A 1153433-nucleotide genomic window follows, 5' to 3' on the forward strand; every position below is an offset into this window, starting at 1 on the left:
TTTTCTGGTTCTTCAGTGTCTAGCCTTCCTCATTCATCTCCATGTGATTCATCCTTTCTTATTTTCACCCAAAAACATGCATTCCCTTATCAATGCACAATGAAATACACACCTGACCTTTCATTATCGTGTTTAATGATATATTCTAATATCTATACCCAGTGCCTAGTTGTCTACTGCTTATTTTTTTACTATTCATATGTCTACACTAAGCCAATTTACACAATCACCTAATTTAATTTTTGCAGGTACTCAGTGTGGCCCTTATTATTATTAGTTCTAGTTTATAGATGAAGACGAGGAGCCATAACCCAAGAAACCAAACCCACTGCTGTTGAGTCCATTCCAACTCATAGTGACCGTATAGGACAGAGTAGAACTGCCCCATGGAGTTTCCAAGGAGCGCCCGGTGGATTCAAACTGCTGATCCTTTGGTTAGCAGCAGTAGCACTTAACCACTATGCCACCAGGGTTTCCATGAAGAGCCATAGAGAAGTTATATACTTGCCCACGGTCTCAAAACTACTACATGGTGGATCTGAACGTGAACGTTAGCAATCTGAGTTCTCAGTCTGTTGTGCTTACCACTTCTTCACACCGGAGGAGTGTTTTAAAACTGTCAAATGCTAGTCAGATGGAAATTATTATTACATTGGTTCTCAAAAAGTATATTACAAAATAAATACCAAGTAACCATGTTTCAGTGAGACAAACAGCAGCCAGTTCTACAAGTGCTTTTTAACTCTCCATTTTCATCTAATATACCAAACGAGGCACTCATATTGAGAACTGCTAAGAATTTTTGTCCTTCCTACACTATGAGTTATTTAAAATAGGGAGTATTTTTCATGTTGGACTATAGTAGTGGGGTCAGGAATAGAAGAGATATTTGCCAAAGAAATGTGTAACTGGACACAGGAGTATGGGAACATAGAAACAGCAGCTTCTGCACGTCTGGCTCTTTTTTTTTCTTCTCCATAAATCCCTCTGCTTGGCTTCTCCATTGCTTGTCCTTGTTTCTCTGCCAAGTTTCACAGTTTGCTCTGAAGCTTAACCCTTACTACAAGTTCATCTAATTCTTTAACCATTCATCAAGTTGTTTTTAGAACAGCCCCGGTAAGTAAAGCATTTGAGCTAGAGGACATAAAGATGATAAAAACAAGGTCTCCAACTCCAAATATTTGAATGGCAATGTTATGGATTTGAAAAGTGTTCCCCTGTAAAAGATATGTCAAATTCCTAAGCCCTGAATTTGTGAATGTGACTTTGTTTAAAAATGTTTTTGTTGTTGTTCGGTGCCATTGAGTTGGTTCTGACTCATAGCGACCCTATGTACAACAGAACGAAACACTGCCCGGTCCTGCGCCATCCTCACCATCGTTGTTATGTTTGAGCCCATCATTGCAGCCACTGTGTCAATCCATCTCATTGAGGTTCTTCCTCTTTTTCACTGACCGTCTACTTTACCCAGCATAATGTCCTTCTCCAGGGAGTGGTCCTTTCTGATAACATGTCCAAAATATATGAGACAAAGTCTCGCCATCCTCGCTTCTAAGGAGCGCTCTGGCTGTACTTCTTCCAAGGCAGACTTGTTCATTCTTCTGGCAGTCCATGGTATAACCAATATTCTTCACCATCACCATGATTCGAAGGCATCAATTCTTCTTTGATCTTCCTTATTCATTATCTAGCTTTTGCATGCATATAAGGTGATTGAAAATATCATGGCTTGGGTCAGGTGCACCAAAATCCTCAAAGTGACATCTTTGCTTTTTGACACTTTAAAACAGTCTTTTACAGCAGATTTAAAAATAGGTTTTTTTTTCCCCCCTCCCCCGGGTTATCAGTCAAGTCAAGTGAGGTCAAATCAGAGTAAGGCATGTCCCAATCTTAATCCCTTCTCAGTGGCGTCTTGTGAAAAGGGAGTCACACAGAGAGGCATGACAGACCCCCTGTGAGTATACATCTACAAGCAAAAAATACCAAAGATTAGAGGTAGCCACCAGAAGGCGGGAGAGAGGCACTGAACGGTCCCTCTCTCAAAACCCTCCCCAAAATCGACAGAGTCGATAACTTCATTTGAACATTTATTCTCAAAAGCTGTGAGAAAATTAATTTCTCCCCTTTAAAGCCGCTCATTTTGTGGCATTTTGCTATGATAGCTCTAGGAAGCTAAGACAGATGTTTCTCACTCACTCTTTGTCTTCTCAATTCTCATTGCAGCAGAAAACTCAATGGAAACTCATCCTTTCCCCGGGGTTTCCTTCTCCTCCTCCCACTATTTAGACCAACGGGGAAACTTGGGGCCAGAACCTAATGAAACTTCACCTTTAGAAAGATTCATTTGCAGCTTACTACTGAACCTGGTGGCACAGTGATTAAGAGTTCGGCTGCTAACCAAAAGGTCAGCAGTTCGAATCCACCAGCCGATCCTTGGAAACCCTATGGAGCAGTTCTACTCTGTCCTGTAGGGCCACTATGAGTCAGAATAGACTTGGTAGCAATGTTTTTGTTTTGTTTTGTTTTAATTTTTCCTGATGTGTGAGCTCTATCCTAGGAGACCTGTTTTTTTTTTTTTTAATCAATCCATAATAAGCTCAATTAAAAAAAAAAATGCTTTCGTCACAACCATACTTATTGCCTTGGTTATCCCCACTGTGGTGAGTTGTTTTGTGAATGTCAGTTGATAAGAATGTCTTGTTTTTGTGCCCTCTCATATATGATAGATTCATACAGATCTGTGCCCTATGCACCCTAGTGTTCTATTTCTGCCCAGGGGTTTGCTCCCATCACCATGATTTTATTTAGTGACCCATTATGGATTTGGAGCCCTGGTGGTGCAGTGGTTAAGAGCTACACTGCTAACCAAAAATGTCGGTAGTTTGAATCCACCAGCCATTCCTTGGAAACCCTATGGGACAGCTCTACCCTATCCTGTAGGGTCCCCACGAGTTGGAGTCAAAATTGACTCAGTGGCAACAGGTTTGGTTTTGGTTATTATGGATCTGAGAAACCAAACTTGTTGCCATCAAGTGGATTCTGAGTCATGGAAACCCCATATGTTACAGAGTAGAGCTGTTTCATGGAGTTTTCTTGGTGATAATCTTCATGGAAGTGATTGCCAAGCCTTTCTTCTATGGCGGCCCTGGATGGGTTTAAACCACCAACCTTTAGGTTGGTAGTCGAACACAAACTGTTTGCACCACCCCGGGACCTCATTATGATTCTTGTACCCATTAAAACTTTTAATTATTTGAAGATCTTTATATTTTCAGTGAGTGTTTTCTCTTGGGTATTAAGTATGATATATTGGCTTTTTTTCTAAAGGTGATGATTAGGACATTGCGGGATATAAGCCTAAATGCTAGACTAAGATGCTAATTAGTTTGAGAAATTTTAGTCCCCCCCCAAAAAGAGAAAATAAGAAGAAGACTTGGGATGCAGACTAGGAAAGGTCTTGTGGAGGGAGGTATGAGTTACCTTCAAATATTTGAAGTGATGTCTTTAAGAAACAATGTTAGGTTTTTGTCTTTTGGAACTCCAGAAAGTACAACTAGGTCCAATCTGGGGCTTATTTTAATCTCCACCCATGAGATAATTTTTTTCCTAGGTAATTTTTTTTCTAGGAATCAATGCTGCCCCGAAGTGGAATACGCCACCATACTGTCAGCAGAGTTATTCTGGCCAGGTCAGTATTTCCCCAGGATAAATATGCTGCAGAGCAGTAACTATCTAATTTCTCAGCATCAATAGCCAGCAATGAGGAGAGGAGAGAGATGGAAGGGAAGAGCTACCAGCAACCACACTAAGGGTGAAGAAAGAAGTAAGCATAAAAAGGGAGAAAGTTATGAGTGTGGAGTTAGAAGTCAATTTGTAATGAGCTGAGTCACGGGTGAGTTGAGGAAAATAGAGGGCATATTATTTCAAAAGGTTTGACAGTAAAAGGAAATTTTTTTTTTTCAACAGTTTGATAATGAAAGAAATGAGAAGGCAGTAGCTTGAAGGGTCTCCCCAAGGTATGAAGGCATGGATCCAAAGAAGCGTAGTTTGAAGACAGAGAAGAAAGAGATAACGAGGATACCAGAAAAAGTGGAAGAGTATAGGATTTGCTATAAATATGGACACAGTGTCTGCAACAATGTGCTCGAAGATAGCAATGATGGTGAGGATGGCGCAGGACTGGGCAGTACTCTGTTCTGTCACACGTAGTAGGGTCACCCTGAGTCAGACAACATCATAAATGTAGAGAGATAGCTTTAGATACCTCCTTCTATTAGGCAAATTAGAATAATCGAAAGATAGGTGATGGAGCAGGCAAGCAGAGAGAAGAAAAATGAACATTATGTCTAAGGGACTTTATTTTCTTTGTAAGGTAAGAGACAAGTTTACTGATTGCACAAAGGGGTGCTGAATACAAGCCTAAGGGCACTCATCCTCTTCTGGCCTCTTTGTCATAAAAATTTGCCATCAGATCCCTGTCTCACTCTCAGAACAACACACCCCATGCACCCCCCACTTTCTGTTGTTCCTCTCTGTGCTCTCCATTTCCATTCTCCCATCAGCAACACAGACAGGCCAGGGGTCCATCACTCTGTGTGTCAGGGTAAAACTGTTCTCCACAGGGCCTTCAATGGCTGTGATCTTTCAGAAGTAGATTACCAGGCCTTTCTTCCAAGGTGTCCCTGGGTGGAATCAAACCTCCACCTTTTCAATTAGAAGCCAAGAGTGTCAACCGTTTACACCACCTAGGGACTCTATTCTACTAATAAATAATGGTAAGTTAAACCAGCACATGGAATATTGGTAGAGGCTCAGTGGAGAAATTCAAGCTAATTTATCTATTGCTGACTATGTGTTGTGTGCCAGACACGCATTTAGTTATCAGGTTTAGGCTGGCAACAAAAACAGACCCAAGTCCTTCCCTTTTGACTCTTAGAATGTGGGCACTTATATGAATGCTAATATAGTCTAGGTGAGGGGCAGGGTTTGAATTCTTGTTGCCTTTCCTCTCAGCCCACTTCTCTCGGGAGATCTTCGTGAAAATTCACAGCCCCAGTGACCCTCTTTGCTAATGGCATTAGTGATTGTATTTTTCAAACAGTTTGATAAAAGCAACAATAGATGATACGCCATCTTAACTAATGATTTAATGAACTGTTTTCAAAAGTGAGCTGAAGAAATTGTGGGATGGCATGTAGACCCTTTCCCCAATTCTCCCCAGACACCCCCAATCTCCCGACTCCCAATCAGCATGCTAGTTTTGAAGACATGGGGTTTTTAGTGCCTCCCTTTTTTCCCCTTGAGGTGGTGACAAAACATTGTCTTTAAGTTGAATACTTGTAGAGCTTACTGAAATTCTCAAATTCAAAGCGCCCTTCTAGCTTAAATTATCATAACATCCACAGATTCTTAGACCAAACTGCTTTAACCCGTCTCAGAATACATCGGCATCCTTTTTCCCTGTTATTTCTGATTAGCATTTGCGTTTAATAATGAATTAAGTTTAATAGGCCCTGAGCCCAGGAGGCAGCTTTATTGAATTTCACTTGCTTTTGTTTGAACTGGCCTGGCCATGCATCACTGACAATAAACCGATTCATCTTTATTGCAAATTGTATTAATAATATGCTGTAGAAAGTAGAATTTTAATGCTTGTGTTATTAATATCTAGAAATATGATTTCAGTGATTGTGTTATTCATATTCATCTTGGAGTTTAAATTGCCTCTTTTTTTTTTTTTTCAATAAGTGCAGCAGACCAAAGAGAATGTGACAATGCAGGGAGTATTGGGTATTTCATGGGCCATACACATTTCACTCTTTAAGAGAAGCCTTCTGAAAATCTTCACCCACACACACACAAGCTATAAATTAATAACTGTGGAAGATCAGGAACACGTCTAAAATGGCAGCTGGTGTGGAATCATGTCTATCTAACTTTAATTCCAGTTGGATACCAGTATGTCTGTCTAGGAACTTTCTTTCTTTGTCATGAAGATTTTGCAGGGCTCTCCATTTGGAATTGCTTACGCTTTTTTTTTAAATCCTCACAGACCTTTACTTTTACCTATGTGATGACTCTTACAACATGACCCTGAAGAGCAGTAGAGAACAGTGAAATACTTGTAGACCTTATTGAGATCCTTGAATTTCAGGAACACAGGACCTGGAGTCCTACAGAATTGGCTTGAATTCTATCTGTGTCAAAGACAAGCATGCGCTCTTGAGCAAGGCTCTTAAATTCCCTGGGTCCAGTTTCCTGCTGTGTAAAACAGAGCTACTCATATAAACAGGGTTGCTATGAGAATTAGAGATAAGCTTATATACATGCAGCCTGATATCTGCCCACAGCAGCAGGTAGGACCGTTATCTGTGTCATCACACGTAACGTTGCCACTAGACTGATACTGATGGAGGGTAAATTAGTCAGAGTTCTCCAGAGAAACAGAGCCAATGCGATATGCAACTACCACTTGCCACTGAGTAGACTCCAACTTGCGGTGACTCCATGTGTGTCAGGATAGAACTGCACTCCAGAAGGTTTTCAATGGCTGCTTTTTCAGACATAGATTGCTAGGCCTTTCTTCCAAGACATCTGTGGGTGGACTCAAACCTCCAACCTTTCAGTTAGCAGCCAAGTGGTTTAACAGTTTCATGACATAGGGACTCCACAGGATATGGAGATGGATGGATGGATGGATGGATGGATGGATGGATGGATGGATGGATGGATGGATGGATGGATGGATGGATGGATGGATGGATGGATGGATGGATGGATGGATGGATGGATGGATGGATGGATGGATGGATGGATGGATGGATGGATGGATGGATGGATGGATGGATGGATGGGTGGATGGATGGGTGGATGGATGGGTGGATGGATGGGTGGATGGATGGGTGGATGGATGGGTGGATGGATGGGTGGATGGATGGGTGGATGGATGGGTGGATGGATGGGTGGATGGATGGGTGGATGGATGGGTGGATGGATGGGTGGGTGGATGGGTGGGTGGATGGGTGGGTGGGTGGGTGGGTGGGTGGGTGAATGGATGGATGGATGGATGGACGGACAGATGGATAGACAGATTTTAGGAACTGACTTAAGCAATTGTGGGGCCCAGCAAATCCAAAATCTGTAGGTGAGGCAGTAAGCTGGAAATTCTGGTGGAATGCCCATTCACAGTTTTGGGGCAGAATCCTTCTTCCCGGGAAAAACTCAATTTTTGCTCTTACGTTCAACTGATTGGCTGAGGCTCACCCACATTATGGAAGGTAACCTTTTTTTCTTAAAGTCAACATTTTGTAAATGTTAACCCATGAAAATACCTTCTTAGCAACTTTTAGCCTAGTGTTTCACCAAACACCTGGGCACCGTGGCCAAGTTGGCACATGAAATTAACCATCACAGAGGGCAAAGGCTGTCTGTATCTTATCCACTTTTCTAGCCCCATTGCTTAGCATGGTGTTTTACATGTAAAATTTATTAGTTAATGTTTATTGATTGAGGAAATTAATTACTAAAGGAATACCACTGAGTCGATTCCAACTCATTGTGACCCCGTGTATGTCAAAGAACTGTACTCTCTAGGGTTTTTCAATGCCTGTGACGTCTCAGAAGTAGGTCACCAGGGATGTCTTCCAGGCCTTTCTTCCAAGGTGCCACTGGGTGGATTTGAACAGGCAATCTTTGAGTTAGTTGTTCCACCCAGAGACTGCTGAAATCCCAGTTAGAAATTCTAACTTAAAAAAATTGGAAGCTGTGCGATTTCCACTTTCTGGCTCCACATCAATTTATTTCTATATTTTCGGCCAGTTTGTAAGGAAACAGGCTCTTTCTTCAGGCGTTATCTAAAGTCTCATCTGGAGGCATAAAAAAATTTTTTTTTCCTCTAAAGTAAGTAGAAAGGGCTGAAATGACAACAAAGAAAAAAATTTTTTTTAAGTATTCTGTGTCAAGTTTCTTGTACACACAGATTCCAGTGTGTCAACACAGCAGTTAAATGGCACTTGCTGTCAACAGGCTTAGTCATAAAAATGACTCCAGGTAGGTCATAACTCACATAATACAGATTTGATGTAAAGGTGGTAATTTTTACTTCTTATGAACAAATACTCTTGTATTAATACTGCTAATACTGCTGTGAGAAATGACTTCTATTTAAAAACTATTGTGTTTATTTTCCAATATTATGCCTACATAAATTTACTAATGAGAAATATTTATCCAATAAACCATTGCTGTACTTGGATTAAAGAACCGTAGGAAAAGGCTAACTGATAAAATAATGACTGTCCTATGTCTCTGTAATGAAGATATTTAGGGTATATACGCTTTTATTTTTCTATTTGCAGTGTGTCTTAGTTATCTAGTGCCACTATAACAGAAATACCACAAATGGGTGGCTTTAACTAACAGAAATTTATTCTCTCACAGTTTAGGAGGCTAGAAGTCAGAATTCAGGGCACCAGCTCCAGGGCAAGCCTTTCTCTCTCTGTTGGTTCTGGGGAAATGTCCTTGTCATCAATCTTCCCCTGGTCTAGGAGCCACTCAGTGCAGGGACTCTGAGTCCAAAGGACACGCTCTGCTCCTGGCTCCGCTTGCTTGGTGGTAATGAGTTCCCCCTCCCCTCTCTCTTTTATATCTCAAAAGAGATTGATTCAAGATACAACCTAATACCTTAGATTGTGTCCTGCCTTATTAACATAACTGCCTCTAATTCTGCCTCATTAACATCATAGAGATTAGGATTTACAGTACGTAGGTAATTACATCATCAGAGTCCTGGTGGCTCAGTGGTTAAGAGCTCAGCTGCTAAACAAAATGTTGGCAGTTTGAATCCACCAGTTGCTCCTTGGAAACCCTATGGAGCAGTTCTATTCTGTCCTATCGGGTCACTATGAATTGGAATTGACTTGATGGCAATGGGTTTGGTTTGCCTTTTTTTTTTTTTTCAGGTAATTACATCAGATCACAAAATGAAAGACAACCACACAATACTGGGAATCATGACCTAACCAAGCTGACACACATTTTTGGGGGACACAATTCAATCCGTAACACAGTATTTATGTTACCTTCTGTGGAGATTTGTAATAAGGATGAGAACGGCCTGTTAAGATGTGACTTGGAGAAGTGCTGCTTACAGAAGTCTGTTCTGAGATGGACTAAGTCTGTGCTGGACAAAACCCCATGAGAAAACATTTAGAAACCCTGGACATATACAAAAGCAACTACCTGAAGGTACTGGAGGGTGAAGAGAAGAAACGTACAAATGTTTGCTTGATGGAGGGGATGTGGGTGCTATATAAGTAATTTTCCCTTGAGGGTCATGGGGCACATGTGGAAATACCCAGAATGTTTTTTCTCTAGGGGACCAGAAAACCACTGAGAAAGTACGAATGTTGAGGAGACCAGGAAATAACAGAAGAGAACGAGCCCAACAATGGATGTCCAAGGCTTAACTACCCTCATCTTTGACTGACCTCCAAAACATGCATGCAAAAAACAGACTCAAAGCACATAAACTAAGGACAAATATCTTAATTAAGGCCAGAACAGCTTCCCAAGAAATAGAGTTTGCACTTCAAATCTAGTTTATAAAAAACTGCCTGCTAAAACAAAGGAAATAACACTCATGAGAGAATTTATCAAAGAAAAAATATTGGGAAGGAAAAAAAAAGACTTTCAGAGACGTGTCAGATGATATCATATTGTCCAACACACATGTGGTTGGAATATCAGAATGAGAGAGGAGAGAATATGGAGCGGAAAGAACATTTGAAGAAACAATGGCTGATGTGTTTCCAGATTCAATGAAGGACAGACATTTTCTAATGTAAGATGCTAAACAAACATCAAACAGAATAAGCACAATGAAGCTCAGACTTAGGCAAATCAGTCTGGAGGAAGCCAATGGCAAATCTTAAAAGCAGAAAGAGACAAATGACATTAAATAAAGGAAAGCAATAAATTTAATCAGTAATTTTGATAATGGCTGACATTGCATCAGAAATCATGGAGGCCAAAAGTGAGTGGAACAACATTCTTAAATTTAAGTGCTCACAGAACACTCAAACCTGTCAACCCAGAATTTTACGTCTAGGGAAAGTATCCTTTAAGAATAACTCAAAATAAAAACATTTTTTAGTTGGAAAAAAAAAGAAAACAGAAAATCCCAGATGATGTTTTTACCAACAGATTTCACTATAAGAAATGTGAAAAATATATATATATCATGGAAAACCGAATCATTGAAACAGAATGGAAAACATCAGAAATAATATCTGAACAAAGACAACAGGATATAATTTTTATGGCATAAAGGATGGAACTAGGCGATACGACTGATGGCAACCCCCCGTGTGCAGGTTTTCAAGGCTGTAAAAACAGCTTGGGGAAGGTGTCTGACCTCCTCCAACCCCACAAGGAGGAAGGAGAACCAAGATCAAGGGCTCAAGGCTGACTCCCATGAGGCGGAGTTCAAACATGTCTCCTTTCTCTGACATCTTCACCAATTCTGATGCCAACTGTCTCTCGCGCAGCACTCTTCTCTGCTGGGTTCGATAATTCATTGCAATGGCGGCATGAACTCACAGACCATTCTCATGATTATGGGGTTTATTAGGGAAGTAACAGTTACAATTCAGGCTCAGGAATGCTCAGGACACAGTTCTTCCATCAAGACAGGCTCCTCCCAACCGTGCTTGAAGGCATGTCTCTCCCTGACCCTGGGCCTCTCCCCAAAGGCACTCGGCTTACTGTCCTTGAGCTGGGAAGCCCACTGCTGCCAGATCTCTGCTGCCAGGTCTCTCCTGCCACCGCTTCTCACCGTCTTTGGGGCTACAGCTTGCTCTGGAAACGGGGAATTGGCGTGTGGCAGGGGAGAGTGTTGACACATGGAGAGGATTGCAACCAATGTCACAAAACAATTTGTGTATAAATTGTTGAATGAGAAACTAATCTGCTCTGTAAACTGTCACCGAAAGCATTGTAGTTTGGAAGCAGATGGCTTGTATTCTAGATGTCACAGATGAAGAGAACTTTTTGGATTTTGGACTTGGACTTACCTTAAGACTTTTGCTGTGATATCCTGGGGTCAATGCGTTTTACATGTGGCAAGAACATGAAATTTGGGGGTCCAAAGTGTGGACTGCCATGAATTGAATTGTGTCCCCCCAAATTATGCACTCACTTGGCTAGGCCATGATTCCCAGCACTGTGTGATTATCCACCATTTTGTCAACTGATATGATTTTCCTGTGTTGTAAATCCTGCCTCTATGATGTTAATGAGGCAAGATTAGAAGCAGTTATATTAGAGATGCAGGGCTCAATCTACAAGATTAGGTCGTGTCTTAAATCAATCTCTTTTGAGATATAAAAGAGAGAAGTGTGCAGAGAGACATGGGGGACCTCATACCACCAAGAAAGAAGAGCCAGGAGAATAGCTTGTCCTTTGGACTCAGGGTCCCTGGGCTGAAAAGCTCCTAGACCAGGGGAAGATTGATGACAAAGACCCTTCCCCAGAGCAGACAGAGAGAAATCCTTTCCCTGGAGCTGGCACCCTGAATTTGGACTTCAGCCTCCTAAACTGTGAGAGAATAAACTTCTGTTTGTTAAAGCCACCCACTTGTGGTATTTCTGTTATAGCAGCAGTAGGAAATTAAGACATTACCTTAATAAACAAGAAACAGTGCTGTTAAATGAGTGACCTAACACCCTAATTTAAGTATAACTGAGAATTTTATTTATTTTGTGGGCTAAGCTATTTTTAATTATTTTTTTTAAATAAACAGCTTTAAAAGAAAAATTTCCTATCAATTTGTTTTTTTAGATTTTTATTGCAGTTGTTTGAAGATTCAAAATCTGTGAAACTATCTTGATTTTTATCTGTAGACCAAAAACAAACTAAGCCCTTTGCTGATGAGTCAATTCCAACTCAGAGACACTGTAGAACAGAGTAGAACTGCCCCATACGGTTTCCAAGGAGCACCTGGTGAATTTGAACTGCCAACCTTTTGGTTAGCAGCCGTAGCACTTAACCACTATACCCCCAGGGTTTCCCGTGTGCCACCAGGAGTCCTTTATTTATGTATCTTTATGCTTTTCATTTGTTTGTTATTACTATACTTCTGGAACACATTTAAGCTTTACTTTTTTTTTTTTTTTACCTTCTTAGTTTTCATTGCCTTTGCTGTCCTGTATTGGCATATCTAATTATTAATCTCATGATTTAATGAATTCAACTTTTTTGAAACAGATATATATCTGTTAGAAACTGAAAAAAGTTAATTTAGTTGTTCACAATTATAATTTCCTTTTCAGTCCACATCAGTATTTTCCAACAATTAGAGGTAGGCAAAAACTGTAAGAGGGTGTCTCCCCACCACAGCATTTGTCTACCAGGAGGTATGTTGAAAAACCCAATTCCAACATATAGTGACCTTATAGGACAGTGTAGAACTGACCCATAAGGTTTCAAGGCTGTAAATCTTTACAGAAGCAGACTGCCACATCTTTCTCCTGGAGTGGATAGTGGATTCCAACCACCAACCTTTTGGTTAGCAGCAGAGTGCTTAACTTTTGCCCCACTAGAGCTCCCTGGAGATATGTTACAAAGTGTAAAAGAGTATTGTATCCTGCTGTTATGTCATACAATCAGTTCTCTGTTGTTAGGTGCCTTGAAGTCGGTTCCAACTCATAGCAACCCCATGAGTAACAGAATGAAAACGTTGCCTGGTCCTGTGCCATCCTTACAATAATAGGTACCTTGAGTCCATTGTTGCAGCCACCATGTCAATCTGTCTTGTCGAGGGTCGTGCTCTTTTTCTCTGACCCTGTACTTTACCAAGCATGATGTTTTTTAGGTGCTGGTGGTGCAGTGGTTCAGAATCAGGCTGCTAACCAAAAGGTCAGCAGTTCGAATCCACAAGCCGCTCCTCAGAAACCCTGTGGAGCAGTTCTACCTGTGTACTATAGGGTCACTATGAGTCAGAACTGGCTCGATGGCAATACGTATAGCAGTTATCTGAGCCTTAATTGCACAGTGGTTAAGAGCTATGGCTGCTAACCAAAAGGTCAGCAGTCCAAGTCCACCAGCTATTCCTTGGAAACCATATGAGGCAGTTCTGCTCTGTTCTATAGGGTCGCGATGAGTCAGAATCAGCTGGATGGCCCCAGGTTTGGTTTTTCGGTTTTGTACATCCGCATGCACCTTTCTGTCTAAATTGAATTATTTAAGAAGAATTTGCAGATAACATAATAGCATCATGAAGTGAAATGGGAGAACAGAAAATTTAAAGGATTTCAAATTCTGTAGAGGCCTGGCAAGGGGCCTTGGTGGTGCAATGGTCAAACACTTGGCTGCTAACTGAAAGGACAGTGGTTCGAACATACCAGGGGTTCTATGGGAGAAAAGATCTGGTGATTTGCTCCTGTAAAGATTACAGCCTAGGAAACCCTCTGGGGCAGTTCTGCTCTGTCCTATAGGGTCACTACGGGTTTGAGTCAACTCCATGGCACACAACAAGAGAAGCCTGGCAGCTTGTTTCCAGAGCAATTGAAGAAGAAGAGAGGAGGTGACAAGAAAGAACCAAGTGGTAAAGAAGTAATATTGAAAACACAGCTCTCAGGTGAGGAAAAACACCACCAGTGCTGACGAGGCACCGGGGTTGAAGACAGAATGCCGGCAGAGACCACGGTCCCGCCTTGAGTACAAGTACAAAATGGAGCTAAAGCCCAGCAGTGCTTCTTCATGATTCCTTTGTTATTTTTCTTGTGGAATGAAGACAAGACAGGATCTTAGGACATTTTCTCTTTGTTAATAGAACTATTATTCATTTTCTAGTTGGCGATCATATTGACCCCTCGCCTCTGATAGCATATTGTAATCTCTGCCCCTTTCAATGACTGTTGACATCCCTGATCAATCTTATTTTCTCCCTAGCTGAGCCCTGTGGCTTTTCCAATCCATCTCAATGTGCCCATTGGTGATTCGATCAATAATGTTTAGCCAAGTGTAAACTGCACCCCAGAACAATTTAGTCAAAATGATAATGTGATAATAATTACCATACACATGTGTTTTTTGAACGGCGATACTTGCGTTGCATTGGGATGTTTACAACACTTCATGTGTTTTTGAATATTTTTATCCGATTTTCAGATTTTTTCAGTATCTTTCATTTCCTTTTTAAAATTTTCTAATCGATTTAACTCTGTTTAATAGAGTGAAAAAAAAAAAAAAAAGAATAATCCTCCACCCCTTCCAAAGAACACTTACAATCTGAACTACCCAGGGAAAATCTACAAATGCTTCTCCGTTCTCACTGTTTGGGCATTTTTTTGTTTGTTTGTTTTTCCCCTGAGTTTTTGCTACTCCAACGAGAGCAAAGCAGTTGTTGTTGTTAGGTGCCTTTGAGTCGGTTCTGACTCATAGCGACACTATGTACCACAAAACGAAACACTGCCAGGTCCTGCACCATCCTCACAATCCTTGTTGTGCTTGAGTCCGTTGTTGCAGCCACTGTGTCAATCCATCTTGTTGAGAGTCTTCCTCTTTTCTGCTGACCCTATACTTTGCCAAGCATGATGTCCTTTTCCAGGGACTGTTCCTACCTGACAACATGCCCAAAGTATGTAAGGCGCAGTCTCGCCATCCTTCTAAGGAGCATTCTGGCTGTACTTCTTCCAAGACAGATTTGTTCATTCTTTTGGCAGTCCATGGTATAGTCAATATTTTTTGACAACACCACAATTGTTCTTCAGTCTTCCTTATTCATAAAATTAAAAAAAAGAAATTAAGAGAATAAAGTGGAAATTCTCCCCTTCCCACACAAAAAATATTTAAACAGCTTTTGGACATTAAAATAAATAAATAAACATCTTAAGAAGCACCTTACATAAAAAACAAGAACATTACAGGAAAAATATTCACTTCAACCAGGCTTTTGTGTTGAACGTCTTACTTTCAGCTCAATTGTAATCAACCAAATGGCTTTGCCTGAATTACTCCCAGCCTAATCATATGCTATCTTTTGACCCATTGCTTTGAGGAGCTGCTACCAATTAACTGGAGTTCTTTTTCATTAGACAGGTTGTTTTCAGGGATAAATCAATGATTTGCTTGGAGCTTAGGAGAAAACAATTGTGGTTGATTTTGAAGTTGCACTACTTTTCCAGGTATCGTGCTGCTCGTTTAAAAGTTGCAAGTATTTAACAACACCTGAAGCTGTTCCACGGCAGAAAGATGTGGCAGTCTGCTTCCAGAGAGATTTACAGCCTTGGAAATCCTGTGGGGTCGCTATGAGTCCGAGTTGATTCAAGGCAGTGGGTTTTAAACCATGGACCATTTGTATGAACACTGGTGATAATAAAAGGTTTAAAAAAAACAAACCAAACCCAGTGCCATCGTGAGGATTCCAATTCATAGCAACCCTGTAGGACAGAGTAGAGCTGCCCCACAGGGTTTTCAAGGCTGTAATCTTTAAGAAAGGAAACTGCCACATCTTTCTCCCCAGGAGCTGCTGGTGGATTGGAACCACCCACCTTTTGTTGAGCAGCCAAGCGCTTTAACCACTGTGCCACCAGGACTCCTCTAATGAAAGGTTACCAACCGGAAAAATCTGACTTCCAATATTAGAAAATATTGAAAAATACATCTTCTGAGAAGAGGAAAAAAAGGTTCAATGAAAGGAAAGAGGTTGCTGATTTAAGCTAACTGTGCGTTTTTAAAAATCTTTCATCTGGTTTTAATATTAGAAGAATTACTTTTCTTCATTAAGTATCACTCTCAAATTTTATTGGCAAATGCTCTTATGGCTTGAAAGGAATTTTTTTTTTTTTTCCAAGTGGCTTAACTTATAACAACAACAACAAAAATCCTGTTGCCTCTAGTCGATTCCTACCCATAGCGACCCTATAGCCGGGAACAGTTAAAGGCATGAGAAAATATGGCTACAATCCCATCTTAGTTATTATTTTTCAACACAAAAGACTGCCTTGTTCCTTCCTAGTGATTACCACTAGATGGGGTAGGACGACAATGGCTGCTTCTCCCAACTATTAAGTGCCTATAGAATAGAAAGCTTTTCTTCTCAGGAACTGCAAAAATTCATGTAATTTATAAATTGTCTCTTTACGATGAGAAATGGATCATTTCATTGGAATTGAGTCTAACCTCGTATTTTCTCTGCTCTGTGTTTTTGGAGACTCCCTGGCTATGTCCCTACACCATCCTTCACTGCGTTGTTTCCTTCTAACAGCCTGGGGGGATGCCTACATGCTGAAATAATGAGGAATGGCATAACATCAGTTAACGGAGAAATGCTGGCAATTTCGGAAATCGAGCAGGGGGGCCCACCCCCTATATCCACCAAAAACCCACTGCCGTCGAGTTGGTTCCAACTCAGTGCGACCCTATAGGACAAAGTAGAACCGTCCCATAGAGTTTCCAAGGAGCGCCTGGCAGATTCAAATTGCTGGCCCATTGGTTAGTAGCCTAGCACTTAACCACTATGCCACCAGGGCTTCAGGAAATCTGGAAAGACCTGTAAACCAATCATTGACAAGACATCCAAAAATCAGAATATTCTGTGGAGATATTTGTATGTTGATGTCAATACCCCGCCATAGACTACTCCTCCTTCCATTCATGGACCAAACGTCCATACTCCAGTGTCACGGATTGAGCTGTGTGGGAACTCTAACCTCTATACCTATGGATGTAATCCCTTTTGGGAATAGGGGTTTCTTTGTTATGTCTACTCTGTCCTGTAAGGTCGCTATGAGTCGGAATCCACTCAATGGCAGTGGTTTTGGGTTTGTTATGTTAAGGAGGCCTTATTAGTGTAGGGTGTGTCATGAACCTAATGACTTTTGAGATATAAAAAGAGCAGATTAGACACCGAAGCAGGCAAGATGGATGGGGGAAAGACAGGGGCCATGTGGAGACCTCCAAGCAAGGCTGAGAAGAATGCTAGAAAGAAGCTGAGCAGGGATTTTCCTCCAGAGCAGACAGTGCCTTCTGCTACAGCTGGTGCCCTGAATTCGGACTTGTAGTCTCCTAAACTGTGGGAAAATAAATTTCTGTTTGCTAAAACCGCCCACTTGTGGTATTTGTGTTACAGCAGCACTAAAAAATGAAAATGTCCACTGTTTTCACACACCATCAAACTGCGTGCAGCCTGGGTTGTGCACATGCAAACACGTGAAACTTATTTCTGTACCCTTTCCACTTCCATTTCTGTGCTTCCTTCTTATTATGGTGACCCCAGCTTCAAGGCTTCTGTCACTCTGGGACATCTGACCCTGGTCTCTACTTCCAAGGTAAAAATTTTACTTCCTCCCAGCACCAAAATAAAAATTTTAATTCCCTAGTGCCTACAAAAGGTAGCTGTCACCTTGAAGGAAAAAAAAGAACAAAGAAGGATCTCATTGGATCTAATGTATCAGATTAATGTGCTAGTCATGCCCAAAGCCCGGTGTAAACCAAAAACCCATTGCCACTGAGGCAATTCCAACTCATAGCAATCCTATAGGAGAGCAGAACTGCCTCATAGAGCTTCCATGGAGCAGCTGGTGTATTTGAACTGCCAACTTTTTGTTAGCAGTCAAGCTATTAATCACCATGGGACATATTTTACATTAACCATTGTTTTACATTAATCATTGTAGGACTTTTTTTTTTTTTTTTTTTTAAGAGGATTGGAGTTGGTGTTTGGATTTAAGGGATGTCAAGAAAGCAAGACTATTCTAAAATATTTCCTGCACTTCCTTGTTATGAAGGTTAATGTTATGTGTCAACTTGGCTAGCCCATGATTCTCAGTGGTTTGGCAGGTATTATATAATTGTCCTCCAATTTGAGATGTGATGTGAATAGCCAATCAGTTGAAAGGGGACTTTCTTGGGAGGTGTGGCCTGAGTCCAATATATATGGATATTCTGGCAAAGCTCCCTATCTCTTGTTCCTGCACTCATCTTGTGGTCTGACCTCCAGTTCTTGCAGAAGCCTTCAGCCAGCCACCTGACTTGCAGATTTTGGGTTCGTCAGCCCCAGTAACTACTGGACTCAGGAGAAGCCTCCAGCCTGATGCCTGACCCATTAAATTTGGATGTTGCCAGCCTCTGCAATTGTGTGAGCCATTTCCTTGAAATAAACCTCTCTCTCTCTATGTTTTTCTATATGCTTCACTGGTTTTGCTCATCTAGAAAACCTAGCCTGTAACAGGTGGTACCAAGAGTGGTTCTAGAGGAACAAAATCTTAAGGATCAGTTTTCTCAATTGGTTCTCAAGTCTGACTAGTCTTAAAGGCAGCGATGACTCTGTCTCCAGTCATCAAAAGGGTATTCTTTACTTTCCACAGCCTGAGGTAGAAATAGAAATATGCAAAATCTAGGTGGTCCAGTTCCTTTTAAAGTCTGATTCCCTTAAACGTCATTGTTTTCTTTTCTAATAATACATTTTCTTTTCTTTCCTAAATGGTTCCTCTAACAACATTTTAACATACACACTACATACGAAGGTGTTTGATAAAAAATATATATCTTGCATTCAGAAATAGCACTGAGATCTTCATGTAATACACAGGTTAGGTAGTTTTTTCACTCACCTATTTAGGCAACATCTCCTCTAAGTCTTCTCATTAGTACTTCCAAAAAAAGACACCACAGTCTATAAATCTAATATTTTCAGCGTGATATATTTTGCTAGCCAACCTCCATATCCATTCTCCCCTTCTCTTACAATAACAGAAGTTTTCACTGGGTTAATTGCATCTCAGAATAGAGGTTACATTTCTCAGCATCCCACACAAGAGATAGATGTGGTCATTTAACTCTGCTGTGCCAATAGCCGCTGAGTAGGAATTGACTGGAAAGCAGTGGGTTTGGTTTGGTTTTGGGGGAAGCTTCTTTAAAAAAACCCTTGTTCTCTTTGCTTCTTTCTTGTCTGTTATCACTTCCTGCTACCTCAAATACAGTTATTATATCTGGTGGTAAAACAATAATTTTGGTTCATGAGAAGAAGTAGGAAAAGACAACCATGTCTTGCCAAGAAATAAGAGTTTGCATCCATCCCTGAGGATGTTGTCAACAATAAACCAGCAGTAGACTCTTCTTGGATTATATGAGAAAGGAATCAATGACTATCTCGTATAAGTCACTGTCATTTTGGTTCCCAGCATCAACGATGGTCTTAACATGAAAACGGAGCTCACCCTAAGTGTTTAGAATTGGAAAGGATTTGATAGAGACAACTGAGGCTTGTGAAAACTGTTAGAATATCTGCAAGAGTAAACATGGGAAAAAAAAAAAAAGATTTTTTTTTCCTGAAATGCTAAATTAAGGAAGTCCAAATCACAGGAATTACAAGAAAACATGACTGGATCTCAGCTGCCTGCAGGACCACATCAGGTGATTTACAGGAAAATACTGCAGCTTCCAAAACCCCACGTCTGTTGACTGTTGAAGCTTACAAATCAATGAGGGCTTGTGGTGTGATAGATTGCTTTTGTGCGCCCTTTCTCACCACTTTTTTTTTTTTTTTTTCTCACCATGGTCTTGTAACTCCCACCCAAGTGATTAGGTGGGACTGTGCAAATACAGTAATTGCGACCCACCAAGAGGGTTGGTCAGTTTTGACATCCTGCTAGGCTTAAAAGAAAGGCAATTTTAAAGCAGAAAGAGGATTTCACCACCACCAAGGAAGAAGAGCCAGGAGCAGAGTGCGTCCTTTGGACCCAGGATCAGTGCACTGAGGAGCTCCTGGAACGGGAGACTGAGAGAGAGAAAGAGAGAGAGAGAGCTGTAGCATTGAAGATGGCAAGAAGTGGTGGCAGGGAAACAGCAGCAGGAGTCCGTGCAGTGGGGTCCTGGCCCGTGAAATGAGAAAGCTGAGCACCCTCGGGCAGGAGGCTTGCTGGAGGAATGGGGTGCCTTGGAACACTACCGGCAGAGGTAAGAGAGCTTTGAAACACTTGCCCAGGCAGAGCAAAGTCCGAGGCCAGAGACAGATGTGCCTGCAAGCACAGCTGGGAAGAAGCTGTTCTGATGAAAGAACTGTATCCTAAGCATTCCTGAACCTTAACAGTAACCTGTTACTTCCCTAATAAACACCATAATCATGAATATTGCCTGTGAGTTCTGTGTGGCCATTGCAATGAATCATCAGACTCAGCAGGGAAGTAGAGAGTGCCGTGGGAAGGGTGACTGATGTCAGAATTGGTAAAAATGGTGGAGAGAGGAGACATGCCTGACCTCTGCCCCGTAGGAACCACTGCCCGTGGGCTGTTGGCCTTGATTCTCCTTCCCCCTTGTGAAGTTAGAGGAGGTCAGATACTGCCCCCACTCCACTTTTACAGGGCTTCTACTTATCATCCTGCTTTCGAATCTTGTGTGAGTGCCTCTTAGTAGTAAAATCTAAGTCAATAGGTTGACGACCCAGGAAACGCAGTTTTCAGACTTCCAGTCCCTGTTATACAAAGGAGAATATGGAAGTGTGCAGGGATGTTTCTGTGATAGTAACCGTATATCCAGCACAGTTTCTATAATTGCAATTAAAATTAATAAAACTTAATCCACATATTATATCTACTTAAAAATTGAGTGTTTTCTTCCTTACCATGTGTCCTTTTAGCAGTATTTACAAAGCATACAAAGTCAATTTCAATAACCCAGTGCCAATAGTGTGCCACATATTCTTCTATTCAAGGGCAGGCTTTGTAATCAACCAAGTTTGGGCTTGACTACCAGATCCTCTACTACCTAGGTGGATGACTTGAGGAGTTTACAAATCTTATCTGTCTGCTACCACATCTGTAAAATGCCACTAATAACAATATATACCTTAAAGAGCTGTGAGGATTGAATAAAAGATGTAAAATACCTTACAGCTTGGCCCATACATAAATGTACAGATACTATTGCTGCTACTTATTTCATTACCTTGAATTAAAATTAGTTACTTATATATCAGTCTCTCCAGTGAGAATGTCATAAGCTCCTTAGGGTCAGGTCTTATGTTATTTATCTTGGTAAGCTCAGTGAGCAGCACGGTGTCTAACACATACTCAATACTCGATAAATACTATTGTTGTTGAGTTTGTTCTTACAAATTGAAATCTCTAATTCTAAACATTTCTGAGAGGTCTTAAATTTATTCAACCCACATTGCATTTAATAAATTTAAGGTTAAAACCCACATCTAAACATCTATAATTGACTTGAGCATCAAATTCTGGTATATTTATATTCTTGTATGCAAAGAGCTTTACAGTACAACATGGTGAGATTTTATAAAAAGGATTAAGCGTTGGAATGGGGAGGGGAGCATCAGGTAAGAGGAGTGAGAAGACAAGGACTTTTTTAAAAAAATTTATTGTGCTTTAAATGAAAGTTTACAAATCAAGTCAGTCTCTCATATAAAAATTTGTACACACCTTGCTACATACTCCTGAACACTCCTTCCCTCAACTGTCTATTTTCATGTCCATTCAGCCAGCTTCTGACCCCCTCTGCCCTCTCATCTCCCCTCCAGACAAGAGCTACCCAAATAGTCTCATGTGTCTACTTGATCCAAGAAGCCCACTCTTCACCAGTATCATTTGCTATCTTATACTCCAGTCTAACCCCTGTCTGAAGAGTTGGCTTTGGGAATGGTTCCTGTCTTGGGCTAACAGAAGGTCTGGGGACCAGATCTCCGGGATCCTTCTAGTCTCAGTCAGACCATTAAGTCTGGTCTTTTTATGAGAATTTGAGGTCTGCATCCCACTGCTTTCCTGCTCCCTCAGGGATTCTCTGTTGTGTTCCCTGTCAGAGTAGTCATTGGTTATAGCTGGGCACCATCAGTTCTTCCGTCTCAGGCTGATGTAGTCTCTGGTTTATGTGGCCCTTTCTCTCTCTTGGGCTCTTGTGACAAGGACATTTTTACAGCCTAGGGGTCTTCATGTGACGTATTAAGGAGTTTAACATTCATCTCGGAGGCAATGAGAATTAAATGAATGATTTACTTTTAACAACGAAGTGATATTAGTTTTACTTGTAAGATTACATTGGTGGCAACGTGGTAGATGGTTTAAGGGGGTGAGAATAAAAACAAACAAAAAAAAATAGGCAGAAGGGTCTGAATTTTGCACTCAGGGAGAGAAAGGAGAAGAGCGGATGGACAGAAAATATTCTTAGAAGGTAGAACTGATAGGAATAATATTAATATGAACAATACATTATACGAATATGAATAGTAGGTTACAGCATTCCTTGCCTCAGCTCATCCTATACATATATGTGAAAAGGTAGCAAGTCCTTATTTTGGTTTCTCCGGCTCATGCGGGCTATATTGACCACCGAACTCTACACGTCCCCATGAAGACCTTGAACTTGTTTATATTCTTTTCACAGCTCATTTGCCGGTTCTGTAGGAAAATCAATGAAAACAACCTCACTTCAAGTCTGAGTTGTCAAAAATTGAACCCTGACTGATTCTTATGGCTTGCTGACAAGCGCTCCATATCATAACATGATTGACTAAGGTAAGCACAGACATTTTCCAACACAAAGGTCATAGGTGATCATGGTGAGAGCAGTTTTAATACCATAGGCTAGAAGCCCTGGTAGCACAGTGGTTAAATGCTCGGCTGCTAACCATAAGGGATGGTGGTTCAAAGCCACCAACCATCCGTGGGAGAAAGATGTGGCAGTCTGGTCCTGTAAAGACTACAGCCTTGGAAACTCTATGGGGCAGTTCTACTCTGTCATATAGGGTCGTTATAGTTTAGCATAATGGTTGAACATAATGCAGATTGCAGTGGATCAAAGAATGGATGAAAGTAAGGAAGTAGGGACATGAGTGTATTCTGTTTCATTCAACAAGCTTGTCTGTGAAAGGAAGGAGGACGTAAGGCAGCAGAGGCAAGAAGACATGCCTTTTCATTTCTTAAATTGAAGTGCCTTTTTATATTCAGTTAGATGGCTGGCACTTTATTTTAATGCTTTGCTGTAAAAGTCATTGACGACATGATTATGTACAGAATGCCAGTAAAAACGGCCTTCGATCTGTTGTTTTTAATCATCGAATGGCTCCACAGCCATCAATAATCGTAAGTCTGTACACACCAACAATAACCCAGACCCACACCAACAATATCAGAACATTAATGTAGGCTGTGACCTCTCATGAGCCAGCCCTTTTAAGTAAATGAACAGTTATGTGGTGTGTTCTGAAGTGGTTACTTCAAAATACACCCTATACCTCATCAACCCCGGGTCAAAAAAACTCCCCAAAACAACAACAAGAAGGAAGCAACTAAAAACCCCAGGTATACAGCAAATCCTGAAAAAACACCTCAATGGAAAATGAGCAATACCACAATGGAATCTGAACACTTCAGTAACTCCAACTGTACTGTTTTTTTTTTTTCTTTTTTTGTTTAATAGGCATATTTTTGGAATAGATTTAGATTTAAAGAGAATTTGAGAAGATAGTGCAGAGAGTTCTCATATATACCTTGCACAACTTGGTACAATAAATGAACCAGTATTGACACATTGTTATTAATTAATGTCCATATTTTACTTATATTTTCTTAATTTTTATCTACAGGTAGTCCTTGATTTATGACGGGGTTCTATTCTCACCACTCCGAGGTAAGTCGGTTCTGACACTAAGTTGAATTCCTCATTTTTTTTTTAGTTTTCACTACTATTGTCTTTTATTATTAGTATCTTTATAAACCCAAACTTTTTTTGTTTTGGAGGGTTGGCTTGAGAATGATAACATCAGCAAATTATACGGTACAACATTGTATGTAGTACGTATTACTAAGGATAAGATAAAAAAAAATGGATGGTCATAAGTGTGGTTTGTCATAACTTGAATACTAGTAAGTCAGGGGCTACCTATAATGTCCTTTTCTGTTCCAGGACCCCATCCAAGATACCACATGATGTTTAGCTGTCAACGTCTCCTTAGGCTTCTCTTGGTTTCAGCAGTTTCTCAGACTTTTCTTGTTTTCGATGACCTGTTGAGAAGCTTTGGGAAGTTCTGATCAGGTATTTTATAGGATGCCTGTTATTGGGGATTGTCTGATATTTTTCTCATGATAAGACCGGGGTTGTGGGTTATTAGGAGGAAGAACAAAAAGGTGGAGTGTCATTTTCATTAAGTCATATCAAGAGTACATACTATCAGCATGATTTATGGCTGTTGACGTTGGCCTTCATCACTTGGGTGAGGTAGTGTTTGTCGTGCTTCTCTGCTGTAAAGTCTGTTTTTATTATTATTATTTTTTAACCCTCTCCGTACTCTACCCTTTGGAAGCAAGCCACTATGCTTAGCCCGTACCTAAGGAGTAGAGAGTTATACCCCACTCTTTGAGAGTGGAGTATCTATTCAAATTATTTTGGTATTCTTCTGCAAAGGAGATTTGTCTCTTCTCCACTGATTATTAATTTATTCAATCATTTATTTATATCTGTATGGACTCCTGGATATTTATTTTATATTTTTGGTTATAACACAAAAAAACCAAACCAAACCTAGTGCTTTGACCATTGAGAGCTCTTTCAGGTAGCTCCTATACTTTTTTGACATATCCTCATCAGTGTGAGTTTTTGTTTCTTTGTTTGTTTTTTAGGGGGCACTTCCTTAAATTCTTCTCACTGAGTTTTTCTTACAGGTGGAAAGAAGTGCCTGGTTAAGGGCAGGAGATCTGACTAGACTTGCACTTGTTTTCTGGCAAAAGAGAAGGGGTGAAGACATCCTATCTGAAAAAGAAGTATATTTTCAGAAAACATGACTTTGTATATAGAAAATCCTAAGAAATCTACTAAAATGTAATTAGAACTAATAAATAAGTTCATCAAGGTTGCATGATACAAGATCAACATAAAGAAATCAATTGTATTACTCTACAGTAAGAATGAGCAAATGGAAAATTAAATTAAGAAAACAATTCCATTTACAATAGCATCAAAAAGAAGAAAAATGCACACAAACAGATTCAACTAAAGAAACGTCAAACTTACACTGTGAAAATTGTAAAACATTGTTGAAAGAAATTAGAAAAGACATAAATAAATGGAAGGACACCCTGTGTTAATGGATCAGAAGAGTTACCTTGTTAAGAGGACAATACCCCCAAAACGGATATACAGATTTAATGTAATCTCCATCAAAATGATAAAAATTTATTTCCTAGCAGAAATTGATGGGTTGCTTCTAAAATTCATATGGAAAAGCAAAAGACCCAAAACAATTTTGAAAAAGAACAAAGTTGGATTTCCTGATTTTAAAACTTACTATATGAATTTAAAGTAGTCAACAAAGTGTTGTACTGTCATAAAGATATATATATATATATCTGTATGTATATATATATATATGTCAAGGGACTAGAATTCGAAGTTCATAATTAAACCCATACATTTATGGTTAATTGGTTTTTGACAAAGGTGCCAAGACAATTTAGTCTTTCCAACAAATTTAGTATTTGCAACTAGTGGTTATGTGTCAACTTGATATTCATATATGAAAAAATAAAGTTGGACCCTGACCTCACACCATATACAAAAATAACTCAAGATGGATAAAAAGCCAAATGTAAACTACAAAACTCTTAGACGAAAATGCAGGTGGACATCATTGTGACCTTCTATTGCTAATGATATCTTAGATATGACACCAAAAGTACAAACAACAAAAGAAAATCGGATAAACAGGACCTCATCTAAATAAAAAACTTTTGTACTTTCAAAGGATTTTGTCAAGAAAGTGATTTTTGCAAATTATATATCTGATAAGGGGCTTATATCTAAATACCGAAAGAACTTCCATAACTCAATGTAAAAAAACAAATGACATAAATTTTAAAAAATGGGCAGAGGATATGACGAAATATTTCTCCAAAGAAGATACACAAACAGCCAAAGAGCACGTGAGAAAATGCTCAACATCATTAGCCATTAGGGAAATGCAATAAAAAACCACAACGAGGTACACTTCCCACCTATCAGGATCACTGTATTAAGTATATATATATATATATATATATATATAATAACAAGAGTTAGCAAGGATTTGGAAGCATTGAGATTGGCATACATTATTGGTGGGAATGTTAAATGGCAAAGCTGTATTAGAAAACACTTCGGTAGTTCTTCAAAAGATTTAAACCTAGAGTGAGTTACTATCTGACCCAGAAATTCCTTTCCTAGGTATATACACAAGATAAGTGAAAACATACGTCCACAAAAAAATGTGTGAGTGAATGTTCACGGCAGCATTATCAATAACGGTTAAAAAGTGAAAACAATTCAAATGCGTATCAACTGATAAATGGATAAAGAAAATGTGGCATATCATAGAATGGAGTCTTATTTGGCAATAAATGAAATGCTGGTACACACTACAAGGATGACCCTTGAAAACACTATGCTAAATGAAAAAAGCCAATCACAGAAGTCAACATGTTGTATCATTCTATTTACATGAAATGTCCAGAATAGGTAAATCCATGGAGACAGAAAGTAGGTGGGTAGTTGCCAGGTTCTGGGGAAGGGGACAATAAGGAGCGACTGCTAATGGGTACAGGATTTTGGGGGAAGGATGAGGAAAATGTTCTAGAGCTGTGTCTGGTGATAGTTGCATAACTGTGTGAATACACTAAACAACTTTGAACTGTACACTTTGAAGAGGTGAACTGTATGGTATGTGAATTATCTCAATAAAGTTGATACTTTGAAAAAGAGGAGGGGTGATCGCAGGTAATATTTCTATTTAGTGAAGTTTGCTTTGGGGCCTGTTGACATGCAACACAGCCATTTCATTTCTAGACACTTTTTCACTGTGAAAATGAATAAAGACCACACAAACGGGAAAAAGCAAAGGCTATGTATTAGGAATTTCCTATAGCTAGAGTGTAGCCGCCATCGCTTGTGCTTGGCAGAGCCCCAAGGCAACCAGGTAGTTGGGAAAGCTCTAGAGTAAAAAAAAGGGGGGCGGGAGGGGAGCATTTCAGGCTTCTAATGTACACTCTGATTACAGATTGTTAGAACAGGGACACTGGAGGCAGGTCAACTAGAAGCGGGCATCCTGTGTGATGGGCTTAGGAACATACTTGGCTTTCTCTAGTTGGTCCTGAGTTGGAAACAAAGGCAAATAATAGGGACGCTCTTAGTTATCGATCAAGTCCTGATCACTCTGGGCTGATTGCTGAAGAGGTGGTGACTTGGCTTCCAAGGCTGACTGCTGCAGAAGGTGTGGGTCAGAGTTTTATTCTCAGATATAGTCTGACCACTGTCCATTTGGATAGTCAGTCTCCGGAATAAAACAAGGATATTTACTATCACTGCTATTGTTTTCTGGAGGCTTTAGCCAATGCAATTAGAAAAGAGAAATCAATTCGAGGCATACAAATTGGAAAAAAAAATAATAAGTAGAACTCTTTGTATTTGCAAATGATTTAATAGTATATGTGGCCATAGGGACTCCATCAATAAAAAAAAAAAAAAATTCAGTAAGAAAAGAGGTTATAGAATTTGCATACAGAAATCAATAGCCTGCATATATACAAATAATATCCAGGTAGGGATATAGATATTGTAAGATCTACATTATAGATTATGTAGTGTAGATCTTCCATAGCCTTCCTTATTTTTTGTCCACTTGATAACTCTGGTATTAAGAATGTATTCCTATCTACCTTGTATTTTCCATAGTTTCTGCCTTATGAAAGGGCTGATGTGTTATTTGGTACATAATTACACACAACTTTATATTTTTATATAAAATATTAAAAAAATACTAGTGATGTTCTAATTTGTCCCATTTAATGTTTCTCCTTTGTCTGCTCTTAGGATGACCACCCTACTTTCTCATTGTTTCCACTTGCATGATAGCTTTTACATAACCCTTTAATTTCAGCCTTTCAGACTCACCTTGTTTTAGGCGTGTCTCTCGTACACCATATAGTTTCATTGATTCTTGCTTTGTGAGTCAAATTCAGAAAGTTGATATGACTGTTACATTATTCTTGTTGAACTTGTTGCATTTCCCATCTTTTAGTGTTGTTGAAGGAATAGTATTCACGTGGTTGTGGTGCAGTGGGTCACTTTTATATGGCCTTTCTAGCCATGGTTTTGTATCTCCACAAAATGATTGGCTGGGACTATGCAGTTGAGTGGCTTACGGTCTACTAAGGGAATTGGTCAGTTCCGTGGTCCTGGTGGAAGGACTGCGCCTTGAAATTGACCAAGGGTTTTCTTACATAAGGGCTAATCCCACAGAAGTTGCGGAGACCTCAGCACCACCAGCGTCTGGAGTGGGCTGCATCCGTATCCTCTGGACCAAGGACCCAGGAAGTTTGTGCTGAGAACCTCCTAGACCCAGAAGAAAAAGCAAACACTTGAGAGGGGAGAGGCGGTGTGAGCCGGCTCAGAGAAAGGCAGCAGCAGTCAGAGCGCGGGAGCCCGGAGACCGCAGGGAGCCGGCCGTAGCGCTTTGCTGCCCCGGGCGCAGAGGGCTGAGCAGTTGGGCAGGAGGCTTGCCGGCCGGGCCTACAGAGCGGTAGCGCTGATTTGGGCAGGCAGGGGCCTGAGTGCACCCTTGCAGGGGCTGCCTCGGAGAGTCCTGGGCAGGGTCTTCCCACTGCGGGGCGGAGCGGACACCTCAGGGCAGGAGGCTGGCAGCGGAGCTGGGAGAGCTGGAGCACTTGGCGGCGCCGGCAGAGGCCTGAGGTGCCCTTGCAGGCGCTGCAGCCTCCTCACCTGGGCTGCAGGGGCCAGGCAGCATGGCAGCAGGAAACCCTGCAGGCCCCGGGGCGCAGTGGGAGCCAGCGTGGAGCCTTAGAAGCGCCTAGAAGCAGAGGCTAGAACTCCTGTGCCGGCGTCTTCCGGGGCGAGGCCCAGCTGCACAGGAGAAGCCGCAGGTATGGTGCTGGTAGCCATTGGCAGCGACAACATGAACACAGCGTTTGTCCTGAACCAGGCACCCCTGCCAGCAACGGAAGAGCCTGGACACGGATTATTTGGGGGAAGGTAAGTGTTATCCCTTTGGAAATCTGTTGTTGTTGTTCAGGGACGGATTAACCAGTAAGCATCGCATAGTACGCATCGGCTTGCGCTGAAGTACGCAGGGGCTTAACTGTGTTTACTCGCCAATTTGTGGGGAGCAGTTTCACCGGAGCTTCACCACGTCTTCGACAGGGTGGGGGACAGGTGAAACTGCACCCTAGAGTGGAGAAAGGCACAAGTGGGCCCGGGTGTGCCTTGCTTATTGGGTAATCCGGCCCTGTATGTATTGTTTACTGTTTGCCACCTGTGAATGACAGCTAATGGTTTTCACTTTGCCTACTCCGTGTAAGCGCCTCCTGTGTCTGATGAATGAAGCACCCAAAGAACGGTTGCTGCCGGGGAACGTCCAGGCCTTATTCCTGGCACTCCTAGGGCTGCCTGGAGGTTTGAGGCCCAGCCTGTCTGCCTGTGCAATGCAGATAGACCTAGGCACACAGTGGTTTTGTTTGTCCTCCTTGGTGCCATACATAGTGTTTTGGAGGATGTGTAGAGGGATTCAGGTTACAGTGGCTGCCACTCCCTTAGCTACCCAGGAGTTTCTCAGGAATACTTCCTTTTAACATTTTTCTTTTCTGGCTCTGAAAAAAGCTGTAAAAGGCAAATAGCTTTGGGATATACAAAATGGCCGCTATCATTAGTCACGTCCTTTTTGCAAAAGATTCAATAAGGCATTTAATAAATAAAATAAAATATATCTGACATTTTCAAAAAAGCCAGTCATAATGAAGATCATTATGTATACCTCAAGAGTTGATTGTCTCATATCACTATGCAAATTTAATGATATTAAAATTCCAGTAGGATTTATCCATTTTGGAATTGGATGAAATCATCTTAATATTCATATGCAAATGCGAATATTTGGGAATAGCCAAGAAAATTACTTTTAAAACCTATTTACCAGATGTCAGTAAACACTATAAAGCCAGTACAATCAACTCAATATGGTGTTGGCAAAGGGATAGACCAATACATTAGTTTAACCAAATAGATAATCCTGAAATAGAGCCCAATATGCATGAGATTAAATATTAGAGAAATGTGGTATTTTAGTTCAATGGGAAAAGGGAGGCTTATTTAACAAATGCTCCTGGCACAACTGCCTGTCCATGTGAAAGAGAATATTTCAAAACACAGGAGCTCAGTGTTACGTGTCTCATCATTGGCCCCATGAGACTGGACGGATATGGCAACAAGGGAATAGTAGGCGACAAGACTGCCAACTTAGAGGGTTTTTAGGTTGTGAACGTCTTTGCATGTCATGTTCAGGGGTGTAAACTCAACCTTGTAGGGAAAATGGGAAACCGTTTTTCACTATACTGAAGACAGTCATATACACGTTTCAGAAAAGGTGGCAGAAATGTGGAGGATTTATTGGAGAGGAGAAAATTAACTTTTGCATGGTAACTAGACTCAGGGGATTTGGGGAGGTAAAAAGTGAAAGACAAGGATTTCAAGAGCCCTGCAAGACGAGGAAGCGAATACCTACGTCCATTTTGTCCTGCTTGATCATTTTGCCTGAAGCCATTCTCTTCCCCTGGCGTATTCATTTCACATGTATTCCTGCTCTCTCGGTCTTTTCTCTCCTGGTCCGCAGTTAGAGTGAGCTAAGAAGCGTGGAGTTTGTGTTCATGCCACCAGCATTTTCTCTTACAGCACCATAATGATGCTCTTTTCAGTCCCTAGAACCAGTTTTTCTTATACTAAACCACCGCCTTCATTGTTGTAACCTGGCTGATAGCTGTCAGCTCTTCAGTAAAGAACTGAAGAGTGGCTGAGAACCTTGTAGCTCAAAACCCAACCCAGAGTGTCACCAAGCAAAAGACCTCCCTAACTGCTTTATATCAACAACTGGCACCAGTTGGTGGAACTGTGCTTCTTTCTGCAACATGTGCCTTTATCTGTTGATTGTCACAAGTGCCAGGTGAGACACAGCATACTTACAGTTGTTTGACTACGGTGGCCAAGGTATAAATCTTTTTAACATCAAAGGCTAGACTAGATTTAAAGTCTATTCAAACTGCTTGGTGCAAAGTATCACTCCCAGGAAGTGACTTTTAACCCTAGTGTATGTGACTCCAAAGACCGTACTTTTCCCAAGCATTGTATGTCCTCCCTATTAGGTCAAAGCAAGTAATTTAAATAGGATAACATCAAAATCATGTTGGTAATGCAGCCCCAAATAGCCTTTGTGCCTGTAATCTTAATTTAATTGATTGAATCCACCATTTTGACGTGAGCACGGAGTAAGGCGCGGGTGTGATACATTTTCAGCATTCTTCCATGTACCCTCACTGGCCAGCTTTAGAATCATTCGATTATCATTGGATAGTTACTGAGTACATATTACTTCAATTTCATAAACCTCAGTTTACTCATCTATAAAATGAGTTGTTTCACAGAAGAAATACAAATAGATGTAAACATACCTAGCAAATGATGTCTATTAAACAACTGATAGTTTCCTTTCTTCACTTCATCTTTCCTCCCTCGGATCTATCATGTCCGTAGATCCCCTAGAACTTTGTACTTTATCTTTTAAACAAAGCTTTTTGGGGGATCATATTTAAACTATGGATAAATATCTAGTACCAGAATTGAAGTACTGTGGAAATCAAAGGAGAAAAAAAATTCTGAATGTTAAGGTCTTTAGACATCCTCAGGTATCAGCACATCGGTGTCTATTTCTTTAAAAAGTGCTGCATAAATATAAGTTTTGGTTAGTATTCGTTGATATGGCTAGGCATTGCAAAGAAGGAAAAAAGGGTCTGGGAGTAAAAGAATAAGACAGGCGCAGAGAGATGTTAAGACAATTAAAATGTGTGAAATGAAAACATACAAAAATTGGTCAGAAAATGGTGAAAAATTAATGAGAGAAGTCATCAAATAAGCCATCCTGATAGGAAGCTTTGTGTATTGTCAGTATTTAATAGTCATTTTATTCTCTTGAGGTCATCATGTTAGTAATAGCTTTTAAGATCCATTTTATTTGGCTCGAATCCTGTAGTCATTGTGGATTATCTAAGCCAGAGAAGCAAAAGCTGGAGTGAAAATAAATAATGACCTTCAGTACTAAAGCATAGAAGCTGGTGGCTGGCTTCTTTCGCTGTTAAAAGACAAGAGAGCAAGAAGAGGTTCAGAGAATGCAATACTCAGGTTCTATTTTTTCCTCAAAGTGACAGTTGTGCAAGGTGCTTTCCAGCCAAGGGCAACTGTGCAATTCTTTCTCTTGAGATTTTGGCATGGCTCTGCCAGAAAACAATGAATTACCCTACTATCACAGCACCTCTTCTTGCCCTTTGGGGATATAATTCTTTACTTAAGAGCCCACGTTTTCTTTGGTTATTTTTCAAAGAATCTCAAATTCTATGACTACCATAGGAGACAGAACGTCATTGTGCTTCTACAGCTCGTTAGCCTAAAAATAAAACTCAAAGTCTTTGTCAAGTGCACCTCTTTCTTAGATAATCTTCTGAGGGACATTATATTTAAAGTCAAAATGGGGCAATGAATCGATTTAACCTCTCACTGGTGACTCTAAGAGGTCTCTCAACTGAGTGAAGTATGTCCAAAGTGGTGTGCGTAGATGTTCAAAACTATGTAACATCAAAGAAGACGAATTGTTGAAAGTGTTTGACATATTTTGAAATATGATGTACAGGAAACAGAGTGGTAAAAAAAAAAAGTCCTGTCATTGCAATTAGGTAGTGGAAGGATCACTGAGTTGAAGCCTGAACAGAAAGAAAGACAGGAAGATAAATTTAACTTTTCTCTTCATCAGTATGATACTGACAGAGTAACTAACAACCTAGTTCTTGGATGAAAAGTTGTAAGTAGGGCTGACAGATACACCTGTGAGAAGGTTCACTTGTTTTTTTGCAATAGATTTACTCTGGAGACAAATCAGCTTTTATTTAAAATATAAATGGAAAGTTGGGGTGCAATAATTTATTCTAAAAGCTGAAAGTGTCTCATTCCATCAATAACCATCTCTGGAGTATATACAGTGTATATGTCAGACTCACTGGTAGTCAAAGATGGAAAAGACATGAGTCCTTTCCTTAAAGAACACTAGCTCCTTGGGGTTGTTAGGGTGCTTCATTACAGAATAGGATTTGGTAGGCATTCTGCAATTTCTGCAGTGCTATTTAACTCCCCCACAAGTTTATATTAGATTATGTTGTTCTGCTACAGACGAAACCACGGGAGAGGTCATGTAGACAGGAATATTCATCCAAGGGCGACGTGATGACTCCCTGTTCAGGCAATCAGCTATTCATTGTTAGTATTTAACACATCTCCCGAGCAACGGGCAGTGTAATGTTCACCGGGGAGGCACCAATCACTTTGTTTGGTCATAGCTTTGGGCTCTCAGTAGTGGGGAAGGCCACTGTGCTTTTTATTTGATAAAGACGCCATGTTAGCAGTTAGTCATCAGAGTTGTTGCTGCATGTTCTTACAGCCAGTCTCCATGTGAGGGAAGGTGCTAAGTGTTTTGGCTTCTCTGACTAACCAAATAATTTTGAAGAAACACTCATGGATGGGAAGGAGACTTGGGATACCCTTATACAAGCAAACACATATAGTACTTTGCTCCAGAGACTTTTGATGTAAAACGAATAACATGACTCTGACATGAAAAAAGGCACATAACCTATGTCTCCATAGGCTGTTGAGTTAATTGAAGTGGATTCATTTATAGGCATCAACTTTTTATTCATTCATGTAAGTGACTGTACTGTCTTGCCTTGGTGTTTTGCTGTTGCATGTATAAAGCCACAATCCTCTGCCTTGCTGCCTAGGTCGTAACCCTTGAAGACTCAGCCCCAAAGCACTGTATGGGAGAATAAAACACATTTTCATTGACAGCATATTATGTGTCAGTCACTTCTAGTTTTGTTAACCAGACACAAATCTCTGCTCAGGGAGCTTGTATTCCAGAGGAGGAGACAGACAATAAACTAGTTGACTAAATAAAGGATGCAGTGTAGTTAATACTTGTGAGGTGTGGAATCACCTTGCAGAAAGCAATTTGGCATTTGTTCTTGACTGTTTCGAGCTGGACTACACATGAAGCTAATGAATAAGGGGCTGACCAAACCAAAAGGGACCACCTGGGGCCTAATGTTGACTAAGCCTCAGGAGGCGTGATGTACTACTCTGTCATGGACATGCGGGGAGACTGAAAAGAGCCCTGAACCCTAAGATTCAGATGAGCTTCCTGATTGGTGACTGTGCATGGTAGAGGGTAGCACATTCCTCTTTGGGACATGGAAGCTCTGGGCTAGGACTCGTCCTATATGTCTCACCTATGCATCTCTTTGTTTGCATCCTTTTTGGTTGTGATAAATCTGTAACTGCAAGTATGGCACAATCTCTGAGATTCTGTGAATAGTTCCAGTGAATTATAGAACGAACCCACAGGGGCATTTAGAGCCAGCTGGGGGTGGTGTCTGCCTATTTGGCGGTCTGAAGGACAGCGTCCTGTTAACTTGCGAGCTCTGACCTGGCTGCGGGTAGTGTCTGCCTATTTGGGAGTCTGAAGGACAGTGTCCTGTTAACTTGCGAGCTCTGACCTGGCTGTGGGTGGCAAGGATTAGAGAAATGCTACATGGGGTCAGCTGGTGTGAAAGAAGGTATCCTTCTAACTTGGTAGCTCTGACCCAGCTCTGGGTGGCTAGAGTCAGAGGGAGAGTGCCACTAGGGCAGCTGGCCACACGGATGAAGTAGTGGGAAGGTGAAGGCTGGATCCATCACTAAGCTTTGGGGGTTGGATTCATGCTGATAGGACGCAGTTAGCGATGCAGGTGAGACTTACCCCCTTAGCTTCTTATTTAGTGCAATGGTGATAAGTTCTTAGGAGAAAATATGAAAGCGAGAATGGACATATGACGTGTCAGGGTAGGGGGTAAAAAAAAAAAGGGGGGTGAGTGCTGAAATTTTAGATGGTGTGGTCAGAGGAAGCCTTACAGAGAGAGTGACTTTTGAAATAAGACTGAAGGAAGAGAGCAAAGTAGTTATATGCTCAGAGAAGGAAGAGCAGCACAGGGAGCAGCACAAAGTGAAAAGGAGTTTGAGCAGGATATTGCCCATTGTGTTTGACCAATGGGAAAGAGGCCAGGGCACCTGGAGTGGAGAGAATGAGGAGGGGTTTGAGGACATAGTGTCAGAGAGGCAATGTGGAGCTAGTTAACGTAGGGTCTTGCAGGTCTACTTTGAGTAAGTTCTATTACTCAGAGATGGGACTCTATGGTAAGTATTGAACAAAGCAGTGAAAAGATATGGCTTACATTTAACAGGTTTATTCTGACTGTTGTTTTGAGAATACACCACATGGAAGCTGTGGCAGAAACGGAGAGAGTTAGAAGGCCTGAGCAATAATTGTGACAAGAGTTGATAACGGTTTTGGCCAGGGAAGTAGTCATGAGGGTAGAAATAAAAGACAACATGGTTTACTGTTGGAAGGAATGTAGGGCATGAGAGGAACGGTCTTTTGAGTATTCCAGAATGAAGGTTGCCATTACCTGAGATTGAGAAGGCTGCAGGAAGAAATAGTGTTGGATAGACATTTGCCTTTGGACATTTTAAGTTTTTAATGACTGGCATGATTCCAAATATAAGAGCCAATAGGTAGGTGGACATAGGGTTTCTGGAGTTTGGGGGAAACTCTGAGCTGCAGATATATATTTGGCATTCATCAACAAATAGCATTTGAAACTATGAAACTGAATAATAGCAACTAGCCACATTAGGACAGGCAAGAAGGGAGGAATTAGATAGGTAGATTTTTAAAAGTGATAATATTTTAGATTTATTCTTATATTGAGAAGTTTATGCTATGATGATATTTGACTTTGGTGGAATATTGGTTTTAAGACTTGCCCATTAGGAATTGGACAAAATATAGTTTTGGTGTCTTTTTCTCTCTGTATTATTATTATTATTATTTGTATAAATTGTCTTTCTGTCTCTGTGTCTATCTTTCAAGCAAATCAAATCTTCTGAACATAACGAGATATCCATCAGCATTCTGGTAACTCACTGATGGACCCATGCCCCACTTGCTTTTAACCCCCAACTCCTAGTTTTCTTATTTTTCCTCATTTCATTTTGTTCTTAATTATTTTATTCATTGTATTCAATATCACTAGTTAGATTGTAAACTGATTATAGAGAAAGGGTCTTCTTTTCCACAATTTTTTTGCACAAATCATAATGTTAGATGCATAGCAAGCACTCAATATATACTTTTAAGAGATAGTAACTTTATTATCGAACAGTGGAAACCATATAGCATTAATCTTGAAGGTGGCGCAGGACGGGGCAACATTGCGTTCTGTTGTACGTAAGGTCTGACGAATCACAGCTGACTCGATGGCAACTAACGGCAATAGCAACAATTTTATCATCAGGTTGTCTTCATGCCAGGTATAGACATGACCCTAATTTTACACTATTCTTATAGATTTGAGGAGGGATGGCATTATTGAAGGTACATTCCTAATTCTCATCTTCCAAAATGTGCCTTTGTGATTATTTATTAACTCAACCATAAAAATACTCTTAGTCACTCTATTAGGATTTGCTTATTTGCAGGAAACAAAATAAAAGGATACAAGGGCAAGAAAAAAAGAAAGGAAGGGAGGGAGGGAGAAAGAGAAAAAAAGAATGAGGAAGAGAGAAACCTAACTCCAATTCTGTTCCCAAACTGTATCCACATCGTAATATTACATTTTAACTATATTTTGACTTATGCTTGCTGTATTTAGAGAGTGCAATGCTAAAAATACCATCTGGGACAGCTGGGTTGTAGATTACAGAAACTACAGCTGTTCTGGGGTAAACTTTTGATCAATCTCATCAGAGTACCAGTTGTTAATTACTACCATAGCAGAGGCTTCCTTTCTTTCTTTTTTTTTCTGTTAAAAAACTGAAACGAAAGCCATGACATTAGGCCCTTTATGCTGCGTGGAATACCTTTAGAAACTTGTACAAGGACTATAATATAATATAATAAAGTATACAAATTTATGTGTATGTACAGAGTACCACTAGGAAAAATGACAGCGGAAAGCCAAATGTATGTAGCATAATTGCATAAACTACTACTTATAGTTAGGAAATCAGTAAAACAGGATACAATCTTGAGTAGACTTATAAATCTCATTTATAATAGGTGGTACAGATGGTTAGGTGGTCAACTACCTTGAAAATCCTGTGAAGCAGTTCTACTCTGCACACATGGGGACCCCATGAGTTGGAATTGACTTGACAACAACAACAAAATACATATAGCCAACTGAAATGCCAGTCCTCCCCACCTGTCCTTACTGAATTGAACAGGGTCTTAACTAAGTGCTTTCAAATAACGTTTATTGAACACCTCTCATGGTCCAGGCGTTGTGCTAGGTTCTTTCCTTCACATACTCAGTATTCTTTCACATACATGATCTCAATTACTTCTTGTAACAACTGTTGGGATATTTAATTGTTTCCATATTTTATAGATAATGGGAGTAATACAAAAGACGAAAGACAAATTACTTGCCTCAGATCACCTGTTGGCTCTTGTAGATTCAGAATATAAAATTCAGAGTTGCAATTTAAAAATTGAGTTATGAACGTGAACTAAACAAGGACAAAAGGAAGCCAAGGACATTGACGTAGAGTGATCAGCAAATCTATCCACACTAATGGAGGAGGCTTTCAGGGCATGGCTTCCTAATTGTAGGTCAGTGATGTCATCTTCATACCAGAAACATAGCACATTAAAATGAAAAGATCATAATTTTAGAATCACAAATGGACTGACACTACTATTTTTGACCTCCCAATGGAGGTGGCAATGACATGCTATGGTACACATCATTAGGAACTGTTTTTGTAAGAGTAAAAGTAGATACTTAGAAGGTATTTCAACAAAAAAAATTAAGAACAATCATAGACTGTCAAAATATATTTGCTCTGAATTAATTCCTGCTCATGCTACTTTGCTGAAATGTTAATGTATTCAGCTAAGGTAGAGCTGAGATGTAGAATAACAGGTGGCAAGGATTTTCTCTGAGAGTTCTCTTACTTCTTTCTCATTGTCCCTAACTTTAATGGCCCTAGTGCTAATGATGACAAACATGAAGAAAAATAAAAGCAAAAACCCACAAAACTGGGTCTTAAACTGAAAAACGAAGCTCATCACTTATATGTAATAGGCAGCTGACCTATAATTAAGGCTGGGTAGATAAGGCCTCCCTTGTTGTCACCCTCCCATACATAGAGCAAGGGGGACATGGTAGGAAATGCAATAAACCTTAGTCCTAAAGACTTGAATTACAGCCCTGCTTTGTACTTATTAGCTGTGTAACTTTGAACTCTCTCAAAGTCTATGCCTGAGTTTCCTACTCTTTTAAAAGGAAGGTAAGATGGCTTGTCATGATTGCTTCTCAAGGTTATTGAGAAAATCAAATGAAGGAGTAAGTGTGTGGAAAGAACTCAGCCAAGTCCCAGTACATGGTATGAGAAGCAGAGGTTCTCCACCTTGGGTGCACCTGGCTGGGGCTATTTTAAATCCCTATGCCCAGTCTATGAGTCAGAATCGACTCGACAACACTGGGTTTGGTTGGTTTTGTATGCCCAGTCTACACTGCACACCAACTCAGTCAGAAACTTTGAGAGTGGGTTCCAAATATTAATGCATTCATACTTTTTTTAAAGCATCCCCAAGGGATTCCAATTTGTAGCCAAATCTGAGGACCACGGGGTTAGCGGACATCATTCAGAAATGCCTGCCACAGTGACTGACGGCAATCTGTTGAGCCAAAAAAGGCACAGGGTAGACCGGCTCGTTACTTCCAGCCAGTGCTGTAGCACCCCCTCTAACAGATTGGCACAGATGAGAAATTATATAAACACTGGACAATTTGAGAGCTGAGGAAATGAGGTACTTGACAAGTTTCTCACTCAGGGAGTCTTAGCATGATGTCTTACAGATATTTCACAATTTTTCCTGGTGGCCAGTTCAAAATACAAATATATGAAGAATACAATGTTTTTTAATCCATGGTTGAAATAGCCTTTATTCAATTGTGTCAAGATTTGATTTTTTAATATGGAGGGTGTTTTTAAAAGATATTCCTAAATTTAGTGAGCAAAGATAATTGTGACATAAATTAACGTGTAGAATTCAGAACTAATATGAATTTACTGATTGTGTGTGTCTTTACACAAGGTAAGTACGTCATTTTTGGATGGATATGGCATGCTATCTTCATTGCGCTAGTGCCTCTAAAATTTTCTGGAAAAAAGCGTTTGTTCACCTAATCCTTTAGGGTCCATATAATGCAAGAAGCTTTTAAAGTCATACCTGAAAGAGATCAATTTATTTCCGTGGAGTCAGCCAGCAGCTACTTACTCATCAATGGAGCAATTAACAGTTACCAGGCACATTTTACATCACGGGCGTTTTAACAATACTATTTCATGGGCCATCTAAATCACCAGGAAAAGTAATTTCAATTCAGATTCGCTTTTCCCCCTGACAGGGTCCATCCATTACAGCAATGATATCCATAGAAAGTATATACACAGCATAAATGTGACTAAAGAACTTTGTCAGTTTTAGGATATGAATCTGGTGGGGTCTATAATTAATCTTTGGTTCTTATTTTTGTGAAGTGCAAACAGCACAGCAATCATGGTAGCAAATGCTGAGTGCCTGAGACTTGTCTTTTGCATATGCCCTATAAAAAAGGCAACGCAGGCTTAAAAGTTATTATAAACCTGTCATACGTCTTACACCTACTTTGCATTCACATGGCTGAGAATTCTTCTTTGCCTGGGAATAATGAGATGAAAATACACTAGAAAATTTTTTAGATAATCCAGATTCCCATAATTAAAGAAGACTGCTGAATAGTCCTGAACTTTGTTTTTTGTTTATCATCTTCACTGTGAGTAACCTAGCCCTATACAGCATTGACCTTATAGCTTCCAGGCAAGCCCAGAAAAATGAATGCATTGGAATTTCTAGCTTCTCTATATCCTATAGAGCCCTGGTGGTGCAGTGGTTAACAGCTATGGCAGCTAACCAAAAGGTCAGCAGTTCAAATCCACCAGCCGCTCCTTGGAAACCCTATGGGGCAGTTCTACTCTGTCTTGTAGGGTCGCTATAGTCGGAATGTACTAGATGGCACGGGTTTGTTTTGTCTTTATATATCCTATCACGGAGGGGAGGAAGAGTATTGGAGTTTTCTTTAGGAATGAGTTCGAAAATACAAAGTGGATGGAATTTTGGGTTCGGTAATAAAACGATCAGCCACCAAAGTGGGCAAAAATAAAGGCAGAGAAAATCTGAAATAGAGTGAAGGAGACTCCAAGCAGGATCAGAAGCCAGTGATGATGTGGAGACGGAGGCAGGTGGGGAGGCCAGCTGAGAACACATGCAAACTCCCAGAAGCAAGCGTCGGAGTGACTAGGTCAGAGGGTTTGAAGTGTGTAGCGGCTCTGGCACCTGCCAAGCTCGCTGTGGGAGACCACACCAGTTGCCTAGGATTAGGGGTGGAAAAGGGCAGAGTAGTGAGTACGAACAAATGCAGGATTGCCCATGACAAGGCTGTGGCAAACAAATGGGTCTGTGGTTTGAACCATCACAAGGCGTCTTTTGTCCTGTTTTGATATACAGGGCACAGCAGGGAATCCAAACTATTTTTTTCTTATTCACTTTACTTCTGTATCCATTGTACTAAAATATTTCCATAAAATGGACTAATGTTTATACACCGATGAATATTTTAGACTATACGCAGTGTTTCATTCTGTTGTGCATAGGGTCGCTATGAGTCGGAACTGACCCGACGGCACCTAACAACAACAACAACAACAACAACATATGCTGATACAACACTAAAATTCCAAAAAGTCCAGAAAAAGGTTTAGTTGAGCAGTCACGTGTCACTGTATTTGGGGTGTCTCAGCTGAAATCCTTGCACTGTCACTTCCCACATGTATGACACATTCCTAAACCCTTCTGTACCTCAGTTTCTTCAGGTGGACAATGCAGATTATGCTACTTCATGGGGTTGTTGTGATAACTACCTCATAGGGTTGTTATGAGGACTAAATAAACTGTGTTTTCAAAAAAAAAAAAAAGCAGTGACACAAAACTTAAGGCAGAAGAAAACATAAAAGCAGCTATTATTTCTCATATTATTTTCTTTGAATAAAGTAGATGAAGCATATAACATCAAGAAATCACTGAATCATTAAGGTTTTTCATTCTAACTGGCTTCATCAGATAAATTTTCTTAGGACCAGAGGTAAGAGCCCTGGTGGCACAATGGTTAAACTCTTGTCTGCTAATCGAAAGGTCTTTGGTTCGAACCTACTGGCAGCTTCATGGAAGAAAAGACCTGGTAATCTGTTTCTGTAAAGACTGTCATTGCTGGGAACCATCAGGTCAGTTCCTGCTCATACTGCCCTGTGTCTGCAGAATGAAATGCTGCCCGGTCCTGTGCCGTCCTCACAACTGCTGCAGTGTTTGAACGCATAGCTGCAGCCACTGTGTCAATCCATCTTGTTGAAGGTCTTCTTCTTTTTCGCTGACCCTCTAGTTTATCAAGCATGATGTCCTTCTCCAGGGACTGATCCTTCTGATAACATGTCTAAAGTATGTGGGATGAAGTCTTGCCATCCTTGCATCTAAGGAGCATTCTGGTTGTACTCCTTCTAAGACAGATTTGTTCATTCTTCTGGCAGCCCATCGTATATTCAATATTATCTGCCAACACCGTAATTCAAGGGCATCAATTTTTCTTCAGTCTTCCTTATTCGTTGTGCAGCTTTTTCATGCATATGAGGCAATTGAAAATGCCATGGCTTGGGTCAGGGACACCTTAGTTCTCAAAGTGACATCTTTGCTTTTTAACACTTGAAAGAGGTCTTTTGCAGCAGATTTCCCCAATGCAATGTTGTTGCTTGATTTCTGGACTGTTGTTTCCATAGGTGTTGAAGGTGGATACAAGTAAAATGAAATCCCCGACAACTTCAGTCTTTTCTCTGTTTATCATGATGTTGCTTATTGCTCCAGTTGCATCCTAGGAAACCCCTGAGGCAGCTCTGCCTTGTCACATCGGGTCGCTGTGAGTTGGAATAGACTCTATGGCACCCAACAACAGCAGGGCCAGAGGTAAGGCTTTCAGAGAAAACTTCAATTAATAGATTGCATCTATCCCGTTACCAGGAATATAGCAGAGGTTTAAAAACCTAAAGTTATTTTTTTAAATATAATTGAGAGAATGGGAAACATCTGTTACATAGGTTTAAGAAACCAAGTTGTGCAGAAGCACTTGAGATAAAAAGAAATAATCTCCTGTCCAAGGTCCGATACAGTAACCCTTGGATACATGTGATTATCTAGTTACAATGTGTCCAATGTGACTGAGGAACTAAATTTTAAATGTTACTTAATTTAAATAAAAAAAACTCATAATCAATACAGTTGTTGGACAACTTTTAAGTATGCTTGGAACAACTTCAATATGTGAATCTACTTTTCTTCTAAAATTTTATAAAATCTAAATATAGATCAAGAATTCCCACTGGCAAATTAGCATCTGAATTCAAGTGGGCTGTAAGCGTAAAATACACAATGATTGCAAAAATTTAGTATAAAAAAATGTAAAATATCTCATTACAAATTTTCATATTGATTTCATGCTGGGTTAAATAAAATATATTGGAATAAAGTATGTCATTGCTTATTTTTACTTTTTTAAAAATGTGGTTACTAAAATTTTTAAATTACATATGTCCCTCTCAGTATTTTTATTTTACACAGTGCTGATCTGGAATGTGATGCCTGCCTTGTGCCCTGTCTTGGTCACCTAGTGCTGCTATAACAGAAATACCACAAGTGGGTGGCTTTAACAAAGAGAAATTTATTTCTTCACAGTAGAGTAGGCTAAAAGTCCAAATTCAGGGCTTCAGCTCTAGGGAAGGCTTTCTCTCTCTGTCGCCCTTCTCATCAACCTTCCCCCTGACTAGGAGCTTCTCCGTGCAGGGACCCCGGGTCCAAAGGATGCGCTGTGCTCCCGGCACAGTACTGCTTTCTTTGTGGTAGGAGGTCCCCCGTCTCGCTTGCTTCCCTTTCCTTTTTATCTCTTGAAAGATAAAAAGTGGTGTAGGCCACGCCCCAGGGAAACTCCCTTTATGTTGGATCAGGGATGTGACCTGGGTAAGAGTGTTACAATCCCACCCTAATCCTCTTTAACATAAAATTACAATCACAAAATGGAGGACAACCACACAATATTGGGAATCATGGCCTAACCAAGTTGACACATATTTTGGGGGGACACAATTCAATCCATGACATACCCTACCCAGCCAGTAAAAACAAACAAACAAAACCTGTTGCCTTCTGGTCAATTCTGACTCATAGTCACCCTATAGGAGAGAACAGAACTGTCCCATAGGCTTTCCAAGGAGCCGCTGGAAAATTCAAACTGCCGACCTTTTGGCTAGCAGCCGAGCTCTTAACCGCTGCGCCGTCAGTAGTAGAAGACTGTTCTCTTTATTGCTGTTTCATATTCCATAGTATGAAAACACCAACACTTATTTATTTATCCATTCTGCTGCGAATGGTCTTTAGATTATTTCTACTTTTTTGTCTTATTTTCTGCTATTTGGTTGTAGAAGCAGTCAGCTTCTCCAACCCTTTATGACCCCAATTTCCTGCACTTTCTCTATTCCTATCATTTCTGCTTGTAGACTGTCCTCTAATTCTTGAGCTCTTTTCTTTCCCGTAAAGTGGTTACATGAAGTTCACAGCAACCAACACACGCTGGAAAACACATTCTGTTTCCCAGCCTTTTCCCCAGCTTCCTGGCATCACAGGCAGTACTCTTACAAATGTTTTGCTACTGTATCCCGTGAACTTCTTGCAGTCCCCCCTGCTAAATGGTTTACTCACCAGCACCGTCCTAACTCAATGCCAATGCCACATATTTTAGATTTTTATTAGAGCAGCAGCTCAAGCCATGGTACCATATTCTGTTTTAGTCAGAGTTTGTTAGCTGTTGAAATAAAGTCCCCAAATCTCAGCAACTTAGCCTAACAAAGATTTATTTTTTTCTTCACCTTACAACTAATTGGCATTGACTTAGAAGTGGATGCCACCTTCCTATACGAATACTCCCACCTTTCAACTTTGGAAGCTGTCTCGAATCATTTCTTTGATAACTTAATAGTTTATTTCTCCCCTGCCTTTTTTTTTTCTTTTAGCAGTTGCTGTAAATTGTATGTTGGAGCTCCTGTATTGATATCCTGTGCCTTCTTTTTTTTCTCATATTTTCTTATTCTTTTCTTGAATTTCTGTGCACCTACTATAGTTTTCTTCTTTTAAATGTTAATTTCTGTTCCTTGAGTTGTTGTCCTTTGCCAACACCATAATTCCACCACCACTCGTCTGTCAGTTTGTCATACTGTGATGGCTTGCATGTCGCTGCAATGCTCGAAGCTCTGCCAACATTTTTTCAAATACCGCCAGAGTCACCCATGGTGAACAGATTTTAGCGGAGCTTCCAGACTAAGACAGACTAGGAAGAAGGACCTGGTGCTCTACTTTTTTTTTTTTTAATTGTACTTTAGATGAAGGTTTACAGAACAAACTAGTTTCTCATCAAACTGTTAGTACACTCATTGTTCTATGATGTTGGTTAACAACCCCACGACATGTCAACATTCTCCCTTCTCAACCCTGGGTTCTCTATTACCAGCTTTCCTGTTCCCTCCTGCCTTCTAGTCTCTGCCTCAGGGATGGTGCACCCTTTTAGTCTTGTTTTGTTCCATGGGCATGTTCAATCTTTGGGTGAAGGGTGAACCTCAGGAGTGACCTTGTTACTGAGCTGAAATGGTGTCTGAAGGCCGTACTCTCAGGATTTCTCCAGTCTCTGTCAGGCCAGCACGTCTGTTCTTTCTTTTTGAATTAGAATTTTGTTCTAGATTTTTCCCCTGCTCTGTCTGGGACTGCCTATTGTGATCCCTGTCAGAGCAGTCAGTAGTGGTAGCTGGGCACCATCTAGTTGTACTGGGCTCAGTCTGGTGCAAGCCATGGTAGAAGTGGTCCATTAGTCCTCTGGACTAATCTTTCCCTTGTATCTTTAGTTTTCTTCATTATTCCTTGCTCCCAAAGGGATGAGACCAGTAGAGTATCCTAGATGGCCACTCACAGGCTTTTAAGACTCTAGGCGCTAATCACCAAAGTAGAATGTAGAACATTTTCTTTGTAAACTATGTTATGCCAGTTGAGGTAGATGTTCCCTGAGACCATGGTACCCACAGTCCTCAGCCCAGCAATTCAGTCCCTCAAGGTGTTTGGATGTGTCTATGAAGCTACTGTGACCTTGCCTTGTACAGGTTGTGGTGGCTTCCCCAGTATCGTGTACTGTCTTACCCTTCACCAAAGTTAACCGCTTGTCTATTGTCTATTAAGTGTTTTTCCATCTCTACCCCTCCCCTCCCTTGTAACCATCAAAGATTGTTTCTTTTTGTATGTAAACCTTTTCATGATTTTTTACATTAGTGGTCTCATACAATATTTGTCCTTTTGTGATTGACTTATTTCACTCAACGTGATGCCCTCCAGATTCATCCATGTTTTGAGATGCTTCATAGGTTCATCATTGTTCTGAAAAAATTAGCCAGTGAATCCTTATGAATAGCCATGGAACATTACATGATATAGTGCTGGAAGATGAGCCTCTCAGGTTGGAAGCCACTGAATACAATTGGGGAAGAGCTGCCTCCTCAAAATAGAGTCGACCTTAATGACATAGATGGAGTAAAGCTTTCAGGACCTAGATTTGCTAATGTGGCACAACTCAAAATGAGAAGAAACAGCTGTAAACATCCATTAATAATCAGAACATGGAAGTATGAATCTAGGAAAATTGAAATGGAACACATAAGCATTGATACCCTAGGCATTAGTGAGCTGAAATGGACTGATACTGGCCATTTGGAGTCAGAAAATCATTTGGTCTACTATGCTGGGAATGGCAAATTTAAGAGGAATGGCATTGCGCTTATTGTCAAAAAGAACATTTCAAGATCTATCCTCCAGTACAATGCTGTCAGTGACAGGATAATGTCTATATGCCTACAAGGAAGACAGAAACCCTGGTGGCATCGTGGTTAAGAGCTATGGCTGCTAACAAAAAGGTCAGCAGTTCGAATCCATCAGGCACTCCTTGGAAACCCTATGGGGCAGTTCTCCTCTGTCCTGTAGGGTTGCTATGAGTCCAAATGGACTCAACGGCAGCAGGGTTTACAAGGAGTTAATATGACTGTTGTTCAAATTTATGCACCAACCACTAAGGCCAAAGTTGAAGAAGTAAAAGATTTTTAATGACTTCTACAGTCTGAAATTGCTCGAACATGCAATCAGGATGTATTGATAATTACTGGTGATAGAAATTCAAAAGTTGGAAATGAAGAGGAATCAGTAGTTGGAAAATATGGCATTGGTGATAGAAAAGATACCAGAGATCACATAATAAAATTTTGCAAGACCAACGACTTCTTCACTGCAAATAGTGTTTTTCAACAACATAAATGGTGATTATATATGTGGACCTCACCAGATGGAAAACACTGGAATCAAATTGATCACATCTGTGGAAAAAGGTGATGGAGAAGCTCAATATCATCAGCCAGAACAAGGCCAGGGGCCGACTTCAGAACAGACCATCAATTACTCATTGGCAAGTTCAAGTTGAAACTGAAGAAAATTCGAACAAGTCCACGAGAGCCAAAGTACAACCTTGAGTATATCCCACCTGAATTTAGAGACTATCTCAAGAATAGACTTGACACACTGAATGCTAATGACTGAAGACCAGATGAGTTGTGGAATGCCATCAAGGACATCATATGACTCCGATTTATAGACGATAAAATCCAGTATTGGAGAGGTTAAGTTATTTGCCTAATGTTCCATGGCTAAACAAAAAAAACAAACTCATTGCTGTTGAGTTGTTTCCGACTCAGTGACTCTATAGAACAGAGTAGAACTGCCCCATAGGGTTTCCAAGGAGCAGCTGGTGGATTCCAACTGCTGACCTTTTGGTTAGTGGCCAAGCTCTTTAAAGCCAGGATCTAAAAACAGGAATTCTGACACAACATCCTCATACTCAACTACTGTTTGGGCTTTCCTCAGCTTCGGTCATTCCATGCCATCATTCTGATTTCTGCCATATCCAGATCCACCCAATACCACCTCCATGACCTTTTGCCATATTTACGTACACAAGTTTTATTGCTTACTTCTTGTTGTTGGGTGCCGTTGAGTCGGCTTCTACTCCTAACGACCCTATGTACAGGAGAACGAAACACTGCCCTGTTCTACACCATCCTCACCATCGTTGCTTACTTACCATTTGTCTTTTAATGGATTCACTTTTCTATTTTACTTACATGCATTTATTTAAAAAATAAACTGTGAAAGGAAAGCCATCGTTGTTTGCCATGTTGTTACCAGGGTGACGATTGGCGTGACTGACAGAAAGACACTGAGAGACACACTGAAAGGGCTAAAATCTTGTTTGTTGGCCAAGGATTTGGAAAGGTGTGCAGGGCGTTAAGCAAAGCAAAAGACAGCTGCTCAGCATATTCACCGATAGACAGGTATGGGCTTGCCCGGTCTCATGAAATTTCCCACGGGGCACTCAGCTGCTTTTGAGAATTCTGTCAGATGGGAGAGGCTCAGATATTCTATCCTGAAGGATTCTTATTATTTTTAAATACCATCCTGGTTAGTCCAACTACAACTGTTCTGAAGACCATAAATATATTCCTTCCGGCACATCAGCTGCAAATAACTTGTACGAGAAAACTCAGTGCATGCCAGGTGTTTACTGTGTGAGCGGGTGAACTCAAGGTGAGCTTCCAGGTATCATCTGTTGGCAAACCCAAGCTTCAGGCTTGCCTGCAGCCGCTTCCCACACACATGATAAGCTGAAGACAATCACACAGGAAGTGCTTACTCGATCTTAACTGGGTGCTGTCACCAAGCATGCTGCTCCCTCTCTTTTACAGAAAAGGAGATTAGGATTCTAAAAAATTCTAATATCCAATTTAGATGTAGTCCTTGACAATATTTCATGATTTTAAAGAGAGCTGAAATGAGGGGTAGAAAAAAAAACCGTTTTCACTGTGTAATTCCATGCTATTGACTGCCTCATTTGGATATCGCTTAAAATGAGCCACAGTCCGGTCTGTCTTTCATGTCTTTTACACCAAGAAACTCTGCTCAGATATCCTGCCCCCCAGATCAGCCAAGCCATTGGCCCATGCAGTGAGATACTCTGGCAGACTGATTTATTTACCAAGTGCTTCTTTTTAAAATTTATTTATTTGTATAAAGTACAATTAACTTATTTTGTGTGTCCAATTCTGTGTTAACACACATGTACATTTGTGTAACCACCATCACAATCAGGATATAAAACAGTTTCCTCTGTAGACAAACTTTTTTCCCTACCCATAATGCATGGGGAAACCCTGGCGGCACAGTGGTTAAGAGTTCGGCTGCTGACCGAAAGGTCAGCAGTTTGAATCCACCAGCCACTCCTTGGAAACCCTATGGGGCAGTTCTGCTCTGTACAATAGGGTTGCTATGAGTTGGAATCCACTCAACGGCAAAGGTTTTTTGGTTTTTTTGGTATAGGACACCACTCAGATTGGATCAGGACCCACCCTACTCCAGTGTGACCTTAACTGGTAACATCTTCAAAGACTCTGTTTCCAAAGAAGGCCACGTTCACAGGTTCCGGGGGTTAGAACTTAAACATACATTTTGGGGGGACACAATTCAATTCATAGCAGCTACTTTAGTTCCTTGGCCTTTTTTGTATGAATTTTAGAATCACCGTGTCAGTACCTACAAACTTGACTCAAGAGTGTAGGTCTTCGTTCTTGTTTTGACCTGCAATGATTTTTTCTCAACACCAACCATCTTATTATCTTGAGTTCCCAAATGGTTATTATCTTGAGTTCCCAGATGGAGAGTTCAGCTTAAATTACTATCCTGCTTTGGTTTTATCTTGCTGTCCTGTATGTTGCACTGAAAAATCTCTAATTCTTTTCCCCTAGAAATATCTTAATGACTATATTGTAGCAAGTTCTGTCCGAGAAGAGAGACAGTCTCCAAAAGTCACTCTGTGTTTGTCATCCACGTATCAGAGTACGGCTCTTCAACTTTAGGTCTGTTTGTTTTCTAAAAGGTTTAGAGAGAGAGGGAGTTGAAACTATTAGTATAAATCAAGTCTTAAATTTACTGTGGATTTTGGTTATCTATGGTATCGATATCTAGCTTAAAACCAAAAGCCAAACCCATTGCTTTCGACACATAGCGACCCTATAAGACAGAGTAGAACTGCCCCATAGGGTTTCTAAGGAGTGGCTCGTGGATTCAAACTGCTGAGCTTTTGGTTAGCAGCCGTAGCTCTTAACCACTACACACCCAGGGTTTCCACTGCACCAACAGGGCTCCATATCTAGCTTACCAAAAAAGAAACCCATTGCGGTTGAATTGATTCTGACTCATAGTGACCCTATAGGGCAGAGTAGAACTGCCCCACAGGGTTTCCAAGGAGTGGCTGGTGGATCCAAACTGCCAACCTTTCAGTTGGCAGCCTGAGCTCTTAACCACTGTACCACCAGGGCTCCATATCTAGCTTAAAAAAACCCAAAACCAAACCTGCACTTGGTAATTATTAGTTAATCATTGAGTCATTAATAAATTCATTAAGTTAAAATATCAATGTTGAGGCCTTTTGTGGGTTTTCAAATTTGTTTGTTTTTGGAAAAGGCGGGGTGAGGTAGCTCTCATTGACACACATCAAAGATGGGAAATGGATATTTTGACCAGGAATGTCATTCATGCTTGTAGGTATGGGAGTTAGAATTTCAACAAGCAATGTAACCTTATTTAAAGAAATAAAATATGATGTATATGTTTTCCATGTATAATTTTTTGTTTGTTTTGGCTTTTTTGTGCATTGATCAGCTTTGATGGTTAATAAGTCCCTCTGTGTTTTAATTTTAGTACATACTCTACATTTACAACACATACGTGATGGAAAAAAAATTATTAACATGATAACCAAAATTTGTAAATATGTCATATTCACACACTCTAAAGTAGGCTGGAGAACATGTGGACCTCTGTTTTCAGTTAAACAGATTAGTGCACCAAAGACTATTGTCAAATGCTCCAGCATTTCTGAAAAGCTCCACAGTTTAGAAAATCCACATGGATCCACTACGTCTCACATACTTCGGATATACTACGAGGAGGGATCAGTCCCTGGAGAAGGACATCATGCTTAGCAGAGGGTCAGCGAAAAAGAGGAAGACCCTCAGCGAGAAGGACTGACACAGTGGCTGCAACAATGGGCTCAAGCATAACAATGATTGTGAGGATGGCAAGAACAGGGAGTGTTTCATTCTGTTGTACGTAGGGTTGCTATGAGTCAGAACTGATTCAACAGCACCTAACAACAACAACATGGATAATATGGCTGCCCTATTCTTCAAGCTTGAATACAGAACCACATTTGCTTAGAAAAAGTAAAGCCAATACAGGAATCACTTGTCTGTGGATCTCCTCTGAAGCTAGCCTCTTCAAGGCTCTGGGGTGTGATACCTCCTGGGCTGAGTTGCTAAGGTTAAAAGCAAAAGTGTCCTTTTCTGTTGTTCAGCTGAATTGTTCCTACAATAATTGCTTTAATGGGAGAAGAATTTTACTTCTTGTGAACTGCAAAGGCTAGATAATAACCAGTCAGAGAATTGGAGGTAAAATGCATACAATTTTATTTCCCAACTTGTATCCTCCTCTAAAATTTTCTCCCTTGAAATCTTTACAGTCTAATTTGCTAAGGCGTTTAGAGACTATTTTAAGTAAGTCTTAGACTATTAGGTATTTAGAGAACTAGTTTGTATTTTAAGGATTTAGTATTGCAATCCAGTTAGATCAGGGTTTCTCAGCCATTAACATTTTGGACCGGTAATTCATTGTTGTGGAGGCTGTCCCCTGCAGACACGGCTTGACTGTTGTGGAGGCTGTCCTGTATGTTGTAGGATGCTTTAGCAACATCCCTGGTATGCCACTACCATCCTCCACCTCCAAGTCACGACCATCAAAAATGTCTCCAAACGTTCCTAAATGTCCTTTGGAGTGCGGGTCAACATCACCCCCAGTAGAGACTCACTAAGTTACATAATGATAGAACTATGTAGTTACCTTCTGTATTTGTACAGTATTAATTACTTTGATTTAGGAATAAAGTTAGTTAAACCAAAACAAACTGATACTAAAATCAGTACAATGAAGGTTAGTTAAAATGCATTCACATTTATATGAAATGATGTCTTGAAATATTCCAATGGCATATACTGAATCTCCCAATATCTCTTTACAAGCATAGATTACATATATCCCAAGGTTCACATAAATGTCAAATTTATTGATTTCTGTGGTTTATTTTGCCATAAAATATTGACTTTTCCTGCATAGACAAGTTTATTCTTCCAGTCGTTGGATATTTTTATTTTATGCTGAACTCAATAGGCTATTATAGAGTAAGTATTCATGGAACTGGGTGAAAACGTTTGAGTTATTTTATTTTAGAATCACACATGTTCGTAGTTGGTGTTGCAATTTTATGCAATTCGTTTATGAAATGAATCCATTCTTCTGGTTATTTTAAACTCACTTATTTTCTTCTAAATACATGAGCAGGAGGTCTTTACTAATTGTAGTATTCTGTTTATCTGTTTTACCTTGTCCATTTTTCTACCAGGAACTAGTGTCTAGTAATTTAATTCTACACCTTCCTCTCTGCTGTGCATTATGAGAAGTTAGACTGGATTTCATTAGACTTTAAAATGGGAATAGAATTATTTGCTTGAGACAGTAACTCAGAAAATGCTTCATTGATATTGGAGCTATTTAAAATTCAGGGGTGTAATTTTATAATATGCACTAGGATGACTTATTTCACGATAATATTTTGATTAGGAGGTAAAACATTTTCAACAATATCATTTAAATTACATATTTTAATATTTCACTCCCAGATAAATCCTGTAATAGGGAATGTTTTTGTAATTTCAAAGAGTGTTCACCATTGCAGTACACTTCAATTGTACTCCAAATTTAAAGATTTAATCAGTCCTTTTTAAAAACAGATCATTGAAACAGTATGGGAGATCTGGTCTTAAAACATTTAGTATACTGAGTCTCCAGCTTAAAATGCTTACTTCCTCCCTTTAGAAATCGCTGTTAACAGAATTGTAGATAATAGCGGCCTGAAATAGCCTTTGTCACTGGGAAAATAATTCATCTTCTCCCCTGTCTTTGTGAGGGTGACTTTCTCCACCTTCTCAAAGTAACTTGGCAGCGACCACAAACAATTGTACTTAATAGTTTCCAGATTTTTAAACCAAAACAAAGCAAGTATCCAAGAAAAGAATATCATTGCTAGTTCCTCTTTAGCTTAAAACCCTCCAAAAAGCCCAACCAGTTGTCATCAAGACTATTCCGACCATGGCAACCCCATGTGTCTCAGAGTAGAACTGTATTTGATAGACTTTTCAATAACTGATTTTTCAGAAGTAGATCACTAGGCTTTTCTTCCAAGGTGCCTCTGGGTGGGTTTGAAGCGCCAACCTTTTGGTTAATAGTGTAGTGTGTTAACTACTTGCACCAGGGACTCCCATTCTGGCATAAAAGAGTAATGCTAATTTTATTATTTCTTTATGGGTAGAAAACCCACCAAAGGAGTTTGTGTTAGCGCCTAGAAATGATGATATGTTATGGTCAGACTGCTAAACTTTGAAACCAGTGGCCCAGGGGAAGTATAAAACCACACGGAGGTTATGAATCAGATGTTTTTTTGCAAAGCATCGTGGTGCGGTGGAAGCCACTTATGCCTGGAAGTAGGAGGGGTCGGGCTGCCCCAATGCTTCTATGTATTTTGGCACACTTTGAAATACTGCACATTTTGGTGGTATATCTAAAGGGATAAACAGACTTGAACGAAACTAAACTAGTCCCAGTGTTGACAACATGTTCATTGACAATAACAATAGACCCTTCTCTGTTTTGCCTTCCAGCGCTTATTACCCATTTCTGTAGAACTGTTACTGGCCTCCCAGTCTCTCCCATGTATGCTTAAGGCAAAATGCATACCTGTTCCAGGAAACAGGAGACCTTTCTTTGCAGATAGCCAGGCACTGCACAATGCTTCCTGCCCCTTAGTGCACAGCCAGTTGTATTTAACTCTGTATATGTATGAATTAATCAGTGAAATAGTCTGACATTTTCCTGGACTCCGTGTAACCGGTAAAATGTGTATTGTGATTACATTAAGCAGCACACGTGTGAAGGAGTTATGGCACACCACTGGGCCATGTTAAAAGACTACAGCCTCCTCATCTTACCAAAGACTAGTGGACATGTCAGAGCCATCCCTTCTCCCTCCCTCACACATGGCAGACTCTACCAATCAATCACAGCACGCGTGTCCTGCGGGCAGTCAGACTCAGGGTCCTTCATGGAACAGCCTCTCATGCAGCCATTGCTAATCGAGAGTAGAGTTGAAACTGCTGTCATCTTTATTCTAGTTCTCTCTCTACTACTGACAAGTCGTGTGACCTTGAGCCACGGTGCTTCTCAGTCTTGACTTCTTCATCGATAAAATTAGAAAGGGCTCATTTTTCAGTTCCACCGTCACTGGACTGACTGGAGGAAGGAAGGTGGAATATATAGAAATCTGAAATTTTTTCCAATTCATAATTTTATCTTGAAAAAATATAGTATTAGATTTTCCGTAAGAATTTGAATGAATCATTTGCTTATTATGACTTAAACGTGAGCAGATTACATTAATTCAGAGTGTTATAGCTCTTGAAAAGCATTTATAACAATTCTGTTTATAAAGCAAAACTTGTTGATTCCAACTCATAGCGACCCCAAAGGACAGAGAACTGCCCTGTAGGGTCTCCAGGGAGCAGCTAGTGGACTTGAACTGCTGATCTTTTGGTTAGCAGTGGAGCTCTTAACCACTGTGCCACCAGGGCTCCAAACTTAGATTCTTACAGAGAAATTATTCGTGCTGCTCATTAGGAATTCTGTGTGTTAAAGCTACAGTAGCTAATTAGGAATTCTGTGTGTTAAAGCTACAGTAGCTAACAATTAACATAGTGTCTTTTTTAAAGAACACAACATTTTCCCAGCATCCCTTTCTACAGATTTTCAAGTCTTGGTAATTAATTCAAGGTTCCAGTTGCACTGTTTTTAGCAATTGATGTTCATGTGAGAGCAAATTCTATTGAAATTCGCTTAACACATGGAGCTGCAGCTGTTACATAAAAATGAACTAGAGAATGCTTTCCTGTCAGCTCAGAAGTCCCAGGTACAATAACTAAAACACCAAATGAAGGGATGCAGGCAGTTTTCAGTTACCCAGTATTAAAAAAAAAAAATACCATTGCTAGGACTTTAATTACTTGATACACACCTTCTTTAGTGATTGCTAGACTTGGGCAGAGATGGACAGAACTGGAGTTTTGGGGTCTGATGGCATGGTGGTGGATATACAATGTCTGGAATCACACCCCTTGGTGCAGGGGCAGTTCTGCCACGGGTTTGTGTGACCGTGGGCAAGTTGTGAAACACATTTGTGCCTTGATTTCCACAATGCGAAATAGGATTAATAGCACTTATCGCTTAGGGCTTTTGAGTGGTGAACTTGGGTAATATATGTACAATATTTACAACATTGTCAACCAGTAATCATATAATAAGCATTGGTAGTTACTTATTAACAAAGAAAAATGTTCCAGGTTGTTAGGTGTCCCCTGCTGTGGGACCAGAGCCGTAGACCGTTGTATAATTTTATAGCTTCAGGTTTCTCCAATGTCACCTATTAAATTTTGACATCCACTTCAGTGAGCTCAGGCTGTGCACATGTGGATTATTTCAGGGGCCCATGAAGCAACCTCAGGATTCAGAGCTTTTACCTATAGGATACTGTGATGCCTTAAGCCGGCTGGTCAACAGCTACCACAGAGTCAGCCTGGAAGGCTGTGTTGTTGGAGATCCTGACTTGGAGATCAGCAGGTCAATGCTGAGAAATGCCATGGATGGACTATTTCCCTTGTGGATGTTAAGCTCTCGGTTGCAGCAGATATCACAGGGCTCATAATGAGGAGCTGAAGAGATGCCCTCTTCCTGAGACCTGCTCCAGCTGCTTCCTGGGCTCTTTCCGGTGAGGCCACCTCTTCTGCCCCCACCAATTAGGAGCGCTGCGCAATGACCCTATCCTGTCTTTACACAATAGGACTAAAGACCTTCTCCAAAAGAACCACTGTGTTCTGATTCACTATTATTAGGCACAACACAGGAGTGTTTAAATAACGTCTGGTCTCTGGGTAAAGTTCTTAACTGTTGCGGTTGTCTTCAAGGGTCAGGCCTGCTTTCATTCTGGATCATGGTGAGAAGAGAGAAAACCTCAATTTACAAACAGTGGATCGGAACCTTTTCTCCCAATATTCAGACTGGACACTAGACTAATTAAAACCAGAATTTATGGGAATAAACCAGGGCGTGGGGATTAGTTTAACTCCTCCAGGTGTATCCCATGAGCACAGTTTAAACTCTTGTTGCTCCAAACGTGTTGCTGGCAGCACCTGTCACCTGGGAGCTTGTTAGAAATGTAAGTTCTCAGGCCCGCCCAAGTTCTACTGAGTCAGAATCTGCATTTTAATGAGGGCCCCTGGTGATTCCTACTTGTATTAGGGTTTGTGAAGCTCTGGTTTGGAAACTGTACTATAATTTAGCAGTTGTCACCCTGCCCTCATGTTAAATCACTTAAAAACCAAACAAACCCGTTGCTGTCGAGTTGGTTACAACTCACAGCAACCCTATAGGGCAGAGTAGAACTGCCCCATAGGGTTTCCAAGGCTGTAAATCTTTACAGAAGCGGACTGCCACATCCTTCTTCCACAGAACGGGTGGTGGATTCGAACTGCTGACCTTTTGGTTAGCAGCCAAGCGCTTAACCTCTGCACCACCAGAGTTCCTTGTTAAATTATGTATACAGCATTAAAATTGCAAATTTCTGGCTTTTTCACAGCATTTCTGATTTAATGGTTCTTGAGGAGGTACAAGGAGCCTATAAATAAACCGTGCTGCATTTTTTTTTTATTATTTTACACATCATTATGAACAGTTGCTATTAGAAAGGTTGAATTTAGAAATTCAGCAGGTTGTAAAAGAAACTTTAAAAACACCAAGAAACAGCATTTTCCCTCCTTGAACTTCAGTCAAGTGCTCAATTCCAAGCCTTTCAGTTTTCCCTCCTAAAATTCTAAAGGCAATTAAACAACTATTTCACTCAGCAATTTCTGTGAGATAATAATTAATAATAATTAGTTTTGCCCTTTAGGCACAATATTTTTAGTAAAAAGTATCATAACGAAAGAGAAGGAGAACCAAGAATAACAGCCTAAGGCTGATTCTTATGAGGCAGAGGTCAGACACGCCTCCTCTCTCTGCCATCTTTACTAATTCAGACACCAACCGTCCCTCACACAGCACTCTCTACTTCTCTGCTGGGTTCCATAATTCATTGCAATGGCCACACAGAACTCACAGACCATACTCACAATTATGGGGTTTATTACGGGAGTTAACGGGTTACAGTTTAGGCTCAGGAACACTCAAGGATACAGTTCTTCCATCAGGACAGCCACTTCCCAGCTATGCTTGCAGGCACACCTCTCCCTGGCCCTAGGCCTCTGCTCAAAGGCACTCAGCTTTCTCTCTCTCCGGGCTGGGAAGCCCACCATACTATCTTCTGCTGCTGGGTCTCTCCTTTGACTCCTTCTCACCATCTTCAGGGTTAGAGCTTGCTCTCTGTCTGTCTGCTGGTACCAGGAGCCTCCCAGTACAGGGATCCCAGGTCCAAGGGATGTGCAGACTCCTGGCTGTTCTTCCCTGGCGGTGGTAGGATTCTCCTCCCTGCTCTGGAATTGGCTCTCTTTTAAGGCAAACCTGACCAATCCCCTTCGTGGGCCACAATTACTCTATCACATGGTCCCGCCCAATCACCTGGATGGGAGTTATAAGACCACGGCTAGAAAGGCCACACACAAAAGTCATTAATTGAACCACAGCGACCTTGTAGGACAGAGTAGAACTACTCCATAGGGTTTCCAAGGCTGTAATCTTTATGGAAGCAGACTGTCACATCTTTCTCCTGCAGAGTGATTGGTGGTTTTGAACCCGCTGACATTTCAGTTAGTAGGTGAGCCTTAAGCACTGCACAGCCAGGGCTGGTCCAGGGACTCCTAGAGGGCATTAAATAAAAAACCAAACCCATTGCTATGGACTGGATTTTGACTCGTAACGACCGCATGCGTTACCGAGTAGCAATTGAATCCTATAGGATTTTCTTGGCTATAATCTTTACAAAAGAAGATCTCCAGGCCTTTCTGCCATGGTGCTGCTGGGTGGTTTCCAAATACCAACCTTTTGATTAGTAGTTGAATGCAAATTGTTCGTGCCACCCAGGGAAATATTATGGGATATTAGCAAAGCTGTATTCTGCAGACAGTAAATAGAATAGTCTGACTACAAGTAGGCAAGTAATGGGACATGAGAATTAAAAAGCTGGTTGAATCCAGATTGCTTATAACCTTGAAGGTATTTGGCCTTTATTAGGAGAGACAGTGACTAGAGATAGAGACTGATCTAATGAGACCAAAACTTTAGGAGGGTTAAGGTTCTAAAGAGAATTGGGACACAGAGTCCTCAAACTAAGGTTATGTCTTCTGTTGTCACAAATGTTGAACCAACCTGTCTTTTGTCATCCACTGTCAAGCATCCTGACTACAGACAAACCTGGGATCCACTTCCAAGGGGGAAGGTGCCCTGACCTCCTTCTATAACCTTCCCATTGCAAAGGCGAAGACGGTGATGACATCCTATTCTAACCTTCCACTTCTCATTCGAGCCACTGAGAGGATTTTTCTCTTCTAATAGAAACTGTAAAAAGTGGCAAGCAAGTACAATTTACTTTCCATTTTCCAGCTTACTCCCCACACCTGTCTTACAGATCAAAATGTATAGAACACTCCAAGCTTCCATTTTCAGCCCTCATTGCAACATGTATATATTATCTCTTGGATGGAATAGAGCCTTATAGTGCTATGCTCAGTAAACACCAGGGACAGTATGTCAAATTCATTTTTTCTTAGAAGATGGAAGAATTGCCCCATGGGCAATGGTTAAAAAAAAAAAATGGCCTATGTGATGCTTAATATTATGTGTCAACTTGGCTAGACCATGGTTCCCAGTATTGTGTAACTGTCCTCCATTTTGTGGTATTGTGTAATTATGTGTTGTAAACCCTAATCCTCCATATGTTAATGAGGTTGGATTAGTGTGGGGTGTATCTTGAGTCATGTCCTTACTCAACTCACATCCTACTCAAGTCACCACCTTGCTCAAGAAAGAGGAGTATCCTTGAGGGTGTGGCCTTCGTCCAATATATGATTGATCTGGCAAAGCTCTCTCTTACTCTGAACCCAGCCTCAGGCAGTTTACAAGCAGAGCTTTGCCAAGGTCACCTGAAATAGAGGGATCGATTGAGCACACAGGTGAAGAAATTAGGTTTCTCATGGAGAAAGACCACTTCATTTTCTAAGACATGGGGAAAAAAAAAAAAAGAAAATGGATAAAAATATGATTTAGGTAATTTTTGTTTGATTACTTTAATCCCCTAAAGTAGATCGAGTTTATTTGAAAATGAAGGATTTCGGATTGGTTTTGAGGACTTAAAAACAGTCGAAGATATTTTAACTTAAAAAGAAACTCACAAGAAAGGAAAGAATTGCTAGACAGCATGATTTTCAGGTAGAGATATTTACCTGTCTGTCCAGCGACACTCCCTTCTTGCTGAAGCAAACTGATGGCGGGACTGGTCTGGAGTTAGCATGGAATTAACAAGGATCAGCATGACTTCATTCCAACATCTCTTTCTTCTACCATAGCTGCTCATGTACCACACCTGATCTCCTGCTTCTTGACCTTTCTATAGTCTCTGAGGCTATCAGCCTTCTGGCTTCACTTCTTTCTTCGTTCCTGACCCCATGGGCGCATCACCGCATTCTCATCCACCCTCTGGCCAAAGCTCCCTGATTACTTTAGACCACTATCCTTCTAACAGACATTCGTTAAAATCCCAAACGTGGATTAATTCAAATATTCACATCCTCTCTTCCTTCATGAAACCTGATAATCTCTAAAGGAAGAAAATCTTCTGTTTTAAGCTCGCCTGGGTTGAGAAGTCAGTCTCCAGGACACTGAATTGTGGCACTAGTCACTAGTAGTTGGGCTTGGTGTAGGTGAAAAGGTCATGCCTGTGTGAGTGGATTGGTCTTTCAGCATTTTTTTGGTGGTGGTTGTTGTTGCTGTTGAATCAGTAAGGAATCAGGTCTAGGGCTTCAGTCTCCACAGTAGATTTGGCCTCCTTCTTGCCTTTGTCTTCTTTTTCACAAGAAAACTCATGGGAATCCTTGGCTCTTTGGTACTTTGGTGACAGGCTGAATATAAAGTTCAGATTGGGTTTAGCAGACAGAAGAGACTGTGCAGGTCTTAAAAGTAAATCACATCTTCCACTTTATTTTTATTCAGTCTAAGTATGAGGAACTTGCTTAATGAATATTAAAGAGGGACTTTGATTTCCCATTTTTCTTTTTGTGTGTATCTCTTATTGATATCTTTCTTCACAGAAAAAAAGATGATTCTTAGGAAGGAACTCTCACATTGCTGGCCATAAATCTATTATTTAATAACTCAAATACTACATTTACTACTTAACAAACACTACCAAGAAAAATCTCATCATCACGCCTAATGATGTCACTAAGATCTTATTGTATCTTTTCTCAGCTGCACTCTTGATGCGGCTTTAAAATAGGGTTGTGTGTTGTGAGTCAGTTGTGCATCTCATTCCTCCAGTTCCCAAACCCTGAAATATCTTCTCTATTCCCTTCCATCTCAAAACAACTCTTTGATTAGAGAACCTTGTTTCGTCTTTTTCAAAGTAATTCATGCTAATGTTCGTTGACACAACTGCCTGTTTTCATACCCACACATTTATCTTCATTTGTAATTCAGAGTATTTCCATTCTTCATCTCCTCACCAGCAGCACACTGGGAATAAGAGGAGACTCTCACGTCTCTCCAGAGAAATTCATTTGCTTTTGCTCTGAATCATTTCTTTTTTCTCATCCATAGACACTTATAATTAATTAAAAAAAATAGTTGCTGTCAAGCCATCAACTCGTAGAGACCCCATGCGTCTTAGCGCAGAACTGTGCTCCACAGGGTTTTCAGTGGCTGATTTTTCAGAAGTAGATCATTGGGCCTTTCTTCTGAGGCACCTCTGGGTGGACTTGAACCATCTATTTTTTTGGTTACAACTGAGCACATTAACTGTTTGCACCACCCGAGGGCTTCAATTTATTTGTTAGTCCTTTAGTGTTCTATGACTTTGATGGCTCACTCTCCATTGGATAATTCTTTTGTGCAGACAGGATGTTTCTCCAGTTTTAAAACCAAGACAAACAAACTCCAAAGAACCTCCCCTCTGCGCTCCCGACGTTAGTTCTCCCATTCTGTATCTCTTTCTCAGACAAGCTTCTGAGAAGAGGCTGCACTCACTGTGGCCGATTCCTTACTTAACCTCATTCCTGCTTCAGCTCATTGAAACCTGGCTTCTCCGTCATTGTTTGCTAACTTTTCTTGCTAAGGACGCCGTGACTTTTGTTTAAAATATTTAATCATAATTATCAGTGACTTTTTTTTTTTTTTTTTTACTTTTTTACTTCACTTACTGGGACTTGATACTGTTGAACAGCCTGCTACTCCTTCTCTATATTTTAATGAATCATCCACACAGCTTCAAGGATGGTCCCAAGCTGATTTAAACGCTTCATCTTTAAAACTTTATAGCAATTTCTACATACCTCTATTTAAGTAAATGCCTTATGTGATGGTTAAGGTTGTGTGTCAACTTGGCTGGGCCATGATTCTCAGTGGTTTGGCAGTTTGGCAGTTATGATGTAGTTTGGCAGTCATATGATGATGTGATCACTTCCATGATAAGATTTGATATAATGTGATCACCTCCATGATGGGATCTGCTGTGAGTAGTCGATCAGTTGAAAGGCAGTTTCCTTGAGCGTATGGCCTCATCCCATATAAGTGGACATTCTGGCAAGTCTCGTGGGCTTTTGCTTGCTCTGGATCCTGCAGCTGGCTCCTGTTCACCTGATCTCTGGTTCTTGGGACTTGAACTAACAGCTTACCTGTGGTCTTGCCTGTCGATCTTGGGATTCGTCGATCTTTGCAGCCTGTGAGCAACAGCTTTGCTGCCTGACTGGGTGATCTTGGGTTCTCCAGCACGTGTGGGTACGTGAATCTGAAGAAGCCTCAAGCCTGACCCACAGACTTGGAACATTTCAGCTTCTATACCTGAGTGAGCCATTTGCTGGTTTTTCTTCTCTAGAGAACGCAGCCTAAGACACCTTACTATATGATAACTTTTTTTTTTATCTTTTCCCACTCTTTTAGACCTTAGGCCCCCAGTGAACATGGTTGGTATTCATATGTCTCTCTATTTCTAGTAGCTGAGACAAAACAGAACTCAATAAATATTTGTTGAGTGCATGAATCCTTCCTTGCTTTGATTGACAGGTTTAATTTAAGATGTATCCATCTTCCAAAATGTCACTGAGATATTCATTATGATGTTTCTAAAGTTTCTTGTCTGCTCTGAAAATTATTTGAAAGTTTATGAAAATGAATAATCTCTTGTGCTTAAAATAAAAACTTTTGCTGATAAAAAATTGAATAAAATATTGTAATTCAGATCATCTTATGTGTTCTAGATTCTTAAGTCCTATAAATCAATAAGTAGCTGATTAAATCATTTTCCACAGGTGTTTGATTGGAAAGGATGAAAACTATTTCCTTTAGAGTTCCCATTTTTCATTTAACTTGAAGATTTTTATATAGACTGTATAAACCAAAATACTAGTAGGCTGGCAAGAGTTCGCAATACAAATGTTGAGAGTTAAATAAAAAATAAATAGCTCAACAGTAGTTATGCAAATTACCTTAAAAAGATAAAGTGATTTTCACTATGGATGAAAAATGTCATAGCACATAAATGTAAATGTCTACTTAGTGACATAGAGTGGAGATGATATAGTGCCTTATCATAGCATGATGACTGTGTTAGTTACCTAATGCTACTGTAACAAAAAATACAAGTGGGTGGCTTTAAAAACCAGAAATTTATTTTCTCACAGTTCAGGGGGCTAAAAGTCCAAATCAGGGTCTCAGCTGTGTCGATTCGTTCCTTGCCAGTAGCCCCAGTTATTCCTTGGTTCCTTGGCTTGTATCTGATCCTTAGGTGGCATCTGTCTTGCCCCGTGTGTGGGTGTCTTTGTTTATTCTGATCTTTTTATAACTCAGAAGTGATTAGGATCTACTCTACAATGGTGTGACTACATTAGCATAAAAAAAGGGAAAACTCCTATTTCCAATCAAGGCTGTCTTTATGGGTATCCATAACCCATTGCCACTGAGTCAATTCGGATTCATAGGAACCCTATACGACAGAGTAGAACTGCCCACAGAGTTTCCTAGGAGCACCTGGTGAATTCTAACTGCCGACTTTTTGGTTAGCAGCCATAGTAGCACTTAAGCACTACGCTACTAAGGTTTCCTTTATGGGTACAGGCAGTAGGATTTCAACACATATTTGGGAGAGGGTAAGTCAATCCATGACAATGGTCAAGGCCAATAAGATCATCAAATAACTCCTTTTGCTGAATTTGGCCGCCACAAGGTCTCATCAAAGGGGAAAGACTGTGCTAATTGGAGAATACAAGTATCTCATCCACTTGGTAGAGATGTTTTTTATGTAAGTTAAAAGAATGAGAATTTCAGTGATGTCTGATATGGGAACATGATAACATCTGGGTGCACTAACAATCAAATTTCTGAGCCTACAAAAAAGGGAACCAGACCTGGAATTTGGTGACCGTGCTAAGGTAATACCATCCTGAGTCCCTTCCTTTCTGTGTAACCCACAAAGGTGTCACACATGAAGATTATTATCATAATCGGTAATTAAAAATAAATATAAATGTAATGCCTACTTTTTTTTTAAGCATTCAAGTAATTTCTTGCAGGATGTGTCTGAGTGAAAATCAATTTGCTACATTCTTATATGAGAGTAATTTAATATAGACTTAAAATTATTGCAGAATGTTATTTGAAAAAAAAAGAATCAACTTCTTTGAGGACAGGGGCACATGTATATTTTTGAAAGATGCTAGGTTGACAAGACTTCATGAAATTTTGTTTAATGGAAGAGCTTATTAAGTGCGTATACTATATGTCTAACACACACACACATCGTGTGTTACATCAAATCCAATAAAGAAAGTTGAGTAGATGGTGCTAAGTTTTGAATAATTAGAATAGTCAATGATCTGAAAAATTAGAGTAGATCGTTGTTAGCTGTGCTAGACATTTTCGCTTGCATGCAAGTGAAAAGAAAATCTGGGAAAAAATGGCTCTCGAAATATCCTGGGAGTGGATTTTGGGAGCTTGGTGTTCTGAATTAGATGGAGGAGTTATTAAAATAGCAAAAAAAATTTTAAATTGCTACCCAAATTTTCAAAAGGAAAAGAGAAAGTGGGTAATTGTAAACTAAGCATAATATATATATTTTTTATTGTGACTTAGGTGAAAGCTTACAAAGCAAGTTAGTTTCTCATTAAACAGTTAATACACAAATTGTTTTTGCGACATTGGCTGCCAACCCCACAATGTGTCAACATTCTCGTCTTCTCCATCCCAGGTTCCGTTTCCATTCATTCAGTTTTCCTGTCCCTTCCTGCCTTCTCATCTTTGCTTTTGGGCTGGTGTGCCCATCGTCTCATATACATGATTGAACCATAAATCATGATCCTCATGTGTGTTATTGTTGGCCCCATAGACCTGTTTAATCTTTGGCTGAATGGTGAGCCTCAGGAGTGACTTCAGTACTGAGTTAAAATGGTGTCTGGGGGCCATACTCTTGGGGTTTCTCCAGTCTCCGTCAGACTAGCAAGCCTAGTCTTTTTTTTTTTTTTTTGATGAATTTGAATTGTTCTACATTTTTCTCCCACTCTTCCCAGGACTATCTATTGTGATCCCTGCCAGTGTAGTCGGTGGTGGTAACTGGGCACCATCTAGTTGTCCTGGGCTCAGTCGAGTGGAGGTTGTGATAGTTGTGGTCAATCCATTAGTCCTTTGAACTTATCTTTCCCTTGTGTCTTTGGTCTTCTTCATTCTCCTTTGCTCCAGCCAGGATGGGACCAGTAGATGTATCTCAGATGGCCACTCTCAGGCTTTTAATACCCCTTACCACAGTCAGATGTAGAACATTTTCTTTACAGACTATGTTATGCCAATTGAGCTAGATGTCCCCCAAGACCGTAAACATAAGATTTATTCCTTCATATCTCTGTGGCTTTTACCAAGTTCTTTAACTATTCTGAATCAATTTCTTCATCTTCAAAATGGGGTAACCAAACTTCAACACCTGAAAGAGACATTTCTCTCACGGGAGCCCTCCTTAACCCCTAAAGATAGAAAAAATTCCTCTATCTTGTGCTGTATAAGTTGAAGATTTCTATTGTTGCCCTTAAGTTCATTAAAGGATTTGTTACCTTATCTATCCTGCATGAACACTTGTACATACACGTGTACGCACACACACACACACACACACAAAGAAATAAAGTGTTTTGAGGGAAAAGTAAATACTTTATTGCATTCCCTGCATTAAACAAAGAGACTCGATGTGTTTTTAATACGTGGAATTAAATGAAAAATACTGGTTCCTCAGAGAAGTTATGTGAATTAAATAAAATCGTTAATGCGAATGCATACAGTATGCTTGACATTATCGCATTATCCAACATTTAGCATTTACGACAATAGTAAAAAATCTATATGACTATTTTGCAAATTAACGATGTACGTCTGACAGTAACGATCCCCTAGGTGCAAGGTGAGAGTAATGTTGTCTGTGATGGTTAAGGTTATGTGTCAACTTGGCTGGGCCATGATTCTCAGTGGTTTGGCAGTTATGTAAAGATGTAATTTGGCAGTTTTATATAATAATGTAGTCAGCCTCCATTTTGTGATCAGATGTGGTCATCCTCAATTTTCGAATAATACTGATTTTTTAAAAAATAATTTTTATTGTGCTTTAAGTGAAAGTTTACAAATCAAGTCAGTCTCTCACACAAAAACCCATATACACCTTGCTAAAATACTCCCAATTACTCTCCCCCTAATAAGACAGCCCACTCCCTCCCTCCATTCTCTCTTTTTGTGTCCATTTCATCAGCTTCTAACCCCTTATACCCTCTCATCTCCCCTCCAGGCAGGAGATGCCAACATAGTCTCAAGTGTCCACCTGATCCAAGAAGCTCACTCCTCACCAGCATCCCTCTCCAACCCATTGTCCAGTCCAATCCCTGTCTGAAGAGTTGGCTTCGGGAATGGTTCCTGTTCTGCACCAACAGAAGGTCTGGGGGCCATGACCACCGGGGTCCTTCCAGTCTCAGTCAGACCATTAAGTCTGGTCTTTTTACGAGAATTTGGGGTCTACATCCAACTGCTCTCCTGCTGCCTCAGGGGTTCTCTGATGTGTTCCCTGTCAGGGCAGTCATCGGTTGTAGCCGGGCACCATCTAGTTCTTCTGGTCTCAGGATGATGTAGTCTCTGGTTCATGTGGCCCTTTCTGTCTCTTGGGCTTGTAATTACCTTGTGTCCTTGGTGTTCTTCATTCTCCTTTGATCCAGGTGGGTTGAGACCAATTGATGCATCTTAGATGGCTGCTTGCTAGCATTTAAGACCTCAGATGCCACTCTACAAAGGAATAACGCTGATTTTTGCATAACGACTTGGTCTTTGGAACCTGAACATGTCAATAAGTGAGGAGCAGGAGAGTTATGAACATCATCACCACCGTCACCACTACCCTCATCATCCTCACTTTTGTGTGGTCTGTAAGTTCTTCCAACTTGCCAATAATTATTTATGAGAGACAGAAAAAGTAAATATATATATATATATATATATATATATATATATATATAAAGAGAGACAGAGAGAGAGATATCTATGTCTGTATTTATGTATATATTACCATTGAGAACTGAAGGTGACTATCAACTCAGTGACAGGATTTGGGAAGAACTAATTCTAATTCTAAGGTATATGGTGGGGAATTGAGAAAAGCCTACTCAGCTCATGTAAGATTTTGGCTTCTCTTCAGGAAACAGAGAAAACCTGAGAAAAAGTAGGAAGGTACTTCCTATTATTTCCAACATCTCATCTATGACTCAGAGACCTGACTCATTGTCCATTCCAAGAAATAATTAAGTTCTACTCAGGACCAGCCTCTGAGTCAGTGATAATGTAAATCTTTAAAAACAGATGCATAGAAAATAGAGTTAAATGCACAGCAGTGCAGTGTATTCCGAGGGGTCAGGTATATACAAGTAAACAACACTTGTAAGGGGCAGAGAGGCAGAAACCCGGTAGCGCGCAGGGAAAGCTGTAAATCTGCTTGCTTTTTGTGCTGCAATCTGTTTCCAGTGCCAGAAATGGTGGGGTGGAGCTTGGGGGGCTTGCTGGGTCTCTGCGGGTGGTGGAGCAAGAAGAAACAAATATAGAAAATCAAAGCCACTCCCTGTTGGATCTGTGAAGTAGCCTGAGAAGTTTACACACTGTCATGGTTAGAATTGTGTCCCCCCCAAAATATCTGTCAACTTGGCTAGGTCATGATTCCCAGTATTGTATGATCGTCTACCATTTTGTCATCTGATGTGATTTCCCTACGTGTTGTAAATACTATCACTATGAGGTAATGAGATGGATTGAGGGCAGTTATATTGATGAGGTCTACAAGGTTAGTGTCTTAAGCCAATCTCTTTTGAGATATAAAAGAGAGAAGTGAGCAGAGAGACATGGGGACCTGACAGCACCAAGAAAGCAGCACTGGGGGTGGAGTACATCCTTGGGACCTGGGGTCCCTGTGCTGAGAAGCTCCTTGACCTGGGGAAGATTGATGACAAGGACCTTCCTCCAGAGCTTGACAGAAAGAGAGAGCCTTCCGTTGGAGCTGATGTCCTAAATTTGGACTTGTCGCCTACTAGACTGTGAGAAAATAAATTTCTCTTTGTTAAAACCATCCACTTGTGTTTCTGTTATAGCAGCACTAGATGAGTAGGACACACACCTACCAATCTGGTTTCCAGAAGCAGATTTGTGACCATTCAACTATGTCTGGATACAGACAGGGCCAAAAACCGATCTTTTGTCTTAACATGAGCCAAACACTGTACCTTGTTCAAGGATGAGTAAAGAAAAAAGACACAGACACACACCCCGAGCAAATAGGATCTAACAAGAAGTACAGTATAGTATATAAGGACAGGCAAGATAGAAGGGTAAATTGACAAGAAAGATATGTGTTCTATTACTCCAGAGATGACAAACTCAGATCTGCAGGGGTTAGGAAGATAACATCAATGAATGAATCAGGGAAGTGGTATGAAGATCAGAAGTAGAGGAGATTGTAGCAAACTGGGGCTCACATGACTTGTCCCAAAGGCAAACTAGAAACCAGCCCCGGCTAACTACAGGTGGCTGGGGAGTGAGCCCACCGTCACCCCAGTCCGATTTTTCAAGTGAAGCTGAATCTCCAAGTTTTTATGTAAGTTGTCCCAATGCTCATAGCATTGTGTGTGCTGAACAAGGCTTGTCTGTTGGCCCTAAGTGACCCAGGAGAGCCAATATGTAACCTTTCTCCTGCAATGAATAATAATGAATTAAATATTTAAATCTGAAAAGGTTAAATGTTTTCAAATTAGGAAACCACGCCCGCCCTAAGCCTACCATCTGTCCCCCACCTCCTCTCCTGTCTCTACCTCCATGCTTGAAAAACCTGAGATCTGATGACCCGTAAACCCATTACTCATGGAGATCCTATAGGACAGAGCCAAACTGCCCCTTAGGGTTTTCAAGGAGCAGCTAGTGGATTCAAACTGCTGACCTTTTGGTTAGCAGCCAAGCATTTAACCAATGCATCACCATATTCCTAGTTTGAAGCAGTAGGCTGGGATCCAGTGAGCCACACGGCAGCCATAGGCCACGGTAAAGGCCTGTGTTCTCCAGCTTGTTATCACTTTCACTCCCTTTGGCCTGTTACCGAGCCCATGTCACTGATTAATATGACTTGCTTTGTAATACCTTTTTTGTTTGTCCTTAAGAGAAAGTACTATAAATTCATATCGTGAGTACTAAAGACACATTTGTTGGAAACCCTGGTGGCGTAGTGGTTAAGTGCTACAGCTGCTAACCAAAGGGTCGGCAGTTCGAATCCACCAGGCGCCCCTTGGAAACTCTATGGGGCAGTTCTACTCCATCCTATAGGGTCGCTATGAGTCGGAATCGACTCGAGGGCACTGGGTAAAGACACATTTATCTGAAGTTCAATAACTTCTTTAGTTTAACGTGTTTCTTTTTCTTCTGTTAAATCCAAGTTATATTAAATTTTTTAACTTTTAATAAGAAAACATTGTTATTAATGAATTTATTAATAAAAATCCTAATTGAGTAAATTTGGATTTTGAATTCCACAACGGAGGAATTTTTATGTAGAAATGTTACTTACAACTTCATAATGTCATTCAATTTACTCAGCGCTTTCATGTCACATAGTTTATTTCTAAAGTTAACGTAGGTAGCTGTCATCAGCCAGAAGGCATGAGACTCAATTACAGAATGTGAGCAGCAAGATACTTTTTGACTAAAAAGAGAAAGTGATTGGTTTTTCTTTGGTTTTATATTAATTATCTTTCCAGATGATGGGAAAGTGTAGTCCATCACGTACCTGTTTGATTTTCATGACGTCCTCATATGAGACCCATTTTTTTTTTCCCCTCTGGCTTTTCTCCTGGATAGATCAGTGGATAAAGCAGTGTGAAAACACAAGCTTCTGGATCATGGTATTCATAAAACTTCAGTCATATAATGAAGACCAAAAAACCAAACCTATTGCCTTCAAGAGGATTCCAGCTTACAGCGACCCTAGAGGACAGAGTAGAACTGTCCCATAGGGTTTCCAAGGAGTGGCTGGCGGGTTTGAACTGCCGACCTTTTGGTTAGCAGCCAAATGCTTAACCACTGCACCACCAGGGCTCCATATAATGAAAAGTCTTGTTTTAAAATATTGGTTACTACTTTGATTAATCTTACATAACAGAAATGCAGACCATCGGCTTGGTTAGTTCAACAGACAATGGCAGATCTGACTTCAAACAAAATCACATAGTTAGATTGCTTGGCATTGTGAGGAGGAAAAACGCAATTGTTTTACTGATTTTCTAGTTTTAAATTTGTTACATTAATGTCATCTTTTCTCAGTTATAGGAAAATTTTGCATTGATTGAACTCTACATTTAGAATGTATTGATAAGATGAAGAGTTATGATACTTCAGAGATCTTCAATACAAATTTTAATAACTAAGGAGTTGAGCTTTTTAATAATCAAAATGCACAAGGTGAAATTTATCCAACTGGTAACCATTTATTCACACTTGTGAAAAATTTGGAGATATAAATTGCTGTGCATTAAAGCCAAGGAGAAATTAAGGCTAAGATAAATGATAATAACCAGCTATGCTCCTTACCTCTCTCTTCCTGGTTTATTTTATCTGAAAGAGTTGGAGGCAGAAACACTGAATATTAAACTCCATTTAAGTAAATGGTCCTTTCCCCTAAGGAAGAGTGACTGAGGTGTAAAAAGTGGAAGTTAGGAGTAAAATAATATATATGTGTGTGTGTGTCGATTGCAGAAATGAACAGAATTCCACATCTTTTGTAAATGCAGCTGATGTCAATCTCAATCTACAGACTCAAGTCATCAAAATATATTAATTTTTTAAAAAAAAGTTTCTTTAAACCAGTAGTTTGGCCTTCAGTCCTCCAGAGAAGTCAACTTCATTTATTTTCAGACCCCAGAGTGGTGAAAACATGCAGGATTTTATTTAACATCAAAGGAATGGGGAAGCCTTTTTGCTCATCAGTCCGACCGAGCCATACCAACACACACCTCATGCTGGCCCGTATGATCGCAGTGGGTCTGCTTGGTGTTGCTGGGAACCGAGACTCCTACCTCTGTAGGTATCAGGACACGATTTCCCATCTGAGTCTTGCCAGCTGCAGGGGCTTCAAGCAAGCAGACCATGGAAGCAGCATAGCCACTTGGCCAGGAGCCCCTGCCCGCAGAACCCATAGACCTTGCTGCCCTTCTGGGTCTAAGGGTATCTCCTTGCCCCACCCTTGGCTGGTTCCAAAGGCATTCTGTCAGCCCAGAACACTCCAGAAAACTCAGAATATTTCTTCAATGGGTTTACATTTTTACAAAAGACAGGAAGAGACAGACTACCTTTCCTTCCTTCCCAGCTAAGATCCATGGGATAAGGATTTATAAAAGAATTACAAATCCTGTCTACTTGCTTGAAATGAGGAGAAAGAGAAAATTACAGCAAGTAGAAAAACAATTTACTATTTCAATAACTTATCCTGCCACATAAAGAAGATTAAAGCATGTCAAATCGAACCCACAGTGAAAATGCTAATGGAAAGAAAGAATTGGGGAAAACAGAGACACTTGTTGTCTAATTTAAAAGAAAAGTTTAAGTAAAATCATAACATCAAATTGAAAGAGAAAGGCAAACAAGCCTTCTTGCAGTGAGAACAACAACTAGCATAGACAATTTAAACCTGCAGTTGAGCAATGTTACTACTTCGAACAGAGGTGTCTGACACGTGATCCCGGTTCTGAAGGGTCTGGCCATAAAGCATCTTCCATGCCCTGCTTGGGAAATGAAACCTCCAAAAAAGGAATATGGCTCAAGGCTGCAGTCTGTGCTCATTTGACGCTGGGAGAATTTGTTCTAGTTGCAAATAGAGATGTCCTTGCTCTCAGACTGAGGCCATTTGCCCAAGAACATGAAGTTCACCGAGATACTGCTGCCTGCAAATAGATACCGTTCCCTTCAGGATCCTGCAAACATGGAGAGCAGGTGTTGCTAGTTATCGCCTCCTCAATCAAGTTAATTTTCAAGAAGGGCAATCACGTTTATCCTCGTATTTTCCTCACATTGCAAAATGTCAACTGGAATAAATAAGATGACTTTCTTTAACATTTCACCCTCCTGATTCAAAATGAAGGTAAACAAGCACACGCATATACACATACACGCACACACACACACACACACACAAAACTCATAAATACATTATTGGAGATAGTGAATGTCAAATGTTCCCAGGGGTTTTGCTGTAAGGAGAGGCAGAAAACTGGGGAGGGAGTTGAGAGTCATAAGACAGACAAATAGAGGGATTTTTATTTGTTTTGCTTTTGCCCCATTAATAACCAAAAAACACAACCCATTGCCAGTGAGTGGATTCCAACTCATATAGGGCAGAGTAGAACTGCCCCATAGGGTTTGCAAGGAACAGCTGGTGGGTTTGAACTGCCGACCTTTTGATTAGCAACCGAGCTGTTAACCACTGTGCTACCTGGGCTCCTTTACGCTAGTAGGAGAATTAAAAGCACATTGGCTCAATGCCATAAAGGGGGATAACTGATGACGTGGAAGAGGGAGGAAAGAATTACTAGGGTGGTATTTTTGAGAAGGTGAAAGGGAATGATTTCTGGTACACCTAAGGAGACCTGGTGGCACAGCGGTTAAAGTGATTGGCTGCTAACCAGAAGGGAGAAAGATGTGGCAGTCTGCTTCCATAGAGATTTACAACCTTGGAAACCCTATGGAGTTGCTATGAGTTGGAATCGACTCAGTGGCAGTGGGTTTGGTTTTTCTGGTTTAGTGGAGTAATTGGTCTTAGCTAGAATCATGGTCGTTTCGTCCTTGGTAACAAGAGGCTACAGACATACTCACACTAATGCCAGGCATTGAGAGCTGTGGTGATGGGAGCTTGAGGAAGGTCTCTTCCAGCTATTTCTCTTTTTTCTGTGAAACGGGAAGTGAGGGCAGCAGATGCAAATAAGAAAGTGAGAGCTATAAACTTACCAGCAGTTCCTTAGATGCTGCGAGCCTCCTATGTCCTATGGACCTTGATCCCTTCAAAGACTCCTCTTTCCCCTACATGTTTGTGATGTTTAATCTTGAGTGTCAACTTGACTAGGCTGTGGTACTCAGCTGTTTCCTCAAAAACTAGTCTAGATGTGATTGTGAGGGTATTATGCAGATGGGATTGAAATTTATTATCAGCTGACTTTAAGTAAAGGAGATTATCCTTGATAATCTGGGTGGACCTCATACAATCCCTTGGAGGTCTTAGAGCAAAAACTGACGTTTCCCAAAGAAGAAGGAATTATGCCTCAAGACTGTAACAGAGATCTTGCCTGAGTTTCCATCCTGCCAGCCTGCCATCCCCCAAAGTCTTGGGAGCCAATACTTTAAAATAAATCAGTCTCTTTCTCTCTTTCCTTCAAATAGCCTATTTTGTTTCTCTGGAGAAACCCTTGCTAACACAGTCCTTAACCACTTCTTCTCCATTGACTCCTCCTTTTTTTATATTATGGCATGTTTGCTTCTTAAACAACAACAACAGTTCTCCAAATTATACCCACTCTGGCTACTATCCTTCAACAGCTGCTCTTTGCCAGATCCCGAGATTTTCTAAGGATTTGCAGAAACACATGCTTCTCTTTCTTGGGGACATTTACCATCCAATAAGCAATTTTCTTCATGGATGAGCATCATGGGATAATTCTTTACATTTATGGTCTCCACTTCCTCATTTCCAATTCTCTCTTCCCCTCACTGCAATTTGTCTCCTGCATGCAACCATTTACTGAAATTCGCCTTGCTAATGGGTCCAGTGATCTCCTAATGACGAATTAATCCACTGGGTCCTTTTCAGGCCTAATTGAATGTTGTGGACAGACCCTAAGGAAATCCTCAATAATTCCTGTCTCCGGGTTTTCATGCCTTGGAGTAATCCCCTCCCCTTGAATGTGGACGGCACCTGTGACTTGCTTCCAACCAGTAGAATATGGGAAAGGTGATGCGATGTCACTTCTGTGATTATATAACAGCATGTAATAATCAGTTTTAGCAAACCAGAGTGAGAGATTCTGGCTTAATGAAGTAAGCAGCCACATGGCAAGGAACAGTGGGTAGCCTTTATGAACTGCAGGTGACTTCAAGACCCTGAGAGTGGCTTCCAGACAAAAGCCAACAAAAGAAAATAAAAATAAAAATAAAAAAGCCCCTGAATCATATTGGCACCAGGAAATAAAATTTGCCAACAACCAAATGAACTTGGAAGTGGATCCTTCTCCAGCCAAATCTCCAGATAGCTAGATAGCCTGGCTGATCCCTTGACTGCAGCTTTGTGAGATCCTAGGCAGGGAGCCCAGCCAGGCTGTGCCCAAACTCCTAACCCACAAAAACTGGGAGATAATAAATGTAAGTCGTTTTAAGCTGCTGTATTTGTGATAATTTGTTATTCATCAGTAGACTACCAAGGCCTTATACATGCATTAAGGAACACTGGTGACTGTTTACTATTTTCTCCTTGAGATTTTCTCCATCCTTTTCTCCTGTGACACTATTCCTTCCTGGTTTTCCCACTACTTCTGCAAAAAAATCACTCTTAGTCTGGTGTGCCAGCTACTCTCCTCTTCAAGACCACCACACCCATTGCATCAAGTGGATTCCGACTCATAGAGACCGTATAAAACAGAGTAGAACTGCCCCATAGGGTTTCCAAGGAGTGGCTGATGGATTTGAACTGTTGACCTTTTGGTTAGCAGCCAAGCTCTTAATCACTGCGTCACTGGGCCACCACTGCTCCTCTTACACTCCCCTTGATGTTTGTAATCCTTAGGGTTCCATCCCCTTCCTGCCCTCTCCATGTATGATGGCAGCTTTCACATGTGTATGTCTAACTCTGATCTTTTGCAAGCCAAAGAGCCGTATTTGTGATTTCTTACTAAGCCTTGTAAATCCGCCTGATCCAGACCCTGATATCCCTCCTGTAAAACCTATCTCAAAATTTGGCACCATCAACTTGTCCATTCTCCAAGCCAAAATTCCATAAGCAACCTTTTCGATCACTTCCTCTCTCTAGCAAATCTCATGCAGAACATCCGATTGGCCGTGTGCTAGTTGATTCTGAGTCATAAGTATCTCCCTATCCTTCCTTCCTCTCTATTCCCACTGTCGATACTTTGGTTTGGAAAGTCATCATCACTTGTCACTCCACTCTAGATTTGTTTCCATTCGTTGATTAACAAAACACTTCTCTAGCACCTACCATGTGGTGGGTTTTGCGTAGAGTAGGATACAGAATACCGACTGAGCAAGACACCACTGATGATGTCTTTATGGAACTCATTTACATATCATTCAGAGAGCTTGTTGCTCAGATGGGAAATTGTAGCCTAACTTCTAAACAGTGCTACCGAAGTGTCAGCCCATAAAGAAATAAAGAGCTTGAGCCAGAATGTAAATCAGTGCATTACTTTCTTCATCAAGGAAGTCTTTCAAAAAAAAAAAAAAAAAGTAAGCTGAATTAAATAGTGCACTTAATAAAATTGTTGATTTATATACTGGAGCAAGGTTCTTATCATGTCTTGAATCACTTCACAGACTGACAACCAATAGGCAGAAACACCTAGGGTAGGATTGTTCTACTGGATCCTTCTCACTGTTGCCAACAGTAGTTTCTGTAAGGGCAAACCAGATTGTAATGCCTTTCGCTATAAACTCGCTGCTGTCAAGTCAATTCCGACTCATAGCGACCCTACAGGACACAGTAGAACTGCCCTAAGGGTTTCCAAAGCTGTAATCTTTATGGAAGCAGATCGCCACATTTTTCTCCCAAGGAGTGCCTGATGGGCTCAAACTGCCGACCTTTGGGTTAGCAGCCGAATGTGTAACCATTGCACCACTTGGACTCCTCTTTTCTCTATAAATTACTCCAATAGTTTTCTTTTGCTTATTAGATAATCTACAAACTCCTTTGGTTAGGATAAAGAAAAAATGACCGTAATGAACTAGCCCTCGCCTGCCTCTATTCTCAGTTTTCAGCATGCTGAAAATTTTGTATTTCTCTGATCTTGGTGTTTTCACTCTGTTCCATTGTGATTCCCTGTATCTAGAAAGTAGTTCACATTCTTGTCTCCTTGCTAAATGCTAACTCATTTCACTCAGGACCTGTTGTCACCATACCTACGAATTTAACTAAGCCCCTGTACCATCACTTGTCTGTCAGTTTGTTGTACTGTGGGGGTTTGGGTGTTGTTGAATTACTGGAAGTTATACCACCGGTATTCAAATACTAGTAGGGTTACCTACCCATAGCAATCAGGTTTCAGCAAAGCTTCCAGTCTAAGACAGACCAGGAAGAAGGACCTGGCAGTCTACTTCTAAAAAAAATTGGCCAATGAAACTTTATGAATAGCAGCAGAACATTGCCTGATACAGTGCTGGAAGATAAGCCCCTCGGTTTGGAAGGCATTCAAAATAAGACTGGGGGAGTGCTGCCTCTGCAAAGTAGAGTCAACTTTAATGATGTAGATGGAGTCAAGCTTTTGGGACCTTCATTTACTAATGTGGCATGACTCAAAATGAGAAGAAGCAGCTGTAAACATTCACTAATAATCAGAATATGAAATATACCAAGTATGAATCAAGGAAAATTGCAAGTTGTCAAAAATGAAATTGAATGCATAAAGATCGATATTCTAAACACTAGTGAGCTGAAATGGACTGGTATTGGCCATTCTGAATTGGACAATAATATGATCTACTATGCCGAGAATGACAAAGTGAAGAGGAATGACGTTGCAGTCATTGTCAAAAAGAACATATTCAAGATCTATCCTAAAGTACAAGGCTGCCAGTGATAGGATAATATCCATACGCTTACAAGGAAGACCAGTTAATACGGTTATTATTCAAATTTACACACCAGTCACTAGGGCCAAAGATAAAGATAATGAAGATTTTTACCAATTTCTGCAGTCTGAAATTGATCAAACATACAATCAAGATGGAATGCAAAAGTTGGAAACAAAGAAGAAGGAAGGACCAGCAGTTGGAAAATATGGCCTCGGTGATAGAAACGATGCCGGAGATCGCATGATAGAATTTTGCAAAACTTATTCATTGCAAATACATTTTTTCAACAACATAAACAGTAACTATACTTGTGGGCTTCACGGATAGATTATACAGGAATCAAAACAACTACATCTGTGGAAAGAGAAGATAGAAAAGCTGAATATCAGTCAGAACAAGGCCAAGGGCTGACTATGGAACAGACCATAAATTGCTCTATACAAGTTCAAGTTGATACTTGAGAAAACTAAAACAAGCTCACAAGAGCCAAAGTAAGACCTTGAGTATATGCCACATGAATTTAGAGACCATTTCAAGAATAGATTTGACACATTGAATACTAATGACTGAAGAAGACCAGATAAGTTTTGGGCCGACATCAAGGGCCTCATACATGAAGAAAGGAAAAGGTCATTAAAAAGACAGGAAAGAAAGAAAAGACCAAAATGAATGTCAGAAGAAATTCTGAAACTTGCTCTTGAACATAGATTAGGTAAAGAAAAGTAAGAAATGATAATGTAAAAGAGATGAACAGAAGATTTCAAAGGGCAGCTCGAGAAGACAAAGTAAAGTATTATAAGGAAATATGCAAAAAGAAGTAGAGTTAGAAAACCAAAAGGGAAGAACACACTTGGCATTTCTCAAGCTGAAAGAAGTGTAGAAAAAATCTAAGCCTCTAGTTGCAATATTGAAGGATTCTTTGGGCAAAATATTAAATGAAGCAGGAAACATCAAAGGAAGATGGAATAGAGTTACTGTACCAAAAAAGAATCAGCTGACATTCAACCATTTCTGAAGGTAGCATACAAGAACCGATGGTACTGAAGGAAGAAGTCCGAGCTGCACTGAAGGCACTGGCAAAAAACAAGGCTTCAGGAATTGATGGAATACCAATTGAGATGTTTCAACAAACACTGGAAGTGCTCTCTTAGCTATACTAAGAAATTTGGAAGACAGCTTACCTCATCAACAGACTGGAAGGGATCCATATTTGTGCCCATTCCAAAGAAAGGTGATCCAACAGAATGTGGAAATTATTGAACAATATCATTAAGATCACACACAAGTAAAATTTTGCTGAAGATAATTCAAAGAGTTGCAGCAGTATATCGACAGGGAACTGCCAGAAATTCAAGCCAGATTCAGAGGAGGCATGGAACAATGGATATCATTGCTGATATCAGATGGATCTTGACTGAAAAGTAGAGAATACCAGAAAGATTTTTGTCTGTGTTTTATTGACTATGCAAAGACACTCAACTGTGTGGATCATAACAAATAATGGATAACATTGTGAAGAATGGGAATTCCAGAACACTTAATTGTGCTCATGGGGGACATGTACATAAACTGAGAGACAGTTGTTTGAACTGAGCAAGGTGATGCTGTGTGGTTTAAAAGCAGGAAAGGTGTGCATTATGGTTGTATCCTTTTACCATATTTATTCAGTCTGTATACTAAGCAAATAATCTGAGAAGCTGGACTATATGAAAAAGAACATGGCATTAGGGTTGGAGGAAGACTCATTAACAACTTGTGATATGCAGATAACACAGGCTTGCTTGCTGAAAGAGAAGAGGATTTGAAGCCCTTCCTGACGAAGATCAAAGACTACAGCCTTCAGTATGGATTACAACCTCAACATAAAGAAAACAAAAATCCTCAAAACTGGACCAATAAGCAACATCATGATAAATGGAGAGAAGATTGAAGTTATCAAGGATTTCATTTTACTTGCAATCCACAATCAACACCCATGGAAGCAGCAGTCAAGAAATCAAATGACGTATTGCATTGGGCACATCTGCTGCAAAGGACCTCTTTAAAGTGTTAAAAAGTGAAGATGTGACGTTGAGGACTAAGATGCATCTAACCCAAGCCATGGTATTTTCTATTGCCTCATGTATACATAAGAGGTGGACAATGAATAAGGAAGATCTAAGAATTGATGCTTTTGAATTATGGTGTTGGCGAAGAATGTTGAATATACCATGGACTGCCAGAAGAACAAACAAATCTGTCTTGGAAGAAGTACAGACAAGAATGCTCCTTAGAAGGGAAAGGGACAAAGCTTCATCTCATGTACTGTGGACATGTGATCAGAAGGGATCAAATTTGGAGAAAGACATCATGCTTACTAAAGCAGAGGGTCAGAGGAAAAAAAAAAGACCCCCAAGGAGATGGTTTGACACTGTGGCTGCAACAGTGCACTCAAACATACCAATGATCGTGAGGATGGCATGGGACCGGGCCATGTTTCGTTCTGTTGTACCTAGGGTTGCTGTGAGTTGGAACCGACTTGATGGCACCTAACAACAACAACAAACCCTTGTAATATTTTGTATATATCTGTATTTTATATTTTGTACTTTTGGGGTGGGGGGGTAGGGTGAGGTGGTATGTGTAATTGTCACCATTCCCTAAATCAAGTTGTTCGAAGGCAATGGTTTTTTCTTAGTTATCTCTGTATGTCCAGAGCAAAGCACAATTTCTGAAATTGAAATACGTGTGTGAAACAAGTTAAATTAGTCTTCATACATTGATATCGTTGCTCTTGGGTCTGTCCTTCTTTCTAGGCATCCAGTGCTCTTACAAAGCATCCCACTTAAATCTGTTTTGAGTGATTTATTTGTCTTATAGAGCAGCAATACATTAATGTTCTAAAAAAGCTAACGATGGAAATTCAGCAAACGGTTAAGTACTTGACTACTAGCCCAAAGGTTGGTGGTTCAAACCCACCCAGATGTGCCTGGGAAGATGAGCCTTGTGATCTGCTTCCGATAGGTCATAGCCTTGAAAACACTGTGGAGTAGTTCTGCCCTACAAACACAGTCACCATGAGTTGGGAACGACTCAAAAGCTACTAACAAGAACAAGCATACAGCTAAGATAGACATCTTTGCAGTTGGTAGAATCTCGTAAATAACTGAAGCCACTGACTTAAACCTACTCTGCCCACCTTGACTGTAGGGTAAAGTTTACTTAGTGCTAGAAAGGGTGAAGAAAAGAGAAAGAGAGGGACTGAGGCAGACATGAAGACTCATTTGTTTCTCTAGTTTTTTTATTGTAATTTACTGATCTTTTTTTCTGCAAGAGACACTACTTTTGTGTTCTGTTTATGCCAGTAGGTTCTAGGTTGAAGAGTCTGAACTTTCCCAGACAGTGCAGACAACGCTTCTGGCGAGGAGATAATTCTCTAGAGGAAGGTATTTGTTCCCACCTTTATTGCAGAGGACTACCGCTACCCGGGATTTTTTTTTTTTTTTTAATCAATACCATACTAAACTCTATGGCACTTCCTATGACCGGATGTCTTTTGTTCTCCGGATTAGTCTAACATTTTGCAATAACTGCTGTTCATATCCTTGTCTAATTCTCCTCTTTGTACTGAGAGATTTTCATTGTTCTTGTATATAATCCTCCCACTGTACCAGATAGAAGAAATTACTTTCTTCTAATAGTTAGTCCTCGTGAAGACAGGATGCATTGCAGGCTAGTATTTGTTAGGGATTTTCTTTTAGTGATTTTTGATTACCTAGGCATTCTATGTGAATCAATCAATTTGATGGGAAAAAAGTTAGTTAACTTAATTTTTATTTGACCTTGATTCACTAGCACTGCGACTGCATGGCTTTTGATTACTTAGTTTTAAAAGAAAGGAATGAAATAAGGGGCCGATGTGTGTCCAGATAGCCTTTTCCTTATATGAAATGTAAAAGACTGCCGCCATCCCGATGTCTGCTTGTAGCCGATTGATCCAAACGTCTCGTATTGACACACTAATATATAACGTAAAATTTTAAAAGAAAAATATTACTGTGGAAGTTAATCAAAGCAAAATGGTACTATTCCTCTACTCAGAATTAAGTCTCCATGAAAATATAAAATCCGCAGCGTCCTTTCAGGGACTGTAATGGCTACACAGGTGTATGGAGCTCACAATCTTGAAGGATTTAATAGATGGGAAAATATTTAAACTACAGTGCAGTTCAAGAAAAATGTCAGGATTTTTACCAACTCTATCTTGAAGATTTAATATTATTGCCATTTTTGGATTTCTTATATTCATAAACCCACCTTTTAAGAGAATTATGATTTGCCTAACAAAACGATGAGGTGATGGGAGTCATAACCCAGAAGACAGAAGTGTTTTTAGTAGTCTTCTAATGGTTTTATTTGCGGAAATATCCGTCACCTCCTATACCTTCAGCTGTCACTTGGAAAGAGCCTATATCTAAAAAGAAGGTGAAATAGACTTGCTTGATTTTGATTCAGTTTTTTTTTTTTTTAATTTCTGGAGTGAGAGTTATTAGAGTAGAATTTCATTTTTAATGCATCTCCAATAGTGAACGTTAATTTTCATTTAAAATGCTTTAAACCAAACCTATGTTGTAAAATGTGTGGTTAAGAATTCTGTCTCTTTTTCATATTTCAAAAGAGATTGACTGAAGACAAAGCCTAATCTTATAGATTGAGTCCTGCCTCATTAACATAGCTGCCGCTAATCCCACCTCATTAACATCATAGAGGTAGGATTTACAACGCACGGGAAAATCACATCCGATGACAAAATAGTGGATAATCACGCAATGCTGGGAATCATGGACTAGCCAAGTTGACAGATATTTTGGGGGGACACAATTCAGTGCATAAGAGATGAGATAGATAGGTAGGTAGATAGTAAGGAAACGGTCATTGTGTCTCTGCAGAATAATTTTTCTTTCAATTCAGAGAAAGTCATAAGGAGAATAAAGGAGTAAATCTGTGCACAAATATAAAAGAGTGTTTAATGTTTACTAACAATATCATTGGTGTTAACACTGAAATAAATGTAAAGGTTCTTGAATAAAGAAGGTGTGTATTTTAGAATTTTTACAGATTTAGGATGCTACATGTGCTTTTCTTTCTTAAGAGTTAAGCTAAAATTAGCTTCCTCCCCATGCGGAATCTGAACACATTATAAAAATAGAAGAATAATCTTTCATGGGATAAATCAAATTTATGTTTCTTTTTACTTTCTTTTCTTTTCTAATCAGACAAGAAAATATATGCTCGTTCTGGATCTAGCTTTATAAAAAAAATGAACTATAGCCAGTACAAAGATGAAGATAAGCTCCTCTTTTTTTTTTTTTTTTTCCTGCAGCTCATACAGTGCTTAACAAAAATTGAATTCTTGTAAGACAGCGGAACAGCCAATTTTGGCAGAAGCCTTATCGGTCTCTGTATAAAAGGGAGCTGATTTTATGGCAGCAGTTAGATCTTGATGTGTGAATGTCTTATACACATTTCAGAGCTTCTGTTTGTTTAAATCCAAATGAACAGGAAACCAGAAATACCTAGTAGTAGAAACATGCCTGTTTTTAAAGTGCCTCTCTCTTTCCTTTTTTTAAAAGATTATTTTTAGTGAATATTTCAAATATCTTACTTGTTACAGGTCTTAAATGTGAGAATTATGCAATTTTTGGTGCCATGTTCTCTAAATAGTTTATAATCAAGATATGTATTAATAACAGTCAAAACAAGCTCCTTGATTCTTTTTATTTTGCTTTCCGGATCCCTGAGGAACGCAAAGGTGCCCATGAACACGTGCCTCTTACTCTTTCCCAACACCATCCACTTGTACGAACCTGCTGGACTTGAGTCTGTGTTCTGGAGTCTACTCCCTGGTTACTCACCACACGTTTTAGTAGACTGATTTCAAAAAAGAGCCAATAAGTACAGATAAATCCCTGTTAAACACCGTTTTAAAGAAAACGTCGAAATCATAGTTCAAGAGTAGTTCATTGATCTGAAAAAATGCTAAAAATGGGTGAGTTGTGTAGTTAGTTTGGGCTTGAAATTCTTTGCACAGCATAAAAATGCTCCTTATTTCCAGTATATACACCATGTGAGAAGGCTTCCTTTACATTAGGATGAAGAGTTTACATGATGTAGATGGTAAATCACGCAAAAACAGCACAATAAAAACAATGCCCAAAGTTATTTTATTTTTTAATTTATTTAACTGTTGTTAAGACTGAGGAAAGTTGTTTGACAGCGGATTTGTGGACTACGGAAGGAGCGGTAGGCTCTGAATAAGCAGTAGGTGAAATACCAGAGGCGCACCATCACTTTAGATAAGCACCCACAAACGAGGTAAGTCATAGGCTCAGATTACCTTCCAAAGAGTGGAAGTTTTTATGAGGGTTTGTTGTTGTCTGTCTCATCTACCACAGCAGCCTCAGTGCCTAAAAAAGCCATGCAACATATTGTATGTTCAGTAAATAGTTGTTGAATGAGTACCTATTTGGGCAAGCCAGATTTAAAAAATAATTAGAATTATTTTTGGCTTTCTGTAATGGAATCATAGAATCATTTGATAGAGAACTGCTATGCACATTCCCTGTGCTGGAATTGTTGACCAAGACTCTGCTTTTCTTTATGAGCTCTCTTTTCTTAATCATTGAAAACTATGCATCATTCTTTGTGTGGTTTAAAAATTGCTAAAACTCTCAAGAAAAAGCAGTTGTCTCATGTGTCCACCATTTTTCTTGGGTTCAGGGCCGTTGTTACTGAAATTGGGTTGTTTTGAGATGTTCTCAACCTAGTCATTAAAAAGAAAAACAAACTCCAGGTGTACCAATACCTAGTTTTATTTGTGTCCATGAGAAGTAAAAAGGAAATCAAAACCCGTTCTGTGCCAGTATATCTTTTTGCATTTTGGAATACTGAATAAAATTTTTCTACTCATTTAAAAATAAACAGATGACTAACACTGTAGAAGATAAATCTGATTGCAGAAACACATTAAAGATGTATGTTGTTGTTAGGTGCCATCAAGTCAGTTTTGACTCATATCGACTGTATGTACCATAGAACGAAACACTGCCCAGTCCTGCGCCTTCCTCACAATCATTGTTATACTTGAGCCCATTGCTGCAGCCACTGTGCTAATCCGACTTGTTGAGGGTCTTTCTCTTTTTCTCTGATCCTCCACTATACTAAGCATGACGTCCTTCTCTAGGGAATGGTTCCTCCTGATCACATGCCCAAATTATGTGAGACTTAGTCTCACCATCCTTGCATCTAAGGAGCTTTCTGGTTATACGTCTTCCAAGACAGATTTGTTCATTCTTTTGGCAGTCCATGGTATATTCAGTATTCTTTGCCAACACCACAATTCAAAGACGTCGATTATTCTTCGGTGTTCCTTATTCTTTGTCCAGCTTTTGAGCGCATGTAAGGAGACTGAAAACACCATGATTGCTTGGGTCAGGTGTGCCTTAGTCTTCAAGGTGACATCCTTTGCAGCAGATTTGCCCAATTCAATGTGTCTTTTGATTTCTTGACTACTGCTGCGATGGGTGCTGACTGTGGAGCCAAGTAAAAGGCAATCTTTGACAACTTCAATCTTTTCTCCCTTTATCACGATATTGCTTCTTGGTCCAGTTGTGAGGATTTTTGTTTTCTTTATATTGAGGTGTAATCCATACTGAAGGCTGTGGTCTTTGATCTTCATTAGTGAGTGCTTCAAGTCCTCTTCACTTTCAGCAAGTGAAGTCGTGTCATCTGCATAACGCAGGTTGTTAATGAGTCATCTGCAATCCTGACGCCCCATTCTTCTTCATATAGTCCAGCTTCTCAGATTATTTGCTCAGCGTACAGATTGAATAGGTATGGTGAAAGAATACAACCCTGATGCACCCCTTTCCTGACTTTAAACCACTCAGTATCCCCTTGCTCTGTTCGAATGACTACCTCTTGATGTATGCACAGGTTCTTCATGAGCACAATTAAGTGTTGGGTAATCCCCATTCTTCCTGATGTTATCCATAGCTTGTTATGATTCACACAGTCCAATGCTTTTGCATAGTCAATAAAACACAGGTAAACATCTTCCTGTTATTCCCTGCTTTCAGCCAGGCTCCATCAGACATCAGCAACGATATCCCTGGTTCCACGTCCTGTTCTGAATCTGGCTAGAATTTCCAGCAGTTCCCTGTTGATATATTGCTACAGCCTCTTTTGAATGATCTTCAGCAAAATTTTACTTGCGTGTGATATTAATGATGTTGTTTGATAATTTCCACATTTGGTTGGATTACTTTTCTTGGGAATAGGCATAAATATGGACCCCTTCCAGTCAGTTGGCCAGGTAGCTGTCTTCCAAATTTCGTGGCATAGATGAGTGAGCACTTCCAGCGCTGCATCCATTTGTTGAAACATCTCAATTGTTATTCTGTCAATTCCTGTAGCCTTGTTTTTTTGCCAATGCCTTCAGTGCAGCTTGGACTTCTTCCTTCAGTACCATTGGTTCCTGATCATATGCTACCTCCTGAAATGGTTGAACATCGACCAATTCTTTTAGGTATAGTTATTCTCTGTATTCCTTCCATCTTCTTTGGATGCTTCCTGCATTGTTTAATATTTTTCCCATAGAATCCTTTAATATTACAACTCAAGGCTTAATTTTTTTCTTCAGTGCTTTCAGCTTGAGAAATGCTGAACGTGCTCTTCCCTTCTGTCTTTCTATCTCCAGGTCTGTGCACGTGTCATTATAACACTTTACTTGTTTTCTTGAGCTGCCCTTTGAAATCTTCTGTTCAGTTCTTTTACTTCATCATTTCTTCCTTATGCTTTAGCTACTTGACGTTCAAGAGCAAGTTTCAGAGTCTCTTCTGACATCCATTTTGGTCTTTTCTTTTCTTCCTGTCTTTTTAATGACCTCTTGCTTTCTTCATGGATGATGTCCTTGATGTCATTCCACAACTCACCTGGTCTTCGGTCATTAGTGTTCAATGGGCCAAATTTATTCAACCAAATAAATTTAGGTGGGATATACTCAGGGTCACACTATGGCTTTTGTGGACTTTTAAAAAAATTTGCTTAAGCTTCAACTTGATCTTGTGTATGAGCAATTAATGATGTGTTCTGCAGTCAACCCCTGGCCTTGTTCTGACTGATGATATTGGTCTTTTCCATGGTTTCTTTCCACAGATGTAGTCGATTTGCTTCCTGTGTATTCCCTCTGGCAAGGTCCACGTGCATAATCACAGTTTATGTTGTGAAAAAAATGTATTTGCAATGAAGGAGTCGTTGGTCTTGCAGAATGCTGTCATGTATACAGCTTGATATATTTAATACTAGTTACATTCAAATGGCCGTTCCATTTTTGGAAATGAATATTTTGTTTTTGGTTTTTTTTAACAGTGCTGACTTTTAGTATTTCCTAATTCAGCTTTAGTGCAAGCCTTGAGTACATCTAGTTGATGGAACCAAATTAACATGCAGGACATAGCTGCAGGAGATTCTCAAAAATGTGATTTTAGCTTTCTAACCTTTATAAGTATAAAAAGTTTGGAATGGGGTTCCTGAGAGTCAATCCAGGTATCAAACACATTTGCAATTGTTGATTGAAAGATGGCTGCTTCCAATTCAAGGCATCACATTTATATCCAAGGCAAGATGAAAGGGCAAGGGCCAGTCAAGACTTGTTTGTCTTTTATTCCCAGAACTAAAGCTTTTCCTAATACCACAACGCTCCTCTCAGCAATGTGTTGCTTACACCTCGTTGTTCATAGAAGTGTCACAGGGCCATATCTGGCTGTAATGGAGGCGAAGAGCTCTCAAACACTTTGATAAACCGATCATAGTATCTGCTACATCTGCTGAAGTGTCATTCCAGAATAAGAGCAATAAAACATGCTTCAAATATTCATGCATTTAGGGACTATTCACTCTTCTTACAAGAAAAACTTGAAAAAAAAAATCATCCAACCAAGAGAGGAATGAAGAATCGTTAAAAAGGAAATTAAAAAAAAATATATATATATATATATATGTGAAAGTTGACAAAACTGAGATTAAACTTGCCTGTCATACAAGTAAACATAGATGGGGTAAGACAACCTGATTAAAGGAAAATTCTTTCCAATGGAATCAAAAAGAGAACTGAACTCTGAGTACACGGAGAAATGCATTTTAAAAGATACTTCCAAAGAAATGTTGGGCATAAAAGGAAAAGAAAAGGATTGCCAGAGAAATGTACACAAAAACAAACAACAACAAAAAACCCTCAAGGATCATTAGATTGTATTACCAAGATTGATTCAAGGCAAAACATAGAAAGACATACACAGCCACTCGATGATGATATAGGATAAAGGTCTAGAACCATCATGGATCCAAGGCCATTACATACAGTGTATATTGAACATTGTGCTCCAGGCAAATGACTGATTCATCCAAGAGCTGTGCCATGTCCTCTTATATATGTGATATTTCATTTTGATGACTACATAGAATGAGGGAGATGGAGCCAGGAGAGGTAGCCTAGCAGCCATCCTGGGTGGGAAGTCTAATAGGAAACCTCTTCATAAAGATGACTCCAAAGGGTTACTATCCTCACTGTAAAAGAAAACAAAAAATAGATATTGTGCCCCAAAGGGATAGGAAGAAAACTTGGTTGACATAACCTTAGTATTGGGTAACCACGTAAGTTGTCTTCCCCACTGGAACACTTTTTATAAGTAGGCTACATCGGCAGGTTTTTACTGGGATCTGTAGTCACTATGAGTTGGAATTGACTCAACTTCATGGCGACTAACAACAACAACATAGTTGTCTTGGTGGTTGCATGTGTTACAGAGTAGAACTGTTCCATAAGGTCTTCTTGGCAGTAAACTTTACAGAAGCAGATTGCCAGGCCTTTCTTCCATGATGCCACCAGATGGATTCGAACCATCAACCTTTAGGTTAGTAGTCTAGCACAAACTCTTTGGGCCACCCAAGAATGTCATGAATCAGAAATCAACTAGATGGCATGAGTTTGTTCTGCTTTGTTTTTTGGGGTTTAAAAAAAATATTTATATTGGAGTCCCTGGGTGGTGAAAAGGATTAACACACTCGTCTGTCAACCTAAAGATTGAAGGCTCTAGTCTACCTAGGGGCACCTCGGAAGAAAGGGCTGGTGATCTACTTAAAAAGCAGCCTTTGAAAACCCTATTGTGCACAGTTCTACTCTGACACACATGGGGTCACCAGGAACTGGAGTCGACGTGACAGGCAACTGACTTTTTATAGTTACCTTAGGTGGAAGGGAACAGAAATTCCCTGAGACTTTGTAACCACAGTCCGGTTCTTAAACAAGTTTTCAGCATGAACTCACCTACCTGTTGGACTGTAAAAGAACCCTGGCAAATGGTTAAACTTGAAGCAGTCTCGGGGTGGCAGTGACTCCAAGAGCCTGTCGAAAAACAAATACAATTAATTGTTCTTTGGAGGAATATCACTTTAAACCAGGTCCCAAATAATTTTCACAGATAAAATGGAATATAGGCTTAAGGCAAACATCACGAGACACACAAGGAGTAAAGGAACTTTGAATGAAAGCCAGCAGAAACAACCAACTCAAATAATTTTTTAAAATTCTCTTTTTTAAAGCAAGACAAGGAGAAAAAAAAAAAAACATCAATTAATTACACCAGAAATTCTGTAACTAATGTATGTGTTCAAGAATTGGCCATTTGCATAAAAGCAATGAACTAATTAGCTTAATCAAGGAAAAGAGACAAAATAACATAAAAATAAGAAGGAAGATACAAAACAAATGAGCTATGTATGATTACAGTGCTAAATTTGAAGATAATAAGTTAAAAATTCGATTAAGTTATGATTTTCTATTAAAAAAATGAAATATTTAAGGCTGATCTCAGAAAATATTTAAAATTTTAGTAAGAAATTACCAAGAAAAATTTGGCAAATAGCTTCATATTAGAAATAAATGCATTATTACATTAATGTCTCAAAGGAGAAAGAAGCACAAATCTAGTAGATAAAATTCTATATCATTCCCTATAAAAGCTAGTAAACTAGGAATTTACCAGTCTATATCTGAAATCAAAATCTGACATGAATATTAATGCTAAAATACAAGAAGCTTTTTTTTTAAGTCAGAAAAACGTCAAGCACACCACTACCACCATTGTTCTTTATTGTAGTTTGGGAGAACTAGCTAAAGCCATCTATTCAAAAGGATGAAAAGAAGTGCAATAATATTTTAAAGCAGGAAGCACACAGTATCGTGTGCAAATGGTAGGAGGAAATTCAAGAGAACGAACTGAATGTATTTGATGAAACAATAAGATAAGAAAACTCATTAAGCTGAATGGTTGGAAAATTAATACATAAGATCTATAGGCTAATATTTGAAAACAGCATCCATTTAGAAAATCTAATGGGTTGAAGGCTTGATCTCCAAAAACAATATTAAAAATAGAAGAACAGGAAAGCAGCAGTTCTCCTTTTTAGTCAGTGTTGGGCAGATAAGTAAGTTTAACAGCCTCTCAGACAACAGAAATACGTAGCTGAAGGACTGATCACGGTGTAGAATCTCTCGTCTCTATCACGCCAGAGACAAAATCTGCCCATTAATAGGGCTTTGGGGAGGAAATGAGTGCATGTGTCTATTGAAACAATGTGTAAAAACATTCAGTGCAGCTTTACTTACCATAGCCCCAAACTGGAAAGAACCCAAGAGTGCACCGACAGGAGAGTGGATAAGTGGATAAAAATCGTGGGAGTTCATACAATGTATATGACACAGTGACTAAAAGAAAGTAACAACTGCTGCACGTAACGTAAATGGATCTCACCGAGGTAATGAAGAGAGCGAAGCTAGACATAAAAGAGGGAATACTATAAAATTCCATTTATAGGAAGTTCAGGATCAGGCAAAACCAATGTATAGTGATGGAAATTGGAAGAGTGATTGCCCCTAAGGTCTAGGTATTAGCTAGGAAGGAGTATAAGGGAGTCTTCTGGGTTCTGGAAATGATTTATATCTTGATTTGGGCGGTGGACAAATAAATATGAATATCTACATATAATCCATGCCCTTGGATTATAGTGTTGGCGAAGAATATTGAATGTACCAGAGACTGCCAGAAGAATGAACAAATCTCTCTTGGAAGAAGTACAGCCAGAATGCCCCTTAGAAGCAAGGATGGCAAGACTGGCTCACATTCTTTGGACATGTTATCAGGAGGGACCAGTCCCTGGAGGACATCATGCTTGCTGAGGATTAGGGCCTGAGAAAAAGAGGAAGACCCTCAATGAGATGGATCGACACAGTGGCTGCAACAGTGGGCTCGAGTATAACAACAATTGTGAGGATGGCACGGGACTGGGCACTGTTTCGTTCGGTTGCACATAGGGTTGCTGTGAGTTGGAACCAATTCGACAACACCTAACAATGACAATATATATCTACATATGTGTATATGCATGTATACACACACATATACACACATATTTAAGGGTCCCTGTTTGGCTGCCAAACTCCCTTGCCTCTTTAACCCATATCTGGTCTAAATAAGCTCCCACAATTTGCCCTCGGACCCATTCCCCCTGGGCTGCAAATAAATGACTTTGTGTTTTTGAACTCCTAATATTGGAGCGTATACCTTGCAAGCTTCTCCTGAAATCTGCGTCTTGATAGTTCTCCTTGCTGCCTCTTGAACCTCGGCTTGTTCAATGTCCGCTGTTTTGGGTAACAGTGAGGCTTTATTTTATTTACTTGTTTGTTTATTTGTCTTTGTGTGTGTGCATCTACTTATTTATTTTTCTATGCCTGGGGATTTCAGCTAGCTCATTGCTTAGCTGAAGATGAAACTTTTATTTCTGCTTTGTGATTCAAAAGCAAAAGGGGAAAATGTCAGGGTGGCACAGCCAGTCACCGTATCGGAATGTACTCTAAGATAGGAAAGTGTCATTTTAAATCAGTGGGGAAGATATGGATTACTCAATAAAATGAGATAAAAATGAAGCTGGACCTTTACCTGACCTCTTGCTCCAAAATAAATTGAAAATGGATCACACTCTTAGGGTACAAACTAAATCCTTAGGGCACTGGATGAAACGTGAACAATTACAAAAATTATTTGAAAAGAAAATCCTTTTTTGAAAGCAGAATCAAGCATCAGAATTTATAAAGAACAATCCTGATAAACTTTACTACGTGAAACTTAAAAGAATATGAATATCACAAGCACCCATTAAAGTAAAAAAAAAAAAATACATGTTTACCTCAGTAAAATATCCGCAGCATGAACGACAATGGATTAATTCCTTTAATATAAAATTAGTTCTTATAAATCAGTAAGAAAAAGACCAACAAACCAAGAGAAATTGGTATAGTCCATGAAAAACTTCTCACAGAAAAAATAAGTGTCCTAAAAACCACAAGACTTAAAAACATTTGCACATATTCTCAATAAAACTTATAATTAGTGACTTGCAAATTAAAACAAGTGTTTTAACAGTTTCCAACTATCATAATTCATAGTGATGGCAAAATTGAGTGAAAGAGTCAATTTTGCAACTTTTTGGAGCGGAGCCATGCAATATTTATCAAAATTTAAAATGCACATGCTCTCAATTTCACCTTTAGAAATTTGGCCTCAAATATAATCACATATGTATAAAAAATTCTATGCACAAGGATATTCATTACGTCATTGTTTGTAATTACGAAAGTTGCTGTTGCAACCTTATGTGCCTATCACTGAAGAAACAAAATATATAAATTATTGTGCAGCCACGCAACAGAATAGCATGTTAAACAAAACAAACAAACAAACAAACCCAGTGGCATCGAGTCGATTCTGACTCCTAGTGACCCTATAGGACAGAGTAGAACTGCCCCATTGAGTCTCCAAGGAGCACCTGGCGGATTCAAACTGCCGACACTTTGGTTAGCAGCCGTAGTGCTTAACCACTACGCCACCAGGGTTTCCAAATAGCATGTAGGTTGTTTAAAAAAAAAAAAAAGAGGTTTGTGCTGACATGAAGAGTTTTCCCAGATGGGTTGTAAAAGCAAGGCACAGGTTATAGTGCATGTAGTATGGTATGCATAGTACCGTTTATGACAATAAAAATGTGCCATTTTAAAAGTCATATTAATGCTTGTATATGAGGTGTATTTGCATGTGTGTGTGTAAAATATCTGAAATGACGGTTTCAGGGGATTGGAATGGAATTGGGGCTCCAGTGAGATTTCACTTTTTTTTTAAATCTCCTGGCTGTACCTGCTTTGGGAAACCCTGCTACCTAGTCTGGATTTTCTCTCATGAGCACCACTGCTGGAGTGCATCCCTGAGAGCTGACATGCGGAGGGACATTCTTCTCATGTTCCCATCATTATTTAAGCTCTTATCATCGCCCCCCCCACCCGCCAATTCTTCTCACCAGCTGGCCTCTGGGCTGGGACGACTGGCCTTATATCATCACACAATCTTTCCTCTTACTGTCTGTACCATAGCATATATGGTTTTTATCTTCCAGGTCCTGGTTCCCTAAAACCTACGAATTATTTTCTTCATTAACAGTCACGTAGCTTCCGAATCAGAAGTGTTCTGACGTTCAAGATTATCTTATATATCTATATTTCGTCAGCATACATTTTGAATTTCAAAGTCAAGAATTTGTTATCCCTAAGAGCTTGGCTGCTAACCACAAGGTCGGCAGTTCGAATCCACCAGCCACTCCTTGGAAACCCTGTGGGGGCAGTTCTACTCTGTCCTGCAGGGTTGCTATGAGTCAGAATCGACTCAATGGCAATGAGTTTTTGTGTGTGTATGTGTGTGTCTGAGAAACCCTCAAGTTATCTAAATGGCAGGGGTGGTGGAGGGAGGTGAAAAACTGAGAAGGTACACTGAAAATTATAAAAAATGTACATATATACATTGGTGTGAAAAAGTAATTATTTTGTGATACTTTTAAAAATAAGTCAAAGGGTGGATCCAAGTTCTTTATTTACAGATTAAACCCTTAAATTACCAGAAGAAAAAATGAGAGCAAGTATAAAACATGGTTCGAAGGAAAAGTTGTCTTTAGATTCTGCCTTGATGTCCTTTAAGGAATATGTTTCCATGGGTGTGTTTGGTAAACTCAGAAAGTTTCAGCTTATGTTTTCTCATAAACAGGCAAAATCGCTTCCGTGACTTTTTCTTTTACTCATAAAAGCGCTCACAACACAACAAAACAACATTGTCATCGTTGATGAGACTGAAGATTGTGATTCTTCTGATCTTAATTTTAACCACATTTTAACCACACATTTGAATAGCACCTAAGTACTTTGTGTCTTTTAAACTGAATTTTACTTTAAAGCTTTGCGAATGAGTAGAATTTTATGAAGAGTTACTATGCAGTTTAACCATATATCACTCCTTTTATTATAATCACACCTCTAAAATGTTAAAAAATGCTCAGTGTGTGATTTACTATGTCCATGGTGGAGACATGCATATACATAATATCAAATGGTACAGTGTATACATACATACTAAGAAAGGAATCCTTTCATATTTGGCTTTGACTTTTTTTGTCTTTCACTGATCTTTAGATATGTTTTTAGGCCATTAAAAAAAAAAAAAACTCTTAAAGAATTAGAAACTTGTTTGTGCCATATATTTTCCATTTACTCCTCCAGGCCCTCTTTGCCCCTTCTCCACCCTGCCCTGTGCCCTAGGAGGTCAATGCGTATGGACTGAATTAACAAGTTTTTTCAGAGCCCTGGTGGCACAGTGCTTAAGAGCTTGGATGCTAACCAAAAAATGGTAGTTCGAATCCACCAGCTGTTCCTTGGAAACCCTGTGGGGTAGTTCTTCTCTCAGTTGGAATTGACGCAATGGCAACAGGTTTGGTTTTTTGTTCTCGTTCTCAGGCTTGCAATTGGCTTAGGCCAATAGGTCTTAATATCATGAGAATGGAGAGAGGGATGAAAGTAAGGTTATACTATTTATTCTGCAGGCTTTTCCCTCCTTGCTAGTTGCTGCAGGTCGGTGTATTACTCTACCCAAGACATGACTCTTGTCCACTGGGACTCTCCAGACAGCCCACCTCTCAGGATTCCAGTAGCTGCTCCTTCCACTTACTCCTTCAGGCCAAGAAATAACCCCTACCCAGTGGTGCTAACCCTAGCTTCCTGAACCATCATCCTTTGTTGGTTTTCTTATATCTTGTACACACCTTTGTAAATAGCTCCAACTAAACTTTCCTCAGTTACTCAGCTTGAGAGTACCATCTGTTTCCTTCTGGAACCCTAAACGATACACTGTCAAAAATGCATATGCAAAGATTTTAATTGTATGTCGAAATCAGTTTTAAAGGATTGCTCTATTGATGTAGTTAGTAGTATTTCTTAAGCTGGGTGAGTAATAAGAGTTGGTGGTAGTGCATATGAACAAAAAGAAAATAATTTGTCATAAAAATATCTTCTTTGGAATTAGCCTCCATAGATAGACGGGTAACAATCCAATCTAATGTTCCTGACAGTTATAATCACTTGATGGTCATCTGAATGACTGTTAATATACAACATGCTGTATACAGAATATACACCGAGCCTGACCTCACTAAGTGGAACTTGAAAGAATTTGACTTCAGAAACACAGGAACTCAGCATTAAGCCAACTGTGCCACTTTTCCTGCTCTGATTTTGAATCTGGACTTCTTGACTTATTCGTATACCCTGCATCTCTTGCCCTACCCCCAGCCTCCAACGTTGTTTCCTCTTTCCTGGGCTTTAGTGTTTTCCAGGTGGGAGATAATATGCTCAAACCAGTTTTCCCTAATATGGCTAATAAAATCATATTTGTACCTGTGGTCATCCAGGCAGCCTATTCACTAGTACACACATTTAATATTTTCTGAGTGTCTGTGCTAGGCATCATCCTGATGCAATAGTGATATAATAATGAAGAAGATAGGATGTCTACCCATGATAAACTTACAAGAAAATGAGAAAGACAGCTAAGTATGTAACTAAAATGTAGTAGAATAAATCTTATAAAGAGAGAAATGGAGGGATTATATGGGAGAGTGCAGGGGGAGAGTTAGGGAGAATGGAAGAAGAGTTCCTAAATTTCTTGGTCTCTAAGATGAGACATGAAGAACCTAAAGGATGAGTACAATTTAGCTAGGACAAAAGGAATGGGGATAGAGTGTTTACAGAGTCTTCCAGACAAAGGGAAAAGCAGGGGTAAGGATAGAGAAGGAGTATCAGATTGGGGAACTGATGACAGCTAACAAAACAGAGTAGAGGGCTGTCGGCAAGGAGTAGAGAAAAAAAGTTAAATATAAAAAAAAAAATAGGGGCTTGTAATTCAGGCCGGTTTCAGAAGGGGACGTGGAAGCAGGGATATCATTGCTGATGTGAGATGGATCCTGGCTGAAAGCAGAGAATACCAGAAGGATGTTTACCTGTGTTTTATTGACTATGCAAAGGCATTCGACTTTCATAACAAACTATGGATAACACTGCGAAGAATGGGAATTCCAGAACACTTAATTGTGCTCATGAGGAACCTTTACATAGATCAAGAGGCAATGGTTTGGACAGAACAAGGGGCACTGATTGGTTTAAAGTCAGGAAAGGTGTGCGTCAGGGTTGTATTCTTTCACCATACGTATTTAATCTGTATGCTGAACAAATAATACAAGAAGCTGGACTATATGAAGAAGAACGGGGCATCAGGACTGGAGGAAGACTCATTAACAACCTGTGTTGTGCAGATGACACAACCTTGCTTGCTGAAAATGAAGAGGACTTAAAGCACTTACTAATGAAGATCAAAGACCACAACCTTTGGTGTGTATTACACATCAACATAAAGAAAACAAAAATCCTCACAACTGGACCAATGGGCAACATCATGATAAACGGAGAAAAGATTGAAGTTGTCAAGGATTTCATTTTACTTGGATCCACAATCAACAGCCATGGAAGCAGCAGTCAAGAAATCAAAAGACGCATTGCATTGGGCAAATCTGCTGCAAAGGACCTCTTCAAAGTGTTGAAAAGCAAAGATGTCACCCTGAAGACTAGGGTGTGCCTGACCCAAGCCATGGTATTTTCAATCACATCATACGTATGTGAAAGCTGGACAATGAATAAAGAAGACCGAAGAAGAGTTGACACCCTTGGATTGTGGTGTTGGGGAAGAATATTGAATATACAAGGGACTGCCAAAAGAACGAACAAATCTGTCTTGGAGGAAGTGCAGCCAGAATGCTCCTTGAAGGCAAGGATGGCGAGACTGTGTCTTACATACTTTGGACATTGTTGTCAGGAGGGATCAGTCCCTGGAGAAGGACATGATGCTTGGCAGAGTACAGGGTCAGTGGAAAAGAGGAAGACCCTCAATGAGGTGGATTGGCACAGTGGCTGCAACAATGAGCTCAAGTATAACAACGATTGTAAGGATGGCACAGGACCGGGCATTGTTTCGTTCTGTTGCGCATAGGGTCACTATGAGTCGGAACCGACTCGACGGCACCTAACAACAACAACAACAAGGGACCTTCGAAGGCAATTTTTAAAGTTTAGATTTTATTCTGGGATCATTGTTGTTAGGTATCATCGAATCGGTTCAGACTCATAGCAACCCTGTGTACAACAGAACGAAACACTGACTGATCCTGCACCATCCTCACAATCGTCGTTATGCTTGAGCCTATTGTGGTCACCCTGTTAATACATCTCACTGAGGGTCTACCTCTTTTTCACTGACTCTCTACCTTACCAAGCATCATATTCTGGGATTAGGAAGCCAAGAAAGTAATTTTTTTTTTTGATCTTGTCAGTTTTTAATGGTGCTTTTGTTAGGTGCCACCGAGTTGCTTTTCAACTCACAGTGACGCATATGACAAAGTAGAACTGCCCCATAGGGTTTTCTAGGCTGTAAGCTTTAAGGAAGCAGATCATCAGGTTTTGCTCCCATGGACCCACTGGATGGATTAGAACTATCAACTTTTAGGTTAGCAGCCAAGTGCTTGATTGTTGTGCCACCAGGCTACTATTATTAATAATCCCTTTGCCTTCGAGTCAATTCTAAGTCATAGGGATCCTACAGGACAGAGTAGAACTGCCCCATAGGGTTTCCAAGGAGCCCCTGGTGGATTTGGACTACCGACCTTTTTGGTTAGCAGCCGTAGCTTTTAAGCACTATGCCACCAGGGTTCCCCCTATTATTACAATAGAGTAATTTAACCATGTATACGTGTGTGTTGGGGGGTGGGGGTAGTGACTGTGGTTGAATATATAACGATGGTCTGCAATAGCGCATTTGTAGTGGAGATTAGAGAGCATTGGATGGTTCTGAAAGATGATTAAATGTTAAAACAGTAGAACTTGGTGACCATTTGGTTATAGGGGGTTGAGGTAAAAGAGAAATCAGGAATGATACGGAGCTTCCTGGTATAGACAACAATGTTGATGGCAGTACCATTCATTGAGACAGAAACACAAGAGTTGGAAGAGTTTTCGTGGAAGAGATGTTGGATTTTGTTTGAGGCTTTCAGATTTTAAAGTTGTTATGGGATGTTCAAGTGGAGAAACAGAATATTTAGATCTGGAACTGAGGGGATAAAATCACTCCACAAATCATTTGGCAACTATTCTTTTAAGAGCCTACAGTGTGCTGGACTTTGTTCTTGGAACTGGCAATGGATAAGAGAATATATAAGAGAGATGAGCTGGATATAGAAATTTTGATGCTCTCAACTTATAAATGGTAATTAATGCAATGGGAATGTATGAGATTGTCTAGAAAGAGAATATAGAGGAAGAAGAAAAGAAAGATTTGAACAGTATCTCCGAGAAACCCAGCTGTAGGGATTGGGTAAAAAAATATATATATATGATTGACATTAAATTAATAGGATGACATCAACAATACTGGGAGTATTTACGCCGCAGAAATTGACAAACACAGCCAAGCAGGGCTTGCCTCCTCCCAAGAGCCAGCTTTAAACATTTATCAGCCAACAGTTTTTCTCTACTCTTCCCAGTCTGTTGTCTCTTGTCCCCAAGAGAGCACACCCTCTAATGAAACGCTACCCAAGCCCCAAAACCAAACCGTTTGCCATCGAGTCAGTTTGAACTCATAGCAACCCTAGGGTTCATAAAAATCTTAAACAGCAGCAAATTAGGGAGGAAGGCTGAAAAGTGGTCAGAGATGTAAGGAAAATTAAACAGCGAATAAAGTCAAGAGAAAACAGTATTTTTAAAAGGAGGGCATGACTACAAGTCCAGTGGTACAGAAAGCATGGGAAAGAATCCATTGAATTTAATGACCAGGTCGTAATAGGGAACCTCACTGAGGGATGAAAGACAGAAGCCAAGAATCCTGTATATTATTCGTTTTCGTATCCCCAGTCCTTGGAACACTGTAGGCAATCAATACGTTTGTTGAATTAAGGAATGTGTATTGGCAAACAAATCAATCTGAGCAGAGAGAAAGATTGAGACAGATTAACTTATTAAACAAAATTATTGAGAGGCCCTCTATGTGGTAGGCACTATCCTAGGCGCTGTTGTTGTAGCAGTGAAGGCAAGAGAAAAAGTTCCTCCTCTCAGGGAACCCAGTTCTAATGGTGGGAAGTCAGACGATAAATAGCTATGTGATACGTCTGGGAGGGGGAAATACTATCAAGTTGAGGAGGGAGAGGGAGTCTTGGAGATATAGATATTTTATATAAACGTCCAGGGGAGGACTCTCTGATAAAATATCATTTGAGCAGAAAATAAAAAAGTGAGGGTGTGATCCATGCAGATGACTGGGGAAATAACATTCTAGGCAGCAGAAACTGCAAGGCAAAGGCCAGGAGATGAGAGACGAGACTGACGGGAGTGTTTGAAGAACAGGAAGTAAGGCAAGAACTAGCGCAAAGTTGATGAGGAAGAGAACGTGGCAGGCAAATAGGCAGGTATCCCGATAATAAAAAGCCTTGAGGATCATGGTAATCGTGTCTCCCAGAAGCAGAGGTTCTAGAGGTGTAGTAGAAAGGCTTTGGGGAAGGACAGGAACTATGCAAACTTGCGCTAGGAGACATGTAGCTCAGTAATGTTGTTGTTGTGTGCTGTCCAGTTGATCCCAACTCGTAACGACCCTGTAGGACAGAGTAGAAGTGCCCCATAGGATTTCCAAAGAGCAGATGGTAGATTCGAACTGCCTCTTTGGAGCAGACCCAAGGAATCTAGGTTGATTTAACACAGCTCAACTGTCCAAGATGGAGTCACAGGAATTAAGTTTAGGAGTCCCTGCTGGGTGGAGGAGGTGATGGTTTATTGAATCAGAAGGAACATGCCGCAGCAGAAGGGATGGACAGCTTCTGAGCGAGATCTGGGCAAGATGAACAGGCTGGTGGTGGATCATTTGATTCTTAGGACTTGCAGTCTCTGATGCCTGGAACATGCAGAAAAAAAAAAAAATTGGCATAGCGATGTTTGTGAAAATACCTTGTGGGGTGTGGACACGATTGGCAAACAGACGTTGAAGGCACACATTAAGTAAAAATACAATATTTCTCTTGGTTCCACGGAGAACTTTGTTCCTGAAACTTCAGAATTTTGGTTTCCCTTGATCAGCTCTGAGTCCTTCTCTTCATTCATTACTTGCTGATACATGCTGGTATTCAGTGATGACTTTTTTTTTTTAAATCTAGAATTAAGATGATTATTTTATTTTACTCCTTCTCCTCCCAGTGCCTGTCCAACTACCTGAATACAGCCAGTTCTGCCATAGTGTGACGTACGCAATCCTGAGAAACATTGCTCTCTGCAAAATTGAGCAGTAAAAACCACAGGGCTATGGAAAAATGAGGCTAGGGGCACAAACCCCAAACATTTTGTTGGTGACACGTGAGAAATAACCTAATAAAAATGGTAGCACTCTTTCCACATACTAAATTGCTAGAAAATATAAAATACTACAACAAAGATGGAACTTAACTTTGAGTAAAGACCCAAAGTTTGTTTGTGGAAGTATGTGTGGAGAGCTTTGCAGCTTGTGAGTTACAGTGACGTAGTGGTAGGAAGGTTATTTGAAATTGGAGGAGAAGTTGTATCACAGCTGTGGCTAGGTGTGTCTCAGGTGAGTGAATGGAGGTAGCTGGTTGATGTTTGCAGTGCCTGTTGTATATTCCCACCTGGCTCGATTCCTTTGGTTGCAGTTTTCCACGTTCTTCCAACAAAATCACACATACACAAAACATAAAATTCACGTTACTCTCAAATTGTTCTCTAACATATCAATTCTGTTGGAACAAATTTGAGTTTTCAAAATGTGTTATAACAGAACTGGTTGTATTTAATCAGCTTTGCATATCTTTGCATATATATTGCATGCATTTATTTAGTCTCGTGGCTCTCTCTACCTGTATATCATAATCACTGAGGGACCTTAAAAAAATAAAAATCAATGACTGGGTCTCATTCCAGACGAATTAAAGTTGTTTCTCCGCGTGTAAGTCTGGGTACTTTGTTTTGCATCTGGATGATTTTAATGTGTGACCAGGTTTGAGAACTGCTGACTTAGATACTGTGTAAGCTAGACAAATACATACAGTTACATGTGTTTATATTTATAATTTACCTCAACAGTGTTGCACTATAAATTTCATTGTGTTTTTTTCCCTTCCATTATATACTTTTGAGGGCTTCCTAGGCTAGCATCTGTGGATCTAGGTAATTACTCATGAATGTTTTATTTATAGTATTCCGTTATATGTATTTCCTGCATTTTACTTATCCATTCCCTTATTTATCTTGAGTAAGGGTCACTCCTCTTTATTCTCGTCAAGTCTCTGGGATATAACCCCAGGACTGAGGTTCCTGGATCACATAGAATAGAAACTCAATCTCACAAAGTGTTTTAGATCATACTGGAGGAAGGCTGTACTAGTTTACATGCCTACGTATTAAAAAATGCCCAAAGTGTGGCTTCACCTATGGGATCAGCTTAGGACTTCGGTATCTCGTCTCCTTTTTATTTTTTCACCTCTGGAAATTTTAATCACTTTCTTTGGAGCCTAGTTCTGTATTTAAAAGACGGCTTATTTCAATATATCCAGCATTTTCAGTTAGATAGATTGATATTTAGAATATCCAGATTGTCATCTTGCTGGCATTAACATTTAGAAACATTGCGTTCAGTTCCTTTGAAACTTTTGCTGGGATTTGTACTGCATTGACAGCAATTAATTTTGAGACAAGTGGCTTCTTTACAATGCAAGCCATCCCAACTGTGAAGCTGGAAATTTCTTCGTATGTTCAGCTTTTATTTTATGTCCTTTAGTATAATTTTAGGGTCGTATTCATAGAGGACTTCATCAGTCTTTGAAAGATTAATTCCTAGACATTTTCAAGTTTCTGAAGTTATTGTAAATATGATTTTATTTCCTGTTTTATTTCCCGAATGGTTATTGCTGCTTCGTGCAAGGCACTTGATTTTGAATGTTGCTCACGCACCCAGCAGTCTTGCTAAAGCCTGTTAATATTCCCAGAGGTTTGTTCACTAATGCACCTGGATGTTCCAGGTAAATATTTGTATAATACTATCTGCATACACAAAGACAATTTAATCTCTTTCCTTCAAGGGCTTCAACCTCCTCCCTTCCTTCCCAGTAGCTGGTTGGACACTGTTCAATTGCAGAAGGAGTATTTGCCTTTTCTTCTACCACAGAGGACTCTTTATCCAGTTTTTCCATTCAATATGATAGATGTTTGCTTTACATTTTAAAAATCTTTATATAGCCTTAACCAAGTTCAGAAAGAGTACTCATATATCTGACATTCTAAAATACTTTATTTTCCACTATAATTATGAAGGAAAGATTATCAAATGCCCCTTCGGCAACGTTAAGATGAGACAAAGTGTGACTACCCACTGCCAACAAGGCGATTCTGACTCTTAGCGACCCCAGGGGGTTTCTAAGGCTCTAAATCTTTACAGAAGTAGACTGTCGCGGAGCTACTGGTGGTTTCAAACTGCCGACCTTCCAGTTAGCAGTCAAGCACCTTAACCACTGTGCCACCAGGGCTCCTTATAGTATGGCTAGGCTACCATATTGGTAGTCATATTCACCCAAGCAAAATCATTTTCTAGAGAAAATTTTATGATGCCATCAAGTATACTGATAATGTTGAATTTTACCTGAAACCGGTGATACTAAAAAACAGTGATGGTTAAAGACATATCACCATTCTGTGTTTTCAGGAAAACAGCTTACTACGAATTACCACTCTTCCCATGTGACTTTACATAAGACTCAAGGATGCTCCCCAGTTCACCTATGCTAAGGCCAAACACAGATTCTCCAAATTCCTGTTCCTTGCTTCACAAATGAGTAACTGAATTAATTATCCTTATTGATCAATTGGAAACCCTGGTGGTGTAGTGGTAAAGACCTACAGTTGCTAATGAAAAGGTCGGCACTTTGAATCCGCCAGGCATACCTTGGAAACCCTATTGGGCAGTTCTACTCTGTCCTGTAGGGTTGCTATGAGTTGGAATCAACTTGATGGCAACGCGTTTGGTTTTTTTGGTTTACTAATCAATTGGAGGCCTGGTTCCCAGTGGTTATAACACTTGTTCACCAAATTTGGTTTAAGCTTTTCTCCTTCCTCCAAGTCCTTGGACTTTGGTCCACCCTCAGCATGACCAACATAGTTCCTCTCTTTAAAGGCCCCTCCCAGAGACTAGGCTGGCTTCAGCAGAAAGCATCCTCTGATTTACTGTTGGATGATGTCACCCTTTCATCCCACTTCCCCACACCTGGGTATTTTTTAGCTTTTTTTTTGCTCTTTTTCTTTATTTAAAAAAAATAAGACAAACAACAACAACAACAAAAAAAACACCTTTTCCCTAACTCCTGAGACATTTGCTGATTGTATCGTCAGGGTGGTCCACCTATTGTAGGAGCCTGCTCCCCCCACTATTGCAAAGGCCCCTATCGCTTTCCCTCTTTTCTTTGAATAAGGTCTCTCCCTATCAAAGTCTGTACTTGGTGGTGCAAATGGTTAAAGTGCTTGGCTGCTAACCATAACACTGGAGATTCAAGTCCACCCAGAGGCACTGTGGAAGAACGGCCTGCGATCTACTTCTGGGGAGGAAATAAGGTCAGCTACTGAAAACCCTGAGGAGCACAGTACTGCTCTGACACAGATGGGTCTCCGTGAGACAGACTCAGCAAAACAGCAACAGGTTTTTATCAGAGTCTGGATTTTTTTTTTTAATTTGACAGTGTATTCTATAATGCCACATTTAGTCAACAATTAAACTGATTCCTACAGTTAAGGGATTGTTCTAACTCGGCGATTTACAGGTCATTTCATTTCCCTTTGATTTAAAAAAATATATATATATATTTTTTGATTTCGGGTCATTTTGTTTCCCTTTGATGTCAGTTAAAGGACATTTTACAGATGAGTTTCCTAACTTACCAATAATTGTCTTATTTTTATATCAGCTTATCTTTAATGTACTATTTCATAGACCAGATTAAAAATAAAAACAGAATAAACAATGTTAGGTACTAAGCAAAATTCTAATTGTGAACTTTGGTTGGTAATCTTAACGTTGCAAGTTAAATCTATTGAATTATTACTTTTCTGATGACTTTTTTGCCATTTTTGATTCACTTGATCATCCTTTGGTTAAATGATGAAATATCATGTGTGTTCATGTACGTTAGGCATTGCCAGGGTTAGGATACCCACCATCTAGGTTGCTGTCTAACTAACTCCCAGCTGGAAGGGACATTCAATGGATAACATCAACAGGATGTCCTGAGACCTTCTAAGAAAAGTCATAAAAGCATTACATATGATTATGATTGTTCCCAAAGAAGTTTAAAAAGCCAGCATCTTTAAAACTCTATGAAAATACTTAAAACAAACATGCAAGCAAACAAGAAAGGTGAAGACAAGTCAAACGAACAGAAGAGGCAGCCTGAAGGGGTTCCTACTGGCCAAATATAGGATTGGATCCTTTGCTGAAGGAAAAAAAAAAATGAAGAAGAAGAATGTCTTAGTTATCTAGTGCTGCTATAACAGAAATACCATAAGTGAATGGTTTTAGCAAAGAGAAATTTATTTTCTCACAATCTAGTAGGCTACAAGTCCAAATTCAGGGCATCAGCTCCAGGGGAAGGCTTTCTCTCTCTGTCGGCACTGGAGGAAAGTCCTTCTCATCAGTCTTCCCCTGGACTAGGAGCTTCTCTGCACAGGAACCCCGGGTCCAAAGGAGGCACTCTGCTCCTGCACTGCTTTCTTGGTGGTATGAGGTCCCCCTGTCTCTTTGCTTGCTTCCCTTTCTTTTATATCTCCAGAGATTGCCTCAAGACACAATCCAATCTTGGAGATTGAGCCCTGCCTCACTAACACAACTTCAGCCCATCCTCCTTCATTAACATCATGGAGGATTTACAGCCTACAGGAAAATCACAGGATACCCAGACGCATGGCCCACCCAAATTGATGCACACATTTTTGGGGGACTAAGTAATTCAACCCATGACAAAGAAGAAAAGGAAAGATTCTCTGAAGGACATTATTGCAATGTCTGACAAATTTGGAATAGGATGGTGAATTGGATGAAGGTATTGCTTCAAAGTTAACTTTCCTGTATTTGGTAACTGGATTGTGTTTACATAAGAGAGTGTCCTGTTCTTAGCAAATACATATCAAAGTATTAACTAGCATGATCTCTGTATGCAACTACTCTGGAGTAGCACTGAAATGAAATAATTTGTAGCAAAGTTTAAAAATTGGTGAATCACGGCACTGGGTATCTGGGGTAAATATTATCTGAGAGTTCTTTACAGTGTTCTCCCATATGTTTAAACGCCTGAGATTATTTCAAAATAAAAACTAGAGGAAGAATCTCTTTGCCTTCTTTTTCCGTGCTATGGAAAGAAATTACAGAATCCCCACTTCTGGAGCCGAATTCACAGTTTGCTGAGTCAACCTGTGAGTTTCCCAAACATAAACACATTTGTCCTTGCACAGGAGGAGAGAGAGAGAAGTTGGGAAGTGGCAACTGCTGCAGATGTGGAGGTAAGCTTTCTTTATGCTCTATGTAGTATTTGACTGGAGTCACATTGTTCTGCTGACAGACACAACCTTTCTTTAGTTCTTGCATGTCTACTGAAATTGATCAAAAAGCCTGTATGTTTTAAATCAAGGAGAGTTAAAATAGTGTATAGCTCCGGTACACAAAAAGTGTGTAAAATGCTGTTTCTCTCTCTTTCCTGGTGAGCACTTGCTGAATGTTCACTTAAACTTCTGAACATTTCACTTGCTGTCATGGATTGAATCACGTCGCCCCAAAAATGTGTGTATCGGCTTGGTTAGACCATGATTCCCAGTATTCTGTGGTTTCCCTCCATTTTGTGATTGTAATTTTATGTTAACAGGATTAGGGTTGGATTTTAACACCACCCGTACCCAGGTCACATCCCTGATCCAAGGTAAAGGGAGTTTCCCTGGGGTGTGGCCTGCACCACCTTTTATCTCATGAGAGGAAAGGGAAGCCAGCAGAGTGTTGGGGACCTCGTACCACCAAGAAAGAAGCACCGGGAGCAGAGCGCGTCTTTTAGTCCTGGGGTTCCTGCACAGAGAAACTCCTAGTCCACGGGAAGATTGACAAGAAAGACCTTCCTCCAGAGGAAGACAGAGAGAGAAAGCCTTCCCCTCAAGGTGACGCCCTGAATTTGGACTTGTAGCCTACTTTACTGGGAGAAAATAAACTTCTTTTTGTTAAAACCATCCACTTGTGGTATTTCTGTTATAGTGGCACTAGATGACTAAGACACTTGACCTGATTAACAGTCAATGATCACCTGATGGCAGCTAACCAGAGATAAAGACAATAATGAAAGGAGTTTAATCAGCCTCTGTAGTACCTCCAGACAGATGCTAACCCTCCAGCTATCACAGATAGGCCACAATGAGTTCTCAGACCAAGCATTTTGTTTTGAGTCATTAGCCCCTAACTCTCTGTTTCTATCCCCGGTTAGGATACTTGGAACAGGATGTTTCAAGGTTTTGGCATAGATTCTGAAGTCCAAGCATAATACAACAAGAATAGTCCCCAGAACACAAACATCCTAACAGCAATGCTTAGGGTTATAAAACTTTTCTGCCAGCCCATCACCCACCTTGTAGATAAGAAGTTTGTTTTAGTCTGGATTCTCTAGGGGAGTAAAACCAGTGAAATGTATGTGTGAATATACGCAGAGATTTACTTCAAGAAAATGGCCACACAGTTGTGGGGAAATGGCCCATGCAATTGTAGGGGCTGACGAGCCCCAAATCCATAGGTCACGTGTAGGCTAGAGACCTCTTCTGGTTCACAGGGGTTCAGGGGCTGATGAATCCCAAATCTGCAGGTCAAGCAGCAGGCTGGAGACTTCAGAAGACTTAGGTCCTAAGAACCAGGAGATGAGAAGAGTGCAGGGTTGAAAGAGAGAGCACAGCATCCACTTGTGTACTGGAGACAGACCACCCCCCGCCCAGTGAAACTCCCCTTTCAACTGATTGGCTCATCACATCAGGTCACGTCGTGGAAGGTAATTACGTTGTATTACATTGTGGAAGAACACCCAGTCCAGTGTCTGCCAAACCTCTCAGAATCACAGCCTAGTCAAGCTGACACATAACATCAACAATCATAGAGTTGCTGTTTGTTGAATAGATGAATGTAAGATGAATGATTTTACTAAAGCAGTAAATTATTAAGCTCAATAATGCTTTGTAGTTTGCCAAGTGTTTTCATACACAGTACCCTTTTTTCCACCTTACTTTATCTTGTACAAAAGGAGAAAAGTTAAGAGAGTTTAAAGAACTTTCCCAAGTTATGAAGGAGTTCTGGTGATGTAAACAGTTAAGTGCTCAGCTGCTAACAGAAATGTTGGCTGTTTGAACGCACCCAGCAGTTCCAGAAAGACCTGGCAGTCTGCTTCCATAGAGACTACAGCCACGGAAGTCCTATGAGGCAATTCCACTCTGTCACATGGGGTCACTAGGAGTTGAAATTGACTCGATGGCACCTAATGATTACTTTAGTGTTTAAACAAAAAACAAAGCAATTCATAGCCATCAAAATCAGGAGATTAATACTGACATATCAAACCCAAAAACCCATTGCTTTCGAGTCGATACCGACTCACAAAGACCTTATAGAACAAAGTAGAACTGCCCCATAGGATTTCCAATGCTGTAATCTTTAAGGAAGCAGACTGCCACGTCTTTCTACTGCAGAGTGGCTGGTGGGTTCAAACTGCTGATCTTTTGGTTAGCAGCTGAGTGCTTAGCCACTGCGCCACCAGGGCTCCTTATTGATACATTACTACCTTATAATCTTAGAACCCATACAAGTTTTGCCAATTATACCAATAATGTCATTCATAACAAAAGGTTTAGAAGCATGTGCTGCAGCTGGTTGTCATGTCTCTTTAGTCTTCTTCAGTCTGAAAGAGTTCCTCACTGTGTGGAAATCAAATCCCACTTCTCTGATACCAAACCATAAACATCTGTGCAATCTATTCTACTCCATTTGGATTCAATTCTGTTCCACTTCCGATATAACTGTACATACAGTACTTCTTCCTTTGACCCTGATCACCTGGAGCTAGGTCAGACTTCATAAGGTAAAGGACACAGCCCTCCAGAGATGCTAAGTCTGCCCAAGACCTCAGATGCCAGTCACAATGTTGAGTCCCTACAAGCATCCTCACTTCTGACCTGCTGGCTACAAATTTGGAGGTTTCCCACTACCCCTCAGGATGTGGGCTATAAGCTCAGGTGTCTCCAGGGCCCCTTACTGTCATGTCCCAAAAACAGATACACTACCCTTCTGTGTACATCAGTGCCTTTCACCAACCAGGAAGCCCATGAAGCATCCATGTCCAGAACCTTTATTGGGGCATCATTTTTTTAGGCATGATTGCTTGAACTGAACCTTCAGCCCCTTCCCTTGAGGTTGAGCTGATAAGTAGTGGGTCTTTCTGGTCTGGCCAGCCCCCACCTAAGAGGCACCTCATTACAGGAAACCCTCAGATGTGGTCTGGAGCCCTTATTAAAGGCACTTCAATTCCAAGATTTTAGAGGTTATCTGTCAGGAACCAAGGACAAAGACCAAATTCTTTGGGTAGAGTTAAATTCCTTACCCCACTCTCTGTCTTCCCTTGACGTTCATGACCATGATGTTTTTCAGGATTACAGACTGGTAGAATGTTTCTCTACTTGGATGTGTCCAGTGCTCCTCATGATTCAGTGCAGGCTATGAGCCTTGGGCAGGAATGTCACAGAAGTGACGCTGTGTTCTTCTCATTGCATCCTTCAAGATGCTGGTTTGTCCACTACTGATGATGTCCACTTTGAGCATGGGGTTAGAGTGGTATCTTGCAGGATTTTTCACTCTTTTGGAGCCTCGGTCGTGCAGTGGTTAAGAGCTACAGCTGCTCACCAAAAGGTTGGCAGTTCAAATTTACCTGATGCTCCTTAGAAACCCAATGAGCAGTTATACTCTATCCTTTAGGGTCATTATGGGCTGGAATTAACTCAATGGCAAATAGGTCTTTTTTTTGGTTTAAGTTACTCTTTTATCCTTTAAAATTAATATGAATTTTTGTAAGGATATGCTTTGAAAATATATATATATATATTCGGTTCCTCATCAAACTTTCAAATTATTAATTAACTTGTTTTTATCTGTATGAGCTTAGAGTTTTATTCAACGGGTTATAATCTGCCTCTCTCATTATTTATTTTGATGTTCAAATTGTCCTTGAACTGGCCAGTATAGCCCCCTCAAACTGGCTTCTGTATCCTTATGGCACATTTTCATCATACTTTGAGCACTTCTTTGACTTCTGGTAGAACAAGATTTTCCAGGCCCAACGTGTAGTTTTTCTCTTCCAGCTCTGAGATCAACAATTTCTCCAAAGACCCCTGACTCTTTTTTGAGGACAGTGGTGTTTGAAAAGCCAAGACCTGAGCACACAGTGTGCCATTCCTCTTGGGGTGTCACTACTTGCAGTTGCTCTCTGTGAACAGAACTAGGAAAAACACACACAAGCATTTCCGTCAATTTCTGTATCTATTTATATCAATTGAAAACCATGAGTTTACAGCAAAACACCTGATCCCAATCCAACACCACAAGAGGTTTATTCTAGTCTTCTCCCTTAACATTTTTGTAACGCCTTTCTCTGGCAATAAAAAAACCTATCTAATCATCCTTAAGATATTTACTTTTTTTTTTATCACTCCCCTGATACAAGCAATTTCCTATCCCCACTGCCTCCCTCTCCACTGAACACCTTCTCAACCTGCTTAGGCTTCAACGCCCCAGGCCAGCCCCAGTCCACCTTGGTGTTGACACTATCCTCACACTGCTTGGGCCCTGACAGTCTATGCCAAACATCTCCCTCCCATTCGAACCCTGTGTCTCACCGTACTCCGGCTCTGACACCTCTCTCTTCTCCTGTTGGTACAGATGCTCCTCTTGCTTTAACCAACATAATGGCATTAGACTGAAATCGTTCGGAATGGGAAGGGAAAGAAGTAAGAAAAGGAAGAGGAAGATAAATAGTAATTAAGCAGTTTTAAGTATCAGAATAAGTAAAAAAATGCAGGGCTTTCAGTCTTAATTTGATTGCCTTTTGTGATGGCTAAGGTTATGTGTCATCTTAGCTTGGCCATGATACTCAGAGGTTTGGCAGTCATGTAATGATGTAGTTTGGCAATTATGTAATACTGTAGTTTGGCAGTTATGGAATGATGTAGTTACCCCATTTCATGATATAATCACCTCCATGATGTGATCTGATGTGATCAGCCAATCAGTTGTAAAAGGAGTTACCTTGAGGGTGTGGCCTCCATACAATATATAGATGTTCTGGCAAAGCTTGCTGGCATTTGCTCTGATTCGTCATCATTTGACCTTTGGTTCTTGGGACTGGAGCCAGCAGTCTGCTTTTTTGCCTGCAGATCTTGGGATTTGTTGACATCTACAGCCCATGAGCCAGGGGCCTGTCGTCTGACCTGCTGATCTTAAGTTTGTCAGCCTCTGCAGCTCTGTGAGTCCGGAACAGCCTCCAGCCTTTCACCGGACCCAAGGACTTGGGACTTGACAGCTTCTTCAGCTGTGTGAGCCATTTTCTGGAGCTAAATCTCTCTCTTTCTCCCCCTCCCTCCCTCCTTTCCTCTCTCTGCCTATATATACATGTTTATATATATACATATATTTTTTTAATATATATATATATATATATGAACAGTTTTATATATATATATAAAATGCTTCACTGGTTTTGCTTCTCTAGAGGACCCATCCTAAGAAACCCTTCAAACAACTCCCTGGTATTTCTGCTTTTTATAGAAGCTAACGGGTCTCAGTTGGCTTAACCTAGTGAAGCATGAAATAGCCGTATGCCTTAATGGCTTTAATGGCTAATTTCAGGAGCGACAAAATACTATTTAGGTTTTTCTTAAAGGGGTGTTCAAATATAAGAGAATCAAAGCATTAGTTACTTAAGTTGTTTCCAATTTTTTTCATGATGAGTAATGCCTCAACAGACATTCTTGTAAGAACGTCCTGATAATTTCCCTAGGATAAATGTCTAGAAATGAAATAAACTGCTTGCTCAAAGATTGAACATTTTTAAAGATTCATAAACATGTATTTTATTACCATAAAAATAAACTAGTCATACTGCGGAACACGTAGGAGAACAATCTGAAGCAAGTTAAGAAAATAGAGGAGAATCATATACCTCTGTATCTACTTAATTTATGATCTCTGTATGAGTAGGGGAAACCCTGGTGGCGTAGTGGTTAAGTGCTACCGCTGCTAAGCAAAGGGTCGGCAGTTCAAATCCGCCAGGCGCTCCTTGGAAGCTCTGTGGTGCAGTTCTACCCTGTCCTATAGAGTCATTATGAGTTGGAATCGACTCTATGGCACTGGGTTTGGTTTTTGGTTTATATGAGTAGGTTTCAATTCATAGCAACCCCATATACAACAGAATGAAACTGCCCGGTCCTGAATCATCCTCAATCATTGGTATGTTTGAGCACATTGTTGCCCAAAAGCTTTACTCCATCCACATCATTAAGATCAGCTCTACCTTGAGGAGGCAGCTCTTCCCCAGCCACATTTTGATTGCCTTCTAGCCTGAGGGGCTCATCTTCCAGCACTATATTCGACAATATTCCACTGCTATCCATAAGGTTTTCACTGGTCAATTTTTTTTCAGAGGTAGATTTCCAGGTCCTTCTTCCCAGTCTGCCTTAGTCTAGAAGCTCCACTGAAACTTGTCCACCAGAAGTAACCCTGCTGGTATTTGAAATACTGGAGGCATAGCTTCCAGCATCATAGCAACACGCAAGCCACCAGAGTACAACAAATTGATAGACAAGTGGTGGCTATATATCGTACTTAAATATATTTACTCAGAACATCTGGAAATATACCTGACAAAGAGTAGGCTACCTATACATTCTTTGATCAGTGTTTTCACATGTAACACATTATATATGTGTATATATATATATATATATACATATACACATATTTTATATACATCACATATGAATTATATATCAATAAATAAAATATATACTCAAATATACATAAAAAAAGATTATACATAAAGAAATCAAAATCCTCACAATGGGACCAATAAACAACATCATGATAAATGGAGAAAATATTGAAGTTGTCAAGGATTTCATTTTACTTGGATCCACAATCAACAACCATGGAAGCAGCAGTCAAGAAATCAAAGGACATATTGCATTGGACAAATCTGCTGCAAAAGACCTCTTTCAAGTGTTAAAAAGCAACAATATCACTTTGAGGACGAAGATGTGCACCTGACCCAAGCCACGGCATTTTCAATTGCCTCTTACGCATGTAAAAGCTGGACAATAAAGGAGGAAGATGAAAGAAGAATTGATGCCTTTGAACTATGGTGTTGGCAAAGAATACTGAATATACCATGGACCACCAGAAGAATGAACAAATCTGTCTTGCAAGAAATACTGTCAGAAAACTCCTTAGAAGTGAGGAAGGCAAGACATTGATTCACATACTTTGGACTTGAGGAGGGAGCAGTCCCTGGAGAAGGATATCATGCTTGGTAAAGTAAGGAGTCAGTAAAAGAGAGGAAGACCCTCAGTGGGATGGATTGACACAGTGGCTGCAACAATAGGATCAAACAGCAATGATGGCGTGGATGGTGCAAGACCAGGTAGTGTTCCATTTTGTTGTGTATAGGGTCGTGATGAGTTGGAACTGACTTGATGGCATCTAACAATAACAACAACAACATGTATTGCTTTACAGACTCTTTTAATGTTTGATCCATCATGGCCAAGGATCTCTGCTGTTTTTTTTTTTTTTTGCTTATTGGCTCACAATGTACCTTTAATGCCAGCAGCAAGTATCTTCTTTCTGCAATAGGACTGCTCTCAAGATACTAAAATCCACTCACTTGTATGCAAGGAAGACACAAGTGCCTGTAGATTAACAGTCCACCTCAATACAGCCTTTAATTAATGATTGATGGGAGCAGAGGTATAAATATCCCAACTTCCTTATCTCCCAACTGTGACAACTCTGAGGCAATTTGCTTTGTCTCTAGAACTCCTCTGCCAGATTGACCTAAAGTTACCTTCTGTGATCCTTTGCTTTATAAAGCACCCTTGGCTGGCCTTCTTCCCTTCCCAGCCCCAATTCTTCACCTACTACTGTTTTTTTCTTGGGAACACTTCCTAAAAAGTCACTGTCACATAAATCTTTTTTTTTTTTTTTTAATTGTGCTTTAAGTGAAAGTTTACAAATCAAGTCAGTCTCTCATATAAAAATTTATGTACTCCTAGTTACTCTTAATGAGACAGCCTGTATTCCCCTTGTCCATGCACCCAGCTCCTGTCCCCCTCTGCCTTCTCATCTTGCCTCCAGACAGGAGCTACCCACAGTCTCATGTGTCTACTTGACCCAAGAAGCTCACTCCTCATCAGTATCATTTTCTGTCTTACAGTCCAGTCCAATCCCTGTCTGAAGAGTTGTCCTTGGGAATGGTTCCAGTTTTGGGCTAACAGAAGGAAGGCCCAGGGACTGTGACCTCTGTGGTCCTTCTAGTCTCAGTCAGACCATTAAGTCTGATCTTTTTACAAGAATTTGAGGTCTGCATCCCACTGTTCTGCTGCTCCATCAGGAATTCTCTGTTGTGTTCCCTGTCAGAGCAGTCATCGGTTATAGCTGGGCACCATCTAGTTCTTCTGGTCTCAGGCTGATATAGTCTCTGGTTTATGTGCCCCTTTCTGTCTCTTGGGCTCATAATTACCTTATGTCTTTGGCATTCTTCTTTCTTTTTTGCTCCAGGTGGGTTGAGACCAATTGACGCATCTTAGATGGTGGCTTGCTAGCGTTCAAGACCCCAGACACCACTCACCAAACTGGAATGCAGAACTTTCACATAAGTCTTTATCTCAGTGTCTGCTTGCATGGGATTTGTTATAAGACTGCCTAGATATATCTAGTTTTTCCCCATAGACAGGTTGTTAAGAATGTTCACTTGCAAATATACAAAGATACTATTTTAACGCTACTAACTATCCTATCGTGGGAATGTAACGTATCCTAAATTTCCCAATTATTAGTCATTAATTTTATTTCTATTTTTTTAACCTTTACAAGCAAAGTTTGAAGTGAACATCCTTATAGCCAGACCTTTGTGGACAGGTTTTATTATTTCTTTAGCATACCTTCCTAGAAACGAAATTTTGAAGCAATGGAGCATACTACTCAATTATTTTTTACGTATATTGTCTTGCATTAATATAATACTAAATTTCCAGCTTTGTGTAAGGAGACCAGTTTCTTCACACTGTCATGACAATTAGTGCTCTTATATTTTAAAATATTCACATTTTGTGAGTATGAAATAGCACCTTATTATTAGACTTTGATTATGAGAGATTTTATTATTTTTTTCTATTTACCTGTTTTCCTCAGGTAATTGGCTATTCATAATTGTTGCTCATCTTGTATCTTTTTTAGTTGATTGGAAATAGCTTTAAACATATTAAAGGTATTCATTCATTGTCTCTATGTGTGGTGTGGAGCCTTGGTGGTGCGGTGGTTAAGAGCTCAGCTGCTCACCAAAGAGGGGCACTTCAGACCTACCAGCCACTCTTTGGAAATGCTAAGGGGCAGGTCTGCTCTATCCTATAGGGTTGCTATGGATAGGAATCAACTCAATGGCAACAGGTTTGGTTTTTCTTTTTTTTTTGTATATATATGGTGTAAATGTTTTTTATTTGATTCTTAATGTTTTGTTTTGCAATGAGAGACATATGTAAATGAGTTTGAATTTTGAAGTCTTAAAGTCTGTCCACCTTGGGTGATGTTCGGTGGTACATAGGCTGTCCTTTTCCCACTAAAGCGGTATATAAATATTTCTGTATCTATTTTTCAGAGGCTTTTACAATGAAATAATTTCTCTATCTGGAATTTCTTTTGGAATGTTCATGATGCAGATATCTTATTTTCCCCCCAAAGTGACAGTTTTTCCAACAGTGTTTATAAACAAGCCATTCTTTACTTACTGGTTTGAAATAACACTTTTATATACTATATATACTAAATTCTTAAATATACTTAACACTGTTTCTAAATTTCTTCTCTGTTCCAGTAATCCAGTGTTTTACCTACTTCAGATTTTTATTTCTATCTTTATAACATCTTGCAGGACTTGCGTCTTTTTCTCATTTTCCTTTGGAGGAACTTTAGAATCATATCACACACACGCATACCCAATATCACACACACATACAGATACACATTTATTTTTTTATCTCGCTGGTAATTTTATCGGAATTGAGGGTAAGCATGAGGGGGAATGGATGCCTTTATATATTTAATATTCTTCTTTTATGCTACTAAATAAATCCTCCTACTGGAAAAACTTGTCATGCAATGTCAGACTTTAACATTTTTATGTTAAAATTATTTCTAGTTCATTTTCATTTTTGTTCTGCTTTAAGTTAGACACTTGGGGAGACTATTTTATGCATATTTTTGACTTGTAGAAAAACAATTGATTTTATGTGTATGAGTTTGTAACCAGTCCCCTTACTGAACTCAAACATTATTTGTAATGGTTTTTAATTTGATTCACTTGGGTTTTGCGTGTATCAGTTATTTCTACATGAAATGTAACTTTGTCTCTGTCTTTCACATATTATACCTTGAGGTAACCACTGCTGGTAGACTGGTTACTATCCATCCCCTTCCTCACTTCCTTTAGGAGTGCAACACTCATGGTTTGTTAGGGACAAGTCTAAAACGTTCAGGTCCCGAGCATGCCTTTGAGCTAGGGGTGGCTAAGTTACACAGTTTTGGAAAATCAAATACAAAGGCATTTTCTGGTGACCGCATTGGCTTTATTAACCCAGAAAAACCAAGTGCCGTCGAGTCAATTCCAACTCATAGAGACCCAACAGGACAGAATAGAACTGTCCCATAGAGTTTCCAAGGAGCGCCTGGTGAATTCGAACTGTTCCAAGGAGCGCCTGGCGAATTTGAACTGCCGACCCTTTGGTTAGCAGCCGTAGCACTTAACCACTTCGCCTATTAGTGACGGGAAATTTAGCCAGTAGCTAACAATTCCTGAGGAATGCCTAGGGGCATCAGATGTATCATAAAAGCCAAGAAAGGAGCCACAGAGAACCTGGTCTTAGGCAGGTGCCTTCTTTTAGGAAGACAGAAGGGATTTAAAGAGAGAGAATGCTTGTCAGTTCTAACAGTGCAACGCTTGACGTGTCGCTCTGTGTTTGTCACCTCATAATGAGGTTTTGTGAGGCAGATGTTTGAGGAGGTGTTTGTTTACTATCAAAACAACTCTTAAGAACTAGAGGTGTTCTGTAATGGGGCTGGCTGCTGCCTAAACTAAAAAAAAAATCACCTGAAACCTTGGTAGAGTTCAAACTGGAGCTTCTGAGGAGATGCCATGCTAAAGGTTTCTACATCAGTGAGTAAATAAAGTGACCTCTAAGTCAGAAGGGTTGGTCCTGCTTCTTAAAATATGCCTACATGCACTTCAAATTATAAGTTTATGCATTTCATTATTGACAAAATATAAAAACTATGTATATAGGAACATAGAAACAGACATTGTTAACCAACACAACTGCAACAAAAGATGGGAAATTTGGCCTAGACGTAGATGGATCGTACCACTTGATGTTCAGAATAAACCAGGTAAAGGGCCTAACAACACTAAAATGTATGCTTAGGTTTTTGCCATTGTTCAAACTGACAGTTCGGCTCAGTTGTAGCTGAGTGACTATGATATTTTTCTTACAACACATGAAGAGCAAAGTATATAATTTAAATGGTGTGCACTCTATCTGGATAAGCATCTCTCAATACCTTCTGGTGAAAGACAGAGTCAACTCCTGAAATAATATTCCCCTTTCTGTCTTACCCACCCCCTTGCATTGTGTAGCTTCTCAAAACAACAAAACGTCCACATTTGAATTATCAGGAAAACGCGTGCGTTTCTATGGCGCCTTAAGCCAAAGTAGAGCAGACGCATGAAATTTAAGAATATAATAAGTGCCAACAAATACTGGTATGAATTTAGAAAAGCTAAGCTGGAACTAAATTAATAAGGGTTTATCTCGATCAGGCTGTTTTATGATTGGAAATGGGATATTTACTTACCTTGAACTTTTGCCATTGGTAGAGAAAACTGGGATCTTTTGAAGTAGAATTGTTTTGGCTTGGGCCTAAATTGCCCCTGAATAAATTGTCTGCAAGTGGATTCAGTTCCTGTCATCATTCTGAAGCTTTGATGGGCTACACTCATTTATCAATGTATGAGTGACTTGTTCTATTTGACTTTCAACTGTATCACGAGTCTCTCTATACCCCTTGTATATGCTATCTACTCTATATTTTTTGTCAAGTTTCTACTTTTTTCTTTACTCAGAGCATTTTATTTTGTGAATATAACTCTGTGTTATATAGATCTTGTTAATTATTAATTTCTGTCATTCTGATATTGGAATCAGAGATGGAAGAAGAAGCCACGGGCCTAGAAATAGGTGCCTTTCAGGATAGACCAGCTCCTTGCTGACATTTCTATTAAAACCAAATAAGATTAAGCCCACATTGAATTTGTATTTAGATAACCTTGTCTTTTTTCATTACCTAATTCTACAATAGTTAGGAGTAAGTGAAAGCTCCCGCTATCCTTACTCAGATTATACCAGTGCCAGGGAAATAAACAGCCCCGAGGCTCAATCGTGCAATTATCACATTGCCTTAAGTGGTTACAGATTCTGTTAAAAGAAGGTTGATAAGGTATTCTCAGATTTTCTGTGGGATCAAAAATTACCCTCGAGGTCTCTTTGGTGTCTTACGGTTCCACTCCTCTAGCTCATCTGGGCTTTGCAAATTTGAAATTTCAATTCTCCCGATTTAGACTGTGCTTTTTTGTTAACTGCACAGCTCAGGTGCTTGCAGTCAATTCACAGCTTGTAGGAGGCAGTTGGAAGACAGACAGGAATAATATTCATTTAGGCTGTAAATGAAAGGCTAAAGCTGATAGCATAGTTACAGACCCGAAAGGAGCCATAGAAATGTCAAACCTGCCCATTACACAGAAAGAGAGAATAAGCTTCCAAAGAAGTTCAATGATCTGCCCAGACTTAATGGAAAGTCAAGACATGAACTGAATTTTTCTTTGTTTGTTTTTTTAAATAAAGCCGATGTCCTTGCAGACTGTAACTGATCGTACAAGAGCAATTAAAACAGCCATTCACAGCCATCTTCATTAAGCCCTGTGGATATGCCTTGAATAAATCACATTTCCAGTAGCACACACAATGAATATCATAGTCACCACAAATATTAACTCTGAATACTGGTAATGTCCTATTATATCCAAAAAAAGTATTTAAAAATAGACAGCTGTTTCCTAACATATCAAATCAGGAGTCAGCAAACTATAGCCACAAGCCAAATCCCAGTGGCTGTTTTTGCATGGCCTGCAAGCTATGAATGGATTTTACCTTTTTAAATAGTTGGAAAAAGTCAAAAGAAGGAGAATATTTTGTGAGACAAGAAAATGATATGGAATTCCAATTTAACTATCCATATCTAAAGTTTTTCTGTCACACTGCCATGCTCATTCATTCAAGTCTTGCCTGTGGTTGCTTTCAGGCTGCGGAGGCAGAGCTGAGTAGTTGCTAAAGAGACCTAAGGGCTCCCAAAGCTGAAGACACTTGCTATCCCACCTTTCACAGAAAAAGCTTGCCAACAGTTGAACTAGATTATCACAGGCCCAGACTAGGTAACCGAGTAAGTCTAAACATCGAATAAACTCTCTGAGGTTGTCCTTCTCTGTGCTTGGCCAAAAGGCGTGTCTCACCGGCATTGTTTTTGTGTCTCCTTGATGAATTGAGCTCCAGGCACGCTCCAGCTGGGTGGCTAATTAATTACAAGGGTCCCATTGTGTTCTGACAACTTGGAAAATGTCACCAGGTGCTCCCACCCACATGACCCACACATCCATCACATGTCCCTCAGAGGGATCCAGCTCGGTAGGGTAGGAGTTCGAAGTGGCTCTAAGGATCAGAAGCTGTCTTTAAACGCTTTTTCTTAAAGGCACATCATTTCTTTTTTTTTAATGATCTGATGAACCGTATATAAAATCAAAATCCAAATTCATGTCTTTAGAAAGTAGTTATACCTGACTCATTAATCTTTTTTTAGAGTTGTAAATATGTTATAAGCATATATCTGCACCAAGCCCATTGCTGTCAAGTCGATTCCGACTCACAGTGACCCTATAGGACACAGTAGAACTGCTCCATAGGGTTTCCAAGGAACGGCTGGTGGGTTCAAACTGCCGACCCTTTGGTTAGAAACCGAGCTCTTAACCCCTGTGCCACCAAGGCCTCATACATCTGCACAGTCTTGTATAATTTGCACTACCCTACCTACTCCTTGGTGGTGCAGTGGTTAAGTGTTCTGCTACATTATATTGTATAAGCATTTACACCCAAGCTAAGCGTCCCCATTTCACTCAGCTCTTCCTTGTACGGCACCATTTTCAGAGCCTTTGGCAGCCTGACTACCCTCCTTTGGGCACATTTCCAAACCCATTCCTGTCGAGTCAATTCTGACTCATAGTGACCCTATAGGGCAGAGTAGAACTGCCCCATAGGCTTTCCGAGGCTGTAAATCTTTACCAAAGCGGACTGCCACCTCTTTCTCCCCAAGAGTGGCTGGTGGGTTTGAACCGCCAGCCTTCCGGTTAGCAGCCAAGAGCTTAGCAACCGCACTACCAGGGCTCCTTTTCAACATATTACAGCTTGTCAGATTTAGTGTGAAATAGTTCATATCAGAAATCCCTTTTATAATCCTTATGCTAGGACTTGTTAGACCAAAGAGTAATTTGCTTAATTGTGCTCCTTCTCAGCACCTGTTTTCCTGGCAAACCACTAAACAGCGTAAAGAGGAATCAAGTCGGTGCCTTCTTGGCACAGAACTCATGAACTCTTAATTTATGGAGGAATTTATAAACACATTCAAATCACTATCACACTATTTTACAAAAACATGGTGGAAACTACAGTTCAAGGGGAAAAATATTTTCAAAATACCTCATCAATGTGTGGCATAGTATGAAATTAAGAAAATAGGTTAAAGAAATGAAATTACCTCACAGTTACTTAGTATCGAAGAGTCAAAAAACTGAAAAATTCAACTCAATTATGATGTACTACTGATTTCATGCTAAGTTACTTTTGAAGGCCTACAGGGACTAACATGAAACTGAATTTATGATGCCTCTCTATTTTTGGCTTGGAAAATGAGGACAAACAGCAATTCTTTAGTTATTTTGGAACTGGTCCCTCCTTGAAAAGTGTTGCAAATACCACCAAGGAAAGGAACATAGTATCTAAAAACGGAACAAGAAAAGTTAAAAATACACTTGGGAAATAACAAGGCAACGTTAGCCTGAATATTTCATGTTGATAGGTCTAGGGAGTAGTAATCCAGACCACAGTCAGTCCCGCAGGGGAAATGCTTAGAAAGCCATGAGGATAAATGCTAGAAAAGACCTTTAGATTGTAAAATAGATCAGAGTTTGCAATTGGAGAGTAGACAAATCCAGTGTGATTTCAGCTATAACCAGGGAGTCATCGTAGCCTGAGGTATAATCCTTCCATCTGACATTCCAATGAAGCTAGAGAATTCTAAGTAGACAGAATAAACTCCATGCCTTTCAGTGTACCTCAGTGACATAAAAAGAAAATTTGATGGGGTACAGGAAAGTGAATATCAGAGGAAGAGGAGAATGAACTTAGAAAACACTTCTAAAGGGAGTCTGCGTGAATTACTCCAGTCTCATGCTTTATGTGTGATGGCACAAATATTGACGATGTTTTTCAGGAAATGTTTTTCCGAGGGCATAATCGTATGTTAGTTATTTAGTTGCATGCAGACCGTAGAGTCAGTCAGACTCAGAGCATATGCAGTTTCAGTTCCTATCACTAGATGAGAGGTTTGCACTTGAAAATCTTGGAAAGACATAAACGTGAAGGAACAAGATGAGTTGATTCTAAGGCCATGCGACTGAATCAGAGCCTGAAATTCAAAAATGGCATCATATTGAGAATGTGTGTGTTTCAAGATAAGTGCTTTACACGTTTCGCCTTATTTCAAATATATAGCAGCTTGTCCCTGTTTCTTTTAATATCAATGGGAGCATTGTGCGGGAAGACAGATGGCCTTCATGGCCTGCAATGCCAGTATTCGAAAGTCCCTGCCCAACTGTAGCAGTAATGCCCTTTCAAATTTTAATAACACCTGTCACCCAAGGGACTCATGACGCGCCTCAAATTTCATTGTATGCAGCATTTCTGTTAGGTTGGTCGTCTGTTTTGTTATCCTCTTCCAGGGAAGAATCAAATGACGGTTGTGCAAATTGCCTGTTATTATGATTCCAGTTGGTTAAAAATTAAAAAAAAAAAAAAAAAATCTTGTGTAATAATTGGACTCACAATTGCCTACATGTTGGTTCATAATGTATCTAATTACGTTATGAATTTTCACTGAACTGCACCTTGGCAATTAATGAGTTTAAAGAAGGTCCACTCAAAATGTGGTTTACTCTTCAAACATAAGCAAAAAGTCGTGTCTTTTGAATGTACACTTATCTCTGTGAAATTGAGAGTCAACAGACACAGGGCTACCCAGATTACTCTCAGGTGAAAAAAACTAATGGGATAGTTGGTCCAAGGATTCATTGAACTAGAAGATTAAGAACAAAAGGATACAGATGGTAATCTCTTTTTCACACTCCCATATGTCATGTATGTCATTTACCAGTTGTTCTATTTCTATATCCCTGTCACCTCCTCTTGCCTACCTCACCCTTACTCCAAAGACCACAGTGTTTGTTCCTTCATATCTTCGGGATAGCCCCTAATTGGATAATGACTATATTATTAAATGATTAGTATTTGGTTTGAACAGAACAAACAGCTATCTGCATTTTACTGGTATGACTAATTTTAAGTTCTGACTGCCTTAAGGATTCATGTGTATATATATGATTTATCTAAGAGGTGTTTAACCAATTGGACGAATCAGTCATTTGAGTAAAAATTAAAAAAGTGACCTCAAGTCTTTCATTGATTGATTTTGCTACTTTTAAGCAAAATTGTTGGTTACAGGCATATTGGCAACCTTGACTGGAATATTTTTTCTTAGTGATTCAACATCAGCAACAACAAGCTGACATTTTAGTAGGCTTACCATGTTCCAGGCACTATGATAAGTGCTCTGCGTATATCAGTTTATGGGGCTTCTATGAAGTAGGTCCTAGCATTATTCCCACTTGGAAGGTGATGAGACAGAAGCACAGAGAGGTTCAGGAACTTGCTCAAGACACCGAGGCACTAAGTGGCGGAGACAGTGGAGCCCTTAACATTTATGTCGCGTCAGCCATCGAAAAAATATTAACCCAGGGTCTTGTCCTTATTTTATCACAAAGTAGGGAAAGAGCTTTAACAAATCACTCAATCCCGATAAGCAGAACTGGCTGCATAATTTGCAGGGCCCAGTACGACATGAAAATGAGAGACCCCTTGTTCGAAAGTTATTAAGAACTTCACGACAGTGACAACAGTGCATTAAACCAAAAAAGTAGGGCCCATTTAAGTTTGTGTCCCTTTGCAGCCTCTCGGGCCACACACACCACTATGAAGACCACCTGCCTATAAGCCTCAGTTTCCACAGCAGAATATCAAAGTGCTGACCTTGAGCAAGGTCCCCGTACATTCCTGGGTCTGTGATGGAAAGCACTCTCTTACTCCATCTGCATTTCTGTCATTAACAGAGGGGAAAGGAGCATCTGAATTTCCTAAATCATTAAGTACTTGACTGGTTTTATTCATTCTGATAAAATTTGGCTTCAGATTCCGGGATATCCTGTATGTCTATGCAACCCTGAAATTGCATTGGTTGATATTTCATTGCACGCACGCACGTTTTTTTCTTGAATGCATACTGCCGTGACTACAGCGGGTCTCAGGCTTCTTTCCCTAAGAATGGAGATTTGCGTGATTGTAAAGCAGACAGCACTAACGTGTCAGCCACGCTGGTAGATAATTTATGAGAGCTTACTTTTTTTTTTTTTTTACAAATCATTTGTGCTGGGGCCTCCAACAGTTTATTTTTTTCAGGAACACTGGTGACAGAGAACGGATGGTTTTATGTTCATATTTATTTCTTAATTTTCACAAATCAGAAAAAAACTTCAGATTTCTTCTGTCCTAGTTTTATATAATTCGAGAAATGTAGTTTATAGTTTTTCTCATGGAAATATTCAGTTTCTTTATATTGGATAGTGCTGTTTGTGCCTAATATCCAATTCAGCTAACACATCCAAGAAGTTAAAAGTGACAATTGCTCCAGTTCCTTGCTTTCCACTTCATTTCACAGAATCATGAATCCTCCATCTGTCTGCTTCAACGAAGATTTCAGGACACCTCCTACCAGTATAACCCCAAACACTTACGGTTCAGTGTAATTGCTCGTGTCCTCACGGATAGAAATAATACATTCACTTGCATTACAAGGAGTGTTTTTTTATGCTTAAATTTCCGTAGACATTTTGTCTAGTTTGTGTGCTAAATAGTACTTAGAGAATGTTTTATATCTTAATTTATTAAAGTAATAAGTTATTAACTATTTTATTAATACTTTCTTCATCTGCCCCTACCCTAATAGAATGCTAAACTGAATTCTCTTCTATTTATGATTTTAATCCCTGTGTCTATGCGAATCTACTTTTCATACTTATTCTATACTTGAAACTTTACTTAGAGAATAATAAAAGTAGCTAATTGTGGTTGATGAACTTCAAGATAATGCAAATGCTTGAATTAAAATTAATTCCACAAAAGAAGCTGTTTAAATCACAAAGCAAAACTTCAAAATGACTTTAAACTTGAGTTATTTTTATAATGAAAAGAAACAGGTGAAAAGTCTTTTCACTTTGATAATATAAAGGACGTTTTAATGTAGTATTGATGAAAGCTAGTATTTTTTTTTTTTTAAAGCAATGTAAAGTTCATCCAGTGAGGAAGGAGTAGTCTCTTTAAAAAATGGTTCCAGACAACTAGATCTCCACATGCAGAAGAAAGAAGGTGGACCCATACGTTACACAATACACCAAAATTAACTCAAAAGGGATCAAAGAACGAAAACCGTAAAACTCTTAGAACAAAACATGAGTCATGCTTCATAGTTTTCAACAATTAATTTTTAGATATTACATCAAAAGCATGAGCAGCAAAAGACAAAAATAGATAAGTCATCAAAATTGAAAAATTTTGGGCATCAAATGACTTTGTCAATAAAATTAAGAGACAACCTATGGAACGGGATAAAATATTTGGTAATCATATATCTGATAAGGGTTTAATATCCAGAATATATTTTTTAAAAACTCATATAATTCAACAACAAAAAGACCCAATCAAAAAATGGGCAAAGGACTTGAGTAGACATTTCACCAAAGAAGATGTACAGGTGGATGTACAGGTGGTCAATAAGTAAATGAAGGAGGCTCAACATCACTAGTCATTATGGAAATGCGAATCAAAACCACAGTGAGATACAACTTCAGCCCATTGGGATGGCTTTTATCAGAAAAATGAAAATAACAGATATGACGAGGTTGTGGAGAAATTGGAACCTGCTAATAATCCCCTAAAAAAAAAAAAAAAAAAGCCTTAGAAGACAGAAATACTGTCCCCCTCCAGAGCGAAGGGCAGGTATTCTTACTGTTCCCTGAGGAACCGAAATGCTGGGCTGAGAGCTGTGAGGATCATGGTCTTGGGGAATATTTAGCTCAATTGGCGTAACATAGTTTATAAAGAAAATGTTCTACATTCTACTTTGGTGAGTAGTGTCTGGGGTCCTAAAAATCTGTGAACGGCCATCTAGGACACTCTACTGGTCTTACCCCTTTTAGCTCAGTATTGAAGTCACTTCTGAGGTTCACCCTTCAGCTAAGATTAGACAGGCCTGTAAAACAAAATGAGATTAAAGGGGCACACCAGCCTAGTGCTGGGTTACCAGCCTAGAAGCAAGGACTAGAGGGCAGGAGGGGACAGGAAGGCTGGTGATTGGGAACCCAAAGTCAAGAAAGTACAATATATGTACCACTTTTTTAATGAGAGACTAGTTTGTTCTGTAAACCTTCATCTAAAGTACAATAATAAAGAAAATACCATGGCTTGAGGTCAAGTGCACCTTTGTCTTCAAGGTGACATCTTTACTTTTCAACACTTTAAAGAGGTCTTTTGAAGCAGATTTGCCCAATGCAGTGTGTCTTTTGATATCTTGACTGTTCCTGCCATGGGTGTTGATTGTGGAAACAGGAAATTTTTGAGGAAATCTTTGCCACAAAGGCATTCTCAGTTGTGTCAATTACCTATGCCATAATGATGCTGAGTAATAGTGACTTAATAAGCACGCATTTAGCTCATTATACTGCATGTTGGTGATTTAATCTGGCCTCAGCTGGGTGGTTGCTCTCATCTTACGCTTACCTGTCTGGAGCCAAATGGCTGTGCCTGATCCAGGATGGCTTTAGCTGGATCAACCCTGTTCGGCTCCACATCTCTTTTATCCTCCAGTGGGCTAGCCTTGTCATATTCTCATGATGGTGGCAGAAGACCCAGTGCCCAGAAGCTTGCTTCCATTTTTTAAACACCATTCCCCGGAGCAAATCACATGGCCAAACCAAGATATAGAGTGGAAGGGCGCTACAAATTTTATAGCAAAGGGCTGAATTATGAAAGCCATTAAAACAATCAAATACTGCACCACGCTAAACCAAACCCATCGCCTTGTAGTCAAATTCTGATCCTGGCGACGCTATAGGTCAGAGTAGAACTGGGTCATAAGGTTTCCAAGGCTGTAATCTTTATGGAAGCTGCTCCCGCTGAGCAGCTGGTGGGTACAAACCGCCGACCTTTTGGCTAGCAGCTGAATGCCTTAACCACTGTGCCACAGGGCTCATAGCCACACCACTCTAGTGGAAAACAAACAGTCCAAAATCATGTTTCTCTCATAAAATCATAGAGAGGATTGTCATTCATATTATCAGTGAATACGGTATTTTTCTAATATCCCAACAAAATAGGCGCAAACCTAGGAAGTTGGTGTGTTCACATTTTATTCAGGGGAATCTAGGGTGTATCTTTTAAACTGTAACAACTCCCTAAGAATCTAGTGTTTTGTGCTGATTTCCTCTTTGCCACACACACCCTTCCCCCAACATTGGACTTGCCACTCAGCTGCACACCATATCAGAATGAGCTTGTATCGTGCAGGAGCGGGTGGGGAGCATGGGCAGCTGGGGTCTGCCACAGCTCCCAGGATGCTCCCTTCACTGACGCTATAGAGTCTTCAGATCAGGCATAGTAGTGATAAGACACAGATCCTCTGCTAACCTGGGAAAATGTAACAAAATGACAAGCACTTCTCTGTAACCAAGAAAAGAACACTGCCATGACAACCCCAAACTAAATGGGATTCCTAGAATCGAAGGAGCCCCTTGGATTTCTGTCTGAAGAGACCTAATTAGCTCAAAGGAGATAGAAAATGAGGGGTTTTAAGAATTCATCAGAATAGCAGATGAGTCTTTTGTCATACAGGGAGAGGTTAAGCAGCCTAATTATCTCTAAAGAGAGAGAAAAGGTAACTCCGTGCTCCCTACTAGAATCAAAACGACTTCAGTGAAAGGAAATAAGGATTTCAAAGAATGTTACAACTATTCAGTAGGTATAATTTTCCATCTAAGAAGCATTACATATTTGGGATCCCTGAGAGGAATTTAGTTTTGTTTCACAGAGCTAACTATCCAGCACAGATCTTTTGTCTATCTATCTGCCTGCCTGTCTGTCTGTCCGTCTATCCATCCATCCATCTATCCATCCATCCATCATCTATTTACCTATCTACTTATCCATCCATCTGTTTATCTACCTACTTATCTATATTCAGTCAGATTAAAAACATCTTTTGATACTTGGGTATAATAAACTGAACTGAAGTACCTGAAGAAAAATACAAGTTTTGTTTTATTGTGTTTTTTGCTTGTTTATTTTGTTTAAGAAGTTAGTGCAATCAAGAAATTATATAACTGCCAAGTATGGCCCCCAAGCACCCTTTTAGCTCAGTAATGAAGTCACTCCTGAGGTTCACCTTCAGCCAAAGATTAGACAGGCCCATAAAACAAAATGAGACTAAAGGGGTCCACCTGCCCAGGGGCAAGAACTAGAAGTCAGGAGGGGAAAGGAAACCTGGTAATAGGGAACCCAAGATCAAGAAGGGAGAGTGTAGACATGTCGCGGGGTTGTTAACCAATGTCATAAAACTGTATGTGTACTAACTGTTTAATGAGAAGCTAGTTTATTCCACAAACCTTGTAAAGTGCAATTAAAAAAAAGATAAAAAATAAACTATATAACTGCCATAAGTACATAGCATAGTGGTTAAGATCACACCATTTATCAGTTTTATAGACTTTGGCAAGTTACTTCTGCAATCCTCAAGTGAGGATCTACAAAATGATATCACTTATAATTATCATATGGTTGTTGCAAGAATTAAATGAGTTAACGCATGTAAAATACTTACCTGGTTCTGAGACATTGCAAGCAGTCAAGAAAAGCACTGTTATAATTAAGAATTTATTAACTCAGTGGTTTTGAGGTTGACAGCACCAATATTTAATTTAAATAACATTCATTAAGCATCTATTCTGTGTAAATAATCCTATCAGACTATGAGGAGTATAAAAAGCCCTGGTGGCACAGTGGTTGAGAGCTCAGCTGCTAACTCAAAGGTTGGTGGTTCAAATCCAGCAGCCACTCCACTTGAGAAAGATGTGGGAGTCTGCTTCTGTGAAGATTTACAGCCTTAGAAACCCCATGGAGCAGTTCTACTCTGTCCTACAGGACTGCTGTGAGCTGGAATCAACTCGACAGCAACTAGAGAGAGAATACAGAGAGTTTGCCATATATGAAAAAAATATATATATATAATGAAATAAAAGTTAGGGGGGAAAGACAAAATTTATGAATCCAGAAAGAAAGGAGACTACTTCTAACTACAGAAATTCAGGTAGACATCAAAGAGAAAGTGAAACTTTAGGGTTCCCTGTAGGGAAGGAGGAATTCTGAATAGTAACAAGGAAGAGAGAATTCCAGGCAGAGAAAGACGCTGAGCAAATTTGAGGTAGGTGGAAAACTCAGGACATCTTTATGTTTCAATAAAACAAACAACAAAAAAAAAACACTGCTGTTGAGTGGACAGAGTAGACCTGCTCTGTGTGGCTTCCAAGAAGTAGCTGGTAAATTCGAACTGCCGACGTTTTGGTTAGCAGCCAACCTCTTTATCATTGTGCCACCAAGGCTCAGATAATTAAAAAAAAAAAAAAAAATTTTTTAATAGCCCCACTAAAATGTCAGAAAAATGAGCTGTACGACTTTATTATAATTTGCAACAAAGATTATTTACAGAATTATCAAGCACTTCTAAGATTGCATATTTTATTTAATAATCTTGAATATTTATAGGAGTAATTGAGTCTCCCAAATTATTCATCCATTTATCATTTATTAATTCAGGGGACATACGTGTTGTACCTACCAGGTACCAGCCACTGTGAAGGGAAGACACACAATTTGTTCTGAAGAAGTATGGAGTGCAGCAAGAAAGGGAGAGACAAGTTAACAGTCTATTACAATGCACTGAGATGAGTCCTGTAGTATTGGGATGCTGGGACAACTCACAGGTGGGCAGGGTCGCTCAGACACATGGACAAGGAAACATGGAAGGCAGAAAAGAGTTTCTGGAAGAGGGGCCCCAGGGGCCTAATTTTGAAAAATAATCAGGAATTAGGAAGGAGGGGATACTCCTAGCAGACAGTAGAACGTGCGCATTGAGAGGTATGAGAATGGCCAGTCCAGGGTCTTTTAAATCGTTCTGGACCATGTATGTACAGAATCACTGGCTGGCAAGACTTAAGGCTAAGTAGATAAGCAATCAACAGATAGTTTAGGACCTTATTCACTGTGCTAAGAAGTTAGAATTTTGTCCTAAAGGCATGGGAAGTGAACAAGTGATTTAGAGAACATGGAGGAAAATTTGCATTTAGAAAGACCTGTTTCACTGCTGCATGGAACCTGATTGGCAGGGTCAACTCTAGAGGTGGAATGGCAGGGTGTTTACAGTGAAGAGGAACCCTGGTAGCTTAGTGGATAAGTGCTACAGCTGCTAACCAAAAGGTCAGCAGTTTGAATCCATCAGGTGCTCCTTGGAAATTCTATGGGGTAGTTCTACTCCGTTCTAAAGCGTCACTATGAGTTGGAATTGACTCGGTGGCAGTGGGTTTGGGTTTTTTGTTGTTGTTGTTGCACAGTAATGAGACAAAGAATTAACAATTGCTTGAGCTGGAGGGAGCTTTGGGGATGAAGGGCAGTAAAGGACTCAATATTAATTGGGTATGGTGGTAAGTGGAGAAGTTGAGGGTGGCTCTCAGCTTCTTTTTAGCTTGGTGTTTGTACTATTCAAGGGAATTAGCCAAAGCTTCTGTAAGAAACAAATCCAAGAGCAGGGTGGTCAATGAATAACATTTTATTTAGCACTCCTCTGATTAACACACTGTCTAGTCTGAGTGGAGCAAGTCTCCACCCATCAGTGCCTTTTACCTTGCAGTGAGCCCTTATATGGTTCTCTGGCTCTGTGGAAAAGAGTGTGAGAGAAGTGGAAAGCCTTAGGGTCACACGTGCAAGGGACCTGCGAAACTGTTACCTACGTCCTGGGGCTAGAATTCTCCTAGCTGGAGAATATGGTATCTGTGAAGTAAATGAAATGGTTTAACACATAGCATCGTCTACACCACGGCATTGTTTATTGGGATCGGAACCACTGGAGGGGGAGCAAGCTTGGGCATTAAACTTAAGTTCACTTTAAGCGTTGGAGGAGGAAGCTAGATTTCAGTAATGGAGGAAGGACTGGACGGTAAAGGAGTAGGAAGACTGAGAGTAGACCAATCTTCCAAGTTTACCTGCTGTGTAGACTGGGAAGCAGGAGGACTAAAGAGGAACTTTTTTTATGTTTTTCTTGTAAGATAAAGTTGTTATTGTTAGTTGCCTGTGAGTCAGTTCCTACTAATGGTGACTTTGTGTGTGCAGAGAAGAGCTACTCCATAGGGTTTTCAAGGCTGCGACCTTTCAGAAGCAGATCCAGGCCTGTCTTCCTTGGTGCCTGTGGGTGGGTTTGAACCACCAACCTTTTGGCTAGTAGTCAAGTGCTTAACCATTTGCACACACAGGATCTGTTTTTATCACCCCTCCCCCGCCTTTATAATTTCCATGTTCTAATTTACTACTTTTCATTTTTATATCTACTGCTTATTTCCCTATGTTCTCTTTTGTTTTATTTTGATACACATTTACTAAATTATCAAGGGGTGAGTGCCTTCCAACCTGAGGGGCTCACCTTCCTGCACTACATCAGACAATGTTCCGCTGCTATTCATAAGGTTTTCACTGGCTAAGTCTTTTCAGAGGTAGGCCACTGGGTCCTTCTTCCTAGTCCATCTTAGCCTGGAAGCTCAGCTGAAACCTGTCCTCCATGGGTGACCCTGCTGATATTCAAGTACCAGTGGCATAGATTCCAGCATCACAGCAACATGCAGACTGACAGATGCATGGGGGCTGGACTGTCTTAGCGAAATCTTCAAATTTTTGCAATATAGCCAAATACATCTAGATCTTTATCGCCATCCATAAATACGGAATGTCTTTCAAATTTCAGTATATTAAAACCAACTCCTGGAAGAAGACATGATGGCAAGTGTTTTCATTTCATGCCAGCGGAAGTGTGAGTTAGTACAACCCTCTTTGAAAAATATGCCTGTACAAATAGAATGCAATAAAAAAGACGTATTTTAATTCAATAACTAAATTTCCAATTTACATTAAGGGTATCATTGTAGTTGTGTGATAACGAGTCGATTCCGACCCATTGCGACCTTATATGACCGGGTAGAACTGCTTATATGGGGTTTCCTAGGCTGTAATCCTCGTGGGAGCAGATCACCAGGTCTTTTCTCCCACAGAGCGTCTGGTGGGTTTAAACCCCTGACCTTTTGGTTCACAGTCAAGTGCTTAACCATTGTGCCACCAGGGTTCCTAAGGGGATCATTAGAGATACATGATGAGCTTCATGGACAAGGATGTCAATCTGAGTTTTATGAACAAAATTTGGAAATTACAAAAATGTTAAATAATAGGTTCATGGTTAAATATAAGTGGTGGTACATTTATGCAAGGGAATATTCTTCAGCCAAGTTTTCCCTCTAAAAATATATGTTAAACCCACTGCTGTCGAGTCAGTTCAGACTCAGTAGTGGCCCTGTAAGACAGGGTAGAACTGCCCCATAGAGTTTCCAAGGAGTGCCTGTTGGATTTGAACTGCTGACGTTTTGGTTAGCAGCCGTAGCTCTCAACCACTATACCACCAGGGTTTATGTTAAGCCATTAAAAATTATTTCCTCATAGAATATTTAAAGGCATCAGAAAATTATCATGATATGTTTTAAAGTGAAGAAAATGTAGGTGCCATATGTATCCACTTTTGTGAGAATAATTTGCAAAATACATGCCAATACATTTATAATGGTAATTCCAGGTAGTGGAGATATAGGTAATTTGTATTTTAAGCTCTCTCTCTCTCTTTTTTTCTTTTCCCAAAATCTTCCACATTATCCATGCATAGCTTTTGTGACCATACAGAAAAAGTAATAAATATTTTCTTATAGTATGTTTTTTTTTTTTTTTATGTAAGGGATAAATAGATCCAGTTTAGACACAACCTCAACATGGATCTTGCCATACAAACATGCCTGGAAAACAGCCTGGTGCTACATTTTTTTTCTAGAACAGAAAAGCTTTGTATCTTCTGGATCTCCAACAGAGTTCAAATATTTAATGTCAGAATTATTCCTGAACATGCACATTTAATTATTAACTGAGAGAGAATATGCCAAATAAATAGAAGCTTTTGGACTCAAGTTTTAAAAGATCTACTCAAAGACTGTGTGTTCTCTTAGCTAAGTTCTGTAACATAGCCACCGGTACGGAGGAGGGGGAGCCCTGGTGGTGCAGTGGTTAAGAACTCGGCTGCTAACCACAAGATCAGCAGTTCGATTTCACCAGTCACTCCTTGAAAACCCTATGGGGAAGTTCTACTCTGTCGTATGAGGTCACTGTAAGTGGGGATCAGCTCCACCGCAACAGGTTTGGTTTTGGCTTTGGAAGGGGGAGGGAAATATAAGAAAGAAAGAACAGATACATATGTTTAGGATTAGGAAAAATGGAGCTACCATTCCTACTTTTTCACTAATGTTTTCAAGTTTCTCTAAAATATTTATAGACACCTTTCAGAGAACCGAATCACTGATACTTAAATTAAAAAAAAAAAAAAAAACTAGTGCCACCGATTATTTGGCCTAAATTAAGAGAAAGACACTCTTCATTAGATAGAAAATTGTGATCACCAGTTTTGTTTTTGTTGTTAGGTGCCCTTGAGTTGGTTTGGACCATAGTGACCCTATGTACAACAGAATGAAACACTGCCCGGTCCTGCATCATCCTTACAATCGTTGTTAACGCTTGAGCCCATTGCTGCAGCTACTGTGTCAATTCATCACGTTGAGGGTCTTCCTCTTTTCTGCCGACCCTGTACTTTACCAAGCATGATGCCCTTCTCCAGGGCTTGATCCCTCCTAACAACATGTCCAAAGTATGTGAGATGAAGTCTTGCCATCCTGGCTTCTAAGGAGCATTCTGGTTGTACTTCTTCCAAGACAGATTTGTTTGCTCTTTTGGCAGTCCATGGTATATTCAATATTCTTCGCCAACACCAGAATTCAAAGGCATCAATTCTTCTTCAGTCTTCCTTATTCATTGTTCAGCTTTCACATGCATATGATGCGACTGAAAACACCATGACTTGGGTCAGGCGCACCATAGTCTTCAAGGTGACATTTTTTTCTTTTCAACGCTTTAAAGAGGTCCTTTCCAACAGGTTGCAAACCCTGGTGGCGTAGTGGTTAAGTGCTACAGCTGCTAACCAAAAGGTCAGCAGTTCAAATCCACCAAGCACTCCTTGGAAACTCTATGGGGCAGTTCTACTCTGTCCTATAGGGTTGCTATGAGTCGGAGTCGGCTCAATGGCACTGGTGGGTTGCAACAGGTTTGCCCAATGCAATACATCTTTTGATTTCTTGACTGCTGCTTTCGTGGGTGTTGATTGTGGATCCAAATAAAATGAAACTCTTGACAACTTCAATCTTTTCTCCATTTATCATGATGTTGCTCATTGGTCCAGTTGCGAGGATTTTTGTTTTCTTTATGTTGAGATGCAATCCATACTGAAGGCTGTAGTCCTTGCTCTTCATTGGTAAGTGCTTCAAGTCCTCTTCACTTTCAGTAAGCAAGGTTGTGTCATCTGCATAATGAGTCTTCCTCCAATCCTGATACCCCATTCTTCTCAGATTATTTGCTCGGCATACAGATTGAATAGGTACGGTAAAAGGATACAACCCTGGTGCACACCTTTCCTGACTTTAAACCAATCAGTATCCCCTTGTTCTGTCCGAACAACTTCCTCTTGATCTATGTAAAGGTTCCTCATGAGCACAATTGAGTGTTCTGGAATTCCCATTCTTCGCAGTGTTGTCCATAATTTGTTATGATCCTCACAGTCGAATGCCTTTGCACAGTCAATAAAACACAGGTAAACAACCCTCTGGTATTCTCTGCTTTCAGCCAGGATCCATCTGACATCAGCAATGATATCCCTGGTTCCACATCCTCTTCTGAAACCAGCCTGAATTTCTGGCAGTTCCCTGTCGATATACTGTTACAGCCGCTTTTGAATGGTCTTCAACAAAATTTTGCTTGTGTGTGATATTAATGATATTGCTCTACAATTTCTGGATTTGGTTGGATCACCTTTCTTGGGAATAGGCATAAATGTGGATCTCTTCCAGTCAGTTGACCAAGAAGCTGTCTTCCATAGTTCTTGGCGTAGATGAGTGAGTACTTCCAGCTCTGCATCCATTTGTTGAAACATCTCAATTGATATTCCATCAATTCTTGGAACCTTGTTTTTTGCCAATCCCGTCAGTGCAGCTTGGACTTTTTCCTTCAGTACCATTGGTTCCTGATCATATGCTACCTCTGGAAATGGTTGAACGTCGACCAATTTTTTTGGGTATAGTGACTCCGTGTATTCCTTCCATCTTCTTTTGATGCCCCGTGCGTTGTTTAATATTTTCCCCATAGAATCCTTTGCTATTGCAACTTGAGGCTTGAATTTTTTCTTCAGTTCTGTCAACTTGAGAAACACCAAGCTTGCTCTTCCCTTTTGGTTTTCTATCTCCAGCTCTTTGCACATGTCATTATAATACTTTACTTTGTCTTCTCGAGCTGCCCTTTGAAATCTTCTGTTCCGTTCTTTTACTTCATTGTTTCTTCCTTTTGCTTTAGCTGCTTGACATTCGAGAACAAGTTTTAGAGTCTCCTCTGACATCCATCTTGGTCTTTTCTTTCCTGTCTTTTCAGTGACCTCTTGCTTTCTTCATGTATGATGTCCTTGATGTCATTCCACAACTCCTGGTCTTCGGCCAAATCTACTCTTGAGATGGTCTCTAAATTCAGGTGGGATATGCTAAAGGTTGTATTTTGGCTCCTGTGGACTTGCTTTGATTCTCTTCAGTTTCAGCTTGAACTTGTGTATGAGTAGTTGATGGTCTGTTCCACAGTCGGCCCCTGGCCTTGTTCTGACTGATGATATTGAGCTTTTCCATTATCTCTTTCCACAGATGTAGTCAATTTGATTGCTGTGTATTCCATCTGGTGAGGTCCATGTGATAGTCGCTGTTTATTTTGGTGAAAAAAGGTATTTGCAATGAAGAAGTCGTTGGTCTTGCAAAATTCTATCGTTTGATCTCCAGCATTGTTTCTATCACCAAGGCCATGTTTTCCAACTACTGATCCTTCTTTGTTTCCAACTTTTGCATTCCAATCACCAGTGATTATCAATGCATCTTGATTGCATGTTAGATGAATTTCAGGCTGCAGAAGCTGATAAAAATCTTCCATTTCTTCGTCTTTGGACCTAGTGGTTGGTGCGTAAATTTGAAAAATAGTCGTATTTACTGGTCTTCCTTGTAGGCGTATGGATATTATCCTATCGCTGACAGCGTTGTACTTCAGGATAGATCTTGAAATGTTCTTTTTGATGATGAATGCAATACCATTCCTCTTCAAATTGTCATTCCTGGCATAGTAGACTATACGATTGCCCGATTCAAAATGGCCAATACCAGTCCATTTGAGCTCACTAATGCCTAGGATATAAATGTTTATGTGCTCCATTTCATTTTTGAAGATTTCCAATTTTCCTAGATTCATACTACATACATTGCAGGTTCTGATTATTAATGGATGTTTGCAGCTGTTTCTTCTCATTTTGAGTTGTACCACATCAGCAAATGAAGGTCCCGAAAGCTTTACTCTATCCATGTCATTAAGGCTGACTCTACTTTGAGGAGGCAGCTCGTCCCCAGTCATCTTTTGAGTGCCTTCCAAACTAGGGGGCTCATCTTCCATCACTATATCAGACAATGTTCCCCTGTTATTCATAAGATTTTCACTGGCTCATTCTTTTCAGAAGTAGACTGCCGGGTCCTTCTTCCTAATCTGTCTTAGCCTGGAAGCTCAGCTGAAACCATGGGTGACCCTGCTGGTTTCTGAATACTGGTGGCATAGCTCCCAGAATCACAGCAACATGAAAGCCCCCACAGTATGACAAACTGACAGACACGTGGGGAATTACCAGTTTTAGGTTGTCATATTTTTGTTTTCAAACCCCAGTTCAAAATATTTTTAAAAAGTTTTATTCAAAGAAAAGAGGCCAGAGAAGTTTTTAAAGTTGAACCAAAGCTGTTTTCGTAAATACTATGTACAACACACCACCAAAGAAGAGTAAGCTAGTGCTTCTTTAGTATCTGACTGGGTGGATAGGTTTTCTTTTAGAATGCTTGTAATGAACAATTCTGAGCAGAAAAGGCCAAACAAAAAGCATATTTTAGAGTTTGTTGGAATGCTATATTTAGAGATAATCTGGAAATTATTGATGTTTGGAAAGTATTTTTATAAATTAAAATCAAACACGTGAACGAAATTTCTTATTTTTTTTCATTGAGAAACACGAACATTATTCCACAATCCAATTCACAAGTAGAGGTGGCCTCCTATAACCCACCTGTCCAGAGTAGTTCTGTGTAGACAATCTCTATCGCCAGCTGACTAGCTACTGTCTAGTCAATTCCTGCTCATGGCAACCCAGGTGTCAGAGTACAACTGTGCTCCACAGTTTGCAGTGGCTGGTTTTTCAGAAGCAGATTGCCAGGCCTTTCTTTTGACGTGCCGCTGGGTGGATTCGAGCCAGCAAGCTTTCAGTTAGCAGCCAACCATGTTAACCATTTGGCCCACCCTGAGACTTCAGCCTCTCTCACAGCGACCTTTTTTTTTTCCACAGCCCTAACAAAGATGTCAACGTTCTTATTTATTTATTTATTTATATTATTTCTTTTCCACAACAATATTTGTTAAGTCAAAGTAGGTTGTTTATCTCGTAGGCACTCACTATATATTTAAAGAACGAAGAATTGAATGAATAATAATATTATTCAGTGAGTGATATTTAAAATCTTTTCATAGGTGTAACTGGATTTTTTAGCTTTCTTAATGAAAAATTAATTTCAATAACAAGAAAATGGAAACTGATTTCAAAGACGATAATTTGGACAGTATAAACTGTATTTCATTTTCGCCACTGTGGAAATAGTCTGATGCAAAAGAACTTGTATTCATCTGTTAGTAAAATTATGAATTAAGTCCTTGGAGATTGTTTGTGAGCCAGAAATTAACACCTTCTCATGGGCTACTGAAAGTAATAATAATTTTTATAATATATTTTAAGAATGATAGTTATAGAGAGTACAAAGCAGTGTAAAAATTGTATTATTCTTGTTTTAAAACATAAAGTCCGTTATGAATTTCTCTGATAGTAACTTTTGTCTCTTTTTATGAAATAAGAACTAAAGTATGGCAGTAAAAGAATTGCTTCTAAATAAGACTAAGATACTTTTAAATCATATCTTGATTAGAAGGGTAAGTAATGTTTACAGAAACACTGTAGTTTTTTTTTTTTTTTTTCAGTGACTCTAGGATTTCTGTGCCTCTCAATTCCAGGTAATTACCGGGAATCAGGTTTAAGAACATGGGCTTGATGTCTGACTCCTTGAGTTTGAAGCTGTGTGACCTTGGGCAAGTGACATCTTTGTGTTTCAGCTTTTATTATGAAATGCAATGGCAATAGTGCCGACTAGTGTGAGGAGGAGCCCTGGTTGCAGAGTGGCTAAAAGTTCAGCTGCTAACCAAAAGGTAGGCAGTTCGAATCCACCAGCTGCTCCTTGGAAACCCTATGGGGCAGTTCTACTCTGTCCTTTAGGGTCGCTATGAGTCAGAATCGACTCGAAGGCACCGCATCAAAGGGTAGTGTGAGAAGTCAACGTGAAGTTCACTTGTCTGCTACTGTAGAACGGTATGTGGAACAGGGAAATGCTGCTGCTGCCATGGTTCCTGTTCTTATTTAATAGTTTTGGAAATCTGTCATTGACCTTAGTTGTTGACAAGATGACTAAGGAGCAGATGAACTGAGGTACTTTTGTGGGCATTTGTACAAATAACTTCAACTCTAAGAATCATCACAAAGGCTGTCATGAATTGAACTCCTGGAGCTGGTGGCCTGAGTTTGCACTTCCAGCCTACTAGACTGTGAGAAAATAAATTTCTCTTTGTAAAGCCATCCACTTGTGGTATTTCCATTATAGCAGCGCTAGATGCCTAAGACAAAGCCAGTTCCTATGTGGTAGAGGTCAAAAGTATCCCAGAGTTCCGTATTCTCCAAGCTGCTGCACCACTGGCCACGCCCTCTCCCCTCAGCATTCTTCCCTCCCCTGTTTGAGTTTGGCAATTCGCTGCAACGTCTCACAAAATTTATGAACTGTACTTACAGTTAAGTGGTTTATTAAGGAAGTAAAAATGTACAACTTGGGATCAGGATCCACAGGCTACAACTCTCAGGATCAGGATCAGGATGAGGAAGCATGTAGGCAAAGTTTTCCCTCTCCAGTGCAGGGTAGTCCTCCCATCTCCTCTTGAGTGTGCAGGGCTTCTCTCAGCTCCCTCAGAACAGCCTCCTCTCAGCCCCCTCAGTTCAGGCTCCTCTCGGCCCTGCTGCCTGTCACTACCAGCTCTGCTGCTGGGCACCTTCTTGTCTCTGACTGTCTTCAGTGTTACAGCTCTTTTAGGAGATCCCTCGCTTCCTCTCCCTCTCTGCTTCTTCTGTCTTCTTTCTGGTTCTTCTTGCTGCTTCTGTTCCTGCTTTCTCTCTGAAAAGACTCTGTGGGGCTAGCTGCTTATATACATACCTTCTTGTCATTTCAAAGCATGGCCCCTCCCAGGGGGTAGGGGACACAAACTGACTGATCCCCTCTTGTTAGGCCACAGATACTTCATTTGCATAGTAGGATATAGTCATGTAATTTGCATACTCCATAGTCACGTAATTTGCATACTCCATAGTCACTTCATTTGCATGAGTATATTGACCAATCCCTGCAAGGTATATACCAATGACAGTGCAGCCTGCAGCACAGGTCCAGGCAAAAAATCAGGTTGTTCACAGCTTACCCAGGAAATGTCAATCAACCTGGGGTAGAAAACTAAGGCAAAGGTAACTTCTCAGGATTTAGGGGGGGAATCTCTCAAGTGGTTTTTCCAAAGCACCAAGCCGAAAGCCATGTAAAGGAACTCATTTCACCAAGCATTCCTTAGCACTCTGCTTTCAGGAGTTCCCATCTCATTTCTGGTTTCCATCCTTTCACTTCACAAAGTTCCCAAACCTCACTTACCCAGGAATTTAAGTCTTCTACCAGTGGAGACTGCAGCAGCCAGGAGTCATAGTAAAGAAATCACACAGTCTTTTTTAATCTAGAGTACATTTTAGAAAGGAAGACCTAATAAAAGTGACACTTCTCTAGTGAACATAAAAAAAAATTTCGGTAACCAATAAATGGGTATAAGTGGAATTTAACCTGAATTTATAGAGGCCAAGGGATCATGTTATAGAGTCCAGGTATCCTGCAGTGATCATGATACACAACGATAGATTAACCAGTAAGCATTGTACCCACCATTGACAGTAACCAAGGCACACATGGGTTTGATTGTGTTGACTAATCTTTGATGTTTAAAAAAAAAAACAGGTGAAATTGTGATCAACAAATTAATAGAAACAAGCACACAGTTTCAATTGTTTATTTTCTAATTACTGGGACTACCAAACTCGACCCACGACTTCTTTAGCATGGCTCATACCTTTATTATACGATTATGATCAAAAGTAACATTTTACAGCTGATTTTATACACACAAGGAGGAGATTAAAGAAAACGAGCAGAACAATACGATTTACCTGTGATATGGGAGGATGAGTGGATGGGGCCGAAATTCACTTCTGGAAACGTCATGAGGCAAGTGCAATATATGCATGGGCACCCTCTGCCAGATGTGTTTTACTTAATTTCATCATTTCTGCACGTTCTCTGTATAGGTGTGTTATTTAAGTGGTCGCGCTTTTTGCGGAAAATGCAGTATAGTATAAAATGAAAGTAACCAGAGCCAAATTTGTGTTGTTGTTCTTGTCAGCCCTTGAACTAATATTATACCTTTGCTCTGATATTAACGGATATTAAACCTTTGGTTTGGCCTTGCTCAGGGGCACTGCTACCTATTTTTACTCTCAGTGAATATAGTTAAGTGTCTGAAACAAAAAAGGGGTGTGCCTTTAATATAAATTATTGATCATATCTTTAAAATATTAATCTACATTTGTTTTTGTCTTTAAGTAAAATAAATTTCAAATTCACAAATTGATGTCTGCATGTGAATGTGGGATATCATTGTGAAATTAAATTACAAATATCATTGTGAATATTATGTGAAATTAAAATCATAGACATTGGCTTATGGGATACCAAGACTCTCTTACATTGTTCCACATTAAAGTTAAATGATTAATAAAAGTAGAACTAAGCTGTGCGTGTATCAACCAGAGAGAAGGAGCCTGACTATGTAGCCAGGTGCTTCAATACTTTCAAAGTCATCACATTTTGGTACAAAAAAATTTTTGATAAGTTCAAATACACAATTGTATGAACCCTTATATGAAATTTATTTGTGTGTGTGTGTGTGTGTGTGTGTGTGTGTGACTGAAACCCAAAGTCTATGGTCCTTCTTCATCCCTGGTAAAAAATGTTTAAATTGGTTAATTGCAAACTAAAATTTCTAAGAAAAAAATTGATTGCTGTGGCCTCATCTAATCCAATTCTACCTCAATAGGAATATTTCCAAGTCTGCTCAGCAGTGTTCATTTTGGTGTTTTCTAGATTCATCTCCTTTACTAATTCATTAGCTAGAGTGTGGTAGGAAAACCAAATAATTTATGTCCTCCCAAGTTTTCAATAATTGCCAACTTCAAAGAAGTGAGATGGGGTATTTAATGATGTATTTATGGCAGACACCTGAGCATTTGAGAATAATTGGTAAATCCTGGAATATCTGGCTCTCAAGACCTGCCTGTCTGAAGCCCTCTGTCAAGTATTGGCAGGTATGATAGCCAGGTATTTCTAGTATCACCAGGCATTATCGATTTCTTAGTCCTCTTACTGGAGATCCAGTAAGAAATATGTTCACTAGACCTCCCAAAACTTTGCTTCTTCCTGCTGTAAATGTTACAGAGCTAGAAATTTGTACCAGTGTTAGCATTTCTACCCAGATAGGACACTCTTCTCGAGGTGTCTTATCCACAAAAATAATGGGAGATTAGTAATGTTTCACTTAACATCAAAATACACTGTGGGGTTTTGGGCTGCATTGTCAGTATAAATAATATCACTAAGAGAGGAGATAATGTCAGTTTGGCATACCTTGGTTTCAGAGATCTTGTTTTGGCTTTGGTTCCTGATTCTCTTAGTCGTCTCGTGCCGCTCTACAACAAATGAGTGGCTTTAGCAAACAGAGATTTATTCTCTCACAGTTAAGGAGGCTAAAATTCTGAATACAGAGCGCCAGGTCCAGGGGAAGACTTTCTTTCTCTTTTACCTCTGGAGGAAAGTCCTTGTCATCAATCTTCTCCTGGGTCTAGCAGTCTCTCTGCACGGGGACCTTGGGTCCAAAGGACATACTTCACTTCCAGTTCTCCTTTCTTGGTAATAGGAGGTCCCTCTTCTCTCTGCTCACTTCTCTCTTTTATATGTCAGAAGAGACTGACTCAAGACACAACCTAATCCTATAGATTGAGTTCTGTCTCATTAATGTAACTCCTCTAATCCTGCCTCATTAGTATCATAGAGGTTAGGATTTACAATATGTAGGATAATCACATCAGAACACAAAATGGTAGACAACTGCACAATACTGGTAATCGTGGCCTAGCCAAGTTGACACACATTTCTGGGGTACACAATTCAATCCACTACACTGATGATTACTTCCTTTTTCAAATAACCCACCTGTTCTCATTTGGAAGGACTTGATCTTTTTCTACATATTGAAATAAAGTGTATACCTCACTATATGAGACCAGATTGGTCACTGTATTTATAATAGTCTTTCTTTCTGTTTTGTCTTTTTTTTTTCTTTCTTTTTTACAGCTTTTTAAAAACAGAGGAATTTAAGAGTAATTAATAGGAGTCAGGAAGTTAAAATCTTAAGGAAATATGTTCAGAAAGTGGCAATGTAATAAAATACAGTGCTAGGAAAGGCCAAATAACAACAACAATACAAACCAATTTCTAAATGAGTAGAAAGAAAAACGCTGCTGATTTTGCAGTGAAAAGTGGAGTTGAGCCCAAGGAGAGAACTTTCACTTTGGAATTTGGATTAGAATCTCTGTGAACCTGCTGAAAATATGGGTTCCAAGAAATAAAGAATGAAAGAAAAAAAAAAACCCACAGAAAAACTAGACTCTGAAAATGAGTGTTACCACTTTTGTAAATCTGCCAAGGTTCTCAATTCAGCTGCCAAAGTTTTGATGTTCAGAAAAACACAGCGGAATCACTAACATGCATGCTGCATAAATGACTATTCATTAAGTGAATGCTGTAGCTTATATGTGACTGCTTTCTCTGGCTGACTAATATATCAAGCGTGGTACTTGTTTTGTGCTCTGAAAAACTTTCTCCATTACCATAGTAACCTCTTACATGTTGGCGGAAGCTGATGTCATTCAAGGTATTATTCATTCCTAGTGAATTGATACTCAGAGTGCTAACACGTCTCAGGAAGATAGAAAGAACTAAGTATACATACTGGTTAAACATTACTTAACCCTTTCACCCCACACAGCCCTCAAATAACCACTAAGGATATTACTGAGGAAAGTTTAGAATGCCATCTGAACTCAGCATGATTAAACAGCAAGGATCATCTTTAAATTCTAGCTTACTTTGCTCAGTGGGTTTATATTGTCCCAATTCTGTCAGCTTGTCGTACTATGAGGTCTTGCATGTTGCTATGATATTGGAAGCTAAGCCACTGGTATTCAAACACCAGCAGGGTCACTCATGGAGGACAGGTTTCAGCTTACTTTCCAGACTGACACAGACTAGGAAGAAGGACCCACAGTCTACTTCTGAAAAGACTTAGCCAGTGAAAACCTTGTGAATAGCAGCAGAACATCGTCTGATATAGTGCTGGGAGATGAGCCCCTCAGGTTGGAAGGTGCTCAAAATACGACTGGGGAAGAGCTGCCTCCTCAAAGTAGAGTCAACCCTGATGACGTGAATGGAGTCAAGCTTTCAGAACCTTCATTTGCTGATGTGGCATGACTCAAAATGAAAAGAAACAGCTGCAAACATCCATTAATAATTGGAATGTGGAATGTACAAAGTATGAATCTAGGAAAACTGGAAATCATCAAAAATGAAATGGAAGGGATAAACATTGATATCTTAGGCATTAGTGAGCTGAAATGGTCTGGTATTGGCCATTTTGAATTGGACAATCATATGGTCTATTATGCCAAGAATGACAACTTGAAGAGGAATGGTGTTGCATTTATTGTCAAAAAATAACATTTGTTCAAAAAGAACATTGGTGAAAAACAAGTCTCCAGGAATTGATGGAATACCAATTGAAATGTTTCAACAAATGGATGCAGTGCTGGAAGTACTCACAAGTCTATGCCAAGAAATTTGTAAGACAGCTGACTGACCAACCAACTGGAGGAGAGCCATATTTATGCCTATTCCCAAGAAAGGTGATCCAAATGAATGTTGAAATTATTGAACAAGATCATTAATATCACAGGCAAGTAAAATTTTGCTGAAGATCATTCAAAAAGCGGCTGCAGCAGTACATTGACAGGGAACTGCCAGAAATACAATTCGGATTCAGAAGAGGATGTGCAAAAAGGGCTATCATTGCTGATGTCAGGTGGATCCCGGCTGAAAGCAGAGAATACCAGAAGGATGTTTACCTGTGTTTTATTGACTATGCAAAGGTATTTGACTGTGTGGATCATAACAAACTATGGATAACATTGCAAATAATGGGAATTCCAGAACACTTAATTGTGCCCATGAGGAGCCTGTATGTAGATCAAGAGACAGTCGTTCGAACAGAACAAGTAGATACTGTGTGGTTTAAAGTCAGGAACGGTGTTAGTCAGGGTTGTATCCTTTCACCATTCTTATTCAGTCTGTATGCTGAGCAAATAATACAAGAAGCTGGAGTCTGTGAAGAAGAATGGGGCATCAGGATTGGGGGAAGACTTATTAACAACCTGCATCATGCAGATGACACAACCTTGCATGATGAAAGTGAAGAGATTCGAAGCACTTGCTGATGAAGACCAAAGACCACAGCCTTCAGTATGGATTACACCTCAACATTGAGAAAACAAAAATCCTTGCACCTGGACCAATAAGCAACACCATGATAAACAGAGAAAAGATTGAAGTTGTCAAGGATTTCATTTTACTTGGATCCACAATCAACACCTATGGAAGCAGCAGTCAAGAAATCAAAAGACACGTTGCTTTGGGCAAATCTGTTTCAAAAAACCTCTTTAAAGTGTTGAAAAGTGGAGATGTTACGTTGAAGGCTAGGGTGTGCCTGACCCAAGCTGTAGTGTTTTCAGTCACCTCATATACATGCAAAAGCTGGATGATGAGTAAGGAAGAGCGAAGAAGAATTGATGCTTTGAATTATGGTGTTTGTGAAGAATATTGGATATGCCATGAACTGCCAAGAGAACAAACAAATCTGTCTTGGGAAAAGTACAGCCAGAAGGCTCCTTAGAAGCAATGGTATCGAGACTGTGTCTCACATACTTTGGACGTGTTATGAGGAGCCATCAGTCCCCGGAGAAGGACATCATGCTTGGTAAAGTAGAGGGTCAGCAAAAAAGAGGAAGACCCTTAATGAGATGGAGTGACATAGTGGCTGCAATAATGGGTTCAGGCATAACAAGGATTGTGAATGGCACAGGATGTGGCAGTATTTCGTTGTGTTGTACACAGAGTCACTATGAGTCAGAATCGACTGGAGAGCACCTAAGAACAATTCTTATATTCTTATATGTCCAAAAATAACAACCTAAAGACTAAATTTCCAGTATGGCTTTAATTCTATTGTTTAATCAGAAAAACAAGACTCATGCATAATGTTAGTATCTATTTTAAACATCTATGCATGCAGATATAATTGTGCATATGTAAACAACAGCTTGGGTTAAATTTATTGGAATGTAGTTGAATTATAAGAGCAAAAGGAAAGATTAAATTATATTTTGTTTTCTCTAGTAATGTACATTCAAACGTTCTCCTGTATGAGTATCAACTTAATTTTACACTTGAATTTGTCTTCATATTAGACATGTTCATTGTAGTTTTCACAGGAACTCTAGTAGTCAGAAGCTGAATTATATCTCCACTAAGAATGAACAAAACCCATATAACTTAGGTGATGGAGACTTGTCCCTAAAGTATGCAATGGCAGGGTGTGAAGTAATCAGTAATATGCAACCATAGTGATTCCTCACTTCACTGAGTCATTTAACATACATTTATTAAGTAGGACCCAGCTATCTTGCAATGACTTTCTAAGAAGAGGAAGAGCATATGTGAAAAAAAGAGGTAATAATTAGGGTTGTATTTTAGGAATAGCAAGAAAAGAACAAGCTTTAGAGATAAATGGAAAACAAGGCCAGTGAGGCTGGCAGGAATGAGAACTAAAAGGCTTCGTATGATAAAATAGAAGCTTGACAATTACCTAGATCAGGAAGTCAACATATGAAGAGTTTTATGTTGATCGGTGTGGCATGATAAAATTTTATTTAAGAAAAATAACTATGACTGAAGGTTAAAGGTCCTTTGCCCTTTTTCTTCTACTTTTCTTCATCTGGCTGATCCCGTCATGCTATTTAGAGCTTACCTTAAATAGCATCTTCTAGGGAGGCTTTCCTTCACCATCCATTCTAAAGTAGTCTCCCTATCACATCACCCTCTTTTATCTCTATTTAATTCTTTCAACCAAACTTTACCTGTTGGTTGTTAATTTTTTTTTTTTTTTTTTTGGTTTGTTTTGTGGTCTCCCTACTAAAATTAAACTTCCATGAAAGCTGGAACTATGTCACTGAGAATGAAGTTTGGCACATACTAGGCAGGCAGAAATTTCTGTTGAATGAAGGAATGCATGAATATGGGCAAGACTGGAGCCAGATCAATTAAAAGCTTTTGCCATAATCTAAACAAAGTGAAAAGAAGTTTGAATTAAGTTGATACAAAAACAAACAAACAAACAAACAAACGAAACCTACTGACTTCAAGTCAATTCTGACTCACAGTGACCTATAGGATGGAATAGAACTGTCCCATAGGGTTTCCAAGGAGTGGCTGGTGGATTTGAACTGCCGACCTTTTGGTTAGAAGCTGAAATCTTAATCACTGCGCCACCAGGGCTCCAAGTTAGTATTAGGGAAGGTTGGTTGAAACAGATTGTAAAGATTTGAGAACCATTTAAGATACAAAATCAACTGGATTTGTGGGTTTGAATACCAATTAAGTACAGTGACCCTTGAGAGATGGTAAATGAGGTGAACCCTATGACTGTTACAGCGTCTACCTTGAGAGAGAATTTCCAAGCTGTTGGGCAGGGAGGAGGAGCTAGGCAGAGTTCTATTGGCTAGGTAGGAGGAGCTGGGCAGAGCCTGGAAGACTCCTTGAGATAGTGAGACAGAGTTGAGAGTCAGAGTTAATGAAGGCATCTAGAGCTGTCAGGGGAGAGTGCTACAGAAGAGAAGAGCAAATGGAGAGTTTTGGAAATATTTAGATGGTTCCAGTCAAATATTTCAAATATTCAGAAAAGTACTGAAAAGCACATGAGTGTCAGGAAACTACCAGGCTAGGGAAAGAACTAAAAGCATTAGTGGGAACAGTACTTGAACCTTACAAGGGCTGGGAATAGTGCCTACTCCCATGAGTCAGACTAGACAATCTCATTATTCGTGGGGCATTGAGTAGAATACTCAGTAATGGAGAATATCAAGCTCTAGACTAAATGTTGCTCTGTCTTCACCCAACAAATGTTAAAAGTAAGACTAAAAGAATCAAACCGTTTCTAAGTAACACCACTGCATCCTAGAACAAATATTAAGAATATTTATAGGCATACAAAAATATCCAGCAAGCAAAAAGGTAGAATTCACAATATCTGGTATTTAATCAAAAATCACTATGTATGCAAAGAAATAGAAAAGCTCTACCCATAACAAGGAGAAAAACCTATCATTGATACCAACCGAGGATGGACACAGATGTTAGAATTAGAAAACAGGATGTTAAAAGAATTATTATAACTGCATTCTATGTGTTCAAGAAATTGTAGAGAAGACTGGACATGTGAAGTAGAAACATGGACAATATTAAAAAAAAAAAATACAAACTAAGCTTCCATAATGAAAACTGCAATGTCTGACATGAAAAATATACCAAGTGGCTTTAACAACAGATTAGGAATTACAGGAGAAAAGATGATTGAAGTTGCAGATAGAATAATAGAAACAATCTAAAATAAAATACGGAGAGAAAAAAAAAAAAGACTCAGAACAATGAAGAACGGATCAGTGAACTGTGAGACAATGTCAAATGGCCTTTTGTTGTCAGTGGCCATTGAGTTGACTCTTACTCATGGTGACCTTATGTATAATAGAACAAAACATTTCCTGGTCCTGTGCCATCTTCATAAACCTTGGTATGCTTAAGTCCATCGTTGTAGCTTTGTGTTAACCCATCTCATTGAAGGTTTCTCTTGTTTTCACTAACCCTCCGTTTTACCAAACATGATGTCCTTTTCTAGCAATGGGTCTTTCCTGATGACGTTTCCAAAGTAAGCAATATTAAGTTTTACCATTCTCGCTTATAAGGAGCATCCTGGTTGTATATCTTCAAAGACTGATTTGTTAATTCTCTGGCTGTCCAGGGTATATTCCCTATTCTTTGCCAATGCCACAATTTGAATGCATCGATTTTTCTTTTGTTTTCCTTTTTCATTATCCAGCTTTTGCATGTGTATGAGGCCATTTGGAAACCCTGGTGGCATAGTGGTTAAGTGCTACAGCTGCTAACCAAGAGGTTGGCAGTTCAAATCCACCAGGCGCTCCTTGGAAACTCTATGGGGCAGTTCTACGCTGTCCTATAGTGTCGCTATGAGTCGGAATCGACTCGATGGCAGTGAGTTTGGTTTTGGTTTGGGTTTATGAGGCCATTGAAAAGGCCATGGCCTGGGTCAGATGTAACTAGTCACCAAGCTTTTATGGACTTTGCGTTCTTTCTATTCAAGGGAGATGGAAAGCCAAGAAGTTAATACGGAATGTGCCAGGTGAGGATACTCACCTTGAAAAAATGAGGCAGGGGAAGAGGAGAAAGACTGAACATGGCATGTTATTTTGTTTAGTGCCTGCAGGGAATGACTCTCAGTTAAGGTAACATTTGAAAGGGGACCCGAAGGAAGTGCGAAGATGAGTCATATGTATATGGGACATGAACAGAGGAAAGAGTGTGTGCAAAATCTAGGGACAGGAGCATGCTTGAAGTTCTCAGGGGATAGGAAGGAGGCCAGTGTCTGGAGTAAAGTAAAAGGGAGGAAGAGTGGTAGGAGATGAGAATAAAGAGGTATAGCAACATTCATTTAGGACTTCGAAATGGAGGGGAAGCCTTTGGAGGGTTTGAGCACAGGAGACACATGACCTGACTTGGAAGTTAAAAAAAAAAGTCGTAGCTATGGTGTGGAGAACAGAGCATGATGAGGGTAAAAGTAGCAGAGATCAGAAGGCTGATCCGATAGTCCAAGCCAGAGGTGATGATGGCTTGAATGAGCATGGTGGCAATGGAAATGAGGAAAAGTGATTGGCTTCTGGCCATAATTTGAAGATAAATCTGACAGAATTTCCTCTTGGATTGTATGTGCAAAAAAAAAGAGAAAGCTCACAGATGACTGTATGTTTTTTGGCTGAGGCAAGTAGAAAAATAGATTTGCTCTGTACTTTGATAGGTAAGACTAGAGGACAGTGTAAACAAGCCTTGGACAAATGCGTAGATTCGAGACAATTACCACCAAAGAAAAAATAGACTTATGATATTTTAATTCTTTTGGAAAAAATACTAGTCCATTTTGGCCCTTATTAAACATAGTATCAGATTACCCAGGGAATTCTCTTTACAGCATTGGATCACAGAGATCATTGAACAGAGCCAAGTCCTAAAGAATTCCTAACCCCTTCTTTTTTTTTTTTTTTCACTATGGCTTTAAATTACCTTTCACAGGAAAAAAAAAAAAAAAAATTCCAACACAGTTTGAACCAAGCTTGAGTATACACTTAAATTTAAATTAAACCCTCTAACTTTGAGTTGGAACAGCTTTGTAAGAATTAGTTTTAAATGGAAGAGGGGAGTCTTGTCATATGCCTAAGATACCTGACCGTTCTTGCTTTAACCTTTTCACCTGCCCTGTACTGATTGCTTCCTTCGGGAGTCCCTGGACAGCACAAATGGTTAACATCTGGCTACTTACTGAAAGGTTGTTGGTTCAGGTCAGCTCAGAGGCACGTCAAATTATCAGCCGTTGAAAACCCTGTGGAGCACAGTTCTACTCTGACTCAGGGGGCTGCAGCGAGTCTGGATCAACTCCATGGCCAACTCGTTTTTACACTGCTTACCTTATTCCCTTCTGCTGAGAGCAATAAATCACTTAAACAAGGATCCCTAGTTTCTGGGAAACCTGACCTAAGACACACACAGTCTTACCAAGGGTTCATACATCTGATGGCCGTAGAAAGAAACTCCTGCATTTTTTTTTTATTTTATAAAATGCCGATGAATAAATAAGAAAAATCACCTCTAACCCCCCATAGCTCACAGATATCCACTATGAACATTTTTATATGTACTCTAAGTATCCTTTTCTCCATAAAATGTGATTTGATTAAATTTCAATGATATCTAAGCTATTCTTCCCTTGCTTGTTCACTAAACAATTTAAGCTTGAGCGTGCTTCTCCGTCATTTCACGTTCCTCTAAAGCTTATTTATAATGGCTCTGTAGAATTCTGTGATTTGGACAATCCAAATAGCTGTTGGGGTCAAACTACTTCCTAAGCTAGAGATAGATAAGATTAGCTCAAAATCCCCGTCTAATAGATTGTGGAAAGTTCAATGCCCTCTCCAGGATTTCTGTGAATTACCAAGGGTGTTACTTTCTCACGATCAGCCCTGGCTTTATGTAAGACTTCCATTAAATTATTTCTCTCATAGAATCTTCTTCCTGCCTCACATAAGATTTCCTTGTCTGTACCTCAGTGACCCAGATATGAATGTCATGTATTTTCTTGAGTGGAAAAAAAAAAAAATCACAGGAGGCATGTATATGTGTGACTAATTGAAGTTTTGGGGAAAATGGATGGCTTCATGCAGCTGCAATGTGAATGCCCTAAAAACTCACGTTAGACATTACTGTTCTTAATACATTTCTAAGTTGAGGGATTTTATTTAAGGCTCCAGTTTCACACTTCGTTTTTCAGCTTTATCTCTCTTGCCTTCTCATTTCTTCTCCTTTATTGCATGTTCACACACTTTTCTGCCCCTTCTCCAGATGAAAACAGAATTTCTCCCTTTTTTTTTGGAAAACAGTTCAGTTTTTGATGGTGTCTAGCCATGAGCTAAATACTGGCCTTTTTTTTTTTTTGGCATATTCTCTGACTTAAAGGAGAATCTTTCTGTTTTTACTTCTTATTTAGATGCCATGGGGTGGGAGGTATAGAAATACCATTTTTTTTTTTTCATTTACAGGGGAATCTTTGGCGTCCTGATGGTGCAGTGGTTAAGAACTCAGCTGCTAACCAAAAGGTTGGCAGTTTGAATCCACCAGCCACTCCCTGGAAACCCTATGGGGCAATTGTGTTCTGTCCTGTAGGGTCGCTATGAGTGGGAATCGATTCAGCAATAGGTTTGGCTTTTTTTTTTTTTTTTTAATACTGTAATTCTACTAATGATAGATTTAAAATTATTTTTCTACTTCTTTGCCTATGATACAATGTCTTTGTCACTAAGTCTGTGTGTATGTTTTCTTATTCTAAATGCCTAGAATGAGAATTTCTATATATAGTACATGAAAATTTTTTAAAAGCTTGCCACACTTACTGACAACTTGCTTTCTAGAAAAGCTATACCAATGCATACTCCCTTTAGCGATGGATGTGAGGATTCAGATCCCTGACCTGTTTTCTCAGGATATTACAATTCCTTTCAATTTTAGTGTCATCTCACTTTTCATTTTGTATTTAATTGCTTGTATGGTTGAATTTGGAAACCCTGGTGGGGTAGTGGCTAAGTGCTATGGCTGCTAACCAAAGGGTCGGCAGCTTGAATTCACCAGGCGCTCCTTGGAAACTCTATGGGGCAGTTCTACTCTGTCCTATAGGGTCGCTATGAGTCGGGATTGACTTGATGGCACTGGGTTTGGTTTGGTTTTATGGTTGAATGTTTTTTTTTTTTTCCATCTGCTTGGTGGAAATGCAAATTTCTTTCTTTGCCTCCTAAGTTGTTTTCATTTTACTTTTTTTCTTATTGATTTTTAAGAGCTCTTTGCGTAATTGGAGCCCTGGTGGTGCAGTGGTTAAGAGATCAGCTGCTAACCAAAAGGTCGGCTGTTCGAATCCACCAGCTGCCTCTTGGAAACCCCATGGAGCAGTTCTACTCTGTCTTAAAGGGTCTTTATGAGCTGGAATTAACAGCAATGAGTTTTTGCATAATTAGACCACTAATACATTATTTATAAAATGTTCTATTTTTTACAGCGTATTGTGTGTCTTACATTTTTCAAGCTTCCAGATTTTTAACAGTTTTAGATAGTATTTGACCAGTCATCTTTTCCTTTATGCGTTCTGCCTTTGTGGTGGGTTTGGCAGCTTCTAAGATGGTTCCGGTGATCCCTGCTTCCTGGTGCTTTTGTAGCCAACTCCCCTTGAGTGTGGACTGGGCTTCTTGACTCATTTCTAATGCGTAGAATATCGCACAAGCGAGGGGCTCTCATTTCCAAGATTACGTTAGAAGACTTGAGATGGCTTCTGTCTTGAGGTCTCTCTTACTCTTAAAAAAAAACTCTGTCGTAATTTGCCCACTCTGCGGGGCAACCAGAAGGCAGCTCTGTGGGAGGACCCACTGTGAGTGAAACTGGAAGCTTATTTTCCTCAGTCTTGAGATGAATGAAGCCTCAGTTGATTCCTGGATTGCAACTTCCTGAGATATTATGAGTCAGAACCGCCAAGGCAAGCCACTCTCAGATTCCCGATCCACGGAAATTGAAATAATTTGTCACACAGCAATAGATAACTAAGGCAACAGTTATCCTAAGAGGTCCCCAAACCAAATGTTAAATAAATGTTATTGTATGCTATCGAGTCAATTCCTACTCATAAACCAAAAAAAAAAAAAGCAAACCCTTTGCCGTCATGTCAATTTCAACTCATAGCGGCCCTATAGGACAGAGAAGAACTGCCCTATAGGGTTTCCAAGGAGCATCTGGTGAATTAGAACTGCCAACCTTTTGGTTAGCAGCCAAGCTCTTAACCACCGTGCCACCAGGGCTCCAACAGTGACTCTATAAAACAAAGTAGAACTGTCCATAGGGTTTCCTAAGCTGTAATCTTTACGGGAGCATTACACCACCAGGGCTCCTTATTGTGTGAATAACCAAAACCAAACCCATTGCTGTCGAGTCAATTCCGGTCCATAACAACCTGATAGCACAGAGTAGAACTGCCCCACAGGATTTCCAGGGAGTGCCTGGTGGATTGGAACTGCCAACCTTTTGGTTAGCAGCCATAGCTCTTAACCACTATGCCACCAGGGTTTCCATTATATATGAATACTCACCTATATTTTCTCTTAATTATGTTATGACTTCATTTAAATAGTTAAATGTTTAATCAGCCCATCTGCCATGTATTTTTGACCAGGGGGATTATATCTTAAAGAACAGTAGATTATATTTCTTCTGTAAAATGAGGATAACACTCTACATTCATTGGAGGATTTTGTGTAAATTGAGGGAGAAACTATATGTGGAAATGTTTTATAAGTAGTATGTAACATTTTTTATTGTGGTCATATATGATGAAATACAGAATGTCTTACAGAAGTGTTTTATTTTGTTGTATATATTTGTGTAAGTATTTGTATACACACATACACATGTAATGTATACAGTTGATCTTACTTTTAATAGAGTTACTCTGTTACTCTGAGGAATTGTATCATTTTATTGTATCCTCAATGTCAGTTGTACCAACAGATTGGATGAACAAACTGTTGTTGTTAGGTGCCCTTGAATCAGTTCCGACCCTTCGTGACCCTATGCACAACAGAACAAAATGGCCCGGTCCTGCGCCATCCTCATAATCATTGCTGTTTGAGCCCCTTGTTGCAGCCACTGTGTCAGTCCATATCGTTGAGGGTCTTTCTCTACTTTGCTGACCCTCTACTTTAAGAAGCATGATGCCCCTCTTGATAACATGTCCAAAGTATGTGAGATGAAGTCTTGCCGTCCTTGCTTCTAATGAGCATTCTGGCTGGAAAAAAAAAAAAAAAAAGACAATTTTGTAGTATACAGTATTACCTTCTCTGTCTTCTTTGGTGACAACAGACCTCATCTGTAAATTGTATTTCTTTTAATCACATTGCTATGGACTTCAAAAGACACCAGATTCACAGTGTGGACATTCAAGAAGAGACTTCCTACTTTTGACTGGAGTACCACCTTAGTATAATTAAACACCATCGCAGTTTTTCTCACTGAGATTTATAGTATTTCTTCACTAGCAGTTGCTAGTCACAATGTTTAGTTCACCGTGAAATGATACATTCACAATCATTACCATCATTCAACATTTATGGACTGTGCAGTGTTTAAATATGCCTTAGGTATAGACCTTGGTTCAAAAGAGTACATCAGCCAGATAAAATGATGAGGGCAATTTCCTAAGAAAATAACTTAGGTGGTAAAATCTAAAATAGGAGAATAAAAACACACAAAAAAGCCTAACATATTAGATTTTTTCTCTAAAAGCACATAAGAATTTATAAATTTTTGTCCACTTTGCTATCCACACAGGAAATTCTCCTCTTATACATTGTTATCCATTGTTGTTGTTAGGTGCTGCCAAGTCGGTTCTGACCCATGGTGACAAAACACTGCCCAGTCCTGCGCCATCCTCACAGTTGTTGTCATGCTTGAGCCCACTGTTGCAGCCACTGTGTCAATCCATCTCGTTGAGGGTCTTCCTCTTTTTCCATAATTCTTTACTTTATTCAGCATGATGCCCTTCTCGAAGGACTGATCCTCCTGATAACATGTCCAAAGTACGTGAGATGAGGTCTCGCCATCCTTGCTTCCAAGGAGCATTCTGGCTGTACTTCTACCAAGACAGATTTGTTTCTTCTTCTGGCAGTCCATGGTATATTCAATATTCTTTACCCACACCGTAATTCAAAGGCATCAATTCTTCTTCAGTCTTCCTTATTTGTTGCCTAGCTTCTCTTAGTGGTTTTACATAAAGGCAAAAGGGAGGTGAAATCAAAGTTAGATAAGAGATAACAAAGGCCTGAGATTATATTTAAATGATGGTGAGGAAAGAGATGATGTTGAACAAAGGCTAATGAAGAGTGACAGAAGAGAGAAATGAAAGCGATAAATTGGAGCCAATGCTCAGGGCATAGACTGGAAAGTGAGTTAGGAGCAATGAGGGGGAATGTATCTGTCAGTCAGTACAATTCTATTCAAGTCTTGGCTCAGAGGGGAGATGAAAATGCAATCAAGTGGTAGCTTTGCAGGATAGTCGTGTAAGTGGACGGAAACAGGAACTTCTGCAGAAGAGGCATGGCAGCTCTCAGAGTTTCTGGGCTCAAGCTCTGCACAGCTTTGCCAGTGACTAAATTTGCTGCTTTTTGGTGTCCTAGTATGAAGTATCACAGTACTTTTTCTGAGGCTTTGGTGCCATGGTAGAAAGAGCTTTGGAATCAGAAAACCAGCTTTCATCATGACTTTATAATTGAATTTTTAGCCAGCTGAATGGTTTTGAGCACCCAGTGACCTCTTGGAAGGACTCAATTTTATTGGTAAAATAAGATCGATAATAGCAATTCATATCCTGCGCATTAAACAAGGTGGTTGTGAAATCATCAAAGGAGACACTTTGTACTGCAGCCTGTAAGTGGATAAGAACCACACACACCTGGAGAAAGGAGCTCCAGAGACACTTGCTGGCATGATGGAAAATGCTGGTGGTAGAGCCTCAGGCAGGCATTTTTCAGCTGTGTGTACCTACACGTGCCATTTAACTTTGCTGAGCTCTGGGGTCTTCCTGGGTAAAGCGGCTCTAGAATAACCTAATGTGTAGGTTTTTTTTTCTTTTTTTGAAGATTGAAATAAGATCATTGCTTTCTTGGATACTCAGAGTGTGGTCTGCTGGCCAGCAGCATCGTCAACTGAGAACTTGTTAGAAATTCAGAATCGCTGACCCCACCCTAAATCTACTTACTCAGAACCTGCGTTTTGTCAAAATTACGAACTGATTTAATATGCACAGTAAAGTTTGAGAAACACTTACATCGCCTTGGCAGATAGCACTCAACTTACTTTTCAAACGTAAGAGAATTTCTTGATAAGTGTTATTGCTAATGAAATTCGTTTTAATGCCTTAAGACATTTTTACCTCTGATCAAAATTCAAAGTTAAAATTTTTTGATGTAAGCTAAAAATATAAATTATAAGTTGAGAATAAAAAGTATAACTTTTGGCTTCACATTTCCAAAGAGGTAAATGAAAACACCCTAAAATTTGGAATCACGGAATCTGGCTTGGGGCCCTAAATCTTTACCTCACCCAGTTAGGTAAATTGTTTGAAAGCCCTGAGCTCAGTTCTCTCATATACAAAATGAGTGTAATTATAATCATTACTTCGTAAGCATGTTAAAATGAGAAGAGCTACTACGCAGAAGTGATTTGTAAACTACATAGAGTTAGACAAATGCCAGTTGTTATTTGCATTGCTCCTGCCTTGAAAAGCTTCACATGTTTCAAACCTGCGTATCACAATGGATAGGACCAGCTGTAATCATTCCTGCAACACTGCCTCTTAGGTAACCTGTTGTTATGTATCTGATGTGTTCCCATGAATAAAACGTCCCAGGGGAGACATTTTTCTCAGACCAAAACAACATGAAAAGAAGGCTTGGTTTCTCTGTAGCAACAAGGTCTTTCGCTCTCCTGTGAAAGAAACAAATGTTGAGATAGGTCACGTTTACATCCACTTTTACTGTTTAGACTCTCAGAACCAACTTTCAGGTCCAATTTTAGTTGCCATTCATGTTCACTGTGTTATGAGTCTATTATTTATTACAGATTTCTTAGTCAAATTATCTTATTAATTGGTTGGTGCCTTAGAGATGCCATTTCTCACAGACGTTGTTGTGTACCAATTGCTTCATTTTTCTCCTCTTACAGCTCTACCTCTGGTTGCCTTCTGACTTTATTGCAAATCTGTTTGTCTCTTTCTAAATTATTGTATTTCTCCTTGTAAGATGTCTTAGTGCCCTTTTGGAAATAGAAAAATAAATAGAAATTCACGTTGCTGTTGTTAGGTGGCCCTGGTGGTACAGTGGTTGAGAACTCGGCTGCTAACCAAAAGGTCAGCAATTCAAATCTACCAGCTGCTCTTTGGAAACCCTATGGGGCAGTTCTCCTCTGTCCTGTAGTGTCACTATGAGTCGCAATCAACTGGAGAGCAACGGGTCAACGGGTCAGTTGTTAGGTGCTGTGGAGCCAATTTCGACTCATAGCAACTCCAGGTGACAGAGTAGAACTGCCTCATGGGGTTTTCCAGGCTGTAATCTTTACCAAAGCATATTGCTGGACCTTTCTCCTGTGGGGCTGTTGGGTGTATTCAAAGCTTTAACCATTGCACCACTAGGGCTCCTTAAAAAATACATAGATGCCCCAAAATATTGTTCATAAGCAAATTATCTTTAACACAGGTGTATCTCAATACATTATATAGACTTGAAAATGGATTTTTATGATGGAACCACTCTTAAGAATGGTGAGTTAACTAATAATCACACATTGCAATTATACTTTGTATTGTTAAAAAGACAAAATATAATTGCTAAAATGCAAGTTTTGAACATTGTGCTTTAAAAGACCTGTAATATTTTAACTTCTCTTCTTAACAATTTTCTATTAACACAAGAATAAAAAACAACATGAAAATCTAGTGGGTAACCACTATGATCTCTAGAAATTTTTTTGAGACGATGACTCATTTTTGCTGGAAAATGTATTCGGCTACAAAGAAATTTCTAAAATGCCCGGAGGTGATAGCATTTAGACAGTTGATTTGAAACAAAGCAAAAAGATTGATTACAGAGATTTCAACATGGAAATAAATGGGTTCTCCATGGCAAACTGGCATCCACATTTAAGATTTAAGCACAGTTAAGAGAGGCCTGACCTTGCTAGGGAATCAAGCTGACTTCTGGTGTATCAGACCTCAGGCAGGAGATGCTTTTCTGAGAGTCAAGGGTATGTGAAGTGCTTTTACAAGGAGCTTGTATCTGCCCTGTTTTGTTGGTTAAGAAGAAACAGGTAAATTAGAATTAGGAAACGTAGCTTTGGGAATCTCCAGTCTTCCTTTAGCTTCCGTATCCTTCAGTGGCATGCTTTCTCTTCCACCTTTCCTTAAGGACATCTCATGAATTTCTAACATATAAATAGGACACCGTGTCACCATTTTCACTGAAGAAAAATGCACTCCCTGTGTGTCACGTCAGCTCCAGCCCTCTCACACATTTTTTTGCAAAATATTTTCTCTTTATTTTTTGAAGGAGATATTTTGTTGCTGAGAAATTTCTGCTACTGTAAAAGATTCTTTTTCTAGTAGGAGGAGGACTGTATTCTTATTGGAGATTGTATCATACTTAAGACCAGGTCTGGCGCTGAACCTACTACTTATTTTCATGGCTCCATATAAACAGGAGGGAGGAGGGCAGGGTGACAAAGATGAGCAAATTAAGCAACCAAGACAGTCTGGTTGCTTCTTTTTACTTTTCCTTCTTTTTCTACTTTCTGAAAATAATCCCCCGTCTCACTTTTCCACATCTCCACCTAGAGATATTTAAATGCAGAGCTAATTCTTAGAATGGTCTCACCTCTAGCTGGTGCCTTTGCTTTCTATTGCTGTGAAGTAGTAATTATACTGTCATTCCCGGACATGCAGCTCCTACCATCTGAGCTTCAGCCATTTCGAGGATAGTGCTTGGCACAACCACAGAAAGCACAAACGATAGTTAAGTGCCTGACTAGTGGGCATTTGGGGGACCTGGAAGACGCTGGGATACACGCTCGTGGATGAGCTTCAGGCATCTGACTCAGTGATCATGCTAAATTATTGGAGAACCCAAGATGTTGCTGAGCAAATATCTAAAACATTTGTCTTTTGAAGTCCAGAAAAGAAAATTTTAAATCTAAGATAGCAACTCTCAACTATATGCGATGTACACTAATGAACCCAGTTATAATGCTGTAAGATTAAAAAAAAAAAGTACAAGAGAAACATTAAAAACTGCTTTGGCTATTAGAAAGTAATATTAATTACAGCAATTTAAAAAAAATAGCTAACCTTCCTTGTCCCGTTAGCATGAAGCATAATAATAATTATTTAAATCATTATATAGGTCAGATTTAGCTGCTGAAAGTGTTTATTGTAATAATAAAGCCAAGAAACACACATCGATCTTCAAGTGTTGTTGATATTGTAATAGGGTCATCTGCTCAGTCAACCTGGTCATCTAATCTTGTCTTTAAAAATATGTAGATAACACTAATGAGAAATGGAAAAGAGCAATGCCAGTTACTATGAATTAGCAATATAATTAAAAGCAAAATAATAGTGTCAGGGCAGAAATCAATCACATGATTATAATTTAAGCAGACTGCATAAAGTTGGAGACAGAATGAATTTCAACATAACAGCATTGATCTAGAAATGAAATTTTACTACAAATGAAGACAAGAATCAGAGTCTTAGGTTTGGGGAATACATTTCATTTCAGGTCAGGGTGTAAAAATCCTATTTATATGAAAAGATAGGGGTAACTTGGGGCGTAATTAAACTGGAATCAGAACGCTAAAGCCATAAAGCCTGAGTGGGACGAAGCCTAAGGTAATAAGACCCAGGAGACTAGTATGTAGGGCAAAAAAGGATCCTGGGAGGAAAAAGAGCCAGTGTGTTGCTTTATGAGACGTATCCTAACTTCAGAGCTCACGTAATAAAATACACTCCTGGTGTATCACAGCTCTAAAAGTGTGATGTCCACACTAGAAGACAAACTTACGTTTGTTAGATTATGTGAAAAGTTGCTCATTCTTGTTAGGCACTGTCGAGCCTATTTTGACTCACGCAACCCCATGTGTTACAGGATAGGTTTCCCATGAGCAGCCGGTGGATTCCAGCTGCTGACTTTTTGGTTAGCAGCTGACCTCTTAACCACTGTGCCACCAGGGCTCCTCTGTGGGACAGTCCTATTCTTTATGCGTTTCATTCTATTCTGTAAGATACGAGACATAACGTCAGAGCTCGTGTATCATGAGCTCGGAATCAACTCGACGGCAGTGGGTTAATCTTTACAAGGGCAGGTTGCCAGGTCTTTCTCGTGTAGAACCACTGAGTGGGTTCAAACTATCCAAGCTTAAGTTAGTAGCCGAGTGCTTAACCCTTGCACCATCAGGGGTCCTTTGCTCATTCTTAGAGCCTTTGATGTTATTGAAAGAGTTTTGGTGTAAACTGTACTGTGTACTCTGTCGCACTGCTGAACATTCTGGCAGTAAGAGAATTTAGCAGGGCTGCCTTGCTGTCTTCTTCACCTGAGAAGTTTTCAGAACCATTGGCCATCATTCCGTGCTCACTGCTGGGAGCTGAAGGGAGTGAGGAGACGATCACTGGTAGTTACAAATTAAAAAATTAAATATTAAACACAATTATGCTCTAGAAATTAATAACATTAAAAAAATAAAAATCAAGAGTGTTTTTATGTTTATGGAATTGTAAATACTTTCATGAACAACTGATAGATTTGTAAATAAATATCACACCGCATATATGGTCTTGATATCCTCTATAGAAAATTGGAAGTTTTCTAAACCACATCTTACGGGTCCATAAACTCTGCATATACGTATGTAACATTCATGTTTCCATGGTAACTAATGTACATGCATGGCAAAAGAGGTAAGTAGTTTAAAATGAGAATGAAATTGAAGTGGTAGAAAGGTGTACCTAGCTATAAAGCTTTCTGTACAGTTGTACCCAGTACCTTTTGGGGAGAAAACCGAAGTAAATTCTTAATTTAAGGACAGTTGAAAGCTTTTGAATCGTGAAGGTCAGATACCACTTCACTTTCATCTTTGGCAGCCAATGCATCTAGTCTTAACAGTTACGAGGTAGATATGCTGAGGAAAGTAGTCTTCACACTACAACAAATGTAGATGAATTCAGTAGCTGCTTGGTCTTAAGAAACTTTGGTATCCAGTGTTGTTTCCAGCACACCAACTGTGAAAAATCCAACAGTCTATAATTCTATTGACTGACTGTTGTACAGGAGCCCTGGCTGCGCAGTGGTTAAAGCACTCAGCTGCTAACCAAAAGGTCAGCGGTTCATACCCACCAGCTGTTCCTCAGGGGAAAGATGTGGCAGTCTGCTTCCGTAAAGATTTACAGCCTTGGAAACCCTGAGGGGCAGCTCTACTCTGTTCTATAGGGTCTCTATAAGTTGGAATCAACTCCACAGCAATGGGCTTAGCTTGGTCTTTTGATTGTTGTACATAGCCAGTCGCTAAAAAACTGCTAAACATAAAATTATATAGTAAATGTTCTCCACACTGGAAATCTCCTACCTTTAAGCACTCTTTCTTACTGGAAAATAACAACAACAAAAAAAAAACCCGGTGCCATCAAGTCGATTCCAACTCAGAGTGAGCCTATAGGACAGGGTAGAACTGCCCCACAGAGTTTCCAAGGAGCGTCTGATGGATTTGAACTGCTGACCCTTTGGCTAGCAGCCATAGCACTTAATCACTGCTCCACCAGGGTTTTACTGGAAAATACCTGATACTAATTTTGTTAGCCACTGAATTTGGCCACTTAGTATAGGGCTTAAGAAAACTTGAATAAAGAAGCAAGTCTGGAAATTCTGCTTTTATATTTTTACAATTCTCTAAGGATCATGGTAAAATACAAAATGAATAACAAATGTTACTGCTTCCTGGCAGGCCAATACATGTGAATTTTTTGCCAATTTGTTTAACCCCTATGGCCCTCAGCCTCTTCAATGAAAGAGTTTACCTTTAAGATCCCTTTCAGAACTACTATTCCATATTTTCTTTACAAATGAAAAAGTTTCACGAGATGTAAAATTAAAACCTTCGTAATTTGAAGCTCAAAGTTAAAATATATGCCCTCTTATCACAGAAATAAAGAAGTATATTTGGATGTAAGCTTCGAAATGGTGTTTTTAAATATTGGTAAGATTTTCAGGGCTCTAAATGTTTTGTTTTTGTATTATTTTCACCTCAAAGTTGTATAAGTTCACTTTATTCTAGACTATAAGTATTGGACAGCTTAGACAGGCTCCGTTACAGCCCTAAAGATGCATAGAGGCGTCAGGAACACTCTGCTGCAGGTAACTTTTAAAACTTTTAGGAATGGGGAAGGGCCACTGTCTATGCACATCTGGGGTAAATGTGCAGAACCATACTTGCGGCACAGACATTTCAAAGTAAGAGCTGCTGTAGGTCTACGCAGGTGAAAGGTCTGTGTTTTTTTTTTTTTATCCCATATACCTTTATGCTTTGACTATCTGTGTCCTCACATTTCATGCAGAAAACCCAAGCAAAGTTGGATTTCATTTTGCAGATTGATACACATTGGCATTCCAATTACTAATTTAAAATACGTAAAATATTTAATATCTAGTCCTGGTTTAAAAAAAAACTGGGCTTTTATACTGTGGCATTTGTAATTTTAAAAACGTATCTCACTGAGTTTCTCTTGATGAAAATGAGCAAACTGTTAGACAGGTAACGAGTCTTTTCTGGACTTTAAAGCTAAAATAAATATACTGCCACAGTGTAGCTAGAATCTTTCCGTGGGTGTGTGAATCTTTAATCTTTTAGTACTTTATAAACAGTGTTGACAAGGAGAATCTGGCTTCTTATGCTAGCAGCTCTCTTTGTGAGAACTTTGTCCTGTGATTTGTTGAACTCATAGCCTTTGCCTTTGGCTTATGCTTGCTTTTTTTTTTGGTAGTAAGATGTATGTAATATAAATTTTGCCATTTTAACCATGTTTAAATGTCCAATACAGTCACATTATTTATATTCACAATATTGTGCAACCGTGGCTAATAGTTATTTCCAAAACTTTTTCATCACCCCAAACAGAAACTCCATACCCCTTAATTATGCTTGCTTTTTTTAGCTAGTAGAATTTTAACTTACCTCCTTATTATATTTGACTCATTTGTATAACTTTTACACTGTGTACCATATTGTCTAACCAAATACCTAACCAAAGTTAAAATTAAAATAAGAGGTAATGAATTTTAAGCGTATGAACCATTAGCATTTGTCACGTGTATATGGGTGTTTAGTTAAAAAAAGAATGTTAAATGAAAAGTTACAGTAAGTGTATGTTCAAGACTGATTATTTTAGTCACTTATGTTTCTTTACTGGAGAAAGGTTGGCTTTTTTAACACCTTATTCTTAACATTATAGTGATTGGTACCTCGAAGTGTTTCTCCTAATGACAAAGCAGTATTTAAAGTGAAGATTGTTTGAATGTACATGCTTGCACCTATTTATTATTCTCAAGTGTTGGATTTCCTTACTTAGTTTACTTAGCAGTCCCTGCTGTTCTAGTCCAGGAGGTACATATGAGCCTATGTTTCTAACAACTGGCTTAACTATTCACAAAGGAGGGTGACATTTCTATGCCAAGGGCTTTATTTAAGTAAACATTATTTAAATGAATTGTGTCCCTGAAAAAGATGCTGAAGTTATATGCCCCCCCCGCCATACCTGTAAATGGACCTTGTTTGGAAATAGGGTCTTTGAAGATGTGATCAGTAACTTAACACGAGATCATCATACTGGAGGAGAATGAGTCCAGTCTTATTTGACTGGTGTCCTTACAGAAGAGAAGAGACAAGAAGCAGCAGTACCTGTTACCTTGTGAAGACACACCTGCAAGCTGAGGAATGCCTTGGGCTACCAGAAGCTGAGAGAAACCAGAAAGGATCTTCTCCCAGAGCCTTCAGAGAGAACATGGTCCTGTTGACACTCTGAATTTGTACTCATAACCTCTGGAGCCATAAGACAATAAATTTCTCTTTTTATAAGCCGCCCAGTTGGTATTTTGTTACAGCAGTTCTAGGGAACTAGTAAAATAACCAAGTGAACAAACAAATAAATATTTCCACTTTGAGAATTGGTTCCCATCATTTTCTGCCATTTGTACACTAATCATCAATCACGTTTATCTTTGTGAAAGTGTTTGATGACTTAAAGATGCCATTGAGAAATTTCTATGGCTTTGATATTATTAGATAGATGGACTGAAGCAAATAAAAAGTCCATTTAGTAACTTGATTAAAAATTTTTTCTAAGGAAAGACCGTTTTATGTAGCAATGGTACAATTCTTTGAGAAAGTCAGTAAAATTGATAAAGTTCTACCCAGACTGTTCAGATCAGAGAGAGAGGAAAAAAAAAGAACATGCAAATCCCCAATATTGGGAATGAGAGCGGTCATATCACAACAGATACTAAAGAAGTTAAAAGAGTGAGGATAGGAATATTCTGAACAACTTTAGGACAGCAGATTCTGTTTTGTAGACAAAATGTATAACTTCCTTGAAGAACACAAGCAAACCACCAAGGCGCTTCCACAAAGAAGTAGGTAACCTGAATAGCCCTCTGCAGTGCAATGGTTTCTCTTTATATATGGCCTTCCTGGCCCTGGATTTGTAGTCCTGCCAAGATGATTTGCTAGATCACAGTCTTGCAAAGGGATTGGACAGCTTACTATGCAAATCAGGTGACTGTGGCCTATGGAGGGGATTGGTCAGTCTGTGCTCTTGGTGGAAGGAGTAGGCTTATAAAGGAGCCAATCCCACAGAGGTTGACAGGGACCTCACTGCCGTCAAGTAGAAGAACCTGGAGCTGAGTGCGTCCTTTGGACACAGAATCCCTGACTGGAGAATCTCCTAGACCCAGGAGAGAGAGAGCTGTGACAAAAGAGACTGAGTAGCCATGGCTGAGCAACTGCAGCACCAGACTGCTGCAGTGGCCTTCCCAGCCCACAGAGTGAGGTGGCTGTGGAGCTAGACTTGCCGACCCATAGAGAGAGAGCTGAGCATCTTTGAGCAGGAGGGTTGCTGGTGAAGTGGGATGCCTCTGGGCACTTGTTGGCAGAGCTAAAAGAGCTGTAACACCTTGTTGAAGCATGGCAGAGGCCAGGCCGAGTGGGGCCCAGAGGCAGTGGCCCGAGCACAGCGTGCCGTGTAGCATGGTCAAGAAGGAGCGGAGAGCTGTCCTGGTTGAAAGCTGTCCTGATTGACAAACTGTATCCTAAGTTATATCCTGTAAGCTCCAAGTTGATCCCGATCCCAACTCATAGCCTGTTACTTCCTGAATAAACCACATAATTGAGTATGATCTGGTGGTGTCAGAATTGGTAAAAAAGTTGGAGAGTGGAGGTAGGTCTGACCTCCACCTCAAGGGAATCAACTTTGGGCTAATGCTGACTCTCATGCCCCCTCCTGACTCTGAGGACATTTTGGGCTACTAGCTTACACCCTCTGCCTATTAAAATAAATTCAAGTCATAGTAAAAATTTCACTCAAAGGAAACTTTAGTCCAACTTGATGAATTCTACCAAACATTTAAAGAAGTAGTTCCAATTCTATACAAATTACTACCGAAAATTGAAGAAAAGGGAATACTTTCCAATGTTTTATTTGAGGCCATCTTACTCTGATACCAAAACCAGACAAAGCCATGAGAGTAAAAGAAAAGTGTTGTCTGATACTCTCGTGAACATACATGCAATAACTCTTTATAAAATTTAAGAGAGTTGAAGTCAACAATGCATAAGAAGGATAATAGGATCAAATGGGGTTTAGAACCAGAATCCAAGGTTGGTTTAATATTCAAAAATTAATCAGTGTAGTTCACCATATTAACAGACCAAAATAAAATAAAATAAAATAACATAGACCATGCGGTCATCTCAATAGATGCGAAAAGATATTTGACAAAATCCAGCATCAATTATAAAAACTCTCAGCAAATTAGATATAGGATAAAACATCCTCGGCCTCATAAAAGGCGCCTACAGAAAAGCTACAGTTAACATCAAACTTAATGGCGAAAGGTTGGATGCTTTCCCTTTAAGATCAAGAACATGGAAGAATGTTTACTCCCACCGGTGTATTCAGTATATTCTAAAGGTTCTAAATAGTGCACATGGCCAGGAAAAGAAAGAAAATGCACTTGGGTTGGAAAGAAAGAGGGAAAACTTTCTTTATTTGCAGACATAATCCTTTATGTAAAACAAACAAAAATCCTACAGAATATACAAAAAAAAAAAACTACTAGCAATAATAATTTAGTTTACCAAGTGTGCAGATTATAAGATCTATGTGCAAAATATATATTAGTAGTAAACATTCAGAAATGGAAATTTAGAAAAGAATATCATTTAAAATAGCATCAAAAATGTGAACTACGTAGATACAAATATTACAAAAGATATGTAATAATGGTATGCTAATAACTAAAGCACATTACTGAAAGAAATTAAAGTAGACCTGAATAAATGGAGATATATACTTTATTCAGGAATTGGAAGATTCAATAATGTTAAGATGACATTATCCACACATGGATCTATAGATTCAATGTAATTTCATTCAAAATATCAGCAGGCATTTTTAAAGAAATCAAAAAGCTAATTCTAAAGTTCATATGGAAATGCAAAGAACCAAGGATAGCAAAAAACAATTTTGAAAAAGCAAAACAATACTGGAAGACTTATACTACCCAACTTTAAAATTTGCTATAAAACTACAGTAAATTGGGCAGTATATTATTGGTGTAAATATAGACAAGAAGATCAGTAGAATAGAATGTAGAGTTCAGAAATAGACCCACACAGATATGATCAATTTATTTTTAAAAATGGTAAAGCAATTGAATACAGAAAGAGACAATTGGATTCCCATATTTCATAAACAATGAACTTCAATCAGTACCTCATACCACATATAAAATTAACTCTAAATGAACCATAGATCTAAAAGTAAAACCTAAAACTATAAAACTTCTAGAAGAAAATATAGGAGAAAACCTTTGAAACATTGGTTACAGAAAGATTTCTGAGATACGGCACCAAAAGCACAAACATAAAATATGGATAAGTTTGATTTCATCAAAATTAAGAACTGCTCTTTGAAATCTACTGTTCAAAGCATAGAAAAGATATGCTACAGATTGGCAGAAGATATTTTTAAATTTCTTTTCCAGTAAAGGATTTGTATCCACAATGTATAAAGAACTCTCAAAACTCAATAATAAGAAATCAAACTACGCAATACAAAGTCGGTAGTAGATTTGAATAGTAACTTAATAAAAGAATATATATGAATGACAATTAAGCATATGAATATTTGGTCAACGTCATTCCTCATGAGTAAAATATGAATTAAAAGTAAAATGGATGCCACTATACATTTATTAGAATTTTTAAAATTCTAAAGACTACATACCAAGCTTTGGCAAGGGTGTGTAGAAACTAGAATTTTCATGCGCTGCTGGTGGGGATGTGAAATGGTTCTACTATTTTGGAAAACTGACAGTGACTTAGATTATTAAACATATTTATGTTATCTGACATAGCCATTCTACTCCTAGGTATTTACGCAAGAGATATGAAAGTACACGTCCTTGCAGAATTGTGTATACGAATGTTGAGAGTAGCTTTGTTTATTTCTAATAGCTGAAGAAACGACTCAAACATTCATCAACAGGAGAATGGATAAACAGTTGTAAGCTATCGCACAGTGGCCTGTGCCTGTCAGCCAGCAGTTTATCTTCTCTGGTGTAGCCATTTTTGGATAGTGACTTTTGTGCAGTTATTTGGCTATTTTAAACAAAAACAAACAAAAATTAAATGTATGTACAAGTGATAAGAAATGTGCCTTTAAAATGCATTTCTTAGTTTCTAGTGCAGCTATAACACAAATACCACAGGTGGATGGCTTTAACAAACACAAATTTATTTTCTCAGTTAAAAAAACCTACTGCCGTCGCATCGATTCCAACTCATAGCGACGCTGTAGGACAGTTAAGGAGGCTAAAAATCTGAATTCCGAGCACTGGCTCTTTGGTAAGGCTTTCCCTCTCTGTTGGCTTTGGAGGAAGATCCATGTCTCTTCAGCTTCTGCTTCCTGGTTCCTTGGAGATTTCCATGGGTCTTGGTATCTATCTTACCCCATCTCCCCTCTGCTGGCTTATTTAATTTCTCTTATATCTCATAAGAGCTTGCTTCATGATACACCCTACACCAATCCTGCCTCATTAACGTAAGAAAGACAACTCATTCCCAAATGGAATTATAACCACGGGCATATCCGTTGCTGTCCAGTCGATTCCGACTCATAGCGACCCTAGAAATTAGGATTTACAACACATATTTTTGGGGTCACAGTTCAATCTATAACACATATAGTCAAGACAAAGTGAGAAAGTATTTGATATGCAAAAAATGGTATGTTCCTTACTTAAGCCAATAATCGGGTCATTCAGTTATAATGGAAAACAGCAAATTAAAAACAGGTCAAAATCCTTGAAATCATATAAGAAATGTTTGCATCAGAAAAAGATAGGCACATTAAGATTTAATAACTTTACATAATTCTCTAGAAATAGAAAATCTTTAAATATTGAATCCTACAGTTCTTTTTTTAACATTGAGCTTTCACACAGGATTTCAATGATGGCTCCAGTAGTAGGCCAAAATGTCAAAATATTTGCTCTATTGAATTTAACTCCCACTTATTTAGCCCCATTTATAACTCTGCTTTTACTCTATATATAAAGGGGTATAAAACCGAGACTATGTCTTCAAGAGACTTAAAATCGAATTGGAGAAACTAGACTTTTATACAAATTGTGATGTAGAAGTTATAACCATACAGATGAAAAATGACATTTTCTTGTCTAGTAATAGACTTGAAATAAATGCTCCCTTTTCTGGCACATGCCAATACTTTCAAAACCAAAAGAACCCACTGCCATCAATTCCAACTCATAACAACCCTACAGGACAGAGTAGAACAGCCCCATAGGGTTTCCAAGGAGTGGCTGGTGGATTCGAACTGCTGACGTTTTGGTTAGCAACGGAGCTCTTAACCACTGTGCCCCAGGGCTCCAATCTAGGTGCAGTGTTTTATGGAGTAATGAATGACTCTTTCCCAGTAACTCTAAGGAATTAGGAAATTGTTTTATTACCATGTTTAAATTGCCAGTCCATTTGAGAAAGAAAAAAAAAATGAGAAAGATACGTGATAAAGAAGTGCAGTGGATTGTGAATATAATGTAAAGAGTTAACTTTAAACACATTATTATAAGACGACGCTAATAATTTCTGTTCTGAAAAGTGACACAAACTTTAATTCAGAACTTAGGAGCCATGGTCTTTGGGGACTCTATTTAAGGTATCTTTTACTACCGTGTACCTCATGCTTTAATTACCTCATGGGGCAACCAAAGCTGGATAGTGCATGCTTCTGTGCTAGGAAGAGAATTACTATTTCTGAATGGGGTGTCTGTATGTACACAGAATTATCACCCATGGCAAGCTAGCTTTGATATCCTACTTTAAAGAGAAAAATTACCTTTGGGAACTGAACCAATATTGACACTCTTAGTAATACATTGTGTATACGTTTGATAGCATAATCTTTTTTTTAAACCTTATCAAACCACTGTGGTTACTACAAGGAGCCCTGGTGGCACAGTGGTTATAGCACTCAGCTGTTAACAGAAGGGTGCACGAATTGAACCCACCAGCCGCTCCGCAGCAGAAAGACGTGCAGTCTGCTTCCGTAAAGATTCATAGCCTTGGAAACCCTGCGGGGCAGAAACCCTGTGGGGCAGAAACCCTGTGGGGCAGAAACCCTGTGGGACAGTTCTGCTCTGTCCTGTAGGGTCGCTAGGAGTTGGAATTGACTCAGTGGCAGTGTTGGTGGTTACTAATGTTATAGATTGATTCGGGTCCCCCCAAAATACGTATTGTAAATCCCAACCCTATACCAGTAATTATAATTTCATTTGGGAATGGGTTTTCTTTGTTAGGTTAATGGTACAGGATTAGAAAATCAGTCTCTTCTGAGATCTAAAAAAGAGCAGATTAAGTGAGGAAGCAAGGGCACGGAGATGGGGGAAGACGGATGCCATACCACACGAAGGTCACCAAGAGAGAAGGAACAGAAGCTGAAGGGACAAGGACCTTCCCCTAGAGCTGGCACCCTGATTTGGGACTTCTAGCCTCCTAAGCTGTGAGAAAATAAATTTCTGTTTGTTAAAGCCACTCCCTCGTGGTATTTGTTATAGCAGCACGGGGTAACCAAGATACTTCGTAATCAGAATGCCATGGGAACAGTAAGAATCCAAACATGATATGTATTCATGGTTAATTATTATTTTTTTTTTATATAGGCTTCGTGGCAAAATGTGGACAGCAAAATATATTTATAAAGCCAGACATGTAGAAAATTGGCGGCGGGGGTGGGGGTGGGAGACTTCTATTTTGTTACGGTGAATACATTACAAGTCTGAAAACTGAAACAGAGAGCAGAGTTCCATAGAGAAAGGCTTCTCCTAGCAAATGTTCCGCTAGCCCAAACCTAAATTCCTATTTTGGAGTGGGTTTCAGGAGACTCTGAAAGACTCTCAAATACTAAAAAGGACTATTATTGGCCTCTGTATCGGGTTTTTGGGTTATCTTTAATAAGGGCCGCTTCATCATCTCATCTGGTGACAAGTGCCACAGTCCCCGCAATGGCCTTTGTTCTGGCTGGTCTGCTTAGGGGCACCCCCGGTTCCAGGTCCCAGCTTTCAGGGCACTGCGCGGGGGACTGCGCCTCCGGCCCACCCTCTTCCCGGTCAGGCTCCCTCCTTTCTTGGTGAAGTCAGGAAGTAAAAGTTTGAAGAGTGAGCCCGGCTCGTGGATTCTCAGCAGAGCGTGAAGCGGATGAATCGGCAAGACCCAGGCTCTCGTACTAGAGGACGCGTGAGAGAGTGGGAGAGAGGGAGGAGGCAGGGCACGTGGAGGGGCGAGCGAAGCGCGAATAAAAAGAAAGACGGATTTAGCCCCCTGGCCGAGGCAGGAAAGTAAAACCCGGAGCAGCGGAAGGCGAGGGCGAGGGGCTACCACGGGAGCCCCAGCACAGCCGGCGAGCGCAGCGGCGGCCGGGCGGGAGCTGCGGGCGCCTCGCGAGGGCTGTGCGCCGAGAGGGGGCGAGGCGGGGCCGCGCGCACGCCCACCCAGCCAGCCAGCCCCCCACCCACCCAGCCGGGAGCCGCGGCGGCTGCGGTCCGGAGGCGAGGGAGCGCGCAGCAGCCGACCGAGGTGGCCGAGCCGCGGTCGTTCGTCTCCAGCCGGCGCAGCCTGCGCGCCCCCGCTCCGTGCGCCACGGCCGGGCGCACAGGGACTCCGCCCGCTTGGCCGCGCGGCTTTGGGGTCTGATCGGAGCCGAGGGATCCGGCGCGTGGTCTGCCCCGGGACTGCCTCGGACCCTTCCCAAGCAGGTAGGGGCGTCCGCCGCGGCGGGAGCGCCTGGCGAGCTTCCATGGCGCGGGGGACCTTGGCCGAGCAGCCTTGTCCTGGTCTGGAGGTTGGCAGGGCGTAGATGCTTCTCTGCCCGGGGAGCTGGCGACTCAGAGTGTGAGTGCTTGGACCTGTTTCGCTGGCTTCCCAGCAGGATGTCCAGCACAGTGGGTGCTGAACACGCCTAGGTGGCATTGAGAGAAGGTTTCCTACGTAGTCCCTTCCGCGGAAAGGGCCAGCGGGAACCCTGTAACCTTAGGGATCTGTGAAGGGGAAGTGAGGGCAGAAACCCTCAGAACTCTGGATCTAGTCCAGAGACGAGGCGAAACTGGCAGTTTGGAGAGAGGTGAAAGCCTCTTGTTGCTAAGGTTACCGGATGGGATAAGCAAAGCGAACACCTATACTACCACTCCTGGAGGCGGGCGGCGGGGGGTGGGAGCGGTGTTCGTCCTGTTTGCCTTTTTCTTTGGGAATAAAAAAGAGCGACTTCTTCAGAGAACAAAGATGTGGGGGTGCGAGAGAGCTTCCTGGCTGTTGCCTCTTCCGCTGATTTACTGACCCCCCTCACCGCGACCCCCCTGGGGAGTGTCAGCTTCATTGTCTTAGAGGCACGACAACTAAGTGACGGGCAAACTCGCCGCGGTGGTACCGCAGGCACAAAGCCTCAGCTCTTCATTCGTCGCCCCCCACCCCACCCTGGCACCCTCGCCCCATCTTCCCAGCTGTGTGAAATCAAGTAGGTCAATGGAAGTGCTTGGTTTAATTAGTACCTTGTATGCCCCCAAAGGTAATGCGGCCAATTTTCATTAAGTTCTCTTAGTATATCCGTCATTTATGTTAAAAAAAAAAAAAAAAAACTACCAGTACTCATTTGTGGCATTTGATCTGTTTTTGGGGTACGAGAGCATAAATTTAAATTATGTATTTATCTTCCACCACCTGGAGGAATTATTTAGCGCGTGAGGAGGAGGGGTTGTCTTTTGCTAAACGGGGCTAAGTAAAACTTAGCTGCTCAGAAACTGGCCAGAGCAGTGAGTGAGCAGAAAGGCACGAGTGACCGGCATTCTTTATCCTCCCAAGTGCAGTGGTTCCTAAGCTCTTTTAGGTCGTGGCTTTCTTTAAGAATCTCATGGAATCTTTGGACTCTGTTCCAATGAAGGTTGAAACATTCGTGCACACGTTTGCCATGCGTTCTTGGGGATATTTATGAAGCCCCTGGAGCCTATCCGTGCGTACCTTAGTGTTTTTCCCTTAAAATCAAGAGGGAGAACAAGAACCCCAAAGTCATGGAATGAGATCCTGAATGTAAAGCCACATGGCTGGGAAGGGAGCAGCCACACACCCACCTGGACCACCAAGCTTTGTCCTTGAGGAGTTATTGCACAGCTGACAGAATAAAATAAATTTTGCTGTTGGTATTTTTTAAAAAATTGAAGGTAATTTGTCATCTTTAGGTTTAGAGTGTTTTAAAGCACAGATTTTTTGGTCTGGTTGACGTTGTTTTAGTTTAAATACGAATGTATGTATTCTCTGTATACTTAACATGAACAGATAAAGTCCCTTATCAGATGTCATCAACCTGTGTGAGTATGTGGGGTTTATGTTTGATGGCCTTTTGGGAAACCAGATATATGGCATTTCTTCAGAGACAGTATTAATATGCCCAAGAGACCATAGTACTTGCTATCATGTATCATTTAAAGAGTGTGATATTTACTTACTAGAGGAAAAATTAGTTTAATCAATAGAATTTCATCTAGAGGGAGTAGTGTGATGGTTGAGTTGAGTCGTGATGATGAGAATTGGGGGAGAGGGGCTTAATAAAGTCAAATAGTTTGTTCACTAAACACTAAAATTGTGAAAGTGTTTTGTATATGCAGATACTACTTTAAATGCCCCCCCCCCCACCATATTGGTCTGGGGCTGCTTGAATATACAAGCTCCAGTAGGCACTGTGCCAAGCTTTTGATAGGAACTGTCGGTAAGTCGGTACTCCTTCAGTTAAAGGAAAATGTCTGCTAACTATTAGCCTATTGCAGAACCTGGCTGTTCTTGAATTAGATTAAATAAAAATAGAAATGTTTTCGCCATAAAAAAAATCAATAAATAAGATCTGTTGGATAAAACCATAATCATCATACATGTGATATATATGGACTCATATGTGCATATGTATATATATATTGATATATATAAACAGACATATATATGTATGTATCTATACCTATCTGTAATTTGCAGATAGTTAAATGTGTCAAAGCATTTGCATAAGAGGAAAAATACTGCCTTGGTACTGGAATCCTGGAAAATAATACTTCTTTGTATTTGAATCTGTGGTAAGCTGAACACCTCAAAAGTGTGGCTGTCTTTTTGAGATCTTATTGTCAAAGCAAATCTGGGACATTGACAATGCATGTTCATGGAATTACAACATATCAGAGTAGAAGTAAACTTTAAGCTTCATTTGCTTCATCTCCCAAGTACTACAAATGAAATAAATGAAGCCCAGATGACTTAGGTAATTGTTTCCAATCACACAGCAAGATATTGACACAAGGTTACTGGGTCTTGCTTTTTCCACCAAACTGGAGTGTTAGGTGTGTGGGAAGGTATGATGGTTTCATTACTTTATCCTGAGAGAAGGGTAGACCAGTGAAACAGTTCATAGGTAGCACGTTTTTTTCTCTCTTCTCTCCCTCTACCCTTTTGGGCGTGGCTCTCCTTTGCTGTGGCCAACCTCTCTTCTGGTCCCTCCTTTGTTCTAAATTCTACTCCACTTGGATGGTGTACTCTAAATAACACATCTTTGTTAAGAAAGATTGCCAGAGAGCAAAGACGAGCATGTCAAGAGAACAAGGACACTTTATAGTAAAAACTACTTATTTAGATTAAAAATGCATATAATTTACTTATGGTTTTTTAAAAAAAATAACCAGGCAACGAAGAAGATGGTTTTCTTTGGAAGTGTATTGCAGTGAGGATGCGGTCATAGAGACCTAGAAACTAATGGTAAGGACACTTTACCATTTAGGAAGTAGTTTTTTAAATCTGATAACTCATTTGATCCTCACAACTGCCGTGTTAGAGATGAAAGGCAGGAGATACGGTCATTCCTTCCATGGTTGCCATTCCTTCTCCCTCTAGAGACACATCCAGGCAAAATTAGGTGCTCTTCCCAGGCTCTAACCGCATGTGGGCAGTTACCACATTGCCTGTTTGTCTGTCCTCAAGTCGATTTTCACCTTCATACCCATTGGCCTGCACTGGATGTGGCACTTTGTAAAAACTCAGTATCGTTGGAATGTAATGAACTCATAGGTTATTTTAAATCAAGCACTGATACTCAATTTGTCTCTTTTAAGCATGGATTTTTTTTTTCAAGGGAACAAGCCAAACAACTTTTAAACAATGTGAAGTGACAACAAAATATTAACAGTTCTGCCCTGACATTTCTTGAGATTGGGCAGTCATTCAAAGTGCACTGTAACTTGACTTTGAAAAGAAGATTCTAGCTCTCTAAGGACTAAGGCAGTATTTCTCAAAGTATCCTCTCCTGACTGCCAACTCTAGCATGCCTGGAGGTGCCTAATGACAAGATGATTTGCCCAACCCATGACAGGTCTCCAGAATCAGAGTTTAAGGTTGGCACACAGGTATCTGCCTTGAATAAGCCCCCAGGGTGACTTTCAGGAACACTGAATTTAAGAACTACAGTACTGCGGCCATTTAAGAACGAACATTTAGCTCACTCAGTCTAACTAGAATTGCCTCTCTTTTCTATCTTGTATAAAACCAAAACCAAACCCCTTGCCACAGACTCAATTTTAACTCATAGCAACCCTATAGGATAGAGTAGAACCGCCCCATAGGGTTTCCATGGAGCGGCTGGTGGATTCAAACTGCCAGTCCTTGGTTAACTCTTAACCACTGCGCCACCGGGACTCCTATCTTATATAACAAAAAAAAAACCAAACCCATTGCTCTGGAGTCGATTATGACTCAAAGCGACCCTATAGGACAGAGGAGAACTGCCACATATGGTTTCCAAGGAGCGCCTGGTGGATTTGAACCGCTGACCTTTTGGTTAGCAGCCATGGCTCTTAACTGCTACGCCACCAGGGTAAAGATCTGTAAAAAACTTCTTACTTGGTTATTCTTATCTTTAAGTAACTAGACAAACTTGGCAACAAACCAGACCATTAACCCTGAGGAGGTTTAGATTCACGTTATCTAACTATTGCCTTATGAGTGTACATTGACAAAACGTTGGTATCTTCAAATAGATTGTAAACTTTAAGTAGGCAGAACCATATCAACTGATTTCTTTTGTATTCCGTACAAGATTATAATACTTTGTACACAATGGTTTTAAAAAGCTATTCTAAATGACCTTGTTTTTATAATTTCTATAATGTGTTTATTTCTGTCGATATGAAAGAATCTGGGGCAGCACTGTCTACATTTACTCTGTCCGCTTTCTTCAAGTACTTAGAAGATGCTTGTGAGACTGGTTTTTCTTAAGATCACCAGTTTGCCTCTCCTCACCAAATTTTATGGGAACTCTTCCTCACCAAATTTTATGGGAACTCTTCCTTTTTTACTAAGCAGCATTTGACATCAGACGCCTTGCTTTTTAGCTCCTCTTTGTTCCTCTTTGACTCCTTCTTTGGCTTTGCTCCCTTTGTGCAGCTCCCCTAGTTTGTCTTCACTCTCTGCTCTTCCTAAGTTACATATCACACTTGGTTCCTCCTGCGCTCTTCTGCTCTCAGCTCTCACAGGAGGTAGCCGCGTTCCAAATCTGCATCTCCAGGCCTGACTTCTTGTACGTTTACATTTGTATCGGGCTGTCGTACCTACACGTTCCATACCGTGTTCCACTTCATGTGTCTAAACTGGAATTTATAACGTCTCATCTTCTTTCCAGAGCCCTTGTGGCACAACGGTTAAGGTCTCAGCTGCTAAACGAAAGGTCTGCACTTCAAATCTACCAGCCGCTCCTTGGAAACCCTCTGGGGCAGTTCGGCTCGATGGCAGTGGGCTTAGTTTTTGGTGTAATCCTCTTTCCAAGTCTGCCTCTGTTATTTCTGTTTTGGTTTGCTTGTTTGTTGTTTCCTGTCTTAGTGGTGGAAGAGTGGTCCATCGTCTCCTAATTCATTCACTCTTCCCTTTCTCTCCCTCAGGTTCCATTTTTAATCAGTCATCAAGTCTTTACAATTTATCTTATAAATAGTGCTCAGATTAGGCTTCCCTGACCTTTTAAGACTGCTTTTGATCAAACATTCATCCTCTTCCACCAGGACTAAGGGACAGGTTCTAATTCATCTTCCTGCTCTAATCGGTTCCCCCCAGATTCATTCTCACAGTTGCCAGAGTGATTTATCTGAAATGCAAATTTGACCATAGGTCTTCCTGCTTAAAAAAAACTTCAGAGGTTTCCTGTTAGCCACAGCATACGGCATGTGTTCAGCGTGACGTGCATTGCCGACCTTGACCTCATCTTGCCCACCCTCCAGGCTCATCTTTCGACTCTCACATCCTCTAGCTTTCACAACACTGCGTCACTTGTGTCTCTCCACTCAGAACTTACCATTTCTCAGTGTGTCGACTTGATTCATTGTTCCTGTGTCCTGGGAATTTGGTTCTTCTTACTCTGTTTGGCTGGAATCAAATCCAGAACATCTTTTCCTAAACTCCTCACACCCTCGTAGAAGCCCTTCTTTTGAACACTTATTAAAAAAACCAAACCTGTTGCCCTCGAGTCAATTCCAACTGCATGCATATTGTTGTGCCTAGCTCTGAGCATTGTTAAGTCTGTTTACGTGTGTGACTTTCCCCCTGTAGTGCTATTACTACTTTCTTATTCATCTCTGTGTAGTTGCCTGGATTTAGTAGGTGTTGAAGATGGCACAGTACTGGACAACATTTTCTTTCTGTTATAGGTAAGGTCACCATGAGTCAGAGTTGACTGGATGACTCAATAGCAAATAACAACAACATATGAATGGTTACCAGAATCCCAAGAGGCTAAGGGAAAGCACTTGGTAAAGTACAGCGTCAACAAAAAAGACGAAGACCCTCAACGAGGTGGATTGACACAGTGGCTGCAACAATGGGCTCAAGCATAGCAATGATTGTGGGCATGGCACAGGACCAGGCAGTGTTTCATTCTCTTGTACACAGGGTCACCATGAATCAGAACCGACTTGAAGGCACCTAACAACAACAAAGGGAAAGCAGCCTTAAAAAAAAGCCTAAAAATGTCCTTTGGAGGAGAAAGAATGTCCTTTGGAGATCCTAGCTCCCATAGCTCTCTACCCCCTGACCACACGAAGCTCCTGGCTCACTGTCATTGCATCTCTCCTCCCCCACATTCGTCTCGCATCCCACCCTGTTGATCCCTCTGACACCGTGTCCATGTCCTTCCCCCTTCCATGAAACTTCTCTTCCTCAGCCAGTTTTTTTCCACCTTGCGTACCGAATCCACTGGTATTTATGTTCTTTGGTTAATTCAATCACCTCTGTGGCTGCCTTTCCAGGCAGAAGAACCCAAGCCACCAAGTATCAAAAACACTATTTTATAGCATTTGAACAGCATCTTACACATTCACTAGAATGCATTTCTTAAAGAATACAGTGATCAACTAAAATAATAGTGGTACACTATGAGGTGGTGTTCTCCAAAGAAACTGGAAGGTTTGTGGTTTCTCTCTCAACTTTTTGCATTTTACTAAGGTTAATTGCTATCAGAATAGCCCTCAATAGTGGAGAAAAACCTGGTCCGTAATCATGTTTATTATGTGCTAGAAATTTTCACATACAACTTAATCACAAAGCAAAGCCAGAAGGTAGGAAATAGCCTGCTCATTTTACAGATAAGGAAAACGAAAGCTCAGAGAGAGTGAGTAATTTATTAAAAGTGATACTGCTTGCTCATGGAAGATTAGGACTGGAATCCGGATCTGATTATTAATCTCGTGCTCTTCTCACTAAGCAAAAATCCAGCTTCTTTCTAAGAGAAAAAGACAATGGTGTTACTTCAACAAACACTGCCTAGGAAACTATCAGCAGCAGTGGGCAATAAACTATAGCCAGGCACCACATCTGGCCTGTGACCTGTTTCTGTGCAGCCCTTGAGCTAAGAATGTTGTTTATGTATATATATGGGCTTTAGGTGAAAGCTTAGGAAAGCTTTAGGTGTAGTGGTTAAGTGTTACAGCTGCTAACCAAAGGGTTGGCAGTTCAAATCCGCCAGGCGCTCCTTGGTAACTCTATGGAACAGTTCTACTCTATCCTAAAGGAGTCGGAATCAACTCAATGGCACTGGGTAGGTGAAAGTTTACAGCTCAAGTTAGTTTCTCGTACAAAAATTTATACACACATTGTTACGTGACCCTAGTTGCTCTCTCTGTAATGTGACAGCACACTCCCCCCTTTCTTTCCTGGATTTCCCGTATCCATTCAAACAGCTCCTGTCCCTTTCTGCCTTCTTATCTTGCCTCTGGACAGGAGCTGCCCATTTAGTCCCATGTATCTACTTGAACTAAGAAGCACACTCTTCACGAGTATTATTTTATGTCTTACAGTCCAATCTAATCTTTGTCTCAAGAGTTGACTTCAGGAATGGTTTTAGTTCTGGGTTAACAGGGGCTCTGGGGGCCATGTCCTCTGAGGTTCCTCTAATCTCCATCAGACCGTTAAGTCTGGTCTTTTTATGCGAATTGGAGTTCTGCATCCCAGTTTTCTCCTGCTCTGTCAGGGACTCTCTGCTGTGTTCCCTGTCAGGGTGGTCACTGGTGTTAGCGGGGCACCATCTAGTTCTTCTGGTCTCAGGCGGATGAGTCTCTGGTTGATGTGGCCCTTGTGTCTTTAGTGTCCTTTAGAATGTTGTTTACATTTTTAAGTGTTAAAAACTGAACAGACAAAAAAAAAAAAGAGTATGTGACTGACTGAGATGCTATGGCCACTAGAGTCTAAAATATTTACTCTCTGACCTTCTACAGGAAATGCTTACTGGCCTCTAATCTATAAGAGGAGTTCTGGTGGTGCAGTGGTTAAGCACTTGGCTGCTAACCAAAAGGTTGGCAGTTCACATCCACTGGCTGCAACTTGGAAATACTTTGGGGAAGTTCTGTTCTGTCCTATAGGGTGGCTATGAGTTGGAATTGAGCTGATGGAAGTGGGTTTGGTTTTTTTGGTTTTAATCTATAAGAACCATATGACCTTAAGGTCATGTTTAGGGTAATTTATGTGGGTAATTGACTTTGGTTAATAATATATATATATATGTATACACACACACACACACACACACACGACGTGTGAAAAATAAGTTGAAGATTTATAGAATTTTAACTAAAAAAAATGAAGGCATAACCATGTTGATATGGTTGATGATTTATCCACAAATAATTACTATGATAGACATCTTTGTTTTTAGTTGTGTAAGTCCCCATAGAAATCATTCTGGGCATTTTTGGTTAAAAAATATGCTTTAAGGTATGGGTGATGATGAGTTCATGTTCAAATTTTCGTAAGCTGAATTGTGCACAAAAATGACATTTGAATATCTTTTTGTTTTAAAACAAAAATGTTGAATGCATTATTTTTTCCCTTTTATTCCTGGAAATAGTGTTTTAAAAATAAATTTGGGGTATTAAAACCCCTAACATATGATCCTTACACGTCTTTGATGAACAAATGTGAAGTATTAAATAATCTCTTTAAGAATGATAACGTATTATTCAGGTTTGCTCATTTTCTTTCTAATTTAGATTCTTGGTTATAAGCGGCTCAGTAATATGTGGTTTGGGAATCTCTGGGTAGAAATCATTTCATGAACTCCCAAACCTTCTTTTGAAAAGCCTATTAATATGCCTTTTATCTTTATTATATAGAACAGTAAGCCATTAACTTTACGTTTATTTCAGTGATTTGAAACTAAATGCAGAAGTAAAAAAAAAATTTTTGGCTTAGGAAATAAAGACAATAGAGTAGAATACTGAGAAGATCCTTTTATAAAGCTCATAGCTTATTATTTTTACTTTGTGTGGAGACTGGTAACATTTTTTGGAATGAACCTAAAATATGTTATTTCTCAAGCGGGGTTGCTGAAGCTACAGATACCTAAGGATTCAGAGAAGGATGATAAATGGGGTTTTCCTAACATAGATTGTGAGACAGGGACTGAGGCAGGTGATTGGGGTCTAGTATAATACAGTCATTAATAGGATGAACTTGAGGACAAGCTTTGGTGGGAGTCCCCATTCTGCCTCTTACTGCTTAAAAAAAAAAATAGAGACCATAAAAACATGAAATTATGTCTTAGGTCTCATCAGTGTCGTGGGGGTACTCAGAGTTACCTGTCTTGTAAGGTGAAATGTAAGATTAAATGATACTCGTTTTTCTGTATCTGTTCAGCCCAGGGATTATCAGTGAATAGGAGCGCTGTAAACTTCAGTTATTGTGTCCTGCAGTGACAGCAGAAGACTTCAGTGTACTGAGACTTTCACTGAACGCTTTATTCTGCAAGAGCCTGGACCACCTAAAAAACTTTGAGTTGCTTTCTAACAAGCTTGTCACTGAAACTGAAAAATAAAAAATAACGAGAGGAAATGCTATGCTGGGCTTAATTCCAGTCAATAAATAAGAACTTGTTGGTGACTTATATGCATATATGTGATTAAAAAAAAAAAAATTTGAAAAACAGTGACCCTGCTTTCTTAGTTTGTATCACGTTGAAACAGTCTGGCATGGAGTAGGTCACAGGAGAGTGGATTTTCAAAGTTAGGAGAAAAGAGAAGTGTAACCCAGTGGACATAAATTGTAAAATCAGACCCGGTATGGAAAAAAAAAGAAAAGAATGGGAGACTCTAAAAAGGAAAACAATGGCTTTGCAGTCACTTATTTTGAAGAAACAAAAGAAGAAGGCACATAAAAATGTTGTGCCCTTTCCTTGGTCCACTTGTGAGATGACATTTGACCAGGGCATTCAGGTAAGGTGCTTACTGGGACATGTGCTCAACCAAAAAAAAAAAAAAAAGGTGGGGGGGGTGATACGAACCCATAAGAAGAATCTCAGGACTAACTCTTATTATGACTGGAGATTTGGAAAAAAAAAAAAATGCTGCAATCAATAAGCTACCTAATTTTTGTAATGGTTAGAGTAAGAACAGCAGGCAGTAATCAAGTTCTACTTGGGTTTGTAAATATAAAGATAAAAGATGATAAAAAAGTGAAATTATTGGTCACATTTTGGGCTCCCATTCTCTTTCATCAAAAAGTATGAGATTAGAAAAGGAAAAAATAAATGAGACTCTTGGATTCAATTCCAAAATAGGTAAGGAAATTAAAAACCATGTCATCAACAACAACAAACCATCTAGCTCTCTTAAATGAATTAAAATTTCTAGGCTCATGTTAATGCTGTGCCAGAATACTGAAAACTCTGTAAATGTGATTTGAGAGTGCCCTTGATAATCTTTGGGACATCCTGGAGAATAGTAGAAATGCCAGAGAACTGGGGAACGGGCAGTGTTCATAAACAGTGGCCTCAGAAGGTATACATTGGTAAGTTCCTTCATATGGATCTCCATCAAAAAGTAAGTTATATATCTTATGTACACACACACACACAAACACACGACTAATGATTTTTAAAACTGTAGAATAACAAGAGGAGTGAAAATAGTTCACAACAGTATATCTTTGAAAATTAACCTACTTATTCAAATAAAGCTATCGAAATTTAATGCTACAGTTTCCTCTTTTACAAAACTAGGTATCTAGGGTAAGTAATTTCTAAGGTATGTGTGAATGCTAACATTCTAAGAATCTACCGTAGAGTTTATTTTGATTTCAACAAGACGTTCAACAAACTTTCTTGGATTTGCCAGCAGTCACTATTGCCTTCGTCAGCTGTGATATGGCAAAGGTTTAGTCCAGCCAGGCCGTGGTTGCTTTAGAAAAAAATATTTAATGGACTAGTGTCAGGCTTAGACAATCAACGATCAATTTTATAAGGATGCAATTGACCAAAAAAACACAGAGGTATGAGAATTGTAGGAAAGAATATCGGTAGAGGTTGGTTGCAAAGGACCAACAGAGACTGAAATAGAATCCCAGGTGAAGATTAAGATGGGTAAGATACACACAAACACACAGAGTAGAAGTCACAGTCATGCAGATACTAGAGGAAGGGTAAGTGGTTATTAGAGAAACATACGAGAGTACAGCTAAACCAAAAGAAAAAATAATTCATAATCCCACCACTCTATGAATGTGTCTACTCTTTGAACTTTGGTGTATGACCACTATAACATTGTCCGTATGTGTAGGTGTGAATGAGTATGTATACGTGTGTGTGCACGTGAATGTATACAGATCTCCCCCATTCATCTCACTATTTTATCCACTACATAGTAACCAAATGCTTTGGGTAAAATTTTCTCAATTTAAGTTCCGGGAGTGGACCATGATTGGTTTAAATTGATCAGCATAATAGCATCCTGCCAGCTCTGGTGATTTTTCAGGGTTAAGAATGTGACCCAACCAAGTGTGGCCCAGGAGTTTTCTTCCATTATTAGGGCACCCGAAGCATTTACTCTGTCTCTGTCTGTCCCTCTCTGAGCACTGTCCTGTTGCAGCCATGTTGCTAACATGACAGATGCCAGCCTTAGAATAAAGCTATCACAAGGTAGAGCAGAAGTTGAGTGAGAAAGGAAAGGGGCAAAGACCTTGATCAGACAGTACCTGAAACCCTGTATCACCTCTGAACTGGAATATTTGTGGATTACAGAAGAATTGTCATGATGATTAATTCTTTTAATTTACTCTTAATCTTTGTATTGCAAACTGTAACACCCAGAGAGGTAAATGCATGTAAGTGCACACCTAACAAATAATTATAAAGTAAACACCTGTGTGAACAGCACTCAGATCAAGAAAATATTGTGAGCAAATCCCTCCCCCGACCCCATCCTTACTTTTATGGTATTTATTTTACTGCTTCTCCTTAGAGTTTTATCATCTAAGTATGCATCCCTGAACAGTATGGTTTTCAGCCTGTGTGAACTTCATGTAAATAGAATCATCCATATTGTTGTATAAAGCCATAAGTTATTCAGGTTCATTGCTTTATATATGTCTTTTTGTCAGTATGTTGTTTTGTGCTATTGAGTAGATTCTGACTCATATCAACCATATAGGACAAAATAGAATTGCCCCATGAGGTTTCCTAGGCCGTAATCTTTATGGGAGCAGATTGCCAGGTTTTTTCTCTCGAAGAGCCACTGGGGAGGGTTTGAACCACCGACTTTTTAGTTCACAGACAAGTGTTTAACTGTTGCGCCCCCAGGGATCCTTCTTGTAGTATGCCAGGACATATTTATCCATTCTGTAATATTTAGGGTTGTTTCCAGTTTGGGTGCTTCTCTGTAGAATCCTGTCTTGTCTGCTGGCTTCAAATACATATGTTTATCTCTAAGGTGAATACCAAGGAAGGGAAGGGCCAGGTCATGTTAATGAATACTTTTGATGATGAATCAGCATTTAAATGGATCTTGATAGGTTGACCCTTCAGCACTAGGATAAGAAGAGGGAATTTATTGGACAGAAATGTAAACCTGTTGGTGATCTCAAAGTATCAGTTGCGTGAGTTCAGAATGGGAAAGATCTGCCTGGACAACAGAACACTTGAAGTGAATTATATGGGTGTTAGTTGACGAATGCTCAACAAATCAAGTCCAGAGGCACCAGGATGTAGAAATACTACTGAGCCCAAAGCAGAGTGTCTGTTATCCTTAGCTGATGAGTTCACATTTAGACTAGCACATTCATTTTGGGGATCATTTATGTAATTAAGGATTTGGTAAACTGGAATAGAGACAGAAGAAATAAAGTAGAATGGTTAAATCCCAGAAAGAGCAATGTGGGGAGTTCATCCTGGGAAGGTCTATCCTGGAAAAGGGTCGAGAGGAGGCGATATCTTCCATGTAGAAAAAAACTGTCATGTCTGTTTTGTTATCTTTATGTAGTCAACCTAGGGCCGGCCGATGGGTGGGATGGAAGACAGTTATAGCAGGGTGTACTTACTCTGCCTCATAATATAATATAGACATGGGCTCTAATAAGTCCATAGAAAGGAAAAGGAGATCTAACAATGTAGGGAGCTCACTGTCAAAGAAGGGTTCAATCAGAAACAACAACAGCATTGGCCCGATATGTTTAGGCTATGCTGAGTTTAGGTAATGACTTCTCAGTATATCACTTTCAGGAGAGGCAGAAAGGACTCACAGCCCAAACGGAGGAAATTCGACGGGACTGTTAATGTATCCCACTCAAAGCATTCTCCATTTCCTGAGCGGAGAAGTATTTTTTAGTCCTAAATTATAGCGTGCATTCGTCATGTGTCATGTAAATTAGACACCTGTTTTCCGTACTAGTAATTACTACTTGAAAAAGGAGTAAAATCAAAGCAAAGGAAACAGAAGCCCCAAAGGACAGATACTTAAAAAAAAAAAAAAAAAAAGTTGGGCAAGAAACATGCCGTAAACAATATGTGTATCAATTTCTGAATGAGAAATTTACTTGAGCTGTAAACTTTCAGCGAAAGCACAATAAGAAACCAAAACAAACAACAACAACAACAAAAACATGCCGTAGTGAGTCACCCTTAATGTGGCCTACTTTATTGATCTAGATTATGCTACGTTCAGAATAAATTTGATTGATAGAAGCAGGAAATACAGGGGTAGGGGGATTCTTAGTGAGAAAAAAAATTGAATTCAAGATGCTTTAGAAAGGCAATACTTACTTTGAGTTTCTAAGACAATGTTATAGAATTAAAAATCTCTATCAGGCCAAAGACGGCAGATAAATTTAGGGACATGACCTCACAGTGATACACTTCAAAACAAAACAAAACAGGCCTAAACCAAACTCAGATCTGTTGCTGTCAAGTAGCCTCCAACTCATAGCGACCCTATAGGACAGAGTAAAACTGCCCCATAGAGTTTCCAGAGAGTGGCTGGTGGATTCGAACTGCCGACCTTTTGGTTAGCAGCCGAAGTCTTAACCACTGTGCCGCAGGGCTCCAGAACAGGCCTAAGCATCTTAAAATAAATGCTGTTTTAAAAGTGTAGAAGAAAAAACACCTACTCTTTGGATATTTTCAAGAGATTGTTAGCATAATATATTTCTTAAATCTGTGTCATGGTCATTTTCCCAGAGGCAAGAAGTCCAGATTTCACACAGGTGAGCACAGAGTAGTTTAATCCTGTGTAGCAGATGGCTGCAGGTTAGTGGCCAATAACGATTTGTAACATGCCAATAACAATGTAAGGAAGCCAGCTCTCTCCACGGAGTGCAACCTGGTTTATAAAGATGAAACAGGCTGGTGACTTTCTCCGTAAGATAGAATTGCTTCTTTCTTTCCCTCCCCTCACCCTCTAACCAGCTATGGATTTAGCTGCATTTAGTAGTTGTTCTCTTGCTTGAATCAAAGTAGTGCTAGTACACCTACTCTTTAATCATCGACTCTCGTTATCTGACGTTTCGCATTATGACAATAGCAAAAAATCCACTGTCCAACTATTTTGCACATTAGCAACATACATCTGGCAGTAATGAACACGAAGGTGTGAGCCGAAAGTAACGCTGGCTGTGATGGTTGAGACCGTGTCAGTTTGGCTGGGCTGGGATTCTCAGTGGTTTGGCAATTATGTAATAATGTAATTTGGCAGTTTTGTAGTGATGTAGTCATCCTCCATTTTGTGATCTGATGTGGTCATCCTCCATTTTCATGTAATGCTGATTTTTACATAATGACCTGGTCTTTGGAACCTAACCGTGTCGATAAGCAAGGAGTGGGTGTATAAGCAAATTGGGCACCCAAATGGGTATCCTATATTTGGGTGTTTGAATTTGAACAATGTAAATATGAGCAATATAAATAGTGGAAAAAGATTATTTGGCCAAAATAAATGATATGCAGAAAATCACGCATAAATATATTTAAAAATCAGATTGTTACCAAAGGTCAAACATTTTCTTAAGAGTTTACAAAAGCAATCTTATAAACTGACATTATATAAAAATAACAATGAGTGGAAAAAATTTGTGGGATTCAAAGTAAAATGCCAGGGAATAGTTATTTTATCTTCCATTTAACCTTAAAAGAAGGAACCAAAGTTACTGACATTATGTAAATGAACTTTAGAAAACACAAGTTTTGAAAGTTGAGCACATGCTTGTACGTTTTAATACTGTGTCTGTTTTAATGAAGAGTTTGAGTTAATAACCACATCGAAAGGAAGCCTGCTTTTTTACCTTGAGAGTGTAACTTTGGCACCGTAAGTTTACAAGATAGCAACATACTAGAATTTCAAATATATTGTCACTGAGGAAATAAGAAAACTGAGGATAAAACTTTTAACATATTCATTTTCTCTAAATTTACATTATTTTCTCCTTTCTTCTTTCCTTTTCTCCTCTTTGTGTGACCTGGGACAAGTCGTTTAATGTCATGTGTCACAATGTTCTAACTTATAAGGCATGTATCATTAAAATCCGCCTTGTTTTCCTCAGTTTTAGTGACAATCAAGTGATGCATGTAAAAATCGTTTATAAAACGTTGATATGCACGGTATATGCACCCACACATTACTATTATATACTGTCAGTAAAAACATATAGTTACAACCATAATGAAACCACAAGTCATTTTACAGGGAAAAAAAAATCCAATTTGTTTATCTGAATGAAGATATAATCAGATTATATCTGTTATCCATATATTAGGGATTTTTTTTACATCTGTGTTGTGAATTTGTTTTTTTATATATTTTTTGAAGCACCTTGGAAATAACTACTCATTGGGGGGGGGCCGATTATTTTGATTACATGAGTAATCAAATATGACACATTGAATAAAACTGGTATTTGTCAAGGAAAGGGTTGGCTAATAAAATTTCTATTGATAACCTGATACAGTTCTATAATTAATGAAGTTACACATTGAAATTCTCTTCAGTCTTAGATGCATTTAAGAGAACAAACTTTTAACATACTCTATATATGTAGTCAAGGAGCCCTGGTGGTGCAGTGGTTAAATGCTCGGCTGCTAACTGATAGGTTGGGTGTTCGAACACACCAGCCACTCCTTGGAAACCCTATGGGGCAGTTCTACTCTGACCTATAGTTCGATGGCAATGGGCTGTATATGGGGTGGCCATGAATCAGAACAACAACAGTAATATAGTATAAAGGAGTCTGTGGGTGTTATAGACAGTCAAGTGCTTGACTGCTAATCCAAAGGTGGCAGCTGGAACTCACCCAAAGCAACCTTTGAAGAGAGTTCTGGTGACCTGCTTCCAAAAGGTCTCACACGGCCTTGAAAACCCTATGCAACGTAGTTCTACCATGAGTCAGAACTGGATGACAACTGGTTTTATAGCACTGATACACATGATGGGAAGACCAGTGAGATTTCAACAGAATCGAAGTGTGAATTATCAGAAGTGACGATATTGCAGTGATTATGTTGAGCAAAATTACAAGTTTGGTAATTTAATAGTAGACAGTAGAAGAATTTGGGCCAGTGGACTCAGATTACAAATGGGTAATTGCCATCTTGCATATGTTTCTGCAGCCCATCCTTCCTGTTCTTCCTTCTTCCTTTCCTTCCTCTATTTTCTTTCCCTTCTTCTTTTTATCCAAAGTGTATATGGTTCTCTTGTGTTAGGGGTTAGATAGAAGCAACATGAGATACATTCTCTGACCTTCTGGAATTCACAACGTAAATGAAGAGAAGAGAAATGAATGTATGAAACAGATAAAGCAGAGTGCAAACCAATGAATGATGAAATGTTCAAGTGAGAGTAGAATTGACAGTGTTAGAGAAATTCAGAAAAAGGGGCAGATTAATGCAGGCTAGAGTAAAAAAAAAAATATATTGATCACTTCCAGTCAGTTGGCGAGGTGAGTGAGCATTTCCAGGGCTGCACTGGTTGGTTGAAACTTCTCAATTGGTATTCTGTCAATTCCTGGAGCCTTGTTTTTCACCAGTATCTTCAGTGCAGTTTGGACTTCTTCCTTCAGTACCATCGGTTCCTGATCATATGCTACCTCCTGAAATGGTTGACAGTCGACCAATTCTTTCTGGTGCAGTGACTCTGTATATTCCTTCTAAGAATAGATAGGGGAAACCAGAGAGCTCTTGTCTTAAGAGATGCGTAAAGGATAGATGTAATTAAGCTATACAAATAATAAAGATTATATGATAAGATTTTATTGTTTTTTATTAACTATTTTTTTGCAAGTCAGTTTTGAGTGGCATGTAGAGAAAAGAATTGAAAATTTTAAAGAAGGATTCCAACTCGTTTAAGTTATCTACAAAGTGTATTCCTAATCCAGATATCTGATAGGGAAGGCCAGTTGTATTTTGATTTATTCTGACTCACAGTGACTCTACAGGACAGAGTAGAACTGCCCCATATGGTTTTCAAGGAGCACCTGGTGGTTTCAAACTGCCGACCTTTTGTTTAGCAGCCGAACTCTTAACCACTACGCCATCAGGGTTTCCTCAAACATAGTAGACTGTAATATAAATGTAATAGGTGTCTGTGTGTTAGTCCTGCCACCTTTTGTGCAGCTGCCTGGTAAATAGCTCCATTCAAACAGATAACTGTCCTCTTTGTGTCTGATAATATGCCTCTGAGCTTGGCATTTGAGACCTTCAGTAGTTTTGCTTGTAGGTGTAATTATATTTAATGATCTGCTTTGTAAATACGATGGCTTTTCCTTTGTGAGGGTAGTGAGCTGAATCTGAATATGGAAAATAAATTAAAAAATGTGAGCATTATCCATTGCAGAAAATTTTCCCATTACTAGGTCTGTTTTACACTTTGTTCCATATTTACACTGAGTGCAATTTCATTATTATTAATCTGAAGCAATAGAAATTTGAGTTATATTTATGTAAACCACTCCTTGGAAATACTGAATCTTTTTACTTTGCAGTTATCCCAATCATCGTTCTCCTCCTCAATAGACCCTTTCCAGTGTTGTATACTAAGGATACTCAGTATATAGTTATTATTTTACATAGATAAAAGCAAAATCAAAGTCATGTAGAAAAAACAAACCTAAGTACAGTGACTACTTTGCATACCACTGATGATACATTTGTAGTTGTTAGGTGCTGTCAAGTCAGTTCCGACTCATAGCAACACTATGTACAACAAAAAGAAGCACTGCCCAGTCCTGCGCCATCCTCACAATCGTTGTTATGCTTAAGCCCATTTTTGGCAGCCACTGTGTCAGTCCATCTCATTGAGGGTCTTCCTCTTTTTTCACTGACCCTCTGCTTTACCAAGCATGACATCCTTCTCCAGGGACTGGTCCCTCCTGATAATATGTCAAAATATGTGAGATGAAGTCTTGGCATCCTTGCTTCTAAGGAGCATTCTGGTTGTACTTCTTCCAAGACAGATTTGTTTGTTCTTTTGGCAGTCCATGATATATTCAACATTCTCCGTCAACAGATGATGTACTAGAAAGGATAAAACCAAATAACCAAACCCGTTGCTGTCCAGTTGATTCTGACTCATAGCAACCCTATAGGACAGAGTAGAACTGCCCCATAGGGTTTCCAGGGAACAACTGGTGGATTCAAACTGCTGACCTTTTGGTTAGAAGCCGAGTTCTTAACCACTGTGTCACCAGGGCTCCATACTAGAGAAGATAGTCTTTTTAGTATGTGCTTATGTAGTCCAGAACTGGGTCAGAATTTTGGAGATCCTTAAATGCATTCCTATTCAGAAAATAATGACTTCTGTAGATTGTGTGGTCCAAATAATGTGCTAGAAAACGAGATAAAAGTGTCTCCCTTTTTGTTCACTGAATAAACAAACAAATGAATATATAAATGAATACATTTAATATGTTACTTCTTTTCCTTATGGATTTGAAAATGTGTTTCAGGAAACGGTCTAGGTTTTGAATCTTATAATCTCTAAGTACATATTAGTATCAAAGTTTTCATGAATGTCAAAAAAAGTGTCAAAGAAAGTGGGGCCCTGGTGGCTCAGTGGTTGAAGAGCCTGGCTGCTAACCAAAAGGTCGGCCATTTGAACCCACCAGTTGCTCCTTGAAAACCCTATGGTGCAGTTCTGCTCTGTCCTAGAGGGTTGCTATGAGTCAGAATTGATGCGACGGCGATGGGTTTGGTGATGGTTTTTGATCAAAGAAAAGTGCCAACCCGTTCTTCTCAGGAATTAACTAGACAGAACAGTATGTTATATAAGGAACATGGGACAACAGAGGTATAATAAGATGAATACTGGAATGAAAAGAGGTCTTAAGTGCAGTGGTGGTAAAGACAAAGACGCCATCAAGTCTGACTGAGGCAAACCAGGGAAGTCTTCATAGAGGAGATAGTTTCCGAGTTGAAGAGTGTGTAGGAATTTGTCCCGTGAACAGGAACCTTCAATTCAACGTATCTAAAAGCAAACTCAGAATTCTAACTAAACGTGTAACTTTTCCCGAATTCTGTAATTACTCTGATGGAGCCCATTGAATCTGAATCATCCATCTCCTCTCTCCTCCTTTAAGTCCAGGAAGACTATGAATCTCATCTATTCTCTCATCACAGAATCACACCTTCTTTTCCTCTTACGCATTTTCACAGCCAATGTCACGTTTCAGGTCCTAACTCTATGCCAATGTGTATGGAGGTTAGCCTCCTGTGATATCCCCGGATTTGTCATTGTCCTTTCATAATCATGGAAACCCTAGTGGCGTAGTGGTTAAGAGCTACAGCTGTTAACCAAAAGGACGGCAGTTTGAATCCACCAGGTGCTCCTTGGAAACCCTATGGGGCAGCTCTGTTCCGTCCTTTAGGTTCGCTATAGGTTGGAATCGACTCGACGGCAACAGGTTTGTTTTGTTTTTTTTTTCCATCATCCACCCTCCATATCACTAACGCGATTCATTTTCTAATGGCACCAATTTGGTCATTACCCTGCAAACCAAAACTTTTCAATATCTTCCTAAACCAAACCAAACCTATTGCCGTCAAGTCGATTCCAATTTATAGCAACCCTATAGGACAGAGAAGAATCGTCCCATAGGGTTTCCAAGGATTGTCTGGTGGATTCGAACTGCTGACCTTTTGGTTAGTAGCCAAGCTCTTAACCACTGTGCCTTCAGGGTTCCTCCCCCCACAAAAAAAAACAAACCAAACCTGGTGCTGTCAAGTCAATTCTGACTCACAGCGACCCTATAGGACAGGGTAGAACTGCCCCCGTAGGGTTTCCAAGGAGCGCTTGGTGGATTCGAACTGCTGACCTTTTGGTTAGCAGCTGTAGCTCTCAACCACTACGCCACCAGGGTTTCCTCAGGGTTCCTACTACCTACCAAATTTATTCAAGCTCTTTACCCCAGTAATCGTATCTTTTCACGATGTGACCTCAGTCTGCTGCTCCCGTGTAAATGTTCAGTAGGGTTAAAGAATCTCAGCTTTGGAAATGACTGTAGAGGTCATCTGGCTTAACTCTCCACCATATGCGTGAACCCTTTACCGACACCCAACTGTGTGGGCGTGTCTTACTCCTGTCCCCAATTCCAGGGACCGCACCTGGTTGCACAGCTGACCTGGCTTCATGACCATTTCAAGTACATGAACGTGCTTTCTAATGTCTGTGTATTCGGTTATTATTTCTGCACCATTGTCTTCTTCTGAGCTGAGCCGCCCTCCCACTTGCCCACATTGTCGAGTTGCTCTTACTCCACCAGTTAAGACTCAGCTCAAATGCTACTTCCGCAATTAAAAAATGATTTTAGCCCTCAGATTATAACATCTGCACCAAGGCTTTTGCTGGCATGACAGGGATAAATGACAAATATGAGAAAAGGTGTGAAATAAAAAGTGAGATAGTAATCAAATATGGGAGAAAAAAATGTAAGTGGAATTCTGATGTACAGATTTTTGTTGAAGGGGTAATGGCTATTTTGCAGAATCTGTTTTTGAAAAACGGACGATTTTAAAAATCAGCTTAACTAAAGAATGTTATTTTTGATCTCTGGTTAAATGATTTTCCTGTAGTTTGTATGGAGCCCCGGCGACTCAGTGGCTAAGAGCTGTGGCTGCTAACCAGAAGGCTGGCAGTTCTGATGCACCAGGGTTTCTTAACCTCGTTACTATTGACATCTTGGGCCAAGTAATTCTTTCTTAAGGTGAGGCCTTTCCTGTGCATTGTAGGATGTTAGCATCCTGGTCTCTACCCACTAGATCCCAGTAGCGCTCCCAGCTGTGACAAGTAAAAATGTCTCTCGTCATTGCCAAGTGTCCTCCCTCCCCCTTGGAGCAGGGGTGAGGGGTGCAAATTTGCTCCAGCTCAACACCAGCGATCTGGATGTCAGCACCAGCATCATAATCATGTTTTTCATCACACTGAGAGGCCAAATACATTGTGGAGAACACCTACTCAATTTATCATTGCTTGATTGCTTAGCATGGCGTATAGACTGATTAACGTGTTAAAGTCTTTAATGAGAATTCTCATAATAAAATCCATAAATTTATGATTCCTTTAATGAGTGTATTTCACGTAAATGATCTAAAAGTAACTACTTATTACTCATTTTACGTGTTTTCATTTATTGCTTGAGCAAGTGCTGCCAACTGTTTTTTTTTTTTTTTCCTTCTTTTTTAAAGTCTGCCAACAGCCACAGCTCTTCATCTCCCTAGATTGGATTTTTTTTTTCTTTTTTTGTGGAGGATGGCTGAAGTGACACCAGCTGGTGAATGCAGAATTAATTAGATTGTTTCCTTAAAAAAACACATACAAGGATAACCAACCCCTAATGATTTTGGCAGCTGTTCCTTCCCTTTTAAGATTACCAGTAACTGGACAGATATTTTTCTTGGAAGCATATGTTGCAATTTTGGGGGAGATTTGGAGACTAGAAGCTTTGTTACACTTCCCACATCTGATAAAAATTTCAAATTTCAGAGTATACGTACTAAAAAAAAAAAATCTGATAAAAATTTCAGAGTTTACATACTATTGTCTTGGAAATCCATTATAAAGTTTACTAACTTTTTGTAGCACTTGATATTTGTTAAGTACAAATGAATAAATAAATTTCCGAAAGTCATAGCTTAGAATTAAAGCATATACAAAAAAAAAATTCAATAGGCAAAGAATAATCTTCATATATTGAATTTTAAAAAAGAATGATCTCAACAATATGTCATCAAGTAATCCTTACAAATATACTGTGTTCATGGCAACAGCTTTGTTGGGTTACCTTCTTAAAGCCCAGAGTCTGAAATGCTCATGGTTTGATTGCATTGAGATAGAGCCTTTCAAAAAATGAAGGTGGGTAAAACAAATAGCATCATTGCTGAATAATATTCCTATATTAATAATTTTTATAAATGAAATAATTTTAATTTAAACTATAGTGTTGAAAGGATCTTCAGTAATCTTAAAAAGTGCAGTCTATGTATTGTTTCCAGTTTCTCACTCCCCATTTACTCCTCAACCCACTAAATTTTAACCTAACTGGCCTAGTCATTGTTGTTAGGTGCCATTGAGTCAGTTCTGACTCATAGCACCCGTGTGTACAATAGAACGAAACATTGCCCTGTCCTGCACCATCCTCATAATTGTTGTTATGTTTATGCCCATTGTTGCAGCCACTGTGTCAATCCATCTAGTTGAGGGTCTTCCTCATTTTCACTCACCCTCTACCAAGCATGATGTCCTACTCCAGGGACTGATCGCTCCTGGCAACATGTCCAAAGCATGTGCGACATAGTCTCGCCATTCTTGATTCTAAGGAGCATTCTGGTTGTACTTCCTCCAAGACAGATTAGTTTGTTCTTTTGGCAGTCCATGGTATAGTCAGTAGTCTTCTCCAGCACCACAGTTCAGATACATCAGTTACATCAGTTCTTCTTCTGTCTTTTTTGTTCATCGTCCTGCTTTCACACGCATAGGTTGTTGTTGCTGTTAGGTGTCCTTGAGTTGGTTCCAACTCATAGCAACCCTATGCACAACAAAACGAAACACTGCCTGGTCATGCGCCATCCTTAGAATCATTGTTATGCTTGAGCTCATTGTTGAAACGTCGAAAACATGCATAGGAGGCAATTGAAAACATCATGGCTTGGGGCAGGCGCGCCTTAGTTTTCAAGGTGATGTCTTTGCTTTTCAACACTTTAAAGAGGGCTTTCGCAGCAGATTTGCCCAATGCAATGTGTCTTTTGATTTCTTGACTGCTGCTTTCATGGCTGTTGATTGTGGATCCAAGTAAAATGAAATCCTTGACAACTTCAATCTTTTCTCTGTTTATCATGATGTTGCTCATTGGTCCAGTTGTGAGGATTTTTGTTTCTTTATTTTTTTTTATGTTGAGGTGTTATCCATACTGAAGGCTGTGGTCTTTGATCTTCATTAGTAAGTGCTTCAAGTCCTCTTCACTTTCAGCAAGCAAGGTTGTGTCATCTGCATAACACAGGTCGTTAATGAGTCTTCCTCCAGTTCTCATGCCCTGTTCTTCTTCATATAGTCCAGCTTCTTGGATTATTTGCTCATCATACAGATTGAATAGGTATGGTGAAAGGACACAACCCTGATGCACACCTTTCCTGACTTTAAACCATGCAGTATCCCCTTGTTCTATCCAAACAACTGCCTCTTGATGTACAGGTTCCTCACGAGCACCATTAAGTGTTTTGGAATTCCCGCTTTGCAATATTATCCATAATTCGTTATGAATCCACACAGTCTGATACCTTTGCATAGTCAATAAAACACAGGTAAATGTCTTTCTGGCATTCTCTGGTTTCAGTCAGAATCCATCTGAAATCAGCAATGAGATCCCTGGTTCCAGGTCCTCTTGTGCATCCAGCTTGAATTTGTGGCAGTTCCCTGTTGATATACCACTGCAGCTGCTTTTGAATGATCTTCAGCAAAATTTTACTTGTGTGTGATATTAATGATATTGTTTGATAATTTCCGAATTTGATGGGATCACCTTACTTGGGAACACGCATAAATATAGACCTCTTCCAGCCATTTGGCCGGGTAGCTGTCTGCCAAATTTCTTGGCATAACGGAGTATTTCCAGTGCTGCATCTGTTTGTTGAAACATCTCAATTTATATTCCATCAATTCCTGGAGCCTTGTTTTTCCCCAGTGCCTCAGTGCAGCTTGGACTTCCTTCAGTACCGTTGGTTCCTGCTCATATGGTACCTCCTGAAATGTTTGAACATTGACCAATTTTTGGTATAGTGACTCTGTATTCCTTCCAATTTCTTTTGATGCTTCCTGAGTTGTTTAGTATTTTCCCCTTAGACTCCTTCAGTATTGCAACTGGAGGCTTGAATTTTTTCTTCAGTTCCTTCAGCTTGAGAAGTGCAGAGAGCATTCTTCCCTTTTGGTTATCCACGTCCAGGTCTTTGCACATATCATTATAATACTTTACTTTGTCTTCTCGAGCCACCCTTTGAAATCTTTGGTTCAGCTCTTTTACTTCACCATTTCTTTGTTTTGCTTTAGCTACTCGACGTTCAAGAGCAACTTTCAGAGTCTCTTCTGACTTCCATTTAGGTCTTTCCTTTTTTTCCTGTCTTTTAATGACCTCTTGCTTTCTTCGTTATGATATCCTTGATGTCATTCCACAATTTGTCTGGTCTTCAGTCATTAGCGTTCAGTGCATCAAATCTGCTCTTGAGATGGTCTCTAAATTCAGGTGGGATATACTCAAGGTCGTGCTTTGGTTCTTATAGACTTGTTCTAATTTTCTTCACTTTCAACTTGAACTTGCATATGAGTGATTGATGGTCTGTTCTGCAGTCCGCCCCTGGCCTAGTTCTGACTGATGATATAGAGCTTTTCCATAGTCTCTTTCCACAGATGTAGTCAATTTGATTCCTGTGTATTCCATCTGGCGAGGCTCATGTATATAGTCACCATTTATGTTGGGGAAAAAAGGTATTTGCAAAAAAAAAAAATCATTGGTCTTGCAAAATTCTATCATGCGATGTCCAGCATCGTTTCTATCAAGGACGTATTTTCTAACTACTGATCCTTCTTCTTTGTTTCTAACTTTTGTGTTCCAATCTCCAGTATCAATTTCAGATTGCAGAAGTTAGTAAAAACCTTCAATTTCTTCATTTTTGGCCTTAGTGGTTGGTGCATAAATTTGAATAAGGGTTGTATTAACTGGTCTTCCTTTTAGGGGTATGGATATTATTCTATCACTGACAGCGTTGTACTTCAGGATAGATCTTGAAATGTTCTTTTTGACGATGAATGCAACACCATTTCTCTTCAAGTTGTCATTCCCAGCATAGTAGACCATATGATTGTCTAATTCAAGCCCCACAGTACGACAAACTGACAGATACGTGGGGATAACTGGTCTAAATCTCTCTTTAATTAGTCTATTGGATATATCTGTGAATATTCCTGTGGGTATTCTGTTTCCTTCGCAGTCACCAAATGCTCCTGACTCTATTACTAAAATTCCTCTCTAATATATCATTTCCGCCTTACGTAAAGACAGTGCAGTAGAGGGGTTAAAAGGACAGACTCAGGGTCAAATTGCCTGTGTTCAAATCTTCGTTCAGCAATAGGTCAATCTTAAGAAAAACCCCATATAAGCTGTCTCCTTGTTCCCTAACACCTGAGGTCAAGTCATTATAGTTTGGACGAAGTTATAAAATACTGTGAGATTACACATGGTGAGTTAATTATCATGAGGTTGGTGGATAAAGTCACCCTTCTGTGACAAAATGGCTCATAACTTTAAGTGAGCAAGCACAGCTTTCTAAGAAAAATTTCTAACAAATGTAGTTTCTTATAACAAGCAATGATAAACAGTTGTTGTGACTCATATTATTAAAACAGATCTTTCAATATTTATAGAAACTTTTTTTTTTCTCCTTAGCAAAAAAACTGAGTTTCTCTAAAAACTTAAGATTTATTGACAGGATACAAATTAAGTGTAGAGTCAACTTAAGTTTGTTGGTAACTCATAAGTAAATACTTGCTAAATTTTCCTTATTTTCTAAAAGATGTAATGGGTGGGTACTTGCTTTGATTCATCAAATTCCGTACGTTACTAGTCTCCCAGTTCTTTTCACACTTCCTTATTAAGCTGTCAGTTAAGGCTTGCAGCCTTTGGCTTCAGTGAAGGATACGTCAAAGCATATTTTATATTTCTACACACACGCATTAGAACAGTCATTTAGCACAGATTCCAGTAGATGTTCTGGAGTGTTTGCCGATTTGAGTTACATGGATGTCTTATTGATGAGACTGTGCAGAGTGGCCGTTGTCACATCTCTTTGGAAATCACGTGTGCCAATAAAACGATTCTTTGGAAGCGAGACGTTTATTTTATAAGTTACTTGTTTCATTTGTGAGGATCATTAATACAGGAATTTTTGTTCAGTGATAATGCTCTGTGCTTTGCCTACCTTCGCTTTAAAATCCTCTTTTTTCACTTGACCTTTTTTACATCTCTGTGTTAGATGCCAATGAAAAGATTCTCTGAAAGTGAGGATGTTTCTCACGTACTCATGGGTTCCCAAAACATGCTCCCTGTTTTATGATCCCCTAGTTTCTGTGTGTCTCTGCAGTAAGCAGCTCACTGCCAGACTTGTTGGCTAAAAACAAAAATATTCTTGACCATATCCTGTTTTAGACAGCCCACCTAAAACACTTCCTGGGACTTGATTCCATCAAGTTTGACACATGGGAAATTGATCGCTGTAGGATCAGCGCTGGGTTTTTTTAGGATGCCTAAACATCTACTAAAAGGTGAGCAAGTGAGATTCCAGTAAAGAAGACAAGTAGGAAAAAAAGGGTAAGTATGTACAAAAAAAAGATTTAGGTAAGTAATTGGAAGAGATGCTTCATGGAAATAAATTAGCATACCTGTTTACCATATCTGACAGTTTTTTACTTATATGGTACTTTATTTTAATTGTGAATAAGTTGAAGGGCAAATCCCATAAAGGGACAGATCCTACATAGCAGTTAAACTTTGGCCAGGTGACACAGCTTGAGGCTACTTATTAAGGTCAGAGAATAGAATTTGGGACAAGAAATACTAAGTCCAATGCCAGCAATGAGACAAGTATCTAAGATATGAAGAAGACATGGCATTACCTCATTTGAATGGCTTTAAAAGCCAGCTGCCATTGAGCCTCCTCTAACTCATGGTGGCCCCACGTGTGTCACAGTGGAACTGTGCTCCATTGGGTTTTCAGTGGCTGACTTTTTGGAAGTAGGTCATCAGGCCTTTCTTCCGAGGTGCCTCTGAGTGAGTGTAAACCTCTAATTCTTAACTACAGGTGGTCCCAGACTTACAGCAGGGTACCTTCCCAACGACCGTGTCTCTAAGTCGGTTCTGACATTAAGTCAAATACCTCATTTTGTCTGTTCGCCCTGTAAGTAATAGTTTAGGAACTGACGTATCTTGGTGATGAACTGTACTTTTTATCATTGTGTAGTAATCCTCTCCATCTCTAATAATTTTTTGTTAGTCTGTTTTATCTAATATTAATACAGCTATGCAAGCTTTCTTTTAAAGAGCCCTGGTGGTGCAGTGGGTAAGTGCTCAGCTGATAACCAAAAGGTCGGTGCTTCAAATCTACCAGCTGCTCCTTGGAAGAAAGATGCAGCAGTCTGTTTCCATGAAGGCTACTCATATCCCTGGAGTGGATTCTGGCTCATAGCAACCCTATAGGACAGAGTAGAACTGCCCCATAGGCTTTCCAAGGCTATAGTCTTTAAAAAAAAAAAAAAATTTTTTTTTTTTTTTTTTTTTTTTACTATAGATAAAAACCAAAAACCCGTTGCCCTTGAGTCATTTCCAACTCACAGTGACTCCATAGGACAAAGTAGAACTGCACCACAGGGTTTCTGAGCAGCAGCTGGTGGATTCGAACTGCTGACTTTTTGATTAGCAGCCAAATTCTTAGTTATAAGATGTACCAAAAAAAAAAAAAAAAAAAAAGCAAAACATACGTTCTTAAGTGGGGTTCAGTGTAACTCAAATATCTTGTAAGTTGGGAACTACCTGTACTAATTGTTTGCACCACCCAGGGACTCTTAAATAACTGTAGCAAGATTTCAATTTCAAATTCTTGTGCTAACTAGAAATATTCATTAAATTATACTCCAAAGCTGGAAGGGGGGGAGCTGAATGCGTATGGGAGTCAAAGAAGAAGTTAGGTTTTAGAGACAGTATAGATTCTTTTCTTTCTCTCTTTCTCTTCCGTCTCCTTTTTTAGTTTGGTTTCATTTCATTCTGTTTTGTTTCATTTCTCTTCTGTTCTCACCCCTTCTCTTTCTTCCATTTCTTCTCTACAACCACCCCCAACCCTGCCCCCGCCTTTTGTTTTTATTTAAGCTAATGAAGTTTTCAGCTTCTGGCTTTCTACTAAGAGGAGGTTAGCGGAAAAGAAACCTATAAATAACTTAATCAAAGAAAAAGTGAGAAATAGCCAAGTCAAGTCTCTTTCCATAGTAGGGTGCAAGAACATTCTGAGACCAGTCAGAAGATTAGCAGAGCAGAAGTAGAGAATTGCCAGTTAGACACGGGCTAGGCCAGCCTTCCTTTGGAGTATCGTGGTGGAATGGAGAAAGCGTTTGTCTGGAGGTCAGACTTTAATTCCACATGGGTACTAGCTGTGCAAGCAATGCTTTTGCCTTCTCTCCATTGATTTTTTCTTAATTAAAAAACAACGTGTTGGACTAATTCAGTAAGCCACAGTTAGTTGAATGTGCTCCATATATGTAAGCTGCTGTACACAAATTTTTGTTTTTGTAATTCTCAAGGAGGCTGCCATATTTTTTAATCTCCTTACATTTTTCTCTGGCTTTCTGAATCCTTCAAAATATAACTTAGATTATCAGTTTCTTTAGAAAGCCTTTCTTACTTATCCACCTTTTCTTGAAATAATCTCCCAAATTCCAAACCCCAATACCAATCACCAGTTGTCCATAAAATATGACTGTCAATACATATTGCATTGTATTCCCTTTATTGTTATCATAAATATTTTGTCCTGGTGTTTGATTCTCATCTAACTTGATCACCAGGGTTACTAGGGTGTTTAGAACAGGCAGAGGCTTATGTACTTTTTTATCATTCCAGCACCTAGCATGATCTTTGAAGAGAGTATGTTATCAATTAAACACTTTGCTTTCTTCATTTATTGAGCTGTCAATCTGGAAATTGTATCCGTTTCCACTTTAAACCTATTTTTACAACTTTATTAAAGTGCCGTCTTCTGCAAACACATAGATGGCCAAGTGGGAGACAAAAAATAATGGCACTGGGTTTTATATTTATCCTGGATTTATATTTCATTTATTCACACCCCACGGGGGTCAGCTCCTTGCTGCACTAGAGTCAGCAATGTTCTCTGTGCACATGGGCTAGAGGTGCTGGGTAAAACCAGAAGGATCCTCTCATCTAGAACAGATCCGGCATCCCAGTCAGGGTCATCTTCAAGGTCTTTTATCCTTGAACCTGACTCTTATTGTGGAATGCATACCTAGATTGGCAGAGTCAGTTACAATTCTGAGAAAAAAAATCACATCCTCATCTTGAATAATGTTTATTTAATTAATGCTGATTTGATTCACTGCGTAGGTTCCCGTTTATAACTGCGGGAATACCAAACACCTCTTTTGATTGTCCCCGATACAACAGGACTAGTCTTACTAATATTCTAGCTAAGCTGAGCATTCTCGTAACCCACTTACGACTCAGCTTGTATTTCCTCAGGTCCCTTGGGTTAGAGCACAGTGACAGAGCCGTAACTTTCATTGAAGCATATTCCTTTGCTTTATCTCTCAGCAGGATTTCCTGAAACCCCAGAATCTCTCCCAGAATTTTTCTGGTGTCCCAAGTTGGTCTCCTAACTGGCTGCATGGGATCCATACTCCCAGTTGCCCGTTGCTCCCAAAGTAAGCTCGGTGAGTGGGTCTCTTCATTTCCTGCAGCGCATCCCCAGGTACGGCTGCACGTTCTTCTCTCAGTGCTGATTCCAAGCCACTTCCCCGTTTTGGAGAGGGAGATATCCTAGAGAGAAAGGAGCCAGGAGAAGAACTCGCACTTACAGAGGCGTGAGTAGGAGGGAAAACGGCCAGGGAAGGAAAGAAAAACAGAGAAGTAGCATGAATGGAGCTGAAGAAAGGATATTTAAAAGGAAAGTGAGTGATAGTACTACAAGCTGCAGAGAGGAACAAGGCAAAGAGTATTTAACTGGATGGTGTGATGCGCTTGTGGGACCAGGTCCTTGTTTGTAGCATTATGTTTTTAAGAGACAGTAGATTTGAAGTGAGCAAATTTCTGGCTGTGTTAGTTACTTTAATAATAGGTCCCTGTTTTAAAAAAGTTGACTTTTGGGCTCATTCATGTTGTGAACATATTAATTATACATGGTTTCTGGTTTCATAGGTCTTTGCTAGAATTTAGATTCTCTGGAGGGAAGGATTTATATTTATCTTGACGACTTGCAGTATTCTCAACATTTAACTAAGTCTGGCACATGGTAAAAACTTCAGTTTTAGTATCCTGAGGTAATTATCAAAAAATGCATCATATATATTTGTTATATTGCATCTCTAGTTAGTAATGAGGCTCCACATTTTCAATGGGTGTTAATCATTATATTTTCAGTGGGTGTTAATCATTGTATTTTTAATGGGTATTAATCATTATATTTTCAATGGGTATTAATCATTATAAATGGATGAACTTATCTTTATCCATTTATAATCTGAGATCTTAATATTTTTATTGATTCACAGCATGCCATTAAATGTCGGGAATCCTTGGGTGGTACAAATGGCTAAGCACTCGACCACTAACTGAAAGGTTGGTGGTTCAGGTCCACGCAGAGTCACCTCAGAAGGAAGGCCTGGTGATACACTTACGAAAAATCAGCCATTGGAAACCCCAGGGAACAGGATTCTACTCGGACACACCCGTGAGGCCTCCATGAGTTGGAATCTATTCAGTGGCAACTGGTTTGGTGTTTTTTTTTTGTTGTTGTTATTTTTGTCTTTTTTTTTTTTTTTAATTTTGTACCTATGGGAAACCCTGGTGGTGTAGTGGTTAAGAGTTCGGCTGCTAACCAAGAGGTCAGCAGTTCGAATCCACTAGGTGTTCCTTGGAAACACTACGAGGCAGTTCTACTCTGTCTGATAGGGTTGTAATGAGTCGGAATTGACTTGATGGGAATGGGTTTGGTGGTTTGTGTTTACCTCTGAGAAGTTTTGTCCATATTTTCCAGGTTTTTGTTATTTTTGTTTATGCTGCCTTTTTGAAATAGAGAAATTTAAATTTGATTGCTTTCATAGTTAGGGGTCTTCTTTAGTGATCTTTTTCACTGCATTGAGAGTTAGAAAGTGCCTGGACATACAGAACTCAATCTTGCTGGCAGAGGGAATAGCATTTGTACAGACCTGGAGTGGGTCCCGTGAGAAGCTTTTGGAGATGTGAAAGAAAGCCAGTGAGACTGAAATTTAGAGGGAGGGAGGAGAGAGGATAGTCTAAGATGAAGTTAGAAACAGTGAGAGGCCATTTGAGGCTGTACTAAGGACCTGTGTCTTTGTCCTGAGAGAAATGTGTGGCCATTGAAGGATTTTAAACAGGGGAATGATACGATCAATTTAAAGATCATGCTGAAGGCAGTAAGGAGAATGTTGGAAGGAGACAGAAGGACAAGTACAGTAGGTAGTTGGGATGTTCTTAGTAGCTAAGCAAAACATGAGATTTCCTTGGACCCTTGTGGCAGAAATGGAGAGAAGTGGAAGGAAGCGATAAGATAATTGATAACAGATTTGAAGCAGGGTTAGGAGGAAGAGGAAGACATGAGGGAAGATGATGGTGTCTGACCTGAGCAACTGGTGGATGGAGGCCCTGCTTCTTGAGATGGGAACCATGAAAGAAACAGCAGATCAATTTGACTCATGTTTATTTTAAGATGCATGCGAGATATGTAAGTGAAAATGTGAGTCAGACAGTAGATATTTGCTTCATGTTGTTTGGAGCAGCTGTTGAGTTGAACACCGATTCATGGCGACTTTATGTACAACAGAACGAAACGTTGCCCAATCTTGCATCATCTTCTCAATTGCCAGCCTGTCCGAGTCCATAGTTGCAGCTATTATGCCAGTCCATCTCACTGAGAGTCTCTCAGGCCCTGATTGGCCTTGGACTTCACCAAACATGATGTGCTCCTCTAGTAACTGATCCCGCCTCATGGCATGTCCAAAGCAAGTGAGTTGGACAGTGTTCTGTTATGATCCATAAGGTTGTCATTGGCTAATTTTCAGAAAAAAGATTGCCAGGCATTTCTTCCTAGTCTTATTTCTGGAAGCTCTGATGAAACGTGTCCAACGCAAATGACCCTGCTGGTATCTGAAATACTGGTGGCATAGCTTCCAACATCACAGCAGCACACAACCCACCACAGTATGACAAACTGGCATGCAAGTAGTGCATATGCTACATAAAGGTCACGAAAGAGGCTTGGTGGGAGATAAAATATTAGAAATCGTTGGCTAATAATTAGTTAATATTGGTGTGATTGAGCTCACTTAGGTATAGAGAAGATTGACAACAAAAAGGCTGGTTCTAGACTTTGAGGAACTCTTACATTTAGAAATTGGGCCGAGAAGTTTTAAGCCAGAGAAAGAAAATTTTAAAGAGTGTAGGGTCATCAAAACTCAAAGAAGGAATTATTTCAAAAAAGGGAAATAATGAAAATGGTATAAAATCCTGCTAAGTTGTCAAGTGGGGACTAGCATTAATGATCTTCAGCAGAGCTGCTTGGTGATAGCAAGATAAAGACTGAAATATATCGGAGAGTGATGGGAAGTGAGAAAGTAGGAAGTCAGTGTTTGCTTGTGAGAAGAGAGAAAGTGGCAACTGAAAGAGAAGGGGGAAATGATTGTTTCCAAAACAAAAGCTTCTAGAGCATATTTGGATGCAAGGAGAAGGATCCAATGGGAAGCAATAGATGGAAGATGCAAAAGAGAGAATATAGTTTAGAAAGTGGCGTCCCTGGAAGAATGGAAGAAAATGACATCCAGAGCAGTAGATAACAGCAGGTTTTGATATGAGAGGAGATATTTTCTTCATTATAACTGGAAGGGAAAGGAAGAAAACGGGTACCAATGCAAGTTGGTTTGCAGATTTGTTGGTGGAAAGGTGAGGAGATTCCATGTGATGGCTTCCACTCTCCTTTTAAATCATGAAGCATGGGTATCTGCTACAAATGATTAGGAGTGGTGGTGAGAGGGAAATCAAGTTGTGTAGTGGAGAAGCCATTCACATCAGGCTAAGAGGGTTTACTAGTTGCCTCTGAGTTGGCTCCAACTCATGGTAATCCCACGTACAAAAGAACAAAACGTTGCCTGCTCCTGTACATCCTTATGGTCCTTGATATGCTTGAGTTCATTGTGTAGCCACTGTGAATTCTGAGTGCCCTCCAACCTAGGGGGCTCATTTTCCAGCACTATAGTGGACTATATTCTGTTGTTATCCATAGGATTTTCATTGACTGACTTTTGGAAGTAGGTTGCTTGGCCTTTCTTCCTAGTCTGTCTCAGTCTGGAAGCTCCACTGAAACCTGTCCACCATGAGTGTCCATCTTGCAATTTGAAATATCAGTGGTACAACTTCTAATATCATAGCAATATGCATGGAAGCCACCACAGCCTGACAAACTGACAGATGGTTGGTGGATTTAGATATTAGAAATCCAGTAGATATTTTGGGATATTTCAGCTTGGCATGACATTAGCTATGCCTTGAGAAATAGTGATGGCAGTCATGTGTAAGGTGAATGATGGGGTCTGGAGATTACTGGAATCAAGGACAATGGGTACACCGCTATTACAATGGTTCCCTCATTGTGCTACTTGTGTAGTATGAGTGGCAATAAAAAAGAGGGATCCAGATATAGATTTCAGAGACAACACTGACAAAGCTTAAGAACTGATTTTTCCACTATGGTTTGTGATTTATATTTTATTTCAAGAATACCTGAGGCAGAAAGCAAACTGCCATCAGTAACAGCAGCTCACTTCTAAAATGATTATTGTGTGTCTGTCAGAGTCAAGAGTGAGGTGGGAATGGTGGCAGGGTGCGGGTGTGCAGTCATGTGCATCGGAATAGCTAGGAGGTAGGGTATCCATGGACAAAGCCCAATAAGGTATCCATGGACAAAGCCCAATAAGGTATCCATGGACAAAGCCCAATAGGTGATGCTTATTTGCCTTCCTAGGGAGATGTGTCTCTCTCTCCCATAATATTGAAAGCAAGTGGTTTAGGAAACAATTTCAGTAAACAGAATTTATATGAAAGAAAACTTTCTGTGATATAAGACTCTGATAAATGAAACAGCCATTTAAGCAGATGTTTCTCTTATGTAGGTACAAAGCCTCTTGAATGCAGTCACAGGCAACCTCATCTAGCCTTGAGGTCTTTGCCGTGGTTGATGGTTGTATAGATGAGCATACAGCCCATGACCAAAAACTACATTTTCTGCCGAATAGCAATTAATCTGAAAACGCAAAGATTTCCATTTGGGGTGATGCACTATTTCCCGTAGAAATGAGTCCATATTGCCTTGAATTAAAAGATGCCTAGAATAAAAAATGCAGTTGTTCTTTTGCAGTGATGTTAACTGCAGATCTTCAGTTGAATATATATAAAAATCAAACCCAGTGCCATCGAGTCGGTTCCGACTCATAGCGACCCTGTATGTAGTACCCCACAAATGACTGTCTTGAGTTTACTGCTGTGGCTTTGCTCCTTGTTGGAGATTTCACGTGACTTTCCTCCACCCCCTTATTTCTATACAGTTTTGAAAATAGGTTTTATTTGTGTTTGCTCAGATAGGCTGGATGTAACTGAAAGTGTTAGAACTGAAACTAATTACTATAATCATTGTGCAAGAATTGAAAATGCTGCTTTTTCTGATTTTAAGGGGTCAGTTAGTTTTTGCCTTTAAGTCCTAATTTTGCATTTCAGTTGTTCATAGATTGTACTCGTGTCTCATAATGGTACTTATTGATTCAAGGGCGCTAACGGGAAATTCAAGAGAGAGCCTTCAAGCAAGAATACTATTTTGGTGTAACCTGTAGGGTCATTGCCAGTAACATTTATCTCCCTTAGGCCCCCGTTTCTAAATACTTTGATTGAAATAGAAGGCTTCACCTTGACTACCCTAAAGTTTCTGAAGAAAGAGATCTCTGTTGTGAATGTGAAGAAGGATACCTTTCTTGGTAGGCCATCTTAGTCTGGAAGCTCCACTGAAACTTGTTCAGCATCACAGCAACACGCACCCTCTACTGACAGTTGGGTGGTGGCTGCATGTGGGGTGCATTGGGCGCGATTTGAACCTAGGTCTCTTGCGTGGAAGGTGAGAATTCTACCGTTGAACCACCAATGCTCCATGATAGTTCTTAACCTTCCCCAATTTCTTTAGCAAAGAGGGAAGGGGATGAGTGAGAAAAGAGCTCTTCCAAGCATCAACAGATCTCAGTTCCCTTCATTTGTGTTAGTTTTATGTTTAGACTTGGCTAAGGTGGCAGAAACGTCCAAAATAATAGCGGTTTAAGTAATTTAGATTTTTATCTATGTTGCTGTCTCAGAGCTGCAGTAACAAAATACCACATAGTCAAAAAAAAAAAAAAAGTAGTAGGTGGCTTTAAAGAACAGGAATTTATATTCTCACAGTTCTGGAGGCTGGAAGTCTGAATTCAGGAGGTCAGCAAGGATGTCTTCCTTCCTTCCTTCCTTCCTTCCTTCCTTCCTTCCTTCCTTCCTTCCTTCCTTCCTTCCTTCCTTCCTTCCTTCCTTCCTTCCTTCCTTCCTTCCTTCCTTCCTTCCTTCCTTCCTTCCTTCCTTCCTTCCTTCCTTCCTTCCTTCCTTCCTTCCTTCCTTCCTTCCTTCCTTCCCTCCTTCCCTCCTTCCCTCCTTCCCTCCTTCCCTCCTTCCCTCCTTCCCTCCTTCCCTCCTTCCCTCCTTCCCTCCTTCCCTCCTTCCCTCCTTCCCTCCTTCCCTCCTTCCCTCCTTCCCTCCTTCCCTCCTTCCCTCCTTCCCTCCTTCCCTCCTTCCCTCCTTCCCTCCCTCCCTCCCTCCCTCCTCCCTCCCTCCCTCCCTCTCTCTCTCTCTCTTTCTCAGTTGCTTGCTCTCTTGCTCACTATTGGCTCTATGGGAAAACCTTTCCTTGTCTCTTTCAGCTCTGGCAGCTCCAGGCCTTTCTTGACCTTCCATGGCTTGCAGACAGATCCTCACATGGTATTAGGCTCCTCGGACTCTGTCTTCTTTTATAAGACACCAGTCAAGTAGGATTAGGACCCACCCTACTCTGGTATGACCTAACTAAGAATATCTTCAAAGAGAGCCCTTATTTCTCCAAACAAGGTCACATTCACAGGTACAGGGGTTAGGATTTCTATGTATCTTTTGGGGGCACAATTCAGTCCATAACCCTTGCCTATTAATTTGTGCAGCTTGCAGCTGCCATGGGCTAGGATCCTTCTATCTGGTTGCTTCCCATCGTCCAAGATGGTAGCTACATCTCACATTTTAGCTGTAAAGTCAGGGGAGAAGGACAGGAAAAGTGCACACCACTTGTCTTTCAGGGCGTTTCCTGAAAATTGCATTCACCACCGTCCCTTATGTCCCACTGGGTGGAATCTGGTCTGTGGCTTCACTTCAGTATGTAAAGATGCCAGGATATATAGTCTCGTTCTAGGTGACCACGTGCCACGCCAATATTTAAGAGTTGTATTACTTCATTAGAATTTTGGTTTTTGTAGACTAGTACCATACCTGCCTTATGCTTTCTCCACGTGTCCCGTTACTCCTAACGGAATACTATGTACACTCTCTGATATTACTTAATGCTGGAATAATTGATAAATTTTCTGTGGTACCCTTCCTCCAGAAAAATTGAAATAGAAATCTTTTTAGAGATGAAACTGATGTAAGAAAGCTTCCCTTTTGTGGAACTCAGCATGTTTATTGTGTATGTGTGTGTGTGGGTGTGTGCATGTGGGTGTGGGTGTACTTACTTTTGTTGAGTACAGGAACATTGGTAGAAGCAGGAATTTTTGAGAACCAAAGGCATCAGAATATATGGTGTAGGTCAAGCGAGAATAGCCATTTTTTAAGTCCTTAGCAATCCACTTCAGCTCAGCCTCAACAGGGTCACCAGGAGAGAAACAATTTCAGTCTTAAAGTAATCTCTCTGGGACCAGTAATCAAAAATTACGGGTTTACAACTAACTTGTTATAGCTCAGGGATTTAGTTTTTCAGCTTCCACACTGGACTTTCACAGCAGTTTGGATTTATTAAATTATTGAGGCTGGTGAGGAGACAGGTTTTGCAAATAATGTTCTGAGAGGCAGTAGAAAGCTTAGACTATAAAATTTTTGTTGAGTCCCTTTGTTTCTGGAAGCTGCTTCACATGAATTCTGGAGCTGAGGTAGAGCTTGAATCTCAACAGTAACAGTAAGAAGCTGTGTAACCTTGAACAAACTGTGTGACCTCTAGACCTTAGTTTTCTCATCCATGTATGGGAATGATGAGTGTGTTATACAGGGCCTTGGCTTTTAATGAAGGTCTGGGATACACATCATCTAATTTTGCTAGCTGGCAATAACCTTGGAAGAGATATTAGTGAAGGGAAATCTAAAAATTTTAATATGAACTTGATTTTGGGACTTTCTTAATTCTCATTTTTTTTTCTGCCATGTTTGTCAATGATTGAATGTCTTAATGCAGAATATAAGAACTTAACAAAGTAACAGATACTTAATATCTAAACCTGTCATTTTACTGATAAGGAAACTGAGAGGGATTGAGTTGAATGGGACCCCAGATAAATTCAACCCTAAGACCATAATCACATTATTGTTGAGAGACTTGGAACTAAAACCCAGGGTTTCTGATATTAGGTCTTATGCCTTTTCTCTTTCCAACAGCTCAAAATACCATTATATTTAGGAGATAATTTAATCCATCAAGGTAGTTAGATTAATATAGGGAGCACCACAGAAAAAAAGGGTCAAGGTAGGACCAGAAGAAATTACAATATTTAAAATGTGTAGAGAGTAAAAACTGATAAGGATGGTAAGTACTCAAAAGATAAAGAACCAGGTAAGTATAGTATTGTGGGACAACCAATCAGTGTAAACATTGATAAATCATGCTTGATGAGAGGCAAACGTGATCCTTTATTTTAACAAGTAATCGATTATTGGTGACTTTCACAAGAGACAGTTCAGTGATGGTGTGTATTGGTGCAGGATGAGGAAGGGGGTCAAGTCAGAACATAGTAGATCAAAGGGCAAATGCCGGAGTAATAAAGTGGAGACAGCAAATACTGATTATTCTTCACCAAAGCTTAGCTATGAAGGGAAGAAAATGTTAGGAGCTAAAAGAGAGTGAGGTGATTTTTCTCCAGGGAAGCCAAACATTCTGGGTTTGAGAGTTAGCTAGATAGCTGTTAAGATTGGTCCAGATTGGTGTACTTGCCTGTCTACTCTGAGATCTTAAAAGATAGGTGCTCCTTTTTATTTATCTCTTTGTCACTGGTGTGTAGCACAGTGACAAGAATACTCAAAATATATTTGTGGAATGAATAAAAAGGCCTTGGATGGCACTCCAATATAAAACTGATTTTTGTTTTGCCCCAGGAACCAGTCAAAAAACATACTTCTGGCCATCTAGTATCTTTAAGAATATTTGTCTAGATCCCAAAAAGAATGAAGGTAAGTTTTAAGTTGACATTTATTAGTTCTCTCAACTGAAAAGTGCATGCTATTGTCAAATGCACTTTTCTTGCCCATACCCTGCACTACCCTGCCTTTACCCTGGTGGCTTCCCGGCATACATGCATCACCTTCAGTACCCTTGCTACGCTCAGATTAAAACTTATACTGGACCAGAGTTGCCATTTATCAGGGAAATTGCTTTCCAGTGTTTCATGTTCTGTACTTAAGAGAAATTGATGTCATTGCTACTTGTCAGAGACTCGGTCTTTCTAAGACAAATTAAGAAAAGCCTTCTTAATATTAATAATTTCACATGGAACACAGACAAGTAATATTCAGTACCTGTTTTGCAGAAGAGGAAGCTATTTTTTCAAGCTCTCACCAATGCTCCAGTGCATGACAGGACCCGTGGTTCACTGACATTGGTCAAATAGCAATCAGCATGGACCCATTCCCTTTCACTTTTAGTTCTTAGAGAGCTGGCATTTTATCCTTTGAGCAAATGAGTGATAAAAACCAAAAAAAAAAAAAACACATCCAACTTCATGGTTTGTCCAGGAAACGAGGTCAGGGGATTATAAACTGATGATCTGTGTCCCTGTGGGTCAAATAACTTACGATCTGTCAAATAGTCAATGAAATACTGTGGTTAAGAAAGAATATTACAGTAAAAAAAAAAAAAAAAAATTTTTTTTTTTTTTAAGCACAGGTGTTTCTTATGTTGAATGGGTTTATGAGTGGTATGCATATGAAGAAACTTCTAATCTGGGATTCTCTTACCGTATTTAATTAACCAGTCAACCGTTAAATATCCATGAAGCTGTGGTCTAGAAGTGAGCGATAATCAGTTTTGGGGTTCTTTCTGTCCACAGCTAAGAAGAGGGTGGTTGCAAACCTCAGAAATCTCGGTTAAAAGGGTAGATCAATATTTCATTTTGTCTTTAGTCACCGAGAACCTAGGGGAAGGAAGTGCACCTGTGTTCTACTGGCTTTTACTTTGGCCCCACGCTTGCATACTTCTCGAGGGATACAGAGGAAGTGCAGTGTGGAAATGGCATTACATCATGTGTGTCATTATAAGGTTATAGTTACATGCCAAGACTATACAACCAGTGTGTATCAATAAAGCCCAAAGTCATGGCACTGGAACAGGGGAAATATTTGTCATCAGCAGAGTCTTCTTAGGAAAAAGATTCAAGAATTTAGGGAAAACAATAAATTATGATTTCTGTAATTATCTGACTAGCCCGCCCTCTTTTCTGATGCAACTTTTAAATGAGATCCTAAACAAACTATATTTTAATTCAGGACACAAGGGGAGAATATTTGATATCATATTCATATATGCATAGTCCTACAGTGGTCAACATAAATGATTAAAATACCAAGGAGTATGGAAACCCTGGTGGCATAGTGGTTAAGAGCTACAGCTGCTAACCAAAAGATCGGTGGTTTGAATTACTAGGTGCTCCTTGGAAACCTTATGGGGCAGTTCTACTCTGTTCTTCAGGGTTACTTTGAGTCGGAATCGACTTGATGGCAGTGAGTTGTTTTTTTTTTTTTTTTGATGCAGTATGAATTTTGAGTGACTTTTTTAAAATGGATTTTAGTCTGGGGCAAAGTTAGTATTTTGGAAAATAATAAAAGAAGCTCTTGTATAAAATGAGACTGAAAAATTATTTTTGATCTGTTTGGAAAAAAACTTTTACCAAAAAAAAAAAAAAATTTTTTTTTTTTTTTTAACTAAAAGCGAGACTTAAAAATGCCATCCAAAAGAACCTAAAGTGGCATGACTCGGGAACACCTTGAAGGATCCACGTGTGTGATATAACTGATAGTTCATCTCCACAGGAAAAATTTCAGTCTTTAGAACTTTTGTGGTTCTGAACAGTTATTTTCAAAGTTGCAGTTCTGTTAAAGTTTTTGCCACTCAGAAAAAAAACAAAACAAAAAACCAAATATATAATAATTTTGTGTTGGAGTGTAATGTTTTCAGGTAGGAATATACCATCCGTTAATCTTCACCTGTCTCCATATTCTCTGTAACAGAAATGCTGTTAGGGTCTTTTTCAAGGAGCCACTCTTAGAAAGTAAAGTGAAAATAGGTTAGTTGGATCAGAAGTTGAAAGCTTAGTGTTTTTCCATAAGCAGAACTATTCCAAAACAATAATCTAAAAGTCAATTAGCCAAGAAAGGGAAGGCCCTGACTTACTCACAAAGCTGTAGCAAAATGATTTAGTTTTCCACGTTAAAAAGTTGTAAGCTTAATTATATTAATCAGGATACAGAGTCTAAGTGAAAACTGAAAAATTATGAAAGAACTTTCAGTGAGATCAATATGGCGATAGAGTCAATGCTTGTTCCCATTGACGTGGCCTGAGATTTTACTTGCCAGGAAGACCACAAGGTTTCCAAAGCAGAGTTGGCTGTTACTGAATACCTGTTACTCAAAATTCACAATAGCCTTGGATGACCCCTTAGCATTGGCTCTCTGGCACAATGTGGCTAATCAAAACTGGGAGACTGAAATACAAATTTACACATTTTCTACAAGTGACTTTAAAGACCGTTATGCTATGTATGTATATACAGTATAATCTATACATTGATATATGTGCATAACTATAAACCCACTGCCGTTGAGTCGATTCCGACTCATAGCGACCCTTTAGGACAGAGTAGAACTGCCCTGTAGAGTTTCCAAGGAGCGCCTGGCAGATTTGTACTGCCAACCTCTTGGTTAGCAGCCGTAGCACTTAACCACTACACCACTAGGGTTTCCCTTGCATAACTATAAAAAGTAAATATATGTGTATACAAAATATTCTATATGGAATATTCCTTTGAATGTGCTGTAATATTCGATAGACAGTTGATTTAGTGACCAGGCTTTTTTTGTTGTTGTTGTCGTTGTTGCACACTTTAGAAAAGGCTAAATCACATCCTTGTTAATTCCACAGGAGATGTAAGATTGCGTTGGGAATGTGAACGTGGGAGTTAATGCGCGTGTGTTTGTGTATGTATGTGTGTACACGCTTACACACATACACGTTATCAACAATGATTCATTTCATTTAGGAGAAAATGGTAAAGAGGGTCATCAATCAAAATAACCGTTCGGCCATGGCAGTACATCCAATGCCAAGTCCACCCCTTAACAGAAACCAAGGTTTTGAATGGTTGTTTTTGTGGGCTGGGAATGGAGAAGAATATCTGTCTTCTTTCAAAGATTAAATGATAAGGTATGATGATTACTTATTGGTTCCAATTTATTTTCTGTCAGCTGGTTTTTGTTTGGCCAGAGTTTACATTCCCCTCACGCAGTTCTGCAGTTTGCTGGTGGAGTCAGAGCTCATTTTGAGAGACGAGTATTGCCAGACATATATGGTTGTAATTCTGATCTGTGTTTCTGGGGCCATGTTTCAACCGGAAATTCTATAGCTATGAACAAGAAAGTAAGTGCTATATATTCTAATTAAGAATTTTAGCTCATCTGCTTAGCTTAAAAATATTTAGTATGCAAAGAAACACTTCCCTTGACCTAGAAGACCTCAGCTTTTAAGGTTTCTTAATTTTATTTTGAGCCATAAGATACCTCATGGTGAATATATTTTGTGTAGTACAATTTTTCAGTATAATATTATTTTATCTTCTAGCACATAATTTAGAATATATATGTAAGCCTATACTTTTATGCTTATTTAAATATCATTTTACTACTATGGAGAGTTTATGGTACTAAAATTCCCAGAACATGGTGTACATTTCCATTTGCTTAAGTTTACTTCTGTATCTCAAGAATGTTTTACAGTTTCCCTCATACAGCTTTTGGAAATTTATAGTTAGGTTTCAACATATTCATCTTCACACCTTTGTGAAAGATTTTTTTTTTCTGTAACACTGAAGCATAATACATCTATTTGTCTGTTGTTATCTCCATAAAATTTTTAATTCTGAGTACCATAGTGGAGCCCTAGTGGTGAAGTGGTTAACACCTTGGCTGCTAACCAGAAGGTCGACAGCTGGAATTCACCAGTCACTCCTTGGAAACCCTATGGGGCAGTCCTGCTCTGTCGTCTAAGGTCGCTATGAGTCAGAATCAACTCGAGGGCAACAGGTTTGGGTTTTTGTTATTTGTCTATATATTTGCCAATTACATTATCATCTCTATTTGTCAGAAAAAGCACAAAACAAAAACAAGAAAAACCAAACCCAGATTGACTTCTAGAGCCTATATATACCCTTTATATACTGTTGTTCTTGTTAAGTGCCGTCCAGTCGGTTCTGACTCATAGCAGCCCTGTGTAAAAACGCTGTCCAGTCCTGGGCCATCCTCACAATCATGCTATGTTTTAGCCCATTGTTGCAGCCACTGTGTCAGTCCATCTCATTGAGGGTTTTCATCTTTTTTGATGACCCTATACTTTACCAAGCATGATGTCTTTCCCCAGGGACTGGTTCCTACTGATAACATGTCCAGAGTATGTGAGATGAAGTCTCACCCTACTCGCTTCTAAGGGGCATTCTGGCTGTACTTCTTCCAAGACAGATTTGTTTGTTCTTCTGGCAGTCCATGGTATATTCGATATTCTTTGCCAACACCTTAATTCAAAGGCATCGATTTCTCTTTGGTCTTCTTTATTCACTGTCCAGCTTTCGCATTCATATGAGATGATTGAAGATACCATGGCTTGGATCAGGGACACACCTTAGTCCTCAAAGTGACATCTCTGCTTTTTAACACTTTAAAGAGGTCTTTTGCAGCAGATTTTCCCAATACAATATGTCGCTTGATTTCCTGAGGATTTTTGTTTTCTTTTTTGTTGAGGTGTAACCAAACTGAAAGCTATGGTCTTTGATCTTCATCAGTAAGTGCTTCAAGTCCTCTTCACTTTCAGCAAGCAAGGTTGTGTCATCTGCATATTGCAGGTTGCTAATGAGTCTTCCTCCAATCCTGATGCCGCGTTCTTTTTCTTGTAGTACAGCTTCTCAGATTATTTGCTCAGCATAGATACCCTAGTAGTTTAACAATTTAATTTAGTGCAGAAATGTCATTACTTATAAAATTAGTGCAATTTCTTACCCTCTAAAATCCTTGTAGTTGAAGGCTAGAATATTATTAATCCTATAAATATTCATTTCTTTTGGCCCCTTTTATTCTTAGAACCCATCTCAGCTCTATGTTGTATCCACTCAATAGAGAGTTATTGGTACTAATACTATGACAGGAGTGGCAGATTTGTGAAGTATTTTAATTCTGGAAAAGGCAATAAATTAAATATGTGGGTCAGATCTTGATTAAGTTGTTAATTACATGGAACCTTTTGAGAAACAAGAATTGTATGAACATAGAGAAGATGCAGCCACAACCTTCGCGGAAAAACGAGGAGAGACGGTTTGATTTTCTTGCATCAGCTTAATCTAGTTTCTTTTAAGAATCTAGCCTTCAAAAAAAGAGCCTGGTAAATTTCTCATGAAGTCAGATCTTGTCTTGGTATCCAGGATAAGGGACTCGGAGTGCAAATGGATTTTGAATTGTGTGGAAGCATGTATGAACTTGGGAGCAGAGAGTCCCAGTGAGGGCCATGCATTTAGCGCTGCAGAATAGAAGCCAGAGAGTCAGGGGATATTCATAAAATATCTTTTTAAAGCAAGTATCATTGTCTTTAATTGTTTGCTACCAGCTTAGTCTTCTTGCTATTGACTGATGTAATGGCATGATTTCTACAAGTTATTCACACTCAAATGTTAGAAATCCCACTCATTAACTTCTACCTTGGACCACCTTCCACTCTTGTATACTCTTGCTTATTACTAGACTTGTGACGGTTAACATTTCATGTCGGATTAATTAGGGGTCTCTTAAGTGGCCAAACACTAGTCTAGACTCTGTTATAAAATACATGTGATTAAATCTGTTGACCTTAAGTAAAGCAGATTCCTCTCCATAATGTGGGTGGGCCTCATCTAGTCAGTTGAAAGTCTCAAAAACAAAGAGTTTTCTCTAGGGTGTGTTCTACTTCAAACTATAAATGAACACTTTGCCAGAACTACCTCACTCTTTGCTCTTCCTGCCATATGATCTATGAATTTGGGGGCATAAGACTGTAGGAATCTTCACCTAACCTAACCTACAGATTTTGGACTGGCAGCCCACACAGTCACAAGTCAGTTCTTTAAAACAATTCTCTCTCTCTCTCGATAGGTGGAGGTATAGGTTCCTGTGAGTTGGAGTCAACCCAATGGCACCCAACAACAACAGCATAGACAGAGATATGACACTGGTTCTGTTTCTCTAAGATGCCATGATTAAGGTGACACTTAATAGCAAAAAATTATCAAATGTGACTCTTTAATTTTTTCCTCTATGTCTAGTCCCCATGTGAAGACTTTTTTAAAAAATATACCTAGACACAGCAAGTTTGCCAACTAGTTTTTCTCTCTAGTTTCAAATCCATAAACTATTTAGCTGTCATAGCAATTTATTTTAAAGGAAAACCACTCACCTGATTTAAAGCCTGCCATAACTCTGTTTCCTAAAAAATAAATCTCAGATTACTTAGTGAGCAGTGAGAAGAACCAGCATCTAGGCACTGCCCAGACTTCTCTCCGGCTTCTCTTCACCACATGCTGTGTATACCATCAAGCATGAACTGCTTCTAGTTACCCAAACCAACCCTTGGACCTACAGCTTATCCCTTCCCCCTACCCTTTATGCAATTCATTCTTGTTCATCCATCGAGAATCAAATCTTTTGTTTTTTATCTCATCATCCAGTAAGATCTGCCCACTGTACCTGCCAGCACTCTTTCCAACTTGGATTATGTGTTTAATTTCATGATTCTTAGGAACCCCAGCTTCCTCTGTGTATGTGTGTGTGAAACAGCACTGTTGTATAATTGGGTTTCATTGCCTATTTCCCAACTGGACTGCCAAATTACTGAGGGCAGGAATTTGAATTTGCTTTATTGATTGTTAGATTCTCTTGTGTGGTAGAAAAATAATGGCTTCACAAAGATGTCCGTGTCCCAAGTCCTGGAAACTCCAACTATGCAGCTTTACGTGGCAGAAGGGACTTTGCATAAATGATTAAGTTAAGGATCTTGAGATGGGGAGAGTATCTTGGTTTATCCAGGTGGGCCCAGTGTAATCACAGGGATCCTTATAAAGAGGCAGGAATGTCAGGGTTAGAGAGAGAGAGATTGGAAGAAACTACACTGCTAGCTGTGAAGCTGGAGGAAGGGGCCATAAGTTAAGGATGCACCAAAAAACCCCCAAACCCATTGCCATTGAGTCGATTCCAACTCATAGTGACCCTGTAGGACAATGCAGAACTGCCCCATATGGTTTCCAAGGAGCGCCTGGTAGATTAAATTGCCGACCTTTTGGTTAGCAGCCGTAGCTCTTAACCACTCACTATGTCACCAGGGTTTCCAAGCTAAGGATGTAAGTGGCCTTAAAAGTTGGAAAAGGGGAGGGGATTGATTCTCTGAGAGAGCCCACAGAAGGAATACAGCCCTAAGGACACCTTGATTTTAGCTCAGAAAACCTACTTAGGGTTTCTGACCTGCGGAACCGTAACATAATAAATTTATGTTCTTTTTAGGCATTAAGTTTTTGGTAGCTTGTCACAGCAGCAATAGGAAACATATACATCATATATAAAGAAGTAAAGACTTGCAGTGTAAGTAAGTGAATGATTTGTTGTTGTAAGTTGACATCCAGTCAATTCCACCTCATGACGACCCCGTGTGTGCGGAGTCAAATAGTGCTCCATAGGGTTTTCGAGGCAGATCACTGGGCCTATTTTCTGACGAGCCTCTGGGTGGGTTTGAACCATCCACCTTTTGGCTAGTTGCCAAGCACTTAATCATTTGTGCCACCCAGGACCTTGTAAATGAATGATAGGATCGAGTATAATAGATTTTATATTAAATGCAAGAGTGAAAGTTAGTCCTTAGGGAATAGAAGAAAGAAAATGATATTTGGTGGGGTGATGGGTGTGTGGAAAGAGGGAGGAGGACTGGTACTGATAGAAGTCAGAGACTGAGAACTTCCAGAATATGTAAATAATATAATGTAAAAAATGGCAAAAAAAAACACAAACAATTCTCGCTCTACTAAAAGACATTAGAAAATGATTAAAGGTAAAACATTTCTAACAGATTTGACTTAAAATAGAAGCTATTTTCGGCCATAGTACAAAGGTGACGGGAATAATCCGGAGCCCAGATTTCCTGATGTGAACTTTCGTGCAGACTCTGCGGCCCCTCCGTGGGTGAGATACCTTGGATTTCTGTCTTAGATCATCTCCTGTGTAACTGGAACAGAGTCTACCTCTGTTTCGTCTCTGTAATGTTGATCAGGCCAGCTGGCTAGCAGATCATCTAACTGCCTTTGTGGGCCCACAGCCTAGATTGCTGGTGGGCCAGAAGAAATGAAACATCTGAGCAATTGGGAGAGACAGTGGACCTTGGAGACGCATCCAGCCACTGGCGACACTATTCCTCACCCCATCAGCCATTTGACATAGCTGCTAGTGGTGCCCCTTCCCGCTGTGTCAGCCTTTTGGCAGCTGTGCACAGGGTCTTGGAAAGAACCACTGTATTTGCAACTGCCTGGTAGTCCAAGCCACTGCATACTCTTGGACTTTAAGCTAGAGTGTCACTCATGGATAAAGACACAGAGCATATGCTCAAAGAACTTAATAAAATTATCCCAAGATGATGTTGATGCTTCGGTTAGGTATAACACCTTGATCTGAAACTAGAGTCTTTTGTTCTTTCCAGAAAGTATTAAAATCGTTTTTCTTTCACTTGCTAGCGTACGAACAAAATTAAAAATAGAAAAGCAAGCTGGTGATGTTAGATCTGTCGTTTGTATCTGTCGTTTAAGCTAAGGCAAATAATACCGAATTATTTATAGCACATTGAGATTTATATGTTGTATTGTCTATGGGTGGTTAATAGAATAAACTATACTGAAAGAGGAAAGCAGTGATTACCATTTGTCTTTATTTTTGCTGTGCTTACCAAAGCTATTCCCCTCTTTTAAATTTGCTTTTTCTCAATTAAACGATGCTTTGAAAATGAGTTACTGCATTTGAGAGAAAAGCATTGCATTGTTTTTCTTGGCCAGAAATGTGAACTTGCTCTTGAGAGTGACCTTAAGGAGAAGTATTTTATCCACGGGAATAACACGTGATTAAAAATGCACCTAATATTTTGTGCGTTTCATAAATATCTGCATCAGGATATCCGTGATTTGTAGCCCTTGGCATTGACCCTCTTGGCTGTTTTGTTGAATATCTCCCTTGAGTTTGGTAATACCATAAAAAAATTGTTACCTGGTGTCTTAGTTCCTAAGTGCTGCTGTAACAGAAATACCACAGGTGGGTGGCTTTAATGAACAGAATTTTACTTCCTCTTAGTTGAGGAGGCTAGAAATCTGAATTCAGGGCACTGGCTCTAGGGGGAGGTTTTCTCTCTGCTGCCTCTGGGCAAGGTCTTTTATCTCTTTTCAGCTTTTGTTCCTTGAAGATCTTCATGAGGCATGGTGTGTATCTTTCCCCCTTAGTGCTTATTTGCTTCCATGCCTAATATGTTCTTTTTTTTTTTTTTTAATAATACTTAATTGTGTTTTCAATGAGAGTTTACACAACAAAATAGGCTCCTATTTAACAATTTCTACACAGATTATTCAATGACATTGATTACATTTTTTACAATGTGTCAACATTCTTACTAATTCCGTTCTGGTTGTCACACGGGTTCTTTTTCTAGATTTTATTTATTTTGTTGTTGCTGTTGAAAATATACACAGCAAAACATACACCAATTCTATAGTTTCTACATGTATGTTTAGTGACATTGGTTACATTCTTTGAGTTGTGCAAACATTCTCACCCTCTTTTTCTGAGTTATTCCTCCCGCATTAACATAAGCTCACTGCCTCCCAAGGTTCCTATCTGATCTTTTGAGTTCCTGTTGTCAGTTTGATCCCACATAGATAGTTCTTAAAAAAGTATAATGCTCAAGAGAGGATTTTTTTTTTTTTTTACTAGTTAAGCTAACCTATTTTTTATTTATTTTTTATTATTTAGTTTTAAGTTGACTTCAGGGGATATTTTTGGTTGAAGGTTTAAAGATATTCGCAGGACAGTAGTTTCAGGAGTTGATCCACCCTCCATGGCTTCAGAAAGTCTAGAATCTGTAAGAATTTGAAATTCTGTTCTGCATTTTCCCCCTTTTGATCAGAATTCCGCTATGTGATCAGAATGTCCTGTAATGGTAGTCGGGCACCATCCAATTCTTCTGGTCTCATGGCAAAGGAGGCAGCTGTTCATGGAAGCAATTAGCTACACATTCTGTGTCCTCCTTGTCTTCCTGACCCTCCTTCTACCTCTGTTGTTCCAGGTGAATAGAGACCAAGTGTTGTGCCTTGGATGGCCGCTTGCAAGCTTTTAAGACTCCAGATACTATGCAACAAAATAGGAAGTAGAATGGAAGCACTAAACATGTTATTAAGCCAATTAAGTGGGATGTCCCACGAAACCATGACCCTAAACTTACAAGTGAAGGAACCAAACCCCACGAAGGGTTTGGTTGTACCTAAGCAGCCCCAACAGCTACTCCTAATATGTTCTATTTCAAAACTGATTTTTTGGGGGGTTTTATTTCAAAACTGATTAGCTTAAAACACACCCTACAATGATAATGGCCTTATTAACATCACAAAGAAAAACCTATACCCAAATGGAATTGTATCCACAGGTGTTTTGTTGTGTGCCATCCAGTTGATTCTGATTCGCAGTGACCCTATAGGACAGAGTAGATGTAGAGTTTCATAGGCTGTAATCTTTATGGGAGCAGATCGCCGGGTCTTTTCTCCAGAGGAGCGACTGGTGGGTTTGATACTTCGATCCTCTGACCTTTATGTTAGTAGTCAAGCCCTGAACCGCTACGCCACCAGGGCTCCTTCCCACAAGTATAGGGGTTAGGATTTACTACACATATTTTTTGGAGGTCACAATTCAAACCATAATACCTGGTTTATAGCAGCGCCTTGTTTTCCTCCGTGTATTCATTTTTTATCCATACTTTTTTAAAATTTGGAGTTCTAAGAACCCCATCAGCTCCATCCACATCTATTTTCATACTACGTAATGTCCTTGGGTAATTCCATCTATTCCTTTGGCATCATCTTGTAACAGAGCCTGAAAACTTTCTTATCTGCATCTTCAGTTCAGATCTGTCTCCTGAGTTTCAGACTCGTAGAACCAGTAGCCAGTGGACATCTTCATGTGGACATCTCACAAGTACTTCTGATTTGCTCCAGGTCTGAAATGGAACTCATCATGTACTCCCTGTTATTGCTGTTAGGTGCCTTCGAGCCCAATAACAACTCATAGAATCCTGTGTGCCAAAGTAGAACAATCTCATAGGGTTTCCTAGGCTGTAATCTTTACGGGAGAAGATTGTCGGGTCTTTTTCACTTAGGGCTGCTGGGTGGGTTTGAAGCACTGACTTTATGGTTAGCAGATGAGTCCTGATCTGTTGCTCCACCAGGGCTCTTGGGTAGATGCTCTACCTTCTAGCACCCCCAATATGCTCCTGCTTCTTTGTTCCACATAGGAGTGACTGGTGCTGCCTATCACTTTTTTTTTTAACTTTTAAAAATTTGTTATTGAAAATATACAGAGCAAAGCATATACCAATTTAACAAGTTCATCATGTACAGTTCAGTGACATTGATTACTTCTTCAAGTTGTACAGCCATTCCCACCCTCCTTTTCCAAATTGTTCTTCCTCCATTAACATAAACTTACTGCCCACTAAGCTTACTCTCTGACCTTCTGAGTTGGTGCTGTCATTCTGATCCCATATAGATAGTTCTTTAGAAGAGCACAGTGCTCAAGGCAGACATTCTTTACTAGTTAAGCTAAACTAAAGAAGACTTCAGTGGGGTGTATTTTTGGTTTAAGATTTAAAGATTATCTCAGGGCAATAGTTCTGGGGTTCATCCAACCTCCATTGCCCCAAGTCTGGATTCCAAGAGAACGTAAAATTCTGTTCCAGGTTTCTCCCCTTTTGATCAAGCTTCTACTATACATCGTTTGTTCAAAATGTTCAGTAATGCTAGCCAGGCATTGTCCAGTTCTTCTGGTCTCATGACAAGGGAGGCAGTTGTCCATGGAGGCAATTAACCGTGCATTCCATTTCCTTCTATTCTTGACTCTCCTTCCTCTGTTGCTCCAGGTGAATAGAGACCAATTAATGTACCTTGGATGGCTGCATATAGGCTTTTAAGACCCCAAATGCTATGAACTAGGAGGTGTAACAGAAACACTAAAACCAACTATTAGGCCAGTTAACTGGGATGTCCTATGAAACCATGGCTGTTACTCTTAATACCTCATTCTTAATGTTTCACTTTACTTTGTCTTACTCCCTCGACAGCTCTTGAATCTGTTTCCTTCTCTATAGTCCCACAGTTTAGACTCTCTCTTAGTCTTTGTTGTCTCTTACTGGAATTGTGGGGTTCCATCTCAACTGTCCTTTCTATCTCCAGTTGTCTTAGTTATCTAGTGTTGCTATAACAAAAGTACCACAAGTGGATGGCTTTAATAAAGATAAATGTATTTTCTCACAGTGTAGTAGAGTAGAAGTCCAAATTCAGGGTGTCGGCTCCAAGGGAAGACTTTCTCTGTCAGCTCTGATGGAAGGTCCTTGTCATCAATCTCCCCTTGGAGTAGGAGCTTCTCCTTGCAGGAACCCTGGGTCCAAAGGATGCACTCTGCTCCCAGCACTGCATTCTTGGTGGTGTCTCTCTGCTCACCTCTCTCTTTTATATTCCGAGAGAAATTGGCTGAGGACACAATCCAGTCCTGTAGATTGAATCCTGCTTCATCAACACAACTGCCACCCATCCCCCCTCATTAACATCATAGAGGCAGGCTTTACAGCACATAGGAAAATGACATCAGATGACAAAATGATGGATGATCACACAATACTGGGAATCATGGTATAGCCAAACTGGTACACATATTTTTGGGGGACACTATTCAATCCATGACACCAGTCTTGTTCATCTCCAGTTCTTTCTCCACAATCATTCTAGAATTATTCCAAACATTATCATCCTTTAATAATTAAAAGATTAACCTGTAAATCTTTTAATAATTCTTTATTTCTTAGGGGATAAATTCTTTACTCCTAAGGCAACTCTCAGCTGCTAACCAAGAGGTTGGCAGTTCAAATCCGCCAGGCGCTCCTTAGAAACTCTGTGGGGCAGTTCTACTCTGTCCTGTAGGGTCACTATGAGTAGGAATCGACTCGACAGCAGTGGGTTTGGTTTTGGTTTTTTTTTTTTTAAGGCAACTCTGAGTAGTGCAAACAGTTAAATGCTCAACTACTAACTGAAAGGTTGGTGGTTTGAAACCACCCAGAGGCTCCTCAGAAGACAGGCGATCTGGTGATCTGTTTCTGAAAGGCCACAGCCTTGAAAACCCCGTAGAGCAGTTCTACTCTGCACACTTGGAGTCACCATGAGTTGGAATTGACTCGATGGCAACTAACAACAATAAGCTTTGTAGGGAAAGGCCTTTTATGATTTGATTCCTCTCTATTTTTCTTATCACTCCACAAACCCTGGTGGCACAGTGGTTAAGCGCTTGGTTGCTAACCGAGAGGTTGGTGGTTTGAACCCACCGGTGGCTCAGTGCTAGAAAGATGAGGTGGTCTGCTTCCCTAAAGATGACAGCTTTGGACACCTTACAGGGCAGTTCTCCTCTGTCCTGTAGGACCGCTATGAGTTGGATTCGACTCCACCGCAGCGGGTTTGGTTTTTGGTTTGTGTGAAAATAGGTAAATATTGTATTCAAAATAAAGAAGTGGAAATGCTTACTGAATCAGCACCAGCTCTTCTAATGGCAAAAGTGGTTATGCAGACAAAAATGTGAGTACTACACGGGAATTTTATTTCTAATTTAACTTAATGTTGTTGTGACCTGGCAATAAAAAAACAAAAAAAAGCATACATATAACTATAAACATAAATATATAAAAATAGTGTTATGTATGCTTTCTATATGCTCTCAAATCACATCTGATTTTGTAATGTTCTTAAAAAATACATATGTGTAAGTCACTATTATGTATGTTTCCACAATACTTTTTACGCTGTTACAATTTTTTAAAATATTTTTTATTTTTATAATGCTTTTACACATCTATGTATGAATTGGAAATCCTGGTGGCGTAGTGGTTAAGTGCTGTGGCTGCTAACCAAAAAGCTCGGCAGTTCAAATCCACCAGACACTCCTTGGAAACTCTATGGGGCAGTTTTACCCTGTGATATATAGGGCGAGTTCTACTCTGTCCTATAGGGTTGGTATGAGTCGGAATCGACTCGACGGCACTGGATTGGTTTTTTTTTTTTTTTTTATAGGGTCACTATGAGTCAGAATCAACTCGATGGCAACGGTTATGTGTAAATCACTTATAATGTTATAATGTGATGGATCATTTTTATATGGCCTTTCTTGCCATGATCTTATAACTTCCACCAAATGATTGGGTGGGCCTATGCAAATAAGGTGCTTGTGACCCTCCAAGAGAATTGGACAGCTTGCCAATAATGTAGATAAGGGGCATGGCATCTTTGTGGGAGTGGGGCCATGCATTTCAGATGTAAAGAATGTTAATGAGGGAATTGGTCAGTTTTACCATCCCGCTGTGCTTAAAATGAGCCATCCAGAGGCAGAAAGTGGGGACCTCACTGCCATCAAGAAGAAGAGCTGGGAGTGGAGTGTCTCCTTTGGACCTGGGGTCCCTGCACTGAGAATCTCCTAGACCCAGGAGACAGAGAGAGAGCTGTAACACTGGATAAGGCGCCAGATGGCCAGAAGTGGTTGCAGAAAAATGGTGGCAGGAGACCAGAGCCAGACAGTGCAGTGGGCTTTCTGGCTCACAGAGTGAGGCGGTTACAGTGGGTGTGCCAACCCATGGAGCAGTGAGAGAGCCTAGCGCTTTCAGGCAGGAGGCCTCGTGATGGAGTGTGGTGCCCCTGGGCACATATTGACAGAGCTAAAGAGTTTTATAAAGGCTTGCCCAAGCAGGGCAGAGGCTGGGCTGGCCCAAGAGGCTCAAGGTGCTGAGGGCCAAGGGCCCAGAGGCTGAGGGCCAGGGAGAGGCCTGCCTGTCCGCATGGCTGAGATGCTGTCCCGGCCGAAGAACTGTATCCTGAGCATTCCTGAGCCTGAATTGTAACCTGTTAGTTTCCTAACACACCCCATAATGGTGAGCATGGTCTGTGAGTTCTGTGTGGCCATTGCAATGAATTATCGAACCCAGCAGAGAAGCAGAGCATGCCATGGGGAGGATGGTTGGTGTCAGAATCGGGAAAGGTTGGAGAGAGGAGTTACGTCTGACCTCTGCCTCTTAGGAATCAGTCTTGGGCTGTTGATTTTGATCCTCCTTCCACTTTGTGAAGTAGAGTAGGTAACACGCCCCCACTACGCCATTTTTACAAATGTGAAGTTTCTAAATAGAGAACTTCTGAACTTAGAAACATGTATATTCCTATAATGCTCTTTAACCATTAACTATAAGTCATTGGAAAGTTGTTCTAACTTTGAAAATGAGATAACAGAAGTATGTGAAGTGGGCTGTAAATAACTTCCCTACATTGAGCTGTAAACCTGCATTCTGTAATAATGGAATGTAACTGTTATGGACTAAATTATGTCCCTCAAAAATGTGCGTCAACTTGGCTAAGCTGTGATTCCCAGTATTGTGTGGTTGTCCACCATTTTGTCATCTGATGTAATTTTCCTATGTGTTGTAAATCCTAACCTTTGTGATGTTGATAGGAAACCCTGATGGCATAGTGGTTATGAGTTTGGCTGCAGATTAGAGGCAGTTATGTTAATGAGGCAGGACTTAATCTATAGGATTAGGTTGCATTTTGAGGCAATCTCTTTTGAGATGTAAAGGAGAGAAGTGAGCAGAGAGGAGAGGGACCTCATACCACCAAGAAAGAAGCGCTGGGAGCAGAGTGTGGCCTTTTGACCTGGGGTCCCTGCACTGAGAATCTCCCAGACCATGGGAAGATTGATGACAAGGACTTTCCCCCAGAACTGACACAGAGAGAAAGCCTTTCCCTGGACTTGGCACCCTGAATTCAGACTTCAAGCCTCCTAGACTGTGAGAGAATAAACTCCTGTTTGTTAAAGCCATCTACTTGTGGTAGTTCTGTTATAGCAGCACTAGATACCTAAAACAGTAGGATTAAGCAAATCTCTATAAATTAATGAAACATACATATATCACTAAACAATTCCCATAATTTTTCATTAATTGACTTTGCCTTGAAGCATGTAGTAAACAAGAATAAAAATATGTCAGACAGCAATTCCCTAACTGGCAATAAATTATAGTATAAATTAAGAAAACACAAATATGTCATGACAATTCTACTCTGTCCTGTAGGGTCGCTATGAGTCGGAACTGACTTGATGGCAGCAGGTTTGGTTTTTGGTTTTGGTCATGCAATAATCCCTTACCTAGTAATAAAACATACCAGTTACAGTTGAACATGACAACATACAGGTGTATAAATCCATGGATTTCAGTTCATTTTTGGAGAAGAAGACAGAAGCAAAAGGTCTCCCTGGCCCTCTGTCTAAAGACTGAGAAGCTTGCTGAGATACTGCTCACCACAGCCCACCTCGGACCCTAGCTACAGGAGACCTCCTTGGAGTTCGAGGGGTGGTCAAGTCTTATCCCCAAGACCACTCATTAAAAGCAAAAGCCTGACTTCTAAAGATCTGGACTCTGATACTTAAACTCCTGTTGTAGTTGGTAATTGATTGCAATGCTAAGTGAATGTCTTGAGGTCCTATTGCATGTCTCATGGTGACTACCTTACGATATACCGAACAAGTTTATGCATGACAACCTTGAACATTTCTTTATTCTTAAGATAAAATCCTCCAGGAGAGATAATCGATCCCTAGATACCCACACACATACACACATATATGTTATCACATAGTGGGGCTATCTGATAAATAATTGGATTGAGTCAAGTAACCAAGATTATGCAGCCCTGGAGAATAATTAAAGTACTCTTTTATTAAAAGTTTATTTTCGGTTTTCTAAAAGAAGGAATCCAAACATTTAGCAGGCTTGCAGTAAAATGAAAAAATTAATATTTAGATTTCGGTTTTCCACAAACAGAGCTTGAATTATTCTCCTAGCAAAGATAATTATGCCAGTTTCATATGCATGCGGATCCTTTCCTTTCTTAGACAGTGTTCGCTGTGCAAAGTTCACGTCTTTTAAGTTTAGGTTAAATTGGCTTTGGTGATTCCTGCTGGTTTCCTGACTCTTTCCCATTGAATTTTGGCTAAGAAAAAGTCTCCCCATTCTTGGCCCTCTCACGTGAGGAAGGTGAGTGAGCACGTGCGGAGACACCATCTTTGTTAAGCTTCCTTTTTCCACTGGGAACAAAGAACACACCTGTTTATTGATCTTTGAGGATCCTGAGGTGTGGAAACCTCAACAGGATCTTTTCACAGGAGATTTGCAGCTTTGGGGAGAAAAAATATAGTGGAGGCCTCTATAAATTGTCCGCAGATGAAGTCCGTTCAAAATGGAATGGTCGCAAGCACGCTGAGGGAAGGAAAAAGGAGAGAGAGGCATTGTCATCCAGCAGGGAGGGTATCCCTCCACTCTGCCCCACTTCCAATGATTGATTATAAAGCCTCATAGTGGTTAAGTGCTACGGCTGCTAACCAGAAAGGTCAGCAGTTCAAATCCATTAGGAGCTCTGTGGAAACTCTGTGGGGCAGTTTTACTCTGTCTACAGGGTCTCTGTGAGTCGGAATCAACTTGACAGCAACGGGTTTGGTTTTATAAGTCCCTTAGGAAGATTTTTTTAACACTTGCTTGGAAAGGTGCCACTTCCTTTTGCTCCACACGTGTGGACCAGCTACAGAAGACCCGGGGTTATAACCGTGCGTACATGATCTAGCAGACAGCAACATTCTAACTCCAAGACATATTTAATATCCTGTCCCAGGATGAGTACAAAAATCCTTCCTTTTTTTCACGTGTTGGTGTATTAGTGAGCACGTTTAGTACTTGTGGCTGCCCCTCCTTGCAGATGAATGAAACAGTTAACTGGTGAGATGTTTGATGGTTTTCCAGTCTGTATTAACCTTTCCTCAGTAGCACATAATTGCTATACCAGTGGAGCCCTGGTGGCTCAGTGGTTAAGAGCTAGGCTGCTACTCAAAAGGTCTGCAGTTCAAATCCACCAGTCGCACCTTGGAAACCCTATGGGGCCAGTTCTACTCTGTGTCGTACAGTCACTATGAGTCAGAATTGACTCCACAGCAGCAGATGTCTTTTTTTTTGTTTTTTTTTTAACTATACCGGTAAGATTATAAAAAAAAACAAGGTGCAGTACCACCAACATTTCTGTGATTAGCAATCATAAGCTTTAATTTTACAGAACTGCCTTTTATTTGAAAGTATAATTTTGTGGCCAGATAGCCTACCTGGAAATTAAAAATTGTTAAGTTCAGCTAAAGGCCCTCGAATGCTTACAGTAATGGTAATATAATTTAACTCATGTTCTTTTCATTAAGTCTTCCAGAAAATTTTAGATATGCACCTGTAATGTACTCTCCAACATAACTAAATTATCATTAGTTGGAAATTAAAATATTAACCCTAAAACATCAGACTTAGAGCATAAAAAAACACCAGTGTCTATGAAGGCAGCGGGCTGTGTGTTCACATGGCAGCTGTTCACCACGTACTGGGGCATGAACAGCGGAGCTTGGCTGGCGGGTTACTATGCTGCACAGTTGCTATGGCAATATCAAACCAATGAATGGACCACCTCCGAGAGACGGGGAGGTGAGTGAGTGTGAAATTGATTCCGTTGTACACAGGCATACGTTCAAGCCAAATTTGTCAGGATAACATTTCTGGTAGGAAACTGCATTTTTAATTACATAGATGCAATGAATATGATATTATGTATTTATGTTAGGTATTCTAGTAAAATGGTGCTTTAAAATTAAGTGTATTATGCTAATTTTATGCTTTTTTATGTAATATAACTTTATACTTATTTCAAGTAACAGATTTTGTTTCTATGCATTTAAATTTAGAGAGCTAAAGGATAATTTTAAATTTAAGATTAACATTTTCAGCTATGTATCTTTGAAGTTGTACTGCTTTTGTTTGCTTATTTTAGATTAATGTGCTTAGAGAAATGACTTTTAGGGAATATAAGTGAAAGTTGTAATGTACTGAATAGCATTCTTGCAAGGTCCGACTGTATATACATCCGTGGTCCCATAGAGCATAATAAAAAAAAAAAAATATAGAGTTCAGAAATCCTGATAGGAGGATAGGATGGGATGTAGGGGACATAACCTCAAAAACAAAGGAAAAATTTTCCAAGCCGTTAAAGGATCACACAAAAGCAATCCGTTTCAGCACGGGCCTAAGAACGGAAAATAGCACCCAGGGCAATTAGTGTTAAATTGCTGAACAGTCTCTAGAGCTGGTGATGGAAACTGCAACGGCCCACAGACACTGCTCACTTGGTACCCCACCTCACACGGTGCCCAGGGCACGCACGCAGTGCCCAGGTATGGCATCCTGTCTGCCACCCCCCTCTCCCCCGGTTAGGTCTCTGCCTGTCAGCAGGCTGATGATCCCTGCTAAGGCAGGAAGCTTGTTGGAGATGCTGAAAGAGGTGGGTTTGCCTGTGCAGAAGTGAAGGCAGCAGCAGAATTTTTTGAAACTTTAGATAAACTAGGTGTTCGCACAACGTCCGAATCACTTAGCGTCCAGAACTTATTGTGGACGTTAAGCGAGGCATGAGAAAACATTTGGAGATTACCTTTTGTCCTGAATACTATAAAATAACGTAAGTAATACAAATCAGTCAAAAATCCAAGTTTAAATATTTTTGTGTTTAAGGACCCTACGGCCAGACTTTATAAAAATAATTTATGCACATGGTATATTATTTAATTGTGATTAATTATTTAAATGAGTTTAGAACTCATTTGCAGTCACTTATTCTACAAAGGGGAAACCCTGGTGGCATAGTGGTTAAGCGCTAAGGCTACAGAAGTTTATCTTGATCTTGCTCAGTGCGTCCTTTATGATAAGTTGATTATTTTGAGGAATCTGATAAAATGGATGTAGATTGTTTCTTTTCTTCCTCATAAATATATTGTAGGACTTTGCCTACACCGTAAGTTTTCTGAAAATACTACAGAACAAGGAATGATCTATCAGCGATGTGTTAATTACGGGAATGCATTTATCTGATATCAAGTACAGTTCATACTAAGGGAATATATTTATCAGGGATAATCGGTTTGAAATTAGAACACGTCCAGTCATGAGGGACCGTACATACTGAGGACTGTCTACTTTCCTATTTGATCAACTTGTAGACCAGAAGAGCATGACTTGTTTACATAACAGAAACCAATATTTGCTCTCTTTTATTCCTTTGGCATAGACTTCCAAGGGCAGTGTTTGCCAGATTCTGGCAAAACCCTTGCTGACAATGCATTTCTATTTGGACAATAAAATGAAACTCTCTAAATGAAAACAGTGCTGCCTGAATATTTTCAAGACTTCCTAGTAGTTACGTGTGAAACCCTTGAAAAGGCACATTTGTTTGCAACTAAAACTGAGGTGAAATGTTGTAAAATGTTTTTCCTTTTGTTTCATGGCCCAGAACTGTGGATTGTATACTGGTATTTATTTGAAGGCATTAGCACGTTAAAATAATGCTGTCTACTGTTCTGTGCTTTGTACTGAATCATGCAGGAATCCATTTGTATGTGAGTGCTATTATCTGTGTCTCATATGCACACCCATTTAGAGCTTTCAATACCTATACTTAGGGAAAATGCGTATTCAAAATACTAAACAAGACATGCTGCTCAAGTGAGTAAATAAAATAAACCCTCTTGTTGCAAATTTACTTTTGGAATAATGCTGTATTTTCTACTAGGAACTTAGGAAGACAATTCAAAATGGAATCCCTGGAGACAAAGAAAATATTTCTAAATACAGCAACACTCCATCAATACCTTTGTGACGTTTCTAGGTTAGGTTTATTCTGGACTCTAATCACCTGTTGTTGTTGTTGTTGTTGTTAGGTGCTGTTGAGTTGGTTCCAACTCATAGTGACCCTATGCACAACAGAACGAAACACTGCCCGGTCCTGAGCCATCCTTACAATTCTTGTTATGCTTGAGCTCATTGTTGCAGCCACTGTGTCAATCCACCTCACTGAGGGTCTTCCTTTTTTCCCCTGACCCTGTACTCTGCCAAGCATGATGTCCTTCTCCAGGGACTGATCCCTCCTGACAACATGTCCAAAGTATGTAAGACGCAGTCTTGCCATCCTTGCCTTGAAGGAGCATTCTGGCCGCACTTCTTCCAAGACAGATTTGTTGATTCTTTTGGCAGTCCATGGTGTATTAAATATTCTTCACCAACACCACAATTCAAAGGCATCAACTCTTCTTCGGTCTTCCTTATGCACTGTCCAGCTTTCACATGCATATGATGTGATTGAAAATACCATGGCTTTGGTCAGGCGCACCTTAGCCTTCAGGGTGACATCTTTGCTCTTCAACACTCTGAATAGGTCCTTTGCAGCAGATTTGCCCAATGCAATGCGTCTTTTGATTTCTTGACTGCTGCTTCCATGGCTGTTGATTGTGGATCCAAGTAAAATGAAATCCTTGACAACTTCAATCTTTTCTCCATTTATCATGATGTTTGTTGCTCATTGGTCCAGTTGTGAGGATTTTTGTTTTCTTTATGTTGAGGTGTTATCCATACTGAAGGCTGTGGTCTTTGATCTTCATCAGTAAGTGCTTCAAGTCCTCTTCACTTTCAGCAAGCAAGGTTGTGTCATCTGCATAACGCACGTTGTTAATGAGTCTTCCTCCAGTCCTGATGCCCCGTTCTTCTTCACATAGTCCAGCTTCTCATATTATTTGTTCAGCATACAGATTAAATAGGTATGGTGAAAGGATACAACCCTGCCACACACCTTTCCTGACTTTAAACCAGTCTGTATCCCCTTGTTCTGTCCGAACAACTGCCTCTTGATCTATGTAAAGCTTCCTCATGAGCACAATTAAGTGTCCTGGAATTCCCATTCTTCGCAGTGTTATCCATAGTTTGTTATGATCCACACAGTAGAATGCCTTTGCATAGTCAATAAAACACAGGTAAACATCCTTCTGGTATTCTCTGCTTTCAGCCAGGATCCATCTGACATCAGCAATGATATCTCTGGTTCCACATCCTCTTCTGAAACCAGCCTGAATTTCTGGCAGTTGCCTGTCGATATACTGCTGCAGCCGTTTTTGAATGATCTTCAGCAAAATTTTGCTTGTGTGTGATATTAATGATATTGTTCTAAAATTTCCACATTCACTTGGATCACCTTTCTTGGGAATAGGCATAGATATGGATCTCTTCCAGTCAGTTGACCAAGAAGCTGTCTTCCATATGTCTTGGCATAGACCAGTGAGTACCTCCAGTGCTGCATCTGTTTGTTGAAACATCTCAATTGATATTCCATCAATTCCTGGAGCCCTGTTTTTCACCAATACTTTCAGAGCATCTTGGACTTCTTCCTTCAGTACCATCAGTTCCTGATCATATGCCACCTCTTAAAATGGTTGAACATCGAGAGGTGGGGCCAAGATGGTGGACTAGGTGGACGCTACCGTGGATCCCTCTTGCAACAAAGACTTGGAAAAACAAGTGAATCAATCACATACATAACAATCTACGAACCCTGAACAACAAACACAGATTTAGAGACGGAAAACGAACAAATACGGAGAGGCAGCGATTGTTTTCAGAGCCTGGAGCCAGCGTACCAGTCAGCGGATTTTCTGGAAAAACTAGTTTCCCAGTGATGGCTTGGAGACAGCAATCCATATCAAACCACATAAAGAAGCAGACCATGACAGCTTCTCCAACCCCCCAAATAAAAGAATCAAAATCTTTCCCAAATGAAGATACAATCCTGGAATTATCAGATACAGAATATAAAAAACTAATTTACAGAATGCTTCAAGACATCACAAACGAAATAAGGCAAACTGCAGAAAAAGCCAAGGAACACACTGATAAAACTGTTGAAGAACTCAAAAAGATTATTCAAGAACATAGTGGAAAAATTAATAAGTTGCAAGAATCCATAGAGAGACAGCATGTAGAAATCCAAAAGATTAACAATAAAATTACAGAATTAGACAACGCAATAGGAAGTCAGAGGAGCAGACTCAAGCAATTAGAATGCAGACTGGGACATCTGGAGGACCAGGGAATCAACACCAACATAGCTGAAAAAAAATCAGATAAAAGAATTAAAAAAAAAGAAGAAACCCTAAGAATCATGTGGGACTCTATCAAGAAGGATAACTTGCGAGTGATTGGAGTCCCAGAACAGGGAGGGGGGACAGAAAACACAGAGAAAATAGTTGAAGAACTCCTGACAGAAAACTTCCCTGACATCATGAAAGACGAAAGGATATCTATCCAAGATGCTCATCGAACCCCATTTAAGATTGATCCAAAAAGAAAAACACCAAGACATATTATCATCAAACTCGCCCAAACCAAAGATAAAGAGAAAATTTTAAAAGCAGCCAGGGAGAAAAGAAAGGTTTCCTTCAAGGGAGAATCAATAAGTTCAGACTACTCAGCAGAAACCATGCAGGCAAGAAGGGAATGGGACGACATATACAGAGCACTGAAGGAGAAAAACTGCCAGCCAAGGATCATATATCCAGCAAAACTCTCTCTGAAATATGAAGGCAAAATTAAGATATTTACAGATAAACACAAGTTTAGAGAATTTGCAAAAACCAAACCAAAGCTACAAGAAATACTAAAGGATATTGTTTGGTCAGAAAACCAATAATATCAGATACCAGCACAATACAAGGTCACAAAACAGAACATCCTGATATCAACTCAAATAGGGAAATCACAAAAGCAAACAAATTAGGATTAATTAAAAAAAAATAACAATACACATAACAGGGAATCATGGAAGTCAATAGGTAAAAGATCACAATAATCAAAAAGAGGGACTAAATACAGGAGGCATTGAACTGCCATGTGGAGAGTGATACAAGGCGATATAGAACAATACAAGTTAGGTTTTTACTTAGAAAAATAGGGGTAAATAATAAGGTAACCACAAAAAGGTATAACAACTCCATAACTCAAGAAAAACGTTAACGACTCAACTAACATAAAGTCAAACACTATGAAAATGAGGATCTCACAATTTACTAAGAAAAACATCTCAGCACAGAAAAGTATGTGGAAGAATGAAATTGCCAACAACACACATAAAAAGGCATCAAAATGACAACACTAAAAACTTATTTATCTATAATTACGCTGAATGTAAATGGACTAAATGCACCAATAAAGAGACAGAGAGTCACGGACTGGATGAAGAAACACGATCCATGTATATGCTGCCTACAAGAGACACACCTTAGACTTAGAGACACAAACACACTAAAACTCAAAGGATGGAAAAAAATATATCAAGCAAACAATAAACAAAAAAGAAGAGGAGTAGCAATATTAATTTCTGACAAAATAGACTTTAGACTTAAATCCACCACAAAGGATAAAGAAGGACACTATATAATGATAAAAGGGACAATTGATCAGGAAGACATAACCATATTAAATATTTATGCACCCAATGACAGGGCTGCAAGATACATAAATCAAATTTTAACAGAATTGAAAAGTGAGATAGACACCTCCACAATTATAGTAGGAGACTTCAACACACCACTTTCGGAGAAGGACAGGACATCCAGTAAGAAGCTCAATAGAGACACGGAAGACCTACTTACAACAATCAACCAACTTGACCTCATTGACTTATACAGAACTCTCCACCCAACTGCTGCAAAGTATACTTTTTTCTCCAGCGCACATGGAACATTGTCTAGAATAGACCACATATTAGGTCATAAAACAAACCTTTGCAGAGTCCAAAACATCGAAATATTACAAAGCATCTTCTCAGACCACAAGGCAATAAAACTAGAAATCAATAACAGAAAAACTAGGGAAAAGAAATCAAATACTTGGAAAATGAACAATACCCTCCTGAAAAAAGACTGGGTTATAGAAGACATCAAGGAGGGAATAAGGAAATTCATAGAATGCAACGAGAATGAAAATACTTCCTATCAAAACCTCTGGGACACAGCAAAAGCAGTGCTCGGAGGCCGATTTATATCGATAAATGCACACATACAAAAAGAAGAAAGAGCCAAAATCAGAGAACTGTCCCTACAACCTGAACAAATAGAAAGTGAGCAACAAAAGAACCCATCAGGCACCAGAAGAAAACAAATAATAAAAATTAGAGCTGAACTAAATGAATTAGAGAACAGAAAAACAATTGAAAGAATTAACAAAGCCAAAAGCTGGTTCTTTGGAAAAATTAACAAAATTGATAAACCATTGGCTAGACTGACTAAAGAAATACAGGAAAGGAAACAAATAACCCGAATAAGAAACGAGAAGGACCACATCACAACAGAACCAAATGAAATTAAAAGAATCTTTTCAGATTACTACGAAAAATTGTACTCTAACAAATTTGAAAACCTAGAAGAAATGGATAAATTCTTGGAAAAACACTACCTACCTAAACTAACACATTCAGAAGTAGAACAACTAAATAGACCCATAACAAAAAAAGAGATTGAAACGCTAATCAAAAAACTCCCAACAAAAAAAAGCCCTGGCCCGGACGGCTTCACTGCAGAGTTCTACCAAACTTTCAGAGAAAAGTTAACACCACTACTACTGAAGGTATTTCAAAGCATAGAAAAGGACGGAATACTACCTAACTCATTCTATGAAGCCACCATCTCCCTGATACCAAAACCAGGTAAAGACATTACAAAAAAAGAAAATTACAGACCTGTATCCCTCATGAACATGGATGCAAAAATCCTGAACAAAATTCTAGCCAATAGAATCCAACAACACATCAAAAAAATAATTCACCCTGATCAAGTGGGATTTATACCAGGTATGCAAGGCTGGTTTAATATCAGAAAAACCATTAATGTAATCCATCACATAAATAAAACAAAGGATAAAAACCACATGATCTTATCAATTGATGCCGAAAAGGCATTTGACAAAGTCCAACATCCATTTGTGATAAAAACTCTTACCAAGATAGGAATTGAAGGAAAATTCCTCAACATAATAAAGGGCATCTATGCAAAGCCAACAGCCAATATCACTCTAAATGGAGAGAACCTGAAAGCATTTCCCTTGAGAACGGGAACCAGACAAGGATGCCCTTTATCACTGCTCTTATTCAACATCGTACTTGAAGTCCTAGCCAGGGCAATTAGGCTAGACAAAGAAATAAAGGGTATCCGGATTGGCAAGGAGGAAGTAAAGTTATCAGTATTTGCAGATGACATGATCTTATACACAGAAAACCCTAAGGAATCCTCCAGAAAACTACTGAAACTAATAGAAGAGTTTGGCAGAGTCTCAGGTTATAAAATAAACATACAAAAATCACTTGGATTCCTCTACATGAACAAAAAGAACATCGAAGAGGAAATAACCAAATCAATACCATTCACAGTAGCCCCCAAGAAGATAAAATACTTAGGAATAAATCTTACCAAGGATGTAAAAGACCTATACAAAGAAAACTACAAAGCTCTACTACAAGAAATTCAAAAGGACATACTTAAGTGGAAAAACATACCCTGCTCATGGATAGGAAGACTTAACATAGTAAAAATGTCTATTCTACCAAAAGCCATCTATACATATAACGCACTTCCGATCCAAATTCCAATGTCATATTTTAAGGGGATAGAGAAACAAATCACCAATTTCATATGGAAGGGAAAGAAGCCCCAGACAAGCAAAACATTACTGAAAAAGAAGAAGAAAGTGGGAGGCCTCACTCTACCTGATTTTAGAACCTATTATACAGCCACAGTAGTCAAAACAGCCTGGTACTGGTACAACAACAGGCACATAGACCAATGGAACAGAATTGAGAACCCAGATATAAATCCATCCACGTATGAGCAGCTGATATTTGACAAAGGACCAGTGTCAGTAAATTGGGGAAAAGATAGTCTTTTTAACAAATGGTGCTGGTGTAACTGGATATCCATTTGCAAAAAAATGAAACAGGACCCATACCTCACACCATGCACAAAAACTAACTCCAAGTGGATCAAAGACCTAAACATAAAGACTAAAACGATAAAGATCATGGAAGAAAAAATAGGGACAACCCTAGGAGCCCTAATACAGGGCATAAACAGAATACAAAACATTACCAAAAATGATGAAGAGAAACCCGATAACTGGGAGCTCCTAAAAATCAAACACCTATGCTCATCTAAAGACTTCACCAAAAGAGTAAAACGACCACCTACAGACTGGGAAAGAATTTTCAGCTATGACATCTCCGACCAGCGCCTGATCTCTAAAATCTACATGATTCTGTCAAAACTCAACCACAAAAAGACAAACAACCCAATCAAGAAGTGGGCAAAGGATATGAACACACATTTCACTAAAGAAGATATTCAGACAGCCAACAGATACATGAGAAAATGCTCTTTATCATTAGCCATTAGAGAAATGCAAATTAAAACTACGATGAGATTCCATCTCACACCAACAAGGCTGGCATTAATCCAAAAAACACAAAACAATAAATGTTGGAGAGGCTGCGGAGAGATTGGAACTCTTATACACTGCTGGTGGGAATGTAAAATGGTACAACCACTTTGGAAATCTATCTGGCATTATCTTAAACAGTTAGAAATAGAACTACCATACAACCCAGAAATCCCACTCCTCGGAATATACCCTAGAGATACAAGAGCCTTCACACAAACAGATATATGCACACCCATGTTTATTGCAGCTCTGTTTACAATAGCAAAAAGCTGGAAGCAACCAAGGTGTCCATCAACGGATGAATGGGTAAATAAATTGTGGTATATTCACACAATGGAATACTACGCATCGATAAAGAATAGTGACGAATCTGTGAAACATTTTATAACATGGAGGAACCTGTAAGGCATTATGCTGAGCGAAATGAGTCAGAGGCAAAAGGACAAATTTTTTATAAGACCACTATTATAAGATCTTGAGAAATAGTAAAAACTGAGAAGAACACATACTTTTGTGGTTACGAAGGGGGGAGGGAGGGAGGGAGGGAGAGGGTTTTTCAGTGATTAATCAGTAGATAAGAACTGCTTTGGGTGAAGGGAAAGACAACACTCAATACATGGAAGGTCAGCTCAATTGGACTGGACCAAAAGCAAAGAAGTTTCCGGGATAAAATTAATGCTTCAAAGGTCAGCGGAGCAGGGGCGGGGGTCTGGGGAACATGGTTTGAGGGGACTTCTAAGTGAATTGGCAAAATAATTCTATTATGAAAACATTCTGCATCCCACTTTGAAATGTGGCGTCTGGGGTCTTAAATGCTAACAAGCGGCCGTCTAAGATGCATCAATTGGTCTCAACCCACCTGGAGCAAAGGAAAATGAAGAACACCAAGATCACACGACAACTAAGAGCCCAAGAGACAGAAAGGGCCACATGAACCAGAGACCTACATCATCCTGAGACCAGAAGAACTAGTTGGTGCCCGGCCACAGTCGATGACTGCCCTGTCAGGGAGCACAACAGAGAACCCCTGAGGGAGCAGGAGATCAGTGGGATGCAGACTCCAAATTCTCATAAAAAGACCATACTTAATGGTCTGACTGAGACTAGAGGAATCCCGGGGCCATGCTCCCCAGAACTTCTGTCGGCACAGGACAGGAACCATCCCCGAAGACAACTCATCAGACGTGAAAGGGACTGGTCAGCGGGTGGGAGAGAGATGCTGATGAAGAGTGAGCTGATTATATCAGGTGGACACTTGAGAGTGTGTTGAAAATTGTCACGAAAGGAGAGACTGAAAGGGCTGACTCAATAGGGGAAGAGCAGGTGGGAGTACGGAGTAAGATGTATGTAAACTTATATGTGACAGACTGATTGGATTTGTAAACGTTCACTTGAAGCTTAATAAAAGTTAATAAAAAAAAAAAGAAAATGTAGAGGCAGAATTGCCTGCCCTCTAATGCCAGGATTATCAATCATGAATAAGGTAATAGAAAATGGACAGAAATGTTGAAAACTGAAATCCTTAAACAAATTCCAGATTTTTTTTTAGCTGTACTTTAAAATTATATATAATGATCACATCTTATTCAGCAATGAACAGTGAAATACAAAATGAAAAAGCCTGCAGAGTTAAATATCAAAGCAGGTATTCTCAAATACTTGAGTGTCTGTGTAGATGATGGACTTAATGAAACACCTGCACACATATGTGTGTCTGTGTGTATAATTCTCAATAATAACTGGCTTAAAGACAAAAAAAAAAGGTTGAACATCGACTAATTCTTTTTGGTATAATGACTCTGTGTATTCCTTCCATCTTCTTTTCATGCTTCCTGCATCGTTTAATATTTTCCCCATGGAATCCTTCGCTATTGCAGCTCAAGGCTTGAATTTTTTCTTCAGTTCTTTCAGCTTGAGAAATGCTGAGGGAGTTTTACCTTTTTGGTTTTCCATCTCCAGCTCTTTGCACATGTCGTTATAATACTTTACTTTGTCTTCTCGAGAGGCCCTTTGAAATCTTCTGTTCAGTTCTTTTACTTCATCAGTTCTTCCTTTTGGTTTAGCTGCTTGACGTTCGAGAGCAAGTTTCAGAGTCTCCTCTGACATCCATCTTGGTCTTTTCTTTCTTTCCTGTCTTTTCAATGACCTCTTGCTTTCTTCATGAATTATGTCCTTGATGTCATTCTACAACTCATCTGGTCTTCGGTCACCAGTGTTCAATGTGTAAAATCTATTCTTGAGATGGTCTCTAAATTCAGATGTGATATAAAAAAAAAAACCTCAAAGTCATATTTTGGCTCTTGTGGACTTGCTCTGATTTTCTTCAGTTTCAGCTTGAACTTGCATATAAGCAAGTGATGGTCTGTTCCACAGTCGGCCCCTGGCCTTGTTCTGACTGATGATATTGAGCTTTTCCATTGTCTCTTTCCACAGATGTAGTCAATTTGATTTCACACAGAAATCTAATCACCTAGACCTTCTAATTTTAGTTGCTCAGGTAAGCTTTTTCACAGAAGGTGTTCCAACTCTAGTAGAGCATTAGGGAAGATAGGAAGAGTAGAAAAAGGGGTTATTCATTTTAAAATCGTTGTCATAATACACACTGGCATTTCATTTGACACAGATTACAAGGGTGTCACAGTTTATTAGTGATGAGCTCCATTTCTAGGACGCTTACTATGCAAACTACTTAGGCTATTTGCGTTTGAAATGGCTTTGTACAATTTGATAGTATTTTGGTTTACTTACAAGGATGGGTGCCTATCCCTGAATTGGTGTTAGTTCTCTGTGATAGGGACAGGCATTGGTGGTATGTATTTAGAAATATTTACACCAATGCAGCATTGCTGTAACAACTGACTTCTTGATCAGTGGACTAGTTTCATTAAAGAGGATATGGGACATGTTGGGTGTTGTCAGGCGTGTCTGATGAGTTTCAAGTGCTGTGATCTGCATACTACTCATAATCGTTTTTGTGAGCTGCCATGATGGGCCCCAACTCATGGTAACACCATGCACAACAGAACATGATGCTGCCTGGCCCTCATAATTAGGAAGACAGAGGAGAACTGTGCAGAGTGCCACATCTTTCTCCCTTGGAGTAACTGGTGGGTTTGAGCCGCCGACTTTCCGCTTAGCAGCCTCGCGCTTAACCATCGCACCACCGGGGCTCCTTTTCATGTATTAGTAATGAAATGAAAATAAACACAAACCTCTTCACACAGCTCGAGAAGCGTTTTAGACAAGGGCTTATTTCTGTCAGAAGATTCAATGTCTTAATTTTATAGATAAGGACTGTACCATATTTAATCCCAAATGTTTATATTTAGGATATATATTATTATTTAGATAATAATTCTGATTCTGATGATCATGATAACAACAATAACAAAAAATAACTGCCACCTTTTGTAGTACCAAGTATATTTGGGGTTCTCCGCTGGGTTCTTCACCTACATTATGTTACTTAGTTCTTAAAACAACCCTATAAAGTAGGTGATATTTTGCCATTTTAGAATGAGGAAATAAAAATTTTGTAGCTTCCAAGACAGAACCATAGTACTAATATATGGTGGGTCTGGGGTTCAGGCATTAATCCAAATCTTATGCGCTTGTCGCTGTGCTGGTAAGAAATCAATATGTGTGTAGATGTTTAAACTGAGATAAAATGGATGGGTGGAGACAAAGAAAGAGGAACTTTTGAGTGGAAGCTAAATGTTATCTATAGATATGGGGTTGGGAGACCTTAGATGTGTTTCAGGATTGGGAGTACAGCAAATTTGACTAGCGTAGAAACTAATTCATAGTGACCGTATAGGGCAGAGTAGGACTGACCCATAGGGTTGCCGTTGAGCGGCTGGTGGATTCGAACTGCTGACATTTTAGTTAGCAGCCAAGCGCTTAATCACTGTGCCACCAGGGATCCAGAGACTAATGAGTGTGGAGTACTAGAAAATAATACAGGAAAAGGTAGAAATGTGGCCATATATGGAGATCTTTAAATGCCAGAGAACTTGAACTTAACCTAATAGACAATAGGAACTGTTGAATGGTTTAGAGTTGAAAATTTCCACAGAGAAAGACAGATATCAGGAATTTATCTTTTATTTTATTTTAGTGTGAGATGAAGTGAGAAAGAGTAATGGGGAAAACCGGAGGCAGGGGAATAGGTAAGAAGGATGCAGAAATAAACTAGACTTGATGTAACTAAGTATCGGGACAATGAAGTAGAAATAGAAAAAGAAGGGCAGATAAGAGAGGTATCAAAAGACTTGACAAGACTGATGACTGGGTACGAAGGGAGAGGAAAATATAGCATTGACTTCAGAGTTTCAAGCTTGTAACTGAGCAGAAAAAAAGAATTCCTTGACTTATAATGGGATTTGATTAGGGATAGCAACTTGAACAGCTAAGGTGACAAGGTGGATTTGTTGCCTGCATTGAGATACAGCAAAAGCTGCAGATGAAAATGGACAGTAGACACTGGAAAACATGAAGATAAAATCTGGGAGTGGGAAAGGCTATAAAGATATTTTGTGATTACCTGTAAACTACCAAGCGAAACACAGAGAAAGGAGAACTACATCATAGAGATTTATGTAGTAAATGTATTTCAGGATGGGTAAGTACAGCATTTGACTACCATAGAGGCTAATGGGCAAAAAATTGAATGACTCAGGAAGCGTCAAAAGAAGATGGAAGGAATACACAGTCATTGTGTGGCACCGTGATTAAACCTTTGAGGGCTAACCAAAAGGCCAGTGGTTTGAATCCACCAACTACTCGTTGGAAACCCTATAGGGCAGTTCTGCTTTCTCCTGTAGGGTTGCTATGAGTCAGAATCAATTCTAGGGCAATGAGTTTGGATTTTTGGTTTTGGTACCAAAAAGAATCGATCGGCATTCAACCATTTCCGGAGGTAGCATGTGATCAAGAACTGATGGTACCGAAGGAAGGAATCCAAGCTGCACTAAAGGCACTGGTGAAAAGCAGGGCTTCAGGAATTGATGCAATATCAATTGAGATATTTAAACAAACAGATGTAACTCTAGAAGCGCTTACTTGTCTATGCCAAGAAATTTGGAAGATAGCTACCTAGGCAACCGACTGGAAGAGATCCATATACATGCCTATCCCAAAAAAAGGTGATACAACGTGATGCGGAAATTATAGGAACAATGTTGTTAGTATCACATGCAAATAAAAATTTGCTGAAGATAATTAAAAAATGGCTGCAGTAGTATATTAACAGGGGACTTCCAGAAATACAAGCTTGGTTCAGAAGAGGATGTGAAATGAAGAGTATCATTGCTAATGCCAAATGAATCTTGGCTGAAAGCGGAGAATACCAGCAGGATGTTTTCCTGTGTGTTATTGACTACGCAAAACATTCAGCTGTGTAGATCGTAACAAATTATGGAAAAAGAGATGTTGACAGCTTTATGTGATAAAATGAAGGGAAATTGGTGAATGAAATAATGTTTTCAAAATTATATCATGGAGGATATTAGAACATGAATGAATATGGTTAAATCAACGTTTAAAAAATCTTTATTGAGGTATAATTCACAAACGATAAAACTCACCCATGTAAAAGGAATAATTTAATGGTTATAGTATATTCGCAGAGTTTTGTAATAATCACCACCATCTAAGTTTAGAATATTTTCATCACTTCCCCAAAAAGAAGCCCTAGTCCCGTAGCAGTCACTTTCCAAACCACCCTTTCAACCACCGCCCTCCTCCCCCTGCCCTAGGCAACCAGGAATCTACTTTTTGTTGCTAGAGATTTACCTGTTCTATGCATTTCATGGAAACCCAGGTGGCGTAGTGGTTAAGAGCTACACCTGTTAACTAAAAAGTCTGCAGTTCGAATCTACCAGGTGCTTCTTGGAAACCCTATGGGGCAATTCCACTCTGTCCTGTAGGGTTGCTATGAGTTGGAATCGACTTGATGGCAACGGGTTTGGTTTTTTGGTTTGCTCCCTTTTTTTTTTTTTTTTTTTTTTTAAGGAAAGGAGCTGCTAACCAAAAGGTCAATGGTTCAAACCCACCAGCCACTCCTAGGGGACAAGGAGCTGCTAACCAAAAGGTCGGTGGTTCAAACCCACCAGCCACTACTAGGAAAAAGTTGACCTGCTTCCTTAAAGATTTACAGCCTTGGAAACCCAAAGCGGGTAGTTCTGCTCTGTCCTATAGGATCACTATGAGTTGGAATTGACTAGATGGCTTTTTTTTTTTTTTTTAAACGGGTCCCTCCTTAACTCTTCTTTAAATATTTGATGTAATTCACTAGTGAATCCATCTGGGCTTGGGAATTTGCTAACTCTGGGCGTAAAAAAAACCCCAAACCTGTTGCTGTCGAGTCAATTCCGATTCATAGCAACCCTATAGGACAGAGTAGAACTGCCCCGTAGTTTCCAAGGAGCACCTGGTGCATTGAAACTGCCGACCTTTTGGTTAGCACCCATAGCTCTTAACCACCATGCTGCCAGGGTTTCCGACTCTGGGCATAAGAGTCTTAAATATTCGGTAGGTTCCAACAAGCCCATGTATATATCTAAGATAAAACGTGGAGGGTGTCTTTAACTCTAGACTCTACAAAATTAAAAAAAAGAAAATAGATTAAGCCTAACCGAACTAATTTATGCTTCTAAGTGACATGGCTGTAGCTAAGAGCTTGCCTCTTTATTGTCAGAACTCCTGTTACTTTGTTTTCCACCTCATGCTCTTGAGTGAGTCTGTACTGAGATTAGTGCTTCCTTTGAGAGGGCCATTCTTCTGAATTAAAACATCTCTTGGGTTTTTTAAGCCGTTGCTGAAAATTAGCTTTAAGAACCAAGTATTTATGAAAAGCATTCTAAATGGGTCTAAGATGGCGTGCTGGCAGGCTACGGTAATTTGGGGATTAGTAAATTTCAGTAAATCTAGACCATTATTTATTTTTGTTTTACTAATTACCAGATGCTCCCCTTCACCCCACCAGACCCCTTAAAAAAAAATAAAGCAAATAGTTTGTATTGCATTTTCTTTTATTTTCTTCTTCTGGCTCTGAGAAAATACTACTTTGATGACTGCATCTCTGTGAATCCTGGAAGTCTAAGAATTGGTTCACTGGTCAAGGATAAGAAGAGCAAGTGAGGATGAAAGGGAAGGGGTTAGAGGATGGCTGAGATTGAGGACTAGCCTTGGGAACCAAGCAAAGACAAAATTGGGCAAGATTTTTGAACTGTTGAGGGTAGAAAAAATAAAAAAGTGGTGCCAAAGCCGGAAGCTCTGAAAGTGTTTATATTCCAACATTGAAACTGATTTTAATAATTTCTGAAGTAACGATAGACTAGTTTTAAGTGTTGAGGAGGAATTGTAATTTACATTTTCATTAGCTGGATACTGGGAACATTTCTAAAATACTCTAACAATATTCCTAAAAGCATCAAACCTGCAGGACATGGAAGAATGAATGGAGGTTCACCGTTTGTAAGTTCGTGGCTTTGATTTTTGTTTGTGCACCTGTGTGTTTGTGTGTTTGTATGTGCACCTGTGTGTTTGTGTGTTTGTATGTGCACGTGTGTATGCTCATACTTCACAACAAAACCAAGTAGTGAATCTAATGAGGATGATTTTTTTATGTTCTGGAAATCAGATTTGACTAATGGCTAGCTCCGCTGTGTATTCTGTACATAAATCTTCATGGAATTGAGTGGACTGGAGAGAAGTTTGAGTAGAAAGTGTCAAGGACACAAGTCCTTAAGTATTTTCCCACCTTTTCCTTCATGCTGACTCTGAGCTTCCTGAACAGAGAAGTTTCTCTATCTCCATAGTACACTCTCGTTCCTTGCCGTTCATGAATGAACCCCAGCAATATCATTCTTGAAAAGTGGTCATCGAGCCCCAATTTGAACACTTCATTTAGGTAGATCACTATCTAATGAGACCTCATATTATATTTCTGCAGTTCTAGTTGTACATTTTTCGGTTATTGCCCTCAAATACTCCTGTAACCTCTGTTTGTCATCGTTCTGCTTTCTGGAGCAGTAGTGACCCCCCCATTATTTTGCAGTGAGTAAGTGGAAGAACCAGAGTTTGAACCCAGACAGTCCGACGCTACAGTGCATGCTGTTCCCCTAGACCCTTGCCCTAGGGTCCCCCCACCCCTCCACACATCACCATCACCAGTACCAAGTTCCTTTATATTCTTTTTATGATAGTTTCTGAAAAGTCAGGCCCAATGACTTTTCTCTTATTAGTAAGAATTACATTCCTCAAGATTTGAATTTGCCATCTTCTACTTCAACTGTGTGCATTAAATATCAGAACTAAAATTACATTTGAAACAATGTTAAGTGAAATTGAGAGTGAGAGGGCTGGAAGGATGTTAATAAGGGTTTATTAACCAGATTTTGCTGTGACAACAAACACTACCAAACCTTGTGTTTGAACACAACAAATCTTTATTTCTTGATCATATTACATGAGGGTTGTGGGTGTCTATTACAGGTCAACTGAGCTCGCTTCAGTTACGTGAGCCTTTAATTCTGAGACCCAGACTGAAGAATCAGTCACTTTCTGGAGCTGGCTCTTCTCCTGACATGAAGCTTAAGCCAGCAGGCAGCAACTCTTAAGGCTTCTCAAGTCGTATGACTGTAACTGACATGCTGTCACTTTGCCCACATTCCATCTGGAGCAGCAGTTTATATGATCCAGCTCAGAGTGCCCCTGCCTCCTGGGAATACTATGGATGCCTGTGGGAAGGGATGTGGATGGGTACTCCTGTTACTGGGAGGGAGCAACTGTTGGGAGATTACATCCCCTCTACCACAGTGGTTATCTTGAAGTAGAATTATGGATGCATTTTGTTTTCTCACTTTTCTAACCATTTTTCTTGTAATAAATATGTGTTACTTTAATAGTTGCAAAAGAATATATTTTTAAATTAACCTTTAAACCTTAAGACAGATTTTAATACACTTATTCTAAAGCTCAGAAACTCATTCATGTATTTTTTAAATGTTTAATTGAGGTGTAATTCGCATATGTGACATTTATACTATATTTTTATAGCTTATTTTACATATCAAGGTTATCATGGTAATACCTGGAAGCCAAAAGACCAGGGTCAACTGGTGATAGATTCTGAACAAGAAGTAAATAGATCAAGATGGTCAAAATGTCTTAATTGCTATTGTGCAAAACGAGGAGGTTGGAGGTGAAATTAAGAAGGATTTTGTTCTCTACATCCCACTTCAAGGGCTCAGAGGTAGAGTAGCAGCCCCTCATATTTTCATATTCTGTTCTTCATGCAAACTCATTATTTTTCCATTAAAAAAAAAAAATCAAACTAAATACAGAGTCACCAACGGTCTTGGAAGGTCAGATTCTATAGTTCTCATGTTGTTGTTAGGTGCCATCGAGTTGGTTCCGATTCATAGTGACCCTGTGGACAACAGAATGAAACACTGCCCTGTCCTGTACCATCCTCACAATAGTTGTTATGATTGAACCCATTGTTGCAGCCACTGTGTTAGTCCATCTCCTTGAGGGTCTTCCTCTTTTTTGCTGACTATCTACTTTACCAAGCATGATGTCCTTCTCCGGGGACTGGTCCCTCCTGATAACATGTACAAAATGTGTGAGATGAAGTCTCACCATCCTTGCTTCTAAGGAGCATTCTGGCTGTACTTCTTCCAAGACAGATTTGTTCGTTCTTTTGGCAGTCCGTGGTATATTCAATATTCTTTGTCTACACCACAATTCGAAGGCATCAGTTCTTCAGGCTTCCTTATTCATTGTCCAGCTTTCACATGCATATGAGGCAATTGAAAACACCATGGCTTGGGTCAGGCGCACCTTAGTCTTCAAGGTGACATCTTTGCTTTTCAACACTTTAAAGAGGTCTTTTGTAGCAGATTTTCCCAATGCAATATGTCCTTTCATTTCTTGCCTGCTGCTTCCATGAGTATTGATTGTGGAGCCAAGTAAAATGAAATCAAATGATTTCATGGGCCCTGCCAATCTACTGTGACCACTGTGGACGGCTTGTGTTTCTGCTTGGGTTTCTTATGTCTGGATTTCTTCTGAACATGTCAGTAGCTCAGCTTGTTAAAGATCCCTCTGTGGCTTGTGTTTTTGTTCGACAACTGACTTCTCTGTAGTCCCAGGGGAACTCAGGAAACTCTTGAAACTCCGTGATTAGAGGAAAAGAGGAAATTCTCAGTAAACTGGAGAATTTTCTAGCTGTAAAAGCTGAATATCCGTATAGTATCTGGTGTCTATTGTGTGTCCAGGCTCCTTGATGGAAATCATAAACTTATGCTCAGTGAAGACAGTGTTTGCTCTGCCACTTGAAAATTCCAGTAGGCCCCTTGAATTTTCTGCTAACTCTTAAGTAACAGAAAGTCCTACTGTATCACTTGAATTCTCACTACAGTTTTAGTTCAGCAACTTAAAATGTCCAGCATCAGAGAATCATCAATATTTCTAAGCTGATTGAAAGTTAAAGTATTCTTTCTTCCTATAGTTGGGCTCTGGTAAATGTTGTCCACTTATTGTGAGTGTGTGTGTGAGAGAGAGAAGCAAGATTCTGATTCTTTTCCTGTCAGGCATTTCTCTTCCCCCAGTTGTTGACCACCACGTGTCTGTCAGTTTGTCATACTGTAGTGGCTTTGTGTTGCTATGATGCTGAAAGCTATGCCACCGGTATTTCAAATATCAGCAGGTTCACCTGTGATGGACAGGTTTCAGTGGAGCTTCTAGACTCAGAGTAGTAAGAAGAACCTGGCGGTCTACTTCTGAAAAAAATTGACCAGTGAAAACCTTATGAATAGCAGCGGAACATTGTCTGATGTCGTGCCGGAAGATGAGCCCCCCAGGTTGGATGGCATTCAAAATATGAATTGGTAAGAGCTGCTGCCTGAAAGTAGGGTGTATGTGTGAGAGAGAAGCAAGATTTTGATGCTTTCTTTTCCTATTAAGTGTTTCTTCTTCCTAAAGATAGTCTTTAGTCACAACAGATTTAAAGTGGAATTGGAAAAAAAAGAAAGAAAGAGGATAGAAAAGTTCCCAGTTGACTAATTTTATCATAAGGTGTATTCACACACACCTGTGCTTAGAGCTAATTCTGTCACATAGGAAATGCTCATGAGCTCATCAGACACTATCTACTCTGCCTGAGGTGGTCTCTCACCTTCAGAATCCTTTATTTGGGTGAAGAACCTGTGTTCCAGGGGTCACTTCTGCAGCTCCCAAGAATCTGGTCTTCCATTTCTAGCTTCTCATCTACTCAGTTTGTTACCTCTCTAGAGCAACACGATTGAGTGAGAACTGAGATGACCCGCTTACCAGCTGTCTCTTCTACACGACCCACGTTTGGTCGTGGACGGCACCAGAGATTCTTTGCCTGCACAATCCAGCAGTGCAGACAGACCTTAGTGCGGTGCCATTTACGCTCTCCTTTGCTGCCCATGCAACTAACCAGCCTTTTCTCACCCTCTACATGCCTGAGGGAACAAATGCAAGCCCACAGCACCCCCGTAACTGCAGAGCATATACCAAGCTCTCTAAGTGGTCCTAGAAGCCCCTGGAACCTTTCTCCGTTGAGAGAGGGAGGCACAGACACAGAACACACCAGTAGGTCTCTCCAAAACAATGCTCTTCTGACGTCATCTCTCCTCCTTGCCATCCTGGGACTGTTCATGCCTTTGATGTGGATTTTAGAATTATCTAAAATTAGCTATTAGCCATCCTGCCTTCACATCTGGTTAAAAAATAAAATAAAATAACCATTGATGTGGAATCGATTCCAACTCATAGTGACCCTGTGGGACAGCGTAGAACTGCCCCATAGGGTTGCCGAGGAGTGGCTGGTGGATTCCAACTGCTGACCTTTTGGTTAGCAGCCGAGGTCTTAACCACTGCTCCTCATCTTCTTACAAATGTATAAAATAAGATCACTAGTATAGACTTTTTCCTTTCTCCGTCCACTCTTTCTGGCCATGGAGGTGTGTTCCCTCTGCTTTGTTTGATTCGTTTTTTTTCCAGCAGTGCACCCAGAAAGGCTCACAGTACTGTTGGAAGTGTAGGCATTGCAAACAGATTGCCATCCTCCTTTCCAGCAACTGAGTTGCCTTAAATCCTTCAAGGCAAAATCTTTCGAGTCCCAGGAACTAAGGGCCTGTACGATAATATCTATCACCCAACCCCAACTGGGGCTACCTGGGTAGAAGGAGGCAAGGTCAAAAAGTGATTGTCCAGTGGTTCTTGCTAGTATAGAGAAGAGACAAGTCTGGATATTGCATTTGAACCCACAGGTCAGAGTTCAGAGAAGTGGGTAAATTCGGGTGCCAAACTTCGGGAAGGAGATAAGCAGATTGGAGTGGAGGATGATGAAGAAGGTATCAGCTGTAGCACTACAAATAGATCAGGACATGCAGGTGGTATAGATTGTTTCTGGAATGAACGCTGGGTCCTAGAATGTGAATTCTCATTTTAGCCACTGCATTCTTTTTAATGTAGCTTGATATGTCCCTTCAAGGATGGGGTGGAACCTGCAAGTATAAGGTTCCCCTGAAGAGTAGCCACAGTAATAATGAGGGACATAGCTAGTCAGTATCATTCTGTTGTTATACCATAAACTCTCACATCTGCGAGAATAAGATGAGGGCTGGAAAACGATAGTAAATTTATAAAGAAGCACTGCCTTTTATTAGACTAGTGAAATGAAAGACTCAATCCGGTCTGAATGATAGCTTATTCTGTAGCCGTTGTTCTTAATTTACAAAATGATTACCCTCAGATATAAGAGATTTTTCAATGGTGTTATAATATTCAAAGAATCAAAATTGAATTTTAAATATACAAAGTTATTACCTTCTTGGCAAAACTGATTATAACTTATATTTTAATTTTAGGAGCACTTAACTTTTAATTGGAGCCCTGGTGACACAGTGGCTAAGAGCTCAGCTGCTAACCAAAAGGTCAGCAGTTCTAATCCACAGGCCACTCCACGGAAACCCTTTGGGGCAGTTCTACTCTGTCCTGTAGGGTCACTATGTCAGAATCAACGTGACAGCAATGGGTTTGGGTTGGCATAACTTTTAATTAAAATTTCCAGTGAGCTTGGCAATATTCTTTCATTTGAATCAGGTTTTCTCAAAGCTGCTGATCATGTAATTTTCTAGAACTATCCTTCCTACCCAGGCTTTTTGTTATTTTTTTGGTTCATTGTGATGAAAAATCCCACTGCCTCTTGAAAAAACCCGAAACCCACTGCTGTTGAGTTGATTCTGATTCACAGCAACCCCATGGGGTTTCCAAGGCCGTAAATCTCTAGGGAAGCAGACTGCCACGTCTTTATCCCGTGGAGCCACTGGTGGATTCGAACCACCAACCTTGTGGTTAGCAGTCGATAACTTTAACCACTGTGCCACCAGGGCTCTTTGAAGTCTATACAAAAATAAAAAATTCCATTTTGGCAAAGATCACCCATTCCTTGACGTCTCCCTCAGTCAGAGTAGTGAGATTAGGAGAGGGAGTGGTTAATGGTTGGGGTCTGGAGGCAGAAGCAAGGATTCAAAGCTGGACCCTACATCTGGTTAGACTTGGGTCATTGTCACGTCATTTAAACTGTCTATGCCCCCATTTTCTCATATGTAGGATGGGGATAATAACAGAGCCTCCCTCACAGCATTGCTGTGAAAATTAAATGAGGTGATTTGTGTAAAGCTCTCAGACAACAGCTGGTGCAGGGTGCTGGCTCCTCAGTGCAGTCTAGTTTATTGTCCACCCACCTTCATGCCTTTAATTGCTGCAGCTTCTCCAATTTAGAACGTCTTTGTGTGTGTGTGTGCTTTAGGTGAAAGCTTATAGAGCAAATGAGTTCCTCACTAAACAGTTTATACACAAATTGTTTTGTGGCATGGGTTTCCCACCCCATGATGTAGAACGTCATTTCTGACTCTTCCTCCTGTGTAAATCCTGTGCCATTCTTCAAGGTCTTACTCATGCCCCATTTACTCTGGGAACCTGCCAACCGACTATATGCTATTGGCACCCTTATAACACTTGTTCCTAAAATATGATTTTCTCTTCATCATGAACATGTGGTGCTAGAGGTTGTTAGATATCTTTAATCTGCTGTTAAACTACCTGTAATCCTGCCTCATTAACATCATAGAGCTGAAGATTTACAACACATAGGATAATCACATTGGATCACAAAATGGTGGGCAGCCACACAATACTGGGAATCATGGCCTAGCCAAGTTGACACACATTTTTGGGGCACACAATTCAAGCCATAACAAAGGGTGTAGTCTTATTTTCCTTGGACTCTTCCTTGGTACAAATGACTGACCCAGAGATGGTATGTAACAAATAATAAAGCCAGGACCTGAAAAAAAACCAAAACCAAACCTGTTATTGAGTTGATTCCCACTCATAGCAACCATATAGGGCAGAGTAGAACAGCCCCATAGAGTTTCTTCATGTATGGTGCTTTCTTCATGTATGATATCCTTCCAAAACTTGTCTTGGTTATTAATGTTCAGTGTGTCAAATCTGTTCTTGAGATGGTCACTAAATTCAGGTGGGATATATTCAAGACCGTACTTTGGCTGTCATGGACTTGTCTTGAATTTCTTCGGTTTCAGGAGGGATGACTTAGAACTGGCCAAAAGAAGGATGCGAGTGTGTACGGTGGAGGTGAGGGACATGGGGTGGAGATGAAGATCCTTTCATACAAAAGGAAGACAAAGATATACCCCAGGCAATATTACTGTGTATGTGGTCATTGTGAGCAGTGTGGATTTTTTTGGACCTAAAAGTTTATAAATGACCCTTGCCAGTGGAGAATGGTGAAAATATTTCTTCTCTGCTGATCTCCCAAGGTTAGGAGGTTATCTATCCCACGTGGGGTGATGTATAGAAAACCATTTTGGAAAACACAAAATTGTAATATTATAATAGTCATCTTCAAAATCTATATTCCCCCTGGATATATCCTGTTTTATTCCTTTTGATTTTTTTTATTGTACTTTAGATGAAGGTTTACAGAGAAAACTAGTTTCTTATTAGACAGTTAATACATGTATTGTTTTGTGACATTGGTTGACAACCCTGCTACACGTCAGCACTCCCCCCTTCTCAACCTTGGGTTCCCCATAACCAGCTTTCCTGTTCCTTCTTGCCTCCTCGTTCCTGCCTCTGGGCTGGTGTGCCAATTTAACCTCATTTGGTTTTATGGGCCTGTTTAATATTTGGCTGAAGGGTGAACTTCAGGAGTGACGTCGTTACTGAGCTATAAGGATATCCAGGGGCCATAGTCTCAGGGTTTCTCCAGTCTCTTCCAGAACAGTAAGTCTGGTCTTTTTTGTGTGTGTGTGAGTTAGAGTTTTGTTCTACATTTTTCTCAAGCTCTGTTTGGGGCTTCTGTTGTGATCCCTAACGTCGGTATTTTAGATTAAGTAAATGCTGTAGTCCAAGTTTAAAAGTAAATATTGGAATATTAATGAATACATCCAGAGAAATAATATTTGAAGATTTATAAAATTAAATGGCATTTGAGTGTTAACATATTAAATAAAATGATGGGTGCAATGGTGATTTTCTTATTTCCTTTCTGTTTATTTTCAAGACTGTGTATAGTAGTTTTCTCTTTTACGCATTTGTTTTCTTCATACTTTGGATAAAGGAAAGTACATCAGGATGTAATACGAGACTTACCTTTTGGAGCACATCTGTAAATCATCCCGGTGGTGGAAAAAAGGCCCATGTGTCAAGTTGACAGTGTTGACAGCAGCATTTAGTAGGAATCCCTGTGTTGGGATGTGAAGGGTTCTGTGAGAAAGTTTCCTTAGTCAGAAATGTTTCCCTGATATGTGATTACAAAACTATTTTGGGCTGCTGCAAATTTTTTAAAATTTTAGTCCATTTCAGATTTAATTCTCGTATTTTAGAGTATCAATGCCGTAAGCATGCATGTTGGACTTAAAATATGGAAGTCTGATGATATGTCATTACTTTTCTTAGTAGCTTGGAAAGTGGGAAATTTTACTTTTGTACAGAGAGTAATTTTATAATTACTCTATATAAAATGACACCCTGCATTATTTCATTTCCATGGATGAATATGTAAATATGTAAATATGATGAAATGAAAATGGATCATTTGACAAAGTTGTGTATATTCTTTGACAAAGTTATAGAATGAGGATTGATAATTTACTCATTTTCAGATTTTGTATTTCTCTAATTTTTTAAAAATTATAAAACTGATACTGGCACATTGTAATACATTTGGAAAACAAAGATAAGAAAAATAAAGGAATTAAAACCACCTTCTTTTCAGTATACCATGCAGAAGATAATAGCGGCTAAGGTTTGTTGCCTATGCATCTGGTCTTTACAAAAAAAAAAAAAAAATCATGTATAAAGAAAATACAATATTTTATGTAAAAATGGAATCACAGTTTTTGGTAACTTGGCTTTTACTTCATTTACTGTACTGTTTGTATTTTAATTAAAAAAAATTAAAAACTCTATTGAGAAAACACTTTCAAAGGATTAAAAATTAAGGATTCAGAGTAAGGAATAAATATTTGAGACTTATTCTCCATAAAAATTATTTTTGATCTAATAATAGTATATTCAATTGGTTAAAGCTCTTTCTATTTTTTATTGTTATGATCAAATATTATTTGAAATTGGACATGTTTATTAGAACAATTGGACAATTTTTTTTGTTGCAACTATAACAATTATAACCATTACTTATGACTTACATTTAACCTTTTTGAAGTTATAGTTTTAAAAATTAATAATAAATTGAATTCTGATTTTAGAGTTTTCCCAATAGGGATATAGTTTAACAGTATAATCAAGGGGATATCTGTAGATTCAAGGGTTTTCCCCACCTTGAACCCATAACAAATTTGTTATTTAATTAATGTGTAAGAACATAATAATTTTCTCTTGTAGTTTATGTCTGAACTGAGGCCAATAGCGAGACATCAGGAAGATACTACAATGGTAGTCATTAGTTTGGTTTATTTGATTTATATTTAAACAAAAAAATCTGAATAGCTATTTTCTAAAATTGTACTAAAGTAAAAGATGAAACAGTAATTCATCTGTTATTTACAGTAATGCTAATCTTTAACAAATTATCTCATCTCCCTGAGGCAGCTTATACACTGAGATTGATAGACTGTTTGAGGATTCAATAGTAAATATACGACATGTTTTTTAGAATTCATCCTGGCACAAAGTAAGCACTCAAGTAGTGCTAATTATTTTAAATAATATTATATTTATAAAATGTAAGATGTTACCTACTTATATAATGTAAGAAGGTGTATATATATATAAATGTAAAACACACATACACCATAAAACTAACTTACAATAGATAAATACAAGATCGATGCATACATTTAGACTAAGTTAAAATTAACAAAAAGAAAAAAGTTTATAAATGAATTTTACACTGAATGTGAAGAAATAAACTTTTATTTTGAAATCTCCTTCCTTAGCTTTTTTTTCTTTACATTTCTCTTTAGAAAATATTACTGTCCTTATAATGTTAAAAAATAATACGTTTTTGAAATGGGCTCAGTACTTTAATAGATCTATTTAGAAATGCTGAGGATCAGAGAGATGAAGTAATTTACCAAACAAAACACAGTTAGCAAGTAGAGATTTGGATTCATGCAATTTGTTTCTTAGTACCCTCTCCCCTAGAAATGAATGCAAAATTATAAACATTCTTTCTTTTTTTTTATTGTTGTAAACATACAGATAACAGTACATTTGCTAATTCTTTGTTTTTCACATGTAGAATTCAGTCAGACCAACTACAACAATCATGTTGTGTAACATAAATATTCTGTTCTAATAGAGCAGTAGTGGTCACAGACACCATCCAGTTCTTCTGCTCTCGTGGGCAAGGAGGCAGTAATTCATGGAGGCAATTACCCCTGCAGCCAGGTTTCTTCTCCGATTCTGGGTCTGCTTCCTCCTCTGCTGCTCCAGGCAAATAGAGACCAGTTGTATCTTGGATGGACTGACAAGCTTTTAAGACCACAGACCTCACCAGACTAGGGATTGGAACAGTAACACTAAAAACAGCATTAGGCCAGTTGACTGGACAGTCCCACAGATCCGTGGCTCTGAACCTTGAATCCAGCAGAAGTAATTCCATGAGGTATTTCAGTGTTCTTAAGTAATATCAGCAACTTTAGCATCTTTGTTGTTGTTGTTGTAACATTATATATAACAGAGTATTTGCCATTTTGCCCTTTTTCTGGTGTACAATTTAGTGATAACAGTTACACTCATCGAGTTGTGCAATCTTTACCCTAAAACATAAACCCATTACTTTCCATTTGGCTATAATCTTAACAGAAGTAGATCAACAGGCCTTTTCTTCTGCTGAACCACAAAGTGGGTCCTGCTTAAGGCTTTCCATGTTGTCAGGGCGTATATGATGTTTTACCACCTTAAATTAGCATATAATGTTATGTTATAAAGGCTACAAATGTTTTAAAATATTACACGTTTTGATCGAACAGCAGGTTTCAGCAGCGTCTTTAGATACTATATTCTGTAGATTAGGAATAAGGTCTTAATTAAGATTTAAAATGTGTCCTTCATGAAGGAGTATCAAATGAGGTTAAAAAGAAAAAGTTAGCATTTGCTAATTTTTTGCTACCACTGAGAACAATGGTTTGTAAGTAATCTTTGTCCACCACGCAATGCCCTACATCTATCACCAATATTTCATATTAATATTCTCTTTGAAAATGGGAATGACCTCCCACCTCTCCAAACTCCACTTTCAACACACTAGCTCACTATCGCAATACCATCAAATGGTGTTGTAAAAACAGCCAAAAGCTGTAACGTACCTGTGAACCGAGATTAACATCTGGACCATTGGTCAGCCTTCTCAGAGAAAGACGATTACATCTGAATATTGCCAGATTCTGAAGCACTCAATTCCTTTTTCTCTAAAATAACATTTTATGTCTGTTTATAAATGTAATCCAAGTCTATTGCAGAGTAACTGGAAAACAACGAAAATATCCAAAGAAGGGAATACTTTTTAAAAATGACCTGTGTATTAGGCTGGGCTCTCTAGAGGAGCAAAACCTGTGGAATATATATATATATATATGTACATACACACACACACACACGTATACATATATGTACACACATACATACATACATACAACGGGAGAGATTTAATTCAAGGAAATGGCTCACGCAGTTGTGGAGGCTGGCAAGTCCCAAATCCATGGGTCAGACATCGGGAGGCTTCTCCTGACTCATGTTGTTGCAGGGGCTGATGAAGCCGAAATTGGCAGGTCAGATGGCAGACTGCTGGCTCATGTCCCAAGAACTGGAGGTCAGATGATGATGAGTTGGATGCAGGATCCAGAGGAAGCTTTGCCAGAACATTCCTGTATATTGGGTTCCAGCCGCACCACTAGTGAAACTGATTGGCTCTCAACTGATGGGCCTTTCAAGTAATGGGCTGCTCACATCGAATCACAAAATGGAGGATGATTACATACTATCTGCCACACCACTGAGAATCATGGACTGTCCAAGTTGACACATAACCATCACAGCCTGCATTGCTATCACTCAGGAATAATAAACTTTAAAATGTTAGTGTATTCTCATCTTTCTTCAGAGCTGAGATGTTATATACATATATTTACTCAGTAGGGCTCATCATATGTATGGAACTTTTCATGTGCCCTCTGCCTCTCAGAAAGTTAAATGCAAACTACTCAAATCCCCATGACTTGAAAGGAGCACTGACTTGTGTGTGGCCTTTGCAGGAAAGAGAAGTTTTCCTTATTCATACTTTGACAAATTTGACTTGTTTTCAAGGCTCTGCTCATCACAGAGACTGTGCGACAGCATGCATCACTGTTTGCTAAATGTTAAGAAGAAGAAGTAGCACAGAAAATGGCAAAGTCAAATATGATTATACAGCATTTTGTAGCAGGAGCAAAACTTACATCCTGTTTTTAGAAAGTTATCTAAACAATACAAAGCAAGACAAAAATCAGAGAGGGAAAAAAAACATATGGAAGAACACAGAAAAAGATAGACTGCACCACTTAAAACAAACCAAACAAGAAAAGTCTTTATAACGAGAGCAAAGCTCAAGAAGACATTGAGTTACAATGATATTTTTACAGTAGTCATTAATTGTATTTGCAGATATTTCCACTTGACCCCATTCCAGACACAAGGTAAAATTGCACTTCCTGCTTCCTCTGTGGTTGGGTTGTGCCATGTGATTAATTCCTGCCAATGACACGTGAGAGCAAAGGCTATATGTCGTTCGAAGGGCATGGCACCTCATTGTAGGTGCGGGACCTCTGATACCCCTGCTTGTTCCTCTCGCACTGTGACCGTCAGCGTTCAAAGCTGTGATGGACTGGGGCCTGTTGCTCAGCTGTGGTTGACATGTCACGTGAGAGACAAATGTTTGTTGTTTTCAGCCACTGAGTTATTTTTTATTTTTGTATTTGTTTGACCACAGGGTAATTTCACCTATTCTTACTGATGGAATGATTTCGTGTTAATAGGTTTTATGTTACAAAACATTGGAATAGTTATTGAGGAAATACTTTCATTTTCCATCACGGGAGATACTTTAGGAAGGCTTTTCAAGAGCTCAGGCAGGAACACAGGCAAAGCTGAGCCAAAAACAGGAGAGTGGAAAAAAACCAGAATCACCATACATCTTAGTTTTAGAGTTGGTCCCTGTTGATAGCTGTCGTCATTTTATAGTTATTAATACTGTCTTCCCTCCCTCTCAAAGGTCCTGGTTTGATTGATAAATTTTATCAAATTTCCACTTAACCACATGTTGACTTCTTTATTCTTACCTTTTCCTACTTGACAGGTTTTATGATTTGTTTATTATTATTAACCTGATTAATAAGTTTTAGTATATTACCATACTAGTATCTTACTTTCCACATTTTATTATGCTATAATCCTCAATTTATTATCTCCTGTTGTTTTCATTAATGCTCTGTTTGTTTTCCTCTGTGTTATAATATACCAGTATTTCTTTAGCGTCTTTATGCCATTTTGTAATAAACACATTGAAATTAATTATAAATTTTATTTTCAAAAACTGTAATTACTGTTTAAAAAAAAAGACAAATGCAGTAAAACCTGTGAAAGCCAGAACCTGTGTATGGTGGAAACCTGTCAGAGAAGGAAAACTCAAATATTTTCTGCAAATCGAGAACAATAGAAAAGTGGTAAGACTGCACCCTATCAAAGGCAGAAAACTGGCGAGACCTGGAAAAACAAAGCAATCCCGTTGAGCTCTCCTTTCACGGATTTCACTGTACAGATACGGAATTATGTTTACTAACAAAAGTGATGCCTAATATTGCTCATTTAACCTTTTTTTCTAAGATATCTTAAACCTTCCTTTTAAAATCTTTCTTTCTGAAGTGTTTTCTAAGTATCCAGGCCTGACTGTGTACATTGGATACCTGCGTCTTGTCTTTTTTCTTTCTTTCTCCCTCCTTCCTTTCTTTTTTTTAACAATATTTCCCTACCAAGCAATTACATTTCTCTGTTTGAAAAAATTAAGAAACATTCTCCAGTTTTTTTTTTTTTTTAAATCATGACTGTGGAAAATTGGGGACATTTTGAGAAAATAGTCCCTGAAACAGTCCTAGATTCTGGACCCTATGGAGCGAGATTAGAGAGACAACAACACCATGAGCGAGCGAGACTGGAAAAAGTTGTTGAGATATCATGAATTTATTCAGATAACTTTGCTAGTTTAATTTCTTTAGTTTTATTTTCTCTTATGCCCTTTCTTCCTTAATCCATGACATTTGTTAATTTTAAATGTTTATAAATTATATAGGTGCAAATATTTCATAATCTGTATATGCCTATTTCTTTTTAATTATTAAATACTTAGAGTCAAACAGATGAGAAACTTTTGAGTTCTTGAAGGCCATTACCAAAAGGTCAATTTTCTAAACAGCACGTTTTCAGTATAGACTGCATTATCAGCATAATATTTTTCCCAATCCATTAAAAAAAAAAAAAATCCATAGTAACTAAAAAAATACAAACATGCTGTTTAAAAATATTACACTTTTTCACCAAGATTCCTGTAACATTTGAATTCTGTGCTGTGGTTCTCAGTCTTTGCTATGCTCTAGAATCACCTAAGAAGCTTTTAAAGGATAGTGAGAATCTGATTTGATTAGTCTGGTTGGAGCCCAGAATTGGTGCAGTTTTGAAGGTTTTCTATGTGATGTCAGACGGATCATGGCTGAAAGCAAAGAATACCAGAAAGATGTTTACCTGTGTAACTATTGACTATGCAAAGGCATTTAACTGTGTGAATCATAATAAATTATGGATAACACTGTGAGAAATGGGAATTCCAGAAGACTTAATTGTGCTTATGAGGAACCTGTACATAGATCAGGAGGCAGTCGTTTGAACAGAACAAGGGGATACTGCGTGGCTTAAAGTCAGGAAAGGTTGCATGAGGGTTGTATCCTTTCACCATACCTATTCAATCTGTGTGCTGAGCAAAGAATCCGAGAATCTGGACCATATGAAGAATGGGGCACTGGGATTGGAGAAAGACTCATTAACAACCGGCAGTATGGAAATGACACAACCTTGCATACTGAAGGTGAAGAGGACTTGAAGCACTTATTGATGAAGATCAAAGACTACAGCCTTCAGTATGGATTACGCCTCAAGAAAACAAAAATCCTTACAACTGAACCAATAAGCAACTACATCATGATAAACGGAGAAAAGGTGGAAGTTGTCAAGGATTTCCTTTTACTTGTATCCACAATCAACACCCATGGAAGCAGCAGCGAAGAAATCAAAGAATGCCTTGCACTGGGCAAGAGATCTCTTTAAAGTGTTAAAAAACAAAGCTGTCATCTTGAAGACTAAGGTGCACCTAACTCAAGCCATGGTGTTTTCAATTGCCTCATATGCATGGGAAAGCTGGACGGTGAATAAGGAAGACCGAAGAAGAATTGATGCCTTTGAGTTATGGTATTGACAAAGAATGTTGAAGATACCATAGACTGCCAGAAGAACCAACAAATCTGTCTTGGAAGAAGTACAAACAGCCAGAATGCTCCTTAGAAGCAAGGGTGGTGAGACTACGTCTCACATACTGTGTGCGTGTTATCAGGAGGGATTAGTCCCTGGAGAAGGACATTACGGTTGGTAAGGTGGAGAGTCATCGAAAAAGAGGAAGACCCTTGGCAGGATGGATTGACACAGTGGCCGAAACATTGGGCATAACAACGGTCATGAGGAAGGTGCGGGACCTGGCAGTATTTTGTTCTGTTGTACATAGGGTGGCTCTGAGTCGAAAGTGACTAGGTGGCACCTAACAATAACAACCATGTGATTCTAATGTTCAACTAGTGTGGAGAACCACTGCCTAAATAGATGCCAGACAGTGGTGTGCATCATGGTTGTTTGATGACTTTGTTAAATATAAGGAGGCTCCATTCCTACTACGCACATAATCACACCTCTAGGTATGGGTCATAAGTTGCTGAATTTTGCTTAGCTCTCTAGGATTTTGCAATCCAAGGGCCAGCAGCATTGGCATCACCTGGGAACTTGTCAGAAAAGCGGAGTCTTAGGTCCTGCCTCAGACCTCCTGAAGCTGAAGCTGAATTTGAGCAAGGTCCCCAAGTGATCCCTGTGCAAATTAGGGTTTTAGAAACCCTTCTCTACGGGACAGTGAGGCACACCAAAGCTTGAGCTTTGCAGCCGTAGCCAAGAAGATAATTTTTAAGATGAATAAGAAGCTTCAGCCTTCCAGAAAATGGAGGTTGTTTTTAGTAACAGAAGTCTGTCCTCAACATAAAGGGACAGCAGCATATACAGTGTTTCTTTGGAAACATGATTGAACATTGAGTTCAACAGAAAATAGTAACGTGCTTTTTTTTTTTTTTGTAGTTGGTGTTTGTTTATTTGTTTTTAATTATCTGGTTTTCAGGTTCATAAGCGGTTAATGTCTTAGTCCTTTCATTTTCAGTGCTAGGCTTCCCCCCCCCCCACTTTTCTGTAACAGTCAATGGCCTTTAAACATAACAAAAACCCATTTCATGACTTATTTTTCCCGACAATACTAAACAATGTGGTTTAGAAACAAAAAAAGAGTGTTTTGATGTGGCCTTTACTGTTGTTGAACCTTCGTTTTTAATGTTAACTGCTTTCTCTTTCTTATTCCTTGTCCTTTTCATGGTGTAAATGACCTACTTTGAAGTTTCCAATAAAAAGAAGTTAAATAGGCTTTTATTTTGGCTCTTGATTCTGTCTTTTTCTAGCAAATTTGGAAAAGGTCCTGACTGAGTATAACACGGCTGAGAGTAGAGAATAAAAGAAAGGGCTTATCCTGTCTTCTAACTTTTACTGGTTACTCACAGGAACGTTTGTAGTTCTCAGGGAAAGCAATGAGCCTGCCAGTATTTGTGCTCTGTAAATACACACATTTGAGTAAAGAAATGAAAATAAAAAGATGTTTACCCAGTATTTAAGACATAGGAGAAGACATTTTTATGGGAGCACACTGTGTGTGTGTGTTGTTGTTGTTGCTAGATGCCATTGAGGTGGTTCCAACTCATAGCGACCCCACGTACAACTGAACGAATCACTGCCCGGACCTGCGCCATCCTCACAATTGTTGCTGTGCTTGAGCCCATACCTAAGGGGTCACCTTCCGGCACTATATCAGACTATGTTCTGCTGCCAGTCATAATGTTTTCACCGGCCGATGATTTTTTAGAAGTAGATTGCCAAGTTCTTCTTTCTAGTCTGTCTTAGTCCAGAAGCTCTGCTGGAACCTGTCCACTATGGGTGACTCTGCTGGTATTTGAAATACCCATGGCATAGCTTCCAGCATCACAGCAACACACAAGTCACCGTGATATGACAGACTGACAGACGAGCGGGGTGTGTGTGTGTGTGTGTGTGTGTGTGTGTGTACTATATGCATAATTACCTAAGATTCCTAGCTATCTTGGATGTCTCAGTACCAGGGTGGGGTCATTCTCACAGGATTTGAGAGCAAAAGGTTGCTTCCTAATAAAGAAGTAAATTATACTGATTAAAACCAAAAAACAACCTGTTACCGTCGGGTCAATTCCGAACTCGTAGTGACCCTATAGGACAGAGTAGAGCTGCCCCCCAGGGTTTCCAAGGAGCAGCTGGTGGATTTGAACTGCCGAACTTCTGGTTAACAACTATGGCTCTCAACCACTGCACCACCAGGGCTCCATGCTGATAATACAAAGGACATTTCTATGTAATTATTATTCTTGGAATTTGTAGGCTGTAGTACTCTTTTCTCTTGAAGACAATAAGCATAGTTTTTTTGTTTTAATGAAATATCCCTCTGTCCATACACCTATGCTTACACTAAACAAGTTTGATGATACCTTTGTTGTTAGTTTCATTGGGTGAAGATGGGGATAAAATATAACATCTTTCACCTTATAACACAAAGAAGTTTACACTTAACGCTATCAATTTAATATTTTTTAAGAAGGTTATATTTTTTCTCTTGTAACCTATGAGCAATGAAGGCTCATTCAGTAGAGGCGGAATGAATTGACAGCTCCTCATGGTGAGGAAAAATTTGTTTGCAGATATTTGATATGAACATCACTGTCTTAGTCTGGGTTCTCTAGAGGAGCAAAACCAGTGAAACGTATATATAAATATACATAGAGAGATTTACTTCAGGGAAATGGCTCACCCAAGTCCCAAATTCATGGGTCTGGTGGCAGGCTGGGGACCCCTGCTGGCTTACAGGGTTGCAGAGGCTGGAGAATCCAAGATCTGACTGTCAGGCAACAGGCTTAAGACTTCTGTAGACTTATATCTCATGAACTGGAGGTCAGGTGACTAGGAGACTGCAGGGCTGATAGAGATACCAAGTGTTGTGGGAACATCCATTTATATACTAGAAGGAGGCTATACCCCCAAGGAAACTCCCCTTTCAAATGCTTGGCAGCTCTCATCAGATCACAAAACCGAAGGTAATTACATTATGGAAGAGCACTTGCCAAACGGCAAAAAATCATAGCCTAGTCAAGTTGGCATACAACATGATGCCCTCCAGTTGATTCCAACTCATAGTGACCCTATGTACAACAGAACAAAACATTTCTTGGTCCCAGGTCATCCTTACAATTGTTGCTGTGTTTGAGCCCATTTTTGCAGCCACTGTGTCAGTCCGTCCTGTTGAGAGCCTTTCTTTTTTTTGCTGACTCTCTAATTTACCAAGCATGATGTCCTTCTCCGGGGTCTGGTCACTCCTGTTAACATGTCCAAATTACATGAGACGAAGTCTTGTCATCCTCACTTCTAAGGAGCATTCTGACTGTACTTCCAAAACAGATTTGTTTGTTCTTCTGGAAGTCCATGGTATATTCAATATTTTTTTTGTTAACACCATAATTCAAAGGCATCAATTCTTCTTCAGTCTTCCTTATTCATTGTCCTGCTTTCACATTCATATGAGGTGATTGAAAATACTATGGCTTGGGTTAGGTGCACCTTAGTCCTCAAACTGACATCTTTGCTTTTTAACTTTTTAAGGAGGTCTTTGCAGTAGATGTGCCCAGTGCAATGTGTCCTTTGATTTCTTGACTTCTACTTCTATGGGTGTTGATTGTGAAGCCAAATAAAATGAAATCCTTGACAACTTCAGTCTTTTCACTGTTTATCATGATGTTGATTATTGGTCCAGTTGTGAGGATTTTTGTTTTGCTTATTTTGAGGTGTAATCCATACTGAAGCCTGTAGTCTCTGATCTTCATCACTGAGTGATTCAAGTCCTCTTAGCTTTCAGCAAGCAAGGTTGTGTCATTTGCACATTGTAGGTTGTCAGTGAGTCTTCCTCTAATCCTGATGCCCTGTTGTTCTTCATTTAGTCTAGTTTATCAGATTAGTTGCTCAGCATACTGATTGAATAAGTATGGTGAAAGGACACAACCCTGACACACACCTTTCCTGGTTTTAAACCACACTTGTGCTTTTTGAACGACTGCCTCTTGGCCTGTGTACAGGTTCCGCACAAGCACAATTAAATGTTCTGGAATTCCCATTCTTTGCAATGTCATCTGTAATTTGTTGTGATCCACAGTCAAATGGCTCTCTTAGAGGCATTAAAATGAACCAAAATACTCAAAGAATATTTCTAGAGGCATTTATGATCTAATTATGGGTTTCGGCACTCATCTGATTAAAACTTTATAAAATGTGCAGGAATGCTGGAGTTTTTTTTTTTTTTTAAGAAGAGAGAGTTCTAGCAAAGGATTCTGGGAATAAATGACCTGGTTGACAGCAGCAGGGGAGGGCACTATGCTGTTACTGAGACTGCAGAACTCCCTTGACCTGATGTACCCTAAACCAAAAAACCATTGCCATCGAGTTGATTCCAACTCACAGCAATCCTATAGGACTGAGTAGAAATGTCCTATAGGGTTTTCAAAGAGCAGCTGGTGAAGTTGAACTGCCAACCTTTTGGTTAGTAGTTGGGCTCTTAACCACTGTGCCACCAGAGCTCCTGGCTGCACTGTAAAACCCGTAAACCCCTTGCCATTGAGTCAATTATGACTCACAGCAACCCTGTAGGACAGAGTAGAACTGCCCCATAGGGTTTCCCAGTAGTGGCTGAGGAATTCAAACTGCTGACCTTTTGGTTAGTAGCTGAACTGTTAGCCACTGCACCCCCAGGACTCCTGGAGTCACTCTAGATAATCTGTTCTTTACAAAGAGATCTCTGGGTGGCGCAGTCTGTACTCGACTGCTATCCTAAAGGTTAGTGGTTAGAACCCATCCAGTAGTAACACAGAAGAAAAGGCCTGGTGATCTGCTTCTGTTAAGATTACAGCCAAGAAAATCCTATGGTGCAGTTCTGCTCTGTAATACACGGGGTCACCATGAGTCAGAGGCTGAATCGACAGCAGCTAACAACGACAACATTCTTTGCAATGGGCAGCCTTGCAGAAAAATACTTTTCCTGTGCATTTCAGTAGTCAGGAATTAAGATCATGGATTACCTAGAGGCTTTTTGACTTATAATTCTAAAAAGTTGTTATATAAAACTGGATAACAGTGGACTTTAGTTGCTAGTGAGAAAGTTGAGAAGTCTGGCCCCAGCTCTTTGCTGGCTTCGCTTTCCTTTCATCTCTTGTAAGATAAAAGGTGGTGCAGGCCACACCCCAGGGAAACACTGGTTACATTGAATCAGGGATGTGACCTTAGTAAGGGTGTTACAATCCCACCGTAATCCTCTTTAAAATAAAATTATAATCACAAAACGGAGAATAACCACACAATACTGGGAATCATGGCCTAGCCAAGTTGACACATATTTTTTGGGGACACAATTCAATCCATGACACCATGCAAGAAGGCACTATCCCAAACTTGTTCAACTTCAGGAGTCCCTGAGTGGTGTAAACAGTTTATGCGCTCGGCTGCTAACGAACAGGCTGGAGATCTGAGTCTACTCAGTAGCACCTCGGATGAAAGACCTAGCAATCTACTTCAAAAAATCAGCCATTGAGAACCCTGTGGGCACAGTTCTACTCTGACATGCATGGGGTTGCCATGACTCAGAGTTGACTCAGCTGCAGCTGGTCAACGGGTCCAACTTCAGGTGTGTACCTGACTGTCTGTTGGGGGACTGGGTTCAACTTATCTATACTTGAATTCCCTGTTACCTGTCCTCCTGATAGGACATCCTGGCATTGAATACTTTCTAACAGGATTCTGGAACCCCAAGCTGGGAGAACTTAGTTGCACCCTTTGGAGAAATTTCTGCAGCTGTATTAGCTCTCTGAGGACCCACCAGCCCTGTGTGGCTGAGCAAATATGTACCGAAGCCTCTCTGATGTGTGACAGATGTGAGCTCTGTAGAAATTTTCAGGCATAGGCTGTATAGAATTCCTGTTTTGGGGCAAAAGTTGAACCAGGAGTTAGTGAGCACTGTTCGAAAATGAAATTTCTGTGATGTTTTGATTCACAGCAGTTGAGAGAGAATTCTTTCTCACTTCTTTAAGGTCAGCTGTGGACTGCTTTTGCTGAAGGGTAAGCCACAGTGATTCTGGGATGTATATATGAAAAAAATTAATTTATTCCTTTCCTGACTTTGAACTCTTTGAAGTATATTCAATCTTTATATTTCATGGGTATTTGACAGCCTGAATAATTCCAAACTAAAAATGTTGAAATGTTGATTTTCCTTGGGAATCTGTCCTTCCTTTACATTTCACTTCTGTTTTTTAAAATAGCTCTAATTATTTTGCACATGGGTATTTTTTTTATTTATTTATTACCCTCAGAGACCAGATCTAAAATTCATAGCCCGCATTTTTTTGTTTTGTTTTGTTTTGACTCCTGTTTTTGATAGTAGCATTACTACTTCTTCTACTCATTGCGATTGACTCGATTTTGACTTATAGTGGCCCTGTAAGACAGAGTAGAATGGCCCCATAGGGTTTCCAAGGCAGTACATTGACAGGGAACTGCCAGAAATTCAAGCTGGATTTAGAAGAGGACGAGGAACAAAGGATATCATTGCTGATATCAGATGGATCTTGGCTGAAAGCAGAAAAAATGTTTGCCTGTGTTTTACTGACTATGCAAAGGCATTCGACTGTGTGGATCATAACAAGTTATGGATAATATTGCAAAGAATGGGAATCCCAGAATACTTAACTGTGCTCATGAGGAACCTTTACATAGATCAAGAGGCAGTTGTTCGGACAGAACAAGGGGATACTTGGTGGTTTAAAGTCAGGAAAGGTGTGCATCAGGGTTGTTTCCTTTCACCATACTTAAGTCTATATGAAGACAAAGGTGGCATCAGGATTGGATGAAGACTCATTAACAACCTGTGATATGCAGATGACACAACCTTGCTTGCTGGAAGTGAAGAGGACTTGAAGCACTTACTAATGAAGATCAAGGACCACAGCCTTCAGCATGATTACACTTCAAGATAACGAAAACAAAAACTTTCACAACTGGACCAATAAACCAGATAGCACCTAACAACATCAGTCTTTTTACAGAAGCTGACCTCCACATCTTTCTAGCATGAAGCAGATAGTATGTTCAAAGTATTGACCTTTCAGTTAGCAGCCGAGCCCTTAACCACTGCGCCACCAGAGTTCCTTATAGTAGTATTGTTGTTAGATGCCTTTGAGTTAGTTCCAACTCATACCAACTCTATATACAATTGAACGAAGCACTGCCTGGTCCTGCGCCATCCTCACAATTGTTGCTGTGTTTGAGCTCATTTTTGCAGCCACTGTGTCAGTCCGTCTTGTCGAGAGTCTTCCTCTTTTTTTGCTGATCCTCCACTTTACTAAGCATGATGTCTTTCTTCAGGGACTGGTGTCTTCTAGTAACATGTCCAAAGTACTTGAGATGAAGTCTCGCCATCCTTGCTTATAAGGAGCATTCTGACTGTACTTCTGCCAAGACATACTTGGTTCTTCTGGCAGTCCATGGTATATTCATATTCTTTGCCAACACCATAACTCAAATTGATGCATTTGAATAGTAGTGTTAACTTTATTAATTCACTCAACAGAACTGATTGAATTAGTGGAATCAGGTCAAATCACCCCACCCCCACCATGACTATGAAAAAGTCTTAATCTGATTATGTGTGATAAGGAGCCTAACTCAGAGCTTTCTCTTGAGTTTTAAAAAAGAGAAGATTTCTTCAAAAACAGTTTAGAATATTATATATGTTTACATTCCTGACCAATTAACATAACAAATGCAGTTGAGGTGGTGACATTGTTTTAGTAGAAGGCTAATCCTGGCTCTAATAGCCCCAAGTGGCTGCTCCCTTGCAGCTGCTCAACCAGCCTCCCAGGCCCTCTAATCACTGTGCCTTCAAACCCCCTCTCCACCTGCTGGGGGATGTTTTGACACAAAACAGGGATTTGGCCCTAAGCAGCCTCTAACTCCTCAAATAAATAAAGCTGCTGATTGTCACACCTCCTCCCTCCTCCCCTCCCATCCGCGTTTATGTTGTATGGCATCGCTGACTTCCTGGTAAACTTTTAACTTTATTTATTGTATTGATTTTGATGTTCATCACCCTGGCCGCTTGGAGTGTTCCAGAGAGAAAAAGTAGCTCACTAGTCAGTTCTTAAGAAATTCAAGTCTTTCATTTTTCCCTCATCTTCAGACTTCCCTTCTTGCTAATTAAAGATCTCAAATACAGTCACAAAGGAACAGTGACCAACTGCTGGGTAGCTGAATTTGGGGCTGCCTTCAGGTCAACCTGAGCTGCTTTGCTTTCTGGAATGACTTTTTTTTTTTATAAAGCCAGCCTTTGACTTACAGGAATTGGCCCCCATCAGCTGTGTGTGCTGGGGGTGGCAGTGGGGTGGGGAGGGGGGGAGACGTGGAAGACCTTCTCAGGCTACCAGATCTGCATGCCAGAGACTTGCCGGAAAAGCCGGAGGAGAAATTTCCAAAGGTTGTATTTCCCTTCTGGTCGGATCCTCTCATCCACTTTGTGGTAAGTGGGTCAGCTCCAGTTCAGGCTTTCTCTGAGAACAGGAAGGAAAACCTGAGCAGAATTAACCCTGTGTATTCCCCAAGGGAGTTTTAATTTCCCTATTTCAGCTTTAAAATGTACATATTTCAGTAGAAAATGTTTTTCTTTCTTGGAGTTTTTTTTTCCTTTTTTGGCTTTTCGATCATTAGATTCAGCATTCTCTTTAAATAAAATGTTATTTCCCAGTAGAGCTAAAAAAATCTGAATTCTGAAATTCTTCTGAGTAAATAGTATATTTAAAAAAAGGACAAAGAGGGTGATTTTCTAAGTTGTAATACTTTAGCAAATTCTTGCGTTAAAAGTCAAAACTCACAGTGGAAAATAGTTTTTTTTTTTCTGTAGCGCATAAACATACTTTTTTTTATGCCTCTGCAGTGAATATAATCCAGTTTGAGACCACAAACGTTTTTCTTTGTTTTCATGCAACACGATGCATTTTTGTAGGATCAGTATATCTATGAAAATCTTTTTGAAAAGTAGATTGCCCAGACTTTTCCACCTTAACAATGACTTTAAGTAATACAAAAACCCATTGCTGTTGAGTTGATTCCGACTTGTTAACACCTCCTATATGCTAGATGGAAAACCTGGTGGCATAGTGGCTAAGAGCTGTGGCTACTAACCAAAAGTTCGGCAGTTCAAATCTACCAGCCACTCCTTGGAAACCTTCTGGGGCAGTTCTACTCTGGTATATAGTGTTATGGGTAGGAATCAACGGGAAGACAATGTGTTTGTTTGTTTGTTTGTGGTATATGCTAGACACTATGTTAGTCCTTTATATACAATAAATATCTCATTAGATACTTAATATAAACTCATGAATCAGGCATTTTTGTTACATTTATATCAAAGTGATACATAAACATGGTTCAAATCAAATGGTTCTGAAGGCTTCATAATGAAAACCTACAAGCCTTTGCCCCAGGGCTGTCCGCCCTAGCTTTGTACCCCAGACACAACCATATTTAATTATGTTCTTGTTTGGTTACTTTGGGAGTCACCTCCATCCCTAAATAATACGCTCGTATTGCAATCAGTGGAAACCCTGGTGGCATAGTGGTTAAGTGCTACGGCTGCTAACTGAAGGGTCAGTAGTTCGAATCCACCAGGTGCTCCTTGGAAACTCTATGGGGCAGTTCTGCTCTGTCCTACAGGGTCGCTATGAGTCGGAATCAACTCGATGGCACTGGTTTTTTGTTTGTTTGTTTGTTTGTTTATTGCAATTATTTAGTTCGGGCATTGCCTGTTGGTATCCTGCCATGGTGGGTGAGGATTTACTTCATCCTGCACCTTCGTTTATGCCACCCTCATCTCCCTTTCACCTCTTCATATGGACATACATGTGTTGTTATTTGTAGTTTCTCTACTGGTCAGTCACTGCTATAACTTCAAAAAGTATTCTTGAGTCTCCATTTCTTGTTGATCCAACCACAAACGGTATTTCTTAACTCTTCATTTTGTAAAACACAGTTGTTATTTCTCTCACCCTTTCCTGCCCTGTCATTTCCCCCCTCTACCTTCCAAACTCTATCACCTATACCTTTATTTTAATTAAGTTCGGGTATATAAAATGTTTGATTATTTTGACCAACAGCAGTGGTAGTTTCATAGGGTTATGATCGAGGTTGATAATATTACACTGTATCACATAAACGTTAAGCTTCCATGTCTGTGGGTTGGTTTTTACAATGGAAAACCAATCAATGTTATTCATATTCTTCTATCTGTGTAAATGTGTTTGGGAACAGGGTCACAGTGAAAAAGATTACTTCTTCTTTACTACTGTTCCATCACAAACTAGAAGTCACCTTAGAATGGATTCTCCTTTTGAACAGATCACAATTTCCTTTATCCGGGGACAGAGCTTCTCCGATTTTTTTTTTTTTTAATAATTTTTATTGTGCCTTAAGTGAAAGTTTACAAATCAAGTCAGTCTCTCACATATAAACTTATATACACCTTACTACATACTCCCACTTACTCTCCCCCTAATGAATCAGTCCTCTCCCTCCTTCCAGTCTCTCCTTTCGTGACCGTTTTGCCAGCTTCTAACCCCCTCTACCCTTCCATCTCCCCTCCAGACAGGAGACGCCAACATAGTCTCAAGTGTCCACCTGATGTAGGTAGAGCTCCTCCGATTTTGAAAGACCATACATTTATTAATACTGCTTTAGTACTGGCAAGGCAAGTTTTTAGAACTTTGGAGATAGCTGTGTAGTGAGAAAAAGGAAGAAAGTGGACAGTTATCAAAATGCAAGTATTTATTGAGCAACAATCATGAACACCTATCATGTGCTAGGAGCCCTGGTGGCGCAGTGGTTAAGGGCTCAGCTGCTCGCCAAAAGGTCGGTGGTTTGAATCCACCAACTGTTCTTGGAAACCCTGTGGGACAGTCCCACTCTGTGCCGGACACTGTATGATTGTGTAAAGAATAAATCAGACAAAAATCCTTGTCTTAAAGAGCTGATATTCTATTGGCATATTGTGTGGCTCGTCCGAAAATAAACATCGGAGTAACTGTGTGTCTGTGTGTATTAAAGTCAGACTGGATTCTGCCCACATTCACTGACATTTTAGAGCTATTGATAGCCTCCTGTGAACGTTGACATTTTTTACTGAATGCCGATAAAATGTAAATAACTTTGTTTCTCATCTCTAACACAAGAACAATAATATTCCTATGTGTTACTTGGTGTGAAAAGATTAGTTATGTATACTTCTGGCAATTCCCCAAAATTTTTATTAAATTCCAATTTTATGTAACAGCCCAAAAGTAAATTATCTTTCCAAGGTTGGAAAATTTTTTTCTTCTTACTTTTTTTAGGTCGCCATTTAAGTGTTAGTTTGACAGCTTTTTTAATATTATTTGGTGTTTAGCTGCCACTCCCACATGTGAGGTCAAAGTGTCAACCTTGCGTTGCTAGGTTTGCAGTTTCTTAGGGAGAGAATGGGTTTAAAGGTGAAATAAGTGAGAATAGACAAGCCACATGGTGATTTTCTTCCATGACTTCAAGACACACTGTGTCAACACACACTGGTGTTACCCATTGGAACATAAAACAATGTTGCTTGCTTGATTTACGTGCAGATTTGAGATTGAGTGCTGAAAATCAGTGTATGTGGCCAAATGGAAGCTTGAACAAAATTTTCGGTCGTTTATTTGCTCCTCCTGTAGGAGTTTCCTTTTCATAAAATGCCTTGGGAATACAAGGGTTTTGCTCACTTAAGGCTTATTTATTTGTAACCCAAGTGTCAGCTGGAAGCCATAATCCAAGGGGGAAAAAAAACCCGTTGCCATTAAGTCAATTCCGACTCATACTGACCCTATAGGATAGAGCAGAACTGCCCCACTGGGTTTCCAAGGCTGTAATCGTTACAAAAGCAGACTGCCATATCTTTCTCCTGTGGAGCAGCTGGTGGGTTCCGATTGCCGGCCTTTTGGTTAGCAGCTGAGCACTTCACCACTGAGCCACCTAGGTTCCTTTTGAATGCCACAGTGCCCCTTATCGCTAAGATGTCGGTATTAACCTCTAGAAGATTGTCTCACACGTAGTCAATACTCAGTAAACATGTTTGGACTCAGCGGATGAACAAAATTAACTCAAGCTCACTCATGACATAAAAAAAATAAATCAAATGCCTTTGAAATTTATGTGAATTATCTCTGGGGCTAAAATGTCTGGTTCTAGACTATTCCTTCCAGGGATTAGTGCCAAGTTACTGACTGTATCCCAAAGCACCCATGCCTCCAGGTTCGTATTAGGAGATTTCAGAGGTGAAATGAGGCCCTTTCTTTTATTTTCAAACGCTCTTACCCACTTGAAAATAAAAAAAAAAGAAAAGAAAAGCCATTCAAACAACGCATTGGTGATAGAAGCAGACCTTATTCAAAATTGGAGGAAATTTTATTCATTTTTATGCACAGGAAGTTGGCCATCCATTTGCATAGTCTTCTCAATCTAGACAGACTCCTGGAAGCTTTTTTACAAACAAAATAATTCAACTGAACAAAGTCAGCGGCTTTCTCACCACACCTGTTTACTCTCATTCTTGACTTTTTAAGATTTTATTTTATTTTGCTCTGATTCTGATGCAGGTGTTTTTTAGCAACATTGCCATAGAAGAGTATGGAGTGGGGAAAATTGATGAACAGATGTTGTTCAAGGGCTGGTTATCATGTCAGTCAGAGTGGCTATTGTATTTGCCTCTGATATTTACTGATTGTTGGAATTGCTGAATTTACTGATCCTCTTTAAACTTTAGCCTCCTTATCATGAAATATGATCAATTGTAATATATCATGTACCTCTTAGAGTTGTGAACATCAAATAACATAATGCCTTTAAAATTCATGGAATAGTGTCTAGCACCTAGTTTGGTGACAAAAGGTTTCTTTTGTCAATATGGTGTTATTATTAGAACTACTAGTGACCCTTATGCTTTCAGAAGACTTTGTGATTGTTGACATCCCATCGGTCATCTTCAGAAATTTTGCTCCTATAGAATTTACTGCATTTAGAAGACGTTCTCTCGGAGGGAATTAAGTAGCAAAACTGAAAAAGCTAAACGTGCATGGTGGAGAAAAATGGTACATTAAACATGGTGTCAGGACTAAACTATTTGATTCTCCCTTAGAAATTCTAGTGCTTTGAAGTGGAAATACTTTGAAATTTAGCAACCACAGTACCAGTTGTGACACCTTAAAAAATTTTTTTTTTTTTAAATTTTATGTTCTAGTTGCTTTGGGCAATTTAGTGGTATCAGTCTTACATTAAAATCTGATCACTTATTTAATTTTGCTTTTTTTTTTAAATAAGTAAACTAGCTTTCTCAAATTTCTATTCTCTAGCAGGTCTTTTTATAAAAAAATAGGTATTTTTTGATGGCTGGGAAGCTATCTGTGACACATTTTCACCATGACATTTTTTTTTCTGCTTTACAGAAAGAAATATGGAGAGGGGGGAAAAAAGGAAAAAGGCCCTTTTTACTTGAGTGGTTCTTGTATGACTTTGAACTCAGTGTGTCGGGTGGTTTGACCCATATAAAACCTTACAAAAAGGAACGACTTTTCTGGCAGTCAGGTCAGTGATAACTGTAAATGTGAGCTTCTATTCAACGCATCTTTTCCCTTTGGAAGTGTGTATCCCATGGAGTGCTGCAACTGAGTTATAACTTTTTAAAAATTATTATCTGTTGGGCTTTGGGCTGTGTTGTGAGAGAGTAGAAAATCAGCTCCCTAAAGCCAAGCTTAGAGACATTTCTGCTGTTTATTGTAGCTATATACCATGGTAAGAGAAAATTATTTAAACTTAAAAAGGCCCCACTGAGATGGCCTTTTTTTTTTTTAAATTATAAGAGACAAAGTATTTTGTCACATAGAGGGAAATTACTTGGAATAGGAAACAAAAGGGAAAAATAAACAATCCATCCCTATTAAGAGAACTGTAAATCTTATCGTTGTTGTTAGGTGCCATGAAGTCAGTTCCAACTCACAGCGACCCTATGTACAAGAGAATGAAGCACTGTCTGGTCCTGTACCATCTTCACAGTCATTGTTATGCTTGAGCCCATTCCCATTGTTGCAGCCACTGTGTCAATCCATCTCGTTGAGGGTCTTCTTCCTTTTTGATGATCCTCTACCTTCCCAAGCATGATGTTCTTCTCCAGGAGCTGACTGGTCTCTCCTGTTAACACGTCCAAAGAAAGTGAGACGAGATCTCTCCATCCTTGCTTCCAAGGAGCCCTCTAGCTGTACTTCTTCCAAGACAGATTTGTTCATTCTTCTGGCAGTCCATGTTATCTTCAGTGTCCTTTGCCAACACCATAATTCAAAGGCATCAGCTCTCTTCGGTCTTCCTTAATTCATTGTTCAGCTTTTGCATGCATATGAGGCAGTTGAAAACACCATGGCTTGGGGCCGGCGCACCTTAGTCCTCAAGGTGACATCCTTGCTTTTCCACATTTTAAAGAGGCCTTCTGCAGCAGATTGGCCTATTTCTTGATGGCTGCTTGCTTGCACTGATTGTGGATCCAAGTAAAATGAAATCCTTGACAACTTCAGTCTTTTCTCACTGCATTAGTTTTCTGTGGCTACATAACAAATTACTGGAAATCTAGTGGCTTAAAATAACACACACTTATTTTCTCAAAATTGCTGTGAATCAGGAATCTGGGTCTGACTAAGCTGGGCTCTCTGCTGAGGAGGCTGCAGTCAAGGTGTGTTCTCTGGAGCACAGTATCCTCTTCTCGGATCATGTGGTTGCTGGCAGAATTCAGGTGCTTGCGGTTGTAGGACTGAGTTCCCTGCTGCGTGGCCTTCTCCATGGGCAGCTCACGTCACAGTAGTGAATGCTAACAGGGTGGAGCCAAATACATATGTATGTATGTGTGTGCATACACGTGTGTAACACACACATGTTTATAAAATCTTGTATCATCTCAAGAATGACATCCCATCCTGGTTACCATATTCTTTTGGTTAAAAGGAGTCACAGGTCTTTGTACATTCGAGGAGCGAAGATTTTACAAGGGTATGAACGTGGTCTCCTAGGGTCTGTCTGCCATAGGCGCCGAATTGGGTAAGTGAACTATAATGCATTTATGGAACCATAACCTATAAAATCTTGTAGACTAATGAGCACTGTCTTCGTTATCTAGTACTACCGTAACAAAAAAATACCAAAGTGGGTGTCTTAAAAGAGCAGGAATTTATTTTCTTATTGTTGTGAATTCCAAAAGCCCAAATCAGGGTCTCGTCTGTGGCGGTTCTTTCTGGGAGCCTTTTTCCTAGTTTCTGGTGTCTACTGGCAGCCCTCGAGATTCCTTTGTTTGTAGCTGGGTTCTCACATGGTATCTGTCTTCCTCCTGTGTGTGTGTCTTTGTGTCTGTGTGTCTGGGCTCCTCTTTATCAGTCATCATGCAGAAATTAAGTTTAGGACCCACCATGATACTCAGGTCCAACCTAATTAACATAACAAAAGAAACCCCTATTTCTAAACAAGGTCATATTTATAGGTGTAGGGATTAGGGCTTCCCCATTTCTTCTAAACCAAACACAAAAAGTAAACTCACTGCCGTCAAGTCAATTTTGACTCATAACAACCCTACAGGACAGAAGAGAACTGCCCCATAGGGTTTTCAAGGAGCAGCTGGTGGATCGAACTGCTGACCTTTTGGTTAGCAACTGTAACTTTTAGCCACTGTGCCACCAAGGCTCTTCATTTCTTCCAAGGGGGGACACAATCCAGTTCATAACAGACTCTGAGTACTTGTCATCTGGAGAAAAAAAAAATATATATATATATATATCTCTTTCTATACATATCTGTGTCCATGTCTGGATCTACTTTCTCCTGCATCCCAGCACATTCTTCTCTCCCCCTGCCCTGCCCTGGTTCTCTTATTTTGTATTTCTCACACCATTTACAGTAATGCAAAGTAGGTGTTTTTGTTAGTTACCCTCTAGTTCATTGAGTTCTAAATAAGTGTTTGGTGACTTGGCCTTTAAATCATTTTTAGGCAATTTACCAAAAGCTTCACTAGTCCCTAATATTTTATCAGGCCTCTCACATTTGGGCAAGTGTGATCTTTTAATTAGTGGTCTTGATACTTCCTACCCACCCAACAGAGCCCTGGTGGCGCAGTGGTTATTAGCTCAGCTGCGAACCAAAAGGTCTCCAGTTCGAATCCACTAGTCGCTCCTTGGAAACCCTATGGGGGTGGTTCTGCTCTGTCCTATAGGGTTGCAATGAGTCGGAGTCAACTCGATGACACCTACAACAACTAACAGTAACAACCCACACGAGCATAAAACATTCTGTCAGTGTCATTAAGATATCTATATCTTAATACCCTTTGGTTCTTTCTAACTTATTTATCTTTTCACTAACTCTCACTGTTTTGATGTGTTTTTTGATGCTCATTTTATCCATAATTGCAATCTTGAAACAATATTCAGATTTTAGGATATTTGCATAAGTTTTGAATGTGTTTTGGAAAAAATTGAAGTTCTCTAAACCAAGAGCATTTTTTGAAAATTAAAATAGTCACTACACATGTCACTGATTGAAACATTAAAATTATAAATATGACATGAAATATGGGAAAAAATATATGTTATATTATTACCTAGACCTAGAGTCTAGCTGTTGAAAAATTCTTCTTTCCTGGTTTTGAAATACTAAGTGAAGGCCAAGTAATAAATGGGTTATTTAGTGCTATAATATTCTGGAAATACTGAAGGATATGTATTCCAGGAAATTATTCAGTATTTTTAGAAAATCTTTCTTTGTTAAACCACTAATCGAGCCCAGTTTCCACTGCTGCTCCTGCAGTCTTCTTTTACTGACTAAGATGTCTTATCTGAATTTGGAGGCAAACCTAGAGAGAATTTATCACTTGGTGCTAGGTGTCATGTGAGAGCCGGACAATGAGTAATAAGACAGAAGAAGAATTGATGCCTTTGAAGTACGATGCTGGTGAAGAATACTGAATATACCATGGATTTCCATAAGAACAAACAAATCTGTCTTGGAAGAAGTACAGTCAGAATGATCCTTGGAAGCAAGGATAGCAATACTTCGTCTTATGTACTTTGGACATGTTATCAGGAGGTACCAGCCCCTGGAGGAGGACGTCGTGCTTGGAGAAGGACATCATGCTTGGTAAAGTACAGAGTCAGTGAAAAAGAGGAAGACCCCCAATGGGACGGATTGACACAGTGGCTGCAATAATGGGCTCAAGCATACAACCATTGTGAGGCTGGTGCAGGACCAGGCAGTGTTTCATTCTGTTGTCCGCAGGGTCACAATGACTTGGAATCGACTCAGTGACACCTAACAACAATACTGGGTGGGGGTACTGGGTGTAGGAAAACATATCCCCAATTGAGGGAACAGTGCTAGAGAAGCAACCTGGAATAATCTCCAGTTTATATATTTTTCTGCATTCCAAACGGCAAGTAAAGGCACTTGCTTTGAAAGTGAAAATCAGTTGGAGTGGACTTCCCGTGTGTGTCAGAGTAGAACTGAGCTTCATATGGTTTTTTGGAAGTGGATTATCAGGGCTTTCTTCCAAGTTTCCTCTGGGTGGATTGGAACCTCCAACCTTCTGGTTAGCGGTGGAGTGTGTCAGCCGCACCCCCCAGGGATTAATTTGAAAATGAAGGAAAGCCCCTATTAGGAAGCATCTGTAAATAACCATTTAGGCTAAGGATCTAAAATAATTTACAAAGATTTTGCTGTTGATTTTGCAAGATATATTCTAAAAGGATACTGTGAAATATCATAAAACACTTATCCTCCGTTATAATAGAAAATCTGATGCGGTGTGTCATGACTGTGCTGGTGTGAAGGGGTGAGGGGAGCAGCCAGTTTTGCTGATTATAGAAAGTCCTGGACATACTTACATCATCTGAAAATGTTGCAAACATTCTGTGAAGGATTAAATCCTTTTCTAAAAGGGGTCACACATATTTTTGAATTGCTAATTGGCTCCGAGATTTGTTATACTGTTACTTTTCTATTTAACACACAACTTTTGGGGTGGTTTTTCATGACTTCTCACGCTGAGTCTTTGATTTAAAAAATTCCAATTATCTGGCTGTTGCAACTTCTATTGATATATTAAAAATTGAACCAGCTTATCATTCCTCAGTTTTAAATCATTCCATTAACTTCTTCGGATTAATTAATTTCCCTACTGCCAGTTCATTTAAATGGCTAATTTGTCCCTGTAAATGGCTGGGTTGAGCTATATTTAGCGTTTCACTATGATTTTACCATGTTAAAGAGACAAAAGCAGTTACCAACCACTAGATTAAATTTAACATATGTGCTTATGTTATTTTCTTATCTTTAAGCCAAACTTTAATAGAGTCCCCTTTTGCAATTTTTAAAAAAGTCAGTAGTGATCCTTGATTGGTACAACAAGTACTGTCCATGAATGAGCCGAGCGCCTACGCTGTGTGTAGCCTTATGCTGGTTACTAGGGATATTTGGTGAAAAACATAGTCCTGTTCAAGGAGCTAAAACTCTGAGGTCCCTCCAGATTTTTGTTTGTTTTTGACCAGGGAAGGATTAAAATAATAACTTGTAACATTTAGGGGAAGACTCCAGTAATAAGACTGAGGAAATGAAGATAACATTTAGAGAAATACAGACAAATAAAACGGGAAGTGTACAGCAACATTCAGTGGGGTGGTCATAGCACAAAAGATGGACTAGGAGAATAAGGAGACTAAAGCTGAGTTGCTGCTCCGAGTAGAGTTGGCACTGCTGGCCCAAATACTAGTATAATATAGACTCATGAGCATTTGAATTATTGAAGCCGGCTTTAGTTTTAACATATGAATTTTGGTCCAGAATTCCTAAGTTTTATTCTAGAAATTTTTGCTTAATGGCTGGATTTCACTGATATGTGATGCCTCTCCCATTAATTGAATCTTTTTTTTTTATTGTAAGATTTTAAATAAGCACTTACTATACCAAACCCATGGGCACCAAACTGATGTCAACTCATAGTGACCCTATAGGACAGAGTAGCACTGCCCCATAGGGTTTCCAGGGAGCAGCTGGTGGATTCGAACTGCAGACCTTTTGATTGGCAGTGGAGCTCTTAACTAAATTGTAATTGTGTTTCAGTCTTCCTTACTGCATGGTCACGCTCTGAGGGCAGGTACAATATCTGCTTTCCACTTCTTACGTCTTAGCCCACAGCGCCTGGCAGCTATACGGTATTAGCGAATAAATGGATGGATGGATTGGTTGATGTCTAGAGGGATGAATAGATTAGGAATGTCCCAACGGGACCATGCCCTTTTTAAAATCCTTATTCTAGTGATATGCATACAATAAAACATACAGTGTTTCCTCAGTTTCTACATGTACTCCTCGGTGTCATTGATTACATTCTTCAAGTTGTGTGACTTTTCTTGCTATCTTTTCGAAATTGCCTCAACACCATTAACATATGCTCAATGCATTCTAAGCAAAAATTTCCACTTTCCACTTCCTTCCAGCCCCTGGCAACCACTAATTACTTAGGGTTTCTATATATTTTTATATTTCATATAAACATATGAAATCTTTATTTCATGTAAGTTTTTGCCCTTACGTGTCTGACTTATTTCGCTCGGCATAATGTCCTCTAGGTTTGTTCCTGTTGTGGTATGCATCAAGACTTTCTTCCTCTTCCTCTTCCTAGCTGAGTAATATTCCATGGTAGGTATGTATATACCACATATTGCCTAACCATTCATGTTGATGGGCATTTCGGTTGTTTCCATCTTTTGGCTATGGTGAATAGTGCTGCAGTCAATGAACACTGTGTAGTTAAGACATAAGTCTTAAACAGACAGTTTGTCTCGCTGCTTTCAGGTCCTTTGGGTTCTATTCTTAAAAGGGGAACTAATGACATTTTGGTTAGCAGCCGAGCACTTATTCCTGTGCCATCAGGACTATCTTCTAATAATAGTCCAGGATGTTCTAATACCTGTGTAATGGAGGGCAGGTCCCCAGACTCTGAGAGGGGTGATATTAGTGTGGAAAGAAGGGGATACTCTACCCCCATCCACCATGAAACATTCAGAAATGAATTCACTGTGCTTAATCTCTCTACAAAGCCAGGTGATTAAGGCCACGTTACTGCACACCTTGTTACCATCCTCTTCTGTTCTTCATGTGCTCTGTGCTCCTGCCAGACTTCAACCACTTGCTCTTCTCTATGGGTTTCACCTTTTCTTCCCACCCAGGCCTTTCCCCACACTTCCCTGATCTTGAAGTGCTCTTCTTCAGCTCAATCTCGGAATGTCTAGAGACTACTCATTTTTTTAGATAGCCAGTGTAAACACCGTCAGGATTTCTTTGATTTTCTCAGTGAGTTGAACTCTCTTTCCCATGGCCCTTAGTAATTCTAACGAGCTATAATTATCACGTTCAGTTTTGCAGATTACTGGGAACTCTGATTTTTGTTTCCATCACTGGTTTGAAAAGTTAACATTAACATTTTCGACATGTAAGGTAGCCTGGGGCAGTGTTTAAATGTTACTTTGCCTTTACTGAAATATGTTAGAAACCTAGTATCTAGTTGTTTATAGTTCCTGCGTGATTTGGCCTCTTTACCCTTACCCTATCCCTGCACTCACGCTCACCACTGCAGCCACATTGGTGTTTTGTCAACTCAACCATTAACAATTTGCCAGTAGCCTTCCTACCTCTTGGACACGATCAGCCCATGCTGTATGCTCTACCTAGGAATTCTTCCCCTGGCTAACTCCCATTCGTCATACACATAGCATCTTAAATTCTGCTTCTGCATCATAACCTAGCCAAACCAAACCAAACCTATGGCCATTGAGACAATTCCAACTCATAGCGATCCTATGTGACAGAGTAGAACTGCCCTGTAGGGTTTCCAAGGAACTGCTGGTGCAGTCGAACTGCTGATCTTTTGGTTAGCGGCTGAGTTCTTAACCACTGTGTCACCAGGGCTCCTTCACCCTAGCCCAAACCCCTAATTAAGTTACGCCTTTCTTGTTTTTCTCTTTCATATCATCTTATTCTTGACTTTCATACTATTTTCTACGAATTTTGTCTATACACATACTTGTGTGTTAATGTGTTAAAGAAATCTCATGTCCTGTTTGCCTACTTTATGCAAGGAATGACCTTAAAATGTTACACACTTGTCACAAAAATCAGTTGAAAAGGAATTCTTTATCTCCATTCATTGAAGAACACTGTAAGATGTCTAGTTTATAACCTAAGGCGATCCTTACTGTCTTTTCCTTACTGCCTTCTGGTTCCACAAAGCAGGGGATCACCTCTTGCTTGGAATGGCCCAGTCCGCAGAGCATTGCAGTATCTCTGCCTCCACAGTTCTTAAATATAAACTAAATTGCCTTTCAGGTTTTTATTTCATTTTCTTCTCCTTTGCTTTGCCTAGCCTACTGGAATTTCCCCCAGCAAAGGGCTCGGGAACCTCTCAGAAAGGCTTCTTCTTCCTCGTGTGTGTCCTGGTCCAGGTGCTTTGGGACTTGTTCTCTCTGCTCATGCTTCAGATTCTGCAGCAAATCCAGCTGGGGCCATGGGCTCCGAAAGACTTTTACTGGAGAGGAAGTGCCATAGATGGGATGCAGAGACAGACAGGGGTGGCAGACAAAGGAAGATGGCTGTCACGCTTTCAGGTCATTCCCGATTCCTTAATTGCCAATCATTGCCGCTACACTGTGATCTCCACGAGGCAGGGAACATGTCTGTTTTGTTCTCCAGTACATACCTTAGTGGAGCCTTGGTGGCACAGTGGTTAAGAGCTCAGCTGCTAACCAGAAAGTCAGTAGTTCGAATCCACCGGCCATTCCTTGGAAACCCTATGGGGTAGTTCTACTCTGTCCTGTAGGGTTGCTATGAGTCGGTATCGACTCAGTGGCAATGGGTTTAGTGTTTTTTTCTTTTTTATATACCCTAGCACAGTGCTTGGCTCATAGTAGGTGCTCAGTGTTCTCCGTTGAGTGAATAAAGGAAAGAATAATCCTGAAGAGTGCCTGATGACCAAGTGTAGTACTAAACTGAAGACACTAGAGGGAGATCAGAGAAGGACTAACAAAAATCAGGAATCGGCTGTTTTCTAGGATGGAAGTTAAATTTTACTTCTCTCTCTCTTGTCTTAAATTAAAAATATACATGTCATGTGAAACCTGAATTGAATCTGACACAAAAGCTTTCTCTGTTTTTAATGTAGGTCGTGATGGTGCCTACCATCGGCCGAAAAATAGGTAAGACTTGATAGACGTTCTAAGAAGTACATATCTATTTGGCAAGAAAGCTCATGAAATTTCCCTACATCATTAATCGGATTGGATAGAATTAACACTGCTAATAGTAATCTGAAATGGCAAATGATAGGTAGAGGAAGGAAGGCTGGAAGAAAAACATTTTGTTTGAAAGAAATTGTAGAGCATGTAAGAAAGTGGTGTATATTCAATGAAAGTTTCCATGTGTGTGTTCTTTCAAATAGTCATGAATTTAGTTTATGACATCTGTAGGAGAAGTAAGAGATTATTCATTTATAAGCAGAATGAAGTTAAAAGTGAAGCTCTGGGACAGACTGCTTATGCCGGAAACCAGATATCCAGGGCTTACTATCCGCTTGACCTTGAACAATAACCTCTCTAGGCCTTGCTGTGCCATCTGTAAAATGGGAATAATAATAGCATGTATGGCATTGGAGTTTGGTGAGGATTAAATGAAAGAATGCATATAAAATACCTAACTCAGGGACTGGCACGTACACAGTAAGAATTCAACGTGCATGTTAGTTCTGACGTGAATTAGGTAAAGGTGTGTATGTTAATATGCCCAGGTTACTAACATTTGCTTGCTTTAGCCATTTCCTCTTTTTGGGCTCCCTTTTTATGAATGTTATGCTAGAAATTTTTTCTTAGGTTGTTACTCAAAATATTTGAGGCCTTGAGTGTTTTCTGTGGAGGAGAGCTCTTCTGTTATTTAAGTCATCCCACAGGGAGCTGGTTCACCTGGTGAAATAGAAAGATAAGGCTCCAGCAGTGGTTTATAGAGCAGCCCTGGACTGAGAATTATTTCAAATTTGTATGGAAAGATGCTGATGGAAGTGCTCTGTATTGAAAGTGTCCGAGCATTTTAAGTTTCAGCTGCGTTCACACTGCAGTTCTTAGCAAATCCTTTTTTATGTTGGCTTTTTTTTTTTTTTTTTTAACTCTTGGCTTCAGTATTGTGGGATCTGGCAGAGGCTGTGATAAGCAAATGGCCAGGAGCTATCCTGACAGAGCCTGATGACCTTGAGCCAGAAGTAAGGAAAAAGCTGAGAGAACAAGTTACACAGGATTGGAGGACGGCTTAAAAAAAAAGAAAAGCTTTTTCTTTTTTTTCTCACCTTGCCTGAATTAGAGTATTCTCTTTCCTCCAGATAAATAGAGGACTGCTGGAAGTGCATTTTCAGATGCCGGAATAAAAAATTAGGTTGACTCTTATAAAAGATGATAGGAAAGTCCTCAGTGGGCACAAAAGCCTTAATGTTTTAAAAAATGAATTCTTATATGAACTTTAAAAATTAAAGATATCCATTAGATATGCATATATCATTTTGAAAAGAATGTCATGTTTTCTGTCTAAATTTGAAAAGAAGTATTACTTCAAAGATCGAGGAATCCATATAGTAATTAAGAGTAAGTCAGCCTAGAAATAGACTCTAGTGCCTTAACAGGAGCCCTGGTGGTCCAGTGGTTAAGTGATACGGCTGCTAACCAAAAGTTCAGCAGTTCTAATCCACCAGCCACTCCTTGGAAACCCTGTGGGGCAGTTTTACTCTGTCCTATAGGGTCACTATAAGTCAGAATAGGCTCAAAGGCAGCGAGTTTGTTTTTGGTTTCAGTGCCTTAATGTCTTCTAACCTAGCTACAAAGAACACGGTGATGGACCTTGTCTATTGTTTCCACTTACATTAAATCACAGTAAAGAAAAAAAAAAAAAAAAGACCTACAAAAGCACCTATTCAATGAATCAAATTAATCATTTAACAATTTCTAAGTTGGAAGTCACGCTGAAACAAATGAGAAAGGAATTAATTTGGAACTACTAGAAAAATGACATGTAGCCAGTATTGGATTCAGTCCAATTTAAAATCAGAACAACTTTTATGTTACACCATCTGCCTCACAAAGAGTCTTAAAGAACTTGAATACAACAGTCTTTAGAGATTCATAAATGAGGAAAGCTGTTTAATTATGTTGGTTCTTATCCAGGGATAGAATTAGTAGTTAGTAATTGTTGAAAAGATAAATGTGCCATGTTATGTACTCAAGTTTATCCATCTAAACTGCTCTCCTCTACAGAATTTCACAGTAGCCCTGCAACTTGTCTTTTATGCCCGTTTAATAGATGAGCAAATTGAGGCTCAGAGAACACAAGCAACTGGGCCATACTCATACTCATCCAATAAAAAGAACGGAGCTGGGGTTGAAACCCATGATTCTCAACTGTTGATTTTAGATATCACATCACCTTAACAAACAGAATAGGTAAGAAACATGAAACAGAAATAATCCCGGTGTGCCAAATTTTCATATTCCGCTTACAAGTTAAGGTGAGGGAGATATAAGGTAGATGACATACCCTGATGAAAGTGGCTCATACATGTACAGGCATCTTTGTAGAGTTTCTAACCTTTTTTTTTTTTTAGTTTACGGATAAGATATGCACATTTTCATATTTTAATTGTCCATTCACTTTATTCTTCTGAAGCTCCTCTGTTTACAGACTGTAACTTATTCATCTTGGTAGACCCAGGTCTTACACACTGCCTACTCAATGAATGAATGATTTACCTAAGGGGGAAAAAGGAATCTTTAAAGAGAAAACAAATTTAAAAAAAAAAAGAAGCCAAGGCCCTGGTGCCAGAAAAATAGTAGCGATATACTTGCATAAAGATTTTATTGGAGCTGATCATTTTAAGAAAAAAGAAGGTTCTACAAGAGATGGCATAGTTGAGTGATAAGACATTATTGAGATATATCTAGCTGTTGGCTGCATAATCTTGAGGGATGAAAACCTTCACTTTGTAGAACATTCATTAATTTGTTAACCCTTTAACATGTGCAAAACACTATGACTGGTGTAAAATGCCAAATTAGACATCATCCTTGATGGTATGAGGCTACAGGAGACACCCAAGCAGATGAATGAATGAATACAAGTATTAAGTGTTAAGGCAACCTTTACACTAGGTACAGAAGGAGCACAATCTATCATGGGCTAGCCAGTGGCTTGACTGGTTTCCGGGGGTAGTGGTAGGGCAATGGAAAGAATAAGGATTGGAGCTGATCTCTCCTATATCCTCAATTCTTCCATTCAACTGTGAGACAAGTAGCCTAGATTGTCAAAAATGATAGCTGTTTCATGTTTTTGTTCTGCTGTTAGTATTCTCTGTCTCTACTTCTGAATAAGAAAAGAAGCCATGAAAAGTTAGTTCCTATATGCACTGTTGTTAGGTGCCATTGAGTCAGTTCTGACTTCTAGCAACCCTGCATACAACGGAATGAAACACTGCCTGGTCCTGCGCCATCCTCACAATCATTGCTATGTTTGAGCCCATTGTTGTAGCCACTGTGTCAGTCTATCTCGTTGAGGGTTTTCCTCTTTTTTGCTGACCCTCTAGTTGACCAAGCATGATGTCCTTCTCCAGGGACTGGTCCCTCCTGATAACATGTCTAAAGTATGTGAGATGAAGTCTTGCCATCTTTGCTTCTAAGGAGCACTATGGCTGTACTTCTTCCAAGTCAGGTTTGTTCATTCTTCTGGCATAATATGAACTACCCTGTAATATAAACTAGGTCTTGAAATTAAGCCAGCATGTAGCTTGTAGAAAAGCATCTAAAGGGAGGGAAGGGGATCATTCTGAGACAAAGAATCAGAAGCAAGAAAGAACACTACACGTTTGAAGGAGATGTAGTACTTAGTAGAGCTGAGATGAAAGGGACAACAGGTAAACCCAATTGAAGTTGTGAAATAATGTTTATGGCTTGCAAGGGTGGGCTTGATTTTTACATGCTCTTAATGGTCAAGATGGCGATTAGGACGCATTTTAGGAAATTGCTAATATTTGAATTTGGTAAAAATGTGAAAATAATTGTTTTCAGCTTATTCTGAATATAGCAGAGCACATTTGTATGTCTGGATAAATCTGCATACTCTTTCGGGATTTGACATTTTGCTTGTAAAAACATTGAAATCTATGTAAATGAGTGATCACATCAAAATGTGCTCTCACTTCTGGATATGCTTGAGACATTCTAAAATTCGCCTTCAGTTTTTTCTCTTTCTTTTACTCTTGACACTCAATTTGTTAACAACCCTGCAGATCATGCTTGTACAAGTTCGTGAGGAAACGATCTTCAAAACGTGGCATAATAGAGGAGGAAATACTTCCCAGCTCATTCTAAAACGCCGGTATTTGCTGAAACCAAAGTCAGACAAAGGCATTGCAAGAAAAGTAATCTAAAATCTAACATCTCTTATGAATATACACATTAAAATATTCAACAAAATACTAGCAAACCAAATCCAGAAACATATAAAAAGGATTGTATACCATGACCAAGTGGGGTTTCTCCCAGCGATGAAAAGTTGGTTCCACAAATGAAAATAAATTAATATTATGCATCATATTATTTGAATAAATTGAATTAATAGAATAGAATAATAGAATTAATGCAGAGAAGATATTTAACAAAATCCAACACCCTTTTGTGATAAAAACTCTTAACAAACTAGGAAGAGAAGGGATCTTCCTCAACATGATAAAGGGCATCTATGAAAAACCCACAGAAAACATTATATTTCGTGGTGAAATACAGAAAACTTTCAAGGTCAAGAACAAGGCAAGGATATATACTCTCACCACTTCTCTTCAGCATTGCTCTTGAGGTTGTACCCAGGGCAATTAGGCAAGAAAATGTAATAAAAGGCTTTGTTATTAGAAATAAAAAAGTAAAACTATCTCTATTCTCAGATGACAGTTATCTTGTATATAGAAATTTCTGCAGGACACATACACACACATATACACACAAAGACATAGAACTAATAAATAGATTCAGAAAATTTATGGGATACGAGATTAGGATGCAAAAATCAATGGCATTTCTCTAAACTACCAATGAACAATCCAAAAATAAATGTAAGAGAACAGTTACATTCACAGTAGTGTCAAAAAGAAAATAATCAGGCGTAGATTTAACAAAAGAAATACGAGATTTGTACACTGAAACTACCAACAATGATTGAAAGAAATTTAAGACCTACATGTATAGAAAAAATATTAATGGATTGTAAGACTTCATATTGTTTAAGTTGGGAATCCTCTTTATAGAGGATTATAGGTGCAAGGCAATTGGTCTCTAAATGCCAGATGACTTTTCTGCATAGATTGACAAAATGATTCCAAAATTCATACGATTTCTCAAAGGACCTAAAATAGCCGAAACAATCTTGAAAAAGAATAAAATTGGAGTACTCATACTTACAGTTTCAAAATTACTGCAAAGTTAATCAAGAGAGCCTGGGCCTGGCATTAGTGTAGACATATGGATCTACAGAATGGAATTGAGAGTACAGAAATAAACCCTTACAATAACGGTCAGTGTTTTTTCAGCAAGGGTGCCAAGACAATGAGGAAACAATAGTGTTTTCAACAAGTGGTCCTGGGAAAAATAAATATCAACATGCAAAAAAGTGAAGTTGGACCTATGCCTCCTTCCGTACACAAAAATTAACTCAAAACGGATCATGGACCTAAATGTAACATCTAAAATGTTAAAGCTCTTAGAGGAAAATGTAGAAGTAAACCTTCATCACCTTGAATAGGTAATGGTCTTTAGATATAAGACCAAGATCACAAGTGACAAAAGAAGAAGTAGATAAACTGTACTACATCCAAATTAAAAGCTGTGCTTCAAAGGACGTCATCAAGAAAGTGAAAAGACAGCGCACAGAATGGAAGACAATATTTGCAAGTCATCTATTTAATAAAGAACTCTTCTCCAGAATATATTAAGTATTCTTACAACTGGACAAGAAGAAGGCATACCTTTATTTATAAAATAAGCAAAGGGGTTGAATGGACAGTTCTCCAAAGAAACTATACAAATGGCGTATAAGCACGTTGAAGATGCTCATCGTCATTACTCATTAAGGAAATGCAAATCAAAACTACAACAAGATACCACCTTACACCCAGTGTTGTTGTTTTGGAACCCTGGTGGAGCAGTGGAGAAGAACTCAGCTGCTAACCAAAAGGTCAGCAGTTAAATTCACCAGCCGCTCCTTGGAAACTCAGCAGCAGTTCTACTCTGTCCTACAGAGCTGCCGTGCATCGGAACTGACTTGAGGGAACCTAACAACAACAATGCTGTCGTTGTTAGGTGCTGTTGAGTCAGTTCCGATTCACAGCGATTCTGCACACAACAGATGGAAACACTATCTGGACCTGCGATATCCTCACAAATATTAGACCCACTAAAACAAAACAAAACAAAACAAAAAAACCCAAACATGTTGCCGTAGATCCTGACCCATAGTGACCCAATAGAACAGAGTAGAACTGTCCCATAGGGCTTCCAAGGAGCAGCTGGTGGATTCAAACTGCTGACCTCTTGGTTAGCAGCCGTAGCTCTTAGCCACTGCACCACCAAAGCTCCGTTAAAGGCTAAAATCAAAAAGTCAGGGAAGGTTCAATCATAAAAAGAAATGGAGTTCTGACAGATGCCCTGAGAAGAATGACCCTTGAAAACATGCTGAGTGAAATAATTTAGACACAGAAGGACAAACATTGTATAATCCCACTTACGTGAAATATCTAGGATAAGTAAATGCATACAGACAAATGTTTATTAGTAGTTTGCAGGAACTGAGGGAAGGAAGAAATGAGGAGTTATGGCTTAAGGGATCTGAGTTTCCGTTCGAGGTGATGAAAAACATCTGGAAATGGATAGTGGCGATGGTTCTACGTACAACACGGTGAGCATAGTTAATGTCACTGAATTAGGTACCTCAAAATGGTTGAAATAGCAAATGTTTTGTCATTATGTCTTACCCCGATATTTCTTATATCAATAACAACTGTTTGCAAGAATACTGAGGAATTGGAGACCTCATATGTTGCTAAGGAGCCCTGGTGGCACAGGGGTTTAAGCACTGGCTGCCAACCAAAAGATCTGCGGTTAGAACCTACCAGGTGCTCCATGGGAGAAAGATTTGGCAGCCAGGTAAAGATTATAGTCTTGGAAACCCTATGGGGCAGCTCTCCTCTGTCCTATAGGGTCGCTATGAATTGGAATTGACTCGAAGGCCTACCATTGCTGGTGGAAATTGGAAAATAGTTCAGCCACTTTAGAAAACAGGTTAGGAGCTCCTCAAAAAATTAAACATGGCATTACTACCACTCTTCTCCTAAGTATTTAGCCAAGACAATTGAAAAGACATGCCCACACAAAAATCTTGATACATTCATAGCAGCGTATTTATAATAGCTAAAAATACCAATTGAGATGTTTCAACAAACAGATTCAGTGCTGGAAGTGCTCACTTGTCTATGCCAAAAAATTTGGAAGACGGCTGCATGGCCAACCGACTGGAAGAGATCCATGTTTATGCCTATTCCAAAGAAAGGTGATCTAACTGAATGCATAAATTATCAGGCAATATCATTGATATCACATGCAAGTAAACTTTTGCTGAAGATCATTCAAAAGCAGGTGCAGCAATACATAGGGAACTGCAGAAATTCAAGCTGGATTCAGAAAAGGATTTGGAACCAGGGATATCATTGCTGATGTCAGATGGATCCTCGCTGAAAGCAGAGAATACCAGAAAGATGTCTACCTGTGTTTTATTGACTGTGCAAAGGCATTCGACTGTGTGGATCATAACAAATTATGGATAACACTGTGAAGAATGGGAATTCCAGAACATTTAATTATGCTCACGAGGAGTCTACATAGATCAAGAGGCAGTTGTTTGAACGGAACAAGGGAATACTGTGTGGTTTAAAGTCAGGGAAGATGTGTGTCAGGGTTGTATCCTTTCATCATACTTATTCAGTCTGTATGCTGAACAAATAATCTGAGAAGCTGCACTATATGAAGAAGAACGGGGCATCAGGATTGGAGGAAGACTCATTAACAACCTGCGATATGCAGATGACACAACCTTGGTTGCTGAAAGTGAAGGGGACTTGAAGAACTTGCTGATGAAGGTCGAAGACCACAGCCTTCAGTATGGATTACACCGCAACATAAAGAGAACAAAAATCCTCACAACTGGACCAATGAGCAACATCATGCTAAATGGAGAAAAGATTGAAGTTGTCAAGGATTTCATATTACTTGGGTCCACAGTCACACCCATGGAAGCAGCAGACAGGAAATCAACAGATGCATTGCACTGGCAAATCTGCTGCAAGAGACTTCTTTAAAGTGTTCAAAAGCAAAGATGTTACCTTGAGGACTAAGGTGCGCCTGACCCAAGCCATGGTGTTTTTAATTGCCTCATACGCATGTGAAAGCTGGAGAATGAATAGGGAACACTGAAGCAGAATTGATGCCTTTGAATTTTGGTGCTAGTGAAGAATATCGACTATACCATGGACTGCCAAAGGATTGAGGAAATCTATCTTGGAAGAAGTATGGCCAGAATGTGTCTTAGAAGTGAGGATGACAAGATTTCGTCTCACATACTTTGGGCGTGTTATCAAGAGAGACCAGTCCCTGGAGAAGGACATCATGCTTGGCAAAGCAGAGGGTCCTGTGAAAATGAGGAAGCCCCTCCATGAGATGGATTAACACAGTGGCTGCAGTATTGGACTCAAGCATAACAATGTTTATGAAGATGGCGCTGGACTGGGCAGTGTTTCATTCTGTTGTACATAGAGTTGCTATGAGTCGGAACCGACCTGACGGCACCTAACAAGAGCAGCAACAGAAAGGGAATCACACAGCAGTCCATGGTCTGATGAATCGATAAACAAGATGTAATTTATAAGCACAATGGAATGTTATTTGGCCGTTAAAAGGAATGAAGTATGGCTAAGTTCTGCAACATAGATGGATCGTGGAAACATCATGCGAAGTGAGAGAAGGCAGACACCTGCATGATTCCACGTGTATGAAATGTCCGGAATAGGCAAAGTCACTGAGAATAAAGTACATCAGCGGTTCGACTTGACGGCATTGGTTTTTCTTGGGTGGTTGCTGGAGGCATTCAGATTGTCCAGGGTTTCCAGACAACTTCATCTACCACTATTTGCTTCCATACTGAACAATCTATCATTTTAAAAATAAAACATGTACTTTTCCTCTTTTCTGACTGGTTTATAACGTTCTACAGTTTGTCCTCCCTTATCCATGTCCCTTGCTCAATTCAAAGATAGTCCTTTATATTTCTAATTTGGTTGAATTGCACCATCTTTAGTGCTCCCCTAGCACTACGTAAAGATCCCTGGTGGTGCAACGGTTAAGCCCTCGGCCGCTAACTGAAAGGTTGGCAGTTCGAACTCACCAGCAGCTCTGTGGGAGAAAGATTTGGTGTTCTGCTTCCATAAAGATTACAGCCAAGAAAACCTTATGGGTCAGTTCTACTCTGTGACATGGGGCTGAAATGAGTTGAAATTGACTTTGCGGCACCTAACAACAACGTCATGAACAGTTGTGTTTTGTATTTAGCGGATGGTTTTCGTGTTTGTCTCACTTCCCCCAGGAAAGTGTAAGTTACCTGAAGGTGAGATCCATGCCTTTTTGCTCTTTTTCCTATTCAGGTTATCCTTTAAAAAAGGTCCTGCCCAGAGCTACGGCTGCTAACCAAAAGGTCGGCAGTTCGAATCCACCAGGCGTTCCTTGGAAACTCTATGGGGCAGTTCTCCTCTGTCCTATAGTTTCGCTATGAGTCGAACTCGACACGACAGCAATGAGTTGGTTTTTGGTTTTTTATTAAATTGAGTATTCGAGTAGTAACATTTTCTTTTCTTTTTTAGATGAAGGTTTACAGGGTGAACTAGCTTCTCACTAAACAATTAGTACACATATTGTTTTGTCACATTGGTTACCAACCCTATAACATGTCAACGCTCTCCCTTCTCGACCTTGGGTTACCTACTACCAGCATTCCTGTCCCCTATCTACCTTCTAGTCCCTGCCTCTGGGCTGGTGTGCCCCTTTAGTCTCGTTTTGTTTTATGGGCCTGTCTAATCTTTGCCTGAAGGGTGAGCCTCAGGAGTGACTTCATTACTGAGCTAAAAGGGTGTCCGGGGCCATACTCTTGGGGTTTCTCCAGTTTTGAATAGTAACGTTTTCAAGTAAACATTGAATGTGGAATAGACGTTAAGAAGAAAACCTGTACACTTTGTCAACATTTTATGTCAAAGGAACAAAATGAGGCAGCAGTCGTTCAGAAACAACGTGGAAGGTTGTGAAGTAGGTGCAGCCAGCCTTTGTCATGAAGATTCTCGTTTCCTGACTCTTACAACGTAAGCTTTTTATACTTGGAAAAGCAGTGCGTGGCGTCACCTTCATTTTCTCTTTGAACCCAGTCTTAGGCATTTGGTGATGGGTCATGTAATGGCTTAGAACATGAAGCTTGGGTAGCTCTCCCTTTTTCCATTGTTCTTCCATCAACCAGCCTCTCAGTAAGTTAAACTGGAGATTTTCCTCAGGGCCTCTGCAGCTCTGTGTAGCTCCAGGGAGCTATGAAGTTCCCTGTGTGGGGTTTGAATTCCTTCCTTACTACTCTAGGCAGATTGTTGTATTGTTTTGGGAATTATTTATTGTTTTGAGAGGATTATCAGAATCCACCAGTAACACAATGCAAGGAAAAATGGAGAAAGAAAGAGCTGTTAGGACCTAGTCATTTGTTACCTTACACCGTAATAGGATACGGAAGGACAAGAAAATGTCAGCATAAACATGAAGTATTATTTTAAAGTGAGTTTATTATTGATAGAAACGTTACTACTGTTGTATCTTAACTGTACATAATATATCAACAATTTTATCAATGTGTTGATTAGATAACCATGTGCTAGGCATGAGGATTCAAAGATAAATAAGACTAAACATGTGCTCATAGTTTGTAGTTCAGTGGAGTTAAGAAATCTAAAACTTGCAATACACAAAAGGGATATTACAATACAATGTAATAGACTGAATTAATTGAGTGCGCACGCACACACACACACACACACAAAACTAAACCCATTGCTGTTGAGTGGATTCTGAGTTATAGCGACCCTATAGGACACAGTAGAACTGCCCCATAGGGTTTCGAAGGTGTGGCTGGTAGACTCAAGCTGCTGACCTTTTTGGTTTGCAGTCAAATTCTTAGCCATTGCGAAGTCTTATCTCCCTCTTTCAAACTTTCTTGGCGTATATTTTTTTTCTTCCTTTGCGTACATGTGGTACCTTCGCTTTTAGGATTTAGGTCTAGGGCACTGTTTCTCTGATTGGCACACCATTCATCATGCCCTTATTCACACCCATGGTTAATATCTTTAAATTATTGATTCCAGATGTCCATTGTCAATTCAGATGTCCCTTCTAAGAGCAACATGAATCCAAATAACCCACCGCCTACTGGAACACTTCCATGAAAGTTCAAGAGACAACTAAAACTGACCACCTCTGAAAATGAGCACATCCTGATGTCAGCAGCCCTTTATCAGTTTCCCAAATTGTACAAGGCAGACGATGCATTCTTGTCTTTTTCAGTCCCTAGAGCCCACCCACAGCCCCAATAAATCAATCCAAATTTTTTTTTAATATCCATCTCCTAAATAGATTATGAAACTACCTAATTTTCTCCTTTTTTATTTTATTTATTAAATTTGAAATAGAACACATACATAAAAGTGTAAAGTTTAGTTTTCTCTTTTGAAATTCTTATTAATTTTTATTACATTAATGTGCTCTTCTTTGTGTTGTCTTTCATTATTACATTTTTGAGATTTATCCATTATTGTGTAGCTCCATTTCACTAACTTTTATTGTTGAACAGTATACATTTGCTTAACATATCAGAATGTAGCCATTCCACTTGCAGGGGGCATTTGTGTTGTTTCCCACTTGAAGTTATTACAAAAATGACACTTACGAACATTCTTTTATAGATGTTCTGATCTCTTTAGGCATACATTTCTCTGAAGCAGAATTTCTGGATCAGAAGTTCTGCATATTTTCAGCTTTAATGGTAATTTCAAACCGACGTTATCTAATTTTTTCATCCCAGTGTTGCACCCAGGATATCATCTTTTGTCCACAAGATTATTGCTACAACCCTCCTCTTAAGTGGTCTTCCTATCTCCAGTGTGCTTTCCTCTGCCATATATTCTTCACACCACGGCCAGTGCCATCTGTCTAAAATGTAATTCTCTTCATTAAGTACCGATGCTTAATACCTGCGAATGGCTTCCCATTATCCCCCAAACAAAATACAAATTTCTACAAGTCATTTCATGATCTAGCTTCTGACTGTATTTTCAGCCTCATCTTTTATCAGTGCACTCACCCCATACTCTGCTAAACTCTGCTACTGCCGTTCCTCAGTTTCTTCATTTATTGGAAGGAAACCCGTCTTATGTTCTCTCTTACAACACTTCGAGTGTGCTATTGATCTTTTGTTCTCTATTTGCCCAGTGCAGTGATTCATCAGACTCACATGTGGGCCTGTTAGAATGCAGCTTGCTGGACCCACTTCCAAAGTGTTTGATTCAGCGGACCTGGGTGAGGATGGAGAATTTGCATTTCTTACTAGTTCCCAGGGATGCTGATGCTGTTGGTTCAGAGGCCACATATGGAGAACCACTGGGCTGAATCATTTTTTTCTACCCTTTCATGCGCTCATTAAGCTCAGATTTCAGCTTAGATGACTCTTTTCATTATCTTCTCTGACCTCTAATTGTTCCGAAGCTTTTCATGTGTGCACCTACGAACTTCCTGCACCTCCCCACTGAAATACTTCCAGCTATCTTTGTAAATACCCAAACACCCTCAAGTAAACTGTAAGCACTCATGGTCATGGACTGTTGCCTGTTTTAGTTTGTATTAAGAGCCTAGCACCCAGCCTGCTAGCAGAGATATCATAAAAGTAGTTATTAAGGGTTAAATAAAGGAAGAAACGAATGGAGACTAGAATCCAGAATCTATGTCTGATTCAGCCTGTGTTCTCTACAGCACCTAGCACAGTGCCTGTGCATAGCAAAAACCCTGTAAATATTTGTTGAATTAACAAATGACAGTTTTACAGGAATTCGAGGGCAAGATTTTTAATGTGACTACTGTGGGTTCTCTTTCCTTTTCTTCTCTCTTACTGCATCTCACTTCCCAATCCTGCCAAGCCCAGAGTCGTTACTTTCTAAGAACGTATCCAGTCTGCTCCATCCCCACTACCACGACTCTTCCAAGCCCTCATCATCTCCAGCTTGGACTGTCACAGGAGTTTTAAATTGATTTCCCTGCTTACCGTCTTGTCTCCCTCAAATCTGTCCTTCACACGGTCTCAAGATTTAATTCCCCTGTTTAAAGCCCGCTAACCACTCCCCATTTGCCACAGCACAGGTCTTAATTTCTTAATTTGTTGGGTCAGGGGCCCCTTTGAAAAGCTATGGACCCTTTCCCAAGAGTCAGTAGGGGAGAGGGGGCTGTGGGATTACAAATTAAGTAAACCTGGCCAAGGCAATAAACTGTTTTAATACCATATACAGTGTTCCTTGTAATTTGCTCCTGTCTGCCTCTATGTATTCTTCTGTAGCCACCTCCTATCTGCAGCACAAATGTTCCAGAATACCCAAAGCCTTATGGCAGCAGTAAACACAGGATGCCTTTGTTGGAGGTATCCCCTGCTGGAAGCAGTCTTTTTCTGCTCTTTGCAGTCACTCTTCTTCTGTACGATTACACGCACCTCTTCTATGCTCCCATGATGCCCTGTTTCTAGCTTAGCTTGAATTTACCATATTGAACAGGGAAATCAATTTAAAACTCTTGTAATTGCCTATTTACCATGCTGGAGAATCACTTGAAGTACAGCGACTGCTCCGTAGTTATATGTATGCACTTGCGTAACTATAGTAGCCTGTCGGTTACTGGTTGTTGAATGAATGAATATAGAAGAACCTTAATTTTGTACATTTGGAAATCTTTCTTTTGCTGCGTTAGGGACTATGTCACTTTTTACAACACTGAAAAAATTAGATAAAATTTGCATATGGTAAAATGTACACATCTTAAGAGTGCAACTCAACACATTTTTACGTATTTTTTTATATAAATATATATATTTATATATCTATATATACCTGTGTAACCACAACCCAGATAAAATATCAAGCATTTCCATTCTTTAAGAAAGTACCCTTGAGCTTCATTTCTATCAGTCGTCAACTTTTTTTGATTTCTACCATTATAAACTCGTTTTACCTGTTCCTACACTTCATGTAAATGAACAGAATCATATATTTTGACACCCACAAAAAAATCCCTCAATAAGTTTATGTGAGGATTTTATTTCGTTTTTTTTTTTTTTTTTTTAAATGCTTGTGTTGTTTGTAGTTGCTGTCAGTCGATTCTAACTCACGGCAACCCCATGTGTACGGAGTAGAACTGCTCCATGGGGTTTCCTAGGCTTCAGCCTTTCAGAAGCAGATTGCCAGGCCCGTCTTCCAAGGTGCCTCTGCATGGATTGGAACTGCCAACCTTTCAGGTAGGAGTTGATCACATAACCGTTTGCGCCATGATTATCACCTCCTTACTGGGGTCTGTGGAGTCCTGGTGGCGTAGTGGTTAAATGTTTGGCTGCTAACCAAAAGGTCAGCAGTTTGAATCCACCAGCCACTCCTTGGAAGCCGTAGGGGGCAGTTCTACTCTGTCCTATAGAGTTACTATGAGTTGGAACTGACTTGACAGTGAAGGATTTTGGTTTACTGGGGTCTAGATGTCACCATCCTCTGTGCTCTGGGATTAATTTTGTTAATAATGTTAACAGTTTAGGTATGATTGCTAGTAAGATTTTGTTAAAAATTGAAAAAAATATTAAAATTGCTATAGTTACTTCCTGAGAATCTACAGTCTCATTCTTGTCTACCCCCTTAGATCTCAGAGATAAAAATGTATCCCTCTTCCATCTGTAAAATCTTACTTCCCATCTGTAAATCTTTAACACTTTTTATGTCTTTTAACACTAATTATGTTAATTAATTAGTAGTGTCTTTTAACACTAATTATGTCTCCCCAAAAATGTGTATATCAATTTCGCTGGGCGATGATTCCCAGTATTGTGGGTTTGTCCTCCATTTTGTGATTGTAATTTTATGTTAAAGAGCATTAGAATGGGATTGTAATACCCTTACTAAGGTCACATCCCTGATCCAGTGTAAAGGGAGTTTCCCTGGGATGTGGCTTACACCGCCTTACGTGTCATAAGAGATAACAGGAAAGGGAAGCAAGCAGAGGGTTGGGGACCTCATACCACCAAGGAAGCAGCACTGGGAGCAGAGAGCATCCTTTGGACCTGGGATCCCTGCACCCGGTCCAAAGCTCCTCAGCCAGGGGAAGATTGAGGACAAGGACCTTCCTCTAGAGCTGACAGGGAGAGAAAGTCTTCCCCTGGAGCCAACTGAATTTAGACTTTTAGCCTACTTTACTGGGAGGAAATAAATTTCTCTTTGTTAAAGCCATCGACTTGTGATATTTCTGTTATAGCAGCACTAGATGACTAAGACAACTCCCCTTCTCTTTACATTTATGGTTTCAGGCTCTGCATGTTGCAGTGTCTGCCATGATGGATACTTTTGGGTGTAAAAGTAAACATCATTGTATTAGCATCATATTAGCATTTTGAGAGAAAGCCCACCTAAAACATAAATAAACCATAATAGGGTACAGAATCAGGAGATGTCATAAAAATAAATCAGTGCAGCTAAAGTTAAAACCATACTAAACAAATAAGAAAGGGAGAGAAGGATGGGGGCTAGAGAAAGGGAGGCCGTTCACCCACCCTTGACTGTTAATTTTTATTTCCCTGCCTTGCTTTTAGCACCCTTTTACCTTCTTCATCTTTTCCTCTTGGAGTAATCTTTTTTGTAGCTGCATTCACCGTTTTTCTCTCTGTATATAGACGTACTGTGTAGGGTTGAAAGTCATCAGGCAAAGGAGGTTGGTGGCGGGTGAAGAAGGCAGTGAAGAATGTTTCAGAGGGAGGAAAAAGAAAAAACATGGGCTGAGTCCCAAAGGTAACGTGGTGTGCTGGAATATTTAAATAAAACAAAAAGAGGAAGTACCTTGGCTGTGGAACAGGAGTCAGAGATGCCCCGTGATTAAGAAGGTGGACTCTGGCCTGAATGACTTGGTATCAATCAAGTCTTGTTCATTTATGTCTTGTGATCTTGGACCTTCTACTTAATCTGTGTGCCTCACTTTTCTTATCTGTTAGAAAAAGACAATAGTACCTCCTGCACAGATCTGTGATGGGGATTAAACGAGCTGCTGTAAACTGATTAGGATAGAGTCGGGCACTTAAGCACTTCTGAATTGTTTGCGATTGTTTGCTCGAGCTTTAAGAAAAAAATAGAAATCACTTCCTAGATCTATTCATTTAGAAGCTTGGTCATTTTCTCATTTTTTTTATAACGTACCTGGATATTTATCCTGGAAGTGCTAAAGGGAACGACACTACTTACGTCTGTTTTTGACCACCTGAGTTACAGGGATGGTCTGATGTTTGGAGGTGAAGTCACACCGAGGAGGAGATGGAGTGATGAAAAATACCAATGCAGATTCCTGTGAATTACTTTTTCTGACATCTCAGACTCGTTCTTTGGATGCGATTCTATGGGGGGAACTTTCGGAGACTGGGCTTCTAGGGGTGAGCTATTTCAAGGATTGGTGGCTTTTTATACATTTAAGAAGCACCGTGTTAGCTCAGACCAAGTCCACCCTCGTGAGGACATTGTGGAAAAGGTTGAGTGGAAGATCTGATGAGAGAGGCATCTGAAGAAGACAGAGACAAAGGGAGGGTATTTTAAAGATAGTTAATAGAAAACCAAAAAAAAAAAAAAAAGCCAAACCCGTTGCTGTCGAGTCAATTCTGATTCCCAGCGACCCTATAGGACAGAGAAGAACTTCCCTGTAGGGTTTCCAAGAAGCAGCTGGTGAATTTGAACTCTGCTGACCTTTCGGCTAGCAGCCGTAGCTCTTAACCATTGTGCCACCAGGGCTCCATAGTTAATAGAGGAACTTATATTTTGCTTGAAGATAGGGGATGGTATCTGCACTCCCCACTTACATTATTTTAATCATGTTGTCATTTTAAAGAAGCTTTTGTTGAGAATATTAGAAAGCCAAATAAACGGAGCCTACCTGTATTAAAATACATACCCACCTGAAAAAGGAGTTATCTTGCTTTCTGTCTCTCTTCTCTTCTCCTTCTCCCCAAGTAGAGTGAATTCTGTTTTCCCCCGTGTTCAGTAATCCTGCCTTTAATAAGATAGTTCTCTAACCATTCTGCGTTAGTCCCAGTAAGATGCTGTACAACTGCTCTGATTCTCTGCCTCTTCATTTGTTGATTCTTGAGTATCCACTGATGTTTTCAGTTTCATAGGCCACAGGAAAAGTAAAAAGGACTAATTACTTAACTAGAAAGAGGTTTTACACATGATACAGTTAGATAAAAATACAAAGTATTGCCTTATCCAATGCTGGATAGACTGGTACATGGAAAAGTGAATATAGGGTTCAGTGACTAATTTAAGCCAACATAAATGTAGAGGAGTTTGTTGGTTAAATGGCCTTGAAGTGAAATATGAAGAATGCAAAAAAGTTGAATAAATTAGTGTGTATGCATATAAGGGATTGGGCTGTTCAATTATAAATCAGGACATAATTCAACTAAAGAGGCATTTTTTCAAAAAAGGAGATTATGTCAGTTGGGGAATGATGAAAAAGAGGCTCTACATTTAATTGTCTGAAAATTTTCACCCCTTCCAGGAAAATTCAGGTAGCCTTTTAGATTATGAAAATGACTTTGGATATTGTCTTCCAGGTGACAATTGAGTGTGTCTCAACTCTGCTTCATAGTTAGGCCATCACTGATCACTGTACTTACCTTCAGCGTCAATGAAAGTTTATTTGCCCATCTCACTAGCTGTTTACTGCCTCAAGTTGGTTGAAGAGTAAGACAGCTAATCCTTAAACGTATGCACACGTATGTCCATAATACGCACACACACAAACCTAGGTTCAATCTTACACACCTGAACAAACACTGTCCATTTCTTCTTCACGGGAAAGATATGCGAACTCTTGTTCAAGGTCAAACTTTGGCAAACTGAAAATGGGAAATCCTCCCACATAGTTGTGACATATATTCTGGAGAGATTCCCAAGTGAATGTTAACATTCAAGTGAAAAAATTTACAAATGCCTTGCAGATTCTCTTTTCTAGACACCCAATTTAGTTGGTATTCAACATATATCATTTCAATCAGGGAAAAACATTGCAAGGGGAATATGGATAACCAGATGTCCTTAGGAACAAACAGCCAGAACATCCCATATAGCGTGTGTGCTTATATATAGATCCGTGTATCCATATCAAACCACATATATGCTTATGTTGTTATATTACTCTATATTGCATTACAGAAACAGTAATTTTCAGTCTTCTGTGGGGCAGTTTTAATAAGGATGTCCTTTATATTGGAGCCCTCGTGACATAGCGGTTAAGAGTTCAGCCCCTAATCAAAAGGTTGGCAGTTCAGATCCACCAGCCACTCCTTGGGAACCTTATGGGGCAATTGTGCTCTGTCCTATAGAGTCTCTATGAGTCGGAATCCACTCAACAGCAATGGGTTTTACAGGTCACCTTATATTGCTCTTCTGTGGAACCATTAATATAAATGAGGATGTATATCTCCACACTCTCATCTTAGATTTCATATCTGGGGACTAAGGTATTGCCCGGGTGGCACCCTCACTACACTGTTGTCTCAGACAGGAGGGTCCACATTAGTCACTACCCTGTGTCCACCCATGCATTATATGTTCCCGTTTGCCCCAGGATTAAAGTTGCCGTGAAGTCTAGTGTAACTGACGGTAACCCCATGTGTGACAGAGTAGAACTGTGCTCCATAGGGTTTTCAATGGCTGATTTCTCAGAAGTAGACAGCCAGGCCTTTCTTCCAAAGTGCCTCTGGGTGGACTTGAACATCAAACCTTCAGTTAGCAGCCAAGTGTATTAATTGTGTGCAACTCCCAGGGACTCTGCCCCACAATCACTCACATCTATTTTATTAAGTGGAGAGCCCTGGTGGCACAGTGGTTGAGAGCTATGGCCGCTAATCAAAAGGTCGGCAGTTTGAATCCACCAGCCACTCCTTGGAAACCCCGTGGAGCAGTTCTTTTCTGTCCTGTTGGGTTTCTATGAGTCAGAATCATCTTGAGGGCAACGAGTACTATATTAAGCGTCCATTTGGTCTCAGGAGACTTGTAAAGCTGGTTAAAGGCACAGGGAAAGCCGAGGTCCTGGAAGTCCTGGAGCTAGGAGCCAGTGGTTTATCAGGCTGGACCTTTTAATCAAGATCTGCCTCCAGTGTACGCAGGCTGAGGAATAAAATTAGATCAGAGAGACAGGGATCTATCAGTCAGGCCAGGCAGGCTTGATCCTGGTCTTAGGGGCACCTCAGATATGACCAATTGAAATAATTTTATAGGCAGGAGCTGAGGTTATTAATGCCTTTTCCTTCTTGACAACTCAGAATTTTCCTGATCTGAAGCCTTCAAAAAATGAACGCTTAAGCCTTGTTTTTGTTATTAGCTGCCACTGAGGCACCCTTGACATGCCAAGCCCATGCACAACAGGATAAGACTATTGTGATCTATAAGGTTTTTATTGGTTGATTTTTCAGAAATATATCACCAGGCCTTTCTTCCTAGTTTGTCATAGCCTGGAAGTGTTGTTGAAATCTGTTCAGCATCGTAGAAACGTACCACCCTCACTGACAGACAGGTGGTGGCTGAGCTTGAAGTGTATTGGCTGAGAATCAAACCCGGGTCTCCTTCCTGGAAGGTGAGGATTCTACCACTGAACTTCCTCTGCCCCCACCGTAAGCCTTAAACTGCCCTGAATTATTAGAAAAGAACCTTGTCCCGAGAGAAATTTTGACACCGCCTGTCCAGAAGCATTCAGTGTTTGCGACTGGTTCTAATGTAAATTTTGTTCCCAGATATTGGGTGTTGGTCACCTGTTGTTTGAGGTGTGTGATTTACTCCATCAAAGTCTAATATTTATGAGCCCCAGCCTATTCCCAGAGCAGAGGCAAGGATGTCCTTGACACAAATCTTGAATCTGCACTACGAAATGTTTGGGGTGTGATTTATATCCTAGTTTGGAATTATCATCCTAACCTACTATAAATATGCACCCTACCTAATCTGGTGGTGTTGGAAATTTTGAGTTTTAATTCTGTCATTTAATAAAGTGTGAAGAAAATGTGGGTTCTGTTAGATCTAGGAATTACCTATGAAGAACCTGCCATGAAAGACCTGTGGGCTGTACACTCTCCAAATAGGAGCCTAATGGATCTTTGAAGAAGTATCTCACCTGGACCGTTTCACTGGAATGACTCTTTTGAGGCTGTGTGTCACATTTTAAAAGGTGTTTAGTACGAGGCAAGGCTGTCATTTATAAATGCATGCCTTTCACTAGCACCATTCCAGGTTCGTATTATTTTTGTTGGCTGGGAAATAAGTTAGCCTTCTTTTTAAAAATCTGGTGTATAATGATGTTAACATTTCAAAGAGAAGAATCATGGGTTTTTATCAGAAATTGTGTGAATAGTGAGCAGCTGTTTGGTGTTTAAAAGAGAAAAAGAAGTTTCTTCGTTATTCAGTATTGCTTTCAGGATACTGTGTGTGTCACATATTCAGTAAGACAATAGTTCATTGTAGCAATTCTGAAAAATAATGAAGGACGTGTGCTTTATTAGTATGTAAGCTTTCCAGCAATGACAAGCAACCCCTTCTTCCAAGCATGTGGATTTAATGATCATATATTGCAAAATGAATAAATTGCTACCAATATATATAAAATGTATATATAAAAATATATATATATAAATGGAAACCCTGGTGGTGTAGTGGTTAAGTGCTACGGCTGCTAACCAAAGGGTCGGCAGTTCAAATCTGCCAGGCGCTCCTTGGAAGCTCTATGGGGCAGTTCTACTCTGTCCTATAGGGTCTGGGTTTTAATATATATAATCCATTCTAGGTCTTTGCTTACATCTCTCATGACCAACTCTGGATGTTATATTTAGCATGTAAGATTGAAAACTCATTGCTGTTGATTTCGACTCATAGCAATCCTATAAAAAAAATATAGGACAGAGTAAAACTGTTCCACAGGGTTTCCAAGGAGCAGCTGGTAGATTCGAACTGCAGACCTTTTGGTTAGCAGCCGAGCTCTTAACCACTGTGCTGCCAGGGCTCCTATAAGATTGAAAGGACTCCAAAATGATTGATATCCTGAGCCACGTGATGCCATAACACTAAGTTGATTTTTTTAGCGACAGCCATAGATTGAGAAATTTTAATCAATTCTAAGAACCATTTTCCCCCTATTTTATAAAAGGGCAAAGCCAATGGAGCTAATGGAGCTGAAATTATTTTCCCTAAATATTAATGCCTGAATTAGAAATTAATTTTTGTTTGATAATGATGAGAAGGGAAACCCTGGTGGTGTAGTGGTTAAGTGCAACGGCTGCTAACCAAAGGGTCGGCAGTTCAAGTCCACCAGGCGCTCCTTGGAAACTCTATGGGGCAGTTCTACTCTGTCCTATAGGGTCGCTATGAGTCGGAATCGACTCTATGGCACTGGGTTTGGTTTTTGGTTTTTTTAATGATGAGAAGTATAACGATGTATTTCCATGTTGTTAAATATAGTTTTACCAGTGTTGTGAGCACAGATGTATGTGGTATCCTTAGAAGAAAAGTTGGGAGGGCCTCATAATGTGGTAGGGAAAATTATATGTACATATACCTCATGCATATGAAGAAGGTTCTAAATCTTTTAATAACGCTGTTTTGATCATCTAATGCTGCTATAACAGACATACCACAAATGGGTGGCTTTAACAAAGAGAAGTTTATTTCTTCACAGTAGAGTAGGCAAAAAGTCCAAATACAGGGTATTTCAGCTCCAAGGGAAGGCCTTCTCTTTCTGTAGGCCTTTTCATCAGTGTTCCCCCAGACTAGGAGCTTCTCTGTGTAGGGAACCTGGGTCCGAAGGATGCGCTGTGCTCCCAGCACTGCTTTCTTGGTGGTATGAGGTCCCCAACTCTCTGCTTGTTTCCCTTTCCTTTATATCTCAAGAGATTGCCTCAAGACACAATCCAATCCTGTAGACTGAGTCCTGCCTCACTAACACAACTGCCGCCCATCCTCCCTCATTAACTTCATGGAGGCAGGATTTACAACATATAGGAAAATCATACAATACCAGGAATCATGGCCCAGCCAAACTGATACACACATTTTTGGGGGGACATAATTCAGTCCATGACAAAAGCTAATTATTTTTCAGGATCGCATTTTTTCAACCTTTAAACTTGGTTAGGTGTTGTTCCTAAATGCTGTTTTTAGAGGTCTACGCCTTTCCTGCCTTGTAATTCTTAGCACATCACACGTGTTAACTTCATTAATTATCCACATTTCACCAGATTATAAGCACTTTGAGGACAGGGATGATGTCATACTTCCCACATTATCCTTAGAAATACAAAACAATGACTTACCAGATAGTTACAGAATAAAAGAGTAGATGAATGATAAACAGATTTGATAATCAGCCCCTACCTAGAGTATAGGTAAATATATTAGTTCTCACAGTAAACTTTGGTAAGGGTTTTTATAAGAGATAAGTGTAAATTATTTAATAAAAACAGGACTGGAATCAATAGTATTTTTAACAACATGTTTTCCTTGTCAAATTCCCACTGTAGTTCTCTGAGTCTTACCCATTTTACTTTTCTTTTCTAAGAGTGAATGATGTTGTTAAACTCAATTGTCGTCTTAAGATTTTTGTTGAGTCTGTACTTTGCATAGGCATAAAATTTGCACAAAAACTAGGAAATTCAGATATTTAGTGAAAGTACACAGACAGCATGCCCTTTATCTGCCATCATGTTAAGAGGAGTGGGTGGATATAGCTTGATGGATAGTGCTTTCCCAAATAGACCCTGGACAACATACATAAACCCATAATTACGGAGTGCATATATGAAGAATTTTGTTGAGGGTGTGAGAGCCTTGCTCTCTACTGGGTAATAGATATAGATAGTTGTCTCTTAACAGTTTTATTGGAATATTACAAAACAAACAAGGAAAGCTTAAATAATAGACTATGTATTCCTTATATATAAAGCCTGTAACTTAAATATATTTTTATTCCAGAGAGCACTTAAAACAGTGACTTGCGTGACAGTAATTCTCAATAAATAATTGTGCAACGGATGAATGAGTGAAAAACCAGTATTCCTACTGAAGGTGCAAATTCTCATTCTAATTCTTAGGAAAACAAGTATTTACAGCAATCATTTGATATATAGGTATATATATATTTTTTTCCTTGTTAATGCTAATGGCTACTTTTTTTTTATCACCTAAAATATAAACTAGAATTTTCGTACAAATATTTTAAAATATTAAAATATATATTTAGTGATGAATCAATTTATAAATGTATACATTTTCAGAGATAACGTATATAAACTGAGGCTCTGGCAGGTGAAATGACTTGCTCCAGTTAGCGCTCTGGCAACTGGTGGAACCTGGATTTGAACTTAGACGAGTTTGATGCAGCCTTTGAACTTGCTCTCTTACGTCACACTACTAAAATGGCTAGTGATTATTCAGCGAAAATTTGAGAGTCATGACCCTTTGTTGCATAGATTTGAGTTTTGTAATCTTGTCCAGCAAAAGCGCCACTCTTAGAAATTTTACTTGGCCAGGGAATCCAAGACCCAGGCTTCCCCAGTACACGGATGTGCACGTTTCAATCTTTGTTCGTGCCTGCCTTTCCAGGGCCCTCGAAATCTGAAACGCAAATTCTAGACTGAAAAAACAAAAAAACAAAACCCGTTGCCACCGAGTAGATTCCGACTCATAGTGACCCTACAGGACGGAGTAGAACTGCCCAGGGTTTCCAAGGAGCGGCTGGTGGATTCGAACTGCCAACCTTTCGGTTAGCAACTGAGCTCTTAACCACTGCTCCTCAACTCGATATCAAGAAAAGATCATCATCAAAAAGTATCAATTAGAAAAAAAAAATACCAATTAGCGTTTGCAAGTGACTTAAATATGTCCTTTTTCTTTGGCTCATGTGGCTATTGGTTTCAGAGTATGATACACATTTTTATTGCAATAAACCCTTACCGACCATATATTTCTTTTCGATTCCATGTCACTAGGACTTCCTTCACACAGTTTTACAGCTGAATTAATTGCAGTCTGCAGAGACAGATTTCTAAATTTGTAAAACTGCACAAACCAAAGGCTTTTTGTGGATAATTTCACATCACAGTCTGCATAGAAAACCAAAGAAATATGAAGCCTGATATAACATAATTTCTTCATTAACAGAGGCAGATCAAACAATCTCTGATGTCAAAAGGTGGTTATTTTGAGCTTCTCCTGTCAATTTCCTGTTCACACACGGCAACTGGTGGCAACTAAAAATAATCAGCTTTACCATGGGCGAAGAATATGGTCACATTTGGCTCATGGACAATGTGCACAAAAAGATTTAGGATCCCTTGTGCAGTTTCTTTCCTCCAGCCCACTTCTCAGCTTAGTTTGCTGCCGTTTGGAAGCTATCGAAAAGCTATTTATTAACAGGCAGAAGCCCGGAGCCGCAGTGCAGCACACCTCGGCGGTGCCGGTGCCGGCAGAACGTGGCTGCAAGTGCACACCAATTAGATCTTACTGTTGCCGGGACTGTGGCATTAGCAACTCTGTCAATCAAGGGTGCTACAATAGCACGTGCGGCAGTGGGTGGCTCAGGGCCCACGGAGAGGTCTCTCTGCACTCCAGCTGCTGAATGAAAATGAGTTTGAGGCTTTTTGCAAGATCGTGGAATAGAAGCTCGGTTCAGTAATGCATCCCAAGGTTAACTGTTACCTGAGCCAGGACTGTAAATAATGCATTTCCTGGAGACAACCTTTGTAGAAGAAGAGAATGCTGGAACCGGTAGGAAGACTCCTGTCTGAGATGGAAAGATGTCTCACTATCATTTTATCAAGTGCTGTAAGTAAGCTTGATATTTTGCTCATGTGGTTATCTTTCTTGCCGAAATAGTATTCTATGCAGATGCCAAAATTCAGGCAGGGCTTGTAGCATGCCACATCTAGGTGAGTGACACAGACCGGTGACTTTGATGTTTCATATGCTGAATGTATTTCCTGCTAATTTCAGGCTCTGAAGTAATTCCATGGTGATCCAAACGCTTATAGTATAGAAATCATCCAAACTTTAGCATCCTGAAGAAAAGGTACATAGACATAAAAAAAAAAAAAAAACTCAGCTTGTAGAAAGGAATTTCCTAAGGGTACATCTGAGTGTATCAGCTCGTATTAATAAAATATTTACCTACCAAGTAGTTAATTGGTATATAGGTGAGGTTGTTCAGTTACTGTGTTAGTATTCAATTTTACTGCTTAATCCACCATTCAGGGCTTACCTTGCAAGCTTGGTCTTTAGGGTTATCCTTGACTGTAAACTTTTGTCCTTGAGTCGTTCACCTTGAAGTGTTAAGGGACTCAAGTGACATTAGTACCAAATGCTCTACACTGATGCTCATATGGCTTTTCTCGTGGGTTCATCAAGGATTTCTTTAATGTCAAATATTCTGAGCTCAGTAATGGTTGTATGTAAACCTTCTCTGGTTGGTAATAATGAAGAGGAAGACATTATTTATAGCAAAAATGGCTTGCCTGGACATCCATTTCTCTCCTGTAGCACTTCTGAAAACTTCTGTACATTTATGGCAGGGTCTTAAGGCGACAGAGGACATTTGTTGAAAATGGTTTATTCTGAAGATTAGGGTTGTGTTAGCCAAGGACATCACCGTACTAAATTTAAGGAAAATATTGTTGAGGGAACATGTGTTTTGAATGGATCTTGAGTTTTGCACTTCAACGGACTGAAAAAATAATGCTAATTTAGAAGGCTGCAATATTTACCTTTCTTTTGTCTTTGAGAAAGTGTGTAGGAGTTACAACTCCAGGATTAATGAAAATTAAAATGCTTTACTCGTCAGTGTCCTCAGAGGAGCCATGCTTTTAGCATGCAGAACAGTTTTAACTCCTAAATGAGTCCACTGATCAGCTTGTAAGCTTGAAACCTAGCTCTTGAATAAATAAAAATTGGGGGTCTGCAGCATATTTAAGAATGATGGGAATAGTCTTTTGTTAACCCCTTAAGTCTCAGGGCTATTATCTTGGTAAGATGTACATGGGACAATACTCTGGGTTGGTCTCGTATTGCCCCTGATGCTTTACTGGGCTAGCAGAATGTCATTATTTTCTCCTGTCCATGCCTCTGCAGAGGAAATTCCGGAAACCCTCTGCACCACTCCTACCGGGAACCTGGGTGCTCCTTAAGCAGAGTGAGCTCACCTGGTACAAGGCAGGCAGGGAGCCTGAGCCAAAGCAAAAAGGTGCCGGTGACATTGACTTTGGATATTCAGTGAGCAGCTGGTTGTCAAATATAACATGAGGCTGCCCTTCCACACCTATGTTTTATCTAAATTCTTTACTCTTTTATCTAAACTCTTTCCTTTGAATTTAGAATTCTGGAAAATTAAATTCAAAGAAGGGGTACCGTCTAAGAAATGGAAGCATCTAAATAAGTCTTACAATCCACCAGCATAAGAGATGGGATCTAAAAGGAATGAATAGTGAAACGTTCCAACAACATCCCTGAGCAGTGGCTCAATGTAGTTAGCAAATACACATTAATGATCTGACTGCGTTCTAAGCTCTGCGTCTGAAGATGTGTATAAAATGGAGAGGAAGCATGGATACTATTAGATGTTAACTTCTGTGGCAAGATGGTACGATGTGATAGAAGAGTCTGAAATTATATTTCATTGATTCTGTGCTGAACTAGTCAAGGGATGTTTCATAGAAAGAATAGGCCTGGAGTTGGATCTTGAGGGATGAAAAGAATTCTGAAGGATAAATGAGGATACTTATTGTATCACAGGAGCCCTGGTTGCACAGTGGTTAAAAGCTCGGCTGTTAACCAAAAAGTTGGCAGTTTGAATCCACCAGCTGCCCCTTGAAAACCTTACGGGGCAGCTATACTCTGTCCTATTGGGTCACTATGAGCTAGAATCAACTTGACAGTAACTGGTTTGGTTTTGGTATGGTATCACAAGGTTTATTGATAAGGTCATAATTCATAGTTGTTCCTGGTAGATAAGATTTTCCCATATTTTGGTGCCTTGTCTCTTATTCTGTAGTCATCTATTGGTAAGGTTAATTGACCCATGTTCTTCTCACCTCATTCCTTTCTCTCGGAGGCTCAGTGGTGAGCTTCATTTCTAGCACATGCCCATCTTTTCATTCTGACACTAGCTTATCACCATACCATGAAGACTTCCAAGCCGAGCAACAATGCAGGAATTGATTAAATCCCAGGGCAGGAGTGAGCGCTTCTGAAAATATGCAACATGTGTTTGAAATCATGAATTACAGATGATCCTGGTGAGACTGAGGAAGCCCTGTGGTGAAATGTTGGGTGGCCAATAAGTAATACAAGAAACTTTTAGTCACCTGGGGAATATTCATGATTTAGTGATAAAGAGCAGGTGACTAACCTGTGCATTCGGTGCAACTCGAATTATGTGTGTGGTGTATGTACTGGAAAGCCTAAACCCAAATTCAGCAGACAATTTCATAGGCCAAAATCTCTGGTTTATAGGATGATCAGTTACTTTTCTTCTGTTTTATAAGCCATTCTGTATTTTCAAAATTGTCTACAATGGGTATGCTTTACTTTTATAATCAGAAAGACAAACAAACAAACAAAAACAAACATTTAAGGCAGTGTAGGAGGATATGCAGAGAAAAGAAAAGCTTAGCTGCGTATCTTCGGGCAGATTAACCAGTAAGCACGGTATGCACTGGCTTGCAGTAAGTGAGTACACACAGGCATCATTGTACTTGCATACTAATCTGTAGTGCACATTTTCACCTGGGTTTCATTAGTAAGTAAATGCAATTAACCCCCTGCGTACTTTGCTTATTGGGTAATCTGTCTCTGTCCTATCACCACATTCCTTCCTGACCCCATGGTCACTGAACTAATTCTGGATGCTCCATATATTTTCTATAGAAATGTTAAAAACCAGTGTATAAAAATTTATTGTGGATAAAGGAAAGTGTAGTAATACCACAAAGAAAAGTGCTGATGTTTCGATTATCTTTGCAATCACCAAGTCCCTTTGAATGGATCTGTAGTAAGGTTCTCTCTCTGATCCCTGTGCCTGGTAAGAGGTATTATGGAATTTGGCCAGATGCCATTAATGAGGTGCAAACAGAAGGAGAAATGGAGCCTGGAGGAGTCATGGGCTCACAGACTTTTAGTGCTATGTGAGACTTGGCACTATAGACTTGCTTTGCCCTTATCAACCTGGAGCAGGAGCATAAGACTTGCCCTGTCAGGTTTTCTTTGCTCAGTCTCCTGTAATCAAAGTCTTGCTATTTCCACTCTTGGACTGTTCTCCTTCTCAGTCAGCCCTTCTCTAAGCATTGGGTTTGGGACAGGAGTTTGCGGTAGGAAGAAGGTCAAAGTTATTAAAGTGAGTACTCTCCAAAACTGCAGTTCATTTTAACTAAGAATGAATTATACCGCAAATCCTGCTATTTTACCTATTAAACCATGTTTAAAATACCAGGAAGCCCTGGTGATACAGTGGTTAAGCGCCCAGCTACTAACCAAAAGGTTGGCAGTTCTAATCTACCAGCCATTCCTTGGAAACCCAATGGGGCAGTTCTACTCTGTCCTATGGGGCCACTATGAGTCGGAATCAACTCAACGGCAATGGGTTTGGTTTTGGGTTTTGGTACAATACAAAGGTCATCTGTCGTTTTTGTTTTCCTCAGTCTACTCTTTCTCATAATGCTACCTCCATCAGAATGCCTTCCCCAATCTACCACTTATTGCATGTTGTTCACTTGCTTGAGAATTCCCATGGCAGAAATTCTACAAAAGCCATTGCAACTTTAACACATTAATCCCATCATTGTCTCATTTGCCATTAACTTCCGTTTTTTTTTTCCCCAATCTGTATTCCATAGTCAGTAATTGTAACCAGTCCCTGAAAAAGATTCTCAGCATCTTCATCCTACTTCCCTGCTGCTCCACTCACCTGGCAGATGCCTAAACCAGTTTGAACTTAACTTTCCAACTTGTCCATCTTTGCATCAGAGCAGCCAGATGATCACTGAAGGAAAACATCAGCCTAAATCAGACTATAATTCATTTTCATTTCATGATCATAAGCCTCAACCAGACAATACTCTCCCATGCTCCTACCATGTTTCTCAAGTGGGCACAATTTTTCATACCTAGACACCTCCGTTGCTTTCCTTAACCCTTTAATCATCATTGTATATACAGTAGCCCACCCACATTTTCCACCTCTCAGGTTTCTTGGAAGGCTACATTTTCCGGGAAAAGTATTTGCTGCCCTCCAGTCGGGACTTGTGTAGCAGTGAAAGATGAAAGAAACACTCATTGGCACAAAATAGCTTGGGTAGAGGGCTTACGTATGAGGCAGTGGATCCAAGAAGTGTGTTTGGGTCAAACTTTTGTCTCTTTTGGCTTTTGTACAGCTGGATAAGCTTCGTAAGCATGTTTGTGGTTTCCTGTATGATAGGGAGCCTGGTGGCCTTGGTTTTTATTTTTTTTGTGTTATATTTGGAAAACCAGTGGCTCCGAATGTAATAGAATGGGAGGCACCCACAATAAATTGTGCCTCCCAGGATCATTGGGACAAGTTTAGTACAACAAATCATGATGCCATAGTGCCACCAGGAACTGATGGGAACATGTATTCCCACATAATATTTCTCAATATTCATATTACTGACCAAAAAATTTAAAAACAGTTCATTAATCTGCATGCATTCCACTACTGAAAACACATACCATCAACAAAAAATTCACAACACTAAGAAATTCAGTTATGATTAAATATCCCACACAGAAAACAGTTGCCATTAGGTATAAACTCCTTCATTTTCCTACCAGTAAATCTGCAAAGGTATCTGCATCTCAATCCATCTTTTCACAGTTCTGTTTTGTACTAATAAATCGTCCCTGTTTGTATCCAAAGCCAGTGTCCTCCAGATTCTACCCCTTTTGCCTCCTCAAAAGCTTTACTCTTTCAATTATCCTCTTTCTCTCCTGTTTAATCATTCTCTTTGACAATGCAGCATGTCTATCAGTGCAAGTATATAGCCTGATAAACACATTTTCAAATGATCAAATAGTTTCCCTTGTCCTCATATTCTGGCCACCACCAAATTTCTTTGCTCTTCATGGTCACCCTTCTTGAAATAATCGTCTGTAGACAGAGTCTCTGACCTTCATCTCCCTTTTTACTCTTCACATTGCTCCGTTCTACTTCTCCTTTCACCACTCCACTTTAGTTAAACCGTGCTTATGTGGCAAAATTCAATGGACACAAGTCCTTCGTCATGTCAGTTTAAATTCTCACTTGCCTGCTTTATAGCTCTTTGGGTTTTTCTCCTACTTTTGTGGCAACTTTTCCTCAGCCTCTGTTGCTAGCTTCTTCTCTTTAGCGATTTTACAAAATCTCTGGGTGACTTCATCCATTCCTATGGTTTTAAACATCATCTGTATTTTCCCAAATATTTTTGCCATTAGCCCAGATGCCCCTTTGTACATCGCTACCTTTTCTGTCTTAACAACATGGACACATCATTCCTGGGAAGTACAGAGATGTCTAAGTTATTTTTTTCTTAACAAGCAGTATCTCATAGCACTTAGTAAATTTGTTTAACTTTCCTTTAAAAGGCATTAAAACACTATGTTTAAGTATTTTGGCTTTTATTTCTAGAGTATTGATTCACAAAAGCAGTACACCCACTCTTCAGTTATCAACCTGGTTAAGTTCCAAAGACCAGATCATTATGCAAAAACTGGGATTATGTGAAAACAGAGGATGACCAAATCAGATCACAAAATGGAAGATGACTGCATCGTTACCATCTTAGTCATCTATAGTGCTGCTATAACAGAAATACCACAAGTGGATGCCTTAACAAAGAGAAGTTTATTTCCTCACAGTAAAGTAGGCTATAAGTCCAAATTCAGGGGGTCAGCTTCAGGGGAAGGCTTTCTCTCTCTGTTGGACTTCTAGTCAATGTTCCCCAGACTAGGAGCTTCTCTGCATAGGACCCCTGGGTCCAAAGGATGTGCTGTGCTCCTGGCACTGCTTTCTTGGTTGTATGAGGTCCTTCTGTCTCTCTGCTCGCTTCTCTCTTTTGTATCTCAAGAGATTGCCTCAAGACACAGGTTGAGTCCTACCTCACTAACATAACCGTCACCCATCCTCCCTCATTAACATCATAGAGGCAGGATTTACAACATATAGGAAAATCAGGCAATACCGGGAATCATGGCCCAGCCCAATTGATATACACATTTTTGGGGGGACATAATTCAATCCATGACAATTACATAACTGCCAAATTACATCATTACATAACTGCCAAAGCACTGAGAATCATGGCCCAGCCCAGTTGACACATAACCTTAACCATCACAACTAGCATTAGTCTCACTTTGGCATTCATTACTGCCTGACATTATGTCGTTAATTTGCAAAATAGTTGGATAGTAGACTTTTTACTATTGTCATAAGTGCAAAATGCTGGATAACGAGATAGTCGATAAGTTAGAAGTAGGTGTGTTGCTGAATCGAACAGCATGTGTAGGTTTAGATTTTGTAGAAGTTTCCGGATTCCTTTCCAAAAAGCTGGAGTGATCAATTCCCACCACCAGCAAGGACTGCATACCCCCTACATCTTTGCCAGCCTGGGATGCTGTCTCTCTTTTCAAATGTTGCCAAGTTGGTAGTTGAAATATAGTTTTTTGCTGGTCTCTTATTTTTATTTTGCTAACAGATAAGTATGTTTTTTTTCCTATTTTTAAGTTGGTTCTATCTGTTCTCATTTTTTTCTATTAGATTGCCATTTTTGTACCATTTTGTTATAGGAAATATTAATGTTTCTCTGCATATTAACAGCATTTCCTAGTCTATTTTTACCTTTGGATTTTGTTTTGGATGTTTGTTGGCATCTAGTTTTATGTTAATTGTGAAGAAAACTATGCCCTTTTTCCTTTTGTGGATCTTGCTTGTATTCATTCCTCTGAATGGTCTGTTTTTCCTAATGCTAAATGATTAGTCTTTTACATCTTATTCTAAACCCTATTTTTACATTTTAAATGCTGATCCTCATAAAATTGAAGTGTATCTATGATGTGAGTTGGGGGTCACTTTTTCCCTCCTTCCTATTCTACATACAAGATTTCCACTAAATTGAGATTTAGCTTTATTTACATTTTAAAGTCTCATGTGTACTTTGATCTATTTCAGGTTTCTGTTAAGTTACACTTCTCCATATGTCTAGCCCAGGACCATATTGTTTTGATTACTGTGTTTTTATAGTAAGCTTTATTATGTGATAAGGCTAATCCCCTTTGATTAATATTTTCTTAGATAGCCTGAAACTCCTGTCCATTTAATATTAAAATTATTTCAACTAGTTTTAAATGAAAAAAACCACAAATACATTTTTTAAAGAATTTACCAAAAAATTTAAATTTTAACAGTATAGTAGAGTACTGTCCTTAGTACCTATATTCTACAAAATAAATTAGCAATAACACATAGCAGAACTGCACCAAATTGATATTTATCTTGATAACAGTGCATCTACAATTTTAGGAATATTTTATTCTCTTATCATCACTATTTTATTGAATATTATTAAGATAAGAGGAAATAAACGAAGCTGTCATACCAGTGATAAGTCTAGGACTTATAAACCTAATGTAATTAAGAAAAAAGATATGTCACTGTATATGCTGCTAAAGATAAATCTTTCATCTCAGATATCTGCGTATACATCTATAGCCATATCCATACCCAAATCTGTACCTATTTGTATAACTATATTTACATATATTTTATACCTATATATTTATACCGATGTCTGTATCACTTATGATTTTATCTATACCTATGTCCTTCTGTCAACCATTGTGAAGTAAAAGAACAGAATGGAAGAATATATATGAAATGATAAAATTATACATATTATTCATATACGTATTCCATATAAAGACATTGTCTTCGAGTCAATTCCAACTCATAGCAACCCTATAGATCAGAATAGAACTGCCTCATAGGGTTTCCAGGGAGCTGCTGGTGTATTCGAACTGCTGACCTTTTGGTTAGCAGCCAAGTTCTTAACCACTGTACCACCAGGGCTCCCTATTACATATAATACATGTCTGTTGTTAAGCTTTCCTACACTTGGCTTTTGTCCAGACTTTCAGGAAAGCCATGGACCACTTAGGTCCTGTTGGTCTAACGAGGGAGCTTTGTATACTGCTCCAGTGTTAGCATTGCATTATTAAAGACTCTGAAGGGCTTCACATCCCTGTCCTTACTTGACAGCTGTTATTCTGATGTACTATGGGATACCCTGTCTTTCTGCAGATTGTGTGGTGAATAAAACGGGACTCCTTATGTTTCCAATGGTTGGCTTACACTCAGTGTCACTGTAGGAACAACAACCACAAAATGCCATGATAACTTAGCGAAGCTGAATAGATTACGTGACTTTAATTTTACTTTATTTCATGTACTTATGTATTTATTCATCAATTTAAGAAATATTATTGAACTTCTATTCGTTTTTAAGTACTGGGCTGAAGGCTAGGGATGCAAGGATAAATTATGCCCGTAAAAGTTCCTGCCCTCTTGAAATTTCCTTGCAAATGGGGGGTGACAATGAGTCAACAGGTAAACGAGCTGGTTGGTAGTTGATAGCACTAAGTCCTGTGAAGAAATATAAAGGAGGTCTAAGAGCTAATATTAGAGTGACCTGGGAGCTGAATGGCATAAGGGGCAATTTTAAATAGTTTGTTAAGAAGTGGCCTCTGAGTGTTGGAAGTAAGTGCAGGGGCCAGCTATGTGAGGATCTGCGGGAAGCATGTGCCAAGTAGATGGAACAGCAAGTGCAAAGTCCCCAGGACAGAGATGAAGAGGTTTCAAATTGTTAATTCAACGAATATCGGCTCTTTTTCTTGTTTAGTATTTAATATTTCTCACACTGGTGGCTAAAATGCTGCTTGTTTTCTTTTCAATTTTCTTAGCTACTCATGCAAATATCCCATAGCCCTACTTACCTTTACTTACAAATGTCTCTGAAAAGTAGCCTATGCACGCTCTCTCAAATGCCTCAGCACACAATGACGGGCACGTTACCTCCCAGCCCCAGTAGTCCACAAAGATCAAAAGCTCTTTGCTGTTCCCCACTCTCCTCAGATTATTTACACTGTCTGACTCAGCAATCATGTCTAACTTCTTAGCCGCCCCCCTTGTCCCCGAAAAAGTGTCCTGTTAACTTTGACTCCAACTACACTTCTAGACACCTGTTTCAGTCTTCCCGCCTAAACGTGATTTCAAAAGTTTCAGTTATTCACTCAAGCCAGGCATTCTGCTCTGCACTAAGTTTATACGATCAATGAATAGATTTCTTTTGCAGAAGAAACTCATAGTGTAGAGGGGAGGTTGAACAGCGAATAGCAATTTCAATACATTCCCCCGTATGCCAGTGTTAGGAGGCAGAGGAAGGTGCCCGATTCTGCCATGTGGCAGGTCTGAGAGGAGGCAGACCAGCCTTCTCAGCGTGAGTGGGAAGGCATTGGAGGAGGAAGAGGCATTTACTGATGATCCATGGGTCCATGGCCGAAGAACCCAGGGAGAGGAGAAGACGTGTATGAAACAACCGTACTGCAAGTGCGTGGTGAGTTTGAAGAACAAACAAAAAGAATTCCATGTGGTGGAGAATGGGGTACAAACGCACAGTTTTTGGAGAGGTATGATAAGCTTCGTATTTGATTATGTGAAGCAGTTCACTGAGTGATTTTAAAGAATGAGGGATGTGGTTAAATTTGTGCTTTCATTCTGTTAACACTCTGGAGGATGGATTAAAGAAGATGGAGACTGGAAAGGGGAGCAACCAGTAAAATAGTTCCGATGACAGCTTAAATCCAGATGGTGGCCATGGGGACCATGGGGCATGGTCAGATTTGGGAGATATTTATAAAGTAGAACTAACAATTTATTGTCTTATCAGGGAGAAATTCCGTGCTTTGCTCCCTTTTCCTTCTGCATATCCTATTTAGATTAATTATTTCACCTCCAACATCTTTGTGGGCAGATTCCAGGAAAATATCTCTGGCCATGTTCTTTGTCAAAATCTCTAGATACACATTATCAAAACCTGAGTGGACAAGTATATCCTATCAATCTTTCGAACTTGAAATGTACAAACTGAATCTATGTTCTTTCTTCCTAAACTCGAATTTCCAGATCAATAAGGTTTTCATGTGCAGTGTAGATTTGGGGGAGCCTTGTCATAAAGAAACATTTGGTTTTCCCTAATTGTCATAAATTAATCAATGCTATACTATAACATAGAGCCCTAGTGGTGCAGTGGTTAAGAGCTTGGCTGCTAACCAAAAGGTCAGCAGTTCGAATCCACTAGCTGCTCCTTAGAAAACTTACGGGACAATTCTACTTTGTCCTATAGGGTTGTTATGAGTCAGAATTGGGTTTAGACTGGGACATATCATGCTTTAAGAGTGATTGTTTTATAGAATAACTCTTTTTGTGCCTTGCTGTGAAAACTCTTTCTCCAAACTACAATTGAATTATGTTTTCTTTCTGAGCACAAAGCATTATACATGAGGGGACACCATTTAAATGATTCTTAAGCTGTTGAGTTTTTAATTGACGTGTTCACTCAGAAAACTATCTACAGGTCATTGTGTACCATTCAATGAATAGGTTATCCCCTCACATAGCTGTGGTTTAAAGAAAGAAAAGCTAATTAGAAGCTGTTCTACCCTTTAAAACAAGGTAATAAAACGAACAAGGAAAATTATGATGACCTGATATTAATCACTCGTGCATTCTAAGTACTGTGCCCAGTTTTCACTTCAGGAAAGATATTTCGCTAATAGAAGGTGGTTGAGGGAAGGATAACTAAAAGGCAAAAAGCTTCAGGGTCTTGTGAATAAGGAAATGTTAAAGAGGTTTGGATTATTTATTATCCGGAAATAGGATTGACAGGAGAGACAGATACAAATTAATGAATGGTTTATGGACATCAATTGGCCATTCTTCTTCATTCAGGCTCTTAACAGAAGAAGAGGAAGACACTCGTCGAAGTGGACGGACAGCAAATATGAGATTGATGAAGGATTTGCCTCTCAGTGCCTCATATTTTAAGAATGTAAAAGTTATTGCTATGGAGTATCTCTGAGGGAAGAAAAGTCCTTCAAAGGTTGAATCGTTTCAGACTTTCTAGTTCATTATTCTTTACTCTGAACAACTGTATTACGATTTGCTGTGGAGGACTGAGTTTAAACCTTTTCCACAGTGAGCTCGTGGACTGAATCTGTATAGGACCACACACTGCTTTACATTTTATATTCTTAAGGATCCTAAACGAGTCTGAATACCTCCTTTTCCATCTCACCGGTGATCCTTAAAATACATTACAGCTACACAACAAATCCAGTTTGAGATATGCCTAGGCAGGTGGGACATGGTATTCTTTACCTATGGGAGCTCTGGTTATACACATAGTCAGTGCAATTGGTGGAGGCCAGTACAAGCTCTCCGCAATCACTTGGGAAGCCTCACCTCTTGCTTCTGGTAACACTGGGGCTAATTCTAGGGTGTCTCAGCAAGTTTCTAGTATTGTGCTATTAAGTGTATCACTTAATTCCTCTAGGGCTTGGTACTCGATTTCCTTCCTTGAAAAATGTGGCTAAAAATACCACTCCTACCCCCTTCATGAATGTTTGTGAAGGTTAGTCAGTCTATTAAGTGTTCCACTCTCCCTCCATTCCTCCCTCTCTCTTTTCCTATTCCCTTCATTCCTTTATCCATCACCCATCTGTCATTCATCTATCCAAAAACCCGTCGCCGTTAAGTCAGTTGTGACTCACAGCTACTCTGTGCCGTGGTGTTTCCAGGCTGTAAATCTTTATGGAAGCCAACTGCCACATCTGCCTCCCATTCATTCATCTATGCAGACAGTATGATACAGTACAATACTTTCTGACAGTGTAATACAGTCAATACTTTTTGAGCCACTGCTACATACAGCTCCAGTGCAGGCAGGCACTGCCCTGGGTACTGAGAATTTCTCTCATCTATCTTGCTATCTGAAGTTTTCTAACCCATGTGCAAAAATAATACAGTTTATTACTTTTTTGCTTTCTTATCACAATGAAAAGGCTTTCCTGTTTAAATAATTAGTAGAGATGTTTATTTTAATGGAAAATCCATAGTATAATTATAATTCAAACTCTATGAAAATAGATTTGTAATGAAATATCAAACTCCTATTTAGAGTCAACGTTCACATACATGGAAACCCTGGTGATGTAAAGGTTAAGTGCGATGGCTGCTAACCAAAAGATCAGCAGTTCGAATCTGCCAGCCGCTCCTTGGAAACCCTGTGGGGCAGTCCTACACTGTCCCGTAGGGTCGCTATGAGTCAGAATTGACTCTATGGCAATGGGTTTTATACATCTGTCTGTATCTCTGTCTGTCTGTCTGTCTCTATCTTATCTACCTACCTACCTGTCTATCAATCAATCAAACCCACTGCTGTTGAGTTGATTCTGACTTATAATGACCCCATAGGACAGAGCAGAACTGCCCCATAGGGTTTCCAAGGAGCTGCTGGTTGATCCAGACTGCTGACCTTTTGATTAGCAGCTGAGCTCTTAACCACTGCGCAACCAGGGCTAAATATATCACACTTACTGTCCTTCTTTTCCATCTTTTTTTTGGCATGGTGTTAGTTCTGCCTTCATCTGTTTATTCTGGCACAGATGAAATTTTTGAAAGTATGTCGTAATTATGGATTTTCAGTACAACCGTTATAGTTATAGCAAGAGAAATCTGTGCATCACACTCTAAAAGAAATTGTTAGTTTAAAAATTTGTCTGTAGTTCAGTTTTGTAAAAACATTTTCAGGGTGTTTGGTTAATAATTTTTAATGGAGTTGTTAGCAGAAGTTTTAGTCCAAGATTTTAAATATAATAATAAAAATATTAGTAGCATTTTTACCAGTTGTCTGATACTTTAGGAGTTTCCAAGTATTGTTTTGGTCTACAGTTTCAAAGTAGTTTTGTGAACTCTCTCCATAGTCCCCAGAAGATGGAAAGCATAAGGAGACCAGTATTAATTAAAGCACACTTTTAATTGTGAAACTAATTATACAGTGAGATAACTGCTTCACATAGACTAATCAGACACACCCAAATGAAAAAATTAAAATGCAAAAATTGGGTCCAATAGACTCTACTGGTCTAATGAGGGTTAAGTTGAAATTTCGTATTCCGGGAACGTTATTTCTGGTCTTTACACAGCTTTGGCACTCTCTGAGATGGTCCGTGATACTGGCATATGCCAGTTTGAAAAATACAGAATACTAACTTTTGTTGCATCTTAACTTTTTCTTATGTGTGTGAATTCTCAACCCTATGATTATATCTTTAAACCAGGGACTTCTAGCTTTCTGTATTTTAGGGCATAGCCATGTACCCATCAGGCATTTAAGGAATATTTGATTTGCTAAGAACTGAGTGACTGCAGGGCTTTTTTGTTCCCTGTGTAAAGCGCAGCATATATGAAATACATACTATGAAGCTTTCTGAAATCTGAAAATGTATTACTTAAAAATAAATACTGTATAATAAATATTAAAAATAATATAAAATTTAAACCTTTGCTCTACTTGTAACAATAAGCTGTACATTCATAGCAAAATAGAACAGAACTAGATGTCATAAAGGAATGTATTCTTTAGGAGGAAAAAGGAAAAAGCCATCATGGATTTTTGATTATATGAGTCCCTTAGTTGCCATTGATGGAAAATCAACTCATAATGGTTTAACCACAAAAGGAAATTCATTGACTCTCATACCTGGGAAAATGGCCCTTATATGTAGAAAGCCTGCATTTGTTTTGGCTTCAGATGCTACTGAACCAGGGATTTAACTCATCGCTCTCTCTTTCTCTGTCTCCAAAGAGATGGGTCTTGATAGCACATGTCTACATCCTAAAGGCTTGATACTAAACATGAGAGTGGGCCTTGTTTACCTCCCAGTGCCCAATTATCAGATCTCGTGGATGAATCTTTAATTGTCCACAGTAGGATCTATCCCCTGAGTAGGCCAGTCACTGATTCTTGGTATTACAGGCAGTATGATGGATTCAGCCTAGGTTGTATTTCCATTCCTTCAGGCGGTTGAGTTGAGCAGACATTTTAATAGCCTTACTAGGATGATGTGGAGTGAAAGAGCAGTGCTAGTTCTGTAGGAGATGGTGCTTCCAGAAAAAATAATGGGTTCACTCTAGGTAATTAATAAAAATGACAGATTTCCTAAAATGGAGTAGCAGGAAGCTAGGCATGAAGAATGAGGTTGCAAAGGGCTGGTTTGCTTGTGAGGGGCACTAATTATTGATAATCTTCAATAAGCAAGGTGGACCCTATTGAATGGTAGACACTCAAATTTCAACCAGTTTTACTTGTTATGCTATTATTCCGGGTTAGTAGAAAGACAATGTATTTTTGAAACATCGATCTAGTAGTGTTTTGAAAAACATACCCCTCTATGTTTATCTACCTATCTAATGTTTAATAAAATCTATCTGTGTTTTAGGAAACCCTGGTGGCGTAGTGGTTAAATGCTACAACTGCTAATCAAAGGGTTGGCAGTTCGAATCCACCAGGCACTCCTTGGAAACTCTGTGGGGCAGTTCTACTCTGCCCTATAGGGTCGCTATGAGTCGGAATCGACTAGGTGGCACTGGATTTGGTTTGTTTTTAATCTGTGTTTAATCTATCTACCTATGCTTAGTGACAAATAAGGAAGACCAAAGAAGAACTGATGCCTTCGAATTACGGTGTTGGTGAAGAATATTGAATATACCATGGACTGCCAAAAGAACAAACATCTGGGGGCGGGCCCAAGATGGCGGACTAGGTGGACGCTACCGCAGATCCCTCTTGCAACAAAGACTCAGAAAAACAAGTGAATCGATCACATACATAACAATCTACGAACTCTGAACAACAAACGCAGATTTAGAGACGGAGAACGAACAAATACGGGGAGACAGCGATTGTTTTCAGAGCCAGGAGCCAGCGTACCAGTCAGGTGACCTTCAGAGCCCGATTTGGGGCAGAGCGCAGGGGGGCAGATGGCACAGAAAAGGGGCCCAGCCCTAGCCCCCGAACTCATCCCGGGAGGGAGCCCAGCAGGTTGGCGCGAGCGGCGCAGCGCGCCGGAGGGAGAAGTCCCCGGGAGGCAGTGACTGGTCTTGGAGCGGGGAGAGCAGCGTCCTAGCCGGGGAGCCGTCCCGCCGGGATTTTGGCGGGCGCGGGCGGGGCGTGAGCACAGGGTGCAGCTCCATCCCCCTGAATTGACCCCGGGGCGGTCCCAACCAGTTTGCGCGGGCCCAGCCGGTTCGCGCGGGCGGCATGGCAGCGCAGCCGGTGGAAGAAGTCCCCGGGAGGCAGTGGCTGGCCTTGGGGCGGGGAGAGCGGCATCCCAGCCGGGACGCACAGTCGCAGCTCAGGCGCGGGGAGCTGCTCCGCTCTCCTGAGCTGACCCTGGGGGGAGGAGCCCACCTGGTTCGCGGGAGCGGCACGCGACGTGGCTGGCAGGATGGGGAGTCCCCGGGAGGCAGCGACTGATTTTGGAGTCGGGAGTGCACCGTCCCAGTAGGGGAGCCTTAACCTTGGGGGTGGGGCTGAAAGCGGAGGATCTGACCGTGACGCCAGCAGGCCAGACCCCCCGGGGGACAATCTCCACCCAGCCAGTACGTATAGGCGACGCGCCCTGCGGAAATCTCAGATATAAGAGTCATTCCAAGTAAGACAAACAACTCTGGCTATATTCTGAGGTGCTACACTCCTAGCTCTCTGATCCCTCCCCCACCCTCCCCAGGCGGCTCCATTAACATCCGAATAGCCTGAGCCAGAGGAAGAACTCTTAATAGGGATCTGACTGCATTTTTTTTTTTTAGCGGATTTTCTGGAAAAACTAGCTTCCCAGTGATGGATTGGAGACAGCAGTCCATATCAAACCACATAAAGAAGCAGACCATGACAGCTTCTCCAACCCCCCAAACAAAAGAATCAAAATCTTTCCCAAATGAAGATACAATCCTGGAATTATCAGATACAGAATATAAAAAACTAATTTACAGAATGCTTCAAGACATCACAAACGAAATAAGGCAAACTGCAGAAAAAGCCAAGGAACACACTGATAAAACTGTTGAAGAACTCAAAAAGATTATTCAAGAACATAGTGGAAAAATTAATAAGTTGCAAGAATCCATAGAGAGACAGCATGTAGAAATCCAAAAGATTAACAATAAAATTACAGAATTAGACAACGCAATAGGAAGTTAGAGGAGCAGACTCGAGCAATTAGAATGCAGACTGGGACATCTGGAGGACCAGGGAATCAACACCAACATAGCTGAAAAAAAATCAGATAAAAGAATTAAAAAAAATGAAGAAACCCTAAGAATCATGTGGGACTCTATCAAGAAGGATAACCTGCGAGTGATTGGAGTCCCAAAACAGGGAGGGGGGACAGAAAACACAGAGAAAATAGTTGAAGAACTCCTGACACAAAACTTCCCTGACATCATGAAAGACGAAAGGATATCTATCCAAGATGCTCATCGAACCCCATTTAAGACTGATCCAAAAAGAAAAACACCAAGACATATTATCATCAAACTTGCCAAAACCAAAGGTAAACAGAAAATTTTAAAAGCAGCCAGGGAGAAAAGAAAGGTTTCCTTCAAGGGAGAATCAATAAGAATAAGTTCAGACTACTCAGCAGAAACCACGCAGGCAAGAAGGGAATGGGACGACATATACAGAGCACTGAAGGAGAAAAACTGCCAACCAAGGATCATATATCCAGCAAAACTCTCTCTGAAATATGAAGGCGAAATTAAGATATTTACAGATAAACACAAGTTTAGAGAATTTGCAAAAACCAAACCAAGGCTACAAGAAATGCTAAAGGGGATTGTTTGGTCAGATGACCAATAATATCAGGTACCAGCACAATACAAGGTCACAAAACAGAACGTCCTGATATCAACTCAAATAGGGAAAGCACAAAAACAAACAAATTAAGATTAATTCTAAATAAATAAATAAAATAATACACATAACAGGGAATCATGGAAATCAATAGGTAAAAGATCACAATAATCAAAAAGAGGGACTAAATATAGGAGGCATTGAACTGCCAGATGGAGAGTGATACAAGGCGATATAGAACGATACAAGTTAGGTTTTTACTTAGAAAAATAGGGGTAAATAATAAGGTAACCACAAAAAGGAATATCAACTCCATAACTCAAGAAAAAAGCCAAGAAAAACGTAACGACTCAACTAACATAAAGTTAAACATTATGAAAATGAGGATCTCACAATCTACTAAGAAAAACGTCTCAGCACAAAAAAGTATGTGGAAAAATGAAATGGCCAACAACACACATGAAAAGGCATCAAAATGACAGCACTAAAAACTTATTTATCTATAATTACGCTGAATGTAAATGGACTAAATGCACCAGTAAAGAGACAGAGAGTCACAGACTGGATAAAGAAACACGATCCATCTATATGCTGCCTACAAGAGACACACCTTAGACTTAGAGACACAAACAAACTAAAACTCAAAGGATGGAAAAAAATATATCAAGCAAACAACAAGCAAAAAAGAAGAGGAGTAGCAATATTAATTTCTGACAAAATAGACTTTAGACTTAAATCCACCAAAAAGGATAAAGAAGGACACTATATAATGATAAAAGGGACAATTGATCAGGAAGATATAACCATATTAAATATTTATGCACCCAGTGACAGGGCTGCAAGATACATAAATCAAATTTTAACAGAATTGAAAAGTGAGATAGACACCTCCACATTTATAGTAGGGGACTTCAACACACCACTTTCGGAGAAGGACAGGACATCCAGTAAGAAGCTCAATAGAGACACGGAAGACCTACTTACAACAATCAACCAACTTGACCTCATTGACTTATACAGAACTCTCCACCCAACTGCTGCAAAGTATACTTTTTTTTCTAGTGCACATGGAACATTCTCTAGAATAGACCACATATTAGGTCATAAAACAAATCTTTGCAGAGTCCAAAACATCGAAATATTAACAAAGCATCTTCTCAGACCACAAGGCAATGAAACTAGAAATCAATAACAGAAAAACTAGGGAAAAGAAATCAAATTCTTGGAAACTGAACAATACCCTCCTGAAAAAGGACTGGGTTATAGAAGACATCAAGGAGGGAATAAGGAAATTCATAGAATGCAACGAGAATGAAAATACTTCCTATCAAAACCTCTGGGACACAGCAAAAGCAGTGCTCAGAGGCCAATTTATATCGATAAATGCACACATACAAAAAGAAGAAATAGCCAAAATCAGAGAACTGTCCCTACAACCTGAACAAATAGAAAGTGAGCAACCAAAGAATCCATCAGGCACCAGAAGAAAACAAATAATAAAAATTAGAGCTGAACTAAATGAATTAGAGAACAGAAAAACAATTGAAAGAATTAACAAAGCCAAAAGCTGGTTCTTTGGAAAAATTAACAAAATTGATAAACCATTGGCTAGACTGACTAAAGAAATACAGGAAAGGAAACAAATAACCCGAATAAGAAACAAGAAGGACCACATCACAACAGAACCAAATGAAATTAAAAGAATCATTTCAGATTACTAAGAAAAATTGTACTCTAACAAATTTGAAAACCTAGAAGAAATGGATAAATTCTTGGAAAAACACTACCTACCTAAACTAACACATTCAGAAGTAGAACAACTAAATAGACCCATAACAAAAAAAGAGATTGAAACGGTAATCAAAAAACTCCCAACAAAAAAAAGCCCTGGCCCGGACGGCTTCACTGCAGAGTTCTACCAAACCTTCAGAGAAGACTTAACACCACTACTACTGAAGGTATTTCAAAGCATAGAAAAAGATGGAATACTACCCAACTCATTCTATGAAGCTACCATCTCCCTGATACCAAAACCAGGTAAAGACATTACAAAAAAAGAAAATTATAGACCTATATCCCTCATGAACATAGATGCAAAAATTCTCAACAAAATTCTAGCCAATAGAATCCAACAATACATCAAAAAAATAATTCACCCTGATCAAGTGGGATTTATACCAGGTATGCAAGGCTGGTTTAATATCAGAAAAACCATTAATGTAATCCATCACATAAATAAAACAAAAGATAAAAACCACATGATCTTATCAATAGATGCAGAAAAGGCATTTGACAAAGTTCGACGCCCATTTGTGATAAAAACTCTCACCAAAATAGGAATTGAAGGAAAATTCCTCAACATAATAAAGGGCATCTATGCAAAGCCAACAGCCAATATCACTCTAAATGGAGAGAACCTGAAAGCATTTCCCTTGAGAACGGGAACCAGACAAGGATGCCCTTTATCACTGCTCTTATTCAACATCGTACTTGAAGTCCTAGCCAGGGCAATTAGGCTAGACAAAGAAATAAAGGGTATCCGGATTGGCAAGGAGGAAGTAAAGCTATCACTGTTTGTAGATAACATGATCGTATACATGGAAAACCCTAAGGAATCCTCCAGAAAACTACTGAAACTAATAGAAGAGTTTGGCAGAGTCTCAGGTTATAAAATAAACATACAAAAATCACTTGGATTCCTCTACATGAACAAAAAGAACATCGAAGAGGAAATAACCAAATCAATACCATTCACAGTAGCCCCCAAGAAGATAAAATACTTAGGAATAAATCTTGGCAAGGATGTAAAAGACCTATACAAAGAAAACTACAAAGCTCTACTACAAGAAATTTAAAAGGACATACTTAAGTGGAAAAACATACTTTGCTCATGGATAGGAAGACTTAACATAGTAAAAATGTCTATTCTACCAAAAGCCATCTATATATATAATGCACTTCACATCCAAATTCCAATGTCATATTTTAAGGGGATAGAGAAACAAATCACCAATTTCATATGGAAGGGAAAGAACCCCCGGATAAGCAAAGCACTACTGAAAAAGAAGAGGAAAGTGGGAGGCCTCACTCTACCTGATTTCAGAACCTATTATACAGCTACGGTAGTCAAAACAGGCTGGTACTGGTACAACAACAGGCACATAGACCAATGGAACAGAATTGAGAATCCAGATATAAATCCATCCACGTATGAGCAGCTGATATTTGACAAAGGCCCAGTGTCAGTTAATTGGGGAAAAGATAGTCTTTTTAACAAATGGTGCTGGCATAACTGGGTATCCATTTGCAAAAGAATGAAACAGGACCCATACCTCACACCATGCACAAAAACTAACTCCAAGTGGATCAAAGACCTAAACATAAAGACTAAAACGATAAAGATCATGGAAGAAAAAATAGGGACAACCCTAGGAGCCCTAATACAGGGCATAAACAGAATACAAAACATTACCAAAAATGATGAAGAGAAACCCGATAACTGGGAGCTCCTAAAAATCAAACACCTATGCTCATCTAAAGACTTCACCAAAAGAGTAAAAAGACCACCTACAGACTGGGAAAGAATTTTCAGCTATGACATCTCCAACCAGCGCCTGATCTCTAAAATCTATATGATTCTGTCAAAACTCAACCACAAAAAGACAAACAACCCAATCAAGAAGTGGGCAAAGGATATGAACACACATTTCACTAAAGAAGATATTCAGGCAGCCAATAGATACATGATAAAATGCTCCCGATCATTAGCCATTAGAGAAATGCAAATTAAAACTACGATGAGATTCCATCTCACACCAACTAGACTGGCATTCATCCAAAAAACACAAAATAATAAATGTTGGAGAGGCTGCGGAGAGATTGGAACTCTCATACACTGCTGGTGGGAATGTAAAATGGTACAGCCACTTTGGAAATCCATCTGGCGTTACCTTAAACAGTTAGAAATAGAACTACCATACAACCCAGAAATCCCACTCCTCGGAATATACCCTAGAGAGATACAAGAGCCTTCACACAAACAGATATATGCACACCCATGTTTATTGCAGCTCTGTTCACAATAGCAAAAAGCTGGAAGCAACCAAGGTGTCCGTCAATGGATGAATGGTTAAATAATTTGTGGTATATTCACACAATGGAATACTACGCATCGATAAAGAACAGTGACGAATCTCTGAAACATTTCATAACATGGAGGAATCTGGAAGGCATTATGCTGAGCGAAATGAGTCAGAGGCAAAAGGACAAATATTGTATAAGACCACTATTATAAGATCTTGAGAAATAGAAAAAACGGAGAAGAGTACATACTTTTGTGGTTACGAAGCGGGGAGGGAGGGAGGGAGGGAGAGGGTGTTTTATTGATCAATCAGTAGATAAGAACTGCTTTGGGTGAAGGGAAAGACAACACTCAATACAAGGAAGGTCAGCCCAATTGGACTGGACTAAAAGCAAAGAGGTTTCTGGGGTAAAATGAATGCTTCAAAGGTCAGCGGAGCAGGGGCAGGGGTCTGGGGAACATGGTTTGAGGGGACTTCTAAGTCAATTGGCAAAATAATTCTATTATGGAAACATTCTGCATCCCACTTTGAAATGTGGCGTCTGGGGTCCTAAATGCTAACAAGCGGCCATCTAAGATGCATCAGTTGGTCTCAACCCACCTGGAGCAAAGGAAAATGAAGAACACCAAGGTCACACGACAACTAAGAACCCAAGAGACAGAAAGGGCCACATGAACCAGAGACCTACATCATCCTGAGACCAGAAGAACTAGTTGGTGCCCGGCCACAGTCGATGACTGCCCTGTCAGGGAGCACAACAGAGAACTCCTGAGGGAGCAGGAGATCAGTGGGATGCAGACCCCAAATTCTCATAAAAAGGCCATACTTAATGGTCTGAGTGCGACTTGAGGAATCCCGGTGGCCATGGTCCCCAGACCTTCTGTTGGCACAGGACAGGAACCATCCCCGAAGACAACTCATCAGACATGAAAGGAACTGGACAGTGGGTGGGAGAGAGATGCTGATGAAGAGTGAGCTAATTAAATCAGATGGATACTGGAGAGTGTGTTGGCAACTCTTGACTGGAGGGGGGATGGGAAGATAGAGAGAGAGGGAAGATGGCAAAATTGGCACGAAACGAGAGACTGAAAGGGCTGACTCAGTGGGGAGAGCAAGTGGGAGAAGGGAGTAAGATGTATGTAAACTTACATGTGACAGACTGATTGGACTTGTAAAGGTTCACTTGAAGTTTAATAAAAGTTAATTAAAAAAAAAAAAAAAGAACAAACATCTGTCTTAGAAGAAGTTCAACCAGAATGCTTCTTAGAAGCAAAGATGGCAGGACTGTGTTTCACGTACTTTGCACATGTTATCAGGAGGGATCAGTCCCTGGAGAAGGACATCATGTTTGGTAGATTGGAGGGGTTGGCGAAAAAGGGGAAGACCGTCAACGAGATGGATTGACACAGTGGCTGCAACAGCGGAATGGCGCAGGACTGGGCACTGTTTCATTCTGTTGCCATAGTGTCCCTGTGAGTATGAACTGACTCAACAGCACCTAACAACAACAACAATAACGTTTAATGCAATGGTCAAGACATGAGCTATGGAGGGTCAGTTGGACATTTATGTTGGGCATAAGGATGCATGCCTATAAATTAAACTCTTTGTTCTAAGGAGCTCTGGTGGTGCAGTGGTTAAGCGCTTGGCTGCTAACCAAAAGGTTGGCAGATTCAACCCACCAGCTGCTCCATGGGAGAAAGAAGTGGCAGTCTGCTTCTGTGAAGATTACAGCCTTGGAAACCCTATGGGGCAGTTCTGCTCTGTCTATAGGGTTGCCATGAGTTGGAATCACTCAAAGGCAATGGGGTGGAGAGGAGATCTTTATGGAAGCAGACTGCCACATCTTTCTCCCTGGGAGAAGCTGATGGGGTGGGACCCCCAACCTTCTGGTTAGCAACTGAGCATTTAACTGCTGTACGATCAGAACTCCTTCATCACACATTCAGGCTTTAGGATTTAAAAAAAAAGGGGTGGGGGAGTGGTTAGAGAACAGTTATGATCCCTGGGTGGCGCAGGTGTTTATGCTTGACTACTAACCTAAAGGTTGGTAGGTGGAACACACCCAGTGGCATTGTGGAAGAAAGACCTGGCAATATGCTTCCATAAAGATTCCAGGCAAGAAGACCCTATGGAGCAGTTCTTCTCGGTAGCACGTGGTGTCCCCATGAGTAGGAATTGATTCCGTGTTAACTTTTTTTAAAGAAAAGAGCTGGTAACGTAAAGCATGTGTTAGTTGGTCTTGTGCTTGGATAACCAATGTTTTACAACTTTCCTTCAGAACTCAGGCTATTGGCATCTAGGAAACTGCATGACTGGTGAACCTGGGCCAGTGTTTTGAACCTGGTAGATTTCTTCTGAGACAATCTAAACATGAGGGAACTTGTGTATTAAAGTCCTTCTTGGGTAGGAATAGAAGGAGCTGATTCTCCTCCAACCAGAATTGAAGACAGTAACTAAGGATGACTAAGGATGATGTATGTAGATTTGGATTCATAGTAGAAGATTATTTAAAGTTTGAGGGATCAGAAATGTATATTTGAGGTAGAGGGCCCAAATTTGTTTTATTGCACATGAACCCCAAGAGAATTTCTCTCTCGAGCTACAGACATGTTGCAGACGGGAATCAAAGCTTGTTTGAGACTTGGGTGGGATGGGGCAGCAATCCACAATTCAAATCTTGAAGACACCAGTAGTGGAAGCATGGTGTTTAGAAAGACAGGGACCTTTAGGAAGAGGCAAGAATCCGATGTCAGCGATACGGTGTGCGATCTGAAGACACCTGAGAACCACCAACAGTACAGAGTTTTGATTTTAAAGGGGCTGGACTTCCCCAGTGTAGACCTCACCGCATGTATATCTGATAAAAGAATAGGTAAGGAAGGTGTGCCAGACCCTCTACTGAGCACTTCGCATGCACTTTATCATTTGATGCTTCCTGTAAGGTAGATGTGAGGCCCAGAGAGGAAGAGTCATGCAGTCAGTGGTTGAGTGAGGGCTTGGCACCATGCCGTTGGTGTGCGGAGGAGGTGCTCCGGACCACCAGGTTGTATGGCTCTGGATGTATCTGGGTTGACTCTGGGAACCTAGTCAGTCGGTGTTACCAATATCAGGGCATGTCATTACACTGTGGCAATAAGGTACCGTTGTTCTGGAAACACCCATGACAAGGGCAGAGCACTCAGGGCATTCAATACAAAGAATTGCGGAGTCCCTAGTGGAGCCCTAGTGGCATAGTGGTTAAGGCTTGGCTGCTAACCAAAAGCTTGGCAGTTCAAATCTACTGGCTGATCCTTGGAAACCCTGTGGGACAGTTGTGCTCTGTCCTGTAGGTCGTTATGAATCGGAATTGACTTGATGGCAATGGATTGTTTTTAGGTGGTGCGAATGGTTAAGCACTTGGCTACTAAAAGAAAGGTTGGTGGTTTGAACCCACTCAGAGGTGCCTCGGAAGAAAAGCCCTGGTGATCTGCTTCTGAGAGGTCACAGCAATGAAAACCCTATGGAGAAGTTCTACTTTGCACATATGGGATCTCCATGAGTTGGAATCGAGTTGACATCAACTGGTTCCCCTGGTTGAGCACAGATTCTGTTAGACATCTGAGTCCGTGGGATAATGAACTAGGAACGTCACCTCATGGTGATTCCTCGGTTTCATGGTTACCTTGAAACAAATTCTGGAAGAAACTGTGCTTTTGTCCTCATCAAATTACTTGTTTTGAAAGAAATTAAAAAAAAAAAGCATTGTTGAATTGATTGCAATTCATAGCAACCTACAAGGAAAAGAACAAATATAGCAAAGCATAGATTGCTGTGTTGAAAAGTAAATATACTTCAGAGTGTGCAGTACTATATTTGCATCATGTGTATTTATTTTATTTATATTTTAATATGCATAGAAAATACTTCTTACATTCCCTTACCAGAATAACATGCTCTAATAATTGAATAAAAAAAAAAAAATTTTATAGAAACCAAGAAATGGCCTCTTCTTGTTACAAAAATAATTAAAAAAAAATGGGTAAAGTAATGAGATGAAACAAATATTGTGGATTTTCTTGAGAGGAATTTAAATGATTTAAGTTTATTTAAATTCCTTAAGGTTATTTCTCCATCTTTCAGAGAAGTTTCTCCACGTAGGATTGCGTGAGATTGGCATTGTATACCTAAACCCTAAAATGTTGTAGTGTATGGCACCTGTGTCTTGCCTAAATATAATTTCTTTGTATTATTTTTTTCATTGTAGAACGGGAGATCAGCCTACAGATTGAATTACGAGAATGTTAAAATCGAGCTCCTTTTAAAGATTATAATGCTTAAGGACTTTTTTTACGTCTCTGGGGGAGTAGCTTGAACTTGATTATTCAGTTTGAAAATCTTTGTTGTTCCTTTGTTTCATTGCTATTGTCATGCAGTAAAAATATCTCAGGGAGCACGTTGTAATAATTGATCCTGAGAATAAAAGTTCCGCTAGGAGAGAGGTTGAGTACATAGATGTAAATGTGTGTGTGTAGTGTGTGTGTGTTCACAACACGTGTGTAAACATTCTAACTTCCCTCCTGGACAACTATATTCTCGGCTCTCAGAGTTTATACCAGGTATTTTTAATAAAATGGGATGAACAATAGGCTTTCCACTATATTTTTTGTGAAATACCTAAGTTATAAATATATGTTTACAAAAACCTGTGATGCAGCCCCTTGTGTCTCATTGTATTATTTCTTGTGCTGTTTCATTATTACATTCCATTTTAGAAAAATCTACGTCATTCTGTCTATTCAGTCTACAAAGATTTTGCACTTAGAAAAAAATTTCATGCCCTTGGTGCAAACCATGGAAAGTAGTAGCAGATTGAAGTGTGTGTGTTTATATATGTCTTAATCTTATACATCTTAGATTATCTTCCCTAGAAGCAGAGTTTGGGAAGGGGATGCCAGTGCACGTGGTAATACATTGAGGGAGTGAGGAAAGCAGGGTATAGAATGGGAAACAGCGGATGAAACCAAGTAGTCTTGGTAAAGTCTAGAATTGATCCAGTTCACTTTGTTCTGGCCTGTGAATTACACCACTGAGTTTTCTCCCCTTGAGTCATGCTTGAGCCCGCTGTTGCAACCACTGTGTCAATCCATCTCATCGAGGGTCTTCCTCTTTTTCACTGACCCTCTACTCTATGAAACATGATGTCCTTCTCCAGGGACTGATCCCTCCTGATAACATGTCCAAACTATGTCAAGGGGACATGTTCCTGGACTTCTGTGCTGGTTGGTCCGCGCTTATGGGATTATGCAGGAGCAGTTTTACAGCGTAGGCTGGATTTAGGAGTGTGTCCAGGATACACGGCATCTGGGTATCCTGGCCTTATGTTCCCGTTCACCAACTTCTGTTTCTTCAACTTGAGAGAGAAATATCTCTGTGACGATGATGATGACGATGATGATGTGGTGTTTTATCCGATTAGAGAGGAACTTCCCTGCAGCTTCTTAGGCATCTCTGTTTTTATTTAGAGAGTGAAGGTGGCAAAATATGGAAGAGAATTGTCTGTTTTTACTTTTATTTTGAAATAATTATAGATTCATGAGAGGTTGCAAAAACAGTTCAGAGAGGTCCCAGATTCTCTCAGTGGTTGCGTCTTACATAAATATAGTACAATATCAAAACCAGGAAATTGACATTAGTACAAGGTGTGTGTGCTTTTCTGTCATTTTATGAGATGTGGAGGTTTGTGTAACCACCACCGTCAACCAGATGCAGGCCGTTGCATCACTGTAGAAAATCTCCATTGTACTACCCCTTTACGGTCACACCCACCCTTTTCCCCTCCATCACCCCTAACTTCTGGCAATCATTAATCTGTTTTCCACATCTACAGTTTTGTTGTTCTGAAATGTTATGCAAATAGAATCAAATACTCATAGCCATCGAGTTGATTAGACTCATAGTGACCCTATAGGACAGCGTAGAAGTGCCTCGTGGGGTTTCCAAGGCTGTAAGTCATTACAGAAGCAGACTGCCACATCTTTCTCCTGTGGAAGGGCTGGGGAGTTTGAAACGCTGACCTTTTGGTTCCCAGCTGAGCGCTTAATTTCTGCACCACCAGGACTCCTCAGAATCATACAGCGCATGATATTTTGAGATTGGCTTTTTTCTTTCGGTATAGTGGTTAAGATTTCAGCTGCTAACCAAAAAGTCAGCAGTTTGAATTCACTAGCCAGTCCTTGAAATCCCTGTGGGGCAGTTCTGTGTAATATAGATAGGGTCGCTATGAGTTGGAATTGACTCGAAGGCAATGGGTTTGGTTTTGATTTGGTATAATACTCTTGAGATCCGTCCAAGGTGTTGTGTCTGCCAATAGTTTCCTCCTTGTTAATGCTCATTAGTATTTCATCATACAGATGCACCATAATGTGCTTAGCCATTCCCTTATTATTATTTTATTATTAGGTTCCCTCGAGTCAGTTCCGACTCATAGCCACCCTACCTGTGTACAACAGAAAGAAACCCTGGCCGATCCTGCGCCATCCTCACAATCTTTGTTATGCTTGAGCCCGCTGTTGCAGCCACTGTGTCAATCCATCTCATCGAGGGTCTTCCTCTTTTTCACTGACCCTCTACTCTATGAAACATGATGTCCTTCTCCAGGGACTGATCCCTCCTGATAACATGTCCAAACTATGTAAGACATAACCATTCACTTACCGAGCGAGGGACAATTTTGTTTCTTTCCAGTTTGGGACTATTAACCAAAAAAAAAAAAAAAAATCGCTGTTAAGTCAATTCCGACTCATAGTGACCCTATAGGAGAGTAGAACTGCCCCCTAGGTTTTCCAAGGAGCGGCTGGTGGATTCTAACTGCTGACCTTTTGGTTAGCAGCCATAGCTCTTAAAGCTACTATGAAAACTGTGTATAGGTTTCTGTGTGGACATAGGTTTTCATTTCTCAGAGATAAATGTCCAGGAGTGCAATTGCTGGGTCAAATGGTAAATGTTAAAAAAAAATGCCTGTGTAATTTCTGTTCTTCGGTATTTGCTGAGATTTGCTCTGCTTTGTGGTTGAGGACATAATCAGTTTAACAAATCGCACATGCATTCTGGGAAAAAATATTCATTTTTTGGACATTAATGGCTAGGTACTATAAATATCCTTTAGGTCAAATTATCTATGCCCTTACTAATTTTTTTGCCTATTGAGCTAGCAGTCATGGAGAGATCTGTGCACAGATCTCCCATGTTGTGCCACGGCTACAGGAAGATTTTATGTGTGACTGAGATTCAGGCATTCCTGGTAGGTGGATAGAAGAATCACTTCAGGAGTTTGCTTTGCTAGTTCTCTTTATTTTTATATATCTGGTTCACTACAGCGTAAAATTCTCATAGCCTGACACAATACATTGGGTTCGCCAAACCAAGGAGCAGGGCTATTTTATTTTTTAGGCTGGATGTCACATTTTTATTTCTGAATATAGATTTTTGCTTTTCCCGTTCTGTGTTTCACTTGCTGGCTTTCAGTTGTTCTCACACAGAGGTGTGGATTTGTTGAACAGGAACTTCTGGCCGTGGTAAGCCAAAAACCAAACCCGTTGCTGTCGAGTCAATTCCAACTCATAGTGACCCTATAGGACAGAGTAGAACTGCCCCATAGGGTTTCTAAGGAGCGGCTGGTGGATTCTAACTGCTGACCTTTTGGTTGGCAGCCGAGCTGTTAACGACTGTGCCACTAGTCTTGGTAGATACATAAAAATGTCTGTACGTTTTTATCTGGAACACACACACAAAGTAGCCTGCCTCTGTGGACTTTGCATTCTGGTGGGTGAGATGGATAAATAAAAAGATATGGTATAAGTGTTATAGTAAACAGCATTGCTATATGTGTAATAAATGGTATAAGAATAGTAATTGACATAGTAGATGGATAAGTCAGGGTGATAAATACCAAGGAGAATAATAAAGCAGAGATTGGGACTGAGAAATATTGTCAGGGAACATTTGCAAATACAGATAAAGTGGCCTGTGAGAACTTCATTCAGAAAGGGATTTTGAGTAAAGACCTGGAGGAAAAGAGGATGCTTGTTGCACAGACTTCAGCTCTCCAAGGGGTGACCATTCCAGACAGAGGAAATAGCCAGGGAATTTGTGGCTGGACCGTCCCTGGCACATCAGAGAGCCAAAAAAAAGAAAAAACAATGATGGTTTTCTTGATAAATTCCCTACGTTACTATGCAATAATTGGAATGCACAGATCTTCAAAATATGTTTCTGATAATAAAATCAGTTGCCATCGAGTTGATTCCAACTCATGGCGACCCAATGTGTGTCACAGTTGACGTGTACTCCGTAGGGTTCTATGGCTGATTTTTCAGAAGTAGATTGCCAGGCCTTTCTTCCAAGGAGCCTCTGGATGGACTCGAACTTGCAACCTTTCTTTTAGTAGCTGAGCACCTTAGCCATTTACACCAGCCAGGGACACCTTCTATAGGTTGTTGTTGTTAGCTGACTCTGACTCATAGTGACCTTATGTACAAGAGAATAAAACGTTGTCTAGTCCTGCATCATCCTCACAATTGCCAACAATTATGTTCAAGTCCATCATTACGGCTATTGTGTCAGTCCATCTCTGAGCATCTGCCTTGCCCTCGATGGTGCTCAACTCCACCCAACATGATGTCTTCTTCTAGCAGTTGATCCCTCCTGAGGACGTGTCCAAAGCAAGAAAGTTGAACAGTGTTCTATTGTGAGTCATAGGGTTTTCAGTGGCTGATTTTCAGATGTAGATTGCCAGGCCTTTATTCCTAGTCTTAGTCTGGAATCTCTGCTGAAACCTGCTCACCATGGGTGACTCTGCTGTTATTTGAAGTACCAGTGGCATAGCTTCCAGCATCATAGCAGCATGCAAGCCCCCTCAATGCAACAAACTGACAGATGGGTTGTGGTCACCTATAATTCACACCAAACCAGTTACCGCGGAATTGACTGTGACTCATGATGAACCCTCTATGGGCAGGTTTCCGTTAATTGTTTCAACAAAAGAAACTCAAAACATCAGTGGCTATAGACAATGGAAGTTAATTTCTTTGCTCAGATAAAGTTATGACAAGGGCTGATTCATCGCTGGCTGTTACCCAAGCAGTGACTGAAAAACAGAGGCTCCATCCATTGTGTGGCTATCATGGTAGCTTCCAAAGCCGCCCTTCTTGTCCACATCAAACTGGCAGAAGGGGAAGGAGCGTGGTGAAACACACATGGATGGTTTTTATGAGCCAGGCCCGGGAAGCTGGAAAATACTATCTGCTTAAGTGTCTAGGAAGAGAAAACAGGTTTCCTGGACAGCTAAGTCAGTTTCTGTCACAACAATGGAAATATGGTCCGTTTTGCTATAATGTGTGCTTTGATAATACCAATTAACTCATAGATGGTTGTGAGATCGTTAAGTAAGTTAATATGTGTTCTTTTCCTAGATGAAATGCCAGAAGACTGATAGTAGAAACATAATCTGTTTCAGGAAAAGAAAGATCCCACAGTTTGGGTGCTGGACAGGTGGCACCCTTTTAACTCCATCATAAGACAATTAGAAGGAAGTACCTGTTCCAGGACCTTCCTTCCCAGTGAGGTGCATACAACCTTGCTTGGCTCCAGGCTCCTCTCCTTCCTCTTGTGGCCACCTTAACTGCCTGCCTGAGCCACTCATATATCTGCTGAGGTATTAATTATGGTTATTTTCAGTGCACTGTTCACAAGTTTCCATTGGTTTTAAATAAGCTGCCCTGAACCCATTTTTCCCTTAGTTCTATTATTTTTCATGTATATTATAGAATGACGGAGGCACGTATGCATGACACCTGTAATTAAACAAAAGGAAAATCACAATACCCAATAATTTTTCAGACTACAAAGTAAATCAACTTTTAGACCACTTAATGTCAAAGCATAGAGAGTTGTTGAACAAGGAAATACATTTTTTAAAAATCAATATTTTATACACATATGGATTTGAATTTTAACAGCCTTGGCCTTTGGATTTTCCAAATCATAAAAGGTAATCAGGAAATTAATTTATGAACAACTCCCTGTTTGACAGGCAGAGAGAGATTGCTCAATGAATCATAAGCTGTCACAGCAGACTCCTTGATAGTTAATTGAAAATTTCACCATGAGATCCTTCTTAAGAGTTAGAAGCTGGAGGACTGCTGTGTTTATTAGATTATCCTCACCCTTCAACTGCATACTAATCAGCACATAACACTCTATTACTTATTTATTTCTTATTTCTTTGGGTTTTTCAATGGCCCTGATGATTCCCTGGGCACCTACTGACAAGTCAGAAAGTCGAGGGAGTCAAAGTGTCCTGAGCGTCGAAGTCAATACATCAAACCTGGTGCAGGTTTCCAAACAGACTTGCAAGCAGAAGCTATTTCCTGCTCATTATTAATGAGCTTTCTCAGACAATCTGTTTGTGGCCGTGACCATGGCCTTTATCCAAGGCACATACTCCATAGCAATTTGTTGTTATTTCAGAACCATTGATGTCGCTTTGTGTCTGGCTCAATGGAAAGGGAAGGCTTCACGTGCAGCTATTTGATATATCTCACATCACAAATACTTAAGGATAGTTTTATGCAAAAATATGATCCTAAAAGGTTGTCAAATGCAAACAAGCAACCAAGACAAAATTCACCAACCCTGCTTACCTTCCCTTTTTCTCTTTTACGTGAAAGTATTTGTATATTAAATATGTGGCGTAAGAGAATCACTGTTTTTGTTTATTCTTGAGCTTTTCTGAAGCATTTATGAGGCTGTCATATCATCATGTCTTCCGTCTCAGACGGGGGCGGATGAGCCAGTAAGAACGGTATGCACTGGCTTGCCTTAAGCAAGGTGGGCATGGGCTTAATTGTATTTACTTGCTAGTCTGTGGTGAGCAATTTCACATGGGTTTGACCACATTTTTGACATGGTGGGGGACCAGTGAAACTGTGCACTGCATGCAAATTGGTGGGAAGATACAGCTGGGCCCCTGAGTACCTTGCTTGTTGGGAAATGGGGCCTTGGTTTTAGACAAGTCGCAGCCTCTCTCAACTTAGTTTTCTTCACTTGCAGACCAGGATTGGCCGTGTCTGTGAATCAGGTGATTGTGAGAATAAGGCTTTGCAAAGTGTCAAGTGCATTAGAAGTGGAAATACCATTGTTATGACGTGTTGTCCTTTCAAAGGAATAGCACACCTTTTCAAAGATGAAGTAGACCTCCACTGTGTGATCTTCCCAAACATGGCATATGATCAGCCATATTTGGTGCACACATAGTTACTTGTTACTTCCTTGGGTCTTATAAACATCTAAGGCAAAGAACATGTAACATTTATTGGAATCTGTATTTATGGGCCAGACTCTAGAATTTTCATTGATTTAACATTTGTTTTTCTGAAAATGGTAAAATTTTAACCTAGCAGTAGATAGAGAAGTTTGTAAAATTCTACTACAGGTGTTTTGAGTGGTCTTTTTTTTTTTTTTATAGGCAGTAGCATCTTAAAAGAAAGTGAGTTTTCATTTCCAGGCCCAAGAACTCAAGTTTATTAGTCAATATATTAATGAGACAAAGACCACAAATACAAGGATGTCAGCCTTCATTTGCAGTTGCTGAAAGAAAAAAAAAATTCTGTTTTGTCTCTTTATCCTTAACCATGTTGTCGTTGTTATAGTTAGGTGCCGTCAAGTTGGTTCCGACTCATAGCGACACTGTGTACAACAGAACGAAACACTGCCTGGTCCTGCGCCATTCTCACAATTGTTGTTATGCCTGAGCCCATTGTTGCAGCCACTGTGTCAGTCGCTCTTGTTGAGGGCCTTCCTCTTTTTCGCTGATCCTCTACTTTACCAAGTACGGTGTCTTTCTCCAGGGGCTGATCCGTCCTGATAACATGTCCAAAGTACATGAGACGAAGTCTTGCTATCCTTGCTTCTGAGGAGCGTTCTGGCTGCACTTCTTCCAAGACAGATTTCTTCATTCTTCTTACGGTCCATGGTGTATTCAGTATTTCTTCGTCAACACCATTAATTCAAAGGCATCAATTCTTCTTCGGTCTTCTTTATTCATTGTCCAACTTTCACATGCATGTGAGGCTGTTGAAAATTCTTAGCTATATTTAGGTCCAAGTTGATTCCAACTCATAGCGACCCTGGAGAAAGACATCATGCTTGGTAAGGTAGAGGATTAGTGAAAAAGAGGAAGACCCTCAATGAGACAGATTGACACAGTGGCTGCAACAATGGCAATGGGCTCAAACATAACAATTGTGAGGATGGTGCAGGACGGGGAAGTGTTTTTGTTCTGATGTACACAGGGTCACTGTGAGTCAGAAGCAACCGAATAGTGCCTAACAACAATAATAGTTAGGTCTCTCAGAAATGCATGTGATCGATCATCAGGAAAAGGGTTCAGCAATAAATTAATCATTGTATCATACAAAGAGTTGCAAGGATGTTTTCTTACCTTAGATTGGCAGAGTCATCATGGTATGCAAAACCAACTTTATTCGGGTCTTCTCAAGACTGGAGTGGCTTTCTGCCAAACTCAACATAGGAAGTTTACTCAGCATTATTCAGTTATATGAAGGAGCTAAGCATAGTGGTAAAACATTTAGGCTTGGGGCAGTTCTCTTCTGTCTTATAGGGTCGTGATAAAATAGACTTGTTGGCAACGGGTTTGGTTTATGTGTGTGTGGATTTAAAGAAATAGAAAGGATGCATTGTTCATAATTGTGTTGAGCAATACTACGTATCTAAGTCTATTATTCATTTTATTACCATGTAATCGTGAATAAGATATCAACTCTCTGCTTTTCACAGTCTGTAAAATAGGCTTTGTACTTCCATATCACGCACAGAGAGGATGGAATGATTTTATGACTTGTGTAATATTATAATCGTGTAATAGGTAATCTAAAATCAAGTATGATTTCTAGGACTATATGATATTCGTTGTAATAAAAGGTGTAACGATATTTCCTGTTGCTTTTCTTTTAGGTTGCTTTCAGCTATGTAATATTTTTCGATCTCATGAAATGGAAATTGACCAGTGCTTGCTGGAGTCCCTTCCCCTAGGCCAGCGGCAGCGACTGGTGAAGCGCATGCGCTGTGAACAAGTCAAAGCCTACTATGAGCGGGAGAAGGCTTTTCAGAAGCAGGAGGGGTTCTTCAAGAGGCTGAAGCATGGAAAGAATCAGAAAGTTCATTTTAACCTTGCTGACATGCTGCAGGATGCAATTATCCATCACAATGACAAAGAAGGTACTTGACAGAAAAGTAAAAAAAAATGTTAGAAGGTGGTTTTCCATGCTTTTTTGTTTGTTCTTTGTTGGGAAGGAGGTGGGCGATAAAATTTCTTTTAAATACTGGAAGCTGCTTGCTTTTAACTGTCTGAAACATTCAAGAAAAGAAAATATTCTACCCAATGAACATTGTTAAAAAGATTGGGTTGCAAAATTCATTAATCGTTGACTCATGTTGTTAGCTACTGTTGAGTCAGTTCTGAATCATAGTGACCCACATGAGCAGAGTAGAACTGCTCCGTAGGGTTTTCAAGGTGTGAACTTTTGGAAGCAGATTGCCAGGCCTGTTTTCCAAGGCGTATCTGAGTAGTTTTGAACTGCCAGTCTTTTGGCTAAGAGTCAGTTGCTTAACTTTTTGCGCTACCCAGGGGCTCATTAACTCATACATGGGTAGATATAGTAGTAAAGTCAGTTCTCCCCAAAACTCAGTACAGAAGAGTGAATTTGTTTATCCATTAAAGTAGGTTGGTTTACAGTATCAAATTTTTCTAAGCACCTGAAATCCAAATCTTAATTTTCTTCACAAGACTATTAAGCATCTCGTGTTTCATGTATTCTTGTTCACGGATATTTTTGCTCTTGTTTTTGGAATCTGTTTTAGGATTTACTTTCCAAAGTTCTACCAAGAGAAACACTTCCCAGCTATAGGTATATATGTAGAACCCGTGGTTGAATTTATCAGAAAAAAGCATGCTAATAAAACAGGTTCACTATCCCTTGATCACAATTCAAAGTCCAAAAAGCTCAGAAAACAAAAAAAAGTTTTTTTTTTTTTTGGTAACTCATTAGGTGATAAAACCTTCCCTGACTTAGTTGTATATTTTAACTTGTTAAATCATAAAAATCCTAAATTTAGTAACATGGTTGGCTCCAAGGTTTTCAAACCAGGCTTATGAACCTGTATATGGGAAAAATGACAGCACATTATGTAAAATAGTAGCTATAATAAGAAGACGAAAGTAGTTCTTTTGATGGCTTTGTGTGGGCTTGCTAAACTGGAATATTCTGAGACGTTTTCAGGTTCTCTTGCAATGACGGTGACAGAATCTCTGCGTGGAAAAGTACCTGAGAGATCATCTAATCCACCCTCTTTATTCTACGTGTGTAGCATCTGAGATTCAACAATGTATCACATTCTCTGGCAAGCAATCCCATAGTACTCTTTACTTCCCTTTTTTTTTTTTAAATAATTTTTATTGTGCTTTAAGTGAAAGTTTACAAATCAAGTCAGTCTGTCACATATAAGCTTATATACACCTTACTCCATACTCCCACTTACTCTCCCCCTAATGAGTCAGCCCGCTCCCTCCTTCCAGCCTCTCCTTTCGTGACGGTTTTGCCAGTATCTAGCCCTCTCTAACCTCCCATCTCCCCTCCAGACAGGAGATGCCAACACAACCTCAAGTGTCCACCTGATACAAGTAGCTCACTCTTCATTAGCATCTCTCTCCAACCCATTGTCCAGTCCCTTCCATGTCTGATGAGTTGTCTTTGGGAATGGTTCCTGTCCTGGGCCAACAGAAGATTTGGGGACTGTGACCGCCAGGATTCTTCTAGTCTCAGTCAGACCATTAAGTCTGGTCTTTTTATGAGAATTTGGGTTCTGTATCCCACTGTTCTCCTGCTCCCTCAGGGATTCTCTGTTGTGCTCCCTGTCAGGGCAGTCATCGGTTATGGCCGGGCACCAACTAGTTCTTCTGGTCTCAGGATGATGTAGGTCTCTGGTTCATGTGGCCCTTTCTGTCTCTTGGGCTCATAGTTATCGTGTGACCTTGGTGTTCTTCATTCTCCTTTGCTCCAGGTGGGTTGAGACCAATTGATGCATCTTAGATGGCTGCTTGTTATCATTTAAGACCCTAGACGCCACACTTTAAAGTGGGATGCAGAATGTTTTCATAATAGAATTATTTTGCCAATTGACTTAGAAGTCCCCTTAAGTCATAAGGGAATTGACACCAATATAGCTGAAAAAAAATCAGATAAAAGAATTAAAAAAAATGAAGAAACCCTAAGAATCATGTGGGACTCTATCAAGAAGAATAACTTGCGTGTGATTGGAGTTTCAGAACAGGGAGGGATAACAGAAAATACAGAGAGAATAGTTGAAGATCCGTTGGCAGAAAACTTCCCTGACATCATGAAAGATGAAGGGATATCTATCCAAGGTGCTTATCGAACTCCGTATAAGATTGACCCAAAAAGAAAATCACCAAGACATATTATCATCATACTTCCTATTTTATTATTCTCTCTCACTTGTCGTGGCACAGTGGTTAAACGCTTGGATGCAAACCAAAAGGTTGGCAGTTTAAATCCACTAGCCACTCCTTGGAAACCCAATGGGGTAGTTCTATTCTGTCCTACAGAGTTGCTATCGAGTCAAAATCGACTCGACAGCAACAATTTGGTTTTTTTCTTACTTGCAGCAGTGTACTTAATGGAGGTCTTCTCTGTGAATCTCGAAGTGCAAGAGACATTGTCTATCACGTTACTGGTTCCCTCTGCCCATCTCAGCACCCTCCAGTGCTGTTGATGAGACTGAGGCTATTTGTCCTAGTTCACCAGGCAGTAGTTGTCAGAGCAAACCTAAAGTAGAATGCAGGCCTTTAAATTTATGCTGTATATTGATTTAAAAGTAATGACAAGAAAACATGTATTTGCATATCTATAAAGTCTATTGTTCCTCAAAAGATTGGAGATGATAGGTAAAATATCTACAGTACAAAATAAGACCTAAGTCAGGGCTAAAAAGAAATTAAAAGTAGCAAAATATTAAACCCAGAGACCAAGCAGCAATTATCGTTATTATAACGTTTTGGAAAAAAGTCATACAATCCAGATTAAAAATTTCTGAGCACTTGCTGTAGACATGGAGCTATATTGAACTGTGGAAATCAGAGAGCAGGAAAAAATAGGGATCCATTCCTCAAAAATGTCCGCTCTAAGTAAAGAGAAAAAAAAAAAAAAACTCATAAATAAGATAGAAAGCAATTAATGAATAAAGGTGAAGTCTGGTAGAGCTGGAATAGTTGAGCAAAGTTTCTTGGAGAACAGGATTTTTGAGAGACTCTGAACTTGCAGGTTGCTTAGAGCTTAGATATTTGCAGGAAAGAAAGGAGAACAGTGTACATATGGCCAACATCTTGGGTAAACTGTTACACAAGAAGTGGAGTCCCCAGACATGGAATCTATGGGACAGGAGCCAAAATCAAGGAGAGTGGCAGCTGAATTGGTTTTAAGTAAAATAAGAGTAAGACACTTAAAGGTCTGGTCTTGAAGCAGAAAGCAGTGGGGGACATTGTTGTTTCCTAAGAAGGAAAATGATGTGCTATGTCTTAGTCATCTAGTGCTGCTATAACAGAAATACCACAAGTGGATGGATTTAACAAAGAGAAGTTTATTCTTTCACAGTCCCCTAGGCTAAAAGTCCGAATTCAGGGTGCCAGCTCCAGGGGAAGGCTTTCTCTCTGTTGGCTCTGGTGGAAGGTCACAGTGATGTATCAGTCTTCCCTTGGTCTGGGAACATCTCAGTGCAGGAACCTCAGGACCAAAGGTCGTGCTTTGCTCCCGGCACTGCTTTCTTGGTGGTATGAGGTCCCCTGTGTCTCTCTGCTCACATTTTTCTTTTATATCTCAAAAGAGATTGGCTTAAGACACCATCTAATCTTGTAGCTCGCATCTATATAACTGCCGCTAATCCATCTTAGTACCTCATAGTGATAGGATTTACAACACATAGGGAAATCACATCAGACGAAAAAATGGAAGACAATCAATCATACAAGGGAATCATGACCTAGCCAAGTTGACAGATATTTTGAGGGGACACAGTTCAATCCATGACACTCTATAAAGGTTTTCTTTTTAGCAAAGATTAATCAGGGATATTTACCTGTAGAATGAATTGAAGCATGAGAATAAGAGCTGGGAGCAGTGATACAAAGAACTTGTTGACTTAATTTCAGTGTATGTAGATGGAACTGGACTGGGATAGCTGCAGTGAGAGTAGGAACAAAATAACAAACCTGAGAGGCACATTCCGTGGAAACTGGATTAATTCATGAGATATTTATTGATTCTGTATTATGTGCCAGATAGCTATGAAATAAACAGACAAAATCTCTCCCTCTATGATGCCCAACTGTCTCTTAAGAATGACCATCAATACCAAAATAAACCAAACCAAATCCGATGCCATCGAGTCGATTCCAACTCATAGCGACCCTATAGCACAGAGTGGAACTGCCCCACAGGGTTTCCAAGGAGTGCCTGGTGGATTCAAACAGCTGGCCTTTTGGTTAGCAGCCGTAGCTCTTAACCACTATGCCACCAGGGTTTCCATATAGTAAGATAGATAATGATACATGTTGAGAGGAAAGCCTCCTGAAAGAAGTGAGGAGTTGATGTACAGATACCTGGGGAGTGAGCATTTCAGGAGAAGAAATGGTGGATACAGAGTGCTTAGGGGAGAGCATCCAGCCAGTCAGAGGAACATCAAGGCAACCAGCATGGCGGGACAGAGTGAATACATGAGAAGAGTAGAAGGAGACGAGGCTGGAGAATATGAACGGCCAGATGATGTGATGTCTGAGAGGGCCAGGGAACGGGCTTTGGCTGTCGTGCTGAGTGAGCTTGGAAGGCATTAGAGGGCTTTGAGGAGAAGGGAGACCTGGTATCACTGGTAAGGTAACAGGATCAGCCTAACTGCTCTGCTCTGAATTAACTGGAGAACTGTAAGCATTGAAGCAGGGAAACAAGTGAGGAGACTGGTAAGCTGGGCAAGAGATGCTGGTGGCTTGGACCAAAGTGGAAAAAGGGTATGGTGAGAAACAGTCAAACGGATATAATTTTGGGATTAAGCTGATAGGAAATGCTGATGAACTGGCTATAGAGAATATATTCCTTTTATATTGCTGCTTTAAAAAATGACCACAAATGTAGTGGTTTAAAACAACGCAGTTTTTTAAATCTTACATTTCTCTAGGTTAGAAGTCCAATATGGGCTTCACAGGGCTAAAATTAAGATGTCAGTAGACCGCATTCCTTTTAGGCTCTAGAGGAGAGTCCATTGCCTTGTCTTTTTCATTTTCTAGAGGCCTTCTGGAAACGCTGGTGGTGTAGTGGTTAAGTGCTACTGCTGCTAACCAAAGGGTCGACAGTTTGAATCTGCCATGCGCTCCTTGGAAACTCTGTGGGGCAGTTCTACTCTGTCCTATAGGGTCGCTGTGAGTCAGAATCGACTCGATGGCAGTGGGTTTGGTTAGAGGCCTTCTACATCCCTGGCTCCTGGCCTCCTTCCTCCATCTTCAAAGCTAGCAACTGTGGGCACGTCCCTCTCCGGCTTCAGATTTATCCAACCTCTTCTTTCATCCTTGCAGCTCTCTGGTAGACTCTTTTCCTTCTTCTTCCACTTTTAAGGGTCCATATGATTACACTGAGCCCAGTTCAGTAATCTAGGATAATGTTCCTACTTTAATGCTAGCTGATTAGCAACCTTAATTCATCTGCAGTCTGAATTTCTGTGGTGTGGTATAGTGGATTTTTCTTTTTTTCTTCTTCTTTTTTTTTTTTAATCTGGCTGTTGTAGGCCTGGATTTGTAATTCTCCCAAAATGATTGATTGAGCTACAGTTTGTCAGGTGATTGGTTGGTTTGCTAGCTGCCTTAAAGGCTTTTAATCCTCCCACTAGGATTGAGCGGTTTATGAACTACCTAGAGAATCGACTTGATGGCACTGGGTTGGGTTAGAGGATTGGTTGGTTTATGAAATCATGCTTTGAAATTGACAGGTTTTCCTATAAGAGCAGCCAATCTTACGAGATTTTATGGGGACTTCCTGATCTACAAGAGAGGAGAGGAGCACATCCTTTGGACCTGGGTTCCCTGTGCTGGGGACCTCCTAGACTCAAAAAAAGAGCTGTAACATGAGTCAGCCCTGACTGAGCTATTAATGAAGACCAAGAGAATGGCAGTGGCAAGAGGTCCAGAAGGGGCTAGCAGCAGTGAGAGAGGGTAGTCAGGGTGATGACGGTTAGCAGGGTTGGCCCACGGACCAGATGGTAGCCTGGGTGGGCCAGCCTACCTTTGATGACAGCAGGCCCCTGAGTAGAGCAAGAATCAGTGCAAGACCACACTTTTGGCAGCAGCAGGTACCCTGGCTAGTTGAGAGCTGTAGCCCTAAGGGTAGAGAGGGGGCTGGTTTTGAGCAGGGGTTGCCAGCAGAGAATCGGAAAAGCCTGCGCAGGGGTCTTCCTATAGCAGGGCAGAACTGGTAACAGGAAGCCCAGAGGCAGAGCAGAGGGTGGCGGGAGCTGTGGGTAGACCGGGCAGTGAACAACGTCAGTACCTGAACCCCGAGCACGTGCTGACATCTGGACCACATCATGCCTGCCCAGTGACATAAGAATGGACACCAGTTTTTGGGGAAGGGTAGGCGAGTCCTCTTTGAAATGTAAGCGGGTCCCTGTCTTACAAAGTGGGTCACGTGTAGTGGGACAGGACCGGTTCACCATAAGTGATCTGTTCCTGTTGTTTACCATTTGTTTTCTGTAAATAATAATAATGGTTTTCATTTTGTCAACACTGTGTCCATGTCTCCTGTGTAGGGCTTGATCATATGAATGAACATAGAAGTCATGGAGTGGTTGATGCTGCTGGGCAAAGTCTTATCCCTAGTAGTCTTATTCCTGCTTGTAGTATGAAATGTATTCACAAACATAACACCAGGGGCAAAGACAGGGCTGGGTTAAAGCCACTCTCTTACTCGTGCATTTTTTATTTATGGGGTCTGCAGATGTGACTATTTCAGATTTTGAAATAGTTGCACTCTCTACACCATTATTAATTTTTTTTTACTACAGCAAGGGATGGGTGCAGAATTTGGAACAAATTCTGTTACATTCGTAATGCTTTTAGTAATTTAAGCACTAGCAATACTAGTACAATGATTTGCACCCATTAAACAGAGGAAGTCTCTTCCAATTTAGTACATTTTAAAAAGAAGGTTAATTTTGGATTTGTCTTTAGTGATTCACAAATCCTTTTTATGAGCTTTAGTTTTTGTGCTCTGCTTAGTTGTAGCCATTTCGTTTTACCTGGGCATAAAATTATATCACTTTTTAAATTTGGTTCTACCCTAGCAACATGGAGCCCTGGTGGTGTAGTGGTTCAGAGCTACAGCTGCTAATCAAAAGGTGGGTGGGTTGAATCCAGCGGCCACTCCTTGAAAACCCTATTGGGCAGTTCTACTATGTCCTATCGGGTTGCTATGGGAGGTAACTGAGTGTCTACCTTAGCAGATAAATTGGAGTAATTGAAAATAAATAAAATTTATGAAACCAGTAAAATTTATAAAATAAAATTTACATTCAAATTTAGACATTAGCAGAAAAATTTATATTTGAAAATCAGTAACTAAAAGAAATTGATTTGGAACATGTAATTTTGTTCTTCCAGCCTGAGACAGTCAAAAGAAATAGTACTTAAAAGGCAGTTAGAAGTAATCTCATGCGTTTGTTGTATGATGTTTGTTGGTGGGCCCTTTCTGGATCTCTAGGAGTGTTTTTGTCTTGAAATACTATTTAAAAACTTGCAACTCACTTTCTGTCCTTTGATGCTGAGTCTTCACAGTTCATTGGACTACTGCTGATACCTGACGGGGGTGAGAGCAATCGCAAAGAGTGTGTTACAAATACAAATACAAGGGAATGCTCAATCTGGAGGTGTGTTTTCATTCACTTTGTGCAGGACAGGGCCAGATTCCTCACGAATCGTGATTATAGTGCTGCTGGCGTGTTCTTAAGTGGTCGATGAGAGAGAACTGAATGAGAGGTTATACCCAATTGATCCAAAATGAAAAAAAAAGGTATAATTATTATAATATGCAAAATTTATGAAATGTACATTTTATTTCTTCATAGAATAAACTCCAGTGTTCAGAGATATGTACATAATTGGTGTAACAACACCTCTTCTCAAAGAGCAAGTTTGTTTTCTGAGTCATAATAATATCAATTTCTTAAAAGAAAGTCTGAAGGGAAATGGAAAATAAAATACATTCACATATTTTTTATTTGCTAAATATTCATTTCCTCCAGGAATGGTTCAATTTCCTTACATGGAAATGCGTAAATATTCTGATCAAATATAAATGTATTGTTCTGATAAATGTCGTTAGTGACTTTTTTGGAAGCTGAATTTAGAAACACACTCATTGCCGCAAAGCAGAAGCATACTTTGAATGGTAAATAAATATTAAATTTTGTGTCCTCTTAATGTACCTAATGCCTTGTTAGCATAGATACAGTAATCTCAAATGCTGTGCCCTAAGCAACACACAATAAAAAATGAAACTCACTTGATATGTAAATTAAAACTTTTCCTGTAAGATAAATATTAATATTTCTATTATCTTTTGGATGTTTGCTATGTTAGTATTATATTAAATTATTACCCATGTTATCATTATATTAAATATATGCTAGGTTGCATCCGTGTGTATGCCAAACATATTTTAAAGTTCAAGTTATAAACATTATTGGTTACAAAACTTAGGACATAGCTCTGTATTTAAATGCTATGCAGCTGAAAAGTAACTTGACTGAATTCATTGCATTGGTCAACTTACTTGAGTTGCCTCGCTTTTGTGTGTCATCTGGGACTGGAGTTCCCATTGGTTGTTTACCAGGATGTGTATAAGAGCATACCTTTGTGTTTGTATCATGGCAAAGAGCATTGCAGGCCCTCCTGGCTGGAGTTTCTGGGTCAGCAGATGTGGATGTCCAAGATGGTTCTCTCAGATGGATCAGAGACCCGTTATCTATTAATATAATCTGTCCTTTCTCAGTAACTACTCATGTTGGATCCAGTTGCGTACTGAGTGAATGTAGCAAGACTTAGATCCAACAGCCCACCCCTACCTCTTGTTTATTAGAAAAAAATGGAATACTCCTGAGAGACCCAACAAAGTAAGGAGCTTCAATTAGATGGGAAGGGACTGTAGGAGACAGGTGTCAACGAAGGTGTTGAAGTGGTAGGGGCCTCATAGCTTCAACAACCTTGCACTTGGGTGCCCTGGTGACCCTGTGTGAACTTTATTTCCAGCTGGCACATTCTCATGCATTGGAGTATCAGTTTCATTTAGTGCCCTGCCAGTTCATTTCCACTGTGGTGCTCACTTTCCTTGTGTCCTGTGTGCTTGGTATTTATGAGTCTTCACTTTGGACGGCTGTTACCCCTATTTTGTTGATGCCCTAATCATGTGCTTACCTTGCTTATTGGATAATCCATCCCTGGACAAAAACCATGGGGGCCAGAATTCTGTCTACCACAAGAAATGAGAGAAAGATTCAATAACATCAAGTTTTGTGGCTGAACAAGTATAATGACATGTCATTAACTGAGTTAGGGACACATCTAGAAGGAGTCAATTTAGGGGTAAAGGTGAGGACAAACAAGGGAGTATTTTGCTTGTGGGAGATATAAATTTGAGGCTCATGGGCATATAGATGGTAACTATACATACCCACTGCCCTAGAGTCAATTCCCACTCATAGCAACACTATAGCACAGAGTAGAATTGCCCCATATGGCTTCCAAGGAGTGCCTGGTGGATTTGAACTGCTGACCTTTTGGTTAGCACCCATGGCTTTTAACCACTACACCACCAGGGTTTCTATATACGTGGTATCAAAAGCTCAAAAACTGGATGAGATCGCTTAGGGAATGAGGTAGAAAAATCTTAGGACTGATACCTGAGGAATCCCAATATTAAGAGTTCAGAAAAATGAGGTAGAATAGCCAGCAACAACCAGGACTGAGAGAGGAAAATGAGGGGAGTGTGCTCTCTTCAAGGAGGAGAGAGTGATCAACTATGCAAAATGCTCCACTGGGTCTAGAAGGTGGAATTGCATTAGAAATATGCATGTTATTAGTTTTGGTGAATCACTGGAGCAAAGTCCCTGAGAGTGCAGAAGGGAATGAGACCTGGTGCCCAAGGGGAGAGTTTGGCTTTACCTAGGAATGTCTATAGCAGTAGTTCCCAACTCTGCCTGCACCCTAGGACCACCTGGGAAGACCTTTTTTTTTTTCCTTTAATTCCAATATCTAGGCCCTGTCAATAGAGATTCTGATTTAGTCTCTCTGAAGTGGCACCAGAATATTTTTCAAAGATCCATACGAGATTGTAATGTACGGGGAGGTTTGAAAATACTCAATCTAGAGTAACAGGAGAGAAAATGAAATTAAGTGGGTATATGTGGTGAAGGCAGCTTATGGTGGATATCTTAATGTGTTAACATACTTATTGACATTAGAACTATGGCTGTCAGCTAGGAGTGAGGATGGGGAAGAGGGATTGCAGATTAAGGACAGAGGAGAAGGTTTGAGAGTGGGAAAATGAACAGTTCAGAGAAGCACAGTATGAAAAAAATAATGGGAATTACAGGGAAAATAAGAAATAAAAGAAAAAGCTCAAATACGACTCAACGTTTTCAGAAATACGTTGGCATGTCATCTCTACTTTTTTGTTCTTTTTCTTAACTATTTGATTTCCTGTTCAAAAATTTTCCTGTAATTTTGAATCCTCAGTTTGCCTTCACAGAAATTATTTCACATGTATACTCAGATAACATTTTAGTTGAATATATTACAATGTTATAGATTAAAAAAAATAAATACCCATACCAATTGCTATTGAGTTGATTCTGACTCATGGAGACCTTATAGAGCGGAGTACAACTGCTCCATAGGATTTCCAAGGAGCAGCTGGTAGATTTGAACTGTTGACCTTTTGGTTAGCACTCAGTATTTCTTGCCTAATGAAAATATTTCTGTAACCACCAATGCCTGGCAAATACTAGTTTTTTCATGTGTATTCTAAGTGTATTAAATGCATAAGCCTGATGGATAGCAGGTTGTTCATGCATAAATGTTAATGTAAAGACACTGAAATCTAAGCAAGTAGACTTGTTTTTTCGATTCAAAAGAAGCAAGAAGAATATTTTGTTTGAATAATCCATGATAACATTGGATGGGATTTTATTGAAGAAATTATTGTCTATGGGTTTGTGTGTGTGTGTTTCAGATGGCTATGGTGAGAAAGAACTGGATAATAAATCACCACAATTTGCTTATTGTAGTGGCTAAGCCTAGGTATTCAAAGTAATAGGAATTATGAGAAGCAGAAAAAAAATAACTCACAAACGTACAATGTTTATTGCATGCGTGCTATGTACAACAAACTGAAGTGAATTCTTCTGTACAGCATCTTGTTGATTCCTCACAACAGAGATACAACAAAAGAAATATCTCAAGTGTGGTGAAGGAGAATATCTGCAGAAAGTAAAACCATGTAAGTTTATGACTCTTGGGAAATAGTTTCTATTGCTAATAGAAGACAAGATGATGGAAGATAAATAAGGCCAGCATTACATCAGACGCTGAAAAAAGAGCTGAATGACTCTTAGACGTCAACAAGAGAATTTAAATTTCTAATCAGGTATTGACATTTTAGATATATTTTTCTATGAAGAATCAAAATACTCAGCTACAGAGGATATTTGGAGCTGATCCAAGTATAAAATAATGATTATATCTATTGCCTCTTTGGAGATTCTCATCTACCTTGAATAACCCCACTTAAGTATCCGTATACCTCATCATACTGGAGGCAAACCATGAATTTCTTGCAAATTCAAGAAAATAAATTATGTCACAAAGGCAAGCATTCTCTTCTGAGGCGTTATAATTTCCCTTGCGATATTTTACTTCTCTCAAGAAAGTACCCAGAAAAAAGTTTTCATTTTATTCATGGCAGTGATATTTTCATTTAACTTTAAGATACTAAAGTATTCAAACGTACGCTTTTGTGCCATTGAAAAAGTAAAAAAATACTTACCTGAGGAAAAATCTTTCCTATTTAAATTATTGTTTAAAACTACAGATTGTGTGTGTATTTGTATTTTATGTTTTATCTAAGAGTTACAAGTACCTTTATGGGCTTTAAGAAAAAAAAAAAAATTTCCTGTTGACTCATAGCAACTCATCGCATAGGACAGAGCAGACCTGCTCCATAGGGTTTCCAAGGCTTCTGTCTTTATGGAAGCAGACTGTCATATCTTTGTCCTGCGGAGGAGCTGGTGAGTTCCAACTGCTAACTTTTTGTTACCAGCTAGCACTTTAACCACAGTGCCATCAGGGCTCCTTTTTACTGGCTTACTGAATATAAAGAATCATATACACCTTTTTAAAGAAAAACGTGCCTATGGTCTTACTTATACTAAGATTTGTAGCATGTCATTTAAAAGCAATTCAGGATTTTCATTTGACTTTTAAAAGTTGCATTTTTCTAAGCATAAATTTAGTGTCTTTGGTGTTTTAATGTTCTCCTCTGGTAGTTGGTGACATTTTAGCGAGTAATTTTTCATTTTAATATACTGTACTGTTGTAAAATGTAGTTTAACAACTTTTTTCCTTCTAAAAGGAAACTTTGTTGTAAATTTTCTTTTTAGAGCTTTAATTACACCACACAAAAGAAAGAGGCAGAGAGATAGAGGAAAAATTTGTGTGTGTAGGAAAAATTTAAGTGGAAATGTATTTTGCTACACTAGGGTTGATAATCTCAAATCTTAGTCAGTTTTTACTAATCAGTCCACAATGTTTTTTTCTAAAAGTAATGGTAATGTTATTGTTTGGCAAGTAGTGAGCATATTCAGCATTATCAGAGCTTTAAACGACTTTACTCACTTAATTCCCCTAGTAACAATATACGATAGGTGCTCCCATTTTACTGGTGAAGAAAGTGAGCCTTAGAAGAAAAATAACTCTCAGGTCTGAGTATAGAGAACACGCATTTGTCTGCAACACTGTTGTCTCTCAGGCTGATTTCTGATGGTAAAAGTGAGCTAAACCAGTAACCCCACAGGTTGATTTGCTTCCATTGCTATCTGGAATCACTTCCTCTGGTCAGCTAGTGGAGCTTTTTACCCACTGACAAGGGAATGGCCAAAGGCAAGAACAAGTTTTCTTTATACTCTGGGGTTTTACCCCTTCTTTTCCTGATCAACCTTGCAGATTATTTACTTCCTTCTCCTTTTTTTTTTTTTAAATAAGTTAAGAAGATTTATTTATGAATTTATAATTATTGGAGCCCCTTTTTATTCCAGTTGCACAAAGAGCTTGTAGGTGTAGTTACAGATGTGTAATTTCACACTTCATTTATGCCTCTATTTTAACACAAAAATCTAAACTTTTAGACCAAAAAGGAAAATATAAAATTATAGAAGTATGATAACACTGTTTCCCGGCCTTCCTCCTATCTCTCAGGATCTTTGTCCCCAGTTTTATTGGCGGGTTCTTCTTCCTTCTGCCCATTGTCTAAGGCTCTGATCCTAACTCTTTTCTTTTTCTCCTTTTTTTTTCCTGGATGGCTTCACTTATCCCCATTGCATCCCCCACTCACTCTAATGATTCCCAAGTCGGTATCTAGATCTGTTTCCTGAGCTCCAGACCTCATATTTCTGACGGCCTTAGATTTCTAACTTAGCATGTTCAAAATTGAACTCTACCCCCATCTCTACCCCAAACCAAGTTTTCTTCTTCTATTTTCAATTTTAATGAATATTGCCATCATTCCCCCAGTCTTCTAAGCCAGAATTCTTGAGGTCACTTTAGATTTCTTGAGATGCAAATTTTTAAAATGTGGATGGTTTCACTTCCTCTGAATAACTTATAACTGGGCTTATGTTATTCAGGGTCCTCTAAGAATGTGCCTAGAATATAAAAAAACTCATTGCCGTCGAGTCGATTCCGACTCATAACGACCCAATAAGACAAAGTAGAACTGCTTTGTAGAGTTTCAAAGGAGTGGTTGGTGGATTTGAACTCCCAACCTTTTGGTTGACAGCTGAGCTCTTAACCACTGTGCCACCAAACCCATTGCTGGGTTTCCAAGAAGCGGCTGGTGGATTTCAGCCGCCGACCCCATGGTTAACCACCATACCACCAAGGTTCTACTGTGCCACCAGGGTTCCCTTTTTAGTGTAGGTGTAGAAAATTAAGAGCCAATTTTTTTTTTTTTTCACCACTGTTATTTAATGAATGCTGTCTGTAGGAAGGAAACCCTGGTGGCATAGTGGTTAAGAGCTATGGCTGCTAACCAAAAGGCCGGTGGTTTGAGTCCACCAGATTCTCCTTGGAAACCCTATGGGGCAGTTCTGCTCTATCATGAGTTGGAATCAACTCCGTGGCAATGGGCTTGCGCTTGTCTGTATGAAGATGACACATGGGCACTGGCATTCTTTCCTTGGTGGTGACACGGATTTCTACTGAATGCAGCCAGGTTCTCTCTCCCTGGCCTCCCTGTGGGATCTCAGGGTGGCATAAACCATTGAGCTCTCAAATACAAGTTGAAAGGTTGGTGGTTCGAACCTACCCAGGGGCTCCGTGGAAGACAGGCCTGTTGACCTGCTTCGGAAAGGTCACAGCCTTGAAAAGCTTATGGAGCACAGTTCTACTCTGACACACATGGGGTCACCATGAGTTAGAATTGACTCCATAGCAGCAACAACGATAAGAAAAATCTCCCTATAACCAGCTTCGCAAATGGGGCATTTAGTGAATGTGGCGGTCACTAAGTACATTAAAGGTGGCCTCACAGAGGCACAGTGGTTAAGAGCTCAGCTCCTAACCAAAAGGTTAGCAGTTTGAATCCACCAGACACTCCTTGGAAACCTTACAGGGTAGTTCTGTTCTGTCCTATGGGTCGCTATGAGTTGGAATAGACTCGACAGCAACACGGTTTTCACAGGTGTTGAAACCATGGCCCTGCCACCTCTAAAATGGTAGCCAAATTGACTGAATGGGTAACCAACCCTAGTGTCATCTATGCATTTATTATGAATATAATTGTGTATGATGTGAGTTAAGTACTTAAAAAGACAAATATTTCTAGAAGTCAAAATGAAACACCCCTTCCACTGGCATTGGTTTTCAGAGGAGGCATTGAATGTTATGAGGGTCTTGAGATTAGGAGGGTGTGAGAGAGGGACTATTGGTCTGACTCAAAGTTTTTCAGTTATAGGGAGATGAGCATTTGGGATATTTATGAATCTGCACATTTACAATATGTGAACATTGTCACGCCCTTTCCTCCCTAGCCAATCACTATGGCAACCAAACCAAAAACCAAACCTGTTGCCGTCGAGTCGATTCCGACTCATAGCGACCCTGTAGGACAGAGTAGAACTGCCCCACAGAGTTTCCAAGGAGTGCCTGGTGGATTTCAACTGCCAACCTTTTGTTTAGCAGCCGTAGCACTTAACCACTCTGCCACCAGGGTTTCCATCCCTATGGCACCTTCTAGTTATATCAGAAGTAATAACCATATGGAAGCAATGATGCAAAGGTAGAAAATGCCGTTTTAGGTGCCATTCCTTGCTCTCGTCTCAATTTTGTTACATTTATGGGCATGAGAAAAGTATGGAAAGGTGACATTGGATTGGAAAGTAGCTTTTCATTTGTTTGTTTAAAATCTTATACCCAGTAGTTTTATTGTTTTAGGAAAGGGAAAGGAGGTAGTGAGATCTGGTATGTACAATAAAATATTGTCTTATTATTTTTGTTACACTTCTCTGTGTCAGTTCTTGTTCAATATATTACTTCTTAAAGTTGTTCCCTTTGAATAAAGTACACGTCTAATATGAATTAACAACAGAACACAAATTGTACAATTTCTAAGTCTGCGCACACTCAGACTTTGATTAAATTGAAACTCAAAAAAAATCAAACATTTTTGTTCCCTGAATTAATGCTGCAGCTAAGTTCTGTGATCCATCAAATTCCAGACAGTATTGCCATTGCTGACATGAACCAAGAGTTCTCTGATTCCTTGTGCTCACAACAGTCTGAAAAAAAGAAAAAAAAAAAATGACTTGTAATTTTCCCAGGAAAAAGGAACAATCTGTCAGTCTTAGAATGCTGTTTAGTGCGTAAGTTCAGCAGCAGAATAACCTGTGTATCATCCTTGCCTTTGACAGTAAGCTGTAGTACACTTCGAAGTAAAATGTTGTACAGGGAAAATGTAGATGTACCGTTTATAAAATGAACGCATGCAAGGACGGACCGAACAGAATGTATTATCAGACTTTGTTCTGAGCTTTTTCCATACTCAAAGAATTTCTAGGAAATGTCGTTGTTGTTATGTTGTTAGGTGCTGTTGAGTTGGTTCCGGCTCATGGTGACTCTGTGTACAGCAGAAGGAAGCACTGCCTGGTGCTGCGCCATCTTCACAATCATTGTTATGCTTGAGCCCATTGTTGCAGCCACTGTGTCAGTCCATCTCGTTGGGGCTCTTCCTCTTTCTCGCTGACCCTCTACTTTACCAGACATGACATCCTTCTCCAGGGACTGGTCCTTCCTGATACCATGTCCAAAGTATGTGAGACGTAGTCTTGCCGTCTTTGCTTCTGACAAGCATTCTGGTTGTACTTCTTCCAAAACAAGTTTGTCCGTTCTTATGGCAGTCCACGGTATACTCAATATTCTCGGGAATAGAAGTTTATAAAAGCTGCTTTGTAAGGCGGCATATTGGCAACACCGTGAAACTCACCCCCTGGTTCCCAATCTCTAAGGCCTTCGCGAAGTCGTTATTTTTCCAGTTGGTCCCTCGTAATCCACAGCACGGGATCATTTCCACGGCATAAAAATGTGCTGAAATATTTTTCAAAGTAAAACTAGCTTGTCTTCCAAACAATTGCCTCCAATTCTACTGAGGCTTGTTGAGTTCCTCAAACATCTCATACTCCCTCGTATCTAGAACTTAATATGTTTCTAGTTCCAACATTTTCCCCAGCCCTTTCTGTCTGCACAATTCCTATTCATCCAGTAGGTCTTTGCTTCCCTCTAAGATTGGAGCCTCGGATCATTTTTTCAGAGAAGCCTTCTCTACGTCTCAGGTTGGCTCCCATAATATCTCAAATGGCTCCTATCACTGCGAACGTCACAGCGAAGTGTTACTGCACATTTACTTTCTAGATCCAGAACTCACGGTAAGTTCAGTGAAAATGTTGCTGGGTTCTCAGTGCGTAACACAGAGTAAACCCAGAGCCAAACCAAACTTGTTGCCCATCAGTCGATTCTGACTCATAGTAACCCTACAGGACAGAGTGGAACTCCCCCATAGGGTTTCCAAGGAGCGGCTGGTAGATTTGAACTGCTGACCTTTTGTTTAGCAGCAGAGCTCTTAACCACTGTGCCACCAGCCCTCCTAGCACAGAGTTGTTGTTGTTAGGTGTCATCAAGTCAGTTCTGACTCACAGCTACCCTGTGTTCAACAGAATAAAACACTGTCAGGTCCTGTGCCATTCCCACGATTGTTGCTATGTTTGAGCCCATTGTTGCAGGCGCTGTGTCAGTTCATCTTATCAAGGGTCTTCCTCTTTTTCATTGACCCTCTATTTTACCACGCATGATGCCCTTCTCCAGGGATTGATCCCTCCTAACAATATGTCCAGAGTATGTGAGATGTAGTCTTACCATCCTCACTTCTAAGGAGCACTCTGGCTGTACTTCCAAGACAGATTTGTCCCTTCTTTTGGCAGTCCATGGTATATTCAATATTCTTTGCCAGCACCATAATTCAAAGGCATCAATATTTCTTTGGTCTTCCTTATTCATTGTCCAGCTTTCACATGCATATGAGGTGATTGAAAACACCATGGCGTGAGTGAGTTGTACCTTATTCCTCAACCCAGAGTAGTTGTGCAGATACTATGAATGATTGAATCACATACCCATGTTATTGTTTTGCGTACTTATTTTGCAAATTAACTTGTCATCTCCAGACAGATATAACTTGTTTCTGCAATGCAAAGGAATCGGTCTTTTCTACTCATCTTATTGAGTATTAAGTTGTCATCTGTCTAGCCTCATTATTTGCTCAAATAGCCAAGATCAATATCTGGTTTCTGGATTGTTGTTGTTGTTGTTAGGTGCCATCGAGTCAATTCTGACTCATAGTAACCCTATGCAGAATGGAACAAAACACTGCCCGGTCCTACACAATCCTCACAATTGTTATACTTGAGCCCATTGTTGCAGCCACTGTGTCTTATCTGTCTCGTTGAGGGTCTTCGTCTTTTTCACTGACCCTCTACTTCACCTGGATTAGCCTCTCCAAAATTTTTGAATTCAGGCTGTGCAGAAAGTTTGACATTGTTTTTGTTTTATCATGGGAGCACAGAAAAACCAAAATTAGCTGTTATGAGCAGAATCAAAATTACAATTTTTTTTCTTTTATACTTTGAAGCTCTAAATCCAACTCTTATATTTCCAGTTTCTATACACATATAGGGTATTTGGTGTCACTGTGCTGACATATGAGGAGAAACCATATGTTGAGGGAAAAAAAACCAAACGCCTCCATTATGCCTCTCCTGCCCACCATCGTGGATCTCCAGTGGATTCACCCTACAGGCGGTAATTTGAATGATTGCCTGGGCAAGTTCACAACTTCCTAGACTTTATGTATGAACAGTGGTGTTGCAGCATAATTTTGTAATTATGTAGCGGTATGCTTACAGAGGTTTCACCGAAATATCAAAGGCTGTTGCCAGATTGTAACGGGAAGAGTATTTGTCAGTGTGACTTTTGATACAAACATGTCAGGTCTCTGACTTTGGGTCTGTTTCTTGGGGACAGTTTTTATATTTGTCTTCCCAAATGCTGACCACTACCGTGATTTTTTTGCCCTTGGCATTTTAAATAAAAAGTCCCCTAATCACTAAAAACTACTTATGCTTAAAGCTAACCTCTTTTTCTACGCCTTCACTCTATTTTCCATACAGACATTTACTTCTCCCCATCTGTACATTTTGTCAATAATATGGTCCTTTTTTTTCCCCCACACACTCCATCTTGAAGCCTTGAAACCTCCATCTTTGATAATTTCTGTCTAAAGCAACCAGGAGACTTTAATGGCTTCCTTCTGGCTCAACCACGGTTTCAGTAGAAGGCTCTGTACCTCAACCCCCAAAATTGTTTGGTTGCCTGAAAAAATATTTAAAACTTCTACACCTCTTGCTCCTTCCTTGTCTGCTTTTTCAAGTCTGATATTGTATTCTCATTCATTCATTTCTCCATGAAATATATCGTTTTCAGTGCATTTGTGCTCCCAGGATATGCTAGGAATGTAATAACGAGCAGGCGCAGGTGAGACCCTGGACCTCACGGAGCTGTAGTCCACAGACTCCCTTGGTCTTGACTTTAAATCGTTCTCAGCTTTCTCCTTTGCTTTCACCAAAAATGAGAACATGAGCTTGTGGTTATTCCTGTACTGCTAAAGGTAATGCTGTTCCATAGTAAAAGGACATAGTTTTTTTCCTCCTTATAAGAGAATTCCTAAAGCTGTTTAGCTGTTTTATGTTTCTTTCTCTTTAAGTCTTGAATGTCATGGGAGAAATGTAGTTTGGTATTTGACTTCACACTACGTTGCCATTCATGACCCTCCGTAATTTTATTATTCCAGCATTACTTTCCATGTCTCTGTTTTGTGTATGGTAGACAGTGTTACTCAGAGTGGTCCTCAGACCTGCAGCCTCACACTTACCTGGGGACTTGTAAATGCAAATTAAGGGGCTCCCCCCCAGACCTACGGAATCCGGGGGTCGGGCCAGGAATCTGTTTTTACAAGTCATTCCAGGTGGTTCTGATGCTCACAGAAGTTTGAGTTAGACACCAGTGGTTCTCAGTTGGGCATGTTTGTCACAGTGACCATTGGGTCCACTAGAATTCTCTCAACAGGGCATCCCACTAAACCCACTGCCATTAGGTTGATCCCAACTCATAAGGACGCTGTAGGTAAAAGTAGAACTGCCATATAGGGTTGCCAAGGCTGTAAATCATTACAGAAGCAGCCGGCTACATCTTTCTCCCACAGAGTGGCGGATGGGCTCAAACTGCCGAACTTTCGGTTAGCAGCTGAGTGCATAACCACTGCTGTATCAGGGCTCCTGGACAGGGGATATGGGTGCTAAATGTACTACAGTCTATGGAACTTTGGCACATGCAAGTAATTGTCCTGTGCCAAATGCCCAAACTCTCTCTCTTTCGAACCGTGATGAATCTGGTCTAATGGAAATGTTGCCATTCCTTGAATTTAGTGGTTGATTTCTTGCCTCTGTGTGTTTCCTCACTATGCCTCTTAGCCTTCTTTCCATCTCAAAATAAATCTAAATTCTACTCACATTTCAAGGTCTGAATTAAATATTACTTCCTTCAGGAATCTTCCCTGATTTCCTCAGCTGAAAGAGTAATATTTATACCTCTTACTCTCACAGGTATTTTACCCACAGATCTGGAGTTCACTTATTTATGTCTGTCTTATAATACAATTCTTCCTATAGATGTTTTATTTTCTCTGCTCTAAGCAGGATTACGTATATCTTCAATCACTTTCTGTCCCAAGCGGAGTTGCTGGCTGTGATAGCCTTGTAATAAACCAAATGCAAACCTGTTGCTGTCGAGTTGATTCCGGTTCATAGCAACCCTATAGGACAGAGTAGAACTGCCCCATAAGGTTTCCAAGGAGTGGCTGGTGGATTCGAACTACCTGCCTTTTGGTTAGCAGCCGAACTTTTAACCACTGCGCCACCAGGGCTCCAGCCTCATAATAGGGGCCTCCTTTTCCTGCTTTCCCCTTGCACTACAGTAGCCCTTGAGCACAAGAGACACAGAGTACTCCTGATTGATTTAGCAATTTGTGGAGACAAGAAAATAACAAAAAAGGAAATACCCGCACAGTGAGAATCCATGACCAGCCTCTCACAGGAAGCATCTATGAGCCAGAAATCTGTGTCTGATAAATGAGCCACTTCTTACGGAATTGGCACATGATATAAGAAGCATTTTTTATAAAAAGCTGTAATTCCAGCTAACTACAGCTGTATAGCTCTGGAAGCCATTTTTTAATACCCGGGGGCAACGTAGACTTGCAATTGCCTCTGTTTCCTTCTCAATTGAAAATGATTTTATAAGAAAACAAGATTACCTTCTTGTCCTAATAAAATGAAGTGCAAAAAAAAACCAAAAAAAAAAACAAAAAAATTTCATGTCCAATTTGAATTTTTAAAAGAGGAGACTTGAAATTGAACTTGAGAATCTGGGCTCTCGATGTTTATCCTCTGATCTATTTACTTAAGCAGGGCGAATGGAAGGGAGAAACATACTTTGTGCCTTTGGAAACCACGGAGAAGTTATGATGGATTGTCTTCTTGGGAAACCAGGACGTGCATGTGAGCTGGATGACGATTAAATGGAACTTGAGGGATTTTTTTTTTCCCTTTCTTCTTTTTTACTTGTGAGGTTGTCTTAAGCAGGAAAGGTATGGTTTGATTGGTTTCTCATTTTAAGAAGCCAAAATTTGGGTTCCCTGGTAAGCAGATACCAAGATGAGATTCAATATGCAAGATTATTGAGGGAAAGGCCAGCAAGGGTGAAAGGGAAAGGAGCTAGAGAAGGCTGGAGGAGCCTTCAGAGCAAGGTACTGGTCTGACCCCTGGGGATGGGCAGGAAGTGAGAGGGAAGGAAGCAGAGGGTTTGCTAGGAAGGGTTCCAGGTTGCAGCCGTGTTGTAAGAAAGTTCTGAACGCGGCCGTCACATAGTTGTCCTGCCAAAGCTGGCTGTCAGAGGAGACCCACATCTTGCAGAATGAACCTGCGTCAGCATCCTTTCTGCGCCGTGTCATTTTGGCTGAGCTTGTGGAAAGCATGACCTTGACATGCAGATGGCGGTGGGTTTGGAACAAAGCATGTTTCCTGGTGCGGGAGAGCTGAGGGCATTTTTATGGACACTGCAAAGCCTTTTTGTCGTACTGTAATATGTTAAAGAAAATCAAAACGGCCTTTTCTGAGATAAAAGTCTATAAGACTAGGATCAAGAATCCAGATGCAGGCAGGAATATAAGGGAAGAATGAACACATAAGACAGATTAACTGAGATGATAATATTGTTCCAAAATGCGGTTAAGATCTGAGCCAAGAATATGGAGTTAAATCTCATATTCTAGATACTGTCACTCAAATTCAGAAAGACAAGCTTGCCAGTTATCATTACTAATACAAGTTGGGTTTCAAAACCATACTCCAGACTGCAATGAGTATACTATCTGTTTTTTTAATTTATATAATTTGCCAAATTTTAATATTCACTTAGGTAAAGTCCTAACCTCCTGAAATGTTATAAAATCAATGCTGGAAATTATCAAGGATAGAATGAACAACAGTTTGTCCTGGGTGGTTTGGATATTCAGCTGACTGAGGTTAATGGCAGTGGGGGGAGGTGTGATGTATAATGGGGGCTGAAATTTCTTCTTAGGATGGGTTTAATTTGTTGTGAAATTCATCGAAGATATATCTAGTAGGTGGGTCATCTAGACAGGAGCAGCCAAGACCTGGTACTGCCCTGTAAAGATGGTTGCTTTCTCCATCCACATGCTTGGGTCCTTACACTCTGACTTATCGAAATCAGTGCTGGCTACTTCGATAGATTGAATCTTATGAAATTGCAATAGTCAACCATTATCAACAAAGAAAAATGGCTAATTCATGTGGTTCCACCTTGGTTTAGGTACTTATTGTCAATTATTAAAGAGAGTTGAATCACTTCAAGCTTTGTCAGATAATGAGAAGATAATATGGCGGATCCCATACTATGGAAGAATACTATGCAGTTAACTAAGGAATTACATTAAGCGAAGATATGTACACCACAAAATGGAATTGTTACATAAATCTAACTACTATGTAGATTAGTAAACTGGCTAGTCCCTTCTTCCTGGGCTTTGGTAAACAGCCTTGGCAGACTGGTTAAGGACAAGCCCTTGCCTGCCTCTTGCTTTGTATTTTTGGTCATCATAGTCACGCAGCCATTTATGTGTGGTTCATGCTGTTTTCCTCACACTGAACACACTAGACTGGCCATTTCTTCTTTTGGAGTGGATCTGAGAACTGCAGAAATAAATCACCTTCTCTCTGCCCGGTACAAAGTCTCTGCTTTAAGATATAGAATGGCTGCAGCTCCCTGGGATCTTGCTTTTTTGTCCATTTTAAAGTGCTTATTTCTGGGCTGCCTACATTTCCTGTATTTGTATCTGGAAAGAGAACACATTGAATGTGGAATCATAATTTCAAAAATTCGATGGATTTGAACATTATACTTAATGCAGCAGTATGAAAATTAATAAGAGTGAGTGTAAATTCCAAACTCTTGATTACTTAAGTAGAGAATTTTGGAGGTGTGGTTTTTGTTAACAGCATGATGTGGGTACTCCCACTCTGCAGTTAATACAATTGAAAACAGCATTAAAAAAGTACAGTATCCAGAACAAAGGAGGCTGACAGCCTAGGGCAATATTTAATGTAGGAAAGAGATTCTAGAACAAAAACCCATCAGGACAGTGAGAACAGTGAGGAACCTTAAAGCATTTTTTACAGAAGTAAGAGGCAGGGGGCAGTTAGGATGTTTGGATCAGAGGACGCTCACATAGGGTATAACAGCTTTCAGTATTGGAAGTATTACCATGTAAGATTTCTTCTTCTTTTTTTACTTTTGTAAAAATATAACATTTGCCAGTTCAGTATTTTTCAGGGGTACAATTTAGTGGTATTAATTTCATCAATCATATTGTGCAACTATTACATGTAATCGTCATGAAATTTCCATCACCATAGACAAAAACTCATTGCTTCCTAAACATTTTTTTATGGATTGAATTGTGTCCACTCAAAATATGTGTTGCAAATCCTAAACTCTATGGCTGTGGTTATAATCCCATTTAAGAATGGGTTGCCTTTCTTACATTAATGAGGTAGGATTAGTGTAAACTGTGCCTTGAGTCAATCTTTTCTGAGATATAAAAGAGATTAAACAAGCAGGCCAGCAAGCAGAGATGGGGGAAGCTAGATGCCAGGCCACATAGAGATCTTCCAGGAACCAAGAAATAGAAGCTGAAGGGACAAGGACCTTCCCCCAGAGCCGACAGAGAACGAAAGCCTTCCTCTAGGGCCAGCACCCTAAATGGAGACTACTGGCCTCCTAAACTGAAAGTAAATTTCTGTTTGATAAAGCCCTTCACTTATGGTATTTCTGTTACAGTATCACTAGATAACAAGGACACAGTTACTTCTCCTCTCCCCCTTCTTCTCAACCCTTGTTACCACTAGTAAACGTTGATCTCTGTACATTTGCCTATTCTTGTTGTTTCATGTAAGTGAGGTCATACAGCATTTATCCTTTGGTGGTTGACTTGTTTAATGCAGCACAATGCTTTCAAAGTTCATCCGTGTATCAGGACATCATTTCTCTTTACGATTGAGTAATATTCCATGGTATGCATGTGCCATATTTTGTTGATGTGTTTATCCCTTGAATGGACATTTAGCTTGTGTCCATCTTTTCGCTATTGCGAATAGTACAGCAATGAACACTGGTGTACATGTGTCAGTTTACCTCAGTTCTTTCAAGTCTCTTGGGCATATACCTAGGAGTGGAATTGCTGGGTCATATGGTTCACCACATGGTTCTAAGGAGCCCTGGTGGCACAGTGGTTAAAGTTATCGACTGCTAACTGAAAGGTTGGTGGTTCGAACCCATTAGCCACTTCATGGGAGAAGATGGGGCGGTCTGCTCCTGTAAAGATTACAGCCTTGGAAACTCTATGGGGGCAGTTCTTCTGTGTTCTTTAGGGTCACTATGAGTTCCAGTCTATTCCATGGCAATGGGTTTATGGTAGTTCTATGCTTAACTCTTCAAAGAACTGCCAAATGTGCCCTACAGTGGCTGTATCATTTTACATTCCCACAAGCAGTGGATAGAATTCCAACTTCCCCACATCCTTCCCCTGGAGCTGGCACCCTGAATTCAGACTTCTAGCCTATGAGACGGTGAGAGAGTAAACTATGTGTAAAAGTCATCCGCTTGAGGTATTTCTGTTATAGCAGCACTACATGACTGAGACAGCCATCCTAGTGGGAGTGAAGTGGTGTCTCGTTGTGGTTTTGGTTTGATCTCCCTAATGGATAATTATATTGAGCGTCTTTTCATGTGCTTGTTCACCATTTGTACATCTTCTTTCATGAAATGTCTCTTCAAGTCCTTTGCCCATTTTTTGACTGGATTGATTGTCTTTTTGTTGTTAATGTAAGACTTATAGCTTATTCTAGTGGCTTAAACTTGTTCAATGTGGGATCTGATGGGTAAGATAAGACCAGAGGCTTCATATGACAGAGAAACAGAATTTACCTTCATTTAAGGAAGTAATTTCAGTCTTTCAGAACAGGATGCCCTGAGAGATTGTGAATAAGTTGGACAGGTTAAATTTTCAATGCCTCAGTTTCCTTAACTACCATAAAACCAAAAAAAAAAAAAAAAAACTCCATTGCTGTCGAGTAGATTCCGACTCATAAGCACTCAAAAGGACACAGTAGAATTGCCACATAGCGTTTCCAAGGAGAAGCTGGTGGATTCAAATTGCTGACCCTTTGGTTAGCAGCCATAGTTCTCAACCACTGTGCCAACAGGGCTCCTTCAACTACCATAGGGAGATAATAATATTAACTCTATCATAGAGTGATTTTGAGGACTAAATGAGCCATGAAGTTATTAAAATCATCCTTTTCATAGTAAGTGTTTTGGAAGTATGAGTCACAATTCTTATTGTTATTTTGTACATTTTTGGATTGCTTGACCTTTAAAATTTCTCTCAGTATAATCACAACGTGTTTCTCCAAGTTCTTTATATCGAAATGATTGCATACTTGAAACTGAATTGTAGGCTGGACTAGAACTGCTCCACATTTTCTGAGAATCTCAGAATCAAAACCTTCATGAGCTTTACCTTCAAATATCAATTATTTTCAGTGTAGAAATTGATCTAGGTAGAGAAAAGTCTCTTAATAAATTCCGTCCTGCTTTCTTCCAGCCTTTCCATGTAGGTTGCCACTGTGGGTTGAACTACTATGGGAGAAGGGATGGAAACTTGTATGACTTTATTAAAGTGCTTAATGGAAATATATTTAATAAAAAAATGGGTTTTGGAATTAGCTATGTATAACTTTTGAATCTTGCACTGAGAATGTATCTAAATGGGTGGCATCATGCAAGTCAACTCAATTTCTTTGAATTTCGGTTTCCTTTTTTTTTTTTTTTTTTACTGGTTAAGGTAAAGAGTAGAAATTAGGAAAATATTTACTTAATGATAGTTTTCTTATTAATCAATTATGAAAAGATGACTGTGTGTGTAGCCATTATATTTATTACAAGGGAGATATTATCAAATATCTTCATTAAATGCTTGTGACAGTTTTAAAACTTTAGATTATAAGCTTTAAGAACATAGGTTGTTGAGATGAAATTCAAAGTCAAATTGAATTTTCTATTCATGGTTCTTATGGACTTCAGAACTGCTGATAATATGTAACAGTTGATGTTTTGGTTCTGTAATTTAGGGGCATGCCACCATTTTTATCACAAAATAACGTTTAGAAATCCGTGGCGGGTCATCCTAAATTTAATTATATGAATGTTCCATTCTCTTTTTAATTAACTGTCAATGCTTGTAAAATGAATGAATATAAACCTTCAGAGTCTCTGAAATATGAAAGATAAAAACATAAAGGCAGCAAAGTAGATAAAGTGGAAAGGCACATGCAATACCAAACTGGACTTTGAAACACACTACAGTCAGTATATTTCTAGTTACTTCACTTCTAGCAAAAAACAACCAATGGAATTGAGGACCAGAGAGAATAATATGTTGCAGACATAGTATTCAAAAAGACATTCTATATCTAACAACTAGCTGTGGGGACTGAGAATGTCATGTGCATTTTCACATAAAGTAATGAATTATGTATGTGCCAAAGTTAATTTTCCAAGTCTGTATATGAATCAGTTGTCAGCTGACTTCTCACTACTTTCTTCAAATACGATTTAAAAACCCAGTTTCTCAAATGGCAAGTCCAAAGCTTTCCCAGCATGAACTCAAGTTCCGTTAATATAACATTGAACTCAACACCTTGTTAGACTGATGCAGTGTAAAACAAACAAACAGAACACACTTGTTTAAGGTTAATGTGAATGCTTCAGACTCTAGTGGGAAGAGTTGGGAAGTGGAGTGAGCCAGCAATTGCTCAGCAGTCCCATTTTTTTTCTCTCTCCTCTTTTGCACATGATTAAAATAATGATTCCTGCTGTTTACTTTTAGATCTTTCTTTCCTGCTGCCAAACTTGTTTTCTGCCCACAAACTGGGACAGCTACATGAAGACGGCTCGTTCATTTTTCAGCCCAGGTCCATTCCTTTTCAACGGTCTCTGCTGGAAATGTACTTTTCCAGGTGTATATGCAATCCCAGTGTTGTTTTATGCTTCTCAATTAACTCCTTCATTTTCAAAGTCCTAACTTAACAAATCTCAAGGAAGAGTTGAGGAAATAACCTAGGAGCCACAACCATATTGTCATAATTTTGATACTTAAAAAAAAAAAAAACCTGTTGCTGTTAAGTCAATTCTGACTCATAGTGACCCTATAGGACAGAGCAGAACTGCCCCATAGAGTTTCCAAGGAGTGTTTGGTGGATTTGAACTGCTGACCTTGAGGTTAGCAGCTGTAGCACTTAACCACTATGCCACTAAGGGTTTCCTTTTGATGCTTGGATTGAGTTGGCCAGGCTAGAGTTTCCACCGACCAGGAATATTCTTGAGTTATTGTAATTATCTTCTACCTGGTATATTATCTTCTGTGTTTCATTTGTCAATCTGTCACGCACACCAATATATTAAAAACACTCCTAAAAGATTATTTTAACCGTGTCATTTCTGTTCTCAGAGATCTACCTTCTTTATCACAGGAAGATAAAGCTCCTTTTCCATGTTTCTTTTCTTTTTCTTTTTTATTATGCTTTAGGTGAAGGTTTAATTAATTAGTTTCTCATTAAACAATTAATACACATATTGTTTTGTGACATTGCTTGCCACCCCCGCAGGGTGTCAACGCTCTCCCCTTCTTGACCTTGGGTTCTCCATTTCCATTCATCCAGCTTTTCTGTCTGCTCCTGCCTTCTTGTACTTGCCCCTGGGCTGGTGTGCCCATAGTCTCGTATACATGGTTGAGCTGTGTGTATTATTGTTTGTTTTATGGGCCTGTTTAATGTTTGGCGGAAGGGTAAACCTCAGGAGTGACTTGAGTACTGAGTTAAAAGAGTGTCCGAGGGCCATACTCTCAGCGTTTCTCCAATCTCTGTCAGACCAGCGAGTCTGGTCTTTTTTTTGAGTTAGAGTTTTGTTCTACATTTTTCTTTAGCTCTGTCTGAGATGCTCTATTGTGACCCCTGTGAGAGCAGTCAGTGGTGGTAGCCAGGCACCATCTAGTTATTCTGGGCTCATTCTAGTGGAGGCTGTGGTCATTGTTGTCCATTAGGCCTTTGGACTAATCTTTCCCTTGTGTCTTTGGTTTTCTTCGTTCTCCCTTGCTCCAGATAGAGTAGGACCAGTGGAGTATCTTTGTTGGCCATTCACAAGCTTGTAAGACCCCAGACTCTATTCACCAAAGTAGGATGTAGAGCATTTCCCTCATAAACTGTGTTATGACAATTGAGCTAGGTGTCCCCCAAGACCCTGGTCCCCAGCCCTGAGCCCAGTAACTCGATCCCTATGAGAGTTTGGATGTGTCTGTGAAGCTTCTATGACTACTTTGGTCAAGTTGTGCTGGTTTCCCCAGTATTGTGTACTGTCTTAGTTTCACAATTTGCACAAATTGACCTTACCCTGTTTTCAGTATCTTTAATTTCTCTATAATGCAAGCCTCCTGCTCTAGCTCTTCTCTACGTGGTTCTTCAGAATCATCTTGCATTTTCTTGTCTCTACAACTTTCTTCATCGTTTTGGTTCCATGCAAAAGGTTTTATTCTATTCTCTCAACATGTACTATGTTTTCCCTGCTAAATAAAATTTCCGTAGCTGAAAATCTTCCAGGAATGTCTTGACTCTTTCTCCCTGTCTCTTCCCCATCCATAGTCAATAAAAATTGCTCTACAGATACTCAATAATTGTGGAATTATTTTTTTTTTACTGATTCATGTACTTATTTCTATGGATTGCTTTAGACATGCTTTATTAGTTTTCTTTGCTCTGTACCAAATTACGACAAACTTAGTGCCCTAAAACCACATTGTGTTGTCTCACAGTTTCTGTGGGTCAGGCGTCTGGCCATGACTGAGCCGAGTCCTCTGCTTACTGTCTTCTGCTTAGGACTTAAACAAAGTGTGCACAGGCTTAGTTTCCAGTTTGGAGGCTTGGCTGGGGAAGAATCTGCTTCCAAATTGACTCAGTTGTTGACAGAATTCATTTATTTTTGTCTGTAGAGCTGAAATCTCAGTATTCTTGCTCTCGGCTGTGTGGCGTCCTCAGCTCCTAGAAACCAGCATGGTCCTCCCAACATGACTGCTTATTTCTTCAAAGTCAGATTAGAACAGAGGGTATCCAGAATGAGTCTGCTAACCAGATGGAATCTTATATAATATAATGGAATCACACCAGTGGCATCCACCACATTTGCCTTATTCAGTGGTTAAGAGCCCAGATGCTAACCAAAAGGTTGGCAGTTTGAACCCACCAGCTGCTCCTTGGAAACGCTATGGGGCAGTTCAACTCTGTCCTATTGGGTCGCTATGAGTTGGAATCGACTCGACAGCAATGGGTTTGGTCGTAGGCTTTATTGGATAGATGAAAATCACACGTTCTGCCCATGTTCAAGAGGAGATTATACAAGGGTATGGACAGCAGGAGGTGGGAGATACGGGGTGCAACCTAGAGTATATTGACTATACATACTACAGTGTCTCCTCTATGACTGAGTCCTGGTAATAAGTATCTGTATTTATATCTATCTCCCTTTCTCTCTCCATTTCTATCACACACATATGCATACATGTGTGCACACAAACACGTTGATCTCTGTTGATAATTTGATTCCACATCCCTAATGAGATTAATTAAAAAATCAATTATTTCATTAATCTAAACCTTCTTTTTAAAATAAAGTTTCTTAAATGTGCTTTATATTACATAGCCTCAACTCCTAAATAATTTTAAAAGAGCTCTTTAGAATTAACTACTGTTAGCAGCATTTTAACTGTGATTATAAAATGCTTAGAGTGTCAACTTCGAAGAAAAGTTCTGCTGCCAATATAGACCATTCCCAGTGAGCAAAATTGTATTCTTGGCTGCATACGTTTTTAATCTTATTTCAATGGTGAGGTATAATTTGAAAAATTAAAAGTAGGCAATTAACTCAGTTTATCACAAAGGATTTACAATTATGCTTTTGTTTTTTTTCTATGTTATGGGTTGTGTTTTTGTCTTAAAAATAAATTTAAGTAAATAGGACCTGGAATATGGATTCTCAATCTTAGTTTTAATTTTTAGATCTTTTTTAATTTTTGATCTTTTATTTTTTGTAATCTTTTAATTATAAGATCAGTAGAAAAAGTTCTATTGAAAATAAGTATTAGGAGATACTTTGTGCATGCTCAAGACAGAAGATTAAACAAAAAAACTCCTTTGGAAGGAAAACAAAATTGCTTTAAGATATTTTTAAAGAATAGGCAAGTTAGATGAAACTGAAATATTACACATGTGCCAAGGATCACCTTAGCGTAAACAAACACGGATTTGAAACCTGTATAATAGAAGACAATCTATCTGTTGTTCTGCATAACTTTTTCTGCATAATTTCTATAAACTTTTTATTCTACATAATTACACAAATTTTCTAATTAAGCTACTTAAACTCATTGCTCTAATAAGAGTGATTGTAATCAGTGAAATTAGGATAATCGTATCAGCAGAAAGTACTGAACACACACGCACACAAATGTAATCATTTTATAGAATACCACGTAAGTTCGTGCTTTTGTGCCTCGGAAGGTTTATATTGGGAGCCTTCTTCCATTGCTGTCTGTCGTCATCTTCAGTTGGACTTGTTGATGGAAGTGTCTATTTCTGCGTCTTCCCCATGATCTAATTTGTTTGTTCTATGACTTGGCTCACCTCCCATGCTATTTTATGTTTTTCTCTGTCTCTCTATCTCATTGCTTCCCTGATAGTTGCCATCTCAGTCCCTTAATTGTGTAGGGATGTCACTTGTCTGGTTTTCTTTCAACTCGCTCTTTAATTCCTTTATTTTGAAACTAGCTGTGTATTGTGACTGTAACTTCCAATGTATTAAATGCTTTGAAGTTGCTAAGTCTTTTTGATCCAATAAAGTAAAAAAAAAAAAATGAATCTTTTTGTTAGCTTTGGACTTTGAAGTTTTATTACACATATAGAAACTCTAGGGAAAATTTTGATTATAAATCCTTTTTTCATAAGCTTGAATATGTTATTGTAAATATTTTCCATGATTTAAAAATGAAGATTCTAGTCTAGTAAAAAAATAAAACTTAAAACCTCGGGAGCTAAACTACTGCAGTAGGGTGGAAAAAAAAAAAAAGAAAGAAAAAACTGAACCACTCGTGAGCAACATTTATGTCAGGGAAAAATTCTGACCAGTATTAAAATAAGTCTTATAAAATGCTGTTTGTTTGAACTGAATATATTATAAGGAAATTACAAGGCAGGAAAATTGAGAAGGGATTATTTTATAAATGGTGCTGGATAATGGGCTATTTGGAAAAACTCAGTCGATTTGTATCAGTAAGTTTTGATGATGTAGGAGAGATGGAAATATTTCTATCAGAATTTCTTGCAGATCTTTTTCAAAGTACAGGTGCCCCCCACGTATGGATTTGTGTGAGTTACCCTGTGGGGGTGTGACACCCAGGTTGCCGCTAAGACGCGCCCATGATGGGAGTGCTTTGGAGAAGGCCACACATTGTCATTCAGAGAATTTCACTTCATGCAGGGCCTTGAATTAAGTTGCAGCTGGATTAATGTTTCCTGTAAAACAATAAATCTTGAAAATACATTTAAATATACTTCAATATTAACTGATTTCCCAGAGAGCAAAGTCTTCCTCAATAAAATAGAACAAATATTATTTTGATAGACGTCTAGATAAATTTTATCTTAAAAACTTCTCTCCGTGTCAAAGCAGTGCAGTTAAAACTGTTATTAATCACAAAGGTGGACAAACAATTAGAGTGGGGGGGCCGTTGGGATTCTTTATAGGGCCTGACAGTCGCATCTGCTACAGGTTTGAATTCCTCCGTGTCCCATAGGCTACTCTGTACAACAAGGCCCCACCCACCTCCAGCCTCATCTCTTGCTCCCTTTATCATGTGCCCTCAATACCAGTCACGCTCACAGATTTACAATTTTGGGAACCCATGTGCCTTTGCACAAATTACAGAAACTCTCTAAGCTTCACTTTTATTATCTTAAAATCCAAGTGATGATGGTTTGTACCTTATGTAAATGCTGGGACGATTGAAAAAGGTAACATATGTAAAGTACTTTGCACACGGCCTAGCAGAGTGAAGAGCTCAAAATCTGTTAGCATTGACTTGGTAGAACCCTTCCCCAGAGTATATTCCCTTTTCGTCATTATTTTCCCTATAATCTACTTTTAATATTCGAAATGGATGTTCTAAAAGGGAATAGTGAATTTCAGAGCAGTAGTATTTGTACAATCTAAGAAGAATTGAATTGATGCTTCGAATTATGGTGTTGACAAAGAATGTTGAATATACCACAGACGGCCAGAAGAACGAACAAACCTGTCTTGGAAGGAGTACAGCCAGAACGCTTCTTAGAAGCAGGATGGTGAGACTTCTCACGTACTTTGAACACGTCGTCAGGAGGGATCAGTCCCTAGAGGAGAACGTCAAGCTTGATAAAGTGGAGGGTCAGAGAAAAAGAGGAAGACATTCAGTGAGATGGATTGACATGGGGGCTGCAACAGTGGGCTTAAACATAACAAAGATTATGAGGATGGTGCAGGACTGGGTAGTGTTTTAGTCTGCTGTACATAGGGTCGCTGAGTCAGAACTAATGTGATGGCATTTGACAACAACAACAAGTATTTGTTTTTGTTGTTTTTATTTTACACTCACAGTCTCTCTTTTCCTCTTTCTGACTTATTCATGGACACACACAGATATACATACCACCCCTCCCATTCAGAGGTACACAAACGATCAAACAAAAAAAACCAAACCCAGTGCCGTCGAGTGGATTCTGACTCATAGCGACAAACGATACTAAAGTTAAATTAAAAACTTTAAACTACAAGTTGAATACTCAATACTAATAAGTTAATCATGGAAGAGTAACTTGATTACATAATTTCAAAATGAACAGGATTAATTTAAAAAAAACCCGTTAAATCAAAAAACATTATAGCTGGGCAATGGTGGCACTCCAGTATTGGGCATGTGGAAACCAAGGCACATGGAAGGTGGACTGTAATAGCTCATGTGGTGTTTTCAGTAATTTTGAAATGGTTACAAGTGGATCTCAGTTGCTAATAGAGTCACCTTTTACACGTCTGAAATGGAGTCAAGCTTTAAGGTTGACAACATCTAACTGGAAAGTCTTTGACATTGTTCTGTTTAATATATATTTTTGGATAGCTATTAAGCAGAATAGATTCTTCTGTCCCCTAAATAAGTATGAAGCTCACGAATGTGTCTTGATTCTACTTCATCACTTCTTTACAGAAAGGATCCTCTTTGTTAGTGGCCTGCCGGAGTTTTGCCTCTTAGATTATCTTTTAAATAACGGAATGATAACCAGGGTAGTCTGAGTAGTCTTTGTAGAGGAGAGAGTGAGAAAGAGAGAGATTGAGAAACCGATAGACAGACACTTTTGTACTAGTAATAATCAGCCCTGGTGGCACAGTGACAAAGAGCTTGGCTGCTAACCAAAACGTCACAGGTTCGAATCTACCAGCTGCTTTGGAAACCCGATAGAGCAACTCTGCTCTGCCGTGTGGGTCACTATGAGTTGGAATCAACTTGATGGCAACAGGTTTAATATAAACCATAAACCGTTAGAACATTTGATCATGTCTTAAACTAAAGATTTGTTTAATCTTGAATCCAGAAAGGACGGGCAGTATTCTTATTCAGTATTTCTTGTCAGTTGCTTGGTAACTCCAATTCCTGGTTAACCAGCTCTTTTGGGCCTGACATGGGGTGACTTTGCAGTCCACGCCAATAGTTGATGATATAGTTGATGGACAGAAATAGGCCAGAAAAAGGTCAGAGATTATTACCACTCTCACATTTTCTGACTTTTAGGAAATCACGCTGGACATGGCACAAGATCTTAATTTAGGTTGACTAGGTGGGGCGTATGCCCTTTTAGGACAAAAACATTTATTTTTAGTGTCTTTAAATTGACCAAAAAACATCACTTCCAATAACAACATTTTGAAACATTCCTGCAGTTTGACTCATTTTACCTTTGTTTCTGACCTTTTTGACTTTCTTTTCACAATTAGTAATGAAATTTTCAGTAAAGAACATGACAAAGTAAATGTAAATGAGTGATCTACATTTAAGTCAAGTCAGACTTGTCCACCAGGAAGACATTCCTTTTCAGAATCTACTCCTTGAAGAGTGATATCCATCACGCATGCCTTATATTTCCTTGATTTTTCGTGAAACAGAGGTGTCCTCAGCATTTCGGAGACTAACTAACGCATTTAGGATTCAACAGCGTAACTTAGCTGGTGTGTACAACATTGAGAAAAAAATGTTTAGGACACAAACTGAAAATGAGCTGATTAAAATACAGTATTCGACATGCGAGGGCATTCAGTAACGTTGATTTTGCCTTTGTAGGGAAGTTCTTTCACGTAAAGACCTAACACTGATAGATTTTTCTAGTAGCTCCCAGCTTCTGTCATCATGAGTCTCCTGTGAAGGAGCTGGCTCACTTGATTTTGTTGAATGCTGAAGCCTCTGGCAAGTGTTAAAATTGGAATTGATAATTTCCTAAGGGCAACATTTATCTCTTTTCCTTAATGTGTCACATGGCACGTATTTTTCTACATGAGTATCTTTGGGGACACCAGTTATAAATTTTTAATGGGGCATATGTCTGAGCATAAAAAAAAAAATGTGCTCATTAATGAGAGGCAAAAAGAAACATGGTGATTGAAATCGGAACCTGGGAAATAACAGGGTCAAATAATATGTGGTTTTCATGATGCAAAATTAAAGACCATGAGAACTGGGCTCCGTAGTACTGTTAGGAGATGAATTAGCTCCAGCTCTGATGAGTCTTTTTAATGTGATAGAAATTATACCTACGAATTCAAAGGTATTCTCGTTGGTCATTTTAGGGGATAAACATACATATTTTTAGTACACTGGAAAAAAATCAGTTTCCAAATGAATGTCTACAGATAAAATTTAATTTTTCCCTAAAGTTGTTTGCTGTCTGTCTCAGAATTATTAAAAAATACAAACAGGATATATGCAACTGAAATTATTTGAAATTAGACTTTCTGTAAATATAGTTTTAAAAAACAATTATAATAAAGTGCATATGGTTTGAGAAGTTTATAAAGTTTAATTAAAGATCATGTGGGGTACTAAGGCTTTTTTATGATGGTAAAATATATATTACATAAAAACCAGTTTAAACCAGTTTAAAGTACACATATAAACCTTAACACATGGTGGGAAAGACTGCCTTTCATATCACATGGCAGGTACTGACTTAAAAGGTATTGATTGCTTCATCAGTTGATTACAGCCTGTTGTTGTCAGATGGTATTCAGTCAGTTCCAACTTGCAGCGACCCTGTGTACCACAGAACGAAACACCGTCTAGGCCTGCGTCATGCTCACAGTCGTCATTATGCTTGAGCCCATGGTTTGCAGCCACCATATCAATCCATTTTGTTGAGGGTCTTCCTTTTTTTTTTTTGCTGACCTTCTCCTTTACCAAGCATGATGTCCTTCTCCAGGAACTGGTCCCTCCTAATAACATGTCCAAAGTATGTGTGATGAAGTCTCGCCATCCTTGCTTCTAAGGAGCATCGTGGCTGTACTTCTTCCAAGACAGATTTGCTTGTTCTTCTAGCAGTCTGTGGTATATTCAGTATTCTTCACCAACAGCATGATTCAAGGGCATCAATTCTTCTTCAGTCTTCTTATTCATTGGCCAGCTTTCACATGCATATGAGGCAATTGAAAATGCCATAGCTTGGTTCAGGGGCACCTCAGTCCTCAAAGTGACATCTTTGCTTTTGAACTCTTTAAAGAGGTCTTTTGCAGTAGATTTGTCCTTGCAGGATGTCGTTTATTTGATTATAGCCTAAATGTACTTTTTTTTTCTAAAAAAAGAAAAGTCTTACTGGTTGAGTTAAAAGCCACTGACAATAACCTGAGAAAAATTTGAAGGGTGTATATGACTCTTTCTTTTCAGAGTGGAAATTACAGCGCTGCATTCACTCGTGAGGCTAGCTGTGAGTGTATGCTGGGGGCCCAGGGAGAAGAGAGGAATTGGAGAAATGTATGCAGCTCATAACACTAGACATGATAACCAGTAATAATAGCAAACACTTATATAGCATTTACTATGTTCCAGGGGCAGTTCTGCTCTGTCCTATAGGGTCAATGTAAGTTTGGAACCAACTCGACAACAGCAACGTGTTCCAGACATTTTCCTAAATGCTTCCGTGTCTTAACTCGTTTACTCCTCAGAACAAACCCTATGGGTCACGTACGTTTGTTATCTCAGTTTTGCAGATGAGAGTGAAGGGATGGGGTAGTCAGGCAACTTGCCCAGTGTTACACAAAACCTGGCAACATCATTGGAAAATCTATACTCTTACCCACTTTTTCAATTTGCGTATTCAATCAACTTGGATTCAATAAACCTGGCAATGGGGGCCTTGTACCTCAGGCTTCGTATTTCTAAGATTTAGTCAGATCCACTGTAAAGTAGAAATCTTAAAACCATTACCAAAATAATCTGAAATTTATCTTAACCATCCTAAGCATGGTAGGGCAATATGGATGATGTGGTGTAGGGGCTGATAACGAAGAGGGGAAAAAAAATGGTTGAGAAGTACTTAACTGGGAAGATTTATTGTAAAGAAATCACTCAATTTTTGTTGTTCATTGCCATCAAGTCAGTTCCTACTGCTTCCAAACCAAACCCATTGCCCTTGTGTCGATTCTAATTCATAGCGATCCTATAACAACCATATAGGGCAGAGCAGAGCTGTTCCATAAGGTTTCCAAGGAGCAACTGGTGGATTCAAACTGTGAACCCTTCAATTAACATCGGAGCTCTTAACCAATGTGCCGGCAGGGCTTCTTTCCAAGGCTGTAATCTTTATGGAAGCAGACTGCCACATCTTTCTCTCATGCAGAGCAGCTGGTGTGTTCGAACCTCTGACTTTTTGGTTAGCAGCCGAGTGCCTTGTGCCTTAAGCACTGTACTGTCAGGTCTCCTGTCCTACTCCTTTAAAAAAACAAAACAAAAGCAAACAAATCCATCGCCATCAACTCAAGTAGAACTACCCCATACATTTTCCAAGGGGTGACTGGTGGATTTGAACTGTTGACTTTTTGATTAGTAGCCAAGCCTTTAACCACTAGATCACCAGAGTTCCCTCCTACTTCTTGCTGAAAAACCAAACCCACTGCCTTCAAGTCCATTCTGACTCCTAGCAACCCTATAAGACAGAGTAGAACTGCCCCATAGAGTTTATATCAAAACCAAACTCACTGCTGTTGAGTGGATTCTAGCTCATAGTGACGCTATAGGACAGAGTAGAGCTGCCTCAGAGTTTCCAAGTAGCAGCTGGTGGATTTGAACTGCTGACCTTTTTGGTTAGCAGCCAAGCTTTTAACTACTGCCCCACCAGGACTCCCCGTAGAATTTACACATTGCCATTAAGTCGATTCCTACTCATAGCGGTTTAGGCATCCCACAATGAGTCGTACGTCTGGCAGGGAATTTATATGTTAAGCAGCATTACTGTGCAAGTAGACATTTCTGTGGTGTTTATAACATAATAACATAATTTCTGTCTTCCTGCCTTCTGCTTCCCTTCTTTATTAACCTGTAGATTAGATAAGATGAAATTTAAAACATTCCTTAGATGACTATCAATTGTTATGGAGATTCTTACATCTGTATTTTTAGAAATCTTCAGATTGATTTTGTTACCATTTCAGGGGAAAAAAAGACCCTGGCTTGATTTTTTTTTTTTTTTTGGTTGTAATTTTTTATTTAGAAATAAAATCAAACTTACAAAAAGCAGCTGAGCAAGTAATACAAAGAATTCTCGTTTACTAGTTGCTAACATCTTATCACATGATTCATCATTCTCTGTCTTTAAAAAATGTCTTTTGCAGCACCTATGTCTAGGACAGAATTTAAAACCCACGGTTACAATTTGTTTTACTCTCCCTTCCTCAGCGTTTTTTTTTTTTTTTTTTTTTTTTAACAACGGTGTCATTTATTTGAATCGTTTACTCCAAGCAGTTTGAATCCACCAGGTGCTCCTTGGAAACCCTATGCGGCAGCTCTACTCTGTCCTATAGGGTGGCCATGAGTTGGAATAGACTCAATGGCAATGGGTTTTTTTTTTTTTTGGTTTATATATATGTATATAAAAGACAGTTACAGCACTGAACCAACTCCTACACCAATCACAGCCTCTTCAATTCCCCTTTACTCTAAGCCTCTTTGTTCATATTTTCCTTCCTGAGCTGTGGACATGCCAGACACCCAAAGGCTCTGCCACAAACAAAGCCCCCCGAGGGGGTGGTGCAAACAATTAAATGCTCAACTACTAGCCAAAAAGTTAGTGATTGGAACCCATCCAGAGGTACCTCAGAGGACAGACCTGGCATTCTACTTCTGAAAACCCTAGGGAGCAGTTCTACGGTGTAACACAAGGGGTTGCCATGAGTTTGAATCGACTCCACACCAACTAACAACAACAAGACACATTGTTCTTGTGAGAATAGACATAGATTGCTTTTCAATGAAATGCCCATGCTGGTTAATTTCATCTCCAAACAATTTAAAATGCTGTATATATATGCTATATATAATACATATATATTATATATATATCTATCTCAGCAGCAGCCCAAATAAATCATGGTAATAGCTAGAGACTTACAAATAAGTGCTAATTTCAATGTGGACTTTTTTGTTCTTGGTGGTGGTAACGGTGGGGATGTTCACATAGCCTATTAAAGTTCCTTAGCAAATTTTATGATGGATTTGAGTCCATTTTGTACCCCAGTAGCTAAGGATTTAGAGGTTACATAAGTTGTTTTAAATATCAAACCATGTCTTACACACAGACATCTCGATGGAGCTCTGCTGCGCCTTGTCGATGGAGCTACAGGTACACGATAAATACTGAATCAGTTCCAAGTGGCAACACTATAAAAGGCAGCCTAAACTTCATTATTCTGTTCAGTCCCCAGATGGTTGTTTTTCCTCAGGCTGTTTCCTTGCAGGTTTTATTGTAACAGAACAATTCTGAGCTGTGGTGCTATTTCACTTGCTGGCAATTCCAATCATGTTCTTACAACGTTGCTATGAACCTGTACCTTCTTGGAGAAAGTATTTTCATCTAAATTTAGGCAATTTCATGCAAAATTAGTGATTATGAGGGCATTAAAATGGATTTTGATTCTTGTTGTAATCTTTAGATTTCTCCAACCTGCTGCTGTTTTTTGGTTATAAGAACACGGGCTTTGGAGTCAGACCAACTGTCCTTGAATTCTAAATCTGCCCTGTGTTACCTATGTGGTTTGGGAACATCCCATAATATATCAGAGCCCGTTTCCTTGTTAGTAAAACAGTAATAGTATCTGTATCATATACTTGTAGAGAGAATTAACACTTATATCTAAAATACTTAGAGCAGTGCCAGAGGAGGTACTGAGAAAATGTGTGTTAGTGTTAAAGATGGATCCACTTGTTTTCAGAATTCTTTATCTGTTACACACTAATTTTTATGTGTGTGACATTTTCTTCCTTATAGCTTTGTATGTGAGCCCTTCCAGTGCCCATTTTTTTTAACCCTTACAGAGTCATAGAACTTAGCTCCCACAATCATTTACACACGCAAAGAATATGCCATCTCTTTATTTTGTCAATAATTGACCTCTTCCACTTGAGTCCCCACCCTTGGTGATGGGGGAGGAAGGGAACTAGCTAAGATCCAGTCTCGTTCTAATTTAGGTCAGTATGATCTTGTAAACAATTCCTTCAGAAGACAGTCCTACTGTCTAGGAAAAGGAGCTGTGATGGTGCAGTGGTTAAGTGATATGACTGCCAACCAAAAAGTTGTCAGTTCAAATCCACCAGCTGTTCTTTGGAAACTGTATGGTGCAGCTATGCTTTGTCCTCTAGGATCGCTGTGGGTTGGAATTTACTCCATGACAACATTTTTTTTGTTGTTGTTGTTTAAATCTAGGAAAAACAAAATGCTGTCTTTCGGATTGCCCCATCACTTTTCTCTTTAGAATGATGCCTGGGTGGATGAAGGACAAGATGTTGCTTGCTCATCTCTATCGGTGTTGCAAGAAGGAAGGTCTGGAGCTCTTGAGCTTAGTACTGTTTTTGTTTCTGAGCACTCAGGCCATGCTCCTTACCACCCCATGGCTCCTCCCAGCGGTGTGCTAGGTGGGCGCCTACATTTGTTGAGATTTCAGGAATTTGAGAGACAGTAGTTAAACAAAGCATTTATTAAACATTTAAATTTGCAAACCTACAATTAATCATATCGAAAACAAGTTCAGAGACATTCAAAATGTATCACTTCCTAATTATATGAGCACATTTTATTATCACCTGTACTCTTGAGATTATTCACAACTGTTGTATCTATCTAGACGGTGAAAATACTATCTAATGGTGCTCTTCTGTGCCTCTTTTTCCCGATGCTGTGTTCAGCGACGTCACATGGACAGCTTGCAATCAACCAGTGCTGGAGGGTTACACAATGGAAATTTCCAAATGCTGCAAAGGAGGGCTTGATTGTCTAGACTCAAAAAAGCGACAGAGAAAATATTGAGGGTGCAGATTTTATTGAAACGCATGTCATGTCATAGCCATTTTATTGTAAATAGCACAAAAATTTTGATGAAATATTATTATGGTATTCCAGTACTATTTTCTGACTCAGCAGAGAAGCCACCCATGTTATTGTTCAATGAGTGAAATTATGACATCCTTACTTTGTTTCTAGGGTGGATTAACCATTAAACAAGGTATAAAAAATATACATGGGCTTAATTGTGTTTACTTATTAATCTGTAGTGCACAATTTCACATTGGTTTTATGTGGTGAAAACAGGTGAAATTGCGTACTATGAATTAGTAAATCAGCACAAGTAAACGCGCTTACCTTGCTTATTGGGTAATCCGTCCCTCATTGTCTTACTTTAATCTTACTTGGGGGTCAGCATACTTTTACTATAAAGGGCCGGATAGTAAATATTGCAAGCTTTATGGACTACATAGAGGCTCTGCTGCATTTGTTTTGCTTTTTACTTTTTTAAATAAAATCCTTTAAAAAACTAAAATCACTTTTAAACCTTGTATAGCTCAGGAGTTGTACAAAATCATGGGCCAGGTTTGCCTGCCAACCGTAGTTTTCCAATCCCCGGGTCTTACTCATTCGTGTAAGTAAAAATATCAGCCAAAGTATCAAGGTTGCATTCATCATTTGCAGCCATAGTTTGGCTGTGCAGACAAGAGTTTGGTAAAAATCAAGAAAAAAATGTTTTGCTAGAATCAACTGGCTATATGGAATTTACAACTACAAGTTTTATGGTACATAGCATTTGTATTAGTAAAATTTATACAAACTTCTAAATATCTGTCTGTCCGTCCATCCATCCATTCGTCTACCCATCCACCCACCCACCTACCCATCCATCCATCCATCTATCTATCTGTCATCTATCTTTCTACCCCTAGTTAGCTGGTCTCTACTGGCCTGGTGACTGAGCCTTTCCTTGGCTGTTGGCCACACCTTGGAACTCTCCCTCTGAGGTGTGGCTGTGATTCCCATCATGCCCCAGGCTAGGCAGTCCATTCTGCATCCTCCAGGATAGGGTCATGGGCCCTTATTAAGATGAGGCTCTGACCTGAGCCTCAACTTCCAGTGAAAATTTAAGCAGAGGGGGAGCTAGTCTTTGTGTTGCCCTGTCTTATCTAAGGAATCTGTTTCTCCCAGAGACACCATTCTCCTCACCTGCTTCAAATCCTGTGGCCTCTTCTAGTTGCCCACGCTGTGATGTCCAAATCCTTTAACATAATGTGCAGCATCCTCCATGACAGGTTCTTCCAAAATAAACTCATTCCACAGTCATAAGAGAGTATTCGTGTCACCCACACTCATCGTTTTCCTTTGCCTTGGTTCATTTTCTCTTCAAAGATCTGTCCCCCTTTTCCTGTTTGGTAAATTGCACACTAATCCTTCAAAAGGATATTGCTAAAATTGCATTGCTTGTATTCTAAATTTAAATGCAACGGTTAATAATCAGAGTTTTTTTTTTTTTTTTAATTTTTATCGTGCATTAGGTAAAAGCTTAGAAAATTAGTTTCCCATTCGATAGTTTGTGCATAAAGTGTTCCACGACCTTGGTTTTATTCCCCACAATGTGTCATCACTGTCCCCATTTCCATCCTAGGTTCCCCGTTTTCTTTTGTCCTGGTTTTCTATCCCTTCCTGCCTTCTCATCTTTGCTTTTGGGCAAATGTTGCCCTTTCGATCTCATATAATTGATTGTTCTAAGGAGCACGTTCCTCTCAGGTGTTTTTGTTTATTTTCTGGGCCTGTCTGTTGTTTGGCTGGAAATTGGTCTCTGGGAATGGCTTCAGTTCCAGCTCAGAAGGGTGTCTTAGGGCCATAGTCTTAGGGGAATCAGAGAGTTTGAGAAGTTTAGAGTTAGCCTTAAATTATGGATTCTATTATTACAATATCATGAGTTTTTATTAATTATAGCAATCGGGACCCAGTGGTTAAGTGCTATGGCTGTTCACCAAAAGGTCAGGAGTTCGAATCCATCAGCCACTCCTTGAAACCCTATGGGTCAGTTCTGCTCTGTCCTGTACAGTAGCTATGAGTTGGAATCGGCTTGATGGCAATGGGCTTGGTTTTCTTTTTTTATAGCAGTTTTGCTAATGGAAAACATTTAGTGATACTTACAGAGTGCCAGGAAGCACGGTAAGCTGCTACATAAGCTATCTCATTTAACTCTGACAATAATCCTGTGAGGTGGGACTGATAATTGCCCATTATTTTACTGACAAAACTGAAGGGTAGAGAGGTGTAGAAGCTTTACCGGCATACACATGTTGCAATCAGTGGAGCCAGGCCTTGGACTATAGCTAACATTTACTGATTCATAGCATGTAAAACTCCCTGACCCAACCCAATGCCATCGAGTCGATTCTGACTCATAGTGACCCTATAGGCCAGAGTAGAATCGCCCCATAGAGTTTCCAAGGAGCGCCTGGTGGATTTGAACTGCCGACCCTTTGGTTAGCAGCCGTAGCATTTAACCACTACGCCTACGTATAGTGAATTCTGCCTAAGACCCTGACGGTATTTTATTTAATATTTAACTAATGTAATACAATCTACCTTACACTATATTTATACATTTGTAGTGAGATGACACTTGTGCAAAAGATTTGGAGACTGTAAAACACTATGTAGCTATTATTATACTTTTATGCAAATAACACACACCTTCTGTGTTTGTTTGCCAACCGCTCCCTTTCCTCCTGGTATTTTCACAAGTGCCACTATGCCAATTTTCTTTTTTTTTACAATTTGCTCTAAAAAAATTAGCATAGCATCCCAGCATGCTTATGAAAATACCTTGAAGGGGGAGAGGGAGGAAGTGGTTCACAAACCAACATAGCTGGCACACTTTATTTGTGTGAAAATATGAGTAGTTAGTTCAAGATGAATCATTTCATTTGCTAAAACTATGTATGTTAGGGTAAAAGTGCCGTTTATTTTCTGAATAAACCATTGGTAAACATATTTTTAAATTTTTTGTTGACTTGAATGGGCTTTAAATGTTAAGGGTGAAAAATAAGTGAGGAATCAAGAGATGTGTTAATTTATTACAGACAGATGATGGATGGATGGATGGATGATGGATGGATGGGTGAATAGGTGGGTAGGTAGACAGATAGACAGTAAATGGATGGATAGTTAGGAAGAGAGAAGCATCTACAGACCACACCACAGAATGGTTCCTAGAAATACAGAGAAGAACAAGAAAGAAAGAACAACACAGATTTTTTTCCTAATGAGAGAAAGATGTAACCAGCAAGCAGACAAATGCGGGACATGATGTCAGATTGCAGTTTATCGTGAAAGGTTGCCACCACTGATAAATTCTTGTAACAAACTACCAAACATGAGCAGATGTTAGTTTATGAAAAAGAATTAAATCCTTCATTGAAGAAAAAGCCTTGCCAAATGGAAGTCATTGGTAAATGAATAGATGTGGAAATGCCTCCGTTCAGGAACTTCTGCTTAGGAGAGACCTAAAGAGAATAGGTTGTAAGATCCAAGGAGTCAGGCCAAGTGTTCTTGCTCAAAGAGAACAGAAATGTGTCTGATTTCTTTGGGAAGAGGGATTTGAACAAAGGGACGCTGTGGATAAAGAAAAGCTGTGAAGAGAGCACTCTGGGCTGGATGTGGGGTTGTGGCTGCTTTCACCATATTGGCCCACAGCATGGGTTTAACTGGCCTGACTGACACAATGGAAGACCTGTCTCCCTGTCAAACCCACGGCACCCATCGTGAAAGAGGGTGGCCCTCTTGGAGAGAAAGCTTTGCAGGAATAACAGTGTCCACCCAGACCATTAATCTCTTCTGTGACATAAAGTGAGAGTTGGAGAAGATGGTGGGACGCTAGATATTGTAACACATAAAAGAATCAGGGTGCCACTAAAAAAAAAAAAAAAAGGTCTATTCAAGTGACGTGACATTTCAGGTTAAGGAGACATTTAGGAAAAAAGACAACATGTCTCCATGAACTAATCATTTGAATCTGTGACCATCTGTGTAGCTGTGTTTTATAATAAAATAAAAGTGTTGATTTGATTGTATTTTTGAGTGGAAAATGCATTAGTGGCTTTTTATTAAAACTATGATATGTGATTAACACAGTGGAAACAACGATAGTGCCTCGCGGAACCAAGAACCTTTCTGTCAGGGCTTGTCTGATGTTTCCTCTTTGAGGAGCAGGGGGTGTAACACCATCAATTGCTTCATGCCCTGTGGCATTCCATTTCCTACGGAATTCACCTTTGCTGTTCAAGCGGAAACAGAGGTCACCTGCCGACTGTGCATTTATTCTGATGATTGGTATAGATGTTGATTCATTTGACATTGCTAATTTAGACGTAAACGACTTTGTCCCATAGTGTTTCATGAGAGTGGTGGAAACACTGCCAAGGGGTAGCCTGCCTACGGACACAGGTTTAATTTGCAAAATGTAAACTTTAGTTGTTTTAAACCAATGCTTCCTAAGGAGCCTAAAACATAAAAATCTAGTGACCTAATTACCACATCAATCCAGTACTTTATTTTTTCTTTCTTTGTTCCGTGAAGGGTGTACGAACTGGACCTGTAGAAACAAAAAAACTAAAAACTTGCTCTGCTTTTTTAATAATCCGTGTGACTGTAGTAAGTGATCATAGTTCCAAACTGAGGAGCAAGTTTGGTACAAAGGGAAAGGTTACTAAATGTCCATTCATTAAAAAAACGGAAACCCACGCAGACCCCAGATTCTCCTAAAAGACCAGACTTAATGGCCTGACTGAAACTAGAAGGATCCTGGTGGTCATGGGTGGCCCCCAGGCCTCTGTTAGCCCAGGGCAGGAACCGTGCCCAAAGCCAACTCTTCAGACAAGGATCGGACTGGACGATGGGATAGAAAAAGATGCTGGTGAAGAATGAGCTTCTTGGATCAAGTAGACACTTGAGACTATGTTGGCATCTCCTGTCTGGAGGGGAGATGAGAGGGCAGAGGGGGTTAGAAGCTGGTGGAATGGACACGAAAAGAGAGTGTGGAGGGAAGGAGCAGGCTATCATTAGGCGGAGGGCAATTAGGAGTATATAGCAAGGTGTATATAAATTTTTATATGAGAGACTGACTTAATTTGTAAACTTCACTTAAAGCACGATAAAAATTGAAAAAAAACACAAAAATCCAAACCTGTGCGATTGAGTCGATTCTGACTCATAGCGACCCCCTAGGACAGAGTAGAACTGTCCCATAAGGTGTCCAAAGAGCAGCGGTGGATTCGAACTGTCGACCTCTTGGTTAACAGCCAAACTCTTAACTGCTGCACCTCCAGGGCTCCAGATCATTCATTAACACATGAAATAATGTCACAAGCTAATTATTACTTTCTCTTTGGCTTTCATGGGTCGTTTGCATTTTATGAATGAATGAAATGCTACAACTTTTAGTTCAGGCTGTGGAGTAAAGGTTTGCTGTAACTCCTTTATTGTCTTTCATTCTTACAGTCCTTCGTCTACTGAAGGAGGGGGCCGATCCTCACACTCCTGTGTCCTCGGGAGGATCCTTACTCCATCTGGTAAGAAGTGGGGTGATCAATGCGAAAGTGTGGTGTCACCAAGGAAAAGGGCGTTAAATTACAGACTCAGAACTCTGTAGCAAAATGTACATCTGACAGATGATGGATAGAAAAACGATGTGTTTCAAATGAGCAAGCATGGCTAATGAGCTGCCATATTTATTAATTACTGCACCAAAGTTTGTAAACAGTCTTTAACAAATGGGGTTACAGTCCCTGCCCTATAGCAAAGGCTTTTGAAAATGACTAGTGTTCAATAAGTAAGTAAAATAATATTTTATCAATTATACAGTATTAGGCAGCCATCCTTTCTTTTACTTGTATGAGTTGTCCTTTTTTGTTCCAGTCAACTTTGACTCAACTCCACTGGTGGCCTGGCTCATATAAATGTGAATTAAGCCTACCTTATATTCTTTTGGAAGTTAAGCAGGGAATAAGGGAATAGGAAAAAAAAAAAAAAAGAAGCCATTGCTGTGGAGTGGATTCCAACTCATAGTAACCCTATAGGACAGAGTGAAACTGCCCCATAGAGTTTCCAAGGAGCACCTGGGTGGATTTGAACTGCTGACCTTTTGGTTAGCAGCTGTAGCTCTTAACCGCTACACCACTAGGGTTCCCAAGGGAATAGACAAATAAGTATATAAAGAGATAAAGCAATATTATATTAGTTTCATGTGCAAACTTTTTTTTTCTGGTTCGCTTACCTGGAAAAACTAAGTATAAGAAAAAGTCAACAGAGAATCAATTTAGTGGTCTTTAGGATTAATGTAAAGATTAGAATTTAACTTTAATGAATACCAAAATTTACATAACATAAAAACCTAATTTAACTTGACGGCAGTGGGTTGGACCTGTTCCCTGGGTAGCACAAATAATTTGCATTTGACTGCTGATCTAAAGGTTGGTGGTTCCAACCTACCCAGTAGCTCCATGGAAAAAAGGCCTGGTGATCTGCTTCCATAAAGATTAAAGCCAAGAAAACACTATGGAGTAGTTGTCAGAACTGACTTGATGCAATGGGTTTGTTTTGTTTCTTTGGTAACCAAGGTCAAAAAAAAAAAAAAATGATTGATTTCTTCTCATTATGACAAATTACAGTCATGCACTCAGTTAATCAGAACCTACTTAATATTGACTGGTTTTCAACCTCTGCTGACATTAAATTCACCTGGGGTGCTATAACAGTACTGACGTCTGAGTCACAACCTAAGTTCCAACCAAGAAATTCTGATTTAATTTTTCTAGGCTGTAGTCTAAACACTGAGATTTTAAAATATTTCCAGTAATTCTAATTTGCCGGCTTCGAACAACTGAATGTTGAGAAATGAGTACCTACCAAAGGCCCAGGAGCCCTGGTGGTGCAGTGGTTAAGTGATTAGCTGCTAAACAGAAGGTCGGCAGTTCAAATCTACCCGCTACTCCTTGGAAACCCTAAGGGCAGTTCTACTCTGTCCTGTGGAGTCACTGTGAGTCAGAATCAGCTTGATGGCAACTGGTTTGATACCAAAGACCCAAGTGACCCGTCAGACAAGGATATGGAGACATGACTGTTTGTCAAAGAATGTAGGCAGTTATTCCTCAGCATTGATGGAGATAAAAATAAATAAAAGAGAGATTTCCAGAGTAACTTTTCCCTCTCTGGAACGTTTTCATTATCAAACCTTTCCATTTTATACTCAGATCATTATAGGGCTTACATTATGTTTTCCAAGGAACCATGCTTCATCAATACCTAGATCATAGGTTTGCTCATGACAAACGATCTTAGGTCAGGGACATGCTGATAAGTGCCTTCCAAAGATAAGCATTCACTTCATGGACAATATTATTAGTCTGTTTACAAGGAAGTGAATTTACAAGGAATTTACAAGGAGTTCAGGCCAGACCATCTGCCTTCTTTCCTTGGGAATGTCCACCTCTCTCCTTCTTCCCCCACTCGGAAGGCAGTTGGGAGAGAATCAGACCACATGACAGTTGCTTTCACCCTTTCCTTTTCATGTGTATACATAATATACACTTACCTTTTTCTGTATGTCTGAAGGAGCGTTTAAGCTCACTGAGGCTCATTTTTTTCCATCTGTGAAATGGAGGTTATCTGGGCTATCATCCTCAAATTATTTACTGTAATGAACACTATGTCAAAGTATTCATTGTGATGATATACATACGAAAATAACGTTTAAACCATATGACGTGCTTTAGGTGCGTTAGATATTGATCAGAACAGTATATAATGCATTCCATTGTATATGTTATATTGCCTAAAATGCATTTTCATACAACTTTTTATGCTCATAGTAACTCTTGTGTGGTCAAGAATGTGCCTGTTATTTTCCTAGTTAGGGAACTGAGATTCAGAAGGATTAATCAACTCAGCCAATTCGTATATCTATATATACCATATAGATATCATATAGCATTGGAGCATGAACTCTGGTCTTCTGGCCATAAATACTGTCTTCTTTCCACCATAAATCCTTCAGTAATACCAGCAAAGTGTTAAGTTCTTCAGAGAACAAATGATCACTTCAGTTTCATTGGTCAAAGACAGATGTTTTCTGCGAACAAATCAGGTTCATTCTTTTGGATTCTATCAGGGATGCATATTACTGGGTCTTTACATGTGTATATGTTTCAGAGGGAAAAAGGAGAGAGCGAGAGAAAGGGAGAAAGAGAGTGAGAGAGAAGACAATCTATATAATGCGTCCTTGCTCTTGTGACCTTCAAAACACAGCCAGAAAGCCACTGCCTGTCATCTCTCAATAGCTACCACCCTGTCCTAAACCATAGTCTCTTTTCCCCTGGATAAATAGCTTCATCAGTAGTCCCCCAGGCCCCATAGTTACCTACCCTATAATCTTTTTCCCACACAGCAGCCAGATCACATCACTCCTGTATCTAAAAATAACTTCCCAAATGTTCTAATAACTTCTCTTCTTACTCAGATCAATATCCAAAGTCCTGCCTACCACCCTGCATGACCTTTGCCAGCCCACTCACCTCATTGCCTCTGTCATCTGCCTTGGCTAATCCCCCTCTTGCTCTCTCTGCACCAGCCACACTGGCTGCTTGCAGTTTTCTAGACATGCTGACCATGGTCCTGCCATGTGGGCTCTTGCTGTTATTTCCACCTGGAACATTCCTGCCCCCATAGCCACATGGCTCATTCCTTTGCTTGCTTTGGATCTCAGCTCACTATCATCTCAACAGAACAGACTTCCCTGGCTTACGCTATGTGATACAGTAATCCATCACCGCCACCTCACAGCCAACCCAACTTTCATCCCATTATTTGTTTTTCTTCTTTCTTGTCATTCTCTATAGCACTTACTGTCATCACCCGATTATTTCCTGTGGCTCACTACTAGAATATCAACTTCACTAGAGATTTCAGTGATTATAGCAGACCTGGGAGAGATATAAGCAGATGATACTCGAGGAGGAAAATGATGAGACCGCTCAGCTGCCTTCAGGGATCAGTTTTGAAATCTTCGCTGATCCTCCTGGACACACGTACTCTTTTATCCAAGCTCTCATAGCACATGATCCTTGCTTCTGCCAGAGAACTTGTCAGGAAGGATTATAATTAATGGATTACGTGCTTTTTCTCTCTGCTAGACTGAATTTAGGAGCTCTGGTGGGACATCGGTTAAGCTCCCAGGTGCTAACCGAAATGTCGGTGGTTTGAACCCACCAGCCGCTCCATGGGAGAAAAGTGTAGCAGTCTGCTTCTGAGAAGATTACAGCCTTGGACACCCTACGGGGCAGTTCTGCTCTGGCCTGTAGTGTCTATGAGGTGGAATCGACTTGACAGCAAATGGGTTAGACTGAATTTTCAAGATTAGTGACTGTCTCGGATAGCTTTATATTTTTAGCACCTGATGCTTAGTAAATACATGCTATACAGTGAATGAATGAATGAGATCTAAGGATATAAGGAACTCTTTGGTAATTCAGTTCCAGGTAACAGTGTAAAGATTCATAAATAGTAGAGTCAGGAGAACAAAACAATGAGAAGATTAAAGTTATAAGGAAGATGTGAAACACTTCAACTCTCAAGTACGGTGCAAATACGTTGCATTTTTTATTGCTATACGTAGGTTGTGAAGATCAGATATAAGGGACTGTGGACCTGTAATGTATACAGGAAAGCCTGGGTACAGCTGAAGGACTGTTTGCTCAGTGCCAATGTCTTCTCTTTCCTGGGCTTACAGAGTAAATAAAAATAAATGAAAAATTACAGGTTGCCAGAGAGACAAAATTGCAGGGTTTTAAAATGACTTAGGTACTGAAAAAGGCAATTTAGCCATCTAAAATGTCAAGTGCGAGTAGCTTTGCTCTTCCCCCACCTTTTGGGCATCCATGTTATGAGGCCTGATGTTTTCGCAGTGCTCAAGCTCTAATTATATATTCTTAGATGCATGCCTTTGAGCTAAAGGCAGCATTGTTTGTGGGGCATCAAGAATAAGCTATGGAAATTGCTGAGATTTCCCAGAGTTTTGTTTAACTCAGTTATTATCCATTGAGTACATCACTCCAAGTATGGCTTTCTGTAAGGCATCTCTCTTAGAAGTGCCACAAGAACTTTTATGTTGGAAATTAAAAATTGCCATAGTTTCATAGGTAGATATTTTAGAAACAGGATTTAATATTTTTGGCCAGATAAAATCTTCTGTTCTGTCTTCTTTCTAATAAATTTTTGACAACGACATTTAATTTGTCTGTTTACTTTCCATTCATTACAGAATTTGTGCCTCCCTACAGGGTTACTGTGGGTCGGAATCGACTTGAAGGCAACAGATTTTTTTTGTTTTTTGTTTTTGTGGGAGGTACTGTGATAGGTTGTTGTTGTTAGGTGCCGTGGATTTGATTTTTGACTCATAGTGACCCCATGTGACAGAGCAGGATTATCCCATAGGCTATAATCTTTACAGAAACAGGTTGCTTGGTCTTCTTTCCCCTGGAACTGGTAGGGGGCAGTTGGAATTGCCAACCTTTCGGTTATCAGTCAAGTGCTTAACCTTTGTGCCACCAGGGCTCCTTACTGTGGCAGGTAGAGAGGAAAAATGACAGAAAGGAAACAACGCTGCAACCAAGGATTTAGTCTCTTGAGGCTAATATAGAAGTAAACTCAGATTTAGCTCTTTGGAAGAAATGATGATGTGTATGGAGTCCACATGAGCTGAGCTAAATTGTCATCACAGGTTTTATATTATGATCTTTTATAGATGAGCAGTTGGCAAGGAGCTTCTAATGGTAACACAACCCTCTTGAATGGGGCATGAAATACAGCCTCTATTAATTATGAGCTATGACAGCAACAGACCAGAGTGAAGCTTAAGTGAAATACATTGAAAGGAAGAAACACTCTTTCATCAAGTAGATAGTAATTTTAAATGGAGTTAGCCATTTCGACAGTGAACTTCCAAAAAACTGTTAAAAATAGTGAGCTACAACAGATAGAGGGTCAGCGAAAAAGAAGAAGCCCCTCAATGAGATGGACTGACACAGTGGCTGCAACAATGGGCTCAAACGTGACAACAATTTTGAGAACGGTGCAAGACCAGGCAGTGTTTGTTTCTGTTGTGCACAGGGTCACTGTGAGTGAGGACTGACTCCAGGGCACCTAACAACAACAACAGATGTGAAAATTTGTCCAAGACATACAGGGTCGCTATGAGTCGGAATCGACTCGATGGCAATGGATTTGGTTTTTTGGTTTTATATTAGTAAATGACAAAAGTATGTTAGAAAATAGTACATATAGTATAATTAAACAAATAGATATAGACAGACAGAAAGGTAGAGAGATAGCAATAGCAAAGAAAATATCTTGAGGGCTGCAGAAGAAATTTTTAACAGTGCCTCACACTGGGGGACGGACACAGGGCTTTTTAATTTTTACCTTTGTTTTGAGTGATGCTTGAATGATTTAAATAATAATCATGTATATTTCATAAAATAAACTAATTTAAAAATCCTACTTTTTTAAGAATATTGAATTTTAAGTGTTTTAATGTCTTTTCAACTTTTATAAGAAAATATGGTGCTGTATATTTGGCTTCTTTTTGAACTTCAGTATAAACTTCTTTAAAATCTCAGGAGCTTTATATTAAAGAGATAATTAGCTACTTACTACAGTAAAGGTGGTTCAATAGCTTAGTGTCTTGGAAATCAAGCAGAGAATATTATATTTTGAACAGAGGCAGAATATTAGGACTCTTTTTTTTTTTTAGAGAAAATGTCTAAAGAAATGCCTTATGTCAAACGTTGTATAGGTGTAAGGAATAAACAAACAAACCAAAATCAATATATGAAAGTTGACCACTGACCTTCCCGCCTGTGCCAGAACATCTGGGCTCTTTACCTTTTCCCTCTTCTTTCTTTCTTCAAAGAGAAAGGGCAGTTTCTGTAAGGGTAAAGTCCAGCAAGGAAATAAGTCAATGAGGAAGAAGCGACACCTTCCCTAGGGGCTGTTCCTGCTTAGGGCATATGATGTGGGGTGATGTCTGTAGAGGAAGGTGCAGCGGGAGGCAGGGAGACAAGGGAAGGAGCAAGATGGAGGAGGTAGGATGATGTGAATGAGAGAGAGAAAGAGTGTTGGAGACTTCTCCTGATGTCTGAGGGTCAGAGATTGCAGCAAGTTGTAGTCCGCTGGAAAGAAGGACCTGGAGTTGCCATGAACTACAAATAATGGGCTCCTTGAAGTCTTTTCAAGGATGTGATTTAAGATTCAAATTTCTGACTGGACTTTGCATTTTTATATCCAACATTTCTCTGGACTGATCCGTGAGGACTATGGCATTTGTAACTTGGGAGTCTGCATTTGAGGATTTTACATCATTGTTGTAATATCCAACTGAATATCGCGTGATAACCGGGGCACTAGATCAGCACTAAGAGCACATTTTAATTTTGTCTGCCCACATGCGTGACTTATGGGGTAAAAGGGTAATAGAAGAGCAAATTGTCAAAATTCTTAGAATACCACCAGAAACCAGAGATCAGGATTTCAGTTTCTGAGAGAATACACCATACAGGGCTGTTTCATTCAGTATCAAATTATAGAAATTTCCCTAGTGAATTTACCAGGTAGTTTTTTTTTTTTTATATCTCTGCAACAATGGGACAAAATGGGTTTATTAAACTCTCAGACCCTTTATTGACTACTAACCAAAAGGTTGGCACTTTGATTCCACCCAGCAGTGTTGTAAAAGAAAGGCCTGGCAATCTACTTCCATAAGATTGTTGCTGTTGCAGTGTCTTCGAGTTGATTCTGACTCATAGTGACCCTATAGCACAAGATAGAACTGCCCCATATGGTTTCCTAGGCTGAAGTGTTTGTGGGAGCAGATTGCCAGGTCTTTCTTCCTGCGGAGTAGCTGGTGGGTTTGACCACTGATGTTTCTGTTAGCAGTCGAGTGCTTTATCATTGTTTCACCAGGATTCATTTCCTTAAGATGACAGCCACTGAAGATCCTATAGAGTGCATTTCTTCTCTGAAACACGTGGGGTTGTCTGAGTCGGAATCAACCTGAGGGCAGCGGGTTTAGTTTTTGGTTTATTGACAGAGTAAGTGGCAGATGGGTGAGGAATATATCACAGCCTCTCCTTGTGGAACTTTGCCCCTTAGCAGCTTTGGAACATCTGGCACAATCATTTCTAGGAGAATCTGGAATGTTGTGCCAAGAAAGATTGTCCGTTAGGTCTCAGCTGAAAGTCGTCTGCTTAAAAAATGCCTCCCTTAAGCAATTACAATTATTTATTTTACTCTGTTGACATGCCAAATGACTTACAATTCCTCAAATGGCTATTTCATTCCTCAATATTATTTATGCTGTTTCCTGTTTTTTGGGTGCTCCTTCAAGATGGCCCCATAGCCTGTGGTAGCCCCATGCTTCCCATTTCAGCTCTCTTTCGACTTGAAAGTAAGCTCACTTGAATGTGAGCTGTTAGTGTAGGGGTAATATCTAGATCAGAGCACCAGCCCTCTGGCTTACTGCAGTGCTGGCCACATAGTAGGTCCTCAGTGAGTAGTTATGTAATTATTGGATGTATGAATGTCTCATACCCTCCCATCTGCTTACCTCCTAACCCTCCAGACTTGGCTCCTATGTTTGTTGTTGTTGTTGTTAGCTGCCCTTAAGATGGCCTCTTGACTTACACTAGGGAATGAAACGCTGTCCAGACTTGTGCCATCCCCATGATTGTTTGGTGATCCATAGGGTTTTCACTAGCCTGTTTTCAGAAGTAGGTTGCCAGTTCTTTTTTCCTGGTCCTTTGTAGTCCATCTTAGTCTGGAAGCTTCCCTGAAACCTCTTCAGCATCATAGCATGGAGCAAGCTTCCACTGACAGATGGGTGGTGATTGCCCTTGCATCAAACCCGAGCCTCCTGCATGGATGGCAAGAATTCTACCACAGCTCCTATGTTACCATCTCTTGTTGTCCAATTCTTAACAGGCTGTGTTAGGTACCCTTTCCTGTGACTCCACAGAATACTGTGAATATTCTCAGTCACAGAACCTGGCACACTGAGTTGAAATGATCTGTTTCCAGACGGTTCTTCCTCCTCCTTTTGTATATTTTTCAAGAGTAGTTACTGTGTCATTCAACTTTATATACAGAGTGCCTGGGATGTAGAGTTACTTAGTAAAATTTTCGTCATTTAGAATTATGCAAACCAGCCTCAGCTGAAGGGCAGTTGACATTCCTTGGAAGGACAACCATTATTATTAAGATTTTAAAATTCCTGGATGTGCATCAGAGGTGCACATCTGGATTTCTCTAGAATGTCTTATCTTAGAGTCTGGTTCAGTTGGCAGGAAGGTACTGCTGTTTGAGATGCAGGTGGAAATAGTAAATATGATTCAATTCAGAGTATTTTAGGTCTTTTATCTGTGGCAAGATAACTGGAGTGTATTTACTAGACAGCAGATACTTGAAAAGCAGGAATGATGAGAAGCACATTCAAGATGGCACTATGATAAATATGACCTGCCAATATGAGACAGTGACAAAGAAGCTGAAGTAATTTTGCACAGATCAAAGCACCGGCTGAAAGGGTGGCCCATGGCATTGGTGGTGAATACAAAGAACCATATAGAAGTTCCTGATTTCTTTGATATCAGAGCGATGTCAAAAATTCGGGGAAATTTCAACAAATTTAAATTAATTTTGCTACTGATATACATCTCTCTTTCTCTTTCTGTATGGTTGTAGAAATGTTTTCTGAATCCCTGAGAATTCATATACGTAGGCCAAAAAAATGCACTGTGGCTAATCCAAATTGCCATTGGACATCATATTGCTTCCTTTTATGTCCTTAGCTTGCCTGCTAACCAAAAGATCAGCGATTTGATTCCACTAGCCTCTCCTTGGAAGCCCTAAGGGGCAGCTCTACTCTATCCTGTAGGGTCACTATGAGTTGGAATTGACTTGATGGCAACGGGTTTGGTTTTGGTTTTTGACTTAGCCCCAAAGCTGCTGGAAAGTTCAGAGACACTTTGTTGTTGTTCAGTAGTAGAATTTTTTAAGATTAAGTTTCCAAGAAAAAAAATATTGCCCCACATCTCTGTTTCTTACTTTTGTTCAATGGGGTTATTTCTATTCCTAGTAATTTTTATTATCTGCACTTAAAATTGTCAGATCCTATTTTATGTTCAGCACTTTTCACCAAACATCTCATTTAGTTTTCACAACATTCATATGAGGTTATATTTTAATATTACCTTTTTATGGATGAAGAAGCTAAGACATTTGCAAATAGGGATGGTTGTATAGCTTCCACAGGGATATAACTGGTTATTGCAGAATTAGATCATGCATCCAGGTCCATGTGACATCAGAGCTTTACCTCCTAATTTTAGATCAATATTCTACTTCCAAAGAACTTAAAATATGTTGATTAGCTTGAAGGGGATAAGGGAGTGGTGTTTGTTATTATTTTTTGTTTGTTTTCTTTGTAGAAAATTAGAGATAGGATCCTAAGCCATGTGGTAGACAGACAGGCAGACAGACAGAAAGACGGGTAGAGAGGTAAGTTTAAAAAAAAATTTGAAAACCTCTTGCAGTTGAGTCGATTCCAACTCATGGCCACCCCCATGTATTACAGAGTAGAACTGCTCCATGAGGTTTTCTCAACCATAATACTTATGGAAGCAGATTACTAGGACTATTTTCTGTGTTGTCTTTGGATCTCTGGATGAACCAGAGTTCAAACCACCAACCTTCAGGTTAGTCTGATTCAAGCCGCTTGCACATCCAGGGACCTGCATAGATAATTAGACAGAGAGGCTTTGTAAACTGCTTTCAAAATGAAGTGTATATACATTATCTTTTCTGTCTCCTCCTTTCTGCACAAATGGCCACCTCTCCAGGATAACACTTAAACCGTATGGCCAACTACCTTCACTATGTCGTCATGAGCCTCCCAGGTGATAGCCTTTATCCCATCTCTCTTCATTCTTCCCCAAACCACACCATAGCAGTATATGATTAAATTTCCTGGGAACATAGCTTTGGTTACATTATAATCCATGGAACGCCCTTAACAGAAGCTGTAATTGAGTCTTTATAGTGTGGGCTATTGAACGTCTTTTCGTTGTTTTGCCGGACTACCTTACGTGGCTTCCAAACTAGTCAGTTAACTTACTCAACAATGACATTCCTCAATGGCCTGCCATGGCTGGACCTTCAGTACTTAGGCTCAGAATGTGCTGTTCTCCTGGAGATCCTCACTTCCTCACCTCCACTCTCTGACTCGTCCCTCTCTGTCAAGGAATATCTTCAATGGAACTTCTAACAGGAGACTTACCCGTTTTCTTTCAAACAGGAGCTATCACCCCCATCTTGTAATTCCTTAAACTCACCATTCGAATTCCTCATTTCTTTTATTCTTTCCTTTTTTATTTTATTTTTTAGAGTGAGGGAAGTGTGCTGTACAGTTATTCACGTTTCCTCTTCTAGCGTGTATGTGATACACCTTTTCCTTAACAATTTTCAATGCCTACTATGTGAACGTGGTAAGGACCAGACATGGAGAAGATGCATCTGTACCTGGCACATGATATTCACTCAATAATTGGCTTCTGGATCAAGTTGGATGCTGTCCTAGTAACCCTTAGCAAGTCTACTCTGCCGCAGTGGTTCTTGAATCATTGCAGAGAAGTGAACAGGGAAGTTTCCAGTATAATATATGCAGATTTTAAGAGAACTCCTAATAAAGTTGGAGTATACCCAATCCCATTAAAAATAAAACAAACAGAAAAACCTGGCAAAAGGGAACTTTCATATATGAACAGTGGAATTTGATATGTGAACACTAAATGCGTATACTGAATTTTTTATTTTTTGAGTGAAAGATTTCAGGGTTGTTCATGACATGCTCATTAGCCAACCAGAAGAATTAAAACATATGGAATATTCTTGATGCCAACAAGTAGGGAAAATAGAACAGATTTTAAGTTTTACCTTGCTTTTGTTTGCCATTCGCTTTCTGTGTTTTCCAAAGTCTTTTGTGCTAAATCAGTAATGTACATTTTACTGACTTTGTGCATCGAGAATTATAACTTTTGCTTGGTAACAATTAAAAGTGAGTGAAAGAATGCATTACCACAGAAGCTGTAAACTCCTGATTTAGTGTCAGAAGTGTTCATTGTCATTTCCTGATTATATGCTCAATTCTCTGAATAGGCTTAAAGGAAGGAGTAGTTTGTGATGGTACTTTTTTTTTTTAGAAAGTAGAATGGAAGATTTTGGTCATAGATCAAACAAACAAACAAAAAACCAAACCCGTTGCCATCGAGTTGATTCAGACTCATAGTGACCCTATAGAGGACAGAGTAGAACTATAGGATTTCCAAGCAGCACCTGGTGGATTCTAACTGCCGACCTTTTGGTTAGCAGCCAGTGCCTTAACCTTTGCGCCACCATAGGTCAGGTTATGAGAAGTTAATATTTCAGAGAAATATTTGGTCTTGCAAATCAGGAGGACTGCATAGCCGAAGCAAAATGTAGATGAAACTCACTGGAGTCCAGGAGGGAAGACATTTTGAGCTCCAGTATAGGAAGGGAGGAAACCCTGGTGGCATAGTAGTTAAGTGCAACAGCTGCTAACCAAAGGGTCAGCAGTTCAGATCCACCAGGCGCTCCTTGGAAACTCTTGGGGGCTGTTCTGTTCTGTCCTGTGGGGTCGCTAGGAGTTGTAATCGACTCGACAGCCATGGGTATAGGAAGGGAAATTCAAAGTTAGTGGTGCTTAGTATATTCATGGCACTCAGATGGAAGTGAAAGCTGTAAACATTGACCCCATGTCTTTGATGAATGAGGGGAGTGACTAGATTGGAAGAAAAGGGTAGCATATTAAGTGAATCCTAAAAAGATGCTCATGAAGTTGAAAGTGCAGTGCTTCTAGAAGAATCCAGACTGACCTCAGAAAATGTCAAAGCTTTTTCACAGTTATTAAGAGCTCAGCTGCCAACCAAAATGTCAGCAGTTTGAATCCACCAGCCACTCCTTGGAAACCCTGTGGGGCAGTCCTTCTTTTTCCTATGGGAAATGGCAATGAGTTTTTTGGTTTTCGGGTGGGAGACACTGGATAAGGCTGCAAGAGAGGTGGTATTTTCAGGGAGATAGATTTCCACATAGTTTCTCTGAACATTTTCACATGAGGAGAGTTTATTTAAAATGAACTGGATTCCAGTGGTTCAGTGGAAGGAAGAGTAATGTGTGTGAATGAGGAAACGTGGGACGCTGTCCGATCAAAGAAACTTGGCAATTCAGGGCTGACTTCATGGGTATATGGCCCCATGTAGTGCTTAGAAGGTCCCATGCTTGGTTTAATGCTCTGCTGTCACCATCTTGAAATTCTTAGTAGTTTTTGAATAAGGGGATCCACGTATTCACTTTGCACTAAAACCACAAGAAACCAAACCCAATTCTGACTCATAGCAACCCTATAGGACAGAGTAGAACTGCCCCATAGTGTTTCCAAGGAGCGCCTGGTGGATTCCAACTGCTGACCTTTTGGTTAGCAGCCATAGCACTTAGCCATTATGCCACCAGAGTTGCCCACTTTGCACTGGGCCCCACAAATTATGAAACTGGTCCTCCGTGGCATTTTGAGATGGAGACTATGGTGACAAGAAAAAACTAGGAGATTGAATGACTATAGGCTGCAGATGGCACTGGGCCTGGGTAGGCTGCATGTGGACATCACTGGTGGTGTCAGATTTCTGCTGAGGGGCATAGGGCGGGGGCTCAGTATTTTTTTTTTTTTGGTGCTGTAAAGTCTCACCAGAAATTGGTTGCAGCGCAGAAGAACAATCTGAATTGGGAGAAGAATTTGTCGACGTGAAGAAAATTCTTTCTGCGGAGAATTAGCAGTTTACTACCTAATAATAATATTGTAAGAACTTTGTAACAGGAATCTCGGCCATTATAATCTTCTCAGACAAGTGTGATTAGAAGGTGTTTATTGCTGTCAAATTATTATTCATAATCCTCTGACATGTGATTCTGAAAATTACATCACTTGAGAGGGCTTGATTTCACTAGAACCACTTTCAACCCTGTGTCTCATTAACTCAGGTTTTGTGAAAGACACTGAAAAGCCAAATCTCTTTGAATTGTAAATGTGGATTCCTGAGGTGCAGGTTGATGACATCTTGACAGGCACCAAAGGAGGAGGTCACATTATTGTTGATTGTGCAGCGAACTATCAAAAAGATAAAGAGAGTAGCATAAGGCATCATTTGCGTATGGATTTCCTAAAAGAAATTGGATCTAGGCCCTAAATTGTAGTCAACGTACATTTGAGGCTTTTTTTTTTTTAACGTATTCTGACATTCTCTTTCAGTGTATTTAGACCATTCACATTTAAAGTGATCATTGATATAGATTCTTTTTTTTTGGTATAGATTAGTATCTACCATATTCTTAACTGTTTTCTATTTGTTGCTCTCGTCTTTGTTTCCTTTCTTTGTTTTTCACTCTTTTTTTGTCATCTGTGGTTTTAATTGAGAAATGCTGGTAACACAGTGGTTAAGAGCTCTGCTGCTAACCAAAAGATTGGCAGTTCAAACCCAGCAGGTGCTCGTTGGAAACCTTATGGGGCCATTCTATTCTGTCCTATAGGGTCTCTATGAGTTGGAATTGACTCACATGGGTTTGGTTTGGTTTTTGGTTTTAATTGAGCATTATTTATGATTCCATTTTCTCTCATCTCTTAGCATAGCAATTATACTTCTTTTAATAATTTAAAAAATGATTTCCCTAGAGTTTACAATGTACATTTTTAACTAATCTCAGTCCACCTTCAAATAACATATGACCTCATGGGTCGTGCAGGTTCTCTTTAACAGAGTATTCCAGGTCCCTCCTTTCCCTCCTTATGACATAGCTATCGTTCATCTCACATATTTGCATGTCGTAATCATCCAATAGTGGGTGAATAAATTTGTATGATAGTATTTCTGGTAGAATTATTGATTGGTACTTCTTTTTGGTAGGGCCATCTCTTCTATGCATCTAAATTCTATAAAACAAACATACTTTACAACCCAGAAATTTTACCTGCAGGCATTTGATCTAAGGTAGTGTATTCCAAAAAACCCGTTGCCATCAAGTTGATTTTGACTCGTAGTGACCCGATGGGACAGTTCTTTTGCCCCATATAGGGTTTCCAAGGAGCAGCTGGTGGAACTGAACTGGCAGCCGAGCTCTTAAAACACTGCGCCACCCGGGCATAGTAATATAAAAAAGACTTATATAAGGACTGGCTACATAATTTGCAGGGCACAGTACAAAGTTAATGCAGCACCTTTTCAAATATTATTAAAATTTAAGGCAGCCATAGCAGAGCATTAAACTGAATTGTGGAGCTCTTTCAAGCATGGTTGCATGGGTCCTATGTCCATGAAGCCAGCACTGACTTATACACATGACATTTATCCAAGTTTTAACCATCAATAGTATATTAGAAATAGGGACAAAATAAGTTCCTGGGGAGTTTGATTTGGTAGATTAAGGAATGTTTATAAAATACAGTGTAAGTGATCATTGAGTTCTGTGTTAGGAGATTCTTTAATTATAATTGTTAGCATTCACAATATAGCATGCTGTGGAATGCTTGGTAGGCTTACACCAGTGGGGTGAAATCTCCACATGAGAATGATGAGAGATGAAGGCAGAAAGGTTGTGAAGGGTCTTTCTTAAAGGCAATAAAATGGTTGAATTTATTCTTTTGACTAATATACCGTGTTGTTTGAGAGCAGGAAAATAATATGTTCAAATCTCTATTCTGAAAATCTAATTCTGGTGAAAAGTCCAAGATGTTCTCATACTTCTATGTACAGATAAAGAGGACCCACGGAGTGGAATGCTTGTTTCCCTTTATTAAAATCTGAGCCTAATCTCCTCTATGTCTTTCCACTGTTCCTGGACTCAATTTCCTGGCAGGTCTCACTTTGACCCTTTCCTTAAAGGTTAGTTGGAAACATGAATACATTTTTGCCATTTAAGTTCCATCTTTTATCTTTCAAGAGTGTCATCTGAAATTGCTAGCCCTGGAAATTTGGAATAAACCATATTGTAATTTATATTTTCTATTTGTTTCTTTTTTCTTTTTTTAGTGTGCTCGGTATGATAACGCCTTCATTACGGAGGTCCTGATTGACAGAGGGGTCAACGTAAACCAGCAGGATGAAGATTTTTGGACACCAATGCACATTGCCTGTGCATGTGATAACCCTGATATTGTTCTGCTGCTTGTATTAGTAAGTAATTCAGTTCAGCCTGTTTACTGTTAAAATATTCGATGGCATATGTTATGGATTGAATCGTGCCCCACCCCACACCAAAATGTGTTGTAAATCCTAAACTCTATGCCTGTGGTTCTAATCCCACTTGGGAATGGGTTGTCTTTGTTACATTAATGAGACTGGATTAGTGTAGAGTATGTCTTAAATTAATCTCTTCTAAGATATGAAAGAGGTTAAACAAGCAAGATAGCGAAGCAGAGATGGTGGAAGAGAGATGCATCCAAGCCACATGAAGATCACCCAGGAGCAGAAACTCAAAGAGACAAGGACCTTCCTCCAGAGCCAACAGGGAGAGAAAGCCTTCCCCTAGAGCTGGCTCCCTGCATTCAGACTTCTAGCCTCCTAAACTGTGAGAAAATAAATTTCTGTTTGTTAAATCCACCAACTTGGGATATTTCTGTTATAGCAGCACTAGATGACTAAGACAGCATATAAAAGGTTAATACTTAGCTATAATATTTCCCTACTTAGAACAGTTTGAGGCAAATTATGTGCATGTGTCTTGGTAATTTGCCTGGAGTGCAAGATAATTCAAGTCAAGGTTGTAGGTCTCATAGTTTATAAAACAAATTGTGTAGATGGCACACCAGGCTGTATACCTTCTTCCTTTCCTTAGAAAGTGTGTGCTGTGATAATCGGCAAGTCAGTCCTAAGAAGAAAGGTTTGATCTTTTTTTTTTCAATTTACTGTCACATCCTAGTTTTTAGATGAATAAAAATACAATTACGTGGCAATAGAGTTTATATTGAATTGTCTTCTTTTGGTATGTCTAGTAAAGAAAAGTCTACAATATTTGATTACATAAAAATGAAAATTTTAAATGAAAAGGCATTGTACTTGTCTTATTTTTAACTCTCAATTATAACTTGAACCATTGGCAATGACCCTCGCATACACTTGGAATTATTTTGGAACTGGAATTTTTTGTCTGGTTAATTTGTCCTCAGAAATGTTAAGAAATTATGTGGGATTTTTAGAAAACATGTAGGAATCTAAGAGTAATAATAAATAATTTGATATTTTTTCTTTATGAGTAAAAATAATCTAATTCCTTAATGATTTCCTCTGATGTGCCTGGCATTTTCTATGCGTTATTTCACATAGCCCTCAAGATTTGACAAAGGAACTGATGCTCAACAATATGAAACAGCTTGCTACCAGCCAAAAAAAACTCTAGATTTGAACTCAAGATCACTATCCCCAAAGTTCATCCTTTTACCTCTGGGCCATGCTGCTTGCATTGGAGCTCTGGTGGCACAGGCTTGGCTGCTAACCAAATGGTGGGCAGTTCGAACCCACTAGCCACTCCACGGGAGAAAGATGGATGTGGCACTATGCTCCTGTAAAGACTGCGGCTCTGGAAACCCTCTGGGGTAGTTCTGTTTTGTCTTACGTCATCACTATGAGTCGAAAGGAGCCCTGGTGGTGCAGTGGGTAAGAGCTACAACTGCAAACCAAAAAATTGGCAGTTCGAATCCACCAGCTGCACCTTGGAAACCCTCTGGGAGCAGTTCTACACTTTCCTATGGAGTCTATAAGTGGGAACGGACTTGATGGCAATGGATAGTGTATGAGTCAGAATCAACTTGACAGCAATGGGTTTGGTTTGGTTTTGCTGTAACATTACCACTAACTTGGTAGCTGAAAACAACAGGAATTTATTCTCTCACAGTTCTGGAGGCTAGAAGTCAGAAATCAAGGTGGCAGCAGGGTCCTGCTCCCTTTGAAGCCTTTAGGGAAGAACTCTACCTTGCCTTTCCCGCTTCTTGTCGCTCCCTACAGGCCTTGGTTTGTAGCTGAATCACTGCAGTCTCTTCCTCCATCGTCACATGGCCTCTCTACCTGTTTTCTGCATCTAAATCTCCCCCTCCTTTCTCTTATGAAGACATCAGTCATTGGATTTAAGGTCCATGCTGTCAGTATGGCCTCATTTTAACTTGATTATATCTGCCAATACCCTGTTTTCAAATAAATCCACCTGCTTAGGTACTGGGGTTTAGGACTTACACCCATCTTTTGGGGGGGACACAATTCTACCTGCTACATTGCCTGTCACCCTCGTTTTTAAGATTACAAGCAGGAGCATCAGGGTGAAAAACTTAGGAATTTGGACTTTCTTAATCTTGTAACAGGTTTCATTTGTTCTAATTTTTCTCTCAGGAATATTTGTAGTTTTTTTTTTTTTTTTCCTCCCACAGTAGAAATATATATCACTAAAAAATGTTTCTTCAAATCCAGGAGGATGAAGTCTATGTTCACTGAATAAGGAAAGACAAAAGAAACAAAGATTATTTAGCTTGGAATAGCAACTTTTGAAGGGCTTGTACTCTACATGAAAAGACATGAAAAGCTTCTTAACTCATATAAGAACAAAGTAATCGTTTCATAGAAATGGAGTCTAGGAGGAACTGAACTGACAATTCGGCAGAAAGGCTATGGGATTTCTTTTTTAGTATTAAAGGAAAGTATAAAGATAAAACAGAAAGAAACTTTAAGCTCCTTGATGACCTTGTGAGTGATACTGTGAAATGATAAACTTTGAAACTCTTTAGAATGCTTGGAAATCTTACAACCCCAATCTCAGTTACTTATGAAGGGGCTTTGGCCATAGTCCTTGTTTGGCGCATTTGTCGTTTATTTAAATAATTAAACCACTCTGGCTTGGTGGAAGATGCTGCTTTTATTGAGAGCAAAGTTAGATTTATGGCTTTTAGAGTTTTCCATGTCATGATTTCTTTTTTCTTGATATCGGTTGGAAGGTTCAACAGTTTTTTCAAGTCCTATCTCATTTATTTTGTTTGATTAATTATCATTAACTACACCGGGCCTTTGCCAAAACAGGCTATTTTTGATTCCTGTGTGCAAAATGGCCATATTAATACTAAAAAAAAAAAAAAAAAACCCAAACACATTGCCGTGGAGTCAGTTCCAACTCATAGCGACTCTATAGGACAGGGTAGAACTGCCCTAGGTTTCCAAGGAGCAGCTGGTGGATTTGAACTGCTGACCTTTTGGTTAGCAGCGATAGCTGTTAACCACAGCACCACCAGGGCTCCTGTTAATACTTAGAAAACAGTATGCATGTGGTTTTGCTTATAATTTTAAAATCCCTTTTATAGTTCCTTGATGCAAATTTCTAGACTACAGTTAACCTTTTTGAGTTCTGACAGGGTTTGTTAGCGATTAGTTCCCCTGCCAGCCAGCATTTTCTTCCTGCATTCTAGAATGTCTCAGTTTCTTATTTCTAATGGAACAGGGCAAGATGTGCTACCTTTTTTATATGGTCTCCAAAGAGTCAAAGACTAGGAGTCTCAGATGATAAAGCCTCCAAAACAAACCCACTGCCTTCCAGTTATTTCCGACTCATAGCGATCTTATAGGACAGAGTAGAACGGTCTCATAGAGTTTCCAAGGCTGTAATCTTTCCAGAACCAGACTGCCATATCTTTCTACCAAGGAGTAGCTGGCGAATTCAAACCACCAACCTCTGGTTAGCAGCTGAGCACTTAACTATTGTGCCTCCAGGGTTCCTTCCCATATGATACTCAAAAGTACAGTGTCATATGATACTCATAAGTACAATTTGAATGTACTTATACTGGTAGATTACACCTCAATGTAAAGGAAACAGAAATCTTCACAATTGGACCAATAAGCAGCATCATGATAAATGGAGAAAATATTTAAATTGTCAAGGATTTAATTTTACTTGGATCCACAATCAACACCCATGAAGCTGCAGTCAAGAAATCAAATGATGCATTGCATTGGGCAAATCTGCTGCCAAAGACCCCTTTAAAGTGTTAAAAAATAAAAAACAAAGATGTCGCTTTAAGGACTAAGGTGCACCTGAGCCAAGCCATGTTGTTTTCAGTTGCCTCATATGCATGCGAAAGTCTGACAGTGAATAAAGAAGACCAAAGAAGAATTGATGCCTTTGAATTATGGTGTTTTTGAAGAATATTGAATATACCATGGACTGCCAGAAAAACAAATTTGTCTTGGAAGAAGCACCTCTAGAATGTTCCTTAGAAGCAAGAATGATGAGATATCTCAATACTTTGGATATGTTATCAGGAGGGGCCAGTCCCAGGAAAGGGCATCATGCTTGATAAAGTAGAGGGTCAGTGAAAAAGCGGAAGACCCTCAACGAGATGGATTGACACAGTGACTACAGCAATGGGCTCAAGCATAACAATGATTGTGAGAATGGTGCGGGACTGGGCAGTGTTTCTTTTTGTTGTACATAGGGTCACTTTGAGTCGGAACCAACTCGATGGTAATAACCTAATAACAACATACTCGTGGTGCAGTGGTTAAGCACTCAGCTGCTAACTGAAAGGTTGGCTGTTCCAACCCACCAGTTGCTCTGAGGGAGAAAGATGCGCAGTCTGCTTCTGGAAGGATTATAGCTTTGGAAACCCTATGGGACAATTCTTCTCTGTCGCATAGGGTTACTATGAGTTATAATCGACTCGATGGCAGTGGGTTTGGATACCTGTTGCACCTTAGAGTCACTCTGCTGTCATATCGTGAGCTCTCCTACTTGAGATTTAACACCATTATTTTGTCGTGATTTGATGCGTCATTTCTCAATTGTTGTAATATATGAGTATCATGTAAGATTCAAATTGACTCTTTCCATCATATATAGACTGTTATCATATGTATTAGAGGTATCAGAGATATCATTGTTGGATTGGTGGTCAGTGATCCTGAAGATGAGGAGGGAGCATGTTTATAACAAGAGTTAGGATTAGGGACATGCTACCAGGACTGGTACTTGGGATGTCAATCTGCAAGGTACACTGTAATTAACAGAGTAAATTATACACATAGTGGCAAATTACTTAGGTCCCCTCTGTGACTCCTTGCATATCTGAAGAGGTGTACATTAGCCTTGTTCCTGCTGAGGTTAAACAGTCTTCCAAGGGAAGTCGGTAAATACTGGCAGCAATCCAATCTCATTCCCCAAAATAGATGCTAAGAGAAAGGATAACAATTTGAAGATGTTCCAAATTATGGTCCAATTTGGGATACCCCCATTTCTTTGACAGATTCAGTGGTAGCTTCATTATGATGTAGGAAGGGACTTCTCTACAATCCTTTTTATCGTCCCATTCTTGAATATTTTTCCCTGTCTACTGCTGGGGTTGCCAGCACATTTTATGTGTTCCTTGATTTTTCACATCATCATGTGCGTTGTCCTTGTTTTCAATAATGATTTGTTTTTCTCTTTGTTCTCATGTGATACAATTTCCATGGCTTCTATTTATTTCCATGGTGACAACTCAATCTAGTGTACTAACTGCTACTCGCCTTTATAATAATCATCTCTGCCGCCTGGAATGACATGGTTTATATTCAATAATCCTTTCTCTAAATTATACCAGCGGTGTTCATTAAGGAGCATCATAATGGGCACTGAGTTAATAAACATCCAATAAGCCACAGAAGGAGCTTTGGTGGCCCAGTGGTTAAGAGCTCAGGCTGCTGAACAAAAATGTCATAGTTCGAATCCACCAGATGCTCCCTGGAAACTCTTTGGGGCAGTTCTGCTCTGTCCTGTAGGTTCATTATGTGTCAGAATCAACTCAATGACAATGGGTTTGGTTTTGGTTTTAAGTCACAGAAGTAGCTAGCTAGTGCATGTGTGGCTTCTTGTTAAAAGTATCCAGCATGTTATCAACACTTAGTATATATTTGCTGAACACGTGAATGGACAAGTGAAGGAAAACTCAGAGAACAATTTTGAAAGTCAGCCTGAGTTTAGCATTGCCATTCCTTACCCTCATTATAGCTAATAAAATCTGTGTTATAACCACATTCAGTTTTCCCCATATTATAGAATTCCTTATCCTACTCATTCTACACTTCGAATTTCTCAATGTCTGATAATATTGCTTTTCTTTATTAGACAGAATAAGAAGTAGAAACTGGAGTACTTTCATGCATGATTATAGAATTAAATATATAATTTTCAAACCATAAAGCACATTTTCATTGTTTTGCAACATCCTGTTTCTCACAGCATAAAATAATCCAACTAGTTAGATTATGAAGTGATATATTTGGTAGTTGTCATTTGGTCCTGTTCATTGACTGATCAGATACTTATATTCATTTAACTAATATTTATTGATCATTAACTTTGTTTTAACATACTCCCTGCCTTCATGAAGAATGAAGTTTATTCATTCATTCGTTCATCAAATTTATATTGATTGAGTACTGTGAGCTAGTTGCTACATAGTGAACAAGAAGACATTTTGCATTTTAGAGTAATGGCAAAAATAAACAAACGGAAGCAATATAAGTGTACCACTGAGAAATTTAATGAATGGATTAAGCAACACTGGGTACCCTCATTGTCATCACATCATAGCCAACCCAACCATCCATCCAGACAAAGAATTTTCTTTTAAATAAGTGTTGACAAAATATATTGTTATGAAGTTCTGATTACTGTCATATGTGTTTCTGTCAACAACCTTAAAAAACAGATTTATTTTACACATAAAATTAAATGCTATTATAAATTATATAATACTGCATGTCCAGTGTTCTTTACATTTTCAAAAGCTTATTGATGGATAAGAGAAACTGCAATTTTATTCATCAATAAATACTTGAGTACCTTTCCTTGTAGACAAGGGGAGTTGGCAGTGAACAAAGAAGCAAGAAGAATCTATGCCTTTTTGGAGCTTGCAGTCTATTGGGAGGAAGCATGAATAAACACATGAGTGAAATATATAGCATGCTAAGTAGGAGGAAGTTCCGGAAGGGGCAAGAAGAAAGGAAGAGAATATTAAGGGAAGGTGACATCTGAGCAAAGAACTGAGACTCTGAGCAGTGTGGACATGTGAATACAAAATGTGCCAAGCAGAGGGGCATCCTGTGCAAAGCCCTGTAGCAGTTGTCTTGCGTGTTTGAAAACAGCAAGGAGACCGTGTAGCTCTCATGGAGTTAATGAGGGGGAGATCACCATCAGAGAGACAGTGGAGCTAGATCAAGCCCATTGTAAACACTGTAGAATCTACTTTGACCTAAAGTGGTTAGGGAGGCCTCTCGAGGGCCTTGAGAAGAGAAGTGACAGCCTCATTTAAGTTTGAAAGAATCATCCTGGCTGCTGTGTTGAAAATTGACAAGAGGGATTAGGTAGGGGAGGACATTGAGGAAACTTCTGCCGTTATCCAGGCAAGAGATGATGGAGGTGGCTAGAGGTGGTTGACATCTGGATATATTTTGAAGGTAGAGTTGTCAGTATTTGGTGTGGGATTGGATTTAGAGTCTGAGAAAAGGGAAGAGGTCAAAGATGATTTCTCGTTTTTTTGGCTTGAGAACTGAAAGGTGAGGACTGGAATTTTTGTTTACCAAGATGGAGAAATTTCTAAGGGTGTGCGGGGCATGGAATTCGGATTGAAAAATATATTTGAAGGACATTTTTGAAGTTACTCAGGAAATCATTATCTTTATGAATGACTTCATCGATTCGTGAAATAAATATTTGTACATTTTTGTAAATATTTTTGTAAATATAAACGTGTGTGTGTTCCTGTCATATACTTGACAGCATTAGAACATTGCTATTTAACTGAATCAAAACTGTTTAATGTTTTGGAGTAAGCTTATTTTTTTAGCTACTGTAAATGTTGTCAGTTCTTTTCCCAAATGATCTGCAAAACTCTAACAGATACTAATAATTAACGTTTTTTCAGCCTTCACACTGTGCTGTGCATTTTCCTATATGCTTTACATTTATTACCTCACTTCCTTCTCATGAACTCCAAACTCCGTTACGTAGGTGCTAGCTTTTTCTGCTTTTTATGGGTGAGGTGGTTGAAGCACAGAGATGCTAATCCACATCCCCAAGGCCAGATAGGATGTGGGAGACTCAGGATTTGAACCCATAGAAGGCTAGTTTCAGAAACTGAACCTCCGACCATTCTGCTCTGCTGTCATATTGCTTACGAGTTAATTCATGCAGAGCTCAAAGTTCCCAAGAGTCCTGCTGGCACAGTGGCTAAAGTGTTTGGCTGCTAACCAAAAGGTTGGTGGTTCGAACCCAGCAGCCACTACACAGGAGAAAGATGTGGCAGTTTGCTGGACTAATAACATGGTTCCCATTGCAGTATCATACAATACCCTTTTAAATACAGTTCCTAACTTGGTTATTTAGAATTTGGTAGGCAAAGTAAGAAACATACGTAAATATTACTAAATAAAAGGATTCAATACATATTTTCTCTTTGGAATTTTAGCATTTTACATGTGCAATAGAAGTCATCTGTACTTTGTATGTTTAGGAATTGGGGAGGGTCAAGAAATGATTGGGGAAGGTTTCTTCAATATGTTTTCAATACTTAAATAAGGGAGTGTCTTATTGTAACTATTTCTGGCATATAGTTCAGTAGAGTTTTGCAGTTGCTCAGCAGTTTTACCCCTCACCCTGTCTGACTGTTTCTTGCTCTCAAGTGGCTTGTGTGTTGCTATGATGCTGGAAGCTATGCCACCAGTATTTCAAATACCAGCAGGGTCACCCATGGTGGACAGATTTTAGTGGCGTTTCCAGACACTAAGACAGACTAAAAAGAAAGGCCTCTAAAAATTAGCCAGTGAAAACTCTAGGGATCACAGTAGAGCAATGTCTGATATAGTGCTCCAACATGAGATGCCTAGGTTGGAGAGAGCTACACAGTGGCCACAACAATGGACTCAAACATGCCAAGGATCTTGAATATAGCACAGGACTGGTCAGGGTTTCATTTGGTTGCGCTCAGCGTTGCCAATTCAATGGCAGTTAACAAAGCAGTTTTACTTATATTATCTCACTGGATACTTAGCACATTTCTATGAGGTAGGCAATGATTTAATGCATAATCCTTACATTTTTTAAATACATCAAATAGCAGAGAAGTTAGACAGTAGAATAAACTCCCAAAACCAAATCTGTTACTTTCCCATAAAATGATATTTTTAACATATTACATTATAGTTTTTATATTTATCACATATAATTATTTACAGTTTGTCCACTGAGACTTTTCATACTGTTACCTTCTTTTATTATCTGAGCATCTTACATACATGATTTCTAATTTTCTGTTCTACATAATCCAATTTTCAATATGTGTTCTAATTCGGACCATATTCAGGCTCAATATTCTATAACTCAAAGTGATTTTTCTGGTTTTTAAATAACTTCAAGATAATTTGCTGCTTCCCAGGTTTTGAGAAGGCTTTTTTGTTATTGAGGAATAAAATCAGAATTGCTGAAAAATCACCAACTCATACCATTTCATGTTTTATATTTTTGAAAATCTTGACTTCAAATTTATATATATATCTTGCGTGTTTGTGTGGAGAAAGGGCACAAAACATATAAGTAGCAAAGAAAATCTATGCAGAAATTTTGATCAACGTATCTATGCCCTGAATAAATGCTTGTAAAATATCCTCAGAATCAACCACTTGCCTGCTGAGAGAGGAGCAGTAGATGTTTCTTTGCTATTTTGCACCATGCAGTTTCATAGGAAATGAAATGATCTCTGAATAGCAGTGCTCATTTCTCACTTATTTTGCTGATTTGACTTTGGACTAAGGATTTGCCTTTATCTGCAGGGTGCTAGATCTGAATTTCCACATTTCACTTTGATTTGTGGCCATAGTTGCTAAGTTACCTTGTACTCTTAGCAGTTCTAAAGCTGTGACAAATATGCACATTTAAAGAGTTCATTGCATTTTGAGCCATAAGAAACAAATTGCTTTTATTTTGGTGTTAATTACTTTGAAAGGGAAATATTCAAATAGAGGGAAACTACTGTCTGATGCTTATTTTTGAGAAAACAATGACCTGTGTTGCTAGCTGTGTGTTGAATTACACTTTTCCTGTTTGCTGTTGATGAATTTTAAGAGGGAATGGTTTGGTACCTAATATGTCCTGAAACCATTTAATAGATGTTACTCTATCTATTATATATAATTTTTCGACTTGGACAATAGGGAACACAAAGAAAAGATGTTATTTTAATTTATTTTTCTAAAGGATGACAGGTAATAGCAAATCTCTGAATTATTACTGTTACATACTACCAGGAGATCTCTTAAGACTTTCATTCCTTGAATTCAGAGGATGTAGGGGAAAGACCAGCAAATGAATAGCCATTTGCTAAGTGAAGCTTAACAATGTCTTTAGCACTATTTCACTTCAGCAACAATGAAATCATTACTGGAAATTGCAGCGAAGGTCTTCCTGATCCTCGGCCTTGGTGTTTGAACATCTGATGTTAGTAATTTGTCTGCTTGTAGGCTGGAGTGTGTCATGGACTGCATCTGACAGGCAATGTGCAATTAGATCATTTTAACGGATGCCAGAGGCAACTTCTGGAACCCAAAAATTCTGTTGTAGCTGAAATAGTAAATGATATTTTATAAATGTACTGCATCTGTGTGTGAAGTGGCTTAAGTTGATATATCAAAATTAAATAATCGCAAAACACTACTCATTAGATATTTGACTATTCCTGGATTAAATATTACTATATAAAACATTTTTGTTGGGTAGTAAATTACCCTTTCCATTACTTCGATTTGTTGAATATCAGGATACAGGCTGCCTTTGCTCTTTCAGAAGGTTATATTCCTAGAAAATGAGGTATAAGTTGAAATGGTTCTAAGTCAGTCTGATTTTCCAGTAAGAACTGTGGTAAAAGATCCAGGCCAAGGGTCTGATTATCGACTTTTTATGTAAATGACCACACATACAATATTTAATCTCTCAGGAGTTGAGCTTGCCTTCCACTTCACTGAGAAAATTGAAGCCTTCAGGCTTGAATGCCTTCAGCTTCCTACAAACAAAATAACTATTGATTTTCTCCTCCTATTTCTTCATGCTGCCTTTCATGCTTAAAAAGGCTTTTGTTCTCATTCTAGAAGCTAAATTCTTTATATCATCTCTGGATTCTACTCATTGCCCTGTTTCCAAAGATTGCTCCCTAATCTTTTATTTCTCTTTCCCATACTTTTATAGCCATTCTATCAGCCGTTTCCCTTAAATAGATGGTTATGTACCAGTCTCTTATGTTAACCACCAGACAAACAAGAACATCTTATCAAACTACCGCCTCTAATTGCTGCTCTGTTGTTCTCATTTTCATATCCAAGTTACTTTGCAGGACAATGGGATTGACTGCCTCTGATTTGTTGCTCCCTGCAGTTTTTCAGTCCAGAAACCCTGGTTCAATCCACTGAAACCCCTCAAAATGGCTTTGCCCCAGAGTACTTTTGACATCATTTTGATGAGTTTGGTGCACACATTTTATTGTTTATCCTACTTAATTTACCTCACTTACCTAAAGGCAAGTTTCCCAAAGCAGAAAGTTAGGTAAACACCCAGTTTCCTACCCAAGGTTGTATTTTTTTTTGGCATATCAGAGCAAATATCTGAAGCCAAGGCATTCTGGCTCCCAAAACCTCTTAGTGGCCATTGCAAATGAGAGCATCCCCTATCCTGTGCTGTGTTCTTGTAAATTTAATGCTACCCAAGCCTTTTCATCACTAAGCATACCTATCTGTGGTGAAAATTCTTGCTTAATATTCACAGTGATCAAGACCATAATATTAGAATTCTGAGGACAAGCAATAAAACGTCATTTTAAGAACAAGCCTGGAGAACGTCCAATTTCAGTTCCACCTTGTGCAGAGCTTAGACGTTTTCACTCCCATTCTTATACCAAGAGAAAGCTGAAAGACCCGGAAATCACAGGCTCTTCTTGAACTCATTAGAGAACTGATGTTGCAAGGCAGACCACCACTCTGAAAACTGGAGAGGCAGATGAATCCAGAGTCACAGCTGAGATCTACTTACCTAGAGCAGAAGCCATAGGAGCCATAAACTGGTACCAAAAATCAGTTGCCTTTGAGTTGATGCCACCTCGTGGAGATTCCATCTATGCCAGAGTAGAACTGTGCTTCATAAGGTTTTCAATGGCTAATTTTTTGGAAGTATGTCATAAGGCCTTTCATCCACAGGAGGAACACTTTGATGGTAATTTTGATGTTATGGTGGAGGCTGAGCACCCACTAGCATGAGAGTGAGAAAGGTGACCCTTTGCTTTCTTCACATTTGAAGTCTTTGATGTCATGCCACAACGCACCTGGTCTTTAATCCTTGGTGTTCAGTGTATGAAATCTATTCTTGAGATGGTCTCTAAATTCAGGTGGAATATACTCAAGGTTGTACTTGGGCTCTTGTGGACTTGTTTTAATTTTCTTCAGCTTCAACTTGAACTTGTGTGTGAGCAATTTATGGTCTGTTCTGCAGTCAGTCCCTGGCCTTGTCCTTACTGATGATATTGAGCTTCTCTATTGTCTCTTTCTGCAGATGTAGTCAACTTGATTCCTGTGTATTCCATCTGGCAAGGTCCACATGTATAGTTACTGTTTGTTGAAAAAAGTTACTGTCAGAGAAGAAGTCACTGGTCTTGCAAAATTCTGTCATGTGATCTCCAATGTCCTTTCTGCCAGCAAGGCCATATTTTCCAACTATTGATCTTTCTTTTTCCAACTTTTGCATTCCAATCACCAGTAATTACCAATACATCCTGATCGCATGTTTGATCAATTTCAAATTGCAGAAGTTTGTAAATATCTTCAGTTTCTTCATCTTTGGCATTAGTGGTTGGTGTGTAAGTTGGAAAAATAATCTTATTAACTGGTCTTTCTTATAGGCATATGGATATTATCCTGTCACTGACAGCATTATACTTCAGGATAGATCTTGAAATGTTCCTTTTGATGATGAATGCAACACCATTAGTCTTTAATTTGTTATTCCCAGTATATTAGACGATATGATTGTCTGATTCCAATTGGCCATTGCCAGTCCATTTCAGGTCACTAATGCCTAGGATATTGATCTTCATGTGTTTCACTTCATTTTTGATGACTTCCAATTTTCCTAGATTCATACTTCATACATTCCACATTCCGATTATTAATGGATGTTTACAGCTATTTCTGCTCGTTTTGATTCCATCCACATGATTAACGTCCACTCTGCTTTGGGGAGGCAACTCTTCCCCGGTCATATTTTGAGTGCCTTCCAACCTGAGGGGCTCTTCTTCCGGCACTGTATCAGACAATGTTCTGCTGCTATCCATAATGTTTTCACTAGGCAACTTTTTTAGAAGTACATTGTCAGGTCCTTCTTCCTAGTTTGTCTTAGTCTAGAAGCTCTGCTGAAACCTGTCCACCATGGGTGACCCTGCTGGTATTTGAATACTGATGGCATAGTTCCAAGCATCACAGCAACACGTAAGCCATCATAGTACAAAAAACTGACAGATGATTGGTGGAAATCAGCTATACCACTAGATAAAGATTTGTTAAGTTCACAACTGAGAGACACAGGCCCACTAAAAGACTGAGATTTAATCATAAGATTATACAATGCTTCACCTACCCCACACCTTACCACCGTACCTAAAGGGCTCCATATCATAACAGTGGGTTATAACTGACACAGCTCCAAGTTACCAAGTCTCAGAGGAGGAGTAGTTAGGAAATCTCAAAATCAAGAGAGTAAACAAAAGCAAGGACACTGGAAAAAGTTGAAGTCTTTTGCAGCTATAGTTGTGAAAAACAGAAAACACAGCCCTACTGCTAACCAGATTAGCATAAATTCTTACACTAATGGCTTATTTTTCTCAGTTTGTATTACCCAGTATAACATGTCTAGCCTTCAACAAAAAATAATAAGGCATGCCAAAAGGGAAAAAAAAGTACAAAAGAAAAATTTGTAAGTTAACGCAAGCATCAGAACAATGCTCAGATATGACAGAGATGTTAAAATTAATGCATATGTTTAACAATATAAATAATTGCCTGATGGAAGACTACTTTGAAAGACCCAGCATCATTCTGAGTGAATGAAACAAGTGAGACTTTGATAAAGTACTTTCTTACAAATAAACTTCAAAAAAAACGAGGAACTTCATCTTTTTCATGGTTTTGTTCCAAGCACCTCCAGCAGCACCTGAAGTAGTAGGCAGTAAATGAATACTGTATTTGTAGAATACATAAACGATAGCACATGACATGGTGTGTGATTGCAGAGATATTGAGCAAAGATTTGTTACATACTTGTTAGGAATAACAAATATTCTGAGAATATTTGTTAATGGTAAAGATAATTTACTGTAACTTCCATTAGGTCAGAGGCTTTTGTGTTATTCAGCTTTCTACATTCAGTTACCAGTGCCTAGCACATATTAGAAAATCTGTATTTATTGAAAATATTAATACATAAAATACTTATAACCATTCCTGGCACATAGTAAGCACTCAATAAGTGTTAGAATTTATCACTAGTGTAGTCCTGACCATGATCCTTTTGCCCTTAACTCATCACTACTTCTCTTTACTTTGTTCTCCTAATCTAATCACAACCATTCTCATTAAGTTTTATAAAATCAGAGAGAGAGAAAAATTAGAGTTCATAGACAGTAAAGAGGGAAAAATGGAAAATCAGAAGTAAGGAAAAAATGATGTGTGAGGACTAGATAGAAAAATGTCTTGGAAGTGACTTAAACTTGCTTATGAGTAGGAAAGTTAGAGAACCATTTAATTTAATTTAATTTGTGAAGCTTCACAAATAAATAGACGGTGGCATATAAGAGGTACAACTGGGGTGAAAAATACATAGATATATGTCATGGATTGAATTGTGTCCCCCCAAAATATCTGTCAACTTGGCTAGATTATGATTCCCAGTATTGTATGATTGTCTACCATTTTGTCCTCTGCTGTGATTTCCCTCTGTGTTGTAAGTCCTATTGCTATGATGTTAATGAATTAGCGGCAGTTATGTTGATGAGATCTACAGGATTAGATAGTGTTTTAAGCTGTTCTCTTTTGAGATATAAAAGAGAGAAGCGAGCAGAGAGACGAGGGGATCTCATACCACCAAGGAGCAAGAGCCAGGAGAATAATGCATTTTTTGGACCGAGGGTCCTTGTGCTGAGAAGCTCCTAGTCCAGGGGAAGATTGATGACAAGGACCTTCCTCCAGAGCCGACAGAGAGAGAAAGCCTTCCCCTGGAGCCGGCACCCTGAATTTGGACTTATAGCCTACTGGACTGTGAGAGAATAAATTTCTCTTTGTTAAAGCCGTCCACTTGTGGTATTTCTGTTATAACAGCACTAGATGACCAAGACAATATATAAATACATACATAGGTATTTTTATGTTTATTATATATTTTTATATTACATGTAACTACGGATCACTTCGATTTCAATTCATATTGTATATAAGGCTACTGCTAATTTAAAATTGAAATGGAAGAGGCAATCAAAAGAGATAAGTCAGGAAAAGTACAATATGGAATATCTTCAGGAAATGGCTCAGAGGATTGTAGAGGCTGGAGAGTCCCAAGTCAGTGGGTCAGCATTAGGCTGGAGGCTTCTCCTGATTCACATAGAAACAAGGGCTGTTGTAACCAAGATTGGCAAGTCAGATAGCAGGCTGCTGGTTCACAGGCTGCAGAGGCTGATGAAACAAAGATCAGCAGGTAAGACGGCAGGCTTCTGGCTCAGGTCCCAAGAACCAGAGGTCATATGATGAGGAACCAAATGCAGCATCCAGAACAGAGGAAACACCACCAAGCTTTGCCAGAAAATCCATATATATTGGATACAGGCCACACCCTGAAGGAAACTCCCGTCAACTGATTGGCTGCTCACAGCAGACCTTATCATGGAATGATTACATTATATCACTTTATCGTGGAGGTGATTACATCATTATATAACCTCGAACTACATCGTAACTGCCACAACACTGAGAATCATGGCCCAGCTGAGTTGACACACAACCTTAACCATCACAAATACTATGGGGAAACAAATTTAAAATCATCTGTTCTGTAAAGTGATAGATAGATGATATATAAGATAGATAGGTTAAGAAATTTACCTAATCATGGATGTTAATGTTAGAATATTAATATATTTGGAAGTGATTCATTTAATTTTTTGTTATATTTATGGTACAAATCTTAACACTATATTCACTGTCACTTGAAATGAAATTTGTCTTCTTTTGAGCATAATTTATGTTTGTTCTTGGGTTCTCTGATTTCACTTTTTTGAGCAATATGAATTGTTAATGCTTGAAGATGAAAGACGTGGCGTTTGTACATAACGTAGGTAGTCACTTGATTTATTGTGACCTCCGGCATAGTCATTAGTCAACATTTTCAAGGGCTTCCACTGTTGATGATTAAGATTTTCCCTTTTTTAGCTTATTTTTTGGCAGAAGAAAAAATTTACTCTTTAAATTCAAATGCATTAAATAAAAAATGTGTGCTTCATGATATTTCTATCTATTTACATCAAATTCTTTGAAAAACAGAGAAAGACGTAGACTGCAAACATTTTGAAAACATCAGATAGAATCACGGACGAATTAGGCTGATTCCTGGCCTTAATAACTTTGGGAAATTCGGTTCTCAGCCATCTATGTCCAAGGTTTCAGGAGAGCTTCCTTAGGTTTGCTCTTTTGGTTTATTTTTGGTAAACTATATCCCCTCTTCAAAAGTATTTTCCTTGAAAAATAATTCTTTTCATCTCTATTAAGGATATTAACAACAACCTAATAATTTCCATTAACATTTTATTTATTTGATTTCTGAATGTGCTGGTAATAGATTTATTTTTAATTACAAAATAATTGTATTTATTTTAGAAGAATTGGAAAATGCAGAAAAAGCAAAATAAAATAAAAGTCACACCTACTCTCACAAACTAGAGATAATCAGTGTTAACATTTTAATTGATATACTCCCAGTTCTTTTTGTGTGTGTGTTTGTATGTCGTGTGTGTTTAAAACATATATGCAAGCACATAAAATGAGGATTCATATTATATTTTATTACTTCTTTTAAATATCATTAAATGATATGCTTTTCCATGCTTTTAAATATTCTGCTGAAATCTAAATTTAGTGTCTGTATGATCTTCTACAGTTTAGGTGCAATTATATGTTTACTGCTTTGTAAAAGTTAAACTGTTTCTAAGTCTTCCCATTTATAAATAATGAGAAGTTTATAATTTAAGAGATTTGGCTTTCCAGTAACACACACCAGTCTTCCTCCCTTTATGAGTGAAATGAATTCAAATAGGGAATGCTGTGAGCATTTGCGTGGAAGCTGATAAATCTGAATCTTTCTACACACGTACATGAAGCAAACCTGTTGCTGTTGAGTTGATTCCAGCTCATGGGGACCCCATGTATCATAGAGTAGAACTGCTCCACAGAGTTTTTCTGGCTGTAATCTTTACAGGAGCAGGTCTCAAGGCCTTTCTCCCATGGCACTGCTCGGTGGGTTCAAACCACCAACCTTTAGGTTAGTAGCCATTTGTGCCACCCAGAAGTTCTAAACTGAGAGACGTTTCCAGCTATTGCCAGCTGGATTTCAGCTACAGAATTAAGCCTCTATGCTCTAAGACACCATCATATGAAATCAATGGACTATTCCCCTGTACTTCTAGAATGGTGCTAGTTAGGCAGTGTCTTTGAGAGAACTGAGAAAATAGTCAAGTCTTGATCCCTGGTTGGGAAAAGTTGTGCCATTTTTCCTGACAATAATTTAGCAGGGTACCTGGGCTATTACTGCTGGGTCAAATATACTTGGAATATTTACTTTAAGGGAGAAAAATCTTTTAGCATTTTGTTATGCTTTGTTTCCTCTCTGACCTTCCTTCTATCAGTATAACTCAAGAACAGCCATATTTTGATGAACTGTGTCCCCCATATGTTTATCATGGCGCCCTGGTGGTGCAGTGGTTAAGAGCTCGGCTGCTAACCAGAAGGTTGGCAGTTCCAATCCATTAGCTGCTTCTTGAAAACCCTATGGGGCAGTTCTACTCTGTCCTAATGGGTCGCTGTGAGTCGGAATCAACTGGACAGCAGTGGGTGTACCAGAGCTGTGAAGGAAAAGAAATAGAAGTTTGCTGCTCGTTGCCCTGGGGTGGGCTCCAACTCAGGGTGACTTCATGTATAATGGAATGAAGGTTCCTTGGTTCTGCACCATCTTCATGATCGTTGTTACGCTTGAGTCCGTTGTCGGAGCTGTTGTGTCAATCCATCTCATTGAGGGTTTCCTTCATTTTTTGATGGCTCTCTTCTTTGTCAAACATAATGTCCTGTTCTAGCAATTGGTTTTTCCTGATGATGTGTCCAAAGTAAGTGAGACAAAGTCTTACCTTGCTTCTGAGGAACATGCTGGTTGTATTTCTTCTCAGACTGATTTCTTCGTTCTTTCGGAGGTCCACGGTATATTCGATATTCTTCACCAGCACCACCACCTACCTGTCAGTTTGTCCTACTATAGTGGCTTCTGTGTTGTTATGATTCTGGAAGCTACGCCACCAGTATTTCAGATACAGGAAGAAAGGTCTGGTGATCTACTTCCAAAAATCAGCTGCTGAAAATCCCGTGTGTAACGACCGAAATAGAAAGGGTCCCTCTTGCTTGTAATGCGGTGAAGGTGAAGCACATTTTAATGAGACTGAAACAGGGTTGTATGAAAATATGTAATTATAAAGTAATAACGACGGTAGGAGTGTCAGTTTTGTTCAGGTAAGGCTAACATTCCTAAATATCAAAGTAAGTCAATCACTTAAATGCTGTGGTGTTCAGAGGCGGAAGCTTCTCACTGCAACCTGGAAAAACCCAGTTTGGACTGGTAACACAGGTGGAAAGTAAACTTTATGACATTGATAAGTGGGTTGATGTCTTTCATATTCAGTGACAGCATGAATAAGACTTGCAGTAAAGAATGATGAGTTTTAGAAACGATTGGAGTTCTCCTGGCCGAGTAGCTAAATGTAGAATCCCAGGAGAAGAGTAATTAGCATCCAAATCAGTAGTACTTTGAATGGAATTCAGTGTCATGAACTTGCTATCAGTGTGATTGTCTCTGTGGAATACAGGCTCAAGTGAAAGAAGAGTTGCAAGGCTTTGTTCAAACCCTGGCCTGGGGAGATGAGGGGCATGAGGTGGACAGACATGGTGCTTCCCAGACATTCCTGAAGAGCTAATCTCTGGGATGAGATGGGAAGGATGAGGTGTTGTTACCCAGGTGGAAGGTGAAATAAGAGCATTTGAAGCAGCTGAACAGCTGGTGCAGGGACTCCTTGATACAAAGAAGCAGGTCTGAGAGAAGGCCATCATGATGTGATTGGAATGGAGAGAACAGGGAGAGCGTGATGAGAAATGAGAATGAGAAGTAAGTAGGACCCAGTCAGACACAAAAGGAAGCTGCACTGGACACAGGAAGAGTGCTGAGTGAGGCTCGGTGGGGTGCATGATCAGATTGTCACCTGGAAATGATCTCCCTGGATGTGGAGGAGAGAAAGGCCTGGAGGGACCTGGAGGTTATTACTGCAGCTTAGTTCAAGGGCACTGGAAGCCTGGGCCAAAGTGATGATGGTGGCCCTGTGATGGAACAAATCAGGCAGATTGCATGGTTGTTCAGGACATATGATTAACAGATAATATGGCCCTGTTTTATAGAAAATAGCAATACAGTCATAAAACCATACATATATATTTGTAGTTTTATATAATTGACATCAAATAGTTATCATGCATAGTATAGACACCTATGTTCCGTGGTAGAATTCTAGCCTTTCATGCTGGAGACTTGGGTTCGATTCCCCGCCAGTCCACCTCATGCAGAGCCACCATCCACCTGTCACTGGAGGCTTTCGAGTTGCTATGATGCTGAACAGGTTTCAGCCGAGCTTCCAGACTAAGATGGATGAGGAAGAAAGGCCTCACGATCTACTTCTGAAAATCAGTCAATGAAAACCCCGTGGATCATGACAGTCAACATGGTAATAGCACAAGACAGGGACGCCTTTAGTTCTGTTGTTTATGGGGTTGCCATGAGTTGGGGCCAACTCAGCAGCAACTGTCAACAATAAGAACAGCAACACACCGTAGGTATTTTTTATAAAACTGATATCATGGTGTCCATACTGTTCTGCAATCCAAAGTTGCAAAATGAATTGTATATAGCTTTCCATGTCATTAAATATAGACCTGTATCACTATACGTGATGGCCTAATATTACCACTTGTGAGAATATATGAAATTAAAAATTATGTTACAGTCCTTTGGTTATTTATCCTTTAAATTGTGATGAATATGTTGAAATAGAATACCAAAACATTTGCTTTACAGATTCTTGCAAATTCCTAAGACCGTGATCATCATAAATAAATCTGAGAATAAATATAACTTTTAATATTAACTTCAGAATTTCCTAGGAGCTTGTAGTTTAAAAAATGATTCTACCTATGGGGAAAAATACTGTATGTTAGCATAAGATAGCCCATAAAATGAAAACACCTTAGTGAGATTATCAGCAAGAAATTCTGAGAGAAATATATTTTCATGCAAGTGATATTAATTAAATCCCTGCTCACTTCCAAGCACCTTACATCTGTGATAAATTCAGCATAATAGTAGTACGTTGAAATTTTAATCTCTGAGCGTCTACTAAATATTCCATCCGTTAAGCAGGAAAATAATGTTTCCCACACGTTATTGATGGCTTGAAGGTACAGATCAGATTAAAAAAATTGTCATTTAGGGCCGTAAAGTCACACTTAAAGTTATATTCATGATAAAATCAGTCCTAAAGTATGCTATAGTTAACTCGGTGTTACCTACGTATGCACGCTATCATCAAAACTCGGCCACATCCCAGGTTCCTGCTAATATATTGGAACTTAGACATTTTGATTTTCAGTTCGTTATGTTGTATTTTCCTCAATTTTTATTACCTGTGATTGGATGACCTGTGCCTCATGCAGGTTCATCCCACATCTGTGTTCCCTAGGTAGAAGGTTTTTTTAATTATTATTTTTTTTTTATCGTGCTTTAGATGAAGGTTTACAGGGCAAACTAGTTTCTCACTAAACAATGAATACACATTGTTTTGTGACATTGGTTGCCAACCCCATGATGTGTCATCATTCTCCCTTCTTGACCTTGGGTGCCCATTACCAGCTTTGCTGTCCCCTCCTGCCTTCTCGTTCTTGTCCCTGGGCTGGTGTGCCCCTTTAGTCTTGTTTTGTTTTATGGGCCTGTCTAATTTTTAGATGAAGGGTGAACCTCAGGAGTGACTTTAGTACTGAGTTAAAAAGGGCGTCCAAGCGCCATACTCTCAGGGTTTCTCTAGTCTCTCTCAGGCCAGTAAGTCTGGTCTTTTTTTGTGAGTTAGAATTTTGTTGTACATTTTTCTCCAGCTCTGTCTGGGACCCTCTGTCGTGATCCCTGTCAGAGCAGTCAGTGGTTGTAGCCAGGCACCATCTAGTTGTGCTGGACTCAGTCTGGTGCAGGCTGTGGTCGTTGTGGTCCATTAGTTCTTTGGACTAATCTTTCCCTTGTGTCTTTGTTTTCTTCAGTCTCCTTTGCTCCAGATAGGGTGGGACCAGTGGAATATCTTAGACGGCCGTCTAGAGGGGCTTTTAATGCGTATTTTACTGCCAATGATTTTATTAAAACATTTGCGTAAGAGATCGCTGATACCAGGGCTGTTTATTTCTAATATTGTTTGCTTTTCATGTAATCACTTCAGGCAAAAAGAAGAGAAAAGGATCAATTTATCCCTACCAGCATCAGCAGATGGAGAAATGTTGATCTTTAGATTTCAGTCATCGGTGCTCCTTCTTTTCTCTTTGGACTCGATTAGAAGAACAGACCTGGCTGTCAAACCAGCTTTGAGATGCGGGTGACAGCATGTTTTTTAATTCAATTCAGAGCTCATCTTGACTGAGCTGAGTGATCTGTTTGTTAATAAATCAAACTCCACAAAATTAGAAATTCTTCCTATTTAAATTTAAAGAAACATTCCATCTTCTAACTATATTTGAAAAACGCTTTATTGCATGAGGAGCCTTGTTGGCGTAATGGTTAAGAGCTCGGCTACTAACCAAAAGGGTGGCAGTTCAAATCCACTAACCACTCCTTGGAAACCCTATAGGGCAGTTCTACTCTCTCCTAGAGGGTCACTATGAGTTGGAATCAACTCGATGGAAACTTTTTTTTTTTTAATATGAGGAGCCCTGGTGGCCCAGTGGTTAAGTGCTTGACCGCTAATCAAAAGGCTGGTAGTTTGAACTCACCAGCCACTCCACAGGAGAAAGATGGAGCAGTTTGCTTCCATAAATATTTACAGCCTTGGAAACACTATGGGGCAGTTCTGCTCTGTCCTATAGGGTCGTTATGAGTCAGAACTGACTCAATGGCAGTGCGTTCGGTTTGGTTTTTTATATGAGAGTATTGCAAACTAAGCACTTATATTTCTGGGACTCAAATATCAGACCGCAAATACTACACATTTCTGAGTTATTCTTTAGTATAATATCTTTTTCTCCACTCAGGACTATAGACACCCCTGCTTCTTTTTCAATATTGTATCTTTTTCAGCTGCCAGATATTAATATTTTAGTATTCATAGAGATGTATAATTATGTATTATATTATAGGCCATGAACACCTTATAAATTCTGTACTTAAAGAAAAAAAAATTATTTTTGAAAACTTGAGCCAGGACTTGCCAAATGAAAATAACTCTTCAACAGATTTGTGGATTGTGTTCTTTTAATGACTGTAGTCAAAAAAAAAAAAAAAAATAGTAACAGCTAAGCCTTCTGAAGAATTCTACTTTAAAAACTGAGTAACTAGAGCAGATGTTAGAACAGAATTTCAGAATTCTATGTTCAGCGGTGACTAGTTATTAGTTACTTTCGTGTAGATGGACAGGAAATAGTTTTTTTATAAAATGCACACAGTATAACCTTGTACATACCACCATGCCCCTGATTTTGATATTTTATCTCTTAGGCACATGTTGCCCTGTAGCATTGGTTAAACACCAGCAAGGTAAGGGAGAAATGCAATAATACACATGAACAGCAGACTTGTGTACAAAATCAGGGCATGTCGTATGAAGGGGATCATGGGAACAAAGTGTGATAAGGCATATTTGAATTTAATCCAGTTTGATGGACCTAAACAAACAGAATATATTAGAACTTAGTTTGGGGTCAACTTGGCAGAAAAAAATGCTTATACTTCTTTCTGTAACAATTGAAGACTTTTAGTAAATACTTTGGGTTAAAACTTTAGAGACTAAACCCAAACCAAACCCATTGCCGTCGAGTCAATTTTGACTCATAGTGACCCAATAGGACAGAGTAGAACTGCCCCATAGAGTTTCCAAGGAGTGGTTGGTGGATTTGAACTGCTGATCTTTTGGTAGCAGCCAAGCTCTTAATCATTGTGCCACCTCCTGTATGAAAGAGAAACTACAAAAATCTGGATAACACTAAATAATTATTAGTATATAACCATGTATGTGTTTATATAAATATTTATATGCATGCCACACATAAAATCTTAGCTTTTAGTCAGTATCGTAAAAGCATAAGCAAATGGTATTAATTTAGCTCAAATAAGGGAGCGCTTGACCTGGTCTAACAGGGTCTGTGGCAGTGTCGTGGGATAAGCTTGAACCTAACTGGACCCAGGGGCACTGCAGTTGAGAGAATGTTGCATAAAATCCAAGTAAACGAGATCCATTAGTCCTTTGGATTAATTGCTCTCTTGAATCCCTAGTATTTTTCACTCTCTTTTGCTCTGGACAAGAGACCGATAGTTACATCCTCGATGGCTACTTCCAAGCTTTTAAGATTCCAGATTCTACTCACCAAAGTAGGATGTAGAACATTGCCTATAGACAAAACAATAACACACATGAGGAATCTGCTTCTTCGATCAACCAAGTATACAAGATCAAAGGGGCGACACCTTCCCAGGAACAAAGACTAGAAGGTGGGAGTGGCCGAATAGACACGGGGGAACCCAGGTGGAAAGGGAAAGGGGGAGAGTGCTGACACAATGTGGAATTGCACCTAATGCCATAAAACAATTTGTGTATAAGTTTTTGAGTGAGATCTCACTTAAATTTCACCTAAATCACAACTTAAGGAAAAAAAAAAAATCAAGTAAATGATTATGTTGTTTAAAGCAGTAGCAATGGAAGTGGAGAAAATATTGATGACACATTTTGAAAGCAAAATCAGTAGTAATGCTGATTTTTTTTTTTTTTTTTTTAATATAAGTGTTAAAGAAGTAAACCAATACAGCTTCCTGTTTTCAGGAAATTGGGGACGAAGGTCCAGTTTACCAGGAAAGCAAACACTAGTGGAGAAGCATGTTTGTGTGAGAGGGTGATGAGTTTCATTTTAGACACATGAAGCTGATGGGTCCTAGAAAACAGCCAATTGGAGATGTCTGTTGGGCAGCTGGTACTGGAACTCAGGAGAGAGAGAAGTCACATTTGTATGGAAATGACAACAGAAGCCATGAAATGGGATCAAGTCAACCCATGAAGATGTGAAGACTGAAAGAAGAAAGAACATTTGAAAGAGGACCTGAAGGAAAACTAACTAAGAGACTTAGAGAACACAAGAGGCCACAAAGAAGACTGAGAAAGAGAAGCCAGGTTGAGAAGAAAACCAGAAGTTTATATTATCATGAAAGTCAAGGGGAAAAAAATGCTTGGAGAATTTCCCTGTGGCAATTGGAGCATTAAAACTTACAGGAGAAGTTACTTCTTGAGCATAAAAACATGGAAAAGCAAACTGAGAAAGTTGCGTGTCACATCCGTACCTCAGATGTAAAAAAAAAAAAAAAAAATTTTTTTTTTTGAAATTTTCTGTGGTTTACCATCACGTGTGTCTAAATATCACAGTGTGAAACACTAACATTGTGATAACATAAACTAGACTAAAGAAAGAAAAAAACATAGGGGGGATGGCCCTGTGAGGCTTTTGAGATAAATTATACATTAGGGCGATTAACATAAGGTATGAGACCCGAAAATAACAACTGCCATTATTTCCAGCTGGTCAGCAGACCAGGAAATGGCTGCATTTTCTCAGAGCAGATACGGGATGTTCAGGTTAGCAAAATACGCTTTTTTGTAAAAGCAGGGTAAACAGACTAGTATTGGAGAATAATTAAGTGAATGATTAATGAGGAGGGTACTGGCTTTTTTCCTTCAGGGTTTTAGTCAATAAATATTTACTAAGTACTGTATCTGCGTGGTTGGGTACTGTCAAAGGTGTTCAGTATGTAATATGTTACACATTTAACCGTAATGCCAGGGGAAATTAGGGGCTTCGTAGGAAATGTAATATAAGTGACTTTTACGATAACTTTTGGCTGCTGACCAAAAAGGTCAGCCGTTCAAATCCACCAGCCTTTCCTTGGAAAACCCTATGGGGCAGTTCTATTCTGTCCTATAGGGTCTTTATGAGTCAGAATCCACTTGATGGCAGTGGATGGGTCTTCTAACCATGGGTCCCTGAGTGGTGCAGATGGCTAACGACTCGACTACCAGCCCAAAGTTTTGAGGTTCGAACTTACCTAGAGGCGTCTATGAAGACAGGCTTGGCGGTCTGCTTCCATAACCTTGAAAACCCTATGGAGCACAGTTCTACTTTGCACACACAGGATCACCATGAGTTGGAATTGACTAGAAGACAACTAAGAACAACTCTAACCACATGGAGCTCTTCCCTGACCCTGGAACCCATGCTTTCTGTTCTTAGCTCTTTTTCAGAAACACACAATAGGCTTGCTTATGAGATTGTACCCTTTAATTATATCCTGGCCATTAACTCACACAAGTTCTCAGGTGAGCTCTTCAGACAGTCCTTACGTTGTCTAAAGATTTATTCCTCACCTTTAAATTTAGTAGATTTGAAGCTTATTGTGGACCCAAAAGACTGGTCATGTGTTTTCAGCTTGTTTCATAGTTTTGTTCATTTCTTATCAAAATGAAATGTTTTTCTTAACATAAATATAATAAATGTTTATTGTAGAAAATTGATACATACCCAAAAATATAAAGAAGAAAATTAAAAATTACTAGTAAACCCACATTTAGAGGGAATCACTGAATATTTTTATGTATTTATTAATTCAATCAATACCTCTCCCCTCTCCCTCTCTCCACACACATATAAAAATCATATAAAACTTACATAATACCATAAATACAGCTTGATAGTCAGCATTTTACTTTCCTTTTCAGAATTTATCCAGTCCCTAAAATTTTCTTCTACAGCATGGTTTTTAATTATGAACAGTTACATTACATGTTGTTGTTGTTAGGTGCTGTCGAGTCAGTTCCGACTCATAGCGACCCTGTGCACAACAGAACGAAACACTGCCCGGTCCTGCACCATCCTCACAATCGTTGTTATGCTTGAGCTCATTGTTGCAGCCACTGTGTCAATCCATCTTGTTGAGAGTCTTCCTCTTTTCCGCTGACCCTGTACTCTGCCAAGCATGATGTCCTTCTCCAGGGACTCATCCCTCCTGACAACATGTCCAAAGTATGTAAGACACAGTCTCACCATCCTTGCCTCAAAGGAGCATTCTGGCCACACTTATTCCAAGACAGATTTGTTCATTCTTTTGGCAATCCATGGTATATTCAATATTCTTCGCCAACACCACAGTTCAAAGGCGTCAACTCTTCTTCGGTCTTCCTTATTTATTCTCCAGCTTTCACATGCATATGATATGATTGAAAATACCATGGCTTGGGTCAGGCGCACCTTAGTCTTCAGGGTGACATCTTTGCTCTTCAACACTTTGAAGAGGTCCTTTGCTGCAGATTTACCCAATGCAATGTGTCTTTTGATTTCTTGACTGCTGCTTCCATGGCTGTTGATTGTGGATCCAAGTAAAATGAAATCCTTGACAACTTCAATCTTTTCTCCGTTTATCATGATGTTGCTCATTGCTCCAGTTTTGAGGATTTTTGTTTTCTTTATGTTGAGGTGTAATCCATGCTAAAGGCTGTGGTCTTTGATCTTCATTAGTAAGTGCTTCAAGTCCTCTTCACTTTCAGCAAGCAAGGTTGTGTCATCTGCATAACGCAGGTTAATGAGTCTTCCTCCAATCCTGATGCCCCGTTCTTCTTCATATAGTTCGGCTTCTCGGATTATTTGTTCATTATACAGATTAAATAGGTATGGTGAAAGAATACAACCCTGACGCACACCTTTCCTGACTTTAAACCAGTCAGTATCCCCTTGTTCTGTCTGAACAACTGCCTCTTGATCTATGTAAAGCTTCCTCATGAGCACAATTAAGTGTTCTGGAATTCCCATTCTTCGCAGTGTTATCCGGTTTGTTATGATCCACACAGTCGAATGCCTTTGTATAGACAGTAAAACACAGGTAAACATCCTTCTGGTATTCTCTGCTTTCAGCCAGGATCCATCTGACATCAGCAATGATATCATTGGTTCACGTCCTCTTCTGAAACTGTCCTGAATTTCTTGCAGTTCCCTGTCGATATACTGCTGCAGCTGTTTTTGAATGATCTTCAGCAAAATTTTGCTTGTGTGTGATATTAACGATATTGTTGTATAATTTCCGCATTTAGTTGGATCACCTTTCCTGGGAATAGGCATAAATATGGATCTCTTCCAGTCAGTTGGCCAGGAAGCTGTCTTCCATATTTCTTGGCATAGACGAGTGAGCACCTCCAGTGCTGCATCTGTTTGTTGAAACATCTCAGTTGCTATTCCGTCAATTCCTGGAGCCTTGTTTTTCACCAATGCCTTCAGAGCAGCTTGGATTTCTTCCTTCAGTACCATTGGTTCCCGATCATATGCCACCTCTTGAAATGGTTGAATATTGACTAATTCTTTTTGGCATAATGACTCTGTGTATTCCTTCCATCTTCTTTTGATGCTTCCTGCATCGTTTAATATTTTCCCCATGGAATCCTTCGCTATTGCAACTCGAGGCTTGAATTTTTTTCTTCAGTTCTTTCAGCTTGAGAAACACCGAGCGTGTTCTTCCCTTTTGGTTTTCCATCTCCAGCTCTTTGCACATGTCGTTATAATACTTTACTTTGTCTTCTCTAGAGGCCCTTTGAAATCATCTGTTCAGTTCTTTTACCTCATCAATTCTTCCTTTTGCTTTAGCTGCTCGACATTCAAGAGCAAGTTTCAGAGTCTCCTCTGACATCCATCTTGGTCTTTTCTTTCTTTCCTGTCTTTTCAGTGACCTCTTGCTTTCTTCATGGATGATGTCCTTGATGTCATTCCACAACTCGTCTAGTCTTCGGTCACTAGGGTTCAGTGTGTCAAATCTATTCTTGAGATGGTCTCTAAATTCAGTTGGGATATACTCAAGGTCATATTTTGGCTCTCGCGGACTTGCTCTGATTTTCTTCAGTTTCAGCTTGAACTTGCATACAAGCAAGTGATGATCTGTTCCACAGTTGGCCCCTGGCCTTGTTCTGACTGATGATATTGAGCTTTTCCATCGTCTCTTTCCACAGATGTAGTCAGTTTGATTTCTCTGTGTTCCATCTGGTGAGGCCCATGTGTATGGTCACCATTTATGTTGGTGAAAGAAGGTATTTGCAATGAAGAAGTCGTTGGTCTTGCAAAATTCCATCATTCGATCTCCGGCGTTGTTTCTGTCACAAAGGCCATGTTTTCCAACTACCGATCCTTCTTTGTTTCCAACTTTTGCATTCCAATCGCCAGTAATTGTCAATGCATCTTGATCACATGTTCAATCAATTTCAGACTGTAGCAGCTGATAAAAATCTTCTATTTCTTCATCTTTGGCCCTGGTGGTTGGTGCATAAATTTGAATAATAGTCGTATTAACTGGTCTTCCTTGTAGGCGTATGGATATTATCCTATCACTGACAGCGTTGTACTTCAGGATAGATCTTGAAACCTTCTTTTTGACGATGAATGCAACACCATTCCTCTTCAAGTTGTCATTCCCAGCATAGTAGACTATATGTTTGTCCGATTCAAAATGGCCAATACCAGTCCTTTTCAGCTCACTAATGCCTAGGATATCGATGTTTATGCATTCCATTTCATTTTTGACAATCTATTAATTTTCCTAGATTCATGCTTTGTACATTCCAGGTTCCAATTATTAATGGATGTTTGCAGCTGTTTCTTCTCATTTTGAGTTGTGCCACATCAGCAAATGAAGGTCCCAGAAGCTTTACTCCGTCCACATCATTTAGGTCGACTACTTTGAGGAGGCAGCTCTTCCCCAGTCATCTTTTGAGTGCCTTCCAACCTGGGGGGCTCATCTTCCAGCACTATATCAGACAGTGTTCCGCTGCGATTCATAAGGTTTTCCCCTCGCTAATGCTTTTCAGAAGTAGATTCCTGGGCCCTTCTTCCTAGTCTGTCTTAGTCTGGAAGCTCAGCTGAAACCTGTCCTCCATGGGTGACCCTGCTGGTATCTGAATACTGGTGGCATAGCTTCCAGCATCACAGCAACACACAAGCCCCCACAGTACGACAAACTGAGAGACACGTGGGGGTTACATTACATAAATATCATTAACTATAGTCTTGTTTTAGACATTTATACAGATTTTCATTATTTTATTCCAGTATTTGCTATATCATTTCATTATAATGACAATAAATATTTCACTTCATAAATATTTTATGTGTACCATTTATCTATCTGTATGTCTTTCTGTCATCTCTCTATCTATCATCTGTCTGTCTATCTATCTAATCTATCTTTTCCACTTTAGACTTAGGAGTCGTGTATATCTGTGTCTTAAAAGAAGATAATTTTACTAGGCTTGTTGGGAATGAATAGTATTCTTCTCAGCTCCTGGCTACCAATTTCTCTTCCCAGATACAACCACTTGCAACTGTTTTAGATGGTTCTTCTGGTTTTTATATTCACATCATGCTAAATAACAGTGCTTAAATTGCTACACTTGACATTTCATCGTCAGTATGAAAGATGCAGATTAGGACTCTATTCACAAACTGCCAGCACCCATTAGAAGCCCACACTCTATCCATATGCCTGTTCTCCCTGTACCATCATATCACATTTTTATCAAATCAATATGTAGTGATTTTGTTAGCATGGCTCAGGAAATGCGATTCACACCTGAGTCACTTGAATTCTGATTATTTTTTCTTTCTTACGTTTTGTTTTCTTAACTTGTTTTATTATTTAGCATGGCAGCAGTGCTACACATAAACATTTACGTGCTCCCAAAGTAGTAATTACTGACCTCAAGAAGTTTACAGAGGGAGCTGTAAAAATGTGTCCAAATATATCTTCAACTGCTATAAAACTTTAAATGGTTGTAATGAAGGTTTTAAATTTTTTATTGCCATGAAAATTTACAGTCATTAAAATCTCACAGTAGACTTAATCATAACAACGGCTTAACACATAGTCCCTTAAAGAATAAATGGTTTCCCCAACTCTATTGCCTCTTCTGTTATCTTCCAAGGATCTAGAATCCATAGAAAAATCATGTGCTGTTGGTTTTCTTGTTCTGCTAAAACAATGGAGGCATTGTTTTAGAGTCCTTGACCAGAGACACGTGAATTTTCTGCTCCAGCTCTTAAAGTTCTCGTGATAGCTGGCGGTAACACTCAGCAGTCTTCTGGTTGGGCTGATTCAACTATTAAAAGAGAGAGCCCTGGGTCAAGATGCTGATTCCTGCCTCCTCAGCACCTTTTTTCCGGTGCTTGTCAAGGATCATTCACCCTTACTGGTGTTCGCCCAAACAACCCTATCTGACTGACTCTCTTCCTGACTCCCAGGGGCTTTCAACTGTCTCATCTCATCCGAGCTCTGGGAAAAGAGGTCAAGATTCAGAAGTCGGGGTAGTGACATTTAGGATTTTTTTTTATCAGTTTCTTCAGGTGGCTTAAATACATTTCAGAATGAGGGGGAAGTTGGTTTGTAGATAATCCTTATAAGCTAACATTCCTGTCAGGTGCCTATTTCAACAACATTAAAGAGTATAAAAACAGATGTTGGGCAGAAGGGTAGAGGTTCTACAAAACCCCATGTGGGTCTGTTATTTCTGACTGCATTCGGTTGTCCTTTGTGCTATTATGTACTATCCTTTTTCTTCAGCTATTTTTCTTTTTTAGGACTTTGACTGGTTTACTTGTCTTTTTATGAAATCAGTTAGCTGTCATTGGTCTGATGTATTTTAATGTTTAGCAGTTCTTTGGGGTATGCCCTTGAAGATACAATATGGCATTGTATTAAAAAAAAAAAGGTTCCTTTTCATTCTCATATATTGGTTGTAAGCAACAGAAACATATCTGTAGAGCTTCTCTGGGTCACTGGCTGGAGTGCGGTCTTTTCAAAAATCTAAGTAGTAAACTGGCTGCAAATAAATGAGTTGGATACATGTTTTTGGAGATGCCATTCAGAGGTACCTGCAGGTTTCCACTTAAACTTCTTAAATGCTTTTTGTTGTATTGTGTTGTTTTTGAGGAGCAGATTTATTGAGGGTTCGCTGCTACATCTCAGGGTGGGTTGCATTTTATTTTCAAAAAAGGTAACAATTGAGGACATTCTAGCATTTGTTCTGTTGTATTACACTTTTGTATTACAACTTTCAAACAGTTTTGTCCCTTAGTATTCTGAGAATGACATTTTATAAATAATTCTTACCGTTAACAGAAATTCTTTTATTTCCTCATTGCCGGTTTTGTCCAACGTATTATGAGAGTGAAGTGAAGAAGGGAGGAAATCAAGTCAAATATACCACCTTTTGTATTTCGGACCTTGTGGCTGAATTTTCCTCTACTTTCTCTCTTCCTAACTATTCCATTCTGTCCAGCATGTGAATTCTTAGCCTAGCCAGAAACTGTGCTAAGAGAGAAGGATGAGTGGTTTTGTATACTACAGGTCGTGGTTGTCTTTGCCAATAATGTATTTGAATATGGTACTCTTTCTCCGCTAACTGGTTTTACAAGTAAACAAACCTACGGTCAGTTGAGCACCTATTATATGCCAAGCAGTGATATTTTGTAGGCTTATACTGAAGATTTATAGAAATATACACTAAATACTCATAGTTAGCTCCACTTTGCAAACTGAAGAGCAGAAATAGGCCTCTGTAAAGTATTAAAGAGCAAAAATATCACTTTGAGGACTAAGGTGCACCTGATCCAAGCCATGGTATTTTCAGTTGCCTCATCCATGTGAGAAAGCTGGACATTGAATAAGGAAGACCAAAGAAGAATTGATACCTTTGAATTATGGTGTTGGTGAAGGATATTGAATATACCATGGACTGTCAGAAGAATGAACAAATCTGTCTTGAAAGAAGTACAGCCAGAATGCTCTTTAGAAGTAAGGATGGTGAGACTTTGTCTCACACACTTTGGAAGTGTTATCCGGAGATACCAGTCCCTGGAGAAGGACATCATGCTTGGTAAAAGTAGAGGGTCAGCAAAAAAAGAGGAAGACCTTCAAGCGGTTGAATTGATACAGTGGTTGCAGTGATGGGCTCGAGCATAGCAATGAGTCAGAATGAACAGCAACAACTCTGCTCAAACACGTCCTTGACCTTTGTGTCCCTGTTGTGCAGCTTTCTGAGTCCTCATATTCCATTTTCTATTCTGTAGTAGTTTCATCACACGTGTCTTACTGAATGCAAGAGAGGGAAATGTAATTCATTAAAAATTAGGTACTTCTGCGTAAGAAGCCCGAGTTAGACCGCTTATTCTGATCTAAGTATCTGTTTCTTTCTTTTGTGTGCTTGTTTCTTTTAGGAAAGGAACTTTTCCTTTTTTATTAATACAAGCCACCATGGATACCTGAGCAACGAATATTGTTGCATTTCCCTACACAGGGTATTTTTGGTCACGTGAATTGAAAAATTTGGGTATGATCTTAATATGATGTTTCTATTTAGGACTTTTCAGAGACTTCAGTATGCTAATATACCCCAAGTCTATACGATAGAGATGTAGTGCAAAATATTTTACAATATAATTTTTTAAACAAATTTAGGTAAAGCAATTTATGTGACTTATTTGATAGCTGTATTTGAGGAAAACATAATGAAACCAAGTTAAGCTGTATTAATCTTCTAGGGTTTATCATGGTTGAACACTTAGCCATTCCAAATAGGTTGGGTTTTAGAATTTCTCCTTTTCTCTCCAAAGAGTTTGTGTTAAACAATGACATCTTTTTTTTTTTTACTATTAACAGAGAACATAACCTCAGTTTTATAATAGCCAAAGCACTTGAACAGATAATTTACAAAAAAAAAGAAACACAAATGACCATAAACATGTTAAGAAATACATAGCTTTTCCAGTAATTAAAACTGTAAATTGAAACAGGTTCTAACATACGAAATTGTCAGTGATAAAATGTATGTTTTTTAATATTGTTACTAATTTGTTCATTTATTCACTATTTTCTGAGCAGTGCATGGTAGTGTACACTGTGTTAGATTGTAGGGTTATAGCAGTATCACAGTGTTTCGTCTCGAGGAGCTTAGGTGTCAGTGAGTAAATATGTGTGTGTTTAAAACATTGGGTAGTAATGATCACTATAAGGAAATTAAATCAGAGTAAGATAATGTAAAGTGATGAACTATGGAGGAATGAGGACTTTTAAAAGACGATTGTAAAGGAGCAAGCCTTTTCAGGATGTCCACAAGGGAAAAATGTTCCAGGTAGTTGGAAGAGCAGGTGCAAAGTCAGTGGGCGCTGGTATGTTTGAGGAGAAGCACAAAGGCTCCCATGGCTAGAGCAGAGTGAACTAGAGGTAAGTGTAGACTGGCGTATTTGGAGAGACGGCGGGTCCAGATGATGTGGCTACTTGGAAGCCATGGGCAAGAGTTCAGCTTTTATTTTGAGGGTGAGAAGAATTCACTGGGAATTTTGAGCAAGGGAGTGAGGCAATGTGAAATGTATATTAAAAAAAAAAAAAAGAGATTCTGAAAGAATTGACTGTGTATGAGGGTTTGATGTCAGGTGATGGTTGTGATAAATAGCAATCAAGTCAACCAGTAGATAGGGCTGAAGGGGTACTGAGTTTCTGTTTTTAGAATTTTCAGAAATGGACAATGGTGATGGCAGCCTGACAAGCTGAGTGAATTAATGTCACTGAGTTGTGCAATCAATGCCAATGAATTTTACACTTAGAAATTGTTCAAATGACAAAATTTTGTTACATATATTAACCGCTAATTATATTAACCACGGAAACCCTGGTGGCGTAGTGGTTAAGTGCTACAGCTGCTAACCAAGAGGTCGGCAGTTCGAATCCGCCAGGAGCTCCTTGGAAACTCTACGGGGCAGTTCTGCTCTGTCCTATAGGGTCGCTAGGAGTCGGAATCGACTCAACAGCAGTGGGTTTTTTGGTTTTCTAGGAATATGGTTTAGGACAGATTGGGAGTTCGATGGCCTTCTAGTTTGGAATATTAGCAAATGTACTGAGGACTCCCAGGGAGAATTGTTCGGTCTTCAGCTGCAGGATGTATCGGAGCTTTTGATTTTGCACGTATATCATCTCTGAGTCAGAATTGACTGGACAGCAAGATTTTTTGTTTTTTGTTTTTTTTTTTAACATTGATTAAGTACGTATCCCTGATAAAAACCATTCATGATATGACTGACTAATTTTCTTGGGGCAAAACGAATTTGTCTTTCAGTTTGTATTATACAAAGACAGCTAACATTTGTGTTGTGCTGTTCTTACTATTGGAAGTTTTTCTTAATTTGGAATTTTGTCTTTCCATGGAGACAAAGGATAATAACCACTGTCGGTACAAGAAGTTTGACATCTGGTGATTAGGTGTAGGAATGTAAAATTAGGAAGATATTTCACATACACGCATCCTTAGGGCTTAGGGCATTAATGAAACAACAACAACAAAAAAAAAAACCAAACCCATTGCTATCGAGTCAATTCTGACTCGTACTGGCACTATAAGACAGAGTAGAACTGCCCCATAGAGTTTCCAAGGAGTGCCTGGCAGATTTGAACTGCCGACTTCTTGGTTAGCAGCCATAGCACTTAACCACTAAGCCACCAGGGTTTTCTTATAGGGAATGATGCCTGGTAATTTAGCAGCACAGAAGAGTAAGAGTTTAATAGGTTGAAATTTCAGTGAAAGAGCCCAGCTAAAATATTCAGGCACCACGTTTCAGGTCCAGGCTTTCTTTGAAAAGTGCCTTATTACTTCCTCAAGAATAGAGATATTCTTTCCAAGTACACTGCCCCCCTCCACTCCAAGGTGCTTTCCTGTTTATTTGTGTTGTGACTGATAATATGTGACCCTTAATTATATTTATTGGTACCTCGTGCCCAGGTGTTTGGCATAGATAGGATTCTATTTGAAACATTTATTAATTGGGGAAAATAACTTAACTCCTACCTATTAGTGAGGTGGGGTAGATTTTATAATTAACATTGGCATCAGTAATGGTACCCTGTGGTCCTGTCTCTTGTTAATTGATTCTTTAACAATTGGTACATGGGGAGTTTGCAAAATCTTATTCTTGTGGTTGGAGACCAAAGGGGGTAAAAATCATTAGCAAAGTCTGCTTAAGAATACGGCTAAAGTAATTTCAAGCTCTGAATCACTAAAACGAAATTAAAGGCATTAAGGTAATTAGAAGTTTTTAAGGTCTTAAAATGATATACTTTCTCTGCGGAAGTGGAAATCTGAACTGCATGACTTGCTTTCCTCAAGTAAAGGAGTATCTGTAATATGCTACACTCAACATGGTGAGTAAGCAACACAACTTATCTTTAGGGCAAATATTAAAATATTGGATATTTTACCGCTTTAACTTACTTTTTTTTGTTTTCTTTTTTACAGCGTATTTAGAGTGGTTCTTTGGCAAGTCTGTATAGACTAGCTTATATATAGAAAAGCTACTTTTATATTTAAAATAACAAAAGACAGAACTTTAAATTTTAATATATATAAGCATGAATATGACTCACCATTTTATGTAAAGGTATGAATTTTAATATTAGATGGACTGTGTTCACATTGGAGGCCTGGTGATGCAGTGGTTAAGGGCTTGGCTGCTAATCAAAAGGTTGGCAGTTCAGATCCACAAGCTGCTCCTTAGAAACCTTATGGAACAGTTCTACTCTGTTCTAAAGGGTTGCCGTGAGTCAGAATCAGCTCCACTGCAGTGGTTTTGTTTTTTGTATGTTAACATTACAACACAGAACGCCATTCAGTAAAAGAAATAGGAAGAACGTTTCATTTGCTTGAGCTGAGTTCAATGGTGTGGTATTGGGAGGTGTATGGTAAACCTTGGACAATGGGTACATGTTCATGCCAGAACCTTGGAAAAAAGGTATTAGGCATGCTTGATAAATTTTATAGGGCTCATTAAAGAATGTAGGACAACGGTGACGGACTTTTTAGGAGTGACAGCATATCTATCCTTGTGTTTAAACTGAGACTGGGCAATGAGGGCAGTAATGAGGCATGGTCAGAGATGTTGTGCTGGTGAAGGGCTTGTTGAAGCTAAAAGATATGGAATAGCCATATTTGATATAGTTAATCCATTAATGCCTGCAGATTGTGATTTTTGTTAGAAAACAGCTTCAGAAAAGAGAAAAACAACCAAAAGGCATTGGCCCAAGCCTTTATTAAAATATTGTAGTATGATAATGGCTCAGAGATGAGTTTCTGTGGAGATCAAGGATTTTATAGTATAGGTTGGACAACATGAGTCAAAGTTTAGCTTGTTCAGAGATATATTCACCATCCAAACTGGGAAGGTATAAGACACCTTTGTTGTGTTAGAAAGAAGCCAGGAGGATATACGGGCAGCCAACACAGAGACGGTGTGGCTTAGCGTTGATTAGATATTTTGGGTTTAGCAAGATGAGTGGGGAGAAATAGTTGGGACAAAAGACTTGCAAGAGTTAGTGGAGCATTTGTAGTCCTTCAGAGAGAGTCTTTCCCAAATTATTTACTACATTTGTCTTAAAAAATAATTCTAGCTCCCTACGTGATTCTCTGAGATTGTATCTAACATAAACTTTTTGTGGCTCTGTTTCCAGACTAAATGAAGTGAAACTTTTAATGTGCTTTCTCTCTTTTTTTTTTTAACAGTATATAATTGGTTTTTTTTTTTTCCTTTTCCACATATAGGCAGGAGCCAATGTCCTTCTTCAAGATGTCAATGGGAATATCCCGTTAGATTATGCCGTAGAAGGCACAGAATCAAGCTGTATCCTGTTGACCTATCTGGATGAAAATGGTAGGCAGAAGCTTTGAAAAACTGTAGAAAAAAATAGATTGAAAGATAGACTGGGAGAAGTATAAATATACATTTAGGTTTATACGCATTCTTACATCCTGTCAGATTGATGGCGTTTCCAAAAAGATGATGTAAAATAAGGCATTTTTCTGTTCAAGTTTTCAGTGCTCTCTCTGCAGTTCATTGCTGGTTTATGCGATGCAATCCTGCAAGCCAGCAGAAATCTAGAGGGCAACAGTGAAGGAACATTTTAACAAGCATTTAAAGTCCATAATTAGTGGGACTGGGGTTGTAATTATAATCTCTTCTCCACTGGGAGGGGAAAGGAAGTGAACCAGGACAATTGAATTTTGAGCTAATGAGAGCAAGGTCGTATGAAGTGTGTTCTCTTCGGAGCTGATGGTTCTAGTAATGAGTGTACACAAACAAGTTAGGGTTAGGAGCCTTGGTGGTGCAGGGGTTAAGCACTCAGCTGCTAATCAAAAGGTGACCAGTTGAAACCCACTAGCAGCTCCGAGAGAGAAAGATATGGCAGCCTGCTTCTGTAAAGACTACCACCTCGGAAAACCTATGGGGCAGCTCTACTCTGTCCTGTAGGGTCACTATAACCCAGTGCCATCGAGTCAATTCTGACTCATAGGGTCAATACAAGTGCTATGAATCGGAATTGACTCAATGGCAACAGGCTTTGGAAGTCAGGATTTAAAGTCAAGGACAGTTTGTGCGGCAGCATCGCCAAATCCCACGCCTTAGAAACGCAAACGTCAGAAGAAAGCCCTGTGATCGTGGTGCTAGTCTGTAAAGATGAGACTGAGCCCCCAAATGCATTCACTGACTAAAGAGTGTTTAATTACACGGAACCCAGCATATAATTTCATGAGCAAGTTCAACATTGGGAAAGCGGGCGGTGTTTGAATTCCTGAGCTAGATATGGTATTAAACTAGAGAAGTATGCCCTTCTTTTTTTTTTTTTAGGTTTAGGTTTAAATAACAACACTGAAATTCCAATCCTTTCAAGTATGATTCTTCATCAGAGAAAAAGTTTAATTTTTTTTTTAAGAGCCATGTAGTGCTGATGACTCTTACCTTTTCGGCTCCAAGAAAAGTCCTTCCATCTGCTTCTTTGTTCCCTTGTGCTCCTCACCTCCTCCAGATCGTGTTTTTTTTTTTTTTCCAAAAGATTTATTCTGAGAGTGGCTTAGAATAATAATTAGTACTTAGCAGCCATGTTCTTAAAAAAATAATCTCACTAATTCTGAGAGCAAGGTAAGTATCGTTATCTTCGTTAGGATAATGAGAAAGCTGTAGGGCTGGTTGTGCTACTGAAGGTCATTTAGTCAGGTCCTTGGGGATAGAAGCAGGCATTAGATGCAGACTGGGTGGTGTTGGGTGCAGTCTGGGTGGTGTATTCAATCGTCTACTCAACATCCCCCTCATTTTCTGATATCCCCTCCTATGTAAGAGGTGACAAGACTTTCTTCAAGTCTTGTTAACTGTGACCTGTTGGTGAGAGATCACATTACTTCAAAGGGAATGAAGCTATGCAGATGTCACTGTTGGGATGTTTATTATTTGGACCTTTGCAAAGCTTCACAGGTAGTGTACAATTCTGAATTTGCAGGGAGAACTTGGCCATATTGTATTTAGTTATGCCAATTCTGTATGGGAGCCCTGGTGGTGCCTTAGTTAAGTGCTTAACTGTTAACCAAAAGGTCTGTAGTTCGAATCCACCAGTCACTCCTTGGAAACACTTTGGGGCAGTTCTATGCTGTTCTAGTCAGTTCTACTTCTGTAGGGCAGCTATGAGTTGAAATTGACTTGATGGCAACAGATTTGTTTTTTTTTGAGGGGGGGGGTTAGTTCTATATGGTTAACGTTTCTGCTTTTCGTATTATTTGAATTTCTAAAAACCGCAGTAATAAGTATATTTTTAAAAAAATTAAAGGCCATTAGTCCCTGGGTGGCACAGATGGTTAAGTGCTCAACTGCTAACCAAAAGGATGGCAGTTCGAGTCTACCCAGCGTCACCTTCTAAGAGAGGCCTGGTGATCTACTTCCAAAAAAAAAGCCACTAAAAATCCTGTAGAGCACAGTTCTGCTCTGAAACACATGGGGTTGCTGTGAGTCAGATTTGACTTGGCAGCAATTGGTTCGTAATTTTTTTTTTTTGCAATGAAATTAACATTATTTTTAAACCGTTCCAACTCAATAAATAATTTTATTTGATAAGAAATTGTAGTATTAGCAAAACCAGTATACCAAAACCGAATTCATTGCCATTTTGTTGATTCTCACTCATAGCAACCCTATAGGATAGAGTAGAACAGCCCGATAGCGTTTCCAAGGAGTGTCTGGTAGATTCGAACTGCCAGCCTTTTGGTTAGCAGCCAAGCTCTTAACTACTGTGCCACCAGGGCTCCTAAATTCAGTATATCTTATATAAATGACAAAAAAACAGTTGCGTTCATTTGGAAGGGTGATTAAAAAAATTAAGGAAAAAACAAAAACAAGAGAAAGTATCTGGCTGAAGGTTGAGGAGAAAATCTGTCACCAGGATGGTTGTCATGATCGGTTTGCAACATACACATTTGCTGGAACAAATTCAATTTAGTATCTCTTAAATTTTTAATTTTGTTTTCCATTTGTCACCACTGTTGGCCTGGCCTCTGCTTTCCCATCCATCTGCTTCTTCCTTCACCTCATTCCCGGTCTGGTTCTGTTTCTGTCGGTCCCCTTCCTACTTACCTGTATCATCTGTCATAGTTCCTAGTAAATAGTGTCTAATTTGACTTATTCTCTGTCGCTCTTGTTGATACCCTTTACAGTTATCTGCTGTGACACTATGCACTGATGTCATTAGAAATTTCTAATATTCCAAGATGAGATTTCTATTATTATTGGGCTCTTGGTATTTCAGCACTCCATTATCGTAACTATGAGTTTGCAGTCCTTGAATTTTCAGTAGGAGTTGTACAGTTTCGAATCAGAATACTTACCGCTTTCTCACATCAGGATGCATGTGGCAGGAGGCAGGCAAGGTCGGGAACAAGTTGATTGCATGGAAAAGTGCTGGTCACAGGTTCTAATTGTACTGTCACCGCCAACTTACAGTGTAAACTTGAGCACAGCAATTAACCTTGCTCACTGCCTGAGCTTCCCAGCCTATTAAATGAGACAGCCAGGAATGGCTGATTGAACATTCAATATTAGATCTCTGGTGCAAGGCTAACCAGCTAGCATTCAAGGAAAGCAATTGATTATAAAATGAACTAGCAAGAAAAGAAAGCACTTCTGTGAGGGCTCAAAGTGGCCCAGGACCAGTACTTAGCATGAAAAAAAGAAATACCCAAGCCCCTGAAAACAAAACAAAACAAAAAAACTAAATTAAAAAAAAAAAAAAGAGCATGTGGGTCCACATGTATCATCACCTACTGTACTTTGTCCTTCCTTTTAGAAAAAGTTGTAGTTATACTTAGATGCCATCAAGTTGCCCCTGACTCATGGCACCCCATGCACGATGGAACAAAATGCTGCCCCTGTGTTATCCCCGTGATGGGTTGCAGAGCTGACTGTTGTGATCCATTGGGTTTTTGTTGGCTGATTTCTAGAAGTAAGCCTTTCTTCTTTTAGAGATAGTGGTGGTGGTGTTGCTAGGTGCCATCAAGTTGCTGCCAATATAATGACCCTGTGTACAACAGAACGAAACACTGCCTGGTCCTGTGCCATCCCCATATTTATTATCCCACCAAACTACTTGACCCACCAAACTACATCTTTGCCCCTCACGATCCTCTGAACTGCCCCTACAGTTACCTTCCTTAGCTTTCTGTCCTTTGATCACCTTTCTGTTCTAATTTATTTCCTTATCTCTCTGATTACCTTGATCACACTTTTCTATTGAAAATTCTCTCTCTTGATATGATCTTTTGATAGCTTTCTTCTCCTCTTTTGGGGCTTCTATTTCATTTCCTTGGGATGTTCCACTTATTTATACTCCCAGCATCCTATAAAACCCATTGCTGTCGAGTTGATTCTGACTCATAGCTACCCTATGTGTATGAGTCCCAACACTCTAAATGTTGGTAATTTCCAAGGATTTGTCTCTGATTATCTTCTTTGATTATTCTACACACCATTCCTGGATTATCTCACCTTCTTCCTTGAATTCAGTTACTATCTGCTTGTTCCGAAGAGTATACCTGTAGCTTGGGTGTCTTTCAGGACATTCAGTCCACTACCTGCAATTTGATTGATATTCACTTGGGTCAGACAACAGCATATTCGATATGGTATTTTTATTATCCTTTTATACTCAATCAGTATTCCATATATTCTGCTACGACATTTGGGAATCCAGGTACCTGAAAATCACTTTTCTTCTTTCTCCTAAATCCCTCACAACTAATTGTCACCAAATCTCACAGATTCTACTTCCTTGACATTTCTCTCACACGCGCACCTTTCTCACCAACCATGCTGCCAATGCCTTAGTTAAAATGCTGGCCTTTTTCTGTTTGGATTATTGCGGCAGCATCCTAAACTGCTCTCCTTACCTCCAGTCTTAGTCCTCCCCATCCATTCTTCAGATTACTCCCAGATTAATCATTCCACAAATGTCACTGTATCTTGCTTCTGCTCAAAGTGCTATCTCAGAACCAACTTCTTCAGAATCACCCGTGGCTAGAGTAACAGTGCACCCCAGTTTAACTGAGACAGTCTCAAGCTATGCCTATTGTCAGGGTTGGGGGAAGGGATTGGATGGAGGGCAACAATACCCTTCATACTTCAATGTGCTGATTTCTCTTTGCTAGCAAACCCTTTGCCGTTGAGTCAATTCTGACTCATAACAACCCTATAGGACCAAGTAGAAATGACCCTAGGGTTTGCAAGGAGCAGCTGGTGGATTCAAACTGCTGACCTTTTTGTTAGCAGCTGAGCTCTTAACCACTGCACCACCAGGGCTCCACTGTTTGCTAAAACCACCATTATTTATTTGCCTGTTCAGTACTTTTGCTTCCTTAAAGCGTTGCATCTTTCGGAAAGCTTACCTTAGAGACAAACTTTTGGCCTAGCTGCTATTCCTTTGAGCTTTAGAAAATTCAATTGTAAGACCCATTGCCGACAAGTCGATTCTGACTCATAGCACCCCGATAGGACAGCGTAGAACTGCTCCATAGGGTTTCCAAGAAGCAGCTGATAGATTTGAACTGCCTACCTTTTTGGTTAGCAGCCTGCACTCTTAGCCACTGTGCCACCATGACAACTGCAGTATTTTCTCATGATATTATATGTTGCTTATTGGTCCAGTTGTAAGAGTTTTTGTTTTCTTTATGTTGAGGTGTAGTCCGTACTGAAGGCTTTGATCTTCATCAGTAAGTGCTTCAAGTCCTCTTCACTTTCAGCAAGCAAGGTTGTATCATCTGCGTTATGCAGGTTGTTAATTAGTCTGCCTCCGATCTTGATGCCCCATTCTTCTTCATATTGTCCAGCTTCTTGAATTGTTTGTTCAGCATACAGATTGAATAAGTATGGTGAAAGGATGCAACCTTGACACACATCTTTTCCAATTTTAAACCATGCAGTATTTCCTTGTTCTGTTCAAACAACTGCCTCCTGGTCTATGACTTTTTGTGGGCTACAGCCATCTCGGTTAGCTTTATCCAGGACCAGTGTAACAAAGTTGTTCGACCAAGAAAAGAAGGAATTTCCATTGCGCTATATTACTAAAATAAGACTGTGTTTCTTTCCTGCATGTACAACAAAAATCTAAAAATCACATTTTTTTTTTGGCATAACATTTTGATTCAAAATAAATTTTTTAAAAATAATCATGTACGATGGTATCTTCACAACAGGGACCAGAAATAGATTGGTTTTCCTTAACATGGTGTATTGTAAATGTGTCTGCAATGAATGATATCTTTATTTAATATCAGTGTCTTTCATCTTTGGGCCCAATTTTGTTATTATTCAATTTTAATTTCTTGTTTAAATACGTCTCTAAAAGATGCATATGAGTTCAGTAAAAAAAATAAAAGTGGTATCCCATGAATAATTTACTTTCCCAATATTCTAAAAAGTAACAGAACCGTGTAACCTTAGGTGAGGGTAACCATCAGCTTTGTCTGCCACTTTCACTACAAAATTAAATGCTGATGTATGAGAAGTAATATTTTCCAAAATTCTAAAGTAAGCATACAGTTTCAGTGGGCCTGTAACAGACCTCCGACACCCTATTAGGGAAATCTTTTTGTTCTTCTGCAATTGCACGTGGTGGTTCAGAGGATGAAGTGTGGTAAATCCAGGTTGCCATGGAGTTAATTCCAACTCATGGCAACAACCCCATATGTGTCACCCAGGGACTTCTCTGAGCTATGGCTAAGGATGCTCCTATTTCATGCTTCTTCTGTAATTGGTTAGCTTTGAACGGGGTATTTGAAATAAGCTACATTATCTGAATGTTGCATTTTCCTTTATTCTTTTTGGTTACCCACTGTCTCAATATTTCCAAGAAAAATACATCTAAATCAATGATGTATAATCCAAGTGCCAGAAGGCTGATTAATAACGACATCTCACTTTTGTTGGGTGCTTACCCCAAGTTAAATACTGTTTTATATGCATTAGGTATTTTAACTCATTCTCTTAACCACCCAGGAAGCAAGAACTATTACGTCCATTTTGCAAATGAAGACACTGAGGCACAGGATAAATTACTTGCTGAGATTAGCACAAATAGTAAGCAGTAGGCACAGCGTTAAAACCCCACCATGGCTCCATATATTGTATTACCCACCTATATTGTATTTTTTAATATTTATTTATTTATTTTTATAGCAATGATAAATGCTACTCTGCTCTGTTGCTGTTACAAGTTCAGAGGATAAGCTATGGAGCATGGCAGACTTGGTGTGCTGCTTTGTAAGGGAGGAAAAAAATGACGCCATCTATGCGACACCCCTACTGTGTGTCTGCAGTATAGACTGATCTGAATAAATGTTTGCTATAGTCTCACCCCTTTAGGGCAGGTATTATTATCTGAGCAATTGAGGAAATTGGAGCCAACAGGGTAAATAACAGCTCCAAGGTCAGCATCTGGGGAGGTAAAACACAGACGTGTCACAGACAAGAGAATCGCTCCGTGTGTGCTTGAGCCCACCGTTCCATGCTTTGTGGAAGGACCAAATCAGATAAGAGAGAGAGTGCTCCACAGAGTGGCTGGTTCATAGCAAACACTTGTTTACAAAAAAAAAAAAAAAAAAATCCCATTGCCGTTGAGTCGATTCTGACTCATAGCGACCATATAGGTCAGAGTAGAACTGCCCCATAGGGTTCCAAAAGGAGCACCTGGTGGATTCGAACTGCTCACCTTTTGGTTAGCAGCCATAGCTTTTAACCACTATAACCACCAGAGTTCCCAACACTTGCTTAGATGGAAATGTTATCCTTATCATCATTATTATTATTTTCACTTGGAAGAAAATAGATTTAGGAGTAAACACCTGTTATGTCAAGGAACCAAAGCTAACATGGGAGATGCGTAAAGAGATGTCAGCCACCATGGAGGTTATCCTCTCATATAAGTTCAGGCTAACTTCAGTGCTGAATGGAGGTACAAACAGGAGGTGAGCAGACCTGAGCCCTCTACACACCCACTTCTGTCAATTCAGACTGTGGATTTTTTTACTTACTTAGTTTACTTATTTCTATTAACATTAATAATGTTGAATTGAAACACCCTTTTTAAGGAATGTGTTTTATTTTGAAATAATTCTGACGCACGGAAGAGTTGCAAAGATGATACCAAGAGTTACTATACAGCCTTCACTAAACTTCGTCTCATCTTAACAGTTCACATCACCATGGTATATTTATAATAACTAAGAAACATTGCTACAATACCATTTAGTAAAATTAACTACAGACTTTATTAGAATTTCCTTCTAATAATGTCCTTTTTCTATTCTAGGATACTACAGTTCATTTAAAAAACCAAAAAAAAAAAAAAAAAACCATTGCCGTCGAGTTAATTCTGACTCATGGGCAGTGGGTAGTGACCCTATAAGACAGAGTAGAACTGCCCCATAGGGTTTCCAAGGAGCAGCTGGTTGATTCGAACTGCTGACCTTTTGGCCACTGTGCCACCAGGTTTCCACACTTCATTTAGAAGCAATGCTTTTGGCCAGAGAATGGTAGAGAACAGATATTATAACTTTATAACTTGCTTTAAAATACCTTGGGTAGTGTGTGTTCTCAATATTCATTGAGAGCCTGCCATGTATAAAGCCCATGTATATAGAGTCTTTGGGATAGAACAAGAGAAGATATGTACTTCCTTTAAAGACTAAACTCTAGTCGGAAATAAAACACATTCAAACAGAATTACAGATGTTTTGAGTGAGCATTCGCAGTAATAGTTGAAGAGTCAAAAAAAACTAAACCAGTTGCCATTGAGTTGATTCTGACTCATAGTGACCCTACAGGACAGAGAAGAACTGCCCCTTGGGTTTCCAAAGAGTGGCTGGTGGATTTGAACTGCCGACCTTTTGGTTAGCAGCCATAGCTCTTAACCACTACGCCACCAGGGCCCCATAGTTGAAGAGCGAGGCCATAAAACAGGAATATGTTAAAAGAATGCATAAAAAACTGCGTACGTTTTTGATCCCCAGCAGCTGAAAGCATCTCTACAGTTCTGCTTGAAAGGCTCTCTCTCCCCCTAGGAGTGGACCTGACCTCACTGCGCCAGATGAAGCTTCAGAGACCCATGAGCATGTTAACAGATGTCAAACACTTCTTATCGTCTGGAGGAAATGTTAATGAGAAAAATGATGAAGGAGTAACACTGGTAAGTTCGTAGATTTGACTCAAATATTGTCTAAATAGAACATTTAAGTTGATTACTAAAATACAGAATTTACCATGAGCTTTTAAGTATTTTTTTTTTCATTTTTCTGATCCTAACAATAACACCTACTCATTGTAGAAATTCTAGAAAACACATAAACATGCAAGAAGGGAAATACAAGTCACTTATGTGCCAACACCCAGAGAAAGCCAACATTTATGTATTGATGTAGTTTCTTCAAGTCTTCTTTCTGTGTGTTTTTTTTTTTTTAAACTACAAAATAAGGATAATTTTCTATACACTGCCTTGTCAGTGTGACTTTTGAAATGGAGTAGTAGGAGAATGCTTTTAATTTTAAGGTAAAAAAAGCTGTGGATTACTCTACTGAGTGAATGTCTAAATTTTATTGGTATCAGACACAGTTGCAGTAAATTAAAAAAATTGAATAAACAAACAAAACAAACAAAAAACCCCGTTGCCATCGAGTCGATTCCAACTCATAGCAACCCTATAGGACAGAGTAGAACTTCCCCATAGGGTTTCCAAGGAGCAGCTGGTGGATTTCAACTGCTAACCTTTTGCTTTTAGCCACTGTGCATCAGGGTCCCAGAATGAATAACTTTGTGTAATTTCAATATAAGTACAATGTTTAATCCTTAAAATATGAATATTTTGTCCTGTTCACCTGACCCATAAATTTTACCCGGAGTGGGCATGCTTGGGTTGAAATAAATTATGGCAGAAAGAAATGTATTAAGGCCCAAGAGTTGGGGGGATTTTTGAGAGAAAGTAAACTAGGTAGGAAAAGGGATGAAGGTATGGAGCTCTGAAGTGTGCAATGCATAGAATTGGTGGGAACCAGTAATACGCTTTCTGCTATGGAAAAACATTCTGGGAAGTTGAAGACAGAAAAGTAAGAAAGTGACTTAACTGCATGAATAATGGTTTGTTGTTAGAAAGTTAAATGAGGCCTGATGTATTTAAAAGTTTATTAAATGCAGATCAAATGTCTTGAGACCTCTCGATGGAATTCTTTCCCTGGATATTGATTTTGATCTTTTGAAAGTAAATTTTAGAAGCTTATCAAAACAGGAACTCTATGCTATAAATTAAGAAAACAGAACATGTTCAGAGTTTCTTGAAAAATATTATATATTGAAATGGTAAAATATTCCAGTCATTTTATTTAAGTTACATCTGTTGGCCACCTACTGTGAAGAAAGTAATAAAGGACAAAATTACACTTTTCAGTGGGGAAGACAGGAAATGTATACAATATAAATAACCTAAATACATAGTATATTAAACCTGTTGCCATCGAGTTGATTCCAACTCATAGTGACTGTATAGGCCAGAGTAGAATTGCCCCACAAGGTCTCCAAGGAGCAGCTGGTAGATTTGAACTGCCGACCTTTTGGTTGGTAGCTGAGCTCTTACCCACTGAGCCACCATGGCTCCATATATTGTATTAGCAATGATAAACGCAAAGAAAGAGGGTAAAAGACGACAGGGAAATGTTGGGGGATTGTTGACATTTTGAATAGGGTGGGCAGATAAGATCTCATTGGGATGGCGATTTTTGAGTAACGACCTGAAAGAAGTGAGAGTACTAACCATCCAGATGTCTGCAGGAAGAGCCTTCCAAACAGAGCAGTGGTAAGTGCAAAGGCCCCGAGTAGGCAACATGTGCAGCAGGATTGAGAGGTCAGCATGGCGGTAGTGGAATTGAGAGGTCAGCATGGCGGTAGTGGAATTGAGAGGTCAGCATGGCTGTAGTGGAATTGAGAGGTCAGCATGGCTGTAGTAGGATGGAGAGGTCAGCATGGCTGTAGTGGAACTGAGAGGTCAACATGGCTGTAGTGGAACTGAGAGGTCAGCATGGCTGTAGTGGGATGGAGAGGTCAGCATGGCTGTAGTGGGATGGAGAGGTCAGCATGGCTGTAGTGGAACGGAGAGGTCAGCATGGCTGTAGTGGGATGGAGAGGTCAGCATGGCTGTAGTGGGATGGAGAGGTCAGCATGGCTGTAGTGGAACTGAGAGGTCAACATGGCTGTAGTGGGACGGAGAGGTCAGCATGGCTGTAGTGGGACGGAGAGGTCGGCATGGCTGTAGTGGGATGGAGAGGTCGGCATGGCTGTAGTGGGATGGAGAGGTCAGCATGGCTGTAGTGGGATGGAGGGGTCAGCATGGCTAAAGCTGAGTAGACACAGCAAGAGAGGTAACAGGACATACTCGAGCCTATAAGCAGAATCTGGCTGTTACTCTGGCTGAGGTGGGAAGACATTGGGCAATTCTGAAGAGAGGAGGAACATGACTCTACTTCAGTTTTAAAAGAATCACTCAGTCTGGCTGCTGCATTAAGAACAGACTGTGAACAGGCAAAGTGTGAAGCTAGAAGATCAGTTAGGAGGCTTTTCCAATAATCCAGGCCAGCATCAATGTTGTTCAGACATTGGTGGTAGAGTTGAAGTTGTGAGTAGTTGTCAAATACAGGCTATAATAAAGGTGGAGCCGGTGGGATTCCCTAACAAACATATAGTGTAAGAGCAGAAGGCTTCAGAGTGACTAATTGTTTTGAGCCTCAACAACTGCTGTGATGAAGTTGACATCAGATGAGATAGAGAAAAAGGCTGAGGGAAAAAGAGGCTTGGTGCAGGGAAGATCGGGATGGATTTTGGAAATGTTAAGTTTGTAGCGCCTCTTAGAAATCTCCATGGAGATGTCAATTTGGAGGTTGAGTGTTGAAGTCTGGAATTCAGGAGAAGCAGTGTTGGGAACGTGGGCATATGCATGATATTTAAACTGTGACACTGGACGAAATCAACAGATTGATACAGAAGGGAAGAGGATTTAGGACTGAGCCATGGAAATTAGAAAGAAGAGGAACCAGAAGGGAGCTGAGAAGGAGCAACCACTGAGATGGGGAAAACACCAGGAGGCTGGTGTCCTAGAAGCCAAGTGAGGAGAGGGTAAGAAAGGGAAGAGGATGGTCAATTATTAAATATTACTGACAGGTCAAGTGAGACGGCAGCTGAGCACTGGATTTTTGATTTAGTATGTGGGTGGAGGGCGTTGGTTTTCTGGTCAAGAACCATTTCGGTGGGGTGATAGGGTTAAAAGCCAGATGGAGTGACCTATCAATAATGCATTTAATGCATGCAGTGCACAAATGTCTAGGACATCTTGAACACAATGCGACCTGTGTTTGTTTGGTAGAAGATATTATAACATTTTTGTTTGTTTAAATCTCCGCCAAGTAAAAACAGCGTACATGTTTCACTAGAGACGCTACTGAAAGAATCAATATGGAGCGATAAATTGCTGTCATTTTCAGCCAGGTTCAATTTTGTTATTCTTTGTGACCATTTTTTTATTGAACAGGGAGCGTTAATGTTGCAAATAATTATTTGTAATAACTAACAGTTGTGGGAAGTAACCGTGAACTGAAGGCTAAGAAATTGCCACTGGAAGATGGCAGCATTTAGCCAGCAGCAGTTTAGTCTGATTCTTATTTCTAAATCAGTTAGTCTATTTATGCTAACTGCTGTCCTTCCCTGGCATTTTCTTTTCTGTCAGGTGCATAATGCACTGTGCCTTCCTGTCTATTGTTGGAGATAATGATAAAAAAAGACACTTCTGTCCACAGGGTGATTTCTGTATCTTCAGTTGGAATGCCAGTTGTGATTTAAAATTAGGTATAATTTCTCACAATGTTAAATTGTGTGTGCAGATGAGATGAAGCAATCAACAAAAGGCTAAATTGGAATAAACTTCTTGGACAGTGATTTTTATGTTTTTTCCTTCCTCCTTTTTTTAGAATGGGCAATAAAATAACTAAACATTGCTTTTTTTGTAAGATATTTTATTTGAATCTAATGCTCTGCTTTAAAAGAAAATAAAAAAGTCTTGGAAAAGAATAAACATTTTTAAAAAGCCATGTTGCAGATCATATGAAAATGAGTACCTGAGTTTGAGTGTATAAATATTCTTTGAAAATACTGCTGTGTTATTGTAATTGGAAAATAATACTGTAAAATTCTTTATTTCGAATAAATATATATTCGGAAGCCTCTGGTTCTTTGCTAACTTATCACAGCATGTGATACATCACATCTGGTTTTGAGATAAGTACTTGGTTTATTGGAACAGAGTTATTCATGAGGGGCAAATATAAAGCATTTTTATTTTCACCTCCCTTTTTAATTTCAGTAGGGCTAGTTGATCCCTTAGTTTTGGATGAAGACTGAATCAGCGCTATCAGTTTTCTCAGCACTGTTAGGAAATACAATTTTTTTAATGCTCACTTTATATCAGAAGAGGTAGTCTCAGTTTAGAGATTAGAATGTCCAGTTCCTTATAATGAAAGACAGCGTTCCACTGGCTAATTCTTTTCAGAAGCAGACCACCAGGCCCTTCTTCCTAGTCTGTCTCAGTCTGGAAGCTCAGCTGAAACCTGTCCGCCATGGGTAGCCCTGCTGGTAGTTGAATACCGGTAGCATAGCTTCCAGCATCTCAGCAACATGCAAGCCCCAACAGTATGACAAACTGACAGACACATGTGAAAGCTGGGCAATGAATAAGGAAGATTGAAGAAGAATTGATGCCTTTGAATTATGGTGTTGGTGAAGAGTATTGAGTATACCCTGGACTGCCAAAAGAACAAACAAATCTGTCTTGGAAGAAGTACAGCCAGAGTGCTCCTTAGAAGCAAGGGTGGCGAGACTACATCTCACATACTTTGGACATGTTATCAGGAGGGATCAATCCCTGGAGAAGGATATCATGCTTGATAGAGGGTCAACGGAAAAGAGGAAGACCCTCAATGAGCTGGACTGACACGGTGGCTGCAACAATGGACTCAAGCCTAACAGTGATTGTGAGGATGGCTCAGGACCAGACAGTATTTCGTTCTATTGTACATAGGGTTGCTATGAGCTGGCACTGACTCTGTGGCACCTAACAACAGCAACAATAATGAAAACTTCAAACTTGCATTGCATTAGAGGTTCTTGAACTTTTTGTGCCATAGACCCTTTTGACCAGTGAAGACCATGGGCCCGTTGTCAGAATGATGCTTTAAAATGTACCATCTCCTTAAAGATCGTCAGGGATTGAGGAGATGCTTCTTCACATGCGGCCTTCTTTATAAGCACCCAAGTTCTTATTAAATACGCAAGTTCTTGGCTGCTTCATCCTACCCACCCTTCAAGGTTCTGCTGCCGAGGCAGTGGAGTGAATTGATTAGTAGCTTGAACTCTGGAGTCCGAACACCTAGTTTTGTGTGGTACCGAAGGAGCCCTGGTGGTGCAACTGCTCAGCGTTCAGCTGCTAACTGAGAGGCTGGCGATTTGGACCCACCCAGCGGCTCTGTGGGAGAAAGATCTGGCGATCTGATTCCATAAAGATTAAAGAAAATAGAAAATCCTATGGGGTAGTTTTGCTCTGTCACATGGGGGTCACTAGGAGCCAAAATTAACTCGACAGCACCTAAAAACAGCAACCACAAAAGAGGTGGTGGGTAAAGCCTGTCTCTCTTGACTCGAAATGAGGAACACACCCTGGGGAGTGGGAAATGGACTCTTAGGACGTTGACTGTTCTCTGTAAAAATTGTCTAATGTTTTTATTCTCACTTTCTCTCCAAATTCTGACCTCTTCTGCCCTCAGTCTAGAGGCAGGTTTTGAAAGTCATCTAAGCAGTTTTTTTAAGCTTATTTTGAAATTTCTATCTGTGGTCTCACTTTGCGATATGATATATATTATCTTCATAACTCATTTAAAACTGAGATGGGAAAAATTCTATTTTAACATTTTGTTACAAATATGGATCCTATTGATTTTTCCTCAAATTAGGACATTTTCCTCTCACAGTGATCTTTCAGCTTTAGAGTGGCAGGGGTCCAAAAGCATAAAAAAAAAAGAATCAATGAAGAATATATTTTAAATTCTACACAAAGATTTTTTAAAAATCAAATGCCCGAATACAAGAGCAAGTAAGTGACAGCAATTAACACATTTTTTTTTCACATTATGTAAAAGAGACTTACTTTTAGGTGGCAAAGACTCCTCCAATATAAAAATAGAAGGAGAAAACAGAAGGGAAAATATTAATAACATAAACTGTAAGAGAAATTAAAATTAAAACTCATGCATCAAAATATGAGAGAATTAAACAGTAGGTTATACCAGGACTAGTATTTGCAACAGGTTTTTCAAATATGCGGAATTTATAGAAATTGATAAAAGATGACCATTTCACAAAAAATTAAATAATAAGTCAATTCAGAAAATAAAAAAAATACAAACCTATAAATATATGAAAAGAGACCCGTTTTTTTTGGAATTCAGTAAATGCAAATTCATTTCTAAAATAATAATTTTAGGAATAATTAATAATGAGGATGAGAAGTGCTAAGGGTCTACAAATACAGGTTCTCTCAAACACAACATGTACAAGTTGTATTAACAACGTGTAAATTTGTTATTGGAAACCCTGTTGGTGTAGTGGTTAAGTGCTACAGCTGCTAACCAAAGGTTCAGCAGTTCAAATCCTCCAGGTGCTCCTTGGAAACTCTGGGGGGGAGTTCTACTCTGTCCTATAGGGTCGCTATGAGTCGGAATCGACTCGACGGCACTTGGTTTGGTTTGAAATTTGTTACTATTTCAGAGTTAGTAATTCCATTTCTAGAAATGTGCCAGAAGGAAATAATCAGGGAGATACATATGAGGATTAACAACAAAACATTATTTATAATAGCAAAAATATTGAAATCTACATGAATGCCTAACAAATAGGAAATGGTCGCCATGCTTCCCTAAAAGTTTAGAGAAGGGAAAAGACCTTGGTGAAGACTCTCACAGCCCTCAATGCTTATCCTGGAGTCCATTGCTTACTGGCTATGACTTAGACTGATAGCTTAAACTTTCTGAGTCATTATTTTGTCATCTTTTAAATTCAGGTAATAGTAATCCCCACATTGTAGGATCCAAAAAAAGCCAAATCTGTTGCCATTGAGTTGATTCTGACTCATAGTAATCCTATAGAACAGAGTAGAAGTGCCTCATAGGAGCACCTGATGGATTCAAACTGTTGACTTTTTGGTTAGCTGCTGTAGCTCTTAACCACTACACCACCAGGGTTTCCCATGATAGGATAAGCAGATTCAAAGAAGCAATATATGTAAATCACTTAGCGTGTTATTAGTAAGCCCTCAATCAATGTTTGCCATTATGTGATCAAAATATTTAACAGTATGGAAGATGTCCAATATATGTTTAAATAAAATAAGTTGTATATTAGTAGGCACATAATAATCCTAGTATTTAAAAAATTAGTGGCTTCTATCTGCATAGTTAAATAGGGATAAATACACCATAATGTGAAAGACCGAAGAAGAATTGACGCCTTTGAATTGTGGTATTGGAGAAGAATATTGAATATACCGTGGACTGCCAAAAGAACGAACCAATCTGTCTTGGAAGAAGTACAAGCAGAATGCTCCTTCAAAGTGAGGATGGCAAGAGTACGTCTCACATACTTTGGACATGTTATGAGGAGGGATCAATTCCTGGTGAAGGACATCGCGCTTGGTAAAGTAGAGGGTCATCCAAGAAGAGGAAGACGCTCAATGATATAGATTGCAACAATGGGCTCAAACATAGCAATGATTGTGAGGTTGGCTCAGGACTGGACAGTGTTTCGTTCAGTTGTACTTAGGGGTTGCTCTGAGTTGGAACTGACTAGACGGCACCTAACAAGGATAACAACAAAGATAGTGCTGCCCTGCTCCAGTCTCCTTGTTAGCCGTTCATGAGGTGACTGGCTGAGAGTTGGGCTAAGTTCTAAAAGAAGGAACCCAATTTTTGCTGTGTAAAAGGCAAACCTGCTCATACAAAGGTTTGCCCCGTGAACTTGACATCATCAGCATCAGGCAGTTAACCAAATGATGGGCCGCTTGTTGATCAGTTTATACCTAAAATGAAAATCTGAGATTCAGTGTTCAGTGCATATGACTTGTAGTAACCTGCCAGTCATTTACTGATCACTTAAATAATGTAAAAATAATTTTAGAGGCAGATGAAATACTTTTTCTTGAAGAGCAAGTGTTTAACATTACTTTTTCTAAAATATCTGTAGTTATATAATTCTTCAGACTGTTTGCTAGAGTATTATTGAGATAAATCTTCTATGTAACAAACTATGGGAAGATTTTAAGTCAAACTTAATGCCTAATGTCTATGCTATAAATTAGATGAATACATGTCTTCGCGTCTATTCCATAAATGAGATGAATACATTTGGTGTTCTCGTATAGTTGAAAGTAGAAGAAATAAACTTAAATGTACACTATAGACGAAAGAGCATAGTTAAACCCAAAGGAAGAAAAACAAATATTTCTGCTCAATTTTATAAAAATCCATACATTTAGTAAGCCTTTTTATTTTACTCAAAATTTGTCTTGGTAATACAAACAGAAAGAACGAGAGCTACGAATTCCATGTTATAAGTTCTATGAGAAGTCATTGCTACTTTTAAATTATTTTTTTCCTCCCTTGCCTCATAGTTCATTCATCTTAATTATGGTGTCTATGAAATAAATTATGTACCTAGTTAACACCCTAATTTAAATTGAGTTCAGTGATATTAACTTAGACAACAAGGATTCCCCCATCTGGAAAATTTGAAAAAGGTCTTTAACCCCTGATCTCATCATCACAGATCCTTAAGTCTCTTTTAAAGTTTCCAAACTTCAGATTGCATTAAGAAAATACACTGGGAGGACCGGAAAGTGATAGCTACAAAATCATTTTAAAGCCTGTCAGGATTAATTATTCCTTCCTGGTGTTGCTGTCCTTTTTAGCTGTGTCTAAACATAGCAGTTATCACAGTTCTTATTTTGCCTTTGGGTCCCCTACAGTGTCAATGTTTGACTTTTGGTCAAGAACGTCTAAGGAGGATTCGGGCATTGATACATGTTGTGTTTAGAAATATTCAAGCTACAGCACAAAGGGCACTGAGGAGGTAGGAACTACATGAAAAAGCATATATTATCAGAGTTAGAAGGAAAATAATACTGCACCGTGGTTAAGAGCTCAGCTGCTGCTAACCAAGAGGCCGGCAATTCGAATCCACCAGCCACTCTTTGGAAGCCTTATGAGGCAGATCTACTCTGTCTTGTAGACACTGTGAGTCAGAATCAACTCGATGGCAATGGGTTTAGATTTTTTTTGGCTTAACATACGTAAAGAGCCCTGAAATTTTTTTCAAAGAATGGTAACGACGTCAACTTATATCAAAGAAATCAGACTACACGTATGTTGCTTTATGATTTCTGCAATTTTAATTCTGGTATTTTATTAAATAGCTTTCTTTAAACCACTGAATAATGTGTATTGACATCACAGTTTATTTGCAAGGAAAATAACAAGGTCTCTCCTACCACAGCTGCATATGGCATGTGCAAGTGGCTACAAGGAGGTGGTGTCTCTTATCTTGGAACATGGCGGAGACCTCAACATAGCAGATAATCAGTATTGGACCCCACTCCATTTGGCTGCAAAATATGGCCAGGTAAAGTGATTTTCTGAGTTATTTTAAAACTCGTTTTATACTCAACATATCGTTTGAGATGTAATTCTGTTTTTCATTAAAAAGTGTATACTAAGCAGCATGGAATTTTAGTTTTTAATGGCGTCATCTTACTAAGCAACTCTTTCTATGGGTAAAGGAACAGTAAATATTTACTTTTAGAATGGTACCTAAAAGCATACATTCCTCAGGACTCTGCATATTGTAGTCAAGATCACTGTAGAAATAATCCAAATGTGTAAACATTCTTCATGGAATAAACTTAATACTGTTTCGCTAATATGATACATTCCTTATAGCCTTATAATTCGTGACCCTGTAATAATTCTGGGTGTTTTCTGCAGTTTGTAGATGTAAAGCAAAATTATATTTTATTTTTTTCTAAAAATTATATTTTAACTAATACAGAATAAGTAGGAGATATGTTTCCCTGATTTGATTTTTTTTTTCTTTTTTGGCTGTAGTTAATAGATCTTGATCTGCTACTCATAAATGAATTTTTCATTAGTTTCTGTTATGTCATGGAGAAGAAGCAAACTCTAACTTTTTAATAATTTACGTGTGTGAATGTGACAGGTCAGTGTTCATATAATTCATTAATATCAAAATCTGTTTATAAGAATATGGACAATATTTTGCATCAAAGAAATTCTTGGTAGTAATAGGATGAAAAATAACTCATTTTGCATATACATGAACATTTAAATTAAACTTGTTTATTTCCATATATTATCTTGGAGTAAAAATCAGAGCCACTAAATTTATTGTCACTAAGTTAGATCTCTTTGATATTAATCAGTCTGCAAAATATCTATCATAAAACGTGATTAGTGCAATTGGTGAAAGGGTTGAAAGTATTTGGCCTTTGAGCATTTTAGTAACAGCGCATCTCTTGGGGAAGGTTGTGCAGCTAAGAAGAACATCATTTGCTTTGATGTTTTCTATTGAACACGTTTCGTTCATTCAATAAATACACTTCAAAAAAAATTGCAGTGCAGTCGATTCCAACTCATGGTGACACATTAGGACAGAGTAGAACTGTCCCATAGGGTTTTCAAGGAGTGGTTGCTGGATTTGAACTGCAGACCTTTTGGTTAGCAGCTGAGCTCTTAATCACTGCACCACCAGGGCTGCACAGTGCCAGTTAGAGGCTATGAAATACTCCCAAATGGTGCTACTACCCAGTAAATATATGTGTAAGTAATGAATGGGTTCATGGATAAGATTTTAGGTAGCTGAAGCAACTGGCTTCAGGACTTCAGGGGCTCTAGGTCCCACTAGACTACAAAACCAAACCCACTGCTGTCCAGCAGATTCTGACTCATAGCAACCCTACAGGACAGTGTAGAACTGCCCCATGAGGCTTCCAATGCTATAAATCTTTACAGAAGCAGACCGGCATATCTTTCTCCCACGGAGTGGCTGGTGGGTTTGAATGGCTGACCTTTTCATCAGCAGCTGAGCACTTAACCACTGCCCCGCCAGGGTACCTTACCAGACCACAGGAGAATTGGAACATCAATACCTCATTACACCGTCAATACATTAGTAAGCGATTTCTAGCACACTAGCATACTGGGACAGTGAGTGAGGAGTTTTGTTATGACTAAACAATGAAGAAGTATAAATATCCCTAAGTACTGGGTATTAGAACACAATGTGTTTTTCTGCGCTGAGAAAATGCGGACCGTGGATTTTCAAAATGCTTGTTGAAGGAGCTAGATCTTGAAGTGAGTGATGGGCTGATAAAATATAGCAGGAAGCTACCCGACCTGGGCTCAATGAAGCCCCAGTTAAGACTTTCATTATACTCGAAGCTCACTTTTTTCTCATTGGACTTTTGTATTTTATATCGGTTATTGTTTCGAAATGATAGCAAACAAGTTCCTTTTAACCACTTTCATAACATGGTGTGCTCTGGGGAAATGGGACTAGATTCAACAGCATTTTTTTTTAAGTACAATTTGGGCAAAAATGATACTTTTCTTATAGATATTTGAATAATTTTTATCAGATCCCACTGTGCGGGTTTCCTTTTATTTGGTTGTAGGCCAAATGAAATATTTGGTATGAGTGCCTATATTTTATTTCCGTCATTGTATTTTTCAGCTACATAGTTTCCATTTGGCTCTTTTTTTAATGTACAACTTCTCTCTTTTTATTTATTTCCAGAGAATTTACAGTTGCTGGTTGGAGCATTTTTATGATGACTGCTTTAAAATCATTGTCAGATAACTCCAGCATCTGATGGCTGGGCTGGGATTCATCTTGGTTTTGGTGTCAGTTGATTTTCTTTTCTCATCTAAGTTGTGATTTTTCTGACCTTAGTATGACGGGTTATTGTGATGGTATTTGGACATTTTAGGTTTTAACTTAGAAGACTCTTGGTCCTATTTAAATCTTCTGTTTTAGAAGGCAATCACCCTGTTTAAGTTTACACCCAGATCTTGGTCTACTCTTGTGGCATGTGGTTCCAATGACCGTTTAGTTTTCAGAGTCTTTGCTGTATACTTTTGGTGTGTTTGGTTTATGTGGTACCCCTGGGGTTCTTAGTGGTCCTTGCTGGTGGTGGTCGAGAGGGTGGAAAGGCTTTCCCCAGGCTTGGCCACCCAGTGTCTCTAATTAGGGGAAGAAATCTCTGCAGGGACAAAGAGGCATTCTGGGCTGGGTCCCTGTGTGGAGAGTTCTTTTTGCTGGTACCGCGCCAGCCACCTCTTGTGTTTGGGTGCTGAAGAGGCTTAGTCAGAAGAGGAAAGAGAGCATGCCCTGGTGCTTCTTGTTCAAGGCTTTTCCCATCAAACCCCACAACCTGATGGTGCTTGGCCCACCTGATATTGTCATAGAGGCTTCTGTTTGATCCTGGGGAGGAATGAGTCTACCTGACCTGAGGTCAGGGGGACTGGGTCTGGGGTCATCTTCTGTTGGGTGGGGGGACGTAAATTGCCATACAACTCTGTTGTTTCTGAGCCAATTTGCTGTCCTCTTTCCACCTTTCAGAGTTCCTCATCGATTGCTTCTTACCTTATCTCAAGGGTTTATAGTTGTATTTAGCAGGGAGGATCTGGGAGAAACGAGTCTGAGTTGGTGTATTTTAAAACAACTTCTTTGGCTTCTAAAAATAATGTATTTCTTAAAGCCTTGTAAAGCTTGAAAAAGAGTGATAAAGAGAAATTAATTTATGATCAATTTCTGTCCCCCACAGAGGCAGGAAGTGAAATGAATATGCAAATATCTAAGGATTCCATATATAGCATCTACTGTTGTCTTTCTTTCTACATGTTGAACTTGTGTTAATATGACTGGTTTTGACTTGCATTTTGGAGGGACATATGGATGTTTCTGGTCTACTTCCTGGAAGCTGTTCTGATTAATAAGGCAGCAAGAATTAATGGCTGTGGAAATTTTATCCCTCAAACAATCTGATGAAGGTACTGACCCTATTCCTAAAAATGCACAGACACATGAGAGCAGGCCTACAGTTTCACAGGTCCAGAGTCCTTCATAAAAAAAAAAAAAAAAAAAAAAGATTATCTAGGGGTCCCTAAACCCTGGTGGCGTAGTTGTTAAGTGCTATGGCTGCTAACCAAAGGGTCGGCAGTTCGAATCTGCCAGGCGCTCCTTGGAAACTGTGGGGCAGTTCTACTCTGTCCTATAGGGTCGCTATGAGTTGGAATCGACTCAACGGCACTGGGTTTGGTTTTGGTTGTTTAGGGGTCCCTGAGAGTGTATGTGCAAGAAACCCAACTCTGCAGAAAATAGAGACTTATACCCAGAAAAAGACATTTTTAAAATGCCTATACTGCAGCGTTATTATATGGTAAGTGTTAACAAACAAGATAAAATTTGTGTCACGTGGGAGGATGTGCTTGTACAGCCATGACAGAAAAATTAGTGATCAAGTTAAACTAACAGTGCAGGTTGGTTATATGGTTAAAAGAAATTGGTTTGAGGGATACAAATAGATTTAGAATTTGTTCAGTTAAATATTTAACTGAAAATATTTACATGTTTTTAGAATATTTAAACAATTAAGGAACCATTCAAGAATTAACATATATGCCAGTCATCCTACAGGCCATGCCTAACCCACAAATATAAGTCCAATACAATTACTACTTCCTCCATAGAGCTTTTTGGAAAATGACTGTCACCAATTAGAGAAAGTACTGAATGAGAAAGCAGAGAGAATTAGTGGCTACCAGTACTTTTATACTTTTACCTGTCACATGACTGACAAGAATTCCCCAAATTTTTGTCTTTCTGAATCTGTACTTTTAATCTAGAGAAGCAGTTGTGAACTTAAAAGAGAAGTGTGACTCAGAGCCCGTATTCACTTTTTGAGATACAAAGTAATTAAGATTGATGTTTTTATTACTACTTCCCCAGTGTACCAGCGACATTTCCAGCATTCATCTTTTATTTGATGATAAGTGAATTAAGAAACTTCCTAATCACTCCATTTTTTTAAAAAAAAGCTCAAAATGTTTAACCCTAAATTAAGAAAAAAGAAAAAAAGTTAGTTCTCATTGATTTCATTTACGTTTCCTATTCTTTCCTCTATTTCCCACAACTCCTACCCACTACTCTCTCATTCACTCTTTCTCTCTCTCACACACACATCTGCAGTTCGTTCTGTTTAACTAAGTGGTTGAGACAGCTTTGTTTTGAGGACTTCCATGGGCTCCTCAGTGGACTAGGAATGGCCTAGCTCTGAGTACCAGCTCTACCTAACACTGCTGTATGAACTTGACCAAGACCCTTTGATTCTGGTTGCACAGTGCCAAGCCCCACCCCAGGCCCTTCTGCCAGTGAGAAACATCAGCATCTGTTAAAGGGGGGCAGGGTTTACATGGCTCAGAAGATTTTAAGAGCAAAGGCGGAACCAGTAGATGTGTGTTGGACATCAGTCGGTGTGCATACGTCCTGGGCAGTTGATTCAGTTGCTAGGTTTGCATAAATAGATGTCCAACCAAGTGTTTTCTGGGCATGGTCATTGTTAATGTGTCGATGAGGCCAGTTTTTAAAGTAACAGGGTTATCTTTATGCTCTGCTTCTCTAGAAAATAACTAAACATTAATTTAGTGTTTTCTGAATTCTTACACCTCTGGGTATTAAGGTTAGTGCTTGAAGATCATATGTGTCTTTTTCATTTTGATCCATTAAACCGCTTGAATAGAATCTCAGCTAGAATGTAAGTTCCACCAAGACAAAGCACTTACTTATTTTGTTCACCATGCTAGCCTAGTACCTAGCAGAGTGACTGAATGAATAAATGAAAGTGATCACGCAAGAGCGAGAAGCAAAACTCTAAATACTGAAGGGTATACTTGAGGCTTTTTCTCTTAGAATGTATTCACCCAAAAAACCCAAAAACCAAACCCGTTGCCATCAAGCCAATTCTGACTCATAGTGACCCTATAGGACAGAGTAGAACTACCCCATATGGTTTCCAAGGAGCAGCTGGTGGATTCGAACTGCTGACCTTTTGGTTAGCAACCATAGCTTTTAACAACTATGCCACCAGAGTTTCCAAAACATATGACACAAAGACCAAAATATTATTTCCTGATTAAAATTTTTAGAAAAATGAGATTTACATTAAAGAATGTTTTGAGTGAATTGTGTCTCAGTTATATTGTCAAAAGAAGGCCACATGGCATCTAGAATTATTTTTTAAAAATATTCATCCATAAAGATATCCATTAATTTCCTATTATAATGATATTTTTGAAATAGGCTTTATTTGAATATCAGTGTATATGCATGGAAGATTTACGACTCCCTCTGAAGAAATTTACTGTAAATAAATGTATCTCTGTTCAGAAAAAAAAAAAAAGCAATTCTAACATTTTAGAGAGACTAATGGCATTTTTAGAGACATTCATAGAAGTTTCACTTGCTTATAAATATTGTACAAATATAAATACTTTCATAGGGAAGGTAGTTCATAATTTATAGCGGGATATATTATTTGCACTTAAACCAGGGGGGTGTATATATTTTAAAATTGTGCTTTAGTGAGAATAAAAAAATGCCTGTTCTTGTCTAAAAGTGAGAACCAAAAAGTTCTGTGAGCAATAAGTCTTTTGGCTTTAAACATTCTTCCATAAATTGTAAGTAAAATAAAGTTTGCTCATATTTGCTGATACTAATATTTACAATAGGATCAGTGATGCTATACCAAAAGATAAGAAAAAGATTGTATAAATGTTAAAATCTAAGTATCTTTCCCTTCAAAAAGTATTTTATATCCTATATCCCACATATCTTTTTTAAAAAGTTTTTTTTTATTGTACTTTAGGTGAAGATTTACAGAGCAGTTTCTTACTAAACAATTAATACAAATATTGTTTTGTGACATTGGTTGCTAACCCCACGACATGTCAACACTCTCTCCTTATCGACCTTGGGACAGCTTACCTGTCTCCTCCTGCCTTCTAGTCCTTGCCCCTGGGCTGGTGTGCCCCTTTAGTCTCATTTTGTTTTATGGGCCTGTCTCATCTTTGGCTGAAGGGTGAGCTTCAGAAGTGACTTCATTACTGAGCTAAAAGCATTTCTGGGGGCCATACTCTCGGGGCTTCTTCAGTCTGTCAGAACAGTAAGCCTGGTCTTTTTTTTTTTTTTTTGTAACCCACATATCTTGATGTTCAAAAGAGTTGTATTTTGTTCTCAAATATATTGTCACACAAGTACATAAGAATTAAGAACTGAGCCTAGGTTTCCTTCTCTTCTCAATGTTTGCCATGTCTTTGGGGAATCTCATTCATCCCTCCAGCTTCAAATACCCTACATGCTGATGACTCCCAAAGCCTCATGTCTGTTTTTCTCCCAAGTTCCAGACCCATGTATACCACCGGCAGGTACCGTTGACTGGTGGACAGTCTTTGTCACCATGTCCCCACGATCAACTTGTGTGAATAGGAAATGATCTTCTTGTCCCCATCTCCTATCTGTTGCATTTCCTGTTTCATCATTTATTCACCACAAACTGAAGCTTTATCCTCACTCCTGTCTGCCATCTCTCCCATATCTAATGAGTCCTTGAGCCCACTCACTTCTGCTAGGCTTTGATCTATTTCAGCTAAAATCATTGTCAGTCAATCTGTGTATCTTCATGATTCTAAGCTAATCAAGGGTATCAGCATCTCTATGTTAAGATTAACCCATCAGACTCCTTACAAATTCTCTACCCTTCCCCCAGTCCATTCTCAACAATGCAGTTGCAGTAATCCTTCTAAATCCAGCGATGCAACACAAAGTCCTTTCCATTCCTTTTGAAATAAACTACCCATGCCATAGCACGATTCACAGGTCCCCAAGTGCCTTGGTCCCTGCTTCATTCTCCAGCTTTATTTCGCCTGCCTCCTCTACCATGTTTGATGATATGGCCATATTGGACTTTTTTCAATTTCTTGACTATGCCATTGTGTACATCTTTTCCATGTTTCTCTCTCCCTCCTGAAATTCAAAAGTGATTAACTCTTACCTACCTTGCAGGTGTACATGAAGATGTAGTGTCAATGGTGAATGTTCTAACTTCCTGAATTTGAATGTGTACCTTGTATCCAGAAAATCAAACCTGCTGCTGTCACATTGCTTCTGACTTGTAGCAGAGCCCTTGTGGTGCAGTGGGTAAGAGGTTGGCTGCTAACCAAAAGGTCGGCAGCTTGAATCCTCCAGCTGCTCCTTGGAAACCCAACGGGGCAGTTCTACTCTGTCTTGTAAGGTCGCTATGAGTAACTTGTATTGCACCATATATTTCATGTATCATAGCAATTATCACAAGTTGGTGTAATCGCTTATTTACCAATCTCTTTTTTAGTTTTATCACCCTTTTAGTCTATAGGACAGTTATGACGTCTGTTTTGTTTCTCCATATACCATCATGCTTAGCATGGGCTCCAACATGAATACTCAGTGAGTATCAGCATCACCAGATGCTGCTTTGCTGCACCAAGCCTGAGATGCAATATGGCAAATCTGCAATATACTCTCAGGTAAAGCCAGGAGGCCATTAGAAAAAGGGAACTAATAACTAATTTGTATTGCTCCGTAAACATCACATACTTCTGAACAGAGCCTGAGCACGTTAGCACATGAGAAGTAGCTTTTATTACTTACAATAAGCGGTGGACCGTGTACAGCAGATGAGCAGTCCCTGGGCTTAAATGCTGTCTGACCAGAGATGATGACGTCCATGCACACCCTGCACTGTGTCATGGGTGACTTAAATGGGACAGTTTCTGACACATCCTCCCTCCCCACCTGGTTTCTGGAAACTGTCCCCACTGGATGTAGATTTTTCCATGCTTTCCCTCCACCTGGCATCATGGCTGAAGGACACAGTAGGATACTACCTACTGCCGATCTCTCCCTGGCCAGGTAGGTCTACTAAAGTGAGCTATAAGCTTAATGCTACGTGTGCCCCATTGGCCCATACCTGAGGAGATAAAGAAAGTTGCCTCTCCCAGCTATTTATACGCCCAGCCAAAGGGATTAATTGTGTCTTTTGAACCTTGCTAACAAACATCCTGGAGCCCTGGTGGGACAGTGGTTAAGAGCTCGGCTGCTAACCAAAAGGCCGGCAGTTCAAATCCACCAGCTGCTCCTTGGAAACCCTACGGGGTAGTTCTGCTCTGTACTGTAGGCTCACTATGAGTCAGAACCAACTCAATGGCACCTAACAACAACAACAAACATCCTACTGCATCAAACCCTCTTGACTTCTTGAGGTGGGGGTTGAAGTTGTTAGTGCAAACTTCTTAATCCTGATAACAAATATCAGGCCTCAGTGAGGGGAATGGCTCGTTCTGAGGCTCAAAGAAGCCAGCAGGGAGATGGATGGAGAAATCCATGATTGCCTGGCTTGTCCAAAAGATTGCTTCTTCACACTTGGTATATATTTAAGGAGAGAATGAATGAGTGTCCTGTCTTAGAAGATGTTGGCTTTCTCAGTGGATGACTGAGTAAATATAGGAAGAGTGGGTGAGTGAGCACACCTCATGGGACTTGGTGGAAATACTCATGGAGATATCCAGGAGAGAGTTGGGAGTGTGCAGGTATCAGTTTGGGCTGGAAATAGAGATTTGTGATAGATTACTCAAAGAAATTGTATACCGGGGAAAAAGAATCCAACCAAGGGCAAAACATTATGGGAAACACGGTATTTAATAGCGTTAACAGAGAAAGTTCCATAAAAGGTGTTGGGAGAAGGAATGGTCACAGACATAGGAGAATGAGGTCTGCTAGAGGTAAGAAAGAAAGGAGTGTATCAAGAAAGAAATATGAGGACAGTCATTGTAGGATACTGGTGTGATTAGGAAGCATTTATCTTGTGAAAAATTATTTATTAAATGATAAACTGTAGTTGAATCAGAAATAGAGTTAATGATTCATTAAACACCTTTGACTCTTAGGTCTGAAGTCCTCCACGTAGTTCTCAGAGACATTTCCTTGTGACAGTGCAGGGTGTGTGATAATGAGCATGCTGTGTAACTCAAGAAATAGGAATTCTGAATTCCTGGGTACCTTTAACATTATAATTTTCTCTTATTTAAATCAAATTAAATTAAACAATCTCTTTTAGCTTCTGAATCAGGAATGAAACTTTCTCCCAACACCTATTGCTATTTTCCAGCCTTTTAAAGCAGTAATTTAAATGATCTTCAAGGAATTAATTTTGCTAAATTCAATCAAATTGAAATAACCAAAACCAAACCCACCGTGGTCAAGTCAATTCTGACTCTTAGCGGCCATGTCAGACAAAGTAGAAGTGCTCCCATAGGGTTTCCAAGGCTATAAATCTTTATGGAAGCAGGCCGTCACACCTTTCTCCCAAGGAGAGGCTGGTGGGTTCGAACTGTCAACCTTTCTGCTAGCAGCAGAGCGCTTTAACTACTGAGCTACCATCTATATCCAGTAGCTTGAGTGAATTTAAACTTAAATACAGTTTTATCAGCCATTTAGTATTTTCTCTTACACACACATACACATAGTGTGAATATAGGTTTTCTAAACCAACGATAACTTTGCTGGTAATAAAATTCCCTGAATACTGCAGATGACTCATTCCTAGGGCACACAGTCTGCCTACTTACCTTTTAAGTAATTTTGCTAAAGATCTTTTGTGAGGTTAAAAAACAAATGATCCGGAGTAGAGAAAATGAAATTAGCATTGGCCTGCTTAATTTATTTCTGTGACAGGACTTACTGATTTCCAATTGGAAGCACATGGAAAATATTGACCTTACAAAAAGGAAAGGAATTCCGCGTGGCCAAATTCCCCAAATGGGAGAAGTTTTCTTATTCCATACATAAACGTTTATGTTTACAGCCTTAAAATAAAATGGAATGACTCTTATTGTTAAAGAGTGCCATGTAGAAAACAGTTTCCTTGTATTACTTCGATACTTTTTGTAATTATGATTGAAGGTGTAGAGAGGGAGTTTGTCGAGAGAATGCATAAGCTTCTCTTTGGAGTTCTACTGTAAAGAGTGAGTTGGATTTAGAAGTGCAAAATAATTATTACAGTGTCTGTTAATTATCATATCTGATGTTTTTACACAGATATAAAACATTTTGTTTTACTGCTTTCCTTCCAATTTATTAAAAAACAGAGACAATCTTACCTAATTCTTGACTTCCTTTTCTTTTTTTTCTTTCTTTCCCTCTTCCTTTACCTTTCTCCTTCCCTCTCTTTTTTCCTCTTTCTTCCACCATTCTTCCCTTTATTTTTTCTTTTCCCCTTCCTCAATTTCTGCCCCATGGCCTAGAGGCAAGCAGACTTCTCAGATCTTTAATATAAAACAAGGCAGGTTAGAATCATCTTTTGCCTCCATAGTTCTATGATAGCTTAAAGAAAATGGTGTGTTGGTGTTTGTTATATCTCAGTTCTTTTGTCTTCCTAATTATATTCACCTTCTCGAAGTGTGTTGGAATACTTAATTTCAAAGAACACTATCCTCACAATGACTATCCCTTTCCTGTATTTGTGTTCAGTGCCTGGGAACCTGTTCTTTAAGTTTTTATCTTTCAGACTTCAGTAGAACTTCTCTTTCTTTAGTAAACTCTATTTATATAAAATAAAAACAAGCTGCTAAATACTAGCACTCTGTTTCGCGTGTTACTGATATAACGTGTGTTCTGCAAAATCATGCGCTAATTATTGATGGGCTTGTGGAAAGGTGAGTGACGGGGCAGAGTATGCAAAACATAATTAATTTTATACTGAGAGCACTGACAAGAACAGCAATTAACACTTGGGGAGATAACTTGGAATTTCTGGACAAGAACCTTAACATCACAGCAAATGTTACAAATGCAAAAAAAAAAAATTTTTCTTTTTTTTTTAAAACCAGTTCTGTTCGAGACAGTATAATAAAACAAGGTAGGGACTGAAAGATATACAATTAGGAAAGGAGAAAGTAAAACTTCTCTTATATAAATGACAACATGATTGTGTACATAAAAATTTTAAAGGAATCTCTCTCTCTCTCATACACACACACATAAACTGCTAGAACTATTAAGTGAATTTATCAAGAATGTTTACAGTTGTATTAAAAACATAAAATGTACAGGAATGCACCTAAGAAATGATGTGCAAGATTTCTAACCTGGAAACTACAAAACTTTTCAGTGAGAGACTAAATAGGTATCGCATTCATGGGTTGGAACAGTAAATATTATTAAGATACCTGTCATAGCAGAATATAGCTCCCCAAAGATGACCACACCTCATTCCCAGAGCCTGTGCATATATACTATTACATGGGAAAAGCATTTTCTGGATCTGATTACATTGAAGACCCAGAGATGGGAGAGATTATCTTGGATTATCTAGATGGACACAGTCTACTCCCATGGGTCTTTAAAAGCAGAGGAACTTTTCTGGCTCAGTGTCAAAGAGAAATGAGACGGGTGAAGAATAGTCAGGCAGTGGTAACATTGCTGGCTTTGAGATGAAGGAAGGAGGGGACAAACAGGCCAAGGAATATGGACAACTACTGGAAGCTAGAAAAGGCAAAGGAATGGATTCCCCTCCGAGAGACACCCAACAGAAATACAGCCCTGACAATGCATGAACTTTAGCATGTAAACCAAAACCTAAATCTGTTGCCTTCAAGTGGGTTCTGACTCATAGCAACCCTATAGGACACAGTAGATCAGCCCCATAGTGTTTCCAAGGAGTGGCTGGTGGATTCGAACTGCCGGTCTTTTGGTTAGCAGCCAAGATCTGAAACACTGTGCCACCAGTGCTCCAATAAGAAGATAATCCAGTAATAAGTGGGCAAAAAAAAAAAAAAAAAAAAACCTTGAGTAGAAACTTCAGAAAAGAAAATATGAAAATGACCATTAAGCATATGAAAAGATGTCCAACATCATCAGTTACCACACTGAGGTACTGTATTTTTATGCAAATAGTATATAACTTCTACTACATTTGTTTGCCAACTGTTTCCACTCCCCATAAGGTATTTTCATAAGCTCACTATGCTAAATTTCTTTTTTTTACACCAGCATGTTAAAAAAATTGGCATAGTGGCACTCGTGAAAATAGCTCATAGGGGAAAGGACCAGTGGGCAAACTAACATGGAAGGCACACGTTATTTGCATAAAAATATGGTACTGCTTCACACTCAGTATAATAGCTTAAAAAAAAAAGACAATATCAAGTGTTTGGAGAGGATGTGACATAAAATTGCTAGTGAGGATGCAATATGGTAAAACCCTTGAGAAAACTGGCCGTTTCTTATGTAGTTAAATGTGCACCAAGTAATATCACTCCTAGGAATTTTCAAAAGAGGAATGAAACATATCTCCACAGAAAGGATTATGTCCATAGCAGCTTTATTCAAAAGAGCCATAAACTAGGAAAAACCCAATTGTCCATTAGAAGCAAAATGGATCAAGAAATTATACCATATTTATGCAATGAACTATAGATCGGAGATAAAAGTGACAAGGTCCTAATAACGCAAAAATGTGGATGAATCTCAAAAATAATGAGTAAATCAAGCCAGACACACAGGAATATGTATTTCTGGATTCTATGTATATGAAGTTCAAAAACAGTAGCAAAATGAGTCTCAGGTGATATAGATCATAATATGTTTTTTTGTGAGGGGGTGAGAATGATTGGTGAGGGGCAGGAAGGAACTTTTTGAGATGACAGCAATATTTTATACCTTGATTGTGATGGTGTTTACATTGCATATACATTTGCCTAAACTCTTATTATCTGTGCATTTTAGTGCGTTTAAATTATCCTTCAATAATAATAAATAAAAAAGTATTAGAAAAAAAATACAGCTCAGAGCTTTACTGTTTCCAGTGCAACAATTTAGTTGAGGATTTTTAATTTTATTGTTTGACTTCCATTATTGTGGCTCCTCTTGCCTAGGAAATATTTATCAAATATAAACAAATATTTATCAACTGAGCAAGAGTTATTTAGCATTACGGAAGCATGTTATCTCAGAAAATACTGCGCTATGTAAGTCAAAGTAGAAATAAAAATGTTAAAGATATTTAAAACAGAATTATAATATAAACAAAATGTATGGCAACCTGTGAAATAAATAAAAAGTACTGCCTTGGTAAAAATGTACATCCTTTAATTTTGTAAATCATATAATATGTACTTATATTAAAAACGAAGAGAGGCTGAAAATGAATGAGTTTAATGGTCGACTTAAGAAGTTTGAAAAAAAGTTAATAAAACAAACACAAATGATATAGAACTAGGATATACAGGAAGTTGAGAGCATAAACTATATAACTACAAAGCAAAAATGAAATAAAAAGGACCAACAGTACCCAGCCTTGGTTCTATTAAAGATTAATAAAATGAACCCAAATTTCTGGAGATATTTAGAGAGACAGAGAGAGAACACAAATAAATGATACTGTTTATACAAAAGAAAGCATAACTATATAGATAGTACATATAGTAAAAAGACAATAAGAGAGAAAAAAAAGAAGGAAATATAACCAACAGTTTTTGCAATAAATTTGAAAACATAAGCAAAAATGGCAAATTCCTAGAACAACATAACTTAAAAAAGTCTCAAGAATAAACAGAAGGAAGAAGAGTCTGGTAACATTTATACATCTCCATTTTCAAAGCAACCCATCTTAAAACCACAACAATTTCTTCTTCTACACCCAGCAATTTGGCAATATTTAGATGTTTGATAATAAAATTAGTAGAAAGAGTATGGAGCAAAGGGAACTCTTGTTGGAAGTGGAAGTATGAATTTGAATGAACTCTTTGGAAACAAAAAAAGCAACGTCCTGATCAGTTGGAAGAGGTTCAAGCCTGTGCCCCAACAATTCCATTCTCCTGTCTTAAAAACAAAACTCTTGCAAAACATGTGCATCAAGAGATAGAAACAAGACTATTTATAGCAGCATTACTTGTAAAAATAAGTAAATGATTATAAATGGCTTGAATGTCTACCAGCAGGAAGGTAGGTAAGTTGTGCTATTTTATTTATTTGTCAATGCAGTTCTATGCAGCCATGGAAATGAATGATCCTTGGTTAAAACCATCAACTCGGATGACGTTCAGAAATGTAATGTTAAACCATGAAAGCAAGGCACAAAAAAGTGTATACGTTATGACTCAGTTTCTCTAAATGTCCAATAACAGGTGAAACTAAATAGTAGGTTGTTTAGGGATATTTCCACACGTAAGTGGTAAGTGTGTAAAGTGGTTGACTCTAGGAAATAGAGAAAAGAATAATTTTGGGGAGGAACACAGAAAGATACCATTAATGATGTATTTTTTAAACCTGGGTTTCCTGGGGTTTAGTTCATTACTGCTCGTTCATTAGCATGTATACATTAGATATACCGTATATTTCTCAAATAATGTACCTGTGTAAATAACACGCCCACACATATAACACACACAGCATACCTAGGAAAATAATGCATGAAGGGGTTGTATGGTTGGTAAAAACATGTATAACACGTGTTATTTGCATAAAAATATGGTACTTTGCACGTGTGATATATTTTATAATAGAAAATTTAAAATACGTTCATATCTTACCAAGTCCCTTCATTCTTAGAACTTGAGATTGAGTTTTCAAATTTTCCAATGTCGTTCTAAGATCATATTGACCATGGTGTTGTCATGGATGAACAGCGCCAACAATTGAGATTTTAGTGAATTCCTAAAGTAAAACAAAAAGCAAAACATGCTATAAAATATAATTTCTCCAATAAAATGCTCTAAAGTCAACCTGAAAGATGAAGTGAAACGTTTCAGATCCTCCATGGTATCTCATTTGATAAGTAATTTTTTGTTCTGAGTGCATTAATTCCTGAAATAGTTTAACAGATCATTTTTTAAAAATACAAGTATCTGTTATTTTCTGAAAAGGAACTGGGAATAGGATAGTTTGAAATATTTAGTGCAGTAGGTTAAGCTAATACCTTGTCATTGCAGTAGACTCTAAGTCTCCCTTTTGGGCGCCATGTATGATTCGCTGATACTTTTTCAGTGTCTTACCCAGTATTTTCTGTTTCAATTATCTTTAACGTTTCAGACAACCCTGGTGAAACTTCTTTTGATGCATCAGGCAAACCCAAACCTCCTGAACTGCAATGAAGAAAAACCTTCAGGTAGGTTATGAGCATCCTGGGACCACTGGGCAGTTCCTGTTTCCTTCCATCGTGTTGAAGTTGTTCACCCGTAATGATTGTGGTCACAAAATGAAGCCAGATTATCCCCTGAAGCTATGTATAAATAAGCCATGCCAGTTCAAGTGCAATTCAGAAAATCATATGCACGGTGCCATTAAAATAGCCTATTAGAGAGCAGCTAAGTTCATAGGATATCGCTGTACTTCATTGCATTTTGTTTTTCATGCTTTAAACTTCAGGGCAGTGATTTCTTCAAAGATCACCTTAAAATTTGTTTTTACTGTTATTTAGTTGTTCTATTATCATACCAAATACGTACATATTCATTAGGGTATTTTAAAACAATAATACTAAGTTTTTCTGCATAGCTATGCTTACTACAACAAATATATAGACTGACATTTTTAAGCTAATTTGTAAGTTTTAAAACCTTGGCTTAGTGTTTCTTATGTTTAATAAACGTCTTTTTGGAGATTTTTAGAGCTCTTTTTTTACCACTATTATTTTATGTATTTATGTACTTATTTTACAGATGACTGTCACATTAATTTTTGAGCTTTTAAAATTTAACAATAAAGTTATTACTCAAAAAAAATTTTTGAAGGGCTATATTAAAAATAAAAGAAAATTTTAAGTAGTAAAAGAGAAGTCTGGCATAAGTAACAAAACAATGTAAATATTTTAAGGTAGTAATTTATCTGAATAACTCAATAAATCTATTCATTCTTGTTGTTGCTATGCGTCTACTAATAAAAGCACTTATGCCTGATCTTTCTTACTTGATGTAATTCTAGAAGCCTGATTATCTGATAAACTGCTTGCTTAAGTCAGGACAGAGATTTGCTCTATTTCTTTTTTTACTGAAATTAAGTATCACTGATTGATGTTTATTACTTGATCTTTTCCATGGAAATAATCTGAAGATTTAAGACACAGAACTATGAGATAGCTTAATAGTCACAAATTTTAGACTCAAGCTAATATTAGCGATAAACCCATTGCCGCTGAGTCAACTGTGACTCATAGCAACTCTGTAGGACAGAGTAAAACTGCCCCATACGATTTCCAAGGAGCACCTGGTGGATTTGAACTGCTTACCCTTTGGTTAGCAGCCGTAGCTGTTAAACACTGTGCCATCAGGGTTTCCAAAATATTAATGGTAGCCTAGTAATACTAACGCTAACAAAAGTATGCTTAAGGGTAAGTATTAAAAAATGCAAATAGACATTTGCAGATCTCTTCTATTTTTGAAATATACTGGGCCCCTGGTGGTACAGTGGTTAAGTGTTTATCTGCTAACCAAAAGTTGGCAGTTCAAATTCACCAGCCACTCCTTGGAAACCCTATGGGGCACTTTTACTCTGTCCTATAGTCTCTATGAGTCTCTATGGCAATGGGTTTGGTTTGTTTAAAAAATATGTACACACACACATATACATATATACATATTTGTGAAATATAAGTCACATTCTATGTTTACTCTGATGAACAAACTCACACTTCTCAAGTTCATGTCCCCGGCTTCTTTCCCGGTAAGGAAAGAAATGATTGACTCTTGACCACAAGGATGTCTGCCTGTCACCCTTTTCACATTTTGGGCCTCCTGTCAGCTGTGCCAATATTGGTATCTAAGCAATGGCAATTGATGGCTGCAGAGCCTCAGTGAATAACTAAATGTCTTCTAATCTAAGCTTTGCTCTGCCCACCTGAGGTATGGTGTATGATGAGTCTCTTAGACACTTTGTCTATTTGTGTCGTGCAAAGTCCATCAACAATGTAATACCTTTGTCATGCTACATTTTCAATCAGAAAAGCAATGATAGAGCCATACCTGACTCTCACTAAGTATTTCTTGATTAAATGAAAATACTCTGTCACATACAAGGAGCAAAAGGCCATAATGCAGTGAGAGGTTTCAAGAAAATGAAGCCTATACCATTGTCTAATCCATCAGCCTAGTGGTGCAGTGGTTAAGCGCTCGACTGCTAACTGAAAGGTTAGTGGCAGTCTGCTTCTGTAAAGATTATAGCTTTGGAAACCTTATGGAACAGTTCTACTCTGTCTTACAGGGTTGTTATGAGTTGGAATTGACCACAACAGGTTTGGTTTGGTTATCAGCAAGAAGAATGAAGCAGATAAAATAACAGTACACAGAAGAGCAGTGAACTGTACTCCCGCGTAATGACTGAGCAAAGAAAAACTGTCATGAGTACTGTATTATATTAGCATTATTTTGTGTTTCCTTGCTTGAATTTGGAATAGGCATATAAAAAAAAAATCTGTATTAAAAGCAGCTTGAGGTTTAGCTATTAGATGGGACAGAAACTAAATGTGCCAAAGTACGGAAGCCAAGCTATCTCCTCTTCCTTATGCATGTATTTCCCTGAGGGAAACAATGATTAAACTCCTGCCATAGATATCTGCTTCAAGGTGGCTGAGCTGTGTCATCAGGGCCGTAAAGCCAAATAACTCAAATTGATAGATAATGGTGGGTGTGCAGTTCAGTCACAAGGATTGAAAAGGATCGGTTGCCTTTACTAGGTTCTTTTCTTCAGGATCTATCAGTTTCCAATTTCAGTTATCACGAAATGTAAACTTAATGGATACATACCTATATTTCAGCCCAGACATGTTCAGACTTTAGTGTTAAAGTGTAATCTGTAAGGAATTAATTATTGACAGTTGTATGTAATTATCAATGTTACTGATATGTAAATGCATATACACACAAACACATACACACACAACTATTTGATTTTTCTGATAAAAAAAAAAAAGATCAAAGAGGCAGGTCAGACCCATTGCTTTAATAATACAGGCGAGAATATTTATTTATCTACACATTTAGTAGCATGCTTATAGAATGCTTGCTGTGTGTTTTCTATTAATCAGCATTTTGGTAGGTATAACTGTTTTCATCATTTTCATTCCTATTCATGAAGATGCAGGGAGAGCTTTATGGACAATGAAATGACATTAAGTTCTTTCCAGCTTCGCTTCTCTATTATTTCTCATTTTACTTATCACCATTGAACAACTATCATTTTTATATTTAGTTGTCGTTTGTAATCAAATGTGTCACTCATGTAAAACAAGACAGTCTTTTAAAATGAGAGCAATGCAATTTTATTCCTGCAGTAACCTTTTAGTGTTTTTCATTTTGCTTTATGCCTTGATGAATTTTAGCATTTTAAGTGTGTTGGAATTATTCAAAGCGAATAGTTTTCTGCGATAGCACCACCCACTTTTTCTGATTTTCTTATTGTTTCCTGTAGATATTGCTGCGTCTGAGTTTATTGAGGAAATGCTGCTAAAAGCTGAAATTGCCTGGGAAGAAAAAATGAAAGAGCCTTTATCTGTTGCTGCCTTAGCCCAAGAGGAGCCCTATGAAGAGATCACTCTTCCAGAGCTTTCTAGTAAGCTGTAAGTGTCTTCATTATCGCACGGTGAAGTCATAGGTCCTGCTGATCGTAGCTGATTCTTCTCACGTGCCGTCCTTTCTAGCCATCAGGGCTTTTACAGTCAGTATTAAGTCTGTGTCTCAACTAAATGAGTGAGAAAACTGAAGCTGCATATGAGCATATTTACCAAAAAATTTGCTGACAACGACGAGTTCGCATAACTTTACGAAAATCCTCTGATTTTCTAAACATTTCTCTTTCATTTATTAGATCAACTTTGACTGCTGTGAGGCTAAAGCCAGTATTTTATACAACTCCAAGATTGTAGCTAAACTGCTTTGTGAGGCTCCCAGTGGCCGTCAAATGACTAAGTTACCTAAAGGAGGAAATACAAATAGGCGTATTTTTTTTTTTTAAAGTATAGTATGAAGTTTCTCTCTAAAGTAAAAAAAAAAAAAGAAAGAAAGAAAATCAAATTATTGCATATTGTCTGAAATATCTCCTGAAAAAGGCAGCTTTCCTATTGTTTGAACATGTCAGATGCTGAGATGGAGCACTGCCTTATTTTCAAGGTCTGAAACAAATGATACGTGTGACCACTAAAAGTGACTAATAATAAGTAACATTCCAATTAGTGTTAAATTTATGGGAGAATAAATAAATAAGACAATACTCACTCTTCCAGAGCTTCACTTTGCCACAATGTATTTATGGACATAATCTGTATATATAACATGGATGCGTTATGTACATGTTGTTGCTGTTAGGTATTGTCGAGTCAGTTCCAACTCATAGCGACTCTATGCACAACAGAACGAAACACTGCCCAGTCCTGAGCCATCCTTACAATCGTTGTTACGTTTGAGCTCATTGTTGCAGCCACTGTGTCAATCCACCTCATTGAGGGTTTTCCTCTTTTCCGCTGACCCTGTACTCTGCCAAGCATGATGTCCTTCTGCAGGGACTGATCCCTCCTGACAACATGTCCAAAGTATGTGAGATGCAGTTTCGCCATCCTTGCTTCTAAGGAGCATTCTGGTTGTACTTCTTCTAAGACAGATTTGTTCGTTCTTTTGGCAATCCATGGTATATTCAGTATTCTTCACCAACGCCACAATTCAAAGGAGTAAACTCTTCTTCGGTCTTCCTTATTCATTGTCCAGCTTTCACATGCATATGATACGATTGAAAATACCATGGCTTGGGTCAGGTGCACCTTAGTCTTCAGGGTGACATCTTTGCTCTTCAACTCTTTGAAGAGGTCCTTTGCAGCAGATTTGCCCAGTGCAATGCGTCTTTTGATTTCTTGACTGCTGCTTCCATGGGTGTTGATTGTGGATCCAAGTAAAATGAAATCCTTGACAACTTCAATCTTTTCTCTGTTTATCATGATGTTGCACATTGGTCCAGTTGTGAGGATTTTTGTTTTCTTTATATTGAGGTGCAATCCATACTGAAGACTGTGGTCTCTGATCTTCATTAGTAAGTGCTTCAAGTCCTCTCACTTTCAGCAAGCAAGGTTGTGTCATCTGTATAACGCAGGTTAATGAGTCTTCCTCCAATCCTGATGCCCCGTTCTTCTTCATATAGTTCGGCTTCTCGGATTATTTGTTCAGCATACAGGTTAAATAGGTATGGTGACATAACACAACCCTGCCACACATCTTTCCTGACTTTAAACCAATCAGTATCCCCTTGTTCTGTCCGAACAATTGCCTACTGATCTATGTAAAGCTTCCTCATGAGCACAATTAAGTGTTCTGGAATTCCCATTCTTCGCAGTGTTATCCATAGTTTGTTATGATCCACATAGTCAAATTGATGCAGTCTGAAATTGATCGAACATGCAGTCAAGATGTATTGATAATTACTGGCAATTGGAATGTGAAAGTTGGAAACAAAGAAGAAGGATCAGTGGTTGGAAAATATGGCCTTGGTGATAGAAACAATGCCAGAGATCGAATGATAGAATTTTGCAAGACCAACGACTTCTTCATTGCAAATACCTTCCTTCACCAACATAAACAGCGACTATACACATGAACCTCACCAGATGGAACACACAGAAATCAAATTGACTACATCTGTGGAAAGAGACGATGGAGAAGCTCAATATCATCAGTCAGAACAAGGCCAGGGGCCGACTGTGGAACCGACCATCAATTGCTCATATGCAAGTTCAAGCTGAAACTGAAGAAAATCAGAGCAGGTCCGCGAGAGCCAAAATATGACCTTGAGTATATCCCACCTGAATTTAGAGACCATCTGAAGAATAGATTTGATGCACTGAACACTAGTGACCGAAGTTATGTATATAACTTAGATTATAACCAAAACCCGGTGCCATTGACTCGATTCCAACTCATAGCAATTCTGACTCATAACGACTCTATAGGACAGAGTAGAACTGCCCCATAGAGTTTCCAAGGAGTGCCTGGTGGATTTGAACTGCCGACCCTTTGGTTAGCAGCCATAGCACTTAACCACTATGCCACCAGAGTTTCCAACTACCCATTAATTCATTTAAAAATATTTATTCAGCCTACTGACCTGGGTGCCTGAGATATATTACAGAACAGACAACAAATATAATCTGGTGGGGCTGGGCAATGAGTAGCTAAATAAATTAACCAAAAACCAAAGCAAACGTGTTGCTGTCGAGTCGATTTTGACTCATAGTGACCCCAAGGAACTTTGCAAGTAGTTTCTGGGACCTAGTTTTAAAGTCCTTTAGATCATTTTAAAAGACTCTTTAAGTACAAAATCTTCCTTCATTAACAGCAACTCAGTAAAGAAATTATACATTTGGAGCAATATTATATTGAAAAAAAAAAGTCCTTATAAAATTAGTGACAAAGAGGTCAAACAACTGGTAGCATATTACCTCCAGGACTTTCCCATTTTAATATGCATTAGGAAGAGTAAGAAAAACATGAACAACTTACAAGGGGTTATCAATGAGATATAAATGTCCAATTTTATGTACAACAACCTAGGATGAAAATGAGCAAAATGCAAATGTATGACAATCTGGAAATTTTAATACAATACCTCTAAAATAATTCTCTATGTGGTCACCTATAATTAGTCATGGGTCTCTGCATATTTGTTCAGTGGTCCTGCTGTGGTTACCAGAAAAAGTTTGAGTAGTTGGAGAGTTGGATGCCCCACTTTGAATAATAGGTAGAACAACTAGATAAAAGATAAACAAGGAGATAGAAGACTTGAAGAACAATTACAAACCAACTAGACCTAACAAACATATATAGAATACTCCACCCAACAACAGTAAGATACACATTCTTCTCAAGTGCACGTGAAACATTCTGTAAGATAGACCATATTCTAGGCCATAAAATACACCTCAATAAATTTTGTTGTTGTTGTTAGTTGTCATCAATAAGCTTCCACTTATGGCACCCTCATGTACAAAAGATTAAACTGTTGTCCGGTCCTACACCATCTTCACAACTATTGCTCTACCTGAGTCCATTTTTGATCCATAGGGCATTTTGTGACAAATTTTTAGAAGTAGGTCACCAGACCTTCCTTCCTAGTCTATCCTACTCTGGAAGCTCTGCTCAAACCTGTCCACCATGGATATTAAAGATACTGGTGATGTAGCTGGTATTTGAAATACTGGTGGCATAGCTTCCAGTATCATAGCAATATGCAAACCGCCACAGTATGATAAACTGACAGATGGGTAGTGGCCAATATATTTTAAAAAGATTGAAATCATACAAAGTATGTTCTCTGACCACATGGAATGAATTTAGATTTTGTTTTTAAAAAAAGGAAATTTGGGAATTAACAAATATGTGGAGATTAAACAACACACTCCTAAATAATCAATGGGTCAAAGATGAAATCACAAGAGAAATTAGAAAATACTTTGAGATGATTGAAAATGGAAAACACACACACACACACTGAACTTAAGCTGCTAATGACTTTATTCCCAGTAGTCAAGAGAGCCCATGGAATGATGTGGCAATAGAGATATGCAAAATATCACCAGTGGATAGTCCTAATCAAATACTTACAAGAGACAAGCAATTTATCACCATTGGATAGTACTAATCAAATACTTATAAGAGACAAAGTTCTGGATAATCATGAATTTGATACCTTAGAACATTTTTTTCAAACTGGCAAGTATAATGTCATTGGCTTGTTGCTGCTAATATTGATGGACAAAGTGGGAAAGAAAAAGATGAGCTCAAGATATCAAATTCTTAGCTCAAGTGCTGTATAAATGACCTGAAAGTCCCTACGTGTGCCTTGAGAGAAAATGCAGTGTCTTACACCCACAGAGCCGAAATTACTGAAAACCAAAGCAAGAGTCTCATCCTAGGAGTGGCTGAATTGAAACGCAAATTGTATTTCAAATCTTGCAGGTTGTCTGATGTTAAAGTGAGTGAATTGATTGGGAAGGAATAGGATCCTGAAAATTGGAATACCAACATATAGGCAGATAGTGATGAAGCTGGGGACATTGAGCCCATAAATTATCTGAATCTTCTAATAAAAATCTTCTTTGCCAGCCCTTCTACCACATCTAAACAGATTAACTCTTAGCAGCCTATAATGACCTCCCCTGAGGTAGTTGCCCTGAAAGACACTGCTTACTCTCCTCAGGGTACCCCTCCCCTCTAACCTTCTTTGCTTCTAGATCCTTAACTATATTCAAGACCCAAACCAAAAACCAAACCTGCTACCATTGGATTCTGACTCATAGGGACTTTGTAGGGCAGAGTAGAACTGCCCCAGAGGGTTTCCAAGGAGTATCTGATAGATTCAAACTGCCAACGTTCTGGTTAGCAGTTGAGCTGTTAACCACTGCGCCACCAGGGCTCCACTCAAGACCCAGCAAGCCCCAAAAGTTGAGGTACAAAGTGTGACCCATGAGGAGGCATGCTACTCTCAAAAAGGACTACATGCTTTTTAAAAAAACTTTATATGAACAGAAGTCTGGGGAATGTGTGTAGGAATGGATATTAAAGGTATGAAATAATGGACAGAGGAACATAAAGGTGGACCACACCAACTTCACCAACATGGTGGTGAAGGAGCATCCTTCCTGCGGGCAGAACTCCAAGCAGTGCACCTGGTTGTTCATTTCCTCGGAAGGAGAAGTGGCCAGATGTGTGATTGTATACCTGTTCATGGGCTGTGACCCGTGGTTTTGCTGGATGGTCTTGGACTTGAAAGGAACATGATTGGAAAGTTGGTGACAAGGAGGTCTTGGGAAGAAGTGTCTGGATAGATCTCTGCATAAAGTAAGGGGCAAACCACACCTTTGTCACCAATTGCGTGCTAAAGATCCATATGAATCCAATCCTCAAAAGGTGGAAATTGATCCAGTCCTCATCTTCCCACTTGTCTATCCATGTCTCCACCACCCATGCATCACTCTCTTTCCAACTCGAGCCACCCAGAGCTGGGTCAGAAGTCAAAAGTGAGAGGGACATCGTCCTTCAGACTGCCAAATAGGTGAAACTAGCTACAAGTTTGGGGAGTCCACACAACACCCACACCTTCTGCCCTGGTGCCTGCTACTGTCTCTTTGGGTTTTATAATTCTCTGGAACAACTCAGAATCCCGCAGAGAGTATATCATACTTGTAAGTACAGATTTATTATGCCCAAAAAGGATACAAATGAAGAGACACATAGGGTAAGGGCTAGCAGGAGGTGCCAGCATGGAGCTTCCATGTCCCAAAGGACACACTACCCACCTGAGAGCAGATGCTCTTGCCAAGCAGGAAGCCCTCTGAGCCTCCGTGCTCAGGGTTTTTATCAGCCTCACCATGTGGTCATGATAGATTATATCATGCCTCCTGAGGCTAGTCAACATTGGGTTCCCAGGTGGTCCCTCTTGGTCTGGTCAGACCCCATTCGTTAGTCTCAGCTGTGGTCCAGCTCTCAGGACCCAAGAACAAAGGCCAGATTGCTTTCTGTACCTCACAGTCTCTCTGAATGGGTGAAAAGCATGAAGATATCTGTGTCCTATGTGAATGTTCAACAAAGGGGGGCATCAGTTGAAGTGGATTTTAATAGACAAGTGGATAGCATGATTTATTTTGTGGATACTAGTCAGCATTTCCTCAGCGACTCCTGTCGTTGCTCACTGGGCTTAGGAACCAAGTAGCCATGGTGACATGCATGGAGATTATACATGGGCTCAGCAAGATGGACTTATACTCACCAAAGCCATCTGTGTGACTGCAGATACTGCTGAGCGCCCAGTCTGCCAGCAGCAGAGACCAACGCCGAGTTCCTAGTATGACACTATTTCCCAAGCAGATTAGCTACCTGGCAGCAGGTTGATTACGTTAGACCATTAGGCAGTGTTTTGTTCTTACTTGAATAGATACTCACTCTGGATATGAATTTGCCTTCATTTGCCTTCTTTGCACGCAATGCTTCTTCCAAAACTACCATCCATGGATTCACAGAATACCTTATCCACCATCATGGTGTTCCACCCAGCAGTGTTTTTTGCATCAAGAAGTTCAGCTTAAAGCCAATCAAGTGTGGTAGTGGGCCCATGTCCGTAGAATTCACTGGTCTTACCACATTTCCTATCATCTTAATATAGTTGGATTCAAAGAACAGTGGAATAGCCTTTTGGACACTCAGTTATGGTGCCAGCTAGGTGGCAATACTTTTTAAATTAGTGTCACCATTAAGTAAAAGAGATTACCCTTGGTAATGTGGGTGTGCCCAATCCAGTCAATTGAAGACCTTAAAACCCAGTTTTATGAGAGAAGGATTTTGTCTTAAGACTTCAATATAGATATCCTGCCAGAATTTCCAGTATGGATTTTGAACTTGCCAGCCCCCAAGTCCTTAAAAATCAATCAATATCAATCCGTCTGTCTATCTATCTATCTGTCTTTATCTTCTATTGATTATGTTTCTCTGGAGAATCCTGCCTAATATATCAGGGAATTTCCTCAACCTGATTAAGGGTATCTACAAAAAAAACCCACAACAAACGTTATACTTAATGGTGAGAGGCTAGATGCATTCCCCTTTAGATCAGGAACAAGACAGAGATGTCCTCTGTAACCACTGCCACTCAACATTGTACTGGAGGCTCTAGCCAGGACAATTAGACAAGGAAATAATGAAGAGGTATCCAGATTAGAAACGAAGAAGTAGAGCTCTCTCTGTTTGCAAATGATATGATCTTGTATATGGAAAATCCTCAGGAACCCACTAAAAAAAACCTATTTGAACTAATAAATGAGTTCAGCAAAGTTGCAGGAAGCAAAATCAATGTTGAAAAATCAATTGTATTTCAATAGTCTGGAAATTAACAATCTGAAAATGAAATTTAAAAAAATTTAATTTATGATAGCTTCAAGAAGAATGAAATACAGGTACATTTCACGAAAGAAGTGCAAGACTTGTATACTGAAAACGGCAAAACATCCTTGAATAGTCTAAATACATGGAGAGATTCCCCATGTTCAGAGATTGGAAGACAATGTTGTTAAAATAGCAAGACCTCCATAACTGATCTCCAGATTCAACACAATCTGTATCAGAATACCAGCTGCCTTGTTTGTAGAAATTGACAAGCAGGTCCAAAATCCATATGGAAACTGAAGGGTCCCAGAGTCACAAACATAGTCACATAGTAGAAAACTCACAATAGGGTGGGTGAGGAAAACTCATGCTATCTGCAGAATGGCTCACTTCAAGAGAAAAAAGAAAGGAACTAAATGGGCACTCTTCCCATCAACCTATTCATCAGAGAAGCCAGTTCACTTCCCCATGTGTAAGGATGCTCTTCCCATCAACCTGTCCATCAGAGAGGCCATTCACTTCCCCGTGTGTAAGGAAGCTCTTCCCATCAACCTGTCCATCAGAGAAGCCATTCACTTCCCCGTGTGTAAGGAAGCTCTTGCCATCAGTTTGTCCATCAGAAAAGCCGGTTCATTTCCCCGTGTGTAGAAAGAGGCTCTTCCTATCAACCTTATCTATCAGAGAAGCCAGTTCACCTCCCCGTGTGTAGAGAGAGGCCCAGAATTAGTATGACTTGATTTCCCATTCAGGGAAGGAGAAGAGGTGCTTCCAATTAACATTTCGCAGTGCTGTTGTGATGAGTCTTGATGAGTCAGAATTGACTCCATGGCAGTGGGTTTGGTTTTGGTTTGCTATTGTGATGAGTAAGTGAACTCAATGGGGGAAAAATAATCTTATTTCAGAGCCTGTAACATCACAGGCATTCAGAAACACTGCTACTATAAAACTCTGTCTAGATGATTTAGAGGCTACCAGAATACATAAATGCATTGACCTCTACGTAATGCTAAAGTATTTTCATTATTGGGTTTGATTTTTAATTGTTCTATAAAGGCGCTTGACTTTAATATCACAGTATGCTAAGAACTTCAGTAGATTATTTTATTTCATTTTTATAGCCCTATTGATCTTCTTTTATTTTTCCCAAGATCACAGAGCTAGGAAACAATGGACCAAGATTCATATCATGGCAATCAGACCCCAGGCCCTTAACCACCATACCACAGTATCCCCCCTTCTAGTTTTAATGGTGTGTGTGTGGGGGGGGGGGTGATATCACATTTATGTGGGCAAAAAAAGAAGAAAACCATAAAACAAAAGTTGATGTCAAGTCAGGACGTGGTTGATCAGTAAGATATATTCCAAGTGGCCTGAAATTAATGGTTTGAATATTTTGACATCTTTGATTTATGTTTCCTGAGTCATTAGAAACAGAAGTTTGCAGGCACCTCAGTGGGTCTGTTGCTTTTTAAGAAAGTTTGAATCATTGTTCATTGAAGTATGCTATGGCCTATGGACCAGTAACAGCTTCCTTGCCTGGGAGCATTTTAGAAATACTAAAAATCTCAGGCCTCACCCCAGACCTGCTATATCAGAGACTGCATTGTAACAAGCTGCCTGGATGATTTATAATGCTTGAGATGCACCTTTCCAAATGATTATCAAATGATGGCATGTTCTCTACATATTAAATTAAATATGCTTTTTTGGCAATTTGGTCATTGGCCTCTTGGAGCAACACCCTAAGGCCTGGGGCTCAGAGGCAAGAAAACAGTCCATGAAAAACTTGACAAAAGAAAGACAAACTAAACTTTTAAATAAAATGGACTACCAGAATGGGACAACGATAGGGGCTTAGATACAACAGGAAAAAGACAGGAATTCTAGTCTTACTGAACACTCCTAGAATTATAATTTAGGGATTATTACTTGAAAGGAGTTTACTCCTTCATTTTTTTTTTCTCATAATTATAAAATAAAAAGCAATATATGAGAAGCGGGAGCCCTGGTGGCACAGTGTTTAAGAGCTTGGCTGCCAAACAAAAGGTCAGCAGTTTGAGTCTACCAGCCGCTCCTTTGGAAACCCTGTGGGGCAGTTCTACTCTGTCCTGTAGTCAAATCGACTCGACATCAATAGGTTTTTATATGAGATGAGAGAAAAACAAAATAAATACAGCTGTATTTTGAGCTGGCAAAGGTATATTAATGTGGGTCCCCTCTGAATCCAAGTCCTAGGAAGGGTCTGAAGACAAGGTCTCACCCGTTACAGTGGAGATGGATGACAAGGGAATTAAGATTTAGAAGGGAATCGGGGAGAGGATTGGGAAAATAATAATAGGAGTTATTCTCTTACTCCTTAGTATTCTGCTATCCTTCTTTGCTCTTTTTTTCCTCAGTAATGCTTTGCGCTTCACCTTTTGTCTCGAGCCCTCATTCTGAGGACTTCACCCTGAATTTCCTCATCTGAATTTCCCGTATTTCTTCATCAGGTCGAACTCCAACTTCCTATTTCTTTGCATTATCAAGTTGGTTTGTTTCTTTTATATTTTCTCAAAATATCTTTTCCTTAATATTTTAAGAATTAAACACTTTGCTTTTCTGTTACTTAGCCTGCAAGTAAAATTTCCTTTCTACTCTCAACTCATATGTATTGTTCTTTGAGCCTTTTGTTCAGTAAATTTAAGTTATCCAGCATTCGAGCTTCACTTCCATTTTACCCATTATCAAAAGCAACTGTCTATCACTAATTAGGACCCCTGGTGCCTCAGTGGTTAAGAGCTCAGCTGCTAACCAAAAGTTTGACAGTTCGAATCCACCAGCCACTCCTTGGAACCATATGGGGCAGTTTTACTCTGTCCTATAGGGTCATTTTGAGTTGGAATCGACTCGACAGCAACGGGTTTGGTTTAATCTTTATTTCATCTATAGTTCATGTTTTCTAGGATTTCTCCCATCTCAATGATATTGATAAGGTCTCTATTTGTTCGTGACCTTCAAGTTCATGTATAAAAAGGAGCAAGTTAGATTTAACTCCAAAGGTCCTAACAACTGTAAAAATCTGTATCTGTAAACCCAAATCCTTTTAGCCTGCCCTTTTCTCCTTTAAATCTACAATTATTTCCATACTTGACTCTTATTTCCACTCTATCTTTTCCTTTGTTCTGACTGGGTGCCTCCTCTCTTTGCTGTGTTTTCCATCCTTGTCCTTAAATGGATCCCAGTGCCTCATTTACTTTTATTGCCGCTAATGAAACAGCTGATGCTGTGTATGGCCTTTGGTGTCTGAACATGGAAATGGTCTCCTAAGGTTTTTAATAGCTGAGCAATTTTGATAGGTGCCAAAATGTGTTCTTAACATTCCATTTCATGGAACCCTTGATATGGAATCCGCAGATTCTGGATAATATTAAGTAGTACAGTTCACTTCAGAATTGCGGAATTTTGTTTATTAATGATGATAATAGCTGGTGTTTGTTGTGCGGTTACCAGTGTCAGATGCTGTGTAATGTGGTTTACACCAGTATTTCATTTAATCCTTGAATCATTTAATCCTCAAAACAACGCCTTTGAAGAACTTTCTATCGGGGCTTCAAACAGGTTTATGCCAGTTTGACCCCCTACTGAGAATTTGCATTTCCGCCCCAGATATACTGAGTCAGAATCTACAGTTTAACAAGATTTGCAGATGATTCCTATGTTAAAAAGTAGATGTATACATAGGGATTACGTGGGCATCTTGCCAAAAGATAGATGTACACATAAGAATCACCCAGGGATGTTGTTAAAATGTAGCTGTATACATAAGAATCACCGGAGGCTTTTCTTAAAATGTAGGTTCTGATTCAGTGTATCTGGGGTGGAAATGCAAATCCTAATCAGTGGCGCTTGAACCAGGAATGAAGGGTTCAAAGCCTTGCTTTCTATGACTGTTGTTGTTGTTAGGTGCCATCAAGTCAGTTATGTCTCATATCCACCTATATACTGTAGCGTAAAACACTGCCTGGTCCTGTACCATCCTCACAATCGTTGCTGTGTTTGAGCCCATTGTTCCAGCCACTGTGTCAATCCATCTCATTGAGGGTATTCCTCCTTTTCACTGACCTTCTACTTTGCCAAGCATGATATCCTTCTCCAGGGACCAGTCCTTTCTGACAACACATCCAAAGCATGTGAGATGATGTCTCGCCATCCTTGCCTCCGAGAACCACTTTGTCTGCACGTCCTCCAACACAAGTCTGCTTGTTCTTCTGGCGGTCATTGGCTCACTCAACATTCTTCACCAACACTGTAATTCAAATGCATCAGTCCCTCTCCTATCCTCCCCACTCCGTGACTATCTGCATTTTATACTTACCTTCAGAGGTTGAGGACTTGAGTAACCTGACTTAGGTTCCATACCTACGTTCAATCTTACATGGTTTTCACTAAGAGGTCATTTTAATTTGTAATTCTAAATAATTTGGCTTTAGAGAAGAAATTGTTGATTTGAGTTTCACTTTCTGTTTGGGTAGCTTTAAGTGTGGAGCATTATCAGTTTAACTGCCTATTTCCTTCCAGCCAAATTAGGATAATTATTTTAATAGAGCTTGGGAAGAGAGTCTGTCATCAGGAAAAAAGATGTCTCTTCTTCAGAAATGATAAGCATCAAGGTTACTTTGCATTAGAACCTACTCTACTGCTGAGCTGCTTTTCAACTAGAGCTTCGAGTCCAAGGAAACAATTTGGAGTCATTATTTGCCATAGGTCAGGCCATGCATGGAACCCGTTGATCTTGCTCGCTGTGAGGGTCTGGACTCACTCCCAGAGTGTTCCTGTGTGCAGTGTGGTGTGGCGCTTATGGACGTAGACCGAGAGCCACACTGTCCTGATTTGGCTCTGCCATTTATTTATTGGCTCTGTGACCTTGAGAAGTGTAGTCAACCTCTCTGACACTTTTCCTCAAGTATAAAATGAGAGTGATGATGATAATAACTGTCTCTTGAGGTTGTTGTTTTTGAGTCTGAGTTAATATTTATAAAGCACTTAGGGCAGGATCTGGCTTGTAAGTGCTTGAGAAATGAAAAAAAAATATTCCTTGTTTATCTGTGAACTATCAGCAAAAAATCTTCTAAAGACTAAAGGCCTTCTGCCCATAAGCTAAGACAAAAATAGAATTAAGTCTTCAACTTGGTGCTTTTAAACTGGTTATAACCATATGGAGAAAATCTTATTTTCTAAGCAGCTGGAGAGAAAATCCAATCTCAGTTAAGACTAGCTTTGGTTGGGTGAATCCTTTGATTGGGTTGCTCTGGAGCTGGGTCTCTAGGGCTTCCTAGTTATCTTGCACTTAAGATGGAGAGAAGATGCTGTCTGCATGGAACAGGAATGGAAGGGTAGGAGGCAGAACTTATCAGGGCTGAAGGCAGTAAACTGCACAAAAAGGCTAGGAGGGGCAGATCGAAGGGTGGCTTCAGCCAAGTGGTTATTAGTGAGACGAAATAACTCATGGGGATTTCTAAGTGAAATGAGTTATGCAATGTGCCTTCCCCCTTGACCTCAATAGAACCACACAGAACTCACAGAAAGCTTAGAGGGATTGGATTTTGTGGCAGGTCATGAAGATGCCACCTTTTATGAAACAAGCTCAACTGAATTCATGAAACATAGCCAACTTATGGGGACACGAAAATTTCTTCTGACGCTTCAATCACTCCGATTGAAAATAAATGTGATTTGTCTATTCAAAGCAATTTAATATAATCATTTCCTCCAATCAGCATTTCAAATCCATGGTTTAGGATAGATAGACATAATTATCCACATTTTACTTATGGAAAAACAGACACCCAGGGTTTTGAGTGATCCAAGGGAAGAGCTAGTAGGTAGAAGACTTTGGACTCATTTTCTCATGCTTTCTAACCTAAGGCAGGAACAGGCTCAGGGAGATTGGGCATGTGCCCTGCTTCACAGTACACACAGTTTTACCATAAAGTTTATATTAAAAACAACAATAACAACAACAAAAAAACTTCTTACATATGAAGGAGATAACCTTTGACCTATGCCTAAACACTATACCTGAAGACATTCTTTATGGAAATCCCTCGCTGTAATTTAAACAAGGACATTTAGCTAAGCAATACTGAAGCACTTATTTTTACTTTAAGACCCTTGGGTACAATTGTGCTGCAACCATTGATTTTCATGCTTTAGTCAGTTAGTTTAACACAAGCCCCTATTGTTATTCCTGTGAGGCAGTTGTTCTTGTAAATTCACTCCTGATTCTGAGTGACCTTAGTGTTTTCCGAATCAGCACAGCTTTAGTCACCGCTGTGTGGTAAAATCGCATTGGCTGGGATCGAGTCCGCCCAGCTATCTGGCCCTGGAGTCTGCAGTCTTTGGAAGCCCTTAAGCTGCTGTTGTAATTGTCAAAGAAGCTGCGGCTGGCTGTGAGCAGCTCTGGATTTTATGAGCATGTTGCCCAGAGGGATTTGTGAAAATAAACACTGAGAGATACAAACATACAAAGCACTTCCATCATAGCGCTGTGTTTATATATTGAACTTTATTACTACTGTTGAATAAATGAGTTTCAGGGCTCAGAAGCATTAATCATCTTAAACTAGCTTCATTTATGAAATAAACAAATAACATATGAGTCCGTTTCGAAATGGCTGGTGCTTATCTTTAAAAAAAGGAAACTGCGTCTTATTTAGAGACTTTTCCCCCTAAGAGTGAGAATGGGATTTGGAGTGAAAACTCATTATCTGAGCTTCATTTGAAGAAGAAGAAAAAAAAAACCCGCTACCATCAAGTCGATTTCAACTCGTAGCGAGCCTATAGGGCAGGGTAGAACTGTCCCATAGAGTTTCCAAGGAGAGTCTGGCAGATTCGAACTGTTGACCTTTTGGTTAGCAGCCATAGCACTTAACCATTACGCCCCCAGGGTTTCCTCATTTGAAGAAAGCAGTTTTAATTACACCTTACACCTTTGATGATTAGCTCAAAGCATCTTCCTTTGTCACTGGACCTTAGGGTGCTTGACAAGTCCATTGTTTATGTTTTTTGTTCAACTGACTCAGTCTTAGGATAATACAAGAAAAAAAATGAAACATTTCTAATTGAAGATCGTTCTCAAAGTTTATCCTTGATCAGCTAGTGTTGATCTGAAGTGGTAAATCTTCAGAAGAAGAGACAGCATGAGGCAAATGTAAAACTTCTGTGTCAGAGAGGAAGCCCTTGCATGAGATCTGATCCTTAGAAGAAAGGCAGGTGATGTACTGGCCACACCCAAACCAAACCAAACCAAATCAAGCCCACTACGTCCGACTCACAGTGACCCCGTGAGGTCTCCGGGCGGGAAATCTCTGCAGGAGCAGACTGCCACATCTTCTTTCTCCCGCAGAGCCACTGGTGGTTTCAAGCCGCCGACCTTTTGCTTGGCAGTCAGTTACTTCAATGACTGCGCCACCAGGGCTCCTTGATGTACTTACTGTCCACTTCTTATAAAAAACATTGAGAACAAAGGCACAAGAAGTTAGTGCATATTACTGAGACTAGAGGAATCCCGGCGGTCATGGTCCCCAAACCTTCTGTTGGCCCAGGACAGGAACCATTCCCGAAGACAACTCATCAGACATGGAAGGGACTGGACAATGGGTTGGAGAGAGATGCTGATGAAGAGTGAGCTACTTGTATCAGGTGGACACTTGAGACTGTGTTGGCATCTCCTGTCTGGAGGGGAGATGGGAGGGTAGAGAGGGTTAGAAACTGGCAAAATTGTCAGGAAAGGAGAGACTGAAAGGAGGGAGCGGGCTGACTCATTAGGGGGAGAGTAAGTGGGACTATGGAGTAAGGTGTATATAAGCTTATATGTGACAGACTGACTTGATTTGTAAACTTTGACTTAAAGCACAATAAAAATCATTAAAAAAAAAAAAGAAGAAGTTAGTGCATATTTAGTCTGGGCACCTTCCCCTGTAGACATAACTGAGAGCTAATCATGCCGTGAACAGCTTTGAACTGATTTAGTGCAATCCAATTTTTGCTCCTCGCCTCTGTTGTTATGAAGCTTTGGGAAATTCCTCAATCCAGTGCTGATAACTTTTAGCTTAACCCAGAAATTTATTATGATGTTAAATAGAAATATTCTAGACACTTCTCTGCCAAGGAGCCATTTTTAATTCCTCAAAGAAGAGCGGAATTGTAGGTACTCTACCCCGACTCTATGAAATGAGTCTACCAGAAGTGAATGAGACACATGGAAGCCCTTCTGAATATTATTTAAATTGCACTCAGCAGTCTTTTAATGGCAAAATCTAGCACTGTTTGGGAGAAGGTCCACAAGAAAGAGTGCTAGAGACTGTGCAGGTTCCTTGTTATCCAGAGTCATTCATTCCAGCACCAAATTTGTAAATGCTACTCAGCAAAGCAAGAGCCCTATAGTACTAGGGACCCCTCAACCAAACAGAAGTTCTGTGATCAGTTGGATAACTCAGACAAACAAAAGCAGTCTTTAATTGGACTCACTTTCCTTGGAAAGCAGGTTCAAATGCTTCTATTGTTATGTGTGGGAATTATGCCAGTTGCATACATATTACCCAGTCTTCCCTTTAACTTCACTACTAACCCATTGCCTTTGAGACAATTCTGACTCATAGTGGCCCTGTAGGACAAAGTAGAACTGCCCCATAAGGTTTCCAAGGAGCAGCTGGAGGATTTGAATTGCCAACCTTTTGGTTAGCAGCTGAGCTCTTAAGCACTGTCCCACCAGGGCCCCTAACCTTACTACTAGAACCACAATTTTGTGGGAAGTGCTTGGTTAAACGTACTCAGCTACTTAGATTCTTTTGAAGCAGAGACTGGCCAAGTAATACAATCCTGATCACTGAATTATAAGTGGCAGTCTACTGGATGTATAGGATTGTAAGATAAAATACAAACATCAAGGTAAATTTGTATTTCAGGTAAACAATAATTTGTTGAATATAATTAGGCCTCTAATAGTGGTTAAGAGCTTGGCTGCTAACCAAAAAGTTGGCAGTTCGAATCCCCCAACCACTCCTTGGAAACTCTGTGGGGCAGTTCTACTCTATGATTTGCTATGAGTTGGAATTGACTTAACAGCAACGAGTTTGGTTTCGGTTTAACAACCCTCAGGTTTGGTTTTGGTTTAACAGTCCTAACTGGGTACAGCTTCCTAGGAAAGCGATTGTTCTCTTGATTCAAAGGGACAGATTCACCTGGCAGTGCTTTTGTTTCATGTCCTTACAGTATCTTCCTGCCTGGTACATACATGTGCAGCCTGGAGATTCAGAAGCTATCGTGCAGCCAAAGAATAAAAGTCATATGCTAAGAATAACAGAATAGGAAGTTAGAGAGAACCAGGTCCTTGAAGAGCGAGTTGAATGGCTTACCATTTCCGGGCTGCGTATTTCTGGCCTTTTTGTTATGAAAGAAGAATGAACTTCCACTTTGTTAAGATCCTGTAGTGCCTTTTCTGATCCTTGCAGCCCAATGCAGTGCTGACTGGTACTACAGATACCCTACCAAATCACCACCATGGGTTGTCTCACTCCTTGCCCCAAAGTTTTAAGACGCTTCCTAAGAGAAGTTGTGGTCACGATGATATTCTGACTCTCGGTGTTTTAATGTCCCACCTGAATCACCCTTTCATCCAAACCAAAAAGAAAAAGAAAAAAAAAAAAAACCTGTTGCCATTGAGTCGACTCGGACACATAACCCAGTAAACCCAGCGCTGTCGAGTCGATTCCGACTCCTAGCCACCCTATGGAACAGAGTCGAGCTGTTGCGTATGGTTCCCAAGGAGCGCTGGTGGAGTCCAACTGCCGACCTTTTGGTTAGCAGCCAAGTTCTTAACCATTTTGCCACCAGATTAATATCTTAAAGAAAATAATCAAACAGCTAGTTATTTCAGTAATAACAATTCATATTTGTATATTGCACTGGGTTTTTTTTTTATATATTGCTGTTGAGATAACAATGGGCCTTTTCACATAATACCTTATTTGATATACATAAAATTCTTTCTTGTGTAATAAATCTTAAAAGACATTCAGCCTGGTTACTAATCAAATATTATGACCACGTTGCTAAAAATCTGTAGAATGCAATCATGAAGGCTTAACAAAGGCGTCAGTATATTCCGTAAGAATTTGCATGTAGAAAGGAATTCTGTAGTCCAGTAGGGGACTGAGAGAAATGCCATGGAATATAGAGACTGAATGAGACTTGAATACTGTTTAATCTGGTTACCAATTTTTAAACCATTTACACTATCCCTCATGTTGATGAACGTCTAGTTGGCCTTGTCGGACTCGATTAAGAAATAGATTTGCAGAGAATAAAGATGGAGGGAAAGGACAGGCATTTCTTTTTCTAAGTCTGAACATCTCCAGAAGTTGGAACTTACTACATTTCTGTGCAGTTCGTTTCATCCATCACCAGATACATGCATCATTTTCTTCTAATAGATGGTATGTATGTGTGTGCACACACGTGTGCTCTGGCGATTGATCTGGTAGTTTAAGTAACCTTTATCAGATTCTAGATAATTCACAGTAGATAATCAAACACCTTTGATGTAAATGGATGATGATATTGTTGTTTCATATTAATGCCATTCTTTAAATTCCTATTCAGCAAAATAGATACATACTAGGGATAGACTTCTAGTAAATTTAAGGCTTGACTCTTTCAGAAACTTGCTGCACATATGCATGTTGTTGTTAGGTGCCAACAAGTCGGCTCTGACTTATCACGACCCTGTATACAACAGGACTAACTGCTGCCTGGTCCTGCGCCATCCTCACAACCATCACTATGTCTGAGCCCACTGACGCAGCCACTGTGTCAGTCCATGTCATTGAGGGTCTTTCTCTTTTTCGCTGACCCTCTTTTCTACCAAGCATGATATCCTTCCCCAGGGACTGGTCTCTTCTGATAACATGCCCAAAGGACATTAGACGAAGTCTCTCCGTGCTTGCTTCTAAGGAGCATTCTGGCTATACTTCTTCCAAGACAGATTTGTTCATTTTTCTGGCAGTCCATGGTATATTCAATATTCTTTGTTGTGTCCCCCCAAAATGTGTGTCAGTGGCTAGGCCATGATTCCCAGTATTGTGTGGTAGTCCTCTATTTTGTGATCTATGGAATTATCCTATGTGTTGTAAATCCTAACCTGTATGGTGTTAATGAGGCTGGATTAGAGGCAGTTATGTTACTGAGGCAGGACACAATCTACAGCATTAGGTTGTATCTTAAGTCAATCTCTTTTGAGATATAAAAGAAGTAAGCAGAGAGGAGAAGGACCTCATTACCAGCAAGCAAGAAGAACCAGGAGTGGAGCATGTCTTTTGCATCCGGGGACCCTGCACTGAGAAGCTTCTAGACCAGGTGAAGATTGATGACAGGGACCTTCCCCCAGAACTAACAGAGAGAGAAGGCCTTCTCCTGGACCTGGGAGCCCTGAATTCAGACTTCTAGCCTCCTAAACTGAGAAAATAAATTTCTGTTTGTCAAAGCCATCCACTTGTGATATTTCTTTTGTAGCAGACTAGGTAACTAAGACATTTGTCAACACCGTAATTCAAAGGCACCAGTTCTTCTTTGGTCTTCCTTATTTATTGTCCAGCTTCCACGTGCATATGAGATGATTGAAAATAACATGGCCTGGATAAGACACAACTTAGTCTTCAAAGTGACATCTTTCATTTTTAACACTTGAAAGAAGTCTTTTGCAGCAGATTTCCCCAATGCAAGACACTGTTTGATTTCTTGATTGCTGATTCCATGGGCATTGATTGTGAATCCCAGTAAAATGAAACCTTTGACAACTTCAGTCTTTTCTCCATTTATCATGATGTTGCTTATTGGTCCAGTTGTGAGGATTTTTGTTTTCTTTCTGTTGAGGTATAATCCATATTGAAGCCTGTAGTCTTTGACCGTCATTGGTAAATGCTTCAAGTCCTCTTTGCTTCCAGCAAGCAAAGTTGTGTCACCTGCATATCACAGGTTGTTAATGAGCCTTCCTCCAATCCTGATGCCATGTTCTGTTCATATAGTGTGGCTTCAAGGATTATTTGCTCAGCATACTGATTGAATAAGTATAGTGAAAGGATACAACCTTGATGCACAAATTTTCTGATTTTAAGCCATTCGGTATCCCCTTGTTCTGCTTGAATGACTGTCTCTTGGTCTATGTACAGTTTCTGCGTGAGCATAATTAAATGTTCTGGAATTCCCATTCTTTGCAATGTTATTCATAATTTGTTGTGATTCACACAATTGATTGTCATCGTGTAGTCCACAAAACACAAGTACACATGTTTTTGGTATTTTCTGCATTCAGTCAAGATCCATCTGACATCAGCACATAATTCAAATGATATCCTTCATTCCACTGTATTCAACTTTCTTTAATTTAGTTATGTAGTGCCAAAGTAAGCTATGTACATAATACATATATACGTATATATTTATATATATACACATATATGCTTTAAAAAAGTTTCTTGTCAGATATCTGTCATGAAATGTTAAGATGAATGTAAAATATCATAAAAACAATATAATTACCAATTCAGGCACAGATGTTGCATTGAAAAATGTGTTTTTTAAAAGACACTAGTAATGTTTTACCAAAATTGTTTTTAAACTGTTAACTCTTTTTTGTCTTATAAAAACTGAAGTCTTTTTTTTTTTTTGGCAAATAATAGCAATTAATTCAAAACTCCCCAAGAATTGTAACATTTAGCGTTAATCTTTGGATTATTGTCCTTTTTTATAGATGCAGAAAAACACAAAACATTAATTGAATTCATTTGGTAAAAAAAAAAATATGTGTCTGTGTTTCTAAGACTAAAACTTGAACTATCTATTCGGACCATTACTTTAATCATCAAAACAACTAATTCACATATGTCATTTTCTCACATTGCTATTAATTTTTTTCTTTGTTGGCCTAATGTATTTCAATATAAAACAAAAAACCAAACCCTTTGCCATTGTGTCAATTCTAACTCGTAGCGACTCTATAGGACAGAGTGGCACTGTTCCACAGGGTTTCCAAGGAGCAAGCAGCTGGTGGATCTGAGCTGTCAAGTTTATCCTTCTCTATAGTTTTCTGAGATTGCTGTAGTTATAATGGGCAATAACTGCTGCCTTTGTTAGTTTCATTTTGACACATCTCTGTTTTCATTTTCAGGAGTAAAATCCTGGTAGCTACAGGCACATTTGCTCTGCATGAGATGCCTTTTATGTTTATAAAAATAAGTAAGTCTTGAACAAACCCAGTAGAGTACAGAAATTGGTTGTCATCTGGTGTATTCCCATCACGTTTTCCCCGCTGCTGGAGTTAAAGCTGTTTCTCCTATATTAATCGCTGTTACTGTTGGATGAGAGTTGTTTCATTTTCTTCACATTTATAGAGTATGTCTTACCAAGGCCTTTGGTCTTCTTTTAGAAAACATATTATGTCATTCGTATTTTTTCACTGAATTAAATTTCTACTACTAATAATTTTTTTCTTGTAATCAAAATACTACTTGCCCATTGAAGAAAATTTGAAAAGTGAAAAACAAAATATATAGAAGCATAAAAAAAATCATTCATTAGTTTACCTTTTGATGAAACTAATATTAATCTGGCATATTTTGTCTTCTCCTTTGTATGTTTCTTTTTTTTAGTTTATGTCTTTCTCTATATATGAGATTACATCTTATTGTAAAATTAATCTTATATAAAAATATTTTGCTGTGATGGATAAACATTTAATGAGTATTAAAATACATATCACTGATTGGTTAAATCATTCATCTTTCTAGAAAATAGAATTTTAGTGTATGCCTCTCAATTCCACAAATGGTGAACGTGTGAAAATCTAAATATACAGAACTGAACTGATATGACAGTTATTGCTAATCACAATGATTATGGATAAAATACATTTTATTTTAAAAGTGGAGTAGTAAGCTAAAGCAAAAGTGTTCCTTAGAAGTGGAAAATACACCATCTGTCCAGGTGAATGTTTTGCGTTTTCTTGTAGAAAACAAGTGCATGATTCGTTAATATGTTGCCATTCAATACGATTGCCTTTTTTAGGTTCGTATTCACTTATATTAAATAAGAGTACTTTTGCCTAACTACTTGCAATTGTTAGTAATAGATCTTAGATCATATAGTTTATGATATAATAATATCACACACAAGTAAAATTTTGCAGAAAATCATTTAAAAGCAGTTTCAGGAGTACATCAACAGGGAACAGCCAGGAACTCCAGCCAGATTCAGAAGAGGACATGGAACCAATGGTATCGTTGCTGATGTCAGATCGATCCTGGCTGAAAGCAGAGAATACCAGAAGGATGTTTACCTGTGTTTTATTGACTATGCAAAGGCATTTGACAGTGTGGATCATAACAAATCGTGGATAACAGTGCAAAGAATGGAAATTCAGAACACTAAATTGTGCTCGTGAGGAACCTATACATAGACCAAGAGACAGTCATTCAAGCAGAACAAGGGGATGCTGAGTGGTTTAAATCAGAAAAGTTGTGCATCCAGGTTGTATCCTTTCACCATACCTATGCAATCTGTATGCTGAGCAAATATAATCCTTGAAGCCGCACTATATGAAGAAGAACATGGCATCAAGATTGGAGGAAGACTCATTAACAACCTGTGATATGCAGATGATACAACCTTGCTTGCTGAAAGTGAAGAAGACTTGGAGCACTTACTAATGAAGATCAAAGACTACAGTCTTCAGTATGGATTACAGCTCAACATCAAGAAAACAAAAATCCTCACAACTGGTCCAGTAAGCTACATCATGATAAATGGAGAAAAGATCGAAGTTGTCAAGGATTTCATTTTACTTGGGTCCACAATCAACACCCATAGAAGCAGCAGTCAAGAAATCAAATGACATATTGTGTTGGACAAATCTGCTGCAAAAGACCTCTTTCAAGTATTAAAAAAGCAAAGATGTCCCTTAGAAAACTAAGGTGTGTCTGACCCAAGCCATGGATTTTCAGTGGCCTCATATGCCTGTGAAAGTTGGGCAGTGAATAAGGAAGACCAAAGAAGAATTGATGCGTTTGAATGATGGTGTTGGTGAAGAATATTGAATATACCATGGACTGCCAGAAGAATGAAAAAGTCTGTCTTGGAAACAGTACAGCCAGAATGCTTCTTAGAGGGAAGATGGCAAAACTTCATCTCAAGTATTTTGGACATGTTATCAGAAGGACCAGTCCCTGGAGAAGGACGTCATGCTTGGTAGAGAGTCAGCGAAAAGGAGGAAGACCCTCAAGGAGGTGGATTGACACAGTGGCTGCAACAATGGGCTCAAGTTAGCAAAGTTTGTGATGATGGTGCAGGACCCAGCAGTGTTTCGTTCTGTTGTGCATGGGGTCTTTGTGAGTCAGAACTGAACCAATTGCATCTAACAACAACAGCAGCAACAAAGTGAATAATATTTTAGTTAATTGTATAATTTTGGTTTTTATCACTTGTTTGCAATCCATTTTCGCATTTAAGTATCTTGCTTAGTTCAGCCATGCCTTTCAACCATTGGTTTTAAATTGCTTATTGGTTTGTCTACCTATTATAGTCAGATATACATTTGTAATTATTTTCTTTTACAGTTGAAATGCATATTTTTTCTTTTTATGGTGAAATTGAATGAAATTTGGAGTTAATAGAACAATTTGCAGATTTTCCACTGATTTTTACTCCTGCAGTTTAGAGAAAAAGTTTCTTATCTGAATAAAATAACCCTCTATAGCCCAGCTATCCTGTTGTAGTGATTCTTTTATTGATATGGCAACATCAAAAGGAAACTAATTATAGTGTTCATTATTTCCTGCAGCAGTCCCCTGGCATTACCAATCGCCAAACAAGACAGTTTGCTGGAAAAAGACATTATGTTCAAAGATGCAACAAAAGGTCTATGTAAGCAACAGTCTCAGGACAGTGTTCCCGAAAACGCCACAATGAATGGTTCCACCAAGCCCGAGCAGGTAATTGCATACGTACTGAATTTCTACCAGCTGTTTCATATAACCAAAACCAAAACATTGGGTTTTTTTCTGGGTTTCTTATAAAGTCATGTTTTTAAATCAACATGTCCATTTAAAATATACACACTAATGTTGATTACAAAGAAGGATTCATGAGTGCATAGGGTATCCTTTTATTTATAATCCCCATAAGTCAGTTGTCTCAACATTGTACTAATGATTAAGAAACAGGTTTTACAAGGATTTGAATTTTTCAGTCTTGACTTATGTACCAGGAATGTAAATTCAGTCAGTACTTTTAATTCTTGAATATTTCAAGTTCACACATTGATCATCACTCTGAAAGCCTATCATACAGTCTGTGCTTTTATTTCTTTCAGATGTCCAGATATTTTACAGGAAGAAGAAGTCTAAACCATTCACTGGGAATCTTTTGTTTTTAAAAGTAACTGTGATTCTGCATTGTGTGTGTGTGTGTGTGTCTGTGCGTGTGTGACTCAGTGACCAAATCATAGGAGATCACTTTGGAGTTGGGGGAGGTGATGAGCTGGGGGTCTTATAAGAGAATTGAAAGAGGCTGGGTGATGTTAAGAAAAATAGTCACGGCCTCACAGCTAGGAAGCTAACCAACTGATACTCGATCACGTCTTAGATGTGTTTATATTTTCTAGTATTTAAAGTGTGGAACAGTGAAATTCAAATAATTAATGATATAAGAATTAATAAATATAAAGATGAATAAATGTAATATTAGTTGCATTCAAATAAAGTCTAAGATTTTTCCTTGAATCGGCATCACGGATGAAATGCAGAATTAAAACTGCGTAGGTTCAAGAAGACCACTGGTTGTTTCACCGAAGCCTAGGTCCGGGGCACTTTTGACTACTCTGATCTTAGTACTTCTGCAGTACTTCTCTGGCCTTAGTACTTGTCCAGCTGTCAGTCTGGACAGCATCTTGTCCTATGAAACTTGCTCACGTAGAACAAAATGTATAGTGTTAAAAAATTGACGACACCCAATCCCAAAATTGTTTTATATAACTCAGGAGATGGTAGAAGAACTGAAACATGACAACTTCTATTTTTATCACCAAAATGGACCACTTTCTTGGGTACCATCCTTAAACAATTCTAGTTGATATACCCACGTATCCAACTGTTAAAATGCTAAAGTCGCACCTCTAGCCCAAACTCAAATGATAACTGATTTTAATAAGACAATGGTATCTGTTCTTTATAGGTTCATGCCGGAAGGTATTTTGAAATACATTTGTCTTAAAAGCTGCTAAAGCAGAGACGATCATAGGGAAGGGCTTGTTCTTAACATTTCTGAGGTCTGGAATATTTTAAAAATTACTTTTTAAATAAACGTTCTTATTACAACATTGTATTTTCCATTTATAGAAATTGTTTTCTCTCCGACACCAGAGACCCACTGCCGTGACACCCTACCAACTGGAATACATAATAAACCGCTCTTCCGATGTTTTGAGATTCCCAATAAAGAACTTGAGTTTTACCTATCAATGTACTAGATCTGGAAACAGTCTGGGGACAGCAATGGACTGACTTCATGAACCCATGGGAAAAATTACATATTGTGAAATATTCACTAATATCGGAGAAATGATTCTAAATTTAATGTATTTAGTTTCTTAAAATATGTAATATTTTTCACTCCATAAGCATTTGAATGATAAACAGTAATATTTAAATTCAAATTATTTAGCAATTAATACATTAATACATACAATTGATAAATCAACTTGCTGTTAATAAAAATTTACTATGAACATCAATTAACTCACAGGGGCATTGATAAGAATATTCAGTTTTTTTTTTCCCTCAACATTTGTCATAAGAAAACCAATACTGTCATTATAAAATATCAAATGTATATTTTTTAGAGCATATCCTGTGTATATGAAATTAAAGACTGTACCTTCCTAACCTGAAAATGATCATATAATTGAATAATCTATAATGCTTCTTTTTTAATTTGAAATATTACCAGTTTTTAAACTGTTACTCTGTATTAAATTGAGTAGCAAAGCATTTTTTTTCCTTAAGGAGCCATTATGTTAATCTCACAGTTACCTTAATCTTAAGTGCAATGTAGAGCAAAATAAAAAAGACATAAACCAATGATCTAGAGTCTGCTTTTAATAAAATCTGGTCTCATCCCATGTGTATTCACAACTAAATTCCATTCACATTGCTTCCTTACCATGCCAACAATGGTAACGTGAGAACTTCAGCTTTAGCTGTGGATACACTACAATTAAGGGCCAACATGCTGAAATGCTCTTGAAAAACTTAGACTTTGGAGGACATACAGTGACCTTCAGGGCATGTGTGCTTGTGTGAATGCCTGTGCACACTGGCAGGTACAGAATAGAAATTCTAATCTGGATACAGCTTTCTGTGGGCTGTTGAATTCTTTTCCTTCTAAATGAACCATTCATCTTTTAATAAGAGAGTTTCAGGCTCGCGTGGTCTTTAAACTTTGAACAAGTCACTGGAAATGGAACATCTGACTGTGAAAAAGCTGATTGGATAACAATGAGAATTGGTCACACTTATTTTTTTTTCCTCAGGTCAAGCTAATGCCTCCTGCTCCAAACGATGACCTAGCCACTCTCAGTGAGCTCACTGATGGCAGCCTGCTTTATGAAATTCAGAAGCGCTTTGGGAACAATCAGATATACGTGAGTGCCTTTGCAATTGCCTTTTGCAGGGCTTTGTCTTGCTGCATATTTTTGTCACCCTTCAGTGCTGCGAATATTAGAAGTAAAGGACTTTTCAGTGGTTCTGGTCATGACGATGGCTTAAGGTGGATTCCTTAGAATTTTCTTCAGGTTAAGTTATAGGGTGAGTGCAGCAAAGATCCAAATTTCAGTTGTTAAGTGAAAGTTCATACCATAGGGATAGATCTGAGTACTCACTGCTAGTAAACTGTCCTATGTCAGGACTAAGCAAGAAGGTCTTGCTAGAGCCGCCATTAAAGAAACCATTGCCGTTGAGTCAATTCCAACTCATAGCGGCCCTATAGGACAGAGTAGAACTGCCCCATAGAGTTTCCAAGGAGCCCCTGGTGGATTCCAACTGCAAACCTTTTACTTAGCAGCCGTAGCACTTAACCACTACGCCACCAAGGTTTCCTAGAGCCACCTGGATCTGCAAATCACTTACAGCATGCTGTTTATCTCAGCTACTTCATTTAGTTTGCTAGACCCAGTACGAGTCAACTAACCTCTCTCTTTGAGTGGAAAGACACTGTTGCTCTAAATTATCAGAAACGGTCTTTGTAAGATAAATAATTTACACAGAGATCTCCGATAAGAAGAATCAGTAAGATTTAGGTGACAGACTCACCACAGATAATCAATTTGCTGTGGCTCTGGTCCCTTCTAGGTTTGTTATTTCTTTCAGAACTAGTAATGATTTAGGTACCCTGGAACTTCTCCCTTTGGCTGTCTCTCTTCATCCCTCCGTTCCTCTCTCTCTTCCTGCCTCTCTCTCTCTCTCTCTGATTTTGCTGTATTCAACACAGAGAAGTTCAATCAGAATATCTATAAATATTATGCACACCGTTACCTCTTTCTTTGATAACATCCATTTTTTCTGAGTCTGCTGAGAAATTAAGTAATTTTCATGTAAATGTGAAGCCTGAGATTTCCCTACAAGTAATAAATTGTCAGATGCTGATTAGCCTAGGAAAAGGCAATGCAGTGTCTTAATGCTTGGATGAATTGTCTGCCACTGTAAACACACTGAAAATTAAATATGCTTCTATCAGAATTAGTGGAATTGTATCCTTGGCATACAGTGAGGAAACCTGATCCCTTAGGTCTCTGCTAACCCCTGATTACTTTGTAAAGTATGAATTATTTTTACTCTATTGTCTTTGCCAGCGTCGTGTTGATTCTTTTATTTTATTTTTTTACTTCTTAATTAAAATACTGTCAGGCTGCAGCTTGAAATGCCTTGTTTTTCTTTTTTTTGTGTGCGCTTTAGGTGAAAGTTCACAGCTCAAGTTAATTTCTCATTCAAAAATTTATAGACGTATTGTTTTGTGACATTGGTTGCAATCCCCACAATGTGATAGCACACTCCCCCTTTCCACCCCAGGTTCCCTGTGTCCATTTGACCAGTTCCTGTCCCTTTTTGTCTTCTCATCCTACTTTTGGACAAGAGCTGCCCATTTGGTCTTGTATATCTGATTGAACTAAGAAGCACATTCCTCATGTGTATTACTTTTTATTTTATAGTGCTGTCTAATCTTTGTCTGAAGAGTGAGGTTCAGGACTGGTTTTAGTTCTCTGTTAAAAGAGCACCGGGGACCATAGTTTTGGGGATTCCCTTGTATTTCTTTATCTTGCTTTTCAAGTGGCTTTACCTCCTAAATATCCATAAATCTACTTCTCTCTGTCTTGACAATCTCTATCCTCATCAAAGCCATCAACATCCTCTCTCTGGACTTCTCCGGTGGCCCCCTGACTTTCAAGGGAAATCATCATTCTCTTCCAATCCAATCTTCACAATGAGGAAGAGTAATTTTTGTAAGGTATAAATGTCATCTTGGTGTTCCCAGTCTTAAAACTCACTCATGGCTTATCGTTTTTCGGGAAAAGAAGACCACAATTGTTCTAGAGTCTACAATGTAGATTGAGAGTCCTCGTGATCTGACAGCTGAACACTGTCGCTGACAACTCTTAAACACTTATATGGAAATTATTGATCATTGCCCTCCCTTCTTGCAACAGGGACTTTTTAAAACTGCTTTTCTTTCCCTTAAAGTTCTGCTTCTACCTCCATAAAACACTTAACTTCATCAACTCTCATTCAAATGTGCTTCAGCTCTTTAAGTAAACCTTTCTTCTTTAGCACCCTTATCACAGTTTGTGATTGTAGACCTCAGTGGTGATTTAATTCAGGTCTGGAATCTTAATTGGTAAATGCTGCCTACTAACTTGCTTATCTGAGTCATGGATCTAACTTCTGCTCTGTTCTCTATTTCACTTTCTGGATAATCAGGATTAATATACCCTTCTTTGTTAAAGTTCATGTAAAATATAAATTGGCCATTGTGGGAAGCATGGTTTTCCTCTTCTTTGTGCCTGAAATATTAGAGCCCTGGTAGCGCAGTGGTTAAGAGCTCAACTGCTAATCAAAAGGTTGGCGGTTTGAAGCTACTAGCCCCTCCTTGGAAACCCTACAGGGCAGTTCTACTCTGTCCTCTAGGGTCGCTATGAGTCAGAATTGGCTCGATGGTGACGCGTTTGAGTTTTCTTTTGTTTTTCGGTATGCGTGAAACATTACAGCTAAATAATTAATTTTTTCTAAGGATTATTCTAAATTATGGTACCTGAATTTGCTTCTAATGGATAAATAAGCAAGTTAAACATTACTGATCGAGTGATAATAGGTGCTTCTCAAAGTGTAGTTTGTAGACCAATAGATAAACTTTTTATTAGCAGTCTACAATGAGAAACATTTACAAAATTTTATAGCAATTTGATGGTTTAATTTCAATCTGTTGAATCCATTACAAACTGGTGCTTGTATTTTGTATGTCCTTGTCAATTTCATATTTCTAGAAATTCATTTTTATTTTACAAAAGTATCAGCCCATGAGGAGCTGGAAATAAAAGGTGCTATTTTCTTTTTCCAAAAGTAGAAAAGGACTAATCTAATAGATGTATCAAGTTAAAAATATCCAAATTCAATCATCTGAATTCAACACCTACCCTTCCAACCTGCTGCTTGTGTGGCCATTCCATCCTAGTTAACGGCAACTCCGTTTTTCCTGTGCCTCAAACTAATGAACTTGGGAAGAGTGTTGTTGCTTGCTTTCCTTCCATACCCTACATCTGATTTGTCTGTAAGCCTCATCAGCCTTACCTTTAAATGATATGCACCATAGACATCCACTGTTTCCTCCAGGGCCCAAGCCATCATATCTGACTTACTGATTGCATTTTTTGCTGCTGGACTTCAAAGAAGCATATATGCTTCTCTTGTCCTCCCCCTTCAGTCTATTCTCGACACAGGAGCCAGAGCAGTTCTGTTGAAACACACATTATATCATGTCATTTCTCTGCTCAAAGTATTTCTGTGGCCTTCCATTTCAATCAGAGTAAAGCCGAAGTCATAACAATGGCCCACAGTACCTGAACTCTTTGTCCCTTCTCCCTCTTCCTCTTACCTTCTGAACTCATGTGTTCTAACACCCCACTTGACTCACCCTACTGTGGCCACACTGCTATCCTTGCTTTCCTTTGAACATACCAAGCATACTTCTGTCCACGCCTGGATCACTTGACTGCCAGCTATGCCCAGTGCTTCCTCACTCTCCTCACATCTTCATGCCAAAGTCTTTGCTCATTCGGGCCTTCCCCATGAGCCTGATTAGATAGCACCATGCACTTCCTATGTCCCTGCCTTACTTAATTTTTCTCCACAAACTTATCACCACCTAACATATTTTATATTTTATTTATTTAAATTCTTTATTGTCTGTCTTTTCCCTTATACATATTCGTGTGCTTGCGTGTGCACACGCACACACATACTAGAATGCAAGTTCCTTGAGGGCAGGGAATTTTGTTTCGTTCACTGCTGTATATTGCATGTAGTAGGTGCTCAGTGGAGCCCTGGTGGTGCAGTGGTTAAGAGCTCGGCTGCTAACCAGAAGGTTGGCAGTTCAATTCCACCACTGGCTCCTTGGAAATCCTGTGGGCCAATTGTACTCTGTCTTGTAGTCATTAAGAGTTGGAATTGACTCAGTGGCAACGGGTTTGGTTTGGATTAGGTCCTCGGTAAATATTGAACAAATGACTAGACCTCTTAGAACATGCACATTTTTAGAACGAGAGAAATTAATATTTGTTTATCCAGGAAAATCAGCTGAGGCTGGGTTGAGCAGTAACTTTAATCAGAGTCAAGATAAACTATTTCAGTGGTATGAATTGTTTGATGGTAATTTCATCTTTTCTTGCTGCAGTCTGATTTGTTATACAATACGATCCTTCAAAGAACAAACAAACGAAAACTCTGGATTGTTCTTTTACTAAGTGTATAGCATCCCATTTGGACAGTAGGGTGGGAAGTTCCCATATAGTCTGTAGCAGTAAAAAGTTCCCAAATCTCCAAATAGAAAACGAATTGCAGGTGATGAGACATATGCTTGCCGGGAAATGTACAGAAGTAAAAGCATTCTGTTGCCTGAACAATTCCTGCTGACAAGAACAGAGAGAACAGAATATGTAATCACATTCCGTTATGGACAGCGGATAAACATGGAGGCAGTTTTTCCTTTAGAAACACACCACCGGGACTTGAGACACAAAGAAAAAAAAAAAAACCCACGAAACAAACACAGGAGCTCCAGTAGCATCTGGTTAGCCAAGACAGTTAAAAAAAACATACTTAATTGGCACTAAGCAAACCAGAGTAAATAAAATATTGCATGACAGCTACTAGTACAAGCATGGTTTATCTCAGACACTTAAAAACTGTTTATATTCCCCTCCGGGAGCCCTGGTGACACAGTGGTTAAGCATTCAGCTGCTAACCAAAAGGTTGGTGGTTTGAACCCCTCAGCTGCTCCATGGGTAGAGATGTGTTAGTCAGCTTCTGTAAAGATTAAAACCTTGGAAACCCGATGGGGACAGTTGTACTCTGTCCTATAGGGTCACTATCAGTAGGAACCAACCTGATGGCAAGGGGTTTTGAGGATTCCCCTCAGGGTGACCCATTTGGACATAACAACTGCTAGGTAATTATGCGTTCTTTTTAAGAACAGTTCAAGAGACTAAAGCTGACAAGCTGATTTTAAATTTGAAGTTTCTCTTACTTCAAGGACATTTTAAATTATGTAGATGGACTCTTTTTTTTTTTATTAACTTTTATTGAGCTTCAAGTGAATGTTTACAAATCAAGTCAGACTGTCACATATAAGTTTATATACACCTTACTCCGTACTCCCACTTGCTCTCCCCCTAATGAGTCAGCCCTTCCAGACTCTCCTTTCGTGACAATTTTGCCAGCTTCCAGCCCTCTCTACCCTCCTATCTCCCCTCCAGACAGGAGATGCGAACACAGCCTCAAGTGTCCACCTGATACAAGTAGCTCACTCTTCATCAGCATCTCTCTCCAACCCACTGTCCAGTCCCTTCCATGTCTGATTTGTCTTTGGGAATGGTTCCTATCCTGGGCCAACAGAAGGTTTGGGGACCATGACCGCCGGGATTCCTCTAGTCTCAGTCAGACCATTAAGTATGGTCTTCTTGTGAGAATTTGGGGTCTGCATCCCACTGATCTGCTCCCTCAGGGGTTCTCTGTTGTGCTCCCTGTCAGGGCAGTCATCGGTTGTGGCCGGGCACCATCTAGTTCTTCTGGTCTCAGGATGATGTAGGTCTCTGGTTCACGTGGCCCTTTCTGTCTCTTGGGCTTTTAGTTATTGTGTGACCTTGGTGTTCTTCATAGGACTCATTTTTCCTAAACTAATACTGCCTTCTAGCCTAGGGTCGCTATGAGTCGGAATCGACTCGATGGCACTGGGTTTCTGGGTTAGCCCAGTTATCTAAAGCCTCATCTGTGAAATACTGGAGCCCTGGTGGTGCAGTGGTTAAGAGCTCAGCTGTTATCCAAAAGGTTAGCAGTTGAATCCACCAGCCACTCCTTGGAAACCCTGTGGGGCAGTTGTCCTCTGCCCTGTAGGGTTGCTGTGAGTCTAAATCAACTCGACAGCAATGGGTTCGGTTTGATTTGGTTTTACAATATATTAAGGGATGCTGTGCAATACTGGCCATATACAGGCATACCTCATTTTATTGTGCCTCACTTTCTTGCCCTTCCCGGATATTGTATGTTTTACAAGTTGAAGGTTTGTGGCAACCCTGTATCAAGCTGGTCTATTGGCATCATTTTTCCAACAGCACGTGCTCACTTCGTGTCTCTGTGTCACATTTTGGTAAATCTTGCAATATTTCGAACTGTTCCATTATTACTATCTCTTTCATGGTGATCTGTGATCAGTGATCTTTGATGTTACTACTGTAATTGTTTTGGGGCACCACAAACAGCACTCATATCAGATGGTGAGCTTCATTGATAAATGCTGTGTGTTCTGACTGCTCCACTGACCGGCCATTCCCCCATCTCTTTTTCGCTCCTCGGCCTCCCTATTCCGTGAGACACCACGATATTGAGATTAGGCCAATTAATAACCATACAATGGCCCATAAGTGTTCAAGTGAAAGGAAGAACTGCATGTCTCCCATTTTAGATCAAAAGCTAGAAAAGATTAAGCTTAGTGAGGAAGGCATGTCAAAACCTGAGAGAGGCTGAAAGCTAGGCCTCTTGCGACAGATAGCCAAGTTGTGAATGCAAAGGAAAAGTTCTTGAAGAAAATTAAAAGTGCTACTCCAGTGAACACACAGATGATAAGAAAGTGAAAGAGCCTTACTGCTGTTATGGAGAAAGTCTTACTGGTCTGGATAGAAGATCAAACCAGCCACAACATTCCCTTAAGCCAAAGCCTAATCTAGACCAGGGCCCTAAGTCTCTTCAATTCTATGAAGGCTGGGAGAGGTAAGGAGGCTACAGAAGAAAAGCTTGAAGCTAGCAGAGGTTGGTTCATGAGGTTTAAGGAAAGAAGGCATTTCCGTAATGTAAAAGTGCACGGTGAAGCAACAAGCGCTGATGTAGAGCTGCAGGGAGTTATCTAGAAGATCTAGCTAAGATAATGGATGAAGGTGGCTACACTAAACAACAGATTTTCAGTGTAGACGAAACAGCCTGATATTGGAAGAAGATGCCATCTAGGACTTTCATAGCTAGAGAGGAGAAGTCAACGCCTTGCTTCAGAGCTTCAAAGGACAGGTTGACTCTCTTTTTAGGGGCTAAAGCAGTTGGTGACTTTAAGATGAAGCCAATGCTCATTTACCATTCCAAAGATCCTAGGGCCCTTAAGACTGATGCTAAATCTACCCTGCCTGTGGTATATAAATGGAACAGCAAAGCCTGGACGACAGCACATCTGTTTACAACGTGGTTTACTGAATATTTTAAGCCCACTGTTGAGACCTATTGCTTAGAAAAAAGGATTCCTTTCAAAATATTCCTGCTCTTTGACAATGTGCCTGGTCGTCCAAGAGCTCTGATGGAGATGTACAAGGAGATTAATGCTGTTTTCATGCTTCCTAAAACAACATCCTGGTGGCATAGTGGTTAAGTGCTACAGGTGCTAACCAAAAGGTTGGCAGTTTGAATCCACCAAGCACTCCTTGGAAGCTCGATGGGGCAGTTCTACTCTGTCCTGTAGGGTCGCTATGAGTCGGAATTGACTTGATGGCAATGCATTTGGTTTTTTGTTTTTAGCACAACATCCATTCTGCAGCCCATGGATCAAGGTGTAATTTTGATTTTCTCAAGTCTGATTATTTAAGAAATATATTTTGTACGGTTATAGCTGCCATAGATAGCAATTCCTCTGATGGGTCTGGGCAAAGTAAATTGAAAACCTTCCTGAGAAGATTTGCCATTCTAGATGCCATTAAGAACATTTGTGAGACAGAGGAGGAGGTCAAAATATCAACATTAACAGGAGTTTGGGAGAAGTTGATTCCAACCCTCATGGACGACTTTGAGGGGTTCAAGACTTCAGTGCAGGAAGTAACTGCAGATGTGGTGGAAACAGCAAGAGGTTGTACCAGATTGCACTCCCTTCAGCAGTGTGTGAGAACTGATGCTGTCTACATCCTCATCTACACTTAGTATCATCAGTATTTTTTGTTTTCTTTCTTTATTTTTTAATTCTGGCTCTTCTGTCATTGTGTGGCAGTATCTCATTGTGGTTTTAATTTTATTTCTGCCATGATCAATGATGTTGACAATATGCTTATTTGGTTTTCTTCTTTGTGAATTGTCTGTTAAATTATTTTGTAAAATTTTGAAAAACTTGAGTTGTCTTTCTTTTTCTTCTTGATGTCTAGGTGTTTTTATATATTCAGGACATCCTCCCCTTTTTGTGTGTATCAGATATACATATTTCAAGTATCTTCTCCGAGTTTTTGGCTTGCATTTTACCCTTCTAATAGTGTTCTTATGGCTGCTAACCAAAAGGTCGACAGTTCAAATCCACCAGGCGCTCCTTGGAAACTCTGTGGGGCAGTTCTACTCTGTCCTTTAGGGTCACTATGAGTTAGAATTGACTGGATGGCAATGGGTTCTTTTTTTTTTTAATAGCATTCTTAGATTAAGAGAAATTTGTAATTATTATCAGGTTCTCTAGGGTTAATACTTTTTGTGTCCAGTTTAAGAAATCTTGGCCTTGGTCGTGAAAATAGTCTCCAATATTTTCTTCTTGAAGTGATTGTTTTGACTTTCACATTTATGATATATGACCCATGTAGATATGATCTCACATGGCATAAGGAGACCATCAAGATTAACGGTTTCTCCCACACAAATATTCATGATTTATTAAAAAGACAAAACTTTATCCACTGTTTTTTAATGGTATCCTTATGATAAATTAGGTGACCATTGGGTGTATTTTGTTTCTGGAATGTGACTTCTGTTGCATGGGTCTGTTAGCCTGTCTGGAAATAAATTCTGAAATATCTTAATTATTATAGCAATATAGTGAATCTTGATATGATAGACTAAGTTCCCTAACTTTATTCTTCAGAAACTGTTTTGGTTAATCTTGACCCTTGGATTTCCATATACATTTTAAAGTCAATTTATCAGTTTCAGTTGAATTTTTATTGGTACTATACCAGATCTATAGATCAGTTGGGAATGATTGAGATTTTTACAATATTCGGTTTTCCAATTCATGAAATAATATATCCTTCTTTTGGTCATCTTTAGGCTCTTTTAGGAATAATTTTTAGCTTTTATTTTTTTTTTTTTTAAGTCTTGCCACTCTGATAGATTTATCACTAGGCATTTGTAATATTTTAATGGTACACGTAATAAAAAAAATAGTACCTTCTAAATTTCATTTTCTAATTGTTAATGGCAAATGTAAAGAAACAATTTTGACTTTTTATATTCATCTTTTATCCATTGAACTTACTGAATTCATATGTAAATATTATTAATTTATCTGGAAATTATTTTGAATTAATTTTTTTTATATATATTGTTAGAAGGAAACCCTGGTGGCGTAGTGGTTAAGTGCTACGGCTGCTAACCAAAGGGTCGGCAGTTCAGATCCGCCAGGTGCTCCTTGGAAACTCTATGGGGCAGTTCTACTCTGTCCTATAGGGTCGCTATGAGTCGGAATTGACTCAATGGCACTGGTTTTTGTTTTGTTTTGTTTTTTTTATTGTTAGATAGTCTACAAATAACAAAGCTTTTATCTCACCCTTTGAAATCCTTACATCTTTTACTTTGTTTTCCTGCCTTAACTCCCAGAGTAGGGCTGCCAAGATGGCTGGAAACAGCAATAATAGCCATCCTTGTCTCATTTTCAATCTCAGGGAAGAACTTTCATCACGTTTGAAGCACATCGTAGTAAAAGATTAGGGAAGGCCTATTGTATTAATGGTTCTCTAAGTTTTTATTTTTTAATCAAGAATGGGCACTCAATTTTATAAAAAAAGATTTTTTTTGTAATTACTGAGATTATCATACGGTTTTTCTTCTTTTTTAACATTGTAAATTACATTTGTTGACTTTCAAATATGAAGTCAACCTTGCGTTTCTAGAGTAAAACCTATTTGGTCATGATATATTATGCTTTTAGTAAATTGTTGGATTCAGTTTGTCAATATTTTGTTTATGCTTTGTGCATGTATTTTTATAAGAAGATTAGTTTTTAATCTTCCTTTCTGGCGATATAGGAATTAGGTTTTTATATCAAGTGTATGCTGACCTCGTAAATAATTTGTGTTTTAACATTTGTTTTGTATGTCAGTGATGAGAGTAGCTCACCAGTGAGACCTCAAGTTTTACTTGTGGAAAGGGTTTTATACCTAGATCCAATTTAATTACAGACAAAGAACTCATTTCTTTCTTTCTATTCTCACTGTGTTAGTTTTGGTAAGTTGAGTTTTTCAAGGATTGTTTTCCACCTTATCTAAATATCCAAATTTAGTGGCTTCAAAATTGTTCATAACATCCTCTCACATCTGTTTTCATGTCTGTGGGATTAATAGTGATGTCATTTTTTTATATTAGTAGTTTATACCTTTTCTTGTGTTTCCTCAATCTTCTTAGGGTTTTATCAATTTTATTAGATTTTTAAAGGCTTTTAGTTTTCATTTCCTATTTCATTAATTTCTTCTCTTATATTTAATTTCTTTATTGTACTTTTTTGTTCTGTATAATTTGATATACTTTTACTAGCTCCTTGAAGTGAATACTTGGGTGACCAATTATCAGCCTTTCTTCTTTTCTAATATATGCATTTGAGGCTATAATTTTCAAACCAAGTACACCTTTATTTGCTTCCCACAAGTTTTGATATGTTGTAATTTTATTATCACTCAATACAAAATATTTTATTTGCATTGTGACTTCTTTTTTGAGTCATGGGTAAATAAAGGTATTGTATAATTTCTAAATATATTATTATTGACTTCCTAACTTAATTGTACAATGATCAGAAAACAGACTCTACGTGACCCAGTTTCTTTAAGCTTCGTAGATATTGGTCAATACTCAATCTAAAAGAATGTATAGTTTGCACTGCTGGTAACAGTGTTCAATATGCCCGTTGGTCAATTTGTTATTTACTTCAAAACTTTTCTACTTATGCCATGCATCAGTAAGAACACATTGTCAAAATTCCCCAACATCACTGTGAATTTGTGTTTTTCTCCTTTTTGCTGTCAGAGTTTCTTCATGTACTTGATGTTAGATTTTAGTTGCATAGAAAATTGGAATTGCTGTACCTTCCTGATTGATTTATCCTCTTGTGATTGTGAAATGCTTTTTATCTCTGGTACTGCTGCTTCTGGTGGGCCACGAGTCCAACCAGGAGGGTCTCCAGGAGTCTAGCATACAGACATGCAGGGGCAGTGCGTTCTGTTTGTAATTAGGTGTCAGGTTCTGGTGGTGCTTCTGGGGGCGTTTCTCTGCCAACTTGCTCAACTCAGACATGCCCACCTCCGTGAAAGCTTCCTGGGCCTCATCCGTTTCTTGGTTTTCCCCATGGACTGCCCAGAGTAGTCCGTGCCTGGCACAGAGTACATGCTTGATTAAATATTTGTTGAATGAATATAATGAGCCCTTGCGTGGTGGAAGGAAACTGAAGACTATTTTTTTTATTAGTTTGCCTGCACAGCCTCTCAATTTATTGAGCACTTACTGTGTGCTCTCCCATGCAGAATGCTTGACTTGTGAACTCCCTCCTAGCGACTGTTCCTTCTTAGAGGAGTGCTGTCATCTCAACTGTACAGAAAAGTGAAATCCTGTAGGGAGAGGGAGGCACAGTGGGGAAGTGATGGAATGGGAACAAGTCAGGCTCCACGCCATTGGAGGGAGCCCTTTCCCTGTACACCCTCCCTCCCAAGCACACACACACCAGAGGCACTCACTGTAGCGCCATACCCTCTTTTCCACACCGTCTGGTTGATTTATACATAGCTTTGAAGCCTTTAGCTAATTTGATCCTTAACACTGTCTGGGAAGTGGTAGCCTGGGCCCTTTTATTATTCACATGAATCAATAGAAATGGTAAATCTGATGGGGTGTGGTGGAATGTGGCAAGTAGTGTCTTGAAGACTGCCTAGAATTCAGATCATCTGTACTAAGCCAGGAAACCTTGGTGGTGTAGTGGTTAAGTGCTGTGGCTGCTAACCAAAAGGTCAGCAGTTCGGATCCACCAGGTCCTCGTTGGAAACTCTTTGGGGCAATTCTATTCTGTCCTGTAGGTTCACCATGAGTCCGAATTGACGGCAGTGGGTTTGTTTTTTTTTTGGTACTAATCTAGGGTTTGGCTGCCTTCATGGCTATTTTTGGAGTCTTTGGGTGTCACAAACAGTTTGCTGTCAGCTACTACCCAAAATGCTGGCAGTTGAAAGCCACTCAGAGGGACCTCTGAAGACAGATCTGGCAATCTACTTCCGAAATATCTGCCATTGAAAACCCTGTGGGGTGCGGTTCCTCTCTTACACACATGGGGTCCCGTAGCCGTGAGTCAGAATCATCTCCTCGCAAACTAACAACTGCTTCTTATGTTAAAGTATACTTTCTGTGAAATGAGTATTGCTATATCACCTTTGTTGTTTTAGTTATTATTGTTTGTATGTGTAACTAGTTTTTTTCTCATACTCTATGGGGCAGTTCTACTCTGTCCTGTAGGGTCACTATGAGTCGGAATCGACTTGATGGCAGTGGGTTTGTTTGGTTTTACGTATGTTGTCATGTGTTTTAACTCTATGTTTTTTATTCAGTCTGGTCCTCACAAAACCCGTTAAGATCAGAAGTTCTTAGAACCCAACCATTTCACTTGTTATGTGTTCCTTGGAACAGACATTAGTAGTTTTATTTCATTTGAATTTGACTTTTCTGTTCCTTTAATTACAAGCTTTTAAAACAATGTGCAGAATCTTAAGATGTGATTTATACATATTCCCTATATTGTACACAATAATTTTAAATTATATAATTTCTAATATCTAAAGGTGCTTCTGATATAGGTCATGAACTCTTTATGTCTTTTTTATCCAACAGACTTTTATTGGAGACATTCTCTTGCTTGTTAACCCATTCAAGGAGCTTCCAATTTATTCTACCATGGTGGGTATAAAATTTGTACTATCTTTGAATAATATAGAGTCACACTTACTAAACATACTTGTTTATATTAAATAACTGATTAAGAAAGGAAAATCAAAAGAACAGTTAAATTATACTTCTCAGAAATAGAGCTAAAACCTAAATGGAATTGTTGCATGATATTAACGATAATTTGTTCTGAGGCAACTGAATATTAGATTTATTTTATCAAAAGTTTCCTCTGTACTTATAATGTGTAGCTCTTACATGATTGTAGTCATGAGACAGAAATCTAAAATCAAATAATTTAATTACAATTATGTATTTTCCATACTTCTTGACTAATTCAAGACCAGTTGGTTGAGAGTTCTTATTTGAACATCATGAGTTGTTGCTAAAGAGGTTCTGTGATATTAGAGCCATGAGCAAAAGAAGAGGAAATATTGCATTTGTACATTTCCCCAAACGACTTATGAGAAATTATGAGAAATTCTTTAAATTACTCTTGGAAAGTTATTCCAGCTAGCTGAAAGCAGTGTGATATTTAGTTGCAATGGAAGGCTCTGTTTTTCGTGTAACAGAACAAAACACCAAAAAACTAAAACCAGTTGCCATCAAGTCAATTCCAACTCATAGTGACCCTATAGGACAGAGTAAAGCTGCCCCATAGGGCTTTCAAGGAGTGGCTGGTGGATTCGAACTGCTGACCTTTTGGTTAGCAGCCAAACTCTTAACACTGCTCCACTGGGGCTCCAGAGGCCTGGTGGTGCTTGACTACTAACCTAAATTTCATTGGTTCAAATGCATCCAGTGGCAACATGGGAGAAAGGCCTGGCGACCTGCTTCCATAAAGGTTACACCCAAGAAAACCCTATGGAGCGGTTCTGCTGTGTAACACGTGAAGTCTTCATGCATCAGAATTTACTCAAAGGCAGTGGGTTTGGTTGGGTTTTCTATACCCAGGATGATCTCATCATGATGTTCTTAACATAATTACATCTCCAAAGACTCTATTTTCAAATAAGGTCCCGCTTACTGATACTGGCATTTAGGATTTTGAAATATCTTTTTGGAGGGCCAGTCAGTACAATTCAATCTTATAGTGCCAGAAGATTGTTGCCTTCAGATACCTAAGTTTGCTGTGGGACTTCATGCCCATTATTATTTAACACTGTACGCATCATTTAGAGAGTGAAAACCTGGTATCTAAAGCAAGAATTAGTGTTTTGTTCTTGGCTTATATTTATGGTGTCCCAGTTGATTGTAGATTTAACAAGAATCTTACAGGGAGACAAGTCAGTTTTGAATAACTGAATAAAATAATCAGTAAATATAAAGCGAATACATAAAAAACAAAAAGCAACCCATTGCCGTCGAGTCGATCCCAACTCATAGTGACCCTATAGGACAGAGTAGAACTGCCCCATAGAGTTTCCAAGGAGCCCTGGCAGATTTGAACTGCCGACCTTTTAGGTTAGCAGCCGTGGCACTTAACCACTACACCACCAGGGTAACTATTCAATACTTCTGTGGATCTAGAGGTCAAATTCTAAGTATTAGTCAAAATATAACATAATACATTATTCTAGTAAGATGTGACTTTTGATTGTATCTTGTGATGGAAAAAATATTTTATTTTGTGGTTTGTTTTTTAGGGCATCTAAGTATGGCAGTTTCATGGCTTCAAATAGTGTGTAGCACTTGCAGGTCTTTCAGAAACACTTGTTAGTAGAGAAGAGACACATTAGGAGAGACATTTCATTATTAATTTAGAAAGAAGATCTAATGCATTGAGGGTACTGTCAGAATAGTTCATTAAAACTTAAAATGGCCAATGCAACATGTAAAATATGTATTAACCTTTATACCCAGCATTTCCAACTGACTGTGACATAGAATGTAATGGGGAAAAAAATGAAAAGGAAAATATATTAGATAAAAGTACTGATACAAAAAGTTTACAACAAAAGTATCCACTTTTTGCGAGTCATAATGAAATTTCAAAGTGTCTAGTACTTTTGGATTTCACATCCATTATGTAAAATCAAATAATTTATACTTCCCTAGTATATAAGTAATAAGCCATAAAATGATAAGTAATAAGCCATAAAATGATAGATACTAGTTAGATACAAGGATTTAATTTTAATGATGAATTGGTGGGTGTTCTCTGTACCGATATTACCACTTAATGATCTAGTATCACCTACTGGTGTCCTGAATCACGTTAAAAGTGTCATTGACCTATGGACAAACAAAACGAATTTCCATTTCTTTTTGTGTCTGTTTTGATTATAATTGCATAGATATAACTGTTATTAAATTGTCATTTAAGATAAATTGTGTACAGATAGTTTGGTTTCTTCCCTGTGTTGATTAGTTTAACAAAAGAAGAAAGTGAAAAAATTGAGTGTGATCGTAGCTAAAGAGATAAACACCAGGAGAATGGTTTCTGAATTTCATTCTGAAAACAAAACAAAAGGCAAAACAAAAAAGCCCATGTAACATCTGTGTTTTTTATTTTGTTACAAATAGCTGTATTACATTAAGACTCTGCAAGATATTCGTTTCTTATTTCTAGCAAGTCTTTAATCCTGAGTGTGGAATACTCTATTGTGGTAGACTTTGTTCTGAGACACAGGGCGGCAAGTAGCCCAATCCATTGGATTGCTTGCTGCCATAAGCAATTTTGATTTGATGGTAACAGTCACTGAAGAGAAGTGGCCTTTGGCAGGCAAGTAAGCAGATATTTGTAAATGAGGTTTAGCCAAGAGCGAGCAGGGTTCATTATTGTGCTGCTGGTTTATGTTGAAGACAAGTAACATAACTCATTTTAAACACATAAGAGGTAGGGGAAAAGAGAAGATTTAAAAACAAAAAAAATAGCCAGATGTTTCTAAATTGGCTTTAAAAAAAAAAAAAAAAAGCCTTAAAAACAAGAAAGAGAATGTTTTACCAAACCAACAAACATTTATTGAGGCTATTAAATGTAACGCATTGTGTTATGTATCTTGGGGGTGTTCAGTAAATTAGTTTCTTTGTACTTAAGAACTACATAGACGTGTCCTAGAGACAAAACACAAATAACGTAAAAATAGAGACTGGTAGTTGCATTTTACTAAAGCAGCTGTAATGGGGGAGGTATCCTATTAATTGACAAGTCAAGTTGACAGAGGAGTTTCATGGAAAGGAAATGAATTTGTGTCAAATCTTGAAAAATGAGTAAGATTCCAAAAAACAGAATATATTTTAGGCAAGAGAAGGAGAAAGAACCACATTACAAAGATGAAGAAATGTAAGGCCATTTGGAGGAATGCAAAGAACAATTTGATAAGAGTAAAACATTTTTAAAAAAATTGAATATTGAAAATCTAGTATGGGCCTGGGTTGTAAAAGCTGTTAGAGACTTTGTGTTTTATTTTGCAGAAAGTAAAGAATCTTTGAAAAAAGCAATCTGATATAAATAGTTCTTAAAAGTCAGACAGAAGAGACATTAAGATAGGAAGGCTAATTAGGGGATCCTGAAATAATCCACAAGTAAGATTATTAGTGCCTAGCATGGGGACTTTGTTGTGGTGTGCTGTCGAGTCCATTCTGACTCATAGCTCCCTACAGGACAGAGTAGAACTGCTCATAGGGTTTCCAAGGAGCAGATGTTGGATTCGAACGGACGACCTCTTGGTTAGCAACCGTAGCTCTTAGCCACCGCGCCAGCAGGGCTCTGAAATTAACTGCACGTACATATAAATTCATGTGTGCTGTGGGGTCCCTCTTGTGTTTACCTTTGTTTATAACATCAAATGAAATCTTTAGCAGTCTACAGAATAGTTTGAATTTAAAATTGTCTTGGATGCTGTCAAAATTAGATGGAGTCCATGTTGGACTTCAGGAGAAGTGAAATAGTGTTGATGCTGGCTTTGGAAGAAAACAGAAATTTGTCCTGCAAAAAAAGGACTTTGGGCTAAAACACCCTAGTTGCTTCATGAATTACAATGTAGACATCAGTATTGTTCAATTGTTTTTAATATTTATTTAAAATTAGAGCATAATTGAAAATACAAAAAGCTCAAGCATGACATGGTAGCCATCTGTGTACCCACTACCCATTTTTGTTTCAAATCTCTTTTATAAATTATTTTTGATAAAAAGTAACATTTTTCAGATATAGTCTTGGGACTCAGATGCAACTTTAAACATGTGGTAAGGAAACATGGTGTCCTAGTTTAATTGCAATGTTTATTTTCTGAGTAGGACAGAAAACGAAGACACGTTTTAATTTTACATTGTCTTAGATTAGATGGCAGGTTTTGCTATCTACAGAGGGAAGCACTCCTCCAGCCCTGTCCTTCTCATCAGCTGTGATAACCACTATCCTGAGATTATTATCCTTTCATCCAGTTTGTCATATGTGACATTTTATATATAAGCATTCAGAAACTATATATACTTTCGATTTTTTAACTCACTTAGAGAGGGTGTTAACTATATCCTTTTACAAAAATATCTTTATTAAGCATTGTATTTTTTAAAAAATTTCCTTGTTGAAAATTTCAGCTCTAGTTAATTTATGAGGGAGCCCTGGTGGTATGGTGGTTAAGCATTTGGCTGCTAACCTGAAGGTCAGCGATTCGAACCCACCAGCTGCTGTGCAGGAGAGAGATGTGGCAGTCTGCTTCCGTAAAGGTTTACATACAGTCTTGGAAACACTGTGGGCAGTTTTACTCTGTCCGATAGGGTTGCTATGAGTTGAAATCAACTTGACAACCCTTGATGTTGTTTTGTTTTTTAGTTAATTTATTCCAAATTTCTTATAGTATTTTATTAACCCTTCAGACAGACTTTTAAGTTATTTCTGTATTTTCTGTTCTTACAAAGAGAGTTTCTGCAGACATATGCCCAGTCAAATATACGTCCGACTTTTAGATGGTATTGCCAAATTATTCTTATATTTGGTTAAAAAAATAACCTTGTAAACAAAATGTTTCCATTTTCCCACATGCCTGACAACACTTGGCATTATCAAATTTACTTTTGCCCGCCATACAGACAGAAAACTTTGCTTTGAAGTCAGGCTGCACTAAACCAGCTTTCTGACCTCGGGCAAGTCATGCACTTCTCTTTGCAGCCATTTCCTCATCTGTAAAAATAAAGATAATTTTAATACCCAAGTCATAGGTTTCTTGGGAGGATTGAATGAGCAAGCTTACATAAAATGCTGAGAACAGTACCACGAGCATAATAAATTTAAGCTGTTATTATAATTATTATTAAATAATTTTTAATTCATTTTGTCAGGAATTAATTTTGTCAGTATTATTTGAAATGACATTCCCCTGGTTACCAGAATATTTGTGCGTTTTTTCTTATATTTATTTGTCATTCTTGTCAGTTTATATTCTTTGCCCAATTTTCTGTTGTATTTCTAGATTTTCTCACTGATCTGCAGGCAATATTTATAAACTCTTGATTATATGTTGATTATATGCACAGCTAATTCTCTTCTCTCAGTCTTTTTCTTTTATTATATTTACAGTGTTTACGATGGACCAGGAGTTGTTTTACTTAATGTAGTGAAACTGATCCATGTTTTGCAATATAGTTTTTTTGTACTCTGTTTTCTTAACACCAAATTTTGACAGCACAATCTTTTGTATTTGTCCAAATGTTTGAAAATTTGCCATTGACATGTGTGACTTAAATTCATCTACAATTCATGTCTACATATGGTGTGAGATAGGGATCAGTGTCTACTTTCTTTACAAATAGATGATCAATTTTCTCAGCTCCATTCTTTTCTACTGATAAGTGATCCTACTTCTGTCATGTACCAAACTCCCACCTATATGAGGGCTTGAGCTGAGTTCTCTAGTCTGTTCCAGTTGTCTGTTTTTTGCTTGTTGTTTGTTTTAGTCTCTGCACCAACACACTTTTAATGATGTTGGCATTTTAAGCTTTTATGGAGGCATGATGCATATGGTAACCCTGGTAGTGTAGTGGTTAAGTGCTACGGCTGTTAACCAAGAGGTCGGCAGTTCAAATCCGCCAAGTGCTCCTTGGGAACTCTATGGGGCAGTTCTACTCTGTCCTTTAGGGTCGATATGAGTCGGAATCGACTCGACGGCAGTGGGTTTTAATGCATATGGAAATGTGCTTGTGTTTTAAGTGTACAGAGGGCTGAATTTTTGCAAGCCCTGAGATCCCGAATATTAGCAGTGCTCCAGAAATCTAATTCTCACTCACTTCTAGTACCTAACACCTTGCCTAATCTACCACACTCCTGACTTCTGGTAGCATAGGTTAGTTTTCGCACTTGATATAAATGGAATCCTATAGTATGTTCTAGAATCCTGGTGGCTGCAAACCAAAAGGTTGGCAGTTCGAATCCACCAGGTGCTCCTTGCTATGGGGCAGTTCTGTTCTGTCCTATAGGGTCGCTATGAGTCGGGATCAACTCGATGGAAACAGGCTTGATTTTTTTTTTTCAATAGTATGTTTTGTAATGCCTCTCACTAATCCTAGTCAACATTATATTTGTAAGATTCATCCAGTTGTTTCTTCTAGTTGTAGATCATTTTTTCTATTTTTTAAACCTTTTATTCCTCTTTAAATTTTAAATAATTTCAAATTTATGGGAAGTCTGCAAATAAAACCTACGAATAGCCCCCACCCCTCAACTATTATAACATAAATCCCTGGATTTTTATCCCATTAATCTTGAATACTTTCACTGTATATTTCCTACAAACAAGGCCATTCTTCCGTATAACTTCGTTAAACCAAGAAACCAAACCGAACCTGTTGTTGTTGAGTCAATTCTGACTCATAGCGACCCTTGGTAGTGCAGTGGTTAAGAGCTCAGGCTGCTAACCAAGCAGTTTGAATCCAACAGCTACTCCTTGGAAATTTTATGGGGCCATTCTGTTCTGTCCTATAGGGTCTCCATGCTTCACTATAACCTCGTTACAAACATCAAAATGAGGAAATCCTAATTGGTACACTGCTATCATCTAATTCAATTCCAGTTGTCCAATCCAGAGCAGTTCCTCAGTCTTTTCTTGACTTTAACAACCTTGATATCCTTGAAGATTGTTGTTAGCTACCGTGAATTGGCCCCCGACTCATGTTGACCCCATACACAACAGAATGAAATGCTACCTAGCCCTACAGTATCCCCATAATTGGTTTCAGATTGGGTCATTGTGATCCATAGCATTTTTATTGGCTGATTTTCGGAACTGTCACCACACCTTTCTTCCTCTTTAAAGATACAAACAAACAACTAAAAAACGCTTGCCATCAAGCCAGTTTCATCTCATGGCAACTCCATGTATGTCAGAGTAGAACTGCGCTCCATAGGGTTTTCAGTTGCTGTGGTTGTTGGGAAGTAGATTGCCAAGACTTTGTTCCAAAGCGCCTCTGGGTGGATTCAAACTGCTATCCTTTCAGTTAGTAACTGAGCACTTACTCATTTGTGTCACCCAGGGACCCCGGTTTGAAGATATAGACCAGTTATTGTGTAATATAAAAATTAAGTTTGTCTGCTATTTCTTGGTGACTCAGAAGTCTTCCTATTATGTAGTTTTTAATCTAAAGTAACCTATTTCATTAGAAACACAGAAGGAATAGAGTTACTATCCCTGAATCGCTATGTCCTTGGTAATCATAATAAATCACCTTTTCACTGAAATTAAGTTAATTAAATTTTCGTTTTTCTGAGAAATTTGTACGTTTATATGCATGCCAGTTGTAATTGCCTTTTCACATTCAAATTAGAAATCCCTGCTGCATTATGCTGTTGAAATTAGATGTTGCCGAGAAAAGTCGTATTTGATGTATTTTAGTGTACTTCATGGTTATCTACTAAACTGAGTTTTTGTGGGCTGCCCCTTTTTAAAGGCAGCAGAATCATTCAAAGCCTGTGAACCCAGTAATTAAAGATCAAATATAAGCCCCCCGTTTGTCATAACAAATGCTTAAAATGTGCTGAGGACGGTGTGATTTTACAAAGGCTAGTAGTTTTTTTTTTTTTTTTGTAGTTACAAGTGATATTCCAAATTAGAGATTTATTCACTTTTGTATATCAGAAATGAGTCAGTCATGTCATGAGGTGAGGCTATCCTGAATCCTTTTCACAAGAAGATTTCTGTCTTTTCTGAACTATTTTCAGGTCTCACAGCTTTACTCCAGCAGCTCGGGGAGACTGTCTTCCTCTTTGCCTCCTCACATCTTCTCCTGTGCTGAGAGAGCCTTTCACCAGCTTTTCCTGGAGCAGAGACCTCAGTGTTTCATCCTCAGGTAAATCTGCCCCGGCCTCCCATCCGTGACGCACGGCTTTTCCCTCTGGGCTCGGCAGCAAAAGTGCTCTCGTTTCTTCTTGTTTTACGTTATCTACTCCTGAGCAGCCTGAGGGTCAGCATATCTTTCAATAAGTACGTTTGCCTGGTTACAAAAGGGAAACAGCCTTGTTATTAGAAACACTTGTAGGTGTAGTTGAATCAATATCAACAAACTTAACTTGAAACTCATTTCATTCTGAAGATTTAAGACTTTGGGCTGGAGTGTTTTTGAGTTTAAACCTCAAAAAACATGAGGAAAGAAAAGCACCTACCATGAGTGAACCAATACCACGGTTCTCCACAACTCAGTCCTGCCCAATATGTACTTGTATTTACTTTGTAAAAGTTTGCGTTTCTACCCTGCTTCTGGTTTTTTTTTTTTTTTTTACCATTGCTCGAGAGCACTGGGTGGGTTTATATTTCACTGAAATTATGTACCTAAAATTATTTAAAATGTAAAGGTAATTTTAGCTCATAATTATCAAGATGCTAAGGAGGACCTTTTATGTGGGAGCATAAATCCTCTACATAAAAAAAAAAAATGTTTTCTATCAAGTCAATGCCATAGGGTTTCCAAGGCGCAGCTGGTAGATTTGAACTGCCAACCTTTTGATTAGCAGCTGTGGCTCTTAACCACTATGCCACCAGGGTTTCTGTCACAGAAAAGGTCAGTGCGAAATATGATTATAATATGTAATGATACTTAATAGAGGATTGAAGAAATATTTAGGGATTGAAATAAGGCCTTTTTCAGAGAATTGTGTTTTGTGTTAGGTAGAAACTCTACAAGAGGGGACATCTATCGATGCTCATGGATTTGCCTTAGTTATTAGCAGTTGTGTGGGTTGAAAGTTGAACATGTAAATCAAGTAGCACACACCTCAAGTCAAAGTGAAATAAAATGAGTGTAAAGATGGGCATCTGGATAGAATCCAACAGACGTATTTAAATATTTAAGCACTTATTTACATACCTTTACATTATTGATTCAATAAAGCATTTCATAGAGTGTCAGACTGATGGGCTGCAAAAATTAATGTTCTGGTTTTCAAAATAGCCTGTAAGCAGTGCCTTAAAAAAGTGGTGTTCTGAAATGTCCCAGGGAAGAGTGAGGGGGTGAAGGGTGGCGTCTCAGCCATGCTGAATCAGGCAACTCCGTTTTGATCTGTTTGCCTGTTGGGCTTTCTGGTCTTCCTTTGATAAAAAGAGAAACACTTGAAATGCATTGTAAATTGGTGATATTTAAGGAAGCATATAATAGTGTTGACAATAATTGTAACTACTATTTATCTAGCACTTAAATAAATATATGTGCCAAATCCTCAACTATCTCCTTTATTTCCTTAGCAACCTTATACGATAGGTATTATTATCATTGTTGTCACCACCATTTTATGTATCAGGTGACTGAGTGTTGTTAGGGCCATCGACTTGATTCCAACTCATGACAACCCCATGCAACAGAGTAGAACCCCTCCATCTGGGTTTTCCTAGGCTGGAATCTTTATGGAAGCAGATTGCCAGGTCTTTTCTCATGTGGAGCAGCTGGTGGGTTTGCACCATCCACCTTTCGATTAGCAGCTGACCACTTAACCACCACACTACCAGGGCTCCTCTGAGTGTGTATTTAAACAAACCAACCCATTGCCATCAAGTCAATCCCGACTCATAGTGACCCTATAGGATAGGGTAGAATGGCCCCATAGGGTTTTCAAGGAGCGGCTGGTGGATTCGAACTGCTGACCTTTTGGTTAGCAGCTGAGCTCTTAACCACCGTGTCACCAGGACTCTAAGCGTGTATTAGAGAAGTTAATTTGTCCAGGGTCTCACGATCAGTAAATGGTCAATCTGGGATTTGGACCCAATAGTCAGAGCCTGAATGATCCTTAAGTACTGTACCCACCCCAGTGCATGATGAGCCTTTTGCTACTAACTTACCTGGCGTATCCAGGCCCCTACACCAAACTTCCCTAAAAATGCTTGCCACATATACATGTATTTGCCAGAATTCTTGTTGAATTCATTTAATTCTAACGCGGAACACTCTCACTGTTGCTCAGGTAAAGACTTCATCTTCAGGAATAGTTTTTAATAATTTTTGGATTATTTCCTGGGCCGTAACTGAGAGTTTGGACTCCACCATCATGTATTCTACTTTTTAATTTCCTGAGAGCCTTGGTACCAAAATTTCAAAAAAACCAAACCCATACCCATTGAGTCAACCCTGACTCATAGCGACCCTGTAGCACAGAGTAGAACTGCCCCATAGGGTTTCCAAGGAGAGGCTGGTGGATTTGAACTGCCCACCTTTTGGTTAGCAGCGAAGCTCTTAACCACTGCACCACCAGGGCTCCTTGATAGAATGTTATAATTTATTGTTGGAAAATATGTGTCAAATACCCATCACCCTAACTGTATGCCGAAAAACTCTAAAGTTATACTACCAAGCACATTAAGTAGTTTATGACATTAGCACTGTGGAGTCTGCCTCTGCCAAGGACAAATTTACTAGGCAAAGCTGTTCAAACAACTTCCAGAATTCTTATGGGTCCATGATGGCACAGCCCAAAGTCCACGGTTGATGTCTAATTTGTATAACAGATCCAGATTTTCAGATACGGAGTGTTTCTTGTACAAGTTGAACTAGAATTTTTAGTTTTAATGTGGTAGTCTTATGGAGTCAAGCTTATCATACCCCATTTTTCTTTCTTTTTTTTAAATTTCCTTTCATTTTACTCAATGTTTAAATTAAATGTGGCCATTTTAAGTTTTTATGAGCTGGTTAAGATTAATGTGACTTTTAGCTAAAAATTGATCATTTCTTCTAACCCTGTATCTAGTATGTTCTGAGTGCGATGGTAGAGAGGAGAGAGGGATTCATGTACACCCCAGATTAGCTCCACCCCCTCCCATGCCTCTCCCTGCATATCTGCAGAGACCCTGTTTGTCTTACTCACTCCTATATCCGTACCACCTAATAGAATTTGCTTAATAGCTTGTCTCTAAATATTTGCTGGAAGTTTCCCGTTGCCATCGAGTAGATTCTGACTCATAGTGACCCTAAAGGATAGAGTAGAACTACCCCCCATAGGGTTTCCAAGGAGGGCCTGGTAGATTTGAACTGCTGACCTTTTGGTTAGCAGCCATAGCTCTGAATCTCTATGCTCCAGGGCTTCCTGCTGCAAGTTTAATGCTGGTTAATGCTACCCAGTCTTTAAGAATCAACTCAACTCTCACCTCCTCCAGAAGTCTTTCTGGCTTCCTCCAAGAGATGGAGCTGCTTCTTTACATGGACAACTATGGCTTGATGTGCCCCCTCCGTTATAACTACACATTAATTATGTATTTAATCTATAATTATAATGTGGCTATTAGTGTTTCCTTGGCAGTATCCCCAGTAGATGGAAAACTCCTTGAGGGAGGAGTATCTTAACACCGACTCTAGCATGTGGTAGACCCTCAGTTAATTTCATTTGAAAGGATGAGCGATTTTAAAGCAGGAAAATGGTGTTTTGACGATAGATCCTTGTGTTAAAATAAGCAAAATCTCTATAAAAACAATTGAGTCTATAAAACCTCTACAAAAACAAGATTCATGAATAGCTATTTTGCTGGGTAAGAGAACTTTTTAATAAAATGAATATAATTGCAGAAATTAAATCTTTGCTCTGAAATTAGAAGGTTAAAGTAAAAGGTCCTTGAACTCAGAAAAGGAGCCACTTATCTTGCTCAAGTCGTCCTGACCTGTCTTCTTCTGTAGCCACTGCAGTTATTTATGATAAGTAGTTACATGTTTGAGGTCAGCAGAGATGGCGGGAGTAGAAGTGCTCATTAAAAACTTGAGACTTGAATAAAATAATTGTTCAAATAATAATTAGTTCTCTTCTTATATACACTCCTTAAGCAAATTCATGAGGAAAGTTGTTGCAAGGACAGAAACCTAAGGAAATATCAGTAAAAGGGCTTTATGTATTCCGGAGCCCTGGTGGCACAATGGTTAAGAGCTATGGGTGCCAATTGAAAGTGTTACCGCAAATTGCGGGTTCGAGCCGCCTGCCGCAAAGCCAATACTGAGACAGGAGGAGGTAAGCAGTAAGAAGGCTTTATTGAGTACCAGTATTCAAGAGACAGAGGGGGTTAAATTCCTCCCAAATTCTGTCTGCCCTAAAGGGTTGATGGGAGGGTTTTATATGGGAAAGATCAGGGTTACCTAATGTTTTGAGCACGTAGTCCACAGATGGTCTTATACGTCACAAAACAACTACAAAAAACTCTTTATTAAACTAAAGATAAACATGTCAGGCATTTGGACTCTAATCAATATATTTATTACAGGCTGAAAAACTCTCATAAGAATCTCTCAGCTAGTGGACCTGTTTTGCCAAGTCCACTGTGGCCAAGATAGGGAGCAAAAAAGAAAACCTCCTTGTCGGTTTGCAGGCTGAAGGCCATTTCTCAAGAGGACAAAGAAAGAAGAAGGAAGACCAAGGCCACAGGAACTGAGATAGCTCCGCACCCTTTTGGAAGAGACCGGTGCAGCTGCTGCAATTAAAAAATGTTTAGAGATTACTTAGAGCATCATTATGGCGTTAGTCATGTCAGGCTCTCAAACGCCTATTTTGAATAGGGGAAAACATGTTGTGAAGCACTAGGGTATTTGTTAGGTTTAAGAGTGGAACAGGCTGCTCAGCTATGTTTTGAACAGAGCCTGCACCATTTTCCAAGGACTAGAGATTAATCACAGTTTACATGGCTATACTAAAACAAATGAGAAACTATATTCTCTCTCTAATACTAACGCTAAAGAAAATGTATTTTCGCTACTTCAAAAGGTTGGCAGTTTGGTCCACCAGCCACTCCTTGGAAACCCTATGGGGCAGTTCTACGCTGTCCTGTAGGGTCACTATGAGTCAGAATTGGCTCTGGGGCAACTGGTTTGGTTTTTTTGGTAAGTGCCAGACACTTGGCTCACTTTGTCACATCTGACAACTGTACTGAATGAGTTTTAGTAGCTCTACACCTTAGGTCCATTTTGAAGACAAGAGAAGGAAAGCCCAGGAAGATTTAACAGCTTTCCCAAGGTCAAGACCATTTGACTCCCACACCCTCACACTTTCACTGAATAATGCCCTCGCTGCTTGGACCACCTCACTCACTCACTTTCCAGAATAATGCCCTCGCTGCTTGGACTCCCTCACTCACTCACTTTCCAGAAATAATGCCCTCGCTGCTTGGACCACCTCACTCACTCACTTTCCAGAAATAATGCCCTCGTTGCTTGGATCACCTCACTCACTCACTTTCCAGAAATAATGCCCTCGTTGCTTGGATCACCTCACTCACTCACTTTCTAGAAATAATGCCCTCGCTGTTTGGACCACCTCACTCACTCACTTTCCAGAAATAATGCCCTCGCTGCTTGGACCACCTCACTCACTCACTTTCCAGAAATAATGCCCTCGTTGCTTGGATCACCTCACTCACTCACTTTCTAGAAATAATGCCCTCGCTGTTTGGACCACCTCACTCACTCACTTTCCAGAAATAATGCCCTCGTTGCTTGGACCACCTCACTCACTCACTTTCCAGAAATAATGCCCTCGCTGCTTGGACCACCTCACTCACTCACTTTCCAGAAATAATGCCCTCGTTGCTTGGATCACCTCACTCACTCACTCACTTTCTAGAAATAATGCCCTCGCTGTTTGGACCACCTCACTCACTCACTTTCCAGAAATAATGCCCTCGTTGCTTGGACCACCTCACTCACTCACTTTCCAGAAATAATGCCCTCGCTGCTTGGACCACCTCACTCACTCACTTTCCAGAAATAATGCCCTCGCTGCTTGGACCACCTCACTCACTCACTTTCCAGAAATAATGCCCTCGTTGCTTGGATCACCTCACTCACTCACTTTCTAGAAATAATGCCCTCGTTGCTTGGACCACCTCACTCACTCACTTTCCAGAAATAATGCCCTCGTTGCTTGGATCACCTCACTCACTCACTTTCTAGAAATAATGCCCTCGCTGTTTGGACCACCTCACTCACTCACTTTCCAAAAATAATGCCCTCACTGTTTGGACCACCTCACCCACTCACTTTCCAGAAATAATGCCCTCGTTGCTTGGATCACCTCACTCACTCACTTTCTAGAAATAATGCCCTCGCTGTTTGGACCACCTCACCCACTCACTTTCCAGAAATAATGCCCTCGTTGCTTGGACCACCTCACTCACTCACTTTCCAGAAATAATGCCCTCGCTGCTTGGACCACCTCACCCACTCACTTTCCAGAAATAATGCCCTCGCTGCTTGGATCACCTCACTCACTCACTTTCCAGAAATAATGCCCTCGCTGTTTGGACTACCTCACCCACTCACTTTCCAGAAATAATGCCCTCGCGGCTTGGACCACCTCACTCACTCACTTTCTAGAAATAATGCCCTCGCTGTTTGGACCACCTCACCCACTCACTTTCCAGAAATAATGCCCTCGCTGCTTGGACCACCTCACCCACTCACTTTGCAGAAATAATGCCCTCGTTGCTTGGACCACCTCACTCACTCATTTTCCAGAAATAATGCCCTCGCTGTCTGTACTACCTCACCCACTCACTTTCCAGAAATAATGCCCTCACTGCTTGGACCACCTCACTCACTCACTTTCTAGAAATAATGCCCTCACTGCTTGGACCACCTCACTCACTCACTTTCCAGAAATAATGCCCTCGTTGCTTGGATCACCTCACTCACTCACTTTCTAGAAATAATGCCCTCGCTGTTTGGACCACCTCACCCACTCACTTTCCAGAAATAATGCCCTCGTTGCTTGGACCACCTCACTCACTCACTTTCCAGAAATAATGCCCTCATTGCTTGGATAACCTCACTCACTCACTTCCCAGAAATAATGCCTTCGCTGCTTGGACTCCCTCATTCACTCACTTTCCAGAAATAATGCCCTCACTGCTTGGATCACCTCACTCACTCACTTTCCAGAAATAATGCCCTCGCTGCTTGGACTCCCTCACTCACTCACTTTCCAGAAATAATGCCCTCGCTGCTTGGACCACCTCACTCACTGGCTTTCCAGAAATAATGGCCTCGCTGCTTGGACTCCCTCACTCACTCACTTTCCAGAAATAATGCCCTCGTGGCTTGGATCACCTCACTCACTCACTGTCTAGAAATAATGCCCTCACTGTTTGGACCACCTCACCCACTCACTTTCCAGAAATAATGCCCTCGCTGCTTGGATCACCTCACTCACTCACTTTCCAGAAATAATGCCCTCGCTGTCTGTACTACCTCACCCACTCACTTTCCAGAAATAATGCCCTCACTGCTTGGACCACCTCACTCACTCACTTTCTAGAAATAATGCCCTCGCTGCTTGGACCACCTCACTCACTCACTTTCCAGAAATAATGCCCTCGTTGCTTGGATCACCTCACTCACTCACTTTCTAGAAATAATGCCCTCGCTGTTTGGACCACCTCACCCACTCACTTTCCAGAAATAATGCCCTCGTTGCTTGGACCACCTCACTCACTCACTTTCCAGAAATAATGCCCTCGCTGTCTGTACTACCTCGCTCACTCACTTTCCAGAAATAATGCCCTCACTGCTTGGACCGCCTCACTCACTCACTTTCTAGAAATAATGCCCTCGCTGTTTGGACCACCTCACCCACTCACTTTCCAGAAATAATGCCCTCGTTGCTTGGACTCCCTCACTCACTCACTTTCCAGAAATAATGCCCTTGCTGCTTGGACCACCTCACTCACTCACTTTCCAGAAATGATGCCCTCGCTGCTTGGACTCCCTCACACACTCGCTTTCCAGAAATGATGCCCTCACTGCTAGGGACCACCTCACTCACTCACTTTCCAGAAATAATACCCTTGCTGCTTAGACCACCTCACTCACTGGCTTTCCAGAAATAATGCCCTCGCTGCTTGGACCACCTCACTCACTCACTTTCCAGAAATAATGCCCTCGCTGTCTGTACTACCTCACCCACTCACTTTCCAGAAATAATGCCCTCACTGCTTGGACCGCCTCACTCACTCACTTTCTAGAAATAATGCCCTCACTGCTTGGACCGCCTCACCCACTCACTTTCCAGAAATAATGCCCTCGTTGCTTGGACTCCCTCACTCACTCACTTTCCAGAAATAATGCCCTTGCTGCTTGGACCACCTCACTCACTCACTTTCCAGAAATGATGCCCTCACTGCTTGGACTCCCTCACACACTCGCTTTCCAGAAATGATGCCCTCACTGCTTGGGACCACCTCACTCACTCACTTTCCAGAAATAATACCCTCGCTGCTTAGACCACCTCACTCACTGGCTTTCCAGAAATAATGCCCTCGCTGCTTGGACCACCTCACTCACTCACTTTCCAGAAATAATGCCCTCGTTGCTTGGACCACCTCACTCACTCACTTTCCAGAAATAATGCCCTCTCTGCTTGGACCACCACACTCACTCACTTTCCAGAATCTGAGGACAAGTTGGTGTCGTTCTTTTCAGTCCAGCATCATTCTGCTATGATGAGCCCATGTTATATAGTTCTACCCTGTGAGATATTTTATGGCAGAAGGCGAACCGTATTCATATGCAGTCCCAACACCTGAAACACTAAATAGCCCAGGATGTAGTACATGTTTACTAATTTTTTTTTTTTTTGACAAACAAACCAAACGTATCAGTGAAATTATCCCATAAACTCATTTACAGTTGTCCTGCTGCCCTTCCTTCTTCATCTCTGTGTCTGAGAATCATCGCTGGTAATTTCCCGTTTTATTACTTTTCCAAACCAGTAAACGTGTGTTTTCCCATCTGTTTTCTATTAGTGGCGAGAGAGGATCTGGGAAGTCTGAAGCCAGCAAACAAATAATGAGACACCTATCCTGTAGACCTGGATCCAGCAGGAGTGTGTTGGATTCCAAATTCAAACACGTAAGTTTTTTGTTTGGGTTGGCAGATCCGTGAATGAAAATGTTGAGCCAAGAAAATACCATTTATAAATAGAGAAGAGCATCTTAGTAGCCACAAATCGTGATCAAAAAAGGTTGAGGCCTCCGAAGGGCACTATGCTGAGTAAAACAAGTCAACCACAAGAGGGCAAATATTGTATGAGACCACTACTATAAAAACTCGTGAAAAGGGTTACACACAAAAAGAAACAATCTTTGATGGTTACTAGGGAGGGGAAGGGTAAGGAAAACACTAAACAGACAGTAATCGGTAAGTGGTAACGTTACAGTCGCTATGAGTCAGAATCGATTCGATTGCAATGGGTTTGTATTGGTTTGGTTTGGTTTGAAGTGGTAACTTTGGTGAAAGGGAAGACAGTATGCAATACTGGGGAAACCAGCAGAACTTGTCCAAGGCAAGGTACTAATTGTTTAACGAGAAAAGGGTTGAGGCCTGGTACAAATTAATATCGTTCGAGTGAACTTTAATTTTCTTTTATATCCTTAAAAATTATCTTGAACACACTCTCTTCTTGTATTTGCTCTGAATAGATAAATTATGGTGCATACACACAATGGAATACTATGCAATGATAAAGAACAATGATGAATCCACAAAACATCTCACAACATGGGTGACTCTGGAGGGCATTATGATGAGTGAAATAAGTCAATCACAAAGGACAAATACTGTATGAGACCAATATTATAAAAACTCAAGAAAAGGCTTACACACAGAAAGAAACAATCTTTGATAGCTATGAGAGGGGTGAAGGGAAATCACTAACTAGATTGTGTATGTGCTCTGACTGGTTGGATCAGAAAAATGTAATGTAGTTAGAGATGGCTATTGTTCACATGGACTGTTAGCACATTTCGGGGAGATTGGGCCTGATAACCAATTTTTATGATTTTTTGTTGTTGTTGTTGAGTTGATGGTATCATTTCAATGTATTTAAAATAATTGACAGTCCCTAATGACAGTTTTTTTTTTTTAATGACATTGATGGGCAGGTAGTAAAACTTTCAATCCCGAAACTGATTTTAAACTATAGTAACACTTGATTTTTTTGAAGACACCTTACCGTGCTACTTAATCTACCTAAAATATAACCAGATATCAAGGAGGAAGCAAGAAGTCCTATTAACAGCTAAGATACTGACCAGAAATTCCGAACAATAAAACTCACAAACCCATAGGTGCCTGTCCACAGATGGATACTCTTGTTTTTACATAGTTCTAAGAAGTTTTGTTACAGGTTTTTCAGATTACAGCTGATTGGAAGAAGAAACTAAAGGGAAGTGATGAGCCTTCTGCAGTTAGGCAAAGAGGCACGCCCACCAGTAGCCAACTGGACAGAAAAAACACTTGATAACAAACAACCAAAAAATGACCAGAATTCAGAAGTGTGTTGTTCTGGGGGCTTTTCTTATTGATTTAACCCTCCACGTTTCAGTAGTCCCTTAGGAAATCACTGCAGAGTAATTGAAGTTCATGGTGATTGTCCTAAGCTTTAAATGAAATGAGACACTCTATATGAACCCTGTTATGTTAGAGAGCAGGAGCCCTGGTAATGCAGTGGTTAAAGCAATCAACCGTTAACTGAAAGGTTGGTGGTTCGAAACCACCAGCAACTCCAGGAGAGAAAGATGTGGCAGTGTGCTTCTGTAGAGATTCACAGCCTTGGAAACCCTGCAGGATCGCTAGGAGTTGGAATCTACTTGATGGCAGTGGGTATGTTAGAGGGCTGGGGAGTTCAAATAACTGCGTTTCCTTGTGCTCAGTGGCCTCGTGAATTCAGTCCCATCTGTGTACTAACAGCTGTCAACCTCTCTTTCTTAAGATGCCTTAGCAGCCTGCCTGGCTGTCCCACAATGCGCTTTCTTCGAACACATGTCAGAATTTACCTCATTATCGCCCTTCTCCGCAACACCTTCTCCCTTGTTACCCAGGATGATAGATAGGTTGCACCATCGTTTCCTCTTTTCCACAAGCTGGAAACTTTGAAATCACTCTGACTCCAGACTCTCGTTCTACCTCCAACACAATCACGATATCCAGTCAAGCTCAGCACTTCAGTCCACCCACTTTTCCTCAGGCGCGCAGCCATCACTGTTGTTGAGACCACCGTCTGCTGTCATTGGGTATCATCCAGCATCTCCTGGTGTATTTCCTTTCTTCCTGCCTTCTTCACCAGCTTTTAGTATGTGTACTTCTGGCTGGTCTTGACTGACAGGGTGGCTCCGCTCCACGGGGTCATTCAGGACCCAGGATCCTTTCCCTTTTCACCCTACCACTTTGTCATTTCCCAGGGCTTTGTCCTCACATGCCTGGGTTGCAGGCTTCTGCATTCAGGAAGGGAAAAGAAAACACTAGTCTGAGGACTTATCTTATAAGTTGGAGATAACTTGGAAATTCTATATATCACTTCTACTCACAGTTACAGGCTTGAACTTAGCCATATAGCTAAGGAGCTGGGAATTATCATCTCTTAACTAGGCAGCCATGTGCTCAGCTTCAACTATTAAGTGGAAGAATGAAGAAATTGATTTTGGTGGACTGTTAGTGCCCTGTATCTTAACCCTCTTGTTTAAAACCCTTGAATGACTCACTGTTACCTTTGGATCAAGTCCACGTTCCTCAGCATGACCCAGTGTTCCTTACTGTAGTACCATTTTCTTCATTAGCCTTATAAAAATATTTCCCTGTTGTGTTATTCTATGGCGAAGCAACTCCTAACATGCATCCCTCTCTAACTGGCTGTGCTTCCTCATTCATTCATTCATTCATTCATTCAACAAGTATCTCTTGACTCAGAGACTCTGTTTCAGTTCCTTAGTGTCTGCTGCTTCCTAGGAAATCAGTTCAGATGAGGTGAATGAAACATTTTAAAGTATTTAAGGCACCTCGACTCCTATCAACCCCATAGGACAGGGTAGAACTGCCCTATAGGGTTTCCAAGGAGCGCCTGGTGGATTCAAACTGCTGACCTTTTGGTCTGAACTGCTAATGCCACCAGGGTTTCCTTAACACACCTAGGAAACATTTAATTATCCAAACGAGTTGCCTAAGTGCACTTCTAGTGTTATCAAATGAATTTAGTGTAGATAAACATTTATATATAATCAAGGTCCTGTAAATTTTGTTATGTGTGTGTGCATGAGACTAAGTCATCATTTTCTTGTATATATTTCAGCTGCTTTTAGCTAGATAGTGGACATTTTCTCTCTCTTTTTATTTTTAATAGTCGTGATTTTGGGGAGGAGAGGGCATAAATAAGGCACATTGATAAAAATGTAATTATTATCTACTCAGGCCAAGAAACAAACGTCTACATCCAAACTTACTTTCAGTACCTAACACACACAACAAGAATATAAGCTTTGCTAAAAATAAACCAACATAGTGTATATAACATTCAAGAAAATTATGTGCATATATACTGTATATATACACATATATATGCACGTTTATACAACAACAGTTATAAAATTGACTCAAGTTAACTAATAGACATAACCGGATTTATGAATTAAATTGTAATGGCAAGGGATTATAGCCTGCCCTCTAAATTACAAAATCATTTATTAAAATGATCATTTGAAAGAGCACAGGTTGTATAATTTCTAAAGTGGATTCTAGATTACTTTATGTAAATTAGCTTTGCATGTCAGCTTCAGTGAAGGCATTCTAAGTGGTTTTTCTTTGGATAAGATATAACTTTTAAATCAGTTAGCACCTGGGAGTCAATACTCTCGTATGCAATGCAAATTTCAAGTAATACCATTTATGATTCACTTTTTGCTTTTTTGTTTCTTGTAACAAATTATTAAATTTCGTAAATAATGACTTCTAGTCTTGTGAAGTAATATACCAAGGCTTAAGTACGGCGTAAGCTTTTTGTCAATTATGCTTTCTTGTTTCCGTTTAAGTTATCATCCATGTAAATATCTCTCAGTGTCCACAATGGTCACGAATATTCTCCAGACGGTTTTTGCAGAGTGTTCAAGCATATATAAAGAATTAAATACAGCCATCAAATGCATTTATAAATTGACTGTAAATCTTAATGACAATTCAAGAGTTCAGTGTAGTTAAATACATTGAACAGATGAAAGAAAAATCTGATTAGGGAAATGAGTCCAAAGGAGCACTCTTGATATATAGAGTCGTTTAGTAAAAGGTTTGAAGTTTAGGGCAAGATAAAATGGAATGAATTTTCATTAGGTGACCTTGAAAGAAACTAAGGAGACGGGCTGAATTAGAATGAGGGTTTGGCCATATTTGATTCTGAGTTATCATACAGGCAGAGATGAGCCCAAGGCTGGGGGCCAGGGATTAATAAACCTGCACTTGGTGTACTCCACCGGGAAATGCTAATGTAATCTAGAGTAGGCCACTTTGCCCTGGATTCTTGTATACTATGACAGTCGTTAAGGGCTGGTACTGAAATATGTAAAGGAATGATGGAGAAATACAAGTGAGCACATGCTGGGATATCTTCAATGCAGAATTATACAAAGGCTGAGGAGTAGAGAAGAATATTCCTTGTAGTTTTCATGAGTGGCATCATTATCAAAATTAAAAATCATGATGTCAGCTGGAGTGTGGGGGGCAGAAGAAGAAAATGAAGAGTTTGGGGGAGTTGATCACTTTTAAGTTTCTCACTGTCAGGGCAAGCAGTTCTCTTCATGAAAGGGGTGGAGACTGTGAGGGAAGAGAAAGAGTTTCAACTGGTGTCTGGAAGGAGAGTCTGGAGGTCCAGAGGTGATTTGGGGTGAATATATGTGGGTGATACATGTATTTTCAAGGAGCTCTTGCTGTGATATTTTCAAATTTTTATCTAATAGTTCAGTTTTCCTGTCTTATGAAGCCTACATGGTTTATATTCTGACTCTGGAATGTGCTTCACAGTGTGCTTTATAAAATTGGGGTGAGGGATTTCAATTCTGTCCCCACAGATTTTGTTATCCTAGCCACTCCTCAGGAGAAAGACTTGGCAGCCTGCTTCCGTAGAGACTTACAGCCTTGGAATGGGGGCAGTTCTCCATCCTACAGGGTGGCTGTGAGTTGGAATAGACTCAGCGCAGTGGGTGGCTTACATGGTTTCAGGACAGCTTACTCAGATCATTTAAAAGGGCTGTTGTTTCTAATCGTATATTTGAATTTTGAACTTTGGAAGCAGGGGATTTTCCTTGATCATGGATTTTTTGGAACAGAAAAGTCATGTTTTTGAAAGAAACTGACTAGAATTTCTCACTTCTGGTCCAGATGAGTTCCAACTTTAAGAAACATTCAGTTCTCTTCAAATTACTTAAATAAACACGTAGATTAACTACTGCCTCGGTAATTGTTGTTGTTAGGTGCCGTCCAGTCAGTTCTGACTCATAGCGACCCTGTGTACAACAGAACGAAACACTGCCTGGTCCTTTGCCATCCTCACAATTGTTGCTATGTCTGCACCCATTGTTGCAGCCACTGTGTCAGTCCATCTTGTTGCGGGTCTTCCTCTCTTTTGCTGACCCTCTGCTTTACCAAGCATGATGTCCTTCTCCAGGGACTGATCTCTCCTGATAACATGTCCAAAGTACGTGAGACGTAGCCTCACCATCCTTGCTTCTTGATAATAGTGCATAACTTTTAGTGGCATAACTACTGAAATTTTACCAAAAAAATTATATATATATATATATATATATATATATATATATAAATACAGAAAATTATGCAATAAAGTTTTGAGTAAGTATTGAGAATACATGTATGAATTTCCTTCTTCTACATTTAAGGAGTCCTGGTGGTGCAGTGGTTAAGCAGCTCAGCTGCTAACCACAAGGTTGGCAGTTTTAACATGTCAGCGGCTGTGATGGAGAAAGATGTGGCAGCCTGCTTTCGTAAAGACGACAACCTTGGAAACCCTATGGGGCAGATCTACCCTGTCCTATCAAGTCACTATGAGTTGGAATCAGCTCCGTGGCAGCGGGGTTTGGTTTGTCTGTAATACCATAGGAGTCCTGGTGGTGCAATGGTTAAGGGCTCTGCTGCTAACCTAGTGGTCTGCGGTTCAAACCCATCAATTCCACTGAGAAAGATGTGGCAGCCTGCTCCCACAAAGATTTGAACTACTGACCTTTTGGTTAGCAGCCATAGCTCTTAACCACTGTGCTGCCAGAGCTCCCCATAAAGATTGTTCTTGTTAGGTACCGTCCAGTCGGTTCCAACTCATAACCACCCTACAACAGAACGAAACACTGCCCGGTCCTGTGCCATGCCCACAATCATTGTTATGCTCGAGCCCATAAAGATTACAGCCTTGCAGACTGTATGGGGAAGTTCTACTCTGTCCTATAGGGTCTCTACAAGTCAGAATTGACTCCACAGCACCTAACAAAGACAATATATTTATATTTAACATTTTATTACTTTACAACGTTCTTGTTGTTTTGTTTCAAAGTCAAGGTGAGAAAAAAAAAAAAAACCCATTGTTGTCAAATCAATGCTGACTCTTAGCGACCCTATAAGGCAGAGTAGAATTGTCCCATAGAGTTTCCAAGGAGCGCCTGGTGGATTTGAACTGCCAACCTTTTGGGTAGTAGCCATAGCACTCAGCCATTATGCCACCAGGGTTTCCAAGTCAAGGTGAGTGGGGGCAAGATCTCAGTTTTATCTTTTCTCGGCATGTCCCATAACACACTTGTTTAGTGCCACCTACTGGTGCCTTTAGATGAAAACCCCCTTGGTTATTTCAGAATTCAACCAATACTTAGGGGCTGGCAGTGCAAAACGGAAGACTGCCATTTGGGAATTTATGTTTTGCCAACCGTTTTAGTTTTATATTACCCTTATGCCTTATATGTCTTTATAGCAGGAAAAGTCATATGATGTAGCCATCAAGCAGCCAGATTGCCTGGGCTCAAATCCCAGTTTCATCGTTTAGAGGCTGTTGGCCTTGGGAAAGTTATTTAACTGGAAAGTTATTTATATTTCTTGTTGTTGTTGTTAGGTGCCGTCCAGTCTGTTCCAACTCATAGAGATCCTATGCACAACAGAACAAAACACTGCCCGGTCCTGTGCCATTCTTACAGTCGTTGTTATGCTTGAGCCCATTGTTGCAGCCGCTGTATCAACCCATCTTGTTGAGGGTCTTCCTCTTTTCCACTAACCCAGTACTTTACCAAGCATGATGTCCTTCTCCAGGGACCAATCCCTCCTGACAACATGTCCAATTCAAAATGGCCAATACTGGTCCATTTCAGCTCACTAATGCCTAGGATATCGATGTTGATGTGTTCCATTTCATTTTTGACGATTTCCAATTTTCCTAGATTCATGCTTAGTATATTCCAGGTTCCGATTATTAATGGATGTTTACAGCTGTTTCTTCTCATTTTGAGTCATGCCACATCAGCAAATGAAGGTCCCAAAAGCTTTACTCCATACGCACCATTAAGGTCGACGCTACTTTGAGGAGGCAGCTCTTCCCCAGTCATCTTTTGAGTGCCTTCCAACCTGGGGGACTTATCTTCCAGCACTGTATCAGACAATGTTCTGCTGCTATTCGTAAGGTTTTCGCTGGCAATACTTTTCAGAAGTAGACTGCTGGGTCCTTCTTCCTAGTCTGTCTTAGTCTGGAAGCTCAGCTGAAACCTGTCCTCCATGGGTGATGCTGCTGGTATCTGAATACCGGTGGCATAGCTTCCAGCATCACAGCAACACGCAAGCCCCCCCAGTACGACAAACTGACAGACGCGTAGGGAATTTATATCTCTACTTCTCTGTAAAATGAAGATATTGGTTGTGAGCATTAGAGGAAAAAAAAATGCATATATGTATGTATGTGTGTATATATCTATTCTTTAAAATGATGCCTGGCACATAGTAAGCACAATATAAATGTTTCCTATTATTATTTAACAATAATAAAAGAATAATTATTGTTATTCGTTGAATGGTTACTTTGTGTGCTAGGCAGCAACTGAGTGATTAATACACCTGACAATAACAACCATGGAGGGAGTTATTCCTGTTAGAATAAAGGAAAATAAAGTTTGGGGAACTTAAGAAACTTGTTCAAAGTTATGTAACTTCCCATTAGCAGAGCCTGGATGTAGAACCAGCTACTTCTTACTCTATCCGTTATCCTGTACTTCATATTTCCGGTACATGTCATTAATTATCTTTTATGTTCTTTTTTCTACAGTAACAAAAATCACTGTATTATCAGCTACAGCAACCAAATAACTAGAAGCAAAAATGTTTTAAAAATATATCCTAATCATTGTTAAGCATTTTAAACAATCGATTAATGTAATAGTATAAATGGTTAAAATTTACTATCATTACATTGGATTTATAGAGAGAGAGAGATTAAAAAAATAAAGAGAGAGAGATTACTATATATTTAATATTAAATTATTGGAAAAGAAGCAAAAATAAGAGCTTCATAAATACCATTTCAAATTATTTTTCGGAAGATAGTCTTATCACTGCTATCAATTCAGTTTATTATTTTTTAAAATAGGTTATTTTAAAGAAATCTAACCCATAAGGCTTTTGTAAAGATTCAACATATATTTCTCCCCAAATTTCAAACTTCAAACAGTGATGTTTTAACGTATTTATCTATTATTACAACTTTTAGCACTTTTGATTTGTGGTTGTCATCCAAGTGTGGTTTTACAGTCTTTCACAACCTAAAATACTTCTGCGTGAATTGAATGCCTTATTATACAAGTTGCCAGAAGATTCAAAAGTAGGATCAATTTTTTTTTTGTATTTTAGAATAAAATTCTCAAAACATACTCTCACCAGAAATGATAAGCGACAAGTAAAAACCTAGTGTACACAAAATTATTATTGTACTCCTCCTTGTGGCTGACACAGAAGCTGCGTTTAACTTACATGTGTCTTGAAAGAAAAAACTCTGATGCATATTTTCACACATTTTGGAGAATTACTTAGTCACCGTCATTATCACAAGAGCAGTAAACTGATAGAGAAGAAATGGCTTTTTTTTAGATAGTGAAAAAGAAACATGGTAGGAAATAATTTCAGATTCCCGGGTTGATCTGAGGAGTTTTCTTAGTGATATTTTCAAAACCTTGAACAAAACACGCTACAGCAAGAAACACTGGGATAAATCAGCTTCAGCTAGAATTTTTGCTCTTATTTTTGTGGGCGAGAAATGGTAGCATAAGACCAATAACAGGGTAGAGGGAAGGTTAAGAAGAGACCTATGGGTCTGAAAGAATTTGTATAGAATGTCAATTAGTGCTTAAGAAGAAGGTTTTAAGCCAGTGTTACAGTGAATTAATTATTTTTTTAGAAGTATTGACTGTTGCATGTAGTAATTCTTTATGCCTCCCCTCTAAAACAGCAAAAGTACTTCTAGAGTTCTATTAAAGTTTCACAGCACAAATAACATTTGTTCAGCTGGGTTTTGTTGTTATTAGTACAGTGACCTTCATCATTCAAACGCACTGAATTACACTGAAGTGAAAAGACTGTATATCACTGTTTTATTAACATTAGCCAAAATGTGAGACATAGGCTGTTAGTAGTTTGCCGTTGAGGAAAGAGTAACCTTAAAAATTCAACATGATATTCTATCAATAGTATAGCCGTATTGGGAGGCCTGGTGGCTCAGTGGTTAAGAGCTCAGCTGCTAACCAAAATGTCTGCAGTTCGAATCCACCAGCCACCCCTTGGAAACCCTATGGGGCAGCTTTACTCTGTCTTATAGGGTCACTATGAGTTGGAATCAACTTGATGGCAATGGGTTTGGTTTGGGTTTTGTATAGCCCTTTTAGATAATGGAATGTTCCCTGCATGTTTGCTGCCAATTGTTTCCCAATTTTACTTAAAAAAAGAAGTTCAATATATTTTCTTTTCTCTTCCATTACAGGTCATGTGCATTTTAGAAGCCTTTGGACATGCCAAGACAACTCTTAATGATGTATCCAGCTGCTTCATAAAGTATTTTGAACTGCAATTCTGTGAGAGGAAGAAGTATTTAACTGGAGGTAAGTATATAATTAACATAGGTGGAGCTCTCACGTGGCGCCGCAAGAGGGCAGAGAAGCTCCAATGAAGTATGGGAATGACAGTAAAACCCACGTTCACTTCCTACCACCTTCTAAGTAGACACACTATAGAGAGAAACCAAATATAAACCAAAGCAGGAAATAAAAAGTCGATTTCTTCTTCATGGATGTGTTAATAATCTTCCAGTGATGATTCTTTAAAGTTGTCTCTGTTAGAATAACATACTTGCCTCTGATAACAAGGATCAAGACTCAGACACATACCTGTGTGTGTGTGTGTGTTTCACCTGTGTGTGTGTATGTTTGTACCTGAGATGTCACGTTATGAATTCTAAAATGATTGATAACTGAAATATATCCTGAAATGCAAAGTGAACCTTTTCATAATTATTATTACATAACTATACAATATTGGGAAATGGTGTAGTGGTTAAGTGCTACGGCTGCTAACCAAAGGGTCGGCAGTTCAAATCTGCCAGGCGCTCCTTGGAAACTCTATGGGGCAGTTCTACTCTGTCCTATAGGGTCGCTATGAGTCGAAATCGACTCGATGGCACTGGGTTTGTTTTTTTTCATATATACAATAAAAAAACAATATTGAACCAAAATAGCTGAAATGAACCATACTTGCTGACCCTACAAGCTAACTTAAACACTCAATTTTAGCAAATTGTAACTTGAGGGTGTAATTGTTTCATACAACATACATCGAAATTTATTTGAAATAAAACCGTATGTATATATTTTAAATGATTAAATTGAAACAAATAGAAAAATCAGGATAACCACCAAACTCAAACAGAACCCGTTCCTCACTTGATTTAAATATTTAATGTGCATTTTATGAAAACTTCTTATTGGAAATTCAGCTAATTGAGAAGCCACATAGAATTTTACATCTTTCCAATCACAACAAATTACCCAGGCAAATTATTAATATAAATACTATTTTAGGTGGAATGTGTAACCCACTTGGAGGAATCAACTACTTTAAAACCTTTGTACTAGGTTTCAGCACACAAACAAATACTAATTATACATGGTTTTTAAATTCGCAAAAGTATGAAAAGCAAATTTGAAAGAGCTCAATTTTATTTGGCTTCTACCCATCTTCCCTCAGGAAAAAGAAATGGATTTAACTATAATCTAGAAACGAGAAACATGTATATTGCAGCAAGTTTACGTCAAATACGAGTTGATTCCAACTCATAGAGACCCTATGGGACAGAGTAGAACTGCCCCATAGGGTTTCCAAGGCTGTAACTCTTCACTGAAGCAGAGTGCCACGTCTTCCTCCCGCAGAGCAGCTGGTGGATTCAAACCACAGACCTTTTGGTTAGCAGCCAAGCATTTAAGCATTATACCACGAGAGCTCCTCTGTGTCAAAATGAAATTTTACTAAATGGAATTTGACAAAAGAAAAAAAAAAGTCATGAGTAAAGATAACAATTTTTGGTTTTAATGTCAGAGGCTTAAATCCTTTCTTTTCTTTTTTTTTTAAATCCACTGCCTAGAGCTCTAGTTCAAGGTCTGCCCTTTCACAAAGACCTCTGAGTAGAGATGTCTTGAGCCCTAAACTTTGGTTTTCAAGTGTTGGTTTTATAGGCCACACCTTACAGAGCATAGAGTAAAAATGCTCTATCAGGAAGGTGTATGGTGCAGCCCTACAGCTTTGATTATGGGCACAGTTTTCTCTCTGAGCTCTTAGTGACTGTTGGGCTGTCACCATGGTAGCTAGGTGGACAGGAAGCTTACACATTAATGAGCTGAGCGTTCCAGCCCTTTGCCATTCATGGAGTGTCTCAAAGGGGTAGTACTGATCACATAATATAAGAGCTTGTTAGAAAGGCAGAATGTCAGGCCCCACCCCAGGCCTCTTGGTTGAGATTGTGTTTTAACAAGATTTCTGGGTCCTTGGCATGTACACTGACCTTAATGAGTGCTGTTATAGCCCAATGCCAGGAAAAGCAGACCACTCCCATTTATGGACACTTGGTACAGAGGAGAAATTTCTTATCTGGTGTATAGCTAGCATGACTTACTTTTTTCTGGTTCGATGTCCCGTTTACAACACGTTAACTGACTTCTGAAGGTGTTGTCTTTTACTAATTATAACTGTCCCATAGGGTTTCCAAGGAGTGGCTGGTGGATTTGAACTGCTGACCTTTTGGTTAGCAGCCAAACTCTTAACCACTACACCACCAGGGCTCCTCAGTTTAACATATACATGCTCTCTTCTTCAGAAATGTTCATTGGGAGATGATTGTAGACACGTAGAAAAAGGGACTGGAAAATGCCATGGTAAACACTTACTTGTGGTGTTCTGTCAATCAGAAATCTCTATTAGCGCGCAGCCCCACGCATCTTCAGCCTAATGAAATCCACAAATACTGTTCCTGCAGCCTCTGTGGACAACACACTGTGACACACTGATAATAAGTATGCATAAAGATGAACCTGGAGCACTTCAAGGTCTTGAAATGCTGTCTGAATCATTAAGGAGCTATCAACATAAGCTCTTAGAATTTCAGTATTGTGTGTAACTTTGTTTATTCTCCTTCATTCTTCTCTTAAGATAATGGCAACCCAAGCGTCAATATAGTCAGTCTCCACCTTTTCTCCACTTTGTATATTGCTGTTCTATCCATTCTGTTCTCCTAATTAAACCAAAAAACAAAACCAGAATCCGTTGACGTTGGGTTGATTCTGACTCACAGCAACCCTATAGGACAGAGTGGAACTTCCCCATGGGATTTCCAAGGAGTAGCTGGTGGATTTGAACTGCCAACCTTTTGGCTAGCAGCCTTGAACTCATAACCACTACACCACTGGGGCTCCGTTCCCCTAATTAGCACCCTTAATTCAGTAACTGTTGCCTACATTCATTTGTTTGGTAGCTTCGTACTTAAAAAAAAAAAAACTTAGTTGCTTTAAAAATCTGGCCAAATGAGTTGATGTGTTTTATGGATTTTAAAATGAAGAGTAATACAACTGCTTAAAAATAAGAAACTCTAGTACTATTTTAGGCTGCATTAGTAGAAGCGTAAAGCCTAGAACATGGGTGGTGAGAGCCCATTGTACTTTGAAGAGGTTGGAGTAGGGAGCTCTGCTCTTTGTTTCCTATATTTTAGAGGAAAAATAAAAGGCATGCATTCAGAGGATGTTGTCAGGAGACTGAAGCTCCAAGCCCCATGTCCTCTGAGTATACGCTGTTTAAATGGAAGAAGAAAAGACTCAGGAAAATCAACAAGTTTCTTCAAGTTTCTTCAGATAATTGCTACCACGTGGCTGAGGTCTTGAGAACAAAGATGTGTTTTGCATACTGTAGTGGTTAATAGCTTGGCTGCTAACCAAAGGGTCGGCAAGTTCAAATCCACCAGCTGCTCCTTGGAAACCCTGTGGGGCGGTTCTACTCTGTCCTATAGGGTCGCTGTGAGTCGGGATTGACTCTATGGCAACGGGTTCTTTTTTTTTGTTCGTATAGTTGATAGACATTTTAGAGAAGAAATACCTTCACTTAATCACAAGAAACTTCCATCTTACTCTCTGGTGTCTGCAACGTGCTATTTCACCCCTAAGCTGAATATGGATGGTGCAGGACCGGGCAGTGTTTCACTCTGTTGTGCATGGGGTCGCTATGAGTCGGAACTGACTTGACAGCACCTAACAACAACTGAATGGAGTGTTAAAAATATTCCTACTTAAGGTAGGACATTAGGCTAGATGGCTTTAAAGGTGTCTAAGGACAGCTGGAAAGCCTGGTGGTGTAGTAGTTAAGAGCTATGGCTGCTAACCAAAAGGTTGGCAGTTCAAATCCACCAGGCGTTCCTTGGAAACTCTATGGGGCAGTTCTACTCTGTCCTGTAGGCTCGCTATGAGTCAGAATTGACTCTATGGCAACAGGTTTGGTTTGCACTTTTTTAAAATGACAGTGCTATCACCATGCAGGTGTGGGAGGTGTGGACTGCACTGGGTGACACTGTCAGAAGGGGCAGCACAAAAATTACTGTCTATAAAATTTTTGTGCAGTGTTTCAGCAGAAATTTACTATTGTTTATAAAAATATTCCTGTAATGAGCTTCTTGGATCAGGTGGACACTTGAGACTGTGTTGGCATCTCCTGCCTGGAGGGGAGATGAGAGGGTGGAGGGGGTTAGAAGCTGGCGAAGTGGACACGAAAAGAGACAGTGGAGGGAGAGAGCGGGCTGTCTCATTAGGGGGAGAGTAATTGGGAGTGTGTAGCAAGTTGCATATGGGTTTATGTGTGAGAGACTGACTTGATTTGTAAACTTTCACTTAAAGCACAGTAAAGATTATAAAAATATATATATTCCTGTTGTTAGTCACCACAACAAAAAAAATTTTTATAAACCCAGCTTACGTGTGTCAATATACCCACAAGGCTAAAACTCGATGCTAATTTACTTTCCAACCTTTCTAATGCTCTCTGGTCAGAGCTATCATTATGACACAATTAAAACAACACCTTGAATCACGGTGGTGTCGTCTGCAAACACTACAAGCACAGGGTGTTGTTTTCTTTGCTCCTGCTGTTTTTATAGTGACTGATTTTGTCGAATTTCCTAGTGTTTTAGCTACAGTATTGTAATTATCATGGGGGTGACACCATGAGTTACCACACTGGGTGACACCCACCCTAGTGACACCGCTGCTAATGGTTATCATTCCCTAAATCCAAACGTGAGGTGCTGAGTTGATCTGATGTTCAGATGGCTAGCGAGGTGCTGAGTTGATCTGATGTTCAGATGGCTAGCGAGGTGCTGAGTTGATCTGATGTTCAGATGGCTAGCGAGGTGCTGAGTTGATCTGATGTTCAGATGGCTAGCGAGGTGCTGAGTTGATCTGATGTTCAGATGGCTAGCGGAGCGGCTTCATAACATTTGCTTGTCTCCTGGTGGCTTTATCACAGAACAAACAGAGGCAACATGAAGGTAAGGTGAACTGTCGTGTCAGGCTTTACTTTTCCAAGATATTTTCAGTTTAAAGAAAGATTATCATCAGTTACCCCAAAAAATCAGGCATTGAGAACTTTAAGAAACTATACGACAATGGGATACTTTTGAATAATATCATCACCAAGACTGTTTTTTTTTTTTTTTTGAAGGAAAGGTAAAAGAAATACTATGTAAATGACATTACATAATTCTCAAAGAGAGCCGAGTCATTCAAATCAGTCCGCAGTGAAAACCATCTGTATTTTTACTCTTCACCAAAATAGTTAATCAAATTGGAGTATGGTTATTATGTCTCAAAATAGGTCAAATATAGATTCCAGGTCGATTTTATACTTGGTGGCAACCTAAATTTCCATAAATTATCAACACTTATAGAATACTTGTAGCTATTTTACTGGACAGGGAGTATTATCTCACTAATTTTAAATTAGCGTGGAGGTTGCTGGAGCCCTGGTGGCACAGTGGTTAAGAGCTTGGCTGCTAACCAAAAGGTCATCAGCTCAAATCATGGAAAACCTATGGGGCAGTTCTGCCCTGTCCTATAGGGTCGCTATGAGTCAGAATCGACTCGACGGCAACAAGTTATAGAGGTTAACACTATATCTTTCCTTTCTTGACACTGTTATGTTTTTATCATTTAATGTCAGGTTTTTTAATTGAGAAACACAGTCACAAATTACAGCATAAAAAATACATGGCTCAGTTTTATGAACTATAAGGTAGATATTCATTATATAGAGAAGTAGGCATTGTTTCTTATTTTGCAGAAAATTAATATATACCATTCTATTCTGGCTGTCAGGCCAGTATTTCCCCCCTCTGATTATTTGTTTAACTATATAATCATTTTAACTTTCAAGGTATATATAACAGCATCCTGCAAGATTGACTGACGTATAATCACCCCGCAGCTAATTTTTTGGAAGTTAACATATACATATAATGAACGCTTTGCCAGCCATAATGTATTTTTATTCATACGGTACCTTTCATTTGATACTTGAGGTAATTTGCAAATATCATTGTCTGAATCCTTAATGATTTCTATTTTGCATGTTAAGCATACAAAGAGATTTATATAACATGACATATAAATCACTTATAAAGCTAATGGCAGAGAGTGTAGTAGATACTGTATTTCCAATTCTTTATCTTATGCTCAAGATCATACTTTTAAGGGAATGAATATATATAAGATTGTTCCTTTGCTTTAGAGTATATGCAATTTATGGGTATAGGACACAAAACAGTGTCATACAGAACACACCAAAAGGAAAAAAAAATTGCTGTGATGTTTTTTCCTTTTCATGCACTTTACAATAAAGTTCATTTGTGAAGGTTTAGTAGAGATAGAGACCTTATAAGGCTCTGCTTTCATGGGCTCCAGAATGTATAGGCTGCCACACCCATCACTGTCCGCAGTGCATTTGACTAGGTCAAAATAAAAACCTCTGTGTATTTTTAAGTGCTAGATCTCCCTGTGTAATGGATGCTTGCACAATCTCTAGAGCCAGACTGCCAGGGTCTATTTCTTTCTAGCTCTGCAGCCTTGGACATGTCACTTGAGTTTTCTATGCCTTATTTTCCTCTTCTGTACAATGGGTACAGTTATTGCCCCCAACTCTTAGGGTCTGGAGAGTATTGGATGTGTTAGTATTGCCCTTTGAAACACTTATCTTTTTATTTTACTTGGACTTTCATTTCAAAATTTAGATTCTCTCTTTCCAGTATCTTAGAAAAACAGCTCTTTCTTGAAACTTGAAGAATGTCTCTATAATGGAAGTTTCTAAAGGTTTCTTCTTAGAAATAACATGAATGGTGAGGCTAGTTGACATTTCTTATGCTTTTCCTGACCAGTTTAATGAATTGTAGAGTTTTAATAATAATACGTAGTACAGATATGTGAAGAGTATCAGACCCTCTAATATGAGGGATGTTTGATAAACGTTAGAAATGGGAAACTTCTTCTCCGATGTCTTTGGAGACTAAAATATACTTCCTGTAGTTTTGCCAGTAATAATTGTCTGCTTTGCTTGTCATGTTGTTTGATAAGTTATAACTTCAGTGTAAACAAATCATATTATTTGCGTGTTTTAGTTCATTCAGGCTCTCCCAGGACTCGCTAATCTGTGGTTTCAGATGAGTCACTGTAAGAGCAATTAAATATATGGGATCATTTCTGCTCAGTCCCATTTTGGCCACTCCCAGTATTCCTGGCAGTCCCTCCCATCTGGGCGTTGCTGTTGTTACCCTGCAGGGTGTTGATCCTAGCTTTCTGAACCCCTTGGGGTGCCTACCTACTGTGCAGTAACCTGTTTAAATGCATGTGAGAGCATGGCCTCTCTTCTGTGGCTTCTGTTTTGCTAGAGATGTCTCAGTGAAGTTCTCTTTGTGTTCCTACAAGTTATGAATTTAGCCTAATTCCTAAGACCCCACCCTCCAAGTAAAGATGTCACTTTGAAAACTAAGGTGCACTTGACCCAAGCCATGGTGTTTTCAATTGCCTCATGTGCATGGGAAAGCTGCACAATGAATAACGAAGACTGAAGAATTGACACCTTTCTGTTGTGGTGTTGGCGAAGATTATTGAATATACCATGGACTGCCAAAACAACAAACAAGTCTGTCTTGGAAGAAGTGCAGCCAGAATGCTCCTTAGAAGCGAGGATGACGAGACTTTGTCTCACATACTTTGGACATGTTATCAGGTGGGATCAGTCCCTGGAGAAGGGCATCATACTTGGTGAAGTGGAGGGCCAGCGAAGAAGAGGAAAACCATCAACGAGATGGATTGATACAGTGGCTGCAGCGTGAGCTCAAGCATGGCAACCATCATGGGGATGGCAAAGGACTGGGCAGTGTTTCATTCTGTTGTACATAGGGTTGCTATGAGTGGGAACCAACTCAACGGCACCTAACAGCAACAACACCACCACCCTCTGAAGCACACAGACCCAGTCCTCTTGGTCTGTTATTTCACAACCGCTTGGTACCTGGGTCTAGTTGGTGTGGTTCCATCTTCGGTTAGGCCAACTTCTTTCCTGGGAGAATTCTAGGCACCCTGTAAATAGGATTCTCCTGAGGCCCTTTAATCAGTTCATGAGAAATGCCAAGTTAAATTGAACTGTAGCTGAGGATATAGTTTGATTTTTCTCCCAGAAACTTGCCTAGAAGCCCAGTGATATGGCTTTGACAGGCGAATATTGCAAAAATCTTTCTTGAATTCAAGCTTGAAGCCCTACAGAGTTGTAGTATTCTGCAGCTACTTTAAAGTAGATTATAAATAGCTTTACAACTCTTTTAATGTAAAATAGACAAGAAAGACTTTTTAGAAATTTTTTTGAGGAAACTTTTCAAAGGAGCAGAAGTTAGATCAGTAGATATTACTAGGCACTTATACTAAAATAATGATTCCTATTTCTCTTAAAATTTGGCTTAAAAAATAGAGGTCATTGTCATTTGACTAGTCTTATTTCAAACATCACTTCTTCAGAGATACCTTTCCAAAACCCCTCCTTTTAAAGTGCCCTTACAGTCCAAACTCCGTTACCCTAAATTACACCTCCTTGCTTATTTCTTCCATAGCACTTACCACAAATTGAAATTATCTTTTGCTTGTTTGTCCTGTTGTTTGTTGTCTCTTTCTCCTGTTATTGTGTTATTGTATGACAGTAGAGATGTTCTCAGCTCTTGCGTATATAGTGGGTACTCATTAAATATTTCTTGAAGTAACAACATGTTGTTGTTAGGTACCATCGAGTTGATTTTAACTCACAGTGACTTCATTAACACAATATAACTGCCCCATAGGGTTTTCTTGGCTGTGATCTTAATGAAAACAGACTGCCAGCTCTTTTCTTCCATGGGATCTCTGGGTGGGCTCGAACCCTAACCTTTCTGTTAATAACTGGGTGCTTAACCCTTGAACCACCAGGGCTCCTTGTAATGAACATAAGGAATGACTTTATAAAGTACCAACAAAGCGAAGCAGTAGTTACTCAGTTTAGGAAGGAAATTGTATAAAACCATCAGGCACTCTCATGCTAACAAAGAACCCATTACTGAGAGTGTGGAATACTGGAAAAGGAAACATTATCAATATTTAATTGTGGGCTATTTTTAAGAGCCAACTTCTCTTCATAATTACAGTTAATTTATGCTAATAATAGAGCTATTTTCTACTGTCTCAGAACAGGCTATCTAAGTGTGGGGATGGGCAAACTAGAAGTGCCCTGAGGGAGAATGAAGGGAAGAGGGACTCAGAGAAAACATGTGGGAAGCAGGGAATATTTGGTTCTTTGTCTTTTCCATACCCTAAAGTCTCCTAAATCTGTTCTAATGGAAAATGAAACTTAAGAATAATCAAGACATCTTCCAGTAAATATGTCAATGTTGTGTTTACTACCTAGGAGACTTCAATCTTAGAGTTAACGCAAATGAAATGGAAACCACATTAGGGCTTTTTGCCCTATGTTTTTTCAAATCTTCATTTTAAATAAACAAGTCGGAACACACTCCTCATCTTTATTATTACCACCGATTATCTTTAGTATTATATTCTTAATTGGACATTCTTTTAATAGTTGGGGGTGCCTCGATTGATCTTCTCTCCATTGAAGGGTGACATCTCCTAGTGAAAATACACTGGGCTTTGGTGATAAGCCAGTTTGATTTAAATGTGGAAAAAAAAAATGCCTGCAACAGAATTTAAATGAGGCAGTGTCTGAAAATTATGTAGTGCCATGCCTAGTGCACAGTTTTTTTTGTAGTGCCATGCCTAGTGCACAGTAGGTACTTTATAATGGTAGCGACCTTCTTCCTGGAGCCCAGGAGAAGCCTGGGACATTTGTATTTTTTTGTACTCGTACAACAGTTGGGGAGAGATTTATGAAAGATGTGGAGATCGGCAGTCCCAGTATTTCACTACTTTTGAATACTAGATTCAAGAATAGGACCTGTACTTTTGATGCCTAGTTGAGACTTCTTTTACTAACACTGCACCATCCTTAACGTTAATGATCATGGCTAATGAAGTAAAAAGAAATGGCGTCGGTGTGAAAAAAAAAGAACATTTGACCCTGTTAATTAATGATGGCATGATTTTGCTGATTGTCACTTGAAAGCACGTTAGGGCTTTCGGGAAAGAGGCCCTAACTTGTCATATATTGTTAAGTGGATGGAATGGAGCAGGCTGAAGTAGATGTTGGAAGTTTCTGGATATCAATGGGAAAGCCAGTGAGGGTAGATATTTGTATTTCTTGAGGGAGAGGGAAGTTTAATTTCTTCCAGTATCTTTCATAGTGAATAAGAATTGGCGTTGCGCTACTAAATATTTTACCGCATTTATTGTTATAAATAATCTGTAAAGTAAACGGTCAGCGAAAAAGAGGAAGACCCTCAACAAGATGGATTGACACAGTGGCTGCCACAGTGGGCTCAAGCATAATAACGATTGTGAGGATGGTGCAGGACCGGGCATTGTGTCTTTCTGTTGTACATAGGGCCACTGTGAGTCAGAACTGACTCTATGGCACCTAACAATATAATCTGTAAACATTTTTAATAGCATGAAACTCTTTGAGAAGCATTCATATAAAGTATTTGGATAAATAGATGATTCCAGGTATATTTCTAGTCAAAAATATTTCTTATAATAAAAGATCTTTTAAAACATACAAATCTTGAGAAGTCAAGAAATCAGTAAGTAGAAAGTTACTTTGCAACTATGGACACTTACATCAATGAGTCCAGAACCTCTTTAACTTGTTAGTTGTTGTTGTTAGGTGTTGTTGAGTCGGTTCTGACTCATAGCGACCCTGTGCACAACAGAACGAAACACTGCCCGGTCCTGAGCCATCCTTACAACCGTTGTTAGGCTTGAGCTCATTGTTGCAGCCACTGTGTCAATCCACCTCGTTGAGGGTCTTCCTCTTTTCCTCTGACCCTGTACTCTGCCAAGAATGATGTCCTTCTCCAGGGAATGATCCCTCCTGACAACACGTCCAAAGTATGCAAGATGCAGTCTCACCATCCTCTTTAACTTAGGAACCCATCATTATTATTATTTCCATGATCACACTTTCATTTCAGCCACAACAAAAAGGTCTGTGTTTTCTCTCCATGGAAGAATATTGGAGTCCTATGCCGGTTTGAACTTTTAGTTGTTTTGTGTTTTCTCCCATAAACTGGCTTCTTTAAGACATGTTTTTAAAACCCTACTGATCCAAATCTTGCTAGTATATGGCAGTCTTACTCACTGCTGGAGACAGGCTCACTAGGATGATGACTAAGTCTACTGTTTTTGACTTTAGAAGAAAGGTTTTGAAGTCATTCTATGGTGTGGAATTTGATTAGGTTTGAATACTTCTTTCAATAAATAAGCCTCTCTGTTGGCTGGGACAAGTGAGTACAAGTACCAACTCTTTGAGTACAGAGTTATAATTACAATCAGGGTCACCCAGTCAGCCCTCCATTCTCACCTGGTGTTTCTTTAATTGATGACTAAAGGAAAAAAAGAAAACATACGAGAGAACAATTACGGCAGTTCATTTCATATGTGCGTAGATTAAAAAATCATGTTCTCTTGAGTAGTAAATTACTTCAGGATAAATGTTGTTATTGCAACAACAACACGATGAAGTATCTCAGCAAAGAATTTGTTTGAAAAGTTTTAAAAAAGAAAAGAAAATGTAGCAACTAAGATTTTGACTTGAAATTACCACCCAATTAAATATGGATGGAGAAATGGAAAGCAAACTACATGAGTGCACACACACACACACACACACACACACACACACACACACACGTCCATACTGAAGTTTATTACCAACTCAGAATCCAGCATTTCTTCTCTCCTTATCTTTATTTTAACATCACCTTTGGTCTTTACGATCACTATGTAGAGGGATATTTTGAAAGACCTTTTGTTTACATACTCATAATGACTTTCCTGGAGACCCTGGTGGTGTAGTGGCTAAGTGCTATGGCTGCTAACCAAGAAGCTGGCAGTTTGAATCCACCAGGTGCTCCCTGGAAACTCTGTGGGGCAGTTCTACTCTGTCCTATAGGGTCGCTATGAGTCGGAATCAACTCGACGGCAGTGGGTTTTTTGGGGTTAATGACTTTTCTAATTACTTACTAAATTAACAAGAAGCAAACACATTGTGAATAGTGGTTTCAGTTGTTCAAGTAGATTTGATATATAAAATCCAAATTGGGTGAATGAAAGTGGATGGAGAAACTTCTTTTTTTTTTTTCCTTTTGGTGTCCGGACTCTAGAGTAATGATTAGCAGATCTTTTTGTTTTCTTTTCTTTGTTTGTTTTAAATAGTGTGTTCGTATTTAATTCTGACCTGGCCCCTTAGAAAGCTTGTCGTGTCTACAGAACAGTTCTTTATTTTCAGTATTATAAATATAGCATAGCAACAAGGCCGTTACTTTGAAATTGTGAGTCCTTCAAACCAAAAAAACCAAACCCATTGCCGTCAATTCTGTCTCATAGTAACCCTATAGGACAGAGTAGAACTGCCCCATAGGGTTTCCAAGGAGCGCCTGGCAGATTTGAACTGCCGACCATTTGGTTAGCAGCCGTAGCACTTACCCACTACGCTACCAGAGTCATTACTGAAGAAAATTCTAATACTTCTTTCAGAGCCTTAGTTAAGGGGCAAGGGTAGGTCTCGTTCAGATTACATCTGTGTGCAGAAGTTCTGTGTTGGAAAGGAAGCTGTATGATTATTTCCTGTTACTAATTAATATGTGTAAATTTATGGAAATGGTGAAAGTAATAATGCCATTTACAGAATCATTCTTTTTTTTTTTCTTAAACCAGCCAGAATTTATACATATATGCTAGAGAAATCTCGACTTGTTTCACAACCTCTTGGCCAGAGTAATTTTCTCATCTTCTACTTATTGATGGATGGATTATCTGCTGAGGAAAAATACGGACTCCACCTTAATAATTTATCTACGCACCGGTAAGTGACTAAGCATTTTCCATCTAACAGGTGTGCCCTCAAATCGTGATTGCAATTTACTGGCCTTAAATTTTCCTCCTATTTTCAGAGACAGAATGGTGACTAAAAAAGAATAATCGGATACCGTTAGGTTAGAACCACCTATAAAACTGTGTTGCTCGTTACTGGTTGTATTGGTGAAGTTTTGAGTGTGTATATAAGCTTGTTTCCACTTGTGTAGTTTTCAAGTCAGAACTTTTCTATTCCTTTTGGCTTTTTTGGATTTAATATTAGTCATGCGTTCCCCATCTTTGGTAGTTTACTGTAATAATGGGAACTATCATTTGAGTCATTATTATTCACTGGTAACAGACGAAGTTGCGTAATGGATTAATACTAGCAACACACGTAAACTGAAGGGGCTGAAAGCATTTGTGTTAGGATACATTGGTCATAGGATATTGGCGGAGGTGTGCAAACAGAAAGACAATGAGCTAAAGAGTTTTTGTTTTTTCCTTGTGTGCGTTTTCTCCAACTACCTGATCCAATGGGTCCCTTCACAAGAATTGGCCCAGATTTGGATTTGGGTGAAAACCACAAGCATTAGGGGGATAAATCTCTCTCGGAATAAAGTCACAGGGGAGAAGGAAGGAAGAGAGAAATGGACAGGCTTATCCAGACTCACTAATGAATTGAATGGCAGGGGGTTAGGGGGAAAATTATACTCTAAATTTAGAGAGTATGAATTTACTTCATGTATCTATGAATACTTAACATAGTTCATTGGGGTTTTATTATTGGATTCAAAAAGAATGGTATGAGTTTGTGTACTTTTGGGAGAGAAATTAAAGGGTACTATGGAAGGGGGAAAAAAACACGTAGGAAGGTTATTTTACTCACCTACTTGTAGCCAACATAATATCTAAGCCCTAAGGTAATAGTTGGAAACCCTGGTGGCATAATAGTTAAGTGCTATGGCTGCTAACCAAAAGGACGGTAGTTCAGATCTACCAGGTGCCCCTTGGAAACTCTATGGGGCAGTTCTACTCTGTCCTATAGGATGGTTGAGGGCTTTACCAATGATCTACCCCTGTTGCACACACACAGGCTTCCTCTAGGCCTACAGAAGATTTAGCCAGATCCCTTCTCACATGTTGTGTTGATTTGAAAGAAGAGATTATATTCCGGTGGAGGAGGCATAAATAGGCCAATAGTAGTAAAAAATGATATGACAAAAAATAAATCAGAGTTACGAAATGGAGGTGGTAGTAGATATTCTGCTTTGAACAGGTTAATCTGGGAGGGCTTCTCCCAAGTGGTGACTGGTAAGCAGGACCTGCCTTGCTGTACCTGATCTGCAGTAGAGGGCCCTGGGCAGATGGAACACCAGAGGCACTGAGAAAACACATGTGGCGTTTAAGAAATGAATGGTGAGAAGTCCAGTCAGTGTGCCTAGGGTTTCACAAGCAAGAGGAAGAATACCAGGGATAAAATGAAAGGGAGAGCCATGGTCGGACACCCAGATTATAATCCCAGTGTGAGTAGAAGCCCGTGGAGGCTTCTGGTATGGGGAGGGCATGAACTGATTTTCACCTCAATGGCGACTCTAAGTCTGGTGATGTCAGTATAATGGCCAAAAATGTCAGGAGGGTTAAGCAGGTAGAACGGTCACCTAGAGTGGTGACACTCTTGGTAAGGGTATCGCAGTGGAAAGGTGAGGAACGGTAACATTCAGGCTGTGCTCTGAAGGTAGGGAGTCTAGGATTTGCAGCTGCTTTGAACCCAGATGTGAGGAAAAGACGTCCATCCACAAAGATACCTATGACCGTAGGCCGGGCAGCACCATGTTTCGTTTACGGAGATGGGGAGTCTAGGAGGAAAGCAGGGTGCTTGGAGAGGAGCAGCATGGCTGGAGAATCAAGTGCTCTGTGTTTTGCCAAGTTAAGGTTGAAAAACGTATTAGATAACCAAGTGGTGATGTCAAGTAGGGAGATGGAGAGATGACGGTTTTATCCAGGGGAGACAGGGTTTACGTCATGCTGAGGTCTGAGAAGTGGTTGAATAAGCAACAGAACAACGTCTGTTCTCGCCGTGTCTCTGAGGTTGAATGGTGGTCGGAGAGAGGGCAAAGAGTCGGCGGTATCATGATTAATCACTGCACTGTTTCGTTGTCATGTGCAGTTGAGTTGATTCCGACTCGTAGAGTAGAACTGCCCCATAGAGTTTCCAAGGGCATCTGATGGATTTCAACTGCCAACCTTTTGGTTAGCAGCCTGAGCTCTTAACCACTGTGCTACCAGGGCTCCATCATTACACTAGTAATCACTATTACCAAATTTCAGTGAAAACATTACATTCAGGGGTAGAGATAGTTTGTCACATTGAGGAGAAAAGAAGTCTGAAAAGATATCAAAATTGTCTTCTATTTAAAGTTAAAAACTATTTTGGAGTTTACTCTCCCCCAAATACATCATACATTCTTAAGAAAAAAAGCATCCTAATATCAAAGTATGGTAGCCCCAAACCAAAACCAAACCCACTGCCATCTAATCAATTCCAATTCATAGCGACCCTGTGGGACAGAGGAGAACTGCCCCGTAGGGTTTCCAAGGCTGTAATCTTTACAGAAGCAGGCTGCCACGTCTTTCTCCCTCAGAGCAGCCGGTGGGTCCCAACCGCTGACCTTTCGGTTAGCAGCCAAGCGCTTTAACCACTGCACCACCAGGTAACCCAAGGAAAGGCAATAGAAAAATGGGAAAAAATGCAAATTTACCAGGAAATTAGAATTTTTTTTTTTAAATCAAATCCCCTCAACTAATAAAGGAGGGAATCAAAAGCAGAGCCATAAAGAAGCTTGTTTTGAAGGGCATATATTACACAGCAACAGTATTGATAAAAGCCATCACAAGAAACTTAAATTTTTCTTTTCCTACATAGAGCATCTCTAATTGCATAGTAACATGCCATTCTTAGGAGAAAACAATCAGACTGAATACAACGGGCTGGGTGTGGAGGGGCAACCAGTAGGGAAGAAAAGTCGATTGGTATTTCTACGTTCCCAGCCTTCTTCCTTACAAAGGAAAGTCCAGAGCTTTTAACAGATAATTGGTTTAGAGGGAGTGTGTGTGTATGTGCTTAGCATGGCTGACATAGAGTCACTGAAGAATAAATGTCAATATTCTAGTCTACCATTCAAAGAAACAATTCATCATCTTGGTCCTTGGTTTGGACAAGTCTTTTGAAGTCTGTGGGAGAAAACAAGGATTTCTTTATTGTGCTCCGGTTCTAGCATTGATTTTGCTTCTTACAAAAGAGAGTTTGGAATAACTTAGGAAATTTAGAAAGTCAACCAGTAAGAGCTTGCTTTGTCAGAAGCTCCAGCGGGAAACAATTCAGCAAAATCATGAATAATTCAAATCCCTTGAACAAAGCAGTTATTTTATTAAAAAAGTATTATAAATATCTAATGAGTGAAAAACAATCTTTTCCAACAAAAAGATACACTGCCACTCCAGATTCATAAAAATATCAGCCAGAACACTTGCACAATGGCCATTCCGCTGGCAAATTTGTCTTTAATAATAAAAACAAGCTGTTTTGTTTGTTATATTGTTGTTGTTGTTAGGTTCCAACTCAGAATGACCCCATGTGACAGAGTAGAACTGCCCACAGGGTTTTCTAGGCTGTAATCTTCATGGGAGCAGATTGCTCTGTCATCTCCTGGAGCCACTGGGTAGATTTGAAACGTCAGCATGTCAGTTACCAGCCGAGTGCTCAACTGTTGTGCCACCCTATTGTGATTTGTGTTCTGTGGGTCTTCTCACATTCATAGTATTGGTGGGTGTCCTGACTTTTAAAATGTTGGTGAGCGTTGAGGAGCTCATGTTACCATGATAGTTGATTTTGGGCTGGTGTCTAGTCTTTGTTCGTCCCCGCATGTATTAAGTACCATAATTTTGGAGATTGTTTGGCTTCTTAGCTGTCAGAAGTATTGTCCTACATTATCTCTGTCCTGAACTTGCTAGCTTTCTAATCTTTCACAAAGGAATGATTTCTCTAAGACTCCTTCTTAAAATCAGTACTCAAAGGTAAAGGATTGCTGTTTGTAAAATGCTTAATACCATGTGTCTTAGTTACCTGGTGCTACTACAACAGAAATACCACAAGTGGATGGCTTTAACAAAGAAATTTATTCTTTCACAGTTTAGGAGGCTGGAAGTCCAAATCCAGAATGCCAGCTCCAGGCTTTCTCTCTTTTCAGCCCTGGGGAAGGTCCTTGTCTCCTTTCAACATCTGTGGGCCAGGTGTCCCTTGGAGATATCCATGTGTCTTGGTATCAATATTTCCCAAGGTCTAGGAGGTTCTCAGCACAGGGACCCTGGGTCCAAAGGACATGCCCCACTCCTGGCTCTTCTTTCTTGATGGTACTGAGGTCCCTCTCTCTCTGCTTGCTTCTGTCTCCTTTTATCTCTTATAAGACAAAAGCTGATACAGGCCACGCCCCAGGGAAACCCCCCTTACGTTGGATAAGGGCTGTGACCTGAGTAAGGGTATTGCATTCCACTGTAATCCCCATTAACATGACTTAATCCCATCTCATTAACATAATGGACAGCTCACTCCCAAATGGGACTGTAACCACAGGCATCAAGGCTAGGATTTACAACACATCACAAAGTGGAGGATAATTATGTCAGAACACAAAATGGCAGACATGTACACAATACTGGAAATCAATCATGACCCAGCCAAGTTGCCCATATTTGGGGGGGACACAATTCAATCCATGACAGCACACCTAGCATAGATATTCCAATAAGAGTTAGCTATTATTATTATCATTATATCTACTTATTTGATTTTCTTTAAAAAGATGTTTAACTACATACCTACTAAGTAGAACAAACAGTCCTATACCATACCATGTGAAGATGCCTTTCTTTATTGGCTCAGCCCACAGAGCAGTTTGTGGTGAAATTTTGAAGTATGTTGACTTAAAGCAAAGCCTCCAAAAAATTGCAAGCCTGCTTCCTTTAAATGCATCCCTCTCTTCTTTGTTTACAACAAATTCACTACCTACTTGAAACAAAATAAAATACACGTGTAAGAACTGTGAGCCCAGGGCTTCATCAGTGTTGATCACGTGTTCTCCTGTGCTTAAAACTCCAAAGAAAAGAACAAATTGCTCTAACTGTGCTTTTATAATTAAGGCTTAAAAAGTGGTTTTTAACTTTGACTCTGTGTTTGGAAGTAAAATTTTCAAAGCATCACATGAAAATTTAAAGAGACTTATTTCAGCATTAAATCCTGGAGGCGTAGCGGTTAAGAGTTCAGCTGCTAGCCGAAAGGCCGCTGTTCGAATCCACCAGTCACTCCTTGGAAACCCTACGGGGCGGTTCTACTCTGTCCTATAGGGTCATTATGAGTCCTAATCAACTCAATGGCAACGGATTTGGGTTTTTTTTTTTTTTGTGTGGTATTTCAGCATTAAAATGCACCGGCAATTCTAACATACATTCCTAGACTTTTCTGCCAAGAGCAGGTAGCACTCTTGCACAACTCATGTAACTATAAAAGGCACGTCGTATAGATACAGGCATCACCCCCTGTAACGTAAGTACATGAAGACAATATTGACAACATCTCCACAGGCAGCTTCCTGAAAAACTTCTTAAAACAACAAGAAGAAAAAGTCTCTTCGTCTTGTGGAGCTGCAGCAATAGGGCTGCACTTATCTAGGATTGCCACAAGATGGCACCCTCTCCACAACATCAGACTTGCGGGGGGTGGGAAACAACAAGCTACCATGAAGGTTTCCTTTTTACTTAGGGTTCTCCCTGTGATTTAGGTATATATTTTTTCTGGCTGTTTATTTCTGAAGCGCTAGTCTAATTTTTTTTTTTCTTTTTGTGTGTACTATTAGCCTTACGTCTAGGAAGTAAATGGAGCTTATGTTTGTGGGACTCAAGATTTAATGAAAAGACATTGTCGTCATTTGCTTATCTTCCTCCTCTTTAAAAAGCTTTTGTGGGTTCAGGCCCAGAACGGGCAGGCTCTTAAATCCAAAGAAATGATTCCTGATCTCCCTCCTTATTGATCAGTGATGGAAATAATTGTGGTGCAGTGTAATAACATGTTTCAGTAAAGGTCAGATTTTGAATTACAAACTGAAAGCAAGCCATGCTTTGACTCAGAGTGCACGCCCTGCACCTACCCTTGCACGTTAGTGAAAGGAAACCGTGACTCACCGGGCCTTTGAACTTGTGCTCTGTGCCTGAATACACCTGTCACAGTGGAAGCCTGCGGCCACTAACCCAGCTCTTCTTCACCTCCTGCTCAGGGCTTATTAGGAACACCGAACTTCCTCTGAGAAAACTTCACACCATAAAAAGACGGTATTTAAGGATAAATGTAAATATGAAGCTGAGGCTTAGTCTCCCTAATGTTGTGATATTATAAAATGTTTACTTGGCCATGCCTTTTAGGCGAGCAAAGCCTGAAGCCAAGCTCGAGATTGAAGACAGGAGTTACTTTATTCAGTTTCCAACCAACTCTTGTTGATCATGTAAATACAATGACAATCGTGATAAGTACAGTCTGTGGAGCATCTATCAGATGCCAAGCCCTGTCTTTGTGCTCAGGTCTTTCATCCCGTTAATCGCCACCCAGCCCTAAGCAGAGGGCATGTGGTGTTCTCTGCAGTGTGCTCCAAGGGAAGCCAGACCGCGAGGGGGTCAAGCTGGAGCCAAGGTTTGAATCCAAAGGTTTGAATCCAGGTTCTGCAGCCTCTTAACCTTGACCTTACATTGTCTCCACAACAATGCTGTCCATAAAATGGCAATTGCTGTTTTTCTGTCATTGGGCCGATGAGACTTTAAAAGAAATGAAAGGAAAAGTACAAGGTCAAAGTGTACATGTGTGTATTTAAAATGTAATTAAGCAAAAACTAATACCACACTCTGGAGTTTGTCACCTCTAACTCCCATAAAAAGCAATTCTGGGTCATTTCCTTATCTGGTAGGATAATAAAAAAAAAAAAAAGGAAACTAAAAAAAGACTTTTACTACTTCAGCTGAAAGTTATAATGTTGAAATTATGGAAATGTTGATGAATTACCACTATAAAAGGAGCCAGGTAAATTTCATTTATGAGAAGTGGTCAGAGTGGCAGGATTTTTTTCTTCCTTATATCCTTGAGGAAACCCTGGTGGTGCAGTGGTTAAGAGCTATGGCTGCTAACCAAAAGGTCAGCAGTTCGAATCTACCAGGTGTGCCTTGGAAACCCTATGGGGAAGGTTCTTTTTTTTTTCCCCCACATCCTTGAACCACCAGTCTAACCCTGTCCCATAGTGTCACTGGGAGTCAGAATCGACGTGACAGCAATGGGTTTTACATTCTTGAACTTGTGCTCCCAAAAGAAGAGAAAGAGAAAAAAAGACATGCGTATCAGACACTGTCCTCTGCTTCTTTAAATGTCATTTTAGTTAATTTTCAAAGCCCCACTGAAACATACAAGGTGATATTACCCAACTGTAAGGAGAAATGAAATCCTGATGCATACCACAGCGTAGGTGAGCCTTGAAGGCATTATGCTGAGTGAAATAAGTCAATCACAAAAAACTAAATACTGTATGATCTCACTGGTATAAAATCGGCAACTATATGGAAACTAAAGCTTATCGGTGGTTCCCAGGGATGGGAAGGAGGAGAGGGGGAAAGAGGAATCACCATTTAGGGGACACAGATTTTATGTTCAATGATGGTAGAGTAATTCTGGAAAAGGTCATGACAATGGTTGCGCAACATGAAGAAGGTCATCAGTGGCCCTGAGTTATGTTGTTGTTGTTGTTGTTAGGTGCTGTTGAGTCAGTTCTGACTCATAGTGACCCTACGTACAGCAGAACCAAACACTGCCTGGTCCTGTACCATTCTCACAGTCATTGTTGTATTTCAGCCCATTGTTGCAGCCACTGTATCGATCCATCTCCTTGAGGGTCTTCCTCTTTTTCACTGAATTATACATATAATTTTTTTTTATTGTGCCTTAAGTGAAAGTTTACAGCTCAAGGTAGTTTCTCATAGAAAAACTTATACACATGTTGTTATCAGACCCAACCGCTATCCCTATAATGTGACCACACAAAAATATGTAACGCTTCACGAATTTGCCTGTCATCCTTGCTCAGGGGCCATGCTAATTTTCTCTGTATCGTTCCAATTTTGGTATGTGTGCTGCCGAAGCGAGCACTGTGCGTATAAAAAAATTTGAATCGTCAAGAGGTTCCTATGTATATTTGTACCACAATTTTAAAATAGCCTGCAGAAGAGTTATCAGTATTCTAAGTTACATTTATAATAAACCTGAAATACAGGTAGGTAACTCACTCAAGGTATTTAGATAGTAAATTTAGTCAATGAAAGAGCCAGATTCCAAACCCATGTTTGGCTTCAAATTTTCTGTCCATTGGTTCTGGTGTCAGAGACTAAACTCTGATAAGCTTAAGATAAAGTCTGCGGGGCAAGAAGGAAGGAAGAGGACATACTGAATGGATCACATAAGTTGGCGAGGCACGGTAACCCAAATGCCACCATTCTGTCTGCCTTTCTCTCTGCCACACACACACACACACACACGCACCCTGTTTTACTTTGCGTGTGTTTTTTAACCTGAAGAACAACTTGACCACAAACAGCAATAGGCTTCCACAGTTTAGGAGTTTTAGAGAGAAAGCAAAGCCTTTCTCTCCCAAGAAAGTCATTTGTGGTGGAGGCCCATCCTGGTGTCTGTGTCAAGCAGCGCTTTAGTGAGGAACGGGAGCTACTTAATAGGAGGAAGGAAAGGGGAGCCAGGCACACACAGACAGGTAGCCATATAAAGCTGTGTTTTTTCCTATTATTAGTTGTCATCAAGTCAATTCCAACTCATGGTGACCCCATATGTGCAGAGCAGAACTGCTTTCTGAAGGCAGATCACCAGGCCTCTCTTCTGAGGCATCTCTGGGTGGGTTCAAGCTACCAGTCCTTTGGTTAGTAGTCCAGCTCTTTTCACAAGCTTATGCTTCAAACGCCAGTCTAATTCCTAGCTGCCCTGAGGGCGTGTTAACCCCTGTCAGTATGCCCATAAAAACGGAGGTCAGAAAACCCCAGATATTACTAGACACAGTTCTGCCACCTTCTAGTAAGGGATTTTCGCCAAGCTTCCAACCTTGATTTTCCAACTTCTTGGATCAAGAGCTGTCCATATACAGTTCCATGAATAGTGTAAAAGTATTTTGTGAGGCCTGTAAATGAAAACTGTAATATGTTTTCATAGAAATGTCTGCATTTCCAAAAAAATATTTTGTGGGGCTAAAACAACACTATGATGAACACAACCCACAATGTCATTCAATATCTAGTGTGGGAGAATTTCGACCAGATACCCTGTATTTGTTATCTGAATGCACCTCAAAAATTCAGATTTCTATACTATCTTAAAATGGTGGGCATTTATTACGTGGCAACATGTATTGTCTTATAGTTGTTTTCGTTGTTACTACCATGAGACTTTTGAATATAACGATCACTGTCATTTATTGGGGGGTCCTGGTGGTGCAGAGGTTAAGAGCTACGACTGCTAACCAAAAGGTCGGCAGTTCAAATCCACCAGCCACTCCTTGGAAACCCTATGGGGCAGTTCTACTCCGTCCTATAGGGTCACTATCTATGAATCAGAATTGACTCCATGACAACAGGTTTTTGGTTTTATCATTTATTGAGCATTTTCCACAGATTTTCTCTTTGTTAATTCATGATATTTGTGGAAAATTCTAATTGTTCTCCCCATGTTGGATATGAGGTAACTGAGACCTTTGGTCACTTCATTAACTATCCAGCATCTGGCAGGGGTGAGATTTGAACTCCAGTCTGTTCAATTCTCAATTATTTGTGTGAATATTTAGTACTTTGTTCCATATAGTAAATGAATTACACCATAGGTAAATTTTATAGCCTCTACTACATAAGGGAGTTTGTTTGCTAAAATACACTTCCTATCTCTTCTCCTTTCTTCAAATTCGTGATACTAGTAGCATCATTTAAATTTTGAGGGTGCATTCACACACACACTTGCTTCCTGTGTGACCTTGAGCAAATTATTTAACCTCTAGATCCTAGTTTCCTCATCTGTAAAACATATAATTTTAGTGTCTATCTCATAGGGCTATCAAAATAATTACTGTACTTAGTGTAGTGCTAGCACTCAGTAAATATTAGTGAAACATTTAATAAAGTGCTAAAGATAGTTTCTTGCCGATTTGTATTTGAGAAGTTGGACTATATGAAGAAGAATGGGGCATCAGGATTGGAAGGAGACTTATTAATAACCAGTGATATGCAGATAACACAGCCTTGCTTGCTGAAAGGGAAGAGGACTTGAAGTACTTACTGATGACGATCAAAGACCACAGCCTTCAGTATAGATTACACCTCAACATAAAGAAAACAAAAATCCTCACAACTGGACCAATAAGCAACATCATGATAAATGCCGAAAAGATTGAGGTTGTCAAGGATTTCGTTTTACGTGGATCCACAGTCAACACTTATGGAAGCAGCAGTCAAGAAATCAAAAGACATTGCATCGGGCAAATCTGCTGCAAAGGACCTTTTTAAAATGTTGAAAAGCAAAGATTTCACTTTGAGGACTAGGGTGCACCTGACCCAGGCCATGGTGTTTTCAGTCGCCTCATATTCATGCAGAAGCTGACAATGGATAAGGAAGATAGAAAAGGATTGGTGCCTTTGAATGGTGGTTTTGGCGAAGAATATTGAATATACCGTGAAATGCCAAAAGAACGAATAAATCTGTCTTGGAAGAAGTAAAACCAGAATGGTCTTTAGAAGCAAGGATGGCGAGACTACGTGTCACGCACTTTGGCCCTGTTATCAAGAGGGATCAGTCCCTGAAGAAGGACATCATGCTTGGTAAAGTAGAGGGTCAGCGAAAAAAAGGACGACCCTCAACCAGATGGATTGACACAGTGGCTGTAACAATGGGCTCAAGCATAGCAATGATTATGAGGATGGTGCAGGACTGGGCAGTGTTTCGTTCTGTTGTGCACGGGGTCGCCATGAGTAGGAACCGGCTTGACGGCACCTAACAACAACATTCACACACACGAACATACACACATATGCACAAACACATACCAATCAGCAAGAGACTATTTTCAGGACTTTGTTAAATGTTTCACTAATATTTACTGAGTGCTATTTTTTTTTTTTAGCACTATTAGCACTACACTAAGTACAGTAATTATTTTGATAGCCTTTTTTTTATGAGATAAATACTAATATTATATACTTTATGGACAAGGAATCTGGGATCCAGAGGTTAAATAATTTGCTCAAGGTCACACAGGAAGCAAGTGAGGATGAAATGATTCCAAGCCCAGGTGGTCTGTCTGCAGATCCCAAGTGCTTAGTCTCCCTAATACTGAATGTTAAATTTGTCCATTTGCAAAGAATAACAAACAGCCCCGTAGTATGGGAACTATCTCTGTTCAGACATCTAAACTTCAGGACCAACATAGGTAAGGACAGTCATCATTTGGGAAAAACAGATTAAAATATACCTTTTCTCAATATATCCAGACTATTACATTATTTTCAGAGTTTTGTTCCTAATCCTTGATATTCTAATTTGATTTTGTTCATTTTCCCCATCACCCATGTAAAAAAAGAGATATCACAATCTTCAACCTTTCTCACATATTTGTCCTTTCAATGCAGTTATGTACCAAGTGCTGACCCTTTGGATGTCAAATCTCCCTTCACTTCACTCTTCCCAGGCTCGACTCTTCCTACTTCAGTTCTTTATTACTGTAACATCTTAGCTGTTCGACTCTTCAGTCTGACTCTTCAGTCTCACTCTTCAGCTCACATCAGATAAGCGTGTGATGAATTCCAGTGTAACTACGAAGCCTCCCAGCTTAGAAACCTTCAATGTGTCCTAGTTTTCTGTCACATCAAATAAAATCTCCTTGGTGGTACAAGAGAGATGGCTAGACCTTAAAGAGTTTCGAGGAGTGATCTGTTGACATGCTCTGACTTCATCGTCATCAGTTATCTCAACAGTGCCTTTAGTTGGAGTTGGAGATCAGTCATGGGAGAAGTAAGTTTCTTCATTAAATGCTGATTTTCAGTGTGGGTCAATGAGGAAGATAATTCATTTGACACTAGATGATCAAGCAGCACGTTTGGCTTTCAGTTATGAACAGAGAACATCATTTTACTATCACAAGAGAGCTTGGTGAAGTGGTAAGACTGTGGATTTGGGGCTGACATAGACCTGCATTTGAATCCCCCATCACTTATTTTCTGTGTAACCTTCAGCAAGTTACTTAAACTCTTTGAGCTTCAATTGCCTAGTCAGTAGAATTAGATATTGTCTTAATCTGGGTTATCTAGAGGAGCAAAACCAGTGATGTATATGTGCGTGTTTATACATACATATGTGTGTGCGTGTGTGTGTGTACAAACCCATTCCCGTCGAGTCAATTTCAAATTATAGCGACCCTATAAGACAGAGTAGAACTGCCCCATAGAGTTTCTAAAGAGCGCCTGGAGGATTCGAACTGCCAGCCTTTTGGTTAGCAGCTGTAGCTCTTAACCACTGTGCCACCAGGGTTTCCGTGTGTGTGTGTATGAATACATGAATACACAGAGATTTACAAATTTTCTTCAAGGAAACGGGTCACAAAATTGTAGGGGCTGGCAAGTCCCAAATCTGTGGGTCAGGCAGCAAACCAGAGAGACTTCTGCAGGCTTCCGTCCCAGTAAAACTGCCCCCTAGGGTGTTCAAGCTTGTAGTCTTTATAGGAGCAGATTGCCAGGTCTCTGTCCTGCGGAGATGCTGGGTGGGTTCAAACTGCCCACTTTTTGTTAGCAGCGGAGTGCTTAACTGTTACTCCACCCGGGCTCTTTCCTTTATAAAGAAGGATTGTTTTATTTTATCCTAATTGATGAAGAACTGTTACAAGATGCTAAACAGGAGTAGATTCAGAGTGCAATTAGTTAACTCTGCCAGTGTTTTTGATATAATTTGTAAATGGAATCCTGACTCTCAGAAATTAATGAAGGTTGTTGAAGAGGGTGGCAGACCACAGCTCAAATATTTGCTTGATAACTCTACTGTCATTTCAAAGGGACATGTTTACAATTCCACGTGTGTGTATGTGTGTATGTGTCTTCTTCTCTCCAAAACCTGCCTTTGTGGTTGCAACAAGTAACATCGTGTTATTTGTGGTACAAACTTCTACGGGTCCCTCTACCCATTGATTTTAAGCTGATTTAGTTGGGGTTCTTTTCTCTCCTAGCCCTACTTACCAGTTTCTTCCTGTCCCACTGGGACACCCTGTCCCTTGCCCGCAGTAGCACCATGCCCCTGTGTTTGCTGGGTCTTCTTCTGGGCCGGGAGTGAATTCCTATCTCCCTCTGACACATGCCGTCTCTTGGAGCCCTGCCATCTGTGTCTGCCTGAGCTCCTTAGAGGAGGATTAACAGTCGCCCACCGTCCCAGCTCTGGTCTCTTCCAGCCTGGCCTCGTCCCTTTACTGGTTCCAGTGGCCACGCATCATTTTACCTGGACTTGACACAAAAATATCTCCTATCAGTGCTTTCCATGTGGACTTTCCCCAACGTTCTCCCAAGTTTCCTTTGCAGTATGCCGAAACTATTTCAAGAAAAATATTTAGGAGCCCTGGAGCCATAATGGTTAAAATGCTCAGCTGGTGACCAAAAGGCTGACGGTTCAAACCCAAAAGCTGCTCCATGGGAGAAGGATGTGGCAGTCTGCTTCCATAAAGATTTACTGTCTTGGAAACCCTATGGGGCAGTTTTACTCTGTCCTACAGGGTCCCTATGAGTCTGAATTGACTCAAAGGCAACGGGTTTGGTTTAGTTTATGACACAGTTGAGTGTTAGATGCTTTTCTTTGTAAAATCAATGTAACCACATTGTGAAAAAATCAAGATATGTGAGCCGTCGTTAACAAAATCACACATATGCAGGCCTGTTAGATCAAAAAGCCTCTGCCACTGCTGGCATTTAGAGGGATTATGCCTTGCTAGTACAGTGGTTAAGTGATATGACTGCTAACCAAAAGGTCAGCAGTTCAAATCTGCCAGCTGCTCCTTGGAAACTCTATGGGGCAGTGTTCTACTCTATCCTATAAGGGCTCTATGAGTCGGAATCGACTCGATGGCAACAGGTTTGGTTTTATGTCTGCATAACTTGGCTGTTTCTTGCATTTCATGAATATTCAATGTGGAATACGTGCTCACCGCTAGACGCAGCACAGCTCATTAACCAAAAGCACACATTTTAAACCAGGCTCCGTTTCTTTCTGGCTGTGTGATTTTTGCAGGTCATGGAACCTCTCTGTGCTTCACTTTCATCATCCGTGAAGCAGGGCCGGCTTCACTGGGCTGTTAGAGGATGGTATGGGTTACCATGTGGGCCCTGAGAAAAGTGCCTGGCCCATAGTAAGCACTATGGACATATGACCTCGTATTATTACTAATATCCTAGAAGACGTTCCCATTGAAGTCACCTGAGAAGAACCAAAATAATAGTTCTAATGGTGGCACAGTGGTTAAGAACTCAGCTGCTAATCAAAAGATCGGCAGTTTGAACCCACCAGATGCTCCTTGGAGCAGTTCTAGTCCGTCCTCTAGGGTCGGTATGACTTGAATTGACCCTATAGCAGTGTTTTGGTTTTTTTTTTTTAAATGCAAAAGAATAAGAGTTAAGAGTATTAAAATACACAGAAAAATTGGAAGCGAATGCAATCTTTCTCCTGGTTTCTTAATGTCTCCACCTCAGCTCAGCTCTGCCAAGGAATCTCCCCAGCCTCTGCTGTTTTGCATAAAGTTGCCTCTGGACTTTGATCCATGGCATAACCGTAATGAATTAATTAAACTTACATTATTTAAATTAAATTGTTTAAGTTTATTTGTGTCTTTGATGAAAAGCGATGCAGTCCTGTGAAGAAGTAGGTAACTGAGAATAGATGTGAAAAGGAAAGCGAATGGGACCAGAGATGGCAGCAGGGGCTGATGTATTGAGAAATCACAGCCCATTTTCTCATCCGGCCCCACTGCTTAGCTTCCCGGCATATCCTTTATAGAATGGGAATAGATAGCATCGTGTTACTGAAAGATAAAAAAGAAAAGTACAACGTAAGGCCAAACTTGGACCCTTCTAGAAAGCTTCTTGTTTCACATCTTCCCTGGGGCAAAAAATCAACTGTTGCAGCTTAAAATGCTTCCTCTTTCTGTAAGAACTAGAGTAGGAAAAAATAAAGATTTTCTTTAAGTCTACAAATGTACACTCATTTCGTCGCAAAAGATGATGGTATCAAAAACGATTTTGGAACGCATGATTTGCTACTGATCCAAGTCTTAAAGTGGACTCCTTTAGGTTCAGACAAGACATTGTAAAAGTGAAAGAGGGTATGTTTTGAAATCAGTTCTGTGATGTGGATATTTATATAGAATTACATGATAAAATAGGTGTGTTTGTGTGTGTGTGTGTACACAGATCTAAAGTTACATCTACACTATGGTAAGAATCAGCACTTTGAAGCTAATGCTATTTGTACTTGTAATTCTACAGCTGAAAATGAGGGAAGTGTAATTAAACTCATAATAACCAACGTTTCCTCCACACTTAGTTTTTGAAAGGAGTTGTGTTCGTGTTTGACAGATGCCACCTCCTTTTATCCATACCAGGATCTTAGAAACAGATTCCGCCCCATGCCGTAGATCAAAAAAAGATGAAATATGGAAAGGTTAAATGGATTATCTGAAGTCACAGGCCACGACGCTATGGCCATGATTTGGCTAAGGCTTCCTTTACATGCCTCACTTTTCTGCCCTCCAAACCCTGATTTCTGAATAACATGGGAAAGGTTTTGTGGACATATTTGAAAAGAAGCAAAATGGAAATGTTGGCACCTAGAGAAAGGACATTTCAGGCACAAGGAGAAGTTTGAGCCCCTTACCCCTTCCCACGGAGTCGATCCTGACTCATAGCGACCATATAGGATAGAGTAGAACTGCCCCGTAGGGTTTCCAAGGAGCGGCTGGTGGATTTGAACTGCCATAGCTCTTAACCACTGCATCACCAGGGCTCTGAGCCCCAGAAGCACAGATTGCATTTTATTTGTCTCTGTGTCTATGCCTGGAAGGCGTTAGATGACCATAGAATATAGTTGAATGCTGTTGTTATAGTTGGGTGCCATCGAAAAAAAAATTTTTTTTTTTTTTTAATCAAGTCTGCTCTGATTCAGGGAGACCTTATATATAACAAAACGGAACATTGCCAGTCCCGCATCATCTTCATGACCGTTGTTATGTTTGAGTCCATTAGTGCGGCCATGGCATCCATTAATTTCATTGAGGGTTTCCCTTGCCTTGCCTGGCCTTCCGCTTTACCGTACATGATGTCCTTCCCCAACATTCAGACCCGCCTTGATGATGCGTTCAAAGTAAGTGAGTGGAAGTCTTGGATGATATTCTGTGATCCACAGGGTTTTCAATGGCTAATTTTTAGAAGTAGATCTCCAGGCCTTTCTCCATAGTCTGTCTTGGTCTGAAAGCTTCATTGAAACCTGTCCACCATGGGTGACCCTGCTGGTATTTGAAATACCAGTGGCATAATTTCTACCATTATAGTGACACGCAAGCCACCAGAGACAACAAACGGACAGGCGGGTGGTGGTGACTATAGTCATGAATAGGAAATTGCTAGACAGAGAAAAGAGAATAGTTACATGACCTGGTCATAAAATAACTTTTCTTAAATTTTGCTAATTAAGTTATATTATATGCTAAATTGCTAAGTAATTAGCACTGCTAAGAATCACTGACTCTAGGAGAATTATTTGGGGACAGACAGCTGGTAGAACAAATGCAGTGGCTATGGCACAGGATGGGATTCACAGAACACAGGACAACCCTTTAGCAAAAAACAAAAAACCCACTGCCACTGTGTAAATGCATATATGGCGTGATAAGTTTTAGTGCTGCTGGAATAGAAGTACCTCAAATGGGTGGCCTTAGAGAACAGAAATTTATTTTCTCACAGTTAGGAGACTAGAGGTCCAAATTCAGGGCACTGGCTTTGGGAGAAGGCTCTCTCTGTCAGCTCCGGGGAGGATCCGTGTCTCAGCTTCCCTAGCCTGGTATTCTTTGGTTCCCTGGCCATCTCTACATGTCATCTGTCTTTCCCCGATTTGTGCTCCCTTCTCCCTGCCTGATCTTCTCTTTTTATATCCCAAAATGATTGTGTTTAAGACACACCCTGCACTGATACGGCCTCATTTAATGTAACAAAGAAAACCCTGTGCCCAAATGGAATTAATGACGTCCACAGTTATCCAAACCAAACCCATTGCCTTTCAATCAATTCACACTCCTAGTGACCCTATAGGACAGAGTAGAACTGCCTATGCGGTTTCCAAAGCTGTGATCTTCACAGAAGCAGACTGCCACATCTTTCCACTGCGGAGTGACTGGTGGGTTCAGACAGAACTTTAGGTTAGCAATCGAGGGCTTTAAAACCACTGCCCCACCAGGGCTCCTTTCCCCAGGTATAGGGGTTGGAATTCCAACATATACTTTAGGGGGATACATAACAGACAGTGAGGACGGAGGAGGTAAGAGGAACTTCTCTTGAACCTAGGCCGCTTGTAGTCTGATCCGCACCACCAGCCACTTGTCTACCTGCCCCTGGCCGGTGGGCTCCGTGTTCCTGGTTCACTTCCTCAGACCTGTCCTGCTGCTGGTCACAAGCCCTCTTTTCTTCACCCTTGGCTGCTTATATCCTCTATTTCTTTGGAAATGCAGAATTCTCAGAACTCAAACCAAGTAATTTTTTTTTTGTGTGTGTGCTTGTTTGTAGAATTCTGCCATGCCAGGACTCTCATTAACCTTAAAATCAATTTAAAAAAAAAGTAGATTTTATAATTTGCATGAATTATTTTTAAGCTAGATCTTCCCCAACCAGCATTTTCGTACATTTTTTGGGAAGCTGGGTATGGACTTTGGTATGTGTCTTAGTTACCTAGTGCAGCCATAACAGAAATATTCTTTAAAAAAATAAGAATATATTGCCCCATTTTTTGGAGACAAGGACTGAAATCAGGGCATCAGCTCCAAGGAAGAGTCTTTTCCTTGTCAGTAGCCCACTGGGAGCTCATTGGCATTCCTTGGTACCTATCTTGTCCCTGTGTGCCTGTTTCTGCCCCTAGTCTGCTCTTTGTCTAAGACGTGACTTAGAAATGATTAGGTTTGACTCAGCTGTGACCTCATTAACACATCAAAGGAAAACCTCTGTTTCCAAACAGGGTTACGTTTACAAGTACAGTGGTCAGGAAGGACTTCAGCACATACTTTGGGGAGGACATAATTCAGTCGATAACATGAAGCTAAGCTGCTCAATTTCATTTTGTCACTTTTGTCTGTTTTAATGCCGGCGTCTCTTTTGTTATTGAACTCTTTCAGTTACAGAATCACGCAGGAAGCAAAGCATTTCTGCTAATCAGAAGGTCAGCAGTTCGAATCTACCAGCTGCTTTTGGAAACCCTATGAGGCAGTTCTACTCTGTGTGTCGCTATGAGTCAGTATCAACTCACTGGCAACTGTTTGGTTTTTTGGGTTAAGGTCCCTGGGAGGTGCAAACATTTGCACTCGGCTGCTAAAAGAAAACTTGATGGTCCTAATCCACCCAGCATTGCCATGGAAGAAAGCCCTGGGGATCTACTTCCATAAGCTCACAGCCACTGAAATCCCTGTGGAGGACAGTTTTAGTCTGATATGCAGGGGTCGCTGTGAGTCAGAATTGACTCCAAGGCACAGGGTTTGGTTGGGTTTTCTAAGCACTTGGCATATCTAAGAGATATCTCTAATCCATTCAGGCTAGAAGTCAGAATTTAGGGCGCCATCTCATGGGGGAGGCTTTCTCTCCCTCTCGATTCTGGGGGAAGGTCCTGGTCATCAATCTCCCCCTGGTCTAGGGGGATTCAAAGAACAAACCAAACCCATTGCTGTCAAGTCAATTCCGACTCAGAGCGACCTTATAGGGCAGAGTAGAGCTGCCCCATAGGGCTTCCAGGGAGCAGCTGGTGGATTACAAATGCCAACCTTTTGGTTAGCAACCAAACACTTACCCACTGTGCAACCAGGGATCCTCAGGGGGATTAGTAGGAACTAATCTCATCCCGCCCAATCCTGCTCCACCCTCAGCCTTACCCACCCATCTCAAGAGATAACAACTCCATCCTCCCAGTTGCTAAGACCAAAAATCACTGGAGTCATCCTTGACTTCTTTTTCCTCACAGCCCACCATCAATTCATCAAGCTAATTTTCAAAATAGGTATAGAGTTTGTCCCCTTCCTCTTTACACAACGACCGCCCAGGATCACCGCAAAAGTCTCCTCACAGGTCTGCTTTGTCCTGTGTTATCTATTCTCGGTACAACAGCCTGAGCGGCTCTTTGAAAACACTCTGTTGCTCCCAGCCGTGTGGTTTTTCCTTATTTCCCTTAGCATAAAAAGCAACCAGAGGCCTCTAAAGCTTTCTGTGATCTGGTCCCTCATTACTGCTCTGACTTTACTGCTTTTTCTCCCACTGGCTCTCTCCACCCCAGCTGCACTGAACATCCCAGGCTCATCCCTCCTCTAGACCTTGACTCTAGCTGTCCCTTCTTCCTGGAATACTTTTCCTCTAAATACCAGCTTGACTGACTCCCTCACCTCCTCCAGACTTTGCTCAAATCTTCTCTTCTCAGTGAGTATCCAATAAAAACTACAGCCTCCATTCCTAACCCCACATTCTCAAGCCCTCTTCTCCTCTACTTCTTTCTATAGCATTCAGCATCTTTAACATGTTGTATAATTTACTAGTTCATTATGTGTATTGTGCATTGTCTGTTTCCCTCTGTGGAAATTTAAACTCCATGAGGCTATGGATATGTGTTGGTTTGGATCGTTGATCAATTGCAAGTGCCTAAAACTTAAAACAGTTCGTGTCGTAGAATAGGTTCTATCTTAGCTAGTGCTGCTGTAACAGCAATGCAAGTGGATGGGTTTAACAAAGAGAAATTTATTGTCTCACAGTCTAGGAGGCTAGAAGGCAAAATGCAGGGTGTCAGGCTTTCGCTCTCTGTTGGCACTAGGGCAAGGTCCTGGCCATCAGTCTTCCCCTGGTCTAGATGCTTCTCAACTAAGGGACCCAGGCCCAAAGGACGCCCTGCACTCCCAGCTCTTCTGTCTTAGTGGTATGAGGTTCCCCTCTTCTCTACTCGTGCCTCTCTTTTACATCCCAAAAGAGATTGACTCAAAATACAACCTAATCATGTAGATTGTGTCCTGCCTCATTAACATAACTACTGTAATCCTGTCTCATTAATATCATACCAAAAACCAAACCCCTTGCCATTGAGTTGATTCTGACTCATAGCCACCGTATAGGACAGAGTAGAGCTGCCCTATAGGGTTTCCAAGGAGCAGCTGGTAGATTTAAACTACTGACATTTTGGTTAGCAGCTTTACCTCTTAACCACTGCACCACCAGGGCTCCATTAACATCATAGAGGTTAGGATTTACAACACATAGGATAATTAGATCACAAAATGGTGGACAACCATATAGTACTGGGAATCATGGCCTAACCAAGTTGATACACATTTTGGGGGGACACAGTTCAATCCATAACAGGTTCTGAGTAAATACTTTTTGTCTGTTATGTACAAGAGCCCCTGTGTGGTGCAGAAGGGTAAGTGCTTGGCTGCTAAGTGGTTGTATGTTTGAGTTCACCCAGAGGTACCTCGGCAAAAAGGCTTGGCAGTCTACTTCCGAAAAATCAGCCATTGAAAACCCTACGTAGCACAGTTCTGTTCTGACACACGTGAGTTCTCCATGAGTTGGAATCGACTTGATGACAGCTGGCTTTGGTTATGTACGAAAGTACTTAACTACAGTTGCTGAGGCTACCTTATTCTCATCTCCCAAATTATTACTTGTGCTTAAGATAAAAATGTCTTTAAATACATTTCACGACTCTCCTCATTTGAACTATTATTTACCATAACCTGGGACTGCTAGTTTTTTTTTCAGATTTTGTCAGTTTTGTCAGTTCTGACACTGGCATCCCTCTTATTATTCAACCCTTTCAGCTACATAAAGCTCCCTCACAGAATCTTGGAGGAAGCAAAAGGTGCCTGCTGTCTTCCACCATGAGTTTAGGGCCCTTTTAGAGTCAAAAGATACATAAAATATACCAAATAATCTCTATGCTTATATATATATAAATACAGTTGGATATGATGCTTGGCCCATTGATTTGTCCAGCAGGACACCCCACGTAAGATGTGTGAAGCACATAGAGAAATCATAGGGGCATAAATCCGACTCCCTTGCCTGGGAGGCTGTGGTCTGTGGATGGTATCTCCTTCATTGTTGCGGGTACTTTCTAGTTACACAGACCTAAATGGACCTCCCAACACGGCAGGGCCTTGCCCATGCTTTTCTGAGTCATGGGAAAAATTGTTAATTGTACTTCCACCTCCCAGTTCAACAAAGTATCCTCCTCTTTGCAAAAATAAGCTGCTGAGTGATCATGACTAATAAAGTGCTTCAAAGAGTCACCCGTCACCTCATTGTGGTCTAAATGGTCAGTGATGCCTTGAACTTCAGTAGGGCATTCTTATTATTCAAGCCAGTTTTATTCTGTCTGAATCACTTATAGTTCAGATTTAGTGGAGCAATACTTGCAAAACGTCGTCACTTTTTGAGTTGTAAGTGTTGTGGCTCACTGTGTTGTAGAACTAATGGCTTTCCTTGTTCCATGTAAGAAGGGTAGTGGAGATCGCATGGGTGTACTTCAGTTTGGTTTCTTCAGCGACACAGCATAGCTCGCACAAGGCGCTCCTGGTTTCACGTGTTCTGCTATCCATGAGGGGCGTTGCAGCTTTTGCAGGACCTCAGCTCTATTTTAATCGGTTTGTCACACTCCGAGGGATTCAACTTAGCCTTTTGATGTTAATGGGTATCAGCAAATGAATGACATATGAATTATGTGGCATCCCTTTTCTTGACTATTTCTTGGTGTCCAAAGAAAACTCACTCACAGCCTGTCTTTTCTGGAAACAGAAGATTTGGGTTCATTTACTTGTGCGTTTTTCTTCCCCTATGTTGTTCATAATTAAGTGACCAGTGTCCTCTGTGGAATTACCTGAGCACCAGCTACAAGCATCGCAGAGTTCAAGGAAGTTTAACAGAATGACCCATTCGGGGCCCTTGACCCTGAAATGACAGTGCTGTCACTAGTGCCAGCTTTTCTGCTGCCGTCTTTTAAGATGTTTTGCTCATCTTTTGAAACAATGATGTTATTATGCTGTTTGCTTTCAAGAGTGGCAATAGGGTAATGGGGAGATATAATGAAGAGATGAACCTAAGGTTAAACTCTAGCTCCACCATCCACTACCCATGCGATACTGGGCAACGTACTTAATTTATGTGAGTATCACCTTTTATTCACTTATAAACAGAGTTAATACCGATGATCTTGAATCATTGTTGATGGGACTCATGATAACATATATACAGGGTGATGTAACTTAGAGTAGTAAACACAGTAGTGTAATTTTACTTGTGAGTTTTTAATAGCTTTAGGGAAATGGTTTTGATCCCTTCCCAACAAATCCAGTTCCCCCACCAACTTTTCCCTATCTCAGTAAATGTCATCGCCACTCACATCAAAATCTGAAATATTATTCTTAACTCCTCTCTCTCTGTCTCACTCCAATCCTACACCAAGTCATGTTGGCTATGCTTCCTGAATAATTAACAAGCCTGGCTACCTCTCACCATCTCTCCTGTTATAATCCTGGTCTTTGTTGCCATCATTCCATATGTAAAATTCTTCAAGCCTTCTTACCGGATCTTCCTACACACCAAGTGGTCTTCATTAAAATCCATACTCCACTCAGCAGTCAGGGTAATCTTTCTAAAGTAGAAGGCAGATCCTGTCCCTGCTCCCCTTCTGCCCCCATTAGAACCTTCTAGTGTTTTCCCTCGGCTAAAGGAACAGGATTCAAACTCTTAACTTCAGCGCACAAGGCTTCCCTTTCCTGTCTCGTGTCTCTCTGCGCTCTGCCACATTCCCTGGCCCCAATGCAGTGGCTTTCTTCTGGCCTTCCCAACCCAGAGCCATCCACTTGGTCTGCTGGTCCCCCAGACATTCGTTTAGATACCTCCGTCTCATCGTTCAGGTCTTGGCTCAAGTGCTTCACATTCAAAGAAGCCTTTCCAAAATGAAATAAGTTGACACACCTTACAAGTCAGGCATACTGAGTAGACAGAAGACCAGTCATCCATAGTCAGTGAACTAACAAGTACCAACAAGTCACCTTTCTTTCCTGGATTCAAAAAGTGTGTGTATTCTTTTCTATTACGTGAACAAGGCTAGTTTCTGAGGATTCAAAAATAAGGGATGATCACTGCTCAAAAGTTGTTCAAAGTCAAACAGTTCAAAGTCTAAACAATTATCCTGTAAATATCAAAATTGTCCTGTGAAAAACGTTCTGTTGTTAGGGGCCATCAAGTTAGTTTCGACTCATAGCAACCCCATGTACAACAGAACGAAACAATGCCTGGCCCTGCCCCATCCTCACAATCGTTGGTATGTTTGAGCACATTGTTGCAGCCACTGTGTCAATCCATCTCATTGAACGTCTTCCTCTTTTTCATTGACCCTCTACTTTACCAAGCGTGATGTCCTTCTCTAGGGACTACTCCCTCCTGATAACATGTCCAAAGTACATGAGACAAAGTCTTGCCATCCTCGCTTCTAAGGAGCACTCTGGCTGTATAGCTTTCAAAACAGATTTGTTCATTCACCTAGCAGTCCATGGTATAGTTAATACACCATGGAAAAAAATATCCTAACCGTACAAAAAAAAGAGTTTCAGGAACATGAGGAAGCATTGTGCCCCTAGTTGTGTGACAAGTGACAAGCAGAGGGTGAACATGGCTAACATGACATGACTCCACAGAGAGTAAAGTCATGGGGAAATAGAGCAGGGAAGAATACTGGCCACGTCCAAAGGTCCATAGAGACAGGAGGGCACGTGAGGACACCAATCTAGTGAGCCACGGCCTTACATGGCCTCAGAAAAGCACGAGTGGTGTTTTCTAAGTCAGTTTCTAGGAATAAGCAACAGCAATGCCTTAAATGAATGCTCATAAATGGTGGGCTCATTCAAATATACTCTGTCCTTACTCTAAGATTAAATCCTTAACAATGAAAAATGCTGACGAATTACATCCAACTTATATTCAGTGTTGTTGTTGCTAGTAGGTGCTGTTGAACCATATTTGACTCCTAGTGACCTGATGTGACAGGGCAGATCTTCCCCATAGGGTTTCCTGGGGTGTAAGCTTTGTGGAAGTGGATTGCCAGGTGTTTCTCCCGCAGAGCTGCTGGGTGAGTTCAAACTGCCAACCTTTTGGTTAGCTGCCAAGTGCTTAACCATTGCACCTCCAGGGCTCCTTTTATATCCAGTACTACTTCTGAATTGCTCTTGCTAATTGGTATACAATAAATAACAATACAGAAATAATTTATTTAAGATTGTGAGTCTTCTTTAGGTTTCAGGCACTGGGTGAGACACTGAGAATACTAAGATTTAAAATAACCTGTGCCTGCATTTCCAGAGGTCTAGTGAGAAAAAGAAAGACCCCAAAATGCACAGATACCATAGTGTGTGATATAGCAGTAGTGGTCCACCTGCAAGCATCGCCCAAGAAAAATGTCTTGGACAACATGATGCCTTAGCTAACGAGAGACTTGAGTCCACCAGATAAAGGAAGAGGAGGGTGTCCCCGAGCAAAGGTATAACACAAAAAAAAGATACTTGGAGAAAATGAGTGTGCCATATCTAAATACCAATTACTTTCCCAGCGAGGCTATAGGAGAAATGAATTATATTTGCTTTTCCAGCATTTAGCATCTGTTTTCCCTTTCGTCTTTCTCCACAAAGCAGTGAGAGTGATCTCTCTAAAGCAGTGATTTTGAACTGTGCCTGGAGAGTTTTAAATATATTAGTATCTGCACAACCCAGGAGATACTCTGGGTGATGCTAACGATTAAGCCATTGACTACTAACTGAAAGATTGGTGGTTCGAACCCACCTACAGGCATCTTGAAAGAAGGGCCTGGCGATCTGCATCCAAAGGGTCACAGCCGGGAAAACCCTGTGGGACGACATTCTACTCTGCGTATATGGGGGCCCCATGAGTCAGAATTGACTCAGCTGCATCTGGTTGGTTCGCTGGCCACTCCCCAGAGATTCTAATATGATTGGTCTCAGGTGTGATGTGGGTATTAGGACTTGGCACATGATTTTCATGTGTCTGATGAGTACACCCTTCTAAGGATAAATCCGGTGCTGTTGTTCCACAGGTGTAGTCCTTCCATGGGTTCCCAGTGAAGTCTAGATAAAATCCAAGTGTGTTGGCTTGGTTCTCCAGTAAGGCCTTCTGACCTGGAGCATATTTATATTTACAAGATTTTGTACATTTCATAAATATGAGATGAAGCAAAGTCAGGCACAGCAAAATAAACTGTTAGGTGTGAAAACATACCCAAAGGATGACATAACATTTCTCTGGTGCCTGTAGCAGGGAAGCATTAAGTACTTTATAGAAATTTCAACTAACCTGAATTCTCACAACAGTCCCATAAGGCAGGCCTTTTTCTTCCATTCCCTTCATAAGGAGATAAAATGCAGAGAGCCCTAAGATCTGGACTGTCCAAAGTCTGACGGCCAAGACAGCAATCAGATCCCAACCGTGTACTTGTTCTCAATGCATCACGGCTCTTGCCACCATATTGCTTCCTTCAGACGCATATTTAGTAATGCAGCCAGGAATCAACTCTTCAAGGGCTTTGTCTGAAAAATCTCTGTGAGATTTGTTGAGCTTTCTATTTTCCCAAATCTGTCGTTTTAAAAATTCCCACTGCCACTTATCCCCGCCCTACTAATAGCTCTGCTCAGTGAGCTTCTTCACCTCAAAGCAAACCTGGGATTGCCTTTAAGGGCCAGAAAGCGGGAGGTTCTTGAGACTCCTCTGATTCCCAGTCCTAAATGTGGGGAATACCAAAGACAGAGGTATGATGTGAGAAGCTTTTTAAGAAGAGAGGAAGCTAGGATGCGTTTCTGAGGCTTTCAGGAAAAGAAATGAGGAGAGCATGGGACCAGCCTGGAGATGAGAAAAGACGCAGAGGATTGAAGGGCAGAAAGGCCTAGGCAAGCGCCCAGAAAGTCACACATTATATTAGTAAATGCATTAATATATGTCATGGATTGAATTATGTCCCCTCAAAATATGTGTCAACTTGGTTAGGCCATGGTTCTCAGTATTGTGTGATTTTCCTCCATTTTGTGATTGTAATTTTATGAGATAGAGGATTAGGGTGGGATGTAACACCCTTACTAAGGTCACATCCCTGATCCAATGTAAAGGGAGTTTCTCTGGAGTGTGGCCTGCACCACCTTTTATCTTACAAAGGGAAGCAAGCAGAATTTGGGGACCTCATACCACCAAGAAGACAGTGCAGGGAGCAAAGCATGACCTTTGGACCCAGACTTCCTGTGCAGAGAAGCTCCTAGGTCAGGGGAAGATTGATGACAAAGACCTTCCTCCAGCGCTGACAGAGAAAGCATTCCCCGAGAGCTGACACCCTGAATTTGGACTTGTAGCCTATTAGACTGTGAGAAAATAAATTTCTCTTTATTAAAGCCATCCATTTGTGGTATTTCTGTTAAAGCAGCACTAGATGACTAAGACAATATGGTTAGTAATATATCTTATATTTTTTTTTTTATGTGTTTATCTAAAAACCAATTTGGCACTCACCTGAAAATATGAATGCTGGCATTTGGATAAGTCATGTTGAAGTGGATGTTAACATATAAGGAAGAATAGCTTATGGTACCTATAAAAAACTGTACGTGTGAATAATTGAAAGAGGAAGAATGGAGTCCTTTGGTGTGGCAGATGTGTGGGTTTATAATTTTTGTCAGGTACCACAAAAGTCTTAGTTGTTGTTGCTGTGTGCTGTCGAGTCTGTTCCAACTTATAGAGACCCTATAGGACAAAGTAGAACTGCCTCATAGGGTTTCCTAGGCTGTAATCTTTATAGGGGAAACCCTGGTGGCGTAGTGGTTAAGTGCTACTGCTGCTAACCAGTTGAAATCCATCAGGTGCTCCTTGGAAACTCTGTGGAGCAGTTCTACTCTGTCCTGTAGGGTCACTATGAGTCATAACCAACTCGAAGGCAACTGTTTTTTTTTTTTAATTTAACCTCTACGGGAGCTTACTACAGGTCTTTTCTGCCTTGGAGCTGCTAGTGGGTTCGAACTGCTGACCTTTGGGTTAGCAGCTGAGTGCTTAACCATTGCACCACCAGGGCTGCTTACACACGTAGTAGTACTGTAAAAAAAAAAATTAACAGAAAGCAAATGGACCTAAAGCTGCATTTGCTTTTGAAGTTAAATTGCCTAAAAGTGAAATAACAGGCCAAGATGTATCAGGTAAGAAATGATAGCTTCATTCCAAAATTGGTACTTTTCATGTCAATCTGTATTTCTGTCACTCATGGTATATATTTATGTTAAAAACTAATCATGTCTTAGAGCATAGAGTGAAGTTTAGTAAATTCCCGAATCCAGAAATTGTGCAGGGCACGTGCTTTGTCAACAATGCAATAGAACCAGAAACGAAACGCAGATGTTAAAAGGAAATAAACAAAAAGTCACTTAAAAAAAAAACAAAAAACTGTTGCCATGAAGTTGATTCTGACTCATAGTGACCCTATAGGGCAGAATAGAACTGTTCCATAGCATTTCCTAGGCTGTGGAAAGCAGACTGCTACATCTTTCTCCCATGGAATGGTTGGTGAGTTCTAACTGCTGATCTTTTGGTTAGCAACTGAGCACTTGACCACTGTACCACATCAGGACTCCTTACAAAGTCACTAAAAAATGAAATATTGATGACTGGCAATAAGAAAAAAGATGGTATAACTACATGCCTAGCGAGCTTAAGTAAGTTAGAATCCTCTGTACAAATCTAAACTTGACTATAAAAGAGCTAAAAAAGCCAGCTAAATGAGTAGGAATCCCCCGCATGAACCAAGCTGGGGATGTTCTCAGCTTGTTCTTTGAAACCTTCAAAGAATAGAAAATTGTATAAACTATTCCATAATTAAAAAAAAAAAAAAAATTAAGGAAAGCATTCATTCCTTTTTTCAAAAGGCAGCAGAAATAGAAGAGAAAACCCAGAGTTCCAATAGATTTATGAAAAGATTTGTATTCTCACAAATAATCAAGGAAATGCAGATTAAAAGAAAAAATAGATGCCTTTTCACAACGTGAACATTTGCAATCATAATGAGAGTCTAATTGCATGAGGAGATTGGCACTCTCACACAGTCCTGATGATCATTTAAATTTGTGCAACAAATCTGAAGACCAACTTGGCAATATTTTGTGAAGCTGAAAATATGTATAACGTGTCATCGTATAGGCCTTAGGGAAGTCGTCCTCAGCTGGGGTCAAGTTTGACCTTTGACTAGACAAATGCCTGGAGACATTTTTGATTGTCACAACTCAGGGGAGGAGGGAATACTGGCATCTAGTGGGTAGAGCTGTCAGGGTTGCTTGAAACATCTTAAGATACATGATAACCCCACAAAGAAGAGGTATCAGGCCCCCCATGTCAGTAGTGACAATACTAAGAAACTCATGCTTGTGCACAAGAAAATGTGTACACGGATCTTCACTAAACCGTGAATTTAAACATGCAAGTAAACTGAAAGAAAAATAAACTACCGTAATTAGGGGAATGAATAAATTAATTCGATTACGTTATACGATAGAGTATTGTAAAACATTTAAATAAGTGAACCTGAAGTGTATGTGTTAACAAGAATAGATCTTTTAAACCTGAAGTTGAGTCAAGAAAAATAAATTTGCTAAATGATGCATACACTATTAATATCATTTAGTTTTAAAACGCACAGAATAAGGGTTTTGGGGCATACACTATTAATAACACTTAGTTTTAAAATGCACAGAATAATAGGTACATTCATGTAAATTTAAAATTTTTAAACCACACACACAGGCTGGAAGAATAGACACAAAGCTGATTATACTTATTTTACCTGGTGATGGAGGAAAGGAATGCACAAATGGAAATGTTGACTGTGTCCGTGAAGTTTATTTGTAAAACACAAAGATTTGAGGTAAATATATCACAGTGCTGCTCTTTTCACATTGCTAGAAGATAATGCATTAACTATTGTATTCTATTCTATGTCTCTTTGAATTTGAAAAAAAAAAAAAACAAAACTCAGTCTCAAAATTGAAAAATTAAAACAGAATTTTGTAAACTAACAGCAACTCAGAAAAGGATATACCAATAAAAGAATAGACAATCTTCTAACTTATAAATACAGATCCATAAATAAAAACATTAGCAAATAGAATCTCACAGTCCGTTAAAGTCCAATAACATGCAATATGCAAAGGCATTGGACTGTGTGGGTCATAACAAATTATGGATAACATTGCGAGGAATGAAAATTCCAGAACACTTAATCGTGCTCATGAAGAACCTGTTCATAGGTCAAGAGGCAGTTGTTTGAACAGAACAAGGGGATACTATTTGGTTGAAATGTAGGAAAGGTGTGTGTCAGGGTTGTATCCTTTCACTATACTTATTCAGTTTGTATGCTGAGCAAATAGTCTGAGAAGCTGGACTATGTGAAGAAGAACATGGCATCAGGGTTGGATGAAGACTCATTAGCAACCTGCAATATGCAGATGACACAACCTTCCTTGCTGAAAGTGAAGAGGACTTGAAGCACTTACTGATAAAGATCAAAGACTACAGCCTTCAGTATGGATTACCTCTCAACATAAAGAAGACAAAAATCCTTGAAACTGGACCAATAAGTAATATGATAAATGGAGAAAAGATTGAAGTTGTCAAGGATTTCATTTTACTTGAAAACACAATCCACACCCATGGAAGCAGCAGTCAAGAAATCAAACAATGCATTTCATTGGGCAAATCTGCTGCAAAAGACCTCTTTAAAGTGTTGAAAAGCAAAGATGTCACCTTGAAGGCTAAGGTGCAAGTGACCCGAGCCATGGTGTTTTCAATCACCTCAAATGCATGCAAAAGGTGGACAATGAATGAGGAAGACTGAGGAAGAATTGATGCCTTTGAATTATGGTGTTGGTGAAGAATATTGAATATAACCTTGGCTGCCAAAAGAACGAACAGATCTGTTTTGGAAGAAGTACAACCAGAATGTTCCTTAGAAGCAAGGATGGCAAGACTACATCTCACATATTTTCAACGTGTTATCTGTAGGAGCCAGCCCCTGGAGAAGGATGTCATGCTTAGTAAAGTAGAAGATCAGGGAAAAAGAGGAAGACTCTCAAGGAGATGGATTGGCACAGTGGCTGCTACAATGGGCTCCTGCATAACAACGATTGTGAGGATGGTGCAGGACTGGTCAGTGTTTTGTTCTTTTGTACATAGGGTCACTATGAGTTGGAACTGGCTCGATGGCACCTAATTACAACAACAGCTGACAACATTCAATATTTAGAAATTTTATTGTTAGTATGGAGTCCTGGGTGGCTCAGTCAAGTGCTTGACTACTAGTGGAAAGGTTGGTGGTTTGAACTCACTCAGAGGTGCCTCAGAAAACAGGCCTGGAGATTTGCTTCTGAAAGGTCATAGCCTTGAAGACCCTATGGAGCAGTTCTACTGTGCACACATGAGTTTGCCAAGAGTCACAGTTGACTCAGTGACAACTGACTGCTAACAAACCATTAGAATGGATTGCATAAGTAAAAAGGGAGAAAATTAATTGGCCATTTCAAAAGTTGCCAAAAAGAGAATAAAAGTCAACTCATTTTTTTTCCAATTAGAAATAATTGAATCTTTCACAAAAAAAGAATCTATGTGTTGCAAGTCCTCAGTAGACATTACATTTATGAAATAGACTATGCTCTTTTGGCATTGGTTCTGAATTCATGACCCATGTGATAAGAGAAGAAAATAAAAAGAATGATAATTACCAATAAGAATAAGAGAAAATTAACATTATTTATGCATGATATGATTGTCAACCTAGAAAATCCAGTAAACCATGGCAAATCATTTGCTTTAATAAGCTATTTCAGTAGAGTTTTGAGTTAGAAAAACATCTACAAAAATGAAAAGATCACATACACACCAACCTTAACCATTTAGACATATGCAACATAGTTCTTTGAAGGGTTCTGCTAAGCTATGAAATATCTGTGAATGAGAATGACCCTAATACAGGCATCATCAAATAAAATGCAGTGATGAAGGATGGGGGGAGGGATTTCTAACTCACGGGGGCTCAACTCTGAGCACATAGACACTTGTCTGCACACATACCGTTACAGACCTCTGATCTTAAATCTGAGCAGCTGTGCTTTTACCTGTTTTATGTATTGAAATGCCTTAAGATTCTGATCTGAAATTTACACTGTGGAAAACGCTCTAAAGCCATTGCCCTAAGACACTCTTGTCTGCCTAAAAATTATTTCCCCACATCTCCGTCTGTTCCTATGCAAATTAATCCCTTATTCTCGGTAGGTGTGCAATAAAATGGATGAATTAATAAATAAATGTATCTGTGCATGTATATACGTACATATGTGTGCATGCGTGTGCACATATAGATTGATAGTTTTACTCCAGTATGTCTAGCGATGAGTATTGGAGTACAGTTTATTCTGTTTGAGACTTGTGATTTTCAAATCTGCAGATGGACTTATTTTATCAGGTTTAAAAAAAATATTGGCCATCATCCCTGTGAATGTTTCCTCTTCCCTATGTTCTTTCCTTCTTCTCTTCTACAATTCCTTTTAGATAAATACATGCTGTAATTTCTCATCCTATCTTTCCTCTCCTACCTCTCTTTCTTATTTTCTATCTCTCACTGCTTCTTCCTGGCTTATTTCTCCAGTGCTTTCTCAGAGTTTACTCATCCCATCTTGAGCAGGGATTTATTTGATGTTTAATTGATGCACTGAATGTATTTATCTCAATGACTTTTTAAATTTCTAAGTTCAGATATATTTTGTTCTCTTCATATCTGCTTTTTAAAAACTATTTTTCTTGTTTTTTTCATATTACATCTTCAGTTCGTTTTTACATTCTTAATTGTTTTAAACATGCTAATTTTAGCCTGTAAGCAATAATTATATTTTCTGAAGTTTTGAGTTCTAATATGGCTGTTTATTATGCCACTGATATAGTGGGAGCCCCGGTGGCACAGTGGTAAAGAGCTCAACTGCCAACCAAAAGCTCGACAGTTGGAATCCACCAGCTGCTCCTTGGAAACCCTATGGGGCATTTCTACTCTGTCCTGTAGAGTCGCTTTTAGTCAGAATGCAGGCTTTTTGTTGTTGTTGTTATGTTGCTGATGGTTTCTCCAGGAGGAATATTTTATTCTGTGTTTTATAGTTTGAGGTGTGGGTTTATGTTCCTTGGTTGTTTGGCAAAGAGATTCCTGAGAGGCCTGAGTCAAGGGTTAGTCCTCAGAGGGGCTATTCCTTTGCTTTGGTCAAATGTTCCAGAAGGTTTATCAGCCTGAGACCCTTTATTTTGTTAATTCCTTAATTAAAGTCTCCTAATGGGTAAATCAAAGACCACAGCCTTCCGTATGAACTACACCTCAGCATAAAGAAAACAAAAATCCTCACAACTGGATCAATAAACAACATCATGAAAGATACAGAAAAGATTGAAGTTGTCAAGGATTTCATTTCACTTGGATCCGTAATCAATGCCCATGGAAGCAACAGTCAAGAAATCAAAAGACGCATTGCATTGGACAAACCTGCTACAAAAGACTTCTTTAAAATATCAAAAAGCAAAGATACTACTTTGATGAATAAGATGTGCCTGACTCAAGCCATGGTATTTTCAATATCACGTCATATGTGTGGGAAAGCTGAACGATGAGTACGAAAGATGAAAGAAGAATTGTCGCCCTTGAATTGTGGTGCTAGTGAAGAATATTGAATATACCATGGACTGCCAAAAGAATGAACAAATCTGTCTTGGAAGAGGTATAGCCAGAATGCTCCTTAGAAGCAAGGATGGCAAGACTTTGTCTCACATACTTTGGGGATGTTATCAGGAGGGACTAGTTCCTAGAGAAGAACGTCATGCTTGGTACAGTAGAGGGTCAGAGAAAAAGAGGAAGACCCTCAAGGAGATGGATTGACACAGTGGCTGCAACAATAAGCTCAAGCATAACAAGGATTGTGAGGATCGTGGAGGACTGGGCAGCAGTGTTCCATTCTGTTGTACATGGGGTCACTGTTAGTTGGAAATGACTCTATGGCACCTAAGAACAACAACAAATCACACGGGTAGTATAAGTTGAGACCCTTAAAGCCAAGAGAATGTTGGCTGTGGTTACGATTTCTCTGTGGGAGACATTCATCAACCTAGAAACCATCTGAGGTAAGTTCCCTGTTGTCTGTCTGTATCTGTAAGAAGATATTACCTGGTATATCCTTTCACTGAGGTAGTAACCTTTCAACTGTCCTGCTTTAGGTAGCTTCTAGGGCCGAGGACATCCTTTCTTTCGCCATCTGGCCCTTCAAAACATAGCCCCTTGGTTAAAAGAGTAAATCAGTGTTCCCAGGAAGTCTAACGATCAAGTCGCAATTTCCTCTGTGGGACCCTGGGGTTTTCCCTTACCTCTCAGATGTCAATTCTCCTTTTGAAAGAATGGTTTCTAGTTTATCTGACCCACAGTAGCCCCAGAAGTAGACTAAGCTGTCTTTAGTTAATGATGTATCTCCTATTTGAAGAAATGAAGAGATTCTTAATTATAAATTCAGAGTGAATAGTGATTTTAGGTTTTTTTAAGATACATGATTTGTACTTGACTATCAACCCAGAAATCAGCAGTTCGAATTCACCCAGTGCTCCTTCTGGAGAAAGGCCTGGTGATCGGCTCCTGTAAAGATCACAGCCAAGAAAATTCTGTGGAGCATAGTTCCACTCTGTAACACACGGGGTTGCCATGAGTCAGATTTGACTCTATGGCAATAGGTTTGGTTTGCACTATCTATTTATTTAGGGTGTGTGTGTATGTATCATTGTAAACATTTTTATATCAGCACACACAAAAAAAATCCTACTAAATCTTGTTGCAACTAGATATTTTCATGAATTCTAAACAGCCTGTACTTCCATACTTATTTTTCAGGAATCTCATTAGAAATAGATAATCCAGAGATTTTAGCTTTCAGATAAATTAACCTCATTCTTTCACCTGAAATAAGTGTACTTGAAACATCTGTATCAATGAAAAGGCACTAAATGGCCTTATGCATAGTGTTATCATGCAATCTTTGATGACCTGTTGTGTTTGTGTGTGTGTGTGAGTGTGTGTGTACGTACACATATGCATACGTATTTATCTAGGTACAGAATGATTTGTCCCAGACATGTTGAAATATCACACCTGTTTAAATATTTCATGGTAAACAGAACATCATGCAATGATGGGTCGTTGTGTTTCTCAGTGTTCTTTTACATAAAATGCACCAGTTGGGTTAGACAATCCAAACGTTGTACCAGTAAATGCTCACCGTGAGGTTGCTTGTTTGCTGATGACTTTTGTAAACTAAATCAATAATAAAAAGAGACCTGAAATACCACATTAGGGTATTAAGAACAATAGGAAACACGAAGCGTTGAGAAATTCAAGTGACATGATTCTGATATCACACTGAGTAGCTCTTCACAGTGAATCTTAAAAGAATAAAGTAAAATTCAGGAATTTTTGCCTGTGTTGCTCAATTGACCATTTCTACTGATTTTTCATAAGCAAGATTATTTGGAGTATTGTTCTGCAAAACTTGGGCAACCTTCCTGTTGCCTTTCTTTGACTGGGAGCTGCCGCCAAAGTCCTCAGTGTGTCCTGTGGGCTGGACAAAGGACAGGGATGCACAGCTTGCCAGGGAAAACAGACTTCGGACAAGGCCTGACTGTCTGTGTTCGATTCGCCTGGTGGATGGTGTGGGTGGAATCTGAATTTCTCAAGTCAAGAGCAACCAAATGAGACCCAATGTAAATCAGGCCACAAGAAGAAAGGAGAGATCTTGGGGTTCAACAGAAGGAGACGGGGACCTGCGGAAGGACAGCCATGACACTAGCTCACTATTCCAGCCCCTGCTGCCTGCCCTCCTTGCCTATGGAAAGTGCCCTAGAGTGAAGAAAGGTCCCAGGTGTGATAAAATCACCATGAAAAGAGAAAGCTAGGAAAATGCATGAAGGACCCAAGAAACAGACAAGTCTGTCCACTTGCTCTTTTGTTTACTTAAAGATGTTCCCCCAAACAATGATTTGGAAAATGTCCTTTCTTGTTTGGTATTGGTATAAAATGCTAACTGCAGCAGTAGAAGTTCAAATTAATTCAAAATTAACATGTCATCTTTTATGGCTTTTGATACTCCAAACACATTATCCTTCTTGTCTCGAAGAAAACCAATTTTGTTTTGTTTAATTGACTTTGAATTTTCTTAAATACCTAGAAGTCAATTTAATTATGCATACGTACAGTAGTCTATCTTGTGGATTAATTAGCTTAAACATCCAGTGTTTGGAGTATGTAGTACACACAATCTCGCCCTTCCAAAGAATACCAGAGAGGCCAACAATTCTCTATTTCGGGGTTTACGGCTGTAGCACTGCTGTTACATTTTTTTTTTTTAATCTCTTCTGTCATTAGAGATTTGTTTTGTAATCCTTCCTTTATTGTTTCAAAATAGTAACTATTATTTGGCTATTTTTTCTTCCTCTTGCATATGTAGTTATTATTACAAAGACATTTCCTCTAAGTACCTGTGTGACTTCGCTAAATTCACCTTTCTTAGAAAAGGGATTTTTATAACGTTTGGAGAATTTACAAGATTCCAAGGCCTCTTACAATGTGCCAGCAAAAGTAAGTGCTTTTATAGAATCATTAACATACCCTATCACTAACTGAAATGTAAGGAGCTCTGGTGGCTTACACAGTTAAGCGCTGGGCTACTAACAGAAAGGTTGGCGGTTCGAACCCATCCAGTGTCTGTGCGGGAGAAAGACCTGCTTCTGTAAACATTATAGTCAAGAAAACCCTATGGGGCAGTTCTGCTCTGTCACAGGGGGTTGTTACGACTTCAAATAACTTGACAGTGCGAACAACAGCAAATGAAATGAGTGTTTGGTATTTCTGATCAGTTCAGCATTTGATCAGAATATGCAGCAGCTTTTCAATATCAACAAACAAACAACAAAACTCACCATTCTAAATTTGTTTGCCTCGTAGGTCTTAATAATCAAAGAATAATTATTATTATTATTCCGTATATAATATACTTCATAGATAGACAGATGAGAGACAGGATTATAATTTTTGTAATTTCATGTTTTGTTTTTTTCTGTTCCCTCTGCTGACTTAATCTCTGTCTCTGGACATAGACTGCATTTCCTTCATCTTTGCATCACCAGGAGTCACAGTTCTTGGCACAATTCAAAGCTCAGTGGTTTTTTTTTTTTTTTTTTTACTCCACTGAAGTCTTACTCTCTTAAATTAGGAGTTTATAATAACAAATTCAAGGAACACAGCATTTCCCCAGCATAATATCTGTTGAAGTCTGTCTTTACAAAGCACCTCTGATTTTTCCAAGGAACATAGACTCACCACAACACATTCACTTTCTATTGGAGCAATGTTCACAGGGTAAGTTTTTGTCGAAAATCTTCCCTTTTAGAGTGAGCAACCCGAGAGTGAAAACCATGCCGTGTCCAGCTCTGTGGCTCCAGTGCACAGGCATAATTATCATTAAACATCTGAAGATTAAATGAATAAATTGATGAATGAACAAAACTGTGCAAACTCGAGTTGTTTACTGTTATAAGAATGTCCATCTGATGAAAGGAATGAATATGCTGGCCCCAAAGAGGTAACAGATTGAAACCACTTTGGGAGTACTAAAAACATAAACATTGTGTTTTTAGTATCTCACACTGAGGGAACGAATTAATGGTTGATAACAAAATGGCAACTTTAAGTTTGTATTAATTACAAGAATATTGTTTACCGGGTACCACATCCCCACACGTCTGTCACTTTGTTGTAGTGCGGTGGCTTTAAAGCTGGAACAAGGGATATCATTGCTGATGTCACATGGATCTTGACTGAAAGGAGAGACTACCAGAAAAATGTTTACCTGTGTTTTATTGACTATGCAAAGGCATTCAACTGTGTGGATCATAGCAAATTATGGATAACATTGTGAAGAATGGACATTCCCGAGCACTTAATTGTGTTCATGAGGAACCTGTACATAAACAAAGAGGTAGTCATTCCAACAGAACAAGGGGATACTGTGTGGTTTAAAGTCAGGAAAGGTGTGTGTCAGGGTGTATACTTTCACCGTACTTACTCAGTCTGTATGCTGAGCAAATAATCCGAGAAGCTGAGACTATATGAAGAAGAACAGGGCATCAGGATTGAAGGAGGACTCATTAACAACCTGTGATATGTAGATGACACAACCTTGCTTGCTTAAAGTGAAGAGGACCTGAAGCACTTATTGAGGGGGATAAAAGACTGCACCCTTCGGTATTAATTATACCTCAACATAAAGAAAACAGAAATTCTCACAACTGGACCAATAAGCCAAATCATGAAAGATGGAGAAAAGATTGCAGTTGTCAAGGATTTCATTTTACTTGAATCCACAATCAACACCCCTGGAAACAGCAGTCAAGAAATCAAAAGATGCATTGCACTGGGCATATGTGTTGCAAAAGACCTCTTTCAAGTGTTAAAAAGCGAAGATGTCACTTTGAGGACTGTGGTGCACCTGACCCAAGCCGTGGAGTTTTCAGTCACCTCAAATGCATTCAAAAGCTGGACAATAATAAGGAAGACTGAAGAATTGATACCTTTGAATTATGATGTTGGCAAAGAATATTGGATGTACCATGAACTTCCCAAAGAACGAACAAATCTGTCTTGAAGAAGTACAGCCAGAAAGCTCCATAGAAATGAGAATGGTTAGACTTTGTCTCACATACTTTGGACATGTTGTCAGGAGAGACCAGTTTCTGGAGAAGGACCCCATGCTTGGTGCAGTAGAGGGTCATTGAAAAAGAGGAAAGCCCTCAAGGAGATGGACTGACACAGTGGCTACAATGGGATCGAGCATAAAAACAACTGTGAGGATGGCAAAGGACCGCGTAGTGTTTCATACTGTTGTATGTAGAGTTGCTATGGGTCAGAACCGACTTGAGAGCACCTAACAACAGGAAACAAGGACCACATCATTATATATTGATAAAATGCAAAATAACTTAGTGACATATCGTTAAATTCTGCAGCAATTTCCTTATCTAGATCATTACATAGATGTGGTACAGTTGTTTAAATATCAACATTTTAAATGCCCTACATTTTCTGACGTTTAAAAATGGATTCTGTCTTCTCTTTGGCTAAAATATATGATTCACTCCATTTAATGATAATTTCTACTTCAGCAGGAAGTTGAAATTCTGAGAATGGAAATCAGTGGGAATTGAGTAGGAAATTTAGAGTAGCTGATGGGAGTTGTATATGTATTCTTAAAATCTGTCAGAGAAAGGTCAGCTGAACTGAGCGTTTGTTTTCTTGCTAATGTTCAGACATGCATGTTACAATATTTTTATGATGACTTTATTGTTGATTATGGATGAATCAGCTAAGTAAGGTACTAAGCCCAAGTAATTAATAAAAACAAACATGAGAAATGATGCAATATTACACTGGGTGTTTTTCTTCTGGTACTTTGTATTCTACCTCATCTAGATTTCTTTTCCCCTTCTTACTCCCACTTTGGGTTCCTAGTTTTAGCAATGCTTGTGATGGGAGTATCATCCTGGGAGAGGAGATGAAATAGAACTGGGCAAGAGGCCAGCACACCTTATTGTTAAATAAACTTTCCTAAAGTCAACATCTCTTTACGCCCGAGAGGAAAGGGGAGATAGGGATGAGCGCCCTCATCGTTTTTGATAATAAAGACTGTTTTTCACTGTATTAGTTCATTTGTGTAATTTATTTCTTGTCCTCCCAATTTCAAGTTTTATATTCCTTAACAAATTGAAAATTAATATCTACTGATTTTAATCTTGCTAATCATAAAAACTTTCTTTTTCACAGGAATTGAGATTTAGAATTAACTCTTTGAGATTTTTGATGCCTTAAGTACAAATATTGAAGTTGTTAGAAGCAGAATATCTGCCTGAAATAAGCTACTAGAGGGATTTCTATAATGTTTAAAGAATCCACAGTATTACGAACCCATTTAAATTTATTTCTAAGGAAGTACACATTTAAACATTTGAAAATTGAAGATAAGTTTGATCTTGACAGTGCATTTGAGCGTAATCATGTTTCCTTATAATATGGTTTTATTTACATTTTTGTTAAGGAGAATCGGTTTGTGTGTGTGTGTTAGGTGCCTTCAAGTCAGTTCCAACTCACAGCGACCCTGTGTACAACAGAACGAAACACTGCCTGGTCCTATACCATCCTTACAATCCTTGCTATGCATGAGCCCATTGTTGTAGTCACTGTGTCAACCCATCTCATTGAGGATCTTCCTCTTTTTTACTGACCCTATTTTTTATCAAGTACGATGTCCCTCTCCAGGGGCGGATCCGTCCTGATAACATGTCCAAAGTATGTGAGACCCAGCCTCACCATCTTTGCTTCTAAGGAGCATTCTGATTGTACTTCTTCCAAGACAGATTTGTTTGCTCTTTCGGCAGTCCATGGTATATTCAATATTCTTGACCAACAGCACAATTCAAAGGTGTCAGTTCTTTTGCCTTTCTTATTCATTTGTCCACCTTTCTTTCGAGTGCATATGAGGTGATTGAAAGCACCATGACTTGGATCAGGTGCACCTTACCCTTGGCTGAGAAGACTATAAAGATTTTTCTCTAAATAATGATATTCAGAAATTAGTATTAGTAATAGTAAAAAGGAGGACCCAAATTCTGCTATGTCAGAATATCATTTTATTCACTCAGCATATGAAGGAAAACTTAAAACAGAATATTAATTATTCCTCTGAGCTGAGAAACATTTTAAACCCAGAAAAGTCATGCCTAGCCGGTCTTGAAGATTCCCTCTCCATCATTTGAAAAACTGGTCTTAAACTTTTTGTTGATTCAGTACCTTTCCAAGTAACTGATTGCTGCTTAATATTCTTATAAAACTTGCTGGAATTTCTCATATTAACGTCTCAGAATTAAAAGGACATCACATCTTAAGGTGAAGAGCATTGATTTGACCTTTAGTGATAATAACTTTACAGAATCTTTTATTTTTAGCTAATTTTTAATGTAAACACATAATGCCATTTGGACAGCATGCTTTTCAGCAAATTTTCCTTTGCGTAGAAGTGATTTTGACCTAAAGGAATAGTACAAAATGGCCAGAGACCATTTATTTGGAGCATTAACCCATTATATGATCTCTATTTATTATGACAAAATGTATAGCTACTCTTTCTTGAATAGTGTTTTGGTTTTACTAATATGTATTTTAATTTAGCAATCAGGCAGAGATACTGGAATACCACAAACCAAACCCATTGCCATGGAGTCGATCCCGACTCAAAGCAACCCTCTAAGACAGAGTAGAACTGCCCCACAGGGTTTCCTAGGAGCAGCTGGTAGGTTGAAACTGCCACCTTCAAATATTGGAGCAGTTCAAATAAATTTAAAACTGAATTTAGAATAAATGAAGAGCTTAATTTTAGTGCTTAAATACTTCCTTCCAATCTTCTTTCTTTTGGATTATCTTGGCTCTGTTTTTCAAAAAAATTTTGCATTAACTTATTATATGTGAATTACGTTTTTATGTGACTCGATTTTATTGAAATATAGAGCATGTAAGTAATCACAACAAGCCCAGCAGACGTGCTTTACTTATTGTTAGTTCCCACTCATAGCGACCCTATGTACAACAGAATGAAACACTGCCCGGTCCTGTGCCATCCTTACAATCGTTGTAAGGTGCCCGTTGGTGCAGCTGCTGTGTTGGTCCATCTCATTGAGGGTCTTCCTCTCTTTTGCTCACCCTCTACTTTACCAAGCATGATATCCTTCTGCAGGGACTGATCCCCCCGATAACATGTCCAAAGTCTGTGAGACGAAGTCTTGCCATCCTCGCTTTCAAGGAGCATTCTGACTGTGCTTCTTCCAAGACAGATTTGTTTGTTCTTCTGGCAGTCCATGGTGTATTTAATATTCTTCACCAACACCATAACTCGACTGCATCAAGTCTTCTTCAGTCTTCTTTATTTGTTGCGCAGCTTTCACATGCATGTGAGGTGATTGAAAATACCATGGCTCAGGTCAGGTGCACACTTCACTAGAAGATATTAGAAAATAGGAGCAAAGAGAGGTACTGTAGAATAGTAGGTTCTGGACTGGAACCGGTGCTTGTCGTGCCTTTTATCCTAACTTCATTAGGATGAATTATGAGCAGAGGTATTTTGTGTGTGTGTGACACAATCATGTTTACTCAGCTTTTAAATGAAAATTGATATTTCGCAGAAAGAAAAATTGAGTTGCTTAGTTTAACTTGGTTTATGAATTGATCAGGAAATAACCAGTGTTAATATGCCATTTCTGGCATCATCTAGTTGCACAGAGAATCTTAGGCAAGATTTTTTTACTAGGTAAAATCTACATTTATTGACACGTTATGGTTTAGGAGATTTTCCTCAATTTTATTTTTTTTTAAGTATTTAAAATTATAGGTATACAGTATATTTTGTTTTATACACTTTTAAGCTCCTTATAAAAATCCAATTTTGTCGAATATTTACCATAAAATAGCAGTGCTGATGCTTCTTATTAACATAACAGCAAAGTTTTCAGAGTAATTTTTGAGTTTCTATAATGATGTCATGGCCTTGAGCTTTCTGCATGTGGAATGTGTATTTTTGTGCAAGTTTGTGGACTTTTTTTTATGAAGATTAAATTTGCTGTTTGTCTAATTTTCTTATCAGGAAGGATCATAAAATTATTAAGTGGAACTATTTATATTTCTGTTTCCAACTGCTTTATTACTTCCTCCTTCCCTCTCTTCCATTTTTGCCATGCCGCTTCACTGCCATTCTTAAAGGATTTATGGCAGATTTATCCTCTCTGACCGTTTATTTGCATGTTTGTTTCTTATCCCATACCTCCTTCAGTAGATAACGTTTCCCAATAAATTCTTCATTGTAGTGTTTGGGGGTTTCTGCCTGTTTGCTTTGATTTGATTTTGGCCAAAGAATTATTGACTTTTCCAACACTGATTTTTCATTTCCTCTTGCCAATTTTTGAATATAGGCAAAGAACAGACCTGTGTTTACCACTTATTTATCAACCAGGCATAAATGGAACCTATTAGGCATGTTTGGAACCTGTTGTGTTGTTGATTGGCGCCATTGAGTCAGTTCCTAGTCATAGCAACCTATGAACAACAAAATGAAACACTGCCCAGTCCTTGGAAACTTTAAGGTATATAGGGAGCCTTTCAGGTGTATATGAAGCCTGCTCTTCACCTAATACTGACTTAGTCTTCCTCAAGATCATCCAGGAATATAAAGAATCAAGTCAGTGAAATTTCATTATTTAAATATTAATCGACAACAACAATGAAAACTCAAACCAGTTGCCCTCAAGTTGATTCTGACTCATGGCAACCCCATGTGTGTCAGAGTAGAGCTGTGCTCCATAGAATACTCAATGGCTGGTTTTTCAGGAGTAGATCCTCAGAATTTTCTTCCTATATGTTCAATAGGTACTATTCATTAGATATTTAAATAAGTGAAATGGGGAAAACAGAGTATAGCTAAAATTGTCAGAGAATGTTTTAGCGTGTGTGGTTTGATCTGGCCTTGATGAATGGGCAGGGTCTGGGTAGGAAGAAAGAGAATCCTGGTAAGATAGCAGTAAAAAAGCTAAGTGTTGGTTAAAACTAAGTAATATGGTGGCCAGTGGAGTGAAAGGAGAGTTCAGAACACAGAGTATTAAACATAAGAATGGCCTGAAGGGGACAGAGTTATATGATGGGGAGTCTTGAAAAATATATAGGAAAATTTATTATTTTGTGAAATGTTCATGAGTATGAGTAGAGAATTTGCATGATGAAAGTAAAACTTTAAGAAAATCATTCTGGTGTCAGGGCTTGTGATGGAATGAATTGTGTCCCCCCATAATACATGTCAGCTTGGCCAGGCTGTGATTCCCAGTATTGTGTGATTGCCCACCAGTTTATCATCTGATGCAATTTTCCTATGTGTTGTTAATGAGGCAGGATGGGAGGCAGTTATGTTAATGAGGCAGGACTCAATCTACAAGATTAGATTGTGTTTTAAGTCAACCTCTTTTGAGGTATAAAAGAGAGAAGGGATGGACCTCATACCACCAAGAAATAAGGGCCAGGAGAATAGCCTGCCCTTTGGACCTGTGCTCCCTGCATTGAGAAGCTCCTCAGCTGGGGAAAATTGATGACAAGGACATTCCCCCAGTGCCTACAGAGAGAGAAAGGCTTCCCCTGGAGCTGGCACCCTGAATTCAAGCTTCTAACCTCCTAGATTGTGAGAGAATAAATTACTCTTTATTAAAGCCATTCACTTGTGGTATTTCTGTTATAGCGGCACTAGGTAACTAAGACCAGGTTTGTGCATACATTCATTCTAGCCAGTAAGATATGGGTTTTCAAAGGCTGGAGCCCTGGTAGCACCGTGGTTAACCTATTGACTGGTAACTGAAAGGTCTACGGTTGGAACCCACCAGCTCCTTCTCTGAAGAAAGGTGTAGCATTTGGCTTCCATAAAGATGTACAGCCTTGAAAGCCTTATGGGGCAGTTCTACTGTGTCCTATGGGTTTGCTATGAGTTGGAATCAACTTGGACACAATGGGTTTGGTTTTATAAGTTTCTCAAAGAAATTTATCCTGGTGGGGATATATTTCCAGACAGTATGATAAAATGCTATTGTTCAGGAAGTACAGAATTTTGGGGTACTCATGGGAATGATATCTAACCTAGAAGACTTCTTAGAGAAAGCAGTATATGAAAAAAATGAGATTAGCCCAGGTCGTTCAGTGGATCTTAGGCGTGCGTGTATTATGTTTTCTGGTGGGAGAACAAACTGAGTGAGGGCATAGAGGTGAACCAGAGTGGGGCTTGTTTGAGGAAGAAGAGCTCCAAGGACATGGCAGGAGTGATTTTGTAAGTAAGAGTCCAGGGAGGTGTGCAGGGCCCTACTGATGGAAAATAGCACCTATGGCAATTAGTTTTAAGTTGCTGAGTGATCTCTCACAGCTGGCAATGGACACTGTGATGGCCAGTAGACCTGCTCACTAGCAGCCCAGGGCACATGCCCTACCTGCTATGCCTTAGTTATGTTTCTGGAAGGATGTAGAAGCCAGCAGATCTAGGACCTTGCAAGCTGTATTGATGAGTTTGTATTTGAAGGGCATTGGGACGCCATTTAAGGGATTTGATTTGGGAAGTAAACTTACATTATAGAAACACAACTTTGGCTGCAATGTGAAAATGGGTTGTAGGAGCACAGGACTGGTTATAGGGAGACAGAGCATCGTACAGTCTTTGGATGGAGTTGAATGGACAGAGATGGAAGGTAGGAAGAAACTTTGGAATCCTGTAGTCCCTGGACACTAGACTCAGATAGGTTTAGCCCTAGATGCTGGTGTCTGTGAGGAATACGGAAAGAAAGGGCACCTCTGTGATACACTGGGAATGAGAATCAGCCCAGTTAGGTAAATACCCACGTAGTACAGGAGCAGAAAGTAATTTGGACATTGATTCTGAATATTCTAAACCAGTGAAATTAAAAAAAAAAAAAAAAAGGAGACAGAACTAGGACAAATAATAGAAAACAATCACTTGGGAGGAAAATAAAATTGTATTTTAAGAACTGCCAAGTTGAAGGGGGCAATGAGTTTATGTTAATGGTGGTAGAATGGTTTCAAAAGGATAGGGAGAATGGTTACACCAACCTGAAGGATATAATCAGTGTCACTGAGTCATACATGTGGAGATTGTTGAGAAAGCCTGTCTGTTATGTATATTTTCACCACAATTAAAAGAACTGCCACATTGGAAGAGGATGCTTGATATATTTATGGTTACAATTAGCATAGTGCCTTTTACATAGTCAGCACTCCATAAACATGCAATGGAAGTTCATGACTGAACTGTGAAACAATACATCAGTTAGTAGTTGTTGTTGTTAGGTGCCATCAAGTCCATTCCGACTCGTAGCCACCCTATGCACAAATGAACGAAACACTGCCCAGCCCTGTGCCATCCTCACAGTTGTTGTTATGATTAAGCCCATGTTGCAGCCTCTGTGTTAGTCCGTCTCACTGAGGGTCTTCCTCTTTTTTGATCATCCTCTACTTTATCAAGCGTAATGTCCTTCTCCAGGGACCGATCCCTCCTGACGACATGTCCAAAGTATGTAAGACACAGTCTCGCCATCCTTGCTTCTAAGGAGCATTCTTGTTGTACCTCTTCCGAGACAGATTTGTTCATTCTTTTGGCAGTTCACGGTATATTCAATATACTTCTCCAATACCACAATTCAAAGGTGTCAGTTCTTCTTCGGTCTTCTCTATTCATCGTCCAGTTCTCACATGTATAGAACACAATTGAAAACACCACGGTTTGGTCAGGCGCACCTTAGTCTTCAAGGTGACATCTTTGCTTTTCAACACTGTTAAAGAGGTCTTTTGCAGCAGATTTCCCCAACGCAATGCATCTTTTGATTTCTTGACAGCTGCTTCCATGGGCGTTGATTGTGGATCCAAGTAAAATGAAATCCTTGACAACTTCAGTCTTTTCTCCGTTTATCATGATGTTGCTCATTGGTCCAGTTGTGAAAATTTTTATTTTATGTTGAAGTATAATCCATACTGAAGGCTGTGGTCTTTGACCTTCATCAGTAAGTGCTTCGAGTCCTCTTCACTTAGTAGTTAGTAGTAACTGTCAGTAAGTGATCAGGTGTGTAAACTACTATATTATGGTTATATATTACAGAACTTTTAATGCAGGGACTCTGCCTCAGAATTTAACACCAGGGTTTTTTTTTTAAGCTCATCCTTCATAATAGTGTTGTATATATGACTGTATGTAATGTTTTTTGGTAACTTTTCCCCCAGGGAGGACCTTAGCACCTCTTCAACCTTTACTGTAGCACAGTTACATACATACCACACCTGCTCCTGTGCAAAGCCCAAGCTACCCTGGGCAATGACTTTGTGTGAATTAGAGCAAGCCACCTGCTCTGAGCAGGCATTGAAATCCTTGGATAGAACAAGTGGCTAAGCACTCAGCTACCAAGTGAGAGGCCTGTAGTTCTAACCCACCCAGAGGCACCTCAGAAGTTCTGGAAATCTGCTTCCAAAAGGTCACAGCCATGAAAACCCTATGGAGCACTGCTCTACTCTGACATACATGGGGTTTCCATGAGTTGGAATCAGCTCAATTTTTGTTCGTTTGTTTATTTCTGGGCAGACACATCCCCTCCAGCCAGGAACCTGTCTTCAGAAAATAATGCCTATAACAATTAGTATGAAATTGCTGAATGATACCTCACAACTGGTGATGGAAACTGCAGTGGCCAGTAGGACTGTTGGTTAGCGGCCCTCCTCACGGCGCCCAGAGCACCACCCTACCTGCTGTGCCTTAGTTAGGCCTCTGCCTCCAGCCTGAGGCTTGTTGAACAGACCTCAGGCGTTCATCAAAGCCAGACCAAGAGCACATTTTGAGCATAAGCTTCTCTGATTATTTAGCTATATCTCTGTCTCCATGGAGCCCTGGTGGTGCAGTGGTTTAGTGTTCAGCTGCTAACTGAAAGGTCAGCAGTTCAAATCCACCAGCCGCTCCTTGGAAACCCTATGGAATAGTTCTGCTCTGTCTTTGAGGGTCACTGTGAGTCAGAATCGACTCGCAGCAATGGCTTTGGTTTTGTGTGTGTGTCTCCACATTTCTCTCATTTAAATCTTAATAATTCCCTGTGAATGCCTCTGTGAGACAAGAAGAGTGGGTTTCTTCCCCCAGCACAAAGGGTCAGTGCCAGGCGTGGGCTCAGGGGTCTGGGTACAGGCTGGTTTCTGCCCCACCAGCCCTTACCCGGGATCCTTTGTGCGGTACTCGGCAGCCTCTGCCGGTGCCTACACCCCTAGCTCTCCCAATGAGACGTTTTTCTCCAGAAACAAGTTAATTTACCATACTAGCATTCACTATTTAAAAGATGTTAAGAGTTTGGAATTTGTTTCACCAGATGTTTTGAAGAAAGATTCTGACTGATTAGAAAAATATGGACAAACTATTCTGGGAATGTCACAAGATCCCAAGTCTTTCTGCATGTGTAATTTAATAAGGAGATTCTGTTCTTTTCCTGAATTTATTAAATAGATTCTGTTCTTTGCCCAAGACCCCTGACAGGGTTTTCTATTTCCAAACAAAACAGTTTGAGGCGAACATACTAATATTTTCATTGGTAGAGATTTATGTACCTGAATCTGTGGTTAATAAAAGTTTTATTCATATTCTGTTGGGGGGGGATTTAAAATTAGTTAATACTTTCCAGATAGTTTGAAAACAATAAAGAAAAGAATTTTCTTTTTAGGAGCAAGGGGGTTGGGCAAGAGGCAGCAGCTTGCCATCTCTATTAAAAAATAGCCTTGTCTTTGTGGAGGCCAATTGTTTAATTTTGCCTTATCTGGTTTCTGTTTACATATTAAACATCACCAAGTCAAAGGCAGCTTTCCCCACAATAGAGAAGACATTGTTCTTTTGTATTCGCCAGGCAGATAAAAAACTGAGCAAAACATTGTGCTTGTAGTCTACAAGCCTTTGACTTGGTAAATGTGCCAGGCGAGTTTGTTTTTAACTAGTAATATCCTTTATTCATATTTGAGCCACATTCCCAGCGTGGCTTGAGTACACACACAGGCACACACAAAAGAATCGTTCCTTGTACATTCAGCAATGGGGGCCTGCTGAGCGTGGGCACCGGCAGCTCCTTTAATGTGCCCAGGACCACGGAGACACAATAGGTTAGGGGATGGGGAGGAGGACGTAGGCCCTTGAAATTTGATGATGACTTTTTTTTTTTTTTTGCAAACGATTGTTGTTTGTATTTGATATTCCGATCATAACACTGCCCTCTGAATTTCCAATCTTCATGACAGAGTGATGCCACAGCCTGGGGTGTTAGCGTTTTTAATTTGCCATTCTACATAGCAAATACTGAAAGAGAAGCCTAGCATGGATGCCTCTGTTAGCAAATGGAAATCCTCCTGTGCGGTAGTTGCACGATTTACTTTATCCGCATGTTCTCAGGTGGCATAAAAAGTGTATTCCAAAGTCTGTTTTCTTTGCCATGAAACAAAAGTATCAACACACACACTCACACGCCCACACCACACAAATGACTGTGGCTATAAAGTTGACCTACCTTGAATGTTCTGTCATCAGCATGCTATTTGTTGTCAGGACATTCTGCAGGTAGGAATAACAGAACAGTTGATTACCAATAGCACACAGTCAGCAATTGTTGTTACTGTTACTGATTGTTATGGATTGAATTATGTCCCCCCAAAATAAGTGTTGTAAATCCTTACTTCTATGCCTGTGGTTACAAACCCACTTGGGAATGAGTTGTCTTTGTTACAGTAATAAAGCAGGATTAGGGCAGGGTGTCTCTTGAGACAATCCCTTTTGAGATACAAAGAGATTAAATGAGGGAGCAGAACAGAGATGAGCGAAGATTGATGCCAATCCGCATAAAGATCACCCGGAAACAGAAGCTAAAAGAGACAAGGACTTTCTCCCAGAGCCAACAGAGAGAGAAAGCCTTCCCCTGGAGCCAGCACCCTGAATTCATACTTCCAGCCTTTTAAACTGTGAGAAAATAAATTTGTTTGTCATAGCCACCCGCTTGTGATATTTCTGTTATAGCAGCACTAGATAACTAAGACATAATTTGTCTCTAGAAGTGTAGGGTTCTGCTCTGATAGATATTTAAACTATGGAAGTGGTTTTGGAATTGGGTAATGGATAAAGGCTGGAAAAGTTTTAAGTTGCCTAAGAGTAAAAGCCTAGATTGCCTTGAAGAGGCTGTTGTCAGAGTTTTGGATGTCGAATGCAATTCTGGTAGGGTTCAGAAGGAAGTGAAGAGAACTATAGAGAAAGTCTTTATCATCTTAGAGAATACATATGGCACCAGCAACAGAGTGTTGCTGGAAATGTGAACGTTAAATGTGCTCCTGGTGAGGGATTAAAAGAAAATGATGGACATGTGATAGGACGACGGAGGAAGGGCAGTGCTTTTTATGCAGTGGCAAAGAACTTGTCTCAGTTATGTTCAAATCTTTGGTGGAAAGTATAACTTGTAAGTAATGAACTTGGATATCTGGCTGAGAAGATTTCTAAGTAAGAGCTAAAAGGGCTACATAGTTTATCTTTGCCGCTTATAGTAAAATGTGATAGGAAAGCGATGGACTTAAAAATGAACTACGCAAAATGAAACAAAACAAAGATGTGGAAAATTTTGTTGTACATACTAAGGATACTCATCCTGGAATGTTGATCAAGGACATGGCTACACAACCTTTTGTTAAAGAGATTAAGCATGTGACTGATGGATCTAAGCAACTACCACAGCAGAAAACTCATTAGCTTAGACTGAAGAGATCAGAGACTGTCTGCTTCATGAAATTCTACAGGTAGAAAAGAGGCCAAAGAGCTACATTGTTTGTCCTCCAAGAAAAGAAAAGAACCATCCCTGGAGTGGCTCAGAGATCATCAGAACTGTTGGAAGGGGCACGGGAAGCAGGGCCTTCTCAGCTTCAGTGGGTGGGGCAGTGGTCTCCTGGATCTCCAAGGACTGGGCCACAGCCTCCTAGGTTTCAAAGAGTCATATCTTCGCCAACTCGGTTCCAGAGTATGGGGCTGCTGGATGTGCCAGGGATGGGGTCGCTACCAAAAGCTGAGGGGGCAGGGCTTCCATGTCTATCGGGCAGAAGAACAGGGCCTCCACAAACCAAGTGATGGGGTCACCACTAAGATGGACTGGGAGAATGGGGCTGTTTAAAGCCAAGGGGGCAGAGTTGCCATCCCAGAGGGCCTGGAAGGCTGAGCTGAAGCCCAGGGCTGAGAGATCTCAGCCCAGAATCCAAAGAGCATGGCCAGCACCCAGAGTCTGGAAGGCAGGGCCATCGCCCAGATGGTCTCAGAGAACAGAGGATTATTTTCAAGCCTTGAGAACTCAAAAACTAATGTAAATTGTTCTGCTGGGTTTTGGACCTGCTGGGTGCTTTTATCCCTTCTTTCCCTCTAATTTCTTTAATTTGTAATGGAAATGTCTACCTTGTACCTGTTCCATCACTGTACTTTGGAAACAGATAACTTGTAGTCTAGATGTCACAGATTCGCAGATGAAGAGGAATTTTGCTCCAGGATGGAATATGCCTGAAGTCTCACCTGTATTTGATTTAGATGATTCAGAAGATAAGATTTTGGACTTGGAGTTGGCTTAAAACTTTTGGGATAATGTGATAGGATGAATGTGTTTCGCATATGGCAAGGACATGAATTTCAAGGGAAGAAATTCCAAAGCCTGGAATGTTGTGTGTTGTAAATCTTTATCTCTATGCCTGTGGTTATAGTTCCATCTGGGAATGTGTTGTCTTTGTTATGTTAATGATGCAGGATTAGTGATTATCTTGTCTCGATCTCATTTGAGATATAAAAGAGATTAAGCAAGAGCAGAGCAGAGATGGGGGAAGACTGATACCAAGCCACACGGAGGTTTCTGAGGAACCAGGAAACAAGCTGAAGAGACAAGGACCTTCTCCCAGAACTGACAGAGAGAGAAAGCTTTTCTTTAGAGCCAGCACCCTGAATTCAGACTTCTAGTATCCTAAATTATGATAAAATAAATTTCTGTTTGTTAAAGCCACCCACTTGTGGTATTGTGGTATTTCTATTGTAGCAGTGCTAGATAACTAAGACACTGATTTATTTTAAAGAAAATTAACTTGTAACTTTTTCTTGTTCAAAGCCCAAATAGAATTTTTGCCTATTCAATTATAACAATTATTCGTCTGTTTATTTTTTTTTCCCCTGAAAATGAAGCAAAGATATTTGTATGTTTGGTGTAAATGTGCTTTTTTCATATTGATCTATAAAAATGAGCTTTATAAACTTGATCAGGCAAGAGAAATCATCATCATGTTTTGTGAAGAAGGAAGTGTGAAATTTCAAGGAATCTTATTTTAAAAAAGAAAAAACTCCTAGAACTAATAAACGAGTCCAGCAGTGTCATGAGATACAAAATCCAATGAACAAAAATCGAACTTCTGTATATTAGCAATAATCACGTGGAAATGGAAATTAAAATCATAATACCATTTCCAGTTACTCAACAAAATGAAATACTTAGATATACCCTTAAAACATGTACAGGGTCTGTAAGCTGAAAATTACAAAATATTGATGAAAGAAATTGAAGAGACATACAATATCCATGGATTGGTGACTCAACATAGTAGAGATCTCCTGAAGTTATTTATAGGCATAATGTAATTTCTATTAAAATATTAACAATGTTATGTGGACACATAGACAAGCTTATTAAAAAATTAATATGGACAGCCACAGACCCTAGAATAGATAAAAAAAAAAAAAATCTTAAAAAGGAAGAATAAAATGACAAGAATCACTGTACCCAATATTAAAACTTGCTATATAGTTACAATAATGAAGACATTATGGTACTGGTGGATCTTGGCTGAAAGCAGAGAACACCAGAAAGATGTTTACCTATGTTTTATTGACTATACAAACACATTCAACTGTATGGAATACAACAAGTTATGCATAGCATTGTGAAGAAGGGAATTTCAGAACACTTTAATTGTGCTCATGAGGAACCTGTGCATAGACCAAGAGGCAGTCTTCAGACAGAACGAGGGGATATTGCATGGCTCAAAGGCAGGAAAGGTGTGTGTCAGGGTTGTATCCTTTCATCATACTTATTCAATCTGTATGCTGGGCAAATAATCTCAGAAGCTGGACTATATGAAGAAGAGCGTGGCATCAAGATTGTAGGAAGACTCATTAACAACCTGAGTTGTGCAGATGACAGAACCTTGCTTGCTGGAAGTGAAGAGGACTTGAAGCACTTACTGATGAATATCAAAGACTACAGCCTTCAGTATGGATTACACCTCAACGTAAAGAATACAAAAATCCTCGCAACTGGACCGATAAGCAACATCATTATAAATGGAGAAAAGATTGAAGTTGTCAAGAATCTCAATTTACTTCAATCCTCAATCAACATCCATGGAAGCAGCAGTGAAGAAATAAAACAGCATATTGCACTGAACAAATCAGCAAAATATCTCTTTAAAGTGTTAAAAAAAAAAAAAAAAGTAGAAGATGTCACTTTGAGGACACCAAGCCATGGTATTATCAATCGCCTCATATGCATGTGAAAGCTGGATGATGAATAAGAAAGACTAAAGAAGAATTAACGCCTTTGAATTATGATGTTCTAAAGACTATTGATTATACCATGGACTGCCAGAAGAAAGAACAGGTCTGTCTTGGAAGAAGTATCACCAGAATGTTCCTTAGAAGCAAGAATGGTGAGACTTCATCTCATGTACTTTGGACAGGTTATCAGAGGGACCAGTCCCTGGAGAAAGACATCATGCTTGATAAAGTAGTAGTGGGTCACCGAAAGAAAGGAAGATCCTCAATGAGGTGGATTGACACAGTGGCTGCAATGTTGGGCTCAAGCATAACAAGGATTGTGAGGGTGGTGCAGGACCAGGCAATGACAACTTCTTTGGGTTGTACATAGGATCGTTATGAGTCAGAACTGACTCAAGGGCACCTAACAACAGCAGTAACAGGGCTAGGTAGGAGATTCCTGTGTTGCACAAAAGGTTAAGTGCCTTGGCTAGTCACTGAAAGGTTGACAGTTCAAACCCACCTAGAGCCACCCCCAAAAAAGCCCTGGCGATCTACTTCCAAAAAGTCGAAACCAAGAAAACCCTACAGAGTTCAATTCTACTCTGCTACACGTGGGATCACCATGAATTGGAATAGACTTTTCAGCAACTGTTTTTTGCTTGTTTTGTATTTTAGGTTAGCCAAAGAGTTCTTAGGCTTGACACCAAAAGCACAATCCGTTAAACAAAAAATTGATAAATTGGATCTGATGAAAATTTAAAATTTTATTCTGCACAAAGGCCTTATTGAGAGAACCATAAAACAAGCTACTAACTGGGAGAAAATATTTACAAACCACATATCCAACAAAAAAAAATAAAAAAGGACTGATGAATAGGACTGTCTAGAATCCATAAACAACTCTCAACTTCAGCAGTTAAAAAAAAAACAAACATTTAGAAAATGGACAAAAGACATGAAGAGATGTTTCACCAAAGAGGATATATTATAGATGGCAAATAAGCACGTGGAAAGATGTCCAACGTTGTTCACCATTAGGGAAATGCGCATCAAAGCCACGATGAGATACCACCATACACCCATCGGAATGGCTGATGTAAAACATGTAGAACAGCAAATGCCAGCAAGCACGTGGAGAAACTGCATTGCCCGAGTGAGATGGTACAGCTACTCTGGAAAACAGGCAGTTTCTTGTAAAACCAGACATGTGCCTACCGTACAGCTAGCAACTGCACTCCTGAGCGTTTATGCTAGGAAAATGAAAAGTTATATTCACATAAAAGCCGGGTCATGGATGATTATAACAGCTTTGATAGTAATGGCCCGAAACTGGAAACAACCCAGGTGTCCTTCAGTGGTCCAGCAAACTGTGGTACATGCATACAGTGGAATGTTGTTCTTCGGTGCTATGGAATTGATTTTCAACTCATATCAACTCTACGTGACAGAGTAGAACTAGCCCATAAGGTTTCCTAAGCTATAATCTTTATGGGAGGCCCTGGTAGTGCAGTGATGAAGAGCTGTGGCTGCTAATCAAAAGGTTGGCAGTTCAAATCCACCAGCTGCTCCTTGGAAACACTATGGGGCAGTTCTACTCCCTCCATGGGGTGCCTATGAGTTGGAATTGACTACTTGCAACAGGGTTTTTTTTTTTTTTTTTGAATTTTTGTGGGAGCACATCGCCAAGTCTTTCTCTCATGGAGTCCTGGCTGGATTCAAACCGCCAGCCTTTCCCTTACTATGGAATACTACTCAGCAATGAAATAGAAAAAAATTGTTGATGCGTGCAACAACTTAGATGAATTCCCAGGAATTTATGGTGAGTGAAAAAAAAAAAAAAGCCAATCTCAAAAGGTTACACATTGTATGATCCATTTATGTCACATTTTTAAAATGCAAGCTTATAGAAATGGAGAAGAAATTAATCGTTGCTAGGGGCTAAGGGGGTAGTGGGTTCTGGATGGAAGGTGAATTGGCTATAAAAGGGCAACATGAGGGTTCTCGTGGTGATGCAGTTGTTTTGTATCTTGACCGTATCAATGTCAGCATTTCCCATGTGATAGTGCAAGATGGGACCACTGGTGGCACAGTGGTTAAGAGCAGTGTCTGCTAACCAAAATATTGGCAGTTCAGATCCACCAGCCGCTCCTTGGAAACCCTTTGGGGCAGTTCTGCTCTGTCCTGTGGGGTCACTTGTCTTGGTCATCTAGTGCTGCTATAACAGAAATACCACAAGTGGATGGCTTTAACAAATAGAAGTTTATTTTCTCACAGGCTAGTAGGCTAGAAGTCTGCATTCAGGGTGCCAGCTCCAGGGGAAGGCTTTCTGTCTGTGTCCACTCCAGAGGAAGGTCCTTGTGATGCATTAGTCTTCTCTTAGTCTGGGAGCATCTCTGCTCCCAGCACTATTTTCTTGGTGATGTGAGGTCTTGGTGTCTCTCAGCTCCCTTCTCTCTTTTATATCTCAAAAGAGATTGACTTAAGACACTATCTAATCCTGTAGATCTCATCAATATAACTGCCACTAATCCATCTCATGGAAACCCTGGTGGTGTAGTGGTTAAATGCTGCGGCTGCTAACCAAAGAGTCGGCGGTTCAAATCTGCCGGGCGCTCCTTGGAAGTTCAATGGGGCAGTTCTTCTCGGTCTCTATGAGTCGGAATCAACTCGACGGCACTGGGTTTGGTGTTTTTTGGTTTTAATCCATCTCATTACATCATAGTAATAGGATTTACAACACATAGGGATATCACATCATACAACAAATGGTAGCCAACCATACAATACTGGGAATCATGACCAAGCCAAGTGGACAGACATTTCTGGGGGACACAATTCAATCCATGACAGTCCCTGTGAGAAGAAATTGACTCGATGGCAATGGCTTTAGGTTAATTGCAAGAAGTTACCTAGGGGAAACTGGGTAGAGGGTTCACAGAATCTCTCTGTATTACTTCTTACAGCTGCATGTGAATCTACAATTATATCAAAACAGTAATTTATTTATTTTTTAATTAGAGAAGTGTTTTTGAGTATGGTAAGATAGTTTCAGAAAATCTTTTGCAGTAAGTGAGGTAAAAAAAAAAAAAGAAAGATCTCATTTTTCAGTGGCAAATTGCTGGTAAGGAATTTGTCCAAGTACTGCCTATTTGTAGAAGCCTGGAGAATGCCAAATGTTTCCTTGTAATGACAAAATGAGAAGCATGTAATCATGTATGTGTGTGTGTGTATACACACATACATACATATATTTATATATATACACACACACACATATATATTCTCTTTTGGTTATTTGTATTAGAATATATACAATTTTGGTTTCCAAGATTAGTTATAGGTATTTCATAGCAGCAATTCACTGATTTCTAACATTCACAAGGAAAGTTATATTGAGTACCTACTCTATTCTATTCAGTCTTCCAGATCCTGACTAATCAGATTTAAACTTATTAAAATACATTTGGAAATCCATTACATCTGTTGCACTAGCCACATTTCAGGTACTTAGCAGCCACGTAAGCCTGGTGCCTATCACATTGGAGAGCACAGATGTAGAACATTTCCATCATCTTAGGAAGTTCTACTGGACAGTGCTGTTCTAGAGACTAGGAATAGAGAAGTGAACAAAAAAAAAAGGAATTCCCTGCTTAATGGAAGTTATATTTAGATAATAGGGAGCTTACGGGGCAGGGGAGACAGGTAATAAACATATGCTCAGAAAAAAATAAAAGCATAGACAGCATCTGGCATGGGAGAAGGAGAACGCCATGTTAGAACTGTCTTCCTGAGAAAGGGTTATGGTGAATAGAAAGGTAAGTGAAATGAGAGAGCCATAAGCTAACGTGGGGGTGGGCGATAGCATATCAGATAGAGGAAGCAACATTTCCAAATACCCTGATGCAGAAAATGTTTTCACAAGAAAAAGCAAGGTCTCTGCACCTGGAATGAAGTACATTGGGGAGAGATGGTAGGAGTTAAGTTTGGGTGAAAAAGTCGATCCTAAAGGACATTGTGCATACCATCGTCCATCTGATTGCAGGCTACAAGGGGATGTATTGTCTGTAGAAATTTAAAATTAATGATAAAAGTCTAAACCCCATCTGGCTTTTCATTATCACCAACCAAAGCAAAACGAAACCCATTGCCATCAAGTCAATTTCCAACTCATAGCAATCCACAGGACAGAGTAGAACTGTCCCATAGGGTTTCCAAGGAGCAGCTGTTGGATTCAAACTGCCAACCTCTTGGTTAGCAGCCATATCCCTTAACCACTAAGCCAGTGATTGGAAAACATTGTGAATTCAGTAAATACCACTGTTGTTGTTAGGTGCCGTCAACAGTTCGAACTCATAGAGACCGTATGTAGGACACAATAAACAAATGCTTGGTCCTGCACCATCCTCACAGTTTTGCTATGTGTGAGCCCATTGTTGCAGCCACTGTGTCAGCCCATCTCATTAAGGGTCTTCCTCTTTTTTGCTGATCCTCTACTTTACCAAGCATGATGTCTGTCTCCAGGGACTGGACCCTCCTGATAACATGTCCAAAGTATTTGAGGTGAAATCTTACCATCCTCACTTCCAAAGAGCACCCTGGCTGTACTTCTAAGACAGGTAGACCTGTTGGTTCTTCTGGCTAGTCCATGGTATATTCAGTATTCTTCATCAACCCCGTAGTTCAAAGGCATTAATTCTTCTTTGGTCTTCCTTATTCATTGTACAGCTTTTACAAGCATATGAAGTGATTGAAAATATCATTACTTGGGCCAGGCGCACCTTAGTCCTCAAAGTGACATCTCTGCTTTTTAATACTTTGAAGAGGTCTTTTGTAGCAGATTTGCCCAGTGCAGTATGTGGTTTGATTTCTTGACTGCTACTTCATGGCTGTTGATTGTGGATCCAAGCAATGAGCATGACCATAATTAAGTGTTCTGGAATTCCCATTCTTTACAATATTATGCATAATTTGTTGTGACCCACTCAGTCCAATGCCTTTGCATAGTCAATAAAACACAGGTAAACATCTTTCTGGTACTCTCTGCTTTCAGCCAGGATCCATCTGACATCAGCAACGATATCCTTTGTTCCACATCGTCTTCTGAATGTGGCTTGAATTTCTGGCAGTTCCCTGTGGATATACTGCTGCAGCTGCATTTCATTTCTCTTCAGCAAAATTTTACTTATGTTTGATATATATTTTTTTTTATATTAGTGGAATTGTTTGATAATTTCTGCATTCTGTTGGATCACCTTTCTGTGGTGTGGGCACAAATGTGGATCTTTTCCAGTCGGTTGGCCAGGTAGCTGTCTTCCAAATTTCTTGGCATAGACAAGTGAGCATCTCCAACGCCACATCCATTTGTTGAAACATCTCAATTGGTATTCTGTCAATTCCTGGAGCCTTGTTTTTCGCTGTTTTCAGTGAAGCTTAGACTTCTTCCTTCAATATTATCAGTTTTTGATCATATTCTATCTCCTGAAATGGTTGAACGTCAACCAATTCTTTTTGGTACAGTGACTCTCCATATTCCTTCCGTCTTCTTTCGGTGCTTCCTACATCGTTCAGTGTTTTATCCATAGAATCCTTCAATATTGCAACTCAAGGCTTAAATTTTTTCTTCAGTTCTTTTGACTTGAGGAATGCCAAGCATGTTCTTCCCTTTTGGTTTTCTAACTCCAGGTCTCACAAGTTTTCCGTGCATCTTCCTAATGTCATCCTTTCTGCCTACTTTCTGTTAATTATTTTATATGTTATACCCCACTGCCATCAAGGCAATTCTAACTCATAATGACCGTATAGGACAGAATATAGTTGCCCCATGGGGTTTCCAAGGCTGTAAGCCTTTACGGAAGCATACTGCCACATCTTTGTCCCACAGAACAGCTAGTAGGTTCCAACTGCTGACCTTTTGTTTAGCAGACAAGTGCTTTAACTACTACACGACGAAGGCTGTTTGTATACCTGCATTCTAACCAAAAAACCAAAAGTATTGCCAGCAAGTCAGTTCTGATTCATGGAGATCACGTGTGTTACAGAGTAGAACTGTTCTATAAGGTTTTTCTGGCTGTAATCTTTATGGAAAGGAGCCCTAGTGGTGCAAATGGCAAAGTGTTCAGCTGCTAACTGAACGGTTGGTGATTTGAACCCATCCGGTGGCCCCATAAGAAAAAGACCTGGCCATCTGCTACCATAAAGATTACAGCCAGGAAAATGGTATGGGGCAGTTCTAATCAGTCATATGGGGCCACTATAAGTTGAAATTGACTCAATGGCACCTAACAACAATGACAACAATCTTTATGAAAGCAGATCACCAGACCTGTCTTCTGTAGAACCTCTGGGTGGCTTCAAACTGCCAACTCTTAGGTTAATACTTGAGCACAAACTGTCTGTGCTACCCGGGGACCTATTCACCTATCCATATATAACCTGTTTATATAAAAGACTGCTTTAAGGTGTTGAAAAGCAAAGATGTCACTTTGAGGACTAAGGTGCACCTGACCCAAGTCGTGGTATTTTCAGTCACCTCATATGCACACGAAAGCTGGAAAATAAATAAGACCAAGGAAGAATTGATGCCTTTGAATTATGGTGTTGGTGAAGAATGTTGAATATACCATGGACTGTCAGAAGAACAAACAAATCTGTCTTGGAAGAAGTACAGCCAGAATGCTCCTTAGAAGCAAGGATGGTGAGACTTTGTCTCAGGTGCTTGGGATATGTTATCAGAGGAACCAGTGCCTGGAGAAAGACATCATACTTCATAAAGTAGAGGGTCAGTGAAAAAGAGGAAGACCGTCAGCGAGGTGGATTGACACAGTGGCTGAAACAATGGGCTCAAACATAGCTAGGACTGTGAGGACGGCCCAGGACTGGGCAGTGTTTCCTTCTGTCGTACATAGGGTCCTCATGAGTTGGAACCAACTGGATGGCACCTAACAACAACAACATTTATGTGTATTTTTCTGCTTCAGCACCATATTGTAGCTATCTCTTGTCTCTGTCCCTGGAGGCATTACTTTGTTTGTTCAGGTTCTAGGGATGGGCCCAGTTACTTATTACTGCCTGTGTTTGGTAAGTGATTAATACGTGTTTGGTGAATGAAAGGAATAAATCAATAAATTAATGAACCACACCATACTTAAAAGATATTGACAGGAGGGAATAATAAATTTCTCTAAATAAGCATCCTTAATGCAAATATAAACGAGAAAGGCATATTATAGGACTTGCCAGGTTTTTATATGAAAGACATAAAACAATTGTGTCCTTGTCCTTTCATCAGGAAAGGTGAAGCTAAGGTAAGACCCAAGTTAAACGGTATAAATCTATTCTGGTACAGCAAGAACTTTTTATTGTTTGTTTGTTTCCTGAAACACCGTGTGCCTTTATGGACCAGAAGTCTTGCAAACACGTGGGTCCATGTTGTTCAGGTGATTTCCTTTATTCTGGAGACTGAATATGGTCGAGGTGACTTTTCTGCGCTGGAGTTTGACTATAAGCCAAGCCATAATGCTGTGTGCTTTTCATCCTGAGTAGGTATTTGGACCAGAACATCTGGGAAGACCTATCAACAGCAGAACATTCTCTGAACAGAGAGAAATTAGCTGCTTTGAAACAAGCCCTAAATGTAATTGGCTTCAGTGCTTTGGTAAGTTACATCATAAATACTTCACTGAGAAAACCAAGCTTCTACCCATGTATAAGTTACTTCTTCAAAAATATTTCTATTGTTGGAAGCACTGATGATTTATTGGGGAATAATACACAGCCCCTGCCCTTATAGAGCTTACATCCTAATGGAGGAGATACCTATAAGCAAAAAAGTAATATGCTGCTGAGATAGGAAACAGAGAGAGTGACCAGAGGAAAGAGATGCTATTTTTCAAGAAGACCATTTCATAAAAGGGCCACCCCATGAGCAAAACCAATCAAAAGACCTTTACGTTGATACCTCAGAGAGAAACTGGTAGATTTGAAGTAAATGATCAGGAACGGGGGAATAAAATAGAGTTCAGAATCACTTGGAAAATTAATGTGATCACTGTATTAAAAATACATTCTCAGATAATACAAAGCTTCTTTTCATTCTTAAGTAATTACCAAGTACCTGGAAATAGCAAGGTGAAAATCAAGATTGAAAATGTTTGGATCACTGCTGTGCAGTAGAAGTTTCTGTGATAATGAAAATATTTGATATCCATGGTGAACAATACGGTAGCCACTTGCCATGTGTGATGCTGGGCACTTGAAATGTGGCTCATGTGATTGGGGAAATACATTTTAATTTTACTTAAGTTTTGCTTGTGGCTACCATCTTGTACAGCTCAAGTCTAAGTACTAAGAAATATGAAATAATCTAAGCCTTGAGAGACACCTTTCAGAATTCCCACACTTCTCTAGTTCCTGTAAGGATTATCTGTTTTTGCCTCATTTAGCATGGCTGTGTTTTGAAGTGCAGCTGACTCATTACTAAAAATTAATGTCAGATTGCATGGGTAACTCTGGTACACCAGTAGCTCAAGAACTGAAATTGTCCATATTTAACTGTTATTTATATATTTCTTAACTAAATGAGCTGATTAGTTTGGGGTCTTCGTTCCCTGCGAGAAGTGAGAGAAGGGCAAAAAGGGGGAAGGGTGAGGAGATGGGGAACCTGTTGCTATCGAGTCTATTCCTGCTCACAGAGACCCTACTGGACAGAGCAGAACTGCCCCATAGGGTTTCCAAGGCAGTAATCGTTACAGCAGCAGACTGCCACATCTTTCTCCTGCGGAGAGACTAGTGGGTTTGAACCGCCAACCTTTTGGTTAGCAGCCAAGCAGGTAAGCACTGTACAACCAAGGCTTCTTTTGAGGAGACGGAGAACTCACCCTAAGTGAATCATCTCTGGGGAAGTTTGCCTCACCCTATCCTCACACCATTCAGAGAATGAAATTCTGGGAACTTGAAGTCATATGTGACCTTACCCCATGTTGTTCTCGTTGTCCACTCTCTTCCCACACTAATGCCTGTCCATTTGTGCGGTGCTGGCCTTCACACTTGCTGGTGTTTTTTAAAAGGGCCGTATGAGCAAAACAGAGCAACCCCCACTGTTTTTTTTTTTTTTACCCCCACCCCAGATTGAAATTTCTGCTTCTTTATAAGAAATTTGAGCATAAAGTTTGGTAAGGAACATTTCAACCAAAATACCCGCTGCTTAAAGACAGGGGTTTAAAAATCCACGATTGAGTCTCAAAGGCAAGGGAAGAAAAATATACCTTTTACCTAAGGAAAAAATAGAATCTAATAGCCTTTTTGGTAAAAAGAAATATGTACATTTTAACAAATGACGTAGAGAGAATCTTTTCATCTCTGTACTTTGAAATGACTAGAATGGAGACAGCTTTCATCTACATAAGAAGGGTAGTTTATGTCCAAGAAGATTTCAAGGACGGTGTTTTGGGGCTGACAGAGCCCTTGAATCAAAATCTGCAAGGTGTTTTTATGGTCTTGTGTAGATGGTCGCTATGAGTCGGAATCAACTTGATGGCAATGGGTTTTGTTTTGTTTTTTGGTGTGGACAGTGTCTTTATAAAGTAGCTGTACTCACAGCCTGTCACCAGCATGGTAGCGTGCCCCAAAGACAGAGAAGTATTGCTCGCTACAAACAGACGCTTAGAATAACAGCCCCAGCTCTGTGCTCACGGTCATTTAATTTTACTTCTAGTATAGAATTTACCACATTGTAATCTATATTAGGAAACCCTGGTGGCGTAGTGGTTAAGTGCTACAGCTGCTAACCAGAAGGTCAGCAGTTCAAATCCACCAGGTGCTCCTTGGAAACTCTATGGGGCAGTTCTACTTTGACCTGTAGGGTCGCTATGAGTCGGAATTGACTCAATGGCAACAGGTTTTTTTTTTTTTTTAATCTATATTATAGTTAGTTTCTGCAGTTCTGTCCCTGCCACTAAATCACATGATTTTTAAGGGCAGAACAAATTCCGTTTCCTGCCAGTGTAACCAGAAGTGCCTGTCTGGGACAGCACCAGAATATTGAATGAAGAATTACAGGAACTTTAAAAAGTGTCCAGGTAGCTTACAAGGTTAGGAAGATGCTCTTCTATCAAGTATGAAAGAATAGAAATTGAAACACTAGTATCTGAGTCGGGACTTTCCAGAAACATTTTGGAATAACACCGAAATCATGGAGTTTTATAGCTGGAAATTACATAGAGCTTTTCCTTTTCAACCCTCTCATTTTCCAGATGATAAAACCGACCCTTATGATGAAATTAGAAGTTCTAGAGAGAACGTGTGGCAGTCCCCAGGACTTGAACACTGTATTTCTACAGCTATAGGCGTGGTTCTTAGAACAGCCGTCCTCCGTAATCCTGGCAGGGTTTTAGACATCCCGGATTTACAGATTAGGAAACTGAGAGTTTAAAAGGTTATGTGCCTTGCCGTATAAATGCGATGCTGTTGATAGCATTGGCATTACACTAAGTATTTATTGCTTCAGGGAAGCACGTTTTAAATGAAAGCTATTTTGTGATTTTTTTTCATTCTTGCCACAAAATGACTGCCCCAAACCAAGTTTGACGCCTGACTTCTTTCTTTAAGCAGATTCTGAGATATTCTTTCAGCAAACATTCTCTTACTTCCTGCTACCTTCTGTTCAAAGATAGCTCCTGCCAACATCCTTTTTTCTTTTTACCGAGTTTTCCTTAAAATACCTTAAGAACCAACTACCATTTAGTTTCTCTAGGCATAGATGCTGGCATTAGGTCTCCCTTAGTTTTTTCAGAAAAGAAAAAAAAAAAAAATCCTAACAGTCATCAGTTTATCTCACAAAAGAGAGAACTAAGAGGTGAACTTCATGATATATGTTCAGCCAGGGGCGGATTAGGCAGTGTGCACTGGCTTGCACTGAGCAAAGTACTTACTCAGGGGCTTGATTGTGTTTCCTTGCTTATCTGTGATGAGCAGTTTCACCTGTGTTTCACCACGTCTTTGATGAAGCAGGGGACAGGTGAGCTTGCAGAGTGGTGGGAAAGCAGGATTGGGCCTATGTGTACCTCGCTTATTGGGTAATCTCGCTCTGGACCAAACCAAACCAAACCTGTTGCCATCGAGTGGATTCCAACTCATAGCGACCCTATAGGGCAGAGTAGAACGGCCCCATAGAATTTCCAGGGAGCACCTGGTGGATTCGAACTGCTGACCTTTTGGTTAGCAGCCATAGCACTCAACCACTACGCCACCAGGGTTTCCAGCCTCATCACCAGGGTTTCCAGCCTCATCACCAGCGTTTCTAGCCTCATCACCAGCGTTTCTAGCCTAGACAGCTACTGCAAATTCTGATTGGACTCCCTTGACAGCTCCACCTCAGTCTGAGAGGAAACGGGTGAGGTCTGATCTTACAGGTGACATCCAGCCAGTCACGTATGGTTTGCATCGTCATTAGTTTTGCATGATGACAGTTGTGTAGAAACTGTTACCTTGTATGGGAATATCACTTCCTTGCTCTCCTTTGTTTAAGGAGCAGGAACACTGATTTCGAAGAACTGCATAGAATTATGAAATTTTAGAGTTGGAATCGACTCGATGGCAATGGGTTTTTTTTTTGTTTTGAATATTGTTCAGAGATCGATGGTTCTCTCATCAAATATCCAGGCTCTGAAAAAGTCACAACTTGTGGACCTGTCCTACTGTCTTCACCTACTTTTATGTAAAGGATTTATCCTTTCTATCTTCTAAGCAATTCTGTCTATTCTCCCTGTTCGTAAAATGTGTAGGAGGTGGAGAATCTGTTTGTGATCCTAGCAGCCATACTGCACATTGGAGACATTCGGTTCACTGCTCTGACAGACGCTGACTCAGCATTTGTGTCTGACCTCCAGGTCCTGGAACAAGGTCAGTGGAACCAGACCTTCTGACATGAACCTCAAGGATGTGCAGTTTGTAAAACTGCCAGTAGATGGAGACATACTACAGAAAAGTCAGATGGGCTAAACCCTCCTCTGGGGAGAGATCAAGGAGGGGAAAAAAAAAAAACAAAAAGAGAACACCTGTGTCCAGTTTGTTCTTCTTATAAATATGAGAATAAAGAAGGTGTTTCATTTACCGTATCATATTGTAAACCACATTGACAGTATCGGTTTATCAACATATACTTGGGTTTATTTAAATTATTCTAAATGTGCCCCACCCCACCCCTGCAACCCAGTGTATTTTGGGGGACACATTATTAACAAAACATTTCGAACAAAATACAGTTACCCCTCATCAAAGATCTTGCCAAAAATCTCTCTCTCCTTTGACGTTTCCTTGTTAGCCCCTCCCAGATTTCTTCAAAACTCCTTAAAACCACAAACTGTCAATAAACGTTATCTCTACCTGATATCAAAGAAATCTAACCACGAATTGAGAGAAACATTCTGTACAAGGACAAAGAAGAAAAGAACTGTTGTGATTGAATCCAAAGACCTATAAGAGCTCATTAATGTTTTGATTACTGTAAGCTGTTTCTCTAGTTGAATCTGACAATTATATTAAAAAAAAAAAAAACTGCTGGTGAGTCGATTCTGGCTCATAGCAACCCCATAGCACAGAGTAGAACTGCCCCGTAGGGTTTCCAGGTTGCCACTGGTAAATTTGAACTGCCGGCCTTTCAGTTAGCAGCCGAGCTCTTAACCACTGTGCCACCAGGGCTGTTTGACAATTGTAACCCAGAACTCGTAGTGGTAGTTTATTTTTCTTTAATACATACATTTTCTAATGCACCTATATAAAAGTTATAAATTATAATCACTAAGCACAACGTTCTTGCTGTCAAAAAGTATGCTAACTTTACGTTTTCAATTCTGTAATTTTAGTAGCTGGGATGTTACAAGTATCAACAGATGAGTTGGCGTCTGCTTTAACAACTGATATTCAATATTTTAAAGGTAAGTTTTTCCGTACTCTGATTTTCACCTTTGTGGAACTTGTGATCGCCTCTGAAATATGGGAATGAAATACAACTTTGCCCATTGAAATTATTTCTATGAATTGAATGTTAAATGTTAAATGAGAAAAACCTCATAAGCCCGCTTGATATGACCGTATGTTGTAAACTATGTCCTTGAGAAATCATTTTGATAAACTGGTCACTTTCATCTGTCATTTTAGAGAAAGAGTCTTCAATCCAAGAGAATTAGTTCAGTTGGAGGTTGGTTCCATTGGTATGTGTGGTTCCACGCTTCCCTCATTAGTAAGGAACCAACCTTCTCCCTCTACCTCATTGATCCTAGTCACAGCTGGGGTTTCGGAAATTTTTGACATAATGGGCCTTGTGCCAAATGCTGTACATGTTACAATTTTTACTTCTCACAAATCACTATGAAAACCAAACCAAAACCAAACTTGTTGACATCCAGTTGTTTCTAACACATAGGACAGAGTAGAACTGCCCCATAGAGCTTCCAAGGAGCGGCAGGTGGATTCGACGTGCTGACCTTTTGGTTCGCAGCCAAGCTCTTAACCACTGTCCCTATGAACTGGGCATAATTATTTGCATTTTAACAGAATGAGGAAGCTAAGATTCAAAGAGTTTAAATAAACTGTGAATATCAAGTCATTGGTGAATGGTGTGCTTGGAATTAGAATCTAATGCTACCTGATTCCCAAGCTCACATGCTTATCTCTGGCTATATGCTTCTCTACTCAGTGGGCAAGGAGAATGTTTCTCCTACATGTTCATCAAGTATTCATCACAAATCATTGCCGTACCACCTTTCTGTTTATCATAACTTTGAGGTCTTACCATACAGCCAACCATTTTTTCTCTAAATCAGTCACCACCACTCTTACCATCTGTCCCTGCTGGACTCACCTATGTGTGCTTATACATTCTACCTCATCCCTACTCTCATAATTCCCTTTCTGGGGTTCCTAAGTTAATGAATCTCTTCATTATCTACTCATTTGCCCAAGAGTCATTCTTAATACCTCGTCTGTTAGTAGGTCAGACACACACCAGTTCTACTCCATAAGTATCTCTCAAACCTACTACCGTCTCTTCATTTCAATAGTCATTGCTTAACCATTCGTTCCCTGGACCATAGCAAGAGCCCCCTGGATAGTCTTCTCTCTGGTCTTACCCGTTTTGCCTTCCTTTCACACTGCTTCAGGAATGATCTTTCTGAATTGCTAATTTAATTTTTATCCCTGGATATCAGTCTTTCAAAGATATTCCATTCCTTTAGAGTGAAGCTCATCACGTTATGATGGCATAGTATGTCCTTTAGTTGCCCCCGGGTGGAGCAAACAGTTAGGCACTCGGCTGCTACCTAAAAGGTTGGTGGTCTGAACCCACCCAGAGATGTCTCGAAAGACCGGCCTGGCAATCTGCTTCCAAAAAGTCACAGCCATGAAAACCCTATGGAGCAGTTCTGCTCTGTACACCTAGGGTCTCTTATGAGTCAGAATTGACGTGTCAGCAACTAACGGAGACAGTATGTCCTTTATTATCTGAGCCATGCGTAATGTTTAGGTTTCCTCTGCAGCCGTTTCTCCACCAGCAGCCTTGTGTCTAACCATACCGAGCTTCATGAAGTTCTCCAAATATATTATTTTCTCGTGCCTTTTCTGAGAAAATTTTAACTCACCGTTAATATGAATAACTTAATATATGCTGAACCTCCTGCTTAGACTGTCCCTTGCGCCCTTACTGGCCCACAATATTGATGTGTTTATGACCCATTAGAACCTCTCAGTCGTCTTGAGTCTAGGGACTTGATTCTTCTATAAGCCTGTTTTAACTGATACATTATGTTGATCCACCTTGATGGACTTGTAGCTCCCTCACTCATCTTTACTTTCTTGTTTTGACCTCAGCTGCTCTCAGAAGCCATTCTTCTTCCTCGACCCGATTGACAATGGACTCCATTTTCATGTCACGCAGTCGTTATCCTACCACTTGATTCCTGGCTCAGACTGAGATGCAGTGGTTAGCCAGTTTAGCCAAGGCCTCACTCATATCTAGGCTCCCGTTCTCTCTCAAAATTCTTACTGCGATACACCCAATTCTAAACCATCCTCAGTTTTTTTTCTTGGTTTCTTCTCTCAAGGTTCTTATCACTCAAGATCTCAATTACCATCTCTTTGAGAATGACATGAGAAGTTCCACCTCTGGGCCCAATCTTGATTCCAACCTCCAACCCACATTTTGGTCATTAGATGACCAACCACTTTTCTAAATGATTTCCAGTTTTTCAATATTCAAACCAGTCAATTGTTATCAGAAAACTTGCTAAGAGTTTACCAAGCTGAAAGGAAATTAAACAACCTACATAGAAGTAAAGGCTATGGTCAACATTTGTAACAAATTAGAGTGTAACATATATGATACTTTTTCTAGGGGAATATTTTTACATGAAGATGGACAGAAAAATTCACATTTGTTAGGATCATACTAAAATTATTTTTTACATCATTTGAGAGTATGGGCATGTGTGAAAAATAAATAGTTTTATTTGCTTCTAAATGAGGGGAACTTTTAATCTGATACCTCTTCTTCTTTCTCTGCTATTTTAGGAGATATGATCATACGGCGACATACTATAGAGATTGCTGAATTTTACCGGGATCTCTTGGCCAAGTCCTTGTACAGTCGTTTGTTTAGCTTTTTGGTGAATACCATGAATGGTTGCCTTCAACGTCAAGATGAGCAAAGCAGGTAGGAAATGTTTGGATGCTGGCCCCTATGGTAATCCTTGTCAGAGCCAACTTAAAAGTTCAGTTCTTAAAGATACTTCATAATGCAGTGTGAGCCATAAATTAAGCTATCATTAAAACATTTGCTTTTAACAGGTGATTTTATTTGAAGGGTTTATTCAGTTATTCTTTAGGAACTTAAGCCTCATTCCAATACCAGACACACAACTGATGAATGAGTCAAATCATTTTTCATGTGTAAATACACAAATGTAGTCTCCCTGGACTGAAGGTATGCATGGCTATCTGTACACTAAGAGACATCAAAAATGTATAAAACTGCAGACAGTCCAAGAATATCTAAAGTACTCAAATTTGATGAGTGTCCTGTGTTTCGTCCTGAACTTTTTTGATGATGTATTTCAGATCATTATTACTTCCTCTTGTTTTCTTCACTCATTTTGTGGATTATTTGACAAAGGATTGCTGTGGTAATCAGTTTGGCTCATTGCCTTAATGGTCTTTAAGCAGTAGCTTTTCAGGATGTTTGATCATCTAGGAGTTATAGATCTCCATGGCATTTTGTCAATGGAAAACTTTGTTAACATCCTTGACACTAAGAATGACCTTGGAGCAGACCACTGAAAGGAAAATTGTATCCAGAAGCCTTCACACATATGCTCGCCTTTGAATAAAAGCTTTTCAGAATTTCTTTGATATCCATAAAGATTTTTCATCGAATTCCTGAAAATTGCTGCCATTGGAGGTTTCCTGGAAAACATTAAAACTAACTAGCATGAATTCTTAAATAAATGTAGACATCTCAGAAGATTTCAAGGGCAAAAGAGACGTTAAAATTCTCATTAAAATGTCCATATATAAAATCCCATTGCGTATTGATCAGCGTATTCAATATACTCTCTGATTTGAGCGTAGGTATGAAATTTTCTATATTTAAGCAGAAATACCTTACTGTGTGGGATACTGAGGACTCTTGATTTTGTGATTATTTCTTGTATCAATTAATTTTTTGATTTTCCTGTAGGTATGAATATGATTCACAAAATGGTACTAATATGCTAAGCCTACCAAATTAACCTTGTATAAAATTATTGGTAGCTCTGCTGAAATTGACATTGGAAAAAATAATATATAAACTCAGATGCAACATATAAGTTTTTAAAAAATTTTCATTTGGGATTTAAGTCTTACAAAGTCCTTAAGTTTATACAATTGGAAATACTTATATGTGGTCTATATTTATTTATTAATAAATAAAACTATAAATATAAAAAATATATAAATATAAATAAGGTATTATAAATATAAACCTTGGAAAACAAGTTAGTTCCTTTTCAGTGGGTTATCTAGGTCAATAATTAAATTTATAAGAATTACAAGATGGTAGCCTTATGTTTTAAAATTATTTATTAAGCAAATGGATGAGAACTTGGATTGTTATTGTTGTTGTTAGGTGCCATCAAGTTGGTTCTGACTTGTAGCGACTCTGTGCACAACAGAATGAAACACTGCCTGGTCCTGCACCATCCTTAGAATCTTTGTTATGCTTGAACTCATTGTTGCAGCCACTGTGTCAATCCACCTCGTTGAGGGTTTTCCTCTCTTCCGCTGACCCTGTACTCTGCCAAGCATGATGTCCTTCTCCAGGGACTGATCCCTCCTGACAACATGTCCAAAGTATGTAAGACGCAGTCTCGCCATCCTTGCCTCTAAGGAGCACTCTGGCCGCACTTCTTCTAAGACAAATTTGTTCGTTCTTTTGGCAGTCCATGGTGTATTCGACATTCTTCGCCAACACCACAATTCAAAGGCATCAACTCTTCTTCCGTCTTCCTTATTCATTGTCCAGCTTTCACATGCATAAGATGCGATTGAAAATACCATGGCTTGGGTCAGGCTCACCTTAGCCTTCAGGGTGACATCTTTGCTCTTCAACACTTTGAAGAGGTCCTTTGAAGCAGATTTGCCCAATGCATGGATTAGTGGGAAATTAAAATTGAATTAATATAAATTCAACTTGTAAGACATGGTATTCTCATTGTAGTCATAGCTCTCACCCCCCCCCGCCCCCATTTCTCCCATAGATCACCCAAACAGGAATTTAGATTCCCAAATAATGCTGGGAAAGGTTATATTTGCAGTATTCCTGACTCACTGAAATTCACAGAAAGCTTATAGCTTTTCCAGATTTACAGACCCATTTCTGAAGTCACAGAAAGGTCTCAAAAATCTGGATAACCTTAGAATGGGCTTTTTGTTGTTTAGTGACCCCCATTTTTTTTATTTGAACTTGTAAAATTATATCAGAAAAGATTATTTTTTAAAATAAAAATCCCTGTGGTTAAAGTCAGCAAACAACTGTGATGTTGATGGAATAGGAATATCCTTTACACTAAACTTTTCTGCAAATTTTGCTGGAGAGAATAAATATAGATAAGATACGGTCTAACCGTTTGCAAAGGGAAGACAAGTGAAGTGGAAGCTGGTGAAATGTTTGCATTTTGAATGCTGGGTTCATTACCCAGACTAGAGCAGAATCAATAAAATAGCGATAATATTAATAAAGATATTGAATGTGAAAAAATTCTAATTTCTATGCCTACATTTCAAATAGAGTTGTTTCTACATGAAAACCCTGAGGTGAGTGTATGTGAAGCTGACGATTAGTTCACGATGATGAGCAGAAGTCACCGTGTTTGTCTTGACCCTAATCAAGTTAGTAGGATTAACGTGCTGACATCTACATGGCTATTGCCTGTTCTGGTCTTGACGCTTGTGTGGCTATCCAAGTGAGAACTGCAAGCTGGAGGACCAAGTGGGGAAGAGCTGCTCTTTGTTCAAAGGCTTCTCTTAATGGTCAGAGGGTTTAAAAAGTTGAAACGCACTAAAACTTCATTTATCTTGCTTAGATTGAAAAGGATTTGCTCCAAGGAGGTGAAAAGGAACAATGATAATAATGCCTTAAATATGTTTAAAACTTTATTGTTCACAGACTATGGGCATATAATTTATCTCCTGAAGAAAGCCCAAAACCAAACCCAGTGTCATTGAGTCGATTCCGACTCATAGCGACCCTATAGGACAGAGTAGAACTGCCGCATAGAGTTTCCAAGGAGCACCTGGTGGATTCGAACTGCCGACTCTTTGGTTAGCAGCCATAGTGCTTAACCACTATGCCACCAGGGTTCCATCTTCTGAAGAAACCCTGTTAAATAGCTAAAAAGTGGCCCATTTCATTGTTGAAGAAACAAAGACTAGGAGATTATGTAACTCGGACCACGGCAGGTTTCCTCAGTTCCCCTTTCTATGCTCTTACATTCCCCAAACCAGAGTTTTATTATTTTAACCATTTTGTTTCAAGAGGCATTTTTCCTAAAATATAAATTTCTGACTTCTAAAATAATCTCGTGTATCATTCAACCTTGTATGCAAATATCATCACCATATAACTCATTATTATAATCTACTATAATTCGGGCATCATTGTGCTCTTTTTGACATTATTTGATCTCATGGCACACTGACAGATTGTCAGCTGACACGTAGCAGTGCTTTTGGTGTGTGTTCCCTAATGATTTCTCCACCTCTAGATAGATAGATAGGGTCTCTATAGGGTCGCCATGATGGAATCAACTGAACAGCAATGAATTGGTTGGTTGGTGGATGGATGGAGGGAGGGAGAGAGGAAGGAAGGTAAGTAGGTAGGTAGGTAGGTAGGCAGGTGCCATCAAAGTCTGCTCCAACTCATGGTGACCCGAGGTTCAGCAGAACAAATTGTCGCTCGGTCTGAAATCAACCACAAAATAGCCAGCATGTTCGAGCCCATCATTGTAGCCGCTGTGCCAGTCCCCCTCATGGAGTGTCTCCCTTGCCGTTGCCGGCCCTCTACTTCACCAAACTTGATGTCCTCATCCAGCAATTTATCCCTCCTGATGATATGTCTAAAGCAAGCAAGATGGGCAATAGTCCGTAGGTTTTTCATTGGCTAATTTTCGGAATTAGATTATCAGGCTTTTCTTTCTAATCTGTCTTAGTCTGGAAGCTCTGCTGAAATCTGTCCTCCATGGGTGACTCTGACGGTATTTGAAATACCGAGGGAACACCTTCCAGTATCAAAGCAACGTGCAAGCTGCCACAGTGTGACAAAGTGACAGACGGGTGTCCTCAACTCTGTTTTTCTGCTTTGAACTTCCTGCAGTTTTGGAAATCCACATGTTCAAGTGTGCTTAATGTTATCATGGTCTTGTAGGAGGATTACCTAACAGCACCCATTTTTATTTCTGATGCTGAGTCAGTTGAGAATTAAGACAACACAATAATGTGCATGGGACTTAAAATATCAACTTGATGAGTGAAACAGCAGACACTGGAGGACACAGCTCATATTTTGAGCAAACTGCTTCTGATTACTGTACCCCAGAGGTAGATGGAACTGCCCACATGGTCCCAGTTGGCACTGAAATGGGCAAACACCTACAGATCAGAGGTCACAAGCTCTTTGAGGGCGTAGGAGAAGACAGGGCTGAGCTAGTCTTGTTCATTCCTTCCAAACTCTCCAGTCAAGAGAGTTACAGCTAATGGAGCTTCCTCGTCTTGAAGCATGGAGAGATTAACTAGTAAGCAAGGAACACACGGGCTTACAGTGAGCAAGGTACGCCAAGGCTTAATTGTGCTTGCTTACTCATCTGCAGTGAACAACTTCACATGAGTTTCATCAAATCTTGGATGAGATTGTCAACTCTTTTGTGTCAAAGCACCTTTCTATTGCTCTAAGATGTATTTCTTCTCAGGTTTTAACCACTGCAATTTAGATCATCACCTTAAGGACAAGCCTTGTGATATAAAAAAGATTCTGTGTAGGTTTTCCTTAGTGTCCCTACTTTCTTATGCTATTATTTTGCCTTTCCAGTTTCTTAATATTTGGTAACTATTTTTTGATGTAATATTGAATGTAATATTCAAAATGGAAAAGTTTCCTCTTACGTATTTGCTGATCTATGTAATAGTATTTAACTTAATAGATTTTAATAAATACTATTAAGTATTTGTTAAACCTGTTATCGAATTTCTTTGGGTCAAGGGTAGAGAGAGATTGGAAATGGGATGGTGCATTGAGGAGCTGTAGACATTTCAATCCTTTGCTTTTCATATTTGTTAAATAAAGGACAGGATCTAAACTGTATTTCACTTTTATAAAAGTTATTGCCCACGTGATTCTGAAACGAGGTAAATGTTTGGAGATTCTTATTCAAGTGTAATGAATAATAACTTTTTTTTAAAAAATTATAAATTTTTGAAACTCCTCAAATTAGACCTGTTTTTAATTCGACACCTATATTCTCAAGATAGAATTATCAATACTAACTTTAAATTTTTGATTTTTCTTAACCTGGAGCCTTCATCAGAGTTTTGGTGCAGACTTGATGGTTGTAGAGACCCATGCACACACAGAGGCTTGAGCAGGCACAGGGGAGGTATAAACTGTGGAAGACTTGGAAGATTTCTTCGGGCACCAAAATCTATTGATAATTTCAGATCGTTTCAGTCATGAGTTCTGAATACGGTGCTTTTGTATATTGGAATACTCGAGAAATATAATTTGTGGAACATTTCCCTTTTTTACTGTAAAAAAAAAAACCCTAAGAATAATACGTAGACTGAAAGGTAGAAATACATGAGGTTTAAGAAGTCACTTATTCCACCACCAAACCAAACCCACCACTGTGAACTCAACTCTGACTCATAGCGACCCTATAGGAGAGGGTAGACCTGCCTGAAAGGGTTTCCGAGGCTGTAAATTTTGAAGGAAGCAGACTGCCACATCTTTCTCCTGTGGAGCACCTGGTGGGTTTGAACCACTGACCTTTGGTTTAGCGGCCAAGTGCTTTAACCGCTGTACCACAGGGACATACTGATAACCCATTAGATAAGTATTAAAAATACCTATTATTTTTTTTTTATTTATTTCTTAAACTATCCATTCATTCCTTCACTTATTTATTTATGTGCACATGACCTGAAACCCATGTGTTTGGGCAGTACGTTTGGCATGTAAATACAGTATAGTAAATAGAGTTTCAAACATACACATGAAGATATTTTTGTTTCTCACTAAGCCTTCAGTTTCTTATATTCTCATTTACAACATTATATACTATGTTACTCAAACTAATCATACTTATTTTAAAATTTTATGATTAATTACATTCAGCTTCAATGAGTTTCTTATTTATCCACCTGGTTGCAAGACCTTCAGTTGGTTTCCAAGGTTATTAGAAGGTTAAATGAGAAGATGCACATGAAGCCACTAGCTTTGTACTTGACACAATGGATATAGTTGCTATAAAAATAATAATGGTTGCTGTGGCTGTTAAAAAGGACGTCTTAGTTTATCTAGGGGAGAAGAAGGGTTGTAAAAAATGCAGAATGACCACATGTTAGAATCCAAGGTATAGTACAGTCCCTTCCATTTAGAATTAAAATCAAGTATTTTGACTCAGTGACCCTGTTTGTTTTAAGAGAGCAGAAAATAAAGGAAATATTTTGCTCTTCAAAAATAGAAATGCTCCTTCTCACTTAACACCACTAGGAAAAAAAAAAAAAGTGTAGGGGTATTTTTATATGTTTTGCTCAGCTTTGCTTTGTCCTAAGCGATAATAATGGATTTGCATTGGCCAATTCCTGTGCTCACTTGACATATTTGCAGTGTGCTTGACTAGGCTCCAGAGAACAATTTGGGGTGTTTGGCTATTGCAAAAAATAAGGTCTGTAAGAGTTAGAAACAGTGTATTCCCCAAACAGTGTGGGCTGCTTGAGGAAACATAGCACAGAAGGACACTAGGCTTTAACACTGGACAGGTGATAAAGCCATGCACTAGCTAAGGTACTGGACCCATGAGGTAGACGAGGCACTGGATGACTACAAATTTAGGTAAACAGTGGAAATAGAGACCCTGTGGGGCATCAGAGAGCAGGTCGGAAAATGAGGTGAAAGAAGGATGAAGGCTGAAGTGATAATCTCTTTTATTGGTAGGCATGGAGGTGACCATCCCAAGAACTGTCAAGAATTTTGCCCTTGGATCCATTTGTTGAGGCTAATTATGGAGATAGGAAAGAAGGCTGTTGAAGAAAGAACATCAGTTGTGAATTTTCTCAAACTATAAAACCCCCCTCCCACCAAGTGTGACTGTAATATGAGTTTAAATTACAGAAGAAAATGTTAAGAAAATATGATACCAGTGAGAAAGGGAAAATATTTTAAAGAGAGGTTGAATTTCTTTCTTTAAAAATTTTTTGTTTTTTATTCACACATAAACTCCTTTATTTAATTCCTGAAATAATCACATTTTTTTTTTTATTGGCACTCACCCAGCTTCTAAATCCACATACTGTGGCCATTAGGGAAAATGACTTTGTAAGTCAGTATGGAATGTTCTGTAGGTTCAGAAAGATTTTCATCAGCACATTTACCAGATGACCTGGTGTTCTCCAATAGCCTGATTGAGGTGATTTGTAAAAGTTGACCGTGTTAACAATGGGAAGCAGCTTCCAGGCAAGTCACAACTGACTCACTCTGATATTAGACAAAAAGAACACATCCAGTATGGATGAAAATTTAGGACCCTCTCAGTGTATCCGGTGAGTATAATCATCCTTGGCACCTGACAACACTTAAGAGACTGTTAGCCTCTAAATGGACGTAGAGTATCTACACTAATAAGATTGTAACAAGGAATTTAGTGTTCATCTTCAGAAAAGTTGTGCTCCTTCATTAGGTGAGTTGTGCTATGCTTTGTTAATTAGAGGGTACAAATATTTCATATACCCCCTCCACCACTGCCGTCAAGTCAATTCCAACTCATAGTGACCCTAAAAGATAGAGTAGAATTGCTCAATAGGGTTTCCAGGGAGTGCCTGGTGGATTCAAACTGCCAACCCTTTAGTTAGCAGCTGTAGCTCTTAACCACTACGCTGCCAGGGTTTCCGTATTTCATATAGGGAAAAATCATTATAGCCTTGAAGAGTGTTGCTGGCTGGTTTAAAAAAGCAACCTCACATTAGCACTTTGCACAATCTGTTCTTGGTCTGATGGTCTTCTTACTGAGTGACATAGAGGTCTGATCTTTACCTTGGTACTCTGGAATGAAAAAAAGGTGAGTTCAGTGGGTTAAGTGAATATGTGCCTTACATTGTCCTCAGCAATTCCACTCCTTAGTTGTGTTCTACTAAGAATTCAGGTTGTATGCCATTGGTTTTGAGTATGTATTGGTGTGTATACATGTGTTTTGTTGAATTTACCAGGATTGTGAGTGTTAAGAAAATAGCTTTGCTGCTTTATATTGAAGTGATGGTCAAATTACCTGTGATTTCCATGGGTTTCCAACTGATACAACTAGGTAGCACTTTATTTGTGTACGCAGTGTTATTTCTCAATCTTTTTTATTTTCTGTTGCACTTTAGGTGTAAGTTTACAGAGCAAATTGTTTTGTACATAAAGTGCTCCGTGACGTTGGTTTCGTTCCCCCACAATGTGTCAGCACTCTCCCCATTTCCATCCTGGGTTCCCCATTTCCTTTCCTCTGGATTTTCTACCCCTTCCTGCCTTCTTACCTTTGCTTTCAGGCAAATATTGTCCCTTTGATCTTGTGTAATTGATTGTTCTAAGGAACACGTTCCCTTCGGGTGTTACTTTTTTTTTTGCGGACCTGTCTATTTGGCTGAAAGGTGATCTCTGGGAATGGATTCAGTTCCAGGTTAGAAGGGTATCTTTATATCTCATTCCTTTTTAGGTCAAAGTCCATTTTGAGTAGCCAGTGAATGGTATAAACATACATACACACAAACACAGCTTTGCTTTTAATTTTTGGGATTACCCAAATTACCCATGCACCCAAACTAATAACTTCTGAATTTGTTGATTAGAAAATTAATAAATTCTGAATTACTATTGCCACTTGGTACAGAGTCTTCTGGAAGTTCTTGAGGGTTTTTAAGTCAGTGGTTTTGTGTGTGTGTGTGTGTGATTATTTCGTTGTTGATTTTTTTTTAAGAATTCTCTTTTTAAATTTTAGATAAAATCTATGTTTTTTTTTAAGTACACTGAGATACTTCCTAATAGGTGAGTAACATTATTTTAAAAACACTATTATGACAGTAAACATGTTAATCTATTTTGTAAGATTCTTTTTAGTAGAGGCTAGATTTCTGACTGTAACCAGCTATTTGTCAAGGACCTCTGGCATGAGCAACAGATTGTCAGTAACTTCATTCATAAAATGCTCGGGGGGTGGGGGGGGGGTCTGAAGATGGAGCTACTGAGAGAACATGGCTCTGCTGCACTGCAGTCAAGCCATTCAAAATACAGTTTATACTTACACTATTTTGACAGATCACTAATAAGGATTTTACCTGGCTTGGCAGTTCTCAAATTTCATCTAATAGGTTCTCTGCTTCCCATTTATAACCAGGGGGACATAACTATTAGTTTTGCTGCAAAGGTTGCCCATCTTTAACTATGTGTCTTAGTCATCTAGTGCTACTATATCAGAAGTTCCACAAGTGGATGGCTTTAACAAAGAGAAATTTATTCTCTTACTGTCTAGTAGGCTACAAGTCCAAATTCAGCGCATCAGCTCCAGGGGAAGGCTTTCTCTCTCTATCGGCTCTGGAAGAAGATCCCTATCATTTGTCTTCCCTTGGTCTGGGAGCATCTCAGCTCAGGAACCTCAGGCCCAAAAGACGTGCTCTGCTCCCAGCACTGCTTTCTTGGTGGTATAAGGTCCTCCATGTCTCTCTGCTCGCTTCTCTCTTTTATATCTCAAAAGAGATTGGCTTAAGACACTACCTAATCTTGTAGACCTCATCAGTGTGATTGCCGCTAATCCATTTTATTACATCATAGTGATAGGATTCAAAACATATAGGAAAATCACATCAGAAGATAAAGCGGTAGAAAATCGTACAATTATACAAGGGAATCATGACCTAACCAAGTTGACAGATATTTTGGGGGGACACAGTTCAATCCATGACACTATGAAATCCTTGTTATGCTTACTAAGAACAGTAGCAATGAGGAAGCATCAATGTGCTTTCAGATTTGGGATACTATTCTTTTTTTTAATCGAAGTATAATCAATATTGAACAATGCATTTTGTATCTGGACTCTAGGAAGTCATAGAGACTCACAGTACTGTTGCAGTTTGCCAGAGATTTACAATCTCATATTTCACAGGATCCATAAGTCTAAAATTCAAATCAAGATTTTTCTGTGTATGTGTGTGGCGTGTGATTAATTTGTTGTTGAATTGTTTAATCAAGACATTATTTTTAATGCCAGATGCAACTTAAGACTATTTTAAAGAACTGAAATGAGGCCAGAATTGTAATAAGTTGTTTTTTTAAAACCATATATATATATATATACACACACACACACACATATATATGCTTTTATAAATTTTGAAGTTTAATACCCTAAGGGCGGCGACGATTAGGAGCATCCCAGTTATCAGAATTGCCTATTACTGGGATTTGACAATCTCAAAAGCACAGAAATGATGAATTACCTGCCTCCTGTGCTTCCTTGTGGAAACCCTGGTGGCATAGTGGTTAAGAGCTACGACTGCTGACAGGTCGGCAGTTCGAATCCACTAGGCAGTCCTTGGAAACTCTGTGGGGCAGTTTTGCTCTATCCTGTAGGGTCTCTATGAGTTGGAATGACTCAGTGGCAATGGGTTTGGTTTTTTGTTCTGGTGCTTCCTTAAGTATATGGAAACCCTGGTGGCATAGTGGTTAAGAGCTATGGCTTCTAACTAAAAGGTCAGCAGTTAGACTCCACCAGCTGCTCCTTGGAAACTCTATAGGGCAGTTCTACTCTGTCCTGTAGGGTCACTATGAGTCGGGATGAACTCGATGGCAATGGGTTTGGGTTTGGTTTTTTGGTGCTTCCTTGCAGGTAGGTCCTTTAGACTAGGGCTTGTCATCATCTCCTACAACACAAAGGGTTAAATTGGATAGGATTCCTCTTCTTCCCATGTTAGATTGTGAGGTAGGATCTTACTGCAAAGAAGTAACAGGATGCACATGGCTCTGCATACACAGTGGGACTTGCGTGAGCCTCTCAAACTCCAGATGTAAGTGATTTCTGCTCTTTGGGACTATCCACACCATTGACCAGATGAACTGTAGTGGCTCTCCGCAGTGTGTGGGGTGGGGTGGGGCTCTCAGCAGTGTGGGGTGGGGTTGGGTAGTGGCCATCCTCAAAGCAGCGGTGTGTTAAAATTAACTTGCCACCCTTTGCCAAGCCACACATGCCTCCCCCATAACACTGCAGTTACCATTGTGAGAAGGAGTTTGCCATGACCCTCAAGGAGTTCGCCGTGGCTCTCAAGAGTGAAAAATTAAGAAATTAATATAAGTGGTAGACTAGGTGATACAAAAGCTAGGGAAGAAGATCATTTCTCGAAATTGAGTGTTTTTTCACTTATTTGGGTAGCAAAATTGGAGATCAGTTTTCCCAAGAAACACCTGACCGTACGGTATATTTAACATGACTTGAGGATCCTAAGCTTCATTCTCTCTCTGTCACTTTCCTTCCCTCTCATTTGATATGTATTTTTTGAATTGCTGTTAAAAGTTTAGAAAAGAGATAAGAGGTCATCAGTCCCCATTTAATAAATATAAAACGGGGAACAAAGTTCAACTGGCTTCCGTAGCAGGGAATAAATATGTAAATAGATACGATTAAAAACCAAAAGTTTTACTTATTAGTTTCAATTTCGCCACTTAAACCATCTGGACATACTTAAAGCCCCCTATTGAGACGGTTGTGAAGATTTAAACCATCTGATGGAAATTACAAATCAAAAGGGTAGCTGCCAGAAAGATAAAAATCTAAAAATCCAGACCATCAGTTCGTTAATAATTGTTGGTCAAAAAGGCATTTTGTACATTATCTTATTAATTGTAATGCAGAGTACTTAATTCTTTATCAGTAGGTTTCTGTGATTAATTTTCAAATGCCTCATAAAGATCCTAAAAACCTGCTGTGTATTTTTTGAGAAAATGAAAATGGAATTACACAGTGTTATCTTTTTCCGATAATGTATCATGTCTTTCTTCATTATGTGTCTTCTTTATGGGAAAAGGCTTAACAACCCAGAAAAGTACAAAGAGGTATAGGCAAACCACTCGTTCCCTCTTACTTAGAATTAACAACTATTAGTGTTTTGACACTCTGGCTTCCGATTTCCATTCATGTAAAAGAACTAGACAAAGCTCACAGTTACAGTTCTCTTTATTTTTCGGTCTAGGTCTATTCATCTCCTCCCCTCCCCAGAGACAACCAGTAATATATAATATATCCTGTGTAAATTTTTCACTATTTGTTTTTTATATTTCTCTAGATAATAGATTTCAGAATGAATATACGATATTGTTTGTGAGTCTTTACAAGAGTGCTGTCATGTGGTACCTTTTATTCAGTACTTTCCATTTGAGTGTTGCCTGTTTTTGAGATTTAAATATTTGATACATAAAGAGAGAATTAGCTCTTTCTAACTGCTGCATTAGTTCCCAGAGATGAAGAAAGTACAATATCTTTATTTCCCTATTAATGGGCACTTAAGTCTCTTTTGGAAACCCTGGTGGCATAGTGGTTAAGTGCTGCGGCTGCTAACCAAAGGGTCGGCAGTTCTAATCCACCAGGCGCTCCTTGGAAACTCTATGGGGCAGTTCTACTCTGTCCTATAGGGTCTCTATGAGTCGGAACTGACTTGACGGCACTGGGTTTGGTTTTTTTGTTTTGTAGGTCTCTTTTGGAAACCCCGGTGGTGTAGTGGTTAAGAGCTATGGCTGGTAACCAAAAGGTCGGGGGTTCGAATCCCCCAAACCCTGGTTGGAAGCCGTATGGGGCAGTTCTACTCTGTCCTTTAGGGTCTCTGAGTCAGAATCAACTAGACGGCATAGGTTTTTTTGTTTTTGTTTTTTAGGTCTCTTTTAGTTTGTTCTTAACTACAAATAGGAATGCATCTTATATCCTGGGGTATATGTTTAAAATTTTCCCTAGGGTGTATAAATGCAGTGGCAAAATTTCGAGGAGCGCTCTTACTTGCATTTCCTGGATTCTGAGTGAGGCTGAACATCTTTTGGCAGGTTATACACCGCAAGAGCACCCTGCCCATAAGGGTCCTGGGAGACTGACTGGTACCTCCTGCTGCACTTGGTCTGTCCTTTGTACAATCCCGTACAACAATCTGATTTTAGGCTCTTATCTTAGACCATCTTTTGCCTACTCCAAGCCCCCTACATTTCTTCCTAAAAGGTTTAGATTTTCAATACATCAAGAATTTATTTTTGCATGAGGAATGGATGTAATTATTTTTGTATGAGGAATGGATGTAATTTTCTATATTTTAATTGGATATTCAGTTGTCCCAACACCATTTATTAGTAATGCTTCTCCATCCCTTCCTGATTTTTCATCTACTTGACTAAAACAGTATCAACAATATATTGTTTTAATAAGTAAATTCAGATAATAAGTTCCAATTTTTCTTATTTCTTTTGGTTATCCCTGGACCTTTATCCATATGGATTTTATAATCACTTTAACTCAATCCATTAAAAAAAAAAAAAATTCTGTGATTTTGACTAGGATTTATTAATTAGTTTGGGAGAGAATGGACCTTTTTAGTATACTGATTCTTTGTGTCCACAAAAATGATCTATATTTCCATTTATTTCTATATTTTTTATTCCATAAATAATGTTTGTATTTTTTTTTCACCAAAGTCTTGCACATTTTATTTGTTTTTTTTTCTAGGTACTTTGTAATTTTGTTGTTATCCTGGGAGTTATTTTTCTATTACATTTTAATTTTTTTATTGGAATTCTGAATCTTCAGTTTCATATGTTGATCTTATATCTAGAAACCCTGCTGATCTTTCTTATTAGTTCTAATAATTTTGCTATATAATCTCTTACTATTTTTTTAATGTATATAATCATAATTATTTTTTTTTCTCTTGTGTCTCTTATTTCTTACTTTATTGCATTAGCTAGCACTGTTGAAAAATAGTGGTGATAGTGGATATCTTTGTCTTGTTTCCAAATGAATGGCAACACTTCTAAATATTTGCCGTTAAGTATTCCGATTACTTAGGAGGCTGGAGGATACTCTTTGCTAACTTTTTATTCATGGATGGATGCAAAATTTTATCAAATGTTTTTCTGTATCTATTGAGATTATTATAGAAATTATCTCCTTTACTTTGCTCCCGTAGCAGATGGCACTGATGTATATTTTTTGATGTTGAATAATTCTGCATTTATAATGTAAACCCTACTTGGTCATGATGTATTAGATTGAGTTTTCTAGTCTTAGGACTTTTGCAATATTTCATTAATGAGATGAGACCCCATTTATACAGCCCTTTGGTATCAAGTCGACATCAAAGAGTAAATTGGTAGCTTTCTCTGTTTTTCTCTTCTCTAAAACAGTTTGTATTGAGCGAGCATGGTATTTTACTAGAATTTCTAGTGAAACTCTTTAAAATCTACAGGGGAGATGGAAGGATCAATGAGTTTTGAATATCAATAATTATTTTTAGGTTTATAAGTCTAACCTGATTATTTCATTTCTTCTCTGTATACACACACACACACATTATATAATATGTATATGTACATATACACACACATGGAGCCCTGGTGGCACAGTGGTTAAGTATTTGACTGCTAACCTAAAGGTCAGCAGTTCGTATCCACTAGCTGCCCCTTGGAAACCCTGTGGGGCAGCTCTACTCTGTCCTGTAGGGTGGCTATGAGTTGGAAGTGACTCAACGGAAACGAGTTTGGTTTGGTTTTATATTTGTACGTATATATACACAGATACACACACACATACAGGAAAATTTTTCACTTTATCTAAGATTGCAGATTTATTCACCTACTAAGTCATCACATTGTTTCATAATCTTACAGTCTCTCCAGTAGCTGTAGGTTGACAACTTTTCATTTCTATGCCTTTTTATAATTTCATTGATCAGTCATGCTTGTAATTTGCCTATAAATACTATTTATTTTCAAAAGTGAGTTTTTGCTGTTGTGGTCATTTCCAATGTGTTTGTTATGTTATTTTACTACTTTTTGCAGTTTTATTATATCTACGCTTTTTTTGGAAAGCTTTTTTTTTTTTTTTTTGCTTCTCTGTGCTTTTTCTGACTTACTGAGTTAAACGTTTTTTTCATATTTTCCAGTGATTTCTTTGACCCTGAGTCTATAATGTAACTCCTGAGGACTGCTTTAGTTCATTCCAGAAATTTTATATTTAGTGCTTCCTTTGTGGTTTAGTTCTAAATATTTTGTCTTTCAGTTGTTTCAGAGATAGAATACCAGGCAGTTTGTCAGAAAAACATTTGACATACCATGCTTTTCTTTCCTTCTTCCAAACTGGGGATTTTTCTTTTTCATTAAATAATGAGATTTCCTTGATTCTTATGAATATAGTGTTAGAAATTTCTATTTCTGCATAAAACAACAGACTTATTTAAATCATGGTGCTTATTACCATGACAACCAAAACTATACAATGTAGAAAAATATCTGAGATGGAACCTACTTCCCAAATAATTCCCCTTCTGCTCCATTTCCTACCAAAACACCCATTTGTATAACAATTTCCTAAAGAGCTAAAAACCTTTTCTCTCTAATTGTGTGTTTGTTTTTCCATTATATTGAAATATCAATTTTTTTTCCCCTGAATAGAAGAATTCAAAGGAATAAACAGGCATTAGGGTTCTACCAAAGCATACACATTAAAATGCTCAAAAAAATAATTTTAAATTACAACCTAATAAATATAAAAATAATGGTTCAAATGTACCATACATAATACCAAAATTACCCTAGACTATGAATCAAGACAGTGGTTAAAATTAAATATTAATCATTATATTTGGGATAAACTGTTTCAAGACAAGTGCAGTTTACTGAATCAGTAAAAAGCCTTAAGTACATGTTTTCAGGGGTGGGGAGAAAAAAACAGATTTGTCAAATCTATGAGACTGTGACGTTTTTAGGATCAAACACTAGTTGTTTTTCCTTTTGGATAATGACTATTATGTTATTTGCAAAAAAAAAAAAAAATTCTTATGTATCTTTATTTTTTTATTTTCAAAATTTTATTTATTTTGCTGTTGTTGAGATGTACATAGCAGAACATAAACCAGTTCAACAGTTTCTACGTGTACAGTTCAGCGACATTGATGACATTCTTTGAGTTGTTCCTCCCCATTGACGTAAACACACAGCCTCCGATGCTGCCTATCTAATCTTTTGAGTTACTCTTGTCAGTTTTATCCCATATAGATAGATCTTGAAAGAACATAATGCTCAAGGCAGATATTCTTTACTAAAAAAAAAAAAATTTTTTTTTTTTTAGTAGTTAAGCTAAACTATTGTTTGGCTTTAAGAAGAATTCAGGAGATAATTTTTGGCTTAAGGTTTAAATACTATTTTAGGGCAATAGTTTCAGGGGTTCACCTGGCCTCCATGGTTCCAGAAAGTCTGCAGTCCATGAGAATTTGAAAGTCTGTTCTGCACTTTCCCCCTTTTGATCAGGACTTTTCTATAAAATCTTTTATCAAAGCGTTCAGTAATGGTAGCCAGACACCATGCAGTTCTTCTGGTCTCATGGCAAAGGAGGCAGTTGTTCATGGAGGCAATTAGCCACACATTGCATGTCCTCCTCCTATTCCTGACTCTCCTTGTTCCTCTGTGGCTCCAGGCATACATCTTTTTTTTTTCTTTTCTTTTTTTAAATTATACTTTAGATGAAAGTTTACAGAGCAAATTAGTTTCTCATTAAACAATCAATACACATAATTATTTTGTGACATTGGTTGCCAACCCCACAACATGTCAACTCTCTCCCCTTCTTGATCTTGGGTTCCCTGTTACCAGCTTTCCCGTCCCCTCCTGCCTTCTGCAAAAATTATCTCAACACCAAATAGGTTCAGTGAAATGTTTTAGGAAGTTCCAGGATTTATAAGGCTAATAAAAATCTTCTAGCTTTCTACTTTTCTAGCTCTTTCTTGAGCCAAAAGTGCAGAGGCTAAAGATTGTATATTTTATACAAAGGATAAGATTCATTGCATTACTAGCCATGTCTGTGCTTTCATTTCATTTCTAACTGGGGAAATGTGTTTGGCTTCTTCTCAACCCCATGATAACCTGTCCTGCTCAATAGAGTTAACCAAATCTATATTTATTATGCTCTTCTCTGCCTGTCATTTCAGCAGAGTGACAGTTCCACCAAAATAAATAGTGCCGCAGTACTGTTCAGAAATGAGAGCAGAATGTCCCATTCTGGTTCTTGGTGACCTGTCTCTTCCTGAAGTAAATACCAAGAAGGAAATGTCAGTTCCACGATTTAAATATTAAGTTAGCCTTTTTTTTAATATAATTTTCAAATTGCAGAGTACAGGACATTTTGTCTTTTTATCAGCTCTGGACTCTGGACTTTTCCCATTTCACAGACTGTCTGCCCAACTTTCCTATGTGTGCAGGTGTAATAAGGCATGAATGTACAGTTGTTTGCGGTTATCATTCTTTGGATATTACCTATAAATGAGTCAGACTTTGAGTAGGGGTTATTTCAGTTAATACAGACATTAGCCATGAGGTAAGTATTAGTGTCTCCTCTTTCCAGAAGAGGAAACTGGGATTCAAAGAGGTTAAGTAAATGGTTCAATGTCACGCAGCCAGGAAATGATGAACTTGGGGTATGAATCCTATGTGTCTGATTTAAAGCCTGAGTTTTAAAAAAAAATGCTTCCCACCTCAAAGGCTGTCAGAAGAATGGGGGTGGGGGGAGGAGAGGGAGAGGAGAAAGGCATAGTTGGAAAGCTCTAAAATGTTTAGAATTAATCTTTTAAAATGCAGAAGATTCTATTTCATCAAGGAAATTATTATTTAAAGTTAAAAAAGTAAAAATACATGGAAATGGCTCTGAGAGCTGAATTGTGCTTTGTTCCCTTGTGTCTTCGCCTCTGGCAGTCAGTCCAGTACTTTTTAAAACATAGGTACTCAATAAATACTTATTGAAAAGATGAATAAAATAATAAATGACTCAAATAAAACCTAGCTTTAAAACCATCGTGAAGAAAAGAGGCATGTTGTAGATTGCAAAAATGGTCCCCATCCTGAATTCCTCCCTGCATCCCTGCCCCATGGGATGTGACTTACCCACTTCTCACATTAAGATGTTGTTGTTTTTGTTAGGTGCCGGGGCATTGGTTCTGACTCCTAGCCACCCTATGTACAAGAGAATGCTAAGTCTATTCAAATTCACGCGTGCGCGCGCGCACACACACACACACACAGAAAAGACCAGACTTACTGCTCTGATAGAGACTGGAGGAATCCCCAAGACTATGGCCCCGGAAATCCTGCTAACTCAGAACTGAAGCCACTCCTGATGTCCAACTTTCAGTCAAAGATTAGACAGGCCTATAAAACAAACAATAACACACCTGAGGAATGTGCTTTTTAGTTCCATCAAGTGTACGAGACCAAATGGGCAACACCTGAGCAAAAGCAAAGACGAGAATCAGGAAGGGACAAGGAACCTGGGGTGGAAAGGGAAAGGAGGAGAGTGTGATACATGGCAGGGATTGCAACCAATGTCACAAAACAATCTGTGTACAAATTTTTGAATGAAAAGCTGATTTACGCTGTAAGCTGTCACCTAAAACAAAAGCTGATTTATGCTGTGAACTATCACCTAAAACACAATTAAAAAAAAAAAAATGTTAAGTCTATTTCCTCCCCCTTTGTATCCAAGCTGGTCTTGTGACTTGCTTTGGCCAAGAGAATACAGCCCAAATTAGTGTGCCATTTCTGAGGCTTCAGGTGCGTCCACCTTCAACCAATATCCAGCCAACCAGTATGCGTTTGGATAAGCTGTACTAGACCAGCCAGCCCTCAGCCCTGCCACCAGCTGACACATAGACTCATAAACAATAACCAATTCTTACTGTTTTCCGTCACTGAGTTTTGGGATGATTGATTATCCAGAACACTCAATTGCTACAAATTACGAACTAAATAAATTTTCATAGCTTCTACTACAAACAACAAATACTTAGGTTTGAAGGTGACTTTTAGAAAGACAGCTATTTCTCAAGTAAGCTGAGACATTCTCAAAAAATCCCCCCCTTCCCAATATTTTTCAGTTGCAAGGCCTGTTATCTTCTGTGCCCTTAAAATTACAATCCTTTGGATAATGAAGACACTTGTTTTCAATACCTACTATTAGATTGCCCAAAACATCAAGAAGTACTTTTAACCAAAACTCATAGTAGCCAGAACAACATAAAACTAATGATTTGAGTTGGAAGAAGGGAAGTCTATTAAGAAAAGTGTGATGAGAAAAAAATGGAATAATACATTTACCTTAATCTGTAGCTAATTAGTTGAAATTTTAAATAGATTTCATATTTTTATATGTGTATGTCAATGTATTATCAATACAGAAATTTTAACTGTGTTTTCATTTTTGTAAAAGGATCGTAGGAAGCAAGACATCTGATTTTTATTTCAGCCTGCCATGTAACATTAATGAAATCTTTAGTAAAGTATTTATGTCTTTTGAATCTTAATTTTTCCAGTCCCTACAATCATGAGAATCACACTTCATGTGCCTACAAGTGGTAGCCCAGGCTGCATACCTCTTTGCCTTGTTTTTGGTCTCAAGATATCAGTCTGTGATTTCATGTCAGGGCAAGGTGGAAAATGTCAGTGAAGACCAAATATCTGATGCTCTTGAACTACACTTTATTTGATAGATCAAACTAACTGATAGTTTTTAGCACCCCAGGACACAAGCCATTTTTCTGATGTGAGAGGCTAAAGTTATGATGATCTAATGTCAAATTTTCCTCAATTTTTATTAAAAAATAAAGAAAACTGTTTTCCATACATATTCTCCTCCAGGCTGCCAGTAATACATAAATTTCTTAATTGAAAATATACTGATTAAAATAAATGTAGTTACCTTGAGGCCAAAGACTAAATCAGAACAATAAAGATAAATTACAATTATCTAAATTGGTTTGAAGTATGGGACTGAGTACACTGTGCAGACTAATATTGATACGCTTTTTTATTTCAGAAATAAATAAAATGTACCATTAGTTTGATCTCTCCATTCTCTCCTCCTGTCTCCCCTCCTTCTTTTTTCCTTCTCTTACCAATGTATTCCTCCATCAGATTCTCAGATCAGAACCACAAAGGAATGAGGCAATTTACACTAGATCAGTGCTTCCCAGAGAGTATTCCATGGGCTAGTAGTTCTTCAAGATGTTCATAAAACAAACTAAAAAAAATAATAGAGGATTATGGTCAAAAAAAGATTTGTGCATTCTCTGGTTTAAACACAAAGCACAATGCGCTGAAAACCTTTCAGTAAAGGGATCCTGATTTAGTTGACCACAGGGCTAAACATACACTTGAGAAACTCTTCAATTGGCAGTTTAAAAAACAGAATTATCACCGGACCTAAAAGAACTATATGCCTTAACACACTGGTGAACATTTTTCAAGTGTTAACATGCAACCAACTGACTCACATTAAAATTGAGGAAGACTTCTTCTATGCAGCGCTGCTCAAATATACTGCAAGTTGCTTGACGATCTTGGAGTTCTCCTTGCTAACAGTTATGCTTCTAATTGCTGACAGACTGAAGGGCATAGTGAGGCTTTACTATACTTCTTCACTGATAGACTGAAATAGTGAACTTCTACTATCCATAGGCTATGGACTTCTCCTTCTAGTTACAAAACAGTTATTATGAGTCCTTTGTCAGTTCTCATTGCCAAGAGTTGAAACATCTATAGTGTTCTTACCACATTGATCTAACACTAGGAAAATGCATAATGTGAGTAATCAGGGCAGGCAAGTTTCCATGACAGGACAGAGTTAGTTGTTCTAAGAATTCTCCTAAATATTTGCAGATCGAATCACCCACCTTAAGACTCAGCAGCACCACCATGTCTTTACTTGCTTTGTTATGGTAACTCTCCGGCCCTGAAAATACAGTGTCAGTACTTAATGCCTTCCTGGATTAACTCTGAATGAAACCTCTCCTAGAGAAATCGTGCTTCAAAATGCGTCAAATTCAATGGATACATGAGTCAGAACTGGCGGTACCACAACAAACAGATGAGTTTGGAAGGTTGAAGATTAGAAGATTACTCCTAAAATTCCTCCTAACCATGTTGTTGTTGTTGTTGTTAGGTGCCTTCCAGTGAGTTTCAACCCCATGTATAACAGAATGAAACATTGCCCAGTCCTGTGCCATCTTCACAATTATTGCTATGTTTGAGCCCATTGTTATAGCCAGTGAGTCAATCTAACTCATTCAGGGTCTTCCTTTTTTTTGGCTGACCCTCAACTTTACCAATATAATGTCCTTCTCCAGGAGTTGGACTTTGTAACATGTCCAAAGTTCATGAGACAAAGTCTCACCATCCTACCTTCTAAGGAACATTCTGGCTGCATTTCTTCCAGGACAGATTTGTTTATTCTTCTGGAAATCCATGGAATATTCAATATTCTTCACTAATACTGTAATTCAGGAAGTAACATATGATCAAGAACTGATGAAACTGAAGGAAGAAGTCCAAGCTACACTGAAGGTGTTGGAAAACACTAAGCTCCAGGAATTGATGGAATACCAATTGAGGCACTTCAGCAAAAGGGTGCAATGCTGGAAACGTTCACTAGTCTATGCCAAGAAATTTGGAAGACAGCTTCCTGGTGAGTCAACTGGAAGGGATCCATGTTCATGCCCATTCCCAAAAATGGAATGTGGAAATTATCAAACGATATCATAAATATCAAACACAAGCAAAATTTTGCTGAAGATAATTAAAAATGCCTGCAGCCATACATCAGCAGGAAACTGCCAGAAATTCAAGCCAGATTCAGAAGAGGACGTGGAGCACTGGATATCATTGCTGATGTCAGATGGATCTTTGCGGAAAGCAGAGAATACCAGAAAGATGTTTTATTTGCTACACAAAGGCATTTGGCTGTGTGGATCATAACAAACTGTGGATAACATTGTGAAGAGTGGGAATTCTGGAACACTTAATTGTGCTCATGTGGAACCATACATAGACCAAGAGGCAGTCATTAGAACAGAACAAGGGGATATTGTGTGGTTTTAAACCAGGAAACGTATGTGTTCCTGTTGTATCCTTTCAGCATACTTACTCAATTCATATGCTGAGTAAGTAATTCAAGGAGCTGGACTATATGAAGAAGAATGATGGATCAGGATTGGAGGAAGACTCATTACAACCTCCTATATGCAGATGACACACCCTTGCGTGCTGAAATCAAAGAGGACTTGAAGCACTTACTGATGAAGATGAAAGACTACAGCCTTCAGCATGGATTACATTTCAACAGAAAGAAAACAAAAATTCTTCCAACTGGACTTCATAACCATCACCTGGTTAGCTTACCTTTCCCAGCCATTCTACCCTGACATGTTAAAGCTCCAAAGAGGAGTTAGAACTCCATGGAGAGAGAGACTGGATTTCTGCCTTTTGCAATCACCAACCACAAGAATTTGCCATAGCTGGTTTTCTTGTATAGAGTAACATGTGCCTGCTAGCCCTTGTCTACCCATTCAAATGGGCAGGGCATTTGCAGATAGGGGAAACTCCCTGTCCCATGACTAGCAATCATACCTCATCATCGGAGCTCATGGAAAATTACAGATGAAGTGTTTTGATGACACTCAAAGAACTGCTCCGAGCCAACCTGACTGGGTTGTACACCCCTGTTGGAATCCTGCCTCTGCCTTCTTGAATTTCTGGCCACCAAACCAGACTGACTTAATTTGGTTTCACATCTTTCAAGTTTCCCTGCATTCTGTTCTGAGCATTCCCTGATTATCCTCGGGCTATATGCCCTGGCTCACCATCTTCTCTGTTAAGCTCAGCCTTGTCAAAAGCCAAAATATTAACTGGAAATACACCTTCAAGTTCATCATCCTCTCGAGGCTCTCCCCTGTTTTGATGTGCATCGGTCCTTTTCTGGCACACTGTCTCCCAGGCATCATTTGATTAACCCGATTGCAGTCCTAAAGAGTGCTCCTGAGCTCTGTCCTTCAGCCACCTATAAATTAACGCAGACCTGATGGAAAGGGAATCGTCTCAATATAAGACTAAAATTATTATTATTTTTTTTTAAAACAAAAATGTTGTCAGCTGCTGTGGAGTTGGCCCCTGACTCTTGGCAATCCCATGCACGATGAGTTCACTGGATTGTTGTGATCCATAGGGTTTTCATTGGCTGATTTTTCCAAAGTAGATCTCCAGACTTTTCTTCCTAGTTGGTCTTAGTCTGGAAGCACCACTGAAACATGTCCGACATCGTGGCAATACAGAAGGCTCCACTGACAGACGGGTGGTAGCAGTGCGCGAGGTGCATTGGCCGGGAATTGAACTTGGGTCCTCTCATGGAAGGGGAGAATCCTGCCACTGAACCTAAAGGATGACTAAGCTACAGAATTTCTATACCTTCATATAGAATTTAATTTTGACAGTTACTGCTTTACAAAGATAGTCCAAATACAGTGATACAGGGTCTTAGTTTGGAGGCATATTTTGGTTGGCAGCTGTAATTCTTAACCACTGCACCACCAGGGGTCCTGACCCTTTTGGGCACTACCTACTGCTTTTTAAATTTAAACCTCTCTTTCTTGGGGATTCCTTCATATCGTTGACTTTAGTCCTACCAACAAAAACCACCACAAGTCATTTCTTGTGATTAACCAGTTACGTGGATATCTGAGTCAGAGAGAGAAGCTGAGGGGAGAGTCCTCGTTGATGTATTTTGGCCTAAAGAGGAGGATGGGTTTCGTGCCAGAGTGCAAATCGACCAAAGAATGACACCAGGAGTGAAAGCTTTTTGAAAACAAAAAAGCAACAGAATATAAAATGAATTCAGACAGATGCTATTTGTGAATTTTCCTTGATGTCTCAAAGGAAGTGACCAGCTACATTATTTTACCAAAAATAAACAAACCCATTGCTATTGAGTCAATTCCAACTCATAGCGACCCTATAGGACAGAGTAGAACCACCTCATAGGGTTTTCAAAGTGCTCCTGGTGGATTGGAATTGTTAACCTTTCAGTTAACAGCCAGCTCTTACCCACTGCCCCACCAGGGCTCCGTGTTACTCTACATGGCGCATTGGTTAACAGCTACAGCAGCTAACCAAAAGGTCGGCAGTATGAATCCACCAGGCGCTCCTTGGAAACCCTATGGGGCAGTTCTGCTGTGTCCTGTAGGGTCGCTATGAGTCAGAGTCGACTGTACAACAATGGGTTTGGTTTGGTTTGGTTTTTTAAGTTGGTGGAGGAAAACAGACAATGCCAAACTTGCTAAGATCAGAAAGGGGAAAAGGAAGTCCAGCAGAGACGTATGGGAAGGGGGCGTCTGTTTTTGTCAGTGTCTCAAGGTGCAGCAGGGACACTTGTAGTCAGGAGAAAGCAGGGCTTTCTCTCCTGAAGGTTATGGTTGGTGTCAAGCCTGTGGATGTATCCTCTGTCAATGTTTATCAGGATTTCTCTCTCTGCTTGCTATACCTGACTTCCTACGTAATTGCCAGCTCACCTTGACAGCAAAGAAACAAACAACAAAAAACAAACAGTTGCCAATGAGTTGGTTCTGACTCATGGTGGCCCTGTACGTGCGCAGGGTAGAACTGTTCCATAGGCTTTACGGGACTGTGACTTTTGGAAACAGATTGCCAAGCCTTTCTTCCTAGGCACCTCTGGGTGGGTTTAAACTTCTAATTTTTTCAGTTAGTAGCCAGCACTTAACGGTTTGCATCACCTAGGGACTCCTTCCTTGGCAGCAATGGTCCTAAATTATGGCATCTCGTATTGATAGAACTTAGGGAAAAGGGTAGTAGATTTCAGTGATACAATGACCATACATACCTACGCCCCTTCTTAGGTGTTGACAAGCGGAGAAAGGATGCTGAGCTTAGTAAGGCATGTGTGGGTGAGCAAAATAACGTTAAAAGACTCTGGTTAACATTGCAGAAGGTAAATTATGAATTTGTGATTTAGAGTGGCATACATCTTGCTGAAAGAGCACTCTTTTAATTGATTTTTTTTCCCACACTTTATAAATGCTGGATTCCAAAACTGTGTTTGGTTATGAAACAGCAGTGCTATTAAAAAAGATACGGTAAGGAAAAAGCATTGTCAGGAGAAAAATTAAATGCAAGTGTAAAGCATTTTGAGCGTTACTTTTGCAACTACTGGCAGATATTAACGTTCATTTTTTTAAACAATCTACTTTATCATTTATGATTGAATGAAATATGTGTCTGTGGTTGCAAGAGCAACCTTGCCAGGACGGTTACAGAAACCTTTAGCCAGCAAAATGCCCATGCTCTGTAGCAGTCAGCCTTACTGTCATTCCTGTTATTGATATCTTGACTCCTATTACCCAGGCATTTAACGCATCCAATTTCTGGCATAAAGTGCCGAGAGGTCTTCCTGTCAGATGGGTTTCAATCCTATAGGCAAAATTAACATATTAATGAGATGGTCTGTTGCAGTTCAAATTCTGCCTTAGAATTCTCCTGAGAGCTTTTCTGATCCTTAACAAAGCTGCCTAATTTGCATTAGGTTATTAGTAAAAAAAAATTTCTCTAATGCCTTCAGCGCAGCTTGGACTTCTTCCTTCAGTACCATTAGGCTTGATCATATGCTACCTCCTGAAATGGTTGAATGTAGACCAGTTCTTCTTGGAACAGTAACTGTGTGTATTCCTTCCATCTTTTGATGCTTCTTGCATCATTATTTTCCCCATAAACCGAAAACCCATTGCTGTCAAGTTGATTATGACTCAGAGCGGTCCTATAGGGCAGAGTGGAACTGCCCCATAGAGTTTCCAAAGACTGCCTGGTGGATTTGAACTGCCGACCTTTTGGTTAGCAGCCATAGCACTTAACCACTCTGCCACTAGGGTTTCCATTTTCCCCATAGAATTCTCTAATGTTGCAACTCTAGGCTTTCAGTTCGAGAAATGCCGAGTGTGTCCTTTTCCTTTTGATTTTCTAACTCCAAGTCTTTGCACCTTTCCTTATAATATGTTACTTTGTCTTCTCAACCCACCCTTTGAAATCTTTGTTCAGCTCTTTTACTTCATCATTTCTTCCATTCCCTTTAGCAACTCTGTATTCAAGAGCAAGTTTCAAGGTCTCTTCTGACATCCATTTTGTTCTTTTTTTTCCTCTCCTGTCTTTTTAATGACCTTTTTTTTTTTCACATGTGATGTCAGCCCATAACTCCTCTGGTCTTTGATCATTGTGTTCAGTGTATCACATCTGTTCTTCAGATGGTCTCCAAATTCAGGTGGGATATACTCAAGGTTATACTTTGGCTCTCGTGGACTTGTTTTAGTTTTCTTCAGCTTCAACTTGAATTTGCATATGAGCAATTGATGGTCTGTTCCACAGTCAGCCCCTGGCCTTGTTCTGACTGATGATTTCAAGCTTCTCTATCATCTCTTTGTTAGCCACAGATGTAGTTGATTTCTGAGTGTTCCAGTTGGCGAGGCCCATGTGTAGAGTCATCATTTACGTTGTTGAAAAAAGGTATTTGTAATGAATAGGTCATTGGTCTTGCAAAATTCCAAGGCTGCAGGAATTGATGAAATACCAATTTAGATGTTTCAACAAGTGTATGTAATGCTGGAAGTGCTTACTCGTCTATGCCAAGATATTTGGAAGATAGCTACGTGGCCAACCAACTGGAAGAGATCCATATTTGTAACCATTTCATAGAAAGGTGATCCAACAGAATGCAGAAATTATTGAACAGTATCATTAATATATCACATGCAAATAAAATTCTGCTGAGGGTAATTCAGAAAAGGCTGCAGCAGTATATTGACAGGGAACTGCCAGGAATTCAAGCTGGATTCAGAAGAGAATGTGGAACACGGTTTATCGTTGCTGATGTCAGATGGATCTTGGCTGAAAGCAGAGAAGATCAGAAAGATATTTACCTGTGTTTTATTGACTATACAAAGGCATTCAACTGTGAGGATCATAACAATGCAAGGAGTGAAAATTCCAGAACACTTAATTTTGCTCATGAAGAACCTATGCATAGACCAGGAAGCAGACGTTTGAACAGAACAAAGGGATACTGCATGGTTTAAAATCAGGAAAGATGTGCATCAGGGTTGTATCCTTTCACCATACTAATTCAATCTGTATGCTGAGTAATAATCTGAGAAGCTGGACTATATGAAGAAGAATGCAACATCAGAATTGGAGGAAGACTCATTAACAATCTGCGTTACACAGATGACACAGCCTTGTTTCCTGAAAGTGAAGAGGACTTGAAGCACTTTCTGATGAAGATAAGACTAGAGCCTTCAGGATGGCTTACACCTCAACATAAAGAAAACAAAAATCCTCACAACTAGATCAATAATGGAAACCCTGGGGTGTAGTGGTTAAGTGCTACGGCTGCTAACCAAAGGGTCGGCAGTTCAAATCCACCAGGTGCTCCTTGGAAACTCTACGGGGCAGTTCTACCCTGTCCTATACGGCCGCTAAGAGTCGGAATCGACTCAACGGCACTGGGTTTTTGTACTGGGTAAATCAGTAAGGAACATCATGATAAACAGAAATACTGAAACTGTCAAGGATTTCATTTTACTCAGATGTACATTCAATGGCCGTGGAAGCAGCAGTCAAGAAATTAAACGACATATTATATTGAGTAAATCTGCTACAAGAGACCTCTTTAAAGTGTTAAAAAGCAAAGCTGTCACTTTGAGGACTAAGGTGCACCTTACCCAAGCCATGGTATTTTCAGTCACCTCATATGCATGTGAAAGCTGGACAGTGAAGAAGAAAGACCAAAGAAGAATTGATACCTTTGAATTACGGTTTTGGCAAAGAATATTGAATATACCATGGACTTCCAGAAGAACAAATAAATCTGTCTTGGAAGAAGTACAGCCAGAATGCTGTTTAAAAGGGAGGATATGAAACTTTGTCTTATCTACTTTGGACATGTTATTAGGAGGGACTAGTCCCTGGAGAAGGACATCATGCTTGGTTAAGTAGAGTGTAAGCGAAAAAGAGGAATGAGGGCCTCAGTGGCTGCAACAATGGGCTCAAGCATAACGATTGTGAGGATAGCGCTGGACCAGGCAGTGTTTCGTTCTGTTGTACATAGGGTTGTTATCAGTCAGAACCAACTCGATGGTAGCTAAGAACAACATTAGTAAAATACAATACCTTTCATAGCAGACAAAGCGTTAAGTTCCATGATATCTGTCTGATTTTGATCTTGCCTTCCATGCTTGTAGGTATGGGGAAGGAAAACATCTGAATTACAGGGCATATTTTTTTATCTACTTTAGAACATGGATTAACTAATTTCATTTTGGGTAAGAGATCTAGTGGTGTATAGAGATCAGGTTTTTTTCTCAATCATGCCAAGAGAGTTACCAAAGTATTTCAGTCAGTTTAAGAGGCAGCTTAATCCTGCCTGGCCCAAAACTCTTCGATTGAGCCAGACTTGAGTCAGCATTTTAGGACCATAGAGTGGCAGTGCCCCAGACTGGTTAAGAATCACATATAAAATGTGCCAGACTTAAGCAACCCTGTTGTCCAGACATACTGCCCTGGGGATCAGCTGGACTTACAAAAATATTGATGGTGGAAAATCCCTGGAGATGTTGGGCTATGCTGGGACATTGTTTTAGTTTCCTGGGGCTCCCATAACAAAATAGCACAAAGCACCTAGCATAAAAAAAAAACAGAAACTTATTCTTCCATAGTTCTGGAACGTAGAAGTCCAAATTCAGGGCATTGACGGTGTTGATTCTTTCTGAGGGCTCTGAGGGAAAATTTCTTCCATGCCTTTCCCCTACCTTCTGATGATAAGCAGCAGTGCTTGGTATTCCCTGGCTTGTGCCATCATAACACCAGTCTCTGTCCTTTTTTTTTTTTTTTTAATAATTTTTATTAGTGCTTTAAGTGAAAGTTTACAAATCAAGTCAGTCTCTCACACAAAAACCCATATACAACTTCCTGCACACTCCCAATTACTCTCCTCCTAATGAGACAGCATGCTCTCTCCCTCCACTCTCTCTTTTCATGTCCATTTTGCCAGCTTCTAACCCCATCCACCCTCTCATCTCCCCTCCAGGCAGGAGATGCCAACATACTCTCAAGTGTCCACCTGATCCAAGAAGCTCACTCCTCACCAGCATCCCTCTCCAACCCATTGTCCAGTCCAATCCATGTCTGAAGAGTTGCCTTCGGGAATGTTTCCTGTCCTGGGCCAACAGAAGGTCTGGGGGCCATGACCACCCGGGTCCTTGCAGTCTCAGTCAGAACATTAAGTCTGGCCCACTGCTCTCCTGCTCCCTCAGGGGTTCTCTGTTGTGTTCCCTGTCAGGGCAGCCATTGGTTGTAGCTGGGCAGCCATTGCTTGTAGCTGGGCACCGTCTAGTTCTTCTGGTCTATGATTTAGTCTCTGGTTCATGTGGCCCTTTCTGTCTCTTGGGCTCGTAATCACCCTGTGTCCTTGGTGTTCTTCATTGTCCTTTGATCCAGGTGGGTTGAGACCAATTGATGCATCTTAGATGGCTGCTTGCTAGCGTTTAAGACCCCACACGCCACTCTTCAAAGTGGGATGCAGAATGTTTTGTTAATAGATTTTATTATGCCAATTGACTTAGATGACCCCTGAAACCACGCTCCCCAGACCCCTGCCCCTGCTACGCTGGCCTTTGAAGCATTCAGTTTATTCAGGAAACTTCTTTGCTTTTGGTTTAGTCCAATTGTGCTGCCTCTGTCTTTTTTTATAAGGACGTCAACCATATTGGATGAGAGCCCACCCTACTCCACTCTGACCGCCATGCTAACTAATTACATCTGCAAAGAATCTACTTCCAAATAAGGTCAAATTCATAGGTACCAGGGGTCAGCACTTGAACATACAATTTTAGGGGACATAAATCAACCCATAGCAGGTGTTCACCAAATTACGCTAGCAGTAAGCTGATTAATTAATTAAAACAAGGTTTTCTTTTTTTTTTTTTTTCTAATTGGCAAGATGCACTCATTATGAAGGCTAACTTTGACAATTCCTTGTTGTTGTTAGTTGTTGTTAGATGCTGTCGAGTCAGTTCTGACTCATAGTGACCCTATGCACAACAGAACAAAACACTGTCTGGTCCTGCGCCATCCTTACAATCATTGTTATGCTTGAGCTCATTGTCGCAGCCACTGTGTCAATCCACCTTGTTGAGGTTCTTCCTCTTTTCCGCTGACCCTGTACTCTGCCAAGCATGGTGTCCTTCTCCAGGGACTGATCTCTCCTGACAACATGTCCGAAGTACGTAAGATGCAGTCTCGCCATCCTTGCCTCTAAGGAGCATTCTGTCCGCACTTCTTCCAAGACAGATTTGTTCGTTCTTTTGGCAGTCCATTGTATATTCAATATTCTCCACAAACACCACAATTCAAAGGCGTCAACTCTTCTTCGGTCTTCCTTATTCATTGTCCAGCTTTCACATGCATATGATGTGATTGAAAATACCATGGCTTGGGTCAGGCGCACCTTAGTCTTCAGGGTGACATCTTTGCTCGTCAGCAGTTTGAAGAGGTCCTTTGCAGCAGATTTGCCCAATGCAATGCGTCTTTTGATTTCTTGACTGCTGCTTCCATGGCTGTTGATTGTGGATCCAAGTAAAATGAAATCCTTGACAACTTCAGTCTTTTCTCCGTTTATCACGATGTTGCTCATTGGTCCAGTTGTGAGGATTTTTGTTTTCTTTATGTTGAAGTGTAATCCATACTGAAGGCTGTGGTCTTTGATCTTCATCAGTAAATGCTTCAAGTCCTCTTCACTTTCAGCAAGCAAGGTTGTGTCATATGCATAACGCAGGTTGTTAATAAGTCTTCCCCCAATCCTGATGCCCCATTCTTCTTCATATAGTCCAGCTTCTCATATTATTTGTTCAGCATACAGATTAAATAGGTATGGTGAAAGAATATAACCCTGCCGCACACCTTTGCTGACTTTAAACCAATCAGTATCCCCTTGTTCTGTCCAAACAACTGCTTCTTGATCTATGTAAAGCTTCCTCATGAGCATTAAGTGTTCTGGAATTCCCATTCTTCGCAGTGTTATCCACAGTTTGTTATGATCCACACAGTCGAATGCCTTCGCATAATCAATAAAACACAGGTAAACATCCTTTTGGTATTCTCTGCTTTCAGCCAGGATCCATCTGACATCAGCAATGATATCCCTCGTTCCACGTCCTCTTCTGAAACCGGCCTGAATTTCTGGCAGTTCCCTGTCGATATACTGCTGCAGCCGTTTTTGAATGATCTTCAGCAGAATTTTGCTTGCAAGTGATATTAATGATATTGTTCTATAATTGCCACATTCACTCGGATCACCTTTCTTGGGAATAGGCATAAGTATGGATCTTTTCCAGTCAGTTGGCCAGGACGCTGTCTTCCGTATTTCTTGGCGTACACGAGTGAGCACCTCCAGCACTGCATCTGTTTGTTGAAACATCTCAGTTGATATTCCATCAATTCCTGGAGCCTCGTTTTTTACCAATGCCTTCAGAGCAGCTTGGATTTCTTCCTTCAGTACCATCAGTTCCTAATTGTATGCCACCTCTTGAAATGGTTGAATATTGACTAATTCTTTTTGGTATAATGACTCTGTATTCCTTCCATCTTCTTTTGAAGCTTCCTGTGTTGTTTAATATTTTCCCCATGGAATCCTTCACTATTGCAACTCAAGGCTTGAATTTTTTCTTCAGTTCTTTCAGCTTGAGAAACACAGAGCACGTTTTTCCCTTTTGGTTTTCCATCTCCAGCTCTTTGCACATGTCATTATAATACTTTACTTTGTCTTCTCTAGAGGCCCTTTGAAATCTTCTGTTCAGGTCTTTTACTTCATCAATTCTTCCTTTTGCTTTAGCTGCTCGACACTCATGAGCAAGTTTCAGAGTCTCCTCTGACATCCATCTTGGTCTTTTCTTTCTCTCTTGTCTTTTCAGTGACCTCTTGCTTTCTTCATGGATGATGTCCTTGATGTCATTCCACAACTCCTCTGGTCTTCAGTCACTAGTGTTCAATGTGTCAAATCTATTCTTGAGGTGGTCTCTAAATTCAGGTGGGATATACTCAATGTCATATTTTGGCTTTTGTGGACTTGCTCTGATTTTCTTCAGTTTCATCTTGAACTTGCATATGAGCAAGTGATGGTCTGTTCCACAGTCAGCCCCTGGCCTTTTTCTGACTGATGATATTGAGCTTTTCTATCGTCTCTTTCCACAGATGGAGTCAATTTGATTTCTCTGTGTTCCATCTGGCAAGATCCATGTGTATAGTCACTGTTTATGTTGGTGAAAGAAGGTATTTGCAATGAAGAAGTCATTGGTCTTACAAAATTCTATCGTTCGGTCTCCAGCATTGTTTCCGTCAATAAGGCCATATTTTCCAACTACTGATCCTTCTTCTTTGTTTCCAACTTTTGCATTCCAATCACCAGTAATTATCAATGCATCTTGATTGCGTGTTCGATCAATTTCAGACTGCAGCAGCTGATAAAAAATCTTCTATTTCTTCATCTTTGGCCCTAGTGGTTGGTGGGTAAATTTGAATAATAGCTGTATTAACTGGTCTTCCTTGTAGGCGTATGGATATTATGCTATCACTGACAATGTTGTACTTCAGGATAGATCTTGAAGTGTTCTTTTTGACGACGAATGCAACACCATTCCTCTTCGAGTTGTCATTCCCAGCATAGTACACTACATGATTGTTTGATTCAAAATGGCCAATAGCAGTCCATTTTAGCCCACTAATGCCTAGGATATCAATGTTTATGTGTTCCATTTCATTTTCGACGTTTTCCAATTTTCCTAGATTCATACTTCGTACATTCCAGGTTCCTATTATTAATGGATGTTTGCAGCTGTTTCTTCTCATTTTGAGTCGTGCCACATCAGCAAATGAAGGTCCCAAAAGCTTTACTCCATCCGCATCATCAAGTTTGACTCTACTTTGAGGAGGCAGCTCTTCCCCAGTCATCTTTTGAGTCCCTTCCAACCTGGGGGTCTCATCTTCCAGCACTATATCAGACAATGTTCCGCTGCTATTCATAAGGTTTTCACTGGCTAATGCTTTTCAGAAGTAGACTGTCGGGTTCTTCTTCCTAGTCTGTCTTAGCCTGGAAGCTCAGCTGAAACCTTTCCTCCACGGGTGACCCTGCTGGTATCTGAATACCGGTGGCATAGCTTCCAGCATCACAGGAACACACAAGCCCCCACAGTATGACAAACTGACAGACACGTGACAGACGCTCAGCTTATCCAAATCTCCCAGGGTTGTCTCTAGCCTACAAGAGGAACTGGGGATGCAGAGGTGTGATACCAGTATGGCACATACAGATGGGAGTCCCTACCTTTTATTCATTGACCTAAAAGAGTATCTGAGGCTTATCATTTTCTGAAAATAGTTCAGAAATTAGGGAAAGAATTTGCAATTGCTGGCAAATTGAGCCAGAAACTGGGTGATGGGAGGGATGGTGAGCAGAACACATGGGTAGACAGCCATCTGGCTTGTTCTCTCCTTTATAGTATTGTGTATATACCAACATCTTTCATGCATAGAGTCTTTCCTTTTACTTCTTCTCCATTGGAAGTACATGTTAAACCCATTGCCTTTGAGTTGATTCCAACTCGCAGTGACCCAGTAGGACAGAGCAGAACTGCCCCTTAGGGTTTTCGACAGCAACTGGTGGATTTCAACTGCTAACCCTTTGGTTAGCAGCCGAGCTCTTAATCACTATGCCTCCAGGGCTCCAGAAATACACGTTAGAAGGTTAAAAACAGAGTTTTTCATTCATGTGAAAATTGCAGTTAATTGGCCCTGATACATAAGAAAATACAGTGATGAGAATGGAAACTAGAGCTAACATTTTATTGAGGGCTGTGTATGAAGTGTTAGAAACATTTTTAAAATGATATCTCATTGAACATCTACAACGCCCCTATGAGATATCTTTCTTATCCTAATTTTCAAAATTTCATTTCGTTGCTGGTTTAACTAGATTGAAATTTTAATGTCTGTTTGCTGTTTATAGTCCTAACCATCATCTTCAATTATATAGTAAGTTCTAAAAAAACTTAAAAAAAAAAAAAAAAGACAACGCCCACTTATTGGAGACTCACTGTGTACCAGCTATTATCCTGGTGCTTTCTTTACATCACCTAGAGTTCTAACAACGTGGAGGTGGAAGAGGTGGGCTACATGCCTCTTGGTGGCCAGCATTTCAAAATCATCCATCATCTGGAATTTTCTGTGCACAGAACAGCCCCTTGCATTCTTGCCCATCACAGCCCTCTCACCCCCAAAACACACACAGAATCACCATTTTTAGGGCCACTGTCACTGACTCAGGATTTTCTTATTCCTTATCTCACTCACCACGTGGATTCAGAAGCCTGTGATTTTATCATCCAAGCTTGTGGTAAATTCCAACGGTGGTAGTCTCCATTGAAGAAAGTATTATAAGTTACTCAGTTTGATTTCCTTAAATTTTGCTCCAATGTTTCATTTTCCTTTGTCTTTATAAGCGTGTATGAAGATCATAATATAATTTTTCAAGTGGTTGAATTGGATATAGCAAAGAACAGGCCTGTGACTTAGTTATGATTTACTGTATAGTGTACTTAAGTGATGGAAACCCTGGTGGTGTAGTGGTTAAGTGCTACTGCTGCTAACCAAGAGGTCGGCAGTTCGAATCCACCAGGTACTCCTTGGAAACTCTATCGGGCAGTTCTACTCTGTCCTATAGGGTCACTATGAGTCGGAATCGACTTGATGGTGGTGGGTTTTGGTTTGGGTACTTACATGTGATGAGAAATTTCTTGCTTTCCTGTTTGTGTTGCCTAAAAAGATGCAGGTATTGACTGGCGAGAGCCACTTGAAATGCAGTCTCAAGTTCCTTAAGGAAAAGCAAGCCAGTCTGAGACAAACACATGGGTTGTTTCAGAGATGCCAATATTAAACCACCCATATAGTTACATTTTTAATTTATAAATTAATGTATATTTATTGACATAAAAAATTGATATACCTATGTTTAAATCAAAACATTATTATTTTTTTATTTTTTGCTAAGTTTCAGAGTTTTTCAGCAGTTTCTAAGGTAACTACTTGCATATTTTTAGTTCAAATTGACAGTGACTTGCTAAGTGGCTGGATTTCCCTAACGTGGAGTAGCAATGAGCAGGAGAAGGTCATGTAAGAGCTTTGAGGATACCCACTCATTCTGTTTTATTGTTTCATTTAAGCATACAGACATTGGAGATTGGAATACTGGACATCTTTGGTTTTGAAGAATTTCAAAAGAATGAATTCGAACAAGTAAGTAGGCTTTCTTTTGAAATTTTATGAACTTTCATTTTTTTATTTAAAATTGCAAGTTAATTTTTTATTCAACAAAAATTATTAATGTAATTAATTGCTAATATGGAATTAAAATGAGTACTTTATACTTGTGCTTTTAAACAATTATCTCTGAATTGTTGGCACGTTCATCCTTTGTATGTGTTCCTATAAACAAACGGCATAATCATTTTTTTTTTAAACAGAAGTACTTGTTTTAAAAGACAATGTTAGTTGAAAACCTGGGTTGTGCTTTAAAATGAAAAACCAAGCCCATTGCTGTTGAGTCAATTCTGACTGCTAGCGATCCTACAAGACAGAGTAGAGCTGCCCCCCTGGGTTTCCAAGGAGCAGCTGGCGAATTTGAACTGCCGACCTTTTGGTTAGCAGCCATAGCCCTTACCTACTGTGCCATCAGGGCTCTGAGTTGTGTTTGTGGAAGTGCTCTTTCAACTAGGTCAGACAGTGGGAGGATGCCTTGATTTGAAATCGGAACAAAGGTCCTCAAAAGCCTTGGCTGAAAATCATAGGAGGAAACACTCTACTATGCCAAATGCTGTTATTTGTATATTTACTTCTATGGAACATCCACACATATGACTACTGGAGTTTCCTAAAAATGCATTTAAGATGCATTGATTATTTTTATGTCATTTATAATTTGAGACATTTTGAAAAGCACCAAATTCTCTAGGTATTTTAATAGCATCTCATGAATGGCTTTGTCAACTTCGGCATACCTAAAAATTAAGGGTTAAGTGAGAGATTAGAAACAGAACGTGCTTTAGCAAGCAAAGAAGGAAAATGAACTAGTAGAAGGGTGCGGGGAAAAGGTAGAAAACAAAGCCATATTGTTGGAACATGAAGAATCAGAAATATGTAGCATTTAGGAAAACTTTTATTAATTATGTAACATGTTTAGATTTATTTCTTTTAAGGGAGATATCATGGTGGTTAGGACCTGGATAAAGAATTACCTGGAATTGTGACTTCTGCTGGCAGAGTAGTTTTTGCAAAGGTGAAGAACCGATAGGAGCATTGGTTTCCTCGTCTTTGAAATGGGAAGAATAATATTCTTCTAGAGTTGTGAGATTAAATAAGATTATGATCATAGGCTTCCTGGTGTAGTTAACTAGCACACTGTACATATTTAGGAAAAGTTGGAGAGCTGCTGTTAGAAATGGAAACACTTCAGAACCTGTTAAAACTCAGCCAGTTTTATTTCTAGCAAAGTAGTGCATCATGCTGTGGGTAGATCGTAAATCACGTTGACTAATCCGCAGTGAGTCAGCACTAACCACGCTCTTTACAAAACCTCACAAAAAGCCCAGTTTTAAATAAGACCAGGGAGGCTATCTTTATTTTCCTCTCATACTTTTCATGCCCGTGGATTAATGGAAAAAAGGATGGCTTGACATTTTTATTGATTTATTTTTTACTACAAGAAAAATAGTGACAAACATAAGGAAGAGGTCAGCTAAAGGCTGGCCGATAGAACACACAATGGTGTATGCAGGTTTGCAGCTCAAGTGTTTGGACGCTGCACAGTACTGGTATTCATTCCTTACATTTTTCCCTTAGCAATAAGCAAGTTTTCACGTCTGTAATGTGATCCACTTGTTTGTCTAACTTCGACAAGTGACGTGGAGTGATGGTATGCCAAGTCCTCTGCTAGGGAACATACCTCCCAACCCCCTTCTCCACACAGGGACACAATTACTTACTGAGTCTGTATTAACAACTAATATGCACCCCCCCCCCAAAACTTTATTTAACTTAGGCCAGGTTTGTTTTAGAGGAGATTTTTATTCTTTCCCCAGTTTCTGTATAGTGTTAAGCCCCCGGAAATTGAACTAGTGTGTCTACTAACAATTATTAGCCCTGTGAAGCCAGACACGCCTTTATATTTTACCCACTTTTCTTCCCTCACTTATGGTAAAATACCAGGGTTGTCATAGTGATCTCAAAGGCTGTCCTGTTTTTTTAAGACCATGCCCTGTGACAGACATTGATGCTAGGGACTGTGCAGAATATTTATATGATTTTGTTATTAAAACATACTTATTTCATTATAATTATGTAAATCCCTTATTATTCTCTCTTTCTGTTCCATGTTTTAATTATATATTTTAGAATATACTTACAGCCTGAGATTTTTATGAAACAAGGAATAGCATTTTTTCAAAACCTAAAGAATAAGTCTCTGTTAAGTACCAAAACTACTTTTAGGCATTTATTAGTAAAAATCACAAGCCCAATTCTTAGAATCATTATTAACAAAATAAAAAAAAAAATTTTTTTTTCTCTTAAGTCTTTTTCTTAGCATGTGAAATAAAATTATTTTCTTTGTGATGAATACGAATCCCATCTTACACTGGATTTAGCAAATCCCTAAATTTCCTTGTGACCCAGACTTAGTAACAGAATTTGAACTTTTTTTTTTTTTGATTCCATTGGAAACTTTCAATAAAATATCTGACAAAGCAAATGCTGTATTCCGAATCAAATCCAGAAAATACTAGTGCTTTTATAAATATTGATTTTATTCTGTCATATGGGCTTATTGACCCATCTATCACTCTTGACAGGAATGTCAGCTTCTGTGAAGTTGAAACTGTGCCTGGTTTTGTAGATGTTACAAGTTTAATGAATATGCTTTTAATTGTAATTTTAAAGAAGGAAACCTCAAGATAGAAATCTTCATAGTGAATCTCCTAGTGATTCTCTTGCTACACTAAGAAACGTATGCACTTTTCACGATCGAGCCTCCATGACAGCTTCCCCAATTTAGAATCGAGAGACATTTGAGCAGATAGTAAGAAATATTCCGAAACAGCAGCATCACCAACCTAGTTACCCCCTAAGTTACTATAAAATATTAGATGTATGCTTGTGACCCTCTTAAATGAAAATTTGTTTTACATAACAAAATATGCTAATCTGGTTTTATTTGACTTTCTAAAGAATCATTTCTATTTAAAACTATTTCCTATGTAATTGAGATAATTTTTCAAGTAAAAGATATAAAAGGTATAACTTGGTACTAGTTCAGTGTTTTCAATAGCCTCATATACATGAGAAAGCCGGACAATGGGTAAGGAAAACTGGAGAAGAATCGATGCCTCTGAATTACGCTGTTGGAGAAGAATATTGAATATATAATGGACTTCCAGAAGAATGAACGAGTTTGTCTTGGAAGATGGATAGCCAGAGTGCTCCTTGTAAGGGAGCATGTGAGACTTCATCTCACATACTTTGGACATGTTAACAGGAAGACTAGTCCTTGGAGAAGGATGTCATGCTTGGTAAGGTACAGGGTCAGCAAAAAAAAGGAAGATCCTTGACAAGGTGGGTTGACACAGTGGCTGCAACAGTGGGCTCAAACACGGTAATGAGGTCAGTGAAAAAGAGGAAGACCCTCTACGAAATGGATTGACACAGTGGCCGCAACAGTGGGCTCAGACATAGCAACGATTGTGAGGATGGTACAGGATAGGGCAGTGTTTCATTCTATTGTGCATAGGGTCACTATGAGTTGGAACTGACTCAGTGGGACGTAACAACAACAACAAAAACAGTTCCATGTATCAATGGAGAGAGGCATACTAAATAATTTGAGGTCCAAGGTACAATATGGTAGGCTCTGAATTTATAACCCTGATTAATTAAATATTATAAATGTTATATTATCATCACATCAGTCTCTGTTATGCAACAGTTAAATCTCATAAATTTATATCCTTTATTATGTAGAGTTTATTTCTAGCACTGTAAAAATATTTTCTAAAACACTGAAGGAAATGCTGCTAAAGGCTACTCTCCAGCGTTAACCAATCCGTGAATTTCAAGTATATTATGCCCGATAAATAGAATGATAGTAAACAAGACAAAGATACCCTCTTACACAATGCAATGCCAAAGAGAAAACAGAAGCACAAGAAATGGAAAGGCAAGGCAAAAATATTTGTCTCCAAATCTGATTATATATCTAGAAACTCCAGAAGAGTTAGTGAGAAAATTCCTACACAGAATGAGAAAACTTGGTAAAGTAGTAGATAATAAAATAGATAGACAAAAGCTAATAACTTTTATATGTTTTAAATATAGCTTATTAGAAATAATGAACAAGAACAAAGCAGTTACATTAGCCGAAATACATAAATGCCTGCCTTAGTTATCTAGTGCTGAGACACCACAAGTGGGTGGCTTTAACAGACAGAGGTTTCTTCGCTCACAGTGTAGTAGTCTAAAAGTCGGAATTCAGGGCACCAGCTCTAGGAGAAGTCTTTCTCCCTCTGTCATCCCTGGAGGAAGGACCTTGTCACCAATCTTCCCCTGGTGTAAGAGCAACTCTGCGCTAGGACCCAGGGTCCAGAGAATGCACACTCCTAGCTTTTCCTGCTTGGTGGTAATGATATCCGTCCCCCTGAGCCTCTGCTCCCTTCTCTCTTTTATATCTCAAAAGAGATTGGTTTAAGACACAGCCTAATCTTGAAGACTAAATCCTGCCTCTTTAACATAACTCCTGCTAATCCTGCCTTGTTAACATCATAGAGGTAGAATTTACAACACAGAAAAATCACATCAGATGACAAAATGGTGGACAATCACACAATACTGGGAGTCATGGCCTAGCCGAGTTGACAAACACTTTTGAGGGATGCAGTTCAATCCATGACATGGCATATGTGAGGGAAACTATAAAATGCCCCTTCAGGCCATAAAAATAGACTTAAGTTGAAAAACAGAATGCATTCTTGGATAAAAAACTTTGTAAAGATGCCAGTTAACTTAATAATTTAGTAGAATGCAATCCTAATACAAATAAATGAAAAAGGAATGATAAAATTAGAACAACTCACGTTTGCAGCCCCTCTTAAATAACCGATCTAGACAATGACTGTCAATGACAGCTAACATTACAAAAAGAAAGAACATACACAAAAACCTATCAAGTATTCCTGCCAAAGAAGAAAGAACAATAAGAATGAAAGGGGGAGAGGGAGGGAGGAAGGAAACCTGCATATAATGAGATTTCTTGATCTAACTACTCATCAACAGAATGGGAGGATAGAAGAACATAATAACATAAACCATGGAGATGCACTCTGCAAATTTCCAAACGGTGGGAGACTGTACTACATAAACCAATTTCTTCAATGTATCAAATGCAAAGAAAAAAATTTGAAAAAAGATGGGGAACTTAAAAGACTTCTAAGAGATATGTAAACAGATTAAATCAGTGAACAGTATCTGGATTCTAATTTGTATGACTAAGTATAAAAATTGTGAGATAATTGATGTAATTTGAAATCTGGATATTTAATAAAATTAAGAAATTGTTTTTTACTCTTATATGTGTGATAAAGGCACTGCAATGTTGTTTTTTTTTTTTTAAGTTCTTTTATCTTAAAGAATTATACTAAATATTTGTTAATGAAATGACTTTTTGTTTGGGACTTGCTTCAAGTGCATCTACTTTTGAGGCTGATAGGGAAATGGATATAGCTAGACAGGAAGCCAAAAGAATGACAAATCTGTCTTGGAAGAAGTACAACCAGAAAACTCTTTAGAAGCAAAGACGACAAGAGTACTTCTCACATTCTTTGGACATGTTATCAGGAGGGATCAGTCCCTGGAAAAGGACATCATACTTGGTAGAGGGTTATTGAAAAAGAGAAAGACGCTCAACGAGATGGATTGACAAAGTTGCTGCAACAATGGGCTTGAGCATAACAACGACTGTGCAGATGGCACAGGATTGAGCAGCGTTCCCTTCTGTTGTACACAGCGTTGCAATGAGTTGGAACTAACTCTACGGCACCTAACAACAAGACATGAAGCAGAATCGGCCATGAGTTGATAATTGTTAATAACCATTGAAGTTGATTGTTCATTATATGGGTTCATTATAGTATTCCCTTCACTTCTGAATATGTTTTAAAGTAACCATAATAAAAAAAAAATGTTGTTTTAAATAAATGAGAAAACTTTGAGATTATATAAATATTATTTGAATGAGCACTGAAACTTTTCTTCTCCAAACATGTAATTGCAAGGCTCTGCATGCTACAGCTTTACCCCAAAGGTGCAAAGAACTAATGTGGAAACTAGCAAACAGTAGCCACCCCCCCGCCCCCCCCCCACACACACGCAGTTCCCGCTAGACAGGAGATGTGAATCTATATAATAAAACCCTTGAAGCTGTGGAGTATAATAAAATTACATATGAACAATCTGCTGCAAGAATTTAGATAATTTGGAGAAAGAATAAATTTGTTCACAACAAAATCTTCTGTCATAGAAGACAAACTTGAGATACATAATCAATCATCAAGCCAGACTTCATTTAAGCTGATTTTGGGAGAGTTGTCAAGAATTCAGAACATTTTCCTGCTTGAGATTGTTTTCTGAAACATGAGATTTACTGGAAAATCCAGGTTGAAAATAATTTAGTCAGGCTAGAGCTAGGTGTTCAAAGTGTGTGGAAGAATGTAGGTACCTTGAGTTCGAAAGTTTTATGAAATGAGTTTGTATAATTTGACAATCTCCACCTTAAAAAAAAAAAAAAAAGCTATGTCTTAATTGTGAAATCACTAGCCTAGAAGCTACAAAAAGATGAATCAAATAATGATATTAACCACCATTAACTGAACTCTTACCATGTACTTCCCCCATGGATTATCGCATTTTACAAACAAGAAAACAGAGTGCTGCAGCCTCTACTTTGTAAGGACGGTGCATTAGCAGTACCTAAAACAAAACAAAACAAAACTTGCCTTTAAGTTGTTCCTGATTGATGACAACTCCATGTTTTCCAGAGTAGAACCATGCTGCATAGAGTTTTAAAAAAATGTGAAGGGGGGAGGGGAAGGAGGGTAGGTGAAAATATACACAGCAAAATATACTCCATTTTAACAATTTCTGCATGTACAATCCAGTGACATTGATTACATTCTTCAAGTTGTGCAACCATTCTCACTGTCTTTTCCTGAATTTTTCTACCACCCTCAAAACTTACTGCCACCAAGCATCTTATCTAACCTTCCAAGTTGCTGTTATCAATTTTATCCCACATAGATAATTCTTTAAAAGAGCATAATGCTCAAGTCAGACATAATTTACTAATTAAGCTAAATTATTATTATTATTATTTTTTATTGTTTGGTTCAGAGAAGATTTCAAGGGATAGTTCTGGTTTGAAGTTTAAAGTTTAAAGATGATCTGAGGCAGTAGCTTTGGGGGTTTATTCAGCCTCACTGGCTCCAGAAAGTCTGGATTCCATTGGGAATTTGAAATTGTGTTCTGCTTTTCCCCTCCTTTTGATCAGGATTCTTCTATAGAATCTTTATTGAAAATGTTCAGTAGTGATAGCTGGGCACCATCCAATTCTTCTGGTCTCCTAACATAGGAAGTAGTTGTTCATGGAGGCAACCAGACAAACATTCCATTTCTTCCTCATATTCCTTGCTCTCCTTCCCTTGCTACTCTAGCTGAATGCAGACCAGTTGTACCTTGGATGGCCACATGTAAGCTTTGGAGACCCTATGCACTATGCAATGAACTAGGAGGAAGAACAGAAGTGCTGAAACACAGTATTAGGACAATTGACTCAGATAACCCATGAAATGATCATGAAAGCATGCTCAACTTCTTTAGCCACCAGACAGATACCCATCAAAACCACGATGAGATACCAGTTCATTCCCGCTAGGATAAGAAAATACAAAATTAAAAAATACAGAAAATAATAAATGTTGGTGAGGATGTGGGGAATTGGGACCCTTACCGATTATTGGTGGGAATGCAGAATGGTACAAAAAGAGAGAATGTATACAAAAACCTATCAAGTGTTTTTGTGGAAAACAGTGTGGCAGTTTTCTCAAAAAACTAAAAACAACTACCATATGCCTCTGCCATCCCACACCATGGGATTTTTAACAGCAGTGATCTTTCAGAAGTAGATCAACAGGCCTTTCTTCAGAGGTGCTTCTGGGTGGATTCGAACCTCAACCTTTCATTTATTAAGTAGCCGAATGCTTAGCCCGTGGTATCTAGAAGGATACATTTTATGCTTCAATTGCATCTGGGTTTTTGGGTAATGTGTGGTTTATTCATTCAACAAACATTTATTGTGTATCTTGATGTTAGTTGTTATTGAATTGATTTTGACTCATGGCGACCCTGTGTGTGCAGAATAGAACTGATCCATAGGGTTTCCAAAACTGTGACCTTTTGGAAGCAGATCGCCAGGCTTGACTATCCAGATGCCTTTGGACGATTTGAACCCACAGGCTTTCGGCTAGGAGTCAAGCACCAAACCATTTGTGTCTTCCAGGGATTCCTACTGTGTATGTACCAAGTGCCAAACACTGTAGTAGATGCTTAGGGACATACAGACATAGTCTGATGTGTGTATGTGTAAATAAATCAACTGACCTATAAATATAATAAAAACCATTTTAATTGCTATTTTAAGTTGTTTCACATATAGATTCTAAAATCATACATACATAAAATATCTAGCTCTTATTATATAGGGTCGCTATGAGTCGGAATCGACTCGATGGCAATGGGTTTTTTTAATGGGTATTATAAAACATTTTCTACTCTGCGTATTTCCTTTTTTACAATGATATTAAATCATTTTAGGAAGTAACCAAATTGTTGTTAAAGAATGAGTTGCTGTTTTTAGGTGCCATCGAGTTGGTTCCAACTCATAGCGACCCTGTGTACAACAGAACAGAACACTGCCCAGTCCTGCGCCATCCTCACAATCCTTGTTATGCTTGAGCCCATTGTTGTAGCCACTGTGTCAATGCATCTCGTTATAGATGTACTCATTTTCTTTGCGTAGAAGAATCCTAGGACAGTTTTACCTGTGTTTTATAAAATTAAATAGAATGCTTAGATAATGAGATGCTGTTTTAATGTACATCCTACGGTAATGTGGGATTCTATGTTAAAAACATTTTATGATTATAAGACTTCTTTTAGGTAATCTATGTGCTGTGCTACTTCTTCTCCTTGCTATTTTGTGATCCCCACGCTAGCCAGTCACCTAGTTACTCGGGATCTCTAGACATTGCATGGGATTCTAGACGACAGCAGTTATTTTGAAAACGACAACTTTTTCAGTAGAAATTATACATTAATCTTTGTTTTTAAGCCCATAGCCATACCCAGACATTAACATTAAATTGCTAAAAAAAATACAAACCCCTTTTTCTCTGAAAAGCTAGGAGCAGTATGATGTATTGAGTGAACTTTTCAAATAGGGGTATTAATGTTTTGACCAAATGTTATGTTTCCATCTCCTAGGAGTGGTTTCTGTTTAAACTCAAGGGTGTATTATCATATGTGCATGCTAGCATAGAGAATCACTAATGATATTTTTTATCTTTTAATTTATATTTTTCAAGGCTGATGTTAGCATATTACAGTGAAACCTATGAAAGCCTGAACTCAACTGGACTGTCTTGCTCTTCCAGGTCTTGAAAGCTTTCCACCTTTGACAGGATGCAGTCTTACCACTTTTCTGTCGCTCATTTTAGCGTACAATGCTTGAGTTTTCCTTCTCTGACGGGTTTCCACCTTACACAGGTTCCCACTTTTGCAGGTTTTACTGTATTATATAGAATTTGGCAATCTGTTTTGCCAGTAGGCATGCTATTAGCTGACTGCTTTGGTCAATCCCTCAAATCCTAAAGTAATTATTATTTACTGTAAAAGAGGATATCAGCTTGAATTAAATCCATTACAAATTAGATGTATTTTATGAGCCTGTGTTGCTCTGAGGAACAGATTAACAAAAAAGAAATATAGTAGAGAATGAAATGCTTTTGGTCTGTATAAAAGTTATGCCTTTTTTCATGTGAAATAATTACTGTTTGTATTTTCTTAAAATCTGTTAAATATACTTTGATTTTAAAATGTTGTTGTTGTGTGCCCTTGAGTCAATTCCAACTCATAGCAACCCTATAGGACAGAGTAGAACTGCCCCATAGGGTTTCCTAGCTTAATCTTTAAGGAAGGCTGGTAGTGCAATGGTTATACACCCAGCTGTTAACCTAAAGGTGGGCAGTTTAAACCCAACAGTTGCTTCACAGGGTAAAAGACCTGCCTATCTGCTCCTGTAAAGATAACAGCCTAGGAATCAATTCAATGGCACACAACAACAGCAACCATCTTTGTGAGAGCAGGTCACTTGGCCTCTTCTTTCATGGGACAGCTGGTGGGTTCAAACTGCCCACCTTTCGGTTAGCAGCTGAGTACTTAACAATTGGGAAAACCAGCAAAGGAAAGGTTGTAGGTGGGAGAAAAAAAAAAAAAACCCATTGCCATTGAGCCAATTCTGTTGATCCTATATGTCAGAGTAGAACTGCCTCATAGAGTTTCCAAGGAGTGGCTGGTGGATTCAAACTGCTGACCTTTTGGTTAGCAGCCAGCTCTTAACCATTGCACCACCAGGGCCCCAGGTGGGAGGAGGATGGATGGAAAACAAAACAAAAATGAATTGGTAAATAAAAAAAAATCAAAACAGAAGATCAGAGTATAGGTAGTAAGCAAAGGACACAGTACACAGTAGGTGCTCAGTATATACTTGCTGACTGAAGGTTCTGATGTAGGACACAGGTTAAGGAAGAAACTACCACACTATGACTGCAAAACACAGAAGTTCACTATTTTTTTTTTTTAATTTTTATTGTGCTTTAAGTAAAAGTTTACAAATCAAGTCAGTCTCTCATACAAAAATTTTTATACACCTTGCTATATACTCCTAGTTGCTCTCCTGCAATGAGACAGTGCACTCCTTCTCTCCACCCTGTGTTCCCCTGTCCTTTCAGCCAGCTTCTGTTCCCCTTTACCTTCTCATCTCCCCTCCAGACAAGAGCTGCCCACTTTGTCTCATGTGTCTACTTGAGCCAAGAAGCTCACTCCTCACCAGTATCATTTTCTATCTTATACTCCAGTCCAATCCCTGTCTGAAGAGTTGGCTTTGGGCATGGTTCCTGTCTTGGGCTAACAGAAGGTCTGGAGACCATGAACTATGGGATCCCTCTAGTTTCAGTCCGACCATTAAGTCTGGTCTTTTTAGGAGAATTTGGAGTCTGCATTCCACTGCTCTGAGGCTCCTTCGGGGGTTCTCTGTTGTGTTCCCTGTCAGAGCAGTCATCGGCTGTAGCTGGGCACCATCTAGTTCTTCTGGTCCCAGGCTGATGTAGTCTCTGATTTATGTGGCCCTTTCTGTCTCTTGGGCTCATAATTACCTTGTGTCTTTGGTGTTCTTTATTCTCCTTTGTTCCAGGTGGGTTGAGACCAATTGATGCATCTTAAATGGCTGCTTCTTAGCGTTTAAGACCCCAGATGCCAGTCACGAAAGTGGGATGCAGAATGTTTTCTTAATAGATTTTTTTTATTTTATTGTGCTCTAAGGGAAAGTTTACAAATCAAGTCAGTCTCTCACACAAAAATTTATATATACCTTGCTACATACTCCCAGTTGCTCTCCCCGTGATGAGACAGCTCGCTTCCTCCCTCCACTCTTTGTTTTCATGTCTATTCTGACAGCTTCTAACCCCCTCTACCCTCTCATCTTCCCTCCAGACAGGAGATGCCAACATACTCTCAAGTGTCTACCTGATCCAAGAGGCTCACTCCTCACCAGCATCCCTCTCCATCCCATTGTCCAGCCCAATTCCTGTCTGAAGAGTTGGCTTTGGGAATGGTTCCTGTCCTGGGCCAAAAGATGGTCTGGGGGCCATGTCCACCAGGGTCCTTCTAGTCTCAATCAGACCATTAAGTCTGGTCTTTTTATGAGAATTTGGGGTCTGCATCCCACTGCTCTCCTGCTCCCTCAGGGGTTCTCTGTTGTGTTCCCTGTCAGGACAGTCATCAGTTGTAGCCGGGCACCATCTAGTTCTTCTGCCCTCAGGCTGATGTAGTCTCTGGTATATGTGGCCCTTTCTGTCTCTTGGGCTTATAATTACCCTGTGTCCTTGGTGTTCTTCATTCTCCTTTGCTTCAGATGGGTTGAGACCAATTGATGCATCTTAGATGGCTGCTTGCTAGTGTTTAAGACCCCAGATGCCAGTCTCCAAAGTGGGATGCAGAATGTTTTCTTAATAGATTTTATTATGCCAGTTGACTTAGGTGTCCCCTAAAACCATGGTCCCCAAACCCCTGCCCCTGCTACGCTGGCCTTCAAAGCATTCAGTTTATTCAGGAAGCTTCTTTGCTTTTGGTTTAGTCCAGTTGTGCTGACCTCCCCTGTATTGTGTGTTGTCTTTCCCTAAAGTAGTTCTTATCTGCTATCTAATTAGTGGATACCCCTTTCCCTCCCTCCCTCCCTTCCTCCTCCCATAACCATCAAAGAATATTTTCTTCTCAGTTTAAACTGTTTCTCGAGTTTTTATAATAGTGATCTTATACAATATTTGTCCTTTTGCAACTGACTGATTTCACTCAGCAAAATGCCTTCCAGATTCCTCCATGTTATGAAATGTTTCACAGATTCCTCACTGTTCTTTATTGATGCATAGTATTCCATTGTGTGAATATACCATAGTTTACTTATCCATTCATCCATTGATGGGTACCTTAGTTGCTTCCATTTTTTGCTGTTGTAAATAGTGCTCCAATGAACATGGGTGTGCCCATAACTGTTCGTGTAATGGCTATTATTTCTCTAGGATATATTCCGAGGAGTGGGATTGCTGGATAGTCTGGTAGTTCTATTTCTAGCTTTTTAAGGAAGCACCAAATCAATTTACAAAGTGGTTGTACCATTTTACATTCCCACCAGCAGTGTATAAGTGTTCCAGTCTCTCCACAACCTCTCCAACATTTATTATTTTGTGTTTTTTGGATTAATGCCAGCCTTGTTGGAGATGGAATCTCACTGTAGTTTTGATTTGCATTTGTCTAATGGCTAATGATCGTGAGCATTTCCTCATGTTAGCTACCTGAATGTCTTCTTTAGTGAAGTGCCTGTTCATATCCTTTGTCATTTTTAATTGGGTTTTTGTCTTTTGTTGAGTTTTTTCAGTATCATGTAGATTTTAGAGATCAGACGCTGATCAGAAATGTCATAGCTAAAAACTTTTTCCCACTCTGTAGGTAGTCTTTTTACTCTTTTGGTGAAGTCTTTGAATGAGCATAGGTGTTTGATTTTTAGGAGCTCCCAGTTATTTAGTTTTTCTTCTGCATTGTTAGTAATCTTTTGTATACTGTTTATGCCATGCATTAGGGCTTCTAGCGTTGTCTCTATGTTTTTCATTATCTTTATTGTTTTAGATTTTATATTTAGGTCTTTGATCCATTTTGAGTTCGTTTTTGTGCATGATGTGAGGTATGGGTCTTGTTTCATTTTTTTGCAGATGGATCCAGTTATGCCAGCACCGTTTGTTAAAGACACCGTCTTTTCCCCATTTAACTGACTTTGGGCCTTTGTCAAATATCAGCTGCTCATATGTGGACGGATTTATGTCTGGATTCTCAATTCTGTTCCATTGGTCTAGGCATCTATTGTTGTACCAGTACCAGGCTGTTTTGACTACTAGGCTGTTTTGGCTACTGGGAGGTATAATATGTGCTAAAATCAGATAGTGTGAAGCCTCCCACTTTGTTCTTCTTTTTCAGTAATGCTTTACTTATCCAGGGCCTCTTTCCCTTCCATGTGAAGTTGGTGATTTGTTTCTCCATTTCATTAAAAAATGTCATTGGAATTTGGGTTGGAATTGCATTATATTTGTAGATTGCTTTGGGTAGAGTAGATTTTTTTATAATGTTGAGTTTTCCTATCCATGAGCAAGGTATGTTTTTCCACTTACATAGAACTTTTTTGGTTTCTTGCAGTAGAATCTTGTAGTTTTCTTTGTGTAGATCTTCTACCTCTCTGGTTAGATTTATTCATAAGTGTTTTATCTTCTTGGGAGCTACTGTAAATGGTATTGATTTGGTGATTTCCTCTTCGATGTTCTCTTTGTTGGTGTAGAGGAATCCAACTGATTTTTGTATGTTTATCTTGTATCCTGATGCTCTGCTGAACTCTTCTATTAGTTTCAGTAGTTTTCTCAAGGATTCTTCAGGGTTTTCTGTGTATAAGATCATGTTATCTGCAAATAGAGATATTTTTAAGAAGTCCTCTGTGTTTAACAAAAGCAGAATATTGGCAGAGGTGATGTTCTCTAATCGTCAGGCTAAGACAGATGGTGCTAGGAAAAAATAAACATGACCTTTCCCAAACAAGGTAGGCAAAGGAGAATGTCCTTTGCAATAACGGGAATGTTCAGTCTAAAACAAACAGGAGACACTCTCCTTTCTCCAAACCCCCAGCACCACTTTGCAGATAATATATCAAAATTAGGATTAATTGAATTGTTGGGGAAAGCACAAATAGCTAGCAGGTAGCAGTCTGGTGAGCCCTGAGACATTCTTCAAAAAAGTAAATTAGAAGTTTACAGTACACATTTGCACTTTAAAGGCCCTGAAAACTTCTGCAGAAGAGAATTCCATTAACTTAGGCTACCCCAATGTTTCTCCAGTAGACTTTTGTTTGTTTAATGTTTTTTTAGACAAGATCTATTGACATATCTTGGAACCCTGGTGGCACAGTGGTTAAGAGCTTGGCTGCTAACCAAAAGGTCGGCAGTTCAAATCTACCATCTGCTCCTTGGAAACCCTATGGGGCAGTTCTACTCTGTCTTATGGGGTCGCTATGTGTCGGAATCAACTCAATGGCAATGGGTTTGGCTTTAGTTTATTGACATGTCATAAAATGAGTGTTCTGATGAACATAATTGAGAAATAATGGATTGTCTGAAATATAGCATAGTTCCTGTTCTAGATGGATACCTATTAATTGATGAGTGAATCAGTGAGTGGATTGTGTTCTCTGTTCCATCACTTGCCTTGGTGTGGTCAATGATGTCTACATATTAGAATCATCTGGAAAGCTTTTGAAATATATCAATGCCTGAGCCCCACTCTGATTTAATTGGTTTGGGGTTAGGCCCAGACATGAGCCGTTTAAAAAAGCTCCCCAGTTAATTCTAATGCACGACAGGCTTGAGAATCACTGTCTAACGCCTGGGGCTCTGCCTTCAGCTGGAGTCAGCTTTAATTAACCTCCTGCTTTACTGATGTGTTGCATATGTCATGCTCTGTTTTATTTTTGTTTCAGCTATTTCTCTGAGCAATAAGAAGAAAGTGAGAACAGTTGGTGGCAATTTACTTAAGAAATTAGATTCGTCATTAATACAAACGATAGACATCTGGATAAGCAATAATATTCTGTTACTAAAGAGTGCTTTCAAGGGGTGCATAATTTTTATTATTAAACAGGTTAGCAATGGCCCTTAATGTACAAAGCACGCATTTTAATTAAAGGAGTGTGCATACTAATTAAGCACTTACTTAATAATTATTCATTAGCATTTATGAATACTCACCTTTCACCCACACTGAGGGATAGCTGGAGGTATTGTGGGACCCTAAACACAATTCTGGGTTTTTTTTTAAAACACAATTCTGAAGGACAGAGTTGAAAAGCAGAAATGATGATTACTTTGCATTGAAGTCAATGATATTCTCAATTATTGATGCAGATGTGTGTTTCTGTATCATAAACTCGCTTGTAAAACTCTTCATTCTAGCTTTCTCTGTGTTTAACTCACACCCTCATACACAACTCTGGCTGGCTCACTGGATATAAGTCAAGAGTCGACAAGTTTGGACCATGATTTTGGCCACTATTTCATTGGCAGGATACATTTTTCCAGTTTTCAACTACAAATAACGTGTCTGTATTATTCCTCTGAGCTACATTTATTAGTGGTTTTGAAGTTCATGCTACAGTATTTCTCCCATATTTTACGTCTGGTTCAGTGAGTGCTTTTAACAATTTAGAAGAGGGGAAAGAAAGGAAAGCCTTTTGGTAAAAATAATAAATATACTCATAACATCAAAATCATTTTGAAGAACATTCTACTTTAAATGCGTATGTTCCCCGTGATTCACTTTACCACTCAGTCTTGCTCACCCCTGTTAGATACACAGATATATGTTTAGTTCTAGAAAACACTAATGTAATAAAGCTACAAGTTGGAAATCCGTCCACAGGCTGCTTGGTTTTACACATCAAGCAGGAATTTTCCCTATGGGATTTTAATAAATTACTTCAAGATTTTTTTCCTCCAGAATACAAAAAAACATGATATACTCTGAAAGGTTCAGTAGTACCCATGTCATAAAAACTAACTACCATAAGGCATCATGGTTTAAAAATGTTAGAAATTTGGTAGACAAACTATATGTTTTACGAATCATTTTGACCAAGAGAGTAAAAAAGTGGGTTGCCCTGAGACTGGAAGAACTAGATGGTGCCTGGCTGCCAGTGATGACTGCCCTGACAGGGAACGCAACAGAGAATCCCTGATGGACCAGGAAAACAGTGGGATGCAGATCTCAAATTCTTGTAAAAAGACCAGACTAGAGGGATCCTGGAGGTCGTGGTCCCCAGATCCTTTGTTAGCCCAAGACTGGAACCATTCCTGAAGCCAACTCTTCAGACGGGTTGGACTGGATGATGAGACAGAAAATGATACTGGTGAGGAGTGAGCTTCTTGGCTCAAGCAGACACATGAGACTCTGTGGACAGCTCCTTTCTGGAGGGGAGATAAGAAGGCACAGAGGGACAGAAGCTGGCTGAATGGAACCGAGGAATACAGGGTGGAGTGAAGGAGCTTGCTGTCTCATTAGAGAGAGAGCAACTAGGAATATATAAAAAAAAAAAATTTTTTTTTTTTAGGTGTATATAAATTTTTATATGAGAGACTGACTTCATTTGTAAACTTTCACTTCAAGCACAATAAATTAAAAAAAAAAAAAGTGGGTTGCTCTATCCACAGACATAGTCCCTAGTCAGTGTGAATGGTAATGCGCTTAGCTGCTAAATGAAAGGTTGGAGGTTCGAGTCCACTCAGAGGTGCCTTCAAAGAAAGGACTAGTGATCTACCTCTGAAAAATAAGCCATAGATAACCCTGTGGAGCACAGTTCTACTCAGGCACACATGGGGTCGCTGTGAGTTGGAATCAAATTTACAGCAGCTGGTGGTGGTTGATGGAAAGGCACAGGCTGAATGAATACCTTTTCTGTTACCCCAAGCTTGGCAGATTGCTTTAGCTTCATGGAAAAAAAAAAAAAAGGGCAGTGGTTAAGAGCTACAGCTGCTAACCAAAATATCAGCACTTCTAATCCACCGCCACTCCTTGGAAACCCTATGGGTTTCTATTCTGTCCTATAGGGTCACTATGGGTCAGAATCCACTCGATGACAAGGGGTTTGGTTTATGATTTGGTACCCTGACTCAGTCCAGCTCTTTCTATTTACCATGACATCGCCTACAAGCACAGTTGGTTTCACCATTTTGCCTAAGCTGGATGATCAATTTTCTGAAACCACTATTCAAGTCAATCAACTGAAATGTCCATTTTGTATAATAAAAATGCTCTGATCAGTCAAAACACTGCAATCGTTTTTATATACAGAGTTAGTCTGTAATAAGACAGTTAAGAGCAAGGGAATGTAGTCAGATTTTCATCAAAAGCTTTTTTTTTTTTTAAGTACAGAGATGCAGTCTTTTCTGAATGCAGAATGATGGGAAGGAAATAGAATTAAGTATGTCTGAGGCCTGTAGGTCCATCTAAGCATTTTCAGTTAGAGAATCTCAGAATGAGGGGAACGATGATGCCATATGAATGTGTATTTCTTATACAGTTGAGAATCAGGCATTAGTTTTAATTTTGGAATTCTTTATCGGGCTTCTTTTTACTGGCTCATGCATTAACAAGCCTCACCTTATATTTCATGTCTTCAACATTTGTTTCATGAGTAATCCATTTCCTAAAATAGATTACATTTAAGTACACTACCTATAAGCACTTTCAAACCAAGCTGCTGAGGTTTAGGATCTATTTGTATTTTCTTAAATGACTCAATATATTTTATAACATCAAAAACTTCAGAAGTTACAGTTGTATATGTTATATAATCAAGAGAATTTTTTCCAATAGTTTTATTTCATAACCAAAACCAAAAAACCAACCCCATTGCCATCGAGTTGGTTCTGACTCACAGCAGCCCTCTTTATAGGGTTTCCAAGGCTGTAATCTTTACGGGAGCAGACCGCCACATCTTTCTCCCTTGGACCGGCTAATGCTTTGAACCACTAGCTTTTTGATTAGCAGCCAAGTGCTTTAACCACTGCGCCACCAGGGCTCCTTTTCATTCCATAACAGACTCATTTATTTTCTGTACATTTACTGTAAACAGTTAACCCCAAATTTTGACCGATATTACCTGTGTTTATTATTCTTTAGTAACAAAATTACAAAGTATTAAAAGGGTTTCACGAATTATCAAATTTGGGGACATATTCTCAAAACATTCTTTTTTGGGGGGGCCAAAGTGAAGTAATTTTTTAAGTTTTAATCTTTCTTTTATAACTACAATTTTTATACATTTTTATGACTAATCTATGTTTTTTTTTTATGACAAAATTAAGAGGGACAAGTAAACATATCCCTTTCAGACTTTGAATATTATTCTATGGGGATTCTAGATAATTTTATAGAAATTGGGTTTTTTTCCCCCTCCAAAACTAATGCTGCATATTTAAGCGTATAGAATAAGATGAAGACAGAAGCTTGGCATGAAGAGATGAACCCACTCGTACCACTTACTAGTTTCAAGGAGCAGTAAAACGAAATGAATGAGCTAGACTATTTTAGTTAAACGCTGTCCCCTCCCTTTACCAGCTACTAAGTGCAGAATTTATAGGTCTGCTTTCCAAGTGCTGGAACCAACTTGAGGGAAACTAGTTTGGTGTCCCTGGGTGGTACCGTTAACGTGCTAGGCTGCTAACCAAAAGATTGGGGATTCGAGTCCACCTAGAGGTGTTTCAGAATAAAGCCCTGTCGATTTACTTCCAAAAAATCAACCACTGAAAACTCTGTTGACCTTAAGTGCATTCCAACTCTAGTGCTGCAACTCACCAAAGAAAGTCACTTCAATTCTTTGAGCATAAATTCCCTGTCTGTAGAGAAGAGTTGAAGTAATACCATGGAGATGATATAGTATAGGTTGAACCTCTCTGTGAACTGAATGAAATAAATCAGTAGATGAAAGATTAGAAAACTGTACCCAAATTGCTACCTCCAAATCCGCCTTGTTGTTGTTACACGCTGTTGAGTCGGTTCCAATTCACAGTGACCCCACGTACAAAAGTATGAAATACTGCCCAATCCTGCGCCATCCTCACAATCCTTGTTATGCTTGAGCCCCTTGTTGCAGCCACTGTGCAGTCCATCTCCTTGACGGTCTCCCTCTTTTTCACTGACCCTGTGCTCTACCAAGCATGATGTCCATCTCCAGAGACTGGTACCTCCTGAGAATATGTCCAAAGCATGTGAGATAAAGTTTCACCGTCCTTGCGTCTAAGGAGCATTCTGGCTGTACTTCTTCCAGGACAGATTTGTTCATTCTTCTGGCATTCCATATTATATTCAATATTCTTCACCAACACCGTAATTCATAGGCATTGAAGTGTGCCTGGTGTCTATGAATCAGTGCTGGGCTTTCAGCTGGTGTTTTACATCAGTACTGTCCAGTATGGTACCCAGCAGTCAGTGCCGGGATTTCAGATGGTGTTTTACATCAGCACTGTCCAATATGGTAGCCAACAGCCAGTGCTGGGTTTTCAGCTGGTGTTTTACATCGTTACTGTCCAGTGTGGTACCCAGCAGCCAGTGTCGGGCTTTCAGCTGGTGTTTTACATCAGTACTGTCCAGTATGTTAGCCAGCAGCCAGTGCCGGGCTTTCAGCTGGTGTTTTACATCAGTACTGTCCAGTGTGGTAGCCCGCAGCTACATGTGCCTGTTAAGCATATGAGATGTGGATAACGTGACTAAGGAACTGAATTTCTTACTTTATTTTAATTAAAATACAAATAACCATATATGGCTAGAAGGTAGCCATTTTGGACAACATAGTTCTATACAGTAAAGAGGGCGCTTGAAATTGTAAAAATGCACATTTTAGCCCATGGGACAACAAAGAAATGAGTTTATATTTGAATGAGAAAAATGTAGCTTGTGATTTTTATTTTTCAAGCAGTAATCCTACATAAGACAGTTTGCTCTCACAGTTAGAAGTAATTTTTAGAATTTCCAGAATAGTTTTTGATTGATACTTTTAGTTTTTTTTAAAAAAGGACATACACATGTTTTATATGTGTTTCACCAGCCAATAATATCTCTAAAAGTAGAATGGATGCAAATGGTAATCCCTCTTGATTTTTGCCCACAGCTAGGATTCTCTTCTGCCAGTTGATACTATATAATCAGGATTTTGGCAACAACTGCCTTATCATGCGATTTAGATGAAATTCACTCTGTTATTTTTCCAACAAATGTATCTCACACTATTCTAATACCTGGGAATGTATCAGTGAACACAAAAAAGATTGTTGTTCTCCTGGATCTTACATTCTAGTAGGGGAAGAGGAGTAATAAACAAAATGTGTATGTTAATTATATCATGTCTTACAGTATAATTCAGGCTGTGGAGATACATAAAGCACAGAAAGGGATGATGATGATGGGGGGTGCCATTGTAAATAGGACAACCATGAAGACTTTTTTGCAAAAGCCATATTAAGACACTGAGTTGAAAAGGTGAAGGAATGAGCCTTTTGGAATATTCGGGGGACTTGGGAGCATTTCAGGCAGAGAGAATAACAAAAGAAGGATCTCTAAGCCAGGACAGTGGCTGGTGCAAAGAAGAGACAGATGTAGCTGGAGTAGAGTGAGAGAGAGCAAGAAGCGTAGAAGAGTAGGTCAGAGTAGGACCTCACAAAGGTCCTTGTAGGCCATTAAAAAAAAAAAAAAAAAAAAAGCCTTTGCCGTCAAGTCCATTGTGGCTCATAGCGACCCTATACGACAGAGTAGAACTGCCCCATAGGATTTCCAACGAGCAGCTGGTGGATTTGAACTGCCGATATTTTAGTTAGCAGTCAAGCTCTTAACCACTATGCCACCAGGGTTCCACTTGTAAGAATTTTCTCTTATTTGGAGTGAGATAAAAATTTTTCAGTGCCTTTTGAGCAGAGTGATATAGTCTACAATTCCAGGATCTTTCTGGCTATTTGGCACAGGGGTTAAAAGCTCAACTGCTAACCAAAACGTCGGCAGTTCAAATCTACTAGCCACTTCTTGGGAACCCTATGGGGCAGTTCTACTCTGTGTTATGGGATTGCTATGAGTCAGAATCAACTAGACAACGTTGGTTTTCTCTGGCTATTGTGTTAAGAACAGATCCTGTGACTATAGAAGCAGAAAGAACAGTAAGAAGGCTGTTGCAGTAATCCAGGCAACGGACAACGGTGTCTTAAGAAGTGAAGTGTAGTCAGAATCTGGATCTATTTGAAGATAGAGCCATCAGCACCTGTGGATGAATCAGGAAGAAAGAACTGACGTGACTCAGGCTTTACTTCAAGCTTTTGGCCTGAGCACATGGAAAGATCAAGCTGCCATCGAGTGAGATGGAGTAATTGCAGGAAGAGCCGGTTAGACTAGGGTCCTGGGCAAGATAAGAACTTTGGTTCTGTAAACCTGAAGGTTGAGATGCTTAGTAGCCATCCAAACATTGACATAAGATGCCCTCTGTGTTTGAATGGGTAGTTAAGTCCTATTCAAGGGAGGGAGACCCTATTGGCGCAGTGGCTAAGTGCTACAGCTGCTAACCAAAAGGTTGGCAGTTTGAATCCACCAGGGTGCTCCTTGTAAACTCTATAGGGCAGTTCCACTCTGTCGTAGAGGGTCACTAGGAGTTGGAATCAACTCAACAGCAAAAGTTTATTCAAGGGAGAGGTCTGAGGTGGAGAAATAAGGTGATGTTGCCAGAACTGAGATAGATTTACAAACTTAGGCTGGATGAGATGGTGAAGGAAATGGTGTCAAATATGCTTTCACCCATGCACCTCTAGAGTTCATGGACGGGATCTGGGTGGAGATTGACAGTTGGATTTCATCAGCACAGAGATGGAAGTATTCCAAGGAAGCCCGAAGAATCGTCAGCTCTGTCAGATATCCCTGGGAGGCCAAGGAAAACAAAAAAAAAAAGATGAGCATTGGATTTAGAAATGTACAAATCACCGGTGACTACCATGGGATGCATTTTGGTGGGACAGTGGGGCAAGAGTTTTATTGGAGTGGTTTCAGGAGACGATGAGAGGAAAGGAACTTGAGATAGGAAGTACAGAAAACTTTTTTGAGATTTTTGATATGAAAGGAAGCCGAAAAATAGAGGAGTCACTAAAGGAGAAAGTAAGGTCCAGAGAGATTTCGTTTTGGTTAGATTTGGGTTATTTTATTTTAATTTTTACGATTTTAAGTTTATCTATAAAGGTATTTTTATTTTATTTTCCAAGATTCAGAGTTTCAGATTTTAAGGTTAAGAAAAACATATGGGAATATCAATACTGGTATTGCTAACAAAGGTCTCTCCAAGTGTACAGTACCTTAGGAAATTAGCCCAGGTGGGTGAGTTTGCATTTTGCAGGGAAGAGAAAGGTAGGAAGAGAAAAATAGATGGTTGGAGGAATTTAGAAAATTATCTGAGAAAGAAAATAATTTCTGCAATAAAATGCTTAGACCAGTTATTCTTCCCATAAGAAACCCCATGTTTACTCTTCTCGTCACCGATATGCAACGAGAAATGAGGAAAGCATGAAAGCCTTCTCTTCAGAATCTCCTGGTAAAGCCAGCTTTGATCTTCATTTGCCGACTAGAAAAAAAAAAACGCCAGGATATAATTTCCCATAGAAATATTTCCAAATGCTCAAATATATTCTAGACTTAAACATTTTAAAGGTAGTGCTGTAATTTTACTTTCTGTTATTTTTAGCATGCTCACTTTAAAGTGGGTCATCAGAAAAGTCAAACAATGTGAGGTGAAACTCTTTGACTTAGCAGGCAATACAAAAACACTTCATCTTGATGGACTATTTGGTTTTGAACATTCTGGAGTCAATATTTCACCAATCTGAAACTGTGTCATAGAACCAGTGGATCTTCGCTGCGGAATTATCTTGTCAATTGTTTTCTTTTTTTCCTCACAATAGCTTTGTGTCAACATGACCAATGAGAAGATACACCACTATATCAATGAAGTACTTTATCTGCAAGAGCAAACAGAATGTGTACAAGAAGGAGTTACCATGGAAACAACATATTCTCCTGGTAACCAGGCTGGAGTTTTGGATTTTTTCTTCCAGGTATTCATAGAGTATAATTGGATACTTTACAAGATGTATGCATTTAAATATACTAGAGAAAAAGAATATGCTTTCAAGTGGCCTTACTTTGAGATATCTTTATATGTGAGACCTGCAGTGTATTTGTAATCTTTCAAAATCTACGGAGGATCACAAGTTATCTCTTTCAGAAGGGGCATTGGAAGGATCACCAGTTCATGGAAAGGACAATAAATATTGGATCACTTTGTTTTAAAAATATTCAGCATTGGTTCTGTCCCTAAAACTCTTCTTTTGGCACGGATACAAATGTTCAGTATACAAAATTAATATTTTATGAAGTAATACCCAAAACTAAAAATCATAACACACATTAATAGGAATCTTTTATTTATCATTAAAGTTTTTAAAATTTAAATATAGAAAAATTACAAAAAATAAATCAATAGATATATACAAACATATACAATATTTTGTTAAAAACTAAGAGTCTTAGGATATCTTCCAGGTATTTATACTTACCTTTTTCTACCTTAATGAAAGAGTCTTTGCGTCCATGTCTGTATCACATAAATTACCATCTATTATATAAACAGCAACCACTATCTACAATATAAGAAGACATTATATGGATTTACAGGTAATACCTCTAAAACAATTCGACAATGTTTAAAATGGATAGCATGCACCTATTTGGAAGACACAGTATTTCATTTTCTACCCTTTACTTCTATTTTGGAGCCCTGGTGGTGCGCTGGTTAAGAGCTTAGCTGCTAACCAAAAGGTTGGCAGTTTGAATCCACCAGCCGCTCCTTGGAAACCCTGTGGAGCAGTCTACTCTGCCTTATAGAGTTGCTATGAATCAAAATCAACTCAGTGGCAAGGAGTTTGGTCTGCTTTGGTTATTTCTATAAATTTAGACTTAAAAGCCGCTTCCTTTTTATGCTTTTTCCTAATGCTATGAAGTAACTGCTTCCCGTGACCAAAGCGTCAACATTCTCTCTATAGTAGAAGCCCTTTTCCTCCAGCAGAGCCTCCTTCCTGATGATATAAACAGTGCGTAGTTGACCTATTTAAAGTTAAAGAAATGTCTAAACTAACAGCAGTGTATAGTTAAGTGTATATATAGAAAGCCCCAGATACCTACTGACCTTTTCTCACTTGATGTATCCCCTTGACGGCTGAAGAGCAGTCCCCAGAAGTGAAGTTACTTCTATCTCTTTGGTTAAGATTGACTATTGGGATGACTGTCCAACAGTACTACCCCAGTCAATATTGATTGAAAACAGGTCTCTTTGGCAATCATAAAAATAGGATTAAAAGACATGTCTGGTAAAACTTGCATTTTTACCCATAAAAACGTAGGTCTATCTACAAGGCAGAAGGAAGGCCTGATCATCTGCTTCTGAAAAATCAACCATTGAAAACCCTATGGAGCACAGTCCTGCTCTGACACACATGAGTCCCCATGAGTTAGAATCAACTTGACAGCAACAGAGTTTATATACCAGCCAGGTATACAGTCTACAACACAAGGGAGAGTTATTGCTTCCTTTCTAGCAACCCGTAATCCTCCACTACTCACCAGCATTTATAATTTCTGCATAGACTGTATTTATATTTCAATATATTACGTATTTGACTTACGTCCCTGAGAGGAGGAGCCAAACCAGATTCTCACCAGGTCCTCCAAGTGTCTAGTACACTTTGCACTCTTCAGGACTTGATACTTTTTGATTGCTAAAGTGAAACTGTATTTGATAACCTTTCCCATTCAGTAGAGCAATTCAATCACGTCTAAGACTTTAATTCTGAAGAAACCAAATGTCATCAGTCCTTTGCTTATTACTTCTTCTCCCAAGTTCTGTTTTCTTCTTCAGGCACTTCCCGGAAACTTTTATACATTTAGAATGCTTGATTATCACCATTCTTTCACGACTTTACTTCACGCATCCAGAAAACATAACACATGAGAATTTTAAAATTTTTTGGAGACCAATTATGATAATTAAAAAAAAAAAAAATCTTGTTAGTAACTAACCACTGAATCCTTGGAAAATTGCATCTTGGTTTTTGGAGCAGAGTGGTTTAGTTCTCTTTCAGTCAACCCCATTCCTTACACTAAGTTGTCTTTGCATTATTGAAACACATTTAAGGGCTTTAGAAAACAAAATAAAAATTACCCACCCCCATAAAGAAGAGGTCTGTCACTACCTCTGAAGTATGGGTACGCTTTACAAACAGCCTTTAACTAGCCCGTTTGTCCTTCCATAGTGTGTCTGTGTGTGCATGTTTATATGTTTGCATGTGGGTGTGTATTTGCTAATAATAGCATAGAGGGAAGAGGTGTCATGGCACGATAGTCAAATTGATGCAAATAGAGAAAAATTCGTGATATTATAATGTCAGCATTTTACTTACTCTTCATAAGATAGGTCGTTAAAAGTTGAAATAAGGAATTGACAAGACTAGCTCTCAGCAAAGTCCTTATGTAGACCATTTTCTCTCAGGGTCCCTCCCCCATCCATTTTGGATACCTGTGTTTTTTAATCGATTCCCTCTTATATGGGCTCTTCATGAGGACTTTTTATGGGGTCCCTGCCCACTCTAACTTTCTTACAATGTACTATAGAGAATAGTTAGAGTATTCCTTGTAGTATAACATCCTTCTCCAAATTTCCTCATCAAAGAACATACTGGTATTGACAACAAAGGTCTCTCCAAGTATACAATACCTTAAGAAATTAGCCCAGGTGGGTGAGTTTGCATTTTGAAGGCATTCCTAATTCCTTCTTCATGTCAGCCTCCACCTCATTCACTCTTCTTTTCCGTCTCCCTCCCAGAGAGGCTGTTTGGTTTTGCATCCTAGAACAAAGTTATCAGATGGCTGTCACTGTTGCAAATTATCTCCAAAAGAATGGCCTCTGGTATGCAGCCCGACCAGGGATGTTTTCTTTCCCAATACCAGCTATATTTAACCTTTCCTCCTGATGGGTAGCTCCTGAATGATCTCACTGAAGACAACTGTATATAGTCTTTTTATTTTCTTTAATATGAGCATGACACTCTGAAAAGTTATAGGAAAGCTGGTAACAGGGAACTCAAGGTAGAGAAGAGTGTTGACAGGTAGTGGGATTGGCAACCAATGTCACAAAATAATATACATATTAATTGTTTAATGAGAAACTAATTTGCTCTTTAAACCTTCATCTAATGCACAACAAAAATAAAAACAGCTAAAACAGTTAAGACACAAAGAAACGATCTTCTGTTGGCTGAAAACATGACATTGCTGAATGCCTGTGGTGGTATGGCTTGGTGACCTCAGATCAAAATACAAGCAGAAATCGCTGCAGGAGTTACCATAGACCCCTTCACTTCTTGTGAATATCTATTTTTTATGCCATTCATATTTTAAAAGTTGGTGTGAAGAATCAAGGTATGTGACAGAATAAAGTAAAGAAGTAGTATAATTGCTTTATTTCAAAAGGTAGATCTGATTTGTCAATTAAAAAAAAAAAACTTACCTAGAGGCCTAAGAGAATGAACAGAGATAAACAGCAGTAGGTAAAAGGTAATCCAACCAATGCCTCAACTATATGTGAGGAGAATAACATTCTAACTATGGGGAAATAAAATATTGACAGCTGTGAAGTTCTCTCAAGCAGCATTTTCCTTCAAGTGAGGTTAAATTTTAAATTTACTTATTGTGTGACGTTAGTTCCCTTGTTGGGCAGCTATAAGCTATAAGACTTCTAATTTGAAATTATAAATTATTGCTTCAGCTTTTTTTATCTGTCTCTAAATATTGGAATATCATCTAGTCATTGCTCCTTCCTGTTGAGTGGGGTTTTGACACTTTTTTTTTTTTTTTAAATAACTTACCTCATGTGTGTTTTATTTTTTTTTGGTAAGTTACTTGTTCCTTCATACTCCAAGTAGGAAGTACTCAATATGGGTTATGTGTCAAGAATAAATTGCAACTTTCCTGTAGTCTGAAATTTTGTTTTTCTTAGTTAAATAAGAATGTACTTTTTTAGTAATTCCAGTGTTTTGATGACCTTAAAATACATTTTTTCATTTATTTATTCATTCATCTACCTAATAAATAAGGGGTCTACTCTGAATGTGAGCTATGCTGGATTTGGGGATACAACAGTGAGCAAAAAGAAATGATATTAAAAGTAAAAACTAATTCATTTTCTGAGTAGGCATATGAATATAACGAAAATATAAATGAGCTTGCATGTAAAATTGCAGTAGGAAAAATACCAAACTGAGTGACAGAAGAAAAAACTACCTCTTCTTAATCTCCAGAAACCATCTGGATTTCTCTCTTTGTTGGATGAAGAATGTCAAATGATTTGGTCAATGGAAACAAACCTTCCAAAAAAGCTACAAAGTCTCCTGGAGTCCTCAAACACAAATGCAGTCTATTCCCCCATTAAGGATGGGAATGGGAATGTCGCCTTCAGAGATCAAGGCACGGCATTCACTATCATGCACTACGCGGGAAGGGTAAGTTGAAAGAGCTGAGTCATTTATCACATGTAGTAACAAACAATAGGTGGTACAATGGTTCAGCGCTCAGGTGCTAACTGAAGGGTAGGCATTTTGAACCCCCCAGCAGCTCCATGGGGAGAAAAGACCTGACAATCTGTTCCCATAAGGATTACAGCCTAGGAGACCCTATGGGGGCAGTTCTACTCTGTCTCATGGGGTTGCTATAAGTCAGAATCAACTCAACAACACCCAGCAACAGCAGTAATAGACAAAAGGCCTCGGGATAAGCTTTAGAGCTTTGAAATTTTAGGGAGTATTCATTTGACAAAATTTTATTTTTGTAAACGATTTTCTTTCAGCCTGATAAAGAATGAGTGTCTTCAGCATGTGGATGGTGAAGCCTGCAGTATGACTCTCCTCCTGCCACTCCTAGTGTTATAACTTAGTATGAGCAAACGAGCTCTGGGTTTAATCCAAAGCCCTCTACCATGAACTTTTCCAAACAAACATTGGACATCTGAATTTGTTTGCCCCGAACATAGTTTTTAGTGCTAAAATATTTTTCTTAAGGCGTGCCAACCTAAGTAGAAATGCTTCTTCAAGACCTCGCCCTGATTCTCGAACCAGCTTTGTAAAATGTGCTTCTGCCTCCAAAACCTTCAAGGATTTCCTCTTGCCTCTAGTAAAAATTCCGGACTCTTTAGGCTAGACTAGCATCAGGCCTCTCCAAAATGACCCCAATCCTTTCTCCCATGAATTATCTGTCAAAATTCCCCTATACAAGCCCTGTTTCCAGATACGTTTTTCTAATCCACTCACTCTTTCCCTGCATCTCCCTCTCCCCACCAAATACCCTCACCCTCAAGATTGAAATATTCTCCTTGTCTTCTTTACAAGATCAAATTCTATTCATCTTTTAATACTTAGTCATGGGCCATTCATTCTTAATTCAATTCTCATGTATAGCTAATATCTTCTACCTTTGAATTTTAAGCCATCTGTTTTCTTCTCCCCCTTTGGTCTCCTTGGTAAAAATTACATACTAGAAGGTAAAACCTCTCATCACTGTCTTACACTCAGTCTGTTTTATTTCACTTCAACCAATGTTTACTGAGACCCTACTATAAGCAAACACACAGCTTTAGAGAAGCAAAGATGAGTAAAACATATTCCTTGGCCTGAAATATCTCACAGTCAAGTAAGGGAAGTGATAAGGTAAGAGTAAATTAACTAATAATTATGATATAATTTGCTTATTATAATGCTAACAAAGTTGTAAATTACCAGAGAAAAGGAAGCAATTATGTAGATCATAAAAAGTGTAGAAGCATTTTCCAGAGGTGGTAAAATATAACCTAAGCCTTCAAAAGGCATAGAATTTTGAAAGTGTATGACCTGTATCTTCAAGATTCAGTTGCATAGGACAGAATCCACTCTAACTATCTGAGCATAAGATAATTCATCAAGAAAATAATTACTGGGTGACTCTAGGTTGAACTTTCAGGACTGACGTTTAAAATCATACCACACTACAGACCTGCCAAAGTACTTACCTCTTTTTTTTTTTTTTTTAATAATTTCTCTAATGTATTTTTTGTTGTTGAAAATACATACAGCAAAAGATACACCAAAAATTCAACAGTTCCTGCATGTACAATTCAGTGACGTTGATTACATTCTACAAACTGTGCAACCGTTCTCATCTTCCTTTTCCAAACATTCCTCCACCTTTAACGTAAACTCACTGCTCCCCTAAGCTTCCTGTCTAACTTTTCCAGTAGCTGTTTCAGTTTCCTTCCATAGAGATAGTTCTTTAAAAGGGCACAGTTCTCAAGGCAGACATTCTTTACTAATTAAGTGAAACTATGTTTGGTTCGGAAACCCTGGTGGCTTAGTGGTTAAGTGCCACAGCTGCTAACCAAAGGTTCGGAGTTCAAATCTGCCAGGCGCTCCTCGGAAACTCTATGGGGCAGTTCTACCCTGTACTATAGGGTTGCTATGAGTCGGAATCGACTCGACGGCACTAGGTTCTAAGTTTATGTTTGGCGCAGGGGATATTTTAGGTTTAAGGTTTAAAAATTAGCTTCCAGCTAAAATGAGAAGCTGTTGCTACCATTGCTCATCCTCAGTTACTGCTACTTAGCAACACCAGTAAAATGCCACACCCTGGCCCTGGACATCAAAGAAGCTCATTACTAGACCTTGAGATCTCCACTGCCAGAGACGTAACAAACGTCTCCTTGACGGTTCCTACCGGGCGAAACAGCAGAAATAACAGAGATGTGGCCTCCACCACTGCAAACCTTCTTAATATTGTGCAATAAATAGTGTCCGACTCTTAGAAGCTAGAGTGTAATCAAAAGCAGAGCTGCAGAGGACTCCAGTAAAGAGAACTTTCTGGTTTTCCAAACTGTGCAGTACAGGAAGGCAAATTAGGACGGATGTCATGTGCCAGTCCACCTGAGCTACCCACATCCTATCTGGAAAACGGTGTAAGAACGTCAAATAAGTGCATAAAGAATGATGGGGAAAAGTGTAAAAGGTTGTTTTTGGCCAAACCTAAGTAAATATGCATGTTCTACTGAGGACTTTGTCCTCTCAACAGTGTTAAGTCATCAAACATTTTTTAACAGGGTGGGGAAATGAGGCAGAAAGAAAAATAGAGGACAAGATAAAGGATGGCTTGGGAAAAAAGTAAGAGAAACTATGGAATTTCTCAGGGTGAGTCTGGATGTGAGCAACAGCAGCAGAGTGAAGAGGAGGGAATTAAAAGGAAGAGGGCACTGGGAATGGGAACTGACTAGATGTGCAAAGCAAGGGAGGAGAGACACACAAAAATGACACTGAGTTTCACCGTTGGGTGATCAATGTGTGATTACAATGTGTCAACCCAAAGAGGATATCTTGGAGAATGAGGCAGTTTGGAATGAAAAATACTCAGCTCTAGATATTTTGAATTTAAGGTTTTAATGGAAATCCCATTGGTAATGTTCAGTAGGATGCTGAAAATACTTGATACTGGAATGAAAGAGTTTGGTTGGCTCTAGAACCATAGTCATATTCTTGGAAATGTGTGTCTTGATAATTTCAACCAGAAAGAGCATAGATAATAGGGAAAACATAAGTTAGTAAAAAAGGGCGGTTATCACAGAAACCAAGAAAAAAGAAGGAACAGGGAATCACAGGACATGCACCAGGCCATGGCAGTTAGAAGACCACTGATGACCTTTATGAGAGTAGTCTTAAAAAATAGTTTCATATGTTGGTCTGAGAGGTAAATGGAATGTGGGAAAGGAGCCAGTGATAATATACATGCACATAAGCCCTGGTGGTGCAACAGTTAAGCACTTGGCTGCTAACCAAAAGGTTGGAGGTTCAAACCCACCCAGCCCCTCTGCTGGAGAAAGACCAGGCAATTTGCTTCCACAAAGATTACACCCAAGAAAAACCTGTGGGGCAGTTCTACTCTGTCCCATGAGGTCACTAGGAGTTGGAATCGACTTGACGGCACGCAACAATGACAACAGAAATGTATTGAATGTCTTTTATATTTGAGAGTCTTAGCATCATTTTATGTTTTTAAAAAATATTTTACGGGCAGATACTAAAATTCAAGTTCAATTTGAATTGTTCTTATAAAATTTGGGCAAAAACCAATAATAGGATGAATTAATATAATTACTTCACTGAATTTTGGTAGATACAAAGCAAAAAAGACAAAACAAATTGATTAGTTAGTACAGAGCCAAAAATCTTCTGGAATCATGAATTTTCTTGTAAAAACATCTTTATTTTTTAATCCTTTCAGGACTGGCTGCATATATAGCTACCACTTCTTGTACCTCTGGGGTTCATTGTGAAGTTGCCATCCCACTGACAGTACATGCTACTGGCAGGCAGGGCTCTATGTAACTGACTGAAATGGCAAAAAAGCAGGAGTGTGCTGCAAATTGCTGTTTTTACAGAGTATTATAAGAGGTGGTACAAAACCATTGATTTTTTGGGAGGAAAAACATGAATTTTGAAAATTTCTATTTGGTACATATATGTGCCTCTGGACTCTGGAGATAGAATTTGTGTTCGCAGAGGGTGCACATATGTACCTCTGGACTCTGAGGGTACGATTTGTGGAATGAGACATAAAACAAAAACCATATTATGTACCAAAAATTCAGACACACTCAATGATTCAGCATGCCCTCCATTTCTGAAAGCACATAGTATCAAAAAGTTAAAAGGAAAAAATAATTGGATCATGGGAAGGGTTTTAAGCAAGAATTTCCGCATGTAGTGGCAAGTTTTGTAGTTTTAAAAGAAGCTTTCGTTTCGCTGAGATATACTAATGAGTCTTAGCCCAAGGACTCCCTGAGGACTCATTCACATATTGCAGTATAGATTATATGTAATTTGTAACAATATGTCAATCCATATGCCTTTTGAGTCATCAAATGTAGCCACATGTATATAAATTTTGAATTATCGCATTCTCAAAAAAAAGCACATTCCGCATTTCAGTAAGAATAAAGATGCTATTGCTGAATACAAAAAAGAGTATTTACTTGTCACCAAAAAAAAGTGAAACATTTTGTAAAAATATCTGCCTCTTTGTTGCCATGTCTTTCCTGAAGATCGAAGCTACCAGAGCTCATTTTATAAATCAACAGATGTAGCAGATAGTTATAAAATCAACATGCAGGATTTATTTTGAACAGTGGGATGAACATTCTGGAATAGATCTATGACAATGAAGTTGACCTCAGGGGAGAGCTAAGAGGTTTGTTGGGTGTGTTGGTAGTTTCTTCTTTGCCGGATGGATGGGCTAGAGCGTGTCTTTCATCAACACTTATTCCTCCATGACTGGTTTACCCGGTCTTTTCAGTAAAAATGGACCACCTCTCCTAGGAAGCGTAATTATTACTGCTGGTGAAAATATTGACATTCAGCCGCCCCCAGCATGGACTCACCCACCATAACTCTCTGCCTAGAAGACCCTGACATGCATCTGAGTCTTACTTGGAGCAGAAACTCAGAGGTCCTTTTAGAAATGCTTAAGCAACATCATTTCAATGATAGCTGAAGAGCTTTCTAAACACATTTGAATTTTTCATTACTCTTAGGAGCGTAGTGTATTTTCCAATCTCTGTTGCAGAAATATTTTAAAGTAAATGGAAACAGGCTGTACATGAAATATTAACAGAGTCTCGTTAATGAGCAAGAATCTGAATCAAAGAAGGCTTTATTTAATTATTTATTTAGGCTGATTGTTTTAACCAATTTAACATCATTTCTGTGATTACCTGTTTTAGGGGTGGCTCTTAAGCTTCTATTGGTGATTAAAATGGTAGATAAGCACTAAATCAAGGATTGTGTCTAATTTTATTGGCTATTAGAATCAGGAAGGAAAGAAGAAATTACAGTTTGACAAAAGACATCGTCTCTTAGTAGAATTGAGTTTCCATTAAGATGATTCTGAGCTAACGCTTATAGGAAATAGTATTTCCATATAAAGGTCCTAAATTTTTGATGTGAGAAAAGGGAGTAAATTAGGAGATAGTATAGCAATCTGAAATAATAAAAATGTAATTAATATAGATATAGGTAAATAATAATAATAATTATGATCTATCTGACCCTAGTCTGTTGTTTCTGGTGGCGTAGTGGTTAAGAGTAACAGCTGCTAACCAAAAGGTCGGCAGTTTGAATCCACCAGGTGCTCCATGGAAACCCTATGGGGCAGTTCTACTCTGTTCTATAGGGTCACTATGAGTCGGAATCGACTCAACAACAATGTTTTTTTGTTTGTTTGTTTCTCTTTTCTGGGTTAGTCTGTTGTCTAGTTATAAGGTGTTTGAAAGTTGTTAATCATGATCATTTCTTTTAAGGTGAAATGATTCTCTTTGAATCTCGGATGAGTGTCACATTGTATAACTGGCTTGGTTGGTTTACCCAAATCAAGTTAGTGATTGTTCTCACGTTAAAAACACGCTATGATGAAGTGTTTGGGTGTCAGCCTCCTTTTCTGTCAAACATGTAAGTGTTGTAGTGGATCGAATTGTGGCCCCCAGGAAGATATGTCCACATCCTAATCCCTGGGAACCGTGAATGTTTCCTATTTGGAAAAAGGATCTTTGCGATACATAGTTAAGGATTAGGAGATGAGCAGCTTACCCGGGATTATCTGAGGAGGTCTTCAGTCCAAGAACACGTATCCTTATAAGAGAAAGGCAAAGAGAGATTTGAGATAGAAGAAAAAAATCAAAACCAAACCCACTGCTGTCAAGTTGATTCCCACTCATAGTGACCCCACAGGACAGAGTAGAACTCCATAGGGTTTCTAAGGAGTGGCCGATGGATTCCAACTGCCAACCTTTTGGTTAGCAGCTGGGCACCTAACTGCTGCTCTTAACCAGGGCTCCGTAGACAGAAGAGGAGGTAGCAGTGTGGCCATGGATCAGAGATTGAAGTAACAACAAGTCCAGGTCTGCTGACAGCCAGCAGAGGCTGGAAGAGGCAAAAAGCGGATTCTCCCCTATAGCGCGAGTGTGAGAGTGACCCTGCCAAATTACAGACCTCTGGAAAGGAGTCCCTGGGTGTCTTAAACAGTTAAGAGCTCAGGCACTCAAATAGTAGCCTAAAGGTTGGCAGTTGGGACCCACCAGAGGCATCTCAGAAGAGAGGCCTGATGTTCTGCTTCCGAAAGGTCACAGCCTTGAAAACCATGTGGGGCATTCTACTCTGCACAGGTGGGGTCACCCTGAACTGGAATGGACTAAAGAGCAACTAACTAGCAACAATAGCCTCCAGAACTTCGAAAGAATACATTTTTGTTGTTTTAAGTAACCAAATTTATAGTTATTTGTAACACCAGCCCTACGAAACTTAAGCAAATATTCCAGGCTCCAACAATTACTGATTATAAGAGAAGTGAGTCATTTTAGCTCCTAACACTACAGAATCTGTTTATTGTATTTGATACCTTTGGAAATGACCACATATTTCTCCATCTCTGTTTTTGCTCATATGATTTTCCTCACCTGGAATGCTCTTCTTTCCTTCCAAATCATATCCATCTTCCCAAGGATCAACTTCTTGGCCTAATCCAGATTTCATTGATCTTGTCTTCTCTGATCAGTAATAATGCCAGAAGCTTACATAGCACTTCCCAATTTACAGAGTCCTTCTTCAGACATTTTCCCCATGCCCTTGTGTAAAAGTATTGGAAGTTCAGTTTTCAGTTAAGTAAGCCTCAGCAAAGTCCCATAATTCACTGGAGATTGTACAGCTAGTAGGTTGCAACACCAGCTCCCATTTCCCTCAAGCATGTTTTTCTCTCTCCACCATGGCCCAGGGCTAAATCTTAAAGTGTTGATTGTGCTTATAGAATCCTTGTGAAACAGGGAAAGAAAAGAGGCTTTGGGGCCCACCAGACCAGGGTTTGCGTTTCTGCTCCATTGTTCTGTGACTTTGAGGAGCACATTGACCCTCGTTTGCTGTACTCATGAAATTCTTGATTGAGAAAAATATATTTGTGAACCTCAAGAGCTTATTCTGAGGGTTAAGTGGTGGACAAGCAGGAAATGCAGATAGGATGACTTTTAGTTTTTCTTGCTTCGGATATATGAGTCATATTTCCCCAACAATAGTTGAAGGCCTTTTGATATAGGAACACCACGTTATTTTTTGCAAGATTTTGAATTCATAGAGCATAGACATTGTAGACCAGTAAATATTTTGAGGACAATCTAATCAACATGTTATACTTTCAAATGAGAATATGGGGGGGGGGTGGGGATGTTCAATTGATTTGCTCTAATTAAATTAATTAATTAAATTAATGGTAAAATCCCCTTTCTTAAACACTTATTAATTCTTGTATCTTAAAAAAGTGTCCATATGCCATAAAACCATGGTTTATAAGTCAGAATGAGATGTTGACTTTGATTTATCACAATGTTCTCAGCGTCATTTCACCAGATGATAAAGAAGAGGTACCCGTGAAGGCTTTATTAGGGTATTTTCTTGCTCTTCACATCACGCTTGAAAGACTACAATGGATATTGGATATATATATATAAAAAAAAAAACCCAGACCCAGTGCTGTTGAGTCGGATATATATAGATGTATCTATATATATATTTTTTATATATATAGACATTTCTTTATAGAAATGATAGTATTAAAAGAAAAGAGAACATTTAGATAAAAGTTTTAATTTGTTAATGTGACATTAACTGTTTTTCACTGAATACGTGAGTTGTTTTCAGGATGGATAGCTCTACTTTGATTAAAGAATTTTTTTTTAATAATTTTTTTACCATTTAGCTTTATGGCTAATAGTATAATTGAACATACAGGTGTATGAAATTTTATTGCACATTTTAACAGATCTTTTTGATATTATTTCCCTTAAGATTAAAGCATTCTTTACAATTTGTGTATGCACGTAGACTTGTAATTCTATGACAATAAAAATGTATAGCCCTTTTACAGGTGTGTCTTTCTGTGGGTAGATTTTGATTGTGTCCATCAGGATTCCTTCCTCATCCCCACAAATCGCATCCATAAATAAAAAATACAGTTGTAATTCCACACACGAAGACGCAGTCATTATTGTTCATGTCGCTGTCTTCCATTTTCCTTTACAAAATTGTATTACTAAAGTGTTAGCCTTGCTGATGAAAGTGATGTGGGAAAAAGAATAGTGTTTTATTACTGATTTGCAGCCAGTCTGTAAAATACCTGAATTTTTTTTCCCTCTCTTTGAAAAGGACCTACTTCTGGCTCTTATTAAATGAAGTTTGAAATTCATCCCTTTAGATCTAGCTGTTAGCCATATTGCTGAGAGATAGCGATCTTTACATTGATACTGTACTAGATTCTAGGTGACAGGCTGATCAAATCCAGCCTCTTTGACCTTAAACATATTGACTTAATATGTGTACGGGGAAATATTGGCCTGCTCGGTTTCTGAGTTCCACCTGTGTCAGGAACACCTTCTATAGCTTGTCCGCTTACCTTCACCCCTGGAGATTTGTGGAAGACACAACATATCCCAAGAAGACTCTGAAAGTGAACCTTTAAACCAAAAAACAAAGGAGAAGGATTGATCAATAGGGAAGCCACCGTTTATTTCTCTCTTTTCTCCAGGTGGAATCCCCAGATGCAATCAAATCATGCTGGCCTAAGCTAAACTGATAGTATTACAGGTTATTTGACAAAGACTTTCTGACCCACTATAAAGGCTTAATTCACGTGTGCATTTGTTCACCTCTTGGGCAGACTTTTAGAAGAATAAAAATTAGCTCCACCAGGCTGCTTGCGGTCTGTTGTTGGTATTAATTTCACCCATGGCATACATCATCACAGGTGGCATGATAAATGCTTCCAGATTTTTGTTAGAACAACGAAATACATAATCTAATTTAGAGCACCTTACTGTTTCTTTCATACAGTTCTACTCTGCCCTGTGGGGTCACTATGAGTCAGAATCGAATCAATGGCAATGGGTTTAGTTTTTGTTTGGTTTTATTGTCTTCATGGACTGACAGAAAAGTTAGAAATAAGAAACTTTAGATTTCCTAGATTAATTCTATTTTTTTGTTATTGATTGGTTTTTTTCCCCCTTAAAATGAACCAATGAGGCATAGTCATAAATGTCAAAGTTGTCAATTTCAAAGGTCTAGATCCAGATGTCTAGCTAGCTGGATCTTGACATCTAGATATCTAGATAAGGACTTCTTCTGAAAGATCATAAAAAATTAAAAATCCAAACCCATTGCCGTTGAGTCGATTCCAACTCATAGTGACCACGTAGGACAGGGTAGAACTGCCCCATAGGATTTCCAAGGAGCAGCTGGTGGATTCGAACCACCAATCTTTTGGTCAGCAGTTGAGTTTTTAACCTCTGGGCTACCAGGACTTGGCTGAAAAATCATAGCCATTGAAAACTCTATGATTGCAGTTCCACTCTCAAACAGATGGGGTTGCCATGAGTTGTAACTGACTCAACAGCGGCTGGTTAATATCATTATGTGTTTCTAATAATCCTCCTCCATTAATTAGTAATTATCGGTTTAATGAACCAAAAGGAAACCAGGCAAAGCTATTCAATAGATTCATTTAATGGAAAAATAAAGAATAGAAGCCTCTACTTTTAAAATCTTGATGATATATAGACATCAACAAAACACTACACAAAAAATGAAGACCCTTTTCAGTAAACATCAGATAGAAAGCTGAAACCAAGCATGAAAAAATAATCAGAATCATTTATATTTGCTGAAAATGACCATTTTTCTTTCTAAAATCCAATCATCATATACATTCTGATGTGATATATTGAATTCAAGAGTGGATCTTGAAAGTTTTGCATTTTTATTGTGTGTTAATCCCAACCACTTCTTTTCCAGGGATGATATTTTACATCGTGTTTGTAAATAACGTGGCAGAATAGGGATTGCAAACTGATGTTGCTCAGGGTGATATTTTAGCCTTCTCTCCTGAGAGGTTATCAATTCTCATATTTCAATTACTGTATGTGAGATGACTACCAAATATTCCATCCAGCTGTTTCTTCTGTGGGCTACAGTCCTTCGTATTTAACTATTCAACTAATATTTCCACTTGGGCAACATCATGATTTCAACATATCCAGAAGCTAACTGAACTAAATTCCCTAGTCCCTTCCCCAACACTCTCTCTCAACCTATCTCAAAAAAACACATTAACCGAAAACCAAATCTGTCATTGTTGAGTCAATTGCAATTTGTAGTGATCCTATAGGACAGAGCAGACTGCCCCATACAGTTTCCAAGGAGCAGCTGATGGATTCAAACTGCTGACCTTTTGATCAACAGCCAAGCTCTTAACCGCTGCTCCACCAGGGCCCTCCAGCAGAACAATGGGTTTAAAATTGAAAAAGGTGTATATCGGGGTTGTATCCTTTCACCTTATTCAGTGTGTAAGCTGGACTACATGAAGAACAGGGCAGCATCAGAGTTGGAGGAAGACCCATTAACAACCTGCCATACGCAGGTGACACAACCTTGCTTGCTAAAAATGAAGACAATTTGAAGCATTTATGGATGAAAATCAAAGACTAGAGCCTTCAGTATGGATTATGCCTGAACATGAAGAAAACAAAAATCCTTAGAACCAGATCGCTAAAAATCATCATGATAAGTGGACGGCAATGAGTTTGGTTTTCAGGTTCTGCTGGAAGGACTGCCCCTAGATCCATGTACAGCTGCCTCTATTTCACTTATTTTTTGCCTGTCTGGTAACACTGTCAAAATTATATATGACTATTTTGATTTGATTTGTTAATAATAGACTTAAACTAGTAGTGATAATGGCTGCTTTTTTTTTTTTTCCGATTGTTCTTAAGACATCCTTTTAAACATTTTCATCTTTAAGGCTTTCTCTCCTTAGTAAAAGAGTACATTTTGCTTCTTCTTTCAAAAATCTTATTCCAGATTTTGTTAACACTCTTACTCTTTATGTACCTGTTGTTTGAAAATGTAAAGTTTGAAGGATTGTAATCAGGATTTGGATTTATTTTTGGATCACACCGCCTGTTAAAATATCTTCAGCAGAGAGAGCCCTTCCCTTAAAACTGGATAAAACTCAGGCAGTTCCAGTTCCAGTGATTTTTCTGATCTTTAATTGGCATTCACAGACTCAATTCAATCATCATGAATTTCTGGTCCTGCATAATAATCAAGACTACAAACTGAAGTCCTCTCATCTTTCAGGTACAGACTAAGCCCCGTGGCCTAGAGAGTCCTTTTTTTTTTTTTTTCTATTCATGTTGAACTTTGTCTTCTCTTGCAGGTTAACATGGATAGGAAGGGTCTTACTTGTCTCATATGGTCATAATATGGTTCCAGACAAAAATAGCCTTTAGATGTTTAAAGCTAACTCCCACGTGTTGTTTAAATACTCTTCCACTGGGAACATTTGGCTGCCCTTCCCACGACCTGTGCGATGCATGTTTTTCTGGAGAAGGTCATTCAACACCCTCTCCCCCCAGGAACCCCATTATTTCCACCCTCCCCAGGTGGTTCTGGAGTACTCGAGTGGTTCAAACGGTTAGCAGGCTTGGCTGCTACTTGAATGGTTAGAGGCTTCGGTCTACCCAGAGCAACCTCAGGAGAAACATGTGGGTATCTGCTCCCGAAAAAATCAGCCATTGGAAACCCTACGGAGCACAGTTCTACTCTGACACACATGGGGTTGCCATGAGTTGGAACAGGTGGTCTTCTTGGGCAGGATTTAAAATAGCTTTAGGCTATGTTCTCTTTTGTGGAACAGGCAAGGAAACTTTCACAAGGTCCTTTGTGGTTTATAAAAAACATAGTATGTTTTGTTATCTCCAGTTTTATATGCTCACAAAGTGCAGATGATCCCAAGGAACCTTTCCTTTATTCCTATGGTCCTGCTCATTTCCGCTCTTTGTACTTTTTAGTGGGAGTCAAATACCAGTCTGCTGTGTCTGCCTAACTGGTAGGGACAATATCAAACTATAAGCATGATCCCATGAAGTCTCCTTTCTCTTGACTTGAAAAGATGGGGGAATAACTGTGTAAAATTCTTAGTCACTTTGGACTCAAAATTGGGTGTGAGATAGATGATAGATACATAGAGACATGGAAACAGCGATACAGATAGATATAGATACAGTAATAGATATAAATCAAATACAGGATATATATATTATATGTAATATGTATAAAATATTTATATATGATATATATATATATTGGCCTTGTCAGTGATACTTTGAAAATCTAAGTAGATGATACGCACTCATGCCCATTTACTATGGCCGTATATAGCCAATTCTCATCTCCTTAAAAGAGTTGTATTTATTGATGAGCTAAGCTAATAAAATCATTAAACGTCATTGTGAACTGATTGTAGTTCAACAGTAAATTTTATAGCTATGAAGCTGAGGGGCAGAAAAGCTGTCAACCTCATCTTCCCACAATTAGTTCCTGACATCAAGTGCAAGTTCCTTATGTGTCTTTTTAGGCTGATATGATAGGTGGAAACTAGGACAAGATCCTCATTTTCCTAACCCGTCATCCCTCGCTTCTTTTGCAGTATCACGCTTTTACTCATTTTCCTTGAACTTTTCAGCACTATGTATGGCTAATATAATGCACCACTATGATCAGGATTGTTGGAAAGATAGAGTTGTGTTGCTACTGACTTAACTAAAAGTACTTGAAAATTCTTTCTCGTCGGCCTTGCAAAGAAATGTTAATATGTCTGAGGAAAAAAATTAACTCTGAATAGAATTATGGTGGTGGTTTATAGTCTAGTTTAATTTTAAATATCTCAACAGCTTTTAAAATATGCCAATATCGGCTCTAATAATTGTTCTTGTAGTGGGTGTGTCCCTATATCTAAGATGTACTGCTGAACACTTGTTTCTGAAAATACTTCTTTTCAGAAAATACCAATTTCTATACTCCCTTATGGGACCCTGGGGGCTCAGTGGTTAATAGCTTGGGTGCTAACTCAAAGGTGGCAATTCGAATTCACCAGCCACTCCTTGGAAATCCTATAGGGTCACTATGATGTTACCATCATATTAAGAGGACAGGGTTAAAGAAGTACCATAAATCACTAAAGCCTTGTTTCTCAAACGTGAATATGCAAGTTAAAAATAGTTTCCTCAACTCCGGAAACCCTGGTGGCATAGTGGTTAAGTGCTACAGCTGCTAAGCAAAAGACCAGCAGTTCGAATCCGCCAGGCGCTCCTTGGAAACCCTATGGGGCAGTTCTACTCTGTCCTATAGGGTTGCTGTGAGTCGGAATCGACTCGACGGCAGTGGGTTTGGTTTTTTTGGCTAAGCTCAGCTCTGGCCAGCCTCTGCACCTCCTTTAAGTAGGTAGAGGAAGCCAAATGTTCTTGCTTTCAACTCAGGGAGTTGAAATCCAGTGTTGGTAGAAAGAGCTATTTCCATGGGGCTCTCTCGCCTTTGGATTTCTGTTTCCTTGGTGATTAGCCAAGCGTGAGCCTGACAGTCTTCAGTGAAGAAGAGAATGTATGCGCTTTGGTGTCCTGTAACCTTTTTTTTTCTTTTTCTTTGTGGATCCAGGCAACAGGGTAGGTTGATGAATTGTGATTCACAGCCATGGTGCAAATTTTGTACCACCTTTTTTTTTCATATACAGCTGACATAATTCATCTTTTGATTGCATTTTTTGTTTGTAGTGCTGGAGTGTTACAGCAAGTACTTTCAAATAAGCAGCACACTGCCACCACTCTGTAGTTTATATTGCAGTCTGCGTTGGCATCCACACAGCGGCATTCAGACGAGGATTGCCAAATACTGAAACATAAGCAAAATGCTTGATTTTCTTCTGAGTCCTTTTACTGAGCAGAGCCGTTCCAAAGAAGATTTCTGAGTACACGACAGTCTCCTTAGATGTTTGTACTGGGCTATAGGAATATAAATTTCTATATTACATGCATGAGGGATGCTGTCAAATCCTATTTTCCAGTACTTAAGAGGGAAAAAATTAAGGTTTGAGGTTCAGTGATGTAAAGAGAGAGGAAAAAAAAGGAAAGCGTTTAATCTAGGCTCTGTCTTTTTCTACTTTCTGTTAGGTCTTCTTTCATCCCCCGCATAATAAACCCGCAAGAACTGGAGGAGGGTAGGACTGGGAGCAGAGCAACTGCCCTAAATGACATAGGTGCTCCTGCTACCTAGAACCTACTCCCAGCTCCAGCAATCCCTGTCCTGCTTGCTAGAGGCACATCTGAGGGCATAGACCTTTATCTGCTCTGACAGTATTCCACACTCACGGAGCTAGAGGTGATTTCTTGGTGTTCTCTACTTCATGGAAGTTCTCACTACCTTTTGAATTGCCCAGGAACCACAGTGGCCTTGTGCTATCAAATTGTACGGCTTCTTTTTGTTTCTTTTCTATTCAAAGTCATTGCCTTCTACTCATCCTGACACACATCAAGCTTTTCAGCCATCTGTATTCCAGTAACTCTGGAATTTCCTGAGAGCAGTGGCCTCCAGGGTGAGCAGGACGGCAGCAGAGTTGTTCTGGGGAGGTACAATTCAATCCATAACAGAAACTCTTGTGACAGCAAAGAATGAACATTTAATAAAGATTTTAAGGTAAGGATTGACATGGCCAGAAACTGGAATTTGAAAGCCATTTAGGAAGCAAGGACTTTTAGGAAATATCTGGCCTTTTGTCTAGGTTCCTCTAACAGACCCAGGGAGCCTCCTTCTCGTAGCTTCTTTCTCTGTCTGCACTAGTTCCCTCTTGTTGCTGTTGAGTAGACCCTCTCCAGGCTACTTGGTGGGTGTGATTGTCCTGCTTATTGGTCAGAACGATTACCGTTCATAGAACCTTGTAGTCCATGAGGCATGGAGAGGTGTCATCAGTCAGCTGCACCCCTGGTTCATCCTGGTCCACCCCAGAGCAAAGGACAGCCTGGCACTCATTCCTGACCATGGTGCTGTGTATGAAGATGTTCCTGCAAAAAGCAGTTCTTGGAAATGATAAACTCTATGGTGGATGTGTGGCCAACCAATATGGCTTCTCATCACTACATTGCGAGTTCACACTTAGCTAAGATGGAGGGGAGCAATAAAACCATTTCTCCTTTCAAAGATTAAGTCTTAAGGCATTTACTAGAATATCGGTAATACCAAACAATAAAGTCATGTAAAGTAAACCAGGGTAAGGAAAATTTCCCTTTGGATAATCTGGAATTGTTTTATTTAATATCTCAATTTTAAAAACTTCAGGTAAACTCATTCTGTGGGTAATCCAACAGAACTCTTTTAATAAGAGATGACTGAATGTCTCTCACTGAAGTTGCACTTCAGTTCCAAGGTGTCACGGAGTCTTTCTTCTGAGTTTTCGAAGACGTTTAGAGTCCTTAAGAATAAAAGGATAAAAGGAACTATGTGAATTTGAGTCATCATTACTCGTGCTTAAACTCATGGATCAGAGGAGGGCTCCACAAATTAAAACAGAAAAGGTGTCTCTTGTTTAATGTGCAAAATGAGAACATGCTGATGAGCAGCTTTGAACTTGTACGTAATATGAACTCTAAAAGCTGGAGACTCTTCTTTTATGAATAATTAAAAACTGCAGCTGAGTCAAGGTACTCTTTAAAGGAAATTATTTTCATGGTCATGTTTAATCATTAGTAATTATGCTATTTCCTTTTATTGTAGGTCATGTATGAAATTGTTGGAGCAGTTGAAAAAAATAAGGACTCCCTTTCACAGAATCTTCTATTTGTAATGAAAAGTAAGTTTTTCTTCCTCCTTGTACTGGTGAAAATGCCACACATTCCTTATTTCTCTGTCTGGACATCGTCCTATAAAATATGCCACCAACTAAAGGGTAATAGAAATATTTTTCCCACTTGAATGTGCAGAATAATAATGAATGGATCTTGCCACACTATACATTGGTTACGATTTAATTTGGAGTCCTATAGAAACCATAATTTAACTAAGCTTTTAGGGGATAGAAATGTCAAACACCTTTACAGCTTTAGTGGTTTGAATATAAAAAAGCTTTTCTGTGAAGATTAATGAAGATGGATATGGCTTCCAAAGTTATTTAGGCTATAAAAAAAAACGAATTTCATTACTTAAAATGACCCTGGCACACAACTAAGAGTGGTATTTAATTCTTTTGTATCTTTCTGTTATAAAGTACTAAGGCTCACTCAGTAGAAGGAGAATATAAATTTATTATATTTTTTCATTATACATTTATATGTAAACTTATATTCTCCTACTTAGTGAATCTTAATATATATGTATATACACACACACATATAAGTACATATATGTAGTATAATTCTATTATATATAGTAGATATGCATTTACTTGTAAGTGTGCCCTGGTGACACAGTAGGTAAAGCACTCCCTGCTAACCAAAAGGTCAGCGGTTCGAACCCACCAGCCACTCTGCAGAAAGATGTGGCAGTCTCCTTCCATAAATATTTACAGCCTTGGAAACACTATGGGGCAGTTCTACTCTGTCCTATAGGACTGCTATGAGTCGGAATCGACGTGATGGCAGTGAGTTTGGTTTTAATATTTACATGTATATGTGTATGTATTTTATATATATATATATATAATATATAAAATCATGTCTCCTCTAGCGATTATTCATTAATAGCAGTTTTGCAGTGATTCGCATTTTTCTAATAACCTTTTCAGATGTATCCTCTTTTGTGCTTTAAGTTGTTCCAAGTGAAATAGAGTCATTGATCTTTTCTGGTCAAAGGAGCGTATGATAGCGTTTACTGAACTAGTTGGATGCTTTTAGCTGGAAATAAGGCATCTGTATCAGACTTCCGCCTTGAGGAACACATTCGCCTTAAATCACAGCAGCACAGTTACCATATATTGTCATTCACGGGAGATCATGTGGCGAGCCTCTGAGAATTTATGGTTATTGTGAATTCTCTTACTAAAACTAAGGATAAAAACGTGAAGTTAGGACAGTATTATGTAGCAACGAAGAAATGAAAAAATGGATGCTATCAATTATCATTGAAGATCTCTTCCCTCTAATTTTCAAGTTTTTGAAATTTCCACTTATAATGCACCTCTCTTTAAGCCATAATCTTTTTTTTTTTTTTTAACCCAATCTCTACGTCTTGATTTCAAGATGACAAAATTTAAAAGACCGCGTTAACAACAACAAAAAAGTTCAACTTACATTTGCAGGGAACGTTAACTTCCTTTTACAGTCATCCCATTTTTTAAATTAATTTACCACTTGTAAGTTTGCAGTTTGGTGAAATTAATTATATTCCCTAAGTCATAATATTTTATGAAGACCTAATATATGCTATGTTTTAGAAGTTTAAGCAATACGTTTTTTCTCCATATTTGTGTTTCACGGTGATAAAATATATATAGGATAAGAATATTGAGTTGGAATCGACTCGACGGCAGTGGGTTTTTTTTAGGATGAGAACATGATGGCTGGTAATATTGCAACTCTGCTTATCTTAACACAGCTCTGTATTGGTTTCTAGGGCTGTTGTCACAACAGCCTTAGAAGAACAGAAATTCATTGTCTCAGTGTCCTGGGGGCTGGGAGTTTAAGACCAGGGTGTTAGCTGTGTTGATTCCTTCCGAGGTTCTGAGGGAGGATGTCTGTCATTGCATTCTCCTGGCTTCTGGTAGCTCCAGGTGTTCTTGAAGTACAGCTGCAGTATCACGTGGTGTCCTTCCTCTGTCCCTTGTCTCTCTGTACCTTTTCCTCTTGCATAAGGACACCAGTCATATACGATTAGGACCCACCCTGTTTCAGTATGACCTCGTGTTCACCTAATTGATAACAACTTTAAAGACCCTATTTCCAAATGAGGTCACGTTCACAGGTCCCCAAGGGTTAGCAGTTTGACATATCTTTTTGGGGGACACAATTTAACCACAAAAGCCCCATATTTTAAAGTCATTCTTTTGTGTGCACTTGCTAATGAGTTACTAGGAAAACAACACTTAAAAAAAAAAAACTGTTTTGTTCTAAATACTTTAGGATATAGGTATATCTGACCAAGAGGGAAAAATTTAAAATTTGCCCTTATATATTTGCATTCCATTAGAAGAGGTAGCGAACTTTTTTTGTAAAGGGCCTATGGATACATATTTCAGGCTTTGCGAGCCATAGGTCTCTATTGCCATTACTTCACTGATAAACGTGAAAGCAAGTTTGCTAGGTGCCATCAAGTCGCCTGACTCTTAGCGATGAGCAGTGTGTCAGAGTAGAACTGTGCACCATACGGTTTTCAGTGGCTGATTTCTTTAGAACTAGGTCACCAAAAAAAAAAAAAAAAAACTTTTTAGTTTTTTTTTAGGTCACCAGGCCTTTCTTCTGACATGCCTCTGGGTGGACTCAAACCCCCAACCTTTCAGTTAGCAGCAAAACACATTAAGCATTTGCACTACCCAGGGACTCCAAAAGCAAACATAGACAATACAAATGAGTGTGACTGAGTTCCAGGAAAGCTTTATTTACAAAAACAGGAGGTGGGTCAGATTTGGCCTGTGGTCTGCAGCCTGCTCCCTCCTGTTCTATCATAGAAGCAAAAGATGAATGGTTGTGATAGTATTTTTATGAAGCTGTGAAATGTTTTGCCACTGTAAATAGTTATTGACAGCAAGAATAATTTATTAATTTGGCATCTTCTCTCTGAAGGGGAGATGAGAAGGTAGAAGGGGTCAGAAGCTGGCCGAATGGGCAATTTTTGTATGAAAATCCAATTTGACTTGTAAACTTTCACTTAAAGCACAATAAAAAAAAATTTTTTAAAGAATAATTTATTATTAATAGCATTTTATATTTCCAGGTAATTTGCTAAGTACTTTGCTTAAAAAATCCTTTTCCATCAAGTCGATTCCAACTCATAGTGACCGTATAGGACAGAGTATAACTGCCCCATAGTGTTTCCAAGGAGCTGCTGGTGGATTCAGACTGCTGACCTTTTGGTTAGCAGCCGAGCTCTTAACCACTGCATCACCAGGGAACTGTCCTTTGCTTACAGTACCCAATTCAGTCCTCAAGTCATCAAGAAGCAACCAGTTGTGGAAGGTGCCAGGGTCTGTTCTAGGGCATGTACAATCATAGCTGTGTTTATGAGACACCTAACCAAGTACAGTGGTTAAGTGCTACGGCTGCTAACTAAAAGGCCAGTAGTTCGAATCCACGGGGTACTCCTTGGAAACTGTATGGGGCTATTCTAATCTAGTGCATGGGGTCACCGTGAGTCACAATCAGCTCAAGGCAACGGGTTTGGTTTTTTTCTTTTTGGTTTTAACCAAGTAAAGTCAGGCAGCATGGAGAAATAGCTCCTGGAAAAATGCGCCAAACGCTCTTGTTTGTGCCTGAGATGACAAAGTCTACGTGACTCAGAAAGAGGAAAAAATTGAGTAAACTCTGCACGATTAATCCTGAGCATGAGACTATAAAAATTTTAAATTTATTGCAAATCATGCTGTTAAAAAGTATCGAGTCCTTTGTTCCTGTGCCTCTCTACATACCTGCTTGTAATTTTGGGGCACCCAAGTTGGATTTTTCTACTTTACAGGCAGAAGAGTGCCTTATATAATGTGTATAGAACCCTTGAGGGATACTTGCCATTTCAGTGTATATAGAGAGTGCCGTGAAGAAAACATCCCATGTTGAGGGACACCTTATAATTGGAAGGAAAGGAAAGATCCCGTCTTTTGTCTTGGGGTATCTCTCTTTCTCTAGTTCTGAGAAGCAGGAAAAAAAAAAAAAAAGCGGAATTTCTCTTCTTGTAGCATGAAGACACCTGTTCTGTCCTGTCCTGGCTTCCCCTGTGGTTTGGGCTTCTGTTAATCTTCATGCAGCCTGCCCATAGGACTCAGAGGAAAGACAGGAATGGGTTGTTCACAGGTTTTGGTCCATGTTTATGTCCAAAGTTTGTAGATTTATTTAGGATGGATTTTTTTTTTTTTTTTTTCAATGTTAGGAGTAATGTGTTCTGTTATTTCCCTGGGGTCCATCTATACGTAGAATTACTATAAATATAAATGAGAAAATTTTTATTTTTGTTTATTTAAATGGACCACATTATTGTAATTTATTGTTTAACTGTTTCTTTTGAAATAATTTCACATTTCATGAAAAGTTGCAGTATTAGTACAAAGAACTTCCATATGCTCCTTTCCAGGATTCATTTTTTTCAACACCTTTCTTTTACTGTTTTTATCTCTCTCTCTCCCTTTGTCTTTCTCCTTCCCTCTCTCCTTCCTTCCCTCTATGTGTATACATTTACTTTCTGAACAATTTGAGAGTAAGTTGAATGCTTCTTTATGCACAAATACTTCTGTGTATGTCCTAAGATCAAGGATATTATCTCACACAACTTCAGTAAATTACCAGAATTTTTAACATTACTCTTCATATCTAATCCAGAGTCCAAGGAGTCCTGGTGGCATGGTGGTTAAAGCACTGAACTGCTAACCTAAAGGTCAGTGGTTTGAAACCACCAGTGGCTCTGTGGGAGAGCATGTGGCAGTGTGCTTCTGTAGAGATTTACAGCCTTGGAAACCCTATGGGATCACTAAGAGTCGGAATTGACTGGATAGCCGTAGGTTTGGTTTTGATTTTTAATGCAGAGTCCACTAATATATATTCCAGAGTCCATATCAAATTCTAGCAAAAAAAAAAAAAAAAAAGATCCTGTTGCCAACCCTGTGAGTCTATGAATTTTAGCAAATGTTACTTTTATAATAATCCCCCATTCAGGATTATCCACTGCATTTAGTTGTCATTTTTCTTCAATTATTTTTTTGTAATCTGGGACAGTTCTTTATTTTTCTTTGTTCTTATGACACTGACATTTTTAAAAATTACAGGTTGGTTGTTTGTAGGATGCACCCCCCTCAATTTGGGTTTATCTGGTATTTCCTCATCGTTAGAATCAGGTTATGCGTTTTGGCAGGAATGCTTGTGAGGTGTGGTGTGTCCTCCCCAGCGCGTTATATGAGAGGCACGTGACGATCATTTGACACACCCTTTATTAAGATGGAGTTCAGGGAACCAGGTTTCTCTAACCTAAAATTGCTATTTTCCCTTTGTAATTAATAAGTAATTTATGAGGAAAGGCTTTGGGACTATATGAATGTTTTCTTCCTCACCAAATTTGTACCCACTAGTGTTGCATGTATTCACGATTTCACCTAAATCAGTTCTTTCTCTCTTGGCTGCAAAGTTGTGACTGTCTGACCCCATCATTTCATCTACAGTGGCATGTCAGGGTTCTCCCTTCTCCTTTATTACATAATTAATTTTTCATCAGCATGGACTCCTGGATTCTTATTTTAGTTGATGAATTATAATCCATGACTGTCATGATTGGTGCTAATACTATTCACTGTTTGGCCAGTAGTAACTCCACCAAGCTAGTTCCTATGTCCTTTTGACATGTTCTCACAATTCTTGGAGCCCAGGCAGCACTCCAAGAAAACCTATGAGGCAGTTTTACTCTGTCCTACAGGATTGCTATGAGTCGGAATTGACTCCATGGCAATGGGTTTTCCTTACTTGCTAGCCGTAAAAAATATTCCGTGATCATCTACCCTGCTTTGGATTTAGAATTATCTCTTTGTTCAAAAATTCCAGATTTATCTTGGTGGAGAATGGCATTAAGAAATAGTGTTAAGATCTGGCAACTATGAAAAAAAGCAATGAAACCCCTATAGCAATGAGCTTTCATAGTTAAGAAAAAAAAATTACTATGAAAGCTCATTGCTACAGGGGTTTCATTGCTTCTAGACTCTTTCAGAACTAGGAAATTATAGATATAGATGATATATACATATCTATTAAAACCAAAAAACCAAATCAAGCCCACTGCAGTCAAGTCGATTCCAACTCTTAACAACCCTATAGGGTTTCCAAGGCTGTAAATCTTTATGGAAGCAGACTGCCGTATCTTTCTACCTCATGGCCACTGGTAGTTTTGAAACACCAACATTTCAGTTAGCAGTCAATTGATTTAACCACTGTACCACCAGGCCTCCTCTCATATATATTAAAACTCTTTAATTTATTGTGACTTCTCTAATTTTAATTCAACACAGCAGGGTTTTTTTTTTTAGTCTCCCTATATTTCATAATTGTATCTACCCTCTCTGAGAGTTCTTTGTAGTTTCCTATTTATTTTTTACTGTAGTGATTTTTGTTTTAATTATAAACATTACAAAAAAGTATACTTTTTCTGCCCTGTTTTGCACCTGGGCAGGCAAAGTAAATATGACTGCGAAAAAGATAAGAGCTAAAGCGTTCTGCTCCTAAACATTGATAGCCCTCGATGGGCTAAGCATGATCCTAAGTGATTTGCGTACCTTATTTTACATTTGAACCTTGCAGTAATCCTCAAGGTAGATACTGTAATCCTCATTTTACAGAAGAGGAAACCAAGGCTTAAACAGTGTCCACATCCGGATATAAATAACACAGGAAATGTTTATTCCAGCTCTTTAACTACCATGTGTATTGCTTTCAAAGAAGCCCTGGTGGCGCATGGTTAAGTGCTCAGCTGCCAACTGAAAGATGAATGGGATGGTTGGAACCCACCAGAAGCTCCACGGGAGAGACGCCCTGGCCATCCACTCCCTTAAAGATTTCAGCCGGGGGAAACCATGTGGGGCAGTTCCACTCTGTCACATAGGCCCTTTGGAGTCGGAGTGGACTCAATGGCACACAACAATATTACTTTCATTGTGCTGTTCGTACTTGTGAACAGAAACACACTCGCCCACACTCCAATTCTCCCTGAGGGGTTGAGAGTAGACCTTAGAATTATTAGAATTTGTATAACCTGATTTCTAAAATACATCAGCTTGCTTTTTACGTTTACAGCTTAACTGGATCAGAAAAACACCTGCTTCTTTTTCCTTTCTTTAACCTTAACAACCAAATGAGATAGGGTCTCCCAAGGATATTTACGTACTACTCTGAGACAGGGTAGGTCCTGGGGAACTATTTTCCTGGGTACTTATTTTCAGGGAATTGGGGGGTGGCTGACAGGAACCACACATCTCCATGACTTGGTCAAACGCAAGAAAGCCCCTTAGGTATGAACAGGTAAGATTCAGTTCAGATAACTAGGATAGAAGTAAATGCCATACAACTAGAAGATGAAGGGCCAAGCACTCAGGTAGAGGATGGGGAAATACATGATCAGGACTCTTGACAATGAAAAGCAGTGAAGGTCAAGTAGAGCAAGTAACATAGTTGTTTCTAGTTGCCATTGAGTTGGTTCCGACTCATAGCAACCCCATGTACAAGAGAACGAAACACTGCCCGGTCCTGCACCATACTCACAATGGTTGGTACGCTTGAGCCCATTGTTGCGGCCACTGTTTCTATCCATCTCCTTGAGAGTCTTACTCTTTTTTGCTGACGGAGTAATGGGGACGTAGGGAAAGATAAACATCTCAGCGCGCCATTGCTATGCCAATTACTTCTCCTACTCACGGTGTTTTAGTGGTTAAAGTATCTGGGTGAGGAATAAGTTTAATACTCTTGTAAATAACCATTTTAATGCCACTTAAAATATTCATTTATTTCCTAGCTAGTGAAAATGTTGTGATCAATCACTTGTTCCAGTCGAAGCTGTCACAAACGGGATCACTCGTGTCTTCCTGTCCTTCCTTCAAATTTCGAGGACACAAATCTGCCCTGCTCAGTAAGAAAATGACAGCTTCTTCAATTACTGGAGAAAACAAGAATTATCTAGAGCTTAGTAAGGTAAGGTAGGAATTCTTGTGATTCTTGCTCCATGGTTTTTTTTTAATTGGCTTTTAGTACATTTGCTTCCCCTTTGGAATATTGAATGAAAGTTGATATTCTTATTGACAGAAGAAAAAAAGAAGGATGGCCATCTACAGTACAACCATTAGAGAAGAGAGCCGTGTAAGGTGGTACAGTATAGCGAAAAGTCAATAGCGGATACAGTAGTAGTCATTTTATTGGTTGTGCAACATCCTATTCATGTTTCATCTAGTTTGATGAATGGGAAGTAACCTCGGGGACAGTAAGCTTGGAGGGAATAAACTTAGCTTTCTTATTCTATAGATATTAATCACTTCAGAGGTTTAGATCTCTAAACAATCAATTGTAGTCGTTATTATTATTTTTTTTTTTCATAACCCTGGTGGCATAGTGGTTAAGAGCTATGGCTGCTAACCAAAAAGTCTGGAGTTCAAATCCACCAGGCAGTCCTTGGAAGCCCTATGGGGCAGTTCTACTCTGTCCGATAGGGTCACTATGAGTCGGAATGGACTCGACGGCAACAGGCTTTTTTTAAATAGATATAATACGTTTTTAGATATTAGAATGTTTTTACTGTGCATTTTGTAGATTTTTAAGTTATTTTTGTGATATACTAACTTTAATGTGTATTTGTCCCATGCAGATTTGGTTATATATACAATCTAATGGTTTTGGCTATTTGTAAAATAGAACTAAATACTCAGTAAAGAGTTGATTCAAACTGATAGCAAATGTCTGAAGTGCTTTCGGTTTATTAAGAATTTATTGTCTGATTGTCTCACCGCTTGCTTTGCTCACCTCTGCCAAAATTATAAAGGATGAGAAATATGATAGGGAAGGCGTCCAGGACAATCAATTTTAGAAATTCAGTAGCTGTACCTTGCTGGAATGCATTTTAGCTTACCAATTAAAATAAAAGCGTAATTTAAATCAGCTCTAATTTTTGAAAAGTTGCAGAAATTTGTATAACGTATAAGCAGTGTGTGTGTGTGTGTGTGTGTGTAATTAATCGTCAGATCCAAGAATTCGGGATCCTTTGACGTCATAGTTCCAGAACAGGATCATCACTGGAACTCAATCTCACTGCGTAGACAGCAGCACCTTTTACATAAAAAAGACAAAGGATTACCTTTTGTAAGGAAAACCTTTATTCCTGGGGGTTTCTCTGAACCTCCTGGCCCTTCCTTTCTCAATCTTTCTGGCAATGCAGAGCAAGAAAATCACCCTACACCTCTAAACCGTAATTTTTAACCTTAATTATTAAACATAATGAGACATAGATGCCATTAGTCTTTTCCCAAAAGGACCGCAAAAGGGAGATAATTCACAGTTGTCACTCCGCCCAGAAAGGGAACTTGAGTGTTCACTTTCAAGTGATGGGGATTTATTTATCATGATTATTTCTTAAGTGTTTGATTGCTCATTTCCCTTTTTTCTTCCCTTCTTTCTCAGCTTCAACTTGTGACCCAGAAAGTATTAGGGTTTTACTCACTCTTTTTTTTTTATCTGAGCATCACGGTTTGCATTTTGTTGATAGGAAACAGGTTATCTTGCACCATTCCCTTCATTTTACATTCCCTCATCAGTTACAATTAATCAGTTCAGCTTGACACTTAGTCTTAATGGAAGGAAATGAGCTATTGTCATGCTAGCAAGGGCACCAAATTGACAAGACTGCTTTATCAGATTTTTTTTTTCTTATAGTAAGATGTTTTTATTTTAAGATAAATGATTTTAGATCAATTAATATGTTGATCTAAGTCTGTGTGATTTTGTGAAATGCAATATCACATTAGTGGCCAAGGTTCATTGTCACCATTGGTAGGATTTAATTAATTACCTTTTGCCCTTTATTTCTTTACCCAGTGTCCTTACTTCCATTGACTTATTTCCATTATTATTTGGTCTTTTTCTTGAATGGAATTTCTTTTAAGAACTGTATATAATTACTTATCAAGAAAACACAGTCTCTTGTCAGTTTTTACAGACAAGAAATTTACTAACCCTTTTTAGTAGTTTAAGAAAAGGAAAATAAAAGAAAAGAAAAACGTAAGAAAGCATCAAATCATATATCCCCCCAATTACTGATGGTAGTTAACCTCAAGGCAAACAATGATCTTTAAAGCATCAAATCTTTGTAACATAACGTAGTGTCACTTTGCTACAGAGTAAACTGTATTTCGTGACAAATGTGGACCATTAGTAATATAACCAGCATGCTATAGCAAGCTTATTGTACCACAGAGCAAATGAGAATCTATGTGTCTGTTTATTATCAAATTGAAATAAGTGCAGGATGCTGGTGGATCTGATTTATACAACAGGAAACTTGAACTTGAAAGGATGACAAGTAATAGCTTTTTCACATGTTCTTGGCTATTTCCCCAAATTACCATACCATCACACAAACTCATCTGGTACTGATTTGTAAAATCTATATTATCAGTCCGTATTTGCCTGTTAGTGACTTTATATGGATGGGAGGGTTAAAAACGGAAATTTAATAAACTTGCTCGCTTTTTCTTTCTTTTTGTTTTCATTGCAGTTATTAAAAAAGAAAGGAACACCTACGTTTCTTCAAAAACTGGAACGGGGCAGTCCAGTCTCCATAGCGTCGCAGCTCAGGGTTTGTGATGTTTTCAGATTTCACAGACTTGGATTATGATCATATACACTGTGAGGGATTTATACAGAATCGTAATTCCCAATTTTTAACTCACACAAGTACCTTTCCGGTCTTGGGAAGTCCCCTAGTCTCAACAGGCCCAGTCAGCCTGGACTTTTTAAGAATCTGAGTTCGGTTCCACGTTTTTCTCCCATTCTATCAGAACTAAAGAGTCATGTATTGAAGATAAAGCTTTTTATTGAGACAGTGGTTTGTATTTGTAGTCATTGTCTCCTTTGGAGAATCACATGGCCTTTATTTCTCTCTCTAGAAATCTCTAACGGATATTATTGGAAAACTTCAGAAGTGCACTCCACACTTGGTTCATTGCATCAAGCCCAATAACTCAAAGCTGCCAGACAGTTTTGATAATTTTTATGTGTCTGCTCAGCTGCAATATATTGGGGTCCTGGAGATGGTGAAGGTCATTCGGTATGGATACCCCGTCCGCCTTTCCTTCACAGAGTTCTTGTCAAGGTAAATCCTTCTGCTCTTGAAAACATTGTTGTATCCACTGTTCAATGTAGTCTACTGGTGGTTTAGCAAAAATCTTCAGTTTTCTTTCGGGGGAGTTGTTGCTATTGTTTATATTCTGCTATCTCAAGTAAATAAAAGACTCTGGGGAAGAATAAGAAGCACTGACAAAGCTTATCTAAAAAGGTACTAAACTGTACTTAAGATGATGCCTTGGAAACCACGTTCATGCTGTTACCAGAATAAGGTTCTTGCCTCTCACTGGTCACGTATGATCAGGGAAGTCACGTAGTTTTCCACACGAGCAAAGCTTTATCAAAGAGGCTTGCAAGCGGAGATGAGGAGGGCCTAGAACAACTCTTACCCTCATCTCATAGAACAAAAGATGGGCCCAGTTTTTAGAAGTTCTTGGGCGGGAAAAGATTCATGTTTACTCATAGACATAGGCGGGGATATGTTAACTAAGGTGCGCCCAGCAGCTTTCCAAGATGGCTCCTGTCCCAGAGGCCTCTGGGATTCCTAGCAGGACTTATTATGGGGTGTCGTACCTATGCAGTCTCTCGCTCCCTGGGTTCAATTCCCCGGCTGGGACCGTAGCCCCTCACTGCTCCTGGTGGAGGGTCACACAGTGGTCACAGGTGGATGTTCTGTGCATGTCTCTGGGCCTGGTTTTCTCCAACTGCTCCTGAAAGGCAACTTTAAAGAAGTTTGTGGGCCATTTTTAGATACCCTGCCCAATTGTTCCGGGGAATGGCTTTATTTCTGTGCCCTGGCGCATTTCTTGTTATTTTGTTTGCAGATTTGGGGGCCTGTCTGTTCCTTGTCTTACTAAGTCTCTAGGTACCACACTCAACCCTCTATTATCTCCCTTATAAAAAAAAAAAAAATATATCCTATTTCTCTTTTACTTGCTTCTCCACTAACCACATCAGTCTCCTCGCTATTTCTCAAACAAGCACCCTCCGATCTCAGCACCTTTGCTCCCTGTCTTACTCTCTCCATAAATGTGTGGATTCCTTGGATTTAAAGGTTTTAAACACTGTCGTATTTACTTAAAATTTATTATCTAAAGGAAGGATTTATACATATGATTATTTTCTCCTATGTATCCATGAACAAATGAACAAATTATTATTTAGGTTAGGGATCAGCAAACTACACTTGGCTAAACCAACCCACGGCTTGTTTTTGTAAATAAAACGTTATTGGGACATAGTCAGGATCATTCATTTGCATTTTGGTCTGTGGTTGGTTTTACACCACAATGATGGGTGACAGAGACTGTATGGCCTGTAAAGCCTAACTTATTTATTGTCTGGCACTTACAAAAAAAAGTTTGTTGACCCCTGTTTCTATAAATTCAGCTCAGATCCACTGTGCACAAGACAGTGAGCTAATTACTGGGAGAAATTAATCTGTGTGTACTCATCTTTGTGTGCATATTAGCCTTTTTCCTGCTGTAGCTTTATCCCACTCATTGGCAAGGAGTCATTTACACTCAAAAACCCATAAAACTTGTTGCTCTCAAGGCAATTCCAACATGTAACGACCCAATAGGACAAAACAGAACTGCCGCATAGGGTTTCCAAAGCTATAATCTTTACAGAAGCTAACTGCCACATCTTTCTCCTGCAGAATGGCTAGTGGTTTCGAACCACTGACCTGTTGGATAGCAGTCGAATGCTTTAATCGCTGCACCACCAGGGCTCCTTTTTGCACCCAAACTCACCCCTAAATAATGTCATCTTTTCAGGCCTCGTGGTTGTCCATATGTATTTTCATTTAACCAAAAACCTTAGCCTGGTTTTAAGCAAATTTAAGATAATCACTGATCAATCCATTTTAAAGAAATTAATTGTTGGGTATTAGCTTAGATAACAAATGTATGTTAAACCACACTATTCTAGACCAGAACTTCAGTTTCCGTCCTGTGGTTCTACGCTCTTTAACAGTTTAATAGGAAGATGAACAAGTATATGAACAATAGCCATGCTGTGTTATTGATGCTTAGAATATGCACAAAGTGTTACAGAAGCACAGAAAGGATTCCATTTGGGATCAGAGAAGACTTTTAGTGAAGTTAGTATTGAGCTTTGAAAGACAGCTTAGGAGGTAACTTGGTGTAAGTAGTGAGAAGGTCTAGTGATGCAACGATTAAGTGATCGGAGGCTAACCAATGAGCTGGTGATTCCAACTCACCCAGAGGCTCTTTGGAAAACAGACCTGGCAGTGTGCTCCCATAAAAATTGCAACCTGGAAAACCCTATGGGACAGTTCTATTCTGTTACATGGGGTCACTAAGAGTCGAAATTGACTTGACAGCACCCAACAACAACATACTTAATCATTAAAAATATAAAATGGGGGATTGAGCAAAAAGAAAACCAGAAAATATTTGGTAACCCTATGTAAAGACATGAGTTTTAAAAAATAATATAGATGGGTATTTCTCAAAAGGCCAAGTAACAGAAGAATAACATAGTGTAAAACTATTTTGAAATATTTTATTAGTTTTTTGTTTTTTCTAAAATATTAGACCATCCCTCTATTTCACAGCAGGTCACCCTACTCCACTAAGACTTCATGTTAGCTAATAACGTCTTCTAAGGCTCTACGTCCAAATAAGGTCACATTCACAAGCACTAGGAATTAAGACATCAACATATCTTTTTTTTTTTTTTTTTGCAGAGGAGGAGTATAATCAATCCAAAACAGTAGGGCTTTAGGGGATCCATGTATCTCTAAAATTGAATTCATTTGGGTGTGTTCCTAGCAAGAAAGTCCATTATTTTTGTTGAAATCTTGGAGAGATCCATGAAAGTTTAATACACACTAACTTATTAAATCAACATGCATAAGAACTCTTATATTTGAAGATAATATAAAATTGAAGACAGAATACTAGTATTGTAGAATAGAATCAAGATTTTAAATGATTTTGATAGGGTTATAAATGTGAGCCCAAATTATTGAGATACAATTCAACATCAGTGTAGAATCTAGTATTTATGGTTAAAAATTAATTCAACAGTTATGGTATGGGAAAATCTGGTTGCCTAATCATTCATCTACCAAAAAAGAATTAAGGCTTTTGTTGACTAGAAATTTTATGTGAGGCACTAGTGTGAAGAAGCTGCTAAACAAAAACAAAACAAATTTAAAAAAAAAAATCCCGAGCAGTCGTTTTTGAGATATTTAGTCTCAAAGGGTATAATAATAACTGAAATTCTGTGTTCGATTTTTATAAAAAAATTTTTCAGAAGAATGAAGCATTATTATTTGTTCATTATGCAATTTAGTAAGTTTCACAAACAAAGAGGAAAGTAAAGGTCTTAGGGGTTCAGCTTGTGCTGCCCATTAGATGGGGCCAATTGGAATGACTTCAGAAGGGAGAAGATAAAATCAACCACACGACATGATAAGTGGTTTGGGGACAGATATGTTTGACCTGGAGCCCTGGTGGCATAGTGGTTTAAGAGCTTGGCTGCTAATCAAAAGTTCCCCGGTTCAAATCCACCAGCTGCTCCTTGGAGACCCTATGGGACAGTTCTACTCTGTCCAGTAGGGTCACTGTGAGTTGAAATCAACTTGACAGCAAGTTTTTTTTTTATGTTTAACCTACAGAATAGGATAAAGAAGATATTTGTGCGTAAGAACTTAAAATATGCTTATGAGTGACATAAGAGATACCTTGCCTCTTGTAAGGATATTATATACAGATAAATTTGAACCTGAATATAAGAATTAATTTTGTACTTATGTTGACCTGGCGTGATGTTGCCATATCATTGATAATTATACATTGAGGCATGGAGATGTCTATGAGGAAATCAATTAATATTTTTTAAAAATGGCTGGCCTGTTGATGGCTATGTATTTCCCATACCTTATACTTTGGATATTAAAAATCAGTCCACCCATCCCTTAAGTACAAGGAGCCTCTAGAGCAATGAGTTTAAAACTTGCTCATATGTAAATTTAAAATAATAGACTTCCAAGTTTTGCCCCAGACCCTTTGGAAGAGAATTAGCAGTGGTTGGGGTCCAAGGAATCCCGGGTTTGAAGCTCCATCTATGATTCAGTGATTCAATAGGAAACAGAATTAAGAATTTCTGTCCAATGGTTAAGAGCTTGGCTGCTAACCAGAAGGTCAGCAGTTCAAATCCACCAGCCACTCCTTTAAAACCCCATGGAGCAGCTCTACTCTGTCCTATAGGGTCACCGTGAGTCGGAATTGACAGCAACAGATTTGGCTATTTTTTTTTTTTTTTTTGGTCCTACATATGACTGGAGTTCCTGGGTGGTGTGAGTGGTTAATGCCATAGGCTGTCAAATGAAAGGCTGGCTGTTCGAATCCACTCAGAGGTGCCTAGGGTAGACTTGTTGGAAATCCAAAATCTCAGGGCCCACCCCAAATTTACTGAGTCAAAATATGCAAATGTGTCAAGAAAGCCCTGGCAATCTATTTCCAAAATATCAGTCATTAAAAACCCTATGAAGTGCAATTCTACTCTGACACGCATGGGTGGCCATGAGTTGGAATTGACCGGACAGCATCTGGTCAACTGGTCAGATGATTATGGGTGACTGCTAGAAGGCATACAGTCTCATAGGTTCACCGGCTTTGGTAAATTGTAGTATTGTTTTCAGTAGTAACTCCCTTTCTAAGCTGTACCTAGAATGGTAATTGTCCAGCTTTAGTGGGTATCAGAATGATGCAGAAGGTTGGTTAAAACACTGCTTGCTGGACATCACCCCCAGAGTTTCAAATTCATTAAGTCTAGGTGAAGTCTGGAAGCCCTTCCGGTGCAGTGGTTAAGAGCACAGCTACTAACCAAGAGGTCTGGCAGTTCAAATCCACCAGCAACTGCTTGGAAACCCTATGGAGCAGTTCTTCTCGGTCCTATAGGGTCACTAGGATTCATAATCACCTCAAGGCAATGGGTTTGCTTTTTGGCTGGTTGGGTAGATTTGTGAATTAGCATTTCTAACAACTTCTGTGGTGATGTTGATGTTCCTGGCCTGGGGACATCCCTTTAAGAATCACTGGCCAAGAATATCTAGTCACTTGGAAACAATGGCATTTGTTGTCTCCTGCTATACCCCCACCTGTTAAAGGGTTGAAAGTATGCTAATACCTTGCTAAACAAAGGGAACTTGTTGGAAATGCAAAATCTTGGACCCACCTCAGATTCACTGAATCAAAATCTGCAAATTTGTTAATATTCCCATGCCATCTGTATGCACTTGAAATTTCACAAGCAATATTCATAGATCCCTGAATTGGGTATGAAATAGGATTTGTTTCACTCTGTGAGTAATGAGTAGATTTTCTTCTGTCTCTATTTTTTAGAGTGTCTTAGAGATGGAATCCAAGAAGCTTTGCATTAAAGGGTTCTTTAGTGATTCTCTAGAGCATCCTTTACTAGCTGCATGAATCTTCCTAACCACTACTCAAACAAATGGTTATCTGAATTGCTCTAATCCCCCCAGAAGTGGGTAGGGAACACAACTGTGTATAATATACATAGATATATATCTGTAGCTATGGAGCCCTGGTTGTGCAGTGGTTAAGAGCTTGGCTGCTAACCAAAAGGCCTGCTGTTCAAATCCACCAGCCACACCTTGGAAACCCTTTGGGGCAATGCCTTTCTGTCCTGTAGGATTCCTCTAGGTCAGAATGGACTAGACAGCAACACGTTTGGTTTTTTGGGTTTTTTATGTAGATATACACATATGTATGTGTGTGTGTCTATATATATTTGTATATAATGATTAAAACTTCTTTTTACCTTTTTTGTATTTTACCAAGTTTAGTTTGAAATATGGAGCCCTGGTGGCACAGTCGTTGAGTGCTATAGCTATTAATTGAAAGGTCAGCAGTCCGAATCCACCAGCCGCTCCTTAGAAACCTTATGGGACAGTTCTGCTCTGTCTTATAGAGTTGCTGTGAGTCAGAATCGACCCAGTGGCAATGGGTTAATCAATCAGACATAACCCTGTTAAAACAGTGTATGTAATAATGTCTTTTAAAATTCAGTAATTGTGTATGTATAGCATCTTATGATAGACTTCTGGGCAGGGACCACTTATTCAATCACAATTCCTGTGTATAGTAGGTGTTCAGAATGAACCTGGTATTGGAGATTAATGACATTCAATTAAAAAAACAGAAGGAAGGGTGGGAAATTATACTTTTTAGTAAATCTCGTCATTTCTTAAATGGGTTCCTTATTTTAAAGGAGATGTGATTTCTTCTCATTATTCCTACCTGGAATAGCATAACAGTAGGAATGATATTATTAATTTATTTTCATGGAAATTTTTTACTATCTCTTAAATGAAGAATCCCAGTCTGAAAATAATATCACAAAAAACATCAATCCATAGCAAGATTATCAACTTTTGTAGAACTTGAACAAAATATAATCTACAAACTTTTATATCTAGAGAGAACATAATTGAATATTTCTTGAGCGTTCAGAAAGCTCATTCGGGCTTTGAAATGTCCCCAGGCAATCAAGCATCATTATATAAACAAAGCCTGGAGGTACAATTTAATCAAGATTTTTGGCTGCCAAAATATCAGATAACAGAATTTATCGTTCCTATGTAAAATATTTATTTTCTATTCATATCACCTTGCCTTAACTGTTAGAGAATAAAATCTGTCAAAGCAACTGACTGTTAATTGTACAGAATGGAATATGATTATCACAAAAAGCTTGGAGAAAAAAATAGATGTCCAGTCTTAAAGCAAGCACCTACTTATTTGAACAGTTTTTATTATTTCTGAAATCCAGTGTGACAATAAATGTAGGTGTGTATTCTCCAGAGAAACAAAATGAGTGAAGCACATATTTAAATACTTATCTCAAAAATGGCTCACGCAGTTGTAGAGGCTAGCAAGCCTCAAATCCAGTGGGCAGGCGTCAGGCTGTTGGTTTCTCCTGACCTATGTATTTGCAGAGGCTGATGAATCCCAAATCAGCAGGTCAGACAACAGCCTGCTTACTCACATGGCTGCAGAAGCTGACAAATCCAAGAATCCGTAGATCAGATGGCAGGCTGCTAGCTCAAATCCCAAAAACTGGCGGTCAGATGATGATGAGCCAGATGCAGGATCCAGAGCAAGAGGGAGTTTGCCAGAGTGTCCATATATATTAGATGCAGGTACCTGAATAAGGCGGTGCCTTGAGTAAAGATGTGACTTGAGTAAGGCTGTGACTTGATTCACAGCCTTTAGTAAGGGTATGGCTCAAGGTACACCCTACACTAATCCTTCCTTGTTTAACATAAAGAGGTTTAGGATTTACAACACATAAAATGAGGATAATTACACAATACTGGGAATCATGATGTAGCCAAGTTGACCCATAACATTAACTATCACAGTTCAACCCTTGTCATCTTAGCATCTATGCATATCTACTTACACCAGACATATTCCCCACATATTCCCCAGGTTTCTGTTTGTATATATTAGAAAAACCAAGCAGTGCTTTTGGAGTGTGACGTACCTACTTCTGGGTCACACTCTGTACTTTACCTCTTGGGGCTTGCTAGGTCCTAAGACTAATTATAGGTCTAGAAGCAAAAACCAGTGCGTCTTGGGAACATTCAGTCATACCTTCTAAGGCATCTGCCCCAGGCACCTCCCCAGGTGGTATCTCAGTTCAGGCACAGCCGGGTCAATTTCCTCAAGTGGGGGTGGAAAGGATAATGGTTTCCCTGGGGGAGAGTGGGAAGTATTTTGTTCTGTTGTACATAGGATCGCTATGAGTCGGAACTGACTCTATGGTACCTAACAACAACAACACAACAGCCTCAATTTTGCCTCTTGGCAGGTAAATCCTAAACTATTTAGCCAGTGGCCCATTACAGAAAAAGTTTGCCGACCCTTGCACTAAACAGCTCCTCAACGGTGGATCAGTTGTCCCATGCTGGCCTCCAGCAGAATGTCTCTCACACATTATGTTTGTGGAACAGAACTCTGTGAAACTGAACTAAAAAGATCTGATATACCTTCCACCTCAACCACTTTCTCTCATGTTGGTCAGATTCTTCTGTTTGTAAGATTCTTTTCTGATGACATTGTAAAAGTCAGCTTCTTGTTCTGTAGAACAAAACCCCCAAATATCAGTGGGTTGCAACAGGCGCTGTCTCACATTGCATTTGATGGTGGTTTAGCAGCAGCTGCTGTCAGCCCTAATCAGCTTTGATCTGAGTACCATTTTCATTCTAGGGTCAGGCTTAAGGAATAGCCCAGATCTAGGACAGGTCCTTTCTGTGTCAGAGGGAAAAGAAATGGTCGAACCATTCAATGGCTGTTACAGCTTCTACTGAGATGTGGCTTATGTCACTTCCTTATACTGAATTGGTTAAAGTCAGTCACATGGCCAACCCCAACATCAGTCGGATAGGGAAGTATTCTCTTTCATAGAGATTACTGCAAAACACATAGCAAAGAGTGGAATGTATAATCTTCTGGTTCCCTTATCTGTTGTTGTGTAGAAGACCATCTAACGCTTAGAGACTTAAAACAGACATTTATTATTATTTCTCACAGTTCTAGTTGGGAAGTTCTTGCTTTAGTTCTCTCCTAAAGTTGCAGCCATAGAATAGCTGAGGCTGCAGTTAACTGATGCCCCACCTGGGCTGGATATCCGTGATGGCTTCTTCACTCATACGTCTGGTACGTGAGTGTTCTTCCATGTGACTTGTTTCTCTAGCAGAAAACCCTGGACTTCTTATAAGTTCCGGCTCCAAGAGGCAAGAGAGAACATTGTCAGTCCTTTTAAAACCTAGACCTGGAGCTGTTACAACATCAGGTCCATTATATTCTACTCGTCAAAGCAGTTCCAGAACCATCCCAGATTTAAGGGAGAGGAGTACTTGTCCTCATATCTTCAGTGAAAAGGAAGGAATTGATGGTGGCCGACTTTAGAAACACGCTACCACATTCTCTTAAATACAGAGGGTAAATTAGGAACAATAAAAGTCTTCCCCATTGGTGCTAATAACTATGAGTTGCTATTATTTCCATCTCTCCCCAACAGGTGTATATTAATTCTAAGTGTTGAATAAGGTAACACTATCTCTTTTTTTCTAAATTGTAAATTGGAGGAGATAATGGGAGGCAGTGAGGAAAAAAAAAGCAGGGCTTTGAACCCGTTTGTTCCAGTTGGAACCCCTGATGCTAATGCTGCTGGTTAGGGACCAGTTCTGAGAACCACAAGTAGAGCAGTGGTTCTCAAAATTTACTATACATAAGGATCACCTGGGGATCTTGTTAAAATGTAGATTCCCGTTCAGTATATCTTGGGTGGAAATGCAGTTCTTAGCAGAGACTCACACTAGAACAAACCGGTTCGAAGCCCTGAAGAAAAGGTTTTGAGAAGTCCCTCAAGGACCTGTCTTTTATGGTACTATGCCATCTTTTTTCCAAAGCTTTCTCTAATATCCTGCGTGCCTGTGACAGTATAATTAATATGCTTTTTCAGTGGCAGTCCGGGACTTTGTCAGCTTTTAATCATATCTTCTCAGAGTGCTAATCCTCTAAGTTTTCATCTTTTCCAGATTTAAGAGAGAAACCTTTTGGAGTCTAACTCTAGATCTTGGGTGGCAAGTTTCTGTGGGCCATACCATGCTCATCATTCATTTAAGGGCTTATTTATGGTTGGCAGGAGAAATCAGAACAGCATAGCTAAAAGGAGAGGTTTACTATTTAATGAGGCAAGCTTATTTGGAAAAGACCGAATGCCTTGTCTAGTAACAGCTCTGCAGTGTTTGGTATTATGCTTGGCATGGCGAGGGATCACGATCTGTGTTTTTAGATTGTCGCTGGATGAAATCCCTATTAGAAATAGTCTGAATCATTTAGCTTGTTTAAATGGCACAGTTGTTGCTGAAAGGTCAAGCCATGAAAGAACACAGCCACGATATTAAATTGGGTGTGGGGAGAGGGATGAAAGAAGACACGCTTCAGCTTATTGGATTAAAACTAATGGGTAGCAGCTACCCAGCGAGGCAGACACTCACCAGAGTCACAGGTTTATGTTGAACTCTTCTAAAAGTCTTGGTTGTTACATGGAAGCAATGCCAGTTACTGTCAATACATCTTTAATAAAAATGTGAATTAATAAGGTTGAAACCTTGTAAATATTCTAAAAGTTTTAATTGGCAACTGGTAAATTTTATTCAGGGCACTTTTGCCAAATCTAACCCTATTCTTTCCACTAAGACTATCCCGCAGGTTTGGCTGATTTTCTGAGATTTAATGAAGTTTGGGAGGAAATGTCTCAGTGAAATATAAAATAGGAAAGAGAAGGCCCCCCATAACCTGGTCCAAGTGTCCACAAACTTTTTCAGGGACAGGCCAGAGAGTAAGTAATTTAGGCTTTGTAGGCTGTAAGGTCTCTGATGCAACTACTCAACCCTGCCTCTGTAACAGAAAACCGCTATAGAAAGACAGTATATAGATACATAAATACAATATATAAATGAGTGAGTGTGGTGTTCCAATAAAATTTTATGGACATAAATAGGCAGTGATGGGTGGTCTGGGCTCAAGGGCAGCCAACCCTCAGTCTAGACTCATTCACCCTATTTCTGATAAAGACAGAGAGGAAGAATCATACAGAAAAAGGGGCAGATAAGAAGAGGTGGTTTTGATGTTTACATTCATAATCTGGCTGAGATCCTAATGGTGTTCCCTCAAAATAACGTGTTGGAGTCCTGACTCTTATCCCTGGGAATGCAATCCCGTTTGAGAATAGGTTTTTGTTGTTGTTGTTACATTAATGAGGCTATAGTAGTGTAGGTTGTGTGTAAAATCTAATCATTTTCGAGATACAAAAAGAACAGTGTAGACTCACAGACAAGGAAGCACAATCGAGGGATTAATAGATGCCACGTGAGGATCACCAAAGAACTGGGGAACACTGACAGTTACAGAAGCTGAGCCCAGGATTTTCCCCAGAGCAGACAGAACCTTCCCCTAGAGTTGGTGCCCTGAATCCAGACACTTAGCCTCCTGAACTGTGAGAAAATAAATTTCTCTTCTTTAAAACCATCCATTTGTGGTATTTCTCTTATAGCAGCACCGCCAAACAATATGATCCCCCATAACAGCATTCATTTTTTTCATTATTTATTTAGTCACTCGTATTTTATACAAGCATTTCACCAAATCCAGATGTCAGTAGGACGTGGGAAGTCACCATTGGCAGGAGTATGGTCATAATCCTCATCATTGTCTATCATCATGTACCCACTGTGAGGCAGTCTCTAACCTCTGCAGTTTATCCTTCTTCTCACAGTAACCGTTGTAGGTAACTACTCTCATCATACAGATATTAGTTTTTATGCAACTGTTAATTGTCGAAGCTTTGATTTGATATTACTTTAACATTTATCAGTACTTACTAATCACTGAGCACTGTGCTAAATACTTTATACGTCATCTCAGTTAATCTTCGCAACACTCCCATGGATTGTATTATTATTATTTCTCTTTTTTAATCGAGGAAACTGAGATTTCAAGGAGTTATGTTGGCCCAGTCTTGTCACTGAGGTGTGCTTAAACCCTGTAGGATGTTAAGATCTGACTTGATACTGGTCCAGCTTCACTGCAGTTGCTCTTTCTACTTTCTTGCCCTGTTTTGCTACCTCTCTGTGTTTGAGTGCCCTTAGTGTCCACAGGAAAGAGTACAGGATTGCCAGAACAGCAACTGATATCAAAAGGGGAAAGAGATCTCTGGAGATTTATAAAAGTCAGTGGCGGTTCTTTCACTCTGGATTATTATTCCTTTGTTTCCTAAAAAAAAAGACCAGTAATTTTACAGTTTCATGAACAGCTTTCATTCCCATACTCATCACCAGCCATCTTGCACATCCATGCAATGAAGGTCAGGCAACTTGGTGATGGAATACGGCTGAATCACTTGCGACCTCCGGAAGATTAGCTCAAAAGTAAGAAAAGCGATCCATTGAATATGAAGAACTGCATGTTTTCATTGAAAGCAGTGTGAAAGTGAAAATTAAAAATCTTTAGTAACTTCCTAACAACCTTGTAAAAATACCTAAGCCTTGCCAGCCCATCTGATGTAAATTAATATACAATTCCACTTGACTAAAGATTCAAGACAAACAAATAAAATCAGGTTGATTTTTGCTATTCCAGGAAAATAGACAAGAAGCTGTTTTCAACATGGATTCAATATTTTGACAGATGCATTGAATTGTTGATACATTTTTGTGGATGCATAAAACCTTCAGTCCCAGATTCTGAGTCTTATTGCTCATTATTTGATTTTTCTGGGCTTCCCCACCCCTTCCAGAAATGTATTTTAATGTTTGTGATTATAAGATATACCAAGCAAACCATCATCACAAAATTTACCTCGCTTTTAAGGCTAAATAAGTATTTAACAAATTATCTACAAATTGCTTGTTTCATCACTTCTAAATTATTTAATGCTGTTTACAGGAACAACAATTTTATCTACTATGGCTGTTAGCGTGGGATAGTTTTAGTTCATTATATCTAAATGATCTTGAAAATCCAGGGTCCTACATAAAATCTCAGGTCATCATTGGGATCTTTGAGGGGATCTAAAAATATTATTTCTTATACAATTTCTGAACAAAGTGAGTAATAAGGCAAATGAGAGATCAAAATGTCACCTTTCTTACAGGCAAAGTCTAGGAAGAAGGGCATTTCTTGATATAAGAGACCTAAGTGCCTACTCCAAAAAAAAAAAAAAAAATGAAACAAACCTGTTGCCATCGAGTCGATTACCACTCATAGCAACCCTATAAGACAGAGTAGAACTGCCCCATAGAGTTTCCTAGGAGCAGCTGGTACGTTGGAACTGCCACTTTCGGTTAGCAGCCAAGCTCTTAAGCGCTTCCCACCAGGGCTCCAAGTGCCTGCTAATGGAAGCCAAATTAGGCATACTTAACCCCCACCCTCCCAGTTATAGACATCTGTGATGCAAGCAGTCCTCCCATGCAGAATGCTGTGAAGTAAGACTCAGAGCTTAGAGAGCACAGGACAACAACTCTCTTTCTAGGCTGTACATAGGAGGCGAAGCAATGCCACCATTATCTCAAATACCAGCAAGGTCACCCATGGTGGACAGGTTTCAGCAGCACTTCCAGACTAGACAGACTAGGAAGAAGGATATGACAGGCAACTTCTGGAAAAGATTAGTCAGTGAAAACTTTATGAATAGTAGTGGAACATTGTCTGATATAGTGCTGGAAGTTGAGCCCCTTAGGTTAGAAGGCACTCAAAATACAACTGTGGAAGAGCCAGCTCCTCAAAGTACAGTTGCCTTTAATGATGTGGAGTCAAGCTTTCGGGACCTTCATTTGCTGATGTGGCATGACTGAAAATGAGAAGAAACAACTGCAAACATCCACTAACAATCAGTAAGTAGAATGTACGAAGTATGAATCTAGGAAATTGGAAGTCGTCAGAAATGAAATGGAATCCGTAAAGATTGATATCCTAAGCATCTGTGAGCTGAAACAGACTGGTACTGGCCATTTCGAATCAGACAATCATGTGGACTACTTTACAGGGAAGGACAAATTGAAGAGGAATGGCATTGCATTCATCATCAAAAAGAACATTTCAAGATCTAACCTGAAGTACACTGTCAGTGATAGAATAATACTCATACACCTACAAGGAAGACAGGTTAATACGACTGTTATCCAGATTTACACACCAACCACTGATGCCAAAGTTGAAGAAATTGAATATTTTTACCAAGGTCTATAGTCTGAAATTGATCAAGTATGCAGTCAAGATGCTTTGATACCTACTGGTGATTGGGATGTGAAAGTTGGAAACAAAGACAAAGGATTAGTAGTTGGAAAATATGGCCTTGGTTATAGAAACCACACCAAAGATGGCATGATAGAATTTTGCAAGAGCAACACCCTATTTATTGGAAAGATCTTTTTGAACAACCTAAACAGCAACTATACACATCGACCTCTCTGAATGGGGTACACAGGAATCAAATTGACTACATCTGTGGAAAGAGATGATGGAGAAGCTCAATACCATCAGTCAGAAGAAGGCTCAGGGGCTGACTGTGGAACAGACCATCAGTTGTTCATATGCGAGTTCAATTTGAAGCAGAAGAAAATTAAAACAAGTCCATGAGAGTCAAAGTAAGACCTTGAATGTATCCTACTTGAATTTAGAGGCCGTCTCAAGAAATCAAGGGTTTCATTTTAGTTGGATCCAGAATCAATGCCCTTGGAAGCAGTTGTCAAGAAAACAAATGACAGATTGCATTGGGCAAATCTGCTACAAAAGACCTCTTTAAAGTATTAAAAAACAAAGATATAACTTTGAGTACTAAGATGCACCTGACCCAAGCCATGGTATTTTCAGTCGCCTCATATGCATGCGAAATCTGGGCAATGAATAAGAAAGACCAAAGAAGAACTGATAACTTGGATTATGGTGTTGGTGAAGAATATTGAATATACCGTGGACTGCTAGAAGAACAAACAGATCTGTCTTGGAAGAAGTAAGCCAGAATGCTTCTTAGAGGCAAGTATGTCAGACGTTGTCGTATTTACTCTGCACATGTTATCAAGAGGGACCAGCCCCTGGAGGAGAACAATATGCTTGGTAAAGTAGAGGGTCAGCAAAAAAGAAGAAGACCCTCCACAAGATGGATTGACACGGTGGTTGTAACAATGGGCTCAAACATCGCAATGATTGTGAGAATGGCACAGACCTAAGCAGTGTTTCCTTCTGTTGTACAAAGGGTTGCTATGAGTTGGAAGTGACTCAGTGGCACCTAACAACAACTAATGGTGATTTGAGTCTGCCTAGAGGCTCCTTGAAAGAATGGCCTGGCAATCTGCTTCCCAAAGATTACAGCCATTGAAAACACTGTGGAGTGGTTCTACTCTTACACACATAAGCCTATTAAAACAAAACAAGAAACCAGGGGTGTGACACTACTCCTCAGGGAGATGTCATCAACCTTTCAGAATATTCATTCTCTGCTATTCATGAGCACCCCACTGCTTCTTTATGTATCTATTTGGAACCACTGGTAAGCAATATATATCTTGCACCCAATATATTCTACAGTGGGTCAACAATGTGTTACTTTAATCCATCCCAAGGCCACTCTGTTTTCAAGGCTATAGATGCATTTCCTACTCTATTTGCCATCCCAAACCCTGTCCTGCCACATTGTCCAATATAGTCTATCAGGGGTTCTACAACAAGAATAAATTAAAATGTTAAAAGAGCGACTTGAAATAAAATCTTAATAAACTACATATTCCCCCAGATTTCACTATGAAGTTCCATTATTAAGTTCCCAGTGAGAAATCAAAGTTCAGAGATTAACTACCCTTGTAAATTAAAGTCCAGAGATATTCAGTCCAAAGAAATTGAAACCCAAATCTGATTATCTCTTCTTTGTGAGTTAAAAGTTGAGAATTCCATATACTCAGGTTAAATTATATGTCTCAAATCATAGTTTCCACTTTCTAATTTTTCTCAGTATTAGCTAAAGAGGTTCCAGACATTTTGGTAGAGTTAGGGCTTCTTCAATAGCTACAGTCTGAGCTGTTAATCATCTTAATAAAAAAAATAGATGTGGTTAATTCACGGGCTCAGAAGTCCTATTAATTCAATGCTAAGTTTCTGATGATTCTCACTTTAAGAGTCTAGTGAGTAAATGGTAGATAAAGAGTTATGTGAGCACTGACCCCATACACACTAAATGTTGAAATCCATTCCTAGTCTTTAGATAATTTCCAGACCAAATTATCATCCTGGAATCCACTACTTTATGTTGCCAAAGACAGGGATGACCATGTAATACACTGGCCAAACCAGGACACTTTCAATAGTAAAATGAGGCACTACTAATGATTGTTCCAGGAAAAAAGGTAGTAACTGAGATGTCCTGGGGAAACAGAGCATATGGTCATCAAAGCTACCTCTTCTCTGCACGCGTCTTCTTGGAACTCTCATCCATTTCATTACTAGACTTCTTTACTGTCTGTCATTCCCAATAGACCATAAGCTCTGTTAAGGAAAGGATTATAATATATCTCCATTGACTGGCAGATAATACGTGCCAGCAGATACCTGTTGAATGCACAAAGACATGAATAAATAATGTTACAGATTTCTTTTTTTTTTTTAATTTTTATCGTGCTTTAAGTGAAAGTTTACAAATCAAGTTAGTCTCTCATAGAAAAATTTATATACACCTTGCTGTATACTCCTAATTGCTCTCCCCATAATGAGACAGCACATTTCTTCACTCTTTTCTTGTCCATTTGCCAACCTGCTAACCCCCTCTGCCCTCTCATCTCCCCTCCAGACAGGAGATGCCAACATAGTCTCATGTGTCTACTTGATCCAAGAAGCTCATTCTTCACTGGTATCATTGTTTATCCCATTGTCCAGTCCAGTCCCTGTCTGGAGAGTTGACTTTGGGAATGGCTCCTGTCTTGGGCTAACAGAAGGTCTGGGGACCATGACCACCAGGGTCCTTCTAGTCTCAGTCAGACCATTAAGTCTGGTCTTTTTATGAGAGTTTGGGGTCTGCATCCCACTACTCTCTTTCTCCCTCAGGGGTTCTCTGTTCTGTTCCCTGTCAGGGCAGTCATCCGTTGTAGCAGAGCACCACCTAGTTTTCCTGGTCTCACGCTGGCGTAGTCTCTGGTTTATGTGGCCCTTTCTGTCTCTTGGGCTCGTAATTACTTTGTGCCTTTGGTGTTCTTCATTCTCCTTTGCTCCAGGTGGGCTAGACCAATTGATGCATCTTAGATGGCCGCTTGCTAGCGTTTAAGACCCCAGATGCCACTCTGCAAAGTGGGATGCACAATGTTTTCTTAATAGATTTTATTATGCCAATTGACTTAGATGTCCCCTGAAACCATGATTTATTCTGTTTATTCAGGAAACTTCTTTCTTTTAATTTAGTCCAGTTGTGCTGACCTCTCCTGTATTGTGTGTTCTCTTTCCCTTCTCATAAAATACTTCTTATCTACTACCTAATTAGTGAAAACTGGTCTACCCTCCCTTTCTCCCTCTGCCCCTCTTAACCATCAAAGAATATTTTCTTCTCTGTTTAAACTATTTCTCTAGTTCTTATAATAGTGGTCTTATACAGTATTTGTCCTTTTGCAACTGACTAATTTCACTCAGCATAATGCCTTCCAGATTCCTCCATGTTATGAAATGATTCACATTTTCATCATTGTTCATTATGGATGTGTAGTATTCCATTGTGTGAATTTACCATAATTTATTTATCCATTCATCCGTTGATAGGCACCTTGGTTGCTTCCATCTTTTTGCTATTGTAAACAGTGCTGCAGTGAACATGGGTGTTCATATATTTGTTCGTGTAAGGGCTCTTATTTCTTTAGGATATATTCCAAGGAGTGGGATTGCTGGATCATATGGTAGTTCTTTTTCTAGCTTGTTAAGGAAGTTCCAAATCCATTTCCAAAATGGTTGTACCTTTTTACATTCCCACCAGCAGTGTATAAGTGTTCCAGTCTCTCCACAACCTCTCCAACATTTATTATTTTGTGTTTTTTTGGATTAATGCCAGCCTTGTTGGAGTGAGATGGCATCTCATTGTAGTTTTGATTTGCATTTCTCTAGTGGCTAATGATCTTGAGCATTTCCTCATGCATCTGTTAGCTACCTGAATGTCTTCTTTAGTAAAGTGTCTGTTCATATATTTTGCCCATTTTTTAATTGGGTTGTTTGTCTTTTTGTAGTTGAGTTTTTGAAGTATCATGTAGATTTTAGAGATCAGGCGCTCATCAGAAATGTCATAGCTAAAAACTTTTTCCCAATCTGTAGGTAATCTTTTTACTTTTTTGGTGAAGTCTTTGGATGAGCATAGGTGTTTGATTTTTAGGAGCTCCCAGTTATCTAGTTTCTTTTCTGCATTATTGGTAATGTTTTGTGTACTGTTTATGCCATGTATTAGGGCTCCTAACGTTGTCCCTATTTTTTCTTCCAGATCTTTATTGTTTTAGATTTTATATTTACGTCTTTCATCCATTTTCAGTTTGTTTTTGTGCATGGTGTGAGATATGGGTCTTGTTTCTTTTTTTTTTTTTTTTTTGCAGATGGATATCCAGTTATGCCAGCACCATTTGTTAAAAAGACTGTCTCTTCCCCATTTAACTGACTTCGGGCCTTTGTCAAATATCAACTGCTCTTTTGTGGATGGATTTATGTCTGGATTCTTAATTCTGTTCCATTGGTCTATGTATCTGTTGTTATACCAGTACTAGGCTGTTTCAACTACTGTGGCGGTATAATAGGTTCTAAAATCAGGTAGAGTGAGGCCTCCCACTTTGTTCTTCCTTTTAAGTAATGCTTTACTTATCTGGGGCCTCTTTCCCTTCCATATGAAGTTGGTGGTTTGTTTCTCCATCTCATTAAAAGATGTCTTTGGAATTTGGATTGGAATTGCATTGTAGCTATAGATTCCTTTTGGTAGAATAGACATTTTTACAATGTTAAGTTTTCCTATCCATGAGCAAGGTGTGTTCTCCCTTTTGGTTTCTTACAGTAGTGTCTTGTAGTTTTCTATGTATAGGTCTTTTACATCTCTGGAAAGATTTATTCCTAAGTATTTTATCTTCTGGGGAGCTACTGTGAATGGTATTGATTTGTTGATTTTCTCTTTGATATTCTGTTTGTTGGTGTGGAGGAACCCAGCTTATTTTAGTACGTTTATCTTGTATCCTGATACTCTGCTGAACTCTTCTATTAGTTTTAGTAGTTTTCTTGAGAATTCTTTATGGTTTTCAGATCATGTCATCTGCAAATAGAGATACTTTTACTTCTTCCTTGCCAGTCTAGATGCCCTTCATTTCTTTATCTAGCCTAATTGCTCTGGCTAGGACCTCCTGCACTATGTTGAATAAGAGTGGTGATAAAGGGCATCTTTGTCTGGTTCCTGATCTCAAGGGAAATGCTTTCAGACTCCCTCCATTTTGGATGATGTTGGCTGTTGGCTTTGTATGAATGCCCTTTGTTATGTTGAGGAATTTTCCTTCTATCTCTATTTTGCTGAGAGTTTTTATCATGACTGGGTGTTGAACTTCGTCAAATACCTTTTCTGCATCAATTGATAAAATCATGTGATTCTTGTCTTTTATTTATACAATGGATTATTTTAATCATTTTTCTAATGTTGAACCATCCCTGCATACCTGGTATGAATCCCACTTGGTCATGGTGAATTTTTTTTTTTGATATGTTATTGAATTCTATTGCCTAGAATTTTGTTGAGGATTTTTGCATCTAAGTTCATGAGGGATATAGGTCTGTAATTTTCTTTTATTGAGGTGCCTTTACCTGGTATTGGTATCAGGGATATGGTGGCTTCATAGAATGAGTTTGGGAGTATTCCGCCCTTTTCTATGCTCTGAAGTACCTTTAGTAGTAGTGGTTTTAATTCTTCTCTGAAAAGTTTGCTAGAACTCTGCAATGAAGCCGTCTGGGTCAGGGCTTTTTTTATTGTTGTTGGGAGTTTTTTGATTACCTTTTCAATATCTTTATTGTTATGGGTCTGTTTAGTTTTTCTACCCATTTGTGTTAGTTTAGGTAGGCAGTGTGTTTCTAGAAATTCATCCATTTCTTCTAGGTTTTCAAATTTGTACAATTTTTCATAGTAATCTGATATGATTCTTTTAATTTCAGTTGGGTTTGTTGTAATATTGCCCATCTCATTTCTTATTCTGGTTATTTGCTTCCTCTCCTGTTTTTCTTTTGTCAGTTTTGCCAGTGGTTTATCAATTTTGTTAATTTTTTCAAAGAACCAGCTTTTGGCTTTGTTAATTCTTTCAATTGTTTTTCTGTTTTCTATTTCCTTTAATTCTGCTCTAATTTTTATTATTTGCATTCTTCTAATGTCTGAAGGTTTCTTTTGTTGCTCTCTATTTGTTCAAGTTGTAGGGATAATTATTTGATTTTGGCCCTTTCTTCTTTCCATATGTGCGCATTTATTGATGTAAATTGACCTCTGAGAACTGCTTTCCCTGTGTCCCAAAGGTTCTGATGGGAAGTGTTTTCATTGTCATTGGATTCTATGAATTTCTTTATTCCATCTTTAATGTCTTCTATAATCCAGTCTTTTTTGAGCAGGGTATTGTTAAGTTTCCAAGTATTTGATTTCTTTTTCCTGCTTTTTCTGTTACTGATTCCTACTTTTGCAGCCTGACGGTCAGAAAAGATGCTTTGTAGTATTTCAGTGTTTTGGATTCTGCTAAGGCTTGCTTTATGACCTAATATGTGGTCTATTCTAGAGAATGTTCCATGTGCACTAGAAAACAAAGTATACTTGGCTGTCGTTGGGTGGAGTGTTCTGTATTTGTCTATAAGGTCAGGTTGGTTGATTGTGTCATTTATATCTTCCATGTCTTTATTGAGCTTCTTTCTGGATGTCCTACCCTTCACCAAAAGTGGTTTGTTGAAGCCTCCTGCTATAATTATGGAACTGTCTATCTCACTTTTCAATGCTGTTAGAGTTTATGTATCTTGCAGCCCTGTCATTTGGCACTTAAGTATTTAATATGGTTATAGTCTCCTGGTATATTATCCCTTTAATCATTATATAGTGTCCTTCCTTATCCTTTGTGGAGGATTTAACTTGTCAGAAATTAATATTGCCACTCCTGCTCTTTTTTGATTGTTGTTTGGTTGATATATATTTTTCCATCCTTTAAGTTTTAGTTTGTTTGTGTCTCTAAGGCTAAGGTGTGTCTCTTGTAGGCAACATATAGATGGATGGTGTTTTTTAATCCATTTTGCCACCTTCTGCCTCTTTATTGGTGCATTTAGTCCATTTACGTTCAGCATAATTATGAATAGGTATGAATTTAGTGCTGTCATTTTGATGTCTTTTTTTGTGTGTTGTTGACGGTTTCTTTTTCCCACTTAATTTTTTGTGCTGAATAGTTTATCTTTATATATTGTCTTTTCTTATTCATTATTGTTGATTTTGTTTCTGCTGAGTCTCTATTTTTTTCTTGTATTTTATTTTGATGAGTAGGATTGGTCGTCTCCTTTGTGGTTACCTTAATATATACTCCTATTTTTCTAAGTTTAACCCTAACTTTTATTTCTTCATATCACCTTGTCTTCCTCGATCTGTGACTACATTTATTAGTCCCTCTTTGTTTTATTGTTGTCTTCTTTTACATAATAACATCACTGTTGCCCTGTTTTTGATCGTTACTTTATCTTGATTTGTTTTTGTGATTCCCCTGTCTGAGTTGACATCTGATAGCTCTGTCCAGTGTTCTAGTCGAGTTGATACCTGATATTATTGATTTTCTAACCAAAGAACTCCTTTTAGTATTTGTTGAGTTTTGGTTTGGTTTTTATGAATTCCCAAATCTTCTGTTTATCTGGAAATGTCCTAATTTCACCTTCATGTTTGAGAGACAGTTTTGCTGGATATATGATTCTTGGCTGGCAATTTTTTTTTCCTTCAATGCTTTATATAAGTTATCCCATTGCTTTCTTGGCTTCATGGTTTCTGTCAAGTAGTCTGAGCTTATTCTCATTGACTCTCCTTTGTAGGTGACTTTTTGTTTATCCCTATCTGCTCTTAAAATTCTCTCTTTATCTTTGGTTTTGCCAAGTTATTATAATATGTCTTGGCAACTTTTTAAAAATCTACCTTATATCGAGTTCACTGAGCATCTTGGATAGATATCTTCTCATCTTTCACGATATCAGGGAAGTTTTCTGCCAAAAAATCTTCAACGATTCTCTCCGTATTTTCTGTTATCCCTCCCTGTTCTGGTACTCCAATCACTCGTGGGTTATTTCTCTTGACAGAGTCCCACATGATTCTTAAGTTTTCTTCATTTTTTTAAATTCTTTTGTATGATTTTTCTTCAAATATATTAGTGCCAAGTGCTTTATCGACTCGATGGCACCGGGTAAGTGTTTTATCTTCAAGCTCACCAGTTCTGCCTTCCACTTGCTCAATTCTACTCCTCTTACTTTCTATTGAGTCGTCTAATTCTGTAATTTTATTGTTAATCTTCTGAATTTTTGATTGCTGTCTCTGTATGGATTTTTCCAGCTCATTAAATTTTTCGTTATGTTCTTGAAGAATCTTTTTAATTTCTTAAACTGCTTTATCTGTGTGTTCCTTGGCTTCTTCTGCGTATTGCCTGATCTCCTTTCTGATGTCTTGAAGGGTTCTGTATATTAATCTCTTATATTCTGCCTCTGGTAATCCAGGAAGGCACTTTCATCCAGAATATCCCTTGATTCTCTGTTCTGAGAGCTTGTTGAGGCAATTGTGGTCTGTTTCTTTATGTGACTTGATATTGGCTGTTGTCTCTGAGCCATCTGTAAGTTATTATATTAGTTTATTTTATGTTTGCTTATGGTATCCTAGCTTCTTGCTTTTTTTGTTTTGATATGCCCAAATGGGTCGCTTGAGTGAGCTGTCTTGATTATTTTCACTTTTGAAGCTCTGGCTTCCTGTCACCAGGTGTCTAGAGCTGTTACCAGATATCAGTATAGGAGTCCATTCACTTTTCTTGTACTGATTCAGCTCGGGTGTCCAGGTAGCTGGTCATCAAGTGTGTGGTACAGGCTCTGTCTTACAGTCTTAGAGGGGCAGGGGTGATTGTTGTAGGTACCAGTATCAGGTTGCAGCAGGGAGTGACACTCTGAACAAGGCACTGGGCTGACAATTGTCCCCCAAGTGTCTCTGAGGAAAGTGTGTCCCTCTTCCCTAGAGCATACAGGTGGGTGGGTTCTGCAAACGGACCATGGGCACCCAATGCTTTTGGATGTAAGGACTGGAAGGTACCAGTTATCCTTGGACCCGTGTCACAGATGTGTGGAGCCTCCAGTCCTTAGATCCCTAATGTGGGTACATGAGGACCCTGTGTAATAGGCAAAGTGGTGTCAAACATCAAACACCCACGTCTCCACTGCACAGCTGAAATAGTTGCAGCCTGCCAACAAAGGCCTATTCTTCTGAAATAGGCCCACACAGGTCCATGCAGAGGGGAAAAGCATTCAAAGTCCACGGACTGTTTATGCCTGGGCAAGAGCTGCTTCTGTCTGGAGCTCCCCAGGTTAACGGAGCCGGCAAATTATCTTTTCCCCTAATTGTGAATTTATTCCTTCTCCAAGGCTGGGAGAATGGTTCCTGGTGCTCAGCAGGACCTATCTCAGGCCCAGGGAAATCAACAGCCTCTGAAGCCTGCTTGGTGGCAGGGGCACGGTAAAATATATGGAATTACTTTGCTTTTACCAAGAGCGCCATTATTCTCTGGTTCTGAAGGTCTGAGTAGGCTGTGTGACTGGCTCTTTTCCCTGTGGAAACTGCGGCAGAACACTGCTACCAGACCGCTGCATCCGCCCCTGGGAATGGTTCCTGAGGGATTCCGGTGATTCAGGTCCAGCAACTCCTCTCCACTTCTGAACCATCTCTCCCTCCCCCTGCTGCTCAGTCCATTATCTAACTTTTCCTTTGATGTTCAGAGCTCCTAGCTTGTCATATAATCATTTCACTTGTTTTTTCGGGTCTTTGTTGTAAGAGGGATCTCCAGAAGCGTCTGGCTATTCTGCCATCTTGGCCCTGCCTCTCTGTTCTAGCTTTCTTGACAGTTTTATAGTTAAGCTGAAAAATTTATGTCCAGGATGTTCTATTTGTTGATAGCCTCTACAAGATGCATTCTGTTGTACACTAGGTCACTATGAGTTGGAACCAACTTGACAGCACCTAGCAACAACAACATAAGATGCTTTAGTAAGCCAAAATAACTGCTGTCATTACCTTTCCAGCTCGAAGTGTTTCATTTAGTTGTGCCTAGATTTTCAATATTAGGTGGTAGCCACTTGTACTTTAGTATAAGATCATGATCCCAGGTCTTGTCTTCATCACAATTTATTGACATAATATTCTAATTCCCAACAACTGTGGACCATTGCTGAAATTTTACTCATGTGATAACTCTGTAGCAACCCATGAATTAGTATTTCTATTTTATATTGGGAAAAAAAAAAAAAAAAAACAGTGGCTCAATTTGAGGTTTCTTTATTTTACTACCAATCCTCTACTCTGAGGTCTGACCTTCTTTGTGATGGTTTATTGACTATAAAGCATTATCTGTCATATTGCAAAGATGGATGACCAATTTATGCAGCAGAAATACTTTTAGGACTAAAATATTAAATAATCATACACACTGTATTTGATGATCACAAGTCTAGCGAAGAAGCTATTTTTAATTACAGGTAATTCACAGAGCAGACTAACTTTATAGTATTTCCACAATATATTAATAGAACCCTCTAGAACCAACTACATCATTGTAAGACCCAAGTATTTAAACTTCAAAATTTTGTGACTATTTAGTAAATATTTTTATTACATGAAATAAAGATGTCTGCCTTTAAAACACAATTTAATTTTGTGATAAATGTAAGTTGTTTTTTGTCAAGAAATTCATAGTTCTTCAAAAGAAACATTTGTAAAAGACTGAAAATGGTGATGACAAGATATTTTGAAACTTTTCTTAAAAAAAATTTTTTGCAAACCATTATCTATTTATGACAAAAGAACCCAACATATTTCTATATAGGAACTGAAGTACAAAATAGAATAACTTATGTTACAAAGGAGATTTTAATATATTTTTTTAAAAATAAAGTTTACAGAAGAATGAATGTTACAGAGTGGCCTTAAAATTATCCCTGCATTTTTTTTTTTATAGTGAGGGATCAACAGGACAATACTTTAATTGGAATAATTTGAGCAATCTTAACAATTGACAGATGGTTAGACTGGGGCAAAGTGAACTTTTTTCCAGCTCTGATCACCATGACACTAAAAAATCAGAGCCCCATTTGCTAACTACAATACAAAATGTGGCATTTATCAAAATCATGTCTCATCTTTTTTGAAGGAACTTCTATTGTATCTCTACAAAACTAATAAATGGAAATAACTATTTATCATTAGATTTAGTAAACCAAACTGATGAAACCCATTGCCATCGAGTTGATCCGACTCATAGCGACCCTCTAAGACAGAGTAGAACTGCTCCACAGGGTTTCGAAGGAGCAGCTGATGGATTCGAAGTGCCAGCCTTTTGGTTAGTGCCAAACCCTTAACCATTGTGCCATCAGGGCTTCAGATTTAGCAAAGCAATGATTGTTTAACAGTATAATAAAGTCTAGTAAATTATAACTGCAAACTTCTTCAATAGAGGTGACCTGCACACCATTTCAAGACTGGCTTTTATAGAATTATCAGGAGAAGATTTTTAAAAAGGAATCATCGCATGGACTATTCAAAAATATACTGTCCCTGAGGAAAGGTGTGTTTGGTGCAGGACAATCCATTTTTTAATACCCCATGTTCAGGACAAATATTAATATCATATTCACCTTCCTGCACTTGAGTGAAACAGTTCAAAACTTAATTACATGCTTTCATATACTGAATTCTAATTCTTTATTGTGCTTCAACCATTACTCCGAGTAAAACACACATATTCTGATAATGCAAAGTACATTTTCCCCAATACCTATCCCAGTATATTTATTCATGGTTATTGACTCAAGCTCTCACTTCAGAGCATCTTCTGTGCACTAGTCATCTTTCTTGTTTTGCAGGCTGAGCAGTTTAAGAATTAACAGTGCTGGTTGGATCTTGCCTTCATAAATACTCTCATGGTGCACATTTACTGAGAATGGTTAATTTCTACATTGCATGATGTAATATACCTTAGAAATGCAACTTAGAGGTGTCTTTTCCCAATTCAGCTCTTTATTATTGGAAAGGAAGAGAAAATACTTGGAATAAGGTAAGAGTTTGCTCTTCCCACTACATGGTAGTATCTTCTCACAACCTTGTTTAGATACAACCTTAGGGAAGTACACAAGTCCAATAGTTTAGGCTGTGTTCCCAAGACCTTACGTAGTACCCAGTACAATTTTGGTGCCTAATACTTACATTGCTGTTCTTGAAATGATAAAATTTCAAATCATCATTGGGCATTTTCCAGTGAATGCTCTTCTTTCTTGTGTCCCTGCTGTTTGATCCAGTGGGTATAAATCCGTTTTATTAAACACACAGACACACACACACAAAGCATTCTTTAGAACCAATTCTTTAAATCAGTGGTTTTTAACCCTGACTTCTCGTTAGACTCACCAGGGTTTTTTAAAATATATGGACAGCCGGTTGTTGTTATTGGGTGCCGTTGAGTTGATTCTAACTTAGAGCCATTCCATGTGACAGAGTAGAACTACCCCAAGATTACCAAGTCTTTCTCCTGTGAAACCACTGTAAGGGTTCCAGCCACCAAACTTTCGGTTAGCAGTTGAGCGCTTAACAGTTACTCACCAGAACTCCTTAGCAGGCAGGGTTGCAAAACAAAATACTGTTGGCCAGTTATATTTGAATTTCCAGTAAACAACTGATGTAAAATTTTTGATATTCCCAGTGTCAAAAATTTTAACATTGCTATCCTCTCCCCCTTCCGTTCCCTTCCCTTTCTTGCTCTCACTATCATTCCTTTCCTTCTTCCACAAATATTAAATGATTTTCTACTATGGAATTTTTAGTTATTGTAGCTAATCAAGTGTTCCTGTAATTCTTGTAGACTGCACTAAAGTATCCAAATCCACTTTTTTTATAAGATACATTTCAATCTTCTATGTGACTCACATTAATGGTTGCTAAATATTGAGTAAGAGAATTGGGGAAAAGAATGGAGCATTTTTATATCATAGTATAAAGTCAAAAGTTGATGATCTAGCCATAATTTATTCAAAAATTTTTTGAAAAAGGATTAAATTCTTTTCTGTCATTTAGTGTACATATTTACCTTTGCCCCATTATTTAGAAATAAGGAGTATCTATTAAGCCTGGTGGCCTAGTGGTAAAAGCAACTGACTGCTAATCGAAAGGTCGGTCGTTCAAAACCACCAGCAGCTCCACAGGAGAAAGATGTGGCCGTCTGCATCCATAGAGCTTTACAGCCTTGGAAACTGTAGGATTGCTCTGAGTTGGAACTGACTTGACAGCGGTGAGTTTGGCTTTTGTTTGGAGTAAGCCTGGAGAAAAAATAGATGTGTATTTTCATACATTATGTATCAATACACCACTGCAGGTGTGTACAGAAATGTGGCAATTTGGGATGTGAATCAATCATTGGGACACTAACTAACTGAACTATTTGTGATGATGCAGTTTTGCTGTAAAAAGCTAGAGAACATTGACCAAATAACAGGTGTTATTTTATCTACTCTTTAGTGTATCCTATGAGAATAACCCTTACCCACTGAATACATTCATAACTCTAACATCAAAAATGTGACAGTTATAAAATATGAATGACTAATATTTAATCATTTTTACTGTTGACCAAACCCTGTCAAAACACATATTATGTGATTTTATTATCTCGCTAGCAGTTAATGTGAGGTACACTGTTTCTCCTGTCAAGGTCTCAGACTCAGGTGATCTGATTCCAGTTCCTTGATCTCCTTCCAGTACATGGGGATGCTCCTTTGGTGTTCACCGCATGCAAATTAAACATCAGAGAAAACAAGAATTTTAGTTTCAGTTATAGGTATGCAGAACACCTTTTTTTTTTTTTTTTAGGTTTCTCTGAGTTCTCTTTGTGGATGTGAATTCAGTTATTTATTCATTGTTTAAAATCGTAACCTTTTTGTTGAGGTATAATTGGCATACATTAAATGGCACACATTGCAGGTAAAAAATCAGATACGGTTTGACAAATATACACCCATGGAACTATTACTACAATCGAGACAGTGAACATATCAAAACCAAGAAGTTGCTGTCCAGTTATGTCTGACTCATGGTAACCACTCGTGTGGCAGAGTAGTAGTGCTCCATAGGATTTTTAAGGCTGTGATCTTTCGGAAGCAGATCATCGTTCCTTTCTTCTGACTTGCCTCTGGGTAGATTTGAACCACCAACCTTTTGGTTAAGAGTTGAGACTTAACCATTTGTGTTCCCCCAGGGAAGCCTAGTGGACACATGCATCCCCCTAAAAAAATTTCCTCTCGCTCCCGTGTAATTTCACCGTCCGACCTCTCCTTGCTTCTCTGTCTCCAAGCAAACATTGATATGCTTTTGGTTACTATAAAGCAGTTTACATTTGCTAAAAATTTGTATAAATGAAATCATAAACTATATTCTTTATCTGGCATAATAATTTTGAAGTTCATCCATATTGTGTGTATCAATAGTTCATTTATTTTTATAAATGAGGGTATCCTTTTTTTTTATTAACTTTTATTGAGCTTCAAGTGAATGTTTACAAATCAAGTCAGACTGTCACATATAAGTTTATATACATCTTACTCCGTACTCCCACTTGCTCTCCCCCTAATGAATCAGCCCTTCCAGTCTCTCCTTTCGTGACAATTTTGCCAGCTTCCAACTCTCTCTATCCTCCCATCCCCCCTCCAGACAGGAGATGCCAACACAGTCTCAAGTGTCCACCTGATACAAGTAGCTCACTCTTCATCAGCATCTTTCTCCTACTCACTGTCCAGTCCCTTCCATGTCCGACGAGTTGTCTTAGGGGATGGTTCCCGTCCTGTGCCAACAGAAGGTTTGGGGACCATGACCACCGGGATTCCTCCAGTCTCAGTCAGACCATTAAGTATGGTCTTTTTATGAGAATTTGGGGTCTGAGGGTATCCTTTTGTGTTTTCATTTTCCTGTTGATAAACACTTGGAGTGTCCCCAGCTTGTGGTGTAGTAATAAAGTTGCTATGAACATTTGCATACAGGTCTTTGTAGGGACATATGCTTACATTTCTTTTGGGTCAGTAGATGGGAGTTGGATGGTTGAGGAGTATGGTAAGAGTATGTTCAATTTTTTTTTGAAACTACCTGTTTTCCAAAATGATCATACCATTTTGTATTACCATCAACAGGATATGAGAGTTCCAGTTGCTCGCATCCTCTCCAACACTTAATTTGGTCAGTCTTTTTCATTTTTGACATTTTTTTTTAATGAATATGTACTAGTATCTCGTTGTGATTTTACTTTGCATTTCCCGAATGACTAACAATGTTCGGTGTCTTTCCATGTGCTTCTTTCTGTTCAAGTATCTTGCCTAATTTTTTTCTTACTAAGTTGATTGTTTATGTATTCTGGAGACACATCCTTTATTAGATATTTAATTGGCAAACAGTTTCTCCAAGACTGTGTCCTGTCTCCTGTGTTGTGGAAGGGATTATGTAGAACTGGTGTTAATTCTTCTTTAAATGTTTGTACAGCTTTCCGGTGAAATCATTTGGGCCTGGAGATTTATTTCTTGGAGGGATTTTAAGTACAAATTCAATTTCTTTACTAGTTTTAAAAATATTCAGGTTATCTATTTAATCTTGGTTGTGTTTCGGTTATCGTTGTTGGTATCAAGTTGATTCCAACTCATGGAGACCTCATGTGAGTTTTGATAGTTTGTGGTGTTTGAGATATTGATCTGTTTCATCTAAGTTGTTGGCTTCACGTGTGTAGACTTGTTTGTAGTATTCCATTAATCTTATTTTAATTTCTGAAGGGTCGGTAATGGTAGCTTCCCTTCATTCCTAATATCGATAGTTTTATCTTCTGTCTTTTTTTCTCTGTCAGTCTTGCTAAGATTTTATCAATTTTATTTATTTATTCAAAGAACCAGCTTTTGATTTCATTGAATTTCTCTATTGTTTTCTGTTTTTTATTTCATTGATTTTTGCTCTTATTTTTATTATTTCCCTTCTTCTGGTTACTTTAGCTGTATTTAGTGCTTTTTCTAGTCTTAATGTGGATGTTTAGATGAGTGATAAAACCTTCTTTCTTTCCTAATATGAGAATTTAATGCTATAAATTGCCTTCAAATTTTTAAGCAGCACCATTGAACCAGTGGTGAGCTCACCATTTTTTTTCCAAGTACCTCTTAGCCAGGAATCCACACAGCTCTAAACCCAGAGGCGGACATTGGTGCAAACAGAAGTAACTCTCTACCTCAGGCTCAAATAGCAGATTGATTCAAGAGTATGAAATATACTGCCCTCCATTGGCTCCCCATTCTCTGGTGCCCATCCCCAAGCATTCCTGTCATAGAAATACTGGTAGCAGACAGTCTGCAGATACCTAATCCTCTAAGGGAGTGGAACCTTCCTCTCTGGTGGGAAGAGTGGTCCCAAGAGGGCTGGGTGAACGCCTATTGTTTTTTTTCTCTTTCTGTCTTCCTGCTGCTTGGGAGTGCACAGTAAAGACAAGTAAATAAAGCCCCCGAGTTCTGGGTGAAGGACAGAAACGGGAGATGCAGGGAACAAGAAACCACTATTGAGACTCTGAAGGTGGAACTCACCTCCAAGCTGTGCATGTATGAATCTTACACTTATTTCACCTTCGTATTTGACATGTGTATTTACTTGGTAAAGAATTTTCAGTTGATGTATTTTTCCTTCAGTATTTTAACGGTGTTGCTCTTCTGTCTTGCATTTTTTCCAAGAGATCTGCCATTGTCCTTACGTTACATTTTTGTGTCCTTTTTTAATTTTTTTCTTTTCAGCGTGCTTTTAAGATTGTCTCTGGTTCACTTATTTTGACTAGTTTGAGTTTGATGCACCTTGGTGTATTTTCCTTCATGTTTCATGTGTCAGGATTCGTTTAGTTTCTTGGATCTAGGAGCTTCTTGGATTTGTAAGTTTAGCATAGTTTTGATTGCTGTGTCTTCAAGTGCATTAATCTTTTCTTCTGCAATACCTATTCAGCTGATAATTCAACTCATGTATTTTTCTTGTTATTGTAGTTTTCATCTCCAGAAGTTCAATTTGGATCTTTAAAAATCCTTAATATCTTTACTTAATATATTTTATCTTTTTTTTTTCTATTACGTGTTATCCTTTACTAACTCCATAATCTGTGTCCTTCTTGGGTCAGTGATGATTGATTGATTAATCTTTCTCCTTACTGTATACCATATGTGTCTGTTTCTTTGAATGCTTTGTGATTTTTGACTGGTTACTAGACACAGTGAATTTTACTTTGTCAGGTACTAGTATATATTTTTGTATTTCTATAAATATTAGTGAGTTTGAACTGGGACACAAACTTCGTGGAAGTAGTTTGTTGTTTGGGTATTTTGCTGATAAGTTTTGTTAGGTGGAACCAAAGCAGTGGTTAATCCAGGGCTAATTCCTCCATACTATGGAAGCAAAATAATTCTGTGTTTACTCAGTGTCCTATGAATTATGAGGGTTTTTTACTCTGACTAATGGGAAAGACATTGTTGCCTTCTCCCTTAGCCCTGAGGAATGATCCATAGAACTCACTTGGGTGGTTATTTTCTAGGCCTTCGGTAGTTTATTCACATGCATGTGTTGCATAGTATTTTGCTGAAGACTCAAGAGGGATGCTCTAAAGATCTCTGGAACCCACACCCTCTGTGAAGCTTTCACCTCTCTGGTTTACTGTCCTGTGAAATCTAGCTGCATTGGTATCCCTAGTGTCCCACTTCAAACTCCTCAACTCAGGGAGACCAGCAGGCTTCATTTGGATCTCACTCCCTGTGCCACAATCAGAAAACTACTTCTCTGAAATAAACTGGGGCAGTGTAGGGCTTATATTAACTCTCTTGCATTGTATGATGGCCAGTGTCATGAGAATCATTGCTTTATATATTTCCTTCAGTTTTTTAATTGTTTCTAGAGAGAGAGTAGATCCAGTCATCATTGCTCCATATTGGCTGGAAGCAGAAATCCATGAATTTGTTTTTTGATATTGAATTCCTACTAGATGAGAACTTTATATATTACCTTGTCCTTGGGCTATCTTGTAAACTTCTAGAATCTATTCTTAAAATTCAAATTTTCCTAAAATAAGGATATTATTTAAACTCTTTTTTTTAAAAGAAAATTTTTAATAGCATTACAATGGTATACTTTTCTGCTTTGATTATTCAGATTATGTATACCAACTTTTCTTAAACAGACTGAATCTCTGTACAAAAATTAACATAGAGCAGCTGGTATTTTATGAAACTATGATGCTAGACATGAGTTTTGGATAGGAAGTGGAGGCGAATACTATATTTGTTTGAATGTGCATGGGATTTTAATTAAGCTAAAATTAAGCACACTAGAACTTGTCCAGGAAGCTGATGACTTTTATTCTTAGGGAACTCTAGAGTTGAACACTTCTGTGACCAAAATGGTCAGAAATACACTTTTATGTGCAGATCTCTGAATAAATTCTGAACACTTTGCTAGCCCCCTAAGCAACAACAACAACAATTTAAAAAGTGCTTTAGCTCAGGAAAAATGTATAACCCGCTTTTTCTACAGTGGAATTTTAAGAGTTAGCAGGAAATCTTCCAGCCTCCTATTGATGATCTCCACCAGGGCTTTAACCCAGGTGAAACTTAAGACATTAAAAAAAAAAAAAAAAAAAAATCCTAAAATATTTTAAAAAATAGTGACCAACATAAAGATATGCTTTTTAAAACATACCTTTCACTTAGATTTCTCATATATTATCTCAGAAATCTTTTCAACAATTGTTACCAGAGAATATTGGCATAACCATTTATCAGATCAAGAATAAGGCTCCAAAAATTAAGAAAAATTTAAGCAAATGCCTCTGATCCTAAACGTGCTATTGTCATCTCATTTCAGTGGTTCAGGGAAATCATACAGGTACTCCCTAGCTCACCCACATACTCGAAGAACGACAGCCTGCACTTAGTTTGGGTACATCTCGTTAGTAATAAGTACTACATACAATTTTGCAATGCGTAATTTGCTAACATTATCATTCTCTCTTCTCTGTTCTCAAGCCATGTTTTCCACCACCGGTTTCCCTCTTTTCAGTTCTGTTCTGCCTGTTCTCTTAATTCAGACAATCATAAATAGTTGCACTGGTGTTTGAACAGTTTAGATTGTAAACCGCAGGCATTATCCTATAATAATTTTCCATAAATATTTTAGACATCATCTTAGATGCAAAGAACAATGTCATGATGATAAAATCTGTAGATTGACATTATTAAATGCGGATACAGTGAATACCCGCATGACTGAATAATGCTTACCCAAGAAAAGTTCGAGAAAGATAAGCCAAAGCCAAGGAAGTGAAATTAAATAAGAATGAATATAAAACTTAGAATTTAAGTAAAAAATGAAATGTATAATGTATAAAGTTTCCAACCCCCAAAAGCAAATAAAGATCGGATTTATAAAGATACTGATAATAAAAGGCAATGATAATGAAAACAAAAAACGGTATTTGACTTACTTATTAACCAATTTACTGTGGAGTCTTTGGAACAGAACCCAGTCATAAGTCAGGAACTACCTGTATTTTACATATATACATACATATGTCGTTGTTCTTAGGTGCCGTAGAGTCGGTTTCAACTCGTAGTGACCTTATCTATGCACAACAGAAACACTGCCCAGCCCTGCGCCATCCTCACAATCACTGTTATGCTGGAGCCCATTGTTGCAGCCTCTGTGTCAATCCATCACCTTGAGTGTCTTCCTCTTTTTCTCTGACCCTCTACTTTATCAAGCATGATATCCTTCTCCAGGGACTGATTCCTCCTGATAACATGTCCAAAGTATGTGAGACATAGCCTCGCCATCCTTGCTTCTAAAAGGAGAATTGTGGTTGTACTTTTTCCAAGACAGATTTGTTAGTTCTTTTGGCAGTCCATGGTATATTCAATATTCTTCACCAACACCACAATTCGAAGCCATCAATTCTTCTTCGGTCTTCCTTGTTCGTTGTCCAGGAGGCAATTCAAAACACCATGGCTTGGGTCAGGCACACCTTAGACCTGAAGGTGACATCTTTGCTTTTCAACACGTTAAAGAGGCCTTTTGCAGCTGATTTTCCCAGTGCAATGCATCTTTTGACATGGGTGTTGATTTTGGATCTGAGTAAAATGAAACCCTTGACAACTTCAATCTTTTCCCCATCAATTAGGATGTTGCTTATTGGTCCGTTTGTGAGGATTTTTGTTTTCTTTATGGTGAGGTGTAATCCATACTGAAGGCTGTGGTCTTTGACCTTCATCAGCAAGTGCTTCAAGTCCTCTTCACTTTTAGTAAGCAAGATTGTGTCATCTGCATAATGCAGGTTGTCAATGAGTCGTCCTCCAATCCTGATGCTGTTTTTCTTCACATAGTCCATGTATATGTACGTATATATGTATATATATTAGCAATAGTTGTTACGTATATACTGTGTACTAGCAGTTATATATATAAGTGTGTGTGTATATATATATATATTAGAAATTACTCATCTGTTTCAAAGAAACAAACAACAGGATTAAAACAGGCCTTAAAAGGTGTAAGCTACATATCTGAGTCTTGTACATTTTCTCCTTAGGATTCTCATACATTTTTTATTCATTTGGTTAAAAATATGAAGCCTTCTTATAAAGTTGCAGATGCACTTTGGCAGCATCATTCATTGAAATACTTAAAATTAAGAAAAGTGGCCATCATCAATGAAACCTAATGAAGTGCAATGTTATACTATGCTTTATTTTATTTTCCTCCGAAGGTTATTATTATTTCCTGCCCTAGATCTTACCCAAGTTTTCTCTGAAGATCTAAAAGCTTGAAAGCTCAAAGAAGTCTCCATAAAAGTTATTCATTAGAATGAATACCAGGTTTCTAAGAATTACCAGACGCTAAGTAAAATGAAATCCTCGACAACTTCAGTCTTTTCTCTGTTTATCACAATGTTGCTTCTTGGTCCAGTTGTGAGGGTTTTTGTTTTCTTTATGTTGAGGTGTAATCCATTCTGAAGGCTGTGGTCTTTGACCTTCATCAGCAAGTGCTTCAAGTCCTCTTCACTTTCAGCAAGCAAGGTGACTGTGGAGCCCTGGTGGTAGAGTGGTTAAAAGCTCTGGTAGTTTGAATCCACCAGCCACTCCTTGGAAACCCTATGAGGCAGTTCTACTCTGTCCTGGAGGGTCACTGTGGGTCAGAGTTGACTCTGCAGCAACGGGTTTGGTTTTGGTTTGGTTTATTCTGTCGTTAAGCGCTTGGCTGCTAACCAAAAGGTCATTGGTTCAAACCCAACAGCCACTCCTCGGGAGAAAGATGTGGCACTCTGCTTCCGTAAAGATTTACAGCATTAAAAACCCTGTGGGGCAGTTCTAATCTGTCCTATAGGGTTGCTATGAGTCAGAATCGACTCAACAGCAATGGGTGTTTACTAAGTATAGAGAATACGAAGGTGAATAGGTGTTGCCCAACCCTAAAGTACTTCGGAGTTAAGTTGTGGGGTTAGACTCATAAGATAGTGCTGTGAGGTGTCATCTGAGCCTAGAAGTAAAGAGCATTACCTTGCCAGATGGAGCTGCTCATGAGGAATTCCTGGAGGAGTTATGAGCAATGATGAGCAATAAGCTCATCAGAGGAGATGATGGAGCAAATCCCAGATGTAGAATTGGACTTAAGGCTGAGGTTAATTAAGGTTACCATTCACAATGGGAAGGAGGTTAGAAGTATCATAAGGTGGATGGGAAAGATTCTCATGGCAGAAGCATCAGGACAAGAACAGAAAATGAGAGTGGAGAGAAAGGCAGGACCTACGTATTTTAGGGTAAACTTGGACCTTATCCTGTAGTGAATAGGCATTAAAGGTTGTTGTTTTATTTGTTTTAGTTTTTGCTTTAGGTGGAAGTTTACAGAGCAAATTAGTTTCTCATTAACCAGTTAATACACAAATTGTTTTGTGACATTGGTTACCGACACTGCTATGTGTCAGCACTCTCTCCCTCTCCACCCTGGGTTGCCTGTTTCTGTTTGTCTAGTTTTCCTATCATTTACTGCCTTCTCGTTTTTGCTTTTGGGCTGGTGTGCCCATTAGTCTCCTGTACATGATTGAACTATGAAGCACATTCCTCATGTGTGTTATTGTTGACCCTATAAAACAAAAAAACCCACTGCTGTCGGGTCAATTCCAACTCATAGTGAACCTACAGGACAGAGTAGAATTGCTTCATAGTGTTTTCAAGGAGTGCCTGGTGGATTTAAACTCCTGACCTTTTGGTTAGGAGCCATAGCCCTTAACCACTACGCCACCAGGGTATCCATTGGCCCTATAGACCTGTCTAATCTTTGGCTGAAGGGCGAGCCTTGGGAGTGACTTTGGTACTGAGTTAAAAGGGGATCCAGGGGTCATACCCTCAGGGTTTCTCCAGTCTCTCTCAGACCAACCAGCCTGGTCGTGTGTGTATGTGTGTGTGCGTGTGTATGAAGGCATTAAAGATTTTAAACAGTGTAATAATGTGATCATATTTTCCTTTAAGCTAGATCAGGGGTCAGCAAATTCAGCAGCATGGGGCAAATTCACCAGCAGCCTGTTTTTGTAAATAAAGTTTTATTGAAACATTGCTATTCTCTTTTGTTTACATATCGTCTGTGGCTGCTTTCATACCATAAAAGCAGAGTTAAATAGTGTCACTTAGACCCTTGGTCTGCTGAGACTAAAATATTTACTATCTAGTTCTTTACAGAAAATATTTGGTGAGCCCTGAGCCAGTTCCTTCTAGCACAGGATATCTCAACCTTGAAATTATCTACATTTCGGGACCAAATAATTCTTTCTCGTAGTGTACTTCCTGTGCATTGTAGAATATTTAGGAGCATCCCTGGATTTTATTCACTGGATGCCAGGAGCACCCCCTTGAAAATCAATCAAGTCTCCAGGAATTGCCACATGTACCCTAAACCTGCAGCCCTTGAGTCGATTTCGACTCAAGTGTACCCTAGGAGGGTAGAATCACCCCTTGTAGATAACCTCTTCTAGCTGCCAGGTGGAGTTCTGTTTTGAGTGGACACAATAGTAGCTGAAATTACAAGAGTAGTAATTTCAATGGACTGAGGGGGACGGTTGTGACAAATGATATTTTGAATATAAAAATAGAGTCACTTGGGTGATCATAAATGCAGGGCTTTTTTTTTTTCAGACAAATGAAAATGAAGATAACTTCTAGAGGCTGAGCTTAGAGGACACCTTGGGCAATGGTGTCCTTAACTGAGATAAATAATAGGTGAGGAGAAGCAGGTGCCAAGAGGAGGATAATGAGCTCAATTTGGGACAACTTGAGCTTAAAGCATCTCTAAAATACAAGGCAGAGAAGGCCAATAAGCAATTAAATATAAGAAAAGTCTGGCAGGAGAAGAATATTGAATGTCACTGGAACAAGGCTAAGAGTCCCTATGCCATGCCAAGGGTCAGCACTCGGCTGCTAATCGAAAGGTTGGCAGTTTGAATCCACCCAGAGGCACCTCGGAAGATAGGCCTGATAATCTACTTCCAAAAAATCAGCCACTGAAAACCCTGTGGATTGTAGTTCTACTCTGCAATACATGGGATCGCCATGAGTCAGAATCAACTTGATGGAAACTGGTTTTTCAGAACATGGCTAGTATTTAAAACCAGGGTGTCTTAGGTATCTAGTGCTGCTATCACAAAAATACCACAAGTAGATGGCTTTAAAAAACAGAAATTTATTCTCTGTCAGTTTAGGAGGCTAGAAGTTCGAATTCAGGGCCCCAGTTCCAAGGGAAGGCTCTCTCTCTCTCTGTCGGCTCTGGGGAAGGTCTTTGTCATTAATCTTTCCCTGATCTAGGAGCTTCTCAACTCAGGGACCCCAGGTCCAAAGGACACGCTCCCCTCCTGGTGCTTCTTTCTTGATGGTATGAGGTCCCCCTGACTCTCTGCTTTCTTCTCTCTTTTATATCTCAAAAGAGATTAACTCAAGATACAACCTGTTCCTATAGATTGAGTCCTACTTCATTAACATAAGTGCCTCTAATCCTGCCTCGTTAACATCATTAGAATTTATAACACATAGGATAATCACATCGTATCAAAAAATGATGGACAACCACATAGTCCTGGAAACGATGGCCTAGCCAAGTTGACACATATTTTGGGGGGACACAACTCAATCCATAACACAGAGTAAGAGATGAAAACCAAAAAATGCAGTATCAGAAAAACCTAGGGAATATAACTTATAGAAACTTTGAGCAAAAGGGTTTTTGCAGCAGAGAGAACTAAAAGATAAGGACTAAATAGTGCCTACTGCATCTCTCAATCGGAGTCCCTGGTGGTGTCAAGGGTTAATGTGGTTGGCTGCTAACCAAAAAATTGGTGGTTCAAGTCCACCCTCTGGATCCTCAGAAGGGAGACCTGGTTATCTACTTCTGAAAGGTCAGCCATTCAAAACCCCATGGAGCACAGTTCTACTCTGACACACGTGGGGTTGCCATGACTCAAAATTGACTCAATGGAAACTAGTTTTTTTATCTCCCAATTTGGGGAATGATTTGCTGAGGGAGCTGATTAGAAGGGAAATTCTGTATATTGAGAATTGAGTGAACAGTCAAGAACGCCTGAAACATGGTAAGAGGACAAAAAGTAAAAGGTCAAGGGTTGGGAAATCCACAAGCTCTCGGGAAGATCGTTAGTGGGAGTCACCATTTAATGCTGGTCCAGTAAATTTGCGTGAATAGTGGAGATGAGCAATAAGCTTTACTTAAATGTATTATAAGGGCAGGTTCCTTATAAACGTCTAATAAGTACAGACATTGCACTTGGTAGGCGGTAATTATGACAGCATAAAAAGGTTTTCAAGGCCATCGGTATCACACCAAGTATTTACAATAGTTTGTGAAAGAGATGGAGTGGCTGGGGTGAAGATACTGTGACGCCATAGCTTACGTCTTTATTTCCATAATGTAGATCTGTGGTCATAAGCAGAATATATCTTTTGGTAGCAACACATATATTATACATTACATGTAAACATAGGTTTAAAGTTTACCTGTTTTGTCATTTTCCATGAAATTGATCCCTTCAACAGTCATTGCTTTTAGTGAAAATGGTTTTAAGCAAATTGGCCACACACTTGTTTTAAAGTGTAGAGAAGATACATCTGAAAAAAAAAAAAGAATGGACAAATTTATCTTGGAAGAAGTACAACCAGGATGCTCCTTAGAAGCAAGGATGGTAAGACTTCGTTTCACATACTTTGGACATGGGGGACCAATCCCTGGAGAAGGACATCATGCTTGGTAAAGTAGAGGGTCAGTGAAAGAGAGGAAGACCCTCAATGAGGTGGATTGACACAGTGGCTGCAACAATGGGCTCAAACGCAGCAATGATTGTGAAGAGGGCACAGGGCTGGATAGTGTTTCCTTCTGTTGTACATAGGGTCACTATGAGTCTGAACTGATTCTACGACACCTAATAACAACAAAAAAATATTCATCAAACAATCCAGATGAATAAGAGGAAAAGAGAGCTATTAGGTCACAATTTTGTGGGGCACAGCAGCCTGAAGAAGAAAAGATAGCTTTGCCAATCTCTCCAGATAACTGCAGTTATTCCTTTTGCCTAGGGGTTGATGGCACTAACACAACTCTCCACTCTTCACTGATACAAGGAAGGACAGTGAGAAACTTTGCGAAGACTTTGACCTCACTCATGGTGATCATGTCAATTACATGAAAATGGTCAATACCCCTTAAAAAATTAAATAAAAGAAAAATAAGCAAAGAAGGGCTATGAAGAATTGCTGCACTTTTACACTGATAACTAATAAAATATGCTACATGGTGGTACAATCATGAGTTTTTATATATTTGTCATCACCAGCAAAACCAGCATGCATGAGTTATTATTAAAATAATCATTAAATTTTTGTTTTTTCCCATCTTCTCTCATTCTTTCCTGTCTTCAGTTCTCCTTTCTCTCTTCCTCATTCAACGAGATGTTTGTTGAATGTTTTCAATATGCCAGATAGTATGGGACACTTTAGGGATAGAAATATGAAATTCATAGAACATTCTCTGCCTCACATGTCAAGGAAGATAGAAAATGGCAAAATAGAGTGATGAGATAGAAGACTTCTAAGAAAGGGGTATGAGACCAGGCAATGCAGATGTACCTAAAAAGCCAAATCCATTGCCGTTAAGTCAATTCCGACTCATAGCAACCTTACAGGGACAGAGTGGAACTGCCCCTTTGGGTTTCCAAGGCTGTAAATCTTTACACAAGCAGACTGCCACATCTTTCTCCTGTGGTGCGGCTGGTAGGTTCAGACCGCCAACCTTTTGATTAGCAGCTGAGCACTTTAACCACTGCACCACCAGGGTTCCTTTTCTAGGTGTGAGGGGAGGGATTAATAACGTTTCCTGGAGTAGATGCCATTGAGCTGAGTCTTGATAAGCACTTAGAGTTAGCTAGTAAAGAAATCAAAGAAAGGTTGCCCACACAAGCAAGAGCAGAAGCGCAATCATGACAGGGAAAGGTGAATTCAGTAAATTTCCACATGGTAGGAGTGCATGATACTGAATGATTCCCCCAGTACCATCAAGTCAATTTCGACTCATAGCGATCTTAAAGAATAGGGTAGAACTGCCTGATAAGGTTTCCAAGGAGTGACTGGTGGATTTGAACTGGTGACCTTTTGGTCAGCAGCTGAGCTCTTAACTACTGAGCCACCAGGGCTCCCTTAAATGATTAGGCAGGTGTTTAACTAGGAAAAAGCAAAGCAAGGACTTCATCATGAAGGACCCTCTATGCCATGCCAAAGAGCTAGAATTACATGAAGAAGAAAAAGAGTTGCTGAAGGATGTTTGGCAAAACAGTGTGAAAAAGTAACTAGCTAGAACAAGATAAGTGGATTTAGGAGACTATTGCAACAATCTAGAAAAAAAGTGATTGGGGCTTTATGAAGAGAACATATATTGAGATAAAGAAAAAGGGATAAACTTCAGAAATGTTTCTGATGTAAAATAACACTCGTTGATGAGCCAGTCTTGACAACCTCCCAGGTTTCCAGTTAGGGAGGTGAACGGATATTGGATCCCATGGAGTAGCATCATGGTCAACCGTGAGCAGGGGAAGGGGAGTGAGACTTGTCGAGATGTCCATGGGATATCTAAGGCACCACGTCCAGTAGGCAATTTAATATATTGGTCTGAAGTTCCGGAAAGTGATGGTTGTGTTTTACATACATAAAATTTTAAGCCATTAACATATAAATGATTGTGATAGCCTTGAATGTGTTTGAGATTGCCCAGGAGGGCCAAAAAGCAAATGCTGAGAGCACACACACTTAGCTGAAGGATGGAGGACATGGCATCTCTAAAGGAGACTGAGAAGTTGTGAGACAGGTAAGAGGAAAACAAAAAAGTGGGAGGATAACCAGGGAGAAGACTGTGTCAAGGAGGTGGAGATCATTAGGTTCATATGTTACAGAAAGACTGAATTATGTGAAACTGAAGAGTGTGGTGGGGAGAAAGGCCCTGAAATGTTGTCACTGGATTTGACATATAGTGTTGTTAGCTGTCTTGACTTAAGGTGTTTTGATGAAGTGGTGTGCACATTAAACCACATTAAATAGAAACCCGATTGCAGAGACTTGGAGAATATATTGAAGATCAAATGAACAGCATTTGATTATTAATAGAAAATGAGCCCTTCACTTGCTGAGCCTTGGTTACCACACCATATTGTGTTAAAGTATAATTTTCAAAAAGGTAAAAACAAGATTGTTATAAAAATATAGAATGAATACTGTCTTAGGCTGGGTTCTCTAGAGAAGCAAAACCAGTGAATCTTGTGTGTGTGTGTGTGTGTGTACTTTTTATCAAGGAAATGGCTCATGTGGTGGTAGAGGCTGGAAGGTCCCAAGTCCGTGGGTCAGGCATCAAGCTAGAGGCTTCTCCTGGCTCGCGTAACTGCAGGGGCGACAAACCCAAGCTCGGCAGGTTGGAGGGCAGGCTGCTGGCTCAAGTTCCAAGAACCTGAGTTCAGAAGATGATGAGACAAATGCAGGATCCAGAGCAGAGCAAAAGCCAGAAAGTTCATATATATTGGATGCAAGCCATACCTCCAAGGAAACTCCCTTTTGACTCATAGCAGATCTCATAATGGAGGAGATTACACTATATCAGATCTCATCATGGAGGTAATTACATCATTACATAATTGCCAAACTACATCATAACTGCCAAACCACTGAGAATCATGGCCCAGCCAAGTTGACACACAACCTTAACTATCACAAACACATATCAAAGAGTTTATTTAGCTTATTATGTGAGAGAACAGATGAGATGTTAAAAGCATTCAAATGGGTAATTTATAGGGATTTGTATTCTCAATGAACAGAATTTGTGCTTTCAAAACAGATATCATTTCTGTTGCTATGGACAGGAAATATTTGCACTGTTATCAGTTATCTGCAGCTTCAGCTTTATCGCTATAGAGACAATCAAGAAATGGGTAATTCCCAGAGGGCTCACTAGACAACACTCAGCATTCCACTGAAAGGACACCCAAAGGCAGAGCTGTGTCTTGTTCAAAATTTTTTTCCTCCAGTACCAAGTACAGGTTTTACATGTCGTCTTAGTCTCAGTGGACAATTATCAAAAGAAGTCATGTAAGGCATAACAACAATAGATAGGAACAAGAACCTTTAAGTGTGTGGCATGTTGAATGTGTGGGGTATGTAAATGGCACTAAAAAACCAGAATATTTTGCATATTATTAACTCCTTAGGGTTTTAGCTGGTGTTGACTTTATTCATTCCTTCCTTTGAGTTAAGACTTTCTTTGCAAATACTGGTGCCTCTAAGTAATCATAAACTTGAATCTTCAAGATATCTTAAATATCATGAATCTTTTGTTATTTAGAGTTATTCAGTAAATACTTTCATATGATGGTAATACACAATCAAAATTTAATACTACAATTATTAGCATCTGTGGTTTTCCTTCAACTATAAGTGTACTAGATTCTAATTCTTAGTGTTGCTAGACCCCTTACATTTAGCAAAACATCTCTGTTATATCACTAAAAAGAATCATCTGTATTTAAATTGTCACTGAAGAGAAATAGAAATTTTACTTTTTTTTTAATTGTAAATATGTGTAACAAAACATTTGCTATTTCTGCAATTTTCACATGTACAGTTCAGTGGTGCTTATTAGCTCATCATGTTGCTCAACCATCACCTTTACAAAATTCCATTCTTTATGCTTAAATTTATCATTCTGATCGTGTGACCTTAAAACGTACACGTCTGTTGCATGACATATAGCAGTCAACTGCCATTAGAATTTACTATGGTTTCCAATGTTTAATATCCATCACCACTCTCAGTTTATCATACTGGGGTGGCTTGCATGTTGCTATGATGCTGGAAGCTATGCCACTGGTATTTCAAATACTAGCAGGTTCACCCATGGTGGACAGGTAGCAGCTGAGCTTCCAGACTAAAATAGACTAGGAAGAAGGACCTGGAGATCTAATTCTTAAAAATTTGGCTGGTGAAAACTTTAAGAATAGCAGCAGAACATTGTCTGATATCATACGAGAAGATGAGCCCCTCAGGTTGGAAGGCACCCAAAATACAAGCTTTTGGGACTTTTGTTTGCTGATGTGGCATGACTTAAAATGAGAAGAAACAACTGCAAACATCTATTAGTAATCAGAGTATGGAATATATGAAATATGAATCTAAAAAATTGGAAGTCATCAAAAATGAAATGGAATACAGAAAGATTGATAACCTAGGCATTAGTGAGCTGAAATGGACTGGTATTGGCCATATTGAATCAGACAATCATATTGTTTGCTCTGCCGAGAACAACAAATTGAAGAGAAATGGTGTTGCATTCATCACCAGAAACAGCATTTCAAGATCTATCCTGAAATACAACAGTGTCAATGATAGGATAATATCTATATGCCTACAAGGAAGACCAGTTAATACGACTATTATTCAAATTTACGCACCAACAACTAAGGCCAAAGATGAAGAAATTGATGATTTCTACCAATCTCTGTAGTCTGAAATTGATCAAAACTGCAATCAAGATGCATCGATAATTACTAGTGAATGGAACGCAAAAGTTGGAAACAGAGAAGGATCAGTAGTTGGAAAATACGGCCTTGGTGATAGAAACAACACTGGAGATCACATGATAGAATTTTTTAAGAGCAATGATCTATTCATTGGAAATACTTTTTTTCAACAATGTAACTGGCGACTATACACAGGACCTCGCCAGGTGGTATACACAGGAATCAAATTGCCTATGTCTGTGGAAGGAGATGAAGGAGAAGCTCAATGTCATCAGTCAGAACAAGGCCAGGGGCCAACTGCAGAACAGATCATCAGTTGATGATAAGCAAGTTCCAGTTGAAGCTGAAGAAAATTAAAACAAGTCCGCAAGAGCCAAAGTATGACCTTGAGTGTATTCTACCTGAATTTGGAGACCATCTCAAGAATAGATTTGACACATTGAACACTAACGATCGAAGACCAGAGGAATTGTGGGATGACATCAAGAACATCGTACATGAAGAAACAAAAGGTCATTAAAAAGACAGGAAAGAAAGAAAAGACCAAAATGGAGATCAAAAGAAGCTTTGAAACTTGCTAAAGAGAGTGAAAGAAATAATGAAGTAAAAGAGCTGAACAGAAGATTTCAAAGGATGGCTCGAGAAGAGGAAGTAAAGTATTATAATGAAATGTGCAAAGACCTGGAGTTAGAACACCATAAGGAAAAAACACACTTGGCGTTTCTCAAGCTGAAAACAGTCGAAGAAAATATTCAAGCTTTGAATTGTAATATTGAAGGATTCAATGGGCAAAATATTGAATGACACAGGAAGCATCAAAAGAAGAAGGGAGGAACTCAGAGTCACTGTACCAAAAAAGGATCAATTGATATTCATCCATTTCAGGGGGTAACATGTGACTAAGAACTGAGGGCATCGAAGGAAGAAGTCCAAGCTGTAGTGAAGGCAATGGTGAAAAATAAGCCTCCAGGAATGACAAAATACCAATTGAGGTATTTCAACAAACAGATCCAGTGCTGGAAGCACTCATTCATCTATGCCAAGAAATTTCAAAGACAGCTACTTTGCCAACCAACTGAAAGAGATCCATATTAGTGCCCGTTCCAAAGAAAGCTATTCCAACAGAATGAGGAAGTTATTGAACAATATCGTTAATGTCACAAGCAAGTAAGATTTTTCTGAAGAAAATTCAAAAATGGCTGCAGCAGTACATCGACAGGGAAATGCCTGAAATTCAAGCTGGATTGAGAAGAGGGTGTGGAATGAGGAATATCATTGCTTAAGTCAGGTAGATCCTGGCTAAAAGCAGAGAATACTAGAAAGATGTTTACCTGTATTTTATTAACTATGCTAATGAATTCAACTGTGTGGATTGTATCATTGTGAAGAATGAGAATTCCAGAACACGTAATTGTGCTCAGGTGGAACCTGTGCATAGATCAAGAAGTAGTCGTTCGAACAGAACAAGGGGATGCTGCATGCTTTAAAAACAGGAAAGCTGTGCGTCGGGGTTGCATCCTTTCACCATACTTATTCGATCTATATGCTGAGCAAGCCTGAGAAGCTGGACTATATGAAGAAGAACTTGGCATCAGGATTGGAAGAAGACTCATTAACAACCTGCAATAGGCAGATGACACAACCTTGCTTGCTGAAAGTGAAGAGGACTTGAAGCACTTACCGATGAAGATCAAAGACTACAGTCTTCAGTATGGATTACACCTCAACATAAAGATAACAAAAGTTCTTACAACTGGACCAATAAGCAATGTCATGATAAATGGAGGAAAGACTGAAGTTGTCAAGAATTTCTTTTTACTTGGATCCACAATCAACGTCCAAGCAGCAATCAAAAAAATCAAAGTACATATTGCATTGGGCAAATCCGCTGAAAAAGACCTCTTTAAAGTGTTAAAAAGTGAAGATGTCACTTTGAGGACTAAGGTGTACCTCACCCAAACTATGGTGATTTCAGTTGCCTCATATGCATGCAAAAGCTGGAGAATGACTATAGAAGACTAAAAAAGAATTGATGCATTTGAATTATGGTGTTGTTGAAGAATATTGAAGGTACCGTGGACTGCCAGAAGAACGAACAAGTGTGTCTTGGAAGAAGTACAGCCAGAATGCTTCCTACAAGCGAGGATGGTGAGATCTCATATACTTTGGACATGTTATCAGGAGGGATCAGTCCCTGGAGAAGGACATCATTCTTGGTAAAGTAGAGGATCAGCAAAAAAAGAGGAAGACCCTCAATGAGATGGATTGACACAGTGGCTGCAATAATGGGCTCAAACATAGCAGTGGTTGTCAGGATGGTGTAGGACCAGGCAGTGTTTCATTCTGTCATACATAGGGTCTCTATGAGTCAGAACTGACTCAATGGCACCTTACAACAACAATAACTGTGTTTAATGTGTTACAAATGTTCATTTTATCTTTATATGCATTTGTCATTGGCTATATTTTAAAATTAATACTCTCCAAAATTAATAAACATAATTCCGTTCAGATGCCAAACCCAAAGTCTTGATTCAGCCCTTGTCACACACTTTAAAAAGCAGATGTTCAAAAGAAAGTCCCATTACTGTTTAAGTAGTTTATCTAATTTCAGCACCAGGCTGTTCCTTTCAAGATAATTTAAATTTAATTTTATTCATGATTTGTAACCAATTGTAATGGCAATGGTGTCCTGAACAGGATGTTCATAAGATAGTAAGTAGCTCAGTGAAATGTCTGAAAAGACATATATGCTTTTTAAAATAATAGCATACGCATAATTAATCAACAGCATTCATAAAACTTTTTAGATATTTTCAAGGGGAAGAATAGCCTCCTGTATTTAGTAGGGAGAAGAAACACTGCAAAAACATAACACATATCTTCAACAAATAAGTCTATCTGTGTTAGCTTCCTGTCCTTCCTGAAAGATTGGAGGTCAGACTGACCCTGGTGGATATTTGATTAGCGAACAGATTGTTTTAGAAATGGCATAATTTTACTTAAACCACATAGTTTAAATAGATCTCTTTTTCAGGCCTAGACAACAAAAGAACATCTGTTCTTTCCAGTTCCTCTAAACAAGTTGTTCTTGTACCTGATAAATACAAGCTATGGCTCAGCCAGTAAACTGTGAAATGCATGGAAGATGAAGGAATAAAGCCCATCAATTTGAATGTACGGGACTGACTGTGCTTAGCTGCCTCCTAGGTGTGTGCAGCTAGATCAGAAAGCAGCGTGATTGGTCCCTTTGCCTGCAGCCATTATTTCAGCTCCATCACATATTCAGCCCTCCATGAGGGCACAGGTTTAAATGTTCCCTGTAGTACTTGGCTCCGGAGTTTTGCACATGTACAGATGGGGTATCTGTGTACAATAAAATAAAACATAACCTAGAACTCTTAGAAGTAACGAAAAACCTAGCTAAAATAAAGATTACCATTTTGCAAAGGCTGCTCAGGAAATGGAACATGTTAAGAAGTTGGTAATTTAGTGTTTTACTTTAATCCATTTACTGTATAATAGAATGTTGTTGTATTGCACAATTAAAATGAAACAGCGGGACCAGCTTTGAGTAAGGGAACTTGAGAGCATTCTCATGTAAATTCTTAGCAGATGCTCTGATTTCATTTTTTATCTGCATAGTGGTGTTGGATAATCCCAGGAGCTGAAATAAAATTCAGCATTTTTTTTTCTTTAACTTCCATATTGTCTGCGATGCGAGACTCCCCTGCTTAGTTTCACGGAGCACATGAACGAACACTGCGGGACTAAGACTATGTCTCCTGGCTGTTTGCTTTGCTACAGGGTTTGGGATTGAGATGCTTTAGAAAAAGTCTCCATGGGGGAAGTGAAAGCATCCTACACTGGGGTCATTCATACCCATTATCTTCATTATTCTGGATTTTCACACATTACGGCTAGTTAGGATGTTTGTAGATATCACAAAACACACAAACACACCACACCGTCAGATAGAATTCATACAAAGTGAGAGCTGGAAAACCATCCTGATGATTTTCAGATGAAGGGTAATGAAGTCTTCCAAGGCCTTGCAGGTTCAATAATTACTCAGGGATTCTCTTCCCTCCCTCTAGTTGGTTCCTTTACCTTCCTCTGGGTCTTTGCCAGCAGTAATGTGAAAGTCAGAGTCTACAATTTTGGATGCTGTGGTTTGGAGTCTTAACAGATAAATGCCTAATAAATATGATTAGATATTAAAATAATAACATAAGAATATCATAAGAATAATAGTAAAAAATAACAACCATTACAATAAGAGAAAATGACCCTGATTCACAAGACTCAGAATTTAAGGGAAAAGCAGCCTATTATAGAATGAAGTCTTGCTCTTTTTATTTTATTACTTATAATATTTCTCATTTATACATTATCTTCTCAAGCCCAAAAACAAAATGGACAACTGCCTGTTTTTTACCCCATCTCCTGTATTGATTTAGTAGAAGCCACACGTGACTTAAAATCCTACAGCCTGGAATAGGATCCCAGCTCTTCTGTAAACTAACTCTTTGAACATTCATTCTGAGGTGTGTGAGAATTCAGTGATTGATAAGGAATAATCTATCGCAGTATCTGGAATTCAGAGTACTTTATAAATCTTCTTTTTGCTTTCTTCCCATCCTTTAGCTCCCCTTCCCTCTTTTCCTCTCACTTTCCTCCCTTCCACCCGTTTTCCTTCCTTCTTCATTTTTCAATTCCAGTGAATTGAACTTGGGTGTTAGGGGAGTCCCTAATCTCAAGAGACCTGGCATTGAGATGAGGGGATGTCAACAGGAGCCGATCTCCTGCCAGTGCCTCCCTACTCTTCCCAAGGCCACTGCTCCTACAGGTCTCCGAAACCAGGGAGTACATGGGGTAGACATTATGACAATTTGAAATGCTGCAAGGTCTTTGTTTAAATGGCTGACCCATACTTCTCAAAATTGACAGCAGCCTATTCTCCTAAATTGGAATGAGAAGGAGAATTAGTTTTGACCAGCAGCGTAAGTGGTAAGTCTGGGATTGTCCTGAAAATGTAAATATGTCCTCCTAGAGTCATCTGTAAATCATGTGAGCATAGCTATGCCTAAGATAGGCCCCAATGCATGTAAACATAAACTCAAGACCAAATTCTAAGTCCTAAACGCTCCAGCAGGCCCAAAGGCTGTTGCCAAATGCAGCGGATGCACCCTTTCTGTCCTTTCTGCAGTTATCAGGAAGAAACCATTGGTATTAGAAAGAGAAATGAAATGGAATGAATACCAGGCTGACAAGGGGGCGGTGATGGTTCAGTGGTAGATTTCTCGCCTTCTGAGCGGGATACCTGGGTTTGATTCCCAGCCAATCCACCTCAAGTCCAGCCACTACCCATCTGCTATTTGAGGCTGGTGTGTTGCTGTGACGCTGAACAGGTTTCGGCAGAGATTCCAGACTGAGACCTGGTTTGATTTGACTTCAGTGCAGAGGGCCTATGGGAAAGTGGTAGAAGATGAAGCAGAAACCATGGGCAGACACCACATGATAAAAGATTTTCTATGCTGTGCTGAGCAGTATGGGTTTTATCCTGCATTGTGAGTGTGGGAATCTTGTACTATTCAAAGGAGACCCACAGCGTAATGGACAGTTCAGACAGTAAAAGCTTGAACTCACCCTGCAGTAAAGAGCCCTGGTGTCTCAGTGGTTAAGTGGGGGGCTGCTAATGAGAGAAAGGTGTAGAATCTGCTTCCATAAAGATTTGTCGCTGTTGCTGTTGTTAGGTGCCAGCAAGCTAGTTCCGACTCATAGCGACCCCATGTGGTACAGAAGGAAACACTGCCCAGTCCTTTGCCATTCTCACAGCCATTGTTATGCTTGAGCCCATTGTTGCAGCCATTGTGTCAATCCATCTCGTTGAGGGTCTTCCTCTTTTTCACCGACCCTCTACTTTACTGATCGTGATGCCCTTCTTCAAGGACTGATCCCTCCTGATATAACATTTCCAAAGTACATGGGACACAGCTTCACCATCCTCACTTCTAAGGAGCACTCTGGCTGTTCTTCTTCCAAGAGAGATTTGTTTGTTCTTCTGACCATCCATGGTATATTCAGTATACCTTGGAAATCCTCTAGAGCAGTTCTACTCTGACCTATAAGGTCAGTCGAGTCAGAATCGACTTGATGGCAACAGGTTTAAAGCTGCAATGGTAGATGGCTTTTTTTTTTTTTTTTTTTTTACACCAAGAGTCATGAGTTGAAGGGAAAGAATAAGAATGTTTAGGGAATGCAATAGATCTTTGTGTGAGCTAGATGATTTTTGAAAACTTTGTCTCTTTACTTCCATATTCTTTTCCTTGAAGAAAAAAAAAGCTCTCTTCTCTAGTTAAAAATCACTCCGCAAATCCTATCTTTCTCTCTCTCTGTTTTGTTTCTCTTTCTCATTCTCCCCCACCTGCCACTTGGAGATGGGTTTTATTTCTCTCTCAAGCCCACTTTCTCTCCTCTTTCTGCATACCTCTCACTATTTTCATGATGTATGTCAGTCCTGTTGCTAGGCAGCCGTAAAGCTCAGCCCACTGCTCAGGCTTCTGAATGCTGGAAATTAGCCCCAAATAGCTAGAAAATCACCCTTCTGCACCTGCACCATGTTTACTGTGAGAGCATGAATATGAGGAGCAAAATGAACAATCCAGGCAAGTTCATAAAATGGGTAAAATGAGTCCCTATTTAACCGTAGCCAGCCAGCTACATTTGTGGTGTACACTAGGTACAAAAAACCAGCCAGTGCCCTGTGGGAATATATCAAGGAAATAGTTAAAGAGGAAAGTACCTTCTTGTTCTATCTGAACTAAAAATTAGTAAAGGAAATAATCTGGAGAAAAACAGAAATATACAAAAATACACAGGAACAGAATGTAGCCTTTGTATAGTTGCACAAATGCTGCTGGTTGCAAGCCTTATCAGCTCTTCCTTGTCTCTTAAAAAGCAAAACACCCAAAATCTTTCATTGACTGTATTTTGCCCTGAATCTCTTGACCTTTTCTTTCTTTATGTCATGAACTACCTGAGCTAAGAGCTTCTACTACTTCACCATCTGCTGCTCCTGGGTGCCTCAGCAGTCTGACCTCTACCATGTTTCTCTAGCGTTGCCCTTGGTTCCCCAGTCACCAGAGTGTGCAGCTTCTTCTCAGTCCTGGTATTTTTTCATGTCTCTGCAGCATTTAGCACCGCTGACCAAATTTTCAAATTCTCTTGTCCATTGGCTGCTCTGAAATTGCCCAATTCCAGTCCTTTTTCCACCCCCCCCCCCTTCCTATGCCTTCTTTTCTCTCTCCTTCACTCCTTGACTGGCTGCCTTCTCTTTTAATCCTCCTATTGGATCTCAAAGTCACAGAGAGGGGAGACTGAGAAAGAGAAATGAAACAGAGAGAGAGAAGAACAGGCTTTGCCGGCATGGTTTCTGACTAGAGCGGAGGACTTTTATAACTCCTACAACGTTCTGTTTTTCTCCTTCCTTTGATTATCTGGTCCATTTCTGGGGGATAAGGAAGTTAATGGTCCTCCCCAAATATTATTTTGTTATTCACAATAAAGTGATTTTGAAATTTTCCCATAATATGGGAAAATTCATAAGGTCTTGAAATAAGAAAACCACATCATTTCTGAGATACGATTTTGGCAAAAAAGTCATGCTTTATATTTGAGCATGTGCAGTGAAGTTAAAACTCTGTTTTACACATTATTTGTAACCTCTGTATTGCTTAAATTTGTTAAGGGTTATAGGACTGACACGTTCACCAGAGAATTCATTGAGAATGAAGAGATGAAGTCAATGTTTAGCAAACAGAAGCAATCTCAAAGGATCTGAGGGGAAAGACATTAGCTTGATATACATATGATTCTAGAATTTTCTTGTTGCTCTTTTTAAAGAATTAAAAGTCACTTATTTTTTTTTTCTTTTTTTTCTTTTTAATCTGGGAGATTTGGTGGGCGGTTAAGAGCCTGGCTGCTAAACAAAAGGTTGACAGTTCGAATCCACCAGCTGCTCATTGGAAACTCTATGGGGCAGTTCTACGCTGTCCTGTAGGGTCACTATGAGTCAGAGGGGACTCGACGGCAACAGGTTTTGTTTTGTTTTTTATGTTTAATGTGATTTTTAAGTTTGCTGCATAAGCTCTTTTTTATCTTTAGATCCATGAGAGACAGAATGTCAACATTCTTAAAACGAAAAGGAACAGTCATTTTAAGGAAAGAAACATTTATCTCTTTTATGTGTTTCAGCTCCCTTAGACTCTACACCTCCTGTACACTTCGCAATTGCTGTTAGCCTTTCTCTCCTGCTTCTTCAATTTCAACTTGTCTTTCTTAAAATATAAAGCCAAAAGCCAAACGCATTGCTGTTGAGTGGATTCCAAATCATGATGACTCCACCTGTGCAGAGGAGAACGGCTTCGTAGGGTTTTCAAGGCTGTGACCTTTCGGAAGCAGATCTCCAAGCCTTTGTTCCAAGGCACCTCTGGGTGGCTTCAAACTGCCAACCTTTCGGTTAGTAGTCTAGCAGAGTGCTTGGCCATTTGCAGCACTCAGGGACTTAAAATGTAACCCATTGCGGTCAAGTCAATTCCAACCCATAGTGATCCTACAGGACAGAGTAGATCTGTCCCCGTGGGGTTTCCAAGGCTGTAAATCTTTTACGGAAGCAGTTTGCCACATCTTTCAGAGCATCTGTTGGGTTGGAACCACCAACCTTCCCATTAACAGCCAAGCACTTAACTGCTGCACCACCAGGGCTCTTTCTTAAAATATATATGTGTGTATATATATATTTGTGTGTGTGTGTACGTGTACGTGTGTATATATATATATATATATATATATATATATATATATATATATATATATATATATATATATATATATGTAATGTCTTGGAAGAAGTACAGCTGGAATGCAAGGATGGCAAGACTGTGTCCTACATACTTTGCACAGGTTGTCAGGAGGGATCAATCCCTGGAGAAGGACATTATGCTTGGCAAATTACAGAGTCAGTGGAAAACAAGAAGACCCTCAATGAGGTGGATTGACACAGTGACTGCAGCAATGAGCTCAAGCATAACAACAATTGTGAGGATGGCGCAGGACCGGGCCGTGTTTTGTTCTGTTATGCGTGGGGTCCCTGTGAGTTGGAACCAATTTGAAAGCACCTAACAACAACATATGTATATAAAGCAAACCCGTTGCCATCAACTCACATTGACCCTATATGACAGAATAGAACAGCCCTGTAGAATTTCCAAAGAGCACCTGGTGGATTGGAACTGCCAACCTTTTAATTAGCAGCCAAGCTCTTAACCTCTGTGCCACCAGGGACCCCAAAATTAATATGACCTCGATGCTGCTCTTTCACTTATAATTTTGTATGAGTATTCCCTAGTATCATGGTGTCTGCTCTACTGGTAATGTTTCACTTCAGTGTTCTGTTGTCTTAGTCATCTAGTGCTGCTGTAACAGAAATACCACAAGTGGATGGCTTTAACTAAGAGAATTTTATTCTTCCACAGTCCAGTAGGCTAGAAGTCAGGCACCAGCTCCAGCTCCAGGGGATGGCTTTCTCTCTCTTTCGACTCTGGAGAAAGGTCCTTGTCATCAGTCTGAGAGCATCTCAGTGCAGGATCCTCAGGTCCAAAGGACATGCTCTGCTCCCAGTGCTGCTTTCTTGTTGGTATGAGGTTCCCATGTCTCTCTGCTCACTTCTCTCTTTTGTATATCGAAAGAGATTGGCTTAGGGCACTGTCTAATCTTTTAGACCTCGTCAGTATAACTGCCACTAATCCATCTTATTATGTCATAGTGATAGGATGTACAACACATAAGGAAATCACGTTAGAAGATAGAATGATAGACTATCATACAGTCGTACAAGGGAATCATGACCTAGCCAAGTTGACAGCTATTTTGGGGAGATGCAATTCAATCCATGACATCCGTCCTCATTCCAAAGAAAGGTGATCCAACAGAATGTGGAAATTATTGAATATCATTGATATCACAGGCAAGTAAAATTTTGCTTGAAGATCATTCAAAAGCAGTTGCAGCAGTACATCAACAAGGAACTGCCGTAAGTTCAAACCGGGTTCAGACGAGGACATGGAAGGAGGGATAGCGTTGCTGATGTTAGATGGGTCTTGGCTGAAAGCGGAGAATACCAGAAAGATGTTTACCTGTGTTTTATTGACTGTACAAAGGCATTCGACTGTGTGGAGACTTAAAAATTATGGGTAACATTGCAAAGAATGGGAATTCTGGAACACTTAATTGTGCTCGTGCAAAACCTGTACGTAGACTAAGAGGCAGTCATTCTAACAGATCAAGGGGATACTACATGGTTTAAAATCAAGAAAGGAGTATGTCAGGGTTATATCCTTTCACCATACTTACTCAATCTGTACGCTGAGCAAATAACCCGAGAAACTAGACTATATGAAGACTATATGGCATCAGGATTGGTAGAAGACACATTAATAACCTGATGACACAACCATGCTTGCAGAAAGCAATGAGGACTTGAAGCACTTACTGATGAAGATCAAAGACTACAGTCTTCAGTATGGATTACACGTCAACATAACCTCAGCATAAATCCTCACAACTGGACCAATAAGCAATATCATGATAAATGGAGAAAAGATTGAAGTTGGCAAGGATTTCATTTTACTTGGATCCACAATCAGCACCCATGAAAGTAGCTGTCAGGAAACCAAAGGACATTTTGTAGCGGGTATGTTTGCTGCAAAAGACCTCTTTAAAGTGTTAAAAAGCAAAGATGTCACTTTGAGGACTGAGGCACACCTAACCCAAGCCATGATATTTTCAATTGCCTCATATGCATGCAGAAGTTGGGCAATGAATAAGAAGACCAAAGTAGAATTAATGCCTTTGAATTATGGTGTTGGTGAAGAATATTGAATGGACTTCCAGAAGAACAAACAAGTCTATCTCAAAAGAAATACAGTCAGAGGAAGTGAGGATGGCAAGACTTCTTCTCAGCTACTTTGGACCTGTTTTCAGGAGGGACCAGTCCCAGGAGAAGGACATCATGCTTGGTGAAGTAGAGGGTCAGTGAAAAAGAGGAAGACCCTCAACAAGATGGATTGACACAGTGGCTGCAACAATGGGCTCAAGCATGACGACAATTATGAGGATGGCACAGGACTAGGCAATGTTTCACTCTGTTGTACATAGGGTTGCTATGAGTCAAGCCAACTCGATGGCACCTAACAACAAACATCAGTTCCTTTCTACTGAAGGTGTATTGAAGACAGTTTTCATTTTTTAATCTTTGATTTGGAGAAAGTGCTTAATGAATAGTGCTTATGTTTAAAATTTTTCCAGTAACTGTGATAGAACTTACCTTGAAACCCCACACTTATTATGTATTGGCAATTTAGGATTCATACTGGCAAGAAGAAGGGTGAGCTGAAATTGGCCAGAGACACATTCAGAAGAAAAGTGAGGAAGATGAAAGCATCTGACGTAGTTTTAGGGTTGGAACCCAAAGAGAGTACTGAGTTTCTCACATCATAACAGTAGTAGGCCGTTTTCATAAATGGTCAGTACTGCTGTATCCAGACAGGCAAACCACCATGGCAATGAAGAAACCAACCACAGTCAAGTATTTGGCTGCCATGGAGGCAATAAATCTGGCTCAGGATTATTGGCTAACATTTAGTCCGTATCTCCTTCCTGGTTTCCATCTGAATTCTTTCTTTTTGGTTTTCATTAGTGGCATAGACTATTTCTCTTTATGCAGCATTAGTCTGGGGAAATAACTGCGCTTTCCAGCGTCCACTTCATCTTCAGTAAATGTCAGCTCGATCCGCCAAAAAATACTCTTTCTCCCGGATCTACATAAGTGTGTCAGAGAATGTTACTGGTTCAACCTCCAAATATATACACAACCCAACCAATTCCTACCATCTCCACTGCTATCATCCTGGTCTAATATCTCCTAGGTGAAATATGGGAATAGTCTCCAGATAGTCTCCCTGTCTCTTCTTTTACCCCACCACAGTCCACTCTCAACCTAATACTTTCAATGATTCTTTTAAAGTCAATTGATACAACTCCTCTGTTCAAACCCTTCTGATGGTTTCCTAGAGCTTTCTTAAAATCACCCTCTTGTGTTTACCTGTCTGAACTCATCTTCTACACCTTTCCTGTCACTTAGTCTGCTGCAGCTGCACTTGCCTCCTTGAAATTCTTAAACAGACCAACCACTATCCCCACCCTGGCCTTTTGGACCTGCTGTTCTGTCAACCTGAGTTACTGTTCCCCTAGAGAACCCCATGGTGCACGCATTGGGTGAGAGCTACAGCTGCTGACCAAAAGATGGGTAGTTTGAATCCACCAGCCGCTCCTTGGAAACCATATGGGGCAATTTTTCTTTGTCCTGTAGGGTCACTACAAATCGGAATTGACTCTATGGCAACAGGTTTGGATTTTGGTTTAGAGAACCCCATGGCTTCCTTCCTAATCTTCTGCTATTTGCTCATAATGAAGCCTTTCCTGCCTTTTTTTTTTTTTTAATTTTTTTTAGGATTATATCTCACATACTTCCTCATTTTCTTGTTTATTATCTCTCTCTCTTTCCATTGTAGAATACAAGGAGTTTTGTCCATTTGTTCTCTGCTGTTTTCTCAGTATGTAGGAGAGTACCTGCTTTGGGCTCAGTAAATACTCATTGACTGATTGAATGAGCTTGAATCAATGAGCCGTGAGACCCTGTTTCTGGGCATGGAACTAAATTCCAGTCATTCCAAACCAGGGCAAGACGAGTAGACCAGATTAGGTTTACAATCAGTTGGCTTATGACAGACACAGGGCAGATTTAACTCTGCACACAGGTAACTTCGATGGATCAAGACAGACAACAGAAGCTAGAAGGATGTGGGAAGTGAGAGCTCATAAATTCCATCTCCTATCACGCCTGTGCTCCAGACCCATTTATAGGCCAACCCCATTATTACCATTTGGTCCCATATTGAAGTTATTGTTAAAACATGTTTTAGTCTAGCGATAGAATGTGATCATGGTGTTCTATACCAGTGGCACCACCTATGTATGACATTTACATTTCAAAGGACAAGATTTTTTTTTAATTGCGCTAAAATAGAAGTATCTCACCTTAAGACATCATTTTGTCTTTTTAGTTGAAATGTCAGAATTATACCATTTTAGTTGTCAAAAGAACAATATAAAATGAGGGGAAAAAAAGGTTCCAGGTATAGGACTTTAGTTCTGACTTGTTAATACTGTATTCAGATACATGAATTATGTCAATTAAATTCTTGCTTAGAATTAACAAAGTTCCAGAATGAGATAATTATAAGGCAAAAAGAAAAAAAAAAGAAGAGAAGAAAAGATGATTTGAATGGTTTTGTTTCATTGTGTAACTCTGGCTAGATGGTACAAACACATTGATTTTCCGGAGGACATGAATGAATCTGTTTTTCGTTATGAGGTCTAGTTTGCCGTTAAAGAAGAGACCCAGTTGCCCAAAGGGCAGAGTACCCAGATTCCTATCTCCACATCTCTCCAGCATGTTTGGTACATGGAGGATTGCTGACGATTTCTCCCGCTTTCAGAGTCACTCTCTACCTTTTTCCCTCCAGAATCATCCACAGTCAGGGACTTGTTAGTTCTCAGCTGGGCTAGAGCAAAGGCCTCTGGTGGTGGAAAGAGGTTGGCTCTGGAGTCAGATTAGCCTGGGTTTAAATTCCAGCTTTGCTACTTTTATCATTTTTGTGAGCATAGGCAAGCAACTTAATATCTGTGAGCACCTTTTTCTCACCATGAGAAGAGGAAGGTCATACAGGCCTCCGACATCTGTGAGAAGTAGGGAAAGTGGCATATGAAGAGGCACATTCAATGCTCTAGAAACATTACTTCCCTCCCCTCATTTCCCCCTCTGAGATTCCTTGGCCTCCCACCATTCGTACATGCCGTATGCAAAGGGAGCCCTGGTGGCGTGGTGGTTAAGTGCTACAGCTGCTAACCAGAAGGTCAGCAGTTCAGATCCACCAGGTGCTCATTGGAAACTCCATGGGGCAGTTCTACTCTGTCCTATAGGGCCGCTTTGAGCCGGAATTAACTCTACGGCAACAGGTTTGGTTTAGTTTTTTTTTTTTTTTTTATGCAAAAGGAGCCCTGATGGTGCAGTGGTTAAGCTACTGGCTGCTAACCAAAAGGCCACAAGTTTCAATCCACCAGCCACTCCTTGGAGACCCTATGGGGCAGTTCTGCTCTGTCCTATAGAGTCGCTGTGAGTTGGTATTGACTTGACGGCACCAGGTTTACATCCAAAGGCAGTCCAGTAGACACTAAAATGTACAAATCTGGCCCCTTGCCCTGAGGAAGCTCACATACTTTGAGGACAGATAGGAATTAAAATGTTGGGCAATACAAAATAGAGTTTGTGAAGAAACTGTGAGAAGCATACACACGCAGTGCTGTGAGGGGCGAGAATTACTTGATAAGTGGTCTGCCAAAGGCTTCATAGTGAATTAGTAACAAAGTTGGAACCCAAAGCTCAGTTTTCACATCCCCAATCCAGTCCCTTTCCTATTATAACACACTGTACAATTATATTACTTGTCACCTTCAGCCGTTCAAACGTCATAAAACATCCATGTTTTCTTAGAGCATACACTGATGTCACTTGCAGCATCTTTGGGGGATGTCCGTAACCTTTTAAGGGGTCTATACACAGTGTCTTTGCACAGTTTGTTCCAATTTCCGGACCCTACACACACACACACACACACACACACATGCACACACATACACGCACGCTCCATTTCCTCACTTTGCTCTGTTATACCCTGGAAATTCCCTTTTCTCTTCTGCAGCAACAAAAGAATGGCCAGTTTAAAAAAAAAAATCATACCTGCTTCGGTGTCTCACATGTAGGAAATCACATCTGTGTAATCTATCCAAGAAAAAAATATCACTGGATGTTTCAGCCATCCACAGATGATTCCGGTGCATTTGGCCTGATAAAAGTAATGCACATGAATTTTATATCCTCGCCTCTGGACTACAATTTCAGAGTTCAGTCTCTATTGCTTATTATTTTTGCTATTTTTATACCCACAGTGTTGGATACATGAGCAAAAATCTATACATGAGAAGGGAGGGTTGTTGTTGATGATGTATTTATTTTGGCTGACTCGTGGTTAGCAAGATTATGAAGATTTTCAATCCAGGGAAAAATAATACGCTGGGTTTTGACCATGGCGATGAGAAGGAGTTAAGAAAGAGATAAGAAACGTCTTCTCTTGAAAAAGTCAAATAGTTTTATTTTTCCTACGTTATACCCCAGACTTGTAGTCACAGCTGCACTGTCCCACGTCCCAGGGATCTCATTTATCTGCAGTACTTGCAGAAATAGAGACATGGATATAAATTTTGTGGGGCTGTCAGTGGGACATATACCATAATACTCTCTCTGCACCATTAGAGGCGGTATCGTAATAAAGGTATGTAGCAATGCAGTTCCTTCCTTAATTGCCCTAAAGAAACAGAAAGAACTGATTTTTAGAAGATGCCATATATGCTGCAGTGAACTCTAGATGAAACGTTAAGGCATTCTAGAGTAAACGTGTGATAAACAGTATGTGTTCCCCCTTAAGTTTTGGTTTTGATTTCACGTCTGCTTCCAGTGCCCCCCAAGAAAGTGCAACCCAATGTAAAAGGGATAAACGTATAATACAAGGAGATATGGTTACCTGGATCTTTGCTCTTTAATTTTTTTCTCTTTTTTCAATGTTGGCTTATATATCAGGTTAAGTACTATGATGTAAAGGACCTGGTTTTACCCTAAGTAAGGTGGTTCTTGTCTTTGGGTTTGGAGAAATAACCCTTGGTGTAACTGGGGTGTCTTTGTCTGAGACTTCCAGGCCACACCTGAGGATTTGTGCTAGTGAGTGGGGGATGGCCACATGAGAAAACACTCCATTGGGAGGCTGATATCAACTAGCTTCAGGAGGCCTGATGCAGGACTGGCAAATAAAAGTCCTGAACACAGAGGCAGAGAGAGCTTCCTGGTTGACAAGAATAGACGTTCTCAAGAGGGTAGCTGGTCCCTTGGGATATGGAAGCTGTGTTTTGGGAACCCTTCTGGACCTCACCCTGTGTGTCTCCCCTTTTATATCCTTTTCGGCTACAATAAACCTGGAGTCATATGTATGGTATACTCCTGTAAGTCATTCCAGTGAATTAGAGTGGTTAAGAGCTTGGCTGTTAACCAAAAAGTTGGCAGTTCAAATCCACCAGCTGATCCTTGGAAACCCTATGGGGCAATTCTACTCTGTCTTGTAGGGTTGCTATGAGTCAGAATTAACTCCACAGTGGTGGGTTAAAGGGGTCGTAAGAGCAGCTTAGACAGTAAGGATATCATGTGGACTCCCAGGCTTGCTGCTGGCATCCAGAAAGGTAGTGGGAAACCAGCCCTAAATTGGTGGCTAGAAGGTCAGAAGGTTGGAGTGTCTTCTGGACTCCCCAAACGTAAGGCTGACGTTTGTCTATTTGGCAGTCTGAAGGACGATGTCCTTTAAACTTCTGAACTGTGACCTAGCTCCAGGTGGCGAGGATCAGAGACAGTGCTGCGGGTGGAGCTGGTGACAAGGATGGAGAAGTGGGGCTGTGAGGACTGGATCAATCCCCCCATTTTGGGGATTGGATTCCTGCCAATCCTTACCCCACAAATACCATAAGGGCAAAAGAAATGTTACAAAGATTCCTTAAGTTGACTGATGTAATTTCGAAAGTAACTTTTCTCAAAATCCATAGTAAATTGTTATCTTGACATGAATTTCAGCTAGGGAATAAAAATGTATTACTCAGAGGAGCTTTCCAAAATGAGAATGTCCTTCTAGAGTATTTAAAATACTCAGTACCTAATCTAGGTGAAGAACGCTACCCCTTCCTCTCATGTACGTGAAACCTCTGGATGTTTCTAGATTTTTTCAGTACAGATTCTAACTACATCTAGATTGACTCTAAGGTGATAACAGAGAATGCTTGAATTTCTTAAAAGGATTGTATTTTTAAGAGCATATCAAGTATTTCAATGAAAACTAATAGGAAATACTTTTTCTCTTCAGATTTTATTTTGATAAGTGATTTGTGTTACTGCATAATAACGTTAAACATGTGTTAAGCCTCTGACTCACTTTTTAAATCATTTTTCATTTAAAAGGTAAGGATTATCCACAATCACCCGTTAAATGCACAATGGATGGGGTAACCTGGGGGTTATTGGAATAAAGTCAGGATGCGGAAAAGTTTGAGAAACGCTGTAACAAAGACTGCCCTGTTGAACATAATCATTTGCTTGACAAACTCAGTCACTGGTTTCATGTCTCTGGTGCTTTTCACAGGTTTAAGCCATTGGCTGATACGTTCCTGGGTGAGAAAAGGAAACCGTCTGCTGAGGAGAAATGTCGGCTTATTCTCCAACAGTGTAAATTACAAGGCTGGCAGGTTGGTAACCCTCGAGGCCCTGAAATGTCAGGTTAGGATGTTAAGGAAGTTAGCTGAGTCTCTGTGAGAAGCCACCAGAGTATTACTGGCAAAAACAGAGTCTTTTGATGTGTTTGGCCAGGCAAGGCATGAAATGGATCCCCTGGAAATGCCTCCGTCTTTATGATTTACTGATTTTAGCAGCGTGTAGCAAACACAAGAAGGAAACCCAGAGTCTCTTTTGCAGGTGATGAGAAGTTTGTGGCACTCTAAGTTTGCCTATGTCTCCAGCTTTCTCACTAGAGCTTTTCAAAGGGTCCAAAAGGAAGCAGAAGTCAGAGGAACCAAAATATGAGAAACTCAGGTTGATAGCTTTTCGCAGAGTTGCTACCTCACAAGTGCTCTTTAGACCAGGACTTAGCAGTCTCATTCAAGTTTTGTGTAGGTCCCCCTTTTTTCTGTTGCCTGCTTCTCACCTCTTACACACTGAGAACCTCACTGCCCTTTGTACCTCCTTTGTGGCCCAAAGCTTCATAATTGCAAACGGTAAATTGTGTTCTGTGATCCTTTCGAATGGAACAGCTACTCTGCCACCTCTGGAGTTACAGCTGGCCGTTCTAGAAGGAGGAAGTTACAGGAGACAAAATAATATGGAGAAATACCAAAAAAAGCAAGGGACAGTTTTGGACTTTGTTGAAGATCTTAAACCACACCAGAATGCCCTTTTTGGCTAGTATTAAGGAGAGGAGAATCGAAATTTAAGGGAATAGATTAGGTGGTGTTAGAGAATGAAGAATGGGGAAGAGAACGAAGCCCACGACACCAGGAATTACTTGGAAGCGCCTAGCTATAAAACGACAGAAAGTGCATAGGTGGCAAATAGCATGGTAGTTAATAGCTTTGGCAATACATAACAATTAATGGAAAGCAGGCATAAATCTTATTAAAATAAAGATAGAGGCATCTTCTAAAAGGGAAAATGTATGATAATTGATAAAGCCAAAAACGAGGACTTTGCTTCACAAATGACATGGACAGATGGTTCAGAATTGCTGACTGTGCCTGAAAGTGGTCCAATTTAGGTAAAATCGGTAGAGGAAGCTGGATTGACACTCGTGCAGTCATCTGTCTGTGACAAGGAACAAAGAATCCTTGGCCTTGATGAGTAATGGTTTAATTGTACCACCCAGTCTCTTTTTTCATTTTCTTTTTTCTTTCCTTTTTTCTTAACTAATAATGGAAGTTGAACTTTAAATAGCAGTCTGAAGGAGGAAGCTTACACAGTCTGTAGTTGTCATGGATGCGCATCAGCGCTAAAAGATTGGATAAAAAAGGAAGGAGAAAGGAGGAATTACTAACAAAGAGTGCTGTCAGCTAACCAAGCGCGGGTCAGTGACAGAAGATGTGTGATTCACATATAGGAAGGATTATTTAACCAGCGTGTGGGTAACTAAACTTATCTCAACGGAATCATTGCTGGAACTTTTAGATAAGTAACTGGGTAGTAATGGTTCATGAATAAAATAATGCTAAGATTATCTTTTATCTGTTTGCTATCAAGAGTTATTGTTAGCTGCTGTCTGAGTTGGTCCCCACTCACAGCGATCCCATGTACAATGTGATCAGACCATTCTGACCCATAGAGTTTTCACTGGTTGATTTTTTGGAAGTTGATCTCCAGGCCTTTCTTCCTAGTCTGTCTTATTCTGGAAGCGCCATTGAAACCTGTTCAGCATCAGAGTAACACGCAATCCGCCACTGACAGATGGGTGGAAGCTGCACTTGAGGTGCGTTGGCCAAGAACTGAACTCGGGTCTCCCACATGGAAGGCAAGAATTCTATCACTGAACCACCATTGCCCCCCTTTTTTGAAGAGTACTCAGGTGGTACTCAGAAGTAGTATTTTTTTTAATTAATTTTGAAAAGGAAGCTTGACTTGTACAAGTGAGGGAAATCTGATGTAACTCTTCCTCTATGAAAGTGAGTGCAAGTAATGACCGTGTCTGACCAGCCGTCAGTCATTCCGATAAACTGCTGGAAAGCGTGAGAATGCCACGTAGGAGGGGTACCAGAATTTCCTTCTGCTTCAGATCAGCATGGAGACATCCTCTCTTCATTACCGTCCTGTTTGGACATGCCGTTTATTGATGTATTCATGGGTGTGGAGTCAGTATAAGGCATGAGAATTTTTTAATATTATTAAATAATCGTTCCTCTCTTCTCTATAGCTCTGCTTATGATGGTTGTTCTTCTGTGCCGTCAAGTCGATTCCAACTCTTGTCAACTCTACATGATAGGTAGAATTGCCCCATAGCGTTTCTTAGGTTGTAACCTTAACGGAAGCAGATCACCAGGTCTTGTCACCCATGGAGCCGCTAGTACTTTCTAACCGCGTACCTTCTGGTTAGCAGACAAACACTTAACCATTGCACCACCAGGGTTCCATCTGCTTGGGCTGCCAAACCTGTTGCCAAACCCTATAGGACAGAGTAGAACTGCCTCATAGGATTTCCAGTGAGTGACTGGTGGATTTGAACTGCCGACCTTTTGGTTAGCAGCGGAGTTCTTAACCACTGCGCCACCAGGGCTCCAAGACTGGAATTGCAGCTGAGGATGATTTTAAACGTACATTGGGACTTTGAAAAAGAGCATAGAAATAAAACATGAGAAAAGCCTCCCATTCCATTGGCCTAGTCAGTCTTATCCTCATATTTTAATTCCTCCAAAGGAGATTGAAAGTATGGGTGAAAAAAAGAAGCGTATTTGCTTTGCATGTTTGCTTGTGTATTCAGTGTTATCTAGTTAGGAAAGACTGCTTTTCTTCAGCTTTTCCCTTTCATATGCTTTATACCGTAAGACAAATAATTGACTTCGCAGAAACAAAAGCTTATTCATATTTCACTTCATGCTAGTCAGACGGCAAAAGAATTTTTTCAAAACATCATTTATTCTTGACCTGGAATGTGAGACTCTTCAGTTTCAAAAGCAAAGCATTGATTTGAAATGTGTTGATAGTTCCATGTAGAGCCGCTATTAATTCCATTCCAGGTTGTTAATCAGTACAACGATTAAATAAGGAGCTGTTTCCTGAAGCGACAGTAAAGTGTGTAATGGATGGTTAGGATGTCTGCAGCTCTGTTCCCAAATTGCCAAGAGTTATAATGTGTGTTTTTATTAAGCAGTCAGTTTTCATCCTTTGGCCCTGAATGGTTAGCATGAAATTAATAGTTATTCTTTTTCATTTTTTTTTTAAAGCTATACAGGAGGGTAGAAGGGGCTGGAGACATCTTTTGCTGTTTAAAGCTACATGGAGTGTCAGCTAGAAAATCTATTCTCTTAACTAAAAATGTGACCCTTTCATTGTCATTCTAATGGATGCTGGAGATCTTGTGAGGTTTTTCCATCTCTCATTGCCTGTTATCAACTCTATGGGGCAGTTCTACTCTGTCCTATAGGGTCGCTATGAGTTGGTATCGACTTGACGGCACTGGGTTTGGTTTTGGTTTGGTTACCTGTAATCAAACCCTGTACAAGGAAAGCCTTTGAGTCAGCAGTATGGGGACCCTCAATCTGTGGTTCGAATGCTATTAAACCTTGTAGCACTTCAATAGGCTCTTGTGGACCCCAGAATTTCCTATTGCTTCAGACGAGGATGGAGACATCCTCTCTTTGCTGCTGTCCTGTTTGGTACCAACTCACGCATGGTACATATTGTTGACGTAGTCATAGATTTGGAATCAGTATGAGAGGCACGAGAATTTTTTAGTATTTAATAAATAATGACCCAGTGCCATCAAGTCAATTCTGACTTATAGTGACCCTACAGGACAGAGTAGAACTTCACTGTAGGGTTTCCAAGGAGCACCTGATTGGTTAGAACTGCCGACATCTTGGTGAGCAGCTGTAGCCCTTAACCACTACGCCACCAGGGTTTCCTTAATAAATATTCGTTCCTCTCATCTGTAAGGTGTGTTATGACTATTCAGAGTTTTGTACTCGTTTTGTTTCATTTAAGCCTAATAACAACTCCATGCAGAAAAATGAAAGTAGGCTGGGTAAACATTAATGACTTCTTCCTATTTTATTTTTATTCTACTTTAGGTGAAATTTACCGTGCAAATTAGTTTCTCTTTCAAAAATTTATATGTAGATTGTTTTATGATGTTGGTTGCAATCCTTGCAATACATCAGCACTCTCCCCCTTTCGCTTTCCACCCTCGGTTCCCCGTGTTCATTCGTCCAGGTTTCCAGTCCCCTTCTTGCCTTCCCACCTTTGGTTTGGGGCAGGTATTGCCCATTTGGTCTCGATACTTAATTGAACTAAGAAGCACTTAGCTCACATTTGTTCTTGTTTATTCCATAGGCCTGTCTAATCTTTGGCTGAAAGGTAGACTTTTGAAGTGGCTTTGGTTCTGAGTTGGCAGGGTGTCTGGGGACCATAGTCTCAGGGTTTCCTCCAGTCACAGTCAGACCAGTAAGTCTGGTCTTTTTTTAGTGACCTCATGTTAGATATGCGGAAATTGAGCCTCAGAGACAGCCTCTTGTCTTAGAGATCAGTGTACTGATTGGAATATTTGGTGCAGTTAATATTTAGTTTTAGTGGGAAGGCCACCACGCAGAGACCAGCATCTAGTTCTTCCTCCGCACTGTTCTTTCCACTGCATTTAACTCGATGTGTATCTTTTAATATAGCTATATAAAGTCCTTTTTTTTCCAGATTACAAAACTTGAAAGGGATAGATTATGCATCACAGAACTAGCTTTGATCAAAGGACTTATATATTCCTTTATTAGTCTTAGCAAATTATGCCTTGTAGTTAGTGTCTTTTTTATGTTTATAATTCAGCTGGTAAATGAAGGAAAAACAAGCTGACCACTTTTCTTGTGGACTGACCACAAGTCCACCAATTCTCATCAGAATCTTTCTTACCCAAACTGTCAGCCAAAACCAAGTGACCCTTAAATAGCATGGTACCTCTAAACTCTAGTTCCTCACTGTGTCTCAGAAAAAGAGAAGGGAAGAAGGGAGAGAAAGAAAAGGATGAGAGGGAGAAGAGCCAGCATCAAGTAAAGATTCTCAGGACGTCTGACTTTGTGCAGTGTTTAATGTCATCAGTTCTCATTCTGAATGCTGAGCCCTGCGTGTTACTCAGGCGTCCAGAGAAAATTTACAGGGGCCGAGGGATGTGATGGAAATGTGAATCAGAGTAGCACTCGCCTCATGTGCCCTGCTTGAGCAAAGCGGTTTGTAAACAGTCTTATGAGACGGTTTTGGTAAACTCACCTAGTTTGCAGCAGGCCAGTCTTTGTTCTGGCCACGTTCTCAGCAAGGCTCTCCCTGGCTGCCTTATTTAAAATTTCCAACCTCTCCCACCTCCCTGCAGTGCCCTCTCCCTCTTCTCTGCTGTATCCTTCTCCATGGTACCTGTCACCTTCTCTGGCACCTCTTCTAGCTAGCTGTTAACTGGCTGTCTGTCCTCTGCTAACGTGCCAGCTCCTTCAGAAGGGATTTTGTCTGTGGGGTTTACAGCAGTATTTCCAGCACCAACGCCCCAAGTCCTGTTGCCGTGGAGCTGAACCACCCCATAGAGTTTCCAAGGAGCAGCTAGTGGATCCAAACTGCTGACCTTTTGGTTAGCAGCCTGAGCTCTTAACCACTGTGCCACCAGGGCTCCATCTCCATCACAAGGGGCAGCAAATGGCACATGGTTGACACACCCTACATACATGCTGATCTAGTAAATGAGGTATTGTAAATAAGAAACCACCAAAACTATACAATTTCTTTTATGTAGAGAGACATGCAAAAATTTCTAAATCTGGAATAACTCGCTGCAGAACATAATGGTGGCAATATCTAAGGAATTGTTTTCAGATGAGACTCAAACAGAATTTTAGCTTTTATCTACATGTTCTTAAGAGAATGTATACATGCGTTACATAAGTAATTAAAATGATTTTCTTTCAAATTTGTAATTGCTATATAGATGCGATATTATGTGTAGAATGTTGTATAGCATTAAAGTCATGATTTTAAACCTTTGTGAAAAAACTGCAAATCACGCTAACCGTGTTTTGCTCCAGCGCATTTTTGTTTCACTCATGTTTTTTACATCACTAGCCCTTACTTCTCGAAGAAATCTTGGTTCTCTTTTATGTGATTTTAGCTGACAGTGCAAAGATTTGGGAACCTACGTATGTTACTATTCCTTTAACCAGTTCCCTTGAGTCAGTCCCAGCTCGTGGCAACCCTTTGTATGTCAAAGTAGAACTGTGCTCTATAGGGTTGTCAGTGGCTGATTTTTCGGAAGTAAATCACCAGGCTTACTTTTGAGGCTCCTCTGGGTGAATTCAAACAGCCAGCCTTTCAGCTAGCAGCCTGATATTCCCTGAACATACTAAAAAATTACTGCTTTTACATAATGTGGTTTATTTTGAAGAAAAGTCAGGGATGTTGTGGTGACTGGAAGAGAATCCTACTTGGTGGTGGTTTCTTGTCCATTACTGTTTACAATGAAGCAGAATATTTTAAAGACATTATGAACTAGTTGGAGCCCTGGTGGCACAGTGGTTAAGATCTTGGCTGCTAACGAAAAGGTCGGCAGTTCCAATCCACCAGCCACTCCTTGGAAAGCCTGTGTTGTAGTTCTACTCTGTCCTGTAGGGTCTCTATGATTTGGAATCGACTTGCCAGCAACAGGTTTTTTTTTTTTTTTTAATAGACTAGTTGAGGCTTTGTCTTTGTTCTCAAGGCAGAATTTGAATAACTTAATTTTAAAAGAATGGAAGCTTCTTGAGATGGTTTGAGTAGAATTTTACACTACTGTTTACTGTCTCTCCATATATTTTTTCTCCATGAAACAGAGTCCGCAGATAACTTCCTTTATGAAAAAAATACAAAATATTTAGCATTAAGTCATCATTTGAAAACAAGTTAAATTAAGCCACTAGCTATGAACCATCTGCTCTTCAGAATTTTTAAAAATCTTCAGGTATTTTATTTATCTGAATACATACATTTTTAATATAACTGTACTTTCAGGTGTCGTTAAATATAATCCCTTCAGAATTGTGTACATTTAATCAAAAAACGTTCTGCCGTGATTACCCCAAGCCAAGAAAAATGACTGGCAGGCATTTAGGCCTATGTTGAACACACTTGTTTTACATGTTATGTCATTTATGTAAAAATGAAAATCTTTGAAACTAATTCTGAGTGGAAAAAATAAGTGCTATAATCTGATTTTCACACATTTTATATGAATCAACGGGTTATAGGATGATTTGTACTGTGTAGTTACTTGAATGCTATATTCATTTTAAAGCCATCTGGAGGGAAGTCTAATGGGGAAACAAATCTGTCAGAGAGCCGATTCATAGCATGCCAGGGGTGTTGCTTAAGAACACAGAAGCCCACAGAGTGCAGGAATGAGTCGGGATTTGGAAATGGTCTTGACCCCATTTAAGAGAGCTTTCAAAGTGATAAGTTTAACTGACGTTTCAAACAGCGATTTATAAAACTTTGAGTCGAGGAAGTCTTTAGGACAGGCAAAGAATTATGTTCTATTTTTGAAGGAGGGGTTCATGCTATATGTTCCTGGAAATTGTGGAACATGAAGCGTTGATATAGTCTTAGTTACTTTACATGTCATCTATCACTTTTAGTATAAGGAATTGGACAGGGGACACTTCCGGTGACTTGCTCAGGATTATAAGGACAAGAAGCAAGCAAGGGAAGAAATTAAAACTTCCATTCCAGCTACCCACTTGTTATGTACCAGGGTGTGTGTGTGTGTGTGTGTAGGGTGGGAAGTCTTTGGAAGACATAATAAAGGACATTCACAAAAGACAAACCCCAAACTAAAATAAAATATGTTTTTACCATTTGTGTTTATTCATTAGCCAAAGAATAAAAAAATATATATAATTAACACCTCCTTTTTTTTTTTTTTTAAATCAGCTTCTAGAGTAATTTTCAAGGAATGGCCTAGATTTCATTATGTGTCTTTATAAAATATATGATCTCTAAAGGATGCTCTCTTAAGGTGCTGAGAACTGCAAGATTAACATTTTACCATAACATTAAATAAAATCAGTGGGATGAAGGATTTATCATTTCATTAGTCTAAACTACTACAGTGGGGAAAAGATAATAAAAGTGAGAGCAAGAAACTGTTAAAGTTTTAAGCATACCCCCCCCCCCCTTTTTTTTTACATCTTCTAAGATGAAACAGTTGTATTAAGCCCCTTGGCTCTTATTAGTGCAATAAATTAATAGTTTATAACCTTTGTTTTATTACTTGAGGGGCACTTCATAAATCAACTGTAAGTACAAGCCAGAAAAGAGCCTATATAATTATTCCTTTGCTTCTATTGGTTTTCTTTCTCTGGAACTATCCATGTTGAGAATAATAAACGTTAAGGATCAAAGAGTGCCTTTTGACACTATGTGCATTCTAAACTTGGAATTGAAGTATATAGATATATTTGTATGTGTAGGTGTATGCACATATATATTTTTTTTCTTTTTTTCTCTTTTACTAAATACACACACCTCATACACGCATAAATTTTGCACATTTTTGCTATAGTGGAACGTGCATTTTTGGAAACAAATTTGGAAAACAGAGAAAATAAAAGCAGAAAATTAAAACGACCCATAACTGAACTACCTAGAGATAACTACTCTTACTGTTTTGTGTGTATTCGCTCAGTTTTTGAAAATAGTATTGCATGGGTTTGATCTTGGTCAGTGTGGCTATCTCCCTTTTCTCTGTGAGCTTCATAAGGACAGATATCATGTCTTTTTTTCTTATGTATTTGTGTATGTGTGTGTGTGTTTCATTATTACATTCCCCACAGTCCAGGATCTGGCACACAGTAGATACTCAAGCATTATTTGGCAAATGAATGAATGAATGAATCTCCTACCTGATATCACATTTCCCCGTTGGAAATGAAGGTATCTTCAATCCAGTCTTACCGATATGTGCGATAGCTTCTGCCTTGAAATGGAGTTTATATTTTTCCATTCAGCTTCATTAATATCATACTGGCTTAGTATAATATCTGGTGTTTAATAGTTGCTAAATAAGTAGTGGCTGTACCTATTTGTGGAGCCCTGGTGGTGCAATGGTTAAAAGCTTGGCTGCTAGCCAAAGGTCGGCAGTTCAAATCCACCAGCCACTCCTTGGAAACCCTAATGGGGCAGTTCTACTCTGTCCTACAGGGTTGCTATGAGTCAGAATCGACTCCCCAGCAATGAGTTTAGTTTTTGGTTTTTTGGTATACCTATTTGTAATCCAACTTTCCTCTCTTAGAAATCAACCTAATTTTCCTAACTCCATGTTTACTTATTTGCTTATTCAACAAGCATTTATTGAGCATCTTTTTATATTCCTGGAGTTATGGAAGGCAATTGTGATGTGCAAGTGAAAAAAAAGAAAAGAAAAAGAATTACATGTTCCTCTTCTCACAGGGTTTACTGTCTAGTGGGAGAGAGAAGTACAAAAACAGTAAGCTAACAGATGTTTATGGATTAGGATCCGTGCTGGGAAGGACTAACAAGAATACTGCGAATGCAAATAAAAAAGGAAGTCCTTGGGTCAAGCAAGTGGTTAAGTGCTTCACTGGTAGCCAAAAGGTTGGCAGTTTGAATCCACCCAGAGAGGCCAGGGAGGACAGTCCTGGTGATCTGCTTCTGAAAGTCCCCAGGCTTGAAAACCCTATTGAGCAGGTCAGTTCTGCACACATGGGGTCGCCAAGAGTTGGAATCCACTCGACGGCAACTAACAACCACAATTCAGATAGCACTGTGGTCATGAAAAGCATCTCCAAGACGTCCCATTTAGGCTGAGGCCTGAAGAGTGAGGAGGACCCTGTCATGTGACAAAGTGAGGAAGAGGGGTTTAGGGAGAGGGAAGTGTGTGTCAAAGCCCGGGTATAGAAAACAGCCTGACGGAACTGAGAGACGGTCGCCAGGTTAGAGCACGGTGAGCACGGTAGACGGTGGGAGAAAATAATGCCGTATAACAGCCTTTCTCAACCTTTTTTATGTATTGTTATTATCTTTCCTCTAAGGAAGAAAATTAATGAGATTAAAGAATTTAGTATTTGAGGAGGGGGGAAAAAAAGCTTACTATAATGGATTGTGGCCATTCATAGATCAACCCTGCATGATGACATCCAGCTCGAAGTAGAGGGTCAGTGAAAAAGAGAAAGACCCTCAACGAGATGGATTGACACAATGTCTGCAACAGTGGGCTCAAACAACAATTGTGAGGATGAGGCAGGACCAGGAAGTGTTTTGTTCTGTTGTACATAGGGTCACTATGAGTCAGAACTGACTCGAGAGCACCTAACAACAACAACTGCTAAAAAAATGGTCACTGTGCCTGTTTCAAGGAGCCTTCGTGGCGCAATGGTTAAGCACCCGGCTGCTAACCAAAATGTTGGCCGTTGGAACACACCTATCAGCTATGCAGGAGAAAGACCTGGCAATCGACCCCGTAAAGAGTAGAGCCTAGGAAACCCCATGGGGCACTTCTGCTCTGTCACATGGGGTCACTATGAGTCAGAATCAAGTGGACAGCACACAACAACATACCGGTTCCTAATCCAGTTTCATTTCCTATAATTCAGTCTGATTTACCCTGATTCCAAGTTTATGCATTTACCAAGTGCTTGCTGAGTACTTATTCTATGCCACAAACCTTGTACAGGAAAGCCTGTGAAAGCCAGAGCCTGTGTAAGGCAGAAACCTGTCTGAGAAGGAAGACTCAGATATTTTCCACTAATAGGGAGCGATAGAAAAGTGGTGAGACTGCACCCTGTTAAAGGTAGAAAACTTGGGAGACCTGGAAAACAAGGCAGTCCTGCCCAGTTCCTGCTCTCACAGGTTTCACTGTAATGCCTAAGATTTCTGTGTTGTGTGTGTATGTGTGTGTGTGTGTGTGTGTGTGTCTCCATCAAGAACCAATTTCACCCCCTGGGGGCAGTATCACCACAATGAGAATGCATGCTTAGAGGTAAGGGGTAAGCAGGGGCCAGACTGGGTGGGACCTCTATGAGTACAGCGTGCTACTTAAAGTTCAGTGTGAAGCCACTGATAAGCTTTAAAGAGGGTGGTAACAGGATCTTATTTATGTTTTCACTCTACTTTCTAAGTGAAGAAAGTTTCATTGGAGAGGAAGGATGGAGCTAGGATACCAGTGAGCAACCTCCTGTAGTGGCCCAAGCAAGGCAGAGCAATGGCCATCGGAAAAAGGTGGCATCCGAGAAAACGGAGGGATGAGAGAGGACCGTGTGTCCTTCAGTAACTGCTTATTAAATTTTATTTAAGAGTGCAATCTCTTTTGTTGACTGGAAGCATGTAATCATTTTTATAACCAAAATACTCATTCAAGTCTGGAATATGTTCAAGCCGTTAATAACAAATAGGAATTTGCAGCACAAAATACATGTGGATCTATGAAGGATGGAGGAGATACAGCCTTTAAGAATTGAAAGCAGAAGACAGTTCACAAAAATACATACAGATGAGTCTCAAAGCAAACATGGACACACCATGGTACCAGTATTTGAAAAACGAGAAAGCTATGTAAGTATTCGTGAATGTCTAACACTACCTTTAAAAAAAAGGTGCTATATAAGATCAGGTGCTCAGGTTGTAATGCCGTGAATATTAATATCCTTGGAAGTAAAGCAAACATCAGAATACTTACATGCCAGCAACTTGGCAGATACTGATGGCAGGAACACTCTCTGTACACGTGTGTCCACGCATACCAGTAAGTACAGTGGGTGTGACAATGTTTATACTCTTGTTAATTATTTATAGTGCATACAGTCCATGGACCACGTAGTTATTATTGCCATTATTTAGGCCAATTTGTTTAAAAAAAAAAAAGATTAAATGTATTCCTTAGATAAGTCTATTAACTTATCAAATGCACTCTTCTCCGTGATTTACAAGATAACCAGTCTTGTTTGGGTTTGGATTTGGTTTGCTTTTTACAATATGGTCACTTTGGAGGAAAGCGTATATTTTTTAGGTGCTCTTGACCATATAGATATGATTTCTGTAATGAAATAATGTACATGATCACATAGTGAATAATTCACTAGTAAGCTCAAAATAGAAGTTTTTATTCATCACTGCTTGCTGTGCAGGTCATACTGTTCTAGGTGCGAGTAATTCATTTTTCTTAACCTATAATTATATGTAATTTGAACCAAACCACCTTCCTCAAATGCCAGAAGATACAGTACTCTCTTAGATGCATGGGTCTGTAATTATCTTTTTCTGCATTGCGGTTAAACTTCAAGAATACTCTATTTATAAGGAAGATAACTTATATTTTAGTATAAATTTATCTTTTGGGAATGTTTAAAAGTACGTTCAGAGCCAGGCTGAGCATTAGAATATGTCGATTTAGAAGTTTTTCAAAGCTACCCTGAAAATGTAAAATGTTGAAATAAAACCCAGTGCCATCAAGTCGATTCCGACTCATAGCGACCCTATAGGACAGAGTAGAACGGCGCCATAGAGTTTCCAAGGAGCACCTGGTGGATTCGAACTGCCGACCCTTTGGTTAGCAGCCGTAGCACTTAACCACTACGCCACCAGGGCTTGCAGTGTTGAAATATTAATAGTAAGATATACCCACAATAGAAATGATGGCTGTCCTTCAGAAACCTACTGAATCCAAGCAGCAAATGGTGGGAAACGGATGGATTCAGCCTGGAAAGGATGAGTTTTAGTTTCTTTGGTTTTTTTCTTGAGCTTCTTGAAAGAACAGGTTGTATTTTTCTGTCCATCAGGGTGGCCTCAGAGGTTGGCTTCTTGGAGAATATCAGATGATGAATGACTGATGAGTGACTAGACGGACAGGGCAGAGAGGAGGTAGGAAGGTGGATAAATCAATGCAACATAAGGAAAACCAGGGAAAATAGAAGATACAGTGCACCTGAGTGCTGTGTGAAAATAAAATTGAACAAGGAGTGAGTGTGGGTGAAGGACTATTTCGAGAGCACACGTGGCAATGGTGAGTTTGTTGGCGATGTTCTTTTTGGAAGAGATGACAGGGTGAGTACAGAAACTGCTCGGCACAGTAACACACAAGAGAACAGTGTTTTAAAGGAACACGATGACATTCTCAGATCAGTCTGAAAGGAACCAAGTCTGGTGGGAGAACTGTATAGATATTCAAAAGTAACAGACCACATTGTTCACATCATTGTCAGTAATGCTACTAAAGAAAAAAAAACTGGAAATAGGTTTACATTGGTAAGGGACTTTAAGAAATACCAGGGCATTTTTCAGGAATGCTTGTATTACAGTGAAAGAAGATGACTGCTTTTAATGTAACTGTGACATACTACACGTTGTCTTTAAGCTTTAACTTTATCAGAAAAATGTTAATACAATATAATAAAGCCAAGGAGATTAAAAATTTTTAAAGATTCATTTCTTATCAGTGATAATGAAAATAAAATACTTTCTTTGCAGCAAATAAACTAGCATTCATAATAAAACATTCTTATTAAAACATAATCTGTGATAATTATTAATAAAAATATTCCAGTGTTTATTGACATAGATACAAAGGAATAATATCTAAGGTAGCACTCACAACAGTACTGATATCATTGTGAGTGCTACCTTAGATATTATTCCTTTGTATCTATGTAAAAACGGTATAGGAACTTGATAGTATATACAGAAGTCTCAGATTGCTTTTCTGCTCTGAGGAGGTAAGTGGGAAGTTAAAATAGCAGTACATAGCACCTCCTTCAGAGCACACTGTGTTAACTCTTCGGAGATAAATAAGATCACATGATGGAGGACTTTGAATGCCCAACCCAAAAGTGTGCATTTAGCTTATAAAAATAGGCAGTCGTTCAAGGTATCTGGAAGATTAATAAATTGGAGGCAGTGAGGAAGGTGAATGAAAGAGCCAGTAAAAAATTAAAGGATAAGTTCTAGATTTTGATCTGCAATAATTCAATACTGGCACTTGAAATGGTAAAGAAGGAATCAAGGCCAGAAAGAATAGGAAGAATTGACAAGCCAGGACGGCAGTTTGGATACGGGGGAGGAATAAGCATGGTTTAATATTTTAGGTTTCCTCATTTGGGTACTCCTGAAATTCAACATGTTTCTTCAACCATGTTAACTGCATTTTTATAAAAGAATGAATTGCAATGATTTAATCTGACTCTAATTTTTTACAGATGAATTAAGTTTCTGATACCTGAGTTCGTGTTACTACTAATATACATCAAAACAACTTTCTTTGACATTCTGTCTTCTCCATTTTCATATTCTTTTTACTTTTGTTTATTTTACCTTAAAATATATAAATTATCCTCTTTGTATTTCTCCAACATTATTCCAGCCCTCAGATATCTCACAGTCAAGTTGAATAGCCAGACAGGTATACAAATAATGACAGAAGCAGAAATACAGTATCATTATAGAAATGTGTACAAAATATATCAGTGACATTGATGTCCTAATGTAATGCATTTATTATTATTATAAGGTACCATGCATGCCGTGTGGGTTTTAAATGATAAATAGGAGCTTACCCAGTAGAAGATTATACAGAAAGATATTACAGAAAAGTAAATAAATAAGTGTTAAGCCTATGAAAAAATGAACAAGTTCTCATTTTTGGAAATGCAAGCAATATACAATTTGAAAATAGGTAGTCCTGAATATATTGAGAAATGCCAGACCATATAAAGTCTAATAAGCATTTCAAAAGTGTTTCAATGTTATCCTGAAAATTATGACCTGCTGTTAAATAACTTAAAGCACAAGAGTAATATAAGAAGATTGATGTTTAGAAAGATCACTCCAAAGATAGTTTAGAAAATGGGTACATGTGGGCCTGAGACGACTCAGGGAGGCTACTGAAATTATTCAGAAAAGAGAAGAGGAAGTAGATTCTAGAGGTATCAGTAGGCCTGTGACTAAAGAGATCAGGAGGAGAAAGGGTAGACTTGGATAATTTGAAATTCTTGCTTGGATGATAAGGTTGATGATGGCGCCACTAGCATAAAAATTTTTTTTTTTTTTTATAGAAAAGGAATATAGGGTGAGGATGAATGGACAATTTGGTGGGAGAAATTATAGTTGAAAATATCTTGGGACTGAGGTACTCATGGGACATTCAGACGGATGTTGCCCTGATTCATCAAGATGTGGAATACAGGTTGAGAATCCTGTTTCCAAGAAGAGGACATTGACGCTGAGGTGCCTGTGAATCCTCTCAATAAACATTTCCACTAGGATATGGGTTTTGCAGTTCTAGACTCAGGAATTAGATGTTATCATTGTTAACTGTCATCAGGTCAGCTCCAACTCATGGTGACTCCATTTACAAGAGAACAAAACTTTGTCAGGTCCTGTGGTCTTCACAACCACTGATATGCTCCAGTTCATTGTTGAGGCCGTTGTGTATTTCGAGTGCCTTCCAGCCTAAGGGGCTCATCTTCCGGCACTCCATGTGACAACATTCTATTGTGATCCTTAAGGTTTTCTTTGTCTAAATTTCAGAAGTAGATCACCAGGCCTTTTTCTACCTCTACTATCTTAGTCTAGAAGCTCCAGTGAAACCTGTCCATAACAGGTGACTCTGCTGGCACTTGAAATACGTCGTAGCAACATGCAAGCCACTATAGCACAGCAAACTGGTGGTAAGAATTAGATGAAGATTTGAGAAGGAGCCCTGGTGGCCCAAGGGTTAAGTGCTTGGCTGCTGACTGTAAGGTTGGCAGTTCAAACCCACCCAGTGGCTCTGTAAGAAAAAGACCTGGCAGTCTGTTCACGTAAAGATTACAGTCAAGAAAACCCTATGGGGCCTTTCTACTCTGTCACAAGGGGTAGCTACGAGTCAGAATTGATTTGACGACACCCAGCGACAGTTACATAGATTTGAGAGGATTCTGTAGAAAAAGCTTTGGGAATAATGAGTTTACCAGAGAGACTGTAGACAGTGAGAAGTGCATTTAGCAGAGAACTCTGAGGATGTGTTTAAGTCGCGTGTGCCATCAAGTCGATTCCGACTCATAGCGACCCTGTAGGACAGAGTAGAACTGTCCCATAAGGTTTCCAAGGAGTGGCTGGTGGATCTGAACTGCCGGCCTTTTGGTTAGTAGCCTGAGCTCTTAACTGCTACACTATCAGGGCAAAGCAGAAAAATGGGAGCCTTGAAAAACACTGAAAAAGAGCAAACAGACATAGAGGAGGTGACCAAGTGAGCAGTGTCACAGAAGTCAAGGAGAGAAGAAAGCTTCAAGAAGGAGAGAGTGACCTAGAAGCCAGCTTCTTAAACTGTGGACCAGCATCACTGGCATCGTGACCTGAGAGCTTGTTAAAAATGCAGAATCACAGGCCTCATTCCTGACCTGTTGAATCAGAATCTACATTTTAGCAAAGTCCCCAGATGATTAACATGCATATTGTTGTTGTTATTTGCCCTCGAGTCCATTCTGACTCATGGAGACCCCACACCTGCAGAGCAGAACTGCTCTGTAGGGTTTTCAAGGCTATGATCTTTCAGAACCAGATCAAGAGGCCTGTTTTCTGAGGTGCTTCTGGGTAGGTTCAAACTGTCAACCTTTAGTAGCCCAGTGCTTAACACTTTCCACCACGCAGGGACTCCAATGTGCACATTACAAATTGGGAATGTATAGTGTCAAGAGTATCTGTTGATTTTAGTACTAAATAGGCCGCATATGACTTATGGTCTATCATCATACATACATGCCTGCATGCATAGATACATATATACATGTATGCATATATGCATGTGTGTCTGTGTGTATCACAATAGACCAATGTTAAATGCTGAAAGCAGAAAGTCCCACAGCAAACCCATAAAGGTGTATCATGTATACATCTGCTCGTTTTTCTGTCTGCTGAGATCTGACATTCTCACAGGCTTGCCTCTGGAAGGTTCATAGTAATCTTATCTCCGACACTAACCGTCTGTATGTCTGTGTCAGTATCCTAGAATGTCTTTAAAACTTACCTTCTCTTATGAAATGAAGAGGTTGAGCTAGTCGATTTCTGATATCTAAGTAAAACTGCCTCTTTGCTTTGCTCTTTAGATGATGGAACCTATTAGTCTAGTCTTCCACAGATCTCATGAGGACACATTTCCTTGGGGAAAATTGTACTATCATTTGAAAATAAGTTTTAGTCATTTTTCTCTGTCACCCATGAGTAACTAAAAAGCTTCGTGTCATTTTAATTGACGTGTATTTTTTTTTTCAAAGCAGAGCAGTGTGACCTGAGCTTTCTACACGGAAAACAGTCACTCACTGTATTATGGAATAGCAGTTCATGAGTGAACTAAAGTAGCTTACAGCTCCTACAAATAACATGTGTCTTCTTCAAATCTATAAGAATACGTGTATGCCATAAGAAGATGGCTGTCACTGTTTTTCTGTAGTATCAATATGTGACATCATCTTCACATTAGTCATATTTTCTGAATTTCATTAATACAGAGCAAAAATGAGTGTCATAAAATATCGAGTGATAATAGCAATATTTTTTTTCTTTGTGTAAAGCTACTTCGAAGGTACTGTGGGAAACACACAGCACTCCCTTCAAATGTCTTTTAAAAAAAAGAAAAGAAAGAGGAAAAGAACTACCTGACTGGGTCCCATGATATCTCTCTACTAATACCGCTGCCACGCCTCCTACACACATCACAACCGCTGTTTCAGCATTTTCTATATTTCCACAGCCTACACCTTTAAAAAAAAAAAAGTCCCTGAAAAACTGTAGCAGTGATTGAAGATTTAGAAGTCATCAATGACAATTTTGTTTGATCTTTTAAAATCTGTCACTTTGAAAATGAAAAAAAAAAAAAAAGCCTAATGGTTTTCTAATAAAAATAGCGATGACTGTAAGTCACAGATGGTTTACTTTTACAGAAGTCGGAATGACATGAACATTTTAATCTCAGGCAAGAACACTCTGTCGTGTTGGGAGCGCCGGGGGAGAGGACTCAGGAGGGGAGTGTTTTCACCTCCTCTTCTCTGGGTAGCAAGAAGCATCCTTTGATTAGAGAATCCTACCAAAATCAAGAATGTAGGGTAACTGGAAATTTGGCCTGATTCTGATGAATCCTAATTATTGGACTTGATCCGGAGCAGGAAGGCACTGATTACACGGTAACTTTACATGAATTCATTCCATAGAAAAAACAAAAATGGTCAAGGCTTTTCTTCCAGCCAGTGCCATCAATAAACAGTGTAAATATTTGGAATTCAGATGACCTTGTTTGGGTTTCTCTGAAGAAGAACGATTCTTAGGTCGGTTTTCTCGTTAATCCCTAGCATTAGTGATAGCAGAGGACTGTTGAGGACTAAAATGCCTTGTTTGAACTGTTTCCTGAGGTAAAACTCTGAAATACTGCTAAAATCTTAATTTCATTCTTCTAGGGTAAAAGAAACATTTACTGCCAATATGACATAAAGAGCCAAGTTAAACAAATGTTAACATTTCCGCTGTCTCCAGACATTGACAAATTATATCGTAAAAAAAAAATTCCACGAATAAATTTTACAGTAATAATAATAATAATGTCCATTAGATAACTGTAAATGTTTGCCACAATAGCTGAATGAAGAATTTTTTAAAAAATCATTGAAATGAAATGGTACCACAATATCCATCCATTTATATTGTAGCTTCTGACGTCAGACTAGCCCACCCTGTTTTCCTCCCACTGAAGAAGCCCAGAAGCTCCCATCACCAGCAGAGCCCCTTGTTTCTCCACAGAGAGGATTTACACAAGAAGAACTACACAAAAATTCACCAGGAGCTTTGAGACCATGACCATTCTACTAACTCCAACTGATAAATGTGTCTGCCTCTTTAGCGCTCTGCCTTCCCTCATAGATACCCGTACTCACATCCTCACCCTGCCTTCTTTTTGTCACCATCCCACCCCTGGCTCCCAGCAGCAACTCTTTTTCCACCTCCTAATCTGGCCAGACATCCAGATCTGCCCTGTGAAACCCTCAGTGCACCTCTCAACTACTCATCATCGGCTTCTGTGAAACCACCAATACTTTGAGAAGAATCCACTTCATCTCCCAGATTTATTCCCCTCCTAATTTTTTTTTTTTTTTACCTTAGCCTCTATGTCTGAACCCAAAATTGGCTATCCACTGAAAATACTCTACTATGAGGTTTCACTTTTTCTCACTTCCTTCATCTCGGTGGGGAAGAAGGGCTCAGCGGAATTCTTGCTCCCCAAACTGATATCTACAGCACTGATGAACCATTTTCATTCCACGTCCCTTTATTCTTTTATTCCCAGCATCGTTTATTCTATGACCTACTGCCTGCCATGAGCTCTTCCTAACTTGCTGAATGACTTCAGGGTCTAGATTATGTTTCCGTTTTCCATCAGACCTTATTTTCACCCAAGACCACATCGTCATCTGTCTCTATGACTCATCTTATACCAGGATTTCACAATTCCTCGTGTTCTGTATTTTTCAATCTGAATCTGTCTTCCTCACTCTCACTTATGAAATTCAATAATATGTCTCCATATTCTTGAAGATCTGTAAATATACGTAATGGCAAATATGCAAGGCAATGTAGTAAGAAAGATAATCGTTCATAAGGTACTCTGGAACAAAACCAATAGATGTCAGACCTCTACTGAAAGTGGTGAAATGGGTATCAAAAATCTCTCAGTGGAGCTGAGGCTTAATTTTATTCTTAAAGGATAAATCAGAGTTGGCCAACAAACAAGAGGCAATTGCAAAATCTCCCAAATCCGAATTAATCTTTGATTGCATTATACTGGCTTACCTTGCCAACCACCTAGCAAAGCCCAGCCCAATAATCCATTCTCCAGACAGTTCTCAAAGGGAACTTCATAAAATCCAAATCAAATTCCAAAAACTATTTTTTATAAAATTAACATCAGAGCCTGTTTAAATCCTTCAGTGCATCCCCATTGCTCACAGGAATCTGTCCATGTTTTTCCTGGAATTCCCTTCATGATATGGCCATGAGTTACTTCGCCTCTTCCGCCATCGCTTTCTGCACAGCTATCCTCCCAGATGGTTTGTATTTTCCTCCTTCTTGCCTTTCACATAATAGTTTCTCTATCACAAATCTATCTTCTCCTATCCCTAGACTGCATGGAAAATTCCTGCTTATCCTTCAAGCCTAAAGGACATAAATTTTGTGCTTCTCAGTGAAGCCTACCTGGTCCCATTAGCCTTACTCAATTACTCCCTCCTTTCTGCTGCTATAGTCCTTGAACTAACTCTACCATTGCACTGAGCATGTACTATTGTGATAATTTGCTTACCACTTATCTTCCCTACTAAACTATGAGCTCGTTGAAGACAGGGATCTCTTTTGTTTCCTGAAAATCTAGCACAATGCCCAAGGCAAATCTACTTAGACTTTCTGAATGGCTGTTAGAAATGTCACTATAAAGAGATCGTACTCATCCAGCCCAACTCCCTTCTTGCCCAGGGTCTCCATTTAATTAAGGGAGTGGAACTAGAATCCAGGTGGCCTATTTCCATTTCATGGGTCTTCTTTGCATGTTGTGCTCCTTTTATATATTGCGTTCCCCAGTGTTCATTATTGACTTCGTCCATTGTATAGCATTACTAGCCATCGCTATTTTTGAGTTTTATTTTGGATCGCGGAGTTGTATGAATTTTGCCTTCGGGCTTTAGTTTCTCACAATGAATGGCATACCACATTTAGTGATGAACAGATAGTTGACATGCTCCCTGCTTTCCAGTGCCTGTCTCACAGATTTGTTCTGCAGTGCTCACAGATAGTACCAACTGTTCTTCCTGTTGACTGCCAAAATAAGTCAGCAGTTGGAAGGAAAATAAAAAGACTATGAATTATGGAAAATAACTAGGGAAAGAGAATGGCAATACAATAAAAAAAAGTAACAGCTTCCAGTAGCCACCCACCCATGGGACTGCTTCAAATTTCAACCAAAGAAGAGAAAATTAAAGGAAGAAGAACATCTAATCAAGCAGAGATCCCTGAAACAGGCCAGTTGTTGAAAGTTCTCCCTGTTCTTGTAGCCTGACTGTCATGACACAAAGTTCAGGTCACAAGTCTCTGACAGAACCGTGTGCCTCATTAAGACAACCTCAGATCAAAGGCTAAAGGGTGAGTCGAATGGGAAAACGAGAAGTGACAAAATATGTTTGGAGTCAACTTAATTTCCATATAAAAATGTTCATAAAACATCTCTGGCCAAACACTCTGAAGACAAGACACCTCTGACCTACAAACCATTCCAGTACCTAATGGTGCGTATATATTTGCAAGCTTCTGGAGACAGTACGATGTATGACATTGGCTGTGGGTTGTTATTATTTTAGTGTCCACAGCTTATGCTTAGGAGCACACATGTTAGTCTTCCTCTCACTTTAACAGTTTGTCTCAAGTGCTAAGAATATGACTGTGAACATATGAGATTTGCCTAAGCAGTAGTCTTCCTCCGTCTAATACAATATCACCTTGAAGTGCCCTCAGCACTCCACATTGGGATTTACCAGTCTTTTTTTTTTTCCTGTAATTATTATGTGACAGTTTGTGTCCGTAGAGATTTATAACCTTGGAAATGCTATGGGGTCGCTATGAGTTGGAATTGACTTGACAGCAGTGAGTTTTCTGTGATTATTGATGTCTGCTTCCTTTATGAGGCTATGAGCGATTACTATGGGAAGGGCATCCCTTACACCTATCATGCTTCTGCGACTTCTTAGAAAATAAACACAACACGCAAGAAAAGTATTAAAAATGTACAGATGTGGCTTATTGTTATGGGGTTTTAAGGACTTTTTTGGGCAGCTATCTTCATTAATAGCTTACGACTAGAGTTTTGCATAGAAACAGATTTGGTAGCATCCTGAAATTTACACATTCCAGAGAAGTATGTTCACTGTATAGCTGGTGTCTATGTGAGCATATAGAAGATTATTGCTCAAAGACGATTTGTTGAGGCTCTTAAATTTTGTACTTCAGTTCTGTCATTGCAGTTCTATAAACATTCAATTTATAATAATATAGGGTGTCGTGGGAAAATAGTTGACAGTTCCATATGTCTGCTTTATGTTTTGTTTTGTTTCCATTTTTAAAACCCAACCACCCTGCTTTGAGTCGATGAAAGAAAAGGAAAAATTGGGACCTAGCTAGAGAATGGGAGGATTCATTCATGGGGATGGCTTCAACTTCTGATAAATGCCAAGACCAGTGTTTCTCTTTGCACTACAGGGTGCAGCCACCACAACTGAGGTGTGTGGGCATTTGCAAATGTTGGTGACAATGTGTACACACAGCAAATGTGTTTATTAGAAAGAAGCCTTTGATGTTTTGATTAAATGCAGTAAGGTTAAAAAATAAGAGAGATGCACTGGAGTTAATTGTGTTAGCCTTGTTTCTGCTAATCCTCTTCTCCAAAAATCTCTTGCCTGATTACTTTCCCTTCATCATTTTGCCATCTTCATGCTATTAAATGTTTCCCTGTTGTTTGTATTTTAGATGGGAGTCCGAAAAGTGTTTTTAAAATACTGGCAAGCTGACCAGCTCAATGATTTGTGCCTACAGTTGCAGAGAAAAATTATAACCTGCCAAAAAGGTAACAGTTACATACCAACATTTGTGACCTTTTTTTTTTTTTAATTGTGCTTTAGGTGAAAGTTTACAGCTTAATTTCTCATACAAAAATTTATACACATATGGTTATGTGACACTAGTTGCAATCCCTCTAATGTGACAACACACTCCTCCTTTCCACCCGGGTTTCCCGTGTCCATCCAACCAGCTCCTGTCCCTTCCTGTCTTCTCATCCTGCCTCCAGACAGGAGCTGTCCATGTGGGCTCGTGTATCTGTTTGAACTAAGAACCACACTCTTCACTAGAGTTATTTTATGTTTTATAGTCCAGTCTAATCTTTGTCTGAAGAATGGGCATTGGGAATTGTTTTAGTTCAGGGTTAACAGAGTGTCTAGGGGCCATGGTTTCTGGGGTTCCTCCAGTGTCAGTCAGACCATTAAGTCTGGTCTTTTTATGTGAATTTGAGTTCTGCACCCCACTTTTCTCTTGCTCCATCAGGGACTCTGTTGTGTTCCCTGTCAGGGCAGTTATTGGTGGTAGCCAGGCACCATCTAGTTCTTCTGGTCTCAGGCTGATGGAGTCTCTGGTTTATGTGAACGTTTTGTCTCTTGGGCTAATATTTTCCTTGTGTCTTTGGTTTTCATCATTCTTCTTTGCTCCAAACAGGAATTCACTAACTAGATAGCAGACAAGAATCACCATCGGTGAGGGAAAGGACAACACACAATAAAGTGGAAGTTAGCACATGTGACCTTTTTTGAGTTGTTAAATAGAAAATAATTTAGCATACCCCCAAGTTTAAACCTTAGCGGTATCTACCTTATACGGGACCTCTCTATTCATTTCTTGATGCTACATTTGTTTAAATAGTTGACTGAAGTTTAGAAAGGATCACAGCTTTGTTACCCATTTATCTGTTTTAGACCAATTTTGCAGGCACTGCTTATGTTTTATTTGGTAGTTCGTCCGTGTGAATTTTATATCAAATTTTAACCTAAGTCAGAATTTGAAAGAGGGAATATACATATCTTATTATTTATGCATCCCCTACCTTGACAATAAAGAGCCGTATGTGGCATAATGGCTAAGCACTCAGGAGCTAAATGGAAGGTTGGTGGTTCAAACCCATCCAGAAGCTCTCAGAGAGAAAGATCTGGCAGTCTGCTCCCATAAAGATTACAGCCTAGTAAACCCTATGGGGCAGTTCTGCGGTGTCGCATGGTGTTGCTGTGAGTTGAGATCAAGTCAGCGGCACCTACCAACACCAACACCTTGACAAGATTCATGCTTTTTGACCCTTTCAAATAGCACAGGTTAATACTGTGCCTTTGAATCTACAGTGGGAAAACTCCCTATCTGGTGCTTAGACACAACTATAACACCAAATCCCATGACATTTCAGTCAGCTTTACTGGTACACCACAGTTTGGAGAGAAAGAACAAGTCAGTCATCCAGTCATCACTTTAAGTAATTCTACATATGCTTTGGAAAAATCCTCCACTTTATTTTTCCTTCACGAAGTGATGATATTTGGAGGGCTGTGTTTGATAGCAGATACACTGGTGGTATAATGATTAAGAACTATGGCTGCTAACCAAAAAGTCAGCAGTTCAAATTCAACAGGCACTCCTTGGAAACTCTATGGGGCAGTTCTACTCTGTCCTATAGGGTCGCTATGAGTTGGAATTGACTTGATGGCAACTATCCATTTTAACCTTGGGAGAGATTCCATTTAAATTTCTTTTTTTTCTATTAAAACTCAAGTGAATGTGAAAAATGGAGACATTTTAGGAATAATTGTGCCTCCCATAAAATTTATAGGCTGATTATTTAGTTGTATTATTTATAGCATAAATATAATCTTTAAAGAAAAATAAAAGAGGGAGAAATTAATCTGTATGCTAGTTTTCAGTGGGACTAGTTGTAATGAACTTAGCTCTCTGATATATGTGTAACTGTTGATCGAAGAAACAAACCTCATAGGATGCAGAAATCAGTTTTATTCTATTCAAGCCTCTGCCCACTTGGAGCTCTGTGGGATTAATTTCAGCACGCCCCTGATGAAATCTACAGCAGGTTCCATGACATTTCCAGTCATTCTCTGGTAATAAAAAATCCTACTACAGTCTAGACTTAAACAGCATCAGCTTAGAAATCACTCTGTCCATTTCAAGCAATGACCACAATTTAGAATCTCATTTTAAGTTCAAACTTCCCTCCTAGCTAGGCCTGCTTCAGTCTGGAATATTCCCTGGGGGAGCGGGCATGGCACTCTTTTATTTGCTAGTCCTGAGCTCTATCCCTTCCCTACTGATTTAGGGTGTCTCTGGCTCCGCCAGGATTGAAGAGGAGGTAGAAGCAAGCAAGGAGACAGGCCTTCCTGACTGGCACCAGAGTAATTTGGCATTGGTTTCCTCTGGCTGGGGCAGATTTTCAGTGACTCCGCTCATATTCAGGGGCATTTCAGGAATTCCCTTCTCTAACGGTCTTAGAACTGGGAAGACCTCTCCTTTGCTGGTCACTTGAAATTGCCCCTTCTTGGGCATCAGGTTATCCACCCCATATAGACACTCTCTGTTGGGATCTCATTACTCTTTAAGGAGAACTCTTGGAATGACTCCAAGCAGGCATCTCTTTCCTGAGGAACCATGACTGGTGCCCAGGAGACAGACTTGTGGGCCCTTCAGCGTGCAGCCTCTCTCCGGCAGAGCCCACACTCCACTCAACAGTATGGCAGAGTCCGCCAGCTGCTACTTCTTGCCTTTTCAGGCCTTGTAGTCCACGGTGTCCGCCAAGCTTCAGAAGTCTCATTAAGGCATTCTAGGTGGTGTCTTGAAGCCATATTCACCACACTGGTGGGAGGGAGAAAGGAAAAGAGGCAGGGATCTTTGGGCAATGGAAGTGGACTCACCACCAACTCTTGGTAAAGAATATCTCTTTGTGGTTTATAATAACCTGGCCGCTTTAACTTCACCCTGTTACATCCTCAGTGTGAGCGAGAGGCTTGGGTCACAGGTCTGTGTGGACCACCACCTTTGTCATTCCTGTTTGTGGGGTTAGTATCACATCATCAGCATGAGATCCAAACACCTGCAGCGTGAGCATCCTGTCAGAGCTGGTTAGAAATGCCTCTTAGACTCCACCCCAGACCTCATGAATCAGAATCTGTATTTGCAGCCTCAGCTGAAATTGGGACAGAGTCCCATTTGATGTAATGTTATTATAGATAAGAGAACACGGTATCACAAATTCTCGTGGACATTTTTCTTAAATATAATTAGAAGAATTTACATCCCATCATCCATCAAGGGTGCTTTCTGGAGACTTTTATTCTATTTAGTTACAAAGACTGAGTTGCTCTGCCCTACTGACCTGGTACAGAAGAAAAGAACAGAAATTTAATTACTTATTCACCTCTAAAGAAAAAAAAAATTGGGAATGGTTAAAAAAAAATGGTATCAAGATAAAAACCATAATTTCATGTTGTGTAAATGAAATGTTGGATATAAAACTTATTTAAAATTGCAGGCCCTTAAATGCAAAGCAAGAATTATTGATTCTTATTTTTACATCTCTTGGAACCCTTCCTTTCATGCTTTGATATGAAATGTACTCAACATGTATATAATCCAGAGCCATTTCCAGTTTTGAAGTGTTCTCATTTTTTTTTTCTTTGTAAATTTTTGGGTAAAAAAAAAAAAGCTGGAACTTTTAGTAGGCGTTCAAATTATGTCTACTAGAGGCTTCCTCCCTTGACGATAGATGTTCATTTTATCCTAGGTGAAAAATGACAGTAAGTTAAGGTTTTAATACTGTAGGAGTCAGGGTCACATTGAAATAGGCAGGAAGAAAACAAACATCAATGTCGCTTTGTGACAAATTGGTTTTTATTAGCCGTCCCTTAGAAGGAGGTCAATTTTTAGCAAGTGGTATAAAATTTTAAAGAATTTAAAGGCTGCTAGTATGAAGTGTGAGAAAATGGAGTTCTTTGGGTTTGGGACAATAGATTTCCCTGGGTGAATGTGAAGTCCATGAATAGCTTTGCTGTGGTAGGGGGTCAGGAGAAGGCTGGCATATCCACATTAATCTTCCTTTTATTCCGAGAGATTAAACATCTTGAATATACCCTCACCTTCACCCTTCCAAAAGTCAATGTCTCTTTTTTTTTTTTTTTTAATGTAACAAGAATGAGAGAGCGAACAGGCCAATTTAAGGTTTTCTGCTTCTCTCTCTCAACATGCCTCTCAGAGGGTTAACACGTCTGTATTTTATTCCACACTTTATATTCCTGAAAGTCTGATTGTACCTTTTACCATTTTTTTCCTCATTAGATTAGTTCAGCATGACTGTTTTGCAGTTAACTTAATACAACTGTGCATTCCAAAGTAACTAAACATTTGGCATTGCCGCCTGAAAAAAGCCTTAAACGTTTTAGATGTCGACATATTATTTTCCTCTGAAGGCATAATTGTAGAAAGTTGTGTTCAGCTTTCCACTTTTAATCAAGTAGACATCAAAATGGGCTTTACAGAGAGCCCACATGTTTGTTCTTCTGTAACCGTGGAATATTTTAAAGCACTTAGTACTCTACAGGCTTTTTCTCTTCCCCTAAAGACAAGAATAAAATGTATTTGCTACGCACGTTGGTTTTCCCTGAAATTATGCATCTTATAATCTTAATACCTTCTTATAAATTAGACACTGGAAATTGCAAGGGACCACATCATGGATATCATAAAAAGTCCAAATCAGAATTTCACAGATTGATGAGGGGAGGCCACAGGGGCTGGGGGATGACTCCCTTCCTCAGAAGGCAGCCTGATCCATTTTCATCCTGTGCTAATTGCTAGAAAGTTCTTCCTCTTATTGATCACAAATATGCTTCCCTATTACATCCCCTGTCGGTAGCAGTGCTCTCTGGGGACCTACAGGTCACATCTGCTTAGTTAAGGGATCAGAATTTGGCATCACAAGGACAGAGAGATTTGAATCCTGGCTCTGTCACCGAAAGCTTGTGTCTGTTTGGGGGAACTTTCTTAGCCCCACTAAGCTTCTCTTTCTTTGTATACAAAGTGGAGACAATGGTATATTATACCAAAAACAAAACCAAACCTGTTGCCGTCAAGTCGATTCCAACTCAAAGTGACCCTAAAGGACAGAGTAGAACTGCCCCATAGGTTTCCAAGGAGTGTCTGGTAGATTCGAACTGCCGACCTCTTGGTTAGCAGCTGTAGCTCTTATCCACTACACCACCAGGGTTTCCAATATTATACCATTATGTGTATGTGTGTATATATATAATGACATGGTATGATATCATTTATTATATTATATAATATTATAATTATTATGTATTATATTGTGTTATATGCTAGCATATCCTATTATAACATAGCATATCACCTTATATTACATAATAGAGTGTCTGACACATAAATGTGCCTTTAAATGGTGGTCATTTTTATTTTTGCTTTAGGGCCTCACGTCTGTTACTGATGCATCTCTCATTTCACAGCATTTTCACTCGTGTTCCTCCCCCAATTCTCACACATTTTTCCAGCTCTGCTTCCTCAGGGAGAAGGAAGGATGCCCTACATTTCTACATAAAACATTGCTGGAGTCTTAAATGCAATGTTAGTTTTTCTAGAAATTAAATCGTCTTAGAAACACAACATGTGTGATGTTTTCAAAGACTACTGCCACGGGGCCTTAGCCATTTCTGTTATAATCTGATATAATGGAAGATCAGTCCATCCCAAAATGATCCAGTTGGAGTCACACCCCAAAATTCCCTGAGGTCTTGGACCTCGCTCTTTCCACTGATTTTAGCCCAGTTCATCATTTTCGAATCTGTGTTAGCAGAAGAGGGGTGGAAACCTTATTATAAATACTACCTGCGGGACCTCATTTAGGGCCAGGGTTTTTGCCTGTAGGGTTGTCATTAATGAATTTACATATCCTTCTTAATACGAGGATAGAATGTTTTTGTAAATTTTTATAATGTGTTGAATTTACCTTACTTTATAACTGCGCAGATATGTATGCGTGATGATTTTTGTTTGTGGGTGTCTGTGTTTCACTTTGCTCCTCTCACTGGTCCATGGTTGTGTTCCTTTATAAAAGTTGTAAGAGGATTCCTAGCACGCCAGCACCTGCTTCAGAAAATGAGCATCCAACAGCAAGAGGTCACATCCATCAATAGCTTTCTACAGAACACAGAGGACATGGGGCTGAAAACCTATGATGCCCTGGTCGTTCAAAATGCTTCAGACATTGCCCGGGAAAATGACCGGCTTCGGAATGAAATGAATGCCACTTACCATAAAGAAAAGTTAGAGGCCAGGAGCAAACAAGAAGAAGGAACCAAAAGGTAACCATAGATAATAAGTAACTTTAATTACTTTTGTAATTGATCCAATGGAGTCAGGAGAATTCCAATAGCTCTTAATGCAAAGTTCAATCAAGTATGACAGCAGTTACGGGAACAGGCATTCATGCATGGTTTGTTATTTGAAACCTCCTTGTAGTCTAAAAAGATGCTTTTCTTAAATGAAATACCTGTTATATTTGCTGTTTTAGTCCTTTGAAATGGTTATTGTTTCAACTACAATGTTTGTGTCACTTATTGACTACCTCAAGCACACTCAAAGTTTTAAAGAATCTAATATTCCTGCATTAGCAAAAGCATATAACTGGGCTTTTGACATTTTTATACAAGTGTGATGTATATAACGCTGACTTATAGAAGCTTCTGGAAATAGGACAAAAAATCAAGAACGCAGTATGGAAACCTAAACGTAGCGAAATCAACAATAAACTGTATCTATTATATTCCGCTTCTTCAACTGTCACATTGTCTTTGCCAATAACGAAAACTTTCGGAAAAAGCTTTTTATGTGAAAGTTCACTTCGAATGCTGAAATAGAAATGGGAAGCCAAATGGGTCCTTCTCCATTCTACCATGCCTCCCCCTTCGTGAATGAGGACACCTGTGCAGAACAAGTACCCTCCCAGGGATGGCAACAACCTGTTCCTATGTATCTCAATCACTTGCCAGGGAGGTGTTTATTTTTCCATAGGAACTTGATAGTGTCTCGTTGTGGCTCCCTGGAAATGACTCCCCTTTGCCTTTAATGCCTATGTCAACAGATTTTTTATTAAAGTGAAAATGGCAATGTGTCTCCAGTTAATTAGCTTCAAATATCTCGGTGATTAAATACTGGGAAAAAAAATCCCCTTTGTATGGAAAACTGTAATTAAACATTACAAGGAAAACAAATTACCCATTGAGCTCCATGCTTTCATCTTCAGCTATTTCATTTACTACATGGGCATCTGGCTCTGGCTTGGGGTAGATTCCAGCTCTGTTGGTGTTTTGTCACACAAATATATATAATTATAAAAACAAATACTCTGGAAACTCCTTGTAAAATGAATGAACTGGCATCTAGTTAATACGTGATTACATTGACATGTAACGCGAGAAGAAATTTTTAAACCAGATAACTATTAATTTTATACAACTTCCAGAATTATATTTATTATTTTCTCTGCTGGAACTAAACAACCACCCTGATTTCTCCATTTGATTATGTATTCATTGGCCTGATATAAAATTAAGTAAAGAATTATTTGTCTATTTATCTATTGAGCACCAGCAGTGCACTTGGCGTTGGGCAAACATATATAGTAACAGGCAAAAAAAAAGAAATTAATTCTGTACATAATTAAATAATTGCTGATAGAATCGAAAAGGAAAAGTAAAAAAAAAAAAAGAGGGAGAAAGCCAAAATGTAAATCTTCGATAGTTTTAAGTAGCGTCTGTGCTCCTTTGCAGGGGAAGTTTTGATGAACTCCCTGCATCTGCTGCATCAGTGACTCTCTATGAAGATGGATTTCTCAGAAATTATCATTCAGATTGAAATTCTGGTATTTCGATTTGCTTAATAATTCGAGTGTGAAAAATTCATCCAGTGAAGGCCTGATAGAAAATCTGAAACTACTTAAGAAATGTTTGCATGAGGGTTTTTAAGAGTAACCGGCATGAAGGCCCAGTGTCCTCATTTATCATGAAGCAGGTACCAGGAGAATAGGGCGGCTTTCTCTGGGTGCGCTCATCGCCAGAGAACCGCACACACATCCTCTGGCTACAGCAGGGGTGTGGAGAGACTGTTTACCAAAAAGCTGTTGTTATGTTTGCTTGAGCAGGTTCATTGTTGTCCTTTGAATAATCCATCTGAGCATTTCTTGTGTGGTGCTCTGTGTCTGTTGTTTCCCTTTAAGAGCTGAGGACAAGTGTGGACCCAGGCATTTTCATTCCAGCTCCGTCCCAGTGCCAATAGCGGTGGACAACCTGGTCCAGTCTCTGGCTGGCTCTTCTACCAGGTCTCCATCCCTTCACTCTGTGTTCAGCATGGATGACAGCAGTGGCCTGCCGTCGCCACGGAAACAGCCTCCGCCCAAGCCAAAGAGAGACCCCAACACCCGGCTGAGTGCCTCTTATGAGGCTGTGAGTGCCTGCTTGTCAGCAGCAGCTAAGGAAACAGCTCATGAAGGTTAGATAAAGGGAATAAGAAAATAGCATTGCTGGAGTTTATTGATGTTCTGACTTCCGGTCTTTAAGTGCCCCAAAGCAGTATTGTTGCTCTAATATATTTTTAATAGAAATAAATCCAATTGTTGGCTTGCCAGCGGCTCTTTAATCATTAAATATAAATAACATTTATTCAAATTTCTAAGCCTCTTAGGGAAAAGCTACTTATATATCATTTCCTTAACTTCCATTGCCACCTCACTATTGAATGAGCAGCCTCCAACCAGAGCAATTCAAAAACTTAGTCGCTATTACATGTAAATTTTCACTGATGAAAACATCAAAAATTTCATCAGGTTTTCCTGTTATCACGATCTAATTAAAAATTAAACCGCTGTATCGTATGGGAAGTGAAATTACACACCCAGAGGAAAACCATTGTGCAGCAACATGCAGTTAGTGAAACTTTTAGTACTAGATAACAAAGTTCAGCATTTGTAGTCCAGAAATATTTATTTTAAAAAGAAGAAATGCAATTTATTCTCAATAACATCTCTCATACATTAGAACATGTGGCAATTATCGACTAGCTATTAATTTTTTTTTAATTAATAATGAAGTGCTTCTTTGTGGAGCATGAATTCTGTCACTCATTCAACAGATTTTATTAATCACCTGCTGTGTTAGACCCTATTCTAGGACCAGGGGATACAATAGTGAACAAAACAACAAAAATATTTTTGCTTCATAGAGTTTATATTCCAAAGGGAGAAGACAGATGGTAAACAAAATAAGGAAGGAAATAAATGTAGTATTTTAGAAGAAGATACTGTGGAAAGAAATAAAAGATGGTAGCATAGGGTGGGAAGTTGAAATTCTAAGTGAAATGGCTGGATAGGCTTCACTAGAAAATAATATTTGAGCATAGGATTGAGCAAAATTGTTTTGGAGCATAAATGAACACAAAATACAAATGCACAGCAAAACAATAAGATCATCTGTGGGGAAGGGTGGCTAACACCAGGAAGCTGATGGAAAGCCCCTGAAATGGAAGACTAAAGATTCAGTACATTCTAGATTAGAGCCTCGAGTCCACTCACAGACACTTCAGAAGAAGTCCTGGTGATGTGCTTCAGAAAAATCAACCATGGAAAACCCAATGGGGCACAGCTGTACTCTGACACACATGAGGTCATCATGAGTCAGAATCAACTCCATCTTTTTTTAGTTATTTTTTTAATTTATTTTCAAAAATGTTTTTGATGAGTTTCTTTAAGAAGAAATAGATCATGAGGAGAATATTTACTGAAAGAAGTTGCTGTGAAGATGAGTTGTGTTACAATAATACTTACATGAAGATGTAAAAGGTCATAAAACTTATTGGGAGGAGAGTCCAACTGTATGTTCTTTGGATCACGGTTTTAAGGACAAAAAGAAAGATTAAAAAATGACTTTGAAGTTTTCAAAGTAGATATAGATATGAAATTAGAATGACATCTCCAAAGAAACAAGATGTTCTAAGAACGTACTATACAAACCAGAGGCTTATACATCAAAAGAGATCACAAACACGCTCCTTGAGAAAGTGGGATAAGTCATATTTTCGCTAATATTTCTTTCTGACCTCAGAGTTGGGCTTATGATACAGATCTCAAAAAGGTGTGATTGGAATAAGAACAAAGACTTTTATTTGGCAGATTAGAAGAGAAAGAATAGTATCTAAAATGCTAAGATTAATGAGATGAGAGTGTGAAAGACTCAAAATAGTATCAGATATCGAAAAACAGTACCAAACGAGCTTGAAAAAGGCCGCGTGTACAAAATGGAGCCTCATCCAAATTTGAAAACCGCAAACAAGCTCTATGCATTTGGATAAGCAGGCCTCAGGATAGCTTGTAAAGTCTTTAAAAGCTTCCTGTTTTTGAATATGTCGGTTTGTTCCATTGGAGAGTCAGAGACGATTAATGGAGAGGCTTAGTCACTCAATTCCTTCGTGCTCTGAATTTTGAATCCATAATGGCAAAGGAAGCTCTGCCTATATGTGATAATTCAGCCATTAGCATGGTCTTAGTTCTGTTCATACAGTTGTGAAAGGTGCCAAAGGTAGCAGAGTAGGAGAATAATTAAATGGACCACAGCATCTTAGACATCTCTCTCAGGACTACACAATTCTAGTATAATCTAAACCTGTGCTGTCCAACACACTAGCCACTAGGCACAGAACCAAAAACCAAACCTTTGTCTTTGAGTCGATTCTGATTCATGGCGACCTGTGTGTTACAGAATAGAGCTGCTCTGTAGGGTTTTCTTGGCTGTAATCTTAAGAGAAGCAAATCACCAGGCTTTTATTCTGAGTAGCCATTGGGTATGTTCCCACCACTAACCTTTTGATTAGTATACAAGGCAAATCATTTGCACCACCCAGGAACTTTTGATAGGCACATGGAGCTATTTAAATTAAATTAAAAATCCAGCTATTTTGTCACACTGATCACATTTTAAGTACTCAATAGCCACACGTGGCTACACTATATAGAATTTTCCATCTTCACTGAAAGGTCTATTAAAGAGCACTATTTTAATCCTTTCATATTTCACCGCAGAAGCAATATTGAGTTTTTTGCACCTAGTAACACTTCAAAAAGTATCCTCTTTTTATCAAAAGATAGGAAGAAAATTTGAAATGATTTGTGGACCCAGGTTTCATAAGAACAAGAACTAAAACTGAAATTAGTTTATTATCTGAGTCATTCTTTTTGGTGTGTTAAAAAATCAAAATCAAGTTCTTTTCCTTTACAAATAAACCAAGAAGACTGTCGCCATTGAGTTGATTTAGACTCATGGTGACCTTATAGGACAGAGTAGGAACTGCCCCATAGGGCTTCCAAGGAGCAGCTAGTGGATTTGAACTGCCCATCTTTTGGTTAGCAGCTGAGCTCTTACCCACTGGGCCATCAGAGCTCCTTACAAATAAATCAGCTAACTAATCTGATTGGAGAATGAAGGCCACGAATTGTACAGTGACCGATAATTAGATCACGTTAAACTTGTTATTTTTGTTCAGCCTTGTTCTTAAAACAGTTCATTAACCACAAACCTTTTCCTGTAGGTTCTCATCCGGTAAACGCGGTTAAAGTAAAGAATGACAGCAACGAGAGCTGATATTTTTTTTCGCCGGTACCTTTGTGCCTGAAAAGCATGAAACAGTTTTTTGGGCCAGTAAATTTTAACACTTGTTTGCAGGCTATTAACAAGCTAGAGCTAATTATTTAAAAGTACCATTTTTTCAAAGTCTGGGGTTGCTATTTGAAAACAGTGGCTAGGAAAGGAAAGACAAGGACCTACTATTCACTTTCTCTTTGGTAGGGATTTTCCAACTACAGTGATCTTCTGGAGATTTGATTCTCCCTATCCAAGGTGCAGACTTTCTCCCAAACACAGTGAAAATTTTCCATGCATTGTCTCCTGATTTGAAGTTAAATATGTCTGCATTTCACGTGGGTTCAAGTCCCAGCCCTGCCATTTACTATCCGTGAGTCTTTGCACAAGTGGCTCAATCTTTCTACGTCCATGTGCATCAGGTACGAATGGCAGTAGAATCTCTAACAAGGGCTATTTGTGAGGAATAAATAAGGCAATGCTTATAAAGCGTTATTGCCTGGGACGGAACAAGCTGCAAAGTTATATGGCTAGGTATATACCTGTTGTAACTTGAACCTTTAAGCCTAGGTTTCCTCATCTCTGACACAGATACTGAAGCCTACTGTGCAGATTTGGGATTAAATAACAATGTATGGGGCCCAGGGTCTGGATCAGAGTGACTGCTGCTTGAGGTGAAATAACGAGAGGTAATTTTTGCTTGGGAAGCTCTGGCCTCTATGACATGACTTCCACACTCACCCTCCCTCTAGACTTCAGCAGCCCACTCCCTTGAAAATAACACATGAATGAGATGATAATTTTTTTTTCTTGAAGTTGGCTACATAACTCCACTCTCCATACAATACAATGTACATATATAGACTGTAGAATGGTTGAGCTTGGTGGCTTAATTTAGAAACAGTGCTCTGTTTTTGTTGTTGTTGTTTACTGTCTTGTTTATATCTTTATCCCAGAACAGTGATTAACACATAGAAAGCCCTCAAAAAAAAAAATTTATTGAATGAATAAATAAATGTTATAGAAATATACTTATTTTTGCTGCTTTCATTAAAACAAAAATTCCTATCCATCAATCAAAATGACCACAATTGGCAAGGTTCAAAATGTACCAGAGATTTGCAGAATCAATTTGGTCAGCATATTTTGAGCACAGTCCTTTAAATTTTTTTTTCTGTGTTACCTGCAATTTGACAGAAATTAGGTCTTCTGTAAGCCTTGCTCTGAGAAATTTGTTGAAGAACGTTACTGCAGAGTTTCACAACCCATGACACGTTTGTTCATTCAGCAAATATGATTTTCCAGGAGCCTGGCACATTCACAGCGATCTAAGAGAGCAGTGAGGGAGATAAAGGCTTCCCACAGGATGCTGTGGGACAGGGCAGAAAAAAGTGACTGGGAAAACTGGGGAAGGGTCAGAAGGGATATTTGAACGCATCATGAATGTGGAAGGCAGCCTGATAGATAAAGATGGGGTGAGAGAAACGGTAATGATATTGCCCAGAAAGCTCTCCTCCCACCAAGAAAAAAATTTTTTTTTTTTTTTAGGGACAGTCCACTATGTTACAGCTTAGTAGAAGCCATTTTCACCCAAATTATAGCTGGTTTTAAATCCACACTCACTTATTCACATAGTTGGCTGGCCAGCCAGCTAGCCAGCATTTATTTAAACATCTCTTAAGCACTTTTTTTTTAAGCACTGGTCCTGTGCTGGGTGCTAGCTTGCTCTGCAAAATCACACCTGACGAATTGGAGTGTGGGAGACCCTTGCGTACTTATCTTCCTGATGAAAACGCTTCTCCTTCCTTTTTTTTTTTGGTCATAGATTAGATATGTAGGTGTCTTATTCTCTGTGGGAATAACAGGTGTACCAGAACAGAGATTATAAGGGATAGACTTGAAATTGATCTGATATGATACGATTTAGCAGAAAATTCAAAAGGAAGGTGTCATTCTTCTGCGAGAAAATACTTTTTTTAATCTCTTAACAGAGCTTAAAAATGACACGAACCTGTTTTATTCCATGATAACTCACGTAAGAATCAAGCTTACGAAATAATGATAAGGCTGAAAACGTAAGGGTCTAACTCTGACGTTGCTCTGTGACACTAGAAGGTATCCTTTGATCATGAAATGTCTTCCTGACGCAATTTCAGTGAGATTATCAACTAGTTACATTGTTTTACCCATAAATCTTAGCGCTAAGAAAAAAATTATGAAAACTTCCAATGTAAATTCGTTTCAATAACTTTTCAACTTAAACCCATGTTGGTTTATGAACTTTTAACACACAGAGATATCATAAAAACAAGTTAGATTTTAATGCTCTAACTGTAACTGTCTGAGATTTCCCGTTCCCACTACAAGAGATTCTAATTTAATAGGTAGGGATACCAAAAATAAAAGCCATCGAATCAATTCTGACTCATAGGGACCCTAGAGCGCAGCGTAGAACTGCCCTGCAGGATTTCCAAGGAGCACCCCGTGGATTCAAACTGCCGACCTTTTGGTTAGCAGCCGTAGCGTTTAACCACTATGCCACCAGGGTTTTAGGACAGGAAAATGAATTACCTGCATTATTAATAAAGGACCACAGGTGATCTAATATTGCTGAACCTCAGGCCACACTTTAAGGAACCCAGCTATATCACCCATGATTCATTTCTGGTTGTGTAGTAATGATGATGATGAAGATGATGATGGCAGCTGAGACATATTGAGTGTTCATTATGTGTCTGCCCTTGTGCTGAGTATCTATCCATCTGTCCAACAACCCAATGAAATAGTACTGTCATTGTGACCATCAAATAGACGAGGACATTGAGTCACAGAGAGGCAAGGCAGCTTCTACAAATTACACAGCCAAGCTAGGACCAAGGCAGTCAGGTTCTAGACACCACTCCTCCTGACTGCTTCCTAACAAGCCGTGTGCTTTCATTTACAGTGCGGTAATACAAAAGGGCTTTTCCTACATCTAAAGCAAACCTCGAAGTAATACTGTACCAGTTATCTATTGTCACTTAACAAACTGCTCCAAAATTTGGTGGCTTAAACAACAATCATTCTATTACTGTCTTACAAGTTCTAGCAGTCAATGGGGCTCAGGTAGGCGGCTTGTGCTCACAGTTTTTATGAAGCTGAAACTAGATGATGGCCGAAGCTGGAATCATTTGACATCTGAGGAATGGGATTCCATGGCATCTGTCTGTGGCCTCTCCTCATAGTTTGTAGAAAATGGCAATTTCAGGGTTGTTGTTGTTAGCTGCCCTCGAGTCTGTTCAATTCACAGCGACCCTATGCACAAAAGAGCAGAACACTGCCCAGTCCTGCGCCATCCTCACAATCATTGCTATGCCTGAGCCCAATGTTGCAGCCACTGTGTCAGTCCATCTCATCAAGGGTCTTCCTCTTTTTCACTGACCCTCTACTTTACCAAGCATGATGTCCTTCTCCAGGAACTAGTCCTTCCTGATACCATGTCCAAAGTAGGTAAGATGAAGTCCTCCCATCCTTGCTCCTAAGAAGCGTTCTGGCTGTAGTTCTTCCAAGACAGATTTGTTTGTTCTTCTGGCAGTCCCTGGTAGCTTCAGAATAGGTAGCTGGGATTCTTACATGAAGCATCAAAGCTTCAGCAATGCTTGCTCTAATAGAGGAAAAGCCAAGTGGTGGAGGCTATGGCATATTTTATAAGCCAGCCTTAGAAACCACACTGTATTACTTCTGCCACATGTTATTCATCAAGGCAGTCACAAAGGCCCATCCAATTTTTAGGAAAGGAGAAATAGACTTCACCTCTTGATGGGGCTGGAAATATTCTTGTGGCCAGTTTTGGAAAATACAATCTGTTTTAGTCTCCCTCTGGACAAAATAATTCATATGCCTTCCACATACAAAATGCCTTCACCCCTTTCCAAGGCCCCCCAAAGCCTCGTCCCGTTATCACATCAGGCTTAAGCTCCTGATGTAGGATTTCATCATGTCAGCAATGCCCTGGTCTACGGAACTGTCGGGTACAGCTCCTTAGGTATATGCCATGCCAGTTGCCATGGACTCCACTTCAACTCATGGCAACCCGTATGGCTAAGACTAGAATACACTCCACAGGATTTTCAATTCTGATTTTTCTTAAGTAGATCGCCAGACCTTTCTTCCAAGGTGCCAGAGCAAACTGCCAACCTTTTGGTTAGTGGCCTGATACTTAAATGTTTGTGCCACCCACGAGCTCTCCTTAGACGACAGCTCCTCAATTATGACTCTTTCCAGTTGAAGACTATAAACTAAAAACACATGTTACCTATTCCCCATACAACCAACATATAATAAAGGCCCAGGTATAGGATTACTTTTATGCATGCTCCAGTCCAAAATGGGGGCAATCAGGTAGCACACGGCAGTCACTGGGATATAACAATACTGAGAAACACCTGGACACCTGTGGCTAGTACCTTGGTTAGGGCTTAGTCCTAATGCCTGGAAATTATTTTCCAAGACTTGTCCTCGTCTTCTGGAATCCTGGCTCCACTCTTTGAATTATACTTCCTAATCTAATTTGAATATTGAATATACCATGAACTTCCAGAAGAACAATCAAGTCTGTCTTGGAAGAAGTACAGTCAGAGTGCTCCTTGGATGCAAGGACGGTGAGACTTCCTCTCACATACTTCGGACATGTCATTAGGAGGGACCAGTCCCTGGAGAAGGACATCATGCTTGGTAAAGTACAGGGTCAGCGAAAAAGAGGAAGACCCTCGATGAGACAGGATTGCCACAGTGGCCGCAACCATGGGCTCAAGCATAAAAATGATTGTGAGGATGGTGCAGGATCTGAGAGTGTTTCATTTTCTTGTACATAGGGTCACTATGCGTCAGAACTGACTCAATGGCACCCAACAACAGCAGTTGAATTAGGGCAGTCACAAAATCCTATCCAGGTTCAAAGGAAGGGGTTATAGACTCTTTTTTTATGGGAGAGGACCAAGGTAATGGAAGAGTATTTGGGACTAAAAATATTGTTGAAGTCATTTTCAGAAAAGACAATCTGCCACAAGTCCTTTAAATTATTCAAACCTTCAGACCAACTTTACAGTGCTAATATTAAAATTTGCTTGGATAGTTAACTTTCTGGGAGAAGCTTAGGAGCTGCTGTTTTAGCACATTGAAAGCCTTTTGAATACTGTAATGCCTATTAATTACAGAATTGCAAAGTTTTGGTCTTTTCTGCTCTTAAAAGTTGGCTGCTTTTGGTAAACCTGTTTAATACTGGCTGACAAAGATGTCCATTGAGTTGGAAAATTAACTTTGTTCTTTTCCATTCATATTTGTGTGTTTACCATTTATTTCATGTCTACAGTGCGTCAGGAACTGAGCTAGGCATTTTACATGCGTTGTTAGTCCTCTGAGATAGTTACTAATATCACTATTTTTATGCATGTTACACGAAGACTGAAAGAGATTTACCTCAGATCTCACTTAAAATTGCAATTCTCTACCTCCTCCAACACACACACACACACACACACACACAATTCCGTAACCCCTTATCCTGATCTGTTATTTCTCATTTTCATAACGTGTCATTTTCTAATATGCTATAGAATTTACCCATTCGTTAAATTTGCTTTTCTATTAGCTGACTCCGCTCACTAGGGTGGAAGAAGGCCAGAAATTATTTATCTTATTCATTGATGTATCTTAGTAGATATTGGTTGAACTCATGAATACATTAATGACTGACGAATAAGTGAGGGTGTGAGATTTGAACCTACATCTGACTCCAAAGCCCTTTTACTTCCTTATGCCCTCAAAACCTGGGACAGAGAATGCTGTCATAACGGGCAGTCCTAGTGAGAGGGAAAAAATAGTGCTCTAGTTAAATAAGGAGTTCCTGCATGGTTGGTACAACTGATTTAGCGCTCAACTACTAGCCAAAAGGTTGGCCATTTGAACCCATCCAAAGCACCTCAGAAGACAGACCTGCCTCCAAAAGGTCACAGCCTTGAGAACCCTATGGGGCAGTTCTACTCTGCACACATTGGGTCGCCACGAGTCGGAATGGCTTCAATGGCAACTAACAACAACAATAACAACAATTAGTAAAATAATTCGACAAAATTAGATGTTCTTATATCAAGTACTCCATATTACAGGTTAGTAAAATACCAAATTAGTAAAAGTAATCCAAGATTTTGGCAAGCTTTTATATTTCAATAAAAGTTTACATAGTTTTTCTAAAATAATTTCCCAGTTTCTAGAGAAATTATGTTTATTTATGAAAAACACCATTAGAGTTTATAGTAAAAATACATTTGGATAAAAAACTTTTTAAGGAAACTCCTTTTCTCTCATGGCCTTTAATAAATGTTTTAGACTCACATATTTAAGTAGTGCTCCCATCTCTTTTAAATTAGCGTCTACAAATAATATCCTGCCTATTGATTTTTCTAAAATTTCCCCTTCAACTTAATAAGTTTCCGCTTAAGAAGTTTTTACTTAAGTGTTACACTCTTATTTCATGGTTAGATATGTGTTTCTGTTAAGATTTCAGATATATTGATTATTGTATAACCCACCCTTGACATCATTTTAACAAATTTCATCTTTTTTCTAATTATCTCTATCCACTTAGATATTTTTGTTGCTTTGTTCGTTTTAGAGAATCTCAGTGTTCAAGTTTACTCATTTACTCATATGCCACCAATTCATTTGTCTGCTCTTCCTAGATTTCTGTTTTCTCACCTCTAAAATTATTAGGATCAGTTCAACCAAATTTATTGCATTATGAGATTCTAAGCCTAATAATTAGGTATAAGAACGCAAATATAACAGATGATCTCTAATTGTTTTTACTCCTACTAAATCACAAGGTCGTTTAGCTTTATCAACCCAAAATAAATGAACCAGGTGCTGTCCAGCTGATTCTAACTCACGGCAACCACGTGTTTTACAGGGTAGAACTGAGCTTGCCTTGGCTGTAATCTTTATGGAAGCCCATGGCTGCGTCTTTCTTCTGTGGTGCCACTGGGTGGGTTCAAACCAACCTTTCAGTTAGTTGTCAAGCACAACCACTTATGTTACTCAGGGACCTTTAGCTTTATAGGTGGCTGATTAAAAAGATAAATAAAACCCAAACCCGTTGCTATAGAGTTGATTACAACTCATAGCAACCCTGCCAAGAAAAAAAAACCAAACCCAGTGCCGTCGAGTCAATTCCGACTCATAGTGACCCTATAGGGCAGAGTAGAACTGCCCCATCGAGTTTCCAAGGAGTGCCTGGCGGATTCGAACTGGTGACCCTTTGGTTAGCAGCCGTAGCACTTAACCACTAGCCACCAGCGACCCTGTAGGACAGAGTAAAACTGCCCCACAGGGTTTCCAGGAGCGGCTGGTGGATTTGAACTGCTGACCTTTTGGTTAGCAGCCACCAGGACTCCAGGTGGCTGATATTCTTGGTGGATGTTTACTTTCCCTTTGACATCTTCCACAACGGGTGGAAGTTGCCCTCCAGTTCTAAAAAATCTAAAATCATTTTTCTTCTTACAAGTCCTCTGAAGCTTAGGCTTATCGGGGGCCCTAGAGGGTGGACTGAGATGCAAGCCTGGGTCCTCCATAGTTTAGATCTCACAGGAGCTGTGGTATTAAAGCCTGGGAAAAGCTGAACTCCAGGCAAGCAATCGTTTCATTGTGGAATCTTATTAACACTCCCCCACGGCTTCCTTTTTTTCCCCTTCTTCAGTTCTGACCCGGCCCAGACCACACAGCGATGACTACAGCACCATGAAAAAGATTCCTCCTCGAAAGCCAAAGCGAAGCCCCAACACGAAGCTCAGTGGCTCCTATGAAGAGATAGCAGCCCCGAAGCCAGGAGAAGGGAAGCCAGCGCAGGCCGCAGGTAAAGCTCCCCACCAGCCCCTGATGGCCACACACAGGGCTGCGTCCACCGATGGGCCGCACCAGGGTGCTCCGAATCTGACCATGTCACAGGAGGAGGACGACGAGACAGAACCAGTGTACATTGAGATGGTAGGGAATGCCATCAAGGCTGGCGGCATCGAGGCAGACAGCCCAGACCAAGGGGAGTCCGTGTATGAAGAGATGAAATACTTTTTGCCTGAGGACAGCAACAGCAGCAGCCCGGGCCTGGTCTCCTTGGTGGCTGCATCGCCCTCTCTGTTTTTTGAGAGTCGAAAACCTATCACCTTCGAGGATGGTGACATCAGCTGCCAAGCAACTGGGACCTTCAAAGATACGTGTGACATTCCTCCCCCTTTCCCGAATCTGCTCCCTCATCGCCCTCCCCTTCTAGTGTTTCCCCCAACCCCGGTGACATGCTCTCCTGCGTCTGATGAATCACCTTTAACTCCGCTGGAAGTGAAAAAACTGCCGGTCCTGGAAACCAACCTCAAATACCCTGTCCAGCCGGAAAGTTCAAGTCCCTTGTCTCCACAGTATTCCAAAAGCCAAAAAGCGGACAGCGACAGGCCTGCCTCCCCTGGCTTAACTGTATTTAATGGGTTGAACAAAACGTCTCCTCCTTCCACACCTCCGCCTCCTCCCTTGCCTCCTCCTGCTTCTTACCGGCCCTCCACCCATTTCGCTTTCCCACCAGAGAAGTTGGTGGTTAATGCAGGAAAACCAACAGCAGGTTCTGATTTGCCCAAAGCCCACCAGAATCCAAACTCTGCCCCAGTGAGTGGTGCCTGCAGCCCTTTCTCCAAGCTTCCTTACTCTCCAGTCAAGGCCTCGAGAGCTGACCACAGGAAGTGCAACTCTAATTCCTCCTCGCCGGTTCCCTACAGCCCTCCAAACTCAAGACCTCTCACTAGCCCTCTGGATGAGTTAACTAGCCTTTTTAACTCGGGAAGGAGTGTGCTTCGGAGGTCCGCAGCTGGAAGAAAAATCAGAGAACCTGAAGGTAAGCAGCACAGAAATGTCTCCCTTTTTTCATGTTCACATATTTATGTCCGTGTGTATGTGTGTGGCATAGTGGTTAAGAGCTACAGCTGCTGATCAAAAGGTCAGCGGTTCGAATCCGCCAGGTGCTCCTTGGAAACCCAATGGGACAGTTCTACTCTGTCCTTTAGGGTTGCTATGAGTCAGAATCAAGTCAATGGCAATGGTTTTTTTTTTTTTGTGGTTTGTATGTGTGCAAAAAATGCAGAAAGCAAGCTAAATAAGTGAAAAGTAGGTCAAGGCGAAGAACACTTACCAAATGAATGAGTAACCTACACCCTGTTTATTCTTCAGACAAAATAAGCTAATTGTTTGTTGAGCTAATGATTTCTTCTTAATTATAGGCCATTAATAAATGAAATTGTACTCTCAAGTAGCAGAATGTTTGAATTTCACAAGTCATATGGTTTCATTCCAAGGAACAAAATGCAATCTAAGAGAAAAGCATTAAATGAACAAATTAACGTTTGCTTTTATAACTAAAAGCTTATTAAAACCTCATAAACCTCATTTTACTATGGATCAGAATTTGTTGACTTTTTCTTGGCACTATTCAAGGAAGTGAAGTTAATGAATTTCTAGAAAGATCTCGTTGTTCGGAAATACCAAAGTCTGGGACTCAGAGAATAGTGAGACGTACAGTGAGGCCTCCAGGCGTGGTGTGTGCCTTCACTGGTTATAGCCCCCAATGGTGGCTTTAAGCAGTATTCTGCAACACATACCAAAATCTCAACTACAACATTCTTAGTTTTAACACTAATATTATAAAACATCTGTTTTCCTACAGTGGGCTTTTACAAAACACTTTTCTAATTTGAAAAGATTAGTTTGAGCTGCTTATGACTTTTTCATAAATACATAAATTGGCAGCTTCTACCATTTGCAAAGTAGGTGTGGTAACAGAAAATCTAGCAATATGAGACTGGGTCGTCCCTATGCACCAGATTACGAGATTTCAGATTTGCAGAATTCTTGATCGTCTGAAACTGGAAAATAAGGTTACAGGTGGGCTTGGCATGTTCTGATGGGATAATTCTAGCTGCTTTCATGATTTTTACAGGTGTACAAAACTCGATACTAAGTTCAGCAATCTGCTTCTTAAAGAATTGAATGCCTGTTATTAATGATTTATGATTTCCTTGTGATTTCTTCTTTTTAAAATTTTAGATTATCCACTTTGACCTCTGTATACTTAAGGACATTTTTTAATCTCACCTGAAATAACTTTCCTACCGAATAATCCAGTGGGTGGCCCGCTCACCCTCAAGGAAACTAAATGAATTACAGTTCACTTTGGGTACAGTTTTGATATGGAAAAATTATGCTGGGAGTTTTGCAGAAGGGTTCAAAATATGCCCCTTACCTCTTGGGAACAATGACCTTGAGCAGATTAAATTGCTCATTAATTCCTGTTGTAGGTGTTCATAGTTAAGATGTCCTGTGTGGTGAGCTGTGTATAGAAAATAAGAGTGTAATTCTACACTATCACTATTCCATAGACCTGTGCGCAGTATGTTATGAATATTCATTTCTTTAACAGGGACTCTTGGATATGCAATTTGAACCATACAAAATTAAACAACTTCTAAGAGTTCAGGGTGCACATATAGGCAAACTTTTATTCTGTAGATAATAGATGGTGACGGCCATCTCAGAGGAATAATATTAGCATAAGTAATTGTATACCGCCTACTGTGTTGCAGGCATCATTTAATAACCTGTTTGATTCTCACAAGGCTGTGGGGTCTTTATCCCTATTTTGCAGATGGGAAAACTGAGATACAGAGAGATTAATCAATTTGCTTAAAGTCTCCCTGCTCAAGAACCACGTCTTGAGTCCCCTAATTTTGTCTCCGGAAGCTATTCTCTTAACAAACTCCATGACGCTAATTCAGACAGCAAAAAAAAAAAAAAATGCAGATATACATTGAGTAGAAAAGTGGTTTGAAAAATTCACATTTGTTCACCTGAGAGCAAGAAGTAAGAGCCATACAGTTCAGATGTAGAAATTGTTTCATAAATTCAAAAAAAAAGCTGACCATGTACTTCACAGCTTATGGATATATATAAAATTTTGGAATACAGTATGCAGGCTGCTTGGCACCTAAAATTAAGAATGACTAATGTTTAATTGTCTGTGACTTTCTAGGTACAATTATCCCATTAATGAAAAAAAATGTTTTTCATCTGCTGCTGTAATATGACTAATATTATTATGCTAATTACTTCTAGTTGCTTAGTTTCAAAAAACATGAGACCTAATTCAAATGATGAAGAGGCCCGTCATTGGCTTGTTCAGACCACTAGGGTGCCCCGTTGCTCTAAATGGCGTCTCAGCGTCTGGTTAAGTTTATCCAGAAAAACATGGGAAAATAAAAAAAAGAGCGTGTTATTCTCCACTCACTGAAAAAGATCAGAATGTTAGGGTGTTGACAAAAATGCACTATACTTTCTGAAATCTGGATAAGGAAAATGAGGGAGAGCCATGTTGAATCAATGAAAAGCCTCATTCACAGACTATTTGCTTAAAACATTCAGTTTCATTACTTCTTGATACTGTGCATCCTTAGGTTATAAGATACAAAGAAGTACTTAAAAATTATGTCAACAAAAATTTATAATGTATAATATTTCTTTGCCTATAATAACCAAACCAAAAACCAAACCCATTGCCGTTGAGTTGATTCCAACCCATAGCGACCCTGTAGGACAGAATAGAACTGCCCTGTAGGGTTTCCGAGAAGCGCCTGGTGGATTCCAGCTGCCAATCTTTTGGTTAGCAGCCATAGCACTTAACCACTGCACCACCAGGGCTCCTGAATGTAGTAGATGGGTATTAAATCCTTGTTTAATGACAAAACCACCTAGAGTTTGGCAAGTAAATAAATATGTTTGATAGATCTAGTTCTTATGGTGTTTTTACCTTAATAAGAATCACTTAAGCCAAATGTAAAAAATACTGTAAATTTTAAATATTTTATTTTATTATATAAACATTTCAAATAAGAATATTTTATATTTTGAAATCAGAATATTATATGAACAATTTTTTTCAGTATTACATTTTTATTCTGTGGGGCCATTTGTATAAAAATGAACTTTTTGTAAAAATTTTCCTTATGGAAAATTTTAAACGTATTCAAAAGTAGAGAAAATGGGTTCATAAACACTCTCCATGGCCAATACCCTTTCATCTCTACCTCCACCTGTTACCTTCCCCCAGCCCTGAATTATTCTGAAGTACATCCCAAAAGTCTTATTGTTTTATTAGTAACATTAGGAAAAAATAGATTTTTTTTTTTCTTAAGTCACTTTGATACAGGAAGTCGACGCATTTAAATCCTCACCTACATCAGATGCCGCTTAGGACAGAAGCCTGACTCTGGCAGCCCTGATACCATTTTTCAAGATACAAACAAAATAATTCTCAGGGGTTAGATTTCCACCAGAACAAAACTAGCCTGTAAGGTCTTCCGTATAAGCTTTGATGACAGTCCTGAGCTGGACAGCTGGTACGGTCAGCCCATTCTACTGTCTTCTCCAACTTCTGTCATTCTGTCTTTTGAGTGGGGGAAATCAGTGTGGATGTTTAAATGCTATATCCAAGCAAAACAAAGCATGAAAGATCAGTGTTTCAAAAAGACGTATAATAACATTTAAAATCATTATTTTATGATAATGAGAAGTATTGGCAGTTTGAATCCACCAGCCATTCCTTGAAAACTCTATGGGACAGTTCTACTCTGTCCTATAGACTTGCTGACTCAATGGCAACCAGTTTTTGTTTTTGTTTTTTTAATGCCAGATTAAGCTCAGTTACCTATATACATCATTCAAAAACATGAAGCAGAATCCCATAAAACCAGTGAACTATCATTGAATTTCTAGCAGGAACCTGTGACTTGCTCAAGGACGGTGTGTGTAAACCGCCATTCCCTGTGTTTGAAACGGAAGTATTGGCATTATCTTCATTTAATGTCTGGTGCATTCTAATGAGATTGCAGCCTTTTTTTTTATTTTGATTAACTAACACAAAGCTTGACATTCCATAGTAAGATGCAAAGCTTGACATCCTGTAGGCTTCTTGTCTATGCCCAGGCTCTTTTAGTGTGTTATCCCATCCAAAGCAGTTCATCTTTTTTACTCCCCCAGATGCTTTCCCTTGGGGGTGATTTATTTGTGATGGGTGGAAATATGAGGGGTCATGAAAATTATAAAGGGTGTGAACAGAATGAGCACATAGCTTAGCAGTGTGTGATTATTCTTAGTGATTGGATGATGTCTGCATTCCTGTCTAAAATAAAAGTCCCCCTCCTGTAGGAGGGAGGCATTCCTCTGCATCATGGCGCCATCTTGAATCAACATTAAGTTTTCCAAATGAGTAAATCCTCTGGGGAGACCAGATTAACATGCCTAGAGAAGGAAGATCTTCATTTATCAAAGTAGGTATCAGGCAAGAGGAAGCAATGTAAAACTTTCTTCCTTCACCCTGTCAACGAAACTGAACTTTTTTTGACATGGGGGAGAATATGTCTAGTGAGATACGTTTTTTTTTTTCTCTAAATTCTAGGCCCTTCTGCGTAATGGAGAACATTTATGCCTGATACTTGCAGCTATACGTTAGAATGTTTCTAATTCTCTAAATGTCTGATGGAAGTAATATTTAGTTCATCTACTCTTAGAAATAAACTTCCAATTTTACTAAATTGGTCAGTAACAAGCTTATATATGTTAAGAGCACAAAGCTTTCAGTCCTTCTATTGATTGGAAAGACAGTTGAAAAAAATATATATATGCTGTGAATGTATGTGACATTTTCTCACAATTTACAGCACCTTGCCTCTATAAATGCCCAAGAATTCACACAGGAAAATTTTGCAACCAGAGGCCTGTAAATTGGACTTATAGTTAACTTGTAGAGATAATTCCCTTAGAGTAACCCATTGCCATTGAGTCAATTCCTACTCACATTGATTCTATAAGACAGAGTAGAACTGCCCCATAGGGCTCCCAAGGAGAAACTGGTGGGTTCATACTGCCCACTCTTTGGTTAGCAGTCGAGCACTTAATTAATGAGCCACCAGGGCTCCCGTAGTTATCCAGCAAGTGTTTATTAAATGTAAAAGCATGACTTGCTGATAGGAATACCAGAAATAAGTAGATAAGACCACAGTGTCCCTTCCCTCTCCCAAACAGTCAAGAAGGCAGATGAGTACACACAATTCCAATGAGTGGGATTATAGTAGAGAGGAGAATTTTTAACCTGAGGGCCGTGAACCACTTGTGGGTCCACAGTTGAACTTCGAGTGGTCCACAAAGCCCAGCAGCATAGCATGTACATTTTTATGGGGAGGGGCTTCATCAATTTCATCAGATTCTCCAAAAACGTTAGTGACGTGAAGAAGGTTAAGGACCACCGTAACAGAAGTGTACACGCGGTATTTTTAGAGTCCAGGAAACGGAGTGAGTCGCTGCTTTGGGGAATCTAGGAGAGCCTCACAGGAGAATTGGCACGTGAGCAGAGAGGAACGATGGAGTGGAACGATGGGTGAATGGATTTCTCCAGGTGCAGAAACTAGAAAACAGGCATTCCAGGTAGAAGAAGGATATGGTGTATATATATATATATATATATATTTATATATATATATTATATATTTTTTATATATATATGGTAAGACAGGCAAGTGAAGGACACGTGGTCTTTTTAGAATACAGCCATGAGTTTTGAGCAAGAAATAGGGAGGGCAAAAGGAGCTGTTTGCCTTGCGTGGAATGAAAGCAGGGAAACCTTTCCACTTAGAAGCTCCATCTCTGCTTCATAACAAGGTTCTGAATTACTTTCATCATTTCCTCTCTGTTTCATGAGAACTCAGCAATAACTATTAGGTTCTCTCCCACAGGGAATGCAAAAGGCCAGAGGAGGAAAATCAATAAAAATGGTAGTAGCAATTCTAGGTATATGCATGTGACCACAGTAACTGGGAATACTTAGAAATACCCTGTGTTAAGGGTGCTCTGTTAATAATAAACCAAAAAACAAACCCGTTGCAGTGGAGTCGATTCCAACCCATAGCGACCCTGTAGGGCAGAGTAGAACTGCCCCATAGAGTTTCCAAGGAGCTCCTGGCGGATTCAAACTGCCAGCCTTTTGGTTAGCAGCCATAGCTCTTAGCCACTATGCCACCAGGGTTTCCCTGTTAATAATACTAATAGCTGATATTTGTAAGTGGCTCTTTACTGTTGGCCCAGCACTTGGACGTTTCTTTTCTTCCTGGATCACCGCCTTTCTGTGAAGCAGTGAAGCAGGTGTTAGCATCTCCGTTTACTAATGAGCAACCTGAGACTTCGAGGGATTAGGTGATTTCTCCATAATCAAAAAAACTAATCGGTCTCAGATCACAGATCAAACACAAGCCCCCTCTCTCCCAAACGCTGGACTCTTTATTGTACCTTTCTTACTCTCTGACAACAATTAAAATTATGACACCAAGTCCCTGTCTGAGAAAGTAATTCCCTTCTAAAGCGAAACACAAACTCATTACCGGTAAAAGATGTTGGGAAGAGGACAGATAAAACTCTTTTTTTTTCCCCTATCGTGCAGTTGTTCGTGTCCCTGAGAAACATTCATGCAGTTTTTAAACTGAGAGAATATTCTTTTTTGGTACCTTCTGCCAACTCCTCTTCTCCTCACCTTCTCTGCAAAACCCTCTCACTCAACTGCCCCACAAAGTGTCCTCTTATCATCAGGAACCCACAAGCATACAGAGTTGACCCAAGGTAATTTCTCAAATTCAGACCTATTGTTTTCCCATTCTCTAACCCCCATCGTCTCAGCCTTTATGAGGTTTTGCTTGGGAACTGACTTCCTACTTACTGAGAAACCAGCTCCCTGAAGTGGTATTCACAGGCAGTGCCCTTACCAAGCATCTTTCCTTAGGAAGCATTGGACTCCTAGAGAATGTGGGCTTCCATCTACAGGGTCTTTTAGTGGAGACTCAGACGCTTGCTCAGGATCAGCTAGAAGTGAAACCTGTGGTGATACCTCACCACACACAAGAAACCCTGCTAAGACCTGTACAGAGGACAGGCACTGATTTTCAACAACCACCGTGATTGAGACATGGAGAAGACAGGAACCCTCACCATCTGTCTCTACAGCAACTTTCTGGGAAAGGCTGAAATTATATTATGTTTCTAAATTACCTGATTATTTTGCTGTTGTTGCTAGTTGCCATCAAAGCAACTCCAACTCAGAAGGAAACATTGTCCCGTCCTTCATGATCGTTGGTGTGTTTGAGTCCATTATTGTAGCTGTTGCGTGCTATAGACGTGGAGATAATGATAATGACACAGTTAGAAATCTGGCTGAGTAAAGAGCAAGTGTCAGGCTTCTACTAAATATTTAGCCCCTCAATAAATATCTGTCGGGAGCGTGTTAAACTCGAAGGTCTCGTTACTATAGTATTTCCACTAGGGTATGCTGCCTTCTCATCCTTTGAAACCCAGGAGCAAAATGAAGCAGAGGGTTGTGATAATTAAATATTCAGATCAATCTGATCCCAAAGGTACCCTTTGGATAGTATAAATAATCTTGGGAAATTACCTTAAGGTATTGCCTGTAAATCTACAGCCACTAGCGTGCCAGTCTGACCAGAGATACGTAGCTTTCATAAACAGTTCATCATTTTTTGAGATGAGCCAAGTATGGCAAAGAGATTACCACTGTGATGTTCTATAACGCGCCATCCGCTGGAGAAAAATCTATTGCACCAGATATTCTGAAAAAAAGACAGTCTTTTCAGAAGTGGATTATCTTTCATAACCAGTAAATATTTTTCATACTATCAACCCATTAAAGCAAGCATCTATTGTGTGTTACACGTCTCTACTCTGGGTTGCAAATGAAACTCCCACTGGGGTCTCCGAAGAGAAATCCAGTGCTTTATCCTCTAAGCCATTCAGCCTCTCTCCTTAAGCAAGTTAATAAACACCTTCCTGAATATCTGCATCTCATTATTGCTGCGTAATACAATGTCCTGGGGTTTCCTTCCTTTTGTGAAGAAATGCTCAGAAGTGGCATAATGGGAGGAATGTTTTCCTGAAGATAGGCTGGATTTGTGCCATGGCCTCTCTCTCTCCTTAACAGTATTGGAAGAGAAAAACCTATTTCTTAATTGTCTATCAGTCTTTGGGCCCTTTATGCCCAACTGGAAACATTTTTTATGATTAATCCTGAGATTAGCCTGGAAAAATTCACACGACCTGAGAGCTGGCTGTATTCACTATCGTTCTATCCATTCTTCATTCCATGAGTCGGTGACACTCATCCAGCATTCAGTGTGTACAAAGCTGCTTAGTCATTTTTCTACTTTTGCCTGTTTTTTTTTTTCCCCCTGAAATCTGTAATTTTCATACATAGAACCTGTACTTTTACAATTACTAGCCAATTGCAGTTTAATAATAGATATTAATTATAATAGGTAGCCCTGGTGGCACAGTACATGTCCAGCTGTTAAAGGCTGGTGTTCAAACCCACACAGCCACTTCATGGGAGAAAGACCTGACAATCTGCTCCTGGTAAAGATGGTTGTTGTTGCTGTTATTGTGTGCTGTTGACTTGATTTTGACTCATAGCAACCCTATATGACACAGTAGAAGAGCCTAGAAAACCACATAGGACAGTTCTTCTGTGTTTGATGGGTTCTGTATGAGTCAAAGTCAACTTGACGGCACACAGCAACAACAATTAATTGTAATAATACCATCAACAACAATATCATTCACTTTTTTACTCTATATAGATGACTAACTAAAAAACCACACAGGTTGCTGTCAAGTCAGTTCTGACTTACAGCAAACCTATAGGACAGGGTAGAACTTCCCCATAGGTTTCCAAGGAGCTACTGGTAGATTTATACTGCCTGCCTTTTTGCTCCCCCATGTGTCTGTCAGTTTGTCGTACTGTGGGGGCTTGTGTGTTGCTGTGATGCTGGAAGCTATGCCACTGGTATTCAGATACCGGCAGGGTCACCCATGGAGGACGGGTTTCAGCTGAGCTTCCAGACTAAGACAGATTAGGAAGAAGGACCCGCACTCTACTTCTACCAGCACTCACTTTCACTTAGCCAGTGAAAACCTTATGAATAGCAGCGGAACATTGTCTGATATAGTGCTGCCCCCAGGTTGGAAGGCACTCAAAAGATGACTGGGGAAGAGCTGCCTCCTCAAAGTAGAGTCGACCTTAATGACGTGGATGGAGTAAAGCTTTTGGGACCTTCATTTGCTGATGTGGCACAACTCAAAATGACAAGAAACAGCTGCAAACATCCATTAATAATCGGAACCTGGAATGTACAAAGTATGAATCTAGGAAAATTGGAAATCGTCAAAAATGAAATGGAACGCATAAACATCGATATCCTAGGCATTAGTGAGCTGAAATGGACTGGTATTGGCCATTTCGAATCAGACAATCATGTAGTCTACTATGCTGGGAATGACAACTCGAAGAGGAATGCTGTTGCATTCATCGTCAAAAAGAAGGTTTCAAGATCTATCCTGAAGTACAACGCTGTCAGTGATAAGATAATATCCATACGCCTACAAAGAAGACCAGTTAATACGACTATTATTCAAATTTACGCACTAACCGCTAGGGCCAAAGATGAAGAAATAGAAGATTTTTATCAGCTGCTGCAATCTGAAATTGATCGAACATCCAATCAAGATGCATTGATAATTACTGGCAAGTTGGAAACAAAGAAGAAGGCTCAGTAGTTGGAAAATATGGCCTCGGTAATACAAACAATGATGGAGATCGAATGATAGAATGTTGCAAGACCAATGACTTCTTTATTGCAAATACCTTCTTTCACCAACATAAACAGCAACCTGGACCTCACCAGATGGAACACACAAAAATCAAATTGACTACACCTGTGGAAAGAGATGATGGAAAAGCTCAATATCATCAGTCCAGGGGTCAACCTTGGAACAGACCATCAATTGCTCATATGCAAGTTCAAGCTGAAACTGAAGAAAATCAGAGCAAGTCCACGAGAGCCAAAATATGACACTGAGTATATTCCACCTGAATTTAGAGACCATCTCAAGAATAGATTTGACACATTGAACACTAGTGACCAAAGACCAGATGAGTTGTGGAATGCCATCAAGGACATCATCCATGAAGAAAGCAAGAGGTCACTGAAAAGACAGGAAAGAAAGAAAAGACCAATATGGATGTCAGGAGAGACTGAAACTTGCTCTTGAGCGTCGAGCGGCTAAAGTAAAAGGAAGAATTGATGAAGTAAAAGAACTGAACACAAGATTTCAAGGGGCCTCTCCAGAAGAAAAAATAAAGTATTGTAATGACATGTGCAAAGAGCAGGAGATGGAAAACCAAAAGGGAAGAACACTCTCGGCATTTCTCAAGCTGAAAGGACTGAAGAAAAATTTCAAGCCTCGAGTTGCAGTAGTGGAGGATTCCATGGGGAAAATATAAAACAACGCAGGAAGCATCAAAAGAAGATGGAAGGAATACACAGAGCCATTATCACAAAAAGAATTAGTCGATATTCAACCATTTCAAGAGGTGGCATATGATCAGGAACCCAAGGTACTGAAGAAAGAAGTCGAAGCTCCTCTGAAGGCATTAGCAAAAAACAAGGCTCCAGGAATTGATGGAATATCAATTGAGATGTTTCAACAAACAGAAGCAGCGCTGGAGGTGCTCACTCATCTATGCCAAGAAATATGAAAGACAGCTTCCTGGCCAACTGACTAGAAGAGATCCATATTTATGCCTATTCCCAAGAAAGGTGATCCAAATAAATGTGGAAATTATAGAACAGTATCATTAATATCACACACAAGCAAAATCTTCCTGAAGATCATTCAAGAATGGCTGCACCAGCATATCAACTGGGAACTGCCAGAAATTCAGGCCAGTTTCAGAAGAGGACGTGGAACCAGGGATATCATTGCTGATGCCAGGTGGATTCTGGCTGAAAGCAGAGACTACGAGAAGTATGTTTAAAAGAAGTATGTTTACCTGTGTTTTATTGACTATGCAAAGGCATCCGACTGTGTGGCTCATAACAAACTATGGATAACATTGCGAAAAATGGGAATTCCAGAACACTTAATTGTGCTCATGAGGAACCTTTACATAGATCAAGAGGCAATTGTTCAGACAGAACAAGGGGATACTGACTGGTTTAAAGTCAGGAAAGGTGTGTATCAGGGTTGTATTCTTTCACCATACCTATTTAATCTGTATGCTGAAATAATAATACGAAAAGCTGGACTATATGAAGAAGAATGGGGTATCAGGATTGGGGGAAGACTCATTAACAACCTGTCTTATGCAGATGACACAACCTTGCTTGCTGAAAGTGAAGAGGACTTGAAGCACTTACTAATGAAGATCAAAGACCACAGCCTTCAGTGTGGACTGCACCTCAACATAAAGAAAACAAAAATCGTCACAACTGGACCAATGAGCAACATCATGATAAGTGGAGAAAAGATTGAAGTTGTCAAGGATTTCATTTTCCTTGGATCCACAATCAACACCCATGGAAGCAGCAGTCAAGAAATCAAAAGACACATTGCATTGGGCAAATCTGCTGCAAAGGACCTCTTCAAAGTGTTGAAGAGCAAAGATGTCACCCTGAAGACTAAGGTGTGCCTGACCCAAGCCATAGTATTTTCAATCACATCATATGCATGTGAAAGCTGGACAATGAATAAAGAAGACCAAAGAAAAACTGACGCCTTTGAATTGTGGTGTTGGCGAAGAATATTGAATATACCATGGACTGCCAAAAGAACAAACAAATCTGTCTTGGAATAAGTGCGGCCAGAATGCTCCTTAGAGGCAAGGATGGTGAGACTGCGTCTTACATACTTTGGATATGTTGTCAGGAGGAATCAGTCCCTGGAGAAGGACATCGTGCTTGCCAGAGTACAGAGTTAGCGGAAAAGAGGAAGACCTTCAAGGAGAAGTATTGACACAGTGGCTGCAACAATGAGCTCAAGCATAACAAGGATTGTAAGGATGGCTCAGGACCGGGCAGTGTTTCATTCTGTTGTGCATAGGGTCACTATGAGTCGGAACTGACTCGATGGCACCTGACAACAACAACCTTTTTGGTTAGCAGCAGAGCTGTTAATCACTGTGCCACCAGGGCTCCAGGAGATGACTAGAAACTGAAATCTGCAGGGCCCAAACAATGACGAGCATAAACTAGATCCTAGATTTATACTAATTTATCATAGAACACTAACAGTCATCATGGTACCCGAGGATTTTTGCATGGCCCAACGTCCCTAAAAAACCTACAAAAGCATTCCTCATACCCAAAACTCTATCTCAAAATCAAACATAATATTCTTGCTAAAAGAAACTCAAAGTTTCAGAGTTGACATGTACACAATTGGTATCTAAGGGTATGTCATGGAGTGAATTGTGGCGCCCAAAAATCTGCATATCAATTTGGCTAGATCATGATTCCCTGTACTGTGTGACTGTCCACCATTTTGTCATCTGGTGTGATTTTCCTATGTGTTGTAAATCCTATCTCTATGTTGTTCAAGAGATGGGATTAGTAGCAGTTACGTTAATGAGACAAGACTCAATCGACAAGATTGTATTGTGTCTTGAGCCAGTCTCTTTTGAGTTTTAAAAGAGAGAATAGAGCAGAGAGACAGGGGGACCTCATATCACCAAGAAAGCAGCACTGGGAATTCCTTTGGAACTGGGATCCCTGTGCAGAGAAGCTCCTAGTCCAGGGGAAGATAGATGACAAAGACCTTCCTCCAGAGCTGACAGAGAGAGAAAGCCTTCCTCTGGAGCTGGTGCCCTGAATTCAGACTTCTAGCCTGCTGAATAAATGTCTCTTTGTTAAAGCCATCCACTTGTGGTATTTATGCTGTAGCAGCACTAGATGACTAAGACAAGGTATAAAAAAAAAAAAAAAAAACCACCCGTGCTGTCGAGTTGGTTCTGATTCATATAGTGACCCTATAGTCGGAATCAACTTGACAGCAACAGTTTTTGTTTTTTTTTAAATACCTGTAGGTACCAACTGTGTACATGTCAGTTCTGAAATTTCAAGTACGTAGGGGGTATATACAAGGAAAATACCATGTTTGGGATTTTAATTTTATCATTCTCCTTTTATGTGTAAAGATGGATGACCCAGGAAGGAGTAGGTGAGAAAGAGAAAGTGCCTGCTATCGGTGAAAACTACCTCTAAGCAGGTGTTTCTATGGTACCAGAAGGCACACCAGCCATTAAGTTTACTTGCTGAAAGTCACATATGATGGAATTATGTTTGCTTCACTCCATTTCTCAGGTGAGATCACCAAGTGCCTGGGGTCCAGGCTAGTTTAAACAACAGGATCGAGGGGACACATAAAACCAACCAAACCAAACCCATTGCCACTGAGTCGATTCTGACACATAGCGACCCTACAGGACAGGGTAGAACTGCCCCACAGAGTGTCCAGGGAGTGCCTGGTGGATTTGAACTGCCGACCTTTAGGTTAGCAGCTGTAGCACTTAACCACTATGCCACCAGAATTTCCTAGGAATATAAAAAAAACTACTTTATAGTAATGCACAACGATTAAATAATTAAACAGTCATTAATTAAAGTAATACATAATACTTCCCCCAGTCCACACATCCTTTTTTAAGGCAACAGTGGAGGCCCCTCGGCAGCATTCCCTAGAGGGCAGCATAGTATGTATGTTTATTTTCCTGTGAATCGTATCAGCTCTAGTATGCCCTGGGTATTTGTTGTTGTTGGGTGCAATCAAGTCAACTTTCAACTCATAGCAACCGCATGTGACAGAGTAGAACTGCCCCATAGGTTTCTCTCGGCTATGATCTTTACGGGAGCAGATCACCAGGTCTTCCTCCTAAGGATCCACTGGGTGGGTTTGAACCGACAACATTTCAATTAGCAGGTGAGCTCTTAACCGTCGTGCCGCCGACTACCTTTGTATCCCTGGGTGGAGTCTGTAGGTAGTGTAGCCGGTGAAGGGCTGGACTACTGGCCGAAAGGTTGGCAGTTTGAACCCAACCAGAGGCGCCTCAGAAGACAGGTTTGGTGACCTGCTTCTCAAAGGTTACAGCCTTGAAAACCCTGTGGGGTGTCCTTCTACTCTGACACATAGGGGGTCGGTCTGAGTCAGAACCGACTCCAGGGCAACTAATAACAACCTGCAAGGAGCCCAGGTGGTGTAAGCAGCTTGCAGTCAGCTAAAGTTTGGCAATTCTAACCCAACCACAGGCACCACGGAAGTGAGACCTGGCGATCTGCGGTCGCCATGACTCCATGGCAGCTAACAAGGGTAACAACATGTCTTGCTAAGAATAAAGTCTGGGATTCCTAACAGATACTCTGCCTTAAAAATAACTAAGTAGACGGGCCTTATAAATCAAACAATAACACACATGAGAAACATGCTTCTTAGTTTGATCAGGTATATGAGACCAAATGGGTAACACTTGCCCCAAAGCAAAGTCAAGGAGGCAGGAAGGAACAGGAAAACTGGACGAATGGACACGGGGAACCTGGGGTGGACAGGGAAGGGGGGAGATAGCTGACACTTTGCGGGGATTGCAGCCAACGTCACAAAACAATTTGTGTGTGAATTTTTCGAATAAGAGACTGATTTGTGCTGTAAACTTTCACCTAAAGCACAATAAAATTTTTAAAAAATAATAAAATAACTACTTTGGTCCCTAAGAAAAATATAGTCTGTGGTTGCTCCGTTTGGGAGGCATTGGCTTGAGCTCCGGTTGTAGCGTGCTGTGCTAGAGTCTTCTGGTTCTACTGTATTTCCACCACATAAACCTTAGCACAGCTAAAGATCTGGTTGAATCCCTTCCATGTCACACAAGACAGTAAAACTCTAATTGTTAACATGAATTTCACGGTGCAGTTGCAGCATAGCAGGGGGTCTCCTCCGTGCACTTAGCCGGGCTTGAAATCAGCTCTAATTTATGGAGGCTGGGATTGTGACTCGGTAAAGAACCACTGTGCTTTGTATCTAGTGATGGGGAATCATAAAAATGTCTTTTTAATCTGATAATCATTAGAAAACCCAGTAAAGTGGTGGTCCAGCTGCTAATCAGAATGCATTTCCATTTCTGTAGGGATTTTGTACATCTTAGAAGCACTCTGTAATGATTAAAAAAAAAAAAAAGTTTCCATTAAAAAAAAAAAAAAAGAGCCTGCGATGACATGGCCCCAACACATGCAGCTCTTTTCAAGACATAAAAAATCAGACGTTAACTTCAGTCAAGATGATTCAACTAGCAATAATAGTTTGTAGTACCATTTGCTATTTTTCTTGTTTTCAAAGAGGTTTGCAAAATCATTACATAAGATGGGTGAGCTTCATTAATTTGTACATTTATTCAAATATGTGCTGAGGATTTATTTTAGGCCAGACAATGTACTAAATTGTGCAGACTTTAAAAGTAAAAAGGAGATTTCTACCCATAAGAAGCCCACAGCCAATGTACTTGCAACAGCGAGGAATACATTTTACATTGCAGCAATATGCATGTTTCACAGAACACTCCTTACCCTAAGTTTTTTACTCAATTTATTCTCATCTATTTCATTTTTAAATGCTTGTTGTGAACCACTAAATTGATTTCACGATTCACAAGTATGTTCTTTGAAAAGCATTGGTCTAGTGGGTAGGATTTATATGGAAGGGTAGAGAGACATGAGACCCAACTGGCAAGACAGAAAGTTCCAAGATATGAGGACTCTGTTTCTCCCACTAGAGAGATCAATTTTTGTTTTATCCGCATGAGAAACCAAAACCAAACACACTGCCATTGAGTTGACTCCAACTCACAGTTGCCAACACGGCGATTTGAACCCACCAGCTGCTCTAGGAGAGAAAGATGTGGCAGTCAGCTTCCATAAAGATTTACAGCCTCGGAGACCCTGTGGGAAAGCTCTACTCTGTCCTACAGGGTCCCTATGAGTCCTGCACATAATAACCAAAACCCATTCCTGTGAGTCGATTCAGACTCATAGCGACCCTATAGGACAGAGTAGAACTGCCCCATAGAGTTTCCAAGGAGTGGCTGGTGGATTCGAACTGCTGACCCTGTGGTTAGCAGCCGAGCTCTTAACCACTGTGCCACCAGGGCTCCAGTCCTGCATGTAACAGGGGACATTAAAAGACTTGAAACAGGCACATGACATGGTCAAATTATGTTTCGAGTTAACTATTCCAGGGTATATGGAAAGGGTAGATTTTTTTCCCCTTGATTTTTCTGTGTCCATTTACATGTAACATATACATTAAAAAAAAAATGACTGTAGGGCACATGATAAGGGCAATCACACCACTGACCAGCCATTTTATCATATTTTCTCTGATACTGGGTTAAATGAGAATCCATTTTAGCCTTAAGTATAGCTTTTCTTAACAGTGCCCCCGTTGCTCATTCTTTCTAGGGTGATTGGCATCTAGTCAGTCATATGTCACTTGGACAAGTCAAGGGAAATTTAGTCACAGGAACCTATGATATAGAGAGACAAGGAGTTAGTTACACCATCCGATCTACCATCAGGAAAAGGCACAATACAACACGAATCAAAGAGATAGTCCATGCAGCGTGCCAAGGATTTCCAAAAGAATTGAGATCTAAGTATAGAATTTTAACTTATTATCTGAGGCCTGAGATCTGCAGTGTCATAGCCAGCCAGTGGGGACAGGTGGGGCTGTTATCCAGCTGGTGGGTCCTGTTGTTGTTGTTAGGTGACATTGAGTCCATTTTCCACTCCTGGCAACCCCATGTGACAGAGAAGAACTGCCCCATAAAGCTCCCTAGGCTGTAATCTTTTCAGAAGCAGATTTTCAGGTCTTTTCTCCCATGGAGAAACATTTGGATGGGTTCGAATTGCCAACCTTTCAGTTATCAGCTGACCATGTAATTGTTGGGCCCTGGTACCACCATTTAAAAAAAAAAAAAAAATGTTGCTTCAAGTCAAGTCTGACTCATGGTGACCCAGTGTGTGTCAGAGTAGACCTGTACTTCACAGAGTTTTCAATGGTTGAGGTTTGGAAGTAGATCACCAGGTCGTTCTTCCCAGGTGCCGCTAGGTCGACTGGAACCTCCACCCTTTTGGTTAACAGCTAAGCCCGTTAACCATTTGTACCATCCAGGGACAAAAAACATACTGGTTGTTAAAATACAGAAATATTACCATACAGGTTGGTAAATGGTTGGTGTCCTGTGCCCTCCACAATCCCTGTCCCCACCCCCCAACCCCACTACCTTGGTCACCCTGGACCGTGGCTTGCCAAATCTCGTCTCAGTTAAATGTGGACCCAACAAGTGACCACAACCCCTATGACTTCCATCTGTTCCGATTGCTCTGGGCCTGTGCCCGTTTGGTTGGTAAATACTTAGATAGATAAATTATGCAAAGATAAATAAATAAATAAAAGTTCTGGACAAGGAATTCGAGAAGACCCCATCACACGGCCCCACGATAACTTTTTCTCTTGCTGTTTTTACTAGTTTCTCATCCCCTGCTTTGTTTTCTTCCGATGGTGGGCCCTCCTAGTTTATGATCAGACTACAGGCATCGCACACACTCAGTGCTTGCCGCAGGAGGGCAGGAATGCTATCCTCTCCACCTTTGCTTTCTGGGGAAAGGAATGAAGAACCATTTACTTAAACTAAAGCACGCCCTGTTGAGACTAACAGTGCTGTTTTGCCATGCATTGCCTTCCCGGACTCCTGGATTTACATTACCACCTGGCATTTAGGAAATGTAAAAATAACAGCAATATAAATAACCTCATGACCTATGAAATTATACGTGAGGAATGGGGCTCTGAGCCAGGCAAGCTTATTGTTTAGGTGTTGCATGTTCAGCTAATTATAGGAAAGGCAAGCTCCCCAAGCAGAAGGAAGGGAAAGGAATTGAAGCAATTTTTTTTTTTTTTCCATTATGGCAAGGACAAAATAAATGTCCATGAAAGGATCCAGTTAGTTACATTTAAAAAGGAAATAGGCACCATTTAATTTTCAGCTTTACTATTGGCACATGCCTCTCCTGCTGAGCACCTATGTTTTCGAAGATACCACTGTTTCCTACTTCACCTGGGGTTTTCTAGTGCAGACCCTCCTTGGATTTGGCAGGAGAGCAGGAAGCAAGAGCTAAGAGTTAAGGGGACAAGCAAGCATTTCCATGCTATGCTACTTAACCCAGAGGAGAGGTATTTGTGGTACTTTCTGCCACAGAAGAATGCTTAAAACACACGTTCAAGAGGCGTTTTGATCTACTGGAGAGTGATGATTTCATAAGGGGTCAGTAAAAACTGGGAAGGAATGTTGAGTGCCCAACTGTAGCCTTTTAAGGTTTGCAGCGTGTGGAGCAATTATAGTTTCTTAACCCATCCAGCCTTCCCAATGACCCCACTCTGTGTTCTGAAGCAATCGATTGTTACAGAAATGTAACTAGTCAACATATTATGGGGCAGGCTGTGTCACAAGAGTTATGACATGAGGACCTGGTGTTCTGTTCCCAGGTTCACCATTATTATTGGACTTTGAAGCCCTATCTTGATACATTGATGCAACTATTAACAAAAGGGTGATAAAATCTGTTTCACATAGTTTCGGGTCAATTCATTAGAATGGTGCCATTCAAAACATACACCAATTTAGTGCATACTCTGCGCAAATTTACGTATCTCCCCCTTCGTATAGCACTGTATTCACATCTAGGTATCTACTCACGCCACCCTACATGAGAAATCTCTCTGTTTACTTGAGTTTAGGATCAGTCACTGTGTCTTCATAGTTCCTAACCCTTGACATGTACCTTTCTGGGAAGCAATAAGTCAAATGTTTGGATTATGTTATCACGTAGAAGAAAAAAAATTCCATTCACGTTCTAAAAGTTTGTTATAGCAGAATGCTGATATACCTGTAAGTGATTTCTAAGTCCTCCTTAGTATTTATTCTTTATGGTCAGTAATAGAAGATTTTAGAGAAATCAGAGATAAAAGGGATTTCTCTCTTGAAACATTCAGTTGAACACAAACTCCATGCTGATTTCAGATATAAACGAGACTCTTGAAATGTAGTTAAGCGTATTCTCCCTGTATCTGTGCACGACCGAGCTGTAACTTCTAAATTTTAAAAACAAAACCTTGAGAAGTAGCAAACCCACGTCAGGCCCCTCTGCATTTCTGCTTTTCCTTCATGCCAAGAAGGAAAAACCAATCCCTTCACGTGGTAGCCTTTCTGAAGAGGAATTTCCCTATAGAGTTGCAGCATGAGTTATAGTCAGCATGAGTAATGAGTTGAAAATGTATTTTCACATTTTTTATGCCTTACATAGCACCCTCAGTATTAAATCCGTCAAACAGCTACGGTTTGTTTTTCTCCTGCGTTACTGAAACCTGGATTCTCTCTCGTACAATTCCAAAATACACTCTAAAATTATCTCGACTTAAGGTAACTAAGAGAGGAATTGTTTTTTTAAGCATTCTTCTTAAAGAAACATTCCGTGGCACATTCAGTGTTCTCTCTCCTTGACCTTTCGGTGGCATTTGGTATGTCAGGCTCCCTCTCCGCTGCAAAGCCCTTCCCTTCTGACCGCCTCCTGCGGAATCGTCCAGCTCCGTGGCCTCCCTCCTCCAATCCCACACCTGCTTTTTTGTATCCATTATCAGCTCTGCTTCCCCAGTCCGCTTTATCACCCTCTGGAACGTGTCTTCTAGATGAACGCCTCCTTGCTGAGAGACTTTTAAATCTCTCCTAGACATTTTCAGCCCTCGTAAATATTGTCCGAAAAAATTGCTGTCCTAGTCATCTAGTGCTGCTGTTAACAGAAATACCACAAGTGGGTGACTTTAACAAACAGACATGTATTTTCTCACAGTTTAGGTGACTACAAGACTGAATTCAGGGGCAGACTCTGGGAAAAAGGCTCTCTCTCTCTCTCTCTGTTCTTGGGGAGGCCCTGGTCCCTTTTCAGATTCTTTTCCATGGTTCCTTGGTGATTATGTGGCGTGTGTCTTAAACCCTCTGTTTGTGCTTTCTTGGTTGCTTGCTTATCTGCTCTTTTGTATCTAAGAGACTGACTGAAAACATGCCCTATACTAATACTGCCTCACTACAAAAAACCCATTGCCACAGAGTGGATTCCGACTCAAAGCGACCCGATAGGACAGCGTAGAACTGCCCCATATGGTTAGCATTTACAATGCATATTTTGGGGAGACACAACTCAGCTGCTATCTAATTTAACTGCTTAGATATGTGTTTGTCACTTGAAAGTCAACATCCATGACCCCAAACTCATCATCAGGGCCCAGCCAACAACTCCTCCTCTAACCTGCTCCCTTGTTAATGTCCCTGATGTCCTCCCAGGTCCCCCAGCTCAAAGGAATGTTTACCTCAGGCCTCCCCCTTGGCCTTCCGTTTTTTAGCCACTCCTCTTATCCAAATTTTCACTCTTTTTTTCTGTTCCTGATTTCCCCACCAAGCTAACCCATCCCATACACTGTTTTTGGCTAGGTTAATAATCTTTTCAGGATACTTTCTTCTTCACGTCACACCCTTGCTACAACCTCCTATGATGCCACACAAGCTCTAAGCTCATTTTCTCCCACTTCCCAGAGCAGAGCTGTGGGCAGATCCAGCCTCCGCCATCTTGAATGCAGTCGTTTCTGACTCTTGTTGCTTTATGCTTTTCCTCCCCCTCTCCACATTCTCCCCATAGTTCAAAATCTCGTTTTATTTTTCCTCCCACGCCACAAAGTCTTACCTGGCGACCCCGGCCTATCCTGATTTCTCCTATGAATTCCTAGAGCATTTGGGATAGAGTTTATTTCAGCCCCTGGTCATTTGTTGCCTTCCAGCCTGCCTTGAGTGCACCTTGAAGGCACTCACCCTTTGACCTGAGTCACCACCCAGGAACCTGAGAAAAGACACCCTTTAGAGAGCACCCTGGTTGTCCTTCCAACACTCATTGGTATTTTAATTGTCAAAGGCTTTAAAAAGCAAAAACGACAACATTAGCTCAACTGAGTAGGATGAGAATCCCACAATGACTATTCCAGGTTATTCTTCACTAAATCCCCCCCCTGCGCCAAGCTATCTGTACTTTGTTGTTGTTGTCCTTAATCCATCATCCATCGTGGATTCCTGCCAAGTATGATGTCTTACCCCTCCATCCAGAATCAGCATTTGAGGAATCACTGATTTTGTATGTTTCCTAAAACTCTGAGCTAAATCTTAGCATGAAGTGCTGACCTTGCAGGACTTGACAAATTAACGACGAGCCCTCTCCCAGAGTGTAAGAGGTTGTTCTGTGCTCACCACTCTTCCTAGTAAATTCAGCTCTCAGGTGTCCCCAGAGGAACCACCAACCTCAAGGTCATCTCACTGCTTCCCCAGGAATGGACCAAATGCTATGCCTCTTGCCAGAGTTCTTCTAGCAATGATTTAAAGTGAATACTTCTCTCAGTTGCGGGGGCAGTTGTAGTTCAGTGGTAGCATTCTCACCTTCCATGCAAGAGACCAGGTTTGATTCTTGGCCGATGTGCCTCTTGCGCAGCCGTCACTCGTTTGTCAGCAGAGGCTTGCCTGTTGCTAGGACGCTGAACGGGTTTCAGCAGAGCTTCCAGACTAAGACAGACTAAGAAGAAAGACCTGGTGACCTGTTTCTGAAAATCAGCCAGTGAAAACCCTGTGACTCACAAGGGTTCAACCCCCAGTCGGTGGGTTGGCTCAGGACCAGTCAGTGTTTACTTCCATTACGCATGGGATCTCCATGAGGCAGGGGCTGACTCTAAGGCAGCAAACGACAACAAGTTCTCTCAGTCACACATTTCACTTATTATGTTTCTCTGATTCATCCAGATTTAGTCAAGGCCACTTCTCTCTCCCCAGTGAGAAACTTCTCTCCTCCCCTGCAGAATTGTTGCCTTCCTTCCCCCGAAAAAAGTTTCTCTTCTTAGCCTGAATCTTACCATACCACTCCCCCAGCAAAATCCTAGCGTTTCTTCTCCCAGAATACATCTCCTTATCGTTAACTTATCCCCACCTCTATTATCAGGGTAAACTTGTACCGCAGTCCCAGTTCTCCCTGAGGAGTGAAGCTTTGCCCACTTGGCCTCTGCTCTTGTGCAGGTCTGTAAAACAGCAGCAAGAGTTAAAATATCATCAGTAATAACTAGAAGTAATGTTGCCTTGTAATCTTATTCAGTCATTTCACACATGTTCTTCTCCCTAGTAACTGTAAGTTCATCAAGGGTAAGGATCTCATCATATAAATTACTTCCAGGGCTCTCTATCCCTGGAACAGATTCTGTCTTCCCAGAGGCTACAGCTTATACAATGTGGGGGACCTTCTTTAAGAAAAAGAATAGAAATAACAAATAGAAATTGGGGTAGGGAAGCGAACATGTAATAAAAATGAGAAAATAAAGCAAATTATATGTTTACAAAAGCTGCCAGGTGTACAGACATCAACTGTGCACACACTGAGTCCCTCTCAAGGCCGTGGAAAAGGCCTGTGCAAGTGAGGCACCAGAATCTGACACTCCTTAGACTACTGGTCCACCCGCCTCTGCCCAGCCCCTGCTGTTAAGTATCCGGAACAGCACACACTACCAAAATAAAGCATGTAGCACTTACCGAATTTAACTTAATTTCCTGATATTAGAGATTATAAGGTAAGACTTTAAAATATTAAAAATGTCCAGATCTGTCATTTTGCTGTTTGATAGGACCTTGGTGAAAACACACGAATCCTTAGCTGTGAGTCCAGAATAGGTTTTCAGTAGTCCTAGGTCATTTCTTTCACAAGTTCACACTCTTACACAGAAAGCAAGCAGTTCTGACCCTTGGAATAAGTAGAAAATGTTTGCCTCAGACAGTGAGATATTATCCTTATGTTATAATTTTAAATAAGTGAAGATTGGAACTTGTGACACATAATTAACTGTGGAAATCCTTTCATATTTTTCAAATAATCTCCTGTGAATTGGGAGAACTTATCACTGTGAGGAAGGCCCTCAACAAGATGGATTGACACACTGGCTGCACCGATGGGCTCAAGCATAACAACGATTGTGAGGATGGTTCAGGATCAGGCAGTTATTTCCTTCTCTTGTATGTGGGGTTGCTATGCATCAGAATTGACTCGACAGCACCTAACAGCCCCAACATTACTGTGATGTACAATTTTGTCTTAATCATTTGCATGCATTTTTCTTTTAGAAAACTTGCCAACTATTTTGGAGTTGAAAAAAAAAGAAGTCTTTTTAGCAAACAAAATTTCTATAGCAGTGTTGTTTTATAGTTCATTTATTATCCATTCATTATCTCTTTTGACAAATATTCATCGAGCACCAGTTATGTCCCAGGCACTGCTGTAGGAGCTAAGAATACAACAATGAACAAGAGAGACATTGTGTTTGAACTCATGGAGCCAACATTCTAGAGGGAAGAGACAGAAAGTGAACAAAAAAATTGAACTGTAATTTATCCTGTGGATTAATGAAGGAGGGAATGTAGACAGACCCGGGGTGAGGAGAGGGTACTATTTTCTAGAAGATGGTCTGGAAAGGTCTTTCTGCTCTAGTGAGATTTGAACAGAGCCCTGAATGATGTGGGAAATGAAAGACAGGTTGGAGGAACGCAGAGAATAATGGGGTAGGGGCAGAGGGCAACATGAAGAATGGTTGGAGATAAGGTCCCAGATGAGCAGGGAGTCAGATCATGGAGCTCTCTCTAGGCCTCCCTAAGTCCTCACCTAAATGAAAGAAGAAACCAGGGGAGTGATTGATTCAAATGGGGCAATGACACAATCTGACTTAATTTTTTGTTAGTTTTTTAAAAAATAATATTGTATCGTTTTTAGTGAAAGTTTACACAACAAATTAGGTTCCCATTTAACAGTTACCACACACTTTTTTCAGTGACTTGGTTACATTTTTCACAATGGGTCAACATTCTCATTAATTCCTTTCGAAATATTTTCATTTCCAAGAATCTGATTTCCCTGCCCTCTTACCCTTTCATCTTTAGAATAATTATTGGCCGTTTGGTCTCATATAGATGATTTTTTTTAAAGGCATAAGGTACTCATGGGTGGTATTCTTTATTTTATAAGCCAATATGCTATTTAGCTAAAAGGTGACCTCAGGGGAGAGTTTTGGTTCATAATTTAAAGACTATTTGAGGACAGTAGTCTCAGGGAATCCTCTACTCTAGACCAGCCCAGTATGTCTGTACATTTTAAGAATTTGAGTTCTATTCCACATTTTTTTTCCATTCTGTCAGGATCCATTTATTGTGGTCCTCATCAGAATGGCCATTTTAGTGGTAGCTGGGCACCCTCTAGTTCTTCTGGTCTCAGGGTAGATGAGGCCAGGTTTGCGTAAACTATTAGTTCTATAGATTAGTTTCTTCTCTTAGTCTTTGGTTTCCTTCTCTCGCTTTTGCTCCCCACGAGTAGAGACTGATAATGGTATCTTACTGACCTAAGTTTGAAAACAAGTTGACATTTTGGGCCAGATTCTTCTTCATTGTGGAGGGCTGTCCTGTACATTGTAGGATGTTCTGCAACATCCCTAATCTCTACCTGCGAGACACCAGGAACATTCTCCCCCAAGTAGTGACAACCAAAAATGTCAGCCAGTCGCCATAAAGTCAGTTCCAGCTCGTAACGACTCCCTGTGTATCAGAGTAGATCTGTGGTGCATGGGTTTTCAATGGCTATGACCTTTCAGAAGTAGATTGGCAGCCTTTCTTCCAAGGCACCTCTGGGTGGATACAAACCACCAGCCTTTCAATTAGTACCTAAGCGCTTAGCTGTTTGCACCACCCAGGCATTGCCAAATGTCCCTAGAAGGCAAATCATCCCCTATTGGCAACCACTGTTTTCAAAGGATCACACACATGCCCAGAATCATATTTTAGTTACAGAAAAGCTAACAAGTGACAACTGAGTTTTTCTGTGTACTAACATTCAGACATGCGTTAGAAGACTCCCATTTGATCAAAATTCAACTTAAACGTGTCTTCGGTGCACACTTGTGTTTAATAATCACATCCTAATGTAATGGCCAAGACTTTAATCTTTGATTAATTCATTTCTTTCCTACCTGTTAAAAGAACGCCAGGCTAGGGTCACAGAGAAATCCCATTTACAGGCGAGAAGAAAATACCACAGGTTTTCTAACCAACCAGAGCTACGATGCAAAAAACATTCAACAAAGGATGTCACTAAACTACATAAACCACTTATTTCACAAGATGCAGAGTTACAAAGATGACTCAAACACACCTTTAAATCATTAGATAGGATTTTACAGTACTTGCTTCTCTCTGTGTTTACTTAGATTCATTGAGAGTCTCAGTTTCTTTTTGTGTGACCAACTTTTCTCCAACTTCAAAACCCTGATGGTCACTGCTTCTAGTCATGAAGAGGCTTGCTGACTTCGTATGCTCTGTATTGTTCCTTTTAAAGATTTCCGTATAGTATGGATCTTTTATATGTACTTCTATAGCAAGGACTCCTTCAAACTTAGTTCCAGTTTCCTCTTTACCGGTTCTTGTCATACTTCTTTTCCTACTGAAGAACAGGGTAAAGGGAGGACCTTTGACAAGGAGGATTGCAACTCTTGTTGTACTTTGCTTCCACTTTATGTCGTGCAAAAGCCAATGGGTGAGAGTTTCTGTGTTTGACCCTCATTATTGTTGAATCCAGAAATTAACAAGTTGGGGCCTACAAGCTTCTACGTGTTTGGATTTAACTTGGAGTCAGGCTTTTTATGAGCAGGAGCTGACACAGAATTTAGTAAGCTAGGAATCCCCAGTTAAAGCCTTGAGATCACCTCAAAGTAAGGACATCTACCTTGATGTTGCAACTCTATTTGCGTTGCTAGGATGCAGTGTTTTCAACGTACACGTTACCAGTTCATTACCATTATGACATGTGTGATAAAGTTGCAGAAAAGAAACCATCTTATTCTTTATATCAGCAAATGAAATAATGAGGGTAGACCTTACGCAGGAAAATGAGCATGGGTGGACTCCAGACCTGCATACCTGAGTCTGAATCCACTGCAGAGCTGGCTCGCTGTGAAACTGTGAAACGTTTGCAAGTCAATTGGCCTCTCCAAGCCTCAGTGACTTCATCTCTAAAACAGGCATGATAGTAACAATTTTTAGGAATTGTTTTGAAATGGAGAGCTAAACCAAGTACAGCATCTAGCAGGGGAATTGGCACACAACAAACCCTAAGGCATGATAATTACTGTAAGGGCAATGTGAATAATATATTGACCATATGTTCTTACATCTTGCTAAGAAAGACCCATTCCCTTATTCCAATCCAGAGGCATCACTGAATAGAAGAAAATGTTGAGGTAAAAGGGTAAAGAAAACTTTACGCGATAATATAAGGATCACATCCTAACTTGTATGACAAATTTTAAAACATTTCTTGGCCTGTACTTTACACTGCTGATTGGAATATGAAAATATTTTTAAGACATTAATAGCAAAAAATGAAGTTTGATTTATAATTACCAAGTCAACTCAGTGTGCCTCTGTGGAGGGAGCCTATTATCGCTAGATAAAATAAGACTGAGGAGCCCTCATGGTGCTGTGTGTTAGTCTTCAACTGCTAAACAAAATGTTGGTGATTCAAACCCACCAGCCACTCTGTGGAGGAGGACCTGGCAATCTGCTTCCATAAAGATTACAGCCTAGAAAACCCTACCTAAGGGGCAGTTCAGCTCTGTCACATGGAATCACTATGAGTTGAAAACAACAGCAACAGCATCCCGTGTATCAAGCAGGTTGTGCCTTGCTTCAAATCCTTACGTAACCTTCCACTGTCCTGAGAATATAATCTAAACTCCTTATCGTGGTGGCCTCTGAGGTTTTCTGTCCTTTTTCTCACCCTTTGCTTCTGCTTACCCAAATCATTAGAATACCACTGACCTTGGTTCCTTGAGAAAGTCAAGCTCTATCCTGCTTCAAGGGGCCCTGATGGTGCAGTGGTTAAGCATTTTGCTGCTAACCAAGAGGCTGGTGGTTTGAACCCTCTCAGTGGTTCTATGGGAGAAAGAACTGGTCATATGCTTCCATAAAGATTACTGCCAAGAAGTCCCTATGGGGTGGTTCCACTCTGTCACACCTGACCACACCTAACAACAACATCCCACTTCGGGGACTTCACAAACGTGTGGGGAGGTTGCCCTTCCTCACCACACCTGGCTTGTTGTAGCCACTGTGTCAATCCATCTCGTTGAGGCCTTGTTCTTTTTAGCTGACCCTCCACTTTACCAAGCATGATATCCTTCTCCAGGGGCTGGTCACTCCTGGTAACATGTCCAAAGTACATGAGACAAAGTCTCTCCATCCTCACTTCTAAGCAGCATTCTGGTTATACGTCTTCCAAGACATATTTGTTCCTTCTTCTGGTAGTCCATGGTATATTTAATATTCTTTGCCAACACCATAATTCAAAGACACTAATTCTTCTTCACTCTTCCTCTTTCTTCAACCAAAAAACCAAACCCAGTGCCGTCAAGTCGATTCTGACTCATAGCGACCCTATAGGACAGAGTAGAATTGCCCCATAGAGTTCCCAAGGAGAGCCTGGGGAATTCAAACTGCCAGCCCTTTGGTTAGCAGCTGTAGCACTTAACCACTGCGCCACCAGGGTTTCCTCTTTCTTAAAAAAAAAAAAAAAAAATTAGCTGAGCTTAAATGTTACCTCCTAGAGAAGTTTCCCTGACCAACCTGCCTAAGAACATCTGATGCCCACCCCTCATAGCCCATTATGCTCTCCACCCAGTTGGAGGTCCATCAGTTGTAATTATTTTCTTGTGTTTATTGTCAGCCACCTCTCCACAAGGTAAGCTCCAAGCTATCAAAAAAAAAAAAAAAAAAAAGTTGATTCCAACTCATAGTGACTGTGTAGGACAGAGGAGAAAGATCTGTCATATTCATCATTGTATCTTCAGCACCTAGAGAGCTTCAGGCACATAATAGATATTCAACAAATATCCGAATTAAAAAATATATAAACATAGTTTAAAGAGAAATAAAAGCAGGTAAATGTGCCTTAAGACAACTTTCAAACCATATCTGTTCTACTGATTTCCAGAAGATTAAAAATAAAAAGGCAAAAAAAAAAAAAAAAATAGTTTACCAAGTTGAATAGATATTCTTCCCGTTACAGCATGTTCAATAATTGCTCATTGTCAAGTTAAGTTCAGCCTGACTTTTCATTTTTGTCACTGTTCTTATGCAAGTCAGCTTGACTGAAGGTCTTTGTTTAAGTGAAGGCAGTCAGGAGCCACAATGGCTCATTGGATCATTTAAACACAAGCTCTTCTGCCTGGTTTTCAAAGCCCTGAAAATTTTGCTTGCATTCTACTTATCCAGCATTTATCACCTCTGTCTTAACACTCCTTCCTTTCTGGCAGACCCTGCTTCTCACTGTGTTTGTATGTAATTTGTAAATGAGGCGTCACTGAGGAGGTGCTGTGCACAAGTCCCCAACGAGGGAGCAGGACAGTGTGGGCTGATAAACAGGAGAGGATATTTCAGGCAGGCGGAATGCATATACCGAAGCACTAAAACATGAACCGATACAGAGCATTTGGATAAATGCCCATTGATTGTAGAGTTATTTGTGTATGTGTGTCAAGGGTCAAGAGAAAATAATGTCAAGGAGAGAGAGCTAGGAAGGATTAAATCAAGAAGGGCCTTGAAGAGCAAACTTTCTTTTTCTCATTCTTTTTTTCTTTCTCTCTTTTTTTTTTTTCTCTTTTTCTCTTTCTTCCTTTTTGGTAGAAAACAGCAATTCATTTAAGAGTTTAAAGCAGGGAATTGACATAATCTATTTTGTCTTCTAGTTAAAAAAAAAATCCAACTTACTATCAGAATATAAAGTTTCATTCTACCTTCTGCCAGCTGCATGACTGTATAACCTTAATTTCCTTTTCAGCAAAAATAGGGATAATGTCTCTCCCAGTTGGAATCAGGTAAAATATTGGGATCAGGTGAGATAACAAAGTTAATTCTGCCACATGAAAGTTATAATAGAGCAAGTAATGCTTATCATCCCTTTTGAACAATTTGTTAATCTAAAACTTCAGAAAAGCCCACCTTTAGACACAGCCAGAATCTATTTTGTATCAACAGACACGGAAACAAAAAGAAAGAAAAGGAAAGAGTATACATATCCCTAATGTTGACTCAAATATCTCCCAGTAGGTTGGAGCTTTTATGAGGTTCCTGGGACACAGGAACCAAACCCAGGTCTGCTGCCCAGTCTGAAGAGGGCGAGCTGGCTCAGGTAGAGGGTAAGATAGAATGGACCTGGGAGAGGACAGGCTTGTCACTGTGATGGACAGGCGTGCGTGGTTTGCAAACTCTGGTAAGCTTTCCGCCTTGCCTAAAGATAATGTAATAATTATGTTAAAATTTAACTCGGACATTACTTCAAAGCCCTAGTACTATAGTTATATTTTAGTTTATTAACACTACACAATTATTATTATTATTATTATTATTTAAAAGACCTTATTTGACTTCATTTTAACCTGGCCAGTGGCTTCTAATGTGTCCACTTAGAGCAGTTCATGCAGAGCACACATTAGGTACCAAGTAAGTATGATAGTGACAAATAGAGAAGCGAGGTTTTGAACTTTAGTTTTCCTAAGTGGCTACTTGTTGTTGTTGTTGTGTGCTGTCAGTCACTTCACAGCGAACCTATAGGGCAGAGTAAAACTGCCCCATAGGATTTCCAAGGCTGGAATGTTTATGGAAGCAGACTGCCACGTCTTTAGCTCAAAGAGCAGCTGGTGAGTTTGAACTGCCCATCTTTCGGTTAGCAGCCCCGCACTTAGCCACTGTGCCATTAGGGCTCCTTATAAATAGATAGTAACAATTTTTTATAGTAATGTTGAAATTTTTTTTTCCAATGCTATAAGCTTGCCCCCACTCTATTTAAATTTAATAATTCAGAAAACTTATTAAACACAAACTTATTACCATAATTCTTCTAGAAAATAGGTCTCTCAAGATGACCAGTTAGTGATTAGTTATTTGACCTATGACATCAAGAATTCTGTATAAGTGAAAACCACAAAGTGCAAAATTAATTATCACCATTTAACATTTTCTGTTATGTTTAACAGTGCTGTGGCAAAATTTGGTAAATATTTTATAGGCCATAAATTTGATTAACCAAAACTCAACCAAACCCATTTTCATTGAGTCAATTCCAATTCATAGTGACCTTGTGGGACAGGGTAGAACTGCCTCCTAGGGTTTCCGAGGAGCAGCTGGTGGGTTCGAACTGTTGACCTTCTGGTTAGTAGGCAAACTCTTAACCCCTGTAACACCAGGGCTCAAGGATTGTTAATAATTTAAAATTTCAACTTTAATTCACATTCGATTTGATACATTTTATTATTTTGTATTGTTTCCAGTATTTTACTCACTTGGCTCATTACGTTTTATCAGAAAAAGCATAATCTTTTCTAAAATTTATTTTAGGTTTTGAAACTAACATGAACTTAACAAGCCGGGATGATCCTAGTACGTCAGAAATTGCATCAGAGGCTCAAGATAGAAATGCAAATAACCATGGAATTCAGTTATCTAATTCACTATCTAGTTGTATAACTGCTGAAAATGGAAATCCCGTCACAAATGGTAAGCATTTTTTCAACTCCTTGGAAACAAATAGATAAAAGTTGTAAGCCACATCAACTTTCTACAAGAATGGATATAAAATTTAAAAATAAAGTAGGCCTAAGAACTAGAAAATAGAATATAAACTGTCAAACTTCAGTCTAGGGATTATCGTCAATCTATTATTGCTGAGGATAAAGAATTAGTATTAGTTTTCTTTTCAGAGATTTTTATGGAGTATTTGTCTATGAGAATCAGTATAAAATTAGTCTGATACTGTACAGAAAGAGGAGATGGACGCTGTAACTATGTATTTAATTTCAAAATGCATTTTTCTTTTTATAAACTAAGAAATGCAAAGGAAAAATAATATTGAAGGAATGGTAAATGCCAGCCTTGCTTTCAGTATTTAATTTGAGAATATCAACAAACATATCATTTAGAACTAGATTTGGTTGCATGAATCCAAAAGTTGTCTACTAGTAGCTAAAACAAATATTTTATCTCTCACAGCAAAGTCCAAGCTTTAAAAAAAAAAAAACAAAAACCTTGTGACTCCATGTGTACTGAGTAGAAATGAGATCAGCAGGGTTTCCTTGGCTGTAATCTTTTGCTGACAAAGATCTCCAGGCCTTTCTTCTGCAGCACCAGTGGGTGGGTTCAAACCTCAAACCCTTCTATTAGTAGCTGAGTGAAAACTATTTGTGTCACCCAGGGGCTTTAATTAATTAATCCAGTAATTGCTGACTGGAAAATTCAAATCAACCTTTCTTCTGAGAACAACAGAAAAACTAAACAAAGCTTTTTTTTTTTTTAAATCTGATCTAAGATGCTAGAGAACTATCCAGACAGAGAAATACTGAGAAAGAATTGAAGCAAGTAAGGTTATGTTCTAGGCTTTTCTCCCAGGGGCACTAGGAGCTGTCCTGATTCAGAGGAGGCAGCTGAGGAGGTATCTGTGTTTCCGACTCCATCAGAGGGTTATTGGGTCAGAGACTAGAGTCCAGGACCTGCCAAGGCCTTGCATGGGGCCTTGAAGTGTCCATCCTGAGAGTAATTATTAGCCAGAATCAGAAACTGCAGCTCAGCTGTGAATTACCTCAACCCTGGAATGTAATTGAGGTATTCTAGGATTGAGAGGACCCACTGGGAAAAGCAAATGTAAATCTACCCTGAAAGACAAGAGCAGAACTCTAGGCTTCAAAATGTATTTACAAGACACTTTTTTAAAAATAAACAAGCACATAAAGGACACAAAATAAGATGAAAAAGTACAAGAAGAAATAGTACTCAAAATATTGGAAACACCAAAGACATGAGGTAATTATGAGCCCAAGAGGCAGAAGGGGCCACATAAAGCAGAGACTACATTAGCCTGAGGCCAGAAGAACTAGATGGTGCCCAGCTACAACTGATGACTGTCCTGACAGGGAACACAACAGACAACACCTGAGGAAGCAGGAGAGCAGTGGGATGCAGACCCCAAATTCTCTTAAGAAGACCAGACTTAATGGTCTGACTGAGACTAGAATGACCCCAGAGGTCAGGGTCCTCAGACCTTCTATTAGCCCAAGACAGGAACCATTCCCAAAGCCAACTCTTCAGGCAGGAATTCAACTGGACTGTGGGTTATGGGATAGAAAATGATACTGGTGAAGAATCAGCTTCTTGGATCAAGTAGACACCTGAGACTACGTGGGCATCTCCTGTCTGAAGGGAAGATGAGAGGGTAGAAAGGGTCAGAACCTGGTCAAATGGACATGAAAAGAGAGAGTGGAGGGAAGGAGTGTGCTGTCTCGTTAAAGACCAAACCCACTGCCGTCGAGTTGATTCCAACTCATAGCAACCCTATAGGACAGAGTAGAACTGCCCCATAGAGTTTCCAAGGAGCGCCTGGTGGATTTGAACTGTTGACCCTTTGGTTAGCAGCTGTAGCACTTAACCACTACGCCACCAGACTGTCTCATTAGGGGGAGAGCAACTAGGAGTATATAGCAAGGTGTTTAGGAAACCCTGGTGGCGTAGTCATTAAGTGCTACGTCTGCTAACCAAAGGGTCTGCAGTTCGAATCTACCAGGTGCTCCTTGGAAACTCTGGGGCAGTTCTACTCTGTCCTATAGGGTCACTACGAGTCGGAATCGACTTGATGGCACTGGGTTTGTTAGCAAGGTGTTTATAAATTTTTGTGAAAGAGCCTGACTTGATTTGTAAACTTTCACTTAAAGTGGAGCTCAAAGACAGATGCCCTAAAATAAGTATAGATACTCACCCAAGAGGATAAAAGAAAACGTTGAGAATTTCAGCAAAGGATGAAAACATTAAAAAAAAAGCTTCTAAAGGAAATTCTAAAATTGAAAACTACATTAGTCCAAATTAAGTAGAACACGGGGTGAATTTAAGAGTTAATTAAGCACCCAAACCAAAACCAAACCTGTCTGGTAGATTCGAACTGCCGGCCTTTTGGTTAGCAGCCAAAAAAAATAGAAAAGCTGATCTAATAGAATGTAAGTCAGAAAACCTCCAGAATGAAGCATAGAGAAGCAAAGGGATGAATAGTCTAGAAAATTATTTATAGATATAACATTTTTGAATCCTAGGAAAGGAAGAGTGTGCACAGACAGAAAAAATATTTGGTGAGAATTCTTAGAGAATTTTTCAAAACTGATGAAAGTATCAACACATGAATTTAACAAGCTGTGAAAATGATAACACACTTTGGAAAACAGTTTGGTGGTTTCCTGTAAAGTTCAACATGTACTTGCCATAACCCAGAAAAAACCAAACCCACTGCCGTCGAGTCAATTCCGACTCACAGCGACCCAACAGGACAGAGTAGAACTGCCCCGTAGCGTTTCCAAGGAGCACCTGGTGGATTCGAGCTGCAGACCCTTTGGTTAGCAGCCATAGCACTTAACCACCACACCACCAGGGTTTCCATATGTGCTTGCCATATAACCCCACAATTCTACTCCTAGGTATTTAACCAAGGAAAGAGAAAATATATGTCCACACAAACACCTGTACACAAATGCTTATGGGAGCTTTATTTATAACCATCTCAGTCTGGCAATACCCAAATGCCACTGACTGTTGAATGGATAGTGTTAGTTATCTATTGCTCTGTAACACCTTAGCCCCAAAACTTTAGAGGCTAAAAACAACAAATGTTTATTATCTCGTTGCTAAGATCCCTCATGACATAGCAGTCAAGTTGTCAGCCAAAACCAGTTATCTCAAAGCTTGATTTGAGGGAGGACCCAGTTTCAAGGTCACTCATAAGGTATTGGCAGGTGTCAGAAACCCCCTTCTTGGGCTCACTGTTGTAGCTATTGACAGGCCTCAGAAAATGCTCACCCAAGCTAGCTCTTTTGGGCTTCTCCATAGAGCTGCCTGAAAACATGGCGGCTGGATTCCTCCAGAGCGAGCAACCCAAGAGACAAATCTGTAAGTTTAGATGACAAAAATACATTCCTTAAAAAAAACTAAATAAAACTGAGAAAAGCAGTAGGAAAGCTGAACCATCCTGTAAATATCAATGGATTCACTTTGTAATTGAAGACCTTTTTACAATGAAAACCCCAAACCCATGTGGCTTCTCTGGTTAATTCCCCAAAAATGCTCAGGAAGAAACAGTGCAAATCTTACATAAACTCTTCCAGAGAATAGGAAAAAAGAAAACTCTCCCCACTTGTTTACAAGCTGAGTACTACCTAGATACAAAAACCAAGCAAAAATATTGCGAGAAAGGAAATATATCATACAAGCCAGTCTCACTCGTAAACAGAGATTAACAATTCTACCCTAAGCATCAACAATCTAATTCCAGCATTGCATAAAAAGGATAGTACGTCATGTTCAATTTGGGTTTATTTCTAAATTGTAGTTTTAGATTAACATCATAAAATCAATAAAAGCTTTGTCCTCTCAATAGACACAGGAAAAAGAGTTAATAAAATGTAACATCTGTTTATAATTAAAAAAAAAATCTGAGAACACTAGGAATAAAAGGGAAACTCCACAAGCTGATAAAAGGTGTCTATTAAAAAATTAAAAACCTATAGCAAGCATCATACATAATGGTGAAACGCTAAAAGCTCACCTTTTAAGACCAGGAGAAATCTGCCTGCTACCACCAGTTCAATATTGTCCTGGAGGCCCTAACCGGCACAGTTAGGAAAAAAAGAAAAGGTATAAGAACTGGGGAAAAAAAAAATAATAATATTGTCATTACTCACAGATGATGTGATTTTTTTGTAAAAACTCAAGAGGAACCTATAATTACCTTAGTAGATCTGGTAATTAAGTCTGGAAGATTATAGATCTAGATGTCAAAAATAAATAAATGAATAAAATTTATGCAAGAAAATATAAATCCCTTTTACCTCAGAGGAAGTAAAAGAAAGAAGGACTTAGTAAATAGCACACAAAAAAGTGCTAACCGTAAAGAAAAAAAAAACACATAAATAGGGAGAAAATATTTTAATGCATTTAACCAACAACAGGTTATATTCAGAAGACTTAAAGAACTCCTATAAATTAAAAACTAAAAGACAAAATAATAGAAAATTGGATGGGAGACATGAATAAGCACTTAAATAAATATTTAGTAGAAGTCTACCAGAGAAATAAAAATTACCCTACAGTGTGATAGAGCTGCAGGCTCAACAGAATGGCAGAACTGACTGGCAAGGAGGAGGGTCTGCCCAGCAGTGACCACAAAAGTCGTTTCTTCTGGAGCGGAAAGAGCCAGCAGTGAATTCAGAACGTCAGGGACATCTTGGCAGCTTACTGTGTTCTACTTCTTGGCTTGGGTGGTAGTTGTGATTCCACAATTAAAAAAAATAATAATAATAACTGATGGAAGGTGGTGTGAAGAGAATTTTGAGTTGTATGCTAGATGGTCCAGGGCTGTGAGAACTTCATAGTCAGCAGAGATGCAGGCTTCGCCGTCCTATCCCTGGCCTCCGTTTCCAAGGACCAAGTTAGCCTGGGGAATGTAGTTCTTACTGAGCACATTGCTGACCCAAATATATTCCGTGTTGATTTACCAAGGAAGGAGAGGAGAATGGATTTTGCATAAAAACCAACAGTGACAATTTGGGATGAGTCCAGAGGTGGGTAGTGGGTTGGGGCAGGTTTTATTCGCACTTAGCATGAAGGTCTCTGGAATAATACAGGAATGTTCTATTGCCCTCAGAACAAAGATTGTTTTAATACACACACAGGCACACACACACGCGGGTAGGGGGGTGGAGGAAGAGACACAGAGAATGGGGAAGCAGAGGGACTGAGAGAGAAACCCATAACTGTTTATGAACCCAACCCTGCCATACAAAGTGGAGTATCATCCATAATGATTTTGCAAGTGTTCAGCTCACAAGATGGAGGCTTTTGGATGTGATGGGGAAAAAATGAGACTGAAAAGATACAGAAAGATTTTTATACTAGCAATGAAGACTTTTGTTACCATTAAGAACATATGAAAGTTTGGCAAAGAATGGTATAGCCTCCTAGGATTCCGCAGCCATCCTTCTTTCTTCACATTTTTCACTTACTGACTCAGAAGTTTTCTTAAAATTATATGTAATTATTATTACATTTTTCATTTTACTCAAGTTATGAGAGAAAGCTGTTGAAACAGAACAAGAGGATGCTGCGTGGTTGAAAATTAGGAAAAGCTTACATCAGGGTTGTATCCTTTCACCATACTTAGTCTGTACGCTGAGGAAATAATCTGAGAAGCTGGACTATATGAAGAAGACCTTGGCATAAACACTGGAGGAAGACTCATTAACAACCTGCAATATGCAGATAACTTCGCTTGCAGAAATCAAAAAGGACTTGAAATATTGATAAAGATCAAAGACTACAGCCTTGAGTATGGGTTACACCTCAACATAAAGAAAACAAAAATCCTCACAATGGACCAATAAACAGCATCATGATAAATGGAGAAATTACTAAAGTTGTCAAGGATTTCATTTTATTTGAATCCACAATCAACACCCATGGAAGCAGCAGTCAAGAAATCAAATGACATATTGCACTGGGCAAATCTGCTGCAAAAGATCTCTTCAAAGTGTTCAAAAGCCAAGATGCCATTTTTAGGACTGAGGTGCACCTGACCCAAGCCATGGTATTTTCAGCTGTCTCATATGCATGTGAAAGTTGGATAAAGACTAAGGAAGACGGAACAAGAATTGATGCCTTTGAATTATGGTGTTGGTGAAGAATATTGAATACACCATGATCTGCCAGAAAAATGAACAAATCTGTCTTGGAAGAAGTTCAACCAGAATGCTCCTTAGAAGTAAAGATGGTGAGACTGTGTCTCACATACTTTGGGTATGTTATCTGGAGGGATCAGCCCCTGGAGAAGAACATCATGCTTAGTAAAGTAGAGGGTCAGCAAAAAAGAGGAAGACCTTAACAAGACGGATTGACACAGTGGCTGCAACAATGGGCTCAAGCATAACAACAATTGTGAGGATGGTGCAGGACGAGGCAGTGTTTCATTCAGTTGTACACAGGGTGGCTATGAGTCGAAGCTGACTCAATGACACCTAACAACAACAAAAAACCAACAACAACATAAAAATTTCACATGTTGGAAGATACAGAAAGAAAAAAAACTACCAACGATTCTGTAACTTAGGAATATCTAAATATTTCTAAGAATAGAATTTCATTCTTTTTCATATAAATATACATATATATGTATAGTATGTGTAGTTTTTATAAAACTTGTGTTCTACTGTATATATTGTTTTAATAATCTGCTCTTTTCCGCTTAGCAACATCATGTAGTATATCTGTGTCAACAAACATGATCTGCACTGTATACAGCAATTATTTTTATTAGCTACTAAACATTCCATTATATGGGAGTATGTCTGTCAGTTTGTCGTACTATGGGGGCTTGCATGTTGCTGTGATGCTGGAAGCTATGCCTCGGTATTCAAATACCAGCAGGGTGACTCATGGCAGCCAGGTTCTAGCTGACCTTCCAGACTAACACAGACTAGAAAGAAGGACCTGGCAGTCTATTTCTGAAAAGAATTAGCCAGTGAAAAACCTTATGAATAGCAGCGGAACATTGTCTGATATAGTGCTGGTTGAGCCCCCCAGCTTGGAAGGCACTCAAAATACAACTGGGGAAAAGCTGCCTCCTCAAAGTAGAGTCGACCTTAATGACGTGGCTGGAGTCAAACTTCCGGAATCTTCATTTGTTGATGTGGCACGACTCAAAATGAGAAGAAACAACTGCAAACATCCATTAAGAGTCGGAACCTGGAATGTATGAAGTATGAAATTAGGAGAATTGGAAATCATCAAAAATGAAATGGAACACATAAAGATCGATATTCTAGGCATTAGTGAGCTGAAATGGACTGGTATTGGTCATTTTGAATTGGACAATCATATGGTCTACTATGGCAAGAACAACAACTTGGAGAGGAATGGCATTGTAGTCATCATCAAAAAGAACATTTCAAGATCTATTCTGAAGTATAACGCTGTCAGTGATAGGATAATATCCATATGCCTACAAGGAAGACTGGTTAATATGACTGTTGTTCAAATTTATGCACCAACCACTAAGGCCACAGATGAAGAAATTGAAGATTTTTACCAACTTCTGCAGTCTGAAATTGATCGAACACGCAATTAGGATGAATTGATAATTACTGGCGATTGGAATGCAAAAGTTGGAAACAAAGAAGAAGGATTGGTAGTTAGAAAATATGGCCTTGGTGACAGAAACAATGCCAGAGATCACGTGATTGAATTTTGCAAGACCAAGGACTTGTTCATTACAAATACCTTTTTTCACCAACATAAACAGCAACTATACATGTGGACCTAGCCAGATAGAATACTGTAATCAAGTCAACTACATCTGTGGAAAGAGACAATGGAAAAGCCCAGTACCATCAGTTAGAACAGGCCAGGGGCTGACTGTGGATCAGACCATTCATTACTCATATGCAAGTTAGCGTTGAAACTGAAGAAAATTAGAACAACTCCTTGAGAGCCAAAGTACGACCTTGAGTAACCCACCTGAATTTAGAGACCATCTCAAGAATAGATTTGACTCGTTGAACACAATGACCTAAGACCAGACGAATTGTGGAATGACATCAAGGACATCAACCATGAAGAAAGCAAGGTGTCATTAAAAAGACAGGAGAGAAAGAAAAGACCTAAATGGATGTCAGAAGAGACTGAAACTTGCTCTTGAAGGTCGAGTAGCTAAAGTAAAAACTGATGAAGTAAAAGAGCTGAACAGAAGATTTCAAAGGACATCATGCTTGATAAAGTAGAGGGTCAGTGAAAATGAGGAGGACCCTCAACGAGATGGACTGACACAGTGGCTGCAGTGATTGGCTCAAGCATAGCAACAATTGTGAGGATGGTGCAGGATGGGGCAGTGTTTCGTTCTGTTGTACATGAGGTCGCTATGAGTGGGAACCAACTTGATGGCACCTCATATGGGAGTATCATAATTTCAAATAACTAAGGCCTTTTGTTGGGCATTACACTTCACAAAGGTTGCATGTATCTAGTAGAAAGGATTTTAATTTCCTTGTTTACTTTTAGTTTTGAAGTACTCAATGGTAGCCACTAAACAAAAAAGAAAACTTTGAATATGTTAGGATGATCAAAAATGAGTAAACAGATATTTAGCCAAGGTGACCTCATAGCCACTCATTTTCTCTGAAGTCTCACTGTGTAACAGTCTCCCTGGCCCACTTCGAATGATGCTTAAAGAAAGAGGAAATAAAAACTTCTCTTCACCAAAGTGTCTGATCTGCCTGTGTTTTGAATCAAAAAGGGCAAAACTACAAATGAATCAACCAAACAGAAAACCCTGTAGACAAACATGGAAATGCCTTGTGAAATGTATTACATGAAATTAACAATGTAAAATTAAGTCTTTAGGAATATTGGACATGGAACAAGCAGTAAATTCCAAACCCAGAAACACAGATTTATGCATTTTCACTTAAGTGATTACCCAGGCCAGATTTTAAAATAAAACTCATTCTGTGCTGTCGCTAATTGGAGACACTTGAAAACCTTGTGTTATGACACAAAAGGAAAATGATTTCAGTTGGGATTTCGATCTTTCAGAACAACTTGGCATGTTTATGTTCATCTGCTTTTGTGAACACAGTTCATTTCTGGGTGCCTGAAACCTCCTCCATGATTTAAAAAAAAAAAAAAAAATTTTTTTTTATTAGAGCACAGTGCCCTGTACCATTAGGTCCTCAGTAGGTATTTACTGATTGAAGCAATAATGCATACTACATATGACCAGTAAATCCTTTAAAGGGGGTCCAGTTGCCTTCGAATCAATTCCAATTCATGGTGACCCCATGTGTGTCAGAGGAGAACTGGGCTCCATAGGGTTTTCAATGGCTGATTTTTCAAAAGTAGATTGCCAGGCCTTTCTTAGTACTCAAATGCAACCAAGCGTGTTAACTGTTCGTACCACCCAGAACCAGGTTCCTTCTGGGTGGTGCATTGGGCTTGTGATTGGTTACTAACCCAAAGGTTGGTAGTTCAAACCCACCCAGCAGCTCCTCAGAAGAAAAGGCCTGGCCATCTGTTTCCATAAAGACTACAATCAAGAAATCTCTACGGAGCAGTTCTACTGCATACCACATGGGGTCAGCATAAGTCGTGGGCTGACTCCATGACCGCTGACAACAACAGGGATTCCTTACAGGAGGTAAAGCGGGAATTACAGTCAATATGATAACAAATGAACAAATATTATACTTTTGCAATACATGGTATATACTTGATCATGATAACTCTTAAAACAATTATTAGAACTGATTCATAATTCACAAAGTACAGTGCAATGCGCTTTCTAAATAAAGCCACAAAATGAAAATAAATTTGTAGAATAACTTGAAGTTCCAGCAGACTCAGATATAGTTTTATTTTCTAGGAAATGATTTCTCTTTTGAATATCAGTATCTGCATGCTACTCTGCCTCCCAGAAATAATTATCTGTTCCTTTGCTGAAATATAGTTATGCGTGGGTAATTACAGCTATCGCTTATTTTAATTGCCATCCTTTTACTGATGTGAACACAGACTTAGATCTTTTTGTGTGTACCTAATTATTCCCAGGACTTGGGGTTATTTATCATTATATTAGAGAACAGTTTTTAGTGTTAGACCATTTTAGTTATATCAAACAAAATATTGTGAATATAAAGATGTTTGTTTTGTTGGGAAATAGAGATATAAAAAATTCCAACCAGGCCATTTTATGTTTGGTATGATTTTCTTTATTGTGGCTCAATGAATATACATTTTATTCCTAGGCATAAAGAAAAAAAAATCACAATTAAAAAGTATAGTCACTGCATTTGATTTTACGTTTATCATTTCTGGGAATGCTGTCTTTTTTTTTTTTTAATTTATATTATGGTTATCTTCCGTGCACTGTGAGGATTATGTGAGGTGCACAGAGTTTTCCAAGAGGAAGGGATGGGTGAGATCATTTGCCAGGCCAGGAGCCTACATGCTTTGCATAGATTCCAGAGAATAGCGACGTGAGAGGACCAAAACCTCACTGATTCTGGGAACATGGAAGAAAGACTTCCATCAGCAATGCCTCAAGATAGATCTAGACCACAGGCAAAAACAGCTCCTGGTTGGAGTCCCTAAAACACGTGCAGATATATATTTTACAACATCGCTTTGTTTGTGTGAATTGTACAGATTTCTTTGGAACTCATACTGTTGTCTGACTGAAAAGCAAGCTTTCAGAGAAAAGGACACAGGCCTCCACTTGACTATCTGGTGTGCTTTGCAGTTGCCTATTTGAGCAACAGAAGGTGCCTATACAGACAGAGCTCCTGGGGGCATTCACAAAGCCCTGCCCTGTTCCTTCTCTGAGTTAAAAGCACTTTAATTCATACTAAATAATTTCTATTTGAGGCCTTTAATTAAGTTTCTCGATTTCTCGATTCTAGTTGAGAAGTCAGGTAAATTTCTCCAGAAGAGCAGATAGCACGCCCTCAAACTACCCTCAAACCAAGGACAAAATGGATATATTGAGGTGCTAATTTCCCATTTCCTAGCCCGGTGCTGAAGGAGCTATTCTTCTTGGGTTCAAAACCCAACTCTGATGCTTATTAACTCTTACATTAAAAACGAGGACACTCACAAAACCTGCCTCATGGGGTTGTCTTGAGGACTTAGCCTCGTGATGCCTATAAAGCGCATTACCTAGCAGAAAGTCAGCAGGACCCGTTGCTGTCGAGTTGATTCTGACTCATGGTGACCCCATGAATGTCAGAGTAGAACTGTGCTCCATAGGGCTTTCGGTGGCTGGGTTTTGGGAAGCAGATCACCTGGACTTTCTTCCAAAGAGCCCCTAGGTGGACTGGACTCCACCCTTTTGTTAGCAGCTGAGCACCACCCAGGGACTCAAAGCACAAAGTTATTAATGCCATTGCCATCAAGTCTATTCAGACTCAGGAAGCCTATAGGACACAGTAGAACTGCCTCGTAGGGTTTCCAGGGAGCAGCTGGTAGATTTGAACTGCAGACTTTTTGGTTAACAGCTGAGCTCTTAACCGCTGTGCCACCGGCGCTCCCAAGCACAGAGTTACTGCTCAGTAAATATCGCCTAAACGCAGCTATGATAAAATCGTGGCTGTTTTAAAGCTTGAAGATCCAATAAACGCAAAAATTTTACGTATGAAGTGCATGAGCTCCAGTGCAATGAACTGAGTGCTCCAAGGTTAGATCCCTGGTGGTGCAGTGGTTAAGAGCTCAGCTGCTAACTGAAAGATCAGCGGTTCGAATCCACCAGCCACTCCTTGGAAACCCTATGGGACAGTTCTCCCGTGTCCTGTAGGGTCGCTATGAGTGGAAATCAACTCAACGGCAACGGATTTGGGTTGGTTTTAGTTATATTAGAGTTAATGCCTCATGACTTATTTACATATAGATCCAGATATACATATGTGTATATTCAAACATGCTTATCATTCTGAGATTTGTGTTCACTGATACTGGTATTCAAGGCAGTGGCAGCCGTTTCCATGTGGAGTCTATGAGATTAATGGATGTCAGGATATATGGGTGGTGTTTATGGGAATGATCTGTGTTATTCCTGGGTTGGAGGGTTGAAAATATGAGAGCAGTATGGCAACAGGCAATCTAGAGAAGAGATAGATTCATATAAGTCAATAAAAGCATTTATTAAATACCGGTGGTGCAGTGGTTAAGAGCTTGGCTGCTAACGAAAAGGTCAGCAGTATGAATCCATCAGCGGCTCCATGGAAACCCTATGGGGCAGTGTTACTCTGTCCTGTGGGGTCACACCATGGGTTGATTGACTCGATGGCAACAAGTTTGGTTTTTTTGAATTGCACTCAAGTCCCTGGGTGGCATGAACATTTAAGTACTAGAACTACTAGCTGAAAGGTTGGTGGTTCAAACCCACCCGGGGCACCTAGAAAGACAGGCCTGGAGATCTGCTTTTGAAAAGTCACAAACTGAAAACCCTATGGAGCAGGTCTACTCTGCACATATGGGGTCGCCATGAGTTGGAATGGACTTCATGGCAACTGACAACAACAGATGAGGTAAGATTGAAATGTTCACACTTCTGAAGCCTGATGACAGTTACCTGGAGGTTTATTGCACTATTTCCTCTACTTTTATATAGTATGAAAATATCTGTAATTTTTAAAAATTATTCCATCATGGTAGGTAAAATGGATAAGTTACTATACTGATGTGTGCATTTCTTTGAATATTTAGTAAAAATCAATGTATTTATTATTTATTGGCCATTTATATTGTTTCTCTTTAATTTTCTATACATACCCATTTTGGGGGGAGTAGGCCTTATACTTTGATTTATCGGGCATCTTAAGAAAAATAAAGCATTTTGTTTAATGTAGTTAAATGTTGTAGGTTTTTCTTTTTTGCATTTATACTTTATTTTGTACAGTATTTTAACATATTTATTTGTAATATTTGTATACAGGCATTAATACATTCTTTTTTCTTCATGGTTTGTGCCTTCTTAGATTGTCTACCTTAAAAAAAAAAAAGCACTGCTTCTATACTGCTTTTAATATGGCAACAAAATAAAATGTTTTATTGGTCATAATGCCCACTCACTGGTTTCTCTAGAAGTGGACATCTTTCTTGCTTGTCAATCAAGCCTTTGTCCCTCTCACCCACCCTTGACACTCGTATCAGAGAGAGTCCTTTCTTGTGCCCTGGAAACAGATACGTTGCCAACGTTCTACTTACCTCTTTGCCTGAATTTCCAAAGTTTACCTGATCTGCACCTGTTTAAATTCCAGCTCACTCTGATACTAGCTGCTTGATTAGACTCTTTCCTGTACTCTCCTGCTACAGTGTCTGAAAGCAATATTCCCGCGAGCTAACTGAAGACATTGACAATGCTTATGGCTGGGATCCATTCTCCAACACGTTCCTGCCCATCTGTTCCTGCCCCTTTTCAGGCCCTAGTCAGTCCAGTCTCAATGAAGTTAACCTTTCTATGCCAAAGCCAAAACCAAGCTTGTTGCTGTTGAGTCAATTCAAACTTACAGTGACCCTATAGGACAGAGTAGAACTGCCCCAATGGGTTTCCAAACAGCAGCTGGTGGATCTGAACTGCCAGCCTTTTGGTTAGCAGCCAAACACTTAACCACTGCACCACCTCTTTTCTATGCCAAGGTGTGTATATATACATATATAACAAGATCAATTAGGAAGCCTTCTTACGTGTAGAATAGGATTTTGTGGCCTTCCCTGAGGAAGTAACTCTCTCATATAATTGGAAAAATGTGCTGTGAGTTTCTAATGCTTTTTAATTTAGAAATTGTGTATATGTTTAATCAATTACATCGTACTAGTTAATTATGCTTTCAGATGAGAGTAGCAATCACTTCTGCATTTAAAGTCCTCCGTGGTTCGGTGTGGAATTCATTCCACTGGGTAGATACTTCTTTTTTATCTATTCATTTTTATTAATCAAGTAACTCGTAGTGATGCAGGAAAGCAGATTTTGCCCCCAGGAATATTTGGCAATGTTTGGAGGCATTTCTCGTTTTCACAACTGGGGAGGTACTACTGATACTAAGTGGGTAGAGGCCAGGATTTCTAAACATCTTACTACACACAGGACAGCCCACCACAACAAAGGGTTATATGGCCCAAAATGGGAAGAGTGCCGAAGTTGAGAAACCTTGCTTCTCTCATGAGGGATAATTAATAAGATGCGTCCATGCCTTTCCCCCTTGTTAGATACTTCAGTATTATTTGGGGGGACATGCGTCTTTCCTCAGGCCCACAACATATCTCATATGGTTGGTTATGAAGTGGTCTCTTGTGAAGGAGAGGCTACCCTGACCTTTTCTTCATGCAGTTCGTACAACCGAAGAAATGTTGCCAGGTCCTGCGCCATCTTCATGATCCTTGTCATGTTTGAGTCCGTTGTTGTGACCATCGTGTAGTGCCTTCCAATCTAGGAGGCTCATCTTCCAGCACTATACCAGACAATGTTCTTTTGTGACAATAGGGTTTTCCTTGGCTAATTTTCAGAAGTAGATTGCCAGGCCTTTTTTGCTAGTCTGTCTTAGTCTGGAAGGTGCGCTGAAACCTGTCTGCCATGGAAGACCCTGCTGATATTTGAAATACTGGTGTCATAGCTTCCAGCATCATAGCAATATGCACACCATCACAGTATGACAAACTGGCAAACGGGGTGTGGAAATAAGCTGTAGTCAATGGAATTCATCAGGCACATAAACTTGGTTGGTTATATCTTATGTATCTTTTAACCTCTTCTTTGGCTCCCTGTTACCCTACAAATTGTCTTCTGTAGCAAACCCAGCTAATTGTTTTACTCTCCTTTCTCCATGTGCTTCTCCTGCCCCATCTATGCTTCACCAGAGGAGCCCTGATGGCACGGTAGTTAAGCACTGAGCTGCTAACCCAAAGGTGGGCAGTTTGAACCAACAGCTGCTCCGTGGAAGGAAGATGTGGCAGTCTGCTTCTGTGAAGGCTACAGACTTGGACATGCTATGGGGCAGCTCTACTCTGTCCTATAGGGTTGCTGTGAGTTGGGATTGACTCAACTGCGATAGGCTTTGGTTTATGCTTCATCAACCTATTTTCAGTCTCTAGAAAAGTTTTCTTTCTCCCCTCTGGCACTTCTTGCCTCACTTATGTGCTATTATGATGCTCTTCTTTATTAGCATTTTATCTCCCTTGTCTAGTCTCTTTCCTTTTTTACTAAAAAAGAATCACAATACTCGTATTCTCTGTCTTTCATTGGAAAATGTCTTATTCAATTAATGTTTATTCTGTGAAATATAACAACTTTAGTTTATGAAATAAGACTCATTGCCATCGAGTCAATTCCAACTCCTAGCGACCCTATAGGACAGAGTAGAACTGCCCCATAGTGTTTCCAAGGAGCATCTGGTGGTATTCCAACTGTTGACCTTTTGGTTAGCAGTCGAACACTGAACCACAATGCCACCAGGGCTCCAAGAACCAAACCTGTTGCTGTTGAGTCTATTCCTGTTCATAGCAACTCTATAGGACAGACTAGAACTTCCCCATAGGGTTTCCAAGGAGCGGCTAGTAGATGCAAACTTCTGACCTTTCGGTTACCAGCCATAGCTCTTCACCATTGCACCACCAGAGCTAATAGAAGTGAGTCAGAAGTGGAATTTGAATCCATACCTCCATTTGGATACCAGAAACCTTGAGCACAGGAAGCGAAATCTTGAGTCTGCTGCCTTAGACCCCTCGGCCATCCTGACAGTACCCTAGAGTTGGCAGCAGTGAGATTAAATTATTAAAATACATACACAATGATTTTACTTAGGGGAAGGAGGCAACACCTTAACTACCCCTCTGGTGCTGTCCTTACAGGTTTGCCTGGAGAAGACGGATACTCAAGGCTGTCAGTGAGTGGCACAGCGACTTCATCATTTCAGAGACATCGGGAGAGTCACGCCTCACAGGTAAATGGCCCCAGATACTCACATCATTCATAATAACTGGAAAATTAATTTATGGTCAAGAGAGTCATTAACTATGACCAAGAACGTGTTTTCTTAGTGGACTAGAGAACTCAGTTGTTCTCACCTCCTCCCTAAATTGCTTTAACTTACCCTTTTGCTCTTTCTGCTAGCACAGCTTACTCCAATTTTCTACTTGTTTCAAAAAAGAACAGTCCCAAAAAACTAAAATTTGCAAGTAATTTTATATGTAATTTTATTTGTTGTAGACATAATATATGTGGTGGTATTTTTAAAGTCAGTCAGGTGAAGATGATCTTAAATCTGTTTAATGATGTTGCTATGTTTTCCATTTTCAACCTCAGCTCAAATGAGACTTTAAATGACAACATGGAAAATAAATCCTTGAAGCACCTATGGTTTTATGGCATGTCTTTATATCCCAGTTAAATGAAACCCACCACTGACTCATAGCGACCCCTTAGGACAGAGTAGAACTGCCCCATAGGGTTTCCAAGGCTGAAATCTTTATGGAAGCAGACTGCCACATCTTTCTCCCACGGAGCAGCTGGTGGATTTGAACTGCTGATTTTTCAGTTAGTAGCCAAGTGCTTATCCACTTTGCCACCAGGGTGCCTTTCTTACCTCCAAATTCCATGTAAACTACCCACTGCTGTAAAGTTTGACTCACAGCAGCCCTGTAAGACAGAGTAGAACTCCCCCATAGGGTTTCCAAGGCTCTAATCTTGAAGAAAGCAGGCTGCCACATCTTTCTCCCGTGTTGTGCCTGGTGGGTTCCAACCACTGACCTCTCAGTTAGCAGATGAGTGCTTTAACCGTTGCACCAGCAGGGCTCCTCAAATTCCATATAATCCAAATTAATTTAAAGTATAATGCAGTGAAACGTGTGAGAGCCAGAATTCTGTGGGACTGCCTTGTTTGTCCCGGTGTTGTAAGGTTTCCACCTTTTACAGGGCGGAAAACTTTCCTGTCGCTTGTTTTACTGGAAAATATTTCTTTTCCTTCTCTGACAGATTTCCGCCTTCCACAGGTTCTAGCTTTTGCAGGTTTTACTACATATGGTAAGAATGCTGTAAAATCACAATAAGTACAGAGTTCACAAAACTGGGTGTGTTTCAGTGATTTCATGTATGTTTTTTATGTATTTGGCCTTAAATATCTCTCCAAAATAAAGAAGATTATCACTAAAAGAAAAAAAAAAAAGAATGTATTTTTAAAAAGAAAAAGGGTGTATATCATAGAGTTTAATGCTTTTCTATTTTTATTTTGAATTTTAAAATACTATTTTTAAAAAATCGTCTTAAAAAGATACAAGACTTTGTATTCAAGGTGGCATTCTTTTTGCAATAAAACACACAAACCAATGATATTATAGATGTGATTATTGATATCCATATAGCCAAAGATTATTGCTTTACCAGGAAGGTTCTTATTTTATATGAAGTTAGGTTATAACTGTATTACGTCATACGTTGATGTAAAAATTTTTTTTAAATCTCAGCCAAGGATTCAGATGTTTCCATGAAATCAACCACCCAGCTAATTGTCAGCTTTAATCTGAATATTTGACATGATATAGGTATGGCCGTATTATCAACTGAGATTTGTCTAAATAATGCTGATTGAGATAGTGAGAAATATCCATAATTTTAACGTTAAAAGTAAATCTTAAAATATGTGACCTGCTGAAGTCACTTACACTGATATATGGCACTGAAATAGAAAAAAGGGATTAGTTGTAATAATAAATTATCCAGAGCTCCCATCTGTTCCTTAGAGATGCACGGACTTTACTGTTTAAGCATTACAGACACTTTCCATAAGATAACCCACAGGAGGACTTGCCCGTAATGAATGCTGGCTTGACTTTTATTACAAGGTTGGCTCCTGCACTTTATAACGTGATAGGCCAGCTGACATCCTTTCCAGGACTTCCACTACGACGTGGTCCATAGAGAACGGAGAAGAAGGTGCGAAAAATAGGCACTTTTCCTCCGATCTTTCGTGGATTTGGCTAAGAAGCCAAGAGAGCTGGGAAAGGTCATCAGGAATAATAGTCCAATGTTTGAATAGATGTGATCGCCTGCCTGTTTCTGACAATGAATTTACCTTTATCTCATAAATCCAACTTTCTATTAAAATTTGAAGAGCTTTTGATTCAAGGTAAAAGTCTAAGTAAGTGTAGTGGTCATTTGGAATGGGGAACTTTTGGCTACCTGTCATACATTTCGCTATGAGTCGGAATTGACTCGACAGCAACGGGTTTTTTTTTTTTGTTGTTGTTGTTGTTGTTTTGCCGGGCGGGGGGGGGGGGGTCATACGTTTAAACGTCTCCTCTCCCACAATGAAAACATAACAGTAGAGGTCCCTTCTTTCCCCCTCCTTTTGACAGCTAGACAAATGCGTGTGAGTTGCATTGTTGTTGTGTGGCGTCCAGTCAATTCCCACTCATAGCGACCCTGTAGGACAGGGCAGAACTGCCCCATAGGGATTCCAAGGAGCAGCTGATGGATTCCAACTGCTGACCTTGTGGTTAGCAGCCTGAACTCTTAACCACTCACCACCAGGGCTCCTTACATGTGAGATGTTGTTGTTGTTGTGTGCCATCGAGTCAATTCTGACTCCTAGCAACCCTGTAGGACAGAGTAGAACTGCCCCATAGGGTTTCCAAGGAGCAGCTGGTGGATTCGAACTGTGGACCTTTTGGTTAGCAGCTGAGCTCTTAACCACTGCGCCACCAGGGCTCCTATATGTGAGACAGTCTCAGTCAGTCAGCTATATCAACTGTGAATTCTGAAGTAAGAGACACCCTAATAGAAGGGGTGAGAAGAATGGACGCGTTGCAGTATTGGCAGCTTCTGGCAGTCGCACCAGCCTTCAGCAGCAGCCGTGGTGTAACAGCAAAGGAATATTAATTAGGTTATGTCTGCTGCCCAGCCACTGGATTCACCTCAGTTCCTGCCCATTTTCCAAAGCTTTCCCTCTAACTTCATGCTCCCCTTTCAGCTTTCCAATAAATCCTCTGCCTACTTAAGATGGCCAGAGTTACTTTCCGTTTTTTGCAAATAAGAATTTTACGAACGCACTAACGTTATTTTTGTTAACCATAAATCCTACTTTATATGCAAATGATCCTCTTTTTTTTTTTTAATTAAGCGTACAAACTCCTAATTTTTCTCAATATAGATGCAAAACATTTTCTGTCTAACAAGGTGAGTCTCAACACTTAGCCATTGTTCATTTCCTCAGGATACGGCATACACACAACATACTTGTAGTCGATCATCACTTTTTTATTAATTTTCAAAATATGATATCTTTCCATAAAAGTAATAACATCAATTTCACTTAAAATAATGTGGAAACAGTGAAAACTGGGACATTAGCCGAATCCTGACTCTTGCTGCTTTCATTTGTGCTTCTTACACAGAAGACTCAGTGGACCCATGCTGTGAACCAGGATAAAACGTGCATGAGCTTCCTTAGCACTGAGCATAAATAAAACCCGCAGCGAATCTATGGCATCATGGGATTCCACATACTTGTCCTTGAGTGAGCCTTTGTGGCACTCTAATGACTCAAATCTGGAATTTCCTGGGCTATTTATGATTTCAAATTGGTTTTGGAATTAGACAGTATCTATGAAAAATAATAGGCCTTTTATCTACTTGTCATTGATGAGATTTAAAACAATTTAAAAAACAAAACAAACAATTCTATGCCATTTTTCACGTGGAAGAAGTTACTCAGTGGTGAAAGGCTTGGCAGTGAATTGAAATACTGAGGATACCTTTTAACCCAGAATGGCTTCTTAGCAATTTTTTGCTTTGATTGCAACTCTCTGCTGACTCAGACACGGGCCAGGTAACCTGACACAGGATCGTCCATGGGTCATAAATAGAGGACAAGCGTGAAATACACAGGAGAGGGAGTCCTAATGGCAGGCTGGTCGCAGAAGGGGATGGATAAAATGCTTAGTTCTAGCCTTTGGCACAAAAATTACTAGTTACATACCTGTTTAGGAGTCCACATTTGACATTGAAAAATGAGATGTTTTCATTTTTCATTTGAGCACAGCTTATTTATATTTTCATTACACTTTAAGCCTCAACTCCTGTGCCATTTTATTCCTCTCTGCAGTCAATTTTCCACAGGAATATTGGTGTGTTTTACGATCTTTTCTTTTCATTTGAGGCATTCATCGTGTTTCTTTCCAAACTTTTTTTTTATGTTCTTTTTGTTTTTTTTAAGTACATAAAAGTTTATTATTAGTATCTGGAATAGCCAAGTATTCATCATAAAATATCATGGATGGTCTCTGATTTTAGAAGGATGGCAATCAAGCCTTCAAGGCAATGATACCTTGCTCCATGCCAGGCAGAACGGCCAATGAAAGCCGTAATATAATCAATAAACAATGGGTCAACATCGAGAAACAGATTGTTACGTGGTTTGTTTTGCTGAACCATCCCAGAAACCTTGTTTGTAATGTCCCATATCAACAAAATTAAGAGTTGTAGGGCACTAATTAAATCCAAAGCCTTCTTTCTATTTTCATTAAAATTCTCATGTAAATACAGCAGAGCATGGAAAAGAAGCAAACTGTGTGTTAGATAAAATCATGGACTGTAGACATGGCAAGTTCAGTCATTAAGGGTTAAGGCTAAAACACGTGGCAAGAAATCAAAATTAGATAACCCGTTCAGAAGAAGAAAAAAAAAGAGAAGGTTTCCTATGTGGTCTACAAACAGAAGGAGACCAGGCATAAAAAAGCTCTTCCACACAAATGAAGTCTCAGGGAATCCGTATTCATTCACTACTCTTGACTTACATATTGTGTGCAAGAAATGAAGGCGGTAAATTAATTTTATCTCATAAGTTAAATTGCAGCATTTTCAAATGTAAGGAGCCATGTTCTGTATAAATAAAAATTTGAAAAAAGTCCTCATTTTTGCATTTTTCCTTTATAAAATTGCACCATATGTGTATCATAGGCAGCCCTGGTGATGCAGTGATTAAAGTACTCGGCTGCTAACCAAAAGGATGTTGGTTTGAACACGCCCGCCAATCCCCAGGAGAAAGATGTGGCAGTCTGCTTCTGGAAAGATTCACAGCCTTGGAAACCCTGTGGGGCAGCGCTGCTCGGTCTTACAGGGTCGCTAGGAGTCAGAATTGACTCGACGGCAGTGGGCTGGTTTATGTTTATGTATATCTTAAATATATTCAAATGCATAGTATTTTTCCTAGTTAAGGCATCCACTATTTAATTTCAACCAGGAGAATTCTGTTATGAGAAATTGTAAAAGAATGAGAAAGTGAATAGTGACTATGTATTTGAAGAGAAAAAGATTTTGTGATATCTCTTCACATACCCGGTCTAGATGGGAAATGCACAATTAGGCAACCCTTTCTGCATAAGCAACAGAGAAAAAGTGGTTAATTATGGATTCTCATCGACTTTAGAATTTCAATATTAATTTAATGAAATTTTAAAAATTGAAGAAAGAAAAGAACTACCTATGAGTCCAAGATACGTTATTTCACACTTGAGTTTTTTTAATTTCAACCATAATTTGAAGAGAGTAATAATTCTTTTTCTGGGTTGATTAAAGAAAATATGTGTAAAGTGCCCAGAACGCTGCCTACAATAATATATGTGACCCCCCAAAACAATGCTTGCTATTATTATCGTATTCCTGTTTTTCAGAGCCAATATTCTAACCAGCAATTCTGACTCTAATATTGTAGGTGTTATCTAAAATATGGAGAAGGTTTGGTTGACTCATCAGGACTTAACACTTATTTGGGATTTTGAAGAAATCTCTCATATATGTGATTTTCAAAAATGTCTTATTATGGAATATTATAAACTTAGAAAAAAGCAGAGTGGTTAACAAAACACCCAAACTTACCAATTCTTAACATTTTGCCATATTTGGGTTAGAGCCATTATTTTTAGAGAAATGCCCATTCCATTTCTTGATTCCATTCCTACCTGCCATCCCAGCTGTGTTTGTACTTTACCGCATGTGTGTGCATCCATAAATAGAATCAGTGCTTTGCATGTTTGTTAAAATATAAATAAATGTGTCCTTCCATGTAGATCATTCTGCAAATTGTTTTCTTGTTCTCATAGAGGAAGAATTTTTTTTTCTCCATTTTGATACATGTAGCTTTTATTCCTTGTTTTATTCTGAGTGCTGGTTCAAGGTTAACCCTTTCATGGGTGATTTTTTTTTTTTAATTTATTGGTGATGGCATTTTTTTTTTCACTAATGGAATGGATGCTGATTCATTGTTTGTTGGTGTTTTTGGTTGTGTGTGTGTGTGTGTGTGTGTGTGTGTATTCGAAAAAATGGTGTCCCACTTGCAAGCGGGCCATATCAGTACCATGTTCCGTAAGTATATTGCAAACATGGTACATATTGGTACCATGCCCCTGGAAATGCATCACACTTCCTGGTTACACTTGAGCCATAAACTATATTACTGAACTCTCAAAAAATACACAGGAAATACTAAATAAACATTGCACTTCCTGCACATAAAATTGTTACCAGTTTGATTTAGGGTGGGCCGTATTGGTACCATGCTTCATGAAGCATATCACATACACTGTACATATAGGTGCTATGGCCCAGGAAGTGTGAAAAATGTGAGTGGTGAGTTTGTCTACTGGTAGCACTTGGCTGCTAACCAGAAGTTCGGCAGTTCGAACCCACCTGCTGCTCTGCAGAAGAAAGATGTGACAATCTATTTCCATTAAGATTTACAGCCTTGGAAACCCTATAAGGTAGTTCTACTCTGTCCTATGAGTCAGAATCGACTCGATGGCTGTGATTTTTTTTTTTTTTTTTAAACCATGAAATGGTTAAATAAGGCCCATAGGTCCAGGATGTCCTGGTAGGGCAGGCAATACTTAGAGAAATTGCTGATCATACTACCTGCACCCTTGGTTAGCGCAATATTGTATTCAAGCACCTTTAATCAGCTAAGCAGAGAGCAAGGTAATGGGGACGGGAGGGCAATAGGGACACACAACTCCATCCTGGAAGGGTGGGCTTCACACTGCCTCAACTGCCTGTGGCCCCAATATGTGGCAGCCACCTCTGTAGCTAGATTGTAGTCCTCCAAGTCTACACAAGGTAGTTAGAGTACCTTGAGGCCCGTGTGTCGTGGTCCGCAGATTCCTGACCTCCATGAGAGGTGCAGGTAGATGGATGCTCAATGCTCAGTGACAATATGGCAAGTGGGATTATTTTGCTAAAATATTTACTAGAGGACTGGAGATTACAGCCACCTGGGGTATCATCATAGATTCTTGTCGGTGCCTCTATTTCAGTGCCCCCCCAAAAAGTATTTACATATTTACATTACTCTATTTTTAGGTATAAACACACCCAGCCCTCTTTTTAGCTTTTCTCAAAAAAGAGTTCAAAAAATTTTTTACATAAATACATTTATGACATTTCTTAAGAACAACATGTTTACAGTTCAACAACCAACAACCAGGCCAAACCCGTTGCCATGGAGTCGATTCCAACTCATAGTGACCTCACAGGACAGGGTAGAGCTGTGCCATAGGGTTTGCAAAGTGCAGCTGGTGGATTCCAACTGCTGAGCCTTGGTCAGCAGCCATAGCTCTTAACCACTGTGCCACCAGGGCTCCACAGTTTAACAAAGTAGGATGAAAAAGTTCTTTCAAAAAATAAAATTTCCAAGTCATCTCTTTTACAAGCAATGCTGCAGTTAGCATCACTGAACCTGCCCCTAAGGTTTAATTGCCAAAAAATTTGCCAGCAGTGACATCTAGAAATGAAAGTGCTGAGTTTTGGGGTATGGACATTTGCAACCGTATCAGCTATTGCCAAATTACTCTCCAAAATGCTGGAATCAATTTATACACTTCTGGAAGGGGAGTGGGGCCCTGGTGGCACAGTGGATAAGAGCTTAGGCTGCTAACCAAAAGGTTGGCAGTTCAAATCTACCAGCCACTCCGTGGAAACCCTATGGGACAGTTCTGCTGTGCCCTATAGGGTTGCTATGAGTTGGAATCGACTCTATGGCAACGAGTTTAGAAGGGAATCAGGTGCAGTGGTGACACAGTGGTTAAGCTCTTGGCTGCTAACCAAAAGATGCACAGTTGGAACCCACCAGCGGCTCTATGGATGAAAGATGTGGCAGTCTCCTTCCATGAAGAATTACACCCTTCACAATGTTTGTTTACTTTTCAGGGTCTTCAGATAGATTTTTTTAATGTTTTTTTTCAAAGTTTTAATTATAATCAGTGAGAGAAATAGGCTATAGTAGGCTTACTCTATCTTGGCCAAACTTAAGGTGATTTTATCTAACAGAAACTTATAATTTTAATAGAGTCAAATTAATTAATCCCTACTAAGGCTTTTAAGGCATGTCTCCCCCATGTGTCTGTCAGTTTGTCATACTGTGGGGGCTTGTGTGTTCCTGTGATGCTGGAAGATATGTCACCAGTATTAAAAATGCCAGCAGGGTCACCCATGGAGGACAGGTTTCAGCTGAGCTTCCAGCCTAAGACAGACTAGGAAGAAGGACCCGGCAGTCTACTTCTGAAAAGCATTAGCCAGTGAAAACCTTACGAATAGCAGCGGACATTGTCTGATATAGTGCTGGAATATTAGCCCCCCAGGTTGGAAGGCACTCAAAAGATGACTGGGGAAGAGCTGCCTCCTCAAAGTAGAGCTGACCTGAATGACATGGATGCAGTAAAACTTTTGGGACCTTCATTTGCTGATGTGGCACGACTCAAAATGAGAAGAAACAGCTGCAAACATCCATTAATAATCGGAACCTGGAATGTACGCAGTATGAATCTAGGAAAATTGGAAATCGTCAAAAATGAAATGGAACGCATAAACATCGATATCCTAGGCATTAGTGAGCTGAAATGGACTGGTATTGGCCATTTCGAATCAGACAATCATATAGTCTACTATGCTGGGAATGATAACTCGAAGAGGAATGGTGTTACATTCATCATCAAAAAGAACGTTTCAAGATCCATCCTGAAGTACAAGGCTGTCAGTGATAGGATAATATCCATACACCTACAAGGAAGACCAGTTAATAGACTATTATTCAAATTTATACACCAACCACTAGGGCCAAAGATGAAGAAATAGATTTTTATCAGCTGCTGCAGTCTGAAATTGATCAAACATGCAATCAAGATGCATTGATAATTACTGGCGATTGGAATGCAAAAGTTGGAAACAAAGAAGAAGGATCAGTAGTTGGAAAATATGGCCTTGGCGATAAAAACAATGCCGGAGATCGAATGATAGAATTTTGCAAGGCCAACGACTTCTTCATTGCAAATTCCTTCTTTCACCAACATAAACGGCGACTGTACACCTGGACCTCGCCAGATGGAACACACAGAAATCAAATTGACTACATCTGTGGAAAGAGATGATGGAAAAGCTCAATATCATCAGTCAGAACAAGGCCAGGGGCCGACTGTGGAACAGACCATCAATTGCTCATATGCAAGTTCAAGCTGAAACTGAAGAAAATCAGAGCAAGACCACAAGAGCCAAAATATGACCTTGAGTATATCCCACCTGAATTTAGAGACCATCTCAAGAATAGATTTGACACATTGAACACTAGTGACTGAACACCAGACGAGTTGTGGAATGCCATCAAGGACATCATCCGTGAAGAGTTGAGCAAGAGGTCACTGAAAAGACAGGAAAGAAAGAAAAGACCAAGATGGATGTCAGAGGAGACTCTGAAACTTGCTCTTGAGCATCAAGCATCTAAAGCAAAAGGAAGAATTGGTGAAGTAAAAGAACTGAACAGAAGATTTCAAAGGGCCTCTCGAGAAGACAAAGTAAAGTATTATAATGACATGTGCAAAGAGCTGGTGATGGAAAGCCAAAAGGGAAGAACACGCTCGGAGTTTCTCAAGCTGAAAGAACTGAAGAAAAAATTCAAGCCTTGAGTTGCAATAGTGAAGGATTCCATGGGGAAAATATTAAACAACGCAGGAAGCATCACAAGAAGACGGAAGGAATACACAGAGTCATTACCCCAAAAAGAATTAGTCGATATTCAACCATTTCAAGAGGTGGCATATGATCAGGAACCGATGGTACTGAAGGAAGAAGTCCAAGCTGCTCTGAAGGCATTGGCAAAAAACAAGGCTCCAGGAATTGATGGAATATCAATTGAGATGTTTCAACAAACAGATGCAGCGCTGGAGTTGCTCACTCATCTATGCCAAGAAATATGGAAGACAGCCTCCTGGCCAACTGACTAGAAGAGATCCATATTTATGTCTATTCCCAGGAAAGGTGATACAACTGAATGTGGAAATTATATAACAATATCATTAATACCACATGCAAGCAAATTTTTGCTGAAGATCATTCAAGAACGGCTGCAGCAGTATATCAACAGGGAACTGCCAGAAATTCAGGTCGGTTTCAGAAGAGGACGTGGAACCAGGGATATCATTGCTGATGTCAGCTGCATCCTGGGTGAAAGCAGAGAATACCAGAAGGGTATTTACCTGTGTTTTATTGACTATGCAAAGGCATTCGACTGTGTGAATCATAACGAGCTATGGATAACACTGCGAAGAATGAGAATTCCAGAACACTTAATTGTGCTCATGAGGAACCTTTACATAGATTAAGGGGCAGTTGTTCGGACAGAACAAGGGGATACTGATTGGTTTAAAGTCAAGAAAGTTGTGTGTCAGGGTTGTATTCTTTCACCATACCTGTTTAATCTGTATGCTGAACAAATAATACAAGAAGCTGGACTATATGAAGAAGAACGGAGCATCAGGATTGGAGCAAGACTCATTAATAACCTGTGTTATGCGGATGACACAACCTTGCTTGCTGAAAGTGAAGAGGATTTGAAGCACTTACTAATGAAGATCAAAGACCACAGCCTTCAGTATGGATAACACCTCAACATAAAGAAAACAAAAATCCTCACAACTGGACCAATGAGCAACATCACGCTAAATGGAGAAAAGATTGAAGTTGTCAAGGATTTCATTTTACTTGGATCCACAATCAACACCCATGGAAGCAGCAGTCAAGAAACCAAAAGACGCATTGCATTGGGCAAATCTGCTGCAAAGGACCTCTTCAAAGTGTTGAAGAGCAAAGATGTCACCCTAAAGACTAAGGTGCACCTGACCGAAGCCATGGTATTTTCAATCGCATCATATGCATGTGAAAGCTGGACAATGAATAAGGAAGACCAAAGAAGAGTTGACGCCTTTGAATTGTGGTGTTGGGAAGGAATGTTGAATATACCGTGGACTGCCAAAAGAATGAGCAAATCTGTCTTGGAAAAAGTGTGGCCAGAATGCTCCCTAGAGGCAAGGATGGCGAAACTGTGTCTTACATACTTTGGACATGTTGTCAGGAGGGATGAGTCCCTGGAGAAGGACATCATGCTTGGCAGAGTACAGGGTCAGGGGAAAAGAGGAAGACCCTCAACGAGGTGGATTGACAAGGTGGCTGCAACAATGAGCTCAAGCATAACAAGGATTGTAAGGATGGCTCAGGACCGGGCAGTGTTTCGTTCTGTTGTGCATAGGGTCACTATGAGTTGGAACGGACTCGACGGAACCTAACAACAACAAAGGCATGTCTGTGTGTCTCCTGACACCAACTCTAAATACATTCTCAGACACCAACTACAAATGCAGTTCTTCTGACTTTAACCACCGGAAGTTAAGGTGACACGTTAAGGGGCACAGTTCTTCAGGCTTCCGTGTCTGCCCAAAACTTCTGACACTGCCTGCAAGCTCAGAGGTCCTCTGGACACCCTCAGATCTGACCTGCTGGCTACAAATTTGGGGGTTCCCACTAACTCCTCAGGTTTGATAATTCATTAGAATGACTCATAGAAAAGGGAAGTGCTATCCGTATGATCACAGCTTTATTATAGCAAAAAGGATACATATCAGGACAGCATGAAGTAGATACACATAGGGTGAGCTCTGGGAGGGTCTCCAACAAGGAGCTTCCAAATCCTGAAGGATGCATTAGCATCTCGTATGTCAATGTCTGTCTTCTACAAAGAAGCTCACATGAGCTTCAGTGTGCAAAATTTTATTGGAGTACCTATAGGGTCACTATGAGTCAGAATCGACTTGAGGGCACTGGGTTTTTTGGGATCATAATGTAGGAATAATTGATTTATTAATGGAGATTGAATTCAATCTGCAGCCCCCTCCCCACTTTGTACGTTGAGTTAATGTCATGCAGTTGGTCTTCTGAGACCCATACACTGAGTCACCTGTTAGGGTAACATAACCACAGTGCCACCAGGGCTCCAAGTTCATGTAAGATCATGTAAGTCTGCTGTAAAAGCTTTAATTTTACTGAGTGAAACAGAACTATTGCATAGTTTGGATTTTTTTTTGCATAGTTTTGAAGAGTTAACATAATCTCACAGTAAATTAAAAGGATTACTCTGACGTGTTGAGGGTAGACTGTAAGGTAGGCTGTAAGTGGAGAGACAGGTGAGGCTATTGCAGTAATCCAGGTGGGTAATAGTGGCTTAGACAAGGCAGCAATGAAGTGGTAATGAGAAGTGGTCAAACACTGGATATATTTCAAAAGCAGAGCCAATAGCCAACAGGATTTCCTGATTGTGGGATGTGAGGAAGACAAGAATTAGGGATCATTCCAAGATTCCTAGCCTTAGCAACTGGAGAAATGCGATTCCCATAAAACAAGATGAGAACAATCATGGAGAGAGTCACATAGGAGGGAAGATCAAAAGTTGAATTTCAGACATGCTAGGTTTTAGATTTCTCTTAGGTCTCCAAGTAGAAAGGTTGAGTAGGCATTTAATGTCTGTGAGTGTGGATTTCAGGGGATAGGTCTGGATTGGAGACACAAAGTTGGGAATCATAAGCCTTGGTGTTTAAAACCTTGAAATTGGATGAGAACTACAGCGATGTGGATGAAGACAGAGAAAAATAAGTTACAAGGATTAAGCCTTGAGGCCCTCCTCCATTAAGAGGTAAGGGAAATAAAGACTGAAAAAAAGTACTGGAGATGAAAAACCAAAAAATACAGTCTCCTTACTGACAAGTGAGTGAAGTACACTAAGGGAGAGGGAGGGATCAGATGCTTAAATGCTCTTGATAAATCATTAAAATGATTACTGAGGAATTTGATCATTGGCTTTAACAAATGGAGGTTATTGATAACTCAAACTAAAGCAATTTTATTGGATTGGAGGAGAGTGGAGTCTGACTGGAATTTATGATTTTCAAAATTTGCTCTTAAAGCTGACAATAAGAAGAAAAACTGATGAACAAAAATAAAAAGTGAGCATTTGTTTACATGTTTGCTTTTTTAATTCATCATTTACGTCAGATAAGGAAGGTGAATAGCACCTGGGATGAAGGTATAGCTGTACCTGAGGCTGGTGTCTTGGAGAAGTCTTCCGAAGCAAACAAAATGAAATTCTAGAAGTACTTAGGAACGATGAAAGGCACCAAAGCTATGAAAATTTTTCATGAGTTGTTGCAAATGAACTTGAGTTAATGATGGACTGTGAGAATGTAAAGTGCAGCTTCCCATGATTAGGAGAACACAGAACATCAGTGGTGGCTTTGGTAGTAAAAAAGCCAATCAGATTATAGACTAGGGTTTATATGGCCATGTATGCCTTTCATAGCTTAATATTGCTTCACATTTTAAAATGTAATACAAAATAATTTTTATTCAAAAATGTGCATCTGTGAGACATTCACACACAAAAAAAAGACGAAAACAAAAATAAAATGACCTCTAAGTTACCTTTCCTAAATATTTATACCTGAAGGGATTTTTGTTTGTTATGGAGTTTATTGTTTTCAATGATGATTTTTGGTTTTTCTCTTTGGTTTCGAGCAGTATTAAATACAACTGTGGAATAAATATAACAAGTATAATCCGATTGATAAATGTAACAAAATATAATATTGAATCAGATTTAGATAAAGGAGCTGTTGAAAATATCTGAAGCCATCTTTTACTTTCCCTAGCTACGTATTTATTTGCATACTGTTTCATAGCGGATTCTAATAGGCATTTTATCAAACAATGCAAAACAACTTGCTTCATTAAGAAAAATGTAGAATTATGACCAGATTCTAATAGGATATAGTTGTTCTCCAACCGTTATATCAATGTTTCAAGTTTCAAATTGTGATAATTGTAATGAACGGAATTTGGACTGAGGACAATAATCTCCAGCTTGCTATGTTTAGCAGACAACTAGGTCAAGAAGAAAACATTCGAAATAGTTGGAGACAGGAAAAGCCCAAAAGAGGAAATGCACAGTATTTCCATGGGCTGAACATACCCAAAGAACAGTTTATTTATGGGGCAAGATGAAAGCCCCCCAAAAGATCACATGCATCACTTATATAGTCTATCTTCTTAAGTTTTCAGTAGTATAACTACTATGAGTTAATTATGGGAGGTCAATTCATAGGACAGTCTTACAATTTTAAAGACAAGCTGAAAGCTTTACAAAGCAGAGCCATGGTAAACAGACTAGGGACTCATTCACAAGTAAACAGTTTTCATAAATATATACAGGCAAAACAATACTAAAAAACCTCGCTGCTGTGGAGTCAATTCCGACTCATAGCGACCCTATATGATAGAGTAGAGCTGCCCCATAGAATTTCCAATACTAGCTAAGTAAAATTGAAAATTCTTAGCAGAAATAAAGCAAATTGCTTTATTGGTGTTGTAAATGGTTATCAAACTTAGTTGAAGCCATTTGTATTTAATCCACAAAACCAAATAAATTATGAGGGTTACTCCAGCTTCTATATAATGATTGGAAAATTAAGTCAAGGTGCACGATATGTCAGGAAAATTTTAATCCACACCCCTCCCCCCAAAAAGGTCCATTTTTCAAGTTTAGTACATTTGATTACAAGTTTAGTAAAATTGATCGCATAGCAACATGTGAACAAAAACAACTAAAACAAACAAGACGTTTGAGTGAATGTAAAAAAGAATAACCAAACCTGTTGCCATCTAGTCAATTCTCACTCATAACAACCCTATAGGACAGAGCAGAACTGCCCCACATGGTTTCCAAGGAGCAGCTGGTGGATTCAAACTGCTGACCTTTTGGTTAGCAGCCCAGCTCTTAACCACTGTGCCTCTAGGGCTCCTAAGATATAAGATCTTGAATTTAGTTTTTCAAAGTTTAGTTTGTATAAATGGATTATAAATTGATTTCAGTTCCACTATCTGATTTTCAGCTAAAATGTTGAGAACTTTATTAACATACCAGGGGCATGTATATTAACGCTTAATTTTATCACCCTAAAGTTATGGATTTAGGTTGCAAAAAATAAATAAGTTAAAATTTTTCCAGAAAAACTTAGTATGATATGTATAACCTAAATGTTGAAGTACAGAACTATGTGCTAACTTCATGATAGCTCAAGAATATTAAAGCAATAGCCAATATGAAGGAATGAAAGCAACTCTACAGTATTATTAGATGTTTAAATGGAAAAAAAAAAGTGAAAATTACCATTATTTACACTTTCCTTTTTTTTTTCTAGTTAAGAGAAAGTTTTAAGTCATAAACTATGGCAACAGGCTAAGTATAAAATATGTACTCCACTGTATTATGTCTTTCTTTAAAGTTTGGAAACTTCGATCGGCATAGAGGATAAAGAATAAAAACATGCCTTTTCTGTAAGTGAAGATTATTAGACATTAACGATGTTCTGCTCATTCCAGAATTAGAAGAGAGACACCTGGGGACCTGGGGCTCAGATTTTCTGATGTAGAAAGTACGGTGCTTTGTGTGCTAAACAAAATGTTACCTGAAAATCTTCTGTCTGTGTGTGTGTGTGTGTGTGCATGCGCGCTTCAGATGAAAGTTTACAGCACAAGTTTGTTTCTCATACAAAAATTTATACACACATTGTTATGTGACCCTGGTTGCTATCCCTATAATGTGACAGCATACTCCGCCTTTCCACCTCAGATCTCGTGTATCCATTCAGCTGGCTCCTATCCCTTTCTGCCTTCTCACCTCACCTCTGATCAGAAGCTGCTCATTTAGGCTGCTCATTTAGTCTTGTGTATCTTTGTCTGAAGAGTTGGCTTCGGGAATGGTTTTAGTTCTGGGCTAACAGACATTCCAGGGTCCATGTCTTCTGGGGTTCCTGTAGTCTCCGTCAAACCATTAAGTCTGATTTTTTATGTGAATTTGAGTTCTGCACCCCACTTTTCTCCTGCTCTCTCAGGGACTCTCTGTCGTGTTCCCTGTAGGGTGGTCATTGGTTGTAGCCGGGCACCATCTAGTTCTTCTGGTCCCAGGCTGATGGAGTCTCTGGTTTAAGTGGCTGATATTTTCGGCTTGCCAATCTTGATATTAAAATTCAGGGTGACGTGAATAGAAAGTTTTCCACTCTTGCTGAAACATCGTCAGTTAATATTGGTGAAGGAATTTATTTTATGACCTTATTAGACCTGATTCTTCCCTGATTTCTATGAGTCCATTATTATTTGAAACTGTCATTTTGTACTTCTGACTCAGAAATAGGTTCTAAAGCAGGTGAATTGAGATATTGGAAAGAAGTGCCATGAGGTCGATGATATAAAAAGCCTAGATTTTGAAACCCAAATAGAGCTTAATTAAATTTTAGACTCTTTCAGGTGATTTTTATTGTCTATTTTGGGAAAATGTTCTTGATTAAAAAGACTTGCTCTCATTAGACCTTGCCTACTTTAGCGAAATCTTATCTCGTATTGTTAATCCCTACTGACATCCTTTTCCCTTTTCCTTACTTCGTCCAGCAGATCAGCATGGTTTGCCATGGCTCTGTCTTAAAGACACTTTAATTGACCCCATGATCAAAGTGACACTCTGTGGTCACCAAATCAATTTCTTCTAGACTGCATTTCCCAGCTCCTTTTTTGTAGTTAGGAGTCGCCGTGTGACTGAGATCTAGCCAATGGAATGGAAGCCATAGTGATGCGCTTGGCCCACACAATTCTCCCTTGCTTGATCTTGTATGCTTTTTCCCATCTCAAATTTGCATACAGAATACTCCAAGACCCTAGAAGAGATAAAGTATGTACATGGCAACATGGAAGGCCAACCTCTGATGAAAAACATCCATTTTGACCTTAATATGAGCAAGAAATATACTTCTTTGCTGCCCAGTCACTGTGTTTGGGATTTGTCTGTGAACATCTTGAGTAGCCCTAGCTAATACTTTTCTTCATTTGTTTGGCTTCATGGCTCACATGTTGTCACTGAGCATCATTATTTATAGTACCTAAAAAAAAAAAAATTTTTTTTTTTTAATTAACTAAATTTAGCTCCCATTATTTACCAATCTATATTCTGTTAAGAATGAGGAAGACAGAAGAAGAATTGATGCCTTTGAATTATGATGTTGGTGAAGAATTTTTAATATACCATGGACTGCCAGAAGAACGAACAAATTTACCTTAGAAGAAGTACAGCCAGAATGCTCCTTAGAAATGAGGATGACAAGACTTTGTCTCACATACTTTGGACATATTATCAGGTGGGACCAGTCCCTGGAGAAGGACATCATGCTTGGTAAACTAGAGGGTTAGCAAAAAAGAGGAGGATCCTCAATGAGATGGATTGATACAGTGACTGCAACAATGGGCTCAAACATAGCAATGACTGTGAGGATGGTGCAGGACCGGGCAGTGTTTCATTCTGTTGTACATGTGGTCATTATGAATTGGAACTGACTTCAATGCATCTAACAATTCTTTAAGATAACAAAAATCATACCTGTCCCTGTCTTCTGACAACAGAATTATTGGAATATTTATCAGACATTTTAATACAAGATAGTGATCAAGGTGCTCCCAAGCCACCCTTCCTTGGCATTAAAAAAAAAATCTACCAAATATTTCTAACTCTTAACAACAGGTCTTTCAGAAATTCCTCAAAATCAATGGCCTTAATTTTTCTCAAGGACAAAATCCCCAATAACAAGTTGGACATCAGAGAAATGTTCTAATACTTCCGAACCTTTTTGGTCCATTTAGTAATTATAAAGAAGTGCCTCTTACTGCCAGCCCTCAAGCTGGTGACTCTAACCCATAATTAAATTTTGGAGAAGAACCCATGTTGATAATGTTTCCCTGTGCTGTAAATTCCACGACCAGCATCTTTGCTTAATTTTTTAATCTACTTGGATTATGTTAATAGCTCCATTAACACCCAGTTTCATAAAATGCTTTTTCTCATTCTTATTTAATTATAATTTAATACTGTAACCCATAGACTGTGGTGTTTCCAGAAGAAAAAAAAATTGAGATTTTAACAGGTTAACTGTGTCCTACAAAATGCTGCAGATTAAAGCACTGACTAATTTAACAGTTGGAGAAAAGTATTCTTTGACTTGGATCCTCTGTCCTCTGAAGGCTATGGAGTAGATGGCTACCATGATTTGGATTTTGATTCTCTCACTTTCATACCTTTGCCATAACTCCTTTTGCATTTGTTCGTGATTCTATTGCTATTTCAGATCCAACTCTAAAGTTCTACCACATCTCACAAAGCATTTCTTTCCCTAGAGTCCTTGGGAATTATTTAAATGCAGCCTCGAATAGAAGTATAAATGCCATTCCTTAAAACACTTTCTCCAAATTGAACTTTCCTCTTTTTGTGTCCTACTCATCCATTTAATCCCGACCTAATCCTGTATACCGATATGAATTTCTTGGCCATATTGCCTTGAAACGAGTTGTCTGCCCTCTGTATTCCACCAGGAGTAATTACCTTCATAATGTATTAGTCAATTACTGCTGTCTTGCTAGTGACTTTTTAATATTCATGTCTGTCTAAGCATCTTTATTCATTTAATTTTTTATGCATTTATGCATTGTTGCCTAATTTGAATGGAAGCCCTTTGAGGGGCCAGGTCATATTTTGTGCATCTTTACAAGTCTTTTAAACCCGTCACGGTATCTTCCCTTTCACGATTATTTAAAGCACATTTGCTAATTGGTTAATAAACAAGGAAAGCTTATTGGAAGGCAATATAATTAGTATGCAAGAAGATACACTATACTCAATATACTGGAATTTGCATTCTGACTATACCACTGACTAGCCACGGGACTTTGGAATTTAAAGATGATTTTTTGCATTTACAAAATGAGGTTAATACTTAGTATACTTATTTCATTGGTTGTATCAAGTAGGATGATAACATGTGAATATACTTTAAAATTATAAAATGGTATCATGAAGATGATATTAAAGATGAACCTCAAAAAAGTTATAGGATTGTTCATGCAGAGAACTTCTATATTCAGGCACACAAACTGTTATAGAATTAAGGGTATGTTCTTGGTACATCTGGTTGGACTGAAGGGGTCTATGTGAGAATGGATGATGATGAAGATGGAGTATTCGTTGTGGTCAGAATATGTAGGACTTTTGATAACATACCAAGGCATATGGACTTGATTTTTTAAGCTGGGAGAAAGAAGTGGCATTAAGATTTTTGTACAAGCAAATGTTATGAATGGTTTAATCTTTGGAGAGATAAAATCCAGTAGATTGATTGCCCTCAACCAAAAAACAAAAACAAAAACCCACTGCCGTTGAGTCGATTCCAACTCATAGAGACCCATATGCTCACAGCAACCCTCAACAGGGCTGAATTAAAGAATGAGGCTCCCTAAACACTGATAATCTGTGGCGTCCCCTCTTCTGCTCACTCACGCATTGGAACGGCATATGTGAGTTAGATATATACATGCATATGATTTGAACTGCCAACATTTTGATTAGCAGCCAAGCTCTTAACCAATGTGCCACGAAGGTTCCATATACATGTGTGCGTGTGTGTCTTAGCCATCTGTGATTTAATTTCTTTTTAAATGTGACTGAAATATTAGTGATTGAACACAAAAGTGACATGCCATTTTAGTGGAATGAGATGAACTGTATTATAAAGTCTTTAGCAGATGCAGGGTACTAAGATTTTTACTATATACCACATTTTCTGCAAGAAAATATTTCACATATTATACAATGAAGAAGATGAGTCAGTGAACTTAATTGTTTCAACAATCTACTTAAAATTCTGTTGATTTCCCACAAAGAGAAATTTATTTTCACCAATTTTGCTTTAAACAGCTCATACTTCAGTTTTGCTGCTTGTTTTGTAATAACTATAACCCAAATAAGTGCTATAATTATAAAAATAATTATATTATAAATTATAAAAATAAGTGCTATAATTATAAATGAACAAATGAAAAGATGTCGTAAAAGAAAATGTTGTGATCAGAAAATAAATGTTACAATAAATTACTATATTTTATTATTACATAGATCTTTCATTCGTAATATGTTATAATTAAAAACATTTCTATTGTTCATTCTCAGAAATTCTTCAATGATTTCATCACAATTAAGCTACCAAACAATATCTACTTCCATACATAATAAGGATAATGAATCGAGTCTTTCTTAAATCATTGTTGTAAGCTGAGGGTTTTTGAGTCTCTTTAGGGATGAAAACGAGCATTCTGTTGTACAGTTTGTGAGCATAAAAGTTAGGAATATGTGCAATGCAATTTCAGCATTGGGAAATACACATGGTATTTCATCCTCTGTTATGGAATCATACATGTCTACAGGAGTAAAATTGTCTTTTCTGAATCTATAAACTTAGTTCTCATGTAAGAATGAAATTGTCGCACTCCTCCGTAAAGGTTTGTGTTTAAGTCATCTTGGTAAGCCTACACTGATTTCTTATATGCCTTCACGCATTCTTCATCAGGTATATTCACATTGTTTAAGAAGGTAAATGTATTTGAAAGAAGTTCATACACTTCCACCCTTATGTTCACGCATGATTCAAGTATGTCAATGATGGTGTAGTATATGGTTAAGCACAACTGATCTCTGACACTCAATACTTCTGGAGCACTTCTGTCATTTACTTCTCTCTTTTTAATGCTTCTGCAAGATGGTAAACCGCTTGATAATCAGTACTTGATAATATTTGTTTTATTGTGTTTTCAAAATCTTCTCTTAAATTATCTAAAAACCACATTAATGACTGGTAGAAATCTGTGAATGTCTTTAAATTTACTTCTGAATCTTGGAGAGCTTGACTAGCCCAAGGAAACTGCTGCAATATGTTATTCCACATAACCAACATAAATACATACTCTAGTGTTTGCATTTTGTTGGTGATGTTTTCAGCTTCTCTTTTGGTATCTCCTTTTTGTGTCTGGTCTTCAGCATTATTTTCTAAGGCATCTAGAATCTGAGTGTACGATTCCAGGATTGCACTCATTGCTACAGCATGTGCTTCCCAACATGTATTAGAAAGACATTTTAATAATCAATCATTGCCTAAATATGTTTTAATAACTGCATCCCAGTAAGTAGAGGCAGCAAAAAATGTGTAGAATGGCTGAACAGTAGAAAAAAATCAGCTGCTTCTCAACAACAATCTACTGTGCTGCATCCTACAAGATTAAGTGAATGAGAAGCACATGATATGAAAATGGCATATTCATTGCCTTCTAAAATTTTCTATCCCATGTCCTTATAACACCCTGACATATTGGCCACATTTTCATAGGACTGGCATTTGCACTTAGAAAAATCAATTTTGCAAACTTCACATAAATAGTGAAGTACTTGATTTGTAATTTCTTCACTGGTATGACTTTTTAAGCTAATCATGTGATAAAAGGAGTCCTGGGTGTGCAGGGGTTAAGCACTCAGCTGCTAACTGAAAGATTGGTAGTTTGAACCCACCAGCCACTCTGCAGAAGAAAGATGTGGCAGTCTGCTTCTGTAAAGATTATACGCTTGGAAACCCTATGGGGCAGTTCCCTATCCTACAGGGCCACTATGAGTGAAAATTGACTCAAGGACAGTGGGTTTGGAAATGTGATAAATCACTCAACAAGTTTTCCATCTGTTGGAGATACGTATCTTCAAACAATACTTAGCTGATCTATATAAGAAAGATGAGTGGAATCTACAGACAAATTGAAATATAGAGCTGTACTTATTTCACTGAAAATAGTTAATAGAACTTTATCACTTAATAAGTTTTTTAATTCTTCACATGTTATTTTAGACATATACGATGGGTTGCCTTTTCCTGTGTTACCATGTATTGAGATGTGACCTGTTAAAAATCGATCAAACTGAGCAACAAGTTCAAGTAAACCTCAGAAGTTTTCATTTTATGGGGACCCAAACACTTCATTTCTTTCTCTAAAAGATAGTCCACATTCAGCAATTTTTATAATGACAATGCCTTGCAAAATGGCTTTCCAATACTGAAGTTCTTCATTAGTTTGTTTACCACTTCAGGAGTTAAGCCAAAACCATGCCTTCAGTTTAAATACGACAACATGCAATCTCTGTGAATTGAACTGTTTTCATGTTTATCAATCATATTCCAGTTGCACCAATTGCTAAATCCATCATTAGCAAATCGAGAATTAAATGATTTAGGTCTGAATAGTTTGCAAACAAAGCAATATACAGAGCCAACTGATGGGGAACACAGTAGCCACACCCTCTTATAATTTTCATCATTAGCTTTGCACCCTAGAAATATATTCTGGCTACAGAACCTTGCTTGTTTACCATCCAGAAATTTTTAACATGAATTTTCAAATGGTACACTTAGATGCTGACAATCACTTGGCCCTCTTTTGATCAAGTAGCTTACATCATTAGAAGAAAAATTATTCTGCAAAGCAAGATCTGTATTTCTGTTTTTAAGGGGTCTGCAGATTTGACAATTTCAGATTCAAAAATAGGTTCACTTTCTACACCATTATTAGTATTTTATTTTTACTACAGCAAGGAATGGGGGCAGACTTTGGCACAAATTTTGTTATATTCGTATTGCTACTAGTAATTTAAGCACTAGCAGTGCTGGTACAACAATTTGCAGCCATTAAACTCAAAGGAAGAAGTCTCTTCTGATTCATTATGTTTTAAAAAGGAAGTTAATTTTGAATTTGTCTTTAGGGATTCACAAATCCTTTTCTTTTTATCTTCTGTGAGTTTTCATTTTTGTGCCTCACTTAGTTGCTGCCTTTTCATTTTACCTGGATCTAAAATTATGTCACTTTTTAAATTTGGTTCTACCATAGCAAATAAATTTGAATAATTGAAACTGAAATTCATAAAACATGTAAAATTTATAAAATAAAATTTACATTCAAATTTGGATGTTAACATAAAAATTTATGTTTGAAAATTAGTAAGTAAAAAAAATTGGTTTAGAACATGTAATTTTGTTCTTCTGGTCTGAGATAGTCAGAAGATATAGCACTTACAAGGCAGCCAGAAATAATTTCATTCATTTGCCATAGTGTTTGTTGGCGGGCCTTTCACAGATCTCCAAGAGTGTTTTTCACCTTGAAGTAATACTTAAAACCTATACACTCACTTTTCGTTCTTTGAGACTGCGTCTTTGCAGTTCGTTGGATTACTGCTGATCCCAGTGGGGAGAGCGATCAAGAAGATGTAAATACAAGAGTATGCTCAATCTGAAGACACATTTTGGTACACTTTGGGCAGGGCCAAGATGCATACGAGTCATGTTATTCTAGTGTGCTGGCTCTTTCTTATGTGGTTGATGAGAGAGAACTGAATGTGAGGTTATACCCAATTGGTCCGAAATGAAAAGGAAAATAAAATTATCATATACAACATTTATAAAATGATATTAATTTCATTTAGCACCCTGCCAGTTCACTTCCACTGTGGCGCTTGCTTTTCCTTGTGTCCTGTCTCCTCGGCATTATCTATGGGTCTTTTCTTTAGGTAACTGATGCCTCTGCTTTGTTGATGCCCAAAGCACGTGCTTACCTTGCTTATTGGGTAATCCATTCCTGGTCCTCAATTATACCTTTAGATATTTTGCAATAAGCCTCGCATATCATTGCAAGAAAAAAATTTAAAGGAAATTTTAGCATTCCTACTTTCTATGTTCCCCATATAACGTTTCTGTTTTTCCACGTAGTCCTTGGATTTGAATCTTATTTACTCTAAATATGTGCTATCAATTTTTGCTACAATCTGCTAGCCACTTAAACAGCTATGTTTTTTAAATGTGTTGAGGTGAGAGAACAGTGCTTATGTAAAATCCATATTCTGAATGCCACAAAATAATTACGTTGTATGATATATGGCCCAATTGCAAATTTCTATTTTATAACTTCGAATTAATATAAACAAACATGTACATTTCACTCATCATAGTCCATTTTTATTCATACTTATGAACTTGTAAGGCTAAAATCAGCAGCAAAATAAATACGTCTATTTAAATTCTATTCAGTGGGTGCCAATATAATGTTACTTATTATAAAAGTAATGAATAGTTTTTTATTAAAAAAAAGATCAAAGCATACGAAGGAGGTAAAAATTAAAATCTTTCTCCCCTCCCTCACAGCCTGCTATTCTCTTGTGGCTCACAGTAGAACTTCTAACATACCTTTAAGGGATTTTTTTTTTCCTTTAATTCTTAAGTGAACAAAAGACAAGGGAAAAAAAAAAAAAACAAAAACTAAAACCCCAAGAATGAACTTAATAGGATTGTTGTATAAATGCCTAGTTCTACATGAGGAGGGTTCAACCGTTTTCTGCCCAAACCACAAATGTTTTTGTTTTCAGATAATTTTCTTGATTTTTAGCCAAGTAATAGACAACCCTTTAATCAAAGACTTTCCTGCATCCCATTGTTTTATCTTATGCGGCATCTTTAAGAGCTATTTAGTTTGCCTTTGTTATTACAGATTGTGTTTTTAAAATATCATTTTCTTACCCTTTTTTTCCCCAACATCGTGTTAGCAATGGGTGGTTACGGGATTTGCATTTGAAACACTAATATTCACTATATTCAGTCTGCCAAGACACTTCGTTCTTTTAATTTCCATAAATGTCACGAAATGCCTTTTTTCACCTCTGGGTGAATAGTCAATAGAAAAATCAATTCTGTGACAAATGAACGGCAACATGATTTTGCATATGAATTATTTAACAAAGGCTATTTTTATCCTAGAAGGAAAAGACCATGTAAAAATCAGCAGTGAGTGATTATATTTATTAATACTATTCATGGAAAGGAAACCCTGGTGGCATAGTGGTTAAGAGCTACAGCTGCTAAACAAAAGGTCGGCAGTTGAAATCCGCCAGGCGCTCCTTGGAAACCCTATGGGACAGTTCTACTCTGTCCTATAGGGTCGCTATGAGTCAGAATCGACTCGATGGCAAGGGGAACAGGTAATTCATGGAAATGCATTTTCATGGGAAGTGAAGACAATTTATGTTTTATTTTTTAAATGAGTTCACCTCTTACGACTCTACTAATGACACGATGGGAAGCTATTGAAAATTAGTAAATAGATACATAAGTAATAAACGGTCACTAAGCCTTTAAGCCTTTAGATAATGTTGTGTTTCCTCTCTGTTGTGAAAGATTTAGTAATTTTTGACCCTTGAAAATAAGTGAACTAAATACTCATGTCCCACTCTGGATACAGGACTTCCATGAGCTGGTTCTTTATATGTCTTTATAAAAATCTGTCTTCATACTAATTTTGGACATTGAGTTGGAATCGACTCGACGGCAGTGGGTTTGGTTTGGTTTTGGTTTAGACATTGAATGACACGAGATAGCTCCAAATGGAGTAGGAAAATGGGAACAAGATTTATGTCTTGAGCTTCTAAATATCAAATCCACAAGATTTTATCAGTAACAGGATAAAACCTTTTCTATTTTTATTTTTTGTAACCCATCATCTACTGAGTTATCAAGGCAATCATCAACAATGCCTTGAGTAGCACTGTTATTTCCTAAGGATTACTATATCTGTGACAGGAATTTTCTTGTTAAAAGCCTGCTGAAAGAAAGGATTTTGCTCAAGGATGAGTATCCCAGGCCATAGGGAAATGGGATTGGATCATAACCATTTATATATCTGGTCACGCTTGCTGGGAGCTGGAAATCTGGTGTTCAGTGTCGTCCATATTTATTGAATGTAAATGGCTTAGCCTTTTCCTTATGTAATCCTTTCTTGGGATCAGAAAGAAGAATGTGATGCTGTAGGGTGCAAATAAGGCAATACTTTAGGTTCTCTGTGAGAGGAAGTCGTGCATTAAAACTGCTGACCAAGCCTTAAGCACAGCCCACGTGGTGGTGACTCTCTGATGATATTGCCTTGGCCTCTGACGGTTGTGAAATGGAAACATTTGTCAGTTGCTTTGAGGGGACAGATTGTCCCAGCTGACTGTAAGCTGTGACTTTCTGCTTTCTCATTACTGAATCGTAAGTGGCCTTCAAAGCTTGAAGCTTTCAAATCTCTTTTGAATGTCAAATTTAAAAATAAAAATCACAGAATAATTTCCAAGTATCCTACTAGATCCTCTCTCACATGATATTATTTTCAAAGACGGTTAAACTGGCAGACTTTTCTAGGAGCCTAAGTTTTGTACCTGTTATAGGTAGTACCGTTTTTTCCCATGCCGTCCAAAAATGGTCATTCTGGGCGTGGGATAAACTTATTTGTGTTTATGTAGGGCCATTAATTTCCCACAGTGCTTTCATTTCACATTACCTGATGTGATCATCAAGACAAACATAATTCAGCAAAGTTTAGGAGTTTTCTCAAGTCATAGAGCTAACAATGATGAACAACCCACATTTATAAGGAGCCCTGGTGGCCCAGTAGTCAAGAGTTCGGCTGCTAACCAAAAAGTCGGCAGTTCAAATCCACCAGCCACTCCTTGGAAACCCTATGGGGCAGATCTACTCTGTCCTGTAGGGTCACTGTGAGTTGAAATTGACTCAAAGGCAACAGGCTTGGTTTTTTGTTTGGTTTTGGAGCCCTAGTGATAGAGTGGTTAAGAGCCCGGCTGCTAACCAAAAGGTCAGAATTCAAATCCACCAGCCGCTTCTTGGAAACCGTATGGGGCAGTTCTACTCTGTCCGCTGGGGTCACTGTGAGTTGGAATAGGCTCAAAGGCAACAGGTTTGCTTTGTTTGCTTCTTTTTTTTTTTGGCTACTGTTTTAAGGCATTCTTTAAGTGACTTGCAAGTATTACCCCATATAATCCTCACCAAATCGTTATGAGGTAAATTATTGCTATCAGCCCACTTTGCAGATGAAGAAGCTGATGGAGGAGAAGCTAAGTTCCTTGATTAATATTATACAACAGTTAGTGGCAAATTTAAGATTCCAATCCAGACAATCCAAGTCCAGAGCCTGGGCTCTTGAACTGTCGTGTTTGCTCCATGATCAGCTTACAACAGTGATTTCTGTTTCCCTGTAATGAAGTCCAGTGTTGTTACTGGCACTTGTCTACATTTCTAATCAAGTCGCTTGTAAACAACCCTGCTGGTCTGTTCTTCTCCCTTTTCCAATTGTTGACCATCTTATTTCTCAAATTTCAGATCAAAGGTTAAGCCTTTCATTACTCTAGCCCATAAAGCCCCCTTTCCCAAGAATCAAGACCACTCCTCTTTTCACCCCACTCATGCTCATGCCATGTTTTAAGGCACTTATTATGTGTTTTGCATGTCTAAAAGCTACTTTAAAAGCAGAAAGTTTTTCTTCTAGCACAGAGTAGAGACTGGTACAACATAGGCACCAAAATGTTTGTAGAGTGTGCGACATTTTCTTCCCCAGTTACAACACTATCCTTCTGGCTCTGAAAGCTAATAATTTTGTGTATGAAGACTATTATATAAAAGATTCCAGAAAAGCCAATGAATAAATGAATAGTTGCCTGGAATGGTGACACCGGGCAGGGATATATGTTCTCAAACAGTGGAAAACATAGTTAAAGGAGACCAATATGGTGCCCCCCCCTTTTTTTCTTCCTAAAAACATCAGCATAAATTGTAGTGGTTAAGTGCTACAGCTGCTAACAAAAGCTCAGCAGTTCGAATCCACCAGGCGCTCCTTGGAAACTATGGGGCAGTTCTACTCTGTCCTATAGGATCACTATGAGTCGAATTCGACTCGACGGCAGTGGGTGATTTTCTATGAAACCAGGTGACTCCAAGCTCATATTGCTAGCAGTATCCCTAATCCCCAGGCCATTTCTTCTTTTGTTGGAAAAGATACGGTTCTCTTTCAATATCAAAACTAATTTTTTTCTTACAAAATTATTATTGCACTGAACTCTTTTTACCGACAATATTTAATTTATTGTGAAATATCAATCATGGCAAGGAAGCTGTGAGGATTTTTGTTAATACTTATCTAAACAAACAAAGTTGTTGCCTTTAAGTTGAATTCAAATCATAGTGACCCTATGGGACAAAGTGGAACTGCCCCATAGAGTTTCCAAAGCTGTAAACCTTTATGGAAGCAGACTGCCACGTCTTTCTCCTGCAGAACTGCTGGTAGGTTCCAACCGCTGACCTTTCAGTTGGCAGCCAAGCGCTTAACCAGTGAACCACAAGGGCTCCTCTTACTTATTATCAGGACATGAAATGTCAAGGGTGGAGAAACTCTGTTTTAAATGCTTTTTTCAGTGTTCGAGAATATTTTTAAATAGTTTTTATCGCTTCAGTATTATTTGACCTCCATTTAAATATTCATAGTTGCATTTGTTTGCTGTTGTTAAATACTGAGACTCTTTCAGCATCAATGATAGATAGGATTTTGTGCTTCAGAAATTTAAATAAAGCAGATTAAACATTATTCTTCAGGGATACTGTCCTCACTCGAACCGCCAACCTTTTGGTAAACAGCCATAGCACTTAACCACTACACCACCAGGGTTTCCCTTCTAATCTTACTTCTACTTATTATCTCAAAGGTAATAAATTTAAACTCTCCTCTGACCTCCACTTTGTAAAGGTAGTGGTCTATCGTATATCTTTACACATTTCAGACATCTGTGAAATTTCAGATTTTTTTAAAGATCAATAACAGAAATATTTTAGCATCTCATTTATGCCACTCAGGCATCTATTCTTGAAAACTAAGGTGCATCTGACCCAAGCCATGGTGTTTTCAATTGCATCATATGCCTGCGAAAGCTGGACAATGAATAAGGGAGACCGAATAATTAACACCTTTGAATTGTGGTGTTGGCAAAGAATATTGCACTGTCAAAAGAATGAACCAATCTGTATTGGAAGTACAAGCATCGTTTCCCCTGTCAAGTCTTTGCTTTCAAAGCTCCTCCAACATTGTAGGAGATTTACTCTGCTTTTGGCCTAAGACACTGACTTCTTACACAGTTGAAGAACTCAGCAAATGTCCCGTGGAGAAAAAGAGCCATGCATTTGAGCGTCTTCACATTTCCAATTTGTTCCTCTAGTCCTGTTCAACTAGAAAATGGTTTCTAGTTATTCTTTTTCGTATAAGAGGCTCTCTAGGCCCAAAAAACAGCCTAGAATTTGCAAATCCTCCCAGGGAGTCTTTAAAAAAAAAGTCTGCTAATTTCAGTTCACCTTGGAAAAATTCTCCCGTGTCTGGAATTTTAGTTCCTCTGCTTCTTTTCCAGAGCCTTCTAATGCTTTAAAAATACAAAGTTTTGCAATTCATGCATTGTTTTTGGTTTTTACAGTGGGAGCACTCACCTACCATGACCTACTGCATCTTATCCAGAAATAGAAGTTCCTTGTTTTAGTCTCTAAACAGATCAAGATAAAGTTGCATTACTGAAGAAAGTATCTCAAGAAAGTTGTGGGAAAATAATCAGCTGAGATGGTGGAGATATTCTTACATCAATCAAGCGTTCTCTCATAAGAATAACTGTGGGGACAGTAGATTTCACGGACAGTGACTACCTGCTGTGTGCCAAGGAGCCTATCTACACATACTCTACATTCATAGACTGAAGCTAAATGTAATCACTACCAGCATACACTGATATATATTTGTGTTGCTGATGAGTTGATTGCAACTCATAGGGACCCTATAGGGCAGAGTAGATCTGCCCCATAGGGTTTCCAAGGAGCAGCTCGTGAATTTGAACTGTGGACCTTTTGGTCAACAGCTTAAGCTCTTAAGCACTGTACTACCATGGCTCCTAGGATGTATTAATGGAGGAAAAATATAACTATCACTAAAATCCCATTTAGAAAAATAAGGACAGGAAACAGAAACATGATATTAAGGACGCTGGTCCTTACCATATATTGGATCTTTCTGGGCAGCAACTATAAAATAAATAAGCAATGTGTGGTAACGGTTAATAATACAGACTCTGGAGCTGGACTGTCTAAGCTAAAATCCTGGTTCTACCATTTTCTACATGGATTTGGGCAAGTTATCTAATCTCTCTGTGCCTCCGTTTTTTAAAAGGCAATACCTACTTCATAAGGTTCTTAGGAGGCTTAGCCAACTCCATGTTTGTAAACTGATTGTAAAGTTCCAGACACGTATTTAGCATACACATTTCCCGCTCTACTTTGTTGTGGCTCTTCCCTGATTTCCCTGACAATAGAGACAATCTGGAACCCTGGAGGCACAGTGGTTAACAGCTCAGTTACTAGCAAAAAGGTCTCCAGTTCAAATCTACCAGCTGCTCCTTGGAAACCCATGGGGGACAGCTCTACTCTGTCCTATAGGGTCCTTATGAGTCAGAATTGACTCAATGACAAAGGTTTTGTTTTTGTTTTTGTTTTTTGGTTTAAAGACAATTTGACTTCCATAGCATCTGCCCATCAGAAGAATTGATTTCCAATATCATTCTGGTACAGTCTGGGAAATTAGAAACAATCAAAAATAAATAAATTACAACGGTGATGACAACAACCACCTGTTAATGGGGCGGTACTGTTTTAGGTGTGACATACCACCTTGGATTGACACCTGGGGATAACTTTAGGAAGTGAGCAGTCACAGTCCCGTTTTCCAAACTTTGTCTCTCTCTTTTTTCCTGGTTGCCTATAAATTCAATTTGGGGCACTCTTTTAACTAATAACCAACCCGAGAAATCTAATTATGCACTCTGTATATAGAGCCCTGGGGTGGCACCAAAGGTTAAGCACTCAGCTACTAAACAAAGTTGGTGGTTCGAACCCACCCAGAGGCACCTCAGAAGAAAGGTGCCTGGCACTCTGCTTTTGTAAGATTACAGCCACTGAAAACCCTATGGAGCACAGTTCTACTCTGACACACCTGAGGTCGCCATGAGTCAGAATCAACTCAATGGCAACTGGAAAGAAAAAAAAAACTCTAGATATGGATTTGACTTTCATGGCTCTGTCATTTAACACCATAATGAGGCCTCTGCCCATCCTTTTTAGGCTCTCGAGTCCTCTTTTTGTCCCATACTCTTGGGGTAAACTATAGGTTTGGGCAGCAAGGCTGATGCTGACCGTTTTAGAATTGGACCTAGAACACTGACTACTTTTCTGCATTCAACTGCCTCTTCCCTACACCGGAGATGAAACCATTTACATCTTTCTTTGTTTTATGTTCTTTTGTTTTAATTGAGAGGGTTCTGACCGTGGAAGTGGCACTGGCAAAAGTAATAGATGCTTTGGAGTGGGATTAGCCATCGTGTCTCCTCTGAGTTCTTCCCAGTATCCCCACTCTGATGTCCAGAATCTCATACTTTTGTAGTCGGCATGTGACTTTAGGACCGACAGAAAAATTAGATTCTACAATGTTCTGCAGTCCCAGACTGCTGGCTGCTGGCAGAAAGGGATGGGCACAGCATCGCTTGTCACGTCCTTCTGTTCATTTCTAGCTGACTTCTGTGAGTGAGCACAGACTTAAGGGTACCCTACTGAAGCAAGGTTTTCACTGGCTAATTCTTTTCAGAAGTGGACTGCTGGGCCTTTCTTCCTAGCCTGTCTTAGTCTGGAAGCTCAGCTGAAACCTGTCTACTGTGGGTAACCCTGCTGGTATCTGAATACTGGTGGCATAGCTTCCAGCATCACAGGAACAAGCAAGCCCCCATAGTACGACAAACTAGCAGAAGAGAAGCTGGACTATATGAAGAAGAACAGGGCATCAGAGTATTGAATATACCCTGGACTGCCAAAAGAATGCACAAATCTGTCTTGGAAGAAGTACAACCAGAATGCTCCTTAGAAGCAAGGATGGCAAGACTGCATCTTACATACTTTGGACATGTTGTCAGGAGGGATCAGTCCCCGGAGAAGGACATCGTGCTTGGTAAAGTACAGGGTCAGCGGAAAAGAGGAAGACCCTCAACAAGATGGACTGACACAGTGGCTGCAACAACGGGCTCAAGCATAACACCGATTTTGAGATTGGCACAGGACTGGGCAGTGTTTCATTCTCTTCTGTATAGGGTCGCTATGAGTTGGAACTGACTCATCAGCACCTAACAACAACAACAACTGAAGGAAGAAGTAGCCAACGCAATTATGTGTTCTGATGCTGTGCTGCCAAGGCTCCTAAATCCCCAGTATTTGAAGGCTCAGGGTCTGAGAGAAAACATACAGGCACTAGTTTAGCCCACTGCTTAGCTTTACTACCACAAAATAAAGCTTGGGGCCAGATACCACCAACTAGGGTGGAGGAATTCTCCAGCACAGCTACCCTGCCTCCATTGAGCTGGGTTTATGTTTCGTGCCTGTCGCTTGCAGCACCTAACTCTTGGAGGCAGTCTCTATGTTGGCATGGTACTACATATTGCATAGGAGTGGCTGGTGGATTAGAACTGCTGGCCTTTTGGTTAGCAGCCAGAGCTCACCGGAGCTCGCCATAGCTTTTAACCACTGCGCCTTGGGTTAATGTATTTGGGGTCAGGAGTGGGGTCATATTGCCTTAAATGACATTTGATTAGTAACTGTGTAGCTAGATGGAGGAGCACTTCCTAGAATGGGGTGAAGCTTGAGAAATCCAGAATTATGTGTTACGGGCAGAATTAAAATTGCGATAAATGCAAGAAAGTACAAGATGTGGTAAGAATGTACATCATAGAAGGCAAAGGGAAAACAGACATTTGATTCTTTCTTGCATAATCTAAAGGCACATCACATTGTAAGGACCTTGGATGGGGCAAACAATTTGAGTTCAGTGATCAACCAAAAGAGCAGTTTGAAATCCAGTGGTGCCTTGGGAGAAAAGCCTGGTGATCTACTTCCAGAAACTCAGCCATTGAACACCCTGTGGAATGCAGCTCTCCTTTGACACATGAGGTTGCCATGAGTCGGAGTCAATGGATTAACACATGCTAAACAGTGTACCTCCTTCCTGAGTGTTTTTTTATGTTAATCATTTTAATTCTGCAGTTAACAGCGAAACTAGTTTGATGCCATTTCCAGAGGCAGTAATGCCAGGAGGTTTGAGAGTAAATGCTATTCTTTTTAGCCCCAGCTCAGCCCTGTTACATCCAGGTATTGCTGTCACGTCTCAAGCTCACTCACAATATTTGCTGTTACTCCCTCTCTCTCTCTCTTTCCTCCAACAGGTAATCCATCAGCTGAGGCTTTCCGAGAATGAAAGTGTGGCCCTGCAAGAGCTCTTGGACTGGAGGCGAAAGCTCTGTGAAGAAGGGGAAGACTGGCAGCAAATCGTTCACCACCCTGAAGCCAGGGGCCCTCCCCCGCCTCCTTGCAAGAAGCCCACTCTTCTGAAGAAGCCAGAAGGGGCATCCTGCAATAGGCTTCCTTCAGAGCTCTGGGACACCACCATCTGATGTGGCCTGGATCGCAGACTCACAAAATAAAACTGCCTAGTGGTTCCAGGCTGCGCCAACAGCAGGCTCCCTTCTGATACATGCTGGGTCCTCCCTCCATGCATTTACACAAAAAAAAAGCACAGGACACAGAAGTCAAATATACAAGATTCCCTGTGTGTATGTGTGTGTGTGTGTGTGTGTGTTCTTTCTTATCCATTTTGTGATGATACACTCTGATATCCAGGCTCCATGTTTATAGGGCCGTGCTGCTTATAGGTGGCAAGAGAAAAGGCTGGCAAATGTGCATGAGACCAGAGAGGGCAACGGAGCGTGCAGGAAAGCAGTCAGGTCTGTACACATGTACAGTTGTTTTTATAGAGTTCAACAATGTGTTTCTTGTACTTCCAGCAGGTTTATTGTAATAGGCTATATGAGTACCTATTATTTTGTTCCTTTGTAGATGTTTGTGTTTTATCAGAATTACAAATCTCATCATTATTCACATGTTTATTACTGTATTTTATAACTTTATGCAATCAGTGGTGCTCCCTTTCTTCAAAATACAGATTAAAAAAAAAAATCATTTCTAGAATTTTTTTTTCTCCATTTTTTTTTTTTTTTTAACCGAAGGTACCTGACGATCTCCAAGCTATGTTGCAGTTTAGCTTCGTCATTGTCAGCCCTTGCAGATGTGTGGATTGTATCCAATGCTGACTATCCGATGCTAGCTCTTTCTTAGGCTCTGTGTTTCTGGATAAGTGGACTGTGAACTGTTTCAGTAAATTTCATCTCCGGATTTCAGCACAGGCTACGGGGCATTTGGAGGCACTCAGTCAAACGTGTATAGCTTCACATTCATAGCTGTTTGTGTAGAAGGGTCGTATTCGTTCAAAGGTATAAACAATACAAATAATAAGCTGCGACTTACTGGTTTGAGCAATAATGGTTGCAGCACAAGACGGCTGTCCTCCCAGAGCCACACTGCATGATTCGCTTGCTGTATTCTCAGCCCTGCTGTAATGCAATGGCCTGTCTTATTGATGTGCTCCCGTTGGCTGCCAGGAAGCTCCGAGCACTGACATCCATTGCATTGTGTCTTGCTACTTGGAACGTTTTCTTCATACCAGCCTTTAAAAAGTTACTGTGCCAATAAAAGGGTACAACAACTTTCTTCAACTGTTTTGTTCATTTTTTTATTGGTGCTGTTGTCTTTCACGAACGCTTTTGTTTTCTGATCAGATAAACAGGGGCAATGAAGTGACCTCACCAAGCCTCCCTGAATATGTTCTTCTTCACAGCATTCTGAAACCTTCAGACTCTAGTGGCAAAGGGGCAACTTGACTGACACCACCTAACAATCACAAAAGAAGGTGTTCTGCCCTGCCTCCAGCTTGGCAACATCAGAAACTCCCTCCCTGACTGTTTCTCTCCTATCTCCCTGATTTTTGGAGTCCCTGGGTGGTGCCAACAGTTAAGGGCTGAGCTGTTATCCAAAAGGTTGGCATGCTTGGGTCCACCCAGAGGTGCCTTGGAAGAAAGGCCTGGTGATCTACTTTTGAAAAATCAGCCATCAAAAACCCTATCATGCGTAATTCTACTCTGACACACATGGGGTCACTGTGAGTCCGAATCGACTCGATGGCAACTGATTTTTTTTTAACCCCCAGCCGAGAAGAAATAGAAGAAGCCAACTTTCCACTGACACACGGCTTCCTTGGTTATACCTGGTACAGCTCTCTGCATATTTAGCCCCTTAAGGGCCTTGATGGAGCCCTGGTAGTGCAGTGGTTAAGAACTCAGCTGCTAACCAAAAGTGGGCAGTTCGAATCCCCCACCTACTCCTCGGAAACATATGGGGTAGTTCTACTCTGTCCTATAGTGTTGCTATGAGTCGGACTCGACTCAATGGCAACGAATTTTTTTTTTAATGGCCTCAATTAAACATTTGAATTTCTTTTCCCTGCAATATATTAATTTATACCAGAGTAAAAAGGAAACCGTTAAAGCATTGCACCGTGTGAAAACGTGTTTCAAATATCCAGAGGCAGTAATATGGAAAGTTTTGTGGTGAATACTATCCGTCCACCCCAGCACAGCACCTTTGCATCCAGGTGAAGCTACAACATTCCAGGCTCATGCTGGGTATTTGTCGTTGCTCCGTAACTTGCTGCGGGCTTGCTACAACTGTTCTAAGTGCTTTGAACATACTGTTCTAAAACTCACCTATTCCTACCAGGTAATCGTTATCATCATTTACTGATGATAAAATTGAAGCTCAGAGCCTTAACTAAAACCGTTTTTATGTTTTCAGAGAGCACAACACTCTTAACTATGACACCAAACCCAAAATTTTTAACTATGACATAGAAAATTCCAATTTATTATATCAAAATATATCTTTAAAGACTTCAAATTAAGTTTCCTTTTTCGGGTACATAATAACAAACCAAACCCACTGTCCTTGAGTTGATGCTGTGTGAAACTCTGATGAAGGACTGTGACAGGGAGACCTTACATGAAGTATGGGATCCCAAGCCCCATGTAAGTACAAATACACTACTATTAACTCAGTCATATTGTTAAGGCCTGCATAGTTGTTGGCTGAACATAACATCTTGCCTGCTAGAGACACTACGAGCGCCATGAAATATTAAATGTGTTCTCTCTCTCGTGATCACTCTCTCATTGAACCTTCATTGACCTCTAGGAACTAGAAGCCAATCTTTGTATGTTCTTTAAAACACAGTCTCCTAAGTAATTAAGGTTTCGTGTTCAGGAGTCCCTGGGTTGTGCAAATGGTTGACTGAAAGGTTGGAATTCAAGTCCACCCAGAAGACTTAGTGGTCTACTTCCAAAAAACCAGTCACTGAAAATCTTGTGTCAGTTCTGTTCTGACGTACATACATGGAGTTGCCGCGAGGTAGGAGAATCATTTCAACGGCAAGAGGTTAACTGTTATTTTCTGTTTAGTAGTTCATTTACTCTTCTGTGGAAAGAAATTCAGGTACGTGCTCATCCCTGCTTTAGGACTATCTGTATCTATTCTACTCGCATGATAAGGAAATCGGCAGAGACCCGAAAGCATCCTGTGGCAGTAGTAGTAGTATTGATAGCTGTACTGATACAGGGTAGAGCCCAAGCCTGTGTGTGTAATAAAAGTCTTCTCAGAATGGTTTTCAATGATTACATCAACCCTAAGAAAATAAACATAGCCGCTATTCAGCAAGATAAAGCACTGGAGTGCCAGTCCACATAAACAAGATACCAACATTATGCATGCATGCAAAATATTAGTGTTATTTTAATTGCCAGCGGGCCAGAAGGTATGAATTAAGATACAATATTGGGCCTTCATCCTTATGCTTTACAATATAATTGGCAGGAATTATTACCCTATGTTCAAATACTGCCCAATGCTATTGCATTTTTTAAAAAATGCTTTAGGCGAGATCACTAAAAACTACTATTGAAGTGTTTACAGTGGCTTGCAATGATTTAAAATGTATTTTCTGGGGTGGATAAATTTGTAATTACCATTCGTAAATAAGCAGTATCTAGCCTAGTAGAATCATACTTACATAAATCTACCTAATAAATGCAACAACCAATTAAAAGCTTAGATTTGTAAATGGACTTCACATAACAGCTTTACACAACTTGAACAAAAAGTGTGAGTCCCAAAATCCAAAGGGATAGACAGGCTTCTGTCAAAGATCTACTGCTGTCAATTTCTAACCAGACATCGAGCTCATATCCCTAGAAAAGACATGAGGTTTTAAATAATAACACCTCCATAGTGGAGCACATTTCACTCACTGGCTATAATTCTATCCTGCTATACTTTTCAAATTTTGAAATTTATATTTCTGGTGGGATGTAAACAAAACTGATTTCTGTTTAAATCCTTATCAGAAAAGTTTTGATATACAACATTCTCAAAATAGCTTACAAAGAAAAAATAAGCTGTGTTCCAAGTAGAAGTTGAGTGTAATTTCATTACATTTTTCAAATTGTTTTGGGCTGCATGTAAAAAAAATCCGTATTCTGGAGATGAAAGCATTGTCTATACATTTATCACGAAATCAGAACTTCTGTATTATGCTCATGGCTGTCCCAAAACAGTAACATTACTTTCAAAAAATGAAAGGTGTAATCTTCACCCCCTTTCCACTACCTTTACATCTTATTCATAAGCAATGGCTTTAAAAAACACATTCTATTACAAAAAAAGGTCCTACCCTGCAAGGTGCTCACGTGTGCTACAAAGATTCCCATTAGATAGCAAACAGTGTGTGGCGTGCTGAGTTACAGACCAGAAAGAATCACCTTTGTAGTTTTTTTCACTTTCCCTAAGTATTGCAGCTCCCTGAATGTTCTATTATCCTGGTTCCAGTAAGTTCCTTTAAAATCCAGGATGCTTTGAAAAGCTTTAAAGCTGGTTTTTTTTTTTTTCAAAGAATAAGCCTTATGAGATGCCTTTATCACCTGTTCTAATTTCACAGGTCGTTACGCAGATTTTTTAAAATGTATTTACACTTTAAATATCATGTTCTGATGTTTTGACATCAGAATTTTGTGTAATTTACAACATCATTACAATAGCAAAAGGAAATGACGTTTTCTCATACGAGAAGGAAATTAAAGGTGAATAAATCTATGCATTCATTTCAAATGTCGTTTTGTAATCGCTATACATCAAATGTGCCTTTCCTTCTCTTTGAATTAGTCATTGACAGACACCCTGCCATATCTGCTAGCTTGCCTTTTTCTATAGCCCCGGGGAGCATGTGCGGCTTCAAAGGAAGGCCAAGCCAGCTGGCTCAGATGACATTTCCCTGAAGTCACCATTTGGTTTCTAAAATCTAAAGAAAATGGAAGAGAATGAAACTATTGATAAAGTCCAAGGAAAGATCAAAGCTATAAAGAAAAAATGGAATAAAACCAAATTCAACTTGAAAGTTTGAACCTCTTGAGATTTCAACCAACAAAGGGTTTAGGGGTCCCTGATCTCAAACAATTGGTTGAAAAGCGTATAAATTCTGTCACATGCTGAAGGGAGTTTTCTTACTGAACACCGTTTTTTAGGGATCTATTAAACTGAATTCAATCAGACTGGCTTTCTGTATGATAACGTGAAGAACAGTCCCACCCAACCGTGTCTCTATTGTTGCTAATCAATATTATTGCCAAATTAAACAATTACCTTAAAAATTACAAAAGTAACTACTTGGCCTTTTTTTTTACATTAATTATACAGATATATACATTTTGGGGAAAATAGTTCTTTTTTAGACAATTACACCTGCATTTTGCAGTTGGAGGATTGTATTAAGAACTTCTATCATTCCCTTGAGTTTAGCAACTTTTATAAAAGGATGACATTCTGTATTTTAGAATGCAAGAAAAGATCCCTAGCAAAGGAGAAAAGAAGCCACAAAAAATCCACATTGTAGTGCCCTCAAATCCTGAAGAGTGTTGAGGACAGGGAATTAGAGGTGACATTGTCTCATTATTAATGTGTCTTTACTTTGTCACTAGGAATGCTTACCTTGCAGCCTCAGATGGAAAGGCAAACGCACCAAAGACAGCATATTTGGTGCTCAGAATACTTAAAAACCAAAAGCTTGCCCACAGTGACTCAGAGAGAAAAAAAAAAAAACTTATTAAGGGCACCATTTGCTATGTTTTTCAATTTTACTCCTGACAGTTGCCATTCGGCACTAGTGAGCAGGTTCTTTATTCTTCCAGGGTCTCCAGCCCTACCATTGTTTATTACTCAAAGTAGGTAAACTGCACTAGTGAATAACCCCAGAATCTAGTGGCTTAACACAATAAGTATGTATTTCTGTTTTACTTTTCTCGTTTAAGTCACAGCCCTGGGCACAATGACTCTAAACAATCGTCCTGAGACCTTGGGTCTTTCCAGCTTGTGATTCTAGGTCTTCAGGATCCTATTTAGCCAGGAGATAAGAGAGTAGAGAAAAGCATGTGAGAAGCATTCCTGTGTAGGCTGGAAGTAGCTCATCACTTTTGATCATATTCTATTGGCCAAAATTTAGTCGCATGATTGCACCAAACTGGAAGGGAAGCTAAGAACCATGACCCCACCTCCATGGCCAAGAGGAAAGCAGCACCATCTGGTGATCAATTAGCCCGTATTCTGTCACACTATGTGAGGTAGGAAACTCCTAGATATAAATATTTAAAAATCATTTTATATTTCTTTCTGGGCTTCAAAAGGTATCCAAACACAAAGACCTTCTACCTACCTCTTTTCCAGTGTCCTATGGTAAGTATTGCTTAGGGCAATGAATAAGGAAGGCTGAAGAAGAACTGATGCCCTAGAAGTATGATGCTGGTGAAGAATATTGAATATACCATGGACTGCTGGAAAAATGAACAAATCCATCTTGGACGAAGTACAGCCAGAATGTTCTTTAGATGCAAGGATGGTGAGACTTTGTCTCATATACTTTGTACATGTTATCAAGAGGAACCAGTCCCTGGAGAAGGACATCATCCTTGGTAAATAGTCAGCAAAAAAGAGGAAGACCCTCAAAGAGGTGGATTGACACAGCGACTGCAACAATGGGCTGAAACATAGCAACAATTTTGAGGATGGCTCAGACCAGGCAGTGTTTTGTTCTGTTGTACATAGCTATGAGTCAGAATCAACTTGATGGCACTAACAACAACAACAAGGTCCAGTCCTACATGCTGATGAAGTGAGGATGGGTGGGAGGAGGGATAAGGGATAAGAGTTCTCCCTTGACTGGGTAGATTCCCACTACCTAGGACGGGCAGATGGTTCAAGCAGAGGTCCTGGGTGGACCTGGCTTTGGAACAAAGCTCTTTCTCTTGAGGGAGATTTAATGAGCTCTTTGGCGTTTCCCTGCTGGGTCCTCTGTCTTGTACCCCAGCCCTGGGCTGATAAATGCATCACTGTTCCCACTACTGTTTGTGACTCCTTCCCAAGCTGTGGGCATCAGGAAGAATGTCTCCATCCTCTGTTTCCGTCATGTCTCCCGAATCTCTTTGGGAAACTCCATTGGACAGTTCTCTTTTCCACTCCAAGTGTGGTCAAAGAACCAGCAGCAATGACATCAACTGGGAACCTTTTAGAAATACAGAATCTTAGTCTCTCCACCCCAACCCCAGACTCCTTGAGTCAGAATTTCCATTTTAGTAGGACCTGCAGGTGATTCGTGTGCACACTGGAGTTCATGAAGTACTGCTCCAATGGCCCCATGCTGGCTGCTCCAGATGGCCCCATGCTGGCTCTCTAGTGTGGCCAACATCTGGTTCTTGAAGAAAACCTCATACATCACTTGTCCCAGCAGGGTAGGCTGATCCTAGGGCAATCAGTTGCCATGGAGTCGATTACAATCCCATGCGTGTCAGAGTAGAACTATGCTCCATAGGGTTTTCAATAGCTGATTTGTTAGAAGTAAATTGTCAGGCCTTTCTTCGGAGGCACCTCTGGGTGGACTTGAACCTCCAACCTTTCAGTTAGCGGAGGGCATTAACCATTTATACTACCTAAGGATTCTGATCCTAGTGCAGGAAAACTCTTTTGGCCCCACCTCCAAATCAAGCGGTCAGTTGCCTCTAGCCCTCAAAGTTTCTCTGGAGGAGTCACACCTGCAAGTTGAAATCCCATCAACTTTCTTAGGCATGGGCCAGGCACTAGTCTTCTATGTCTCCCCAGTGCAGTAACCACATTTCACAAGGCTCTCTGGGTTCCTCTTGAAGCCCCTCTCACCAGGCTTTGCATTAATATGGAACATGTTCCAAACCCCGCTAAAGATGGAGACCAGGAACTCTTTGTGTGGCCAAAACTTCTCATAAGAAATCTTTTCATCAATCTTTCCCAACTGTCATGGATGGAATTGTGTTCCCCTAGAAATATGTGTCAACTTGGCTAGGCCATGATTCTCAGTATTGTGTGATTTCCACCATTTTGTCATCTGACGTGATTTTCCTGTGTGTTGTAAATCTTACTTCCATGATGTTAATGAGGCGGGATTAGCGGCAGTTATGTTAATGAGGCAGGAATCAATCTACAAGATTAGATTGTATCTTAAGCCAGTCTCTTTTGAGTTTTAAAAGAGAGAATCGAGCAAAGAGACATGGGGGCCTCAAACCACCAAGAAAGCAGTGCCTGGAGCAGAGTGCACCCTTTAGACCAGGGGTCCCTGCGCAGAGAAACTCCTAGACCAGGGGAATATTGATGACAAGGACCTTCCTCCAGAGCTGACAGAGAGAGAAAAACTTCCCCTGGAGCTGGCACCCTGTTTTTGGACTTCCTAGACAGTGTATATATAGGCAGTGAGAGAGAAACTTTTGCTTGTTAAAGCCATCTAGTTGTGGTCTTTCTGTTATAGCAGCACTGGATAACTAGAACAATGACCCTCTCTCAGAACACATTTTGTATCTTTAGTCTTGCTGAGGGGCCCAAGAGGCATGAAGCAGGTTTCCCTTCTTTCCCCGTGAAGCCTGAGTATGCTATGAAGAGGGTCACCTGTCAAACACACACCTTGGAATTCTGATCACTGTCATTTGGTTATTTCAGTGGAAACTGAGACAGAATGAGTCCTAATCTAACATCTTATTGCACGTACGCCCTTAAAAGGATATAAAAGGTGAAGTTTCCTTAAACATGTTGTAAGTTTCCACTAATTCAGACCAGTCTCCTGTTAATTACACTGCTTAAAATTTTTGCTGCTAATTGCAGTCTGCATGCCCCCTTAAAGGAGCCCTAGAGGTGCAATGGTTAAAGCACTCGGTTGCTAACCAGAAGGTTGGACGTTTGAACCCACCCAGCAACTCCATGGGAGAAAGACAGGATGAACTACTCCTATAAAGATTTCAGCCTAGAAAACCCTATGAGGCAGTTCTACTCTGTCATATGGCGTCGCTATGAGTTGAGAATCACTCGATGGCACCTAACAACAACAACATGGCCCCTTCAGGTTTTCTCCATTTTTTATTACCCTGCAGCTAAAGAAATCCTGACTCAGAAGAATCAAAGCAACTTCTACACTTCCCTGGCATAATTTTGCTACCACAGTGAAAGCTTACTGATTTGGAGGACTTCTCCTTTTGAGTCACATGTCTAGTACTGGGCCAACAACTTGGGCCAACACCTTCCTAGAGAAAAAGTTCGTAAGTTAGGAATTGACCCTGGTGCAATCAGAGCAAAAGGGTGAGTCTGATACATTGGAAGCCATCACCACAATGATTAGAGAGGAGAGGAGTTAGCACAAAGGTGGTGATGTCCTGACAAGATAGTTCTCACTCTCAGTTCCATCTCCCTGAAAACCTACCATCAGAGAGCACAGAATGAGTTATCAGGAGACTTGAGTTTTAATTCAAGCTTTGTCTCGTTTGAACTGTGTGTCGAGGGTTGATTCCTCTCAGCCTGCCTCTCTGTGGTTGACATATGTCATGGATTGAATTGTGTCCCTCCAAAATATGTATCAACTTGGTGAGTCCATGATTCCCTGTATCGTATGATTGTCCACCATTTTGTCACCTGATGTGATATTCCTGTGTTGGAAATCCTACCTCTATGATGTTAATGAGGTGGGATTAGAGACAGTTAGGTAAATGAGGCAGAACTCAATCTATAAGATGTTTGCATCTGAAGCCAACCTCTTTTGAGATATAAAAGAGAGAAGCAAACAGAGAGACAGGGGGACTTTATACCACCAAGACACAAGAGCCAGGAGCACAGCATGTCTTTTGGACCTGAGATCTCTGTGCTGAGAAGCTCCCAGTCCAGGGGAAGATTGATGACAAGGGCCTTCCTCCAGAGCTGACACAGAGAGAAAGCCTTCCCCCAGAGCTGACTTTCTGAATTTGGACTTCTAGCCTACCAGACTGTGAGAACAAATATCCATTTGTTGAAGCCATCCTTTTGTGATATTTCTGTTGCAGGAGCACTAGATGACTAAAACAATGTACAAAAACATTACCTGTGCTGCCAATCTCACTGGGTGGTTAGGAATATCAAAATGAAATTAAACTTGGGAAAACTTAGAAATCTATGCAGGGCTAAACACATTACCCATTGCCGTCGAGTTAATTCCAACTCACAGCGACCTTATAAGACAGAGTAGAACTGCCCCATAGTGTTTCCAAGAAGAGGCTTATGGATTGAACTGCTGACTTTTTGGTTAGCAGCCGAAGGCTTAACCACTGTGTTTTTATTCTTGCCGGAAAGGGAGACAAGAATAATGATGATAAGAAGATCATTGAAGCATAGCATGAGCTATCACCTCCCGTCTGTCATTTGGTTGTTCTCTGGTGCCTTGTGTGTTATCATGATGCTAGAAGTTATGCCACTTGTACTTCAGATATCACAAGGTTACCCATCATGGACAGGTTTCAGCAGAGCTTCCAGACTAAGTCAGACTAGGAAGAAAGACCTGGAGATCTACTTCCAAAATTTAGCCAGTGAAACCCTACAGATCACAACAGGATACTATTCAATATAAGGCTGGAAGATGAGCTGCCTAGGTTGGAAGACACTCAAAATGCACATTGGCTATGACAATGAACTCCAATATACCAAGGATTGTGAAGATGGCACAGGGCTGGACAATGTTTGTTCTCTTGTAAATGAGTCACCATGAGTCAGAGCTGACAAGATGGCGACTAACAACAACATAAGCTAAAGGAGCATAGGAGGAGACCATTCAGACCAATCCACCCAGGACAGCACAAGAGCAGGCTCTGGGACCCTCGCCACCTCCTCCTGCTCACAGTGGCGGTGTGTACTTATAGAGGAGCCTGGAGCCATGTTTCTTTCCATACTGGTAAAAGAGAGATCAGATTTCCAGCTCACTGCCTTCCTTTCCTGGGAAGAAATGGACTCTAGGACATGTCTGGGCCCAGAGCAAAATAGCAGCATGTCTCTTACTGTGATTCAGGATCTCCTTCACTTGTCTAGCCTTCAGGGTGTGCCTCTATCACAAACACCATTAAAATGGCAAGTGTTTCAGGTTCTTTATATTTATTCTATTTAATTCATTGTTGATATTTCTTAAAATACAACGTGCAGTATTCTTTTCATTGTGCTGCCTTTACACACACACACACACACACACACACACACACAAAGATTTAGTTAAATCCCATGGCAAAAGCACCAATTGATATTTAAGTCAAGTACTTGCTATAACTAGTAAATGTGAACCTACTATAACAGAGTTTGTGGGAGAGAAATAATACTTTCCTGAATATTGCAAACCTATAAATTGAATATATTACTCCTCTAATATCCAGTGAAGTCAAAGGTTTATGTCATCCCCCATCTTAGTCTGCAAAGTTAGAAGCAGCCGGGAAACCCCACAGGAACCCAGGACCAGCCACATTATCTCAAAGACAAAAACAATTTCCTAAAGACAGTATACTCTCTATACGATTCCTACCACTGCTGCTGATTTTGTTCCTGCCAATAGTAATGATGTCACTGATGAAAATACTAGCCAAAAACTACTCAGTGCTTACGGTAGGCCAAGAATTTTGCAAGAAGTTTTGCACATATTTACATCGTTAGGGTTTAACTCATTTAACCTCTAAGCAAGTGTATGAGACAAATTATTATCATTCCTCTAGGTGATGCTTTAAAAACATAGATGCTAGAGGATGCAATTATCGTCCCTGAATTGTACAGTTAAAAAAAAAAACAGGTTTGTTATATACATTTTACCACAATAAAATTTAAAAATGACATACACAAACCAGTTGCCACTGAGTCCATTCCAACTCATAGTGACCCTGTAAGACAGAGTATAACTGCCCTATAGGGTTTCCAAGGAGCAGCTGATGGATTTGAACTGCTGACCTTTTGGTTAGCTGCCGAGCTTTTAATCCCTGGGCCACCAAGGCTCCTTCTTTGACATATCTCCTGTTAAAAGATGGAGTAGAATGCCCCTCACCTTTGTGATTCGCTTCTAATGTATAGAATACAATGCAAGTGATGTGGCCGGGCTCCTGAGGCTACCTCATAAAAGGTGATACAGCCTCCATCTGGCCCTCTTTAATGACATGTTCATCCTTGGAACAGAGGTGCCATGGGGTGAGCAACCCCTGGCCATACAGAGATGCTACATGAAGGTGTTTTTGCCAATTGCCCCCACTTAGGTCCCCCAAAAAACCCATTGCCATCAAATTGATTCCAGGTCATAGTGACCCCACAGGGCAGAGTAGAATTGCCCCGTAGGGTTTCCAGTGAGTGGCTGGTGGATTCGAACTGCTGACCTTTTGGTTAGCAGCCAAGTCTAAGTCAACATCAACTGCCAGGCAGGTGTGCAAGGAAGCTCTGAGCCTATACCAGCCTCTGCCACCATCTGACTGCAACAACAGGAGAAATCAGAAGAAAGAAATACTTATCTGATGCTAGTCAACTCCCAGAGCTGAGTGAGTTGATGGTGATGAATGTCTGTTGTTTTACACCAGTGAGGTTGAAGTTGCTTGTTTTGCAGTGATAGATAAGTGGAACACTATGCTGTTTGTTGCCCTCAAGTTATAGATGAGTAAAATATTATGTGGGGGAGGGGGGACACAATTCAATCCATAACAATCCCCACAAGGCGGAGCCGTGAACAGCATTCCCAGTTAGTACCTGAATATTAGAGGATAGTAGTGGGGTGAAGAGGACCTAGAAAACCTAAATAGCGGGAAGATTCCTGAAAAAGGGTCACCTAACAGGTCACCTGTCTTCTTTGCTGAAGGAGATCTGCCTATTCCCATATGTATACGGCAACCCTGAAGGAGATCTGCCTATTTCCACATGTATTTCCATATATATGGAAACCCTGGTGGTGCAGTGGTTAAGTGCTATGGCTGGTAACCAAAAGGTCAGTAGTTCAAATCCACCAGGCGCTCCTTGGAAACTCTACGGAGCGGTTCTTCTCTGCCCTATAGGGTTGCTATAAATCAGAATCAACTTGACGGCAACAGGATTGGTGTATATGTACATATATATAGAAAATACATATATAGAAATTTCATGAAAGCCAATTTAATGTATGTAAAAATACTTTCATAACATAGCATTCTACAAAAAAACTCAGAGTTTAAAAACCTTTTTCTAATTATTGAGTGAAGAACAGCTGATATCATGACTTGAAGGATTTGAAAAGATGACCTTGTAATTGCGCATGTAAAGGGAGCATCTTGTGTGCTTTTTTGTTTAGGACACAGATTTTTTCAGAAGAAAGTACTGTCTCAGTTCCCGAGGGCTTCTGTAACAAACTGCCACAAACAGGGTGACCCTGAAGAACAAAAATTTATTTTCTCACAGTCCTGGAGGCTAGGAGTTCACAGTTAGGATGTCAGCAGGGCCACGCTCTCTTTGTTCCTTCTATGGAAGGTCCTTCTCTTCTACTCTGGTAGCCCGGGAGTTTCTTGGTGTACTTTCACTTTTAGCTGCGTTTTCTCCTGTGGGTGTCTCCTCCTGGATGACACTGTCTCCGTGTGTTCCCTTCTTTTATAAGATGCCACTCAGAAGGGATTAGAACAGTCTTACTCTGGTATCACCTCGTTAACTTTTCTGATCACACTTTCAGAAAAAGACCCTCTATCAAAGCAAGGTCATGTCCACTGGCACAGGGGTCGAAACTGGTGCATATCTTTTAAGGGATCACAGTTCGGTCAAAAACAGGCACCAACATGGCAATCTACAGATAGTTTTCATTTATGTAACTAAGACAAACAAACACACACAAAAACAACAAAGGGCTCAAACATAGAAGTCAGGAGGTCGAGCTTCAAATGTAACTTGTCACCAATAATTGTTGGCCCTGTTTTTGTTGTTAAAAAAAAAAAAAAAAATTTTTTTTTTTTTGTTGTTAGGTGCCTTTAAAACAATTTTTGACTCATAGCGATCCCATGTGACAGAGTAGAACTGCCCCATAGGGTTTCCTGGGCTGTAATCTTTATGGGAGCAAATTGCCAGGTCTTTATCTAGCACAGCTCTAAGTGGGTTTGAACTGCCAACCTTTCAGTTAGGAGCCGAGCACTTATTCTTTGCACCACTAGGGCTCCTAGACAAGCCTGTGGGCATACTTTCTTACCTTAAAAAAAAAAAAGAAGTTTTATTACCTCAGTATTTCTTTTAGCTTTAAATATTCTAACCAGCAATTAATGTTATTTAAACTTCCCCAGCCTTAACAAAAACTATAGAATAGAATAAATAAACCCTTCTGCCCTTCTAAGTTATGGAATTCTGTGATGTGCTTAATAAGTGGTTTGGAGGGGGCATTAAAGGCAGTCAGGTTTGAAACTCAATAAGTAGGAGGAACTGTTTGTAAAAATTGCAACCTGTGACCGCCTCGCCTTTTGCAATGTGCTAACACTTCTAACCCCAGAATGCATTTGGCTGGTCAACAGAGATAAAGCAAAAGAGCTTTGCATTCAGTTTGTCACCTCATTTCAACCCCGAAGCCTCCTGCTTTTATCCCTGTGCTCCATATGAGGCTTAGAAAGGATGAGGAATTGATCCGATTCACTCACCAAGAATATGGGCCCAGGGCTCTCTGTTTCCAGTCTTCGTACCCTTTCCCCTTCTCTGTCATGAAGACCAGCACCAGTCCTCACTCCACAAACAGAACTTGTACCCTTTTCACTTCTCTGCCTTAAAGACCAGCACAAGTCCTCACTCCACAGACAGACCTCGTACCCTTTCCACGTCTCTGTCATGAAGACCAGCACCAGTCCTCACTCCACAGACAGAACTCGTACTCTTTCCACTTCTCTGCCTTAAAGACAGGCACCAGTCCTCACTCCGCAGAGAGAACTCATACCCTTTCCACTTCTCTGTCATGAAGACTAGCACCAGTCCTCCACTCCACAGACAGAACTCACAGCACATGCCTTGTCCACAGAGGTACAACTGCCTCTCTGAAAACCACACATTTCCATGACTTTTATGATTCCTAAAACCGAAAGACCAAACCTGTTGCCATCGAGTTGATTCCTACTCATAGCAACCTACAGGACTGAGTAGACCTGCCCCATAATGGTTCCAGGGAGCGCCTGGTGGATTCAAACTGCGGATCTTTTGCTTAGCAGCTGAGCTCTTAATCAGTGTGCCACGAGGGCTCCTTCCGATTCCTAAATAAGTAATATTTGGTGAATTTCAGTCATGGAAGGGAAACCCAGGTGGTTAAGAGCTATGGCTGCTAACTAAAAGGTCGGCAGTTTGAATCCACCAGGCACTCCTTGGAATCCTTTTGGGGCAGTTCTACTCTGTCCTATAGGGTCACTATGAGTCGGAATTGACTCGACAGCGGTGGGTTAGTGATGGACAGAAGACGGTTATAGACTATCCCTGGAAAAAGTCCAGTTACCAAAGTCGGAAACTCGTGGGGCTTTGCTCATTCCAGAAGGTGGGACCAAACAGCTGTGGAATGAGACATCGAAGACATCCTGAAGATGGCCCTATGTGGTTTCTAACTAATAGGCAACTAATTTTAATACAAAACTTTAGACAGGATGCATATTAAAATGGGTTTCTAAGCATTGTTTCGGTAATTACCCCAATATATCTTAACGTTAGAGCTGAATATCATCAGCTTTAAATGGTTTGGAGTAGCCCCTCCCTAGAGAAAAAATGATCTCTCAAATTCTCATCCAGTTCAAAGACATTTAGAGGTATTTTTGTTGTTTTAGCTTTAGTTTTTTGTCTTTTCAGGGAAATCTATTTGCAAAAACAAATTAAACCTATGCTACAAAGAATGCTGTGAATTTCTAATGGTTATTGTTTTATGTCTCACTGTACTCGTTTTTTTAATTATAATTTTTGGGGTTGTGATACTCTTACATTTATAAAAGTTTTTTTATTGTAAAATATAGTTGTATATATTTATATATATACCAATCCAAAACCAAACCTGCTGCCATTGAGTCGATGCCAACCCATAGCAACCCTATAGGACAGAGTAGAACTGCCCCATAGGGTTCCCAAGGAGCCACTGTTGGGTTTGAACTGATGACTTTTTGGTTAGTAGCCAAGCTCTTAACCACTGTGCCACCAGGGCTCCATTTATATGTATAGTTATATGTAAATATTTCACTAGTTTTTGGTTTCTAGCACAGCTTTAAGTATTTAAATAGTAGTTTTATTTATGCTACTCTCAAGCCATACTGGCATGATTGTGTATAACTATTTCTGAATCAAACTTTCTGTTTAAAATTTGTTTATAGGTTTTTATGTTATGCCTTACATTAAATTGGTTTGAATAGCCATCTGTTAATCAAAAATAAACTTTCCCATGGCTCCTGTCAAGCCATCAATGCCAGGTGAAATGATGTGCAAACAAATTTGCTCTTGATGAATTCAATTGACATGTATTCTATGCTTTCATTACAAAATCTAAATAAGAAAACATAATGGTTTCACCAAAAACATAATAAATTTTTTTTTAATTCAAGGGAAAAAATTATAATGGATTCTCTTACCCTAAGAAGAATTCCACTAGAAAACAAAGCAATGTGAAAAGAATTCAAAAATTAAAAACCACTCTTCCAACTATCAGACCAATATTTACCTCATGAATACTTGTTTCCTATGTTTATTTTTTAATTTTACCTCTCCAGTGTATTTTTTATATGTTGTTGTTGTCAGATGCCACTGAGTCAGTTGCAACTCCTAGTGACCCCCTAGGTACAACAGAATGGAACACTGCCTTGTCCTGCGCCATTCTCGTGATCATTGTTATGCTTGGGTCCATTTTTGCAGCCACTGTGTCAATCCATCTCATTGAGGGTCTTCCTCTTTTTCCCTGACCCTCTACTTTACCAAGCATGATGTCCTTCTCCAGGCACTGACCCCTCCTGATAACATGTCCAAAGTAGATGAGATAAAGCCTCTCCATCTTTGCTTCTAAGGAACATTCTGGCTGTACTTCTTCCAAGACAGATTTATTCATTCTTTTCCTCTTAATAGTTTTTACATGAGTATAGTTCACACATTCACAAATTTTTTGCACCTTCAAAACTGCAAACTGGATAAACTTACTTGATAAGAAGTGATACCATAGTATCACTTAGCACGGTGGTAATGTGTGAGTGAGTAACTTTCATCTCCCACCTTGCTGAATGGCTGTCTATAGACTTGCTTAGAGTATGTAGAGCTGAGGAAGAGCTGAGACCACTTGTTCTTTTATTCAAACAGATGGAGGGAGGCAAAGAAGGAGCAGTGAAAAGAAAGTATAATTTCACTCTCATCTTTGATTAGTGGTGATGGTGAAAATAAACCTAAGTTAGTTACTGCACTCTACTTCCATTTTCAATTGAGAAATAGAACTTATTCACTATGTTTTATTTTTTTAAGTCAAATTCACAGAAAAGTACACTGAAATTTTTGCTGTGAATACACTCTTATTTTATGTATGGAAAAAAACAATTAAAGCAAGTTCATTGGCTTAATATTTAACACGTATCTGTCAAGTTCCTCCTCTGCATATTGGGCACTGGGTACACAGTCTTCTTCAAACAGATATAATTCCTGCTTCTAAGCAGTTACATAGACCTAGAGGCAGCCATTCGAACAGAACAAGGGGATACTACATGGTTTAAAATCAGGGAAGATGTGCATCAAGGTCGTATCCTTTCCCCATGTTTATTCAATCTGTATGCTGAGCAGATAATCTGAGAAGCTGGACTATATAAGAAAAAGAACACAGCATCGGAATTGGAGGAAAACTCATTAACAACCTGTGATATGCAGATGACACAACCTTGCTTGCTGAAACTGAAGAGGACTTAAAGCACTTACTGATGAAGATCAAAGACTACAGCCTTCAGTGTGGATTACAATGCAACATAAAGAAAACAAAAATCTTCACAACTCAACCAATAAACAACATCATAATAGATGGAGAAAAGATTGAAGTTGTCAAGGATTTCATTTTACTTGGGTCCATGATCAACACCCATGGAAGCAGCACTCAAGAAATCAAAAGACCTATTGGGACTGGAGGCGGAGCCAAGATGGCGGACTAGGCAGACGCTACCTCGGATCCCTCTTACAACAAAGACTCGGAAAAACAAGTGAATCAATCACATACATAACAATCTACGAACCCTGAACAACAAACACAGATTTAGAGACGGAGAACGAACTGATACGGGGAAGCAGCGATTGTTTCCAGAGCCTGGAGCCAGCGTGCCAGTCAGGTACGGCACAAGCACAGAGAGCTGCTCCACCCCCCTGAACTAACCCCGGGAGGGGGACCAGCCGGTTCCACGGGCGGCGTGGGACGCAGCCGGTAGGAGAAGTCCCCGGGAGGCAGTGACTGGTCTTGGAGCAGAAAGAGCAGCGTCCGAACCGGGGAACCGTCCTGCAGGGATTTGGACTGGACGCAGATACGGCATAAACATGGAGAGCTGCTCCACCCCCCTGAACTAACCCCGGGAGGGGGACCAGCTGGTTCCACGGGTGGCGTGGGACGCAGCCGGTAGGAGAAGTCCCCGGGAGGCAGCGACTGGTATTGGAGCGGGGAGAACAGTGTCCCAGCCAGGACACTCGGTCACGGCACAAGCACGGGGAGCTGCTCCACCCATCTGAACTAACCCCGGGAGGAGGCCCAACTGGTTCTCGGGGGCGGCACGGCCACGTGGCTGGAGGGACGAGAAGTCCCCGGGAGGCAGCGACTGATTTTGGAGTCGAGAGTGCACCGTCCCAGTACGGGAGCCTTGACGCTGGGCGTGGGGCTGGAAGCAGAGGATCTGACCGTGACTCCAGCGGGCCAGACCCCCCGGGGGCAATCTCCACACAGCCAGCACACATAGGCGACGCGCCCACGGGAATCTCAGATATAATAGTCATTCCAAGCAAGACAAGCAACTCTGGCTATATTCTGAGGTGCTACTCTCCTATCTCTCTGTTCCCTCCCCCACCCTCCCCAGGCGGCTTCATTAACATCTGAATAGCCTGAGCCAGAGGGAGAACTCCGATAGGGATCTGACTGCATTTTTTTTTTAGCGGGTTTTCTGGAAAAACTAGTTTCCCAGTGACGGCTCGGAGACAACAATCCATATCAAACCACTTAAAGAAGCAGACCATGACAGCTTCTCCAACCCCCCAAACAAAAGAATCAAAATCTTCCCCAAATGAAGATACAATCTTGGAATTATCAGATACAGAATATAAAAAACTAATTTACAGAATGCTTAATGATATCACAAATGAAATTAGGATAACTGCAGAAAAAGCCAAGGAACACACCCATAAAACTGTTGAAGAACTCAAAAAGATTATTCAAGAACATAGTGGGAAAATTAATAAGTTGCAAGAATCCATAGAGAGACAACATGTAGAAATCCAAAAGATTAACAATAAAATAACAGAATTAGACAACGCACTAGGAAGTCAGAGGAGCAGACTCGAGCAATTAGAATGCAGACTGGGACATCTGGAGGACCAGGGAATCAACACCAACATAGCTGAAAAAAAATCAGATAAAAGAATTAAAAAAAAATGAAGAAACCCTAAGAATTATGTGGGACTCTATCAAGAAGGATAACCTGCGGGTGATTGGAGTCCCAGAACAGGGAGGGGGGACAGAAAACACAGAGAAAATAGTTGAAGAACTCCTGACAGAAAACTTCCCTGACATCATGAAAGACGAAAGGATATCTATCCAAGATGCTCATTGAACCCCATTTAAGATTGATCCAAAAAGAAAAACACCAAGACATATTATCATCAAACTCACCAAAACCAAAGATAAACAGAAAATTTTAAAAGCAGCCAGGGAGAAAAGAAAGGTTTCCTTCAAGGGAGAATCAATAAGAATAAGTTCAGACTACTCAGCAGAAACCATGCAGGCAAGAAGGGAATGGGACGACATATACAGAACACTGAAGGAGAAAAACTGCCAGCCAAGGATCATATATCCAGCAAAACTCTCTCTGAAATATGAAGGCGAAATTAAGATATTTACAGACAAACACAAGTTTAGAGAATTTGCAAAAACCAAACCAAAGCTACAAGAAATACTAAAGGATATTGTTTGGTCAGAGAACCAATAATATCAGATATCAGCACAACACAAGGTCACAAAACAGAACGTCCTGATATCAACTCAAATAGGGAAATCACAAAAACAAACAAATTAAGATTAATTAAAAAAAATAAATAAATACACATAACAGGGAATCATGGAAGTCAATAGGTAAAAGATCACAATAATCAAAAAGAGGGACTAAATACAGGAGGCATTGAACTGCCATATGGAGAGTGATACAAGGCGATATAGAACAATACAAGTTAGGTTTTTACTTAGAAAAACAGGGGTAAATAATAAGGTAACCACAAAAAGGTATAACAACTCTATAACTCAAGATAAAAACCAAGAAAAACGTAACGACTCAACTAACATAAAGTCAAGCACTATGAAAATGAGGATCTCACAATTTACTAAGAAAAACGCCTCAGCACAAAAAAGTATATGGAAAAATGAAATTGTCAACAACACACATAAAAAGGCATCAAAATGACAGCACTAAAAACTTATTTATCTATAACTACCCTGAATGTAAATGGACTAAATGCACCGATAAAGAGACAGAGAGTCACAGACTGGATAAAGAAACACGATCCATCTATATACTGCCTACAAGAGACACACCTTAGACTTAGAGACACAAACTAAAACTCAAAGGATGGAAAAAATATATCAAGCAAACAATAAGCAAAAAAGAAGAGGAGTAGCAATATTAATTTCTGACAAAATAGACTTTAGACTTAAATCCACCACAAAGGATAAAGAAGGACACTATATAATGATAAAAGGGACAATTGATCAGGAAGACATAACCATATTAAATATTTACGCACCCAATGACAGGGCTGCAAGATACATAAATCAAATTTTAACAGAATTGAAAAGCGAGATAGATATCTCCACAATTATAGTAGGAGACTTCAACACACCACTTTCGGAGAAGGACAGGACATCCAGTAAGAAGCTCAACAGAGACACGGAAGATCTAATTACAACAATCAACCAACTTGACCTCATTGACTTATACAGAACTCTCCACCCAACTGCTGCGAAATATACTTTTTTTTCTAGCGCACATGGAACATTCTCTAGAATAGACCACATATTAGGTCATAAAACAAACCTTTGCAGAGTCCAAAACATCGAAATATTACAAAGCATCTTCTCAGACCACAAGGCAATAAAACTAGAGATCAATAACAGAAAAACTAGGGAAAAGAAATCAAATACTTGGAAAATGAACAATACCCTCCTGAAAAAAGACTGGGTTATAGAAGACATTAAGGAGGGAATAAGGAAATTCTTGGAAAGCAACGAGAATGAAAATACTTCCTATCAAAACCTCTGGGACACAGCAAAAGCAGTGCTCAGAGGCCAATTTATATCAATAAATGCACACATACAAAAAGAAGAAAGAGCCAAAATCAGAGAACTGTCCCTCCAACTTGAACAAATAGAAACTGAGCAACAAAAGAATCCATCAGGCACCAGAAGAAAACAAATAATAAAAATTAGAGCTGAACTAAATGAATTAGAGAACAGAAAAACAATTGAAAGAATTAACAAAGCCAAAAGCTGGTTCTTTGAAAAAATTAACAAAATTGATAAACCATTGGCTAGACTGACTAAAGAAATACAGGAAAGGAAACAAATAACCCGAATAAGAAATGAGAAGGACCACATCACAACAGAACCAAATGAAATTAAAAGAATCATTTCAGATTATTATGAAAAATTGTACTCTAACAAATTTGAAAACCTAGAAGAAATGGATGAATTCCTGGAAAAACACTACCTACCTAAACTAACACATTCAGAAGTAGAACAACTAAATAGACCCATAACAAAAAAAGAGATTGAAACGGTAATCAAAAAACTCCCAACAAAAAAAAGCCCTGGCCCGGATGGCTTCACTGCAGAGTTCTACCAAACTTTCAGAGAAGAGTTAACACCACTACTACTAAAGGTATTCCAAAGCATAGAAAATGACGGAATACTACCCAACTCATTCTATGAAGCCACCATCTCCCTGATACCAAAACCAGGTAAAGACATTACAAAAAAAGAAAATTATAGACCTATATCCCTCATGAACATTGATGCAAAAATCCTCAACAAAATTCTAGCCAATAGAATCCAACAACACATCAAAAAAATAATTCACCCTGATCAAGTGGGATTTATACCAGGTATGCAAGGCTGGTTTAATATCAGAAAAACCATTAATGTAATCCATCACATAAATAAAACAAAAGACAAAAACCACATGATCTTATCAATTGATGCAGAAAAGGCATTTGACAAAGTCCAACACCCATTCATGATAAAAACTCTTACCAAAATAGGAATTGAAGGTAAATTCCTCAACATAATAAAGGGCATCTATGCAAAGCCAACAGCCAATATCACTCTAAATGGAGAGAACCTGAAAGCATTTCCCTTGAGAACGGGAACCAGACAAGGATGCCCTTTATCACCGCTCTTATTCAACATTGTGCTAGAAGTCCTAGCTAGGGCAATTAGGCTAGACAAAGAAATAAAAGGTATCCGGATTGGCAAGGAAGAAGTAAAGTTATCACTATTTGCAGATGACATGATTATATACACAGAAAACCCTAAGGAATCCTCCAGAAAACTACTGAAACTAATAGAAGAGTTTGGCAGAGTCTCAGGTTATAAAATAAACATACAAAAATCACTTGGATTCCTCTACATCAACAAAAAGAACACCGAAGAGGAAATAACCAAATCAATACCATTCACAGTAGCCCCCAAGAAGATAAGATATTTAGGAATAAATCTTACCAAGGATGTAAAACACCTATACAAAGAAAACTACAAAGCTCTACTACAAGAAATTCAAAAGGACATACTTAAGTGGAAAAACATACCCTGCTCATGGATAGGAAGACTTAACATAGTAAAAATGTCTATTCTACCAAAAGCCATCTATACATTCAACGCACTTCCGATGCAAATTCCAATGTCATATTTTAAGGGGATAGAGAAACAAATCACCAATTTCATATGGAAGGGAAAGAAGCCCCAGATAAGCAAAGCACTACTGAAAAAGAAGAAGAAAGTGGGAGGCCTCACCTTACCTGACTTCAGAACCTACTATGCAGCCAAAGTAGTCAAAACAGCCTGGTATTGGTACAACAACAGACACATAGACCAATGGAACAGAATTGAGAACCCAGACATAGATCCATCCACATATGAGCAGCTGATATTTGACAAAGGACCAGTGTCAATTAACTGGGGAAAAGATAGCCTTTTTAACAAATGGTGCTGGCATAACTGGATATCCATTTGCAAAAAAATGAAACAGGACCCATACCTCACACCATGCACAAAAACTAACTCCAAGTGGATCAAAGACCTAAACATAAAGACTAAAACGATAAAGATCATGGAAGAAAAAATTGGGACAACCCTAGGAGCCCTAATACAAGGCATAAACAGAATACAAAACATTACCAAAAATGATGAAGAGAAACCCGATAACTGGGAGCTCCTAAAAATCAAACACCTATGCTCATCTAAAGACTTCTCCAAAAGAGTAAAAAGACCACCTACAGACTGGGAAAGAATTTTCAGTTATGACATCTCCGACCAGCACCTGATCTCTAAAATCTACATGATTCTGTCAAAACTCCACCACAAAAAGACAAACAACCCAATCAAGAAGTGGGCAAAGGATATGAACACACATTTCACTGAAGAAGATATTCAGGCAGCCAACAGATACATGAGAAAATGCTCTCGATCATTAGCCATTAGAGAAATGCAAATTAAAACTACGATGAGATTCCATCTCACACCAGCAAGGCTGGCATTAATCCAAAAAACACAAAATAATAAATGTTGGAGAGGCTGCGGAGAGATTGGAACTCTCATACACTGCTGGTGGGAATGTAAAATGGTACAACCACTTTGGAAATCTATCTGGCGTTATCTTAAACAGTTAGAAATAGAACTACCATACAACCCAGAAATCCCACTCCTGGGAATATACCCTAGAGATACAAGAGCCTTCATACAAACAGATATATGCACACCCATGTTTATTGCAGCTCTGTTTACAATAGCAAAAAGTTGGAAGCAACCAAGGTGTCCATCTACGGATGAATGGGTAAATAAATTGTGGTATATCCACACAATGGAATACTACGCATCGATAAAGAACAGTGACGAATCTCTGAAACATTTCATAACATGGAGGAACCTGGAAGGCATTATGCTGAGCGAAATTAGTCAGAGGCAAAAGGACAAATATTGTATAAGACCACTATTATAAGATCGTGAGAAATAGTAAACCTGAGAAGAACACATACTTTTGTGGTTACGAGGGGGAGGGGAGGGAGGGTGGGAGAGGGTTTTTTATTGATTAATCAGTAGATAAGAACTGCTTTAGGTGAAGGGAAAGACAACACTCAATACATGCAAGGTCAGCTCAATTGGACTGGACCAAAAGCAAAGAAGTTTCCGGGATAAAATGAATGTTTCAAAGGTCAGCGGGGCAAGTGCGGGGGTCTGGGGAACATGGTTTGCGGGGACTTCTAAGTCAATTGGCAAAATAATTCTATTATGAAAACATTCTGCATCCCACTTTGAAATGTGGCGTCTGGGGTCTTAAATGCTGACAAGCGGCCATCTAAGATGCAGCAATTGGTCTCAACCCACCTGGAGCAAAGGAAAAGGAAGAACACCAAGGCCACACGACAACTAAGAGCCCAAGAGACAGAAAGGGCCACATGAACCAGAGACCTACATCATTCTGAGACCAGAAGAACTAGTTGGTGCCCGGCCACAATCGATGACTGCCCTGACAGGGAGCACAGCAGAGGACCCCTGAGGGAGCAGGAGATCAGTGGGATACAGACCCCAAATTCTCATAAAAAGACCAGACTTAATGGTCTGACTGAGACTGGAGGAATCCCGGCGGCCATGCTCCCCAGATCTTCAGTTGACACAGGTCAGGAACCATCCCCGAAGACAACTCATCAGACATGAAAGGGACTGGTCAGCGGGTGGGAGAGAGACGCTGATGAAGAGTGAGCTAATGATATCAGGTGGACACTCGAGATTGTGTTGGCAACTCTTGTCTGGAGGGGGGATGGGAGGATAGAGAGAGAGGGAAGCCGGCAAAATTGTCAAGAAAGGAGAGACGGAAAGGGCTGACTCAAGAGGGGGAGAGCAAGTGGGAGTAGGGAGTGAGATGTATGTAAACTTATATGTGACAGACTGATTGGATTTGTAAACGTTCACTTGAAGCTTAATAAAAGTTATTAAAAAAAAAAAAAGACCTATTGGATTGGGCAAATCTGCTGAAAAAGACCTCTTGAAAGTGTTAAAAAGCAAAACTGTCACTATGAGGACTAAGGTGTGTCTGACCTAAGCCATGGTGTTTTCAATCGCCTCATATGCATGCAAAATCTGGCCAGTGAATAAGGCAGACCGAAGAAGAATTCATGCCTTTGAATTATAATGTTGGTGATGAATATTGACAACACTGTGGACTTCCAGAAGAAGGAACAAATCTGTCTTGGAAGAACTACAGCCAGAATGCTCCTTTGAAACAAAGATGGAGCAACTTTGTCTCACATACTTTGGACATGTTATCAGGAGAGACAAGTCCCTGGAGAAAGACATCATGCTTTATAAAGTAGAGGGTCAGCAAAAGAGAGGAAGGCCCGCAATAAGATGGGTTGACATAGTGGCGGCAACAATGGGTTCAAGCATAGGAACGATTGTGAGTATGGTGTAGGACTGGGCAGTGTTTCATGCTTTTGTACAAAGTGTCGCTATGAGTCAGAACCAACTTAATGGCACCTAACAACAACGTGCAGCAGCTACAGTTTACTGGGAAGAAAAGAAACAAATAATTCCAAGTATAACTGTTTAAGAATAAATGTCTCAAGTGCTATGCAAGTGAAATACAAGGCATTACAAGAATCTAAAGAAAAGTCTAATTTAAATTAAAAATCCATCACCGCCGAGTCAATTCTGAGTCATAGTGACCCAACAGGTCAGAGGAGAACTGCTCCATAGGGTTTCCAAGGAGCACCTGGTGGATTCTAACTGCTGACTTTTTGTTTAGCAGCCAAGCTCTTAACCACCGCACCACCAGAGCTCCAATTTAAATAAAAGGGTCATGAATGTCCTTTCTAATAAAATGACGTTTATACATGAGACATAAGGGTAATATGGACAGATATTGATGAGAAAAAGCATATAACTCAATTGCCATGTAGAATGTAGAAAACTCCATAAATGGTAAAGAAACTTAGGTGTACAATATTCTCTGAATGACTCTACTCTTGCAAGTTCTCAAAGCCCTCTGCATATACCTAAATTAGTTGGTATTGTGGATACCTCCATTGGTGTTATCATTTCTGCCACTTCCATTCAACTGTGGGGACATAGGCGATTGTGGTATTCATCAGACTTACATATAATCCTTGGTGAACCAGAGAATAGCAAACTATTTTTAATGGACCAATACGGTAAAGAATGAATGAAGGCCAATTGAAGGGTATATGATGGTTTCCCATTCTAATCCCCCAAAACTATATTAGATAATATTTTAAAAAAAAAATGTTTCCATAGGACTTTTGGTGGACCAGAAAATGTGAAAGATCCCTGAAACGTAGAACATAGTGGCAATGGAATTACAGAAGGGAACCGCCACTAAAAATGTATGCAGGAGAGCATTGCTGCCCATGGTGGGAGCGGATCTCAGATCACTGGCACCCTGCGGATTCACAAGGGGTTCTAGGACCACGTGAAAGGTGTTTAACTGGTATACCTCAGTAGGAAAAACCAGGCAGGGCAATGCCAGACATCTGCCTTTGTTCCATTATTGGCCAAGTGGCTTTACATAATCAGTGGATGTAAAGTTTGATTCAGAGAACAGAATTTCAAATTCTCAATAGAATTCAGACTTTCTGGAGCCATGGAGGCTGGATGAGCCCTGAATCTATTGCCCTGAGATAAACTTTAACACTTAAATAGAAAGTATTTGGTTCAGTCTTCTCTAAACCAAAATAAAAATAAAATAAAATAAATTATAGCTTACTTAAATTAGTAACATACGTCTGCTTTGAGCATTTTGTTCTTTTAAAGAACTATCTATGTGAGATCAAATTGACAAAACCAACTCAAGAGGTTGGATGGGAAGCTTAGGGGGAAGTGAGTTTAAGATATTGGTGGTGGAAGAATGTGGAAAAAGAGAGAATGGTAGCATCGCTTGAAGAATGTAACCAATGTCACTGAATTGTACATGTAGAAATTGTTGAAATGGTCTATCTTTGTGTATATTTTCACCAAAATGAGAAAAAAAAGGTTAAAAAAAAAAAAAAGCTTGGTTCAGAACAAAAGGCAGTGCCCCAGGTATCAGAGCCACTCTGGCCGCTGATACTAGACAAGAAGTAACAGCCCCCATCATGCCTTCTGTCCTCACCATGTCTCACTAAAAACAACCTTAAATGGAAACCACAGCTGCACTTTTGGCCCCTTCCCAAAGGTGGCAGCACAAACAGATTCCGCAGAAAATCTAATGGTCTCCGTGTAAAAGATGAAAGCACTATCGAGAATCACCAAATTTTGGAGAAAAGAAAGACAATAATTTCAACAAAGGAAAGACATTATGCCCAAAGAAAGAGTCTGTAGAGCAAGCAGACCGCTCTGTTGAAATAGGTGTGTAGCAGATAATTCTGGTGGCAGCTTTCCCATTTGGCAGGCAAGGAGCTTGCTTTCTGCTTCTGCAGGCATCTTCCTGATTTTGTTCAATTCAGCATTGCCCTTGGCAGCCCGGTTTTATAGAACAAGTATCTGCCTTTCAAGCTCAGTCTGAAGTCTGTTCTTCAGCCCTCCCAAAGATTCTGTAAGCCATTTCATATCATTTAAAAAACTTCTGGGTAAACTTGCTAGCATTGACTGTTCTTCACCTGAACCCTCTTCAACACGGTAGTTGGTATCAGAAATACCTGCAGACCACAGACTCTCAGGGAAATGGGCAAATGAAATTTATTATCTGGTCTGGTTGTACTCGAAGGCAGCAAAGATTTTGCTAGCATCCAATGATATCCAATGGCGAAAGAGATACTTAAATTATCCCCTGTGGTTGCAGGGATGAAGTGCCTATTGAAGGAAAGGCTTTGGTGGGCTCCATGGCTTCTGTCATAGACAAGCATGAAAAGAATGAGAATACGAAAACCATGGAGTGTGTTTGGTTGTTTTCAACTGGTTAAAGATCTCACTGATAGAAAATGAAAAGCCCAGGGTTTTTAATTCCCTGCTCACAGCATAGTCAGAAGACCACAGAGTCTCTTGCCCCCGAAATTATCACGTATCTTGTAGCTGAGACAAGTGTTTTTAAAATTAAAAAATCAGCATTTCATCCTAATGGTGGACTTTGCAGAGTCACTGGAGCATTTAAGTAAAGATTAAGGCATTAGTTGTAAACATACGGGACTCAAAGAATTGGAACAGGGACTAAAGGATAAATTAATAACTCTGAATACACAAAGACCCCTCTCCACTCCCAGGCCCTTGCTCTTCCCCTGGCAGCAGAAAGCACATTTTCTCACCTTTCTCATGAGATTATTCTTCCTTTACCTAAACACTGTAGAATAAACTTACCTCAAGGGGACTCTTCGAAGACGGGATTTTAAGACTGGGCAGCATATTAAGGTCACCTGGAGATCTTTAAAAATCCTAATGTCCAAGCTGTGTCTCAAAAAACCCAAACCAAACCCATTGCTGTCAAGTCAATTCCGACTCATAGCGACGAATCAAATCAGAATATCTGAAGGTGGAACACAGGTATCAGTGTTTTTATGACCGTGAAGTTATTACGAGGTGAAGCCAAGATGGAGACACGCTGCTATAGGAGGATTCCAGTTGTTCTTAACCCCTTCCCCACCAAATTGCATTTTCTGCTACCATCTCTGGGTGGTCTGCTCTGACCAAATGAAACATAATTGCAATCTTCCCACACTCCACACTGCCCTTTTATGTTTTATTTTTCTCCATAACATTTATCGCCATCTGACATATGTTTCATTGTGCTTACTTATCCAATTTCTCTTCTGTCTCTCCCTAGTAGAATATAAGCCAGAAGGGCACAGGGTCTAATGAAATCATCCTACTGGCCAGACAAATTTAGTGTACTTTCCTAGAAGGTGAGATAGCCACAGGTGTGGATGCACATGAAGTCATGGGCAGGAGCTAATGTTTTGGCTCAATAGTCTGGAATTTGGGAAGAACACAACTGGAAGGTTGTTGACAAGGAGGTTTGTAGAAGAATTATGAGACTGAAAACTCTGGAATTGAATGGCATGTGAACATTTAACAAAAGACCTCACTATGGAAGATGTTGCACAAACAGCCCCATGTGAATCTCAATCTTATTTTGCAGATACTCCAAAGACTTGCTTAAAAGACTCCTGAACAAAGTGGCAATGGTGATGCAGAATAAAAGCGGATTTGTGATACGGACTTCCCCTCTCCAGGACTTATATGACCACTGAAAGTCCTGAACGCCCAACCTTCTAGAAGGAGATACAAATACCGAGCATCCATTAGGACACTGTAACCCATGGACACCAGTCAGCTATCTATGACAGGTCAATTACAAGAGACCTCTTATATCATGAAGGAGGGACGATATATCCTCACTGGCATTGACACTTATTCTGGCTATGGATTTGCAGCTTGCCCTATTGCCTGCTGACATTGGGATTCGTCAGCCTCCATAGCCTGTGAGCCAGAGTAAAACAAACAACATTCTCGGCTTTAACCGCTAAAAGTATCTAGAAGGGATAAACCCTACTAGCCATGAGTACACCTAGCACACAGATCTAAATTTCTAAATAGCACATTCCATTTCTGCAGAAAATATGTGAAATAATCCTGGGCTATCCTATTGGATTAGAAAGCAAGCGTATGTTCCTGTCAACAGGAAAAGGAGCTGTCTTTCAAGGGCTCCACTGACCAAATTTGGAACTCTTTGTATTAAAATTTTAAGAGGAACACAGTAAGAACTGATACATGTAGTTTATCTTTCAAATAAATAAAGAACAATTTTAAAAATTGAAAGAGAAAACTACTCAGACTAAATAGCAAAGATGGAAGAAATTAAACATCAGTAAATAACTAGGGATATAATAAACTAAAAACATAAATTAAGGATATGAGGATGTTTTTAAACATGGAAGAAATCACAATAAATATAAATAGGTGAAATTTTTTACGAAAAAGATGGTAAACTCAAATTATATTTAAAAATAAGATAATGAAGAAAGAGAAAGAGTAAAGAAGGAAGGGAAGGGAAGAAAAGTCATCCAGTTAGCTGAAATAGAATTCGGTGTCAGAATACCTTGCCTTCCTCACGTATTATATGTTTGAGCATGAAAACCTCATGTGTTTGAGCATGAAAACCTTATACTGATGATCAGTGCTCAACAGTAAGCGGGGGGTTGTAGTTACTTCTACCACACAAATTTGAAATTAATACTAAATGAGATGGTAGATGTGCAAGTATTTTGGAAATTGTGTAAACATAAGCTACCATCATTATTTTATGTCCATTACTGCTTTGCCACTTAACTGTGGCTTTTTAAAAGCAAAAGAATACTTAGCTCTTGCTTTTCTTCACTGATCTCAAGATAGAAAAAGAGCAAATATGTGCTCCTACTTGATATTCTTTTTTACCTCCTGAGAGAGAAAATTAATGGGCCAGTCATCATGATATACAAAGTGCATAACTCCATTCCTTGGTAATGAGCAGTGGACTAGAACTATAGGAACCTGAATTCTAGTCCCAGCTTGTCTTTTTTGTAACGTGTGTGTGTGTTGGGGATTGCGAGGTGAGAGGATATATACTGAATTCATAAATCGTAGCTCAGTTTTGAAAGAATGAGAGAGAATAGCCAAAAGATTGTTTCACCTCAGCCAGAAAGTATAAAAGTAATGGTAGATCTCAAAGGAGGAGAAGAAGTGTCTCTAATCAGAAAGGATGCAATTCATTCATGGTAACATAGTAAATCTGAAGACTGTATATGTAAGCTTACATTGAAACAAACAAACCAACGAAAGACAGAAAGGTTGACTTCAAGGATTAAATGTCAGAGAAACATTAGCCCACCATCTTCAAAGTATGAATGCATTGACTCCTATAACCAAGAGATAGTATTTGTTTTTAAATGATAAAAATAAAAACGATTTGAAATTGGAAATAAAGCCCTCCTCCTAATGAATTGACAGTGTTAGACCTTGCCTAGGGCAAGCCCAAGGAAAAAAAACAAAGAAACCCAAGGAACTCAGAGTGTCAGAGCTTATAAAAGTCAAGATCGTATCTTTTTTTAAAAAAATGCAAGTAAGGTTTGAAACGTTATGTAATAGAAAAGAACCTCTCACCTGACCAAGTGGGAAACTTAAGAAGAAGAACAAAGGCTCTGAAAAGCACATTTCCTCCAGGATGGAGCCACACCTGGGATACACGATGCCAAACAGGTACTGTCTTAGTCATTTAGTGCCGCTATAACAGAAATACCACAAGTGGATGGCTTAAACAAACAGATGTTTATTCTCTCACAGTTGAGTAGGCTACAAGTCCAAATTCAGGGCAACAGCTCTAAGGGAAGTCTTTCTTTCTCTGTCGGCTCTGGAAGAAGGTCCTTGGGATGCATCAGTCTTCCCTTGGTCTGGGAGCATCTCAGCACAGGAACCTCAGGTCCAAAGGATGTGCTCTGCTCCTGGCACTGCTTTCGTGGTGGTATGAGGTCCCCTGTCTCTCTGCTCGCTTCTCTTTTTTATATCTCAAAGATACTGGCTTAAGACACTATTTAATCTTGTATATCTCATCAATATAACTGCCACCAATCCATCATTTCATTACAGTGATAGGATTTACAACACATAGGGAAATCACATAAAATGGTGGACAATCACACAATACTGCGACTCATGGTCCAGCTAAGCTGACAGATGTTTTGGGGGACACAACTCAATCCATGACAGGTACTGTGGAATTTAACATTGTGGCAACAACTGTAAAATAAAAATTAAAGGAATTAGTACATGAGTCTCTATAAAATCTGAAATGATCATGAAATCAAAGCAATCAAAAAGGCCCTAAACTACTGTCCTATCACATCTTAAATACATAAGCTATCTTTGAAACTGAAATTTAGCTAGACATATAACTGTTTTTTTCCAGATTAACTTATGTATTTGCTTTTATCTATAATGATCTTTTATTTCCTGATTATTCTGAGAGAGAAAAAAAAATCCCAAAGTAGATGAATAAGTTCCAAATAGACTATCTTAGCTTATTGATGCCATCAATTAATATTTTGAGCACTTACTAAGTGCTAAGCTTAACCTAAGAATATTGAATATTCCAGGAACTGAGAGAAGGACAAACAAATCTGTCTTGGAAGAAGTACAGCCAGAATGCTCATCAGAAGCAAGGATGGAGAGACTCCCTCTCATATACTTTGGATGTGTTATCAGGAAGGACCAGTCCCTGGAGAAGGACATCATGCTTGGTAAAGTAGAGGGTCCGCGAAAAAGAGGAAGACCCTCAATGAGATGGATTGAGACAGGGGCTGTAACAATGGGCTCAAGCATAACAACGATTGTCAGGATGGCACAGGACCAGGCAATGTTTCTGTTGTACCTAGAGTCACCACCAGCCAGAGCTGACCGGATGGCACCTAACAACAACAGCAAGCTTACAGACGTTCCAGTGTTTACAAAAACAAAAAAATCACAATGCTTATAGCATCAAAACCTAATACATTATGAGAATAGATTGCCTGGAGATGAGATTAAATTAATTATAAAACAGGCAGGAGGAGGAAGGATGTCCTCCTAGCTTTTATTTTGCCATTTAAAATTTCTAAGAAGTAGAAATAAATTAATATGTGACACACCTTAATGTGAAAAACATCGTAAAAATGCCAGTAAAAATTCTTAAACTGTATATGCTTGATGCAAAAAGTAATGCCCCTTGGAATAAACAACTGAAGAAATGCATTAGTAACTAAGGGATGAGCAAATATTTTATTCTATCTTGGATTAAAAAAAAACAAAACTGCAATGGTACTGTCATGGATTGCATTGTGTCCCACCAAAACATGTATCAACCTGGCTAGGCCATGATTCCCAGTATTGTGTGGTTGTCTTCCTTTTTTGTGGTTTGATGTAATCTTCCTATGTGTGATAAATCTTAATCTCTGCCTGTGATTAATGAGACAAGGTTAGGTTATGTTAAAGAGGATTAGGGTGGGATGCAACACCCTTACTCAGGTCACAACCCTGATCCAATATAGGGGGGGTTTCCCTGGGGTGTGGTCTGCATCACCTTTTATTTTACAAGGAATGACAGGAGAAAGAAGCAAGCAGAGAGAGAGGGACCACAAACCACCAAGAAAGAAGAGCTGGGAGCAGAGTGTGTCCTTTGGACCTGGGGTCCCTGTGCTGAGAAGCTCCTAGACCAGGGAAAGATTGATGACAAGGACATTCCCCCAGAACCGACAGAGAGAGAAAGCCTTCCCCTGGAGCTAGCACCCTGAATTCAGACTTCTAGCCTCCTAGACTATGAGAGAATAAATTTCTGTTTGTCAAAGCATGTCTTGTGGTATTTCTGTTATAGCAGCACTAGGTAACTAAGACAGGTACCTTGGTGATTTTCATTCATGTCTTCATTTGATCCTGCCCCGGGACACTCAGTGTATCTCTGTATTCCTGAGCTGACTTTCATGTGAGGCGCTGGGTTGAGCCTGGGGTCATCCCAGATCTGTGTTTCCCTTATGAGTTAATCCCAGCCTCAGTAGCAACAAATAGTCTTTTTTTGACCTAATGGAAATCTGAGGCCAGCCTAACACATCACAGACATTTCAATCCAATGATTCAGGGAGAGAGGTACAGATTTTTTTTCTTCAGTGGATCCCTTATTATTCATTTCTGTGTACATTGGGAGGGTGATGATCAAAACGTGCATACCTTATTATAAATCCCTTGTGGGTCACCACGAGACAGCCACTCAACTGTTTCCATGAGGTCATTTTCTTCTTCATCAGTCACTAAGATGTTCGTCCACAAACAGTGGTAAAAAGTACAAAGGACAGAAAGCCCTCAAAAGAAAAAAAAAAAAAAAACACAGCCAACTCACATAGTTTCCAAGTCACAGTCCCCACAGCCTAACATTCTGTTCTGGTCGATGAGGAAGCAATATAATGTACAATCATGTCACCATAGCTATTAATAACTTGGATGACTTCCAGACCCACATGGGTACACGGGAATATTCTGTTCTTAGTAATCACATCGACGTTTAGATATTTTCTTTATGAGATCGTACCTCCATGTCTCTTGTTTGCCATGTGTGAAGGTTCTAATTTTCCAGTCACGCATAAGCCCTGATTATTTCTTGATAAGGCATTAAGTAGGACTGACTTTTTAAAAAAGACTTAGGAAACCACAAAGAACCCTTAAGTTCCAAAACACTCTGTTAGCACTTTCCAGTCCTATTTTAGAAAACCAATAGGAAAAATGGAAAATGGAGTTGGTTGGAATTTTTTTTTTTCCCCATCAAAGAACAGTTGTAATTTTAAGTGGGAGTTTTGTATTTAAATCCCTTAATGGCAGTCATGATTAAGAGAACCTGGGCTTCACTGTTTATAGCAAACCTTGATTAAATACAAACAAGCAAATATGACCAAAAAGAAAAAGAGGAAAGGGCAAATGAAAAGTCCCTTCCAGGGTCTCCTGGGATTCTTTCCCAGGAGAATAATCTTGGAAGAAAAAAAAAAAAAAAAGATTCATACAGCCAGCCACTTGTCCCTTCCTTTTTTTTTTTTTTTTTCCTCTGCTTTTATCCATCTCTGTGATTTCCCTACCAGTTTTGTCTTTCCATTTTCAGCTTTTCAAAAACCAGAAGCCACACCAGCTTATTTTATGGTCAGCCTCTCTCACTGCTGGTTTTATCAAATGTTAAGAAATAATGAGGCCTATGATTTTTTTTTTTTATGATTGCATTGTTATTGCATTTTTTTATTACTATTATTGCATTGTTACTCCCTGAGGATTTTGCTTTTGTTTGTTTGTTTTGTTTTTACCTAAATAAGACTCAGTGCCATGTGTCTACATTTTCCTGTGGACTCAAGATGCCAGGAGACCAGGAGCATTAAATGATGAAGGGACAGCCGGGAAGGGTAACAGGTTATTATACACTCGTTGGAGGTTTCTTTCCTACAACGCTTTCCCCCAGCTCGCCTCTGTTTCTGCTTCTATAAAAGGAGTCAGCACACAGCAGACATTATATAAACCAGTATTAGAAAAGCAAAAGGAATTCATTTGCTAAGAGGAAATAGATAATCTATTATGTCTGAGAAAGATTATAGCAAGGTAGGTAAGGAGGAGAATGTTAGCCGTAAATGGGATCTCATCTTAGTTCAGGGGTCCAACTCTGCTAAGGGAAAAGCTGCAGTCTTTAAGAAGCAGAACCAAACTGGGAATAATGTGAAACACTTGGCTGACAGAACAACCCAGGCGGCATTTTGGAGATAAGATAATCCTGTAGACAGGCAAAGCTAAGGGGAGCAAACTCATAATGTCTTGGTGAAGATTCTGAGGGAAACCCATATCTTATGGAAAAAAACTCACATATTTAAAAAATAGTTTCATTAGCTTAATCTAAATTAAGCTGCAATTCCACCTCCTCTCCCTTCTATCACTTTCTCCTCTTCTCCCATTCTTTTTCCTTCCCTTTCTTCTTCTTCCTACTATACGAACTAAGGGGTTAAGTGGTTATCATCTTCAGCAAAATATTAACTCAAAAAGTAACTTTCTAATTTCAAGAATTGGAAAGACCACTGATTTAATGTTAACACTTCCTTTTTACCTGACAAAGATGCCAGAGCATACATGACTGTTTATTTTCTTACATTCTGTTGTACAGTAAATTCTGAGTGTTTTCTCACTTAAAACATGAGCCCTTGGAGGCATCAACAGGTTTTCCTTAGAGTTCCTCTCGGCCTCTAATTTTCTCTTTCTTGCTCATCTTTGGAGCCCTTGTGTTACAGTGGTTAAGAGCTCAGCTAATAACCAGAAGGTCAGCAGTTCAAATCGACCAGCCACTCTTTAGAAACCCTATGGGTCAGTTCTACTCTGTCCTATAGGGTTGCTATGGGTTGGAATTGGCTTGATAGCAATGGCTTTTGCTCATCTTTACTCTTATTTTCTTTTTAGAACCAGTTTAAGTATTACCTTCTCTCAGAACACTTTTCCAACACCATGCTCCCATCACTCCCTTTCAGACAGCAGGAAATGCTATTCTTTGTGCTCTCAAAATATGCATTTAGCATTGCATTTACCACGTAAATTATAATCTACTCATTTGTTTTGTAGGGGTTTTTTGGGGGCAGAGGGAGGGGATTGTGGGCCTGGGGGCTTATACAATTTGGATGGAGGAGACTTTTACAAAAATGAATACAAAATTAGAAATATAAAATTAAATACATGACAAGAGCCTCTGATTCTTTCCAAGATGGAGTAACAGGCACTGGCTAGGAACTCCTGCCTGAAACAACTTAAAAAACATTAAAAAAAAAAAAAAGATTTTCAAGACACAGAGTATCAAGCAGTGAAAGACAGTGATTCCCCAAAGATGGGAAACAGATGAGGTAAGCACTAAAGATTGCCCCTATTTACAGCCTTGAGAGAGTTTCCAAACCACCCCTGAGGAATGGGGAGCTGAGGGGGATCCTGGTGGGCTCTCTGGGTTGAGGAGGTGGAGCTAGGAAACCAACATGACTACAGTTAATAGGACTGATTATCAGAGAGAAGAAAGAGACAGGAAGAGAGAAAACACTAGAGATCTGAAGAGGAATCTCAAGTATTCATCTGAACGTCAAGTACACGTGTATAAGAAAACCACCCAATGCTGGGAAAAATCTCCCAAAGGATGATAACTGTGTCCGTCACTCACAAAAGACCAAGAATGATACCTATTCCCACCAGCTAGGTTAGAAAAACCTCATGATTCTCTGTGCATCGCGTGGAGTACACAGAAGGATCTTGCCTGAGTAGAGGGAAATAATGAGCCTAGGCTGAGTGTTAATTAAATCCTGCCTAACAAATCTTAAAAGGAAGGATCAAAAGAGCTTCAAAAAATTTAACTGTATCCCAGAACTATGCTCGAGAAAATTTATAGAAATTCCATAATGTACGACACCCAACAAGATAACACTCACAATATCTGGCATCCAATCAAAAATACTAGTCAAAAAAATATGATCCCTAATAAGGAGAAAAATCAATCAACTGAAACTGACCCAGAAATGACACAAACATAAGTAGCAGACAGGAACATTAATACAACTGTTATAACTGCATTAAATATATGCGTAGAAAGTTGAGTAGAGATAAGGAAGATATGAAAAAATCCAAACGCAAATTTTAGGAGGGAGAGAACAGTGTGTGAGATAAAAAATACCCTAGATGGAATTCATGTCAGATTAGACTCTGGAAGAAAATGTTAATAAATTTAAGACACAAAGTGAAAAACCATCTACAATGAAACATAAGGAGAAATGAGTATCCATGAGCTGTCAGACAATGTCGAGTAGCCTAAAACACATGTAATCATTGTTCCTGAAGGACAGAAGGAATGGGAAGAAAAAATGTTTGAAGATAAAATTGTTGAAAATTTTCCAAATTTGGTGAAAACCAAACACCCACGGATACGAGAAGCTCGACATACCCAAAGCATAGGAAACATAATGAAAACTATACCAAAGCACTTCATAATTAAATTGCACATAAATGGTGATAAAAAAAATGAATAGCAAGCAGAAAAAAAGATGCATTACAAAAAGAAAAACAACTATGATGATAGCATAAAATTTATGAGTTAGTAGTTTCACAGGAAATCTTTCTCTTTGCCTGTCTTTCTCACCAGAGTTCCTTAAAACTTCATTTCTGCATCCACTGAGACTAGCTGAGTAATGCGAACAGTTTATTCTCAGCTGCTAACTGAAAGTTTGGCAGTTTGAATCCACCCAGTGGAGCCATGGAAGAAAGGGCCGGTGGTGGACTTCTGTAAGATCACAGCCATCGACAATCTATGGAGCACAGTTTCACTCTGAAACATGTGGGGTCGCCATGAGTCAGAATCAATTTAACAACAGGATTAGAGATGTCTCTTGGAGTGACTGTCATATGACAGCTGCTCAGTTAGTTCTTCTAATCACAAATTGGCCGAATAAATTAAAGCTTACTCTCTGGATGGTATCCATGGTCATGAGACAATTCCAGACAGAGAGTGACTGCATGGTTGTAAAGGAGACTCCTGAAAATCGAGTGAGTCAGGTTTTGAGTAAAGAAGTAAAGCCACTAGGATACCATCAGCCACTCTATGTAACAAAAGATTTGTTTTAGGTATTTATTGTGTATAATTATTCAAAAATATATGTTGAAGTTCTAACTGATATGCGGTGGCATAGTGGTTAAGTGCTATGGTTGCTAACCAAAGGGTCAGCAGTTCGAATCCGCCAGGGACTCCTTGGAAACCCTATGGGGCAGTTCTACTCTGTCCTATAGGGTCGCTATGAGTCCGAATAGACTCAACGGCACTGGGTTTGGTTTTTTGGTTTTATGACCCTGTTTGGAAATATGGGTTTTCTTTTATTACGTTAATGAGGTCATACTGCAGTTGGGTGGGTCCCAAACCTAATCCCTTCTGAGTGGTGTCTTATAAAAAGAGCAGAGTAGATGCACAGACACACACACGGGAAGAGACACCATGTGAAGATGGAGGTAAATAGATTTGCAATGCCAGGAACACCAAGGATTGCTGGCAGCAACTAGGAGCTGAAAGAGACAGAGAAGAAACTTCCTTTTGAGGTGGCACCCAGAATTCAGACTTTCAGCCTCCAGAAATGTGAGCAAATAAAATTCTGTTCTTTAAAGTCACCTATTTGTGGTGGTATTATTATTATTTTAAATGATAACACTAACAAACCAAAACAGAATTCAGCGGTGTGCAATTGTGTTGATTGGTTAACCATTTTAGGGAAACCATATCTTTGAGTTCTGGTGCTGCATCCTCATGCCAACAGAGCAGTCAGGAAGGAAAACGGAGGTAGAGTGAACAAAGACAGGCAAATTGGAACCTGCGAAAGTGAGTGGAATCCATAATGATGGACTGAATCTTTTGATTTCGTACTGCCTTTCATCCTCCACATTTAATGATTCAGGTATCCTGCAGGAGAAGCTGCCCCTTGTGGAAGTACACATACACCCCACCCGGGAGTCAAAGAAGCTGAAAGAAGACATGGATGAGCTGGAGTTGCTGTCAGCCTAGTTCCTGCGTTATGCAGATGACACAACCTTGCTTGTTGAAAGTGAAAAGGGCTTGAAGCACTTACTGAAGAAGATCAAAGGCCATACCTTCAGTATGGACTATATCTCAATATAAAGGAAACAAAAATCCTTACAATTGGGCCAATTAGCAGCATCACGATAAAGAGAGAAAAGGTTGAAGTTGTCAAGAATTTCATTTTATTTGGATCCACAATCAACACCCATGGAAGCAGCAGTCAAGAAATCAAATGACCCTTTGCGTTGGGCAAATCTGCTGCAAAAAAACCTCTTTAAAGTATTAAAAAGCAAAGACGTCACCTTAAAGTGTGCCTCATCCAAGGCACAGTGTTTTCAATTGCCTCGTATACATGTAAAACCTGGACAGTGAATAAGGAAGATGGAAGAAGAATTGATGCCTTTCAATTATGGTGCTGGTGAAGAATATTGAATATACCATGAACTGCCAGAAGAATAAACAAATCTTTTTTGGAAGAAGTACAGCCAGAATGCTCCTTAGAAGCAAGGAAGGTAAGACTTCATCTCACATAATTTGGACATGTTATCAGGAGGGACCAGTCCCTGGAGAAGGACATCATGCTTGAAGAAGTAGAGAGCCAGCAAAAGAGAGGAAGACCCTCAACAAGATGAATTGACACAGTGGCTGCAACAAGGGGCTCGAGCATAACAATGGTTGCGAGGATGGTGCAGGACTTTGCAGTGTTTCGTTCTATTGTATATAGGGTCAAAATGAGTCAGAACCAACTAGACAGAACCTAAGAACAAGACATCAAATAAGTGCAACACATTAGAGGTCGTTTAAATAAGTGGTGAGATATAACAAGAAAAGCCTTGAAACTCAGAATGACCTGATCATTAAGGGTTTTCTTCTCTGACAGCCAGTTTATAAAGAAAAACAAATCATATTGAAGATACAATAGAAATTCAATTGGAAAGGATCACAGAATATTGAAAGAAAGTCTTCCTTCTAGGAAATGTCTTCCAAATTGTTTTCCTCGTGTTAAAAATATAGCCTGTGGTTCAATTAAAGGGCCTGATCTGCAGTGCAACGATCAGTTACTACCTATTAGGAACCTGACCAGCTATTTAAAAAAAGAAAATGAGAGAGAGGCCAGTTTAGTTTTGAAAGAAAAACAGGTAGCATTTGGTCTCATTAAATCTATGAACTGTAACTTTATAAATCTTCTTCCTCTTTCTCCTTAAGGGCCAAAAGTAAAGCTTTACTCCTTTTGGTAAAAAATGCTAGAGACCAAATAGCAATGTTGTTTCTTTAGAAAGTCAATAAAACTCACTGCCAACTCATAGTGACACAACAGGGTTTCCAAGTCTGTAAATCTTACAGAAGGAGACTGCCACGTCTTTCTCCAGGAGCCCCTGGTGGTTTTGAACCACTGACCTTTCAGCTAGTAGTAGATCGCTTTAGCCACTGGGCCACCAGGGCTCCATAAAAAAAAAACCCCACTGCCGTCAAGTTGATTCTGATTCATAACAACCCTATAGGACAGAGTAGAACTGCCCCGTAAGGTTTCCAAGGAGCCGCTGAATTTGAACTGCTGAACTTTTGGTTATCAGCTGAGCTCTTAACCACTGCACCACCAGGGCTCCAGGCCACCATAGTTTCTCCTAATTAAGTTTACTCTCAATGAAGCCACTGAAACTCTGTATTGAGAATTTTCAAGGTAATCTTCAGTGCTTAACTCTCAAGAGCTTCAGGACTGGGAGCAAGAGCCCAGGCATCCTGAGAGGAATGTCTCCCATCATAAATGGGTGGACACAATTTGGTAGATCGGTAATAAAAGGAATCTGCCCCCCGCTCCCATCCCCATACCCTTGGAATGGAGGTTCTCTGAAGTTGCTAAGCTGAATAGCTTTAGTACTCTTCAACAAAAAAGAAAATTTTAAAAGGCCCTCTGCTATTAGGGTACTTTATCTTCTTCCAGCAAGCAGGAAAATTCTAAGGCAATGTCTAGGAAGTGATAGAAGAGGGAAGTTGGTATAGCTGGCCACTTCTACTTTATCTATCCTGGTAGTCAATTAGCAGATTATTTTCATACCTTTCACAGATTCTTGGGACAGCACTTATTTTCCCCATTGTCTAGATGTAAGTTGGGTAAAAGCTCTATGTTGTTTTGCTACACTTTCATTTTCAAACAGCATCTTTTTCTTGGTCTAAACCCAAATAATTAAGGATGAGCCTGATTTAAAAAAAACATAGTCAATGTGAAAAAGATTTAAACATTTGTTTAAAGGCCGAATTACGTAGAAAGAGAAATACAGATTTTAAAAAAAAAAAAAAGAAACAACAAATCCAGAGTAAAAAATAAATCCACTGGCAATAAAATAGCACTGTTTTTTGTCCAATTTTATTTTTTATCATGGAAAATACTAACCATGTACAAAGTAGACAGAACTGTAAAACAAATACACATGTACCCATAACCCAACTTTTAAAAATTACCAACTCACAGCCAATCTGGTTTCCTCTCCACCCCACTCATTCTCTTTCTTCATTATTTTGAAGAAAATCCTAGTCATCCTATCATTTCCAAATAATTTAGTGTGTGTCTCTAAAATATATGGATAAAAAAACATATTCCTTGTTAAAAAGAAAGAAATCATCACAGTATCATTATTACATCTAAAAATTAATGATAATTCCATCACGTCATTAAATATTCATTAGTGTTCAAATTTGTAATTGTCTCATAAATGTCATATTGCTTATGGTTTATTCGAATCAGAATCCATATAAGGTCCACAACTGTGATTGGTTGATACGCCTCTTAAATCTTAAATGATGGCAATGTTCTCCGTCCATCTGTTTGTTCTCTTACAAATTATATTTTGCAGAGACCAAGTTATTTGCCCTTGAAAATTTTCCTCAGTCTGGAAAATGACTTTTTTTTTTTTAAGTAGTACACCCAAAGATAAGTGAATGTTAGTGCACACTGTCTAATTCCTGGTGCCAGCTTCTTCTGAGTTCACTAAACACAAATTTTAAGTGGAATTTTCCTTGCTACTAAACAATTTTTTTTTTTTTTTTTACAACACGCTTGCCATCTTGTTATACAATTTCAATTCTTTTGTTTTTCTTTGGTTTGTTGACCATGAAGAAGGTCATATAGTTTCTATTTACTCTTGAGAGTCACTGACAAGGAGATCATACTAAATTTGAATAAAGAATTGTAGCAAAGATGTGTTTCACCATGTCCCAGCTCATTGTCCACTCCCTAAGGGTACAGAAAAAAAAAGAAAAAAACACTACCCTACCCTGCCTCCCTTATAGTTTGATGCCTTATGGCTGGATTCCGGACCAGACACGATGATATCACTTCCTAGTCTGGCCATAAAAACCCCTGTGCATTACTCTCTGTTCTCTCTTTCCCACACATATAAGATGGCAGGATCCTGCATCCCTAATATACATGCTTAAAACGTAGCTCTCTGACCCACTTCAAACTGGTATGCAACTGAGAAACAAACCTTTGTGTTACGCCAACTGAGATGTTGGTGTTTGTTACCATAGCAGAGTGTAATCTAGTCTATTCTGCCCAATCCTGGAATCCTTGGATTGAAATGTAAATACATTTTTCAAAGTCTGGTTGACAGCATCACAAAAATTCTACTTGAGTAAGAGTCCTATTTTTACTTAAAAAATGGATCGAAAAGGATTTTGAAATAAAACAAGACATATAAGCTTCAGAATTAGTAGTATTATTTTTTTAATAGTAAAATACTTAAACGTTTTCATCACATTTCTTTTAAAATTTACATATTTCTTGGCATGAATATGTTGAAAAGTAATAAAATGGGTTCTGGAAATTGGGGCTATAGTTTCTTCAGGGTGACACCAGGTCAATATGGAACACTTTAGCTAAATGTTTGCTGTTTGATTTAAAAGCAGTTATTTTTCAGTATTGAAGAGAGTTTTCAGCCAAATATTCTATTACTTTGAAATAGACAGCCAAAAACCTATTTTTCATTATATGTGTTCTTCCAGAAATCAGAAAGAAGAAAAAGTGCAGGAGTGGTCCGTGGTGCAACAGTTTTAGAAGCACTGAGAAGACACCCCTGTGGCCCAGGGCAAGTCTGTCATCCCTGAAGGGGATCCTCTGGGATACTTGGAGTTCCCTTTGGGGTCAGCCCTTAAAAATCAGTTCTTAGGCCCACCGGAAGTCAATCCTCTTAGCTCACCCTATATTATTGAGCCAAAACCTGTGCCTGTTCCTTCCGGCTGATTGTCATGTAGACAAGCAATAAAGCTGGAAAGAGAATACGCATTTTAGCCAAATGACCCAACATAAAATGACAGAAAGTTAACAGTAGAAGACCATAAATATTATTTTCCTAATTTCTTTATTACACAAATGAAGAAACTGTGTCACAAACAACCCTAAGTGGCATATACAAGGATAGAACACAGACAGCAATGACCCAGGCAGTGATACCCAATTTTCTGACTCCTTGTTCTGAGCCCTTTTTTTATTCCTTTGAACAGAACATCATTTTAACACAGCTTGCACATGCTAGATAAATTGAATTACTACATACTTGATTTACAGATTCAGAATATTTAGAATAAGTATGCAAGTTAGAATAACATTATTTCGATTAATGGACACAGGAAAACTTTTTGAGAAAACTATATAAACCGCTAGCATTGAGTTGATTCCAACTCCCAGCGACGCTATAGGATAGAGTAGAACTGCCCCATAGGGATTTCAAGGAGAGGCTAGTGGATTCAAATTGCTGACGTTTGACTAGCAGCCGTATCTCGCCATAGCTCTTAATATACATATGGCACCCTGGTGGTGCAGTGGTTAAGAGCTGGGCTGCTAACCAAAAGGTCAGCAGTTCGAATCCACCAGCTGCTCCTAGCAAACCTTATGGGGCAGTTTTTCTCTGTCCTATAGGGTTGCTAGGAGTCAGAACAAGCCCGACTGCACCTAACAACAACTATATATGTATATGTATACATATACATATATGTATGTTATATAAAAAAAGTTATGTATATTATAAATACAGAAAGTTTTACGTAGAAAGAAAAATGTAAACTTACAAAATCCTATTCCATCTCCACTACAATAAACACTATATAGAAAGGGCACCAATGCATAAATTACACAGCATTTTTAAAGTACTAACATCTATAAATACGAAGTTTATTTCTCCTTTGAAAGCAATACAAGCTTAATTTGGTGATTTTGTGGTAGAATTTAGGCACGTAATCATGTGGTCTACACTGAAGAGTATAAAAGATGTGTGTTAGTATCACAAATAGGACACAGGGTATAATTTAAAGTACTGTTAGTAGATTAAAATAAGGCTTGCCTTAATATTTTAAATTGTCAACGATAAAATAGATCTTTACAGAAAAGAGCTTCAATGATGTTTTCTCAAGGTGTTTTTTTGCTTGTTTGCTTATCCATGTGTTTGCTTACATGTCAGTTTTTGTTGTTGATTGTGTATGGGTGTGAGTAGAGGAATACTTGTTTCTTGAGGAGCGCTGGGTTTGTCTGACCTCATATTTGAATGTGTTAAGGCGAAATGAGAAGTCAAAATTGCATGCAGCCACTTGACTCCCCAGGTCAGACACCAAAACAAACACCATGGGATTACGTCAAAAAGCATATTAGAGATTCCTGGGTTAAGGGAAGAAAATGTGTGCACCATTTTAACTAGAGTGATGGGCCATAGACTATATAAGGAATCCATCACCACCACTGGGAAATATTTATTATATAAGGCACTGGGCTTCCCATAAAGGAAGTGAATTCCAACGAATTAAAAATGTCAGCAACCCCAGGCCTGGTATTGTAGTTACCCTGGACTTTTCTGCCTGTTTCCACATGGATAAGAATCCCGGTCTATAAGGAAACTGAACCTCCACGTTGGCACACAACTCCGTGATAGGACATGTAAGCACAAATAGTTCACATTGCTCAGAGGGAGAAAGTCAAAAGCACATCGTGCAATCTGACTCTCTGGAATGTCAATATGATATGAGTCACCTGACAGGCTTTGCCTCAGTCCATGTAAAGACATTATTCAAAGAAACCCTGTCTACGTATCACTGCCCAAAAAGGAGACTTTTCTCTCCTAAAATGAAATGAACTCCTCAGTCAATCCCGTAGCAGCAGGTGTCACAACTGTTGAATGTGTTCCGTCCTCGAGGGTTAGAAAGGAAGGACTATAGCAAACTATAGACCTGGAAAGATCACGGTACTCAGTGAAAGTCAGAAATCCTCTATTCTAGAACGTGACAAGCCACTTCCCATACAGATGACCTTGTGCAAGTACCTTAATTTCACTGAGATTTCATTTCTTTCTCTGTTAAAAATAGTAAAAATGGTGTTTTCATTTTCTATCACACAGCGTATATGTAAGAATCAAAGGAAATCAAGTCTATGATAATGCTTAATAAAGTCTAGTGCATATTGTCATTACAGTAATTATAATTGCATTCGTATTTTCATCATTATAGAAGCAGAAGCTTCTGAAAAAGAAAACTTTGGGCTGAAGCCATAAAAAATAATGAAATTGTCCAAGAGAAATTGTAATCTGAGTCAGAAAGAGGCAAAAACAAAAAAGAAAGAAAAAAATCCATGAGGAGCATCAATACTTAAGAATAAAGCAGAACCAACAGCCAGCAAAGAGTAAGAAGAAGTGGTGACATAAATTGTGGGTAACTAGGGATGTCTAGTAATATAGAACCCAAAGGAGAAGAGTAGCTATCGGCCTCATGCAACACAGATGGGTTAAGTAGAAAGATCATAACTAAACTGAAATCATTAAAAAAAAAAAAATCATTAGGTTTAGTAAATTAGGAGGTCACTTCTTTCTATTGATTGATTTTTTTTTTTTTTTCTGGTCATGGGTCACATTTTTCTGCTTCTCCACATGTCTAAAAAACCAGAAAAACAAACCCACCACCATGGAGTCAATTCCAACTTATGTTGACCTTATAGGACAGAGCAGAACTGCCCCAGAGGGTTTCCAAGGCTGTAACCTTTACAGAAGCAGACTGCCATATCTTTCTCCTGAGGAGCAGCTGGTGGGTTCAGTCTACTGACCTTTTGGTTAGCAGCGGAGTGCTTAACCACTTCCCCTCCACATGTCTAGTAATTTTAATTAGATGCTTGACATCATGTGTTGTTCAGTATCTGAATTCCTGTATTCCTTTAAAGAGCATCGAGCTTTGTTCCAAAAGGCAGTTAATTTATTTGAGGATCAGCTTGACCCTTCAAGTCTTTGTGAGGGTGTTTTTAAGCTTTGTTAGAGTGTATCTAGAGTACCTTTTTCCAGAGCTAGTTTAGCTCTACTTGTAAGGTGTGGACTTTCTCATGTCTCTACCGAATGCCCTGGGTGTTCAACTGGTCTTTCCATTTGATGTAGGAACTCAAATGTTTCCCAACTCTATGTGAAATCTGGCAATTAATCTTCAGTTCCCTGAGAGTTACTATTTCCTCGATAGTTGTTTTTTACCCTATGTAAGCTCATGCTGGTATTCAGCCAAAGACTCAAGGGAAATTTAGTGTAGATTTCTGGAGCTCTTTCTCTGCATAGCTCCTTAATCTCCAGTACTCTGCCCCACAAATTCCAACTGTGTATTATCTATGCCGTTACCTTTGAACCAGCAGTCTCAGCCTTCCCGAACTCTGATCTCTATCACCTCATCTCAGTGAAGCCTCATGTTCTGTTTGAGCTCCCACTTCCAGGGCCAGGGTCCAGAAAAACCATTCAGGCATAAAGTCAAGGCATCATAGAGGATACCTCATTAATTTCTTTCCTGTCATGGATTTTAGCCTTATGCTGCCTTTTTTCCTGATATCTGAAGGCATATTATTTTGTCTAGTTTCTCCAGCTGTTTATGGCTGAAGAGCTAATTCAGTACCAGTTATTACAGTTTGGCTGAAATCAGAAGTCCTTTAGGGATCCTTGGAAAAGCATTTGCAGTAATAGCAGAGGAAGCAGAAATGAGTTGGCAGTGGGTTTGGTCATGAATGGAAGAAAGCAATAAATAAGCAGGTATAAGCTAGACTTCGAAAAAAGGGACAGTGATAGAATAGTGACTTGAGTAGAGATCTAAATCCCAAGTATTGCTGTTTGGTTATTTATAACTTAATTTAGACAGCATTTCTTAGGTTTAATGTTTGTAAAGTACTTAGAACAGTGCCTGGCTCATAGTAACTGCTGAAGCATATTTATTTAATATATATCGAATACAGACACTAGAAGATTCACAATAGTAATAAAATCCTTGGGTATTTTTTGTTTAGTTGCTGTCTCTCCACTCTGACCATAAGCTCTGTGTGGGTAAGAACTGCTCCTACTCTGTTCGCCCCCAAAAATTAGCCCAATCCCTGGCTGTAATAGGGACTCAGAAAATACTTTCCAAGCAAATGAATGAAAATGGTAGAACAGTCCCTATTATCCATACAATAAGAAATCTAGTCCAATAATGTGAACATAACTTTGTCATCATATGACACAGAATTCTTATTTCTATGTGAAATCCCATTTAAAAGTGATTTTATTTATTTATTTGTCTCTTAGTGGATTGAGTCCTGAACATGATTCCTTTGAGAAATCTTTTGTCATAATGTAAACTCTGAGGAACACAAACCAGGAATGTACAGTTTATGTCATGAGAAATTTGAGTAGACACGCCAAACATATGACAACCTTACTTCAGAAACCTGTCTTAAAAGAAATGAGCAGCCCACTCAACTAAATACAACCACAACACAAGCTTTATCCAGGCACGTTAACAGCATACGTGGGAAAGCATGAATTTGGACTCATCAGAAAACACTGGAATGTTCTTCTTACCTGAAAAATATATTTTGTAGGCAAAGGCAGATGGTTTCTTCCTCTGCTAGATGGTAATAGATTTACCATTCGATTGCTGTGAAACACTGCTGCCTCAAGCTTCTGAGGGATGATTTTCAGAATATGATCAGTGGAAGAGTTAAAACATTGAATACTACTTTCTGTAGTATTGTCTTCTTGACAACGGATAATTGAGGAGTTCTAGACTTTGTTGGAGTCCCTGCATGGCACAAAGTGTTAAGTGCCTAACTACTAGCTGAAAGGTTGGCTGCTAGAACGCATCCAGAAGCACCACAGTAGACAGGGCTGGCAATTGGCTTCTGAGAGGTCACAGCCTTGAAAACCCTGTGGAGCAGTTCTGCTCTGCACACATCAGGTCGCCATGAGGCGAAATCCACTCTACAGGAACTAACAACATTCTTTGTTACAATGAGAATTTTTTCTTCAATTTAACATATTTAGTCTTGCTCATACTTGTTCTACCTAATTTCCTACTGCCGTACCCCTGCCCCAAAGGAGCCCAGGTGATGCAATAGTTAAGCACTCAGCTGCTAACTGAAAGGTTGGCAGTTCGACTCCACCAGCTGCTCCTTGGAAGTGAAGGCCTGGCCATCTGTTTCCATAAAAACTACAGCCTAGAAAACCCTATGAGGGTAGCTCTACTCTGTCACATTGGGTTGCTATGAATAAGAGTTGACTCGATGGCACCCAACAACAACAATATACCCCTCCTCCAACTCACCAAAATTACAGGAAAATGAAGCACTCAACTTAAGGGAGCTTGGAGGATGGAGGATGGCTATTTCATTAATGGAATAATACATTTTAACTCGTGTTCCATGTTTGAAATTTTTAACTCTCCATCTGTGTTTAGCAATGAAGCACATTAATTTATAAGTTAAATTGGCATTGACTGCAGGGAATATCTCTGGTTATACATTTACTCTGAACACACTGAGAAGTTAAGTATAAGCTGGTCATCTCTATATGGCAGTTAAAGACACCAGATTCTTCATAGAAAGCATCTTTAGTTTGATTTAAAACGAAATGTCCTTGCTAACAATGATTAAAAAAAAAAAAAAAAAACAATGATACACAAAGTAAATCTCATTGGTCGTATTTGGAGGAAGCAAGGAAAACAGCCTCATTGGTGAGGCTGGAGGAAAACAGAAAATTTCAGACATTGGTGGAAATGCAAAATGGCATTAGCCCAACAAAAGGAAATCTGGAAATATTTAGCAAAATTATCTGTGCATTTACTTTTGATCCAGTGATCTCATTTCTAGAAATCTACTCCAAAATTTACTGACAAATAATAGAAGTTTATACATGTAAGCCTATTTCTTGCATTATTATGACGAATAGGGAAAGATGGAAAAAACACAATTGTTCTCCAGTAGGGGGCTAATTGAACGTTATGGTATATCCTATATGTCTATTAAAAAAAAAAAGAGAGAGAGAGAGAGAGACACCTGTTTATGCTTCAGTGAAGTGATCTCCAGAATATACGTTAAGAGAAAAAAGCTGGATGAAGACAGGTGTGCATAGTATACTTACCTAAGAAGGATATGTGTATATGTGTTTATACATACATGTATATCTATATGTAAATGTGTTTGCTTATAATAACTTTTAAAAAATAGTACCAACTCATAGTGACCCTGCAGGACAGAGTAGAACTGCCCTGTAGGGTTTCCAAGGAGTGGCTGGTGTATTCAAACTGCCAACCTTTTGGTTAGCAGCTGAACTCTTAACCACTGTACCATCAGGACTCCTGTTTTTGTTTTCTTAATAGAGGGGTGGAAGGAATAGTAGAAGAGACAGGAATAGAAGCTAGTCTTCCCTGAATATATCTCATTTTGTGAATTTGAACAAAAACCCATGTAAATATATAATCATAAGCAAAATTAAATTTAGAAAGGCAATTCTTAAAGACCAACAGCAAAATGAAAAAGATAAACCTAACTATCATATTGGTGGCATACCCACACAGAGGAACTATCCTAAGTAGTTTTAAAGCCTATTAACTGCCTCTTATCTCCCTAGTGGATTATACTCTAAGGCCAAAAGGAACTGGATAAAAATTCTTTTCAATAATCATATTGTTACTGATAGCATTGTTACACTTATTCTGACATAGTGTTATTGTGTAGTGTGTGTAATAAGCAATTACTGTGAGACAAATCAAGTGAGCAATTATGTTGTTGTCATTAAGAACTGGGATTTTCAGCATGGAAGAAAGGAGACAGAGATATAAGGTTGATGAGATGAATAAGAACATGTAGTCCTGAATTTGATTTGAAATTATCAGTGTATACTCACAGAGTATTTCATCTTTTGGATACATGTGTGTGTGTATGTGTGTATTTCTTAGCTATGACCACTGCAACAGCCTAGAAATATGACTAACCCAGTAGCAACTAACAACCCTAGCACCAAGACTATGGTTTCTAAATACTATTTCCCACTAAAATAATCGGGACTCCTTCATGAAATGGTTGCTTCTAGGTTGAGGAAGAAATGTTCAAGATATGTCTAAAATATCTGGTCATTCCAGAAAACAAGATGCTTGCAAAGATAAAGGATCATGACAAAAGAAACCAGGAGCTACCTTGGAGGGGCCATGTTGATTTCTTGAGACTTTGAAGTAGTATTTTTTTCTATGCATCTCACCTAGTTTCTGGTACCTTCAGGCATTCCTTGGCTTACAGGTGCAGTGTTACAAGGTATAACTCCTCTGTCTCCCTGTCTCTGGATCTTCTCCTCTTTTGTAAGGACACCAGTCACATAGGATTAGGACTCACAGTGTTCCAGTATGACCTCATGGTAATCTAACTGATAACACCTTCAAAGACCCTATTTCCAAATAGGGTCACATTCATAGACACAGGAATTAGGACTTCAGAATATCTTTTTGAAGGACACAATTCAATACATAACAGAAGAGTATTATAAAAACCGCAAACTTTTAGAGAACTTGTCACAGGGAAGCAGATGGGACTTAGGGGGCCTTTGTTCAAATTTTAAAAAGGCAGTAGTTCATGGCATTTTATGATTTTGTTAGATGACACTGCACTGAGTGATGCTGGAAAATGTGGTAATGGATATTTTGACCTATACTGTTAGGATCCCAACCATCTGGGAAATTAGTACACACTTGATTTTTAAGAATAGAGATTTTGGAATCTCAAAGACGGGGGTCTGGATAACCACTAGTTAGCTACCTGACATGACCTTTGGCAAATTAATATTTTGGAACCTTAGTGCCCTCATTTTTTTTAAAAAAAAAAAAGGTAAAATATCTACTTTATAGAGATTTTTGTCAGGATTCAACAAGATAACAAATATAAAATGTTAAATTTTAAACTTTTTCTCTCTATTTTGTGCTTTGTGAAGTTTTATGGCTTGGCTGTTCACATGGGTTAATGAACTGCTTTTTAAAATATATCCCAAAAATAAAACTCATTGCTCTCAAGTTGACTCTGATTTATAGCAAGAGTAAAACTGCCCCATAGGGTTTCCAAGGTTTTAACCTTTATGGAAGCAGATTGCCACATCTTTCTTCTGAAGGGTGGCTGGTGAGTTCGAATGGCCAACCTTTCAGTTAGCAGCCAAGCACTTTAACCACTGTGCCATTAGGGCTCCTATTTATATAATGGAGAAAAATATCACTTGGCTTGGTCATTGGAGGCCATATGAACTGTGAGGCTTTGGACAACTTATTCAAACTTCCTGGTTCTCAATTTGCCCTATTGTTAAAGAAGGATCTGATCCCTGGCTTGCCTTCTTTTTAAAAATATTATAATGAAGAAATGAGATACTATTAACTATGAAGTACTATCAATACGCACAAGGCTGAGGTTAGAGGGAGGGAGGAGAATGCTGAGGTGTTCGGTTACTATTTAACGAATATGTTTGATAACGACTAGCGTTACTGAGCAATTACTGTGGCAGGTATTATTACAAGGGTTTTATGTATATTGACTCTTATAATGCTCAAACAACCCCACCAGGCAAGCAGGAACATCTTTTTGAAGATGAGTAAATGGAAGCCATGAAAGTTTAGTTAAATTGCCTTTACTTGTGCCATCAGTATTACTGGAAAGTGATAGAGTCAGGATCACACCCAGGCTGCCTGCTGTCTTATGTACCACCTGCTACTGCATATTATTTGATGTATCATCACTAACAATTTGGTTTCTGGATCTAAAAACATTTGTCAAACACATATTAAGAGGAGAAGCCAAGCAGTGAATGAGGAAGAGCAGAAATGGGAGATGAGAAGAAGACCATCAGCTAGCACTTCTCTCACCTTTACTGTCCCAAGCACTTGATGTCTAAACCCACGCCTGGGAGCCCACTTAGCACAGCAAGAGCCCTGCCATTAGGAGACTGTCTGACTGCTAAGTATTATTATTCACGCAAGGGTATCCCTCCCATAAACAACTCAATGAGTTTATCATTATTTCCAAACATGGAGAATAATTGTTTGAAGAGAAGTTAAGCATAGTGTCTCCATCTCAGTACTTTCCAGTGATGTTTTGACAGTCCTTGTAAATTGACATCATAGGCAACTACTTACTGGATGTGCCCCTTGATGTGGTTTGGAAGACTCAGTTCCTGCAAATGGGGAGGTTCCAGTCCAGCTAGGGAAAGAGCTATAAAGACCTAACTAATATCTCATTTCCCAGATCTTCCTGTTATCCATCAGACTCTCCTTTTGGTTATCATTTTCATAAACATGTTGATATAGTCTTCCACCTTGTCCCCTACATCTAATTAGTTCCTAGTGTATACCCACCCTTATAATCTGTCACACTTTCTTCCTTCTTTTCCATTCCCAATACCACTAAATTTGTTTGGATCTTCACAATGGACATAGTAAGGTGTTCTTCAATCCTCAACACCCAAGGAATTGGCCTAAGGATGACCTTAAAAAACATAACCAGTATAGCCACTATGATGGAGATTTGCTCTATTTGATAATAAATCAAGAAATTAGCTGCTAAGAAGTAACTGGAATGTTTAATAAATACCTGTGGTAGTCTGATGACCAACCAACCACGTTTCTAGTTCCAAAAAAATAAATAAATGAAACATTGCCATCAAGTCAATTCTGACCCCTAGGAACCCTATAGGACGGAGTAGAACTGCCCCATAGGGTTTCCAAGGAGCAGATGGTGAATTCCAACTGCCAACCTTTTGGTTAGCAGCTGCGCTCTTAACTATTGCACCACCAGGGCTCCTTCTAGTCCCAGTGGGGAGTAAAAAATAGGCTTTCTTCTCTATATAGAGGGTTCTTTAAACAGAGTCACAAACTTAGTGTCTGAATGAAAACATAAGTAATTTTTAATTCTGGTTTGTGTTCTTCTGTGACCCAAGGAGAAAGAAGAGAAAGCAGGGTGTAGGGATAAACAGAGCATCTCTCCAGTCCAGGCAGGCCACAGTGCAAGCTGACAACAGAGAAGGTTTTGGTATTATCTCAGCAGCCAGGGGGCCTGGGAGAGCTGAGTTCACTGTTAACAAGACACAGAGTGACAGCATTTTAGTCAGCTGTTCGCCACAGCACACTGGCAGTATCATGAACTGACACCTCAGGATTTTGAGAAGAGTGAGCCATCACACCCTCTTCTTGAACGATGTGGCCAAACAAGTAGGACAGGGAATGTCTTCGGGATGCCCTTATCAAGTGATTCCTTCAAAACAAAGAATTAAAATATGAATAAAATCCAGTCACATGAAACCAAATCCATTTTACTGAACTCTATCCAGAAGCTGTGCAAAAATCACCCTGCATTATTGATAAATGAAGTTCAGAAAGACAGAATTTAGCCATACTGTGAAGAGAGACAGTGATACCATTAGTCTTTAATTCACCGCTAAAGCCATGCTCCTTGTGGTAAAATAGGGATGACTAGATGTAACTCCCCCCAAGACCGTCTTTTTTCCCACTCACCTAACAACCTTCCAATTTATTTACTCTGCTTCTCGGGAATTCTGATACAAGGATGGGAGTGCCCTATGAAGAAGACACGAAGAATCACAGAATTTTCTTTTATAAATTAACATTTTGATGTTTATATACGTTCATCTGAATCTGAATAACCAAGAGAATGCAGATTAATTTCCCAGGATTTCAAATCTAGGGCAAGATCCTGGACCCTGGTGATTTTACCTGGGTAGTGCCACACTGATATCAGCTGGGTTGCGTAGGTGACAACTTCCCACCTCACTATTGCCATCCCTCAAACATCAACAAGTAGTATTGAGTCTTTTTGTTTTTAATTTAGCTGTGCAATCTTGGCAGAGTTTATCACCTCTGAGCTTAAGCTTCCTCATATGTAAAATGATAGATTGTCCTTGATATTCTCTGTGAATTTTTTATCTCTCTGCATCTCTCCATGGAAAATATTATTGACTTTCTTTTCTTTCCTTTTTTAAAAATATTTACAATTGTGCATAAAAACCAAACCCAAACCCACTACCGTCAAGTCAATTAGGGTTTCCATAGGGTTTCCAAGGAGCAGCCGGTGGATTCAAATTGCCAACCTTTTGATTAGCAGTTGATCTTTTAACCGCTGCACTATCCGGGCTCCTCATAAGAGTGCAAACCCATTGCTGTCGAGTCAATTCTGACTTATAGCTACCCATAAGAGTGCAGTCTCCTGTAAAACTTAAATCTCAGGGCTGGGCATGATAAACAAATTCAAGAATTGTTTTCATATGATTAATCATGTCCTTCTTCAGTTCCCATGGGAGTATGGGATAGTTATGCTGAAGAAAGTCTGCCAATTTTGACATAAGGGTGTTTCGGGGTGAGTAAGCCACCTGTGATGAAGTGATACACTGAAGGAAGCCCGTCACCTTGGTGCATCAATACATGCCTGGAGATCACATGTAAGCCGCCATGGAAGTACTTCCTGAACGCAATTTCGCTGAAGTGACGTGGCATCATTGTTCACTTTTCTGTCTATTTGTGCAACTCTATTGTTTGAAATAATCAATTAATTCATCAAAGAAGACAACCTACTTGGGGGGAGGGAAAAACAGTGCTTTCTTAGCATTAATGAGAGAAATGACATTTCTATTTACCATTTGTCAGCTTTCAACAGTCAATAAATGCTTGTAATGATTTCCAAACTTTGAGATGTGATTTGCTTGCAATTTTTAGGATTGATGGAGAGGGTGTTTTCTTCCGTAAACATTCAGCTTTTGCAATTATCAGTTGAACTATTCATTACATCTAAAAGTTAAATGCATAATAAATGGAATGCCTCTTATTGGTTGCAATTTTCTAAATGTAAAGAAAGTCTATTTCTTTGATAATCAGCTCAAATGCATTAATAACAATTGTAAAACTTTTCAGTGCTGCAGACTGATCACAAGCCTAAAAGTATAGAATAATCTAATCTCTAGATGAAACTTATTTTTATTCTTGAAGCAGAAATAACAAAGGTCAGAATTATGTTAGTGCTTCCAACCACCCTACTGGCACCTAGTTCTCTGATTGATGACTGCTAATAGGGGTCAAATATGCCCTCCTGCCATCAGCTCCATCTCTCCTCTCACTCTGCCATGCAGAAACCCAGCTGGAAACTGGAATCCAAAGAATGTGTTTGTACCATCAGAGAACTCTCACTTTACCAAAGGGTCTACCCTGGGATTCCATTCCAGTGACTTTCCAAAAAGCATCTAATTACTCATCAGTGAATGACCATAATCTGCTTAAGAACTTGTTTACTAGTTAACAGAGAGGGCCAGGGGCCAAGCTTCAGACGTCTGTGTCCATGGAACATCAAAAATAAGATAAACGTATCTGGAGTGATCACAGAGTCCCTGAATATTTGAGCTAGAGGGAATCAAGAGGTCATCACCTGTTGGTTTTCCCAATGTGCTCGCAGAAGGGGTCACCCAGCAGTCACCCAGGGAAACTTACCTGGCCTACGATTCCATTCACAGCTCTTCGCACGGACCTGTCATTAGATAGTGTTCAGTGAATGCTGTTCCAGTTGAATTGTTACCACTTTGGTATTTCTTTTGCTGTCAAATTATCTTGTTCTAAAAAGATAGACGTGTACTTCAGCCCAAACCAAACTCATTGCCGTTAAGTCGATTCCAACTCATAGTGACCCTATAGGACGGAGTAGAACTACCTTATAGGGTTTCCAAGGGGTGGCTGGGGGATTTGAACTGCCAACCTTTTGGTTAGCAGCCAAATGCTTAACCACTGTGCCACCAGGACTCTGTACTTCAGCTGGTATGATGTTATTATGTTTCCCACTGGAATGTGGGAAAAGTTGTCTCTTGCCATAATATAACCATTAACCTCCACTAAGAAAGAGAGAAAATACACACACACAAAGAAAAACCACAAGCAGGTAATCTCATTTGCAATCATAGGAGCACGCAGGGAGTTCAAACTATTCCTCACACAATTTATTAGCAATCAACCACCTGAGGGACTATGTGTTACCCTGGTCCTGGCACAGGAATGGTCCTGTCAGGTGGTTTGTGTAAATGGCATTGCTTTAATGGAAATGGCTTTGAGCATGTGGTCCAAAGCCATTCTGTAAGATATTCTCCAGAAACAAACATGTGTCAGTGCCCTTTGAGACTGTGCATTTTAACAAGTCTGCCAGGCAGCGCCAGGCCACTGGTACAGAGCAGTAGTTCATGACAACATAATAAGATCCCCTGAGCTTACTAATTTTATACAACGAGGATGAAACGATGTAGTCTAGAGAAGGAGGATAAGAGGAGAAGGGTCTAGGAACTCAGAAGTTTATTCTGGCTTGGATGCTAATATCTCCATCACCTTAGCCAAGTCCTATAAATTGTTACTATCTGGAAAGTGAAGATAATGGACACAGGGTAGTCCCGGGGTCTAATTAGACAGCTTATTGAGATTCAAAGTGCTTTGAGCTCACAAGAGATGTGCTAGAGAAGAACAAAGAGTGGCTCCGACTTCACTTTAGCTGATCCTGGGCCACACCAAAGATGCTCAGGAATCCATTTGGTGGCTAACCAGTGTTTGTTAATTAACTAGTATTAGGGAATCATTATGGCTACCGGGGTTAATGAAATGATTGAACTTATTAAAATTGGCCTTGAGAGGTGTAAATAGACAGCTCCTTTTCTCCCAAAGAGGATTTCAGCCTTAAGCAATAAATCTACCTTGTGTGCACTTCCTGCCCTTTCAAATATCTTTTAGAAACCTGAAACACATAGTTTGGAGCCTTTATAATGTTTTATTTTAATGAAAAGTGAAATCTGTTTTTTACTATGTCAGAAACAAAAGTTCTTAAAAGAAAGGAAGGAAGAAAGAAAATGGAAGAGAATAAGTGAATCAGTACATCTTCAGTAATCCTTTGATGGAAGAGTTCCACACCTTAAATGGATGTTGTGTGAATGCGTATGCGCACTGAGCCACATCAGGAGTCTCTCTCTCTCTCTCTCACACACACACACACAAACAGAACAAACAGAATAACATTCAGGGGAGGGTCCCAGGGGGTCCTTGGACAACCACAGGAGGAATCCATGTGAAATACACCAAGTTGAATGAACTAGATCTCTTGCAAATTTCAGGGAAAGTACAGAAGGAAGTGTGATAAAGTGTTCTTTTTATTAAAGGTATCTTTTGAGAGCAAATTTTGAGAGGGCTATAAGAGGGAGCGGAAACCCTGGTGGAGTAGTAGTTAAGTGCTAGGCTGCTTACCAAAAGGTTGGCACTTCATATCCACCAGGCAGTCCTTGGAAACTCTATGGGGCAGTTCTACTCTGTCCTGTAAGGTTGCTATGAGCTGGAATCGACTCCATGGCAACGGGTTCTTTTTTTTTTTTTTTAATAACAGGAAGCTATCCCTGGTAGTGTAGTGATTAAGAGCTGGCTACTAGCCAGAAGGTGGGCATTTTGAATTCACCAGCCACTCCTTGGAAACCCTATGAGGCAGTTCTACTCTGTCCTCTAGGATCTCTATGTCAGAATGACTCCAAGGCAGTTTTGTTTTGTTTTAATAAGAAGGATTGAGGGGTATTGATAAAAATCCAAGATGGAGCATTCCAGAGGCTGCCTTTCACTTCCCGCCCCCAGCTCCAATCCCTAGAGGAGCCCAAAGTTTGTAATTTAGCAGGTATTTGATAAGCTGGATCAAAAACTGGAAATCTCCAACCATTTTCAGCTAGCCTGTTTGAACATAACTCTGTCTTTGTTAGGGAAAGAAGGAAAAGAGAGTGAGAGAAAGGCAAGATCAAACTGTGAATGCAGAAAAACTAGCAAATGGACAGAATGAAGTCCCTTGGCAAAGCATACCAACTACACTTTCTATCCATTTAAATGGCATATATAAGGAGTCATAGGTCACGTGAAGCAAGGGAGCCTTGTTTTACCTTTTTTTTTTTTTCCACTTAAGAATTATCAAAGTATGGTGTTCTAGTAACAGGACAACAGCTTCCTTTTAGAGTGAGCATCATTTTTTATCATTCTCAAGTCTCAAGATAAACGACGTCGTCTCTTAATGGATTAATCTTGGGCAAATCCAGTGGTTTGGGCACTTTTTTCTCCTCTAAGTCGATTTTCTGGATTTACACTGATGGCCCTCTGGAGAGACTGGAACTCAGGATTAGGTATAACTCGCATTAAAAACATTTTTAATGTTTTAATGGTTTTATGATGTTTGCTCTTTGGTCTTAGAATTTCTGTGCCCTAGGCTGCCAAACCCAGCCAAGGTGTTTTATTGTTAGTTGTTGGTTGGCGGGATGTGGGAGGGTGCACCTCCCTACTTAAGGTAATTGAGGCCCTGCCCTGACCAGCTTTGAAGGAGTCTTCTATTCTCTCGGGATGTAAAGCACCCTGGGGCCAGGTGACTTTCCAAGGGAAGATCAGAAGCCACATTTAACCTGTCCTCTCCCTCTTTCCTGCTAATAAGACCAGAGTTAGAAAATGCAAATGCTGGGGCGGGGGGGAACCACTTAAAGGGAAAAGTAGGGGCAGAGGGAAGGAGTGTCAAGGGAACAAATGTTGCAAGACAAACACAACAATATTCTAGCCTTGAAAACATCTTCAGACTCCCCAAGTTTTTTTGAGATTCAATTCTTCCCTCTCATTGTCTCTCCTCAGCATCCTTCCTGAGTCCCTTTCCATTTTCCTTTCCCTTCCCTCCTTCTCATTCACCCTTTCTCTGTTCACTTAGCTCTCTGTGTCTTGTAATTTTTTTCTTCTCATTCATCACCTGCCTCTTCTAGTTTTTTTCCTTCTTGCTTATCACCGGCCTGTTGCTGAGCCACAACAATGGAAAAGGCAAATGGAAAGTTACTCACACACGCGGAAGCACCAAACCAGTCACTCCTTTTATGAAATATAATTTGTGTGAGTCAATTCCTGTCATGATTCACAAGCTCCCAAAATTGGGAGATTGGGGCTATTCGGCAACCTCTTTCTGGCTGGCACCCTGAGTGCAGGCGGCCCCCATTTAGTCCACCCCCAGCCTTGCCTTTCTTAAATAGCAATCAATGGGTCACTTATAATCCTTCAACAAGTTTACTGTGTCCTACCACAACAAGCCTATACTCATTTGTTTGGCTTCGAGATTTTTCATAATCTAGCTCCACCCTACCTATTCAAAAGTATTTTCCAAAACACACCCTCCTCTTGGGCACCTCCTTGTTTTGCTGTGATCACATGGTGATCCCCACAGCCTACATTTCTCTGAACTTGTGGCTTGCCCTTCCTGAGTTGATCAGACCGGTCCTGTTGGTCCAGCTAAGCCCTTCCCTGAAAACCATCTCTGACTTTTCCATGACTCTTGGAAACCCCTTGGCACAGGATCTCTGGACCACTTATACTTCCGGTCAGATGGTTTAGCTCTAAGTCACAGTCTTTCCTAACTACTTTTTCTAAAGTACATCCTTGCCAGTCACCCTCTATACCTCCTTCTTGTTTATTTGTCTTTAAATAAAGGCATTTGTCATCACCTAGAATTGTATTACAATTCATTTGTCATTGCCTAGAATTGCATTATGTGTATATTTGTTTAAGCACCTACCTATTTCTCCTAGCAAAATACAAGTTCCATAATGGCATGAACCTTGTTCATATTGTAAACAGGGTTTGCATGGTATTATAACCACCACTACAGTCATCAGCATTCCCAAGGAATTTACTAGGGATCAGACACTTCACATATCTTAAATATTTTAATCTTCACAATAACCCAATTATAGGTAAATATAATTATTACCTCCATTTTTACAGATGAGGAAACTGAGTCACGGAGAGGTTTAAACAAGTTGCCTAGGGTTCCACTGCTAGTAGGCGGCAGAGCTGAGTTTCCAACACAAGACAGATCCAGGGTCCATGACTTTTACTGGCATACTCTACATCTACTTCTGATTGACCAAATGAATGAAATTATTTTTCCATCCACTATAGACTATTCAAAGAGCCCTGGTGGTGCAGTGGTTAAACGCTGGGCTGCTAACCAAAAAGTTGGCGGTTGGAACTCACCAGCTGCTCTGCGGAAGAAAGATGCGGCAGTCGGCTTCTGTAAAGATTTATAGGCTTGGAAAGCCTATGGGGCAGTTTTACTCTGTCTTATAGGGCCTCTGCGTCAGATTCTTCTGGAGAGCATCCAACAATATCAACATAGAAAATGTAAATGTAATTGGGCATTCCGTATTTGCATTTGCTTAACTTGGCATCCCTAGCCAGGCTATCTAGACAGCAGTGGTGGTCCAGTGGTAGAATTCTCACCTTCCATGAGGGAGACAAAGGTTAGAGTACCAGTTGGTGCATCTCATGGGCAGCCAGCACCTGCCAGGGCGGCTATGATGCTGAGCTGGTGTCGGTGGAGCTTCCAGACTAAGACAAAGTAGGAAGAAACATCTGGAGATCAATGTTCACAAATCAGTCAATGAAAACTCTATGGTTCACAGTAATTGTGAATGGGATCACCACGAGTCAGGAGCTGACTGGAAAGCAGCTAAAAAAGACAATCAATCAGAATATCTACCTTAGTCTTTAAAGTAAGAAGAAAACAGTGGTAGACCATGGGCTGGCAGGGAAGGCAGCGGGCTGGGTAACACTATTCTTCCGAAGCTGGTGAATTCGAAGCCATTTAAAAGTCCTTCCCGGGAAATTCATCCCAGAAGTATGTGGTGAGTCATAAAGAAAATCAGCAAACATGTATGCTGCAACAATAAGAAGTGTAGACATATGCCTAGCTAATGGGGAATCTTCTCCTTTTTTTTAAACTGGTTGCCTAGAGATGTTTTGTTTTCCTTTGCAAAAAATAAAAGTATCGATCCTCTCAGATGAAAGTAGCAAGGTTACCATTTGTTTGTCTCCTATACACAGCAGAATGGATGCGAGAGAAATAGTGAATTTGAAAGGGCGTACCTTTCTGAAGTGTATCAGTCAGAATCGACTCAACAGAAAGAGGTTTTTTCTCCCCTAGATCAGTGTAGACAAAACAAACCCGATAACCAAGTCTTACTCATTTGGTTACATAGGATCTTGCTCAGCTTTCCATCCAGGGCTAAATTTAGCAGAAGGACTCTGAGCAGACTGCACTGTTTGAAGGTGATAGCTCTCAAGGCCTGCCTGGGTCCGCGCTGGTCTTGATTTCCTGGTTCACTGCAAGTGATTCCTCACTGAAAGCATCTAATTTATTACCATTTTGAAAGTTTAAAGTCTGGTAAACCTCTCAACGTGCAAAGGAGAACCTTTCCACAGATAATATCTCACTTTGGGATGAGAGAGAGGGAAGGGCTGGGCCGGTGATTAAGCAGTTTGGCTTCCCGAGGTCTCCCCTTCAGTCCTCTACCCATACCCTGTTACCTCACAGGCCTGCATGATTTCCTAGAACTGTGCCCATTTTAAAGTAATTCAATTCTGGAAAATAGAATCAGAAACCAAAAATTAAAGCCTCTTTCTCTGAATTTGCTCCTCGAAGAGGAAGTAAGAGGTGTGAACAATATCACAAGCATTTAGTGCTTCTGCCACACCCCAAGTTTTGCTTCATTAGCCTTGTTCATAGATTTAGGAAAACATCCTTCTTAGTCTCTACCTATATTTGTTGAGTCCATCCTGACTCCTAGCGACCCCATAGGACAGAGTAGAATTGACTCATACGGGTTTCCAAGGCCATTATCTTTATGGAAGCAGACGGCCACATCTTTCTCCTGTGGAGGGGCTGGTGGGTTCGAAATGCTGACCTTTTGGTTAGCAGCCAAGTGCTTAACCACTACACCACTAAGGCTCCTTTTCTTATTCTGCAGAGGGAGAAAAACAGAGCCTTATTTCCCTGAGGCATAAGAAGGAAATGGATGATTTTGAACTCTAATTTGAATTGACTCTCAGAAAATTCACCATGTGGCTGAGATCTGCTTCTTCCCAAATAACCCAATTGAGGAAATTTCCTCCATCAGACCTTGTTTCTTGTTGCTTTTAATCAACAAGACTTTATACTGCTGACACTCATCAGCTATATTCTTACCTAATTCACAGATTCATACAAGACTAGCAATGAACATGATAAAAAAATATTTTATTCTCATTTATTGAGTACTTAGTATGTTTCAGATACTGTCTTAAGCAATTTATAAGTTGCCTTAGTTATCTAGTGCTGCTATGACAGAAAAACCATAAGTGAATGGCTTTAACAAATAGAATTTATTCTCTCACAGTCCAAGAGCATAGAAGTCCAATTCAGGGCACCAGTTCCAGGGGAAGCCTTTCTTTCTCTGTTGGCTCTGGAGGAAGGTCCCTGTCATTAATCTTCCCCTGGTCTAGGAGCTTCTTCAACCAGGGACCCCAGATTCAAAGGACACACTCTACTCCTGGCACTATTTTCTTGATGGTATGAGATCCCTCTGTCTCTCTGCTCACTTCTCTTTTTTATATCTCAAAAGAGATTAATTTAAGACACAACCTAATCTTGTAGATTGGGTCCTGCCTCATTAACATAACTACCTCTAATCTTGCCTCACTAACATCATAGAGGTAGGATTTACAACACATCAGAAAATCACACATCAGATGACAAAATGGTGAGCAATCACATAATACTGCGAACCATGGCCTAGCCAAGTTGACACACGCTTTTGGGGGACACAATTCAATTCATGACAAAAGTATTAATTTCTTTAATCCTTACAACAGTCCTATGAGGCAGGTTCTAAAAATGTTATCTGGCTTTAGAGAGAGCTCTATTTCTCATGGGAAAGCGTTTCTTGGTATTTCAAAATTATGACAATTGACATACCAAAAAGTCATATCAAGCTTTAAAAAGAGTTTTTACAGAACTCATCTTATTCTGCTTCATTACTACCCGTGAGATAAAGTATTAGTTTTATTACCATCCTCACCCTCTCCGTTGGAAGAGTGAGGGAGATTAGGCTTAGCAAGGTTGAGGGATTTGCCTGACCTTTTTTATTCTGGCCTCACCTGTATCTACAGGTAATTTATCCAACTCTGTATCAGGTGTTCTGTCTGCCGGGACAGAGGTCTCCCCTGTCTGCAGTCCTTCAAGGCAAGGTCGGAAATCAAGTTCCCAGCTCAATGTCACAGTTTTCCTAAACTCAACCAAGCCACAAAGAAGCTCATCATCTTCCCTCCATTACTCCCAATTCTCCTACACTTGTGGGGGAGTACCACCTGTCTTCTGGTCACCGAGTTTCAAAACCTCAGTATTGTGTTGATAATCTTTCTCCTTCTTCCTTTCACATTAAGATCAGACAGTTTCAAAACCTAAGTATTGTCTTGATAATGTCTCTCCTTCTTCCTTTCACATTAAGATCAGACGCTCACCTTGTCCTTGAAATGTTCAATTTGTTAAAAAAAGTGTTAACCCAGTAACAGTACCACATAGTGCTGCCATCAGCGGGGTACACAGTGGGAGAATAGATGCCCCCAGAGACAACAGTTTAATAATCTGATGAAGAAGACGAAACTAGAATAAGATTGTTATACTTCAAGATAGGATATGATAAGGACACAGGAGAAGTACCATAAAACATATTTGTTTACTTACAAAGTGAAGGACCTTAGAAAAGAAAGAGGACCTCAGAGGAAGCCAGGGATCTCAGGGGAGGAGACAGTCACTTCTAAGTGATGGAAACAGAGAAGTCAAGCAGCATTTGAGCTGACGCTTGGAGGACTTGAACCTACAAAAAAAAAAAAAAACTCCCATGAGGGCTGGGGCTCTGGAGTAGGAGAGGAAGCAGAAAGCAATGAATATTTCATTCTTAGAAGAATTGGAGGAGATATGAAGGAACTAGGTCAGAAAGTTAAAATTGTTTAAGAGTGCATTCTTCTTCGTCATTTGCGCCATGATCACCTTGGTACAGACCTTTATCATCTGATGCCTGGGGTGATGTCGTGGCCTCCCAGTCAATCTCAAAACTACAGACTCTCCTCCTTACGCATAATGCTATAGGCCCTCTTCATGTCTTCCCTTCCAAACTGGTGCATCATCAAGGACATTTATAATTGTATTATTTATTAATAAATACTGCTGTAAGCATTGGAGCCCTGTTGGAGCAGCAGTTAAGAGCTCAGGTGTTAACCAAAAGGTCGGCAGTTTGAATCCACAAGCCACTCCCTGGAAACCCTATAGGGCAGTTCTATTCTGTCCTATAAGGTCTTCACTATGAGTCAGAATTGCGGGCAATGAGTTTGGTTTTGGCTGTAAATACCACAACTGCCGTCTCTCCCTTCTGTCTTTTTACACAGAAAAACTGGTTTACTGAATTTAAGGCCAAGCCTTTTCCCTGTGCTTTGGATTGCATTTCATCTCATGTTGTAAGGGTCACAGAGTAGGATTATTAGCTCTTTCTCCTGTGTATTCAGTCTTTTCCTTATTCTTGGATCCTTTCTATCTTCGTTAAAATATTCTCAAGTCTCTCACTTAAAAAAAAAAAAAATTCCCCCAAAGCTCATCTGACCCACTCCTTCCCCTCCTACTTCTCTTTGGAAGTCCTTTCCATTAACAAGTAATCTCTATTGCCTCATTTGCAACTCACTTTTAAATCTACCAAAATCAGCTTTACCCAGTCACACCATCAAAACAGTTCTCATTCAATTTACTATGTCGCTCTGAGTGGTATAGAACTGAGCATGGCAGAAAACTAGAGTATATAGTGGCCTAGACAAAATTTCATTTTTTATTGATTTATTTGTATGTGACAGAAGTCTAGGGTCGCTATTGGGGCTTCATGATGCCATCAGGGACCCCTGATACCTCCATCTTGTTTCTATGCCATTCTTAGCATGTCATCTGATGTTTCCAAGATTGCTATTCCACTGTCAGCCAGCCAACTGCCTTCCAGGTAGGAACAAGAGGAGAGCAAAGAGCAAAAGCTGCGTGTGGTCTTTTAAACTCCCTAGAAAATTCTGCCCAGCCACTGAGGCTTACTGACCAGGACTGTGTCACATGGCCACCTCCAGCTGTAAGAGGAGCGTAATGCCTACCCAAATAACAGCAGGTTCTGTTAGGAAAAAAAGGAGAGGATGAATACTGGATAGGCTGATTTCAACAGTTACGAAATTCTCTATACTTCCAAAACTAATGAACTCAGATGTCATCTATCTCGGCTTCTTAGAAGCACAGGAAGCAGTTGGCCTTCTCCCTTTTTCTTGAAATACTCTCTTCCCATAGCTTCCATGGCAGAACACTCTTCTGGGTTGTCTTCTACCCACCTCTATCTGACCATTCTCTGCTGAAGTTCCCTGAACATTTTGTACTTTTTTCAATTGGCAACTTCACTCTTCAAATATGTCTACCCTCAGAACTCCACGCATCCAGTTGTTACTCCATATTGTATCTCAAAGGCATTTCAAAGTCAATGTGTCTGAGGTCTTTTCTCAGCCCACAACCTGATACTTTTCTCAGTGTTCCTTCTATGAGTGAATGCCACTAGCATCCATTCAGTTCTCCAAGCCAACAGCTGGGGCAATTGGCAGTTCAGCATGCAGAGTTCATGGGTCAATACAGCGTTAGTAGTTCCACCAAACTGTGAAGCAGTTTACAGATAGGTAGTTCCTGACATTAGTTTTTTAGCTCAGAGGTATTTGAGGTGAGATGCCTTCAATTTTCTTGGCCTTCAGTAATACATTCATTTTGCAGCTGTGGAGGGGGATGAGAAATGTCTAAACTCCTCTGCTTGGATTTTAAAGTCCTCTATATTTGCCTTCGTTGTTTGGAGTCAATCTTTCTCCCACTACTCATCATTACATACTCCCCTGTCCTGATCACTGAATTATTGTGTCTTTCATTGAGTATACCTCTATCTTCACAGTTCTAGGAAAACAGTAGCCTCCTTACTGCTTTGCTCATGTCCATCCTATTTCCCTTCCACTTACTTCTCCAACACCACGTGGTGGAAATGATTGCCCTTTTCAAAAGCAAATCTGATTATTCCACCCTCAAGTTTTAATCACCTTCCTATTTTCTCAGGCTCCCACATGTCTGTCAGTTTGTTGTACTGGGGGCGGGGGGGCTTGCATGTTGCTGTGATGCTGGAAGCTATGCCACCAGTATTCAGATACCAGCAGGGTAATCCATGGAGGACAGGTTTCAGCTGAGCTTCCAGACTAAGACAGACTAGGAAGAAGGATCTGGCAGTTTGCTTCTGAAAAGAAGTCTACTTTCATTCTCTGGTACATAGGGTCACTATGAGTTGGAACCCATTCAATGGCAGCTAACAAGAACAACAAATTTTCTCAAGATATGACTTTATGAATTAAAATTTGAATGTCAATATCTTTTGACCCAACAAGTCCACTGGTAGAAATTGAGCTGAAGAAATAAAAGGACAAATGTACAGATACATGTTTAAGAATGTTCACAGCAATCCTTTTAAATAAGAGATCTCAAAAACCAAATTGGTCATCAGTACAGGTGTTATTAAATAAAATTATTGTATATACATAAAAGGACGATTATGTGTGAGTTAAAAATGATGACACACATCTGTATTTACTGACTTGGAAAACAATTAAAAGCAGTTATTTATTTTTACTTTTTTTATAGTTTAACCTTAAAAAAAAAGCTCACAAACTTACAAACAAAGAGAAAACTCTGGAAAAAAATATCCAATTGTTAGTAATGGTTATCTCTAAGAGGTTATTAGTGATTCTGCCACCTTTATAGTTTATGCTGTTGTTGTTGTTGTTAGGTGCCCTAGAGTCAGTTCCAACTCATAGAGACCCTATATACAACAGAATGAAACACTGCCCAGTCCTGAGCCACCCTCACAATCGTTGTTATGCTTGAGCTTATCGTTGCAGCCACTGTGTCAGTCCATCTCATTGAGGGTCTTCCTCTTTTTTATCGACCGTCTACTTACCAAGCATGATGTCCTTCTCCAGGGGCTATTCCCTCCTGATAATGTGTCTAAAGTATGCAAGATGAAGCCTTGCTATCCTTGCTTCTAAGGAGCATTCTGGCTGTGTCCTTCTTCCAAGACAGGTTTGTTTGTTCTTCTGGCAGTCCATGATATATTCAATATTCTTCTCCAACACCACAATTCAAAGGTGTCAATTCTTCTTCGGTCTTCCTTATTCATTGTCCAGCTTTCACATGCATATGAGACGACTGAAAACACCATGCCTTGGGTCAGGTGCACCTTAGTCCTTAAAGTGACATCTTTGTAATTTATGGTATTGTCTGATTTTTTTACAATAGTTATGTCATCACTTTTATAACATAATAAGTTACTTTAATTTTGGAAAGCTTAGGGTCTGGATTCACTATGTCTTCACTTTTCATAAGTCGTTACCTCAGTTTTGTGTGGTCCAAATAGGTTTTTAGCCTCAGGCCCCAAAGCAGTAGTTCCCCATATTATCTCCCCAACCTTGGTCATCCTGTTATTTGGAACTTCTGTGTCCTAAGAGAGGGTAACTGTGCCATCACTAGAAAGGAAAGATGGATGGAGAGAGAGATGAAGAGGACGAGAAGAAAGGTAAAGAGAAAGAAGAAAGGAAATAATGTGCAACCAAGGGCAGGAATCCTATATTCTCATCAGATTTAGCCCATTTATTTCTCTTTTAAATTATTTGAATTTAAAATTATTGATTTATGTTACCGGTGTTACGTGTGGAAATTCTTAATGATAAGTATTATGAAATATTGTTGTGAGTTGCCGTTGATTCCGACTCATAGTGACGATACGTGTAACAGAACGAATCATTACCCAGTTACGCCAGGTCTTTTTCCTAACCTGTCTTAGTCTGGAAGCTCCACTGAAAGCTGTCCACCACTGATAACCCTGCTGGTGTTTGAAATACCGGTGCCATAGCTTCCAGCATCACAGCAACACATAAGCCACCACAGTACAACAAACTGACAGATGGGCGGTGGATTATGAAACAGTATATATGAAAACAATGGGAACATATTGTAGTTTACAATTGCCAGATATTATTGTTGTCTTTCTATATAATTGAAGGCGATAGATGATTTCCTCAATGCACGTAACTTAAGACAAGGGTCATTATCCTAATATAACTTAGGGTCATCTTAGTCATTAATGTTATAATAAGGCAAGATTGTGTGTGTTACTCTTTTCTACTTAGGTGGAAGGGGGTGGTTGATTTCTTATAGGTGCTTTCATACTGCCTCTAAAATCTATTCTTAATTGGTTTCTCTATTTGCTTGGTTTCAGAAGTTGTTACTATCATTTAAAGAAAGAACATTCAAATAAAAAAGCCTTGTAGGATCCAATATATGGGACAATTCTGGCAGATGCTTCCTGCTTGTGTCTCACATGGCTGATAGGCCACCAAAGGCCACTGTGGTTCAGAGAAAAATGGTTATACCCCCAAATATATAACAGCCAGAGGAGGAACCCACTGTGAACTATATTCCAACATGTAATAATGACAGCACCCTGACAGCTTCCTAATAAAAGCTAGAGAGCCTAAAATCTGGAGATATTTTCAACAGGGCCCCTCCTCAGCATTTGGTTATTTGTTTATTTTTGTTAGAAAGACCGACTTGTTCTCTTGCCACGGAATTTTCTAACATCCTGCCACCAACATCTGCACAGAATAGAATGCTTTGGAGGGTCAGATGAAAAAAAGCTTCCCTCTGAAAGGGGGTGAGAAAGATAGTAGTGTTTCTGTTTGAAGCAAGAGAATACGTAAAAGAAAACGCCAATTAAACCATATCAACAAACCATTGTGATGGGCCAACATTTCAGCATAAGGGGGACTCTGAGGCCATGTAACAAAGGTGAATGAATATATAATATGACTTTCATCTCCTGTGTTATCACCATCTGCCACAGAACACAGCGCCATTCTTTTGACATTCTATGTTCTCCTTCTGTGTAATAAAATATATATATATAGATGTTTTTAAATTTTGTTTATTTTTGTCTCCTCCACGAGACTACACACCCTACAAAAGCAGAGGCTATGTGTGGTATATTTGACAATATACACTCAGTATTTGCCACTACGGGGCCCTGGTGGCGCAATGGTTAAGGGCTACAGCTGCTAACTGAAAGGACTGAAGTTCAAGTCCACCAGCCACTCCTTGGAAACCCTGTGGGGCAGTTCTACTCTGTCTTATAGGGTCACTATGAGTAAGAATCAACTTGATGGCAATGGGTTTTGGTTTTGTTTTTTATTTGCCACACAGTAAATATTAAACAAAGAGTGAAAGGAAAGAAGGAGGGAAGTAAGTAAGGAGGGAGGGAGGGAAAGGAGGAAGGAAAGAATCTGTGTGCTTATTTCATTCCACTTCCCCACCACTCTCACTAGTTTGCCATTGAAGCCTCATGCATTTCTGTGCAGCACCTAGCAGAGCACCCGGCAGACAGTCAAGTAATCAATACATGTCTGCTGAATTGAGTATGCTCTTCAGTGCTCATCGGATTAACAACAGATTAAAATTGATACCATAGTGGAAAAGAAAGTGAGTGTAGACACGCTCATAAATAAGTACTTTTTGAATTGGTTTTATAAAAAGGAAGTTTTCAACTCCATTCTGAGAGCTAATTATTTTTGTCAAGAAATCTTCTAGAGTCCAGGCACATTTCTACGGCATAAGCAAGGGGCTGTGGGAACGCTGGGAACAGCCAGTTTTGCATGCTGCAGGCAGCCTTCTTGTTTCAACCTGATACACTGCAGGTTGCAACCTGATACACCGGACGGATGCACACTAATTCTGTGGCAATGTGGAGAGCTATTCACGGTGGCCCAGAAAGGACAATTTCACTCAACGGTTGCTTTTCTACATTAAGATTAGCCTGTTGTCACAGATGCAGTGACAGATCACATACCCTCTGGGGGTAGACAGCACGTACTAAAATGTCTTGAAAGAGGGAAGATGGAAAATCAGTATTTTATTCTCTCCTTTCCTCAAAACTAGCTTTGACTACTCAGGTCTAACCCTAGAAAACTCTGGGGGTTTGAATCCCAGCTTTGTACCTTGGTTGGGTGACTTGAGCAAACCACAGAATCTTCCTAAGTTTTCCAGTCTGTAAAATTGGAATACATAACAACTGTCTTGAGAATAGCCACTGGAATGATTAAATAAAAGCAAGTTTGACATTAGTTTGTAAAGCATAAATTGCTACATAAATATATTGCTACTACTAATAGTTATTAAGTGAGTGTTGTATGCCAAGTATCTTGCTAAGTGCATTTAAAACTCAACAATCCCAGGAAAGAGGTAGTAGTCCAGTAGGAGTAATAGTAGTCTTATCAGTAGTAGAAGTAGTATCGGTAGTATAGTTTTACATTTTGTATGTGTGGAAACTTATACATAGATGTGAAAGGTGAAATGCACCAGACAATAAAGATGATTTTATTCAGTCTACTTGGAGGAAGACTGATTAACAACCTGTGTTATGCAGATAAAACCACTTTGCTTGCTGAAAGTGAGGAGGACTTGAAGCACTTACTGATGAAGATCAAAGACCACAGCCTTCAGTATGGATTACTCCTCAACATTAAAAAAAAAAAAAAAAAAAAAATCCTCACAACTGGCCCAATAAGTAACATCATGATAAACAGAGAAAAGATTGAGGTCGTCAAAGATTTCATTTTACTTGGATCTACAATCTACACCCATGGAAGCCAAAAGTTGAGAAATGAGAAGACACATTGCACTGGGCAAATCAGGTGCAAAAGACCTCTTTAAAGTACTGAAAAGCAAAAATGTGACCTTGAGGACTTAGGTGTGCCTGACTCGAGCTGTGGTGTTTTCAATCACCTCATATGCATGTGAAAGCCAGACAATGAATAAGGAAGACCAAAGGAGAATTGACTCCTTTGAATTATGGTGTTGGCAAAGAATATTGACTATACTATGGACTGCCTGCCAAAAGAACAAACAAATCTGTGTTGGAGGAAGTACAACCAGAATGCTCCTTAGAAGCAAGGATGGCAAGACTGGTCTCACATGCCTTAGACATGTTATCAGGAGGGACCAGTCCCTGGAGAAGGGCATCATGCTTGGTAAAGTAGAGGGTCAGTGAAAAAGAGGAAGATCTTCAATGACATGGACTGACACAGTGGCTGCAGCAGTGGGCTCAAGCATAGCAACAATTGCGAGGATGGTGCAGGACTAGACAGAGTTTTGTTCTGTCGTGCATAAGGTTGCTATGAGTCGGAGCTGACTCAAAGGCACCTAACACCAACAACAATTGTAATGGGAAGAACTTTTGTTATTGGTTAACATCTCAAAAAAAGAAGGGTCTTGGGGTAGAGGCAGGTAGTAGGTAAGGGCATCGTTCACAAGTCTTATAAGAATCATGAGAAATGATGGAGAGGGGTCATATCGAAGTCACAGAGAAAAGGTGGAGCTGGGTCGTATCTTGGAATATGCAAGAACAGAGTGGCTCTTTGTGATTACTGTTTTCCGGAACACAAAAAGGTAGGAGCCTTTCTTAATTATCATGCTATCTGGAGAGCAGAGTGTTAAGATAATATTCAACATTGTCATAGGTTAAAAAATTTGCCCAAGAACACAAAGTTAGCATTAGTAGTAATAATAACAATAATGGCAGCAACAACTATAAACATTTATTGATGATTTACTCAGTGCCAGGTCTTGCACACACCAAATATTTTACATGCATAAAAGTCAGCAATTCGAACCCACCAGCTGCTCCTTGGAAACCTTATGGGGCAGTTCTGCTCTGTCCTATGGGGTCACTATGAGTTGGAATCGACCTGAGGACATGCGACAACAACGACGGTTAAATTCTAGGCTGCTAACCAAAAGGTTGACAGTTGAAACTCACACAGTGGCTTCAAGGGAGAAAGACCTAGCGATCTGCTCCCATAAAGATTACAGCCTAGAAAACCCCATGGGGCAATTCTACGCTGTCACATGGGGTCGCTGTGAGTCAAAATCAACTCAACTATACCTAACAACAACACTGAAACAAAAACATATAACATAAAAAATTATAGTAAATTGAATTGTTTAATATTGCAAAATATTCCTCTGCCAAAATCTACAACTGTTTTGAGTACTGGAATGTTATGTGAGCACCCTCAGAACTACAAAACGGCCTGGGAGAAAAGCAAGAAAATGGATGGTCGGCACTGCGGGAAAGGACATGTTGCTACCCAGGGATCTATTGTACCCACGATCTCAGAAAGGACAGGTTAATTTGTATTTTCTGTTACCTAAGTGCTTCATTGGTGCCCTGGTGGTGCAGTGGTTAAGAGCTTGGCTAACCAAAAGGTCAGCAGTTCGAATCTACCAACTGCTCCTTGGAAATTCTACAAGGCAGTTCTACTCTGTCCTATAGGGTAGTGATGAGTTGGAATCAGCAATGAGTATGGTTTGGGTTGGTTTAAGTGCTTCAGTTACTGAAGCCCTCCTGTGAACCTAAGCTGTGCCCGTCTCTGACATGATAATGTCTCAGTGCAGCCTCTTCTTTGTGTTTGGATGCAGTAGGTTTTTGTTTTGTTTTGTTTTGGGGACATTAGGGCAAGAGATGTGAAAAATATTTCTTTTGGCCTGACCATTGTACTCATGAGAACAAATGTTTAAGGTAATGAGCAATGCTTTGCTGATACCAGTGCCCATGTGCTCTTAAATAAAAAGTGTGTGTGCGCACACGCGTGGCCGCTGTAATATTGGGTCTTCTAAAGTGCAGGACACAAGGCTGGGGACCCCTCTTGCATGGGTCTAAGAGTGATACTGCTACCTGAGGATTCGTATAATATTTCCTGATTCAGTGAACATTTGTCCTCTGGGTCCTGAAACAACTTATTACATTAAGCACAGGAGAAGTACTTTACCACAAATGTGGTCTTATGGGCAAAGTCAGCCTAGGGGCTGCTTTGGAGGTGGAATGCTGTCTTAATAAGCTCCTTATAATCATAAAAACTACCTAGTTAAAGTTGGATTTACAACAAAATTTTAAACATAGCAGTTAATGTTGTTGTTGTTGTTGTTAGGTACTGTCCAGTAGGTTCTGACTCATAGTGACCCTGGGTACAACAGAGCAAAACACTGCCCGGTCCTGTGCCATCCTCACAATAGTTGTTATTCTTGAGCCCATTGTTGCAGTCACTGTGTCAATCCATCTCTTTGAGGGTCTTCCTCTCTTTTGCTGACTCTCTACTTTACCAAGCATGATGTCCTTCTCCAGGGAATGATCCCTCCTGACAACATGTCCAAAGTATGTGAGACGTAGTCTTGCTATCCTGGCTTCTAGGGAGCGTGCTGGTTGCACTTCTTCCAAGACGGATTTGTTTATTCTTCTGGCAGTCCATGGTATATTCAATATTTGTCACCAACATCATAATTCAAAGGCATCAATTCTTTGGTCTTCCTTATTCATTGTCCAGCTTTTGAAAGCAGTTAATAGTTTCACATAAACAGTTTAATCTAACCCTTAATGCATTTTTTTCTACTTATTGCATCCACAAAGAATAAAAGAAATAAGAACGGAAGCTATGAATGCATGTTCCACAGTAAAGGAATTAGACCCTCATGTGGTCTCCCAATGATGCATCTACTTTAATGAATTCAGTTCAGTCCAGGAACTGCTGCTCAGTTGCTCAGGGGGCTCTGGAATTTTAATTTGGCAGCAAACCAAGACACAAAAGCTGATAACAATGGTTTTTTGGTGGGTGGGAGGACTTGGTGCCTGGGAGACAAAAAGGAAAGAAAAATTACTCACTTTTTTATTTTGAAATTTTGAACGATCTATTTTATTAGTAAATAAACTAATGGATGAATAAGAATGAGTCCACAAGCAAGACTGATGTACAAGCAAGAAGGCAATTTCATGTCTCAACAGGAGAAGCATAGCAAACCACATATCCTTTTCACAAGGACCAGTGCATTTTCTTCTTCTGGTTGTTAGGTCCAGCTTGTTCCAAAACATAGTGACCCTATGCACAACAGAAGGAAACACTGCCCTGTCCTGCACCATCTTCACAACCATTGTTTTGCTTGACCCCATTGTTGCAGCCACCGTGTCAATCCATCTCCTTGAGGGTCTTCCTCTCTTTTGCTGACCTTCTACTTTACTAAGCATGTTCTCCAGGGACTGATCCCTCCTAATAACATGTCCAAAGTAAGTGAGATGAAGGCTCGTCATCCTTGCCTCTAAGGAGCATTCTGGCTGTACTTTTTCCAAGACAGATTTGTTGATTCTTCTGGAAGTCCATGGTATATTCAATATTCTTTGCCAATACCACAATTCAAAGGCATCAGTTCTTCTTTGGTCTTCCTTGTTCGTTGTCCAGCTTTCCCGTGCGTATTAGGTGATTGAAAACATCACAGCTTGACTCAGAAGCATCTTAGTCCTTAAAGGGACATCTTTGCTCTTCTCCGTGTAGTGACAGCTAAATGGGAAACTAAATAATAGTACAAACTCTCTTTAGCAACTCCACCTAGTAGGTGCTCCTTTCTGCTTTAATCATACTGCCACCCAAAAAGAAATGCTAAGACAAATTCTCAGTGCCAGTTGACTACTCTCTAGTGTGTGCACTCAGGCACTTTTGCTTCCACCAGCTGATTTGCAAGCTTACCAAGAGTCAGGTACTTTTCTGCCTGCAACTTTTTCTGTCAGCTGTACTTGTATTGTAATTATGTAATCTAATTAAATGTTATAAAATTAAATCCAATAAAATAGAAATGTAAATACAGTTGTTTTTAGAAAAGACTAAATGAAATTATTTCAGAGATTTGATAAACGTAAGTTTTTTGTGTTTTTTTTAGACTTTTCTAAATTGGTGTAAATGAGGCAATTGTAAGTCATAAGGAGAAAAATCTAGAACTAAATTAACTGGATAAAATGCCTTCCTAGGGGTTAATAAGGTCTTCTGCCTTAAAGAAAAAGAAACAAGAAATAATAGACAGCCATTATTTACTTGTGTGCATTAATGCAAGGAATATGCTGGCAAGTTCCAGTTAGTAGAACCATTAGCAAAAACATTCATGTGGGTGAATGTACATTTGCATGTTTTAATAAATTAAAAGAAAATATTTAAAGTACGTATTTGCATAATTCTCTGCCTTAACCTTTTTTGTTTCTTTCAGTTAACCAGCCACCATTGACATTCAAAGGCTGAGACCAGGACTTCTATTGTGTCATCTTGATTTTGCATAGGGAGTATATAATTTGAAAAATAAGGTATAATTAGATGTTGAAGGGTATCAGCTTTCATCTCTGCAACAGGAACCACATACTTTCCCCAAATGAGGCTTGAATGAAATTGGACAAGATAAGCTGTAGTCTTCTCACTTTTCTTTAATCACTTCCCCACTTCTCTCTCTTTTTAAAAGATGTATTCTTTCTTTAGATAAACTAATTCCTTCACTTATGTTGGAAACCCTGGTGGCATAGTGGTTAAGTGCTACAGCTGCTAGCCAAGAGGTCAGCAGTTCCAGTCCACCAGGCGCTCCTTGGAAACTGAATCGGGCAGCTCTACTCTGTCCTATAGGGTCGCGGCAATGGATTCACTTATGTCTACTCTGGCCAGGAACACGTCCATGTTCTTAAAGTCACGTTGTATTGACTCAGGTCTGATCTGTTAAGTTGGCTTCTAGTTTCCCTCTCAAATGGTAATCTTTATTGAATTCATTTACTGAATTCTTGGAGACACCTCAGTGTAACCCTTTTGTGCATTCTATATGTGTCAGTGCATTGCATGATATGGAAACATCAGTATTGGTTATTGTTAGGTGCCTTCAAGTTAATTTCAACTCATAATGACCCCATGGGACAGAGTAGAACTGCTCCATAGGGTTTTCTAGGCTATAATCTTTGCTGGAGCAGAACGGGTCTTTCTCTCATGGAGCTGCTGGGTGAGTTCCAACCTCCAACCTTTTGGGTAGTAGTCGAGTGCTTAACTGTCACACTACCAGGGCTCCTTAAAGTATTAGTAGCTCAGTATAAAGATTTTCTTCACATTGACTTACCCATGTATTTGACCGTTCTTTTCCTAGCCCATTTTTTTCTGTTAATATCATAATCATCTCAGTCTTAAAAATCATTGGTATTTCTTTTTTTTCCATCACCAGATATCTGGAAATAATTAGTAACCTCCTGTGACACTCATAGCTTATTTTAAAAAGTAGGAAAGAAAAGAAACCTAACAACAACAAAATTATTCTCTTATTATCATCACTAGGGCAGAATCTTTCACATTACGAAGACTTCTCATAATATTGAAAATTTTTATATGTTGAACTGCAATTTGGACCTGGAACCCAGGGTTCAGGTTCAAAGCCAACTCTTCTGAGTATCAGTGTGACTATGGATGAGTTATTTGATCTCTGTTAATGTTGCCATTCTGACCTGTAAAATAAAAAGAATTTCCCAGTATGATTATTGCGCTTATAAACCAAAACCAAACCCGTTGCCATCAAGTTGATTCTGACTCACAGTGACCCTATAGGACAGAGGAGAACTGCCCCATAGTGTTTCCAAGGAGTGGTTGCGGGGTTTCCAAAGCTGTAGTCTTTACGGAAACAGACTGCCACATCTTCCTCCCGCTGAGTGGCTGGTAGGTTCAAACCACTGACCTTTCAGAGTGCTTAACCACTGCACCACCAGGGCTCCCTTCCTCTAAATATTACTGTCCAGGAAGAGAACACTCAGGCTTTCACAACACTAATTAAACTATTTCATCTTTCATAGATTGCTGGCTTTCTATCACTAAAATCCTAAAAACACAAACCCGTTCCTATTGATTCTGACTCTTGGCGAGCCCTTGTGTTACAGAGTAGAACTGCTCCATAGGGTTTTCTTAGCTGTAATCTTTATGGATGCAGATCACTAGGCCTTTCTTCTGTGGTATCACTGGCTGGATTCAAATCCCCACCCTTTATGTTATTTAAAAAAAAAAAAACCCGTTGCCATCGAATCAATTCCAACTCATATTGACCCTACAGGACAGAGTAGAACTGCCCCATAGAGTTTCCAAGGAGTTCCTGGTGAATTTGAACCGCTGACCTTTTGGTTAGTACCCATAGCTCTTAACCACTATGCCACAAGTGCAAACCATTTGCATCACCCAGGGACCTTATTGAAATCTTGGAATTGTGCATATTGTTTACTTTGTCATTATGTAGATATATTTGTGAAGGAAGGAGGCTAGAGTTTTTTTTATTTAATGTAATTTTGACACGTAAATTGAAAATATTTAGGCATATAGTAGGTGGGCCTCCACAGGTACTTTTGCCTGGGATCAGCAAGCAGATCTATTTTACAATATTAAGCAATTTGATTTACTATAATTCTTTATATGTTTTTGTTTCATTATTGTTTTTGTTAGGTAGTAAAGCAGTAAAGTATATAAATGCTTACAGTTTTTGCTGTTAGAACTCCCAACTCTCTTACCATCAAGATCTTTGCTGAGGCTGACTCTATTAGCCTTCCCAAGGTCATTTTCGTTGTAATTGGTATAAGATTCCTAAAACTTCAGCAGCCTCCAAAGAGCTAAAACAGAGATTATAAGTATAACACCATTGGGCCGGATGCAACTGGTAGATATATTATGTTTGGTTTTTTTCCATGTGGAGAGGAAAAAAAAAGGATAATTTTTGATATTTACAAATTGGATATTTTCACGCCAGTACTAAAAAATTAGATCTGAAAATCCAGGGCTTCATCTTTTCAAGGCAACAACTGGCGCAAGCTGAGTAGCTGTTTCCTCTATTGGCACATGAAGTCAGCAGTTTGTACACTGCTCTGTTTTATCTGGACGCTGAAGCGGTTGCCACTCATCACCATTCTAAAATGGCTGTTCAGCGAATGCCAGGTCTGTTCCCCTCAGTTATATCCTTGCCTAACCCAGGGAAATTTGAGTTTGCAATCACAATTGATGGACTTTAAACATGGAACAAGCTCGTGGGAAAGTCATTTGGAAACGGCCTGGTCTAGCCTGGCCTTCCTTCCAACTGGAATTCTATGATCCTGGGGAGATTACAATTACCACATGTACAAAATCTGTGCAGTTAATCTGGGATGTAGACCAATTCCAGTGTAGTCCATCAAGTTGAAAGAAAAGCAGGTTGAAAACTACAAAGCATTTATTTTTGAAACCTGAACCTGAACTTAGCTCCCATCAATTCAGAGTCAATTCCAAGAAAATGAATACAGTAACATAGGGGAAAAAATGAAATGCCTGCACTGGTTTATTGTAAAACCTAGCTGATCTGATCTGAACATAGAACTTACTTAAATATAGGTGGCTGGGTTCCCAAGCGTATCTGCTATGAACTTTTGATTTTCATTCATTTTTACCTGTCCAATTACCATTAAAGTCATCCTTCAGTTCTATGTATTTCTAAAGCTGGGATATTATTTATTCCCCTCACTGGCCAAATACATGCCAGCTATTGAGTTCATGGCACTGGGTTTTCTGAGTATTGAGTTCATGCGTCTGAGACTTGGAGTAAGATGAAATTGTGTTTGTGTCCTTGCATCTGGGAAATGAATCAGAGCTCATATGAGCCATAATTGCCCTTATTACTGGGATGTGACTTGTCAGCCTAGCCTCTGGGTTACTTATCACTAAAGGGATTACAAGGAATTGTGCAGAAGAAACAAATATCCTTATTCTAATAATTTAAAGAAAAAATCATAACGAATACTTTACTGACATTTTGATGATGAAAAGGAGAGAAGCTTCAGGCTGAATTTTGCAGTACGAGATTATTGGATGTGATTTTGAAAAGCATGTAATCAGCAATGGACATTTACCACTTGTTCATAGTTAAACACTAGACCAAAAGACAGCACACTGCAACCCGTGGGTCACATCCAACCACTGCCTGTTTTTGTAAACAAAGTTCATTGGAACACAGCAACGCTCCTTTGTCTACCTGTTGTCTGTGACTGCTTTCACACTGCAATGGCGGAGCTGAGTAGTCGCGATAGAAAACTTATGGCCTGCAAAAGCCTAAGATATTCACTATCTGGCCCTTTATGGGAAAAAAAAATTTTTTTTTCAACCTCTGCGGTAGACAGTCTTAAAATTCCAGATGATCTGAAATAATTTATTGTGGGACAGTGTAATCGCAATCAAAAACATGTGTGTACATTGGAAACCCTGGTGCCATAGTGGTTAAGTGCTACAGCTGCTAACCAAAGGGTCGGCAGTTCGAATCCACCAGGCGCTCCTTGGAAACTCTATGGGCAGTTCTACTACGTCCTATAGGGTCGCTATGAGTCGGAATCGACTCGAGGGCACTGGGTTTTTTTGGGGTTACTTTGATATTACATGGACCTGGTTTAAAACCTGATTTATTCATTAATTCGATAAATGTTGATTGAAGGTCCACTCTTTGTCAGGTGTTGAGGCTGCTGAGGATAAAACAGTGAACAAAACTGATCTCTGTACTCAAGGACCTTACCATCTAGTGGTCCAATAAGTGCTGGACTACCTTTGGGGAAGCTATTTCTCTGAGGATCAGTGTCCTCAGTAATAAAAGGGCCTATAGGTGGTATGAATGGTTAACAAGCTCATTTGCTAACCAAAACATTGGTAACTCAAGTCCACCCACAGGATTTTTGAAAGTAAGGGCTGACCTAGTTCCTAACAATCAGCCATTGAAAACCCTATGAAGCAGCTCTTCTCGGACACCCATGGGGTCACCGTGAGTTGAGGTTGACTCGATGGCAGCTGATATACTAATACATAACTTGTAGAGTTACTATGAGGATTACAAGTGATAAGGTATGAAATTACTAAGCATAGTGCCTGACCCAAAGAAATAACTTGACGAATGTTCACTATTACTATCTTTCTCTCAGATGGATGAGAGTTTATTTTTATTATTTCAGGGTCAAGTTATTCAACATACATTTTAATTTCAGGTCATATTTTTGCACTCAAGCTAATAGTATTTCAGAGATGAATCTCAGGATGTGAAGTAGGCAAGGTAGGGTTGGGGCTAGCCTGTGGAGTCTTTGGATGTTATGCTAAAGAGTTTGGGCATCATGAATGAGGGGCCAATGAAGAATTCAGAGGAAACTATTAAGATGGTCTGATGACAATCAGATCCATGTTTTGGAAAGATAATTTTACCTCATGTTTAGAGATTGGATCTGATTTGATAATCAGATTTTATAAGAGATAAATGTTGTTTTTGTTGTTAGGTGCCGTCAAGTCGGTTCCTACTCATAGCAACACTATGCAAAACAGAACAAAACACTGCCGGGTCCTGCGCCATCCTTACAATCACTGTTATGCTTCAGCTCATTGTTGCAGCCACTGTGTCAATCCACCTCGTTGATGGTCTTCCTCTTTTCCGCTGACCCTGTACTCTGCCAAGCATGATGTCCTTCTCCAGGGACTGACCCCTCCTAACAACACGTCCAAAGTATGTAAGACGCAGTCTCACCGTCTTTGCTTCTAAAGAGCATTCTGGTTGTACTTCTTTCAAGACAGATTTGTTTGTTCTTTCAGCAGCCCATGCTATATTCAATATTCTTCACCAACGCCACAATTCAAAGGCCTCAATTCTTCTTCAGTCTTCCTTATTCATTGTCCAGCTTCCACATGCATATGATGTGATTGAAAATACCATGGCTTGGGCTAGGCTCACCTTAGTCTTCAAGGTGACATCCTTGCTCTTCAACACTTCAAAGAGGTCCTTTGCAGCAGATTTACCCAGTGCAATGCGTCTCTTGATTTCCTGATGGCTGCTTCCATGGTTGTTGATTGTGGATTGCAATAAAATGAAATCCTTGACAACTTCAATCTTCTCTCCATCCATCATGATGTTGCTTAATGGTCTAGTTGTAAGGATTTTTGTTTTCTTTATGCTGAAGTGCAATCCGTACTGAAGGCTGTGGCCTTTGATCTTCATTAGTAAGTGCTTCAAGTCCTCTTCACTTTCTGCAAGCAAGGTTGTGTCATCTGCATAACGCAGGTTGTTAATGAGTCTTCCTCCAATCCTGATGCCCCATTCTTCTTCATATAGTCCAGCTTCTCGTATTATTTGCTCAGCATACAGACTGAATAGGTATGGTGAAAGAATACAACCCTGACGAACACCTTTCCTGGCTTTAAACCAATCAGTATCCCCTTGTTCTGTCCGAACAACTGCCTCTTGATCTATGTAAAGGTTCCTCATGAGCATAATTAAGTGTTCTGGAATTCCCATTCTTTGCAATGTTGTCCATAGTTTGTTATGATCCACACAGTCGAATGCCTTTGCATAGTCAATAAAACACAGGTAAACATCCCTCTGGTATTCTCTGCTTTCAGCCAGGATCCATCTGACATCAGCAACGATATCCCTGGTTCCACGTCCTCTTCTGAAACTAGCCTGAATTTCTGGCAGTTCCCTGTCGATATACTGCTACAGCCATTTTTCAATGATCTTCAGCAAAACTTTGTTTGTGTGTGATATTAGTGATATTGTTCTATAATTTCCACATTCAGTTGGATCATCTTTCTTGGGAATAGACATAAATATGAATCTCTTCCAGTCAGTTGGCCAGGAAGCTGTCTTCCATATTTCTTGGCATAGACAAGTGAGCACCTCCAGTGCTGCATCTGTTTGTTGAAACATCTCAATTGATATTCCATCAATTCCTGGAGCCTTGTTTTTCACCAATGCCTTCAAAGGAGCTTGGACTTCTTCCTTCGGTACCATCATTCCCTGATCATATGCCCACTCTTAAAATGGTTGAACACTGACTAATTCTTTTTGGAACAATGACTCTGTGTATTCCTTCCATCTTCTTTTGATGCTTCCTGCGTCGTTTAATATTTTCCCCATAGAATCCTTCACTATTGCAACTCGAGGCTTGAATTTTTTCTTCAGTTCTTTCAGCTTGAGAAATGCTGAGCATGTTCTTCCTTTTGGTTTTCCATCTCCAGCTCTTAGCACATATCATTATAATACTTTACTTCATCTTCTTAAGAGGCCCTTTGAAATCTTCTGTTCAGTTCTTTTACTTCATCAATTCTTCCTTTTGCTTTAGCTGCTTGACGTTTGAGAGCAAGTTTCAGAGTCTCCTCTACATCCATCTTGGTCTTTTCTTTCTTTCCTGTCTTTTCAATGACCTCTTGCTTTCTTCATGTATGATGGCCTTGGTGTCAGTCCATAACTTGTCTGGTCTTCGGTCACTAATGTTCAATGTGTCAAACCTGTTCTTCAGATGGTCTCCAAATTCAGGTGGAATATACTCAAGGTCATATTTTGGCTCTCATGGGCTTGCTCTGATTTTCTTCAGTTTCATCTTGAACTTGCATATGAGCAATGGATGGTCTGTTCCACAGTCGGCCCCTGGCCTTGTTCTGACTGATGATGTTGAACTTTTCCATCGTCTCTTTCCACAGATGTAGTCAATTTGATTTCTGTGTGTTCCATCTGGCGAGGTCCATGTGTATGGTCACTGTTTATGGTGGTGAAAGAAGGTATTTGCAATGAAGAAGTCGTCGGTCTTGCAAAATTCTATCATTCAGTCTCCGGCATTATTTCTATCACCAAAGCCATATTTTCCAACTATTGGTCCTCCTTTGTTTCCGACTCTACCATTCCAATCACCAGTAATTATCAATGGGTCTTGATTGCATGTTTGATCAATTTCAGATTGCAGCAGCTGATAAAAATTTTCTATTTCTTCATCTTGCCCTAGTGGTTGGTGCATAAATTTGAATAATAGACATATTAACTGGTCTTCCTTATACGCATACAGATATTATCCTATCACTGACAGCATTGTACTTCAGGATAGATCTTGAAATGTTCTTTTTGACGATGAATGCAACACTATTCCTCTTCAAGTTGTCATTCCCAGCATCGTAGACTATGTGATTGTCTGATTCAAAATGGCTAATACCAGTCCATTTCAGCTCACTAATGCCTTGGGATATCGATGTTTATGCATTCCGTTTCATTTTTGATGATTTCCAATTTTCCTAGATTCATACTTCATACATTCCAGGTTCCGATTATTAATGGATGTTTGCAGCTGTTTCTTCTCATTTTGAATCGAGCCCCCACATGTCTGTCAGTTTGTTGTACTGTGGGGGCTTGTGTGTTGCTATGATGTTGAAAGCTATGCCACCGGTATTCAGATACAAGCAGGGTCACCCATGGAGGACAGGTTTTAGCTAAACTTCCAGACTAAGACAGGCTAAGAAAAAGGACTCAGCAGTCTACTTCTGAAAAGCATTAGCCAGTGAAAACATTATGAATAACAGTGGAACACTGTCTAATATAGTGCTGGAAGATGAACCCCCCAGGTAGGAAGGCACTCAAAAGATAACTGGGGATGAGCTGCCTCCTCAAAGTAGAGTCGACCTTAATGACGTGGATGGAGTAAAGCTTTCGAGACCTTCATTTGCTGATGTGGCATAACCCAAAATAAAATGAAACAAGAGATAAATAGCCTGTTTGTAAAAAGGGTGATCGCTAAATTACCTAGATTTGGAGCCCTGGTTGCTCAGTGGTTAAGAGCTCAGCTGCTAACCCAAAAGGTCCACAGTTCAAATCCACCAGCTGCTCCTTGGAAACTCTATGGGGCAGTTCTACTCTTTCCTATAGGGTCACTATGAGCCAGAATCAACTCTATAGCAATGGATTCCTTTTTTTTTTTTTGATGCTCTCAATATGGTAGCCACTGGCCACATGTTCATAAATTTAAAAAAAAAAAAAAAAGGTTTCCTCAGCCATAATAAGCACATTTCAAATGCTCCATAGCCAACGAGCTAGTGGGTATCTTATTGGCTAGCACAGACATAGGACACCGCCATCGCTGGTTGGAAAATTTGAGCCTGGACAGCAGAGTCAGATCTGTAATCGGAATAGCCTGACTCACAGAAACTTATGGTGTGGGCTGGTTGGTCATGATGTACGTAAAAACGAAATCAGTGGCAAGTCCACTTAATTCTTACTTGAGCTGTGTAGGTGAAAGAGTTCTAGGCCACATGAAGTCTACCTCGAAACACCAAAACAGAGAGCCGTGGCCCCTCAACCAATTTCCACACTTGAGTCAGTTTACAGACCCAGAACCCCTTGAATAAACGAGAGGTGGGTCCCCTTGAGGAAAAACCCCACTACAGTGCCAAAAATGTATACTGTTAACCATTCTCCCAGTCTCCCCCAAAGGGACCTACAGTCTTTAACTAGTGTGACTGTGCACTGGGGAAAATAAAATAATTAGCCTTTTTGGGGAATTACTGGACTCTACCTCTGAATTCACACTAATTCCGGGAGTCCCAAAATATCACTGTGGTCCACCAGTCAGGTTAGGGGATTATGGAGGTCAGGTGACCAATGGAGTTTTAGCTCAAGTCCATCTCACAGCGGGTCACTTGGGTCCTCGAACCCATCCTGCGGTTATTTCTACAGTTCCAGGAAACAAAACTGGAATAGACATACTCAGCAACTGGCAGAGTTGGATATTGCTGACTATTGGATATTGCTGACTACAGGTTGGGAAACACGAAATTTAATATTTTGTTAATTATTTAGGGTCAAAAGTTCTCATTCCATGGTTCTGGAAATCTGAAAATTTTTCAGGGAGGAGTGAGGATTTTGGATTAGAGAAGGATGGATTCCTCTTCACTTTGGGGCTTAAGATTTGAGTTCAGAGCCTATACCATGTAGCAGCTTGGAATGGTCCAAAAATGAGCATTTGCCCTGACCTTGTGACTGAGTAATAAATCCAGGCCTCAGCTTTTGCTGCTGTTACGGGCGCTAGCTTGAGCCACTAAAGGCAACTCCAGGACAACCAGCACCCAAGACAACAGATGTTGGGGCTTCCAGGCATCTGAGTTATGAATGCATTTCTTCAAAGCAATACAGCAATAAAGACACACATCTGTCACCAAGGGCAGTATACTTTTGTGGAGGTCAGGTGGGACAACACTGGTCACCAGGTCATGCAGCCATGCACAGCACAGCGCAGCAGCCAATTCACAGAATCATCAGCCGTGGAAACAGCAGCAGGGTGACCAGAGGAGGAGCCTGGAGCCGAAGAACATGAAGGACTCTTTCTGGAAAACATCGAGTTCTCAAAACCTTGCAAAAATATCTGCGAAAGGTTTTGAGGTGAGCAATAACTACCAAAGAGCTTGGGCAGTGCAAGTGATTTGCAGTTGGGCACTAATCCAAATGTTGTTGGCTTCAACAATCCCAGAAGCTCCACGGAAGAAAGGTCTGTTGAACCGCTTCAGTAAAAATTACAGCCAAGTTCTACCCCGTTACACATGGGTCAGGGGCTAATTGGTGGCAGCTAACAACAACAACAATAACAGCCATCATTTGTCAAATAAGTGCTGTATTTTGTACATGTCATATACCACAATAATTTCAATATCTATTTTAATGTACTTTAGGTAAAAGTTTACAAAGCAAATTAGTTTCTCATTAAAAAATTAATACACATATTTTTGGCATTGGTTGTCAACCCCACAATGTGCCAACACTGTCCCCTTCTTGGCCTTGGGTACCCCATTTCCATTCATCCAACTTTTCTGTCCCCTCATGCCTTCTCGTCCTTGCCTCTGGATTGGTGTGCCTACTTAGTCTCACATACACGGTTGCCCTAAGTGTTGCTGGTGTTTGTTTTATGGGCCTGTGCAATCTTTTGCTGAAGAGTGAACATCAGAAGCAACTTCAATACTGAACTATAAAGGTATTCAGGGGCCATATTCTTGGGGTTTCTCCCGTCTCTGTCAGATCGGTAAGTTTGATCTTTTTTGTGTGTGTGTGTGTGTGAGTTAGAATTTTGTTTTACATTTTTCTCCAGCTCTGTCCCAGACACTCTATTGTGATCCCTGTCAGAGCAGTCAGTGGTGGTAGCCGGGCACCACCTAGTTGTGCTGGCCTCAGTCTGGTGGAGGCTGTGGTATTTGTGGTTCATTAGTTCTTTGGACTAATCTTTCACTTGTGAATATTTAGAATATGCACTTTCACTTTATAATCAAAGTCTGGTGAGATCTAATATGTATGAATGATAATATCTTTTATTCTTCTCACCACTGAAGAACAGTCTATTTGTAGGCCTTTTTGCATTATTAAAATTAACAATTCATAATTTTCCTTCGGAATATAATGAAGTTACTTAATTGGAATGAATTGCTCATGGCAGAATGGCCTAGATGACCCAAAAGTCATTAGCAGGCTACTTTCTCTTCTGATTTCTTGATTGAAGAAAAGAACCTGATTTATTCTGCCTAGATCTTCATCATTTCTTTGACAGACATTTATAGGTTTAAAAATACATATAACAAGTTTTATATACGTAACCCTGATGGCATAGTGGTTAAGTGCTACAGCTGCTAACCAGAGGTCAGCAGTTCGAATCCGTCAGGCGCTCCTTGGAAACTCTATCAGGCAGTTCTACTCTGTCCTATAGGGTCGCTATGAGTCGGAATTGACTCGACGGCAGTGGATTTTTTGGTTAGATCGTCATCATTTCTTTGACAGACATTTATAGGTTTAAAAATACATAGAACAAGTTTTTTTTACTTAATGAGACTTTCTGAATAAGCTTTACGGGTTAATGTCAGATGGAATGGGAGCCATTTTCGCATGAATTATGTGAAGGTGTGTGCGTGAACTGGGTGTAAGTATATTTTAAAAGATCCTCAGGTGATTTTAATCCAGATGAGGTTGTTGGCCACCTTCCTCTGGCAGACTGGGTTAGTGGTGGGCTAGTGGATAGCTCAAGGGTGCTGGGGACTAAGTGGTGGAGTGTTGACAACAAGCTGGACATGTCCATGAGGACCATACAGCCAGAGTTCTCCCTGTTTCTGGAAATAACTTGTTATTTGCCTCTAAGAGAGAAGAGATTCAAGTTGTTGGTGATCAGGCATTGGTTTAGTAAGGGGGTGGGGGGGGCGGTACATGTATCTATCTTGGAGACAAAGGTCCCAAAATCTAAATAAGAATACAACCAAACCCTTTGCTGTCCAGTCGATTCTGACTCATAGCGACCCTGTAGGACAGAGTAGAACTGCTCCATAGGGTTTCCAAAGAGTGACTGGTGGATTTGAACTGCTGACCCTTTTGTTAGCAGCTGAGTCTTAACCACTGTGCCACCAGGGCTCCAAGAACACAGCTGCAAACTGGAAATCAGGCTTTGGGCTCCAACAGTGGCTGGGACATGGGAATAAAGCAGTCCTCCGGTGTGACTGGAGTGGATGTTACATGCCTCCCCAAGGAGAATCCACAGCATCTGTCCAAGCTCAGCTTGAGGAGTCCTGAAAGGCTTGGTTTGATCTGACGGTGCTGGTGTTGGAAATAACCACGTACCATCATCTCGCAGCCATCTGTGGCCAAAAGCATTGTAAGTCTGACCAGAGTTACGAGTTAGGCTTTTAGCCAGCTATCCATGTGTGGTCCAATGAATCCTCCTACCAACCTAGAAGTCTGCCAAGCACTGGCGTTTTCGCACAAGGCCACTTTACACCCAGGGTCTGCACTGAAGCTTTCGGCAAGTTCCTGAGGCCCCCAGGCCTCACCGAGAGATTTGCTTTGACTTGGTTTTTCTAGGAAACGTTGATTCTCCTGAGCGTCCAAGGCCAGCAAAGCTGCTGGGTTGACATTCTACTCACATTTGTTTTTGCTTCAATCTGAATAAAGTTCATGTTGCGCCGTATCGCTGGAAATGCAAGGTGGGTTTCCAAACTCTGAAAGAGTACTATCTGTTGTGCAGAAAATCTCCTACGAGAAATCATCCATTCATCCTACGACTGTGTTTCTATAAGTCCCGTATTTACAAAAGTAGCGTGGAGTCATATGCTACCTTCATGAATAGTCATAGTGGTCTAATAAAGACCCACAGAAATCAGAATTATTTTCTACACAGGCAGTTATCACAGTTACCCTCTTTCTTTCCCATCACCATTCTTGCAAAAGCCTGCACACATTCGTAGATGGACATTGTCACTATTTTGGTTCAAACCATTAGCGTTTTTTTTTTTTTTTAATTCTGCATCAGATGAAACCATCAGAGTTTTATGATATACTGACTTGTCATTGAGTCCTAAGATCTTTAAAGTGCATTTTTTAGTTACATAAAAGCGATGTTATATGCACTAATATAACTAAAAAATATAACTAATATTTATAAAATGTAAATGTTTTTATAATAAAGCTTTAAAAATATATGGAATGTATCTTTTTCCTTTCCCTTTTGGTCTAGTTAGGTGGGAAAAATGACTGTCCTTAGCATCTTAATTAAAATAATAGTATTACTTTAGCAAAACAACAAAAAAATCATTGACATATTCACATGGTAATCACATTAAAAAAAAATTACTCTCCATTCGTCTTCTTGATTGCACTAAGCCATCTGTGCTTGTAAAAATAATAATAAACAATGAATTTCATATGCCATATGTACTTGATTGTTTAATAACAATTAAGCAATAATCCTGGAGCAATTCCTTGTTAAGCATGATAATTGCTTAAAGGTAATTATTTTCACAATAAATCATAATCAATTATTTATGAAATTACAATAGTTTTCTTAATTTTTTAAAATTTTTTGCCATTAAAAATTGCTTATGGCCATAGCCTGTCTCATCAGCTGTGTTGGTAAATTGGTAATTCTGCTGTGTTAAAGACAGATTTTCTGTGAATCAGAATTCTAGTTATGGTCTATTATATTTGTTATATGTGTTTGCAGTGTTTTCAAAATGAGACTGCTATAAATATCCTATCTACTTTATTATTAAAAATAAATGACTTTAATAACACTTCCAGTGAAATGTAAAATATGGAGTTATCAATATTATCAAAGAGAAAAAAAACAAAAAACTTAAATATGAGAAAATAAGAAGAGCATTATGACCTAAGTAAGAATATGTTGAAAGAAAAAGAAAAAAACCATAAAATATAACAGCTTATGATAGTTATACAGTTTTCCAAATGTATCACTACTGATTTTAGCTTTTGACAACCTACTAAGTCATGTCCAGAAATCATGTATAATATTAAAGGGTCGATCTCCCAATAATAAAGATGTGATTAACTAAATCATACATATTTAAGCAAAAAAACATTTTGGAACATCTATAATCCATAGTAGTTTTTCATATGAAAAAAATGCATTGGGCTAAAATTATTCTTTCTGAATTTCATATTCAAGGAACAAAATTCTTGGTTCAGAAGTAGATCACAAGGCCTTTCTTCCACAGAACAGCTGGGTGAGTCTGAGCCACCAGCCTTCCAGGAATTAGCTGAGCACTTAACTGTTGAGCTACCAGGGCTCTTCGACCTGACCTTAGGGCCATACAAAGTAAACGACGTAATTGCTATTTGTTTTGGGAAATAACATAGCTAGAATCATTGAATCCCAGTATTTTAGAGTTGGAGTAGATATAAAAAATTATTTACGCCAACTGCACTCCCCCTTTCTCCTCATCCTGTTTTATGTCTCTTGTGAAGGTTAATGTTATCTGTCAACTTGACTAGGCCACGACGCTCAGTGATTTGGCAGATGCTATGTAATCATCTTCCATTTTGTAATCTGAGGTGAGCAGCCAATCAGTTGAAAGGGGAGTTTCCTTGGGGGTGTGGCCTGCCTCTCATATATAAATGGATATTCTGGCAGAGCTTGCTCTCTCTTGATCCTTCACCCATCTGATGTTTGAGATGTAAGCCAGCAGAAGCCTCTAGCCTACTGCCTGACCTGCAGATTTTGGGTTCCTCAGCCCCTGCAACACTGGGAGCCAGCAGAGGTCTTCAGCCTCTGCCCGACCGAAGGATTTGGGACTTGTCACCCGCCACAATTGTGTGAGCCACTTCCTTGCAGTAAATCTCTCTACATATTTATGTATAAACTTCACTGGTTTTGCTCCTTTAGAGAACCCCAAAGTAAGATATTCTCTTACTTTGTCTCATTCATTCATTCAACAAATTATCTACCAAATGTCTAATTTGTGCCAACCCCTATTCCAGAGGAAAGTATACTAGAGGATATTGCAGTGAGCAAAAGAGGCAAAATTCCTGAATCTATGTCCATATTTGGGGAGAGAAATAAGCAAAATAAATACGCTACAGGAACTCTTGGGTGTCCATTCTGGAGAACAGAACATATGGAAGCAAATGTTTGCATAGACCTCTTGTTATCCGAATTCTTGTTTCTTGCTACCTGAAATTCTGACATCAAAAAAAAATTCAGATAAGGCATTATCTCTTTCTATTCAAACTCAGTACCCCCCTCAGGAATCGAGTAGCACTGAAAAGTGAAGGTAGCTTTTATATGGTTTGTCAGATGGTACAAATGCCAGGGAGAAAAGTGAAACAGGGAGGATGAAAGTTATGAGAGAAAAGGAATTACAACTCTAACAAGCATAGAAAGTCTCCTGAAATGGTGATATTTGGGAAAAATTCCACACAGAGAAGCAAGTGAAAAAGCTGAAGGGAGGGAGCATGCTGCTGGTTTGAAGAACATCAAGGAAGTCAGTGAGGCATGGAGTTGGGAAGAGTGACAGATGGTACCAGAGAAGAATCAGGGGCCAGTTGTGGAAAGTTTTGTGGGCATCTGTAGGAATGCTGGCTTTTACTCAGAAAGAAATGGGGATCCACTGGGGGATTCTGAGCAAAGGAATGACACATGTGTTGAGGTATTTCCAAGGGACCACTGTGTTAAGAATGTACTGTGGGTGGGAAGAGAGGAAGCTGCGAGGCCAGTTAGGAGGTCACTGTGGTGATCTCTATGAGAAATGACCATAGCTTAGACCAGGATGGTCACAGTGGAGATGATGAGGCCAGGTCCTGGAAAGATTTTGGAGGCAGGGCCAAATGGATTTCCTGTGGACTGCGAAAAAAAGGAGAGATCAAGAATGACTCCAAGATATTTGTCCAGAGTAGCTGGAAGGATGGGCTTGCCTTTTACTGAGATGAGAAAGACTGAGAAAGAGGAAGAGAAAGATATGTGTGTGTGTGTGTGTGCCCATGTGCATACACACACATGCTCTGACACGTGTGTGTTGGAGGGCAGTGGTTCTCTTTTGGACTTGGTAAATTTGAGGTGCCTATTAAGTGCCCTCAAAGCATAAGGAAGCTCTACATGTCCTGTGATTCTAAATAAATATCATTTGTTATTTTCTGAGGAGCAGTATGGATGACCGAAAATTAGAAACTGGAGCCCAGAAAAGTTAATGGGTATGGAGAAGATGGAGGGAACTAGCAAAATATGAGGAAAATGAGATAGACACGCTTGAGATAAAGGAGATAAAGAAGCAACTGAGGAAACTGGTATAGAAAAATTATTGTAGAGAAAAGTGTGAGTAAGAAAAATTAGGGGGGACCAAGTTTGAGTGAGCTTTATTCACTTATTCATTAGTCATAACTCCACAGTAATAACGTGTGGTGTGCTAGTAAATATTTATAAATGGCTCCCAAAGAAGCTCTGATTTACAGCAGTTGCCAATACCTGTGGTATAACTAGTTCCTCCGTGGCTAGTTTCAGGATACCAACTTGATGTCACTGAATGAGGAGTTGAGAGAAGACATTCACAATCACCTCCTGTGAGCTGGTAAATGCTGGCTCCAGCACACTGCAGAAATAAGTAGCTTTTATTATGAATGGATGGAGGCTCCAAGTCCAAACAGTTAATATGCTCGGTTGCTAACAGAAAGGTTGGGGGTAGGAGTCCACCCAGAGGTGCCTTGGAAGAAAGACCTGGCAGTCTACCTATGAAAAATCAGCCCTCGATGGAGCACAGTCCTAGTCAAGGATGTGGATGCAAATGGTTTACTAAGGTTATGGTCCCATAGGAGATGCGTAAGGTAGTGAGAAAAGCAAGACAAGGATGGGTAAGAAGGCAAGCAAGGGTGTGATTCACAAAGTCCCACTGAGGGTGGCTTCAGCCTGATTCCACAGGGGACTCTGAAATAAAAAAAAAAAAAAAATGCCTCACAGGTATAGCAACTATCACACGGCAAGTGCTCCATTTGTTGTTGTTAGGCACCATTGAGCTGGTTCCGACTCACAGTGACCCCATGTGCCACAGAACGAAACAACACCCAGTCCTGTGCCATCTTCACAATCACCGCTATGCGTTATGGATTGGATTGTGTCCCCCCAAAAAATGTGTGTCAGCTTGGCTAGGCCATGATTCCCGGTATTGTACGATTGTCCACTATTTTGTCATCTGATGTGAATTTCCTATGTGTTGTAAATCCTACCTCTATGATGTTAATGAGGCAGGACTCAATCTACAAGACGAGGTTGTGTCTTAAGTCCACCTTTTTTTAGATGTAAAAGACAGAAACGAGCAGAGAGAAAGGGGGACCTCATACCACCAAGAAAAAAGAGCCAGAGCGGAGCGCGTCCTTTGGACCTGTGGTCCCTGTGCTGAGAAGCTCCTTGACTGGGGAAGATTGATGACAAGGACCTTTCTCCAATGCCGACAGAGAAAGAAAGCCTTTTCCTGGGGCTGGCACCCTGAATTCGGACTTCTAGCCTCTTAAACTGTGACAGAATAAATTTTTCTTTGTTAAAGCCATCCACTCGCGGTATTCCTTACAGCAGCACTAGATGACTAAGACACTATGTTTGAGCCCATTGTTGCTCCACAGATGTCATTTTGGTTTGGAGGTGGCAGTCTCTGCACCTGAACGCTATGTTGCCTCCTTCTGCTCAAGACACAGAGGAAAGTATGACTCCATTCATGAGCAGAGCAAGGTGGGAGAAGCAGAGATTTTACTGCAAAGATGAGCCCTGTGATGGATTTGAAAGGTAAATAAGGGCTCTCCTGGAAGGCAAAAATTAGGGAGGGTGGGAATGTCAGGGAGAAAGCAAGGCACGTGCTTGTCCCTAACAATGGCTTCAACCCTGATGGCATGTTAGAATCACCTGGGCCTAAAAAATACACATCCTGGATACCACCCGCAAAAATTGGGATTTGATTTTCTCGGACACTGGTTATTTTTTAAAGTTCTCTGGTGATTCCTCTGTGTGGTCAAGGTTGAGAATTAGGATACTAGAACCCTGAAGCAACACTGTATTTTTTCAGAACTAAAATGATCCAGCATTGTTGGAGCACAAAGTATTGTGTGTGTGTGTGTGTGTGTGTGTGTGTGTGTAACATTTATCTTGAGTATTTTGAATATACACCTAAGGAAAAAAAATTGTTGTCAAGTTGACTCCAATTCATAGCAGCCCTATAGGACAGAATAGAACTGCCTCACAGGGTTTCCAAAGAGCAACTGGTGGATTCGAACTGCAGACCTTTTGGTTAGCAGCTGAGTTCTTAACCATATAAAATGAAATACACTAATCAATTGTACCACATGGGAAGTGACTCTGGGGAGGGTGATGAAGACAGTAAGAGCTTCCACGTGTAGCAATCTACTTTAGTTCTGTCCAAGGAGGCCCTTGGAGGAGAAGGTATCTGAATAAGTCACTCAGCCTCTCAGGGTTTCAATATTTTCAATTGTTGAGAGAGAAGATTGAGTTAAATTAAGATGTTTGTAAAGGACAAGTAAAATAACCAAGCTGTTGCTCTGATTTTCTCAATTGTCCTATCTGATAGCTTCAGACTAAACTCTATTATTAGCACCATACCCTTGGACTGTTGGAATTGCACACAGTTAAGCGAAGGTTGGGCAAACTCCTGGGTAAAATGATGAACAAAAATAACCAATACAGTTACCTCTTGGTAACATTTTTAAAAATTCACTTGTTATTAGCAGAAAACAATAAGTAGGGCTTTGGTAGTTTGATATGCTGAATTATGCACTTTAATGATGACCATGAAATCTTTGGCAGATTTTCAACCTGTCAGCACCCTGACTGGCCTCGGAAAGAGAGAAATCCCCTTTGTTCTGTGGGGACCCAGCGGTGGAGGATACAAGAAAAATATGACATTATCATACTTCTCTGGAAGAACTTCTAACCTGGGTGAGAAGATTTATGGTAAGAAGTAATTAGAGAATAATAAAATTTAGTAGATAGTCAAGCACTTAACGGACTCTAAATATGACCAGATTTATGAGAAGTGTTTAATGAGTGCTGAATCAAAGAACAGCCCTTTTGAAAGAAGAGGGGTTATTGAACTGGGTTTTGAAACACCTTTATTTTATCTACATACATGTAGCATTGCTAAAGATTATTTCTGCACAAAATGCAACAGAACCGAATATAACACAGAATATAGTAGAATATAAAATATAAAATACTGATATGCAAGGTATTCATAGCAGCCCTACAGGACAGGATAGAACTGCCTCATAGGGTTTACAATGAGCGACTCTTAGCCATATAAAATGAAATACCTTACATATCAGTATTTTATGTCTTCTATTATATTCTGTGTTATATTCAGTTCTATTGTAATTCCTTGTCTGCCTGCACTGGAATGGATAAGGTCTCTGTGTGGCACAACCAGTTCGCTGCTAACTCAAATCCATGCTGTGGCACCATAAAGAATACAGCCAGGAAAACCCCGTGGAGCTCAGTTCTACACTGTAACATGTGGGGTCACCATCAATCTGAATCTGTTTGGCAGCAGTGGGTTTTTTTTTTTTTTTTAAGTCTTCCTAGAGACATTCTTTCAAGAATTGCCCCTTAAGTACCTTATACACCATGTGGCCCCATTATTGTGAACATAAGACCCCAAGCTCAGAAATTTTGAATTATGGCTCTCGTTGTTTAGTCACCTTCATGGAGGAAGAAAAGAGAAGGAGTTTCCACTAGCCACAGATAGGAGACTCTCACACCTCCATTGTTAGCACAGCAAGTTTACAGGTTCTCTTTATCCTTGAATTAAGCCTAGGACGTGACCCCCTGCCCTTCAACTTTGTAGACACTGTCATGGGATAAAAGGAGAAGAAGATGCCTATACTCAACAGTAACGAAAGTTGATCATATGTATTTAACAAGTGATTTGAGTATACATTTTGGAACAAAGGGAAAACCTCTAAACAAAATACAGCGCCCGTTACCAATACCTGCAGTGAACGAGGCAGAACAACTTTAGAGGAAGTAACATGCCCCTGCTGGTCACCAGCAAGAAGCCGCACAGGCTATTATTTCTGATAACTTCTTTGGGTGACTCTAAATTTATTTCAGTCTTTGGGGGAAAAAAATTACATTCCTCTACCCAGGGCCATGTTTGGCACTTACATAACCTCTTGCAGAAATCCGATTTTAGAGTTTATTAAGAATTCTCTATTTACTCATAAATTACAGGGAACACTTTATAACCCAGGACTCTTGGTGAAAGAAAATAAATAAAAATGCGGCTTGAACACTAGCTGTTTGAGTGCACTTTCAAATTCAGAGATTTTGTAAGATAGTTTACGGTTTTGGTTCAACATGTGTATGATTGAAAGGAGCCTGCTCTGTTTTTGTCTTGGAGCAGTTGGTAAAAAGAGCACTTTCCTCTACCCCTTGTCTAAAATTAACCATTTTTCATATAAAAGCAATTAGACAAATTTTCTTCTCCTCACCCAGTCACGTCCACCCTTGCAGTTACCTGTGATTAAATCCCCTGGTTATGGAGAGCGGAGAGAAGTGATGCTAACAGACAACTCCAGGAACTTCTCCCAAATGCTAGTCAAGGACCAGGAAGGTTTTCCAGATGGAACGCTCCCTCCTACATCTATGTGTGTGCTGTTGCACCCGCTGCCGTAGAGTCGATTCCGTCTCACAGTGACCTTATAGGGCAGAGTAGAACTGTCCCATAGAGTTTCCAAGGAGCGTCTGGCGGATTCAAACTGCTGATCTTTCACTTTCAATTCCTAACGGCCCCACAGGACAGAGTAGAACTGCCCCATAGGGTGCCATAGGCTGCACTTATGATACCAGCAGATCACCAGGTCTTTTCTCCCATAGGGTGACTGGTGGGTTTGAACTGCAGACCTTTCAATTAGCAACTGATTGCTTAACCTTTGCACACCAAGGCTCCTTCCCACATCTATAAAGTGCAAAAATTAAGGTTACCATGGAGGTACTTGGAAAAGTAACTGGCTGAGTTCAGACAGACCTGGATTTCAAACTCACCCCATGTTATTGCATTACAACACATTCCTATAAAAACATTGCATTCCTACACCTAGGGCCAATTTTGGCACTTACATAACCTCTTGTAAAAATCAGATTTTATAGTTGCATTATCTGAGCCTCAAGTTCCTCAGCTGTAAAATGAGGATTGATTCTTACTTCTGTCTCATAATACTTTGTGAAATTTCAGTGACTCATGGGACAATTTTAATTCAATGCCTCTCACGTAAGAAACGTTCAGTCAGTGTTAGCTCTTATTATGCCAGTAAGTTTGGATGAACTGAATATAAAATATACAAGTCTTATCCTCCATTTAGCCTCCAAATAACATTCATATTCCTCCCAAATGAGTTCCTCCTCAGACAAGCACCTGCAGTAAGAGAAGCATCCTTATAGAGAGAAGCACAAGAGAACAAGCACCAGGTGAATATTTGCAACCATGAGACAGTTTTTTTTTTTTTTTTTCAGTACAAACCAGAAAGCGTGAAATACACCGAATCAGGAACATGGGCCGGCTGGGAATCTGATAATCCAGAGATTCTTGCAGGGCACCCACCTTCTTAACATCTTTTCTGTATTTGTTATCATGTGACACTTTCCCGGAGAAAAATTAACTGTGAAAACTGAGAAACCAGTACTTGAGCTGTACGCTCTCTTGTCCACATGAAATACTCTCGAAGTTAAATAACTCTGCGCAATATTCAGCTTTTCAGAGTAGCAAATATCAAAGTCCTAATCAAAGAAGACAGGAGTCAAAAGAAGAGATGAAAGCAGAGAGACGAAAAAATAATGCACCAGTTTTTCAGGATTGAAATAGTCAATATTTTGCCCAAACATACTCAAAGAGAATACGACCACTGCAGAAGATACATCAGGCAGGATAGGCTCAGTTATGAAGCTGTAACAAAAGACCTGAATGTCTCCGAGGCTTGGAACCAACAAGGGTTTAGTTCTCATTCTGTTACATACATGTCCATCGGAGATTATCTGGGGATTCTCCTCTCATATTTGCATGTTCCTCCTTCCACGACCAAGGCTAGCAGAGTTGGACCATTGTTTGTTTGTTTTATTGCACTTTAGATGAAGGTTTCCAGAGAAAACTAGCCTCCCGTTAAACAATACACATATTGTTTTGTGACATTGGTTGCCAACCCCACTACCTGTCAACACTCTCCCCTTCACCTTGTGTTCCCTGTTACCAGCTTTCCTCCCATCTCCTGCCTTCTCGTCCTTGCTCCTGGGCCGGTGTGCCCCTTTAGTCTTGTTTTGTTTTATGGGCCTGTCTAATCTTTGGCCAAAGGGTGAACTTCAGGACTTCAGTACTGAGCTAAAAGGGTGTCCAGGGGCCATACTCTTGGAGCTTCTCCATTCTCTGTCGGACTGGGCTGTTGTTTTTGATGTAGCAGAAGGATGGATACATTCTGGCGGGTCTCACAACAGCAGTGGAATGCTCAGCCTAACAGTGATACCTGGCCCCCAGCTCATTGAACAGAGCTGGTCACGTGGCCCTACTTCAAGACCAGCCTTTGCTGTTGAGTCAATTCCAACTCATAATGACCCTATAGGACGTGGTAGAAGAACTGTCCCATAGGGTTTCCAAAGCTGTAAATCTTTATGGAAGCAGACTGCCACATCTTTTTCCCACAGAGCAGCTGGTGGATTCAAACCACCAACCTTTCAGTTAGCAGCTGAGAGCTTACCCACCACACCACCAGGGCTCCATACTCCAAGACAAGGGCCAGGAAATGTGATGCTTCCAGATACCCAGGAGCGAATCTTATAATTGAAGGCAGCATCACCTCTTTTTTTTTTTTTTTTTTAATAGTGTTTACCTTTGCCTTAGGGGACATACAGCCAATGCTCTAGGCTGATGGGTGAACTAGGAACAAGAACAGAAACCATGGCAATAAAACCAAATGCCTCTGCTGGTTAAGACTATTAGAATAACAACTCAAAACCTCCATGTATGGACAGGTCATGGGGCTTCACATAGAAGACCCATAGGCTGTGCAAACGTATTTGATGTAACTAGAGTTATTGTGGTTAACTCCTTTCCAGAGGCAGCGCTAGCTGAGCAGAACTGGGGGAAAAAAATGAACTCAGTGTCTTGGATCCATTAGACATTTCATAGTAACAAAGCAGTGCTAACCGTGGCATTACATAGAACACCTGAGTCACCTTATTGTGGATCTTACTACTGCAAGTATGGAATAGAATAATACTGTCACTCACTGGGCATGTACCAGAGCTGATGAGAAATTGAAGGCAGAACAGGAAAATTTAACAACTGCTTGCCAAACCCACAGAGAATATACACCCAGGAGATTGCTCCAACACTGTATGATCTGCTAGGCTGTACCACCAATCACCAGTTACAGGAATGCAATAATTTGATTTGGAGATTCTATACTGGAAATTCATTGGGAAGTGAAAATTATAACACTAAAATATCCTTTTAAAAAAATTGTAATGAAAAAGCAAAGATGTTTCCTGAATAAACTGAATGCTTCAAAGGTCAGCAGAGCAAGGACGGGGATTTGGGGAGTATGGCTTCAGGGGACATCTAAGTCAATTGGCAAAATAAATTCTACTAAGAAAATATTCTCCATCCCACTTTGAAGTGTGGAGTCTGGGGTCTTAAATGCTAACAGGTGGCCATCTAAGATGCATCAATGAATCTGAACCCACCCGGATCAAAGGAGAATGAAGAGAATGAAGAACACCAAGGTCACAAGGTAATTATGAACCCAAGAGACAGAAAGGGCCACATGAACTAGAGACTACATCATCCTGAGACCAGAAGAACTAGATGGTGCCCGGCCACAACCGATGACCGGCCTGGCAGGGAACACAACAGAGAACCCCTGAGGGAGCAGGAGAACAGTGGGATGCAGACCCCAAATTCTCAGAAAAAGACCTGACTTAATGGTCTGACTAAGACTAGAAGAATCCTGGTGGTCACGGTCCCCAAACCTTCTGTTGGCCCAGAACAGGAACCATTCCCAAAGGCAACTCATCAGACATGGATTGGACTGGACAATGTGTTGGAGAGAGATGCTGATGTGGAGTGAGCTACCTGCATCAGGTGGACACTTGAGACTATATTAGTGTCTCCTGTCTGGAGGGGAGATGAGAGGGTAGAGGGGGTTAGAAACTGGCAAAACAGTCAAGAAAGGAGAGACTGAAGGAGGGAGTAGGCTGACTCATTAAGGGGAGAGTAAGTGGGAGTATGTAGTAAGGTGTATATAAGTTTATATGTGAGAGACTGACTTGATTTGTAAACTCACTTAAAGCACAATAAAAATTATTTTTAAAAAATTGTAGTGAAAACATATATAATAAGACATATGTCATCTCGACAATTTCTACATACACAGTTTGGGGACATTTTTCAAGTTTTGAAACCATTCACATTATCCTTTTCCAAATCACTCCCCCTCCATCAGCATAAAATTAATGCAAAGTACATTTTATCTAATGTTAAGTTGTAAAATTGTTTTGCATTATATATTAACGTACATTTTTGTGTAAACATTCTAGGGCAGTCAAAGTTTGATCACTAAACAGCAGCATCAGTATTATTGGGGAAGTTGTTAGAAATGCAAATTCTCAGAAATTCTGAGTGGTGGGGCATAGCAATCTGGGGTTTAACAAGCACTCTGATGCCTGCTCAAGTTTGAGATCCCCTGCTCTAGAAGGCATTATTTTAGGATTAGTATGGTAGTTTTCCTCTGTCTGTTTGTAGTACTGTGATAGCTTTCATGTTGCTGTAATGATGGAAGCTATGTCACCAGTATTAAAAATGCCAGCAGGGTCACCCGTGGAGGACAGGTTTCAGCGGAGCTTCCAGACTAAGACAGACTAAGAAGAAGGACCTGGCAGTCTACTTCTGAAAAAAATTGGCCAGTGAAAACCTTATGAATAGCAACAGAACATTGTCTGATATAGTGCCTGAAGATGAGCCCCCAGGTTGGAAGGCACTCAAAAGATGACTGGGGAAGAGCTGCCTCCTCAAAGTAGAGTTGACCTTAATGATGTGGATGGAGTCAAGCTTTCGAGACTTGCCTTTCCTGATGTGGCATGACTCAAAATGAGAAGAAACAGCTGCAAACATCTATTAATAATCCGAACCTGGAATGTACAAAGTATGAATCTAGGAAAATTAGAAGTTGTCAAAAATGAAATGAAACACTTGAAGATCACTATCCTAGGTATTAGTGAGCTGAAATTGACTGGTATTAGCCATATTGAATCAAACAATCATATGGTCCGCTATGGCAGAGATGACAAATTGAAGAGGACCAGCATCATATTCATTGCCAAAAAGAACATTTCAAAATCTATCCTGAAGTACAACACTGTCAGTGATAGGATAATATCCATATGCCTACAAGGAAGATACAAGGAAGACCAGTTAATACCACTATTATTAAAATTTACACACCAACCTCTAATGTCAAAAATGAGGAAATTCAGTATTTTTACCAACTTCTGCAGTCTCAATTCGATCAGGCATGCTATCAAAATGCATTGATAATTAATGGTGATTGGAATGTGAAAGCTGGAAACAAAGAAGAAGGATCAGTAGTTGGAAAACTTGGCCTTGGTGGTAGAAACCATGCCAGAGATTAAATGATAAAATTTTGCAAGATCAACAACTTCTTTGTTGCAAATACCTTTTTCCAATAGCATAATCAGTGACTACACATGTGGACCTCTCCAGATGGACTATATAGGAATTGAATCCACCATATCTGTGGAAAGAGATGATGGAGAAGCTTAATATCATCAGTCAGAACAAGACCAGGGGCCAACTGTGGAATAGACCATCAATTGCTAATATGAAATTCAAGTCGAAGCTGAAGGAAAAAAAAAACTCATGGGACCCGAACTACAACCTTGAGTACATCCCACTTAAATTTACAGGCCATCTCAAGAATAGATATGACACATTGAACATTAATGACTGGAGAACAGACAAGTTATGGGACAACACCCAGGACATCATACATGAAGAAAGAAAAAGGTCACTGAAAAGACGGGAAAGAAAGAAAAGACCAAAATGGATGTCACAAGAGACTCTGAAACTTGCTCTTAAACGTCGAATAGCTAAAGCAAAAGGATGATGATGAAGTAAAAGAGCTGAACAGAAGATTTCAAAGAGCTGCTCAAAAGACAAAGTAAATTATTATAGTGAAATGTCCAAAGACCTAGAGTTAGAAAACTGAAAGGGAAGAACACTCTCGGCATTTCTCAAGCTGAAAGAACTGAAAGAAAAAATTCAAGCCTTGAGTTGCAATATTGAAGGATTCTATGGGCAAAAAGTTGAAAGACATTGCAAGTGTCCAAAGAAGATGGAAGAAGTACACATAGTCACTGTTCCAAAAAGAATTGGTTGATGTTTAACCATTTCGGCAGATAGCATATGATCAAGAACTGATGGTACAGAAGGAAGAAGTCCAAGCTGTCTTGAAGGGACTGGAGAAAAACAAGCCTCCAGAAATTGACAGAATAACAATTGAGATGTTTCAGCAGACAGATGTAACACTGGTAACTCTCACTCATCGACCAAGACATTTGGAAGACAGTAACCAGACCAACAGACTGAAGGAGATCCCATTCCAAAGGGAGGTGATGCAATGGAATGTGGAAATTATCGAACAATATCAATATCACACGTAAGTAAAATTTTACTGAAGATAATCCAAAAATGGTTGCTTCAGTACATCTATAAATTACTGCTAGAGATTCAAGCTGGATTCAGAAAAGGACATGGAATGAAGAATATCATTGATGTCAGATGGACCTTGGCTGAAAGCAGAGACTGTCAGAAAGATGTTTTATAGACCATGCAAAGGCATTCGACTGTTGGACTCATAGCAAATTATGGATAGTATTGCAAAGAATGGGAATTTCAGAACACTTAACTGTGCTCATGAGGAACCTGTGCATAGGCCAAGAGGCAGTCTTTCCAACAGAATAAGGAGGTGCTTTGTGGTTTAAAATCAGGAAAGGTGTACATCAGGGTGGTATCCTTTCAACATAGTTAATTAATCTGTATGCTGGGCAAATAATCTGAGAAGTTGAACTACATGAAGAAGAATATGGCATTAGGATTGGAGGAAGACTCATTAATAACCTGGAATATGCAGAAGACACAACACTGCTTGCTGAAAGTAAAGAGGACTTGAAGCACTTACTGATGAAAATTAAAGACTACAGCCTTCAGTATGGATTACACCTCAACATAAAGAAAACAAAAATCCTTACGAATGGAGTAATAAGCAATATTATGATAGATGGAGAAAATACTGAAATTGTTAAGGATTTCATTTTACTTGAATCCACAATCACGGCCCAGAGAATAAATCAAACGATGTGTTGCCTTGGGCAAACCTGCTGCAAAAGATTTCTTTAAAGTGTTAAAAAAAACAAAGATGTCACCTTGAAGACTAAGGTGCTCCTGACTTAAGTCATGGTATTTTCAGTCACCTCATATGTGTGTAAAAGCTGGACAATGAATAAGGAAGACTGAAAAAGAGTTGATGTATTTGAATTATGGTGTTAGAGAAAAGTATTGAATACATCATTGACTGCCAGAAGAACAAGGAAATATGTCTTGAAAGTAGTACAGGCAGAATATTCCTTAGAAGGGAGAACGGCGAGACTTTATCTCATGTACTTTGGACATGTTATCAGGAGAGACCAGTCCCTGGAAAAGGGTATCATGCTGGGTAAAGTAGAGGGTCGATGAAAAAGACGAAGACCCTCAACAAGACGGATTGACATAATGGCTGCAACAATGGGCTCAAATGATTGTGATGGTGGTCCAAGACCAGGCAGCATTTGGTTCTGTTGTACATGAGGTCTCTATGAGTCAGAACTGACTTGATGGCACCTAACAACAGAACAGCAACATAGTATTTCTCCAAGGAGCCCTGGTGGCATAGTGTTTAAGTGCTCAGCTGCTAACCAAAAGGTGGTTTGTTCAAACCCATCAGCTGCTTTGTGGAAGAAAGACCTAGTGATCTGCTCCAGTAAATATTACAGGCTAGGAAACCCTATGGGGCAGTTCTACTGTGTCACATGGGTTCGCTATGAGTAAGAATTGACTAGACAGCCGCTAGCAACAACAACAACATAGTAGTTTTCCACCATCTTTCTGTCGGCTTGTCATACTTTGCTGGCTTGAGTGTTCTTGTGATGCTACTGATATCTCAAACACCAGCAGGGGTATCTGTGATGAACAGCTTTCAGCAGAACTTCCAGACTAAGACTAGGAAGAAAGATGTGGTGATCTAGTTCTAAAAATTAGCCAAAGAAAATTCTTTTGACTCAGAACAGAATCTTGTCAAACACGCCAATGACCATAAAAATGGTGCAGGACTGGGCAGTGCTTTATTCTGTGATACACAGGGGTGCCGTGAGTTGTAACCAGCTGGACGACAGCTAACAATAACATGTGGTTGTTGTTCTTAGGTGGGGTTGAGGCGGTTCACGGTGACCCTATGAACAACGGAATGAAACGCTGCCTGGTCCTGTGCCTTCCTCACAATCCTTGCTATGCTTGAGCCCATTGTTGCAGCCACTGTGTCACTCCATCTCATGGAGGGTCTTCCTCTTCTTCACTAACCCTCAACAACAATAACTTAGTAGTTCTAAATCCTGGATGCAATTGGAAACATCTGCAGAGCTTATACAAAATACAGATTTCTGGGTCTCACTCCCAGAGGTTCTAATTTAATTTTTCTGGGATGGGGCCTGACATCACATTTAAAAAAAAAAAAAAAATTTCCAGTTAAGTTTAAAGTGCAGATCAGGTTGAAAAATTATTGATACTCAATCCTTATTTTACCAATGCATAAAAGGAATTCCTAAGGGGCTGAGTATGAGGACATCGGTGGTTCAGTGGTACAATTCTTGTCTTCCATGCAGGAGACCTGGGTTTGATTCCTGACCAATGCACTTCATGGGCAGCCACCACCCATCTGTTAGTTGAGGCCTGTGTGTTGCATGATACCAGACAGGTTTCAGTGGAGCTTCCAGAAAATCAGCCGGTGAAAATCCTATGGCTCACAATGGTCCCATTTGTAAGTGATCGCCGTGATGGTGCAGGACCAGGCAGCGTTTGGTGTTCTTGTGCATGGGGTCGCCATGAGTAGGGCCAACTCGAAAGCAGCTAACAAAACAACAAGCAGCTGAGCAGCTCAAAGCTGAGAGCTAGTTGGCTTACACGCAAGCATAGTGAACCATCTATGTAGCATTTACGAAACAACGTGTACTTTATCGTTGTAGAATCAAATAGTCAACGCACAGTTTCAAGGTTCATCATTTGTTTTTGACCTGAATGTACCATCAGCGGGCAGTGCTTCAACTCCCAATTAACAACCGCTCTGGTTTCACAATGGTTCTAGATTGTTTTTTACGTGTTAAATTACTCATCCTGCAAGATCAAAACCTTTGACGTATGAGTCATGTAAACAACAGATAAGCAAGTCATCCTTTTCGCATTAAATCCAATCAGAATTCTTTCCTGTTTGCACTTTACAAATCAATAAATAATAAAGGCATAAGTTTTATATTTCAAGTACAGAACATTTGTGATCTTTTACGATAAAAGAATGGCTCTATTTCTGAACTGGAGAGTTCAGCCATAAGTGGAATGCTTCTAATTTTTCTAAATCAATTTAATTTTAGAAGAAGTGCTACATCTTTTTTTCTTTGATCCTAATATGAGTTGTGGCAATTAGAATCGTATGGAGACAACTGTGTCAGCTCGGGACCCCAGACCTCACTTTACTTTTCCTATCGCCTCCCCCACAAAAAACAAATCTGTCGCTGTGCGGTTGATTCCGTCGACTCAAGGCAACTCTGTATGTAACAGGGCGGAACTGCTTCATAGAGTTTTCTTGGCTGAAAACGTTAGGGAAAGCAGATCACCAGGCTTTCTTGCTACTAGATGGGTTCAAACCATCAACTTTTAGGTTAGTAGCCACTGAGGGACCCTCCTATCCCCCACCTCCCTGGAAATTCTGAGCATTCGACTAGCAGCTAGACCCACTGGTGCTGGTTTAGTTGCTTAGTTAGAGCTGTGTTCTAAAGACCGCTATGCAAAAAGGCAGATGGAAAATAAAGGCGGTGCTTTTCAGCCACAATGTCTATTTTTCCATCTAAACACAAAAGAATAATGTTACAGATTGTATTTTTTTTTTCCAACATTTACAGTTTGGAATAATAGTTGTGATGAATAGTGAATTGAAGCAACTCCTTGGGAAGACAAAAGCATAATTCGAAAAGAATTGTTTGATGATGTTTGCAGTCAATATTTGCAAACCTCCTTCCCAAGCCTGGAAATTACACTCTTTGCTGGGAAACTGGGTGTTCATCAAACAGGATGTTTTACAGTGGCGTCTGCCCTTGTAACCTGATATTTTCTCCATTGCCATTCATTCAGCGATCATCAGCATGTCATAAAACAGGCCAGAGGTTACTATAGCAACGCTAACCAAACCAGCGTGATGGAGGAGGCTTGTGAACTGGGAAATGTTGTTAATTCAATCCCCCACCCTTTCAAGGTGCAATGGTTGAGAGCTTGGCTGCTAATCAAAAGGTCGGCAGTTCAAATCCACCAGCCACTCCTTGGAAACACTATGGGGCAGTTCTACTCTGTCCTACAGGGTCGCTAGGAGTCAGAATCAACTTGACAGAAATGGGTTTGTTTTTTTGTTTGTTTGTTTGTTTAACTTTCAAGACGTTAAACACGACTCTAAACTGACATACAAGAAATGTCACCTAATGCACAATAAAAAATTTTTTAAATAAAAAAGGATACAAGCAATCTAGCTTTTCAAAAAGGCATAGAGCTTTGGGGTCCTAAGTTTTCAGAAAGGGCTTAGAGGCCACCCATATAAATCAACTCGTTAGAGAGGTTTCAGAAACTGCTTTCCATAGCAGTCATAATTGGTAAAACAGCTGTCAGAGCTTAGCTTTCTAACCCTCTAGAAAGCACAGAGAAGTCTGGGAACAGAAAATAGAGGACTGGTCCCACAGAATCACCCCTTGTGGTTGCAACTGCCCCTTTGAAGATGGTTCGGTCTTGTTACAGAGCTGCTCAGACAAACAGAGCTTGAAGCTCTCCTTCGTTCTAGCCAAGGCAGCTGACCTGTTCTATGCCAAGAGGATGCCTGCAACGCACTAGTCTTTTCACTTCTGGCCTTCCTTTATAAGTCCCCACCTTTATCTCTTTTTCCTCACTCTCCAACGTCTTTATCTTCCTTCCTCGTCTGATACCAGAATCTTCAGTTACAGGTTTTCACTTATGTCCCTACTTTTGTTATTTCATATTTGCAAAATATCTTACTCTGGGTTCTCTGGAGGAACAAAACCGGTGAAACACATAAATACAGAGAGAGAGGTTTACTTCAAGGAAATGGTTCACACAGATTCGTTGGTCCACCAGCAGGTTGGGGATGGCTGCTAGCTCATGGGGCTGCAGAGTCTGGTGAATCTAAACTCTGTGAGTCAGATGGTAGGTTGAAGACTTCTGCAGGCTTACGTCCCAGAAACCGGAGGTCAGGTGATGAGAAGCGTGCTGGGCCAAGAGAGAGCGAGCTTTGCCAGAACATCTATTTATATTCTGGAGGCAGGCCACATCCCCAAGGAAACTCTCCTTTCAACTGACTGGCTACTCATATTGGATCACAAAATGGAAAGTGATTACATTATATTTCATTATGGAGGAGCACCTTGTCCAGTGTCTCCCAAACCACTGAGAATCATAGCCTAGCCAAACTGACAATAACATTAAGCATCTCACAAAGCATACCTAAATTCCACCACCTGTCCACCAGGTTGCCGTACTGTGGTGGCTTGCTGCGTGTTGCTGTAATGCCGGAAGCTATACCACCAGTATTTCAAATACCAGCAGGGTCACTCATGGTGGACATGTTTCAGCGGAGCTTCCAGAATAAAACAGACAAGAAGAAAGGCCTGGTGATCTATTTCTGAAAATTACCAAACGAAAACCCCGTGGATCACAATGGAATATTGTATGATATAGTGCAGGAAGATGAGCCCCCTAGGTTGGAAGGCGCTCAAAATACACAGTGGCCACAACAATGAACTTGAGCATACCAAAGGTCAAGAAGATGGCACAGGACTGGGCAACGTTTTGTTCTGTTGTACACGGGATTGCCATCAGTCTGATCCAACTCAACAGCCGCTAACATCAATAGCAACTCACCCAACTTGCTCCGTGGTCGAGAACAGGAAGCCAAGCAGTCTCCTCTCAAGTCAACCTGAGTGGAAAACCTGGCTCTACCACTCACTAGCTATAGGAGCAGCGATATCTCACTTAATTTCTCTAAGGCTCTGTCTTGGTCATCTAGTGCTGCTATAACAGAAATACCACAAGTGGATGACTTTAACAAAGAGAAATTTATTTTCTCACAGCTAGAAGTCCAAATTCCAGGCATCAGCTCCGGGGGAAGTCTCTCTCTCTGTTGGCTCTGGATAAAGGTCCTGCTCGTTAATCTTCCCCTGGACTAGGAGCTTCTCAGAGCAGGGAACCCAGGTCTAAAGGACATACTCTGCTCCTGGTGCTTCTTCCTTGGTGGTATGAGGTCCCCAACTCTCTGCTTGCTTCCCTTTCCTTTTATCTCTTAAGAGATAAAAGGTGGTACAGGCCACACCCTAGGAAAATTCCCTTTACATTGGATCGGGGAGGTGACCTGAGTAAGGGTGGGATTGTAATCCTCTTAACTTAAAATTACAATAGCAAAAGTGGAAGACAACACAGGATACTCAGAATCATGGCCTAACCAAGTTAATACACACATTTTTGAGGGGTTATAATTCAATCCATGACAGGCCCATTGCCGTCATCCCCACCTTGCAGGGTTGTTGTCAGGATTAAATGAAATAATGAATACGAAGTGTCTGGCAGAGAGTGCTTACTTGTGGCTACAGTTCTTATGCTCAAGCTGACAAGATCTTAACACAAAGCCACGGCCACTCAGGCATCACTCTTCGGCCTAGGCATAAAAAAAAACATCCGTTCATGGTTTTTAGAAACACCCCCTCCGCCACTGCCCTGGCCCACCTCTGACCATGCCCTTCCCAAGGGACAAGATGCCTTATGAGCCTAGGGTACGTACGCCCTGGAGTTCATGCTTTCTCTTTTAGTCCACATGATAGATACACTCCCTTCCCTTCCAGAAAAGCAGTTGCTGTCAAGTTGAATGGTGCTCCATAGGGCTTCCAATAGCTGGTTCTTCCGAGGCACCCCTGGGTAGACTCAAACCTCCAATCTTTCATTTAGCCACTAAAAGTGTTACCCACTTGCACCATAAAGGAAATCCTACTGGGCACCCAAGACTCTGGAAACCCCTGACAAGACAGTCTTGAGTCTACGTCCACCGGCTGTGTAGCCCAGCTTTAGTCCATCTTCCTGAGGGGGCTCCCCTAGGTCCTCTCTCCTAGATAGCAATCCTTTTGATGTGCTTCTTTTGTCCTTTGATAGTGATTTGATCAGGTATTGTTGGAAATCGTACACCTGTGCACACAATCTTACAAAAACTGGGGGGAAAAAAAATCAGAAGGGACCTGAAAAGAGGTAAAAAATTATTTCTGTTGGAAATCTTATTCTAGCATTCTTCTTACCCAGTTACCCAGAATTCGTAATCCCACAGAAAATACGAGAGTAATGCAAAGAGCTAAACCACCACGGTTTCACCAGAAAGACATAAAAGCAGGAGCGTGTGGGGGGAGAATGTTCCGTGTTGTGCTAGAATGCATTTGAATTTTTTCCCACCCTGACCTCAGACTGTCGGCTTGTGATATGGATTCACTCGGCGAGTTGAATGAAGTGTCATCAGGGACGGGTTTTGTAGGCAGGCAGAGCAGGTGGTTGCCTAGGGCAGCAAAATGTTTTAGTGACTATTATGGGAGGGTGTATAAGCTGCGAGGTGGGGGAGGTTGGGTTTGTGGCTCTTTTTCCCCATCTTGCCTAAGGCAGCAAAATCCCAGAATACCCTAGGGTATCAGGCGGAACATTTGAATATATTTACATCTCTAATTCAAACTGGGGGAGGGTGGGGGAGTTTGTTTACTATTTCACAGGCTGTGATGAGTAACTACCTTTTCTCCAGTGTGGCTCCTATGACATCTCACGGCTGGAAGAGCAGATGACAGTGGCAGGCATTTATAAAGGTGACATGAAGGTCATGTCAGGGATGGACCAACCCAGGCAGACCAAAGGGAAAGCAGACACTCAGGCTCACGCCTCTCCTGTACCTCTCTGAAGAGTGTGTACATCTTCACAGCAATATGCTAGAGCTCTGCTGAACCTGGTCCAATCCGGCACCTGGTCCCCACAGCTGCCTGCACAATCTGTTCAGGTTGTCACAGCAGTTCAGGTTGTCTAATCTAGAGGAAGTCTCCAGGAGGCAGAGCTCATCCTGCAAGCAGCTCTGATTCTTTTGTAGTGCTCATTCACTTCGTGACAGGATTTCCTTGGTTCCTGGAACCAAGGCGTTCGGGAGATGTGAATCAAGTGGGGTGCAATGCCACACACCACAGGCAGTACAAGAAACAGGACGGCCCCAGATGGACTCTGATCAAAAACTGATTACATATTATGTGTATGATGCTATGCAAAAATACCATTCACAAGTGTTCAAGTTCACCGTATTCACCATGAGACAACATGGGGCAGAAAATAAGCTGTCCAGGGGAAATCTAAAAGCTTGGCCATTTGCTGAGAACTAACAAATGGGTTCAAGCATAGTAATGATCGTGAGAATGGCACAGAAACAGGCAGTGTTTCGTTCTGTTGTGCATAGGGTTGCTGTGAGTTGGAACCAACTCGAGGGCACCTAACAACACCCCCAAGTTCTAGAAAATACTGGGGAAAAACAAGCAAACAAACAAAACCAGTTGCCCTGCAGCCAGCTCTGACTCCTGGTAACACTAAGTGTGTCAGAGCACAGCTGTGCTCCGTAGGGTTTTCAATGGCTGTTTTTTGGGGGGAGCAGATCATCAGGCTTTTCTTCCAAGGCACCTGTGGGTGAAGGTGAACCTTCAACATTTTAGTTCGAAGCTGAGTGTGATAATGGCTTGTACCACCCAAGTAGCCAAAACCCTTGGAAAGGTCTGTGGAGTTAAAGACCGCAAGAGAGAGTCTCATGAAAAAGGGAAGGCACAATTGAGGCAAGTTCATAGCTTATACATGTTCATGTCTGTAAACTGAAGTCCTATGGCCGGTTAAAGCAGTCCCCTGTTTTCCGTCACAGGCAGTGCAGCCACAATCAGCTGAGGAGGTTTCTAGCTGAGGAGGCTGTGGCAAGAAGTAACTGGGAGAAAAATGAGGCATCTAGAGTAGCTAAGGAAACCCTGGTGGCATAGTGGTTAAGTGCTATGGCTGCTAACCAAAAGGTCAGCAGTTTGAATCCACCAGGCGCTCCTTGGAAACTCTACGGGGCAGTTCTACTCTGTCCTGTAGGGTTGCTACGAGTCGGAGTCGGCTCAATGGCAACAAGTTTGGTTTGGTTTGGTTTTTGGGGAGTAGCTAAGTCTTTCTGGATGCCTCTCACTGGGAAAAAGGCACAGAACAATACTTGCAAACTATAGTTTGGCATCACCTCAAACCAGATCCATGCCCAAGTACCCAAAAGAGTTTTCCTCTTCCTTTTCAAAGTAATTTTATTTTATTTTCTGACTTGCGGGATATATGTTTTGATTTTTAAGCACTTCCCAATTAACAAAGTGTACTATAAACACAGAGCCCAAGGGATCTATTCTTATGTCAATATGTCCACATAATTCACTCTTATAAACATTAATAGGAACTAAATATGAACATCGATGGAAGAAAAGATCCCCACATAACCTAAATGAATAAGCTTCATTCATGCAAATTTATGGGTAATTTTTCTTGAGAAAATGTATTTAAGCCTAAAGGTTCAGAATAAATCTGCCAGCAGTTACGAGAGACAAGTTTAACTCAAAGGGATTTCACAGATGAATAGCACCAGGCCTGCAGAGAGTGCATTGGAGCCCAGAGCCCAAGGCTTCAAGGGAAACTTTGGAACCTTGATTAAATTGAACAATGCTTTCTGACTACAAGCAGGCAGCCATGTGGAGAAGGAGTGATGAGGACGGCACCTTGAGGACCAGGGTGGATACTTAACAAAACCCTTCACTTTGCTACAACAATGAAAGTAACAAAGACCATGATATAAATTGGTTGTTTCTGTGCCACACACAATAAACATGTTATCTTTATACTTCTGTGAAATTTGGCCATTGCACATGCTTGTTTATAGTTGTTAAAATCCTAGACCTCTTGGGAACAGAGGAAGACCAAACTGGGACTTCATTTATTTCTGTGTCCATAAGAAAAGTAAGGTCAGTAGCATGTGGCAAAGAGGAAACATGTCTCATTTTGGATGGCTTTGCCTTCATTCTAGGTTGCTGGTTATCTGGCACTTTCTAGCAGTACTTGCAAGACAACTGCTCAAAGCTGAGGGAAGGGTTAGTATCAGGTGATGAGGAAAATTGAGTTTCTAGTTTTGAGAGTAAAGATGTCTGTGCTTGTTTGGAGAGTGCGGGACAATGTCATCAAACTGTCCCAGGAAAAGGCAAATCGTGTGCTTGTTGCTTTAGCACACCTGCTTGAGTTTTAGTCTGTGCGAAGTCAGCCTTCAAGATGAGCCAAGTCGGGTGCTAAAAGCCCAAAGATATTAATATCAGCGACTTGCTTAATGTGTAGTCTCTCTCTTTCCATCTCTCCTTTTTTTCTGTTCTGTTCTTAGAATTCTATCCGTAAAGAGCCATGCTCTTGACCGCGGCATTTTTAGTGCCTGTGCTGCTTCCTTTGGAGCCCTGGTGGTGCAGCGGTTAAGAGCTACAGCCACTAACCAAAAGGTGGGCAATCTGACTCCACCAGGTGCTCCTTGGAAACTCTATGGAACAGTTCTACTCTGTCCTATAGGGTCACTATGAGTTGAAATTGACTTGATGGCAATGGGTTTTGGTTTTTGGTTTTATACTTCCTCCTTACTGATGAAGATCAAAGATCAGCATGGATTACACCTCAACATAAAGAAAACAAAAATCCTCACAAGTGGACCAATAAGCAACATCATGGTAAACAAAGAAAAGATTGAAGTTGTCAAGGATTTCATTTTACTTGGACCCACAATCAACACTCATGGAAGCAGCAGTCAGGAAATCAAAAGACACATTGCATTGGGCAAATGTGCTGCAAGACACCTCTTTAGCATGTTAAAAAGCAAAGATACCACCTTGAGGACTAAGGTGCCCTGACCCAAGCCATGGTGTTTTCAATTGCCTCATATGCATGCAAAAGCTGGACGATGAATAAGGAAGACGGAAGACGAATGGAATTGTGGTTTCGGCAAAGAATGTTGACTAACATGGACTGCCAAAAGAACGAACAAATCTGTCTTGGAAGAAGTACAACCAGAATGCTCCTTGGGAGCAAGGATGGCGAGACTATGTCTCACATACCTTGGACATGTTGTCAGGAAGGATCAATTCCTGAAGGACATCATGCTTGGTAAAGTAGAGGGTCAGCGAAAAAGAGGAAGTCCCTCAATGAGATAGACTGACACAGTGGCTACAACAATGAGCTTAAACATAGCAACGACTGTGAGGATGGCACACGACCAGGCAGTGTTTCCTTCTGGTGCACGTCAGCACAACTGCCTCCTTTACCACTGGGAAGAGAGGGAAAAAAAAAGGAGAAACAAGCCAAAGAATTTATTCTCTCACATATTCCAACTTCTGTAAACCTTGGTAATTCATAAGGAATAAAGAAAGCACATGCAAAATAATTTGTCAGAATGTCAGTAGTCTTTATTGCCCCAAGTCTTTCTTTCATTTAAGCCCTTACTCGTGCTGAGTATCTCTATAATTACTTGCTGCCTTCTCCAAATACTTCAGTTTCAAAGATAGCCAAACCAATTTTTGTTTTTCTTATCATTCTGCTTGAGTCATGGGCTGGATTTGCTATGTGAAAGATCCATTGAAAGAGTCTCATTAAAACATTCCAGAAATGGCTTTGAGAGATAGCCCAGCCTAGGAATAAGGGCCTCGGGGTGCAAGCTTCCATTCTGACCCTAATACTCCCTGGGGTTTGTGTTATCCGGTGCAGATCTACTGCTGTTCACGTATAAAACAAGGACAGAGGATGGCATTTGACAGGGCCATTGTCTCCGAAAGCAAGTACCTTGGCACACAAGTTCTGGACAATCATGTAAAAAAAAAAAAAAGAATTCTCTTTTCTTAAATTAGGAAATACTACTTATTGTATTTTTTAGTGATTTACAATGTACGTCACTATAAAAATATCTGAGCTGTTTTCAATTAAAAACAAAACAAAATGATTAACTCGGTTTTCTTTCCAATCTCATAGATGTTGAAAAAACATTTAACAAAACTCAACACCCGTTCATAATTAAAGATAATGAAGAAAAGAGGAATCGAAGGATTTTTTAAAAATAGTAACACACACACACATAAACTATCTTATTTAATAGGGAAATGTTAGAAGCATTTCTACTGGAATCAGGAATACGACAAGGATGCCCACTACTTAATACTATGCTGGAGGTGTTAGAAAATACAAGCATAGAAGATAAATCAATTAGAGGTATAAGAATAGGTAAGAAAGAGTAAAACTTGTCCTATCTACAGATGATCTAAGTTGAAAATCAACTCAGCATCACCCAACAACTACAACAACATGATTGCATACTTGGAAACCACCGGATAATTAAAGATAAAACTAGCCCAAACAATAAAGAATTCAGCATGCTATAGGATATAAAATTAACATATGAAAATCAATAGACTTTACATACATGAACGAGGAGCAGAAAAAAATTCTATTTATAGTAGCAATAAATATTAAGTACTTAGAGATGAATTTAACAAGAAATGTACAAAACCTATATGAAGAACAAATTAAAGAGCTCGTGAAAGTCATGGATGCAGGCTTGACCAAATAGAAAGTCAGTGCTGTTTTTTGGGTAGAGCAACTCAATGTTATAAACATGTACCTTCTTCCTAAACTGATTTATAAAATCATTGAAATCCTATTAAAAATACCAATAAGCTACTTCATAGTGTTAGGCAAACTGATGAAAAAACTCATTTGCAAAAACTAACATGCAAGTATTTAGGAAAACACTGAAAAAAAACCCAAAACTCAGCAAGGGGTTCACCCTATCAGACATTAGTACACACTATGTATCTTGTATAGTTAAAAGAGTGTGGTACTGGTACATGAATGGACAAATAGGCCAGGGGGAAAAATATAAACTCGAGAATTAGACCCAAGCCCATGCAGAATTTTGGTATATTACAAAGGTGGTATCTCCACTGGGCTCTTCAATAAATGGTACTGGTACAAATGGATAGTTATTTGGAAAAAGATAAAATTAGATTCATATTTCACACTACCTAAGAATAAACCCCAAACTGATTCGGAAAGTAAATGTAATGAAAGAAATCCTACAAGGACTAGGGAAGAAAATGGCTGAATTTTTTTTACTGTTGGTGAAGCGAAATGCTTTCTAACTATGATTCAAAGTTCAGAGGCAATAAAGGAAATGATTGATAAATTTGACTACATAAAAAAAAAAAAATTTAATTTCCATCACAGAAACTCAGTAGAACCAAACTAAAAATGTAACTTAAAAATGAAAGAAAATATTTGCAACAAATACCCCAAAGTGCCAATACCCTTAATATATATAACGACGAACATGTCTAGTACTCAGACCTTGGTTTCTAAATACTTTTTAAATATTCACGTAAATAAATGTAAAGAAATAAATGATGGGAAGTTGAGAGCCCTTCCTCACAATAAAATGTGTATAAACATAGAAGGAAAGTGAGGAATAGAAATCACCATCAGGTAAACTCCACAGTAATATGTTTTTGCGGAAAATATGGACTGATGGATGCTTAAATCAGTGCAGGGAGAAGCTTGAGGAGAAAGAGGATTTGCATAGACTCAATGTTTATCTCCCCATGATATTTAGTAACAACAGTAAGAAAGAGTGTAACTTCACAAAAGAGAACCCCAGCAGACGCCACCTTAGACAAGTGAGCAAGGTCAACATCACCAGTAACAAGACATACTAACTTCATGTACATCATGGTAGGATACGCTCAGAAAGGTGCGACGTCATTTTCATGACATTCTTGCCAGAAATCCCTGACCTCAATACAGTCACAAGAAAATAAATTGAGTAATAGTCTGCAAAATAACTGTTCAGTTAGAGTCCACTCAGAGGCACTTTGGAAGAAAAGCCTGGCTATCTACTTCCAAAAAAAAAAAAAGGAAATCAGCCATTGAAAATCTTATGGAGCACAGCTCTTCTCTGACACACAAGGGGTCACCAAGGGTCATAGTCAACTCAACAGCAGCTAGTGTCCGGAGTCCCTGGGTAGTGAAAATGGTTAATGCTGTCAACTGGTAACTGAAAGGTTGGATGTTCAAATCCACCCAGAGGCACTTTGGAAGAAAGGTCTGGTGTTCTACTACCAAAAATACCAGCCACTGAAAACCCTACTGAGTACAGTTCTGCTCTGACACACATGGGGTTACCACGATTTGGAGTCAGCTCTGAGTCGAAATCGACTCACAGTCAACGCGTTTGGGTTTTTTTTGTTAGATGGCAAATGGATTTTTTAGCTTATATAGATCGTCTTATTTCCATTTGGTGTCTTTTTCTGTTCCAGGATCTCAGATTACATTTAGTTGCCATGTTTCCTTAAGCTCCTCTTGGCTGTGACAGGTTTTTATACTTGTCTTGTTTTTTGATAGCCTTGATAGTTTTCAGAACTACTGGTCAGTATTTTATAGGCTGCCTGTCGATGGAATTTGTCTCTCTTTTTTTTTTTTTTCCTGGAGTAATGGGTTTTGGGAAAGAAAAAGATGTTAAGTGCCATATTATGGGTACATGTTTTCAGCGTGACCCAATACTTGATGTTGACCTTGATCACCTGGCTGAGATAGTATTAGACAGTATCAGTCAGGCTTACTCCTTTTTTTAATCTCCCTGTGTGTACTGTATTACTTAGAAGGAAGTTACTATGCACAGTCCACATTCGAGGAGTGTGGAGCTATGCTTCCCTTTACTGAAGGTGTAGCATCTGCGTAAGTTATTCGGAATTTTTCTGCCTGGGAGATTTGAACATTCTCCTCTGTACGTTTAGTCAATCATTTATTTATATTCATTCTGGGTGAATGAATATTTATTTTATACTTTTGATTACAAATCAATAGCAATTTATATATATATATATATATTTTTTTTTTGCTCAAATTGTGCAAGCTTTTGCCAATGGGAGCCCTTTCAGTTGGCGTTCATCTCCTTCTGACATAATTCTACCAATGTAATTTTTGTGGGCTTTTTTTTTGTTTGTTTGTAACACTTTCTTACATTCTGGTGCTATAAGATACTCGAGGCTCATCTTGTATATTTCCTATCCCAATCCTAGAATCAGCCATTTCCCCATGGAACCCTAGTTCCTTTTTTTGGAGAATAGTGTTAAACACCAAGGTCTGGATCCTAGGTATTCTTGTTGCTACTGGGGTGGTATTGCTTCTAAAGTTTCTAAGCTGACAGAGCAAAGAAATACGATGTATGCAGCAACCCATGTATGTACCAAAAACCAAAACAAACCTGTTGCCATCGAGTCGATTCAGACTCATAGCAACCCTACAGGGCCGAGTAGAACTACCCCATAGGACTTCCAAGGTGCAGCTGGTGAATTCAAACAGGAGACCTTTTGGTTAGCACCATAGCTCTTAACCACTACACCACCATGGTTCCCTTATTCTTATATTCTGTGTTATATAGTTATATTGTACACATACATACAAATATTTTTATATGCAACCATCTGTACCTCTATAGAGCTAAACCTGAGTTCACACTGATGTCTCCAACTCAAATCCATTACCACATGGAGCATTCTAGCCTCCTCCCCCCGCCCATCTGCAAATTCTCACATCAGCATACATGCATAGCAGTGTCAGAATTGCTAATCCGGGTTGGAAATAACTTTAGCAACTAACCCCAAAACCCAGTGCCCTCAAGTCGATTCCGACTCATAGCGACCCTATAGGACAGAGTAGAACTGTCCCATACAGTTTCCAAGGAGCGCCTGGAGGATTCAAACTGCCAACCTTTTGGTTAGCAGCCGTAGCCATTAACCACTACACCACCAAGGTTTCCAACTTTAGCAACTAGAGAGTAGTATTTAAGTGCTGTTCATTTTGCCTTCAGCCTCTTAGATGCCACTGTTTCCCAAAGTTACTGAGGTCGGCACGTGTTCCCCTTACCACCTTCAGTGTGGTTCTTTCACAAAATTGGTGATACAGTTAGTTTTTGTTGTCACAGTTTGTATTTCTTCCTAGGATCCCCTGACCTCTTAAATAATTTATTTTTAAGATTTATTTATTCATTTTTAATTTTCATACACACACACAATTACGGATGCTTTCAGTTGATGACAGGAACTTTTAATATGCACTAAAGTTGGGGCCCTCGTGGCTCAGTGGGTTAAGCCCTTGGCTGCTAACCGAAAGGTCTGTGGTTCAAACCCACCAGCCACTCTTGGAAGATAGATGTGGAATCTGCTTTCATAAAAGTTTACAGCCTCAGAGACTCTATGGGGCAGTTCTGTCCTGTCCTATAGGGTTCCTACAGGTTGGCATTGAATCGACCGCAATGGGTTTGGTTGAGTTTTTAAGTTCCATATTTTTTAACTGCTGCTTCCATGGGCAGTGGGTCAGCAAAAAAGAGGAAGACCCTCAATGAGATGGATTGACACGGTGGCTGAGACAATGGGCTCAAGCATAACAATGATTATGAGGATGGTGCAGGACAGGGCAGTGTTTCATTCTGTTGTACATAGGGTCACTCTGAGTCGGAACTGACAGGACAGCACCTAACAACAAAGTTCTATAATGAAGGCAACAAAGTTCTATAATGAAGGCAGGAGTGGTTCGGGGTAGAGTTCTCCTCTTCCACATGGCAGATCACGCGAGTTCGATTCCCAGCCAACGTACCTCATTCGCAGCCACAACCCATCAGTCAGAGGATGCTTTTGGCATTCCAGCTTTAGGAGCAAGGCACTAGGAGGAGGTGTTGGCCTCTGGGTTTCTTGGCTTGCCTCTCCAGGCTTGAGGCCTTCACCTTACAAACAGCCTGGGGCCGGGATGATTGGGGCCCCAGAATTCTCAGCATGCCTCACCTGGGGTACAGCCTCTGCCCTATGATTGGGGACTGGCTGAAAGAAGGGAGTACTTAACATCTCCGCCACTCTCACCTGGAATTTTGCCTCTTCGACAGGTCCCAGAGGCAGAATGGATGGTAAATACTGAGGTCCCACCTCTGTTAGGAAAATACAACTGGGAGCTGGCAGGAGAGGGAGCCTTGTGCTCTTAGCTCTACCTGTTTGCAGTGGAATTTTCGTTTTACTGGGCTGGGAGGAGAGAGGGAGGAAGTTAGTCACGGTTCAAAAGACAGAGACTCAAAATATTCTTACCCTTCTATAAAAAAATGAGCAATGAAATTTGAATTTTTTACTTTCTCCCTCTTTTGCTTTTTCATCTTACCAATGTATTTAATTATATCATTTTTCTTAAAATCTATCTTCATTCCCTTAATTTTACTTCTATTGCTATATTTAAGAGCTTGAAATTATCTCTTTTAAGCTAGAGTTGTAAATGTGGAAATTAGTGTACTTAGACTACTTTCAAAATTTTCTTCTTTTCTTTCTATTACTATTTATTTCATTTATATATTGTTTATATTAATACACTTTATAGTTTTTTTTTAATAATCTCTTTTATTTTACCTGTATTCTTATTGGTAAATAAACTCAATGTTCACCACCTACATTTCACTATAATTTCTCCATTCATCTTTCTTTGGATGAAGACTTTCTATAGTAATTTCTTCACAAAATTTCAAGAAAATGATAAGAAACTCATTTTCTGGGTCCCATGTGTTGATTTTTTTTTTCCTGCTGCCTTCACACTTAAAGGAGAATTGGGCTTTGTGTTGATTTTTTTTTCCTGCTGCCTTCACACTTAAAGGAGAATTGGGCTTAGTAGAAATTTTTAGATCTTTGTAGGCATATGGAATGGTTTTGAAATATGTCCACATATTCTTTGATGAGCCTTCCTTTCAGAAGCTGGACACTAAGTCCTCTTCTCTTTAATCAAAATTAGTGACTCTTTCTTAACAAATGGAATGTGGCTGAACTCATATTCCATGAATTTCAAGGGTAGAACGTAAGAAAGGGTAGTTTCTTGGCTGTTGCTCTCTTGGCTCTCTCGCTCTGGAGGAAGGTAGTTGCCATAGGTGGCATGTGGACCCTCAAGCAGACCACCAACAACCAGCACCAACTTGCCAGTGACAAGAGCAAGCCACCCCGTTCACAGGCCCTCCAATCTCAGTCAAGCCTTCAGATAACTGGTGCTCTGGTGGATATCCTGACTGCAGCCTCCTGAGACACCCTGATCTAAACTTGCCCAGTTAAGCTGTTCCCAAATCCTTGATCCACAGAAATGATGTGGGTAATAAATATTTATTATTGTTCTAAGCCATTAAAGTTTGGGGCAATTTATTACACAGTAACAAATAACTAATAAAGAATTTTTCCACTATTTGACCATAGCTGTGGAAAAGTCTGAAGCAAGTTTGGCTCCTCCACCCACCCCTACTTATAGGTGACTTATTCATTTGCTTTCTGTAACAGGCAGAATAACGCCCACCCCCTTGCCCCCAAATATCCAGGTCTTAATCTCTAAAACCTGTGAATGTTTTACGATACATGACAAAAAGGCTTTGAAGATGTGATTACGTTCAGGATCTTGGGATGGGGAGGTCATCAGGAATCAACTCGGTGAGCCCCAGAGTCCTTATAAGAGAAACAGTGTCAGAGTCAGAGAGAAGGAGACATGACGACGGAAACAGAGGTCAGAAAGGAGAGAAATATGAAGATGCTATGCTTTGAAGATGGGGGAAGGGGCCATGAGCCAAGAAATGTAGGTAACCTCCAGAAGCTGAAAAAGCAAGGACCAAATTCTCCCCTCGAGCCTCAAGAAGGACTGCAACGCTGCCAACCCTTTGATTCTAGCCCTTTAAGACTCATTTCTGACTTCTGACCTCCAGAGCTACAAGGTAATAAATCTGCATTTGTTTTAGAAGCAGTAGGAAACTAATACATCTTCTAACCATAGAGCTCTTTGACTTGGAAGTCCAGAAAATTTACTAGCTCTGTCTCAAGGTTACATGATCTATGTTGGTTTTTCATGGGACGTGAGATGCTCTCTCAAACTGCAAATTTTAGTACTCTGTTTTTGAAGTTTTTTAAAAATAGTATTTTTAAGTATTTGGATGCCTTGGCATTTTAAACCGGTATTTAAGTGAATCCACTATGGGTTCTCGATCTATTTGTTCTGCCATTGCCATCCTAATCCATTTAGCTCTTTATTTCCATTTTATTTTGCTTATGTGGTATGCAAATATATACTATGTGCAGCTAGGTATGTTTAGTAGTATCAGTTCTCTTCAGTGTCGAGTCTACTTTGGCTATCACTGTGCATGTTTATATATTTTTTTGCCTTCTTTTTTTTTTGTTTTAACCTCAGCTGTGTCAGCTCACTCTGCACTTCCTTCTGTTGCCTCAATATATCATCTGTGAGCTATTGTGTCTCTGCTGTGTGTTTCTGTACAGAGATATCAGTTCATTTGAATTTTTTGTGTGTGTGAAAATAGGTTGGATGAAAATTTTCTCTGTTTTGTGACAGCATTTTTCTAATCCATGTTCTGCATCTGGCAATTCATTTTCCTATTATTTCTTCCTGTTTATAAAACTGCAGAATCTTTGTGTATTTCCTGGTTCCTTTAAAACAATTTCTCAAGTATTTCTCAGTTGAATTGGTGAGCTCTTCCCTTATCGACCATGCGTAGGAAGCTCATATGGGGATGGGAGCAGTGTGTGTTCCCAATTGCAGGAATTCTCAGACGATGCAGTGTCACGTGCATCAAATGAGTTTTTTAACTCTTACTTATTCCCAGCTAAATGCAATCAGCACTCAGAGTAGCCCACAGTGGAACTTCTCCTTTTCCTTGTCACTCAAGGCTCATGCCTGTCACTGAGGACGACCTTCCTTCTGACATTTTGTCTGTCTCAGCCCTTCTTGCTTTACTATTTCTCGGAGCCAGGCTGGTTCCAGGGAAGCTCTCAGGCCCAAACTGTGCACTGTAAGCCCCCCATTGAGAACAAAAGATGGATCTGGTTTGCCCTTTACCTTGAAGAAAGTTCTCTGTTCTGAGATCTGGGGCCACAGGTATCCATTCTCCATGTCATCCATATCTGAACTTCATTGCTTTTGACAGACTATCCCCTTATTATTATTTTGTTGTTGTTATTTGGGGTGGGGGAGAGGTTTCATCAAAGGTGAGGCTTACTTGTTTCTGTTTTTCTTCTTATTTGGGTGTTGCTTCTTAGCGGAGGAGGAGGCACATCAATTTCAATTCACCATGTGAGAACCAGAAATCCTTACCAACTTTGGGTTGATGGTACCAATCCTGGTTTTAAGGATTTCCACAACAGAAGTTTCTGACATTTTCCTTTTCTCTTCATAGTGGCCAGTCTGCATTATTTGAATCCTGATGCAGCCATCAACTGTAATAGATTTTTTTTCTCCTGATTTTCAAATCACTCGCTAATTTGAGAAGCATGTTTTCTATGCTTTGGAGTAAGTGAACGATAAAGCATTTGACTGGACTTAATCATATCAGAACCTTTTGGCTTGCTGCTAATAACTTCCTTTCAGGTGGATATCAGTACATTAATCACGATTTTTTTGGAGTTGTTCACTAGTTTACATTACATCCGATTTTACTATCAGTCAGCTCGTGTCCGTCAGTTATGTCCACTTGAACATATTAAAAAAGACTTTGCCGCATGCTTTGATGAAACCCAGATACACCAAATCCATGTCATTGCATGGGCTGCCAGTCTAATAAGACTGTCGGAAAGTAAATGAGGTATGGCTTATTTTTAGGGAATCCATGCTGACTCTTAGAAATCATAACTTCTTTTTCTAAATGGCTTATAAATCTGCAGTCTCATAATTCATTCTATAATTTTACCAGAAAATGTCATCCAGTGGGTCTACTTGAAGTTTCCAGCACTCACAGCTTTCCCCTTTTGCTTTTTTTTTGTGTGTGTGTGTGATTCTTCAAAGATAGCTGAAATTGGCTTTGTAATCACATAGTTAAGTTCTGCACATCTTCAGGGCGAGGGGGAACTCATCGGGATCTGGAGGCGCAATCTGGTAACAAGAAGCTAGCTGATCTCTTTTTACCTTCTGGGCTATCTGGGACTTCGCTTCCCATGGCACCATGTTTGTTCTTTCCTTGCTTCACTTTAAAGACTGATCTTGCGAACAGAGGGGGATGAAAAAAGAGGTGGAACAGTTTTGCCTGTGTCATTTATTAACACCGAACCCAAACGGTGGGCTTATGCAGTGCTTCATGTTGTTTTTCCTAAGGAGCATCCTTAAAAAGCCCTTCCTGAATGCGGTCCTGTGAAAGTTACTTACTCTCTAGCAACTAGATTTCCTCCTTTTTATAATGCAGATGATCACAGGTCTACCTCGCAGAGCTCTTCAGGAACCGAGACACCCACCTAACAAGCTTAGAACTGTGCCTGAAATGTTATAGAAAGCATGAAATGAATGTTAGCTATTGTTCTTATTGCTGTTATCATTATCTATGCATTTTTAAAGGGTAGGCTTATTCTGAGGACCCCTGGTGGTGCAGTGGTTAAGGACTTGGCTGCTAACTGAAAGGTTGGCAGTTCAAACCCACCGACCACTCCCAGGGAGAAAAGATCTGGTGATCAGGTAAAGATTTACAGCCCCAGAAGCCCTATGGGGCAGTTCTACTCTGTCCTATAGGGACACTATAAGTTAGAATTGACTTGACGGCAATGCGTTTGGTTTTTTTTTGGTTTAGGCTTATTCTGAGACTAGCCTTCCCCTCCTAATATTAAGAGTTAAAAAAAAATTTTTTTTTTTTTTATTAAGAGTTAGTTGCCACATTTCTATAACAGGTCTTGGTTATGTGTTCCTTCCTTCAGTTTTTATACATGGCTTTTTAAAATCTGAACTCATCAGAGATGCCCCTTTTGAGATATACTGATTTTATTATTAGCCTCCCCAATTTCCATCCTCACCAAATTCACTTGTGATATAATTGTTAGGGTTTTCAAAATTACTTATCTGCCTTAAAATTATCACTTGTTTTAGAGTCTCTGGCCATGGATTATATTTATCTCCTTATTTTCTCCTTCTTCTTCTAGTCCTAGCCCAAAGTTTCCTTATGGCAGAACATGGCTCAAGATTGACCAAGCCATCCTTTATTTTCTCTTTCCTTTCCCTTCTGCTGTGTATCAAATAGATCTACCAAGTTCTGCTGGTTTTTACCTCCGTAATATTTACTGAGTCTAACTCTTTTTCTTGTCTCTCTTGCTATTATCTTACAGTGTTCTTCTGCTGTTTTTCCTTTGTATCACTTCTATATGCTTCATATTAGTTTCTCTGCCACCGGATTCACCCTTCAATTGCCAGGTAGGTATTTCTGACACTAATTGGAAAATAAAAACCCTCACAACTGGACCAATTAGCAACATCATGGTAAACGGAGAAAAGATTGAAGTTGTCAAGAATTTCACTCTACTTGGGTCCACAATCCACACTCATGGAAGCAGCAGTCAAGAATAAACACCATATTGCATTGAGCAAATCTTCAGCAAAAGACCTCCGTAAAGTCTTAAAAAGCAGAGACGTCACTTGAAGGACTGAGGTGCCCCTTGGTGTTTTCAATTGCTTTGTGTACACGCAAAAGCAGGACGATAAACAAGAAAGACTGAAGAATGGATGCCTTTGAATCATGGTAAAGAATTTTGAACACGTCATGGACTGCCAAAAGAACGAACACATCTATTTTGGAAGAAGTACAGCTAGAACGCCCCTTAGAAGCAAGGACTGCGAGAGTTCATCTCACATACTTTGGACGTGTTATCAGGAGGGACCAGTCCCTGGAGAAGAATATCGTGCTTGGTAAAGTAGAACATTAGTGAAAAAGAGGAAGACCTTCGATGAGATGGGTTGACACAGTGGCTGCAACAGTGGGCTCAAGCATAATGAGGATTGTGAGGATGGTGCAGGATCCAGCAGTGTTTCGTTCTGTTGCACGTGGGGTTGACGGTACCTAAAAACAGCAACAACAATTTGAAAATGATTCCCAGAGTGATGCAAACAGTTAAGCACTCCACTACTAGCCAAAAGATTGGCGGTTTGAACCTACCAGAGGTGCAGAAACCAAAATCCAAACCCAGTGCCGCAGACACGAAAACCCAAACCCAGTGCCACTGAGTTGATTCCGACTCATAGTGACCCTACAGGACAGAGCAGAACTGCCCAATAGAGATTCCAAGGAGCACCTGGTAGATTTGAACTGCCGACCCTTTGGTTAGCAGCCATAGCACTTAACCACTACGCCACCAGAGGTTCCGAGGGGCCTTAAAAGGCAAGCATGGAGATTTGATTCCAAAAAGACACAGCCTTGAAAACCCCATGGAGCAGTTCTCCTCTGCACACATGGGGCGCCATGAGTGGGAATCAGCTGCAAGGCAACTAACAAGAAAAACAATTTGATAATGTTACTCACCTGGTAAAGATTCTTTAGCATACTGAGCCCTCCTCCAAATCAATAATTGGAAATGCCAATAAAAAACCCAGTAGAGATCGTGGTCAAACACCTCATGCTAACTTTGTCCCATATATCAACATCAAAATAAAAAAAAGAAGAAGAAAGCTGACAAGGTCATGCTTCGAAAAGCTTATAAGAATTTGTTTTCAGCTAAGTTTAGAAGTTCTGAGGGCAGTAAGCCCAATAAATAATTAATATAAACTTGTAGAAAAGGCACATGTATGATACCCATCAACATTTCTTAGAGTTGCCTTAAGTTCTGAGCATTTATTTACCTGAATTTCTGTGGGTGGGTTTTTGTCCCGCCGTCAAGCTTGAAAATTTTTAAAAGAGCTGTGATGGTGGATGTGTCCTCAGAAAAAGCATATAAATAAAACATCACATTGGGTAACAAAACGCATAACAGAAGAAAAATGCTAAGTAGAGCTATCAGCCATTAATATTTACTAATTCTTTCCCCAAAGCTTTTACTTTCTTTTGAATTATATCTACTATGTATAAGAAAAAAATTAGAATGTTATCCAGAGAAGTCAAGAGTTTAAATGTGCAGTTACATTGCTACTTAAAACACAGAGAAACTTCTGGATACTTCAAAAGACCAAAAGTGACCTTTCAATTCAAACAAGCCAGCAAATCATAGACAGCGAAACGTGCAAAAGCTGCAAGCTTTGAAAGGTGGAAATCTGTCAGAGAAGGAAAACTCAAATATTTTCCACTAAAACTAGTGATAGAAAAGTGGTAAGGCTACACCTGTCAAAGGCGGAAAACTTGTGAGACCAGGAAAAACAAGGCAGTCTCGTCAAGTTCCAGCTCTCACAGGTGTCACTGTTTGATTGACTCCTAAATGGTCGTTGTTAGCTGCGGTCATGTTGGCTCTGAGTCATGGCAACTCCATATGCAATGGAACAAAAGGTTGCCTAGTCCTGTATCATCTTCACAGTTGTTGAATTGCTCCAGTCCATTTCCAGTCCATTGTCACAGCCATTGTGCCTTTTGAGTGTCTTCCAACCTTGGGAGATCATTTTCCAGCACTATACGATACAATACTCTGTTGTGATCCATATGGTTTTCATTGGCTAATTTTTGGAAGTAGATTGCCAGGCCTTTCTTCCTAGACTGACTTAGTCCAGAAGCTCTGGAGAAACCTGTCCACCATGGGTGATCCTGTTGGTGCAGTGAAACCTATGAGAGATGGTACTCAGCATGACTACCTTGTTTTTCCAGGTCTGACAAGTTTTCTGCCTTTGATAGGGTGGGTATTACCACTTTTCTATCACTCGTTTTAGTGGAAAATACTTGAGTTTTCCTTTTCCAATAGGTTTCTGGCTTACACAAGTTCTGACTTTCACAGGTTTTACAGTATTCGAAATACTGGTGGCATAGCTTCCAGCATCATAACAACATGCAAGCCACCACAGTATGACAAACTGACAGATGGGTGGGTAGTCTGTAATTCATAACTGAATGGAAATGAATGAAAAAAATCTACCAAATCATATTTTAACTCCCAAGGGTGTTTTTAGAGTTTGTCTAAGGTATAATCATTCTTCTCCATGGTTTTAATGTTTTCATAGCTATTATGGTTTCACTGACTTGAAAAAACAATTTCCCAACAAGATTCTAATTTTCTACTAGTATAAAGGCGCAATGACTAGCACATAATAGATGACTAGATAAATTCTTGTTAAAGTAATAAAGTAAGTGAATAAAATAAGAGCTGTAAATGGAAGAAGTAAAGTGCTGAAATTTGGGCATAGTAAATAAAAACTTTTCTAGAAGACTGTCTACAAGTTGATGTCATGTTTTGAATGACAGCATAGCAGCTCTATGCATTTGGTTCAGACTCTTAAGAATTAAACTACAAATGTGAAAACGAGCCAGGAAAAAGCCTAACCTGCTGCCCTCAAGTTGATTCCGACTCATAGTGACCCTGTAGAACAGAGTAGAACTGCTCCGTGGGGTTTCCAAGGATTGGCTGGTGGATTTGAACAAACAAACTTTTTGGTTTGTGCCGAGATCTTAACCATTACTCCACCAGGGCTTCAGGAAAAACACTAAGGTAATAAAAAAGAAAAGTACCAAGAAATCACATGAAAACGTCCAAATATAGGTGTATATGACTAAAGTGAATCTCTTTAATTTACCCAAAAAACAGTTAGGTGTGTACTTCTGGCACTGTGCCAAACATATTTAGACGTCAATCCTTTTGCCACTTCTGGTTTTGTGCATTTTGAAGCTTCAAAAACCTCCAGAAAAAAAAAAAAAATCCTGGGCCAGATGGCGTCACTGGGGAATTCTACCAACTTTTAAAGAATTGACACCAATTTTTCTTAAACTCTTCCAAAAAACAGAAGAGGAGGAAACTCTTCAAAACTCATTTTATGAGGTCAGCATTACCCAGATGCCAAAGCCAGACAAAGACACCACAAGAAAAGAAAACTGCAGATCAAAATCCCTTATGAATAGAGATGCGAAAATCCTCAATGAAATACCAGCAAACTGAATCCAACAACATACTGAAAGGATTTCACACCATGACCAATTTTGGGATTTATTCCAAGAATGCCGGGGGAGTTCAACATTAGAAAATCAAACAATGTAATACACACATCACATTAATAGTCCAAAGGAAAAGAGTCACACGGTCATTCCAATTGACGCAGAAAGGCACCTGGCAAAATCCAACACCCTTTCGTGATAAAATGCTCAGCAAACTAGGGGCAGAACGAAAGTTGCTCAATCTGATAAAATTTTTTGAAAAACCCACAGCTAACATCAAACTCAGTGCAAAAAGACTGAGAACTTTTCCCTTAACGATTAAGACCAAGACAAGCATGTCCACCCACTTTCACCGCTCCTGTTATGGACTGAATTGTTGTTTTTCTTAGGTGCCATAGAGTCGGTACTGACCCGTAACAACCCTATGTACAACAGAATGCATCAGCGCCCAGTTGTGTACCATCCCCACAATCATCGTTATCTTTCAGCCCATTGTTTCAGACTCTGTGTCAATCCATCTCTTTGAGGATCTTCCTCTTTTTCACTGACCTTCTACTTTACCAAGCATGAGGTCCTTGTCCAGGGACTGGTACCTCATAACATGTCCAAAGTATGTGAGACGCTGTCTTGCCATCTTTGCTTCTAAGGAGCATTCCGGCTGTACTTCTTCCAAGACAGATTCATTCATTCTTTTGGCCTTTCGTGGTATATTCAATATTCTTCACCAACAGTGCGATTCTAAGATGTCAGTTCTTCCTCGGTCTTGGATTGAATTGTGTGCCCCTAAAATATGTGTTGTAAATCCTAACCTCTATGCCTGTGGTTATAATCCCATTTGGGAACGAGTTGTCTTTGTTATGTTAATGAACAGGATTAGTGTAGGGTGTTTTTTGAGTCAATCTCTTACAAGATGTAAAAGGAGAAGATTAAGGAAGCAGAGACAGGACAGAGACATGCCAAGCCACATGAAGATAACCCAGGAGCAGAAGCTCAGAAGAAGTAAGAACCTTCTTCCAAAGCCAACTGAGAGAGAAAGCTTTCCCCTAGAGCCAGCACCCTGAATTCAGATTTCTATTCTCCTAAACTGTGAGAAAATAAATTTTTGTTTGTTAAAGCCATCCACTTGTGGTATTTCTGTTATAGCAGCACTAGATGACTAAGACAACTCCTATTCAATATTGTACTAGAAATCCTAGCCAGAGGAATTAGGTAAGAAAAAGAAATAAAATGTATCCAAGTTAGAAAGAAAGAGGTAAATCCATCTCTATTCACAATTGACATGATCCTATACAAAGTAAAAAAAAAAAAAAAAAAGAGAGAAAGCTGCTAGTGCTAACAAAGTCAGCTGAGTTGTGGGTACAAGACCAACACACAAGATTAGTTGTCTTTCTGTATACCAGCAATGAAACAGCTGAAAGTGAAATTAAGAAAATGACTAAATTTACAATAGCATCTAAAAGAATGAAATACCTAGGAATAAATTTAACAATGGAGAGAAAGGCTGGGACATTAAAAAGTATAAGCATTGCTTTAAGAAATTAAAGAAGACCTAAATAAATAGAAAGACCCCATGCTCATGGATTGCAATACTTAACATTGTTAAGCTATCATATCAGTACTACCCAGAGTGATCTATAGATTCAACACAATCTTTATCAATATCCCAATAGATTTTTATAGAAATGGAAAAGCCAATCCTCAAATTCATATGGTATTGCAAGAGGCCCTGAATAGCTAAAACAACCTTGTATTAGAAGAACAAAATAGAAGAACTCATATTGCCCAATTTCAAAATGTAGTATGAAGCTACAGTGATCAAAACAGTGTGGTATTGGTTTAAGGATGCACATATAGACAAATAGAATAGAATTGACAACCTATGACCAACTCATTTACAACAAGGGTGCAAAGTCCATTCAGAGAGGAAAAGAATAGTCTCTTCAACAAATGGTGCTGGGACAATTGGATCTCCGCATGCAAAAGAATTAAATTGGACTCATACCCTCACCGAATATATGAAAATTAACTCAAAATGGATCCAAGACTTAAATGTAAGAAATAAAAATCTTCAAACGAAACATAGGAGTAATATTTTGGGACCTAGCTTTCAACAGTGGCATCTTAGCCACCAAAAGCATGATCAATAAAAGAAAAAATAAACAAATTGAACTTCATCAGAATTAAAAACTTTTTTGCATCAAAGGACTTTATCAATAAAATGAAGACACAATGTACAGAATGGGAGAAAATATTTGGGAACCATATGTCTGGTAAGGGTTTAATATTCAGAATACTTGAAGAATTTCTACAACTCAACAACCAGAAGGCAAACAACCCAATTAACAAATAGGAAAGGGCTTGAATAGGTATTTGACCAAAAAAAAAAAAAGATACACAAACTACCAATAAGCACTTGAAAAGATGCTCAACATCATTAGTCATTGTTGTTGTTGTTGTTAGGTGGTGTCAAGTCGGTTCCAACTCATAGTGACCCTATGCACAACAGATACATCCATCTCTCTGAGGGTCTTCCTCTTTTTCACTGACCCCCTACTTTACCAAGCATGATGTCCTTCCCTAGGGACCGATCCCTCCTGATAACATGCTCAAAGTATGTGAGATAAAGTCTCGCCATCCTTGTTTTTAAGGAGCATTCTGGTTGTACTCCTTCCAAGACAGATTTGTTTGTTCTTTTGGCGATTCATGGTATATTCAATATTCTTTGCTAATACCACAATTCAAAGGCATCAATTCTTCTTCTGTCTTCCTTATTCATTGTCCAGCTTTCCCATGCATATGAGGTGATTGAGAATACCATGGCTTGGGCCAGGTGCACCTTAGTCCTCAAGTTGAAGTCTTTGCTTTTTAATACTTTAAAGAGGTATCTTCCAGCTGATTTGCCCAATGCAATGTGTCTTTTGATTTCTTGTCATCTGCATAATGCAGGTTGTTAATGAGTCTTCCTCCAATTCCGATGGTCTGTTCTTCATCATATAGTCCATCTTCTCAGATTATTTGCTCAGCATACAGATTGAATTAAGTACGGTGAAAGGATACAACCCTGATGCACATTTTTCTTGACTTTAAACCATGTGGTATCCCTTTGTTTTGCTCCAACAACTGCCTCTTGATCCATGTACAGATTCCTTATGAGCACAATTAAGTGCTAATGTCAGGTGAATTTTGGCTGAAAGCAAGGAATACCTGAAAGATGTTTACCTGTGTTTTACTGACTATGCAAAAACATTGGACTGTATGTATGAATGGATGGATAACTTCATGAAGAATGGAAATTCCAGAACACTTAATTGTGCTCATGAGGAGCCTGTACATAGAACAACAGGCAGTCATTTGAACAGAACAAGGGGATACTGCATGGCTTCAAGTCAGGAAAGGTGTGCATCAGGGTTGTAGCTTTTCAGCATACTTAGTCAATCTATATCCTGAGCAAATAATCCAAGAAGATGGGCTATATGAAGAAGAACATGGTTTCAGGATTGGAGGAAAACTCATTAACAACCTTGCTTGCTGAAAGTGAAGAGGACTTGAAGCACTTACTGATAAAGATCAAAGACCACGCAGCCTTCAGTACTGATTGCACCTCAATGTAAAGAAAACAAAACTCCTCACAACTGGACCAATAAGCAACATCATGATAAACACAGAAAAGACTGAAGTTGTCAATGATTTCACTTTACTTGGATCCACAATCAACACCCATGGAAGCAGCCACCAAGAAATCAAATGACATTTTGCACTGGTCAAATAAACTGCAAAAATCTCTTTAAAGTGTTAAAAAGCAAAGATGTCACTTTGAGGACTAAGGAGCACCTGACTCAAGCATGGTATTTTCAGTCACCTCATATGTATGCAAAAGCTGGACAATGAGTAAGAAGATCAAAGAAGAATTGAGGCCTTTAAATTGTGGTGCTGGTGAAGAATATTGAATATACCATGGACTGCCAGAAGAACAAACAAATCTGTCTTAGAAGAAGTACAACCAAAATGCTCCTTAGAAGCAAAGATAGCAAGACTTCATCTCATGTACTTTGGACATGTTACCAGAAGGGACCAGTTCCCAGAGAAGGACACCATGCTTGGTAAAATAGAAGGTCAGTAAAAGAGAGGAAGACCTCGACGAGAGGGACTTACGTAGTAGCTGCAACCATGGGCTCAAACATAACAACGATTGTGAGGATGGTGCAGAACCAGGAAGCATTTCATTCTATTGCACATAGGGTCACTATGAGTCGGAACCAACTCAAGGGCACCTAACAACAACAACCAGGGGCAGGTGAAAGGGGTAAATGGGGGAGGTATTGCTTAAAGAAGCAGCCCTAGTGGCACAGTGGTTAAATGCTCCGCCTCGAATCAGCAGGCTGGTGGTTCGAGCCCTCTACAGGAGAAAACACCTGGCGAACTGCTCCCATGAAGATTACAGTCTAGGAGACCCTATGGGGTAGTTCTGCTCTGTCCTTTCATGTCAATCAACTCGATGGCACACAACAACAACGTTGCCTAAGGGGTAGGGCGGGTCAGTTAAGGGTGAGGAAATCACCTGGGAAAGGAGGATGGTGATGTCTGGACAGCAAGCGAAGCGTGAACAGTGACACTGAGTTCTGCACGTTAAGAATGGTTGAAACTGTAATTGTTTTGTTACACGTATTTTGCCACATTAAAAAAAAAAATAGTGGAGATGTTGGATATAAAAAAATGATGCCTATGGGTTATTTAATATTTGTCTTGAACCTCTAAAATTCACTAATGAACATCCAGAAAGAACCTTTATTTTAAAGAAATAGGGCAAAGAAAGAGATTTTCAGCTTTTATAGCTCTTTTTCTCCCTCTTTGATTAGGAACTCTTTCAACATCAGGTCATCCCGACAAAGAACCAGTCTGTTACATCTTGGACCTGGTCTGATTTCTCTGTTATGGCTTAAATAACTTCATGGAAAGCCTGCATGAATCTGTGTCTTAATCCACTACTGTTCTACATTATTTTGTGTTTTTATTAAAATTATATGCCGATCACTATTATCTTCATCTGCTTCTCCTGCTGCATTTCTCAGACATTCCTCTTGCCTAGAATGCTTTTTTCTTCTCCAGACAGCCAAATTCTACCAATCTTTCATGAGATTTTCTCCAAAAAGCCTTTTTCTACATCCCTCAGAGAAAACATGGGGTAAGGCTTCAAAACCTTATTTTTGCTCCTTGCTCTGAAATTCCCCAGCACTCATTGTCCGCTCTGCAGGGCTATCACTGCGTATTGCTCATTCCCTACCTTGTAATCGAAAGCAACTTCTCGTGTTCCTTACATCACCAGGTTGGCTGGGATGTACTTGTTTATATCCAGCACGCTCTTCACCATTTCTTCAGAACTGGGGACAACATGTATGTAGCATGTAGAAGGTATCCAAAATTTTTGTATTGATTGAAAACACTTCCTTTGTTTATATAAATGGTTGGCAGCTGTCAACAAGAACTAGCTATGATGATAGTGTCAGGTAAACCCGAGCAGGAGCAGTTTCTGGGCCAGTATACCTAAGTAATACTGACATAATACATTGGATTTAAATGGAAATATAAATTAGCAAAACTTTTTAGACATTTCTTGATAGTTTAGCAGTCCTACATATAAAAGTGCATATATTTTTAAATGTGTTTGACTAATTAATAGCATTGCGAATAAAATCTCATTTTACTGGTTTAAGTTAATTTCCACACGCAATAGAAACAAATACTATGAAACCATTTGTCTCTAAATGTGGAAAATTTAAATCATCTTACATCTCTTGAAATCTTTGGTCAGTTGTAGGTGTTGCTAAAGAAATGAAGCCATTTTTGCTGTTAAAAATTCATCTCTAGTGCACTTTTTTTTTTTTAGTGCACTTAGATAAATTTCATTCTTTAAAAAAAAATTATTGTTTAACAATGAGAAATTCAAACTTTAGAAAAGCAGAGTCTAAAAGCATTATGGAGTCCTTGGGTAGTGCAAAGAGTTAAAAGCTTGAGTACTGGCCAAAAGGTTGGCAGTTTGAACCCCCCCAGAGGCGCCTTGGAATAGGCCTGGTGATCTACTTCTGAAGGGCTACAGCCTCAAAAACCCTATGGAGCTGTTCTGCTCTGCATGCATTGAGTTGCCATGAGCCGGAATCGACTAGACAGCAACTAAAAACAAACAACAAAAGCTCTATGACATTTAACCTACTCTTTATTTTTATTTTTTAAAACCTATTCTATTTAAAACCTATTCTAGAGAAGTATAATTGCAAACAACATGTTATCTAAAGAGGTACAACTGCAAACAATTGCTTATCATAGTCTTCCGGTATCTCAAATGAAGAAAACCAGAGAAAAGAGTTTCCTCAAGGTGAGCTCTGTCTAATACAGGAGCCATTACCCATACCTGTCTATTGAGCTCTTGAAATGTAGGTAGGAAAGTTCTGTAAGTGTAAAATGGAAAAAGAGAAAGTAGAATAGGCATTAATAATGTGTATATTGATAATATATTGCGTAATATTTGGGGTTTATTGGCAATAAAACACATTATTTAAATTAACTTCACCTATTTCTTTTTACTCATAGAAAATTGAAAATTATGTATGTGGCTCTCATATTTCTACAGGACGCCATAGCGCTAGACAGCAACTAACTTCTAGTAAGATTTTATTAAGCCACCAAGAAAGTGGTAGAATTATACCGTTTTCAAAAGAACTTCATTTTCTAAAATACATTTGTGCACGATTTTCCCCCATCCGACACCAAGAAACAATGAGTGCAAATTGTATTAGTCAAATTCACTAGGATTTAATTTCTTAAAATCATTTTTTGGTATAATGTTTTTTAAAAAAATACCTCATAAACACCTCAGCTTTTATCTTTCTGCAGTGGAAAAAAAAAATTGATCTAGGCAGAAAGATTGGTCCCCTCCTCCACCTAAATGACAAGTCCAATAATAAATAGATTATCCATAACAGCTAATAAGAATGCAACTCCATGGACGTTCTGGAGCAGATGTTTTCTTCTTTGCTATGTTGATAGAAATACTGGCAGGGGACATTTAAAATTCCTTGCTGGGAGACTCTATATTATAATGAATCTCATTAATAGTAATCAGGATTTTTGCCTCCCAAACTATCATGGTTGTTGCTCTCCTTTTTATAGGTCAAAAGAGCTTAAATACTCCACAGCCTCCTAAGAGTGGGAACCATCATTTTGCTGCTCAAGAATATGGCAAGCTTTATGCAACTCCTCAGCAGAAATTCATGGTTTTCTTCTTGACTCGGTGTTCACATTGGCCAACCGCAGCCACATAGCAGATTTTTAAAAATCTAGACTGGGAACAGAAAAGCACACTTGTCACAAAATCCACGGTGACTTTTAATCACTGTTACCGGTGGGCAATAGGTCACAGCAAGCACTTTTCTTGCCTTGTCTAAAGAGTTCCCTTGGAATTTATTACGGAAAACTGTGACCCGTGCCCTGCAAACAACGTTTGGAAAGAATAGCGGGATGTTTATTAATGTAAATGAGCAAGATGGACTATTTTTTTTTGCTCCGAGGTCAGCCAGAAACACTGTCATCTAATTACGCTTCGCTTTCATTTACGTGCGCAGACGTTTGCCCCTAAAACCTGGAAGGCTGTTTCTTTTGGCAGGGACTGAAGTGGAGTTCTACTGTATTCGGAGACTGGTAATAGGACTAATACGCTGGCAGTATGACAGGGCCATGGGAGGGCATGTTATTAGGTAAGTGTTTCTGCTCCATTACCCAGACAGCACTGCCCTTCCCAAAGTGTTCCAGCCACTGTGCCATTCTGGTACCGTGCAGCTATAGAATGTTAATGCCCGCCTAATTATATATTTGGGCTTCCGTTTTGGCAATAGGCTGTACTTAAGCAAAATTTAGTACCGTCTTCTGTGTTCTTACAGCTGGATAATTACAGGGCATTTCGGTTTCCAGAGCAGGAAATTAATGATATGAAGATCAGCAGCTATTTAAAGACAGTTCTTTGCGCTTGCAGGGACCGACTGCTTGAAAGCGTGTTAAACTCTCCAAGGAAGATGGAAGATAGGCCTGAGGTGGGAGGGAGGGAGGTGCGATTTTTATTGGACTTCAGAATCCTTTTTTTTTTTTTTGTTTGTTTGTTTTGTTTTGAAATGATTTGGGTCAGTGTAGTTGTCAAAGGAAATGTCTACAAAAACAGGTCTTTTCTGTAATACTTCTGCCTAAATCCCTGCTAATGAGTTTTTAGATGTGGGTTGGCTAGGGAAGATTTTGGCAACGCCAAATGCTAAGAAAGAGTAACTCCCACTTCTTCAAAATTCTCTAATTCGGGGAACAGGATTATAAAACGTCAAGGACTGGATGAAACCTTAGAAATCATTCAGTTAAGGGGTTACCCAAATGTTTACCAAGCACAGGTGAACCTGTAAACCAGATTATGTTGGAGCCACCCTTGGTCCCTGGAAACCTCTGACTTGTACAGTATGAAAACACCTGACCTAGTGCACTTATTCCAAGTGAGAAAATTGGCTGTTCAAATGTATTTATTATAATATCAGTGTTATGTTAAGATATTAACTGAAAATGGTATTGCCCATCAGAGAAAAAAAAATCTTATTTGAGTCACAAATTGTGTTTTCCCTTACAATTCTATTCCCAGGTCAACAATGGAAATAAGTTGTTTTGCCCTTATGTTGAGCCTTTAGAAAATGAAATCTGTTTGTATTGCAAAAGCTTTAAATTTCATATGTTGGAGTCAGAATCATAAATAATTCACATGGTCCAAAAAAAAAAAAAAAAAAAAACCCGGTGCAGGCAAGTTGACTGCGACTCATAGCGACCCTCTAGGACAGAGTAGAACTGCCCTGTTGGGTTTCCATGGAGCAGCCGGTGGATTCACACGGTAGCAGGTGAAACTGTTCAGAAAGCAAGCACGTAATAGATAAAATAAAGTCCATATATTAATTAAAAAAAAAAAATCAGTGAAGGTAGCCCAGATGCGCAATTTTTTTGAATGAATATGTTCATTATTCTTCCCCTATGAAGAAGCTACCAGGCCTTTGTCTTTTAACCTTTGAACTTGACATATATAAAAGTAGAAACAATAGTTATCTCTTCAGATTCTTTTTAAGCTGTGAAAGAATGCCTGGTGCTCATGTTCTTTCTCTCTTGCTCTCACACACTCTCCCTCTCTTTCTTTCTCCCCTTTAAAGAAGTGTGTGCTCAGATATGTGTGTGTGTGTGTGTGTGTGTGTGTACCCAGTTTTTCTACTGGGAAGCAGGCTCTTGAGTCAGAGAGACTCGAATCCATATCCTAACTCCATCACTCTTAGATATGTTTAGACTTTAGATCATGAATTCTGTCACTCGAGTGGGCATCACAATCACCTGAAGAACTTGTTAAAACCTAGCTTGCTGAGATCTACTTCCAGAGTATCTCATTCAGCAGGTCTGGGTGGGACCTGCCAATTTGAATTTCTGGCAATTTCCCAGTGATGCTGCTGCTACTAATCCAGAATGATCAAAAATGTTTTCATATCTGACAAATGGAAGATAATACGCCTTCTTGGAAGAGTGGTTGTAAGAAATATTGCATATTAATGGCCTGGCACATACCTAAAATAGTAAAGAAAACAATAACCACTAGCTATGATTATTCATGAAATCAAGGACATAAAATACCTGTATTTTACATCTCCCCCCACACTCCCTTCCTTCTCCACGCCCCTTTGTAGGGTCGTGAACCACACAGCTGACAGTCAACCAAACACAAAGAATAAGTCTTCACTTGCTTTCTGCCTATGATCAGCAGGTCTCACATAAGACAGTGAGAAAACAGAAGGCCATAATTGTGTTTTAATATGTCCTATGATTGAATGTCGGTGATGTTTTTCATCTGAAGTAACATCACAACTGGGGAAATTTATCCAATTTTGAATGGTGGCAACTCATGCACCACATGGATACGATATTCTGGGAAAATTCTGGATTTTATTACAAACCAAAACGATTGTTTTAAAGCAATTTTAAGTGGTCTATATAATTTTTTTTTTTTTTACATAATTTATATGGTGTCAGGGATTGAATTGTGTCCCCCCAAAATGTGTGTCAACTTGGCTAGACCATGATTCCCAGTATTATGTGACTGTCCACCATTTTGTCATCTAATGTGATTTTCCTATGTGTTGTGGGTCCTACCTCTGTGATGTTAATGAATCAGGATTAGAAGCAGTTATGTTAACGAGTCAGGACCCAATCTACAAGATTAGGTTGTCTCTTAAGTAGATCTCTTTTGAGATATAAAAGAGAGACGTGAACAGAGAGAAGGGGGGACCTCATACCACCAAGAAACCTGAGCCAGGAAAATAGCACATCCTTTGGACCTTTTTTTTTTTGGACCTAGGATCCCTGTGCTGAGAAGCTCCGCAACCAGGAAAGATTGATGACAAGGACCTTCCCCCAGAGCCGACAGAGAAAGAAAGCCTTCCCCTCGAGCTGCAGACACCCTGAATTCAGACATCTAGTCTCCTAGACTGTGCGAGAATAAATTTCTCTTTGTTAAAATCATCCACTTGTGGTATTTCTGTTATAGCAGGAGTAGATAACTAAGACACATGGTGATGAATTTTCCAATGATAATTTCAATACGTGCAAATCAGATGTGAACACAGGTATTATTTTTTGAAACTTTGTAGGATATTGTTCCCTTCTATTAGTTCAATACTCTGTGTACTAATTCAAGTTTCAGAGCAAAAAGATGGATATAGATGCCTTTAGCCTTTCATTATGGTGATTACCTTATTATGATTCAATTTTTTATCTGTTTTTACTATAAGAATTACCAGTCATTAATATACAAATATATCTAGTGATGTTCCAGAAGGCAGGTAAGTTATAATAAGTAGTATTTCCTAAGATGATTTCATCATTGAACCCTTTTATGTATTCTGTTTCACGAAGACAAGAAGTCTGTGGATCGTAAATTGGGAAGCTCTGCTTCCATCACACAAGAATGTTGGACAGTTTTATCATTCTTCAGTACCTTACACAATTTCTAGAATTACTCTGACATTTTGGCTTTATAAATAATTCATAAGAAAATTGTTTTCATAGGGCAATTATTAAAATCAAAATATTTCTTTCTCTCTCTCTCTTTTTGCTTTGTTCCGTGGTACTTCTACATGTACCAGCCACTAGGTATGTTCTCCTTGAGGAAATAGAGGAAATAAACAATTGATAACTTTGCTTTGCATCTGACATCAGAAACTTTTTTTCGGGTTTAAAGATTAAAATTTCCAACCATGCGAATCCAATATTATATGATTCATCTATTTTAGATATTTCAATAGTATTGGTTTAAAATCAACGTAAGTACTGATCTTTTCTTGTGCTTAAAAAAAACAATTTTTCAAAGTAACGGCCTCACAGGCATGAAATATTGTAGCCCTTGATTAAATTTTGTAGCCTTTGATTACATTAGAGCTATGAAATATGACTTGCTCACTAGCTGGCAATGACTAGGTTGTCAATATGTCTGTATCACCACTGTATTTAGGTATATCCAGATCTCTCTGTCTACTCAGAGGTAGATGAATGAGGAGCTGTGCAATGACTATATAACACAGAGGTGTCAAGAAAACTAAAAAGAGAAATCCAATTACTTCTATAATCCCTCTTACATTTCTACTTTACATAATTCTTCATCATTATAAGAGTCCACAGGTTCTTTAACTCACTTTTCTTTATAGGCTGTCTTGCTGCTGCATGCTCATATACTCCAACCCAAACTACTTACTCTGCCACAAAACTCTAATACTTTCAGTAGAAGCTTTTGATGAAAACAATCTTTTTGTTTTGTTTTGTTTTTTTTGTAATTCACATGACCTATGTCTATCAGGATTTTTTCCTTTTATTTGTACTTTCAAGGTTACTTGGTGGCACAAATGGTTTGCTCTCATCTACCAACCAAAAGGTGACTACAGACTGAAAGGCTGGCAGTCAGAACCCACTCACTAGTACTGTAGAAGAAAGGTAATATGTTTCTGTAAAAGTATAGCCAAGAAAACCCTATGGAGGTCATTTCTACTCAGTAAACACATGGGGTTGCCTTGAGTCAGAACCGATTAGATGGTGCCTTAGTCTGGGTTCTCTAGAGAAGCAAAACCAGTAATGCATATAAATATATAGAGAGAGATTTCTATTAAGGAAACAGGTCACGCGATTGTAGGGGTTGGGACGTCCCAAGTCCTTGGATCAGGATAGAGTTTCTTCCCAACTCACAGAGCTGCAGAAGCTGGGGAACCCAAGATGAGCAGGTTGGAGAGCAAGGATCCCGCTCAAGGAATCTCCAAAGTCGGCAGGCACCACTACAAGGTTTCTCCTGAGTCACTTACCTGCAGGGGCTGGCAAACCCAAGATAGGCAGGTGGGGGTACAGGAGTTTTGCTCACAGGCCGGGAAGATTGGTGAATCCCAAGATGGACAGGTAAGCTGCTAGGTCAAGTCCCAAGAACCAGAGGTCAGACAAGAGACAACTGCTGGATCCAGAACAAGCCAGCAACCTTTGCAAGGCGAGCAGAAAGGAAGTAGGTGGTGGAAAGTGGAGAGATGAAATCTGAGGGGGTGGTGAGCCACCACAAGCCTCAACCCCGCCAGTACCACTCAGCAGATTCCATCATGGGGGTGACCACATACCAAATTTCAACAGGAAAGTGATCACAACATTATACAACTGCCAAAACACTGAGAATCATGGCTCAGCCAAGTTGACACAGAATCTTAACCATTACAGATGGCAGTGAGTTTTTGTTTTGTTTTGTTTGTATGCCCATCAGGATTTTTCCCTTTTATTTGTGTATCTAACCTTCACTTCTATAAGAAATAACTATAGCCATGCCCAATAACAATATATTTCTTAAGGTAAAGACTCCATAGTATTTATACCTTTGCATCCCAGGTGCCTAGTACTTAACAAAATGAAATAAAATATGACAAGTAAGTAAGAGTTTATTCAGTTGTCCCAGTAATTCAAGATTCCAGTCTCTTCCTCTGGCCCTACCTTGATAATGTACACAGAAGGAAAAATAACACTGATGTATGGCAATAACAGATGAGCTTGAAGCTTAGCTTTTGTCATAAAACATCCCTTATATTCTCTGATAGTTATTAAGTTTACTTCTCCTGTGGCCTTGTCCTTAGTCCTTTTTTCCCCAATTTTAGCTCATCTATCCCTGGTCTCCAGTTTCTGCTGTAACCCATTAAATCAATATTTCACATAAAGAGGTAAGGATAGGCTGATACTACAAGGAAAGATATATTTGAGACTATCCATTAAGACTGTCAACATTTGGCAGTAAAGGCGTTCAGAATAGAGAGCAGAAATCAAAGAATCTTCAAAATGAAGGGAGATCACAGTCTCTCCACTGCCTTCTTTTGTTTTTAATCTATTGAGTCCATTTAGTAGAGCAACTGATAACAATACAGCAGGTTATTAAATCTGTTGACTTTGGAGCAAACGTAGGAAAGAATCGAAGCACATATCTTACAACTTTCATCCAGGAAAGATGTGTCTGCCACCACCTACTAGTCTTGGTCTTCCTGTCCTCTGTGAAAGTTTATGTCATGCTTTATGCCTCCTGAGGCCATAAGAAAACTTTATATCTCTGTAACAGACAAACACTCTGCTTGCTGGGGGTTTCCTTCCTTAGTCTCTCCTTTACCTGAAAGCATTTGAGAAGTTTATAAAAATTTTGTCAAAGAAAAGATGGTTCATTAAGGCACAATTTTCTTCATGGGGGTTACTGACCAAGTCTGTCCTCTGAAAGTAAAGAGCTGTCAGCTTAGAAGAGGTCTCTACTACTCCCAAGCCTCATCAGTAGGACAATTAAACATATATTCATTAAGGGTCTGCTGTATTAAGCATTTGGGCAATAAAAAAAAAGAAGAAGACTGAAGAAGTACTGATGCATTTGAATCATGGTGTTGGTGAAGAATATTGAATATACTACAGCCTGCCAGAAGAACAAACAAATCAGCCTGAGAAAAAGTACAGCCAGGGTGTTTGTTAGAAGCAGGCATGGTGAGACTGCATCTTGCTTACTTTGGAAATGTCAACGGGAAATATCAGTCACTATGGAAAGACACCATGTATAGTAAAGTAGTTAATGCTGTTGGTTGCTGTCGAGTAAATTCTGACTGGTCAGCAAAAGGGAGGGAAACCCTCTTTGAGATGGATTGACACAACAGCTTCAACAATGGACTCGAATGTATAAAAAGATCATGGAGATGAAGCAGGACCAGGCAACATTTTGACCTATTATCCTTAAGGTCTCATGAGGTGGAGTTGGCTCTACAGCACCTAACAAGGAGAATTCAAGGATGTTTACCTGCAGGGAACTTGATATCATGGGAAGAGGGAACTGAAGTGAAAAGATTGGGACTTAGGTGTCAGCTTTTCCACTTTTTGGAAGAATGGCCTTGGAGAAGTCATGTGGTTTTCTTGAAATGTCTTAGAAAATGAAAATAATAATTAAAACTCTACCTTTTTTCTTACCAGGATGTTCAAATGACCAGCCATTAAAAAAAAAAAAAAGCTAACAACTTTAAAATAAAAGTAATTTATGAGCTATAACATATTATGCCAATGTAAAGTAATATTTGGTTAATTAGTTGAATAGGTGAGGCAGAAAATGTGTCATCAGAAGTGGCAATTTATTTGAACTTGGCCTCAAAAAAATTGGTAGAAGGACTGAATTATATCCCCCCCAAAATGTGTGTATCAACTTGGTTAAGCCATGATTCCCAGTATTCTGTGGTTGTCCTCCATTATGTGACTGTAATTTTATGTTAAAGAGGATTAGAGTGGGATGTAACACCACCCTTACCCAGGTCACACCACTAATCCAATGTAAAGGGATTCCCTGGGGTATGGCATGCACTACCTTTTATTTCTGAAGAGATAAAAAGAAAGGAAAGCAAACAAGAGTGTTGGGAACCACCAAGAAAGCAGAACTGGGAGGAGAACACATCCTTTGGTCCTAAGGTTCCTGCGCTGAGATGCTCCAGGCCAAGGGAAGGCTGATGGCAAGGACCTTTCTCCAGAGCCGACAGAGAGAGAAGGACTTCCCCTGGAGCCAGCGCCCTGAATTTGGACTTCTAGCCCACTAGACTGTGAGAGAACAAACTTCTCTTTGTTAAAGCCATCCACTTGTGGTATTTCTGTTATAGCAGCACTAGGTGGCTAAGACAGACGGGAACAAAATGGGGGATATTCTCACCCTGTAGACCAAACAAACAAACAAAAACCAAACCTGTTGCCGTTGAGTAGACTCTGACTCATAGTGACCCATGTTGGACAGGATAGAACTGCCCCCGTAGGATTCCAAGGCTTTCAATCTTTACCAGATCACCGGATCTTTTCTCCTGCAGAACAGCTGGTGAGTTCTGACCACTGGCCTTTTGTCAGTGCTTAACCACTACACCATCAAGGCTCCTTCCCTTTAGGCCAAACAAAACAAAAAACCCTAGAGTTGATTCCAACTCACAGTGACACCATAGGACAGAGTAGAGCTGCCCCATAGAATTTTCAAGTCTATAAATCTTTACGGAAGCAGACTGTCACATCTTTCTCTCACAGAACAGCTGGTGGGTTTGAACCAGGCTGAGTGCTTAAACACTGCACCACCAGAGGTCAGAACCCTTAATTATCAGCCTCCGCCTATCTTCCTTAACAGAACAGTCCCGTGTAGATCTATAGACACAAGAAACTGCATCACTAAACAGAAATTGATGGGTGACCTGCAACCAATCAATCAAACAGAACACTGCCTGAAGACAGAGAAAACTGAGAGCATGTTGAAAAGGCGACCCCACCCCCGCCATTCATTACCCTGTAAGGCATATACCAGAGAGTACAAGATTCACAGTTTGTATTAAACCATGATCAGTTTGTCATTCCTAGAAATCACTTGGAAAACAAAGGAACAAAATTGATGAAATAAATAAATGAAATAACCCAAGAATCACACAGTGTTAGAAAGATACATCTTCATGCACGAGTCACAAAAATTTATCACCTTTCAGAGTGTACGGCACCCACATAACAGTATATTATCATGTGTTTTACTGTCTTTGTGGTGTTTTCACGTTTGGAATGTATAACACTTGTGTTTGTGTTTTGATGGTAGGCTGCATCAAATCCATGTTGGAAGTAGATGGGATATCAACAAAACAGATGAAATATGGAAGAGCCGTTGCGTTTTTACGTGGGTGAATGGGAGAGGGGAGCAGGACAGTGGGCACATTCATGAATTTCGCAATAGTGAACAACTACTTACTTTATACTAGGCACTGTTTTGAGAGCCAGATTTGACAGTGAACAGAGAGACAATGGCCCTGAGATCAGGGCAGTGACATTTTCTTGGTGATGGAGACCAAAAAAATGAGGAATCAGTTCATCAAACAATAAACAGAAAATGTGAATTAATAACAGAATTATCAGTTAGTGGTAAGTACTATGTAGACAAACTTAATAGTCTCATGTGACAAGCGAGTGTCTCGTGGCTACTTTAGACTAGGTGGTCTGGGTATAGCTTGGTTGCATGGGGTTATTGCAAGTCTCTCCATCAGATAAATTTTTTAATTTCCGCAGGGCAAATGGCTAGTTTTACATCATCACAATTTATAAACAATAGACAAACCCATAAAATAAACAATAACACCTGAGAGGAACGTGCTTCTTAGAACAACCAGTTATAAGAGATCAAAACGGCAACATTTGCCCAAAAGCAAAGATGAGAAGGCAGGAAGGGGTAGAAAATCAGGACGAAAGGAAATGGGGAACCCAAAGAGGAAATAGGGAAAGTGCTGGTACAGTATGGGGGATGAAATCAAGGCCGTTAAACACTTTATGTACAAACTATCAACAGGAAACTAATTTGCTCCGTAAACTCTCACTTAATGCACAAAAAAAAAGAAAGAAAGAAAAGGTACCAAAAAACATTATGCAAATGTGTGCATATTCAAAATGCATTGACTTGGTGAACTTTCCAGCATTGGTTGGGAGAGGAATTGTGTAAGGCAGTGTCCTCTACACATAAGACTTTTACTGTAAGATCATCTAGCCATTGCCCAATTTCTTTCCCTTTACTTTGCAATCAAACGTTTTTACCTCACTCCCATCCATTCAACAGGAATCTTGTTTCTGTTCTTATTAAACCATTGAAACCTGTCACTGAAAACCAAATCAAACCAAACCCATTGCCATCTAGTCGATTCCAACCCAGAGCCATCCTATAGGACAGAGAAGAGCTTCCCCATGGGGTTTCTAAGAAGTATCTGGTGGATTCCAACTGCTGACTTTTTGGCTAGCAGATGTACCTGTTAACCACTGCATCACCAGAGCTCCTTTGTCACTGAAAAGTTCCCCAAAAGCCCTTAATTTACCTGATGATTCGACTGCTTTTGGCAGTGAACACCATTCCAACCTAGAAAAACTCTCTTAATTCTGTGACGACATTAATTTTCCTCTTAGAGCTCAGGCTGGTCCTTCTCAGTCTCTTTCCTAGGCTCTATTTCTTTGGGTGAACCCTTAAAAGTTGGTGACCTGTAAGACTCACTTCTCTTTTGAGATCTCATTTCTTTTGAATCTTGACAACCTACTTGCTACATGGCCTTAGGCAAGTTACTTACCCTCATTCAGCCTCACTTGTTGATTTGCAATATGGAGGTAACTATGGAATCAACCTCAGTGGGCTGTTATGAGAATCTAATAAAGCAATACATGTATACTGCTTAATATGTTGTGTAGCACGTGGTCAGTGATGAAGAATTAGCATCCTCATTATTAACCTTATTTATTTATATAATGATGAATCCAAAGTCACCCTCTCTAATTCAGTCCTCTCTCTTGCCCTTGGCACATAACCCTTCAACTGCTTTCTAGATGTTACAGGAATATCTCTGTGACACCTCAAAATTAACATGCGTAACGTCAACAACCAATAAGAATTACTGAAGAAGAATCGATGAGTTTGAATTACAGTGTTGGGTGAAGAGTATTGAATATACCGTGGACTGCCAGAAGAATGAACAAATCTGTCTTGGAAGAAGTACAGCCGGGGTGTTTCTTGGAAGCAAAGATGGTGAGTCTTCCTCTCATGTACTTTGGACATGTTATCAGGAGGGACCAGTCCCTGGAGGAAGACATCATGCTTTGTAAGGTAAAAAAAAAATTTTTTTTTTGAGCGAAAAAGAAGAAAACCCCAAACAAGAATGGATTGACCCTGTTGTTGCGAAAACGGGCTCAAACATAGCAATGATTGTAAGGATGGCAGAGGACTGGGCAGTGTTTCGTTCTGTTGTACGTGTCGTTGCTATGAGAACAAATTTGATGGCATCTAACTGCACACACAACAAAACTCGGCTCAGTATCCGCTCCCCCAATCTGCTTCTTTTTATCCATTACTTCTGTCAGTGGATGAGACCCAAATCTACAATCCAATGCTCAAACCCATCATGGACCCTACTACTTCTCCCTCAGGTGGCTGTCAGTTTTAACCTTCCACTACCTTATATCTGTCTCATTTTCAGCACGGCCTTTTAAAACACACTACTTATGCCCCTCCCCACTTTTGCCACAGTAATCTATTCAGAAGGAAATTTTGGCCAAATCACACTCCTGCTTAAAATCCTGCAAAGGTTCCTCATGGCCCGCAGCAATGAATTTCAAACCAGCGTTCCTAGGATCATCTGGTGGTAATAGGAGCATCTTTGTGTCCAAATCCCCACTTAATCAGAGTAGCTCTCTTTGTCTGTTTCAGACATGAATTACATATTGATCTTTAACAAAAGTTTGTGTTTAAAAAAGAATTCCTCTGCAGAAGACCTGAAAAACTACCGATTCACAGAATGCAACCCAGACCCTTCAGTGTGTCATCGGTAGTCAGATCAAGTCCCTCCTTCTCTCTCCAGCCTCTGTTCTCTGCTCTAATATCATCTGTTTCAACCCCTCCAAACTATTGGGGATTCCCAGGGTGCCACACGTTCTCTCGCATTTTTAAGCCTTCGCAAAAGCAGTCGCTTCTTCCTAAACTGTCCTTTCCTCTCTGGTCAGCTTGTAGAGCTCCTGCTCATCCTTTAAGCCTTCCTCCAGTTGCCATTGCGGCAGGGAAACTGATTCATTTCTCCTTTCTCCCACTCCAAGACAGAGCCACATGTTCCCTACCCAAATCTCCAATTATGCTTTGCCCACATAGCTAACAACATAATTATTCCTTTGTTTTTGAACTTCTTTATTTTATTTTACTTGTTGGTCTCCTTTCTTGGACTGTGAGATTCTTGAGGGTCAGAGATTTTGTGTCGTTCTATTTTGCATCCTCAGCACTCAGCCCAAAGTGAATGGAAATCCAAAGGTTATTGACTGTATTAATAGTTATTTATTGCTACAAATTACCCCCAAAATTAGCAGCTTAAAACAGCATTTATTATTTTACAGTTTCTATGGATCAGGAAGCAGACTTGGATCAATTAGGTCATCTAGCTCGGGGTCTCTCACAAGGCTGTAAACATGGTGTCAGCCAGGGCTGGGGTCTCACCTCAAGGCTGGATGGGGAAGGCTGGCCTTCTGAGCTCACCCCCATGGTTGTTGGCAGGATTCACTTCCTCCGGGTTGTCGGACCAAGAGCCTCACCTTCTCACTGCTGATTGGCTAAAGACTGTCCTCAGTCATGGGCCTTTCTATCTGGTTGCATCAGAGCAAGCTCTTGAGAAAAGACAGAGGAAGAGAGAGAGAGGGAGAGCCAGCAAGATAGAAGTCACAGTCTTTGACAGCCTAATCTCAGAAGTGACATCCCATTACTTTTGTCATATTCTATTCATTAAAAGCAATGGCTAGGTCCAGCCCATACTGAAGGGAAAGATTTTAACATAAGGGCATGCCTACCAGGAGGCGTGGGCCATTGGGAGCCATTTCAGAATGCCACCTGCCACAACTGTACACCATGCATGTAAGATACCACAACTGTATACCTTATATCCCAGCCCTGGCTTGATATTAAAAAATCCCTTGACATTGAGTTAATTCTGACTCACAGCGACCCTATAGGACAGAGTAGAACTGCCCCATAGGATTTCCAAGGTGGAGCTGGTGGTTGGAACCGCTGACCTTTTGGTTAGCAGCCAAGCTCTTAACCACCGGGCCACCAGGGCTCCAGCTTGATACTAGCTACGTACATATATGAGGAGGTAATAGTAGCATTAGAAGCGGTAGTAATGGTGACGACAACAACATAATAGCTCCATTTATAGCAGTTTAAAGTGTACAAGTTACTTTATTAGAAGCTGTTTCTCCCAAGTCGGACTTTTGGCAAAACATGTTGCCTCAACCTGGTGAACCGTGAATGAAACTGAAAACCATGATAAAGTTTACTCACTCAGGGCTTACTAAACCGTCCTCTGGTTGAAACTGCAAGAGTTTAGTTCCTCGTTTCGTTTTGCATGTAAACAGGCTGTGAGGCAGCTTTCAGGGAAGACCCTCTAAGAGGGATTAGGGGTTTCAAAGAGGCTAAAGTGGGAGGAACCAGAGTTCTGTTTGCCACAGATAAAATGTAAAGTGGCAGACATGTGTTTAGCCTTATGAATCATTCATGACAGTGGCATGCTCTCCTGCTGGAATTACACATTTTATGGTCAAGTAAGATATGTAGTTGTTTTGAGTTATTAAATATTTACTATTTACCAGAGTTGTTTTTTCATGCAAACTAATTATGCATAAGGCCTTCTCTTGCCAAGAAGTCTATGCTGGTAAGACTAATTAGAATCACAATGGCTGCCCCTCCTGTAAGTAGGGTGAGGGAAGATCAGGATAAATATTTAATTTTAGTGCTGTTTTTCAGCCTAACCTCATTATACATAAGCTCTACCCAGGGGTCCTCGGATAGCATTCACTGAGGACAACACCAGAACTTGTCACTAGGGCAAGGCAAAGCACAGTGGGACCGAGCAGAGTTCCCATTTGTACCTGCGCTTACTTCACCCATGGCCAAGGCTCTGGAATTGAGGACCAAAGTCATATGGGCACAATCACTTTAACCCTTTAACCCCTCCCTCCCTTATGAAGTCCCTCACAGACCCCTTCTGCAGAGCCTGGTGTGGTCTTCCAGCTCATGATACTGTTTCATTTCCAGAATTAAAGACAGTGACTCTCCCAGGATTTTCCCCCTCAATAGCCCCTTCTCATGACTTCTTCCTGGGTAGCAATTACTTTCACTCTCTTTTTTTTAGTCTCTGAATATAAAGAATTAATGGCAATATTTAGTTTTAGGAAAACCCCTCATGAAGCATTACAATAATATTCAGTCTTTCTGGCCATGTCTTAATTGTCATAAAATGCAGTGAAAAAAGGAAACCTGTATGGATGTTTGCACCTAAGTGAGGATAGGCTCAAACAAGAACTAAAAAGTGAAGAAGAGAAAGAATGCAAAGAAATGCATTGATTTATTTATTCCCTCACTCCAGAAGTGTGTTCTTTATTGTGCTAGATGGTGACGGTTCTGACTCATAGTCGCTATGAGTCCAGACTGACTCGATGGCACCTAACAACAACAGGTGTCGAGGGTAGGAAAATAATGACAGATTCTACGTTGAATACTTCTCATTTTGTTTTTTGTCTCCTGGCTCATGTCATTTTTAGATGGCTTACCATCCAGAGCAACTTCCCCAGGACACTTAAAGGATGCGTTTCCCTCTGGGCCAAAGGGTTTACTCTAACCTTAGGAGCTGACCCACATTAGCTGAAGGAAGTAGCGACATGATGTAATGTTTTTGATAATTCAGGTGAAACAAGCCCTGTCCTACCAAAATTAATTATCTTGACTCATGATTAGAGTTCATTAGATTCATGAGATAATTTCTCAGGTTTTCATCCCCTCAGTTGGCTCTACACTTTCCTGTAAAGAGTTAATATCTAATACTCTTTCCTTTTTAAGTCAACTTCCGTCTCCCCCCAAACAAACACAGCAAACTCACTGCAATGGAGTTGATTCCACTCACGGTGGCCCTATAGGACAGAGTAGAGCTGCCCCATATGGTTTCCGAGGCTGTAATCTTTATGGAAGCTGACTGCCTCATGTTTCTTCCACACAGTAGCTGCTGGGTTTGCACCAAGGACCTTTCAGTTAGCAGCTGAGTGCTTTAACCACTGCACCACCAGGGCTCTTCTAAATCAGTTGCGGTACATGTTAACAGTTACCATTATAAAATAAAGGCCTCCACGTCCACGTGTGTGTCGTGTATATTCATCCTGTATGTAATCCCTCTAGAGCTGATACTTTGGAGCAAGAGGTAGGCTAGCTTTTTAAAGATCTCTGCAATGGTGATAAGTCACCAGAATGATGCTGATTTATAGTAAACAACCTCCCTTCCCTTGCACAACAAAGTGCCATAGGCTGGCAGAAAAAAGAGAACATACCTCAAAATCATGCAGCTTTTTCCTTATTCAAATTTCTCTGGTGCCCTTACTTTTAACAACCTTGGCCCAGGGTGTGTGTCTGTCTGTCTGTCTGTCTGTCTGTCTGTGTGTCTGTGTGTTTCCTTCATCCAGGCAGCAAGCAATGCTGGAAAAAGAGTAAAGAGATTAGGAAATGCCAGGAACTGTCGGCTGCAGCAGACAGTGGCCAAAATAGAAAAATCCATTCAAAGCATGTGGGTCAGCAGTCTCAGAATTCCTGAGTTGGTGCAGCCAAAGAGAGGGATGGGGAAAAAAACGTGTTGCCTGCAGCGCCCTGCGCCCTGCGGGGCTGGTGCGCAGCGCGGCCAGGCCGGAGGCTGCAGGTGGCCTTGTCGGTGGCCCACAGACCCCTCCGGCCAGGCTGTGTTGCTCTCCTGATGCGCCCTCATACATTATTTCCGCTGCTTGCATCTGCAGCCTCGCCGGCGGCCCCTGGGGATCTAAGACGCGCGGTAAGGACTCCACGCCTTATCAGTGGTGGTGGTTCCCGGTCTGAACCTATCTCTTGCAGGCACCTGAACCCAGGAGGAAAAAGAAAAAAGAGCCTGGGAAACAGATCGCATGCAAGCCCGGGGCTGCTGACGGGGGGGGGGGGGGGAGGGGGGGGGCGTGGGGAGGGTGGGGACCTTCGTTGGGATTCCTGGTCGTTTCCAAATTCAGAAGGAAAAACACTCCATTTTATGAGCGCTTCTAGCTTGATTCAGGCAGCAAACGTTACCTCCGACCCGTGTCGTCAGGGTGAGAGTTCTGAGGCCTGGGTTCTGTTCCGTTTGAAGCTTCACTGCGCTGATGCTTCAGCGTCCAAGTCAAAGGTGTAGAAACCTGAGCTTCCTGGGATTGTTTGCACAGGATCCTCTTTGGCCATTTCATTAAGGAGAAACCTCCTGTATAATTAATTAGGAGAAACTGCACTAACACACCCTGCCCACGCACAACCCCACACAGTTTCCAAAGAGGTAGGAAAGTACAGGTCAGCCCTCAGAGGAAGGGAAGGTGACCTCCACATACCCTTCAGCATTCAGCTCACTGACTTTCCACCTGGTAATCCCTCCCTTGAAGAGTACTGGTTAAATTCTTGGCTGCTACCTGAAAGGTTGGCAGTTCGAACCCACCCAGGGAGAATGGCCTGGCCATCTGCATCTATAAAGATTGAACCAAAACCAAATCCATTGTAATCCAGGTGATTCTGAATCATAGCAGCCCTATGAAATGGAAATTCCCCATAGGGTTTCCAAGGCTGTAATCTTTACGGAAGAGGACTGCCACATCTTTTTTCTGCAGAGCAGCTGGTGGGTTCAGATGTTAGACCTTCTGGTTGGCAGCTGAGCGCTTAACCACTGCACCACCAGGGCTCCTTCTGTACAGATTACAACCTAGAAAAACCTATGGGACAGTTCTACTCTGTTACATGGGTCAATATGAGTCAGGAATGACTGAACGGCATCCAACAACAACCGTCCCTCCCTTGTTCCTGGCCAGCAGCTTCTCCTAGTTCCTACGGCCGCTGTGCTAGTTCCAATGGCAGCTCTCCTCTGTTCTATAGGGTCGCTATGAGTCATAGCTGACTCAGTGGCAACTGGTTTGTTTTTATGGCTGCTCTTGCAAACTTCCCCCTTCTCCTCAGCATCATCATCTCATCATTTTTAAAAAATCATCTTCTCTGAATAAAAAGTGAGTAAGTGAAAACTCCTTCAAGGCCAACAAGTGAAAACAGCTTCTATTTCATATCCACTCTCAATCTCCCAGCTCATCTACAGCTCACCTATTTTTTCCTATTTCCTTTCCATCTCACAGGAAAGAGAATGCAGAAGGAAACACTCAGATGTGGCATACCTACTAGGTGCTAGGCATCTAGCACGTGCCGTACGTGTTGCTTCCAAGTCCCCGCAATTCTATGAGACAGAGGCATTGTTACCGTGCTGTCAAGCTACAGCGTACGAAGTCAGTTCTAGAAGAGTGAAGCTGTTAAAAAAGTCAGTCCGGGAGAAATGTAAAGACTTTCAGAGTAACTCAAGGTGTCTTCTAATTCTTAACACCAGAATGCGGATACGGCGTTCTCAGCACCACCTCTTCCTGTTCCTTTCCATGTTTACCATCCTGCCCTGCTCTCAGTGTGTCATTCTGTTGTGTGTAGGGTCACGATGAGTTGGAACTGACTTGACTGCACCTGACAACAACAACAAAGGCCCCTGCTCTCTCTGGTTGGGTTGTGGCAGGAAGGTCCACACCACCAGATTCCCAGTGCCCGTCTCCAGCCTTTTTACCACATGACTAGTACGTGGCATAGTGGTTAAGTGCTATGGCTGCTAACCAAAGGGTCGGCAGTTCGAATCCGCCAGGCGCTCCTTGAAAGCTCTATGGGGCAGTTCTGCTCTGTCCTATAGGGTCGCTATGAGTCAGAATCGACTCGACAGCACTGGGTTTTTAGTACGCAAAAGACCCAGAAGTGCTGGAGAAAAGCAGAAGCTTCACTGGAGGGCCGGAGGAGGTACAGAGACTAAGAGGCCCAACCAGAAACTTCCATAGCTGGGAAGTAGAAGGGAAAGGCTGCTCTCAGCCATAAGCTAATTCCTCTACACATTCCCCTTTGACAGAAGTTCAGTAAGTTAGTCAAGATCCCATGTGCAAACTGGCCGACTGTTGTGGCTCTCAAGTCCTCTCTGTGTAGGTTCAAATCATCTTATTTGTGAAATTCCTTTCTTAAGCTGTTCTCAAAATATACACCAGCCTGAAGCCTCTTCTGTGCTCATCCCTAGGGCAGCTGTACCTTCCTGTCAATTAGACAAGTTACCCCTCTGGGCAGGAGGAAATGGAAATAGGCATCCTGCCTCTGGACTGGCAATATATATGAGAAATATATATATTTACACACACGCAGAGTATACAGTGTACACATGTACTGTATATACATACGTGTGTATATATACATATATATACATATGCACACACACATACATATGTATATTTATACATATATATGTATATATATGGAACCCTGGTGGCATAGTGGTTAAGTGCTACAGCTGCTAATCAAGAGGTCAGCAGTTCAAATCTGCCAGGCGCTCCTTGGAAACTCTACAGGGCAGTTCTATTCTGTCCTATAGGGTTGCTATGAGTCGGAATCGACTCGACAGCAGTGGGTAGTGAGTTGGTTTATATATGTGTATATATATATACATATATAGTTGTTGTATCTATTCGATCCAGTCAATTCCAACTCATAGCAACCCTATAGGACAGAGTAGAACTGCCCCATAGGGTTTCCTAGTCTGTAATCTTTATGGCAGCAGATCACCAGGTCTTTTCTCTCACAGAGCCTCTGGTAGGTTTGAGCCACCAACGTTTCAGTGAGCAGCTGAGCGCTTAACCATGATGCCTCCAGGGCTCTCTCCCTCTCTCTATGTATATATACACACATATACATACACACACACACACACACATATATATATATGTATAAGACCAAACCCATTGCTGTTGAGTCAATTCTGACTCACGGCGACCCTGCATAGGACAGAGTAGAACTAACTGCCCCGTAAGATTTCCAAGGAGTAGCTGGTGGATTCGAACCTCCAACCTTTTAGGCAGCAGCCAAGCTCTTAACCAGCGTGCAACCAGGACTCCGTATATATGTGTGTATATATACTGGAAACCCTGGTGGCGTAGTGGTTAAGTGCTATGGCTGCTAACCAAAGGGTCAGCAGTTTGAATCTGCCAGGAGCTCCTTGGAAACTCTATGGGGCAGTTCTACTTTGTCCTATAGGGTCACTATGAGTTGGCACCAACTCAACAGCACTGGGTTTGGTTTGGTGTATATATATATGTATATATACACACACACACATTATATATGACGAGTGGTTGGTTTACTTACTGATTTCTGCTCACGTTTTATGAAGAAAAATATTTCAGAAACAAATAGTGTTTTATTGGGTCAGTTTTGTGCAGGGCAACGTTAACCTGTTCTGCACATAAAACAGACTTCCGACCTTCTACTGTAACAGACCTGCCGAGTCTATTTTCATAAGTTTTCTTTCCGTTGTTTAAACAAATATTTTAATTTCTTCTAATAGTTTTCTTTACCTTGTATTACTTTTTACATTTAGCATTGCCTTTAAAGCATTTCCACATTGTTACAACATAGTTATAATAATATCTTTCCATATTATTGCGAAGTTACCACAGTCAGTAACAGACAGCACAGTATTCCACTGAGTGGATAAATGAATCTGATTTTTAACAGTTCCTCTAGTGTTTTCATTCTGCATCTTGTAAACAACTCCATTAAATGTATTTTTGTCAAGCTTTTTTTCATATTTAGATTAATTATCATAGGATGCATTCCCAGATAAGTAATTGTTGAATCACAGGCTATCTTTACTGAATTGCCACCTAAAAGATTGTAGCAATCTATACTGCCACGAGTGGGTGAGAAGTCTTTCCACAGAAGTCTCATCTGCTCTGCATTGAATATTATCATTTTAGAAATTTTGCCACATGATAAGCAAAAGAGTAGTTCTTTGTTGTTTGATTTTGACTTATGTGACACATGAACTTGATTGTTTTCCCAAATGTTTGCTTCTCCGTAATAATTTCACTTCATGCAAAATCTGTGCCTACTCTCAATCCCTGGTATCTACTGAGACTTTTAAAAAAATCAAAGATTTTATATTTTCGGTGGCTCGGTGATTCTGCCCATGTATTTCCTCATCTGTCCATCTATCCCTCTGAAAGTCTCTGTAAGGGTCCCTGGGCTAAAGAAATTTCACTCTCCCTCTGCTCCTGCATACGGTGTGCATAAATGTCTGCTGTGGCATTTATCACTGGAAGTCAGGACCACTTACTCCTCCAGAACAGGGATCCCTCTCCTTTCCTCCTGATATTCGTCTCCCTTCCTCCTTGGCATCTTGGCATGAAGAAAGAGCCTGATGGAACTGAGCAGCAGTCGTAGAAGCAATCCACCTCAAGGGTCTGTAGACTAATGACCTACAGTTTCAGGCATGGTACGCTCATTCCCCAAGTGGGTTCACCCTTACCTGCAACACTTACTCCCAGGCTTTTAGTCAGCTGTTGAGTTTTTAAGTCTTCCATAGCACACCCGCTTCTCTGAACCTTTTATTTTCTTCCCCCTTCATCTGTTATGGCAGTTCTAGCATTTATCTTCACTTAGTGTGAGCCCTTACTTTCTGCAAGCATCCAAGAGCCATCAGAGCGGTGCTTTAGCGCCAGTTCCCGTGGCCCTTGCTGAGGTGCTTGATCTGTATTACAGGAGCTTCTCATGTCAATAAACGTTCCTTTCTCTTATTTAATGATTTAGCATGCTTAGAATCCAATCCTACATATATTCTCCTGGATCCCACTGATATATATTGGCTAGATAGTGTAGCTCCTTCTATAAAGTTCCATTCCCCACTTCCCTAGTTGGGTTATGCTATACTTTGATTCTAGTTATCAATCTATCCTGGCAGGGAGGAGAGACGAGGATGGATTCTGAGTATATGTGATTGATGGTACATGTTTTCTAAGGCAGAGAACACTGTATGGCCTTCAAGCAAGGGAGGAATACCAAAGCCAAAAGCAAATCCATCGCCACCCGGTCAACTCTGAGTCATAGCAACCCTATAGAATAGAGTAGAACTGATCTGATAGGGACTGGGGAAACCCCAGAGTATGGCCCTGACACCCTTTCAGCTCAGTAATGAAGTTACTCCTGAGGTTCACTCTTCAGCCGAAGATTGGTCAGGCCCATAAAACAAAAGGAGACTAACTGGACACACCGGCCCAGGGGCAAGAACTAGAAGGCAGGAGGGGACAGGAAAGCTGGTAACGGGGAACCCAAGGTCAAGAAGGGGAGTGTGTTGACACGTCATGGCATTGGCAACCAATGTCACAAAACAATATGTGTACTAATTGTTTCATGAGAAACTAGTTTGTTCTGCAAACCATCATCTAAAGTACAATAAAAATATAAAGAGATTAAAATAATCCTCTGCCCTCAACCAACCCAGGAGCCCTGGTGGCACAGAGGTTAAGAGCTTGGGCATAACCAAAAGGTCAACAGTTCAAATCCACCAGCCACTCCTTGGAAACCCTATGGTGCAGTTCTACTCTGTTCTATAGGGCCACTGGGAGTAGGAATCAACTTGATGGCAATGGGTTTCGTTTTTGGTTTTCTCAACCAACTCAATTTATGTTTGTTGCAAGAATGAGTGAATGAACCAAACAACGGCATGGTTTTCCAAACAAAGTCAAACAACTCTTTCCATATTTATAATGGCTAATTATGAAAGGTGAAAAACATGTTTTCCCCTTTTGTAAAATCTCTCCTGAGCTTCAAGCCACTTTTGGCATCTCTAGTTTCTAGATAGCACTCCCTTTGTGTGTTTCTGCTAATTCACGGCAGGGCATGAGGCCACAAGGGAAGGTCTCCTGTGGTGCTCTGTGAATTTTAGCATGGTCTTGGGACAAATTCTTTTGGCACCACATGCCAGATGCAATTGTGAATTGGACTTAAAGGTACAGCATGAACACATTATCTAATTAATTAACATTTAAAAGGCCCTTTGAAGAAGGAGCCACTGGACACACGATGTGTTATGAGAATATGTAAATGATTAAACTCCAGATCTGGGGAATTCAAAATATTTTAATAGGGACCCAAGTTTATGCCCTGTGCATGTCTGTTCAATGGAGGTTTAGGCTTTGGGGACGTTATTAGCAGGCTCTGGATGTAAGCCCATTTCCCAGTTCAGGTTGGAAACCTTGAACTACCCCAAGTTTAAGTCCTTAAGAATGTCTTTTTATTACTTATTAAACAAGCTGTTAGCCTGTTTTCTCTTACCAAAAATTCTTCTTGTAAGAAAATGGCAACATTATGATAATGAGCACTCTGTGTTCAGCAATGATACAAGGAAAAGGCCTGAAAACCCATTATCCCAGCACACGGAATATCCTTCTCCTAACGTTTCCTGCGCATTCTTCCCACCCTTCTGAACTTGTTCTTACCAAAACAAGTCAACAGTGTAGGCAGGTAATGAAAAGATACACGTAAGAGAACATAGTGTGAGCAATTTGAAATTTTCTGATTGCGTGAGAAAACCACGCCTGTTTTTGATTCCAGGAGACCTGGTGGTGCAGTGGTTAAGAGCACGGCTGCTAACCCAGAGGACGGCAGTTCAAATCCAACAGCCACTCCTTGGAAACCCTATGGGGCAGTTCTACTCTGCCATATAGGGTCTTTACGAGTCGGAATACACTTCACAGCAATGAGTATTTTTGATTCTGGGATCCAGCTACTTCAGAAGCTAGCTGCCCTCTGTCTGAATTTTGTCTAGTTGTGGTCATGTGTTTCTTGGTTCACAGTGTGGGCAGTAGAAAGAACAGTGACTGGGGTATAAGCAAACAAGTGACATTGCTTCCCCCCCCCCACTTTGGGTGATCTTTCTGTAACTGAATTCCTCTCAGGTGCTTGTCCTGTCTTATCAGCCAGTTGAAATAAGACGGGCACCAGGTGCAAGGAGAACAGAAAGTGGTGAGTTTATCATCTGTACAGACGAGGAGCAACCGGAGGCCTAGCAGCCAAAAATCCTAGTGTTCCTCGCCAGAGGGGATCGGAGAGCTTTTTTTCTGTGACCCCCCCACCCAGGGGCAGGAATTGACACCTGAAACTCTACACCCGGAACCCTATTGTTCCCAAATTTGGAGATTTGAATGCTGAGTCATTCTTCATAGGAACTCCACGTTGTGGGACTTCTTGCTTTCTAAAGGGGCTCAGGTGGAACTATGGGGTAGAGAATATCTTCCTTTCCTGTGACGATCCGTAAGGATGAGATTCCCTTAGTCTACGCATGTGCCAAGATCTAGCGTTCAGAAGAAGCCATGGTTAGCAAAGACAGAGAAGCAGGAAGTGATGTGGGGGGAGGGGGACACAGCAGAGCAGGAAATGAAGGGGGTAGGGTGGTGTGTTAGCGAGGTTTCATTCCCAGTTGCCTTCCAGTTGACTCTAACTCTTGGAGACCCCACGTATGTCAGAGTAGAACTGTGTTCCACAGGGTTTCAATGGCCGATTTTGGGGGGGGGGAAGTAGCTCTCCAGGCCTTTCTTTCAAGGTGCCTCTGAGTAGACTCAAACTTCCCACCTTTTATATTGCGCCTGAGCATGGTATCTATTTGCACCACCCAGGGATTCCCTTGGTTATCTCATTTAATCTCTGGATTTTAAAATGCATATAAAAATGTTTGTTACTTTCCCACTTCCCTGGCCTGAGGCAATAGACCTCCTGCCACCATCGAAATATCTGTCCCTTTTAACTCAGTACTGAAGTCACTCCTGAGGTTCACCCTTCAGCCAAAGATTAGACAGGCCCATAGAATAAAATGAGACTAAATGGGTACACCAGCCCAGGGGCAAGGATGAGAAGGCAGGAGGGGACAGGAAAACTGGTAATTGGGAACCCAAGGTAGAGAAGGGGAGAGTATTGACATGTCGTGGGGTTGGCAACCAATGTCACAAAAGCAATATGTGTATTGATTGTTTACTAGAAACTAATTTGTTCTGTAAACACTCATCTAAAATACAAAAAAAAAAAAAAGAAAGAAAGAAATACCTGTAGAAAATTAAATTGGAGGCACCCTGAAAGGGTCTTATAATACCCCATTCCTGCTAAGCACCATTGGAATGTTTCTGCTAAATACCATTTGTCTGATGGTAGGTGGTGTCCAGGGAAATGAGTGAAAGCCATCAAAAGATTTCCTGTTGAAAGTTGTCTAACCACATCTAAACTGTTAGTATGAAGTGGAAAATTAGACAAATTATCCTGTTAACTCAAAAAGAAAAAAAAAATCTTTTTCTTTTAGAGTAGATTCACCTCAATTGTCTATTTGGCTTTGTCTGGGTGACTTCTGAATGAAGAAGCTTTGTTCACCACTCTCTTGTCCCCAGTAGTGAGGGTAATAATAGTTAATTTGTTTATCTTGAGAAAAAAAATTTAATGAATATTTTGAAATTACACAGGTAAGATGGTGACAAGCTGCTTCAGTGGTACATAAAACAGGGAAATCACGCCACTCCTTTAAGATTAGAAAAGGTCAGGAGGGTTAGTGCTGTCATTAGCTCATTGACAGAGTCTCGGAGCTGAAGCTCACAAGCACCAGCTGTATACTAGGTCAAACTGATCATAGCAACATCTTTTAGTGGAAGGAAGTTCCTAACTATAAGCATCCCAATCACCTGTTAAGCCTTTATTTCACGCCTTTGACCAGGAAAACCAGAAACCAAACCCATCACCTTCAAATCGATTATGACTCAGAGCGACCCTAAAGGACAGATTAGAACTGCCTCATAGGGTTTCCAAGGAACGCCTGGTGGACTGGAAAAGGGCAGAAATAATCCCCAAGGCTTCTACCAGTTCTGATGGGATAAAAGCGTTGCGTTGTTCTCACTGGTTAAAAATGGCGAGCCAGATAATACTTCTTTGATAGAGGACAGTGATATTGATCTGAGAGCACCTGTCTCCCTCAGCAGCTGATAATGACACCTTACGTGGCTTTCTGTTACCAAAAGATAGTAGCATGCTGGAGCCAGAGCGCCCTGGATCCAGGGATCTCTTCCGATCAGCCACTTGGAACTCAAGTCTCTTACTGCCTTTCAGTGAGCACACCTGGAGCCCGGGTGAGCTGCACTGCCAACAACCAGTTTACCTCCTTGGAAGGGTAAATTGTTTCTATTTCCACTGGCTGTCGTAGCATAACCAGAATGCTAAAAAAAAAAAAAAAAAAGTAAAAATCTTGCAAAATAAGCAATCAGAAAGAAAACAACCTTCAGGGGAACAGTCTTTCTAAGACTTCACTTCTCAGGGAAAATGATATTATTTATACCTGCTGTTTTCCTTTTCAGTCGACGGTACTGTAGTTTCCCAGAGTGTGCTATGTAGCTTGGAGAAAAATAAACTGCAACCAGACATTAATATACATTCCTTGGCAGGGAAATTTACACTCTGCAGAGGGCACACCGAACATGGCAAACCCACACCTCGTCCCAGGCGATTCAAGTTCCGCGTTAATTTTTCATTGGATTGTACCTGAGTGACATACCTTCAGCAATATCGTTGTCCTCGAGGAAATTCGTGTCATTTATAATTGTTACTTTCACCTGGTGATTTCAAAACATTTTACCAATATTCAGTGAGAACCTTAGGCTGAATTGGAAAGCCAAATGCTTAGGGTTGAAAATATAATTATTTTGAGAGATCAAATAGATTATACCTTATTTTCTATTTTTTTATATGCAATGGTGTGTGCATTTCTTTTTAGATAAATCATAATTGGATTTATCTGTGCTGATAATGCAAAGGTAAGAGAGTAAAGAATAGAGAAGGAACAATAAGTAGCAAAGTAATAAAAACCCAAAACACCCAGCCCATTGCTGTCCAGTCAATTCTGACTCATAGTGACCCTAAAGGACAGAGTAGAACTAACTGCCCCTTAGGGTTTCCAAGGAGCAGCTGGTGGATTCAAACTGCTGACTTTTTGGTTAGGAGCTGAGCTTTTAACTACTGCACCACTAGGGTAAAGTAATACTCATCTTTAAAGCTTAAGTTTTAGAACCTGGGAGCTAAAAAGGGGCCTTAGAGGTAGTCTTCTTTATCAAACACTTGCATTTTGTGGTCAGGGAGCTAAGGCACCCAAGAATCAGCAGCAGCAGAGCAGAGGAAGGTGTCCAGAAGGACCCCAGTTACTGGAGACCAGGTTTTCTCTAAGCTGGGTATGCAAACACTTCTGCAGAAATACAAATTGTCCAGAGAAATCCCCAAAGAAAAAATCCCAAGTCCCCAGAGAGGCTAATTTCTAGCTGAGTTGCTGTAAAAGCAGAACCTGATTCACAGGTTTGAATAAACAGAGTCACCTTGAGAGGCCATGTGTAGAGTGGGGTTTCGAGACAGAGAAGGTGGGACAGTCAAATGTGTGTGTCATTGTTGCTGTGGGCATCTGGGTTAGACCTTGCTGGGAGACCTCTGAGAGATGGCATGAAACTTGGCTAGCAACTGTCCCATTTGCGGGGAAAGCAGCTGGGGTATTTGATTGCTCTTGGTGCAAAGAGCTTCACTTGAAGTCTGCTGTATGTCGGCCTAGCACACTCCCTTGGACAGACAATGTCCTGAGGCAAAAAGACAAAGCCATGAGCCTGTCTCCAAGCTGCTACTGGGGTAGGCCAAGGGGCGTGGGTGGGACAGCTACAGCATCTGCTACAGTGCCCTTTCTCCCGACTGGTTTCTACGTTAAAACAACAACAAACAGTAATCCTTACCGAATTAAAGAATGAGTGTGTGGGGACATGTAGCCAGGAGAAATTTTTTAAATTTCACAGGGTTCTTCTACTATTAGAAAGTTAAGAAGGCTAGGAATATTCAGAAGTGACAGCTTTGGTATCTGTAAAAAATATATATATGTGTGTATTCTGTACAGAATAGATAGGCTTTAAATAAGTCTTTCAGAAGCACTATGAAAAGTTCTTAATAAAATATTATTATTAAACTTTCTGTCTTCAAAATAGAGCTACAACTAGTTTTTCAGTGAAGGCAATACTACTCAAAATACCATTCGTTCGTTTTTATTGCTGTTGGTTCGTAGAGTTCAGGTACAGTAAAGTGGGGGAATAATTTTCTTTTCTCCATTTTGCACTCCAGATCGGGAAGGGCCATGGGAGAAAATACATACATATACATACACGCATATGGATATATGATTTTTTTCAGTGCTGTTTTTAAGCGCGAGGCAAGATGCGTTAAGGTAAAATCATACGTTCATTTATTCCAGTTAAGAAAATTGGAGAAAAATAAATAAATGAAAGGCAGTTCAGCGAGTAGTTGCTTATGGAGATGATTGCATGAGTAAATGAGTAAACTGAGGCAGGCAATCCAGAAAGAAATTATTGCAGAAAGGCAATCCAGAAAGAAATTATTGCAGAAAGTCCATGAAAAAGAAAGGATTATGGAAATTTAAGACCAAAAACCAAGAAACCCAAGCCCTACCCATAGAGACTCTATTGAACAGGGTAGAATTGCCCCACAGGGTTTTGTAGCAGCAGCTTCTGGATTCGAACTACCTACCTTCTGGTTAGCAGCCTGGCTCTTAACCACTGTGCCATCAGGGCCATTTAAGAACAAGGCTGTATTTAATTACACATTTCAAATCTTTTAGATATTTAGATAGCTTGAACCCCCCAGTGCTCTTCGAGGCAAAGTATTGGTATTTACTGCTGTTAATTGCTGGTTTTAGCAATTCTTCTAGGAATGAAGAAGAAAGCATGTGAGTGCCCAGGAAGTTGGAGGTCCATGTGTGTTCCACAAGACTTGTGTTTACTCCATGCTCACTCCAGCCTCATGGCTTTCAGATGTCATCTGGTTGGAGAAATTAAGAGCAGAGACCTTCTCTGTCATTCCATTCCCCCTACTTGAGAAAAACAGAACATTATTGTTTAAAAGAGTGAGTTTTCTCACTGACTTCCTGAGAAAAATATTCATATTATTTCAGAAGGCCCCAAAATACATGAGAGTTTTGAGATTTTTGAGATTCAGAATCAGCCAGTAGTTTTTGTTTTTGTCCTTGTTCTTGTTGTTGTTGTGTCTAAGACATTCATAAAAACTTCCTCTCCAGAAAACGCTGATGGTCTGTGTGGGATCCCAGAGTACTCCGGTGGCTGTGGTGAGAAACAACTGTGGGTTTTCAAGTATGCCGATGCAACAAGAAGAATGCAGCCTTTGTTAAAATTTTCCCTCTGTAAACTGAAACCTATTTCCTCTTGTCCCTATTCCGTGGAAATGGAGCCCAGCATCAGCTATGTAATATCCTTTCTTCTGCTTCCAAATGCTTATAACACCTGATCCCACTCCCCACTTCCCACACGCCTGTCCCTCCCCACCCCATTTGAACCAAAACCCATTGTTACCAAGTTGATTCTGACTCATGGCAACTCTAGAGGACAGAGTAGAGCTGCCCCATGGGGTTCCCAGGGAGTGGCTGGTGGATTCAAACTGCTGACCTTTTTGGTTACCAGCCTTAGCCCTTAACCACTGCACCACCAGGGCTCCTTTGAGCCAAAGGACCTCCAGTGCAAATTTTTTTATTTTTCAGGGACATGTTTCAGGCAAACAGGGACTAGATCTTAGTTGAAAAAAAAATTGGTATGTTGTTTTAACTGACCTCATGAGTCTTCACTGTGGACTGCAGGGTAGAGTTAGTGTCTGTCAGATCAGAAAAGAAAGGAAATTTTTGTTTTAAAAAAAGGGAAGACAATTTTTAAGAGAAAGTGATTGAAAGTGCGTAACTGAGGTAATGAATCCATTAAACTCAAACCAAACCCTTTGCTGCCAAGCCGATTCCAATTCATGGTGATTCATGGTGACCCCATGTGTTACAGACCAGAACTGCTCCATAGGGTTTTCTTAGCTGCAATATTTATGGAAGTAGATCACAGGCTTCCCTTCCATGGTGCCAGTGGTTGAGGGGGACCCCAACCTTTAGGCTAGTAGTCAAGCACAAACCTTTTGCACTACCCAGGAACCTAATGAATACATTAAAAAAAAAGAAAGGAGTAAATATGAGAAAGGATAAAAAGAAGGAGAGTAACTAGAAAGCAATTTAAAGGATGGGCTGAAGGAAACCCTGGTGGTGTAGTTGTTAAGTGCCATAGCTGCTAACCAAAGGGTCAGCAGTTCGAATCCACCAGGCTCTCCTTGGAAACTCTATGGGGCAGTTCTACTCTGCTCTATAGGGTTGCTGTGAGTCGGAATCGACTCGACAGCACTGGGTTTTTTTTTTTAGGATCTGAAAGTCAGGCCCCATCATGACCCACTTCATAGTGTTAAGCAAGCTACTTGACCTCTATGTGCCTCAGAGTCACTGTGGTCAAATGAGAAAACAATAGTCCCTAGTTATCAAGTGGGGTGGTTGTGAGTGTTTAGTGAAATTATGCTGGGAAGTATTTAACAGAGTACCTGTGATATGGATTGAATTGTGTCCCAAAAAATGTGTGTCAACTTGGCTAGGCCATGATTCCCAGTATTCTGTGATTGTCCACCATTTTGTCATCTGATCTGATTTTCCCATGATGTTAATAAAGCAGGATTAGAAGCAGTTATGTTAATGAGTCAGTACTCAATCTGTAAAATTAGGTTGTATCTTGAGTCAATCTCATTTGAATATAAAAGAGAGAATAGAGCAGAGAGACAGAGGACCTCAAATCATCAAGAAAGTAGTGCCAGGAGAAGACCACATCCTTTGGACCCAGGGTCTCTGCCCTGAGAAACTCTTAGTCCAGGGGAAGATTGATGACAAGGACCTTCCTTCAGAACCAACAGGGAGATAAAGCCTTCCCCTGGAGCTGAAACACTGAATTTGGACTTCTAGCTTACTAGACTGTGAGAGAATAAACTTCTTTTTGTTGAATCCATCCACTTGTGGTATTTCTGTTGTAGCAGCACTAGATAACTAAGACAGCCTGTTAGTTTTGTTGTTGTTGTTTGTGTTTTTCAGTCATGGTGGTCATCTTGAAAATGATGATATAAATGGGGAGTTCACCTCAAGGTCAATGTGAAGAGAGTAGAAACTCAATGTGGGCAAAGTGAACAGAAGGCCTGTGGGCACCCTAAACAAAATCTCAGGGGCCTGAGAATATCTGTATATGTGGTTCCTGAAATGTCTTTGTGATCTTTGAAATACAGGGAGGTAAGAGAGAAGTTCTAAAAGACAAAAGTGATTAAGTGGTATGACAATAACCACAAATAAGAAGAAGATCCTTGGAAGGCAAACTGTAGATTGGTGAATTTAAAGTAGATCCCTAGAAAGTATCTAGAGCAGGTTATTTAAATTATGGTCTATGAATATCTGAAAAGAAAGCAATGGAATCTAAGACCTAGTAAGAGTCAATAAATACGAACAAGTGCTGGTAACATCGTTTCTTCCATTGACTACTAGATTACTAGGATCAGACTTCATGAAATGTTTTAATGAGCCATTATCTGGACTTTAGTGAGTCGTATGGTGTCTTTGGTGATATCCTTAGGGACTAGATAAAATTTTTGAATGAAATATTTTGACAAGCATTTTATCCAACCAATATATATTTTTAAATACCTGCCATGAGCTTGGCATTGCACTTGGTATTAGGGATACAAAGATGGGAAGATGTGACTCCTACCCCAGGGTGATTGCATCTTTGGCTAAGACACTAAGACAGTCAGACAATCAGTAATGTGTTAAGTAATATCCAAGATTACCCATTAATGACTTAAGTTCCATGTGGAGAAAGGTATATACAATCATTAGTTTGTGCACTATTTAGGATTTTTGTCAATGACTTGATGCAAACATAGAAGATATGTACATCAAGCCTACCAATTCCAAAGTTAAGAGGGATGGCAAATACAATGGATGGCGGGATCAGAATCCAAAAAGTTCTAAATCACTGTAGCCAAGGGCCATATGCAACAAGCTGAAGCTTAACAAGAATGAGTGTGAAGTACAAGTGGAGAGGAGAGGGGGCCTGTGATCAAGATTTTGCACATGTAAAATGGGTAAAAGGTGGCTTGGCAACAAGTTTCCTTTACAAGCTGACAGCATCTTAGTGCACGCTTTAAAATACTGACATCTCTAACCTCCATATTAACACTGGGTAAGAAAGAAGGTGCTACCACCATCCGTCAGTTTGTCCTGCTGTGGTGGCTTACATGATGCTGTGATACTAGAAACTATGCCACTGGTATTTCAAGTACCAGCAAGGTCACCCATGGTGGACAGGTTTCAGCAGAGCCTCCAGACTGAAACGGACTAGGACGATAGGCCTGGTGATTTACTTCTGAAAATTATCCAGGAAAACCTTATGGATCACAACAGAATATCGTACAGTATAGTGCTGGAAGGTGAGCCCTCCAGGTCGTATACACACAGGCCACAACAATGGACTCGGGCATACCAACAATGGTGAAGATGGCTCAGGACCAGGCAATGTTTTCTTCTGTTGTATGTGGAGTCATCGCGAGTTGGAGTCAACTCGATGGCAGCTCAGAACGACGGCAGCCCCTCGTTGGAGGGGTTCCAGCAGCCCATGTTGGGGTGGTGTGTACACAGTGTCACATTATGGAAAGGTTGTTGGATAACTGGAGGATATTTGAGATGGCAATGACTAGTAAAGTGAAGAAATAAAATTATAACTACTCAGCATAACTTGACAAAGACAAAGTCATAGAAGCTTCCTGGACACATCCAAACACCTTGGTGGACTGAGTTACTGGCTGAGGGCTGGGGACCCTGGTCTAGGGAGATATCTAGGTCAATTGGCATAACATAGTTCATAAAGAAAATGTTCTACATCCTACTTTGGTGACTAGCTTCTGGGGTCTTAAAAGCTATCTAGTGGACATCTAAGATACATCGATTGGCCCATCCTATCTGGTGAAAAGGAGAATGAAGAAAACCAAAGACACAAGGAAAATATTAGTCCAAAGAACTAATGGGCCACATGAACCACAGCCTCCACCAGCCTGATTCTAGAAGAACTAGATGGTGCCTGGCTACCACCACCAACCGCTCTGACAGGTTTTACAACAGAGGGTCCCAGACAGAGCAGGAGAAAAATGTAGAACAAAATTCAAATTCATAAAAAAAAGAAAAAGACCAGACTTACTAGTCTGACAGAGACTAGAGGAACCTCTGAACATACTACCTGCTACAACTTGCTAAGAACTGGAAAAAAAAAAAAAATTTTTTTTTTTTTTTTTTTAAGAACTGAAGCACCTCCCAAATTCCACCTTTTAGCCAAAGATTAGACAGGCCTATACAACAAACAGACCCCTGATAGCGCAGTGGCTAAGAGCTCAGCTGTTAACCAGAAGGTCAGCAGTTCGAATTCACCAGCATCTCCTTGGAAACCCTACGGGGCAGTTCTATTCTGTCCTGTAGGGTCACTGTGAGTCGGGATCGACTGGGTGGCAATGGGTTTGGCTTTTGGTTTTTAATACAACAAACAATAACCTACATGAGGAAGTTGCTGCTTAGTTCAATTAAGTATATGAGACCAAATGGGCAACACCTGCCCAAAAGCAAAGATGAGAAGACAGGAAAGGACAAGAAAACCGAAAAAATGAACAAGGGGAGCCCAAGGTGAAAAGGCAAAGGGGAGAGTGCTAACACATGGTAGGGATTGCAACCAAAGTCACAAAACAACTAGTGCATAAATTTTTGAGTGAGAAACTAATTTGCGCTGTAAACTTTCACCTAAAGCACAATAATAGTAAAAAAAAAAAAAAAAAAAAAAAAACTGTAAGAAGTGAGAAGTGAAACTTAGAATATTTAACCTAATAATAAGGAAACTCACGTGGAAGTTAGACAACATACATTTCCCGTGGCTCCAAGGTATAAACACTAAGACCAATGCCTGAGAACTCCAGGCATTTAGATTCCAGCTGGAGATAAAACAAAAATGAAAAACAAACTACAGCTACAACAAAAACCTCAGGGCAACACCGGTTTTCTAAATATGGAAATGGACTGTTACCAGAGCTATGGTGCAAGAATTATGGTGCAAGAATGAAGATAAGGATCTTAACTAATTAGCATGAAAAAGGTAAAAAAAAAAGTTAAGGCATTTGATATTGTTTGGAGTATATTTGTATTTTGGAGCCTAGGAAGTCCCTTTGTGGTGTAAATAGTTAAGGTCTCTGCTGCTAATGAAAAACTCAGAGGTTCTAGCCCACACAGAAGCACCTTGGAAGGAAAGTCTGGAGATCTCCTTCGGAAAAATCAGCCACTGAAAAGCCCATGGAGCAGTTTCTACTCTGACACACGTGGGGTCTCCATGAGTCGGAATTGACCCTGTAGCAACTGGTACTGAAGCCAAAAGTAGAACTGACGTCGTTTGATTCTCTTTGTCTAGACAGACGTCTGACCTGAGCTTTGTGGGCATATGGTCTACCCCTCTTCCCAGCTCTACCCATTCAGCTTCTTACATGAGGCCATGTGATTAATTACTAATTATTAGCAATGCCTTTTTTACACTGTGGTTGTTTGGTGTCATCAGGTTTACTTTCAACTCATAGCAAAACCACATGGCAGAGTAGAACTGCCCCATAGAGTTTTCTAGGCTGAAACATTTGAGAACAGATTGCCAGGTCTTTCTCCTTCAGAGCTGCAGGGTAGGTTCAAACCGCCAACGTCTTGGTTAGCAGTCAGCACTTAACTGTTGAGCTACCAGGGCTCCTTCACCATACATACGCTCAAAGACAGAATGGAATGTCATTCCTTGACCTCTCCTTGTAAAATAAACTTTTAAAAGGATTCTTTTATTGACTTATAGTAAATCTTAAAACCCCCACATAGAGCAGAAGATCCAAATCAATAGCATTATTTTAAACTCTTGGAAGTGTTTGATAATATAACATAAAATAATCAGATTATCTTCCTGACCCTCGTGGTCACAGACCCAATCTAATCCAAAGAACTCAGAACTTGTTTTTCACAGCTCTTTCAGGGTGAGTTATTTAGAACATCACTGCTACAGGTTGGCCATGTTCCTATGATCTACAGAGCCACGCAGAGTATATTATAGGTATCCTATATCATTTTTTTTTTTTTTTACTTAGATCCACAATCGACACCCGTGGAAGCAGCAGTCAAGAAATCAAGTGATGCATTGCATTAGGCAAATCTGCTGCAAAAGACCTCTTTCAAGTGTTAAGAAGCAAAGAGGTCACTTGGAGAACTGAAGTGTGCCTGAGCTAAGGCATGGTATTTTCAGTTGCCTCATATGCATGCGAAAGCTGAACAATGAATAAGGAAGAATGAAGAATAATTGAAACATTTGAATTATGGTGTTGGCAAAGAATATTGAATATACTGTGGGCTGCCAGAAGAACGAACAACTTTGTCTTGGAAGAAGTACAAATAGAATGCTCCTTGGAAGTGAGGATAGTGAGACCTCATCTCATGACATATTATCAGGAGGGGCCAGTTCCTGGAGAAGGACATCATGCTTGGTAAGGTAGAGAATCAGCGTAAAAGAGGAAGGTCCTCAATGAGATGGACTGACATAGTGTTTGCAACCTTGGGCTCAGACATAGCAAGGATTTCAAGGATGGCGCAGGTCTGGGCAGTGTTTTGTTCTGTTATATATACAGTCGCTATGAGTTGGAACTGACTTGATGGCACCTAACAACACAACAACATTGGTCCCATAGTCTCTTTATTCCTCTGGCCTCAAGAGATGTCCAAAATGTACAGAGTAACATACAGCCCATTGGACAAGAACCAGATTGGTTTGACCTATGCTCATGGTGTATAGCCTCCTTTCATTTTTCCTACTTTAAATGGACTTCTTGCTTCTACCTTAACTATCATCTGCATTCCTTTTTTTTTTTCTTTTTTTAATTGTACTTTAGATGAAGGTTTACAGAACAAACTAGTTTCTCATCAAACAGTACACACATTGGTTAACAACCCCATTACGTGTCAACTCTCTCCTTTCTCAACCCTGCGTTCCCTATCACCAGTTTTCCTGTTCTCTCTTGCCTTCCAGTCCCTGCCCCAGGGCTGGCGTACCCATTTAGTCTTATTTTGTTCCATGGATCTGTTCAATCTTTGGCTGAAGGGTGAACCTCAGGAGTGACTTCATTGCTGAGCTGAAATGGTGTCCAGGGGCCATATTCTCGGGGTTTCTCCAGTCTCTGTCAGGCCAGCAAGTCTGGTCTTTCTTTTTGAGTTAGAATTTTGTTCTACATTTTTCTCCAGCTCTGTCTGGGACCCTCTATTGTGATACCTGTCAGAGGTGTCAGTGGTGGTAGCCAGGCACCATCTAGACGTACTGGACTCTGGACTCAGTCTAGTATCACTTGCATTCTTGTCTTATCTTTATGGACTGTTTTCCCCTCCTTAACTCATCTTCTCTGAGCCAAATTACTCCCAATATTGTCCCTTTGTTTTAACTTTAATTGGAGCTATAATAGATGTTACAGGGGATTTTATAAAAATGAAAATTATATCAATTTGTATTTTTTATCCCAGATGTAGTTATTGTCTCTATAATATAATATAGTTTCTTCTTTATCAAGAAATTTTACTGAAAATGCATATGGTCTAATGTTCAGTGAAAAAAAGAAACAAAAACCCACATTATACAAAATTGACAGTTGTGTATAGAGTTTTGAGGGGACTGAAAAAGATAAACTAATGCACACTCAGTATGTTGGATGTGTCGATATTGGATGCGTAGTACTCAGTAAACGCCAGCTCTTGTTACCTGACCATTTTCTAGCCATCGAGCTCCTTGCTTATTTGAAGTTGCTGCTGCTGCTGATGTTATTTACCCTGGCCAGAGGTATTTACATCTGCATGCCTGTTTTAGGACGGCATGAGTATCTCATCCACACGTTAAACATTTCTCCCTGGTACAGCTGGAAGAGAAAAAGTGCCAGACTGAAAAGACCCGTGCAAATAGAGGAAAGTCCTGTAAAGTAAAGGCCAGCGTGGCTGACTGTTTAGGTTTTGTCCTTTCCGTGACATCCTCGCCTTAAGGGTAAGCAATGCCATAAATAGTATTTCTTTAAATAATAGGGGATCAAACCAAACAGGCTCAAATTCACTGCCATTGAGTCGATTCCAACTCACAGTGACCTTATAGGCCAGAGTAGAACTGCCCTATGGTTTCCAAGGCTGTAAATCTTTACAGAAGCAGGCTGCCACATCTTTCTCCCATGGATAGGCTGGTGGGATTGAACTGCAGACCTTTTGGTTAGCAGCTGAGCACTTCAACCACTGTGCCACCGGGCTCTAATAAGGAAGAATAGTGGCGTCCCAGTTGACGCAGTGGGGCAGGTTCATAGTGTGTATTGATCGTATTTTCTCTCTTATAAAACATTAATCAGTTTGAATTTACGAGACAAAATATGTTTAAGAATTAATTAAATCCGTACAATGGAATACTACTCAGCAATCAAAAGGAATGAACTATTGTTTCCCATTACTGCATGGATGAATCTCAAAAATAATTAGGCTGAAGGAAAGAAGCAAGACAAAAGAGAGTATGCATTGTATGATTCCATCTACAGCTAAGTCTGGAACATGCAAACTGTTAGCCATGGCAAGCAGGTCAGCACTTGACTGGGGAAAGGAAGCTGGGTGGGAGGGATGATAAAGGGGTATGAGGAAGCTTTTAGGGTTGATGATTGTGGTGGTGGCTGTTTATGGGTATGTACACACGTCAAAAGGAGCCCTGGTACACAACGGTTAAGAGCTAACCGAAAGGTCAGGGTTCGAACGTGCCATCCGCTTAGCTGGAGAAAGATGTAGCGGTCTGCTTCTGTATAGATTTACAGCCTTGGAAACCCTGTGGGGAAGTTCTACTGTGTCCTGTAGGGTCACTAGGAGTCAGGATGGATTCCACAGCAATGGGTATTTTTTAGGGACGTGTCAAGTCTTACTGACTTGTACAATTTAAACATGCGCAGTTTGTTATATGCAAATCATGTTTTGATAAAGCTGTTGAAAATTAAATCTGTATTTTTTTCAGCTCGTAAATGGGTTGAATTTTGATCTTTTGATTGGCGCAACAGGTTTGCCATAGGCTGCTAACGTGAAGTTTGCAGTTCAAACCCACCCAGTGGCTCTGAGGAAGAGCGTCCTGGTGATCAGCTTCCATAAAGATTATTCAGCCAAAAAAATCCCTACGGAGCAGTTCTGCTCTGTAAGGCTTGGCGGCACCACGAGTCAAGCGCCAGTTCGAAGACAGCTAACAACAACAATTTGCCTCTTTCACCAAATAGTCAAAATGTTTCACCAAATCTGAAATCTTGCAAAGATTCCCTCTAGGACTTAACGATCAGGTCAGAGTAAGTTTTCCAACACTAATTCTTATACTCTGCTATGTTTTTTTAAATCACTGTACCCATTTCGTCTTAATTGCATTTCACATGCTGAGCTTGCTGAATATGCTTCATATTTAGATGCTATAATCCCAGTTTCACGTCACTTCCTAAGCAATTTTATGTGGGTTAGGTGGGATGCATTGAGGAAAGTTCCCAATTTTCCCGGTGAAGACATACCTAATTTCCTGCTTTTTGGTTTCCCAAATGGAGTCTTAGTTGTACCGAAGCAGCACTAAGTTTTCTTCGTTTAACAAACATCTACCAAACACCTACAAAGTCCCTACCTTCAAGGAAGAGAAAGGAAGATCATGCTGACAGCACCCTAGTAAACCAGTTGCTTCACACCTGGCCCCCAAATTGTCTCTTTGTACATCAAACATACTTAAGAGATTTCAAAGGGCAGTTTAGTCAGATGACGCCCTCTGGATACTGACCAAATGTTGCTGATATTAGCTTGCCTCTGACAGAAACTGAGCTGCAAAACACTGCCTTATTCTCATAGAATGAATGAAGCCAGAGCGTGTTATTAGGTTCTAGACAGGCCAGGTTTGGCTTCTGCTCATCCCAGCCCCTTACACGCCCCCTCACGACAGGGAGAGACCTGCTTCTCACACAGGCTACTGCTGCCGTTGGCACCACCAAAACTACTGCAGAACAAGTGAGACTCGGCCATCAATTCTTAACCCAACAACCTTAGAGGTGCAGCATTTCCTTGCCCCAGTCATTGAAGGTGGTCAGAAAGATGAGCGCTGTGGGAGATCTTTCTCTCTTTCCTCAGGGAATTTATATAAAACCAGAAAAGGATTACAGGCAAGTATCTAATGGACTGAAGACTCCGAAACATTCTGCCGGCCTGTTTAGAGAACTGTCCCAATAACTAACTGATTTTTGGTTTTTAATTTGCATTTTCACAAGGCCAATCTGGTCTAAGTAAAAAATATCTTTTGCTATGGAAATTTCCCTTTAAAAATATTATCTATGTAAAATGTCCTAACCCTTTGGCCCAGCATTCCATTTCTAGGAATCTATGTGAACAATGTAGTCAGTAACACACACAAAGTTGTAACTGTAATTGTTTAAAATAATATTAGCAATACTCATGATACAATTTCAGTAAATGAAAGTGTTTATATTATTGAGACACTGGAAACATGTAAAATGCACTGACTTCAGGAAACACCCTATGGTACATTCCTCCCATTTAATGTGCAGGTGTTACAAGTAATGTTTTGGAAAAGTACATACAGTAGAATGTTAAAAGGACATGACGGAAAATTGCAAAATTATTGCACAGTTGTAATAAGCATTAAATGAGGCAATCAGCTACCCTAAGAGCAGTGTATACCACAGTTTCTGACACATAGTTTAGAATTAAATGCTAATTTTTTTTTTTTATTATGCCAACTAGCATACATCTTCTCAGAGAGAAGAGACTGCCAGAATACGGAGCAAAGTCTTCAAAATAGGACTGAGGTTGGGGGTGATTTTTATTTTACTCTTGACTTACTAATGTATTTTCTAAATTTTCAGCAGGAAATGAATGTTGTAGTTAGGTGCCATCGAGTCAGTTCCAACTCATAGCGACCCTATGCACAACAGACTGAAACACTGCCTGGTCCTGCACCATCCTTACAATCGTTGTTATGCTTGAGCTCATTGTTGCAGCCACTACGTCAATCCACCTCGTTGAGGGTCTTCCTCTTTTCCACTGACCCTGTACTCTGCCAAGCATGATGTCCTTCTCCAGGGACTGATCCCTCCTAACAACATGTCCAAAGTATGTAAGACGCAGTCTCGCTGTCCTTGCCTCTAAGGAGCATTCTGGCTGCACTTCTTCCAAGACAGATTTGTTTGTTCTTTTGGCAGTCCATGGTATTTTCAATATTCTTCCCCAACACCACAATTCAAAGGCATCAATTCTTCTTCAGTCTTCCTTATTCATTGTCCAGCTTTCACATGCATGTGATGTGATTGAAAATACCATGGCTTGGGTCAAGTGCACCTTGGTCTTCAAGGTGACATCTTTGCTCTTCAACACTTTAAAGAGGTCCTTTGCAGCAGATTTACCCAATGCAATGCATCTTTTGATTTCTTGACTGCTGCTTCCATGCCTGTTGATTGTGGATCCAAGTAAAATGAAATCCTTCACAACTTCAATCTTTTCTCCGTTTATCATGATGTTGCTCATTGGTCCAATAGTGAGGATTTTTGTTTTCTTTATGACGAGGTGCAATCCATAGTGAAGGCTGTGGCCTTCGACCTTCATTAGTAAGTGCTTCAAGTCCTCTTCACTTTCAGCAAGCAAGGTTGTGTCATCTGCATAATGCAGGGCGTTAAGGAGTCTTCCTCCAATCCTGATGCCTCATTCTTCTTCGTATAGTCCAGCTTCTCAGATTATTTGCTCAGACTGAATAGGTATGGTGAAAGAATACAACCCTGATGCACACCTTTCCTGAGTTTAAAACCAATCAGTATCCCCTTGTTCTGTCCGAACAACTGCCTCTTGATCTATGTAAAGGTTCCTCATGAGCGCAATTAAGTGTTCTGGAATTCCAATTCTTCGCGATGTTATCCATAATTTGTTATAATCCACGCAGTCAAATGCCTTTGCATAGTCAATAAAACACAGGTAAACATCCTCTGGTATTCTCTGCTTTCAGCCAGGATCCATCTGACATCAGCAACGTTATCCCTGGTCCCACGACCTATTCTGAAACCAGCCTGAATTTCTGGCAGTTCCCTGTCAATATACTCGGTCAACATACTGCTGCAGCTGTTTTTCAGTTATCTTCAGCAAAACTTTGCTTGTGTGTGATATTAGTGATATTGTTCTATAATTTCCACATTCGGTTGGACCACCTTTCTTGGGAATAGGCATAAATATGGGTCTCTTCCAGTTAGTTGGCCAGGAAGCTATCTTCCACATTTCTTGGCATAGACGAGTGAGCACCTCCAGCGCTGCATCCATTTGTTGAAACATCTCAATTGATATTCCATCAATTTCTGGAGCCTTGTTTTTCGCCAATGCCTTCAGAGCAGCTTGGACTTCTTCCTTCAGTACCATCGGTTCCTGATCATATGCCACCTCTTGAAATGGTTGAACATCGACTAATTCTTTGTGGTATAATGACTCTGTGTACTCCTTCCATCTTCTTTTCATGCTTCCTGTGTCGTTTAATCTCTTCCCCATAGAATCCTTCACTATTGCAACCTGAGGCTTGAAATTTTTTCTTCAGTTCTTTCAGCTTGAGAAACACTGAACGTGTTCGTCCCTTTTGGTTTTCCATCTCCAGCTCCTTGCACATGTCATTATAATACTTTACTTTGTCTTCTCAAGAGGCCCTTTGAAATCTTCTGTTCAGTTCTTTTACTTCATCAACTCTTCCTTTTGCTTTAGCTGCTCGACACTCAAGAGCAAGTTTCAGAGACTCCTCTGACATCCATCTTGGTCTTTTCTTTCTTTCCTGTGTTTTCAATGACCTCTTGCTTTCTTCATGGATGATGTCCTTGATGTAATTCCACAACTCGTCTGGTCTGCGGTCACTAGTGTTCAATGCGTCAAATCTGTTCTTCAGGTCAAATCTAAATTCAGGTGTGATGTACTCAAGGTCATATTTTGGCTCTCATGGACTTGCTCTGATTTTCTTCAATTTCAGCCTGAACTTGCATATGAGCAATTGATGGTCTGTTCCACAGTCGGCCCCTGGCCTTGTTCTGACTGATGATATTGAGCTTTTCCATTGTCTCTTTCCACAGATGCAGTCAATTTGATTTCTGTGTGTTCCATCTGGTGAGGTCCATGTGCATAGTTGCCATTTATGTTGGTGAAAGAAGGTATTTGCAATGAAGAAGTCGTTGGTCTTGCAAAATTCTGTCATTCAATCTCAGGCATTGTTTCTATCACCAAAGCCATATTTTCCAACTACTGGTCCTTTTTCTTTGTTTCCAACTTTTGCATTCCAATTGCCAATAATTATCAATGCATATCGATTGCATGTTTGATCAATTCAGACTGCAGCAGCTGATAAAATCTTCTATTTCTTTATCTTTGGCCCTAGTGGTTGGCACGTGAATTTGAATAATAGTCGTATTAACTGGTCTTCCTTGTAGGCATATGGATATTATCCTATCACTGACAGCGTTGTACTTCAGGATAGATCTTGAAACCTTCTTTTTGATGATGACTGCAACACCATTCCTCTTCAAGTTGTCATTCCCAGCATAGTAGACTATACGATTGTCCAATTCAAAATGGCCAATACCAGTCCATTTCAGCTCACTAATGCCTAGGATATCAATGTTTATGCATTCCATTTCATTTTTGACGATTTCCAATTTTCCTAGATTCATACTTCGTACATTCCAGGTTCCAATTATTAATGGATGTTTGCAGCTCTTTCTTCTCATTTTGAGTCACGCCACATCAGCAAATGAAGGTCCCGAAAACTTTACTCCATCCACGTCCTTAAGGTCGACTCTACTTTGAGGAGGCAGCTCTTCCCCAGTCATATTTTGAGTGCCTTCCAACCTGGGGGGCTCATCTTCCAGCACTGTATTGAAAACAATGTTCCACTGCTATTCATAAGGTTTTCACTGGCTAATGCTTTTCAGAAGTAGACTGCCGGGTCCTTTTTAGCCTGTCTCAGTCTGGAAGCTCAGCTGAAACCTGTCCTCCATGGGTGACCCTGCTAGTATCTGAATACCGGTGGCATAGCTTCCAGCATCACAGCAACACACAAGCCCCCACAGTACGACAAACTGATAGACAAGTGGGGGAGGAAATGAATAAGACATCCATAATTGAATCGAAATTATTTACAGAAAGGAGGGAACTGACATCTGCGTAGTTATAAGTTTAAAAGAAATGGCTAAAATTTTTTGTGGATACTCATATAGGAGAGGAAACTCAGTCATCTGGAAAATAAAAACCCCATAAATTGGCCTTATTTTTCTCAGAACCAGCTGTTATTATTTTCATTGGCTGACTTGGTTATTCTGACTAATTTCTGAGTTATTTAATTTTTTTTAAGATTATTGGTAAATAAGTCAGAGATTAACAGTGGGAGAATTTCAACTCCCAATATTACTGTGGGCGGGGGGGGGGACTGTATGAGAGACAGAAGAGACTGAGAGAGAAGGCATACACTAACGCATTTTTTTTTCATATTGTGTGTTGTACCATATTCAAGGAAGTTTGCAAGACCGGTTGATTTGTGATGGGCTGTCAACAATTATGTGGAAGGAAAAGTCAAATGATCCGGAAAAGAATACCGTTGCTGTATCTGTCTTCAACCCCCCCCCCGATTATTAACTCGTTATGCAGACTTTCAAGGTTACTGTAAATGCTTAGTGGGCCTGTTGACTTTTCTCATTCCTTTATGGAGGTAGCTTTTGTCCCTGAGAATACCATTATTCAAAATGCTCAGGAAGTTCTTAAAATTAGGAATAAATTGCGAAGTAAAAAAAAAAAAAATGTTTTCAATAGCCCTTTTGTGGTGGTCTGAATGTATTCTTGTTTTATTTGTCATACAGGGCTTGCTGACATCGGAACCATGTACTATCCTGTATGTGGGCCCATCTACCCCTGAGGTTCTGACCCATGGAATATCTCATTCTCATCTGAATGTCAAAAAAAAAAAAAAAAATCAGACCAACTGCTGTCGAGTCGATTTCGACTCATAGTGACTCTATAGGACAGAGTAGAACTGCCCCCATAGGGTTTCCAAGGAGCAACTGGTAGACTGGAACTACTGAACCTTTTGGTTAGCAGCCAAGCTCTTAACCACTGTGCCTCCAGGTCTCCCACTGAATTAACTGCTCAGTATTTCCAATGTTGCACTGGGGTTGGGGTAGCACAAATTTGACCCCACTAAAAACCCAAACCTGTTGCCTTGGAGTCGGTTCTGATTCATAACAATCCTACAGGACAGAGTAGAACTGCCCCATAGGGTTTCCAAGGAACAGCTGGTGAATTCCAACTGCTGATCTTTAGATTAGCAGCCTAAACTCTTAACCGTTGCACCACCAAATTCCCAGAATGTGAAAAAGAGTTTTTTGTTTTTGTTTTTGCTTCTATATGCAGCTTTCTGATACTTGTAAAGAGCATTGCATCAATTGATAAACCATCAATAATAATTAACTGGACACAGTGAAATCATTTGTTACGGAAAACTTGTTACACAAACCTACATTATTACAAAGGAGAAAAAGCCACTAGCTTCCTACAGTTATTACTACATGATTGCAAAAGAGCAAGTGGGTTAAAGTTGTATTTATTTATTTAGGAAACTGAATTTGCCAGAGAACATAGATTGCACCATTTCTCTTGCTAATACTGGTAACCCCATAATGTGGGCTGTTTTCATAGGCAAACGAATTTACAAAATCAGAACTACCCTTCCAGACTATGCTGCCTTAGCTACAAATATCAACAAAGTCAGCAAATAAACAATTCTCTGAGGAGCTTTCTAGCAACTTATGCTAACACCATTAGATTCCTTTGGGAAGAATAATGCAACCATTTTTTATTCATCCCCTCTATAGCTAAATCAATAAATATGTATTGAGCACCTACTGTGAGCAGAGTACCATGTTGGGTGGGGGAGGAGACACAAAGATGTCTGGAATACAGTCCCCACTGTCTGGGAATCCATAACATAGGAAAGGAAGTAAGTTTCGTATGCAAATATCTAAATAATATGTTGTCGTTTTTGTTGTGTGCTGTCAAGTTGATTCTGACTCCTAATGAACCTATAGAACATAGTAGAACTGGCCCCTAGGGTTTCCTAGGCTGGAATCTTTACAGGAGTGGATTGACTGGTCTTTTTTCCCATGGAACCAATGATAGGTTTCAATCCATAGAGCTTTCAGTTAGCAGCTGAGTACTTCATCATTGTACCACCAGGGCTCCTTCTAAACAATATAACCTGCTGCAGTGGAGTTGATTCCAATTTATAGTGATCCTAGAGGACAGAGTAGAACTACCCCATAGGGTTTACAAGGCTGTAGGTCTTTATTGAAGCAGACTGTCACATCTTTCTCTCGAAGAGCAACAGGTGGGTTTGAACCACTTACCTCTTGGTTAGCAGCCAAGTGCTTAACCACTGCACCACCAGAGCTTCTCAACAAGACAGAAGTTAGTTCACATCTAAGGGAAACTCAGATAAAGCCAGAAACACCACCTTCTCCCTCGATCCCAGTGTATAACCCAACACCTGGAGGGAAGGCAGCCTCTCCTAGAAAGACCTCAAGTATGGACTTTCCAACATTTTCTCCTCCACCCCTATGAGCAAACATCGTCATTTCTTACTGAGAACACTGCACATACCTTCTAGACGGTCTTCTTGAATCTACTCTTGTCCGTCTCCAATAAGTTCTATTTGCTATAAGTTATAATATTTTAAAGTCCCAAATCTGATCATGGAAAATACCTGCATAAAACTCCTGCATAGCTTCTGGTTGCTTTTAAAGACCAACATTTTCACCATGGTCTACTGTGTCACAGATAATCTGGTCCCTCCCTACCCTGACAGGCTCATCCTGAACCACCCCTTTCCTATTTTATTCTGCTAACATGACATTACCCTCTGTTACAACCTGTGTTTGCTGCATTCTCTACTGCTTTGGAGGTCTTTACAATACTCTATCCACCACCCTGAATAAACTCTTTCCCTTACTATCTTAACTCTTAATCATTTTACTCAGTCATATAGGGTTGCTATGAGTCAGAATCAACTGGACATCACACAACAACAACCTTTCTTCAGATCTTAACTAAAGTCTAAAGTTTGCCATGAGCCAGAGCTGACTGGAGGGCAACTAACACCATCACCTTGGAAAGACTTCTCTACATCCCCAGATTGGATCACATCAAATATTTTTAGGACATCCTGCATTTTTTGCTTCTTAACCCTTATTTTAGTTAGATACAACAGTATGTGACAGAAAACTTGAAATACCAGTGGCTTAAAACAGCAAGGGACTTTTAAATGTTTTTCTCATCCTTCCTGTTATTTAGACTCATCCTTTATTGACTGCTTAGAGTGACATTCAGGGTCTGGCTCCATTTTAAGATTTAATTCATGACAGGATAATGTCGATCTAAATTAAGTAGTCTATCAAATCAGTCTTTCCTGGGAATGAAGGTTCATGTTGTTGTTAGCTGCCATTGAGTTGGCCCCCAGTCGTGGCAACACCACGCACAATGGAACCAAACACTGACTGACTGCTCCTGCACCATCGCCATGATCAGTTTTGATCTGGCTGTTGTGGTCCATTGGATTCTCATTGGGTTGCCAGGTCTCTCTTCCTAGCCCACCTTACTCTAGAGACTGCTGAAACCTGTTTAGCATCATAGTAGCATGCGAGCCACCCCTGACAGACGCGTGTTGGCTGCGCCTGAGGTGCACTGGCCAGGAATCAAACCAGAGTCTCCCTCATGGAAGGCGAAAATTCTACCCCTGAACCACCAACAATAAAGGTTCATAGAAGGCGGTTAAAAAATCTTGGAGAAACAATTACTTTGGAGGAAAAGTAACCAATATACTCTTTTTTATTTCAAGGCAGTCACTCTTCCGAGTTGAAGGGAGTACTATTGATAATTACAACATGGCAACAGGTGGGGAACCAGGACTTACCTGGGCACAGTGGAAAGTTCTGACAGAGAAATTAGAAACACGATGAGCAAAGAAAAAGCAAAAACACAAGGATACAGTGAAACATTCTGAAACCATGGTACAACAAACAGCTAGCTGGTCCACTACCATACTTACATACAGTAAACCAGACTAACAACACATTGAAAAGACCCAGTGAAAACCTAAACCAAGCCAAGGAAAGGCCAGCACAAGAAACAGTAAAAAAATAAATAAACTCACTGCTGTCGAGTCGATTCCAACTCATAGCAACCCTATGGGACAGAGAAGAACTTTCCACCTCTTTACCGAAGCCGACCGCTACATCTTTCTTCCAAGGAGAGGCTCCTGGGTTTGAACTGTCGACCTTTCAGTTAGCAGCTGAGTGCTCTCTGTCAACAGGCCACTGCTATAACCACAGGCAGAGAAACAAACAAAAAACCGCATGCCTACTCATGGTAGAGCGTTCAGAGTAATCTGTGCAAACAAGCTAGAACATTGTCTCAGCATGAAGGACTCACAGAGATAGGCAAACAGCCCTGGGTGGAGATTACACACCCACACTGCGTACCATGTTTTCAAGATATTAATCATCAGTTCGTCTTGAGAAAATATTAGCCCGCAATTTGTTTTCTGATTATTCACTTAAGTCAACTCAGATACAAAACAACAGGCAGCTTCCAAAGACATGGCTCATAGTAAGGTGGAAGGGAAAGTCGCATAAACAAGGGATCAATGATTAACGGGAGGAAATTGCCAAGCAGAGGTGCAGAGGTCATATTACATCTTGCACACAGTAAAGGGAGGCAGATGAGTTATAACTCCGTTCTGCCTGCCTTCAGCTCTATTGATCTTTCTACTCCTCAAACACGGAAACGGAAGAAAGGCAAAGGGGCAGACTCCAGCAGAATTTCTCTCTTTTTCATCTTTGGCTTGAGCCAAACCCTTAAGGGCCTGTTCTGCTTGATGCAGAGGTGAACGTGTGGTCTTTCCTTGGCAATAGCAGAATGATGTTATCCCTGCTCTGCTATCTTTGTGTCTTGGGAGACAGCAGTCATCTGAACTCATCAAAAACAGGGGTGGGGAGAAAGAAAAGGAAGTGTTGCCACCACGGAGCTGGGTGAAGCTGCAAGGTGTAGACCCAGCAGGAGCAGGTCAGGGGAGTCCCCCTTGTCTTTGTTGCAATCAGGTCGGTCATGACAGCACACGATAGTGCCTCCCTCCCACCCCGTTAAGTTTTCTTTAAGAGAATGGCTGTTTTCTCCCACAAATAACATGATATCCACACCTGGCCATTGAAAGTCAAAGAAGTGATGTGTTTGATTTAATTAACTGTCAAAGATGAATACAATACCATTATGCTTGTTTTAGGATGTGCAGTGTGATTTACAGGGATCTTCAGGAAAAATATCAAATGTAGGATATCTAATGAAAAACAAAGCAGAGATACTCTTTCTCTAATAGAATTGTCTTAAAAATGATGTTACATGCCTGGGCCACCTAGAAACTTATTTCCCAAATTTAATTCCAAACTGTATTCCTTGCAGCTATTCCTCTGAAATGACTAACTCATGATACTATTGTGTCACTCTATGTGAGAGCCCTGGCGACACAGTGGTTAAGAGCTCAGCCTGCTAACCAAAAGGTCGTCAATTCAAATCCACCAGCTGCTGCTTGGAAACTGATGGGGCAGTTCTACTCCGTCCTATAGAGTTGCCATGAGTGGGAATCCACTCCAGGGCAACGAGTTTGGCTTTGGTTTTTCTACGTTTGTAAATATATTTTTATTATTTGCATCCTTATCACATTGCCTCCTAAAAGTTGCCACATTAATAAACATAATTCTGAGGGAAAAAAATCATTCAGGTTGTGAGTCAACTTGGCTAGATTTGGCAGTCATGTAATGATTTAGCTATCCTCCATTTTGTGACATAATGTAATCACCTCATTGATGTGATCAGCTGTGATCAGCCAATCAGTTGTAAGGGGCGTTTCCTTGGGGGTGTGGCCTACATCTAATACATATGGAGGTTCTTGTAAAACTCTCTGGCTTTTGCTCACTCTGGATCCTGCATCCAGGTCGTCATCATCTGATGTCCACTCCTTGGGACTTGAGCCAGTAGCCTGCATATTGCCTGCTTATTTTGGGATTTGTCAGCTTCCACAGTCTGTGAGACAGCAGTCTGCTGTCTGACCTGCCAATCTTGCATTCATCAGACCCTGCAGCTACATGAGTCAGGAGAAGCTTCCAGCCTGATGCTGACCCACAGACTTGGGACCTGCCAGCTCTACAACAGTGGGAACCCTGTCCTCGAGGTAAGCTTCTCTCTCTCTCTTTCGATCCTGCCCCCCTTCCTTCCCTCCCTCCCTTTCCCCTCCCCCCCTTATCTATATATAGCCTTCATTGGTTTTGCTTGTCTTGAGAACCCAGCCTAAGACAGTAAGACAGTCATAGTTAAACCTGAGGCTTTAAGAATAATATACACTTTCCATGTGGTTTGCTTTGTTGCTTCCTAATTATCTTCACAGGAATGGGTTCTGGGAACACCACCTTACTTGGCTCCACTGCAGGTAAGCTGCATCCTTCTCACATCAGCTATTGTTTTCTCCTGGAACTTCCACGTATTCTGTAGCATGGAGAAGAAAATGGTATAACCTTATCCCAAATAGTACCGCAGAGTTATGTGCTAAATGCAAAGGAAGTCATAGCGGATCAGATGACAAGCAAAAACTAACACTCAGAGAAAAAGTTTTGTCATGAAGTACCAAGCAAGTGCCCTAGACCCTGGACCTCAGTTTTCTCATTTGTAAAGAAGGGAGTTGCAGTAGATTTCCAAGGTCCCTTCCAAAATTAAAACCCATTATTGCTTGATGCTTCCCAGAAATTGCCTAGAAAACGCTTTTTCCTAGAAAAGATTCACAAGTGGGAAATGATGGGTCTGAAATGTATCTTATTCCATCTTCATATACTGAGACAAAAATAAATAAATAACTCATTGCCATGAAGTGGATTCTAACTCATCACGATCCCGTGTGTTACGGAGTAGAAAGGCTCCTTAGGGTTTTTTAGCTGCGATCTTATGGAAGGAGACCCTTTCTTCTGCAGCACTGCCAGGTGGATTCAAACCACCAACCTTTAGGTTAGTAGACAAGTGCAAACTCACTTGTGCCACCCAGGCTCAAGATCAAACCTAAAACCATGACAGAAAGGAACCAAACACAGTCCCAAGTTTAAGACTTGTAGAAAATGGAAATCTGCAACCCGCTTACACACTCACCACGTTAGTTTATCTCTGAACTGATTCCAGGTTCTTGATAGTGTCTCAAGTCAGAGTGCCCACAATTAGATAGGATCGTCTTGGGAAACTCTTACCCGTGCTAGAGCTATCAGACAATTCTCATCAGCATAATACATAAAATTAGAAGAGATCTGTTTTATTTTGTCTTAAACACAACTTCGCTGGCTTACATACACCTTCTTTTCCAATACCCATATAATTTTTCTCCCTCGGCAATACCAGGTCATGACCTTTTCTTTTGAGTTTGTGCTGTTTACTTTTCTTCTCTAAATGAATGCCCTTCAAAAACATTATTCATTATTTTTGAAAATATGAATTTCTGTAGCAGCAAAAAAGGCATAAAATTAAAAAAAAATCCAAGGATTCCCTATTTTCATATCTTTCTAATATAAATAACACTGTGATGAGGAACCTTGTGATAACTCCCACTTGCAGACTATTTCCTGAGATAAATTACTAAGTGTCTTTTTAACTCCCGTGTTCAGATCCTAGTCAGATTGCAAGTTCTTGAGGCTACGGGTCATATCACAGAGCTTTTCATATTATAATACCAGGTGTAAGCTGCAGTCTGTAATAAGGGGACTACAGAAAGCTGCCTCTCAATAATTTGGATATTAAATAATTAAAATTTATCTTATGAAGTGATGTTATGAAGTTAGTGCCTATTAGAGATATGGAAAATTAACTTGAAGAAATAAATCAGCTCTCAACCCTACAAAACTTAACTTCAACGTAGTGAAAGATAGCATAACTGAAGGAAAACTTTGACAGCAGGATTGTAGGCCACCACCTGTCTGTCAGTTTGTCATACCATGGTGGCTTGAATGTTTCTATGATCCAGGAAGCTGTGCCATTGATATTTCAAAGTCCCATGATGGACAGGTTTCAGCGGAGCTTCCAGACTAAGACAGACTAGGAAGAAAGGCCAAGCGATCTAAATTCCAAAAATTAACCAATGAAAATCTTATGGATCACAACAGAGTATTGTCTGATTTAGTGCTGGAAGATGAGCCCCCTAGGTTGGAAGGCACTCAGAACACATAGTGGCTACAAGAATGTATATCAACAATTGTGAAGATGGTGCAAGACAGGCAACATTTGTTCTGTTGTATATGGGATCACCATGATTTAGATCCGGCTCAGTGGCAACCACCACCACCAATAAGGTAGTAAAGGAACTTATGGGGTCATAAAAGCACAGAAAAAATCACCGTAACTGACATAATATAAAGTAGACACTATCCTCAGGAAGCTTCCAGTCTGAAAGAGATCCAGAAAAGTAAATAAGGCATTTCAATACAATATGATAATTCCTGTGATGTGATTAAGTCCAGGAGGCCTTTGGAATACATGGAAGGGGCCTCTAACCAGGTCTTGTGGCGAGGGGGTATGGGAGAACACCTGTGTGAAGAGATAACAAATCTAATGGAAACCCAAGGGTGAGTATAAATTAGTAAGGCAAACGGATGGGAACTCGGCGGCAGCCAGGATGGAGGGAGGCGAAAGCGGCTGCCAGGTAGAAGGACCGTACAAGTCATTTTGTATTCAGAGAGCAAATTCCCGTGAATGGGTGGAACACAGAGTGGGAGGTTATGGACCTCTGAGAGACGAGGCTGAACGCCTAAGTAGGAACATCTTAGCAGACACGCCAAGGAGCTGACTCTAAAGCTGTCAAGCAAGGAAGTGACTTGATTACTTTACTTCTTTAATATGAGACCAAATAGGCAGCTCCTGTCCAAAAGCAGGACAAGAAGGCAGAAAGGGATAGGAACTGGATGAATGGGCACAGGGAACGTGGGGTGGAAAGACGGCACGTGCTGTCACATTGTGGGGTTTGCAACCAATGTCATGAAACAATATGTGTATGAATCTTTGAATGAGAAATTAACTTGAGCTGTAAACTTTCACCTAAAACACATGGACATACACACAAAGAAAAGAAAATAACATGTTTCTATCATTCATTATGTGCTTCTCTCCTGGAAGCTGTGATAAATACAAGCACTGCGCCATATATAAGGTGGATAAATTACCCCTATTTTCCTGCTGAGGAGCTGAGTCTCTGATTCTCTGTGTCACTTGCACAGAGCCGCCCAGAGTCAGGCAGCTAATAGCAGCAACACTGTTGTCCTGAGCTCGGTCTCCCTGAGCCTGGAGTCCTTCCTGTTACACAACAGCCCCTACTGCTACACTGCTGGCAAGTGGCTCGACCCGGGTCCGGTGCATATCTGCATGCAACAAGTGCCACTTGTTGTGGATAATACTGGTAGGGTTTCCTAACCCAGGTAAGTGATGAAAATAGAGTTAAGCAATATGGGGTGCAGGGCCACCCACTGCAAAGCACTGCAGGTGAGATCCTGTTAGGTCTCCACTGATCTGTTTTCAATGACTGGGTTGCAGCCCCAGGCTTTAGCAGATGTGAAGTATAGGCAGTACTGGGATGACAGGACAGGGGGTCAAGGCCATGGGCTAAACGAGCAGTGGGCCATGACTGGAGAAGGGTGACTTTGAAATGTGTGGAAGAACATTTAATAACATGAAAGAGAGAGCTCTGGGTATACTGTTAATTGAAAAAAGCAGGCTACAAAAATTTATATGCTGTGTATTGGATATTGTTTTATGTGTACACACACATACACAATGTTTGGAAAAACACTGGAAAGAAATATCACAAAGTAAAAACAATGTGTATTATGCAGTAGAAGTTTATGGATGATTTTCATATTCTTCTCTATATTTTCCAAATTCTTTATAACGAGCCTGCATTGCTTTTTATATTCAGGAATTTTTTTTTCTTCAAGAAATCATGGCTAGAAATTAAAAAATAAAAGTTTTATTGAAGTATGCATCTTAAAAAGTGCACAAATCATAACTGTACAAATTGGTAACTTCCCAAAGTGAACACATCTATGTCACAGCATCCAGATCAAGAAATAGAATGTTACGACCAACAATTTCCAGAAGTTTCTTGCATACCTGTCCCAATCATTACCTCCCTTCAAAGATAATTTCTAACACCTTAGATTAGTTAGCCTATTTTTGAATAATATATGAACAAAGGATGATGTAGTATGTACTCTTTTGTATATGGCTTATTTAGATATAGGGTCCCTATGAGTCTGAATCAACTCGATGGCAACAAGTTTAATCCACCTGCAGCCAAGAGATTTTTTTGAGGGGTACGCTAGTAGTGCAGTGATTAAGTGCTTAGCTGCTAACCAAAAGGTCGGCAGTTGGAATCCACCAGCTGCTCCTAGGAAACCCTATGGGGCAGCTCTACTCTGTTCTAAGAGGTCGCTATGAGCCTGACTCGACTTCATGGAGATGTGTTTGGTTTTTGGTTTTATTTGGATTAATATTATGCTTGTTCTTGCATGTAGAAACAGTTTTCATTCTCATCGTTACGTTGTATTCTGCTGTATGAATATACTACATTTTGTTTGTTTTTCACTCTGAGGCTGTTAGGAATAGTGTGGCTATGGGCATTTCTCTGTGTGTGTATTTATGTATGCTTTTTTGTTGGGTATACCTAACAGTGGAATCGCTGGGCTATAACTAAAGCACATATTCAACTTGGTAGAACTGTCAAAATTTTCCAAAGTGACTCTACCATTTTGCACTCTCGCTAGCCTTGTATGGAATCTCTGATTGCTCTACATTTTCACCAACTCTTCGTATGACTTTGTATCTTTTAACTTTGATTTGCATTTCCCTCATGATTAATGGAGTTGTGCACCTTTTCATATGTTTAATGGAGCCCTGGGGGTGCAGTGATTAAGTGCTTGAGTGGTTTCGAAGCGAAAGGCAGGTGCTCTGTGGAAGAAAGATTTGGCAGTCTGCTTCCATAAAGATTACAGCTTTGGAAACCCCATGGGGCAATTCTACTTTGTTCTATAGGGTCGCTATAGGTCAGAATCCACTGGCTGGCAATGAATTGGTGGCACAAGGGTTAGGTTCTTGGCTGCTAACTGAAAGGTTGCCAGTTTGAAGCCACCCAGAGGCTCTGCAGAAGAAAACGCCTAGCTATTTCAGTCTAGAAAACCCAATGGGGGCAGTTCTACTCTACCACAGGGACTTTGCTATGAATCAAAATCGACTTGTTGGCACCCAGCAACAACAATGGATATTTGGATATCGTCATTTGTGATTAACTGTTCAAGTTTCTAACCAATTTTTCTATTGGATTATATGTCTGTGTCTTGTGGATTTGCAAGAGTTATTTACATCTTTGGGACGCAAGTCTTGTGTGTGACATAAGTAATTGCAAATATCCTTCTCCACCCTGCAATGGCTTCTCTGGGGAGCTGAATTTATTCATTTTAATGTGGTTTACTTTATCATTTTTTTAAAAATGATTAGCATTTTAGGGGTCCTATTTAAGAAATCTTGGCCTATGCAAGGCCATAAAGATATTTTCCTATGCTTTCTTCTGTAAAGTTTCTTGTTTTGCCTTTCACATTTAGGTATATAATCCACCAGGGATTGATTTTTATGTATAATGTGAAGCAGGGTTCCAGATTTGTTGGGCCCTTTTTTAAGGTTCCCCAAATTGATTATCTAAAAATAATTGTTAAAATGTGTACAGCACACCCTCCTTTCCAAAAGGCAACAATCGTTTCTGACAAAACAGCAATGTATAAGGGTAAGTGAAGGAAGATACCCTAGTAAGCAAGGAGTAAGGTGGAAACTAACATGTATTGAGCAACAGTTATGCACTTTGCCCCAACTGTTCCTCATAATATCTCTGTGAGCTGGATATTTTTATTCACATTTTATAGATGAGGATAAGAAAAGAAATAAAGCAACCTGCCCAAAGTCACACAGTGAATAAATAAACAGGTAAAATTCTAATGTACCTCTTACCTGGTTCCCAAACCCATGCCTTTTCACTATTTCCTATGCACAAAGTAAGGGGAACAGGTAGCAATTAACCCACAGGATTGAGTTTAAAACCTACCTCAGCCAACTCTTTGAGACACAGTCCCTTACACTGTGCACCGTCAGTCCGATGCTTCCAGCCTCCCAGATCCGTAGACTGGCAACTGATGGGATTGACTATTCAATCTGATTTATTTTTCAAAATGGTTATAGTAACTGAATTGATTCCATCATGGACTAGTTATCTTAGACATAAAGACAGTTCCCTAGGACTGACTTATCTAACATGCATTGTCTCTCTGATAAATTAACACTGAGTTTGTCACTAATACTATTTGCATTTGAATAAACTTTTCTCAGCAAGGAAAGAAGGTCTCTTACAGAACTTGGCCTCTGAGACCCCTTTGGTAACTCACTTTGAAGAATAATTTCCCTGAAAGTAATCACGATGAAAAAGCATCACTTTTCTAATTGTTGTGAAAATCAGAGCTTGATCTTGTGTTTTCCTAAGGCTTCTTCCCACAAACCCACTAGCGTCATTAAGAGGCAATTGCTACTTTCTGTTCTAACTCATGTAAGAGGGAAGAAGGCAAAGGCTATTCAGCATCTCCATGATGCACTCTTGCTACACAGAGAAACGTCGCGGTAGATGAGATGAGTGGTGCTCTGAACCACACTGTAAATCAGGGTGATGCCTGGCATAGAACTCAAACATTTCTTCTTCTGCATCATTATTTTTTTTCAAAGTAGCATGTCACATCTAACTGCTGGAATGCATTTTCCTTTTTCGTAATGTTAATATTCTAAACAAACAAACGTATTACATCAATCTGATCAATACATTCTGAAACTCAAGACCATCAAGGTTATGGAAATGTGTTTTGTATATCTTCAATGTTCAGCTGAAAATCAATAAAAATCCATTACCTAATATTTCAGCCACTATACACTGGAGAAAGAGTTAGAAATAAATCTCTCCAAAGAAAAAATTAAGATGTCTTACACAGTTACTAATTGTTGATATTTACTTTTTATAATGGTATACCTGGTGGGCAATTATTGGTAATTAAGTGTAGAGTAGACCAGCCTCAAAGGAAAAGAAAATATTCTGCTGTCAGATTGAGACATTGCATATACACCGCTGACTGCTTCAGTGAACCTTAAGATTTTAAGAAAGACGCTGGTTCAATATTCTTGGTGACTGTTTCTTAGAGCATTGGCTTCAGAATATGTATCTAAGTTTCACACACAAAAAAATGAATTTACAGAAAATGAACTACTTATTTAACAACCTAAAAATATGCTAGACTTAGACAAAAAGTAAAAGAAACACCAAGGTGTTTAGCTATTTGAAGAATAACATCCAAGGGAAAACGTTTACCAAAACTGAGACTCTGAAGAAAAAAAGTTGAAACCTAGTGAAAAAGTATTTGTTGGAAAAAAGGAGCAATTCTTAAGCTGAGAATGGCTTTAACTTCAGCTGAGAACAGTGTTTGATTTCTTTAAAGTACTTGCCACTCCCACCCAAAAAGATGGCCACATAGTGTGGGCATTTCAAATGTGAAAATTACAGACATGGTTTATCAATAAAGAAACCAAGACTCCAAGAGGCTCAAAAACCAAACAAACAAACCACTGACTTTGAGTCTCTTCCAACTCACAATGACCCTATAGGACAGAGTAGAACTGCACCATAGGGTTTCCAAAGAGTGTCTGGTGGATTTGAACTGCCAACCTTTTGGTCAGCAGCCTAAAGCTTAACCACTGTGCCACCAGGGCTCCAAAATGCTCAAAAAGGTTGCATATTCTGCCCCAAATCCTACAGTCAGTCAGGGCTGGGACTGAAGTCCTGGCCTCTGTTACTGTCAGGATTTATCTTTCCTACTTCACGAGGTGACCTCTATCTCTACCAGCTCCATCTTGAATTCTTTTGCATTTCTATAACTTTTTATTACTTTTATAAGACACTTTAAATAATGGACAACTGCTGAGGGGAAATATTAGAAAAGATACGGCATATCCTGAGTAAAATTTTCTAACTCAGTGATTTCCAAATCCATTTGTACATAGTCATAAGCATTTAGTGAGAGAGCCCCTATCTATTCATTCACTCAACAAATGCTTACTGAGCGTCTACTGTGTTCCAGGCACTATGTTGAACACTGGGGCTACCATGAAGAATTAAAAAAAAAAAAAATGCCTTCCTTTAAAGAGCTCAAAATGTAGAGAAGAATACAATGGCTAAAGGAAATTATGTACGATGTGATAAAGTCTGGATGGGTTCCTAATTCAGCTTTGGGAAGTACGGGTTGTATGTTCAACGTCAGGGATGCATAAAACGAGGCAGCTTGCTAAAGAAGTAGTATTTTTTTTTTTTTTTGTAGTCTCATAGCTCAGGAGGTCTGGTGGTAAGAGACAATGTTGCAAATCATGAAATTTGCTGGCCAGGCTCTAAAGTTTCTATTTACCTCAGGTCAATATGGAGTCACTGTAAGATTTTCATTAAAGGAATGACAAGATTGAATTTGGTTCCAAAAAATTACATTGACAGCCTTGAAGAGGATAAATTAGTAGGGAGTGAGAATGAGAATGAATCAGGGAAAACTAATCAAGAGATTCTTGGCAATGGTGAGGAGGGAATGGGCTATACGGATATTTAATAGGATGGAACTGGCAGAGATGGATGACTGAGGAGACACCACGGATGAAGAAGACAGGGGAATCAAGGATAACCTCAGCTTTCTCCTTTAAGTCACTCATTGGATGGTGACCTCAACTCAGGACTGGGAAGACAGAGGAAAAGAAATTTGGGGGAGGGAAGATGAGTTCAGCTTTGAAGGTTGCAGGCTGGGCTACCAATTCCAAATATGGGGATGATAAAAGTCCAAGTAGCCTACTCAACCCATGGTTTTGATAGCAGTGAGGTAAGAAAAGATACTGGGTAAAGAGCCCAAAAGATGGACCCAGAGAATCGTAAACACTTGGGGGGCTTCAGATGAAGTGAAGTCAGAGAAGGAATTTGAAAAGGAGCATCAGGGAGGAAGTTAACCACTCAGGTCAAAGAAACTGAACCTGTGGGGTGGGAGGGTGCTGTTGCATTATCTTCAATCCATCAACACACAATCTCTCTTTGTTTACCTAAAATAAGTATTCTTACGATTTTAAAATTAACACCTGTAAGATACAAAACTGCATACAAAAGAAAATATAATTTCCCCATAACCTTGTACTTCCAGAATGACTAAGCACTAGTCACACTTTGGAGCCCTGATAGGGCAGCGGTTAAATGCCCAGCTGCTAACCAAAAGGTTGGCAGTTCGAATCTACCAGCTGCTCACTGGAAACCCTACGGGGCAATTCTACTCTGTCCTGTGGGGTCGCCATGAGTCGGAATTGACCCAATGGCAGCGGATTTAGTTTTTTTGGTAGTCACACTTTTTCATGTCTTTCAATTACATGCCTCTAGTTAAGTATTACAACCTTAAAAAAACACATTTAAAGATCAAATTTACCTTATAGATTTTTGCACTTAATTTCTAAACTTTGATGTGTAATGTTTTAGTTCTTGAGAAAAATTCATTTATTATTTTAATGTTGACTCTAGAGAATTAATAAACATTTCCATAAAACTACTTGGTAGATAATAATTTTTTTCTGTCAGTAGGAAATAATTTTTACAATGAATATTTTTCTATTAAAATTATTTCTAAAAACTATCCTTCTTAAATATGTAAATACTATAAAAATATTATTTTATGTTCTAGTAGACCAAAATTCGAAAGAAGTAGTTTTTCAGCTTTTCCAACTCATCAGGCTTATGTCTTTCAAATCAGTATTTGGAGAACCAACTCCAGCACAATAGCTTCCTCCTGTTATTTGTGGGATGCACCTGAATATTATTTTGGGTCTTTCACTGTTTTTATCATTTTTTTTTAAATATATATCTTCCCCCATGTGAATGCTCTGTCTCTAGGCATTTTTTCAAGAACAATTTCAGATTATATATCGAGCCTAAAATTAAGTGCTGGCCTGTATATACAGTCTACACTACGAAAATAGACTCAAATAAGCCTGTGGCCAGTTCGTAGCCACGTGCAACTGAGGGCAGACCTGCACGTGTTTGGCTGCAGGCAAACAAACTCTTGGCCTCTCCTTGGCTAGGCTCTGCAAAAGCAGGGGAATACACAGGGCTACAGACAACCACAGAGCCACCCGACCCAGGCTATTGGCCGTAGACACAAGAAGCCACAGATTGCCACGCGGTGGAGGAGCGGACGAGGGCTAAGGGAAGGATGGGAGAATAAATTTTCTCAGAACTAGTATACACATCGTGAGGCATTGGTGGTTTGGTAGTAAAATGTTTGCCTTCCACGTGGGAGACTCAGGTTCAATTCCAGCTAACGTACCTCATGCAGAGCCACCACCCATCTATCAGTGAAGGCGTGCATGTTGCTGTGACACTGAGCAGGTTTCACGGGAGTGTCTAGGCTAAGATAGACGAGGAAGAATAGCCTGGAAATCTGCTTCTGAAAATCAGCCAGTGAAAACCACATGGATCACAGTGGTCTCATCTGCAACCTATCATGGAAATGGTGCAGAACCTGGCAGTGTTTTCGGTCTGTTGTGCATGGGGTCACTGTGAGTCAGGTTGATAGTGCCTTCTCGCTGATCACCTCCTCAACAGCCTTACTAGAGGGACTGAAATCTGAGACCCTAATCTGACTCTCAAAATTCTTTTCAACTTTCCCTTAGGGTACTTGTTGACTATGGGTCTCGTGCTAGTTCTTAGCCTTACATGGAGTTTACCACCCGCTTTGGGCTGCGTTCCCAAGCACCCCGACTCTGGGAAGACCCAGCCCCATACACCAGGAGCCGCTACCAGTCTCACTCCATCCACGGGCCTTGAACTCTCTCTTCAAACCCCCGGTAGTGCAGTGGTAAAAGCACTAGACTGCTAACTGAAAGGCCAAAGGTTTGAAACCACCAGCAGCCCCTCGGAGGAAAGATGTGGCAGCCTGCTTCTGTAACGATTTAGAGCCTTGGAGACCCTATGGGGCAGTTCTACTCTGTCCTATAGGGTTGCTATGAGTTGGAATGGACTTGATGGCAACGGGTTTGGTTCGGTTTTGGTAAACAAAATGTGCCTCAAAATTACATGGGCAAGTGTCTTGCATCTACTAACACCCAACAGCTTCTGGAAGTGAAGGTTGGGTGCTCCGGTAGTATGCACTTAGACTCTGCAAGAGGTCATGGTGAATAGGAAAGCCACGGCATCACCCGCCATTTGAAGCTGAGGACCCAAGTTTAAAAATCAGGAACAATGCTTTTTAAAAGTGTGGAATTTACCAAGTCAAGATTTAAAAATATGTCCACCCCATAACATTTTTTTTCTTGAACATTAATCTTTGGAACACAAAATCCAGGGAGTCTTAGGTGTTGGCTACATGATTGTGTGGATTTTTTTTAAACTGATTCTAAAATAAAATTGCAAAATAGAATTTTATTTTCCACGCTAAGCAATCTTGGATGGAAAATAATTTACTCTTGCAGTTATGTCATTTGAAAATCCATGTGGTACGTGATTGCATTGTGTTTCTGTCTAAAATATTTGTACTGGAACACAGCTCACACTGAGAACCACACACTCACATACTCACGTGCGTGTGCACATGCACACACGCAGAGAAGCTAAGCCAGGTCCTGAGAGCAACCCAGCAGGCATTGCTGTTGCTCTCTTGTTTTGCGCCTGCACACTGGGAGAGCTGGGAGCCCTCAGCGGTACAGTGCTCCATGGATTGCCTGGCCTGGGGGGACCTTTCTGTCTGGGACAGTACCATTCTGTCCAGACGGGGAGAGACCATATTTTTCTGGTTGTTATTCTCAACACCAAAAACACCCTCCTACGGTCCCTTGCTGAAGTTTCCTTAGAAAAATATTAAATTCCCAAAGCATTTGTCATAGTAACCCTTGCAAGGTTCAGCTACGATCCAGCAGCATCATGTTTGTTCCTTGTTCCCTGGGTGGTTTGCCCTCTCCAGTCGTAAGCTGCACACTGCCAGCACGGGCTCTCCCAGCGACGGCAGAGAGCTGTGAAAGAGGGCACTTTGCTTGCAGATGACGAGAAAATTCTACCTCCAGGAGAAGGAGTGTGGGCCTGACAGTCCAAAGAGGCAAAGCCTGGTTTAAAACACTGTTGCTTTAAAAGAGCCCAGCCGTTCACAGTTTCCAATTAGGCCTTGGTATAAACAAACCAGCTTTGACCACAAAAGCCAAAATCTTAGATGTACGTGGTGATTCCAAGAAGGATTAAACATCAAATAGAAATGTTATAACCCACACGAAGCTTATTTCTATGCAGGTGTTAGCCCAGTGGTTCAAAGTTACTTCTTCGATTTAATGAAAGAAATCAGTTCAATAAAACTTTATATGCAGTGTGTTCTTCACATTGCACAGGCGTTCATTACATTGTGTGTTATTTTTCTTGCTCTAATGAAACCTTCAAAGAACTCAAATGCCCTGTGGCAAACATTTTCCATGTCAGGCATCACGGGGCAAGTAACTTTTGCACATTTTGCTGGTGTACAGTGAAAGAAGTGTTGTTTTGTTTTAAACTACACTTAGAGAAAGATCCAATCCATTTCTCAGATTTTTAAGAATCAGGAAAAAGAAACTATAGCCTACTCACTTGGAACTAACGAATTAGAATAAATTCTTATTCTAAAGAACTAACTGATATTCTCCAAAAAAGGACATTTTAAAGAGATATTTTGCATTTCTTTTGTAGGTAAGTCTTACTATAGGCCATAAAGGGCCCTGGTGGGACAGAGGTAAAGAGCTCAGCTGCTAACCAAAGGGTCAGCTGTTCAAATCCACCAGCTGCTCCTTGGAAACCCCATAGGGCAGTTCTACTCTGTCCCATATGGGTACTGTGAAACGGAATCAACTGGAAGCCAACAGGTTTGGTTTTTGTTTTTGTTATTATATGTTATTATATGCCATAAACCAGGCCCAAACCCAACTCATAGCGGCCCTATAGGAAGGGGTAGAACTGCCCCGTAGGGTCTCCAAGGAGCAGCTGGTGGAGTCGAACTGCCGACTTTTTGGTTAGTAGCAGAGCTCTTAACCACTGTGCACTATAGGGCATAGTGAACTAAGAAATAAAATCCAGTTACATAGAACTAACTTATTTTCCCAAAAGAAACATTTTAAAGAGGCATCTGAGTTTTGTTGTTTGTTTGTTTAGAAAAAAAAGATCCAGCTATGTCCCTCCATGTCATGAAAGTATGGCCCCAGCTGATCTGGTATATCTAATTCCCCATCACATTTGCAAAATTAAATTTAGAAATTCAGACAGGCTTAGTTAACTGTACACGGAGGGCAGTGGTGGTCAAGTGGTAGGACTCTCGCCTTCCGTGAGGGACACCCGGGTTCAATTTCCGACCAACACACGTTGCGTACAGCCACTTCTGCCACTGGGGACTTGTGTGTTGCTATGATGCTGAACAGGCTTCAGAAGAGTTTCCAGACTAAGAAGAGTAGGAAGAAAGGCCTGGAGATCTTTTTTCAGATAATCAGCCAATGAAAACCATATGGATCTTAGTGGTCAGAGATGCAATCCATCATGGGGATTGTGCAGGACTGGGCAGCGGGGTCTTCATGAGTCAGGGGTAGACTCAAAAACAACTAAATTTTCATAGTCTTACCTGCTCCTCAATCTTCCCAATACACTTGCTTGACAAATGGAGCTACTTCTGATTTCCTCCAATTTTCTCATCTTCTCGTCTTTGCATTTGTTGGTGTGTCATCATAAAAAAAAAAAAAAATACCTACATTTCTTAAACACTTGTTCTTTACAGACATGAAAGTGAAGTCATTTGATTTTTTTGGCTTCCATCTGACTGAATGAGACGGTAATAGTGTTGACACGGAAAAATATGACTAGTGCCCAAAATCATGTAGCAAGTTAAAAAATGACAGGAAACATTTTCACTTTTATGTCAGACCCAAAACTTAGAAATTCTTCTATCACATCTGGATAATGGATACTAAACACATTAAATAGTATAATTCTTGTTCTGAAGAGTGCCTTGCCCTTTGCTGGCTTCAACTTGTAAAAAAGTAAATAAGGAAACAAATATTATTTACCAACAGTTGCTGGCTAGTCCACTAAATTCTTCGAAAGAATAATTTCTTGAGTATTTGCTACAATGCCCACCCAAAGAAAAAAGAAAGAAAAGAAAGTTTAAGGATACAGTAGAGTTTTTTTTAGAAGCTGCCTTTTGATTCTGATGGTTAGTGGTTAAGAGCTGTAGCTGCTAACTAGAAGGCTGGCGATTTGAATCTACCAGGCACTCCTTGGAAACCACATGAGGCAGTTCTACCCAGTCCTATAGGGTTGCTACGAGCTGGAACCGACTCGACAGCAGTGGGTTTGGTTTTTTTTTTTTTTTTGGTTACGATGTCTGAAGGAGCCCTGGTAGTGCAGTGGTTAAGCGTTTGGCTGCTAATCGAAAAGTTGGTGGTTGGTACTCACTGGATGATTCATGGAAGGAAAGAAGTGGCAATCTGCTTCCGTAAAGATTACAGCCATAGAAACCCCTGTGGGGCAGTTCTGCTCTTTCCTCTAGGGTCTCTATGAGTCGAAATTGACTTGACGGCAATGGGTTTTTTGGTGGTGGTGGTGGTGGTTTTATTATTATTTTATGGTGCCTTGAAGAAAATATCAATTTAACTGACAGTTTTTGAAAGTGAATATTATATCTTAAAATTTCCAAATATTAGTCCCTGCTTATAAGTGTCTTATAAATTGTTGCATTCAACCTGGCATCATATCGCAAGAAACTGAGGCAAAGTGTGAACTCAAGTTATTTGCACAAAGGTAAGGAGACAAAGAAACTCTGGTGGCACAGTGGTTAAAGTGTTCAGCTGCTAACTGAAAAGTCGGCAGTTTGAACTCAGCAGCTCTCCACGGAAGAAAGGTGTGGCAGTCATGTTCCATAAAGATTACAGCCTTGGAAACCCAATGGGGCAGCTCTACTCTGTCCTACAGGGTTGCTATGCATCGGAATTGACTTGAAGGCAGCGGGATTTTTTTTTTTTTTAATCAGGGTTTCTGTCCTCAAAGGGAATCGACTGGAAGGCAAATGGTTAACGAGATAAAAAAAAAAAAAAAGAAGAGAGTTCCAGTGTCAGAGGGCATATTATCTCTCAATCATGGCTTATATACCATGATTTCCATAGCTGATGCTGAGATTTCTTTTCTTTCTCCTGTTTTAATAATAAATTTCCCAGGAAATTGCCCAATAACTGCCACATAAGGGAGACAGATGTTTCACAGAAAAGAGCAATTTCATTTTATAAGCTATCTTTTAACATATGCGCGTGAAGTCTCATAAATTGTTTCAGACTGGCAACGTTGAATAAAAGGTGAGGCTGTAACAGAATTCGGAAAATGTGATTCTGTAAGAAAGCTCATGTGATAGAATTATGTGAGCTCCTCAAGATCAAAATTTACCAAAGGAAAGAACTTGCAGATAGAGAAGCGATGGGCAATGTGCCTTTTACTTACATGCACCTCATTTTCCCCAAATACAACCTCTCTTACTCCAGTTTTCCATCATCCCATATGATTCTCATCACTTTGAAAACAATTTTTATTCCTGATTATAAAAGCAAATAATACTCCTTTTGTAAAATTTGGGGGAAAAATAGAAAATAAGAATAGACCAATATTAATATTAATTTGCCTTATTTGTTTCTACCTCTTTATTTTTCTGTGCCAGAGAAATAGGAGAAATGGTTGGAAAATATGCGAATATCAACATGCTGTTTTTTTTTTTTTTATTATTGTGTTTTAGGTGAAAGTTCACAGCACGAATTAGTTTCTCGTTCAAAAATGTATACACAAATTGTTTCGTGACATTGGTTGCAATCCCTGAAATGTGTCAGCACTCTCCCCCTTTCCCTTTCACCTTGGGTTCTCCATATCTATTCGTCCAGTTTTTTTGTCCCTTCCTGCCTTCTTGTCTTTGCTTTTGGGTAGTTGTTGCCCGTTTGGTCTCATATACTTGATTGAACTAAGAGGCACGTTCCTCTTGTGTATTATTGTTTGTTTGACAGGACTGTCTAATCTTTGGCTGGAAGGTGGACATGGAGAGTGGCTTCAATTCTAAGTAAGCAGGGTGTCCGGTATGTTTTCTTTTTTAATTTTATTCATGAGATAATTTCTGTGGTCATCCCAGATATTCATCTGCCTTGAAGACATTAAGATTTTACATAAGAGATGCCTGGAGAAAGATTTGGCTTTGGACATTTGAAGTGGGATTTTTCCCCCATGAGACATGGCAGAGAAAGACGGGTTTTGTTTGTTTTGATCTCAGGGTCAGTAGAGTTGGTCACTCACACTCCGCAGTTCATGGGGCATTTCATAATTGCTCTTCACTGAGAAAGGACTTTCTAAACTCTATCACCATCTCATACAACATGTCAAGTGCTAGGCTTGGTGGATTGCAGTACAGGTTTCCACCTGAACAATCTCCCAGCTAAAGCAGAAAGAAAAAGTGAAGGGTCTGTCTTTTCTGGTGAAGGTCGGGAAGAGAGTAGGGGAAAAAAAAATTAAAAGATTCAGAAGTAGGTGCAAGCGTGCACTGGACACTTCCACTCTCACCCTTCCCCGCCCTACTCTGTTCCCTGGGAGTGTGACGTGTATGCACCACACCCAAACGATCCCTTAAGCAGGAAATCAGAGTTGAAGAGTGAGGTACACTTCCTCTCTGTTAGTCTAGGAGAGTTGGAATCATCTCTCTACTGAAGACCAGAGCCCATATCAGACTTCATAGAGTGTTATGGATTGAATCGTGTTCCTCAAAAACATGTGTCAACTTGGTTAGGCCATGATTCCCAGTGTTGTGTGATTGTCCACCATTTTGTCATCTGACGTGATGGTCCTATGTGTTGTAAATCCTATCTCTGTGAAGTTAATGAGGCAGGATTAGAGGCAGTTGTGATAATGAGGCAGAACTCTATCTACAAGATTAGGTTATATCTTGAGTCAACCTCCTTTGAGATATAAAAGAGAGGAATGAGCAGAGAGATATGGGGGACCTCCCGCCACCAAGAATGCAGAACCAGGAGGAGAGTATACCCTTTGGACTTGAGGTCCCTGTGCTGAGAAGCTCCTAGGGCAGGGGAGGATTGATGACAAGGAGCTTCCCCAAGAGCGGACAGAGAGAAAAATTTTCCCCTGGAGCTGGCATTGTGAAATTGGACGTCTAACCTCCTAAAGCGTGAGAGAATAAACTTCTGTTTGTTAAAGCCATCCACTTGTGGCATTTCTGTTATAACAGCAGTAGATAACTAAGACATAGAGTTACCCTTTCCAGGGACTAGAAACCACTCCCTCCTCTTAGACCATCAAACCAAGAAACAATAAAAGCTTTCCACAATTGCTAGGGAGTCCCTGGGTGGTGCAGATGGTTAACACTCTTGACTGTTAACTTAAAGGTTGAAGGTTCAAGTTCACCCAGAGGCACCTTGGAAGAAAGACCTGATGATCTACTTCCAAAAAATTAGTCATTGAAAACCCTATGGAGCACAGCCCTACTCTGATACACATGGGGTCTCCATGAGTCAGAATGTTCTCTGTGGCAAGTGGTTTACAATTTTCAGCCCTAGAGCAAGTTACTATACTTTGTTGCATTCCCTAAACCAACATGTTTCAAACTCCATGTTTGAAAATAGTCCCTCTATTAAACTCTCCTCAATTTTCTTATTTGGGGGAGACCTTGGACTTGACCTCACAGAGTAGACATGTGGGTCCCAATCTCCCCTACAAAATGTGAACCTCCAAGAGGGAACAATGTAATAGGAAAATTGCAGGGAGCGTAAAAGCAAACAGAAGCTCATCTACCTCTCTGAAAGAACATTTCCAAGGAGACCCGTGTACAGAGGACTCAGAGTCAACATGGCATTGTTAAGTCAAAGAATTGGAATCAGAGTGCCATAGTAATTAGTTTTCACTCCCAAGCCTTCCTGGGTCATGCATCCCCACTGCATTTTGGCCTGACCACCCCTATCTCTCTCTCTATCTCGCTCTCTTTATCTGTCTGTCTATCTATCCATCCATCCATCCATCATCTATTTATCTATCTACCTATCATCCTTCTATCTATATGTCCAGAAAAACATTTAAGTATAGTATATATTGTGATCAACACTGGAATCATGAAACTTTGAATTCTGCATTTCATCACATTGAGTCAACACCTTTTCCTTGTATGATGGCTGTGAATTGGTTTAAACTACTGAATGTCACAATCATGATGAAATTTACATTCATATTAGCCTAACTACTTACTTTGCTTAAAGGCTTCAAGTACACACTTTTTGTCCTTTCAATATCAGCCTGTAGCCTTTAGAATTTCCTCATGAGCCCGAGAATCTCTGAAAACACCAATAGCCACAGTCAACTCTGAGCGCTTGCTCTTTCTCTCCCTTCCAGGTGTATGAGACTTATTCATGTAACGAGACTCATCTGAGCACGTCAACTTAACAGCAGACATGCTTAATAACAAAATAGAGATGAATACTTTCAGCTTATTTGCATTTTTAGATGATTACTTTTTTGAGCTTCTTGTTTTGGTTTGAGCATATAATGCCCTGCTATGCCCTGACACATCGTGACACCTAATAACATTTAAACAAAGTTTTTGTTGCCTGTGTAGCAACCCTTACACAAATATACTACATTTATATGAAAATAAAAAGGCAGTTATGAAATTTTTTATAATATATATTTTTGCCTACACTGTGATTATTTCTTTAGGATAATTATTTCTTTAGGATAGCTACCCAGAAATACAAAGTAGGGAAATGGTGAAATATTTTTAGTCTCTTGAGGTATATCAGTAGACTGCTTTCATGAAGGCCGTATGATTACGGAGTCCCATCACGTCCATAATATATGTTTTTCCCATGTTTAATTTCTTCTTTGTTTTTAACTTTTCATTTTGAAATAATTGATGATTTTAAGAAGTTGTAAAAATGACACAAAGAATTCCTTTGTACCTTCTACTTAGATTCCTCATAAGACACAACATCATAGGTAGCTACAAAAAAATCCAGTGCCCTCCAGTCGATTCTGTAGCTACGGTACAGATACAAGAAAAACAGATATAAAAACCAGTACAGACATAAAAATCAGAAAAAAAAAAACTGATATAATACTGTCATCTAATCTACCAAATTTATTAAAATTTCACCAATTGACAAAATGTGGTGAAATGAAGACCTTGAGTATACTCCATCTAAGTTTAGAGATCATCTCAAGAATAGATTTGATTCATTGAACACTAATGACCAGAGACCAGACGAGTCATGGGGTGACAGCAAGGACATCATACATGAAGAAAGCAAAAGGTCATTAAAAAGACAGGAAAGAAAGAAAAGATGAAAATGGATGTAAGAAGAGACTCTGAAACTTGCTATTGAATGTAGAGTAGCAAAAATAAACGGAAGAAATAATCATGTAAAAGAGTTGAACAGAAGATTTCAAAGGGCAACTGGAGAAGACAAAGTAAAGAATTATAATGAAATGTGCAAAGACCTGGAGTTAGAAAACCAGAAGGGAAAAACATGCTCGACATTTCTCAAGCTGAATGAACGGAGGAAAAAATTGCAATATTGAAAGGTTCTACTGGCAAAATATTGAACAACACGTTGTTGTTGTTAGACGCCATTGAGTTGGTTCCGACTCATAGCTACGCTGTAGCAGCCCTAGGTTGATATAGAAAACATCAAAAGAAGATGGAAGGAATACACAGGTTCACTGTACCAAAAAGAATTGGTCAACGTTCAAACATTTCAGGAGAAAGCATATAATCAAGAACCAATGGTGTTAAAATATGAAGAAATTCAAGCTGCACTGAAGGCAATGGGCAAAATAAGTCTCTAGGAATTGATGCAATACGAACTGAGATATTTCAACAAACAGATGCAACCCTAGAAGAGCTCATCTCTCTATGCCAAGAAATTTGGAAGACAGCTACCTGGGTAACCAGCTGTAAGACAGCCACATTTGTGCCCATTCCAAAGAAAAGTGAACCAGCAGAATGTGGGAATTATCAAACAGTATCATTAATATTACATGCAAGTAAAATTTTGCTGAAGATATTCCAAAAACAGTTGCAGCAGCACATGGACTGGGAACTGCCAGAAATCCAAGCCAGATTCAGAAGAGGACATGGCAAGAGGGACATCATTTCTGATGTCAGATCGATCTTGGCTGAAAGCAGAGGATACCAGAAAGATGTTTCCCTATGTTTTTTGACTACACAAAGGCATTCAACTGTGTGGATCATAACAAATTTAGATAATATTGTGAAAAATGGGAATTCCAGAACATTTAATTGTCCTCATGAGGAACTTGTACACAGACCAAGAGGCAGTCATTTGAATAGAACAAAGGATACTGCCTGGCTTAAAATCAGGGGAAGTGTGCGTCAGGGTTGTATCTTTTCACCATACTTATTCAATCTGTATGCTGAGCAAATAATTAAGAAGCCGAGCTAGATGAAGAAGAATATGGCATCAGGATTGAAGCAAGACTCATTAACAACCTGCAACATGCAGATGGTATAACTTTGTTTGGTGGCAGTAAAGAGGACTTGAAGCACTTATTGTGAAGATCAAAGACCACATCTTTCAGTACACATTAGACTCAACATAAGGAAAACAAAAATCCTGACAACTGGACCAATAAGCAATATCATGAAAAATGAAAATATTGAGGTTGTCACAGATTTCATTTTACTTGGATCCACAATAGATGGCCATAGAAGTAGCAGTCAAGATATCAAAAAACTCACTGCATTGGGCAAATCTGCTGCAAGAGACCTCTTTAAAGTTTTAAAAAGCAAAGATGTCACCTTGAACACTAAGGTGCTCCTGACCCAAGCCATGGTGTATTCAATCACCTCACATGCGTGCAAAAGCTGAATAATGAATAAGGAAGATCGAAGAAGAATTGATGCCTTTGAATCACGGTGTTGAAGAAGAATATTGAATAAACCGTGGACTGCTGTAAGAACAAATAAATCTGTCTTGGAAGAAGTACAGCCAGAGTGCTTAGAAGGGAAGATGGCGAAACTTCTTCCATACTTTGAACATGTTATCAGGAGGGGCCAGTCCCTGGAGAAGGACATCATGCTTGGTTATGTCCGTGAAAAAGTGGAAGACCTTCAAGAAGATATATTAAGCCAGTGGCTACAACAATGGGCTCTGACACAGCCAAGGTTGTGAGGATGGTGCAGGACTGGGCAGTGTTTTTTTCTGTTGTACATGGCGTAGCTATGATTTGGAACCTGCTCAACCGCACCTAAAAACAACAGCGTTTAGTTTTCTTAATTTCCTTTAATCTGGATATTTCCTCAGTGTTTCCCTTTCAAGACTTTGGCGCACTGTAGTCTCATTTAGTAGAGAGTTTATGTCATCATCAACGTTATTATTCATGTTGCTGAGTGCTCTCTCGGTTTCTTTTGCATGAATGGCAGTAATGCTAAAAGTATTTTCTGGCCTCCAGTAAAGTGTGAAGTTTTTATATATTAAATACCCCTGCCATCAAAGCCACAGACATCATTTATTGGCATGTCACATTAATTTGTTGACTTAATTTTATTAATTTAGTCACCTTCAATCTAGGATTTACAAGAATCAATCAACCTTAATAACCAAAAACGTCTATTGTCAAGCCAAAGAAAATAACATCGCCGAATGAGTTTTCTTACGGGCAAATTTCAAAAGAATCATTTTCTAATGTTTAGCTGCTTCCACACCACATTCAATTACTATTAAAGTGAATGCAGTCTGCAAATTTTGATCTAATTTTCAAAACGCTTTTGAAAAGGCAGCAGCCCTACAGGTTTCCTACTTGCATTCCAGTATTCTTCCAGTTTTCCTTGGTTAAGCCCCTATCTCTTCAGAGATGCTTCTGAATTTTTCTGTGGTGTTTTTTTGGCTCATACTACAAATATAAAATTTAACAGGACTAGGGTCCCTACGAGGAAACCCTGGTGGCATAGTGGTTAAGTGCTATGGCTGCTAACCAAAGGGTTGGCAGTTAGAATCCGCCAGGCGCTCCTTGGAAACTCTGTGGGGCAGTTCCACTCTGTCCTATAGGGTCGCTATGAGTCGGAATCGACTCGAGGGCACTGGGTTTGGTTTGGTTTTGGAGGGTCCCTATGAGTTGGAATGGACTCGACAGCAACGGGTTTGGTTTTTTGGTTTAGTGGTAAAGCGATTTACTTAATTTGTATCTTTTATAGAACATCCAGGGTTTAAGAGCTCAACTGCTACCGAAAAGGTCGGCAACTGGAGTCCACCAGCTGCTCCTTGGAAACCCTGTGGGGCAAGTCTACTCTTTCCTACAGAGTCGCTGTGAGTTGGAATTGACTCTATGGCAATGGGTTTTTGGTTTTTATAACACATCCAGCAGTAATTATCACGGCTTAGATGTTGCCAAGGAAACCCTGGTGGCGTAGTGGTTAAGTGCTATGTCTGCTAACCAAGAGGTCGGCAGTTTGAATCCGCCAGGCACTCCTTGGAAACTCTACAGGCAGTTCTACTCTGTCCTATAGGGTCACTATGAATCAGAATCGACTCAAAAGCAATGGGTTTGGTTTTGGGGTTAGATGTTGCCAAATTAAATAAGTAAAACTTCTCTAAAATTTGACCAAAACTTCAGACTTTCTCCATATATTTACCCTGATATCATCTCTACAAAACCCAAGAAGACTTTATTATAAATCTTTTTCTTTACAATATTTTTCCTATTTATGAATAAGATTTGATGTATTATTTCACGTGACATTCCTTTCAACCCCACGAAAGCACCAATATTACTATCTTCAAACATATTGAATTTCACAGTTTAACTAAATTATTAAAACAGTTTTATGTGAAATACTTGTCATCAAGGACTAAAATTTTACTGCCTTAATTTTTAAGTTTTTTCAAAAGTTACTACTTTATTTGCGTAGATAAACATTTTATGGTCACAGGGCTTTTAAATATAATTTTTAATGAAACACACATTACTGATATTTATCTTTTTTGAGTTCTATTAAATACATAGTGACTAAAAATGCTCAGTCCTTTTTAAGTACTAAATAAAAAAAAAAAACACTGCCTAAGTACTAAATAGTGTTACAAATTTTGGTGGTACATTCTCAGTATTTTTATTTGATTTATCAACACTGTTTTTATAACATTTTCCTGCAGTTTTTGTAATTCGAATGTTTTAGACTGTAAAAATGATTCATGATGCTGTTTTAATTTTCACTTCATTGAGGATGACAAGCTGTATTTGAACCGTAAGATTTGATAGCGCGCTTTTGTTATTGTGACAAAATGAATAAAACTTCTGCACTTTCCACTTTCAATGATAAAATTTTTAGCAACATTCAATATTTATATCACAAGCCATATTAAGACAGAAATCGTTGTTGAAAACATTAATTGTCTTTTATTGTATAAATAAATACAAATTCTTCATATTGATTCTTGCATTATCAAAAAATATTCCTCGCTGTTCTGGTTTTAACAGTCTCAGAAGATATTCTGGGACCACATTTCATTCTTACATTTTTCTTTCTCTTTCTTTTGCAATCCAGAAGAGTCCCTTGATTGTATATAAAGGAAAAATTTTTTTAATTATTCAGATATTATCTTCACTTCATTCTGGAGATATAAGTTCCTTGAACGTTCTTTTGGGATTTTCATCCTAATTACACTGAATCTGTAGCTCAGATGGGAAACAATTTATATCATTACAATTTTAGTATTGTCCCCATGATTATGTTTTTTATTCCTGAAAGTATTCTCATAAAGTTTTATAATTTTCCACATAAAGGACTTACACATTGATGCTAAAATCTGTCTTAGAGAGTGATACTGTTAGTGCTATTGTAAATGTTGTTTGCAATTTCATTTTGTAACAGATTGTTGTTGCTATATTTTGAAATTGTGTCTAACTAGCAACCTTGCTGTACTCTCTCAGGGGTTTAAATTTCTTTAGGTTTATTGAGGGTTTTCTGTACAGACAATTGTATCCTTTGCAAATAGTGATACTTTTGTCTTTTTCTTTCCAATCTTTCTACCTTTTGTTTCCGTCCTTTCCTCCTGAACTAGCCAGCACTTCTGGTGCTGAGAGAAGGCAGGAAAGAACCATCTTCTACCCCAGGTTTAGTTCACAGTTCTGCGCAGTGACAGTTAAGCTTTTGGGCTAACAGCACTGTATCCATTTTCAGAAACCCTGGTAGTGTAGTGGTTAAGTGCTACGGCTGCTAACCAAGAGGTAGGCAGTTTGAATCGCCCAGAGGCTCCTTGGAAACTCTAGGGGCAACTTCTACTGTGTCCTATAGGGTCACTATGAATCGGAATCGACTCAATGGCTGTGGGTTTTTGGTTATCCATTTTCAGTAATATTTGCATCCCCATATCTCCTGTTTTGTACGTGTGGGTATGTTTTGGATGCTTACTTGCATTTATATCTGCTGAAAAATCACACAAAAACATGAGCTATTTCATTAGTTATCAAAACATAGTAGGATCTCTAGTAACGAGGCTCAACATTTTGAATTTGGCTGTTTTCTCCTCTCTCTCTCTCTCTATACACTCATATATATGCATATACAGATATATATGTGTGTGTGTGTATATATATATGTTGCTGTCGAGTCAATTCCGACTCATAGCAACCTTATAGAACAGAGTAGCACTGCCCCATAGAACTTCCAAGGAGTAGCTGGTGGATTCGAACTGCCAACCTTTTGGTTAGCAGTCATGGCTCTTAACCACTGTGCCATCATGGCTCCCGTATTTATATATTTACGCCAGTTTTGTTGAGATATAATTCACATACCATAAAATTCACCCCTTTTAAGTGTATAGTTGTTAGGATCTTCACAAAACTTCACAATTATCACCACTAGCTAATTTCATCACCCTCAGATACATTGCCCCCCTCCCCATCTCTCCTGCCATCTCCTGTCAGCCACTAATCCACTTCTGACTCTGTGGGTTGGCCAATTCTAGACATTTCATACAAATAGTATCATACACTCCGTGGCCTTTTCTGACTGGCTTCTTTAAGTTAATACAATGTTTTCAAGGTTTATTCTTGTGGTGCAATGTATCATTACTTCGTTCCTCGTTACTGTCTCATGTCCTCCTGGATTTTTATAATTTTTTTAGTGGGGAATTGGCTGGGGAGGGTTAGTGGACCAGTCATTGCTTGCTAGTCTCTGAATTGATCTCTGTTTTGTCTCTTTCTGATCATTGTTGCATTAGTGACTCAGATAATAAGAACCCCATGATGCAGAGTTCTTGTCTTGCCTTGTCTTGCATACTAGGAAACACAGGCATCCATTCAATGCCCTTAATTCATTAAAATGGTTATAAGTTACAAAGAAGAGAAGTAATGTGGATACTAGTTAACATTTGTGGAGTGGTTATTATCCACCAAGCACTAGGATTTATAAACACATCTCACGTAGATGTAATTTTTACAAAGTACGTAGGAAGAACTGTTATGATTTTTACTCTATAACTGAGAAAAAAGAGGCTTAGTAAATAGTAAATACCTTACCCAAAGCCATCCACAGGTAGTAAACAAGGGAGCTGGAATCCCATCTCACCGTTCACAGACTCTGCCTAAGAAAAAATTAGAAAAGAGAAAGTAAGGAAGGAGGAAGAGTGAGAGAAAGGACGGAAGTAAAAAATCGCTGCCTAATCTATCGCTCTGTGGTTAATGGTGCTTTTAGGTGTTCTTACATTGTATTCATATTTACTTTCTCTGTCTCCCCACACCACAGGCAAATATCTCTTTAAAACAAAGGTTATTTCTTTTCAGTCTCTTCACAGGTCTTAACATAACACCCTTCCTTTGATGCAGATACACGAATGATGTTGACAAACACCTCAAGTCAACGGTTCTAAGCAGACCTGTGTAGTCTCCAGGGTATTGTATTAGAAATGAGAGCCAGAACAGGATGAAATGGTCAAGCATTTAAAACAATGTTTTGGAATTTATGGGTTGGTGCTTAAAAATAATAGCCCCAATATGCCTCAAAATATGCGTGCACCAAGAATCTCACCTCCGTATTTATAGTAAAGCCATAAAAATGTGCAGAAAAAGGGTTTGATAGTGAATAGTCTTATTAAACCTAGGAGCCAGGCAAACAGCTACAATGTAACATTGGGCCAAATAATATTCACCCAGCTATAATTCTGTCAAGGAAAGGCACATAAACACCCCTGACTGAATTAGAGCCTTATATGGAACGGCCAACGTACCTTATTGTTGATAAATATAATGCCAGATGAGACCGTGGGGATGACTACCATTGTGTCATTACTTCTCAGAAGCAAAAAGTGGAATATGGAATTCTTTGGCTTTTCTTTAAAAAAAGTGAAAGTGAGACATGAAACATGGATAAGGTGAAGGATGCATGCTGCTTAGTCGAATGAACATGGAAAGAAAATTCTTTGAGGGAAATATACAGACAATACAAAATTGTGAGCAATAGAAAAGATTAGCTCTGACATGGGGCGGGAGATTTTTTTTTTTCCCTTTGTCATTGTTCCAAGCTGAATAGCAATAAGATTGTAAACTGCAGTGCTTTATAATAGAATTAGGCCTCCTTGTATAATCAGGTTCATTATAAATGACATGCATAATTCCAGTCGTGTTCTACGTTGATTCTATCTTTTGTTGCTGAGACAGCCTGTTTTAATGGGCCAAAGGAACCATACCACACTTAGAGCACATTTTAAAAATATTTTGTAGGAGTGTTTTGTTTTCCTTCTTTTTCTTTTCCAGCATATTAGGGTATACTCTACAAAAACACCCAACTAGATGCAATGTCTTTGTATAATAAAAAGTACCTCATTCAGGATACTGTTTTAGAAAAATCGTTAGTGATGAAAGTATGTATGTAACGACTGCTTGGTGAGTTAATTTCATCTGTTATTAACCAAAATATGCAAAATGACAGAGGGAAATTGGCCACTTCACATGGAATGTCAAGGTCACATATTCATTCTTGCCATCCCATCACCAACACCCCTTAAATTATCTTGAGAAAAATCAAACTCGGTGAGACAAAACGTAGCCTCTGAAGACAGAATAAGGGACATAAATGGTACTATGACAGGATAAATAAAAAGAAAGAAAATGCTGGTTAAAATATCTATCTGGTTACCTTGGCAATGGATTTGGAAACTCTATTAAGTTTAAAATGGGGCAAAGGCAAGGAGAGTCCATTGTGGAAATGTCCACCACCTTGCTCAGCTACCAGCCCTTTCTCCCCCCTCCCAAACCATTGCTGTCCCAACAAAGGTGTGGAACACACTGGGAAACACATTCCTCAGCAAGGCAGAGAGTCTGGGATCTAGCCATGTCTAGGACATCTGAGACCTGACGTGAGCTATTTTTTCTGTCTACCCTGTTCTCTCTGTTCTTGTTTGATTAGAGAGGAACGTATCTAGGCTGGAGAAGTTCTCTTCAGAGTATGATATCACGGGCTAAGCATATCTGCTCCAAGAGCATCAAAAATGTGCACGTGAATTACCCAGATGCCTGCCCCAATCTAAGCGCGAGCCAGAGCGTTTTTGTGGCTTGCGTGGCTCTCGTTGGAGTTATTTTTCAATCATTTGGAAATGTGCTATATTTTGATGGAAGGCAAAAGGCTACAAAAAATCTCACAGGCAGAACACACTCCATCCTCTCAGTGGTAATACAGATGTTTTGCATAAATATTTAATGTGAATGTGATACATCATATCTAATCACAACCAATGGTCAGACGCATAGATTCCATGGAGAAATCAAAGTTCTATAGGCTGAGGTTTCCATATCCCTTCCCTTTATTCGTAATAATGTTTTTATGCACTTCACAGAAAAAGAATTCTTTCTTGGATGGCTTCCTTCTCTATTGAGTGTGCAATGTTACTGTGGAAACATCTGCAATTTACAAGACGTCTCCTAAAGAGATTGATATCAAAGTTTGAGAAAAGTTACAAGAGGAAGTTGCTAAGGAGGCAGAAAGGATAGCTGGGTCACAAGTTTGTGCATTTATGTTAGCAGATGAGAATAACCACAGGAATGAAAATGACTCTATATTTAGAATCCTATAAATTAGACATGAAAAAGACCTATTAGTCCATCTCAATCATCCCTGAAAGGACCAGTGGAAGATGTTCCCTGCAGGATATTTTCTATACTTTGACTATATCATTTTTAACAGACTTATAGGATGACATGCTTTCATTAACTGACTGGACAGGCACTTCACTGTGATTAAATAAAAAGGGACTTTTGATTCTGAGCCCTGAAAATTTTAATATACAGATAATGCTTGTGAGGTACGTGTGAAAAACAGGGTATTGTGAATACTGCATTTTCAAGCACACTTTAAACTCTAAATACACATAGTCATTTTGCCACTATTTTTTTTTTTTCATACACCCACCTTCCAAAATCAATAGTCCTAGGATCGATAGTCCAAGGAAATAATCTCTTATCTTTTCAAAGGCTAAAACCAATGGAGGATAAGAGATGACTTCCTTGAATTATTGATTCCAGCATTCTTGAGAAAGAACAAAAGAGGAAGCCTGGGGACAAGAGTGGGTCTACATCTACTTCTCGGTTATCAACTACCTCATTATCGGACATTTCACATTTATAACAATAGTAAAAAATCTACTATCAGAGTATTCTGCCCATTAATGATGTACATCTGGCAGTAAAGAATGCTGAGATGTGAGGCAAGATAAATGCTGGCTGTGACGGTTCAGGTAATGTGTCAACTTGGACGGGCCATGATTTTCAGTGGTTTGGCAGTTATGGACTGATGTAATTTGGTGGTAGAGGAATGTCACAGTCATTCTCCGTTTTGTGATCTGATGTGGCTATCCTCCATTTTTGCATAATGCCAATTTTTGCATAATGACCTTGTCTTTGGAACCTAATCATGTCGATAAGTGGGGAGTGGGTGTAGTTCCCCTTCCTGAAGATGGAAGCACTTGACTCACCAGCTTTAATAATGAACACTTAGTTTTTAAACAATTGCTGTAATGTTATTTACAAAGAGAGAGCACAGCATCTTTTAAAATAACCAGAGTTGGAAGATGGAGACGAGACTAATGGTAAAATCCCCAAAACATATGAAAGTGGTGGGTTGTGAGCCCTTAAAAAGGCAGCAGTGATCCCTGGAAATTTAGAGTAAGTCCTTGGGAACACTAGTAACTAATAGGAAGTAATTAATTAAAGGTACATTATAAGCAGTATTTTAGAGTTAGGGTTTAGATGCCTGCTCATAACCCCTCTAAAGCCACAGTTTCTTCATTTGTAGAAGTTACACGTTAAATCATTCAACAAATATTTACGAAGCATCTTTTATATGTCAGGCACTTTCCCAGGTGCTGAGAATACAGCAATAAACAAAGCTGACACTCTCTTCTTTCATAAATATAATGAGTGCCCAGCTCAGGGTTGTGGTGAAGGTTAAATTAAGCAGTGTTATTGTCAGACACATAGACCAAAAAAAAAAAAAAAAAAAAAACCCACCAAACCAACGGTTTGTTGAGTCAATTATGACTCATAGCAACCCTATAGGACAGAGTAGAACTGCCTCACGGGGTTTCCAAGGCTGTAAATCTTTACAGAACCAGACTGCCACACACATCTTTCTCCTACGGAGAAAGTGGTTGGTGGTTTCCAGTTGCCGGCTTACTGGTTCGCAGCTGAGCACTTTAACCATTGCGCCAGCAGTACTCCTTGGCACATAGAAAGTACTTAGTAAATCTTAACCTAATTGCTAATATTATGGTGCTATCTGGAACTGGATAAGGCATTTTAAAAAGATTTCTTGATATTTATGAGGAAAAGATTAAGTAGCATGGAATGTATGATCACATATTTGAGAGAATCAGTGTCTTCACGTTTTTATTTTCTTAAATAATCACACTTCCAAAAATAATAGTTTATTTTTGCTTTCTCTAATTGCCTCCCTCTTGGTCACTCGTCAACCCATTGCAGTGTGGGTTATATACCCATTACTGTATTAATTAATTACTTTATTTAAGTATTTAATTTAATCACTTATTGTGCACTTGTCCTGGTGGCACAAACAGTTAAGTACTCACCCTATAACCATGGGAGGAAGACCTGGCAATCTGCTTTCATAAAGATTATAGCCTAGAAAACCATATGGGGGCAGTTGTACTCTGCCACATGGGGTCACTATGAGTTGGATTTGACTGGATGGCACCTAATAACAACAACCACATGCTAGACAAAAAAACAAACAAAAAAACAGCTGCTATAAAATTAGTTAAAAAATCATGATGACTCCATGTGCATCAGAGAACTGAGTTCCATAGGGTTTTCATGGCTGATTTTTAGGAAGTAGATCACAATGCCTTCTTTCCAAGGTGTCTCTGGGTGGGCTCCAAACTCCAACCTTTCTGGTAGCAGCTGAGTGCATTACCTGTTTGTAATAACCAAGGACTCTATATACTAGATGCTCTGGTGACATGGTGACATGAAAAACTGCTGTAGGAGCTGAGAAATCTCTGATAAGGGATCACTGGAAGTGATCAGCTAGGCAAAGAGGATTTCGCTCCAGGAGGAGGAAAGCTCATGTGCTAATGTGGTAGAATGGGGCTCAGTGAGATGGAAGGAAGGCCAATATGGCTGTAGTGAAGAATGCATGGTAGGATTGGACTAGAGTCAGCAGGGTATGTAGGGTTAGAGTTACGGTTAGGGTTATGATCAAGTCTAGAGTTAATGGAGAGAAAGAAGTCCTATGTACAAGAGAGAGACAGCTGTCGCCATTAACAACAACAACAGAAGACCCAAGCAGGGGAGTCGTTTCTGACTCATAGTGACCCTATAGGACAGAGTAGAATGGCCCTATAAGGCTTCCAATGGGGTAATCTTTATGGAAGCTAACTGCCACACCTTTCCCCTGCGGAGCAACTGGTGGGTTCCAACCTCCAGCCTTTCGGTTAGCAGCCAAGCTCCTTAACTACTGAGCCACCAGGACTCCCTGACACCATAAGATACCTGAAAAAAAGAGAGGAGAACAAATACAAACTGAGATGGAAGAATTCAGCTCAGAATGATCTTTTCTAAAGTGACTAATGGCCTCTTCTTTTCTAGGTTACTCAGGCTCCTCTCATCCCTTAGAGTACTATAACGTTTTGCAGCATCATTACAAATATTGTTCACTCCTTCTGCCATACTTTCTCCTTCCTAAGGGCCTCCATCACTCTTCAGCTCCCAGCCCCCACCCCCTCTGACTCCTTCTTTAACCCCTTTTCAGATTTTTTTCTTTCCCCTAACTTCGAATGTTGATGTTTCCCAGGTTTCCATGTTTGATTCTATTCTCTCTTAAGACCTAATGTCTTCCCTAAACCTGTTGTCACTGAGTCGATCCTGACTCATAGAGACCCTGCAGGACAGAGTGGAACTGTTCCATAGCATTTCCAAGGAGCAGCTAGTGGATTCAAACTGCTGACCTTTTGGTTAACAGTCGCAGCTCTTAACCTCTGCACCACCAGGGCTCCAATGTCTTCCCTAGATGATCATAATCAGCCTAGAGCACAAACTACCACCTACTCCACAATTTCTACTTTCTATCCTTGAACTGTGCTGAGTTCCATACACATATTTCTTTTGTGTGTTTATGCATGTATGTATGCATATATGTATTCATTTACTTCTTCATTCATTCTGCAATAGCTTAATTGAGTGCCTACTCTGTGCCAGACACAGTTCTAGGCTTTGGGGATGTAATAGTGAACAAGTAGATGGGATTCTCATATCCATGGAGCTTACATTCTGAGGGAAAGAGGCAGATGACAGACAAATAAACACATGGAAGAACGATGTAAGGATTTCTATGAAAAAAACAGAACATCGTGATGTGATGAGAGATTTGCTAGGGAAGTGCTACTTGGTATCTCTACCTGGAACTTTCAAATACCTCCAACATCAATTTTTAACAAATACTGAACTCCTAGTTGGTATCAGAAAGTACACTCAGGTAAAATTGATCAAATATCCCCCATCCAAGGCTATTCCCCTCACACGCCTTTGCTTTGATGAGCAGCCCCACCGTTTGTTCACTTGCTCTTTTTCAGAAACCTGAAGGTCATCCTATACCTTGCCTTCTCCCTAAATCTCGTGCCTAATAAATTCCCAATTGTGTGGATTCTACCCCTTAACTTTTTTTTTTTAAGTCCAGCAATTGCTTTTTTATCTCCACTGCCCCATTTTTGGTTCAGACACCCATCCTGCCACAAGTATTGCAGTGGCCACAGGGCTTGGCACCCATTTCTGCCTCTCTGTCAGGGTTTCTCATCTTGAAGACTATTGCTGTTTGGGCCTGGACAATCCTTTGCTCTGTGCTGCCCTGTGCACTGTAGGATGTTTCACAGCATCCCTGGCCTCTACCCACCACATGTCAGTGGTCACTCCCCTCTCGGTGTGACGAACATGTCTCCAGACATTGCCAGTGTCTGTGGGGGTGGGGACACAGAGAGGGGGATATCTTCTCTGGTTGAATACCACTGCCATGGTCTTCCCCAAGATACACGAGCGTTGTTTACTCACACCACTCAAAGGTTGCTTTGCTGGTGAGGCCACACTGGTCATTGTATTTAAAATTGCAACCTCCTGACTCCCATCCAGCATCTCCATCTCATTTAGCTCCTTGTTTCTCACCATAGCCCTATCGTCATCTAATACATTTTACTTTTTGTTTTGCTTTCTTTAATGTCTGTTTCTCTTATCCCATTAGAAAGTAAGCCCCATTGTCTTACTTTTGTCTCTTCCTTCCCTCCCCCATTTCATCCACGTTCATCCTCTATAGTGGTGTCTTGGCTTTGACATCGACTCCCCAGCTCCCTCTTCTCCCAGATGAACACCCAAATGCCATAATGTCTCTAGTAGTCATTCAATCAAGGAGCCCTGGTGGCACAATGATTAAGCAATTGATTGCTAACTGAAAGGTCTGCTCCAAGCCTCCCAGAGGATCTGCACGAAAATAGACCTGGCAATCTGCTCCTCTAAAGATTACAGCCTGGGCAACCTTTTGGGGCAGTTCTACTCGGTCCCATAGAGTCACTATGAGTGGGAATCAACTTGATGACACACAACAACAACAAGTTGTTCGATCTTGAAAGCATGATATCAGGGCCTACCAATGCTGGGAAAACATTATTGAGAAGCTAACAGTACTGTGAATGGAGGAAATTTGGGACCCTTTGCTCTAGACAGAACGCTGCTCAGAGTCCTTATGTGCAAACAATGGAGATTAAAAATATGGATGCCAAGCCCGAAGCTGTTGCAATACTTGGGAGAGAAAGAGTGACAGCACTGAAAATAACAAAAGAAAAAGAAAACCAAATCTGCTGCCATCCAATTCTGACTCATAGCCACCCCATCGGGCAGAATAGAACTGTCCCATAGGGCTTTCAAAGAGAAGCTGGAGGATTCAAACTGCCAAGCTTTTAGTTAGCAGCCGAGCTCTTAACCACTGCACCGCCAGGGCATAGAGCAGCACTCAATAAATGGGTGTTGAATACTTGAACAATATTATTTTGTATATTATCTTGTATCATGCATTTTGGTGTGGTTCTCAAGCTGTGTGCTGAGATGCCCAAGTAAGCTACAGTGAACTCACAGGGATGCCTCAGCATATTTTACATTTTTGAGGGAAATACAACCAGATTCAACATCTTTTGGGCGTCACGTGAACTGCTGGCTGGGGATAATTCACAGTTTCAACATTGGAACATGTTACATTTCATGACATCATATCTTCTGAAACTAGGATTTTGGCTATTGCTATCACACAAAGCTAGTACCCTATGAGCGTCGGTATTGGAAAGAAAGGAGAATGTAGGTATTCAAAGTGATTCCAAGTTTTGCAGAGTTAGCCAATGCCCAACAGGTACAATCGAACCATTAGTAAGTAATTATGATTATTTAAGAATGAAATGGAGTCCCTGGGTGGTGCAAATGGTTGAATCTTTTGGCTTCTACCTGAGAGTTTGGAGGTTTTAGTCCACTCAGAGGCCCTCAGAAGACAGACCTGGTGATCTCCTTCCAAAAAATCAACCATGGAAAAAATTGGAGCACAGTTCTACTCTGACACATGCAGGATCACCTTAAATTGGAATTGCCTCGGTGGCAACTGTTTATTTGTTTTAAAGAATGAAATAAGTATTTTTTTCAATATATGTATTTTTTTTTCATTTGATAAGTAATTTATAGGATATAAATATTTAAGATGCTTGAACTAACTGCTTAATAAACATATTAAGTATAAATAAGCATTTAATAAACTAATAGGTTTAGGTATTTCTTTTTAGCCTTGGAGTACAGTGAAAAATTACTGAGACGTTAAGAGTGCTGTGAATGGAGAGAATTTGGGACCCTCTTCCCTACAGGGAGAGCACTGCTCAGAGTCCTTATTTGCAAAAGATAGAAACTGATTTTTGCTGATTTAAGCTAAATAAGTGAATTTATTAAAAGCATATTGTATAGTTCACTGAATTACTGCAATTGCTTAAGATCCAGTGTTATGGGTTGAAAGGTGTTTCCTCAAAATATGTATCAACTTGGCTAGGCCAGGATTCCCACTAATATGTAATTATCCTCCATTTTGTGATCTGATGTAATTATCCACCATTTTGTTTTATTATGTAACCCTCTTCCATTTTACGTGCTGTAAAGGGGGTCCTAAAACCTCTACAAGGCAGGGTTAGGGGAGGGTGTATCTTCAGTCTCACGCCTTACTCAGGTGACATCCTTACTCAAGGCATACCCTTGCTTGTGTCACATCTTTTGTCTTACAAGAGATAGAAGTGAGCAGACGGAGAGGGACCACTTTACCACCAAGAAAGAAGAGCCTGGAGCAGACCATGTCCTTTTGGATCTGAGGTCCCTGTGCTGAGAACCTCCTACACACTGGGAAAGTTTGACATCAAGACACATGTAGATCTCCGAGGAATGCTGGACCCACATGTTGAGGGGAGACAAGGACTTCCCTCCAGAGCCAACAGAGACAGAAAGCCTTCTGTTAGAGCTGGCACCCTGAATCTGGATGTCTAACCTCCTAAACTGTGAGAGAATAAATTTCTGCTAGTTAAAGCTATCCATGTGTGGTATTTCTGTTATAATATACTACGGACTGCCAAAAGAACAAACAAATCTGTCTTAGAAGAAGTACAGCCAGAATGCTCCTTAGAGGCAAGGATGGCAAGACTGCATTTTACATACTTTGGACATGTTGTCAGGAGGGATCAGTCACTGGAGAAGGACATCATGCTTGGCAGAGTACAGGGTCAGCAGAAAAGAGGAAGACCCTCAATGAAGTGGGTTGACACAGTGGCTGCAACAATGAGCTCAAGCATAACAACAACTGTAAGGATGGCGCAGGACCAGGCAGTGTTTCGTGCTGTTGTGCATAGGGTCGCTATGAGTCGGAACCGACTCGACGGCAGCTAACAACAACAACAACACAGTAGCACAAGATAACTAAGACACCCAGGGTCTAGGGCTTTCAGGAACAATTCCCAAAAGTATCACTCCAGAGCCAGTCAAGAGAGCAATTGCAGCACCGCTTTTCTTTGCTGGAAACTTGATGGTGCCCCTGGGGAGAGAGAGGGAGAGAAAGCACAAGGGCAAGAGAGATCTCTACTTTTCCTGCCTATTCCATCATGGGCTCCCAAGTCAAAATCCAGGGCAGCTGCATCCGACCGACAAAGACTGAGTCATGCCCTTGCCTACCTGCAATGAAAGTAGAAATGGGTGTTTCGTGAATTTTCAGCTTCAGTGACGCATGTCCAGATTAGGGAAAAAAGTATAGGGAGGGGGAAGGATCTCAAGCCATTCCATATAAAGAAGAAAGAAATTGGAGAGGTTGAGATAAAAATATTTTGATAGCTATCTTCAAATATTTGAATGGTTGTTAGGTGGAAGGGGGTTTGGGCTTGTTTTCTGTGACCACAATAGATAAAAAGCAAAAACAGAGAGAGACTGTAGGTCAGTACAATGGAATTTCTGGTGGTTGAAACTCTTTGAATGTGGCTCAGATGCCTTGGTTGGCTGGGTGTTCTCTCCCTGATCCTTTTCAAGCTTTAGCTAGATGGTGGCTCAGAGACATTGTGGAGCGGATTTTCAGAGGTGGTGGTTGACTCAAAGTCACTTTGACCCCAGAGAGCAAAGAACATAAACGTTTTGAACATATTCACAATGATAAAAAAAATGGCATACATAGTGATAACTGGATTGTTGGGGGGGATTTCTAAAAAATAAATAAAAATGGTTTTTAGACTATGCAGGATTTACTGACATGCTGTCATTTATTCATAAATGAAGCAAATTTTGGATCAAAATTTTTCTTTTTTTCTCACTCTAAAATATTCTTTCACTAAAAAAAAATTAAAAGCAAAAAAAGAAAACAGATCATCTACTATTTGCACTATCCAACACTACTGTGATTGATTTTTGGATTGTTTACTTCCAGATCTTTCCTGTGACTTTTTTTCAGAGTCAGTATCTTATTTTGCATACCCCCATTTTAATACACCTCGCTTTCATATACCACTATATCAGCCTAGAGGAAATATATGACTGGGTAAATTGGTATAAATATTTTAATGACAGAATTTTTTAATAAAATTAAGACCAGATTATTATAGAAACTACTAGTATTTAAAAAATATATTGACATAATGAAATAAACTTAATATATTAAAGTAAATAGTAAAGGGTTTTGAAACATACTGAGAAGTAAATTACAAGATAAAAGCATAGAATTTGATTTTTAATGCTATAAATGACAAGTTGTTATTTTTGTTGTTAGGTGCCCTCGAGTCAATTTTGGCTCATAGCGACCCCATGTGACATAGTAGAACTGCCCCATAGAATTTTCCCTGGTGGCGCAATATTTAAGTGCTCAGCCACTAACCAAACTGTTGGTAGTTCAAATCCACCCAGCAGATCCATGGGAAAAAGACCTGGCAATCTACTCTTGTAAAGATTACAGCCAAGAAAACCCTATAGGCAGTTTTACTCTGTCACATGGGGTCTCCATGAGTCAAAATTGACTAGCCAGCACACAGCAATCTCTATGAAAGCGGATCGCCGAGTCTTTCTCCTGCAGAGCTGCTGGGTGGGTTCGAACCGCCAACCTTTTGGTTAACAGCTGAGTGCTTAACCATTGCCCCCAGTCAGGGCTTCTTATAAGTGACGTAAAGGAGAACAATACAAAATGAAATACGAGCTGAACTATTTCTGGAGAGGACAGGCAGGACGTAATTCTTAGACAATGAAAAGAGGAATTTTTAAAACAAAACTGTGCTCCTTTCAAAGAGGATGAGCAAAGATGGCTGCTGCAACTCTTAGTGATGGCTGTCACTTAAGGAGGATGGTTTTCCATGTCTAGTGGAAGTAGGTATCATGCTTACAAGGACTCCTTACAATCTGTGTTGAACCAAATAACAAACCAAATGAAAGCTGACTTCTGTGATCTTAGAATGAAAATGTATTTTAAAGGAAAGAATGGCTATACCACGCTTCAGTTTAAATCTGATCCCCTGAGAGGAATTCAACTGGACTTAAATGAGAGACATGGAGTAACATGTAGGCGGTTGAGTTTGAATCACTACTAGGTAGGTTGGTTGTCAGTGATGTGTTTAGAGAAGCACTTTGACAATGGGAGAACTTGAGAGTAATGAGTGATACATCATTCCAGAGGAAAATCCATCACCAGCTATTGAAGAGAGAGCATGGCTTGTGTGGTGATTGAAACAGAGGACAACGTGCCTGAAACCTGCCTGTCAGCTGCTGTGTTCATCCTAGTTTGAAAGTGTTCAGGCCACTGGGTGAGTGATTTAGACTCACTTTGCTTTGGTTTTCCTAATCAGAGCAATTTTAGGTAGTATGCAAACGATCATAATTGGGACCATCAGCTTTCACACCACCCACTTTGTAACAGTCACACCCCCTCTCTGCACACTGAACTCACATGCTACCATATGCAAGATGTCACACCTGCCATATGAAAGGCCATGTTTAGTGATACTCTAGGTGAATAACCATTTAAGAGACAGATGGTTGAAGTTCACTGACTTCTCTTACTAGTGAATGTTTCAGTAGCTGCCCAGAGAGACTAAGCAACTCTTGTCATTAAAAACTTAAACTTTCTTCCATGGAGATATATTGCCATCATTCATTCATGGACCACAAATCAGAACGTGGAGCTGCAAACCTACTCAGTGTTTGGGCTGTTGTTGCAATCAATGCGCATCACCCTGGCAGACTCAGTTGTGTAAAGATTATCTTTGAGCTAGAAGACATTCTAAATTATTGGAATGGCTGTGCCAGTTATCCAGACTCGGCTGTTTGTTTGTTTCAGTGCAGTAAAAAAAAACCAAACCTGTTGCCATCCAGTTGATTCTAACTCATAGTGACCCTATAGGACAGAGTAGAACTGCCCCATGGGGTTTCCAGGGCTGTAATCTTTATGAAAGCACTGACCTTTAGTTGTGCAGCTGAGCGCTTTAATCACTGTACCACCAGGCTCCTTTTTGTGCAGTAGACTCATCTGAACTAGTTCTTTAAAAAAAAAAAAACAATGAATAAACATGTCTTACCACGGGGCCTGGCGAAAAGCACACAAGCTTTGTAATCTGAGGGTCACATAGCTTCTGGTTGTGCGGCCTTAAAATATTTTTTAACCATCCTCTGTCTCACTTTCTGTGATAAGGAAAGCAGAAATATTTCCTATGGTTTCCTTTAATTAGGCGGTGAAAATCACAAATCCTTGGCTGTATTAGTACTCAGTCTTTTCGACACCTTCATCAGTCTTATTTATCTCTCATTAGGGCGTGTCTGTCCCTCATTCTGGGTTATTTTCAGTCTTATTGCAAAGTATACTTATGCTTTGTAACATATTCCTATTACTTTCTGCTCTTATTAGTAGGCTAATTTTAAATGCCGAATAAACTTATCTTCCAAATCAAGTTTCTGCAGAAATATAAAATAAGTAATGCATGTGAAAGCTGGACAATGACTAAAGAAGACCCAAGAAGAATTGATGCCTTTGAATTATGCTGTTGGCAAAAAATATTGAATATGCCGTGGACTACCAGAAGAACAAACAATTCTGTCTTGGAAGAAGTTCAGCCAAAGTGTTCCTTAGATGCAAGGATGCCAAGATTCGTCTCACATACTTTGGCCGTGTTGTCAGAAGGCACCAGTCCCTGGAGAAGGACATCATGCTGGCTAAAGTAGAGGGTCAGCTAAAGAGGTGAAGACCTTCAATTAGATGGATTGACACAGTGGCTTCAACTATGGGTTCAAGCATAGCAACAATTGTGAGAATGGTGCAGGACTGGGCACAGTGTTTCGTTCTGTTGTACATAGATTCACTATGAATTGGAGCTGACTTGATGTCATCTAGTAATAATAAATAATAAAGTGAAAACATTTCAGAACTGCAAAACACTAGTTAAACAATAACCATTTCAATATATTTTACATATGCAAGTGTGTATTTGGTGTATACGTGTGTGTGTACATATTGAGAGAGAGAGAATGAGATGTTATCAATGAAGGTCCAGAAATAGACAACAAAATAAACATTGCCATCTTTTATTTTTGTTTTGGCCTTGGGCACACATCCGCCCAGCCTAATTTAACCATGGCAGCAAACAAGAGGTGGCCACAGGAAATAAGGTTGATTGGACCGTGTCAGAGGGAGCTGGGCTTTATGCCCAAGGGCACACGGGAAGGTCTCCTCTCTTGGCTGACCATCAGGGTATCTATTACCTCTGTATTCTGCTAGTTCTTTAGCTTCATTAGATAAGTTAATTACATAAAGGAGCCAGGCACCTCTGAACAGCAATACCACATCTCCTTTAATCTCTAGAGTAGTTTACCTTTTAAAAGTTAAATCTGTAAATTTAATTAGAGTGGAGGGTTTATTTGTGAGATGCGTACTCATTGACTTTTTTTTTTTGGCTCTAACGTCTTGCCTGTTGGATTCCTTTCACTTTCTGTGGGTTGGTATTTTGTGCTCAGGTGGTTTTTGAAGATGTATTCCTTCATCTCTTTGGCCTTCATAGAAGACTGCTTTAAAAAGTGAGCACCCGAAAAAGTCCTTTGATCTGGTTCCATAACGGTGGGGAGGGGTCAACCATTTCACAGCGCTCAAAGGGGCACACAAAGATGGGGAATTCAGCTGATCTTTCACTTCTAATCATTTTACTGCAAAGCAAAGGCTCTTTAAGGTAAAGGCTTTGTCCACGACCCTATCATGTCTTCCATGCCGTGTGACCTTGTGCATGTAATTTCTAATTTAAACAGGAACACACAGCTTAAAGATAAAACAAGGTATATGTTCTAACATCTATTTCTCCCCTCTCTGCATTGTAAGGGGCTTTATTCTCTAAAATGCTATAAGCCTTAAAAAAAAAAACAAACCCATGGCCTTTGAGTTGATTCCGATTCAAAGAGTGACCCTATAGGACAGAGCAGAACTGCCCCATAGGGGGTTTCTAAGGAGTGGCTGGTGAATTCAAACTGCTGACCTTTTGGTTAACAGCCAAACTATTAACCACTGCACCACCAGGGCTCCATTACAAGCCTGGTCACAGGGATTTTGAAAATAGTAAATCCTCTGTCTCATGAGTGTTCACAAGCAATGAAACACCCAAAAGAAGCAGGAGAAGACACCAGGGTTGCAGATTAGTCATACGTGAGGCTAACGGGGTCACAATTGTGCCTCTAGTACATGCTGTGGTGGGAAGTTTATGGGTTATCCCAGCTCATGTTTAAGCAAAGGTTGATAACTCTTTCCGTTCTCCTTAAATTTCAGTTATTATTTTTCTGAAAGCTGATTTTATATACGCAGTTTTTTCACTAGCTACTTGGATAATGCAATAATAAGAACCTCACATTACAAATAGATTCAGAAACACATTGATATAATACTTTACTTTATGATTACCTTGAATTATTTAAAGGATATGCTATTTAAAAGCTCAATCACTAGTTATGGAGTTAACATTCATGTAAAGAAAAGTGATAAACAATTTTCAATGTGATGGAAGAAATAGAGAAGCCAATGGCAGCACATGTATTAATATGGTTTTTTTTAGTGCTTAGAGAGAACACAGATTAGCTGTATCATCTTTTCCCCCCCCCCTCACAGTTGCCCTAGCAGCTTGTTGATCATTCGTTAGCTAGCACATTCTTTCCTCTATCTTTTAGACAGAAATTTAACTTCACTTTGGGTTGCCCGTGTTTTTCTCTCCCTTACTATCATAAAAATTCTGAAAGATGGTAATTTTTATGTCTGAAGACCAATAATTGGTTTTAGTTCATTCACTAGTTTAATAAATTCCTATTGAGCACGTTTTATTTGTGGGATTCGGGCTGTTAAGCACATACTATTGGGATGCCAGATTCCTTTGAGGTATGCCCTTTTCTGACCAAACCTGGCAGAGTGCTGAAAACATTATTTGAATTATTATTGGTTCAAAGAGCTGTTATTTATTTATTTTTCCGTCAGTGCAAACCTCCTCTAAATTGCTACTGTTTGGCCGAAGCCTCCAGGTGGAATGCTGCCTGTGAGAGTCATGCTCAAGTGAGGCAATCCCTGGAATAAGAAGTTTCCCCAGGCTCACTCAGCTAAGTGAGGGAGAAAGAAGCCATAAAATAATCACCCCACGCACAAGTTGAAATGTTAATCAGAGGCATAGCAAACCGAGTGAACCTCAGCACTGATGAAAGCTGAGAAGGATACAGTGGTCCAAGCTTGGAGAAACAGGTGGCTCGGTGTCTATGTCCAAAAATGCTGGGCATTTGGCCATCTGTCAGAGCTGTTAAGGACTGTGAAGGATCTGAGAGTTCACCCTACTTTATAAGCTATGAGGAAGAGCCCTGGTGGTGCAATGGTTAAACACTGGCTGCTCATGGAAAGGTAAGTGGTTGGAACTCACAAGCTGCTCCACCGGAGAAAAGACCTGGAGATCTACCCCCACAAAGACCGCCGTCAAGGAAACGTTATGAGGCAGTTCGGTTCGGTCACACGTATCTCTGAGTCGGAATCTACTCAACAGCACACGACAATGCAGCGTAAGCCGTCAGGATTCCCTGGGTGGTGCAAAGGGTTAACACACTTGGCTGTTAATGGAAAAGTTGGAGGTTCGAATCCACCTAAAGGTAGCTTGGAAAGAAGCCCTGGTGATCTCCTTCCAAAACATTAGCCATTGAAAACCCTATGGAATGCAGTTCTATTCTGACACACTTGGAGTCACAATGAGTCAGAGTTGATGCAACAACAACTGGTTCATAAGCTATCAAGGTAGACTGGCACAGTTTGATTGACACTGGCAGAAAAAATAAGATTCCTGGGTCCTAGACAAAATATTAGCACAGCACAGCAAGCAGCATGAGAATGAGTGTATTTGCAGCAGCTTCCTGGCAATACAGATGTGCCAGCTGGAAGCCTAAATGTGCAATAGGTTCTGTTAGTGCAGAAGGACCCTAAACATTAAAAAAAAAAAACTTATTGTTGTCAAGTTAATTCTGACTCATAGTGACCCTATAACACGGAGTAGAACTGCCCCATAGGGTTTCCGAGCCTGCAACCTTTACAGAAGCAGACTGCCGCATCTTTCTCCCACAGAGTGGCTGGTGGGTTCAAACTGCTGACCTTTCTCTTAGCAACTGAGTGCTTTAACTACTGTGTCACCAGAGTCCTTTCCACATACCTTCGACCATGTTAATTTGAAAAGCAAGCTACCACGTCTAAATTAACAGCTGCAACGGATGCTAACACATGGTTGAGTTTGTAGTAGTCTACCGAGGCCCCCCAGGGTTTTTTGGGAGCCAGCCTGTTGCATTGAATGGGAATATGATAGATCCTTACGGTGTCACTGACTTCTCTCATCCCCCACCCCAGGAGGTAAAGTTGCTGGCCCAGAACGCAGTTTCAGATGCTTGTATCTGGCTGTCCCCACTATGATAGTCCTTATCCTACAGCACAATGAGTGCAAGTGGGGGTTTTGCCAAATAGCAGTCATTCCCAATTATACATTCAGAGACTGGAAAATGACTATGGGTTTGGTACACTGCAGAATTCAATGAGAAGATTACGCTTCTAGGTAACCATGTACTCATGTGCGGGTGCCGTTACGGTTAGTTATAGAGAGAGACTGAACTGCCAATCCCACAAATGGAAGGGACCAGAGTTCCCTATATATATCCTGGGGGATGTTGAAAAAGTTATCTCAGTCTGAGGACCTTGGAGTGTGGTGAAATAAGTCTACACCGCGTATCTCAAAGCCTAGGGACTCTATACAAATCAATGCTAGATCTCAGGGAATCTGTAGAGCTAGCAAGGGTCAAAAACAGGTCTAATTCATCCCGGATGAATTAGAATGGATCCGGAGCTGAGAGAGGACAGATCAGTAGTTGATTGGCTACAGGCTTACACAGAACATCCAGCAACTGAGTGGACAAGAAACAATCCGCTGCCATCGAGTTGATTGCAACTCGTAACTACCCTATAGGACAGAGTAGAATTGCCCCATAGGGTTTCCAAGGAGCTGCTGGTGGATTCCAACTGCTGACCTTTTGGTTAGCAGCAAGAGCTCTTAGCCACTGTGCCACCAGGGCTCCGGACAAAAGACATCACTTTAGAAACCTAAGAAGACGTGAGGCAGTGTAAGATCCAGTCTGTCCCCCTTTTAGTGGACACCAAAAGTCACACAATCTGCCTAATTCATTCACTCTCGTCATCATCTGGGAATTTAACAAGAGAAAGAGGAGGAAAGAAAGACAGAGCAATGACTCAAAACAGACTAACTTCAGTTCTTCTGGAGATATTTATAGAACACCAAAGATAAGCTACTCACAGCTCTAAGTGTACTGGGTTACCAAAAGAGGCTGTTGGAATTATAAGATTATACTGAGTACAACAAATTTGATTAAATTTATCCCCCTTCTGTCCAAAATAGTAAGAACTTATAGGAAAGACTGATTTGCTACACAGAAAAAATAATACAGAGAAAATAAAGATGTTGCATTTATTTATTTGTTTATTCTTTTTACATATGTGAGTTTCTTTGTAATTCTGTGACCGTTCTCCCTCTAACTCCATTATGCCATTTTCTCTCTATTCATTCACTCAACAAATACGTATTGTGTGCTTATCATGTGCCAGGCACCAAGCTACATACTGGGTATACGGTGGTGATCAACATAGACGTGGCCTCCACCCTCACTCTAAAGTGAGTTGAGAAATAAAACAAAATGAGATTAAAGGGGCATACTAGCCCAGGGGCAAGGGCAAGAAGGCAGAAAGGGCCCGGAAAGCTGGTAATACGGAGCCCAAAGTTACGCAGGGAAAGTGTTGACATGTCGTGGGGTCGTTAACCAATGTCGCAAAACAACATGTGTACTGTTTAACGAGAAACTAGTTCTGTAAACCATCATCTAAAGTAAAATAAAAATTTTTTTAAAAAATTATTAAAAAATATTATTTGCCAAATAAATAAATAAAGGTGGTTGGGGAGGGAATCAGGCACTAAAGGAATAATTTAGACATGGTGAGAAGTGTTAACATGCGTGAAGAACACAGTGCTGAGACTAAGAATAATGTTGGGAGTATATGGGATTGGGGACCATCTCAGAAAAGACCTGCCTAGGAAGTAATATGGAAGCTGAGACGTGAAGGCTGAGAAGCAACCAATTCTGTGACGATCCATGAGGAAATAGCATTCCAGAAAGAAGCTTCTAAGGCAGAAAATAGGCTTTCTGGAAAATCTTACGTTCTTATAGAAAGTAAGGATCCGGGCATTATTGCCATTTTCCGGCACACCCTTGCAGACCCCACACACACGTGGGTATTTTATTTAATAGTATGGAGTGAATATTGTTTTCTGCTGTTAAATGCTCTTCTTCAACATGACTTTAATGGTTGGATGGTGATACCTATTGCTACCACTAAATCCTTATTTTTGCATGTCTAAATTGCCTCGAATTTTTTTTTTTTTTTTTTGCTATTATAAATAGCTCCCTAAAGGACATTTTTGTTATCCTTCAGAGAAATATCTAGAGGTGAATTTACTGATTGAAAGGCAACCCAAAAGTGGCTTTGAAATACGGTGTAAAATTGTAGGATTCTCCTTCATCATGCTGTGGGCGATTTATATTTAGTTGAATATTTTAAAATTAAATACATACACATAGTAAACAACGTCAACACTGCAGAAAGTCAAATAATAACAACTCTCATTCTCACCTCCCTTCATTTCCTGGGCCCAGAGTCTCACTCACAGACTTTAACACTCATAGTTAACTGTTTCTGATATATTTCTCCAGAATTTTCCTACGTATACACACACATATATGTGTGTGTGCCTTTTTTTTTTTTTTTTTTGCCTAAATAGGATCTTATTATAGGTACTGTTCTGTACCTTAGCATTCTCACTTCATAACACATATTGACAATCTTTTCATTTTAGCACGTTAACAGATCCATCAATTTGTTTTTAGTGGGAACATTTAATGGGGACCTATTCCCTGAGTGTACCATAATTTATTTAACCATTCAATTATTACTGAATATTGAAAATGTTCCACATTTTGCCTTTTAATATTTTTATTTAATTATAATTTGCAGGGAGTGAAATACTTAGATCCTAAGTGTTACAGTTCATTGAGATTTACTAATGCTTATACCATGTAAGAAAAGCCTGGTGGTGTAGTGGTTAAGTGCTACGGCTGCTAACCAAGACATCAGCAGGTTTGAATCTGCCAGGTGGTCCTTGGAAACGCTGTGGGGCAGTTCTACTCTGTCCTGTAGGGTCGCTATGAGTCGGAATCAACTCGATGGCAGTGGGTTTGGTTTTGGTTTGGTTATACCATGTAGCCCACATGTTTATCAAGGCACAGACCATTTTCAACCCCAGAAAGTAATCATTTTCTAACAACCAGACTACCTCTCTAAAGTCCAATATTCTTCTGTTGTTGTTGTTAGGTTTCTTGGGTTTTTTTTAGGAAGATAAGGGTAAATTTTTTCAAGTTTTTGTTTTTTTAGTTGTACTTTAGATGAAGTTTTACAGAGCAAACTAGCTTCTCATTAAAAGATTAATACCCATATTGTTTTGTGACATTGGTTGCCAACCGCATAAACGTGTCAACACTCTCCTTCTCAACATTGGGTTGCCCATTATCAGCTTTCCTGTCCCCTCCTGCCTTCTTGTCCTTGCCCCCTGGGCTGGTGTGCCCCTTTAGTATCATTTTGTTTTATGGGTCTGTCTAATCTTTGGCTGAAGGATGAACCTCAGGAGTGACTTCAATAGTTAGTTAAAAGGGTGTCTGGGGCCATACTCTTGGAGTTTCTCCAGTCTCTGTCAGACTGTAAGTTTGGTCTTTTTTTTGTGAGTTAGAACTTTGTCCTACACTTTTCTCCAGCTCTGTCCAGGACCCTCTATTGTGATCCCTGCAGAGCAGTCAGGGGTGGTAGCCGGGCACCATCTATTTGTGCTGGCCTCAATCTGGTGGAGTCTGTGGTCGTTGTGGTCCATTAGTCCTTTAAGCTAATCTTTCCCTTGTGTCTTTGGTTTTCTTCCATCTCCTCTAAGGGCCAATACTCTGATTTCTTTCACCATAGATTAGTTTTCCCTGTTCTTGAACCTCAAATAGATAAAAATATACAGTATGTAATTGAGCCTGGGTTCTTTTCCTCAGCATAATGTTCCTTTTTTTTGTTTTAGATTTATCAATGTTGTTGCCTGTATTTTTACCTAATGGCTAGTGTTGTAGTGTGTGAATATACCATGATTTGTTTTCCATTCTCTTGCTAATAAATATTCAAATTGTTTTCAGATTTGGGCTATTATGAAAAAGGTTTCTGCAGACAATTTGGTATGTTTTATTATGGTCACTTTTTTTTTTTTCCTTTCTTTTGGGGTGGAATCGTTCAGTCATAGGGTTGTGTGTGTACAATTTTTACACATAACTGCCAAGACAAGACCACGGAGGTTCTACCATTTTATGCTCCTATCAGCAATGCATAAGAAATTCAATGGCTCAGCAGCCTCACAAAAAGTTGGTGTTGACGGTTTTTCAGATTTTAGCAATTAGTTGTGAAGTGGTGTCTCATTGTGGCTTTAAATTTCCCTAATGACTGACACTGGAAACCCTGGTGGCTAGTGGTTAAGGTCAGCAGTTTGAATCCACCAGGTGCTCCTTGGAAACCTTATGGGCAGTTCTACTCTGTCCTATGGGGTCACTGCGAGTCGGAACTGACTCGACAGCAGTGGGTTTTGGGTTTTGGAATGACTGACAAAGCAGCCCTGGTGGCACAGAGGTTAAAGGGATGGACTGCTAACCGAAAGGTGGGTGGTTCAAACCCACCAACCACTCTGTAGAAGAAAGATGTGGCAGTCTGCTTCTGTAAAGATTTACAGTGTTGGAAACCCTATGGGGCAGTTCTACCCTGTCCTTCAGGGTCACTATGAGTCAGAATCAACTCAACTGCAGTGGAGTTTTTTCCCCTTTTTTTTTTCAATGACTGTTGAGGATGCAACATTCCAGGAAAAAAGAATAATATTTGGGAAAGCCCTACAACCTTTTGTGTGTTGCTACTTTGCTATTAAAAGTGGATATTCAATGAGCATACCTGTAGCTCAATATCTAAAATAATGTTCTTTGAGGAATTATTAAAAGTAATGATACAAATCAGAATGTAAGCTTATGAAAGTTGTCTCCTAATTGTGCTATTCGTTTTAGCTGCGTCCTAGCATGTTTCAGCAGAAAATGGGCAACTTTAATTAGTTTTACAATTAAACGAATCACGTGCTTACAGTACGCTTCTTTTCAGGAAGTAAAGTAGAGCTATAATGAAATAGAAATCTTTGCCCTTTATGGGTATTCATTATCTCTAGAAAAAACCAGTACATGTTAACAGTTTCTTATGTATCTGTTCAGAATTTTCCAGGTCTACAAAAGCCTATATGTATGTGGAATTTTTTCTTTCTTTCCTTTTCTGATACAAAAGGGAACATATTCTTTACACTATTGTGCATCTTTTTAGAAATTAAAAACATATCTTGAATAAATATCCATCTCATTTTTAAAAATACCTGTAAATATTCATTCTACTTTCCATGGTTTATTTAACCTGTTCCCTATTGGTGGGCATTTACATAGCTTCCACTTTTAGTATTTCAAAAAACCCTACCAGGAAAATCCTTGTGTAGGCTTTTATGCATATATACAAGTTTACTTCTAAGGTCAAAGTAAATATCCATATCATTTTGTTAGATGTTGCCAAAATGTTCCACAGAGAGAATCCACCAATTTCCACTCCCACCAAGATTGGAAGAAACCACCTGTTTGCCCACATTCTCTTGCACAATGTGAAATATCAGTTTTTGACAGGCTGATAGGTTAGACAATTAACATCTCATTGCAATTTGCAATCATTTGGTTATGAACGAGGTTGCTCTCATTTTCCTGTCTGCAGCTTGGGATTTCTTTGGACTGCTTGTTGATGACTTTTCAATAGCAAACTTTAGAGGGGCCAAGCTGGGTCAGGCAGTTACTGCTCATTATTTTGAATTATGATGACTGAATTTAAGCGTGAAGCTCATGGAAAATGTTATTTACCCCAAGATGTTTCTGAAGTTATTTATTTTTTCTGGCCTTTGTGGGAGGTTTATTTTAATGAGTCTTCCTCCCAAAATTCTTAATTCATATTTTTTTCTCCTTATAGTATTTGATTACACAAATGTTCCAGCTTATTGTTATTTAAAAAAAAAAAAAAATTGTGCTAAATGCTTCTTAACAAGTCCTTTCTAATCTGGCAGTAAACAAAGCAACACTCTTATCTCATTTTAGACATCTGGCCTTAGTCTGACTGCTGTCTGTCTCGTCATCACACAGCACTCATTCCGTTTCCTTCCAACGTGTCTGAAGTGTCAGGGTGGACACTGGCGGTACAGGTCAATAAAATGCCCAGAATTTCAGCTTCATAAGATAAGGTCTTATTCATTATTATTAGGAGCAAACCAAGGCAACTTAGAGTAAGGTTTGTTTGTGTGGCTATTTAAGAGTCAGAAGTCTCTGGGTGGCACAAAATGTTGGTAGTTCAAACCCACCTACGGGCACCTCGGAAGACAGGCCTGGTGATCTGCTTCCGAAAGGTCACGGACTTGAAAACCCTATGGAGCAATTCTGCTCTACACACATGGGGTCACCAGGAGTTGGAATCCACTAGATGGCAATTAGCAATTTAAGAGTTGATTTACAGCTCTCATGGGATTTGCTGAAAGTTCTCTGCCCAGGACAAGCTTACTGCAGGCCTAGTCACAGGATCCCCTTAGGAGCGACATATCAGGGCTCTGGGATATGGGTGGAAACTTCAGATGAATTTGTGTGAGAGTCTCAGATGGAAACTGCCTTCAGCTTCTCAGCTAAATCTTGTATTTTAGCAACTCCATTGTCGTGCCAACACAATCAACCTAAACCTGATGTCGCAGGAACAAACACCACAAGTGGTGTCCAGGTACACAGCCACACAGAGTCACCAAGTGCTGTAAAATGAATGTGTTTATAATGCTCACATGACTTCTTGGGTTACTTAAAGAAGGACTGAGACAGGGAAGACAGAGATTAACCCTAAATCCTCAAAAGCTCACCTCATTAATTTGGATGATCTAGACATCAGACATTACCACTTCCCCTGAATATATTTTTTTTGGTGAATTCTTAAATAGCCTGTTAGCCTCTATTGCAGCTCAATAATTGTGACCTTATAACAGTTACCATGGAAAGAATTTCTAGATTATAAATAATGACAATGTGAGTTTCCTAGTTACCAAGTATATTTATAAAATGAATTCCAAAGGTACATGACATTTAATTCCAGCCTATTTTTAGAAACTGACGGATAATAAAGGAAAATACCTTTTTTTTTTTTCTAGAAGAGAGAGCATTGTGCTATTTTCCAAATCTAGTTATAGAGCAAAAGATCTGTATGATTATTTGGAAAAAATTAAGGATTTTTCTCTTTTTTTGTCATATACTCCCCTTGGGGTTTTAAATAAATCATTTATAATAACATAGGTTTCAGTGTTAAATTTACCACGTTAAAGTTGCTGTGACCGTGTGTTAGATTTATAAGAACTATCTTGCACACACGCACACACACACACACACAAAGATGTTGTATCCCTTCATTATTGCTGTCATACCCATAAAACGGGAGGGTATTTAGGCCTTCTGTTTTACAAAATATTTTTATTTAAGGAAACCATTATTACACATGTAAAGTTTATGAAAACAAAGCTTCAAGGAGTTGTGAACCCAAAAAAAAAAAAAAAAGGGTGGGGGAGTAAAGATTCTTAGGGAATATATAAAAAAAGAAAAGTCACTAAATAGGCTTTAAATCACATTCTAACTGATGTGCCACAGAAATGGAAGTTGGAAGGAGAAGAAGATATTAAAGCAATGGAAATGCAGTGATTTCTATATCATGTCTAATGTTTTATCTTTTCCAGACTCACTTCCAGGAGATGCTTCCAAGAAGCTGATACATAATGTTTCTTCGACCTTGTGGCGATTGTCTCATAACTAGGAAGTTTTCTTCTTTCTGAATCTTAACTCCTATCTTATCTTTTCTGTCAGACACTGAACCATGAGATTCAGGAACTTAATAATTGGGACCTCTATCTTAATTTTTTCCTCTTGTACTTTTACTGCATTAGACAGTATATATTTGCAAGCTCTTTTGGTCCAATTTCAATAAATATTTATTGAGAACTCTATTAGTTTTCTGTAGCTGCTGTAAAAATACTACCACAAACTTAGTGGCTTAAAACAGCAGATATTTATTGTCTTACCATTCCATGAGTCAGAAGCCTAATATGGGCCTACGCTGGGCTAAAATCAAGGGGTCGGCAGGGATGTGTTGCTTCTGGAAGTTCTAGGAGAAAATCCACTTGCTCGTCTTTTCCAGCTCTTAGAGGCTGCCAGCATTCCTTGGCTTGTGGTTCCTTTTCTCCATCTTCAAAGCCAGCAATGGCGGGCTGAGTCCTCTCACGTCACATCTCTCCGATCTCAGCCGCAGTCACGTCTCCCTTTGACCCTCCTTTGCTTCTTTTCTCCTCTTACAATGACCCTTGAGATTACACTGGACTCACCTAGATAGCCAGGATTATCTTCCCATCTGAAGATCCTTAACTTAATCACATCTGCAAAGTTTCTTCTACCATGTAAGGTAACATGGATAAAACTTTTAGAGACCAGGGCATGGATATTTTGAGGGTCGCATTATTGTACCATCTACAACTCATCTACAAGCACTTATTTATTCTTTCAGAGAACGTTTCTTGAATACCTGCTACATGCTCAATGCAGTCCTAAACAGATAAATAAAAGGATAATAAACCCCAATACCTAAATGACGATCTTTTTTTTTTAATTTCCTTTAATCTATTTATGAGGCCTTAAATTAGGTACTGTTTTATTTTTGAAATTAAAATTCTGCAAATTTCTTTCCCTCTACTTCATAATATTGTTGTTTTCATTCACTTTAACCTTCTTCCCTTTTTGCTTGGGGTATTAGCTTCCTAGTTCTGCCATAACAAAATACCACAAAGTGGGTGGCTTTAAAGAACAGGAACTTACCGTCACAGAGTTCTGGATGCTAGACATCTGAATTCAGGGCTTCGGCCAAGCTATGCTCTCTTTTGTCAGCTCTAGAGGAAGAGACTTCTCTCTTTCAGTTTCTGGTGGTGGAGGTGTTAGGCTCTGTGGTTTCCTCCCAACTTATAGCAAACTTATGCATAACAGAAGGAAATGTTGCCTGGTCCTGCATACCAGCAGGCTTTCCTTGGCTTGTAGACAAATCCTCAGATGCTGTCTGTCCCCTGTGTGTAAATCTGCTCCTGTGTCTGTCCTTCTCTTTTAACCACTCAGAAGGAACGGGATTAGGGTGCACTTAACTCCTTCCTGTATGACTTTGTTAACCAATAACATCTGCAAAGAAAAATACTATTATTCCCCAAAAAGGAAGGTCACATACACTATTGTAGGCTTAGGACTTCAACGTATCTTTTTGGGGGCCACAATTCAGCCCATGATCCTCTGATAAAGACATTCCCCGTGCTTCTCAACATTAACTCTCTTAATGTTGGTTCGATTCCTTCTTCTAGTTCTTGTTCCACCACTTGCTTCATGTATCTCTTCTATTTTCAAATCTTCCTCTTTGCTAGTGTTCATTTCTCGCAGCCATATGCAGTTAAGTACAGACGTGGGCATGTGCTAAGTAGCCATGTTGAATACAGATTGATGGTTATTAAAGTGGTTAAGAGCTCGGCTGCCAACCGAAAAATCAGCAGTTCGAATCCACCAGCTGCTCCTTGGAAACCTTATGGGGCAGTTCTACTCTGTCCTGTGAGTTGGAATTCACTCAGTGGAAATGGGAGTCAGTCAATGCACAAGGCTAAGACTGAAATCCAAGAACTGGTGTTTGAGGCCAAGCACTCCCCCACTTTTCTTTTCCTATGTGTTACCCATTTTGTTCCTTCTTCTCTTCTATGTCTATAGACAAACACTGTCTTGTGAAGCTAAAGATATTTTTAACTGAGTCTAATAATCGCGCTAATCAGTGTTATTAACGTCAGGCAACTTATCCAAATTATAGATCAATATTAGCTTCCTATCTAGGCATAATTTAATATGAACTTTATAAAAAATGCTAGTTACAGGTCAATATTCTAGTTGCAGAAGGAAGCAATTGCTAGCAATTGCATGCTTGCCTTCTTTCTGAAAGCTGTCGCCTTTGAGATAGCCTCAAATTCTTGAGAGAGAATTAGGACAGTTTTGGAAACTAAATTTTAGTGAAAAGGGAATCCTCACCACATGCTGAGGATCTGAGTGAAATCAAGTCAATTATCGAAACTCCTTTAGATTTGGGGGGTCACAAGATTCAGGAGCTACCCCTACATGGCAAGGCACAGACACCCTAAATTCTATTCATGACCAGAAAATTAGATAAACTTCCACCAAGATCATCCCATACCGCCACAGACTACAGTGCAGATGTCTTCACTACATACAAGAGTATCTGGAAGAATAAACCCCATTGCAGTGGAGTCGATTCCAACTCATAGTGACCCCATAGGACAGAGTAGAACTGCCCCCACAAGGTTTCCAAGGCTGTAATCTTTATGGAAGCAGACTGCCACATCTTTCTCCCTGGCAGTTGCTGGTAAGTTTGAGCCACCGACCTGTTAGCAAACAAACACTTAACCATTGCACCACCAGGGTTCCTTCCTGGAGAATTCCAAAAAAAAAAAAAAAAACCTATTTTCTTGGAGGTGATTCCAACACATAGCATCCCTAAAGGACAGAGTAGAATTGCCCCACAGAATTTCCAAGGAACGCCTGGTGGATTCAGACTACTGACCTTTTGGTTAGCAGCTGTAGCACTTAACGACTACACCACCAGGGTTTCCCCCAGAAGAATAAAAAAAAAAAAAAAAATAGGGACTAGAAATTCACAGCAGCAAATTTTAGGCCCTAGGTAATAGTCCTGGGATATGCAGATGACACAACCTTGCTTGCTGGAAGGAAGAGGACTTGAAGCACTTACTGATGAAGATCAAAGACTACAGTCTTCAGAACGTATGAGTTATACCTCAATATAAAGAAAACAAAATCACCACAACTGGACAAAAAAGCAATATCATAAAAAACAGAGAAAAGATTGAAGTTGTCAAGGATTTCATTTTATTGGGATCCACAATCAATGCCCATGGAAACAGCAGTCAAGAAATCAAATGATGCATTGCACTGGGCAAATCTGCTGCAAAAGACCTCTTGAAAGTGTTGAAAAGCAAAGATATCACTTTGAGGACTAAAGTGTGCCTGACCCAAGACATGATATTTTCAATCGCCTTGCATGCATGCAAAAGCTGAACAACGTATAAGGAAGAAAGAAGAAGACTTGTGCCTCTGAATTACGGTGTTGGTGAAGACATTGAATATATCATAGACTGACAAAAGAAGGAATATGTCTCTCTTGGAAGAAGTACAGCTAGAACGTTCCTTGGAATCGAGTGTGGTGAGATTTTATCTCAGGTACTTTGGATATGTTATCAAGACAGATCAGTCCCTAGAGAAGGACATCATGCTTGGTAAGGCAGAAGGTCAGCTAAAAAGGGAAAGATCCTCAACGAGATGGATTTACATGGTGGCCACGACAATGGGCTCAAACATAGCAAGGATTGTGAGGTTGGCACAGGACCAGGCAGTGTTTGGTTCTGTTGTATATAGGGTCACTATGGGTCGGAACTGACTCAATGGCACCTAACAACAACAGGCAGTGGTAAACAGCTATGTGAACTTGGGAAAATACATTAATTTTGAGGCCAATTTTTTCTGTTAAATGGAACTCTTGAGTTACTACAGATGATCTTTAAGTTTTTGTTTTTTTTTTTTTTTCATTTAAAAATATGTTGGTCTGTGATTCTGAAGTATTTCAGTCTCAGGATTCCTTTACAACCTAAAAAAATTACTGAGCACTATAGAAATCTTTTGTTTATGTGGCCTATATCTATTGAAATTTATTTTATTAGAAATTCAAGGGTAGAAATCAAAAAATACTTATTATCTTATATAAAATTAACAATAAGAAACCCATTACATGTGACATACATCTCACGTTTATGAAAAACAACTCAAAGACAAAAGCATTTACTGATTAGAATGGCATTGTTCGGCATTTTGGAAAACGTCTTAAATATCTGTCTGAATAGAAGTCAGCTGGATTCTCATATCTGCTTCTTCGTTCAATCTGTTAGGATGTTACAAGCCATGCAGCCTTTGGAAATTACAGCTGCAGCCTTGTGGAAAGGCAAATAATGTCTTAGTGTTATTACAAAAGTCATTTTGAACTCTCAAAACTCAAACTCATTGCAGTCGAATCGATTCCGATTCATAGCAACCGTACAGGACAGAGTAGAACTGCTCCATGGGGTTTCCAAGGAGAATCGGGTAGATTTGAACCACTGACCTTTTGGTTAGCAGCCATAGCTCGTAACCACTACACCACCAGGCTTTCCCTTTGAACTCTAGGATCCCTTACAAGAATATTAGATTTCTCCCAGGATGTTTCACTATTAGATTTTAATGAAACTATTTTAAGAATCTGTTGAAGAGGGAAATAAAAACTCACCCACTGATATATAATTTTGATTCAAGTTTTTGACATGTAAGTCATAGCTCAATATTCAAATAAGTCCTTTAAAGCATAAAAGTAAGAGGTTCATTCCCTACTTTTGCATTATCTTCTTGGGTTTTTCTTATTCTTAGTTTCGCTCCTCAGGCTAGAATTGCTCATGGTTCCAAAGTAGCTGCCATGGTTCCAACCTGCTCAAACAGGAGAATAAGTACCCTCTTCTTCCTTATTTTTCCTTCCTTTCTTAAAAAATAAGTATTTCCCAGAATCCCTCAGCAAATCTTTTCTTTAACATCATTGACTATACAATTGCACTACAATCTGTTCCTAAACTCAGTTCGAAAAAGAGAACCAGCCTCCAGCGTTGGCTTTGACTAAGCAAGACACACCTCCAGAGCTGCAGATGGGCTCAAGCTGCTCTAAAGCCTATGGCCATGTGAATGGGTCTACAGTCTTAGAAACAAGTGGGCCACTGTTGTGAGTAGGCACCCAAAGGTTTCTGCCACAAGAGGTGTCAAGAAGTGTGAGGTATGGTATGACACAAACCGAATCTATTGCTGTTGAGTTGATTCCAAGTCATAGTGACCCTATGGGACTGAGTAGAACTGTGCCATAGGGTTTCCAGGGAACGGCTGGTGGATTGGAACTGCTGACATTTTGGTGAGCAGCTGAGCTCTTAAGCACTGTGTCACCAGGGCTCCGAGGTATGGTGTAGTCAAGGAATTTACAACTGGAATAGCATTCTAAATCTCTTAGGAATAAGGTGAACTAATTGTTTCATCCCACCAACCTTCCTTTCTCTCTGGTCTGATTTAAACATAATTTCCTTCTTGTGTGAATCAAACAGTATCCAATAGAACTTAATACTCTTTTGAGCTCCAATTAGAGTTGGGTAGAAGGGCTAGAAAAGTGTTAGGATATTCTTTCCACATCCATTTTTTTTTTTTTTTCTTTCCGGCATCTACCCAATGACTATTTCAGCCAGAGGCTAGAACCTAGAATAAAGGAGTCTCAGTTTGGGTTAATTTATTTATTTGTTTTTTGTTCTGCTTATTTTTGGACTTATATTTGATTTTTTTGCTGACTTTTTCAAAACTCTGTAGTTCTTTTTTATATGTAATTCATGCTTAAAATACCTCTGCCTTTATGTATTTGATGTAAACAAGGCGATTTCAACATGAAAAAGCAGTGGCAGATAGTTTCTGAGGCTTATTAGTGTTTTATTGTGGGCATAATTCTTCCTTCAGAGCTGCATTGTGATCATCTATTCAGAGGAAGCACTTAGCTTCCACTTAAAACACAGGGCGACTTTCCATTAGCATCAACTGGAAGATTGTAGCTGAAGCAATAGGGTACTTTATAAGCACGATGCAGATGCCCTCAAGCAAGACGTATGAAGCTGAAAACCCCCAAAATCTATCTGAGAACATCTTACTGTTTCTGAATAACCAGCCGTAAAAATCACTCTTGAGCCTTTAAAATATTTGTGACAGACTACAAGTTTCTGCTGCTAAAAGACCAGAAGCTTTTAGGTTAAATGGAGAGACTCACAAACCGAAGTACATTCGTGATGTTTGTTTCCAATGAATCTTTAACAGGCACCAAGGGGAGAAGAGCATGACCTTACCATTTTGAAGTCAACGAAATCCAGGACATCCGCTTTCTGCAATCAGAGTAGGCTTTCATCAGCTGTCAGGAAGAGAATCTGAGGATGGATGGAGTTAAGGGTCAGGACGGCTTCATAGTCATGCATGGGAGACGTAGGTTTTCGCAGATAATTCACGGAAAGCCAGGAATCTGTCATAAATTAAACAAATGTTATGTACTGATATTGCCTATAGTTACCAGGAAGACTTGGCACCAGGTTCTGCATTGCTTGATTCTAGGGAAAAAAAATCTTCCCTAGAATCTTAAATTTATTAAAATTAAATTTTAATGGCCCCTCTGTTTAATTTTTTCATGAGCATAAAAGAGCACTTCTGTAATCTATGAACAAAGGTCCCTGGGTGGTACAAACAGTTTGGACTCGACTCTTAACTGAAAGGTTGGCAGTTGGAACCCACCTAGTGGCACTACGGAAGAAAGACCTGGCAATCTGCTTCCGTAAAGATGACAGCCAAGAAAACCCTATGTGGCAGCTCTACTCTGTAACACGTGGGGTCACCATGAGTCACAATCAACTCATCAGCATGGTTTTGTTTTGATTAGGATTTAGAAATCTGTGGAGCTTTGTCACAGGTGATTTTGATAGCTGGCTTCTGTATGCACCTGTTTCTCCTGGTGTCAGTCCGTGCATGGGTGATGGAAAAGGGTCCCTGTCCCAGGAAAGTTGATGTGGTTGCCATGAAAACACACCACTTAGAAGTCCTATTGCAGGGAGCACACTTGACCGATTCTCCCAGCTGCTGCCTTTGTGAATCCACCATCTCAATCACTCCACAGTCGTGCTTCCCCCAGCCTGTACCCAGCCAGCGAAAGATCACAGCAGGCTCTCACCATAAACATGCCAGCTTCCTCGACTGGTCAGCTTTCTTTCAAGAGCTCCTCATTGGCCTGGCTGACCAGCTCTTAGAGCCATACTATAGGCCAACTCTCTTCCTATCCAATTCTTCTCCATTTCCTCTCTCCTTTCACAGATGTCAGCTACAGCCTGGGAAAACATTGGTGACCAGGGGCTCAAAACACTTAGGGATAATGGTCTGGCTTATATGGCAGGTAAACTACATAAAGCAGCAGAGACGTCAGCTAAGATGAAGGGGAGCTTACCAGGAGCCCCGGTGACCCAATGGTGAAGTGCTCGGCTGCTAATCAAAAGGTCAGCAGTTCAAACCCACCAGCACATCTGTGGGAGAGAAGACCTGGAGATCTGCTCTCATAAAGATTACAGCCTTGAGAACCTATGGGACCCTTCTACTCTATCATATAGGGTCCCTATGAGTCAGAATGAACTCGACAGTATACAACAACAACAACAATGGGTGGAAGGAGCACTGGTGGCACGACAATTAAGGGCTTGGCTGCTAATGAAAGGTTGGCAGTTCGAACCCACCCAAAGGGTCTGCAAGAACGTGAGCTGGCGACCTGCTCCCATTAAAATTACAGCCTAGAAAACCTATGGGATACTTCCACTCTGCCATTTGGGGTTGCTACAAATCAAAATCAACTTGATGGCACCTAACGACAGAATGGAGTTTTTGAAGTTGAGGGCCCAGAGGACTGGGTTAAGGCATGTAAGGTGCCCTAAGCACTGATAAAATTAGTAAGTAAAAAAATTGATTTGGAACATGTAATTTTGTTCTTCAGTTCTGAGATGGTCAAAAGAGGTAGTATTTACAAGGCAGTTGGAAATAATTTCATTTGTCATATGACGTTTGTTGGTGGGTTCTTCCAGATCTCTGTGAGTGTTTTTGTCTTGAAATAGTACTTAAAAACTTGCACACTCACTTTCTGTCCTTTTTTGCTACGTCTTCATGGTTCATGGGACTGCTGCCGATACCCAACGGGAGTGACAGTAATTGCAAAGAACGTGATACAATACAAGGATAGCCTTTACTTGAAGACATGTTTTAGCTTACTTTGTGCAAGACAGGACTAGAAGTGTCAGCAGTCACATGATTATAGTGTTGTTGGTGTGTTCTTATTTGGTCTACAAGAGAGAACTGAACTGGAGTTTATACCAAATTGGTCCAAAATGAAAAGGAAAATTTAATTGTTATAGTATGCGAAATTTATAAAATATACATTTTATTTCTTTGTGGAATTGTTCAACCCCCATATTTGCAGATATGTGCCTAATTGGTGTAACAATAGCACCACTTCTTGACAAACAAGTTTGCTTTGTGAGTCACAACATTATCAATTTCTTAAAAAGAAAATCTGTGTGAAGGGAAATGGAAAACAAAATACATTTATATAATTTTTATTATCTAAATACTCATGTAATTTATTTCCAGAAGGAATTGTTCAATTTCCTTACACTGAGAGCTGTAAATATTCTGATAAAATTTAGATGTAATGTTCTTATAAACACCCTTTGTTGCTTTCTTGAAAGATGAATTCAGAAACACACTTATTGTTGCAAAACTGAAGTATATTTTGCATGATAAATAAATATTGCATTTTGCATCCTGTTAATGTGCCTAATACCTCATTTATTAGTATATATAGAGTGTGCATATGATCAGCAACCAATGGTACCAAAGGAAGAAGTCTAAGCTGCTCTGAAAGCGTTGGCAAAAAAAGAGGCTCCAGGAATTGATGGAATATCAATTGAGATGTTTCAACAAACAGATGCAGCTCTGGAGGTGCTCACTCGTCTATGCCAAGAAATATGGAAGAGAGCTTCCTGGCCAACTGACTGGAAGAGATCCATATTTATGCCTATTCCCAAGAAAGGTGATCCAACCAAATGTGGAAATTATAGAACAATGTCTTTAATATCAAATGCAAGCAAAATTTTGCAGAAGATCATTCAAAAATGGCTGCAGCAGTATATTGACAGGGAACTGCCAGAAATTCAGGCTGGTTTCAGAAGAGGACGTGGAACCAGGGATATCATTGCTGATGTCAGATGGATCCTGCCAAAAGCAGAGAATTCCAGAAGGGTGTTTACCTGTGTTTTATTGACTATGCAAAGGCATTTGACTGTGTGGATCATAACAAATTATGGATAACATTGAGAAGAATGGGAATTCCAGAACACTTAATTGTGCTCATGAGGAAGCTTTACATAGATCAAGAGGCAGTTTTTGGAGCAGAACAAGGGGATACTGATTGGTTTAAAGTCAGGAAAGGCGTGTGTCAGGGTTGTATTCTTTCACCATACCTATTCAATCTGTATACTGAGCAAATAATACAAGAAGCTGGACTATATGAAGAAGAACGGGACATCAGGATTGGAGGAAGACTCGTTAACAACCTGCGTTATGCAGACGACACAACTTTCCTTGCTGAAAGTGAAGACGACTTGAAGCACTTACTGATGAAGATCAAAGACCACAGCCTTCAGTATGGATTACACCTCAGCATAAAGAAAACAAAAATCCTCACAACAGGACCAATGAGCAACATAATGATAAACGGAGAAAATATGGAAGTTGTCAAGGATTTCATTTTACTTGGATCCACAATCAACAGCTATGGAAGCAGCAGTCAAGAAATCAAAAGACGCATTGCATTGGGCAAATCTGCTGCAAAGGACCTCTTTAAAGTGTTGAAAAGCAAAGATGTCACCTTGAAGACTAAGGTGCACCTGACCCAAGCCATGGTATTTTCAATCACATCATGTGCATGTGAAAGCTGGACAATGAATAAGGAAGACCGAAGAAGAGTTGACGCCTTTGAATTGTGGTGTTGGCGAAGAATATTGAATATACCATGGACTCCCAAAAGAACGAACGAATCTGTCTTGGAAGTACAGCCAGAATGCTCCTTAGAGGCAAGGATGGCGAGACTGCATCTTACATACTTTTGACATGTTGTCAGGAGGGATCAGTGTCTGGAGAAGGACATCATGTTTGGCAGAGTACAGGGTCAGTGGAAAAGAGGAAGACCCTCAATGAGGTGGGTTGTCACAGTGGCTGCAACAATGAGCTCAAGCATAACAAGGATTTTAAGGATGGCTCAGGACCTGGCAGTGTTTCGTTCTGTTGTGCATAGGGTCACTATGAGTCAGAACCGACTCGATGGCACCTAACAACAACAATAGAGTAGTAATAGCAAGTACTGTGTCCCACCCAACAGACAATAAAAAGCTAAACTCATTTTATGCATAAATATTATTTCCAGTATTTTTGGACATTTGTTATGTTAGTATTATATTAAATTATTACTCATGTTAGTATTATATTAAATGTATGCTAGCATGCCCACATAGGCCAAACAAATTTTAAAGTTAAAGTTATAAACATTATTGTTTACAAAACTTAGGACATAACTCTGTACATAAATGTTATACAATTAAAAAGTGTCTTGATTGAATTCATTGCAATAGTCAACTTATTCGAGTTTTCTCACTTTAGCACTTCATCTGTGCCTGGAGTTCCCATTGGTTGTTCATCAGGGCTTTTGCAAAAGCATACCCTTGTGTTTGTATCATGGCATAGGGCATTGCTGGCCCTCCTGGCTGGAGTTGCTGGATCAGCAGACATGGCTGTACAAGACGGTTCTCTCAAAATGAATCAGAGAACTGTTACCTATTAATATAATTGATCCTTGCCCAGTAACTACCCATGTTGGATCCAGTTGCATACTGGGTGAATGTAGCAACGGTTAGACTTGACAGCCCACCCCCACCCCTTGTTTATTGGAAAGAAATGGTATACTCCCAAGAGACCCGCGGAGATAAAGAGCTTCAATTACGTGGGAATGGACCATAAGTGACAGACGCCAACAAAGGTGTTGGAGCTTAAACAACCTTGTGCGTGGGCACCCTCGTGACCCTGCATGACCTTTATATCTGTCCAGCATATTCTCACGCTCTGGAGCTGGTATCAGTTTCTTTTAGTGCCCTGCCAGTTCCCTTCCACTGCCCGCCGCAGCACTCACTTTTCCTCGTGTCCTGTCTCACTTTGGACAACTGGTGGCCCTGTTTTGTTGATGCCCTAAGCATTTGTGCTTGCCTTGCTTATGGGTAATCCATCCCCAGGATCCACTAATAGCTATAATGATGCCTCCTTTATTTTGTCACACTAACCTTACTCTTGATAAGTTCCTGAGGAAAAAAGACCAGCCAGAATCTTGGAAGAGTTATTCCAGTGGAGTGAACTGATTAAGCTACTAAAGCAGATCCAAATGGTGGAAGAGGTGGACTGTAGTGGATGAAGTGGGCACCTTATTGGCCCTTGTCGTAGACGGAATTTTGTCCCTGTAAAATATGTGTGTCAACTTGGCTAGGCCATGATTCCCAGTAGTGTGTGATTGTCCACCATTTTGTCATCTTATGTGATTTTCCCATGTGTTATAAATCCTACCTCTATGATGTTCATGAGATGGGACAGGTGGCAATTATGTTAATGAGGCAGGGCTCAATCTACAAGATTGGATTGTGTCTTGAGTCAATCTCTTTTGAGATAAAAAAGAGAGAAGAGAGCAGAGAAACATGGGGACCTCCTACCACCAAGAAAGCAGTGCCAGGAGCAGATCCAGTTCTTTGGACTTGAAGTTCCTGCAAGGAGAAGCTCCTAGTCCAGGGGAAGATTGATGAGAAGGATCTTCCTTCAGAGACGGGAAAGAGAGAAAGCCTTCCTCTGGAGCCGATGCCCTGAATTTGGACTTCTAGCCTTCTAGACCGTGAGAAAATAAATTTCTCTTTGTTAAAGCCATCTACTGGTGGTATTTCTGTTATAGCAGCACTGGATGACTAATACAATCCTCCTTCTAGAACAGGGTATTCATCTTTCCAACTGTCAGAAATGATAGCTTCCTGCAGTCCCCAGTCAAGTTCCTCTTTGAAAATAGTCTTGGCTGAAGAGGAGGAGAAAGAGGAGAACCAGATTACTACAAGCCTGTTTTCAGGCTGGTCAGTTTTAGGAAGAAGCATATAAGGAATTCAGGATCTTGAAAATGATTTTCTTATAGCTACCTATTAGCTTATATACCCCATGAAAAATAGCTTTCAGTATCCCCAACGGTATTTGCTCTTCAGTTTAAAGACAATTGTTCAATATTACCCATTCTCACATAGACTATCACATAGACTATCACACCATAATTCTTGGAAAATTGGCACCAACTCATCTGCCCCCACCATCCTCAATGTTATGCTTATTGCAGCCAGAGTGAAATTTTATAAATTGAAACCGTGCCTCTTCTCTGCTAATCCCTTCTACCTGGCTCCCCATTGCTCTTAGAATGAAAAACCAACTTCTGAACATGGCCGATGGGTTGTGCACGAGAAAGGCTTCTGGTCCCTGAAACCTTCCCTGCCCTCATCACAGAGGAACCTCTTGGTCCCTGTAGCTCTCTCCCTTCTGCCTCAGCACTTGCCTTCTTTCTGGAACATATTCTCCTCCTCTCTGGCTGTGCTTGATTCAAACTTCAGGTCTTCAGTTTAAATATCGTTTTCTTGGGACATGTTTTCAAATCCTGCCAAGAAGTTAAACTTTCTGAAATGGTGACCATATGTCCCAGTTTGTCTGGGCAAGCCTGGTCTGCACTCATTGTCAGGTTTCTGTGCCTTCTCATTCTCTAATCTTCAAGTACGTGGTCACCCAATAACACACTTTTTAATGACTTTATTTTTACGTAAATAATACGCACCTCCTACAGCTGTTTGCCAACCGCGCCTTCCCCCCTCATGTCGTATTTTCATAAGTGCCACCATGCCAACTTTTTTACATGTGGCTGTAAAAAAAACTTGTCATAGTGCACTTACAAAAATTCCTTGCAGGCGGAGTGTGTGGTCTGCAAATAAATGTAGAAAGCGCTCATTATTCACATAAAAATATAGTATCACTATACTTGTGCTTCATAGGAATTATTCCAAACATTTAAAATACTTCTTATTTTATTTTTAAATATTTATCTCCTTATTCGATGGCAATGGTTTGTGTGTGTGTGTGTGTGTGACACCTGTAGGAATCATGAGGGCAATAATGTGTTTATCACATTCCTCTGAATTCCCAGTGTTTGGCAGAATAATCAGCACATAATAGATTCTCAACACATATTTCTTGAATGAATGAAAGATTGAGTGAGAAACTTTGTTCTTGAAATATTGTCCAATTGCTGTCACAGGAGAATAACTATATCAGTTTATGCTACCATTTATTACGTGTGATGATATTCCAGCAGGCCAAGCAGTAGGAAATTTTATCCTTAAAAGAATTTTAACAGGGATAGGATGGTCACAAGTCTTGCCTTAATTTGCATTTGATAACTAAAAGGATAGATATTTTCTACTTACTACTGATATTCAATTATGAATTTTCCATCCATATCCTGGGCCCTTTCATTTATTGTATTCTATATGATGTTATTATGTTTGCAAGTAATTTTACTTATTAAACGTAATAACCCTTTACCTGGCTTATTTGATAGAAGCACCCTCCCTATTATTGTTATCTTATTTATTTCATTTCTGTTGTTTTTCATCTTCTATATTATTAATATTTTTGTAGTAAAAAAAAATTGTCAGCCACTAATTTTACTCTTTGGCATACTTTTTTTCCAAAGTTATGAGGAATACCTCTGAAATTCTTTCTGGTTATTCATGATTTCCTGAATGTATATTCGTTTCTTTTGACATGTGGTATATATGATGTGGATTTAAATAATTTTCTCTCCACTGTTTTTTACTACATACTAGCTTAAAAAAAATTGCTAGTTAGGGATAAACTTTATTCCAACTCATTCTAATTTATAACAACTATACAACATCCAGGAAACTCTGATGGTGTAGTGGTTAAGAACTACTGCTGCTAACCAAAAGGCTGATGGTTCAAATTCACCAGGAACTCCTTGGAAACCCTGTGGAGCAGTTAGAGTCTCTATGAGTCGGAATTGACACAATGGGTTTGTTTTGTTTTTAGAACATCCAAGGAATCCTTGTGGTGCAGTGGTTAAGTGCTCAGCTGCTAACCAAAAGGTTGGCAGTTGGAACCCACCAGCTTCTCCAGAGGAAAAAATGTGGCAATCTGCCTTCATAAAGATTACACCTTTGGAAACCCTATGGGGCAGTTCTACTCTGTCTTATAGGGTTGATATAAGTCAGAATCGACTCAGTGACAATGGGTTTGGTTTGGGGTTAATAGAGCATCCAGAGTAATCAGATGGTGTTGTGTGTGTAAAACAATACATGAGGAGGATGGAACTAAGTGAAATGAGCCCCTGTTAGTAACGCCTTGGGGACTAGGAGGGTGAACAGATGCCCGTCTTGCAGATTATGGTGTGTGTATGAACTGTTGTGAATCTTGATGATCTCTTTTTATTAGTGGCTAAATGGCGTCCCTTAAATCAAAAGTGTCCTCCCAGGCAGCAAGAGAGGGTAGTGTGGGGTTTACGTGAATGGTGCATGGATTTGGGGCACAATACAATCATTATTCGAAGTGATACATAGTTAAGGGCCTGATCCTTAGCAGCGAGGTTTGCTCACAGCCATGGGCAGATAAAGTTTCAGTCTGGTGAGGGCAACTGGGAGGCAAGTGAAAAGGAAACTTGTAAACACTGAAATGATGTTTCTCTTTCCGTCTTGACTTCAGATGACGTCAAAGATGACAATAGTACTCTGACATTCTTAAGTGTAGTCTTGTGTTGTCTTGTTTATATTTACAGATAACTTTTCCCAGACAACCGCGCCGATTCCCTAGTGAGGAAATCCATGCATTTAGTATGAAGTGCAGTCTGTGTTTATGGAAGCTCACAAAGCATTCCCCAAAGGAATATCAAGCCTCATTAGCAGCAGTTGATCTGACTGAATCAAAATGGTGGCTCAGAGCTCTTTGCTAGATTGTGCGTTAAAGACAGATTCAGGAGGCTAGCAAGTGGCCATCTAAGGTGCATCAATTGGTCTCAGCCCACCCAGAACAAAGGAGAATAAGAACACCAAAGACTAAATATGAACCCAAGAGACAGAAAGGGCCCCATAAACCAAACATTACATCATCCTGAGACTGGAAGAACTTGATGGTGCCCAGCTACCACCGATCACTGCCCTGACAGGCAAAGAAACAAAGAATCCCTGATGGAGCAGGAGAACAGTGGGATGCAGACTAGAGGGACCCTGGAGGTCATGGTCCCCGGACCCTCTGTTAGCCTGAGACTGGAACCATTTCCAAAGCCAACTCTTCAGACAGGGATTGGACTGGACTATAAGCTAAAAAATGATACTGGTGAGAAGTAAGCTTTTTGGCTCAAGTAGACACATGAGACTATGTGGGCAGTTCCTGTCTGGAGGGGAGATGAGGAGGCAGAGGGGGACAGAAGCTGGCTGAATGGTCACGGGAATACAGGGTAGAGAAGAGGAGTGTGCTGTTCCCTTAGGGGGAGAGCAGCTAAGAGTACATAGCAAGGTGTGTATAAGCTTTTGTATGAGAGACTGACTTGATCTGTAAACTTACACTTAAAGCACAATAAATAAAAATATAAATTAAAAAAAAACAGATTTAGGGGTGGAGGGATGGAATTGACACTGCATTCACTCTGACTAAATGTACAGCCTATTCAAGTTCTTTGCAGCAAAATCTAAACCAGGTTGAACCTTAACACAAGGCTAAGCTTTCTGCTAAGGTGTGGATAAACCACAGGCTTCCAAAGAACGCATCCCACAGCCGACTTACAATCGTCAGTTTTCAAATGTCTCGTAAAAACCTCACTCGTATTCTTCATTTTCTCAGGCAACAAAGAGATTCTCAATCTACTTCATTTGATTTATTGGAACTGAATATTGGGTCTCTCATTTGTTTTATTGCTTTCATTTTTAAATAAAAAAAAATGATAAATGCAGTCATGACATTTTTCAGTAAAAAACAGGGGTAGGAGTTCTCTATGAGCCACCATATGCCCACTGTATTTTCAACTCTCCTTTTATTGGATTGCGATTTCCCTTTATGGATATGAATACTGCCATTTCCTTCTAGAATGATTGTTGGGCTGCTTTCTCAGTTGAGCTGACCTTGTCCTTTACATGTGACAGTGACTTCATTCAGATGGTGTTACAAAACGCCAAACTTGCAAATGAAAATAGAAACTGTAAAAAGAAAAATAATCAGCTTTTTTCATGTTCTCTTTTGTTTGCTTGTTTTTCTTTTCAGATTAAATGGGAACAATTTTGTGTAACTAATGCATCATAACCGCAGTACCAAGCTCAGACAATATTGACATTCTGCTTAAAAAAAAAAAAAAAAACCCAAATCCTATTTGCCCCTTGTAAAACGCATATTATTCATTCAACAGATCTTTCTTGAGTATGCAAGTCACCATCAAAGATGCTGGCATTATAGCATTGAACAAACAGACAAAAATCCCTGACCCTTTGTCTTAGTTTACAATACTCTGCAGACGGAAGCCTCACCGTGTACATCCATCCAGTGCTCTGGTCACATAGTCCAAAGTATCTCGGCATTTCTCTAATGTGTCTTCATCCCTGCCTTTTTCGGGGAGAATTTTAATAGTATATAAGATTGAAACAGGGAGAAAAGTACCATGGGGCTAAAGCTGTTCCCGAAAAATGTCGAAGTGTTCAGAACCCAGTTAACCTGAGGTATGCCTGTGGCTAATACTGCAGCATCGTGGTGCTGTGGGTATTTCTTTCAGGGGAGGAAACATAATTTGCCTTTGAACCTTCAAGTCAAAGGGCTCCAGAACAGCCACATCTTATCAACCATCGATAATCTAATATTTACAAGTCAAATGTTGCCACATCTTGCATTTAAGTGTTTTAGAGATTAACCAATTTATACTTAGAAGAAAATAAGAAAACCATTATTGAAAGCTAGGCTAGGCCCATTCACAGAGGTTATTATGTTTAGTTATTACAGCCGCCACTGAGGATAGATTTTTTTACACTTGAGGAAACTTTGCCCAAGAACCACACAGCTAGGGTCATTATGGATCCCCAGAAGGGCAAGGCCAGAGAAGGGGAGAATA

General features: G+C 39.6%; 1 protein-coding gene and 1 non-coding gene across 6 annotated transcripts; one reads left to right on the forward strand and one right to left on the reverse strand.

Moving 5' to 3' along the window:
• Positions 1–168787: 168787 nt before the first annotated feature.
• Positions 168788–902698, forward strand: MYO16 (myosin XVI). Of its 5 annotated transcripts, none has more exons than XM_049867507.1 (35): positions 168788–169551; positions 340992–341255; positions 387846–387916; positions 403547–403690; positions 440809–440917; positions 449638–449762; positions 459206–459331; positions 474908–474983; positions 478280–478427; positions 501596–501746; positions 504344–504454; positions 517443–517508; positions 525655–525782; positions 534689–534794; positions 544717–544834; positions 557666–557813; positions 618076–618187; positions 622314–622431; positions 623394–623465; positions 626095–626236; positions 661696–661768; positions 684973–685125; positions 689422–689622; positions 705826–705901; positions 713734–713909; positions 716479–716559; positions 716870–717075; positions 778452–778554; positions 801104–801200; positions 807303–807549; positions 809463–809734; positions 820604–821782; positions 852425–852583; positions 868502–868593; positions 902068–902698. In XM_049867507.1, exons 2-35 carry the CDS (start codon positions 341030–341032, stop codon positions 902293–902295), a joined length of 5640 nt encoding a protein of 1879 aa, XP_049723464.1. In that variant the 5' UTR covers positions 168788–169551; positions 340992–341029; the 3' UTR covers positions 902296–902698. The 5 variants fall into 5 exon arrangements, with proteins under 5 accessions (XP_049723464.1, XP_049723468.1, XP_049723465.1 ...); XM_049867511.1 differs by having other exon boundaries at positions 501599–501746; XM_049867508.1 differs by lacking the exon at positions 168788–169551 and adding an exon at positions 241834–251553.
• On the reverse strand, positions 565933–566039 carry LOC126066625 (U6 spliceosomal RNA). The gene has a single exon (XR_007515205.1). It is a non-coding gene; the product is annotated as a U6 spliceosomal RNA (small nuclear RNA).
• Positions 902699–1153433: the final 250735 nt, after the last annotated feature.

This window comes from Elephas maximus, chromosome 23 (genome assembly GCF_024166365.1).
Source record: "Elephas maximus indicus isolate mEleMax1 chromosome 23, mEleMax1 primary haplotype, whole genome shotgun sequence".
Lineage (NCBI taxonomy): Eukaryota > Metazoa > Chordata > Mammalia > Proboscidea > Elephantidae > Elephas > Elephas maximus.

Coding starts and splice junctions, on each gene's coding strand:
- MYO16 (XM_049867507.1), top strand. CDS start 341,030: ATGGAAATTGACCAGTGCTTGCTGGAGTCCCTTCCCCTAGGCCAGCGG. Junction 504,455..517,442: donor TTGGGAACAATCAGATATAC/GTGAGTGCCTTT, acceptor TTTATCCAACAG/ACTTTTATTGGAGACATTCT. Junction 852,584..868,501: donor TGGAAATCCCGTCACAAATG/GTAAGCATTTTT, acceptor CTGTCCTTACAG/GTTTGCCTGGAGAAGACGGA.